This window comes from Strix aluco, chromosome 3 (genome assembly GCF_031877795.1).
Source record: "Strix aluco isolate bStrAlu1 chromosome 3, bStrAlu1.hap1, whole genome shotgun sequence".
NCBI lineage: Eukaryota > Metazoa > Chordata > Aves > Strigiformes > Strigidae > Strix > Strix aluco.
Genome location: NC_133933.1, coordinates 60,389,042 through 61,542,474, shown reverse-complemented (window position 1 = coordinate 61,542,474; position 1,153,433 = coordinate 60,389,042). Strand labels below are relative to the sequence as shown.

General features: G+C 39.5%; 14 protein-coding genes across 43 annotated transcripts; 6 read left to right on the top strand and 8 right to left on the bottom strand.

Moving 5' to 3' along the window:
- The first annotated feature begins 59,686 nt into the window (after positions 1–59,686).
- On the top strand, positions 59,687–137,934 carry RGS17 (regulator of G protein signaling 17). 4 transcript variants are annotated; one of them, XM_074818798.1, is made up of 5 exons: positions 59,687–59,830; positions 103,981–104,124; positions 126,496–126,573; positions 128,501–128,735; positions 134,441–137,934. In XM_074818798.1, the coding sequence occupies exons 2-5, from the start codon at positions 104,006–104,008 to the stop codon at positions 134,627–134,629; spliced, it is 621 nt and encodes a 206-aa protein (XP_074674899.1). In that variant the 5' UTR covers positions 59,687–59,830; positions 103,981–104,005; the 3' UTR covers positions 134,630–137,934. The 4 variants fall into 4 exon arrangements, with proteins under 4 accessions (XP_074674899.1, XP_074674896.1, XP_074674900.1 ...); XM_074818795.1 differs by having other exon boundaries at positions 126,484–126,573; XM_074818799.1 differs by having other exon boundaries at positions 59,706–59,826.
- A 2,896-nt stretch (positions 137,935–140,830) lies between these two features.
- MTRF1L (mitochondrial translation release factor 1 like) lies at positions 140,831–157,229 on the top strand. Of its 2 annotated transcripts, none has more exons than XM_074818793.1 (7): positions 140,831–141,462; positions 144,193–144,272; positions 146,166–146,349; positions 152,602–152,765; positions 153,717–153,834; positions 155,640–155,776; positions 156,231–157,229. In XM_074818793.1, the coding sequence occupies exons 1-7, from the start codon at positions 141,165–141,167 to the stop codon at positions 156,444–156,446; spliced, it is 1,197 nt and encodes a 398-aa protein (XP_074674894.1). In that variant the 5' UTR covers positions 140,831–141,164; the 3' UTR covers positions 156,447–157,229. The 2 variants fall into 2 exon arrangements, with proteins under 2 accessions (XP_074674894.1, XP_074674895.1); XM_074818794.1 differs by having other exon boundaries at positions 141,324–141,462; positions 144,131–144,272.
- On the top strand, positions 156,614–166,193 carry FBXO5 (F-box protein 5). Its single transcript, XM_074818791.1, has 5 exons — positions 156,614–156,737; positions 161,046–161,782; positions 162,103–162,193; positions 163,406–163,567; positions 165,099–166,193. Exons 1-5 carry the CDS (start codon positions 156,708–156,710, stop codon positions 165,348–165,350), a joined length of 1,272 nt encoding a protein of 423 aa, XP_074674892.1. The 5' UTR covers positions 156,614–156,707; the 3' UTR covers positions 165,351–166,193.
- Positions 166,194–294,651: 128,458 nt separating this feature from the next.
- VIP (vasoactive intestinal peptide) lies at positions 294,652–301,896 on the bottom strand. Of its 2 annotated transcripts, XM_074820703.1 has the most exons (7): positions 301,727–301,896; positions 301,166–301,287; positions 299,335–299,475; positions 298,858–298,962; positions 297,193–297,312; positions 296,414–296,522; positions 294,652–294,955 (listed from the first exon to the last, which is right to left on the bottom strand). In XM_074820703.1, exons 2-7 carry the CDS (start codon positions 301,276–301,278, stop codon positions 294,947–294,949), a joined length of 597 nt encoding a protein of 198 aa, XP_074676804.1. In that variant the 5' UTR covers positions 301,279–301,287; positions 301,727–301,896; the 3' UTR covers positions 294,652–294,946. The 2 variants fall into 2 exon arrangements, with proteins under 2 accessions (XP_074676804.1, XP_074676805.1); XM_074820704.1 differs by lacking the exon at positions 298,858–298,962.
- Positions 301,897–312,121: 10,225 nt separating this feature from the next.
- Positions 312,122–340,662, bottom strand: MYCT1 (MYC target 1). 2 transcript variants are annotated; one of them, XM_074818789.1, is made up of 2 exons: positions 340,470–340,662; positions 312,122–318,125 (listed from the first exon to the last, which is right to left on the bottom strand). In XM_074818789.1, exons 1-2 carry the CDS (start codon positions 340,660–340,662, stop codon positions 317,593–317,595), a joined length of 726 nt encoding a protein of 241 aa, XP_074674890.1. In that variant the 3' UTR covers positions 312,122–317,592. The 2 variants fall into 2 exon arrangements, with proteins under 2 accessions (XP_074674890.1, XP_074674891.1); XM_074818790.1 differs by having other exon boundaries at positions 312,122–318,120; positions 340,470–340,627.
- A 17,274-nt stretch (positions 340,663–357,936) lies between these two features.
- Positions 357,937–680,023, top strand: SYNE1 (spectrin repeat containing nuclear envelope protein 1). 17 transcript variants are annotated; one of them, XM_074818773.1, is made up of 146 exons: positions 357,937–357,996; positions 367,431–367,699; positions 415,482–415,543; positions 425,883–425,978; positions 427,710–427,793; positions 430,855–430,875; positions 431,140–431,232; positions 432,997–433,175; positions 435,092–435,288; positions 435,430–435,539; positions 445,466–445,573; positions 446,355–446,492; positions 447,650–447,814; positions 450,953–451,065; positions 451,614–451,782; positions 455,393–455,489; positions 457,093–457,295; positions 462,085–462,249; positions 464,066–464,218; positions 464,651–464,794; positions 465,132–465,305; positions 466,845–467,003; positions 468,868–469,032; positions 469,622–469,756; positions 470,648–470,806; positions 471,035–471,243; positions 471,496–471,604; positions 472,894–473,058; positions 474,981–475,148; positions 476,700–476,876; positions 478,211–478,351; positions 479,354–479,514; positions 482,380–482,530; positions 485,829–486,056; positions 486,584–486,682; positions 488,289–488,476; positions 488,587–488,710; positions 489,702–489,868; positions 491,124–491,277; positions 491,567–492,195; positions 492,888–493,067; positions 495,330–495,480; positions 497,969–498,127; positions 498,891–499,073; positions 500,896–500,997; positions 502,621–502,824; positions 503,767–503,974; positions 504,665–504,777; positions 505,465–505,670; positions 506,718–506,873; positions 508,099–508,390; positions 509,089–509,261; positions 511,269–511,578; positions 514,188–514,352; positions 515,822–516,178; positions 520,145–520,281; positions 521,242–521,419; positions 523,499–523,681; positions 525,154–525,297; positions 525,630–525,785; positions 528,058–528,222; positions 529,375–529,547; positions 530,426–530,579; positions 530,723–530,866; positions 533,145–533,309; positions 534,601–534,918; positions 535,651–535,806; positions 536,467–536,637; positions 537,423–537,749; positions 539,070–539,222; positions 540,497–540,664; positions 542,128–542,304; positions 543,131–543,277; positions 545,080–545,205; positions 546,598–546,774; positions 548,552–548,817; positions 549,571–551,731; positions 552,124–552,461; positions 553,088–553,232; positions 554,251–554,469; positions 555,322–555,584; positions 557,186–557,351; positions 557,957–558,112; positions 558,324–558,476; positions 560,656–560,838; positions 562,343–562,480; positions 563,764–563,949; positions 566,440–566,562; positions 568,670–568,852; positions 570,127–570,270; positions 573,652–573,846; positions 574,900–575,040; positions 581,036–581,203; positions 581,981–582,142; positions 583,346–583,540; positions 586,730–586,903; positions 588,811–589,002; positions 592,813–592,947; positions 593,614–593,720; positions 594,694–594,844; positions 595,676–595,810; positions 595,970–596,125; positions 597,019–597,228; positions 598,730–598,831; positions 600,554–600,673; positions 602,115–602,315; positions 602,988–603,161; positions 603,614–603,745; positions 609,190–609,386; positions 610,382–610,514; positions 610,894–611,076; positions 611,635–611,784; positions 612,769–612,945; positions 614,665–614,820; positions 618,450–618,605; positions 619,332–619,502; positions 620,941–621,074; positions 622,420–622,624; positions 623,852–624,034; positions 625,011–625,157; positions 626,210–626,364; positions 626,720–626,867; positions 632,173–632,267; positions 633,267–633,501; positions 634,221–634,415; positions 636,378–636,503; positions 637,282–637,437; positions 639,385–639,543; positions 640,055–640,221; positions 647,169–647,331; positions 650,986–651,173; positions 653,370–653,520; positions 657,506–657,688; positions 658,116–658,253; positions 658,971–659,162; positions 659,998–660,331; positions 661,176–661,244; positions 663,227–663,369; positions 664,224–664,350; positions 665,452–665,663; positions 667,193–667,393; positions 667,742–667,870; positions 668,185–668,397; positions 669,394–669,486; positions 671,296–671,354; positions 678,207–680,023. In XM_074818773.1, exons 2-146 carry the CDS (start codon positions 367,636–367,638, stop codon positions 678,445–678,447), a joined length of 26,439 nt encoding a protein of 8,812 aa, XP_074674874.1. In that variant the 5' UTR covers positions 357,937–357,996; positions 367,431–367,635; the 3' UTR covers positions 678,448–680,023. The 17 variants fall into 17 exon arrangements, with proteins under 17 accessions (XP_074674874.1, XP_074674879.1, XP_074674876.1 ...); XM_074818778.1 differs by lacking the exon at positions 357,937–357,996 and adding an exon at positions 358,398–358,552 and having other exon boundaries at positions 581,072–581,203; XM_074818775.1 differs by lacking the exon at positions 357,937–357,996 and adding an exon at positions 358,398–358,552 and having other exon boundaries at positions 592,816–592,947.
- A 13,285-nt stretch (positions 680,024–693,308) lies between these two features.
- ESR1 (estrogen receptor 1) lies at positions 693,309–852,866 on the bottom strand. Its single transcript, XM_074818769.1, is given in 10 exon segments — positions 693,309–695,489; positions 695,492–695,703; positions 697,096–697,279; positions 703,999–704,132; positions 722,408–722,546; positions 745,758–746,093; positions 762,450–762,566; positions 776,152–776,342; positions 807,674–808,178; positions 852,844–852,866. Coding segments are annotated over 9 exon segments (1,791 nt in total). The 5' UTR covers positions 808,111–808,178; positions 852,844–852,866; the 3' UTR covers positions 693,309–695,448.
- Positions 852,867–896,683: 43,817 nt separating this feature from the next.
- LOC141921011 (coiled-coil domain-containing protein 170-like) lies at positions 896,684–967,782 on the bottom strand. 3 transcript variants are annotated; one of them, XM_074818764.1, is made up of 15 exons: positions 967,658–967,782; positions 966,509–966,614; positions 964,640–964,881; positions 963,008–963,173; positions 961,295–962,017; positions 939,210–939,341; positions 935,679–935,935; positions 931,249–931,393; positions 929,279–929,464; positions 917,152–917,469; positions 908,312–908,512; positions 906,392–906,565; positions 904,929–905,171; positions 903,800–904,036; positions 896,684–897,834 (listed from the first exon to the last, which is right to left on the bottom strand). In XM_074818764.1, the coding sequence occupies exons 1-15, from the start codon at positions 967,705–967,707 to the stop codon at positions 897,634–897,636; spliced, it is 3,381 nt and encodes a 1,126-aa protein (XP_074674865.1). In that variant the 5' UTR covers positions 967,708–967,782; the 3' UTR covers positions 896,684–897,633. The 3 variants fall into 3 exon arrangements, with proteins under 3 accessions (XP_074674865.1, XP_074674862.1, XP_074674864.1); XM_074818761.1 differs by lacking the exons at positions 961,295–962,017; positions 963,008–963,173; positions 964,640–964,881; positions 966,509–966,614; positions 967,658–967,782 and adding exons at positions 942,666–942,693; positions 944,786–944,862; positions 946,875–946,926; XM_074818763.1 differs by lacking the exons at positions 961,295–962,017; positions 963,008–963,173; positions 964,640–964,881; positions 966,509–966,614; positions 967,658–967,782 and adding an exon at positions 946,516–946,605.
- A 19-nt stretch (positions 967,783–967,801) lies between these two features.
- Positions 967,802–989,987, top strand: RMND1 (required for meiotic nuclear division 1 homolog). 4 transcript variants are annotated; one of them, XM_074818767.1, is made up of 12 exons: positions 967,802–967,921; positions 970,896–971,413; positions 975,986–976,094; positions 978,989–979,064; positions 979,418–979,457; positions 982,828–982,928; positions 984,175–984,281; positions 986,365–986,429; positions 987,300–987,376; positions 988,503–988,623; positions 989,421–989,537; positions 989,787–989,987. In XM_074818767.1, exons 2-12 carry the CDS (start codon positions 970,910–970,912, stop codon positions 989,817–989,819), a joined length of 1,350 nt encoding a protein of 449 aa, XP_074674868.1. In that variant the 5' UTR covers positions 967,802–967,921; positions 970,896–970,909; the 3' UTR covers positions 989,820–989,987. The 4 variants fall into 4 exon arrangements, with proteins under 4 accessions (XP_074674868.1, XP_074674866.1, XP_074674867.1 ...); XM_074818765.1 differs by lacking the exon at positions 967,802–967,921 and adding an exon at positions 968,489–969,029; XM_074818766.1 differs by lacking the exon at positions 967,802–967,921 and adding an exon at positions 969,058–969,272.
- An 8,779-nt stretch (positions 989,988–998,766) lies between these two features.
- ZBTB2 (zinc finger and BTB domain containing 2) lies at positions 998,767–1,010,375 on the top strand. 3 transcript variants are annotated; one of them, XM_074818757.1, is made up of 3 exons: positions 998,767–999,228; positions 1,003,821–1,004,004; positions 1,006,010–1,010,375. In XM_074818757.1, the coding sequence occupies exons 2-3, from the start codon at positions 1,003,832–1,003,834 to the stop codon at positions 1,007,370–1,007,372; spliced, it is 1,536 nt and encodes a 511-aa protein (XP_074674858.1). In that variant the 5' UTR covers positions 998,767–999,228; positions 1,003,821–1,003,831; the 3' UTR covers positions 1,007,373–1,010,375. The 3 variants fall into 3 exon arrangements, with proteins under 3 accessions (XP_074674858.1, XP_074674860.1, XP_074674859.1); XM_074818759.1 differs by lacking the exon at positions 998,767–999,228 and adding an exon at positions 1,005,130–1,005,400 and having other exon boundaries at positions 1,003,910–1,004,004; XM_074818758.1 differs by lacking the exons at positions 998,767–999,228; positions 1,003,821–1,004,004 and adding an exon at positions 1,005,407–1,005,557.
- A 52,574-nt stretch (positions 1,010,376–1,062,949) lies between these two features.
- Positions 1,062,950–1,079,342, bottom strand: LOC141921615 (A-kinase anchor protein 12-like). Its single transcript, XM_074820540.1, has 6 exons — positions 1,079,337–1,079,342; positions 1,079,203–1,079,225; positions 1,072,479–1,074,348; positions 1,071,265–1,071,287; positions 1,063,338–1,063,360; positions 1,062,950–1,063,011 (listed from the first exon to the last, which is right to left on the bottom strand). Exons 1-6 carry the CDS (start codon positions 1,079,340–1,079,342, stop codon positions 1,062,950–1,062,952), a joined length of 2,007 nt encoding a protein of 668 aa, XP_074676641.1.
- A 150-nt stretch (positions 1,079,343–1,079,492) lies between these two features.
- Positions 1,079,493–1,087,280, bottom strand: LOC141921614 (A-kinase anchor protein 12-like). Its single transcript, XM_074820538.1, has 4 exons — positions 1,087,275–1,087,280; positions 1,087,141–1,087,163; positions 1,080,417–1,082,286; positions 1,079,493–1,079,534 (listed from the first exon to the last, which is right to left on the bottom strand). Exons 1-4 carry the CDS (start codon positions 1,087,278–1,087,280, stop codon positions 1,079,493–1,079,495), a joined length of 1,941 nt encoding a protein of 646 aa, XP_074676639.1.
- A 150-nt stretch (positions 1,087,281–1,087,430) lies between these two features.
- On the bottom strand, positions 1,087,431–1,098,096 carry LOC141921613 (uncharacterized). The gene is made up of 10 exons (XM_074820537.1): positions 1,098,069–1,098,096; positions 1,097,869–1,097,933; positions 1,097,258–1,097,584; positions 1,095,654–1,095,840; positions 1,094,930–1,095,065; positions 1,094,272–1,094,319; positions 1,093,751–1,093,813; positions 1,093,278–1,093,342; positions 1,088,355–1,090,117; positions 1,087,431–1,087,472 (listed from the first exon to the last, which is right to left on the bottom strand). The coding sequence occupies exons 1-10, from the start codon at positions 1,098,094–1,098,096 to the stop codon at positions 1,087,431–1,087,433; spliced, it is 2,724 nt and encodes a 907-aa protein (XP_074676638.1).
- Positions 1,098,097–1,116,068: 17,972 nt separating this feature from the next.
- AKAP12 (A-kinase anchoring protein 12) lies at positions 1,116,069–1,147,986 on the bottom strand. The gene is made up of 5 exons (XM_074818756.1): positions 1,147,356–1,147,986; positions 1,137,560–1,137,746; positions 1,122,070–1,125,896; positions 1,119,378–1,121,324; positions 1,116,069–1,118,741 (listed from the first exon to the last, which is right to left on the bottom strand). The coding sequence occupies exons 1-5, from the start codon at positions 1,147,476–1,147,478 to the stop codon at positions 1,118,733–1,118,735; spliced, it is 6,093 nt and encodes a 2,030-aa protein (XP_074674857.1). The 5' UTR covers positions 1,147,479–1,147,986; the 3' UTR covers positions 1,116,069–1,118,732.
- Positions 1,147,987–1,153,433: the final 5,447 nt, after the last annotated feature.

The following is a 1,153,433-nucleotide window of genomic DNA, read 5'->3' as shown; positions in this document are numbered from 1 at the left end:
ACTTTTGCCCTTCCCATTCTCTTCTCCATCCCACTGAGGGGGAGTGAGCAAGAGGCTGGGTGGTATGTGACAGCTGGGTAGCTACATTCCACATATCTAAATTCTCCAAACACTTCCCCTGAATAAAGCTTTGCTATTTTTCATCTTAGCTAGTTGCATAGTACGATGACATGACATGTTTCACTGAAGAGGTGACAGAACTTTAATTGTGAACAAAGTGATTCAAATTCATATAGCGCTGCTTTTGCGCAATTAGCAGAATAAATAAATATACTGTGTATTCTGGTGTCCTTCTTTGATGAAAGGCCCTACACAGAATTGCTATTCAGTGTTAAATGCACAGGTGATTTTTTTGAGAGATGTCAACAAACCTGAAAAATCTGGAAAGTTGCTGACCTGTTGAGAATAAAAATGTTATTGTTGTGATAATATTACAGGCATCTCCCTAGAGCTCCTTCAGTACGTGTATGGATTTTATTCAAACTAACCATCCTCCAGGTCCTAAACCAATAAAAGTTTACTTGCCAAAGTAAATGATCATAACAAAAGGAAACAGCTGACCTTTTGCTGATCACCTCCTGTATCGCTTACACTACATTATAACACCTTCATTAAATGACCATATTCCTGCCTCTAGTAATATCTTTGCATATGCAAGATTTTATTTTGAAACAGAAACAGCTCCAGAGTGAAATCATCTCTGACTGGTTGGTAAATCTGTCTCTGAAAGGTTGGTAAATACCTACTGCAATTAAAATCAAGTGAATCCAGAGCTGTCTCAGAAGATGTGTCATGCCTGGGGTGGTCAGATCCCATGACTGAGGACATATACATTTGTCATGTTGAAAAGGAGATTAAATGAACCTGAGGAACAGCCACTATTGCTGTAATCAAGGGAACTGTACAAGTAACTCTGTTCTCTTCTTCTTCCTTTCCTTCCCTTAAACTAAATTGCTGAAGTAATAGTATATTTCTTGAAATGCTTGATTACTCTTTTTCTGTCGCCTTCACCTAGGAAGAAAATGTCTTCTCTAGTTTGCCAGAGCTACTGCTAAAGAATATCTGAAGAAATACATGAAGTCAGCACATGATAAAAAGTGGTCTGCATTTCAGTTTCTCTATTGCTGTACTCACACTGGACTCAAGAGGCAGGTGTGGCAAGCAGGTCTGACTTCACTCCATACATCTGGTGCAGTTTGTTCAGTGACTTGCCTATTGCCCACTCTTAGGAAGAACAAAAACCGACTAACTTATCTTTTGCTTCCCAAGGGCCCCTCACAGTAAGGATAACCAGCCCCTTGAAACATTCTGGTTTAAACTCATTTGCCAGGCTACTGGCACGTAGTGGACCCCAGAGACCACATCCAGACTTGACCTACTGGGAGACCTCCTGGCTCCTCGCAGGGCTGTGCACCCACCACTCCTTCCTGACAAGAGGAGGTAGAGGAAGCCACGCCTGTGTGTCCTGCTGGTGTGGTGCCCATGGTGCCATGGAACCTTGGCCATGGAACCTTGGAAGTGGTCCTGGATCTCATACAACCAAACATGAACAGAGATCCTCCTTTCTTCCCTGCTTACTCCTCATAACGCAAGAATTTAAATGAGTCTCATTTTGCATGGAAAGCATCCAATCAGAGTTTTCTTCCACCGCAGTGCAAAAATGCTACAACACTGTGCCAAGTACTGTATGTGTGATAACTCACAGGAAAAAGAGCTATGTGATTTCCTCTTCTCAGGAAGAATGATACAGCCCTTTGAAATTAACAGCTGTGTAAAATTAGGAAGGCCTTAAATGTCAGTGAAATGCAGGGCTTCCTTGTTGGTTTTGACCTTTTAGCTATCTTCATGCTGTGAAACTTAAGTAAAAGACTTCATTAAAAACTACCACAGCTATGACCTGCAGAAAATTGAGTTACTCTGTTTTGTTTGACAAATGGATCTCACAATCAGCAGCAAAAGCAAAAGTGACTCAATGAAATAATGGAATGCATATGATACCTTAAGAAAAAAAAAAAGTTGCTCTGGGAGAAAAGCAAATCAATTGATCAGCGGAGAAATCAGGATGTTCTTCAGACAGCAATTGTAGCTCCTTTACAAACAGTAGTGAACCATGGAAGAAAGAGACCATTTAACTACCACTTGTGAAGACATTAGGACAAAAATTGTGTCAATAGATAGATCCCTCCCCTGGGTTTTCATGCAGCCCTCTGTGTTCATCAGTTATCAGCAGATAATTGAGATGTGTATCACTCTGTAGCCTAAAAAAGTTCATAACAATTCCATCAAACCTCTCCCCTGATGCTAGATCTCAGATGACCCCCTGTGACTGAACATATTGCCCTGGAGAAATGCTGTTTTAGAAAGGAATTAGCACTTGTATTATCACAATTGTAATTACATGTTCCTGATCTATATATTGCCAAGATAGTTACTTAAACTCAACTGATGTTTCCTACAAATCTGACAAACTTCTACATCACTGCCCTTGCAAAGTAAAGAAAATTAGTATGAAAAGAAGCAAATAATATTAATTTTTCGGGTTGCAGGCCCTTTAATGGTGAACTTCTATAGCTTCTTGTCTCAGCAAACACCTTACCTCATGTCCCTTGCTACAAATGGACCCTGGCTGTGCAGTGCAGAAAGCTAAACAGGAAGTGTTAAACTACCTCAGTAAAGTTGAAAATAATGTTCATTGCAAAGCTTAAAATGAGCAACCACTCAAGAAACTGTTCTAGCTGAGTTTGTAGAAGGAGCTACAGATATGGGCAACCTACCTTGTATATTCAGGTTTGTTGAGTAGCTTCTTTGTGAAAAGAGAACATTGCACCCTCATTAACGCATTTTAAGGTATACTAGGATTTAACTGAGGAATTTTTTTATTTCAGATTGGATTACTTTGATTACTTTGATTTCTTTGCTGGAACATTTTTCTAATGTTGTAAGTCCCAGTGTGAGATAATTCATAGCTAGTTTATGAATCTGTTATTTCAGCATTCTCCTTTGGATTAAACATTCTTTTCCTGCTGTTGTGTTTCCCTTCCTTTCCTCTTCACCTTCAGTTGCCCTCCCTGAACTAGGCCCTGAAACAGTAATCACAACTGAATCTCAGCTTTTGTTTCCCTGGGAAAAAGAAGATAACCTCTTAAAAACTGCTCTTATTAACAGTTATTCTGTTCTCTTCTTCATTGTTGTAGACCTTAGCTGCTTTTGCTACAGTACCGATGTATTTTTTAACATGTCTTAGCAATACAGTATACATTTTCACCCTTTCCTTGCATAACTCATATTAAGTTAATTTAATACAGTGCCAAATGCCCTTTGGCATGTATTGTATTTTGCCTCTCAGGGTCCTCTTGGTGGCCCACATTTGACCTGAATTTGACTACACATCACAGTTAGTCTCGTTTACAGCTGCTTAGCTTCCATTTTGCAACAGATGTTCTTGTCCATCCCAAAGTAGACTTACCACTGAATGCATTTCTTTTCTTTTACTCCAGTACTAATAGCCATCCAATTCTTCCTGCACGTAGAATTTTTGACTGTCATGTACCAATGACATCTTCCATATTTGCATAACGTAGTTCATTGATGCCTTTCTGGCTTTAACAGGTTACAGACAGCATTTACAGTTAGTTAGTTCCTTTAAGTTAGTTAATTTTTCCTCTCTTCCTGGATTAAGCTATTCTCACTCTCCATCTCAAATAATATTTTATATAAATTGATTCTACCACAAGAAGAAAACTCAGGGAAAGGCATGACCCACCTTCAATGATGGCTAAATTGCTCTCCTAAAATACAAAGAGAGGATTTATGTACATGTTCAGAGGTGAGCAAAGAATTGGGATTTGTATTGGGTTTGTGTGTGGCGGGATTTTGGTAGTGGGAGGGAGCTACAGAGGTGACTCCTGCTTCTAGAAGCTCCCCCAGCTCCAAGTCAGACCCAGCTCTGGCCAAGGCTGAGCCAATTAGCAATGGTGGCCACATCTCTGTGATAACATATTTAAGAAGGTGAACCCGAGGGGAGAAGGAGGAGTGAAGGAAATACCTATGCAAACACCAAGGTCAGATGAAGAAAGGAGGAAGAGGACGTGTGGTGGAGCAGAGATTACCCTGCAGCCCATGGGGAGAGGGCAGGCTGTCCCCCTGCAGCTCATGGAGGTCCGTGGTGAAGCAGATGCCGACCTGCAGCTGATGGAGGACGCCAGGTCAGAGCAGGTGACTGCACCCAAAGAAGGCCGGGACTCTGAGAGAAGCCTGCACTGGAGCAGTTCAGTGCTGGGAGGACTGCAGCCTGTGGGAGGGACCCACACTGAAGCAGCTCATGAAGAACTGCAGCCCCGTGGGAAGGACATCAGAGAAGTTCATTGAGGACTGTCTCCCATGGGAGGCACCCCGTGCTGGACCAGGAGAAGAGTGTGAGGAGTCTTTCCCCCCCAGGAGGAAGGAGCGGCAGGGACAACGTGTGACAAACTGACTGCAACCCCCATCCCCTGCCCACCCTGTGCTGCTGGTGAGGGGAGGAAGTAGAGAAATTGGGAGCAAAGCTGAGCCCAGGAAGAAGGGAGGGGTGGGGTGAAGGTGTTTTTAAGATGTAGTTGTGGCTTAAACCATGACAGAATCTGTGTCTGTCTTTTTACGGGCCATTGGATGGGAGTCCCTTTCCCTTTCTGATCCTATTTGTTTCAGGAAAAGTAAATCTGTAAATTTGCTTTTACATGTAAATTTAACTTTACGGGTGTAAATTTAGGTTTTTTGCATAGTGAAGCTCAGCTGCTCTCTCAGTAACTTTGTAAATTCCTCCCAAAATTTGTACTCCCATAGAAATAGATAAAAACGTTCTTGATTAGAGTTTATGTAGTGAAAGCAAAAATCTGTGCTTCATGATAAATATGTGCCCCTTGTGTCTGTCAAAACAAGTATATGGAAACCGTTCACTGAGAATACAAAGTAAAATCTAGGAAACTCAGACCCTAAAAGGATTAATCCTAAACAATGACTTGCAAGCTGAGCAATTCACTTATTAACAGGACCAGAAATTTGCATTCTAACTATAGTGATCTATTTTCAGTCATCTAGATATTGTCCTAAGGCATATTCTTTCAATATACAGCCCATTTCTTTTAATTTCAGCTCATCAGGCAAGAGGTCCAAGAGATTATTTTAAAAAATGACCTCTTAATATTGTTTTATTAGTTGGAGCAAATAGCAATACTACCTTCTGCTACAGCAACAGGTATGTCCTGATAAAGGCCAGTATGATGGAGGGAGACAGATTATCTTTTAAATGGTTGCCACTGTTTCACTAGTGTGCCTAAAGCCATGAAGCTGCATCAGATTAATAGTTGTGCTGAGCAAGGATCTCACAGCAAGTTGATCAGACTAATGTGCTCTGCTTTGTGGAAAGTCTAAGATGGCACTGGCTGTAAAAAGACATTCTACCATCCATCCGTACATCTGTGAAGGTCAATCCATACACCTACAGTTTTTGGTCAGTTGGGGTTTTTTTTGTTGTTGTTTGGTTTGTTGGGGTTTTTTTCCAAATATATTATAATTGGGAGATAAAGATGCACAGAAGACACTCATTGTTCCAAAAACACAGAGCTTGAGAAAAATCTCGGCAGCAGGAAAGTTTGAACAAAAGGGAAAAAAACAGTCTAGGAAGATTGTTTTTCATCAGATCTGGGGAAATGTGTTGAATTTTTTTTTCAATATTTGCAATCATTGAGTTAATGGCTTTCTGTCCTTTATAAAGTAGCTGACTTACTACTAGTTTGGAATTGGGTGCATGGAACATTATCAAGCCTTTGCAATCTGTCATTCCCTAACCACTGGGGGCACTTTACATGTCATCAAAGGAGAGGTAACATTTAATCTAATCCTCAGCTGTTTGAATCTCTAGGGTTACATTTTATCATAAACTCTTATGTTTGAATTGGTTCTCTTAATCTGTCAGATATAATTTTACCTCTCTAATTCTTGGCTGTGGCACGCTCTAAAATATCTACTTACTTTGCAATAACTGCAGAGGTTGTACAGAGTTCAGCATTGTGGGAGAAATTATTATGTTCAGTATATATTTGCATTAATAAGATTAAGCTTTTTTGTCATACTTGTGTGTTTAGAGAAAGAAAGAAAATAAGGAAATTATCTGAACATTTATACATAATTTGCTATCAGAGGACATACTGGGCTCTCTCTATAAATAATTTGCAAAAACAAATGCTGAGTAGAAACTCCGAATGTCATGTTTCCCTGGTATTGTCCCACAGAACTGGGACTTGCTAATCTATACATTTATATAAAATAGAATCAGATGCATAAAAGATGTTTGGAGAGTAGGTGTTTGAGATCCTATTTGAGGTGCTTTGGAAATCTATAGTTGGGTAATCTGAAACCCTCATGAATAATGCCTGGCTGCATCACTGAGTATAGTGCCAGCAATCAAGTATTTGTCAGTTGGTGATTTAATGTATCCTTTTCCTAAATGTGCCGTATGTCCCCATACAGGCAAAACAAGTCAGACCTCTCAACTCTAGAATATTGCCAATTCAAAACGAGGATGTTCAGGTATTCCATCTTTGCACAATAAAAGAACACGTTAAGAGAAAGAGACTGAGTTGAGAAGGAAATTTCAAATAACTTGATAAGATTAGTTGCACTTTCCTTCTATGATTAATTCTGCGTTCCAAATAAAAAGAAGGCATTGTGTGGAAACTCCTAAAAGTACAATGGGTTTGCTCTTCTCTTGCAGCAAGGTGTGAAGCGCTGCTAGCAAAATGACCAGACATAGCTCTCTGCATATTTTTCTGTGCTCTGGCCACAGAAAAAAACTTGTGAGAGCCATCAGTCAAGCTCAGAGCACAAGACACAGTTCAGTAGTACGCTGTGGTGATTCCCTACTTCATGGAAAACACAAAGAGAAAACAGTGGAATACTCATTGCAATGCTTTTATTCATGCACACTCCTAAGGCTTAGCACCTTGACCTCTACAGAATACAAGGAATTCAAAAATAATTTAAAATTAGCTTTGTTCTCCCATTCCAAATTCAAGATTAGTCAAGGAGAATCAAGCAAAGCCATAGGTACTTATCATAGCTTCTTCTCTTGTGTATTCAAGAATCTCCTGGTCTTAAAATGTCAGTCTGGGAGATAAAAAGTTTGGGTGTTCAGTGCATTGTCATGCCACTGTAAATAAATACCAACTTTTCCAAGGATTTAGCTCCAGATATTTGTGAATGCCATAGTCTATATCTTGCCTGGTGGAAGTCAGAAGTAGTTTATCACTGACTTCTGAATGATATCTCATGAATGTGAGATCAGTTCTAACTCAGTAACCACAACACAATTTGATCAGTTAGCATTGGATATATTTCTGTATCTTATTGTACAGAATGTTTTTCTTCTGAATGCAGCCATTGTGGTCTACACTTAAGTCACCATTGCAGATCATCCGGAGACCATTCTCTCTATGCTTGAAAACCGAGAAAGTTTTAAAAAGGTATTTATTATCAAAGCTAAATTCAGTTTATTTATGTTTAAATGCATATTAAAACCCATTGTTTTGAAATTTACCTAGTCCTTTATTACAGGCTGTTATAATTTCTTGTAAAATCTATCTTAATCAGTTGTTTCCCAGACTAAATAACTGCACAGAGACCCCTTGCAAAAATTACTATATTCCCCACTGGCTTTTTGTGTTAATCGTTAAGGTCAAATCTTTGTGGTTTCTACCTTGCTTTCAGTTGTTTGGGTTTTTTTTTTACTAGAACAGTGGGCCTTTCACATTTTCCTACATTTTTGCAATCTTGTCAAATTAACACGGGTCATAAAGACTCTGTACAGTGTTCTGATTCAAATGTCTTTTGCCACATGCATGACTCCACAACAAAATCCTTTCAGTGATGAGTATCTGGATATTTTTATCACAGGCTTCACATACATGATGGTTCCTCTTTATACATCATGGCATTCAAATCTCTTTGGATGTTTTCTTACTCATCACATGGTCTGTCTTGAACAGCTGTTAAGGGTCTGCTGTAGTTGCATGAAAATGCAGAGAAAAGTCATTATTCATACTGAAACTCAAGAAATCCACTGGGCTTTATGTTCAATGATCTTAAATCTTATAAAACACTTTGAAGACAGCTGGTACCATACCAGTTTTGTAGCATTTATACTGTCTAGGAAAAGATCATGAAGAAAAACGTTTCAGACTTGATTATGACTTACTCTGCTGTTACTTAACTTTACCTTAAAAAAAGAAAACTTTCACAAATTATCTTGGTCAAGACTGTCCCTACTTTTTAATCTACCAAAGTCTTTTCTGTAACTCCCAGAGGCTGAGCAATCTCCATTGCCATTGCTTTCCTTGGAGGCTAGAGACACTGCCTTTCTCTAGAATGGAGGATGTTCCCTGTCAGTCTTTGGAGACTGAGAAATTCAAAATAAGGTTTGGGAAAAGGAAAATGGAAAGATTCCCTTTTCAGGAGTAATGCATCAGAAGAGGAAAAAAAAATCATTCTAAGAGGTATTCTTTATTCTTCTTATCATTTTTTTGGCCAGTTCTATAGGGTCTACAGTCTCAGTGGAGGAGGGCAAAGTAAGGCACCTTCCCAGTACTGTCAAAGAACTGGATTAGCATGAGGATGCAACCAAAAAAACCCAACAAACTAGTGTGGAGGTTTTAAATGCAGGACCTCTACAAGGGCATTTGTATGTCCTTTGGGATATGCTTAAGAAGGGATTTCTACTGCATTTGGGCAATACAAGAGTGTTGCTCTGTTTTCCTAAGCATACTGGAGTTTATATATCAATCCTCAAAAAATGAGCACTGGATACTAATGATGGGCAGGAGAGAACAGCTTATTTTTGCCAGTTCCACTGCCATAAAATATGAAGGAAAAGTGGATAAAGAGAGGCAAAATGATGTGAAAGAGTAATGGTGTCTCCTTGAGGAACATGTGACTGCATGAGAGCTTTCATGGAGGCAGAGGAAAGGAAATGGATAACAATCTGTGACCCTAGTGGGAAGTTCCCAGATTCACTTTTTATGCCTGTTCTGGTTTTGACACATTTATCTTAATGGACTGAGCTGGCAACAACCACAGCCAACAGATTCAGAAATTCAGTGAGAGACTGTGTCTAGACTGATAAATCTATGATATATAAATTTAAACATCTTTTCTCATTTTGAAATTTTCTAAATTTATTGTCATCATTTGGGTTTTTTTTGGTTTGACTTTTATTGTTGATGGCAAGCTCAGCAATTCTGAGAATGAGACCTCAAGTTTTCAGTCTTTTTTCTTCTTAGCATCAATGAGACTTCTTATGATAACAAAATTTTCTGTTAACATATATACATATCCATGTGTGTGAACATTTGTAAGATTAATGTCTAAATATAACACAGACAATTTGAAAATTTTCAATTTTCTAGCTACTGACTTCTAGTGCCTTTTAGAAACCCTGAGATACCATGCCTGGCCTGAAGTGTTGCTCCATAAGAGCCTAGTTTTCCTGTGGTCATATCTGGCAACTCTGTGCAGACATCTTGGGTATTCAAAGATATCTCAGATGGCACTTCGTACATCTGTTCACACTTGTGTGTCACACCCAAGTTGACTAGCTCTAGATATTTCTGCTTTAAAACAGTGATAATTATTTGTATGCAAGGGAAAGTACAAAGCTGAGGTTTTGGACCAAAGGAGAAACTTGTTTTTCTCATACATTCACAGTGTTCAGATCCAGTATCTATTTGTCTCAGAGAAATCTGAGCCCATTTTTGACAAGAGTCTCATTTATCTCCATTAACTAATAACTGTCTTGTTTCACCACTGATGAATTCCAATTTTAGTTCAGTGCAATCATCCATGAAATATCCAAAACATGCTTTTGTTTTGTTTTGTTTAATTAAGCGAACAAATAAACAAAAGAAAACAAAATGTTGTTTTAGAAATAAACTATCACAGAAAAATATTTTTATCTTCATTAATATTTTTAAAGCTTCATTAAAGGTATCGCCTTTCAATCTTCTGCCAAATTCTGATGTATTATCACCACAATTACTCACACTCTGGCAGGACCTAGAGTAGCATGGCTTCACATCCTTTCAGAGTACCCTTAAGCATCAGCCATTGCAGCCTTTGTGCCTTGATGATTTGTACCAGTTCATGCCTAATGATTTTTTACTGCCTCAGGCCTCAAAGCTTCTCATGCTGATAAATAATGAATTTCTATTCGTTTCATATTTGGGGTGCCATAGTTAATCACAAACCTCTTTTTAAAAGAACTGTTTCTCTTGTCATCTCCATGGGCATGATTTCCATTGCAGAAACAAGTGAGATGATGTCAGGCTTCAGAGAATGGAAGAAAAAAGAGGATGCACACTCTTCTAAACAGGGACGCAGTAGCAAAAGAGGAAACTATCCAAATAAGACTTCAACTATGCAGTGAGCTTCCTGAAACTGAACTTTCTTCAGCGTCAGCTGCAGGATCTTGTTTTGGACACTGTTCATTTCTGGGTGTAAGGATGTGTCTTAATGTCAAATCCTAAGCAAGTGAGGTCCTTTGTAGGTAATACATTTAAATACACACATCAGAAGATTTTGAACTCCAAGAAAAAGAGAAAGGTATTCTGTAAAACATTTGCATTTACCTAAGGCCTGCAATACAACCATGAAAGCTGTGCCCATTGCCTGATAACACAAAAAACCTTCCTGTAAAGAACAGAAGTAGAACTGTAGCTAGTTGATTCAGTTCCAAACTTAGCATCCAGAGTTTGTAAACATTTATGCACGTCTTAATGAAAGTGCTGATAACCCCATGTTTCAGAGTAACTTTGCATCAAATAATTATACATCTGAAATATAATATTGTGCTTATCCAGATTACACAATCATAATAGCATATGAAAGGCTAAAAGTGAGCCAGTCGAAAGATACATCGTTACTCTAATTGTGACAGGGAAGAGAGAGAACTGATTTGCCTCATTCTCCCCTTCCTTTCTATGTGAGCAGGAACCATGATTGCTACTGGAGCTGCACTCCCTCTTTAAATGGACTTACTGTTTGGTTTTCTGAAGAAAAGGGAGGAAAGAAAGAAAGACCAGCTACCTTTACAGCTTTGCACAGCCACCATTACTATTCCTTCATTTTGTTTTCATATCAAGATTATGACGACTCATGCTCTCTGCTTGACCCTAATATCACTTGATGTGTCCTTATCTTTCTTCTAGTACTTCACATAAAGTATAGAGAGCTACATCCTAAAAAAGGTGTGGGATGCCTTTGTTCAATGTACTGGATTTTTCAAATAGGGAAGATTAATGAGTTTTTCCACCTGAAAAATAATATGTGAAAGAAGCTTAAACAATCCCTGTCTCTGGTACAGTGAGTCAGAGAGTATAAAGTTTCTTGGTATCACTCCATACAAAGGATGTAGCTTTCTAGAATGAAAAGCATTACAGCTGGCTTTTGAATGGTTATTTCAAAAAATAATGTCCTGTATCTGTCAAGCAGGCATCAAAAATACACCTGAAAGACAACACCGTACTTGTGGGTCAGGACTTCAGCTCCCACTTCTGCAGGAAGTGACAAAGCCCCAGGTCCAGAGGACTATTTGTACATGTACATTGATTTTAGACAGAATCTTAACACTAAATTTGAATTTGCAGTGCTCAAAACTCTCACACATCTGGTATCTCTATTCTGTGGCACCATCATAGTGCCAGCACTAAAGTTCCCAGGCACCCTAGAAGGATACCATCTGTATCCTTTTGTGCCAGAAGTGCTGACATCTTGGCACCTTTTCAACTCCTCAGTTCCACCATGAACCAAGGTGTTCTTCACCCATATTTCCACTGGGGTCAGGTTGAAGACAGCACTCTTGGACAACATTTCATGGGGTGAGTGCAATACACAGCAGCATCATCTTTCTTTCACTGCAGTGCTTCACGGACTGACAAAAGGGCCATAAGGAAGATTGGCATTCAACCCCCTTCACAGCTTCAAGGTGACTGTTGCTGCCAAGGAGACATAGTCAATATAATAGCTTAATGGTACATTAATTTGAGAGTTTGGGGAGTGGGAAAATCTTCCTTCCAAATATTTCTTCAAATATATAATGTACATCAGACCATCACTAGATAAAATATTCGACTGTTGCAGTCCCATGACGTTTCACGTGACACAGGGTTGAGGTGAGTGATTGGCAGTTGCCCCAGTTTGGAGTAAGCCATAGACTGGTTCTTGTGGCATTTTCATGGGACATGGTGCTCAGTCAGGCAAAGTGAACCCCAGCCTCCCACTGCCTGTGCAAGGGTGAGTGAGGGAGGACTCCTATTCTCTTTCCCTGTGTTTGAAAACAGAGGACTATCACTCTCCTTCATGTATACTGGTTTTGGGTTTTTGGAGTCATCTTTTTTGTTTGTTTGTTTGTTTTTTTAATGAACAGGATCGGGCATATAGGTGGTCTGAAAAGGGTGTGTACACCTGAGGATGGATAGGATTGATAGCCACCCCTGCTTCCCAGAGTAGATACTGGTTGATTTAGTGTCCCCCTCCTCAGTCTTTCTGGTTTCCCTGTGAGGACACATCCTTTGATTGCTTTGGCAGGGAGAGGGTGGTGAAGCAGCACAGTGTGTTTCACTGAGGGAGTTGAGGGCCCCCCCAGTCACATCTGGAAGCACACAGTGGGGAGGCAACACTCTCACCATCTTGTTGATTTAGGTCAGAAAGCTGTTCAGCATCACATCCCCAGTGAGAGAAAGGCCACCTGTGGCTTTTGAAATGCAAAGTATCAAGCCTTGTTGCTCTTACAGGCCTAGGCACAGACATCCTGCATCTGTCCATTCACAAAAAACAGGGCCCCAAGAAAGGGGGACCTCAGGACAGAATAGGGTGATTGAACATGCAGTGTGACATTTTATTTCATCCACAACTGTTGCTATGAACAGCTGTATGAAAGTGACAGTGACATTGGTTTCAGAAGGATTATCAACATGATTATACTGACTAGAGAATTAATTAATCACTGACATTTGTCAAAAAAAAAAATCATTGAAATTCTATTACTTCATTATTAGCATAATGAAGAGATTGTGTTTGCTCTCTCTGGCAATCAATCAAGCATCTGAGATGCACTCCAGTGTCAAGGAACTAAACTTAAAACCAGAAAGTATTTGATTTTGAAAACAGGTTATTTTGCTTGTTTGATGGGTGCCACACACTATTTTTCAACAGTTGAGTATTTATTTGTTTCTTTCAAATGATAACAGGTAAAAGTCAAAAGATCACAGATGGCAAAGCAAAATGGCTTACCTACATTAAGGGAGTAATTTGGACTAGACATATGTAGGGTAAAACTAGCAATTTCCTCCATGACTTTTTATCAGTAGATCTCAAGAGTATTTTGTTACAGAGTTCAGTATCATTATCCCTGTTTATCAGTGGCAAAAGTGACAAGACAAGTGAAATTATGTGCCCTTAGATATGTAGCAAAGCCAAGATCTGAATTCAGCACTCCCGAGTTCACTGCTCTATTGTCCAAGTAGACTGTGTTTGTTAAACTGGTCTTGACTTTAATGTCATTTTCAAAATTAAGGGATGAATTACTTAAGCAAAAAGTATTGACTTAATCACAGCATACAGTAACATAAGCACAGAAACTAGTATCTCATGAACTTGCTTCTAGACTGTTGGCAAAGCCAACAAAATACCTGCAGTCAGAAGCAAGGCCGAATCATCAGGGTAATTTGTTTACTTGCTGTCTGGATGAAGACACAGCTACCATCTGCTGCTCCCTCTCTGCTTGATTCATAACCTCACATGTACTTAAGGCCTAACCACAGTCAGCAAGATCTGTAACTCAAGGTCAGGAGTTGCTTCATCTGCTGAATGGCAAACAGCCCAGTTCAGCCTGTTGAACAGCATTTCCTGAACATCAAATTGCTTTCCAAATATCAAGGTTTCAGCAGGACCTTATAATTTTTCACATAGCAGTAGGATATGCTTTCTGTGACATTTTTCCAGTCTCTCAGACACATGGAAAATCAGTGAAAACTTGAACAGAAAATAACAGCTGGAGGTCCTCTACTAGGGATCTCTGGCTAAGTGTGGCCAGTTGTGTTAATTACAGGGCTGTTGGCTCTTTTTTCAATCTATAGTGACTGTGATGGCAGTAAAAATTTATAGTTTATATACCTTTTTGATTCAACTGCTATACTGAGGTGTAATTCAGGTGGTTGACAGGCTGATGAACTTCAGTTTACCAATAAGGGAGGATAAAATTGATTATATTTTCGACCTGGATCTACTTTGACTTAAAATCAGATAATTTGTGACTCAGCATGGCTAAAAAGGAGAAATTCATAGATTTCTCTTAGGGCATAGAGTAACCATCTTCTAGTATTGGCAGGCTCTACAGGATTCAAACTTAAACTTCAACATATATATGTGTGTGTAGGTATGTATTCTATGTAAGACATGTAATATGCAGAAAGAAAAAACACTGCTACATCATTAAGAGGATTTTTGACATCATTAGGAGGATTTTTGTTTGTTTCTTCCTGAGACATACACAATTTTGTTTGGGATTTTACTTTTTTATATATTTTCTCCTAAGGTTTTTGCAAAGCTTTCTGCAGCTTTTTGGACACAGAAAAAATATGCATGGCCTTCTGGATGACTTTAAACAAAATTCATGTCTTTACTCCTCTTTTTCCCATTTAAAAATAGGGGAAATAATACTGTCCTTATTTGCAAAGCACGTGTCTGTGTGTACATCTGCTAGAGTAGAAAGTATATGTGTCACTGGGATAACCACATTAATGACTCATAGCTTTACCAGCTGTGGGTAATACAGCCGTTCCTGTCTCACACTGACAGAAGCATATCACATTGTCCTAACAGTGCTGCACACATGTATTCACATGCCTGCGCAAAAATCTGCTGGAAGAGATTACTACAATTGCATGGCTAAGCAGGAAAAGCTGGTACAAATCCTGTATGATGGCCATGCAAGCATTCAGGCAGAAACAGAGCCCAGGCAGAAATCTTGGGGATTTCAAGCTCCATTTCAGCAGCTTCTGGTAATAGAGATCTTCAGGCAGCTTCAGTGGATGACAGAGCTGTATCTCTCTGAGGAGGGACTGCAGCTGCTGCAGCACCCCTGGCTGAGCACTGCCCTGGAGCAGGCCCTTGGCCAGCTGCACCAGCAGTGTGGGTAGCAGGTATGGCAGCCAGTGTGGTGTGTCCCAGAGCAAGACTCGCAGTTTGGAGCAGACTGGCAAATCAGGACTGTCAGTGGGATGTTTGCCACTACAGAGTGATGTGCTGGATACTTACCAGCCTTCATTTCCTTGTGTAGCCTCTCTGCTGATTCCCACTCATGCCCATTCCTGGCTCTTGGCATGATGCCTGATACAGGTTGTCCCCTCTCCTTATGATCTTTTTGCCCTTCCTCTCCTATGAGCACAGGCAGGGTTTAACCCTTGACTGAGTGTCCCAAGTTACTTTAGTATCGTTTTCACTTCTGCACTTTCAGGAGAAACATAGGTCATTGTAGCCTGGCAGTGAAGAGGATTTTCTAATACATTTTACCACTGCACAGTTGCATCGGGAAACACAGGTCTGCACTGCAGAAGCTGATGTGAGGAAAGGATGAGGTGGAGGCCAAGCACAAATTAATTATAATGATAAATATTATTAAAGTGTTTCATATTTGGTTAAACCTTTCCTTTCAACTGAAACTTTGCATTTCAAGCCACAGAAAATTATTTTTGTAATGTATTCAAAAGCAAATAAATAAAGAAATAAACTTTGGAGGTCAGGTCAGTGCAACAAAGGTAGGAAGAAATCACAGAATCACAGAATCATCTAGGTTGGAAAGGACCTTGAAGATCATCTAGTCCAACCGTTAACCTAGCACTGACAGTTCCCAACTACACCATATCCCTCAGCGCTATGTCAACCCAACTCTTAAACACCTCCAGGGATGGGGACTCCACCACCTCCCTGGGCAGCCCATTCCAACGCCTAACAACTCATTCTGTAAAGAAATACTTCCTAATATCCAGTCTAAACCTTCCCTGGTGCAACTTGTGGCCATTCCCTCTTGTCTTATCACTCATTACTTGGTTAAAGAGGCTCGTCCCCAGCTGTCTGCAACCTCCTTTCAGATAGTTGTAGAGGGCGATGAGGTCTCCCCTCAGCCTCCTCTTCTCCAGACTAAACAACCCCAGTTCCCTCAGCTGCTCCTCGTACGACATGTGCTCCAGACCCTTCACCAGCTTCGTTGCCCTTCTCTGGACACGCTCAAGTAATTCAATGTCCTTTTTGTAGTGAGGGGCCCAAAACTGAACACAGTAATCGAGGTGCGGCCTCACCAGTGCCCAGTACAGGGGTAAGATCACTTCCCTGTCCCTGCTGGCCACGCTATTTCTGATACAGGCCAGGATACCATTGGCCTTCTTGGCCACCTGGGCACACTGCTGGCTCATGTTCAGCCGGCTGTCGATCAACACCCCCAGGTCCCTCTCTGACTGGCAGCTCTCCAGCCACTCCTCCCCAAGCCTGTAGCGCTGATGGGGGTTGTTGTGGCCCAAGTGCAGCACCCGGCATTTGGCTTTATTGAAACTCCTACAGTTGGCCTTAGCCCATCGCTCCAGCCTGTCCAGATCTCTCTGCAGAGCCTCCCTACCCTCGAGCAGATCAACACTCCCACCCAACTTGGTGTCGTCTGCAAAAAAAATAGTCTTCTTGTACTTCAAACTTGTCACTGAAAACGGATCATTTCCAATTCGAGTCAAATTTTTAGAGCTTTTTTTTTTTACAAAATAAAATGACATTTCTTAAAAAAATATATTTCAAAACTGAGTGAACACAGCAGTTATAAAAGTGAAGGAGGAATGTTCAATATAATACAGGCCAAAGTTAACTACCCACTATTAGAAGCTGAGCAAAGTTTCATGTGGGTACACTGTGGATACCCTATAGCTATCATTATCACTGCTATCCTACATCCTTCTTTAACCCCATCTACCCATCCCACTGAATGGTCAGTGATGGTAAGGTCTGTGATACAGATAAACTTGAACTATGAAGGCCAATGCTATTTTCAGAGGAGATTTTGAATCTGTATCTGCAGAGACTCAAAGGCTCTCCTTGTGAGCCATTGCCCCCATTCCTACAAATGGTCATTAAAATTTTTATTTCACACACTGTTTTTTATAAATATATGTTTATGTACTCTTTTTATTTAGTATTAGTGTTATTGATACTAGGTTTCATACCGCAGTATAAATCGTTAGGAAGACACTGCTGCCATCAGGAATGGGCAAGATGGTTTCCTAGACAAGACTCTGAGGGGTCCCCAGCACTGGTCTTCAGTTCCCGTGGAGTCTGGCTGCTTCTCATGTAACTCCTCTGAGCCATTCGTGAAATCCAGCCATCCCCGCACCATCCTGGCTGCAACAACTGCTGGCTCCTCACACTGCTGCCTGCCACGTCTGGCAGCTTCTCCCATCATGTTTGGTGGCTTCTCATGTCCTGCTCACTTAGCTCAGCCTCTGGCCAGGGCCTCCAGCCCTAACTCGCCTCTGTTGGTGCGTTTTCCACATCGCAATACCCTTGCCAGCTGCCATGCATCCCCATGTTCACCAGCCACCTGAGGGACTCGGGCACCGGTTAGCTCATCAGTCAAAAGTTGTTTTCTGCAGACATCCCTTCCACACTTGACTTTGGAAAACTGGTTCTCACACCCAGATTCCCAGAGATGCAGAAGAAGGATGAGAAGGAGGGATCAGGGTTACACTAAATCTTTCCTCTTGCTATTCACTGCTTATGTTGCTTTTCTGCCTAACTCAGTATCTATTCTTCTTTATTCAGAAGTAAGGAAATGTTGTTATCTTCTGTTTTGTTTCATCAGTCTTGAAATCATTCCAGGTTACCCAGCTAGTAACATTGGAACACTTCTAGTGAGATATTCCTCTGAAGATTGTACAGGGTTGCCCTGAAACCTGGAGCCTTTTCCTTCAAAATCTACACTCCCAGAAAGATGTTCAAACACCCAGATTTAAAAGAGGATATGACAAAAAATATTTCTGTTTCTTTTTATTTTTGTGCTTGATATTCCCCTTTTGATATTTTTCCCTAAGATGATTCTGCATTATTTTCCCACTCCTCATTAAACTGTTTCTAAAGCTTTATTTTGTTTTGTGAGCAATCACAAAGTTGCAAATTCTCAAAACTGACTTTCAGAAACCTCTGCTCTTTCCTTCAGCTTTTCTTTTTGTTTATGGCTTGTGGGTTTATTCACACCTTTATAGAGATTCAAAAAAAGTAGTCTTCATCTCATGCTCTAAAACTTGAGACAGCCATAGTTAATTTTATGTCACTACAGTTTTTTCTTACCTATTAAAATCTGAGCTTCTCTCTGGAAAAAATGATGCATCCACCCTGTGATGGAAAGATTTGCCAAAAATGAAGTTACTTGATATATGATTCTTTTCTTTTTTCTATGTACTCTGAAGGATCATTTGTAAAGTCACTGTGTACCTCAAAGATAGTCTTTACTAAATAGGACAGACTATTTTAGGGTTTTCAAACTCTATTCGTTGATGTATCCCTGACATTTAAGCTTTGTTCATACATGGAATACGCTAAGTCTATAATTCAGAAAATTATCTGCTATTCTAAAGACAAATAGGGATCATTTTACCCATCTCTAACTTCTTACCTTAGCTATCTCTATTTTTCTCCCACATATAGCACACTCATTGCTACACAAATATAAGGTACTTTGACTATTTTATACTGAGGAAAAAAAAAAAAGCTTTTAGTTAGGCAACCAGTACAGGTGGCATTTTCCCTCATTTCCTTGTATCTGAGAGTTAACGTGCTCAGCTCTTTCCAAGGTAGATTGTTCCGCCCAAGAAATGCTTAAAAATATGTCACCCTGAAGAATGTCATGGCTGTGTGAGCCAGAGAAGCAAAGTGGTGCTTCTGATTAACATCTCCTTATGTGCCTGTAAAATAAACAGTAGAAATAAAACATCTCAAAAGATTACACATGCCAATTCAGGAAGTATTACTATGGGTGGAAATACAGAAGTTGTTGACATTTCTTTATTATGTATATATCATGTTTTGATTTCTTTTGGGAAAGCTCACACCAAAATCTCATTTCTGTCTACCATAGGACAAAAAGATCTTGTTACTTTTGGAAGAAAAATATTCTTTTATAGCTTTTTGATCAACCAAAACAGAAAGGTAAGACATATAACGCAGCAACACTCTTAAGTAGTGATGTGCCTTGGCAAGGCTGTACTGACATGTTGCAACTGTCTATAAAGTCTCCATCAGCTCGACACAGACTCACCTGGGACTTCTGACCCTGTCACAGAGCTGTGTTCAAGGACTGGTCTTTGAGTAGTCAAACTTTATCTGATTTACCAGTTTGTGGAGAGGCATGAAAGTCCCTAATCTCCACGCTTCTGTCTGCCCTCTTTAATGAGATGAAGCTTCTTACAGCAAAAATAATTTCAGCTTCCTTTCTCTATGAAGAAGCCAGAGTATTTTGGGATGTTATAAAGACTATAACACACCAGCCACTTAGAGGCATTATCTTCTCTTCAGTTGCTTACTAATCCTGTAGAGCAATCAAGTCTCGGAAGATTAATGTCTGAAATTTAAATTCTTCTCAGTACTTTTAGTCTGGACAGGCCCTGGTGTTGTTGGACTCTCTTATTGCAAATTTCTAGATTATCACCTTTATTTCTCAGTCACACAGTGGAGAAATATCTATCTAAAGGATGGAGTATATTAGCTTGTCAGTCATAGCCAAGTATCCCTTTCAGTTTGGCAGAGTAGGTGTTGAGCTGGACAACATGAACAGGTTCTGTTTTGTAGGTCCTTTTCTGCATGTAACCCTGTGTGGTTAAATAATCCAGAATAAAGAAAGGTTATTGCCTGGTAAAGTTTCGTAGAACACAATGAACACATAAAATGTGGTCTTTTTTCTCTATAGTATTCTGATCCTTATATATTTGCAATTTTTAGTTATATATTTGTTCTTAAGAGTCTTTCGATCTTTACAGCCTTTTGCAGAGGGAAATTTGTTGTACTGTTCAATTGCTGGGCAGTTTAAACATCAGATTAAAGAAAAACTGGCATTTGTTGAACATCAACAGGAGCTACATCCAGCATTTAAGTTTTCAAGTCCAGTGTATGTTCATATCAATTTAGACCTATTTCATGGACTCACTCTTTTTTTTAATAGATCCATTAATACTATATTTCCCTATTCTAATTACAGAAATCTCATTTCTATTCCTATTGAGTTGAACAGTAATTTTCCTGTCAGATTTAATGGTGCAGTACAAGAATACAGATTCTCATCAGAATTAAGTCCTCTGATTCAACAGCTTTTATAAATTTATGTGGGTCAAGTGTGGTAGGCGCAACACGTACATGTTGCTGGAGTCACTTATATTTTTCCTAACACTGCATTTTTTTGTGTGTTACTGCTCAAGGTTGTTCTACCTTTTTAATTGAAAAGGTTCTCTGTGACTACTTTGTGGCATCTTTTCAGGACCTGAGTTACTTTAGAAACAAAGAAATAAACAAACATAATCATTGTTTCTACAGATAGTTTTCAAAAAAAAATCCCAGTATGGGAATTTTAGTACTTTAACATATAGCTAAGCATCAAATAATTTGCTGGATGCCAGTGAACATATGTCTTAAATGTGTTTAGTGTGAAACATATTCCTTCAACCTTTCATATGCCTAGTATTTGGGCTTGGCATACAACACTGTCAAATAAAGTCTACCATTTGCATTATATCACTCTGCTGATGGTATCATTGATTTTCACAGAATTGCTGAATTGAAATTACATATATTAATTACATATATATTGATCTCAATATACTCGATATTGTTGTGACTGTCCGTGATGAGAAACTCTTGTATATCTATGGGAATTCTTAAAGTCTTATTTTTAGTGAGAGAGATGAAGTGGTCACATGTCTGGTTTTGTAGACATTATTACCATGTTCTTTATGAATATGATGCTCTAAGTGAAACGAAGGCAAAGGAGAAGCAGCTAAGACACACATCATTCAGAAAACATGTATGTACTTAGAGATATCTAAAAGACATAGTGGATTGAGGAATTTACTTCAGGAATTCAGTGTTCAGTAGCTAAAGAGTTGCAAGCCTTATTTTGCTAAAACCAAAAAGCAATCTATTAAAAAACCGCTAACACTAAAAACTTTAAAAGTAGCCCTTGAAAGAGAAAGCAGTTCGCTAGGGAGCATGAAATTATCCATATTAAAGAAATACATACAGAATAGGTTTTGAGAAAGAAACGCCTGATATTTCATGCTGATACCAGTGATTAGCAACTGATAATTGGCATCAATCTGTCATTGTCAGAGGTTAGGATAAAATCTCCCAAGGAACAAATTTCTCTGCAGTGAGAAGGAGGTACATATTATCTTCTGTCTTCTGGAGCACCAGGTACTGGCAGCCTTCACAAAAATTTAAAGGACTGGATGAACAAGGCTGATCCAACGTGATATTTTCTGATCCAGTAGGGGAATTCCAGCTTGATCTCTGATGGGGCAGTTACACAATACACAATACAACAGTTACACAACTTGGCAGCTGAAGAAGGTCCTGTCCTTTCCCTCCTTCTCCCAGTCAGATCTCTTGTCCTTGTTCCCATTCAACACCTTATCAGTTTTGCAGTCCATTCAGTAAACATCAGATTTTTATCTGATTTTGTAGAGGATTGGACAAAATGAGTTTCTGAATCTAATATTACTTTTCAAATTCATGGAATAATTTATGCTTGAAGGGACCTCTGATTTTCATCTGGTCCAATTCCCTACTCATATAAGTTATTCTGTTAGAAGTCACCCTGCTACACACTATCTAGAGAGATGTTGAACTAAGTATTAGTGAGAGCTCCTGTCCCTTTGAATCATTTTCCCTATCAAGTTCACATGATGGGTCACGTTTTCTTGAAGAGACCATGCAGAAAGAACATAGGTCTGAAATAGATCCAACACATTAAGACCATTTCTTGTGTCTGCATATTCAGAACTCTGTGAGCAAATTTCCTTCCAAGATTTTTGTCACTTGGGACTGAGTGCACTAGATAGAGGATGAGATTGATTTCATCCTCACATACCTTGAGCACCAGCTTGGTAGCAAGTCACAAGCTGGACTTTTATTCACACACCTCCTTTTCCTTCTGAGCTAATTAGTCTGTGCTTGCCCTCTACCTATCTGAGGTGATCGCTGCAAGCTTGTCAATGTTAATGAGGTTGCTTTGATGGGATATCATTAGCAACTGCTGCCCTTTAAAGTGCTAGCACTTGGAAATTGTGGCCATCAAACAACACAAAACCACTCTTTCTCCACTGTCCTGTATCCCTCACACATCAGAGCAAAGCAAGCCCAATATAGAATCAAATGCAATCACTGGTTTTATCCCCTTAAACTCAAGCAAATAGATTCCTTTGCTTCCACCTTCCTATGCCCCTTCTTGATTTATGGGGAGCATAATAACATAAGGCTTTGACTGAAGATGTTCTTGCTGGAGAAATTAATATCTCAAGACTATGTTCTCATAGTTTTCATATAAATAGAAATACAAAGTAGTTCTATGAATGTAAGCAAGACTGAAAGAAGGTCTTCTTTTTGCATCACTTTCTTCAGTGGATTTAATTTTAAAACTTCTTTATAATATATAATAAAAGAAACACTCCATTGTGCTCTTTACTCAGTGTCTTTTCCAGGCCCCATACCATTGCTCCGATTTTCACGGCAGCAGATGTTTTTTGCTTTCAATCAGATTAACCAACTACCTGTCTGTTCCATCAGGTAAGGAGGCACAGGACCAGCTGCCTGCAGATGGGTTTTTCTCATCAATCTACGTGGAAAACCTGTACTCCCAAACACAGCAACACACTGAGAGATGCATGCACAAATGCAAATGAGAACTAAGAGCATGATGCACTGAATAATAGCCTAAACCACAGTTTATCGTTTGGTGATGTTAACTTGTGCAGTATGTCTTTCTAGAAGCACATCAGAAACGAACATGTCCTTTAGACCGATGGATGAAGAACTGCAGTGTTTTAGTGCCTTCTTGTGCTGATGCTTGGAAGTGCAGGTAAGTGGAACCTCTGCAGATGAATTTCGTTCTGCTCAGACATAATAAAGGAACAAATTCCTGCCGCAGTTTTCAGCTCTTTGCTAATAATGTCCAATGACAACCTAAAATCTCTCAGAGAGATTTCTTTCTTCAGTGACAGAAGAGCATTTTAACTGAGTCAGTGGCCATTGTAATAGCTGTGGCTCCAAAAAAAAAATATTTTATATTAAAAATTTCTGTGCTGGGAAAAGGTGTAGCCTGAAAAGGTGATGCTATTAGAATTGCTGTTAGTGCCTCAGGCCCCACAAATGTCTCTCTCAGACTTGTACCCGGACAAAGTCAATCACATGGAAGAGTCTCCCTCAAGCCACTTAGATTTCAGCTAGGGACAGTAGACTTTCATGAAGGAGGAAGGCAGGGATTGTGCCTACCACCACCTAGACCCATACTCTGCTTGCCCCCTCCACTCTCATTACAGTGCTGGTTTTATTGCAAAAGATGCTGGGCAGGAAAGAACAGCATAAAAATTCTGTCAAGGAAAGAGGGCAGTGAGGCTCATGAATAAAATTTAGGCAAGGCTTGTGCCCATATAATCATGTGAAGGGAGAAAGCTGGAAGTGAGTTAGAAGGATTAAGCAAAGGGGATCTGAACTGAATGTACAATCTCACCACATTGCTCCTAAAAGCAGAAGACAGCACCATTTCCCCTCAGTAGGCTCAGGGTGCAGCACTTCATCCTCTTCATAGGGCATAGCCATGACAACTCCCAACCCAGTTCCCTGATTCCAGAGCAAAAGTACGAACTGACACAAAGGCAAAATTCCTCTGCCTCCATCTTATTTTTACCTGTTCAGATAAGTGGGAAATGAAGAGAAGTTTTTTAGACTTGTGTTTTCATTGCAATATGAGAGTAATCACACCTTTCTTCAAATCTCTACCTTGTCGGTTGCAACATCCAGTCAGGTTTCACTCCTGTCTGCATAAAAAGGCTCAAACGGCTTAAGAAACAGAAGGCAAGTAAGAGTACCAAATTAATTCTTTTTCTAAATAATTTTGAAATTTTTAGGCTACATATCAAGAGTGTCAGTGTTTGAGAATCGTTTATAGTCTGCAGAAGTACTTTTCTGCCTCTCTTTCTTGTTATGGGATTTTCCATTTTCTCCTGAAATATGTTGCAGGGAGAAAGAGTGGTGTTAAGATAACATACCTTTCCAAGGTATAAGGCTGCTATATACTGCATGAAAAATAATGGAAAATATAATGGACTGAAATTATAGAAAAGAAGGTATATACTGGGTCTGGAAACATAGATCAAATGCGTGGTCTGTTAATCTATGAAACTTATTCTCAAAGAAAATCCCAGAGGAAATTCCAGTTCTTGAATCGTTTTGAGTGCAGTGGCATTTTGAAAAGTAGCCTGGTAACACTGATATGTTGAAGATTGTTGTGACTCAATTATTTCCACATCACAAGCCTAAATTCTCAAGTAATATGTCCTCCATAGCTCTCAGCCCTGAACACAAGCTGAGAGTTAAGGTACAGGCTAGATTATTTCCACTTCACACATTGTCACCAGCAATAAAGATTATCCCATGTGAATTATGTCCACAGAGATAGCTATGTCCCCTATGTGGCTTTGCACAGGTGCAGTTGATGTAGGCATTTGAAATATTTCTTCTGCTGAGACATGAGACTGAATGGATCCTACAGCTCAACCACCCTGCAACCAACCTTCCAGGACTACAAGAAGTATAAACAGGAAACACAGGGTTGTTTTCTTTTTTATTTCAGTTTGCCAATAAATCATTTATCTTTTCATTAAAATCAGTAAAGGGTATGAACAGCAGATCTGTGTGATAAAATGAAACTATTCTTACAGAGCCACCAAAAATTACTGCAAATTAAATATCCTGAAGTAAAGCACAGGAAACAGTTATCTGTTCACAGAGGACAGACAAAAAGACTTAATACACATTTCCAGATCTAATTACTATTAAGTTCTCTACCATTTAGGATGCATTTCAGATGATGTTTGTAAAGAAACGACTTTTAAAGGCTGCACATATTTCATTGAGAGTATTCTGTCACTAGCCTTCCATCAGGCCTAGAGCAAGCTAATCAATTAAGGGCTTTTTGGAACAACAACAACAAAAAAAAATCCATTTGGGTCACTGTGTGAAATAAAAATGTCAATACTGTGGGAGTGCCTTTGTCCAAATGCAGAAATATGCTTCAGCCTGGAGCCAGCTTTCTGTAGGTCAAGACATCAGCTGATGTTAGCTTGGACCAAGTTATTTTATTTTGCAGTAAAATGGATAGAGGAGATGTCAGTTCTCTTAACAGAATGATTCTCTTGCTCCAAGTAAAGGCCTAGCTACCAACAATGTACTTCACTACTAATATTCTTACCGTTTTCTTCAGCTTTGTTCTGCACCATGATAAGAAGTAATTTCAAAAACTGGACTCAATCAATCACAGGATTAACTAGCTTCAATGGGAGAAGTTCATCTATAGTTTTGATTCTCAACATTTATTTAGACTACTTCCACATTAACAGCAAGAAGATAAATTTAGCGTTTATAGTTTCAGATGCATCTCTCCACAAGATTATAGAATAATTCAGAAGAAAACTAACATGTCTTCTGTTGTTTAGTATTGACCAAGATCAATCTTAGAAATGTCTGCAGTAGCTTGTGTGTATATATCTATATATATATATTGGACTAGCTATTAACCAGACCTAGGTATGAGTGCTCTGTTAAATCTCACATTCCAACCCAGTAGAGGGCAATAGAAGTATATTATCAAAAGCAAATGTATTACCTAAAGACAGATTTCCTACAGCATCATTTGAGTTCCTAATTACCTAGAAGGACAAGTAATGTTCTTCTATTGAGAAGCAAGCATGCTACACAGAGGAAGGGAACGCACTGTTCTCCCTGTGCATTTGAGTTACAACAATAAGCAATGGGTAGAAATTAGAGCAAAGTAAATCATTCCTAAACATAAGAGAAAGTCTTCTAATTGCAAGAACAGTTCATCATCAGAGTAGATTTCCTAATTGTGGGATCTCTATCACTAGAGGTCTCTAAGAACAGGCTAGGCAGATGTCTGTAAGGAATGAGTTAGGGATCCCCCTTGGGGAAAGCAGGGAATAAGCAAGCTCTTGAGATTCCTTCCAGCCATATTTCCTATGACTGATTCCAGGACTAAGTGGTTTCTCAGACATACCATAAATAGCTCTTAAATAGAAAATAAGTTATCAAAATTAGGGTACAAAAAGCCCTTTTAAAAATAACCATTACCCCTGGTTTTGGAAGATGAATGCTGTTACTTAATAACTGTATGAATACTACATTATAGAGACATCCCTATAGAGGTGAAGAATAGTACCAGTACCAGAAATGGCTGTTACCTATGTGTTCACTTCGGTCAACAGGGTTAGATGTAAGTTTATGGTTACTTGTGGCAATCAAGCAATGGTCTCTAATGAAAACAGGAAAGTACAAAACCAGGACATGTATTAAAATTACTTTCATTAATGATCTTCTTGTTCAATCCTTTTTCTGTAAAGTTAAAATTGCAGCTGATTGATTGATAAAAATTTTCAAAAGAAGAAGAGAAGAAAGATAATCTCTTATTATTACAATTTCTTTCAATGAGACCGTTGTGAATATAGCATTAAGAATAATGTGTGGGCTACTGCTGATCTCATAAAAGTTTTTGAGTTGGCTAACATATACCTAGAGTAAAACTCTACCTTCAGAACTGTACTACATCAGTTGTTACTGCATATTAAAATTCCCTCTGCAAACACAAAGTTTGAGTCTCTGACACAAAGTCAGAGTCCTTCCTCACCATTCCTCAAATTTCACTAAATCTCTGGAGAAATGAGAATGTACATATTTTAAGAAATAATAAACTAGGGATAAAAAGGAAATAATACAATACAGTCATTCACAATAATCTCAAGTAGCAGATTAATCTGAAAAAAAAGCTATAACATGCAGAATTAGTTGATCTTAAAGATCCACTGGAAGCCTCACCATCAAACATCCAAAGCCAAAACCTAGCAAGTTGGAATGGTAATCAAAAGACATACAAAACTGTATATGCTATACTTTAACCATAAAGTGAGCCTACACTCTTACAGAGAATTAGAAGGGATGTAAAATATATTATGCATTTACATCTGGATAAAGTCCCTTCTTTTATTTTGTGTTCTTTTTTATTGATGTTCACACTCAGAGGCCACAAATGCAAGCACAGTGGCAAAAAAAGGAGAGGAGACTTAAGGTCTGGAGTAAGAGAAGCTGAACAAGTGGGTAGGAGAAAGGAAAGGGAAAACAGAGAAAGAGAAAACAGCCGGAGATGGAGACAGCAAGAAAGTATTTGGTCTCCCTTTAATTCACACCATTCTAGAAGGTGTTCAAGCCCCTGAGGGAAACAGTAAAAGGGATTCATTATAACAGGTATAGCTTATTAATCTACCCTTGAAAGAAAAATTGATTTTTCTTAAAGAGGAAGGAGAAAGTGGTTTACAGCAACATATCTCCATGGAATACAATTTACTCATGGAAATTACTGCTTCAGGCTATTCTATTGGAAAATTGTGTGTGATAGAAAACAACATTCTATAAAAAAGATTTGCTTTGCAGCTTAGTCTGATATAGATAACACTGCAATGGTTACCTGTGTCAGTCTTCATAATCCAAAGTATATAATAATTATCAGCTACATTTTTGAAGACAATTCTTCTGACACATCATGTAACACAACTATACACAAAATATGTGTGTTGCACCTATCTGGAGCATTCCTCCACCAAGGGAACAGAATACCACACTTAGAGGAACCTGGGACAGGAATAGTAGTGTCTTTGGATTTTCTATCTCGGTTTATGAGGGTGTGTGTTGCAGAAAGTGGTGTTCTTCATGTATGACAAGGTTAATTATTTGGGTGCTGAGCCTTCACTGTTTAGGCCATTCAGGGCAGTTCATTTACACTAATTTTAGACATATATATGTAGACATCTAGTCTGAATTAGTTCTGACTCTCACACTAGTCAATGGAAACAGATAGGCAGAGATGCTCATTCATTCTTAGAATTGGTGGCTAAAATACAAGCAATGTCTTCCAGGAGATGCCCTAGTTTCTCCATTGACTATAGGGACAGCTATAAGTATTTTAGATCAGATAATGAACTTTTAAGCAATTAAATGGATAATAATCATACCTATAAGGTCACATCCTTCTCAGTTACTGAATTCACTCTGAGGCATTATATAATGCCAGAATTATTTGTTGTAAAAGTACTCTCAACATTTTTCCCAATATCTGATCAAAAAGTGTCTTTTGAAGCTTGAATGAGATTCATTGCTTTTAAAATTGGAAGCCTTTTTATTTCCAGCTTAACTATATTTAAGGCCAGTTGTTATTCACGTGTTCCTGACCTGAAAGTTACGTTCCAAAAGTTATTTGGATGCACAAAGATTCAGTTAAATATGCAGTTGGATTTTCTAGCCATACATGATTTATCCACTGAGGACAACAGGAGTTATATCAGCTGTTTCTCAGACACCACTTGGAAAACCATTTTTTTTCAAATTCAGGAACATGTTAGACTTTAAGTAATAATGTGGGTATGGTAATATGGTCCAAACTACCAGTATGATGCCATTGTGCTGATTATTGTCCAAACACAGAACAATAAACAGATCTGCAAAAAAAACCCTCAGTCTGGATAGACAAGTCAAAGAAAAAACAAGGTAAGAAACAGACATTAGGTGTCACGTGGGAGGTGGTTTGTATGGGGTTGTGCAACAATCTTCCTGGAGAGCCAGATTTACATGCTAGATCTTGTGAGTCACAGGCTGACTATGGACATCTAAGACTATGCCTGCTTCCATGTACACTAGTCACTTGTTTTATTTTCTTCACTTCCTGTATTTCTGTTCATCTTAATATTTGTGTATACCATTACTTTAGGAGGTTAGGCATGTCTCATAAAACAGTTGGTAGCTTTTGTGACAAAGTGTGTGGGTTGTACATGAAGCAGCTCCTCTAAGAGACAGCTCCAGCACTAGCACAGTGACATTTCACCTAGTGTATAAAAATTGGTGCAGGAAGATTCAGAAATACAAGATTGAAGAAGCTACCTGATGTGTGTGTGTGTGCACATGTACCAACACCTGCTCAAGTTCTAGGCAGAAAACATGGCAAGACTGAATCATTTATAGCTGTGTTCTGATCACTCTTGTTGCCAAAGGAACTTGAATTTACTGTTTTCCTTGCAAGGATACTTAGTCTTAGATGGTTGTTCCTTGATTTTCACCATGACTCTAAGAGCATGGTAATCCTCTTTGTATGGGGAAAAGAATATTGTGACAGCTACAATTCATACATTCTCTTAGTTTCCTGAATCACCACTATAGGTACAGTAGGTATCAATAAACATGTATTAAATAAATATTTAGGTACATGCAATATCCTCCTGACATTTATTTAACAGAAAAACAGGTTTGAAATAAAAGGCCATAAGCAGAGCTCAGTTATAGAAAAAACAGACATAGAAATTAAGAGGAATATACTACTACGTACAACCAGGCAATGGTAACTAAGGGTAGTCACTCTCTCAACAACAGTAATTTTCTGTCTGTGATAATAAAGATTCAACATTTGTCATTAAAACTGAAAGGAAAAGAATGCACAACCCCAAAGTTGCAGTCTGTGTACAAAAAGACCTCTTACAGTAGAGCTTCTTAGGACTAACTAGGTATTGATATTTTCAATTATTTAAGTAAATACAGTAAACCTGACACTGCTCAGCTATCTGACATAACTGGTCTTCATGGTAGGTCTCATGCTGCTTACATGTGTAAACCTTACGACCTAATCTAGTCTCTTGGACTTCCCTTTTGTTGGAGATAGATCTTTTTTTTTTTTGACAGCTTTGTCATTTTCTCAGCTAATGTTAGCCAATTGCCCTAACTCATGCTGTCACAGTCTCATTTTAAAGTTGTTGTTGTTTGAGCTCCAACTTTCCTATTTCCTCTGGTACAAGGGAGTATAAGCAACCAATCCTGTCCCTATTCCCAGGATCTTCTGGAGCCCTCAGGCAATGAAGCCAGCTGCCTACAGCAGCAACATTCAAGGATAGGCAGAACAACAGAGAGTAACAATGACATGTAAAGGACAGCATGACCCAACCAATGGCAACTGTCAAAGAGAACAGAAATATATAAGCTGTTGTGGGGAGGCAGGAAAATCCACCTGTGCACATAGGACATGCTTATTTCTTGTACTACTTTTCCTAGCTCTGGTATTGCCTCCCTTCCTCCCTTCACTAGCCACTCTGTCAGAGGGAGTGAAGGGGAGGGATTCACAAGAAGCAAGTGACAACATCTAGTTATTCCCTGTATTTGATGCTTAAAACTCCTTTTTAATAACACACTATTAATTAGAACTGTAAAAGAGTGTCCATGAAATGGGTTTCTATAGCTACCTATTTTTAACACTTTAGTTTTGCTGCCATCACCACGTACCTGGCTCAAAAAAACCAAAGATCAAATTGTTCATCATCATCTGAACATAGCTCTGGTAGGATAAAGGTCATGTTTTGAAACAGTTAAAGCAATGTGTGCTCCAGTCCAAACCTTCAACTTCAAACCTGAACCAGCTGCTGAAGCCAGATTTTTAAAGGTCAAAATCATTGTGAAAGGTACATGCAATAGTGAACTTTTCAGATAATGTCTCTCTAAATGGGTAGCAAGGAATGACAAACAAATGGATGACTTGTCCATGGTGCTTCATCCTAATACAGGTAGCAGCTGATGCATTCAATAGATATGGTACTTTCACAAGTTGACTCCCCTTCTGCCTGATCCTGAGTGCCTAAATGGGATCTTAGCAATGTTTTGTTGCATCTATGAGCACAACTATCTGAAGATAATGATAATCAAGCCTACTGCCCATTCCACAGAGCCAAATCCCATTCGTCAAAGCACTTAACTAGTCCACTGAAGATATAGTCAATGCTTCTAAGAAGTGCCTGATATTCTAGGGACATTAGATGACCCTTACTCCATCCACCTTTGAACACAATGTCCAATGTGATTAATTAATTAGAAAAAGGAGAGGGAGGTAGAAGAAGGGAGAGAAGAAAAATTTTGAACTTCACAATTTGAATGCAGATCTATCCATGGATCAACACTGGTCATTTCTTAAAAAAAAAAAAAAAACAAAAACAAAAAAACCCCAACAACTTTATTGAGCAGAATAACCATTGTAACCATGCCTCTCTTTCTCTAAGGAGAATCAGAAATGCTGTATTGACTGAAATATTTAACTTTTTCTCAAGGATATCCTGAACAGGAATGCTCATTCCTTTTTAGTTAAGTAACCAAAGTCCATCAAGGACCACAAACTAAAAAAAAATGTCCTCTGAAATCTTTTAGGAATTTGGTTTTGCTGTATGAAAGACAACAAAGCATGATGAGAACAGCAGCACCTAAGAGTGGAGTACAGCATCAGGAAAGGGGTTAATGTATGTGCAGAATGAGATCTAAAGTGACTTCACCTGAGTCTACTTAACACTCCACTCAAAAGATTGGCTTTTAATGCTTTTTGAAGATAATTTGTATTTACTTTTAGTTGTAGCTTTGCTCAGCTTTGTAAGACACTTAAGCAATTAGAGCTAAATTTTATAAGAAATGTGCTTGCCTTCCTTGGAAATATGCTGCTGTTGGTATTTGCAAGAATCTCTACGCACTTAACTCCTATTCTCTTGAAAATTCCAGTGGGTACATATCTGCATATTTTTATACTTAGATAATTGTGCAAACCTGCATCATAACTTAATTTTCCTAAGCTGAAGGAACTTGCTTTTAAAAGGGCAACTATGATTATCAAGTGGTCAGCTTGAATCATTATTTTTATTAGTTATCTAGTCAGGATCATCCTATTCTTTTTTGTCTTCTAACTTAAGATTTAAAAATTCCTAAGACTATTGCTGATTTAGAAGAAATCAGACTAGTACCTTACTCATGATTCTCAAAAATATTTCATTGCAGATTACCAGGAAAGCTTTGATGTTATGTGTATATGTTTATGTAAGTGACAGTTATATAGAGGTAACTTGTAAGTCCCTACGATAGTTTTTCATGTGACTGAAAAGATCTTTGCAAAATCTGCTCATTACAGATACTGATTCAGGAGCAAAGTAAGTATCTTCCAATTGTGGAATTAAGATAATTTTCATGGTCTAGGATCTAAGAGGCTTTTCTGTGTGACCCAGCAAAAAACTTTTCCAATATTTAAGAGTAACAGAAAGAGATCGCATAAAGAGCAGTTAGCAATCTCAATGTGTCACTCTAGGGTAACCCAGGCTGGATTTCAAGAGCGTCTTCATTGTGTTTATAGTTAACTGGCTTGCTGAGATCTTCAGAGCATTACAAATGATAAACACTATATGAAATTGTTTTAATTGACGTATTCTGTTACTTAAACATACTCAGAAGTGATTATGACATAGTTTCTAAGGGATATTTTCTAAGTGAACCACTCTTTTCAGTGTTGTTAAAAATGTGATGTACAGCTGATCCTATCTGTCTCAACTTTGGCTAAGAAACTGTAGCTTTAGCCTTAAATATTTTGGGTTTAGATGATGACAAACTAGGGAGCCTTATGTTTCTGTGGCAATTGTTAATAGCTGTGAATATGTTGTGTTACACAGTTTAGCGTTAAATTCTGCATGAGTTTTGTCAAATATTCAAGACAATGTCTTAGTTTTGATTTTCTTTTCCACATAAAATCCAATGTCTTTACTTTTCAACAGATAAATTTGCACTTGTTTCTGTGGCTACATGTTTCAGTTATGGAAATATGCTATCATTTTCATAATTCTGGTGGCATTAACGTCACTTCTTGTGATAATTGATTTCAGAAGGCAACTTGGAAGAGATGACTTTCCTCTAAACAATTATTTTTCCAGAACTGTGAAATAAACTTATTGCAAGAATTTCTTTGGTTTTCTGATTATAGCAATTAAGTCAATATGAGTCACATGAGAAAAAAAGTAGTATCTAATTCTCAATGATAATGGCCTGAAATTCTGGAGAGACATTTTTTTCCCCACTTAACATGTAGTTATATTTGTAATAGTTTTGGAACAGTAGTCTTAAAAAGTTTTTGAAGAGCTGGCCCAGAACCTTGATAATTATAAATGCTGATGTTTCAGTCTTAGAAGAAAAGCAAATTCCAAAGATTTGGAAGAAAAAGATTGCTGTGCCAATACATAGAAAATGTAAATAGAAATTATCCACCTAGTGATAGGTCTGTCAGTCTGATTTTATTCCCAAAAGTATAATGGAACAGTTCAAACTGGACTCAGTTAATGAAAAGTTTAGCAGTTTAATCAATGTGGTTCATCAAAAAAAAAAAAAAAAAAAGGAAAATCACAAGTTTTGATTATACCGGTAGATGGCAATGTAATATATTTCATTTTCTGGAAGACACTCTATTAAACTAAATTAGGCTACAAAATAAACACTGCAGACATTAAATTCATTAAATTTGAGGTACTTACCGTTATATTTTGAAATATGTCAATAGGCAATTATCTTTGGAAGAGAGTGTTTCTAACAGTCCTCTGCAGTGACTGGATCTTGGTCTTAATGAAATTGACACTTTTATCTGTGAATTGGTAGAAAGCACATAACCATTTCTAATAAATTGTGCAAGAGAACTCAATAGTGTAGTGAATTACCAACTAAGCGTGAGCTAGACTGTCTCCAAAAGCTGCAAGCAAGCTTAAAATATGCATTTAATGGGGCCAAATGAGAATTCACCTGTCTGACAATAAAGCAAATAACCCATACTTGCAGACATGGCAATTGTAAGACATTATCTGGGGTTTATGGAGGATAATCAAATAAACATGAGCTTTCAGAACAGCTCTGTCACCAGCAGGGCTAACACACTGTGTTAGAGTAATTGGGGTCTATAAGCTTACCCTTACTGTGAGCGAAGCCATGAGAAACAGCTCAGCTGATACTAGGACAACGTATAATAATAAAAAATGTGAAAAGGAGTATGGAAAGCAGATAGATTGGACATTCCTGGAGAGGAAAAAAAAAAAAAGAGAAGCCAGATCACAACTGGTACACAGAAACACATGGCCCATGGACCAGCGAGGACCCAAACACCAATGTTCATGAAATCTCTTAGTGACACCCTCTCCCTTCTCCAGTGTCAGGGAGCCCAGGTGTCCATCCTGGTCCTGCCAGGATGAGGTGGGCCCCTTTGGGAGGCTCTGCCCAGCTGGGCAGGAGCCCACCAACGTGGCAGCCTTGAGGGTGACCCAAGACCAGGGCAACAGCTGTCGCAGCTGGCTGGCTGGCCTCTGGCACTGCATGGACAACAGATGCATTGCTCTCCCCTTGTTAAACTTTATCCTTCTTCTTCTTCGGATTTGGTCATTTCCAAGAAAAGTTGAGGGCATTTTCTGAAGCTGTGCTTTGCAGAAATTTTTTCTGAAACAATTTCAATCATACTTTTCATATGTGGTCCATAGTACATTAAAGATACCACTTTTGGTTAATTTCCAAGAAAAGGGGATAGAACTAGAAAGGTTATAATATCTCTGTATTTAGCAGTGATGTGGTTGCAATACAGTCACTGTGCTCATTTTCTGGCAGTTGCAATTCAAGAAGAGAATATTGCTACATTGATGAAAACTTACAGAAGATCCACAGGGATGATTAAAGAACTGGGAAAAAAGCGTTTTCATTAAGGATTAAGAAGAGATGGAATTAGGACATGTAATATTATCGTAGAGTAAAATTACCTATAGGCATTTGATAACAATATCTTATAAATATTTTTGGCAATAAACATTTGTAACAGCAGAATAAGGTATAGCAAGGCTTGGTGACCAGGTGAAGAAGAAGCTAGAGAAATTTACAAATGTGGAAAAAAGTAGGAATCAAAAAATCTTTGAGCAGTTCTAGTCTATTATTCATCACTGAAAATGTGCAAATCAAGATCATTTCTCCATAAAATATATGTGTTCTAGTTCAAACTATACTAGTTACAGTATATACATTGGATTTCATCTTATGAAAGGTAACATTATACTGTGGCTTTCTCATCTAAGTCAACGTGACTTTCAAAGTATCTCAACTAGTATTGGTTAGGGTCTATTTAGAAAGTACGCTGTGTTATAGAAGGAAGGATGGAACCAAAATGTGTTTCATCTTCAAATTTATATACTACACATTTGTAGCCTAACTTCTGTCTTCATATCTACAGCTGTATGATAGCACCCTACAAACTGATGTTTGTCCCATTTAGACCCACTAAACACTCCTCTGAAGGTAGCAGGTGACTGTTCAGTGTAATCTATTGAATGACTCATTTGGCACAATGGATTGATATAAGCTACATTGATAAACCATCCACTTGTACAATAGTCATCATTATTCTGAAGTCATACAGGCCAATTCACTAATTTATATCTTCATAAATGTACAATAAATACATCTTTATTTTAAATATACTTGGGCATTATTGTTATCATTGCAGGTCACACCAATTTCGAAGGCTAAATCCTATTTTCAAAAGTTCTTTACACTCTAACCCTCAAAGGAATTTAAGTCTCTAACAGTCATTAATATCACAGGGATGTAATGGGGTAATTATCACTAGTTAGTAAATGAATAACTGTACATCACTGTTGAAAATAAGACCTGGCCATTGGAATCGCTCAGGCAACATCAAAGATATAGAAAACATGATATTAAATTCTGATCTGCAGCAGTCTGAATTCCGTGAATTGCACCAGCTGCCAAGCTGTAGAGTAGGATTCCTTTGTGAATATGAGTGGGCTGAGGTTTTCTTTGCTTAATCACCAGTACAACACCCACTTCCTTCCATTCCACCTTAAGAGGATGTCATGTTTCTCAGACCGAACCAATCTTCACTCTCTTATTTGTGCATGACACTACAGAATCCTCCATAAAATTGTTATTTCCACTAAGTTTTATTTTTGTTTCAAAGACAAGCATACAATCTTTCTTTGCAAAGGCATTAATATTTCCTGATCAAACCCTCCTTAGCCCAAACACTGGTAAATATACATGGAGGATTAACCTGAATAAAATGTTCAAGTGAGTTATTTAGTATTAAATAACTCATGTTTTACCTTTAATCCTTAGGTTAGATCATGAGTGATTTATCTTGCTGAAATCATGGCAAAATGCACAATCATAATTTATCACAACAGAAAATACCACATCACTTAGGAACTAATATCCAACCCTGAATTCCAGTGGAAGACTGATGCAAAAAGCAATGCGAAATGGCATGTAAAGAGAAAACACATTTTTCTAGTATTTTCTGTCAAGAATATTTGTCTAAGCATAAAAATCTAGTAGGTGTCTGTGTCAGGAAAAACCTATAACCCAGATAACTGGATAATCAGTTTGAATTTCCTTTGCTTTGAAAATTCCATGCCTGAAGTACTAGGCACAGTGAGTGAAATTTTTCCACAAGAAGTATTTTTCCAACAGAAAATTCAGATTGAAGACAGTTGCAGCATTTTTGTGCATTACTGTTATTTTCAGTAACTTATTTCTAGGGAAAAAAATAGCAGAAAACTTAGTAAGCTTGATGCTGTGGTTCTTTTCTAAGCAAAAATCTTAAAATATATCATATAAAAAATATTTATACTTTTATTTTCATTTTTAACAAATATTTACTAAAGCTTGAAACGTTAGTAATGAAACTTTTGCTACTGTTTTTTAGCTATCAATCTATAAAATAAATCTTTTGACATTGATCTCAAAATGTTTTACTCCACATTCAGATCTAGTCAGAAATATTTTTTATTCTTTTTTTTTTCTTTTAAATTTCTCTAGTTTAAGACTTATTGTTAAGAAAGAAGCTTTTGTCTAAAAAAAGACAGGGAATTTGTCTACTCTCTCTTCCAGAACATAACTTCTTTCTTTTTCATGAAGTATAAATATGAACTCCATTCCTCTGTGTTTATCCAGATAGATGAATCAATTTAGAATCCAGTTACCTGTAGTTATTCCTGTATCTTTAACTATTATTTCCTGATTGCACTGATTTTAATATTTTTCACCACAAATCCAATAGTAGGTTTTTCAGCATGATAACAAATGTTTACATATACATTGTCTAATTCTTCAGTAACAGTAGCATGTCATTAATCTACTTGTCAAACAGTAGAAAAGTTTAGAATTCTACAAAGCTTGTGAACTTTATTTACTAAGACTTTAAGATATGGTTCAGGTCAACATTGCAAAGAAATGTCTGTCTGATGTGATGCAGAACCATATTTTGTACTTACCTGTAAGAAATCAGTGTTCAGATCTCCTATTGGATATATATGCACTGCAATATTCTGATTTCTTACATCTAGGAATTAAACCCACTTCTAGCTTGTTGGTCTTCTCAGTCCTGCTTCTGAATAACAAACTAGCAAAGGTCACACTCTGAAGTCCTTATTCATTAGATTTTGAGTATACTTGATAGCATAGCAGAAAAAAGTGCCTGAAGACCATAGAAGAGTCGTTGTCATTGATATTCTCATTAGATCTAGCATTAAAAGACATATTAATTAACTGGTAGGAAAATAAAGAAAAGGAACAAGTAAAAAAAGTGCTGTTACCATCAGTCGGATTACTATCATTATGAGAAATACTTTCAGAGAGAGAATAACACTGCCAAAAGAGAAACAATTTCACTGGTGATTTTAAATCTTGCGGGTTTACGCTGTCACTGTCACCTTACAGAGGGTATTGTGGGTCTATTTCACCCATAGCCCTTCACCAGAGTACTGTGATAAAGCAACTCTCCAGAGAACAGAGAAAGTAAACTGTTATTCATGTGAAATTGTGTGTAGCTCCACTGCATAGAAAAATTCAGCATGCTCAGGAAACCTGACAGTGTTTCTGCCTTGATTCCATGAACTTCCATACAGGTCTTTGGAGTCAGAATTTGTAGGGAGGCCATTCAGTCCGGTAATGCTGTTTTGGCATGATTAATGATTGGATTAATGATTAATGGTGACCTGAGACTGACAGCTCCCTTACTGCAAAATTTTTGAGGCTTCAGAAGTTTTGTACGCTCTACATCAGCATGAAAATAAAGCCTTCAGAAGATTCACAAAAAGAGGAATTGTAGTGATGACTTCATTTATGATCAGAAAGCTCTCCTTTTTCATGCACTTTTTCTTCTTTTCCCTGGGAACAGACTAAAGACTGTATGCTGAACTGTAAATAAGTTTTCTATCGAATATGTCATCAAAGCCAGTATCTCTAAAGACATTTCAGTTTCAGTGGAACAGTATTTTATTGTAAAAATAAACAATTCTGAGAGTGTTTTGCCTGTTCATTTGATGAATTAGACAATAGTCCAAGGTGCTTTGCCAGTACAGAACCCTAGATATGTCATGACTGTAATTAGCTAAAACATAGTAACATTTGTGAAATCTGGCTCTGAGGTTATGTTTGCAATGACTTCATAGGTAAAACAGTACCAAATACATCTCTCTTTTTGGACTACAAGCAGTATTCAAGCCTGGGTCTCATATAGTTCATTTTCAAAATGCTCAGAGGTGAAAAGGTCACACGGGATCCCCCAAACTCTCAGTTTGGAGATACTCACTTGAAAAAGACTTTATTACAGCCATTAGATTTGCCACGTGTTTCTTCTTCCTCCTCTCCTTCCTCACTGTGAATAGCCTGTTTTGATTGGAAGTGACTGAAAAATACACGTAAACTGGGTTTGTGGCCCGGAGAGTCAGGTTATTGTCCCATTGCTCCTAGGAGAGCACCTATGAACAAAGCAGCCTTTGCGAGAAGTCCTATATATTTACTGTTTCAGATTATACTGCTGTACTTCCCACTCCAAATTGAATTCCTATGAAGATGAAAGGTGGTGAAGACTTCAGCATACCTTTTTACAACAGTGTGGTATTTTATAAGCACATTGACTCGAGCTTTAAGATCTCCATTCTTTGCTCTTTGTTTTGGCTGTTGATATTTTGTATGTGCATGTAACAAATAAAGCACAGGGGTTGCTTGTGTAAGGTATTCTGTCTGGCACTCGTTTATCTTTGATACTGCCACAACCGAGATCAGAACAGACACCTGCCTCTTTTAGATTAGAAAGGGCTGCTGGGAGTTGATCTCTGACAGGATTCTGCTTTTGGAAGCTGCTTTCCAGTTAGGTGCCTGAAATACTGGATGTATTAAGTCTCACGATATGGTGTTGGGTCCAACTTCTCTCCCTTGCCCAAAGGACACTAGAGTGAAAGGCTGAAGTTCACAGTGTGGAGGGAATTTACTCTTACATTTTTCTTACACTTGTTTTACTGCTGGGGTCTCAGCCTCAGAAAGTCAGCTAAATGAGTTTATGATGTATAAGTTATAAGACTTGGTCAGAGATGTCCAAACTCTGGGACACAGTGTTTTATGTGTGGGTTTTTTTCCTTAGGACTTAATAAAAAAAAAAAAAAAGTAAAAATCATGTTTTATAAATACATTTTACAAATAAAAACTGTTCACACTGTTGGGTTGTGGGGTTTTGGTTTTGGTTTTTTTTTTGGGGGGGGGGGGGGGCATTTCTTTTTTGGTTTTAGCTAGTGAATGTCCATTGAGTTTAGTGGGAGTATAAAAGAATAGAATAAGATTGTCACCCAAATAGAGGTTTTAGGATTTGACCCTTTATAGTCCCTATCATTCCACTATTGTACACAGATCATTTTGAAAATCACTTAAAAATGAAATGAACTAGTAATGAAAGTTTAATATCCAGTAAGAAACCTCACTCTATGATGAAACAGAGAAAGCTAACAATGCAGAGGATGTAAGTATAACTTAAAGGCTTTGCCAATGCAAAAAATAGCAGCCAAATCCAGATAAGCTGTACCTCATTTATCCACATAACAAATTTTTTAAGTAATACAAGTGGGTAGTCAATCTTAGAGCATACAGACATTCAAAATTAACAGATATATCCTTAGATTGTTGAATATATCTGGTAATATACTAATAAGCAGTAATAACTAGGTAAACTGATAAAATCCAATTTAAAAAGAAGAAATTTGCAAACGTGTTTAAATTGCTTTTGTCAGAACAGGTCAACCTTCAGAGAAGCTTGATCCTTCAGCAAGTGAAAAGTAAATTCATTCTCAAATTTCTCCTTTCAGAGAAAAAAAATTAATGCCTGCTGACTAAAACTTTTTGTTTCAGGTAAACTTTTATTTATTTTTCCTATCCTATGTAATATCATTACCACAATCTTTTCTATTGCATTGGTAAAATCTTAATAGCAAATTGATAATTTTCCATGCTACTCTGAACAACTATAAAAGAATGTGTAATCAACATTTGTATGAATTGATCAGAAATTCATAATATAAATAATTAGATTTTAATTAGTTATTTCAAGAATCTATTTCTGAAATTGGTTACAGATAATAAGTCCTATACTAATGTAGCCCAGCAATAATTAACATTCAGCTTTCTGGCACTAATCACCGGAACCATGGCTCGCTTCCTAGCATTTAGGGCAGCCCTTGGAAATAATGTGATAAAGCACTCAAGAGCGTTCAACCAATTAGCGTGTTTGGATGAGTGAGCTTTCCAAGCCATCTGATTTTAAAAGTGGGTGCCTCACGCTGTGGAATATTTTCTCTGCTGAATTTCTGAAAGGCTGTTCCATTAAATGATGGGAATGGAGAATAAAACAGTAATCAGAATGTATTAACTGGAAATGAAATTCTCCTGGTCAGTCAAAGAAAAGGGATGCTACAAGTGAATAAATAAATAAATAACAGAAATGTCTGGAAGAAAAGGGTCTAGTTGTAGTTGTGAAATTTTCTCTCCATGCTAGATTTGCATTATGTTAACAAACATGTAATGAGTAGGTTAACTATGGTTATGTTACAGTCAGTATTAACCTTTCATAATGTTTTGTGGAATCAAGGTTGCAATTTTTTTAATTCTTAACTTATACAGTAACACAGCATTACCTTTGTGCAGTGGATAGAATGAGGGTTACATTGTCTTGTTCTGCTTACAATTTAAGAGGTTCAGAAATCTCTGAACTTCAAGTTCTTCTGAAAATGTGCTATTAAAGACTCACATTTCATTGAAAAAACATCCAATAAGTTTTAGGAAAAGCTTTCAACATGTTCACAATATTTACACACAGCTGAAAATTCCTGTTGGTTAATACATTCCATTAAATAAACAAATAAAGCGACATTTTCTGTGTGTCAGTTAAATTTGCATACAGCACTTTTAAAAAAATAACTGTTATTTAAAGTCATGCTGTTAAGCAGGACCTGCAAATGATGACCTGTTTATTCTCAGGCAGATCTAATGTGACTAAGTGTCTAATTTATATATTTGCCTATTTTTAAGCAATGACTGTGTTGACTTAAAATTGATACAGTAAGATACTTCACTATTCTACCCACTTTATAATCTAGTAATAACATAGTACTCACTAGAAAAATCTCCATAAAAATGTAATTTTATATTTTTTTTCTAAAGTACTTGAAAATCATTAATCTATGGTCTAATAGAGGGAAATTAGATCTATAGTATATTATTAGAAACAATTGAGCAATTTTGATCTAGATGATGAAACATATATCTATGCTTTCTATTTTGTGTTTTAAAAATAAGATGTATGCAACTGTAAACAGCTTGGGTTTGTTTTTTTCATCAAAACACAAAACTACAAAAATGTCTTGTGAAATACCTTGAGCAATGAAACATATGTGTGCAAAAAATGTTGACTTCCTAATTTGTTCTAATTTTTCCTGCTAATGTAAAAGATTTATGAGACTCTTCCATAGTTCCTTTAAGAATTTGGAGATCTTACAGCCAAAAGGGATGGAGATGTGTAAAAGATTAAAGCACGTTAGTGGGTGTGACTTTGCTTTACATTTACATGGTCTTGTGCTGTTAAACTGCAACTCAGCTAGATATGATGAATTTCTAGATCTGTACGGCCACATTCACCTTATTGCATCCAGAATTGTCTCCCATTTCCCAGATTCAGATACATTTCTTGGTATCATCCTGTATTGGAACCAGATATGGACATCATTAAGTCCCACCCATACTCACATGTGCAAAGAAAATGTAAGTACACACTAGGGACAGGAGCCACTACAGAACATGGCAATTACATCCAAACACAGCCCATATGCCCATCTGTGGAGAGGTCACTTTTCTATGTTGAGAAGAAACGTAAATCAGGAGGAAAGGGCAGAGGGAGACCTGAGCTCTCTCAGCACATGCCAAGTGAAAAGTATCATGATCTCTCTAACACTACTGTGGCTAGAAAGCCCCAATATGCTTGCTCCATTTTCAGTCAACCAGCATAACTAGTGTTAGCTGCTCTGACCAGCAGTGTTTCTTTCAGTCTTTCTGCCCCTGATACAACATCTGAATTTCAGAGACCATCTACAAGGTGCACAATCATCTGCCAGACTGCCCACATCTTACAGGAATCACACCATACGTAAGCCCATAATGCCTCTGTTGTCCTCCCCAGTCACAGACAAGCCTGAGTACTGGTAGCTCTCAATATAACTGTTGTGTCCACAACTGAATTGAATTAGCTTCACATTTTCTTTTTAAAAAAACAGTGAAATAGATTTGGCAGAAATGATTGTAAGGAGCTAGGATGTGAGATGCCTACATACAGCTCTTTCAATAGATTTTGTGCTTTTGGAGGTAAGCTTAGTGATGGGGAAGGTCACTTTCAGCTCCTAAAAACTTCACTAGCTGCTGTGAAGCACAGTAGAGATTAAAATGTCAAGGAGCTCCGTGAGATGCAGGAAAATTTGCAGAAAATGTATTATGTCCTGATATCAAATCTCTCAAGAAGATACCATATAACAAAGGGTAGGCAGCCATGTGGAGAAACATATTGGGGGGAAAAAAAAAAAAAAGAACCTCCTTCCAAGAATTATAGAGCAAACGCATTAGGAGATGCATAAAGCTAATGTTTTCTTCAGTAGTTCTAGCTTCCTGAAAGATACTGCTATTGATCACACACTTCTTCATCAAAGGAATACAAAACAGGATTCATACCTGTAGGCACTAGCCCAGTCTTCCCGCCTTCATTATGATCCATGTGGCAAGTCTTCTGCATCTGATAAGACAATTGAATGGTCTAAGGCATCTATTCTCTTTCCTGAGTCTTTTCTGTGCTCACAGTCAGTCCTGCAGACCAAAGGGGGGTAGGTGGTATGAGGCTTCCTCAGCTCGTAAGATTGTTTTGATTAATTTCTGTCCCTCGTGTGCACTTGTGCAAAAGAGAAACACATGGGTCTGCTTTCCTACTTTAATCATCTCAATCAAGGCATCCCTTTGATCAACATCACAAATCACAGTACATTGCATATTCTACAGCAAATGAGTGCAGGGTGTGCTGTAGATTGATATCCAAATGGCACATAAAAGATCCAGAGCAAAGATCAAAGCGAATGGTGGGTTTTGGCTGGTCAGTAGTCTTGTGTTGTACTGTATTACTCCTTTATGTCTTTGGCTAACAAGGCATCTGAAAATAGGCTAGCTCAATGAGCTCCTATGGGAAAACTCACTTTTTTTTTCCTTATCAGTTTTATCTGCTGGCTATTCAGAAAGCTATCATGCAAATCTTTTAGTGCCTCTGTTTTCTAATTCAATCACAAAATAGCTGAAGAGGCATGAAAATATGTATCCACACAAGGAATATCTGAAACTGTCACTGTGCTTTGGGTCACAGAACCTCATTTTTCAGACCATTAAGTGCTTATATATGGCTTCCATTATCATGGTGCTTATATAAGGCTTCCATTATCATGCTTCCTCTGGTGAGGCAGGAAAGTTCTGCCATCCCCTTCACAGATGAGAAACTTGAGTACATAAAGTTTAAGACCAACACTAAGCTTCTTTTTGCCCTTTTCTCTCTGCAAGATATGCTGTGCCATTCAAGGATGCCACATCACCTCCTATTCGGCACTCTAAACACTCACATATCAGCAAGTCTGTTCCTACCACATGGTTGTCAATTAGCAATTAGTCCTTTGTGGCTCTTCTGAAAATGAAAGGCATGGCCCTCCTGTTCAGTTCAGTTCCTTCCAAAGCATTTGAAGCCTCCATTTATGCTGGTGAGTATTGAAGTTTTTGGGTTTGTTTTTGGCTTTTAATTATTATTATGGATGGGGTGGCTTTACCATTTTTTTGGTTGTTTTTCCTCAATAATCCTGGGCTTTCTTTCTCTCTTGCACATTTTAAACATTACAGACACAGATGCTCCACTCATATATGTAAAATTAAACATACAAAATAGCTTACTTGCATAAAATAAAGCATACGCATAACTCTTTGCAGAATCATGGCTTCAGTGTGCACATCACAAATCCAGAGAGGGCTTGCCCATGGATCCTGCTGGGCAGCCGTACAAGTTGGCACATAAGGAGCCATCAGACACTCCCCTTTCTTGCTTTTTAGGAGTGGTTCACATCTCAAGGCACATACCTATTCAGTAAAAGAGAAAATCAGGCACTTCTTCCTGTTCTTCTGTTTCTCAGATTGAGACTGGGGAATGCATACACTGGGACAAGTAACTTATGCCAAGTCACAGTGGTTATTTGCATTGTGGTCATCAGGGTGCAAGGCAGGACTGGATGGCGACTCTCAGAATTAAACACTCTCCTTTTCTTGGGGTAGTCAGCAGAGAATGAATAGCTAATTAGTAATTTGCCTTGGTGTTGTATGGTCAATGTGACTACCCTTGGATTTGTCGTTTCATTCAGTTGGACGGAATTAAGCTAGAATAATGTGCAAAAAGGCCTGATGCATTTTTTTTTTTCTAATCCATTTCAAACCCTTGAGCTCTTACACAGGGCCTGTTGGCACATCTGAATGCCTTTGTCTGGTTAGCTCTCAGAGTATGATTTCATGGGGGCATCCTTTTACTGAGGTTCACAGAGACTTCATATGCTGGCAGCAAGATGTGTCCTTATTGGGCTTTGTATTTGCTGATGATTGAGGAGTAAATGCTTGTGAAGATGAAATACCAGCATGCTCATCACCTTTTAGTGAGCATATTTCCATGTTTCACCAAGCCTTCGTAAGTACTTGGTACAGAAACAGCTCTGTTTATTGGAGGTGCTTGTTCCCCAAGCTCCTGGGACTGTGCCCAGTTGCAATCACAGCAGTGTTATTGCAGTTCCTTCCTGTCCCTTTGATGTAGCATTTGCTTTTTAAATTCCTGCTGCTTTCACTCATTTTTCTCAGTCTGCTTTTTGGCTTGATTTCTGAAGGTACCGGGGCTCTTTCAGGGACAAGGCTTTAATAGGGAGCGCATGTTTCTCCTACCTCACTGTTTCGCTAATTCATAGTGTTAAAGCCTGATCGATTTACTAGCACCAACAACCCCTAGAAACACAGCAAGGACTACATCAAATGCAGCATCAACTATATAAAGCTTAGAAGAAGTCAGTTTTAATAACCAAGAAACTGAACTCTGTTTATTTCCCAGCTTCTCTCCTCACTCCCTCAAATTACTGCAGGAGTTTAAGGAACTCAGGGCCCTGGAGGAGGCAATTGGTGCCTTACAGGATGAAGCTATTAAATGTTGAATGCCTTGCAGCACATAGTGTAGGAACATAACTATTAGCAAAACTGAAAGGACTCTCATGTATTCAGGTTCATGGTCCAAGATGAGCAAGATGCGGATGGCAAACCTGACATCAACACTGAACCTAAATGGGTTATAAAACATTTTGAGTTAGATTGTCTAAGGTGCTCTATGTAGTCACAAGGACTTGTTTTTTACAATTTTTTATTATAGTTGGCAGAGGCCCTATAGCTCCACACAGGATTTTTAAGGGTATTACCACATCAGAGAGCAACTGGTATTTCTCTGTGTACGGAAGGAGGATGAGGGTACAAAACCCAAACTGAAACAGGAAGGCATTGAATCTTCTATTTTTTTCCTAAAGTTAGTGTGGATAAAATCTAGCAAAAGATGTACTCCAGATATGCCTGGGGGGATTTATTTCACCTTACACAACTCTTTTAAAGCACCACTTTTTTTTACAAACACAACACATGAGAGCTCAGGATTTCACAAATTGAAATTTACTGTAAATTAATAGTGGGATGGAAGGAAACCTGTAAATGTGGTTTCATGGACTGAGCTCACCTATTGATCTTGATGTTAGGAGTGTTACCTCTGCATTCTTGGGTAAGCAACTTAATGTTTGTAAAATGGAAACAGCACTCATTTCCTTACAACACATCCTATGAAGAATTAAGGTCACAGTCCTGCTCCAATGAAGTCTAGTAGAAGGAAGATCCAAGTTCATTTTAGGAAATGTTGGGCAAATTTTGCCCTCAGTTAGACCTTATGGACTTCTGTGGGAGTGAGAGGGTGGCACGAGAAACGGAATTACTCTGTTGTCCTTTCCTATTCATGCTGTGCCAATCATCACAACATCTGAGCACTTTCCCAAATTAAGACTAAACAAAGAAGACTAATGTCTGTCATGTGAAATTTCCTCTCTGTTCCTCCCCCACAGAGAAAAGTTATGTGAATGCTGTGTACGAGGGATGTTGTGATATTCACATAAACAAAAAAGGTAAATGCATATTAAAAAAAAAAAGCAGGCATGCTTATTTACTGCCTGTTGGGAAAGAAAAGGTTGAATAAATGAGCTTTTTAATTGAACTGGAAAGGCTTCTAGTTTGTTGACATTCTGTTCTTTGAAACAGATTTTCAAACCCCAGACCCAGTTTTAATTCACTGAAAACTTTCAGTAATGAACAGTGGGGTCAAGATGAGGGAAGGCTAACAATGTGGATTTATCAGTGGGAAATATCAGTATCATACACTAAAAAGAAAAAAAAAAATAACGTGAAGGACACATTCTAATAATTTGAATTATTTACTAAAATTTACAGTTATATTGTTTATATTTTTTTAGTAAAGGACAAACAATAATCAGTAATCCATATGATGGGGAAACTCTGGCGCATCAGTTCATTTTGGGGGTCATCAACAACAATGCAGAATCAAATCCTAGCGGTTGCATTTCTAGCCATCCATCCCAATACTTAGACTTACACTTCCTCGGGTCTAAATCTTCTGCTGATGTCAATTACTATACATCACATGATTTCAATGTCCCTGTGAATCCATTGTTGACATGGTGCTTGCACAGACAGTTTGGTTTGCAGACTTGCAGGAATTTTGTGGGTGCAGGGGCTAATATCACACAGTAAGGAGAAGACAATGCAGAGACCAGAAGGACATACTCCTGGCCAATGTACATTACTACATCAGACATACATAATCTCTCTGCTGCACTAACAAATCTCTACCTAGAATGCTGGAACATTTGAATGGGATCTAGGCTAACATCCAATGATACTGAAATGGCATTGTCTTTGCTAGTCAGAAAGCAGGGATGCTACAAAGTTCCTAAAGCAAAATAAGACAGCCCTTTCCCCAGTTACACACTCTGCACTCTGGCTGGTTTCAACAACCACACTAACCACTGAACTCGGAAGTGCTGGGTATCCCCACCTCAGTAATTACAGCTCTTTCTCCATAAGACAAGTGTGGATGTGGACAGCTGTCTGTCCTGACGGTCTGTGCTGGTAGCTCCTTTACACAGAAACATTAAGCTCTCTGGCAGCAGCAAAGCTGGGTCCTCAGCTTCATGTTTCTTTCTTCTGGAGGGAGGGGGAAAAAGCACAACATCAAAATGTTCAAGGAACAGAATGTATTCACTTGGAAATGTGGTTAAAAATTTGCTGAATTTGATAAGGTTTAAGCCCTTTCACACATTTTCCTCTAATTTTTTTCCTCCCCTGTTTTCTGTCTCATCAGCAAAATTCTCCCACTCCTACAATTGCATTTGTTGTGTGTTGGTCATGTTGTCATTCTCTTAAATCGGATGTTCTCAACCTTCCCTTTTTATTCACTTTGAAACACAAACTCCATTTCCAATTCCAACACATAATTCTACAGCAAAGCCCAGGGGAGCTTTGAGTGGGTAAGGAATGAAATACTGAGTTCACTTAATAGTAAAATTAGCTGGAGCCACCATTTTACTTTCCATACATATTTTATAAAGGAATCACATCCAATAACCTTTGGTTTCACTGTCAGGAGTTTCTGATATTCTCCTACATTTGGACTTACCTTTGGCTCACAGCAAATTGATAGATGGGGCCAGGGCTTAAGAGCTTTGGTAATTAAAAACTTCCCTGACATTTTCTGTATACACAAGCAGATTATCTGGTGCTTCAGAGATTCTTACAAATGATACTCTAGCTGCCAGCATCACCAAAAAAGTCAGAAACATTTCCTTGTATTAAAGTCCAAAATAGCATATGGTCTGACAGCCTCTAAAAGATGCTGTCGAAGAAGACAATCACTGACAAGGTCAAGCCTGGTCATAGCTGGTGAGATGGGGTTTATCACTAAACAGAAGAGGTCTGGAAGGCAGCTCGGCTTCTAATGTGAGCAGATCTCAGGCACAAAAGCAGACCGATAAAGCGACTTGCCCAGACACAAGGAACTGAACTGCATCTTCATCTACTGGGTTGTGAAGCAGAACTGAATTTGGCGAGTGACTTTCAGACTGAGCTTGTATAACCGAAAGTCCAACTTTACCCAAGATCTGAATTTATAAAGGGCTATTAGAAGAATGGCCTGGCCTGTGACTTGAGTCATTTTTTTCATCAAAATGTTTTCTCAGAAAGCCCACAGCACCAAGGGCATTTGTGTATCTGTGCATGCATGTGCAATACCGTTTGTATTATTTTCTCCTACAGCCAGTGATTATGTATGCCTTTGCGTGTAAGGCTATGACAAACAGAGCAGAACGTATTTTTAAAATACACAGGCAATGCTTATAGTCCTCTTTTCTTACTATTTACAATATTACAAATCCACTAAGAGAAAAGATCTTATTATTTCTTGTTTTTTTTTTTTTAAAAAACAAGGTTGTATACCAAAGGTCGCCTTCTTGGATTATGTCCTCATCCACTGAGGGATTTTTATGAAAAAGAAATGTTTTCATATTTTTGTCTATGAAATGGATCTAAAATGTCCTGTGAATCCTATCCTGATCGAAATAAATATAGCGTTACTGCTCAATCAATTCTACTAAATTTGGTGGGTTTTTTAATTTATAGCATTATAATTGATATCAAACTGTGATGATGATTTTTATAAAATGGTGAGTTAGAGTGACCAACTTAAGATGTTTCTATAAGGCCAGCCTTTCAGAAATTCATGAGCAGACTACTCCTCTTTCCTGCCTTCTCTCTACAAATGAAAGGCTTTGGCATATCTCAGGTTGTTGAGCCACAATAATCAGTCATTTCTGAGAAGTGATTCTTTTTACTCTTGGCAACCTTACCCACCTGCCTCTGACAACACACTGGCCATGAGAACTGCCTGAATCTTGTAAATAACAGTTGGTCAGTGTAAAAGAGGCCCTATAGTTTAAGGTGCTTTGATGTTATTTGATTTTATGCCCTTTAATTTGATTCATAAAGTGGTGCTTAGGAATTCTTTGTAGTGTTCCTTACCACGATTAAACTTCCAGATGCTTTCCCTCCACTATAGCTCTGATTATGTCTTGGGAAAAGGCCTTTTTGATTAGAGGGTGCCATTTTTAAACATTCATTTTTCAGGCTAAGTTTGCTGTTCAGGTTCTGATCTGTTGCCTTCTGGATTGTGACACACATTGAAATGCTCTTAAAAACAATTATATCATTCTTCTCAAAAAGACTCCACTTCCTCTTGTTCGTTGTGCTGAAAGTATTTTACTGGTCAATATCAGTTACATGCCATTTGTTGAATTATTAGGTTTCAGACAGGTTTAGCAAACAAATGATTAATCTTAAAAAGCTGGATTTCTACATATGCATTGTCCACAGAGTGTTTATAGAGCTGTCTTAGTTCTGAGACAAATTAGAGTTGACAAGATTTTGGGTTTCATGGAAGGGAAGAAAAAGAAACTTGGTGGGCAGAATTTGACTTCATACAGATAAAAATTTCCTAGCAATTAGCAAATATCTTTTATTATAGAAGATACATTCACATCTAATTTACCACACTATCATTCTGGATTGAGCTAAATTAAATAGATTTTCTCAGGAGTTCCACTAGCATGCACTAGATTAGATTCTAGCCAACAATTTCAAAAGGGAGAGAGGTCTTTGGCTGATTTCATTTTAGAAACCCACAGTGATTCTTCCTGAACCAAGAGTGTGAGTTCACATTTCTCTGTAGAATATTATTGTAGTCGTGTTTATGGATTAGATCTGTCAGACTGTACAAAGTTAAACAGCTGATACAATGGCAAGCTCTTTCCTTTTTTTTATAGTCCTGTAGGCATATGAGTTAGAAAATAAAGATGTAGTCTTGCTTAAGAGAAATGACATGTTAATTCAAAACAAGAGCAACAGAAGAAGATAAAAAATACAGGAAATTTTTGGGGGGAGTTTATGTGGCTGTCTGGGTATAGCATCGGAATTGCTTTATCATGTTTAAATAGATGTAGACCAGTCTAAAAATTTTTAAATAAATAATGACTAATCCAGGAATCTACTTAGGGAAGTGATTTTTCACAGGTATGTAATAACCATACATGAATAGTAACTACATGCAGCCTGCTAGGTTCCAGTCATGTTCTTAGCTCATTAAATCATGGTACTTAGTTGAGTGACAGATTTACAGGTCTTCTTATAATTTGGATTGATGTCATAATTATGACATACTCAAATGTAAATGCTTTCAGTTGTGCAAGTAAGGCAAATGCCTTTCTCTTTTACCTTTTAAACGAACTAGAAGTTTAGGACATGAGATAGTCCTAAAAGAATGAAGACTAAAAGCATAGGACCCAACTGCCACGCTGCTCTGCTCAGCCCTGTTACAGTTGCCACCATCTGGCAGAAGTCCCTGAATATGGCTGCTGTTCCACCTTTGCTTCAGGACTTTGGTTACATTTAAAATGATACATAGGCGAAATAAAGAACCACCACCTTCTCTTGTTAGTTAGAGTGCAGTTTTGTCTTCCAAAAGAAGTCATGATATCAGACGTCAGTAAGATTGCAAGAGTAATAACTTTTTGCTTCTACAAAAAGCTAAACAAGTCCAAACGGAGCCATAAAAAAGCCATTTTGCACAAACCACCATATTTTCAAACCAGCATTTTGCAAATCACTGGACCTACACCCATTGCCCTATTTTTCACCTGCTGCAAATCTCTCAAAGCATCAGTGATGCTGTTGGACCAAACTTGATGCAAGTTTATAACGGTGATGCTGGGAGAAGAGTGTGGTATATGTCACTGCTTCTCTTCTTGGGGTTGCCTCAGAAAATGACTGTGGGGAAAAAGGAAACAGAACACATCCTACATCCCCTAACACCTGCAACTGAGAACTAAATCGGGAAAAAGCAAGCTATATACGAACATTCAGAACTTATGCTAATTTTGAGCTGAGTGTAGCTGCACAAGCACTGGGATGTTTTAAAAAAATGTTAGATGGTCTAAGGTTGAGAATCACAGTCCTCGCATCAGCTGCATATATCGCTCACAGGTCAACGTCATTCTATTGTTCTGTGAAAAGGACATGGAGGTGACAGATGTCCTGATCTCTCAGTGTTTAGATCAAGCCATTTGTTTGCAGACTAAAGGCTGAATTGATCATGCAAGAAAATCTGACAGGGAAACTGTCCCTTGATTTTTAGGAGAATATTTCAGAAGTCAGGAAATTGCCACTAAGTTTCCATTTTCCTGCAGAAGGTTTAAACTGAAGAAAAATGGTAATTTTAGTGGAGCTTTGACCAAAAGTTTGCTTTGTGTTGGCTTTACTGACAGCTATTCTCTGTCAAAGGAAAAAGAAGAAAAAAAAGTGGGTGAGGACGAACAACAACCAAAAAAATACAGGCCCAAGATTTTTTTGGAGGACAACTGCTGTGCATGGTACTTGCACATGGCATATTCCCTCTGTGAGGGGGATTAAATTTGCTGAAAATATTCTTCAAGCAGGTGGAAAACAAATTTCTGTTCTACCTGTGAATCTCTGACAAGTTCAAATCCGTGCCCATCTACAAAGGCACGTCTAACCTGTGAGTTGTATCTTAAGATCATGAAGTCATTGATCTGTGAGGACTGATGGATTTTGCTTTTATAACTTTTATTAGAAGGTTATTTTCAAACAGAAAGTATTACTTCCATATTATGCAAATTTAAGGCTTTCTTTTGACCAGGGCAATTGTTCTTACATCATATACAGTTCATTGTTCTTACATCATATACAAATGCTGACGTGACACCTTATTCCAAATGTTCAGACAAATTATCATATACAGCCAAAAAGCAGTAAGTTAAGAAAATGACCCAAGAAGGGCCTGAAATTTCCTTGTGGGGAAGAGACTAAATAATCCCTCGCAATCCATTTCTAGGCCATTTGTTCTGATTTTGCAAAAAGCTCCAATCGCTTTTGTCAGAATTTATTGACAAGTACTTTAAACACATTAAGTTGTCTGAAAGTATTTGTAGAAGAGCTTACCAGACAAAGAATGAAGTTCATATTTCCATTTATTATTGGTTTGAAGGGGGATACCACAAAAGGATGTGTTACAGAACACTTGAGGCATCATTCACAAGGACAATTTGCCCATCCTCTTGGTTACATCTGCTAGTGATTACTTACCTAAGTCACCTTGTGTGGTCTCCTTGTGACTGTACCACTTCTACTTCAAAAAGCTTCAGTTTATATGTCTCAAAGAGGAAATAGCAAGTACCAACCAGAGAATGGCGTTGTCTATGTGCAAATACAAATATCGGTAAAGACCAGACATCCTCTAAAGAGGCGAGTGTTTGTGAATACTGAGTTATCTACTGTGTTGAAGCATAACATTAAATTATTTCCCCCCATCTGAAGGGCTCTAAGTGCACAGGTAGTGCACAGTGGCCTGGCACTGGAGAGGGAGTGCTCTGCTTCCATCTCTCGGTGAACGAGCGGAAGGGCAACCAGATGAGACTTTCTCATCTGGATTCTTTGTTGATCCAAAAGTCAGATGAACAGATGCTTCAAGGAGGAGAACAGCTGCGCTATGACAGACAGGGGAGCATGGATAAAGATTAATTTACGTAAGCTTTTCTCTGAGGGTGTTCCCACAACTGCTCTGGGATTCGCCAGAACCACAGCTACATGCGAAGTGTGCAGGTTGTGGTGCTGTTCCAAGAAGAGAGGAAAAAGATGTCTAGTTTGCAGTAAGGAACCTTTTCAAATTACTCTCAGATGCTGATTCCTAGCCATTAAAACCCATACGACTTTGGGAGGATTCTTCAATATGCAGTTACAAAGAGAGAAACAAGGTCAAAGAATTGCTTTCGCCAGGGGATATGGCATTGACTGCTGAAGCCAACCAGTCTGGCAGCAGAAGAAGGACCAAAGCTGAATACTTCTTGGTGGGCTAAGGGGTGCAGCCACAGGCAAGCAGCACAGGACACTTCCCGGCTGCCGGGAACGAAGGCTACTGCACATGTCTGGGGACTGAGGCAACAAAGGAAACTCCTGTACCAGCCTGTGACTGGCACCAGAGCCAGGCAGGAAACTTGCCTCTCTGATGATGGTAGGCTCTGGGCTGAGTTAATAAACTCCTGTCAAATATAGTGGGGATGGATGAGAAGGTGAAACACCATCCATAGCATGGGAAGCTGCTCATCTGCTGGGGTGTATTTGTCTGTGTAATAAGATCTCTGAGGGCTGAGAGCTGCAAAATCTGCCTCACAGTGTGCTGAAGAAAGGGAGGGTCTCAGCCAAAGATGAGACCCTCAGCACCTTGCCACCAGCTGCACAGCATAGACAGAAGCATACAGAATTAGAGCCACATTAATTTCAACAGCTACAAGTTAAGCAACTTTTTAAGAGGTCTCATTTTCCTTTATCTCCATAGCAGAAATCTCTGTTATGATATTTCATGGGTATTTTCCCTTGAAAAAAGTTCTTGTTGGTTCTCTCAGAAACTCCAGGTGGACTTCCAATCCCAAGTCTGGTTGCTGCTAACAACTCTGGCAGAAGAATTACAAATATTTCAAAAATAACAATGAAAAGAAATGGGCTAATTTAATGACTAGACACAAAATTAATTTATACATATTATACTGAACATATTGCCTGTACTTACAATACAGAACAGATACTACCCCAACTCTTCCATGAAATAAAATACCCTATTTTATTCCAGTACATCTACCTTGTTCTATATTTAGGTACAATTGTCCACCTGAAATAGTTGCCTGTTTTAAGAGGTGGTTTGTATTAACCCATATTCTCTGGTATGAAATGCTTGGAGGTTTTAAGTCTAACCATATAATTTTGAATTTCCACAACGTAAACTCTTAGAGACACTGTTGTGTTATGAGGTGGAGGGCCTTTGGGTTTTTTTTTTACCTACTGTTATTTGCACTCCAACCTTTAGCTTCAGCTTAAATAATTAATGGAAACATGAAGTAGACAAATGAAGTAGAAACAGAACATATGAAGTCTTTGTGCCTTCATTTTACCTTCAGCAAACTATATGAGAATATAAACTGTGTAAAACACAATAGAAAATACAAACTCTCACTTGAGAAAGCAATCAAGTATATGTTATTCTTATACAACTTCTTAAGTATGGAATTACCTCTACATCTATATTTAAGTCCCATTTACCGAGAGCAAGCATGTGCTTAAAGGTTTTATGGGCTCAGGATCAAATTTTATAGCTATTACTGATTTTTTACTGAGACAAAACAAAGTTTTAGGGAAATGGTATTATGATATGTCCTATGACGTCTAAGGGTAATCAGGGATGTCATCACTAAAGAGAAATATTAAAGAGTTTGTGGATCAGCCAGCTAAGTAAAAATTAGTATTTCACTGTTGAACCTTAAACTTGATAATTTATTAACTTAGAAAGACTCATAACCTTGGGGTTATCATTCCTTAGAAGAAGACATATTCAAAATACTACATACTTCTTGCTATCCAAATGTCATTTCTTGGGAGATATGTGTGTCTTTTATGACTACTAGCCTTAAAAATTTCTTATCAACTACTGGTCCTTTTTGTTCACTTCCACTTGAGGACCAGAAGTGTTTTGCTGAAGAGTGCTCAGATCACCTGGTTACTGAAGCAAATCTCCATCTCCCACTTCTATGCAATGAAACCTTTTAAAATCTGTTCACTCTAGCTGCTAAAGAAGGGGGATAAGATATATTTATCTCTAGGAACAGTGCTAGGAATCTTTGTCTAGCTTGTGATGGAAGGACATATTTGGTTAAATGGTAAAATGGTAATACCAGTTTATTGCTGAGCCAGGATCAAGAGACCACCAGGGTAGCTCAAGTCCATAGGAAGCTATCTCAAGCACTAGAGCTATAGTTCAGCCTGGTTTTGTCAGTTTAGTGCCAGTGAAATTTTTCTTCTCATCTGAGTCAACAGACTTTTGGGTTTTGGTGGCTGTTGGCACCTAATACCAGCCTTTCAAACACTGATTGCTCAGCCAAAGTTAACAGAAACAGCTGCAAAGCAAGATGTCATTATCTCTAGGTCTTGCTCTGACTGAGCTACAAGTGCACTGCCATCTGCAAAGAGCAGTTCTTTAATAAGGGGACTTCTGAAGCCTTTGTTTCTGCATATAAACAAGCCAAATTATAAATGTCGCTTGGGGAAATCTGAAACTGGACTCTCAGAGATAGACTGCGTTTGTTTGATTTGCTGCTACTGAAAAAATAAATCTCTGTGACACTGAGATGCTCTAGCTCTAATCACGTTTTGAAAGCCAGCTTTCCATGCCAATAGCCAACTGAAGATGATCACTTCTTCAGCTTTGTGTCAAAGAGGAAAAGTTAGGTGGGGAGTTTGGTGGTTGGGGTTTTTTTTAATTTTCATGTTTTTCTGCATCACAGCATAGAAAGGTCTATGTAATTCTTTAAACTCTTCCTAATAGTGTCAAATAGCATTAGACAGCCTGATAGCTATAAACAGACATGGCTGTAAAAGAACCATCGTATTGCATGGACATAGCTAAGAAAGAATCAAACCAGTATTTTGCATGAAGCAGACCATAAATATACGGTCATGTCTGTAACTGCAGCAAAATTTTCTAACCCGTTGCCTAGTTGATACTACAAATGTAAGTCTCTTTAAACTGTTGTAATACTGCTGCTTACAGAGAAAAAATATATATATGATCAGTGGCTCAAACACATTTTAAATATTTCATTTTGTATCACATTGAGCAATGCCGGAGGCATGAAAGAAGATCATGATTTTCTGATCAATTTGAAGTCTTCGCCTATTGATTTGTTTTAATAATAGCTTTTGATTCTTTTTTTAAGTTGAAGATAGGCAAAGACTGATATTAACCGAATGTACTCTTGAAGAGTTAATGACCATGACAAACCTTAAATGTCTTGTATTCTGCAGGTAATTATACAGTCAACTAATAATTATATAGACTGGAAAATAAGGAAACCAACTTCATGTCCATTAAAGTCAATAAGAATCCAGACACTAAAGATCACAAAGTTGAAGTAAAATGATTTTATTAATTTAAATGGACTCTTTGTACCAGAAAGCCGTCTCATGTACACAGTGTTCTAGATTTTCACAAGCCCTTTTTTAATGCATTGCTCCATCCATTTGTCTTTTCTCAAAAGTCAGTGACAATCCTTTGGAAAAACAATGACAACAGGTTTTAATTAAAAAAAACCCCAATGAATGCATGGTAATAAGGAAACTGTTTGGGTTAAGAAATGCAAAGAAGCATGGAATAAGACACATGAACCAGGGAGAGAGGATAGAAAGGCCTGGAAGAAAAAGTCATTGAATGCAATTGCAGGGCTTTAAAATAGGCACAAGGATTAGGCAGTGGTCAGAACAGTGCAGCTGAACAGCTAATGAAAGGAAGTGGATTTATGAACAGGAGTTCAAGCAACAACAAGGAATGGCTAAAGTGCAGGAAACTATGGTAAATAGGAGTGGCTGGGCTTGTTCAGAGATGTGGGAAACATCAAAAGAGTCATAAAAAGCTGAAATATTTTATTCATTTAAACATTTTAAGCATAGCATTTTCAAACTTTCTTTTTTTTCTGGTATATGGATAAAATTATTTCCTGTCAGTCCTACCCATTACTCCATCTCCCTTTTAGGTTGAACATCTGCATATACTTTCTATGTACCTACTAAATCCTTAGAAGACACTTGTTTTGATTGGTTTCATAGCTTTTGTCAGAGTAGAACTGTCTTCCTAGTATTAAGCAGGTACTGAAGGCTTACTGTCTTCAGTATGAAGTCAATAAGCTTCAACATATGACCTTAAAGTTAAACAGGTCTGAAGACTATTTCCTAAACATGGTGGCTTTTCTGAATTGAGGGCTTAGAAAAGAACTGGTGCTCTTTAAAGCTGTAGAAAGATACCCAAAAGGTATTTTAAGCATTACAATTAACAAATAAAACCACTGTTAACGCTTCATAAATACATTTTATCCTTTTTAATACTCTTTTGAACGCTATTTCTAAAGAAAGGAAATCTAAGCTAAAAAGCCATAAAGACTTCTAAATTGCCATGCACTCAGATGTTTAACCTGGAGATACACCTACATCCTTATTTAGGTATGTAACTAAAAATGGGCTGATTTTCTGAGGGCAAGACACTATGTGTAGGTAGCATTTTTATTAGGACACTTGGGATAGTTGGAAAAAACAGTTTTTCGGGCACTCAAGCTCTTCTTCGAGTCTTAAAAGAAGCTTAAACAACAAGTTAAATATCAGTTGCTCTTAATTATTTTAAATTAGCTGAACAATTCAAGAGAAGTCTGTTGATACACAGGCACAGAGGGAGCTGTTTGCCGAGGAAAAGGTGATAAGGTATGAGCAACTATAAGACAAAGAGGAGACAGACTGCAAAGATTTTGCTCGGACAGAATGTGATATAAAATCAGTGATACAGGTGTCTTTGGTTAGCCAATAACCTCTGGTATCAAGCAGAGTTCTCCTAGTTCTCAGACTTCTCCTCCATGATGATCAAGATTGGAAGAAAACCGAAGTGATTTCGTAAGGAGTGACTTTCAGGGAGGTGAACACTGACTTCGGTCCTTATGATTCAGAATCTGAAGCTTCTATCCCAGAAGTCAAAAAGTAAGCCATACAGCCATGACTGCTACTGCCATGTTGTTAAATTAGTTATGTTTTGACTACAGATTCCTGGGAGCTGAGATGGTTTTGATGTGCCTATGCTCTTATGGCTTTCATGCAAGTTAGCCCTTCTGTACTGCTCCCAATCCTTTTAATTTCAGCCCTACTAACATACGTGCAGTTGTCTTCAGCTTTTGTAGCACTCCACCTCGGGATCTAGATGGGATATGCAGGTGCCTGGACCACTTTTGTGAAGAGAATTAATATGGGCTGTTGGCAAGGCACAGTACCACCTTAATCCAGACTTGTGCCTTTTTGTACCATCTTGCCAGATTGTTTTGGCAAAGTGGTAAATGCAGCAATGTGTTTTCTCTTGAGATATTAACATTTCTGGATTCGTGGCATGATTTGACAGGATCCAGATGCTAAATATATATTTTTCCAGTGCTGTTGCCTTGAGGCGTATCAGGCTCCGGATTTTTAAGGTGCAGTAGGGAAACTAAATAATGTTCTCTGTTGAGCCCAAATTTGGAAACTGGAGTTTGGAAAGCTGGGACAAACTAACTGGCAAGACCTGGCAGGATTCAGGATTCAGAGCCAGATTTTCAGAACATCCTGGTCTTGATTCTCACGGTTCCAACTGACAGATCCATACTGGTTCTTTATTTAGGCATCGTGCTCCAGGTGCCCGACAGCGAAAAGTTACTCAGCCACTGATTCCCTGCCTCTCTCTCGGCTGCACGAGAATGAAGAGCCGGAGAGTAGTTTATGCACTTTTTTTTTTTTTTTTTTTTTTTTCCTGTTTAGACATACGGATGTGGGGACAGGGATAAAAGCAATCAGGAGCCCAGCACTGCACCGCGGCGTATCGCTCCTGCCGTTAACACACTTCCAGGCCACAGCCTCGGCTGCTGCCGCTCTGCCTCCCGCAGCGGGTCGGCCCCGGCTCCCGCCGCTCCCACAGCCCCGGGGACCCCCCGCCCCGCCGGGAGCCATGCCCGCCTCCGGAGCCTCCCCGGGACCTGCGGCGGAGCCCGGCCGAGCACCCCCGGGGGCGGGCGGGCGCCGGTGCCGGGCCGGGGCGGGCCGTGACTCACCCTCCAGGGCCCAGCGGGGAAACTCCGGCTGCCGCCGGGCTCCGCCAGCGCTGGCAGAGCGCATGTGCGGGGGCTGCCTGCCTCCGCGCCGCTCCTCGCACCCTCCCTCCCTCCTTCCTTCCCTCCCGCCCTCTCCACCGCCCTCCCTCCCGCCCTCCCTGCCCGCTGCCCGCCCGCCGCCGCCGCCTCCCTCTCCCCGCCGGCTGGGTGCTGAAGTTGGGCGGATGGCAGCAAACCCGCTCTGCTAGGGACGAGCCGCACCAGCCCTTCCCGGGATCGCTCAGCGCCAACTGCACGCAGCCGGGCGGGGGTGGGTAAGGCGCTCCGCTTTTATTTAAGCCTGAACCGTGTTAAACGGCATCAAAATGTCCGCTTTATACTGATGTATAGGGAGTGGGGGGGGGAACACACCACCAACCAAACGGGGGGAGGAAGAGGAAGAGGAGGGAGGGAGGCGAGAGGGAGGATGGATGGAGGGCGGTGGAGTGCAACAGAAAATGCATTCGCCGGGGGGGACCGGTCGTGTGTCAGCGGGTGTGCGTGTGCGTGTGTAACAACGGGCGGCTGCGGCGCCGAGGCTGCAAGGTGGGGTGCGTGTCTGACTGTGTGTGTGTGTGTGTGTGCGTGCGTGTCTCCCTGCGAGGCACAAAGGGGAGGGGAGAGGTGCCGCCGGGCTCAGCCCGCGCCCTCCCCCGCCGCCCCCACCCCGGTTTGTGTCTGGGGTGTCGCGGCTCCGCCGGGAGATGCCGCGGGGCATCCGCCGCGCCGGGCGATGCTGCCCGGCCGGGGGAGGGGGAGGGACCGGGCCGCCCCCGGGGAAGCCGGGGGCACGGGCTGGCGGGGTGACAGCCGCCAGCTCTCGGATAAGGCAGCGCTCCTGCCTTTCCTCTTGACCTTCCCCTCCCCGTAACGCGGGTCTGCCTGGCGCGAGGGGGGAGGTGTTCTAATTGTTAATAATATTATTGTCGCTGCTGCTGTTGTTATTATTTTAATCCGAGGAGCCGGCGGAAGGTGACGGCGACCAAACGAGTCGTTGCTCTAAGATCGAGAGTTGCTTTCCGACCCCTCCCTCGCCCCGGCCCCCTTTCTCGGCTGCCCCCGCCGGGCCGGACCGGGGCCGGGGAGCCCCCGGCGCGCCGGCGAGGGGAGGTGGCGGGGGCCGCCCCCACCCCGGTGCCGCGGGCACCGGCCGCCCCGCCCTCGGCGGCCCCCGGGCGGCACCCAGCCTCCCCCGCCCGCCGTACCCTGCGGCACCGCCATCCCTCTGCCCCGGCCTCCCGCCCGCCCCTCCCGCGGAACGTCGGCGGGAGGAGCAGGTGGCGGGGTGCGGCCGGCGGGGCAGGGGCTGCTCCCGCCCCGGCCCCGGCCCCGGCTCCGGCCCCGAGCAGCGCGGGGCGCCCCGCGGAACACCCACCGGCTGCCGCCGCTGCCCGGCGCCCGAATCCCGCGGTGCGCGGCTCCGGCGGGTCTTCACCGCTCCTCGGGCTGGGACCGCCCGCAATTCAGAGAGCTGAGGTTGCCCAGCTCGCTCCGCTCTCAGCCCTGTACTGCACAATTCACAGCCGCCGCTTCGTGTTGGTTTAGAAGGAAACCTTACCCGTGCTGTCAGGCTTAGAACTGGCAGGAGTAAAATTTAAGATTTTCGGTGTTTGGTTTCTTCATTTCTGTGTCTGGATTTTCACCAACATGTGTCATAGGTTTGCAGCCAGATGCTTTTGCAAAATGGATGAAATCTCAAATACCCTGCTAGGTAAATGTAAGTTACATATCCTCTGGCAGTAGTATTACGGGTAACAGGTGATAAATAGCTTTCTACAAATGTAATATTCATGCATTGCAAACGTAGGGAGTTCTATAAAGGAAATTAATACTTTTTCACATCAGTGGATGCTAGTGTCATCATCCTTATGTAAATCATTAGGGAATCTTCCTGTGGCACAAGCCATTTAAGCAAACAAATTATTTAACCTTTATAAAGAAACAGTGTCACACACTTATCACTGTTATCGAGTATATATTTTTATTTGAGTTCATACTCAGAATAAGCAAAGTCCCAACAAAAGATACACGTGCCCCACCCCAATAAGTTTACGGCCTGAGATGTGAAGGCTATGATACACTCAAGTACTTACTTCCCTAAAATACGTGAGCATTAGCCATTTCAGTGCCTTTCTCCATTAGGGCCTTGGATCCTTTTAAGTAGCCAAAATAAGAACATAATTTGATTAAATGCATACGATCAAAAAAATTGCTATAGTGAGTTGGACATCTAGTCCAATATCCTGATTCTGACTATAGTCATTAGCAGATGCTGAAGGAAGAAGAACGTAAGAAACAAGACTGATATTCAGCAATCTTTTCCTGGTATATCCTTTCAAGTTCCAGCAAACCGTAGTAGAGGGATTTCTCAAAACTGGGGTTTGCTCCCAGACCATCATATTTAATAAACCCTTGAATTTCTCTACTCCCTTTTTTTAATCCGTTTATACTTTGGTCTCAACCACATTCTGTGGCAATGAGCACCACAATTTAATTATGATTTGTGTGAAAAAGTACTTCCTTTGTTTGCTATGAACCTGCTGCCTGATAATTTCATTCAGTGCTCCGTAGGTTTCGTATGTGACAAGGAGCACACGCTGTGTCTGTACAAGGTGCTAGGAGTGTCCTCTCACACCAGAGCAGGCACAGCGCTGGCAGATCAAGTTCCTTCATTTTATCCATCAGTGAGTTGAGAGATCTGCCTAGAGGTGTAAAGCCATATTCAGCCCTCGGTCTTTATGTTGAAATCTACAGATAAGAATAGTCATTCTTTTTCTTGTTATGCAACATGGACACTTGTGTACAAAGAATTGCCCTGAACCCAGGAACTCATTTCTAGAAGGCTACTGAACAGCCGTCTGTTGAAAATTAACTCCCTGCAGTATTGATTTGAATCAAAATCTGACTGACAGCTTGCTGAAAAATTCCCTATCCTAATCCAGTTTTCTACCTGCCCTGGGAAGAAGATGAAATGTGTTATTCTCAAACAGCAATTCTTCATTTTTATGAATACGAAATGCAAGCTGTATGTCAAGGGACATATATGAAATCTGTACATTCGAATTATCATCACTTCTAATTGTTCTGTGTATCTAATTGTTCTGTTCATTATAATACATTGCTTCTTTCTCACATGTGCATATTGAACAACATGCATAGTTTCAAAAGTACAGTTTAAATGTCCCATAAAATCTCACTGATTTGGAACGAGCTGTGACACACACAAGTTCTTCTCCCCAAGAGTACTACTAAATTTGAATCATGCTTGAGGGACACTAGTACACCAGACCAGCATCACAGAAAGCTTCCCTCATCTCACCTGTAGCCCTGCTTTGATTTCCTCCCAAGAATAATAGAGGAATAAGAGACTAGAGAACTACAAAACCATGACCTGGACCCAAAGACCCAGAAGACCTCAGCAAAGAGATCAGCAGCAACTGGAGCAACACAATCCACAGCAGAACGTGGACAAGTGGAGAACAGTAGAAACCAACATGAGCTGTGAAATCCTTGACAAGAAATAAAATACTGGGAACCTCAGATGCAGTAATCCTCATCTCCCAAAAGTCTAAAAGAAGAAGAGACTGAGTGGTATCATTATGAAGACAGGATAGGAGGGATGTCAGCCAGTCTCAAACTAAGTGTGAGAATGATTTTCCACTTACAAGTGGCATATATATGTGTATATGTGTGTATATATATCTGGCAAACCATATATATATAGTATATAAACTTTCCTTCACAGAAAATACATTAGCTTGAATAAATTTTACAATGCTAGTATCTTTTAAATACCACTTTCTTACTTGTATGCTTCACATGCATGCCTTTAAGTATGAAACATATGGAGATTCTTATGAATACATGGGAAGTGTATTCAGTGAAACAGTATTAGCTCTTACAGAGATGCTCATCACAATTCCATTAGTTTCCTTCTGATCATGTCTCCATGATATCAGGTGGGGATTTATTTTGCACTTGTACCAAGGTCTGAGCTTCAGCTTTTTTCATGAAAATTCTCTCCTTACCATACTTTTAGTTCTGTGAGTACAGAGGGAGTTTTCTAAGAACATAAAATTCATGTGCTTGGCTTGTGTTAAAATTAGTTAAAAACTAAATTCTTCGAGAAATTTAGCATTTCTCTTGATGTATTCTTTGTCCTAAGTATTCTTAATAATGAAATAATGCAGTCAGACTTTCCATACTGTTAATTAATTAAAAGCTTGTGCATAGGGTATAAAAACAAATGAATAGATTAAGTTGTAATTAAGTTTATCTATTCATGGTTATAGCTAATGGCTATAACTATACAGGCTGTAAGTAGGTGTGTGCGAGTAGCTTTGCTGCTGACTGCTGGGGGGCTACTGCACCCTCCAAAGGAGCTCAGCCCTTCGGCTTGGCATCTTTGCGGGTCTTGGCTACTGTAGGTCTGTAATAGGGAGCTGCGTGCATGTCTGACTCCAATCCTCTGGCAAGTTAATCAATTCAGAGAGATCTTTTCTGCAGAGATTTTGTGTCTCAACCCAAAGTTGGGTATCTGCTCTCAAAAGGTTTCACTTGGCACTGCTGCTGTCTCTGACGTGCAGAAAGGAAGCAGCCATGCAGTGTGCCTGTGGCGGGAACCTAGGGGAACACTTATAGCACACAGACAGATGAACTCAGGGTCTGCACTGCTCCTCCTGCCTAGCCACCCTGTAACCTGGGCCTCAGCTAAACGTGGGTCCTCCAAATCAATGTAGGGGCTTGATTCCCTAGCATGCTTTATCTGCTTTGCACTGCTCCAGTGATGCCAAATAGATGTAAACTCAATTTAAATGACAGGTGTGCTTTGAATAATTTGTGCTGTTCTGGTATATTAATGAATCTAGGCTTAAATTAAAAAAATAATAATTAATAAAAGTAATGCAGTCAATTTAAGATTGATTCTATCATATACGCATATAACTTTTGAGTATTAGGTTTAAGTTCCTTGCTTATAAAATATGAATGAAATGCTTCTTACCTTTCATACACTTGAAATTTTTATATATTATTTACTTTGTAAGCAAATGGCAGTAAACTCTTAGAAATCAGTAAATTTCTAGACAGAATCTATGTGGGGAATTACAGGTAGGGAGGTGGAATAGAAATAAAAGGTTAATAAAAGCTTAAATCCTAAAGGAAAGCATTACACATTACTCAAAGACACTCAGACATCTTAAACACTACATCTTTCTCCATGCAAAAGCCGACTATCTATCTAGCCTAGTTTCTTCAGTTAGAAAGGGAGTAAATTAGTGAGCAATGCATTAACACAGCTCTGCAGCTTCTGCTATCAAAGCAGCTTCATTTAAAGCAGCTTGGCTGCTCTCTCCAGTGATGCCAGCTCTGTGCTTGCTGAAATATGAGAGAGATCATAAGCTATATAGCCCTAACTCTATATGTACAGACTAGCAGAGAGTATACCAGAGTAATGCTGCCTTTAAAGGGAGACTGCCACTCTGTCACAGCTCCCTGCTGTAAAAGTCTCACTCCTGTCTATGACATAAGACTATGCCACCTTGCTCTGCAATATTAGTTAAGTGCAAGTGCAAGCAAGACTTGGTCTTACTCTGTTTTAGGAAGGCTGAATATGGTTTGGGCTGTTTTGCTGTGTTACATTTTGCTGTGTTGTGTTTTGCTGTGCTGTGGTATGCTGTAATAAGTGTCTTCATTTATCAGCAACTCATGTCATTTACAGTAAAATAATCCTATGAGATAAAGCAATTAAACCACAGGAATCATGGATGAAGGCTGTCATGGTATCCTTAGCACAGCACTTTTATGCCTACTGTAGTTCAGACAGCTTTCAAATGAGAGAGCTCAAAGCACTGGGCGCCCCAAGAGGCAATGTGTCCTAGGCAGGTCACGGCCGCAGCAGGGAGCTTCAGGAATTCCTTATATTTCTCACAGTACCACTGGCCAACTAGTATCAGCATATACACACTGATGTCTTAAAAGCCTAAATTAGAGGGCAATGTATAGTAAATTTTTAATACCATGGTTACTGTTTATCATTTATGTAATGAGAGCAACCTTCTGAAGTAAGGAATTTCTTATCCAATTCACCTTGTTATGACAGCACTGCAGGCAGAACATGCTCTCTGATATTCACATTGCACCAGCCCTTTGGGTGGTGTAGATACTGCTTTCTCAATGATTTGCATCATAGGAAAATCAAGAACAGTGAGTAATAACTTCCTGTACAAGGGCTTCACAAGTAGCCCTGTTTTAATGAATGTAGGTGGGAAGTGTGGTCCTAATTACTCAGTGTCCAAAAGGTACTTTTATTTCCAAGCCTTATTATCTTCAGAAATTACAAAGTCCTAAAATATTAATCAGATACTTCATAGCTTTCAAGATGGCTTTGAGAAGATAGGAGTGAGATGTATAAGTTATTTTTTATCATTCAGATAGAATGGTTTAAAAATATATCCACAAATTATTTTGATGCTTAAGTCTAAAGTAGTTTATTGGAAGGCAGCTGTCATAGAATGGTCTGATAATCTAACTGATGAAGCTTGATATATCTGATAATCTGGTAACCAGAGTTTAATTTGTAGCATTTTTTCACTGCTATATATATTTATTTGTGTTCAGAGATTTTTATAAACACGTACTGACCGTCACAATGTGAAAAAACAAACCACTGGTAATAATAATCAGAATCTCAGCTGTATGGTAAGCATCATGCTGACCAGAATAGACAAGGATGTTTTCAATTCTGTGTCTGATTATTTGATATGTAAAATCAAGACACAGAGCTACCACAAAAGATCAAGTAAGTACTCATGTAACAAGGATCTTGAAAAGGGTAGAAGGGATACCTCTACCCAGTGAATGCAGCAACTTCATAAATTAGGAAGTTATGAAAGTGGCAGGTTTGAGCTGATAGCTCATGTAGGACTGGGCACTGGTCATTGATTCAGTACACAATGATTCACTATAGAGAAATCTTGATTGTTTATTGGATTTGTCCTGAGCTCTCTCTGCAGAAGAACCATCCCGTATCGTATCTGTCTCAAAGCCTATGTCTGCACTGCAAATTGCAATGTATGCTAGAGATATCCGACAAAGGTTGGACACTCAAAAAATCTAGTTTATGTGGAGCCCTGTGTAAGAGAACGACCTTATTTCACCTCTCTATCTGTACTTCATCTTGCATCCTGCAGTATAGACTACTCAGAAACTGAGAAATCCTGACATTTTTATATTTTTAAGCTAAATGGCTCCTGAGGGCATTTATCATGAAATATGTTCCATATTCCTTTAACCATTGTCTTAGCTCTTCTTAAACCTGCTTCAGTTGATCAATAACCCTCTTTATCTAAACATTGCAACTGTTGTTTCAATAGCAGTCAGTGAAAAATACAGACGTAGCATGGCTTTCACATGGCTAAGATTTTGGCTTTATATAGCCGAGTTAGCACAGCTCTTTTGGGTGCAGGATTGCACCGAGCACTTCGTTTACTTGCCATGACTCTCAGTTCTTGTAAGAGTCCCAGGTTATGTCTCTGTAAAATAACAAAAGCCTGAGCTTGTGCACCAGAACTTGATCGTCTATGCACTAAATTGTTAGAATGGTTCCAGACCTGACTGGAAAGTTACCACAGTCCAGGGACCAGTCCCAATAAAATGCTTGCTTGAGGCTGTCCTGTTATCCAGAGCAGGTCAGTCTAATTATATGAATATAACTAAATTGGCCATTTGGCCTCAGACCCAGAGAACAAGCCCTGGGATTGCTTAGCTTTCCAGTACAGAGACATCACATCTCTTCAGGATGTAGCCTCCAGCCTCTGACTTTGGCCTGCATCCTTTCTTTTAGGCATGTATTAGATTCAACCAAAGTAAATCCATGTTTGCTGTGATTTACTTACCAATGGATCCAGATCACCTTAAATCAATGATTTGTCCTTGTTAGCTTATATTGTTCCCTTGTTATTCGCCTACTACAAAACAATAGCATTAGTGATTTTTGTGGTTCCTTCTGTTTTGTTCACAATAGAGGGAAAGGTTTTCAAGTTGTGTAAAAGAACATATTCCTGAAGGATTCAGTTCGAAACACACCTGCTTGATAATTACTCCCCATTTTTAATTTCAGACCAAGATTTATCAGTTTTTAATACATTTAATGTTTATCATGTTGATTTTTATCATATTTATTCTACAGTCACAATGTTGTGTGTACTAACAGAAGTCAGCATATTTATATTGACATTATAGCCATCAACATTAGCCATCAAATTGATAATTTTATATGAAGTATTAATATAACCATCTCATACAGATCTCATATGTAGTTTTAAAATTTGTATTTAGCATAGCTCTTATTGAGTGGCTTTAATTATATTGAGTTTATTCAAGTCCGTCGTGTTGATTACTATTAATATTCTATCCAATCTGTGGGATGAGGTGGGTATGATTTAAATTCACTATTAATTTCTTTCATACATAACAGGAGAGAGAATTGTTCAAGCATATTCAGCAAGAAGATGTAAAGTTTAGGAAAGGGGAGTGGTTCATATCTGTATGTGCATGATATTATAGGAAAATTATATACCTTGTGTGACTTTACTTCTACTGAACATTTTTCTTGGTCAGGCATATAATGCTGTGACAAATACTGTGACCTGGTTTCATACAATGTGTAAAAGTAGGTGACATTTCAGGAACTTTTAAGAAAGTAGAGAATCCAGAAAGTTCAAAAACAGTAAAAGAGGAGGGAACTATCCATCATATTACTATTCTCTTGAGAATCTAGACAATTTAGTAAGCACTGAGAACAAATACAGAACACATTATGAAAAGGCTGTTACTCTCTTTTCAGATTTCTGGGATTTAGACCTAGTACGTGTTTTAAGATAATGGTCTCTTCATGCCATCTTTTCTACAAACTCAACTTTTCAAACAACCGCATCATCTCTGCATGCTGGGACAACAGCACTGATGTTTCACAGAAAAGAAATACAGATACATATCAATTAAGCGATTACAGGATCACCCAGTAAAATAGTGGCAGATGCAGAAATTAAATATAAGGGGCAAAATTCAAAATTCTTGTTGATTTCAGGGGTCAAAATTTAACATTAAGAATCTTGTCTCCCACTCCACTTGACATCTTCCCTTTTACCAAAGTAATGCTCATATATAAAACATCAGAGGGAGCTTAAGATCCAGAAAATCTCCACATCCAGAAAATCTCCAGGACAAAAATGGGAATTTGCAGTTGAATCAGAAGTCAGTCTGTCTGATCAAATATTCTTAGACATTTTGAAGATGACCAAAGCAAAACACATCCGATATAATTACACTGTTCCCTTAAATATGTAATCTGAATATCAATAGGAAAAGTATTAGTTATGGCCATGTTAGAAAAAAAAAATCTTCAGTAAGCAAAAGACTTCAAAAACGTGAAAACATTGGATGGCTGAGGAATATAGCCCTACATTTGAAAAATCAGAAAGAGAAAATAGAAGCATATAGCAGGTAGCATGATACCTTCTGCATGTATCTCCTGACATTCAGCTCATCAGTTCTTTGAAACAATCTGGGATTTTTGTGATCCATTAAGCCATTACCTCTAGATCTGTCATCTTCATAAAATGAGGTGACTCCAATACAGTAAAGTCAGTCAAATAACACCTGTCCTAGCTTTACCAAATTAAGTATAAAAAAATCATATGCACATTTCTTTTGGCTTGATTGTTAGGTTTTTAAGATAAAAGATCCTTTAAGATCACAGTTATAACACACATAAGAAAATGTTTTTACAGGTTATGACAGAGAGTGGACTAACTAGTCAACTCATGCCTAATTCTAGTAATGAATGCAGCATACCTTTTCTAACCACAGATCACTGAATTTTAACAACACTGCCTTCTTGGGCTTGATCAGAGCTTGGTCTAGGGGACATGCTTTAATCAGTCTGTATCATCATACACTTTATGTATGCTTATATATATTTTTTTTGTAATTTAGCTTAAGATACTTTGAATTAATTGCCTTCTGCTTACCACACTGAGAGAACACATCCATGGGCTGTGGCATAACTTACCACCAATCAACCCCTCCAGTAAATTTGCCCTGAAATATGCTGATGGCCCAAGTAAATGCAATGTAGTTTATTTCTTAATGAAAAGAAGTAGGTTCCTGCATGTCCCTTTAAAGATGGGGGGAAAGGTCTCTTTGAATTCAAGTAAATATGGTCTAAAAGAACTTTAATGCAATAAGACTAAATTTGTCTGAAAGTGTAATTTATTGCAGACCCAGCTGTAGATGGGATTCAGTTAGTTTAAGGTTCACAGGGGTTTTAAGACTCCAAATAATTGAATTGCTATTAATGTGTAAGGCACTTCTCCATTAACTTGAATGGACTTCTATGACAGAAACTCTTCTTACATGCAATCCTAGCCATCAGTCATATTTCAAACGTGATTGCAAGGCTCTGTTAAGTAGGAACTGTTCTGCTGGACAGTGAGATCATATGCAACAAGGGGACTGAAGACCAGAGACACCTTGACTTTGACTGTACCCCATGCTGTGAGGTACTAGCTGGAATCACCTAAAGACAGTATTTTATGTTTTAAAAACAAGTTCGGTACTGTTCATAGAGCTGACTTTTTTTTTTTTTTTCCTATGTTAAACCCGGAGCTATGTAGGTGAGAGACTGTTTTAAATTGTGCTACAGTCCTATCCTCCAAGGTACAGAGTGTATCCAGCAGAGTGCCAAGCAAATCAACTGCTATCGAACCAGGCTGGCAGCGTGCGCTCAGCAGCTATCTGGATTAGACTGCTTTTCATTAGTGTGGCCACTTCCAGCAGGTGGCTTAGTAGTAGCTTTAGGAACATTGGAAATAAGAACATAGACTGGAGGGAACACCCCGACTAATTGCATCCCAATCTCTGGCTATTTCCAGCAACCAGTTCTTACCTTTCCTTCCTTTTCTGGATCAAGTTAGTATTAAAAGCAGGAAGGCTTTTTTCCACATCTATTCTTACTCAAAAGCCTTCCAGAGCTCCTGTTGAAAACCTTTTTCTCATTTCCAGCCACATTTATTCAAAGACAGCTTATTCCTGTTTATTTTTGTGCGATCATCCATATTAAATTGGTCTCCCTCCCTTCCATTTGTCCACCTGACACACTCATCTCCCTCCCCTTTAAATATTTGTCCCAGTAATGCTCTTTAGATCAAACAGGCATCAGAAGATGGAGGGAACCCTCAGAATGCAAAATGTTTGTATCTTGTAAAGAAAGGGGGCTGAAATGCCATGGCAGCAGCATTCCTTCCAATCACAGAACCCCTCCTCCAGCCCTTTCCCTTCATAACTTCATCTGTGGAGCTCCTTGAAGTAGGAATGCAGTAGGCTGCGTGACTACTCCATGAGCATCCTCTTACTCCCATTTATGTAAAGGAGATCCCTTCCTACGGAGTATTCAAGATGCAGCTAATATCTAAAGAAATCTTAGAAGTGTGCTACTTGAGTTTCAGTGCTGTGATGCAGTGCGATCCTTGCTGTGAATAGTGGCAGCAAAACGCATGAGATCATGCGTGTAAGAAAAGACTCACCTACATAAACTGGGGGTGGGGGCAAAAAGTGTTGTTTTTTTTTTCTCTAATACCAAAATACATTTCCATGTTGATTTGGATACAAGAAAGCTTCAGTATCAGCTAAATTTCTCTTCTCACACAAAATGGCTTTTTCAGGAAACTTCTGTAAGTTACTTATAAGTGCTTCTCAATCTTGGCGTCTTAGAGGACTAGATAAATAAACAAAATATTAATGTAGACACTTAGGTATTAGTCTAGAAGAGCAGGGTTCCAGCAACAGCAAGTGTGTGATGCAAATGCTTTGGCTCACCTACATGAGATTGCACAGGACAAACAAAAATGTCATCACTTTGATTTGTTGCTGCATGAGTCACCTTCAAAAGAAAAGTCAAATCACAAGAGAAAATTAAACATTTATCAAGGAAATGAAGAATCTGGGCCACTAGGATGAATTTGCTGATGATTATCAGCCTGTCCCCCTACAAGGACAGGCTGAGAGAGTTGGGGTTGTTCAGCCTAGAAAAGAGAGGGCTCCAGGGAGACCTTATAGCGGCCTTCCAGTACTTAAAGGGGGCTACAGGAAAGATGGGGAGGGACTCCTTATCAGGAAGGGTGGTGTTAGGACAAGGAGTAATGGTTTTAATCTGAAAGAGGGTAGATTTAGATTGGACATGAGGAAGAAATTCTTTACTGTGAGGGTGGTGAGACACTGGAACAGGTTGCCCGGAGAAGTGGTGGCTGCCCCCTCCCTGGAAGTGTTTAAGGCCAGGTTGGACAGGGCTTTGAGCAACCACCTCTAGTGGAAGGTGTCCCTGCCCATGGCAGGGGGGTTGGAACTAGATGATCTTTAAGGTCCCTTTCAACCTAAACCATTCTATGACTATTATTCTATGATTATTCTTAGAGTTCAGTTCTGTTATGAACTAGGTATTGTTGACCCACTTGCAGACTTGAATAGAAACAGATCATGCTGCTTTATGAGGGTTTCACACTCATATCTGAAAAGTTGTCTTTACAGCCAAGAAGAGGTTTGAACTGACAATAAGCATGCCATATTCTTTATTCCACTTGCTATCATCCTACCTGTTACAATGCACTGAAAAAAATATTCAGCCCTATCTCAGGACAGGGATCTCACTAGGAAACAAAATTTGGCTGTGCCCAAACTTAGGGTGACTGAACAGTGACCAAATGTCTGATGTGATCAGCAGGCAGCTATGCACACACCCCCCCCCCCAAAAAAAAAAAAACAAAACAAAAGAAAAAAAGAAATTGTAACGTAACCTCAGTTTATTTTTTATATTTTAAAAAAGTTGTATTGTTCAAACAAACATAAAGCCTTTCAGAAAACATCTAAATTTGGCTCCCAGACTGTTTCAGATTTTGAATGCCTTGTCACTGCTTCTGAGTGATGTATAATGGAAATATACAGTTCAGTGCTATTAGCACACTGAAAACGTTTCCATCCCCAACTCCTTCCAAAGATGTTGCATGGGTGACATACCAGTGGGCAGCATGTCGTGAGTATTATCTACATGTGTTAGAAAACAGTCCTGTGATCAGAAAAGACAGCTACCCCAAGGCTATAGGTATGCATACTCTATTTGTTAAATGCCAGTCTGGAGCTCAGACACCCCCCACACACAACTGGGGAGAACACCAAGTTGCTCTGGGTGCCCAAGTGATAAGCACTTATCTTTTGAGTGTGCAGTGGATGGTTACTCCATCTGGCAGTCCACATCCCACCCAGGCCTGAATGCCTGAGCCTCCCTGGCTGCTATTGTGACACCACACACAAGCACAAGAAATCTTGTCATCTTGTTCACAAGACAGCAGTGTGGATGGACCATGGGAACTTCCCATGCTTACAGCCAGCGGGGACCTGTGGTTTCTCTCCCCTTGTAAGCAAAGCTTCTCAAAAGCAGACAGAAAGTTTCCACAGCACGTGTTTATTCTTGTGAGGACTCTAAACTAATCTTCAACTCTCCAAAATCAAAATTTCAGGTGTGGATTTAGATGGAATATTGTTGGCAAGAATATCTAAACTTTGTCAGTTTTTCTCCAGAAGTCATCAGTCATAGCACAATTATAGCAATGAGGCTGTAAATTAGGGTGAAGCCAGAGAAAGACAATTCAAGAAATGTTGAGACATTTAGATTGTCTTTGAGAAGTACATATAACTTGTTCTGGAATATTAATGAGAATGGAAAGGTTAGAAGTAGGTCTGCAGTGATACAGAGGGTCAGTGGCCGAGGATGGTTTCTGACAGTAAGAGCAGACACATACTTTCTTAAAGTGCTTGGTCGTACTGTATCCTAAAAGATGGAATAAAAAATATTCTCTGCAGAACTATCATAGTACTTGTCCACAGGTCTAGTCCAGTGAGGAACCATGTTAGTCTAAATCAGTAATTGCAAGGCAAAGCTTCTTCCTTCATTTCCACACAATGGAACAATGAACATGAACACAGGCCTCCACCCTAGCAGAAAAATCTGCAAAATCGTACTTTGTGACCAAACATGCAGGTGGTTCAATTTAATTCTGACTAGTTCTTTCCACAAAACTATGAAAATTTCCCTGCAGGAGGAAGTGCTTGAGTCAGCTCCACAGAGAACAGAAGTTTATCCTATTCACTAAGTGGGATGAATCTTCTATTGAGATGCTAAATATTGTTTCATTGCCTTGCATACAGCCCTTCCGTAAGATCCAAAGAACTTTTTATGCCACATTTATATTCATTGTGAGCCTTTTGCCCCTGGCTCTCCAGCTGTTTCCCTGCTTACATCCTGAGGCAAGAACTGCTGAACTTGGGTAGCAGAAGAGGGAATTATTGACAGGGATGGTCTACAGAAAAATTTTAGAGAGTGCATACACCTCAGAATTGGCTGTCCAGATCTCCTAGGAAAAGGAATAAATCTCAAGAGCAGAAGTAATAACCATAGAATGAGAGAACACAGAGATGTTAAAAGGAGCTTTAAAGTGTGAAAGGGCAAGAAACAGGCATAATAGACATTGAGATCATAATATTAGATAGCAAGGAAAGGTACTGAAGTGAGAACATGAGTCTGGATGCTAGTTAGTGAAGAAAAAAGGGAATTAATGAAGAAAAAGTGAATTAAATGGCTACAGTGATACAATCTTGGAAGTATGGAATAGGAGAGTAGGGTTCTGAAAAGTAAAAGTCGGGGTAGAGGGAGGCATTTTGCTATGGAAATGGGAAGGAGAGAGGGAGTTTAGTGCTCAGAAAAACGAACAACAGTATTTTGCAACAGATGAGATGATAAATGAAGGAGAGAGGAGTCGGTGACTGAAGTTTAAAAGGTTGGGAACAAAGTGATTTGAAAGATTATGGTACAGAGCAAAGAGGAAAATTTGGAGAGGAAATAAAGACTTTTTCTCTCTAACCAATCAATTTAAATCACCAGTGCAACATCAAGGAGAAGAAATCCATTCACCAGTGGATGAGAGGCCAAAAAGAGCAAGATCTCACCAACAGTAAACTGACTACATGGGTGCCAGCGTAGACTTAAGGCAGTAGGGGAACATGTTGTGGGCAAAAGAAATCCAACATCAAAGAGCTAGAAAAAGGAGATACTGAAGAATTTTATAGTAAGGATTGAGGGGAATGGAAGAAATGTATTACTTTTTAAAATAAAAGCTGATTTCTAATAGCTTCTGATTATTAGAAGATATTTGTAGCATCTGAGGAATTCAGTCTTTATAAGGAGATGTTGGTTCAGCCTGAATATTAAGAAAGATATTACTCAAGTCCTGCTTTTAAAAAAGTGTTAAAATAATTCCTTTATGTGCAATAAATAATGACATATGGACAACACCAGAGCAACAGAAAAAAAACACCACAAAACCCAGGTTCAGTTTTCCTTTTCTGTCTGCAACTAGATCTTCTCTTGAGGCACTCAAAACTCTGTGCCATTCAACTACATTTCCTTGATCTGGAAATAACAGATCAGAACTAACAACTGGATAACACTTCTATTTCCTCTTCTTCTTTGTAATCTTACCCACACTCAGAATAAGTAAGACACCTCTGGCTAAGTAAGAGCAGACAACCTTCTCGAATAGAAGGGAGATCAGCTTTTCCGAAGCTGTGCATTCTTTGGATCTGGAGATCTGCACATGAAGAGAAAGAAAGCAGATAACTTTTGATAGCAATAAAACCTTATTCCATTCCTAGATTTGCTTTACATGGCAAATCTACTGGAGGCCTTATCCACAGCATGCTTTCTATTACAGGACCAAGGTACTAAGGAAAAAGGTGCTATTGAGCCAACCACAAGTGTCCCAAAGATTTTATTGCTGTTAGAGATAATTCAAAATTTCATTGTATCCTGATCAATACCCATAACATTTAAAAACTGTTTTTGTTTCATTGTTTTCAAAAAAAGCCATTTTCCACCATCCAAAATTTCCCTAATATTATTTTTCATAAATTCTGTTTATGAAAGATGAATAAATATTACAGTAGTGTAGATATTGGCAACACTGGTGTCCTGAGTACCAACCCTCTGGTAAACAGAAAGCGGCTGTTTCAGTAATGTCTGAATATACATTCTGAGATCAAATCTAAGGTCTCCATATTTTTAGGGACAGAGGCATTGCTAGTTGTCATCCTTTTGAGGAAAACATAGTTTTTAAACAGAAGAAAAAACCCTGCAATTAAAATATTTCACTTGTCTTAAACATTTCCTACAGCTCCATTTTACATGCAGCCTTCCAGGATGAGGTGTATTTGTGCATAGGTTGAACTGGCCTAGCATAGGGATAGGCAAAGAAGAGTTAGTTTATCATCTTCTTTACTCGAGATGGGATGACAGTAGCTGCTATATGCACCTTGGCCCCAGTCTGCTACAAAGATTAGACATCCAAACTAGGACTTGGCTTTCAGTCCTCTATGTAAGAACCCACAGCATCCCATTCCCTTCACACCCTTAGGTAGCCAAATTCCACCAGTCAAGTACCTTGAGTGCCTATTACTCATGCCTGGAACTGCTTCCAGCTAACTTAAGTCACAACCAGCTCTCATCAGGACATGTTTTCTGCCTGAGATCCCAGAGGAGCTCAGTCCAGGAGACATGCTGAGAGTGTGCTTCTCATTTCCTAAAAGAGCTGAGCTCATCACAAAACACAAGACACAAACGAACTGTCATTCCAAAACACAGTCAGAGAAGGAGTCTGGTCAGAAGTAAGTTTTGTGGTTGTTTCATCCCTCCTGCCCTCACCAAAACAGTTGCCATTTTCTCCATTTTTCTTTCATAAAATATCGCAGGAGGGACAGCTCTGGCCAGGATGTGAGACACTGAGGGAGTTCAAACCTTCCCCTCCCCATTGTAAGAAGCCTGCCCTCATCACCAGTTTTTTGTCCTGAAGATATTCAAAGGAAGAAACAGTCTCCACTATTACTGTTGACACTATGCTGTTTTGCAAGAAAACCTACCCCAAACCCCATCAAACAGTTACAGAATAATTAGCCAGAGATGCAGCAAAGTACCCACCATTGCAATGTTCACCTGGGAGCAGGAACACCTTGAGTTCTGCCCTGTTCTAAGCACTAAAGAGTGTGGGAGCCACATTATTTAATCGTTGCAATACTGAATAAAAGCAAGAAAGCACATCCACTGTTTTCTTTTTCAGAGCATATCCTAGTCCTTAATGTGTTTTTAAAAGGGATGATTCAGGGTCCTAAATCTAGAAGAGGGCCATGGCTGCAAATCTCAGTCATTCTGCAGTTCAGACTGGGTTTCTCAATCCTGGGAGGGAACAGGGTAAAGCACGCTCTTGATCACCAGTCCTCCACTCCTGGTTGTGCAGCAGTTTAAACCGGTCTAAGCCAGAACCGCTGTTCCTCTCTCCATGCCACATGTAAGTGACCACAGTGAATCAGTTCACACAGTTAATCCATCTGACAACTAATAACTTGTTTCTACAGAGTTAGTTTTCTGCCACAACAAATACTTGCTTTGGGTTACCACATGGTAGAAACACATTACCAGAAAGCAAGAGGCGAAGGACCAATGGCTTGGACTTAAGTTGACCAAAGCTGCCAAGGAGTCTCATACTTGGGGTGCTGCCTTTGGGAATTCATTCTGAGGTGTCTCATCCTGTCAAGGTATTGCAGATGCCCAGGTACTTTACACAAGGCTGTTCCTTTATAGGAGGGAAAAAAAAAAAGCAACCCAACCTCTAAAAGCAAGTGGCTCATTGCCTCTTTGCAAACCAGTTGAGTGGAGCCACCTCTGGGGAACCCAGAACTCCCCACAGTGCACTAGAAGCAGAAGGAGCAGCAGGTTGGCTTTCTCATTTCCTCATCTTGGTAATAGTACCCATGTGAACTCTGTGATTTTTTTTTCTTCTTGCAACCTAGTTTTATTGTGCTCCAGTTTTAACTTTCAGGATTATGCTGATGTTTGATATTTTTTGTTATCTTAGAAAAATACAATCATAAGCAATAGGACTAACATATAACAAATAACTGAATCAAAAGCTAAAAAAGGTTGTTCAACTTATGAACTATTGTTCAAACAAATGGAAAAATGTAATTAGGGATCACATTAAAACCAACAAAGTCTGGGTGCCTACCTGGGACAAAGACTAAACCTACAGTAAATGTTGCATGTAACAAATAGCCTGACAAGTTCTCTTCAAAGATCTGCAATTATTGTTAAGTGGATGTTCAACCTGACCAGACATCCTAAAAGGTATTTAATCCTTGCATAGAAGTTCTGCAGCTATGTGGTTATCCTAAACCCATAACTAGCAAATTCATTTTTCCTCCACCCCATAGTTTCTTTCTCTTTTGTTTTTTTCTATTTATACTGTAATCAAGTCTCCTGAAACTTCACCTGGATGGAGATATTCACCAAACGTGGATGGAGAGTGCACTGAAGGCAGACCTTTTCTAAGCATTTCTTCTGATACAGCATTTGGTCTGGGCACAGATGAGCTCTTCTGGGAGTTGTGTCAGACAATTCTGAAATTGTTGCTTTCTAGAAAGAGACTGTTTGTTTTTAATCTTTCAAATGATGTGGGGACATCAAACAAGACTGTAAGGAAATTACTTCCTGAGGTCAGGACCCATGCTGATGGAGGCAGAATATGGATGGATTTAAGAAACTCCACTTAATGTTTCTGTCAGTCCCTGCTCCAGAGACCTGTGGAAGAGACAAAAGGCTGTATGTTCTCCTAGTCCATGAAATTATTAGTGTGACAGGAGTCTTATATAGGAGATGAAAGCTGTTGTTTAAAAGTGATGGTAGGACTGAAACAAATAATGTACAACACCTTGGTAATTCCTGACAGGGCTCCCTTAATACAAACAGGTCCACTACTGTGGCCCCACACAGTAGCTTAGAGAAATGCAAATAGCAAATTTTTGCAAGTTAAAGTTTTTCTCTGGGTATGTACATTTCTTATGTATCTCTCATTATTATCTTGTCTAGGTGTGTCAGAATCTTAAAAATCTATGTCTCGAGTCCAAGCTCAACTTCTTGACTGTCTAGTCAAAAAGACAAGACTCCTTTCTGCTCATCCAATAGTCAGTCACTTGTTCTTCCACCTGGATTTAGAAAGCAAGGTTTAAGTTCACGATGAGCAGAAAAGGGACTTAACATCTGCATCTCTTGCATCCCCCTAGCTTTGTATCTGCTAACAGTTACATTCCCTTTGATGCGACCTACATACAAGTGAGAAGTCTGGAGTCACTCAATTCAAAACTGAAAAGATTTTAAAATCATAGATAGGTTTCATGAAATGGGAAAAATATTTTGTACATGAATAACTGAAATACATAATTTCACAACCTGTAGTTTCTAACTCCTATTTAAGAAGTAACTTACTAAAAGACAATAAGCAACAATTTAGTGGGGCTTCTTAAATTTGAGGATAGCACTCAGCTACTGGATCATCTTTACTCTCCAGTTTGTTCACTGTATAGTGGGTATAGTGCCTGACTTGGGCACAAGTGGAACTTCCTTTATTAACTATTTATTGAAGTTGTGTGAACAGCTGTTGTAGAAAGTTTAAAGCTTATGTTCTTTAGTGGAATCTGAACACTTACTCTTAAAATGCCTCTGGCTCATCGACTGACACCCTGTCAGATGTGAATCATAGCAGGATTGCCTGCTGCCTTCTGTGTAGAGTTGGAGACACTGAGAAAGTGTCCTCATTGCCATCACCAGATTTTCTAATTAGTTAATGTACACATTAACTCTGCACTGCTGTTTTTTCCTGAAAGGAATGTCTTGCTTATAGACTGTCAGATTTTAGGATATGAGAGAGCAGTGAAGGTGAACACTGAAAGTCAAATCAGATAAAGAATCAGTGGGGTCTCTTAGGGTAATACAATGGTTTGCTGTAAGGGAACACTGTTAAAACCAAAGTGCAAAAACAGAGAGGTTTTTATGCTAAATTAAACTTTAATTATCAGGATTGCACCTGGAGCACAGAAATCATTTCTTCAGTTAAAAAGTATGCAGATATCTTTCTATGAGACTAACAGACTGACCAACTTTTTTGAGCTTCCCATGGAAGTGACACAAATGCACGGAAACAGCAATAAATGAATAAATGGGGAAGCAACATTTCTATCCATTGCTGCAGTAACTTAGATGGAAAAGGACACACCATTAAAAGAGAAAGGGTGATAAAAGCATATCACTAGACTGCTAAGTTTGCCTTATACTTTGCCGTAAAAGCTCGGGATCATCAAGCTGAGTGTTCTGAAAGCTTCTCCATTCAGCAGGACTCAAAAAAACAATTCCTACATTTTGTTATGAGTCAAGCCAGCAAGATGTTTTTAATGGGCTTTCAGGCTTGATTTTGGAAATATCATAGTGTCATTTATGGTAAAACTAGAACAAATAATATCATCTGTCTTGAATATAGCCATCTCAGCCCCATTACACCATAGCAATGCCATTAGAAGCATAGCGGTTTTCCTGTCCTGTCTGTCTATTAAGTTATCTTCCAAAGTGGTAGCATTTTTATCAGGAAAATTTGCCAAGCGTGTCTAAAGAATGATTAACTGTTTATATATTACTTCAATTTCTCCATATATTGCAGTTTCTGATTTCCTTTGGTTTATGTTTTGAGTATCACATCAAAAAAGTAATTTATTGCCCCCATTTGATAAAAACAGCCTCTCTGTCTGAGGCTAATGTTTAGTTAATATCTAGGTTAGTATAATGGTAGTTGGGAGATTACGGATTAGTTATTCCAGATTTAAAGAAATTCAGCTTTTCAAGAAGCTATTGTATGTGACACATACAATTGTATTGTGTATTTTCAAGAAGCTATTGTATGTGACAACAATTGTATTGTTGCTGGATTTGGCGGTTTTTAAAAACATTGTCCTGCTACCTTTTCAAAACAAGCATACCAAAGTAACCCATGTAAACTGCAAGTGTGCTCACAGTGATTAATGTCAGCTGTCACTGAAGAAAATGTTTGAGTGAGCAACAGTGTACACCATTTAGCATGGGATGGAAAACGTTCAATCTCTTTCATATCATTTTGGTCACAGAATCTGACTTGGTGCTGAAGACCAAAGTATTATTCTCCTGACTGCAGTTTAGCTTCCATAAACTACTTGAACTAATGGACTTTCAGAGCTAAGCTACTAGAAAGGCATAGCTGCAGCAGGAAACCAGACTGAGATTATTCCTGAAATCTGAGGTCAGTCTGTTAAAACTACATGGCTTCTGAACCTCACTGACTCAAATTGCAGTTTCCTGACATGATAGAGCATAAACCATCTTTCTTTTTGCCAAGTGGCTACAAACTGCCACTAGAGCCCTACAGTAGGTATCTCTGCAGCTGAAGCATAAGCACTCACTGAATAACAATGGAGCAGTGTAAGGGAGGATGGAGCACAGAGAAAGGGAGCAGAAAAAGCTGAGACAGCTGACAGAACTGCTTTGGAAAGGAAACAAGGTGCGCACCTGCAAACTCCTGCATCATGGCATATGTCATCCTCTTGAGCAAGGAGTAGAGAGTAAATTGTCCTCTGCATTTGCCCAGAAGTAATACTGATTCATTTAGGAAACACAGTGTATCCAAGCTATTGGTTGGCTTCTGATAGAAATTGTCACCTTGTTTCTGCTTGTTCTATAGCAATTTGAGATCTCAGTTCTAGGTATCAAGCTTCTTGACTATCAAGCAAATAAGACAAAAATCTGAGTCCTATGCCATTCCTTCATTCTTCATAGGAGTAAAAAACACAAGAGCTATCCAAAGTTAAGAACTTTGTCCCTCATTCCTCTCATAAAAAGAGGTAAAAACCAAACAAGAGTAGTCCTTTAACTGTATCTAATATGAAATGTGTACAATTCTAACTGGAGACATCTGGAGGATTCAAGAAAACCTTATGCTCTAAATCTTCACTTGGTGGTTTCCTGCATATCTCTACAAAAAATTCCACTAAACCCTTATGCAGTTGCTTTTGTGTTTATATGACCAGTTATAGGAAAACAAAACTCATCTTCCTTTCAGGGTTATTTGGGGACTTGATTAATATCTCAGGCACTTGGAGGCCGATGGAAATTCTATGCAAGTGCATAAAGCTGCTTTCTTACCAAACAAACTGTGGCTTTACAATACCTAAGATGGAGTTAAACCAGAAATACATCTAGGCAGCTTTACTGGGTTACTAGTTAAAATGATTATTCTTTGATGTACACTACAGCTGCTCTTTAAATTATGCCTCTTCTCCAACAGCTCATGTAAAGCTTACTACTCACTATTCATGTTCTCATTTTAAAATACCGTTTATATATATACGGTTTATATATCTTTTCCAGTATAAAAGTAAAGGCATGGTAAATGGTGACTAATAATTCCTAGATGTATTTATGATTCAACACCCCTAGAAAGCAGCTAGGCAAATAATACATACCTGTCTTGTGAAAGAAGTACTAGGGAAATTTCTTAAGCTTTGAAGCAGAACTTTTCAGGCAGCAGGCACTGTGTTTCACTCAGTTTTGCATCCCTGACCCATCCAGTTGTTCAGACAGGAAACATTCCAGACAGTTCATGTGCTGAGGTGCAATCAGGACTAAATACCTTATTATGATATTCAGTAAACTTGATTGTGGTCACTCAGCCACTGTAGGCATGGACAGGAGTAATAATATGACAACTTTTCTTACATGTAAGATTTCTTTTTGCACAGGTTTACCTTAAACCTCAGATATTATAATTATTATAATATCAGATATTATAATATTATAATAATTCTATGCATATTCCTTGACTATTTGACACTACTTGACTGAGCAAAGCTACAGCTTTTCTTCCCCATTATTCCCAGATGATCCCATTCCTTCAGTTCAATCATCTGCGTGTCTACTGGTCTACTCAGAAGGGGATGAGCTATTTAGGAGAGGTAGCCTAGATGTCTGTAACAGATGAGATTAAATTGTCAAAATTTCTAAATATTCTTTTTTCTTCTCATTGTGAGATAGTCAGAATAACCAGCTTGCTTCTAGCTACCCTATATTTGCTTTAGAGAAAAGAGTACAACCCCATGCCTTTGTATGTACTATTGCCATTCAAGTATAATTGTTTTATTAAGTGGAAAAGCTTTGGCAACCTAAAAAGCTTTTGTTAGTATTTATTTTAAGTTAAATACATAACTTGCTATGAGGGAACACTGTTTTCTGATGTAAAATAACCAGGTATACCCTACCGAATCAGTAGCAATCAGTTAATTAGAGCCAAATTTAAGGTATTTATTCACATCATAAAAAGCAAGCAAACATGGTTTGGGTACAAGAAGAACTCTCAATGTATTCTCGAAATATTGGTTTGTTTTTTTTTCCCAACCAACTATTTACAAATTCTATAACTTGAGCTCTGATTTCTCCTCTGAATTGTTTTCCCATTTTTAGTCATACCACAGCAGTTTTCCCTATTCATGTGCAAGCACTTGGGATTTTTTCAGCACAACTGCTTGAAAACAAGATAAATTGGATTCCAGAGGAGAATACAACTTTTAAGTCTAGAAATTTAGTGGTTTATAAGCAAGTGGGAAATTGATACTATCATAAAAGGATTGTATTCTACTTTTGACTTTCTGGGGTCTCTAGCAGTGAGTTGACACAGAGTCCTGAACAGTTCGAGTCTAGAGGCAGAGACAGAAAGATTTGTCCTTTCCCATGAGCATCTCTAACATTTTCAAAAATGTTCCTGCTCTGAATAGTGAAAAAAAGTCTCTCAAACACAATAATCCTTCCTAAATAGAAGATGTGTAAATTTGGTTGGATTAATTAAAACATTGGGGTTTTGGAATTTCTTTATTTCAGTTCCCAATATAAATTGATTAATTTCGAATCAGAGGTTTCTTTAAATGAAAAACTGGCCTCCGTTAAACCAAAACCACTTCAGTGAGATACTTTGGCAGCTTCCAAACTTTCTTTAAAAGAAAATTTTTTTAAGAGGACATCTGTCAAAAACAATTGCTTCAGCAGTCAGTTTCAGTTTTGACAAACATAGACTTTTCTAATTAATGTTTAATTGAAAAATTCCTGACCAGGCCTATTCTAGATTGACATGGGAATTGGCTAGCAGTTGGACACTGTGCAAAAGAAATATGATATTTGCACAGCCCAAGGAAGAAAAGCAAGCTGGGGAGTGAGGGCATAAATTTAAGGTGATGTTATATAAGGCAGCTTCTTTCCCAGAAAAATCTCATAGTGAGCAGAAAGCGTCACTGATTTTGTTTGCTGTGACAGGAAGGGGAACTAGCATGGCCCAGTTGGGATTGCTTCATGCCCTGGCTGTGGAAAGTATCTGCACTTAGTAATATGTCCTCTGCAGGACACAGCAGTGGTATATCAACTTGCACAGTGCCAATGGTTAAAAAGTTGAAATTTCACAGGAAATGGGAGTCATCAGTATCACCTTTTGATTAAACAAAGATTAAAATCTAGATTTCCCTTTACTCCATGGAATAGCCTTTGCGATGCTGATGCCCAGTAAGCAGCTTATGTTCTGCTAATTGCAGGGCTACAGAAAACTATGTATGTGCACACAGCTGAGACCTTCATGTTCCTATTGAAATACCTTAACAGAATAATTACTTTGCCAATTACAAATTAGCCCTGCTTATAAAGCATCCCCACATTTTTAGGTTACATTTTCAAGAAAAAAAAAATGGGGGTGTTCTTTGCTGCTGCTGCACCTCCCACCAACTTTGTGACTGCTGCTACTACCACAACTGCCTCACTAGCAGAGGAAGCGGTAAGGTGCACGGAGAGAGCAGTGGTACTTGCAGCAGGAGCTGTACTCGTGGAGGTGGGAAAAGTGCAATGATAAGAGCAGTATCAAAAGAGTCAGGTATACGTAGGATGAGTGGGAATTTCTGCATTCTTAGGGAGAGGAAATGAGATGCTAGAGAGATTTCAAAACCTTTTTATTCCTCCAAATCAAATCCTCTTTTTTTTCTGCTAGAGCACAACAGGACGATAGTGATTACAGTCTCCCTGTGCAATTCCATCTTTCTAGCCACAGCCATTTTGGGGGCAGATATAATTAATCTTTTCCTCGTGCACTTGAGAATGCATTGGGGTACTCTCCAAGTCTCATCTTCAGCAGACACCTTTGTTCCCCAGGGGGATTTATTCGCTGCTGCAAATCACTCAGTTTGAACATCCTAATCGATATGTTTCAACAGAGTTTGAATAAATGATGTTTGGAAGCTGTGGTGAATAATTCCTCATTTAAAAGAAAACAGACTCTCCTTGAGAGGGAATACACCATGTATAATTCTGGGGCAGAACTGAAAAATGGGCAGAGACCCCCTAGATACCTAATTCAGTAAAGTAGCCAGTCTTCAGTGGGAATTTTAGGGAATGATAAAACAAAAAGGTAGACGATACTCAGGTTTTTAGTGTAGTGGCAGAAGTTCTTCTTTCAACTGTAACAATAAAAATAGTCTTTCCATAAGTCTCACTGACATTAAGGTCCTAGACATACCAGCAGGACAACAGATCACTGTCTCAGCCTGAACAGGTAAATGAACACACTGCGTGTTACTACTCTCCTTTCCTGAGGACTTGAGGACAGAAAGAGGACATGAATGTCACTGTTACAGGAATCCCTTGTAATGCCCATAAATTGATTAAAATTCTTCTTTACTTCATCTTGTGTGTACACGTGCCTGTAGGAAGGGGAAGGGGAAGGGGAAGGGGAAGGAAGAACACAGGGAGTGTAGTGGCTATAAATTATTTGACCCAGCTCCAGCTTGATTTATTTCAGCCTACCAAAAGGCTGACTGAAATGGAGATTGCAATCTTGAACTGCTGAATGAGAAGTAGGTAGGCAAAGAGAAGGAGTCTTTAGAAGTGCCAGAATGTCTGGCATTCCTGATTTGTGCAAGAAAACCCAGGCTCACTGGCACCTCTGCAAAGGAAGAACACCTGCAATAGAGTCAACAGAGTAGTCGCATTTACCACTAAAGAGGGAGATCAGACTTTGGCCTTTTGTCACTAAAGTGGCAATTCATGAATATAAATAACAGTTTCAATATAGACAATTAAAATAATAAGTGATGTGGGTAGGAAAGGACACACTCCAGCAAAATTGTTCTTCTGGATTAATTTGAATTTGAGAAGACATCAAGGCTGGTAGAAGTGCCAGTGGAGTTTTACAGTCCCTCTTCTGGCCCTAAACCAGAAATTTAACTTGGGAAAAAATAAGAATATCAACACAATGGAAATCTGTCTTATTTAAATCTTTGTGTTCATCTCAAATGATTGAAATAACTTGGCAAAACTTTTGAACTTTGATTTAGAAATACCAAAGCATCATTTGAACAATTTCAATCAAAGCATTTCAGGCATTAATTGCAGAATAGCACCTTTGCATTGCATCAAGATCTACTCTGCCCACCGTTTCCCATGATGGACTTCCAGTAATGGGACTTTAGTGATACATTATGGGATTTAGGCAGCAAGGGGAAGACAGTGCATTGTATGAGATAAATCTAGCTAATGCTCCCAGCATTTGGGAAGTTGATGAATCATGGCATCAGTGGCAGAAACCATCTAATGTTGAACTGACACAATATGGAAGGGGCGGGGCGGGGCAGGTTCCCCCAACCAGAAACTTACAACATAACCAGTAAAATCTTTCTACACTACCATACCCCTGGAAACCTGTAATGTTGCAAAAATGCCATTTTCCAGCAGTCACAGGGAAACAGGTCTTTGTTTCTGCAGAGTTTTTTGCATTTTTTAAACTATATGACTTGAAAATATCTCTGGAAAAGATTTGTCTACTATCTGCTATCATCAGCAGCGTTTAATCTGAGTCTATTTTTCTGGGAAAAAACGTGCAATCATAGTTGTGAATATTACTAATTCACATGTGTTTCAGGATACAGCAGGTTATTTGGAAGTTTTGTTTATGGATAAATAAATCATAAGTACGATACTTGGTGACTTCACGAGAGTCTGAACAAGAGTGGCCAGCTACATCACTTCCATACTTTTTCATAACCCATTTTTTGGTTCAGCTGAATCAGCTTTCATGTCAGTGTACATGGTATCAATGGAATACACAACTTTTAGGTTCTCATCACTTTCATAAACTATATTTAGATTATCTATAATGATTAATGAAATTTGAAAAAAATTGCCTTCAACCACTTCCTGCTTGTGTGTCATTAAAAGTACTGCCTTTATATAGAGGGAAGGATGGCAGATGTATTTACATGCAAGTAAAAAAAACAAATCTCCCTCATGTTGCCATGTTGCTCCTGTGGTAAGAATTGCTTTTGGAGTTACCTCAGCCCATACTGGGGAGCCTTATTCTCGCAGTAGTAATGGAAACTGTTACCCCAGCTTTAGGCAAAGAAAGAAGCAGATCATCCTCCACTGAGAGCTGAAACTCTGGAAATGGGGAAGGCTGATGCAGAAAGTTTCATGCATTCCTTCATTTTGGCAGGAGTTGGTGCTACCCAAAAAAAGAAAACAGGCAGAAGCATTCATATTTCCGAAAGTAGATAGTACTGAAGAATCTGTCGGTTTTTATTATTTTTGCTAACTCGACATGGTTAATCACCAGGCTATGTTCAAAATATGAGCAATGCATAAAAATGAGCCCCAGAAACAATGTGGTTCTTAACAACATATTCCATGCAAGTAAAAATGGAGTTAATGACTGGTCTAGCTTTCAAAGGTGATTTTGGGAAGGTGAGTTCAGCTACAAAACCAGACTAGGACAGCAATTTGAGGCAAAGCCCTTGGCTTACTGAAAGATACAGAATTAACTCTTAGCAATATGTTTATGGATGGGCAAAAGAAGTGCCCGGCCTGAAGTTCTGAATGATAAACAGGACTTTGATATTGTTGAAAATGAGGGCAAACATAATACGCATTTAACATTAGACCTGAAGTAGAACAGCATTCAGAACTCAAAGCCCACCATAGGCAGCACCTTGCAAACGACACAAGTATGGCTGCCCACTGTGGAAAAACTGAAGGAACTGTGGTGGAATATGCCCTTAGGAAGACTGCAATCTTCAGGAAAATCGATGAACAGAAGAATGCTTCCTAACAGTCCGAGACAGCCTTGGAATAAAAAATGACTGGATTATTAACTGCAAATATATGGAATGCTCAGTTATCCATTGTTGAATGCTGATGCACAAGTTAGCATAGTGCTGAAAATGCTGACAGTATCTCACAAAGAAAAGTAACAGATAATAACAGGTACCCGGGAATACGGTTTTCAAGGTGACTTTTCGCCCACGAGAGGACAGCTAAATAACAAATGGAAAAGATAACGCCTGCAGTGCTGCTGGGGAATAGTATTACTGTTAGGACTAATATCTGTTATATCTTTTTTTCTTCTCTGTAAACTGTCCTCCCTTCAGAAGAGGCTTCAGGTAGCCTCTAGTGGAATGGTAGTCTGGAGACCTCGGCCCCCGTCTGCTCTGTGGGTGCCGTGGGTGCCTGCCACATCAGCCTCATTTGTTCCACATCTGTGAGTTCCTCTGTGCAGCACAGGGCAATTCTTCTCCATCAGTTGTCTGCAAGCATAACTGAGTAACTCTACTGGGATTTTTTTATTATTCTTGTCTATAATGTGGAATGAAGCCACTTCAAGAGATGTTTATTAGAACTAGCAAGGACTGGCAGACCAGCATTAGGCATGCTGACTTGTGTCAAGTGTGCTGAGAAGAAATGCTGAGTTTTGCTTTTTCAGTTGTGCATTCACTGAACGTGCCAGAACTTTGCAAGAGGCATGAGTCAAATAAAAAACATAACATGAAAGCATCATTAGCATTCTTAAAACAAAGAAGTGGTCTCTTTCATTGAGTTTAATGTCCCTCTGTGAAGCCTCTGTTCTTATTTATCATGGCACTTAGTTGCACACCATTCAGGTATCAACAAGGAAAGACATGTAGTAAATCTCTGAGGTTGTACAGTTGTGTTAAATATTAATCTTTTGCCTCAGAGGATAAGGATTTATTTAGCTGTAGCAAGTGTAATGTTTTTTGCTTTGTGAAAGAGCTAGAATGTCAGAGGAGTCTCTGATCTACATCGTGCAACCTTAGAAACCACCGGTATGAAGCAACCTTATGTCTAATACTTAAAACACAGGTAGGTTTGCAGTAAATAAAACTAATTCCATGCAGTTTTCTGTGATTCATGCTTTTTTTAAAGATTCTGTCCCCAAAATCTTTTCTACTTTAAGAAGGTTTTAAGAGTAAAAATGTTTCAGAGATGTTCACCTTCTTCAGAGTGAGAGCTTCATTTTCACCTTGCTTTAAATTAGAGAAGTTTTTCAGAGTTGGTTCAGTGAACAAAGCATATTACAACCACTAGATGTTTTGGAAAGTGCTATCATACAGAACATGTTGTATTTTTCATAAGAGGAAAGATATGTCTTGGTCCGTAACAAGCTCTGCTTGCTACTAGCATTATGCCCTAATTTCCAATTTACTCACTCAAAAAGGCTTCATTATTCTTTTATTGTAAAGGGTTTTGGAAGAAAAGATACTATAAATAACTAGTGTAGGGATTTTAAAGCAACTGATTCAATATTTATTTCTAATAACCTATAAGTATTATAGAATGACATACTCTACTCTTTTTCAACTGAGGCAAATAAAAACAGGACATAAAATATTTGACCTGAAATGGGAGCTAGGTAAGTCCCTCTGCACTAATTTTATGTATGTCATCCAATTTCAACCAAACGACAGGTCAAACTTTCAAAGACAATCTCAAAGACAGAAAATTAACCCAGGTGCATGGGAAAAAAACTCAGCAACCAAATGAAGGAGAGAGGTCCTACTAAAGCTGTTGTGGAGAGGTTTGGTCTTCAAGCTTAGCCTTTATACTGTGACCAACACAGTATAAACCCCCACTGCTGGAAGAGTTGCTATGAGAAGGCCCTCAGAGAGAATAGGTATGTGATCTCAGTACAATTTGGCCTTGTACCCAAGCTTGTTCCCAAGCTTCCCCTGGTCCCCATCCTCTTACAAATCTCACAGCAAGGGCCTACTTTCAAAGAGAGTTTGGTACAGAAGTCAGTGCCCAAGTCACAATACAGCTGAATGGCTGGGAAAGAGGAAATTGTGGGGATGGTGGAGCTGCGGATAGCTGGCTGGGCCAGCTGTGCCATGCCCGTAGTTCTTTTTAGTCCACTTAATGCTGTCCTTTAACATACAGTCGACAGGCTGCCCAGAGCTATTCTGCAGTTCTTTTAAATTAAAACATTACCTTTTTCTCTTATCATTATAGACATAATTTTTCTAAAATTCAGCAAGAAAACAACCTAAGTATATTTCACTGGCTAGAGGAAATACAGCTCTTTATGCGAAGTGCTCTACTTTTTTTTTAACATTATGAAATACTGTATCAAAGGATGCTGATGAGCTTCCCTCATGGAGCCTATGCCTGTGTGCCAGTAAACAAGGATATCAGACAGGCTGCACTGCCAGTGAGCAAAACTTTTATAGGAAGGGGGGCGATGGACATTCATGTCAAGCTTCACTCAGTAATCTGTGAAGACAGTGTTCCAAGAGGTCTTGTCTGCTGATCTCCAGGGATCTATTTATCTAAATTAAATCAGTTCACTCTATCCCATTGCATACTCAAGTGGAAGAGCTACTTTAATGCCTTGCTGTAGAGTAGCATAGCTGGTGATTATAAATTTGTGTTATGCTCAGCATAAGAGTAGAGAGCTTGTAAATGTACAGATCTGACTAGATGCGACACTTTCATATGAAAATTTGCATGTTTCCAGAGAATTCAAAGGTTTCACGTTTTCACAGAATGTTTTCAGTCCCCTGTGTCTTAGCAGTAGATTTTTTAATATTGGTACAATAAATAGAACTGGATTATGAAAAATCATAAAATTTATATTATGGGAGAGTAGTTTCAAGTTCCATCCTTTAAACTTTATAAAAAATGAGGTGTTAAAAATAGACTTTTTATGTAAGACTTTTTTTGTAATTCGCTTATAAGTGGTCTTCAAAAGGTTTTTCTGTGTTTGGACGTATTTTGCTCTTTTCTGTGCAGCAAATGATTTGCAATTCTTTTTCTCTTTTTATGCTTTGAAAAAAATGCAATAGCACCACAGCCTTCCCTAAGCACATACTGTTTCAAGTATACCATTATACAAAGAAAAAGGGAAACAAATTAACTTCTGGAATATTCTGGAATATTGGTGCCTGTCCTCCAAAGTAAAATATCTTTTCCCAGGAGGAAAAATGGTGGATTCTTTCTATGCAAATTTATATTTAGCATTTGTAGAAATGCAAAAAGCATTAACTCACATGCCTGATAGGGTTAAAAAGAAAAAAAGGAGGAAAAATTGCTATATTGGTTTTTAATATGTAAGTTTTCCATAGTATAATAGCTGTCAGATTCTGAAAGAAGACATAATTTATTCTTTTCTGTTGGTGAATATGAAATAATACATACAGAGCTTGCTATAAAAAATTGTTTACTACTCAGATGGTTGGAAATCTGTGTTTTTAAAACTGACACATTTAAAAATGACCATGGGAGGAGAAAGGAGAGGAGAAGAAATTATAATTGGCTTTGTTTTTTTTCTCTGAGCCTCCATACATCCCTTCCAACACACAACATGCTTACTAGCTTTAGAGACTCCTCACACTAGTTTCAAAACATCTTGAGCCCTCTGCCTCAGTGTGGTATTTTGGGAATATCTATGAACTTAGAGATACTGCTTTGACTGTTAGGCATTTTCTGTATAATTTAGACATTTGTGGCTTGCTTTTGCTGCACACTTGCATCATACTGCTATGTTTAGGGGAGAGAGACTGTGCTACAGGTGTCCGCTACCTGATCTTACAAAGTACCAACAGCCACATAAATTTGTGGTAGTTGGAAAGTGACCTGTGAGTAGCTCTAGAGAAACCTATTCTTTCAGGCAAGCTAACAAACAAGATGCTACTGAGGTAGATGCTCAAGTGATGAGGTACACAAAGGAGGCTGCAGCTTTCTACATGGGAATCCTTCCAGCAAGGGAAGGGATAAAACAAGGACAAGGGAAAACAAAGAAAACCTGCTTTCTCTCACTGAAAAGACAGTAAGTTCTAGAAAGCTCTTGTAATGGCAAGGGGATTTAACCTGGAAGTGTGATTTTTCTTATTCTCTGCAAATCTCTTTTTATTTCCTGTGCTGCCTAGTGGCTTTGACAGATGAGTCGTAGTGAGTCTTGCTGCAGCAGCACTAGACACACATCTGCCTGCCATATTGCTCTGCAGGTTATTGGTTTCACAGCAGAGCTGACAGACATCTCAGCCAGAGAAAGTCAGTGACCTCAGGAGTGGGAAGGAGAGGAAGCCATGCAAAGGGAGCTGAGCTAAGACATTGGTGCAGATCAGGAGGAGGCAGGTGGTCCCATGAAAGTCTGTCACTGCTATTGGCTGAGTGCATCCTGTACCACTGCACTGAGCTGTTGCAGGTAAATGCAAATCAAAGCTCAAAGAGCACAGTGACATCATTTTAAAAAACCCTGTGATGTCTTTTTCTGCTGTCAGGGAATCTTAGAAGAAAGCAGCTTCAGGGTCTAGACCAGTGGCTTCCACTGCCCAGAGGTGTGTTAGGCATGGGATATGCCTCGAATTTTCCATGAGATCTAGGTAGAATTTTTATATTTTTGACCAAAATAAATGCTTTTGCTGCAATGTTTACTTTGTTAACATATATACAGCTCAAGACAACCAGAAATTGGAAGCTGTGTGTCTATTCTTCTGTATCTCAAAAAAGTCTCCCATTAAAATTTTGAAGCTTTTCAAGCCACATAGCTTGTCATCTCTTTGACACCCACTCTGATTTCTTGCTCCAAAGTGGTTCTAACCCAAGATTTAGTAAGGTAAATCCATGTCTTCTGTTTTCCATATTTGTTTGTTGTCTTCCCATTTTCCCACTGTTGTCAGCTGCCCTTTTTATTTTATGCCTGTTTTTCCTGGTAACTTGCTGAATAGCAGAAAGGGATAAAAGAGTCCTTGATATGTCCTGTGCCTGTGGCAGTGATCAGCGGCTCTCACCTCTCTCCGCACTAATGAAGCCCCAGCCAGGTCTCAGAACCAGCAGTGAGGGACACGAAGCCTGATAAGGATAGAGCACCAATTACAGGGATGTGATGAAGCCTTGAGAAAGCCACAGTGGTCACTGCAGCACCTCCACAAACCATTCTGCTACTAAAGAAAAGGGCCATGTTAATTTTATAAGTGGCGAACCCTCTGATGTGACATAGCATGAAGGACATGAAGATTGGTAGCAGCAGATGGAATAGTGAGAGTCGCTGCATGGGACATGACTAACAGGTAGAGACAACGGCATCTAATGCAGAACAAGCAAGTACACTGAAGGAGTCAGACCAGTGGAAATGCGGGATTTCAGACAACAGACCTCCTCCAAGCACAGGAGCAATAGCTGCTTCAGTAAAAAGAGATGAGAAAATTAATGTAAAGATTTGTTATGATGTGGGGAGGAGAAAGGGGAGATGGAACTAAGACACTGATGCAAGAATAGTGCCTGAAACACAGCAACAGCAGATACTGAGTAACAGAAAAAAAAGGAAGAGATTTATTTTGTCTTACTTTTTTTTTACCTAACGTCTAGGAGCACAGAGGGAATAGACTTACACGACAAGAAGACTGTCATGAGAACTTATGAGAACCTTGGTAATCTTGGAAATTGTTCAAGATTCTGTAATTTAAAAACACACAACTTGGGGAACATTTGATTACAATTTGTAGCAAAAATTTGGGTGAGAATAGTAAATTTCATCCTAAAGCCATAGTCTAAAATGTTCATGGCAGCAGAACCATTCAGGGAATAAATTAATATATCTGCCTGAAGTGAAAACTAATTATCTGTATAGCCCCAATAAAAACATAGCAATTATATAGAAAGACATACTAATGAAGTTGCAGACAAACCTGGAAGAAGCCAAGAACAAGCCTGTTTGCTTCTAATTATATGAAGGACTGTTAGACCATATCTCAAAACAGAGTTGGCAATCTGGAAGATACTTTGGCAAAACTATGATTACAAGTTTATTCTTTTCAAAGTACTCTTACCATATGCAACAATATTACTGCATCCATGGCATAGCACCAGTCCTGGTACCAGTGAGCACAAATTATCTTTACTGATAGTCAGGAAACAATGGAAAGACCTTGTCAGCAGTAAAGATAACCAAGAGACTGACAGAGGATAAAGAATGGATGGAAAGGGATCCCTTCTATGTCTTGCTGAATCATCCGTTGTACCTTATCAGGTGTTAATTATAACCCTGCACAAACTGATAGGTAAAGACCTGCCTATTAGAGTCAAACACATAGAGAAATGCTCGACATGACACAGACATCATTATAAAGTGCCACAAATCTGAACCTGTTATGCAGGTGAGCAGATGGCCACCCACAGCATATGCAAGAAACCAAAACCCCAGGCTGCCAGGTACTGCAGGTCACTTAAAGCAGCTACAGACTTGGGGCAAGAGTGGAGGAGAGGAAACCAAAGGTAACTGTGGAGTAGGAGTAGAAAGTGTCATATTCTGACACACAAATCCCAGGCAAACTCTTAAAAATCCTAAGTTAACAGCTAAGGACGAAGTCAGAAGTGATAAGATAAATGTGTCATCTTGAGATAGCAGCAAGGTAAATGAGCAGAGAAATAGCAAGGTGGAAGCAAGAACCTTACCAACAGCATAGTGCACTAGAGAGAGTCGAGGCTTTAAAGTAACTGCTATCAATCCAAATGCCAGCATGGTGGGAAAGAGCACATCCCCTGCAGAGCAGACACTGGTCTCCTCTCCCTTCCTCAGGCCAGCAAGCATTAGCGCTAACTAGAGGAGCAGAAATAGCAGGAGCTTACTATGAGTTTAACAGAAGTAGTATAGCTTGTGGGAGGGAAGTGGAGATTCCTTACCAATGGGTACATGTCCATTCTGACCACTATGTTAAGGGTAAGTATTCCTTTAGTTCTACAGTCATTAAGTTCATAGATATTGTCATGTGAGCAGAGCGTGGTACCTGAACAATCCCTGCCCCTGCCTTTCTTATTTGAAGCAGCTTGGTTTTAGATCAAGCCTGTGCACATGTATTGCTTAGATTAACCTTCTCCCACTATTCCAAGCCATTCAAAAAGACCCTAAGCCTGTTTCTGCCTCATGCCACCTTTCGCTCCTCTCCCTCTGTTTTACAATGTTAATCAAGTAACCTCTCCCTATTGCTGCCCCACTAATCTCTTGATTTTGTTTATTATACTTTTCTTTTTTTTTTTTTACTTTTGAGAGTGGTTGAGGAAAGGAGGGCTGGAACACACAGATACCCTGTCAGAGGATACCTCAGAAGTCAGTCAGTGAAACTAAAATCGGTATGATGACCAAATATCCAGTTATTTCAAACAGCATATAGTAAGGAAGCCTTTTTGAGGCTACATCTCCCCAAATTTGTGACTTCTGTTTCCAGAAGGAATTTGAAAAAATCAAGTGCCTCAGAAGTAAAGGATGGAAGTCTTCATTTACAGTGAAGAATGTAGATTCTGTACTTCAAAGACTAGAACCGTGTCCAAAGTGGTTTCAGAAAAGCTATTCTCACACTAAAACAATTCTCCTTGTGCCTTCCTTTGTTTTTCAGCCTGTAATACCATGTGCGCCATAAACATTTATTGGATTAAGTGCTGCCATTTCTGCAGATGAAAATTTGCCAGGATGGTCTTATGTGCTGAAAAAGTAGCTCATCAACATTAAAACTTGTTTGATACTTGAATTGCACTTGCAAATCTTTTTACCCTATGTTAGCTAAAAATTCTTGTGCTAGTCCTATGTTTATTTCTTAAATTTGTGATGAAATTTTTACAGAATCTGTGCAGTTCACATAACCCCCAAATGACATGTGGCTTTTCACAAAGAGAAATGGCTTTGAGCACAGGGAAACTTATTTAGAAATTATAGTGCTAATGCATGCAGTAAAGCTCTCTGTGTTCTCAAGAGTCTTCTTAGCATCCTCTTTATAGGGAATGTCACGGACTTTAACAAACACTTCTTTCCAGCAATATGTCAAGATCTGTATTTCGCCCCCTGTGACGAAAGCATCTTTCTAGCTTTATAAAGTGTAGTGGCTTCATGTGTCTAAGTCAACTGCAGCCATGCTAGCCACAACAAATAGGTAGATAGATGTAGTGTAAAATGGGATTCTCAGATGTTTTTCAAACACACAAAAATAAAAACAATACACTTAAAAATACAAAAGGTTTCCTGATGAGTTTTTCATTTTGCTTTTTATAAAATATTCTTGAAGAATGTAGAGTGCTCTTAATCATAATTTTAGTACAGCTCCTTAAAAACCACATGCAGGCATCTCAAACTTTTCAATAATGCATTACTGTCAGGCTTAATGTTTTGTTCCTGAGCAGTAATGTCTGATTCAGAAGTACAAATGCACATCTACTTGATGAGGCAGAGATTTAAGCAGGGCTTCCTCAGGATACTAAGTTCACCATAAAATAATAAAAAGAAATCTGAGACATCCTTTATGAGCACAGAAGCTGTCTGGCAAAGTCATAAAAACAATATTACTGTACACAAGGCAAAAATTTTACAATGTTCAGCCCAATTTCACAGTTTCAATTTAAATGAATATTCACATAGCAGTGTTCTATCCTAATAACATGCTTAATGTCTGAACACTTTCTTCCAAGTGTCCACACAATTTCTTTTTCTTCCTATTCCCTCAAGGGACAGAATGTCCACTTTATGACCTTCTCAGGGCTTGCTCTGAAAGGCTTTAGCAAGAGTCATACATCTTCAGAGCAGAAGACCTGACAAGAGAAAGATGCCTATATGGTAGAGATGTACATGTTTTGAAACTCTTTGCTGAGTTGCAGTAACTAATAGAAGAGCAAGGTGTTTTGCTGTAGACACTCAAGTCTTCAGTTCCCTGAAAGAAAAATTCAGTAGGTGCAATAATCTGTTCTCTGAGCCAAAAAGTATTCAAAACCTACAATGTCAAAAGTTACTACCAAAAGGTGGTCTGCCATTTATACAAGAAGAATGACAGAATGGAGGCCATGGAGTGTCTTGGGCAATTCAAGCTACTTAGGAGAAGTAAACTTCCTCCATGCTTCTGCCACCTTGGTAATCAGTATAGGACCATCAAAGGTAAAAACAATGGTTTATACAGCTTGAGGTAGGCAGCCAGGCTTTTAAAATCAAATATATGCATGCCCTTTATTGGCTGAACTCAGCATGTAGAACACAGAATCTGTGCACTGCTCTGTATGGCACATCAACATGGGGAATGTATGCAATATGAAGGTCTAGTTACAAATACATGGGTCAGCTTCTGGTTTGATTCACATTTCCTTACTATTCACAAGTTTTTAGAACTTAGGCATCGTGCAAAATACAGTTTTTGAAGAACCCATAAAAGCAAATCTGTTCAAATTTGGATTTATAATTCAAATTCTGACATGACTACTGTTAACCAGAATAATTTTTAGAAATTACCATTTCCATTGAGCTTTCCTTCCAAAACACAAATTCTTAAAAATGTAAACATCTCAAACTTTCCATACTGCTGCAATTAATTGAAATTTTCCATGTAGGCTATATTTAAATTGATTAAGGTGCAATTAAGGTTCCATTGTTGTCAATAGCTTCTAATTGTTCTCTAATAGACTACAGATACATTGAAATAAGTAAATGGAGACCAAGGTAACTGAATTACACTTATTCTTCTGGTAGACCTCTATTACTTTATATGAATTTATTTGCAAATACTGAATGGCTTTCAGGACTCGGTGGCAAAAGAGAGAATGTACCCGTGTCAAGGTTTCTCTTGGGCAGAGTGACTAGTGTGAATGCCATTGCTTTATGAAGACTGTATAAGTGGTCAGCAGCACTTAAAAGGGTGCCCATGACTCTGATGCCTTGATTTCACCACTCAATCAGTATTGCGAGAGGTGTGTGGAAATTTTTACATCTCAGAGACTTCTGATAAAATCTCTCGATCTGCCTTCATTTAGCTTGTGGTACCCTTAAGACACTCCTCTAGATGAATGAAGACAGCACAAATAAAAGATCAGCATTGTGTTAGGACTGTCTTTGCATTGCAAGAACAGCATATGCATCTGTGAGTTTATTTAACCGGTAGATGCATCCAAGCTGTATTGCACTGTTCTGGTATGCTAGTAAGTCTGTCCTTAAAAAAACTATGGCTTTAAAACAGATAACATATCACAGGTCATTAGAAGTAACACATTAAGGGATTCTCTGAGGGTCTTTGCTTAGTGTTTGGAGTTTAAAAAATGTCTTTTATATTAAAAATTCAATAAGGCATCTAACTCCTCTGAAAAAGTAGCATTTCAGGGATATCTCTGTCACTCAGCCATTGACTGTTTTAGGAAACTAAAACCCAAGCAACCAATCAAAATCCTGTAAAGATCACTCCCATTACACCTAAACAACTCATTAAAAAAATTCAAGAAAGCGTTAATGTAACTCTGTTCTTACAAATGTTGAGATTTTCCAAGTATGTGGAAAATCTAAAATGATAGTTGGAAGTCTTGAATCCACATTATACAAAGCCTTCCTCAGTGTACACTTCTTACAGTGAAGGCTGAATGGGGTCTGAAATGGATAGCGTTGACCTTAATGCTTAGGGCTTGAAGGCTTTCAACATCCCTAAACTTAAAAACAATTCTTGTTAGGAGTCCATGTACCAAGTAAATGCCAGTGAAAACATGAAGTATGGTTAAGAGATCAACAGAGTCACATCTGGGGCTGGTATAAGCTGGTATAAGGTTTGACTTTATGTAAGCTACACAGTTGAGGTTTTGGTCCTTTATTAGCAAAGTTAAAGGAAGCAAAGCAATTCAGAAGAGCTGATGGGATAGATCACCAAAAAAAAAAAAAAAAAGTATTTTAAGGGCTAAGTTTCTTTCCTGCAGAGTAAATCACCCTCGATATCCTTACGTCTTTGACTACTCCTTTCTGATGCAAGGTGATCTTTCTTCCCTATTTCAGAAGTTTAAAAAAAAACCAGATTGCTCTAGCTGATTCTGCTCCAATTCTGTCCTGAAAGCTAAGGCATTATGTGTCCTACCTGCAACAAAAGACAAAATACCACTTCCCTGCTGTATAAAATGATGGTGTGTGTTTATCTGCACCCTTATATGATATCTCTCTTTCAAAACAGCCATTAGGGAATGGCTCCAGAAGATAAGATAAAAAATTCTCAATCCTTAATGGAGTTTCAAGATGTTTCTATGACTTCCTAGCACATGAGCTTCTCCAGGGAATGTCCTCTCAATCTTGAGAGGAAGACAGAAATGCTTACAGGAGAATCATGTGCAAGGGAAAGCTCCAAAATGAGCAGAGGGAGCTGGATGGGATAGTGTCAAAAGTTCACATAATTTGTGGGGCTGTAGTGACAGGGGGGAGAAAAAAAAAAAAAAAAAAAAAAAAGCTTGCTCTTGCTTCATCAGAGGATAGGCATCGATAGAGCCACCGAAATGACTGAAATGATGTAGCCTGTGGTTTGTGCCATGTCCAACACCTCAGGAATTTCTGGGGAAAACACACTAAATCCTTAGTACAAGTCCTGCAGTAGGTGGAGAGTCAGGGAGGTGCAAATGTTCAGAAATTACCTTCTTTTCATCTTCTAGAGGCACTCTGTGGAATTTGAAATGACTGTAGTCAGTATCCAGTAGGGCTGCCCAGATATAAATGTAATAAACCAAATGATTCTTCCATCAGTTATTCCTTTTTGAGCTCTCTTCCCGAGATAGTGCTCTGTGCACAAGGGGATTTCTGTAATAATTACCCCTGAGTACCCAGTGGAATAAGTGGTAATTACAGTGCCTAAACATAGATATAGATCCTTGTGCCATCGGCTCCAAAACTGTCAGGAAGCCTTACTCCAGATTTCTAAGTGTTTTTAGTTTTCATATTCCTCTAGCACTGCAAGATTGAAGATGCACACAGGGTTGCACAGACTTTCTCGCTCTGCAGCTTATATGAACTACCTGTCTCATAACTTGTATAATAAACAGTTGCTGTACCCTTGGGTTCCTTTCCTCAGCTGCAGAGTAGGGACAGCAGATGTTCTGCAAAATGAAATCCTTCATGATTGTGGGATTGCTCAGAGGGCCACAATACCTACCCACCCCCAAGAGGATGAGTCAGTCAAGCAAACTAGAATACTCTTCCTATTTCCTATCAGCACAAATGGAAATCATAACACTGTTAGTAAACTGTGCCACCAAATGGAGGCAAAGAACCAGATGCAAAACTGACAGAGAAATTTATACCTGTGTTGTGATGGTCTAAGAGATCATATAGAGTACCAAAGAGAACAATTTCAATGGACAAAGGCCCACCTTCACCACCTGGTATTTTTGCCAAGCTAGAGGGTCTCAGGAAGAATGAAAACGTTGAAAAAGCTAAAAGGCAAACTGAGATCTTGGAGGCAGTATGTACAATTTGTACCAGTATCCTAGAAGGTCTGCTCAATATCAGTTCACAATATTCTACTCCTTCACAGTTATGTACTAACTTTCACACTTAATTACAGAAAAATAATTTTATCTCATCAGACTGACTTGCTGAATTAAAGATTCTAAATTTCTTTTTCATGCCTTGGACCAAGGCACCAAATATAAACCCTCTGTCTACAGTTCAGTCTCTAAATATAACCAAGAGTTAAGATATTCCTGCTTCTGCATCCTAAATAATTTAATGGAATCAATTATGATTTTGCGTCGATGACATCTGGTATTTGCAAATACATGAAAGACGAAATCCAACCAAAATAAGCATGAAACTAAAGTTTCCACCCATCCTACTTCATCCTCAGTAAACATACTATTGTTTTGTATCACGGGATGGATTTTTCATATTTCTTATAGACTTCAGCTTAGAAGCTCTCCAAGAGAATCTAACACAAGCAAAAGAAAAGGGCTGATAACTTTGACTTCAGCCAGTGGTTAAGCCAGATGAGTGAACATCATTTGTGTGTTCACTGAGAACACTGTCCCATTGCTTGGATTTTCAGCTTTACACTTTTATTGATCAGCATGCCAGTCATGCCAAGCTAAATAACAGTTTGCATTGTTAGATACAGCAAGGTTCAGAGTGAACACCAACATCAGGAAAGGACAGAATCTGAAATGGATTAAATACAACTCTGTCCCACTGTGCCAGTAAGATCCTTGCCTATTATATTTGGAAACTAAAGATAGTCCCACCACATAGTATCCATGTTATCAACCCATTTCAAAATACATCCCCTTGCAGCGCTTTCCTAGCATTATAATTAATGTTTTATCCTCAAGTAGCCAAACATATTGTATTAGGGCTAGAATGCAAACTATTCCTGGATGTAAGCACACAGGATTTTGCCGGGGTTGGAGGTTTTTTCTTTTTTTTTTTTTTTTGTTTCTTTCAAATATAGCCTAAATAGATAAATATAACTGTACCTGCAATCAGGGACTGCCCTCTTCCTCCTCCAAATAATGCACAGTCAGGAAGGGATGGGTCATATCCTTCCCCATACTCCAGAGCAGAGTCAGAAAACAGCAAAGCGAGCAGTCTCACTCTAAAGACTGGCTAGCCTGTGGGCTCTGAGTAGCCTTGGAGGAAACCATGCCTCCTGAAATGCTCTACAATGAAGACCCATGTATCCTCACAACTCCTGTTGCTACCATGTACTGCCAACTTGCAAACCTCCGAAATAGTTGGCCATGGCAGTCCATATGGAGAGGTGAATGCTGGAGAATGTTCAGTCATAGAGGTTGCTGGGCAAGGTTGAGGATGTGAACCATTCCTGTGAAACCACACTTCTGACTCTGCCTCTCAGAGATGCCATGTGCTGTGCATTGGGAATTACATTTGCAGACTTTACCCTTCTGCAGCTGCACAACTCCTATCCATTTTACCATCACTTCCTGCCAGTGTGAGAAGGGATGGAAGGAGGTTTCCCCACGCTACCCTTGCCTGCCTGATGTTCTGTTTCCTCCCTTGCCGTGACCTGAGTGCTCACATCTTCCCAAGGTGACAAGACTGGGACTTGAACCAAGTTAAAACTAATTTTACTTTTTTTCTTTCCCCTCTGGATTAATTTTAAATCAATCCTACTCTTTTATCCAGTTCACCAAGCACCTGCAAATCACTGCTGCTAGCACAGAGAAGGGGACAGTTCAGGTGAGGGAATGAGTGACTGTGAGTTGTGCAGGAGAAAAGGGAGAGAGACATTTATTTCAGTGGCAGCGGCAGCTTGTGCTGTGTTAAAGTTATTGTGGAACTACAGCAAAGCCACCAACTGTCATCATCATGTCGGAATGGATAACCTTCATCCTGCCTCCTTGTATTTATAGTGCAACGGATTCTAGCCGTAGTACATTTTATATATATAGCTAAAATTGTGTAAGAAATGCATGACTTCAGGTACACAGTGGAATGCATGGGATGTTTTCATTCCAAGATTACAGCCCTACCAATATCTAAATATGGGTAATTTCACTGTTTTCTGAAACAAATACATTTTGTGGTTTTATACAGATGTTTCTAGGATCTCTATCTTACAAGAAACAAGCGTTCCCTGTGAAAATACCTGTCTTTAATTTCTTTAACCATAGTCACTGCACTTGCTGAAGCAAGTACCATTCACAGCATGACACAGCTATCTATGAAATAATTTAACTGCATTAGGCAGAGTCAGCAGAAGTTCAGAACTGTAATTTGGAGAAAGTGACTTCGTACTGTCACTCACTGGCTGAGCTACATATTATGCTGCAACACCTTTCCTTGCTATCTATTGCAAAAATATGGGCAGTTTTTCAATTATGTCAAAGTATACCTTGTTAGCAACACATATTTATAATTGATAAAGAAATGGTGTGGGTTTTTTTAGTATGTCATTTCAATGTTCAGGAGTTCAGCAAGTATAAACCATAAGAAGTAATATCAATAGCATAAGCAGGTCCCCTCACCACAGGTAGTTAAATGGTTCTTCATTGTTTAATTTGACCAAACACTTCATAAATGAGTTGATTCTACTCCATGACAGTGTACATGGAAAAGTTAGTTAGCTATGCAAGAAGCTGAAATAACCACCAACCTTGAGTTTTGCAGCATGATTTTAAGTTCTGAAGCTTAGTATCCTTGCTACATGTTGTTGCATGTAAACTGTCTATAAGGACACTATTACAGAAGAACTTCAGCAGTTTTAGCAAACACATAAATGCAGACTCTCACAGCTGCTGCTTGAATGCATGTAGACAGAGTAGCACATCTCAATTGTCTGTGCATGGTGTATCCAGGTGGCAGATCAACCAGAGCCTCCTTTTCCCCATCCCTCCTGGCTGCAGCAGGATGCCGTGGTGGTGTAGAGCACAGTGCAGGCTGCTCACACCAGGCCATCTTCTGCCCGCATCTGTTTTAAACTGGGGTCCTCCCCACAATAATCTGTTTGTACTTTTTCAAAGGCAAAAGTACTAAATTTGTTTTAGTTTATATATGCTTGCAATAGCCATTACTCTGGGAAACTTATAGGTGTTGTACAAAGACGATGTCAACCATTAGAAGGATCCTGACATCTAAACCTTACTAAATAACATAACTTGGCAATAAATGTTTTAACTTCTTTTGAAAACTAAGTAACGCATGAAATATTACTTCCAGCTGCATATTCCAAGTCACTGGAAAGAAAAATATCTTCACCTAATAAAACCTGGGAAAGACTGGCAGTGAGCAAGAGAAAATCTTCTGTGACCAGAAAATAGTCCCAAAGTTGGAAAAGTATTTTGGAAATACATATTTATTATTCATTTTATTTACAGAGAATAATCTTAACTCTTAACAGACAGCTGTTAGTGCCTGTGATATCATTTATATCAATTTCATTGGTCCAGCGTTGACCAGAGAAGTCAAAAAGGATGTTTCCAGCTCATGGTCAAAGTGAATAACCATCCTGCTGTATTTTTAGTACAATGGAAAGAGCTGTGATAGTCATATGGTAAGGAACAACTCAATCTCTACCAAGTGATACACAAGCTGTGGGCTTGCTGTTCAAAAGGATAATAAACAGTCCTTTCACTCCAGCCAAAGCAATAAGAATAGACGTGATTCAACAGCACAATAGCGTAAGCATGTCACTAAAATGTGGTCTTCGGGAAACTGCTTTTAACACAATAGAACTATTACTTGGCCAGCTAGTTGATGGCCACGTGCTTTTGTTGCCACGAGCTGTGAGAATCAGTACAATCAGAGATTGCTGTAGAAATGTGAATGTACTTTATGATGGTCTGTAGTAATTCTGTACATCTCTTATGTCTGTGTTCTTATAGCCACTTGGGCACTGAAGTAGCTGAAATGAGAAAGAGGCAGCAGTCACAAAATGAAGGAACATCAGCTGTGTCTCAAGCACCTGGAAACCAAAGGCCCAACAACACATGTTGCTTTTGTTGGTGCTGTTGCTGCAGCTGTTCATGGTATGTCCTGTAGTATATTTGGTTTCATATCCACCACAGGTAAATGATGAGAATGGAAAGTGCCAAGCACTGGGAACATACAAACTTCTGGGAGAGGATTGCTGCCAGGAGGCACAATTTAACATTTCACTTAAAAATTTGATTAAACAATTCCCTTATTTGGTTGGACATCTTGTGAGGGGGAAGAGGAGAGAATAGTAAATTCAAGCTATATTTACCCTACTTAAACCATAAATAAATGAGGAAATTTCAGTTGTAAAACTAGTATGTGTGAATGAGATGCTTGAAACTGAACATTTCATAATTTGCATTCAAAACATTTTTTTTTCTGCTTGTACTTTTGATATAGCAGTTCTCTGCATTCAGGAGGATAAAAGGGAGATGGTCATAAATGTGAATATGTGGTGACCTGTTTTACTACCTAGTTGTTGAATAGTACATATTCTGTAAATATCAAAACACAAGCCTTAAATTCTGCTTTAAATTTTAACTGGTGTGGCATAATTTTAGTGGAAAAAAGGCTCAAAATTTGTGGCTGTTTGTCCCTTCACTTGAAAAGTCAAAGAATTAAAGCAAGTTTCAGAAACAGGTTTAAATTCTCAGTGTCTTGAGATACATCAGGTCTTTATTTCTTATTTTCGTGAACACAGTGTTGAAATAAAAAGTAATTGACATGCAGTACTGTTCAGAGCCTGTGCATTCTGTTACATACACAGTTCAGTCTTTTTGTAATGACCATTCCTCAGTGTATCTGTTATTTTCACTTGAATCAGCCATCTGGCCCCAATCTAAAATCTGAGACTATTTGCCCACAATATATTTAAAAATACATATTAGCATGAATGTACTAGGCATCAAATGGGACAGCTTTATCCAAGATGCCACATCTTGGATGCAGTACCAGGGTGGACCTGCCTTGCCTGTTACTTCCAATTTCACCTGGAGGCAGAGGATATTTGGAGCAAGGATGAGCGAGAACTCATGCTTTTTCAAAGTTACTTTGCAATGTGTTCAATCCATAGAGCAAAGAGGTGGAAGTGTATTAAATGGGAAGAAAAGGGAAGATGTCTTGCTACTGTTATCTCTGCTTTGTGACAAGGGCACAAAGTAAGATTAGCTGTACTGTTACAGCCAGAAGTTCATTTAGCTCAGTATCCTACTTCAGGAAGTGACCTGTACTGGTCCTTTCCACAAGGAAAGGAAAAAACAAATAGATGTGCACCTCCTCAACCTACCCACAGCAAAACTCCTCACAATTTCTGGCACTCTGCAACTTAGGGACTTCCTGGCCCAGAGGTTATTTCTGTGTGTTTTATAGCCCTTGATGGAATTTTCTTTCATTAATTTGTCAAACCATTTCTGAAGCAACTTCCTGAACTCATCTAAACTTTTGGCATCCAGAGTTTCCCATAGCAATAAATTCTACAACGGACCTGTGTACTCTGTGAACTATTACTCCCTTTTAATTGTTTTATCCTACTAGGTTTTAATTTCATTTGATGCATCCTTGTTCTTATGATTGTGAAGAACAGTGAATAATTGTTCCCAGGATGATCAAGATTTTATAGATCTCTCATATCCCCCTTCAGCTGTATTTTCTTCCATAGTCTTCTCTATTTTAATCTCTGTGACACAGCAACTGACCCAGACCATGGTTTATCCTTATCTCTTTTCTATCTATCCATACACTTTGTGTCTCTCTATGTACCTTTCCTATTCTACTATCTCCTGTCTGAGATGTGTGACTAGATCTGTTGCAGTAGTTGAGACACGGGTGCATGATGTTTTGTGTTTGCTCTTGATTTTTTATTATTAATTCCTAGTACTCTGCTTGCTTTTTAACAACCTCTGAGATGATGTTTTCATAGAATTATCCGCCATTGCTATATCTTTTTACTGAATGGAAGTAAAGTTCATCATTGTGCATGCACAGCTAGGGTTGGCTTTTGCCTTGCGTACTGGAACGTGAATGGCCGTAAAAGTATCAGTCTGCTTTCTAAAACTTAAAGACAACTGATTTCATTTTTTAAGTATCCTGTAGCTCAAGAAAACTTACTTGACACCTATACTCTATTTTGAAACTTTCATGAGCTTTGTGACCCTTGGAGTGTCTCCAGTCCTTAGAATGCAATACCATAATTGAACAGCTTATGCATATTAAATCTAAAATAGAGCAATTATTGCTTTAAAATGTAGGGTGTCCCTTCAACTTCTTTGCTAATTGTTTTTGCTGTTAATATCCTGTTCTTTGGGGGCTGAGGGGGCTTTTTTGGTAAAGTAGATTAGACTGAGCATGGAGAAATCCTGTCAATTTAAGCTAGTTTTCATGAATAAGTCAAAGAATGGGTCAAAGGGGATAGTGACATCACTTGCATTTTCTAAAATCAAAAAGGTAGAACAGATGATGCAATAAGTCTTTTCTAGCTCTATCTTCTGTGATTCAATACTGGAAACTCCATTATAGGAGAGATGGGTCAAGACTTTGAAAAAGGCAATATGAAATGTTTCAGAATCTCTGTTAAAATTAAGTAATTGGTTCTGTGCCAAATTTGTTTGGTAAATTTGAACTATCCAGGTAGAGTACGGATTACTGTTCTTGCCTCAGTTGTCTACCCTAAAAAATACAAAAATAATTAAAAAAAAACCCAACACATAAAAAGCTTTACTCAATATATAGGGGATTCTAGACAGGTAATTCTCTAGGGTGGTCCTCTGTAATAGGAAAGCCTAATCAATAATTGTAACAGGTTCTCTAGACGTAATTACATGCTTTCTCTAGTTCCACAGGTCTTTGTATTTAAGTAATGTGACTTTCTCAAGAGATACCTGTCTGGAAACATTGCCAGATTCATTAATGGTGATGACAATGCTTTAACTGTCAATATGAAGATTAGGAGACTTCTGTTTTTCCACCAGCCTGTGTGACTGCGGGCAGCTCTTATATCACTAACCTCTTAGTGCCTCAAATTCCTCACCATTCATAGAAATGGGGGGGGGGGTGGTGTACATGCAGCTTTTAGTAGGAAGCTTTCACTTTTATCTGTGTGAAGAGATAGTTGAATAGTTCATATATCCAAACAAATTATTAGAATTCTAAAAATATTTTTTGTGAATCATCTGATGTTTGTTTTCTTCTGTTCCACCCTGTGTTAAAATCAGAATAGGCATTAAGTCTTTTGTTTGCATAACAGCATAGGCAAATATTCACACCTTTGTTTGGGGAAATAGTACCTTGCCTAATAGAGACTTGTTAACAGCAAAAAGTTAGATGGAAAAATTATTCAGTACATCTTATTACAAACTTTTTTTTTTTTTTTTAAATCTAATAATTCCTTCTTAAAGGTAACAAGGATTTGGAGTCCTTCTCCACTGTTGTGTGATAACCCTGGTAGGCAGCTCAGCCCCAAGCAGCCACTTGCTCACTCCTGCCCAGCGGGATGGGGAAGAGAATCAGAAGGGTGAAAGTGACAAAACTCGTGGGCTGAGACAAAGACAGTGTAATAGATAAAGCAAAGCTGTGTGCACAAGTAAAGCAAAATAAGGAACTCATTCACTTCCAATCAGCAAGGCAGGTGTTCAGCCATCTTCAGGAAAGCAAGGCTCCATCCCGTGTAATGGTGACTTGGGAAGACAGACACTACAACTCTGAACCTCCTTTCTTCCTCCTTCTTCCCCAGCTTTTATTGCTGAGCATGATGTCATATGGTGTGGACTATACCTTTAGACAGTTGGGGTCAGCTGTCCCAGCTCTGTTCCCTCCCAACTTCTTCTGCACCCTCATCCTGCTCACTGGCAGGGCAGCGTGAGAAACAGAGAAGTCCTTGATGCTGTTCAGTCACTGTTCAGCAACAGCTAAAAAAACACTGATGTGTTATCAACACTGTTTTGGTCACGTATCCAAAACACACCATATGGGCTGCTATGAAGAAAATAAACTCCATCCCAGCCAGACCCGGTACATCTATTGGCACTGATAATTGTCAGGACAGTAAACTGTTTATAAGAACAAAGCAGAGCTGATTACTAAGGTTTGCTCAGATTGGAAAAGACGGAGATAAACAGGCTCCTTAAGTTGGCCATTTTATTGTAATAGGTATGGTCAGGATGTTGTCCAACTAGCTTAAGCCATGAACTGGTGCCTGAGCATCAGTAGTGAAGGAAAGAGTCCTCCTCAGTGGAGAAAAAGTGTTTCTGAAGTTCCCAACAGGAAAAGCTTGTCCACTTACCACAGAGGCAGATGAGGAGATCTTCTATAGGACCTTTTTCTGAGTCCACTGGCTAGACCTTAGGCACTTACTTCAGAAAGACTGCTTCACTGAAGCATCTAACAGATAATTACCAGTCATGTGCCTAAGGTGCTACACTGAGTCTCACCCTATGTCTCAAGCTTCCACAAAACACCATTCACATAGAACAGAAGAAAAGGCTTCCTTACTAGGTGTAACTTCAGTGACTTGCATAGCCTGAGAGTTGCAAAATTTGCAGTAAGGCTCCTAACACAACAGTCTATAATTTCTTCGATTACACTTTCTCCAGAGAGCTGTACATTGTTTGGTGCTATGGCTTTACAGTTTTGAGCTCAGCTTGGTGAGGTAAGGGTAGAAGACTGCTATTTCATCTCCCCAATCTTATTTAACAGTCTGTTACTCCAGCTTCCTGAGCAGACATGAAGCCCGTCACTCTCTTGCAAACACTTATAAATCACATTCTTCAAAAAAACTCTCAAGACGCTAGCAAAGGAAGGTTGGCTATTCTGCCAATTTTATTGTGTTTCCTCTTTTGTCTCCCACCCAGAGCAGGAGTCATATCTTCTTATCCTCTCTTCCTTTCATAAGGTGCTCAGTGAATTTTAAAGCTGTGGCACACTCTGTTGCCTGATAATCCTTCTCCTTTTACCACACACAGAAGGCTCAGAAGGCATCTAACATCTGCCCTGCAAGAGACCTTAGCAGTATGGGAGTCTGGGGGACATGCAAAGGTTTCCAGGGGATAAGTGAAGTTGATCACACAACTTTAGGACTTTACCTTAAAAGGGAACCATTAAAACCAACTACTGAAGACTCTTGTGGAAGAGAGAAGGGTACTCACATGTCCAGCAGCTCCAAGCTGTGCCCTGTACAAAAGCTATGCCTGCCATTTGATTTCTTGTGACCCTTCCATGACTAGTTTCCCACACCCAAGAGATGCCAGGGAAGATAGGGTATTTGCCAGCTTGGCAGTAAACAAGAGTTGCTCTTGGCAAGAAACCTCTCTCCTCCAGTTCTTATAACTTGCCTATGACTGCTGTGAGTTACGCCTGAAACTTCTTCCTGATGACCTCGTTACATAAATATTTTTCTTTATTAAAGGGAACATTTTCCTTGCATGGGTTTAGCGGTTGACTTGGGCTTACAAGAAGATATTTCTGTCACTTGTGCCATGAATATGAGATGACAGATACAGTTCTAAGGACAATTTAAAATTATATTACTATTTTTTCTCTGTGGGGTTCAACATTTTCCTCCTCCTAACAGATAGTATGCATGGTAGTCTAAATGAAAAAAACAAACCAAAAAAAGTTTTTTTGCACTTTCCACCTCTCTAGTACTTTGAGGTGAATAATTTTTTTTCTGGCATATTCAGTGTTAATTTGTCATTGAAAAATTGTGTCTAAGCTTTGCATGACTCTACACAAGATAATCCCCGGGGGTCATAGTCATGGCTGCTTTATATTAAACTATGGTAGAAAGTTTGGAGGAGAGGGAAGCAAAGAAAGCATGCAAACAAAAAACAATTTAATGCAATAAATTATAGCCACATGTTCTGAAATATGTGGAAAACAAAATCCGTATTCTTCTTCCCATGCCTGTCTGCAGCAGAACTTTTATACTAGGAGTAAACTAGAGGTGGGCTGGTACAAAAAGAGTCACTCAGGTTCCAGGATTTTGTTAAAGCTTTCAGCAAGAAAAGAAAATTTTTATCTTTGAAACACAAGCACTCATTGTGAAAAATATTTTTGGCTTTCAATTTTATTTTTTTTTTTCATAAACCTATTTTTTAATTCGTATTTTCCTCCCTGAACACATAGGACAACACATCTGAAACAGATGTACTCAACTCTCTGCATTTTACCTTTTCGAAACTTCACACATGAGAAGAGCAAATATGGAAAAGTGCATCAGGAATTATTGTAGTCTAGTGTGGAATACAGAAGTGCAGGCTACTGTACTCTATTTTACTGAAATAGAAGGTGATATTTTAAAAAATATTTAATGGGAAAAGATGTTCCATTCTGAGCCTTTTTATATTTTAAGATATGACAGAACTTCCTTACGTTTTTATCATTTGCTGTTGCAGAGGTCAAAGATGAAAACATTCCCTCTCTTTCCTGGAGAATAATTTATTCTGAGGGATAGTAGGCTTAGCTAGCATGGGAACTCATGCTTTATGCATCTATGGGACAGTATCATCTGTATCACCACAATGCAATGGGCAGCACTTTCTTAGGAAAGGATCACCAGTTCTTCTGACAAGTAGAATTTAAAGCTGGGTAAAATCCATTATATGACCTGTCACACAAGCTCCTGAATGTGAATTCTATAAAATCAGCCTTAAAACACCTTGTCTTTAAGTCCACATATCCTCAGTGATGAGGCCATGAGAGAAAGCTGCCTGGCGCACATTCCTGTTGCCACTGAAATGCATCATGGGGTGAGTGTGAGGCAAGGATTTACATACTTAGTTCTCAGATATGGGCTTTTCAAGGTTCCCTGAGCTACTTAAAATAAGAAATCTAAATGCTCAGCATTTGGAAAAACAAGCAGAAGACACTCTAAAAATAAATAGCTTGTCAAGTATTTTTTCCATACGTTTGTAAGTTATGTTAACAGTACTTATTAAATAATACCCAAATAAAGCATTTCTTTTCCCTTTAAAGCAAAAGAAAGGGATGATCTCTAAAGTTAAAAAAATCAGAGGGGAGAAGCATGTCTTCCTAATGGGTATGATATTTAAGAGATTCACTCTGCTTTATAATTCAGACAGGGCAAGTGATTTTGCTGGAGTTTTATGGATGTTTAGGTCCTCAGGGCAGGCTGGGGACAGGTGGCTCTGTGCATGCTTGTTTATGCAACTCTCCCAGGGCATCACAGCCTGACTTGCCAACCTCTGGGCTTGCACCCTTCGTGACACTGGGCCAGATTGTCAGTGTTAGCCTAATAATTCCTGTAAGTCTGCTCTCTCCTTGAGCCAGAATACAAACACACCTCAGATGTGATTCAATACACAGCTTATCCCAGAGCTCTAGAGGTGGTGAGTAAAGGCAACTTTGACCACTTCCTGCACCTCTCTTTGAAGCAAATGTGAAGCACTACGGTTCAAAAGAGGGGAGCGCATTTCTTCTACATAAATGATGTCACAAGGTACAAAGGTATGCTAGACGGCATCTCAGGTATATTAAATGCAGCGAACTACTTCATAATTTTTCCTGCCTCTACTTCTAAAGAGTAAGATGTGATTTCAGGAAATAAAAATGTTACCAGCAAACCAAAACGACGATAGAAATAAAATTTTCAAAAGCAAAATTTAATGTAAAAACAATTAAAGGAAGCTTAAAGCTAACTTGTTAAATCTTATGAGAGCCTGCCTTGGTCACTGTGGAGCCCTGTTCTAAATTAATCAAATACATCTCATCTCTCCTCATCAAAAAGCAGCTCACAAATCCCTACTTCCAAGCTCAGCCACCACCTATTATCTTCCTCCTTTCTTCTTCTCAGCCCCCTGCCACCTACCTCCAAAGCCCTGTGAAGCACAAGGAGCAGGGGTGGGAACCATGAGCCACCAGCTCCCACAGCAGCAGTGGGTTTCCACATCTGCATCTGCCATGCAGAAGCAGCTTTGGTGCAGGTCATTGCTTTGTGGGACATGCAAAGTAAATCAAAATCATGCAGTTCTCTAGGAAAAAACCATAAACTACACACTGCATTTATTTCAGCAAGTGTCTGCAAAGGGGTAGTCACTAAGGCACTGCTGGCTTACCATGAAATCATGGTGGAAGCACAACGATACATAAGACACTACACAGACATTCAGCATATATAAATAATTTTAAATTAATTTTCAACCAAGAACTCTGGTTTGAAGAAACCTTTAACACTATAAACTGAGTCTGACTCCATGTAAACTGATAAATTTTTCTGTTTTCAAAGATATGAGTTAAACTTGTTCCTCTCCATAATAAAACAGAAATCTAATGTGAAGAGTTGAGCAGTAGCTTCTTATGCAGCTGGTCTGTTAACTTTTATCACAAGCCAGTGGCAGAAACCTCACTGACATCAAAACCAACCCTGGACTCTCTGGGCCAAGCTTTCCTAGTATCAGGATTTTATCCTTAATATTTTAAACTTTGAAAGGTCATTTCATTTCGAAGAACAGATGGAGGCTCTTGTATTTACTGACATTTTTACCCATCTGTGATAACACAAGCAGTTTAGAGAATGGGTAGAACATAAACATAATATATTAGTAAATTTTTAATAAATGTTTCTGAAGCTTCACAAACAAAATGCATAGATTCCTATATGGATAATATTAAGATAAGAAACCTGCATCAGTCTAACTGCAGAAAATAGTCCTATATTTCAAGCAAACAATTCTGTAAAGAAAATTGGAATGCAAAAAAAAAAAAAAAGAGAACTGCAATCCTCCTAAATTGAAGAATAAATACATGCTCAGAGGGGATTTGGGATTACACAAAGCTCATTCTAATTCAGCCACACATCAGATGCTGACAGTAGCTCCTTAGAAGGAGATAGCAGACTAAATCTAGTTAACTTTAGAAAATGATCTTGATTCTGTCCTGGCACAGCACACAGAGTGTATTCAGGGACAGCTGCTCTTGAGGAGACTAGAGGGAGAGAAAGCAATGGCAGAATCACCTCCACTGGGGTGAAGCAGCTTGATGTCTCCTCAGAGGCTGTTTAAAAGATGGATTGCTTCAGAGCATCAGTATCTTGGCTCTCCCTTGACACTCATGCCCGTTTCCCACCTGCCAGTGCCAAAATGCATTCAGCTTGGTGTCTGCAGAACAGTGGCTGAAGGAAGATTCGTAATGTCATGACAGATTTTCTGCCACCAGCACACAGCTTGACTGTTGCTGTGGAAAAAAGGAAAAACAAAAAACTGAGGATGCCTGAGTCCAGTTTATGCTGTGATTTTCAGCTGTTTAGGAGTTTGGAGCCTTTGAAAACTCCCCTGACAGGGTTTGGGCTGTTTCTTTGTTTCCTTATTGCAAATTTGACAATTATGTATTTACACAAAGATGTATTAACTCAGGAGTCTGTGGAAAACCACAGAAATGGAGAAGTGTGTGAAAGGTCAAAATGGGTCTGAGATCAAAATATAAGCTGAAGTAAGGCATGTTGATAGATGGTATAATTTCAAAGGCTCCAAGGCAGCCTTTCAAATCCTCACAACTTTATTCATTGTGGAGTATAATAAAAACTTAAATATTTAACATGCAAAAACAACAGAAAAAATCTTATCCCAATTAAACACACTGGCTTTGTTTATACTAGTAAACTAAGCAGGACCAGGGTCTAATATGGGCTCAAGCAATCAGCCATACAGTTAAATTGTTAGCAAGTGTTAATTCCCTGGCAGAATTTTGGCCAGTGCCAAAGTGCACAGTCTCAGACAATGACCTGTTGCAGGTGCAGAAACCCTGTTTTGGATATGGACTTTTTGGACTCAGCCTTAGGGCCAGAGAACACTACCAGACTATTTTATCCGCAAGAATAAATGCAGTCTGTAGTTCCAAGCCAAAAGGGAAAAAATTAGGCTACTTAAATCTGTTAGCAGCAAAATTTCCATCTTACAAAGGTTTATTTTTTAACCATGTATCATTCCAAATCGGTTTAAAATGTCAGTTAAAACAGGAATAAATGTCTAGCGCTTTTAAGAGAAAAAATGAGAGAATGTATCATGGAAATAAGCCTGAACCCCTAGTAGATAACACTTATAAGATGGAGATCCTCTCACTAGGAAAGTGGGTCAGACATTCATTATGTGAGGCAGAAAGGCAAAGGAGATGCAAATCTTGTCTAGTCACCCTTAATAATTCCATAGCACATATATTTGTCTCGATGGCAACTGTGGCTCTTCTGAGGTGGCTGATTGAGGGCTTGATGCTGGCAGATGCTGAGCACCCATTATGGAGCAATGGATATCTTCAGTTCCTGTTGACACCCATGTTGAAAGTACTTCCAAGTTCAGGGCCTCGTCTAACAGAAAATCTGGAAAACAGCAGTTAACATCCATCAAATAGATGCCTGTAATACACAAAGACTGGCATGGCGGTTCTCAGTCCTGTTTGTCGGTTGGACAGATAAGTGGAAGATCCCTCATCTTATTTGATTGTAATGTGGATACGCGTAAACTAGTTTGGTCCAGACTAATTTAATAAAATACAGTGTTCATAAACATCATGTTAGGAATTATAATTTACAAATACATGAAGCCCTCTTTAATTGAAGAACTTTACAACACCTTCTGAAAAGAAAAAATGTGAATTTAGTATGAATGTTCCCAGGCATCTCTTCCCATTTGGAAACTGCAACTAAATTTATAGAATCAAAGGAGTCACCCTAATCAGGCTCAATTCTTTACTGTTGCTATTTTTATCTCTGCAAACCAGGAATAATAAAAAAAGCCACTACAGAAACTGAGACTAGGTCCATTTATCAGAATTAATTGAGACTATTAGGCTTGCTTGCTAGTGGATTGGAGGGCTTTCATTCATCCAGTTACCCTTTCAAAGAATACAATTCCTATTTCTTTGAACACTAGACAACTGCCACTTTTAATTGTCTCAAATATATGAAGGAATTGCTTGCAAAATAGCTGTAGCCAGGAGTAAGTACACTGCGGATTGTCTAGTAATTAGATGTATCCATTGTACAAGATGGAATATGAATGGTAATACTATTCTAAGGAAGGAACAAAGCTGACAGCGAGACTAGTGATCTGTTGGGTGACCAGACAAGAGAAATACACCCTTAAATTGAATCTTGCCTAAAGCAGAAACCAGGTCTACAGTAATGAGACAAAGCTAGAGTCACTCCATTAGGGATCATTGGCAAGCAAACTTTGGCAAGCCATGGATTTCTTACCTATACAGAAATTACATTCCACATCTGAGAACAAAAATCTCAGAAAATTACCCTAGAAAGGACTAAAAGTTTCCAAAAGTTGTAACAGCTTCTGGTGTGGCTATTATTATGCACAAGTAATATAATCTCTTTAAAGTAGAATCCAGCAGAAAGCATATTTTCTAACAGATTTTCAGAACAAAATATGTGAGGAAAAGGAGAGTTTAGGAATGTCAGATTGTTTTAAATCAGTAGTTCTTTCCTCTCTTGCACAGTTACAAATTTTGCTCAGTGCTGGTCTAAGTTTGAGGGAGATACTGTCCTTTATTTCGGAAGTTCAAGTACAGTGCACACTGGTAGTTTCCATCTGCCTTTGGATGCCTGCTGAGCTGCAATATCTGTAGCTAGGTAGTTTAAATCAGTCACACAAGAACAGAGGAGGAAAGCAAGTTCAGCAAGGCTGTCCATTAAAAGGACCAGTCTTCTTTCACATACATTTTAGCCTGCATTGACCTTGAGAGCATTTCCCTCCTTCATTTGAAGTTATTCTGAAGTGTAAATATCATTACATTTTTTTTAAGTAGCCCCAAAAAATATTCTTCAATCACAGTCTTTCATTAAATATGATTGTAGTAAATGTGTTGGTTGTGGCACTAGTGGCCACACCTGGAGTACTGTGTCCAGTTCTGGGCTCTTCATTGCAGGATACCTGGACATACTGGAGAGAGTCCAGCAAAGGGCCACTAAAATGATCACGGCACTGGAGCATCTCTCCTATGAGGAAAGGCTGAGAGAGGTGAGACTGTTCCACTTGGAGAAGAGAAGGCTCAGGAGGATCTTATCAATGTATATAAATACCTGAAGGGAGGGTGCAAAGAAGATGGAGCCAGGCTGTTTTCAGTGGTGCCCAGTGACAGGACCAGAGGCAGTGGGCACAAACTGAAACATGGGAGGCTCCCTCTGAACGTCAGGAAAAGGAAGTTGCTCAGAGACGCTGTGGAGTTTCCATCCTTGGAGGTATTCAAAACCCATCTGGACATGATCCTAGGCAGCCTGCTCTAGGTGGCTCTGCTTGAGCAGGGTGGGTGGACAAAATGACCTCCAGAGCTCTGTCCCATCCAACCTCAACCATTCTGTGATTCTGTGTTCAACTTGGTAAAGACTAAACTCAGATCTTAAATGTTTGTGACCCTTTCTGGATATATTTGTGGGCATCTTAGGAGAATGTCCTTTTCCTCAGGGGGTTTCCAACAGGTTAGTTTTTCCACTACCAATCCACTTCTGAACATTTTCTAAAAGAAGAAAGAATCAATATAAAAATTACATCAAAGATCACACTGCAAACAGCAATCTATGATGGAAGCTGTACTGACATGTGGATTTTTGACTCTACAAGGCTTTGGTTTTGAATTCTTCATGGGGTCCAAAAGGAAGAGAGTTTGAACAAATTTGAAAGCTTGTCTGCCAGATGTATACTGAATTCAACTCTTATGGAAAATACAGCAGCAGAATATAACTTATGGCTTTAAAAAGAGACTGTTAGTCCGACTGTCCCTTATAAACAGAAGAGGTTACCAGATTTTAGATCTCTTCCATTTTAAATTGTTAAATACACAGGAAATGGAATAGAGTGGAACACTGCAGAGTTGCTAAAACCTTTTTAGGTACTTGCTTTACTGAGCACATCCCTCTATGACTTTGGTTTAGCATTCTTATTTCAGTAAGGATGATCTACCTTCACAGTGGCATGTGGGATGCAATTTAATAACCTTATATAATGATCTTACATAAACTCCAAAATCTTGGCCAAGACTTCCCATTAACAAAGAGATGATTATAGTCTTAAGCACTAGATCACTTGGGTTCAATTCTGCTTTTACTCAAGCTGAGAAGTAGCACAACATAAGTAAGACTATCAGGACAGAGCTAAACGTCTTAACGGACTCGACCTTAATAGCCTGAGATGCTCCAGATATCTTAAACCTTAATTTCCACCAATCTCCTTTTTCTTTTACAGTTTATAGTTGACTCTGTAATGACTTTGTCCAATTACGCTGACGCCAGTACAGTATTAAGAAAGCATTGCAACTGAAAAGCAGTAAGAAATTCAGCCTGCTCTCCCTCAGCTTCAAAGTATGGCAGAAACATACAACCTCAGATGAAATGAGAAGTCTTATTTTTCATGGGGAGGTTCACAGCTCTGACCAATGATTAGCTGGGCTTATCATAAGCCTTTGAACAAAAGAATTCACAGACCTTAGTTCAGGTTTTCACGAGGAAGAAGGGTAGGACCCTGTTAATCCATATTTTTTTTAAGTGTATTTCCTTTTAAACTCTCAAATATCACACAGGGCTAAAAGCTATTCTTTCACACAGAGAAGTCTAAATAGTACTGCAAGAGTAGTGCTACAGAACAAGGACAAGAGAATTGTCAGCAATTCCTTCAGTCACCTCTGGATTGCTGCTACAGCACAGGTGTCAGAAATACAGCAGTGAACAGGCCAAGATACCTGTGTGTAGGCACAGAGGGTTTTGACCACATCTCTTTATTCCTATGTCCACACACTCCACTGCCATACCACCAATGTCAGTCTTCTAGAAATCTCAAGACTGGTTTAGAGAAGCAAGGTTACTTCATAATAACCCAGAAAACAAATGCAGGTTTTGCTGTGCTTTAGGATTTTGATGATGTAAGGCATTGCTCTTCAAGCTTCTCTCCACAGTTCTTAGTATAAATGTGATCCTGAGTAAAAGGTGGGGCTGCTAACTGTTTGCGGGATGCTGAGAGATGAGGTTCTAATAAACTCCAGGTATCATGAAGTTAAGAGTTACAGCTGTTGGATTTGCTGATGTACTGTTTTCTTATTAGAAAATCTCCTTTCTTGTAATCAGAAAGCTTACCGGTAAAAACATCTGCTATGACAGAATGTAGTTCTTCTAAAGAGCTTTTTAAAGTTAAGCACAAAATTTCATTTAAATCTATTATTTGATTACATTAACTGGAATTACTTAAAAAAGACTAGTTAGAATAACAGTTACTAACAATGAATGATACCAAGACAACTGGTTATTTAATTTTAAAATGTAATGATAATTATTTTTAAAATGCAAATTATGAAATTTTCTTAATCTTAAACTTTTCCACAAACACTATTTTGTAGAAAATCCAATTCAGAAGTAAATTATCTTTAACTGTCACATCTGCGTGGAACACAAACTCAGTTCTAGTCAGCTGCATTCTCTATAAAACTCAAGTGGAAGGGCCCATGAAACAGCTTTGCACCCATCCTGGGTAGCAAAAATCAGACCAGAAAATTTCCACCTTGAGCTGCCCCTTAGCCCACAGGATTTATGGTATGCAGAAAGGTGCATATGGGAGCCAGAAGTCTGCCTGCATTTACTATTACTGGATCCTGAGCAGACACTAAAGCTTTTCAGTTGAAAGCACATTCATGGCACACACAAGTGCCCAACCGTCTGTTACAGACTGTTTCTCAGCTGTATGCTCTTCAAACAAAGAGATGGAAAAAAGGGAAAAAATCTGAAGTACACCACACTGCAACATAGCAAACTGAATCAAGGGGAAAAAATACCACCAAGGAAAATTGGAAAGGAAGAAATTGAATGTTTTCTAGCTGTTGGAAGAAATGACGCATCTGTTTTTCATTTGTTTCATTTCTATTTTCTTTTTTGTGACCTATGAGAAAAAAAAAAAAAAAAAGCAGCCAGTTATCACTGCGGCTTTTATAGTCACAGGTCAAAATGATGAGACCACAGTGTAAGATGAACAAAGACCGGGGAGGTCTGTGACTACATTCTTTCCCCCATCTGAAGCTTTGAAATATTGGAGGGTTTTTAGCTGTAATACAAAATCTCCAGGATGTTAACCTTGCAAATACTTGCATTGTATTAAAGAAACAAAACAAAATATTTGTTTGGGTTTTTTTCTTACATGAGGTAAGGCTTGCAGAATCAGACCTCAAGTTTATAAATTCTCCTTGCAAACACGTATTTTTTTCACTCTAAAACAGCAGAGTCCAAGCTGGAGTCTATGCTTGTTTGTTTTTTTGTTTTAAAAACAGTTTGGATTGTACATGTCTCTTGCACCATCTTTTCACCTAGGGCAAATGTAACTCTGGCACTCAGGAAACTTAGCACCACAGGTACCTGGACTTTTTGAAAGGAGTTTATGGGTTCAGTGGACACTGCCAAGTAGGCTGATTATAGCCTTATGGTAATTGTTGGCTTCTCCCCAACAGACTTCTTTCCTGTGTCAGTCTACTAAACACAATCTCTATCATTTAGTTTTAAGCTCAAAAGAATTAATTTTTTACTTAGAGAAAGATGTAGCTATTTCTCACTAAAATTCTAACTTGTTTTCAGTATAAAATTTTACATCCTACATTTCTTTACTGAATTCAATAAAGATCTGTAAATCTTATCTCATTAAAGAACTAGGACGGACACTAATTAAAAAAAAAAAAATCCTTCACATCTTTTTCATCTGTTTCTTCTTTGGAACAAAAATTAGCATGTTTTGGTGATTGAGTTAAGACCAGATTCTGATCAACTTAAGTAAATTACTCCAAAGGCTCTTGACCACCATTTCACTCCAAAGTTTCTCACAGCCAACCAGTGCAGACATATGGAAATACCAAGTCTGCTCTAGAATTCAATTAGTGCCACTAATTTGGCTGAAGTTTGCTCTGCATTTCTATCCTTTGCATATACAGGTATTATTACAACAGTCTTAAGTAAGTGCTTTAGTCTGTCTTGTTATTCTTACACAGAGATAAATTCTCAGAGATCAGAGATCACAACACACGGCTTTCATGGCTGATGCATCCCCTTTCTCTCTAATACAGCCAGGGGCCTGAAGGATCTAATGCAAATTTATCTGAGCCTGTGAAAATATCTAGTGTAAGGCATCACTTCTTCACAAAAATCATGACTCTAGCTCTAGTTTTTCTCAGAATAATTATCCTGGACATTATTCACTTCTTGTAATAAAAATTGAATTGTTTTCCTAACTTTGATAGAGCAGCTTTTCTACCCTTTACTCAGCTTAAAAAAAAAAAGTTATCCTTGGGTAATATTGTTCGTGTAACATTCCATACTCATGCATGCCTATTTTTGTGCCATTAAAAGGGAGATAAAAGAGAGCATTACTGACTAAACTTGTGATTTTGAAATTAACATAGCTGTATTATTCTTTATGAATGGATCATGATATATTGCAGTTATTTTTCATTATTATTGCTTTGTACAGTACAGCAAAATCATCATGCTTCTCTGTTCATAAACAAACACAGCCCTGATTAGTTTTCACTGCTGTCAGGCTTAAATATTCCAGCTGTCAGAAAAACAAGGTGTCAGAAAATAATTTTATCTTTGGTTTCATAAAAGAAATTAATGAGTACTGGTATAGTTGTCTGTTGCATTATCATACAGCATATGGGGACCACATCCATCTCTGACTTTTACCAGAGATGTAGGAGTCAGCATGTAGGAGTGCACTTGTTAAGAGAGCTGTGCAAACAATTGATTTTTCAGTGACTGACTGTTGAACCACAGTACTGAAGACAGTCTGGTCAGACTGAACCACAATCAAAAATGAAAAAGATACTGGCATGCACTTTTTCTGCATCCAAATTAAAACTAGGAAAAATATGTTTCTGTTCATATATCATGTTTTAAGCCAGACACAATAAAAGTAAAGGAATCAAAGAGCTTGGAGACAGACAGGGCACAACCACTTTGTATGGAAGAGTGAAGGTATTTACCCAGCTGGTGAGAGATCTAAGGTTGGTGCCCATCTTTGTCTCAGAGTTTTCAAAACCACTTTCCCCTCACTTCAGGAAAATGCACTAATCGTATGTTCTTGTTTTCAGGCTCTGCCCTCAATGATGTATAAAATATTGTACCTTATATAAAATGCTTAAAAGTACTCATTACACAATGATTTTCCATTAAGTTAAGAGTCTCCTGTTTCTGTCTTGAATAATGAGTATTCTATTATTTTCACCAAAGTGGAATAGCTTCAGGAGAACAGCTTGAAAGACATCTACTCCACCACAGTCCCACAGGAGGTGTGTTTCAAATCCTGAATGAGTGCACTAACCTGCTTGTTTAAAGGAGGGCCTTTCCTCTCCAAACGACCCTGAAAAATATTTCCTATCTGAACCTATTTGGTAAATTCAACTTGTGTTTGTCAACATTTTAGGTGAACGGCCATTTCACATCATCTACCAGGGGCATTTTAAAATCACAATTAAATCTTGATCTCTTACAGGTTTTTGAGGTGAAGAAGTTGTGGTTTTTTAAGCCTCTACTTAATCTACACCCACTAAATCACCATTATTTAAGTTATGGCAGTCCTGCCTGTAGCTTGCTTGTACTGGACACTGGACTCAAGCATCAAAAATATCCTTCTTGGCTTTTGGACCTATGACCTAAAAATATTTTGTCTCTTGATCTGATGGTAATAAAAATTCCTAGGAGTAAGATAGGGTGAAGGGTGGTGCCAGTGAGATATACTCTTTCAAAGGGTAGATCAGTGAAAGAAACATGTCAGAACATCTATTATCCAGAGGATCTTTCTGAAAACCAAATTCTGCCTTTAGATTATATATGTGCAACTGACTTCATGTGGCCTTTGCGCTGGAACAAGGAAGGCTTTCATGTTACAGAGGTGGCTAAATGGCTCGTGGCCCTACTGTGTGATATACACAGGTTCAGCCTAAAATATAATTGTTGCCCTGCAGGGCCTAGCATCTACAAACTTCAGGCAAGAATTAGGAATTGAGCACAGATCTTCTGAATGGCAACCCAATAGCCCACCAACCAGTTCACAGTGTTCCAGTCTGATTTCTGCATCTTATCTTCATGGCAGCACAAAACCACCACTAAGGAAAGAGGCTTTAATCATCACATTGTCTTCAATGCCAGACATACTTGCAAAATACTGTGATGATATACTGCATATAATGCACATAACTGAGAAAATAGCTGAGTGAATAGTAACTGGTGTTAGCCATGCATGGGCAGAACATTAATTTAGCACTTGTCACAATGGCATAGTTTTCTTGCCATAATAACAATAGTTTCACTGATTCACCAGATTTAGGCTACTGGTACATGAGAATCTGACCCTTGGGAAGCAGTTAGACACTATTTGTTCACTGGATATACAGAGAATGAAAGATCTGGTTCAAGCTCTAAATGATTTTCAGTTTCTTAATGGCACTAGAAGGTAAGTGCAGCAGTAGGGATGCTAAGCAACTTTAAAAAACGGCTAAAGCAACTGGCTGGAAGCACCTGGAGGAAGAGTCAGTGAGATTTTTGCTCTTCAATTAGTCCAACTCTCTTGATTTTATCCAATTAGCTTGCCTTTTTTACCTTACCATGCACCAGTATTCTGCAATACTGATTTAGCTAAGTAATTATTCAACAGAACAATTACTTAATTGCTGAACATGAATATTAGCAGACAAATAATAGTAGCTAAATAAATAAATATTGGTTTTCTGAATCCCAGTAGTTCCTGCAAAAACACATCATCTAGGAACCTGGACCAGTTTAACCATATATGTGATATTTTGTTCCATTTGTATACTTCAAGTAGTCCCTGCTCATTAACATTTTTACTTATAAAGTCTGTGAAGTTGCAAAATAGAAATGCACTCACTCCAAACAGAAATTACTCATAATAATACTGTTGCAGTAGTTAAAGAAACTATCAGTTTTGTAGAAGGCAGGAAGCCAAGGTATTTTTGAAAGGTACACCGAGCTCAGGCCACTTCAGTTTACTGAAGCACGTTTTACCATACTCTCCAGAGCAATAAAATCAGCATAAAGGTGGGCAGAACAAACCTTCCATAGGAACAGAAAACAAGCCAGTGTTTGTGCTTTCCACTTAAACTTTGCCTTTAGACAACCCAGACTCTCTAAGGCATTAGTAGTTTTGTTGTGCTTTTATCATGGGTAATTTACATTTCTAAATTTTAAAGGTATCTGGTGGATGTACTCCAACTAATAAATAATAATGGCACCATATATGTTAATTTACCTCAGGTGTCTCTCTAGAACACTTCTCTTTCATTTAACTACTTTTTGATGAGGCATACCAGCAATTTCCTCTTCTTAAAGCATTAACTAAGAACATTTTGTTAATCTTTATCCTGTTACTTTTACTCAGTTTAGTTTTACACTATACAGCATAATTCTGACAAAATCAGCTAGCTTCCATGATGGAATAATGTATCAAGGACACCAACTCCAGGTATGCAGGGTGCCTTTGCTGCTGAGGACTGCTTGAATTCCACAGAGAAATGTGAACAGATAGGGTATTTTCAACTGAAGATAGCAACATAGCAAATAGCAATGCAGTGTTGTCATTTTGAGGTAAAAGGTAGCAATCTGTTACTGTGATCAGAGCTATTTAAAGGCTGCTTTCAAATTAGCTTTGTAGTCACAAATATGTAAATATTTAATTTTTTTTTCTAAGCAAACATGAACCAGTTCCTTGAGTGAAAACAGAACATGTCTGAATTGAATGTACTTCTGTATAAAAATAATGGTTTCTTTCACAGGAAAAACATATCAAAAGTAATGTATCCAATGGAACTCCAGCCTTGACAGATGTAGATAAATAGAAGTTGAAATGTAGTGCTAGTGTTTGTTGCTGGAAACAATGCAGAATTAGGCCAAGACGTATTATAACTTTAGCACAGTTTTAAATACAATACCCAAACTTGAGAAATTGTTCCAACCAAGTATAACACTTCTTTCTTTAGAGTCTTCCCTGTTTTGCAACTCTGACTAACTTCAGCCATTGAACTCCAACTATGAATGGTGAGATGAAAGAATTGGGACCAAATGTGTACCTTGCAGTGTCACTCTGGTATAGATACCAGAAAACTGCACACTACATTCTGGGCCCACCATCTGAACTTTTTACTGAGATGTAGTCTTGTAGAAAGTAGGGCCTATCCATTACTCCTTAGATAAAAAAGTGCAATGAAGTCAACATGGCTTTCTTGACCATTTTCCTATTTCTCTTTCTTGCTCACCACTCATTACTTGTATTCCACCTTCATCAGCCCGTGTTGGTTTCCTAAATTTAGCAGAGCTTTTGCATGAGCAAAACAAACAGTATTTGATCCCAGACATCAAATTAAATTAGCAGTGTAGATTAACTGCTCTCACAAGTCACCTTCTACTTCCAGTAAGACTCAGCATCCAAACCTTGGATGTCTACTGCCCAACAAGTAAATTTTCTCAGTACAGCTTAGCTGCTGCTTATGTGATGGAGGAGAGAAAACAGGCAGCTTCATTCTCTTTTGGACAGACTCGGGTGAACAACCCTGTTACACTCCCAACCTACACAAGCTGTTTCCTCCTTCCATGGTGTTACTCTACTGTGGAACCAAAGGACACTCAGATCTCTGCACCCAGCAGAGGAAACAAATGCTGCTCTACCTATGGACTGCAAAGAAGGGAGAGAGGGAGTGAGGGAGGGAGGGAGAGAAGCTTTGTGCCTTCCCTGCTTCTCCCTCTTCCCAACTGGCCAGATATAAGGTGACCGTAAGCAGTTACATGTATGGACTTAAAGATTACAAGACAGAAAGTGGATGGTCCCTTTTTTTTCTCCTCCTGTATACGGAACTCTCGTTGGCTTTCCTGGGTGCTCCCTCTATAGACTGACGAGCAACAAGTCAGAGGAGATGGAAAGGCTTTTTACCTGCCAACCCCAGAGTTCAGGATGTGTTGTTTCTCCTGCAGCAGTTGATGACACCCTAACACCTTAGCAGCACTGGAGCTGCATTCCTACGCTGTAACAGGGGAAGCAGGACCAAGGGCCTGAACTAAGGTCTTGGCAGGTAAGTCAAGGAGCAACCAGTATCAAACAGCTTCATTTGCAAGTGTATGTCTTTGTAATGTTTAAGTCTTAGTATGTGCTCTGCTGTAATTACCTGGGAGCTTAAACTTCCAGTTTTCAGTAGAGTATTTGAGATCACCTATTAACTCAGCCAAACACTTGAAAAAATGTGGAAGAAACTCATAAATGCAGAGGGGCTAGAAAGAAAGGTTATTTGTGCTAAAAATGTCTCAAAGCTGGGATTTCTTCTTAGACCTGAGCAGAAGTTACCCGGATTAGTGGGGTGGGGAAGGGAGAAGCTTTATGCTACCAAGATATTTTTATATATTGCCACTTAGGATGACTGAGAGCACCATTGTATGGTGAATATTCAATATTCAAAATATGAGTTCACTTGGGATTGGGAGGGGGGATTTTTTGCTTGGTTGCTTGTTTTCTCTCAACTGGACATGTAGGGAACACTGGATAAAGGGAAATCTCCATCTCCTTACTATGTTCCACTTCTTAAGCTTAATTTTTGGAACCAGGTTTCCTATATGAATACTTCCTTCATTCAAAACATGTTTTATTTCAGTAGTTATCAGGAATTGTGTTTTTTCTGGCAATACCATGTTCCAGAACATTCACACAGAGCACACACAGAGGAAGTTGATACCACTAAAGCAAACCCAATTAAAAAGATATTTACAGAAAAATAAGTGATGCTAGTTACCAGCTCAAAAAAAGAAAAAAAAAAAAAATAAAAACATCCTTACATAAAGGAAGTCTTTCTTTTCCTTGCTTGTGGTAACAGGAGGGTAATGGATGCCTTTCTGTTGGGAGGCCAGTAAGTTTTACTTTTTGGAATGAAAAACAAATTTAGGTCAGAGGAAGAAATCATAAGGAGCTGCCACATGCTAAGTTCTGTATCTGAGCCATCTACTGCCACCGTATCCTGGAGAGAAAAAAGGGAAAGTTCATAAAGAATGAACAACCATCCAGAACTGGTGGGGCACCAAAGCCTCATAAATATCTAATTCAGATACTCTTATCCCCCCCTACCTTTATTGTTACTAATATTCTCAATTTACTAAGTGAAATCATTCCAAAAGTGACCTCTAAGTTTGTGTCCATCTTTCAGTGGATAAACTGTGAGTTTGTAAAAATGTACACATGCTAATAGCAACTGTTAATTAACATTCATCAGAATTAAGGGGAAAAGTTGTTACCAAAACTTACTCTCCAAAATTTTATGGGCAAGAGTAAAAAATTACATTTTACGTAGGTTTATATCTTTTAAAAGTTTGCATTACTGTAGTCATTGTTTTAAATTAACTTTCTCTAGACAAAATAAAGTGTTGTACTACATTGCAGCCTCACTGTTAGGAATGAAGATAGAGGAGACAATGCAGGAAGGCCAACACATACGACCAAAATGGAGAGTATCCAAGTCATAGAAGAATGGTAAGTTGGTCAAACTTGTCTAGTAAATGTTTTTAATTTGCCTATAACTAATATCAAGAATGGCTTTGTTTTTTATGCTTTGGGAATGTCCTTTTAATGACTTTTCCTCAAGAAAAAATTCTATACAAAAGGAAATAAAATCTGTCCTGACAAGGAAATGCCAGCAGAGACACTCATAAATCAGGCTTTCTTAAAGTTTCTTATTTGTGGGGAAGAACTGCAGAGAAGAATGGGAGGTGCTTAGATGGTTCCATAGACCTGTGGGTCTTTATAAGAAGCGTCTGCCACCTGTGGGATCATTTTCTTCTCTTTATCCAGACAAGAAGAAAAACTAACAGGGCTCAACTGTACTTCACAGTCAGATTTTTAACATGTCTACCTTGCATAAAACAGCTTGGACTATGGTTTCACTGTAGTTAACCAAGGAAACACATACCTTGAAAAACAGGCTAACGTGCACGGAAAGAGCTTCTATTTCTGTCTAAAGCTTGGGCCCATGTTTATTGCGTTGGGAAAAATGCTAACTTATCAATGGCCTTGAGTTCTCTAATCCATAAAAAGTAAATTAAAACTTAACTCTAGAGGATATGATTGATGGTAAAAACAACCTAAACAACTCATTGTCTTCATTGTTACTCATGGTCATTTATGAGAGGACAATATTAGAAATTTCCACAAAATACTGTAGTGAAGAGAGCTTCCCAACAGACAACAAAGGAGCACAGGTTGATTGTCAGCTCCATTCACCTCAGCAGGTTCTTTTCACTCTTCTCAGAGCGAGGACTTTTCACCTTCAGATCTGAATGTTTATACTTTTTGGTTCAGATTACAATTATTTCAATTATTTTGCTGGATAGTTTAAAAGTTAAACACTTTCTCATTTATTAGATCTTTTGGACTGCCAAAAAGCTATCACAAATAGCTTCCCATCATCCAGTCTTCCTTGTATGCAAAGTAGGAGTTGATAAATGGACTTGAAATCATATAGACAAATGTCGCTTACTGTACAACATGATTACACAGAAGCTATTAACAACAGCTAGTAAAGTTCTTGTGTTGGATCCTATCAGGAGGGGGGTTGAGCACTCAGATTTAACTTTGAAACCATATTGAATTGTTGTTAATTAACTTGGAGTATTACCTTCTCAAGCTATTTATTGGCACATTAATGGATTAGTGACACAAGTTAGTCTTCTGATCACTTACCCAGTACATCCATTGTTACAAGCCACAAATAGGTTTCCTTCAGAAAATGGGAATAAGGACTTTTTCTCATTTCTTCTCTCTCCAATTTTGCCAGCAACATTCATCACATGTCGTGCCAATAGATGATCATTCAGGTCAATAGCACCAAACAGAGGAGAGCTTAGCAACCCTTAGGTACAAGCACAGAGAAATATGCTAATTTAAAAGCTCTCTGAATTACTATTTTGTTGGGCCTCATTAGTATGCTCTTGGCTGCCAAGAGCCTTTTGTTTTTCTTGTCCTTCCTGAACCAAATTGTGTGACAGCCAGTGATCGGCCAAACACCATCAGAAGCAGGCAGGAACATCAGGTGTCATCTAAACCCCTCATGAAAGAGAGTGTATTGCCAGCTCCCTCAAATCACATCTCCTTTAACTGCAGAGGCAAGAATTCAATGCTGTTGTGGGACTTTGTCTTTGAGTCTGATGGCTAACAACAGTAGTAGAAAACATGTAGAAAGCCAAATGCATGTCTCGTAACATTAAACACATTTAGTAGGCTATTGAGATAATGAATGCACAAGTGAAGAGTGAACAAAATTCCCCTGTCACTGATGAAGCCTTGTTGCTTACAGTTTTCACTGTGGACTAAAGTGCAGTTGAAAGGAGAATTTTTGGATGAATGTATGAAAACACTATTACAAAAATAGAAGCATATTTGTAATCATACTTTACTTTTGCAGCCAAAACCCTACTGCAGATGAAATTTTGTCTTGGGCTCAGAATTTTGACAAGATGATGAAAACACCAGCTGGGAGGAACCTTTTCAGAGAGTTTCTTCGAACAGAGTATAGTGAGGAGAACCTGCTTTTCTGGCTTGCATGTGAAGATCTAAAGAAGGAACAGAACAAGAAAGTTATTGAAGAAAAAGCCAGACTTATATATGAAGATTACATTTCTATACTATCGCCAAAAGAGGTAAAGCTGTAAATGTTACATTTCCATTTTCTGCTATTCCAGAGCAGAAATGTTATATCCTGGATTGCCAGATGGGGGTCTGAAAGTCTGCCTGATCTGTCAGATGAAAGTCTTAGTATGGACATTAAATCAGGAAAGGAAGGGACAGAAAAAGTAGGGAGACAGGTGCTGAGCCATTTAGCATCACTGGCCACAACACCTCAAAGCTCTTTATAAGACTCAAGAAACTCCAGTAAAAGAAGACTGAGAAATAGGTATGCTTCTGCATGCCTGCCAGAGAGATCATGTAAGTAATGCAAATGGATTTCTGGAGAAAAGGCACCAAAATTAAGGAATTTAAATCAGAATCATTATAGATTTATCAGCTGCAACAGCTGCCTGGGAGAAAATCCAAATTTGCAGTGGTTATTCCTATGTGAGAATCCAGGAATGGGGGCCATGTATTTTCTCTAATGAAAGGTATAATACCTGGGAAATTATGTAAGATTTTCTTCAACCCTTAAGCTGACACAGACAAATTCTGAAATGATCTTCACCTGGAGCAAAGAAAAAGCATCCTCTATCAAATCATGTTTTGGAATAGAGATATATATAAATGTATATAATTGACATCCTGGACTTCAAAAGGGCTGACTTTGTCTTGTTTAGGCACCTGCTTGAAAGGATACCTTGGGAGACGATCCTGAAGGGTATAGGGGTCCAGGAATGCTGGGAACTCTTTAAGAAGGAAGTGTTAATGCCTCAGAAACAGGCAGTCCCCAGGTGCTGTAAGAGAAGCCAGTGACAGAGAAGACCCCCCCTGGCTGAACAGGGAGCTTTGGTTGCAACTCAGGGAGAAAAGGAAAGTTTACAGCCTTTAGAAGAAGGGATTAGCCACTCACAGTGATTACAAAGCTGCTGTGAGGCTATGCAGGGCAGAAATCAGGAGGTCTAAAGCCCAGCTGGAAATTACCCTGGCCTCAGCAATCAAGGATAACAAGAAATGTTTCTGTAAGTATGTCAACAGCAAAAGAAAGACCAGGGAGAGTATCCATCCCCTGCTGGATGCGGGAGGAAACATGGTAACAAGTGATGAGGAGAAGGCTGAGGTCCTTAATGCCTTCTTTGCCTCAGTCTTTAATAGCAAGACTAGTTGTACTGAGGGAATCCAGCCTCCTCAGCTAGAGGACAAAGACTGGGAGAACGACCCCCCCGCAATCCAGGAGACAGTCAGTGACCTACTGCATCACATAGACACACACAAGTCTATGGGACCTGATGGGATACACCCGAGGGTGCTGAAGGAGCTGGCTGGGGTGCTTGCCAAGCCGTTTTCCATCATTTACCAGCAGTCCTGGCTGATGAGGGAGGTCCCAACAGATTGGAAACTGGCCAATGTGACGCCCATCTATAAGAAGGGTCGGAAGGATGATCCAGGAAATTACAGGCCTGTCAGCTTGACGTCAGTGCCTGGGAAGCTGATGGAGCAGCTCATCCTGAGTACCATCACACAACATGTGTGGGACAACCAGATGATCAGGCCCAGTCAGCATGGGTTTATGAAAGACAGGTCCTGCTTGACAAACCTGATCTCCTTCTACGACAGGGTGACCTGCTTATTGGATGAGGGAAAGGCTGTGGATGTAGTTTACCTCGACTTCAGTAAGGCCTTTGACACCATTTCCCACAGCATTCTCCTGGCAAAACTGGCTGCTCGAGGCTTGGATGATCGCAGGCCTGCTGGGTAAAAAACTGGCTGGATGGCCGGGCCCAAAGAGTTGTGGTGAATGGAGTTAAATCCAGTTGGCGACTGGTCACGAGTGGTGTCCCCCAGGTTTTGGTTTTGGGGCCACTCCTGTTTAAGATCTTTATTGATGATCTAGACGAGGAGATCGAGTACACCCTCAGTAAGTTTGCAGATGACACCAAGGTGGCTGGGAGTGTTGATCTGCTCGAGGGTAGGGAGGCTCTGCAGAGAGACCTGGACAGGCTGGAGTGATGGGCTAAGGCCAACTGTAGGAGCTTCAATAAGGCCAAATGCCGGGTGCTGCACTTGGGCCACAACAACCCCCAGCAGCGCTACAGGCTTGGGGAGGAGTGGCTGGAGAGCTGCCAGTCAGAGAGGGACCTGGGGGTGTTGATTGACAGCCGGCTGAACATGAGCCAGCAGTGTGCCCAGGTGGCCAAGAAGGCCAATGGCATCCTGGCCTGTATCAGAAATAGCGTGGCCAGCAGGGACAGGGAAGGGATCTTACCCCTGTACTGGGCACTGGTGAGGCCACACCTCGATTACTGTGTTCAGTTTTGGGCCCCTCACTACAAAAAGGACATTGAATTACTCGAGCATGTCCAGAGAAGGGCAATGAAGCTGGTGAAGGGTCTGGAGCACATGTTGTACGAGGAGCGGCTGAGGGAACTGGGGTTGTTTAGTCTGGAGAAGAGGAGGCTGAGGGGAGACCTCATCGCCCTCTACAGCTACCTGAAAGGAGGTTGCAGAGAGCTGGGGATGAGTCTCTTTAACCAAGTAGTGAGTGGTAAGACAAGAGGGAATGGCCTCAGGTTGCGCCAGGGAAGGTTTAGACTGGATATTAGAAAGTATTTCTTTACAGAACGGGTTGTTAGGTGTTGGAATGGGCTGCCCGGGGAAGTGGTGGAGTCCCCATCCCTGGAGGTGTTTAAGAGTTGGGTCGACATAGCACTGAGGGATATGGTGTAGTTGGAAACTGCCAATGCTAGCTTAAAGGTTGGACTAGATGATCTTCAAGGTCCTTTCCAACCTAGATGATTCTGTGATTCTGTGATTCTGTATAAGCACTGTAGAAGAGTCTTAGGCCGCGTCATGTACCTTTAGCTCCTTTGCCTTGTCTCTGTGCATTGCATCTAACTTTCTACTCAATGGCGTCATGCTAATTTATGCTCACTGTGGACCTTGCTTCCTACATTTTACTTGTGCACTGCATTCAGTAATAATTTGCAACTTCATTCATATGAATGAAGCCAACAGCAATTTATAACTCCATTATCTTCTCTTGTGCCATAGTATATACTTTTGCTTTGGAGTGAGATAACTGCCAGTACAGCAATACAATAATGAGTTTTTCTTATAATATCTCTAGTACATATATATGTGCTGAATGCTCAGTTGTCTTTTTAAGCTAAGATCAACTAGCAGTTAAAATTCAAACAACAACTAAGTGTTGTTTGACTTAGGGTTTAACAAAACTACTCATGAACTTGGTGCACTGGACATGTGCAGATGTCATCAATTCAGTTGCTCCTGCCCCTACTGGATATGAGGCAAACAAGAACTGTTTGCAGTATTTTAGATCAGCACAGGAGCTGATAAATTCTCATTCATCCAGGCATCCCATTCCAGATGTTATCTTCTGGCATAAGAGCTGAAATATTTAGCATCATTTGTTCAGTGATGAAGTTACTGAGGCAGAAGGTCTTAGTGTTCTAAACAGATACCTTGTATTCATCTGTTTAGCAAGGAAATACCTTTAGTATTGACCTTTAGTTTTGACATCTGGCCTTAGTGAGTCACTGAAAAACTACAATGTAAATTAACATATCCATAATTAATTTTTTTCATTCTATAAATGCAATTAACTTTTACTATATTCAATAGCACAAAATCCCACCATCCTGCCAAATTTGAGCTTTTTATCTCAGCTATTATATTTGATAATGAAGAACCAATTAGCTAGCTGCACAAACTGGTTTTGCAAAGATACGTGCACGTGCATCTGTGTCAGGGAGAACTGCTTAAATCTTAGTGTGTCAATTCAGTGCTACAGAAGTGCAATGGTCTAGGATTTAAATGTATTCAAATAAATACCAAAGATACATGGCTGCAACACTGCTGCTCAAAACTGCCTTAATGCTACACCCCTGCATGCTGCTGTGTCTAAAAGCAGGTAGTCACTGACTGAGCAGCCCGACCGGTCTGGTCATTCCTGCGGTGCATCCCAGTCTGATTGCACAGCTACGTTACTTAAGACAATGAATTCAACCAGAAAAATGCCTGGGTTGAAAAACAGCCTGGAAAAGAAATGCCACTTTCAGGTGGATTGATTCCTTGACTCAGCTAGCTGTGGGCTGTCCACAGAGCCATGCCAGCACAAGGGAGGGGAAGCACCATTGTGGGAAAGGGGGAAGGCTGTTCGTGGCAGCTGGCACAGCCCCGATGCCCAGTCGAAAGGGGGGTGTACAGCAGGAATTCCTGCTGCACCCCGGGGTGCTGCATGCAAGTGGAGCAATGAGCTCTTGGAGAGTGCATCCAGCTGGCGCAGGGGGTGTTCTGCTGAGATAGCATACTTGAGTAATAGGTACGGTTTCCTAGGATGGATAGGCAACAGTTTCATTCACAGTTAGGCTGCATCATAGTTGTGCCTTGTGACTGATAACCAAGTAACAGTAAATACTGGAGGAGAAAGAGCTTGCCTGCTGTGGCAGTAACATACTCCAATATGCCAAAAACCCAACAATGCCAGCTTCGACAGTTGGTACTGAAGATACAGTGAAAATGTATATCTAGTCCTCAGTACTATACCATACCACCATACCATACCATATTCAAAGACTTTGCTTCATCACATATAAAAATACACAGGCTCACACATCCACACACATGCTGAGCTTTTATCTCAGTTAGCATCCTTCACAGATCAAGGTATCTTGGTACGCGGAGCTTTCCAGGGTTGAGCTCAATCCTTCAGACAATATGAATATCTATTTATATTGTTGCAGAGTAGTAGGGTCAGATTGCAAGCTGGTGTAAATCACAGTAGCTTAACTGATCTGTGCTTGGTGTTTCTCTACTCAGTGTTTTAGCCTTTTTCTTCTTAGCTGAGTAAACCCTTGCTGGCCCCAGTGGGCTTTCCTGCTACTGCCATTTTGTTTAATCCAGAAGGCATTAATTTTACTGTTTTTAGAGCATTTTGTGGATAAGCTGTACATTCGCTCAAACTTCTAAATGATATTCTAAAATCGTCTGTGCATTCACCCCAAGCATAACATGCCCTTTTCAGCCTAAGCACAGGAGTTCATTACAAATGGAAAGTAAATGAGAAGCTAAAACTGAAACTTGCTAACAACTTCAATATGGACATATGATATCCTGAAAGTATAAATTACCAGATGTTAAAGAGTCTTGAAAAGAACAAATCTGAAATAGTTAATATTAATGGGGAGATTAACACAATAAAAACTGATACAGAACTCTGGGTAAGTTGTGAGCAACAAGTGTAGTGCCTGAAAAAATGGGAAAAAAAAATCTGTAGGGCAGCCAGATGAATATGCTGAATAGAAAGCTTCTAAAGATTTAACCACAAATAGTCAAAAAAAACCCTTCAGCTCTCTGAGAGTCATTCAACATTCATTTCAGAGAAATAAATATGTAAAAAGAATTTTTTTTAAGGTAAAATAACATATTTTGGGAAATCCAGGTTACTGTAGAACTTTATTTGGTTGCACTGTATTTATTCTGTTAGACAGTTGCATTTCATCTTGCAGATCTTAAGATGGATGCAAAGACCAAGTCAAGAATGAAACAGAGTCGATGGTCTCGGTCTGTAGTTGTGTCGTGGTTCTGAAAGAAGCACAGCACTACTTGAATAAACTGATAAACTCAGCATGTTCAATGGAGCCCTGAGAAATAAAGATACGTATATCAGCCTTTCCGATATTACTGTTTAATATTAGTCTGTTCTCATCTTCTTCAGGTTAGTCTTGATTCCCGGGTGAGAGAAGTGATCAACAGAAACTTGTTGGATCCCAGCCCTCACATGTATGAAGATGCCCAACTCCAGATATACACCCTAATGCACAGAGACTCTTTTCCAAGGTTTTTGAACTCTCAGATTTATAAGTCTCTTGTTGAAAGTATTACAGGCTCTACTTCTGAAACTTAATTTAAAAAAAAAAAAAAACCACTTGATTTTTTTGGGGTGGGTGGGATGAAAGAAAAGTAGTTTAATAACATCTGGAGCTGGGTTCCTGGAGAACTACAGTTTAGCACTACTCAGGCTACTGTGAAGAAAACAAATACATATTATGGTCTCTGTCTACATTTTTACCAAGGTGTTCCTTGCTTGAGATGGTGTGGGAGGGGAACAATGGATTTGCCAAAATACATTTGTTTCACACTCCTTTCACCCTACTGCAGTCAAGATTGCAATGATGTATTTGTAGTTTTATGAACAGTCTCCTTGTGTATCCTCACACTGCATGTGCAAGGTAAAACTGCTTCACTTACCACTTAGTTGTTGCAATATTTAATCCAATAACATAAATTATATCTGTATTTAAGAACTTTTTTTGTGCAATACAGTCTTATGGTACATAGAAACAATTGCAGCAAACCAGAAAGAGGCTTGCATTTTTTAACATCACTAACTGAAAAAAGCCAATTTTTAAGGTGTAGCATTACTCAACATGCTCTACTGAGTACAATACACTGACTTTTTGAAGCCAATATTTCTGTACAGAAAAAAAGAGCTATTTATCACTGTTTATTTAAAATAAATCAAGCAGAGGATTACTCTGGTTGTTCACTGCCAAAACTGTGGCATTTTCATTACAGAGTTTGCAATGTCAAAAAAAGAAAAAAAAAATGAAAAAAAAAGCACAAACCACTTAAAGGGATCCGTATCTGGGTGACACAGTCTATGCGCTGATATTGTTTAATTGTTAAAAGAACAAAGATTTTCAATGTACATTTCAGATGTCAGATACTGTAACTGATTTATTAAAGACTGGCTATCCAGTTCTAACACTGTTGTATAATGTTATGTACTTCAGCAAAAAAAAACAAAAAAAAACAAAAAAAAAAAACAAAAACAAAAAAACAAAAAGCTTGATAATTTAGTTTTTTGAATAAAGAAATTTAATAAAAGATTGCCTACATGTAGCATTTTAGAGCATTTTAGAACATTTTGATGAATTGCATCTGTCCTGTAAGGGTTTTTTTTGAAAGCTAAATCCAGTAAAAAATGTTTTTAAACAAAATAATGTTTTACGAGATGGCGAGTTAAAGAAGACTTATGTCTAGCTTCTAGCCTCATTGATTTTGAGTAATTCCTTGAAAACAAGGGGTTTGGAGAGTAATATTAAACCAAACTTCAAGGGCTCCTAAACCTACAGTCCTTACCCAAGCAAAATGCCTACGGAAATGCAACGGGTGTCTTTCCTGGGTAAAGAATCCTGTACTGAGCCCTGAATCAGAGCTAAGGCAGCACAGTACTCCCATCACTTGCCTGCCATGGTGTTTTTAATAGGTGTTTGCTTGGCCTTTTTATCAAAAAATGTCCAATTTGAGGATGCATTTTGATGTTTAAAGAGACAGTGACTCGGAACTTATCTTCATACCTACCATATACAAGCAAAATGAGTGTTAGCATCCCTCACAAACTGCTAAAGATATACCAAGAAATGGCTTTGAATACTTGTTAAATATATATATATGTGTATGTATGTGTATATATATATTTAATACTGACAAGTCTGGTCTTAGACTTAAGAGGCAAGATTCTTCTCACTTACATAGGACTAAACCTGGCATAAGCCCGTTGCTTTTGATGGGACTGGAAGGTCTGGCAGTTGTGTCCTTGAGTGGAATCTAGCCCCAGCACACTTGGCTCCAACCACCCAGTTACTCCTTGCAGGCAGCCTCCGGTGCCAGCCCTTGCTGGAGCCGCTGCTGCTGAGGTGGGTCTGCTGCTATACAGTAACTGGTAGGATGCAGGTCTTAGTTTATCTTCTGGGGCTTATTTTTTTCCTTTGTTTTACTACCTCTCATTTTTTTAATTTATTGAACATGCTTCAAATAGCGAGTCTGGGGAATTTTTTAATCATTCTTTTTACTTGAAACCTGTGTGCTTTTTTTGGATATATATACGAACAATTTAACGAACTGTTTCTTAAACTCATTTGGTTTTGTAATTTATATAGAATTCAGGAGATGATTAAAAGGGCTATTCTCTATTCCCTATGCAAATATTTTAACTGTTGTAGTGTTTGACAAAATGGGATCTAAAAAAAAAAATCTGCAAAGTGGAAAGCAAATCTGTTTACAGTGGCGTTGCTGACTATCCTACCATATTCAGCACTTTTAAATATTGTTATTTATAAAAATGTAGTTTAAAATGCAAGACAAAATATTTATAAATGTTTGTTTTAATAAATACCTGTTTTGTCTGAAAGTGTTATTGTGTTATGACAACTTTATTCATGTTGGTTAGCTACTTACCATTATGAATAAAATATTCAATTATTATACTGATAGAATAATAGCTATGATGTTTACAAATCCTGAGGGGGGAAAATTCAGTGAGAAAGGACTGCCTCCTTCTACTGTGAAATACTGTTAGAATAAATGATTTTTTTTTCTGGCTTTTTTTCTTATTTGGAATTTAACTATGGTCCTACATATGTCTAGTATCATTTGATTACAGTTATATTTACTGTGGTACTAAACATATACAGCATCATATATGTATATATTTACATAGTGTAATTTCAAGTTTGTTGGTGTTTGAGGCACAATACATTTAGGCCACACATCGAAACAATGTGTAAGAGACAAAACTGCATGCATAAGTCTTTAAAATGTAGACTTGAATATTCTTAATGTTAATATTTGATGGTGACCTGCTAGTCATAAGCTATCTTTATAAGATATTTCACACAGGTAGAAAGTTCTTGTCAACATAGACAAGTCATCCTTTTAAGAACAGTTTTAAAACTTAATGTACGGGCCCTAAAATATTATCTTGATTTCTGGCATAAGATTCCGAAATCTGTATTTGGAAACTGTTACATCATTTTGAAAAATACTACATCAATCTTCAGTGTAATACTGCAATGAAACCATGTTCAAAATTTCTTGTCTTAAATCCTCTGTTTGGAGGGATTTAAAAATTGAACATAATGTGAAGTTTCTTTCTTGGAGCAAATGCTCATATTAAATATACATTTCATGTATCAGTTTGTGTTTCCCAAATTTTTTTTATGAAGAAATGGATATGGTCCAAATGGACAACAAGTCATGCCATAACATGATTTCATTGCCTATCATACAGTTCTTTGAACACAAATTGTAAAACAGTCAAGCTATTAAACTGATTTATTGTGCATGCAGTGTACAATACACTTTGAAAACTGCCTAAATACACTTATTCTATAGCCTGGAATAAAATAAGTATGTATTTAACTTGTATTTCAGTTTTTCATGAGAATGTATGTAGCAAGTGCACTACAGAAAGCAAGTTATGTTTTTGTCACTTTTGCCCAGTGTTTAATCTTTTCTGTCAAATAGAGCCTAATGCCAAATAGCTACAAATAAGCAGAGCACTTGTGTACACTCCTGACCTTTAGGTTTCAAAGAAACTGGATATATATTGTATTATGCATGCGTTCAACTTAGCTGTTTCCAGTCAACTTTCACATAAGTGAGCTGAAAGTAGTTTGGGATACCCAGGAAAAAAACAAAACCTGCAGATAGTATCAAGAGTATTTAGATTAAACTGAAGCCACATACAGTATGAAGGAGACTAAAGGTATGATGGAGAAAGACAGGTCATGGCTGGGGTGCATGTTAACCAGCTGAATCCAGGCAGCAGGGTACTCTGGAAGTGCGGCTATAGCGCTTCCAGGTCCACAGCCTGTTCACTGCTCGCTTGAGCACCTGTGGAGTCCACATAATCCATCCACAGGACAACATAGAGTGGACACAAACCAGACTTCAGCTAGCAATAGCTTGGTCTTAAATTAAAAGCTTGCTAAAGTGTCTGCTAGGTTGTGGTCTAAACCAAGCAAACAGACCTACATTCTACCTTAAACATCGAGGCTTTAAGCTGTCACCTGATGCCAAACTTGCTCTCCTAGGCAGCAGATTCCATCACAAGGAGCATCTGGAACCAGTATCTAAAAAAGGTGAGGGGCTCTCTTGGTGAGAGCAGCTTGCTGGACTGACCACGCCATGAGCCTGCTCAGGAACTGGCAGCTTCTGTATGCAGTAAGTGCTTGTGAAAGCCATTTAGCATGGGTATTCACAACGCCAATTCAAAAGCAGTATCAGAGCTGATACAAGAAAGTCTCTTAACTTCAGCAACTCTCTACACCACAAGGAGTAAAGCTTACACCTCTACAATGTTTGTGAGCCTGCTCCCAGCAGCATTAACCCAGCCAACAACAGCCTGAGTCCTTACCAAATCCAACAAAGCAAAAAATTCAGGTTGCACATGGGCAGGCAGCTGCAGTGTCCGCTCCAAGTTGATTTGAACCATGTCTAACTACCAACTTCAAAATAGGGTTTTTCTTAGCCCATAATGCTGTTATTTTTGGACAGACTCAAAAGTAGCACTGTAGCACATCCTGTGACATGGCTGCAGTGACAAAGATCCAGTCCTGTTCACCAATACCCTTAGTACATTTGCAGTGACAAAACATCAGCCCCATTCACACAGGTCCTGAATACTTCTGCCAGCAGTAGAACTGACTTTTGTGGGATGAAAGAACAAAGCTATAACAGTGCCAAAAACAGATGGATAAAAACCTGACATAAACATTTTCTGCAGGTTACTTTAACGTTATACCAAAAGCTAGATTCTGCCCCTTCCTTTATCCATAAACTCACTCTGTGGAAATCCATCCTTCCAATTTAAAACAGGGACATAATGCAGATGATTCAAAGGCTGACCATCAGTCATTGATTCACACTATTTTTTTTTTCTTCTCAAATGCTTTACATTAAATCACACCTTACTCTAAATTACCTGATTTCTGTGTAGTTCTCTCACAAGCAGGGTTCACACAGCCATTAAGACTCTCAATTTCATTCATTGTTACAGAACACCAAAATATTTGCTCTGTTAAATGAATAAATTTGATCATTTTTCCTTTATCTTTCTGAAGAAGGCTTCAGCAAGCTTCATGGGCAGGCAGCAGTGAGTTAAAGGGAAGCTTTCAGTGGGTGAGATTTCCTAAGCAACGGCCTGGGCTGTTTATCAGCACTGGACTAGCCACACAGGCTGTACATTCTCTACAAAGCTCTTTGAGTGTGATTTTACTTATAAATTATTGCTATGTGGTTTTTATCTAACCATTCATTTTAATGTTTAATATTCCAAATAACAAATTCTCACATTAACCATATTGCTTTTCGATTTTCACAGTGGAACAAAACTTCCAAGTTTTAATTTCTGTCTTCCAAAACTATTTAGGGGTGCAAGCATTTTGATATTACATTCATGAAAATAACAATTTACTAATGTATTGCGTGGAAGTTACTGTTATTTCACCAGTGTAATTTAGTTATAAAGTATGATTACCTAGTTCTGTTAAGACATGAACAAGGACAGAAGAATAGCAAAGACCCAACTCTGACTTCTCCAATGATTGTAATATAAGATACTGCCTAATAAAGTTTTATGGATAGTTGCACATTTTTATAATAAAGCATATTCTTCAAACTGTTTTGAGTTTAGCCAAAAATCTCATTAATGATGTTATCTAAAGCACGGTTACTCTGCCACCCTGTCTGCATACCAGAAGGGATTTGTCAAGATCATCCCTCAATATCCATCACATCAGACTTACTAAATAACTGCATCTTCACTGCCTTCTAGTTTAAAACTTTGACATAAGACACTGTACTCAGATCTGTATTGTGTAAACAGGTAGTCTTTCAGTCTCACCACTAATCTTTGATGTAAAGGCTCTTTCAATTTTTTCTTCTTCCGACTACACATTTCTTTTCCTCTAAATGCTTGATTTTTGCACCTGCTTTTACTGTCGAGGTATCCTTCCACGAGTATTTGCAGCTTCCTCCTCAGGGTATTTTAATCCTGAAAAATTATTCTGGAGTGAGAGGAAAAGACCTTTAAGAGTAACCTGGATATCCATATCCCCAGTGAAACTTTCCGCGTCCCCTCCCGCGTAGGCAGCCTTGGAGGTTGGCTGCAGAGGGTAGGAGGACACTAACCCCCCCGCAGGCTCTTCCCCCAGGCGCCCTGCTTTAAACTTGTGCCATAGAGGATGTGACGACGTTTGCGTGCCTTTTTTTTTTTTTTTTTTTTTGTCAGAATGAATAAAAACCCACCCAAACGCCACCGCCCTGTGCCCCCGGCGCCTGCGGGGTCGGGTGGGGTACGCGGCAGCCTCAGAGCCCCGCTGCCGCCAGGCCACACCCCCTGGCTCGCCCTGCCGGCGCGGGCCAATCGAAGCGCGCCCGCCCCAGGGCACAGCCCCGCGCACCGAAGGGAGCCGAACGCCTTCGTCCGCTTCCGCCAGCGGAGCCCCGATGACTTCCGACTGCGCCTGAAGTCAGCGCCGAGCCTCTTCGGCAACTTCCGGAAACCCGGAAGGGAGGTGCCGAGCGCGTTCGGGTGTCTCCGGCAGGACAGGGCTGGTGGAGGGAGGGCGCCCGAGCTCCTGCCCCCGCCGGCCATGCGGCTGCTCTCGCGAGCTCTCCGCGCGGCGCAAGGCTGCCGGGCGGCCGCGCTGCCCCCTCGGAGCCCCCGGGCAGCGCCGGTCGGGGGCAGCGCGGCGGGGACGTGCCCGCCGCAACCGCGCCGCGGGCTGAGCGCCCGGCCCGGCTTAGACGAGCTGTTCGCCGCCCCCTCCTTACGTCGCCTGCTGGCGGCGCGGGGCCGGGGCGGGGCGGGGCCGGAGCTGGCGGCGCGGATCCAGCAGCTGCGCGACAAGGAGCAGGAGCTGCGCGACACGCGGGAGCTGGCGCGGCAAGGTGCGGGCGGCCCGGGCCGCGCGGGGCGGGCAGAGAGGAGGCTTTGCCTGTGCCGAGGCGATTGGGGGAGCGCCCCCAGGGGGCGGGCGGGGGCGGCCCATGTGGCGCCGCCCACCTGTGAGCGTGCCGGCGGCGCGTGCGGGCGGCGCGGGGCGGTGGCGCGCCCCGGTGGCGGGAGAGCGACGAAAGGCGGGGAAGGGCTAAAGGCCCGTCGGCGGGGGAACGCGCGGGGCGGTCCCGGGTGCCCTCGGTTGCCGAAGGGAAGCCAAACCTTCCGAGCAGGGGCTGCCGGCGGGCAAGCGAGCGTCAGGCGGGGCGGGTGGAAAAGACTCATCCACGGCCGTGGGAGCCGCTGGTACCTGAAGGAGGAGTGGCGCGATAGCATCTATTTCATGTAAAATAAAGATAATTAATCAGGGATAGAGAACTTCTAATTTCTTTTTTTTCGAGGCTTTTTTCCTTACTGTCAGGACAGACCCGTCGCCTGCCTACCCGCGTCTGTTTCACAGAATCACAGAATTGTCTAGATTGGAAAAGATCTTGAAGATCATCCAGTCCAACCATCAACCCAACATTAACAGTTCCCAGCTATTTCAGCAGGCCTTGGCATCTGCTTGTGCTGCCTCCACACTGCGATTTAATTTTGGATTGTGTTAGTAGCTGCACACTTCTAGTGATGCCAATAGCGAATATTTTTTTACCCTGAATCAGTCTTCCTTTTGATAGCAGCTAGAAATCAAAATGCACAAAAGGAGTGCATTAAGATCAGTAAACATTCACTAGATCGTGAAATGTTCTCTAGATCTTAATACTTACTACTTTGCTAAATACTGATTACTCAAAAGTGTTAACTGTAGACAGTTATTCCCACTAATGGAGATGGCAAACACTGTCTAAAAGCAAATGATTTTCACCTCCTATTTTTTTTTCTCCTTTCAGATTTTTTTTTCCCTTTTTTTTTTTTCTCTTTTCAGAATGTGCTGAAGAGCCAGTGTCATCAAACCAGCCATAGAATTTCAGCAAAGTGATCACAAGGGCTTGTCAGTAACTTGGAGCACTTCTGTAGCTCATGCTTAAAAATACTTGTATATATAATTTTAAACTGATTTTAGACCTATATTACATTTGCATCTTAAAGTATGCAACTGCTATTGATTGTTATATTAGATTAATTCTTAATTGAATAACAGTAGCATTATTAATAGCTGGTTTGACTCTAATAGATTTGTAATTCCTTAATTTTTACCCTTCCTTCTGTTGGCCTTAATGACTAGCCCTTGATCAGACAGTAGTTATTGTAAAGGAAGTTAGTTGGAGATGATCAAGTTTACACGTTTAAAGAGTTACAGTTAGGCAGGCAGTCAACCATGCATGCTTTTAGCCAGCTGTAGGTAAAACATGCTTGTTGTTTAAACAAATTTTAAACAGATTTACTCATGATTATTTTTTTAATGTCATTCTTACAGAAGTGATTGGGAGGGGATTAATTCACCATTATTAAACCTAAATTGTAAAGTCAAAAAGTTTCATTTAAAATTCTGCTAGTGACTATATGCAGTTACAGTGCTGAAAAGGTGTGACTTTATTCTGAGTGTACTTTCCATTTCAGCTGAAAGCATTTAAAAGCTTGCTCTACAGATTAAAAAGTAGCCTAGCATCTTTCTTTTTCTTCTCTTGCTGCTGACTGTGCAGTTATGCGTCCCTGTGCCTGCCCCAATTCCCCCTTTTTCACTGTGTGTACCGCTTTCTTCTCTTTGGGGTAATATTTTTTTTATTCTGGGTGAATGAGCTGAATCAGTGCGGACCAGAGACTGCTTAAGATGCTGATTTTTTTTTAAATTCTTTTGTGTGTGTCTGTGTGTGAAGTTTGATATTGACCAGAAAAAAAAAGGAATATTTTAACATACCGAAACTGTAGTACAGAAAAACAAGTCTTAATTGTAAAGCATTAGTGTTGATCAGTCAAGTAACACTTTAAAATTACAAGTACCTCTTATTATGCAAGAGTTCTGCCATACCTTTGTTTTTAGTGATGTGTTAGAAGTTTTGCAGCTGTTCTGGAATAAATTGACATAAAATACTTGAAATTACTCTTACTATCTTCAAATTTCTGCATACACTGATAGGGGTAATAGTCCTTTCAATGAAGCGTCAATTGTGGGGCTGCTGTGCTCTTTTAAATCCTTGATGTTCCTGTCACACTGAAATACAGAAAGTAATTTCTTAGAATCACAGAATGGATGAGGTGGGAAGGGAACACTGGATTCTGTCCAGTCCAACCCTCTGCTCAGGCAGGGTCACCTACAGCCAGTTGCTCAGGGTTGTGTCCAATCGGGGTTTGAATATCTCCAAGGACAGCAACTCCACAACCTCTCTGAGCAACCTGTGCCACTGTTTGACCACCAGCACAGCAACTGTTGGTTGTTTGGTTGGGTTGTGGGGTTTTTTTTAATGTTTAAATGGAACTTCTTGTATTTCAGAATTTCCTATGTTTCATACCTGAACAATGTCAGAAAACACTCTTACTATGTACTGTGTATCTTTGTTACTGATCATATTATTAATCTCATTTTCTGACAGATTTAGTGTGTTGGGGGGGGTTGTGTGGTGGTGTGGTGGTTTGGTTTTTTTTTTGTAGAGTTAAGTTCTTCATGTGGTTATTTTTCAGAATGATTTCTGAGAGTAGACACTGATATAAGTCTGAGGATTAACCATACTCAAATATTCCAGATGAGAGCGAAGATTTCCAGAAGCTTACAGAAAAGGAAATTGCCTCCTGTGAAGAAGAGATAGCTGAACTGAAACATCAGGTTAGATCCCCTTTAAAAGCCTCATACTTCCCTGCTGTTCCTAAATTAAGAAAGTGGAATTGTCTTCTCATCAAAATAAGATGTATACGATAAACTCTTCTCCTCCCCTCCCTGCCAATTATACTCCTCAACTAGTGTCTTTTATCTAAGGAAAACGAAAAATGCAGATGGTATAGAGACAGCCTGTAAATAAGTGCCTTCTTGTATCTGAAATTGTTTGAATCAATATATCTTTATAAGAAGGTGCTATAGTTTGTCTTGTCTGGGTGTACCTTTATGGATGTCACAACTTTTTATCTATGAGAAATACTAAACTTGTATAGTATTGCACACACTAATGGTTTTGAAAAAAATAGTTTAATACTATGTAACTACTTTAGACTGCTATGTTATATAGGTTCTACATAGTGTCTGTGTTATTTAACATAAAAATAATGATCTTTATATTGTTACATTGTCTTAATGTTACTGTGAAGTAGAAGGTGGTACTGTCACATTCTTTATTCCTTTGATAACAATGCAACAGTCACTCTGTAAATACTTTTGGAAATACTTAGGATTTTGCCAAAAGATGAAGTCTGTGGAAAGAAACATCACCTGATGCTAGTAAAGGAAGATGATTGAAAAGGTTGAAAAGCATTTGCAAATCATCCAGAGTTTTGGTCCAGCCTGCAAAATTGTGATATATTTTGAGGGTTCTAGTCTGTATTTCTTCTACAGATCAATAGAAGGCTGGATCTCCCTTTTTAAATAAATCATAGAATCATGGAATAGTTTGGGTTGGAAGAGATGTTAAAGATCATCTGGTATCCAACTCCCCTGCCATGGGCAGGGACACCTTCCACTAGACCAGGTTGCTCAAAGCCCCGTCCAACCTGGTCTTGAACACTTCCAGGGAGGGGGCATCCACAACTTCTCTGGGCAACCTGTTCCAGTGTCTCACCACCCTCACAGTAAAGAATTTCTTCCCTTTGTCTAATCTAAATCTACCCTCTTTCAGTTTAAAAACATTACCCCTCATCCTATCGATACACTCCCTGACAAAGTCCCTCCCTATCTTTCCTGGAAGGCTGCTATAAGGTCTCCCCAGAGCCTTCTCTTCTCTGGTCTGATCAACCCCAAGTCAGCCTGTCCTCACAGGGGAGGTGCTTCAGCCCCTGATCATCTTTGTGGTCTCCTCTGGACCCACTCGAGCAAGTCCATGTCCTTCTTATGTTGGGAGCCCCAGAGCTGGACACAGTACTCCTGGTAGGGTCTCAGGAGAGCAGACTGGAGGGGCGGAATCACCTCCCTCAACCTGCTGGCCACACTCTCTTGACGCAGCCCAGCATACGGTTGGCTTTCTGGGCTGCGAGCACACACTGCTGGCTCATACTCAGTTTTCCATAGACTACTACTCCCAAGTCATCTACAGGGCTGCTCTCAAATAAATGAATAATACAGGTGTGTTGTTGTTGAAGGACTGTCCTGAACATCCACACCTTCTTAGCTCTGCAGCTGAGACCGGGTTAGAAGGGAGTCAGATGGGAAGGAAGGTGCTCAGTTTTCTTGCAGGAACCGACGTGTATCCTGTGGTGTCCAAATGTCGCAGTGCTCCTGATGGGTGAAAACTTCTGTGAAGTTTCATAGGTCTTGAGAGAGGCCTATGTCGCTCCTGCGACTGGGAACAGACACGGGGAGCTTTCCTGCAATGCAGCACTCCCCCACACCTCTTCCTGACTGCTGCTGCTTCACTGCAAGAGGCATGAGAAGGCTGTCCTCTGGGCAACTGTCGAGTTAGTGCAGGAGAAGACAGCCTAGATCGATTACAGTCTTGTCTGGTGTTTTATACTATCTCAGTTGTGCATAGCAGTGTCAGGGGAAAGTCTTAGCTGGGTGTCTTTGTATTCGCAGATAGTGTTGCTTTTGATTCCTTCAGAAGAAACAGATGAGAGTGATCTTGTCATGGAAGTAACCGCTGGAGTTGGAGGGCAGGAAGCCATGCTGTTCACCTCGGAGATACTTGATATGTATCAACGATATGCTGCCTATAAAAAGTGGAAATTTGAAATACTAGAATACTTTCCCAGTGAAATAGGTCAGTAATGAAAATATTTAATCTTTGCAACTTTTTAATTTAAGTTGAAACACTCATTCATATGACACTTGAATTTCAGGACTATAGGAAACTAATTTGCACTAACTTAATTTTAGAAGCAGAAGATTGTTTGAATGTCTGAGTAGAATTTTCCTCGGCTTCTGTATTTAAGAAAGTAATTCTGAAGTGGAATTTCAATTAAAATACTAAAGTGCTAAAAAATAAAACTTGCCTTTCAGTAGATTCAAAAAGTAGAAATGGACTAAGTGCTTGGCGGAAGAAAATTCAGAAAGTGATGCAGATACCTTGTTTTAGCTTTATTTTTTTTACAAATACAGATTACATATACTTTTTATTTGGATGTGCTGTTCTACTTAGTTACTTAATGGTTCTAGTGTTTATAGATCAGTTTGGTGGCAGATTGAAAGTCTGTTTATTATTATGTATCCCTTGGCAGAGAGGGATCAATATAATTAAAACTATTCTTGGGGCTTAATCTAAAGCATCTTGAATTTATCCGAAATAATGTGATCTGAAGATTTATATAAGGAATGGGATGTTTGGAATATAGCTCATCTGTAACAGCTAAAGGATGAGCGAAGTGGGGGAATTGTTGAAATTTTGAGAGAAAAGATAAGAGATCTATTTAAGAAAGTCTTCAACTAAAATTTCATAGGTAATCAGTTTGACAGCTTGATGCCAGTAAAAGGAGATGTTTCTCCTTTCTCCCTTCTTCCTCACTGCCTCTCTGCCTGTCTGAGCAGTCCCACCTTTTTTTTTTTTTTTTTTTGTCTGTTTTGATGTCCTTTCACTTAAACTGGCAAAGAGTTTGTTTTTTACAACTGGGATAGTATTTTGCCTAGTTAATGTGTTAAGTCAGATCTCATGAGCCTTAGAACTAGTGTAAGATAAGCAGCAACATGGAGCTGAATGCAGGAAGGTGGAAAAACTGGATCTTCTGGTGATGAGCTGTGAAGTTAGTTCACTGCATCTCATGGAACTGTGTCTTTGCGAAGATGGGGATTGGTAGGTTTACACAACAAACTGAGGCAGTGGCACATGTTAGTTAATTTTAGCTTAATCCAGTTAGTGTACAAAGTTGTTTCACAAAGATGAGGCTGCTGTCTCTGTTGCTGATGACTTCTTTGCATTGGCACTTGTAATTATGCATCTTCACAGAGTCTCATCACCAAGTCAATCCAACTGAAAAATAGTACACACACCCACACCCCCTGATTAGTTTTCAGGTAATCCAGCACAAGAGAAGAGGAGAAATGCTTATGGGGGTGGTGGAAGCAGAAGCGTGTGGCTGCTGGTGGTGGCAGAAAACCAGGACCTCCTTCCAGCAGCAAGAGGTTCAGTCATCTTAAGCCAACTGTGAAACTGCAATCTGAAACATGCCCAACAAGTCGCAGGGGTTTTGGGTTTTGATTGACATATTGCTAGCCACGTTTCTCAGCAGGCTAGATTTGCTGAGTCTGTTTGTGTTAACAGATCTGCAGGCTTACTGTTACCTGTGCTGTTGTGAGTAAAGCTAACACATTTTCCTTGCTTACATATTGCTGTGGAGATGATGTATGTATCATAGTGGGTATGGATCAGTAGATGGGCACTTGTGCTCTTAGCTCAGACTGGTTGTGACACTTTACCTGTATTCATACTTTCATCAGCATTTTTTTCTTTTTTTAAATGAAACTACAGAATTGAGAAAAGCTAGGATGTTAGGACATGTGATCTGTCAGGAAAAACTCTATATCTCTTTTCAGTCAACTCTTAATATAATTGCAGAGGGACTTTTTAACAAGCTTTGAGAAATGTGAAGCATCTTCTAACACTACTTCTGTTTACTTACACCACATTTTGGACTCTGATATTATCAAGTATCTTGAGCCGTTTCTGTTTCAACCATGCAGAAATTCACAAAAAATAAATATCCACAACTCTCCTAATTGAGTTTCTCATGTCAGTGAGCTACTTTCTCTTTCTAATGAGGGTCTTTCTGTGCCCTTCTTGCGTAAGTACATTTTTTGATTCACTGTTGTATATTGAGAGATTAAAAGAAGGTTCAAAAATTGGACTCCATGGAAGAAACACAGTCACAAACTCGGAACTTGAAAATCTAGGTGCAGGCTTGATTTGTTGTCTGTATTCACATTTCAAAAAAGGGATGTCTTCATCTTTCAGATATGCGGATACAGTTGTAATTTATTATGGATTTCACTTATAGTTCTGGGTTCTTAAAATCTGTAGTAGAATTTGATTTTAAAAAGTGTTATATGTGTAAAATATCTGAAGAACTTTCTTTAGAGTTCTTGGCAGGTGACTTACTTCAAGTTGATGAACATGAACTCAGGTTTTCACAGTATCTTCTAGAGTGATTGCTGTCGATTCAATTAATATACATTTTTTAATTTAATGACACTTGAATTCAGTATTGGCTGTTACCTAGATTTTTTACTATTAATAAATTTTTTTTATGGTCAAGAGGTCATTTGTCAAGTAAACTGTTTGCACAGTGCAAGTGAAGTTAAGGACAAGAAGCAGCTTCATGTTACAGCACAGCTTGTTGCTGAAAGAGGAAAGTCACATTTATCCCCATTCATGACCAGTCAAACACTTTGCCAAGAGCTGAGTCAGTTCAGCCTTCAAAGCCAACAGAAATCTATTAACTTTTTTTTTTTTTGAAGTAAATGGAATAAACATGGTGAGGGTTAGATGGGTGTAAACAGAGTGGGGGAAGGGTCTGGGTGGTCTTTATATACTAGGGGGAGTGGAGAGTTGCTCTTTCCATTGAGGCAAGACTTAGGTGGGGTAAACCCCAGCACTCACGTACAACTTCACCTTCAGAGCACAGATTCACAGTCAGCTGGGCTGTCCCACCTTCCAGACAGCTGCCAGTCATATGTTCCCTCTCACTCTCACCTCTAGCAATTTTGAAGCCACAGGGCTAGGTGGATTAATCCACTGATTTGGCTTAAAAACTCTCTGTTGTTAGATAGTTTTAAGTCAGGCCTGACTCAACTTGCAGTCCTGTGATTGGAAGAGAAAGGGAGTTGTGCTTGACTACCCTTTTGGTGAAAGCTCAGTCCTTGGACAAGGAGCCTGCACCCTCTGAGGCGTTCTCTTTAATGCCTAAATGGGAAATTAAAGTACTACATTAACCTAGTATATATCTAACCGTATTTTCTCTTTGAAACTGCTGGGTTTTTAATGGATATAGATTTATTGTAAACTCTTTTGTCTTGCTGAGGGCTTGCCTATGCTGAGGACAATGAATGTTGAGCAAAGTAGGATGTAAATTTAGAGAAAAATAAAGGCAGCCCTAGCCTTTGTCAGCCTCTTGCAGTGTATTTTCTGATCTTAACTTGCGTGACCACATATTATCAAAACTGAGGAGCTAGAAATAAATCGGGAGGTAGGGGCATTATAGATGGCAGCACCACCAAAAGGCTGCCAAAGTTTAAACCCTAAGGTTCAAAGTGTCTGTGCTGTGCTGGGTAAGAATGGAGTTAAGGATGCTTGCTGGAGACACTGGGATGTTGTGTCCCATCCATGCCCTATTTTTATGGACTTCATGAGCAGAAGCAAGGTCCTACATTAAAACGTCAAATTCCCTCATTTCAGAGAGCTCCAAAATTTGATGGAAATCTAAATGTGAGCATGTGTGAACAAGGTAAATCTTAAACAAAGCTGCAATTAAGAATTGGTTTCAGTCCACTCTTAACTGACTTTAGTGACCTACTGAGGGATGCCACTGTGCAAAAATAGCACGTTCAAGATTTAGCGCACACGTTAAAGTACAAACCCACGTGTCCTTGTTTATCCAGTGCATCTCACCCTGCGGTGGCAGGCAGAGACACAGATAGGGGATTTTGTCTCAATCTGGGTGTAAGATGCCACATCAAAAACAAGTGTAAACTCACTTCTTCTGTGCATATCAGTTTTCACGATGGACAGGGACATTTTAATTGAAAGGGGCAAGCATTAACTATATGCATTAACTATAATGTTATGATATAAACCTCATAATGATATATTATTGTAATAAAATATAATTATTATAATATTGTGATATAATATCATGATATAATTCATTATATTAATAATATTATTATTAAATATAATAATATTAGCATTAACTATATATAGTTAGTAAGAACTAACTATATTTGACAGGCCTATGACATTTCTGCCAGGGGGGTTCTTGAAATTTCATTGGATTTGGCTGCATTTCATATTAAACATGTGTTGGTGATAGTTGATTTGAAGCAGTATGACCTAAATACCTGTCTTCTGAACCAGCCTCTTGGTCATCTCCTGCGAACCACTACAGTGCCACAGGCACACCATTATCACTACAGACTTAACATGTCACAGATGTGGCTGCAGCTGAAATAGACAGACTGTACCCATGGTGTGTATATATTAATGCCAGGAGAAGTGAGGGAGAAAAGACGGAACATTAGCTTTTGCAATGAACTGCTTATCATGTGATTAATACTTGTCAATAGTGCCATAGCCTTGTGGACATTCATATTATTTTTACTCCTGACGTAGCCTAGCTTCTTACTCATGTGCAGAGATGTTGCTTATGATTTTTTTTTAGTATCTATTTTTATACCCCTATGTAAAGGAATAAGTTTTATTACTCAACTACATTAATTATTATAGATTATATAAGATTCTTTCAGAGTAAAGGAGAAATCTTTTGTTCATTTGAATAGGGTTTGCATAGCAATAGAAAGATTTCACACTACCTGTTAGAATGAAACTTACTGATCTAAACTGAAGATTTTGATTTTTATTTGTTAAATTACATGCTTTACAGTCAGATTTATTCTAAACATGATAGATCTGTCTTACAGAATTGATAGTAGGTAATGGCTATAAATTAAATCAGTGAAGCACTACGTATGTTGCACAGTATGTTTGAATTAAAGTGGTGCAGATTTGTACAAGTAGGATAAAAATTTTAAAAGTCAGAAGGACAAAAATGAGATGAAGAAAAAAGAAGATGCAGATTAGGCTATTTTCCACAAATGTGACTGTAAAAGGAAATATGTTTTAGTAAAGTTATGAGAGAATTTTAAATTTCTGTACAATAAAAATATTTGCAAACATTCTCTGTGAAGGTAAAAAACCTGGCCTACGTTGCGGCTGATGATTTTTTCCTGCTCTGACATTGTCAGATTCTACGTTGTCTTCATTTAAAAAAGCTGCTATCTTGTCCCTATGGTTGATTTCCTTAGTCTAGAAATAGCCTAAATTGGTATTTCTGAGAAGTATGTGCTGCTGCTTTTCCTCAGCTGTGGTTTCATGTTGCAAGGCTTCAACAGCAATACTCTTTCAAGGCCACCTATCTCCCCTTTAATCATTCCATTGACACACCATCCAGTGTGCTGAGAATGGGATCTGGGAACTGAGCTGGATTGAAAACCAGAAACAGTGAACAATTACATTAATTTATAGTGCCATCACTTCTCTTCCTTCAAGGTTATACTGGCATGACTGAAGGGTTTGCACAGTAGCAAACGAGGAGGAGCCATAGACTAGTATTGCAACAAATTCTTTCTGTCATGAAACCATGATTTTATTGGGCTTTACCTCCAAGTTCCAAGCTGTTCAATGCTAGTTTCTTAGCACATTGCTGTCAAGCGTTTTGCTGGATGTATTGGTAAGAAGGGCAAGAGTTGGAGTTGTGCTTGCTCCATTAAGATGAAATGGAGGAACAAAGACAAGACATGGGTAGGATGCATAGAGGAGAATTGATAGGAAGAAGAGTGTGAATAATACTCATTCTTTAGTTAAAGAATTGGTTTTTTTCTCATTGAATGATAAGGTTCTGAACTAATGGTAAAAAAATTGTTGTAGTTCCTGAAGGTAGCTTTCAAAATTTGATCTTTATGTAAACTTAGTGCTGGTGTTAGAGTTCTACTATGGTTTATGATTTTATGTGTACATGTATGTACGTGGTTCGTAGATGATCTTTTTATGTAAATAAAAAACATAAATTGGACTCTATAAAAAAGAGTTTGACAGTCCTTTAGTTGAGATAGTGTGTGAGTATGTACGTCTGGCTTTGTTTTTAAGAGTTCTCTTGCATTTTTGGTATAATTCTGCCTAAGTATTTAAATGATAAATTCATAAATTTAAGAAACAAATGACAAGTCTAAATACACTGTTTGAAATGTAACAGCATAATAACAAAAGTTTTTCTTACAGCTTTACAGCTGTTTTTCTTCTGTGTTTAAGGTGGCCTAAGACATGCAGTTGCCAGTATAGCAGGTGTTGAGGCTTACAAATACATGAAATTTGAAGGAGGAGTGCATCGTGTTCAGCGGGTGCCAAAGACAGAAAAACAAGGACGCATTCACACTAGCACAATGACTGTTGCCATATTACCCCAACCCACCGAGGTAATATTTATCTTTTAGTATAACAGACGTTACCATGAGCAATGTTTTACATGCAGTATTGCTGATATCAAAGTATTTTCTGTCTCTTGTTATTCTCTCTTAATGATTTTTTTTTTTGAAATCTTAGTTTTAAACTAAGTCATATTTGTTTGTTTTTGTCTAGGGGACTGAAATAAGGAATTTCTGGATTTTCTCATAATCTTAATCTCAAGAAAGTCACTGGCAGTTTACTTCACTATAACTTGAAAATTCACTGTGACTGTCTTGCATGTTTTGTGGAAAACTACAGTTGTTACAAAGTAACAAAAGACTGAATTACTTTACAGAGCTCATAGAGATTTCTTTTAGCACTTCCTTTTCCCCATTTTTGTAGTGTCGTCACTTTCCCCTTCTAAAGTGTATGGGTGATAATTAATTCTTGATGTATTTTCTTGGTTAAAAACAACTGGTTAAGAATTAAAGCTTTGTTTTGATCTTTATTTCACATTGACCTCGCAAGTTGTCAAAGATGTTACTCCTTCCTAATTCTCTCCCAAAGTTGTCTCGCTCCTTCCTCCCAGAGACCATCACCCCATTCCAGAGCCAGCAAAGGGAATATGTTCCATTTCGTCTAAAAACCATGTTCAAATATTGGTTAACTCTGCTGGAAGAGGCTGCAGAGCTTTCAGAAGAGGGGGAAGATTAGTGCTAAGGGATGGTTATGCCTTAAACTACTATTAATCTGATTTCCTGGCTTCCATCATGTTGCATTCCAATCCAGCTACAAGGATTTGTTAATATGTTTATAAGTGGATGCAAGCTACCACTCATAAACCTGAAAAAGTTTGATCTTGCCTGAATGTGCCTTATAAAATAAACTAACTATGTATATTTGACATTTGTCTAGAAAGAAACCACAGAAATGTGTTCTTTTTTTGTTTGGTTGGTTTTTTTTTCTGTCTCCCATGACAGATGAGGCTGCAAATTAATCCAAAAGATCTACGGATAGAAACAAAGCGAGCTAGTGGAGCTGGAGGCCAACATGTCAATACCACAGACAGTGCTGTACGGATAGTTCATATTCCAACAGGTGCTTCATTTTTTCCTTAGTACAAGATCTACATTGCAAAACTGCTGTCAGAATTTCTTTTGAAGCAATGGTTTTATTTTCAAACCTGGACGACAGTAGAGCAGAGTTTTCATACAGTTTTCATGAGTGTTTATAGTACTCTAAATGCACCATCTTGTGCCCACTGCAGTTTGTAATAGTGAAGAGTACTGGCTTCAGTAGGTAAGCTATCCATTTTGCCATTAAGCCTGACAGTCTAAAAGCATCCAGATCAATTACTATGAAAAAGTTATATTTAAGCTTTCAAATAATGGAAAAGAAACTGAAAAACATAGTACATTAAAATTTGATGATTTGCCTTTTCTTGACTAGTCTCCGAAAGAGAGTTTGCTCTATTTCCATATTAAAATGTTGCTTTTAATTGCAGAGTCTGCTGAGGGTGCCAGCTTCCATTTGTCAGCTGGCTCCTTTCCCATAGGTTACACACATGATTAGGAGGCCCATCCCCAAGGCTCAGGTGAGGAAATGTAGGAGGGATAAGAAAGATACGCCCTCAAGTACTACCTGATTTTAGCTATCGTATCTTTTATTTATGGCCATTCCTAAGCTTTTTACTTCCCTTTGAGCAATCCACAACAGCTGCCTTGACTTTCATTGCTTTTTAACTTTTCCTCTTCGCTACCACAAACATTAGTCAGGTTTTACAGCCTCAGGGTAATCCTGAGTGCTCTTTATCTTCACATATCCAGATTTTTGCCACCCATTACTTCATATTTATTGAAGACATTAATCCATTCTGCACTTGTTGCATCACCTCAGTAAAGCAGAAGGTAAACAGTGGAGAGGATAGAATTCTGTTCAAGATAAGGTATTCCAGATTCAAAAAGTTTTGGATTGCTTCCAGGTTTGGAAAAAAAACCCACAAAATAAAACCAGCAAATAATATTAGTTTTTGCTGAAGGTAGTTATTAGTGCTTGTTACAGAAATCTGAAAAACGTATTGCAAATTTTGTGTGGTTATGCACTAGAGATGGTTCATAGAGGGTTTTATATCTCACCTTATCTCCTGACTTTTTCCTGTTCCACCTTTCCCTTCTTCATTCCTCTTGATCTCTCTTGCTTTACAATTGTCCTGTTACTACTTCTGTTTCCCTCATCCTAACTCTTTTTATAAACCTTCATTGCAATCCAAAAAGTTGTTTGCAAACAAGTCTTTCATACAGTAATACTATGTAATCTTAGAAAAGCATACCGTAATCTTACCAGAATTGCTTAAAATAAATCCACATAACAACTTCGCTTGTGCTTTCTTCTTCCTGTATTTCTTATTCCTTTCTTAGGTTGTTCGCTTCTCATCTTGACTTGAATTGTATGTTCTGGGGGGAGAAGCCACACCTTTTTTTCAAGAAAATAGTGCCCGTTTTTGATATTCTGATCATATTCTGTACACTCACTATCTCATGTATTTTACTGCTCCTTAAATCCTAAATTTCCTGGAACTGTGACCAAAAATTACAAGTATGAAAGGTATCTTCTGTAAGTCAGATCACATCACTTATCTTTTATTTCATTATCAACCTGTTGTCCAACATATTGAATTAAATTTCTTGTCTTACGATGTAAAGCACCTGTACAGCTCAGTCTGCACTTCCCTCCCAGAATGTAGCATTAGACATTAACAAGCCTGGACTTTTACATTCCCAGTCCAAAATATGTACTGAAGAAAGAAACAGCTTGTTGTAACATAATAAAAATCTTCTAGAAATTGCAAAACCCTTTTAGTATGTGTTACTGTTAAGTGTTAAATGTCATTATATTTTTGGCAGGGATTGTGTCTGAATGTCAGCAAGAAAGATCTCAAATTAGAAACAAAGAGAAGGCCATGCAAATGCTCTGTGCTAAACTGTACAATGCCAAACTGGAAGAAGAAACCAAAAAGAGAACCAGTGTTCGAAAGATTCAAGTAAGTTTCACTTAGTAAAGATACAATTCTGTACAAGCGTATGTTCTTGGGGTAACTCCTGTGTTGAACTGCAAATAGTAAATGCAAATATGGAGGAACAGGAGCCTAGGAAGGACTTACACGAGGCAAAAAAATTACATTCTACTTCAACAGTAAAGGTTGTATCTTAGCCAGACTTAAAATTTCAGTCTTATGTAAATTCTAGGGATTTAGTGAAACAAACTGGATTACAGCATGAAGAACCGGAATAGTATTAGAAAAAGATGCAGTAAAATTGTTCTTTTACATATTTGAGAAATATTACTGTGACTGTTGAACTGGTCTGAGTACTGTGTAACTATAACAAATTTTGGATAATTGTGGGAGGAAAAGAAAGCTTTTGCTTTAGATGCTTAATATTTCATCCTTTTTATAAAAAGACGATGATGATAAACTGGTTCTTCTTCTCTGATAGATTGGGACTAAAGGAAGATCGGAGAAGATCAGAACATACAACTTTCCACAGGACCGGATTACTGATCACAGGATAAGCAGATCAGTGCATCATATTGAGTGTTTCATGCTAGGGGAAGAAATGCTAGATGAAATGATACAGGCCCTGAGAGAATATGCTGATTATGAATCTTTAATGGAAATTATTTCAGAAAATGAAAAAAAGAATCTATCCTGAATGTTGCTTTTTTGTCAGCCCATTACAACAGATGTAGACATTTGTCTGCAAAGGAGCTTCTTGGAGCACCACCCAGAAAATGCAACTGCTTTTCAGATCATGAAAGACACCACAACTTGCTTCCTCATGACTGATAAACAGTTTTCTTACTTGCTGAGTAAAAGACTTTATTACTTTCATATGAGACATTTATTGCTGGAGCAGTCCACTTAAAAAGTAAATTTGACTGGGCCAGAAGTAACTGCAGTTACTTTCTCCACTATGAAGATACTGATACACCACTCTCAAAAGGTACGCATTAAAAAATGAGCTATTTCTAGTTCCATTTTTCATTTAAACAATAGTTTAAACATCAATACAGTGTCAAATAGCTTACTTGAGAGAAGAAAAAATATCGTATTTTGTTGGAGTGATTGGAAGAAAGTGACAAATGAAAGACCCCACTACTAATCTGCATATTTGTTAATCACTTCTGCGTGGCAGGGGAGAGGGAGTCAAATTGAATCTCCTTCATATTTTCACAGCCTTCTGGCCCGTATCAGTAAACACAAAAAAATGTTTAGGAATATCACTTGTTCCAAAAAAAAACTCTGAAAGCCAAGTGACAACTTATATGAATTGTTTTTGAAAAGGATGCTTCTGTTTCTGAGTGAAAAGAATCATTACAATATTGTTTGGCTGATATTTCAGTCTCCATTTGGCTTCAGCTCGGTTTCTCCTTTATGTTTTTAATTGATCCTCCAGTTTATTGATTTTTCTAAATGTTACATGGTATGAACGGCATCTTACTGGTTTTGTCTGTTTATTTAACAGCATCTTAAAACGTTTGATCTGTGAAAGCAAAGTAGAGCTTTTGCCTTTCTAATCTGCTGATACATGTGCTCGTTTATATCTGTGTATAAAGAAGACTTTTAACTTTTTAGACTACATTTTACAATCCCAAATACATACAGCAGTACAAAACCTGCAGGTTCCATGCCACACTATCCCATCATGCATTGTACCTATGCATGTGTGTATACATACACAGAATGTATTTGAAATATAAATACCAGTAAAGAAATTGGAACCCAGGGAAAAATGTTACCACGAATATAGGGGTGTTTACTTTCAGACTCCTAATGAAAATTAATGTAAGAAAGTAGAATAAGAACAAAGTGAGTTTGCTACAGATAGCTTATAGAAATGCATTATTTAAACATCCTGTATAAAAATCAACTGATTATTACCAGTTATCTTTTTTTACATTTGAGACTGCAGTTTGAACCAGTGCATGTCAAAAAACACATAGAATCATTTAGTATCTTCATCAGCTTTGTTTTCTAGGAAATACTGTATGGTAACTATGATTAAGTTCCAAATCTGTTAATTAAAGATGCATACAGTAACTTCAGATGTAGGAGTGCCTGTATGCATACATACTTCCCGTTGGCAAGCATGAGACATAGGTCTAGATTTACTAGCAGATTTACAACTCCCGCACGTAAGAACGTAAAAATAAACATTGTTGCATTTTGAGTGTAAAATAAGTAGATATTGATTGGAGCAGAAACGAGGACTTCAGGTCTTTATTCCTAGCAAATCAGTACTGTAAATGGAAGACTACAGTGCACTTGTGACAGTCTTCTTGACTTCACTTAAAGCTGGGCTATCTTATACCAAGTGATGGATGGAGTTTGCGATTCCTTCTAATTTCAGCTTCATATTCGTCCAAACAAGTAAGGGCCATCGGCAGGTCTAAGCACTGAACTACCACGTGAAACCTATCTGAGTGTTCAGGTCTGTCACCCTAGACCTTCCCTGATGTCCCAGCTGGTGGCCTGGTGGGGCCAGATCCTGCCTGGCTCCTGAACAGACACTAGATGTGGTGTTGCCTTGCAAGTGGCCAGCCTCTGATCAGTGTGAGAAAAGCCAGGTATCCCGTGGCTCTGGCAGGAGGCTGACAGGTATCCCAAAACTGGCATCAGACGGTGGTGTACAAGGTGGGCTTCACTATCTTGAGTGGTACCTCCTTGGCCTGTCATGGCAAGCTTTGCTGCATAGAGACTTGAAGTCCCTTTCTTGCTCCCAGTAGCGCTCCTCCTCACCCGCCAACTACTAATAGCGTTGATCATACTTTAAAATAAATGCAATTCTTACACGGGGAGGAACCCAGATGTAAGATCCACTGCCAGACTTAACAAATGCTTCCCCGGTAGCGGAGCTTTGCACGCTTCGCGCGTTGCGCGCCGCGTGGGCCGGGATGGAGGGGAGATGCCAGACGCAGCCCGTTATAAAAGCAAACGCAGATGTAGTTGTGCGCCAGGCAGCCCTTGGGCGCGCGTCACCCCCGCGGCGCAGAAGTCGGTCGTTCGCCGAGCAGAGCGCCCTGGGCCGGGCCGGGCCGGGCCGGAGGAAGGGGCGGGCGGGCGCCGGGCGGGAGACGCCACCGGCCCCACCCCGCGCGAAGCGCGCGCGCGCCACTCGCCTTCCTCTTGGCCGGCCGAGGAGGGAAAATGTGAGGCCGGGCCGGCTCCGCCCACCGTGCTCCGGATTGGCCCCCGCCTCCTGCCGGCCTCCCATTGGCCGCGCCGCTCTCGCCGGCGGCGCCCGATTGGCCGGCGCGGTTTTGGATACCAAATTCAAAGTTTTTAAAAGTACCCGGCGAGAGCGGCCGCGCATTCCCTGCCCGCGGTCGCAGCGGCGCATCCCTGCAGGTGAGCGCGGGCGGACGGGTGGCCGGGGGGCTCCGTCCTAGGCCTAGCTTGGGGCAAAGGGGCTCCATCCTAGGCCCGGCTCGGGATAGTGGGGCTTGGTGGCAGGGCTGGCTCAGGGCAGTGGGGCTCCCTGGTGAGGGCTCCGTGGCCGGAACGGTGGGGGCTGCGGGCGGACGTGGTGGCGGGACTGGGGGTGCTGGCGGTGCTGCGAGGGGCGGTAGGCGGACCGGGGACGGGGATCCTCGGCGGCTGCCCAGCCCCGCCGCCCTCCCCTGCCTCTCCCCGCAGCTATCCCGCCGGCGGGACGGTGTGGGGACAGGAGAGGGGACGGGACGGTGCGGCGCGGCGGCGCGTGGGCGGCCGCGGAGCGCCCCGGTCCCACCACCGAGCTGCGTGTGGGGCGCTCGCTAATGGGGCCGGGGCCGAGCAGGGGTGGGGAGCGCGGCTCCCGCCGGCGGGCAGCGGCGGGCGGGGAGGTGCCGCGCCGTGCTGTCTCCCGCCCGCTGGGCCACGCCGCCGGAGGGGGGCATCCCCCGGCTCGCCCCTGCCCGCCCCGCCGCCACCGTTTAGGGGGGAATTCCCCAACGCGGGGGACAGTGGAGAGCCCCGAAGGCGCGGGGTGCGTTTCCCGGGGCGGCGGGGCAGGGCAGGGCTGGGAGCCGGTCTACCTGCCGCCCTCCTGGGCCATCTTGAGCGCTGGGCGGGAGCAGCCTGACAGCGCCGCGGGGGCCCGCGGCTGAGCCACTCCGCCGGGGGTCGGGGCTGGCTCCGGCGCCCTGGAAGAGGGGGTGGGAGAGATGTTGCCCAGTTCTGCAGGGTTTCAGCCCAAAAGCTCCTCTGCTCGCTCGCGGCGCGCAAGCGAGGGGGGAAGGGGAGGAGGAGGCTTAGCGAGGGCTTGCATCTTTCCCCCAACTCACACTGTACAAAGCCGCGAGCGTATTTGCGCCTTTTTTCCACCAAACGTAGGTACGAAGAAGGGACTTTTTCTCTGAAACGCTCATGAAACACATTTTTCTAGTATTTTTTTCCAAAACTGCTGGAAGTGCTTAAATCCCTTGGAATACCTTTTTAAATAGGGGAGCTTATTTTTCCTACGGATTGCAAAGCATGTTGCAAATTATTTTCCCCTTGGATTTAACACGACCGAGATGGCTTCCTTCAGCCCTCGCCCATCCCCCCGCAATTGTTAATATAGATAGCACCACACTTCGGGGGGGAGGGGAAAGAAACAGGGCAAGAAAATCTCAATTTCCCTGTAATATCTGTCGACCTCCCACCCTCTTAAAATCATGCTTGTAAGTAACCTTTATTTCACTTTGACCATTGTTTAAGGGTCGCTGCTTTCGATTGTAATTTACACATGCATGTAAGCACTCAGGCTCTTCCTGGGCCACCCGGCCTCCTCCCCTTTTAAAAATGCCAGATACCTGGCTGCATCAGCAGCATTGCCTCTGGCCTTGGATGCAAACTTCAGGCTGCTCTGGCCTGGCTATACGCCTGCACGGGCCTGCTGTCAGTCATGGACCCTCTGCCACGGGTGTTCCTTGCAGGGACCACAAGTGTCCTGAGTATTGCTGCATTCAGGGTAGGAAGTGGAGGCATTGGTATGTCTAAAAGTAATCTTTACTGATGGAATGGTGACAAAGTAAATCACCCAGTCAGTTTTCTTGCCCCAGTTATATGCAGCGTAAAGCTCTAATTCTGAGACCTTACCTAGATTTAATGTGTGGCTGTTGAAATCCTTAGTTCCACTACTTGTCTATGTTTTAGACACTAGGGGGTGAGTTAGATAAAAGCTTAAAATTCATAATGCAGAAGGAAGGCATGATCAGTTCTTTATAAGAAAAATGTTTGTGGTGCAGTTTATGCTGTGTTGTAATACTGTCCTTGTTGTTTCTTGCAGGATATAAACACAGTAATGAAATCAAACCTTAACCACTCTTTCAAAATGAAATGTGATTTTGATTGTAAGCCTCTTCACGCTGGGTTTACACCATTGAAATCTGCTGTGGGGAAAACAAGACTGGAAGAATCCTGCCCCTTGAATTATGAGGAAAGCTTTTGTAAAAGCTGTGCTGAGGAGCATCAGAAAATATTCCTTAGTGACTCACACCATGCAGCCACCAGAAATCTAGATCTTGAAGATGAAGGAAGGCCTATACATAACAAAGAAAACAAACAAGTAACTCAGAGACTTGATGAAGGGATCTGTGAAATGGAGGCACTGGAAAGCAGTAAATTTAATGAGGACAGTGGTTATTCCTCTATGTTAAGTAATCAATACTCTGATGCAATAGAACATGAGGATAGTATACCTTTGGCTGGGAATCTCTGTGGCACACCAAAGCATTGTCTTATGAAGAACCAAAGCGAAGCACAGTTTTCAAAGAAGACTTTGTTGCCAGTAATCCATTATGAAGAAATGATTTGCTCAACTTTGAAAAAAAGTGGTAAAAGAAATCTCAAGTCTTGGGCTGCAGTAGACAGAATTCTTTTTAGGGGAAATGTTGAACTTTGTAACCTAATTGGAAAGAAAATGGGATTAGACAGAATAGACATTCTTGCCGAACTCTTCCAAAAGAACCTGAAGCATGTATTAGGAAACATTTTAAGGCATCTCAGTGAGATGGATTTAATAAAGTAAGTATATTGATCTTGTCGTATTTCATCGGGAAAGTAAACAAACTAATGAGATGTGGCTTAGAATGTTTTAGATATGGGGCTTGTGAAATTTACTCAATGGTTAGTATTACATATCAGTATATTGAAAGACTGTCAATGTAAGCCATGAACTGTATGGAGAATGTGTTTTTTCCCTAGAAGGCAAATTAAAGACTACAACTGTGAACATATCGCAGCTTCTGTGTGAAAGAAAAAGATTACATAGTTATTCCCATTATGAAATAAAAAGTTTTTGCTTTTCCTAGGAGGTAACTGATATGTTTGTATTGTCGTTGCAGTTTTGCCAAAGTCAGCAAAACATGGCAGAAGATCCTACAAGAAGATAAATGGATTTTCCAAATGTATAGTAAAGCTGTGAAAAACCTTTCTGTAAGTTTCCGCACTTTAGCAAGATATTTCAGGCCTAAACTAGCAGTGTCTTTCTGCTATTTCAGGACTCCTCCCAGCCTTAAGAGGTTGCAGAAGAATTTCTTAGATTGAAAACATTGTCACTGGAGTGTCTGAGTTTGTCCTGTTAGGATGCCCTGTCTCAAGTGTTGCTAGTCACTGTCTTTGGAGGCCAAGGAAGTTTGACTGCGAAGGTTACCCAAGGAGAGATGCAGATGTTCTTAAGAGCTTCCACATGTCCTGTATTACAGAGGAAGGCAGGAAGGGGAGAGGGTCAGTTTCAGGACTGCCTGCTGGGCAAGCACTCCAGGCTCTCAGCAGAGGCTTGCTTACCTCAGTGTCCCCACAGATCCGGAAGGGAGAGGGACCGAGAGAAACCACTCAGCTAACCTTGTGACTCCAGTTCTCTGCTTATACTTTCTAGCAACAGTCTTTGAACTGCAACATGTTGGCTACAGAAAACTGAAAACCTTGTTGCACTGTAAGCTATTCCTAATGCCTATTTGTCCTATGAAATAAAAAATTCAAGATCTAACCACACTAGCGCATTGCACTTTACCAAGGCAGACTCTTTTAAAACACTAGGAGAGTTTTTCTTCCCCAAAAGATGGAGAAAAAATGAAACAAGGCCTAGGATCAGCCACAGAGTAAGGCAATCAACTAGATTGAATTTTATGTAGTATTTTATGGTGCTAGCCTGTCAGGGTGAAACAATTGGACACCACTGAACATTCATCCCATAAAGTTTGATTTCTTCCCTGCCATTGATTGCTTTTTTTAACCTGAACTGCAAACTTAGAAAATTGGTGGGAGGAGTTTACTTGTCAGAAAGAAAACTTCAAGCATCCCTGTTCACCCTAAACAATTAAGAGATAGTGGTTTGCGATTTAAAACATTGCAGTGACTAGCTTACATGCTCTGCCTAAATAATTATGATGTGTTAATATGAAAGTAAGTTGCATTCCATAATAGAAGATGGTTGGTTTTGATGGTCTGAACTAGGGGTCTGTTCTTTGCGTTTATAACAGTAGTGACTGGGAAAGCTAAGGTAAAATCAGTAGCATACTGCTTGGTATGATGCTTTATTATTGGAAACCTTCTAGCCAGGAGGAAGGATCAAAAATAAATTGTTAAATAAAAAGTCAGTATCAGATAAGTCTTCTCAAATTTTATTCTTATTTTTCTTTTCATTAGAATGTCTCTAAGGCATCAGAGCCTGCTGCAACAAGGGAGTATGTTCTTTACCGAGCGGCTTTAGCTTCCATTCAGAAAGCCACCCCACCAAACAACTTGAATAAAAAAGGCACCAGATCCAAGATATCTAAGAATCACAGCAGGCTTATGGAGTTTTCTGAGGTAACTGGTGATTTCCATTCATCTTTAATTTCTCACATGTTGTCTGGCACATGATCAGCTTGTAAAGCATATTTCTGAAAGTAGTATCTCCAATGTGAAGTGCTTATAACTCTTACTAGTAAGGCTGCCAGATTTTGCTTATTGAGGCTATTTTAAGACAATGTTAGAAACTAAGTGGAGAATATTCACACGCTGAGATGTTCTACATCTTCCCCCCCATCCCCTGGGTGTATAGGTACCCTCAAAATGGCTTAGTGATTTTTTTTTTTGTGCTCGAATTTTGGCTCTGATCAGACATGAAAAAGTTTAGTCATTTCCTCTTAGTTTCCATGGTCTTATAATGAATCACATGTTTTCCAGATAAGCAATTCCACAAAAACTGTCAATTTTGCTTCAACACTGATGGGCAATTTAAAAAAAAGAAAAAAGCCCAAAGACTAAGTACTTCTTATTTTTTAAAAATTAAACTAATATTTCTACAGTTCATTCTACACTTTTTCCCCCCAACTGATTATCTGACATTAAAATGGCTTTTTTTAACTACGTATTTGTAGTATGTCACATATTTGGAGTTGGCAACCACTGCCAACAGCCTAAGTTTCCTTTCACCTTGTTATTTTTGTAAGCTTCTTTTTTTCCCCACATATAGGTGCAGGTCTACATTACAAGTGTCTTGTAAGACTTAAAAACATTTATCGAAAGTCACTGTTAATAAGCAACAGATTTTCCTAACTAGAAAAAGTTTTACTCGGGCTCAAAAGTCTTCTGCAAATTGGTGCAATAAGAGGAGAAGATATAATCACACTGGAAACTATGATCAAGCTGCTCTAATAATGCTATATAGCACTTTGTAGCATTAAGAATCTGACAGTTTAGCTGTACACTGAAGTAGCAGTCCTTTTTTCCTTGATAAACATATGTATCTATACACACATTTAGATTATAAAAACATTTTGATTTTAACAACTAAGGAACATAAGGCGTTATACATGTCTACAGTTTTCTAATGCTGAATGATTTTGAATGGTGGATCTGGTTTTGTGTCAAAAATGAATTCACTGGAGAGAAGTAGGAATTGCTTCCATTTTGTGTCTCAAGCAGAGTGCCCCACAGCTGAGATTTCTGGACACATTGCTCGCTTTTCAAAGATGTTAATGATTTAAATGGACTTCAGATTTATTTTCTTTTTTTAAAGTTAACTGAATTGCTATCCTTGGATGAGGTTTGAAGGATTCTGGAGGGATGTTTTTCTTACTGCTTTACATTTAGTCTGTCCTTTAAATTAAAATTTAAAGATTTTAAAATTGGCTTTGTCTATTCCAGTCCAAAGTACCTGCAGTTATAGACTGATCATTCCTGTTCAATCTCCATGAGAATTTGATACAGGCAGAATTAGGCTAAATTTGTAATTTATCTCTCTGGAGTAGGAGAAGTTATAATATGTTTTGTGGCACTTCAGTAACATCAGGGAATGTTTGGGGTGTGTATTTACCCTCCACTCATAATTTTCTTTATATGCTTTTTCTAACAGGCTGCCAAGACCTTGAAAAACACTGAAAGCCTTAAAGTCTGCCATCGCTGTGGCTCACCTGCAAAGTATGACTCCTACCTACAAAGAGCGATGTGCAGTCGTGAAAGTTGTGGCTTTGACTTTTGCACAAAGTGCCTGTGCAGCTACCACAGCTCCAGTGTCTGTATGAGTGGGAAACCAGTGAAACACAGCTCTAAGCCAGGGCCACTTCCTGGGACTAAGAAAAGCAAACAGAATCTACGGCGATTGTGATCTATCCATCCCAATACAGATTGTCAGATGTCCTATAAAAGTTTTTTTAGGATACGAAGTTATCCACAAAAAAAAATCAAAAAACAAAATGCTTTCTGCTCTTCTATATTAAAAAAGGTTAATTTTGTTATTCTGCTGTACAACTTGGTGACATTGCAATTCCTAGGAATCACCACAAATACCCATTTTAAAAAAGTCTTACTAGTCTATAAATTTAAAAGAAAATTCTGGATATGGATTCTTAATAACATTTTAAATATTGTCCTGATAATTGGTCTATTGTGTTCCAGTCTTCCAAACACCCCACAATAATATTGAACAAAACAAAAAAGTTTTGGCAAGTAGCCTTCCATGTGTAACCCTAGCAATTCTTGAATGCCAGAAGGGGGAAGTGTAAACTGTTTTATTTAAATGTTTACTCTTGTTCAGAAGTCTTTTAAAAGCATTTATAGTGAGAATGTCAAGTGAGTGAAGTCCCTTTTAACATAAAATTATGAGGGAGTCTAGATTTTATAATTATTTTTTTTCCCCAAGGCTTTGCCTTTATTTTAAAATGTGAAAGTTGTCTGATGGTTTACCTTATGTGAATCTTAAATTGTCAATCTTCCTTCATTTCTTCATTCAGAAACTGCAGGTTTCCTTGAACAGAGGTGACACACTTTCCAACTTGAAAAAAAAAAAAAAAGTACTGTATCTTGGCTATACTGCTAAAAAATATTTTGTTAGCCATTTTTTTCAAATCATAAAATACATTTTTAATATTTGTATATATTTGTAAATACTGTTTTAAATATTATTCATGTTTGTCTTGTAAATGTGAAAATAAATTGCTGTTCTCAACAACTTGGTTGGCAAATCTGGACTTCCTATTTATCATCTTAAAAGATTACATTTCATACTCATTTCTCAAGTTTTCTAGTATATGCTTCTTAAAAATGTTGATTTAACAAAGATCAAATCTAGTTTTGTGTAAAAAATCCATTCTCATGTTGCATTCCTGTAGCTTACCTAAAGGCCCTTAGCAGTAATTGCTCATAGTTTCTGAACCAACAACCGATTCAATGGAAAATTTTCTAGTGGCTGAATTTATGCTGTTGCAGAATTAGCTCTCTGTCAGTAAAGTCTTTGTGATGCCACAGCAAAGAAAGGCAAGCTTTCAAGAAAAAGAGTAATTTTCTGGAAATGACTGGTTTGGGTGTGTGTTTTTCCCATTAGTATTAAGTAGATAACAGACTGGGAAGGCAGTATTGTATGTCCTGCTCCTTGAACTGGGACAGCTTTTCCTGCACCTGTTAATTTTCCATTTGTGACAGCAGTGGTAGAAACAGTTGAGAGGGACCTCTAGCATTCTGGTTTTCTGTGGAGAATTTAATCTCCCAACCTAAATCTGAGACTTAAAATAAGAGCCTGGCTCAGTTCTATCAAGAATTTTTATTCCACAAATCTTAAGTCCATAATTCTTTTAAGTCCACTTATAGATATGCTCAAGATCTGAGAATGAAAGGTAGAATTCTTCCATCCTATTATACTTTATTCTGGTAATCTGACCACACCACCTTTACCAACCAGTGCAGAAAAATGGTGTTTTGGATAGGAAGTAACAGCCCTCCACTACTGGATGTTGGTGTCTCCAGTATTGTCTGTGAGACATGGAAAAGGCAATGGTCAGGAGCTTGATATGCATGTAACCACAGTGAATCTGTTAGTAGGCTGTAGGCTGAGCATGGATAGGTAAGACATAAGCAAAAGTTTGTTATAAAATTTTCATCTGTGTGTACTGAAATTCCTGTGTCCCAAAAAGCACAGATATCTTAATGTGATCTGGACAGAATGACCCTTTTGTACATTGCTTTTGAGTAATGTGACATAGACATCCACACTCAGACTGGTGTTGCAGAGTATGATACATCTTGAATTAAAATTTGTGTGTCTGTTTTTGAGCTGAATGTGGATGTTACAAACTTAACAGGTTTACTGTTTTGGGTCTGGGGCTTACTAAGGGGAACTCTCTAGTAGGCCCAACAATTTGTACATGGAGAGAGTGAAGAATAGATGCTTTTTTTTTTTTTTTTTTGGTTGGTTCCTGTAGAAATTTATCTGCTTGTGCAGAATTTTGAGGAAAATTTCTTGTTACCCTCAGATAAGGGGGAAGAATTGGACTACATGGCTTCAGTGGTCACAACTGGAGATGAACAATATGAAGAAACAGATATTTTTCACTAACTTCTGAGTGATAAGAGGCGACTACCTTCTATGTGAAACCTTGTTGGAAAGTCAGATTACTCGACTTCTAATGAAGATTTGACCAAGCTGTAATGGGTCAGCTGCAAACCATTGTGGCTCTTTCTTTCCTCTTGCCCAACCACTTTTGTCTTTTCCTGATCCTCAGACCCTTGCCTACCAGATTTAGTGTTCATAATCAGAATAGATATTCAACATTGCAACCTTTGACAGGTGGGTGACAGCTCCTTAAGAACCTCGATCTGTTACCAGTGCTTGCAATTTTCTTATGCAAAATTTCTAAAGAGAAGCATGGGGATCTGTGGCAGCCATGCAGCTATTTCATCCTTTATGATAATCTGGCCCAACAGTTGAAACCTTGCCCAACAATGCTGAGCACCATATAAAAACTGACCTGTATAAAAACTATGCATTTTACTGAAAGCTACATGGTTGTTGGTGTCCTCATAAATAGTTTCAATGAATGGTGTATGGCAGAAAAAAAAAGAGTGGACAATCAGTCCCCACCCAGGCATGCTGGCATCCACTGCTGAGCGAGAAAGCAGCTTCTTATAGAGAGTGAGGACGTTGGATGTTAGTACTAGCAGGTGCCCCAACCAATGCTGAGGAGAGTTGATTTGCGTGCCAAAGGCAGGAACAAAGTAGTAGCTGCAGATTGTTGTTAACATCTGTGCTGAGCCGCTGTTGAACCTACCTTTGATATGTAATCAGTGTGAGTTGTGCCTAGCACAAGGGCATAGCACTTGCCATATAGAGATGAGTCGTTCCCAACTACTACAGCTGTGTTGTCAAAACCACTTTCAGACTCAACATTTGGCAGCCCCAGTGACATTGTAGGAACCTGATAAGCTTCTTATCCACATTACATATGCCTTTCAGATCTACAGAGGGTGATAAATACCTGCAGGCTGACAGAGTCCCCTGTTTGGTGGTGCAAGAGTACAGATTTCTCCCAGTTACTTGCTTATCTCTAGGCATGGCTTTGCATGGTGAAGAAGGGTGGGATGTTTCCCTGCTCTGTAAATTGCTGTGGCTAGCAGCTGTTCCCCCAGGCCTGAACAACTGTGGAGCCAGAATATTCCTTAACTTCATCCTGACCCTAGCTTGGAGGCAGGCAGAAGCAGGGGTTTAGGACTTTCTGAAATTTATATTGAATATCTGCATTTTGCAGCTCTTCTCTCTTGCACTTACAATGCTGTCCTGGAAAACCTAGGGAGCTGCTTGAGATGCTTACATCTTTCTGTAAAACATTAAAGGCAATCATCTCAGCTGTCCCACCACAGCAACCAGAGAAGCTGGAGAGGTGTCGGATAATGATGATCAATCTGATGTTATAATCACTTGTGAAAACAAGTTGCATGCACTTATCAGTGTAATTTGTCCTCCAGGAGCACCCTTTGTGTTTTGAGGACTGAGGGATATGGAAGAACCAAAACAGAAAAAAACCCAACCCACATCTCTTACTTCAACTTTGCAATTGCTGGCGTCTTAGCACAGCACACAGCCAGGCTGTTCACCTAGGAGGCTGATTTCTAATGCATGGCAAAACTGCAGCATGTGTCAGTTATGCTGTCACTAACCAAAGGCTCCACTGCAAAGAAGTGACATTTTAGCATGTTGAATATTTTGTTTTACAATACAAGTGTAAACCTCAAAGTTCTGGCAGTGCTCACTCTCAAAAAAGCTCAGAATATTTAGTGGTAAAAATATAATGTCCGCCCTGACTCACAGAGTTTAAAAAAAGGAATCTAGATTGTTACAAGAATTCCCTCCCCACCTCCCAAAATATCTACTCCTAAAGCCAAGGGCTGACGTTATGCTGTACTAAAGATTTTAAAAAAGAAAATACGTTCTGGAAAGGGAAAACCACAAGATGGTGCTCTTGAAACACCGCATGAAGCCGGAGTCCTTGAATTCCTTCTTGCTCGGTTCGTGGAGAGCGTATTTCCTCCTCCTCTTCTAGCTGTAGCTATCCATCTAGTTACTACTCTCACAGGTCATTGCATTAAATCTGCGATTAAAAGAACAAAACTCAAACCTTGAATCCAATTACTGTTTTTAATATTTGTTTCAAGCTTATTTGTGTACATATTTGTTAAACTTTAAAAAAAAAGAAATACAGGTGCCTTCCATAAAAGCTTTATCCTGCTGCTAAAATGCACATGCCTTTTACAAGGAGTGATTTGCTGCCCTAAAAACATAACATTTACTTTGCCTGCCTTGTGCACCTGTAGTGACAAGTGGAGAGCAAAGCCACCTCTCCAAAGCAGTGGGTACAAGCCATCCCATCAAGCCCTCAGCACTGGTCTGGAGCAAGCAGCGAATGAAGCTTTGCCTGGGGTTGGACATCCGTGTTCCTGATCAGCTGAGGTTCGGTGACTACCTCATCTGGTGACTGTTGCAGTATGGATGTGTCTTCCAGCAGAAGCTAATGGTGCCAACTTGCAAAATATCTAAAAGGAATAGCATAAGTATGTCAGGCAACTTCTCATACAGTGCCTCTGCTGTGGCTAGGAGGAGCTGGTGTCTGGAGCTGAAATGCCATTACCTGAATGCAAGGATGGTCTAGGCAATTACTGTCATAGATGATGGATTTTGGAATACACTTGTCATGATAGAAAAGATTCCCCCTCTAATACATTTAAACTTTGGAGTAGAGGAGGAGTTACAGAGATGGACAACTGCTGGAATGTAAATCTTCACCTGAGGATGAACAAATTGTCATGTCAGGTCCACTCAATTTTAATATTACCTTGTTGGAGTAGTTTCTCCTCTGAAGGAGTCCAGGGGAACATAAGGAGAGAGGGAACATAGTGCTGATATTCCTAGAACAAAATAAAAGCAGCAAGGGTCCACTTGAGCCTGCTGGGACATGCAGAAATAGTTGCAACATTCAAATAAAGGAATAGATATTCTTGTAGTGGCCACTGAGATGGCTCAGCAACTTGAGAGTTTGTCCATTAAAGTTTAGTATTGCTTTGCTCTTTTCATCCAGAACTGCCCTCACGGTACCTCAGTACAGCACTCAAACAAGCCAAGGTCTTGGGAAATATCTTGAAAAATTAAGATGCAAAAAAATGCAATTCCTTATGTTGGCTGACTGCTCTGTAGGTTTTGGTTTGGTGCTGAGGGGGACACACACAATGAGCATACCATGAGCCCTCCTCAGCCTGCAGTGTCAGGGCCAGCCTGTGGCCCCAAGGACAGGCACAAGGCTGAGGATGTCCCCTGGCTGAGCAGGGGCATGGTTGGGGAGAGAGAGGGAGCACTACCCCTCCTCTGCTCTATTTTCTGTCTCCTAAGTGCTGGGCTAGCTTTTGGGAGGCACCAGAAGTGCTGCTGGCCTTGATGGGTGCAGCTGTGCCTGGCAAGGGGGAGCAGGAGGGCTGATGCTGGAGCAGGGGCTGTGCTGGAGCATGGTGGGGAACAGAGGAAGGGTTGGGGAAGTCAAATGGGGTGGCTGTGAGGCCCTGGGGTGGTGGACAGTCTTTGTGTGACTGTGGCCTTCCAGTAGCTAACACAGAATGTTACATGCATGTGTTTGTTTACTGAAGAGCAAAGGCCTCTGGACAGTTGATGCTACCTTGTAGCCAAACTGGGATAACAATGTGTATATTGGTGTTGCATTACATGGCCTAGTTACTCTGGCTTCCTTAGCTCATATTGGATCTGCAGTGAGAGCATCGTGAAGGTTGTCACTGGCTCTAACCAAAAGTATTTGCTGTGGGCATATAAAGTTCAGGTGGTCCTCAGCTACTGATCAGAAGGACCAGGCTCGGAAGACACTCCTGAGTGTTTCAGGAGGAGGTATAGCTCTTCCAGGGCTAATGCCTGGCGGATACAGCCTCACATGAGAGACTTAGGCTGAGTACAGTTATGGTGGCATTTCACTGTTTGCCCCCTCCCAAAGCTCCTGTTTTCTGCCTCCTGTGGGCCCAGCAGAGAGCACGGAGCCCCTTCTCAGCAGCCATGAAGGGCTTCACCAGTAGCCAGCTCATGCATGAATCAGAACGCAAACATGATGACACAAGACCTCTGAGTCTTACCTCTTGTGTTTAGTATCATTTTATGAGGGTCTACCTTGCCTCAGTTAATTACACTGTACAACAGATTTTCGTTACTCATATGTAGATCTAATTTCCAAGATTGTCCCTGGATACCAAATTAGCAGAGAAGACATCAATTGCAATTTGCTTACAAACATACTTTAAACACCAGCTGCTTGTAAAAATACACATAATGTTTTTAAATTAAAAAGCTCTGTGTTGCCTTAAAAATACTCGCAACAGGCAGTGCAATAATACATTTACCCTCTGCAATGCATTTACTTATGTACCCCTAGATAAAAAATCTGGGTGCCAGTATGAAATCCAGAAAGTTTGTGAGTTGCTCCATGTCCCTGTCATTCTTTATGGACATCATGGCTGAGTAATAAGTCACAATGTTCAACTGTAGTAGGAAAAGCCCACTGAAGCAGGGTAAAAAAAACATATAAGGTGTCATATGTTAAAGGTAAGTAAATCAGTAAGAACACCACAGGACTTCCAGTCTCACTGTATACATTTTAAAAAAAGTTTTGGAAAAGTAAACAGTTCATATTTGTTCAGGTCTCCTCACCTCTGCTAAATAGCAGTTATATTCTCAGTATTTCTACATCATATACAAATGTAAAATATATAAAACAAGATGTCTTAGTGTCCTACACCACTACCACTGTCCCACCACTCTGCTATGAATTAACCATAAAGTAGATAAGGAATACACTTTTCAATATTTCTATTTATACTCTCAGCGTGTTAATACTCACAGTATTTATTCTCTTCTCAGTACTCATAATATTCTTCAGTGTTCTCAGCACTCTTGTAAATAGATTATACCCTGAAGGGTGACTTTCTTAAGAAGATGAAGACAACTCTTCTACTGTATTTTTCATACCACAACAGAAGAAAGGTTTTCTTCCCTTGAAGTTTAAATCAAGAGCAAGCTTTTCATTGTTCATACAGAACAGATTTATCCTCACTATAGCAAAGTTTTCACAAAGTTTCTGGATCAGACAGTAATTCAGTAGATTTTTTTAGGTTTACATGACAGTCTTGAATATGATTAAAATGCTTTCAGATTTCCCATCCAGACATATTGACACTGAAGGAAACTAAATGCTTGTAATTATTCTTTTCCATATCAATTTCTTAAATTCTGGTGACCAAAATCAAAGGTACTGATTGTGCATGTTTTAAGAAGTTAGAGCATATATATTCTGGAAATAAATACTCAAAGAAAAACAAACTGCTGCAATGTCCTAAGAAATAATAATATTACTGAAAAACACTGACTTGTGAGGCAGCTGATGGTCATTCTTGCACTAATAACAACTTGATTTCCAGGAGGTGTAGCTCTTTGACCTACAGGCTCATTTTTTACCAGTGCATGGTGTGAGAAAAATAGTATTCAGGGACTCCATGATATTTTCTTGATGGTGATGGCTGGATCTTCATGAAACATTTTCCTCCTGAGTGTTCTCACAAAGCAAAACAAATCCATAACCAACACAACATTTTTCAGAAAAAGTTTTTAGAATTATCTTGGCTTATTGGAACATAAACTAGGCATAGAATAGGACATAACAATACCTAAATCCCATGTCATTTTCTTATCTGTAAGTTGCAAAGGACATCACAGTGAGATGAATGTTGTTATTCTAATTTAAAAGTAAAGCAACCGAGATACGAAATGCTTGGTCCATGGTCATGGAGTGGTTTGCTTACAAATACAGCCTGGACTTTTTGATTCCAAATTCTGGGACTACGTCTTCTCCTATCCATACTACTTTTCATTGTAATTAAATCAAGGAACACTTCGTATTTTATCACACTTGGTGCTCAAACAAGCAATGAAACTTTTAGGAATGTGAAGGCTTGTCTACTTAAAAAGGATTAGTGGTTTAATTTGGTAATATTTGAAACTGGCTTACTTATATTGATGTAAAAAATATATATGTATATACAAAAGAGGTTGTCTGAAATGATAAAATCAGGCTCAGCTCATGGCTCAAATGCCTTTAAGACCAAGTGAAGATCAGAGGTAACAAATATCCTTATTTTCCTTTCTGAGACACAATTCACCCTTTGAAGGAACTTCTTATTGCAGGTAAGTGATGTACACTTGTACAGCCCTCCTAAGCCTACATCACATATTTGTTGCTTGTGCAGCTGATAAAAACAGAAGTTTATGCTCCTGTATAAAACCAGGATAAACTTTTAGCACTGCTAACTAGGCTGAAATAGTTGTCACTTGAAGAGAAGAAAATGAAATCAGTGGAAGAAATACCTGTGACTTGACCTGTGGATTAGGCTTCCAAAGGATAAAAAAACGTTAATTATGGAGAGGATGGTAGAGGGTAACTATAGCTTTTCCTCTTCTATCTGTCCTGAATAAAGTAAATATATAATTTAATATGGGTTTACAAAGATTATAAGCTGAAAATAAAAAACCTTCAGCTATATTACTATTTATTTCTGTTGCTTGGATTTTAAATTAGTAGATTTTTTTCAGATAAATCACTAAATAAAATCATAAAGTTCAAAAATATTTCTGAATGTTTTCATTGCCATATGCACAGAAATTCTTTATTATAAACCAGCTAAATTTTTATTCAGGGAATAAGGTTAAAGAGTTCTCCTATTCCAGGGTTATCTTTATATGTAACTACAGTGCTTATCCACAGATAATTTAGTAAATTTTAAAACAAATTATGTTAGACATAAAATATTATTTTTTATTCTATGTAAACTATTGTGATAGGAGCTAGTTGAAAGTAGAGTGATTATATGAATTTTTCTTAAGTTGTGAGTTTATTTTTAATTTGCAGAGTTTAAAACTGATATTTTTGCTCCCTTTTCCATAATTTAAAGTGTATTTTACTAAAACATATATTTAATCTATAACTTTATTAAAATATAATTTTCACATATTTGTCTTGTTAACTTTTAAAATATATAAAAACCATGAATGATAACTACAGGTATACATTTTTATTTGATAAGTTTCATTTTTAAAAGCAATTTTAACCTCTTTTTTTGCTTTTCCTTTTACCTCAGACCCCTTCAGAGAAAGGGAGAAGAGAAACATTATGCCAGCTCTGTGTTCAACCTATCTTCCATTTTTAGTAGAATTTAACAGAAATTTCTGTGGGAACTATGCTGAAAGCACATCTGTTTTATAAACTTGTGTCCAGAAAATGGTGAAAGAATGAAAAGTAAATATGTATGCCATGTCTTTGTTTCTAGTAAACATACAAACTAGAAATAATGTGATTTGGCTTTCAGGTTGTAATCTGAGCTCCTACTGTTACAGGGGAAATACGTAGTTATTATTTATTATGCAGCTTACAATAGTTGGGGAAATGTTTAATTCATATGATAAAAGGTAGCTGTTTAAAAAATTCATATTTTAAACTGGTGTGTAAATGAAAGCAGGGGGTTCACTTTTAGGCCACAACAAATATCCCAGTTTGTTGGTAGCAAGCTGTATACCTGGCAGTAGAAGTTTGAAGGATTAGAAATTGAAAGAAGTCAGCATCTGTTTTGGTTACCATTTTTAAGACTTGTTCAAAGCCAACAAGAGAGCCCATCATTTAAAAAATTAACACGGCAGGAAACACAATCCAAAAGGCTTCTCCTTAAGCTTGCCCTTAAGGGCATGAAAGAAGCTCAATACAGGACTGTGATACACAGCCTGTGGGCAAGAAATTGATTCATAAATCTTTGTAAATTAAGCCAGTATTTGTGTTACTGAAAAATGGATTTCATCTGCTGGTGAACTCAGAACACTCAGTGGCACTATGTATCCTCTATATGAATTTGGTTTAGAGATGCTGCTGTACTGACATAGCAGCTGCTGCAAAAATGCTATAAAGAAATATATTTCTCTGATTATACTTTCAGTGTCCTTCTAGTCTGGATGTGTTTTGCAGGTGATAAATGTAAACTATGAGGAGGATGAAAAAGCATCATCATCATTTTTGTATTAAACCTCAGCATCGGTTCATTTTGAATTCAGAGTAGTAGTAACATGTAGCTTTTTTATTTATGCTAAAATTGAAACAACATGAAAGGAACATAGAATATATAATTTGGTAGATCTGAGACATCATAGAATTTAGTTCGGGGAGTGGAGAACACACTATTAATGAGACTTCCTTTTCTTCATGTGCTCTGTGTAATTTTAAATTTGTTGATTTAAAACATTGTGCAATTTTAACATAGTCGTCTTCTTAATAATTCTTGATTTCCATCACCTTATTCCTGCAATGCTGATGACAAATTTAAATACTTTCAAGAATATTTTGCTATCTTTCAAGCTAAGACTTTCTGAGTCAGCAGACTCGACCTCTCACAAGGTCCTCTTACTCAGTGACCCCTGGGGAGAAACTACAAAGGAAAAAAACTAGGTTGCAACAGCACAGAAAAGTTTTAGTAACCCTTTCTACACCTCAGAGAGTGAAGAAATTATAATGAAACAGAACAAAAGTTGCAACTGAAAAGTTTGGTGTTTGCTACTCTGTGTCTGCCCGTGTAATTTCCACATCACACACGGTTGCGATGTTAAACACAGTATGGCTTAAAAGAGGCCCGAGACAAGGTCTGATCCCTCCTTCACTAGTAAGTGGCTGTCCAAGAGATTCTTTTTGCTTATAAAACTAGTCCTCAGGTAACTCTTTTGCCTTCAGTACAAGCATGTGATGAGGGCATGTCTGTAGAGCCTTTTTCTTTTTCCAGACAGACTTGTGATTTCTCTGTCCGTGCTTTCAACTAGCAGGAAGGTCCTATCCAAAACCAACCATGTAACTGAGTTAACACCACCCTGAATGCATGCTGATGAGTCAAGATTTTCCCTTGGTTTTACTCTTTGCACTATTAAGACTGCAGTGATGTCCACAAACACATGTATCGTGCACCCCCTGTTTTGTTCCTGTTCCATCTTTCACGAATAAGGGCACTGAATACACAGGTCTCCTGCTCTCATCTTAGAGCACTCAAAACACACAAAGCTCGCAGCAGGAACACTGAACATCCCTTATTGTTAGTCTCAGTGAAGACTGAGGGTGATAAAAGACTTGATTCCCCTCTTGGACTGGATCACGTTCGGAGCAAACAAGAGTCGAGTTTGAAAAGAAAATTTTGAGTACTTCTGTACTCTCCCATTTCTGGCGACCCTGAGGCAGAGGGCAGCAGACTGGTGGGGAATGGTGATGGTTCCCACTGCCCTCACAGGCAGCATGGCAGGAACAGACCCACAGCAACGCTTCCCCACTCCAGCTGCTTTCTCCCCAGTGGCAAGGGAAGTGCAACCATCCACCTTCACACTAGTGGAACCATGATGTCCACCCCATCTTCTGAATCAGCTGGAGATTACTCCTTCAAAAGGCTTTTTATTTTAAAATACTTAGTGCAGATAGAGTCTTTCCCACTTTTTTAAAAAAAACCCAGGCAACACTAACATCCGAGAAGAGAAGACAGAGCCGTCTTCTTATCTGCTGTCTGAAGAGATTTAAAACAAATAGGTGAAAGCACACTCACATACAGTTCTTGATCTTTGACCAGGGCAAAGTTTGAACTCGGTGATTTCAGCTGATGTGTAGACCTTCCTTGTGGAAACTCTCACTGATACCTTGCAGAAACCCTTACACTAACTCAGTGATACTGGAGCTTTTGCAAGGTTTGCCATAAAAAAAATTGGAGCTGATGCCATCCCACATCCTTGGTGCTAAACTTGGCCCTGGTTTCAAGTTTGCTATCACATTAATTTAGCATCCAACTTTTGGCTATCTTTATATCTATGCTGTTTTCTTTGCACTGCTATAAGTGCATATAAAATCAGATCTAATCTCAGTAACTCTGACAGTTTCCGTGATGCCAACAATACCAGTACCCACGCATACATCTAAAGTAAGGGTCCTCTGCTAAAGAGGAGGAAGGCAAAGAAAAGGTCTTGAAATAAAGTAAGTACCACACATTTTTACCTTTCATTAGATATTTGTCATGCATAAAGATTTCAACTCCTATTTTGCACTAAATTCCAGCACAGTGTTCCTATATTGTTGATTATCATTAATTTCTGAAAGTCATTTGAGAAAGATATCAGAGTTCAACATGAGAAAATATAATTGAATTTATCTGTTTATTGATGTATTCATGAGTGCTTTTAAAAACATATTTCTTGTGTTACTACCTTGTTTTATAGCTAATTCTCTTTAGTTTTAAATATTACTTCACTGAAGTTATTTTCAACAGCCTTTCAGTTTCCAGTGCTTCCTCTCTTATTAAGAATGTAAAGCCATTGCTCGGTATATAGTCTTGCAGGCATGATGAGCTGGATTCAAAGTTAATGAATCTTCCTCTTAATTTTAACCCCTGAATATAGCCATGACCTTCTCCTCCTACAGTGTTGCATTACAATGAGATTGGGGGTGGTTTAATCTATTGATGCAGTTGTCCGTGATGGCATTGCTATATTATTAATTGCAGACACAGACTACATATGCATACTCATCCCTTTACTTAAAAAAGAGATACTTTTCAATCTTTATGTAACAGAGCCATGCTCTTAGCTTCTAACCATCCCAGCTTAGGTTTTCTAACTAGAGTATGTGCTTAATTTCTCATGAAATAATAGTCACCATAACAGCAATATATATTACACTACAAGGCATTCATAATATAGGCTATATTTTAGGCATCAAATGTATGAATATGTTAGAGACTTAAGAAAGTATTTGGTATCTGCTGAGCATGGTAACAGTCCTGGGACTCAATCTTAGTCCTAGCTTTCATGATACACCTTAGCTTAAAGGCCATCCAGTGATGTTTAGACTAAATTTTTCCACTTTGCAGTATGAGTGGGCTAAGAGCATACACACAGTTATAAGCCATGTTTAACTTGGAAAAATAAAAGTCTTCAGAAATTTTTATAGTAATTGAGGCTGATTAGTACAGAACAGCCCAAGTCTATGCTGATAAAATCCCTGAGCCTCCAAAAGACGCTGACTATGTGCACATGATTTACTTGTGATAATCTCCACCCAGAGTTAACTTTTGAACATAGAGGCAGCCACAGTAGACCAGCTAAGCTGCTGTAACACCATCAGTTGAGCTTTTAGAGAATGACCTTTACTGAAACTGTGACATTTTAAAAGTGGTTGGAGTTTGGCCCACACTCTTAATTAAATTTATGGCAGAGAGAGAATTTGTTGGATAACAATCAGTTCACATTCAGATCTTTAAGCAAAGGGGTAAAGTTTAGGGAAATCTCTGGAACCCAAATAAAACAATGGAGAGAGAATGCCAGATTGGCATGTCAAGACATCTCCTGGCAGTCTGTGGTGAACTGCTTCACCTTATTTCTGTTTCCAGTGACTGAATCCTGTTTAAGAGGGAAGTAAAAATGCACTGTGAACACTCCTAATGTTGTAAGCAATGTATGCAATTTCTGTAGTTTCCCAAGGGATAGTATACCTGTTTGCTATATAGATGGATTCTGCGAACTCAAAAAACAATTATAGTGAATAAATAATCATATGTGTATAGATCTGACCCACCTCTCAAGAAAGATGCAGATCCCTAACAATGCTGTGGACAAAAAGTACTGGACTGATGCCCATCCTCAGATAACTGAGCTCAGTGGGAGGGACTCTGTTCTGCTTTGCTCCAGGCACATGGAAAGAAAAGGTTTTGTCTTATGTTGGAAGGAGGAAATAGAGAGGTAAAAAGGATTGTGTACCATGGTGGGAAGGCAGGGGGAAAAGGCCTCCAGTCCTGAGCAATGTCAAGGAAGTGGAAAGAAAGCCTCTTTTCTGAAATCCCTGCTGCAGGTTAGGAAGAAAAGGAGACAGCTGAGAGCTGAAGGTATGGCTCTACTTGCGGAACTTCTTGCATTAGCTATGCCTGAGTATAACCTGGAATATTCAGCAACTAAAGATTCTGTGTATTGGTAATACACAGAATCTGCGTGTGAAAACAGCACATAGAGTCCACATCAGCTGAAGTTTCCAAGAGATTTACCTCTCAGCTGAAGTCTGTAATTTATGTTTGGTAGGACAGATTTTTCAGCGGTTGTAAATCAGAACATCTACATGACTCACAGTATATAAGGATCCAGTCCAAACTGTGTACAGATAATTTCTGTTATATGAGAAGGATTCTGGGGCTTGTTTTCTTGTGATTACTACCAGCATGGTTTTGGAATAACTGCAGTGAACATAAAAGTATTTCATCATTAAGTGAGAGGTGAATTAGGTCCAACATGTATTGCAAAGATGTAAATGCTACGTCATGTTGTGTTTCTTGCTATTGTTATCAGGTTTAAAGGCATATATTTAGGTCCATGATAGTCATGTTAAATTGAGGCCATCATAGTGTTAAATATACAATAAATTTGTGTCTAAATCCACAATAAATTATGCTGATTCTGTCTTTTTAGCAGAGAAAAACCCTGGTTATTTGATTTGATTGATGATGCTGAAATATTGAGAATATTATTGAAAGCAACAAGCCTTTTTCAAGCAGAAGAAAAAAGCAAGTGAACACATACAATATTCTTAAAAATATTCTGAGATGCTATTGCTTTGAATAATTCAACAAGGAGTTGTCATCAGATCTGTGGAAGATTTTTTATGAGATGGTTCCTTAATAACAGTGTGTTTAGAACTGGTGTTCCCCTGCGAAGTATTTTTTGCAACTATTGTACTGCTAACAGCTAGCGCTTCAAGGAGAAAAAGTTTTCTGGAGCAGCACAGTCCAGCTGGTAACGTGTAAAATTGATTTAGACCCCTGGATATTCCTGCCTGGATCTTCAGCCTCTCCTTAAAGGAGTGGTTATTCAAGTAATGCAGGTAGTCCTAGCAATCCACCCAGCAGTGTCCCAGCACAGCAAGGCAAGAGGGCACTGTGGGAGAGCAGGTAGGAAGGGGGGCAGGTGTTGTCCTGCAACTCCACGTGCTCCACCATGTAGACTTGCTTTGGAGCAAGCCAGCCCAGAGACATATCCCTCAGCTGGGATATGGCCCTAGTGCTGATGAATTTCAGGCTACTTCTCTTTAATGTGTATAACTGAGACTCTGGGAGAAGACACTTTCAATGTTGCTTTTCAAGACGCTTGTGAGGTGCTGGCATGAGAAATAAGACCCAATAAACAGAAGAGGGAAAGGCTAAAATAGAAGTAATAGCCATTTATTAGCCATTTGTGGAAGACATTGGTCATTGTGCGTGTTAAGTGGTGATAATGATGCAGTATGATCGTGTGATGACTCAGAGCTGACTTCTCAGAAGGCTGCAGCTGGCTGCTCTGGGGAGCTGCACAGCTGGAGAAGAGGTCGATTTGCCCATTCTGCCCCAACAGAGGCCTGGAGGCTGGGGAAGAAAAGCAGGCTGTCAGGACTGCCTTCTTATTTCATTCTTCTTCCCCTCATGGCAGTAACTCCCTCCAGTGACTGGAGGAGCAAAGGCAGTGGGGACATTTCTATAGGAGACCACCCTTAGTATCAGGGTCTTTCCTCGAGCACCTGTAGGAAATGGTTGCCATTCCCTTTCCTATGACCCAGCAGCTGGTAGCTTGGCCGAGTCACTCACCCATCCACCACAAGCAAACCACAGAGGTCTCAGTAGCCTCAGGGGTTCATGGTCAGCAATAAGATTTGATGCCCTAGATTTTTATTAGATGCTGTTATTCACCATAAGGTGAGGTCTGCTTTAAAATATGACAGGCAGCTCTTTCAAAACACCTGGAGGAGGAGAGGAAAGTGGAGGAGTACAGGATGAACTCCTTTCTTCAACAGGTAGAGGAGAGGGAGTGGGGAAGTGCGTGACATTGAATCATATCTAAACTTTTTTATAGTGAAAAATAGACCGAGGAGAGGCTCTGGTCCTGACACAGGCTTTCTGCCAGCGGGTGCCTGCGGCTGCTCAGAGCCCATGAAATCACCTCACATGGCTTGCTGCCATTAGGGCCCTCATGTGAAGTGCTTCTTGCTAGGTATGTCGGTGTTCTGTTTTTTTAGAATTAAAGGCCAGTGAATAGCAACTGCACTTTAATAAACCTAGGGTGCACAGGGCTGCTGCACGGCTTCAGTGTGCGGCACCTCTGAATGGCAGTGGCTCTAGAGCAGCGTTCTTCCCCAGTCTTCTTCCCAAACCATTTGGATTTGGTCATGCTTTCTATCCTTTGTATTTCTTTTCTGTAGAATAGTTATGTGTCAACTCAACATTATACCTACCTGCTAACTCACTGTTGTAGGTACCCATCATCTCATTTCTGTCCTCATCCTCCTCCCCAGCCTGACCTTGAGCTTTGCTGCTGCTGCAGGTGTTGTTCACTTTCTGTTTATGAAGTACTCAGCACATTTTGGGGTGCTGGGGGAAAATCATTAACACTCTTGTGAGTTGTTTTGGTGGTGAAACAGATGTATTGCTGAAAGTAGTGATGGTTGTTTCAATCAACCAGCCACGTCTCACTGAGGACGGTGTGTATTCATACATTTTACAACATGTTGATAAATAGCGTTGGCCTTTGTGAGGACACAAGCTTTTCTGTTGATGGTATCTAGCACTAGGCTGATGTTTTCATTATCATTGTTTCATCTGAGGGAGATCTTCACATTTACTGAGCTAATTATTTGACATAGAAATCTTCAATGAAAAAAAAACCAAAACTGTCCCAAACCAAATGTTTTGTGTACTGTGGACTAACATAAACTCAAGTACTGAAAAGGACCTTTCAGATTGAAGTGCTGCAGTCACTAATTTGGGGATGATAACAACTGAGTTCAAACTACATGTGAAATTATATTGTATAAAGACAATCTGAGAAATGTTCTCACTGCAGCCCTTGGATGCTGCCTATTAAACCTCTGCAATTGTCTGGAGAAAGCATACGGTGCTTGATTCCGTTGCAAGACCTAACCCGGGGATATGGCAAGGGACCAAAAGTCATTCTGCATGATGTGGACATGGATAGCCTAAAAGGGGCTGCAGAGGCAGGATGGGACAGTTACATTACTGAAATTACAACAAATGTTTTTCCTCAGGAGCTTCCCACTGGAAGGAATGAAATCATTGATACCACCTAAATCCTTCACTTCCCAGACCTTGCCTGTGCAATTATCTTTCTTGTTACATTCTTGGATACATCCTGAGTTTATATTAACTTTAGGAGTTTTAAAGCACTGTGTAATTATACTCTCACAAACTTATAACCTATTTACATTTCGCAAATATAGAATCAGAAGCAAGAACTTGCAACTAGCTGACAGCTCACTTCAAACTGTTTTCAGAGCCAGGATTACAATGCAGGAGTGCTTGACTCCTACCCTCGTCTTGGTCATTACACAGCTCCATTCCCTTTATTTTTGTCTCTCCTTTCTAGAGACTAAAACACTATTTCATAAAGGCTCTGAAGATTTACATCCAGAGCTTGCATCAAGACAGAATAGACAAAATAACTTCTGATTGTGGAAGAGCTCTTCTCCATGCCTACTAACTCTAGCAAATGTTTTAGTTGTTTTTAATAGGCTTAAAAAATACTCAGATAATCTATTTTAGATTTTTAGTAAGAAAGTAGAAACTAAGACAATCTGCAAGAAATTAGATCATTTCCTACGTTGAAACCTCCTGTTTCCGAGTTGCTTTACTGATTCTGCTTCAGATTTCCTGAGGAAAGTTTTATCCATTAGATAAGCTGAAATGTCGGGTAGACAGGTTTTGTGTGGAGAGAGATGAAGTTTAGGGAAAGCTTATTTATGTGTGTATTACAAGGGAACTAGAATGATGCATTTGTGAATAATAAAGAATATTCATCCAAATACTTAAAATCAACCAACTTTTGTTCAAAGTGAGAAAATGTAATTTCTCTATTTATTTTTTTCCCCAGCACAATTCTGCTGACTTCAGTGGGATTATTCTAGTTTACAGTTACCTAAAAGTGGAAAGAACAAGACATCCCTTTCTACTTTTTATTCTTTCTTTTCCGATACCTGATTCTCACACTATTTTTCAGCATATACTGAGGTTGAATTTCTGTTGCAGTGTTTGAAAAATTCTGTCCAACCTCTGCTGTTTGTCTGAAAGCTTGTTGAATACAGCTCTGCAATGTCAAATGTCTTTGATTTGATTTGGACTAGACCAGATGTCAACAAATTGGAATTTAATGTTGTTGAGACATATGACAATGTAGGAAGCATAAAGGGATTCATTATAAATTAGAATTAAAGAAAACATTCAGATGCAGTTGTGCAATTTTTATTCACCACAACTTAGATCAATTAGAAAAAAAAAATCAGAATTTTATTTTTCTCTTATTCCTTATGAAGAAGTGAATGGGAATTTAGGATTTATATTGTAAGACACCAGTATGCTTGTTCTTTTTTTTTTTTTTTTTTTTTTTTATCAGAACTGGTATTTTTCAAACAACAGTTCATGGTATATATGGTAACATTCTTCCTTGGCCCTTTTAAAATATACACACTCTGATTTGCCTGGCAGAAGATTAGACAGAAACTCAACAAAAGCTCACTGTTAAGGAGCAAAAACCAACCTTTTCTGGACTTTCAGTTTTATTTACAGTAGCGTAGGTATATAAACCCAGTAAAGACCTTCGCTTTCTTCATGTTGACAGCAACAAATATGCAAACAATGGCATTTTACATGCACAAGTGATTGCAAAGTTCTAAATTCAGAAATGCACAGAAATTAATTGTTAAAGCTGCCTGTGTGAGCATTTTTCAGGTGATGATTAACTGTTCCTTAACTAACTAGCAGAAAATACAGACAAACAATGAGGAAACTCTCCCCGTGGCAGGAGAGCTTCCTCTGCAACACAGCATCTGCCTCCCTGGGGTAGAAAGCTCCTTTTCTCCAGGGTCTCAGTGGTGGCACAGAGGTTTCTTTCTCCAGCCTCAGCTTGTCAGTATCACACCCAGCTGGGACCTCAGAGATGCCTCTGCCCGCCAGCTCTGCACTCATATTTCCTTCAGAAGAGCAGGCGGTTTGACTTCCAGGGGAATGGTTGTAATGGGCTGTGGTATTGACTGGTAAAGCTCAAGAAATTCAAAGGAGTCAGAAAGGGACTAAAAGTAGTTTTCCTCAGTCCTGAACAGAGTCTCATCTCTTTCCTGATGCAGGCAGTGTGGTGGGACTTGGCAGATCTGGATAGAGGAAGAAAAAAAGACCCAAACAGCACAGGTGTATGATTTCCCTTTAGGTAGCACTCAGGTAGAGGCTGTCTGAAAGAAATGGATCTTTTTACACCTAATGCTGATTTTCATTCTGGGCAGACCTGATGCAGAAGAGGATAGACTCACTTGGGGTGTACAAAAATCAGGGGGTTTGTCTTAGTTTAGGACATGCAGGTGTGGCAGCCTTGTCTAACTAAAGACTGAATAAAATGACTAGCAACTGGGGGTTTAACTTAAGGCTTGTCTGAAAGAAGTCCATTTTTCCACATGTGGCAGAGAATTGCATTTATAATTATCTGTTTGGTTTTTTTTGTTTGTTTGTTTGTTTTTTTTCATCATGAAGAACAAGGAATTTGTCTCTTGTGGCCATTGTCTCTATAAGGACTGAAATATGGGTACCTTGAAAAGGTCCATCAATTTTTCTCCCTTGATACAGTAAGTCCTTCAGTGAAAAATTATAATTATTTTTCTGAAGAATGTTATTGGAATTATATAGAGTACCTATATACAACGTGTATAAAAATATACATTGATCTTTGCAGAATAGAAGCTCCATGTAGGAATTGGTTTTAAAAAGATGTTACAGTGATAGGTTAAAAGGAATAATTATTGAAAATTAATTTTCTGTTTCTATTTTTTCCACCTGATGAAACGCACATATAATTTGTCTTTCTTGATCCTAGTTTCATATGCAACCATATAAATATTTCCAGAGTTGGTTTTTTTGTGGGTTTTGTTTTTTTCTCCTGTAAGGCTGTGCAGAACTCAGACTGCACTAGCTCTGCACACTGTGTTAGATGTTCAAGGATTGATGTGCAATTTTGCAGTATTCAGACCTGAACCTTTCTGGAGTCTAACCTCAGAAAAATCAGAAACTCATAGGATTATCAACACTGTTCCCCATTTTTAATGATCAAGGTTACAAGAAATATTGCTTTTTGATTTTTTTAGGAGGTCTCTGTAGCGATACCTCCTGTATGTCTTCAATAAAATTGTTACTGAAAAAGCACTTAACTCTTTGCCTTTTTTCTTTCAGATGACTGAAAAAAGACATTGGTCAATTATACTTTTGAGCTTCACTCACCTTCTAGTTTTAACTAAAGGTTGTAAAGCAGTTGATAAACTCTTTAAGAATTTTATCAAGAACACAAAAGTATGTCTAAGGGTGGTGTCCACCAAGTTTTTACATGAAGTAAAGGATAAGTAAGATTAAATAATAACTACAAATCTCCCTCATTCCCATAGAGTGTTTGTGTAGCAAGAGTAGGTTTTTCTCTACAGGCATACTGCCTAATTCTTATTTTATCCAGAAATACATATCTAGCCTGAGAATGATCTTGAAAATTAATTAGAATAGTAAAAGCACCTATTAAATGTCTCTGCTCTAGTAGAATCCAGTAAAAATTGACTTCATAGCAGATGTGATAAAATTGGCATTTCTGAGATTAAACCTGTTGAAGTGCGTGACTTTATTCAGCGACTGTAATCCTAAACCTAGGAGCTTCAATTCTTACACTTGATTTTGCAAGAAAGAACAGTACTTCTGATGATCCACAGCTAATTTTCTTTCTCCTCATTTTTTATATTATATTAAATATAACAGGTGTCTATCTTGACATAACTAATTTTATAGGCATTTTTGAAATTATTTAAAGCATATTCTGTCAGTACCAAGGTACAACAGCACCACAATTTTCCTTGCCAAGAAAAATCAAAGCTTGAATTCTCTGTTTCAGACTCCCTTTTCTCTTCACCCACCCTTTACCACACATCCAATGTTTTAGACTTAAATAGATGCTTTTATTATTATTGTTATTAGCTCAAATGTCTGGAGGAATAACAGAACAGAAAATACCAGAACACAAATAAAGAGAGAGAAAGATATAAATGAGGCTTTGTATGTACTCCAGAGTAGGGTATGGCTAAGCAATATCATTTGAAAGGAGGAACACATAGCAGTTGAATTATTGCTACAATTTAAGGCTATTCCTACTTACAACTGAAGCAAAGGGCAGACTATTCCGTTCTTTCATGCACAAGTCTTGCAAGTCTGCTCCTCTTTATTCATCCCAGGCAACAGCAAAAACATTGTTAACTCATGCTAGCGGTGATCCTTTCTACTCTTTGACTTCTTCTCTGGGGACATATAGGATCATATAATAAATCAGGCTGGAAGGGACATTGAGAGGTGGGTGTCTAGTCCAACCTCCTGCTCAAAGCAGGGTCGGCTGTGTGCTCAAACCAGGTTACTCAGGTTATATCTCTGCCCATTATATCTCATCCTCCTTGGTGTACCCTGCTGTGAAGAGCCTGGCTCCATCTTCTTATTGATCTTCCCAGAGCTGCTGATAGTTACCGCAAAAGCTATCATCTCTGCTGCAGGCTCAACCAGCCCTGGCTCCTCAGCCTCTCCTCACAGGGTGAATGCTCAAGTTCCTGACCATCTTGGTGGCCCTCCACTAAACTCACTCTAGTTTTTTGATGTCTTTCCTGTAATGGGGAGCCCAAAATGGAATATGATACTGTAGAAGCAGTCTCAGGAGTGCTGAGTAAAGGGAGATGATTTTGCTCCATCTCTGGCTATTCTAGTCACACAGCCCAGGTTGTTTTTTCTGTGATGGTTGTCTTTGCTGTCAGGGCACACTATTGGCTCACGCTTACTCTCTGTCTACCAACACCTGCAACATCTTTTCAGCAAAGCTGTTCTCCTCCAGTCAAGCCCAGCCAGTACCACTGCAGGGAACTCTTCCTTCCCAAGTGCAGGAACTTACACTTGCCCTTGTCACATCAACAGATCTTCAGTCTGTGCTAAATTCCAGACTGTTTATAAAACACACCTGTGTGACTCAGAGTTTTGGTAGAACAACTGATGTGTTCAAATGACTTTTTAAGTGAGGGCCATGATTTGTTTTGTTTTTTTTATTCTCTCTTGGGAGAAAAAGCCCACCATGGTGTCTGGAGAAACAGAAATACAGCTTCGGGGAGCTGGGCATATATCCTTTCAACAGTAGAGCAAATTTTTCTCTTTCTGTTCTCTTCCTCAGAAAAAAATCTGTAACAGTCAAAATATTCAAAGGAAAAAATGTTTAATCTTAGACGTATGGTTCTCAACTGACAGAATTTTTTCTTTCTGTGATTGATTTAAAAACATTACTCTAACACTTCCTGGGTAATAGACTACTACACCAGAATATGCATATCCCAAATCTGAGCATTGCAAAAAATCTGATCTGATCTTGCAAAAAAGGCAGGACAAACCCACATAAGCACCTTTCCTTCAATTGTAGAAGTCATAATTGACTCCAAAATGTAATGCAAGTCTATAATGTTTTAGTGAGGTGTAAATTCAGTTCTCTGATGGCGCATGGCTTCTGTAAGAGCACCTTGAAGTTATTCACAAACTAACAGGTATGTTGTGATAACGTGAACTTCCTTTACAAAATTTCTCTTTGTCCCTTCATGCCTACTGTTTTGCTGAGGTCTGGAAGCTGAAATTTACCAAATTGTCTAGTTTATTAATATCTTTGTACCATGCTCATCACCATGGTTTCTGAACATTTCTCTGATTATTAAAACTTTATTGTGTTTCACCACTGTATTGTGGGAAGAAAAAGAGTTATTTCTTATTATCCAAGCTTCAATCTTCAAACAGGATGCTAAAACAGGCTAACTGCCTATTACCCATCATCTCAAACAACAATGAGTACTATATAATGGTACTTCAGCTCTCACACCTTTATGCAGTGTAATTATAATTATATTACTGGACCCTACACAAGTGCATTCTAAATCACCCAAGGTAACAAAAGCTTTAATCTTCAATTATTACTTCCTGTGTTTGTTGCCTTCATGTTTCTTCTGCAGAGTACATTGCATCATTCCAACATGAAATTAATCTCTTGAAGAAGATAAATCTCTTTTTACTTTCTAGTTAAAATATGGTTTTGCTTTGCTATTTATAAATACTCCTTTATTTTAAACAGGTGTATTTTTGTAGAATGACTGCAAGGCTTGAACATTTTCAAATAGCTGCCCTTTATAGAGACATGTTGGATTAAACCTGCTTTCACTGGACCCGCTTTGAGTAAGAAATTGGAATAGATGAGCTCTGGAGGTCCCTTCTTATCTACATGATTCTGTGGCTAACCCACACATCCTTGTTTCCAGTAATCTCAACTTTCTCCTACATTTGTAGGAGATTTCATTGTATTTTCAACTTCCAGAGCTCTAATAAATCTCTAGAAGGGTAGAGGAATAATTTTGATTATGTAACATCAGGATCAGCTCCTTGTTAAAGGAGTCTTGAAGTCTTCAGGATAGTTTCAGAAAATAGTGGAAATAATTTGAAAAAGAGATAAGAAAAATTAAATCTTGGAGCTGCAATTTCTTTTTTGACAATATTTTCAAGCTACTGATGAAAATGTAGAATTTTTTTCTTTTGACTGATAAAAAAGTAAAAATATCTACAGATACAGACCTTCAGGCTTGTTCTCTCATGGACAATTTAACTAATTATTTGCTTCATGGTTTTTTGTCATATTGTTAATCAGTAGTGTCATAATAAACACTTCCCAAATAAGCCAGTGGGAGCTCAGTGAGAATTATCTCTGCTCTTATTCTGGAAGTTACAGGAATCCAAAAGCTATTATGTTGAAGATTTTCCTGTTAATTAATAAAAATGACTTTATTTAAAAAAAAAAAAAAAGTTTCCAGTCTCTGTGGCTAGCTTCTGGGAACAAATAGATTTTTAAATTTTGATTTAAAATGCAAGAGAAAGATAAAACATTAATATTTAATGTTAGTGGGTTAAATCTGTGTTGACCTTAGTAGGTAGCAACCTGTAAGTTCAAATGCTATTATAACAAAAAGTAAAGTTTTCATATATTTGCCTCAGAGTATGTCCCTCTCATCTTTCCTCATTTCTTCCCTGACTAGCAGACAGAATAGGATTCTGAATACTGATAGGTATCAGAAAGTGTATGGATTCCTACTGAAATTACAGTTGAATGTGTTTTTTTTTATTTTCCTCACACATTATGTGTTTGCTTCAGAATATCCCTATTAAGCTTTAATAATTTCCTACAGGCTTTATAGTTTTCAAAACTGTTTTTCAACCAAGTATTTCCTAATGTTCTATTGTGTAAAGAAAAGTCTATCAGAAAGGAAATTAAAGGCGCTAAAAAGCTATGATGTGTGTGGCACAGGAGTTGGGAAATCATACCCAAATTGTTTTAAAACTGATTTGGCCATTGTTTGAAGCATAACTTACTGCACAGTTTCAGAGGAGATTGCAATATCATGATTTCAAAATGTGTTATATGTATAGCAAGAGGTATCAGGCAGCATTTTATAGCTCTGGTCTTGCATTAAAGACTAGGAGCTCAATTAATTTGCCTGGATATTAGTGTTACTATCACCTGTGAGGCTCCAGAGTATCTCACCCAGGACCTTGAGAAGACCCAAGTCCTTCTCATGCAGGGGTTGGAAGGAAGGGAGGATGTGCCAGGCCATGCCAAAGGGTACTGACTGTCTCTCTGGGGGTAACTGCATGGGGCTGTGCTGGCTCTTATCTTAGCCCCCACAATGTTGGTGTCCCAGATGTGTGTGGGACTGGCAGATCCATGGGAAAGATAGGCTGTTCTGTAGCAGCAGCAACTAGGCTGTAAATGGGGTATTGTGGAAGAGCTGAAAAGGCACTGAATTACTATGTCTGAACAGCTGGATCCTGCCCCAAGTGCACGTGCAGACAGATAAACCATTCTCATTAATTCAATCTGCTCTTTAATGTAGAAAAACGTATGCAACTCATTGATTATACCTCTGTGTTAATTTAGGATTCCCATAAACTAATTTTTCTTCTGAGAATTCAGAGGGTTTTTGACAATGGTTTTTTGCAGTATGGAATTAAAAAATAATGGTGACAGAAATTCACCTGGCTTATTTCAATGTCCCCAAAGCAGACTCACCTGCACTTAAACTGCTCCTGATAGACATTTGTTCTTGTAATCCTTTAAAAGATGTAATCCTTTAAATGATGGAGAAGCTTCAGTTCCCATAGACTATCTATTCTATTAGAAAGCTAAATCTCTCCTGCTACAATCTAAACCCATTACTTCTGTTATTCAGAGCAAATTTTTAAAAACCCAACAATTTATTCCATTCTTCTTTGAACCACCAGTCTAAATGCTTGAAAATCCTCATAAATTGTATCTTCCTGAAGTTTTATTCTCTTCAACTGGTCACATTTTTCAATACAGCAACAAAATTCACTACACAAAAGCTTTTCTCCCCCAGTCCCCTATCCCACTAACGAAAGACCTTTATGATGGTGATAGTGAGCACTGAATCCAAGATGATCTACATTTGAGATATGTGCTCTTTATCTGCCTTCGCTTTTGAGGAATATTCACTGAGATTCATTTCTGAGACCTCTTCAAACTTCTCGTAGCAATAATTCTAGTGTGCTGGGCCTGGGTTGTCTGAGAGGACATCTTTTTCCTCAGGTAATAATGGTGCAGTCGGAGTTTTCAAGTTTATGCCTTGCCTATGATTTAATAGGACTGGATGATATTTTGTTTGAAGCTGTTAGTTCTGGAGGTGCTCTAAGTCGTAGTGCAGTGAGGGAGCAGCAGACTGAAACACAAGACCTTTGTAAATGCTAAGTATGTCACCAATAATTTACTAGGTTTAACCTGTCTCTCTTCAGTGTATGTAAAAGATAACTTGGCTTGCCTATATTGTTGTTAACTGGCCTATACTGCTGCTAGACAGTAAATGAGTTAGGAATTTAATAAAAATACTCTTCCAATTAAATAAATTACTACCAGTGCACCATCCACAGAAATACGAGGCAGCGGGGAAGCTCAGAAGTCAAATACTGTCGCGTTTTGTCAGATCCTGCAGAAAATTATTCTACTTGTGATTCTCTGGAGGTGGGAAGCACAAGACCTTTGACACAGATGAGTCTCAGTACTGTAGCTTCATGCAGACAGAGAGTGGGTCACACTTTCAGTAATAGGATGAGCTTCCCTGACTGAGGGGGACATATACTGATTTATACCAGCCAGCTGCCTGTCTCTCTGTGACCAGAAAAGCATTTTGAAAAATTCTGCCCAAACCTTTCACAGTTACTTTTTTTTAATGTCTCTTCCTATTTCAATCACTGAATCTTAATGCAGAGAGTAGAAGAAAACAGTGGTTGAATGTGACTTTAACAGCACACAAATTGGGGGGATCTTGGCTGCAGGGGTATGTTTGTCACTACCTTTAAAGTGATCAGATTTTGTCACTACTTCTAAACGGGCCAAGTTTCAGATTATGGTGTCACTTCAACAGTTAAAAAAGAGATAGGTGTAGTAGGTGATCGGGTGAAGTATTGAATTAATTTGGTGAGCCTGGAATATATAAATCACAAGGAAAATAGGCACTTAAAAATAGTTTGTCAGATTATGGATGAAGATCAGATGAAAGAAATAAAAAATAGAAACAGAACAGCCTTTGGGACGTCAGTGGGATCCATCAAAGTCTAATCATTATACAGCTCTGGCATTTGCTTCAGTGTAGGGGGGTCCCCCAAGCACTTCTGGTTGGTGGCTTACTGAGTAAATGTCAGTTTAATGCTGTTTTCCTGTTTTTGTGAAAAATTCCTGTAGGGTCTCTCATCAGCTAACCAGTTTTATTACGTCCCCACTGCCTCTAGTCAAGCATAAATGTTAGTTCTATATGTAGCTGCTTTCTTACCTTGTTGCTTTTCACTCGGTGATGTCAGGTTTTTTAGCCATTGAAGGTCTAAGACCAGCTATTTTTGAACCATGAACTATTGGTGTCTTTGATGCTTCCTGCAAATCACATCCCTGGGTGCATGTCACTGAATTCAATATGCACACAGTTATGACAGTTACTTTAAAATTATTAGTTCCACTTTAAATGTGATCCATGTATAATGCATCCCAGAGAGAGCACAGGAAATAGGTTCAGTTCTGCTTCTTTGTCATGAGCACCAACAAATAAAAAAAGTTTGTGTCGGTTGCTGTGTTACATATAGTGTGTGTGTGAGGGGACACTTCTCACTTTTCAGTTTGCAGGGTATATGTCTGACTAGGATTGCATGCTATATTTTAAGCTTATGTCTTAATTTAAACATGTTTCACACAAATACAGGCTGGTCAATGAATAGATTGAGAGCAGCCCGGTGGAGAAGGGCTTGGAGGTGTTAGTGGATGGAAAACTGACTATGAGCCAGCAATGTGCACTTGCATCCCAGAAAGCCAACCGTATCCTGGGCTGCATCAAGAGCAGTGTGGCCAGCAGGGTGAGGGAGGTGATTCTCCCCCTCTACTCCACACTTGTGAGACCCCACCTGTGTTCAGCTGTGGGGCCCCCAACATAAGAAGGACATGGCTCTGCTCGAGCAGATCCAGAAGAGGCCATGAAGATGATCAGGGGGCTGGAGGACCTCCCCTGTGAGGACAGGCTGAGAGAGTTGGGGTTGTTCAGCCTGGAGAAGAGAAGGCTCTGGGGAGACCTTATAGTGGCCTTCCAGTACTTAAAGGGGGCTACAGGAAAGATGAGGAGGGACTCTTTATCAGGGAGTGTAGCGATAGGACGAGGGGTAACAGTTTTAAACTGAAAGAGGGTAGATTTAGATTAGATGTAAAGAAATTCTTTACTGTGAGGGTGGTGAGGCACTGGAACAGGTTGCCCAGAGAAGTGGTGGCTGCCCCCTCCCTGGAAGCGTTCAAGGCCAGGTTGGACGGTGCTCTGAGCATCTTAGCCTAGCGAAAGGTGTCCCTGTCCATGGCAGGGAGGTTGGAACTAGATGATCTTTAAGGTTTCTTCCAACCCAAACCATTATATGATTCTATGAAAATAGGGAGGAAATATTTTGTGTATTAGTTAATTTAGAAAAATATTGTCACTTAATAATAAACTAGTGAAAATAATGCAGTTCATTATTCTGTTCTAAACCCTGCAAGTGTCCATAGTAACTTAGTGTGGCACATGAAGAATATAATCCTTTTATCACCAGGACATCACAGCTCTAATGCGTGAGCAGACACAGTATAGTGAACTTTCCTTGTACATCTGTTTCAATGATGCTTAATTATCAAAGTATTTATTATGTTAAAAAAATACATATAGAATAAATAATTGCATTAGAGATGGGCATAACCAGGGCAGGAGGTTCATTTACTGACCTTGCTTTATTATTTAATTTGGGGTCAGAATAGGAAATTTTTCACAGGGTAGAGCAGGTTTCTCTGGGTTGTGGCATTAAGAGTGGAAAGAGTTTCAGTAATGCTGTCAGATCTGCTTGGAGAACAGGATAACCTTCTTCATACCTTTTTTTTTAAAAAAGGCCCTTGCTAAGACAAGGTGCAGACATGGCCATGCTTCGGCTCACCTGACTGTTCTCTGTGTAGCTCCCTGTAGAGTGCTGTGAAAGGCTGAATGGTAAAGCTCTGGGGCTGTGTCCACCTGTGACTCACAAGCGGGAGCAGAAGCTCTGTGTTTAGACAAAAACCAGGTTAGAAGTTTGCTTTTTCACAGGAAGAGAACTCACACGGTTCTGCTAATAGTCAACAGAAGCTAAGGTGAAGTTGCCACAAAATCTCTATGCCAAAGGGTGAATTTGTGATAAAGTGACAGAGCAACCATGTGTTTTAATTTGCAGTCTCGTGCTCTCACCTGTAGATAATAGTTTCTTAGCATAAGAGAGTAAGTTTTTAAAAAAATGAGAAAGCAGCATTTCTTTGAATAACTTTGATTTAAAGTCAGGTTCTTATAATTTTTTTTTTCTGGGGTTTTTGCACATAAAATATAAATGAAAGCAGCTCTTAAGATTCCGCCTTTTTTCTGCATCACAAAGTGTTGCTATTTTTAAATAATCATCCCTTAATGCATCACATGGTTAATTTTCATTAAATAAATATTTTAAATGTGTAAAAGCCATAGTCATTAATATTTTTGAAAGAAAAAAAATTGAAGCCAGTGGATGTGCCACCCTATGAATAATTGATATTTGTTTTATCTCTTGTTTCATATAAAGAATTAGTTAAATTAAAATGATGTTTTTTCTCATTAGTTTAATTCTTCTTCTCTTTTAATCTTCCATTTTTGTTAAAGTAATTCAAATATACTTAGTCTTTGTCCCATTCCCTCTGTCTCTTCTCTGCTCTAAGGCTCCAGCTCCAAAAAGCAGACAAGCTGCAACTGTCTACACAAACTTTCAGTCACCACTCACTGTATATTCCACTTACAGCTTTGCCTAGTATCCATCCTCTTAATTTTTCTTTACTTATGGTACCAGAACTCATCAAACCCAGACTCCTTGTCAGCCTCTGAGGTTCTCTAAAATGTTCCCAACGATAGTGTGCTGCCCTTATGTCTGAACCAGATGCCACCATAGTTGGCAGAAAGTCAATGGGAATTGTACAAAACCCCTACAAGTCAAGCTTTACATATTTATTCTCAACTGTGTTTCTAGACACCCATTTGTCCTCACTGTGCACAGTCACTTTCACTAGCTTTATGCCCATTTCTGTCCTAGGAATCCTCCCCCAAGACCCTCATCCCTTGGCATTTGTTTCTGATCTCTCACTGCTGATATTTTGGATTTCTTCAGCTTTATTTTCTTAGTTGGCCTCTACTGTGTGTAACTGGTGGTTTGCGAATCACTCCCTGTCTCTCCTCAAATCCCATGTTGTTATCCAGACAAGAGTGCTCTTTCCTGTTTGGCCTGTGACCACAATCCTCTCTGTAATATAACAATCAAATCCTATTCTCTAAATTTCATCATTTTTCTACATTCAGTCATTCTGCATGAAATAATTCCATTATAATAACACTCAGTTTTGCAATGATTTACTGTGCATTGCTTATGTTGTCCACACATAGGCTTTAATCAGGTCTCTTCTGTTGATAAGTTCTATTCCTTAGAAAGACAGAACATTTTGTTAGGAATACATATGATTTGTTAATCAGGAAAGGTACATACTCATTGTGGAGAGACCAAAACATACTTTTTATCATGCTGAAGGTGAGTCTAGTAAGGAATAGCTCTGTTACTTATTCTGCTGGAGTTGTATAGCTATATTTGTACTTCTGAACTTAAAATTATTTTTGGAAACAGCAGCAGTCTGTGTTGCTTAATACCTGGATTCTTATCCCTTCCCTCCCACTCCAGCCTGTGTTTGGTTTGAATTCCAATGTAATTAAATGGCAATTTATCAAACCAGGTGAAGAAAATGGAGTAATAGGTATATTTGTGATACAGCACAATCAATGGAAATGCTACTCCTGGACTGCAGACATGTTAGTGCATGGCCAGTGATAATGACTATTTTAGTAGTGACAGTAGGTAGGAGACAGAAGGATAGAAGATTTCAAGGTCTCAGGCAAAGATTAAAGTATTAAAGCAAGTATATTTCTTTTCTAAAAAAAATACTTTTCATACGTAAAAGACCAAGCTGGTAAATATAGAACCCTATTTTTGAAATTCCTGTGTTGAGAATTATGAATAACTGTAGCTTGTTTTTACTTTTGTCTTCCACCCACTAATAACTTCTTGGCAGGAAGAAGTTTCCTCAGCCCACACGGGCACATCAGTTACTGCCATCAGCGAATGGTAGTTCTTCAGGCAAGGAACAAGTTAGAAGATCTGGGTTTCTAAAATGGAGAATATGGTGGGTTTGGTGACTGTGGAGCTGCACGTCTACAGAGTCTTGAACGCTATCAGATAATCGTGTGTGTTCAACACCTTAATACATTAAATGCCTCAAGACAGGATCTTTGCAGAATCACCATACATGAAAAAGGAGGGATAATGGTGCTGGGTGTTGCTGCAGAGAATGCCTCTTAACGGATCTTCTTTTAAACTCTGGATCCTGCTGTGTGGTGGGATTGCCTTTGCTGGAAGAAAATACCAAAAAAGTCATCATCATATGCCAGAAGCAAAAGAATGACATAGTCTTAGTAACACACACGTATGAAGAAGCAGCCCACTGTTTGAACCTGTTTTTGAGCACATGAGGTATCAGACATAATGGTTTATATCTTCTATAAAATAGATTTATAAATAATAGCTAATGAAAATAGCCTTTCATATTCAGGCTGATCATATATAAACCGCTTTTTAAGCTACTTTGCAGCAGAGATCAGGTAATTGTCCTTCTTCCTTTCTCCCAGTCTCTGAACATCCTGGCAGGCTTGAATTCTGCCCCACCAAAGTGTTAAACATTGAGTATGGTTTACAGTTACATGCTTCTTATATACGTGTCTGAATTTGCCCTCTAGGGTATTTGTCCTGCTGCAACCAGGGATTTTAGCTATTAATTAAGCTTTGTTTCTTCTATGCACTAACCTTTCATCTTTCCTCTGACAATTTGACACAAATTGTCAAACATTGTTGTTGTCTCACTAAAGTAAATGCTTAAATCACCAGAGATTATAATATTTTCCATAATAATTTTTTTGCAAATGGGCTATGCTTATTAAGTGTTGTCTTAAAGAACTGCAGAATAATTGGGGTGGGAAGGGACCTCTGGAGATCATCCAGTCCAACCTTCTGCTCAAGCAGGGTCGCCTACACCAGGTTGCTCAGGGTTCTGTCCAACTGTCAGGGGTTCTGTCAGGGTTTGAATATCTCCAAGGATGGAGACACTACAATCTCTCCGGCAACCTGTGCTACTGTTTTTTTCACATATTTATACAGAATTTCCTGTATTTCAGTCTGGACCCATTGCCTCTGGTTCTGTCACTAGGCACCACTGAAAAGAGCCTGTCTACATCTTCTTTGGACCTTTCCTTCAGGTATTTATACACATCGATAAGATCCCTCTGAGCCTTCTCTTCTCCAGGCCAAAGAGTCCCAGCTCTCTCAGCCTTTCCTCATAGAAGAGATATTCCAGTCCCTTCATCATCTTTGTGGCCCTTCAATGGACTCTCTCCATTGTGTCCATGTCTCTCTTATACTGGGGAGCCCAGCACTGGACCCAGCACTCCAGGGCTAAGTAGAGAGGACCGATCACCTCCCTTGACCTGCTGGCAACACTCCTCCTAATGCAGCTCAGGAGGCTATTGGCCTCCTTTGCTGCAAGGGTGCATTGCTGGCTCATGATCAGCCTATTGTTCACCAGCACCCCCTTGGCTGTATCAGCAGAGCTACTTTCCACTCAGTCAGCCCCCAGCATATACCGGTGTACAGGGTTATTCCTCCACATACACAGGGCTTTGCATTTCCCCTTGTTAAACTTCATGAGGTTCCTGTCAGCTCATTTCTCCAGCCTATTGATATCCCTCTGAGTGGCAGCACAACACTCTGGTGTATCAGACACTGGTCCCTTTTTGCATCATCCTCAAACTTGATGAAGGTGCACTCTGTCCCATCATCTAGGTCAATAAAGATGTTAAACAGCATGGGATGTAGTATAGACTCTTGGAGGTCCCTTCTCTTGGGATCCCAAAGTCCTCCATTTCATGGTCTCTGCAGCTAAGGCTGCCCCAACCTTCACATCTCTGACCAGTTTTTCCTTGTCTATTAAGTATCAGATCCAGCAGAGCAACTCCCCTCATCAGCTCCTCAATGACCTGGTCACCTGCTCAGGCTGATTCATGTGAAAACTAGTGGATATGTGAAAAGTAGATGAGCAGGTGAATTTTCAGTACCAGGAAAGGTAAGTTCTTATAGACTCACAATACATTCTTAAGTATGTTTCTTGTCTATTCTACTTTTCAAGAAGTTCAGCTACACAACAGAAATTGTAGATGTGATTAGAATTTGTTGGAGTTTTCGTTCAAAATTCTGTTCATAAAAATAAACATTTCACTTTCTTAATGTTTTAGATTACTTTATCATTTCTCAGTTTTGTAAACTAAAACTAACAGAGATTCTTCCTGTTGTCCTGTATTAACAGCAAAATAGAAGAAGAAAAGTCCCAGGAACGGCCTCCACATCAATATCACAGAATCACAGAATCATCTAGGTTGGAAAGGACCCTGACGATCATCTAGTCCAACCGTTAACCTAGCACTGATAGTTCCCAACTACACCATATCCCTCAGCGCTATGTCAACCCGACTCTTAAACACCTCCAGGGATGGGGACTCCACCACCTCCCTGGGCAGCCCATTCCAACGCCTAACAACCCGTTCTGTAAAGAAATTCTTCCTAAGTAAAGAAATGCTTCCTAATATATTAGCCTTGATTATTTTTTTAAAGCTAAATTTCAAAAAAATGTATTTTTCAATTTTTGTCTCCTTACTTCAGTTCTGATATTTGTCTTCCTTTGTAATGTACAGATGGAAATTACCGAATCACAAGAAAGCAGGCTGCATACTGGAGAAACAGGAAGACTTGCAACATTGTGCTTTCCTATATCCTTGTGATAAACAAGTAAGGGTATACTGAAGGGTGGAATAAACACCACTTGGATTTGAATGATGGAGAATGGATCTTAAGAGGCCAGTGCTAGACAGTGTACCACAACAGAATTCTGTGTCTAAATGTAAACATCAAATGATTCCAAATTATAAGTACTACTGTGTTGAAGTCTCATGGCTTCCACACTAACACTACTTTCATGGCTTCTCCATCATCACAGAGAGGGGCGGAAGGGGTCTCATTTTGCCTCCACTCTTTTAAAAAGTGAGATCTATCCCTTCTGCTTTGGGAAGTGCTGGAGCAGACCAGAGATACAGTGTTCATCTTCAGGGGATTCCTAGGAAAACCATGGTTGTGCTGGGATGGAACTCAGCAGGGAGGAGCAGGTCTGCACCCAGTTCAGTTCTCCATTTACTCCTCCAGCATGGGATGAAGAGCTCCTGGGACACATGCCAGTGATGTTGGTGTGGTTGGAGAGCAGAGATTCGTAAAGGGAGAGAAAGAGAAAACCTCAGCAGCAGCCTCTGATAACTCCTTGTTCAAAAATATTTAAAAGATGCTTTTGGTATCTTCATGGAGAAAGACTGAAATGGTAACACTTTTCTCTGGCACTAGGACAGGTTTTCCTAGAAAAATTGAAACAAACATGGCAATGTGACTGTGGTCTATCAGAGACTCAGACAAAAAATATGCCTGTATTCCGCTTACCTGCAAAAAATAGTTTTTCCAATTGTTGTAACTGGTCAAATGATGAAGAAATACAGCTTAAAACTGAAGCAGGTTAAAGGCAAGTCCTCTAACAAAAAAAGGATCAGAACTTACAAATATTCTGATTTAATTTGTTCTTGACATAGTACCACTTTTCTTCAGACTTTTGTGAAGCTGAATTACTGAGTAAAAAGAAATGTAATGAATATCCTTAACAGTCAATTAAATCAGACACTGAATTTTGGCTATTTCTGAATAATTATGAGATCTGATACATATGTGTATTATCATGTATTCTTTTCTCAGTACACCTATTCAAAATACCACGGTGTCCTAAAGTATTAGAAACATAATTCTGTGATCACACCTGCCAGGGAGTTAAAAACCACATTGTAGCCCAGGCTTCACAGATTGCTTGCAAGGAATTTGCTAGTGTAGTAGGTAACAAAGCAACTGGCAGTCATGGGAACTAGGGTAGCTTCAGTTCACAAGTTGTCAACTGAAGCAATGGAGGATGCATTCTGTAGGATTCGGGGTGGTTTGAAGTAACAAAACTTTGCTGATTAAAAACTAAATGTGATAGGAATGTTTTCTATAGCCATAGCTATTGGACTAGGTTGGTAGATTTTCATATAAGCTAATAGCAACCTGAGGAAAAACCAGGAATTTAGTTAGACAGAGGTTATAATTTGTGCATAAAAGGAAAACACTTTTATTAACCCAGTATATAAATAAGACCAATTAATCACTTCCTTTGAATTCCCTCTAACTTCTCTGCATAATGTTTTCAAGTATGGCAGACATTATTGTGAGATAGATCATTGCCTACTGCATTTTTTTTTGTTCTGGAGTCAACCCTAGCATTATACATTCTTCTTTTTCCTCTTCAGATTTTCTTTCGTTGTGTATATGAGGTTCTTGAAACTATTTTTTTTTTTAATCCTGGGGACAGACAGACACTTAATCAAATCTCTCTGAAATGACAACAGTGACTTTGATGGAAGAATGACTGGGAATTAGACTAGGAGGTTAGAAGCCCAAGGCTCTAAGATTACTTGCTTTCTTATTTCTGCTTTGCTTTAAGCAACTCACTTTGCTTCTCTATATTCTAATTTTTCCATCAAGTATATTATACTTAACCATTAAAGACACTTCATCCTGTTTGGGCAGTGGTTATAATAAATGAACCATGACTTGTTATTATGCTTATTTTCCTTTGTATAATTACAATTAATTTTGGTTTTGTGAGTGTATGTGTTAGTGATAAAAAAACCCCTCATATATTGTCCTATTGAATTCTGGGGAAAATAACAAAATGTTTCTGATCCCACTCAAAATACTTAAAGGTGGAGAATAGTTTCAAACTGAAAAAAAGATTTTTCCATTTCATAGGAACATTTTAAAAATTACTTTGGTTTGAAACCTCTTATATTTACATGTAAATTGAGACAATTCTGTATGGAATGCCTATGATGTAAAAAGCATTCCTGCTCTCTTATATAAGGAGCATATTTGCAAAGATCTGTGTAGCTTTTCTGCTGTTACCACTCTTGAGTTGTTCTTTTGTGTTTTGACTACTGACCCTGATTATCTCACTGTTTCTCATGCTTCTGACAAAGTCTAATTATTAATTTTTATTTCTTTACTAGGTGTTTCTCAGAAATGTTTCTATATGCTTTATTGTTACTTTTTTTAAGATAATTTACTAGATTTGATGCTTGTAACTTCTCCCTTTTGACAGATTTAGTATAAACATTGAGAGAAGATTCAGATCACAAGCCACAGAAGTTCTCATGGAATTGTTTAGAACTGATGGCTTGAATGTTCATTGTAATTCTCTCAGGCGTAAGGTGAATTGTGATGCCCAGTTACCCTGATTTATTTCCATCTTATGTAGGAAATGCATGTTTTAGCATTATCTCTGCAAATCTTAGCCGTCTTTCAGGCTTTTCAGTGTTACAGAAATCAGATATGAAGACAGACAGTAAACATGAAATGTTCAAGAATTTCAGATTCATGATCAGCACCAGGCTCTGAAATTGAGCTTTGTAGAGACAGACTAGCAGATTATTAACTATTTAAGACTTTAAAGTACAATTGGATTTAAAGTTTGTCAGGAATGAAATATTACTGCATTTGCCCTGGTCTTTTTTTCATGTGGGAAAGTGTATGTCAGGTTGTCAACTGATTCCATAGTCCCCATTTTCCAATAACTTCATGGATAACTACGGATAACTTCAGATTCTCAGGCTTTATTCCATACATATCTGTGATTAAGTCAGTACTAGTAAACCAGACACCCTGGACATTAACACAAGACTGCAAGTAGATATGCATATATATTCCCATATGAAGTAAACATAAACATTACTACTGAAGACTTTGCAGATATTACATGCTCTGGGCAATTGTAGGTAGGTAGGTTAGGAATCAGAAATTGTAACAATTAGTATTATGGATGCTCCTCTTTCATATTTTATATCCAGAAATTCAGAGAAGGATTTCACCAATGATAGCAATTATGGAGCATATCAACTCTACTGCTGACTGTTGAAATAAAAAATAAAGCCTTCATCTGATCCATCTTTCTGAATAGTGCCTCACACAGTAGTCATATCTCCAAATGGTTCAACTTCCATAACTGCTAGAGCCTGATTTTATTTTGCTGACAGCTTCTACTCCATGCTGGCCATTGCTGTGTTGACATAGCATTATTTGCAGGTTAATTTTCTGTTTTCTAAAGGGAAGTGGTGGCAACAACATCTTATGTTGTTTGAAAGCACAGGTGAGGTATATGCTGCCAAAATTTGGTTTCCTAAGTCTGCTGGAGAAAATTTCACAGACTGAATTGAATCTGCAGGCCACCAGCTGGACCACACTTTAAATTAATCAGTGGGAAATTATACATTTAAGATCAGGCTATATTAACTAATTTATTACAAATTACAACAATTTGATTAGGGCAATGCTTGTTTGGCTCTGTCATTGTAGTTGTTTCCTTTTTCCCTTATTTTGGCGCACCACAGGAAATAAACACCTGCTTTTGTTGTTGTTTTTCCTGTCCTGAAGTGGGAAACAGAAGAGGGAAACCTTTCAGCAGTCATTTCTGCTCTGTTTTCCAGTTCTTTTTTTAGTACTACCAAGCTTTCCCATATGGATGACAAAGAAATTGAGGTAGATAATGAATATGATTTGATCAAATTCCACATGAACAAGAATCAACTGCTAATACCAGTTGAATGCTGCAAAAATGAATTAAGAAGTGTGTGAGATATTCAGATCATGTTAAATGTGATATAAAGAACAGAACCTGGATAAGTCCAGACTGTAAATTTACATAAAACATCCATTGCTTAGCATCACAGGACTCTAAAATGTCTTCTACTGCAAAAGGGAATAAACCAGTTATATCCTTGTGCAAATTTGTTGAATTGATTTTTATTTCCATGCACAGATCCCAAGTGGCCCTGTCATGAATCTGCAACACTTAATTTGAATAAAGAAATCTGCCAGCTAGATCAGTTGTCTGTTCTGGTCAGTCTTAAACAGAGACTGAATATTCAGCAAGCAGTGATCTCCAATTTTAGTATGATAGAAATAATTTCTCTATGTATATCCACAGTCTATCTGAAGTAACTAAATACTAAATGCTTATTATATTTTTACAGAACTCATTCTCCTAGCCAAATCTGCAAATTTAATTTAGTTGTATTAATTTCATTATATTTTAAATCTTTTTACTACAAATGGATCTATATGAAAAAAAACTAAATATGTTAGTGAGCTTGATTATTCAGTTAATAGTTCTGTTAATGACCAATTCTGAAAGATAGTATTAAATTTTCAAAGGCCAGATACTTGCATTCTTTTTTTTATATTTTAAAAGGAATATTTTCTTGTTAACACAGATGTTACTGACCAGGACAAAGTGATCATAACAACTCAGTGTTTGATTTTTGATTGTTTGATTATTTTGATTATTTTTTTATTATTTGTTTAGGAAAATCATCTCACTTTATTTTGTTCTGTTGTTTCAGCTGTGAATGAGGCATCTTTCATTTGACTTTATCTGAAAGTTAGATATCTTATCTGAGCTGTTCATTTAGTTAAAGTTTAAGCTATTCATCCAGCCAACCCCCTTTAACAAAGACAAAAGTCAGATTTCTTAGAGAGGAAATTCTTCCCATAATGGAATCAAAGTCAAGTAAGATAAATATTTTCAATACACCTATGTTTCTTCACTGATAATAAAGTAGGTAGTCTGAACTATTTGCCTTAGTACTCAACTTTTATGTGGTTAAAATTAGGGGGAAGAAGGCCACTCTAAGATGCTGCCCATCATCTGGGATGTTCAGATGATATCCCCAACTATTTTACAATTTAAATTCTTCCCCCTCTCTCTCATTTTTGTGACACTTTTCCTGTTCTCTGCTTTCTAGGGCCCTAATTTTTAAATCTCTGTCCTATTTTTCAGGCAGTTGAAGGACAAGAGTGCAGATTTTTAGTATTAACTTTTTTTAAAAAATCCAATAAATAACTCTATACTGTTTCTCCAGAGAATGTTTGGTGGCATAACCTATCTCTCCAGGAGTTAAAGAACCAACCTTTGGACTGGTTACAGAGGTCTATTATTTTACATAAACTTGTCTCAGAGGGTATGTTTTGCTCACACTGGTAGCTGTGAAGTGAGTATCTGTTGATTTCTTTAATTGCTGAAAGTGAACATTTAGTCATAAAGAGGTAAATTCTGTATACTAAAATCTATCATACATTGTATCATACGAGTTATGCTTCATTTGAAAATGTCTGTTTTTATTATGTTGTGATTAATAACAGTGATTTATTTTAGCTAATTATTTATTGTCTTAACTATATGTGGTTAAGACATACACCTTATATATTTTCATTCTTTGTTGGCTTTTTTTAAACTTATGAAATTCTTTATTTTGATGAATTTCTGTTCATACACATGCAGAGTGTCTTTAGAGTGAGATTTGATGAAAAACAGGAATGGTGGTGATGGTTCTTTTTCCCTTCTAACTTCTACTGAGGTAAAGAAGTTATGAAAAGTTACAGAAGGAGAAAGATGAAAAACTGAAAAGCAGTGATATTTTCCTCATTACAGAGACCCATCTTGGTTAGAAGTGCTTTGGAAAGAACTGGTAAAAGTTATGTAAATCTTTGCTTGCAGATGTGCATTTGGGAACTATCCCTGACAAGGCAGACAGATAAATTGTACTGTTACACCCAGCTATCTCTTTCCTTGTGTTTATTTGGCCATAACCAGGGCAACACTGGTCACTCTGAAAATGGCCAGTACAATTCTGCTTATGTTTTCTTTTAAACTCCCGTGTACATGGTCTTTTTACGCTGCCTGCAGGGACTGCTGAACTGGTGAGAGCATTTATCTCCAAGAGAGGACAGCCAGCTTTCTGGTAAGGTTGCTAATAGAAGGAATTGATTTCACAGTCAGAGCTAAATGGCACCTCTCTGGCAACAGACACATTGAGTCACATCTGCTACACATGTTCCTCTATGCTGTTCTCTTGGAAGCTCTCCTGTATGGGGTCTGTCTGCTTCTCAGAGCCCAGGCAGAAAAACGGCCTTTTTGAACAGTTCATTTTGGTCAGGTTTTCCAGCTACTGAATGTCTGCAGCACCTATTCTGACATTTATTTTTGAGGGTTTCCAGGTACTCTGCCTTCAGGTTAGCATCTTCATTATATCCTATAGGCTAAGTGGGATGTCATAAACCACTGTAAACTCCACAGTGTAAATAGATGAACACAAGAGGAACCCACTTACTTCCTATGCAGCTTTGTGACTCACTACAGGTACAACTTATTTTCCCAAACGTTTTGGAACAACTTTCTGTGATCAAGATACTGCTTGTGCAAGGTGAGGAAATAGCTGCTTTCAAAATTTAATGGGCACAGGCACACAAAAAGGAAGGAAATTAGTCAGCCAACAAGTCTGAAACAGCAATTAGTTAAGAAGATTCCTATGAACTGATCTGAACAGGCAAATCATCCCTCACATGTGCCTCCTATATGAAAGGTAAAAAATCTCAGAATTTTGTCACTTAACATGATTTTTCCTCTAGACAGTAGATAATTAATCATCCTCTTGCCCTTTATTAGGTAGATGGACCTGTGAATGAAATTACATACTCATTAAAGTGATCAGATCTTGAAAAAACTCCACTTAACAATTTATGTGGATCAGTACATAGCTTTACTTTTCAGATACAAATGAAGTGTAGTCTAAGAAATTGCAGAGTAATTAACACCTGTCTTTTCTTTTCCTCCACTCAGTAACTCTGTTCTTTGTCTTATCTCTGTTTTCTTCATGTTATAGAGCTTCTCTGGTCTTCCCAGAGAAAGGTATTGAATTGTTCCATATTCATTTTTTGACATGAATATCAAATTATTTTTCCCAGTAGTACAAATAATGATACCAAAGAAAAGGAAAAAATAAAAAGAAAGAAAAGAAGCAAAAGTAGCCCTCTAGAATTTTTAGTGATGAGTAATAAAAAGTGACTTTATTTATTATAAGGTAGATTCCAAGTGGTACGGGAAATTATTTGGAGGTTTACAAATGGCAGTGCAGAATTTCCTGTTATTCCTGTATTATTTCCTCTTTTCTTCAAATGTAATATTACTTAAATAATAGCTTGTTTTTTCATTATGTTCAGGAAATATGATTCAACATTTCTGTAATATTTCTTGTAAATGGACGTAACTGTATACTTCTAGAAATGACAAAGTTCAATATTAATCTCTGTAAGTAACAATTCACATGGAAAAGTAAACAGAAGTGTAAATGGACAATACTTTCAACTGATTAGACAAAATAAGAAATCAAAAGTACAAGGCAATTCTTTCAGAATACAGTGCTCTGTTTCCTTCAACAGAAAACTGACATTAATGAAAAAATAATTTTCTGAAAAAAAAAAAAAAAAGAGCTCATCTTGATTTTAAGCACAATGCAATCCCTAGATCATTAATTTTGTTTGTTGAGACCAGTCATTTGTTGACAAAATCATACCTTTGCAATGGTATTTAGACCTCAAGAGCTGGAAACAAATGTAAGTTTGGCAGTCAATCTCACTGTTTAAAATATGTTCTTAATTTCTCATTTGACTTTGATTAGCTTAAAGCAGGTTTCTCAGGGCTTTGTTCAGCTGAGTCCAGTCTGAACATCTCCAAGTCCAGTCTGAAATTCTCCAAGGACAGAGAACTCACAATCTCCCTGGACAACTTGCTCCAGCGCTTGACCACTCCCATACCCTCATGGTGTCTGATGCTTCTTGACAACTTTTTGAAAATTTTCTATAAACAGCTATTTTAGATTACTTTAGAAGTATTTATTACATACAGAATAAGTGCAAACAACACTGTGCTGTAGAGAATTTTCCATAGATCAGAGTAGAAATGTTTTCACTGCAGTTGTTAAGATACCACCATTCCATGAATAGTAAAGAAATAACTGTATTATAAATATCCTACATAACAAAACTTTTTTAATTTATAAAAAGAATGGACTGAGTTAAACTTATTTTAGTTGAGAAAGAGTCATCATGGACTTTATATATCTTACTATAGAGTGACTTTGTTGTGAATTTTCACTGAGTTTACAGTGCCTTCCCAGGATGAATTAAAATCAATCCCCTTGTATATACAAATATATTTCTTTAAAATGACCAATGACCAGAACCTTATTAGGCATTATAAAATGGAAAACCTTCCTTTGCATAACCCATACGCGGTTTTGTGTAGTAAAACCGAGACCTTTGGTAAAGGGGCAAGAACTCAGAGAGCAAAAGAGAAGAGAAAATACAGTAGAGACTACTGAACGAAATTAAACTTTTAAAAAGTATCTGGAGCTAATAAAAACTATCTTCTAATCATTAGAGATGGGGCTCACCTAGTAATCTTTAGACAAGACTGACGTTATTGCTTTTTATTTTCATGCTGTATACCTCTACATCAGGGCAAGATCTGGAGATAGACAAAAAGTTTCTTTTCTATTTTTCTCCTCAGTGTCTGTTTCCATAACAAAGAGGCATAAAAAGATTACTCAGACAGATAGTGCTGCTTAATCTAGAGCAAGCCCCTCAGGGAAAGAGGGAACATATAAAGTTTAAGAGGGGTAGGGGAGAGATTGGAAATTATGGACCAGTTAACTTCAGTTTCTGTAATAATAAAAATATGAAAAGATATATTTTTGTAAAAACCCCCAAAATAGCAAGAGGATGAGTAACAACTAATATAAATTTGTCAAGAATCTATCTGACCCTCTGAATTTCCTTCTCTGTTGATAAGATGTACTGAGTATGCAGAATTGTATATATTGTATATCTTGACCTCACTATTGTTTTTTAACAGTTTCGTGTGACATTTTCATAAACAAAATGGGAAAGTGAGGTCTTCATGAAATTACTATCAGGCAGATACACAAATGGTTAGGAAACCATGTTTAGTAGTTATTAATGGTTCTTTGCTGGCTAGCATTACGTATTGAGTAGTGTTCTGCAGAGATCAGTCTTATGCCCGGTTCTCATCAATGTTCTCATTAGTGACTTGAATCATTGAGTAGGTAGTCAATGATTAAATAGTGTAGTGTGCTTATTAAATTTCCAATGACATCAAGCTGTGAGGGTCTGTAAACGTATATGAGGACAGACTTTAAAAGATCTTGACAAATTAGGGAAATCATTTAAATAAATTGGATGCAATTCAGTAAAGAGAAATGCAGAACACTAAGCTTAAAATCAAACATTTCAAGATAAGTCACAAGACGTGAAGCAGCAATTTTGCAGATAAGAATCTGAGGCAGACTGAGCAGAGTTTTTCCTTAACATTAAATATCCAATATGTAGACATATGTCTGATGTATTCACTGTATTATCCTTTTATAGTCATTGGGTAGAAATACCTTTTCAGAGAACCTGACTTGTCTTAAAAATCTGCTTAAGATACCTTAGAAACGTATATATTTCTCCAATTATCAAAGAAGTCCAGGACAGAAGGTCAGGTGTAGATGTCCATACTGTAGATAGCAGAAATATATCAAGTGTCAGAGCTGGATAGATTTCTCTTAAATCAAATGAGAAGAATTCTCTTCATTTGAAATGTGTTACTATTATAAAGGATCCAAAGCCAGTTACAGAATAGGAAGTTTTAGATGTAGATTTACCAGGGACAAGGAAGGAGCATCACTGATTATCCCATTCATTAGGTAGCTACTCTTTACCTACACCCCACCACTGTTTGCAGAATTAACAGAAGGTTCATATCCCCAAAATCTTACAATCCAGGAAAAAATATTTGAGCAGCAGATGTTCAAAACGTTATGGGTCAACACAAGTCAAATATTACAGTGTAGCTGCTACACCTCTGAAGTCTGGCCCAATTTACCAAAGCACTTCAGAGCTCTCCTATCTAGAGCTCATGGCTGACTGTCTAGAAATCAGTGTGATTGTTCAAACCCTTAGAGTCATGCAGGCTGGCTGCTGGCTTTAACAAAATTCCTTGAAAAACCTGTCCAAACACTGTCATAAGCAGCAAGAGGTTAGGCTGCTTGAACATGCACAGCCCAAATTTTATTCAGAATATGTTCAGTTTTTGTTCTGATCTATGGAATTATTTTATTTTTCCTCCCCCAAAATCGAATGGGGCCTTCACATACTGTGGGTTAGGATGAAAAAGAGCTAGTGATAGCTGCATGCTAGACAGACTTTTTGTATGTTCATCCATAAATAATAATGAGGTGTTTGACAGTCTAGTGAAAGATATGAATGATCTTCCTGATTAGTGTTGGGATTTTGGGGTAATTTACACTGGCTTATAGAGGACCATGGATGTGAAAACTGACAAACCCAAAAGTATAAAACTCAGGAATAAATCATAGGATCATAGAATGGTTCAGGTTGGAAGGGACCTTAAATATCATCTAGTTCCAACCCCTCTGCCACCTTCCACTAGACCAGGTTGCTCAAAGCCCCGTCCAACCTGGCCTTGAACACTTCCAGGGAGGGGGCATCTACAACTTCTCTGGGTGACCTGTTCCACTGCCTCACCACACTCACAGTAAAGAATTTCTTCCTTATATCTAATCTAAATCTACCTTTTTTTCAGTTTAATGACAAAGTGCTGAAAGTCTTCAGCTGCACATTGCATGTAACCAGGCTGATTCGGGCTGATTGAAAATGTTTCAGACCTTTTCTGCTGAAGGGCTTTGTAGGAAGAATGTGACAGCAACTGTTGGCTCACAACAGACAGAATGTTTTTTTAACACAATGTCAAAGGAATTTTCTGCAGCTTAGACAAATCTTTATATAGAGTTCTAGGACTCATTGTATTGTGTAGTACCCAGAAGCCCTGGTGACAGTTTGTTGCTCACAAAAGTTAAAGTCTCCACTGTTATATCCAAAATAAAATTGGTAATGTGATAGAGCTACAACTGAAACGCCCATATCTTCCATGTTTTTTTCCACACTATCAGGGGAGCTAGACAGATAGAATCTGTCAGTAGGAGATTCCATGTATTATTTAGCCCCAGCAATAAATTGTTTTAAAAAAGAAAATACAGACTTAACCAAAATGAACAGTAAAAACAGTTAAAAGCACAGGATTTCTTTCTTTAATCTTATAGTATTTAGCTTTTGAGGATCTGAGCTTGCACTAAGCAGTCATATGGACCATAAGTCTGATACCCCCTGTCACTGTCTGCGTCAATCAAGTGGCGGTGTTATTTCCATCAAATTTATTAGAGTTGTGTGTCCCTGGACACTGGTTCTGAGAGCTGAACTGCCAGCAGCCTAAACCAGGAGAAGTTCAGTGACATTTGGGTGAGAATGATTCAGCGCCTGTTTCTTCTTGAGGAAGGGGATAGGAACAAATACGTTCATGCATGCAAGGAGCTCTGTGCTCAAAGTCTGTAAACAATGAGAGTCCCTATTTCATAAGTGTTCTGTGACACTTTTTTATGAAGTAGAAAGCACAAGGATGTCCATAAACTGATAGACATGGATGTGGGCAAATATGCCTCCCAGGGGTGTAATGAGACCAGCAATAAGCAGAGAAGCTAGCTTCCTTGTGCCCTGCCAGAGCTAACGCAGGTCTCAGCCAGTTGCCCTCAGACTGGTTCCTCTGTGTTGGCATCCCTCTGCCTCATGACCTAATGTCTCTTGGGTCCTCGTCCCTGTCACCTCAGGTGTCTTTTCCGCACCCTCCAGTTGCAGCTCTGGTGCCTCCTGTGCTCCCTCAGTCCATGGTCAAGTGCTGCTATTGTCCTTCTGCTCAGACATGTTCTTAATGGACTTGCTTTCCTCCCTGGAGTGTTTTCACCTGCTAACTCTCTCTCTCACAGTTTCTTGGAAATAGCTTGTTAAAGCTTCAGATGATAGTAAAGTGGTGGAAGCATGGATTTTGCTGGCCTTAGTAAGGAGAGCTGCCACAGTCTTTGCAAATGATAAAAAGTTCTTTTTTTTAAAAAAAAAAAAAAAATCCAATGGAATGCTTCTTGAAAGATGTCTTTTCAGCTCAAAGAAAATATTTCATTTTGATAGTATCAGCTGTTCTATTCTAAATTTGACTTTTTATGCACACAAGTCCAAATAAAAATCAGAACCATTTTCCAGAAGGAAGAAGTAATGAGTTCATTGCTGAAAACCGGGGATTGGCATGAACACCTGGTCAGCTACCTTAGTACTCAAATTTGAGATCACACAAACTAAAGCAAACACACCACTAGTAAAAGAAAAGAGTGTGAAATACTTAAACTACCTGTAGAGGTGAATAAATCTGCACTGGCCTTGCCTCAAAATGGTAATTTACTACATTGTTAGCTGAGGAGAGCTGTCTAAACCATGGAAGTTACTATGCTTGTGGCAGAATCTCAGAATGGGACATGAGCAAGCTCTTAATCCGCCCATCTGATGTGCTAAAGGAAATAAAATCAGCACCAGTCTGCTTTGCTGTATAGTTCCTCTTTGTAAGTAATTGCATTTGTTTATGAAGGACAGTGACTGCAGAGGTTTTTTGTAGCTGTTCTTTGCACAGAAAAACACTTTAAAAATCCTCCTGTAAATCTGATTGTTATCTAATGTGATCTGTCCTGAGAAGTCTAACTGACCGGTTTGTATGTGCAGCTCCTATTTTCTTATGCATCACCAATCTTATTCTTCCATCTCTTTGTAGAACATTATTTCATGCAACTGTAGATATTATAGGTAAAATGTCCTCCGATTCCTCAATGAGGATCCTCTCCTGTATCACAGACATTTATTCTAGCATAACATTCTCTACTGCTTTGCACAGATGCAGCATAAATATGCCCTCAGAAGAGAACCATTACAGCTCAGGCCCTTGATCTCAGATCCTCATTATGCAGTCCACCCTCTAATTCACTTGAGGACTTCCTTGATGTTAATTTGCACAATACTTCATTTTGTTAGCTGAATACACAGCGTATCTCCTATCATTAAACAGAGGAGATACATGAAACAACCTTTCTTGTGGAAAGAATCCTATTTAAATAAGAATATTAACTTGGGCAAAACAAGGGCTAAGTTAAAAGTAGGTCTGTTTCTCTTGGGAGCAAGTATCTTGCTGATTAGGTGAGACCATTTTAAGGTGCCCCAAACTTTGGAAGATCATCCTCAGCATCAAAACTATGGCTTTCCAGTGGTCCTAAAATATTGCTGCTTGATGAAGAAATAGGTGTTTATTCTAAAATTAGGAGCCTTAATAATGGATGGTGTTTAATTGATGGACTAAAATGACCCTGCTGCTCATTTACATGGGGTGGGTTCTTCCATGATGTAGCCCATCATAAAATACGACAAAACCTTCACAGTCTACTTCCAAAGCCAAAAGATGTATAAAAGGTATGGACTTCATTTTGTTAATCTCTACTCAGTTCAGAAGTAGCCTAATTTTTTATCACCAGAGCTTTCGGAATGACCTGCTGTTAGATTGCATGACCATACTGCATTTACAGTGTTTCTGTTGCCAGCATGGTAGTTGCTAGGTTTTTGGTACTTCTGGTCTAGATATGGAAACACATATTGTTCTCACATGGAAAAAAGAAATAATGAGATATATTTGCATCTTGTGTAAGGGACAAAATAAAAGTGAATCTTTTATTATAGCTAGCTACATCCTAACATAGTTTAGTTTGTAGAAAATGTTTTATGATTCTCCCTAAAACAGATTCTCTTCCTTGAGACTTGTGGCTTTTGAAACCTGCTTGGCAATAACTATACACTGAGTTTACATAAAATGAGCTACCACTGTAGTGATAGTTCAACATGAACTGCTTGTTTGGACTTTTAGTTCTGATTTCTCAGTGCATTACTTTTACATAACAACATACATTGGTGTGCACTGAAAAACTTCTTCACCTTTGTGAATTGGGACTAAGGGGCTGCAACAGTGGCTTGGCTAATCCACTGCCCATTCCTGGGATGTTCACTCCTTTCTGAGGTACTTATTAAAAAGTAGGTCTGTCTGAGTTCAGCTGTAATGTGGATGCATTTTCTAAACATAAAAATGTAGTAATTTAGATATGAGCTGGCTATTTCACTGAAAAATCCAGCTCATTCTCTTCAAAGAGCCATATTTCCACGTCATTCTTTCATGTCTGATCTATCATCACTTTGCATTGGATTAAATGTTGGTACAGGAAATAATAAACTGAGTTTTCTCTCAACTTGTCATTTTAGTCTTTTGTCTTTGTTGTATTTTTTATCTACCTCATTCACTTAGTAACCCTTGCATACTTGTCTCTCTCAGCTATAAATCACGTAAGATACCATGTTGGGTGCTCAGTAAGGTGTTGGACTGAGCTCTGTGAGGGAACAGTGTTCCTGCCTTCATCTGAGAAGAGCAAAAGGAGACCTCCATTGCAACACTGCTGTACCCCAAGACAGCAGCAAAACAATATACAATGTCTAATAACCATGAACAGATCATATGAATAATTTTGCAGGCATCTGTCATATTAGCCTGTGGGTCAGATGTGAAAGGTTTTTGTTTGTTTTATTCTGCACGAAACTTAGTGGCTCTGTAGACAACAAGCATGTTCTTTGGAAAGATTTTAAACAGTGCAGCCAGAAGCTTGTCATCTATCTTTAATACTACAAGGCTATGACATTAATCAATTTTTAGCAAATCTCTGCTTCATGTCTGAGCATGAAAGCTTTACTCTTCCTGGTATCTCTTCTAATTGCCTTGCTGACTGCAGCAAATCTATAGCTCTGGGATCAGTTACCCTTCATCTCTCTTGCCACAGCTTTGAATTACTCAGCGGTTGAACATACTAAATTCAGATGGCCAGATACTGTTCTCATTTAGTCACCATTTTTAGCCTGGCTTCCTAAGGAAATCAGGTTTACATGAACATATTGTTTCACTGGCATTCAGCCCCCCTCTTTCCCTAGTAACTTTTAAACACATTTTTGGACATTTTCATCTATACTTAATAATGTCTAGATATCTCAAAGCCATTCAATTCCTTTGACTTTTGTGAAAGTAGATGGCTGTAATTCAACTTTATCCCTTCTGTCTGACTGCTTAGCTGCAGAGAAAAAGAGGATCTAAAGCCAGACAGTAACTCACACAAGACAACCACTCAACCCCTACCACAGCAAGCTTTGCTGATGCTCTTCTGGCAGACCAAGTATGGACAGAAAATTCAGGAGGGAGCAGGTAGTTTGGGAGGGCCATAGCTGCAAGGGGTAAAGTTTCAGGGAGTACTGCAGCTGAAAATGTTAGGACACAGAGAAAATTAAGTATGCTTGTAAAAAGCCAGGGGTAGACCTTGAACAGGTAGAGAAAATCCAGGAACACTGTAAAGACTTAAGGGTAATACCCTTACTCCAGTGGAAGCATAGGACACAAAAGGATATTGCAGTGGAGGAATAAAACAAGGAATAGGGAAGAACTTCTCTAGGTTAATGGCTTTATTGGCTCTGCAGCTTACGAAAAAACCCACCCATTTTTGTTTACTGCAATGTAAAAGTTTTGAAACAGCTCCAAGAAGGTACTTTGCAAAATCCAGTAAAAGTGATTTGTATCTTCAGTTATGGAAATTTGTGTCACTTTCTATAGATCGGAATGTTTCCTAAGTTGGAAAATCACACGTATTTTCTTTTGCTCTTATCACAGCCTGGAAGTGAAAGTTGGATTTTTTTCTGTCAGAAAAAGTAACAAATTTAACTTCTGCAGGTATCTGAGCATACGACTCCTAAATTAATCTGTACTCATGATGCTTTCCTGTTCTTCATTTCTGTTGGCACATTTCCCTTTTGAACTGACATTAAAACACTTGTTGAGTTTCAGCCAGGGAACAACTCATTCAAATTTACCAATTTTAAAATTCTCTGGTCATTTGGAACCACAAGTGGCATAATAAATCAAAGTACCAAACTATTCTTTTCATCTTACTACTTGTTATGTTCCTTTTAATTTCCCTTAGTTTCTGCAGTTTTCTTTGGGACAGAATGGGGCCGTCTTAATTTTGCATTAGTGTCATAAACTTGATTGAGGACTGTGGAGAGCTAATGAAACACTCAAAAGGGTAACTTAAGAGCCTCCACAGATGGCTGTATTCAATCATTGAAATGTCTCTTTTGAATCATGTAGATAGTTACTAAATTTTGCATTTGATTTACTATTGAAACAAAAAATCAACAACTACTAGTTTGTGTTTTTCCAGCACCCTCCCCCCCAAAAAAACAGCACACAGTAGGGAGTTCATTCTTCCTAAAATGAAATATTACCTGTTCTTTGGCGTTTTTTGATCCTGGTTTATTTATTAAACTTCTTCATCTTTGAAAAGAAAATATATTAAATCATTATTTGGTGTATTTATTTAGTGTGGTTATCAATATTTATTTATGCAAAAATGTGAATTTTTTTCTCCAAACTCTTCCCTAATTTCAACTCAGGATTTTCAAATAATTTCTGTTCTCCCAGAGGTACCTCTTTTGTTAGGCTACACTAAGAAAAATTACCATAGTTTTAAACTAATTTCTATTTTCATTTTCCCATTCAAACATCATTAGCTTTAGAGGTAATGTTACTCTCTCCTTTCTCCTCTCTTATAACTGGAAAAATACAAATGTTACAGTTTAGGATATTGTCACACCTGCTACAAAGTTCGTGATTTGTGAAAGAGATGAAAAGCCATAGCATTTCATATGCTTATTTTCCAAGTTATTCTAAGTTGTCTTCTGTTCTCCTGGTTGCTACTGATGACTGCAGTTTTGTGACATGTTGCTAAGCAGGTTACCTGTATGAGAAAGTTGTCTATACTACAAGCAATTCATCTGAATCCAGCAATAGGAGATACAACAGTAGGAGCCCCAAAATGTACCCTGCTTCCTTCCAGGACTGTGCAAGCAGTCAGTGCATCAATGAGGGACCATCATTCTTAGAGTTCAGAAAGAAAAAAGCATATAGTTTATTCTGAGGCGCAATATAAAGGAAAGTGGGTCTTGTTGTCCTTTGATTTCCTTGCTAAATGCCAATATTTTTGGTTTTGTATAAATTGTTGCTGCCTTCTTGAATTTGCTTTCTACTGGTTTCCATTTTCTGTGCCTTCTTCTTCCCTGGTTGATCAACCTAGGGATATGATATGATTTCTACTTACTCTTTTGATGACTGAAAATAATATCAAAGGAAAAAATCTGAAGATGGAGCATTTTACTTGCATGTGTTCTCGTAAGAAATTGTCAGAGCACAGTCTTGGGCAGGAAACCTTCTGTCTGAGCTTCTGCAAATCAAGTGATAACACCGATATTCATGATACAGTCACGATACAAATGATGCACTCATGGAGGAATTCTGGGTTTGCACATTTCTAATTCCAATTATCACATTAGAATACTGCAATTTTATTAATTTGGTTTAAACCATTTTATGTTCTACCCTTATTCTGCAATTTTAAAATTTTTATGCTTGTGTCTCAAAGAATTTTCAGCTGACTGATTTTTTTTTTTTTTTTAGCTGGCAATTTCCTTCACCTTCCCTTGCCTTACCATCCCTTCTTTTCTCCAGACGGTTGATTTTGTCCACCTGCTAGTAGCTCCCTGTGATGTGTGCATAGTTTCATGACATGTCCTAATGTAGGCTCTAGAGGATGGACCAGCCATCTGACCAGACATGGTAGCTATCTATTGGAAATCTCCAAACAGCAAGCTTCAAGTTTTGAACCAGAAAGGAACTCTTTTGTTGATTATATTTTGATGTCCCTACAGTCATATGAAACACAGGGAATATCAAAAGGCTCAAAAGTGCAGAAATGGAATGAATAAAGTAATTTTGAGAATTTAATTACACAGATGATGATAAAAGAGTTTGCATTTTGAAAATAAGAAATGCTTTAAATATTTTTATTTTGTTACATTTTTTTTCTTCTCAGGTTGGGAAAGATTAACTTTTTATTTTAAATACATGGATAAATTAAAGCCAAGCATGTTGACCTGAGGCCACAGAGGCCATCTAGTCAGATGCCTTCTCAGCTCACCTCCAGTTTCAACTATTTTGGCCTGGAGGGCCAATATGAGTCTAATTAAGAAATTCTGTTTGGCAATTCTTTCATAGTTAGATTGGAAAAAAAAATTATTACCTTTTTTATTTTTTCATTTACTTCAGAAGTGCCTCAGTCACTATTTTAGGGTTCTTTCCAATTTCTTTTCAAGCACTAGCTGTGCAATTAATGTTTAATTTTTTGGTGATCAGTTAGGTATTCCTATACTACCATTCATACCTGATTTTAATAGCACTTCCATGAGGCTGAAAAATATTTAACATGAAAACAGATTAAATTAATATTATTTGCTCTTTAATAGTCAGTAAAATGTGAGTCTGAATCCAAGATTGTTCCAGCTTTCTTTCTATAATATATATTTATACTTATATAATAAACCTTGTTTAAATATCAGGTTCTAGCCACAGTTTTAAAGACTACTGAGCTACAAACTTATGAGAAAGTAAATTATAAGCTTAGGGAGCTGGGGATTTTGCTGCCATTTTAGCAGTCCTGAAGACTGAGAGCAGGTGGGTTGAGTATGATTCCAGCTTTCTCTGATTATGCTGGAATGATTTGCTGGTACTGCAGATGCTTTTTCTTTCTCTTGAGTAACTCTATGTTCTTTAAGGAGTTTCTAAATTCACATCCAGCTAATGAAAATGCATTCACCACATTACATCTTATTAAAACTTACACTGGACTCCCTTCTATATCTAGTTCTACAAGTTATTCACAAAATAAGAGAAAATGGTTACATTTTTACGTTAATTTTTAAATGAAAAAGTAAAACTACAACAAAAAGAGTACTTTAAAATGTCCAAGCCATTTTATTTCAGAAGTATTTGCACAAAACCACTGGACCCCTCACACCCAGAAGGAAATTTACCAACTTAAGCACCTCCAAATCTGGACCCATCAAGCATATTGCATTCATTGCGAACAACCACTTGAGACCAATTTTTTTAAAATCAGCTTATGATATTTGATTGTATAGCGTAACACATTTGCATTAAAGTATTATTTGTACACTTATGCTATTTTGATGAATGTATTTTATCATGTTTCTATTGCTTTTGTATAAAATTAATACAGTTAACTAATTAGTAGTCCTTGCCAGTGTTATTGTGACTCATAACAACAATGTGAGTCAGAGCCTCTCAAGCTATTTCTATAAAGGGCATCCACCCAGTCCCAAGACCCACACCCCCAAATGTATAAAGAAGTAAAACTAGCATTAGATTAACCTTGGACTATCTCCCACAGATTGTTATATTTTCCTCTCCTCTCCTTGTAGCTAGGAGAAATCTATATCAGAATGTCACCTGTGGAAAACTGTCACTATGAAACAATGAGCCGGTTTCCAAATAGTTCTTACATTTAGTTGTTTGACAAGTGTCATGCTTAGCAAAACTTAAAGTCCTTTTAATCTCTAATAGTTTTTAACAGAGGGCTATTCTAGATATTTTGGAAGAATAATCAGCCCCCACGCATTAAGTTTCATCATGTTATTTGTTAGTGAGATATTAGTTTGAGCCCCGAAGCATGTTTTAATATCTCTTACAGAATATATTTTTAGCAATAACATTTGTAAGTCTGGAATTTTTGCTCTCTATGTAAATGTACAATTTCTTTTTACCTCTATTACTTTTTTTTTCCTTCAGTGCTTCCTTTGGTAATAAGTCATGCAGTCCAATTATTGGTATAATGAGAAAGTATTCACTTTTATTGGTTTTGAATATACTACTTCTTAATATCATACTGTAATTCTCTAGTTTTGTGTTATGATTCAGGATGAATAGTAATTCCCAAAAGATATTCTTTATAACATACAGTATCCTATACTCTTACACAATTATTTTAAGCTAATTAAGATGGTCCTAGAGTGCTGATTACTACCTAAATTAAATGTGTTTGAACCTTTCCTTCTCTTTTTCAATTTTTCTCCAATCTGGAGACAAAAGCTGCAAAATGGTGGGTTATTCTGTACAGACATGTTGCTGCCACAAGATTATCAATTTCTGAAAAGCCAGATAAAAATCAGAGACTCTTTTAATAAAAATCCAAAATCAATGGATCTCTATTCAAACACAAGCTTGATCCAGACCATTATAAGAGTAAGCACAAGATTTTTCTTTCACTGAGTTTTACAGAAACTGGAATGGGCCCCTTGTCAAAGTAGCCCATGACCACAGGCAACCCCTGTTACTGACTGCTTTTCCTTGACTTTATAAAGGGCGCACATGTTTTCACAATCAAAGATAGAGTCCTACGTGCCCTTGCCAAATAGGACACTTAAAGATTAGATCATTCCAGGAACTAAAGACCCTTTTGTTCACTGTTCCGGCTGACTGATGAGCTGTTTATCCTATTTTTTATGACGACATTTAAAAATACACCTGTAGTGCAATCCATGTCCCTAAGGAGCATTTTAAGAAGTTTGTGGGTAGAAAGTACCATATGTGCAAACCACTGCAGTGAGTTAAGATTCTTATTGAAGATTCAGTTGGGTCTTTTGAACTGAGAAAATATTTGTGGGTTTTGTTCTGAAACTTACTAAATTGCCTTCATTATATTTCTGCAGCTAACACAGATGTCTTTTGATATTGTACTATTCATCTTTTATTAATTATCTACTTAGACATATGAACAGACCATTTGAAAACTATAAGCATTAGCAAGCTGAACTCTTCTGTATTGGATATACTCATAATCTTCCTCTTAACAAAAATGTCCCTCATTAAAAGAAATATTCAGGTATTGAGACAATATCCGCTGTATTCATAAACAGCCTAGAATTGAACTTAATAGCTAACTTATTTTTCTAATGGAAATCTGTGTGCCTGTTGTTTGCATATATTGATGTTCCAAATTTATTCATCTTTCATGAAGAAATTAATTGACTGCTCTAACTAGCAGCAAAATTTATATAATTTGTAACATTTTATATATACAGCAAAATAGATCTTAACCTGGTGTTTTCACCTTAGGTGGGTTCTTGGACACTGGGTTAGATATTCTAAATCAATAAGTCATCTCTACATCATCCAGATTTGGTACAACATTTTTGGGAGATTTACAGTGCAATTTATCAGATCCAATAAACATTTGACTCCACAGTGCTTTCACTCCATTGGAACTGCTGAAGTTGGTTAATAAAACTTCTGAAAGGTCCATGTACTTATTGAGGGGAAAAAAGAGAGAAACTAATCTCTACTTCAGCTCCAGCCCATGAAAAAGAAAATCGTACTGCTGAAAATCTGTATCTATAGAATAAAAAAGAGAAAAAAACAACCACTCTTAAGAACGACAGTGCTGTCCCTCTGTACTGGGTTTGGCTGGGATAGAGTTAAATTTCTTCACAGTAGCTCATACGGTGCTATGTTTTGGATTTGTGACAGTGTTGATAAGGTAGGGATATTTTAGCTATTACTGAACGGTGCCAAGGTCTTTTCTATTTCTCACTCTGTCCTGTCAGAGAGCAGGCTGTGGGTGCGTAAGAGGTTGGGAGGGGATACAGCCTGGACAGCTGACCCCAGCTGACCAAAGGGATATCCCGTACCATATGACATTGTGCTCAGCATTAGAAGCTGGGGGAAGAAGGGAAGGTGGAAGTTCAGAGCTATGCCAACTGTCTTCCCAAGTAACCATTATGCATGATGGAGCCCTGCTTTCGTGGGGATGTCTGAGCACCTGCCTGCCAATGGGAAGTGGTGAATGAATTCCTTGTTTTGCTTTGCTTGCATGCACAGCTTTTGCTTTACCTATTAAACTGTCTTTATCTCAACTCACGAGTTTTCTCACTTTTACCTTTCCGATTGTCTCCCCCATCCCACCGGGGCGAGTGAGTGAGCAGCTGCGTGGGACTGAGTTGCCTCAACCCACACCACCCTCACATTAGTACCTTAGGAAATGTCAGATATATACTGTACAGAAAAAATTCTGTCAACAATTGCTTTTTAGATTGTTATATCTGATTCTTTAACCCCTGGCCCCTGCTCCCCAAACACACACTACTTTGTCTGAAATCTCTTCTCCAAAGATAATCCTTAAAATACGTTTTGATAAGGAGGAAGAGGTTCAGAGCTGGTGAGCTAAGTAGGACCTTTAAATCATGTAAGCCTGCACAAGAAAGCAAGCTGTATATGAGAGAAAACTGGGGCTACCTATTTATGCCCTTTACCATTATATTTTCAGATAAAAGACATTTAAGTTGGTGTGTTGATTCATGTGTTTTTAAACATAAAAAGTATTTTCAGTTAACAAATTATAGACTGGTTTTAATTATTTCTTCCTGCTTGCTCATTTAAGCCATTGTCTTATACCAGTGACTCTCATTAGCAAACATCAGTGCCAATTACGATCTTTACCAAAAAATCATGAGACAAAACCACTAAATTCAAATGTTTTCATGGCCTCTAGGTTTCTGAGTCCTTTTAAAGATTTTTTTTTCAATCACTACAACTTACAGTAAAAAAAAGCAAACAGAAGTTTCAAAAGTTAGATTTCCAAGGAAAAAAAAAATCCCAATATTTTAAATTACTATAAGAAAATAAGAATGCCCGTGCAGAGTTAGACAAAAGGTCCACCTAGTCTGATATCCTTTCTCTGACACTGGCTAATAAGAACTTCATAAATTATAAGATCGGGGTAATCACAGTGATTATTCTCCAGATTGTCTCCTCTCCAGTGACCTGCAGCTCCGGTCATGCCTTTGCATTTCATAGTCTTGATAGTTTTTTGTTTCATGAATTTGGCCAGTTGTGTATTTTACCCATGTAAGCTTTTAGCCTCCAAAACACCCCATGGGAAAGAGTTTGACACCTTGCTTGCACATTGTGTAACAAATTCTCTCTTTCTGATTGTTTGGAATTGCTGTGTTCCGAGGCTGTCTTTCAAATTCATGATAATTGGCAATGTAACAATTGTGCAGCACCTAAAGCAACTGCAAGCAAGACTTGTGAATAACATGAAGTGGTGGTGTGTTTTAGAGTGGCAGGTGATACCAGGTAAGATTGTTAGATGGTGGAGTTGCTCAGATCTTGGAGATATGAAGAGGGAAGAAAAGAGAGCCCCAGTGCCACCTTGTGTGGCAGCCTCCGCCAATGGCTGAAGTTACTGGGGTAAAGCTTCTGGCCTCCCAGTAAAATCAGATGAGCTAGAGGTGAGGGGGGTGCAGAGGGCACAGGGTGAGAAGACTGGCAAGGAGAGAGGGAGAAAGCACTTCAGATACCCCATATCTCACTGAACCTATCCCAGTCCAGCAAAACAGTTGGGTAATGTCAAAATATCTGTTGGTAAGACTGATACTTGTTATGAAGATAACATGTATGAATGATACAACTGATGCTCCTTACCACTACAAGGACAGGCTTGCAGAAGTAAAAGACTGGAGCAATTAAACGTATTGACTAAGGGTCCAGAAGAAACAAGATAGTGGGAGCTGGACAAGGAATAAAATTAAGTCTAGAGCATAGACATAAAGAAGAAGAAAATGAAAAGGCATAACAACAAACAGTGATAGAATAAGATATATCCATTTATGATAGCATTTTAGATATTTCTTCACATATTTCCATCCAGAAGAGACCAGAAATCTGAGGGTCTCTTCTGTCCCTTAACCGAAAGATCTGTCTTTTTCAGTGTCATTTTTTAGCAGTCTTGTGTATGCACTAGTAACCCATGTAACCCTAGTTATGCAACAGCATATAATGTGAATTTGCTATTTGGTGGACCAATAAGGATTTAGGAACATTGAGGTGTAGCTCTGATGTCTTTCACAACCAGACAGCATTTGGTTCATTAGCTTACTCCTTTACAACTAGATGTGTACTAAGATGCTTTAGGAGATGCTATTTCTTGCTTGCAAGCACTCCACTTTTAACATCTGTTGGTCCTCGATAAACTACAACTACATCCTCACTGGACTACTACATCAAACAATGTAGTGTCTTAACTTCATGGTTACAGCTTTCCTTTTAGTGCTGCTCCTGTTTCCAACTAGGCAAGTAGAGAACACTCCCTATAAACAACGGTTGAAGGTAACACCCTGCCTTTCCCTTAAATTCTCCCATTTGGTCATGAAAAGGGGCACCAGGCCCTTCGTCATGTTGTGTATTCTGCTGCCATCATGTGGCTGTTTCTTTTCATTTACATCAAGATTTATAATAACGCAGTTTTTGCACCACGTGTAAATTGTAGAGACCACTCTCTGTCCTCAAATATCTATACAATTTTGCTCTAAGAAATATCTCCTTAGTTTTTAATATTGTTCATATTTATTGATAAGTGAAGCATCTGGCCCACACTTGCCTAAAAAACACTTTAGAAGTTTTCTGTTGGATGGCAAAAGTTATTGGACCAAAATACACATAATTTTGCACAATGAATAGTAACAGTGAGTGCACATATAATTTTACAATTCAGTAAAGCAACTTTGCTTTCATGATACTTTCCAGTGAGCTGACACAAAGGAAACTGCTCATAATGTTTGCTCTATGGCTTGGCACCTTGAGTTGCCTCAGGCAAATTCTATCTTTTTTCTATATAGTCAGTTTGAAATTGATGTCCAACCATTGAAGAAGCCCTCTGGATTTTTTTTGTCCTGAATTACACATTTGGAGACAGGGAAGAATTTTCTTCTCTAAATTTTTTTCCTCTGGTTTTAGACTTGAAGGCTTTATATGAAAGTGAAGAAGGTATGCTCAAGGCAGAAAACTCCTCCTGACCTCCATGATAGATCAGGTAACTTGTAACATCATCAGTCATCCTGTAATACATTAGTATTTTGGGGTTCAATTTGCAATCCCCTTTCTGGTGAATAGTCTCTTCTTCTGACCAGGCTAAACTGGAAGTGTAAGAGCTTCAGCAATTGAAGTGGACAAGTGGACAACCCCCAGCAGCGCTACAGGCTTGGGGAGGAGTGGCTGGAGAGCTGCCAGTCAGAGAGGGACCTGGGGGTGTTGACTGACAGCCGGCTGAACATGAGCCAGCAGTGTGCCCAGGTGGCCAAGAAGGCCAATGGCATCCTGGCTTGTATCAGAAATAGTGTGGCCAACAGGGACAGGGAAAGGATCTTACCCCTGGACTCAGCACTGGTGAGGCTGCACCTCGATTACTGTGTTCAGTTTTGGGACCCTCACTACAAAAAGGACATTGAATTACTCGAGCGTGTCCAAAGAAGGGCAGAGAAGCTGGTGAAGGGTCTGGAGGACAGGTCTTATGAGGAGTGGCTGAGGGAACTGGGGTTGTTTAATCTGGAGGAGGCTGAGGGGAGACCTCATCACCCTCTACAACTACCTGAAAGGAGGTTGCAGAGAGCTGAGGATGAGTCTCTTTAACCAAGTAACAAGCAATAGGACAAGAGGGAATGGCCTCAAGTTGTGCCAGGGAAGGTTTAGACTGGATATTAGGAAGTATTTCTTTACAGAACGGGTTGTTAGGTGTTGGAATGGGCTGTCCAGTGAGGTGGTGGAGTCCCCATCCCTGGAGGTGTTTAAGAGTTGGGTTGACATAGAGCTGAGGGATCTGGTGTAGTTGGGAACAGTCAGTGCTAGGTTAATGGTTGGACTAGATGATCTTCAAGGTCCTTTCCAACCTAGATGATTCTGTGAAGCACCTCAGCTGTTGAAGTCTGCCTGATAATGCCTCTCAACATACTTAGAATCATAGAATCATTCAGGTTGGAAAAGACCCTTGGGATCATCGAGTCCAACCATGAGCCCTACTCTACAAAGTTCTCCCCTCCACCATATCCCCCAACATCTCATCTAAACGACCCTTAAACACATCCAGGGATGGTGACTCCACCACCTCCCTGGGCAGCCTATTCCACTGTCTGACCACTCTTTCTGAGAAAGTTTTTTTCCTAATGTCCAGTCTAAACCTCCCCTGTTGCAGTTTAAAGGCGTTCCCTGTTGTTCTATCACTAATTACCTGTGAGAAGAGACCAGCATCAACCTCTCTACAATGTCCTTTCAGGTAGTTGTAGAGAGTGATGAGGTCTCCCCTCAGCCTTCTCTTCCTCAAACTGAACAGTCTCCTTCAACCTCTCCTCATAGGATCTGCTCTGCTCTCCAGGCCCTTCACCAGCTTCGTTGCCCTCCTCTGCACTTGCTCCAGCACCTCAATATCTCTCTCGTATTGAGGTGCCCCAAACTGGACACAATACTCCAGGTGTGGCCTCACCAGTGCAGAGTACAGGGGGACTATCACCTCCCTACTTCTGCTGGTGACACTATTTCTAATACAAGCCAGGATGCCGTTGGCTTTCTTGGCCACCTGGGCACACTGCCGGCTCATGTTCAGTTGCTTGTCAATTAGAACCCCCAGATCCTTCTCTTCCACACAGCTCTCCAGCCACACCTCCCCAAGCCTGTAGCCATGCATGGGGTTGTTGTGGCCCAAGTGCAGGACCTGGCACTTGTCCTTGTTGAAGCTTATGCCGTTAATGTTGGCCCACCGATCCAACCTATCCAAGTCCATCTGTAGTGCCTCCCTATCCTCATGCAGATCGACACTCCCGCTCAGCTTGGTGTCATCTGCGAATTTACTGATAATGCACTCTATGTCCTTATCAAGATCATCAATAAAGATGTTGAACAGAAATGGTCCCAACACCGAGCCCTGAGGAACACCACTTCTGACCGGCCGCCAGCTGGATTTAGCTCCATTGACCACCACTCTCTGGGACCATCCAGCCAGCCAGTGCTTGACCCAGCAGACCGTTCGCTCATCCAGGCCATGAGCAGCCAGTTTTTCTATGAGAATCCTATGGGGAACTGTGTCAAATGCTTTTCAAAAATCCCGGTAGACAATATCCACAGCTTTTCCCTCGTCCAATAGTAGGTCATTTTTTCATAAAAGGAGATCAGGTTTGTCAGGCAGGAGCTGCCTTTCATAAACCCATGCTGACTAGGCCTGATCCCCTGGTTGTCCATTATATGACTTTTAATGGCACTCAAGATGACCTGCTCCATGACCTTCCCTGGCACCGAGGTCAGACTGACAGGTCTATAGTTTCCTGGATCCTCCTTTCTGCCTTTTTTGTAGATGGATGTCACATTTGCCACCCTCCAGTCCAATAGGACCTCCCCAGTTAGCCATGACTTCAGGTAAATAATGGAAAGCGGCTTGGCGAGCACATCTGCCAACTCTTTCAGCACCCTTGGGTGTAACCCATCCGGTCCCACAGACTTGTGTGCATCCAAACGGTGTAGCAGGTCTCTGACCACCTCCTCTTCAACTGTGCTGACCTCAATCTGCTTCCCCTTCCTATCTCCCAGCTCATGAGGCTGGGTGTCCAGGGAACAGCCAGTTCCACTGCTAAAGACCGAGGCAAAGTAGGCGTTGAGCACCTCAGCCTTTTCCTCATCCTTAGTTACCATGTTTCCCTCTGCATCCAATAAAGGAGGGAGATTTTCCCTAATCCTCCTTTTGCTGTTAACAAATTTATAGAAACATTTTTTATTATCCTTAAGAGCTGTAGCCAAGCTGAACTTTAGCTGCGCTTTGGCTCTCTTAATGTTCTCCCTGCATAGCTTCCCTACATCTTTATAGTCTTCATGAGAGACCTGGCCCCTCTTCCAAAGGCAATAGATTCTCCTTTTGTTCTTGAGATCCAGCCAAAGATCCCTGTTTAACCAGGCTGGTCTCCTTCCCCTCCTGCTTGTTTTTCGGCACACGGTAACAGCCTGCTCCTGTGCCTTTAAGACTTCTCTCTTGAAGTATGTCCAGCCTTCCTGGACTCCCATATCCTTCAAGGGAGCCTCCCAAGGGATTTTGTTAATCAGTCTTTTGAACAGGTCAAAGTTAGCCTTCTGGAAGTCTAAGGTGGCAGTTTTACTAACCCCTCTCTTTGTTTTTCCAAGGATCAAAAACTCAATCATCTCATGATCACTGCATCCTAGATGGCCTCCAACCTTTACTTCCCCCACAAGCTCTTCCCTGTTCACAAGAAGCAGGTCCAGGAGGGCACCTTCCCTGGTCGGCTCACTCACCAGCTGTGATCTTGGAACTATAAATGTGAACTTAAAAGAACTCCATAAGATTATTAGACCTATTCCTGTCTGCACAGGCAAAAAAGCCAGCCTCGAATGGCTGAGGCAGCACATTGTCTCTAAAATGTTTGTGAAACACAGTTCTTTGTGGAGTGTACTGGAAGCCCACAAGAAAAACCTGCCCTCATTGCACTCTTTGCAGAGTTCTCAAAGTTCACATTGCTGCTGATGAGCCACCACTTATGAATTAGCATATTATATAAATCATGCTCAATTATAAGGGTATATTCCCACTCCTTAACCAGCACAATGAAAATAGAACAGGAAAAAAGAACTGCATGACTGTTTTATTTACGTAAAGAAATGTCATTAAAATTCTTTTGATTTTCCTGAAGGCAAATTTTTGCATTAGTAGGAATATAGATCTGGCCTAATTTCCTAACTGCAAATTAATGAGGATTGGAGATATTTAAATTACAGTTAGTGAACTCAGATATTTAGAAAAGGGAATATCTTTGGTGAAAGAGATGTGTAAGGAAAAATACTGCAGTGAAGTTGGAAAAGAGAAGAACTTTTTGTAGACTGGTTGTATGCCAATTTTCTATATATAGTGTTAAGATATTTATTTGGAGCAGCAAGTTCAGAGGTATTGCAATAGAGACATAAATGGATGTTTGGCAAATCTGGGCAGTGTTGGATTTTTTTTAAGAGTAAGAAGCTATTTTATTTTTTCTACTCTTTTGCCTTTATTTCTGTATATGGTTTTCAGCCAAGGTTACATATCCACCCTAATTTGAACTGTCAGAGACATTGTCATATACTTTACTTCTCCAGTAGTGTACTGGACCTAATTATGGCAGAGCTGAACAGGGGGAAGTGAACTGGTTCCTGGAGGCAGTGTGCTGCTCAGGGGAGGAGGTGGTGGGCAGTCGAAGAACCTTTATAACAGCTGTAGTGAGTGCAGTCTCACGCAGACACAGGCCCCCTATCTATTAGCTTCAATGTCTACAATTTCTCTGTGCTCTGTAGGGAGGCACTGCCGACATGCACCGCACAAACACGCTGTTGTATATTGTGCTGCCTCTGTGCTCTTTCCTTAGGACACATTCTTGAACCTACCAGAATCCCAGGCAATTTTTTCTCATTTATAATAATTGAAATTATTCAATTTTTTTCCTTCTTCTTTACTGATTTCTTTGAAATATTTGGGGAGGCAGGTTTGTTGGAACACTGATAATTTAAAGCTTACAAATATTTGAAGTTAGAAAACTGACTTTTCAAAAAACCTTCCCTTTTTTATGATACAAATTTGCAAGTTGATAAAGAAATATTAAACCCTTGACCAAAAAAAATTAAATTTGTTGTAATATTGATTTTGATTATCCCTTTCAGTTGCTAATTCTATTAATTTAATTTCTAAATCATATCTACTCTGTGACTATGTATGTTTCCTTTATACTTTTGTATCTAGTGCTTCAGAGCAGTAAGTTTCTGACAGCTTATTTCACACAGTCCAATGTTCTACCATTACATCCATCTTGCAAAATCATTACTACATTCTTGGAAACAGACTGCAGAGAAATGAATGAAACTTGAGGAGTGGGTTGGCAAGCAGCAGGTGATGACAGAAGAAGAAGGTGGGCAAGCTAATTTTTGTTGTGCATACAAGAAATAATTGAAATTTTTCAAACTCTGGTTATCTGCATTTAGCTTTGATTTCTCCACTGCACTTATATGCACAGAAGACTCTTCATGCTCTGAAAGCTTTTGAATAGGCCTAGAGTTTTCTTATTTTTGAGCAAAAAGAATAAATAACCACTTTTCTGAATACCCTGTATGTCACCAGCAGAAAGCCCAAATATTCAGGCGGTATAGAGAGGTGTGGCAAAGTGGCTTCACCTTCCTTGCATTTGTGTGTCCTTTACCTGGCAGTCCGGGGAGGATCTTTCTCTGCTTCAACTTCTGGGTGGCTAAAGGAAGGAACCACAGAACAAACTTGGGTGCAAGAGATAAGCAGAGATATTCTGCTTATGCTTGGGAAATCACCAGAATGAAACACCAATTCAAGACTGTGTAAATCGAATTTCCCTGAAAGCTAGAAGCCAGCCCCTTCTATGGGAGTTTCTACCCAAGGATCTTGCAGATGGCTGATCTCATTTCCTGCAGGACCCTGTGCTGTCAGGTGGTTCCTCAAACAGCCACTTACTGAAAACAGGGACCATGGTGGCAAAGTTGAATTAATTCAGCTAGAAAACTAAAACCCTGGTGGGTTAAATGAGGTGAGTCTCTGGCAAGACACAAAAGGTCTTTCCACACAGAATTCCAGCCGATGTCTTCTAAGGATTTAATGGAAGTCCTGCCACAGACAGCAAGTCATGTGTGGACACTTATGGGTCACACACTCTGAATTAGTGACTTCTGCCAAAGTTGCCATGGAGCACTGTGTTAGTTATAATCTCTGTGGAGATATGATGCTGCTTCAGTACATGGAGCTGGAGTAGTTGTTCTGCGGCCTAAATTTCTCTTATTTCAGTATATTGTTGTGATGTTTGTCTCTATATAGGTTTTGTCCGCCTGGCCCCTAAAGAAGTGTAGTATAGCATCTCAGTATTAGTAGGTGAGAAGGTATTTTATTGAAAGTATGCAAGGAAGCTGACAATGTTTCTCAGTCTTTAGGAGTGAACTCTCAGTAATTAACTATGTCATTTGCTGCTGATGACATGGCAGAAAGATTATGTGTACATATTAAAATCAGCAGGAATATTGGCTGGCAAGGATTTTTTGACCAATATATGCTCGATCTACCAATGACAGCCTACCAGCATCAAAAGAAAATGAAACCCTTGCAAAGGTCATCCCTTTCCAAACCTGGTCTTTAATCCAGGCTGTTTCTTATAAATCTTTCCATGTGTCAAACTGGTGTGACACACTTACCTGGCATCCTCCATAAGAGAATGAATTTGAAAACTACCCCAGTAATAATACTGTATAGTTACTGCATACTACAAATATTAATATAAGATAAAAAATAATTAAATCAGTTTAAGTTGTATGATAGCGCTTGATATCTTTGTTACTTTAAGCTGTGGAAACTTATTTTTTTACTAAGACTAAATAGTGTTGAGTCAGTAAGACAGCAGGGAGAATGGGTAAGGGAAAATTGATGCAACAAAGCTCTGTTGTATTCACGAAGAATTCACCATGAAGATCTTAAATTTTCTCTAGAGATAAGTTGAACTAGCAAGCATACAGCTGAGATACATTTTTACATCTTTCAGGGAAAAAATCTTCCTCAAAGACCATAAATAATTCTCAAATGAAAACTGAATGCTGAGAAATTCACTAAGATTTCGGGGACACCCTGTTAGTTGTCTATTTAGATAACCTCAAAACAGCAACAAAACATTAAGCACTGATGTAGTTACAGTTCCCAGACATTGAATTAGTTATATATATTTGTTTATTTAATTTTAAAAATAAACTTATTCATACATGTGTTATCTCTCATTGCCAAAAGTGTTCAAAGTCATGTCTACATGAATCTTCACCTGGGGAAATTCCCTACATATATACTTAAGATCCACTGTTTCATGAAAACACATGCTTAGATCTTGAAATGATGACCTAGAGATTTTTACCCCAAGGCTTTGTAGAATAAGTATTGAGAAGCTGTATAAATACAAACTAATTAGGGATTTACCTAAAAGTCTGTAACAAATGTGAGACCATTTTCTATGACAAAAAAGAAGTGTCACAGTCCAGCGCAGCCAAGCCCACCCTCCAGTCCTACTCATCCCTTGCCCAGGCAATGTCTCTGACTGCTCTCCCAGCAATTGCTTTTTCATCTTTAAAATGGAGGTTTTAAAATCTTCTATTTTATCTCTTGCCTCCTCTGTAGGGGAGAAGGGCTATCCTGGCTGAGATAAAAACAGAGGAAATATGATAAGGTCCAGGGTGGGTAGAGTCAGTCCCACCCATAGACCCACCAAGGCTTGGGCTGGATAAGCTCATTTCTGCTGCTCTGGGATTCACCAGTCCAAGTATAGAACAGCTTAAATACAAAGGAGTCCCAGCTCCCCTCTCCCTCTGGTACATTTAGCTTCCCTGAGCTGGAGAAACTGTGTTAAAGAACAGTTTCAATTTGGCTGGAAAAAGCAAGTGGTACAGGAAAAGAAAATCATGAAATCATTCACTTTTGTAGTATTTGAGATAACAACGAGGATCTGGAGACTAGCAAATTTAATTCATTCTTTCATTTGCAAAGTCATCTATAAAACAGCACACATATATATATAAACAAACATAGTCCCATTGGGTGCATTTTGATCTGCTTGCCTACAGTCTTACAAACTTGAGCTGAGTTCCAGCTTCAAAGATAGAGTGTAAAGACATGCAACCCATTCAGTTACAGTCATTTATAATACATCAGTTTATTCTGGTGATAAAGCATCATTAATTGTTTGAAAAAAGCAAAAAGGAACTTTCAGGTGTCCTAAGAAATTACAATATATTGAACTGCAAATATTGGTAAGTGAAGACAGTGAATGTCTAAAGGGTTCCAGAGAAATCAAGGTATTGGGAAGAAGGAATAAGCTTGGTCCTGCAAACTGCTTTATTGTGCAGCAACTCTGAGCACAGTGCCACAAAATCTACCCCAGAGAGCTATGCAGAAAAAACTCTCTGAGGAGATCAGCTGGGAGACACATGTCCTCCTGCCCATGCAGGCAGCTAAGCACAGAGCTCCAAGGGGCTGCTACTGTCCCCATTCTCTCTAAGTGGGACACCTGAGCAAAGTGTGTTCGGGAAGTGCAATCTAGACCTTCATGAGAAAAAAAATTGCAACTCCTATGAACCTGTGGATCTTGTTAGCCTTGGGCATCGGTCTTCCAGCTTTTCTGTCTCATAACAGACCCTTTTCATCTAACTGTAGACAGCAGAAAAGGGGGACTGTGCCTATCAGTGCCTGTTACCAACTGGATACTAACAGAGTTTCTGCACATATATTTGAAGATAGTGGTCCTAATTCAAACAGCTTAATTCCTACTGTATAAAATTGGATGGATAGTAAAACATACTTTAGAAAAGCTAAGAAACTGATGCTTTATTTTTAGATATAAATCCTATTGTTTTTAAAGGGATTTACTGTAAGAGGTCAACTTGTACTTAGTATTTGTAGCTTAGTCACTTAGTGAGGTAGAAGGTAGAATTAGAGCTTGGGTGGTCATTCTTCACCAGCAGCTGGTCTCCCTTACCAGCTGATACTTCATATTAAATTGTAGTCCCTGTGTTTCATCAAAATGAGTTACAGTTTATATCCTACATTTACCTCATGTCCTTTAGTCAGCTCATTGTGAAACTGCACAAAAGGAGAGTGAGGGAAGCAGCTGTGATATCTGTGCTCTTCAATACAGACAACATATTTGCAAGCAATTACTTTTCAGCATCTTTTCTGAGTTCACATCCTCTATGCCCATCAGAGATGGCAAATTAATTAATATAATGGGTAATATAACGTAATAAGAAACCAAGTACCTTCAAATCTAGAGGTGAGTTTTGGGGATTTTCTGTTTTCCCAAAGAAAAAACAACAAAGCTTTAAGTTATTTCTTTCCTTTTAAGAAACCCTTCCCAAATAAGCTGTTTTTTCTTTTTGCTTGCTTTAATTTCTAAGAGATGGAGAGGCCAGATGTGCACCATGGGACAGAAGATGCCATTCACCAAATCACTAATGCATCACAACAGCAAGCATTAGTCTATCTATCCAAAATTTAGTACTTCCTTCCACAAATAGTTCTGAATTTCATAAGCTCTTCCTGAAAACTTTCATGGCAGGTTTTCCCTTTCTTTTGTCATTTTACCAGCTAGGACTTGCTATGTTGGGAAAGAGAGGTGATACGGGGAAGGGAGGCTCTATGTGTACACAGAAGTTTAGGGGAAGTCATAGCTTTCCATACCATGAAGTTCACAGATTATATGTCTCATCACCTAAGTCTCCTGGAGAAACCTATGTCAAGGCTGCCAGTTTGGAATTTGCCTGGAAAGGGATTTGTTAACACCTCATGAAGCAGAAAGTCCCAAACTATTTCATCAAGCTACATTTCTCTACATTTTAATATAGCCAGGTCTTGAATGTCTCGATTTTGATTCCTTTGTAATCACAGACAGTTAGCATCTGTGTAAGAAGAGAGCAAAGCTTTAGCTGTGCCCCAAAATGAAGTTGTTTTTAGGAAGCTTTACTATATACAGAGCTTAACTTCACTTGTCTGTTTATTTTGATATATAAATAGAAGATTCAGTTTCTATCTTGCTATCTTTTCTGGTAACCAAATAAGTTTAAACCTCAGAAACATTTGGTTTTATCAGAAAACTTTCAGGAAACATTTTGAAGTAGGAAGTTACAAACACCATTTCTTTTCTGTAGACAAAAAGTAAGTCAAATATTCACTTGGCATAAATTCATATACCTTCACTTGACTTCAGATACATTGAATTATATTGCTGAAGGAATTTGGTTAGGTTGAATCCATAATTACTCTCATAGAAATTAGAAGGAACTCCCCTGAAATCTCTCAAGTTACACCAATGTATAGCTAGGCTTATCAAGTATGGTCTTTAGAGTTTTGTTTCTGTTCCTGTGGTAACTGATCTCTTAATTATCTGCTAGGAGTTTAATTTAATACTGTTAACCTGAAGAAAGAGCAGGCTAGAGACCATCTGGCAAGGCAAAGTTTAACGTAAAACAATAGGTCTGAGATCTAGGCAAGAAATACAACTATGGAAATGTCCTGATCAGCACTTTCCTGGAGTAGATGTCCAGTCCATCTTTGGGTGATTGAGCATCACAAGGTGCCTTGTTGTCACAGCTTAGGCAACTTCAAAAATCTTGACTTGTGGTTGATTACTTGTAATCCTTACCATGTCCAGGATGCATGCCTTGTTCAGCTGTCTACTTGCTGATTTTTTAATTGTTATGATTTGTTACATATATTTCTATGTAGTCTGATTAGAAACCCTACAACTCAAGAAAACTCATCCTTTCACATTCTAACAGACAAAAGCAACATGTAAATCTTTATGCATACATGTAACTTTTCCACGAGCTCTCTCAGCATCCAAGATTTGACAGCTAGGACAGAAAATCATGCCAGTACTCTAAGGTTTGGTCTTTGCTTTAAAGTTCATAACATTTCATCAGAGTGTCATGTTAGATCAGTCATGAGGGAAGTTGCAGATGCAGCTTATAAGAAAGACACAATAGGAATTTACCAACCTTGGACTTGTTTCTGTTACAATTAATGCTGAGGCTCTTTCTGACTTGGATGGTTTTTCTCAGTTAGGTTGTTAGCATATTTTCATCTGATCTTTTTATGGACAACTCTATTGTTTGTTTACATAGCAGAATAGTTGCATTAATCAGAGCAATGATCCCCTCCTTGCTAGAGAATAAAAATCACTAAATGATTTTTTTTCTTATTGTAGCTATTTTCTTTTATTTCCTAGTTCCTCCTTAGTAGGATTGTTGAGAAATGTCAGATATAATCACTGAAAAAAATACCAACAAAACTTCTAAAAAGAAAACAAGGTACACAATTCCATGGATGCTGGATGGGCTTTTAATAACAGAGCTTCTTATTTATGTGTAACATCAGTAGGAGACAGCAGAGTATGTAGGTCCTTTTCTCTATAATCTGCCCTCAGGGGAAGAATGTGAATTACAAAAAACTGAGGAGGTGTGATTGCATTTCTATTTCACATCTGAAAAACAGTGTGGGGTCAAGAGTCTTTATTTTATTTGCTTAGTGAGTGATACAGAAAATGTGCTTTCTGAAGAACACGAACACTTCAGAAAAACAGAGATCCATACAAACTGAATGAATTCTCTTTTCAAAGTGAATGTTCACTCAGTGCTTTCCTCCTACTTGGATGAAAATCTGAGTAAGCTGTGCCAAAGGTTGGAAACTCAAGAAGCCATTAGACATTTATTAGTTATTTGCTTTATTATATATTCTGCAGAATGAAGAAGATATCTGCTTTATTTCCTATAAATACGTAGACTTCAGACTGTCTTGCTATTATCCTACCTGAATGCACAGAGCTAAATCAGAGGAAGCTGTTAGTGCAAAAACAACAAGAAACAAAACTGCTTCAAACACCAGGTCCTTCAAAGAACAAAGGTGAGCTGCTATTTATCCTCGAGTGGCACTGGAGAACAGTCAGGACCACAAGCAGAATAACTTACATCCAAACAAGCTAGTGGCCTGCAGCATCATCATCCCTGAATTTAAGATCAAAACAAATTTTAAAACCTTACAGGTGCTGAGGTAGGCAGAAGGGAGAGCGAGTGGGTTTTCAACATGCTGACAGATATTGGGAGTAAGTGAAAGGCTGTAGCAATTTGCAGCCAGATTCACAAAGGCAGGAAGCAAGAAACTGGGTGGACAAAGCTTAGAGAAACTGGACAGGAAAGACTGGGATGCAGACTGAGTAAGAAGCCTGTTGCTGTTTTAATCCTTTTGCTTTATGCACTGCAGACAGAGTGACACAATAAACAACACTTTTGCTTTACAAAAACTGGTTTTGAGCCTCTGAGACCAAATGTTGTTGGGTTTATTGGATGTATCTGTCATTGCCACATGTTTTTGTTGCTTTACAGTGCTGGAAGGAGAGGTACAAAACTGAGCTGGCTGCACACAGCTCCTTTCCTGCTATTATTGGGCAGTGTCACTTGCAACAAGGATACTGAAGTTGCACCTCTCACTTAATGTGTGTTCTTGAGAGAAATGAACGATTTAAAAAAAAACACGTAACTGCAACTGTGACACTTCCCCATATGATCCTTCAGAGAAAGAGTGGCTGAATTCTAGTCCTGGATTTTCTCAGGTAGCAATGCCCTCCTTTGACCACAATTATGGATGTTTAGCACTTCATCAGGCCTTTGATGAAAGAAAATGTTACAGTTCAACACCTGGAAAAGCCCAGGTGAACCTTGGTTCCTAAAGAGTGCTTTTTTTAATTTGCCAATGTGTTGGTAGTGATGTGTTATTAGCATACATATGTTCTAGACTCAATCCTTTCATATCAAAGGTAAACTCTTAGTGTTGCTAATGGGACTGTTCAAATGAATTTTGAACCCCTTGAAGGCCTTTAATTGTTAAATGCTGCTTCTGTTTCTTAATCTTTCACTTGCAAGCCAAAAAGATATGCTATCTGCACCCAACATCAGAAAAACTGAGCTAGTTCACAAATTGCACTTAGTATTACAGCATCACGGTAAATATATGCTATGCTACTTTCATCTAGGATAACATACAGTAGAACACTCCACATGCCATTCCATTAACTGTTTATACACGGGATTCTCTGGAGGAATTTGATATATTTGTTTCACTTAACCCAGTCATGATTCAATTTCTCGCATTCTGAACAGCAGGCACAGATCTATATTTCTTTTCTTTATTTCATTACTAGCTGATAATTTTATTGTATCTCATTTTGAGATTCATCTCATGAACACAGTATGTGTTTTGCATTCAGCTAGATCTTTCTTATTTTCAGATCTTGTCTGATTCACAGTAATCTTTAAAAAAAAATTCCAGCCAGCCACCCAGTACCTTTTATTCTTGGAACCATTAAAAATCAATTTGGGATCCTCTCCACTCAATCTTTTTATTCAAAGCTGAGAATATTTTCTGCATGAAAAGTTGATGACTTGAGAACAATAATATATGTTAAAACCATACATGAGTTTTTCTTTTTAATTGGTTTTGTTATATCTGTATATTTTTTGTCACCTTCTTTGAAGATGGGATTCTGTCATGAAAAGCTCAGTACAAAAGAACAAATAAAGGGCCCACTCATTCCTTCTGTGACTTCATATACTGGAAAAGAGATCTCAGCTCAGGTAGTCATGTGGAAAAACTCTCCATCTTCCCTTTTACAGGCTACGGTAAAAGTCTTGGATTTTGCTCTCTAAGGTTCTGGGAGGAACAGAGGCAAGAAGTGTTTTCTTCTTGTGATCTATAACCTCTCAAGGAAGCCCCTCCATCTTCCAACTCATGAAGACTGCTTGGTCTTGTCTACAGCAAAGCACTCTAAAAGACAGGGCTGGTGAGCGCCCTTTGGTAATGCGTAAACTGAAGTATAAACACGGAGTATCTCATCTGTAAGATGCTAATGACAGACTGGATCCTGGTTTGGGGATATTCCAAGACCCACATCTGAAGCAGCCAGAACAGCAAAGTATGTGGTCCTGATGACATTTACTTCCACAAGGACTACCACCAAACTGCATCTGAACTTTGTCTCAATTTGATGCTCATTCAAATCCCCAAAGCTCAAAATCTTTTACTGCTACAATAGAGGAAAGACAAGATACAAGCTTAGAAGGTGGTGTGATTGTTTTGCTTTTTCTCCAATCTGTAAAGTGTTTGGGACTGGAATAGAAAGTCAACTAGAGTTGGAACCACAAAATTCTCCTACATTGTCATCCTCATGCATGAAAGTCACATTGCAGGCAAATGCCACAGGAAAGTAATACTGATATGAAATGTCTGAAATATCAAAACCCAAAGTACTTTAAACATTGTTTTCTTTTAGTCCAGATGTTCTTTTGGTAACACAGCATGCCATTAGACTTTATTGATATATGGAAGTGTTTTAATATTTAATATTCTATGAATACCTGGCAATGAGAAAATTTCTTTTAGGTTAATATATGGATGAAATCACTGGGGAAAGTATACCTTGGTTTTCAGGTTTAACAATAGCTAAGATTATTATTCAGAATTTATATATTCATTCATACTTATACTGAGGTCAAGTTGATATAACAATGAAAAAGTAAATAAATATACAGAAATATATTTTCTGAAATGCATTATCTTTAGTCATAAATTGATTTTGATTTAGTTTTCCTTGCAATCCCCAAAATGTTAACCACGTTAACCACTATTTTCAAAGAGCTGGCATACAGCAGTGCATATACCTCTATGAGTTCACAGGCACATAGAGGCCCATGAGGTTGTAACATTGTTTTTGACACCCCACATAGCACACCAGTGAGCTCATGAAGTTTTTCTTGGGTCTAGCATTTGCGAGACTGCACTGGTAAATTTGAGAAATTTACACGAGGTTTTCAGATCAAGAGTACAGCCTTTAGAGTTTGTCCAACCCTTCCTTACTATGCGGACAGACTTGCAGTGTTTAAATTCTTTGACACATGAGTATGTACTGAAGGGAAACATTCTGCAGAATAATTTAAGTAAGCCATATGGACAGAGATGTGATATGCAAATGCTTTCTTCAGCTATATTTTATTTAGCAATACGGACACAACCTATACCCACTGGAGGATCTGACGAGTGACCTCAAAGAATCACGGTCTTGTGACTTAACAGACTCTTTCAGCTCACTTGTGGCAAGAGACACTAAATACATTCACTAGAGTTTACGATTCTTTTTAATATTTTTTTTCTCAGTCTTTCATCTTTCATTTATGTAAAAGGACCAAAATGAGTATTGTTTGAAGAGATGCTGGTTAACCAGCTGACAATCATATGAGTTTAGTTGTCCAAATGTTGTAAATTGATTATTTTATTATAGAAAATACAACTTTTGATGGAAAAAAGAGAATACAGTGAACTACATAATGCAAGTTGTCACTTTCTTCTCAGGCCTTTGTATCTATCAGCTAATGCCAGAGGCAGTGCTCAGTAAGAACATCTGTAAGCATTTGAAGATGTAAATAATGTAGTCAGCTGTGTCCAAAAAAGAAAGATAGTTCTCTATCTTTCACATGCCTGTTTCTGGGGTCTATTGAGCTCAGGCTGTGTATCTTGGCTAATTATACCTAAGACACGATATCTGCTGTAAGCTCATAATTTTTCCTGCTGCACGGAGAAGCAGATGTTTTCAAGAATGTTTGAACAGCAACCTGAGCATAACCACATTACTATATACCATTCAGCCATGTAAGGTTACATAGTTATTGATATGCTGAAAACTAAGAGTATGGATTGTGTTTCATACACAATGTGATTGACTTGATCTATAACAAAGCAAGCACATACTCTGAACTGCAACCGTGGTAATTTTAATGTTTTTATAAAATTCTTGTTGCCACAGTACCGGGGCATCTCAGAGTTTACTATCAGGTGTCAAGGGAATTTCAAATGAAAGCAAACCTTCAGTGAAAGAAAGTTCTGGGACAGATTTCTGTTACAGGACTTTTACACATTAATTGTACTTTATTGGACTTCTTTGTGTTAGTGCAAGTGTTCAGTAGAAAGAATTTTAAACTAAAGACCATGGTAAGGGGAAAAATATTAAAAATACATGAGTAAAGATGATAACTGACAAAAAGAGGAAGTTTTCCTAGGGAAAGAGAGTCAGGAGGTCTCAGGTCCTCAGTGCAATCTCCTAGTGAAGGGACTCTGTCCAAATCTCCTCTGGATTCCCTTCGATATGAAGGTGATAGGATTTGTTTCTTTACAAGCACCGTCAGTGTGCTTTGCTAGACATGCAGTGTTGGGAGAGGGACCTGTCATTTTGTGAGAACATGAACAGTGAACAGGAGGGATGGTGCATTTTGAGAATAACCAGAGGAAAATCCTGATCTGGTGCAGCTTCAGTGAAATGTAGTGAACATTCAGGATTTTGGAGTAGACTGCTTACTTAAATGGGTCTTCTGTTGCATTTCCTTTACCTTAAAAATCAAAAATGTTTAGCTTTGGGTTTTTTTCACTTTTTTTGGCAGCACATAGTTATCAGTGTTTTGCATCAGCCTCTAATCTTGATTAGGCCCTCTAGGCAGTGTTAGAGCATAAATGCTAAATAAAAATTGTACAGAAATCATATCTCCCTCAAATACTATTTAAGATATAACAATATAGTATATTCAGATGGACTATCATATCTCTGTTTTTTTAAATTGCTTTCTGCTTTGATTGGTATTTCCCACTGATGTAAAAGTTAACAAAGTTTACATTTCTGAAATGTGACACAGACATGTGAATTCTGACCATGAGCTGCCAACATAAACTTTTAATAAGAATCTTAGCCTAGCCTACATTCCATCTTCAAGTATATTGTCCTAGGCCAGTAATTACAGTCTTTTATACAAGACTTATTTTATGGTACTATTTTTATATAATGTAATATTTTTATCTTGACTTTGAAAGATCAGATCCTGTTTGTTGTGTAAATTCTCCCTTGTGAATGCTTCAGTGACTTAAAGAAACATTGCAGCTCCCAAGAAATTGAAGCAGCAGTATTTTTTCTGTGATTGCCATGTACAGACAGTTTTCTTCAAAATCCTTCTGACTGAAAAAAAGGTGGTGGGGGGAGGGGGAAGAATATGTCATGGCAAACTTACAATAAAGCCCATTCGTAAATGAAACAAATAGATTTTATTTGGTTACATTTGGAGGCAAAAAAAAAAAAAAAAAGCAATGTACAGATTTGTATTTGTGATATACAGGCTGAATGTTCAGTTCAGATGCAGAGTTTAATTGAGGTCCTTCTACCTTTTCTTGTTCTGCTCAGTCTTCCACCGGGGTAAACTGGAACACAAGTAGCTTGCCTGAGGGATCCTGTGCTGAGTCACTGGTACAGGTCTCCCTGCCCAGGATCCTTTTGGCTTTTATGCATGTTGCTTCATTACTGTTGGGATCACCCAGGTCTGTGAGCAGCAGTTGATACAAAAAAAATAAAGTAGCATTTAAAACAGTTGTTTAAGAAATCAAGCAAACTGAATGTCCAAAGTCATGCTACAAAGAAATAATTCAAGACAGATGAATTCTCATCAGTTATGCTCATTTTCACCAACTGCAAATCTAAGCAAGTGTATTTTTTTATATTGGTACAGATGCTGGGTATAATAGATCTTTTGCACATGTTCCAGTAACTTAATCTGCTTTCCTTCTACTCTGCATACAGTATCTGCTTGGAATGAAAAGATGCTCCAATTGTAGTAGCCCTGGTCTTCATAAGTTCAGCAGCTGTTTTGAGATGTATATACACTGCTTATTTTTAAACATGTAAAATAACTGGGAGGAGAGCAAAGGAAAATGCAGAATTCAAATTGATTACCAGAGTACGTTATAAATAATATGTAAAACAATGGTATGTAAATGTACCATGGTATCACATAGTTATAATACATTGCAACAAAAACATTTTATTTAATTACAGACCATTGAAAATGAGTCTCCAAAGCTAGGCAGAATTTTAGACAAAGCTAAATAGTGTTTTAATGTTTCATAGAAGGGGCAACTGCTTTCTCACTTACTTCCTATTCTGAAAGCAAACTTAAGGTTAATAAAAGACATTAGAGTAACAAAATTCTTCCACTTGAGAACAAAACAATGAGTCTGGTCAAAAATCACATCATTTCCTCTGCATTGTCAGGATTTAGATCTATCTCTCAGCTTTAGGAAGACTGCCTGATTCCACAAGTAAATTACTACCTGTCACACAAGCCAATGGGATTCTGTACGTTTATGTTTCAAGTCAATGATAATGTCTTTGTAACAACCATTCATCTGCAACTGTACTGCTGAAAATGATCTGCTGAAGTGATAAAAACTTTCAAGATATCAGCAACTTTCTTATTACATTTAAATGATATTGACTGGACTACGGTCACATCCTGAATTCTATGGCCAAGTATGTTAGAAAAATATGCTGTATAAAAGAAGCTTTCTCTGATATCATCTATGTAAAGTAAAAAATTTTGAAAGACACTTTTAATAAGTATGTATAAGTGAAAGTACAATGGTTTTTACATTGTCAAATATGGCTCAACCAGCACATGCTTCTTATTCCACACATACCTGTGATTTCTTTTCCAGTCTAGGAAAAGTGATTTGAAATATGGGTGATACTACTTGGACAGTTGGGTATGTCTATGAATTCACTGTTTGAGTTCCTATTGCTGTTATTTTTCATTGCAAAACAGTCACAGTGGATTAGTTTTTTCCAGAGATGAAATCCACATGTTGGTAAATTAGGCTGTTACATTTCCTACTTCTTCAGAGGTAATTAGTAGTTAATTCATATAGCAGAATTAAAACTAATACTGAAGTTGACAAACTGGTTCCTCAGTTACTATGAATCAGTAAATTTTAAATGTAAGCTGCATTTTATATAAGTCTGTGGGAATAGGCATTGTGCTGAGAACTTTTGATATTATTAGTATCACTCAATGATTTATTTTGATGGCTAACCATCTTTTATTCTTTTTTCTTTTTTTAACTTTATGGTAGGACATGAAGAAGACTCATGAATACTCAAACAGAAAGCCTGCCTGCATATGAAAGAGAGAAATCCTTTCCACTAGCTGATTTAAGTATGGCCTTAAACACAGCAGTCAGATCACCCCTCTACCACACTTGAACCTGGACAGAATTTAAGATATGCTAACATGATATCATTATAGCTTTTTAAAAGAAGATTTTCTTGCTGTGGTCCATTTTATCTTTGACAGTTATAAGTTATTTCATATTGGAGTTGACTATCCTCAGCTCCCGAGGCACGCCAGCTGCCATACTGCAGTGCAGCATTGACCTCTGCATTCTGGATGACTCCAACAGAATTGTTTGAGTCATTTGACATTAAAATAATGTTCAGTGACTCTGTCATTTTCAAGTAATTTCCTGAATAATTTCAAATCTATTAATATACAGGAAACTGCTGCTTAACAAAGGTTGGATTCAGTGAATCCAGGAGCACCAGCTAATTATTAACTTCCCTTATTATCTGACCTGCTACAACACAGACTCATTTTCAATACCAGATAGTGAAGAATATGGAAGTAATGCACATAACTGACATCCGTGTCTGAAAAATTGCAGTGATCTATTTTCCTCGTAGTCCAATGTTTTACATGGAAAAAGAAAGCTAAGCTACATATATAGTGCTATTGCACCAGACTTAGGACACTTTGCTCCAAAACCTCATGGAAATATGGAGAGGAATAAAAGCCAAAGTGTAGCCCAAGCCTGTACAGAACAGGAAAAAAAATATCTATTTGAGTTTAAATACTATTTTCTTCTTTACACTTGCAGCTTGACTTGTTAATTGATCCTGTTGATTACAGTCATAAAAAGCCCAGGTAACATTTTCTTTCCTTGGCAGGCTTCTTGACCAGAATTAAAACAGAGGAGCTAACTAATCTATAATAGGCACAACCTAGATGCTGTGACTGCTTCTTTCAATGCTACCCCTGGTTTTGGTTTATTGATGTTAGTTAATGACAATATTAACAAACAAGCCAACATAGAGCCTGACTCTTTAAGGTGCTGAGCTCCCTTAAACATTATGTCCAATGCATTTTGAACTTACCTATTACATTTTAGATAGCTAACAATTCCAGCTGTGAAGTGTATACCTGATTATTTTTTCATGGTATCTTAGAGTATATGCACTAAAAGATGCTTCAAGCTTGGTGAAAAGATCATTGCTTCACTGACATGACTGACTATATATTGTGAGCCAGTAAGAACTGGATCATTAAAGAGTTTATTTTCAGCAGCCAGAACAAGGAATGGTGCTGGTGGATTGAAAGATATGACATTTTGTTGTATCTTGATGAATACTGAAGATAGTCTCTTCAAGAAAAATTGAAGACCACAGATGTTCCCATGTCAAAAAATAGATAAGCCCAAGGGGAAAAAGGAAAGGGAACCACAAGATAAAAATTTAACTGTTGAAACGTGGTGAGTGAAATGTGATGATTATTGTAGTCATTATACTGTTGTCAATTAGATTAGGAAGTAGCTCTGGAAATGGTGTTGGATGAAGAAGGAATGGAAAACTTATTTTAACTGCAACCAATTGGCTTACAGCAAATTAGATAATGAGTGACTTGAGTTTTCAACTCAAATGTGGTTTTCTCAAACTCTGAACTTCTGGATAAATACCTAAAATAAGCTGGATCATTCTCTACTTACAAGTAATATATCTGGAAGGCAGAAAAGAAACAAAAACTCTTGTTGAATTTTTCCCAAATACTTCTGGAGAAATGGAAAACATGCACCTCTCTTCTCCTTTGAAATAGGCAGACTCTGAATGCTTCTTTCATAGCAATTCCCAGCACTGACAGAGGAACTCATAGAAACACATTAGGCTTCTGGTCAGGAGACCAGCTTTAGCATTTGGTGTAGGAAAATGGAAGACAATAGAGGAGGACAACTTAAGGGCAAGTGCCTTGAGAATGTCTAGTCTGAGTCCACAGTTCAATGAACACAAGCCCATGACCATGTAACAAGAATGTGACCATATGCAAGGACACGGCAAATTACTTTGTAATCTTCAAAGCATGACACATCTCTTTCTTTACCCTCTGTGCATGCTGGGTGCAGTTTGGTTTCTGGCAGGAGCTAGAGATCACGTTTGTAGTTTCTGTTTGACAATGCTACACAAAATCTGGCAGTTTTTTAGTATATGTAGTTAATGTTAGGTCTGCAAGAAGCGGAAAAATATGCCAGAGAGATAGAAAGGCTATTAAAACATAACTTCAGCTCCTCACCTCTAGTCAGAGCTGAATCAATCTATGTGAAGGTTTCACTTTATGCCATGACTTCAAAAAAGATATTGCTCTTAGGGATATTCTTAATCTAATCACAACATGGCAGATATGAAAGTCCATTAGCTCAGTTATTTATTTAAAATTAATTGATATAAACTAGTTTGAAATTTAAGTATATGTATCCATACAGGCTTTGTGTGTGCATACCTAAGTTATTTTTTCAAGAAATGTAAGTTAAACTGGTACATCTTTTAGTACAGGAAAACATTTCTTTGTAGTTTAAAATATGGTGTTGAATAGCAGAATTTCTGTTGTGTTTGTCTCACATAGAGTAGAAAAGTAGTAATAATAGCCATGAGTCAAAGCCATGGTAGCAGGCTTCAAACTGGAGCATCTGTACATGTTTGCTGAAAATATGGCTCTAATAATTGCAAAATCATTCTGTCCAGAATTTATTACAGTGATGATGTACTGATGACACAGTACAATTTTATAAAACTTGGACTCTTTAATCTATTTTTGTTGTCTCTTTAGATGGTGACTATACTTCAGATGCATTGCACTGCTGACAAATGAGTGGAGAATGCAGAATGCCTTTTCTGTTAGTAGCTTCACAGCAGGTTTTTCTAATTCTTACTATAGCTAAAAAAAATGGCATGAATACGCAGCCATGATGGAGACAGGGAACCTGAAATGCTTCCCTATAGCTTGAATAAGAGTAATTCAGTCAGGTGATACAGAGTTTTACATTTCATTCATCTCATCTCTGAGGATTACACGTATTATTTAAAAATGTAGGTGTTAACCACACTGTACTGAAAATGGAGTGGAGAAAAGCAGAAGAGTTTGGGTAGAATTAAAGCCCATTTCAGCTGTGAATTCTGGCCCTTTTTTTGAGGAATCATAAATTAAAGCTTGTTTTGAGTTCATTAAATGCATTTTCGTACAGTTAATTTCAGTTCCTTATTTCTTGTGGAAGAAATACCAAATTCTAGGATAAATCTCACTACTCAGAAAATAGGTCACTGTAGAATAAAGATATTTCTTAGGCTTACCTTAACAAGCAATTTGGCACAGCAGAAGCAGGTCAGTTATAATTTATGTCTACCATATGGAGAGTTTGAGAAGGGATGTTCTATCATAGTGAACTTGGCCACATCCCTTAAACGAAACGTTCATTGTGCACAAGATGCAAGGGCTTTTGTGTTTCCATTAGGTGTGGGGATGGAGCTGGAATAAATCTTCCAAATGTAGTTTCTCTTTGGTGAATAGATGGTGTAAATCTTCATATGTAGATTTCAGAAAAGGAATTTTGTTTGTGTGCATCAAAGCTGATCTTTGAACTGAACTGATGCCCATCAAATCAGGATGAATGGAAGATTTGTTTCAGAATTGCCCTACTGCTCAGAAGCACAATGTTAACATAGATGCAGCTAGTGAGCACTGTTCCTATGATGGAAAAAGGTAGTAGGCTCAGTATTTGATTTAATTACATGTCAGCATGACTAGTCTATTTTTTATTGAATTTTTATAATCACTTTTTCTGCATCTTATTTCACTTTTTTTCTTTGTTACTACTTTTGTTTATTTTTGTAGAAAACAATAAGAAAGTCTACCTTACAGCATACCCTACCTTAAAGCATCCTCAAATCCTCAGTAGGCAAGAATTAGGTGTACTGAGATCACTACCAGCCTTGCTGACTAACATCAATTTATCTGTGTTGTCTGGGATTAAGAACTGTCTTTTTATTCTACGTACTTCTGAATGACACTTAGTACACTGACTGTCAGCACCCAGCAGAACAGTCCGAGAAAATGTAAAAGCTAATAATATATCATTCTGTACAGGACAGCAATGTTGTGATCATCTATAAGAAAAATATAAGAATTTTGATTAGATACAGTGAATATCTACACTTGTGTCTTAATTATCTGTAGAAATGAAAAAGGTAGTAGTAATCATGTTTGCATTGGAAAAGCTGATAAAGGACACAGTTGTCTTTTTCATCCTTGAATGTTGAAATGAATGAAAAACATGCAATCACTTCTGTCAAGTGAAAAGGTCTTTCACAGGAGAACAGTAGTTGCTCTTCAGGAATAAGTTGACAAGAGAACATTGCCCTTTACCCTACATGGAACAACTTGTATGAAAATTACTTTTTATTGATGAATTCGTAAGAGTTAATACTGACCATACACATTTCTTAAAAGAATATTAACCTGATAACAAGAAGGCAATAAAACACATACCCTAACATATGATCCAATCCAATCCCAACTGAAAGGATTAGAAAGATTCCCACTTACTTAAAAAGGATTCAGTCAAGCCATTAGGGAGGAAGGCTTTTGAAGTTCAAGTGGTTTGTTATTAGAATGAAAATTTCAAACCATTCCTAAATTAAAAAAATACTAATACTTTTTAAAAAGCAGCATTTAAGTAAACAGCAGAAAACCTGCAGCAAAGACTGGTAATCTGAGTGCAGTTTTTAATCAAATTTTAGTGCAGCAGATAACACAATTGATGATACACAGCTCATGGTTTAATTGTCTCAAATTACTGATATGATTGAAACAGAGCAGTGGCTATATACTTCTGCTGCTTGTCTGTCCGAACACTGTTTCTAAAACACTATGCACTTCTAACATAACACAGGACAGACTACTTTCTTTTTGCCAGTCAGTCTGTAGGAACTTTGCAGCTGCCAAAACAGGGCAGTTTATCTATCCAGCCACTAATGATGGCATGTAATATATACCATTAGGGGAAGACAAGCTGCCTCCACTGCGTGGTGGTGTTTCTGGCCTGGATTGCATGCATACTTTTCAGAGAGGAAAAGTTTTTTTTATCTATTTCCCGAAACCAGTCATCAGCTTAAAACAGCACCAGAAACTTACTTGAGGTGCCCAGAGCATTAATGTCAGGATCTCTTCAAATATTTCTCTTAGTACAGAGTTTCTTTATTTTACTGAACTGCATTTCTACAATATTATTACCCAGTATCTAGGTCATGAAAAAAAGGTGTCTGCAAAAACTGATTGCAAAGTCAGTGGTGAGAAGACTAATTTCTTCAATTCTTAAGCATAATAATAATAATGATGATGTATACAGTAACTAGACAGTCCCTAAAGTGGGGTATAAATAGGAGTACAATCAGTCATAAAAATATTAATTGATTAAACTTTTTTAGACAGTAGGAGGCTTTCAGCAACATGCAGTAGTATTTGCCTGAACCTAAAAGGTTGCAATTACAGTTCCTCATTCTGCAAGGAGTGTGGGAGATGAAAACTGCATCACAGAGAGAAGAAAAATATTCAGTTGCCCTGGATTTACACAGAGCTAAAATTTGCAAAATGCAGAAAATTGACCTCTTGCTGATGGTCATAATAGGAACTTGTCTAATAACACCCCTTTGTAGGAACTCCAAGTATGTTTAGTGTGCAATCAAATAAATTGGATAGCCTATTTTGTTAAGGGTCTTGTACTCCCTGAAGATTCAGCTACTTTCAGGTATTCTGCATGTTTGTTTTGTAGCGTAAAAATAATAGGTGAACTCCACATTGCTTCAGACTGTTCCATAAATGAAAAAATGATGGGCTTGTCATACTTATCTGATTAAACTTGACCTATAGCAGTTTTTCCATCACTTAAGTAATACGTAGAAAGCAGAGGAGGGGGGCAGAATTTAGTATGTTTTTAATGTATTGAGCACTTGGTTTGATGTTTAATAATTAAGAATACAAATCTAGTAGGCACCACTACAATGTTTCTTCAGAAGAAGTGTTATTAATAAACCTGTATATCACTATTTGCTCAGTACTTTTGTCCTCCCTTTGCCAAATCCCATTTGTGTGCTCAGCACTGTAAACTGATTATTCCCTGAATCAAGCTAATTGACCAATTATCTGAAAGTAAAGGTAAATTAGACATTGTAAGTATTGCATAATTTGATTTACTGTCAGTTAATCAACTGCTGCAGATACAGCACATCCACAACGGCATATCAGGAAGAGGAATAAAAAAGACCTATCTCAAAGTATAAATTATTAAACAGTATTGTGCTGAAAAGGATCATTTTCATTCATCTTTCTTTTGATTGCTATCAACATTGCTATATTGTTATCAATGACAAAGTATATAAGCAAAAAAATTACTGTCTTTTCTAAAACATGTAGTACAGGCTGTTGCTGAGTAGCAGATCTTTACCACTGATAGCTTCAGATGTAATAAGTGTACTCTATTGACACTATTAGATCTATCAAGTACTTAACAGTCATTGTGAAGGTCAAAGAGTAAAATAAGGATTGTCAACAGGAATTTCAAGGTATATCTAAGTAGCTTTGGATGTTTGTTGCAAATAAACATTGCAAATCCTGAATACTCAAAGCTTACAAAAAAATATTTGAGATCATAATTCCTTCCTTTCATCCCTTTCCCTTTTCCACCCTCATTCCTCACAGCTTTTAGCCACAAATCCATCAAATATCCTGGTTCTCTCCCTACTTCTTTTAAAACACTTATGCTTACTAGATCTAGCTCTTGGATGACATCTTGGCATTTGAGATGCCCTGGTATCATCTGAATTGGATAATCATTGGCAGGTACAAGGTATGCAAGACAACTCATAGTGCCTAAATGGTGTCAAATCCTTTCTTTAGGCAACTGAATCCAACCTCTCATGTCACTTCAGGCATCTAAGAATATGGACTGGAATCCAGTCTGAGGTTAAGGTGGGACTAAAATTTGGGATCTGGAGACAGGAGTCTAGGTGAGTGCCAGATGCCCTTGCTACCTTTCCAGTCAGGAGGCTTGGTTTAGCTGCCAAAATGCGAGCTCCTTGTGCCATGGCAGGCACTCTGAGGTATCTGATCCAATGGGTATCTATCTCCCCTAGGTCCTGCAACATTTATTTGGCAGTCCTGTGGGACTGTATAGGATGCCACAGGGCATTTCAAATGGCACAAGGTAGGTATATACATGGACAGCTGAGTTGGGCACCAGCTGGCCTTTTGATATATAAATGTGGTCAGATAAATTAGTTGTTTTGAACTGAATCCCACTGTTAAGGCCAGTATGAATCACAGAATCACAGAATCATCTAGGTTGGAAAGGACCTTGAAGATCATCTAGTCCAACCGTTAACCTAATACTGACAGTTCCCAGCTACACCAGATCCCTCAGCGCTATGTCAACCGAACTCTTAAACACCTCCAGGGATGGGGACTCCACCACCTCACTGGGCAGCCCATTCCAACACCTAACAACCCGTTCTGTAAAGAAATACTTCCTAATATCCAGTCTAAACCTTCCCTGGCACAACTTGAGGCCATTCCCTCTTGTCCTATTGCTTGTTACTTGGTTAAAGAGACTCATCCCCAGCTCTCTGCAACCTCCTTTCAGGTAGTTGTAGAGGGTGATGAGGTCTCCCCTCAGCCCCCTCTTCTCCAGACTAAACAACCCCAGTTCCCTCAGCCGCTCCTCATACGACATGTGCTCCAGACCCTTCACCAGCTTCGTTGCCCTTCTCTGGACACGCTCGAGTAATTCAATGTCCTTTTTGTGGTGAGGGGCCCAAAACTGAACACAGTAGTCGAGGTGTGGCCTCACCAGTGCTGAGTATGGGGGTAAGATCCCTTCCCTGTCCCTGCTGGCCACGCTATTTCTGATACAAGCCAGGATGCCATTGGGCTTCTTGGCCACCTGGGCACACTGCTGGCTCATGTTCAGCCGGCTGTCAATCAACACCCCCAGGTCCCTCTCTGACTGGCAGCTCTCCAGCCACTCCTCCCCAAGCCTGTAGCGCTGCTGGGGGTTGTTGTGGCCCAAGTGCAGCACTCGGCATTTGGCCTTATTGAAACTCCTACCTTTGGCCTTAGCCCATCGCTCCAGCCTGTCCAGATCTCTCTGCAGAGCCTCCCTACCCTCGAGCAGATCAACACTCCCACCCAACTTGGTGTCATCTGCAAACTTACTGAGGGTGCACTCGATCCCCTTGTCTAGGTCATCAATAAAGATGTTAAACAGGAGTGGCCCCAAAACCGAGCCCTGGGGGACACCACTCGTGACCGGCCGCCAACCGGATTTAACTCCATTCACCACAACTCTTTGGGCCCGGCCATCCAGCCAGTTTTTTACCCAGCAAAGCGTGTGCCCATCCAAGCCACGAGCAGCCAGTTTTGCCAGGAGAATGCTGTGGGAAATGGTGTCAAAGGCCTTATTAAAGTCAAGGTAAACAACATCCACAGCCTTTCCCTCATCCAATAAGCAGGTCACCCTGTCATAGAAGGAGATCAGGTTTGTCAAGCAGGACCTGCCTTTCATAAACCCATGCTGACTGGGCCTGATCATCTGGTTGTCCTGCATGTGTTGTAAGATGGTACTCAGGATGAGCTGCTCCATCAGCTTCCCGGGCACTGAAGTCAAGCTGACAGGCCTGTAATTTCCCGGATCATCCTTCCAACCCTTCTTATAGATGGGCGTCACATTGGCCAATTTCCAATCTGTCGGGACCTCCCTCATCAGCCAGGACTGCTGGTAAATGATGGAAAGCGACTTGGCGAGCACCCCAGCCAGCTCCTTCAGCACCCTCGGGTGTATCCCGTCTGGTCTCATAGACTTGTGTGTGTCTATGTGATGCAGTAGGTCACTGACTATCTCCTCCTGGAATGCGGGGCGGGGTCATTCTCCCAGTCTGAAATAACCATTTTCCTCCTAAAGTCAGCAGGGAAAACCAGGCCCTTCCAGAGAATGGTTTGTGCTGAAAAATTGACTTTCCACTTTGAGGAGGACATAGTTCTGAAGTGGCCTGCAGCTCCTACACTGGAGCTGACAGTCCACGTGGGTGTCTCAGGTGGCACTAGGACACATGGCTCTAGACCCCTCTGTGTGACCTCTGTACCCCATCTAATGATGAGCTGGCAGCAGGAGACACACACGTAAGCAGTGGCTGAGTCTGGGAGAAGGTCCAAAGCTGATGGGGATCTATAGGAAATAAGTTCAGGGCCCACAGACAAGGTTCCCCAGCTGATCAGCAATCAGCTGTGAATGGTAGAAAGGAAGGGTGTGACCAAGAAAAATCTTTTGATCTTTTGCATCCTCCTCTGTGAGGGTGCCCTGAGTTGTTGTCTAGGCAGCAATATTCAGCCTGTCCAGGACTTTGGGAAGACTTGTAATTCATTCCTAATTCTGGACAGTCAGAGCAGTTACAGTACTAACTTAGGTTGTAATGCTAAGTTATAATGTTGATTTAGCAGGTCAACATTATCTATGCATTACTATAGGTATTCAGTGTTTGGCTAATTTTATAAATGTACTTAGTGCCTTAAAGGATTTGAATAGATTTTGTTTCATTTTTGTCCCACAAAACCACTTTAAAATTTCACCTATATGCCATTCAAGATGAAGTCTTCAAGTCTGTTGACTCAGTTTTTTACTGGTAAGGAGGTATAAATCTCCTTTTTTCATTACAGGGTGTTTTCATGGACATACGCATTAAAGAGTGTGAAGTTAGCTATAATGTATGTTTTATACTTATCATACTAATTAATTTGCTTTAGAAACTCAGATTATCAGATTACCCTTCCAATATTCATATAGTTCAAACAGAAAAATTAGCTTTAAAAAAAAGGACAGGAAAGGTACCCTAGCATTCAGATATTCTGATATTAGTACACTGCAGTAAAATTGTTTCTTGTTCATTTTATGGCATCCACCAGTTCAAGAGTTCATATATTTCCTGGTCATTTCAGAAATTCTCATTAACTGTCATGGTGCTATTTCAAAATATACTTTATGCTATATGGTATATAAATTACTATGTTTGCATAGCTGAGTCTCATACATATATTCTGTTGATGTAAAGCACTTGTATTAGGTATGTTGTGGGAGTCAGAAGTAAATTCTGAAAGCAATGTTATGTCAGTGTAAAGGCCCCTTTCCCCAAAGGCAAACTCCTGCCTATATTTAGTATTATCTGGAGATATCTGCAAATGTCATATACAGACCTTCTGTTTTCACTTGACCACTCCAAGCTGCATACAAGGTAAATATTTAGCTAAACGCTTTTCTGCTTTTATGAATCCAAACTATTTCCTGCCCAAAGCCCACCTTGTAGTCTCTGCAAATATTTCCCTGTCTGGCTGTGCAAAGAGCTTTACCTGACTGCAGTTTAATAACTTTTTACTCACCTCTTTCAAAACATAAAGGTCATTAGTGTGCTCTTTCTTCTTTTTCCCTCCTGAGATAAAAATTATTCTGAGGACAAATTTAAAACAAAAACCAAAAGAATAACATGACTTAGGGTTCTAATATTTAGCTAAGGCTATTAAACTCTTTTTGTCCAACCTATCACAAAATTTTAGACATAGAGCAGATTCTACACAGCAGCTAGTGAACTCTGCTATAGTTCTCTAAAGCCAAGAAGAGTTTTAGGACCACAGGAAAATTCAGTCTGGAGGGGATCTCAGGAAGTCTGTAGTCCAATAGCCTGCTCAGAGTAGGGTCAGCTGTGAGGTCAAACTAAGTTGTTCAGGGCTTTATCCAGTGGGATCATGAAAACCTCCAAGGGTGCTGACTCCATAGTCAGCAAAACATTTTGGGCAACCTGGTCCAGTGCCTGTCTGTCCTTATGGGGAAAAGGATTTTTTTTCATATACAGTTTGAACCTTTCATTTTAGCTTCTGCCCATTGTCTCATCCTCCCACCATGCTCTGCTTTGAAGAGCCCGGATCCATCTTCTTGCTGATGTTCCCAGAGGTAATAGGGAGATGTTTTTAGGTCCTCTTGAAGCTGTCTCTGCCTGAGGCTCAACTGGCCCTGGTTCTTCAGCTTCTCCTCACAGAGTGAGTGCTTCAGTTCCTGACCATCTTGGTGGCCCTCCACTAAATCCACTCCAGTTTATTTATGTCTTTCCTGTATTTGGGAGCCCAAAATGGAACTTGATACTGTAGATGCAGTCTGAAGAGTGCTGAGTAAAGGGTCATGATCATTTTGCTCCACCTCTTGGCTATTTTTCTGGTCATACAGACCAAGATGTTGTTGGCCCTCTTTGCTGCTAGGTCACATTGCTGCTTATGCTCAGCTTCCTGTCTGCCAACCCCCCAGGGCCTTTTCAGCAAAGCTGCTCCCCTCAGTCAAGCACTAGTCTGCATTGCTGCAGAGGACTCATCCTTCCTGGGTGCAGGACCCTGCACTTGTCCTTGTTGAATTTCATAACATCCTTATCTGCCTGTTCCTATAGTCTGTCTAGGTCCCCATGGAAAGCAGCTCTGCCCTTGAGTATATCAACTGATCCCTCCAGTTTGGTGTTGTCTACAGTCTTGATAATATATGCTCCATTGCCTCTTTCAACTCAGTGATAAAGTTATTAAACAGGACAGGTCCCAAAGTAAAACCCTGCAATACTCCACTTGTTACGGGCTCAACCAATAGCTTCTCAAATCAATCATCCAAGCAGTTTTTTACCCATCTAATTGCCCATTCATCCAGACTGGAATACCTTGGATATAAGAGTATTGTAGGAGACATTGTCGAAAGCTAAGGTCAAAATAAATGACCTTCCCTGTTTTCCCCTTGATCACAAATCCAATTATTCTATCATGGAAGACAGGTTGATAAGACATGATTTATTTTTGGTAAAACCATGTTGACTGTACCAAATCACTCAGTTCTGTCTTGTGTACCCAGAAATGGCTTTCAACATGACTTGCTCCATGATCTCCCAAGACTGACCAACCTTTAGTTCCCTGGATTGTCCTTTTGACTTTTTTTTTTTTTTAATATGGGTGCAACATTTTCCTTCTTCCGCTCATCAAGGATTCCCCTCTTCACATTGTCTCCATGATCTTTCAAAGGTGATAGCCATTGCAGTGGTACTGGCCAGATCACTCAGCACCCTTGGATAAACCCTATTTGTTCCCATGGTCTTGTATAGGTCACATTCTTGCAAGTAAAACCTGACTCAATCCACATCCACTGCTCGTAGTTCTCCTTCACTAAGCACAGAAGATTAATCAGTGAAGACTGAGGCAAAGACAACATTGAATACCTGTCATAAACTGTTTGTAAACAAGAAACTGTTCATAAAGAGGATGTCTCAAACAACTCGAGTGGGATGCCCTGTGGGGGAGAAGTGGAGAGAGCTCTGTGGAGGTGGGGTGGTGGGCCATTTCTTTTCCCCTCCCTACTGTTGTTGCCCAGAGACAGAACTTGTCTAACTGCACAGGTACAAGCCAGAGAAAATGAGAATCTCTGGAACAATCTATTGTGCATGTGTAAGACAGACTATAGAAAGGCAACACCCCACGTGTGTCTTTGTCGACCCACCACCTATGGACGAAGCTGGCTATTCTGCAACAACGTGGGATCCAAGGGTGGTGACTCCCCTTTTCCTATCCCCTCCTCCTCTCTTTTCTCTTTCTTCTTTCTGCTCTCTCTCCCTCTTTCTTCCATATATTCATGTGAGTAAGTTCTGAAGGAATTTAATTGCGATTGGTTGATCATTGATGGGTTATTAGGAAAATAGTCTCATCATCAAAGTGCTTTTATTTGTTCCCCAGACGGTTATCAGCTGATTGTTGCCAAATTGTCTCCATTCATTCATTAAAGTGGTCAGTTAATAATGTCACCAGCACAATCGTTCCTCTGAGTCATTGTGGTGACTCGGCGCACCCTGCAGCTCTGCTGAGCAGAGACAAGCTCTTCCACCAGCACGCAGGCTCTCAGGGAATTCAAAATATTCACCCCCCTTGTAACCCACCGCGTGGGATGAGACAGTACTTTAGCCTCATCTATGTCTACTGTCACTAAATCAACCATCCTGAAGGTCCATATTTTCCTTGTTCAACCTTTTATCATTAACACAGTGATAGAAGCTCTTCTTTTTGCCTTTGATGTCCCTGAGACTCTGATCTCCAGTTCAATTTTGGCTCTTCTGACACTTTTTCCTACATGGCCAGCCAATGTTCCTAAATTCTTCCTCTATAGCCTGTTCTGCTTTCACCTCCTTTTTGCACTGAAGTTTGCGTCACAAGTTCCCTGCTGAGCCAAAGCAGTCTCCTGATACATTTGCTTGTCTTCCTGATGGACAGTTCCTGCACTTGGAGGATGCTGTCCTTAAAACCTTCCAGATTTTCTGAGATACTTTGACCTTCAGAGCTGCCTCCCATGTGCTCCCATCTACCAGTTTTCTGAATGAGCTGAAATCTGCCCTCCTGAACTCCAGGGTCTGTGGTCTGCTACTCTCCTTTCTCTCTTCATGATATTGAACTTCACTGTTTCATGGCCACTACAGACAGGGCTTACATAGACTACCAGATCTCCAGTTCATTCTTCCTTATCAATGACTAGCAGAACCAGATGTGTGTCACCTGTTTGGTCCATTCAGTACCTCTATCAAGAATTTATTCCCAGTCACCATCTGGAAATCTTGCTGACTGCCCTCATCCTGTGATGTTTCTCTTTTAGCAGACATCTGCCTATGAGAACCAGGATCTGTGATGCAGAGAACATCTTGAGTTGGTTAAAAAAGGCTTTACCTACTTCCTTACCCTGATCCAGTGGTCTTCAGCACTAGAACAGTGACAGTTTCCCCCAGGTGAGGACCTTCTTCTCTGAACCATAGCTGACCAGCTCAACAAGGGCTCAACCCTCTGAAGTTCCAAGCTCCCCAAACTCCTTTTGAAACAAACTGGTGGTGAAGAACTTCTAGCAGCCTCCACAGATTTTAGTAGGGAATGAGAGGTGCTCAGCAGCTTACAGGCTCAACCCAGATAAAAGAATAAAGCATAACATTCTTAGAGGAGGTTTCTTACAAGGGATTCTTTCTCTTTTTTTTTTTTTTTTTTTCCTTGGTACACCAATTAAAGAGCTCTCCCCTGGGCTACCAGAAACACTGAAAATTTTGTGAGCCTATGTCCTTTCAGCAGATGAATAAATACATAGGGGGCTTGCTCCAGAAAGCCCAATCAATTTCAAAGTTAGTGACTCATGAGCCTTTGTTGAATTTAGTGCAAGAACAAACAGTTGTTTCAAGGAAATAAACAGCACGATTGAAAGTACAAGCTTTAAATTGTTTCCTGGAGGGGGTCGGCATACAGATGATTCAAAAAAAAAAAAAAAAAAAAAAGAAAAAAAATGTGTACTCTCAGTGTAGTTATCTTTCTTTTTAAAATCTTTAAAATCATAACATAACAGTTAAGATAAGGGTAATGTCGGGGCCTGGAGTCCACTGTGTCTCCTGTAGGTTCCAAGAATCTACACAACTCTTCATCTAGCCCTCAGGTAGAGCTATCCAGAGCCTCCTCTGGATTTTGCTGGAACTAACCCTAACAAAAGATAGTTATACCCTTTCAGACCAGGTACCTCAACAGTAAGGCAGCTGAACAGAATAGTCCCTGAATAGTCACCCTCACTTTATAATGTAGAGAGAACCTGGTTTTGGAGCCTTTAACAAATTTTACTAGAAAATAAAGCAGTTGTAATAAATGCTACTCCTAGAATAAATATATAAAATCCCATTGAAAATTCCCTTCCTTAGCATAAAAAAAAGAATCTTCCCCTGTGCCTCACAGAATTCAATAAAATATTCATTGATGTTGAAAGGGTGGAAGGGATAATCTCATCACTTGTGTTTGCTCTTTTTCCTTAACTCTTACCTGTCATATTCTTTTCTCAAAGATAAAGGTGATTTATACTGATTCTTTTATTTAATTTGAGCTTTAAAAAGTGAATTTACTTGCCATTTATAAGAAATACATTAGCTGAATTCCTACTGTTTTCACTCTGTGGAGGACAGTTATGATGTCTTTATACCCACTGGTTGCAGACGAAAGACCCCAGGATACCTTTGGAAAAAACCAGTGGAGAATAGTTGAATGGGTAATTAGGTCCATGGCTAAACTATGACTGTGGCAAGATGTGGCTCTAGACAATCTTTTGACAACATGATGTAATAGAATTTTATGGATCCCTCCAAAAGCAAAACTAAACTGGTTTTATCTATAGTGGACTTGGAAGAAAAAATTATCTCTGCCTAAAAAGTTACTGCTCCCTCATCTGAAGAGCAGTACAGTGACCCTTCATCTCTAATCTGACATATAATTTGCTCAGTCATTCGCCATAAATTAATGTTTTGGCCTTGGATTTATTCACATCTCCCTTGAAATACGAAACACCTGTATCCAGACACTTTACTCTGGCTGAGCAGGTAACTAACACTAGTGCTGTGATAGTTGCAGCTCTTCATGATCTCTATTACAACGAAGATTTTAGTCTCGCAATTGGATCTGTGTGGGTAGATCCTTTCTATCTAGATGCAGCCCAACTGGCCTAATTCACCAAACAAAGGCAGTTGGAACCAAGAAGAGTGTTAGTTTCTAGATCAGATTTGTATGGGGTTTAGTGAGATAGGACACATCCTGTCTTCTGGAACGTATTCCATTACCTAACCAGTCTGACCTTGAATTTATGTACTTGTTTTAAAACAGCATTCTGCTTTCTTACACTGCTGCTTTAATTGTAATTCCATATTAGATTTTAGTATAGAATAGTACCAAAATGGTAGAGGCAAATACATGTGTCAGAAGGCTTGGACTGATCTAGTGTTTTCCCTTTGAAAATTATGCCCATATATAATTCCCAAGCTAAAAAATCCTGAACTTTTACAGCTAGCCAGCATTTTCACGAATTAAATATGTTCTATTTATGCTCCTGTAGAATATTTGCAATTCTTCTGGTTTTACTCTCTGTCCTTCACCACACAGTCGTACAAAAATCTGAATTTACTTCCAGGAAAGCTTGTGGAATTTTCACATTAGTTTGCATGATAGATTTATCAAACAATTTATGAGAAAATGTGAAAGACAATTATCTGGTTTGGATTTCTAGAAGAAATATTTTTAGAGAGAGTTTTGGAAAGGCAGAATATTCTGAACTTAATGAAGACAATTTCCTTGCTAGTAAGGAGGAAATCCCGTAAACAGAATGCTTTCAATGTGCACAGGAAGTGGGAAAAGAAATTTAAGCATTTCAAACTATAAATTAGAAAGAAATAAGATGTTAAATTTATTTAATATGATAGTAATAATCATATTATTACTATTAAAATTTCATAGAATTAAGTAAGTACTTTTCAAACATAGTATGGAAAGAATATAATTGACGTTTTATTGAGTTCTGTTCTGTACACTGACAGCACAACCACACTCCTTTGCAATGTTCTTGCCCGTGCATTCTCTTTTCATTTGGCTGTTGAGATTGTCCAGTCTACTCTAAACAAGGCTGATTTCCAGTTAACTGGTATACCTAAAATATATGTTGGCAAACCACAGTTCAAGAGAACTATTCCATGATAATACCTGGCTTAATATCTGATGCTTTTCCCATTTTATATGATCTTTGTAATTTTTCAATATTGTCTGAAGGGGAAATTATTTCTAATGTTATTTTACATTAAATAGATTAATATTAAGTACATAGTGCTACAATTTATACCTCTATACCAGGCATTGCAGAGGGTAAAAGTTTAGTTATCCATAAAAACACTCAAAAGCTTCAAAAGAATTTAGACTCCAACAGTACTGGTACAAATATAATACAGCTATAGCCCCACAGTATAGCCCATTACATTCCAAGGTTTTATTAACTATACTTATAATTCTCCATAAATGTTCATATTGCACTGCCATTTTTTTGTGATCTCTCTTACATTTTACTTGCTGCACACTGGTGACCTTTCCCCTCTTATTAATGGAGCAGCACAGTGGTCTCAAGCTTTACCTACTTACAAATTTATCAAATTTATTTCACTTGCTAGAGACATCAGGAAATATTTACAACCTTATATTAAGTATGAAAAACTGTCTTAATATTCCAACCAAACCTTATGTTTGCAGCTTTTGTGTTTCTATATATCTTTAAAGCTACCTCTTTTATCTGTGAGCTCTCTGCAGATGTTTAAAACATCCCATTAATGTGTCATCAGAGCATTAGTTATATGAGAATATATCTCTTGTGATCCACTGAAATACTTAAAGGAGTGTTGTCTCAGACCCTAGATGGCTGACAAGTATTTCTGTTTATTTTTGGTTTAATTTATTGTATAAATAAACTGATATTTCCTGTTTTACTTCATAGGAAGAAATTATAATTGAGATTCTTGTATTTTAATAAAGATGTTTTGGTAAAACATTTTCACAAGTCAATGGCCCATCCTTTTTCAGTGTGAATCCTTCACACTGAATTCTACTTCCACTTCCTCAGTCTGCGTAAACAAGAAGAGAACACTGAGGCAATATTCCTCAAGTGTTGGTCAAAAGCAGAAATTTTACTGAACTTGGTATCTGCCCTACTAAAGGGGCAGTACCAACCCTCTTAAAACTAGGATAGAAACTAGTGAATGTATAACTCATCTCAAATTGTTAGACATTCATTGTGTGAAATTGGCAGCTCCTGAAACTAGCCTATAACATCTCATGGTTCAAGTACACATAGCTGGATGTGATGATTTAAGGGAAAGATGTCTCATAAGAATGGAAAATGCAAGAAGTGCAAACAGCATGAATAACAAAGAGGCTTAAATTCTATCTTCCCATAAAGATACCCTTGAGAAGGAATATCTCTGGAGGACACTGAGAGATGAAGAAACTCTACAGGCCTCAGATATGTTTATACATTGAAGTAGGAACAAATTTTATTAATTTTATAGTTCCAAATGCACTCTTCATTTTGATTTTAACAGGAAAGAGTCTTTCAATCTCTTCTATCATCTAGTTATCTGCCTATAGTTTGACTTCAGTTCTCTTGCAACTGATGACATATGTGAAACTTTCCCTAACTTCTTGATCTGAAAAACAGTCTTGGATTGTTCTCCAATTGTTATCTCATTTACAAACATCATTTGAACAAAACTGGTTAAGTTACATTACAGAATTACAGAATTGGACCTTCTTGCCTACTAAAGCATTCATATCCTCATGTAACGTTGCCTGGATGGTATTATTTCTACACACAACTGAGATCTGCCCTTCCCATAGTGGTTGTAGGACTCTCTTTCTGAGCTGCACGGTATAAAATTCACACATAACATGTTTTGTTCTAAAGGCAAGAATACTCATACAGTTCAGACCATCTTCATATCGCTGTGATGTAACAACTATTTGGGGCATGCTTAAATTAAGAAATTTCCTGAATTTTTTTCTACATCGAACTGTTAGCATCCTGTCAAATGCCCATAGAATAACTGTTCCCCACAGGTCAGTGAGCTGAGGCGTATTTTCAGCAGTAGAACATTGGTATTGAAGAGTGAAGAACAGTGCAACTAGATAACAAAAAATTGACTCAAAAGAAGAAAAGAGTTTCTAATTAACTTTCCAGCCACCCTTCACCCACTGTGCTCTTACTGACAACACCCAAAGAAGTACTTATCTACTCTTCTTCATCTGTTGGTAATTGCAAGACATCTGAAGTCAAATCATGGACAGGTAACTAAACGTTTAGAGAAATAAAAATACTGTTTCCTCTTAAAAAGGCTCTGGTTGAGAAATTTTGGCATTTTCAAATCTAAATGAACACTTTCACAAATTTCTGGAGTGCTGTAGGATTGTAAGATGAACTGCAATGACTTAATGTAAATTGAGTTAAACACAGGCACACAAGCTGAAGGTTCTCATTAGCACAGCTAGGAACATACAGTAAAATAAAATGTAGAACCTAGCATTTTATAACAGCATTTTCCCTATGAGAAATTCCTGTGATATAATCTAAATTGCAGTAGTCAGCACATCCCAAAGTGCAGGACTTGCCAAAGAAAATCCCTGTTTCTTTTCCTTCATATATATATATATATATATTTGCAAGACACAAATCTGCCCTTAAGCCCAAACCTTTGCTATGTATCATTACAGTATTGCCTTCTCAGGTGACTTTATCACAAGTCTAATGAGTAACATAGAAGGTAAAGAAAAAGAACAAATTGTAATAATAATTAGTAGTAGCAACCATTATTAGGATTAGAAACCTCACATATCAAACTAGTCTTTGCTAAACTGAGATTTGTTAGCAATCATGACTATAAACTACAGCTTTTAAATCATATTACATGAAAAGCAGAAAGTGCAGTATTAATACTTTATTAGAAATAAGTTTTGTGGTGAATAGTCAAAGCTGCAGGAAGGACACATAACTGAGCATAATTAATGGCTACATTAAGATACGTGTACTGTGCAACTGAGATGTGTGAGTAAAGCGTATCAGCCATTTTCAGTCTAGTCAGTATGTGTATGAAATACAACAGCACCATGGCACACAGACTTTAGTGGAAGCTAGCAAAAAGTATACAGATGCAAGTTCTCTGAACACATCCTGAAAGTGGTGCCACAGTGTTTGCACTGCTGTTACCTGTGCAGTTAGTGTGGCAGTGCTCTTCTCATACTACAGTCATGCCTTCAGCTGCAGTGTGGGCATACTCTTGGGATAAGCCTTCTTATGCATATTGTGGTCACACCTCGCAATTGCACAAGCAGACATACCTTAATGCTGTCATTCAGCATGTCAGTGAGACTGTCTTGCATGCCAACAGGCTTTGCTGGGTAGAAACTCCCTGCCTCGGGTGTTGTGCTGAACTTGATCCCTCCAGGCATCCATTTCTTTTTCTGCAGCTCCATGCATCCACTCAGAGTTAGCAATTGCTAACGTTAGGATATGATCTCTTTTCACAAGGGCAGACAGTCTTGTTATGTATTTTATTTGTACCATCTGGCTTTGTAGCATTATCTAAGGAAGAAACATATGGACAACTTCAGAACAAGTGAAAATAAAACATTATGTGCAACAGGCTGAGGAAAAAATCTGCCACTTCAATCTCTTACTTGCCAGATGCCTTCCACAAGTAAATGTCATTCAGGAACATAGCTGTCAAGCCAAAAGGTGGCCCATGCACTCCCAGGTGCCATGCTTGAAGTGTGTCTGTGGAAGGGGGGAGCTGTGGTGTGCAGGTGTGTCATGTACCTGTTCCTGGGCCAGCAGCCAGGGCACCTTCGTTCTCTGGAGAGGGCACTGCAAAACAAAACGCAGGGCGCTCTCTGCTGCTGGAGAGTGTAAGGGATGGGGGAAAAAGAAGCTCTAGTAGCACAACTCAGCTTCCAAATTCCTCTGAACTGATACAAAAATGTTATGCAGGCTTATGCCCTGAAGCCTGTCTGTTATTGAACTCACTGTGAAAAGTAAGTTTTTCTGGAAATAGATAAATATTCATCACAGTCCTGAGCTCTGTTTCTGAAAATCTCTGTAGATGATGTCAGCAGAAATGAAGGTGAAAACTATCAGTTTGGTTCTAATCTCTCAGAAAGCTTTAAAGGCAAAAGCAGTGTTCCAGATTCATATATATGTTTCCATATACATATATGTGCACTTATTAAATTTGTATAAAGGTACAAATAATTTCAAAAGAGATGAGGAAATGAGGGTAAAATAGAGTCCTTCCACCTTTCTTCTGAAAAAGACTGTGGCTGGCAGGATTTAAAGACACTTTGGATACTTTCCCTTTCTAGCTAAGATTTTTCAGAGGTTCCCCTTGGGGCAGTAGTGGTGAAGATGGGTAGCACTGACCTCTTTTCTTCCTTTCCTGGGGCAAGACAGATCTTGGAATCCCTTTGCTCTGACTTCAGGGCACCACATCTGGTGTATTGTTAATTCTTTCTCCTGGTCTCAGGGACAGCAGCAAAGCCTGAATTTCTTGCACTTCCTCATGAGCCTCTGGCACTTTCACATTTATTCAGAGTTTGGTTGACCTCTGCTACCTTTATGTTTCTTTAAAGTTCATTCCTGTGCAACTGTCAATACATCTATTTTGCAGCTTTGAAATAAGAAGCTTTAGGGTGACTAAAATGACGCTTGTAACTGTTCAGTCAAGTGTGGTTATGATTTTAAAGATCTTGCTGTTTTCGGTTGACTTTTTACTAATATTGTATATATTTTCATCTGCATCTTGGGAAAATATGTTGTGTTTTCTAACCGTTTTACCTTGTATTTCATGAAGCAAACTATAAGGTAGAAATAGAAGTAGTTTTGGGGAACAAAATTTACCTTAAAAATATTTTCTGAACCAGTGTTTTGTTTACCTTTCAATTGTTCATAATTAAACAGCCAGCCTTTCCCAGAATGATTGAAGTGGTATCATCATAAAGCAGAAAGTAGACCTTAAGTAGTGTAGAATAGCTTTAATATGATATTGGAACAGAAGTAAGGCCCTCAGCTCAGACTATATAAAATGCACAAGTAATTGAGTGCTAAGATTGAGGTCGAGTTCTAGGAGAGCTCTCAAGGAAATAAGTGAATACCATGTATCAATTTAATTCTCTACTGAAAAGAGACACGACTGTTATCTAATTTGTTACATTATGTGTAACATTCTCATCTGAACACAGATGCAGGGGTTCTGGCACCAGCTCTGTTCCTGCTTTGCCCATTATAGGTCACTACAATAGCATGGTAAGTAACACAAAGATTTTAGGGTGTCTTTTCCAGCTTAGGACCACAAAAAACCACTGTGCTGTGCTTTATCTTTATCAGTCCCATGCAAGGAGTAAGCTGAGGGGGGTGCAAAGTCAATCGGCAACCTCAGGTGGGGTGCAGTAAGCTCAGCTGTTCTAGCTGAAAACAAGACCCATTCTGTTCTCTAGTCTATGACACGGGATACATGTACACTGCACCGATAGCATGAGAAGAGATGGAAAAGGGCATATTTGTTGCAAAAAATCTATTTTACCCTCAGAAAGCCTTGCCTTTCAAAGCTGTGTTTGCAATGCAAAGCTCCCATGTCCTCCATCTTCTTGGGTGTCTTTTAGACTGTCAGGGGATACAGAGGTCCAAGTGTGGCCTAATCGGCATTCTCATGAAGTTATTTTTTTGCCAGTCTGGAAATGTAGCTTAGTTGTGGGAAGCTGTGCTCTGCAACAACAGGGGATGGCTAGGGAGTGTCTCACAGGAAACTTTGTGATAATTGAACTTGGAGATGGTGTAGTCACAAGACTTATTCTGAACCACACAAAGTCACAATCTTTGCTCTGAAATGAAAAATATCTGCTATTCTTAATGACTTGTCCCAGAAGGCTGCCTGCAAACCCTGGGAACTGAGGAGGTGTCTCAGGAGGTTCACCTCACCAGCACCACTCCAGCCGGCTCCTCCTTTCAGCAAGGTGCACTTCAGGGACATTTCCCATTGTACCAGGCTGTGCAGAGCACCAGTGCCTAGTCTATTTGCCAACCACATTCATCTTGCTTAAACTGGCATACCTTTACTGACATTCTTGTGCAAATATTTGGCTTTTCCAAGTATATGGCTTTTCTTTTTTTTCCAAGTATATGGCTTTTCCACCTCCTATGGCTGGTCATATTATCTGATGCCTTCTGCATTTTATCAGACTATATCCCTTTCTAGCACAGACAACTTCCTTTGGTCTTTTTCTTCCTGGTATTTAATCTGATTTAGTTCTTTTAATTTTTTGCGTATTTCACACCTTTTTCTCCCCTGTTGTGATACTTCCATTCTCTTCTTTTCCTGTTTCTGTGTCTGCATCCTCACAGTTCTCTTTTCTCCCTTCTCTTTCCTGCTTCTTTTCATTTCTCTCATCTCTCCTACAGAGAAACCAGCAGATTTTATGAACCTCAGCATTTGAACCTCGGGGCCAGTTCTGTTTAATAACTTTATCAATGATCTGGATGAGGGGATCGAGTGCCCGCTCAGTAATAGTTTGCAGATGACACCAAGTTGAGTGGGGGTGTTGATCTGCTTGAGGGTATAAAGGCTCTACAAAGGTATCTGGACAGGTTGGATTGATGGGCTCAGGCCAATTGTATGCAGTTCAACAAGGCGAAGTGCCAGGTCCTGCGCCTGTGTCACAACAATCCCGTGCAACGCTACAGGTTTGGGGAAGAGTGTCTCGAATGCTGCCTGACAGACAGGACCTGGGGGTGTTGGTCAACAGCCAGCTGAATATGAGCCAGCAGTGTGCTCAGGTGGCCAATAAGACCAATGGCATCCTGGCTTGTATCAGAAATAGTGCACCCAGCAGGACTAAAGAAGTGATCATCCCCCTGTACCTACCCCCAGTGAGGCCAAACCTCGAACACCGTGTTCAGTTTTAGGTCCCTCACTGAAAGAAAGACATTGAGGTGCTGGAGCATGTCCAAAGAAGAGCAACAAAGCTGGTGAAGGTTCTAGAGAAGAAATCTTATGAGGAGTGGCTGAGGGAACTGGGATTGTTTAGCCTGGAAAAGAGGAGGCTGAGGGGAGACCTTATCATTCTCTACAACTACCTGAAAGGAGGTTGTAGTGAGGTGAGCATCAGTCACCCAAGTAAGAAGTGATAGGATGAGAGGAAATGGCTTCAAGTTGCACCAGGGGAGGTTTAAATTGGGTATTAGGAAAAATTTCTTCACTGAAAGCGTTGTTAAGCATTGGAACAGACTGCCCAGGGAAGTGGTTGAGTCACCATCCCTGGACATATTTAAAAGACGTGTAGATGTGGTGCTTAGGGACATGGTTTAGTGATGGACTTGGCAGTACTAGGTTAACAGTTGGACTCAATGATCTTACAGGTCTTTTCCAACCTAAATGATTCTATGAGTCTATGATTAACAATTTCTTGTGTCCTCCTTCCTGATCAGATTGATAGCACTATATCGTGGTATTGGATTAATCTTTTTTTCAGTGACATTTACAGGCTGAGAATTTAAATCAAACTAATTCATCCACTATGAATGTAAATCTCTGCTAGGAATTCTTTCGTATGAAGCTCTGATAAAAAACCATCTTCAAATCCAACTTCTTTAGTTAAAGCCAAATGCCGAATTTATGGTTAATCCCCTCCCACACATATATCCCACATTAAACACCTTTCCTCTGCTTAAGGTCATCACAACAGTTTTGTCTCTTAACTTCACAGTGCTGAGTCTAGAATTATTGCTTTTTAGATTTTTTTTTTCTATTCCTGAGGAGTTGTTTAGTTCATGAGCAATATCTTTTATTCAGGTTAATTGAAAAAGAATATCGTCTGGCACCATATGTTAGATGCACAATCTCTCATTCAGAATTCCTGAAACAAAACAGAAATTTAAAGAGTTTATTAAGTTCATTGAAATGTTTTCCATTTTTGAAGTTCTTTTACCAAAAGCAATAGCTAGAATAATAATTTCCAAGGAATATATTTTCCTGTCTCTTGAAAGAAAACAAAACATTAACAACAATCAGGTAGGTGTCAAAGTTTAATGCTTGTCCTTCAGTTTTCCAATGTCAATGATTTAAACAGGGCATTGCATTTCTGTAGTTTTAGGAAGATCTCTAAAGGACTTAGCAAATAGATGGTGGTCAAAAAAGCTGCATAATACAGCCTAAGCTCATGTGAATGACAAATCTGGGTGTCTGTGTCCTTTTGGAAACCCTCAGAGTCCTCATCTGTCAGGAGTAATATTAGCTGTCATCTTTAAATCATTCAAGCCTGAGATCAAACAAGGCTCCTAATCTTAACAATTCTTTTCCTGCATATGTCGGTGTAGTTGTCAAGGTCAGAACCTGCAGCTACAGTGCTTGTTCCTAAGTGCCAAGACAGTAGTGAAGGAAGTTACAAATGAATGGGAAGTACAGGTGGGGCAGTGGAGAGAGTCTCTTTCAGACAAGGGAACACAAATCTTCAAATATCCTGTATACACTGCATATGTAAAACAGAGTTTAAACCTCTTCTAAGTACTGAGTAACAAATCAGTTCAGCCTTTTTCCTTCCATCAATCTTTCTTAATACCTCCTCTGCCCTACACTGGGTTATACCTCTTGTGTCAGCCAAGGCTTTTCTCTCATCTTACTCTCTTTTACTATATCGGGTTTTATTATAAAAGGCACAGCACAATAAGAGGCAGTTACAATTAGATTATTATCTTCATTACCAATGACCGCTGTGAACTGTGAAAATTGTTTTCTGATAGCCCAGGTCCATAAAAATCTCTTCTAGAGAGCTCTACCCCTCACTCCAAGCAAAGGCTGTCTGTGCCTGAGCCAGCCCGCAGGAGGGCCCACAGCAGCAGAGGGAAGGAAGAGAACTCATGTGCCACTATATTAGGCTGAAACATCTCCTCAGGACTTAATATGCATTGGCAAACCAATATTTCCAGTTTTGAAGTCTTCCGCCTTGAGGGTGAAGGGCTGTACATGTCTGAGTGGTAGTTTTGAGGTAGAATAAATGTTTAAAATACAATGGTTGGGCCAATAAGCCACTCTTTGAGCAAAGACTAACCACCCCTTTGCATGTGTATGTAATTCATATTTCTCATTCTTTCCGTAGAAACAAGGACTGAATTAGTAAGTAACAAAACCACATTTCCTGCTGCAGGGGACAGACCTCGCATGGTTTTACTATCACTCTTTTGTTGAATGAATAGTGCAGTGAATGTTCTTTAGATTCCTGTGGTTGGAACTCATAACAGTCCTTTAGTACAGTGGTTTCCAAACTTTTTTGATCAAGGAAAAAACTTCTGAGTACTCACTCCAGTATATCTACAGTTATTTATTTATAAATTGTATGCATGTACTACCGTACTATATATGATGCACATTATAAACCAAGATAGAAATTTAAAAATGGGATTGTCTTGCACATGCCCTGGGGTGTACGCACACCCCCCACTTTGGAGATCACTGTTCTAATGGATGTGTTATAGTGGACTGTGCAACTTCTCAGTAGCAATGGTAACAGTAACAGTAACCAACTGTAACCTGTCCACAGATCACACACTTGAGTTTAACATAACATTCATATGAATTTTTCAATCTTTCAAGTCTAGTTCTTCTTCTGTTTTGAGTCTTCTGGAATATCTGTGGCTGGTTTGAGTTAAAAATATTGTTATTATGGTATTAGGAAGTGATGAAGACTTGACTGTAGCTGTCTGCTTGCTTCCTTTTGAATAGAATCAAAGAAATTAAATAAGATAGTGTTTGTCATTTATTTAATTGTTTGGAAATGACTGTTGATTAAAAAGTACTGGAAGAAGGCTGGTGTATTTCCAGTATTTTCAGTACATGAATCAACATTGTAATCTGAAACACTCTTGCATTTAGACCTGAATGATCAGTATATCATTTATCTTTGAGACTAACACAAATATTACCATTAATTCAAACCTACCTTTTAAATTCTGAAAAATTTTAAAATGTTCTTTGCACTTCCTACTTAAAATATTTATGTAAATCCTTTAAAGCATTGTTGTGTTGTGGGTTTTTTTTTAAATAAAGGCCAAACATTTGAACCCCTGAAATTTTGCCAGTAACAGAATACAGAAGGAGAGCAACCATGTCCAGAACTGTCATTCCCCAAACCAGGACTCTGATGTGCAGCCAGAGCACGATGGGAGAGGGTGACCTAGGCTGGATTGAAGTGCCACTGCAAAGAACAGACTTCAGCCCTTTGATCTGCTGTATCTGATGCACAGGTCACTGCAGCGTAAATCTCCCACAAAAACTCCAATGGCGGAAATTCAGCTTTTCAGGAAAAAGACCTTTAACATTTATTCCAAATAAATAAAACTGTAATCAACAAGTTTTGGAAGTCTAGTCTTTCAAACTGATTTTTCTGTTTCCTATCCCTTGGAAAATCAAGTGTGATGTTCAGCTTCTTATTTTTTTCATTGTAATATTCCCAGCTCCATTTACATACCCCTTGCCAAATTGTAATGGTCTGGGAAGAGTCATAACTGTCCTTAAGCATTATTAAGGAGCTGCTGAACCCCAACATGTGGGAAAACATGGATAGCAGGGAGTTCACTGAAAATCCCTTTCCCCGTTTGAACCAAGTAACATGTAAGCCATGTAAACAACTTACATGTAACAAATTTCTGCCACTGCTGGTTGTTCCTTCTACAGGTTAAAACTATTAAAGGAGTAACCATACATTATCTCTGACTAGCAATATCAACACTATCCCTCATTTAAAAGCTAGAAACTATTATCTTGCCAAATTAAGGCAATCTCCTAAGGATACCAATGATGGGATGGACACTTATTCATTCCTCTTCTGATTTTTGTTAGTGAAAAGGTATTCACGTTTCTCTCAAGCCACTTAAACAGCAGAGGGCCCAATTCTGCTCATACTTAAGTAAAAATGTTCCCACAGAGTTAATTGGAAATGGAGAGTAGACCATGGTCAAAAGCACTGTTGTGTACAGACATCACAGTAGCACCTGACTGGCAAGATTATTAGCAAGCACATCTGTTCTGAACCATTAAAATGATATAAAGAAATTGCCTTTAAACCACCTGCAGGACAGTAATTTCATGCAATCATTACAGAATCATCAAGAAAACAATATAGGCAAAAAAAACCCACTGTGGGAAATGTAATCTTTTTCTGTGTTTACTAGATACACTAAGGGTGTGAGCAGAGAACAGTCTGAAAACTACTGTGTCGGATGATTATGCCTTGTCTCCAGAACATATTGTCTCACATATTTCTTACGTCACAGGTTAGACTACTTTCAACATTTTCAAGCCATACTGAGAACTTCCATGTTGGACATGTAAATTTGATGAAAAACATAGACAGGACAGCAGGATTTGGGACCCCTGTTGACAAGATATTCTTGAAATTTGAAAGTGGTGTAGGCCTCTGAATGTCAGGCTTTGAAATCCTTTTATTCAAAGTAGAAACAACATCAGGCTGGGTATAAGCAATATGAACATGAAGAAAGATACAATAAAACTGGGGAGGGGACATAATTATTCATACTAGGAGCAAAGCAAGAATAGAGGGGGAAAAGCGATGGAAGGCAAAAGAGTAGCTAAATGTTTTAGATCAAAATAAGAATTACACCTTAAATGACATAACAGAGAACAGTATGATTCAATACTGGAATATTTGCTTATAATCCTTTATTTTATAAATAACATTTATGAGGAGGAAATGAGGAAAAGAAGAAATGTTGTTTTGTAGATGTGTTCATCTATTCTGAGGCACAGAAAGTTCTGGATGACAGACAAGCTGGAAGAGGTATATGGAAAGCAGTAGGTGTTGACTTTTAGGTAAGACTTTGACATCATTTCCCATGACAGTCTTGTAAACAAACCATGGAAATACAGGTTTGGACAAAAACATTGGGAGCAAGAAAGTTCCATGCACATGGGGAAAACCATATCGGATGTAGCATTGTGAGTATGCCACCATTAATTGGAGAACTACATTGGGTGGGGTATTTTCCTTAATGACTGAAAAGACAGAATAGAAAATCTTCTAATTAACTTTAAATAGGATTAGAGGCAAAGCACTTTGGAAGGAAAAAAAAAATAGAATGAAAAATTAGTTTGGCAGATTGGAGGAAAGATTTGAAATTAAGAGCATGTAATTTAAGAAGTAGTACAAACACTACATTAAATAGGAATAGTCAGCTCCGGTAACTTCATGGGGATCAACAGATTAAGCAGCAAATACAGAAGAAGCTCTGGATATTATAATGATTTAATTTAAAAAACACATGATATTGACATGTATAAGATTAAGTAAATTATATGTGTAAAATACACAATATGAAAAATGTTTGAAGTAGTCTTTTCAATCTACCAAAACTCATGTGGATTATTTGTTCTGTACTTCAAGAAAGTACAGAAAACAGTACATACATCGAAGTTGTAATTTCCACAAAACAAAATCCAGAGCAAAAACAATGGTAAGAGATATTGAAAATATAATTAACACAGAAAAACAGGGAGACCTGGTATGGAGAAAACTGGAGGGTGACATAATAGCTATTTATGAAATACAATCTATAAGATATAAATGCTGATTTTGAAAAAGTAAAATAATACTGCAATAAGTTGTTCTCCACATTGCTGAGAAGGGTACAAAAAAGTATACCTCAGTTGCAGCAAAGAGGCTTAGGTTGGATATCAGGGAAACAATCCATTAAGATAGTTGAATGACAGCAGACATTGCCCAGGGAAGCTGTGGAATCCCTATCACTGGAACTTTTAAAGCATTGGTTAGTCAAATATTGGTCAGGGATGGTATTGACGTAATTGACTCCTCTGTCAGTCAGAATCATGGCTGATGTCTGAGGACACTTCCCCTACCATCCTACAGTGTAGCAGCTGCTTGGACTTTTGGAAGAAAGCCATTTGTTCAATCCATACTAACAAAGCCAAAATATCAAACATATAGGAGAGAAAACTGTTGCAGGATTTTAAGACAGAAAACCCCATATCTTTACCCCATGGGTCAATTCTCATGGAAGTGTAGAAAGGACTCAACATGTTTGCAGACCTGGGAGAGGCTGAAAGGATTTCCTGCTTTATCTTGCCTAAAACAGATAATCGTAGTATTTTGTGGAAGGGCACATCAATACCATAGTGACAGGCTCATTAAAAAAAGTAAAATATGGAAGCCAGGCATAGTAGATGATCTACTACAACAGTCATAGAAACAAAAATGGAAAAATTGACTGCAACAGGGAGACAGTTGTTTATAGCATGTGGTGTGAAACTGAGGCCAGTTCCCATTGCAGACAGGCCATCACAGAAACTACCATTGCTGTTTGCCAACCTATATGAAGTGACATAGAGGGTTTCAGCTCAAGTCTCAGAGTTCATATTGCCCAAAATTGCTACTTGCATTGGCACAGAAAATCTCTTCAGAAGACACTACAGCACTTGGGGACGCAATATCTCTGGGAAACCTAGCAAAAGTACTGCTGGGAAGCCAAAGGATCTGTAAGAGATGGTAGAATGAAATTTAGCTTCTCAGATGTGACACATTCAGGTGAGGGATCTTCTCAAGGCCATATAAGGCACCTTCCTGGTGCTGTTAATATCAGTAGACAAAGCTCAAGCTAACTTCAGAGGGAAACAATTTTGCCACAGCTGCTGAAGAGAAAGATCGGGACTGGAAGGAGGAATGGAAGAAGGGCTGGAAAGCAGAGTGCCAGATAAACAACAGAACATTTCAAAATTTATAATTTAAAAAATGTCAGCAAATGCAATAAAATAATCAAATCAGTAGCAAAAATCTGGTCTTATGTCATTTAAACACACAAGCAAAAAGCCAGTCAAGTATTCCGTGAAGCCACTGAGGGATATACAGAAAGTGGGAAGTTAGTTAATGACGCTAGTATTGCTCTGAGCCTGAATAATTTCTCTGCTTTCGTCTTCATTAAATAAGCCAAAGGTCAGATTCTGAGGATTGGGATATTTTCCCAAGTGGGAGGGAAGGGAATGGAAGTGTTGAAAGACTTTATGAGTACATCAAAGCAGAAAGGCAATTAGAGCTGATAAAAGTTCACACAGAACCAGATACAGATAAATTGCATCCCAGATATTTTTTTTAACCTAGCAAGATGTAGAAAGATGTAGACACTTCCAGCTCTTAAGAACTAAGAAAGCATAATATATTTAGGATTCAAGAGCACAGAGATTCAAGAACAAAATCAGGTCAGCAATGATATTGAAGTTTATTTGTTTGCTGATTTATTTGTTTGTTTATTTATTGTCTCAGTGGGACATAAGGGAAAGCCCCTGTTATGAGACTCTGTGAGGTGAGTTACACACAAATGAAGGAATGAGGTAATGGTAAGCGTTGATCTGAAATCATGACTGTGGTCTTTTCCAAAGTAATTTGCACTTTGCACAGTCTCAAGTGTTTGCTACTGTTAAAGTTGGTTTGCTAGTATCTTATAGTTTGATTAAATGTATCTGAATTATTTGCTGCAGAATTAGGACAAAAGATAATTCACTGATATTCTATTATGATGATTTCAAATGCAATTTGTTTATATCTTTTTAGCTCTCTAGAATGAATGAGTTAAATAACATTTGCTGTCTTCTTCAGCCTATTCTAGCTTTGCTCAGTTGGCCCATCCTATGGAGAATATTACTTTTTACTTTATAAACCAAAACCAGGGAGCACAGCTGAGAGGCGAGAGTTAAAAGAAGCGTGTGGTTTCCCAGATAGATAACATCCTGATGCATTCAGCAGGGAGGACTACACTGACTTACAGAAAGAAACTGTGGGAAACCTAGCATCTACTGATGTGTTTATGTTAGAATGCATAGATACTGTGTTGTGCCCTACTGTTTAGTGATGAAGGTGTGCTTTCTGTAGCGCTCACAAATGTGTATTCTTTTTTCAATATTATTCATAATCTTTTAGTGTTTCTGCTCCCTCATCTATGGCACCCTGCAATTTGCTGGAAACAACTTTGCTGAAGAAAGCTGTAAAGTCGTTTTCTTTGGTTAGTAAAAAGTCAAAGTTCATCAGATGTTTAGAACGTGATTAGCCATTTGACCACAAAATATTAGCACAGAAATAACCATCAAAAGATTTATATTATTAACTGATTTTCTGAATACATAAAAAAAGATACATTGGCATTTCAGTCAGCAGAAATAAAAATAACAAAATTGATTGTTAAATCTGTCCTGTAATCCATAACCACTTAGCTTTGTTTATATTTAATAACAGACAACAAGGGCAAAAAGTCTGCACAGGAGGTCCCTTTTCTACAAAACTGTTACACCAAAAAACAGTTTCAAGTGAAAATGGCAAAGGGAAAGATAAAAGCCAAGGAAAACTTGAATATCTCTATTACAAATAGCTTCAGAATTTCTTACTTACACTTGTAAGGGTAGTTCCAGTTAGAACTGACTGAATTCAGTCTCCTCTTGTGTCTTCAGCAGTGGTAGTAAAAATTCCTAACAGAAAAAAATTACTTTTGAAACATTGTCTTTTTTGAGAAAAAATATAAAAAATATTTAAAATTGAAAAATAAGTCTTTTTAAAAAGCATTATAAACATATGACCTATGTGATTAGGAAAAATGTGAGTTAAAAATTAGCTTTAGAAGACTGAAATGCTGTGTAGCTCTTTGTGTGTGGTTTACTTGTTTACTGGAAAAGCATTCTCATTTAAAACACAATAGTTAAACAAAACAAAGATCTTATTCAGAATACCATTCTGAAATGGTGTAGGTCTGGTTTTAGTTTCTAAAAGACATTTCTGGTAGACTTCAATTGTTCTGATTGCAGGCATTTGAACTTAGTTTATTAAAAGTGTAGTTTTGAACAGAAAACATACAAGAATACATAGATTTTTCAAGAAAATTGAAATATCCAAAACTTATTGTTGAGGAATTTAATTTTTCATTGTGAATACCATGTACACTTCATATTTTAATCCATTGAGCTTTGATTAGATGACTGTACAATCCTTTTCACTCAGAGTTTATTAATGCCAGGGGGTTTCTGTAACAGTTGCAAGACATCTTTAGATGATGAAGCAGTCCATGTTCCCATAACATGCACTAAGTATATGAGCACTAAATGAACTATCCTTACAGACTAGTTGCTAAACTCAGTATTCTAATAAGTGAATGGTGCCTTACATTTCAAGTCACGCTGCAGCCATCAGCTTTGAGGGACTGGCAGTTTTGCAGCTTATTTTTATCTTTTGTTCTAGCTAGAGGAGTGGAGCCATGGGATGCCTCTCTGGTGTGTTGACACCACATACCTCTCTGCAAGACCTGCCCACTTGTAACTCCAGTTTAAGCAGTAAGGGGGTTGGATTTTTCAGTGGACATTTTTGATCTTTTAACATGTTTTAACTGTAAAAAGCTGGTTCCCAGCAACTACAACAATGAATTGACAACTGAGGATATTGCATTTAATTGCTGGCTTTGTGGGCTGTCAGATATGACACACATATTCTGTACTGCTTGGTTCCTCCTCCTCTGTCAGATGATTTTAATGATTCTAGCTGTTTCCCAGGAGTGTTGTGGATGAGCTTTAATTAATATCTCTGAAGTGTTCTGAGCTCCTCACCTATGCACTGTAATATCAACATGAAATATGATTAGATTTGAGAAACAATGACTATCCAAAAGTTTAATAATAACAAGATTAATAGTGTATAGAATTTTATGTCTTCTGTTAGCAGCTTACCTGTCAGATAATACGGTTTTATACCCATACCTACCTACAGGAAGAGAGTTTTTGACTGAAGATTTTTTCCACTCTATTTTTATGTATCATGTCTAAACCAGTTCTGATAAAAAGCCTCTGTTCCTTTCAGAGATCTCAATGGTTGTCAGAGATTTTCTTTTTAATAAGTAACATATTATTCATCACTGAGGTGGTGACCAAAAAAAACCGTCCAACTCCCACACAGCGAAATTTTATGAAAAGTGAATTTCATGCTTCTCACAAAACCTCACATCAATTAAGGCCTTCTTACTACTTTCTCAGGCAAGGCTGTTCAGTATAGTTTTCACTGCTTTCAGATTTAAAATGTAACTAATTATGCAGTTTCCCTCAGATTCGCAGTTTGAGGCTGACTCACATCCAGATTGGCCAGAAGTCATTTTCATCTAATGGCCACCCAATGGGGTGTTGAAGATGTTTTGATTGCCATGGTCTTAGCCTTCAGACTTCAGAGAAGTACCTGACACACTTGTATTAACTTCTCCCTCCTAAGTCTTTCAGCAGAAGTGCTAGCCACAGAAAGAAAACTAACGATGCCATGCTTTAAAACCTTCTTGTGGGAGGCGCGCTGCTGGATGGGTACTGAAAGTCTTTGGCCTCCACTGTTGCTCTGGTTGAAAAAACAAAGCTTCCAGCACATTTACATGGAAAAGGCAATCCAAAAATTGCCGACAGTGAGTGCCAGTGCTCCCCCGTACACAGCAGGACTCTCAACAGAACATCTGCAAAACCTGCATGTGCTGACCAAGGCATTCCCTAATCTAGGCCATCCCAATTCAAGGGATCTCAGGGGCTAGAACACTATTCAGAACACTATCAGGATTTATTTTCTTTATTTTCTTATATTCCAGAATATAGATGCCTGTACAATTCCCTTTCTTACAAAACTGAATGAGTCTATATTTTAATTCAAAACACATGAAATAAATATAAAGTCTTTGTAGTGTTACCCAGAATTCATGTTCCTCCTAAATTCCTTCATTTTTGCTGTTTCTCTGGCATCATGAAGTTTTTGTTAGCCTGTTTATAGCAAAAGCATTTTCAACAGGAGGGCTCAGGAACGTTCCTTTCCCCTGGTCATTGCCTGAACATATACATCCTGCTGGTTAGTTTACTAGAAAGCTGAGCTTCAACCTGCTCTGGCAGTAGCTGAGGACCCCTAAGTGCTCACACCCATAGGGTTGGAGAAGGGGGAATTCCACCACTCCTTGGGCATGTAGGAAGAAAACCGGGATGCTGATGTGTAGTTGATTTCAGAGAACAACCTTGTCTCAACACAGCCAGATGCAATAGGCAGCATCACATCTGCTCTGTGGATATTGATGAGACATAAGCATCAAATCTATTGCAACTCAAAGGCCTTCTGGACTCTTCCAGCAGTAGAACTTAAGACATCTGAGGAAATGTAAAACTTTGAATTACTTTAGGTGTCTTTAGGTTTCTTCAGGCTCAGACAAGAGTGGAAATGGCTTTTTTTCTCTTTTTTCCTTTTTTTTTTTTAAATGACTACCATCTTATGCTTACTTTCTGGTCCAGATATCAATGAGGTTTTGGGACTTAGCCTAAATTTAAAAAATAGTGAATTAATATAGCGATCTTAGTATTTGCCAGCATTGTTTCAGTTTCATCCAGTGTTAATGGCCTTATGATTAGTTTTTTGAATACTTATGTAAGATTTTATGTAATATTTATTAATTTTACTTTTACTTCCTATATTGTATAAATAATTATATGCAATACATAATTATTATACATTATATGTGTACATAGCTATTCTTGCTGTTGACCATTTTCAATTTAAAATATTTTACCCTCATGATATCTAGTCCCCTACTTGCTTTTTCTGTGGTACGATGGAAAATGTAAGATACCATTTATTATAGCTTGTTTTCAGCAAGACCATCATCTTGCATCAGACTTTCAGTGGCTATTGATCATTTCCTTGTTTGTTTTTAATTAATATTACCAATCATTCAACACATGACACTCAAAGTAAATGTTAAACCTCTGGCAGAAAAAAATCTGATTGGCACTTTATGTGCTGCAATAAAATGGCATGCAACAGTTGGTGTTGTTCAGGAAAAGGAGTGCTTTGCTAGGAAAACAGACCATGATGATCAACTATCCTGACATTGCAAGCCACTTGAGAGTTATCAGGCTTATAACACTGACTTCAGAGAGCTGAAAAGAAAGTACTTCCAACACGCTTGTTGGGACAACAGCATCATCCACGGCTCCCTGGCTCCAGGGAAACCTCTGCATCTGCAGTTCTTCTCCATCTCCTCCAATAAGGGAAATAGCTGCCCTGCAGCTCCCTCACCACAGCTTCTTCCCTGTGATAAACCAGAGCGCAGGACTCAGGCTGTCATTATTCAGGATCTGCAGATGAGTTACAAGCTATACTTTGGCCTCGCCTGAAATATGTCAGGTTTTTTAATAGAATTTTATTTTTATGAGAATCTAGCAGTATTATTATGTGTCATTGTTATCATCTAATGTAACTGAAAGTTATAAAGTCAACTCAATGATTATTATTACTATTACGATCGTCATTTTTTCAGGTTATACAGTTAACAGTGAGGAGTATCTATCATGAAAGTCTAAGAGAAGGACATAGAAAACATGGATTTATTGCATGTCTAACCCAGACTGCCTTTGTGTCTTGATTTTGTCACTGTACCACACTTCTCTGTTTTTCAAAAGTGTATGCAAATATCTATAGAAAATAATAAAAGCACAGCCTGCCAAACACACTCACCAGGATTACAGGTTGTTGAGATTCTGTACTGTACTGCCGAGGATAGGATGTTGGCAATACTACAGACACTCAGCCTTGGCAAGGTCCATGAAAGATGCCTTATCTCCTCCACTGCCCCTGCCTTGGCAATGAGCATGTCTCCTTGCAACATGTGATCAAAGAACCAGTTTACATCAAGCTCACTAATCTTTCGTAGTAAGTGTCACCAGTCACCACAAACAATAGTGTTTGATTGAGATTTCTTCTCTTTTGAAGGAATCAAATTGCAGTTTTGTCTCCCATAAAATAAGGCTCACTGGTCTGTGATTAAGATACATTATACATCATAATTAATTTCCTTGTTTATATGCCTATATATATGATGTGCTCAGCCAACATTCTCATAAACAGATTTCTTTCAAGAAAAATCTCTCATGCTATGAGGTGATAGCTTCTTACATTGTTTTCTGGCAACTGGAATTAACAACTCTTGTGTAAAATTTAATAAGAGTCACTTCCACACTATTAATGACTAACAGGTAACACTTGCTTAGAGGGAAATCTTATTTTCATGTAAATAGTTCTTCTAGCTTTTCTGTGCAAGCACAGCTCATGACAGAGAAGATACCAGAGGATGTACAGTTACAAAATGGAGGTCTAATGATGTGAAATAAGATTACAACAGGCTATTTTTGTTTTTCATTACAACTGACCGTGACTCAGATTAAAATATTTTTGCATATCTTACAATTTGTGTTAAGATGGTGCAGTAATACCTCTTCAGGGTTCTGCTGTGCTGTAGACTCCAACCATATTCAAACCACTCTTCATTTTATAAATAAGCAACAGAATGTCCCTATGAAACCTTTTATTTTAGGAATAAAGAGGCAGGGGGGTTGAAGTAGATGATCTCTAAAAGTCCCTTCCAACTGAAACCATTCTATAATTTTATGATTCTATGATTCTATGAATGGAAGGTTATTTTATATTAAGGTAATAAACATCTTTATATTAAAACACAAGAACTCCACCCATCCAAAACATATACACAAAAAACCTAGACCACATATAAATTCCAGAAGGGATTTATATACCTAACTTTATCTCAGTTCTTATGAAACTGAGAGAGGAGAAATATATTTCAATGTATTAACATAGATTCCTTTTTCCCAACTGAAACTGACGCAGATTTCCCATATCAAATAAAATATCAGAGTTCAGCTATCAGTAGTGCTGCTCCTATTTGTTCTTTGACTTTTTAATATACCTTCCACTTATTGTGTAAACACCAGCAGCATGTTGAATGTATAAAAGCAATTAGTTATGAATAATGTAATCATGGTTTTTACTACATTTTAAGTTTACTTATTCCAAAATATAGGACAGACTTTGGAGAGGTAGAAAGTGTCATGGCTTCTTCCCCAGTTGACTATGCATTAAAAAGCTGAATCCCATTATATATATCTACAACTCCATTTTACATTTGTGATACCAGAAAGACATAGATCATGATCATTATTTCAGGTATATGTATTTGTGTGGCGTCCTTTAAAACTGGACTCTTTTCACTGTAATTTTTTGCCTTGCCCTGAAAAGAAAAAAAAAAAAAAAACCAACAAAAAACCAAACAGTATAAGACAGCTAGAAAAAGGAGCTGAAATTTTCCATCAGCCCCTTGATACCTGTAATTTTTGTAGCAAGACTAATAAAAACTCATGTCAAGCTTTATAAGAGATGGATTAGATCCAAAATCCTGAGGCTGTGACAGCTATGCTGAGGGTCTAACCCATTACTCCTGATCATGAAGTGCATATAGTATAAATTCAAAATTTGCCTATAGTATGCTTAGCTCACTGGTAAGCAATTGCTGTTTCACTGGTATAATTCCTGTGAAATCATTGGTGTTAAACTAGCATAAAACTCAAGTACCAAAATTTTGATTGCAATAATGTATTGAAACAAAGGGAAAAAAAAGATATAATGAGTGCTAGGAAGCCTCCTGTGGCAAGACAACAGTTGGAGAGAAAACTAATCAGACACAATCAGAAACAGTTGTTTTTGATAGACTGTAAACAGTAAAAGTCATGATTTCTCTCTAAGTCATCGGACACTTTCATTACTGCAATTGCTTATTGTGAGCAAATCTGCTCACATCAAGAAGCAAATAAAGCTTTATTAGGCAGCTCGTGCAAGCTTATTTTTTCCTCTGTATTCTTCACCAGTACTTACCAATTAACACTGTGCATCAACAACCTGCTTTTGTAGCAGCTGCCGAGCTAAAAATGTATTTAGATAGTAGAACAGCATTCAGAACCGTCATACTCCTTCTAGGAACATGACCAAGTGAAGTTAATATGATGAAATACATTTTGAACCACAGCTATATGATACCTGAAAGGAAAATGTTTATCTGTAGACTTTCCATAGCTGTCCAGCTTAACAATCATTAAACTTTTATATTTCATTCTGTAAGTTCCTGATCCTACTTTGCAGATGTTCAGCTAAGTAAATATCTCAGGTATGGCCCGCAGGCATCTTACAAAATATTTAATTTTAAATCTTGACTTCTTATGGCACATCGGTTAACTCATCTGCAGAATCTTGGTAGCAGAGCTGTTGCAGCCAAAACAGACTAAGGAAGTAAGAGAAGCCAGGTTTGTAAGGAGAAACAAAACCTTTTAATAGAGCAACTGTTATACTTTACATGGAAAAGCATTCAGACTCTTAGCTTTTCTTAAAGTATGAACCAGAAATAGCTAAGAAACTTTTGGGATTGTGTAAGCGCATTTTGTGAGAATACAAATTTCCTGGATTCTAGCCACAGAGATCTGACAATTTTCAAAGACGTTGTTTCCACAGAGTTTTTATAACAGCTGTAGTTGTGGCTTTATTTAGCCAAATGTCTATAATACATGTTTATTTCCTTTCCAACACTGAGCCAGATGTCAAGTGGAAGGCTTGGAGGGATTTTTTTTCCTGTTGATTGATTGATTGAAACTTTTTCTGTCTTTCCACTTCCAGTAAATTGGTGCAGGTAAGAACACATTCGTATTACATACGAAATACCATTGAAATCTGAATAAATTACTGTAGTTAGCAAGAATGGTTGATGTATTCAATTATTGAAGGAAAATATCATCAGTGCATTTTAGTATCATCATATATTTTAATCTTTTAAACAAAGATTTTCATTGAGAATACTATAAAGTTCCTTCAAATTATAGGCTATATGTTGTAAGAGAAAATGAATGTATCTTCTTTGCTGTGTTAATTCCCCTTCTTTCTAGGCTGGCTGAAGCAAAAGTAGCTATATTCTCTATAGAACTGAAATGTGTTCCTTAATCTGTCTTTGCATGATGGAAAAATCATTGATCTGCACTTTGAGACTAATAGAAAGGTCTCAGATGGAGCTGAAGGCTTAAGTAGAGGCTTCAGAAAATGAAAGCCAACCACTTTTTTCTGAAGAGTCTTAAATGCAACAAATATAGAGCAGGTTGGAAAATGCAAAAGCTGAATCTATCACATGCTGCTCCTTTTTTTAAATTTTTTTTTTCATTTTCAACATTCCAGATAAACTTTAACAAAAACCTTCCTACACTGCAATTTTAGTAGATGAGTTTATCCAATAAAAGCTGTTCCTGTAAAGAATTATTGTGGAGTAGATAATGTTATATGTGCATACTGAGATGTAGTAATTTCTTCTGTACCTTAGAAGAGTACAACTCTTGTACTTTATGATCTCAAAGGAGGAAAGCAGACCTTGTGATTCAAGTCAGTCTCCATTAAACTCTTGTAATGCACGCTAATGCAATGTTCCTAAGGGAATGTCATGGTGATATTTATCCTCAGCACGCCTGCTAAGAAAATCCCTGCCAAGCAGGATAGGAGGCATCTGTATGCGTGGTTGAGCGGCATTTTTATGCTAGCAGATATTGGAGGGCTCTGAAAAGATTCAGATTCAGTAGGAATTGAATTTGAGAAAAACACCTGAGGAAAGGGTATTTGGATATATATTTTTTTCAGTTTGTAGGTTTAACTTGACATTTAAATTAATAAAACCATCTGTAAAATCATGTCTTGTCCAAGAATGCCATTATAACAAGTTGAACTCTTCTAGATTGGATGAAATAACAAGTTAATTGTGATCTTAATAGATTTCCCAGGTGCTGGCTGCAATCAGACCTACCTTTTTAATAGTCCTCATTGCTCATTAATTACATTTCCTCTCTTAATTTCTCTATTTCTTTCCTATTCCTTGAGGAGTATGGAAACCAGTACAACCAGTGACCTCTGAATTATGCATGTGAAACATCCCAGAAACATGTGGTTGGGATCTTTCTCTAGCTCAAGAGGCCATTTTAGATACAGAATAATTTCTCATCTTGTGGTAGGGGCTTATTGTGAACTTCAGTACAGCCAGAGGCTGTGTGTAGCAACTAGCTCTTAGGCAGGAATTTTCTAATTAATATACCTAAATCCTAAACTGCTGTAAATGAGAAATAATTTGAGATGACTGACTCACCTGATAATTCTTTTCTTTCCTATTAAGTGTATTGAAACTCTCTGAGAACTCTATCAAATGGACTTCAACTAACCTAACAACCCTACTGCTATGATTAAATACTATTTGCATTTTTTTTTTTTGTACCATATCATATTATGACATAAGTTTCAACTTTAAAGCTGTCACTTGGCACAATGTATTATTTATATATGGTGTGATTGCAATGGAGTTGTGATATGCAAATGGGAATACAATTAGAAGTAGAATGTGTGGCTAAAACTGTTATCTGTTTTCTTTAATATACTAGTTCAACACAATTGTTTAGCAAATGATTCAAGAATAGCACTCTCAGCATATCAAAATGGCATACCTGGATCCTGATCCACAGTATTTTCTTGTTGTCTTGAATGGGATTCAGTTCATATGGGCCTTTCTTTGGCTTACCCATAAAATCAGTGATCTATTCCATCTTAGTATCTATCCTCATTTCCTAAGTGTCAGAGTTTTTTGGGGCAACAATATCATATCTTATCAGGATATATCTTCAGTTTTTGAAGATCTATAGAGCCAGTCATATATTCTTTGTTTATCAACAACTGATTGTGACCTTGCAAGGACTTATGAAGTCTACAGAGAATCCACACCTTGATAGTTGCATTCGTCCCTGTGGAACTCAAAGGCAAATAATCAGAAAAAAACATAAATTTCTTTATAAGGAATTTTCTGAAGAGCAATGAAAATTGAGCTCCAATGATATAGTGACCCATTTCAATGATATAGTGAACCTGAAGGTAGCAGAAAATAAAGTTTAGATTAACATTGTTTATGCTTTATGCTGCAGAGTTTTCATCTGATTGTCATTTTCACTGGAAAGTCCAAGACCTGCCAAGAATTAGAAAAACAGCTATGTATGCAAGTGTGTGTGGGAATATACATGTGTGTATTGTTATGTACATTGAGTGAGTTAATAAACATGCAGCAAAGCACATTTGCCCAATGGTATCTGATTTATCATGCAACACTGAAAATGGTAATAGGTGTTCCATTTTTCTACCTAAAATTGTAGACTTCCTAAGTTTTGAGTTATATTTTTATATGTATGAGATTTCACTTTCTCTAGAAGTATTTTATGACCCAAAACACTGATTATTCTCTACATCTCTGCATTTACTGATAGTTTTAGAAAAGTAAAATCAATGCAGCTGCAATAATGTCAACCATCTAAGTTTCTCTGTATGTGTAAATCTACACAACAAAACAGCCAAAATGAAACTCAGAGATTTCCAAATCACAGACATCCATAATGAAAAGCTTTCTATTTGCTCATATGTAATTCTCTTATACGTTGAATTGGAATATATCACTCAGGTCCTTTAGATGACCAAGACCTAGTTCTTGCTATCATGGGAAAACCATATCAAATCACCAAATTCATAAATGTACTAAATTTATGAAATACCAGCTTAAAATTCAGTTTGGAATATACTTCCAGAATTTCATCTCTATGGTAGCTAGAAACTTCATCTCATTTCTCACCTAAATTTATTCTTTGCTAATTTACACAAATGTCTCCCTCAAGCATTATCCGTTTTGTTTAAATAGCTTTCCTTCTATGTGTTTATCCCTGATGGAATAAAAAAGAAAGGAAGGAAATTATGGAAGGATATTATGGAAATTATGGAAGGAAATTATATCAAATTTGAGCTGTCCTTTTATTTTGATGGTATTTAAAAGAAAAATAAATTAAAAGAAAAATCCAATCCACCAAGTTACTTTTTTTTTTTTTTAATATATATACATTGTGTACTTACTATAAGACTCTGAACAAATACAGAAGTGGTGGGTTTGATTACATCATACAGTTATAAGCACAGCTACTTATGTCTATAGGATTAAGGAAATCTTTTGAAGATCTCCATTACTAAAAGAAATTTAACCAGGAATATGAAGTGTCAGGAAAAACATTAAATCATAATCTTCATAATGATTATATGTACCTCCACACATTTTTGACATAATTAATAATAGTGTCCTCCATCTAAGATGTTGATTGTATGACTGCAGAAGGAGTGACATTTGTTCAACATCAGAGAAGTAACACCTGCCTGTGACAGGCTGTGAATGCAGTGTTTACTCCTGTAAGCCACAATAGTTCAGAGGAGTCATAGACATGCTGGGGACTTCATCAAAGTAGGAAGGTAATAGTGTATGTGGAAAATACTTTGCTTGCAACACATTCTCCAAATATTTTCTAGACTGGAGATGAGAGATCTGGACAGGCTGGAGCGATGGGCTAAGGCCAACTGTAGGAGTTTCAATAAGGCCAAATGCCGGGTGCTGCACTTGGGCCACAACAACCCCCATCAGCGCTACAGGCTTGGGGAGGAGTGGCTGGAGAGCTGCCAGTCAGAGAGGGACCTGGGGGTGTTGATTGACAGCTGGCTGAACATGAGCCAGCAGTGTGCCCAGGTGGCCAAGAAGGCCAATGGCATCCTGGCTTGCATCAGAAATAGCGTGGCCAGCAGGGACAGGGAAGTGATCTTACCCCTGTACTCGGCACTGGTGAGGCCGCACCTCGATTACTGTGTTCAGTTTTGGGCCCCTCACTACAAAAAGGACATTGAATTACTCGAGTGTGTCCAGAGAAGGGCAACGAAGCTGGTGAAGGGTCTGGAGCACATGTCATATGAGGAAGGGCTGAGGGAACTGGGGTTGTTTAGTCTGGAGAAGAGGAGGCTGAGGGGAGACCTCATTGCCCTCTACAACTACCTGAAAGGAGGTTTCAGAGAGCTGGGGATGAGTCTCTTTAACCAAGTAACAAGCGATAGGACAAGAGGGAATAGCCTCAGGTTGCGCCAGGGAAGGTTTGGACTGGATATTAGGAAGCATTTCTTTACAGAACGGGTTGTTAGGCGTTGGAATGGGCTGCCCAGGGCAGTGGTGGAGTCCCCATCCCTGGAGGTGTTTAAGAGTCGGGTTAACATAGCGCTGAGGGATCTGGTGTAGTTGAGAACGGTCAGTGTTAGGTTAATGGTTGGACTAGATGATCTTCAAGATCTTTTCCAACCTTGACGATTTTGTGATTCTGTGATGAACGGTTCATTAATTAAACAATGTCTCCCAACTAAATCAAGTTATTTGAGGCACTCTTCAAAATCCAGTCTCGGAGTTCTTGTTTGCTGGCAGTCAATAATAGCAAAAGGAAAGCAAGACTGAAAACATTCATTTTCTTGGGTTACAGTGCAACCATCTTTAAGAAGTCTAAATAAATTTTTGTATGTGTGTTTGAATGGTTCAGCTTAAAGCTTTCTATCACTGCCAAGTACAGATAGAGTATCAACTCTTTTTCCATTTACTTTTATTTGGTTTTATTTTGTTTAGTTTTATTTTGTTTCCTTGTACAAAACATTAGCAATATGTTCCAGTTTAAGCTTGTATCTAAGCTGCAGAATGCAAAGGAAAAATGACAGCTAGACAGCTGACCTTGGTAGCTTAATATTTGTATAATTTACTTAAAATTATTGTCTGAATTAAATTCTTTAATCAGTACATTTCTGAAAAGCCGTAATAGAAGAAACAGTTTAAAAAGCAAAAATAAAATTATGAAATAATTTTTGCTATTAGTTATGTCATATCTGTGCAATTACTCCAAGAGGTTTGTAGTGTGTATCTAGTGCATCTAAGCATTAAAAAACAGAAGGTTTTTGCAACATTTGAGCCAAAAACCTCAGGAAATTAGACCTGGCCAAGCCTCTGTTCCTGAATATGATAATGTAGAACTGGACAAAATATCTAAATGGTTAACAATTCTTAAATTAAGTATCAAATTTGATTTAAAAATTACTAAGGCATTGGATTGCTCTTATTTTTTCAGCAGCAGATTCTCCCATGATGAATAATACTCCACAAAGTTGTCTCTTTCTTGCAGTGTCAGACTTGTACTGTGTTTTTATGCAGATAAGTTACAATGAGATGCTCTTTCAAATTACTTTGTTTAGGTCCAGTAATACAAAGAAGTCTAAAATAATAGTGAGTACTCAGGGAAATCCACACTATAAAGAAGTCCTCAACTGGTGAAGAGCTAGCTAAAAAGAAAGCTCTTTAAGTTCTATGTATGTCATGGGCTGAATTTGGAAGACTGCAGTTTCCAAGACTGCCAGAGCTCCTCTATGATGCACAGTTCTTACAAAGTGTAATCAAACAGCCTAGATTACAGCAACCTAAAATCTGCTTCAAATTTACCAGATCCAGTGTAAAAGTCTTTGAAACCATAATCTTTTCCACTGTGGCCTACTGTTGCAGCCACAGAATAAAGCTGGGCAGGAGAGGTTCTCCTTCATTGATTTCTTCACTTTTTAATAGAAAATAATTTAATAATCTGTATGCATTGTAATTATGTAGCATGCTGATTTTACATTGAAGTTTATAATTCAGCAAACATAAAATTAGTATAAGACACAGTATCTCTTTGAAGCAGCATTTCTGATAGATTTCTCTCAGGGAATTGTTAAGTGGTGATGTAATTAGAAATACAAAATAGAACATTTATACGGATTAGTCCTTATTATAGAGATAAATTGTCTATTGACCACGGACTTATTTATTAATCAGATCCTGCAAACATATTTATAAAGAATAGCCAAGAAAAAGTCCCATTGAAATGTCATTCTGACTTTACCAGGTGAAGTTCTGTTTGTTCCATTGCTGAAAAGCAACCTAATTATCTCATATATGATTCCAGAACACTTCAGAATATTGTAAATGTGTAAAAGCTATTCAAATGGGCTAAGGCCAGGGAAATGAAATTTTGAATTAGCCATTCTTTGGGGAAACACATTTAAATGGAGCCTGAAAGTTACAGAACGTGCAATGACCAATTAAATTTCATCTTTACAGAATCAAGCCCCTTCTTTATGAAAGTAGGGTACATTAAGCACTTGTATTCTCACCTGTACTGAACAGAGAATGAATCATAAATCAAAGAGCGATGACCCAAGTAGTCCACTCAGCTGGGTTTCTTTATTCCTGCACAGCAGTAGACTAATGATCCAGAAGGTAATCCCTGTTGTAATCCTTTAGCTATGGATGAAAGGAGACCCTCAGCCCCTCATAGTCACTGGCACTACACTTTAGCATAATATTTTAATATACATGACATAAATACACAAATGAGTGCTTGCATGGCTCTCTTCCTTCTTCCTGTTGAAGAATTAATGCTGGTGACAGGCCAGTGTGTAACCTATACCACTCATTACTCACAGAGAAAGTCAAAGGGCATAGAGCTCTCTTTATCCTAATCTCCTCAATAACCTGCTAGGGTTTTGCTGTGAACTGACCACCATTCCCCCTTCCTTAGGCTGGCAAATGACAGGAGTGGGCCAGGGGTGCTGCTGCCATCACATGGGTGCCCAGTATCGCAGATGATGGAAAGACAGCATGAGGCGTTCATTTGTTATCTCCCTCAACTGCAGGATTAAGAAGTTGGATTAAAAAATACAGGCTCTAGCTACACAAAAGGATGCATTCAGAGATCTAGGTGAAACTACATGACAACTCAGGCATATTCCTGTTTAAGAATCCAGTTTTCCTTACACGTATTTTACAATGGATTGAGTGGCTCCCCCTCCACCTACCTCAAAAAAGGTATTGTATTTCAAGTGCTTGGTGATTCTGCTTCCTCAGATTTTGGAAACTCAAAAATGTTGAGAAGCAACAAAAAAATTATCTGGACTGAAAAATCAGCTCTTCCAGGGCCCTCAGAATAGAGGCCCTCAAAATCACTAGCCACTTTTCCAAAACGACTGCAATAAAGAAGAGACATTCAGAGTCATTTAGTAATTTTGAAGGTGAAGCTGCATCTGGTAAACTGTAGTTTAGGTGTGAAACTCACTCTGGATCATGACCCCACTGGGCATGGGGCTCCAGCACAGTCTCACAAACAGAGAGTCATTTATAAGATGACACAGACAGACTTTTTTTCTTTAGCCTAGCAAAGCAAAGGCTGGGAGGGAAGTGCAGTCAATAAATATATCTAGAAATACAACTCCCTGAGAAGAGTAATGGTACTCTTACAATGAGGACATTAGGATTGTAACAAATGGTTGGCAAGGTGTCTGTCAAATATTTAGCCTGCCAGTTAAAAAAAAGATTCCAAATGAGTACAGCTGCCGTGCAGCAGCAGAATTAGGGGACAAACAACCCAGCTGTGCTCCTGATGGATTTTGTTAAGTTAATGAACAGATTTGCATGATGTGAGGTCCTTGACAGGAAGAGATGACTCCTTGTTACTTCTCAAGGGAAGAGTCTCAAATCTACAGGCAACAAAAAGCCATATATATACTAGGTTTAACACCAGCTACTTTTTTGAAGACATAGTCTTCACCTGCTCTATCTCAACATTTACCAGTTTCTTCTTTCTTACTACATGCTTCACTTCTCAACACCAGAGCTCTGGCATCAACTTTGTAACGCCAACCACAATGCATTGCTCTGGAAGGAATCACCAGATGGGATTGGCACCAAATCTAGAATTTTTCAAACTCTTCTTATTTTTTAATCAAGATTCAGTCTTTCTGCATAAATTACATACCCCTAGCTTTGTCACGAAGAGTCTTCCTAGAATACAGCAGTTTGCTTTCTATACTCTCTAATAAGACGCAAAATTGCTTGCTTAAAACAGTGTGCAGATGTTCTGGCTGTGATTATGGGAAGAGGGATTGTCTGAAAGACAAAGATGAAGAGCTGTGTTAGAATAGCAATAAATGGTGATAAGGCATCTGTCAAACATATTTGACCACTTCCAGTAAAAAGCAGTTCAATAGTATATAAAATAAGCAAAAAACTAGGAGCCACCCAGGCTCCATGTAAATGATTTCTTCTCTATCAAAAAGCTGATGTGCAAGAACTTGATGCCTCCTACCATTTGGCCAGGTGGCAACACTATCAGGTAATTTTACAAGCAAAACTAGAGATCATTCTGTCTTTGTCCTGTCCAGTCAATAGCCTGGCTATTTCATATGCTACTGGCAAAAATTGCTGCTTTGTGCACATTTCCTAAGTAGAAAGGTCTTCACTGATCCATCTCATCTAACAATAGGAGACAGTGACTGTTTTTAGCTTCTCTTCTGTTTTCTGTCCATGCCAAAAAGAGGATATGTGTTGGATAAAAGCAAATTCTGACTTGACAACTATTAGAGTAATAGGAACAACATATTAAAAGCATTTATAACCCATGTTTGGAAATAACTTGGGCTCTTAGATGCTGTGGTCCCATTGAAAAGTGAAATAGGGCTTCTAAACGTCCAGGCCAGTTCCAGAAAATATCCAGAAAATAGATCTAATGCACCAACCTCACATATACTCTTTTAAGCATATTATTCTTTGCAAAACTCTATTTAATATTAAATAATTCACTTAGTGGGGAAGGGCAAGATATTTTTTCTCTTTTTTCCCCCTCATTATTGAAACGATCCCCATTCTTTCCCCAAAACCTGCTCTATTGAAAATATTGTTCTCACCATGACAATTTTGATATTTAGATAAGAGAATTATTTTTTTCACTGTACCATTATGATTTATGTCACTTTCAGCTTAATCTTTGAATAATCAGTGGTATTTTTATTTACAAATGTTGATCAGTGAAGTTATTGAACATACCGTCCTCACAAGGGAAAGCTGTTTTTTCCCTCCCTGCTAAGTGGCCTGCATGTATCTGTATATAAAACTGAAGTAAAACTTTTCCTGTTTGTTTATTTCAGAAGCAGAAGATGCATCAAATTGTTCTTCAGACTTTTTTAAAGACTGATTTAAAAGAACAGTGTCTAGTTTCCTACCCCCAATCCTAAACCAGCTTGTCAGCCTGGCAAGCATTTTGTCTGTGATGATTGTTCCAAAGCAGAAAGGAGAAAAGCTGAAAATATTGTAGTTGCCCAAGTCAGCACAAGCCCCAGGAGGCCGCACATTCTGTTTGTTGTATCCAAGGAAAGGTCATCCTTTTGCACCAGCCACAAACCAAATGGTAAATCTCCAGTGGGAAGTCAGGAGCTGTTTGTGAGAAGAACAGGTTGTTCCTGCAAATATGGTTGTGCCAGGTTCTCTGCAATACTCACCTCCAATAACCAAGGCTGGCAGTTATTAGATTGCTGCACCATAAATTTAAGGTCTGCTGTAATTGTTCCTCTCAAAAACATAGGTACACATTCATATACTAGCTTTGCAAACCAGAGGTGAGAGTATTATCAAAGAGTGGGGAAGCTTGTGGTAAGTGGAGGAGGGAGAGAGAAAATAAGGAAAAATAAAAGAGGTAGTGGAAAGCATAGGTAGTATCACAAGAGGCAATGGACAACCTTTTCTATCTACCTTCCCTAAAGTCCTGCAAGCAAATAAATTGTTCCTGTATACATACATCTCTTCCCAAAAGGTCTGTCTTTGGGGACAATTCAATATTCCTATACGTGAGGCCTTACTTATCTTTTGGATCCAGGTCACCCATTTTCATATTTTTAAACAGACTTTCAGGTGGAACAAATACTCATAGTCCCTCAAACCCATTTAAAATATCAGAGGAGCTGTTAGGGTTTTATTCATTTTAATGTGTTTTTACCAGCTGTAATTTTAAAATGTTTTGTCAACTTTTGTAATTCTCACGGTCTTATACGCAATCCTGAGGGCTGCACTTGAGTGGGTGATGATTGTACAGATGCACACAAGCATGCAAATCCTCTCTGTGGATTCAGGAGCAGAAAATATCCCCTTCCAGTACTGGTAAAGTCACACTTAAAGGTGATTCTGTCCTTTCTTTAACAGCTCCATGGGGTAGGTCCGAAAATCCCATTCAATAAAACAAAAAATAATGAGTTCTATCATCTACAATCGCAAGTATTCTTACCCTGTGTTAGAAGTGAAATTGTAGAGAAACAGAGTGAGGTGTTTCTTTAACATATACCCCTATAACCCTTCACAGTTCTGTTATTTCCTCCTGAGTGGTTGCATTCTCTCTGCCTGTGATGCTCTTCTAAATCACCCGGGTATTTGGTTTCCTCCTAGCAGTCCTCTTGACACTCCTTGAAGCTGCCCCTTTCATTCTCATAATTAACACAAGACTTTAATTCCACTCTTACAATGTTTTGCAGATGGGTTGTAAGATTGATGGCATGTGTCAAGACTCATTGACAGACTGAAAATTTGTCTCATTTAGTGAAGCGTTGCAATTTTCTCTTCAATTTTATCATTTAACCTTACCATAACCACTTGCTCAACTCCATGAGCAAGTGGTTATGGTACATCTTCCACAATTAATGAGTCTCAGTTGGGCCTTATATCTCCTATAGAATGTCAAAAGTTGCTATGACAAATTAAAAGCCATCCTTTAACACAAATATCAAATCAGATATATTATTCTGGAGGTTAGTATCTCTCCTTTCAGTGTTAGGTTCTCCTAAAATGTACATAAAATTTTGCATGCCTTTTAGACTGTTTCTATTTGCTAACCCTCTGAGGAAGCTAACACAGTATTATATTATTACAATGAGGGTATTAATTTTGTATTTTATATATAGATATATATGATTTCCTAGTAAGTGTCCCTTTCTTCTGTAACCCACTCCATCTCCATTGTAACAGAGAAAATACATGTTCTAAGGTTCTGCAGTTTTCTATGCAGAACAAAATATTGGGGAGATTAAACATTAGACATGGAGGACAAGCTCTTCCATCAGATGCCTTATTGGTAAACTGGAAACAAATTTTAAAAAGGCAAATTTAGAAAAAAAAAGATTTCTGGAATTGTGCAGTCAAAAGTTTGATCACTCCAATTTTTGTTACTTTAAATTGAGTAAATGAATATTATGTATATTTAAACAAAAGTCTGTGTATGAAGATCATATGTGGCTTTGCTTCTGGTTAATTTTTTTCTCTCTTTTTTTTAAAGATTACTTATGAAGAAATCCTAACAAAGGTCAAACTACACTGAAGAAAATTTCCAATTAAGTACTATAACATCACTCTGTTAGTACCCTTCAAGTATGTCCAAAACCACTTTTGCACTCAAATTTTCAGAATAAGATAAGAACTGAGAGTAGACTACTTTTCAAGAGAAGACTTCAAAATTATGTCTAACTTTTGTGAACAATTCATTGGCTTAGGCTAAAATAAATTCTGTCAAGGCTAGATAGAAGTAGCAATAATAGCATCTGATCTGTGCAAGCTCATTTTCTTTTGACATGCGGTTGCCAATACTCAAAAAAATTCCATCAGAAGGCTACATATTTATGAGAACTAGTCTCCATAAATCTCAAATTTTATCTTTGAAACTTCCTTCTAAATGAGAACAGTAAACTTGTAAGTGAAACTTGTAAATCAGTTTTATCACTATGTGTGCATAAGTATGATATATAAATATACTTGAAATTCCAAATTGAACTTGTAAGTAGGTCTGATAACTTTTTCTACTTCAAATTTCATCTCTTTCTAGGAGGTGGGAGGGGAGTCATGGGAGTGTTATGGCTGGTATCATGCATGAATATGCATTTCATATGTTGTACATGCAGTACTGCACATTTTCCTTACTGCAATAGAACTATCGTTCCTTACAACAGTAAATAATTCTTTAGAAAATGATCTAATTGGTTAAATCTACAATTTTAATAAAATACAAACAGATTCTGATTCACAGCACCAGTGAATCAGCTGCAAATTTCCTGTTCCATGCTAAGCTACAATGATATAAAGAAATGGGGACTGGAGGCTTACTTGCTTCTCTCTTTCTAATACAACTTAGTATACCTCAGTTAAAAGATATCTTCCTCTATTACTATAGTAGAGACAGCACTTACTGGGACCTCTACTGTTGCAGGTACCTGTAACACTGATTCAAACCAGTAATAACTTGCCATGATAATAAAATGATTTATTGTCTGCATATTCTGTAAATTACATTCATTCTGAAAAAATAGTAAAGTGTCTTCAGATCTATTTTATATATAAGGAATAATTTCATCATCAAAGCTACAGACAACTGAATGTAGAATAATCAGTGAGTTTAGGCATCAAAGAAATCAAGGGATAGCATTTTTTGTGTGCTTTGTCAGCTCCAGAGCATCCGAAACACAACTGAAAATAAAGGATACATTTCTGGTTTTAGTATAATTTGTATATTGTGAAATATTAAAAATGTGAACAGGAAGGAAAGATGCTGTCGGAGGTCAAATAATTTTTAATGCTTTTTCATTTTCTCTAGCTGCTTGGTAAGCAGCTAGAAAAGCATTCCCTTTTGCCTGCCAGTAATCTTCAGAGATGTTTGTAATGCAGTTTTATATACTGCACATTCTTTTACTCACATTTTTACACTTGTTTATGAAGCTATCTGGAAATGCATCCCTCTTATCATACAGGCTTATCTGAAGTTGTACCACACCTAAAATAAGCCAATTAAGTAGTAGTGATGGGCTCTTTTCAGCTGCACACTCATTTTCAAATGAATTTATTGAAGTAAAGGATTTACAGCATATGGACTCACAGACTTCTCATGAGTTAAACTGGCATCCATATGTACAGCTTTCAGTAGAGAACTCTAGAGTAATATTTACAATGTAAATATCAACTTTTATTACATAAGAAACAAATATATCACAACTTTCACTTCACAACATATTTGTTCTGGTTTGATGACTAAAGTCATCTCTTTGAAATACTATGTGGAACTCAAAAATAGCTTGTTCTTGTCATAGACTTTACCAGGTGTCCTTCAGAGGTCCTGAAAAGCAAGGGAGAAATATGTTTTAGAAGTCATTTTCGTAAGCAGTTACATCATCAGGTCTATAAAAGCAGACAGTGGACAAGAAGTAACACTTGATATAAAACAATTGCTGCTCTTTGGGACTGACAAGCATGAGATGGAGCTATTCACAGGGGCTTGGTAGGCATTACAGCCAGCAGACAAGGCTGTAGGCTGAGGAAGAATGGTTGAAGGATTAGGCAAAAATGTTACTTCACATTAGCCTACAGTGCAGAACAGCTCACTTTGAAAACAACTATATCCTTGAAATGGCTACATTAATTCAGGTTGCTTGATTCACACTACATCAGCAACCAGACACCGCAGTAACGTGACCAGTAACAGTCAACACTGAGTAAGCAATTCACCTATTGGGGGATCTGGATCATCAGTACACTCCATAAAAAGGAAAGGACTGAAAATAACTCCAGGAAGACGCGACCCGCTGCACCACTACTGTCTCCCATTTAGTAAATACCAGAAGTTTTAGAAGGTGCAAAATCCAGGAGCAGATATTTTTGCAATAACCTTTTATCTCCTTTCTAATCTTTGGGAACTTAAGAGAAATGGCCACATTTGTGGAAAGGAAAAGAACGTTTTCCTTCAGTCTTGGAAGGAAACAACCGTTTGGAAAAATGTCGTCTCCTCCCTCCACCCTGTTATCTTCAAGAGTAGCCTTTTTTCTTACTTGTAGCTGAGACACAGCTGAATGCCAAAAAACATCCTATCATCAATTTCATAATACACTTTCGAGAATACCAAGCCTGATTCACTTCTACCTTACCCTTTCAATTTATGCAAGTGCTGTGATGTAGAAGGGTTTACATTTCAGTAAACCAAAGAAACATATCTGTGAATGATTTCAGAAGAATAACGTTAGCTAAATGGAAAACAGTAACTGCAGTATTTGCATGTCAGACGATCTCTCTGCAGCACACCTTAGATGGGAGTCAAGTGCTTTCTTAATGCTTGGGGTTCATGTTGTTGATCCTCTTAGTTCCAGTGGCAACTCCCTTCTAATGAAATAGATGGTAAACAAAATGTGGAGCTTTTTTTTAAAAAAATTAAAAGAAATATCTTTGAGTTTGTTCACTGAAGAAATAATAATCTTTGTTGATAAAAAATGAGTAAATTCTGGTTTTATGCTGCAGTACACACAAGTCGAAACACCCAAGCAAGTTAGGTGCATTATTAACAGTGCCATTTAATTAGGAAATTTCAATAACAGCAATCATGGGTTAACTTAATTATTGTTGTTATTAAAATTATTGTTATATTAAGACACAATCCCTACAGAAACATGCAGTGTTCCATGGAACATGGCTCTTTCCTAGATGATTCTGCTTTTCTGATAGGCCACACTTCATGTACGATTAATCTCATTTTATGGGTCAAGTCAAGTAACAGATAGCAAGAGGAAAGAAAATCTGGGCATACCAGTGGGAGGTGGCTCAGCAGCTCATCTACGGAATCATAGTTTTCTGAAAAGGAAGGTTCAAGAAGTTCTGCTTCATCTCGAAGTTTAGCAGGGTTTAACTCTTCCTGGCTGTTGTGGACAGGAAACAAGTTTTATTGCTCTCAGAAGAGAAAGCAAACAGGCAAGCAAAGCCTTCTTCTAACTGTAGCTATTGCACATTGTGTTACACTTATACCAAAGTGTTATAAATCACATGAAATAGCATGTTTAATGGGTGAAGAGACATGATATTTAAAAGTCGTTGTCTAAATGAGTGAATATACAAACAGAATATAGCTCTACAAAAACATATTCTGGCACTTATCACCTATACTGGTTAGGACATACGGTCTTTCTGGGACATCTACATTTTCATTTTATGTGTTTACTTAAGGGCAAGTTTTCCATAAATAGTGCATTTTCTTTACAAAATTGTTGTTTGTGTTCCATAGCTCTGTGGATTTTTCCTTAAGAGGCTTTTTTATAAATAAAACCACATTAAGAATCTGTCAGAAGCTTTTTAAAATTGCCAGATGCTGTCCCCTCTTTATTCTTTTATTCTAATCTGATTGTAGTGTCTGTTCCAGTCTGGAAGAAAATGTTGTCTGTATTTGAAACCCATGTTATAAACTACGTTATAAAGTCATTAATGTTCATTGCATTTTGTTTGTCCTCTCTGTATACATACATGGGTATAAATCTTTTCTGTCTTAATACCATACAAGTATGGAAACAATATATATTTGCTTTCTTTTAGTACCTTCTTTTTCCAGTTAAAACCGAGTTTAAGTATTTCTTCACAGCCATTTGCTTTCGAAAGCGGCTGTAGTTGTCAGTGAAGACAGCATCAGAGTGGCGTTTGACAGGACTGTCCTGGGAGCTAGCAGTACAACAATTACAAAGAAAAAATTAATAGACAATATCTGTTTAAAAGAAGATACCATTAAATGAGCGAAACAAACTTCACAATGTTGATTAGCTAAATAAAATCAAATTTTCATTTCTGCTTTCATTTCCAAGTATGACTGGATCTTTCTTCTGCTGAACAGAAGTCACTGCTTCAATTGCTTACAATGTATTTTAGTAACAAGGACCATATTCTAAGGACTGGTATTCAGTCTTTTTGGGCACAACTTCCACCGATTTCTTTCTCCTGCTCAACTTTGCCACGGCCTGTGCAATTAGGATCTATACTCAATGATTTCTGGAGCCGCTTTCCCAGAAATTCTGCAGGATCAAATGGCTGAGTGTGGATTTCACGATTTCCTCCTGTCTGTTCTCATAGTCCAGGTTCCTCTTTTTAATAAACTGACTTTATTCTGATTTCTATCATTTGTGTAAATATATTTTAGTGCAATGCCAAGGTGCAGACTGGTTTAAGTCACAGTAAGCTCTTAAAGGACCTGACTGCTGTTCCTATTGAACTCAGTGAGGATGGAGCCTGCCTCTGGGGAAAGTAAGAGTGTATCATCACATACATAGCTACAAATGTTTGTTTTAAGGAGGTGTCAAGAAACAAAACACACCTTGTGAAACCCAAACTTGGAGACGTATTTTTCATGCATGATCTTGGGAAACCTCAGTGTGTTTGGCTTAAATGATCTATGTTAGTTTATAGCATATAAGAACCTGGCACTATATGTTCTGGAACAAAGGCAGCATCGACATAAATGCAGGACCTAATTTTCACTCAGCTTTTGAGTGTATGAAGTGGGCATTCAAAGGAACTGGCATATTGGGTCAGCCCAAAGTATTCTACTGTTCTCAAGAGCACCCAGTAGCTGCTGCTTAGGGATATGAAGACAAGGGAAGTATACAATGATCCTTCCCAGCATCCTGCAACCATTAGTTTATGAATGTCCTGGTCTGGAAGTTGCATCCAGATCCCTGTCCACAGATTTGCCTCATTCTTTTTTGAATCTGTCTAGAATGCAGATCTCCCAAACATCTGACAATATGTTCGACAGTAGGAAAAAAAATCATTCCTTTTTGTTTTCATCGTAAACCAATTGTTTCTTAATTCCATGGAGCATTCCCCTGTTGTTATGTAAGTACTGAGTAATCAGTCATTTTGTATTTACTTTTGCCATTCATCCACCAAGCTAGTAAAAACACTAACAGAGAAAAAAAAATTAGCCAATTGGCATGATAATCACTATAATATTGCCAGTATTTATTATCAGTGCTATGTGCAGTGTCTGTTGCTCTACCCCTCACAGCTGTATCAGGAATAAATAGTAACATATTCATTTAGTAACAAATACCACTAGGTGGTTACATAGGATTTTCAGCTCCCCCATCATTATATCAGTTTCTCTTTCATTATCTCTAAATCGCAAAAATGAGAACTTAGGTACAGAAGGGTAAAAAAATGCCAATGAAGCCAGCTAGGAAAAAACTCTACCTAATGTAAGTGTCACCTCACCTAACTCGTTTTCTAATAAGCGAATGCAGATATCTCTTCACAGCAAGTTTAGCCAAAAGATGGCTGTAGACACTGGTGAAAATTCCATCAGCATGCCTTGCATTTCTGAAATGGACAATAAATAAACTCTACAATACAACCTGGGTTCATACCACTTTGATAGCGTTCATTTTGTAAACATAATGCTTTCCTCAAGTTATCTATTGTACATATTAAATTAAGCTAATTTCATAAGAAAACTTCCAGATTTTCACAATATACATTTTAGCCCTCCCTGGGCAGTACATGAATTCATCATCCCAGAATGTCTGTGCAATCAACATTTCTGCAGACATTCCTACTGCTACCAGAGGCCATGCAGGTTCTTTTTTGTAACTGATTCTTCCTTTCCTATTTCTCAGTTTGAAAATGTGACTGATGTTTTTCAGCTGATCTAATTCAATTATCATTTGTATTTATGATAATAAAGAAACTCACCTATCAATAATTCTGGACAGATCAAAATAAAATTTCTCATTTTCAGGTAGCGTGTTCTGCAAAATGTCTGATTCAGTCTTTAATGACCCATGGGCATGGTCAGATTCACTGGCTCCACCAAATGGCATTCTGTTTCCCAATCTGTTGGAGAAGGAAACCATATGAAGTACAGTTAGCTGAGGACATGCAACACTTCACTGCAGCTTACATTCTGGTCTGTGTCAAAATGCACATCTACCTACTTTAATCTGTAAGACACGTTAAAGTAGTCTGGATAAAACAAAAATCACTTTCAGGTATAATCCATGCTCAGTGATAGAGTAACCTACATTACAGATCCTTCTCTCTAATGCATATTTTCTAGATATATGTTTTCATTGCACACAATTTATTCCAGTGAAGAGTGCATAATGTATGGCAATTACAGCTCAAGTGACAACCATGAAGCTTTTCATAACAACCATATTATATATAAACGATGGATGGAATTACCAGCCTCCACCCATGCAAAGTGAAAACAGTTCCTGTGAAGTACTTACCTTCCAACCAAGACTTAAAATGTGCATTGAAAGGCAGTATGAAACAGTTCTTAGGCCTTCTCTAAAGAAGGTAAATACACCCTCAAGAACTTCAAACTAAATATGAAGTGCAGCTGTGTATCTCTGTGTGGTTTTATTCTCTTGTTTAAATTAATTTGCTAGTTGCAAGTTAAAAAAGGTTCACATTTAATCTTTTAAAATGCATCAAGGCAATTGTTCTCTATAAACCGATTTACAGTTACTTCACATTTTGTGAACTGCTGTTTCTTATGCTGTGCCATATTTTATCAAGGGCAATCTGACTGCATAGCAGTAGTTTGGCATCAGGCGTTTCTTCTAGCTGCTCTGATGTTCTGTGGCAGACAACAGGCTCCCATCGTTACAGTAAACCCCTGCGTGTGATGATGTGCACAAATCACATACTAAAACAAGGATAGGCTATTGTTCTTGTAATTTTACAGTCATTATAACTATTAGTACTACTTATATGTCTGAGGCATGTAAGACTTCTGCCTGGTGTAAAAAGTAACACTGTTGTGTAAAATAGACCAAGTCAAGTCACACCTTTTGAAAATCAGTCACTATGCTGTTTTGCTATACCGTTTTTTGTTGGTCTTTCTATACTTTGTGTTCCTCTCACCTAAATGTAAAACGTACCCTTCTGCCATCTGGTTTAACTTTGTTGAACGATTAATAACAACAACAATAACAACTCGAAGCATGCAGCAGTACAAAAACTGCCCATCAGCCCGGGCAGACCACTTCCCCTCATTCAGGATTTCGGAATTTTCAGTGTGTTGGATTTTGCCTGAGTATGTCTCTGATTTTCAGAAAACGCGTCCACCTAGCTGAGCCTCGGAGGTGAAGCTGTGGGAGCTTTCCCCCAGGGAAAGCCGAGCCCGTTGTGACGGACACGCGTCACGGCCCGGAGCACACGTTAAGGCAGAGCCCCGCCACACGCGGTGGAACCGCTACCGGCTCTCGGGGCAGCACTGCCGCTGCTGCTACTGCCGCGGAAAGTGCCTGCGCGTCTCGGGGGGCTGATAAAGGGCCGGCTCGGCGGGCACCGGCCGCGCTTGAGCGAAGCCTCGGCGCGGAGATGCGCACCCGCGGGTTCCCGAGCAAGCACCGCCAGCGGGAGCGCCGCGCTGCGCGCTTGCTGGATGAGCACGGGGGATGGGAGACGGGCGCTCCGCGCAGCCCCCTCGACCTCCCCGCGGGCCGGCGGAGCGGAGCGGAGCGGAGCGCGGAGCGGAGCGGAGCGGAGCGGAGAGGAGCGGGGCGGCCCTTACCGCGGGACGGGGGCGAAGGCGGCCCCCCGCGGGGGCAGCGCCCGCGCCCGCCAGCAGAGGGCGCTGAGGAGCGCGAGGGCGAGGAGGAGCGGGGAGGCGCCGCGGTGCTCCATGGCCGCCACCTGCGGAGGGAAGAGCGGAGCCGTCACCACCGACCCGCCCGCGCCCACCCTCGGCCCGACGAGCAACCGCCCCGGCCCCATCCCCGGCCCCGGCCCCGGGAGACGCCGCCGGCAGCGGGGTGGCCGCGGCGGGGAAGCTGCCGGCGGGCAGGGAGAGGTGGCACCCCCCGGAGACGACCGCTGGCCCGGTGCAGGGGGGCAGCGGCGCCCGGGGCTTAGCGACTTTAAAAAAAAACATATATTTTTTAAGCGGTAAAAAGGAAGGGTCTCTCTCCGGCTGCCCTGGGCGGTCAGACACGCTCTCCGCGACCCGACGGCTGGGGCGCCTTCCCCGGAGGTCCGGGAGGGGAGAAGCGGGGGACGGGGGGACGGGACGGGACGGGGACACCCTCCCCATCCGCTGGGAAGTTGCCGCTGCGGCGGAGGGAAAGTTACTCACGGAGCCGCGAGTCCGTCGGTGGGGCTGGCTGGGCGGGCGCGGAGCGGAGCGGAGGGCTGTGCTGCTGGGGGCCTGCGCCCTGCCCCGCTGCGCGGCTGCCGGGGCGGCGGCGGAGGAGGAGGAGGATGAGGAGGAGGAAGAAGAGGAGAGCTCCGTCTCGCCGCACGCTCTGAGCTGCCGGCCGCGCCGCCGCGTTTTATAGCGTTTACACGTTTCTGCTTCCGAAGAAGCAATCACGTTACTGGGGAGACGTCACCCTTCCCAAGGGGACGGTCGCTTTGTTCAGGACAGTCAGAGACTTATATTTAACTCATGAGCAGCCTCGCACCCTACCTCCCCCCGCCCCCCCCCTCCCCCCCCCCCCCGGCCATTATTTGATTTATATTAATGAGTTAGTTTTGCGGGGACCAGGGCTCCGTCGCCCGCGTGATTCCGCCTCGCAAAGCAGGAGAGCAGGCGGCCGGCGGGGGCTGCGGGGGCACCGCGCATCCCTGCCCGCACCCGCGGCAGCCGGGGGGGGAGGTGGCTGCACCCCACGGGGCCCTTGGCTCCCGCCCCGAGTGCTTCCCCGCCGAGCCCCCTCCTCGGCCCCGGGGTTGTTCCTTTTCCCTAGCACTTCACCGGTGTTTTCGGGCTGAGTCGGTCCTTCTCTGTCCCCGGTACTTGCCCGTCCCTGCCGGGGGTTCCTGCTCAGGCGCTGCGCTGCGGGGATTTGGTCACAAAACCAAAATCTTTCTACGGGCTTTAGCTTGATTTTAGGAGGCGGCGGGGTCTTTGCTTTTTCGTTTAAACCGTGTGTATGCGTGGGAAAAGGATCAGCCCCCGCATCCAGGCACGGCTTGGTGCATCCAAACGCCGTAGGTGCGTGTAACCGTTCCGCTGATCCCAGCGCCGGCACCCGCTGCGCTGGCGCGCAGGGAGCGCGGCTGGAGCGCGTGTTAAAGCCCCAGGAGCGGGAAGGGGGTCAGGTCTTCCTTCTAACGTGTCTCAAGCCCAAACCTCGGGGCTGGAGTCACTGCCACAGCAAGGGAGAATCAGACAGTTTCAAGCCTTCGATTTTCTCCTTCGAATTTTCCCTGCCTGAGAGAGATCTCTGGGCAGCAGGGAAAAAAACACGGGGGAAGTGGGCGTGGGACCCACGGGCGGGCCGGCAGAGCAGGACTGTTCCCGCAAGCACCTCCTCAGTGTCTCACCGTGTCTTTTCAGTGCCTGTCCTGAAATACCTGCTAAAGAATTGCGGCAAGATTTTCAGCTGAAAAGATCACTATCGGTTTTTTCTTTTTTTTTTTTTTTTTTTTTTTTTCCCCCTTCCCTTGAGCTTTTGTGCCTCTAATCCTCCCACTCACTAACGATTGTACCAAATCCATACAGACTATTTCACCATTTCTTCTTACTTCTAATAAGTTTCTCTGTTTCATGTTTCACTAAAGATTAGGCAGGCTCAATGCCGAAGATTCTGCGATGCTTAATCTCATTTTCTAATTCAGTTACATAAAAATTAAGTGAATTAGATTAAAAATGCCTGGAAATTTGTTTCTCGGATGACAGCTGTGACTAAAACCAGAGTTCCTGCAGTAGTCTAATTTCAGGAAATTTTCCCCTTGTTACTACGTAACTGGAGGTCGAAGAAGCAATTCTGCTCTGGAATGGCGAGATGAGCATCAGTAGCACCGTACTCCCCTCACCCCGCAGAAGTACCCCGGCTAGGGCGGCCAGGCGTTGTGCTGTAGGCACCACCCGAGAAAGTGCAACGGGCTTCACCCAAGTGCTTGAACGAGCGAGGAGGAGAAACCCACCCCCCGGGCGAGCGGGACGGGAAGGGGGGGGTGGCTCTCGGGCCCGAGGGTGCGGGCACCCCGCGGCCAGCGCCGCGACGGCCGGCGGCCCCGCTCCTCAGCACCGCTCCTCGGCCCTTCAGCCGCCGCTCCTCGGCCCCGCTCCTCAGTCTCCTCTCCTCGGCCCCCGTTCCTCGGTCCCTCAGCCCCTCTCCCCAGCCCCTCTCCCCGACCCGGCTCCCGCCGAGGGCACCGCTGCGGGAAAAGCCCAAACGCTGCGGGCAGCAGGAGCCGGAGAAAGGAAAAGTTTCCTTTCAGCAGCCTGGGCTAGCGCAGCCTGGAGAGGGGGGGTCTCGAAGGAATCCTGAGGGCTGCAGTCCCTGGGAGGGAGGAGGGGAGCTGCCGACTAAGTCTAAGACATCTGGGAAAAACAAGTCTGTTGTCGGTTGCTATGTATGTGCTATATGGGTGGCTGCATGCTGTGAGGAAACGTATATAGACTGCACTTCCAAAAAAACCTGAGGATCACTGGTAAATCAGTACTTTTTTTACCACACCATACCCACTTATTTACCATACCTGGTCAAACTGGTTTGCTGTAACTTTGTTCCCCTTTTCACAGGTAGTAAGTAGTACACTAGCTTGGACAAGGACATGCTGTAGGGCTGGCCAAAATGACCTCAGAACCTCTCTAGGGGTGGCAGTATTACTGAAAAAAACCTCTCTATAGCCCCTTTAATGATCTGAGCAATCTTTAGTGCATCTAGTCTTACAATACCATCTATTTGCCCTGTTCTATAGACAAGAAACTGAGTCATAGGGAGATCAAGTGGATTCTCCCTGTTTACCCAGGAAATCTCCAGTAGAGCTTTGAATTGACCCCAGATGTCCCAAGCACTTTTCAATTGCACTAACAATTGTCTGCATTTCCCTTCAACACCCTGCTTCACCCACGGTCTCCTCCTCTTGAATCAAGATAAACTGAAGAGGAGATGTTACCTCTTCCTCTCTTTAGTCCTTCCTCTCATTTGTCAAGAGGATTTTCATTGAGGGAGTTTGTTTTGGGATGACTGAGAAGGGTTTGGGGTGGCAATCCAAATTCTATCTTTTCCAACTTTTTTTTTTTTTTTTTTTTTTGGTCCCTGAAGCTTATATACAGTATTATTTCCACATCATTTGGAAATGTTTTAATAAGAGCAAGTCATTAAAAATAAAATAATTTTTTATAAACCAACAGATGGAGAAAAGCCCCTTTTCTGTAGGAGTCCTAAGTGAGTCCTCTAAGATTGAGGCAAATGGACCCTTTCTAGATGGTAACTCCTCCTGTCTTCTACTGACAGAAACTCTACCCTTTCAGAAAAGTGTCACTTGGAAAAAACCAGTGCTTGGGAGCTTCTCCAGGATAATAATTAGACACAGGCAACTCCTGGGAAGCCAAGTATTTTGCAGTGGCTGTTGCAGGAATCCTGATGCATAACATCTCCACATTTACTGAACATTTCATCTTTGGTCTATATGTTAGCAAATAGTTACTCTTCACTCTTGCTTTATTTTCTTTGATGTTCTACTTAACAAAAAAAAAGGGGTTATAATCATAAAATGGCAATATTTGGGAATGATGGAAAACCAGTTAGACAAGATTGAGCAAAAAGCAGAAGCTTCTCTGAAAGTTTATCTCACCATTTGTATACAAAGTTGTGTGATGTACATATAAATCAAGTATTACCTAAAATAGCTACATCAGCTGGGAAAAAGAGATTTGGGAGTTTTTAGGTTTGTTAGTTAGATTTGATTACTATTTTTAGCATGTAAAACTCTGCTGAAATTGAGGGGCTAAAAAAAATCTTAAAGCCAAATCCTTAGCTGAGAGAAATCTGCTTAGTTCCCTGTAGGACCTGCTTAACCTTTGCCAGATTTATCATGTAATTGTATTTTAAAAACAGAAATTACATCAGCAACAGAAATATAGTTTTACTTGGAAAAAAAAAAGAAAAATAATAAAAGAGTTGTTTCAGGACTTGCGTATTATATCAGAAAAGGAAACTTCTACTGACTCATGAGCTCTGCCTCACAAATCATTGGGACTGCAGAATCTCCCTTGTGCATTACAGCTCATGTTCGTGTAGATGAGTTCAGAAACTCTGCCTTTGATCCCATAGCCATATCACATTGATCCATGAGTTTTTAGAGCTTATAGAGCAGATTGATGGAGCACTACCATTCAGCAGCTAGCAGAACAGCTTTTCCAGCTTCCACAAAAGAGAGAACAGAAGAAATGTCAAAAAACTGTATATGAGGAGTAAAAAATACAAATAAAAAGTGGTAAGCTAACCTGCCCTTCTCTAATCCTTTAATGGCATGATTAGCATAATTTCCAATTTCTGCTCTCAGCACCCTGTTGCATTGCTGGGTCCCACTATCCCATAAAGATTCATATTCCTCAGTATCACCTGGTTGGAAAAAATGGCTGGTCACTCGCTGAAACTTGTCCCAGCCTCATGCTCCTTGCTGCTATCTCTGAATGCTTCTCAGGAGAAATAAGGAGAAAACCATCAGTTTGGTTTTTAGGTAAGTTTTATTTCAAAAGCAGAGTCCCCGTTCCATCATACCTTTAGCCTGAGTCAGTTCTGCAGACTTAGAAATGTGATGATAACCAGAATAAAACACAAACAAATATTTTGTAATTGAAAACTCATGACTTGACTCCTGCAGCAGAAACATTCAGCAGAAGATTGTTTGTCTCCGCAGTTACCAGGGCATGGGGGAGTCACACAGGTGGAACAGGGGAGACTTCATTTCCTCTCTCACCCTTCTTGAGCCCTGCTTTCAGGTCACAAGCATGGATCCTCAGAGCTGTCATTAACTGGAGTAAACTCCTGCAACAAGTAAATTATATTAACGAACATGCCTATTGTGTACACCACTTGTACAAGTCCCTCCTGTTCCAGGTGGTACCTTTGCACTATGACTCTGTGTGGGTTAACAATTTTCAAAATCAGTTTTCAAAATCACTGGAACATTTGGATTATGCCCATGACTCCAAATCACTCTTCCACTTCTTGCATTAGTATGTCCTGATATGTCATTGACACTGACATGCTTGATTAAAACTTCCCAATGCATACCATGACGAGCAAAAGGTATGCAGGAGAGTTACTGACTCCAGTGGTACTCCCAAGGGTCTTTTCCTCTTGTCTATGATGCCCTCTAAGAAAACTCTTATCGCTTGTAGCTTAGTTCTATGTCTTTATACCCCCTGCTCCCTCACCCCAAAGTGCAATCTCAGCTTCTGTCAAAGACTCTAAAGCAGTCTGGGATAGACATTTTGTTCTCCAGGTGTTTATGCTGTGTGGTATGTGCTTGAACTACTGCTTCATGTCCACCTGGTTCATGGTAAGTAGCTGTCCTAGAAATGTGAGTTCAAATTCCTTCTCATTCTTTAGCACGGACAAAATGTTTCTGCTGTCTCCCTCTCAATAACAGACACATGTATTCTGCACTTATTCTTCAGGAAGATCCATGACTATGCAAGCTTTAATAGAAACTTTAATATTTCTGGGGTTTTTTTTCAAAACAATCTCTTTTTAATGCTTCACCTAACTTGTTTAAACAATTTCATTCACATTAAAAGCCATAAAATCTCATGGTAATACAAAGCTTGTCAGGAGGCAGAGTCGTTTCTGTTTTGGTCATGTTGGGTATTCTTTGTTTTTAACAAGCTATCTGAAATATGTCCTATTCCTACCGGCACTGTTATAATCATCAACCTTCAGCAAAGGATCAGAAGATATCACCAAGATGATATCTTAATCACCAGAAATGTGTTCCTCCTCCTACAGCTGCCCCAGCCCATTTCTATTCTCTGCAAATCTAAAACAACCTCTGTATATGTCAAGAATGCAGCAGCATTCAGACTCAACTTCCCACCCATTTTCAGTCAACTCTTTGCTTCACAGGATTTTGAGTTTTTCTATATAAATCAACTTGACTATACAAGACCAGATTTTCTATGGTGAACTTTTGAAAAATCACTTTATTTTTCATTATATAAATTACTCTAAGTTAATATCTAATTAACTAAACAGATATCAAGAATAATATTTCAAACATGCTTCCCTACCTTTTCCCCATGCTTTCAGGCCTGTGACCTGTACTCTATGATACCTTATGGATATCCTTTTGCCTCTACCTGTACAAAAGGAATACAAAATGGAAATAACCTCCAGAATCCCTTCAGATTACCTGTTAACAGTAAACCCTGTACAACAGCACCACAGTGGAGCTGAAAATTAGAAGGAAAGCCTGAGAGCAAACATGCCTGGGGGACCTTATCATGCCCTGGTTCAGTGTTGACACTCCCCTTATGGGGTTTGGCAGCAAATTTGTCAGAAGCTTGGGGAATCCAATAAATTAATTATGTTAATGGCTAGGAGCACATCTCCAGATGCAGCCAAGCTGTTAAAAGTCCCTTCGTCTTCTGACCTACTCCCTATACTGACTCAAAAAAATGATGAAGTGTCAGAGAATTCAGTCCATTCATACATTTGTAACTGTATGTTTGGAATCTTTCATGGAGTGAAAGATCTATGCTGAAAGGACTGGGATACTTCTCCAATTTTGCATAGATCTTTTTCCCTGTGTATAATACAAGATCCTGGTTCTAGACTGCATGGCCAAATTCTTTTTGTGTTCCCCAGTGAACACTGCTACCATTGCACTGTCTGGAAGCTTGTGAGAGCAGACGTATCATCTCAAGATAAAGAAAAACCCACGTCAGTTGGGCTGGAAGGCACATTTTAAGATGCTAATTATGCCAGGATAACTTTATCCCTTGAACTGACCTAATCATCACAAGTTCTTTATTTACCAAGCTGAAAAAAGCAACCATCTAAAAGCTATGGCAGAAACAAGCTAAAAATGCTTCAGTCTCAAGCAATTACCACTATTGTCTTTATGCAAAAAGTGCTGAGAGAGGTTTTCTAAAACTGTCCATGTGTATAAAGGGCATAGTGTAACGTGATGTCTCTTAGCACTACTCTAAGCCTAATGTACGTTATGATGGCTGTGAAAATCTACATTCACATTTAGTTCACATGAAGAAGCCATATAGAAGAAAGTATCAGCCTGTTAGTTTACCATCCTGAATAAATTATAGAATTTGGACTTAAAAGTTTCTGATATTAGTTACGGAAGAATTTTTGTAGTGTTCCTGGACAAGAGAGATACAGTTCCAACCTAGTTTATCATTTAGTTCAACTCCACAGGTCACCAGAACAACAATGAACTCCTACATCGTGTCTAATTGGCTTCTTGGCCAATACATCAATGGTTCATTATCCTTTTTGTTCTACATGAAGCATTAAGAACGTTCCAGTGAACATAGCACCGCAGTCAATATATTCCACTTTATTAAGTACACATAAATAGATCCAATACTAGTAGGATTCTAAGGGATTTTGGAAGGTGAAGATTGTCACAAAGATGAAAGAGATTAACAGGCACAGCAACACCTTTGATAGCCATCATATGTGCTGTCATCATGTATGTGTATAATTATATTCTGCAAGTTGTTTGGGTTTTTGAAATTGACTGATGAATGGAAGTGCTTTCTGCATAAGCAAGCGAAACATTCAGCACCAGTACTAAAACAACTAATGCAGTATTTTCATTTATATTGAATGTTAATATTAAAAGGTTGCTAACTGTTGAACCTAAGCTGTGGACCTTACACCTCGAAATCTGCTAAACTTTGTGCTCAAATTGTAACAAAGCATGAATTTATAAATTATTGATCTAAATTTGAATCTTGCTCCTGGTGACTCTGTGTCAATCATGCAGTTACATCAATAGCTGCACAGTAAAAATAACTGTATAACTCTTTTCCAGCATGTAACTAGGGGAGTTTTAATTATTATTTCATGGTAGTAGATTATTATTTTGTACAAGCTTTAAGTACAATTCCATCTCTCCAAGTTACAGATAATTTTTTGTTTTACCTGAGACATTTTCTGGCTTAATAGAAAGATATTCCCTAGATGTGGAATCACACAATGTCACAATAAAAAATTATGTCACACAACACTGGGTGTGGAAAGGGCAGAAGAGTTAATCTGTTGCCGGGATTCTTCCTTGCTCTGTTTTGAGAGTTGTTCTCTGGTTGCTTCTAGCAGCAGCAGTTCAGGTGGGAGAATTTCCACTTGGAGTTTTCCAGAATGATTAGAAGTTGATATCCAAAGGGGACTTCTTTGTTTATTGACATTATTCAATGAGTGTTGTAATTTTGAACACTGGCTTCAAAAGTCTCCAGAGTGAAGGAGTAAGAGAAGAGTTGGCCTTCTCTCAGTTTACCCTTCTCTCACATCTTGGAACAAATATTTGAATATTATAGCTACGCTTTTTGAGAGAGTGGATAGCATAAACTGAAGCTGAATCCATAGCCTTCTCTTGGCCTCTATTGCCTCACCTACAATGCTTCATCCAGAGTTTTATGGCTCAGAAAGCTCAGCACAACCTGTGGCCCAGGTTCTGTGACTGAACAAGGTCAAGGATCAGCCTCTTCCAAGCAGCAACTAGGTACTCTCCCAACTTGACTGACAACTGTCTGTCTGTCTAGGAAAAACTTACGGATTGTCAGCTTGGAAGGTAAAGAGCTTATTAATGTTCAGTGTAGTCATATTTTACTCCTACCTACCTACTATGTACAGTACCCAGTAAATAACTGTGTACTCAAGGTTGCATACCATTCTGCTTGCAGAGTTTGTGCACACAGTAAAAGGCACCCAAATAAAAGCGTCCTAAAGGTGAAAAGGTTGCAAGGTCACTCACCAATGCATGTCATGTACAGATTTATGAACATAAAAATAAGCCATAAGCAGGAGCTACTGAAACAATTCCAGACTCCTTTCTGCCTTGTCCTTCAGTCAGCTCCAGATGAAGCTGAACCCAAAGTGATATCTCTCAGGATCTATAAGAATGTAACGGCTTTTGTCAATTCCTCATGCTGTCTAGAGGCAGTAGAGATTAGAGAGTCTTTTTATAAGTCTGTAAGAGATTGTCCTGCTGGGGGCAGTTTGTTTTCAGACAGTCTCGATTACAAGCAGGATCGCTGTAACATTGGCCTCAACAGCCAGAGGAGAGACAGGCTATCTGATGCTAGAACTGTCTTTGCTCAGCATTGTTTTCCAAACCCACCTCTAAAATTTCCCGCTCTAATGGTGCTCAGAAGTGATCTTTAGCAGAGTGAGACTCTAAAAAAACTTCTCTTTAGTCTTTCTTGCTTCATTCTATTTCAAAGGCACATTATCCAGAGATGAGATGATGCAAAAAACACCTCTGTCAAACAACAGAAGTGCTGAGACTCAAACAAAACTGTGATTTGGGAGTTCCTAACCCTACTCTCACATCAAATAATAGAAAGGAATGTCCGAGCACTGATTGACCATGACCTCCATTGTCAGCCCCTCATATGTCTGCATAAGAACATAAGGATCTTACAACCTCACAGAACATTTTACATGCTCAAAAAGTGACTGGGAAGGTGAGATGAACAGAGTAATCATCTGTTTTTAAAGAGAAGAGACTTTCAACAAACAGAAATCACTTGGCACATACAAATTTTGTTCTTAAATTAGGTCTAAACTACTTAAACTAGAATTATGTGGTTTATGGAATTATATTCTAATTCAGCAGAGTTATTAAATACATGAGTAATCTCACTGCAGTCAATCATAGACCCATATAGATTAAATAGTGGTCAGTCAGAGCATTTGGAGGGTTAAGGGTTAAGTGTGAATGATCTGTTTTGCTGGATTTGGGTTGTACTGCAAGGCTCTCTGTTGTGTGTCTAGCACACTTCATTTGCAAATCTACCCCTAAAGAACAGCAATATATAATACAGTATATTTCTTACTTTCTTTTGATTCACTGTTCTCTTGTACTGATAAATGAACAGTTAGCCTTGAAAGTTTTTGATCACTAATGACTCAGATTTTGAGTACACTGTCAAGTTCAACAAGATTCTTGGTCTGTTTTTAAATCTTTGTAATGCCCAACACTGGAAGCAGCTAGTCATTCAGTGTCTTACAGGTGCATTGAGAGAAGCAGGAACACCTATTTATACCTCTATGAAATGAGTAAATCCATGTAAATGTACATGACAATATCTATCCTTCAGTACTTGTAAAATGTCTGTGAGAAGGCATGCAGATACATATGCTTTGTTATGGATTAGGGGAGACCGAATCAGGAGAGACCCTTTCAGGCATCTTTCAGGAACACTATCAGGACATTAAACAGTGTCACACTTCACTTAACTTTGCAAAGTCATGGTAAATCTGCCATTCTCCAACTTATTTGAATTAGTTGAAGCCTCTCTTAACCTAGACTGAGCTTTCTCAGTCCCAGTTTCTCTCCTCTATATTTTTGGTTTTACTGGGGATAGCTCTGGCCCAGAGCAGGTTCCCTGGGTTGGTGGAAGTGATGAAAATGTGCAGATGCTTAACTCTGGTGTCTCAGAGTTTAATTCTTTTTAAGCTAATAAATTTCAAACAAGGTTACATGATGTGGGAACACTTTTAATGTTCAATTTCCTTTTCAGAAGTGATTCAATGCCTAGAAGAATTTAGAAGTCTTGAAAGATTTTATTTAGTATATATACAAGCACACAAAATTATGTTTTTCAGCATGCAGAAATTTTTACAGGAGTCAGTTTTATGTTTCAAAAATATCTGCATCATTAATTAGTGCATTGCAGAGTTATAAGAATTTTGCAAGGCAATTCAAAGTTTTACTAAATGGCGTCTGTCATTTAGTACTGACAAAAAGGTGCCTGTATCTTTCCATGACATCTGCCCAAGAGATTACAGAAAAAAAAAAAGAAAAAAAAATCAGTGCTTTGATGCTGGCAAACTGGTGCTGGAGAGCTTATCACATGCAACCCAATCAATTCCTCAAAGTGATTCTCTGGATAACAAAGTCGTCTTCTTTGTTACTTGGCAAAACAACAAAAGAATGGGGTAGAGTGAAGATCTGTGTATTTTTATCATCATACTTATCCACAGAGAGAGATGGAACTTACTATGGAACTAAATAGAGAAGCACTAAATGTGGAAAAAATTCTACAATCCATCTAGAAAAAGTTTAAAGGGAATTCTTCCCTCCTACAAAAATAACAAGTTATAGAGCACAGGAACAGAGCATAGGCAGAGAGTGGGTACCCTCCTTGCTCTTCAGTCTGCTTCAACTCAAACCCTATACTAGTCAGTCTAGAGGCTGAAGATTCATTCAATTTCAGTGCACAGCTTATCATTGGCAACTTCATACATGTCCAAAGAAATGCAAATTACTGCTGACTGTTATTTGTGCTCTTGTCAAGTTGGAACAAGACAGCAGTGTCACCTTTCCTGTGTAGTCATCAATGTGTTGTCATAAAATAAAGGGGATCGATACGGATGCAGGTCTGCCCTGAACTAGATAGGAATAATTTTGCATTCCAGTGCTTTTCCATACTGTCCCTAGTCATAGGCACATCAGACAGTTATGTCCTAAATCAGCAAATCCAATTTCCTGCTATCTCAGTCCCATCACTGTGCGCAATCCCTTTCATGATTAAGCTACTCTTGTTTAGAAGAACTCCTTGCTCTAAAATAGTGCAACTGCTCCTTCACAGCCCTCAGCACACGATCACTTGATTCTGCTGCTAAATAGATGAAAACATGTCTCTGATGTGGAATGTCACCAGGAAAGCAGACAGCAAACATGTTTACTGAAATAGCTCTGCAATGCAGTCCATGCCCGTGAGACACTGCCACCCTCATGAAGTAACATTGTCGGAAATTTGATGGGAGCCAAAAGCTTCCGTAGAAGTTAAAAGCAGAAATGAGACATGCAAACCAGGCTTCTCTCTCAAGTTGCTTCCTCAGGCTGCAAACTGTTTGAGGGAATAACACATGGAATAACTCACAGCCCCCACCTAGAGCAGCGAGGCCAGGGATACTCAGTGGAGTCACTGGTGCTGCTGCTACAGTGTGAGGCAGAAAATCAAGCTGGAAAAGTCTCCTCTTTGTTGCCCTGTGTGCTTCAAAAAGATCTGCTGGCAGCAGTAGTTCACCTGTTGACTGCTGCAGTAGTTTTCTCAAAGCGCTCTAGCCCAGCTCGATGAAAAATACTGAGTCAATTCTAGTCACTATTAATATTCCACTGAAAAAAGAGGTTAGGGTCCTGTCATCCTTATCAGCATTCAAAAAGGTAAATAAATAATTCCTCACAAAGTCATACAGAAACTCCAAACACTTGACCCCTTTGAAAACTCACTTTTTTTAAGAGACCCAAATGAAGATATAGGTAATTTACCTGAGTTTTAAAACACTTTGTAAAGCTGGTTTCTAGAATTTTGTTCTCTGCTTTGTCAAGTTATATAGGCACTGTTTTCCTTAATCTACTCTGGACTTGGCAGGGGTAAATTTCCAATTAACATTTTCTTTCATTTTTTTCCAGAATCTGTACTGCATCATAGACACCACCTAATTTTATCAAGTGCCTATAGGTCAGGGATCTGGCATGTGTCATTTCACCTCTGGGAGGATACTTCCAGTAAATGTAGTTTTCAGTTTATACTTAAGAATGGATGTTGAGATGACTTAAAAACTTCATGGTAAATTACAAGTGAATTTTAAAGATTTGATTTGGCAAAGATGCTGCATGTTCAGTGTGTTAGAGTATGATAATCAGTAGCTGTGTGAAGAGGTGATCAGCAGTTCTTCAGTAGGAAAAGGTCAAGGAACATAGCACAAGCTACTTTTGTAAATATGCCGGAACATAACTATTCTCAGACAGAGAGCTGTCAAGTTTTGTCTCCTATATGAAACCAGAACTGGAGCAATTGTTCTTGTGCACATGGACAATAATAGAATAGTGTTTCTCTTTATGAAGAGAAGAAGTAGCTCTGTTCACTTCAGGACAAAGTGTCAGTATATCTGGAGGTTGATCAAAGCTCTGCCTATCACTCCCTGTGTGATTCTGGGAGCACCTTTTTAATCACTACCTCTCAGTGTGAAAATGTATTACATGCAAAATTGTTGTGAAGCTTAATTCATTGCTTGTGAATGCTTTGCAATCTTGAAATCTGCAGTAATACATTTTTTTTAAATTCAGCTCTTCTTTCCAGTAACAAATTGAAATAAAAGGCTAGAAAAGGCCATTACAATGAACAAGTAAAATCTTCTGTATATCAAACACCTGATGATTCCTGAATCCCGCAGTTCAGTTTGTGGGTTGATGGTGTGCAATATGTTTTGGTACTAATGCAATAAAATGTGCATGAGTCCATTTAAGGATGAACCTTATAATGATTGTCTATCTGCTTAACGCAAGCATTTGCTCAGACACTTTGTGTCTGAGGATTGAAGTCTAAGTACTTAGAAACCAGTGGATTTAAAATCTCTAAGCACTGTTATTTGTGAGAGACATTCTCACTTGCAATCCTTGGAAGGTGTTCTCATATAGCAAATTCCAACTCTGACTTCACATAACATCTTCGGCTTTGGGATGTCTCCCCACAGAAGCAGAGGAAGGACCAAGTCCTCATTCACACTCCCAACTGTATCAGCTTGAATAATTAAAGATGATACCCTTCCCTTTAAAGGATCTTTTATGCATGTCAACATATTTGTCTTTAAGGAAAAATATGAGCTTGAGATTATAGCATCTAACTTTATTTCACATTCTGAAGCTTCCAGAGTGCTTGCAAAACATTTATTTCAGACATTGTTTAAACTAGGTAGGTAACTGACAGCCACATTGGTTATGCACCAAACAATCTGTGTTTTTAATCTCCCTAAGCCAGGGGACATAGAAAAAAGGTTTTGATATCCGGTACAGATTTTAGGAGGAAAAAAATACAGTACATTTAAGCTTCCCTTTCTACATTGTTTGCTAAATATAGTGTAATACACATAATAATATGCTGTGGCAAGTTCTACTGTAATGTAATGTGCATTTACAATCCAGGAGTAAAAATTTACTCATCTATAATGATTTGACTCTCAAGGAACAAGGAGTTTTGGCCAGCTGGGTACACACTGTAGGCCAAGTTGTGTCTTCAAACAGTCCGCCAAACTCAATAAGCAAAGGGAGCAGGCTTGAATTCTGCTTTTCATAGGCACATTAGAGTTCCAGAGCTGTTCCAGAGCTAGGACACTGTGAACACGCTTGTGCATGCAATGAAGTTCACCAGACTCATAAGACTCTAAATGAAAAAAATATTATTAATGAATGAAATGCCACAACTATTGTTTTAAGTCTGTAGCCTGAGACCAGCCAAATGCAGTTCTGCAGTCTTATCAGCAAGTCCTCAGTGTACTAGAACCCATAGCATCTGCAAAGAAATGCTCTGTAAACTCTGTAAATGGTTGATCTTCTAGCAATAACATATATCTCTCCAGAAGGGAAAATGTTGCACACTAAAAATCAAACAATGAAAGCTGATCAGTAAATACATGCAAAATAATCTGCCTTTACAATAAGGAATACTTGCAGTTTACAGTAAGTAATGCTTGTAAGCTCAGTGTTTGTAGCAATATTTGCAAATGGAGTGATATTGGGCTGAAAGATTGCAGTTCAGAGATCAATACCAGTGCTTCTTGAGGGATGCTGAGTGCAGCAAAGGGATACACGATGCCAGTCTCCAAAAGCCTAGAAAGATGTTAAGCATTTTGCCTCTTCTCAAAAGCTACTGAATCTTTGTCCCTCCCAGAAGACAGATGGGGACTTGTTCTCTCTACAGAAGCACAGGACCAGCCCCCTCAGGATCAGGAATCCGGCGGCTGGTAGTTGCCCAGCCCTTTTAGGAACAACAGGTTTATTTGTAGGTGAGGAGTAGGACTGCTCCCCTACTTGTTGAAATTCTTTACCCTTTATTTAAACATCAAATACCTAGCAGGAAAGTTATACAGTAAGACTTAAATCAGGCTGCATTTGTCTGTGCTGTTCCCAAATCTTGGACTTCTCTCACATCAGAGCAATTAGTCTCTACTAAGCTTGACATGACACATGTATAAGAATTAAGAATATATGTTCACCTCAACTAAATATTCCAACTTTATCTTCATATTCCAGCTAATTGTACAATCTCAGTATTCAGCCATAGATGTTTAAAATCTTGCTTTAGTGAAAGACAAGATTTCAGTGAATAATTTGTCAGGAAGAATTAAATGTTGGTACAATTTGAGAAAAACAATTTGAAATAAGGAAATGAGTAATCCCATAGCAAAACAGGAAATTTAATTAAAAAAATAGTTGTCATTCATGCTGCTTATCTTGATAACCAGAACTAGAAAAATGAAACATGAGGAGTTCTGCTTGCATACAGCCTTATTGTGTATTAAAATGTGACTACCTGTTCTTCTGGCTGCAGACAGAAAATGCTTTATAATTGTTACCATGCATTTACTATGTTGTTCAAAACTTCTCTCTGTGTGAAGCTTCATATACTTCAATATTTTCCCACACAATGGGATATTTTTATACAAGCAGCCCTAATACAGAGTTCTCTACAATCAGCAGAACAAGATGCCTGTGACCACAGCCAGGACTGTAACGTTAAATCCTCTACAAGGTCTGTTTATAAGGTCAGAAGCTGATCTATGGTTATAGGAAGAAGGTAGGTGATGGGAGGTGTTCTCTGAAAATTTAACATCCTTGGGAAAATACATAAAACCAGAAACTTTTTTTTTTTTTTTAAAGAAACAGAATAGTGAAATTTGGAGAAATGTGTATATTAGTAATCCCTAACACGATCTGTTTCTTCAAGAAATGATCTACTTTTTATGTGGCATCATTTTCTTTCCTCTAAAGTAAAGATACAATGGTTACAATTAAAGATGCAACACTATAAATATTCAAGCATATGGCAGAGCAGTAAATTAGAGCCAGCAGTGCAATGAGAAATCTCTGCTACCTGCCTCTTGGCAGTGTATGTCCCCTCCATAACAGCAGCCAGAGACTTCTCAGAGATCTTCAGTATACACAGAAAATTGTTGAGATGACTGAATTTCCTCCTAAAATGCATGTGCATGTTTGCAGCAAGGACCTAGCTCAGGAGTCTGGGAAAGCTTTTATGATGGTTTCATAGGCAGGAGGGGGGGTTTGTGTGGAGTGGCAGATACGGAGGCTGTTGTTAGACCAGTGGAATTCGGGTCGACTTAAGCTGGTGGTGGTGCTTCCCACAAGGGTTGTGGTGGTATTTGTGGGAGTGAGGGTGATCAGCTGACTGTTCGTTTCCACGGGGAGGGGAGGGCACTGCAGGAAAGGGTGGAAGGTGGATGCTCGGAAGCTTGACTTCCTGGGGAAAGAGTTAGCTTGCTCCAAGGAGGCTTGCCTCTGGAAGGTGAGGCTGGCCAGGCTGAGATTGCTCCGGCGTTCACAGCTGCTGTTGCGGTAAAATCCAGTCCTGCCAGTAGTGTGGCCATGGGATGAAGGTCTGGACCGACGGCTGAAGGCTGAGGAGCTCCCCTGGGAAATGTGGGCACTAGCTCTGCGACGGGACAAGCAAGTGAACAAGGCCCAGATGATCCCTCCAATCACCAGTCCAACCGCCATGGACACTGTGAAGGCTATTGTTATCTGCTCTGAAATACAGCAAAAATATACAGCAAAGTTATTTCATTAACTCTGAAGGATTTTCCTGACAGAAAATGAAGATGGCAGCCTCCTTAAAAGATGAATAAACCCTAAGATCTTTATATGTAATACATGAATTTTACAACACAAACACAGCAGTTCAGATTGCTCTCACTATATGCTATTTTTTCTTTAAGTTGCATAATTCAACAACAACCAAAAAGTAGCTTGCATTTAATACCAGTTTCTGTATCAATGCAAGGGAAAAGTCTTTAGTCTCTCACAGAATCAGCCACCCACGAGCCCCTGGGTGTGTTATAAAACTGCCAAGCATTTGTTTCTGTGGGCAATATGAGGTGTGGATTTATGCAGACTTCTCGTTCTGTTTATAGATGTTTATGTTCTATGTGTACGTGTTTGCAGACTCACCTGTTACAACAGTGATGTAGCTTGTGCTTAATGGAGTGAGCCTTGCATTTATTACAACATGAGAACACATCCCAGCCTTTACTGCTGAGTAACAGATACTTTAAATCCTCATAGTAATTAATGTAAATTACTATATCCTAAAAGATTATGATCAGAGATAACTGTTAGTAATACTAAGTCTCTCGAATATTTCCCATCCCCAATGCCCAATCTAAAGATGCATTGATCTGCTAATAAGAAAAGTAACTTTCTCACTCTTTTATAAATTATTTCAAGAATTAAGAGATCTGAAAACAAAAAATAGCATGGCTGGGATTGTTTTCTCCCCCACATGGTTTCACAGTGTGGAGGAATAAGATCTTTTCCTTGTATAAATCTAAGAACAAGACAGTTACTTCAGAAAACTTCACTTACATTTGCAACTGAACACCAGTTTTATTGCTGTTCTGAAAAGTTTGGAGATACATTTGTAAACCTGGATAAGACCTGAAATGAATGGAAAACCTTTATAGATCACCTCAAAATCCAAGAAGGGATTGGATCTCAAACAAGAAAGAACACTGTGTTGACTACTGGTGGACCAAAGAGGGATTAAATGAAAAAGAGCCATGGGACAGCTTGAAACATGTTTATTCTGCCTGTGTTGTGTCATGTTTGTGAAGCATTTCTGTTAAAAAGGAAACTGTATTCATTAGATAAAGATGTGTAACTTCTATAGCATACAGAAGCACGCGCCAGCTAATGCTGTGTGTGGCTGATCACTGTAACAGAAGGTAGTAACTCCAGGACTGGGATGCAGATGTTGGAGCCCAAAAGGGCAAGATGAGACTAGTTTCAAAGTTCTCTTCCAAGGTAATAGCTGTTAAAGAGTTTCCTCTGAATTTATGGTGCTGCACAAACAGTCATTTCCAGAACCCGAAATAATGACACTGAGACCAAGCATTGGGAATTAGCCAAAGCAGGTGGTGGAGAGGCAAAGAGAGCAAGTGGTCTGAGGGACGACCATGGAGAGCAACCATCACTCAGCAGAGGGAGAGGAGAGGTGCCAGGCGGGACCAGTGGGACCAGCTTCCAGGCAGAGGCACCTCAGTATGTGCCAACAGGACCTTTGTTTAAGTCAGGCCTCGGTCCCTTCAACTTAGGGCAGGTCACTGCAGGAGGGGGAAAGAAATATTTGCTTTCCTTCCAGCAGGGGAGATGTAAATAATTATCAGTATAATTGCACCTTAAGAATTAGTTATTATTACCTTCTTTATTTACCTTCTTACTTTTCTCCGTTCAGTGAAAATTTGTTAGCTATGTGATGCAAACTTGAAGTTGGGGAAAATTACCTCCGTGATCACCAGAAAGTTTAGCATAAAATTTTTGTAGGTTTCTGGGTGAGGACTCCAAGCAACATTAAGTTTGAACCTAGCCCTTGTTGCTGCACATCAAACCCTGTCAGAGGGGCAGTACATTCAACCTATATGCCTTTGCAGGTTCAGTTCTAGACAGGACCAACATTACAATGAATTACTGACATCATCATGAATCTCTTATCCAAGTTGATTCACTTTACATTTTTCAGGATAGACTTAAAGTTCCATGAGACCCAGAAAATTTAAGCACTAATTAAGCCACTGATATTTTGGATGACTATACAATCCTACTGTTGCGTGCTTGTAACCTTGACTTTCAGATAGGCTTCTAACCATTATCCTTTTCAAATGGGAAAATAAAGCAAAGACTAGCGAGGATAAAGCATGGGATATTTTTGCAGAGCACTGCTCACTTTTGGGAATGCTCTGTTGTCCTTTGTTCAGAGGCAGACTAGACTTGACACTAAAACATAATTTTTCATTAAGTTCCTTATTTTAGAAACTCTTGACTGGGCACACTAAAGTCAAAGGATGATTGTCTGGTGTGCTTTTTGCAAGAACCCACAGGCAGCATCCTGTGTTGCAACTCCTGGCTGCAGATCAGAGCTTCATTACCATAAGCAGCCTTCTGACAAACCCATCATGATTCTGCCCTTTATAAAATATCTTCAGAGACATAGCAGGCCTTATTGTGCTCCTTTTGGTCAGAAATAGCCTATTATGCCATTTTAATGGATTTAATATGTTCTGTTACTTCCAAGTTCCTACTCATACTCCCAAAGGTGGGAAGGGAGAGCCAGGACTTGGCCACCTCCCGTTGAGTAAATCCTAGGGAGTGTCCTAAAGACAGCACTTCCCAAGCACCAGACTGCAGTCCAAGTATCCCATGAGTATCTTCATGGCTATGGGAAAGTGGAACAGGAGCTAATCCTTTCATAGGTTAATTTCTCTTGCACCTCAGCTGGGCTGTTAGTTCGTTATTATATTTTGAGACTTCCAAGGGATCCCCCAGGCACAGGGTTCTCTGCTGTCACCTGATATCCCTGCTCCTGTTTAGGCTCTCTGCTCCAGCAGGAGAAGGTGAAGGGGATCTCTGCAGGGCTCAGCAGCCTTGAGCAGAAGCAGAAGCACAGCAAGCCACGCAAGTGTACCTGGCCCTGGGGTTGCCATGCGCTGTGGTGAGGATTTGTCCCTGCATCCCTCTAGCCATAATTTTTACCACCTGCACAATCAAATCAGCATTTCACACTGTTAAAAGCAGATGAAAGAATTGACAAAAGTATTGAGTGCAGATCTTCAGTCCTTCCCACGTGCTGGTCCCCTGAGCTGGAGGTACAGCACAAACAATTATGCCTTTGGATAATGTCTTCGTTTCCTTTACCTTCTTTGATTCTTTTATTTTTCTACCTCTATATATGAATGTAAAAATAGAGGATCAAATTATTCCCTGGGGAAACTCAGCTGGGTTTACACTGACTATTGCAGTTGCCATATAGTACCCCAAATGCTCTCATTTCCATTTGGACCTACAATTAATCCTTTTGTTTCTTATTATAGAAATATCACTAGACACATTGGTTACAGACACTTTATTCTTTCTATTCCCAGACTGTCCCTGACTTCAGTGGGAACTGTGGGTCACACTAATAGGCCAAACTTGCTTTTTGTTCACTCCCTGCAGAGGATGAATTTCACTGAAATGTAATTCAGTTCTAAAAACTTACACTGAAGAATTGTAAATCTATGCCTATTGATTTCCTCTTTAGAATGTCCAGCGGTCACAGCCTTGAGGTACATTGAAGAAAATACTACCAAACAGAGAAAAAGATCAAAGGCAGAGTGGGACTTGTTGCACCTGGGATTTTGAGGGGAACAGCTGGCTTTCACAGAGTTGTTTTTCACTTCCTTAATCTGGGCAGTGCTGGGGCAGAACTACCCTTTCAGGAGAGTCAGAGCAATACTGACACAAAGTGTCTCCTAAGGAGACATTATAATATCTTGTGGTTTCCCGAGAGCTGTGAATGTAATTCTGCCCTCTGTTTTTAAGGAAAAAAAAAAAAAAAGAGCATAAGGGTGGGCCGCTGCCAATAAGAATAGCTCCCCACATGCTGGTCCCCTAAAAATGTTTTGATCTGTACATTTCTCAGTCTGCTTTATTTATACGCCATAACCGAAAAGATTTGGTACCCCACCTCAGTCAATTTTTTTCACTCTCACCTCTAGCACAAGCTGAGGTGAAGGATGAAGGTTTTTTTCAACAATGCAGGACAGACTTTGCGGTACAAAGTCATAAATAAAAGGATAAGAAAACAAAGCAACTTAATATCTTGGTTAGAGTACCTTTCTTATCCATGGTACTTCCAACGTGTCTGTGCAAAAAAAGGTTGGAGGTTCAGAACCCATAGTAACACCCATGACTTCTGGATGTTACCCCCAGATCTGAACACCAAGCCAACACACGTCTGTCAGCCCAACATCTGTCCAGATCAGGCAATTCCTTCTGAAGTCTCTCTGTTCCCTCCTCTCTGATTTCTACATGCAGTGTTAAGCAAATGCAGTGCTACAGGTTTGTACAGGGGATTGTTGTCTCTGCTATGCAAAGCTTTTTCTTGGTTGTAGCAGCTTTATTTAAGGCTTTCATGACTTTCCATGAGTTGTGTGCGACTTCAGAGCTGCTCTGCTTCTTTGTCAGAGAAGCAGCTGAGGGCTAGACCGGAGCCATGAAGTGTTAGTATATATCCTATCAAGTTGATAGCTTCTAGCAAGTCTTAAACACTCAATGGAATCCACACAGGAGAAATTTGGACATGTTATCAGTAAAGATGATAGACTGGCTGATAAGGTGCTTTTTCTAGTTATGGCACTGAAACAAATTCTTCCCATCCAGCCTGGACATCACTAGCAAGGCCAACTAAAGGGGATTCATACCAATCGATAAGTCTTCTGAAAAGTGGACTGCATTCTCTCCTTCCTTTCCTTGGGGTATACCTCACCAAAATTTAGCAACACAGTCCCTACCTAGACTTGTCAGTCCTTGGATCAATGAAAATCTTCATAAAATAGATTTGCTTTTTGTGATGGGGGATCCTGTCTCTGCCATGGAGCTTATCAGGATCCTTGCAGACATACTCAGGTCAATCTCTTACTTCTGTGAGGGTTTAATTTTCCTTTCATGTGTATGGAAAACATCAGACAGAAAGACACCCCTCTGAATTCAAAACACATTTGCATTGAGGATTCATTTTCCCAAGGAATCTCCCTCTCGCCCTCAGCTCTGTCTGCGATGGGCTGGAACAGCATTTTGCTCCCCAAACTCAGGAAATCCTTGGGATTTGCACCTTTCCTGTAGCCTTGTGATACTCTCCAAGGTGTAAAGTTAAGGTGGGCACAAGATCTTCCTTGCCACATGCTCATACATACATTTGTAAAATTTTCAGCTGGCCAAGTATATGAAGGGATAGTAGTACCTTTCAATGTCATGTAAGTAGCAGCTTCAATAAGAGCATCTCAGAGCAAGAACCAGGGCAGGGCAGGGGAAGAAGAGACAAAGTAATGAATACAAAGGAAAGAGAAATGGAAAAGCACCTTTTAGTCAGACTGTACACATGACCTGAATTTGAAATGCATCTTTGCCAATAATAGCTAAAAAAGTGAACAAAGAGCCAGTTAGCTTTCCAAGCATCTGTTCTGCTCATGCTATTGCTAAGCACAAGGGGGCAGAAAACACCCATAGGGTGAGATGATACCTACACATTTGATTTGATTTCTAGTGTGTGACTTTCAAATACTACAATTTTCTTTATGTTTTGGAGCTGTTAGTTTTTTGCTACTGCTTTATTAAAAGAAAAATAATTAAGTTGTTTTATCTTAAAGTTATTAGAAGTGCTAAGGTAGCTTCTCAGTCAAGACTGGTTCAGCATTCAAACTCACAGAATCACAGAATCACAGAATCGTCTAGGTTGGAAAAGACCTTGAAGATCATCCAGTCCAACCATCAACCCAACATTAACAGTTCCCAAATACACCATATCCCTCATCGCTAAGTCGACCTTACTCTTAAACACCTCCAGGGATGGGGACTCCACCACTTCCCTGGGCAGCCCATTCCAACGCCTGACTACCCGTTCTGTAAAGAAATGTTTCCTAATATCCAGTCTAAACCTGCCCTGGCACAACTTGAGGCCATTCCCTCTTGTCCTATCACTTGTTACTTGGTTAAAGAGACTCATCCCCAGCTCTCTGCAACCTCCTTTCAGGTAGTTGTAGAGGGCGATGAGGTCTCCCCTCAGCCTCCTCTTCTCCAGACTAAACAACCCCAGTTCCCTCAGCCGCTCCTCATACGACATGTGCTCCAGACCCTTCACCAGCTTCGTTGCCCTTCTCTGGACACGCTCCAGTAATTCAATGTCCTTTTTGTAGTGAGGGGCCCAAAACTGAACACAGTAGTCAAGGTGCGGCCTCACCAGTGCCGAGTCCAGGGATAACATCCCTGTCCCTGCTGGCCACGCTATTTCTGATACAAGCCAGGATGCCATTGGCCTTCTTGGCCACCTGGGCACACTGCTGGCTCCTGTTCAGCCGGCTGTCAATCAACACCCCCAGGTCCCTCTCTGACTGGCAGCTCTCCAGCCACTCCTCCCCAAGCCTGTAGCGCTGCTGGGGGTTGTTGTGGCCCAAGTGCAGCACCCGGCATTTGGCCTTACTGAAACTCCTACAGTTGGCCTTAACCCATCACTCCAGCCTGTGCAAGTCTCTCTGCAGAGCCTCCCTACCCTCGAGCAGATCAACACTCCCACCCACCTTGGTGTCATCTGCAAACTTACTGAGGGTGCACTCGATCCCCTCGTCTAGGTCATCAATAAAGATATTAAACAGGAGTGGCCCCAAAACTGAGGTGTTTTGCTTACGTTAGAGAAAGATTCTGTTCATTTACTTCAGCAACTGAGAGTAATTTTCGCATTTTTCTTTTCCTCCACCTGCCTGAAACTAGCATTAGACTTTGCTCACCTGACAAGCAAACTTTATTCCAGCAAGCTTGTATGCAGAACATACAAGCTCATCGATTTCAGCTGTATTATCAATGCAGAACATACCACTATGCTGTATAGTGGAAAATAGTTATTTTTATTGTTTGAATCAAACTTTTGGAATTCTAAATTTATTTCCATTTTAATTCTTTCCTTCTCACATTTTTGTGAGGTCCCTTCCCTTCATGTGATGTCATATACTAGTGACTCAAAACTTGTCTAAGTGAGCATTCCTCCCCCTGCACGCACACATGCTTTTACACAGACACATTGACTTGACCCAAAGCTGAAAAGTCTTGACAACTAGTAGAGGGTTTGATCTCAAATATGGAAAAATCCAGCTCAGCCTCTGTCTCACCCTATATTTTTTCCCAAAATGAAAGCTCAGTGACAAAAGCTGATATAAAACCCACACAAACCAATGTGTGAATATGTAAATTCATACCTGAACATTGCACAGCTTAGCATAGAGCACCAGCTAGCGTATTAAAGCATGAATTGCATTTTATAAATGACAAATCTAGTAATCTGACTGGTAAAAATGGTTCAGATACTGTTTTGCAGGAGCCTCAGTGTCTCAAGTTTCAAGTGAGGTTACAGCCTCATTTGTGCAAAACCAGGCAGGAGCAGCCAGGATCCATCAAAGTTTGAACAAGCTCATAGCATCTTCCTACAGCTGTAGCAAATGTGCATCTCTAAGCCAGACCTCTCCTCGTGCATCCTGAGCAGCAAGTTTGGAAAGGAAGAATACCCTGGGCCCAACAAGCCACCACTTTTTCCTACCATAGAAGGTTTGAAGTGGTTCGAACTACTGGAAATTTTGTGCCGGTTCTACCTACTCCAAGAAAACTTTGTTTGAAGCTGGGGCTGGTATCAGTGACCAATTCCTGTGCTGCTGTTGTCATGCTGAGTTCAAAAAAGCAATTTCTCTGTATCTGACAAGTGTTGACATTACTATCTTCCTGATCTTTGTCACTAATTGCATTAGCAAAACAGCCTTTCATTAATCATTTGTAGGCAGTCCATGATTCAGTTGGGTGGATGAATCAGTTGCTGTGTAATATCAACCAGCTGTGATCTTAGTCATGGCAAAAGCTTAAGAAAGGTCACACACAATTCTTGTGAGAAGAGTAAGAGGGTCAGGCTACCACGCAAGGTGGTTCAGGTAGTTGTGACGTCCAGAAAACAAACAGATGAGGACGGTGGCATCTGGAAAACAGAATCTGTGAAAAAAAAGCTGAAAGAAAAGCAGACTGAAGGACGTGAGAACTAATAAACAAAATAAGTAAGATAAGCTGTCAGAAACATCAGAAATGTGTCGGTGTTCAGACACAGCTTGCTAGAGGAATGTTTTATTTGACCGATGCTAGTGTGAGATTCTCTTCTGTAGCATCAGAGAGTAATTCTCCCACTTTACCTAATAACTAAACAGTTGTTTTTATATCCACTGTGGATAAAGAAAAAGTACTGGCCTTAAAATAGAGCAAAGGAAATTAAAAAAGGTATTTCTATCTGTGAGTACAGGTAAGAACTAGAATAGGTGGTGCATCTACCCCCATTAAATATTTTAAAAAACAGTATCAGTCAAGAGTTCTTGTAATATAGTTAATCCTGTCTTGAAAAAAGAAGGTGGAACAGATGACAGCTCAAGGTCCATACTGTCATTATTTTGTGCCGTTTCTAAGACTCAGGTAAGCAAATAGGCTCTGGAAGCATCTGAAAAATTAAGTAAATGACAAGGAAACAAAAATTCAATCTGTGTCCTTGGATTAATTCTCCGTGAAATGCAAAGGGTATGGCTGTTTATCAGAGGGTTAACGTCACAAACGAACAACCTACCTAGGAACAAGATTGCCCTCTGCTGGAAATTAATGAAAATATAAACAATACGTAAACCACTTCAATTCTAATAAATTAGAGCGTCAGAATATTCTAACGAAAGATTACAGGGACGTTAATAGTACCTCAAAACTCAGAAAAACCGAATTATCTTGCCATAAACACTTAGGACTAGCATTTTGCAGAGGCTTTGAAAGTAAGGGAGACTGGCACAGCAAAAGTTTTCAGAAGCTTAGTGAAGTAAAGCTTGTACAGTTCGTGGCTTTGTGCAAATATCTGTGCTGATGGAGAAGCACGAGTCTGTTCTTAAATTCATGTTTCTCACCGTTCACAGTGATGTCTAGAATGATCTCCATGCACCAGAGTACATTTGCTTTGTTTACTAGTACCATAATTCATTGTGATAAAAAGCCAGAAGAGTAGAATATGCCATCTCAATATCCCACAAACCATGTCAGAGTTAATGATGTTCCCTTGATATTACTGGCAGTGATTTTTACTGGAATGATAAATAAAGAGTAATTGTAATAATCAGAAGGAAACATCTAAGATAGAGATGTCAGCATGTTTAATTTAATGCCTTTGGCATAACTATATAAAAGAAAGCGAAGATTCCTTTATGCAGACAGAGATAGAAACTTTGTTACCACGTGGTTTCATTATGATTCCTAATGCATTACAAAGACAGTAATATAATTTTGATCTTTTCTGCATGTGCAGCAAACAATCCTCTGGCAAGACATTCTTACCAACCTCATAAAACCAGAGCATAGGCCTAAGCTATATGGCTGCATGAACCTAAATCAAACAGTAAATCACAATTTGCCGTGGTGAAATATGGCATTATGGTTATTACTTAATTGATAAGATTATTTTACAGAGCCTGAAAATAAAACCATTTTCTATATGAACAGCGCATGAATGACTAGAGTGAAATCTTAAAATTAAGTAGGATTTCCTAAAATTTTTAAAATTAAGGAGGAAATATCAAAATATGTATGCTACATTTAAGAAAATGGAAGACATCCAAGGTTAGAACAGAGCACAAGGTTTTCAGGTTACTGGGAAGACTGTAGGGTAAGGAATACATTGAAATCATCTTTGGTCCCACCACAGCAATTCTGTTGTCTGAGAAGAGCCTGCCTGACCCAGACAAAGCTTCAGGAGGAGCTTGTCCCTACTGTGAGAACCCACAAAAGGCCAGGAAGCATTTATACTGAAAGTCCATTTTGTCAGAACATAAATATTTTAAAAGAGAGAAGACTCAGAGTGACTAGGCACACTCTGAGTACCTTGAGATACTAGGTGTACTAGAAATAAAGACCATATTTCAGCCTGCCCAGTACATCCTATAAACAGTGTTTCTCAATGCAGGGCTTTTTGGAACTGCTGCAACCTCTGCATATTTGCCTCTGAGTCTCAAGTGTCACTTGCCATCACCCAAGAGGCAGGACCTTGTTTCTGTTCCTTGCTCTTAGCTGCGCAATGTCACTCACTCTACCCCTGCAACCTGCTCAGCTGCTTCCCAGGAGAGGAGCAATCTCCCCTTCCCAGTTCCATCCCTCTTACTCTCAATTTTGAATGTATATCATGTATTAACATAGACAAAATGAATGGTACAGATACGTACAGCATAGTATCTTGGCAGAAGCTGAAGGAAATCTACTGGGGTCCAACACTGTAAAGTTTCTCAGAAACAGTCTGTTCTCACTCAGAAATATACTGCCTTTGAAATACTGCCACAGAGTACTCTGATGACAGGTCTAACTTGTGTATTGCTTGTTCAAAAATAGCCATCAATGAAAATAGTGGTTAGTGTTCTACTTACAGTCTCTATTGAGATTGCTAAAACTAGGGCCTTCTTCAGGTGAAAATTAAGAAAATTGTACAAAGTTGAAGAATGGGAGGAAGAGGAGCTGTCCGTGAACTGTGCTGAACACTGAAGTATCCAATAAACAAGTATTCAAGGAGCAGGAAGGTCTGTATTTAAGTCAGATTTTCCTACTTTTTTCATTTCAGTAATACCTGAGCTATATCCAGTAATGTAGAAAATCTCCTGCTACATTTTTCTTACTCGAGGAACAGGTAGAATATTGAAGATTTAGAGAATACAGAGGTAAGTTCGATGTGGTAGTCCTGCACTCTTCAGTTAGTTATCTGCAGTTCAGAAATTTGAGCAAGCTTTCTCCCAGTACTTCCTGCATGACCATCAATCAGTTTCAGAGATTTCTCTTGTACCAAATATATCTATGTATATCTCTTTTGGTGTGGGCTAGGAGACCTAATTAAGTAGTACTCACAAGAATCTGTGCAACCACAAGCTGGTAAATGCTGGTATAATTTCTAAGTGAGACGATTACTGATCTGGAGTATTAGTCAACTCTTGATGACCTAGCACAGGTGATCCAGGCTGGAGACTCAGTGTGAAGTGGGACATTGGTGCTTGTCCCACATGAGCCAGTGGGGTCTGGAAGGCTGTGTTTGCACCAGGCTGGTCCAGGTTCTACTTGCCTAGAGACTCCCACACTTCTTAATCAACAGAACATCAGCGGTCTCCTTCTTCATTTACACTCTGCCTGCATAATATATGCACCTTTCACAGAAGCCATGTGACTGCTTGGTTGGCCCAACCTTCCACTACCCTGGATAACTGATAGATGGCATCAATATAACATAATTTTTTAAAGCAAAGGATTTAAAATTAGCAGATGTCAGTTGTGAATTCAAATGTCTGAAATGGGGAATTAATTTTCTTCTGCAAATAAGATGCCAGAGAAGCAAGGCAGAGGCCTCAGCTGAGAAGCAGAAACTGCCCTAGCTGTTTGCTCCAGCAAGCATCTGTCAGAGCCCAAAGAAGTTTTTGCATTGCATTGAACCGACTATTTTTTTCTCCCCTAATTATTTTGCTGAAAATTTCCTAGACAGTATTTCATAACAATGCTGTATATATTTGTATTGTTGATGAAATTTTGGTTGAGGTTATTTAACAGATAAATCTTAAGATATATTGTCCCATTTTCAATACATGCAAATTAAACTCATATAAGTAAGTCTCTTTTCTATCTCCTCAAGTTGAAGGGGAATAAATGATGTTAGAAGAATAATTTAGCATTGCTTCATGCAAACTTTACTATTCAGTAGGTTTCAAAATCTGAATAAGTACCTTCTATTAAGTTTGTATAGGAAGTGAAGCTTCTATCTTGAAAAGCAGAAAAAAATGTTTGTTATTGATGGTCTTTTCTGATTTTCTTTTTTTTTCCCCAGACAAAAGGATAAGGTTATGAAATAAATATAATCTTACAAAGACAAAAGGGTCAGTCTTGAGCCTTGATTTTACTTTGGCTCTTCTTTCATGATTGTGGACTTCTCATTCCATCTCCATGCTTCAGATCCATCTTCTGTATAAGGGAGATGGCACCACTCACATCCACTCATTTGGCTCACAAAGATTTTTGACTCCTGGTTAAGTGAATGACAATGGTAAAATGGGAAGTTGTGTATAAATACAGATCATTTTCCTTCAACAGGTTCTACAAGAAGAACTGAGGTAGAACCATTGCACCCACAATGTTCAGGGGACTAACTCATCTGAATACGAAACCTGCTAGGCTCTAACAGTTGAGGATGCAGCTACAGGGGGTTTGTTTTAGGGAGAAAGCACAGCACTAAGCTCCTTTTATTATGTGACACATTCACATGCCAACACATTCATTGGTGTGGTGCTTGAAAGAAGAAAAATACTTCATCTCTTAAAGACAAGATTTCTGTATTTGGTGGATAAATAAAGAATGATGCTTCTGGCAGCTCATGTGACAAGAAGCAGTACCACATACTCAGTCAATACAGCAGGTGTAATTGCCAAAATGTGTATGCACTGTATGTTTGATTAATATTTAAATAATACTCTGAAGAAACTTTGCCTCTTCCTTCTACCACCTCTGATCTGTGTCCTTCCTGCTAAAGATGGTTAAGCATTTGATAAATCAATGTCTCTGGAAGGGGGGGTGGGGGGGGGTGGAGAAAGCAGGAAAGAAGCAGTAATTAGGATGCAACAAAACACAGCCTGAGGATGACTGACTCACTTTAAAAGAATAATTTATACACAAGGAAGAAGTCGTGCTCTGAATAGACAGCGTGCAAGAATAAGACTGGTCTTTCCTTTTCATCATATAGTTTTTTGCTTTCATCCAACTACAATAATGCTCTTTTCTTTGGGCTTGCCAGAATAAGGGCAAGAAAAAAAATATATCCCTCATTATTATCTACTTTTATCTCTCTGACAAGACTGCACATAAGATCTTGGAATGGATTTACATATTATCTTCCTAAATGTAAGGTCTGACTATTGATATAAGCCCTTTGCTTCAGTAATGGAAGTGATAATTTTCACATGCTTGTCAAATCTTTACTTAACTGATAGCAAAATAAACATAATCATATTAAATTTGGAATCATTTGATCCTTCTGCCTCTTGAGAAGACAGTATATGATTTCTCTGATAAATTTTTAGGTAGGTTTTATACAAAACAATAGTCTAATAGTCGATTAAAAATGGTACCTCCAAAAGCTAGCTGGGAAATAAAACACAGTGTAAGGCCAAGACACAGTTCTGTCTCCTGAAGAAATCAGCATGGGCAGAGTATGTTTAGATATGACATATGACCTCAACTCCTGTCCCTGATGGAGTGAGCACAGAGGAAGTTCTGGCTTCCTACAATAGTTTGGCACCAGCATAAGTAGCATTAGAAGGTGCAGTGCAGTATCTCTTGCGTGGCTGCTTCAGGCTCTGTGGAGCAATACTGGAAGACAATGAAGCACACAGACACAGCTGCTCCAGCAAACAGTACTGCCACATGCATCAGAAATCCAGCTGAAAAGCTGCATACAAACCAGCCCTTCTCAAACACAGCTGAGGGGGAACAGAGACATGGTATATCCTGAAGCTGAGAGGGGGAAGATGAACAATGCCTTCCTTTTTGATTACATCACAAGTCATAGATTTATTTCTTGTTTGGTATAAGAATATTTCTGGAGGGCTTCAGAAGAGGAGCCAGGTACCCTGAATGTTACAGAAGAGTGAGATTCACTGCTGTCGTGTTGCCACTGAACGGCTGATATTCAAACACGGTTGCTGCCATTGCTTAATGCCTCACCATCACATGCTATCTTTTATCTTCCTTCAGTTAACCCCACACCCTTGTTGCCATTTTTCTCAGTATTAGCACTATTTATATGAAAGCTGTGTCCGGTTTGAGTCACTGTCCCAGACTGCTCTGCTGCTGCCTTGTGACACATCCCAAGTCAGCTCACACTGTGGTCAGGGCATCTGGAAACGGGAAGATCTTCTGGTGACCTTGACCTGGTAGATATGACAATAACCCTCTTCCTTGTAGAGATCTTAACAGGCTCAGGCAGAGGAAAGGTGGTATGTGTGGGTGTCCCTTGCCCCTGCAGCTCTCTAGCTAGCATGATCATTATCAAAATCATGTGGAATGCTTAAATCAGCTTCTGACCACTTGAGCAATTGAGAAGTAATTTAGTTATGTGACATCTTCTACATCTCAATCACAGGATTTTCATGTGGACCAGTATTTCATCTGAAGGCAAAAAAAGAGATTGCCATTAGTCAGGGGAAATGTCTGTTGCTCCAGAAGCCATACAGCAAAAGTTACTCTAATGCTGCGGGGCCTGGGAGGATGCACAACCCTACAGCCTTCTCCAAGAGGTGGAAAAAAAGTCTGTCTTAGTCCCTATATAGGTGAAACTGAGTTTTACTGGTGTTGCCATTATTTAGTTTTGTCTGTGTACTATGTTCTCATGGTCTGTCTAAGGTCCCATGTGTGGCATTTGTAACAGACAAAACCAAAAATTATCCCTGTCCTAAAAACTGCTGAGCTCTATAGGATTTTCACAGTCCCGATTTCTGCAAATTCACCATGCAGATACATTGCAATTATTCTTCATCAATATGAAAAAAATTACTCATTCAGGTGAGATCTTTGGTTAAGTAGTCTTGAAATATGGCTTCATTATTAAATTTGCCCCATCATGTAACATTTCACTGAGGAGCAGGAGGGAGAACTTGTAGGTACACTACATTAAGACTGGTATTAAGAAGTGAAACACTTCAGGGATGTAATATTACCCTAAAGAACTCATTGTCTTTCATAGTGTTGCTTAAATGTATCATATTTTATATCTGTGTTGTACATCTGCTTCTCAGATAAATGTACTTCAGAAAAATTCAGGGTGTTTGCAGGAAGGATTTGCAAAACCAGAACACTTCCTCTCTGATTGTGTGTCACATTTCACTTCATCGTCTTTCTCTTGTCAGCATTCCTACAAAGCAGCACAGGGAAGTTTTGTCTGTTTTTCAGATAGGGACCTGAAATGTGGAGGAACCATCTGTCTTACCTTCCAGAAACCCAACTAAAAATCTGCCTCCCAGTATGCTTATTTCCACAAACATCTTTTGGGGGATCCAGACTGCTCTAAGTTCAAGCTGACCATAGGAAAATAAAACAATTCTAGTTTCTCAGTGAATTTGGGAAGAATCAATGTGGTTTACTCCATTATAGGATCCTTACTCAGGAGTCTGAACACATGTTGAAGCTGACAAAAATTTTGTGTGGTGTTGGCAAGTTTCTTGTAGGATGAGTGGGAGTAGGCTTTATGTCACCATTGCCTTTACTCAACTCATCTACACAGCCGCTAAGGCAGGTATGTGTGCAGGTGCATTATTAGATAGAATTGAGGAAATCTGCAACCCCAAGGACATGGTCTGTCCATACCAGACTGACACAAAGGGATATAAGCATACTCTACTTCTTTCTGCACTATACCTTATATTATGCACTCACACCATTCATACAACCAGAAATTTCTAGTGTAGACAACATTTTGCACATATTTAAGAGGAATAATTCTCTAATTAGTCCATCTGATCAATACCTTCTGGGCTAAGAAACAGGGAAAAAGTCTTCAAGGCTATATTTTTCCACCAGTTTTCCTAGACATTTCATGGAGCAAATTCTGAGAGCTTTCTGACTAAACTAGGAAATGCATCCCTCCTTCCTATTTATTATTTTATGAGTTAGACTACTTTTATATTTGGCTGTACAAATCCATATACCACTGACATGTTCTAGAACCAATCAATGAGGGCATTTGGATTATATGCTCTTCAAAACAAGTTCTTTTTCTGCCATCAGTACATGTACTTGGCTGTGAAATGGGAATGAAAGACAAGCTGCTCTTTGTTATTAGAGGTCTTAAGGGTATGGAAAGGTAGCTTTGGAGATGTACAACTCTTGATTTTTTAAAAAGCTTGAATAAGTAAAGGAGAAAATATTAGTCAGATGGAAGGTTAGGCAAGCACTAAAGAACTATCAGGGCTCTGGAAAATCTATAATAACAAACCTGGAAGTATGAACCATTTATTTGACCCGAAAAGATAGATGGGGAGCTGGAAGATGGGTTCCTTCACCTACAGTTGGCTCTCATATTAACTCCATCATGATGGGGACAGAAGTCTGCTCAATGATTTGAGTCCTTTAATATCACACCCCATGATGTAAAGCACTGAGTTGCAAGCCTGAGTGATGGATCAGTATCCCTGATGAGCCAGAAGCCAGACTCTGAAATCCAAACAGACTTATTAAGATAGTGCATGGTAAAGCACTCTGGGAAGTCTGAGCAGGAAAGTTGTCACTGTAGATGTAGTCAGTGTATGCCAGATGGGAAGATGCAGATTCAATGTGAAGACTGCATTTTATATATATGGCCATCTGTGACATGGGAGAAGTATTAGTACAGGCTTCTGGAACTCAGATATATTCTTTCACCAAATCAATATGGATCATGCCTTACTCTGATGATACTTGCTGGGACCATTCTGCTCCTTTCCCTCTCAATCACCATGTATTAAGGAATTTGGCTTGTTTTTAATTTTTATTCATATTGGGTAATTTTATCTATTGTTTATATATCATTTTAACTACATGCAAAAAGGCAATGAAGTAATTCAAAATTGACAAAGTCAGTTATCACTGGAATGCAGTTTTCATTTATTGTGTCCAGTAGTATTATGAATGGAGAATAGCTTACTTAGTCATAAAAATAGTGTAGTGTTTGGGGTCCTAGCAATACTCATATTTGTGCACTAAAAGGCTCTATCCTAATTTCTAAAGGGGACAATGTCCTACAACTTTGGATAAGCACTGGAAGGAATTAGTCCCTAAAACACTAGAGCAGTACTGCACCATAGGTTGGAAGAAAGCATTTTGCCTCTCCCTCTCTCTGTTCTCCAATTGGGGCTGCTTCTAACAACAGGAGTATGTAATGTCTGAAGTTGTCTGACTCCATCAGAGTGATTTCAAAAGAAAGAGGTTCGCTTGCTCACATCCTATTTCCAAACTTTTACAGGCATCAGTGATCTAACCCAAAGACTCTGCAGAAAGAGATTATATCTCCTGTGAAGACATGTATTCCTCGTGCTATAAGCTCCTTATGTTGTGTGATACACTGCCAAGTATTGCACTTTTAAAATCACTAGGGTTTTCCAAAACACAGTGACAAAAGAGATCAACTGCAAGAAAAAATTCCAGCTGATGCAGTGTCTTCAATCACCTTGCTCCATTTTGGCTGATTGTCATGAATTAAAATACCAGGAAGAATATGCACGCCAGGGGGAAATTTTGAAAAGGCAGAAAAGGGAATGGAAGAGAAGAAAAATAGCAATTCAGGAAATGCATCCTTGAGGTTGATACTGCACCTGGATCCAAGGCTCTAATTTTGTTGTGTTTTCCTCCTACTTCGTTCCACTTCAACTCTGAATGTTTTCTCTACTAAGAAAAAAAATCTCCAGTGGTGTAAAGCATCTACAAGAGGCTCTATTCTTTCTTCCTCCTACCTGCCAGCAAAAGAATTGCATCTTCACCTTAATTAAGCCATCTGCCCTATTAGCAATGCCCAGTCTACCAGGATAAAGATCCTCTGGGGTACTCTGGTTTATACTGGTGTTTTCCAGCCATCAAACTAGGAAGAGTAGTAGCCTCATAGAAGCTACCACTGCCACATTTGCTGTCCAGTGCTCCACAGCTGGTTCCAGATTGTAACCTTTGTGTCTCCACATCTCCAGCATGACAGCTGAGGCAGCTCCCAAAGTCTTTATTTGCTGCTGCTAAAGCTAGACTGAAAGGGTACAAAGTGTGTGAAGAGGAGCAGAGGGAATGAGGAGAGACCACCCAGTGGGTATGCTGGAAATGCATTGACACAGTCACCAGAGTAGAAGTCAACATGCTTAACCTGGTCACCACACAGGTAGCCAAATGCTTCTTTTCTCACTTGCAAAGAACTGGGCTGGATTTGCTGCTGTTCCTTCTACTCTGCCATGGCTACCACACATGAAGGATCCAAGAAGAGAAATCAGGTCCCATGGCTGACTAGATTAGACTTGCCTGTGCTTGGTGGATGTGTTACTGTTCATGTCAGTGCTGCCCTTCATACGTTCATAAAGAGAATAACTCAAAGTCCTTAACCACCATTATTGCTACACCAGTAACATGATACCACAACAGTGTCAGACGTTAGAATATGCTCATCCCTAATGACCATCTTCTCCAGCACAGTATATAGTCTGACTTCTTTCAAGCAAAAAAAGACATTTAATGAGAAGACCAGTGGGTTGAGGGAGAGACAAGGCAAAATTTGACAATATATTTAAAACCTTGAGTTTATTTGTAGCTTATAAAGTCAAGTGATTATACTTGGAGTATTAGTGCAAGGCAGTTTGCAATCTTAAAATGCTGGAAGCCAGCTGATATATGGCATTGTTTCCACACACTGGACAAATAACACCCTGGATTCTGAATCAAGAAAAGAAAAATTGTCCTTAATGTTTTTAAGGTATTAAATTTTAATGTTGCATTTTTAGATAGATGCTTGAGTAAAACAAGACTGAAGGATTGTCTAGGGATCTAAGTTTGTGTTGATTAATATCTGCTTACACTTTTTGTCTCTGCTGCTGCTATATTGATCAAATGTACTATTTAAATTCAATTTCCTGATCTGAAAGCATATTACTATCTGCACTGGAGAAATAGGATTATCTCTAAGCCATTTATTGTATTTAATTGTATGCGACTGAAAATGCTTTTAGGAATTACAAGAAATGCACTCCTGGTTAAAATGGAAGCATCCTTGCTCCCTCTGTTAACTTACAAATCAAAATTAACTCAATAAAGACTATATTAAAACAGTAAAAAATGAGATTAGTAGTTGATGGATGGGTACCAAACCCCGAATTTCTCACTCAGCTATTGCCAAACCTCCTTTAGAAACTACCAATAAAAAAAAATAATCCAGATTCTCTGTCTACAGTCCCATGTGATACCAACGGTGCTGAAGTTCAGCAGAGGCTATCTTTAAGTGCTTCTCTTCCTACCTCTGCCAAAGTACCATACTATGTATTCCCACTGCACAGGAGGGTAACTGAAGGTTACATAGCTTCACAGAAGATGGTACCTGAAAGAGATGAGCTCCTGCATCCTTGCAGCAGCTCAGAAAACTTGTCTGAAACAGGCACATATAACTACAAAGGCTCTGCGCAACATCTGTAGTAGGGAACAGCTCCAGCAAAGTGAGAATCAGAATCCCCATTTTATGCTTGTGACACACTACACAGAGGATATTTGCTGACAGGGCCAGGACCACTACGATAAAACACATGATCTTAAACTAGAAGAGGAGGTTAATATTACTTTTTTTTTTTTTTTCTTTTCATTAGAATTTATTTTAGGCCAGCAAAACTACAGGTTTTCTTCTTCTGTTTTACTCTGCTGCATAATTTAGCATTTCAAAGATACTGCAGAATGATGATGGTGAAGACTGAATTCAAAAGAATTCCTGCAAGATCTGCAGCTACACAAGTTATCAACTCTCCAGGCTGTCACTGACTCTACACTGAGCTTACAAGAAAGTGTGCTAATTTTTTTTTTTTGTATTATTATTATTTGTTAAGGTCTTTGCATGAATATTGAGAGATGTTTTAGACTACTTATGTAATTGATACAGCATGACTTGTATCAAGGTGTGTATATGTTGTTTTTATCTACACAGATTTATTTATGCACATTTTCTCTAGCCTGGAGTAGTTGTAAAGATTTATATGTGCTCACACATAAATATGCAGAGGCCAGTTTAGTTTATTCATTGTTTTAAAATTCTTAGAGTCACTTTTAAGGTGCTATTGTGTGAAGTTACCATTGGAAACTGGACAGCTTTAGAAAAAAGGATGCCTGCATATTTTCCAGAGTAGGGAACCAGTTGTTAGAGAATAGACAGTTTATAAAACTGTAAGAGATTAAATATCATTATGAATAGTTGCTTTAACAATTTTTACAGCATTTCTTTTTTTCTCAGTTTGTCCCTCTCAGCAAACCTTTGCAGACATGTTGAAGTTTACACTTTGGCTGAGTCCATGGGAGTTGCTGAGAAGTCACACATGCATGGAAAATGATTGGCATCTTGGTAATGTATTCACACTCACAGTACTACATAGTGGGTGGCTTAAAAAAACTGAAACACCCTGTAAGCCATGTCCTGAAAAATCACAGGTTCAAGTACTGCATTCTCATTTAATAAAGAACTCCATTTTATTTATCTCTATTATGTGTAGTTTTATGTTTATCTCAGGTCATGTATCTCCATGGATGTCAGAAAATACACTTCTATCATTTTAAGTGAAGTTTCCTCTCAGTGAGCTTGTGTCAGTCATTGTCTTTTGACACAAACTATATAGTGTCCCTCCCCAGTCTACAACATACGATATGCCTACAGGACAGGAAGAGGAAATGTTGTTAACTCTTCTAAAATCTAACAGAAAAATATGAAAAACCTGAGGCATCTTCCCTTCCCAGGACCATGCAAGATCCTCAAAAAACCTCAAGCTGTGAGGTTCATCTGTTGTCAGAGCATGAGCAAGTTGGAGGCAATCAGGGCTGGGTATAGTATCAGTGCCTGGCAAGCCAGGTGGGCAATGCTGGTGAAAGGAGATGCTGGCCCTGTCAGCAACAGACAGCTCGCGTGTGTCCTGCTCTCTGTTATCAAAAGCAGCTCTTAATATTGAAGGACTGGGGTTTGGCACACCTGGAGAAGTACCTTAAATGGAACGACAGAGTAACACCAGCACCAGCAGGGCCAGCCTCATGCAATATGCTGTGGAATTTAAAAGGACATTTCTTAGGCGCTTTTTTTGACTCTTCATGAAGATGAAGAACACGTTGCCCACAGTCTGAGCAGTGTGGTTAATGAATTCTTAGAGGTTCATATAACTTTGCTGTTTCTTGTGTATGTTTCCATGACAGCGAAGCAATAATTTACCTCAGAATCTGCAGTTACAAAGGGCAGCACCTTTTATACAAGGATTCTTAAAGTACATGTTGATGAAAGCACTTTCATTTTTGTTCTGAAAGAGCCATTTTAGAATTACATGTAGTTCCACTGTACAAAAATGATAGTTATTCTTCAGAGTCCAGCAGACAACCTCCAGAAAACAAGAGACTCTGAAGAGTAACAACAATATTTTTTCCTCAGTTAATCTATAAATTTGTGAGATCTGTAATCTCAAAGATGTCCAGTATCATTATTCTACTCTTTAGCCCAAGACACAAAAATGAAGTGAGCTGTTCATGGTCTCCCAGTAGGAAAATATATGTCACTGCAGGAAACATGTGGATGGCATTTGACAGATTCTTGTTTCTTATGCTAAAGAAATGAAGGATCTTATTTAAATCTTTTTGTATAGTTATTTTCCACTCTTTTCCCAGGGCACTTCTATGCAAAAAAGTCCTATTTTGATAATGAATCTTACTTTTTAGTTTTAGATAGTGCACAGATTCTTGGAGGGGTCATTTCTCAATAGCAATAATAGACAAAAAAAGATCATATGATTCATGCTAATACTAAATGCTTAATAATTGTTAATGTTAAACATAGCAAGCAGTAGAGCTTTTTGAGGGGAAATGTTCTCCACAGCTGTTGTACAGAATCTTTTAGGATCAAGTCACTGAATCTAATTACCTTGAGTGAATTTCAGTGTAACATATACTTCCACTTCACACTCTATGTGTTTCAGTTAATGAGCCATTCCCAGGTTTGGGTGAAAGAAAACAGTCTTAATGGATAATAATCAAAATATACGTTGAGGAAAAAGTAAGGAAAATCTGATCATGAGGCACCACAACAAATTACAAATAATTTTTAATTTTAGAAAAGTAAGAGTTTATTCCAAAGGTTGCAACACATTTAGTTTTGTTATCTCTTTTTCATTAGACGATGAAACAGATCATGTCTCCTGTGTAGGTACATCCATTAAATGGCTGAGAATGTCTACCTGATCTGAAACATACTGAAGTCAATAGACACCTTTTCAACTGACTTCGGTAATGAACTTTGTCAAACAATCAATTCTGCCCTGGCAAATCCTGTTGTCTTGATTAGTTTAAAATCATGATAAAACTTTGACAAAGAAACATTTGGAAAACAATCTTTTGCACTGCAAGAAATACAAAATCTATTTATTACTTTTTGCTTTCAACATGAAGCTTGAAAGTATCTACATGTATTTTTTAAGGCAATCACCAGTGAATCTCAGCATCTACTTTAACAATATTCTAGGAAAATGAAACAAAATGCTTACCCCAAAACTTTGGTGGCCATGTGATTGGAGAGTAAGTACTGTTTCTATCCATAACATCCAAATAACAAATATAGAATGGTATGTCCACAGAGGAGCAATGGGTTTCTGAACGTTTGAGATTTAGCAGTAAAAGCAATGCTTTTGTGCTGCCAGTGAACTGTGTTGTTTGCCTGAAAGGAAATGGATGTATCATGCTTCCTGCTTGTGGACTCGAATTAGCAAGTGCTCGCCTTATCTTGGAACACCACATGGTTCCCGAGACAGGGAAACAGTTTCCTTCTCGTCATTTCCTCAGCCAGAGCAAATTGACTCAGAACAATACCAAATCTCCTCCGTCTCTGAAACTTTTTGAACCCCAAAATGTCCAGAGATAGAGAGATGAAAATTCCTTTCTCTTTCCTTTAATGATTTTCTGTGTTGAAGACTTTCCTTAAACATTCAAAAGCACTTGTATTCTGTGCAGATTTTCAATAAGGAAGAAATGTGTCAATAGGCTTTTAATAAACACCATTACATTAGCATATTAATTTAGAGTATGAGGATTGTTAAGTATTCGTTGTTGTTCCTTGGCTGGTTTGAGGAACTGGCTGGGCCTGACAGTGTAACTGTAGGCATTAATATTTTAATGAGTGTACTTCAAATTTCCTTTGCCAATTCTTTTCCTTTCCACACCCCATTCTAAAATACGAGTTCTCTGGAACACAAACAGGCTTTGAGCTAATTGTTTGGACAGTTTTGATACAATGCAGTGTTAATTCCCTGTTGGAATTTGTAGGTACTGCTGCTAAATATAACAAAGCAATAACACCCCCACAAGAGAAAATAGCCAAGATATTTAATAACACAGAGCCAGAATTAATAGAGAAAGTATGGGGATCAATAAAATATATGATTTTGTATTTATGTGATACATTCTGTAGGACCTGATTTTAACTATTTTCTTCTTACATATATTGCGCTTAATGGCTATCCATAAACATTCTGCTGTGAATGTCAAGCCTCTGTTCTCTGAAGAGTTATATGAGGTATTGTTTTGCCCATTGTTAAAAAAAAAAAAACCAGAATCAGCTACATCTATTTTTCATAATGAATATCAGGAGTCCCCCAAATTTAGGAATATCCCAATCTTAAGATTTTTATCTGACATAATTTTAATGTTTAATCTTATTTTGTTTTGTTTTGTTTGGGACTTTTTTGCATGAAACAGATTTTTAAAAATACTGGGTGAAGATACTCTGATGGTTAATAGAAGACTGGTGGCTTTCAAAGCCAATGCTTAAAATGACATAGCCAAATACCGAGTTAAGCACCTGAATTAAAAAGATCAGATTTTCAGATGTCTGTGAACAGGATACAACTTGATAAGAAATGCTGGGATTATTTAGTTTGGTTGGGACACAGATACCAGAACAGATGATAAAAATATATAAATTAAAGAATTCTATGACTAGGGTTAGTCCTGTGCTCTGAGTAGATGGAAATACAACAGAACTGAATTACTGTAAACTATAAAATGAAGAAATTTAATTATTTTAGTTTACTGAATGAATCTATTGAGATGATCATTGTAAAACAGAATTAAAGACTGACTTTAGTTGAAAAGCAGCTGAGTTCAGACATGGACACTTGTACAGATAATTAAATCTTCCATATTATCAGGTGTATGAAATATGAACCTCAATGCTTTGTGAAAAATTCAACAGCAGTGAGAAGAAGCATGACAGTTTCTCTCTGAACAGTGTATTCCAATGGGAGTTCTCTTGTTTTCCTCAGAAACAAACAGCTGACATGGGCAACTGTCAGCAGCAGCAGATCAGAGAAGCTGGACCACCAAAAGTGTTATCTGGGCCATACACCTGTAATGTTTATCAGTGAGTTGCTGCAAATAAAGTTTTAAATTAATCAAGGTGATGTGGGCTTACAATGACTTGCTAAGCAGGAGGCTCTCTCAGATCAGTTTCAAACTCTCTTTCCACTATTTACTCTTGCAAGAAAAAGAAAGAATTGCAAGTTTGTACAACAGAACTTATCTAAAATAGGTAGAGAATATCAAATCTTGAGATGTCATAATTAAAATGGAACTTTCTTCACTGAAAAGCTAAAGCAGGTTGATAGGTCATAAACTTTGTCTTAGTTTATTATTTCAAATATTAGACAAACTTTGTTTCTCTTCACTTTATTTCTGAGTATTGCAAAAATTTATTTTCTTAGTAACCCCATTAGTTCTTTCATTTTTCTCTTTTGAGAAGTATCTTTTCCTGAAAATAAAATGGTCATAACTCAAGGTACCCTCATGGATAAAAATGCTCATCACCATTCATTACACTGGCAAGTATAACACACTGTCACTTCTGGCTGGTGAGACACAGAGGTACATAGAGGACGAGCTGTCAAATACATTGCTGATGTAAGTGAGTTCATGTCCAATGAAATGGGTAGTCTTTTACTCCCTCTTGAAAAGAGGAACTGAATTCTGTCCTTAAAAGTTTTGAATGTATTGATTAAACGAGGGGGGGTGCTTTGAATTTACAACAGCACAAGCCTTAACCCTGAAGAAAGAGAAGAACTTTCAGGGAAAATATATGTCAAGGGTATCATCATGTATTAGAAAAATCATGGGCAACCAAACCATAGGTACATGAGGTAGTCCTGGCAGGTGACTACCTGCCTCCTTGGCCATGTCCAGCCATGGAGGGAGGACTTCGCACCATTGCCAGCCTGCTCTGGGAGTGGCAGTTACTTTCTCTCAGGCATTTATGCTTTCTCCATTGACATATTTTGATTCTTCTCTTTTTCTTTGCCCTCCAGTAAACCCCTGATCAGCTAGATGTTTTCTGTTTAACTTTACTGGTTGCGTGGAAATTAATTTACTGAGATACTTTACTGGGTGTGTAGAGATTAATTTAGTTGAGGCCATTTTTTCAGCTGGCCAGGGCTCATGGTGATGACATTTGAGTATGATCAATAAGCCCTACAAATTGAACCTAGATCTTAGCTACTGTCAATCACTGCCAGACAGAAGGGTCATACCACTGTCACTAGGAGCAAAGGAGGAACATCATGTCAGAATTTTAAAGCAACTGGCTGAAAACTACTTTTCAGTATTTCAGTTGTTTATTGTTACTGGCATTTCTTGAGAAAACATAGGTATATCCTGTGTGAACCCACAAAATCTTTTTATTTTAAATGTAAGCAGGGTTCACTGAAAAAAAAAGAATGAAAAAGCATAGAATGAGCATCCAATGAAACTTTTTTTTTACACTTTCCATCTGGAGATTATGATTTAGGCTGGGATTTCCTTTAATTGTTTCGTATTTCAGCAGCCTCATATTTGTCCTTGGTTAGTTTTACAGCTCTCCGGATGCATGGAGAAAAACTCTGGAATTTTTGTTCTTTGACCAGTGAAGAAAAATGTTTCCGTCTCCCATCAAACTATCCATTTTAAATGCTGCTCATAATGTGACAAAACACAGAGAAACTACAGCTTGAATTTACTGCTTTTGATGATTCACTTCAACCCTCTTCAAGATCAAACAGCAGATTTTTTCAGTTTACCTGCCTACGTCCACATGCTGGTTCTATCCAAATACACCTTTTGATATATTATGCCTACTATGAATGAAAAGAAATATGGCTGCAGTAACATCGTCATCTCAGAAAAGCCCTTAGTTTCCAGGAGTGTATTAGATGTTAGTATTTTTTCTCCAGATTTTTCAGAGAAAGAATTGTGGGTAGGAAACAAATGAGGATTTCAGACATTCAATATTTTTAGGAGGTGTGAAATCCTAAGGACATAACATAAAAAGAAGGTCCCCTATTGCTAATTATGTACCAGTACATGATTGGGAAGATAACGCCACTGTGCAGAATGTGAACACACTTTGTATTTAATGGAACATGTATAACATTTTTCGATCCAATATTCAACTCAAAACTCTGAAACCATAATTTTTCCCTAACATGGAAGTCTTACGTAGTCTGGTGAAAGATAACTGAGAGACATGAAAAGAGGCAGAGGAGAGCCCCCCCCTTCTGCCAGCCACACGCTTTCAGATTACTGATCTTTTTCATGATATTTGTGATATTGAAGACTGTGCTTGTTTATTTATATGTGTGTGGGAAAGTGTGCAGGAGGGAATTAAAAAAGGGTACGCAGCAATATATATCTTATGTTAATGCATTTCAGCACTGGTTAATCTTAAGGTCAGAGAGAAAAAAAAATTGTTTGAGTCAGGTTTATATATCTCAAATACTTAATGTTTAAAGGGGCAATGCATCCTGCTGGAAGCAATAGTGGTAAGTTGTGTGGGCAAAAGCCAGTTTAGCATCTCTGCGCTCTATTCCCACAGCCAAGTAATAGCTAGGGAGTATGGTGCTGAGAGTTGACATGATGGGGCTTCTGTGGGTACAGCTGCACACCAGGGTAGTGGGGGTCACCCTTGGGAACACAAGGAAGTGAAAGCGGGAGGGGGCAATGATGAGCTCTTCAGGGCTAGCAGAAAGTCAGGAACTTCCTCTCTTGCTGTTTCGTATCTAACACCTTGCATGATATTTTGTGGTGGTCCATGTGGAGCTAGCAGTATGGAATTAATTAGATTAAATGGAGGCATAAACTTACTAGCTTCAACTTTCAAGTTGAAGCTTGCTAAATTACTAAAGAGGATTAAATGACATGATTGCTCATAGGGACAGAGAACTGGAGACAGCAAGCCAAAAAATCCTTCTTGGTTCTCTGTTCTCCTACAAATGCATCCTGTGAACCACTTCTCTTTCAGCAGATTAAAATGAAATTTTCCAATATGTTTTCCAAAGGGTGGAAAATTTTTATCCAATGGCCTAATTTGCAAGTTTTGCACAAATTTACAATCTAAGAAAGAGATTTGCCATTATGTCCTCAGAGTAGAGTATTTCTTTGTCTTCAGCTATGATGCTAGAGGTAAAAGGACAGGACAATAGATTTCAGAGTCTTTCTACCCAGTTCTGCTCCCCTGAACCTCCTGAGACCTGCAGTACTGAAGCATGACATTTAGTACACTCATCACCTTAATTCAGATTATCATCCTATTCTTTCTACTGCCCATTAAGAAAGGGATCAAGTAAGGGGAGAAAAAGAAACAACACCCAAACACAATTCAGTATGACAACAAAATCGTATTTTAACACTTTTGTAGTAACTGATAGAGCTCTGCAGTTGAGCTGTATATTTTGCACACAGCTATCAGCACTAGATAAAAAAATAATCTCTTGCTGTTTTTTTCTGTCCTATCTGCTGTTAAAACGATGGTATGAAATTGAATCAATTTTTCCCACATCCTAAGGTGGTCAAAAATTTTTAATTTCATTGACAAATAATGTTCACAGAGATATCTGTATTTGTTCATACTGAGAGACACTTCTCTTTCACAGACATCAGTTTGCTGTTGTGAGCAGCATGTGTCTCATTTACTTTCACAGTGGATGAACTGTTTAGGAGCAGAATTATATTTGTCCCAAGTTGTCACATGGAATTTAATGGACTTGACTCATCATGCAGCATTGCATTAGAACAGGAAAAAGTATTCCTATGTGCCACCATTTGCACATGGGCTTGTGCATCTGTGGATCTGTGTGGATGTTCAGTACCTTTGCAGTGTTGCTGTCCCTAGGTGGGCAGAGCCTATCATCTGTAATCTTTTTGCTGAGATGCAAACTAGGATTTACCATTGACATGGTCTTCATTTTGTCACACAGTTAGGCATACCAAGAAACATAGCAGAATGGATTCAAGGTATGTTTCTGGAACCCATTTTTTTATTCATTTTAGCAGAAACAGTTCCCTGCTGTCATTTCATTACATGTGTTAGAGAGGAGCCTAATCCAAACACATTGTTGCTAATGAAAATATCCCTACACACACTGAGATATCAAAATAGGTGCATCACGGGAAGATAAGCATTTAGAGGGTATTTCTATCTTCTGTATATCTGAAATATCTTCCAAAAATGAGAATAGAAGGATGGTAAGAACAAAATCTTTACTGTTGATATGCTTTTAGTAAGGCTGCCACTAAACCTAATTCTTCTACAGATTCCAATGCTAAAAAAAAATAATTCAGAGCCACTTTATAACAGGATTTTTTCCCAGTCTAATGCATTATACCTGGATTACTTCATTATTTTTTCCAGATCTATAACTGTTCTACCAGGCTAGCCACAAAAAAAATAGTCTTTGAGGAATCATATGCCACCACAGATACCATTTGTGTTTGATTTAGTTATATTTACTGCTTAATTTTCATGACTGTATTTGTTTGATAGATGAACAGATTGAGAATTCTTTAATTTTTCCAGGCAAATGGCTTAAGATAGTAAAAATTGGCTTTCTGAGTCACACCATAGGTAAATGAGTAATGTGAAGCAAAACAACAAATATTTGATCATTATGGCCCCCTTCATCAGTTTACTAGTACCATAAAAAAATTCAAGAAAAACAAAAACTTTTCTGAAGTTTAGAGCAAGAGGAAATCCTACAGGGAAAGTTAAGAATGGAGGCATGATGAACAATTGAAGGAAATTGCCTTTCAGTAGCCATGAATGTTTAATCTTCTCTTCCTCTGATTGACAGAATCACACCATAGTCACGGAATACCCATTTATTCCTATAAATCCAACAGGCTTGGAATGCAACTCATGAGGAAATTAGCTGGAGTTGTATTTCTGTTACAGTACTTTTAATATGCCCAAGGAAAATTAAAATGTACATGATGTCAGAGTGTTCTAAAGTATATAAAGCCAAGATTAATCACCTGGAAAAGTACAGAGTGCCACAATACCTCATAACACTGTAAGTAAAGATTATGAGGACTATAAAGTCCAGGGGAAATGCCTTGTATGCCAACTTATCTTGCATACGGGGTTTTGTTATTATTTATATTCTTTTTATAGTTTCCCTAAGGCATCCCATATGGCAATCACAACTCTGTTGTACTTCAGAACTGTACAAACAAATTACAGTGAGACTAGGGGATTTGCATTTCTTCTTTGTTGTGCAAATGATTGTTTCCTGTACTCTGCAGGAAAACGTGATATTGAAAAGCAAAAGTCCAAGCCTCCAGTCACTGATACGTTTTCTTTTGACGATTTTCTTTGCCCTTCCCCTGAGAGCAGTATTCGAGGTTTAAAGGCATTTCACAGTGTGCGTATTTGGCCGGTGTGTCATCCTTGCCTTGCATGTCAAGCTGTAGTTCATTAGAGCAAGCCCATTAGCAACTGCTGAGAAGACAAGATGCTGGCAACAAGCTGTTTGTCTGTCTCACCTCAGCTTAAGCAGAGAAGTAGCCAAAAGCAGAAGCAGGTGCTTAATCAGTTTTTAGTGGTAAAAAGATAGAAGTGCCCTGTCAAGGAAGCTGTATTTCCATCAGTGTACCCACAAGTCCTAGAGAATTTCTCTCCCAAACTAACTACAGAAATTTTGCGCAGATGAAAGACAGCGGTAGTTGCTCCTTCCACATATCCCTTCATTCTTATTGCAGCAAACCTAGCCATCCCAGCACTTTTCAGAGCCACAAAACATCTAAACCTTTGCCCTCACCCTCACCCATATAGCCACCCTAGCCACCCCTGGTAGTCCCCGCTACTCCCTCTCTCCCGAGCACCCACACAAACATCTGTACTTGTAACCTCCCTGCCACTGAGCACCCCAGTCCCTCAGCAAGATGATCGGCGAGCTCCATGGAGAATGGAAATGCAATTATGGTCCTTTGGAAACTGGTGAATAATTAATTTAACCATTTTCTATTGAAGATCATTAATTTTTACTGCTCTTGGATGGCTTGTTATTACAGAATCACAGAATCATCAAGGTTGGAAAAGACCTTGAAGATCATCTAGTCCAACCGTTAACCTAGCACTGACAGTTCCCAACTACACCATATCCCTCAGCGCTATGTCGACCCGACTCTTAAACACATCCAGGGATGGGGACTCCACCACCTCCCTGGGCAGCCCATTCCAATGCCTAACAACCCGTTCTGTAAAGAAATGTTTCCTAATATCCAGTCTAAACCTTCCCTGGCACAACTTGAGGCCATTCCCTCTTGTCCTATTGCTTGTTACTTGGTTAAAGAGACTCATCCCCAGCTCTCTGAAACCTCCTTTCAGGTAGTTGTAGAGGGCGATGAGGTCTCCCCTCAGCCTCCTCTTCTCCAGACTAAACAACCCCAGTTCCCTCAGCCGCTCCTCGTACGACATGTGCTCCAGACCCTTCATCAGTTTCGCTGCCCTTTTCTGGACATGCTCGAGTAATTCAATGTCCTTCTTGTAGTGAGGGGCCCAAAACTGAACACAGTAGTCAAGGTGTGGCCTCACCAGTGCTGAGTATGGGGGTAACATCACTTCCCTGTCCCTGCTGGCCACGCTATTTCTGACACAAGCCAGGCTGCCATTGGCCTTTATGGCCACCTGGGCACATTATAGAGAGGCATATTATAGAGAGTAAGCTTAATAAATCTTGAGCTGTAAGGGCCAGGAGTTGTGGACACTGACATCCAATCACGGAGTGACTGCAGAAACACCAGACGTAGAAAATAATTTACCAGTAAGTACAAGGAGCTTGATACTGGTTTCATGTACACTTTCAGGCCTGCTTTCAGTTTTACACTGATGCAACTTCCAGTACAATAACTCCTGATTCATTCTGGAAAAGACTTGGAGGATGAGCACTTCTAAGATATAAGACTTCTGAAGCAGATTTTTAGCATACAGAAATCTGCATCAGTAAATTGAATTTCAACTTACAATGATGATCTCAACAATTAAAAAGATCAGGAAATAAAATGATGAGAGATAGTCAACAATATGACTACTTGACATGGGCCAGCCAAAATTAAGAAAGCAAGCATTTGGTAAGGCTAAAACGTGGAATTGAAGGGCATACACCAGAAATGTCTGCTGACTCTTTCAATTGAGATTACCTGATCTTAATCAAAGAGCTCTGAACTGATCAGGAAACGCTCCTAAGGCATAAATAAGACTGTCATGACAGGGCATGGATTGAGATTTTAAAAATAGGCAATACTGTGGAGATTTCATTAACTAGACAACTGTCAGAAATGGTAAGGGGAAGCAGTAATAGGGGAATTAACGTCAGCAAGAATGCTTCCACTTTCCAGTTTTGAAGACAAAGATAGTAGAGACAAAGATAGTCACATGTCTTTTGAAACAATGAGTATTGCCAGCTCTCAGGAATATATTATGAAAGATTCTTGTCTGATGATGACAACCTACATCTTGATCTTCAGATAAAATACCCTCTGACTGGTTGATTAACCGCTTACTACTGCCTTCTTTTGAGGAACACTCAATAAACCAAGCAGTCAGCTTTTACATTGCCACTCCTCAGCAACAGAAAGAAATCTGAACACAAAATCAGGTCATTCTGTTTTGGTAGTATTTTATACCTGCTCTGAATTCGTTTTGTAAAAACTGTGTCAACAACAAAAAAACCTGTCTCTGGAGAACTCTCAATTTATGAAATCTCTGGAGATAAGTACTGAGGAGCTAGATTCATCTGGACTTTAATCCCATAAATTTAACTCTGACTCTGACAGACATCTGCAAACAGCACTACCAAAATCAAAGTGCATAGTGCTCCCATTAATATGGAAGACCAGTTTTAGAAAAGGTGCTATTGTCAATTTAAAGGAAAACACTGTAGGGGTATAAATAACCAGTGGGCTGTATGAGCTTCTCTTTCAGCTATAAATCTTAATTTTTGGAGGTCAGAGAGACACAGTTAGGATATATTTTTGTCAAGAGATGCACTTTTCCAAAAGCTTGTTTGTCCTCCCAAGCACATCATTTAGCAATGATTTGCTCTAGACAGGAAAAGATATTCACCCAAAGCAGTGAGATAGCCAGAAAGAGTTTTCCTGGGGACTTTCTGTCTTAGTGGAGAAGCATATTTACTGAATAATTATTGTATTTAAACTACATTTTGTGTTGTTATAACACAGTGTTTTCCTGAAATAAACATTGCAGTGCAGAAGAGTTGTAGTCTTGAAACTGCCTAATTTACTCCTAGGCACAGTTGAACAGGGGAGACGTACAGTGAAAAAATAGTCAGGCACTGTAGGGATGAATGACTCACATGAAATGCAGCCACCTTCTGGATAAAGCACAACTCTGTGAAACAGCAGAGACAGTTAAAGCCCAGAGATTGGTAACACGTAATTTTGGAAAGCAAAGAAAGTAATTTTGTAGGCATGCTAACTTATTATTTCAATATTGCTTGACCTTTCTACAAACCGATTAGAAATCTTATAATTTCATTCTTGGATTTGATCAATTAATTCAAAAAGTGTTTGTTCTTAGTCACATTCCTGTTTCTGTATATGTGAGATTTGTGTACCATCATTTTTCTCTGTTTCTGTATTCTGTTATACTCTTCCTTCTTAAAATTCTTCTTCTAAGTAAGTATTTTTTTACAAATTTGTAATATTGTTTTAAACAACACCATCTGAAAAAAAAAGTCTCTCTATGCTTCAGCTTTTCATAGAAAACACCAAGCTTCCTATTCATTATGTGCTATTACACAAGACATAGAGTTTCACACACCTGAATGAAAATTATCATGATGAAAGCATGGATGTCTCATAGAAGAATCCTGCTGCTGTTCAGAATAACTTCTGGTGTATCTGTCAACAGATAATAGGTAGAAAATAATATCTGATAAGATTAATTGCGCAGAGATGACAGATTTCTGCCCATGGAAGTTCTTATGAATACCAAGATGCTTCTCTTACCTAATGAATTCAAGATATATTGAATATGAGATCAGAAAAGACTTCCAGTAAATACTTTCACTCACACATAGTGTACAGTGGCTTGGCTACATCCCTTGTCATTTCAAATATTTAACATATTTTAAATATTTTTTTAAATAGTTTTTTGCTACATTTTATATCAAGACCAGTATAGAAGTCAGAAAATATAGATTTGGAATTGCAAGCATAATGACAGTGACAGAGAACAGTCAGTTACTGACTATCAGTCAGTTGAGAGTCAAGTAATAATAGCAGTGGATAAGAATCCTAAATGTGTTGATTACACATCATAAAAAAAATCACATGACTGGGGTTTCCTCCACGTAGATATTGTATGATCAGGGTGCTAAGACTCACATTAGACCCATATACTGCTTGGAACAGCTGAAGTAAAGCAAAGAGGTTCAAAAAGCAATTCTTCTTAAAAAACAGTGCTTTCCTAAGGGGTACTGGCCTATTTAATCTTCCTTCTCATGTCTTGGCAACATCAGGTTTGTTCCTGTCAGGTGCTGTAACTGCCTCAGGTGCCACACCAAGCTTCTCACCCTTTATTAATCACCCTGTTCTCCAGTTCTGTTTAGATGTCACAGAATCACAGAATCGTCTGTGTTGGAAAAGACCTTGAAGATCATCTAGTCCAACCATTAACATTGACAGTTCCCAACTACATCATGTCCCTAAGCGCTATGTCGACCCAACTCTTAAACACATCCAGGGATGGGGACTCCACCACCTCCCTGGGCAGCCCATTCCAATGCCTAACAACCCGTTCTGTAAAGAAATGCTTCCTAATATCCAGTCTAATCCTTCCCTGGCGCAACTTGAGGCCATTCCCTCTTGTCCTATTGCTTGTTACTTGGTTAAAGAGAGTCATCCCCAGCTCTCTGCAACCTCCTTTCAGGTAGTTGTAGAGGGCGATGAGGTCTCCCCTCAGCCTCCTCTTCTCCAGACTAAACAACCCCAGTTCCCTCAGCCGCTCCTCGTACGACATGTGCTCCAGACCCTTCACCAGCTTCGTTGCCCTTCTCTGGACACACTCGAGTAATTCAATGTCCTTTTTGTAGTGAGGGGCCCAAAACTGAACACAGTAGTCGAGGCGCGGCCTCACCAGTGCTGAGTACAGGGGTAAGATCACTTCCCTGTCCCTGCTGGCCACGCTATTTCTGATGTCCTTTCAGATTAGCCCTTACAAGACACCTCCACATCTTCTAATGTCCCTAACATACCTGTGAGCCCCCTCTTCCTACCAGGTTAGTGTTAGTCTCCAAATCATCATTTTACTGTGACCACTGACATATTTTGTGGTTTCAGTCTTGTTTATGATTTTTACCACAAGGAAATTATGTTTGACTATAGTATTGTACTTCAGAGAATTGTTTTAATTTCTTTATATTTTCAGCTAAATTATTTTCCTGTTCACACATGTAATTCCGAACAAGCAAAGAAATGCAATTATTCTGCCAAGTGTTACATAACAAGATAACTCACCAAGTTTTTATGACTTTCCCTCATAAGATATTTGCTTGAGATTGGTGCCAGCTGAAATTATGAACTTCCCGGTGCCGTTCAAAGGCACAGTTCACATCTTTTCTCTATTAGAATGTAAGGAAATTCATAACTTCAGTTTTGATAGCTGAGAGTTTCTTGTACTGTTCCTGCATCTTTTTAGCCCAGCACGAAAGACCTTTTTGATATAGTCCACACGGTGGCACTATCGGATCATGTTTGCTTTGTACTACTGGTTCATGTCAAAAAAATTACTCTTACGGTGTTCGATCTGAATTTTTAAACAGATTTTTTGTCTTTATTTAAGCTGAAGCATTGTTAAAAAATGTCAGGTTATGTGTTTAAAGACTCATCTCCACAACACACAGGAGCATGGAGGCACAAGGGTGCGTGGAGGAGTGTGGGAAAGGAGATAAAATGTATCCTGCAAACTGGTCAGTACGCTGGTTTGGCCATTCCCTGCACCTATCAGCGCAGTCTGCCCTGGCTTCTCATTAAACTAGCTATTCTAGCTATTTTCCTGTCTCCCTATTCTGTGTGCACGGGGGTGTGCAGCGACTGGAGTGGGACCAGGGGCCACAGGGGCCCAGGCAACTCTGCTGCCAGCACCTGGAGAGACTGGGGAATCTGCACAGTGGGTGTGGGTGTGAATGTCGGTGTGTGTGCTCACAAAAAGCCGTCAAACTGCATCATCCACAAAGTAGGATAGAAGCCGAGGAACCAAATACTGGAGTGTCTGTAATACAGGGGGTCTGAGAGCTGGCTACTGGAGGACCAGGCCAGGTCAGCTTGAGATCCAGTAAGGCCGTAGGTCTGGGCCAGTTACAGGAGAGACTTTTGCGCAGGAGAGTGTCAGTGTAAGGGGCAAGTAGGAGAGGAGAGGAGCATGGGGTCAGCTGCTGGAGAGACCAAATGGCTAAAGCCAGCCCTTCGAGGTGAGTATGGCGTGTCCCTGTGTGTGTCCATGCCTGTGATGCGAGTCTGCACCAGCAGGTGAAGCAGGGCTCTGACCTCGGGAGCTGGCAAGCCCAGGTGCTGGCAGCTGGGCAGACTGGGATCCAGGGGCCAGGCACTGGCCCATCTGAGTGTTTAATGTCAGCTACTGGAGGGATCCACACTTTATGGATGAATATGTATTTGCATATATTTTCCACTGACAGGCTTTCACCCTGATCAGCTAGGAGGGAAACAGGATCGGGCCAGTTCTGTCTGCATTAGACCATTAGTATCTGCAGATGTGCTGTGGTTTTGGTCCCCACTGGACATGTAGACATGTATATATGTGTATGTATATGGTGAGTATGTGCACCTATTGGGAGTACATACTCAGCCTTGCTACTGTCTGCATGTGGGGATGTGGAGCTGTGGCAGCCGTGCTGCTATTCAACTGCTGGATTTGGCAGCTTCTACCAGAATGTATATAATTTTTAGATTGGTAGCACTTCTGCTTGCTTATAACCTTTAAATAGTAACTTTCTAGTCCTATTTAAAACAATATTGGGCTATCCACTTTTCATTCCTGTTTAGGAGTTTGATATTTTAGAATTGTTTTCCATTCTAGTGTAATTTATGAAGCATAAATGTAGAAAAACTGACATAACAATAAATTTCAGATAGATATAATGAGTTTCTTGACAATAATGAGGTGACTAACATTAGAAATAAATGCCATTTGTGTTATCTAGACTCTGCCATATGCTAGACTGAGCTCATTCTGTGCATTTACTGAGCTTTAAATCCTGTTTGGGCATTTCTAAACCCAGAAGTTTGATAAGTTCACTTACAAGAACATGTTGTATACCATGGTATTATATACTAGCTGATGATTTTTTTTCCTGAATTTTTTCTACTCCCACTTCACTTTTGAATAATGTCATCCCATGACTTTCATTCATTTCAGCACAATGCAAGGGAAGTTAAATGGTCTATTGCTATACTTCATGTAATTCAGTATAATGTGTGTTACAGGGGATATATACTCTGGCTTCTAATTGTATCTTTATCATCAAAGTTTGTTCACCCAAGTTTTGTTACATTTAAATATAAAACATAAACACATACAACTATATTTACATACAATACGCAACACCTTTATGTAGAAAAATTCATAGTTATACAGCTTATACATTTACACTTGATTCAGTATGTGAAGAGGAGATGTAGAACTGCGCGCATCTCTCAGGAGGTGTGTGGCAATGTTTTAAGGTTGCACATCGATACTGTGTGGCAGTTTAGGACAGGAAGGAAGTGGCAACTACTGCTTGCTGCAAAACCTGCAGAAAGAAGAGTATGCTCTGTTGCCCAAACCAGTCTCAACATTCACAGAGTCACAGCAAATAGATTTGGAAGAGATCAAGACACCTAAAGAGATATCCTGTTCTTCACCCTGACGAGGTATCAAAACTAAAAAAATGCTTTCCAGGAAGACGCTTGTGTAGTCTGTACTTTAAAATCTCCCGTGATGCTAAATCCCACTTCCTCCTTACAGTATGTGGTACAAAGCTTTATTTCCTCCTAAAATTTTCAGTTCTGATATGACAGTATCATCTTCTGCAAGGTAGGCAAGTTACTTGTCCTATCCACTATGGACACTGAGAAGAGATTATTCCCTGCCTTTTGTAGTGCTCCTTTATGGTTTTGAATGCTTTTATACATCCCATCACTTTCTAATCTCTAGATTAAACAGCTATTTCAGTCTTTTCTCTTGGATCATGTTTTCTAGACCTTCCACCATTCTCACGGCTGTCCTCTGGATTGTCTCCACTTGATTTAGATCTTTCTTGAAGTCTAGTGACCAGAATTGGACCAAGCACAGAGTGATACAACAGGGAGGCAAACCAAAACATTACTTTACCTCCTTTAAAGGCAGTGTTTCTCTTCTGAGGAAGAGTGCGCTGAATTCTTCAGTGCCAAAGAAAGGCCTGACTCATGTCTCAGCCAAAAGCAGCAGCGCTCAGTGGTGCTGTGTCGTCCACGACACAGAGCCAGTGTTGGTGATACTGACTGTATTTCCTTGTGGTTTGTCGTGCTTTACCAGAGCACTTAGAAGATGGGTTTGTTAGAGGAGGAACACACTAGCCTTCCTTCAGTGCCTGGCTAGACTTGTTCACTGGGGCAGTTCATCTGGCTGACACCTGGTCTTAGCTGAGGCCTTCTTACCTGAGGGCTCTTGGAAGTGTGCTGCATGCTAAATAATTTGCTTTGGACACAGTAAGAGGCCTCTAATTCCCTGTTACTCTACTTCTTCTTTTCTTTCTTGTCTCTGCAGTGGAAGTAATACTTCTTGCCTTAACCAATGCCAACATCTAGTAAAGAATCCTCATTTAATATGACCATTTAACATTAAGCATGTTTAAAATCATAATGGAATCAAGTAGATGCTTAGACTAAGGATGTCATTAATTTAAAATGAATAAAAATATCTGAATATGTTTCTAGCTTTTCCTTTCCAAAAATTCCCAGTCATGATGTGAGAGCATGCATGGAAAGTGAGGGGACCCCTTGCCAGAATTGCTATATATTAGCAAATGCAATCCCCTTTCCTTCCAGAAGGGCTATCTACAAACACCCTAGTGGCAACAGTTTCAGTTTGTAATTTTTTTAACAAAATAACAAAATAAAATAAAGTAAGTAATGGTGATAAGTTGTAGTAAGTTGTCCCTAGGATAGTGAAGACAACCTTTTTTCTCACAAAAAAGTCTGGGTAAATGCAGTGAAGCTTATAATGTCTATCACCTTACTTTTCGTACAAGGTGGACTCCAGCTCTGTCCACAGCTGGAGTTGATTGTTTGGTATAAGAACAAATAGGATGAAGTGGAGTGTCATTATATTCTCATGTAATATACAAAGAGGAAAATATTTAAATAAGCCACATCTTCTTTTCTGCATATGAAACTCAAAATAGCTATACAGAAATCAGTAAGGTTTCTATGGGTTTCCTGCTATAACTTATAGGCAGAATATACCTCAATCATTTTAGCTGAACATTTAAAACACGCAGCTCAGCATATAGTACTGCAATTTAGAGAATGGAGAAAGCTTACACTAGCAAGTACTTTTCTTTGCTGAATTGCTTCAAATGATAGTAGTATTATTGTACGAAGCCTAAGCTTCTGTAGTGAAGTTGTTCTCTCATGTTAATACTCATACTCTTAACCTAGGAAGATAAAATAAAATGGTATTTTCTGAAAGAGACAGCAAAGTGAGAAATCTATTCAGCAAAAAGATGTAAGTGGAGGGGAATCTCAGAAGCATGTCAGCATTCACTTCTTTTGCCATCTTTGATGCTTGAACTGGCATGGGGTAAGGCAAAGAAGCAGGACAAACAACAGAGATAAGAAAGCACTGGATGAAAAAGGCTTTGCAGTTCCCCTCCTGCACACACACACACACACACACACACAAATGAAACCAAAACAGAAACCCCACAACCCTCAAGAGTAGAAAAATTTCAGGTCCAATAAGCCTGGCTACACTCATCATCAGGAAGAGAGAATTTTTGTGGATGGCTGGATGTGACCTAGATACATACACCCCAGTTTCACAAGAATCCTTGCTGTGGCTTCGGGTATGTCTGCTTCTTCCACACAGTATCCTGGCTCCAAGCGTGTGATCCGTAACTGCGTATTGTGTTGGGATATGTGCCACAGGTGTAAGTGTTCATATCAGAAGGGTAGCACCAATGTCAACGTGACTAGCGCTAACGGGAGGGATGATGCTGAGTAATCTCTGCTGCCTAACTCAGATTTCATCCATCCACTCAGTAAACACCCTGCATGCTAATGTTGTAGAATCACTGCAGCACTGCCAGAAAAGATGAAAACTAAGAGGTGCATTGGCACCGTTTCTCCCAACTTCTCCATTTCAGCTCTGGATGAGTGTTTTTCTTTCCCAATGATCCCTCTCTTAAGCAGAAAAATATCCTTCTGTCTCCAGCATGAAACTAGCCTTATGTGTATCAATAAAAATGAAGGAGGGAAAAAGCATAACCAGGGCTGGGGGGTTGTGCAATGTCTTTTGAAGAGGCAGAATCACATTTCATACCAGTGGCATAAGCACTGTTGCATGGCCAGTGTGGTTTGAGCTCAGAAGTGGCAGACCGTCTCGCTACCTCCTTCGAATATTTCTGTCCTGCTGCTGTTACGTAAGTGCCGGTGCCCCAGTTTGCTTGTGCAGCTCCCTGCCTTATGCACGATGATGCGCTGGAGCCTACGCCAAAGGTAATGCCCTGCAGCAGGCTACGAAACGCAACAATAATGACAGTTATATGACTAGTGACAGTAATTAGCAGTGACGGCTCGAAGTACTGCGGCTACCGGCCAGAGCGCACTTCGGGGGCGTTGAGGCTCGGGGCTGAGGCCGGTGCCCCATCCCCCGGTTCCCCGGCACTGCGGCCAAAGCAGCCGCCCCCGGACAAGCTGCCCCGGCCTTGCTGCAGCCGCGGCGGGGCGGGGCGGGGCGCGGCCCCCCGCCATGCGCCCAAGGACAGCGGCGGGCGCCGGGGCAGGGCACGGCACGGCGGGGCACGGCACGGTGGGGGGCGGCGGGGGGGGGGGCCGGGCTGCAGCCCGAAGGAGGCGGCCGCGGCCTGGGCAGCGCCGCAAGGGCACGGCAGAGGCCCCCGCGCCCCACGCACACGCGGCCCCGCTCGCCGCCTTCTCCCCACCCCCGCACCTGCTTCCTCGCCGCGGGGCGGGGCGGCGCGTCGTGCTCGGTAACCAGGGAGGCGCACCGAGGCGCGGAGCGGCGCGGAGCAGCGCGGAGCGGCGGGCGGAGGTAGGAGGTAGGGCGCGGCGGTGCGGAGCGGGGCCCGGGCTGGAGCTCCCCGGGATCTGCGGGCGTTCGGTGGGGGCCGCCGCCGCGGTGAGCCCAGGGTGAGCCCGCGGGTGGCTGCATCGCGGCCAGGAACGAGGGACCCCCACGGGGCAGCCGCTCCCGGCTGCGCCCCCGCACCCCCCATCCGCCTCCTCCCCAACGCCAAACTCTCTTGAGGTTAATCCGAAACTCGCTGCCGTGATTGCGGAGTTCGTCAGTTTTCCTGGGGGTGGATTTGAGGTTTTGCCCTTTCTGAGTACGGGGGTAGAAGACCCAGGAGGAGGGCTGTGGTTCGCCTCCTCAAGTGCACGTGTGTGTGTTGCGGAGATCCCCGTTTTTCTGCTCAGTCACACGCTGCAGGCCAAAACGTAGTTAATCGAGGAAGATGTGGCTATGCCTGTGCACTCCCGAGAAGCCGGTTTTAGGCTGGGCTGCATGTAGTGGTGATGCAAAAAGGACAAGTGCACCGCAACAAAGATGCATAGAGTCCATATGTTCCCTGGTATGTGTGGTAACTCCCCAGAGGTAAGACCTGCTGAAATACTAACAGACAAGGTTGTTACTAGGATTTTGACAACCATATTTTCAACCATATTCATGCTGGGGAAAAGTGCATGTAAGGACTGTTAGTAGTCTGCTATAATAGACCAGATTTTGCAAACTGATGAGGAATTACTTATGTAAATCACCTATGTGACGCTGAGGGAAACTCCAGTGCTCATCACTGTGAGGGGTTTATACCTATGTGGCTTGTAGGGAAATTGTATGTGGTGTTTCTGGCTGCTTGCCAGCACTTTCCAAGTGCTGAGCCTGTTGCAAGACTCTTAACAGGCACTGACTTTCCTGTAGTAGTACTAGTGATGGCCTGTCTGCTTTCTATGATCTCTGGTAATTATTTTTGTGATTCTTATGTGCACTTTAACATTTAAAGAGATCCCAAACTATAAATGCTGATGAGCTATGTTAAAATATTGCCACTGCACAGAGAATATCAGAATATATTATTTTAATTGGCAAACAGAAAGGCTTTTTTGTTTGTTGTACTGTTTCATGTGCTGAATAACATGACAAAGCTGGTTTATGAGGTACAGTGTTAATTGTAGAGTTACCCACTTTTCTCTGGTAGGAGTCCATATCCACTGTCATATGGGATGTTTGACATATTCCTTAAAGCACCGAAGTTTCCTCTGGAAAAAGGAGCTCTCCAGAATGAGCATGGTGCTGCACCCTGGAGTGATTCAATTCTCACCTTTGCAAAGTCTGCTAGATGTGAAAGCAGAAGTAATAATCTCTCCACTTCCCTCCTGTTCTTTTAATTCCTGTTCTAGCATCTGAGTTTGTTTGTTTGTTTAATATTACCTTTGGAGATTATATATGTCAATGGCAATTCTGTGTTGCTGAGTATAAAATACCAGTGGATAGGTATAAATTACCGATGAACCCGAATACATTTGAGACTTTAAAAAAAAAAACCAACCTATTTTATTTTTACTTTAAGTAATTGTGCTAAGTGCTAGTAGTGGTTTGAACTGCTGCACTTAATAAAGACACAAGAATCTCATCACGACTGTACACCTTCATGCAGCATTACTTTCTCTTCATTAAATATGAGAATCCTCAAAGGATTTTTTTGTACTTTGTGACCTTAGGAGCATCTTCCTGTGAACTTCACTAGAGCCACGCTGAGTTCCACAGCCCGACAGCGAGTACACTGCTCAAAGAAACTAGTGCTTTGATATTGGGTCAGGGAGAGCAGAAGTGCACAGGGAAGGAGCAGCACCCTGTTAGTATTTAAATGCATCTGGGGAGAAGGTTAAGAGTGCCTGACCCCAAGGAGGATCTGGCTGGGTGAGGCACCGAACAAAGCGTGAGTCCCTGGAGAACTTCCAAGGTCAGCGTGAGAGTGATCGTTGTGGGTCTATGGGGCTTTGGTGGATCAGGCCCCAGGAAACATACACATACGTTCATGCTTCGGGTAGACACCACATTAACCCATCTTAGTCACGCTTTGTTAAAGGAAGTCAGTTGTGGCTCAATTTTTTTCTTTTCAAGTGGTGGCTGTAGTTACTGGGAAAGTACATACATCAAACGTAAACAATTATTTCCATACTTCCTCATTACCATGGCTAGTGACAAAACTTTAGGGCTCTTGTGTCTCCTTAGAGGTCACAAAAATAACAGCAGCAGTGTATCTCTGAAGCAACTGAACTTTTGCCTTTGTTTCACTCAAAGGCACAGATTTAATGGGGAAAACAGAGGTGTTTCTGCTTTTCCATTCATATGGAGCTGTATCTGCCTCTTGCTCACATGTTATACTTCAGTTAAGCTTTCTTGTTTGGGAGATGTGCAGAAATACCAAAGAATTGATGCTTACTTGCTTATCTCAAACTTGGTTTGACCCACCCTTTCCTGAGATGCTTCAGTGTTTTCTATTTTAGCAGTCTTTCTTTTTTCTTCTCCTACAGATGTACCTCTGCAAGAGCCTTCTGCTATGGGTCATATTATGCCACAGAAGTCCTAGGTGCCATATCAGTATTAAAACAGAAAAATCAGAACAGCTCTCCTACTGTTAACCAGTTTACACATTATATCCGAACTTCGCTCTGTCCTATTTGCTTCTGTGTTGTGACCTCTGATCTTAATCTTGGCCTGTCTTTGTGCAGATAGTAAGCTCTTTGAGGCAAGGATTATATCCTGTGTTTGTAGAAGGTAATGAGCTACTGATCCCAGTCTCCTGCTGTTACCAACATCTATATAAACTGTAATATATTCCTGCAGAATTTCAGTAGCAGGATTACTAAACTGTAGTGTACATTGTATTTAACCTTTCATATCAGAAAGACAGTGAATGACCTTTCCTTGAATATATCTAACTATGTTCTGCCAATTTTTCTAAAAAATAACAAGTCTCTGACTTCTGTTTTCTCCTCAAACACTTCACAGTTTCCATTCAAACGGAATTACAGCTTTCAAGACAAGAATCAGTTTCACACCACTGGATTTTTGCCCATCCCCCCAAAAAACCTAATAGAAAGTAGAAAATAAAATGCTCACTTGCTGAAATGTTAATACATACATAGACGTGTGTATCACTAGAGTCCTAAAAATAGTCTTTAAATACTAGAGTACAGTTATAGGTAAAACATAGAAAAACTGTGTGCCATATATGCCACAGAGTTAAATGTCAGATGTGCAAATTACTTTGAATCTTCCAAATTATTAATTGTTGTTGCAAACCCCCAACCTTCTACGAAATGAAGAACTTCTGTTCAGCTCCAAACAATGCTGAAGCATAACTAGAGGAACCAAAATAATCTGAAGCTCCAGAAAGGATCCAAACTTCTCTCTCTCTTCCTCCCCACACTCAGCAAGAAAAACAAATTTAAATACTGCCAAGTAACTACTGCACATCAAGTCAGTTTGGAGTTGGATGGTCAGCAAGAACATCTTGTTTCAGTGTTCCTGTTCCAATGTGTTCTTTGTCAAAGGTCATAATCTGTCTCTTCTTCCACCTTTTTCTATTCAAAGCAATCCATGCAGTGGAGAAAGGAAGCACAGACTGACAGTGTTGGGATGCAGTTATCAAAAACACCTTTCAGAGCCAAAATTGCATTTTCCATGATCTTATGTGGTGCACAGTTATGTCCCATTGGACTTGGGAAAGTTCCAGTATGCACTGACTTATGCTACATTGCTCTTCAGTGAACTAAAGATTTGCAACTCAACCATCTGTAACAATTACCAAAGAGACTTCTTCTGTTGGCCTGGATTTTGGCAGACCAGTGAGGAGGTACTGCATTTTCTTTGAAGATATTATAAGAGTCATTTTGGATCACTCTACCCCACTTCTTCATCCTAGCTCCTAATTTTAATATATCCCATAGGCATTACCTGCAGTTTGACAGATTTATTCAAATTGATTTTTACAAATGGATTCATCAGCTACAAGTTTTCAGTATTCTTGGATTAATTTTAATTAATTGTATCAAGTTTTTCCACTTTTAACTTTGATTTTATCTCAGATGATGCTGTTTCCATTTCTGTTGTGCTTTTGTCTATCAGAATTGTCTTCAGTAGAAAAATCAGTATAATGCTAACTGAGGCAAATTAATCTCCACTTGAACCTATTTTCTACTTTCTTTTTACTTACCCGGCTAAGAACCCTTTGCTTTCTGTCTTTACTTTCTTAGTCTAACTCAGCTGGTCTTTCCGCAAGTCTTTCATCATCCCTGTAGACAGCACATACTATGGCAGGACTCTTCACTTCTCATCCGTTATCTCTGCCTGCTTATTTCTGAGTGATGGCTTTTCCAATTATATCTGGAGCAGTTTTAATCTGCCCTGCATAAGTGTACAGTTACTGGACCCTGGATTTAAAGAAATCCCCATCCTGCTTCACAGGGAAGACACTGTGCTCTACAGTCTAGTTGACTTCTGTAACTCATTTCCATTTTATTTATTTTTTAAGCACTGTATCTAGATCATCTCCTGACCTGCTTATGTGCTTTGGATTATTCTAATAGTTTGGACTACATCAGTCACTTCCTTAGGCAAAGCTATTTCCTATGATTAGCTTTTTGTTTTCCCACTACTAACTAAAACCCAACCTTGATGTTTAAAAATGCAGTTATGACCTCCAGAAAATTCCAGTTCCTACCTTTATGTGAATCATTTATTCCTGATTGACATGAGGATCACTGCTGTCTCATAGAATTGCATCTGTTCCAGCAGCATCTATGCCTCTGGCAGCGTTTCCAAGACATCTTATGTTTCAGAAACAGAACCTGTGGATCAAAGTGGACCTGTAGCACTACAGCAGTAAACCATGCTCAGAAATTCTTTCCTGGAAATATTTTTTGACTTGATCAGTTCTGTACCACTGTTTCTTACCAGGGAAGTCTGCCTCTTTGTTAACAAAGAATGGGCAATCCAGCACTTGACTGACTTCTGTTGTTCCTGAGATTCTGTTCAGTTCATGTGCTATAGTTATTTTAGTTATTCCACTGCATTTCTTACATCAGTGTAACATTTGGAAATTGCTTCTAGCTGCAGGAGTTCCTTAAATTTATTACTCTGCTTTTTGTCTTCTCAAAGATCTCTTTTTGATATGTCCCAGATTAGAAACAGTCCTTCCACTGCCTGCCACCTGTCTATTTCTTCCTCTTATCAATATCTTTACTTATTTATCCTTGTTTGTCTGGAGTTTCTTTCTCCATTGTGGCTATAATGGAAGATTATAGAAGTCTAAAACTCTTCAGGTACAGATATGCTCTCACATCAGTAGCAATCTTCCCCAGGCTGCTATATGTGGCATTAACCCAGTGTCGTGAGAATCTGCAATTTGTGCCAACATGAAGGACAGTCAGAGAATTTTTTACTGTTTTTCGGTAAGGTTTATTGTCAGCCATTGTTGCATATCTTATATGTTGTCTGCACCTAGCAGATGTCTCTTTGGTTTTCTGGAACCATGCTACTGACAGGCCTGTCTGTTTTCCTTTAATATATTTTATAAACTTTAAGAACTAAAAGACAAAATGCAATCTGATCTTACCAATGGTGCTCTAGGTTTACCAATAAAAGGAAAATATATTCCCTTTTTTAATTGCAGATAATTCAAAGCACTCCCGAGCACAATGAAAAAATGAGAATTACTCTGGGGACCTGGAAAAATTAACCTGTAATAGATCTAGTGTTTTTCTTATCTCTTCCATAGAACAGACATCCTACTTTTCTGGCATTTGAAGAGACAATACAGTCCAGAGAATTGTAAATTGCATATTACTATAGCAGATTGCTAGGCCTAATCGTTTTTATATGAGATAAGTAGTTCACATTTCCTCTTTTCATCTAAAAACAGAGTACTAGGATATTAATATAAGAAAATGGTATAAGCATAACTTTATGCATTAAATCCAGATAAGTGGCAAATGCAATAAAAAATTTATCTAATTTATATGCAAAACCATTTCATTTCACTCTTGTGTATTCATTCCCTGTAAGGACCAAAAAATTAGTAATTAATAATAATGAATAATCACTTGTTGAATGCTAAAGCAGCTCATATAGTCCTTCAGGTTTATTGCAGGCTAAGATTTATGAGATTGAAGCCATATACTTTTTAAAAAACCTGTACATTTTGAAAACATATCCACCTGAAGATACATCTTTGTGTCTGGCACTGAAATGAAAAAGTCATTCCATTTATTACAAATTATTTTGTGTAGCAGCTATGAGAATATTTAATTAATATTTTAACGTTTACAAATCTGAAAAATATAATCTTTTGATAGGAAAAAAGATCTTTTGTTGCAGGCTTTAACTATTTCTAGAAGTCAGGAAAATTTTCTTCTCTGCATTACATTGAATTGCTGACTGTGCATTTCTTGTTCTATGGAGCTTTAGATGTTGGCTGAAGACAGGTGAGAAGGGTATGTGAAGCTTTGTTTCATCTGTTCCACTGATGTCTTTACTATGCTCTGAGCTGTGATTTTTCTGCCTGTGGAGGTGACTATGCACATGAGAATCTTTCCTTCCCACCTGTACTAACTTAGTGTATTCTTTAATTCCCACTTCTTGCAAAGGAGCTTTTGAATGAGGAGCCATATTTAGAACCGCAGATTCTTCTTATGCAGCATATAATTTAATATCAGCTAGATAAATTTTTAATTGCAAGTCTGCCATTTATCGCTGTACAGTGACTCAGCCTGCTGTATGAGTAGATTGAACGTATATCTTCATTACAATTTCCCAGAGACTTTTAACTTGGAGTTGGATCAGCATCTTGCACAGCTCCTCTAAATCTGCTCATGTACAGCTCATTTACACCAGCTCCGCCACGGTGTGAGTGGGCTGGTATTCTGATATTGTTGCTGTTAGCCAAAAAACAGTCAGACGAGGCATTTTTAATACCCCTTATCTCTGCCCAACAATTAGTCTAGCAGCTTGCTATTAAAAGTTGCTGTACCTCACTTTCAGTACTGCTCAAAATGTTATCAGTGCCACTGCTGCAGAAACAAGGCTTCATGTAACCCACTTTATTGCAAATATTTCTGGTCTGGATGCAGTTAGACAACCTCATGTTTCATTTAAGTATTGCAGAGCAAACAGTTCACCAAGCTGACATATGTGGGCACAAACAACAGAAAACCTCCTCCTGCTCCCTGTCCACCAAGTCAGGCTCTTTTTGGTGTTGGCTGTGGAAGAGAGCTCTGGTTGCTGATGCTCTGTGTGGTGATTCAGCAATGCTAGGGGACCATCAGCCCCAGCCACTGTTTAAGCTGAGAGATGTGATGGTGGCACCTTCTCGTGCCTAGTGGTCACAAGGATGAGGCTTCCTAGATGCCAGGGTGCCTTTCCATGTTTGAGAAATGGTGACTGGTATGCACGGTCTCTGTGCACCCAGAGAAAGGTACAGGGCAAAGCCTGAAAGGTGGGAAGGCGAAGGCAAGGGAGGAGGCCCCTGAAGGAGGGGAAGAGAGCAGGGATACGAGCGTGCAGATGTCTTGTGCAAGGTGCAGACATGCAAAAATAGTAGTAATGTGGCTGGAGTAGGTCTTGGTACCAGTCTGGCCGTGGCACATAAAAGCGCAGCCCATGCACATGGGTGGACTTTAAAGTCTGTTCTGCACCTTGATCCATCAGAAGCGTGCTCCCCTCAACTCCACTAACTTAAAGCCAGCTTGGGTCTGCTGATCTGAGCAGCGCTTGTGTATCCAAAATACAAGGTAAACATACAATGAAAACAGCAGTAAGCAGGAAAGCAGGGACTTCCTTGGGTCAGGCAGGGTTTGAAGGGTCGGAATAGGAAATGTTGAAATGTGATTTCCCCTGGAAGCCCTTTACATGTTGACACAACTCTGTTGGGACAGTTCAGTGTGCCTAAAGCTGTGCAGCATAACTGCTTGTTTCCATGACATTGGGGCACTCTATTCTCTGACAGACTTTGGGGCCAGGAAGAGAGGAAAATGTGCAGCGCCGGTAAACCCACTCGTATTTGTGATATTGATCAACTGCATATCATCTTGAATTTGGGATGCACCCAGTGTGTGTAGTATGAATCCAATTATTCTTGGTGTCTATACGCTCAGTTCGTTCTTAACAGGGAAACAGGTGCATACATCCACAACATGTACTTGTTCCTCAGAAGATAAGATGTTACTGATAATATTATCTGAAGAATCTAATTTGGGTTTCTTTAGACCAGTTTTATAGTCACATAGATCTTATTAGAGTTACAAATGTTAAGTTCATGTAGCAGTTCTAGTTCACAGCTTTTGATGTTAAATGACTCAAAATACAACATCATACACTAGAAAAGTGAATGTAAATACAATTTGATTTAATAATAAAGTATATGAATCTCAGTATTTCAGATCAGAGCACATGGTCCAGTGGAGTTAGGGATTATCTGGATCAATGAGTTACTATTATACGCTCCTTTCTAGCATGATGAAATAGAGAGTTGTGCAGATTTTGGACTTTACAAGTGGTTTCATTTTTCGTCCTTTATGCTTAATGTTATTTATGTTAAGAAGTATTACAGTATTACTTTTAATATGTATAACATTATATTTTTTTCTAAAACAACATCCACAAGCATCCTCAGGAAGGCATTGATGTCTGGTGCATTGCCAATTGTTTTTAATGATTTGTTTTTGCAGCTTCATTCCACCGATGATTGCCAAGCAAGCTTTCAGAATTAATTGTGTCTCTGGCTGGAGTGTACGCTATGGGCAAAACATACCACCTTTCACGTGTTAAAATAGTTATGAAGACTCAGGCTTCTTAGTTTTGAAGAGCTGGTAAAAGTTTCCTCTAAGCCTTGGTACTTTCCTTCCAGGCGCTGAGGTTGCTTGCTGGTGCTGTTCCGGGCCCTGCGAGGGCTGGCGCTGGGGCAGAGGTGCCTGACTGACTGCCCCAGGCATGCTGTGCCAGGGCTGAAGGTTGAAGGCTGAAAGGAAGCTGTCCAAGATCCCCACCTCGCCAAGGACAGCGGCTTGCAGGGAGAATTCTGTCAGGGGAAGTGGATTCGCTGCAAAGAGATCATGGCCTCATCCCGACTAGTGGCAAGATCTAGAGATATTGCCAATGTCATGCAACGACTTCAAGGTAAGAGACTGACTCGAGCTGACGCGCTTTGACATCCATTCATAAATGGAGGTTCCTGTTTTTTGCTATAGTATGCAGTCAGGACAATACTTCTGAAGTTCAATAACTGTTCTAAACTTATCTACCAGAAAATATTCATAGTGTATCTGGGGCTCTGATTATGAGTCCTTTGGTATAGCATTAATAGTGGTGTTTGAAAGCAGCTGATATGAATGTGGATCCATGGGACAGGGCACTGAATTGAAGATTATGAGACTTTGGTTCTGTTTCTCCCATGTGACCTGATTGTGCATCAGTTTTCTTATAGAAAAGAGAACGCAAATTATATGTATCTTCTCAGCTGTGAAGTCTACAGGTAGAACTGCGCTACTGATAATCTAGTATTTATTAGTTTATCAATACTTGCTGTCTCCAGACGAGAACTGCACCTCATTATACTAAGCACTGAAGAATTCATAGTTCAATGAGCTAGTTATTAGTGTTGAAGTTGGTGACCTTTTAGATAACATATCACAGGATGTCTTTGCAGCATTCATTGAGTATTCATTATGGTTTTAAGTTCTTATAATAAAGCATTATTAAATAAAGTTATTGTCTTATTTTTTTAGACATTATACACCTAAATGCTGCAGCTAAAAGCTTGCATTCAGAATGCATGTTATTGTTCAAATGATACTGCCAGAAACTGGAAGTGCTGCTGTAGGTTTCACTCCTGTTAACTTTTAAACTTGATCATAAATCCCTGACCTCTTCCTTTCTTCACACACCAGCTTCCCCTGACTTCAACAAAAGCTCGTATGCACAGAACCCTTGCTACCCCCTTCTGCATCTTCTAAATCTGGAAGCTTTATCTTCCCATGGCTTTTACTTCGATTTATTGTTTTTCAGTTCAGGTTATCTGAACTCATCTTCCCAGCCACCAGCTACAACTAGCGCACATAATTTCCATGTAGCCTCAGTAGGTAAATATAAGAATAAATAAAGATTCAGAGTCGATGCAATTTAGACCTGCTACAGCACTTCTCCAATTCCAAAATGCTTCTGCTTGATGTTACTCAGCCTTTTGTACAGTTACTATCTTTTTCCTTTCTATTTTTGTGTCTGCTAATTCTTAGGTCACAATCTTGGACAGTGGTTGTTCAAAGTGCCCACAAACATAGAGCAAGGAAATATTCCCTGCCCAGAGAATTTGTGGTTTAAACATTAGGTTAAGACACTCCAGGTAGACACAAACAAATGAGAGAATAGAAGGGTACAGTGAGGTAACCTTGCTCACAGAACAAGGGGTTTTAGTACACTGTGTATCTATATATGCATCTATATGTCTGTATACTATATATTTTAAAGAAGTCATGTTCTTAATAAGGATTCCAGAAAAAAAATAATGAGAGATTTGAAGCAAGAAATTAAATAATTATGAAACTGTGAGACCTTCTGAGGAATATGAAGAAATGCATGTAAGAAACGGCAGAAGTGCTCAAAGGTTATGGAGGCATATTGCAAAAGAAAGGATCAGGGAGCTGAGCTGTGTTCAGGAAAGATTATCCAGCCTGGTACTCTGAAGCAGTGAGTAAGGAGGATGCTACAGGAGGTATTTACAGAGCATGTGGACTATTAATTATTAGGCTGCTATGTACTAGCTTACTAAACATCTGTAAAGCTGTTGCTGACAAAATGGCTGTTCTGTTTATTTGCACTTTGTTTTCTTTACATAATTGTTTCTTATTTTTATGTATTTTGCTCTGATGAAATCTGATACATAGTTCAGTCAGCTACATGTTTGTGGTTTTTTTTTTTTTAATTAAGCAAAAATAATTAAATGACCTCTTAAGTGAAGATATTTTAAAAGAAAACGTACAAAATAAATGCAAATTTGGCATTGCATATTAAATTGAAGTCATACCTATAACTGGATTCTTTGCTTCTCAGATGAAATCAGTTCAACTTGGTGTTGCTGGGATCTGAGTTTTACTGCAGAAACACTACTTCAATAAATTACCTGTGCCAAGACTGGAGTACTTGAAGCCTGTCTTTTTTTAGACTGTAGTTCTGCATTATGGATGAGCAGGCGATCTACACTGCGACTACCTTAACCCTTGTGAATTAAGGTTGCTTTACCTTTCAGAAATTATAGTCAGCTGAAATAGGAGCAGGTATGGACATAGGAACATATGGACATAGAACACAGAGATATTTCTTGGCATGCTTGCATGGCAGCCCAGAGTCGGTGCAGTTGGAGCTGGGTGTGTAGCTCAAGGTGAGAGTGGAATTGACAGTATTCACAGTGTAACAGGAACAGAGATGGTTTGGGGGATCCTCAGTCAGTGCCGAGCAGCAGTTGTGCTTTACAAGCCCTGCTTTTGTAACTGGCTGTAAGCTGAGGCAGAAGAGTTCTTCTGTGACACTGTCAGAAAACACTGCAGGATGTCAGTGCTGGGACCTCGCCAGCATTGAGGAAGAGAGGTAAAGCAAGCTGTGCTCCCTCCTCCACATTGTTTCGTGTTCACCTCACGGGCTTCCAGTAAGTGTGATGGGTGTGTATAGGAAACACCAGAAAAATGCTACTCTTCACTGGGATTCTCAACACCAGTTTTGAAATCTCTGCTGTACATACTGTAAGTGAATGCAATTATATCAGCTCTCCTAAAAACTGTCAGCAACAAAGTTGGTTCTGGTGTTTTTTGGTTTGTTTTTTTAAATAAATAAAAAATACTTCCAGCCACTTCCCTTTGGTGACTATGACACTTGCAGTACACTCTGTAAATGTTACAGAGTTTTGGAATAAGACTGCATATCACTGCCTCAGAAATCCACTTGGGACAAACAATCATAAAGATGTGCAGGGTGCTGAACTGGGGGTTTGTATGCAAGTGTTTATGCAACCTGTCTATTATCACCCTCTACAACTACCTGAAAGGAGGTTGCAGAGAACTGGGGATGAGCCTCTTTAACCAAGTAACAAGTGATAGGACAAGAGGGAATGGCCTCAAGTTGTGCCAGGGAAGGTTTAGGCTAGATATAAGGAAGTATTTCTTTACAGAATGGGTTGTTAGGCGTTGGAATGGGCTGCCCAGGGAGGTGGTGGAGTCCCCATCCCTGGAGGTGTTTAAGAGTCGGGTTGACATAGCGCTTAGGGATATGGTGTAGCTGGGAACTGTCAGTGTTAGGTTAACGGTTGGACTAGATGATCTTCAAGGTCCTTTCCAACCTAGATGATTCTGTGATTCTGTCTTCCCTGTGGTGCCCAGGCAAAGTTATTTTTCAGTATTACTCTCTCTGCCCAGAAGAATGGAGAATCTGCTCCTTTAGTCCTGGCCAGGCAGGGCACAGGAGAGAGGTGGCACTGAGAATAAGATTTACCATCTCTAACTTCATCATCCCTGTATCCTAATAAAAATTGAGACATAGGGCTATTCATTATATCTCAGTCTGCACTTAAGGGAGAAAGACCCCTCCAGAAGGAGTGTGATCCCTTGTCACTTGAATTTTAATTAATAACAGTATGTGTTTGAAGTAAAAATCCTTCCTATTATATTTTAATTCTGGGAATTTTATAACATATGTAATAGGCAAGGGTTACAGAAAAGAGTGGCCTTGCCACACTTAAATGGAGAAAAGGTTGGTGGCTCTGAGGAAAGGTCAGTATAAATCCACAGAAGTCACAGTCGCCTTCTATCTCATTCTTTTGCGAGATGCATACCCTTAGCTGCATGCGGTATCTTCCCACTAGCTTCTGCTTGCTGCTTATCCCTCTCTCAGTGCTAACTGGAATGGTGCTACCCTGCTCGGTGCTCAGCAGCTGCCAGATCTGTCCCGCCTGGCTCAGGCAAGTTGGGCTTTCAGGGACTTAAACAGTGGTGTGACTACTACAGGAACGAATGCAAACTAAGGCAAGTGTTTAAGAAGGGTGTAATTAATTTTCTTGAAGTGCCTATCTCTCCTCACTGGCTGCAGAGATGAGAGAGTATAGAGATGACACCCTAATTTTTGTTGCTGAGTTTAAGCATGAGGAACCCAGAATGAACTGATGTCATCCTTTCATGTATTTGTCTTTGCATAATTTATTCCTTGCTAGCAGAATTCAAAGTTTTCTACAGTACCTTATGCTTCCTAGTTTACATTGATATTATAAAAGCACTCACAAAACTCAAGTAGAACTGGCGTACACCACCACTTTGAGTTACGTTCCTGGGATTGTCTTCTGGATTCCTCAGGGAATTAAATGCCCGGTGTCACAAAAGAACTGCTGCTTAGCCTATAGGATGTGCAAGTTTCACTAGCACTATAGCTGGTCATACATTAAAGATTCTTATAGCATTTTAATAGCTGCAAAAATCAAAGTGAGGAGTGCCAGAAAACAAGCCAGTAAGTCTCTTACGTGTTCATAGTCTCTGCTGTCATGAAATTCAGTCTTTTATGTAAGCACTGCACTGTTACAGGCAAACTGCAGTCATGCTCATGCTGTTCTGAAAAAAAAGGGAAAAAAGACAGTGTCCCTTTCTTCTGGACCTTCTCACTCCTGTATGCTGACTTGCTCTTACTGGCTTGTACAGTGATGTTGAACAGTCACTGTCTCATACTAGCACTGCAGGCTTTTCTCATTCCCATTCTATTTGTTTCCTCCAATTTCTCCTTTAGTACTCTGTGTTGGGTAGAGATTTTTCTGAGCGGTATTGCATTCATTATTGGGTGGTCCATTTAGTCAAGTAGGACATTTTTGCCCTTATCTATAGTGGATGACAAAAATTCAGTCTGCACTACAATCCTAATATATATGCCACCCCAATTATGTTCCTCTGGTATCACTGATATTTAGAGACTGTTATCCATTTTAACCCCATTCAGTAAAACCAGTTCTAGGGTGTACAAAGTACAGCAAGTTAAACAATATAATGTTACAGGACAATCACTTTGTCTTTAAAAAACTCTACAAATTATATGAAAGCATAAAATATTTCTTCTCAATCTTCTGTTTGGTTCTGGGTTGCACCACTGCTCTTATCAGGCTCCTAAACTCATTCTGGTTTGTGGATATGTTAGGCTTTTGTAAACTCCCTGTAGAGGCACTTCATTATGTAGGAAAAGCTACGGTGGGAAAGCAAACAGCATGGACATTTGTGAAGACCTGCTATGATGGAAAGGAGCCGTAGTTCTAGTAATCCATACACTCCTGAAAAGCTTCAGTACACACATGTCAAATTAAAGTCCAGTCCTTGTTTTATGTAAAGTTACATGCAACTGAGTTGATCTGTAATTTTAATGCCTTCTTTATATTAGCACTATTCACAGAATGCTGTGGGTTGGTTTTCTTCTGGATTGTCCTTCCTTCCCCTGCTCCTTTCCCCCTTAAGTTTTGGCTCTTCTTTTCCTTCCTTTTGCATTCTAGCATTTCTTTTCCATGCCATGGTAGCAGTAGCTATTAACCAAACAGTAGATTTTTTTTCTATTTAGCTGATAGGTACTTTGTTAATATGTACCTTTACTGGTATTTTCCTTTTGTTGTTTTCTAAGTCAACAGTGCCAAGAGCCACAGTTTAACATTAAGCTAAACTGATTTAACAGATACCTGCTACCTCGCTTCACTTTGTGCATATTCCCAACTGTCTTTACACCAGTACTCTTCCTCCTCTTACTTTAGACCTGAACCAGCTGAAAATTGGTTTGTAGAGGTCAGATGAGCTCCTGGCAAAAAGGCAAGTGGCAGGGTCTCCCCTTTCAGTGTCATTTACTGTTTTATCATCTGCAAAAACAAACTGAAAGATCACATTTGTAAATGTGAGTGCAATTGAAAAGGTGTGCTTTGTCAGGAGGGGCGTGCTGTGTACCTTGTACAGTTGAGTTTTACCCCCTCATCACAAATACCACCCTGGTTAAGGTTTCCTTCTGTCCAGTTTGCTGGTATATACTGGTTCCATGTAGTCCTGCTGCTGCTGCCTTTTCTTTGCAGTCTTTCACTCTCTGAAATGTCAAAGCTCGATTCCAGCAGCTGTCTTGGGTTTAAAAGATTCTAGATTCTTCAGTTACAGAAGATGCCATTGTAGATTATTAATCTCTCAGGTGAGCAAGTCTTGTAACTAAGGCAATTCATTACTCATTGACAATGCATTAAGGAGGAATAGACTCTTTTGACTCTATTGACTCTGTAGACTATATCACCTGAAGGCCAAGTAAATCTAAATGATGAACTTGGAATCTGAGTAACATTACAGCCCACGTGTTACTTAACAGGAGGAATTCAAGCAGGATTTTTTTTTTTTTTTCCAGTGTGAGAAGATTTAACTTGATACTATTTCAGAATAAAATGTTGAAACATAAGGTTTATATGTGAATGTTAAGACAGCCAGAAAAAACATCATAGCTGAAAAGAAAATCATTAAAGGATAGAAAAGAAAGAGAAAAGAGATCAAGTGTTTTGATTTACTATAAGAAAAACATGTGAAAGGGTTAGGCTGCAGCCAGGGGTATTCAGGTTAAATATTAGTTAACATTGGATAAGGAAAGTTGCTAAGGCTAGCTGTAAAATCACCATTGCTAGAACTATTTAGTTCTGGTTTATGCATATGGAAACAAGTCCTGTAAGAATCCACTTCAGGTTCTTCTGACCCAGGTATCTGATAGTAATAATCTGATGTATTGCTGGCAAAGATAAGTTGTGAGCTATCTGTAGGTATTGCAAAAACATAGGGGAGAGGATACAATCAAAACATTTCACTAGTAGCACAAATGACTGAAGTATGCACTGAATTCTAGGTATCACGTTGTATTATTATGTTTTGTCATACAGAACAAAAAGTATGTTAGTGAAAAGAACCATATGATTTTTTTTTTTTTTTTTCTGTACTTAGCTTTCATTTTGTGTTCTCAATGAGAACACAGTCCTGGCACAGTGTGTGCAATGCAGCGTTTGTTTTAGTGAAGCATGGACCTATTTTTTTTAGAGTTTTTACTTTGTTAACAAATCCCAAGTTAGTAATTTAAAATACATTTTTAATTTTTTTTTAAAGTTAATATTGCCATCTCATTGCTTACACTTTTTTACTGCTTTTTCTTCCAAAATTAATAATGTAATCTAAATCAACATATTCCTACTTACTTTTTTTTCTTGCTTGCACTTTTGATGATCACAGCATGGTTCTCGTGGTTGGTAAACTAATCTGTTCTCCTCTTTCCATTTGGTTGATGGTCAACCAGGATACAAAGCACTAAAAATCACACAGGTGGTATAAATGACAAACATATATTTGCATTTGAGTTGCTATTCAACATATTTTTTTGATTTTCATCTGGGATAAAGTATATATTTAGAGCATAAAATGGTTGACATGGTAGTATCTCACACTGAGATTTCTTTGATTTGATTCTGGAGGAAGGCAGTTCAAAAATTGAAATTCTTCTCATATGCTACTATTAAAACACTGAGGACAAAATTCATTACACAAAATTCAGGAGGCAAAATGCAAGAGGAAAATCTTCCTTGGATCATTTTATAGGCAGTGGTTAAAAATGGTACTTCTGAAATATAGTGGATATCCAAAATATGTCAGGCAAATTGTGTTTTATACGAACCTGTCTTCAGCAGCTCCACTCTGCTCATTTTAGTTTGGCAAGTTCATATGTAGGCATCCACACTGCAGCTGTTTAATGTTGGTTGTGATAAATCCCTATCTGAGGCTCAAAAACTGTTTTCAGTTAAGACTTTATCTTAAAATAACATCTGCCATATTTGTTACTGGTGTGAAAGGGGTGATATTTCAAGAAGTCTAAATAGGAACAATTATGTGTCAATTTTGAGGGTTTAGTGAAGATAAAGATTTTTGAGAAGGAAAATATTACAGTGATGAGTATTTTTGAGAGCACCCTCTCTATTCTGACAGGCCGCCAGACAGACAGTTATTTTAGTAATACCATTGGGTTGGGGGTATCAGGAAGCAGAATATCTTCAAAGTACTATGATGTCAGGTTTTTCTGTGCAGGTTATGACATTTGTCATTTGTCTGTTTTGTGACATCTAATTAATTTCATGTTTATATTATTGTATACTGCAGGCTTGAAAAAATAAACTTTATCTTCTCACGGCTGTGCTGTAGTATCTTCCTACAATATATCTTGTACATTTTGGGTTTTTATTAAATTTTAACTAGCAAATTGTCATCATCATAAATAACCCTCTGTTTTAGAATGCCACATCTATTGTTTTTGAATACTAGAGGAACTGAAAATTACAGGAGAACATGTCTCTTGTTCCTAGTTACTAATTAATAAACATTAAAATAGTTTTGTAGAGGAACTATTGGTGGTCATGCTTGTATACTGATGTAGAGACTTCTGTAGTGTAAAGGCAAAATATTTCAGTGAGAAAGTTCTACTGTTTTCCTGTAATCCTGTTTTGCTCTCCAAGCTTCACCACCTTTAATTATCAGGGTGATAATATACTTCAGAGAATATACTTGCAGGTATATAAAACAGACAGATAAAAAATAACACCTAACAATTATTAGCAATTTACTCCACAAACTATTTCTAGAATGCAGTTTTTATTTTGCAGTTTAGACTTCATTTGCTTAAAAATATCCTAGTTCGTCACAAAGCTTCTCCTTGTGAGTCACATCACATAATTCTAATTTTAGACTCACACTGAGGTTTTTTTGATAGCAGTTGAATGTATCCAAGTGAATCGTCTATTACTGTGTGCAAGAAAACAGGCTGCTTGCTCTGTCTTTCATCTAAGATGAGAAGGAGCCTTATGAGGGAAGTGTCAACAACTTATTAAGAATCCAATAGTCTATTTAAAAGAGGAGAAAGAAAAAGAAAAAATCACACACACAAAGAGCAAAAAAACCCATCCAAACCACCAAAAAAAACCCCCCCCTAGCTCTTTGGAATTTATTTCTTCATAGTAAACTAAGAAGAAATGTTTAAAATATGTTAAATTTCACAGGAAGTTATAGCTGATTACTTAATTGCACAGCTAATGTTTATATTCAAATTCTGGTTGCTTGGTTTTTGGGGTGTATGTTTTATTTTTCTCATTTGTTAGTAGACTTTAATTTGGGGGTGGTCCACATATAATACTGTTTTCCGAAAGTGTGTGAAGGAACTAGGGCTAATTGTAAAAGCTAGCCTCCATCCTGTCCATTGAAACAGATACTGGTTTATTTTGGGTTCTCAGTGGTTATTTTAATTCAATATCAGAACTGTTAGGGAACTAGTAGAAAAGCATCCTGATATTTCGGGATAAGTAACCTCCAGGTAAGTGTGGAAGAAGGAGTAATGCTGAGTTACTACACGGTGAAGACAGTTCCTCTTAGGCTCCAGCCCAGCCTCGGCACAGCCTGCCTGGAGACCAAGATCCCACACCTCAACCTGCTCACCCCTCTCTCTCTGGTTTACCTATCTCTCATGCTTTCCCTGCTGAGGAGTCATTGTTGTTAATGTACAGCGTTGTGAAATATTGTTTGGAGTTTCATTATGTGGAATGTAAATATTAACATGTTAAAAGACATAATTTGTGAAGCTTCTTTTACTGTAATTTCACTTGATTTTATGTAATTGCATTTCAGTATTTGTTGCATAGTCTTTAGTACTTTTAAGAGGATTATGCCCTCACTGTTGCACATTGGTTTAAATGTCTATGGAGAATGTATGTAATCTCTGTAACAGTTAGGCTTTGACACAAACCTGCAAAGCCTATGAAACTCCAAGCTGAAGACTCACTGTATTAACCCTGATGCGAGATACATCTGGAACATTTAATAACATCTTGTATCTACATAGCTGTTGCTGCAGAATGAGAGTTTCAATTTAGTTTACCCAAATCACCGAGTTTCTTTTTCGCCATGCCAGTGTAATTCCCAGGGAAAATTCATCATCCCCTTAGAGAGATGCTGAAGGCCTGTACAAATGTGGTGTATTGTTCCTATGGTTTCTGCACCTTACTCATACAGGCCAGCTGGTGTAGACTGTCATAACTGCATAGACTGCCATGCATACACCAGCTTGCTTGGAGGTTATCACCGGCATACCAGGAGAGGTACAGCTTCTTCACTGTATAGCACAGGGACAGTATGTCAGTGTGGACTTTCTGTACGTCTTTACTCAAGACGCTATTGCGAGAAAGCTGCTCACTTCCAAACCTTGTGAATGCAGCAGCTGTTCTGTAAAGGCTTTATCTTAATCTCATTAAAACAAAGGAAAAATCTTCTTTCCATAAGGTGAGGGGAATGAACTATAACAGCAATAGTAGGTGAAGGGTATTACTGTTAGCTTTCCAGTCTAGGAGGGAAAAAAACCCCTTACATACAAGATCACAGTATTCAAGAAGATAAGAGGCCAAGCCAGTGTAGCAGAGCAAATTATTGCCTAATATTTTGCCTAATAGATGAAAAAAAGAAAAAGGCTCACTTAGGAGTGGAGACAGTAGTCTTCAGACTTGACTGTTCATAAGAAATGAGGTTTTTGTGGTAAATGGAGATTTTGGACTGTGCTTTCATTCTCCCAAGGAAATTAAAGTAAATCATTATTACAGTTGAGCTTGTGTAAAGGCACATCTCTTCATTCTCTTTGTTTTGGCCAGGGTTTCTATGCTGTTGTCTCATTTGCCAAGACGTCCTTGGGCTTTTCCAGGTTTAAGTGGTGCAGCCATTCCTGGTACTGAGTCAGAACTGAGACTGCAAACTGGTGCTTACTTAGTAGGTAGTTGTAGTTACAGATGAATTTGCTCTCTTACTTGACTCCTGATAATAACAACAACAAAAATATCCCATCTGTTTAGGTCCACTAGGTAGTCCAGAAATGCCACATGGTTTTTCAGGAGAGAATCAAGAATCAGCATCACCAATTACAATAGTTATAAGCTACTAAGCCAGTTACTGTAGCAGCCAAATCATTCTCTGTTATTGGTCGGATTGGCAAGTACTTGAGTGCTGTTTTGCGGCCTGGATGCTGCTATTCCATTCACACACTGCTGAAGCTGATGGGCCTTGTTACAGTGAGAAGGACAAGACAGACCTTTTAATGGAAGTCACAAAGCTTGTGCTCCCATACAAATGAGGAGAGAAATGTTCGGGAATGGACCACTCACTGAGATTTTCAGTCCAGCTGGCGTTTTTCCTCCAGTGGAGCGCATTGTCACAGAAACTCAGGACATGGTGGGGTGAGGTGATGCTTAAGGAAGCCAAAAGTCAAGTCAAGGTTGTGGACAGGAGAGACAGAGGTGAGACCATCCAATGATCAGTCACAAATCAGTGAAAAAGCAAATGTGATCAAGCTGCCGTGTTAGCAGAGGTCTTCTGAACATAAAGCTTTGTTAGCAGACGTGAGTTGTGGTAATAAACCATGGATAATCATACCCTGGTTTGAGACTGATTAGACAGGACATAAAGCTAATTAACCTGGATTTCTGGCTGCTTTGCATTACTGAAGTTGTGCAATGCAGGAAGAGTAAGATTTGAAAAGACATTTGGGTGCCTAGAGCTAGATATTGCCATAAAAAGGCATGATGTGCATTTTTCTATACCTCTTCATACGCCTTTCTTCAACTTCAAAGACTTAAATACTTTATAATCTGATCCATATACATACAAATAAAGTGGATTAAAAATCTTCAATGGTATTAGCATTCAGAAATTAGAAACATGTTATTTGTAAATGTATTTAGTACCCTCAACTTAGTTTCTAAACCTAAATACTTATTTATCAGCAGTTGTGAGCTAGTCAGTGGGCTATCCTGGAACTACTAATTTTGTTCTTTAGTGCCATGTCCATTATATAAAAGTAAAGCCATGTGACAACCTTGTTTACATTTCTAAAATACATATCCATCCTACCAAAAAACAATAGCTGTAATGAAAGATTGGATTGCTGATTTTTCATTCAATTTAAACCTTTTTTGAATCCAAAGTTCTGAATCTTACTGCTTTCTGATTCCCAAGGAGACAAATTAATTTTGCTTTTTTCTGGCTGAGTGTCTCAGGAGCAGAAAACCCACTGCTTCTCCATCGCAATGTATCGTGGAAGGGAGAACACTTTAGTTGTATAATCTGCTTTCTTGGTCTTGCTTTCCAGAATCGTCTTTTGTTTGGACATTTTGGTGAGCTTGTACACAGCCTCATTGCATAATTCTTCTTTTATAATCCTGAGCAGGCCTTTTCATTTGTGTGGTTACTAAGAAAGCTGGAGGTGTGACCAACTGCCAGAAGTGATTTGAATAAATAAAAGGAATCATGGACAGTTAATTGTTGTGTTTACATCTAGTTTCTAAGAGACTAATAGTTCATGCTTACTGTCTCTGTGTACTTGTATTTGAGATCTTGGCCACATTTAAATTCTGTGTTCCCTGGGGAAACTTGTGTCTGCACAAAAAAATTACACTTAGTATTTGTATTTATCAGTAAGAAGTCTTCTGGTTTGAATAGGAAGTGACATATATTTATGAATGAGACTCGATAATGGTATGGCATTGTGCTAATTCTTACGTAGTCAACTTTTTTTTTTTTCTACTTTTTGTTTGTTGGATTTTGAAAGAGGTATGCAAATATATAATGAAGTAGCACATTTTGACCTGTGAGTGTGGTAAGGATAGTTAGTATCACTTTCCAGATGGGAATTGAAACAGGTGGTGGTCTCATTCTCACCCACTACTACGAAAGTGTAGGATGCAACATGGCCTTTACTGAAGTTAGGAAGAATGAATCAGTTCCTAAAACTGTACTGAGTTGGTTAAGTACCAGCTTGGATCTACAAATCAGGTGCAGATCTATCTACAAGTAGAAATCAGGTGCACATGTACCTACCAGTAGCTAGTAATAACGGTTTCTGTTTATTATTAATAGCTGGTTGTTCCTATTGAAGGCCCAAAATAGTGGGAACTGTGTAATCAGGAATAGGAATTAGCTTGAAATTTGGCTTAAAATTGCAATTTACATATTCAGCAGCATGTTTGAAGAGTCGTACTGTGTTTCAACAGTATTTTCTTCAGGTTTTTTAAGTTATACATTAGTAACCATATAGTTTCTAAATTGTATAGGCTGTAGTGCTTTTTAAAAAAATAAATTATTCTTGGCATAGTTAAAATGGAAAACCTCATAGTCACAAATATGCAGCTATTTAAGACAACAGGAATGACAATACAATGATTGTTCTCCAACTGAAATGCAAACTGTCAGCAGATCTGTATTTTGAATGAGACCAAATCTGGAATCTATGCCATTTCTCTTACAGATTTCAGTGATGTAGTTAATTAACATAACATTAGTGCCACTGGGTAAGGAGCTCAGGTTATTCTCACAGGTTTATGATGAAATTTAAAAACTGAATTATGGTAATGTCACAGGTAATGCGAAAGAAAGATATAAACAGACTTACATGAAAATGTGCATTAAACTTTCTTTGTAGGGAAGGAAAAGATTGGAGTCAATTGATCAAAATTCTGGACACTTAGCTACTTCTTGTTGCCAAAAGAGAAAGTATAAAGCACAGAAATCAGAGCTCAGCAGAAGATTAAATGGCCTTAAAGAGAAAAAGGCCATTTCACAACAAAAAGTCTTTTCATGCTTTCTTTGCATCTATTAGCAAGATAAACTTGTAATTAAAAGTTAGGTAAAAAGCTATGACTAATGTTTTCAAGGAAACAGAACAAACTAACACATAGGAATACACATAGAAGTGAAAGAAAGAGTGAAATGAAAGCAAAAGGAACCCATATAGCCTTCTGACAAGCAGAAATGTTGAAAAAAACAATAGTGAGGGAAGGAGATTGGATATATTGAGAACAGCAATAACATTGCCTTGAAAAATGAAGATGGAGAGAGAAGACACTTTACATCTCTAAACATAAAAAATACCATACCGAGAGTTACTGGTTGTGAACTGTCTCATTCTCAGTCAACATCTAAGAGCGTGTTTGCCCTAAGATTTGGTTTTATTCTAGTAGTTTATTGTGGAGGCACTGTACTGCTAGCAAAAGACACATCTGTATTCCTCTGAGGATCTACCTCAGTGAGAAATCAAACCTAGATTTCTGACTATGGTCTTGGTATTCTGTCAAAATCTGTACACTCAAAAAGGAGAAGTCTTTCATCTGAATTAGTAATTTTAGTTCTGAGTACAATCTAAATGTCTATACCATCATTACTTGTTTGCTCTCTCTCAGGATTTGACTGTTAATTACTGGGTGATGGGTGGATGCTGCAGTGTGCTTCCCTGATCCTGCGGCATTCTCTTGCACTTGCTCTGGCGATGAGTTCTGCATTATACAGCAACAGCTGTTCATTAGTCTGTTATAAAGAAGTACCTCCATTTCTTCTCTCTTCCTGATAAAGGGGCCTTGTTTTCTAGGTCATTACTTTAGTTTCTAAATAATTTGAAGCCCTGAATCCATTTAATTAAACTAGTTTCAGACTAGTCAATTGTTACCTTCTGATTTTCTCTGGCCACTTTTACTTGGATTCATTTACTCTTTCAAAACTTCCAATCTCCTTACATCTTTTACTAATAATTAACTTGGATGAAAGAAAGTTACTTTAACATTTTCTAAATTTCAACATATTTTACTTTTTCACTGCAGAACCAGAAGCAGAAAGAATTAAAAGCTTGTTAATAGCTGATATTTGCATATAATTAAGACTGTGCAGTGATTATTGGTTCAGTTTTATTTTTAGGCATTTTCATCTAGATTTATATTCTGGTATAGAAACATTTAACCTGAAATGCTGAAATCTAAAGATACAACTCAGTAGCTGGTCACTGAAAGCCATATGCTGCATTTACACGACCTCTTTCATTCTGTCTCAGACCAGTGCTACAGGATGCTAATAATCTGTTCTCCAGAAATCTTTTTTCCTCAGTGACTGGACAGAATTGGTGGCTGATTGCCAGCAATGCTGGGCATAAGCTGCTTTGACAGATTTACCCTTTTAAAGGTGGGCTTTATTTGGAGGGAAAATTGTCTCATTTCCCACACACACAAAAAGCAAAGCCAAAGAAAAAAACCCTTCAGAATGAGGCTGAGATAAATCTAGTGCTAAAGAGAAAAAGTCACTATGGCAAATGAATTCCAAGCTTAAGATTTTTAAATTCACTAGGTCTCTGTAACCACAGTGAGGACTGGCTGTGCTTTGCTGTTCATCAGTAAAGATAAAATCAAATTAAGTTTTTTGCTAGTGATATAATGTATAATCAGATGTCTCTAGTTTCCCTTTCCTCACCCATCCTAGCATCAAAATTAAGAGAACGTACACATCTAAACTTTTTCCAGCACTCACATACAGATTGAAAATATAGTCGGTATACTAGTATAAGCCTTTTACTGCTGTATAGAAAACATGCAGGGCTTGCAGCTGATGTATTGTCCTTGAGGAAGAGCCTGGGTAATTTGTGAGGGCTGAGACAGATGTTTTGGAGAAGCTAGCACAAGATGCACCAGATAAGACTGTGACTTAAATGGAAAGAATTCATAACTGCAAAGACAGGAGAGTATGTGATCACCTTGTCCTCATCACCTACATAATGTCAGAATTCAGTCCTAAGTTATGGTGTGTCTCTTGTGAGCACGTAAAAGTGAGATGTGGAGTGGAAAAGGGCACAAGGAATCTCTTCTCCATTTGGCAAATATTAGCAGGTTGATTAACTTTACAGTGAAGTCAATGTGTGTGTTCATAGATCTGAAAGGCTGGATGCCTATGAAGGGACAGACCTCAAACTCTCAACTGAGCAGTGAACAGTGCACTTCACCATTTTTTTCTTATGCTCAAAAGGTAGTTGGAGCTTGGGCACATGCTACTTCAGGTCATCTGGACAAAAGGTACACAAGACTATGCAGGGAAAATGAAAAAGGGGACACATAAGGACATAAAAAGGAGGAAGCTGACCAAATTAATAAGTTCCTCTTACCTCTTTTGATGAGCAATTCGCATTTTGCAAGTCAAGATTACCTAACAGAGTAAATTTACAGAAATAGCAGAAGTTGCTCTCTTCAAATGGAACATCTCTCAGCATGAACTTAGGGGAGCCCAGATATAGTGAAACTATACTGGAGGGGAAAGTGAAAGTATAACTTCATATTGTGGATTTCAGTGTTTTACGGGCTGCATGTATTTGGACTTGTTGGCAGGAGTTTGTATGGATGGGAATCAGGAAGAGATCTCTGCTTGTTTACACTCTGCTAGTCAGGTTTTGGGACAGCTTGAATATTGATACTTGGATAGATACACAGTATGATAAACTCATCTTAATTTTTGTACTGATTTTTGTTAATATGAATACTGTGCTCCTGCACACTACTTTCTGCAAGTCTTGGGTTCCTGGTGGCCACTTTTAGATCTTCAGTCTGGAATTAAAATCTTAAGCAGTGTAAAGTTGGAGATTTGTTCTAACAGATTAATATGTAAATCTATGTGTGTGTCCATAAAGCAAGACACAGATGTTTCAAATCCAGTTGATCAAATTATTATCTAAACCAAAAATGTTTACTACATCCCAAATATAAAATAAGAGTACTTAAAGGAGTACATATTTCATTATCTAATTGGCAAAGCCTGAACACAGCAAATGTAGAAATGCTGTGACACTATGTTTAAATTAAGTACTAAAACCAATTGAAACACCTTTTTATTCCTTTTGATGAAGTAGAGCTCTGCTGACAAGCAATAGCAACATATTCATAGCAAATTCATAGCATTGTATTGCAATTATACGATCATCACTACTATGTTATATAAGTTTCTCCAAGTTTTTAAGGCATTTATCTTTACAACATCCCTGCTTGGAAGGCAAACCACCTTTTTTTACATACGTGGAGTAAAGACAGTAAAGATCTGCTTATGAGTATATGAAATACAAGAGATGCAGGCAGAAGCCAAGTACCTGCAGCTCCAGATTTCCATGCTTTTCTAGAATTATTATGTAATAATTATGACTGATAAATAAACATGATAAACACATTTCTGTATTCATCCTGCATCTCTGTCATATAGTAATGTGCAGTGACATTACGTTAAAAAAAAAAAAAATTACTGGGAAGTGCCACCCCATAAAGAGCCTCACAGACTGTAAACACTTAGCTGTGGAAAAGGCACTGACCCCTCTCCTTCTTTAACAAGAGCTGTAACTGAGGTCATCGCTGCCCTTTCCAGTCCATGTGGTACTCCACCCATACGTTGTTTTCATGAAGAACTTGAAATCATGACAAAAACATCAGAAGGAAATGATGCTTGTGTTGAATTTATGTTTGAATTTTTGTTTGTTTTCTTGAAAGGAGGTTCTTCTTCAGATGATGGTTATTTTTAGTGCTTATGAAACCAAAATACAATGAACACTGGATAGAGCCAGGAAAGCTGTGAACAAATAAGGTATTGGTGAAAACTTGCAGACATAGAATAACTCAGTTGCCTTTGTCCTAAGCACAACCAATTCCAGATATTGGCTTCTTCTAAAACAAAACTATTCTGTTGTTGGGAGATTGTGGTGTGGGTGGGTGGTCTTTCCTCAAGAGATCAAACTGTCTTCTGTAACCTAAGGCAAATGTTTCCCCCTATATTTAAAAATATCGGATTTTGTCCTGTTGCAGAATCCTATTTACTATATGCATTGTCAAATTAAGCCTCAAGATAATTTAATAATGCTACTGAGTTTTTTATAGTATTTTTAAAATATTTTATGATATGCTATACAGTTTGAAATTATATATTTTTTTATACAAGCCCGATACAATTTAGGTTTCATAGCTGCCTTAAAGTTCTCAGTATGAAACTCTCCTCTGAAACCTGAAAAGAGCAGAAGAGAGCAGAAAGTTCCACCATCTGTTAGCCACTGAGTCCAGTGACTGTGGTAAAATTTCTGTGGGCAGTATTTACCTTCAAATAATAGTCAGAGTTAGTCTTAACTAAATTGCAAAGTCTCCATATACAAGATCGTGGTTTTGTGATTTTTCGCTAGATATGATCTGGAAACATCTTCATGAAATTCTTTGTTCTATCAATTATGTAGTTAGGAGCTGTAGATGAAAAAATAAGTTTTCACTGAAAGAATCTAATCTGAATTTGCAAACTATATGTAAACACACCAGATGACTTTAGAAGGAGAAGATACTGTCTTTCAATATTTTTATTGAACCAATGAATGGCATAGATTCTTTGTATTTGTGAGCTTTAGGAAAAGGTAATTTCAAAAGGGATTTCAAAGCTGAGAGTGTCAACTGCTTGATACTGTGTGATGAGTCAGCCATTTGAGGTAGGCCATTTGAGTGGTCTGAAAGCAAAGAAAAGCAAGAGAAATAAACTATATGAAAGATGAGATTGCTATAAATGGCAGTGTAGGAACCAATGACAATTTAAAAGATCTATGGAGAGCCTTGTTTTTTTAAAAAAATATTATTTTTATTTGAAATGGCAGAAGAATAACAAAGAAAGTATCAGGGAAATCACATTGTCAAAGAGGTTGCTGAAGAAAATTATTTTAGTAGCTGCATGCACATTCATTAGAGAGCACAATGGGCTGTAGAAACAAAATACAAAAAGAAGGTGGGTTTGGGTAGGTAATAGATAGACCCAGCATGGACACACGTATTGTCTCTAGGGGAAGAAAGAATGTCTTTGGTATTTTAAGATGGTGTGAAGAAAGGGTGATACTGCAGAATGAAGAAAACCAAAATTTCTATACTGTAGCCAACTGACTGAAGTTAAATGTCTCTTCTGAGAAACTTAGTTGTAGCCATCAGGGACTAATATTCTGTCTTCAATTTACTGCAACTAGAATGCTGTAGAACTTCCTTCAAAGAACTTTGCTTTTTCCACCTTGAAAGCTTTGGAAATGCTGAAAGTGCAGAATGTACACTTCCTCCACAGTTTTGAATGATGTTAACTTTTTCACCTCTGTATCTCTTTTGTGCTTCAGTGTAGCTTATTTTATTGCAGTAGCTTCATTGCCATAGTTCCTCAGGCTGCTTGAAGCAGTCTGCTCAATCAGCAGTTATTGTAAGGGTGTCCGCTTGACCCGCATGGCCCTACAAAATCAGCCTGCCATGGTGCACTACTGATCTGCCCTGAAATAGAAAGACTGTCTTAGCCTTCAGGATGCTTCTATTATCTTTATGTGAAGCATGTGTTTATCATCCAGCTGGTGAGAAGAGCAATGCACACTTTATCCAGCAAAATCCAGCACACTGTTTATCCAGAGAAGTGAAAATATAAATATCACTGGGTTTTTTGGGTTTTTTTGTTTTTTTGGTTTTTTTTAAAGTAAGGTGTACATTAGTAGAAAATACTGCCTGGGATCTCACAGCACTTTCACTGACATGCTTGGCCACATGTCCATGTGTATGGATCTCCTTCTGGGAGGGGCCTCTCCTAGGGAAAACTTTGGACGCTGTCCTACAAATCTTTCACAACTACTAGTCCTGGCCCATGTGAGAATTTAGGAGCTTCTCTTTTAGGGCACCTCTGAGGTGTCTAAAAAGTTTCTGGAGGATGGGATGGGTGGGTAGTTCAGCAGCTGTTGCAAAGAGCCGGAGATGGGGCATCCTACAGGACAGTCCTACCACCCAGACCAAGTCACAGCTGATTACTTAATAGTTATTTGAACTCAGAATCTATTAAGTCTGATTCTACATAATATCCAAAGAGGGTTTATTTTAAGTAGTAACACCATAATAAAAAGTTAGTGTCTTAATCTGATGAGCAGTATTCTTTACTGTGAATTAACTATGAATGGTAGTGTTTCTGCATATTTACATTTAGAAAATTTGTAGATATCAAGAAACTGTTTAATACAAAATATCTGGAGAAGGTTATGTTAGTAATTTATGGTCCCAGATCTGTGCATTGGTACTTGTACAGCACTGGTCCTTGGGAACACTTTTCTAATATTCTGGTTTTCGGACTCGTTACTGAGTCATTTATGTTTCTCCAAATTTTCTTTATAATACTGTCAACACAGTGTGTAGTTTGTTCACGGGAGTTTGAAAACTGGATTATTTCCTCTAGGAAGCAAGCTGTTATTAATTAATCCAAATCTTAAATTAAAATTATCAAATCAAGTTTTCATTTTCAAATTCTTGTCAGTAGATTTTGAAGGGAGAGATTCTTTCATACAAAGCAATATTTAAGTTTGTATTTTTCCCATATGCTTCTTCAGCACTGCTGGGGGCATGTTTTACTGCCTCAGCATCCAGAAACCAATCCAAAGAAGTATTTGTATTAGTCAAGAAGACAATGCAAAGAATTGTTTGTATCAGGACAAAAGAAGATGTTTCAGCTGAAAACCTCAGTTCATCTATGTCTACATTAATTTATAGATGAAAGATGTTTATAACATGTAGGTTCAGTGACACAAGCAAGCCATATACAAATATAATTGTATCACAGTAATGATAATCATAATTGAAACTCTGTCTCAGGGAGGCCTTCTAACAAGATTGGTGAAGAAGTTTCTCCTGCATGAAAAAGTAGTGAGAGAGCAGATAGCCGAGAAGTACAATTAAGATGTATGCGCTTGGTTCAGTGGGAAGGATTCAAAAGTGAGAACCCAGAATTGTGGTAAGAAATTAAGGACGTGTGGAGGTACCCTGCCACTGAGGAGATGCTGGCAAATTTCTGAGGTTCAGAAGCTGCACTGGGAATCAGAAAGGGAGTACATGCAACAACAGGGCAGGGCCCTAAAGAAAATGCAGGTCAAGCTGGAGAAACTTCGGGAGGGGTAAGTGGGCGCAGGGACCAGATCTAGGTTGACAGGAGCAAGTGACAAGGAAAGGGTATTTCAGCCAAATGGCAAATGGAACATCTAAGAACAGCTGGTGGGATGACTCAGCCGACGTTTGGGGAAGCTCTCTATTCAGGCTCAGAGCCCAGGCATTGGCTTATAAGGCTTATCCCGGCTTTCAGTTCTTATTTGTTGGTAGAACCTGACTGCTGAGGCAAAGCCTGACAAAGGCTTACACAGAACTGTTACGCATTTATTTGTTTCCCTATTTATTCTCTGTGCAGAAAACTACATTTCCAAATGGAGATTTAGGGTGGCTTGTTTTTTTTTTCCCCAATTGGTGAAATTCTGTCTATGACATATTGTTAACACTGAAATGGTCACTTAAAATACTGATATCCTTCCCAAATTAACATGTGCATGTGCACACATATATTTATCTTGTGCATTCATGTGTACATGCATCAACATGTGCATGTAAGCTGAAGGATATTACCCAGGAGCACTGGCAGAAACACTGTCATATTTTATTATTCTTGCTTAAAATATTATTTGCTGTGGGGGATGAAGAGGAACTGTAATCAAACAGTTTATTTTGTAGGGACACATGCAGCTCTGTTAATCATATTTTTTAAATGGGGGATAATTTCAAGGTTACTTAGCCTATCTGCAATACTTTTGACTTGTAATATACCTCACTGTTTATTTTTTAGAGGCTACATTTTTAACTTGGAGCCCGAGAGCTATATCCATATTTCTGTACCTAAATACAAGTGGCCTCATTTTCAGAAATTAAGAGCACCTTCAGCCCCATTTAACATCACTGAGATTCCTGTGCTTCTCTAATAATAAAAAATGAAGGTACTTGCAAAATGTCCCATCATGCACTCCACACTAGCATTAAAATACCGAAGTTTTAATATCCTCTGCCTCTCAGGATTGTCTTCATGCAGTATTATATTGATTTGTCAGGAAGGCAGACCCATTTTGACCTTGATAGGATGTGACAGCACATTAGGACTCTGCTTGCTTTTACACTGGAAACTACTAAAACCCACCATTTTGCATTCCCTATTTCTGTGTGAAAACTTTAGCAGTTTTAATCGCCACAGCAATTGTCTCTGTTTGTTTATTCTTTTGTTGTTTTTTGTAAGAGTACACACCCAAAAGCTGTGGACGTCGTCCAACTTGGCTAAGACTTAGCACAAGATAGATCATTTTTCACATTCAGTTGTTCATATTTCCCAGTTTAGCTGTTCAGAATTTTTAATTTCTTTTAACACATTTTTACGTTGTGAAGCTCTACTGTTTTCTGGCCCAGGGAAATAACAGATACCCAGAAGTTTTGAATTAGATTTTTAAAAATTACATAAAACCAAACATAGTAACTTTTCCATCACCCAAGACTGTTCCATCTAGGAAGAACTCTGAATGTTTCAAGGGCTAACAAAATCTCTTGTTAAAATTTACTTTGAAGGAAGTATTTGTAATGGTACAGACAAAAATAGTTGTTGTAGGTTTTTTAATTACTGTGTTATATATTTATTATCTAGGCTTCAGGGTTATTTAAAACACAAATTTTCAAAAACATAAATTGTAATTTGTGCAACTCCTGGTAAACAAGTGTAAATCCATTTCTGTGTTTGCTTTGTACCCTCCTCATTTTCTGCCCTTTTTCCAATGTTTGATTGCATTATATTTTACCTAATGCAAAGACTTACATAAGGATGGAAATAACCTCAGTCAGGGTAAGTCAGCATTGCTCTATTTCACTTGAGTAGAGCACTGAGGAGCTGGCCTGTATCATTATGCACATGCAGCTAATGGTATCAGAGGGACTACTCATGTGTTAAAGGTCAAGGCAGACCCTTTGAGCATGCACTGTGTTTTGTCTGTGTCCATATGGCACCTACCAAGTGTTTGTATTACTAGGGCATAATGCCAGTATGAATCCTAAAAATATAAATATGCTTGATTAGAATTAAAAATGGGAGTTTTCTATAGGCACTCTACTAAGCTAAACGTACTGTATTAAGGCCACTACAGAGCATAATACAGTAAGTTGGTGTCCTAGAAATGACTGGGGCTTTAGCATAAAGGATTATCTTGCAGCTTGAATCGGTCAGTAATGATGCCTGGCTGGACCCACACTCTGGGAAGGTCTCAGCAAAGCACCTGGGAGAAGTTACAGAATTAATCACTTCCTCCCTGAGCTCCTCAGCCACACCCCTGCCCCTGCCCCTGCCCCTGCCCCTGCCCCTGCCCCTCCCCCTCTCCCTCTCCCTCTCCCTCTCCCTCTCCCTCTCCCTCTCCCTCTCCCTCTCCCTCTCGTGCTACATCTGGGGAGAGGAAAGAATAATGTAATTTTATCTGATCGACTTCTGATTTTGTATTACATGGAGAGCACTTCCTTGCAGGTATGCTGGTATAGAAAGGCTAACTTAATGATTCTGAAAGGGTTTCTGTTCCCTGAAGCATGAGTCCCATGGCCCCATCTTTGTTAAACACGTCCAAGTAAAAATTGGCATGCACACTTCATATAAGTGTGTAAATCCATAGATGGTCCTGTATTTTATTTTATTTTTGTTTAATATGTGAAGTATTCCAAACACACTTGCATTTACACTTAATTCTCTAGGTTTAGAAAACTTAACTATATATTGTAAGTATTTTTGGTAGATGCCTCTTTTTTCTGAGATGTGGATATAGTCCAAAAGTCCTGAATTTGTTTATTCTTGTGTGGCTTGATTGCTTACATTTCTTAAATCGAAGGGAGATCACTTTTTTAAAACCAGAATCAGATTGACATGAAGCCAGATTATGGAGCTCAAATGTTTCCCATTGCATGAATAATGGAATCTGTAAGGACATAGCAGGGTTGCAAAGAAAAATTATAGGTCTTGAAGAGCATTATATTGTGGAGAAGGCTTATTCTTACTCTCTGGTGTACCTTTTCTGGGAAGATATATAGGTGACAATGAGAAAAGTCTTGAGAGCAGTTGCACAAAGATTTTTTGAATAATTCACTTCATGCCTTCAAAACTTCCCAAGTAGTTCAGTTATATCAAAATAGCTTGAGGTTAAGGGGTACAGTAGAACAACATTTATTTTCACCAATTTCAGTTAAAGTAATGTAAGTACTACTTGGAGGAATCAGTGCTCTGCTCTTAGCCCATATTACCATTTTAAAGATCTTCCATACTGTAATTTATGCACCCTAATTTCTTTTCCCAATTTAAATTTTCAGGAATGGGGGAAGATGGATATGTGAAGTAATCAACAAGATGACATACATATAGGCACTGAGAAGCAAAACAGTGACTTGAGTGGACTGAGGTGTAGTCTTTTTTTCCCCTTAGTTTCAGATGTTTTTCACAATTTGCCTTTATTTTGTGACTGTTCAGTTTGAAAGGTATGGGAAATTCCTAACAAGAAGATGTTGGCAGTGTGTATTTTAGGCAGAGGCAGTGAGTGCTGTAAACTTTTATTTAACCAGTGAAGAATCTGAACTGTGCAGGTGTTAGAAATTACATTGTGTTAGAGTTCAGTGTTTTGGGTTGTGAGATATAATGCTTTTATTTTAATGTGGGTTTTTTTCAGTTTCAAAGCACTGAAAGACAAATTATACTGAAAGACAGAATTATAGTTGGAGAAAAGACTAGAAGCACTTTGGGGGATGTTCGGTTTCAGGTCTTCATATTTGTGTAATTTTTTTTGGCTCTGGGAGTGTCTGAAGTTGTCTACCATCAATATGTAGTTAAAATACCATTTTCAGCCTTTGATTACAGAGTGGCCAGCTCTCATAACACTTGATGCTTCTTGGATTCAGTTATTAGTAAAATATTAAAACACTAAATCATGTTCTGGTCTTCGTGGCTGAAGAATTTTGTGCCTCGGGTGTATGGTTCCAGAAGATAAAGATCTCATTTAAAAAAAAAAAAAAAAAATCACCATTTTGGGCAGTTGGTCCTTATATCGTATCCTGATATCTCAGTTAATCCTGAGAATGTAACTGGCTCTGGTGTGAACCCTGAAGGGGAGAATTTAAGAAACCTCTCTCATTCAGTTTGCAACTCAGATGTGAGCCTTTCTGTGGAAGCTGCCATTTCAGCTGATTCTCAGATAAAGCAGTTCCATCATGCTTTTGGCTGGGGGCTGCTCAGGATTATATCCATCTAACCTCATGATGAGTAAATGGGGCTGATCTGGTAACCATGGACTCTGGGAATGTTTTCTGCAATGGGTCACTCAGGTGATGCTTTTACTCAAACCTCTTGAATAATTACATTAATTATTTTTGCACTAATTGTGTTAATACTTTAATAGCAGTTACCCTCAAAAGTACTGGTTCAGTAGTTTTATTTTACACTGTGGAGGTGACAGAGTTGTCCTTCATCTGCTGAGAGCCTGAAGGGCCTACTCCTTTCTCTTAACCCTAATGAAAGGTGGTCTGTAGGATATCTGCAGATGTTTGCCTTCAGAATCACTCTTTAGTACTCTTCTCATCAGTGTAAAAAGTTTACCAGTAAGTTTGGACTAGTCTAGAGTAGCAATGTGATACTGATTTTTTCACAGCATTTCACTAATAAATTCTCTTTAGATTAGGACACATTTGTACCTGCTGAAGTTAATAAATGCTGCTTGGAGTTGGATCAAGGACTTTAAATCTTCAGTGTCTTTGAGGAAGTATAACTCCTTTGCCAGAACAATTAGAAAATACTGTGGTATGCAGCTATCAGTTTTTGAGGCACAGTTCAAGATACTAGGTTGTCGCACGTAATCATTTCCGTCTCTGTTTTTCTAGTTTCCTGGTATGAAATAATATCAGTAGTCAAACATCTATGCCAAGGATATAAACGGAGAGTGAGCTGAAAACACATTAAACAGTTAGTTGTAATGCTGTGAACGTTACGTCCCATTAAGCAGCTGAATGAACTGTTTGAGCTCTGTATGCCGTGGCAGACATGTTTGGGCTTGTTTGTTGACCAGACAGCATTTAATTTTTCTGCTGTGTCACAGATAAGAAATATTTCTTTCCCAGACTAGAGGAATAATTCAAAATTAAGAGGTGCAGTCTTTGAATGCAAACATTGCCATCATGAGAAAATCATAACCAAATTGATACAGAAAGAGTTTGCATAAGCCTGGTGTGAAACACAGCACTGGACTGGTAGGAAGGAATTCAGGTCTTGCAGTTATTTCACAGCCAGACATCTCTTGAGGAGGCTGTCAGTGTTCGATCCCTCTTGGGATCAGGTCCCACCTTCCCCTCAATGCCCAGCCTCTTTGCCAGTTCTGCTGCCAAATCCAGCCACTTACGCCATCCACTGTTGGCTGCTCTCTCCATGCAGTGCTCCCTGGCCCCCTTGCTCAGGGTGCTGCTACAAAGTTGTTGCTTCTAGGACGATTTAGTAGAGGTCACTCAAAATTAATTACTTGAGCTGTGTGCTTCATCTGGGGTATGGCTTCCCTTCATGAGTGAAGAGTCTGTTTCAGTAGATAGAAACCACACCAGGAATTAAAAAACAAGTAGCAAAGGGCTGGGTTCTCCCAAAAGTGTAGAGGTGGGAGAAATTCATCCAGTAATACATTTCTTTGTTAATGGGATGTCTTTCTGAGGTATGGTTTCATGCTGGTCAGTAATACTTAAATGTATAATAATGGCTTGTCTTGGGAAAAATAATAGAAATCAAAACTTTACACTGAAATTAGGAAAACTCATTACATGAACTACCAATAATACCACATAATATGAATTACCATAAGCAAATGTTTTATTATTCTGACATCATGTTGGTATTTAGATATTTATTTATTAGTTCTAAATGGGCTGAGGCCTCCTCTTCCTCTCCAGTGGATGTGCACAAAGCAGAATGAGCAGGTGACTTCTTAGGACAGCACAGACATCACCTTTTTTCTGAAACAAACCAGTTGTTATCTTCAATAGAGATGATGGATAGGCCAGGTACACATTCTTACCACAAAGTGCAGAGCAGCTGAACAAACTCTGTTTTCTTTTGTTTGAATAAATGTTAACAGAGAAATGCCAGCTATTTTTCCCCTTGTCATAAGGAGAGTAAGAGGCAAATGTTCCTGTGGTGCAAGGTCATGTTTAGTATTAGTTTTATTAGTTGTTGCAGCCTGGTAGGAAATACCTATCGGTGTTGTAAATCAGGTTCATTTGTTGTGTTCATGAGCCAGCACCACAGTTGCATCTCAGTTACAGCATATGGCCATGCAGCTATATTTCTAAACAGGAAATGAAATTCAGCTCTTGTACTATCTTTCCTGTTGCCATTGCATCCTTCTGCACCAGCAGTGTGCACGGAGCTTCTTTAACACCTCTTGAGAAAGTCATACATCTAACAGGAGTGCACTTGGCATACATAAAGTAAAGGCAGCATGTTGCTGGACAGAAACAAGGTCACCACTGTGCTGCCTATCTTGCTGGTGCCAGAGCCCTGAAAGCCCAAGCTGGAGCTGCTGCTTCCCCTGCGGAGGCAGGGTAGTGGCTACTGCTGTGGGAACAGAAGGGACGTGACTCTTTGGAAGCTGCAGTTGCTGCTCTGGCTTCTTACAGGTTCCTCTTACAGGGAGACAACTTTACTATAATGTGTCTTAACTGTTAGATACTTTGCCTAATAACCCAGACCTCAGTGTGTTTTTAAAAGTTAGTTTAAAACTAAAAATAAGCAAAATGTTTGGGAGCGGTAATTTTTGGTGAACTGCAGTTACCTTTCACTGAGTTCATCATCATGATCGTGATATTCTGATCTACATCACAGTCCTCATATTTTGCCTTTCAGTATTCTGTTATCTTCAGACAAAACTGACAAGTGCTTTTATGAGCCCTAAAGGGCCTCAGGGATTTTGTTTACTGATTACGAAACTCAGATTCTTTGTGTCTGTGTGGGTTCTCGTGATAATTTTGTTTTGCTATTTTGGGAATACAATAGAAGCATCCTAGGGAGTATCAAAAGGAAAAGGACTAATTAAAAAAGGTAAAGTTTAGATCTGTGTGGCCTGTTTTTCCTTTCATTTAGTTTGACTTTACAACTGAATGTAGACTCCAATCTACATAAGCTTGGCTCACTGTGGTTTTCATCTTGCTCTAATTTACTCTCGTGCAACCCTAATGATGTCAGGGGAATGGCTCAGTGTGAAATCACAGTCAGGCCAAGAACTTTTAAGCTTTCTAGAAGGTGACCTCAGGTATGTCATAAAACAATGACACAGAAAAGAGATATGTGCTAAATGTAATGACTAAAACAATAGTTGCACAAAACAAGCGCAATATATAGGTTAGATTTACAACTTTTTAAAAATTCTTCTTTATTTTTAATACTATGGTACCTAAAAACAAAAGGAAGAAACATATCCTAGACACAGCAAAAAAACCCCCAATAACAACAAAACACGATGTTGCTTTCTCAAGAATTGTTTTAATGTTTCACTCAGGTGTTTTTACCCTATGTTTCCGTAATATGTATAAATTTTAGGGAAGATGTTATGCTGCTAACCGTAGACTACTATTTAATCCTCTCATTTAAAAGTAAATGATGTAAGCAATGAAGTTTGATATAAATATAGAAGTTAATATCAGTGGATTTATGCACATTTTTATTTTGAGTTTATTGAAGATTTCTGGCTATTTCTTAGAAGATACATGCTTCTTAACAAACCACTGCATTTTTTGTGACTCAGTAACTATTTTTCATGTTAAGTGAGTTTGATGAAATATGATATTGCACAGTAATAAGGACTTCCTGTTGACTCTACTGAGCACGAAGTAAAACTTGTGAAGAGGTAACAAAACTTGGAGTCTGCAGTAATGTTTGTAACTATGTTGAACGTATGTCTCCTAGTCTCCTGGGGTCTTGATTACCCAGAAGAGAGATCAACTGGGTGGTGTCCTATGTCTTCTCTGATCCTTGCCCTTTACTAATGAAGCCAAGCTTGGGATAGTAGGGAGTTAATGCAGCCAAGTTGTCAACCCCTTATGAGTTGGGATATGTGCTTACATCTGGTGTATTTGAGGACCACCAGGTCCACTAGGTTAAAAATATCCAATGAGTTTCTGTAACACTTTTCCTGTGAAAGGCAGCAATTTAGGTAGAAGTGAAAGAGTTTGAGTTTGTAATTCAGCTCACACTTAGAGGGCCCACAGAAAATTTGGGAAGAAATTTTGCGTCCACAATGAACGTTCATGCACTCCATTCTTTTCTGGACCCACAGGTACATGGAAATCCTGCAGCACATGGATATTCTACCTACCGTATTCTCTCTTAGTTCATGAGGTTACTGTCTCTGTGCTTATGGATATAAACAGTATGTTGTACCCACTAGAACATGTATGGGTGTTATACTGATTGCTAATGTCTTCTGAACCTGTAATTAGCTGCCTAGTCATTGCCATTGATAGCAATCAGCATATGCTTGCACAACAGGAGTATTATAAAGACATTTGAAAAAAATACCAAACACAAACTATGCCAGCATTGATTTGACTTCATCTTTGGATGAGATCCTTGGTCCAAGGGAACTTACTTTCATACTGCTCCAGCAGAATAAAATGGATTTGGACTCTGGAGGGTCTGTTAGGGGTTTTCTTTCTGTAAAGAAAAGTGCAGTAATTTCCATGCTACTCTGCCTTCCCACTCTGCAGAAGAGTTGCATCAGGGCAGACCAAAGGTGGGAATAAATACAGCCAGAGCAGTATAATGTTCAGTGTAACTGTTCAACAAAATAGGAAAAATGTCAATAAATTGTTATGTTTATGGTGTGGTAGGCTTTATTGTTTACTTCACTTAGTTGCAGATAGTTCCATAGAGTGACTTATGAAACGCACATACACATGCATATTTAGCTTGTAAAGCTTCTCCTGAAGCTCATTATCTGGTGTAAGGTATGAATGAGCTGAAGGAAGGGGGTTTTTTTTTGTTCTTGAAAATGCATTCTTACTGTATTTTTCTGCTTGAGTATGAATTTGTGGCAAATCAAAATGTATGCACCTTACAGGTGTTCCTTGAGACTGATGTTCTTGTTACTTCCTTAACTACTAGCAGTGAAACATCAAGGGCTCTGAAATGTACCTGTCAGGTTTATGTGTTCCAGGGCTGGAGATTGAGCACTGGTGTTCCTGGCAGTGGGGAGTTTTCATTAGGATTATTTTGGAACCTTACATTCGGTGAAAATTAGATGGACCCAAGAAATTTCAAACTTCTGAGACTCAATAAAATAGCACTTTCAACAAAAACTTTCTAAATGTGTGTAGTTGTGACTACTCTTCTGTATGGATGAGTGAACAATCTCAGAACTGCTTTCTATTGTGCAGTTTCTATTTATGCCAGTATGGGATGAACAAGCCTCCTTAAAACAGCATGTCTGTATGTGTTCTTTCAGTTACTGTTCAGCTGTCTGGTCTACTGAATGAACTTCACTGGTGTTTGCTCCTATTAGTTAGCTCTTCATTATCTCTTTGTCAGGAGGATATATGCCATAGGATGATAGGAAAATTCAGACTGGAAGGAGGCCTGTAGTTCAACTTCCATCTTTCAGCTGGGTCAACTGTGAGCTTAGACCATGTTGCTCAGGGCTTTATTTCCATGGGCAGAGCCTGTACAGCCTCTCTGGGTGACCTGATCCACTGCCTGACAGTCCTTTGAGCGAGAAAGCGTTTCCTTTCCTGAAACAACATCTCTTGTTTCAACTTCTGCCCATTGTCTTTCATCCTTCCACCATGCTGCTGAAGAACCCAGCTCCATCTTCTTCCTGGCCTCCTCATAGGTGCAGCCTCTGGTCCCCCTGAAGCCATGTCTTCCCCAGGCTGAACCAGACCCCGTCCTTTAGCTTCTCCTTACAGGACAAGTGATGCAAGACATGGATTCCATATGCAAAAGGTCCCTTGTTTGGGGTGAAGTATTCAGGTTGCACATTGCTATCTGTGTGCCAGTGACTTAGTTTTAGAATTTTTAATAAAAACTATGCGTTAAGTTCTGGCACTGTTACTATCATTAGCAAGACATACTGTTACTTCAGTGGAGTGGGTTTTTTCTTCACCGTGTTTCAGATATCCCTGTAGATAGTCTGCAGTCATTCACTTATATCAAAGTTGTGATGAAACCTTGAAGAATTTTTCTGATTAAAAATATAAATAAGCACTGCTGAGTTTGACAAGGCATATATTAAATGTGAACAGTGCTTAGTCATAGCATGGTTCCTGGGGAAATTTGAGATGTCATTGCCTTTATGCATTTTATGGGAAGTTTCTTTTTGCTGTGATGATTGTTGCTCTTTTTTGTTTGTTTTTTTTTTTTTAATTGAACAACCTGCTCTGAATATGCTTTATTATCTCTTCTTTTTCATACCATTTTAATATATTTTTGGATATCCAGTACATGTGAAATGCCATATGAGGAAATATTTTTTTCTGCTTATTTTTGTACAGAAGAATACACCTGTCAACATCAAGATGCAGTCAGTTTAATTAGAATAGGGTTCCCACAGGAGAAGAGAAAGAAATTATTCCTGTGAGCAGTTGTGGACGTGATGAACCCAGTATATCTTCCAATTTTCAGGCTTCTTGCAAAAATACTATTTGTAGTAAAAATTGATGCTAGGAGGTGATAAGTACAGGACTTTATTCAGCAGGGCTCAGTAATAGCAACACTTTTTGTGTGACAGGGAAATATCTTCTCTTTACAAATGCATATGCTACAAAAAATAATACAAAAGAAGTGTACCTTTGTATTTCTCATGAGAAATGCTTGCCAATCTGAGGTATAATCCAATGACAAATGCTTGTTTCATTCACTGGCAAAATTCTCATTCGTTTGCATGGTGCAGGGCATGAACAATGACTAAGGTAATGGTTATGTTTAAGTAAAGGATTAAGAAAGTCATTTATTGCTAAAAAAGAAGGAACAGATATAAGAGAGATAGTAGCATAGTAGGTCTTTTAAAAATAATTGTCATAATGCAAAATTAACATCTCGCTTCTGTCTAAAGGGCAGTCCCCATGTATCATAAATGCTAAGCCTCACTTGCCCCTGGCTATTAGGTATGAGGAGGATTATTTGCTCGCAGGCCACCACTGCCTTTCCCTTCACAGCAGCATTACCCAGAAGCCCCATGTTTTGCTGTGCTGACTCTCCCTCTGAACTCCTTAAGCTGGATTTCTGCTGAGCTGGCAAGGACAGAGATGGGCAGGAGGCTGCTCTCCCTCCCCCAGGGCACGGGCACTACTGCTGCTGCCCTACAACAAGGCTAAGGACTTCATCATTCTAACAAGATGGCCAAGATTTACTTCTTGTCCTTTTAAGTGACGTAGTTGCTACAAATGTTCTGTTACCTGCATGGTGGTGTCTGTGATTTGATACTACAAAAAGGACTGTTTAAGGCAAACACAGTAGTGACAATCCCATTTTGATCTACTTTCTATTTCAAATTGCTTACTGTGGTGTTTTACAGGAGCATGACAAATCACCTTTAAAAATACTAATTAATGCCTAGACAAGTACATTTTAATCTGAACAATGTTCTGTTTTATGCCAGTTATTCCATTCAGATCAATGCAGTTCCATTGAATAAACTGACATAGTATACGAATGAATGAAACTCGTAAGTGAAGATAAATAGTTGTTGATTATCAGCTTACATCCTACGATTTTGGGGTGGAATGATATTCAGAGAACATGATATTCAGACTCTGATTTTGATGTACGATCAAGTCCATAATTCCTAAAATTTGTTTTCAGCTGATTAAATTGTTTTCATGAACATTATTAACCAATTTTCTTTTGCATTTTTCTCTTCGAAAGAGTTGCGCTTTAGAGATTTTTTTGGTGCTTTTTTTTAAAATGAACTTAATTACCCCCTCATTATTTTTGATAGATTTTTAATATCATAGAGAAACAATGTTACAGAAATAGTACAAGAATAGCAAAGTCACATGGTTAATCATTAAGTCTGATTGGGAGGGCAAAATAGTAAACAACACAAAAAATCTCAATTTATTAATTGACCATTTTCCATGTATGCATCAAAAATGGTAGGGAACATTTGGATAAAACCTGTGTGGTTGTGTAATTAAAGGCTGATCTTATCACATGTACAGAAGGGGAGAAAATAAAGTTTGTACAGACACAATTACATCTGGCATATGTAACTTCTGTGAGTTGTCTTGGCAATGACAATAGTATCATATGTTCCAGGACAAAATTTCCATAGCATGAGCAGATTCTGCCCGTTTCTTTCACTTTCCAGCTGCCAGTCAGAGGTTTCTCCCAATTTCTGGGTACATGCTCTGTAAATAATTCACACCTTTCTTCTTTCCTTCTCAGATTCCTCCCTGTAACCCAGCTTTTGTCCCCTGTGTGTCTGAAACAGAGCGCTAAATCCAGCTGCCGTCATGGGGATGGGAGGGAAAGTGGGGATAAGTGTTGAACATGCAGAAGAGTTTCTTTCTGGGATTACTTGGATCTGAAGCAATTATGGGCAGTAAAGATTGATTTCTACCCTATATTCCCTGAGCTGAAGCATGTTCAGCCACTCTTTGTGGCAACAGAATATGTGCAGTCTGCTTAGTTCTTCATCAGGGTTTTGAAGGTGGGCTGTCAGAGAGTGTAAGTGCTAAAATTCAAGGGCATGTTAGAATTTGAAAAGACTTGTAATTTGGACACATTAGGATAGATTTTTGCAGTGATAGCCAGAGCTCTGCTTCTTGCCAAATGTGTAAGTCTGAAGTTCCTGTTTATTTATTCATGCATTGAGAAAAAAGTGATGAAACAGCCAATCTAAAATTAAGACTCTCTGCATCACAAATAGCTTCTAGATGGATAGACAAAAAATAATTTTGTTTCCATTGGCTTGTTAAAGCATTGCTTGCAGTAAATCATAAGGTTGTTTGTATTTCTTCATGCTTGTAGCTCTTTATCAGATAGTTTCTTTATTAGCTCCTTTTATCTTTCCATGGTTGAGCAATTATACAGCCTTCCAGGCCTTGACAGTCCTTAGTTACCATAATAGAATTGTCTGTAGGAATCAAGTTTTAAGTGAAACAAATCCTAATAGAATTGCACTTTGTAGCTCACCAATTCGTCTTGAAGTTTTAGCAGCCTCTTTTACCTTTGGCTGGCTGAAGTGAAAACACAGACCAGGCTATGATTCTTATCATTTTGAGGGCTCCTGGAATGTTTAGGCAATTAGATGTTTTCAGTGGGGTATTTGATGTTTAACTTGAGCATGACAGTGTTTGAAGTTCAAAATGGTTGATCCTATGCAGCTTTCATGAAAAGAACTCACTGATGGTGAATGGGCTTTATCAGACAAAGTAGTCAAAGCAGTGCATTTTTTCAAGATGTTCATCTTTCATGTAACATTGAGAGCACAGAGACTGCGAGAATGAGGATCACAAAAGTAACTGTCACTGCAGGGAAATCTCAGTTCACATTCAGGATATTGCCTAATTTGTCTTCCTTGAAAATCCCTCACTTTTGGATAATTAGCATTTCGCATTGCTGCCTGGTTTTCATTGGGCATCTGTCTGTCTTTCTATGTGGTGTGCTATGTTTCATCGTACAACATAGCAGGATATATGATTTGGTGCCAAAAAAGTTAGTATTACTTTAACCTTGTTACCATGTCTATCTTTGTTTCTTACTGAATTTGAGCTGTTCTGTTGTTTTGTTCTTTTTATTAGTATTAGGATTATTACTAGATTTGTTACTAGAAACAAATAGAAATCTTTACTATAATTATTGGTGAATAGTCTGAATTTATGAACAGCATACTAAAAATCCCAATAAAATAAAGGAATTGATTATGAGATCACATGTAGAACCCTCACAAGAAACTAATATTTAGTCCCCATTTTATCAGGTTTATGGAAGCCTTGGAATACTAAATAGCAACGTGATCCAGCAACATACCCTTGCTGCAAAGGGTATGCTGATGATATCCTAGGCTGCATTGGACAAAGCATTGCCAGCAGGTTGAGGGAGATGATCTCTCCCCTCTTCTCAGTGCTGGTGAGGCCACCACTGGAGCACTGTGTCCAGTTCTGGGCTCCTCAGTACAAGAGAGACATGGACATAATGGAGAGAGTCTAACTTGTTAAAGGACCACAAGGATGAGGAAGGGACTGGAGCATCTCTCCTATGAGGAAAGGTTGAATGCTGGGACTGTTCAGCCTGGAGAAGAGAAAGCTCAGAGGGGTCTTATTAATGCATGTAAATACATGAAGAGAGGGTGCAAAGAGATGGAGACAGGATCTTCTTAGTGGTGCCCAGTGACAGCACCAGAGGCAGTGGGCACAAACTGAAACACAGGAGGTTCTCTCTGAACATCAGGAATCACTTTTTCACTCTGAGGGTAACTGAACTCTGGTATAAATTGCCCAGAGAGGCTGTGGAGTCTCCATCCTTGGAGATATTCAGAAGCTATCTGGACATGGTCCTGGGCACCTGACTGTAGGTGGCCCTGTGTGAGAAGGGCGGTTGGACCAGGTGACCTCCAGAGGTACCTTCCAACCTCAACCATTCTGTGATTCTGTGAGGTTAACTGGAATCTTGCTTTTGTCTAAGGTGTACTTAGCAGTGAAATTGATACTCTGTTTCTACACTTGAAAGGAAAAAGTACTCAGGGACTGAGCACTTCACAGTTTTGGGTGTGGTTTATTTGTCTTTCATTGTTTATTCATATCAAATTGTATACAAATACATAAGATTTCACAATTTATATTCCACACTAAAGTACATAAATATAACTTTTCCTCTCTGAGTCAGTGCAGTAAAATTCTGCTGACAGCAGTTGATGTAGCTCAGTTTAAACCAACTAAATTTTACCAATTCACATCTACAGAATGTGTCTTTAAGTATATAGGAAAAAATAATTTTATCTGTGGTGTTTGATTCCCACAGAAGGACTCAAGCAGTAATTAATTTACAGTGAATAGTATAAAAATCTGCAGAAGATATTAAACAGCAGTGGGCCTACATTTTTCAGCCTCTGGTTTTCAAATACAATTTTTGCTAGCAAGATCTGCATGCTTCACATTACATTGTAATACTAATATATTTTTAGCACAGAATATTGTTAATACTCAGTAGTAACAATGTTAACTTTTAATTTCCATAATTATGGTGCTTTTTAAAATTCTGTTTTGTTTTGTTTTGCTTTTCTTCTGTTCAACTGATTTTTGGGTAAACTGGAACACTGTGTAATAAGGTCCTAAAATCCTACTTTAAAGGACTTCTGTCTTGTCATCAGAAAAGCTTACATGCTACCCAGTACAGGGGGACAGATTCAGCCACACAGTGGAGAGTAACATCATGTGCACTTCTCCCATACTGCAGTGCTACTTTTGCATAGATAATTTCACCTCATTTGGAAGTTTGTATTTTTGTGGTAGGTGTACAGGACAGGTTAGAAAATAGGACTGGAAAAGTCTTCTAAGACATCTATTATCTGCCTTTATAGGCTACCACACCAATACAATGGTGTTGGAGACCTGGGAGATTGTTTCAGAGCATTGTTCTTCTTAAGGGAGAAAATGTTCCTCTAAGTCCAGCCTAAATATATTCATATCCCATCACAGCCTTCTGCTCTGGTGCTTTTGCATGGTTTTTAATTTCAAGAGGTTTTTCCTTTTCTGATGCTCATTCCTTTCTCTAATATATTTGCAGAGAGCAATTACTGTCTTTCTGAGAGTAAGCAATCTACACAGTTTTAGTTTTCTCTTATATCAGCTCTTCAGCCTATTGCTCTCAGTATTCCAGGTGCTCACAAGTTTTGAACATGGGTTGCCAGAACTCTATAATAATCCATGTGTGTGCTTATTGTCTGGTACAATAATTTTTACTCTCCAGTTCAGCTGATTCTATCTTACCTGATAGCATCATAAGATTCCATTTGCCTTTTGACACACTAGTGGCTTACATCATTCCTGTAGCAGAACTACAAAAGTGTGTCTTCCTCTAGTTTGGTTTCTATATAATGAGTTTCCACCTCACAGCAGAAATTCATGTTACTTCCTGAGTATGTAGCCTTGCATTTTGAGCTGCTTAGGAATAGTAATCTATTTCCAGTCTTCAATCAGATCAATTTCTTTAAGATATTCTGATCCCATTGTAATGGTGTTTCCCAAATATGAGTCACTGGTAAACTTTATAAGCACTGTTGTGATTTTTCCTGCCAAAATCATGGCTGAAATGTTACTTAGACTTAGACTAGTCTTTGAGGAACTCCAACCTTTGTTCCTACTTATATAAGCATTTAAGGGCGCTCCTTCATCAAAATAGCCCTGGTTTTGACTTCTCCACCTGCACAGTAACTTGCTTTGTGAATAGTTTCAGTGGTAGATGGTGGGACAACTCTCCAAGTTAGGTGCTCAGTGTAAAAGTGGCAGAATTTGTCGTGTATTATTTGGTAGAGAAGTATCACATCTAAAATACCAGTGACTGATTGTTCTCACTGTAAAAAATTTATTTCTTATATCAAGATAAATCCTCTCCCAGTGCAACTTTTACCTGTTGCCCCTTGTCTTCTCTATGTGACTTCTTGTGAAGACACAGTCTCTGTCCTCTTTGTAGCCACCCTTTAAGTGCTTAGCCCTTTAATTTACTTCTAATACTGAACCTATTGAGTTGAAATTAACTAAATATGTGAGTAAAGGATTCATAATTTAATTCTAAGTGTATTTAAAATTATCATGCCTCCAAGCATTCAAAAATAGTAATTGCATTCTTTCCCTTAGGCAGACTTTCATAGAGCTTCATGTCTACCGTATGTGTAACTATAGTAAAAATGATCTTAAGAGTAGAACCGCCCAGGCTTTCCGTAGAATAAAGAGAGGATTCTATGTTTTTGTAAACCTTTAGTAAACCGTTGTCATTTCACTGAGCTTAGGCATAAACAGAACTAAGATATGAGTGTAGAATGTCTTTTTCTGTAAGACAAGAATCATTATGTATCTTTTGGTTTTCTGCACAGATTTATGTATAAGTTACAGATGCTGTACCCCGACATCCTGATTTAATCTCTTGGACAGCATGTCCCTAGTATGTCTTCATTAGTTTTGATTTATTTCAGTAGATTCTGAGCTCTTCCATGTCTGAGCCAAATTTTATCTACTGCTTTTAGGTTGTTGAATTCACTGTAGGCATAGAAAAATAGTAAGCTTACCACTGGTAGTAGAAAATTGCTCCATGCGGTGCATTTGGTGCAGTGCATTTAAGTTTCTGTGCCTTAATAGAGACATTAGGCATTCAAATTCAGACGTTTTTCAGTCTCTCCAGGTTGCAGTGCTTAATGTTGTGAACAATCCTATTAATGTCATATAATATTAGCAAATCTACTGAAAATCAATGACAACTGTTACAGTAAGTTGCCAACCTGACATGGTTGGCTTCAGGAAAAAAGAACTTTCCATTGTTTTAGGAGCTCATGTAAGTGCCATACAGTGAGTAAAAGATGGAATTGGAGCCTATGCTTTCAATTTTCAAACATATGCTACCTTCAATCTGATCTCATAGATCTTTTTGTATAACTGCATGTTAAGTACCCTTCTTGACTGTAGAATGTCTACTTAGAGCCCTAACTAAGAAAGATACTTGTAGACATACTGGAACTGATCTGGGCAGATTTCAACATTTTTAAGGACCTTCTTTAAATGATATGGTATGAGTAACTGCTTGTCTTTAAGACTTCTGTTAAAAATTAAATTTCTTTTCAATAAGACGTCTTGTTCAATGTGACTGTATAAAATCCTCTAGGCAAGTGGACCAACAACACACAAAGATTATACACAAGCTTTTCATGTCAATGGAAAGAACTGCTGCATGGTAACATGATGCAAGCTGCAGAACTGCAGTGAACTGAAAAAACCCACAAATATTTGTTTAGGTCATTTTTCATATTATGGTCATTGCAGATGCAGAGTTTATAGTCAAGGGAATGATTTTTCATCTGAGTCTTTATGAAAAATTTATTCTTAAACTGGTGTGCCTATTTATTAGCATGGATGGATTGAATTTTGAATGCAATGTAGAATAGTTATTAATGAACTTCACTGGATTGTCTAGATTTCTAAATGATTTGTCACCATCCAAACCATCTCTTTAAGTACACAATTAAGGAAAATAGATAATTAAAAGCACAAATGCCAAGTTGGCTCAGATCTGTTGTATTGGGCTGTTTTCACCTTGTGTCTTGGTCCAGGAAAAGATATGTGCATGTGAACACTAAGTTCACTGTCATCCATGCCAGACTGGTGAATAAACAGACACCTGTAGAGCCGCGAATCCTGAATCTTTCAGAAGGCACTGAAGCCATTGCACATAATCATCTCAAATGTTGGGTATCCTGATTTTAGTTAATATCTTCTTCAGAATACTGCTTTTAAAAATTAATTAAGTGAGCTCATAATGCTTTTCTAATAGGTGTTCTTTTTGTTTCTGACTGTATTCAGTCAAGTGCAGATACTGTGAAAGTGAGTAATATATTTACAGCCACGTGGAGATCAAGACAATGGTTAATGGAGACAATGAGAATAACAGTAGTGCAGCAGCACAGGAAGAAATGCAGTTAACATAAAATGCAAATAAATTCATTGATTAGTTCTGAATACATTCTGCTTCTACATGTGGAGAATAAAATGCAGCCCACCCAGGCAAAATGTGGAGCAGAACAATTTTATTACAGTTATTTTTTTTTAGTCACTCAAAACACAAAGTAGGAACAAGTACGCTGCAAGGACTGGGCATGGGAGAGATGCACAAAGTCATAAAAATGACATTTTGGGCATATCTTCCAATCCACTGCAGAATTTGTGCTGTTCTCATTTCCCCAAATGCTGAGGGAAGCCCTTCTGATCAAAGTGAAGAGCAGTTACGGGCAGTACAGTTATGTCTGGACTATGTCCTGGCTCATAAGGATCAAGGTTATATCAGTGCATCATGCTCTGCTCCTGCTCTGTTCCTTCCTGTGAAAACCAGAACACAGGAGAGGAGGGGATAATATGTGTCTGGATGGAGCAGGAACATTTGACTTGTGCATATGAGAATATGGGCAGAACAGGGCATGACCTTAGATTTAAGGACTGGAAGTCTCCCAAGTCCCACAGAATAAACATATTGTGTGACAGTTTAAGTGCTGCTGCGAGGTGGAGCCAATAGCCTGAGTTAAAGCACACGCTCTCTGGCGCTGGCTAAACTTTTGGGTTTCCAGGTTTCAAAAATTTAAACCACTTGCACAGTCCACAGCAAGTGCTTCCAGAGAGACTGACTGGTGAATGTGCTTATATAAGAATAAATTGACTAAGAACAAAAGAAGAGACATTGATTTGTCAGTTTGTATTTGATTATACCCAGATATTTTTTAAAATGCAAGCTTCTTTGGGTGATAAATTGAATCATTCTGTATACCTTTCTATCTAGTGGCCGGATAGACACCTTCTATGTCTTAGAAGTGAAGAAAATAAATCAGAAATGTGTAAAATCAAAATACATATTTTGTAAATACATTTCAGAGACAGTAGCAGCAGAAAGATCTCAGCAGCATGCCAATTGCTGTCCAGCAGCATGCTGCACCACAGGCGGTGTTTCTGCAGCTGTGAGGCTGCTTCTCCACACTTCAGTCTCCTGTAACTATTCCACCAGTATGTGGAGGTTTTTCCTCTACTTCCACTCTTCCAAATGACATAAAACCTTTGGCCCCCAAATTACCATACTAAGGTTACCTCTAGACTGTGCAATGTTATACGCTGGTGCAAACCCCAGAGAGCTGATACCCATCATTTTCCCCTAGTAGGGGTTTGGCCAAGGGTGACTGGTTGCCTTCTAGCCCTTGTGCATGGATTTCCTTTCTTCAGAAACTGATGGGGAGGTCACTGGTGCTCAGCAGTGGAGCAGGCTATGGCTGGTGTGTGCACCTAGTTCTCAAAGCTTGGAAATTTAGATAACATGTCTGTTAGTGGGACTGTCTCACTGCCTCTGATAAAATACATACAGAAGAGGCATATATCAAAAAGTCACACTTTAACAAATCCTGTCTTTCTTCTCAAAATATAAAAAGTCCTAACTAGACGAGGTATTTAAAAATATATTCCCATTCTTTGTATCAGTACTGCTAAATCGTTTTGTCAACTGCATTGCAGTGGCAGCTAAAATCAATTTTCCCCTGCTTGTTACTTTGCTCCCACTGCCCATAGCTCCCTCATCCTTTTTTTTTCCTGAAGTATATGGTGTTACTATTAAACTTAGCAGCTTTAAACAATATATCAGCTTTAGAGCTACCACCAAAGTTTTTTTGTTTTTAGTTGTTTTTTTAAAAAGCAAAACTGTCCTGGCATTCTCCCATAAAAAACCATTAACTGGAGACTTAAAGGAAAAGAAATGAGCTTGCATTGCCTCTGTGCAGTCCTCCTGAATGGGGTAATCCATCTGTTACGGAGGTGTTGATTAAACTATGTAGCTTAAAATGTTGCTCCTTTTCATAAATTGAGTCTCCATATTATTGCTTTGACTCTGCAAGCTGTTCTGCAGCTGCTTTAAGTTAAGAATGTCCTTAATGAAGATGGAAATTGCTATATAACATATCTTACTGAAATCTGTAGAGAATTTATGTCATACTGCTGACCAAACAAAATTTCCCAGAGGGGTACTGCTTGCCTCTTTCTGTGCTGTGTTGTGTTCTCAAGTGATATCTTGAAGCATTCCAGCTGGTTTGGCATGCGTTTTCTGCACTTCCACATTGTCTTAGCAGTATTCCTGAAGGCGCCAAAGTCCTGGAGAACAAAACAAAACAAAACAAGTTCCTTGGTGTTTTTAGGACAACTATCAAAATGAAAGAAAACAAAAAAGGGTGCTGAAAATGAAGAGCTGTGAGCAACTTGAATTTCACTAAAGTAAGAAACAAAACAAATCTCCACAATACGTCACTGACACTCAGTCAAGATGCTTTTATTAGACATGCGTGAACTCGGCTCTGTCGTGTCTCTCACTGTGCATGAGACTCCTTGCAGAACCCTGTATTTGCAACCCTGCACTGCAGCCGCCTTCCCACCATCCAATCCCTGAGCACCCAAGGCAAGAGATGCTTGATGCGGGATCTGCTGTTGCACACCCCACACCTGTGACACACAGAGCTCTGCAGCTGAGGGGGGGCTGTTGCCACAGCCGGCATGTGGGAACTCAGCTGCTTAGGAAGCCTGTTTCTAGAAAACCTCTGCTAGAAAGCATGCTACTACTCTCTGTATGTTGATCTATATATATGATATGCATGATACTAGTCATTATAATATGTATGCATGATGAATATTTCATCAGCATATTCATAACTGTCTGAAGATACAGGATTGGTTTTGTTCATCTTTCAGAATAACTTGTTCTAAATGTTTTTAAGTAAATATATCCAATTACATTTGTCTTTGTTTTCTAATCGACCTAAAAATGCAGTCTGTTGGTGGTGCTTTAGCAGAGAAGAGGTTTGTAAAAATATGAAGATGTTTCCAGTCAATCAAAGGAAGACATCTGATTAAACAAAACCAAACTTTCTTGCAATGTTTGTTTCAGATGCAGAATGATCTTGTCAGAGTCATCATTTTACAAAAACAGAAATGTGAATTCAACTTCTAGAAAGATACATTTAGTGTAATGGCATAATAAAAGTGGGCCTTTTATTCTTATTTCAATAATGTGTACTACTCTGTTAGCCCCTGTGGGTGAACAACATATGAGAATCTCCACACATAGTGTTTCATAACTGCCTTCGTTTTACCAGAGTAAACCAGACTTTGTTCAAATGCTCTGGTGCTCTAATTTAATGAAAATACTGCATATTAGAAATTGTGAGTATGTTTCAGGCTGATCTAGGTGCACTCTAGGAATTCTGTGCATCCTTACATATGTTTCATCCTTCTTGTACAACAGTTCAAATACATTAGTAAAAGCTGAGTGGGGCAGTGCCCTCCATGTCTGTTCAGATTCATTGCTTGCTGTTTCTTCCACTTCACTGTTCCAGTTGCAAAGCTGAAGGACATCCATGACTAACTAGAGTATGCAGTGATGAATCAAAGTGATTGCTTTTAAAAGCTGCTTTCCTTTATATGTATGACAACCTAGAGCAGGGCTATGCCATTCAGCCATTTTTGCGCTTACTGAGCAGTATATTGTTACAAAAGCACTGGTGAGAAGACTGCATCGCTTTTTTGCAGCCACACATCTTGCTGCTTTAGGATATCGGCAGTGTAGTTGGGTTGTCCCAGTCCCTGGATGAATTATTCAGGCTCTTGACATCAGAGGTTTCCGCTAGCGGATTGGCTGGTGCTCGGATAATAAAATCTTCCACAGGAAAACAGTGAAGAAGGATGATGGCAGTGAGACCAGCAGAACTGCTACTTCCAATACAGCTGGCTTTGTCTGGCTGTTGCATCTCTGCAAGAATACATAAAGATGTTTTTAAGGTTTGGCTTCATGTGAATTCTCCGATAAGAGCAGGTGGAGGGATTTGTGTAAGAGGCCTGCATTTCCAGTGAAGGAAAAAAATCAGATTGTTCTTGAAAAATCACTTCTGGCTGTATTCTAAAGAAACGCAACGCACTACAAGAGGCAAGAGTAGCAGCCTCAGCAGCCACAACAGCAGCGGCAGCAGCAGCAGCAGTGCTTATGGCTCGCTACAAAGGTGCTGGTGGCAGAAATGTTACATCGTTAAATCTGCTCCCTGGGTCCTTTCAGTACCGGCAGGGTAAGTGGTGCAAAGAAGGAGCTGACAGTCCTTGCAAGTGGGGAGAGCGTAAGAAACTGTATGACACATGCATCTTGTGGGTATAGATAAACGGTACCTCTGCAGAGAATTTACATCAGTTCAATGAAAATAACACATTTGCTTCCAGGGAAGCTTGTAAAAAGCATATTTATAATGGAATTTGTAAAATCAATGCACTACTTGTGTTATGCTCAGGCATAGGTTTTACGGTGGTGAAATCTGTTCCTTTTAAGCCTATACAAAATAAGTGCTAAGAAAAAGGAAACTTTATTATTGATAGTTGCTCTTGGGCTCATAAAGAATATATTGCTCACATACACTCCCTTGAAACAGATTATTTTGAAATGCTATTTCTGCTGTTGTTGATACGACTGAAACTGAGTATGTCTTCTGCTGGTAAACATTTAGAAGCTGGGAGCTGGTTCTCTGATTTCCAGTTCCTGTCAGAAGGCTGTTTCTTAAATCACTTAAATGCACTAGACCTACAAATCAGGAAATCATTTTCACTCATTTCTTTGATCAGAAGTTTAGCTTCTAAAGGCCTGATTCTTTTCTTCTGGGATGCCATTGTTGTATTGAGGTTGCTGGGGAATTTTAAGTTACGGAGGTGAGAATGAAGCCAGAGCTGGACTGATTTTGTGCATGCTTGATCTTCACCCCCACACCTATTCACACACAACGCAATTCAAGTGTGCAAGTACTTCCATTGAAATTGGGCTACCTGTGTATGTAATTGCTTGTCAGAGCACAGCTGACAGTTACTGCATGTCACAAGGGAAACATCTTGTTCATGGTTAGAAACCATACAGCGAGAAGTCTGTTTTCCGGAATGTAGAAACAATTGTCACATATAAAGTCAAAACACCCCCTTCCAAAAATAGTCAGTGTTGAATGAAGCATGATGTGCTATTTTGAGTGATATTTTTCATAACTTGCCTGCCAGTGCAACAAGTAGATTCTGAGAATGTAATGAATGTTTTAAAAATGATGTAAGACAGCCTGCCCAATGAAATCAAAGAAAAGGAAAATAAAGAATGCAAAATTATTTTCTTAGACATGAAGTGTGCTAATCTAGCAATAGATGCTGGAGAGTGTATGTATCTTTTATTTCCTCTGGTATTTCTTATATGTGAGATATCATTTATATGTAAAGAAAATATCCCTGAGTCATAATGCACACTTCTTGGGACCTTGTATGTAGTCAGGGACCCATTGTTGTCCCACAATATTTTGGCTGATGAATTTTATGTGGCGAATTATATCTTTATGTATCCTCATTGTAGACCAGCATTGCATGGGTGTAAATCAGGTAGCTTATTATTTGTAGTGCATCAAACTTAGTAGTTACCTATTTCAGAACTTTAAAGGGGATTAAAGAATATTTCCTTTTAATTATACAGATGTGAAAGAGATCAAAGCACTGCTCAGTGCTGCACAAGTCAGTAGCAAAGGCAGTCACTTAAATTAGATTTTCCATCTGTAGGTTTTGGGACATGCATGTGTTCTTTTAAAAAGTAAGTACTTAACAGCAATTTTATTTATTTGGATTTTCTGTAGGCACATGAAGGTGCTCCAGCAGAACTGATGATGTTTATAACATGATTTGGTTTTCAATGAAATAGATATTTCCTTTTATTTTTGAAAGAAAAATCTCCAACATAAAGACTTAAATGGCCCTGTTGTGAAATTATTCCATGTGTCAACACTGATTTTTCCATGATGTCAAAACAGCTAGAAATTAATCTGGCTTCAGCAATCAAGGACAACAAGAAATGTTTCTATAAATATGTCAACAGCAAAAGAAAGACCAGGGAGAGCCTCCATCCCCTGCTAGACGCAGGAGGAAACATGGTAACAAGTGATGAGGAAAAGGCTGAGGTGCTTAATGCCTTCTTTGCCTCAGTCTTTAATAACAGACTAGTTGTACTGAGGGAATCCAGCCTCCTCAGCCAGAGGACAAAGACTGGGAGAACGACCCCCCCGCATTCCAGGAGGAGACAGTCAGTGACTACTGCATCACGTAGACATACGCAAATCTATGGGACTGGACGGGATACACCCAAGGGTGCTGAAGGAGCTGGCTGGGGTGCTTGCCAAGCCACTTTCCATCATTTACCAGCAGTCCTGGCTGACCGGGGAGGTCCCGACAGATTGGAAATTGGCCAATGTGACGCCCATCTATAAGAAGGGTCGGAAGGATGATCCGGGAAATTACAGGCCTGTCAGCTTGACATTGGTGCCTAGGAAGCTGATGGAGCAGCTCATCCTGAGTGCCATCATACAACACATGCAGGACAACCAGGGGATCAGGCCCAGTCAGCATGGGTTTATGAAAGACAGGTCCTGCTTGACAAACCTGATCTCCTTCTACGACAGGGCGACCTGCTTATTGGATGAGGGAAAGGCTGTGGATGTTGTCTACCTTGACTTTAGTAAGGCCTTTGACACTGTTTCCCACAGCATTCTCCTGGCAAAACTGGCTGCTCGTGGCTTGGATGGGCACAGGCTTTGCTGGGTAAAAAACTGGCTGGATGGCCGGGCCCAAAGAGTTGTGGTGAATGGAGTTAAATCCGGTTGGCGGCCGGTCACGAGTGATGTCCCCCAGGGCTCAGTTTTGGGGCCACTCCTGTTTAACATCTTTATTGATGATCTAGACGAGGGGATCGAGTACACCCTCAGTAAGTTTGCAGACGACACCAAGTTGGGTGGGAGTGTTGATTTGCTCGAGGGTAGGGAGGCTCTGCAGAGAGATCTGCACAGGCTGGAGTGATGGGTTAAGGCCAACTGTAGGAGTTTCAGTAAGGCCAAATGCCGGGTGCTGCACTTGGGCCACAACAACCCCCAGCAGCGCTACAGGCTTGGGGAGGAGTGGCTGGAGAGCTGCCAGTCAGAGAGGGACCTGGGGGTGTTGATTGACAGCCGGCTGAACATGAGCCAGCAGTGTGCCCAGGTGGCCAAGAAGGCCAATGGCATCCTGGCTTGCATCAGAAATAGCGTGGCCAGCAGGGACAGGGAAGTGATCTTAACCCCATACTCAGCACTGGTGAGGCCACACCTTGATTACTGTGTTCAGTTTTGGGCCCCTCACCACAAAAAGGACGTTGAATTACTGGAGCGTGTCCAGAGAAGGGCAACGAAGCTGGTGAAGGGTCTGGAGCACATGTCGTATGAGGAGCGGCTGAGGGAACTGGGGTTGTTTAGTCTGGAGAAGAGGAGGCTGAGGGGAGACCTCATCGCCCTCTACAACTACCTGAAAGGAGGTTGTAGAGAGCTGGGGATGAGTCTCTTTAACCAAGTAACAAGTGATAGGACAAGAGATAATGGCCTCAAGTTGCACCAGGGAAGGTTTAGACTGGATATTAGGAAGTATTTATTCAGAGAGTGGGTTGTTAGGCATTGGAATGGGCTGCCCAGGGCAGTGGTGGAGTCCCCATCCCTGGAGGTGTTTAAGAGTCGGGTTGACATAGCACTGAGGGATATGGTGTAGTTCAGAATGCTCAATGTTAGGTTAATGGTTGGATTAGGTGATCTTCAAGGTCTTTTTCCATCTGGAATGATTCTGTGATTCTGTGATCCCTCCTCACAAAGAAGGGACAGGACTTTGTGGATTGGTTACAGCGCTGTGATTCTCTTCCCTCTGCAGCCATGACCCTGGCTGCTGAAGTTGGAGGAGCTATTTTTGTCTATGCAGCTGCCAATGGTGCCTGAGGGACTATCTGAGAATCAGTGAAATTCGGTATAATTCAGACAAGTGCTTCAAGATAGGACTAAGGGAGGTAGTAACTAGCAGTATAGAAACTGCCTGAACTAGCTAATGGTTCCCCCAGAGCACAAATAAGCTTGATAATGCAATTTCAAATCTTTAATTCAAGATTCTAAAAATTTTCAAAGATACATGCTGAGTATTTTTTCTAAGTCCTTAGCTGACTTTCTACATAAAAGCAACTCGACTGTCAGAGACATGGACTCTAGTTAAAAAGTACAGAGAAGTTCTAGGTGCTCAGACCTTGGGTAAATATTGTATGGACTTGGAAGTCAAATTTATCTTGGCATTCAGGTTTGAAATTGTGTCTTACTGGTCATTGACTCATTAAGACTTGAACTTTGCTGTGAAACTCTTCAAGTAAGTAAGTGTCAGAGCATTATTGTAAGTATATGAAGTGTTTTTTATGGGTACAGGCATAATTAACAGTCTCAAGAAACTGCAGTGGCATTTCTGGCAAATGCAGAATGCATTTGTTGTCACTAGGAAATACTACTCTTCTATCATGTAAATCCAGAAGTATTCAGCAATGTGTAATCAAACTTATCTTCTTTTTTTTTTTCTCAGATGAACAAGAGTCAGTGCAGAAAAGGACTTTCACAAAATGGATCAATACTCATCTGGCTAAGGTAATATATGGCTTTGAAATGTATTCTTTTTTTTAAAATCAAACCTTTTATCTATGTCTGTACAGGCTCTGGAGTATAGAATATGTCAGATTTGTCTGAGCAGAATGCCATAAACTTAAAAAGGTATCCCCATTACCAGTACACCATGGAGAATGAATCCATTTCAGCATTATAGTGGTTAGGTGCAGCAGTGTAAGTGGCATCTACAGGCAACCACCCAGCTCCTTTGGCCAAAACTGAAAGGCAACACAGGAGGTGCTATTTCAGCCAGAGGAAATATTTGAAACTGCTTTCTATGAAACAGAAGTATTAGCCTTATTACATACACTGTATTTGAATAAAACTTGAGTCCGTTGTGTAGTTTCATAGAGGCATCCTGAACTGGTTATAAACATAAATAATGCTTCATGAATCCAGTGCCAAATTAATTATCTGATGCACCTTGGGATTTATCATGAAACTATTATTTCTTCTTTTACCACAACCTAAAACTCCTTTTTTGGTTTTAGCAGATTAAAGACAATTATTTACACACAATTTTAAAAGTATTAAGCTATAACTGGTACCAACTTTATCTGACGACATAAGCAGTGAAAGATAATTTGGCATTTCTGAAGTTTTCACATACACAGCTCTAACCATAGTTATCGATGAGTCCAGTAAATTAAAATATTTAAACACCAGAGGTACTCTTTGAAATGCATATTTTTAAATCATGAAGATTAATGAACTTGAAAATTGAGCAAGGAATAGCTGCAAAAGCACTGTTTTAGCTTCTGTGTAAGGATTTGGCTACTAATGCCCTCAGAAATTATCAGGAAGCCCATATAATGCTACATCATGTGATTTGGTCTAATGAGACTGTATGGTAGAGCAACGGCATTTATTTACATTACTGAGGAATGTAATTGAGGAATTTACTGTGAAATGAACTGCACTGGCATTGTAAAATTCAACTGCAAGAACAAGGTTATCTTCAGGACTTCTTGACAGTGGATCCTTGCTGGGAATGAGGTCTGTCCCCCCATTCTCTTTGAAATAATTTGGAAAAGGCCCCTGCATAGCAGAGAACTTAAGCACTCTATGTATGTTCCATTTACTTCAACCGAGGTGGAAAGACATTCAGTATTTGCTAAAGTGTTAGTAAAGCGGGCTATGAATATGTGTCAGAGAACTCTTACTTTATGTTCTTTTATTTCTTAACTGTATTGACATTAATAATTGATCAGTAATACCTGATAATAATTGACAAGTAGATCTATGTACATATTGTTAGGTATATGTATGTGTGTTTGTGCATGTAATGATAATTTGCTAGTAATAACTGACTAATCCTTGGGAAGAGACAAAGTTGTGGTGGAAGTTCCATTAAGAGATTTTGGTCTGAATTGAGAGTTGTGAATGCTACCTTCACTATACTAGTCCCTTTGGGCCATGAGGGCTCAGGTAAACCTTTTGACTTGTGTGATGTAGACATATATTTCTTTAATGGGTCTGATATTGTAAAGGCTAATCAAATATTCACATTCAAACCAAGCAGTTAACCAGGAACAGCCTTCACTTTCAGATTCCTGAGCCACCCTGTAGTAATTAGTTTGTGTTAGTTCACCCTTTAACAGGAAAGTTGTTTCTGTGGTACTTTTATTGATGTCTGTCAGCAAGTTTGCCTCACTGCCTAAGTCAGATGTACAGATTAGCTGGCTTTGCTTCCCATTTGTGCTGTTATGGTGCCACAGGAGAAGCACTGTTTATAGATTATAGAGATTAAACAGAAGGGGAGTGACCCATGCCATTCAAATTTTTAAGTTTTTAAAGCTTAAGCTTTTAAATCTTTGTTAGTCATATTTTTGGAAAGTGTGGAAATATGTTTTCTGAGCTCATCACAGCTGTAGAAAATACTGATGGGTCTGTGAAATGCACAGGACTCCCCTTGCACTCGTGTTCCAAATTGTAACCCAGAAATTTGATATTTAAGTTATTTGATTCTTGTAAAAGAGTGTTGCAGGTTTTATTATTTCAGAAGATACTGGAAACTTGTAACATCTCCATTGTCTGGAGTCCTTTTAAATGTGATAAGGAAAAATCCTGGAAGGAGACCGACTCTTAGGCAGCATTGTCTGCATTCTGCTCTCATCTGTGAACCCAATAAAATGTGGAGCACCTGCCAAAATGGTACCTAGCATGGAACACCGTGAAGCACGGGCCTCACACTGATAGCAAAGAAACAGCAATACACGCTTCTACATTTGGGATTGTGTCTGTTAAAACCAGTGAAGTTACACTGGGGTTAAATAATACCGAAGGAGATGTAGGACCAGACTGGGTGTGCAGGGGTTGGGGTGCTGGTGGCGGGAGTCTGCAGGGAGGCCTCTGTGAGGAGGGGATGGGGCTGCCCCGTGCTGGACATGACCAGTTCCAGCTGGCTCCAGAGGGCCCATTTCAGGACATGGCCAGTTCCAGCTGGCTCCAGAGGGCCCATTTCAGGACATGGCCAGTTCCAACTGGCTCCAGAGGGCCCATTTCAGGACATGGCGGAGCCCTTCAGCCAAGCTGGTGGTGCTTCCAGAAAGGTGTATTTAAGAAAGGGCAAAATGCTGCACAGGCAGTGAGAAGCAAGGGGAAAAGCATGAGAAACAGCCCTGCAGCCACCAAGGTGGGAGCAGAAGGAGGGAGGAGGAGCCCAAGGCACTGGATCGGAGACTCCCCTGACTCCCCTGCAAAGCCCACGCTGGAGCAGGCTCCTGACAAGAACTGCAGTCTGTGGAGAGAAGCCCATGCAGAAGCAGGTTTATCCCGAAGGACTGTATCCCGCGGGAGGGACCCCACGCTGGCACAGGGGAAAAGGAGAAGGAAGGAAGAGCAGAGAGGAGCTGTTATGGGCTGACCCCAAGCCCTATTCCCCATCTCTCTGTGCCACTGTGGGGTAGACGAGCTGGGAGTGAAGGAGTGAAGTTGAGCGTGGGGAGAAAAGAGGTCATTGGTGGGCAGATGATTTGAATTTTGTCTTTGTTTCTCACCATCAATCCGAAATTACTGTGCTGAATATGACTTAGTATACAGAAGCTTCAAAATTAACAGGAACTTCACTTTAAATTGGATCTCTGTTTCTTGGCTACTCTTGGAAAACTTTGGGTTTCTTTCCTTTCATTTTTGGAGGAAAGATTAATAGTTGCCATTTTTACTAATCTAGTAAAATTATTAACGAAAAATGTAATAGGAGGAAATAAGAAAAAACCTAAAAACTATAATTAAAGTGTCTGTAACTAACACCATGGCTATTTGGAGGAATGTTCCATCATGAATAAGTTTCAATGCTTTTGAAAAAGTACTGGTGAGTATCTCCATGAAACCTCAAAACCAGGAGAAATTAATGTTTTCTAAGCAAAGGTTGGTGGGGTTTCACTGTAGCAATTTGAAAGATGGGTTTACTGATGGCAAAGGGAAGGAAACTCTGCCAAGGTAGAGTTTTCATCCTTACACTGTGTCGGTTGAGTAAAGCAAAGGAGGATTAAAGAAAGAGTGGTTTCTAACATTGTGAAGGGTAGTGGTTTGAAAGAAATGGAAATGCAGAACTGATTTGTTTGTGTTAGGTAGAACCGAGAACAATTAACAGTTTGGGAATATAAAGCAGGATGTGATAGTTTGTCAGGGTTTTTGCTATGAGTGAAAGATTCTTCACTGCTAATCTTTAAGATCTTAGTGTATGCTTTTCTTCTAAGAAGTCATGCTCTAATTGAAACAGAAACCAATTAAATAACTAAGTTAAGTCTATCAAGTAGATTTTAAAAAATCATTTTTGGCTTTTTAACTGTAAAGTTAAGAATGGGTTTGAGACTGTAGATACAAATAAATAAGAATGAACAAAACAGGTAAATGAAATGAGAATACCGGTGAAATCTCTTGACTGAAAGGATTGTTAAGCACTGGAACAGGCTGCCCCAGGGAAGTAAGTGGTTGAGTCACCATCCCTGGAGGTGTTTAAGAGACCTGTAGATGTGGCACTTAGGGACATGGTTTAGTGGTGGACATGGTAGTGTTAGGTTTATGGTTGGTCTCAATGATTTTAAGGGTCTTTTCCAACCTAAATGATTCTATGAATTGGGCTTTATGAAAGACAGTAGGAGAGAGGTACAAATTTTTTTTTCTCTCTTGCTCTTACAATAGAATGATACCTTTTTAAAATTATGTTTCCTAATTCAAAGGTATGTTCTTTCACAAGCAGAAGCCAGGTAAAGGACTTGGCATCAGCTAATTATGGGACACCTCAAAGAAAGATTGAGGTAAAACAGCCCTGGTGCAAGCTGTGCCCTCCACAAGGGATGAACACAGAGGAAAGAGCTGCAAGTATGATAACTAGCAGGTAGTATAATGCAGCTTCATTTTGAGTCAGCTGTTAGCACTAGGTTGCCTCCGTCCCTCTGCTGTCTGTCTCCCTAACCCCAGCTGAATTTGTTCTGTGACTCTGACTCAGGAATCTGGTGAGACTCATCAACTGGAAATAATCTCTTTTCTCTGCCACCCACTTGCAGAAACTGGGTCACAATCTATCAAATGAATGTTATCTATTTTCTGGCTATCCAGTTTAATTTTTGTGCATCTGTGCAGTTCTACTTATGATAAATGATAAATGAGACATGCCTGTGTAAAAGCCCAAGAATTTTTCTAATTGCATGTTATTTATTCATATTTCTCTAAGGTTGTAGAACTGGACCTCCCTCCTCTCAGTCTCAGCCTTCAAAGACATAGAAATAATTTGAGTATGCTTCTGAGTATCTTTTGAGGCATCTTTTCAAAATCTAAGTTTAAAATACAGAACAACATTACACCAAATATTTCAAAAAGGAGGTATTATATCCATTCAGAACAGCAATTACTTAAATGTTTTTCATTTCATTGCCTATGCCAATTTTTTAGATAGTTCATTAGATGAGTAAAGAAGAAAAACATGCCTCTGTAAAAAAAAACAGAGGCATATACCTTTTATTGCTTTTGTCATATTTGATGAAAGTGTTGGGAAACAGTAGTTTCAGAGTTTTGGAACACAGACTGTAAATTGGTTTAATCCAAGCAAATAACACTTTTATTCCCAGGTGTAGGGGTAACTTCAGTATTTGTACTCACCAAAGTATTGTAAACTCACCAAATAGAGTGAACAACAAATACATACTGAAAGAAATTATTATTCATTTTGTATTTCCATTAAAAGGATGCACACACCAATAAACAAAAGTGGAGGATAGATATCAAATAAAAATAAAACTAAGAATGGGTGAACATTTTAAAATTATACTTACACAGTGTTTTCTTAATGCTGAATTAAACCTGGGCATTAAACCTTACATTACGGCTTTTGAAATTGCAAAATGGTATGTTTTATAGCAAAGAAAGAAAGAAAAAGAAATGGATACATCAAGATTTACAGTTCTCACACACAATTCTGTCAGTGATGGTAGTTTGCTCTTAGAATGTAACTTGGTCTTCATACAAGGACCTCATCAATTTTCATCAGTTAACTAAGTATTTCTGTGTGGTTTTGACTTTTTCAAATGGGAAAACAGAGGCTTCCAGTATCTTAGTCACTGACACAGAAAAAATTTAAGCTGATGTCCATCTTGACTGCATGATGAGGAAAATTTGGTTGTCTGTTTTCCACTCCAGCAGTCACTGTATGTTTCCTCTTGGTATTTCATGTAACCTCTAATGTTAAACAGTGAATGTTAAATTAATTTGTGTGACAAAACTAATCACATAAAACTTAGAGCTGAGCCCCTCAGACTTTCATCACAAAAATAGTCATTAACAGGAAGGAACATGAAAACCTATCTGCTTAAGGATTTAGGAATTAAATTGGGGCAGAGGAGGGGGCCAGCTATTACAGAGTAACTCTGAAATTTCATGTTCTCCTTCCTGTTCCCGCATGTTATTTCCCTGCAGAGGCAAATTCAGTAGTTACACAGAATTGTTCCTGTTTGTGCATGTGGATAGGTTTTCATACATTTTTTCAGCAGTATTTGAAACAATATTTCAAAATTAATGTAGCAAAGGTAATTTCCAATGTTTGCATAGGCATTCATTATGATGCAGATACTATTGTTTGTATAGTATGATTTATTCATTGCAGAAGTATAGGATGTGAGGGAAAGATTCCTGTAGCAAAGATGCAAATGAGAAATGAGATGCAAGAAAGTGTTGGAAAGGGAGGGTGAAGCCTAGCAAATATACATTGGTTCCATATCTGAGGTTTGGATTTTACAAAATTTATTTTACTATGTCAGAGGAGGAATGTCTAGAGATTGCAGGTCTGTTATAAATCTCTTTTTTTTGAGGCTTGTCAGTCAAATACTTTTCATATGTACTGATATTCAGTTCTTTAAATCATTCAGAATATTTCCTGAACACTACAGCAAATTAGGTAAGTTTGTAAGAGCAACAAGTTTAAGCAAAGCATTTCCTCTTCAGTTCTGATTTGTGATCAATTCTGAACACAGTTACTTAAATAAATATTTAATATGGGAAAAATCTGGTTCATTAACCTTTAAGATTCATTCCCAATTAATTCATATTCCTCCTACAGAGCACATGAATTTACTTGTACTGAGTGTGCCCCCCTCTTTGTGACATGACTGTTCCTAAATGTCGTTGTCACTATAAACTACCCTACTGTGATTGCATATACTGCAATAAATGAGTGTTTAATAGAATACTTGCAATGCAGTGTGTCATTAGTATTATTTTGCTATTTTGCTTTCTTGAAGAAGCTTACGAAAAAACAAAATCAAATACTAAGGCATCTGAAAAGTTAATGTAGACCTGGTAAGCTGTAGATTTAATGTCTAATTATTCATCGAAGTATATTCTGAGTTCCCCCAAAGAATTTTGTTCAAGAAGTTTATAAATAACAGCTTTTCTGTAGTATTATAGGGTTTTGAGATGTTACTTCTGGTCTTTTTTTCTGGTTTAAAATGACTTCATTAAATTCTTTGCATGGAGTTTCCAACATTCAAAATATAGTGTAATAGGATCGTTGCAGTTGATTTCACTGCTAGAGCTATACATTTGTATGCCAAAAGCCAAAATCTGGAGTACATGCAACATTTTCAAGATTACAAAATTTTAAGTTAATTTTCTTTCCTTGCTTTTACTGATTTACAGTTAGTATTTTGGCAGTGCATTAAGACAACTGAATAGGTGTTAAGTCCCGTTGAGTCTCCAGAAAAAAAAAATTCAATAGATTTTAACTGAATACAGCTTAAAAAAAAATCCATTTCTTCTCTGGAAGCTAATAAGTAAGCAGTGTATAGCTTCACTTTCTCCTTTCATTTCATTTGACATTATACTCCAGCCAAGGAGTAGGTATTTATCCATTCCAACAGAAGATGTTGTGTTAATCTCAGTAGAGGATCTGCCTGGGAAAAACAGGTAGCTTGAGTCACCCTGTGCCATAGTCCATATACAATAAAAGGGTGTATTAACTTCCCAGTACCGACGAGTGGATGTATATCTTCCTGAATTGTATCAGCATGGGGAATAAGATTGGTATCTGTGGAATCACTCCGTAAAAAGGAATCTATTCTTCTATATATGCCACTAAAAATATAACTTATTCCATACTTCTGAGAGAGACTGGAGTCATAATAATAGGGTAAATTCTATGCTATGTGCCCAGAGTAGTAAAAAAGTGATTTATGAAACACAATGAGGGTCTTACCTCCTTGTAATTAGGTGTTAACATCTTCAGAGTAGTGAAAAACATTATATTATAAAGTGTATTATGGAGAACATTTTTGTCAGTCTGTATAATTAACTAATTTTCCATATTAAAAGAGTCTCATACAGGAGATCTTGTGACACAGCTGTTGTACCTGCCTTTTGTTCCTCTTTTATTGGTGTTAAGGTACATGGTGTGTGCTGCTAAACACTGGCAGTGTTTGTAATTATGCAACCTTCCAGCAATAAAAAGTACATTTCAGCCTGCTGATTTATAGACAATTGTTGTGGTCCTCACACTTAAGCGCAGCAGGTCTTACTAACTTCAGTGTAAGTCATTTGATGGTTTCTTTGCTGCTTCTCATTTTATTCAATGCTTTCTCATACTTCCCCTAGTTTTCCCCAAACCAATGTTTGATTCATGTTGAAAGGAAAGTGCTGTAGGTGTTAATTTATGTCTGAACCCCAACTGAAACCAGTATAATTTACTTGGATGATGTCTTCAGGGATACTTTCACTGCCTAACCTTAGTACCATGCCTCAGTTAGGGTGAAAATCTAGTTTTTGGGATTTCTGTCACTGAGGAGTGACCAGTGACTCAGTGATGGGTGATCAGAGGTTTTTGTCTATAGTGTGAAGCTACACACTGTGGAAACCACAGGTATTTCCCAGGCTTGGTTTGCATATGAATTCCAGATGATTTTTGACTTCATGTTGGGATGAGGCAAATTCTGGCCTGAACCCTGATATGAGAGTAAGAATACCAAACTGCTCAAGATGGAAGGGAGCTGTGTTGTGCTCAAATAGCTTGTCTGATGGGCACATTATGGGCACCAGGGTTACAGTGCACTGTAAATCTCACTTAGCCTTCCATTTAAATGTATCCTATACCCTCTATAAGAACCCGCCTCTCTTCATTACTGTAGAGTGAATTTCAAGAGATGAACCTCACTACTGGGGCATTTAGATAGGTGGTGATATTTTTTTAGGCCTTCACCTCCTGTTGGATTAAGATGGCAGCTGCTTATAATTGTCTTTATTGCTGAATTACTTTAGTACATAATTCTTCAGTATTATATCATGCAGTAAGACCGATAAAGCTGCTCCAAACTTCAAACAGGAAATTATAACATAGAAGGTGAGGAAAATTAATTGCATTTATGTCAACTGCCTGTGATGCAAGACTGGGACAAATTAATCTCCAGTGACCTGTTTGCTCCATTGATTTCTTTGGTGTTATATTAAGGAGGAACATGATCCATTATCTATTTCATTGCTAGGAAGTAAAAAAGAACATTGATTAAATATACCCTCATAATGAGTTTTAATGCTGCTTACTTTATTTTAAATACATGAGAAAATAGACTTTTTAATTATTGTGGCTATTAGAGCATGTCAAATCTCAGATGAAGTCTGCTTTCAGCAGACTTCTTTTTCCACTTTATGCCAAAACTGTGTCTCATTGAAATATTAGTTCATCCAAGCTGAACAATGAAGGCAGGATGTTTTGATTTTGGAGACTAGAAACCTTTGCTTTCTCCTGATTTGTATAACATTTCTACCTTTTCAAGAGCAGTGTTTCATTTGTTAAGTTCATCTTTTCAAATCTGTGTTTTCACAGAACAGAAGTAATAGATCAAGTTGTTGTACAAGCATCCTTTTTTCAGAAGGAAAACCCTGAAAATAAATTATTAAACCTAAAGTAATTTCAAGAATTTTGTATTCTGATTGTCATTTTAGTGAATCAGCAGGTATGAATATTAGGATTATGTTATTTAGCAGGTCTATGAATGCTGACAAGTCATGGAAGCTAAAGGGTGTTTATTTCATTTATTTCAGCTGGACCAAGTTTAAACTTTTTGTTTCTATGAGACATTTTGTGATCATTAAAGTACTGACCAGCTGAGAGCCATAAGTTCCACAAACTGGGATGTATTTAAGAAGATAGAGTTCAGTGATGTAACCTTGCTATTCAAAAATTCCTAAAACATCATCTGTTTGCATATTTTTCAGTATTATCATTGCTGTGTTTGTGAATGGAAAGACATATGCTAAGCAATTTGTCTTAAGTAGAAGCTGACACAGTGCTAACAGCACTGGAAGCCTGCAAGGCCTGGAGGAGAGGAGAGAAAATACAGCAACTTAGTGTAACAACTGTCAGCTGTGAGAAAGTAGCAGCGTTGCTCAACCAGCTACACCGCTTTAGGGATCTTTCCTTCATACAGCTCCTCATATTGCTCAGACTGAGAGTGAAATTTCTCTGACATACTAACACTAGGCAAAATATGCTGGTAGATTGAAGTATAACTGTAACAGTACATCCATAAGTTGTGTGTATTTTGTAGACTCATAGGCAGTTGTTGGTGTGTTTCTTTGCTTGTTTTAGGGAGCAGGAGGTTTTTTCATTGTATCATTAGTGGCAGAAAGCATCTAGTGTTACAGTCCTGCACCAGAAGTGTTAAATAGTTAAACAATATGGTGGCAAAGCAATGGTTAAATGATACATTGATATTAAACATTATAAAATGTAAAGAAGGGGACCAGCCTCTCTTTGTGCTTCTGTTCAAAAGGAAGGGAGGTAGGATGTAATGCTGGTGAGCCTTTTAATATCTGAAGTCTTCTCCCTTTTCAGCGCAATCCTCCCATGCTGGTGAATGATCTGTTTGAAGATATCAAAGATGGGGTAATGCTAATTGCCCTTTTGGAGGTACTTTCAGGGCAGAAGCTGGTAAGAACTTCCTTCCTTCTCAATATACAAGATAGTTGCATAACTACTCTAGGATACAATTTTTGAATATGTTTCTCTATTTGTATACTGTAAAAAGCCTCAGTGCTACATAGCAAAATAAGTTTATTCACAGAGTGGGCTATCTGGTTACAGAACAACAACAACAAAAGAGTATTACAGACTGATATTCTTAATTTTATGCATTTTCTATTAATTTTGTCTTAGTAGTTCATAAAAATTGCTTATTTGTAGTAGTCTTTGCAGTTTATCTGGGTATTACTACTATGACACAAACAAGGTCCAAACCACAAGCTATTTCTACACATCTTGAAGAAATGACAGTTTTTCTTGTTAAATTTAGGGCTTTCTCTCTAAAAAAAAAAATAAAATTGATCCCCTCAAATTTTATGGGGTCTTATATCCATTTACCTTGACAGCTGCTCTGCTACTGTAAAGAACCTTAAATGATGCCAAATGGCTTTTTCAAGTTGTGTGCAGAGGCCACATTGTGTACATGGCAAATAGGCTGCCTCTTGGGAGCCAGGCTAATTTTGTGTGTGTGATGTGGGAGAAAAATGAAAGGGTTTTAGGCCAAGGGCTCTCACTTTTTCCAAACCAGCTCGCAGAGCGGATGGAGTAAGTCCGTCATTTATCTTGCTCTAGGGTTCAGACATCACCTGTTCCCACACATGCAGGCAATCTGCAAGTGTCACAATTTTGCCTCTTTTTCATATTTAACGTCTGTTGCGATTGCAGGTGATAACCAAAATTAGATACTTTATTGTAAGATGGGAAAAGACCTATACTTTGAAGTGTGTTTCTGCTCTGTTGAAATACACCCATTTCTGTTTCTGTTCGTCTAAGACAGAAAGTCTCCCTCTTGTGGCAAAACAGAAGTAGTAAAACAAGAAAATTTTAATGACAGCACTGGATTGTATCCTGCCTATATTAATTAGTGAAAGACAAAAAATATTACAGAACCAGAATAATGTCTGGTTAAGTTAAAGGTTATGTATACCAGAATATGATATTCTGTAGTAACTGCAAGAGGAATTTCAGAATCCATAGCAGGCCTTTGTTAAATCCATTTGTAACTTTATGAACACAAATTTAAATGATAGTAGTTAAATATTTGCATTATAATATAAGATTCAGTGGGGAATTTAATTACACTGTAGAGTATTAGAAGCCTATGATATGTTCTTGATTTAATTCAAAGGGTTCTGTCTGTTTTTAGCCTACATGTCTGAAGTTCATTGTTCGGTGAGAGTTTGTTTGGGTTATTTAGTCACCAGCAAAGTACTAAAGAGAATGGATAAAAATTCCCTAGATAAAATGTCTTCACTACAGCCTGATTTTTAAAAATAACAATGACGTTGACGTCTGCTTTGTATGCAGAAATATTTTACTGAGTGAATGTTGCCTTCTCTCAAATACATATATGTGTGTGTGTGTATAAAAATAGTAGTAGTTTATTTTACATAAGAAAAACAGTTCTCTGATTTGAGAAAGTTTATGGGCTGAAGCCGACAGCTTACATCCTGAAGTTATTAAGACATATGTAACATTTTTATAATAGAAGTATCACATTTATGTCCCCTATATCTGTTAGTCCTCCCTATTGGTATATGCAAAGACACAATTTGACTGTACATTTTTACATGTGAGTCAAAGCATACCATAGCAGACTATGGTACGTACTTGCAGTTTACCCTGTTCTTTCTCTTTAAGCCTTGTGAGCAGGGACGTCAGCTGAAGAGAATTCACTGGGTTGCCAACATTGGCACAGCTCTTAAGTTTCTAGAAGGAAGACGGGTAAGTTTGGTAACTCTTAGTCCTGTTTTTTCCTTCTTTTCTTCTTTCTTTCCTTAAATGTATGATTTGTATCCACCTGCCTGTTCTTACTCTCCAAAATTTGAGCTGTGTATGCAGTCTTCAGTTTCTACCCAGTGCCTGAAAACTGCAGTAAAGTAAAAATGACAAGATCCAACACTAATATGTAACAATGCATAGGGTAAAATTCCTTTTTAAAATTTTTCTAGTTAGAATCACCTAGGATGATCTCCTTTTTTTTTTTTTTTTTTAACGTTCTCTTCCACTCTTCATGTTCTCTACTTTCCTGTTGCTTTTCTCAGCAAAGAACAATGATCTTCAGTTCAGTAGATGCATTCATTTATAATTGAAAGAGTAGATTTATGGACTTCACTAGGTTATACATGCAAAATTCTACTCCTTGAAAGTATAGATGAGAAAATTTAGAACAGTATGACCCCTTATTAGCTTGTTGGGATTTAAGACTAGTTCCTGGATTGATTCTGGTGAAGTCAGTGCTGTGGCCATTTTAGAAATAAAACAAAATATTTTATAAATTTAACAAAAGACAGAAAACCTAAAAGCTCAATGTCATCTAGGTATGAATGTCAAATAAAAGCAATCTACTTCTACCTTTTCCCCTGACTTTTCTCTCTGTATTGTAATGACTTGTACCTATCTAGTTTTTTAATTAAATTGCAGATACATTGTTCTTCTAATTTCTGCATTTTAGTTCAATTTTTCTCAAGGCAGATGTAGCACCTGATGAATTTTATGTCTCCACAATGCTGCACGCCAGTAGTTATTGGATTTTGGCATTCTTTCCCTCTCTTTAATCCTATGGCATCTTGACCTAATTATATTTCTGTTATATGGGAAACTTAGGAGATGCCTGTAGAAAGAAATCTGTGAGAACTTTTTTTAATTGAAGAATGCATAACCAAAGCAAAGACAAATATATTCCTAAAGCAAAATTCAGCTTTAGCTCACAATTTCACTATTTTATGTAGTACAGTTTGTTAATACAATGCATATCATATTCAGCCTGAGAGTGGAGACAAAGAGAGCTGCTTTCTGGTGAGACCTGTATAACCTAAGACAAGGCTGGGGTGAAGTGCAAAAAACCCATGTTTCCTAGTTTACATGTCACAACGTAGTGGATGACTCGAACTTTGAATGACCCAGCTTAGGTCCCAGAAATAATACAGCAGTGCAGCTAGATAACTGACCCTGCTGATGATCAAGATAGACTGCCAGAAATGGAGCACTGTGTTCTTGCTTCTGCTGAGTATTTCTGTCTGGACTTAAGTTATTTTTTTATGTACTTTGTATCAGTATGCCAGATTTTGTTCTAGAGGGTGTTGAAATACACAGTGTGTTAGGTAGATTGGTGTGCATTAGCAGGTGGTCTCTAGGTTAAATCCAGCCGGAAGGGTGCATCTATCCAGTCTGTCACCTTTTTCCTCGCAGAGGAGGTGGGGATGCTGTTTGGACAACAAATGCTTCTTCACCAGCTGAGTGCAGTCCCTGATCTGTACTCAAAGGTGAACAAATGGAGATGGGTGGCTGTGTGCAGCACTTTGGGGAGTGCCAGCAGGGTCTCCTTCTTCCATGGGCTCTCCATAAGTAAAGTTTATTACACATTTAATCAACTTCCTATTTTCACTGTCCAAACAGACTTCTGCATATACTCCTGTAATACTGCAAAATGCAGCTGGAAATTAACAGTTATCATTCTGGACCAAACTGTTTTTTTCTGTGATTCTGAAAAGTTTAATTTGTAGTTTTAGATCCATTTTGATGGAGTATAAGACAAAAGTAACACAATAACTTGACTAGAGAGGCTATGCTTCTGTGAAGAGTAGCCTAATCAGAAGCTTAGCAGAGTCCCTGTAAATCTTTTGATCTGTACCACATATAAGAAAAACCTCGCTTTCCAGAAAAAGAGAAGCTTCTGTTGGAATTGGTCCAGCAGAGAGAATGAGACTCTTGGTATATTTTTCTTTAGGTAGGTAATAGAAAATTTTCCTTATTGACAGGTAGAGAAGCAAGTAATGTCAATTTTCCCAGTTTTGTCAGATTTCTTTGTAGAGAGGATTGGAAATATAACCTGTGGGGATTTCTCCTCTGCCTCTTCCCAAGCATCTCTGTGGAGTTTTAATTCTGAAAAGAGCTTCACAGCCCTGAACAACATTTTTTTTTTCTCTTGACATTATCTAGTGGATTTCCAGCTTCTGATTCAGAGAACTGCAGTATTTTCTCTATTTTGGGGAGATAAATGAGGTCACATGAAGTCATTCTCCTGCTTCTCTTTAACCTGTTCTCCAAGGTTGTTCCATAACCTTTGTCCATGAACAAGATTGCAGTGCATGAACACTTTAGGAGCCGTTCATAGTTATATCATGATTGATGGCAGACTCTTAGTTTTGCTGAGGAAGTAAGTATTAGCATATTTGCTAATTTTCCAATACTACCTGTTTTATTCCATTTCCTTGAGCATTAGCTACCATTAATTTCTTTATGATATACTTTTTATACCCTCCTTTACTGCCTTTTATCTTATGAGCTTATTTTAGTGTGATAATATATTCAGACTATAGATTAACATTTGGAGGTTAAGAGTCATGGAATCTGTTCCTATTTTTGTTGAAAATCTTCATGTGACCTTGGACAACTCATTTTTTCCAACTCTTTTCTTGTTTTAAAAAAGCTATAGTCAGGTTTGTCTTGCAAGGGAGCCTTAATCAGTGGTGGTACTGGAGAACTTTGGCATTCTTTTTTCCTTTATCTTTCTTTTATGCTTTCTCCCCTGATTTTCCTTTTCTTGTTTATTCTTAAATTCACTTTTCTTTCCATTAAATCTATTAGAACTGTAGTAAGAAACCCCTGTATAATTTAAAATCTGTTACCGAGTATTTAATTTGCTTTCCTTATTAATTGTCTTGTAAGATGTGCCAAAACAGTGATTTCTTTGCATTATAAAATTAAATTAATTCATTTACCTAATAATTATTCATTTAAAACTTTTTTTGTATCATCTTTTTTCCTTTACTTTTCATGCTAGTCCATATACAGAGGATCTCCGGTTTGTACAATGGTTCTATGTAATTTTTATTGTTCTTTCTGCTTGAAATTAAATTTTTTTTCTACAAATAATAGCATGCAATGGTCTTAAAAATCTTTCATTATCTATAGCTATACTTGTTTAAAAGCACCATTCAATTATTTTCTTTAATTAAGAAACTTGTAATTTGATTGCGAAGTGCGTTACAAATATAAAACCTATCTGAAATTAATTTCAGAATTTTTATCATTCATTGTATGTGGTAATGTTTTCTTTCCTATATAGATTAAGCTTGTCAACATAAATTCAACTGATATTGCTGATGGCAGGCCTTCTATTGTGCTTGGCTTGGTGTGGACCATAATTTTGTATTTCCAGGTACTACGTTTTTTTATACTTCAGTGTAGCTTGCTCAAATAATGACTCTGATCATTATTTCATATGAACTGGTGTGATTCCAGTCTTTCACCATAGCTAAGTGACTTTGTAATTAGCTGAGGATTTGATCCTGCATAAAGAAACAGCTGATGGTAGGGGTGCTTCACATTGGGTAAAATTAGATACTTGTCTTTGGAATAGATCGGTCTGGGCCTAGAATGGACTTCCTTCATCACTGGAACATATTCTTCCACTTTCTCTGAAGCATTCAACAGAGCAACAAAAGAAAATAATAGAATTGTGAATTCTTGTTACAAGTGCCTTTAGCAACCTCAGTGGTGATTGTGCTGTATGTCTAATTTCAGTGCACTTGATGTCAGGCAGTAATTATATTCAAACAATACATGTAAACACCCTGATTTCACTGGGAGATGCAGATATTTACAAAGATAAAATTTAGCTGTGAATGGTGTAGATTGAGAGGGGTTTGAATTTGTAGAGGAGAAATGATTTGCATTCTGTTGAAGTTAGGTGGGAGGAAGAAATGGTTTTCTAAATCCTGTCCATATGAGTTAACAAAATGAGTCACTGCTCAACAACTAAAAAAACAACTGATGCTGCTCTTTATGGAGTTCTTTGGCTTTGGCTCTCTTGTGATGCAGCTTTCATGTCAGAGATGAACATATTTAAGTTTAAAAAAGAAAATTAGATAGCATGTTTAAAAGAGAATTAGATAGCAGGCAATTTAAACATGTTTCATGTCAGGGAGAACAGGGATGTTGATCTCCTAAGCACCAACCAGTGTGATGCCTCAGTGGTTCAGATCTCCTTCTCAGAAGAAAAGTTAGCCAGAATGATATTAACATTTTTATTTTAATTTATAGCTCATTGAGATGAACAGGGAAAATTATGCTTCTCAGAGTTATTGAAACTCTAGTTCTCTGCATCAGTTTTACTTGGGTCATTTTTTGAGCTTTTATTTAGTTGTCACAGGCAGATACATAATTTTAACATGAATGAAACCAGAAATGCATGAGAGTTGTGGTTCTCATTGTGGCAGACTCATTCTGTGATGTGACAAAACTTCGGGTTTTAAGTAGACAGCATAGACAATCTTGCAGCATCCTCTGGATATAACTTTTCCATGTTAAAGAACCAAATTGTTAGTCAATTTAATGTTCTTAAGAGTCAAGTTAATGATTTTCATTTGATGAAAGGCAGGATGCAAATAACTGTCATACACCCTCTGCAAGCACTACTAATGCACTTGGCCTGAAGTACTTTCACTGTTCCTTCACAAAGGTACTTCTAGGCAAAACTGCAATTGAATTTGTGCCAAAACAGTACAATGGTAAATAAAGAACTATCCAGATGAGATCATTGAGGTCACTTCCATTCTTTAATTGAATGAGCCTCCTCTGAAATTAGTGGATTATTTTATAATTTGAATACAAGCTAAATGTAAGCCATCGTCTCCTATTTCAATGGTAATTTGTGATAATAGATAACATGACACACTTGCATATTGTTCTAGCTGTAGGGTGTCAAGAAAGTCAATGATTGCTAGATGTCAAGTACTTCTGAAATTAAGACCATCATCTGGGTACGTACATTAGCATTTTTGAAGCTACTTTAATGTACAGTTAAATAAAACACAGCATAGCTTCTGCCCAACTTTCTTTTGTCAGTTGTATTAGGAAATGTAAGAAACTGGTGAGAATTAAGATTATCTACAAACAGTCTATTAACATTTTTTCCCCACAGATTGAAGAGCTTACCAGCAACCTCCCACAGCTGCAGTCGTTGTCTAGCAGCGCTTCTTCTGTGGAGAGTGTTGTCAGTTCAGAAACTGCGAGTCCCCCAAGCAAACGGAAGGTGGTAACCAAGGTCCAGGGAAGTGCCAGGAAGGCTTTGTTAAAATGGATTCAGTACACAGCAGCAAAGTAAGTAACTCAAATGAACTGAATTTATATCTTAAGTGCAAATTCTTCAGATTCTAAACTCTCTCGGTCAGGGATTGTCCTTTTGCTCTGTATTTATATAGCACCTCCCTGTGATCATACTCTTTTTGACATCTGAGGCTGCTAAACGTTACCACCATACAACAAGCAAGTAATAAATAACCAATTGCATTAATTTTACAAGCAATCATGTTTTACAGCTTCTGAATAATCAGTGGGATTACCTTTGACAGAATGAGGAAAGGGGAATTAGATTCCTGAATGGCAGGCTATTAGTCCTGCTGCCAAAACACTCAACGTGACAATGCAAGTCCCACACTGACTTAGCATTCCTCAGTGACAGAGCTTGTAAGAGCACTAAATTCTGGCACTTGATGTTGAAAGGTGAAGAAAAATTGTGAATATCCTTCTGCAGTTTTGAGATACAAGGAACATATTATTGCAAAAATTGCCCTGAATTTTCATTCTTTTTAATCCAAGTTATTTTGGAGTTATTTCTTGCTGCTGCTTGTTAACTTAAGAATCTTCTCCTTTATTTGGTGTAATTGTCCGACATTTAGTCTGCTTCCAAAAAGGCATTAAAAAAGTGCATAAATTGTATCAAAGATACAACAGTAGTTTGATGGATTCCACATTAAGAAAATAAAAATCAAAGATGTAAATGAATAAAATGGATTTATTTGTTCAAATTAAGGAATTACTGCTATTTAAAGAGGTCAATCATGCAAAATGTGGAGGGGAAATGGCCAGTCACAGAATGGTGCCTCAGAGAAAAGAAATATAATTGTAAAGATACAGACTTTCTCCAGTTCTCCAATAAATAGGTAGAATACAGTAGTTTATAGTGCAGTACAGTCTAATTTGGCATTCTTCCTATTGCACTGTTTTCAGTAAGACACAGACAACTGAAAGTGGTCAACTGCAATTTTCAGACATGTAAACAAAGAAAATACAAAGAAAGAGGTTCATAAATGAAACTGTCAACATTATTGGGAAGAGTAGGTGAAATGTGTTGAAAGAAGCCTAGAGGAAGGATGGTACACTTTGCCTAGCCCTGCTTCACACTGTAATTTGCAGGGATTTGCTCATTAAAGTCAGTGAAAGTGTTTCACTGATCACAGTGAGCTTTGAATGAAGCCTCATTCAGAGTTACTGCTGTGAACCTCCCAACAGCAAGACTACCTTAGCGTCTAAGTGTGTCCTCAAAGGAAGTTTTCATGCTCAGACAAAGTAAAACACAGTCTTGCAGCCTGTGGACAACCATACCTGTCAGAATTACTTTTAAAAGAAGGAGTCAGAAGTGTGATCCAGTTCTGATTACTTTCTCATTGTATGTTGCTATTTCTTGATCATTTGTGTTTAGTGGACATGTTATGGGTATATGAAATTATATTATCACTCATTCTTTTGGTAAGAATATAAAGAAATCTGTGTGTTACATTTTCACCTGAACAGTGGTGAGTCACTGTTCATTCTTTTATTTTAAAAATAACGGATTCATGCAGTCTATTTTTTTTTTGGTATGATACTGATGTACCTAACTGAACTGCAGTAGTTAGAGAGAAAATAATGAATGAAGCTGCATACTTCCACAGACTCTGTGTGTCATGTAAGAACCTTAAGAACATTAGCGCACTTCATCTGTTCAAAATACCGTTGGCTTATTTCCACTAGCAAGCCAACTGGGGGCAAATACAGCATGAATATCTTAAAAAAATCTTGGATTTCATAGGCAGAAGGGAGTTTATGCAATGGATGGTTGGAGCTGTAGTCAGCATGATTACCATTGCAGAAACAAGAACTGGTTTAGTTTTAATGATGATAGCCAGTGGGTGGACCAACCTATCTCCTCCTGGTATTGTTGCAAGTCACTTTCTTTTTTCTTTCATATCCTTTAGGCAAGTTGGAATTGAAATCAAAGATTTTGGACAAAGTTGGAGGAGTGGTGTTGCATTTCATTCCGTTATTCATGCTATCCGCCCAGATTTAGTGGACATGGAGAAAGTGAAGGGAAGGTCACATAGAGAGAACCTGGAAGAAGCCTTCACACTTGCAGAAGCAGAACTAGGAATTCCAAGGCTTCTTGATCCAGAAGGTATCTAATGCATAGTTGAAAAAAGTTTGAACTACTTGCTTGGGTTAAATCAGATGTGCTAATTCACAGTGTTTAGACATTTAAGCAGCATTTTGTGCCATTCAGCTAAAAATTAATTTACCATGTTCTATACTTGTCTAGACGTGGATGTTGACAAGCCAGATGAAAAGTCTGTCATGACCTATGTAGCCCAGTTTTTGAAGCACTATCCTGATCCTCATCATACAGTGACTGATGTGCAGGAGAATGAAGTAAGTTTGTCTTGCATAACTATACAAATCAGTTTATCATGAGGGGGGCTTTATAAATACATTTTGTAGCTTTGTCGTAGTTTATTATGTTTCCTTTCGATTATGTTTCCTTTCCTTTCAAGTGAAAAGCAAGCACAGTAGGAAAACTGGGGAAGATTAGCTGAGAATAAAGGAACCAGTGTTGCAGATGTTTACTAGTAGATGGAGCAAATAGAATGGTGATCCTGCAGAGATTTTCCTATTTTCAACAGTAGGAGCCAAAAAGAACACAAACAGTTATTGTAGATAGTAGCAAACCAATGGATCCTAAAGTTCCCTAGGAGGTTTTCAAGCATAACACCAATCAGATTGCAATAATTTGTTTTCTGAAGCAATGCACTGCTTCTGTTTCTATCACACTGGGTTTCTGGATAAGAACAAGAACAGCCCAAGAGATTGCTTAGGTATAGCCTCTGAGCTTTTAGGCTCAGGAGGCAGTTACAATTTTGACACAGGTTTCTTTCTATTGCACAGTGATGTTTGACTATTCACTCTAAGGAATTGTTTTCAGTCATGGTTTTTTCTTGTTTTTTGTTTTGTGTATGTTCTCGTGCATTGGCTTTGCACTAGAATGGCTACACTCAGTGATGCCAAGTGATCATGACTCACTTCCTAATCCTGATCATTTGCTTTCTTCATGTCAAACACAGGAAACACTGCTGAGACAATCTGCTCAGCCCCAGCAAGAGAGGAAGAGTAAGCACTTTTTAATCTGTGTTTCTTTGCATTCTCTACAGAGCTATAGAAGAGCTTTGAAAGGAGTGAATCTTCTTCCTTATCACTGTATGTGGCTAAGGCAGCTGTAGCTTTGCTGTCCAATACCAGTGCCTGAGCACTGGAATTTTTCATTTTCCTTGCTGCAAAATTGGTCTGAGGACATCCATGTGCTGATGCCACAGCATCCCACTGAGCAATGGGGCTGCTGAAGCAGAGGGAGTGAGCACTGAAGCCTCACGCTGTGGCCTGTGACAGGCTAAGGCCATCCCATCATCTCCATACCATGGCACACAATGCAGTTTCTGCTGCCAACAGCCTTGGGCAGGTCTGTTGCCTGTGCTGGGGTTGGATTTTGAGGAGCAGCCTCACCACCTTCTCCTGAGCTTTATGCAGAGGAGGTGCAGGAGAATGCAGGACTCAGCCACTCCACACTCTGCATGCCTCTGGCTATACCCACAGAGACAATAGCACATGAGCTGTGAAAGGGAAACTACTGAGTTGCCTCCAAAATTCCCAGTGAATTACTAGGAAGTGAAACAACACATATTCATCAGTTTGACATGCTTAGCTCAACACCACTTCCTCTTCCTAGTTATCACTAAGATATTCCAGTACCAACCCAGGTGAATTTTGGTAGAACTGCTGGTTCCCTGCATGTCACACGGAAGAAATCAGTAACTCCTAGACATTGAGAAGAAAGCAAGAATTTGACATTACATTAAATTTATTATGTCATTGTTCTTAATTTCCCTGAGGAAGAACTATATTGCTTCTCACACCCCTGATGGAGTGCCTGGCAGTTTGAGACAAACTACTTCTCCAGTGGAGTCTCCAGTCAAGAACAGCAATGGGACCCTCAATTTTCTCTGATACAAATTCTGCTAATCCATCTCTGGAGAAATTTGCATCCCTATTAGGCACCTATGTCCACTCTATACCTCGCTCCCAAATCCTGTCCAGCAGGATTTCTTCCAATTCCCTCGCCTCTGGTCATGGTACAAAATGATGACCACATGGCATTGATGGAAAAGAGATCTGGATGGATCCAGGCCAGTAAGCAATACACAAAAAGTCCGGGACCCCGAGTAGTCACTGGCCCTAAAGCAGTGAAATACATATTAAAAACAGTACAATGCTTTCATCTGTTTGGGACTGGATAGATATAAGCTCTCAAATGGCTAAACTTTTGGCACACTTTGGTCTTTTATTACTATAAAGTTTTGTATTTCTGTCATATAACACAGAGAGAAGCTTGTTTTGCACTCAGCTGCTTTACTTATGACTTTTCAGGGAGAATCTGTCAACAGATAATCAAATTTCTCATACTCAGAACTTGCATTTTAAGATATTTGATCTGTTCTGAAGAAAATCATAATGATAGGTTTGGAAGACTATCATATATGAGTTTCAACAAATGTTAGGACCTTAGTTTACACAGCTCTGGAGGGGATGGGGAAAGAAGCCAAGACTTAATGCAGTTGATCCTGTTGACTGCAGGATACCTAGATGAAACAAGATATCCAAATAATCCTTGGCAAAATAAGAGTGTCATTCATCTTATATGATACTTATGGGGAGAATCCAGTGCTGAAAATCCAACAATGCAGTTTAAAAATATACAGACATTAGGATTGCATTCCATATTTATACAGTATTTGAAGGGAAAATTGAAAAAAAAAAATCTCAATCAAATACTTTGTAATCAAATATCTTGTGGAGTTCTTTTTTCACTGAGTGCTTTCACATCTTTTAGCCCAAATTCTTAATTGTGTATGAGTTGGTGAAAATTAAGCAAAGGATCATTTAAATCACCAGGTTAAGTAAGGCTATCTCAACAGCAGATTAAAATTAATAGTGTTGCCAGCAGATCAAGGGAGATTGCTAGCTGGTGAGGACACACTTGGAGCACTGTTTCCAGCTCAGGATCCTCACTACAAGAGACCTGGACATATGGGATAGAGTCCAATGAAGGACCACAAGTATGATGAAGGGACTGGAGCACCTCTCCTATGAGGAAAGACTGAGAGAACTGGGACTGTTCAGCCTGGAGAAGAGAAGGCTCAGGAAAATGTGTATAAATACCTGAAGGGAGGGTGCAAAGAGGACAGAGCCAGGCTCATCTCAGTGGTGCCCAGTGACAGGACCAGAGGCAGTGGGCACAAACTGAAACACAGGAGGTTACCTCTGAGCATCAGGAAACACTTTTTCACTGTGATGGTGACTGAGCTCTGGTACAAGTTGCGCAGAGAGGTGTCTCCATCCTTGGAGGTATTCAAAAGCCTCCTGGACATGGTCTTGTGCAGCCAGCTCTAGGTGGCCCTGCTTGAGCAGCAGGTTTGGACCAGATGACCTCCAGAGATCCCTTTCAACCTCAAGCCTTCTGTGATTCTGCAATTCTGCCATAATATTTAAGAGCATAGTTGACATATTTAAGATTTTTTTTAATGAAACAGCAACAATGGAGGTCCTCTTGCAATGCAATAAAAATGCTCTTTTCTAAATGGCATCGTACAAGAATGGAGATTTAAATGCCTTTAAAAAAAATAGAAAAGTGGATTCTGTTTATAAGAGCAGGAACTGTTTTCTTTAGTACTTAAAACATTAATGAACTTATCACTTTGCAAATTTAAGGGAAATCTTTTCTAATAGAAACAACTGCTTGGAATCATAGTATGACAACTGACTTTCTTGACCACACAAGCCATTTAGGTACCTTTTCTAACCCCCTACTGCACCCATGGTTATTCTGATATTCACCTTGCTAAATTATTTGACTGGGCAAAATGTAAAGGAAAAACTACTTCTTTTCTCAGTGCACAGAGTTGGCACTGAATCAGATACAAGATATTTGTGTGACTATATAATCCATTTAGATTGAAAATTCATTTGTTCTGTTTCAAGAGTGTTGTCCACAGGTTCTGTTCTAGGTATACAAACATATGCAAGATCACACCAAACATGTAAGATCAGTTAATTTTAAAATAGCCCTTTTGTGTTTTATGGAAACAACATAGGTGAATTGGATGCCCTTGTGATCACCGTAGTGAACAGCACAAGGTAGAACAGTATCTATTACCTCTTTCTTCCCTCTTACTGACGTGGAATATCCATGTCCATCATAAAGCTTTCCTTAGGAATTTTGCATCGTTTAGTTAGTTTAGATATTCATTACTGGATTCATCCATCTTTAAGAATCTTAAAGCTAGGTACTTACACTCCACCTGTAATCAGCAAGAGATAGACACTTTTCCAGATGGCATCTTTCTCAAGATGGTGTTCTAAATAAACTGTCTTCTGGAAGTTCGTGTTGCATAGCATTTCAACAGAGTTAAAACTGACTTAGGTGAATCCTTTCCTTAGGTAATGATAGATAAAATATTGTTGGCAGTTGATTAAAAACAAATCCAGACATGCTTTATATTTTGGTGCCCAATATAATCCCCCTATTCTTAGCCTTGCTGTCTTCCCCCTGAAGTCTAGTGTACCTGGGAGAGATAAACTTGCAAGACTCTTATCCCTTAAACTCTTGGGGTACTTTTAATTTCTTGTTTTCCAAAATTAAGCGCTTTTAGGGTATATTTCATCTGACCTGTGTTAAATGCCTACTATAGAATGAGTTGGACAGTAGATGCTAGATGCAACTGTTTTTTTCTATCTGTGAAAAAGAACTGAGAGAGTGACTATCTCAGTTGCAGATGCCTACATTTAGTTAGAGGAATTCTACTTCAGAGTGGAGTGTGTCTGCATGGTTTTTGATTGGGGGAGCAGGCAGGATTTCTAACCCTCTCCCACTGCCCTCCAGCCAGCTCAGCTACCACTGTGTCTCCTCAACATGTGTTGTCCACACAAATTCCTATTCATCTTCCCTCTTGATTCAATGCTCAGTTTATAAGGAATTTCCATTGGAAGAAATAGAGTAATGATTGAAGCTTATCCCTGTTTTGTGGTCAGAGGGAACATGTATTTGCATGTGCATTTCCAGAATTAAAAGGGTTCTAATATCTCATGCATGGACCAGTTATGCACATATGTGAACTTGTGTAGTCAACACATCTCAAAGAATCACAGTTACTCTAAGGTAATTAACTTTTTTTCCAGATAAAATAAATCATGTAGTCACTAGTAATCTGCAAATTAGATCTAATATGAAACCTGCCTCACTAGATATGATGCAGACACTTTGTAATATGAACTTTATAATATTTTAAGTACATCTTGTATTCTTACACATGTGGCTCTCTTATTGTTCTCTCTGGACTTTCTGCCTGCTTTGCTTCTTTTTTTTTTCCATCTTGTTTTCTCATTTATTTCGTATTGCTAGAAACTTCAAGCAATCTCAACTTTCGTTATTTCTTTTATGAAATTTAAGGTAAGGGTAATATGCTCCAGAATAATTGCTTGAATTGGACCTTTCATGCTTGTTATCTGTTTTTATCCTGCACTTATTTGACTTTAAATTTGGGGTGATTTTATGTAGATTGTTTTGCTAGCCTTATGTTAATCTTTCCAAAAGAGCAAATAAATGAACATAATGAGTCTTAGTCTACTTTCTTCCATTAGCCAATCCTAACAGCCTAATGCTTAATTTTGCAAATTTCACAGAAATATTATAGGAAAGTCAACTTTCCCATAATAAATCTCAGACTGTGCTTTTTGTTGTCTTAACTATAGATAAAGAAACAGATTATAGGTCGATGTTTCTTCCCATCTAATCTAATTTTAGATGGATATTTTTGTCTTTATGTTTATAGAGTAGATCCTAATTGTATATGTGATTGTGTAAGTGATGTATGTGGACTGTGGGTTGGAAGGAGAGGGAGCATTCATGTGTAATTGCATGATATGCACTGCTTTTTTCAAATAAATCATGATTTTTAAAAAATATACTTTTTTAATCATCTTGGACATACTTATAATTTTCTAGTATTAACTGAGAGAAGTTCAGAAATCTAACAGGGAATGTTTGAAATGAACATTCAGAGGTGAAAATGCAAGACTGCAGGAATGAATATGTTATGAAACAAATAACAGATGTCACTGCAGTCAGTCAGTAGTGTTTGTAGCTTGACCTGATCCAATTAAATACCTTGGTTCCATGCTCATTTGTGTGTGTTGTTTGTTTCTTTTTTTTTTTAAAAATATATAAACAATAGGTTATTTTCAAGTAAGTATGATTAAGGGCTCATCTCATATTATGTATATCTAACTAGTTAGTGATATGTGTTGAAGTGAAGATTAATACTGATAGCAGAATTATTTCTGTCTTCTCAAAACATTCAAATAAGTTTGAACAGCTTTAATGGGACCTTGTACATTCTTAGCCTTACACCACCCCAGTGCATTGCTGCTTAAGCCAGTGAAAATTTGAAGTGGTAAAAGCTCTGTCAATTTCTTGATCTTGGTATAAATTTAACTATAGAGGAAGCACGCTCCTTCAAAGAATTCCTGATGTCAAGTCCTTCTCTTCTTGTGCTCTAATGAGCAAGTAATTCAGACGATAATCCTGCCACTTCCGATATCCTAATGCTAGCAGAGTTCCCCAATGTAAGAGGAATTTCCTGAGAAGCAGCTGCAAAAATAACTTTCTGAGCTCTTGCAGTGATTTACTGTCTGCTTTTACAGATAGGCATTAATAGCTCATCCCTGAAAACGATGCTTGGCTCAGCATTCATCATGCATCTGTGATACTGTTGTCAGTGAACCTGTTTCAGTAACACATATACACATATACATTCAGTAACACATATATATATAAGCCAGAGTTTTCAAAAGAAGTAGAATCATTAACTTAATTCATGTATAAACATTTTTAAAGGGACTTGATTTTCTCAGCACATAGGCAATACAATAGTTCAACATCCCTGAAAAGCAGGTGACATAAATTTTTTAGATTTAACAGGTCATATTTGAAAATTTTACCTGCGCCCAAGAATTTGAACACTTCACCTGGTTTATAATTACATATTAGAGAACTCAACAAAGTACTCCTTTTCCAGTCCATAATTAAATTTCTCATGAAACACAGATGTGTATTTTTAGGTCTTCAAACACTAGAGTATTCTGTATTATGTAATTTTCAAATTAACTATGGCATATCAGTTAATAAAATAATGTTTTGACTCTGAGTCTGGGCTGAAAACTTTCTTTGTAAATTTAAATTATACCCCCTTATCATATTGGAACTCATAAACACTTTTCTCTAATTACCTTCTTTGATGTTCTTTGGCAGTTGAGTGCTTCAGTTCTGTTCATCTCTGCAAATCAGTGAATATTCATAGAATGGTGTCAGGATAAATTAATACTTTAAAATGCTATTTGGAAGTAGCATGCAAAATAAGTCATAGTGGCTTAGATAAACTGAAATAAATGTGATGTGCAGGCTTTAGAAAATAGTTTACATATCTGTAAGAATATCCTTTTGATCTTTTTTTACTAAGAGTAAGAACCACTAGGCACTAATGAAAATCTTGTTTGAAGACTCATAGTTCATTAAACGTGGGGGGTGTTGGTAACAGGTGCCTTGGTGTCTAAGAAATTGAATCTTTTATGTTGGTTACCCAAACTGAGACTTTAAAATGCTTTTGTATCAACCAAGGACCACAGAACCAAGTTTACAGGTGGTAAGTGATACATTGAACTGGAAACCTGTGAAAATGTATAAATAAATAAATAAAATGCTTATCATGCATTGTTGCACAATGTCTTTAACAGCATTCAGTTAAGTGGTTACTGAAACAACTATATCTTCTACAATTAAATAAACAAAAAAAATGTCTAATTAAATAGTAAAAAAAACCCAAAACACAGAAGGCTCAATGTCACCTGTTAACTTTATCTATTTACCTAATGTCAGAGAAATGGTGTGGTTTAAGAGAGGTGTGACTGTTCCTGTGTTCTTTATCTTCAGGTACCATAGAGGTGTTCTTGATCCCAGTAATATTCTATTTCAAAAAGATTTGGTCAGACCTAGTTTTAGCCATTATTAAATTTTTAAGCTATGTTCACAGGAATCTTGCAAAATACCTGGTTTACTCACATTGCTGTATGAACAGTTGCAGCCACATAGATGCTTTTGCAAAGACTTAGCTTAAGGAGGTGCTTCTCAGCAATAAGAATGTGAACCACAGAGGAATAAAAGCCAGTGTTCTACAAAACTGAACTAAAAGTAATATACACAACATTGTGACACACTTATTCTCTTCCTGACTTCAAGACTATCTTACTGTTATAGGACTTTCAGTCCATTAAGATCAATAGTTTAGTATTGCCTTTATGGAGCTGACAGCTAAATACTACTAGAAATCTCAATAGTCTCACTAAAGTTATAACTTCTAGTGAATGCAGTGCATTTAATACCACAGTATTTTTTTTGATGGCTGAATGAGTTAAGAGTTCTCTCTTACATTCTTCTCCTCATAGGGGAGTAGTCCTGGCTTTGCTGTTTATTTCAAATAATCTTGATGTTATTTTCCACATGCAGAACCAACTATCAGACCAGAAAAGTAGGAATTTTATTCTCCTTCTCTGTATTTAAATGATTCAAGAAGATGGAAACACTAGGAGTTTTGGCTTCTTGGGACAGTATGTGCAGTCAAGGAAATCCCAGCATTACAAATAGCTGGAGCCAGGAAGTGTTATATGTGTCCTATACTGTTTCTCAGGTACCAGCTTTTGGCAAGTGTCAGAAGACAGGAGCATGAGCTACAGTGAAATTTGTTCCAGCACAGCTGCTCTAATATCATGTTAACCTTGCTGCAACTACCCAGCTAAGAATTTACCTAGCAAGTTAACAGATATAATACCTGTGATATTTTCACAATCTGTTGTGCAAATCCTGTCCAACCAACTACCACTGTTTTGAGTAGAGGATCAATAAGAGAATTAGAAATACATCAAAGAAGGGTTTCTTTCCTATCTGAGGATCCTGTCCTTTCTTCAGCTGAATTGAAGCAAGAGCTCTATGCTTTTAAAATTAGTAAGAGAGGTTATAATTTACATATTTGAGGCAGCTTTCAAAGAAAGGATCCATAATTGGCCCCTTTCATAGGTTAGGATCTTTTCTTAAATTACTTTGTTTCTTAAATACAGTTAGTGGCTATTTTTCATCACATGGTCCAGTTTTTCTTCTCTCATGTAATGTTTGAAATGTAATCACTTGTTTTAGGTGATTAACTCATATGATGTGGTGTTGCATTTGTTTGCTGTAATATAGCTGTTTCTGACAACTTTTACAGTAATGTGGCTTCTTTGGTTTCAAAGAGTAGCTTCTGATTAACAGCCACCACATGTGGTTCATTGATTGGAAATTTGAGACAGACACTTATATCCTACTTGATTAGCCTGTTTGCACAGTGCACAAGAAAACTTTCTGTTGTCTATACTAACCTTCTCGTATAACATGCTCACAGGCCTGAGATCTCCTGTTAGTATTTCCTGTTCACTGCCAGGTCACTGAATTCTGCAAGGAACTTTGCAGCCTTGCGAAGCACCAGTGCCATGAGAGACTGAAGTGTTAAAGCAAAACTGTAAAACAAATATGCTCTTCTTCAAAGCCATAAAATGGCATGGAAGGAAAAGAAACTGAGTATGACCCGGTTTTCTTTTCATTTTCCTTGTTAAAACATTCTCTATCAAAATATTTTGCTGACTTCTGAACTTGGAGCTTGATGTCAAGTATTTCCCTGAAGTCACTCAGAAATTTTTTTTTTTTTTTTTTCAGCAATAGCAGACTAGATAATAAAATAGTGGTAAAAGATTATAAAATCCTCTCCTGTCTCAGCTCAATTAACTTTTACTGAAAATTGACTCTACAAATATATGGAAGACTGAAATTAGTTGTTGAGGTATATTTAAAGGACTTTGTGTTAATTTAACATCAGATGAGAACTCCAAGTAATATCTTGTGACACTGCAATGTCCCAAATTGTCATGATTTCACCACTGTAAGACTCACGTCTAGATGCTGAGTTCTCCTCTTGTACTCAGGAAGTGCTTTTCAGTTGGACCATATGAAGATAAAGTATGAGAGAACTGGGCCCATATGTTCCATTGGTTTCACTACAACTAATGACCTTGACTTGCTAGAGAGATGTTAATTTCTGGACTCTCTCTGACACCTCTACTAATAGACTGCAATGGTCTTTTTTGTGTGTGGTTGTACTAAATCATAGAAGGAAGACAGACTGATGCTGAGAGACCTAAAAGTGTGGGCAGAACAATTTGAAAGAGACTTAACCCGAGCACAGGTGGCAGAAACAAGCTTACAGGAGAAATACCAGGTAAGCAGTAGGGAAAATTTTGTATGATAAGACATTATTGTCATCACTATGTGTAACATGTATTGCAGTATTTTATGCAATCTGTATATATGCAAGTCAATATACTGTAGTTAAAAGAAATAATGATACAAACTGTCTTGCCTTTTATTGGTGGAGGAATTACAATGTCAGCTCCAGCTTTGCTGCGTAGAACAGTACACAGATGGTTTGCCTAACACAGAGCTTTTTCTAGCAGTGTGAAGAAGGACTGTCCTACTTAGAAGCAAGCATGTGTCTGTACAGTCCTTCCAGATCCTGAGTGATATAGCTCAGGTGGGAGGTATGACTGAAGGCTGGATGAGGTGACAGGTGGAGAGGACAGGGCTTAGAGCTTAATTTTTAACCCCTCAATCAAAGGCTAATGTCTAAATCAGCAATATAAATTTTGGCCTAAATTTTTGCCTGAAGCTTGGGTGCTCTCTAAAAGCAGCCACTGTCTGTCCCAAATAGCATTTGCTAGTTTATCTGATCAGTAATTATTTCCTTTCATATAGGGTTCAGGCATCTGATAAATGAAGGGAAATAAAAAAGTCCTACTTATATTTCCCTGGAGGATTCTACAGTCTATTAAAACCTTTAACAAAATGCATTTCAGTGTAAATATACAAGTTTACTCCTCTTTGGGAAGGATTAGGACTTCTCAGTACAAAATTGTCATAACTGCAGTACTCCATAAATGTTGAAGAATTTAATTGTTTGACTATATGCTACATTGATTAGATTTAATTTTCTCTTTGTGCAGTCATTTAAGCATTTCAGAGTACAATATGAGGTAAAAAGGAAACCGATTGAACTTGTAACCCAGTCATTAAGGAAAGATGGTAAATTATCACTTGATCAAGCTATTGTGAAGCAAGCATGGGACAGAGTTTCTTCCAGGGTAAGTTGATAATTATTATGCTATATGTTTTTTGTTAAATGAAAGATGAGAATTTAAATAATTTAGACACCTGTTTGCTGTTGATTTTATTAGGCATTAGGAACCTAAAAATGGACCAAGTTTCTAGCACTGTTGCATTATTTTGCATTTGTTTTGAGAACATTTACTGCACTTATCATCTTTAATATTGCTCAAAGATAATGAACTTTCAGAAAAGGACTCTACTTTGAGGTTTCCCTGTATATGAAAGTGTGTTAACAGTGCTTAGCCAAGTTCAAAACATTGTTGATAAAGAGAAAGCATGCACAATGCCCCTTTGAAATGAGATGTTTTAATGTAAATTGCTAGTGATCTGAGAAATTCTAATATAGCATTTCTAATATAACTAAAAGATTTTCTATTTAATACTAAATAGTGTATCAATAAATTAGTCTTTAATGCTATTTTTGACCTTGTTGCAATAGTAATATATTAGTATTTGTGATAGTAATTTTGTAATAAATGAGTGAAAAATCCCAGGCAAGTTATATTGTTTTCCTGAATAAGAAGTTATTAAATCCTTATTACTCAGTGTATATTCATGGGGGTTTTTTATGTCATATGTTTAATAGAGGATCTGTTTAAAAATGTGCTGGAGTTTTGACATACTTTTCATTATTTTTTTCACTCATATACTGGGATTGCCAGTAAGACACAATATTTTACTGCTATATTCTCGACTTCACAGTCCTTTGAGACTCATTTGCACTTTACACATAGAAAATATGTTCAAAATAGAGATAAAAAGATTTTATGCAAAAGCACGAAATAAGTGACATTGTGTGGAAGAAGGCCTCGCATCCCTTGCTGATCCTATTAACTGATGAAATTCCAGATCTTTGCCAGTTGTTCCAGTTTATATGTGATCAGTTCTGTAACTCAATTACCATTCTGGAAGAGAAATACATAAATCAATGAGTCCTTATAGAGATTTTGTTGCCTGTGAGAATGCTATAATGTCAGAACTAATGTGAAGTAATATACATACGTTTATGTCTCAAACACACTCTATTATGTGAGATTTTTGTTTTACAGTATAAAGTCAGATTTTTCTCAAGATACTTGTTTGTATAATTAAGCAAGAAAGGAAGTTCAATTCTCTTACTTTTATTTCCTAGCTACTTGATTGGCACATACACCTTGATAAATCTCTTCCTGCACCTTTGGGTACCATAGGTGCTTGGCTCTATAGAGCAGAGGCTGCTCTGAGGGAAGAAGTAACTGTTCACCAAGCTCATGAGGAAACAGCGAATACAATACACCGGAAGCTTGAACAACATAAGGTAGATCTACATTCATTCATTCTGTGCATTATACTTCCTTGTTTCCAAAGTTGTAAATGATCCATACTGTGTAAAGAAAGATTATTATTTCTACTTTCTGTGGGTGACATCATCTTGATGGTAGCTAAACCTAGGTGTCTTTTAGTGATGACTTGAGCTGTGATATCTGTGTATTTTACAAGCGGTATTCAAAATTGCTTTTGAATGTTCCTGCTTCTTGTATCTGACAGATATCAGGTATTAATATTTTAATTGTTCCCCTATTCTAGGATTTCTGTTAGGTAAAATTCCATAGGGAGCTCATAAGTTGGGTACATTGTTCAACCAATATGAACTTCTTAAGTGAAACAGGAAAGAGAAAGCAAACGTACTAAGTGTGCTGGTAGTCAGTGCAGGTGATATGGACTGGGTAAAAAAAAAAGAACAAAGTCAATTTTCATAGTGTTGTGATGACAAATAGCATGAGAAGTCTCCTCTGCTGTGGTAAACAGAAAACTTTTCCAGATGAATTTAAATAACTTTACCATTACTCTTTCCGTGAGTCCAAGATCTCATTTAAAATCAAAACTGTGAGGTTTGTCTGTGCATTTATGTAATATATATGAGAAAAAAATAGACAGAAATTGTTGATGAGATAATAAAAGAAACTTGCACCAGTAAATATGATAGAGGAAAAAGATGGTGTAGAGAAGGGCTGCATTTGCAGCAGTAAGGCTGTATTGTTTTATATTGTGGGGTTTTTTCTCTATTGCTACTATTTTAAAACTTGATTGTAGTTTTGTTATTTTTGTGTATAGGATATGGATGGGGTTTTTCATTAAAAAGTAATGCCATATAATGAAAAGCTGAGAAGTTGCATGGTCATTTTGGAACAGCTGTGACAGACTGTGGTAGTTTATCTGGAAGATCAGTTGGGTCTTCTGATTGCTCTTTATTAGAACAGTGGCAGCTCTTCTAACTTGAGTGGTGGCTAATAAAATTGAGCCAAAACAATATTAAAATCTATGAGGAATGTTTTCTTTCAAGGTCTAGTCTCTTGTAATGCTGAATATCATTAGCTTTCTTACCATCAAATGTTTCAGGATTCTTAAGATTTGACATTTGTTTAAAAAAAGTGAGTCAAACACTGTTTTGTTCTTATAATGTGAACACTATAGACCTCCTTTTGATACATTTATACAAAACACGAGAGTGTGTCCTAAACTGTGTTTTCTTTGCATCAGAAATGCTGTGGTGAGGGATTTCTATGACAACAAATAAACTTTGATTTAGGTTAGTCTGTGCCAGGGGAGTTTTCCCATGGGAGTGGGATGGGGAAAGCTTCAAGAGAAGCATGTGTAATTATATCTGTTCCTGGAGTTTGTTTTGTCACTTAGATTTGCATTGATGAATCCTAATGTTCTATTGGATAGTACCAGAAATGCATCAGTGTATTTTTTTCAGTCCATATTTCCTAGGAAGTTGGTGGGGTTTGTTTGTTACGGTTTTGTTTAGGTAACATCATCACTTTTTCTGTATCTTTGTCTCATCTGACAATGGGTTCTTTTAGTGAGCTTTATAGTTTATGGCCATTTTGAAGCTAATGCAAAATGTGCCAGCATATTTGGACAAACCTTCTCGGAATCAGGCAGACACTTAAGTTTGTTCTAGTTAATATTGCCACCAAGATCCAGAAATTAAGGACAATGTCTGTGCTTGGTGAGGGACACTTTGCAGAGCAGGATTTCACTTCATGAGAATACTATATAAAAGTTTTCATGGGCTTCCAATTGATGTTGGATAATATTACTGGGTTTTATTTTGATTTACCAATGCATGTTAGGGGCATCCCTTTTTGTCTGGCAAGGTCCCAAATGCAGCTAGCTGAGATACTTGTTCCAAGTCTTTTCTTTTATGTGAGAGTATGTTAGTCACAGAATACCCTCATTGGAGTTTTTGCCATGGTTGATTTTACCATGGCATCCCTTGCAACTGAGAAAGCCTAGTTCATTTCTATTCACAACAAGGTGTTGGCTCAAGTGGAAAACAATGAAAATATAGGTGGATTGATGGGGATGGTGGGACCATTTGGTGAGCTGAGACAGTGAATCGCCATTAATTTCTGCTGTGCAAACACTGGACATTGACTGGGGAGGAACCCTTCCTCGGCACGTAGGAATAAATAGATATCTGTGATCAATACACAAGCCTGCAATTTGTTCCCTTAGGTGAGAAAGGGGAACCTTTGTATGATCTCCTTTGCTAATAGGCTTCTGAGCACTTTGTGCCAGGACCTGTCTGTATGCAGTAAAATACCTACTGTTCTGTGTCCTCTCAGCCACTGGGGGCTTGACGTGTTATTGTTACGGTATCTCTTCAAAGACTAGTGGCAGTCATTCATTTTAATATGTAATCTCCAGGAAGCCGTTAGAAGCGGTGTTGCTTAGTTACAGTTGAAATGTGCTCTGCTGTAAGGTTTTTGCTGGTACAATTCTTATCACAGGAATACAGGTTGGGTACCACATTCTGCATTCATTCGTGTAAGAGAGAGCGATCCTGAAATCTTTTGATGCTGAGTGAAAAGTTCGCTAAATATTGAATATGTACTTACATAAGGAGCTATGGATCTTCTGCCTATATATAGCAGAGTAGCTTAGTTGCTGAAAATTTGAGTCTATACTTAATAAAGGTTAGTATCTGTTATAAAGATGTAAAGAGTAAATTTAGCAAGATTATGCTGTTGTGATGTTAGAGTATTCGCAGACTGCTTTTCAGGGATTATTTAATACAGTTAAGAGTTCTTGTTTTATTAAACCTTTGCAGTGTATCTTCTGTTTTAAAATATTCCATAATTGTTATCATAGCTTGAGCAGAGCATCTTATAAAGGGGTTCCCTATGTAAATGTTCAAGTTGATGTAAATGCTTTTGTGGTATGCATAACCTTGCATGCAAATGTGAGAGAATGATCAAATAGTTAACTACATTGAGTCATCAGTGCAGACTTAAAATTGTGCTTATTAGTTAGATAGCCTACTGTGAGCCTTCTCTCTCTCTCTCTCTCTCTCTCTCTCCCACCCTGTGTCTGTCTGTCTCTCTCCCTTCTCCACACCCCCCCTCCCGCCCCCCCAATCTCTCTCTCTTTCTTAAAATCAAATCAGGATCTGCTGAAAAACATAGATGGTCACAAAAAGGCATTCCACGAGATCCACGGGGCCAGGTCTGTTAACGGAGTGCCTGTTCCACCTGACCAATTAGAGGATATGGCAGAGAGGTAAGGCTTTCAACCTGAAATAAAATCCCTCTGTGAATGAAAGGGAACCCATTTGCTTTTTAATCTGTTCATGTAGAAATCACTGTCTAATTATGTTTCTCAGTGGCAAGCATGAAAAAATTGAAAGGGAAAACCTCCTAGAATATATATAAAATATACTGAAAAGCATGATGCTTTAAAGATCGATGAGAATCAAAATAAGCTATGGGTTTTTCAAGGGAATACTTTTTTACATTGATCCTGTTATTACTTGTCCCTGGAAGAAATGTTATGTAACAACAGCCGGGATGCATGTGAAAAAAAAAAAGAAAAATGACTTTGCAAAACTTAGTAACAGATGTAAACTGATGATTTCTATGAATAAACAGAAATGTAATTAATTTGCTATTCAAGAGCAGTCATCAGAATGATCATCATGCATAATTAAATGTTTGTAGACTGGATTAGGTGAAAGATTAGAAAAATATCTGAACTGTAACTAAAGCTTTCAGTCTCTCCTGCAAAAATGAATATTGCTGCATTTTACTACAGTGTGATTCATTTTATAGGTTTAATTTTGTTGTCTCTTCATCTGAGCTCCATCTGTTGAAAATGGAGTTTCTGGAACTGAAGTACCGTCTACTGTCACTCTTAGTCCTTGCAGAATCAAAGTTAAAATCATGGATTATCAAATATGGAAGGCGAGAATCAGTGGAACTACTTCTTCAAAATTATATTGTAAGTTGGGGTTGTCTCTTCTTTTTATAATTATTTTTGAAATATTCATATTTAAGAATGCTGGGAATGAATAAAAGAAACAGAAATAAGACTTGCCAGTCATCAACTTCATGACTGCATTCTTGTGGAATATCTTTTTAGAGGTGAATCTGTCTACCCCATGGAGGAACTTTAGTCAAAAGGCTAAAAATGAAAATTATTCTCTTTGCACCATCTGTTCAAAACCAGAAATAATGTCGTCTCTGTTAACTGTCTGACCGTCAAGCATATCTGGAAGTTCCAAATCCTGGGTTTTTACTTACCTTAGATAGCAACTCCAAAGAACTTAATTCAATCTTCTTTTACAACTGCATAGATGCACTTCATAGTGACTATACACAGATTAAGTGTAGAGATAGTGGAGGTTTTTGGCATGCAGTATCCCACTTTAAAAAAAAGTCTTCCAAATGAAGAAAAAAAGAAGTTATGCTGCCTCTGTGTACTTGTTCAATATACTATACTGATAGGGGATTAATTTTGTTCTTTCAAATAATGTTTTTCTTCTCCTGCTCAGCATTAGTATATTAAATCCATTATTTTATTTCTTTTCTGGAAGGATATTACTCCAGCTCTGCATCATCCATATATCATGTTAAGAAACAGAGCCTATTGACTTACAAATGCTCGTTGATATGTTTCCTTTCAGTCTTATGCTGCTCTATCTTGTTAAATTCACACTTGCAGTGCTAAGTGCCTGGTAGAACGTTACCACCGCTGCACTTCTACATCAGGGTGTGAGGGATTCTTTCAAAAGCAGGACTTGGCTAAATACTTTTTTCCCCTTCTATCTAATCCATATGAATTGCACAGGAAAATTGGAAAGAATTCATACAGTTATAGAACCATCCAGAGACAGGACACTGTAGAGAAAGTTACTGATGTCCCCACAGCCTGATAGTTTTTATTGCTTTGGAAGAAAACTTCAGACTCAATATTAAGTTCCTCTACAAAGTGAGAATTGAAGACCTGCTCAATTGAAGACTTTTCCATTTCTATGTTTAAACTTTAACAATTAGGGACACATAAAAACTCAGGAGTTAAGCCTTGTTTTAGGTAAGCTTTGCAAAATTCAGATGGTTATTTAAATAAAATAGTTTACTGGAGTGATGTGCAATATCTAGGCATTATAGTCCATTTGTATACTCTGTAAGACTGTTGCAAAATCTACTAAAAGGTGACAAGGGAAATAATGGATAGCTTGACTTTTGGATTATTATTTTATATCACTTTCTTATTTTTTGCTTTAAAATGAACATTAAATGGTGAATTTGTATATTTGTGATTGCCTCAGTTATTCTTGTGCTTCAGACCACTGATGTTGAGATGCTTGTTAGGGGAAAGAAAATGTTTCCTTTAATCATTTATGAAACTGCATCACATCAAAATGTTGAAATTGGGACAAGAAGATAAATAGAGCTCAGTTTCATTCCTGATGACCTTGACTTCTAGCTCCTTCCACATGTCCAGTGATGGAAAGAGACTTTATTTGCTTTGGCTTACCTGGGAGTAATTTTCTAGGACTGAGGGCCAAGTGTTACTCTTCCAGTAAATTAGGAGTCTAACGTAGGAAAGCTGTAGTCAGTACCTTATAGTCCGTGACTATATTAGTAGGAGATAAAAATGTAAGTTTGTTTGTCTGCCAAAGCAGACTGAGCAATGCCAGCATTCTAGGAACATGCGTAGTTAGAATCTGGATAGAACATATGCCTGGAAAATATTTACGTACTGTAGCTTAAAAATAAAAGTGGTGGTTGTTACTTTATCCTATCTTCTTTTCACCTGTCTGTCATCTACTAGAAGTAAAGGTCAGCACAAATTGTACACCATCAACCTGACGAATATACTGTACCAGTCTCTGCTGTAATGGAAACACTGGGTACAGTTATCGATGGATTTTAACCCACAGAACCATCATTTGGCATTGGTGTATTAGCAATTTTTTAGCACTTTATGCTATATGGATTTGGGAAAAGCTACATATTTTCTTTCAGGAATCTTGTCAGATGGGAGACAGTATTAATCAGTAAAATGTCTATATTTATTTTTGAAAATATTTCCAATTGCTCTTGAGATCAGTATTATATAAGTCGTTTGAGATAGTCTTTTACTTTCTCATATGAAGTCTTGCAGTTTTTGGTTCAGGGTAAAATGTCAGTGTGTATGGGTTTGGCAAAAGTGAAAGTCAGGAGTTTGTCACATAATTCATGGTAAAGCATGTAGTTCTTTATACATGCCAGATATTTTTTTTTAACAGTAGAGCAAAGAAAAAATCTGATTCTCCTTGACTTCTAGTTTCCTTTGTTATAAACACATTTCTAAATTACATACTAGATAACTGTGGGGATTTGACATAGCAACTGTAAAATGTTTTAAAATAGAAGATTTTTAGATATATACTAGCTGGCAGTTTAATTTTTAAAACTGATTTTTTTTACACAAAATCTAATTGTCCTCTTCAAAGTACATTGAACTTTGACTTCACTTGAAACCTGATTTTACCAAAATCACACTAGTACACGTAGAATTTGGTCTGTTCTGACATTTGAAAGCTGGTTTAGATGCATGTGAGATGTACTTGCCTCAGTCTGTAACTGAGGAGTCATGGGAAGTAGTGTAAATTACAAAACCATTCCAAAACTATAGATAAGTGCATTAGGTAAGGCAATATAAAAGCCCTGTAAAAAAGCAGGGTTTTCTCCCTTTTTTAACGGTGGTAATACAAGATATAATATGCTTGCATAATATAGAGATACAATTATATATCACAATTAAAGGAAGTAACATTTCTGAAAGACGTTTAAAAAAAGGCAGTGTCATTTGCCATAAGGGATAAAGAGGCATAAATGATGAAGAGCCATAACTTTGTGACTAAAATATTTCCAGATAAATTATTCATTGCGCTGTAACACGTTACACAGCTAAAACATCACTCACAAAGGAAAAGTGCTGTGTCACACTTTGGAAAAGCAGCATCTCTTTCTGCAGTGTTTCCTTAGTCTTATTTTTTGCCAATTACAGAGGAGGTAAAGAAAAACTGAAGGATAAGTCAAATGTTTTTTATCTCTTAAAGTGAAACCTGCCTTTCTGCAAAGGCTTAATACAAGAACAAATTTTAAAGTTTAACTGGATTTGATTTTTGTGGTGATCTATATGGATGAAATTTTCTCTTTTATTAAAATTATTCTACTTAGATTTCAGTGTAAAACAGTTTCCATTAAATAACTTTTAAGTTAATTCCTCAGTTTCTGCATATTCAAAGTATCATATGATAGTGAGTTTCAGCAAGTCAGCAACTAGCAGACTAAGAACATTTTAAATAATCTTTTCATAAGCAAAGTAAATAAACTGTATCTGTAAAGGGGGACTCTGCTGTACCATTAATTTGAGAAGGTGAAATTTTCACATCATGTTATAATTATGATAATTTAAATATTATTTTATAATGCTGAAAAAAATGAATGGAGGAATAATGAAGTTAAAAGTTGTCATCGCTGTCCTGATGTAATTTCATGGAAATGATCCTTATGTCTGTCTTTATTTTGTCTGTTGTAATTTTTTGTTTTCTTTTCAGTCTGTTATTGAAAATAGTAAGTTCTTTGAGCAGTATGAAGTTACTTACCAGATCTTGAAAAGAGCAGCTGAAATGTATGCCAAAGCAAATGGCTCAGGTAAATGCCTATGTTTCTTTCATCACGGCGACACCATTTTAATCTCTTTAGACATAAGTATCCTCTTATGTCTAAAAAGATCTAATATTTGTTTCTTCTGTGCAGCAGAGCTGTACAGCAGCTGCAGTTCACCAGAGAGGCTACAGCCTTTGGTAGCAATTTCACATATTCTTGAGCATGAAGCCATATGGTACAGAGCAGCCTGCTCTCCTGCTGTTAAGATTTCTTAATCTCCAGAAGTGGGTGGTCATGTTCAGACTTCCTAATGGGAGAAGTCCATGCTAACTTCTGGATTGTTTCAGTGTTGTCGATTTGGGCCAAAAGGTTAGCCAGAGACCAAATTAGGAGTAGGGAAACCATGTTCTGGTGCCTAGAAATGCTCCCTGGCTTGGCTTCATTTATTAGGAAAAGACAAATAGAGAGTTGGTTCCGCTGCTGTTGTAGTAGCAAAAGTGTCCCCACATTTATTGAAGATTCTTCAATAACTGTGAAAACCTGTAAGAGGAACCCAAATGGTAGTTGAAGTATAGATATACATGAGAAAAATGTGTAGGTGATTCAACAGCTGCCTCCTGAATTCCTGAACACTGCTGAGTTCAGTGACAATTCATGAGGGCAATATTTGACCTAGATAGTTAGTTACAGACATGAGATCACTTTAATGTCTGCTGAGGAGATAACACAGTAATGTCTGTGGAGGATTGCTGCAGCTACTGAAGTGGTTAGCAGATGTGGAGAGAAAATGGGTATCTTTTTTTGTTGTGAAATTTAAGTTGATGTCAGTGACACTCAAATTTTACAAAAGTAAACATTTTTTACAAGGTATTCTTACAAATAGTAACATTAATAGATTTATTCAGTGCTATTAAAAAAGTGCAATAGCAAATTATTTTCTAAAGGACAGCAACTCACGTATATGAATTTAGAAACAGCAGTGCAAATTAGAGGACACCTTAGCTAAAAAATGTTTTTTAGATTATCTATATTCTGCATGTTTTATGAAGTCTCAGGATTTGCTTGTGTCCTTTTTCTTATCTTTGTTTTTTTCTTCTGGAATGAGGACACACTCGTTCTTTTATTGCAGTGAAGAAAATACTAAAAATTAAATGGCAACAATTACCAGCGGTTTGTATTTAAAGTCGGTGAAATGAAGTTCAGAATTTTATTCAGTACTTTTCAGTGTAGATGTAATATGTGTTTGTACATTATACATCTCTATTATTTTTGGCTTTTTTAAGGAAACTTTCTCTCTTGATTTCTTTTATTATTATTAGAATTATTTTATTGTTATATTTTTATTTTATTATTATTATATGTTAATATATTATTAGAAATGAACACCACACTGAATATGCAGTGACTGTTTTAATATAGCAGTCATTTTATGTACTTTTCTTAGTCTTTAATTCACAGGTTTAATTTCTCAGTTGTAATTTTGCCCTCAAATTGGTCTGTGAACTGACCATATGTATATAAAAGCCTACTGAAATAGAAGTTGCAGTAAAATATAATTCCCTGTTGAGAATGGGTAAGCAAAACATAAAATTAAGCTTTACAGAAATAACAATGAACCAAAATAATCAATGTCTTTCCTGTATCTCAGTGGAAGAAGTTGAGAATGTAATGAAATTCATGAATGAAACAACAGCGCAGTGGAGAAACCTCTCGGTAGAGGTGAGAAGTGTAAGAAGCATGTTGGAAGAAGTAATTGCTAATTGGGACAGATATAGCAGCACTGTGGCAGGTCTACAAGCTTGGCTGGAAGATGCTGAAAAAATGCTGAATGAGCCTGAACATTCTAAAAAGGTATGCACTAATAGCATATGTATCTGGCTATTTTTGAAATTATGAAATGAGGGATATGTTTTTGAATTTGCTTAGTCTGTTTTACAAAATTTCATACAAGAGGGAGAGATTTTCTCAGTTTCTGGCATACTGCCTACATTCATCATAGGTGTTGTTTCAATGTTTGCACGTACAGCGTGTACATTTATACACAATGAAGGAAGGCATCATCTGTGATAACATGGTTAGAGGCATCTTTGACATGAATATAGGGCAGTGGTATTGCTCAGAGACAGGAATGTTACATGATTCACTCAAAGGCAAATACAGCTCTTAACACCAAAGTGCATAGTTATTTGCTGTGTATAAAGACACTTAAAGAAAATTATTCTATCCACTGATGTTTCTACCATATAGATGACAGATTTAAATTAGTTGCCTTCACAAGACATTATTAATATGTGTTGTTATGTTTGATGGGTAAGTAATTAATCCATTTTCCTGGTATTTTAGAAATCTTTTAGACAGTTCCTTTCAGGGACCTGCAGTCATAAAGATAGATTTGCTGGGGGTTTTTTCTGTTCTAATATTAGAGTACTGAAGCACTAAAATTTATGTTTGTTAAACTTCAATAATGATCCAGATTGAATAATGCTGCATTTAATAGGTGCTACATTTTCACCCAGTCCCAACATAGCAGCTATAATGGTCTTAATACCAATGTATGGTTTTCATAGGTTGTAAGATGTCAAACTCACATCAGGTCAGGAACAAGCATTTCATATTACATGAAAGAACAGTATAATTTTGGTAAAAGTTTGTTAATTTAAATTGATGTAAAAGAATAGAATACACTTTTTAAATAAAAATAAACCTGTGAAAATGATTCAATAGCCTGGCATAATATAAATATCAACAGTTATTAATACTGAGAAGGAAGGATGACCTCAGCTGATCGGGTTGATCTTAGCTCCTTGTATGTTTTATTTACGTAACTTGGCAGTGTTCAAAAGCATAGAATCATAGAATTATAGAATGGTTTGTGTTGGAAGGGACCTTAAAGATCATCTAGTTCCAACCCCCCTGCCATGGGCAGGGACACATCCCACTAGACCAGGTTGCTCAAAGCCCCGTCTAACCTGGCCTTGAACACTTCCAGGGAGGGGGCATCTACAACTTCTCTGGGCAACCTGTTCCAGTGTCTCACCGCCCTCACAGTAAAGAATTTCTTCCATATGCCTATTCTAAATCTACCATCTTTCAGTTTAAAACCATTATTCCTTGTCCTATCACTACACTCCCTGATAGAGAGCCCCTCCCCATCTTTCCTGTAGCCCCCTTTAAGTACTGGAAGGCTGCTAAAGGTCTCCCTGAAGCCTTCTCTTCTCCAGGCTGAACAACTCCAACTCTCAGCCCGTAGACTGAGATGCATATTTTAAAAGTTACTTCTACTATTAATGTTGAATCTAGCACTCCACAGCAATAATGTTCACTTATATATTCCAAGTATAGTTCTGATTTATCAGTTTTAATATTTGGTTATTAAAACCAAAATCCATACTTATATTGATTTGTACAATTAATAGTTATGCAGCCATCAGCACAAGCATTTGGATCCCAGGTGAAAGGTGATAACTATTGCTTGGAATATGGCATGAAACCTTTTTAAACATTTCCAAATATTTTTTTCTGTAAAACCACAAATATATTAGTAATATGATACAAATATTTCAATGATGCTCATTTGCACACCTTACCTGCATTACTAAAACCCACCATATTCTATCCTAGGCAAAGACCATAGTAGCCCCTTACCATGCTGTCATGTTTTCTTCTTCTTTACATTATCTCTGTCTGATTTCAAGACCAGCAAGTACCACTGTTCTTTTTGCAAAAGAAAGTGGTTTGTTGGCATTCTCATCGGCTTCTGTTTTCAGAAACCTTATTGTGAACCTGTAGCACAGAAGATCTTGCAAAAAAAGATCAGTATGCAGTTGGATTTTTCCACCTCTCATGATTTGAACTCAGCGAAAAACAGCACCATGCAGCTGCTCACTACCCCCTTCCCCCGCCAGTGCTGGAAAGGAGAAAATAAAGCAAAAGTTTTGGGAATTGAGATAAGGACAGGGAGGGATGAATCACCCATTATAGTCACAGGCAAAAGACAAACTCTTTAGGAGAAGAAAAAAAGAACATAAATTTAATTCAGACACTAAAAACAACAACACTTACAGAGTAGGACCATGAGAAGCATTACCACATCCTGAAAACACCTTCCCCCACCCCTCCCTTTTCCCGGATTCAGCTCTGCACCCAGTATCTCTACCTCCTCTCCCTCAGTGGCACAGGGGGCAGGGAATCGGGGGGGTGCTGTCAGTCCTCCTGCTTCTTCTTCCTCAGTAGGGGGGACTCCTCACATTCTTTCCCTACTCCAGCATAGTTCCCCTCTCACGGGAGACAGTCCACCACAGACTTTCTCCATGAGTCCTTGCCATGGGCTACAGCTCTCCCTGAGCTGCTCTGATGTGGGTTGCTCCCATGTGTTGCAGTCCTCTCATCATGGAACTACAACATCAGGGGCTTCTTCTTCCCACAGAGTCCCGGCCTTCTTCAGGTGCAGTCACCTGCTCTGGTGTGGGGTCCTCCACAGGCCACAGGTCATCATCTGCTCCCCTGTGGACCCCCATGGGTGGCAGGGGGGCAGCCCTGCTGTCTCACCCCAGCCTGCAGGGGAGGGTGCACCAGCACATCTCCCCCCCTTCCTCCTCCTTTCTTCCACTGACCTCAGTGTTTGCACAGATAGTCTTCTCGCAACTCTTCCTCACAACTCCAACTCCTCTTCCCAGATTCCCCTTCTTAAATACATTATCACAGAGGTGCAGCCACTGTCACTAATTGGCTTGGCCTTGGTGCAGAGGTGGGTCCAACTTGGAGCCAGGGGAGCTTTGAGAAGCTTCTCACAGGGGCCACTGCTGTAGCCCCCTCCCCGACTACCAAAATCCCCACCACATACACAAACCCAGCACACTACCACAAAGTACTGCTCCTTCTACAACTCCTTTATTTACTTGCAGTACCTCTTAAGCAATTCCCATCATAACCCCATTGTAACTGCACTCTCCCACACTTTTCTCCAACAGCTCTGATACCAAAGGGTATCAGAGGACTTCTAGATCTCATGTGGATACTTCCTTAGAAACAGCTACATTGTTTTAATTGAGAATGAGGTGTGCTTCACAGTACCTTCCAAACTTGTCCAAGTTTTATACGTGCTTTAGGTTGGCTTCTGAAACAGAGAGACTCCACATCAGGGTCTGAGGAGGGTAATGGTTTGTGGGAATAAGTGTGCAGGAGTGAGGATGTGAGTAGTTTACTCCATGTGGTTTTTCATTCTTGACCTCTAGTAAGTCTGACCATTAGAGAACTGACCAGTGCGAGATTCAGTAGACTTAATTTCTTTTGGATGTGCTCACATAGGGTAGCCTTTGCATAAAGCAAGGGTTGTGCTCCACTACAAGTACAAGATTCAAACTGCACATGCAATTTACTGAGAAGATTACATTTATTTACTGATACATCAGTACAGAGAACCTGTACTTTACTGATCTCAGCTTTGGGAATTTAAAACACGTTGTTCAATTCTCTCTTCAACAAATTTGAGCAGTATCCATCCATTTGATGTTTTCTCTTTGGTTGTATCAGAATTGTTTTTACATATGGATGACTTCTGACAAGTATAAACTGTGAAGTTTCAAAACTGTATCTCTGAAACTTGGGATAACTGACAGTACAGTTGGATAGGACTTTTTCACATCTACCCCTGACCAAAGGATTGCATGGGACTGTCACTGTCAGATTAAGTGTCTTGGTAGATCAATAGTCATAAATAAAATGGGTCAGTGCCCCTTCCTTAGTCCTGAGCACCAAGTTCTACTTGCATCCTTGTGGCTACTCTTTCTCCCCTGAAAGAAGGATTCAGTCTTGGGAACAGTCCTTGCCATGTGCCATCCATTGAATTGTGCATTGTTCAGAGGAAGGGTAGCAGGGACAAGCCAAAACTATGTCACAGAAGATGTGGACAATCATGGGACAGTGACTGAGTCCTGTTTTGTTTACTGGTGTAGCTGTAGTTATAGTGTCTGGAGATACCTGCCTTAGAAACAATTGCCCATTCCCTTGAAGAGTAAAAAGGAAGAGAGGGAGCTGGTGTTTGTCTTCTCTACCAATTTATGCATGTGTACCTGCCTACAAGTTGCCCAGAAGCATTTGGCACTATGTCTGGGGTTTTTTAGGCTGTCTCACTAGAACAGGGGAAAAAAAACAGTGACAACCTTCCATTTCCCCTCCCCACTCACCTACTCTGAGACAGGAGGAAGCAGTGATAAAGATTCAGTCTTCTCAGATCTTCTGGGATGCCAGACCATGGAAAGCTGCATATGGTTCACAGAAGGGGAAGAATCTCTCTACAGTCTGTATATGGCCAAGGTTATTATCAGCCCATACTGTTTCAAGACAAGATAGAAATGAGATGAGCCCTAACAGTGCTATCAGTAATGGAGCTTTTTTTAAGGAGGAGTTCCAGTAGTTTAAGTGAATCTACTCACTGGAGTAAACTGAGCTATAAGTAAACTGGTGGTAATTTTTAAATCCATAGATTATGTTCACAGACTTTAAAATTCTAATATGGCATATCCAATATGAAGAGCTTCAGAGGATAATTGTTCAAAGAGTTTTATCAAGCTGGTGATAAAATTTTAATTAAAGACTGTTTGAAAAGGTTTTGGAAAGGTGATTTCATTTTCTTCTTCAGGATTTCTTCCGGCACTTACCTCATTGGATCCAACAGCACACAGCCATGAATGATGCTGGTAATTTTCTGATTGAAACATGTGATGAGACCATTTCCAGAGACCTAAAACAGCAGCTTCTGTTACTAAATGGAAGATGGAGAGAATTGTTTATGCAAGTCAAACAGGTATGTGTTTTTGCTGTTGTTACTTTTAAAGATTTATTTTGTCATTTCCATGCAAGCAAGACAGATTTGCCCCATTAACAGGACTACAGGACAACTTACTAAAGTGCCTAACTGTTCATCATTATTTAAATTAGAAATTAATCCCTATTTATCTTTTGGTTATACAGTTTCTTATTTTTATTTTTGGACATTTTCAGCTAGTATAAGCTGTAGTTTTTCTTTATGGTCTCCTGTCTTGATACAGTGAATATTATTTATGCTTAAAGGGGGCCTACAGGAGAGGTGGGGAGGGACTCTTTATCAGGGAGTGTAGTGATAGGATGAGGAGTAGTGGTTTTAAACTGAAAGAGGGTAGATTTAGATCAGATATAAGGAATAAATTCTTTACTGTGAGGATGGTGAGACACTGGAACAGGTTGCCCAGAGAGGCTGTGGCTGCCCCCTCCCTGGAAGTGTTCAAGGCCAGGCTGGACGGGGCTTTGAGCAACCTGGTCTAGTGAGATGTGTCCCTGCCCATGGCAGGGGCGTTGGAACTAGATGATCTTTAAAGTCACTTCCAACCCAAACCATTACATGAGTCTATTTCTATGATATCTTCTACTGTTCTTCAAAGAAAATTATTGGTTTTAAGTAGCTATTGTTATTGTAAGCTCTAAAATTAAACAGTGAAAATGGTGAAAGTGAATGTTTTTATTACCCTTTAATGAAAGTTGCATTCAATTACTGTACTCCAACCATAAGCAGGTACAATGCAGGTTAATTAACAAATGCTTTCCCCAAATTAGTCAGACATTACTTCTATCTTGTGCACAAGGAGGCACTGATAGTAAATGCAAAAAAACCTACTCTTTACCTGGTGGAAGACATTGAACTGATTGGAAAAGAAGTGTTGTTTCTATATTTGCTCTTTAAAAAGCGAAGGGAAGATTTAGGATAAAATTACACAGAAGTATTTCGCACCTTATAAACACATTAGAAGATATCTTTGCTATAGTCAATACACATCTAATGATACTTTCCCCTTCCAGTGATTTTTAAATAGCAGTTGCCTATTTGAAGATGCTGAATCTATTTTTTTTTTTTTTTTACTGGTATGATTATTTCCATTGCAGTCAAGTTAAAAGGAAAAGCCAATAATGATCACCCCTTTTTTATTATAACTTTTCCAAACTGTTGACTAGAATGTTGTCAAGTTTTATTTGGTGATGATGTTTAGGGTGATTCACTGTGGAAACAGTGATGCCCGGGATGTAAATGTCTCTTCCCCTACTTATGCAGCTTCTTTCATGTGCTGGGTATATGGTTTTGCTCACTGGCTTTTCACCATTTCTGTCATACAGCTCTTTCCACTTTCTAAAACCTGTGTTTCCCCTTCCTCCAACCAGTAGTTCTTTTATTGAAATTTCCCTTATCCTTCAGTTTTTCTAGGCTTTTTGTTTTCTATTCTCTTAGTTGCATTTTCAAAATTGATACTATAGGTAATGAGAAATGAATTGAGATGTTGCTTCTAGGTTGGAAACAGATGAGAGTTTGGTGTGCTCCAGATGATCCAAAACTTTTAAAAGGCTGATGTCTTGTATGAATGTTGTTCTTTTTAGTATCAGCACTATTGAGACTAATGCAGATGATTAGTGGCTAATTTAATTAGTTTCCATTATTTTGTATTTTGTTGAAAACAATTTTCCCAGCAAACAATTGCACTGAAAACCTGCTAATTCTCTTAAGTCATTACTTAATTGCCAGATATCTCATTTGGGGTGGTTATTTTTTTGTTTGTTTTTTTTCTTTTTTTTCTTTTTACTTTACATTTTCTTAGTATGCTCGAGCAGATGAACTGGACAAAATGAAGAAGGAATACTTGGATGGTGTTGCCCATTTGACAGCTTTTATTGATGGAAGCAATAGGAAACTTTCAGTCCCTGTAGAAGTGTCCTTCCTTGATGTCAAAATGTTCATACAAGATTTGGAAGTAAGTGTCTTCCTTCCATTCCTTTCTCCTTCATAAGAGAGAAACTTGTAACTACTTAATTTCAAGAGCATAAAATTATTTTAGTATATATTTCCTTTCTTACTTTTTTTTTTTTTTACCAGTGGTGCTTTTTTGTATAATTTCTGCCATAGCTAATATAAATCATTGTTTTCTATGAGTGACATTTCTAGAGCACTTTTCCAAAACACTGTCCCACTGGATATTTCTTTCTGTGTAGTTTCAAATCACATTCAGGTGAGCTGACTGATACCCTTTGGCAGTTTTCATGGATTTGAAATATGATCCAGTATTCACTAAAATCAGTGATGAAAACAGTTGATAATTGTAATATATATCTTTTATCTCTTGAGAACAGACTTGTATCTCCCATGAATGCTGTTGTTGAAATATTTTTTGAAACATTTATTTCAGAATATCAAGCAGAAATTGCCTGCAATGGAATCTCAGTACAAAACAGTTACAAGAACAGCGCAACTTGTTACAAAAGAAGTTTCCCAAGAGGAGGTGAATGAAATGCTTGGAACTTTGACAAGAATCAAAGAGCAGCTGAGCAAGGTGTCTGAATACTTTTTCTACTACAAATGTTGTTGACTGTTGAACTAATAAATAGTAAGCTTCCCAACATAACTGCTCAGATATATGCATTTGAGCATATATATAGTTATAGTAACAATAGATTGAATTCAGGGTGGAGAAAACGTTACTTGTTTTAGACTTTAAGACTACCATCCTTAAATTTAATATTATTTTCTTTAAGAAGTAATACAAGATCAGGATTGATCTATCTTAAAAGAGGCAGGTAGCAACTATATAAACCCACATGCAGAGGAATCTGCTATTTATTGAATTTTACAACTTTTTAAATAATTATTTTTCTTTAAAATGGCCAAAGGTTAAGGAGTATTCCTGTGCCTTGCTGTATGAATGCCAGCATCTGCTGTCTCCACTGGAAGAACTGGAGAAACAAATCACACATTTTTATGAATCTCTTGAAAAAGTCAATGAAATAATTTCTATCCTGGATCCTGAAGCACAACCTACGACTGTTCTTAAACAAAAAGCCCAAGTAAGTTTCAAAACCATCTTACAAAGATTAGCTTTCTAGGAATTTGGACTGCAACACGGTAAGCTGAGCAAATGTTTCTTCATATTCAGGCAACAAACATAGCCTATCCTAAAGTCGGCTAGGCATAAACATACAAAGACTGAAACTTGTGTTACCTCCTGGTGCCCATGGTTTCAATCCAAAAAGTAAATATGCAACTTTTAAAAATTTTTTATCTAGTGGAAATTGAACTGAAGTATCAGAAATATATTGGATTTTTTATTAAGCAGATGAAATAACATGATCTGGAACTTTTCTAGGTTTTCTTGGACAATTATGGAAGCTTCTTAGAAGTCTGGAAGTGGTTTCTTTGAAGTACATTGTAGTAGAACATTAACTTTTCTACCTGACCCATAAACATTTAATTCTGGAGGAATTCAGAGCTACTCAGAACTCATTTGGAAACGTAAATGAAAATATGAGGATCTGGCGTAGGAATTGGCATTTATCCTTGTGTATGTGTAGTATATAGCCTAGAAATAGTCCCTCAAAATTAATGTACACATTTCATTAGAGTTGGATTTGACAGATAATATAATCAAATGGATTTTTTGTGGGAAACTGAAGTCTTTCGAAGCCATTTAGAGTCCCTTTAAAAAAAATTGGAACAAAGAGATTTAATTTCACAGGTGTGTGTATATGTATATATATGAAAATTAGTTCAAGCCTATAATGACTCTGGAGATTGGCCCAAAAATTCAACAAGAAGGGTCTTTTCTTGCAGTGACTTCAAGCTTTGATTGTATTTGGGCAAAAAATTATCTGGTGATCTTGCATCACGCCAGTCCATTTATCTTCCTCAGTAAATCCTCTTTTGTTTATGAACATCAGCTGAGTCATGTGTCCAACCTGTGGGTTAAGGAGCAGCTCATAAGAGAGCTTCTTTCTTCTGCTTCTGAAGGTTAACCTGCCCCAGAACATCACAATAAAAAGACATGTTTCTTCTGCAGTTATTTGCCAACCAAGGAACTGCTGATCAGAGAGTAAACAGAGATTTGTGATGAGGAATACAGTGTTCCTTCAGTAGCAAAAGAATTTCCTCACCACAGGATCTTTTAAACCTCTTTTTCAGCCTGTGCAACTTCATGCATGTTTTCTTTTCTTCTCACTTAACATCCCAGCCTTCTACTGAGAGTTGTCATGCTTATGTCTATTGTTTTCACTGCTGCTTACTTACAATTATACAATATAGACATCCCATAAAATTAAATCACAGAATAATGTATTGGCCTGCATTCTCTAAAACTACCCCAAAAGGCTTGGATACACGTCTCTGTCATTTTTTATAGGTAGCTAGAGGTCTATTTGGGTACAAGACTCTACATAAAAGGAGAAAGTTGTGTGATCTGTGTTATTCCATATAACATTTTGTGTAGTCTGTTGTGGTGGTTTGACCTTGTCCCTTTTGTTCTAATTGTCAAAAAATATCTTCCTGTTATTTTGCCAAACTTTTCTCTCCTTTGTCCCTGGCCAGGGTGGATATATGTTTTTTTCTTTCAGGATCTGGTAGCTTACCAAGAAAACTGCAAGAAAGATTTGTCCCTGATTGAGAGAAATAGTCAGAGTATCCTGCAGTGTGTGGCTTCGAGTGAAGTGTTACAGCATTTCCATCAGTCAACATTTCAGAAGAAAGTTACACAAGTTCAGATTACTTTTCAGGTAATTATGTCATACCTTGGTGCATATCTTTGAAATCTTGTTCATATGCAGCTAATCCATCCTATCATATCTCCATTTCATCACTCCGTAGCTACTGTCATAGAGAGCTCTCCTCTCTGGTGTCAGGTTATTAATTAAGGATTTGTCTATATTAGGTAATAAGTGGTCAGGGGACTGTCGGTCATGTTCTCCATGCAGTTATTCAGAGGTGAGCCTGCCTCAGAGGAACCTGGGATTTAAGGAGAACTTTCACATTCAGGCTTCTTGGCAATGAAGAACCTGAAATCCACCTGTTAGGGCTGCACTGCTTTTTGTTTCTGCTGACTTTGTTATCTTGGCTAATTATTTGCTCCCATATTCCCATACATCCCCTTTCACACAAGGCATGGAAGATGGGAACTTTTGCTGGACTTTGTATTTCCTCAGAAAATGCAGTGGATTGTGAACTTTCTAGTTGCAAATATGTATTAGCATTTTTTAATGTAAAGATGTGAACTGTGGGCTATAATCCCCTTAACTGTAGAGCTCTATGTTGTTATTATTATTGATATTTTCAGGGCTACCCAGCCCCAGTCTAGCCCCTCTCTAGCATGAAATTAGCCATTACCTTGGAGTCAGATCTCCAGATGTTGGGTTCAATTAGATTTGTTTTCAGTAAAGAGCTGTCCATGAGAGGTGGATTTCAAAATTTATGTTGTATTTTGTGGCTTATACTTAAAGACCAGTGGGGTTTGATTTACAATTTAGAAATCAATTATTTAAGTTTAGCTTATAGTAGCAGAAGCGGATGCAGTTGTAGCTTGAGAAAATTTACCATGTTAAGCATTAATTATTCTGTTCCTATAAAGATGGATGATGATTTATCTCTTTTTGTGTTAGAAAATAAACCTATAAAACATGGCATAACCATATAAAATGTGGCATACCTAGAGCTAAAATATTTGTGGATCTGGAAACTGGCATTTTCTCACATAAAGAATACATTCCTATATGATTCTACTTTTTATATACAAATTTTTATCAGGAAAATTTAAAAAGGCTTAGAAAGATGTTTAAGTTGAGAACTATAAATTTGATTAACTCACTGGGTAAAATCATTACAATTCCTTACACTGGGGTGTGTAATCAGTGAGGATGGTAAAGTGTATGGTTAGTAAGCATTGTTGGAATTACCTTGCTGCAACTGAACTGGTGAACTGTACATTTCTCCTGGTAAATTTTGTTACTTGCTTATGGAATCTTAACCACTTGATACTGCAGTGGACTGGGACAGACTACAAAGCAGAATAATGAAGAGCTGTGAGTAAATTTTCAAAACAAGACTATTTCAGAGTAGCAACTAAACCACAAAATTTGCTGTCTTTCATTTAAGCAGCTTTCTACCTGGTTGTTTATCTGACACACTAGTGTGTACAAACTTCCTCCAGGTCAGACAACCTGTAGCATGAAATTGGTTAGATCCATAGGTCAAACCACCTACACATAGAGTCATGTAGGGGGAGGTAGTCTGCTATTAGGAAAAACAGAATGGCAAGCTTTTAGCCATACCAGGTGCTTTACATTTGAAAACAGACTTTAGGAAAGAAACACTAGCCAAATGGCAGAGGCATTCTGAAGGTATCAGAGGCATCTATATTAGATAGCTACCCATTTTTATTCATATGAAGGATGACATTAGCACAAGCCCTAGTATAAGTATTAAAAACTGGGAAAATGGGAACATGGAAGGGAGAAGCACTTGTGAATGGCATATATTTGAAAGAGTGACATCAAGCAAATGCATTTTTTTGTAAGATCATGGTAAAAGAGAACAAATAAAAATCAGTGAGAAACTTCCAGCTCATTTTCTTTGTTTATAACTCAGAATATGGTCAGGAAAGCTGGTGACTGGAGAAAAAACATAGAAGCAAATAGCCGTTTGATGAAGAAATTTGAGGAGTCTAGAGCAGAACTGGAGAAAGTAATACAGATTGCCAATTGTTGCTTAAAAGAAAAAGGAAATCCTGAAGAACTTCTCAGGAAACATAGCGTGAGTAAATTCTTTGACCTTCCTCATGGAAATCTTTGAGTGCATGACACACAAGTGAAAAGTCTACTTAATTTTAAAATTGATGTGGATTTCTTTCACATATAGAAATTATACAGCTCAGGTCAAACTAATGTTTAAGATTGAAAAACAGAAAGGAAAAAATATCACCCCTCTTCTTGATGAATGTAAGCAACCAGAAGGTGAAGAGAGAAGACCCCCTAGAAATTAGAGTTGGTTTTGCCAGTAGAACCATTGAGAGTGAGGACACTATATTTTGCCAGTCCCACGCATCCTCTGGTTTTTTTTTTTTTCAGATTAATACCTGTCTCTCTATTATAACCATTACTTATGCATGTAGCTTTATAATGTATTCTTGTTAAAATATCATCTCAATGTACTGGCTGAGAATAAATTAATTTGCTGGACTTTAAATAGCCAGAAATAGTTCCTTCCTCAGTTCAAACTTCAATTCCTTAATGCAGCAGAAGTAACCTTGAAACTTACAGTGTGTTAGGGAACTTCGAATTGCCAGGTTACCGTATCAATAACCAACTTCATCTTCCCATCTCACTTTCTGCCTTAACTTCAGGAATTCTTTAACCAGTTGGATCAGAGAGTCCTAAATGCCTTTCTGAAAGCATGCGATGAACTTACTGACATCCTCCCAGAACAAGAACAACACAACCTGCAGGAAGCTGTAAGAAAACTCCATAGGCAGTGGAAGGTTAGTGACATTGAATGATGTCTCTGGAAATTGTAGGTCTTAACTTCAGAATGTTTCTGCATGACCTATATGTTGAAAAAAAGTAAAATACATAAGTTGTATTATTTGGCATCCTGTACAATTGGGAAAAATATGTATTTTACAACATTAGATACAGTTCCATTTACAAATACCCTCTTGAAAAAGCCCAGTTAAGTGGTCAAAAGTCAAGAAATGTGAGAAATTAATTATGAAATCTTAATTTCTCCCTCTACATACAGCCATAATGATACCTGTGTTAAGAACATTTCTTGAGAATAGGTGCTAGCTTTTCTTACTTTATGATGATGTTGGTTGATTGCAGTTACTTTCCCAACCTTAATTAAAAAAATCTGTAAGAGATCAGGCTATCAGTTTAAATTGTGTCTTCTGCCAAAGGTTCTAACAACTGAACAAACATTGTTTATAAGCTATGGAATTTTCTGCCTGCTACAGCATGTTGCAGGTCAAAGGTGGAGTGAAGGATGAGAGATTTCTCACTAGCACACAAACAGGAGGAACCTCTGGAATCAGTTGTGAATATACCTTCACTATTATTGTTTGCTTTATTATTTTATACAAGAAATATTTGGTATATCTTGCCAAGAATCAAGATGTCTCTATAATGTGCCTTATACATACATATTCTGGTCCCCAAAAACTTAGGACCTTATGATATGTCTAAGAGATACTGGTAACAGAGTTTTTATTTACTTAAATGAATACAGAGAAATCCCCATCTGTGCATGCATATATATGCTTTATTGTCTATATTATCAGTTTTTAGATAATTTATTTGTAGTATCTTCACACTGAGGTAGTAGGAGTAGTGTTTTATCTCTGTGCTTGTTTACTGCTCCTGTGGGTGTGTAGGATCTTCAAACAGAGGCCCCATATCATTTGATCCACTTGAAGGTTGAAGTACAGAAGAGCAAGTTCCTGGACACAGTGGAGGAGTGCAAAGCTGAACTAGTTCGACAGAACAAGGTGTTATCAAGAGAAGGCAATGAAAAGATGATCAAGGAACACATGGTATGAATTATATGCCACCGCGTGGGCATTTACAGAAATACATTTCAATGTCAAAATAAACAGAAGGTCTGACCAGCTCTTAAGCCACCAAACACTTTGTGCACAACTAAATCAATCCTTGGGACTTTAACAAAGATTTTGATTTGAGTTTAGTATGGTTTATAACAAGAAGATAGATATGCTTTGTGATTTCTGCCAATCTGTATTTTCTGCTTTGTCTCTCATCAGTTGTTCTTCGGTGACAAGGGATCTTATCATCTTTGTGAGAAAAGACTACAACGGATTGAAGAACTGTGCCAAAAACTGCCAGTTTCTGATCCAGTGAGGGCTACATTGGAAAGCAGCCAACGAATCCTGAAAGACCTCAAATCTCAGATAGACAGCACATACGTAAAGTTAACAGAGCGCTCAGACACCTGGAAGAGCTACAAAAACAGGTGTCAGCTTAATTGCTACCTGGGTCTCATAGAGCCTTATGTGTGCTCACTCCTCTGTCATCATAGATCAGTACCATGTAAAAAATGATACGGTGTTATTAGCTATACTTTATATAGTAATTCCACAAAATATAGTGGGATTTGGAGTGGATTTTATAATTTTTGACTTAAATTTAAGAGGTTACTGTTCGGTGGCAGCAATTTTTATGTAACTTTTTTCCTTGCTTTGCATTATGTGATGTTTCATTTCAGATTTTCTGAATTGGCAAATTGGATTTTGTCAACAGAAGGAGAGCTAAAGAAGATAAAGGAAAGTGTTAATGATACTGCCAAATACAAGCAATTTAAAGCATCTGTGGGGGTGAGCCCTTGGTTTATATTCTAACAAAGCTACAGTCATTGCTACTGGGACTCTGGATAAAACTGTATTCTGAAGTAGCGCAACTGTTTTACTATGGAGACCATAGTAGCTCTGTTGATTCCTGGTATTTTTAAAAATATTTCCAGGAGAAACTTCCACATGCAGCATTGTGTGGCAGAAGTTCCTACTTTTAATAATTTAGAGAATGGCAGATCCCTTTACCTGCATATGCAGAATGTCCAAATTATAGAAGTAGATAGAAAAAATAGTTGCTCCTCATCTGGCTGTGTGCACAGTTAAAAATGCTGTGCAAAAAAAGAAAAGCCAAAATTTCTGGACTGTGTGTTTTTGAAGGATCAAGTTACTGTCTTATGTTTAGAGAAAGCTTCTATAACAAAAATTCTCTTATACAATAGGACAACAGGGGAGGCAAAGATATTTTGCCATTCACTTTTGTATTGGTGACTGGTAACAGAAGTGGTAGAATAGTTGAAGACTGAGTTGTTTCGTTAGATTAGCTCTAGGCAATAATTTATTGTGTCACTTGGGACCTAGCTTGACCCTTATTTCTTTATTTCGCAAACGAGGAGCAAAACCAGGAATGTCACATAATGTTAGGAGTTTGTGTGAAAGTCATGAGCAGGTTGTGAGGCTAAACTGTGCAGGGAAACATAATTAAGATGACCTTGATGAAGCAGATAAACTTTTATCCTGATGGGTGCCTCTGCTCCAAAAAGTCTGATTTACGCATGCAGTTTCACTGCTGGCAACTTCTCATCAGCACTTGCACAGAGATATAAATGAACTAGTAGGCAAAAAGAGCGAAAAAAGAGCTACTTAAATAGAAAAAAAATACACAAATCCTTATACCACTTGAAGTTTTATGTCTTTCGGACATAAAGTTTCTGGGACTTGAAACCTTTTGAAACTTGTAAGTTTTATGACTTTGGGAAAGTCAGCATTTAGGATTTAAATTGTAACTAAGAAATTTGGTCAATATGTGGAAATTATACACATGGTATCTACCATCTATCTATCTATCTGTAGATAAAAATGTTAGTTTGTGAGGAAAAAATGTTCCACTACCACTTATTAAAGAACAGTCTAATAAGTAGTAGTGGAGTCTGTGGAGGAAATGCAAAAATCTACCTATTGACTGGAACAGAATCAGATGGGGTATGCAAATAGAAAAATATGTTTACACTACTAATCCTTGAACTGATGCCATGAATGTGACTTATTAATATATTTTGTTTATTTGAAGTAAATATGTTTTGATTCTTCCATAGGAAATTAGGAAGCATATTAACAAGCAAGGAGAAAATCACAGCTGGCTGAAAGCTAGACTTGCTGTTTTGACTGCAGTATGTCCTGATTTGGAGGCCAAAAAGACAGAGGATGAGCTTTGTAATCTTTCCAGGGACTTCAAGGGACTCCTAGATTTACTGGCTGAGGTACAGTATGAGGGACACAAGAACTCTCCATTTACAGTGTCACATGAAATGACATCAATCATGGCTTCACAAGCATAAGTTCCCTGCTGTGCTTTTTTAATTAAACTGCAAGCACTCAACAATGAAAAACTCATTTGTACTCCCTGGGTAGTAAAGCCTTGAAAGTAGCCGACAAAAAATACTAACATTATTATAATGGATCTTTTCCCGTTGCAGGATTGGAAGGCATCATAGTAAATGTTTCTGGAATCAAAATGTTAGTCTCTTTAGAGGCAAAAAGATCATTTTCTGAAATCAGCTCATAGTGAATATTGGCAAAACCATGATGTACATCAACTAATGTACATACAATTGGACTTTAATCTTCATTTATTAATCTTTTATGCTGAAATACTAAAGGATCTACTGTGAGGTAGTTTCATGTCGTTAAGGATGTCTATCACGCCCTGAATTTGCAGGAAAAGGTTGCAGTTCGCTGAGGTCTGAATGATAGTGAGATACTGTAACTGCTGAAATCATGGGAAGTTTCTAACTGATAATAAGCAAAATCTCTTAGAATCCACTGAACCCTTGAGTTCTGTGAGGTCTCAGTGAACTTACTGCTTCACAGTTTTCACAGTAAAAAGAAAGATCAGGAGAAACTTAGAACACCTTATACTTAGAAGGTGGAACATATCTATTTGAAAAAAAAGGTCAGGATAGAGAAAGTTCAGACCAAATTCCATTGTTAATGTTCTTGTGGAGGCCTTGTAGGCATTGCAAATGTATAAATGTTCCATGTATTTATTGAAACTTCTCTAAACTTCCGTGGTGTGAAAACTGTGTTTGGAAAGTTGGGGCAACCAATGTTCTGATTTCCAAGTGATTGCAAAAAATATAAGATACTTTTTTTTTTGGTGTTAAAGTACTTCTGCTTTTTGTTTCCTCTAAAACTCAGAACTGAGGGAACCACAAGTTCATGAAGTTAAAAAAGAAAATAAGAGCTAGAATCTAAACTTGTTTTGAATCTAAAATCATAATCTAAATGGGACTTTATACTATAGTTAAGAGACTGATGATTCTTAAAAGTCTGACTACTCTTTACAGCTATGGCTTCCTAATGAGACTGTTTAGACAAGGACTCATACTGGGTATTTCCAGAGTTCGGAAATGTTTTTTGGAGAGTAAAGACTAAATATTTATATAACAAGAAAGAGAATGGCTTGAAGCTCAGTGACACTCCGAAGTCTAGACTGGACTAGAAAGAAAGAAAGGGAGGAAGAAAAGAAAGGAATTTCTTTAGTTCTAGAATACTTTATGATTAAAACCTTAAAACACAGGAACTGTCTGAGGAACAGAGCCTATACTGAGAATCAGATAAAAGCAGTCAGCTGAATCATGTAAAGAAGGAAGAACCTGTTGATATGTTGAATAGATATATCTTTTTCTTTATAAAATTCTTCAAACTGACACTGGATATTGCACCACATGCATATTGTAGTCCATAAAACCAGAGTAACAGGGCATTTTCATACATTTGTGATTCACCAGGGCATTGCTCTAGAAGGTCCAAAAGGTAGCAATATTTTTTTAGTGAGTTGACTATCGCAGGTGTTTTGGAATCTGGGTCAGCTTGCAAGAATGAGGACAGCATGTATTTTTGAAGTGATCAACAACAAGTGGCTGTCACAAACAGCTATTTGCCATATGGCAATGTAATAGGGAGTATATCTAAACAAGACAAAGGTCTCCTGGTCACATTTTAAGTCAACAGTCACTCTTTCAGTGTAAAGTTAAAGGTGTCAAGAATGCTGTAGACAAAAATTGTTTGAATTTAGACAATTTACTCTATTTTTTGAAAAAAATATTCCAAATATAAATGTGTCCTTGAAATATAGATATGCCTTTCAACATGAAATGCTTCAAGTTATTTGTAATTGTAGGTTGAAAAGAATTTAGGCACTGTTGGAGACTGTGTCCAGTACAAGGAAGAAGTTAAAAGTGCAATTGAAGAGTTAATCAACAACTCTAAAGAAGCCCAAGCAGAGGCTGAAAAGATCCTGAATACAGAAAGTTTGTTACAAGCTCAGCAGCTACTACTTCATCATCAGGTAGGGCAATTACTCATGTCCATATGCAATTTTTTGTTTAAGGTAGAATTTATGTAAATATGAAATTTTGTTGTGTCCATTAACATAACTCTTTATAGTTAAACTTCAAAGAGTTATAAATGAAACAGCCTCATATGTCCTAGTATTGATTTCTTATAATGAAAAAAGTACTCAGTATTTTTTAAATGTTAATGCCCAAAGATATGCTTGTTTTTCTTTTATTGAATATCCTTTTATTTCACCTGGTTTTTTTGGGCACAGAACACCTGAAAAACAAGCTTCATTTGCTTGAAATTTTGGGTGAGTGTACTCTGCAAATATGTAGTCTCTCTTTTTTTACCTTTTTTAAAGTTTGCGTGTCAGATTTGATCATGGTAAATTGGGCCCAATCCTGGGTTTGGAAATGTCTTGACTTCAGCAGTGTTGATGTAGCCCCAACTCAATGCTGGAGGGGAGGTGTACCCCTAGACTCATCTCCTCCTCTAGGTAGCTACTACAGTGACAGGTGGGCCTCCATTCTGTAGGAGTAGAACAGGAGGCTTTTTATGCACAGTTAATAAATCAAATCGTCTACAGACTACAGTAATAATATGGGTTCCATACAGCAAGAATCATGGGTTTTAAGGCCAGATATGGGAAATTAACTCTGAGGCCTGCTCAAAGCTAGTAAGAATAAGAATAATTTTCTGTCAATGTTTGGGCATTATATAAGTGTTTTAAATTAACACCTGTTTCTGTAAGGTCAGACATGTCTTCCTGTCTGACCAGGCATTACTATGCCTTACCTGTGTCTTAGCTAAACTCTTTGGTGTTTGTAAAAGCTACTGTATGTATTAAGGTTTGTATTTGTTCTTTCAATACACTACATTCCTTATTCATCATAGGAGACGTAGTAGGAATAGTTAACTTCTCCCTGAGTTCTCAGACTTTTCTTCTTTCGATATTGAGTCTGTTAAGGTAAAAATAGAATTTGACAAAGACCTGAAGGTACCCAGAGTAGAATTGAGCAAGGAGATGTGAGCTTACCTAGCAAGGCTGGCAATGGGTCAAGCATGTTAGGAAAGGAGAGGGGAGGTAGTCTTAGGAGTTTCTGATAGTGCTACAAAGCAAAACTCATCAAGGAAATAGTTGTGCAGCTTGGCCCCTACTGCTCTCTAATGAAGGCTGATATATTGCTTTGATCAATCTGAGGCTCCAACCTGTGCCTGAAAGAATGCAGAGCAGACCTGGATACATCCAGGGAGTCATGAGGAATATGTATGTCTGTGGCTACTGCTGCAGTTACTCAATTGTTGTGGCTTCTGCTTTCTGAAATATTGCTTTGGATAAATGGCCATACTGTCACTCTTTCTCTCCCATTTGTATGCCACAAAAGGTGTATACACATTTTAAAACCCAAGGCATTGGGTTTTAAAGAATACTTGCCGCGGTTTATCCCTTTGTCTGTTACTCTCATTGCATACCCCTGCAAAAGCAGAAGGTGGTTTCATTGTGCCGGTTTCCCAACATAGCTAAAAAGTCTAATCATTCCCGTTGGATGAATCCTTTTAGCAAAGGACAAGAAGACTCCGTGCAAAGAGGCAAGATGTGCAACAGCAGATTTCCCAAGCTAAACAGTTGCAGGTTGAAGGTGGACTGCCCAGCACAATGCAAGAGGATTTACTAAAGTTGGAAGGAACACTGGAAAACATGCAGCAGACTATGGAGAAACGTGAAGAGCAACTGCAGGTGTGTCCTTTGTAGAAATGAAAAGTAGAAATAAAACCCCCATATTTTCTTCTTTTTTTTTTTTTTAACTTAGTAAAAAAATGACTTTTTTAATGTAAAATGTCTGAGCTCACTTTCTCACCTCTGAATCTTGATCCTTGGGGTTTTCATGATCAGTACCTCTGTGAAACTTCTTGAAGCTGCTGGATACCTCTTAATTAATAAAGACAAAACATTTTGTTTGGAAATGTTTAAAAGTTCCAACTATTCTGTCATAATAGATATTTTAAATTATTTATCTGTGAATTAACTTTTTAGATGGGCTGTCTCCCCTGGTCACTAAAGATGACATTGCCCTGTAAGTGAGAGTCCTGAATCTGGATATTAGATTAATAACACCTAATGTTGTGCAAATATAATCCTCATAACTACTGTGTGAAATACATGCTGTCATCCTAAATTTAAAGAAGGAAGAAAAAAGTCACAGAGAAATCAAAAGGATTGCTCCAGGTTATATAACTAATCACTGACTGAACTGGGATTAGAATTTATAGCTTCTTGCACCTATATCTGAGTTGTCCTTTACATTTCTCTAAGCAGAGTGGTAATCCAGCTCCTCCATGCAAATGTTTAAAGTCATCAAAACTATGTCCCATGATAAAACACAGAATGAAAAACATGATTGATAGAACTCAAATAACTTCTTAATGTAAATAATTTATTACTTAAACCAATTTTTTTTCCAAGGAATCCCATATATAAAATCTTAACTTGGGCTTTGCTTTACTTCAGAATCAAGAAATTATTTGTTTATGCTGTCATAATTCTTGTGACTGGTAATTAAATGCTGTATGCTAATAAAAATTCTACATTATCAGAAAAGAACAAATAGATTCCTATGTGTGAGTTTCCTATGAGTAGGGATTTTCTTGTACCATTTTACTGTAATTTATTTCAACAGAGAACTTGAAAATCCTTTTAGATATTGTTAACTACCTGTCACGATAAGCATAAGCATCTGCATTTATTACTTCAGACTTCTTATAGGACATTAAAATATTTTAATATTTATTTAAATTTTAATATTTATTTAAATATTGCTGACACCTTAGAGAACAGTGCTTTTTTGCAGAGTGCAGTATGAATCAGTGAAAAATCAAGGGAAAACTTTTATGGGGTTCAGAACAGTTTCATCTGTAGAGTAGATGGCATTTCAGGAATAATTGTTTTATTTTATGTCAGGTCTTTCTCTTTTTTCCTTCTTCAGTAAATTACAATAAAACTCTTTTTTTTCTCCCCTTTGATCTTTTTGTCTTTGTGTTCCTGTTTTGGTTTTTGTTTGTTTGTTTTTGTAGGTCACAATAAATAAATGGGAGCAGTTTGAAAGGGACAAAGAAACAGTAGTAAAATACCTCAATCAAGCCAGCTCTGCACTTGAACGTATCTTAAACTTTAGCAGTTTAGAGAGCCTCTCTTCAGAACTGGATCAGACAAAGGTATTCACTGTCTGAAATACAGGAACTGAGATATCTTTCTGCCTTGCTTGTTAACACATAGTGAGCATGGTTTCCTGTCAATGACAATGCAAATTGCGTATACAGATTAAAGACTGCATAAACTGTTTAGAGGTAAAAAGTTATTTTATGAAAAGATCATGAAGAATTACTCAAAATCTGCATCTGAAATGCACATATGGAAGTTAAAATGATTTTGAGGACTTCCCATTTTATGTTCAGTAATCATCTATACTAGTAAGCTAAACGGTGTCAAGGACTGGCGTAACATCAGTAGTGTGCTCTTTGGCAAGGATACATGGACTGTGCCAACTAGCATTCTTTAAGCCCTGAGGAGAAAAAGGAGAGACTTCTACAACATGGACATAACCCATAACATGCCTCTTGCCCTTAGTAACACATAATTATCATACCTCATTTTATTTACTAACACAGAAGTAATCGTAGTGATTGGCTTTCCTAAGTGCCATGCTTTTCACATTGTTTTTACCCTTTGATGAATCTGCTACTAATTATACATATCTTGGTTATGCTCAGCATCCATTGTTCTAGCGTATGGGTTTAGCATTTGTGACAGAAAATAGTTGCTAAACAAAGTGAGATTACAAGCTATGAGATACTGCAAAATCCTCTCTGTAAAGGATAGGATCTAAAGAGTAAATAAAGATGCATATAATCCTCCACAACTCACAAATAAATTTCTTGAAGAGCTATAGAACAAATTTTGATTGGTTGAGTTAAAAACTTTTGGACATATAATTTCCCTTGCTAAATTTTATTCAAGCTAGGTTGCTGAAATGAACGTTTCTTAAATGCAATATGAAAATAACTGTCTTCAGAGATTGTTTTTACGTATTTACACATTCAAAATATACATGTAGGACACAGATACTTTTTCCAACCAGAAACTTTGAGGAAAAATACTTTTTGTGTAAATACATGAAGCTGCTTATAGTTGTATTAATGTGTCTTGCATCCTTACAGGAACTTTCTAAACAGACTGAAGCAATGGCAGTGCAGGCTGAGAATTTGGTGAAGAATTCTTCTGAGATACAGCTTGGTTCAAAGAACAAGCAGTCCCTTCAGCAACAGGCAAAATCAATCCAAGAACAAGTGAAAAAAGTGGAAGTTACTCTTGAAGAAGAGTATGTTCTTAACAAGTCCTAATATTTATTCTCCACTATAGATTGTACCAGATTTCTAGAATACCTTGTCAGCATTTTGTGTTGTCTCATCAGCTCCGTCATTTACAGCTTGCTGTGGCATAGTAACCAGATTATAGTACCAAATATGTCAAAGAGTGTGTGCAAATAAACAAGATCTTTTTTAATAATACGTAGTTTATAACACCACTGTTAGTTACGTTTAACCTGTCACTTATCTTTAAGCCCCAGTGTTGTGAAGAAGGGATAATTAAACTCATTCTTGAGGTACTAGACTCTTTTACAAAGAAAAATCTCAGTGGAAGTATGAGAACAGCACATTTACCATATTTGCCTTGGTTTTCGGTATTCTGCTTTCTCCATAGGAATGTCAAGAAGTGCCTTCATCTTAGCTGAATGCCCAGATTTTATTTTATGGGCAGTATCAAAGCTGCTTCTGCTGCTGCAAAAAACAAAGGCATCATTTGCCAAATTTTAAAAATTGAAGGTTCAAACTCCAACAAAATGTTATTAAGTCCTGTAAATATTTGTAGCTTTTAGTATTTGTAAAAATTTCATCCCTTTTCTCAAATGACTCAGTTATTGAACTCAAGTTACTCAACTTCAACTTCACTTGTTGCTATTCTCATTTCATCTATATACACATACATTTATATGTGTATATGAAATTAGTATCTTTGCATATATTAGATCTGATACAAAAGTCATGGATATATGTGCCAATTCTATGTTGTCTTACTGCAATTACTAGAATTTGTAGAATAATTTGCTGTATAAGTTTAAACAGGTACCACCACCTCCATCTGAATATGAGCAAAGGGCAGTGCCCACATTACTGCGTTTTTTTTCCCCTATTGACCATTGTCGTGCTAATGTGATTTTAATTTGGTGTAATTTTCTTCCCAGTGTAAAAGAACAGTTGTAAAGCAAAATAACTAACTTGTGCCGCAGATATAACATTCTGATTATTGATGGTCTAATTTTTTTGCATAATACTTTTTCCAGTATGAAGTGTTACGTGATTTGCAGTCAAATTTTACCATATCTTACTGAATACTTTATACATAATTTTCTCCAATATTAGAGAGGAAAGTAGTGTGATTTTTCAATTCAAGAAATTCATCCTTTCAACAATTACTATTCACTTTTTTAATAATGTAATCTATTTTTAAATGAAAGCCATCACTGGTATCCCCTTTCAATGTAAATATGAAATAGGTTTTAGTTGAATGTATGGATTATACAGAATGTCTGTGGTACTGTGACAGATAATAAAAAACCAAATCCCTTCTGCAAAACATGCAAATATATACAACACTGTAGTGAATCTACAGAACATATAATCAGTGTGTAAGGGTTATGTTATAACTCACATCATCAATAAAAATCTTGGCCGAGTAACTTAAAGTGAAGGTACTCCAAATGCATATGGTACATACTATGCCAATGAACAGGAAAGGGAAAGAAAAGTTTGAGCAGCTCTCCACAGACATCTACAGAGCAAACTTAGCACATCTGTTTTCCCAGGAGATCACGCATAGATGTACAGTGTGTTTGAGACTATATTCTTTGCAGTCTGTGGCTTTCTTACAACAATAAGGAAGGCAGACAGAAAGGCAAAGGATCTTCAGCTATTGTGCCACTGATTTCCTCCCTTGATTCTGATTTCCAGCTGTATTTCCTTGGGCTGGACTTGATTGAAATATTTTTGCACTTTATTTTCCTACAAATAACGAATTTGAATGCACTCTTATCAGTAAATGGCTGTTGACATTGCTAATATTTTTTTCATTTTGAAAATAAATAAGAAAAAATAAAAGGCCAATTTTTACATTTTACACTACATCTTTTCTTGAAGCTTCCTCTAGCTTTAATGAGGGGGGAAAAAAAGAAATTAAAACAAAAACTTTTTAACATGGAATGGTTTTTAAGACTATATTTAGAAGGAAAATGTATTTTGGAATTTTGTAGTATTCAAACTTTTCTGATGAAATTTTAATATTTTCAGTGAAATAGAAAATGCATGTTTTGCAAGCTGTGTGTAGGGCCTACATTAGAACTGGTTTCTTTACAATGATTTGAAAGGAGCAGAAACTTGTATACTGGAAGTGAATGCTGTTAGGCCTTATAAGGGCCTTAGACTTATTTGTGACAAAAGAAGGGTGCTTTGTTTGCCATCCGAGATATACAAGAATCAGTCATAATCTGTTTCTGTTTAACATACCTATAATGTATGTTTCAAAGAATATAAATCTATTAACTTTGAGGTAGTTGAGTCATATCTGTTGTTGATTCTTTGGCTTGATATGATATCATTGCCTCAGAAAACAAACTTCCTATAAGATGGGGAGATTGCTGTTATACAAAAAACAAGTTTAATAAAGCAGTCAAGCATTGGTGAATATGGATTCATCCACAATACACTGGTTTTAATCATTCTGTTCTAGTGACTAAATTGCTATCATCCTTGCACTCAGTCATCTCAATTTTTGGTTCTCTGATATAATAATAATTCCATATTATTTCATAGAAATCATATTTATGTTACTTTTCCTTTCTCTTCCTGCTATGATGACATTCTTGATGTACAGCTGATGTATGAAGCTGTACTCTGTTTCACTTCTTGGTGTCCCCACTATGGCTTAATATAATTGTTTGACTTTTAGTGGCCAGTCTAAGAGAGAGCCAAGTTTGAATTTAGGCTCACAACTCGGTCCTCTAAACCCAGAAGTTTTTAAAATGACCCTCCTGTAGATTGAATAAGTTACATTTTTATTCTAGCAAGAATATGGACAGCTTCATTATATTAAACTGTTTATTCTCTCTAATTAATTTGGTTAATTTTAGTATTAAAAGCATGGAAATGGTGAAAAACAAGTGGGATCATTTTGGCAATAATTTTGAAGCTCTGTCCATCTGGATAGCTGAACAAGAAAAAGAACTGGAAATTTTGGAAACATCGTCATCTCCTTTGGACATACAGATCAGCCAAATCAAGGTGATTAGTTCTTGTTATGTTTAGCAATAAAAACCCATTTATCTGTCATTTTGCTGGAAGCCAAATGGGAGAACAGGCATTTTACGCATTTCAGAACTACTATGATGTAATGATGGCACACTTTGTACACAAATATACCAAGCAGTAAGGTGTTACATAAACTAAAGGAAAATTCTTAAAGGCTGCCTTCTCTTTTAGTGTTTAGTTTTGTGTGTTTCTTTTGTGTGTATGGTTAAAAACATTTTTTAATTTATACTCTTCTTATTTTTTGAGTAATCTCAACTGGTGTACATAAATATATGGTGTATAAAGATTTTTATTTTAAAATATACATCAGCTAGTGGATGTAGACCTTGGTTTTAATCTTGCAAGCTAAAATTATACCTTGATTTGTGTATCTTTTATGCTGAAATAATAAAGAAACTATTGCTCTTGGTAGCTTGCAAACCTACATACCATTTATTGCTATTATATTTACAGTGTCTTAAATTCTGTATACGTTCCTGTAGATACATAGTGGTTTAGTTTCATATTGCTAACTGAGGTGCATATTGTGTCCAAGCATTGCATTTCAAGGGCTGACTTCATATCCTCCCACAAAAGAAAATGTACCTTCTCCGAAACTGCATGTTTCTAAGGGGGCAGAGTTTTTCAATATGCAGTGCACACTGTCATTGTCTTTATTCTGTGACCTACCTCCTCCTCAGAAAGTACGCAGGTGTACAGCTGCTTGCAGCCATGGACCAGATTAACACTAAGTATTTCCAAAGGATCCCATAAGGCACTTGTCTCATGACAGAAACAGTTTATCAACAGATTTTCCTGTTCTTAATTTGATCACACTTTTACATACACCAAAGAAATAAAATCTCTTGATTTCATCAATGAAAAATAAAACAATGCTTGAATTCTTGCTTCATCACCACAGCAATTCAAAAACAGTTTCCTTCTGAAATAATGTATATGCACTTATTCCATGGCATACATTGTCATGTTGTTGTGCTTTTCAGTAGTTAGTGGATAGGATTCCAGTGTTTAAGACAGAAAATAAGTGCATCAAATTATATTAATATTGCATTACAGTGTGACAGTTCTTGTCTCTCTAAATGGAGCCCACTTAAGCCCTACTAGCCCATTCAAGCCAATTTCCCAGAAAGGCTGTTCCTTGCTATAGATGCAGATAAGCAGCAATTTTTACACTGAATTGCAATTTTCTGAAAATTCCACCATAATTCTTCCTCATGTAAACATCATGACAGAAAGAAAATGGTCAGCAGGTAATGTTTATAAATGTCTGCGTGAACAGACATAAAGGAGAGAAAATCCTCCAGATAAGGCCTAGGGTACATCATTGTAACTCAGATGAACAAATGAGCTTTATGAACTGTGATATGTGAAATGAGTCATCTAACCTCTGATGCGTGGACATAGCTGGAGGTCTTCTTCAACAGTATTGCTTTGTGCCTGATTTTAAAGAATTTGTTATGTTTTGTTGTAAGTTTCCTGATGAGTTACTCTGTGTCACAACGCTAATCAGCGTACTTAGTTCATAATTTCTAGTACAACATATTAATAAGGAATATTGCAACATGAAACAAATGAATAAAAAGTAGTGTGTTTCCTGATATCTTTAGCTGACCAGATAAAAAACCTAGGGTCAGCTGAATGTAATTATCATACATAGTAGTGGTAATATTCTACTTTTGGTGACATTGATTGCAAAACCCCAATGACTTCAGCAGAGCCAGATTTTCACCTACACATTTCTCCCAAATTCCTGGTGGAACAAAATGACAGTTATCACAAGTAGTTACCATTGGTGGCAGACTCAGTGAGAGTTTGAAGGCCTCAATTATCCACCTTCTTTTATGTAACTCAGTGAATTTAACAGAAAAGCGTGGGAGTAAAAAGGCACTGCCTCATTTGTATCTGCTGCATTGTTAGATAATTTCAGCTTCAGGGCTCCAAATCCGGTATTTTTCCTCAGCACCATATTCTCATGCAAAAAAGATATTTTATAATCCAAATTAATTCAGAATATGTTGCATAAAGAGACCCTATAAATGCTTATAGCACCACGTTTTTTTCTGTACCGTCACCCTACTAATTCTAGACTGAATGTTGCAGTAAGCCAGTCCTGAGCTTTATAATGGCAAGAAAGATAGCATATTTTTATCACAATTATAGCAGAAGGTGGGCACTTTCTATGCTTTTGAGAGTGCATTTTCAGGAAAGTTTTTCGTTGATTTCAGATACATACATATCTTAACATTTTTTATCTGAGAATGTTATTGCCTATTTCAGTTTCAAAGACCGCTCTTGGCTCTTTCAGTTCCCTCCCAATGCGTGTTTTTCACTGCTTTTGAGAACGCTATGGACATGCTGCATCAGCAGAAATTAAAAGAATTCTGTTGTGAAAAATATCTTATTTCCAAGTTCACCGATGCTTACTGAATAAATAGCCACTGAATGTGAAACACCATAAGTTTCTGTCTTGGAGGTTGTAGCTTACAGGTTTGTCTCTAATTTGCAATAAAAACAAGTGCAAAATAATAGGAGACAGTTGCTGTCATGCAGCTGATGAAATGTAAAGCCAGTACTAGTTTGTCTTGATGCATTTACTAATTGATGTAGAAAACAGCTGAAAAGTACCAAAGGCCATTATCACCCTTGTTTCATGGTTTCCTATTTATGCTGTAATGTAGTTTTTTGTTTAATCCTCTGCCTGAGGGCACACTCACCCTTTCATATAATTTAATTTATTATACCATAGAATTTTAAATTAGAAAATGAAAACAATCTCTATTGGTTTTCAGATCCTAACATGTTTTATTTTTTAAGTGCTTGAAAACTTATTAAACACAAGTAATCAACTGTTAGGGTTCAGCTCCTTAATGATAGCGTTTTCAGTTATGCAGTTACTTTTTTTCATCTTGTATTTATTTTCAATCTTTAAGAGAATTGTGTATTAATTTGCTATGAAGTAAGAGATGCTAAAATATGAACCATCTTGTCTGCTTATGAAAATATGCACCTCAGTCAATTCTAATTGCTCTTCATAGACACTGTTTTTTAGGGCAGGCTGGTATTTGAACCTTTTCCAGTGCTAATTTCAAGAGGAAAAAGTGAATTTACAGGGCATATTATAGACTTTTGTAATCAGTTATTTCAAGTGGTCAGTGAACTGTCCTCTTATAATGAAGAATATTAGTAGCTCAGGTAAAAGAAGGAAGAAAATATTATTCTGACAATTAAAAACCTATTATGCTGCCTTATTTACTATTACTTTACATTTTAGGTTATTAATAAAGAAATAGATGGTAAAATAACTGGAATCTCCAAACTAGAAGAGGAAGCCGAGTCTTTTTCCCAGTTTGTTACCTCTGGAGAATGTGCACATATGAAAGCCAAACTGACTCAGGTCAAAAGGTATTGGGAAGAGCTAAGAGATCACGCACAGAGACTGGAAGGAACAATCACAGGGAATGCATCAGCACAGCAGAAATATGAAGAAAGTCTTAAACAGGTAGACAACGCAAAATATAATGGATTGTTTGCAGCAGTTTATAGAATTACTCTTTATTTTTCCAAAACTGAATATAAAATGTATATTATAGTAGCATGGACTAGAATATATGAGTAGATTTGTAAGGTAATTTCAAGACCTCTATACATAAATTTGTGCTTTGAATGACTTAAAAGGCAGGTTCAAGGAAGACACTAAACCATACATACTCAAAAAATTATGTTGTCTTTTAGAAAACCTAAGTGATTCTCCTGGATATTACACTATTAAACCACATCCATACTTCTTATAAACACTTAAACTTCAATCTCAGGTTGTTAGTAGTTCGTAAAGAAAATAATTATCATTGCCCCAGTCACAAGAAGCTGAGCACAGTTAGCATCTTTTAACTTCAAAAGAAACTCAACACTACAAAACCTTAGGATATAATATTCTTTTAGCACTAAATATTTAAAAGGTGCTATTTAAAGCATCATTTATGTATTTCCTGCTGGTTTTAGACTCTCTGGTTTGCCTTTTTTTCATAGGTGCAGCAGGCAGTGTCTGAATTTGAAGCTAAGCTAGCTGAGCCTCCCACATCGTGTTCTTCATCCTCAGCAACATACGCAGCCCTTCAGGATTGCACGGTGAGTATGTGGCTAGTGATCCCTGCCACTGAGTCCAGGGGAACAGTGCCACACTGACCTCCTCACAGAAATGCCAGTCACCTCCAGACCAGGGGCTGCCTGATGCCAACACAGCCCAGGGTGGAGGCAGGAGGAGGCAATGACTGCCTGTCGGGGTGAGCAGCCCCAGGGAAGGCTTAAGCGGGCTTCCTCAGCTATTTCTTCTCACCATTTCAGACAGGCTTGGAGAGTTTTTCCCCCACTCTAGAGAAAGAAGACCCTAAAAGTATCAATTAATCCTTCAGGTTCTGGTCTTTAATTTTATGCATCTAAATCATTATGAAAAATAGAAGATAAGAAACATATCTGTTAGACATTTTTCCTTGAAGATTTTCAAGAAACTTGGCTCTTGGTATAGAGAAATCTGTGACTTAAAAAAAAATAATCTCATTGGAAGTAGTTTTTCTTGGACAATGCAGAGACTGAACAAAGTTTCAACTAACAAACTTTTATCTGTGATGCCAGAAATCCATGGGTGTTTGGACATTTGGTGCAGTCCATTACGAAAGGAAAACAAACATTGGATTGGTATTCAAACTACAAAAAATCCCAAACCTCGGGGAATTTGTTGTAGCATTTTTGTCTGTGTCTATAAGTTTGTGATGTGTTCTTCCCACAACAGTCATTATCTTTCTTTCTAGGAAAATATTGTGAAAACTTTTAGTCATGTGGTTCTTGCAGTAAAATACGTACCATTTATTCTGAACTTAGTGGTAACTACTTGCAAAGGCTGTATGCAAGGAAGACCTGTCTTGTCTGCTTCAAAAAAGCTTGATACTTGTTGAGGAAAAATATTTTGCATATCAAGAATTTATTCAGACAGCACATGTGATTATGATTGTTATTGGCTTTTAAACATTATGAATATGCTGAGTATGCTATTGTAAACTCTTGTCCTGTTTACAGGATCATGATGATTCAATGCCATAATGTGAAATTATTTTTTATTTAGTTTAAACATCAGCAGCTCATTGCTGTATAATTCACATTTCCTTCTCTGATTTCTTTCATGACTGTAATTATAACCATTACTATAACTTCACACCTGTGAGTTGAAACTTTAGTGGTCTTAAATCTATTTCATTTTGTGCTTTTCTAACTCATTGTACTACGTTTCAATCATTTTCATAAGTTCACAGTAGTTAATAGTAACTGTTCCCCACCTCTCACATGTCATGACATGGGCTGCAAGTCTGGCAGTCCTCACATGTTGGAGTGAGGTTTTGTATTTACTGTATATTTATAAATTGGAACAACTGTTAGACAGATGTTAGGGAATTTGGAGTTCTGTCCTACAGGATCATGTGGTGTCACATGCCCTTTTGTTGCTGACTGTTTTTTCTTTAACACTGTTCTAAGGAAAGTCTTTCCCCACTACGAGCTAGTTGACTGATAAGCTTGGGACATGCACCTGGGATAGATCTGAGTGACATTTAAACTATGCAGTGACTTCATGATCTGGTGGATGTAGCATTGCTTCAGACTTCAAGTAAAAGTACAGAATTTTCCCACTGTGTAGCTCTCTTGTTTATGTATTTGATTTCTGTTTCTTTTACATGTTCATTAGGACCTTTGTCATACTCTGGAGAAACTGAGCAACACTCTGGCCTCTCTCTCAGCCTGTGCCCGAAAGGTGGTCAAGAAAGAAAAAGCTGCTCAGGAGGTTACTGCATTACAGCAGAAATATGAAAAGGTGCTAGCAAATGCTAAAGAGAAACAGACCTTATTAGAGACTCTTCTGGCTCAGTGGCAGAAGTGAGTAGACTCTCACATCTCTTACGATGGACACAGAGACCTTCCTGTGGTCAGTGTGTGAGACCAAGGGGATGACTTGAGTTGGTAACTCTATGCTGTGATTTTGTTAGGCAGGAGAAGGAGCTGTCTGCCTTCCTGACCTGGTTGGAGGGGTGTGAAGTTACAGCCAGCCCTCCAGACCAGTATGTTTCTGCTGACAGAGTTAAACTGGAAGGTGAACTGCAGTCACTGCAGGTACGTTTCAACTGAAAGATTGTCACCTACATTTCCTGGTTTGTTTCTGTGTCTTTTAAAGGATAGACTTGCTCAGTTGTAGTCTGACAAATCACTTGATTCTGGGCTTTGGAAACGTCCTAGGGAAGTATATTGCTGTTGTTATTTATCAAAGACAAGAAAATGACAGGAATATTTGCAAATATAATTTTTTTTTATTTGCAAATATAATATGCTGGCTCAAGAAAAATAATGCCCTGGTATATCCTATTATCTGTCAAGGAAGGACATTGGCCTGCTGCTAGAGGATCCTTTCTCTATAGAAATTCCTTTGTTAGACAACGCTACTTTCCTTTTTTCGCGTGTGAGGAAAGTTGCTCAGATGACAAAATGGTCAAAGGTTTTGAGCTCACGATGAAAGTCTGATTTCCTTTTTTTTTTTTTTTTTTTAAACACAAGACTTTCATCCTGTTCTAAAGTATGCCTTTCCTTGGAATTTTTGCCACTTGTTTTTAGATTAATATGAAGCAGTTGGCCAAATGTAGTATCTTTTACAACCTCCATGAAGCCAGTGTGTCCATAATATCAGTTTTAAATATTACTGAAGAGAAAGAAAATTATTTTTGGTTTTATTTCTTTGTTTGGGCCAATTTGCAACACTTCCTCATGAATCTATTGCTGCACACAAAATATGTTGCAAAACTTGGTCTTGGTTTTAGCCACTTTCATCATACAGTAGAGCTGTGTAATAAGGTCACACTTTGTCCTAAAGGGGAAAAAAAACCCTGATGGATCCTTACTGAATTACAGTTGCATATTTAGCTGTCTGAGAGGTATTGAATACCTGCTTGTCCTAATAGACCTCAATTCCTCCAAGGATTTGACTGTGCTTGTTCACTTGCCTCAAAGTGGTGTACTGGAAATCCCTAGCTGATTTTTTATTATTTTTGTTATTTTGCATAAGATGATGCCATATTTAATCTAAAGGCTGTACATTCCCTTGTTTTCCCAGAATTTGCAAGCAGACATTGAGTCCCGTGCTTCAGTCTATGCAAGCCTATTACAGTTAAATGAGTCGCTATTCCCAACAGCTTCCAAACAGTGTGTGAAAACAATAACGGAAAAATTTGAAGAGCTGGATGAGAGGTGGAAAGCTTTACCAAAAACTGTTGATAAAAGGTTTGTACTTCAGAATGTTTTTTAGATGTTAAATGAGAGTAACCAGTATCTAGATGAGGAATCCCAATCCTGAAACAGTTTTTACAGTGTTACCCTTAGGAAAACAAAGGTTTAAGATTCATAGTGAACCCTGAGCTACCAGGAATGGGGTGTGGGGAATCCTACAGATTTATCACGCTGTCTTTTTGGTATAATCTCTCCCTACTTTTTTGATAGAAGAGTTCTGTTTGAAGGAGTGTGGGGCAGGAAATGAAGATAATGTTATATTTCATTAGTTAAAATTTCCCAAGTAAGTTACTTCCAAAATCTGTTACATCTGCCCTTCATTTTTTAAGTTATATGCTATATCTTGTGCAAAGCCACACTATTATCTTTTTAAAACCACTTTGAAGTTTTCATTTGCCATAAATATGATAAATGCTCAATTGTTAGGCTGCTGGCTCATGTTAGGCTCAGGAACATTGCCTCCTTTTTGAAACTGTATGATATCATATATTTAGGTTTCAGTTGTTTTGGTGATGAACGTACATATTTTACTATTTGTAAAGAAGCTTAAATAATAGACCCTGGTCAATGACATCATCTTCTAAGTTCTTTATCAATACAATTGTTTTACAGTATAATGATCTTCTACATAGTATTGTATGTTGAAAATTATGTAGAGAAATTTCTAAGGGAAATGGGAAGGTAAATGACAAGGCCTTTTTTAAGGTCAAATTTTAGCTAGGTTCTACTAGGTGCTGACTACTCCTCTGGACACTTTCCTCCTTTGAACTGTGTTCCTCTGAGCAGACTTGACCATCAGTTACTTCAGTGGAAGTTGAGCTTGCAGTTACTCGCCCCCTGCCTGAATTCATGAGGCTGTCGCCTTACATGCAGTGTGGCAGATGATAGGGCAAACAGAATTGCTATGTCTGAAAATTGAAGTTTAGCTTCCATCAGTATCACTCTCTTTGCTGGGACTACCCCCATGAATAAAAGTTGAATATACCTTGATTGTTTGGGGCACTTCTAACAGTTGATATGAATAAAGCAGTAGAAACGGGAAGAAGCCAAACTGGTGCTTTCAAGTGTTATGTTATTCCCCAGTTAAGAAATCAACATGGCAGTCATCACATTTATAACATAAATTAACATTTCCTTCTTTCCTTCCACCTGTCATTGATTTTAATGCAGTCCAGTCAGCTGTGGTTTTGATTATGGAAGTGATAAATTTACATCAAGTGCTTTCATATTTACATCTGATATCCTATAGGATCAACTTCCTTCAGTCTCTTGTTGCTGAGCATGGGCAGTTTGATGAGCTCCTGCTCAGGTTTTCAGACTGGATTAAGCAGTTTCTTGCTGAACTACAAGCCACTTCAGAGATAAACACAGCTGATCAACAACTAGCTGCATCTCACAATAAGGTAAACTTTTGGATATAAATATTAAAGACAGAAAATTGTACAGTGCATTGAGCTAAATATTTGTCTAAAACTAGCATGAAGTCATTTATTTGTTTGAAAACTGATACGATGTTGCAGTCACACACAGATTTCTGTTACTTGACCAGTTTAAAGCACAACGTTAACACTGAATTGTTCTTACTGAAAACCCCTTAGTAGTACTTGTTTTTCTCAGAAGTTTAGTACTAAAATGTTTTCTGAGCTTTTGACTGGAAGAAGAAACCCAGCGTATTTTCTTTCTTTCCCATAGAACCACTCAATGGAAGTTGAAAGTAAGAAACAGCAGTTACAATGTCTGAAGGAACATGTAGATAAATTGTGTTCTTTCAGCTGCCCAGAGGACCAGCAGACATTGCAGGGAAAGACTGAAGATTGCTTTCAAATATTCCAGGAGGCAAGTCAAATAACTAGCCAAAGACAAGAGGCTCTGGATCAGCTGTGGGTATTCCTGGAGCTCCATAGTGCTACGTCAGGAGTGCTCCACCAGCTGAGACAGACAGTGGAGAAAACAGGAAATATGGATAAAGCTAAATCTGAATTACTGGAGAAGGAACTCAATAATGTTATTCAAGATCTTAACAAGCTGGAATCTGTTGCGATCAGTTTGGATGGTTCCCTTACTAAGGCCCAGTATCATCTAAAACACAGCATTTCTGAGCAGAGGACCTCCTGCAGGGCTGTGGTGGATAATCTGTGCTTGGAACTGGAGGCAGTTCAAAACCTGCTGGGAACCAAACAGAGTGAGGCAGAAGCTCTTGGAGCCTTGCGAAGATCTTTCATGGAACGTAAAGAACAGTTACTGAAAAGTATTGAAGATATTGAAGAAAAGGCTGACAAGGAGGCCCTGAAGGAGGCAACACTACAAGCCCTTCAGCAAAGGTTAAAACAATATTAATGCTTGAGATTGGCACTTCTTCATTTGCTTTCAGTCTCTAGACTTTTTATGGAGCATTGGAGGCATGTGTGAGTTTTCTGCCTGGGTGCCTTACTTCTTGCCAGGCATATATGAGTCCATATAGCTCTTAATAAAATTTTGTAAGTAAATAAACTGTTTGGATGGAGGGAGAACATGAGCAGAACACTTAGGAAGTCCCATTAATCTCTTACATTGAAAAAACAATCAAGAAAATCTTTGTCTAGGAAATTTATTTTGTCCAAATAAATCCAAGCTCCAAACAGGTATTAGAAATCCCATATAACATAACTATCTTTACTCTTACAGAATTGAAGACTGTACATGTGCTGAAGGAATTGAAAACACTTATTATAATAAAGTATTTGTCTAAATATTTGAGTATATTTACAAGTCACTGTGTGTGGTGAAGGTATAGGTATATCTATATAATTGTATAGCTGTATATGTATCAGAAAAATCACATTCTGAGCCCAGTTGTAGCAGAAAAAAATCCAGATAAAACTTGTTTTCTGAAGATATTGTATGAAATGTTAGAAAAAAAGGAACTTTATGCACAGTAACTCTTAACAGCAACTGTTTCATTCTTCATTTCTCCTCTTTTATCTTGCAAAAAAGTGTAGATATGTAAATTTGAAACCTGCCTTTTAACTTGCAGATTGAGGATTTTTAACCAGTTAGATGAAGAACTGAATTCTCACCAGCATGAACTCCAGTGGCTCGGGGACAGGGCAAAACAAATAGCCCAAAAAGATATCACACTTGCTCCTGAGATTGACAAAGAGATAAATTGCTTAGAATCTCTGTGGGAGGATACCAAGAAAGTTATACATGAAAAGTAAGTATATCTTAAATTTAAGGTGAGAAAGGAGAGGGTTCTTTTAGTGGTGGAAAGAGTCCCAATTATTCACATTTAATATTTTCTTGCCATATTAATCCCAATAAAAAGCAGGGCTTGTATATTAAATACTGAGTAGAAGATAAAAAACAGTATAAATCATGATATTTGTACCCGTTTTAATTATACTATTAATAAAGCCACAGATAGGTCCTCGGGACAGTACTTATATACTGGGCTTTTAGTTGCATGTTACTGTTTACTCTCCTGAAAGATAAGAAATTTCCATTGAGATTTCACTATCACTCCAACTAGCACATGCTCTCCTTCTAGCATGTATTTTTCTCCTCTATTGGATATGGGTTTCTGACAACCCTGTATTCAGTGGTCCTAAATCATTCTTACATTTAAGTCTTTCTGTCTGCCCAAGGTACCAGGCTGATAACAATCACCAGTGTATAATCAGTGATATAAGACAGTTTTGCATATCAGTGAAAGTTGATAAAGAAGGGAACTAAAGAAACTAAAGAAAGTTTTATCTTACCCCTTTGTCTTAGCTGCCTCTTTGTCATCTCTAAAGAAAACTTCTTCAAATGTTCTTTTTTAAATTTGCAAGGTAATATTACGTGCTAGATTCAGTCAGTACCACATCATCTTCAATGTACATAAATTTTGTCTAAGTGCAGAAGCAAAACAGTTCTAGCCTGGCTAATATTTCAATGGACATATGCAATTTGGTGATCCCCATGTAACTGCTGGGTTGGTGTACTAGAACAATGATTTTAAAAAATATTTAATTTGTGCTGAAAACTGATTTTTTTTTCCCGTTGGTTTATATAGTGTACTGTTACTCTATTTTCTTGATTGACACCATACAGATATTTGTAAATATGCTGCTCCTTAACCAGATCTGTGTATTATTTCCCTCTTGAAAATACACACAGCTACATGAATTGCATTTCTGGTGTTTTTTCTCCAGCTGAATTCAGCCTGGCTTTCTGTTGCATTTTTCAGAGATGTATAAATCTGAAACAAGTGGAAGAAAAGGATAGCTTTATTTAAAAATGTCCATCACTCCTTTTTCTTCAGCACTGCTGTTAATTTATATTTCATGTTGCATGTTGCTGCAAGCCATTTTTCTTACCTCTAGAAGTCCTTAATAATAGTAAAGCAAGTAATTTCCGCATACATGTGCCAGAAGCTAGACAGTACCAGCCTGGTAGTGAAGAAACCATAAAATAGATGTCCCTGCCTTATAGGTGCATTATTGAGGGTAAATGAGTTGTCCAGTTTTCACATACTGGGCTAGCTGTTGCCATCTTTATATCTAAAACTGAAAGATACTCAGGTACCTTTTGATTCCTTTCTAACATAAAAAATAATGTTAATTTTTGTTTAAATTATTAATTTAATTTTAATTTTTTGGAACTGTTTTCTCTCTCATATAGACACAATTTTAGACCTTCCTGAACCTGATTATTTTGGAGAGCTCATTGGAGGATTCAGAGAAGAGGCAGCTCCTAAAGCAATTACCTCTCTTTCTTGGCAATGTCATGTTTCCCAAATTCCTTTCATTGACAAACACTGTTCTACAACTAAACACATCCAAAGTATTAGTCTTCCTTCTCTCTCTTCAGTATAAACACCAGGAATGGATTGAATAGGGTTTTTTTAATTCTGTCCATTGTCTGAGCAGAAATAGGATTTTCTGGTCAGGGGGTGGAGAAAAATGAGGCCTCTTCTTAGCAGCAGGTTATTCTGTTCTCAGTGGAATGACAAGTAAGTTGAATGTAATGTTTTAGACCCAAAAGCATGCATCTGACAATTGAAGGACAAAATAGTCAGACTTACCTGGCATTGCTTTAGTCTTTTCTTCTGCTTCTTTTTACCCAAAAAAACTCCATGAGAACCAGGTTAACAAAAAATGAGCTCTGAGTGCCAGCATCATTATAGTGTGGTTTCCAGTCAGTAAGATGCTAAACTTAAGAAGTGAGAAGCTTGAATTCCAGTTTCAGTCTTTCTTTTGCTCAAGTCAGTTGCTTTGATATCTGATCTAGATGAGATGGTGATTCATACACAGTGAGATGTTTTGTGATGTACGGACCCACAGTGATTTGTAAAACCTAAATATTATTTCCTTGGCTGCCCAAAACATGTTTAGCATTGCATCCTGATTTTCCCATGGTGAATCACTACATCACATTCTCTTTCCTTCAGAAATATGACATAAAATGGTGCTAACACAGCCTCTTCACATTACAGAAAGGAGCAATCCTGCATTCTTATTGATCTGATGAAGGAATATCAGACCTTGAAGTCAACAGTAATGAAAGTCATAGACAGTGCTGACAGTGCTTCTGTGATCAAATCCATTTGGAAGGATCGTGAAGATGTCAGACGAACTTTATCAAGGGTAATTACATATATTTTCATTTGAGGGGTTTAAATGATTTTGTTTTAGAAAATTTTTTCTGTTTGAAATGTGGCCTTCAGCTGTGTTTAAAGTTTCTTGAATTTACTATCAAATCTTGTCACACTGACATTCAGGGTTTAAATTGTACTGATTCTGATGAGGAAAGAATATAGTACTTCCAGCATTTTGGTGAGATCGATGAATATGTATTTGTTTGTTGCTATTTATAAATTTAACACCTAGAAATGCAAAATGTTAATTAATATGGAAAGCATAAGTTATCTGCTCTTTATATAAAATAGCTTGAGAATATATTGTTATCATAGTATGACAGGATATTTCCAGTCAACATATTTTAATGTTTTATTCATATTGGGTAGATTTTTGATAGATACAAGTCAACAAAATAAAAGAAACAAAAGAAAATGTAAATGTCTGTCTCTTTCCCTAAGACAACTATTCCATGGGGTACAATGTTGATACTGGCCATTGAGCAGAGATAAGGATTTTGGATCCCTGCATTCTATTCATTTCACTGGCTCATATTTCTCAAATTTTAAATTCTGCTATCCATCAGCCTGTCAGGAAAAACCATTCTGAGTTAAATTCTTTCCATTCATTCAGAGGGTAATTTCATTTGAAGCTTTTTGAGCTCTTCATTAAAAATTTTTCAGTCAGATCTGTATAAACCTTATCTAAACTGTGTGTATTTATGGCCTCTTTTTAATGGACATTTTAACTAGAACTGAAAACCAGACAGATCTCACCAGTCTAACAAAGAAATGCAGGTAATTTCCATATGATTCCTCTTAATGATGTGAGCCTTGGGCTGTGGAGAATTTCCTGCTACAACAGTGGCCACATCTAGGCCTGAAGGAGTTGGAATGCAATAAATATTTTGCATAACTCCTACCATAATAAAGTAGGCATGGCTACATGGCCATACTGTAGCCAGATGAGTAGCTTATCCCTAATGTTGATCTGTAATATTTGTTAAAGAAAGAAGTATGAGATGCTTACTTTTATCCTTTCTGAATATGTTGTCACCTCTTTAGTGAGTGTTTTAAAGATTTCCCTACGCCTAGAATTGCAGACTTAGTAGCCTTGAAGATTTTGCCTAATTCCTTTCTGAACACATCTGTACTTTTGTTTTCCAGAGTATCTAGGAGTGATGGGTTTTACAATTCTAACTTTTGTTTGCAGCACCCTCTGTTTACCCTGCTGTAATTCCAGAACTGATTTTAGATACTTTTTAGTCAATGATTGTTTTGCTGATTAAGGATACCAATTAAACTCGGACACCAGAGTGAAAAGAGTAGGCGTATTTTACTGGTGATAACCAAATAATGTAACAGAGTAATACAGAAAACATACAATAAGAAAAGGCAGAACAGTGCACCTAAAGCAAACAAATAGGAAAATACAGGGTAATGCATCAAATCATTACTACATGAGAGGGAGAATAGTGATTAAGAAAGATACATCACCACTTGCATACGTTACCAACATCCAGATCCACAGACGCTGGGCAGCCGCGGTTACAGCGAGGATTTGGAGAGCCTGTCCCGGCAAGTGGGAAGTCCTACGCGATGCGTCCATCCGTAGGTGAGGCATCCAAAGTTGCAGCAAGCCAGAATAACTGGCACCTTTGTTTTGAGCGGAAACATCCAGTTTCACTCTCCAATTAGATTCCCCCAGAGTCTGGCCAGGGCTCAAGAAGGAAGCTAAGGGAGTTTCCCTGCTTATCTAGTTGATTTATGAGCAAGGTCACACATCTGGTCACAAGGCCAGACAGCTGGCTCCATGGCCTTGTTAACTTGCCCCTACACAAAGAAGGATAAAGATATATTCAGGATAGACATGTTTTATGATATCTAAGCTACATCTTTCATTAACGAGCATACATATTTCACTAATGACTACATACTAAGTTAGCAGCTTTGGCTCAGGGCCTGTTCTTCAGGCTTCAATACTTCAACACTTTAGCACTTTTTACATCAGCATAGGTGGTTTGTTATAATCTAGTACAATACCTACTAGCACAATGGTTATCAGTTATAAAATATACAGGATTCATCTATAGATCAACTCTGACTTGGGCCTGTTGTCCAAGCCTTAGCACTTCAATGATGGATTCTTATTATTCAATTTTAGACATGTAGATTCTGAAGAATAGAAAGAATAATATAAAAAATATTTGCTTTATGTCCTGAAGCTAGCTTGTTACCAAGTGGGGAAAATTCAGAATTTATTATTCCCACTTGTGTGCTTTATTTATAAGAACAATCTTATTATTTGATTATGCTCATGAGAAAACCATGTCAGTTGTTCTGTATTTAGTGTCATAGTTAAATATTAGATGGTATGCTGAATGAGAATTATCAAATGCATAACATGTACCACAGGGCAAGGGATGGGTACCTGGAGAACTGGATTTTTCTTTCTTTCCTCAAGGCTTCATTAAACAAGCAAATATTTATGTCCACAGAATGAAGCTGCCAAGAATGATCTGAGCGATAAACAAAAAGACCTGGATACTTTCACCAATAAAGGAAAACATTTGTTAACAGAACTAAAAAGAGTGCATAACTGTGACTCTACTGCGGTAAAAACAGATATGAACTGTACTGTGGACAAATGGCTAGATGTAAGACTCTGGTGTTTGTACACTGAATACAGTTATTAAGTTGGGCCAAGGTTACAGTATTAGTATTTTTTTAGGATCTTAGAGTGCAATTGTTTAGTAAAGTTTACTTTTAAGTGTGTCTCAAAGGGTTAATCATAGGAATTTGCTATACATTGTACACACAAAGTTGTTACATCCATTTGATAGATTTAAAATGATGTCTTGTAACAGTGTATGAATGTTACTAGTATAAATTTGCTCAGGGCACACTTCTGAGTATAAATTTGAATTGGATTCTCACCTAATGTATGCTAGTGTTACTTTGTTAAAATAAATTGGACTAAATAAATTAGGCAGTAAATTGTATTAAGCTACACCATAAAAGATGTGACTATGTTGAGAAAGACAACATTATAGCAGAGAAACATAATATAAAAGCTAATATTTTACATTTTCCTATTTATACTGCTTTATTAGCAAATTCCTACATTACAGAAGAAAGATAAATGTAGCTGTTTTTAAAGATAAAGTTTATTTGAACATAAAACTCTTTCCCAGTAAAAAATGTACAAATTTTTACATAGTCACATATGGTTTTTGTTCATTTTATGATCTGGGTAACTACATTGTAATTAGGATTCAGAACTTAGACCTAACTCTAAGAAAATTATTTCGCCTAGGCTTACTAGTTATTTCTGATGCACTTATCTTGCAACTGACTGCAAAATAAAGACATATAAAATTAATTTGTGAATAGTATCGATACATTCTCCTCTCCTAAAAGGTGTCTGAAAGAATTGAAGACAACATCGACCAGCTGAGTGTAAACGTATCTCTGTGGGATGACATCCTGAAATCTGGAGATGAAATGGATGGATGGTGCAATAAATTCATTTCTCAACTGAATGAAGGCATCAGCAACTTGAGTAACAGTCAGAGAATGGAGGTCCTCCTGAAAGACTTCCAGGTGCTTACCCATAAATCAGTGATAAAAATGTTCTGGACCAAAATCTCAAGTGATATCAGGCACATAGATAAGGCTGTGCAATTGTAGACCACCATGTCCCCTGTTCAAGCAGTGGTACCACTAACCCAATGGCTAGCTGACAGCATTCCAGTCCTTTCTTGAAGCTGTTTGCTTCTGACAGAAACAAGAACATCATATCTCTTACTAAGTCTAAGCTCCATAGTTGTTTTGGCTCTAGCAGTACATGACAATGTGTTCTTACAAGCACAAAAATTTTGAAAATCATGTCATTGGACTGAACTCTGTTCCAGTAGAAACTGATGGAAATTTTAGACAACTTCAGCTGAAGCTAAGCAAAAAATGAGTAGTTTCTAAAATCTCATCTAAGAAGGTAGATTCTTCAGACAATAAAAAAGATATGCTGAACTGGAGGGCAAATTTCAATGTCAGGTTCTAGCAGTTTCAGTAAGATGATATCTTTCTTTTCTGGATAATGTTAAACTGTTTTAGAAATCTATCCAGTGTTCAGGATGCATTCTGTCTCTATTGGCTTAAAATGTACAGAAGATCAACCATAGATTGAGCCATATTCTACTTCATTTGAAATAAACTATGTCCTTAAGAAGATGAACAGTGAACATATACAAGTAGTATGATAGAATATGAAATGGTGCTAAACCAGTATTTTGCTCAGCACAAGCTTTATCTAATGCCTTTCTGATTAGTATAACAATCAGACCACCTAAATTTATCACTACTAAAACTCATTTGGAGTAGGAGCAGCCAGTACCCAAAGCACAGGTGTACCTGATTCACAGGAGGGCCAGAATAGCAGAAGACATGAGCACCGTGCATACATTTGCACTCACAGAATGCATAGTCCATAATACTTTGTTTGCACTTTCTTTTGCAAAGGCAAGAGGAAAGGCAGTTCACTGACAGAAGGGTCCTGCCCTTTCAGCAATCAGAAATAGATGAGCATGGACAGAAATAACAAGTGTATAATATGGCCCATTGCAGTGGTCACTTTCTTGATCAGTCACCTAATATTATATCCTCCCTAGCACAAAATATGCCCTGAGGGTTATTCTAGGGCCACCTGAACTTCTACCATTCAGGGCAGATGTTAAGTGCAGTGATTTAATCCTGAAATCCTCTGTCCAATCTTTTAATTGGAGATACCTATTCAATTTTTTAGAAAAGAAAGTTTGGGTAATAGGATAGACACACCAATTACTTGTCTAATACTTCAAAACTACAATTATACAACTTACGATTTTCTCTTTCACTTTGCTTTTTTTTTTTTTTTAAATAAGTAGAGTATTTCTTTATAACTTGGATCTATATGACCACAATAAATACAAGGTCCAGATATGTCAGTGCATATATAGCAGCATTTTTTAATTCCCTTTTGAGGTTAAAATTTATTTCCGTGTCTAATTTTTTTCCAAGAGCTCACTTCCTTGTAATAAGAACCAGAGATCTGCATGCCATTAAGTGGAACCTAACAACCACAGTAGATTTTTCCAGTCGAATAAACAATGACATTCCCATCTTTATTCAGTCAATTTTAAGAAACTAAAGCTGTTAGTGCATTTTTAGATGCTAAAAATGTGTGTGGTTATTTTAATGTAGGGGAAAAAAAATCTCTGAACTTAGATGGGAGATTTTTAGAGAAGAAAATAGAACAACAGTGTTTTCCCTCTGGTTGCTAAACTTTTCTTACATTTTCTTTCATTTTTGCAATTGATGGAACATCCTTCTGGAGGTCTAAAACCTTCTTGTAGTTTGATACAAACCTCTGACCATATCTGTTTTACAGTCTGAAGTCAAGGATAAAGAACTGAAGTTGGATCAGCTTAGTTCCAAAATTTCAGATCTCAAAGAACTGACTCATAGTCAAGAGCCTCCTGCAGATCTCCAGGTAAAATAAAGACATTGGTAATCATAGACTGTGCTCAAATCACTAAGAAGAAATTCCTGAAATTTCTGACTCTCCTGTACTGTCTTTTTCCTTCAATGTTACATACTGCATTATTTATATGTATCATAAATATTCTTTGTCCATATTTTAGTTAACTTTGGTTTTTTCTGAAAAAAATATGCCATAAACATTAGAGTTGTAAAAGTATTTTTTACTAAATCAAATATTGTAAATAGTTAAGAATGTAGCTGATCAGATATGAGACAGACGATATTCTCCACACTGCACAGCATTAAGCCATATCATATGTGAGTGCATGCACTGTTTGCCTCTGTGAAAGAATTATAGTGCAGTAAAATATCTTCATTTGCTTTATCAAACCAAAAGTATTAGTGGACTGGAATTAGTGCTCTGAAATAGCTGTTACAGGAGAGGAGTAAAATACAGACACTGAAGGTGAGTTGTTGCACTTTTATTATTGTCTAGGTCCTTATTTTTTATGTTCTAGGACAGATGCAAAACCAAGGTTATGACTATTTTGGATGTTTGATTTCAAATGGAAATTGGTATGTGTGATTATTCATTTTCAATGTCAGAAGTTTTAAAAGATAAGCTTACTTCTGCAATTTCCACAGACGGGGAAACATCTCAATAGATATTTATTTCAAAACCATTTATCAGATTTTAACGGAACTTAATGCAACACTCAAGCCTTGTCCATATTTTGCCATGACCGCACACATAAGACTAAATTACCAATCAGGAATGGGTCAAGAACCATGTAGTATAAAGATGTGCACATTATATGGAAGTGCTTATGTTCTCCCAAATTGTTTCCTTTACATGAGAGGTTCAGAAAATTCAGGTTTAGTCATATGATTCATAATAAATATCTGTCCACTTATAGAGTGAAACCTAGAGCAAATTATTTTGCAGAATATCACTGTTAACCAACACACACCTATTTCCAACTACTAAATATGATAAATACAATAAAAAAAATAAATCATACCTGCAATAAAATAATTGTAGCTGATATATAAATGCAAATTTGAAAATAAAGCCTCACAAACTAAACATGAATCCCCAAATTATTTGCCAACATTCAAATACTAAATAAGTAAACTACAGTATGATCAGCTCGTATCCTAAGAACATAAACAATCCCTTAATAGAATTTTCAGTAACTGCTCGTTTATAAATATTAATCTTATGGCTGATTTGATTTTATTAGTAATATGTGCAGAGCTAACATCTACTATATTTTCAGATATTTCTGTCTTTGAACAGGCTAATGAGCAATATTCTAACTTATTTTTGTATTGTCTTCAATTTTAATCTGCCTCACATTGAGATACTTTAAGCCTTCAGTGCTCTTAAGTCTCACCAACTGATATTTCTTTTTATGGAGCTAGTCGTGTTTAGGTCATGTTCTGTATATATGTCAAATTATTAAAGGAAAAAGGTCAACTGTTTAATTTTTCAGAAGGGGATAATAACTTCAACAGCTTGCAGTCTGGCTTTTTATAAGTTAGTATCCCTTTTTGTATTACTGTATATCTAAAATTTAACATAGTAAATGTTTTATTTAAATGCTTTTAATACACAACATTTTGCTTTTAGTTTATAGAATCAGATTTGAGGCAGAAGTTGGAACATGCTAAAGAAATGTCAGAGACAGCAAAGGAGACACTGAAAGATTTCTGTACGCAGAAGATGCAGTTACACAAGTTTATTGATCAGATGACAGACTGGTTAACAAAAGTGGAAGAAACACTGTTAAGCTGTGCACGTAACCTGGATCCTGAAGCTCTAAATAAAGTGAAGGTCAGTGCTGAAGAAAATGAATATGCACTATCTTATGCAGTGATCTTTGCTTTTTTATCAGAGTTTTTGCTAAGCATTATACTTAACTTTAATTTGATTAAAAATAGTCTAGAGAGACTATTATCAAATAATAGCGATACTCTTTAGGAAGTTCCACTGATGAACAAAAGTTCTGATTTATTAATTTTATACAGAGCTTTTAGAAAATTGTAATGAATAATATGGTCTTTGTTGTGACAAGAACTGGTTTTGTTACATTGAACTCTTCAGTCATTACTCCAGCATGTTTACAAATCCATTGACTCCCTTGCAATGTAAGTTTTGAACTTATAACTCATCACAGTAAAAGACCTTGGACTGAACTCAATTTTAACACAAACTTCTACCTCAGAAGTCCTCCTCCGTCCTCATATATAGCAATTCTTTTGTGTACATCCTAGAGCTCTCTTGATTGCATACAGTTATGCACATCATGACATGACAAACCACATGGAGATTTTTTCAGCGTTAGCACGTTAATGTTTATACAATAGCCAATTCAAATCTAATTTTCAAACAAATGTTCCTCTCTAATCAGATGAAAACTCCCTTTCATTCAGAAGTCCCACCAAATACTAGTATCATATTGCATCTCACATGTACCTTCAGACTTTGCTGAAAATAATTATTGCTATTCAACAGCTATTCAATTTTTAATAGAGTAGTAAACCATGAGAAACAGCATTTTTCACATTTCTGTGATGGCTCTTTAGTTTCAAGGATTCATCTCACTTGGAAAATTCAGGAAACATGATCCAGTACTTCTTCCCTTCGTTATGTCTAGGACTTGCAATAGACCATAGGAGGAAAGAGCATGTGGGAGGAGCAGGAATGATTGAGGAAAAGAGAGGGCTCTTTTGTTTCTTTACAAATGTCATATTTGTGCTGTAACTTCATTTTCAGGAAACACAAAAAGACCTTCAGCTTCAGCAGAGCAGCATTGACTCGACCCGTGAGAACCTCAACAGCCTGTGTCGCAAATACCATTCTGTAGAACTGGAAACTCTTGGTGGCACTGTCACTTCATTAATAAAGAATTATGAAGCTGTGAATCTGCTCTGTTCCAGAACACAGGCCAGCATGCAAGAGTCCTTGGAAAAACATTTCCTTCGTGAGTCTTCAGGCTTGTTAATATGACCTGTTAGCCCACAGCCATGAATCATTCTGGAGTCTGCCAGTTTCCAGTGATGTCACTTGCAATTACAACTTTATTTTTGTATGGAGCCTTTGAAAAAGTTCTGTTACCAAATGTTCATTTTATAAAAACAGAATTCAACTTTAAACACGTAATATGCATGAAAGGCAAACTCAGCTCCACCTTTCTTCACTCTTATTATACATCTCTTGCATACATATGCTTTGTGTATTTGCCATAAAGACGTGTATCTAACCAAATGGAGATGTTTATAATGTAAAAGTCCCCATCTGAAGTTGTTTCTGAGCTCCCTGGATAGTCAGTGAAGTAGGAAATTTTTATTCTTATACATTAAGATATTAATCTAGATATTATCGAACAGTAAATTGGGACATATCACAGACTGAAAATGCCTGTCTTTTCCCATTGACTATAAAGGGGAGCCTAGTGTGACTGTTCAAATTTAGATGTTTACAGTGGAAACATCTAACTTTTTGTGTAATGAATCCCATTCCCCAAGGTCACTGAAGGCAATGAGACTCATCCTGTTAGCTTTTACAGGCTGTTCCTGAAGGATAAAAAAATTGTGGAAGACAGCTGTATAGTATTGAGGATAATGCTGCTTCTTAAAAAATATTCTTTTCTCTGTACTTTTTATTAAATAAGATTCTATGCAAGAATTCCAGGAATGGTTTTCTGGTGTGAAGGCTGCAGTAAAAGAATCATCTGACAGGTCTGGAGACAGCAGTGCCATAGAGGCAAAGCTACATGACTTGCAGGTATAGTGAACAAATTAAAAAAAATTAGTAATTAGCAATTTAACTATATGTATCCAATTATATCTCTAAAATAATTTGTAGATGCTATCATATTTATGGGTTTTGTTTACAAAAATGTAATGTAAGAATGGTTCAAGACAGCAATATGTACTGTAGAGGGAATACAGTGAAAACTCTTCACTGTTCTGAGAGATCAGAATTTAATTTCTGCAAGATTTATGTGTAACTAAACTGTTCTTGTTTCTGATTTTAAATCTTTTTTCATTTTTTTTGCCTCCTTTCTCTTCTTTTCCTTTTCCTATTTTTTCTTACACTATTGCTTATTCAGTCTTTCAGATTAACACTAATATGTCAAAGTTTATCTGTTTAGATTTTTGATGGGACAGAACACAAATAGCAGACACCTATTGCAAACAGCCCTAATTCCTGAAATGTATGACATCTTCAGGACATGACTAAACTATCCAGAGAAAGACAGGAATACCTTGGGATCAAATAGGAAAATTGAGCTCTGTGAATTGTAGCCCCACTTAATAAAATTTTATTTGAACTATCTGCTTAGAATTTTTACCATAGCTAGACATGGCTCTTGTCTTGTTGAGGAAATCTGACCACTTCTAATAGAAATATTGCTCATCTTTAGTTACTAGATCTTGCACGTTTAAACTGCATTCTTTCATTACACAGAGTGTGCTGGATTCTGTTAGCGAGGGACAGAACAAGTTAGATGCTGCCTGCAAGGAAGGAGAAAGTTTGTATGCTTGCTTACCAAAACCAGTTGTGAGCCATATTCAGGACCAAATAGCGAAGTCTAACCAGAACTTCCAGGAATTCCTCAACCAGTGTCTGAATGATAAGAAGGCTCTGGAAGCTTGTGCCTCGCACCTGGGAAAGTGAGTAATACCAGTAGTCACAGATGGACTGTATGAAATTGTTTGACTGCAGAAGTACTGGGCACAATTTGAAATTATTTCCAGTTACTCTAGTCCTGTTTGCTTTTTTCTTTGGAAATATTTAAGAGAAAATTAAGTTCTTTGCTAAAAACAAAGCAACAGGTCTTGCTCCACGGGTATTGATTTGGTTAAAGAATGGAAGATCATGATCATGTATGTGGAAGATCTGTGTAGCTCATACAATCCCAAATCACCAGTTGGGATCTCCATAATTTAAATGCAATTTCCTGGAAGGAAAAGGTGTGATGAATCTTCAAGTTCTGCCCTGGGGTTTGAAGACAGTACACTTTTTACATAGCATGCATCTGTCCAGTTCCATTCCAGATGGACATATTTCCTAAGGAGCTAATAAGAAAACACTCTTAAATTATTACTTGGGGCTGGAATTTTGAAAGTTCATATATTTTTAGGTATAACTAGATTCAAATCTATTGCTAACTGAAAGCAGTAACGGGTAAGACAGCTGAATGAGATGGTGTGCCTTCACGTAAGGAAAAGGTTTTCAAACTTAGGGCCAGAACTTGCTTTGCTGAGTTCTGAGTGCTCGAGGCTCCAGTTACATTCTGTTGGAGAAATTGAAAGCACAATACTTCAGGTGTAGTAAGTGTCAATACTGTGTAAAAGACCACTTTTACCCATTTTTTAATCTTAGACTAAATCATTATAAGGATTTGGAAAGAATTTTCTTTTGGTCTGCCTTTATTGAATCTAGTAATAAATAAAAGCACTGTCACTTTAAATTTTGGAGGCTTCTTTTCTCACTGTGGTTCCCATGATTTTGTTGAACAGTTTTAGAGAGTTGAATATTTTTAGATTAGTAGTCACTGTGGAATTATGTTTTGTGTACAACTCTTATTCTTGAAGCATGAAATTGATACCTAGCTTTATTTTCCTGGTTTTGTGGATATTGAAAGAACTGAATTAACTTCTTGCTAACTTTACTCCGCCTGAGAAATATTTTTAAGGTAGTATTTATCTGTTCTGTAGCTTTGAAGATCAGCAGAAGAAACTTGGCCTGTGGATACGTGACATGGAAGAAAGAATAAGCACAGAAGCATTAGGAGAGAGCAAGCAGCTTATTCACGAGAAGAAAAAGGAGGTGCAGAAAGTGGAAAAGTTCCTGGAAGAGTTACTAAATTCAAGGTAATATGAAATACTTTTCCTAAAATACTCTCACTTTTTCCTCTGCTAAAGCAACAGTGAAACTAAACCATTGGGGTAAAGTGTTTGTGAAAGAGAAAGGTGTTGCAACATTCTCTGTGAAAAGAGGCTGAATCCAGATAGTTCCAGTTTTAAGGAAACTGGAACTTGAAGCCAACTCAAAAATTTCATGTTGATACATTTCTCATTAAAAAAAACTTATCTTTATTAATAAATGGAAACTGGAAAATATAATTTAAAAAATAAATCTTAAAAATAATGCTCATAAAACTAAATCTGAAAAATATTGCTTGTAAAAGCAATAGTAAAAATGACACTTATCATTATATCCATTTAAAATTTTTTTTCTTTCTGTCCTGCAACACTCAGATCCAACCAGGTTAGCACAATATCCTTTCTTGTATAGTTTACTTTATAAAAGAGCTCAAATAACATCCACACTCACTGCACAATCCTTCTAGAATTCAGACTTAGCCAACAGATGATGAAGTAATTGCCTTTTTTAGTACACAGTGGTTTTTCAAGTTCTTTTTATTATTAGGTTGGCAAAAATAGAACAGAAATAGTAGTCAGTTATTCAAGCCTCACAGCATGCTAAAAGGAAACACCCAGTCACTATCTATCCCCTTGAGATTGATGCAAGACATTTTGGCCTGATGTAAATTCCCTGTAATCACAGTGCATCAGGAAGGGTGATCCAGTAGATTGAGATTAATGGAGGCTGTATAAACCCAGAGTTTTAATCCCTTTTACTGACCATTGTACTGAACCCCAAAGTCAGTGTCTACTCCTAGACAAATGGCCTGACATCCTGACCTTTCCATCATGCCTTCCTACCTGTCAAAGACTATGAACTTCTCAAAAGCTTTGGCAGGTAAAAAAGGTAGCAGTTCACATAGAACTGGAAAGTCTGACAGCTGAAAAGAAAATTAAATTATCTTTTAATTTAAATGTGTGACATAAAGATTTCAGTGTGATCATTTTGAGCACCCAAATCTGCAGGAAATGTACACAAGTAAAGATACTAATCAATACACACTGCTTATATTTCCTTTCAGTCTCTCACAGCTAATTTTTTTGTTAACTATGAATTCTGTCACTGGTGGAGTAGGTGATTATGTCAGCAACTTTCATAACTTCTGATAGTTGCTATAACAATATTATATGCTTTCTGAAACTGATTTTCAGTCTCATAATTTTCTCCCAGGGAATCTTTCGATAAACTGTCCGAGATGGCACAGACTTTAAATGAAGAAGGCCACGGTGCAGGGAGGGAAGTGCGCCTGGCTTCTCAACATCTCACCAATTATCAAAACATGGTCAAAACTGTCAAGGAGAAGCTGCGAACATGTCAGCTTGCACTCCAAGAGCATCTCACTTTGGAAGAGGCATTACAGAGTATGTGGTCATGGGTGAAAGAGGTTCAAGATAAACTGGCATCATCAGAGAGCACTGTTGGTAGCAAAGCCACACTAGAGAGACGACTGACACAAATTCAGGTAAAGAAGGATACAACTAGAGACTGCACATCACGATTAACATTGGGTGTGGGCCACATCAGTGGAAAAGGAATATTTTTATATTTTATTCTTTCTATGGTTATGAAGGAGAGGATTAGAATTTAAGGTGATCTTGACAAATTGGGAGGTGCAGTATGAAAAACAGGGTAAAGATTAATGGAGACAGATACCAGGTATTACATTTAATAAGGAATAACAAACTAGAAAAGTGTGTATTCAGGTCCAAAAAAGCTTTCTAATGGAGGAGGAACCTTCGAATACTTGACACAGAGAGGCTGTGACATATCTGTCACAGGAGGTCTTCAGAAACAAGTTAGACAAACATCTATTAGGAAGGTCATCAGTGTAGATCCTGCCATGGGCTTCTTTGAGATTTCTTCTAGCTATGTGGTGCTGTCTTTCTGTGAAGTGCTTGACCTACTCATTATCTACTGCAATGTGAACAATAGTTGGGATGACTAATGCAGTGAAATACCTTCATGGCTGTGGGAAAAACTGCTGGATCATTCCACACATAGCAAGGAATGGGCACTTATAAGAAAAGGTGCCTAGGCATTTATACTGGACATGGCTGTCAACAATAAATGAGGTCAAAGATGGTGTCTGCTGTTGAAAGAATAATAGCTTTCACCTCTCAGCAGGTTGCATTTGGTATTTGGATTTATTTTGCCTCATAGGAGATCCTCGTACTCAAAGGAGATGGTGAAGTTAAGCTGAACATGGCCATTGGCAAAGGAGAACAAGCACTTAGAAGTAGCAATGAGGAAGGACAAAAGGTGATACAAACTGAGCTTCAGACGCTAAAGGATGTATGGAATGACATCATCAGCACCTCCATCAACTGGCAGAGGTAAAACTCCCTGGAAAACACAGATCAGACCCTGCCATCTTTGCTTACAAAGAGTGGTACCTTACACTATTCATTTATTCCTGGTATGTGAGGGGAAAGTTGTATCATCAGAGAGAATTAAATTGCCTGAAAAAAATACATCCTTCTATAAAAAGATGAGTTGACCCTATCAGATGAATCAAATTTCATATGAGATGGTAATTGATGGTAATTTAAAAATCAATAGAAATCATAGAAATTCATACAGAGAAAAAGCTAGAAAGGGCTTTCTGACTTATTGAACCTGCACTTGGTCAGGACCAAGAACATCTAACATATTTATCTGCCTTTTCCTTACAGAATACCAAAGTTCCTCAATTTTGTCTTTCATTATGTTTTTTAATTAAAAAAAATCCTAATATCCACTCCAAATAATCTTTCTTGCAAATTAAGCTGATTGCCTCTTGTCTTAACCTTGTTAGAAATGGCAATTTTTTCTTATTACCTGTGTGAGAACATTTTATGTATTTGAAGGCCTCCATCATCTCTGTTCTAGGCAGACTGATGTTTCTCAGTTTCTCAGTACTAGTATTTTCTGGACCTCTTTCATCCTTGTTTCTTTTTCAGTAGATTACAGACTATCACTAATTTGTCTACATTTTTCTTAAAAGATAATACCTGAAAGTGGGCGGACCTTACTGTATTTGAGACATTATTAATTCCAAATAGAGCATCAATGCTTTCCATTTTCTTGTAAAACACTCTTCTTAATCCACTCCATAATGAGATTTTCCTTTCTTTCCAACAGTATCATATTGTTGAATTTTGTTTACCTCTTTGTTAACTATCTCCAAATCCTTTTCCACAGTACTAAGCCTAGGCAGTTATCCCCAATTTTGTATTTGTATACCTAATTTCTCCTTCCCAAGTAAAGCGTTACTTTCATCATCATATTCCATCATTTTTTTAAATTTCTTTTTAAAACATCTGACATTTAAGTCCTGTCATCCAACTAGCTACAGCCACTCCCTGGTTGCTTTCATCTGTGAGTTTTACAAGCACTCTCTATTCCATCATCCCAGTCATTATCAGATAGAAATGGGCCCTTGGTGAACTTCTGCATGATTCTACTTCCTTAGTCCTCTAATGAAAACAAAGTTTTCCATGCATCAGAAAACTCATAGATCTGTATCACAAAGGTCATAGATCTATACTGTACATAAGCTGAGTGCTAGGATATCTGGGTCCTAAATATCAGCTGTCAATGGTGGGAGCCATGATAAAGGTAAATTTTTCAATGGAAAGCTGTGCCACTTTCTTACTTATTCCAAAATTGTATTACAATTACATGTAAAAAATTATAATGGGCTGCCTTTAAGATTTCATCTTCTAATTTCACCCAATTTTTGTCATGAAATATTATTTAGATTAAGCTAGACCATTATATTTTGAATGAAATCCTTACCATGCTCATGTCTATCATTAAGTCCAGTGGAATGAGAGTTACATTGCTCAACACAAATCCTAGGGTAATCTGGTGATCTGCTAGGAGGAGCAATATGTAAGAGAAGAAGGTATTTCTTATAAATTGTAAATGGGACTATATGTAATTGTTTTTTTTTTTTTTTCCAAAACTTACCAGAATATCTCTTAATTGCCAATAATTTCACAGGCTGCTGTACATTTTATTACTCTGATCACAAAGAACTCCAGTAATGCTCTGTATTTTACTTTGCTGGACAGACACTGAAATGTGCTTTTCGTTAGTCTGAGAGGGACAGATTGCTCATGTAACCTGTAATAGGGAAGCAGTTGTATCAGGTTATACACAGTAGCCCAAAGAACATAGAAATTCTAAACTAGCTTGGATGTAACTTGACATAGAAAACTAAAGCAAGATGGAGGAAAAAGCATATTCTAAACATATTATACATGGCTACAGACAGTGTAACAAGGTATAAGTAGACTCTTTTTTTCAGTCTTTTCAAAAGTTCTCATCTGAATTGTGTTTGTTTCTTTTAATGTAAGCTGCCTAGAGTCTGTCATTAGCCAGTGGAATGAATATCTGGAAAGGAAAAACCAGCTGGAACAGTGGTTAGAGAAACTGGATCACAAAGTGGAACAGCCTTTAGAACCACAGACTGGTCTGAAGGAGAAGTTTGCTCAGCTGGACCACTTCCAGGCTGTTGTTTCTGAGATAGAGGATCACTCTGGTGATTTACAGCAACTCATTGAAAAAGCTGTGGAACTGTATGAAAAAACAGAGGATGATTCTTTTGGAGAAGCTGCTCAAGAAGAACTAAAAACACAGTTTAATGACATCACAACTGTAGCCAAGGTAAGATAAAGGCAAAGGTCTCCATTTCGAGTAAGTAAAATGTTTAAACATCTGTATATAAGGCTAAAATATTTTTTTTTCATAATTTTTTAATAACAAAAGGATTTACTGTGTTTGAATTGTCTTGCCTTTTGTTATGGTTGAGTCTAACAAAAAAGTTGGACATAGTTTACTAAAATTGCAAAATAGGTATTGGGAATTGAAATTGGTATGGTTATGATTTTTGAAAAGTGAAGAGCATATATTTTATTCCTAGTTTCATATATACAACAATATTTCTGACATTCTTCCAGATTTATTTTCATCTAATTCTTGTACATTCATTTCTAGCACTTTCTCTTCCCTAGACCAGGAAGAATGAAATGCCTCCCTGAGCAGAAAACATATTGTCAGAAAGAGATTATCAGAAAGATATATGCCCATATTTTGTGGTGTTTCAAGCCACTGAGCACTGCACATGCTATACAGGTGTTCTGTTTGGTTTCTAAGGAAAGATGCATGAGCTCACTGAGACCTTCTGCCAAGCAGATCAGGACAGTGATGCCAGCCCTGAGTTACAATCTCCACCTTCTCAGCTAATGGGAAAATTTGCATCAGGAATAGGTCACATAATAACAGGCTAACATGAGACTGAAGTAAACACTGTATATAAATTTGGTAATCTGTTGGAAGTTTGATTCAGGTTTTCATTTATTGAGAACAGTATTGCTGGCCTGTAGGTAATTAATCTACAGTCTATATAAAAACAGTACCAGTGGAAGATCTAACAAATTATGTCTTAGGAAAAATGTTAAATCTAGGGCATATGAATCTACTTCTATAGTAAAAGTCTGCATTTTTATTACTAAACTTGATAAAGGAAAGTCATTATATAGAGTCATGCAGTTTGGTTTTGGATTTGGTTTTTTTTTTAATTTTTGGGATAAGATATACTATTATTGTCATTGTTTTATTGCTTTAAACATAGACCACAGATATTAGAACCCTCTCAGATGTATCTAAGCTGTAATTAACAGCTGTTCACACACTTTTGGTTTTATGACAAACTTTTGCTCCCTTTTTACTGGAAATAGTAAGCTATGAATCTGGTTTCTAGAGAATCAGTGTGGTTTCATCCTCGTATAACTCCACTTCTTTCAGTGGCATTAAATCTGGAGCAATACCAAGATTACTGACTCACTCAATACAATGCTTTTAAACTTGTGTGAAAAAAGTATCAAAAGTGAGAATGGCAGTGTTCTCCTAAAATCAATATGCATTCAATATATTTAATTTCTTAAGCAAGAAAGACAGATTTGCAGTCTTTCCCATGGGAGAGAATAGCACTAACTGCAACTGGTAGAAGCCATTACCATCAGAAGAGACCAACTAAAGTTGCACTTTGCTGCCACTCCCCCTCTATTGGTGCTATATTTTGGTGCGAGTAAGGTAAAGAGAGGTGCCTCTTTGCCTTCCTTGCGGCTCTTTTGTTTCCCTAGGGAGCTATCTATTTTGTTTAGTCAGGCACATGTGAACATTTTCGTACTCTGTTTTTGCATAAAATGCATTAAGATGTAAAAACTTTGACGACTTACTTAGGTCATCTTTGTTTAGCTAGTAACCATCCATTGTCTAGTGGGTCTGAGAAATTGTGATGATTATTTTCAGAGTGAACAGTAGGGCTTATTATTCTAACTTAATTTTTAAAAGCATAGTTATTCAAAATTAAAAATAACTGGAGTTCAATTCATAAGTGGTTGGTTTAGGTTGAAACTCATTTAAGGACACTTAGAGCTGGAGTATCCGCGCAGGAGTAGAAAGTTATTTGATTAGCTCAGTTCACTTTTGGTTGGTTTCGATAAACATTCCTGAGTGTTAGCTCACAAGAATATAAGAACAAATCTACTTGGTCCAACCAAAGCCAAATCTAGACCAGTACACTATTTCACCTCTTCATAGTAAGGTAAACTGGCCCCACTTTAAGCTTGCATCAAAAAGCTAAGATGGAGCCATGAAGCTGTTGTTTGTCTGTGTCAGGGAAAGCATCCTCCAGTGCTGCAAGGCAGGTGGCTGGGGACAGAAACCACTTCTGCTCTGATGATTAAAATGGGACTCAGCACCGTAAGAACCTTCTGCACTTTTGAATGGCAGAAGTCCTCCTTTGTGGTCTTTGTATGGGACATCTCTGTGACTCTGCTTAGTGTTTATAGAGACTTGGTGCTTCTAAATAAGAGCTCTGTTTCTGGCAGCATGCTGCTTCCTGAGATGACTCATGGGTGATCTGCAAGACCCTCTCTGGCCAGTATTGGGAAAAGCGTGCCAGAGTTGCACAGCTGCAGCTTTGACATCTATTAAATGATACATTTTGTGTTAAAGGCTGTGTTAAAGTACATTTTTGCATACATTTTCAGAAGGCTTCTTCACCTTTTGCTCCAGCAGAAGATGCCTGTCCAGACCAAGCTAAACCAAACCTTGTGCAGTGTCACACTGTGTTCTGCTGCTATAAGCTGTGCTCTGTTCAGCATTCAAATGGATGCTACAGCCACCAGCACTCTATACCACTGCATGCTTAAAGCCAGGACAGTATTTAAGCGCTTTAATGTTTGGTGTTCTTTTCATCTGAATGATAGGAGAAAATGAAGAAAGTGGAAGATATTGTGAAGGATCATTTGCTATACCTTGATGCAGTGCATGAATTCACAGACTGGCTCCATTCAGCAAAGGAAGAGCTGAACCGCTGGTCAGATTCATCCGGAGATACATCGACCATACAGAAAAAGCTGGCCAAAATCAATGTAAGATAATTTAGCTTTCATGGTTTCATCTGCAGTTCAGACCCTATGCTGACCAGAGCCAAAAAGTTGTGGGATCCTTGCTTTGTGTATCTGAAGTGGTGATTACATTTCAGTGAGCTGAAAGCAAGCTTTCTAAGCTATGTTCTGGTTTTGCCTCCTTTCCCGTATTAAACTGATGGAGTAAATGTACAATCAGACCTGAGTTAGTCACAGCACACATGGAAACAATTTGCAAGAGCGGAAGCCCAGTGGCACCACAGAAGGAGGTGGCTTAGCTGAATGCTGCTCTGTCCTCATCCCCAAATACACTTTCTCCATTAGCAGAGTTGTCTGAATCAAAGTCAGAAGCAAGCTTTCCTGATGTGCATGAAATGGAGGTTCATAAAGCAGTGCAAGGATTGTTCTCCCCAAACATGGTAGAAATGTACGGGTTGCCGCCCTGTATATATTGTCCTTACCCTGGAATCTGTTCCTGGGTGTTTGAGTGCCTAAGCAAGTTACATATTCCTGAATGCAACATTAAAACAGACTGCATGTTTTGCTCCGGTCTGATGATTACATTCAGATACTCATGCTAGCAACATTTTACTCTGCTCCTAAACATAAGAGAGTGGGCCAGTGAACAGATTACTAGATGAAGATTCAGGATACCCGAGATCAAATTACAGATTTGTTGTACGCTCTTGGATAGTTTTCAGTCTCCTTTGTGCTCAAACTCCCTGTGTATAAAATGAGGAAGAGAGGAGATAGTTTCTAGCTTCTAAGACTAACGAGAATAAATAACATTACTCTGGCATGCAGTATTTGGGATGGTATTTATATTCTCCAGCTTGTTAAACTGAAAACTTCCAAAATTCCCTTGTAGCATGTGTGAGATTGAAATAGGACACTGCAGAAAGAATTCAATTCTGGAGAAAAAAAAAAAAAAAAAGACATGTGCAACCAATTATGGCACATCGCAGATCACGGGTAGACTGTAAAATGCTTCTTCTGAGCAGCACGCCTGTGTTCTTAAAACTGCTATGAGCAGCTACGTACCAGTGTTTCTTACGTAAAACCTCCCAACAAAGTTATTCTTTTCCGCATCTTAACCTAAATAGTATTTTTCAGAATCTAAAGGAAGTTCTTTCTCCCCCGACCTTACGAAAGTTTCAGAGCGGCTGTTTGGTCGCTGTGAAGCCCCGCTCGCTCTCTCGACTGCGTGTTATTTTCAGCCGCCCTCCGGCAGCGTTTCGCACCCCGCCTGACGGCTGCGCCCCGCTGCGCGCTGCCGCCCCCCCCCTTCCTTCCCTTTTCCTTCCTTCCTTCCCTTTTCCTTCCTTCCTTCCTTCCTTCCTTCCTTCCTTCCTTCCTTCCTTCCTTCCTTCCTTCCTTCCTTCCTTCCTTCCTTCCTTCCCTCCCTCCCTCCCTCCCTCCCTCCCGCCGGCGGCGGCGGCCCTGCGGGTTACCATGGCAATGTCGCCCCGCAGGAGCTGGTGGAGTCCCGCCCGATCGGCGCGGGCCGGCTGGGCCGGGTGGAGGCGCTGGGCCCCGCCGCGGAGCGCGGCACGACGGCCGGCGGGCGGCGGCTGCTGGCCGCCGAGATGCGGGCGCTGCGGTCAGAGTGGCAGCAGTGGGAGGAGAGCGCCGTCCGGAGCCAGGGCAGCCTGCGGGACCTGCTCAGCCAGATGGCCCTCTCGGAGCGGGAGTTCGCGGCGCGGGCGGCGCGGCTGGAGGAGGCCCTGCGGCGGCTCGGGGAGCTGCTGGCCGCCTGGTCGCAGGGCCTGGCCCCCCGCGACAGCCGCCACACCGACAGCGAGGTCCTGGAGAGCTGGCGCAAGGAGAAAGTAAGGTCACATCTCTTTTCCTAGCGGCTCCTCGGTTGTAAGTGTTCGGTTACTGTGGGCAGAAAACTTCGGCCAAGCGGGACTACCAGGGAGAAAAGAGTAGAACTATCTGTGAAAAATACTTCTGCAAAACCCCAGGTGGCCAAACTTTTTGGTAACTGTAACGGTAGCAAGCAGTGTTCACAGAAGGCGTTTCTCTCCTTGGCCTCTGCTGTACAAGGCTTAGCAAATGCTGCCTGCATTTGATGTCAAAAGCAGGGCTTGGCCCTGGGAAAGTGAAGCGGCTAACACACCAGCTCCCAGCTTCTCTTCCAACTCGCTCAGTGTTGCAAGCTAGAGCAGCACTTGAGCCGAGAAGCATGAAGCATTTCCTAAAAGCCAAGTAGCAGCTGGAGCCATGTCTTACTCATAACTTGTCAGGAGCGTATGGAGCTTATACTTACCATTTCTTGAAATGTCCTTCACGTTATGCATAACGTTGAGATCTTGTCCAATATTTAAAGAAGTTCTACTGGAAACTCATATACTTGCTAATTGCTTTGCTATGGAATGCAGTGGAAATTTAGGGAAATAGAGAGGTGGCTTCTGTTGCTGATTATCTTCTAGCAAAAAATGCCACATGTATGTATCACACACACACATTATATATAAATATATATATATTGACCACAATCAAGATACACGTTTGTATGTATCTTACCTCAACTACTGTGAATCACAAATGTTGAGAAAAGATACAGACTATTTCCCTTTCAGGGTACTGTTGCAATAAAGCAGTTTCAGGTAAAGGAAGAGAGGTGTGTGATGCCAGCTTTCTGACCCCTTGGCTGAAGAAATATTCAAAAAACCCCAGAACACCTTCTCTTTGAACTGAGATTATAAATCTCCTCCTCCAATGTCTGTGCGAAGTTATTTCTGTGGCTTCCCCTTTCACAGAATTCCCTGACACAGATTTATGGAACCTGCTTGCTTGAGTGCCAGTACATAACTGTAGGAGTGACAAAGCTGACATTACATTGGAGCAAATAATGGTACAAATATGCAGTCTTCCATGTTTGTGTTTTTAAAAAGGAAAGGAAGGCAGGAATTGTCATCAACATACAGCAGCAACTACCAGACATCTTTTAGTTTATAAATGGAAAGGTACTAAATTCAAAGGATATTGCTTTTATTAGTAGCATATATACTAGTTTTTATTAGTAGCATATAATGTATATGTACTGTAGTTCTATGTAAAAACAGTTTATTTAGATTAGACAGTTGTAAATGTTGGCTAATGAGGAAAATGCAGAGGGATCTCAAGACTTACTATGCATAGCCCTACTATGCAATTTTGTTTATAGTTAGAGGAAATGTGACAGTAATCCTTCCATTTCTGGACCCTAGGGATAGGTCCTGTTGTGCACGTAAAATAGCACTGCAGCTTTCCATTTCCATTGTCTCACAGTGATTCTGTTGCCATGTAAGCAAAGGCCACGAATTAAAAATGCATTTCATAATTCTCAGAATTAGCAAGCTCATCCTGTTATTCTCTTATACTCAAGTTCTGTTCCCTTAGGTATGTGCAGCATAAGAGCAACAACTCTTGCACTTGGAATTCAGCAAATTATTTTGGTAATTGTCAGATTCAAAATTAAATCCAAGTGGCTGCAACAATGCCATCAGTGTTTTTGTAGGGAAAAATGCCATAGTTAAATGTACCCTGTTTTGCAAGTTAATGTTCCTCTTTGTTAGTAGTTTATGCCTAAGGCTGTATGTCATCAGAATAATCTTTTAGTAGTTATTGAGGTCGGTTATTTGAAACTGCAAAATTTCATTGAAAACAGGCAGTTCTAACCCTGTGCTACTCTTAGGACATGTTTTCTTTACCAAAAAAAAAAAAAAAAAAGCTGCTCATATTTCACTATGGTGATTTCTGCCCTACACAATCTGTGACATCCTGTGTTTAAGTAACGGCCATTGTGTTGTTATTCCTAATGCTTTCAAAAAAAGTCCTGTGTGTAGTTTAACATAAAGTAAGATAAACAAAACAAGTTAGTTTACATTTTTTTTCTAAGTGTCATTGCTACTACATGATTACTTAATTCAAGTGCTACTTTGTATGGCATCAAAACAAACTGGCAGTGTGACTATTTCAAGTATCTTTTGATTATGGTTGAACAGACTTCTGGTGTGTGAGTGACTCAAAGCAGATAAAGTCCATAGTACGAGCATAAATATTATAAATCAGAGGAGTCCTGAAAATCTGCTGTAGCAAAATATTTTTTCATACTCACAAGAACACATGAAAGTTTGTACATATAATACATCTGAAATGTCTCCAGACTTAATTTTGCAGGGCTTTCATGTGATCTGTAAATGCAAACATATTTCAGTAATGTTAATATAATCAGGCTGTGATTATGGTCTAAGCCACTGTTATTCATAGCCAACACATGCTTGTAGTTTTATTTTTCTCGCAATGGATTGTTGAGTTTTTTCTTCCTGACAGTTCAGGTACTACAAAGAAGCAATCTCTCTCTCTCTTTTATTTTTTAACTTGCTCAGAAATGCATGATAATAGATCTTAAAAAGTTAATTTCATGGTTCTGCAGACTTTTTCAGGAAAAGGGATGTGAAGCAAGCGCAAGGTTGCTTGTGGGCAGCAGACACATGAGCTCAATCTTTGGCTTTTGTCCCGTTGCTGTTCTTACTAAGTCTGTTGATCGGCTTGCTAGACCCTTACTAATATTTTTTTTTTTACATTTGATTTACATAAAGAGATATCTGTTTATTGAAGAGTTAGTTAATACTTTACAGTAAAAAATCTACTCAGCATTTTTATCTCTGTAATGTAGATTGTGATATTCTGAAAACCTTCTGCATATATTTTCATGTACATAATTTGTACCTTCCCTGAACATTCAATTTTGTGCTGATAGATTATTACAAACTGTTTACTATCTATATTTTCAATCATCCTTCTTTTATATATTCAGAAACATGATTTGGGGACTTCCTTGTCCCACTTCCATGTCCCTGCTCAAATCTGTCTTCACTTTCATATGATCTGTTTCTCAAGTTTATACTGCACATTTCTTCCAGATTGGCACTTACATTTAGCCGAGCTAATCTATACGTGCCAAACACTCTGGCCTGCCTGTGCTGCAGAACCTCTGCCATGGTGAATGGAACTAGCTAGAAGATTGTCTTTTCTCCCTGGTAGTTTAAGAGGAGTGCCTGCAGAATTTGGTTTCTAGTGAGATGAGGAGCCAAGTCTGCGTTGCTCATTATCCTGGAGTAGCTGGCAGGATTCTGCAGTAGAGATGCTGTCGACATCAACAAGGACTGTTTTTGTTGGAGTGGTTATCACACCTCTCGCAGTGACGTGAGCTAAGCCAACAAAAGCATTTTTTTGTTGGCTTAGCTGTCTCCAAGCCAAGAGCCTTTCCAGTGCAGCAATGACAGGCAGTAACCCATTTACTCTCACAGGATTGTGAGCAGCTGTACTTTTACATTATGAGCCCTCTGTGAAAGAGTTGAAGCTGTTAAAAGCTTTGTGGGAAAATGATTTTTTTGGATATAGCTCAAAATATTTTTTATTGAACATGCTAAACTCAAGCCAACAGGATAATTAGGTGTATATAAACATACATTATTTGCAGTTTCCTAATTGTATGTACTTTTATATGTATACAGCTAACTAGCAATACCATAGCTCATTTATTAAAATTAAATTTATATCTTAAACCATTCTTTGAGAACATTTTGAGTTAATAAAGTTGAGGCTTCCAGAAATTTGGTCTCTAGAAGCTCATAATTTCACATAAGCTTCTGTAGGTTTGACTGCTAAAATACTCTTGAAAGTGAACGTGCATAGATGATAAATGAAGTTGAATTTAAATTCTGATAAATTTTGATTCAAAAATTTGTTTTTTTTTTTTTAAATTTACTCACCAATATTGTTCATTTGTTTTGTTTTAACAGGAAACATTGGATGCTCTACTAAAGTCTGAACATATGACAGATGAGATCAAAACTCAGTTAAATGATCTCTGTAGATTTTCCAGAGATTTGAGTACTCATTCTTCAAAAGTTTCAGGGTTGATTAAGGAGTATAACAGGTACACATTCATCTTGTTTATAGTTAATCAATCGTGTGTGTGGGGGCGTGAGCTGTCTTTTAGGGAACCATTAATTAGAATTTTAGCATTAGAAACAGAGGTATACAATGATTAGAATCATTATTTTGATTTTGGTGTCAGTAGAGATTGTAACAAGTAGCAATTTGGTTTTTTTTTTTCTTAAAAGCCAGGCTATGCCCCTAAACTCAGCTGAAACTAATGTATATCCACACCTGACCTATTACAGGCAGAATCCTTGTAAGAAACTGTGAGGTAGCACTATGGCTTATTTGTCTGAAGGAGGAACAGGCTATACCAGCTATTTAAGGTCTTTTTCTTAATTTTATCCTTCAGTTTACTCTTCTTTGACTAGCTGGTTCCTTGAAATGGAGGAATACACATTTGTTTGCTTTCTCTCAGGTCACTCTGGCTGATTTACTTGGGTGTGTGACAACCTGCATGTTAGACACAAGATTCTGTTGTTTCTTGCAGGGGGTTATAGCTTTTGGCTTCTCTAGCTGCAGAAGAAGAGGGTGATGACCCAGATTAATCCCTTCTAACATTAGGAACTCAACAGAGCCACAGAAGTTAGAGTTGTAATCGCTGTAGTTCCACATCCTGTCCCTACAGAGGGAAAGGGGCTTGCAGAAACTGTTCATGCTTTAGGTCCACTGAGTCACTCTCTGGAAACACTTACGCCTGTCATATCTGTGACAGTTATGTCCCAGTTTACCTGCTTCACTTTTAAGGAACTGAAAGCTTCTAATGGATTTCCTGGTGCCTCAGTTAAGTGCTTAAATTTGGTAGGAGGAATCCAGGTTAAACTAACCTTACCATTGTATTTCAGAGAACTAAGTAATATCATTGTCACCTAACAGAGTTTTGCCTTTTCTCCTTCGCTCCCTCCCTCGCTCCCTCCCTCCCTCACTCTCTGCTGATTCCCTGATGTGATAAACCCAGTCTCTGCCTGCAAGCTTCAAAAGGATGTCAGAGCAAAGAGCAGATCTTGCAGCAAAGATTTCGGATGGCTTTCAGGGACTTCCAGCAGTGGCTGGTCAGTGCAAAAGTCACCACAGCCAAATGCTTTGATGTGCCTCAGAATATCAGTGAAGCTTCAGCAAGTCTGCAGAAAATACAGGTAACTCTATAGCAGTGAAATATTAGTCTGAAGGAGACCTAATCAGTTTCATATAAAGCTCAGACTATTTTTATTATTACTATATAATTACTATTTTTTGTTAATGTTGTTAATGTCAATGCTGAAGGTGATATTGCAAGGAAATGAACAGTTATCTTTTTAGTTTTTAATCTAGTTTGTTTAATTGGGCTACAGTTTGTATGTAGTCATTGTCTCTCATAGTAGTTTTCCTTGTTTGTTTCTTTTTTACAGTAGGAAAAAAATATGTTTTTAAAGTAGGAAAGTACTGTAAAATCAGAATGATATCAGAATCAGTACTTAGTACCTGGAATTATTTCAAAGTTATGTAAATATTTTTCCTTGTATATGAATGTAGAGCCCTTAGACTTTTTAAATGCCTGCTTGCACTGCATACATTTTACCCCTGTTCTTGCACTATATTTTTCACATAAAGCTAAAACAAACCCCAACAACTCTGTGGAAAGGAGTGCCAATTAGAAGTTTATTTTAATAAAGCAAGTGAAATAAATACTTTTATGAATAGAATATATCTATAATTATAACTGAAAATAGCAAAATGAAAATTATATAATGAGACTGTTAAACCTTCAGTTAGATAGTTTAACAGAAGACATTCATATTGGTTTCTCAGAAAATACCAAAACCCAAATCACTTCCTCCTCCTTTTGGTAAATTCATTTTCCCTTGCTTAAATGTTTTACTTAAAAGCATAAACAATACTGTATTAATATATCAAATCTTTGACTACCCCAAAATGAGAATATGTTTGCAGAAAATATCAGGGGAAAAAAATCCTAGTATTTTTTGACATTAAATATGAGTTTTAGCAAGGGTTGTTTTTTTTTTTTTTTTTCCAACAGTGGTAAGATTTTTTTTCTTTATCACTGCAGCCCCTTCGTAGCATAAGACCTCGCTTTGTTCTCCTCCTCCCTGAAAGTTGCTTTAGATGAAATAAACTTTTTTTGACACGCAGTAACTGCTTTGGACTTCTAGAGATGTTTTGATAACCTGTATAAACTTAAAATTTTATTTTTGTTAAAAGTTAATGTTCTGTCTGTTAGCACATTTGACATCATTAAGTCACAAGGCAATTGTATCTTTGATTTTAATATAGCCAGAACTTGAACCAAGTATCTCTAACAGACCCTTTGCATTCTTTACTAAGACCTCTAGCGTAACACAGAATCAGAACCTGACCTAGTAATTTTTGTATCAACCCTGTTATTTCTGACCGTGGATGTAACCTTAAAATTATGGATATAAAACTATTTGTGTATCACATAGTCGTGATAGTAACAGCTTTAAATATTGGTATTTAAGACTGCTAAATTCCTTTGAGTCCTAAATGTTCACAAAGTCTTTTAATAATTACAAGTTAAAAGAACATTATTGCAGTACGTTGGAATTTAAAAGTCTGTTTCCTTACATTTCTGTATAATTCTTGCACATGCATTTTGCTGTGCATTTCTTGCACACCAGCATTATGCAAGATTTCTGTGAAGAAAAATACTTTCAAACATGGAAGGTAAATTAAGGGTGCAGAGGGATAAATCACACAGCTTAGACATAGCTCAGGGTCTAAGCATCAGCCCACACCCTTACACGCTTGTTGCAAGTCCAGCATGGCTGTCACCCGTGGGCAAGGCTTCAGTCCTGTATCTGCCTCAGAGTGGGCCCTGGCTCCTGCTGTTACCTGTGCCAGGATACTGGTTCCCTGAAATGAAACAGTTACCATTTTCTGTACCATGGATATTTAAAGAAGTATAATACCCAACTAAATGACCAGTAATTGTCTTATGAAATGCAGAACATACAGGTAATTATAGAGTCTTAATATATAGATTATTTAGACACAGGACACTTCTGGATTAAGTAGCTGCTGTCCTTAAATCCCATAAATATGAACGATATAAAAATGGAATGTACTGAAAGCTGAGTTAGCATGTTAATGAGTAGAAACAATAAACTCTTATCCCTGTTAAATTTTTTGAGAGCTTGCCATTGACCTTTACTGGGACACAAAGTTCACCAATTAACTTATTTTATTACTATTTTTAGGAATTCTTATCGGAAAGTGAGACTGGGCAACAAAAATTAAACCTGGTAGCATCCAAAGGAGAATTGCTGTGCTCTGTTTTACCAAAGGAAAAGGCTAAAGTTATCCAGGACAAATCTGCTACTGCCAAAGAAGATTGGAAAAATTTTATCACCACCCTCCACCAGAAGGAATCTGCATTGGAGGTATTGAACCAGTCACAGCGGGGAAGGATTGGAGCTAGATTTCCTCTTTGCTTTTTGTTTCAAACAGCACAGTTTATATTTTGTATATGGCTGTAAGTGTTTCTGATGTGACAGAACTAATAAATAGCTGTTTTCAAGAAGTCTCATTCTTCCACTTACATTTTACTTTTGTTATATCCCTACAACCTGATTTAACTTTAAGTGGGGTGTTTCATGCAGAAGGGTGTTGTTCAGGGTGACTGAAGGTAGCAAAGACAGCAATTGCTCAAATTCATTAACATGAGTCTCATCAAATGTACTGGATTACTAAAAAACTTTTTTTTTTAAGGACTGTTTTAGCACAGGTTTCTGACACTGTGGCTGAATGAATAGTCCCAGTATGTTGAGTGAATGTCTCTTATTTGCAAACTGGTGAAATGTAATGATGTATTTGAGCAACTTTTTCAGTAAACCCCAGTGCCTTTCTCTAGTCACAACTCACAATCCAACCAGCACAGAAGGTGAAAAATATAATATCTTTTAAGGTCATAGGTTTTAAGGTCAAAAGGTCTTAGCTGGAATTCTGCATAGAGTAGAAGAATTAAAAGTTCCTAGGCATTCCTGTTTCAAACCAATGCAGCCTAGCCAGCTGAGAAGAAATTTAAATACATTTAATACATCATGTAGGAAAGTCAAAGAAAATTCTCAGGTAACAAGGACTTACCTTCCTTCATCTCAGGTTGCCATGGAAAGGGGATGTTCTTAGAGATTAATATTTTTGAACCAAGCATTTTTCAGTCTCATAGGCTTAGTTTTTTATTCTGATGTTTAAATGCTAAGGCTATAGCTAAAAAGAAAACTAAATCAGTCTGGGGGGAAAAGAAATAAATAGGGCACAGGAACTATGCTATTCAGGTTTTGATTCTATATGAATTATTTTAGATGCTCTTTTTTTTATTCATTCAGAATAAACCTGCAAGAAAAATATACAGGCACTGAAGGAATGCCTACATACACCTTTATGCACACGTTTTTATAACCAAAATTTTACACTAAAAAAGAATATAAGCAGACAGCCCATTTAAGGAGGGGTCAGTGTGAATGACTGCAGTCAGATGTTAAGTAACTCATATCCCAGATTAGCCTTTCTTCAGACTGCCTTAGCTATATGAGTTAGACTTAGATTGAGTCAAAGCTCATAAGATCTGTAAAGCTTTCAGTTCAAAGAAAATTTGCTTTAGCCTCCCCTCAACAGTGTAGACATCCTACATTGTTGCCTCTATTTTGCCTCTTAAAGAGGTGCTTTCTCAGACTTTTCTTTCAGTGTCTGTTTGTGGGATGGGAAGGAGCAGAGCTGGTGTAATTTATTCGAACAGTTGTGTAGTATTTGACTGCAATTGTATATCCTTTTTGTGTGCTTGATCTGTGTGTTGTGCATTACAGTTATGCTCAGTGCAGTGGGACAGCTGATAGAATTGTGCATATCTTCCCAGAACTTAAAGATCCAGATGAAGGACTTTGAAGCAACTGCTGAGCCTCTACAGGAGTGGTTGACCACAACTGAGAAGATGGTACAAGGAAGTAGCAGTCGACTTCATGATCTTTCTTCCAAGAGGAGAGAACAGCAAAAGTTGCAGGTGACTTCTTACAAGCCTTTTTAACACAGCCAGAGTTTCCTGTCCCATCCTCTTGGCATCACTGATCCCTTACAAAAGCTTGATCATTCTAGCATCCTGACCTCTAAATAACATGAGAACTGGTTTCAAGAATTGCTATTGATGATCCTGTTCCATCAGGTTTTGCATCTCTGCATTTCTTATGGCATGGTGCTTCATTGCTGTAGCTGTATGGTGTGTCTTTCTCAGCAAGCTTGCCATACGTCACTTGTATTTTTCATTGGGCCTTCATGCTTCTCTGTTTCCTGATTTCTTGCATCCACTCTTAATATTAACGTGCTTGTGCTTTACAGTCTGTCCTTGAGGAAATAAGCTGCCACGAGCATCAGCTCAACAGGCTGAAAGAGAAAGCTCAGCAGCTGTGGGAAGAGCAAGCTGTCAGCAAAAGCTTTATGCGCAGAGTGTCTCAGTTGTCTTCTCAATATCTTACTCTAAGCAATCTGACAAAGGTAATGCACCCAGTGTATGTGCTTTTAAGCACTTTATTTGATGTATGTGGGGAAAAAGAAAGACTGAAATGTGAAACGCTGCAGTTGTGTTGCTTGTCTGCTCTGTGGTAGGTCTGAGCTATCTTGTCTTTCACACCAGCTTTAAAGAGTGGGAAGTAAGGGCCTGGATAATTTCATGGACTGTCAACAAAATGGAATTGAGATTTTTAAAATTTTTTTTAAATGTGTTTTGATTAAAAAGTAAACCCTACCTGAATGTACAGTAATCAGGTTTGATTTTGATTATTTCAAGCGTTGAAGATGTTTTAGTTTTGGAGTAAGTGGCACTTCATAGAACTATTTTTTAAAACTTAGGGGAATTACTTTTTTTTTTTCAGAAAATACAGAATATAGAGAAGCTATTACTTCACTGCATAGGCCAAACTCTAAAGCAGCAGGCTAGGAGCTGAGAGTTTAACTTAACTGTGTTTAGCTGAGTGATGCTTAACACACTTCAACATTTAATAGTTCTACTATCTCTATTGCGCAAACAGATAAGAAGGTCTTCATGTTAGGACTGTTATTTTTCACAAAGTTCCAGTCATGAGGCTTGATATTGTATTAAGCTTATGGTTGCTACAGTAATGAGAATAATTAAGGATATAGAATGAGCCAACAATGTGCTCTCTCAGCCCAGAAAGCCAACCGTATCCTGGGCTGCATTGCGAGAATCACAGAATGGTTTGGGTTGGAAGGGAGCTTAAAGATCATCTAGTTCCAACCCCCCTGCCATGGGCAGGGACACCTTCCACTAGACCAGGTTGCTTAAAGCCCCGTCCAACCTGGCCTTGAACACTTCCAGGGAGGGGGCATCCACAACTTCTCTGGCAACCTGTTCCAGTGTCTCACCACCCTCACAGTAAAGAATTTCTTCCTTACATCTAATTTAAATCTACCCTCTTTTGGTTTAAAACTGTTAGGCCTCGTCCTATCACTGCACTCCCTGATGAAGAGTCCCTCCCCATCTTTCCTGTAGCCCCCTTTAAGTACTGGAAGACCACTATAAGGTCTCCCTGGAGCCTTCTCTTTTCCAGGCTGAACAACCCCAGCTCTCTCAGCCTGTCCTCACAGGGGAGGTGCTTCAGGCCCCCGATCATCTTTGTGGCCTCCTCTGGACTTGCTCCAACAGGTCCATGTCCTTCTGTTGTGGGCCCCAGAGATGGACACAGTGCTCCAGGTGGGATCTCACAAGAGCAGAGTAGAGGGGGGGGGAATCACCTTCCTCGACCTGCTAGTCACACTTCTCTTGATGCAGCCAGGATACAATTGGCTGGAAGTCGAGTACTGTGCTGGTACCTGGAGTACTGCTTTTTCTGTGGAAATAAAAATTATAAAGCATGTCTAGAGCTGTATGACTTACCAAAAATTCTTGTATACATGGCCATAATAAATTTTCATGACTGCAAAATGAGGAATGGAAAGATGCATGAGTCATTAACTTTGGTTTATGTGGACAGAACTTGTAGGAGATGTCAGGATGAGAAGGAGGAGTCTGAGGCAGAGGATATATATGATCCAGCCTATGAGAGAAATCCTGAAGTTCTTTGGACAGTCATGGACGCTCGAGAACGATCACTCTCAGTTACTTTCTAAGTGTATTTCACTGGCTTGACTTTAGTTCTCTGTCACCATGTGAAATATACTCTGCTCTGTATTCCTGTTCACCCCAGGCCTTTTAGCAATATAACTTGAGCATTTATTTTTGAGTCATGTGAGTTTCAGTGATTTTTCAGAAGAGTGGTTATACCAATGAGACTCGTTGAGGAAAACAGGTCTTTCTTTTCCAAGTATCAACAAAGTAATGTTGCTACAGTGGCATAGCTTCACAAGCTTAAATCTGTCCTGTGCATTGACCAATTTCACAAGTTATCTTCAACTGCAACACTGAAATGGAGTTTAGGTGTGATTTAGCAGACGATTAAGAAAAAGTGAAACCAGAAAACTCTCATCTACTTTGGATGAGAGGAGACAAGTAGGTAAAGCTTTACATTTAGAAAACAAAAAAAGGCATTTCTGAAATTTTAATTTGTATATTAGGCTCGGACAACTTGTTTGTATGTGTGTGTGTATGCAAAATTCATTCCATGTTCAAGTAAGTGTACTTGTAATTATCAATGTATGAAGAGAATTTCTTAGTCTAGTTTGTGAAACTCATTCTAAAGTCCATAAGTGGGTATGGGGAATAAGTGATCCTTTGAATAGCTGCTAGTGCTAATTGCTGTATGAATTGCAGGAGAAAGTTTCCAGAATGGATAGGGTTGTAGCAGAGCACCAGCAGTTCTCGCACAGTGTCAAGGACCTCCAGGACTGGGTGGCTGATGCAGTTCACATGCTGGATTCCTACTGTCATCCCACTGCAGACAAGAGTGTTCTGGACAGCCGGATGTTAAAGCTAGAGGTATGGAAACAACAGACTCCAAAACCTGCTCTTTTTAGATCTGTAAGAAGAATGCAAATATAGGATACTTTATGTTAGTTGTTGCATATTAGTGTAACCACTGTTGTCATTCAGACACAGATTTTCAGTTTACTCAAAATATAACTCTTTACAGAGTTATATATACAAGTTTTCTCTAAGAAGGATATAGGCACCGTTATGACATAGAAAACTGCATGTATGCAAATTCTTGAGAAACTCAAAAGATGTGTGTCAGCTGAAGGTTAAATGGAAGAAGTAGGATATTCACTTCTGTTAGTTTAATATATTATTTCCTAGATCTTACAGGTGATGTGGATGATTTGGAACAGCTTTTCCTATGATTGTTTGCTTTAACAATGGTGACTATAGTTAAGAAAATAGCTTCTACTGATATCACTGCACAAGAGATGTTGAAGAGCAGTACTCAGAAAACAATACTTTTCATATTATTGATGTCTCAGGTTTTGAGCAGTGGTCAAAATATGGACAAGTCCTCAAAATTGTAAGGATACATCAAAAAGCAAGAGATTGTAGCAAAATACTAAAAATATGTTTTGCCTTTTATTTGTTGAGCCTTTCAGGTTCATACTTTCAGGCTTTTCATGACTTTGCATAGTGTTAGAAGCTGTTAATTTGCAACCGTGCAGCTCCAGGAGCCGAAGTCTCTAAGCTGATGTGGCTGATAGTCTACTGAGTATTTATCTTGGTACCTTTGGGTTGCAAATAGATCCTAGAGTTGTAGAACTGTATTTCAGCCCTGTAAAAGAGCTTTGTTGTGACATCTTGTTTTCTCTATGAATGAATCCTCCTGTTTTTCATCGAAATGACATTCCCTCTGAAATGTCAGCTTTTCCACCCAACAGTACCTTCTCTAATATGCTGTAAGTACATGCACAGATTCCATGAAAACTTCCCTGTCAACTAAGATTTTTTTTGTTTTTAATGACCTAAACCTACCCTTTGAAAGTCACTTTTTCCTTGTGAGGCCTGGCTGTGAACTGCACTGTCCCTCTTCCAGTTGACTGTTTATACAAGCTGCTAAATTTTATCAGCTCATTTTCCAGTAAATCCAGTTAGTATATTCATCCCCAGTTAATGAGAAAAGTAAAATAATATCTGCTCACTTTTTAGGGACTGCTAGCAGTGAAACAAGAAAAAGAAATCCAAATGAAAATGGTTCTGACCAGAGGAGAGTCTGTTCTGCAAAATACATCTCTGGAGGGAGTACCAGTGATTGAACGGCAGTTGCAAACCCTGAAGGACAGCTGGGCTTCTCTTCTGTCTGCCTGTATCCAGTGCAAGAGGTAAAAAGGGTGTGAGGTGCAGAATGATGCTTAGCAATAAAGTACTGTCAAAATTTTTGAAAAATTAACTCCCAGAGTTTTATTATTACAGGAGTCAAATTGATATAAAATGACTGCATGTCCCTAACATTGCAGGTCTAGAGGCCTTAAGTGACATATTTATATGAAGCAGAAAAAGGGCAGGAAACTGTGAGGGATCTAAGCTTTGTTAGCACTTACTGTCAATATACTCTTAAAAGTAGATTCCATGTTCATAATCTTGTAAATTTTACTTTGGAGTTGCACTTGATACCTTGAATTGTTCTCAGAAATTAGAAGATCTTGTCATGGACATTAGTGGTTGCTCTGTCAAGATTCTGTCTGGTTTTCCACTTGCTAGCATTTCACAGAAGATATTGTAATTACAGTGTCCAGTAGTGATGGTCAAAGTGATAGAATAAAGACAGACAGGGGCAAAATGCAGCCTTCTTTGGTGGAGCACCACTAGTTGCGAATATTTCAATTTAAAACAACAAAGGTAATTAAACATTAAAATGCAGCAATTTTTGAATGTATGCAAAGGAATAGAAATTTTCTGATTCTGAATCTTATGCTTTCAGTTGCATTTTATTTACTAAAACTAGAACACGTCAACTAGCTACGTAACTTACAGACCTCCTTAATATTCCAAGTTTGGAAAACTTTATTTCTCCTCATCAGCCAAACAGCACTCCTAGTCAAAACCTGTAGGGTTTTAACAGCTCTGTCTCAGACTGCTTAGACTGTGATATATCTTTCTTATAAATATAGTCTAGAATAACTGTATATGACTATATCTCACTGCTTAAATAGCTTGAGAACCTCCACTATCACAACAAATATGTATTTTTAAATTACAGTCAACTGGAAGGAGCTCTCTCCAAATGGACAAGTTACCAGGATGATGTTCGTCAGTTTTCCAGCTGGATGGATAAAGTAGAAGCAAGTATGAATGCTTCTGAAAGGCAATATGCTGAACTGAGGGAAAAAACAGCTGCCCTTAGCAAAGCGAAGGTGTGTTTGCTTTACAACAAGCCAGCAACAAGCCTGTATCACCTTATAAGCAACAAAAAAGGCTGAATAACTACAAGATTAGTCTGTGGTCTTGTTTTAATGCTGCCCATTCATAAATGTGTTCTTCTCTTTCTGTTTTTCAGCTACTCAGTGAAGAGGTGTTGAGTCACACCAGCCTGTTGGAGACAATTGAAGTGAAAGGAAGTGGGATGGCTGAGCATTATGTCACTCAGCTTGAACTCCAGGACCTTCAGGAGCGGTATAGGTTCCTCAAAGACAGAACAAAGGTACAATTTTTCTTGATAGCTCTCCCTCTTGTTTTGTTGACAACAAGAAAAAAGAGAATGTCTTTTCACTGATCATTTATTTTACAGTTAAATGAGGAGTAAAAGTTTGGGGACAGTTGTAACTTAATGTAACAGAAAGTTATTAGAGTGATTTATCAGCCTGTCTTCCTGCGCCACTGAGATTCAGATATTTTCAGAAAGGTTCTAAAAATCTAAATCTGAAAAAATCATCAGGTGAATAGTCTGAGGAATTCTATGTCAAAAGTCTCATTGACTTCAGCACAGATATGATTTTACCTATTGTCACTGAAAAATTGGAAGCATCTCTGAATCTGTGATTTGCATAAATGTATGTTTTGCAATAAATGCAACCAGTCAATCAGGTAATTCACAAATGGTTGACAACTACAGAAGCTAACTATTGAACACAAACCTTATTAGCAAGTAAACTGACTCTAATGTCAAAAGACCCAGCATGATAAGTACTACATTTACTGATAAATGTTAATATCATAGATCTGGAAAAGATTAGGGCATAGACAGATAAAGATCAAGATGTGTTTTAATGTAAGATACAAGATAAAGAAGAAATAATAAAAGACCTGGTGACACATTTAAAGCTAGGTAATTATTTCCAGTTAACTGAAATTCTTCTGTGGTAATTAAATAATGCCTAGTGTGTGCTCAGACAGGCAACTTTTCTTCATGACAGCAGTGTAGTAAAATTGAAATTTGTTGTCTCAGTGATGTCTTTGTCCTGTGGAAAGGGACAAAATCCAATTTTTCAAATACATGTGATTCACTGTTTTGGGGTACTCTCTTCCACAACTGCAAAGAATGCAATGTGCTGTCTTTCTTAGGACCTTCTGTGGCTAAACTTACTCAGGTTTATTGGAGAGATGCGTAAGTCCTGGCAAGTGCTTGTGAATACCTAGTATTCCTGTTAGCATGGGGATCCTCTAATCTTTACCTTTTTTCTTTCACAAAGCTATACAGACTGTATTTGCTCACCTTGAGCAACAGCTTGGGAATAATGAGAAATGGATGGTAGTTCACAGAGGCAAGAGCTCTGTACCTCTTTCCTCATGTATCAAGAAGCATCCTTTCTTTCTCTTCCCACCTAATACCCCAGATGACTTTTGTCTTTTCCACTCCTAATTGTGGTGGTGATGTTAAGTGTCAAGAGTACATTCAATCCTTAGAAAGAAATTAGAAGTTCAAAGCAAATAGCTGGAAAGTAAGGAATGGTTAATTCCTTTAATAATCCTGTGGCCAGGTGGGAAACCTGACAGTCTTCCCCAAGGGTTTGTGGCCCAAGCCTGAGCAGACCAAGACTTGTAATTCCCTGCAGCCACTGTCAAGAGTGTCTCTCTTTTCCTCTTTTCACTACTGGGTTTGGACAGGCCTTGTAAAAAATTGATAATACTCCCCTTTTCTTCCTTCCTCCACTATCCAGACCTCTTAGAAATAGGTAAAGCTGTAGACAGTAGGTTCATGGCTGCTGTTTATGGAAGTGTTTTTCTTCTTATGTAGCCTCCTGCCCAGGGATGCAGCCTGTCTTGCCCCCATCCAAACTCAATTCCCCATTCCCATCATTTCTTAGAGGATGTGAATTACATGTAGTATACTTTTTTTGCACTTAGGAAGACTAGTCTTGTGCTAATGTATGATGCACTTCCTGCTCTACCCCAGATATGATAATATTTTAGTGCTGTGTTGTGAAATTATTGTAACTTGCTCACCCACATACACAGAAGACTTGCAGTCTGTTTCTCACTGTGCTGTGTAGGAACTTCCCACAAAGGACTTGGGTAGTCAAACCTAAAGAAATTAGACACTCTTAATAGAAGATTATTATTCCATTGGCAAAAAAAAAAATCATGTGAAGAAAAAATGTGCAGTTTCTGAGCTCATACTCTTATTAATCACTTCAGTAAAGTTAATTTAAATTGGTATAAAAATTAAGAAGGTCTTTTGTTATTAGACACTAAGGTGTTATTTAAAAGTGATCCCAGATCAAAACTTCACTTCCCAGAAGTCACAAACTTATGTGAAGAATCTTTTAGGATAAGTATCAGTATACCCACATTTGTCCCCTCTTTCTCCATAATTGATTAAACCATCCTCAGAATCCAAGTACTCTTGAATTCTAGTAAAGCTCAGCATTGGATGAAAACTTTTCCCCTTGATTGAAGTCTGTATTTTAGGTTTTCTTGGTTTGATGATACACTAAGATAGATAGATATATATATATATAAAAAAATATTTTAACAAACAGGAGGCAGTAACAAAAGCTGAAGAACTGCTTAACTTACATCAAGAGTACCAAAGAAATCTGAAGGCCTTTGAAGTATGGCTGGAGAAGGAACAGGAAAAACTTGACTGTTTATCACATCTTGATGGTGACGCCCAGAAACAGGAGGCAACACTCCGAGACTTACAGGTACATAACGTGTGACATCCTAAGTAAAAAAAAAAAAAAAAAAAAAAAGGTCCTGCTTGCAAAATAACAGAGTAATGTTAATTATCAGACAAAAATTACACATCTTTTTTTGTCTGGAGAACAGCTTGGAATCACATTATATATAAGTACTTTGCTGCTCAAAAGTGGTTCCAGTAAAGACAGTGGAAACACTGTTACTCATTTCCAGGAAGAAGTGTCAGGCTTTGAATGAAATTTCCAGGCATACTAATGCTTCCTTGCAAGTACTGAAAATCAAAAGTATTCTTTTCATTGGGTTTTCATCTTTTATTGTTACAGTGCAGATGCATCTACTTTCAGGCAGTTCCAGTCATGCAGGCTAGCTCCCATGGTGAAGTGGAAAGACTATTACTCAATCACTTAAGTGACAGGGAAGGGTGAACCTATAGTACTTCAGTAATTTCCCAGTTATGATCTTAAGCTGACTTTAAAAACTTTCATACCTGTTGAATTAGCAAAAGGTCTGTACTTGAGTTATGAAATATTTATTACTTTATTCGGGGTGCTGAGAATGTCTTTGTATGATCAGGGCCTCTGCATATATGTCTTGTTATTATAGTTTACTTCACAAAATCTCAATCCATTTTGAAAATCCGTGTATCTCAAATATGAACTAAGGTGACACACAACTGTATTTTGTTAAGGTAATCTCCCAGTTAAGTTTTCTAGTCAGATTGAATTCCTTCATACTTTCTAATCAAGTTCTAATAAGCATGAAAATGCCACACATGTCCAGAAGAGGGTATCAAGAATTACTTTGAAATGATGTCTCAAACCTATGTAAAAATAAACAGGTTTGTTTATTTTAAAAGATTAAAGCCTCACCATGTTCCCTGTTTTTAAACAGATTCCATTTTAGAATCAGTTTTACAGTCTGCTTGCCACAGCTGGAGAGGTTTGAATTTAAGGCTGTGCTGAATGGATTGCATCCATCCCATGCCAACTCAGGCAGCAAGTGTTTCAGAACTGATGATAAACTTATAAGAAGGGGAAAGAATTTAATGCATGCTTTGTTGATAATTTTCTCCAATTCACTTGTCAATAATAGTGATACTCAGTTTGCTTTGTAAGTGAGCATGCCATCATAGGTGTTTTTAGAGATAGTGTAATATGCATTGAACCACAGATAACTAAAGGGAATATCTAGATAACATTAGGTAACTGCTTTTGTCTTAAGTAGAATCAGGTTTTTGTTTGTCATGTGTGGATTGAAGCTGTTAATGTAAGGTATGATCCATAACTGCCTTTACAGGAGCTGCAGGTCCACTGTGCAGAAGGACAAGCATTATTGAATGCTGCTGTCCATGCCAGAGAGGAGGTGATTCCCTGGGGCATTCCGCAGATAGAAGACCGAGCCCTGGAATCCTTACGGCAGGATTGGCAAGTTTATCAGCACAGGCTTTCTGAAGCAAGAAGCCAATTAAACACCACTGTGAGCAGACTGAGATTAATGGAGAAAAAATTTCAGAAGGTTAATGACTGGCTAACAGACCTGGAGGAGAAAGTTGCTATCAGAACTGGGAGGCAGTCTGGTAGAGCAACAAAGGAGATGCAGCTTCAACAGATGAAGGTAAAGAATATAGTTAGGACATTTCTTAAACAAAAATACCACGTGAGGTTTTCACATCGGTTCCTGGTTGCACTGTGAAAATGACAGGAAGCATTGCAATTTATTCTGAGGTGGTGCCTAGAATGATGGATCCGAGAAAGCTTCGTGCCTTCTGGGTCCAGGTTCCTCCTGTTTTACTGGTAGGGGTATGGCTGTACCAATGTTGAAATCTCACAGGGACATCTGGAATTCATATGGTCTGTGGCATGTCAAGGCATAACTGAGGACAAAGGTTGGTCCTGGAGTGGGAAAGTTTTTATGCGGTAACAGGAGTAAAACATGATCGTGTTATGAAGCCTCTGCTGTGTTGATGTAATAATTCTCCTTTAGTCACTCCAAGGAGAAGACATTGTTCTGAATAAATACAGGAAGCAGATTTGAAAAGATTCAAGATTATGCTTTACAGTCCCCTTTAAAACTTTGGGCAAATTCTATAGGAAGTCCAGGTTACATTTCTATTATTTGGGAATATACTGTAATGAAATGCAGTCCATATGGCATGATAAAACTCCCAGCATATTCATTATGTTAATCTTCATCAGATTCTGTTTTATTTTCCTGTTTTAAATCCATGTTTACAACCATCTATTTGTTTTCCTTTCCAATTATTTTCTGACTTAGTTACAAATAAAATCCTGTTGTGTTTAAGATGTTTGAATCAGTCATATAAGCTGGATAATGTCTTTGTCATAGAAGTGGCATGAAGAAGTCACAATCTACAAAGATGATGTGGAGGAAGTTGGGGTATTGGCTCAGCAAATACTAGAGGAAAGTCTCACTGCAAGTAGAATGGGAAGCCAAGCTACACAGCTTACTTCTCGCTACCAAACTCTTCTTCTTCATGTCTTGGTAAGTAATGAAAATGAATTCATTGTAACATCGTAAATTATCAGTTAAGAAGCAAATACGAACAGACTTTCTTAATTAGACTTTATAAGAGTTTATTCATTACTGTAGACTCAATAATATAATATTCACATATATTCATATATATATACACCCACATACATGTAGATTTCATTGGACTAAATGTATTAGAGAATGATAATCAGGATAATGCCGTTTCAAAAACATTCAGTATTAACCAGATGTTGTTACTGTCTTTTTTGGCAGTTGCAGGATTCAGTATGTTTGAATACTAAATGACCTCTAGAGAAATGTTTTTAGGTTATCACTGAAACACATAGGTATTGGAAAAATTTGAAGTGATAAGGTACAGTCTTCAGGTCACTTCGACTGTCTCATAGTACTATAATCAAGTCACGATTCAAATTTCAGAATATAAGTATTAACTCAGTTTTAACATTAGTGATTGCTATATGTACACCTTGACAAGACCCCAGTGAGAATTATCCACTAGATATGAAAAAATTCAGAACCTATGTGTTTAATCTTATTATACCGGGTTTTATTAATAAATAGCAATTTATTGCTACCTTTAGCCAATAACAATGATAAACATCTGAGTGGTTCATGTTTCTTCTCCTTACCCTCCATATTTGTTTGAAGGAGCAAATAAAGTTTCTGGAAGAAGAAATACGCTGTATGGAGGAGTCAGAACTGGCTTTTAGTGCTTACACAAATTGGTACGGAGCTACTAACAAGAACTTCAGAAACGTGATCACCAAGTTTGATGTGGTTGATAAAACAGCAATGGAGAAAAAAGTGCAGAAACTAGAGGTATCGCTTTCTTGAATGCAATCTTTTTTTCTGTTCACCAAGAAGAGGCTATATTTTAACATGCATCTTAACAGCTGCTCAAAATTCTGACTTCACCTTTCCCAGGGAAGCTAATAGGATAAAGACCACCCAGTATAAAACTTTCTGTTCTCATGTCATATATACATTAGATCAGTTTAGTTGTTGAGATTATGAATAGTCCTAAATAATATAATCCTATCCTTCCCTAAGGTATTTTTATATGTGTTTTGTTTTAGGTTAAAACTTAAAATAAATTTTCATAAGGCATCCTGTCATGTATATTTTATACAGTATATATACTGTGGCAAGAAGTTCTTCCTATTTCTTCTCATTAAAATAACTCGGTAGTAAATCTCACGTTTCATCTCAGAGTTGTAGATAAGTTTTTCATACTTCCTGCAGCTTAAATGTAATATGCTAAGGGAAAACTTTCATTTATTCCAGAATTTGAGGGAAAAATTTAATCTATTCCAGAATTTGGAGTACGAACCCTCTCCCAATAGCCCTCAGTTTCTGTGTTTGTCTTCACAAGCCCAGTGCAGAAGAGAAGTATCTGCTTTTTCTGTTTCCTTCTAGTTTACCACACCTTAACTCCAGGCAATTTTGTAATGAAAGGTCCATTCAATTTCCCTAGCAATTCCTTAGCAAAATTAAAAAAAAAAAAAAATTGTTGGCCTCTCACTTGTAATAGAACTACAATAAATAAAAAACAAAAAAGGCAAGAGCTTGCATACACTTTCTGTTAACAAACACTTCCTTCACAGCTGTTATTGAGTGATATGGACATAGGCCACAGTTTACTGAAATCTGCCCGTGAGAAGGGGGAGCGTGCTATAAAGTACATGGAAGAAAATGAAGTTGACCAGTTAAGAAAAGAAATTGGAGATCATGTGGAACAGCTTGAAGAGCTGGCTGGTTCCATCAGGAAAGAGCACATGACCTCAGAGAAGTGCCTTCAGCTCGCAAAGGAGTTCTCAGACAAGTACAAGGCACAGACTCAGTGGGTCATGGAGTACCAAGCCATGTTACATGCTCCAGCAGAACCAAAGAGTGAGCTCTATGAGAAGAAGGCCCAGTTGTCCAAATACAAGGTAAGAAGAGGTTCTATCTTTGTACTATCAATCGATTTTGATCTTGTGATTCGCAATAAATCCTCTGATCCAGGTGTCTGTTCAAGTTTCCTCAATAGATGTATGAGATGTCTCTAATCTGGATGTCTAAATCGACATCAAAGTGAAAGCGTGCATGATACCCGCATCTACAAACCAGAGCGAGCACCTGATTTGAAATGTGAATGTTCTAATAAGGCTTCCACATCTGAACATTTCCTGTTATGGAGCAAAATTCTTTTATAAGTACACATATGAGTAATTCCATTGATATCAACAGAGTTAACTGCTGTTTAAACAAGGATAGAAATCAGTTGGTCTTTCTTCACTGCAGACATTGCCTCTGTTTACATTGACTTAATCAACCCTCTGGTTAAAGCTGGATGTTCCAGCTCAACTGACATGTAGGGCAGTCAGCTGTTACGGCCTCCTCTGGTTTTAGTTTTAATGAAGTGGTTGGGTTTTTTTCCAGTTGTAAAAATGAGCAGAAAAAATTGACAACAAACCCCATTGCCTCTCTTAATGATGATTTTGTAACATACTCCAGGATTACAGATGTTTCATAAGATGTCTGCTGGGTCTGGCTGGGATGGAGCTAACTCTCCCCATAGCAGCCCATGTAGTGCTGTGCTTTACATTTGTGGCTAAAACAGTGTTGATAACAAAGCAATGTTTTGGCTATTGCTGGGCAGTACCTGCACAGCATCAAGGCTTTCTTTGTGAAACTGCCCACTAGCCCTTGCTGGCTTACTGACCCAAAGTCATATGTCATAGCTGTGTGCGTGCTTTCTATATGTTTGGGGAGCTGGTATCTCACTGTCATTTGATAGATGCTGGCATGTACCATGCTGTCTGAGCAGTGGCACAATAATGTAACAGATCAGATTGCACACTCTTGAGAACAGAGTGTTAGCACTTGCCTGCATACTATCTTATTAAGGGGATGGCTTTGGTGATACTTTCCCACCTATTTGCAGAATTTGTTCCTCTGAGCAAGTTTTATCCCTAGTAGCACTTCCCCGTTCACACATATTAACTCCCTTTCCTTCACCAGCTCCAGATTATTTTCCATGCTACTAGCCACTCACAAAAGGAGAAATTGTTTTTAGATGTCTGCAAAGTTGTTGTCTCAGGGCATGGCTGAGAAACATAGTCCTGTACTGGTAGCAAAGCTCTTCTCATCTGGAAATGATGATAAATATATATACCATGATAGAGGGCTGTGTTTCAGATCAAAGAGAAGTTGATGAAGTAGATCTCCAGTGTTCAATAGATATATTTTAATTCTTGCTTGCATTGTAGTCTATACAGCAGACTGTTCTGTCCCATGAGCCTTCAATAAAGTCAGTAATTGAAAAGGGAGAAGCACTTTTTGATCTGGTGAATGATATGACTCTAAAGAACAACATTCAAGACCTTCAGAGCACTTACCAGGAACTCTGCAGTACCACAAAGGTAAAAAGTCGGGAAGAAAACCCTAGGTTCTCTCAATTTGCTATAATTTTTTCCCCTTTCAGCAGCTGACTATTTGTTTCATGATGTCATGTCACACCCTGTACACAGAACCAGTTAGCCTTAATTACTGGGGGTTTTTTTGAGGGAGCCAGAGTGAAATTCTTGAAAATGGAAAGAACTTGTACCTAAATAAATTGAACAAGAGTAGCTGAAACAAACTTTGAGTGTGGCAGATGGAGTCTTCACAGCACTAAGGAAAAATATATCAGTAACTAGTTTGCACTATTGTTACTATTTTTAATTGCTTTGAATAGATTTCTAAGCACATTATTTCTTGAAGGTACAGATGCCCTTAAATTATACCATTTTGTCGCTTGTTTCTGCTAGATCTCACACAGACCCTGTTTAGTTTAGTTGTTGAATGGAAGTCACTGGAGAAAACTGCAAGATGGATATAATTTAACTAAGCAAGGGCATTATTAATTAACACTGATTCATTAGTCCACATGTATGTAGTACTTGGAAAGATATAATACTTCTAAACATGTCCTAAAGTATTATTACTCCTAAAGCTTTTAATAGGTTATAGTCCTAATGAGGGTAAGCTCTGCAAATGGTATTAGTACTTACGTTTGACCTAAGTACCTTTAGCTGCCAGTGCATCCACCAATGGCAAATGATTTTATTTTTTTCACAGTTGATTTTTAATTTACAGACATTCCTCTGATCTGCACCCCAAAACTGATATCTGTTGCATTAGATGTAATGTTGATGACTTAGAGAAGCTTATGAAAAATCTTCTTAAAAAGAATAAATACATTTTAACTCAATGTGTACATTACTTTGCCTACCACAATCACAGGCAATATATACGTGCAAAGGCTGTAAGCAGCAGGGACCCAACAATAACATCTGGTAGGTCATGTGCAGTCTCTCAAAGAGTGTGTAATAACTGTTTCTAAGTGAACTTAATGTCAAGTTGACAGTGTTCCTTTTCTTAAAGTAAGGAGATCCTCAGTGTTTTTCTTGGTCTTCAAAGTATGGTAGTTCATCAGGAGGGAAAATACTGCTCAGTACCCCAGTTTATTCATACAAGTAATCCCTTTGATGTCTTCCTTAACAGTCTAATCATGTCAGAGTCCCTCACAGGAACATAAATTTAGAAGATGATAACTTTCTTACTATGCTTTCAAGCTCCTGGTGGGTTTTGGTTTGGTTTTTTTTAATTCTTATAATTACCTGAATATTTAATTTTGGTTATTGTGGACCTGCAGGCATACGTTGAAACTTTAGAGGTGAGAGTAAAAGAGCATGAGGATTACAATAGTGATTTGCAAGAAGGGGAGAAATGGTTATTACATATGTCCAGCAGGCTGGTCAGCCCTGACCTCATGGAGAGTAACAGTCTTGAAGTAATCACTCAGCAACTAGCTAACCACAAGGTGAGTTTGCTATTGGGTAAACTTCCTTTGTCCAGTAAAATAGAATTTTTCTTCTTTTGTTTCTCTGTCTCTACTCCAGAGTTCTAGTTATTTGTCATTCACCTGTTTTACTCCTCTTACTGCTGTGTAAATAAGTGTCAGTGTCATTGCTGCAGTTAGCAAATCTGCTTTGTTGTTAGCACTGTTTCTTGTATGATACTGCATCTGCACAAGAGGTTTGTTGTACACTGGTCTGAATTCTGTGTCAGATCTTAACTGAGATGTCCCAGGAAATAGACCACAAAAAGCAGATTAGGATCATTTTACTCCTAAGGCACTTTTTGCTCTGGCACTTCTAAGGATAAAAGAATATTTAAAATTTTCAAATATTTTTTTTTTTCCCTCTTATGCTGTAACATTTCCTCCATTGCTTTTATTCAAGGTATTGTTATCATTGCTGTTAATGATAAGCATTCACTACATCAATAGCTGCTGCTTTCTAGAAGATAAAAGAAAGCGAAATTCAACCATCCCGATCATTCCCTGAAACTGAGATTCCAAGAGCAAATATGGAAATCTTTTAACTCCTTGTGATTCGTGTGTTATTCTTTAAGTAACCTTCTGTCATGGTTTGAATTTGGCCAGTAGTCGATCGCCACGTGGCCGGTTGTTTACTTCCCATCTCCCCCCCGTCCCCGGGTGAAATAAGGGAAGGACAGAAAAAGAAATTCATAGGTTGAATAAAAAAAATTTATAGTAACAAAAATAACGCTAACAATAGTAAGTCCAAAATGGGTAAAATGCAGCAGTGGCTCACCAAGCGGTGACCGGTGCGGAGCCCATCCCCGGCAGCGATCCAACCGCACCAGAAAATCACACCATGCTGACTTGGAAACCGAACAGGTGTGTGAGAACACCCTCCGCCTATATACTGAGCATGGTGTCACATGATATGGAATGCTCCAATGATTGATCGGGACACGGCCCTCTAGCTGTTCTGCCTCGCAGCCCAAGGAAAGTTAACCCTATCCTGGCCAAAACTAGGACACCTCCTTAGATAAAAATTTGGCTCCACCAAAATCAGTGGAAAGAACTGTCTACAGTGGAAGAACTTATGGAATAAGATCTGATTCAGCATCAGATTTAGTCCTTGTTACTAGACACAAGAGAAGTTGGTGGAGCCCTGTAGATCATGCAATAAAGGAAGATAAGGGTAGTCTTGGGGCATGGGCTTATAATGTTCACACGCTATGACAGTGTTATTGATGTTTCTGTGGGATATCTATGTACAGATTTTTGACAAAGATTTTACAATGAGTATACACTCTAATAGCTTGACTGTAACAATAGATGTTGTCTGAAAACTTTTTTCCGAATCTGAAGACAAAGGGTGTTTAAGGAAAAAAAGCTATCTATAAAGCTGTGATGCAGAACATGTTTTAAGTTTAAAATATTTCCTCAGAAGTATTTTATCTATTTCTTAGGCTATCATGGAAGAAATTGCAGGATTTGAAGATCGTTTGAACAACCTTAAGAGTAAAGGCGATTACTTGATCAATCAATGCACAGAACATCTTCAAGCAAAATTTAAGCAAAACATACAAAGCCATCTTCAGGGGACAAAGGACAGCTATTCTGCCATATGTAGCACAGCCCAAAGAGTAAGTCTTGTTTCAGAAATGTTTTTAGGCCATTTAAGAATAACACCCATTATTATTTCTAGAAGTACTTGTTTCTTTCAGTGGTGTAAAACTCCTTCTACTGTTTCCATTTAAATTGAGCCTACAGGTTACTAATATAGCACTTCATCATTAGTGTGCTACAGTTGAATCCCTTGAGGTCCAAATGTTGCCTTGTACCTTCATGTTACACTAGCTTCTGAGCAGCTGCAGCAAAGAAATTAGAACTATTCCTACTTCAAAAACTAGGGAGCAAATAGGACTTTTAGTGTCATTAGTTTGCATACATACATAACTGGTCTTAATTATGTGCTAGGAAATCCTGTCTCTCTTAGTAAAACCAGAATATATAGTTAGGAAGGGATAGCTGGGTCATTCTGTTAATCCAATTAGGAGATCAAGCCAACATAGTCAAAAAAAACCCCAAACCCCGAAAAACCCCAAACAAAACAAACCCCCAGGAAGTAGACTTCATAGTCAGTAAGATTTGTAGAGGTAGGTAAAACCTCATACTAGATCAACGGCAAAATGTTGATCAAGAATACAGAAATAAGAGACAATGCTCTTCATTTGCATCTTTATTTTTTCTTTCCAGAAGCCATGCCTTAGATATTGTCCATCTTCTCCACAAATTAGCAAGATGCAGTGAGACCTTAAGGAGCTTTCAACCCTTGGTACTTTTATGTACAAAAGGGCTAAAATAGCCACAATCTTAGTAATTTTGTTTTATCTGCAGTTTTCAAGGTGGGAGAAGAGAGTCAACAGTGGTGTTCAAAAATGCGATGACCTTACAAAATGTCTATTTTAGGTGTACCAGAGTTTGGAACATGAACTCCAGAAGCATGTTAATCATCAAGATACCCTACAACAGTGTCAAACTTGGCTGTCTACAGTGCAGTCAGAGCTAAAGCCAACTACCTGGCCACCTTTCAGCCTGGCAGATGCAGTTAAACAGGTAAAATTTTGTTCAGCACTTGAAAATGCTCAGTTATCCTTAATAAGGTGAGTTCAGGTAAGAGCTTTATGTTAATAGAAAGTAGATACTCTCTCTGACCTTCTCAGAGGGATGTGTAGCCCCATTGTTTATTCCCAGCTCCAAAAGGAATACCTTGAGTGAAAAACAATTGTAGGTGAAAAATCACCCAGGGCTTTTGCTAGCTCTGCTTAATGCTTAGAAATACATTACCTGAAAAAAGTTGGCTAGTTAGATAAACGTGCACAGATACTCCACAGATGCGTTTAGCAGAGAGGTTCTGTCTTTCTGCTTGTCCAGTTGCCCATCTGTCTACTAATGTTCCTATATGAGACCTGGTTTCATAATTCTATGGACACAGGGTTTAAAAGTTTTTCAGCCTAAGAGCATAGAACTGCCTCTAGTCCACATTAGCCATTAAGAATGGTTTTTTTGCTTCTTGATTATTCTTAGTAACTTAATGTATTTTACATTGGATTTGTACCTTGTTTTCAAATTAACTGGTATGGTACTAAAAATGCTGGAATTCAGGGCTGTCTCATCCACGATGTGGCTTAATAGAGACTTTGAAATACTACAGATGGCAGCTCCACAAGGGTGGGGGGAGGAGGGAGTGGCAGTGGGGCCAGTGGGGCAACACCTTCCCAATGACATGCTGAACTGCAGCACACAGGTGAGGAGGGCAGAGTCCCGCTGGCATCAGCCACCACCTGGTGATCACCAAGTCTGTCAGGATAAGGCCAGTCCCAGGGAGAGGCAGGAGGTCAGGGTGGCAAGGAAAGGCCAGGAGGATCAGCCAGGCACAGATGCACCTATAGTGTACCTCAGGTGAGGTCCATAGGTGGATGAGGGTCGGAGCTCACATGCAGCTCTTGAGCAAGGGGGAAGACTTCTGGATGCTTTTCCATTGGCCACATCTAGCTGGGCTGAGTTGGGGCTGGCCCTGAGCAGAGGCAACCAAACCCCAAGGAGAGGGGAATAGAGATTACAGAGCCCATTGATGCACTGAGGGCCCTGACCATCCCAGTGCTTAACTGTTCTCAGTGAGAAAAATAGTTTCCCTCATATCTAGGCAGAATTTCCATATTACAACTTGTACCTTTTCCCTCTGGTCCTTTTTCTGCTTACCTCAGCAAAGAGTTTGGTTCTGTCTTCTCAGTACTGCCCTCACCTGACCCCTACCATTTTAAGTAACAACAGACCACAATTAGCCTCTCTTCTCTGGGCTGAACAAACCCTGTTCCTTCAGGCCTGCCCAAATGCCACATACTACAGTCCCATGTCATCCCAGCCCTTTGCTGCACTTGCACCAGTTTGCCAATATCTTGTCTTTGAGGAAAGAAGGAAACTGGGCCAAATATACCAGGGACAACCTAAGAAGTGTAAGTACAGGAGAATAACCACTTCCCACAGCTTGCTTTCTGCATTCTTGCTAATACAGTAGTTTGGGGTTGCCACAAGGGCACACTGCTGTTGTGTTACAACTTTTTGTCTGCCAGGACCCACCACTGGCCCTCTGTGTTAGGTGGTCACTCGCTCCTTCTCCCTGCAACTCAGAGGTATGTTATTGCCCTGATTGTCAACATTGATGTCATAATTTCAAGTTTTCAAGTTACTCTTCCATAATTATGACAGAGCAGCTTTACCTAATAAAATAGCATATGTCTACTTTTCATCTTTTGGAAATAACAAGCTAAAGTGAAAATACTAAAATGCATTATTGTAATAAAATAAGAGATTATTTCCAGAGTCTCAGAGTTTATTTGAGGATTGTCTTCCCTCAGGTAAAACACTTCCGGGCTCTGCAGGAGCAGGCCAATACATACTTGGATCTTCTGTGCTCCATGTGTGATCTGTCAGATGCCACAGTGAAGAGTACAGCAACAGATATTCAACAAACAAAACAAACGGTACAAGATAACCACAACAACCCACTTTTAATCCTATTTAGAGCTTTAACTGCCTTGGTCTGTCCTCTTTTTAAAAGGTCATATTAGGTAATGGTTTAAAGAAATGTCTTCTTACTTTGATCTTAAATATCTTTTTTAGAAATAGTATTCTCTTTCTTTTTCTGCTTTTTTTAAAATTAAATCCACGTATTGTCATCCTGGTAGTAATACGAAGATACACGACAAAGGTTGCTAAAGGTAGTTAGGCAATGTTACAAGATGTTGGTCTAAAGCCATGCAAATAACATTCTGTGGAAGAAAACCTGATCCAAATTATTTATTTTCATAAAACACAATTCCATCTTTTCTCTGTATTTTATTAGAGATTAGACATATTTTACTGTTATTATTTATTTGACAGTAGACTGATGTTCTTATTAGGGTGTACTAATACATTACAATCATAAAAATTATGATGGTTCAATTAATAAATCAGAATGCATCTGTTTCAGTGTATGAATTTCTAGAAGTGTACTTCAATTATAAACATAAGTTATTAGAAAAGAAACATTATGAGCATTTCTGTTGTTGTGAACATAAATTAGTTTCACATACACACATCACCAAACTTCTGACACTACTTCTACCAAGAGTAAAAATCTAATAGGTATTCCACACCAGAGAAGCAAATTGTACAAAACCAAGTAATCTGTAAAAAAATGGCAGTCCAAATATTGAATAGCTGAAAAGCATCTCAAACATTAGGATAAGATTCTCCTTTTATATATAAAGCAGTGAAATATTTTTGAGAAATTGCAGACAGTACAGCACTGAGATATATTAAGCTGGTTGAGTGTCTAAACTTAAATGTGTCCTACTGCTGTATTTGGAGCAAAAGAACTCTGTGACTGTTGGTTTAAGGTGATTGATGGGCTCAGATCTGGTAAGCATTTTTCTTATTGGCATTTTACAAAAGGCATATAGGTAAAATAACCGGGCTAAGCAAATTAAATGAAAGTGTTTAATTTAAGGTTTTATTTGGTCATTGTGAAGGCATGGAGAGTACAGTTCAGCAATATTCTTGGCATTCAATAGATTAAATTACACAGTTAATTTTAATAGAATTTTAACAGAAAACTGAGAACACTTTGAAATACACACACTCATAAATACACTTGTTTCTCTCAAGGGTGAATTATAATTCTTTTTTCTTTTTCCACAGCTTTCCTTTGATAGGTCTGATTTTTATGACTTTTGAAGGTTGACTCCTTTTGCAGATAATATTAGCACCTCCAGAATCTAGTGCAGAAATGTACTTTAGTACAGTACTGTGCTCAGAAGAAGGATAGCATTTATCTTCCATTCTCCAAATAGGTACATTAAAGCATTCCTACTCCATTTCTTTTCTTCTAGATCGAGCAGCAGATAATGCACTCACAGTATTTGGCTCAAGGTTGGGAAGAGATCAAACAAATGAAGGCTGAGATCTGGATATATTTCCAGGATGCAGATCAACAACTACAGAATTTGAAAAGGAGACGGGCAGAGTTGGAGCTAAACATTGCCCAGAATATGGTACTCCAGGTTAAGGTAAGGATACTGCAGGTTAACAACAGAAGGTAAGGAAGAAGTTCATCCTGTGGCTGATACTTTTATAATTCATGTTACGTGCACATATTGCATCCAATTGCTAATATGTTCTAAGCAAGAGCAGAGAAGGCAGAGGAAAGAGTGTTTCCTTATTGATGCTACAGAGTGATACAGAATGCAGAACACTATCTTATTATTTTTCTGGCTTTGTTTTTTTTAACAGTAGACAACTTTCAGCCTACTGTTCTGATCTGCCTTTGCTTTTAGTAGGCTAATTGCTGATCACAGTGGACCTGAAGATAAGATCTGCAACATGTACTTGCTAAGTTCTTTGATTTCAATACTTCTAAATTATTTGGATCTATTGCAAAATTAGTCAGGAAACTATTCAGTGTTTCTGGACTCTGAAAACTATTGGAGAATAGGTGTAATAGAAACTCAATTTCATTTACCCTAAATAATGAGACAAATGCCTTCAGATCTTCATTCTTATTCATTACAGAAGAGAGTATTTTTATGGCCACTCTGCACACATCACAAACATCAGTTAAGTAACAACAAGAAACAGGAAAACAGATTATTTCTTTATTAAATGATTAAATGCTTGGATTTTGCGTTTCTGGTCTAGGCTTTGCTGGTATTCTTTTTCTGATATGCCAGGAGTTAGGTGAAAACTAAACAGCACTTCCTCTTCATGTCTGTTCAACACAAGTTTTTCAACAAAGTCATAGCCCTTGAAGATACCTCAACACAGTGTGGACTGAAAGCTCTTACACTAGCTATCTTTAGAGTCCAGGAAGAAGCAGGAGTCTGTATTCTTCACTAATTCAGTCAAGAACTTTGTATTATTATGAAAGGCAGGCACCTGCTGTACTGTCAGATGTGGCACAATGTGTATTTTTTTCCTCGAATTTGCCCTGGTAAAGGAAGATACCTAGCTCCATTTGAAGCAGTCACAAAGAGAAATGAAGCAGAGCTGGGCAGTAGCATATCTTATCCAGAACCCCTACCAGCAAGGTGCTGGAGCTGGGCATGTTCTTTAGTTACAGTTATTTGAACTAGAATTTGGGAAAAGATTACATTTTCACTAGACAATGTGTAAGTGTTGAAAAGTATTTGGTTAGTTTTAGTTGTCAGTATATTGTATATTCTTTTTTGGGGTCCTCTGTGACTTCTTATTTGATAAGAAATGTGTATGCAGATGGACTCTTATTTCCTGGAATTTACTCAAATAGCAATCATACCTAGATAATAATTGGCTTTGTTTCAATAATGACAGCGATAATGGTCGCTATTATAGAAGTAGGAACAAAATAAAGTATGGATGTGGGGGCTCGCCTGACTCACAGACTCTGTTTCTTATTTTTAGTCTCTAATGAAAAAATAAAAGGAAAAAATGAGCTAGAAACATAGTGGTAAAATGAATTCTCATGAGACCCAGTCTATCTTGCATGTTTTAGTGTATGGTGGAAGCTGTGCTAGTCCAGAAGCCTGGACAACAAGGTGTGACTTGATCATGATTTCTGTTTATCACTAGCACTTGGAAACTGCTCTGGTTTGCTTTCACTCTATAACCAACCTGTCCTCACCTGAGAAGATGGGAAGGAAGGTTAGGGGCAGGGAGATGGCACTTCTTCCAATTTACATCTGCACAGCATTTGCCTGGGCAGATAACTAGTCCTTACACAATTTATTTATTTCAGAGTTTTTATTTAAATTTCACATGATAATTTTGAGTAGCTGTCCCCACACTAGTTTTGACTTGTATCTTTTTCAGGAATTCAGTCAGAAGTTGCAGTCTAAGCAGTCAGCTCTTACCTCTGTGACCGAGAAGATGAACAAACTAACCCAAGGACAGGAATCACCTGAACACAAGGAAATAGGAGAACTGAGCAACCAATGGCTGGACCTCTGCCTTCAGGCACACAGTTTGCTCATACAGAGGGAGGAGGATCTGCAGAGGACAGGGGATTACCATGATCGCATGAATGTAGTTGAAGTTTTCTTGGAAAAGCTCACAAAAGAGTGGGACAACCTGGCTAGGTAAAAAAGGAGTAGCATGCACGAAGCTGACTTAGTGCATATACACTGAAAGAGCTGTTTACAGAGTGGCTCTAAGTTGAATCCACTAAAAATCCCTTTTTCCATGCTTAATTAAAAGCAAATGTCCCTTATTAATTATAGGACAATTAGTTGTATTGAAATAGAGTTTGAAGATCTTCAGTGTTTGTCTTTAAGGCAAGTACTGATTGATGCCGTCTCAGCACACAGCATTTTCTGATATTTCAAGAATTTTAACTACTTTGAACTCTTCCATTTGTGTCTACTGTGTTTCATGTGTGTTTTTCATTGTGATACTGTGTTTTACCTACTAGGTTATGACATTAAAGCTTAGTTGCTGCTGCTAAATGATTCAGCTGCTTTTTATAGCATAAACACACCAGCTGTGTGTAAAACTGTGAGAGTCTATTACTGCCGCTATCACTGTCATGGAACAAGATTCGCTTCAACCTCAGTACTTGTTGTTGTTCGTATGTCCAGTATAACTGGTATGCTCTGTAGTATTCATGTTAATTTGTATGGTCAGTAGATGAAAGGGAAAGGAATAAAAACGTTAAACTGTTTAATTAATATGCAAGACTGGTTCCTTGAAAAGAATCTGAAAACTATATAAAGATATTTATATCATATTGATTTCAGTATGTAGTGGGCTTATAATTTATCCTGACCCCTTTTAAAGTCTGTCCTGAGATAAGATCTAATAATTAATTTCTGTCCTGTCCATTTTGATAATAGATCTGATGCTGAAAGTACAAACGTGCACCTTGAAGCTTTGCAAAAATTGGCACTGGCACTCGAGGAAAGAAGATTTGCTCTGGAAGATATGAAAGATCAGAAACAGAAGATGATAGAACATCTGAATCTTGATGACAAAGAATTAGTAAAGGAGCAATATGGTCACTTCGAGCAACGCTGGACTCAGTTGGAGGACCTTGTCAAAAGGAAAATTCAAGTTTCTGTTTCAACCTTAGAAGAGCTCAGTTTGGTGCATTCCAGATTTCAGGACCTAATGGAATGGGCAGAGGAACAGCAACCTAGTATCTCAGAGGCTCTTAAACAGAGCCCTCCTCCAGATTTGGCTCAGAGTCTTCTCATGGATCATCTTACCATTTGCAGTGAGCTTGAAGCCAAACAGCTTGTTCTGAAGACGCTTGTGAAGGATGCTGACAGGGTGATGACCAACCTAGGGCTCAATGAAAGGCAGGAGCTACAAAAAGCACTTTCTGATGCACAGCACCATGTAGAATGTCTCAGCGATCTGGTTGGCCAGAGGAGAAAGCACCTCAATAAAGCACTGTCTGAAAAGACCCAGTTTCTTATGGCAGTCTTTCAGGCTACAAACCAAATTCACCAGCATGAGAAGAAGGTAATGCTTCCAGAACACATTTGTCTGTTGCCAGAAGATGTGACCAAACAGATAAGGACTTGTAAGAATGCCCAGGCTAACCTGAAAGCCTATCAAAATGAAGTCACAGGGTTGTGGGCTCAAGGAAGGGATTTAATGAAAGAAGCAACAGAACAAGAAAAGAGTGAAGTGTTAGGTAAACTGCAAGAACTACAGAATGTGTATGACACCGTTTTACACAAGTGTAACCAGAGATTGTTAGAGCTGGAGAAAAATATAGTTTCTAGGAAATATTTCAAAGAAGACTTAGATAAAGCTTGCCATTGGCTAAAACAAGCTGATATTGTCACATTCCCAGAAGTCAATGTAATGAATTCTAACTCTGAACTATACAACCAGTTGGCAAAATATCAACAGATTCTTGAGCAATCTCCAGAATATGAAAATCTGTTACTTGTGCTGCAAAGAGATGGCCAAGAAATCCTACCATCACTTAATGAAGTAGATCATTCTTATCTGGATGAAAAACTTAACATTCTCCCTCAGCAATTCGATATTGTCACTGCTCTGGCAAAAGAAAAATTATATAAGATTCAGGAAGCAATTTATGCCAGAAAAGAGTATGCCTCTTTGATTGAGTTGACAAGTAAAGCTCTGACTGAGCTAGAAGATCAGTTTATTAACATGGACAAAGCTCCAGCTACTGTTTCAGCCAAAGAAGCTGTGTCACTCCAGCAGGTGTACAGAGATCTCTTAGGTGAAGTGGTGAGCCTTGGTGCAGCAGTGGATGAACTAAACCAGAAGAAGGAGGCCTTTCGAAGCACCGGCCAGCCGTGGGAACCAGATGAGATGTTAAAACTTGTCACGCTGTATCACAAGTTGAAGAGGCAAATAGAACAGCAAATAAACCTGTTGGAAGACATGATAGAAGCATGCCAGGAGCATGAGAAAATGTGTATGCAGTTTGAGGCACAACTAGAGGCAGTGAAGAAGGAGCAGATTAAGGTAAATGAAGAAACGCTCCCAATAGAAGAAAAGTTGAAAATATATCATTCTCTGGTGGGCAGCTTGCAAGACTCGGGGAGTCTTCTGAAGCGAATAACTGAACATCTAGAAGCCCTTTCTCCTCAGCTTGACTCATCTGCATGTGAGACAACAGATCACCAAGTGCAGTCTTGGCAAGAGAAACTGAAGTCTTTGCATGCTGCCATTGGTGACACTGTGATGGAGTGTGAGAACAGACTTGTGCAAAGCATAGACTTCCAAACAGAAATCTGCCGCTCGCTCGACTGGTTGAGATGGGTGAAAACAGAACTTAATGGAACATTGAGTTTGGACCTCAAACTGCAAAGCATCCAAGAAGAAATCAGAAAGGTTCAGATACATCAGGAAGAAGTGCAGTCAAGCCTGAGAATAATGAATGCACTGAGCAATAAAGAGAAAGAGAGATATATGAAAGCAAAGGAGCTGATACCTGCTGACTTGGAAAACACTCTTGCTGAGCTGACAGAACTAGACGGTGAAGTTCAAGAAGCTATACACTTGAGACAGGTTAGTGCACCCTAAGTGTCATTAATTTCTTGCTCATGAAGCTGAAAAAGATGGCTCTCTGGCTTGATGTTTGTAATCATCATGAAAAGATTGATTTTAATAATCCTGTTGTTTTGGGTTTTTTAATGACTTAGGTTGTGGCCTGTTGCCATGGATGACTTGGGAGGGGGGAGAGGGGGAAAAGGCTTCTGTAAATGCATTTATACCTGCACGTAGAGGTGCAAACTCACTCAAAACCTTCCAGGTAGTCTCTCCGGTCCTGTATTTTAGATATAATAAAGGGGAACAAAAGCAAGCATGGACAAAATCCAGACTCACAGCAGAGGGTATTTTTGTTGCTGCTGTGAATTTTATGACTGTGACCCTCTATATAATTTTCCTTTTTATTTCAGACTACCTTGAATAAATTATATAGTCTCTGCCAAAGATACTACCAAGTGATGCAGATAGCAAATGACTGGCTTGAAGATGCTCAGGAATTTCTACGTTTAGCAAGAAATGGTCTTGATGTTGAGAATTCTGATGAAAACCTAAGGAACCACATTGAATTTTTCAGCACAGAAAGTCAGTTCGGTAATCATTTAAAGGAGTTACAGGGCCTTGTGTCTGAGATAGAGCCCTTTATCCAAGACACAGCAAGAGAGCAGCTGATGCAGAATGTAGCTGCATTGGAGGAAAAGGCCAAAGGGACAAAGCAAGAAGCCAAAGCCCAGCAAGAGCAGTTGCAGAGGTATATATTTTTTTTTTCTTTCATTTTAAGATCACCTTGATGATGAAAGAAAGTGATCACAACATTAATTGGAGTTTTGTAAAATGTTTGTGCTTTGATGCGAGAAGTGGATGTTGGAATTCAGAGCTCTTGGACTCTGGCACTAACTGACTAGATGTGCGATCCTGAGGAAGCAATTATAAAATTATATAAAGCTTAGAAAAGAACTGAGAAGAGTAGGGAGTGGCTGTCCCTTATTTCACCTGGCACAAGACCTACACAGAAACAAATGAAATTGAAGCAGACATTTTTAATTAAAAAGAAATACCTTTTTAACCAGCATAACTATCTTATTATTCCTGGAAGTTCTGGATTCCAAAAGTTTGGGTGGGTTTTAAACACAACCTAGGCAAAGTCACTGAGGAAAGGGCTATTAAATGCCCAGCTGTGTCTGTAAGGTACAGCTGAAAATCATGAGTATATGTTTCTATGTATGCTCTTTCCCGATAATCTTTCTTTTTCTTGGAAAATGCTGTGCAACCACAAAACTAAGCAGTTACATTGAAAACTAGGTGCAACATTATTCCTGATTTTCAAATGGTTTTTATTGCATTAAATTGTTTTTTCTGGAACTATATTTGTTTAAGGTGTGCTTCTGAGTGGCAGGAGTACCAGACAGCAAGACAGAAGGTTATTGAAGTGATGAATGAGGCTGAGAAAAAATTATCTGATTTCTCAGTAGCTAAAGCTGCTTCATCTCATGAAGCAGAAGAGAAATTGCTAACACATAAGGTAAGAAAATTATATGAAATCATTTTTCTTCAGTGAAAATAAATGTATGTTATGTAGGTCCCTACCTACGGCAACCTGAATTTGAGTTTTTAGATCTTTTCCTGTAGCACTTAAGTGTGTTATAGCACAGCAAGAAGTGTTTTGTGTTGTGCAGAACACACATTTTATTTGTGGGGTGATTGAGACAGATATTTTTAATTGTTTTTCAGCTTAATGTCTGTCTATATGCCTATTAGAGTAGAGAATGGGAAGGAACCAAGAAGTTCCTAAAAGCCTTAGGTGCATAAGCCCCCAAATTGTGTACCCTACAAGAAATTGAAATCAATAGAAACATCCATCTGCTTTGACTCACATGGAATACTTATACTAGGACAGGAAGGGTTGGGGTTTAATATTAACTCTTGTTTAGTCTAAGAAAAAGAAATATAACTTAAAAGAATTACTTTCTCCTCTAGTATTTAGGGTGATAATCAGTTGCCTTAATATAGGCAGTTTAGTGACACTTCAGACATCCTCTCTGGTCTCCAGGTGTGTCTCTGTAAAGGCAGGAATCTCCCCGAAGAGTAGTGTCATGTCTGCCAGCTTCCTGAGAATATCCTGATACCCTTGGACATCTAAAATGGCATTAAAGATAAACATGACATAAATGTATGCTTAAGCACCTGGATTGCTTCTTTCATTTTTATACTCTAATAGAAGTCAGTCTTTGCTATGAGAAGGGTCCTGAATACTCATTTCCATCCCTTTTGAGGGGCTAGCAAGGAAGGGAAAATCTGATTACACCAGATTGCTGCTACTTCCAGAGAGTTGCATTTTGGACCAGGTCCTTCAAGTAGCTGTAGCTGATACATTGCGTAAGAAAAATAGTGAGACCTAACCACCTCACTCAGCATCGAGTAGTACCTACATACTCTTTGTCTGCAGGAGATGGAAGTGGCTCATCTGCCTGCAAGTGTGTTGAATAGTTATGTATTGTATTATAATAAGAGGAAAACGGTGCTTATTTTTTGCTTTTCAGACTCTTGTGTCTGTAGTGAATTCTTTCCATGAGAAGATCACAGCTCTAGAAGAAAAGGCTTTACAGCTGGAGAAAGTCAGCAATGATGCCAGTAAGGCAACTATAAGTAGATCCATGACAACAGTTTGGCAGCGCTGGACACGGCTTCGCAATGTAGCCCAAGAACAAGAGAAAATTTTGGAAGATGCAGTGCAAGAATGGAAAGACTTTAATGATAAGGTAACTTCTGATCTTGGTAAATCTTCCTTTGTTAACTGTACATATTTTTTCACTCATTATACTGCCTTATTAATCATCTTATGGTAGAGAAAACTTATGGCAGGAATACAGTGATTTTCCTCAGGTCATAGAAAAAAACAGCTGTGGAAAACCTAGGTTTAGAACCACTGCCTCCAAGGTTTGCACTGTTCTTCTGTATGCATACATGTATAGTAAATACAGAGTTGTTTTGGTTTCTGATGGTTCTTCAGAATCTTCTCCTCTGTTTTTCCTGTCCCCAGATGGTCTATTCTAGATGAAGTCAAGCTCTTTTTTTTCCTTTTTTTTTTCCTCCCTGAAGAGTATGAGGTTGCTATTTCTAAGTTTATGCAGTGATATTATTGCCTGTCACAGCTCATTGATCATGTGTCTGTTTTCTTTCTTATAGCCTACCTGACTTTTTATCTGTCATTGTCTGTTATTTTATGCTCAGATTGCAGGTTCTCTGGGAATGTGGATAATCTTTTTGTTAAATATATGACTTGTGCCAAATACCGGTCTGCCCTGGAGTAGAGCTGTAGGCCCTATGGCCATAAAGATAATAAATGTTAAAAATTATGAGAAGCCACTCATCACTTGACAAAATAATCCCTTAAGAAGTCCTAGTCCACCGTGAAGAGCTAGGGCTAGCTAGCTAGATCTAGCACATTAGAGCATAGATTTATATCTGCTAGAGAGACTGCTGCACAAGCCCTGTACCACAGCTGTTTTACAGCATCTAAATGTACAGCACTGGGTTTAGCACCTTTTGGTATCAGTTGTATTAGCTTCTTTTTAATTTCATTACTGCCAAGACTGCATCTCTTTCCATAGATTCAGAAAGCCACCATAGCAATAGATCAGCTACAAGGTCGCTTACCAGAAAGCTCTGTAGAAAAAGCATCCAAGACAGAGCTCCTGGAACTCCTGGATTACCACAGCAGTTTCCTTCTGGAGGTGGAGCATCAGCTGTCATCTTTGGGCCTGCTCAAACAGCATGTCGTCAGCATGCTTCAGGATGTGGAAATAAAGCCTCTGTCTCAGGAGGAACTACCAGTCATGCAAGAAATCAAAGCAATGCAAGATCGATGCCACAAGTAAGGCAATATTTTAAAAGATTCAGTAGACAAATGGTACCTCACAATTCATTAATAAGAGTTCACGTATCATTTTTGTTATCATTAACAATTACCATGCCTAAAATAAGTATCGGTTATTATATTTAAAATAAGCAGTTTAATTTTAAAATATCTTTAATTAATTTTGAAATACATTTTTACCAATATTCTTTGTTTCCATCAGCAGGAGTATGCACTTTAGAATATGTACTACTTGCCTTGCATTATAATAGTAACTTATGTAAGAGCTGTATAAACTACTTTAAAGTTATAACTGATTTTAAACACTTCCATTGCATGTCACCATTAACAGTGACCTTTTAATCTTTTTGTATCCTAAGTTTGGATTAGTTTATCACTTTGTTTCCCCTGTTGGAAGCACCTAGGTACCAGAAGTAGATATCCCATGAAATTTACAGAGGAATTTAGTGCATATGCAAACAAAATATAGCTTAACATTTTACCCTGTGGTTATATAAATGTTTATCTAAATCTAAAATGTTTCCCTGTCATGTATAAAACAGGGAGTTTTATGGCTAAGTTTGAGGACTCATATTCACCTCGTAACTTGACTAAGATGCCATTAACTGGATCTCCACAGTGGGAGGAGGAAGAGAGAGACAGAATGAAAAAACTGTAAACCCTGCACTTAGCCTGTGCAAAGTTCATTGTGTGCATGCGTAACTGACTAGAGTATAATAGCAATCTCTGTAGGAAATGTGTAGATATTAGCACTTTTATAATTCCATTCTTCTCTTAGAATTGGTTTCTAAGAAATAGGGTCTGTCATGACCTCATGCTCATGTAAATAAGACATGATTCAGCTATGAAAGGTTATACAAACATAGATCAAATATGGGCATATCAAAGATCCATGCCATGTACATAAGAGCTACAAGTAGTCCTGTAGATCCTTCACAGAGCTGTCATCTGAAAAAGACTATTTTTTACAGGAGATCAAAGTTCTTGAGGAAAGTGCAGAAATTGTCTTTGGAAGAGTCAAGCTAGGTCCCTGGATCAAATACAGTGTTCAGATATTTGATCCATGCCTTGGCCTAGGTATTCTGCCAATGCAAATCCCATCAATAAGGACGGAATTTAGCTCACTTTATTTTAGATTATAGATATCTGAACTGGTTAATTCTCACTCTCTAATCAATGAAGAGAAATAGATCTAAAATGCAGTTTTTCTGACCTATTTTAGAAGTTTCTTTTAGAATGATGATGAATCATCATAAATCATGCTCTAGAATTGCCTGCTTCCTCCACTGGCAATGAGGGCAGCCTGTGGTGATGAGCTCGGATGTAGGTGTCTGTATTGTAAACATTTGCATTTCTTCAAAAGAATTGTGCACTCAATGTCAAAATACATAAAACTGCTAATTAAAAGGAATGAACTGAAGAATGAACATGAGAAATTTTAGTGTGCTGCTTTAGTAGTCTGTTGCAACACTGCTCTGCTTTTTATTAGTCTGGCTGTGAGGCTATCAATCATTATCTTCATTAATTTTTTGACAAAGCAGTGATTTTAGACATTACTTAATTCTTAAAAAATAGTTATTCTTTCTTTGCTTCTGAAGTATGCAACAGAAAGTGAAAAAAGGTGTGAAGATGGTGAAACAGGAGCTGAAGGAGCGTGAGGAGGTTGAAGGAGAGATTAATATTGTGAAGTCCTGGATCCAGGAAACAAAAGAATATTTATTAAGCCCTGATGTAGAAGTGGATACTCAACTTCAAGAGTTGCAGGTATATCAAATTTGTCAATTTCTGAATTACAATATTTATCTTCATTGTAATCTACTAGTGAGTGTTAATAGTTCAAAACCACTATGCATTCAAATTAGACAATATTCATTAGTTTTTAAGTAAGCTGCTAGACAAATTCATAAAGCATGAAGTACCTGATGGGCTGTAATACCTTATTTTAAAGATATTTAAGATATATTTAAGTATTTGCATTTATGCAATTTTGCATACTAGCATATTGTTTAGTGATTTTTCTCCTCTCATCTAAACTATGGGGGAACTATAGAATGTGAATGGACAGAATGTGACATTTCTATATTGGCAGTTTGGGGTGGGGCGGTAAACAACAAAATAAAAGAAACTCATTTCACTGGAGGTGCTGAAAACTTGACATTTTCTATATACATGTGGTCACATAGGAACAGAGAACTGGACAATCATAAATGAGAATCCAGGGAATCCCAAAATAAAATTCTTTTTAATGAACTAATTAAGAATATGAAAGCAATTAGCTTTGTTGCAAGCTGCATGCAATATCTGCATTTGCAAAGTTTACACAGACATCTTTTTCCCATTGTTCTTAATACTATTTTTTCTATCATTAGTCTCTCCTTGGTGAAGTAACTACTCATCGCCAGGCTGTTGAAAAAATGGCTGAGCAACAACAGAATAAGTACTTGGGGCTTTATACCATTTTGCCTTCTGAACTCTCTCTTCATTTAGCAGAAGTTGGGCTGGCCCTTGTAACTGTACAGGATCAGGTAAAGCATAGTAGAAAAATGCATTACAGATCTATAGCCCTTCTTTAGACTTTATAACTTAGTGAAATACAGTATCCAAGTGTGATCAAACTATGACAACATAGAGTAGTTTTATTACCTTCTTCCTTTAAATTAAACTAAGTTAAATGAAAGTTAATCTTCTTTCAGGAGGAGATTTCTGGTTACTGAACTTAATTCCTATTGTTGACAGATTCAAACCAAAGAAAGAGAAACTCAGCAGATCAAAACACTGAATCAAGAGTTTGGTCAGAAAATCCAGGGGATAGCAAATGAACTAAATGCCATTCTTTCCAAACTGAAAAAGAAAACAAATGATATAGGACAAGCTAAACTTGAACAAAAGGTAAGACAAGGCTTGCCTCATTTGGTTACACCATAAATTCTTCTGATTTGGGACAGTCACTTCATACCAAAGTTGTATTTATGAAGACTTGCATGACACATTATTTAATGTAATTCAACAGAAGAATGGACAGAAATAAGGGTTGACTAATGAAATTTTAAAATTATATTCTTTTCAAACTAGCCCATACAGGGACTTGAGTGAGTAACAGAACTTGGAGGACGTAATTGAGAGTAAAAGCAAGTCAGATGGACAAAGTTATGCTGTTCCCTCTAATGAGTATGACTGCAATCTGGGAAAGCCCAAGAGGGTCCCAAACTGCTCCTTGTCCATCTGTACTGAGAAGACCATTCTTTACAGTACACCTTTACTTGCGATAAATAGAATTTTACTTAGCTAGTAGTCCATCTCATATCATTTGGTGCAATAATGAGGTGAAGTACTACTGGTGCGGTTAAGGGTAATGCAAAGGATTCTTGGTTCTTTTTGTAGGTTTTCTTAATCTTAGGTATGTACCACACTTAGAAAAGCTCATCTGTATTGAGGTGTAATGGTCAAGTTAGGATTATCATATGAGAGTGTGGGATTTTGGGGGGAGGAGAGGTGGGGGAAGGCTTGGTTGAGGGTGGGGGTTTTTTTTGTTGTCTGGCTTGGTTTTTTAACTAGTCAAAGATAAACTTGACCAAGTTACTGTCTGAAAATATGCATAACATACCAAAGAGGAAAAGATTTGGCATGTTTGGTATGTAAAAAATGGCCTGTTTATTTTCATGAGTTGCTCTCAGTATGCTCGAAACCATTTGCTTTGCAGGAGGTGTCACTGAAATATATGCCTTTAAATTTGGTGTAACTTCTTGATTCCAGTAACTAAGCAGAAAGCCAGTGAATTGTGCTTTCCTGTGTTGCATAGATGAAAACTGTCACTGGAGATTTAGTAAAGTTCCCTCAATTGCATTTATGTCAATGCTCAGCTGATACTCCTGAGATTGGGTTGGCCTTGATTACAGCAGTAGTTATTTTTATATTAACATTGGAACTGACTGTGAAGAATAAAATAAAAATCAGTTTTAAATCCAAGTGACTGGTCCTTCCTTTGCTTTTAAACAGCATATAAATTCTGCATGGTTTCTATAGTAGAGACATTTATTTATGCCTGCCTGAAATATGTGTGTCTCCTTATTTAGATGAGTAGTTCATCATCTGTCTTTGTCTACATGTAGACAGTTATGTCACTAAGTTCATGGAATAATAATTATCATAACAGTTGATCATAACTTACACTCTAAGGTGTGTTTGCCAGGACAGCCCTAACCTGAAGAGTTTAAAGTAACTTCTTGAAGCACCTGTAGCTAGAGCAGTGTTCTGAATCAATTTTTGTCTGATGATTACAATTTAAATTTCTAAAAATAATTGGAAAGGGGCTAGAGTGTTTGATGAGACTTATGTTATTTGTATGAATTGTTAACACCTTAGGTATAAGAACCAAATTAAAAAAAACCCAATATTCCCTCCCCAAAAAACTAGCTCATAAGTATGTTATCAGTCTGTGAGAAACATGGAAAACCTTTTAGGTTTCCTTTTAGAACTTTTCAGAAACTTTGTAACTATGATAAGAAAAACTAATTTTAAAATCTGTTTCTATTGAAACAGTCTAGCATGATCCAGACTGCTCCTGTGTCAAGATCAAGCTATGAAAATGCAAGATTCAAATGAAAACGAAAGTTTTTGTAATGTGTTAATGAGCAATTACATATTTCTGAGTTTGTAAGGGTATATTTTAAGACAGCAACAAAATGAAACCCCTTTCCAATAAGTAAAAATCCTTGTCATGGCAATGTGTGCTGACTATTCATTTCAAAAACGAACACAGAAAGATGGCCAAGAACAGTTAATGTCACTCTGAAGTGACTCAGTCTTTTGCTATGGTAGGGAAAACAGTTATCCATTTCAGCCAGGAAGTCAGAGAAGAAAGAGTAATGGCACACATTTAAGAGATGACCAAACATCCTGCTGTTCTGCCTTCCTGCTTAGACAAGCGTTGTTGGTTTCCAGCCAGAATAAAAAAGGCACAAACTATGGACACTTTGGACAGGGTATAAAGATTGCAAGTTGGACTAGAAATAATCAATCAGAAGGCTAACACTTCCTGGATCACTGATTTTCTTGTTTTTCTGTCTAGATCCTCGGTGAAGAGTTGGACAGCTGCAATATAAAGCTGTTGGAATTAGATGCATCAGTCCAGGACTTTGCAGAGCAGAACGTACCGCTGGCTAAGCAGCTGGCTAACAGGATAGGGAAACTCACTGCACTGCACCAACAGACCATACGGCAGGCTGAGTACAGAGCAGCCAAGCTCAGTCAGGTATGATCTTAAATCCTTTCTGCTGTTTCCTTTCCCAAGGAGAAGGAACACGCAAACTTCTCAGTTATTTTCCTGTAGTTATGCAAGAATGAGCATTCCTGGGCATATCTGCCTATTACTAGTCAGGGCTTGCATCACACCTCAAAGAGAGACATAGACAGGTCAGATCAGGAGGATGTAATTCTGTGATGCTGCTTTAACATCTTCTTCCATGAATCATCTGCTGCTTGGTTCCTCTGGTACCCTGAAAAGATTATAGACCTTCTCACAAACAGTAGCATACCAGGAAATAGTATCTCATTGTAATTTTCAGGGCCTCTGTCTTACCATTTACCTATGCTTGCAGCATTACCAAAAAAAAAAAAAAAAATTGTTTTGCTCCAGTCACAACCTACAGAGGGTGAATATAATTTGTAGATTCAATAGAAAAGGCTAGATACAATGGCCCTGTTAGTGCATAATGTATATGCAACGTTTCAGCATTCATAAAGATGCTTCCCCTGCATTTCAAAGTCCCTGAAACTCTCTTATGTATTTTTTTGCTAGTTGTTGTTATCTAAAAAAAGTCTAGCTAAAAGCAAAGAAATGGGTTTTCTGTGGTTCTGCCATCAATACCCTTATAAATTATGAGTTCTCCTTTCTGCATAAAGAAGCTTCTGTAGGCCTTGAAAAAGATAACTTTTTAATGACATTCCTTTCAGTTTCCTCTAAAATTTTTTTTTAAAGAGAGATAGAAAATTACTGTCAAAGTAAGAGTTCGGTCAACGGTAGTTGGTGAAGGGATTTAACCATTAGGATATTTTTGTTCAGCACCAAGAAATCCACTTCCAATCATAAAAAATAATAGGTAAGGCAAACTGCATGCAAATACAGTTCAGTCACCTAGGATTTGATCCATCCTTTGTACAGGACAAATGCATGAAAATCAGTGAAATTATTCCTGCTAAGTGAGAAGAAAATTGGAACTAAAGAGTACTTTGCTAAATAGAAATCAGATGAATCAGAAAGCAGAGTTTTTGTCCTGTATTTTGAAATAAGTGCAACGTTTATCTTTTTGGAAATATGACAGACTGAGTGGAAAAAAGCAGGTTTTAAAAAAAGGCAATTTGGGATTAACATGGAAAGAGACAAAGAAAAATAAGAAATTATACGAAGGAGGCTTGCAATGAGCCACAAACTGAGCAAGAAGGTATTTTGGAACTTGTGTGAGGCTGAAATAGATTCAGGAAGTGTACCCTCTAGGGATATATTTGAGCATCAGTGCACTCTTCCAGTGTGACCTACATTCTTATAGTGCCTGAAATAGATATCCTTGTTACTGGAAGCAGACCTATTTTAACTCCATAAATACAGAACTAATTAAATTTTATTCAACAGTATGGAAAAGTTGTTAAAACTATTCCCAAGTTAAAAACAATAAATGAAATAAAATCATTCTTATCATTCTCTAAGAACTGTACAGAAGTATATTTTAGGCTTAAGCGGATTTTTCTTTTATATCCAGGCTGCTTCACATTTGGAAGAATACAATGAGATGCTGGAGTTCATATTGAAATGGATTGAGAAAGCAAATATCCTAGTGCACGGTAGTATAACATGGAATTCTTCCTCTCAGCTTCGTGATCAGTTTAAAGCCTACCAGGTGATTATATGAGCTATGAAATTCAAAGGCCAGTGTATAGAAGATGTTATTTTCTAAGCAGTGAAGTTTTATTTCCTACACCTTTTTTGCCTTCTTTTCTTGAAGAAAAGTCTTAGAATGCTAGGTTTCTTTGACTGTTCCCCGAAGTCTTAAAAACTAATTTGATTTGGACAATTGTTTTGAAGACTAAAATTAAGATGTGTTGTTGAATAAAACTACATGATTCAAAGTTGATCTCCCAAGCGCATTGACTTCTCAGTAGCTTTTGATGGAATAGTGTGTCGATACACTGTGATTCTATCACACTGAGTACCTCATTGCAGCTAATATTCCTCTAAAATTTTAGTTCACCAAACATGATTTTCAGTTTGGGTATTTTATTTTTCTTTCTCCTTTACACTACATTGGCATAGCTTTTGTTCTCATCTGATGAATTTGATGGTAAACATTTTCAGACTGATACCAAATGGATGAGCTTCTTCCAGGTGCTTTGTGAACTTCTCACATCAGTGTGATTTGCTGTCCTTCTGACAGTGCCATTTGTTGTGTGGAATGTGTAAGTGTGGATCAGTGGAGCAGTTTGATAAGGTTCAAGCTTGCCCAGTGTTACATGGCCACATGAAACAAATCAAAGTATCATAAGCTGTCACGTCTCACTAATGCCAAAATAAAACTGCATCAATTATGTTTTTTATATATACATTAGTTAATTGTCAGCTGCATTCGCTCACATCAGGTCAATGTAGTATGTCATGGTTTCTTATTCTGAATATGAACCTCCAGGCAATTTATTCTGAGGATAGCTGGGAGATAGCATTTCTGGTTTGTTTTTGCTATGGCTTTTCCCCTGCTCCAAAAGTTGATGAGGAGATACGCTTAACCAATGCCATCCCACAGAACACTTTGGTAGCCGTTTCTTAGGCAGCATTAATGACTACTGCCCTGCTATAACACTGTACCCAAGTGCTTTCTGCTGCTTCCTATTAGGTACATCAGACTTCCAGAGCAAACCTATCCATTGCGTATATTATATTTTTACAGGTAAGGGTTATAGCAAAACACTAGGATTAATGTGTGGGTAAGTACAACTGCTGAAGCTTCATTACTTACTCTTTTGTTTCCCAGTCTTCATAAGCTGAAACACTTCAGCATACACTCAGAATTAAGCATATTGCCTAGGCCTTACAGGAAAACAGTAGAACTTAATCATCAGTTTACAGATTACAGATGTGTACAAATTGAGATATGTTTAATCTGAAGCTCAACTCTGGCATTCCATCTAGACTATGCTTGATGAGTCTGGAGAGATTCATGGTGATCTTGAGGCCATGAGTGAGAGGATTGAGTATCTGGCAAGCGTATACTGTACTGAAGGAATGTCACAGCAAGTGCTGGAACTGGGACGGCGGACAGAGGAATTACAGCAAGTTATCAAAGTGCGACTACCAAATCTCCAAGATGCTGCCAAGGTATATGAAAGCAGTTTTTCTAATGTTAGCTGACAGCTAGGGTGGTGTATGCATCATGTTTCTGAGAGTATTAGCAGTGCAGATTATCTGTGGTCTATAAAGGGTATAATTGTGTTGTCTAAAGTTAGATATCTTGTGCCATTTGAGATACTGCCTTCAGGTGCTGTTCCAGACAGGGACAATATTCCTGCAGGTCCTGTAATATCTGCCCATTCTGGATGGATGTATTGGGGATCATGGGGATCAAATGGTACTGAGCACCTGTAAGTTTAGATGCTTGAAAAGTGTCTGTGTTGGCCCTTATACTGTGTCATTTCTTTTATTTTTCTCTTAAAAGATATCTAAAGCCTGCTGTCTATTAATTCAGATCAGTACTGGGCCAGACCAGGATTCCATAATGTAAGACCTACCTCTACAAGGGAGTGCAATGAAAAGAATGAATGTGCTTTTTCATGTCCCTGACATTTCTGTGCAGCATTTCCATATAGATTGTTAATGTAAATGTGTGTTATGTCTATGTAATGCCTGAGGGCATGGTAAACCGGTGCAAGACACAGGGCAAAGCACAGAAGTCTTTTCTACTTACTCTTACCTTCAGGAAAAAAAATTCACCTTCTCTTTTTTTTTTTTTTTCATTGATACAAAAATTCAGGAAAAAAAAGAATATTGGAATGGTGTAATTAGTATATTTATAGGGGTTCTTCTGCTGTCACCTGCTACTTACACACTACTGAATAGGAAAATACCTAAAGGCAACTAAGAGAATAGGCTGTCACCAATTGTTAGGACAATCGTAGCTAAGGTCAAAAATCATCCTTCTCTACATTTGACTCTTATTTCACAACATTTATAGGACATAGCAGAAATGCTGCAGCTGAAGCAGCCATAACAGTGTAACAGACAGGTTTTGAAGAAGACTTCTTTCCATTACAAAAGCACAAATCAGTAAACCACAGTTTTTGAGCTGAAGGCTTTTACTTTTATTTTTTTAATTATTTTTCATGGAATAAGCCAGAGATTTGAATACAAGCAAGCATAGTAGAAGTGAAACTGACTAGCTTCAGTTCCTGAGAAATACTGGAACAATTGAATAAACTATTTGGAAATTGTTATAAGAAAACATGGAGATGAATAGAAGCCAACATAGATTTATGAAGAAATAAAATCATATCAAAAGTGTCCAATTTAATGTGAAAGTAATAGATTTGTACATAAATGTATACTATGTCATATATCTTTGATAATGTTTCAGATGGTATTGTTATTAACAAAGTTAATAAGCTTATCTAGTTAAAAATACAATAGGTAGGTGTAAAGCTGGCTAAAAAACTTACCTGGTGTGTAATTATCAATGGTTCAGAGCCTAAAAGGAGGGATACATCAAGTAGGGTTTTGCAGGATTCTCCCTTGGATCTGGTGCTATTCAGTATTTTCATTAATGAGTTGGATGGTGGTTTAGATCATGGCTTTGGGATGTTTAGACAACACCAAATGTACAGGGGCTACCTGAAAAAAAATTCAACTGCTATTCAAAAAGCAGGGGCAAATTATTATGTTTAGACAGGAAGAACCAGGCATGTTTTCCTCTGAATGAGGAACTACTGGCTTGATGCACCCTCTTGAAAGGTCTTCAGTTTAGTAATGCAGATCATGGAAAAATGAGTGAACAATGCCACATTGTTGTAAAAGTCCAAACACCATGCGGAAAATTAAGTATATAATTGTAAGGTATGTGAAGTATTTCTTTTGTTCTACCTATTGGTCACTAGCAGGGTTTCACCTGTGTCAAGTTTTGCACTTGAAAAAAGATGTGGACTGACTGGAGAAAGAACAGAGGATAGTGGCGATTGTGATATGTGTATAAACTTGTAGAAAAGATGCATGAAAAAGGATTATCCTAACGTGATGTATTCAGAGAGAATAAAAATAATTTGTTCTTTTTGTCTGCTATTAATGAGATAATAAGTAGAAGATTGAAATTGCAATGAAAGATAACTATGTCAGGCCATCAGAAAAAACTTTCTACAAAAGAAAGAGTACGGAAATAGTGGAATATATTGTCTAGATATACATGGGATTCTACTGCTAGTGGTCTTTAAGAACAGTCTGTAAAGATAAGACAGTTATGTCTGGTCTTACTACAGGAAGATGACTAGAGGACGTCTTGAGTTCCTTTCTAGGCCTTGAACTTTATGAAATCAGCTTTATAAAGTACGTGCTGTATTTGCGATTGAGGAAGTACTTAAAATAATAACTCTGGCTTTGAGTCACCTTTTTCTAGACTGTCATATGACTGGTATTTTTAACCAATATTTTAAACATTTAAAATTAATTTTTAAAACTATGAATTAGTTTTGGCACTGTATATAAGGGACGTAGCTATAAAACCCAGACAGATATATTTATAGTGATTTTTTTCTTTTTCTCGCCTTTTTTTTTTTTTTTTTTTTTTTTTAAATTTATCCCTGAATCAAATGTGTTGTGTTACAGGACATGAAGAAATTTGAAGTTGAGTTGAGAGTCCTGCAGGCTGCTCTGGAGCAAGCCCAAGCTACACTGACCTCTCCAGAGCTCGGACACTTGAGCTTGAAAGAACAACTTTCTCACAGACAGGTAAAAAGCCAGGACCTCAGAGTCAGCATTTGAGTAGTGTGAACTTACCCAAAGAATAATGAATGTTGGTGAGATCAGTTGTAGTGTTTCTTAGGTGGGTCATTGTTTTGGAGTCTAGCCCCAATTTACTGCCGAGGTAATGAGGGATGGAATGGGAAAATGATTCCCTCAAATGAAATGGTTGAAGTATAATTCTTTATGAGTCTGTTCTTAGGTTGATGTAATTCTGAGAAATGTGCATCCAATCCACATTTAATCCATAATAATAATAATAGTAAAGCTCAGTTCTTATCCAGTGCTTCTCATCAACAGATTCTTAAAGTACTTCAAAAGGAAGTCTAGGTTGTTATCACCATTGTACAGATAGAGATGCAATGAGATAGTGTGTTGCTAGCTTGCTCAACAGTCAGTTGGAAATCTAAGAGAAAATTTGGTTTTCCTTAAGCCCAGTTACATTTTTGTATGTTTAGATGAATTACCTTCATAAGATATTGTTGCTTGCTGTATTGCACTTGGCCTACTATAGAGACTTGTCAATTTGTTATTTTTGGTCTCAGACTCATGACAAGAAAAATAACCCAAGTTACAGCTTTCTAAATTGCTTAAGAAATGTTTCCTGCTGCAAGCCAATATAGAGATTTAACTGTCTTAGTCTGCCAGTGAAAACTACATGTCAACAGGTCCACTTTAGGGTTAAAATCTGCAGAAGAACATACGGATGAAAGATAAATTTGCAGAGATTTCCCTTTTGATTAAAATACGCAGTCTTTATTCTAGGGACTTGCACCCAAATTTCAGAATATGGCATTGAAGAGTGTAAGCGAAACACATCACCCACCACAAGAGTAAAGGAATGTGGAGTTTACACTGTTGTTTGTGTATATTCTTCATCCTGGCTCCAGCAGGTCTCTTAGTATGCCTTCCTTTTGTACAGGAAGGGGCTATAGCCCCTGCCCACCTGTTTCACCAGACCAGAGAGAGGGTCTCAGAGAGTGCCTGCCTCGCATGCAGCCCCCAGGGTACCTCTGGGTGCTGACTGCACAATAAAGACACCTTTTGCCAGCAGTATGGGGCCTGCCAGAGGAGAGGCCTCACCAGTAATGTCTGATAAATAGGTCATTATACCAAATCTCTCATTAGATTATCCACCATATGTCATGAAGGCACAGAAATGAAGAGCAAACCATGCTCCTCTCATCAGTATGCACTTCAGACCCACTTAGCTATGTTTCTGCATATGGTATAGGGAGAGGGAGATGACCAGTCTCTCTATCTGTTTGCTGCATACATTGTCTAGCTGATTTATACCTGTTGAATTTAAAATCCTTTTCCAATGTGCTAAGGCCATTTTTATCAACTTTGCCTTTTTCTTTTTTTTTAATTGTTTTTCTGTCTGTGAATACATTAAACTCCCCAATGAAGATAAAAAGAATGCTGATGAAATCTATTCTTCAGTCATTGCACTTAGACCCTTATGCATATGAACAGACAGCTTGAATGGACATTGTGAATGCAATAGACACTATTAACAAAGGCATCCAGCACATGATTATTCAAAAGAAAAGATTTCAGTGTAGCTGTGTTTGTTTCTGTTTGATTGCCTTTTGAATTCTAAGCAACATTTTCAGCCATGGCTTGTATTTTCAAAGGAAGGCTGTGAACACAATGGAATTCATTTGCTGGTTTGAAAATGTGCTTCTGTGTCTCAGCAGGGACTTCCGCTCAGATCTCAACATTAAAATATGTGTATACATAGGTGACTCCTATGCCCCTTTGATTTGTGGATTTTGTAAAGATATTTTTTTGAAATACATTAACACAATTATTTTTGTACTTAAACACTTAGAAATAGGTACTACTATGCTTTTTAGTTAATTATGTTTATTCCTATTATATGGGCTTTTTGCTTAACTAATATTTGAAATAATATTCAGTTCAGAATGAGCAACTCCAGACAAAGTGTGTCCTGATTATATTAAATTTGGAAAACAGATAATCAAATTTGTTTGTTTTAGTGCTTGAACTCATAATTATTTTTCTTTTGCTGCATGAAATGCTCTGGGAGTTCTGCAGATCTGGCTTATTGTGGCACTGACTTTGTTTCTAGCATCTGTTGTCTGAAATGGAGTCACTGAAGCCGAAAGTTCAGGCAGTACAAATCTGTCAGAGTGCCCTGAGGATTCCTGAAGAGGTGGTCACCGGCCTGCCCATGTGCCACAGTGCCCTCCGACTCCAGGAGGAAGCCAGCCGCCTGCAGCACACTGCCATTCAGCAGTGCAACATCATGCAGGCGAGTGTAACTCCATGCTGTAAATATCACTGCGTAACTTGAACAGTGCCATACAAATTGTGATGAAAACAGAGAAATTCATATCTCTGTACATTCCTCTTTTCCATGTAGTACCATTGCGAAGTTCCCCACTAAGTTTCAGACTCCGTGTTTTGGGGGGTTTTAACATTCATGATCATGTTAATTGTTGATTTAGGCATCAGACTCTCATCTGGGTTCTCTCCTTGATCTTGCTATGTTTTTTGTAATGCTGTTAGGATTAACTAGACAAATAGCTAATATAAAATTGTATGCAGGTTAATTTTATATATAATCAGTTAATGATATTAATATATCATTATAACACCGATTGCTTATAATGATTGCATAAAAAACTATTGAGTTAATTAAATACCTTTCTAGGATAAACTTTTTTTTTTCCTCTTTTTTTAAAATTTTTATATATTTGCTTTCTGATTTTGGAGTCATTCAGCATGTATTAAATACACATTTTCAAGTTTTGCTAAATAAAAGAAAACTAGGTTTTGTTTGATTGTTTGAATTCATAATTAAACATGTAAAAGGTATTTCCGAAGAAGAGAATAAGCTTTTCTTTCCTGCTGTTTAGTGATAGAAAAATACATAGTGAGCTAAGGTACAACTACAGAGTTTCAAGCTAGATTTCAGAAGAAACTTTCGGTCATTAAGGATACTTAATGATACTTAAGTCCAAGGAAGGATACAAAGTCACACTGAAAGAAGTTTTAAAAACAGGTTAGACAAACTGCTGGTGAATCTATGATATAAAGAACTGATACTACACTGGTAGGATAATGGTCTGAATCAATCTTCATAATCCTCTGCCAGTTGTATTTCAGTAAAATCTTTTTCGTATAGTCTTTCCACTTCATAAATAGAGACTTGAGGTGAAAAAGCAGATGAAAATGCTTTATAGTAAAACCATGAGACTAAGCAATGCTATCTTTGGTGGGTGTGTTTGGTGCAGATACTTGTTAGAAGCAGTTCTAGCTCCTTATATTGGATATCTGAAACACCATGTTATGTGAACTCCTTTTTGGAAGTAGTTAAATGAATGAACCCATTGAATTCATTGCAATTCACAATATTTCTGAACAGACTGGTTCATGATTGTGTTCCTGCTTTGCTTATGCAGATGTGAGTGCCAGATAGATGTTAAGTTTGCTCCACTTCAAAGGGAGTTCAGTCATGCTTGGACTAAGTGCATATTTATTTTCATGTTGACACTCAATTTTTTTTTTTTTCTCCCTCTCTAGGAAGCAGTGGTTCAGTATGAGCAATATGAGCAAGAAATGAAACATTTACACCAAATGATAGAGAGTGCCCATCGTGAGATTCAAGACAAGCCAATAGCAACCAGCAACATCCAGGAACTTCAGGTCCAGATTTCACGTAATGAGGTAGGAGAGCCAAAATGCAACAACGTGGGTTCAATGGCAGCTCATTGACTCAAAAACTTTTTGTAAGCAATGGTCATAAATTAGCTGAGTAGCTTTTCAGACTTGCTCAAGGCTAGTTGAGGAGATAGACTTAATACCAGATAGGAAACTCATGCTATTGGTACAGTGTGGAGTATTCATTTGTTTATTCAGTTAGATGTGTCCTAATCTCCAGGGAACATTATGACAAATGAAAGCATTGCATAATTAAGGAACGGTTAACATATAAGTACTTGACTGAGGAGTGTCACAGAAGTCAATGTTGAGCAGTTAGCCAGGTGATCATGCTAGTTCAGTGATCCTTAAATATATATACATATATGTATATCCTAAAGTGCTTACTCATTTCCATCCCAATAACTTCTGTAAAAGAACTCCAAGGGACTTGAATCGCAGGAAACCCACAGTAGATTTGGAGGAAGACTGCAATGTTCACTCCAAAGGCTTCTGGTAAAGTCATTGTTGGGAAGAGTTTTGTCCTGTGGAGTTACAGGTTCTGCCCTCAAACTCACTGATCATCAGCCCACAGATGATTCTGGATAGTCTCTGTGCAGCCTTCTTGCTGTGCTGGCATGGAAGCTCCTGAGCCCCTTTCCCCCTCTCCTATCTGTTGTGTATTTCTTGGGATAGAAAATGCACCACTGATCTCTTTGTGTCACTTTTGGCACCAGGTGGCACCATTTCTTTACCTTTGAATTAAAGCTATCTGTGCTATTATGTAATATAACTTAATGTTATATTTGTTGCTCATTTTCTATCCAGTTGTTACAAAAGTTACTTAGTATAAATGCAGAGCAGTTTGCATAAACACTTCTGGTTTTTTGGTACTGAATTAATAATGCTACTATTCTCTATTCAAATATTCTGGGACAGCAAGTGCAGGAGACTGACTTCAGTGATACAGGGTAATATTGCTGGAGGAAGGAATGATGCTTCAGGGAGGAAGGAATTAAAAATGGGACAGCTCAAACTTTCATCTGCATTTGAACAAGTGGAGTAGCTAAAAATTCTTCTAAACATCTGTGTGAAGACAGCAACTTTACTCTATTGCACATGTTGGGATCAACCAGAGTGGAAAGGTTTCATACTTGCAAGCTTTCCAAATTTAGGTGTAAGGAGTTTTGAAAGACTGAGACATGCATATTTTTGCGTCATATTTTGTCTGCTAAATATGTGTGGAAAATCATAGCATAAAGGGGACATATTGAACCCTATATTATTATACTACAAAAGGTAAGACTGTCAAGATGCTTGGTATGTGTGTTATTAATTCAAGAAAACATCAGTTGTCAGATTCCCTGTTGAAGCCTGCATGAATGAGAACTTAAAGGGACATTTGTAGTAGATATATTTAGAATTAAAATAAGAGGAAGAAAGTAGAAGGAAAGTACACCCTTATTTGTAGGAAGCTTCTATTACCATGCATGTATGTAAATAATTATACTCTGGAACTATGTTTACCGAACTGTGTTTCTTTAGACTTTCAGATAAGAATGTGGGCAAGTATCTCCATACTTGTGAATTATTTTAATGGATAATACAGTCCCTCACAGGACATTGCTTTTATAAGTTGCTTTATTTTTTTCACAATCACATTTTGGCTTCCTTTTCTGTGTTTTCAGTTGACAGAGGTTAGATACTCAGTGCATTGGACATTAATGCCACAAATGTTACTGCATCTTAGTAATATTGATGGAGTTAAGTGAGTATATTGAATGACAATAATTTCCTACTGAGGCCCAGAGATGTCATTCATTCATTGAGCATTAGTGAATGACAGGTACTTGCCAAACAGAGCACATTAAAGTTATGGCTTGATTTGATTGTAGTTTGGTTTTCAACTGATTTAGCTGGTGTTTTATACTCAAGACTTTGCTTAATCTCCAAGATAAGCCTTGGAGCTCCAAGAGAGCTCCTCTTGTTGTTAACATGACAGACAGTGACTAGGTACCGTTGAAATCCAGGCAATAAAATGTCATCCTCAGTCTTTGTGCTACTTCCATTTCTAACTCTGTATGTCTCGCTATGACTGTTCTGTACTGTGATTTTGAGGAAATGGTTTCCTTAAAATGTTATACAACCAAAAAACTTTTGATTTTACCAGCCTGAAGCAATAATCATATTTACTTATTAGAAGATATTGTAATTATTTATTATTATACCTACTATATCTTGCAAGTTCTGTTGCTATTTTTCACTGAAAACTTATTGAAGAAATAAAGGCAGATATAAAAATAAAGCAGAAATACATATATTTGAATGAATAATCACTGATTTAGCAGGCAAGCTTATACAAATGTTGTTTTCACTTTATAGATCAAAATTCTGTGATGTTACTGAGCCTCTAGGGAGACAGGAACAATAGCTTTGGCAGAAATGTGAAAATCTTCCACCTTTTTTTATTTTAAGTATATTAATTGAAAGCTTTGAAACTGGTCACTGAACTGGGAAGCAGTCACGGGGAGGAGAGAAGACAAGTCAGTTTCTAAGGCTATTCGTTTCCATCTTTCTTCTCTTACTAAACTTAAACTTATAATGGTGTTTGGCCAAGCAGATAGACCATTTCATAGCCATTACAAACAGTGCTTTAGGCCAGATTCCCCAGCTCCTTTTAAAGAAAGGTTAGTACTGTGTGCACCTCAGCTTTTAAGTCTGAAGACTTACACAAAACCAAAACAAGATTAAAATATAGCTTTTCCAAACACCAGCAAAAAGCAATCCAGTCTGCATTTAATCTTATTATGTGACTGATTGTTCCTATTGCATCTGATCTTGTTAGACCCTGTGAGTTATTGTTTGAACAATTCATTCTTTCTGGCAAGAGCTGAATGGGGCATTTTTTACAGTTGTGGTTACCACATGACCTCATTTCCATGGCATGCACTATGCGGAGAAGCTTCATCTTCCTCAGATAAATGGAAATAGAACAGGGGGAAAAAAACAGGACAGGAAGAGGGAGAGACATTCCCTTTTGCTGCAGTCTGAAGCTTACAGAGTTCGTGTCAGGTTCAGGCTGGCTGCAAGCATGAGGTGTCCCTCCCTTCCCTCTGCGATTATCATGCACACAGAGCATTTTGCAGCATTTTTCCGGTTTCGCTTCAAAGCTCTCAGCTCTGTGGTTTAGCTGTGCAGCCAGACGCAGCCTGACTTGTTCTCTCCACTATCAACATCCTGCTTGTCAGCTAGTGCGGCGGCTTATGCGGGTTTCTGAGAGGCAGCGCTATGATGTTATTGGCTGGGCTTGGAGGGGAGAGCTTGCCTTCTCCACGGAAGCTGAAATGCTACGGGTCCTGTGGCCTGTATTGGCTGCCTCAGCATTAGGGAAAAAAAATGTTTCCTCAGGAGCTGGCTCAGAGGATCAAAGGATACCAGGAGCAAATTGCTTCTTTAAATTCCAAGTGCAAGATGCTGACAATGAAAGCAAAACATGCCACCATGCTGCTGACAGTGACAGAAGTGGAGGGGCTTTCAGAGGGAATGGAGGAGCTGGATTCAGACCTGCTCCCAGCACACCCCACTCATCCTTCTGTGGTTATGGTAAGGAGCGCTTTGGTCTCGGTACTGTTTATCTGAGCTGCTTGTTTCTGCATCATTGCAAAACTCCTGTGTAGCAAGTTGCCGCAGCTCACATCTACATTTTGCTTTTGAAATGGCTGGAGTGTGGCAAACCAAGCAAGTTGCAGCTTCCTCTTAATGTAGTTTGCTTTATACGGGTTTTCAAAACTTGTTGGTAAAGGATGAAGTTATTTAACAGACAAATAGCAGTGGAAGCTGTCTGTAATAAGGTGCAAATATAGTGCTTTTTTGTAGCTGTCAGTGTGAAAAATCAAATGCTAAGAAACTACTGAATTGCAGGAATAAGATAAAATCAGAATAAATATTATTTCATAATGTTGCAGTGTATAGATTTTACACACCATATTTTTAAAGCTCTTGTGTTAAAGTGTTGATGTGATAATTGACAGTATGCTGCTATATGCTCAGATGAGTGTTGGAAATGAAAGCTAAGTACTGCCATAGGCCTCATGTTTGAATTACTCTGCTTTTGTTTGTTTCTAATTGGGTCTCGTTACAAACATACTGCTGATGCTACTGGGATTTTTGTCTGGGTGAAAACAGAGTTTCAGGATTTATCACTGTATAACAGCATTGGGGAAGCAAGAAGAATATGTTACTACTGGATTTTATAGTTCAAGTCTATTTCTTGTTGTTCTAACCAGGCCTGGATACTGAGGCCAATACTGCATTATTCTATGGCTCTCTGTAGTATGTCCATATGCAGCAGTAGTTGTATTAGAAGACATTTAGGCAAACAGTGATTTGTCATTATTGACTTACCTGCTATACATTTTCTTTTAAATTCATTAGGGTACAGGAGAGCATGTTCATACTGAAGTATGACAAGTAAATGAGACTATTAATTCAACCAGGTTTTTAAACTGGTAAATGTAAGAGCATGAAGTATGACTAAATAATACTGTAATTCTGGCTAGGTGTGGTTTTTCTTGTTTTGATCTCAATCTAAGTCAAACCTTGTTGAGGTAACTGATTTTTTTTTCCTGTGCTCTGGGGTTGCTTTTCCTGTGACAGATGACTGCTGGTCGCTGTCACACGCTACTCTCCCCTGTCACTGAGGAGTCTGGGGAGGAGGGAACCAACAGTGAGATTTCTTCTCCACCTGCCTGTCGCTCTCCCTCACCTGTGGCTAATACAGATGCTTCTGTTAACCAGGTACCTCCCTCTTGGCATTCATTCAGCTTTTATCTCAGATATGCATGGTTCCATTCCACAGGTGGTTTATTTAATCCTCTGAAATAATATTTACCTATAGCTCCAAGGAGCTGAGGCTTAACCTCTAACCTTCAGGTTCAAGTTCAAAATGGATACAGAGATTGATTTCTGAGTTTAAAATGTGCAAATCTGGTGTTACAGCTATTCACTATTTTTAGAAACAAATTTTAAGTGACAAATACAAAGCTTTTCCATGTCACTACTATTTTCTATTTATAAGCTATTTTTTTATTTTCTCAGTAGTACTCAACGGAAACTTGCATCCTGAGAAAAACTGCAATTTTGTATTGCTCATAATAAAACATTTCATTATGTCCAAATACATCTATCTTACTGTACCACTGGCATTGTAGCATTGAAGTCATAGTCTGATATCTTGCACTTAATACCATTTCAAATATTAACTTCCATGTTTTTTTTCATGTATTGTTCGTTCTGTACTTTCTGTGACAGTCTATTTTAAATGCTAATGAAGCAGATCAGTGAAGTCACTGAAGTTAGATTTTTAAATCAAAACTGAGGACTCTTGCACTTCTAATAGGAACAAGTGTACATCAGCATTGATTAAAATGCAAGCAATGAACCAGCATGTTGAGCATCATGCACGTGAAGACACACATAAAATGTTAAGCTGTAGAAGTTTAGAAATGAGCCTTAGGAGCAGTCACCACCTCACTGAATTCATGTTGTGGGTTTTGTGGTTGGTTGTTTGGTTTTGCATTTGTAACTGCTTCTAAAATTGACCACTACAGACTTAAAGGGTAGAGTGAGTTGTGTTGCATTGCTAAGTAGAATTAAAGTTTGAGCAAGATACCCATTGATTCCTTCCACTAATTTCAAAGATGCATATGGTGCTATAGAGGTTGCTAAATATAAATGATTCATTTTCATGAACTGAGATAAGAAAACTTACTAAGGTAAGATAGTAAGAACGACAAAAGGTGACAAAATCTTCCACAGCATAATGAAAAAAGGTTATATAATGATTGAGAAGGATTTTTCCAGTGTTTTGTCATTTCAGATGAGAAATTTCCCAGTAAAGTTTACTTACAACAGAAAGGCAGCTGTGTATTTCAGCACAAAAGTCTTATGACAGTGTTAATCAGTGAAGGAGTTAAAGGACCAAGAGCATCTTGCTTCCTAATAAACAAAACCAATGTCAGTTCATTACATTTCTCTGACAATGTAAAACAAGGCTAACAGCTCCAGTAATTCAAATAATAAGGAGAACTCAGTGAAGATGCTGTTGCACCATGAGCTGACACCAAAATGCAAGTTTTGGAACCTGTGATTTACCAGGGCAAAATTCAACAAAAAGATGATGTCTTTCATTTAGCAGTTCTTTGAAAGAGATAAAATCAATGATGTTATGATAATCTAAAAACCTTAGAGATGAAGGTTTCTTCAGTGTCGTTAATGTTGAAATGAACTGCATGTTCAGCGGAAGAACATTCCAAAATGCAGTGGTTTACTTACAAAATACTTAGGTTCACACTCACATGAGATTAAAACTAAAGAAGCTATGAAGCGGTGCTGATCATGATGAATGCCCAGGGACACTTCAGGAAAAAAGGTTGGTTAAAAAAAGTTTCTAGAAATTAGTGAATTGGGAGCTTAAATGTAAGTTAAAAATATTTTGCATTCAGTAAGGCTCAGCAAAACTAATTTGGAAATGTTTTGTTTAAAAAGTAGCCAGTGTTAAGAGAAATAATTTCCTGCAGAAAGATCACCTGCAAAGTACCAGAATAACATATGAACAGGAATTCTAGAAAGTGAAGAATTACATTCATTTAGTCTTTGGAAAAAAATTAAAAGCTCTTATGGAGTAGGGGTTGAGGAGAGGAAGGTTGAGTGTTAAGACTGTTTTTAAACACATCCCTAATAATCTCTCTACAGTCTTTCATCAGAATTTCCTAGCATCTCTTAATGGTGAAATGTAGCTAGTCTGAATTCAGACATCTATGCACTATTTTTACGTTACTAACAAGTAATGAAAATATAAAACAAGTGCCAACTGCGTATTAGTGGAAATACTGGTTCTATGAATAGAAATAGATTAAGACCACAAGTGACTGATCTAGCATTATTATGTTAACAGTTGCACAGGTTGTTTGTTTTATACTAAAACTCCTCTAAAAACAAAACTATAAAAATGTTAATTTTAAAAAGGCTGAGGAATTTCATAGTATATGATATTTTGACAATAGATAACAGTCATTTAATGCAGTTTATTTTGATGTATAACAAAATCAGACACGTCATCTGTGCTGCAGTACTGAATGAGAATCCTTTGGGGCTAAAACCTAAAAAGGATACAGTTGATTAAAATTTAGCACATTTTTTAAAACTTGTTTTCTATATGCACAACGCAGAGTAATTGAATTGAAAAAACTGAAGTGTTGGTACAAAGCCTTGGAGGCCACAGTTGATCGTGTGATTCAAGTCTTCAGCACTGGGTCACCGTTAAACGTCTTTCTGTCTCCTTGTACGCAGTCTATTTAATCATTCTTTCTTCTTCTCTTATGAAAACTCATCTAGAGTGCAACAGCCCTTGTTAAATGTCTTTTGAAATCTAAACACACCCTTTGCCCCTACATCCTAACAGCAAAGCTTGAGTCCTTTTCATTGGCTAATTTTCATAAAAGTGGGCATGAGATGTTAGGGCCTTTATAGGGACAACAAAATCTGTTACTTGTAAGAACATCTGGATTCACACTACCATCATGTGAAAGCTCCAGAAAGTAGTTGAAAAGATGGGGAAAGGGATTGCTTTTCCCTCTGTAAAAGCAAGCCGTTTATTCTGGAAACCATGATTAAGAAGTCTCAGAAGCACAGCTTTTCTGTTGGCCTTGAAAGAGGACTAGCTAAGGGCTGAAGAGTAGCTGCAGTCAAGTCAAAATGAGATGTTGCCTGCACTGGTGCAATTTTTCACTGTGATTTGGAAATATCACTTGTAGTCAGAGTAAAAAATTTCTGAAATAGCAGTTCTGAATGCTGTGCTAAGCTGTTGCCTATTCCTGTTGGCTTCTGGACATCATAACGCTTTAATCATTAAATTTTTCAAGTTTCACAATTATTACCTTTGAAGAAGTACCTCATCTGACACTTTTGAACAGTTTCATGGCAGTGACCTGGTTTCTATGCTCTCCCAGAGCTTGTTCGGTTTTGTTCATATATGGCATTAGATAACATTGAAATGACATTGGGAAAAAAAGATTCTGCTCCAAATTAGGATCCTAATTATGCTCTGAGCTCTGGTACTTTAGAATTAGTTTTGTTTAGTAGCTAACTTTTATACAGCAATACTAAATTACAGACTGAGGTTGGAAGGGACCTCTGGAGGTCATGTGGTCCATTCGCCTTCCTCAAGCTGGGCCACACACAGCAGGTTGTTTGGGATTATATCCAGGTGGCTTTTGAGTATCTCCAAGGATGGAGACTCGACAACTTCTCTGGGCAACTTCTCCCAGTTCTCCGTCACCTTCACAGTAAAAGAGTCTTTTTCCTGATATTCAGAGGGAACCTCCTGTGTTTCAGTTTGTGCCCACTGTCCCTTGTCCTGTCACTGAGCACCACTGGAAAGAGCCTGGCTCTGTCTTCTTTGCACCCTCCCTCCAGGTATACAATAGAATCAAATCATAGAATCATTTAGGTTGGAAAGGACCTTTAAGATCATTGAGTCCTACTGTTAACACTGCCAAGTCCACCACTAAACCATGTCCTCAAGTACTACATCAACACCTCTTTTAAACACCTCCAGATGGTGTCTCAACCCAGCCTGTTCCATTGCTTCACAACCCTTTCTGTGAAGAAGTTTTTCCTAATATCCAGTCTAAACTTCCCTGGCACAACTTGAGGCCATTTCCTCTTGTCCTATCACTTGTTACTTGGGAGAAGAGACTGACACCCACCTCACTACAACCTCTTTCAGGTAGTTGTAGAGAGTGATAAGGTTTCCTCAACCTCCTTTTCTCCAGACTAAACAGCCCCAGTTCACTCAGCCACTCCTCATAAGGCTTGTGCTCTAGACCCTTCACCAGCTTTGTTGCCCTTCTTTGGTCACACTCCAGCACCTCAATGTCTTTCTTGTAGTGAGGGGCCCAAAACTGAACATAGTATTCGAGGTTAAGCCTCACCAGTGCCAAGCACAGGGGAATGATCACTTCCCTAGTCCTGCTGGCCACGCTATTTCTGATACAAGCCAGGATGCTGTTGGTCTTCTTGGCCACCTGGGCACACTGCTGGCTCCTGTTCAGCTGGCTGTCAATCAACACCCCCAGATCCCTCTCTGACTGGCAGCTCTCCAGCCACTCCTCCCCAAGCCTGTAGCGCTGCTGGGGGTTGTTGTGACCCAAGTGCAGGACCTGGCATTTGGCCTTATTGAACCTCATACAATTGGCCTCGGCCCATCAATCCAGCCTGTCCAGATCCCTCTGTAGAGCCTCCCTACCCTCAAGAAGATCAACACTCCTGCCCAACTTGATGTCATCTGCAAACTTACTGAGGGTGCACTCAGTCCCCTCATCCAAATCACTGATAAAGATATTAAACAGAACTGGCTCCATTCCTGAGCCCTGGGGAACACCACTTGTGACTGGTCACTAACTGGATTTAACTTCATTCACCACCACTCTTTGGGAATTCATATCTATACACATTTATACTCTTACATTTGCAGTACAGCAAATGGTCTGTGGTTTATTTGGTAGACACAGCTCTTTAAGCTGCCAAGCAGAAGGCACTTGATTTTGCCTCAGTCGCATGGCTTGACATGCTGAATTTTCCTCCCCATCATACAGGGTCAGGAAAGAAGAAATTTGAGAGATTTGCAATCACTGGAGGAGGATTTTCCAAGTACAGTTTCCAGTACATTTTGAGCAACTTTTTATGCAAATATTGTTGTAACTCTGAGAGCTGACTGAAAGGATGTTTGGTCAGCCTAACAGAAATCAGTGGAACATCTCTTAGTGATTTCACTGGCAGCAAAACTGTGTCTCAAAGTTTTCACCAGGGGCATTTACAAATTCAAAATGGTTGAGGAAGCTGGACAACAGCTACTGTGTTGCATGGTCTGGAGCATAGTTCACTAAGTGGGGCTACTAAATGAGACGAAGGAAGGTTGCAGTATTTTTTACTTTCCAAATAGATATAGTGGTAACTGTCATATATGGTTTCAGTTTTTAATAATCCTTGTCATCAAGCCTGATTTCCTGACTTAAATGTAGATCCTGTGCCTATTTCCTTAATTTTACATTTTCTGTAGATCTTTTTAGTTGTCACCTGCAATAGCTGAAGAAACCCCCATACGCTAAGTATAGAATTTCTGGTGAAAAACATTTCCACCCTGAATTTTCAATGGTAATTTGAACATTTTCCCGTTTTTCTTAGCACTGTTGGTCACTTTTCCCACCGTCTTTTAAAAGTTAGTTGAGAGTACTTATTTGTTTGAAGGCTTACTATAAGCTCGTGCTTCATACTCTTTCTTACATCATTGAGTAGTCCTTCAGCATATTCCTTTTTGGTTCTTCTGTTGCTTTCTCTGTGCCAGTGTTCATTAGAGTTATATTCTTTGCTACCTGCAGTACTACAACCCCATTGTCTGTTGTGATGGGTTTTCTCCATGTATAGTTGTGATGATGCTTGAACAACATGCCCTACTTCCAGTCTTTCCATGTCTGTCCACAGTTGCCTCCTGTGCCTCCTAGCTAATATGAACATGAAAAAAATGCATCCACAGTCTTAATCATAGTGAAGCTCCAAACCATACTCAGTGTACTACTATTAAATATTTATTTATTGCGTTGCTCAGAGGTTTCCTGGTGGTTTTGGCTTTGTGGATTTTATTTTAATGGACATATGCAATGGGACAGTATGTTGGGGGTATTATGCAGTATCTTTTGTTTTGAAAGTGCAATAATGTGCTTCGTGCTTGTAGGACATTGCTTATTACCAAGCCTTATCTGCTGAACAGTTGCAGACGGAAGCTGCTAAAATTCAACCCAGCACTTCAGCCACCCAGGAGTTTTATGAACCAGGCTTAGAATCAGCTGCTAGTGCCAAATTGGATGATTTGCAGCGTTCTTGGGAAACACTGAAAAATGTGGTAAGTTTTCATCTGGAGGGTTCAAAATAATCAGCTAGCTAGTAAGGAATAAAATGCAAAGAACTGGCTCAGCTAATATTATTCTCTGCAGTTCTTGGTTTCAGGTGGTAACAAGAATTGTTAGTTTTGATATTATGCCATCTTTGTTCTTTGTTTGAAAGCCTGTGCAGGAGGGACCTCCATTAAGAAAAAATAGAAGTCATTAAGGCTGATTGATAATTGCCTGCAGAATTATTGGCTATTGTCAAACTATATTTCTTAATCTAACAGGGAAATCCACTCATGCTGGATGAGTTGGGAAAAAAAGGCCCAAGAATCCAGTTTCTCCAAATACTGAGTCAACACAATTCTACACAGTAGTGCAGCATAATCATTCAGTGATGTATGAAAATAGTCAAAGTTCTGATCACATGCTATAAATTTTAATTCTTAGCAGAGACACAGTAGCTATTATGGGGTATTAAGAACTATGTGTCTAGCAAATAGTGCCCATCCACTTGTTTGAGTGCATAAAATCTAAAATAAGACATAAGAACATGCCTAGGCTTCCCTTCCTTATTAAAGTCCATTTTTTTCAGTCACAGAACCTAGAATTTAACTGATGATATTTAAACAGATAAATAGTTTTAATATGGGTGTTTTCCTTTGTAATTTATACTTTTGAAAAGTTGTTGCAAGTTTTTTGTTTTAGTCTCATAAATCTAGGGATGTTTGAAGCAGAAGAAAGAGCAAATCCTGTTTCAGAGGTCGTAATTTATACTTTCAATTCCTCTTCAGATCAGTGAAAAGCAGCGCACCCTCTATGAAGCTCTTGAGCGTCAACAGAAATATCAGGACACACTCCAGTCTATATCCACAAAAATGGAGACAACTGAGATCAAACTAAATGAGAGTCTTGAGCCAGCCAAAAGTCCAGAGAGCCAAATGGCTGAACATCAGGTAAAAACTTATATGTGAGAAATAGAGGGAGAGCATGCATTACCTGTATATCTTTAGTTCCCTTTTTTTAGATAGTAGCATTCTTCATGGATGGATGCCTCAAAAACATGCATTAGTTGTGTGAACCTTCTGTAGCATAGAAATTTTCAGCAAAGTCTTTTGTCAAAGATTGTGTTCAGTGACACCTACACATACTGTTCTTCATCAATAGTGCTACTAGCATATATCTGACTATTTATAATGTTTCCAAATTTACTAAGATCATAACCAATACTGATGCATTGTAAATTGATCTAAATACAAAATCATTGCCTTGTTAAACAAAACAAACAAACCAAAGCACACAAGAAATTCCGTCCTGAGGGAAGTCTTGAGAAATTATGGTCTGAATAATAAGAGAATACTTTATCAAGTAACCAATCTGATATATGTCCCAACTGTAATCATCTAGGCCTTCTGTCTGATAGCTTGAAACTCCCTGGTGGGGCTCATTCTTATTTCAGTAGGAACTCTATGATGTGAAAAAGATAACATTTGGCTTTTATAGCACCATGTGATGTCCTGTGCATCCAATGTGTATATACTATCGGACATGAAAGTGAAGTATCTGCTCTAAGGTATTGGTAATGCAGCATCCTTTTGTAGGTATCTTGGAAACTGATTTATAGGATAAGCTTTTACACCATGGAGTTAATCTCTAGATATTTATATATATTGCTGGATGTCCTTTGTCGGGTTAGTAAGTTTCAGGCTGGAAGCTAACTCATGCCCCTGTTTCTCTCTCACAAACGCACTCACTTACTTTTTCATTATCTTCACCGTATCTACTAGAATACCCTGCAGAAGATTTGCTGGAAGAATAAATCTGTATGTATAATATTTCCAAAAGAATTCCTTCTCACAATGTGTTTGAAATTCAAAATAAGTAATTAAATCTGTATTTTGGTTATCAGCTGCATAATCCTAGCTTAAGCATCTAAAAGCAGTACTCAGCCCTTCTGAATTCTGACTCTGCTAAACCAGCAGTGAGATAGATATAGATAGATATATATATATAGATATATATATATATATATATTGCACTACTCTGTGTTCCTCATGCTCCCTGGGGACAGTCACCTTGAATTTTATATTAAGCCTCCTGAGATGCTTTCTTCTCACTGATAAATGAAATATACTTTTTCTGCTCTGATTTCTAAATAGGCTTTGATGGATGAGATTTTAATGTTACAAGAGGAAATCACTGAGCTTCAGACATCATTAGCCCAGGAGCTGGTTTCAGAACCATTGGATGCAGAAGCTGGTGATCAGCTGGCATTGCAGTCCACTCTCACGGTCTTGGCAGAACGAATGGCCACAATTCGAATGAAGGCATCAGGAAAACGACAACTATTAGAGGTACAACAAAAGCCTCTAGGAGTGGGTCTTTTCAATCACATTCCAGATTTTGAGACACTTTTGACAGACCTGTACTTTTACCGAAGTCTTTAGTCATCGTTGAATGCTGATAATTTCAGTTCTGCTCATTCCTCACAATTCCTTTCGCTAATAAATTATTGGGTTTTTTTAGCAAGCCCCTCATCTTCATGCTAGGTGATAAGTAGCCAGAAGGAACTTGGAAACACACTGCAGGAGTCATATTTTTATACATATATAAATTAGGGTTTTTCAATATCCACATTGACATTTTCTAAATAGGTTCCCTTGGTATTCCTTGTCCTTCACAGGAGAAGTAATAAAGTGCAGGTATTAAAAGTCACGTTATCTACAGTAAACTTTTGAGGAGTCACCTGTCCAAACTGGGAGACAAGAGAAGGGGAAAAGCTTAAAAGAAGAAATAACACCTCTTCCAAACTGTTGCATTGTTGTCTGTGCTCATCTTCCCAGTGATTTGCTTTGCAAACATGGAAGATGCCTGCCTTTATTTCTTTGTCTACCAGCTTTACCAAATAATCCTTTAATACTCAGGTGATTTTTAAAAAGTCCTTTACATATAGGAATGTTGCTGTGTATATTATACAGGTGAGAAAAGGCAGTCGTGCTAAAGCTGGCTACAGTTTGTCTACTTTGAACACTGCAGGGCAGCTTTACTGTTGTACTGCTAAGAACTGCAGCAGTGAATTCACAAACACAGCAGCTGCTGCCTTCATAATTTCCAGCATCAATCAATTCTGAGAGACTGAGTGATAACTAGCTGCTCTGTGGATCTACCTGGGTTACAGGGGAGTCCCAGGGTGTATTAGCTGCATTAGTTCTGTGCAGTCACCTGAGACAGTGAACAATCCTGGCTAAGAAATATGTGTGGTGTGTAGACAATATTCGGTAATTTAACCTGTGCACTTTAGAGCTCTGATTCCACAGATAAAATCTTCCAGGACACTGCAGGGATGGTAAATGCAGGAATACAGATAGAACATGTAATGAAAACATTTTGCTGTTGAGGGTGTGGATTGGTAATATTGTTCTTTCTGTGAACCTAATCTAAATAACTAGAGCTTGAGAACTGTTCAGCTCTAGATTATCTGAGACACTTAACTACTATCATAATTCTTTATTTCAACGTGCAATTATTAATTTCCCCATTAAAATTAAGCATTCAGAAAAGCTGTGCGAACACTTTGCTGTGTGATGGATTTGCCCTGCACATACAGGTCTGAATTTCCTTACAGAAGTGTGGTAGGTTGACCCTGGCCAGCGGCAAAATATCCACCCTCACTCCCCTCTCCCGTGGGATGGGGAAAAAACAGAAGGCAGGCAGAAGGACTCATGAATTGAAATAATAACAACTTAATAGGGTAAGGAATAGTTGTGGGTGCAAGTGATGGCAGCTAAGGAACTTATTCACTAATTCCCCATCAGCAGGCAGATGTTTAGCTGCTTTCCTGGAAAGCAGGATCTCAGCACATGTATCAGTTGCTTGGGAAGGCAAACACCATAACCATCAAATACTCTCTCCCTCACCCCCGTCTTTCCATGAACTTTTATTGCTGAGCATGATGTCATATGGTATGGAACATCCCTTTGGTCAGTTCAGATCAGCTGTCCTGGCTATGTCATCTCCCAGCCTTTTGCCCACCTCCAGTTTACTGGCCTTTGTGAGAGGCAGTCAGAAAGGAACCCTTAATGCTGTGCATACACTGTTCAGCAGTAGCCAAAACATTGCTATGTTATCAGCACAGTTTTAGCCACAGTTGCAAAACACAGCACTGTACAGGCTGCAAGGAAGTTAACTGCATCCCAACCAGATCCAGTACAATCTTCTCCCCTTGTTCCATATCATTTGCAGCATGCTTAGGCTCCACATTATCTGATATGTCTAAGTATCCTCTGACCATCCCTCTCTATCTGTTTCTTATTCCGCAAATCGCCTCTACTCTCTCCAGAGCTCTGTATCTCTCTTGGGGAGCCCAGAACTAGTCACAGTACTCCAGGTGTTGACTCACCAGTGTTAAGTAGAAGGATAAGATCACCTCCCTCAACCTGCTGGCAACACCCCTCCTAATACAGCCCAGGATACCATTAGCCTTCTTTGCCACAAGGGCCCACTGCTGACTCATGTTCAACTTGGTGTCCACCAGGACCCTCAGGTCCTTTTCTGCCAAACTGCTTTCCAGCTGGTCAGCCTCCAGCATAAACTGGTGCCTGGGGTTGTTCATCCCCAGGTGCAGGACTTTGCACTTCCCTTTTTTCAACTTCCTGAGTTTCCTGTCAGCCCATTTCTTCAGCCTGTCAGGGTTCATCTGGATGGCAGCACAACCCTCTGGTGTATCAGCCCACTCCTCCCATTTTGTGGTATCAGTAAACTTGCTCATTACTGGCCTCTCACTAGACTTTGTGCCACTGATCACCACCCTCTGGGCCCAGCTGTTCGGCCAGTTTTCAGATTTGTCTTGCTGATCACTCCCTGTCTGTCCAATGGATGGACCAGCTGACGGATGGAGACAGGGAGTCTGTGTTGCTGTGATGCTGTTGCTGCAGCAGCCTTTGGAGTTTAATGTCCTTCCACACCCCATGGCACAGGGGTCCTCTGAGAGGCTGGACAGGGTAAACAGCTCTTCAGTCTTCTCTTTACCCTCAGTGGCTACCCCAAAGGCCACCAGTATTCTGTTGAGTCCTTGAAGTACCCCTCTCGTGCCTCTCTTGAAAGACAATAAGGCTATCTAACAGCCTCCTGCTGCCGAAAAAGGCAAAGCTGCTCTCCTTTCCCTGTAGCCCACTCCCAGCTCTGTGTCCCCATGCATCTTTCTCCCTAAGCAAACAGTGCTGTGCTAGTTGAGCAAACAGTCAATGTGGGGGGAAACCCAGAGGAGAACAGCAAGAGGAGGCAGAAAAGACCTTGCCTTTAGAAAGCTGTAATAGCAGAGATCTACTGAAGGAAGTAGAAATACAGCATTTCAATCACCAGAAAAGCATGCTCATCAATTGAAAGAAATAATATTTTGTAAAGGTTTCCAACTCATGAAAGAAAGGACTTATTATGGCTTAAAAATACTATATAGAAGTTGTTAGAGACAGAGGAAAAAAAATTTTTAAATGACTGTTGTGGTGTATTTCTTTTAAAAAGTAAAATATAATTTGCACCTTTAGGAGAAACTGAATGAGCAGCTGGAAGAACAGCGGCAAGAGCAGGCTCTTCAAAGGTACCGTTGTGAAGCTGATGAGCTTGACCACTGGCTACTCAATACCCGAGCAACACTGGACACCACTTTGGTTACTGCTGAGGAACCTATGGACATGGAAGCACAGCTGGTAGACTGTCAGGTAAAATTATCAGTCCTGTAATGTTTAGGTGAACAGGATGATGGATATGGCTTTTTCTTAATGAAAAGACAAATATGAACCTTAAATGTTAAGACCATTATTGAGTGGTGTGAGCCAGCATATTAGTGGGGAAGAAGTTTCTGAGCTCCTTAGCACCTCATATATGCTCAGTTAGTTTCACCTATGATTTGTGAAATGAAATATAGCCTGTTCTTCATTTCTTATTAAACATTGCAAACAGTGCTTTAGAAAGTGCATGTAAACATAGCAGTAGGAAAACAAGATACCCTGACTGCAAGAACATTTGAAGCTCTACAACTTTTGGAGGGCATTTTGTTTTGCTTTAAAGGCCTTGTATTCTCTTCACTTACTGTTTTGCCTTCACTCAAGCTAGAGCTGTTGAACAGCTCCCTTGATAGGTGTGAAAGCACCTGCAGTGTGCTTTCCTACTCTTTTTCCAGTTGAAGAACACACTCACTCTAGCATTCATAACTGGGACAGTGTTGTATTTTCTTCAGGGGTAATCCCTTCCCACGTTCAAAAGTAAAGTGTAACCGCTAGTTACTATTTTTATTAATGTAATATTAATCAACTCAGAATACCAAAACTATTGAGGGAAAATATTTTGCTGCAATAGGAGTAATTGCATGTACTTTTATTAACAAGACTTGGATCAGTCATAATGTCCAGGTTCTCAAATTAGTGGGAGTTTTCCATTTTTAAATGAGAGTTTAGAACTGTATGATCATTATAACTAAAAGTACAAGATAAACAAGAGACAGGTGGACAAATGATCCCCTTTCATATTAAAGAATGAGGATCTTGACTATTTTAGGATAAATGGGAGTTAAGTTTCACATAAGTCTGATGAATTAAACATCTAGTTAAATTTCCACTGACACTGCTTCATTATTGGAATTTTCAGTCTGCTCGGTCTCAAGTGTTCTTTCATCACCCGTCCTTGGGAGCTGTTCATTGTATATAGATAAACCCTGTGAACTTAAACAAAGCAGTACTTTTTTTTAATATAATCTGGTGGAAACTCAAAAAGAACAGTTAACTTCACAGAAAAGCTAATACTGCCATTCTTTTGCTGGTTCTTAAAATCTTAATACAGTAAGTTTTATATAAAGTCCTATATTTTTTCCACTTTTTAAAGACTGCCTATCTTATCGTGGATGCATTCCTTCAGGACAAATATTTGTAAGTTTATACTTGACGGTTGCTATGGAAACAAAAACATTTGCTATCAGACTAGGTTTTTGAGCAGGAATTGTACGAGCTTTGAGTTTGGAAGATCAAAATATGCACTGTGTCTGTAATACGTGAATGGTTAACAGAATGTCAGGAAAGTAGTTTTTGAGAATACGCATGCCAGAGATTTGTCACTTTAAGTCTCTCTTTAGACTAAAGAGGATTATACAGAAATACTTAAATCCATCATGCACCAATCAGAAAGAGCAAATAGTGAGAGGAGAAGCTTATCAACACAGCCAGAGCAACACATAGGAGGAGGTAGGAAGCATTTCGCTAAATATACATGAAAGAAGAGGAAGAAGTAACTCGAGCGGTGTGTTCTGTTTCTCATCGTTATGAATGTCAGTCTAGCATCTTAGCCACCCTTACCTTTAATGTGCAAATAAAGAGCATCTCCTCTGCAACAAATCCTTTGTTTCAAATAACTTTTTAACTTCCTATTTTGAAAAAAGTTGCAAACAGAAATGGCAAATACAAACATTTGCAAGCATATTCCTAAGGACTCTGAAAGGGACTGGAAGGCAAAACAGTGATAATCTGACTTGGCCTTAGCTTGGCAATGGGTGAGGTAGGCCACAGGTCATCTTGCCAGAAAGTGAGACAGATGCTGGAAAATGTATGAATTCGGTTCTTTGTTTTCGCTGCTGCAGAACATGCTGGTTGAAATAGAGCAGAAGGTGATAGCCTTGTCAGAGTTGTCTGTGCACAATGAGAACTTGCTTATGGAGGGGAAGGCTCACACCAAGGATGAGGCAGAGCAGCTGGCTGTGAAGCTCAGGACACTGAAGAGCAGCCTTCTGGAGCTGCAGAGAGTACTTCACGACAAACAGACCAACATTCGGGTAAGTGGCTCTTTCCAACTGCCTTCACTGGGTAAGTGGCTCTTTCCAACTCCCCCCAACTGGGCAGGAGTTTGGGGGATTTTGTAGCAGTTTCATGCAACTGGGAAAAGGAGTAAAAGTATTTTACTGATTTAGTTTGGGCTATTCATCTTTAGTTAGTAAATGGAGTTACACTCCAAAATAAAGAACTGGCTAGGAAGCTTTAGCTTATAATTTTCAGGTTAACAGCACCACTTCATAGTGAAACTATCCTAACCTAACTATCTTCACTAAAAGGACAGTAATAAAGTAGATGATTATCTTGGTCTGGATATACTCTATTCCTGTTCCCAGTCCCTTTAGATTGAATGTGCTCTGAGGCAGGATCCCTACCCCAACAAAAGGACAATCCTAAAGACATGCTTTCTTCCATACAGTGTGCACAGCATAATGAACAGATAAAATTAAGATAATGAAGCATTTTAAAATATGGCTAATACTTAGTGGTATCATTACACCAAACAGAATATTATATAAACAAAACATTTAACCTCAGTCTTGCCCTAGGTTTCTATTCCTAGCGGCATTGGTCTGCTTATTGCCACTAGTTCATTTTATTTAACAGTTGTTTTTGGTCATTCTTTAGGTTAAACTAGCATGTGGAGAACCGAATACATACAAGAAACCCAATGATGTAATGTGACTGGCTGGTTTTGAATTTGCTTGCCCTGCTGTGACTCACTCCCCCCTTTTCTTTTACTTCTTTTCTGAGCTTTGCTGTGCAAATTAAACATGATAAGCTTCAAAGATTTCTAGCTTGTAATGCGGATTAAAGTCTACTGAGAGGTTAGCTTGAAAAGTCACTTGACATGCTAAGAACTATTTTTAGTCCAAAGCAGCACAATAACTATAAAACTTAACATAGCTTCATAAAAAAGCCCCAACAAACACACACACACACACACAGAAAAGGAGAAGGAAAAAAACCAGGTATTTATTTCCATTGCCTCTAAGATGAAGTAACTTTAATGTTATTCTTGCATATTAAGCCTCATGATTAGGGAAATGAAAAGTGTTATCAACAGCATGTAGGCATATAATACTACATTCTGATATATTACTTGTGAAATGAAAAGGTGTCACAGACTATTTTGCTTAATTTTAAAATATGCATGCTGCATTTTAAAATACAGTAGTGTGGTTTAGTTTATTTAAGATTTTAAAACAGCTTTTTGGATGCTTTTCTAATATCAAAAATAACAACAAAATAATTTCCAGATGTAGAATAGGAATCATTTAAGATGTTACATGCACGCAAGACTGAAGTTTCTTTATTGCAAGCCTTTTCTGGACTTCAGTTATGGATCATGGAAGAAAATAGGTATAGGCAGTATAACGTCTTCAAATTTTCATTGAGCAATTCTTTTTCAGATGAGAAATTCTATAATGTCTTTTTGCAATCAGGCATAAAGTGTTTCATATGGACAGAGGCTCAGAGCATCAGATGCCGCAAAATGCACTAACTCTATCCACTGTCATAATTAACCCTGAAAAATATTACATGATAACAGCACTGTTGCTCATGCATGTAAGAAACTGAGACTTATACATGTCTCTAGATGTACTGATAACCTTGTAATTGCCCAGAGGCATAGACCAGCCTGCACCCAGAAAAGGAATGATCCTCACAAGTTGCACTGCAAGACCAAGAGCATTGTATAGGCTAGCTACATTTTCCTTAAAGCAATATTTTCAGCATATCTATTATTCCTGTGGCACAAGGCGTTTTAGGAGCCAGTGTGAGATTCTGTGGCTTCCTTGCAGAAATTTCAGTTTTCCTTCTGATTTTAATTAATTAATGTCACTAATATGGTAAAAGTGATTTGAAGACCAACTTCTTTATTCATAAGATAAAGCAGTGAAGCTAACCAGAAATATGCTGGATCAGGAGAGTTCCACACTACATTGATTCCAAATGTAGCATTTTTCAAGCACTTTGAAAGCTATACAAAATATTGCCTTGTTACTGTTACCTACTAAATTCTGTGATTTAGGGGCAATAAACATAAATAGACTCCTTATAAAACAAAGTAGTATAATGGACTCTGCAGTAAAACCCACAAACAGATAGTGTTTCTTTACTTTTTATTACAAAGTCTGTGTGTGGGAGGGATTACTTCAGTTCCACATGACAAATATGCCCAATATATGTTTGTACAATTCTGTACTCCTTTGAAAGATCAATTTTATCGCCATTTGCTTCAGGGATTTTCCAGTTACTTCTGTGCTGGAGTGGATAGTCCCCAGGAATGACAGCTTCAAGCATTTATTTCCCTGGCTATTTAAAGGAAATGTAATACAGTTCCTTTAGACAGAATTCAAATGAAAATGCAAGTGTATTTTTCCAGACTTATATTCTGTGATTTGAGAATCATAAAATCTGGTTCAAAAATAATTTTGATCTAAAAAGTTTGCACAATAGCATATTTGCAAAACCTCATTGCATCCACAGATGTCACAATCCCTTTTACACGCTTTGCTATTGCAGGAACCGTGGGACTACTACTTATTTGTCTTAGTATAACCCCAAAATTGTAGCTTTTCAACCCTCTTCCCAGAGAAGAGGAGACTGAAAATTTAGCTGAAATCAATCGGCCTGCTGAAATTCAGTGAAGAACTAGATACTATTCTCTGAAGAAATTTACAAGTTGAACAATTATTCTCCCTAGAGCATATAAAATGAAGCAGATTTTTTTTAACAATTTACAGAAATACTGTCTTATTTTCTCATTTTGAATAGAAAAATTAAAATCAAAATTCCAGATCCTCTTTATCCCTCACATAATATTTTCTTTGCCTAATCTGATATCCTATGATGACATTGTTCGCACTCCAGCCAGGTCAGCTTTTCTAGAAACTTGCTCCTAGAAAGTATCACAGCTTACCTGCAAACTGAATCCTTAGTGAAACAAAGTAAATCCAGAGAGGTGTGTAGATCTAAGCCAGACCTACAGGTCTGTCTTTAACATTAGGCCTAGTGTGTTAAAATCCCTACATTTGAATACATTGACCGCTAAAATAATTTAAATTTACAGCCGACGTGGATTTCAGAAGTCAAGAAGTTGCTAAAGCAGTTTTTAGAGCTATTAAGGCATTTGCTCTTTTTTGCTTTGCTTGCACAGCAAGCCTGTCTAATTGCTCATGTTGAAAAACATGATAGAAGTATGAAGTGAAGGAACTGTTGCTTTTGCTGTTCTATTATAACATTCTGTGGTTTGATCTCTCTTGTTGTCTTCACTGTTCATATCACATAACCTGCTGTTAACTGACTGTGTTTCTGCCAATCACGGATAGAGTTATGTACTTAGTGATAAATAAATTTTGACCAGAATGACAACCAGCATTCTGTCATTTTTAGTTAGGCAAAAAATTGGCTTTAATTCGACTAAATACGTGACAGAAACAACCTATTGATTCCCTGCATTGCCAGTTAAAGCTGCAACCTCCATTACGGCTCAATACTGCTTTTTAAGAGAAGCAGGACAGTCTTCAGAAACACATCAGTCCATGGTCTCTGATCTCTGGTCTCTGATTCTGCTAAGTGCAGTGGTGCATGTTTATTTTTACATTTTTAAGGATGCTTTCTTGCTAGTAACTAATGACCAGTAGAAGTCCGAAAACTAAAGTCATTGCTCACTTCAGAATTTACGTGAGCCAGCAGCTTGAGAGGTGGAATATGGCATTACATGTAGTTTTGAGTTGATGAGCTGGACCTGCCAGCTCTCTAGCAATATAAGAGATTTTGTAAATCTTTATTTCTTTCTCTTAAAGCAGGGATCATTACAAGAAAAGGAGGAGAGCGATCTGGACTTTGTTTCCTCACAAAGCCCCAGTGTCCAAGAATGGCTGGCACAAGCAAGAACCACTCGCTCACAGCAACAGCAGAGCACCCTGCAGCAACAGAAAGTTGGTGTTTTGCATTTCTTTTAGTCCCATCTTTAGATTGTGCTTAACACTCTAGCTGAGCCATTCTTTTTAGTATTTCCACTGAAATCTTCATTTTTACACTGTTTCTTACTCAGTGTTTTGTAATGATGCATCTGAGCTTGCTATTTTATATCTGAAACAGCCAGGCAGACTAGGCGTCCTGGGTGACCATGTTCAACTCAATCTCTCTATACTTCCATTGTCCATTAGTAAAATTAAATTGAATCAACCCTTAAAGTTACTCTAATGAGATAATGATATTTGCTCAAAATAGTAATCAACATTGGTTTTTATAGTGAACAATATAGCAAAATAACAAGCAACTTATAGCAAAAAATATAACAAAATAGCAAGCAAAGATACACACATTACAAGGTATATTGTGTTGCATGATACACAGACATCCTCACTAGGCTAGGTTCCAGATACTGCATTGCATTAGTCAATTAGCTCAACAATCCAGTTTATGTACCCTATTTTTCTGTCGCTGGGTGGAGATTTTGCACTGCTTTTGGTGCTCAAGCAAGCCATATCAGAAATAGTTCAGCTATCTTTGCATGTCAGTTATGCCACATAGACATATCCTTCCAAGGCAAAAACAGTCTGTTTGAGATTTGTTTTGGTTTTTGTACCTTACTATGTTAGGAGCTGGAACAAGAGCTAGAAGAGCAGAAGAATCTGCTTCGGTCAGTAGCATGCCGTGGAGAAGAAATCCTAACACAGCAGGGTGCTCCAGAAGGCCTATGTATAAGGTCTGCTTTCATGTGTTCTGCGAAATAGATTTCTATGACTCTGCTTTGTCATCCTTATGTTTACATCCCTCTTCCACATATAATCCTCTAATTTTTGTTTTATCATTTTTATACAGCACCTAGGGTACTGGAGTCCTGGGTCTGATAATATATTTACACAAACTGTTTTGTGATAATAGATCACCTTCAGGCAAAACCAGGGTGAACATTATCAGCTTAAGAATCAAGGAGCAGTCAACCATTCAGTTAAAATACTTCCCTGAAGTATCTCAGTAGTAGTGAGCACATTTGTGGCTCCTCCAGCATGCCAAAGTCTAGAACATGAAGGTAGTTCATGAGGCAGCAGAACCAAGACTTATGCATAGGGAATGTAAGTTGTACTCTGTAAGTTCTTTTTCTGAGCATTTGTGTCAATTCAATGTGGTTTTTTATTACAATGCTAGAAAGTACTTATCTCTTTCTCTTTGAGGCTCCTTCTGTCACATGATGTTATACTATAGAAAGAAAGGAAAAAATCAAATAGAAATGCTGAACTTCATTTTATCAAAGCTAAACTCATATGCTTGTCCTGCATTAAAATGTCAGGGTATGTCTGGCATTTTGAGAGAGGAGGTGAGGAAGGAGTCAGCTAAAATATTTTTTTTTATTTCATGCTTTGAAGTAATGATTGTTTAAAGGTTAAATTTCAATGTAGTGTATTCAGTGTGGTTTGGGTTGTTTTATTTAATATTGGTACTTGCAAATCTAAACAGTTTCTTAGAAAGTACGTTTTATCCCATCAGGCAAGAACTTCTTGCTCTTATGAAACAGCCTTTGTCTTACTATCTGAAAAAAAAAAACAACAAAACAAGTCAAAGCTTTAAAATGTAGCACTTAATTGAAATGTAGAATTTTCCAATTGAAAGAGGAAACAAACACCTTATACAGTTATAACTTCTGTATTTGTTAAATGTTTATACATCTTCCCATTCAGTGACAAGCCTGATATACTCTCTGAGGAATTAGGCTTGGAAGGTGAGAAGCCATCATCTGAAGAACAGATGAAGGTGAAATGGGAAAGCCTGAACCGGGAATTCAATACCAAGCAGAGACTGCTCCAGAAGGCTTTGGAACAAGAACAGCTGGTAGCTATTTTTAATTTCTCTTTGCATTTTCACTATGAAAGCAGTTGTCACAGCATGAACTATAGTATGTGCATAGCAGATGCATTAAGGTGGTATAGTTAATGTAAAAAATATGGAACAACTTTTTTTTGTGACATCTTTAAAAACTATTAAATATTGGCACTAGCACTACTCTTGTTCAAAGTAATTTGAGTTGTACTATCATTCAGGTGAATGAACTAGAAAGGGCTCAGAAAAAATTTTGATCTACTTATCTAACCCAGAATAATTCTGTAACAAATTGTCCTTCTGGAATTGACCAGTAATCTGGCAACAACTTAGAGGAAAAACTGGTATTTTCAGTTTTAATTTATTGGTTACATTCAATGCTTGATCTTAGTGTGTATGTGACAAAGAAGCAAGTGATTTCAGCCACAGAATTTTTGCTGAAAGAAACAGGGATTGATAACTAAACCAGGAACAATCCAAGATTTGTATTAACATACATCCTCCATTTTATTGTTAATAGACCCAGGCCCACTATTCTTTATATAACACTACATTAAAATCAGCTTCCAAAGTTCTAAATATCTTGTATTCATTCAAGGGTAATTAATTATTTTTTGGTAAATAAATTTTGCTATTGCTAGTTCTAGCCACAGGTATTTATCCTGCACTTCTAGTGAACCTCCTGTTGAGCAATCTTTTATTCAAGATATTCATGACACTGAACAGTTGTGGGAGGACCATGAGCATTATTTGGTGATATCCTCAGTCAGCAGTAAAATCTGTATAGCTGAATTTTGTGCCCTATATATGGTAGAAGCAACCTAATTAGTACTTCTCTCTCAGCAGCTTTATAGCAGACCAAACAGACTGATACCTGGAATGCCTTTGTATAAGGAGGAAGGACAGGATGAAGATAAATCCTCAGTGTCACCAGTATTGGTTGAATTGAATCAGGCCTTTGAAGCTGTGTCATCTGAGGTAACATTTCAATTGTCTTTACACCTATCCTTCAGCAGAGCCACATTTACAATGAAAACTCCTCTAGCTCCCACCTGGAAATCCAGCCCTTTCCCAAATATTACATGTTAGAAAGAGTATCTTGTACTTCTCTGGACTTCTTTGGTTCCTTTTGCCTAGGCTGGACAGGTTGGGGAGAGCCTGCCTCTTGAACAGAAGCTGTACGATGGTGTCATGGCAACCACCTTGTGGCTAGATGGTGTGGAAGAACAGGTCTTTATTGCTACAGCTCTGTTGCCAGAAGAACAAAGAGAAACATACCTCTGCAAGCAAGAGGTAAGGAATCTGTGAATAGGACTTCCTTTAAATTGTTAATAAGAATGCATTTTATACAATGTTTAGAAAAAAAATATTAGAATCCTGGATAAGTGACATGTCACTGTCATAACCTCTATGTAATTGCAGTATTCTGCTAGTGGTAGAAGTAACTTTATTGACCGTGTAGAGAATGTTGCAGAAAGCATCACCTGACCCAACTTTTGCCTGGTCAGAAGAGAATTAAACATAGAGTCTGTCTTCTGTTTAACTTCTTTGCTAAGTATTAGCAAACACCACATTATTGAAGTTGAAATGAAGTGAAAAAGAAGGAGTAATGCTGTGGGATATAGGAACAGTATAAATTCATCAACATGAAATGGGAGGGTAAGAGAGGGAGTGCAGGGAGAGGGGGAGAGAGAGAGGTGATAGGACAAGTGGTAATGGTTTTAAACTAAAAGAGGGTAGATTCAGACTAGATATAAGGAAGAAATTTTTTTACAATGAGGGTGGTGAAACACCAGAACAGGTTGCCCAGAGAGATTGTAAATGCTCCCTCCCTGGAAGTGTTCAAGGTCAGGTTGAATGGGGCTCTGAGCAACCTGATCTAATTGAAGATGTCCCTGGTCATTGCAGGGGAGTTGAACTAGGTGACCTTTAAAGGTCTCTTCCAACCCAAACCATTCTATCATTCTATGATTCTACATAATTTTGTTTCAGCGCTTGTTTTCCTCAGAGCAGTCTGGGCTCTTTTTATTATCAGAGATACAGTAGCTACATAACTTTGTCTAGGGTGTGTATATTAACAATGTAAAAAAGGCACTGCATTACTGTAAAATTGATGATGGTTATGGCAATATGTTTGCCTGCTTTACAGAATGTCTGTCACTTTGTTTTGTTTTCTACAAAATCAGTCTCTTGCCAAAGAAATCAAAGACATAATGGAAGAAATGGATAAGAACAAGAATTTATTTGCTCAGATATTTCCTGAGAATGGTGACAATAGGGATATTATAGAAGACACTTTGGATTGTCTCCTGAGAAGACTGACCTTACTGGAGTCAGTAGTAAACCAGAGATGCCATCAGATGAAAGGACAGCTCCAACAAATAGTGACTTTCAAGGTATGAAGGAATTAACAGGGGTATATATCAGATGGGCATATAAAGGATGTGGTTTTCAAAGCAATGAGAAGTTTTGGTACCAAATCAAAACAACAAGGTTGTCACAGGTTTTTACTGAAAAATCAAACAACTTCTACGCAAAACTTGGCACCCAAATCATGATCCAAAATTTAAACACTCTGCTAGAAGCCTTCTGTAACTCATGCACTTATTGTAAAGTGATCATTCATCCCATGCTTTCTCACCCTGCTGGCATTACATAAAAGGAAATTGATGACTACTATTCTTAAAGGAGAAAAAGCAACTGTAGAGTTCCACTATATATATTCTATAATATCATACGTGATAGAGTACACTGTTTTTATTAGCAGAGATAGGGTAGAAAACAATACCGATTCCCACCTTTCTTACCGTCTTTAGGCCATCCTGTTACTCTTTAAAAGCTTGTATCTCAAGCCATCTGTATTAAGCAAAGCAGAAAAAATAAGTGGAGAAATATGCGCTTTTAGAAATCTTTTCAAACTGTTCAGAAATGCTTTCAGATCTTACTTGGTCTCCCTCTTCTCTCCTATTTTTATAATATAAAGCCTCTAGTATGTTTTGTTTTAAAGAAAAAACATAAATTACAACCAAAAAAAAAAAAAAGAAAACAGATTCCTGGTACCTTTGGATTAGGATCATCATTTCATAGGTTGTTACTGCAGGATTTCTCTCCAAACTCCATTATCTTTCCTCTGCAGCAGATATTAAAAAAGAAAAAAATTCAGCATCTTTCAGTGAAAGGCCTTCCTTTGTTGAAGAAAGCAGACAAGTTGCTTAGAAACCTATGCATTATTGTTACACTGGAAATATTTAGTATTTAAAAGAATTACTGCATAAAAATAATTAGTAATGAAGCCCTTATATAATGCTGAAAGTCTTAGAAAAATGTGCAGATAATTTTCTGTTGGGATGAATGCATTAAAAAAAAAAGTAAGTGATTGTAGCTTGGCAAAATTGTTAAGTAATGTTTATGTGTCTAGTCTGATAAGGTACTCTAAAAGTTGTAATGTGTAGTTAGTCCTGTAATGTGTAGAAGTCTTGTTTACTTTGTTATATTTGCTCCAGTTTGTAATAAAAATAGCTTGCCTTAAAAAGTAAAACCTAACTTGTTTGCAAACATATATGGTTGAATAAACAACACAAGAATAGCATATCTTTCTTAAATAAATCTAGTTATCCTTGCTAATTATCTAATTGGAAGGCAAAAGCAGAAGTGCGTTCACAGGTTATGTTTTGAATAGGAGTTGCTTTAAGTTTTAGCTCCAATATATCCAGTTACGGATTTTTGGCAATGCTAAATGCTTTGCATTAACTAATTGTGATGCTTCTGGTTTTGAATAGATTTTATGCCTTAGTGCTGATATTGTAACATTGTAATACTTTAAACTTTTTGGAACATACAATATTTTTCAGCTGGTTTGTGCTGTGATTTGCTATAATTTGTTGTTGTCTCCTGTAGAATGATCTGAAGGTCCTGTTTACATCAGTGGCTGATAACAAATATTTAGTTCTACAAAAACTAGCAGAGGCAGTTGAGAGACCAGAAACAGAACAAATACAGGTATTACCAAATGACTATTACCTGGGGAGGGGGGAAGAGGTAAAGTTTGTATTCAAAGTATAAATGGATTCTAGAGAATAGTTGCTTTTTATGGGAGAATGTATGTGTTCACATAAAGTATGTGAAAATGAGTACTTCCAAGAGTACACTAAACGTGTCTATAAATTAAAAAAAAAAAAAAAAACAACACAGCACAAAGTGTCTTTCTTATCTCCTCAGCTGTCCTAGTTATGCATACACCTGGCAGTATTTGAAAGAAAGAAAACTTCAAGGAACCAAAACCAGTCTAAAGTCTGGCTAGATTGTTTGGCTCTTACACTTTATTAAAAACCAAAGGCACTTTCTTCTGCACTGGTCTATAGAAATATCTTGACTGTTACTCATTGTAATTTAAGGCAATAATTGTTTTTTCTTTATCAGGAATTGTGTGAGGAATAGTTAATTAATATGACAAAATATATCATGTTTCCTTGCTTCTCTTTTGCCAATGAGAAAAGTGAATGAAGTATGCTAAGGGCCAATTTCTACAGGTGTTACCCAAGAGCTACTGATGGCTGGTGCCAGCAGGTGACTGAGAGGAAGAGACTTACCCTTCAGAGAAACGGAAATACTGGGCTTTATATACCTGATAATAAAATTTTGAAGGAATTTTAAGTCTCCTGTATGAATAAGAGAGCTGGCACTCCATGTCTTTCTTTTCTGTCTTCCATGATGCAAAAGATTGGCAAAAATTTGTCTACTGTATGATTAATTTAACTACCAAATAGGAAAACAACATGGTAACAAAAGCAACTGAATTGATTTGTTTCTGAACATCTACCTTGGCTGATAAAACATTCAAATTTAGAAGCATTGCTGTTTGTTCAAGATGTGATTGGGAAAGTAGAAAATAAGGCCCTTAATCAGCCAGGTAGCTTAGCTGCATGAAGTGTAAATTTAGTGACTGTATTGTTCATACTCCATATTACTGGGAGTCAGGAGTTCTACTCACATGTATAGTTTAAGCATATGTGGATAGACAGTTTCCAAGAAAGGGCCTTAACAAAGGACTTTAACTGCAGGAGTCTTACCTTGTGCTTTTAATTTTGATATAGCTTGAATGCATTACTTTAGCAGAGACTCCTAGGTTGAAAGATCTAGGAAAGCTTGTGGTTTCCAATGAAAAATACGTACGCTTGCAGAATACCAACCTGCATTCTTAAGTTGAAGTTTTTCCAAGTGCAAAAGGGGATGTACAAGTCCTTTCCTTGACAGTAATTTTGGCCCTATCCTGGTCCTGAAAGGGAACTATGCACAGCTCTTTGCTATCATGCATGACTTCTGCTGTGATGGTTGTTTGCTTGGTGCTTGGATAAGTAAGGAGTGTTAATAAAAAGAATGCTTTAAAAGGAGGTGTTAGAACAACTAATAGTCCTTTTGTGCCTGTACTATATAATTAAAAGCATGGAACTTCACAGCAAGGTTTGGTATAAAATATTATATGATACTAAAACAGCTTGTTATTAAAAAAATAATAATGCCATATTGTATTTAACTTTAAGAAACAAACTAGTCTCTCCCAACTTTGAATTAATATTTTTTCTTTATAGTAACCTTTACAATTTCAGCAGATTGAAGGAGTGATTAATACTTCAGGCAGAAAACAGAAAAGAATATTACCATATGGCAGCTACAGTATTGTTATTAAACCTTCAAATTAAATTCTGTGATTTTCAAATATAGGTCATACTGCAGGCAGAAGAAGGTTTGAAGGAACTAGATGCTGGAATCAGTGAATTAAAGAAGCGTGTAGACAAACTAGAAATTGACCAACCTTCTGTGCAAGAGCTGTCTAAGATCCAGGTATGGTTCGTAAATTCCATCCTAGACATGTCTGGTGATATCAAAGGTAGTAGTATGCTCCTTTTTATTGTTCATAAGGCAGTTTAGGAAAGTGTATTTTAAAGCATTTCAGTGTGTATAAAAGATTATTTTCTCTCTGACTCAACTAGTTTTTCTACTTTTGGATTTTAAAATTTTATAACTTCTCTATTATTAGCAGTATTAATCATAAAACCGCAGAAAAACATATTTTGTTTCAGCTCTTCTTGACTCCCTGTTCAAATAGATGAAGTTAAATGTGTAAATGTTTGCTGAAGGTTGACCCCTGTTCTCACCAGTGTCTCATGATCTGGAGTTTTGTTCTGCCTCTCATCTGTCATGAAAAAAAAAAAAAAAAAACAGGAGGATGAAAGAGGATACATAGTGACCTGAAACTCAAAATGTTCTGCTTTTACTAGAACACCTCTCATGTTCCTGCACACTTTCAGTTAGAATTGTTTTTGAACACACCTAAAGTAGTAGGACTCTATTTTAAGGCTCTCTGAAGTAGATACATGCAGGCAATTGATCCAGAATTTCTATAAGGCTGTTGAAACTCCTCTGTGAGCATTTTGGTTCTGAGGCAGGGGAACGCTTAAGGAAATATCAAGGAGAATGTTTACGACTGAATTTTACTCTTTATAATGACATAATAGTAAATTGGAAGCAAAGAAAACAGCTGAAACTGGACCATAAACTTATGAAGCCAATGAAACAGTGATCTCAATTAAAAATGGATGACAGTTTGCGCATATTTTGCCCAGTTCTTTATCCTTTCAGTCTTAGAGACTCCTGCTTTTTTTTTTTTCCCTCTCAGATTATGTATAGATATCCCCCTCCCCTTGATTTCAGTTTTTCGAAAAGCCTTCCTTTTACTTTTTTGACAGTTGGGCTTCTCACACTTTTCTCTTTAAAGCTAGGAGAGCCAGCTGCAGTCTGAGGGTGGGTACTTTGCTGTAGCACATAGAGATAGTTTGGTTTATTAGTTTCCGGATGCCTTGTCTTGATCAAGATTATGGGCTTATCCTCACAGTCAGATGTATTTTCTGAGAATACAGTTCTCAAAAACAAAACAAGGAAGTAATCCTGTTCAGAAAAAGAAAAGCATCTGTTGTTCTCACATTTATGGGTGAAGTCTACAAGATGAATAATAGCACATGGGAACTGATGAGATTCTTCCTTTTGGCTCGTTTTGTAGTTTGGCAGTATGGGCACACTGTGAAATACACACTGCACTTTTTCTACACTTTACTGTTCTCTATAAAGTATATTGCTATTTTAGTGTATCTGCACAGTCTTTTTGAGCTGAGAATAGATGTTATTCTGATAGTGTTCACAGAAGAATACAAGGGACAGTAAGGTTGTCTAAGAAGACATGTAAGGTGTGAAATAATAATCACCATTGCTGCTCTTTGCCCCCAAGGATAAGTATGATGAGCTAATGATGATCATTGGATCCAGACGGAGTGACCTGAATCAGAATCTGGCTCTTAAGAGGCAGTATGAACGGGCTTTGCAGGACCTGGCTGACCTGGTAGAAACAGGCCAAGAAAAGATGGCTGGTGACCAGAAAATGATTGTTGCTTCTAAGGAAGAGGTTCAATCGTTACTTGACAAACATAAGGTAAGAAACTGACATATTTCAGGACTAATCATGATTGTAAGCTTGTACGCAGCAAACCTTCTGTTCCTAAAAGTGCAAGAGCTTTTCAGAATGGTGGGCCAGTATTAAATCAGGATATATTAAAACTTACTGTATTTTAAATTGGAATCAATGAACTGTTCTGACTGAATGACTTTCAAATGCTCTGTTGAAGGTGAATCCAGGTAGATCACATTTTCTTCCTTATTCTAGTAACAGATTTGTATTCTTGTCCTGTCATGCTGCATAGCAATTTCAACCACCACTCCATTTTTTTCCAACAGAAATATATGTTTGCTAATAACACATACAAAATATAACAACATTTTTCCACATTTTTTTAATTAAGCAGAATTTTTTGGTGGTGTATATCTGATCTAAGATATTTTTGTTTATGGAATGAGAGTTGGGATGGAATTTGTATGGAAACGATGACCTCTTTCTTTATTTAAAAAGGCCATTGGCCTTTTTTAATTGTGTGTTGGATTTTGTGAAATGGTGGAGTGAAAAGTTTGCCTAATTCTATGTCTACAGTTACTTGATTATACTGCTATTGTCTTAAATTGTTGCTTTAGTAGTAATGAATTGAGTAACAATTGCACTTTCTCTTTTCTATTCTCTCTTTATCCTCTCCCCTACACCCAAATTTCTCAGGAATATTTTCAGGGGTTAGAGTCTCACATGATCCTGACAGAAACACTCTTTAGAAAGATGAGTAGCTTTGCCCTCTTGAAGAAAAGTCGGTCGCATTCAGAGCTAATGACACAAGCTTCAGCTGTATTAAAGCTGGCTCATAAACGAGGTGTAGAGCTGGAATACATTCTAGAGGTGAGAATTTCTGTGGTTTTTTCTGTACTGCAACTGTGATCAACCACCAGAATATTCTATAATGTTGATTTCGTGTGCTTGGACAGAATTGATGGACATCAGTCCCTTTTGTTATACACACAAGGCACTGCTAGACTACATGTAACCTTTGCTATTTAACTGTTGTGACCTTCAGGTGACACAAATTGTGTTCCTCTAAGTTTAAAAGAGCTCCTTAGCTTTAGCTGACGAGGAGAACGTGACAGCTTTATCCATGTGTTCCAACTAAAAGTTGAGTTTCACACAGAGATGGTGTCTTATAAATTCACTGGACATTTGTACTGTTATTTCTGTACATTCACAACAATGCAGCTATAGGATTTCAGATCAAGAAATCAAGTAATAAAAATTCTAGATACACATTGAATCTAGATTCAGTGTTCACCATGTACATAGATAATTTGTGCTTGCAGACCTGGATGCATCTGGATGAAGATTACCAGGAACTTACTAGACAGCTGGAGTCTGTTGAAGGTAACATCCCCACTGTTGGTTTGGTGGAAGAGACAGAGGACAGGCTTACAGACCGGATTACACTTTTTCAGGTTGGTGTTTTTCGGACGTTCTTTATGGAAAAGTTGCATGAAAGGGACTTGGAAGGTCATCTAGTTCACCCTTCCCCTTGAAGCAGGACAGTTGCCATGGGCTGGATCAGCAATGGCTTTGGAAACCTCAAAAGATGGAGATCTCACAGCTGAGCTGGGGACCAATTGCAGTGCTCCACCACCTCCTACTGAAAAGGTTTTCTATAATGCACAATCTAAACCTTCAACTTTCAGCCTGTCACCATTGTCCTTTTCATACTGTGTGACACTGCTGAGGGCCATTTACCTCTATCATCTTTTTAATTCTACTCCAAAGAGTTGTAGGCCTTTCTTATTAGACTGCCCCTTAGCCTCCTGTTTTTCAATCTAAAACAAACGCATCTCCCTCAGCCTCTTTTTAAAGGACATGTGCTCTAGGTCCCTAAACTTCTTAATAGCTCTACACCAGACGCTGACTACTTTCTTCTTGAACTCAGTGAGAGGTAGGGGTAGAGTAGAATCATATGCACTAGATGTGGCCTCATCAGCACCATGTAGGTGAGGATGATAAAACAAGTTGGTTGTTCACAGTCCTAATGAAGGCCAGTGCTGTGGCTTGCTTTATTCATGATGTCTTGGTTATGGAAGATGCCAGGTTAAATACACTAGCCATTCCCTTCCTAGCCTGTATTAAGAAACAGTGTTATTCTGCCCAAGGTGCAGAATTTGCACTTCTTGTTGAGCTTCCTAAGGTTTCTGCTGCCTCCCACGTCAAGTTTATAAAAGTGTCTCTGGACTAAGTCTGCCATTTTTTGTCTCAACGACTCTACCTACATTAGTTTCACCCACAAATTTACTGAGGGACTGCTCTCTGTCATCATCCATGGCATTAATGAAGATGTTGAAGATGTTTGGGCTCAAATATCAAGAATCTCTGGAGTACTCTGCCCATTACAGTTTGCCAGCCAGCCATCAAGCCTTTGATCACTAGTGTCTGAGTCTGTTAATGCAGCTAGTTTTCAACCTATGTAACAGTCCACTTATCCAGCCCACATTCTCTCCACTTCCAGAGGAGGGTCCTGTGGGAGATGGTGTTAAAGGCCATACTGAAGTCAGTCTCATTCACAGAGACAGTAATTTTGTCATAAAAGATTGTCAAGTTAGTGAATCCAAGCTGAATATTCCTAATTCTTTTTGGTCCTTTTTGTCCTTGAAAATGGATTCCAAGAGGATGTGCTCCATGGTCTTTCCAGAGAACAAGGTGAGGCTAAACAACCTGTGTTTCTCCAAGTTAACTTCCTCCTCAAATGCAACAAGAACTAGTAGTTTAAATATAGGTTTTCTACCACATCCTGTTTTTTCGGTCTGTTCTCAAAATGAGAAATCTGGCCTAGTGTTTTCTTTTTTATGTCGTTATACACAAGACACTTTGGTTGGGTTTTTTTTTTTGTTTTGTTTCTTTGTTTTGTTTTACAGAAAAATGTCTGCCCAATTCTTTCAAATTGACTTCTCTGATTTTGTAATGTTTATTGTTCTTTTACCAGACAGCTTTCAGCTTTTGCAATGGTATGAGGAGAACTTAAGCAATCTATTGTGTGGGGGGTTTATTTTGGTTTTGTTTAACGCTAGGCATTGTTTGTGTTGGTCCTGACCCTAAATTAATTTTCCTCTTTTGTTTCTCTTGTTATATAAAGTAGGTTGTTCACATCCAGATTTTTAGACTCTGCTATGGTATAACTTTTAATACTTTTTTTTTCTCTCCCTGGGGCCACATTTAGGTTAAAAATCCATCATAATTAGTTTATGACTACCTTCGAATTTTTTATGCCACTTTCTAGGAGTTATACATTTATTTGTGTGTATATATGTTATATGTAAGTACACACACAGGCACACACATCTATAAATATAAAGTTCTGTGTTATTAGAGCTCTGTTTATGTCAGAGAGAAAAATAAGAGCAATAGAATGTTTATGTACTCACTATAAGACTAGTGGTTTTGTACACTTTATTTTCAGATTAGTTTCAACAGAAGTAGAAAATGGGAATGCTTGTATATTTTGTGCTCAAGCTTAGTCAAATATACAGATATACAGTTCACTGACTATTATCCGCTGCTGTTGCTTTATGTGAGCACCAGTGATGCAGCCTGGAGCACTCTCAGGAGTATCAAGGAGGACAACAGAGCCCTGGGAGTGGTGGTAAGGGACTCTGGAGTGCAGGTCATTTTTTTCATCAGTCCTCCTGGTCAGAGGGAAGGGGTTTGAAAGGGTCAGTTGAATCTGGCAAATGAACAAATGGTTATGGGACTGGTGCCACAGCCAGGGGTTTGGCTACTTAGACTGTGGAACTCACTTTGAGAAACCTGGTCTACTGAGGACTGATGGATTCCATCTGTCAGAGGAGGGGAAGAGCATCTTCGGTCATAGGCTTGCCAAGCTGGTGAAGAAGGCTTTAAACTAAAGTTTCTGGGTGAAAGGAATCTATCCCACTCCTACCAGTTTGATGCCAGTGCCAGCAATACATGCCCAGAGCCTGGAGAGGGATCACGGGCCATCAGGAGAGCACCAGCCATTCCAGCCATTAAGTCAGCTTCATCGGCGGCCCAACTTAAATGCCTCTATGCAAACGCACATAACACAGGGAATAAACAAGAGGAGCTGGAAATGTGCGCACGCCTGCAGGGCTGCGATCTTAATGGCATCACGGAGATGTGGTGGGATGGCTCCTATGACTGGACTGTTGGAATGGAAGGATACAGGCTCTTTAGGAAGTACAGGCAGGGGAGACGAGGAGGGAGTGTCACCCTCTGTGTCAATGACCAGCTGGAGTGCATGGAGCTCTGCCTGGGGATGGATGAGGAGCCGACTGAGAGCTTACAGGTCAGGATTAAAAGAAAGGCAGGGACAGGTGTCATTATAGTAGGAGTCTGCTACAGGCCACCCAACCAGGCAGACCAAGTGGATGAGGCCCTCTATGGACAGATAGGAGCAGCCTCACATTCAGAAGTCCTGGTCCTCATGGGGGACTTCATTGATATCTTCACATCGTGATATCTGTTTCAGGGACAACACAGCAGGACACAAGCAATCCAGGAGGTTCCTGGATCCTTCTCCAAGTGACAGAGGAGCCAACAACAAGGAGAGGTGCTATGCTGAACCTTGTTCTCACCAACAAGGAGTGGCTGGTGGGGATTGTGAAGTTCAAGGGCAGTCTTGGCTACAGTGACCACAAAATGGTGGCGTTCAAGTTCCTTAGGGCAGCTAGAAGGGTGTGCAATAAGCTTGCAACCCTGGGCTTCAGGAGAGCAGACTGTGGCCTCTTCAGAGATCTGCTTGGCAGAGTAACATGGGATAAAGTCCTGGAGGGAAGAGGGGCCCAAGAAAGCTGGTTAATACTCAGGGATCGCCTCCTCCAAGTTCAGGAGCGATGCATCCCAACAAAGAGGAAGTCTGGCAAAAATGCCAGGAATCCTTCATGGATGAACAGGTAGCTCATGGACAAACTCAGACACAAAAAAGAAGCCTATAGAGGGTGGTAACAAGAACAGTGTTGGTGGATAGGGGAAGAGGAACTGATGTCTACCTGGACTTGTGCAAAACATTTGATACTGTCCCTCACGACATCCTTGTCTCTCAGTTGGAGAGACATGGATTTGATGGATGGACCACTTGGCGGATAAGGAATTGGCTGGACTGTTTAACTCAAAGAGTTACAGTCAACGGCTTGATGTCCAAGTGGAAAGCAGTGATGAGTGGCGTTCCTCAAGGGTTGGTACTGGGACCAGCGCTGTTTAGCATCTTTATTGGTGACGTGGACAGTGGGACTGAGTGCACCCTCAGCAAGTTTGCTGATGACACCAAGCTGTGTGGTGCGGTTGACATGCTGGAGGGAAGGGATGTGCCATCCAGAGGGACCTGGACAGGCTTGAGAGGTGGGTACCTGCAAACCTCATGAAGTTCAAGAAGGCCAAGTGCAAGGTCCTGCACATGCTTCAGGGCAATCCCAAGCACAAATACAGACTGGGCGATGCGTGGATTGAGAGCAGCCCTGCGGAGAAGGACTTGAAGGTGTTAGTGGATGAAAAACTGAATATGACCCAGCAATGTGCTCTTGCAGCTCAGAAAGCCAACCACATCCTGGGCTGCATTAATAGAGGCATGACCAGCAGGTCGAGGGAGGTGATTCTCCCCCTCTGGTCTGCTCTCATGAGACCCCACCTGGAGTATTGCATTGAGCTCTGGGTCCCCAACATAAGAAGGACATGGCCCTGTTGGAGCAAGTCCAGAGGAGGGCCACAAAGGTGATCCAAGGGCTGGAGCACCTCCCCTACGAGGACAGGCTGAGAGAGTTGGGGTTGTTCAGCCTGGAGAAGAGAAGACTCTGGGAAGACCTTATAGCAGCCTTCCAGTACTTAAAGGGGGCTACAGGAAAGATGGGGAGGGACTTTTAACAAGGGCATGTAGTCATAGGACAAGGGGTAACAGCTTTAAACTGAAAGATGGTAGATTTAGATTAGATATAAGGAAGAAATTCTTTTCTGTGAGGGTGGTGAGGCACTGGAACAGGTTGCCCAGAGAAGTGGTGGATGCCCCCTTCCTGGAAGTGTCCAAAGCCTGGTTGGACGGGGCTTTGAACAACCACCTCTAGTGGTAGGTGTCCCTGCCCATGACAGGGTGGTTGAAATTAGACGATCTTAAGGTCCCTTCCAACCTAAACCATTCTAAAAACCATGTTTTTAAATCTATACTATTTGTGTAATGATAGTGGAATTTGGCAGGTGTATTTGCCCATATACACAAATTCATTACCCATCCCCATTTAAATGAAATCTGTCTCTGCTCTAGGGTAAGAGTATTAATAGCCTTTCCTTTTTCAGTACCTTTTTTCCTTTCTTGTGCCATAACAATTGGATTCTGTGTTCAGAGATTTGGATGGGTGGTGTGATCTTCTATTTTGTAGACATGGATAGCAAGTAGATCAATAAGGAAGAGTTAGATGACTAGAGACGTGAAGATAGGCTTTGAAAGGGCTGAAGAGTGGCCACTGTTAATAAGTTGGTATTGGACACCTTTAATTTTCATTGCAGTAGAGTTTTCAGCAAATGGTAGGCTAAGTTCTGACATTTTAATCAATTTTGCTCAGAAATGGTGTTGTCCCAAGCAGATTATTTTGAAACTGTTCTTTTCAGGTGTAAAATATCTACACCAAGGAGGAGTTCATCATAAAGAGGTGTCAATAGACATATTGAAGGGAGGGGTTTTGTCGCAACACGTTCAGATTTTGAGCAGGTTACCTGCATGATGGTTCTCAGGGAGTTCTAGAGCTGGAGCGGAGGGAAAAAATGTGATGTGCCATGGTGACATTGGATATGCTACAAAATGCAGTAAAAGAAAACCAGATGTTGTGGAAGTGTGGTAGCAGAGACTTGCAGAGCCATCTAACCATCTCCTCTGTCATTACAGCATCTGAGATCTAACCTGAATGAATACCAACCTAAATTATACCAAGTGCTAGATGATGGGAAAAGGCTCCTTTTTTCTATTAGCTGCTCAGATCTCGAAAGTCAACTGAACCAACTAGGAGAACAGTGGTTAAGCAACACCACCAAGGTTACCAAGGAGCTTCACAGGCTGGAGACAATACTGAAGCACTGGACAAGGTAATGCTGATGTAATGGACAGTATAAACTTCTTCACCTGCACTGATCAGGTCAAAGTCATTCTGAAGCCAGAACTATTAGATACAACATTTAAAATATCCTACAGTGTCCTACTTCTGCTCCATAGAAGTGCTGTCTCTCATTTGCAATAAAACCTGTACCCAGATAACAGCTGGTGGGACAAGTCAGAGGATATCTTATTTAGATGTCCAATTTAGAAGCCCTATGTGTGTGCCTACAGGTTGATGAGAAGGGGTGTGTGCTTTGCCAGATAGTATGGGTAGCCTCAGCGTGTTCTCTTAGGGACATTGCCACTGCTGGGTTCTTGTGGTCTGTGTCATTGCATATATGGAAGGGAGCTTTTAGCTGCCCTTACTAATGTTCACTACTTTTGAAGTGAACTCTCTAAGTGATATACAAGCTTTGTCTATTATTCATAATATCCCTGGCTTGTTGGCTCACTAGCCTTTTAAGAGAGATACATAAAGGGTTTGTATGTATAAAGGTTATGTGGAGACACTCTTATTCTGATATCGCATTAGTTGCTTGGCATATGAAATGACATGGAGATAGTTTCTAAAAAAAAAAAAATTAAATTTGTGCTCTGAGATAACTTGTGGTAAAGCTTTTGGAAGATTGAGCCTTCTAATGGAAAGCAAAAATCTGTTTATGTGTGTGAGGTGGGGTGCTGTTACAGCTTGCCCAAACAGATTTGTAACCTAGTTACTAGTACTTCATTAAACTTAGTTTTGCTAAGAGGCAAAACGAAGGAACTGTTAGAAATTGTGGGTGTAATAGCTAAAATAAGAGCTTTCTGATACTGTCCCTATCTTTAAAATTAAATTACATTTTTCTGAAATTTGATAAAGGAAAGAAAATATTTTTATTTTAAATCTGGCATACGGTATCTTCCTCTAACACATGGTAGAGAGAGCGCTCGGTTGGAAGCAAGAAGTGGCGGTGACTGTTTTAGTTTTCTTTAAACATCTTTACAGGTATCAGAGTGAATCAAATGAATTGGCACATTGGTTACAATCTGCAAAGGAGCGACTTGAGTTTTGGAGCCAGCAGTCTTTGACAGTTCCTCAGGAACTGGAAACAGTCCGAGACCACCTGAACTCCTTTTTGGTAAGTCATTCATGAACATAAGACACCTTTTTCCTCTCCAATTACAAATAAACTGTTGAGCAATTATGTGGTTATACTTTTTTTCATCACTGAAATAGTGACTATGCAAAAAAAATCTGCTTCTGCGGGTGAGCTGTCCTTCAAAAAACTGGTGTGTATGCACATTAAGCACTCCTTTGCTATATGCAGTGGTTGTAAAGCTTGATGATTCTGAAAACAGAAAATAGTTTTATGACTGAAAACAATTTTTATTCTCACCAGTATAGATGGTAAACACAAATAGAAAGGGAAGGAAGGATATTCTTAGCTTTCTGAGGTAAAGCTTTAAGTACAATAAACAAATAGTTGATTATTTCCACAAAAATGATTCTGCTTATAGGAGTTTTCAAAAGAAGTGGATGCTAAATCATCACAGAAATCTTCTGTCCTGAGTACTGGGAACCAGCTCCTCAGGCTGAAGAAGGTGGATACAGCAGCATTGCGTGCAGGATTGTCCCACATTGACAGTCAGTGGACAGATCTCCTCACACAAATCCCAGCAGTGCAAGAGAAACTGCACCAGGTAAGGACGGCCAGTGATGGCCTTTGATATTCCAGAAAATTCAGACCATACAGTTGGCACTACCTTTGAGAGATTGTTGCTCCCTTCCTCAATTTATCCATGAGAGGCAAGATAGGAACAACATTACTCCTGTTTTAATGTGGGAAAGCTTACACTTCTGTCCAAATGCTGTCTACCTATACTGTCTAACACCAATTGGTGTTAGTTTTGGACTTTCACAGTTACATTTGTTAAATTGTAACCAAAGAACAGATGAGGATTTTTTTGATATGCTGGTCCGGTTTCTTTGTACAATGAAGAATGGAAATAAGAAGCCTTCTATATATTTTCTTACTAGGATGCTAGGATGCATGCAGTTATACAATAGATCTCCTATTAAAAGCTTTCTTTTTTTTTTTTTTTTTTACTTCTTTTTCTTTTTATAAACTTCAGTGATATGTTAGGGATGTAGAGTAACATGATAATAAGAGCAGGTAAAGCAAATGTACTATAATGCAAAGCAAGGAATTCTTATCCATTTTCTTCATGACATGCATTTTAAGTCTGTTATCTTTACAGCTCCAGATGGACAAAATTCCTTCTCGTCATGCTATCACTGAAGTTATGAGCTGGATTTCCCTCATGGAAAATGTCATTCAGCAGGATGAAGAGAATATAAAAAATGTAGTAGGACAGAAAGTCATTCAGGATTATGTCCAGAAGTACAAGGTACTGAGTGGTTATGTTATTGATTTCCGTTTTGAATTATCCCCATTAAATATATACACATATGTAAAGTATAAGTGATTTCAGGAAAAAAAAAAAGCCTTACATTGTGGAGTGGTTAGAACACAAGTTAGAACTGGGTAATATTTAATACTGTGGAAAAGAAACCAAAATTACTTTTACTCTACTCTTTAGTTATGGCAGGAATATAATTTTTAACATGCTTACATTAATTTCCAGGTAAATCCAAAGCAATGTGCACATGATTAAACCTTATTAGATCTGTCTTTCACCCAAAACCACAGAGCACTTTGCAAATTATGTAAGTTGTTTTATGAATTGTCTGCATAATATCACCTTCTCCTCAAAGTGTAGCCTGTTCTTGAATGGAAGGTGGCCAGTGGTTTACAGATAAAGATAATTTTGATAGTACCTGAAGCAAAAATGGAAGATGCCATACCTTGAGATAACTATTGAGGAGTATAGATATAACACAATTTAACTTCTTTAACTAGATCAGTAGTACTCTTGTAATAGATCTGCACACAGTGATTTTCTTCTCAATGTCAGATTTGTTTCACTAGCCTCTTGAAAAATCACTTCTTGGCTATTATTCTTCTTTATATGTAGGAATACTTTCCATCTTATCTGTTTTTGTATTAAAAATTTTGAGACTAAATTGAAAAAAAAAAATATACCCAGTTTTTCTTAAATCCGATCCTTGAGACTAATATCAGTACATTTACAGATTATTTTATTTTATGATTTTTTGGGGGCAGGATGTGGGAAAGGCAGATTCTTTATTCCAAAGGCAGTATAGTTCAGCTTTCTTTCTCAATATTCAGTAAAAATAACAAAATTTTTAATTGCCTTTAAGCTAAATTGTGGTAAAGTTGTAATTTGTGAAAATTTTTCCTCTCTTTTGCAGGAAGGTGAGAAATTATGGTACTTATGTTTTGGGATTTTTTTTCCCTTCTTTTCTACTAGGGTTTCAAGATAGATTTAAATTGCAAACAATTGACGGTAGACTTTGTGAACCAATCGGTGCTACAGATTAGCAGCCAGGATGTTGAAAGTAAACGTAGCGACAAAACTGATTTTGCAGAACAGCTCGGAGCAATGAACAGACGTTGGCAGATCCTGCAAGGCCTGATAACAGAAAAGGTAAGGAAAAAAAACTAGTTGCTCTGTAGTGAGCTTTCAAAATGTATAGATCTATAAATTATAATGGTTGGAAACCTCTGCAGGTCATCTAGTCCAACCTCCTGCTCAAAGAGAGCTAACTTTACAGCTAGATCAGATTGCACAGGGACTTGCTTAGCTGAGCTCTGAAAATCTCCAAGGACAGATTTCACAACCTCTCTGGGCAGTTTGTTCCTGTGCTTAACCATTCTTGTGGGGGACAAGTTTTTGCCATGTTCTCAATCAAAGTTTCCCTTGTTGCAACTTGTGACTGTTCTCTCTCCTCTTTTTACTGTACATCTCCAATAATAATCTGCCTCCATCTTCCCCATACCTCCCCATAAGTAGTGGACAGCACAAGGAGATGCTTCTTTTGCCTTCTTTTGCCCAGGCTGAATGAAGCCAGCCTCTCCCTTTATGTCATGTGCTTCAGCCTCCTAATGACCTTAGTTACGATTTGCCAGTTTGTCAATCTCTCCAATGCACTGGAAGCCCAAAATGGGTTACAAGTGTCAAGGAGAAGGAAAGAACCACCCCGCTTGACCTTCTGGGTGCACTCTCAATACTCTAACCCAGGGTGCAGTTGGCCTTCATCAGCATGAATGGACACTGCTGTTTTATTATGTTAAAGTTATTGCCCACCGTAGCCCCTAGGTCCTTTTCTTCTATCCAGCCTGCTGCCAGCCTGTATTGTTGCATGAAGTTACTTTGTCCCAGATGCAGGACTTTACATCTGTCTTTGCTGAATTTTATGAGGATTGGTGAGACTATTCCTCCATCTTGTTGAGATTTCTCTGAATGGCAGACCTACTTGCCAGCATATCAACTACTTATCCCAAATCAGTGTCATCTGTGAATCTGCTGAAAGCACAGTCCATCATGTCATTCAGTTTAGCAATGAAGGTTTTAAACAAATCAACCCCAGGACTGACCCTGAAGATGCATCTTGTAAATGACTGCCAGATAGATGTCAAAATGTTTACCACTAGCCTTTAAGCCTGATGACTCTGGTCAGTTCATTCATATATAGATCTCCCACGAGAGCCCATGTCTCCTCAATTTTGCTACCCTATTGGATACCATATCAAAAGTCTTGCAAAAGCCAAGGTAAACAGCAGCTACTTCACTTGTCCACAGGGTCAGTCATACCATCATAGCAGAGGCAATCAGTTAGGTCAGTCAATTTGCCCTTGATAAGACCATGGAAATGGCTTCTGGTAGGATTTGCAATATAGACTTTTTCCAGCATCTTCCTCAAACCATCATGACCTTTTAAAGGTGATAGACAGCAGGCTTGAAATGACATTAATACCCTCAGATACATCCTGTCTGGTTCCATGGACTTTTATATGTCCAGCTTACTTAAGTAGCCCCTAATTCTTTCTTCCTCTACCATGACTAGTACCTCTGTATGCCAAAATTTGTTAATTGTCATGAAAACCTGGGAGGCATGAGGGAAGTCCTTGTCATATTTTAATATGTTATGTCCATATAATTATTTCTGGATAAGCAGGTTTTTTATTATGAACTCTTTTACAAATAGCAGATATATTTAAAGTTCAACGCATATGCTGTTTTTAAATTCTGAAAGCATTGAATTCTGAGAAGGCACTGGTCAGCATTGCTCTTCACTGATGTATTTTATTAACCCAACAATAAAGGTAATTGTATGAGAAAGTATATACTCATATTTCTTTGCAGATTCAGCTGTTGGAAAGTCTGCAGGAATCCTGGACAGAATATGAAAATAATGTGCAGTGCCTAAAAACTTGGTTTGAAACCCAAGAGAAGAAGCTGAAACAGCAACAGAAAATTGGAGACCAGGCTTCAGTACAGAATGCTTTGAAAGACTGTCAGGTAATGTTCCCTTATAAGTAACAATATTATCTTTCCAACAGTTAGAACAACACATGATAAAGCCATGTGAAGTCTTTATATCAGTGAAGTCAGTGACAGAACTCTTTACTTCAGTGAGGGGGAGATTTCATTCCTAAAATGCAAGCAATGAGAAAGGAGGAAGGAGCAAGAATGTCCCAAAGATGTTTTAAAGCAACCAAAGTTGTTATTGTTTTTGCATTATGTATTAAAGCATGGACATTTCCAAGAATGCCAGGCATACTGAACTAGAAGGCTGTCAAAGGAATATGTTCCCATACCTGTTTAGCCACTCTTATGGAACTTGATGTCATGAACACCATGCTCAACTATTCGAAAGCTTGTTTTTCTGCCTAATCACTGCCTTTCCTCCGCCCTCCCTTTTTTTTCCACCTGATATATTCCACCTGACTATTCAGAGAAAAATGCTAGAATCCAAGGAGGTTTTCTGCTTTTATTCAAAATGTGTTAGGAACCAATTTTTTCAAATATTCAACTATCCAGAGAAGGAAATAGTGCTTGATTCCCTTTTGCTTTCAGATGACTGAAGGAGAATCATGATTACTGTGGGCAAAGATGGGATGAGGCAAAGCACAGCTATACATAATGCACATAAATTCAGAGCCACTTCAGTTTTTCATGTGAAATTCATACAAGGACTACACAGCAGTGAATAGGGTATCACAGTTGATTCTGAACATCTTACTCAGAATAGCACATATTTAAATAGTTAGAAGCTTGCTTTTGGAGCTGTCAGGCTAGAGTTCAAGCTTATAGGTTATAAGCAAAACAATTTTTTCTGAATTTATTAACAAGGCCCCTACATGATATCAGGCATCAGATAATTTTTGCTCAAAAGTGTTTTGTTCTACCAAACACCAAATAATAAATTTCACACCAGAGCAAATCTGTACTTAACCTGTCAGGACAACTGTATGCCCCAAATCTTGGCGATCTCATACCCTTAAAAGGGAGTAAGAAGGCATGTTTATCTTGGTGTGAGTGTCTTTCCTGCATGCATTTAATGAATGGGACAAATATGATCTAGCTTTTAAGTCTTCACAAACAGAACAGCTGGAAATCTATTCAAATGAAATGCATAAGAGAATTCAATCTATATGCACCAGTGTATTAAACCCACCTTTGTTTCTGTAAAGGCAAATAGTTGGTTAGGCCAGATATGTTAGAAGTCCATTTTTTTCCAAAATTTTTGACCTTTTTTTGAACTGGCTGCAGTGCTTAGTTTCAATTCAGGTATCTTTATGGTTTCAGCACAATAAATCCATACAACTGAAGCAAGGGTAATTTAGCATAGCCTGACATATTCAGCAGGCTGTGCTTGGCTAGAGTTCAAAGCTGAATCTGATTTATCACCTTTATGGTTCCTTTTGGTCAGGGAAGTTAGCAAATACACTTCGGGAGTCAGTCATGAATGGCAAGACTTTGATCAGCAGAGAAACAAATCGTTTAAGAAATAACTGTATCAGACACTCCCAAGTATCCAGTTCAATTAGTACAAAAGCTGCAGTTTATTTATTAACTGATGTTAGTTGCTGCCTAGTGTCATATTAATAAGTGAAGGCAACCATTTTTTCCCATCACAAATCAGAAGTAGTAATGTCTTTAATTCAGTTATGAGTTTAAAATGATGAATAAGAAATCCCTTTTCACAGAGAACCAGAAATATTTGCTATTCTTGGTGTTTGAAACTTTCGCCCATTTTACATTCTGAATTTTGGAGCAATTTTGTACAAACTTAAAAGGTTTTTTTAGTCTCAGATCCAGTATTTGAAAAGTCAAATTTACTATGTACAACTTAGAAGTGTTTACTTTGTTGTCAGTTGGTAAAAAAAGATGTATTACTCCAAGGCTGTAGTCTGGAACAAGGTCATGGCTAGAAGTTCGAAGAAATATTAAATACAGAAGAAAAGGCTAAGAATAAACAGTACAGCAAAAATGCTCTCACATATATGTATATAGACAAAAGTATGTTGTGTGTGTGCAGGGATAGATACTGTTAATAGCAAGTGTTTGCAAGACTGGGCAAAATTTTGTTCCAGATAATTTCCCTACTATCTAAAATGTAAAGTCTGTTATGGCAGTGCTTCACTCTTGTTGTTATTGTTTGGATTCATAAGGAGAGTAATTTATTGAGAGACATGAGTTTTCAGTTTGCCCAAAGTTTGTTGTCTTGTTTTCTTTCCCTGATGATCCATCTCTCTCAGTAAGGAAGGGCTTGCAGAAAATTAAAATATAACCTGAGATCACAAGATGTACCAATTAATGTGGGAGTATCACAAGATTGCTCTCACCTCACAGTCTGCTTTCCATATTGCACCAACTACTTTATTTCCAGACAGGTAAACACAAATTTGTGCTGGCCTGAAGCCTACAAGCCATACATCTCTCCTCTGCTCAGACCCAGTGTTTGCACTACCTGAAGCTACACAGCTTCCGTATGAGTCACAGCACTGCAGGACTTCCTTGAATCTCCCTGTACCATGCCATGAAATGACATAGGTAGTTTCCTGGCTAGGAATGAACTTATGGGAGCATGCTACGTGACTCACAGTTGCTCACTGAGTCTTTTTGTCCTCACTTCTTCATTTTGTAACTTCACTCTCATGCTGTTGAGGCATGAGGAACATCACAGGCTTGGTGACTAGTGAACGTTATATACCAGAGCTTCTGCACTTTGCTTGTGGAAAAAACATGATAGAACTGTCAAACTTTGAATCAGCATTTCCATGACTGGTCTAGGGTCATCTTAAGCCAACAGCACAGTCAGCACTTGCCTGAAGCAGCAAAACAAGCCACTAACAAGTTGTCATGGCCTCAGTGCTTATGTACTAAGCACTGTTTTCTTCACTTGTTTTCACACTAACCGTTCATTTTCTTCCCATTTTCTTGGGTTAGTGTGTGGGAATGCTGAGCAGAGCAAAATGCTATCGAGCTCATTAATGCTTCCCAATGGCATGTAACCTTGAGGAGACAATAAGGAAAATTCCTACACTCTGTTGCTTATTGTCATTGGCTGGACTCCAATGAACTTGTCATCTAGAAAAGAGGAAGGCTCGCTGTCCTCGGGCAAGTGGCTTTTCTGGGACCTGGCAAAGGAATAAAGACTCCATTTCATGTGGGGAGGCATGGCAAATAGACATCTTTCCCTAGGAAGTAATTTTGTCCTTTTCCTTGGGTGGCAAAATTCATTTTTTTCCAGAGGCTTGAGTCAGCTTTGGGCTAAATAAAAAGCCCTCTCAGTGTTCTAGGGCAAACTAAGACACACAACAATTTTCCCATGTATTCAAACTGCTGTCCTATTTTTAATGAGTTTTGGACTCTTAGATGGGAGCAGAAGATTACAGAGAAGTTTAACGTAGAGGACATGCTTCTATTTAAATTAAAAAGAAACAACTATGCTTTAAAGGGAACATAAAAAATAAAATCGCTGATGAATTATGATTCTCTTGAGAACAAAAAGCCAAAGTATGCAAAGCATGGTTCTCCTATTTTTTAAACTAAGGAGCTTATGGGCATCTTTTCTATCTCAAGGCATTATCTAGCCAATTAAATGAACAAAAATACTCAGGTATGTTCTTTTTTCTTTTCAGGAATTAGAAGAATTAATAAGAACAAAGGAAAAAGAAGTAGAAAATGTAGAACAGAGTGGTCTTTCTTTGATACAAAACAAGAAGGAAGAAGTCTCTTCTGCTGTTATGAATACACTGCAAGAAATTAACCATTCCTGGGCCAATTTGGATCACATGGTAAAAGAATCATCAAGGGACAATTTATAGCTCCAGGAGTAGGGCATGGAGGAGAAGGAGAATTAGAAGTTTGCAGTGAGTGGATTTCCTCTGCAGTGAAGGGGAAGATGTGTCCCTGTTCCCATCCATCCCCAAGTTTGTGTGTACACTCCTCATAAAATGGGTATAATATTTCCTGTTTCAAGGATGCTTTTAATTCTTGTAATTGAAGCTTTTTAGATGTTTCCTGATATTTAGTGGAAAGGTACCAAATGATCTGTAAGGAACTATCTTTTCAAGCACACAGGTCTCACAGAATAAGAAAGAGATCGGCATTAATTGTCATCATCAAAAGCTTCATCAGCATCAGTCTGCCTTCTCAGGAGGAATGCAGTGTGTTAGTGCTAGCCACTCTGCTGACTTTCATAGGCTGATTTGCCTGCCTTAGGGATATGTGTTTCATGTCTTAAGCAATTTTTCTTGATCCTGCTTTGTACCAAAGTAGAATGGACTTGATATCTTCTCAGTCCCTGCCATCCTAGCTTTATAAAATCAAGCAGAACTTTACACTGTACCCAGCGTAAGCCCAACTGATTGTTGAGCAAAATCTTTGTTCTCCAGCAGGTTTAAGATTAGGCATGTAGAGCAAGTAGTGACTGACATCAAAAGGAGGGAAATAATTTAAACAAAAATCAAATATCGTGAATGCTTGTTACTTACTTTTTTTTCCTTCCTCCCTCCTCCTAGGCTAGCCAACTGAAGATATTGTTGCAATCTGTTCTTGATCAGTGGAGCATTTACAAAGTGGCTTATGAAGAACTGAATGGTTACCTAACAGAAGCCAGATATTCTTTGTCCCGTTTTTATCTTCTTACTGGTTCTTTGGAAGCTGTGAAAGTCCAAGTTGATAACCTTCAGGTGAAAAGAATACTATGCCTCTAGACATACTAGGGATGTATTCAAGGATTAATTTTGTCCTCATTGCACGGATGCAGATAACTATACATTTTCATTCGTAAGAAATGGGAGTACAGACATACTGACACATTAAAATCCAGTGACATTAAGAGAACACATTATGAAATAGTCATTGCATTTTTCATTTTTTCATCTTTTCTCTTTTTTTTGGTGCTGTTCTTTAAATTTTGAGCCATACTGTCAAATCATTAAAAGCTTTTAAATCATGATAGTGACCATTAAAACTAAAGTTTTTCACTCTGCTTCATCAGGCTTCTGAGCTGCTGGTGTATATTGAGATCACATTTTAAACTGCTGCCCCGTGGTTGCAGTAGATTGAAGATCAAAGAAAATACTATTTTGAAAGCTGAGATATTCACATGTTCAAGTGATTTTCCACTGTAAGAAAAGCATAAAATACAGTGAGACTTCTGTTATAAAAGTATAAATTAATATTAATTGAAATAATTTTATTCAAATTTATTATTAAAATTATTGTTCTATTACATAAAATAAACTTTTATTTCAAAGTTGTTGTTTTTGGAATAAAAACATAATTATGCAAACAATTCCAGTTGCTTAAAGTAATAAGAACTTGTGCTGTTGGTATTTGCCAACAAATTTAAGTTTACATTTAAATATTTTGTGTGATTTGAAGTCCAGACATATATAAAGCCAAATTTTCTAAGCATGAACAGCACTTTTTAAACCAAGATTTAAAGAGCATCTATTAATGCACTTTATAGCCAGTCTTCTAGGTTTTCATTTTTTACATGTCAGAGAGGAGGAGTCAGTAAAACAGTAGGTACAGAAAATGACTTTTTCTGCTTATTAAGATTTTGACTATACTATTGAATCAGGTTGAGATTTGCTGGGCTGTTCAAACTGTAATAATATGCATAACAATATTTAAGGTTAAAAAAGAAAAAGGGAGTATTTTCCCAGCCAGCAGTACTTTAGACTGATAAATGAAAGAGCAAGAATCTTATTTTCAGAATAAAATTTTTTTATGCTTCTTACTTTTTTCATCTTGTTCTAAACAGGAAAATGTTATTTAATTTATTTTCTTCCATCAGTTAAGTTTTTATTTCTGAAGCAGTTCCTTGCACTTAATCCTTTTGTGCAAGAGTACAGCATAATTTCTTTTACAAGATATTTACATTTTGGGAAAATATTAGGTTAAAATTTACTTCTTGCTACACCTTGGTGTTGAATCAAATTAATCTAATGCAGTCTTTATATTAAACCTTCTATTTAGATGAAACACATGAAATCAAGTTTTGCATTCATAACATGTATGATGTAATTGATACATACTATTTTGAAATGTTTCTACATCATGCAATTGTAATACCTCATGTATTTTTTTTATTCTTTTTTTTTCTTCTGTCTATTTTAGAGCCTACAAGATGAATTGGAAAAGCAAGAAAATAGCTTACAGAAATTTGGTTCTGTGACCAATCAGTTGTTGAAAGAATGTCACCCCCCAGTGACTGAAACTCTTACCAACACTTTGAAAGAAGTGAATATGAGGTAGAAAATGTCTGTGTGTTGAACTGTGTTTTCAGTGGTAAATTTGCATTTCTCCATTGACTCAAGTTTTCCATCATTCCTATTTCTGTTATATTTTGTTCTGTTTTTTGGGGTTTGGGGGGCTTGTGGGGGTGGGCGGGGTTATTCCTTCTGCCAAGGGCTGGAGCAGAACTCTCTCATTTACTATTAATAATAAGCGAAACAGTATTTTTCTCCAGCAAAGCACTTAGACATTACTGTCAGTAGTTTTGCTCCATGTATGGTTGCCAACCAAGATTCATAAATACCATGCTGGAAAATAATACTGCACTTAAACTGTGAGAATCCTGTCTGAAGATTTTAGGTTGCTATTTCTAGTTGTAGGAAAGAAGGTCTAAACCTTCACTAGTAGCTTGGCAAACAGCTTCCCCAACTTTGAATCCAGGCCAGAACCAGTGTAAGGGTTTACTCAGGGAAGCAACAGAAAGGCAATATCCAAAAACAAAAACTAGTTTGGTGGAAAGTTGGAGGTTTTTTTGAAAACACAATCGTGCCAAATTTAATCTGTGGTCCATTCTGTCCTAGAATCTGGAAGTGGAGGGAGGGATTATTTACCCCATTTAAAAAAAGATATTGTAGGATTTAACAGTTTCAGTGATGACTGACAGAATTTTCACTTCACCATTTTTATCATATAATAATAATTGAAAAATATTGTGATATTCTTTAGTAAGGAAATAAAGAGGCAATTGAGTAAACACCAGCACATTTGAGAAGGTATGTTTCTGGTTGCCACTGGAGCCAAGAATTTGAAAGGGGATAAGATGTTTAATTGGATAATATAAATATAAAGAATTTTAATAGGTCTGGGAGTATTTTAGAAGGGCATTACACAGAGCTTTATGATTTTAAATATTCTGTCAGAGTTTGTGAGGAAGTTGCAGCAGAAGAAATGGTTTCTTGTTTACACCTGTTTTGGGCCTCTTAGGTCCTTACAGGAATCTGGTACTGGCAGTCCATGGTCGGTCATAGATGCTATGTGCAGTGAACCAAAGTGTTTAGTAGTTTTCCTGTGGAAACAGCAGGAGGTTCACTTCAAAAAGTGCACTCCAACTCTGACCTCAAGCATTAATATACAGCATCCAAGATGTAGCACAGATCAGACCAGCTGTGACAGGTCAGAACAGCCTGTCAGCATGTTTCTGGGATTCCTTTTCTTTTTTTTTTTCCCCCAAATGTCTGGATCTTGATTATTACCAAATTTCTTAAAAGCCAAAAGACCATGGGAAACAGCAGAGAGGTAGAGGAGCAGGGATAGTTCTTGTGGACTCCCAGGCTTCAATCATTCATCCAATCTCTTCACCAGGTGGAACAACCTTCTGCAGGAGATTGCAGAGCGACTGCGTGCCAGTAAGGGCCTCCTTCAGCTGTGGCAGAGGTACAAGGACTGTTACCAGCAATGCTCTTCCACAGTCCGTCAGCGGGAACACCAGACCAATGAACTCCTGAAGACTGCCACCAGCAAAGACATTGCTGATGATGAAGTTACTACTTGGATTCAGGACTGTAATGTATGTCCAGTTAAGCTTTGCAGTTTTTCACAGCTCTGTGGGCTAAAAATCACAAGAGGCTCTCCATTACTAAACTCTATACTTGGTGTATTGAAAACCTGCATAGAAACACGTTTTTTACTGATGCATCTCAGGCACAGGAGAGACAACTTTACATCTGCTACCCAAATCTCATTAGTTTCTCGTACTTTTCATGTGATCCCTCCGTTACTTGTCATGGTGATGTTTCAGAAGCTTGTATTTGAAGTCATCTCTCTGGAGAAGGTGGATAAATTATATCATTTGAGTCAATCTTAAGTCCCCAATTATGAAAGGGATTCTTGCTTGGGAAAATATCTCTACCAAATCTGTTGAGTTCCTTATAATAGAAAGAAACACAAGATCCTTTGACTATATTCCCACCAATCAAGACTGTTCCCTTTTTCTGAATGAAAAGAGACTGTGTATGTTCTGGGAGTGTCTTTATCCTTCCTTATGGAAGGACAACATTCACTCTGAAACCTGGAGATTCTTCCTTTTTCAAGACTGTATCTCAAGGCAGCAGGATAGTTTATCTCCTATCTGTGGTTACATTTTGATTCTTTTGAATTTAATTTGACATTAAGTGTCATTGTCAAAAAAATTAAAATTTTAATTGTCTTAGTGTAATCAAAACAATTGCAAGGATAAAAATGAACACATTAATTAGCTTTTTGAGAATTTGTTGCCATAGTCATCTGGACTGGAAATTTTAATTCTTCAGTTCAAATAATTTCTTCATTTCTTGAAGTCCCATTCTTTAGCCGTTTTGTTAGGCTATTTACAAAAGTTATTTTTTCATCTCTCCTGGTAATTCATAGGAGGAAAAAAAGGGAGGTCTAGTCAGATCAGAATCGACCCACAGTGAGGGCTGCCACTGGTTAGGACCAGCATGTCAGTAGGTCCAAAAGGTTTGTTTCAAGAAGTGTTGCCTCATCAGTAACTCAGGCTTGCTCAAATGTAGCTGAGCAGTCACTTCTTTCTGTTCCTCTATGCACAGGTGCTTTGACATATTTTTTTATTCTGCACATCATTTCCTTTTCATACTGAGTGTGAGTGGACACTTTGGCATTGAAATACAGTAGTAAATACAAGTTTTTCATAGAGTGGTGGAGTTCGATCACTTTGTTCCTCCTTTAAATCAGGAGAGAATGACATCAGCAGAATGCCGGTTAACTATTCATATCTTTATTCAATGTGTTGCCACAGGATGTACTCACGGATTTGAAGACAGCACAGGATACACTGGTTGTTCTTCAAGAATTGGGAGAGGAGCTAAAAAGCCAGGTGGAGCCTTCAGCAGCAGCAGCTATACAGTCCGATCATCTTTCCCTGAACCAGAATCTGTCAACCCTAGAACAGGCTCTCCGCAAGCAACAGGTTGTACTTCAGGTATGTAGAGAGCGTTTTCAGTCCTTGAATCTGATCATCTTGTGGTACTTGAAAACACGTAAGTTAGGTAAAACTGCGTGGGAAAAGAGGGTGGTGGTAACTGTTCATCAGCATTTCCTAGACTTCCCTGGGAACCAAAGCTGAGAGCAGAAAATATGCTCAAGTCCAGCATAGAGACCTTCTAAGAAGGTCCAAATTCTGGGAAGAGGATAGCAAGCTTCATGGAGGAAAGTGTCTGTCTGGAATGCCGAGGGCACCATGCTTTCTGCAGATAGCAATACTACTAACAGCTGGATCCACAGCTACTGCTCCCCTGAAGACAGTCTCTCTTCCCAGCTAGTTCTTTAGCAGTAAAAGAAATGAGAGATTCTGAATAATTGTATAGAATTGGTTTTTACAGTTCCTATTAATGTCAGTGACCAGACTGATACCTACCATTTGTGTCAAAGCCTGTTCAGTAAATGTTGCTAATTGCTTGTGTCCCCAGGGACTAAAGAGCAAAAAAAGAAGTGGCAGAATGTGTTCCACAGAAAAGTGTATGGGTGAGAAAGCCAAGAGGATTTACCCAAGAAATCCAACACTAAAATGTGCTTATAACATCACTGTGCTGTGAGGAGAGAAAGCATCAGAGAAGTTTTTCATTTCAAATTGCAATAATAGTAACTAGTGGTTCTCTCTGCTGACAATAAATTAAGCAGAGGAGTTAGTTTCATAAAAAGTTAGACAAGGTTATGTTTCAAGCAAGGAGATATTTATGCACTTTGTTGAAGTGTTGCCTTTTTGCTATGATCAGAAATCCTCTGTTCTAACCTTAAAATAACCCAGTAATTCCAGTCTGTGAGCAAAGCAGCAGTTAGAATTGCTCCTAGCCTGTACAGCTGTTTGCAGATCTATAATGAGAATAACCAGGAGTGTAATGTCAATATGGATGCTATGTGACCCAAGTTCTTAAACTGTGGGTCCTTTTCTTTTCAAGGCTGGCGTGCTGGACTATCAAACCTTTGCCAAGAACCTGCAAGTCCTTGAGGCCTGGATAACAGAAGCAGAAGAAATATTGAAAGGACAGGATCCCAGTCACTCATCTGATCTCTCAACAATACAGAGTAGAATGGAGGAACTCAAGGTGACTAATAGATGCAGAAAGTGTTTATTTTTTTTCTGTTAGCCTGGTTATTTGTAGCACAGTGCATGCACAAATATCATACATGCATTCTATATGTATTAAAGGACTGTCATTCATGCAAAGTGTAAGACTGAGAACTTAAAAGTTTGATGGCAGGCAAGGAGTGATTGTCCATGTTACTTTGCCCCCAGGTAAAGAAAAAAAGGACAGGCAAACTGTTTAGAATAAAATTAATATCAAATCAAAACAAGAATGGAAATTTTAGCAGTTTTTGCTTGTTTTCTTCTGACTTTTTTGAATTTATGCAATTCCTGTCTCAGTAGTATTTAGTTTAGGGATGAAGTCATCTATTCATTCTGGGTATCTTGATATACTGAAGAAATATTCATACTGTGTACCATGCGATTTCTATTTGAGCTCTTTCACACTTTCTTTTTGTGGGGCTTTTTTTTTTTTTTCCCTCTTCTTTCAGAGGATCTGACAGGAAGTTGATAAACTTTGCCATCTAGGTTGTTTTTGTCATTTTAATCTTCCATTATTTTACTATCAGAATTAACTATACATGTAATTCCACTTTGGGCATGCTAAAAAACAGGACATTTTCCTAACGTAGTGAATTGGATATTTCTGTACTGCAAAACAAAAAACTAAAAATAAAAAGTTAAATAAGTTCATTTGGAATTTGCCAGCCTAGCATTCAGGCTAAGAAACAAGGAAAAAGGCTCACTTTTTTTGACGATATAGACATATGGCTTCAAACACTAGCCTACTTTTGCCACTCTGAGCAGTAAATCCCCAGTTCAGCAGAACACTTCAGTGCAATTTGAGTTTACTTCTCTGTGCACGTTTAAACATGAACATAAGTCTTCTCCTGGTTTGGGCCCAGAGGCTGAAAACTGGAAATAGAGTTTTTTCCCTGGCATAGGGATTGCTTGCCACTTGGTGGCAACCAAGGCCATTCCAAATTTAACTGAGTGCGAGTTCATAACTTTGCAGTCTATAATAGTGTAACTACCGAACTTCCTAGTTACCCCTTTTATTGTTTGTTGCAGAGTCAAATGTTGAAGTTCAGCAGCATGGCCCCAGATTTGGACCGTCTTAATGAGCTGGGTTACAGGCTTCCTCTGAATGATAAAGAAATCAAAAGGATGCAGAACCTGAACAGGCATTGGTCTCTGATCTCATCTCAGACTACAGAGAGATTCAGGTGGGGATAGTTCAAGATTGTTGTATACTTTTCTTAGATTACAACAGCTAGAAAGTATACCTTTTGCAGAATATAGAAAATGTTTCAGGTATTTCATTAACCAAAGCTCCTTTTCTTTGGTGTACCTATAAAGAGCGAAGCCACTGAACTGAGATGTTGGTTTTGTGACAAATTAACAGAATTTGAAATGAGGAAGACCGCTACTTTTCAAAGTATTGACTAAATAAATTGAATGAGGCAGCTGAGTGGGGACAGTGTTACCATCTGATTTGGAATTCTGCTGGAAGAGTTACTACTCTTAACACTGTGTGTGCAAGGAGGAGACCTTACCTAAATCCATTTTTCTTCCTTTCAGTAAGCTGCAGTCTTTCTTGCTGCAGCACCAGACCTTCTTGGAGAAATGTGAGACTTGGATGGATTTATTAGTTCAGACTGAGCAGAAGCTGGCAGCAGAGATTTCAGGAAACTACCAGAGCCTTCTAGAGCAACAGAGGGCACATGAGGCAAGTCATCATGTGTATTTATACATAACTACAACACATACTATTTATACATAAATGGAATGCATATTCTTTTCTGGAGTAATATAATAGTATGCCTTGAATTGAATTACGTTTGCCTGCGCCGTCTGAGGATATCTTAACTTAAAAACAGAAGCATGCAAATCTGTCAATAATAACCAGTTTGGGGAAGGACTTGAGTAACTGTTTGCATAATGTATGAGTATGCCTATGAGTGCTTGTCCCCTACATTTAGTCTGCTTCAGGCTGGTTTGTACCAAGGAAATCAAAGTTTTTATCGGTCTTCCTGTACAACCTAACTATTCTCATGCAATTTGGCCCTTTGTCTTCAGTCCTAACTGGAGAAAATCTGTGTTCTTTCAGTTTATTTTGATTTTGTTTATTTGTATTAAATTGCCAACATATACAGCATCTGAAGAGTATGTTAAGGAAGGCTTTTCTGTCAAATACTGATTTATAGAACTCATCATGGGGCCTCCATTTGGTAACATTTCCTTGGAGAACAAACTGTTTTGATCTTCACTGTGTGCTGGAGTCATTTGTCTGTATCAAATCAAGAACTAGCCCCGCTTTTGCTGCAGGGAAAAACTGATTTAGAGTTTTTACTAGAAGATGCATTTATGATTCTTCAGTGAACTCAAGTGATGCACATTTTTTCTCCACCCATATTGTTACTGCCAAGAATCCTGGTAAAGATCAAGTAGGACGAGTCAATTTTCATACCAAAGCTCCCATGTGGCCACAGTAGTTTCAGTTCCCACAACTTTTTCAGCTGACCTACCCATAGACTCAGGCCAGAGCATAGGGAGAGTCATGTCCTTTCCTTGCTCTTGCCTTATATCTCACAGCATAGTGTTTGGATGCATGTCTGATAGCAGAAAGTAATTCACAACCATTTTTGCTTGCTTTAGCATACATTTGCTTTAGAATTTAACTGCCTTTGCTTTCAAAAATGTCATCCCTTTGATTTCCTCTCAGGGCTGCCAGCAGTAACTGGACGCTGTCTTCATAAGTTGAGACATATCAGGTCTTTGAGATTTGAATGTCCATAACTCATTACTGTCTAAGTGGATAATTTCCTACTGTTGTTGTGTCCAGTCATAGCTATAACTTTTTTGAAGAGGCTAACAGCAATCTTCTTGCATTCAATTGTCTTGAGATCTCAGTTAATTCTCTCCTGAAACCTTGATCTGAGCAGTTAGCTCAGGTGAGTGTTACTCAGGTTCTCTGAAGTTTTTTTTATTACAGCATAAAGTCATCTCTCAGAATTTAGACAACTAATACCTGATTTTCTAAATACTGCAATTCATCCTAAGAAAATGTTGCAAACTGCACTTTTTTTTTTTAACCTAAAGCTTTCAGCATTTTATATAATCTAAATGTGTTCAGTACTCAATGTTCTCTGCAGTTCCTCCTGATACTCATGGAGAATTTTCTTTCCACTCCTCGCAGATGAAAGGGTCAAATCTAAACTTCTTGAGATGAATTCCCAGATTGTTTTGCTTTGTATTTTTGAAGATAATGAGAAAATATTCTGTCTCCACATGCATTCCCAGAATGGATATTGAAATGCCTCTAGCTCTGTTATCAGCTTTAAAGTGCTGACTTATAATTTTGCTGGTGTTTATTCAAAGAGGACCCCAGCTACCTCAGTGGCCTTGTTTAGAAATAACTTTCCACTGAAATTTACAAACCAGCGAAGTGGAGGTGATACCTTTTTCTAATATTATGCAGTAACACTGGCATCTGCATCAGATAAGTCTATCAGCATTTGAGAAAGTGCTGGCACGGGAAGGGGAAGTTCCTTGCCAGCACAATTACTAAAATTTTTCCAGTGTGTTTGTATTGTGCATTCCAACATATGCCATCCTTTCCACCTTCTTTGAAGTCCTATTTCTGTGATTCATAGTGATCTACATACGAGAAAAAATCGGGGTGGCAAGTGATCCCCCATAATGGAGTATCCCTTTTATGTACAGAGACAGTGTACATGCAGAGAGCAAGTGGATGTTGACAGAAGTGTCACTGCTTTTTGGTAGGGCTTGAATACCTCCACTCTAAACAGAGTTCCTCATGCTTGATAAGCTTTTGTTTCACCTCTACTCTTAGAAAAATACTGAAATTTTCTCTTTAGGGGAGTTTGGTTTTGTTGGGTTTTGTTGGTGTTTTTTAGCAAGTTGAGTTCTGTTTAGCCTCAATCTGTCAGCAATGCTGGTAGATATTGTTGCCTCCTGTGCTTCATCGATGCCCCCTAACTTGACAGAAGTAGATGTGACAGGAAGTAAAATCTCTGCCTTCTTGCTCACCTTTCTGAAATTCACAACCGCATGGTATTGTGGTTTTGTTCATGAGATAATATAGCAATTAGTTTCCCTCTGGTTCAGGCTCAGTCATTCATAAGAGCCAGAGTATTCAAAGTACACTATCAAATACTTCTGCAAGGAAATTAGACACTGTCTTTCTATGGGAAAATTTATGACCCGGGTAACATTTTCAAAATTAACTCAATGATTCAGAGAGGCAGAATCTCATTTTGAAAACTTAGTCTATCGTCTAAAAGTCCTAAGGTACATAAAATGTGCTTGAGGGATTTAATTGTGCAGGTGCCAGTGCTGACAGTTGCAGATGCAGGGATTGGTACATCACAGTTTGAGCTGGTGGAAAGCCATGTAACAGGGATGTAACCTGGATTTGGGGTATATTGACTCTCAGTTCAACTTCCATCAACTGCAAACAACATTACTAAAAAACAAAAATCTCAAGTGTCAGTATATTTTTCTCTTTTAATCTCTCTGAAAACATTTTGGACATGGAGTGAGTCCATTCCTGAGCTGATGCCTGGGTGTACCTTCATCAACATAAGAATACTCCTGAGCAACCTTATTTAGAGATACTCCATTACTAAAATAAAAGATGTTTTTAAAAATAAATTTAAGTAGTATATACTTAAGTCATCTTTGTTTAAGGAGTATTTAGGTAATTTTTTGTCTTAAGTAGTATTTAAGCAATCACAGAGTTTTAAAATTATTCATAGAATCATAGAATAGTTTGGGTTGGAAGGGACCTTAAAGATCCATCTATTTCCAACCCCCCTGCCATGGGCAGGGACCCCATCCAACCTGGCCTTGAACACTTCCAGGGAGGGGGCATCCACAGCTTCTATGGGCAACCTGTTCCAGTGCCTCATCAACCTCACAGTAAAGAATTTCCTCCTTAGATCTAATGTAAATCTACCCTCTTTCGGTTTAAAACCATTACTCCTCGTTCTATCATTATGCTCCCTGATAAAGAGTCCCTCCCCATCTTTCCTGTAGCCCCCTTTAAGTAGTGGGAGGCCTCTATAAAGTCTCCCCAGAGCCTTCTCTTCTCCAGGCTGAACAACCCCAACTCGCTCAGCCTGTCTTCATAGGAGAGGTGCTCCAGCCCCCTGATCATCTTCATGATCCTCCTCTAGACCCACTCAAGCAGGTCCATGACTTTCTTACACTGGAGGCCCCAGAGCTGAACACAATATTCCAGATGGGGTCTCATGAGAGCAGAGGGGGAGAATCCCCTCCCTCGACCTGCTGGCCACAATTCTCTTGATGCAGCCCAGGATACGGTTGGCTTTCTGAGCTGCAAGAGCACATTGCTGGGTTATATTCAGTTTTTCATCCACTAATACCTCCAAGTCCTTCTCCTCAGGGCTGCTCTCAATCCACTCATCACCCAGCCTGTATTTTGCATGGGATTGCCCCAACCCATGTGCAGGATCTTGCACTTGGCATTGTTGAACTTCATGAGGTTTGCACAGGCTCACCTCTCAAGCTTGCCAAGGTCCCTCTGGGTGGCATCCCTTCCCTCCAGTGTGTCGACCGCACCACAGATTTGGTGTCATCAGTGAATTTGCTGAGGGTGCACCTAGTCCCACTGTCCATGTCACCAACAAAGATGTTGAACAGTGCTGGTCCCAGTACCAACCCTTGAGGAACACTACTCATCACTGCTCTCCACTTGGACATCAAGCCATTGACTGTAACTCTTTGAGTTCAACCATCCAGCCAATTCCTTATCCACCAAGTGGTCCATCCATCAAATCCATGTCTCTCCAATTGAGAGACAAGGATATAGTGCAATGCTTTGCACAAGTCCAGGTTGATGACATCAGTTGCTTTTCTCTTATCCACAAATGCTGCAACCCTGTTGTAGAAGGCCACCAAATTTGTCAGGCACAATTTGCCCTTAGTGAAGCCATGTTGGCTGTCACCAATGAACTCCTTAATTTCCATGTGCCCTAGTACAGTTTCCAGGAGGATCCTCTCCATGATCTTGCTGGGCACAGAGGTGAAACTAACTAGCCTGTAGCTCCCTGGATCGTCCTTTTTTCCCTCTTTAAAAATGGGGGTTATGTTTCTGCTTTTCCAGTCGGTAGGAACTTCACCAGACTGCCACGACTTCTCAAATATGATGGATAGTGGCTTAGCCACTTCATCTGCGAGTTCCCTCAGGACGCACAGATGGATCTCATCAGGTCCCATGGACTTGTACACCTTCAGGTTCCTTAGGTCATCTCAAACCTGATCTTCTTGTATAGTGGATGGTTATTAATTCTCTAGTCCCTGCCTTTGCCTTCTGCATCTTGGGCGGTGTGGCTGGAGCACTCGCGGGTGAAGACTGAGGCAAAAATGTCACTGAGTACCTCAGCCTTCTCCCAGGTAACCAGGTCAACCAGGTATTGTGAAATTTCATTGTGACTGATGGGGAAAATTGGAAAATAAATTGGAAAATTGGAAGTGGAAAATTGATTTCTAGCTCCTACATGTGGCTGGCCATTTCTTTTAAAGTTCTGTAGACAGAGTAAAATTGTATTAGAAGCTTGTATAACACTATCATACACAATCTATGCATAAATTCAACTTAACAAGGCAAAGGGCTATAATATTCTTAAACATCTCAGAAAATAAAAAGTACACTTTCTGTCCATACAATAAATATCCTATCTGCATTTTGTTGTAAATTATAGTGCCAATCACACAATTGTACTCAGAGACATAAAACCTGTCGCCTGTTGATATTAACTTTATAATAGGCTTTTTTAAATCTCAAGGAACTAATAATAATTGCTAGAAGCAGAAAGTAACTCCAGCGATAAGATTTTTAAATGTGTTTCTATTTAAGTTCATGACAAAACTCCCATCGAATTAATTTGAAATTATATAAAATACATGAAAACTAATTTTTACCAGTGCATACAGATAGAATTAAAATGTAAGATCTTGTTTTAACATCCTTGTTTCCTGTACAACAGCTATTCCAGGCAGAGATGTTCAGCCGCCAGCAGATTTTACATTCAATTATCTCTGATGGGCAGCACCTCCTAGAACAAGGACAGGTGGATGACAGGTAGCTGTTCCTGTGTTGTTGCTGCTGCTGGTTATGTGAAGTAATACTTAGACTATTGGGGGACTTCCAAACAGAGAAGGTAGCAGATGTCAGTGTTCAGATCATGTTCTTCTGAGGCAGAAGTTACTATCACTGTGGCTAAGTTTCTAATTAGCCAGTTCTTAAATAAGACAGTGTTCTTTAGGATGCTGTGGGGTATGTGAATGTGTGAATGCATTTGGGAATACAACAGCCTTGAGGCTGCTTCTCTAACAAAGATTTGTCTTGTATTATCAAGCATGTTACATATATGTCTATTTTGATGTACTTTCAAAATGTCACTTTTGCCAAAGGAGCCCGCAGTGACAGATTTAGTGAGTTACACTTGATTTATGCCACCTGGAGATTTGCCTCTACCAAGAGGATTCCTTACTGCCATTTAAGAACACCTGTAGCCTAAATGTGAAGGAATAGGAATTCATCGCTGTCTGAGATTTTATTTTAAACACTTGTGATCAAATGAATGAAAAACTGCTTCACACTTGTGCATATGCATTGACTTCGCTAAAGGTATCATGGTCCTAATAGAAGATGAACTGTTTATTGGGATTTGAGAATTCTGTTAATGCTGTGTATATCTTATGTCTGCTCTGAGCTCGGTAGTAAATCTGGGGGTGAATTGTGAAATGTCCATGATTTACTATGAATTTGGCTAATCCAAACTGGTAAAACCTGCGGGTTTTCTTTATATATTTCTGGGGAGAAAGTAGAAGTTTTGTGTGTTAAAGGTCTGGGTTTTTTAAGGTCTCAGTAATTGGAGCTCTTTGATTCTCCCAATACATGAAGTGTGAAGTTCTCATCCTCAGTCAGCTATCATGAGTCTTCAGTTCTTTTCTCCTTGTGTTTCATAATTGACAGCCAGAAAACATCTTCCCTTTCCCTTCAGTTTATTTCATTAAACAAATAGATCAAAATATGAAGGTTACTATGTATTTTTATTTATTTATCTATTTATAATAGGGATGAATTTAATCTGAAGCTGACTCTTCTAAGTAATCAATGGCAAGGAGTAATTCGCCGGGCACAGCAGAGGAGGGGGATCATTGACAGCCAGATACATCAGTGGCAACGCTATAGGGAGATGGCAGAGAAGCTGCGCAAGTGGCTGGTGGAAATACCCTGTCAGCCAGTGAGTGGGCTGGGCAATGTTCCCATCCCATTGCAGCAAGCCAGAGCACTGCTGGATGAAGTGCAGGTATGTCCAGTGTGTTTGAAGAAAGAGAAACAAATCCCCACCCTTTTTACAGCCTTCATCATTTAAAACATTGTTAAAAATATATTAGATTCAGACATCTGCTTTGCAGAAAGCAATATTGGATATTAGGTCTTCTTTGGAACTGGCATAGCCTCAGAAGCAGCAGTATGATGGAAACGAAGTTGAAGTTCATAAAGAACATGCAACAGAGAACTTACTCGGCCCTCTTTCTCAAGCCTTGTTTGCTTCTGGTTTTGCTTTGTAGCTAACATCACACTGAAACTGTGCTGAAAAAAACAACGTCCTGTTTGAGGAATGTATTCTAGCTAACAAAAAAGGACACCTTGAGTGTCCATCTTCATGTGAGCTTAATAGTATCTATTTAGCAGCTTGTGTCTTCAAGCCTTTGGGATGGAAGATACATATAGTAATAAACCTTATAAGCATAACAGGCTCTAGGAGGAACTATTTCTCTTTAAGAGCAATGGAGATATTGATATTAATGAGGAGAAGCAAGTCTTTAATGTCCTTGGAGAAATTTTCTAAAGGTCTAATGCAGTAAATGACTGTGAAAAGATGAGGGTAAAGCATTTGGGCAGTAACTCATGCTTAAGCCAAGGTATGCAATCAAATAAAGTATGGGCTTGAGAATGAATTATATTGAATTGTTAATTGTAATTAAGAAGAAAAAGCTGACAGAAAACTGTTGATATTTTCAGCTTAAAGAGAAAGTTCTCCTAAGACAGCAAGGGAGTTATATCCTCACTGTGGAAGCTGGGAAGCAACTGCTGCTCTCTGCTGACAGTGAAGCTGAGGCAGCCCTGCAGACAGAACTTACCGAAATTCAGGAGCGCTGGAAGATAGCTAGCACCCAACTGGAGCAACAAAAGAAACAGCTTGCTTCACTACTGAAAGTAAGTGTGTGATTTCTTCTGTACATCTTCAGCAAGTTCATGGTTTCTCACTGTGTATCCTGTTGAAGAAAAGCATTCTCAAGAGATAAGCACAAATACAGAAATTGCATATACGCTACATGAGCTTGCGATTTCATTTCACCACCTCTGAAACTAGGAGTGGTAGTACTTCACAGTAGACTTGTATGTTGTTGATGTCTCTTAATTGGTATTTCCAGAACACTGCCAATAAAGGATATTACTACCAGTCCTATTTTCAACATATAGAAAAATGTATTTTATTTTGCACAATGCTGGTTAATTTTTATACATGCTGTACTGAAAATTAGACCTGCCTTATTCCCTTTACATGCCAATGTCAAGATCCATCTAGGAATGTCATAGTCTGTGTTTCCTTCCAGTGTCTTGAGTATTTGCTAGTTTAAATAAACTTCAGTGATCTTGGAGAAGGGACACTTGAACTTTATTTTGTTATAAGCAGTGTCCAAAATGCCTGTTAACCTCACTTTAAGTACTGAAGATGATAGGCTGGAATTTAAATTTGGTCTGTCTGTTTTTCCCTTTTACTCATTCTAGGGAGGATAATGAAAATTGGAATTGTGTGTATTAATAGAATAAAGAAAGTGCTTTTAGAAAGGTTTCAGAGATCTAATAGAATTACAGAATTACAGACACTTTAGTTTTGTTTGGAAGTAGCAAGAAGCAAAGCAGTGCAAGAAAATGAAATATTATTTTGGAAAAGTTCAGATAAGTAAATTTTTCTTCCTCTTTCAAGCCTTGTTCATCATACCTCAGCTTCTAGTGGGGGAATTATGTCAGGAAATTTTAGTCATGAAAGCTGTTATCTGGGGAGACTAAAGGTTCTGTGGTATTTTGTCTCAGTGAAAATATGGAACTTAATGCTTGACAGTGAGGAAGTAGGGAAATTGCCATGCAAATTGCATAAATCATCTCATAAATATCAAGCCTTCATTACATTAAGCTATCGTGTTCTTAAATACATGACTTTTTAGTGGTCTTCTAACCAAATGGGAAGCACAAGCGTATATTCTGGAAGAGTATGTGTTGCATTAAGAACATCAAAGGCTATTGTCATGTAAGGTCATATTACTAAGGAGAGAAGAAAGAAGACACTAAAGAGAAGAGTTTTTTGTAAGACCTGTTGTTTGTAATTCTCCATCCTGAAGATGATCATGAAATACTGGCATAGATTGAAAAAAAAATGGCAGGAGAGAAATACAAAGGCAGTGTTAGAAGGAGAATATCTTGAAACAGAAGACTAAGAGAAACAAGGTCCATATTTTCTGGTATCACACAACTGGCATTCTTTATGGGTTGACTGGCTTATTAGACATCTTTCTGTCTGTGACTACCTTTTTAATAGGCTTTAACAAGCAAGTGAGGCAGGTAAAACCATACTGTCGCATGATGATTGGTATGGTTTGATTACATTGGACACATTTAAAATTTTGGAAAGTATATAAACACTAAAGCTCGGGGTAGCTGCTAGAATCATAATTTAAAGGAGGTACTACAGGTTCTTCAATCGACCTGAATTTGCAGTATCCCCAACAACTTTTTTTCCCTGGAGATTAATGCACCTGAATGGAGCTTTTGTCAAAGAACAATGGCATGTTTAATACAAACATTCAAGAAAGGAAGTGGAAAATAATTTTGTCAGGGAGAGGCTTTTCTGAAAGGATGGAGTTGAATCTAGACAATGTTGTAATAACAGGGGCTTTGGCTTGTGTATTTCTACTAGCAGAGACCTACACACAAAAAATTTGACACAGTTGTACACATAACTCAAGCTCTGAGACTATGAGTGTTATTTAGAGGGGGATTTCAGGACATGTTATTAGTATGAAAAAGTTTTCACTGTTCAGTGGTTAATTAGGCAAATCAACTGACATAAGTATAATCCAGATCTGAATTGAAGTCTAATAAACATTCTGCCTTCAGGACTGGGAAGAATCTGAAAAGGGCATCGGAGACTCCCTGGAGAAGCTAAGATCATTCAAAAAAAAGCTTTCTCAACCTTTGCCAGAACACCATGATGAATTGCATGCAGAGCAGATTCGTTGCAAGGTAAACCACTTATTCTGTGTTGATTGTTGTCTCATCTTTGTTTGCCTTTGTGCAGTAAGCTCTTCCATTGTTAATAGGCTTCACACTACTGACTATGCAAACCAGTCAGACATCCCTATGACAAGAAACTATCCATGTAACATTTGGACAGCATAATACCTGAGTGATCTCACTATAATGCAATTCCTGCAGGGTAAATACAGATCTGATCAAAGTGAGTCAGAACAAGGTCTGAAAAGTACTGTAGAAGTGCTAAATAGTGGTTTGTTTTTATTCTAGAAATTCTAATTTCAAATTTAAACTCATGGTATCTAAACTGTTGGTTTAGTGCTTTTTATTTGAGGTGAGATTACTGTGGGGGATCTTAGATAACACTTCTGTGCAGTATTCTTTGCAGTATTCTTTGCAGTTTAAAAATGGATTACAACTTGAAAATATTTTCAGCACAGAGAAGTCCAAACCAATACTTGGAATTCTCAAATACCTTTGAACTTTAGAGAGATTTGAGTAATATATTAGTTTGTGACTACTTGTTACAAGGCTGACATAACATTCTCTATTGGGGAGTTACCTCTCATAACTCTGAAAATATTTGTACATATGCAGTTGGTGGGTTTTTTTCAAACAGGGCTGAAACAGTCTGCTTGAAATGGTGGGTCTGCTCAGATATGACTTAAATTCAGTAGGATATCAATGCTTGTCTTCATGCTTCATCAACAGATTCAGATTTTTATTTGTTAGCAAACTGGTCTGTTTTAACTTGTGCACTTCTTTTAAGGAGTTAGAGAATGCTGTTGAAGGATGGACAGATGACCTTGCACACCTCTCTCTGCTGAAGGAGACCCTGTCTATATATATCAGCGCAGATGATATCTCAATCCTTAGTGAGCGCATAGACCTTCTACACAGACAGTGGGAGGAGCTGTGCCACCAGGCAAGTATAGTACTGAGCACTGATGCAGGCTACAAAAGTGTTGGGAGAAAAATTGAATGCAAGTGGCAGCTTTAGAAAAGATGCATGTAGGCACACTCAGATTCAAAACTGAACTCATGCTGAATCAGGGAAAACATCAGTTGAAATGCTTCCTTTAGTTATTGCTAGTGTTTCTAGATCTCTTGAACTTTGTCGTGGCCATATTTAAGCAGTGCTGACAAACCAACAAAAAAGTCATACTGTGTGCTGTGGGACTGTGGCATGGCTGCCTGGGGGAAACACAGAAGTAATACAGTTTACTGTGCTTTGGTGGAGGAGCTGTGCTCAGAAAGGATGTCCCCTCCCTGTTCAACATTACTGTATTGTACCTTCAGTTATACTGATAGCTTCTGCTGCTTCAGACATTGGAGTCTGCATTTCTCTTAGTCTGAGGGTGACTTGCTTAGCTGCAAAATGAGCTGAAGAGTATCGTTTGATTTTTCAGGTACGTCGTGCTATTAGTGTGTTGGTTGCCTCCATTTTGCACTTAGAAATCCAGGTAGTGGAGTCTCCCTCACCCAGCTTCTCAGATTATCCTAAAGTTATTTCTGTAGTTCAGTAAAGATTGCAGTCTGGATATATCGGGGCTAACTTTGAAGTAGTTACCTCATGTAAGGTACCTGTGAAGGCTTCATAAACACCCCCAAAGTAGGGAAAATCCTTCACAGTTAACAGCACAGAACTTGTAATGGGTTAGTTGCATTTGAATGAACTGATGTAGGTACATCTAAACCACAGTAGAGTCAGTGAGTGTATGCTTATGGTAAAGAAGGGAGACAAGTAAAGAAATTTTTTCTTAGTTTTCTGCATACTGAATGTTTCAGGATGTAACCTAGTGCAACACTTTGTTCAACCGTTGCTTATTTCCGGAAAGCTACCATCAAGTTTAGAACCGCAAAAAGGAAATCTGAGATCATGTGTATGCCCCTGTTAAACCTAACACGGTAGTTAAAGAATACATCACTTTTGTTTATGAAAGAGCAGATGCAGGCTTCGTCTTCTCAGCTGAAAGGCTGATACAAAGTCAGAAACAACGCAGATTACAATGGGGAAGAAGTAAGTAGTTGTACAAATGTCTGAAACTGGAGAGATGACTTTGCTGCTCACCCTTTGCTGCTATTTTGATTTCAATGCCCGTCTTTGTCTATTACTATTCATAGACTGAGATGGTACCACTGCTATAGCAATTTCTTAAACATAGAAATGTTTTCCTTCCTCCTCTATTAACTGCAGCATTTGCCTGTTAGATATTTTATGCCTATTCTCTCCTGTCAGGGCACACCTCAGTCCTTTGGAGCCTCTCAAGGTGTCATGCCCATTCAGGAGAAATTAAATGAGAGTATTGGAACTCAAGTAGAAAATTGCTTAGCAAAATATAGTGTGTCTTTGATTTTGTGATTGTACTTACAAATCATGCTCATGCACGAATCACACAGTCTTTTGGAGTTTGGCCTATGCTATGTATATATCTATTTTTTTCCTTTGGTCAAGCATTTGTGTCTTCCTCTTGGTTTAATATCTTAGAGGAAAAAGAAACCATTAATGTACTTTATAACATTTTATAAGTGACCAAAATTGTAAGAAAATTTATTTTTTATCTTCTAATGAAAACTTTGGGTTAGAGACATAAAACAGGATATTGACAGGCTACTGGGCATAACGCTTGAATGCCTCTCTCAATGCATAGGATGTAGCTACCCGGAAACCTGAGATTAACGCTTACCTCTAAACTCACAGAGAGTCACACAAAGTTTTTGCAGTACAACTCCAGTTTGTTTTACTGGCAAATAAGTGGCTGGAACACTTTTGCAGAGCCAGAGGTGTTCACATTGAGGCACAAAGTGTTTCAAGCATTTCTTAAATACATTCACTATTTTGTTGTTATTTACTCTCCGCAAATGTTTTAAGGTCTCCTTACGTCGACAACAAGTTAGTGAAAGACTGAATGAGTGGGCTGTCTTCAGTGAGAAGAACAAGGAGCTCTGTGAGTGGTTGACACAAATGGAAAGTAAGGTTTCTCAAAATGGCGACATCCTCATAGAAGAAATGATTGAGAAACTTAAAAAGGTATAGTGCAGTGTGTGTACGCTTACATACTGTTCTTTAACTGCTTATTTGTTTTGTGTTGCAAAGAGGATACTGAATTAGCTGAAATTGAGGTTTTTACCTTACACTGATGTTTATAAGTTTTGGTAAGACTCTGTGTTTGTGTTTTTCTCTTGCTATGCAGCGTTTTCCTGTCTTTCTTGAGGTATGACCTCCCAGGATACCAGAAAATTAAGTGAATGCAAAGTCAAAGGCATCTGAATGGTTTAGTAAATGTCCAATCAGAATTGCCTGTAATGAGTTTAGCTATAGCAGATATATTTATAGAAGGCCTTGTGTTTTGTTTTTATTTTTTCATTCTTCTACTAAAGTTTTTTGTGGTTGTACATCTAATATTTAAGAGATTGTCTCCCCACTGTACCAATCACCAAAACAACAAATTTCACTCATATTTTTGTATGGTTCCTTTAGTAGTGTAGAGCAGAGAGTATTCAGAATAACCCTGACTTCTGGATTACTCTTTACTGTCCAGGATTATCAAGAGGAAATTGCTGTAGCCCAGAAGAACAAAATCCAACTCCAGCAAATGGGAGAGCGACTTGCTAAAGCCAGCCATGAGAGTAAGGCATCAGAGATAGAGTACAAACTTGGCAAGATCAATGACAGGTGGCAACATCTTCTAGATCTTATTGCAGCCAGGTAAAACAATTGTTTTGTTTCTAAATGCTACGTGAGACAAATTAATATGCTGCATATCATGAATTTAATATCTTTTTCCTGTCTGCCTTTTCATCATTAAATGTGAAATGAGTTTATTCTTAACCACCAACACATTTCTGTGAAATTCACCTTCCTGTTTTACTTTACAGTACCTGACGTAATTTCTTCAGGAAGAGTCAATTCAAAACATTACCTGCTAGAATGACATAGGATTGGTAGCAGTCAGATTTTAGTGAGCCTTGCTCCAGTACCATCTTACTCCAGATGAGTGCTTAAAACTGGGTGCAAATGTAGTTTTTCTAAAAAATTCTTGGCAGAGGAATCAAAACAGTGCATTTGTAGATTTGTAGTTTTGGATTTTGAGAAGAGCCATTCCAAAACTAAGTCTTAGTTTTTCTGCCTGCTTATTTTTTCAATGATAGAGAAAAGTAACTGCAGGTAGATGTACAAATATTGGGCCGAAAGATTGTTTTTACTCAAGGTCAAAAATATAACAGTAATTTTCATAACTTAAAGAAGCACAGGATGGTTGTTTGATATGTGGAGAAACTGGTTTATTTGTTTCAATACTTTCTGTTGAGTCATGCTACAGCCTTCCTCCCATTACCGGCAGTGATTTTGTTACAATTTTGCACAAAATGTGTACGTATTTTATATTTTACACTTCTGTGATATAAGGACATATGAATTAGAATACTTTGGTCCTGTTACCAACAAAAGGGTTTGTTTAGTTTCATCATCTCTTTTCATCCATTCTTTTTTCATATGGTTTTACTGCATTCCTGCTCTGAAATCTGTAAGCATGGGAGCAGTAAATTTTATGTAAGCAGAAGCATTCTGGTGGCTCCATCTCCTTTTATAGTGGTTCATTTTAAAGTAACGAGCACTATATTTCTCACAGAACAATTAAGTCAGGAAGTGGTGCATTACGGTCGAGGAGCCTGCTGATTTCAGAGGATGTGATACATCAGCAGTTGTTGAATATAATGTACAATTGCCGTGTTTTTGTGTTTGTCTTTTAAAACACCTACTCAGACAAATATTCAAATACTACGTTCAGGAAGTTTCTAGTGAAAAACAGTTGCATTCAGAAACTGTAAAACACATCCTTAAAAGATCTGTATTGTCTATTCAGTATTGGAGGTTAGTGTCCTCTATAGGGACGGGTAAGGGTTCAAGAATTCTGTATCATTCTTGGGGTGGGGAGATATAAACTGCAATATTACAAATTTAAACTTTCTCATTCTGTTATCATGAAGCAGGATGTCAAGTCCTAGTTCTAAACTAATTTATGTAAAATATTTATTTACTTTTATTTCCAGATCATTTCAACTTAGCCTTCTCAACTAACATATTCAGCACTATTGTATGCAATTAAATGTATAACCCTTTCCATTCCAGTGCTTACTGAAAGGAAAAAAACTCAGCAAATTTGAACATTGCATTGATGAAGTTGAGAAATAAATAGTGGAGAGGTTTGATGCTAGATTGTGGAACTTTTGCTAGGTCAGCTGTAGCTTAGGCTGAGAGCAGTTCAAGCCCAATTGATTAACGTATGTACAAAGTACTTGTATTGGTGTTGAATTCCCACTGGACAAAAGGTTTTGCATCCCCCAAGATAATTTTTAGCAGGCTCCAGAGGCTCTCTAGAATATGTTGTTATATATTGGGGTGTGTTCCTGTTATGATATTTTGGAGTTTGGAATGTATCATATACCATGATTTTCATTGCACTCAGCTTGTAAATGCAAATTAATTGTTCTGGTGTTGAGAATAAAATACATCTCTTCATATTCTGGATCCCTGACAGCATTAATAAATTATTAGAGCCTGCATGCTTTTCTGCAAAGCTACAGTCATCCCTTGCCTGGAGCATTTTTCTTAGTGGTTTGTTTCCTACAGCTGTGAATGAATAAAAAGTGCTCTACTAAAATGCTTTAGTAATATAGTATGGCAATATGCATCCAGTCTGAATCTTTACCTGTTGATTTTATTTGTGCAGCGGAACTTCTCCATTCACCTGTAAATACTCTTTCATTCTTTCTCACATTCTATTTCCTTATCCACTTTTTTTAATTGCCTTTCCATTATGAAGAGGTCTGCAACTGCAGAAGAGACAGCTACAGAAAGGTAGCAGTGTCTCTGCATCAGAGGCTTCGGTTTCTGTCCTTCTAGAACATTTTCATACTTTCAGATTAATTTTTCTGATATGTCAGCCCAGTGCAAAAAACGTTACAGATGTTTACAGCCAGGAAGCAGTGCTATTGCTGCAACTGCTCAGGCTTTGCAAAGGCTTTGTTGTATGTGTTTTCATCCCTTCCCCTAGCACTCACAGTCCACATTCCTGGAGATAAGTCTGGCACATGTTGATGAATGCAAGTTTTATTTAGAAACATGACCACTTGTCACCATTCAGTCTCATGTTATCAAGCAAGGGCTGCTAACAGTTGTTTGGCATGCAACATTTTCTGTACAGTACTCACCAGCAAAGAGAAGTGTGTCCCCTTTCCTCCCCCCGCCCAAAGCACGGTGTTTGCAGACTTTTGGAGTGGAAGTTCTTCTGTTTTAATGCTGGAAAATTTCATGGTGGTGGCAGAGGACTTGCATGCTGTGAGGATGGCGGAGGACGGCAGTGTGGATTCAGATCTCCCAGACTGTAATTGTGATATCACAAGGCAGGAAGCTATTTTTGTTTGCTTTTGATTGATACGGTTCTTTCTGAAGTCTTGGCTTGCTATATCTAATTGAAATATTGATATGTAGAAATCACTATCTTAACTAGAAATTACAGTTTGCTGCTCAGTGTAAAAATAGTTGACAGTGATAACAGCACACTTTGCTTTACAGCTAGTACTTTTGGATCCCAGAATAATTTTTTGTTACTGATGCAGACTTAGAACTAGTAAAAGCTCTTAGCTGTCTGAAAGAAACTGTAGACTGTTTTTACTGCTGTTTTTAAATACAAGAGCATGTACACACATGAGAGAAAGAAGACTTTGTATTTGTCTGCTCACTGTTAGTGTCATCAAAGGGGCATGGCTACAAGTGAAAGGCAGAGAAGGAGAGAGGCTGTAAAGAAAGTATTTCAGACTTAACTTACTGAAGCTGGTCTGTCCTGTACATATTAATGACTGTTTTGTAACTGCATATAATACTTGAACTCAGCCTACATCATCTTGGATTTTTGATTCAGCTGCTCTTTTTCCCTCTTTACATTATCTTTTCTAGAAGTTTTGGGGTTGTTCAGTGTTCTAGAAATTTACTCTTTGAAAGGGGAAACTGTGATCTGAAGAGCAAATATAACTGGCAGTACTAGTGTCCTGGTACGCAGTAGTACTGTGCTTTGGACAAGAAATCTTTTTTAATCATAAAAAGGTTATTTTAAACCTGATTTTTTTAAAAACCGATTTTAATACTATAATGCGTGTGTTTCACTATTTCATACAGTGTTTCTTGAAACTTCGTCTCCAGTTCCAAGTAGATTTAAAAAAAAAAAAAAACTTTTCTGCTTTCTACTGGCTTTGTACAGACTTAGCTAACATGCTCTTACTGACTTCTTTTGTGTTGCTTTTAAAGTTTAATATTAGTAACCAGCTGTCTAAATGACTAATGCAGTAGCTATGAGTTCTATATGATGCATTGTTTTGTGTTCCTGTTTAGGTTTAAGCGGAATCTAAGGCTGTCTAATTTAGGACTAGTTGAATTAAAGGTACTTGTGCTTAATTTCAGCTCCCAGTTGTTCTCCCACTGCCTTTTCTTAATATAAAATAGACATTTTAAAGTTATTACTTGCTTGGGGAAACCAAGATGCAGTAATTGAAACACTAAAACAGAAGCATCATAAGCCCATTCAAATTTTCAGATGAGTTTTCATCAGTAAACCATAAAAACAAACAATTGAATTCTGCAGTATTTTCCTTTCTGAGAGTCTTAAGTATTTGTAAAGTGCAGCAAGACTGATATGTGTGCGTGTGTGTGTGTTATATAAAAAACAGCCTTTAAAAAAAACATGTCATGGGTCCAACCCTTTGATTTCAGTGTGGAATTTTCATTATCAAGGAGAGCAGTTATTTCAAGTCTCTTGCAGTAACAGCCATAGTGCTGCAACAAAGACACGAGTTGATTATTGGAATAATTAACTATTTAAACATAATCTTGTAAATGAAATCTCAAAAGGTCAAAATTACAGTTGGCTAGGGATTCCACATACTCATATGGTTTATAATTCGACCTTTGTCTCTAAGCAGACATTATTTGTACACAGGCACAATATTAAGTGAGGTGAAGTCCATAGGCATCTTGCCTTCTAAAATTTAGAAGGAAAACTCTTAGACATGATGGATAACATCTATTATTTGTTCACAGATATGTTTTCAGAGTAGCTAGAGACACAACACTGTATTGCAGTTCAGTAAAAAGAAGTAAGCACAACATACTCCCAGAAACACTTCTTTATTTGCTTCTATTTGTACGGTGGGCAAGGAACCTGTTATGTTAGACTCAGTATAAAAAAAGAACAGTGTTAACAGTAAATGTAGCAGGGGGCAGGAAGGTAGTTGTCCCTTTTTTTTTCTTTTTTTTTTTTTTTTTTTTTTAGCTTCTGGAGTTCAGGTGCAGGGAATTGCAACAGTTTGGCGGGAAGGCAAGTTTAGCAGTAGGTTTTGGTTTTGGTTGGAGTGTTCTTTTTAGTATGTTGTGCTTTTTATCTTTTTCTCTCTTGGGTAACTTAGGTCATGTGGCTGAAAATAGCTCTATTTGGGCTGGAGTTGTTTTTCGCTTTCACAGGGATATATTTCCATGAAGTCTGCCTGAGGCAAAGAGGGCACCTTCTAACTAACAGGCCCTTTATCAAGTGTTGCAGGCAAAAAGTAAATAAAATCCAGCACAGAAGTTAGGGTACTATACAATTGCAAACAAGAAAAGCCTGGTCCACAGCTTGGGCTTGCAAATGATAGAGTGACATTGCTGCTACATAGGGCTGACATGACTCATTGTTCCCTTTCCCATTCCAGCATTCCTGAAAAGGATCAGCAGCATCCAGTCTTGAAAATCTAAGCAGAAAATGGGCAGGATTTCTTTCACTCCTCTTAATTAATGTCAGAGACTGAAAAGCTGTATGTGAGTTCCAGAAGAGTGATAACCAACCTTCTTGCTCACCCTATGAGCAAATTTTGATTGGTCCAAACCCACAAAGCACTCTATGTACAACCATAGGTGACGAGGAGATGGTGCCCCCAGACATTGGTTGTTCTCATAGTATCTCTCCAAGGCTAAACATATAGCCATGTTTTGGGATAACCTGATCATAGGCACTAGGGCAGTCTTTCAGTAGGATTGTGTTGACTTCAGTCCCTTCATAGCCAGATTTTCAATTACACAGATTTTTTTAAGTTACCAAGATTTTTTTTCAGCTCGCAACCCTGCAGCTGTTGGTCACGAGACTCTGCCAAAAGAGATGCATTCAAACTGTTCTTAAGCGTGTTTGGTGCTAAAGAGCCACAGTGTGATCTAAAGAGAGGGCTAGACAGAGACAAAAATTTGAACTATTTAAGTTTTTTAAGTTGACATTAAGATCTCTGTATTTCTTTTTGGTAAGAAAAGGACACCCATATTAGACTCTTAATGGTCAGCTGCACCTACTGTTTTAAATATGGAAACAACTGATAAATTTGATGGTTAGTGTTATGGAAAAACTGAGAATTGCTATGTTCGAATTACAGGATTGTCAGGTAGTGTTTTGTTTGTTCGATGAATCTGGCAATCTTCTATATTTCAACCTGATTTAGTCAGTCTATTCCCAGCTGCCCTCATGTCTTAAAGCTTTCTGATACTGAACACTTAGGTGGAAGAACAATAGAAGCGTAAAAGAGAATGTTACTCAAAATTGTTTGTGGTACTACATAAATGGAAAAAAAAAAAAGCTTAGAAACAATTTCAGAATCCACTAATGTATGTTATGTAACATGGGGATAGGAAGGAAGGAATAAGGACGGTATTACTGACAGACATTTTTGCAGTTGAAACAGGCTGAAGGAAAAAAATTTGAGAGAGGATGAAGGTTTAGTCAAATTTTCCTCACTCTCTAAGCTTAATGTTCCCTTGAATAAAAAAAAAAAAAAAAACCACTATTTAATTTTTCCTGGCCATTGCTGTTGCTGGGTCAGGGTCTCAAGAAAAATACTACCATGTAACCATGCAGGAATTTTCACTAAGTTTTCAGCTGGATTTCTCTCTCTAAAACTTATTTATTTGAGGACAGGTCTTCACACTGGAACAGGTTGCACAGAGAGGAATGTTTCCCTACCCCTGAAAACATTCAAGGCCAGGTTGGATGGGGCTCTGAGTAACCTGATCTAGTTGAAGATGTCCCTGCTCATTGCAGGGGGGTTGCACTAGATGACCTTTAAAGGTCCCTTCAAATCCAAACCATTCTATGATATTTAGTTCAATGTTTAGAAATCACTGGGATGAAAAAGACCTATTCACTCAATGCACTCCACCACCACTACTGGTTAAATGGATAAGTTATTTGTAGTCTAATAAGAACTTTTGTCATCTATTGGTCAAATGCACAGCTAAATTACTTAAATTGTTTTGGAGTTTTGATGTGTGCAACTTCATTTTAAAAAAAAAGCTTTCCTTTCTTAACAAATATGTGACTCAAGTGATAAAGGTACAGAAGCCTTGAAAATGTTGTCTAGCATTAGTAAGCCTTTAATTTTTCTTAACCGGAACCTATGAATGCAGTATACTATAATGCAGTATACTGTATTTGCACATATAGTATACTTCTGTTACATAATAAAGGAAGACTTCAGAACAGAACTTGCTATCTAAGTTAAATTTCTCTGAAAACTTCCTGAAACAGATGCTGTGGAAATTCTCCTTCAGGGTGTACTTATGCTGCTCTTTCTCTCTCTTTACAGGGTAAAGAAGTTGAAGGAGACCCTCGTTGCAGTGCAGCAGCTGGATAAAAACATGAGTAGCCTGAGATCTTGGCTTGCCCACATTGAGTCAGAGCTGTCCAAACCTATCGTCTATGAAACTTGTGACTCTGAGGAGATACAAAGGAAGCTAAATGAGCAGCAGGTAAAATACAACACATTTATCAGGTGCATGATGACATGGGGAGAACCAAAGTAGAGTGTCCTTGAGCTGCCCATACCCAGTTCAATGCTGAGAGGGCATGAGGCAAAGAACTGTTTAAATATCAAGGCAAATGGTACTTACTGTGTCACCTGTAGAGCCTTCTGCTGGCTTTGACATCGAATCCACCAGGAGCTGATTGACCTTTCTGAGAAAGGTAAGGCACCAAGAGATGTAACCTGAACAAGTTATTGCAATTGTTTTTCCTTTGGGATTTGTGGTTTTTGTTTGTTTGAATTGTCTGTTCCCAGAAGCAAAACTGGCACCTATTAGACCTTGCAAATTTTGCACATGCTTGAAAATTACTATTTTTAGCAACCTTTCTAACTCAGTTTTATTTTGCAGCCTGTTTGAGAGTCACTTTGCATGCAACGATGCATGAGCTATACATGTGAAGTTAAAATTGATTGGTTTATAGCACACAAAGCCTTTATGCAGCTCTAGAACAAAATAGTCAACACTGAAACGGGCAGAAAAATGTTAAGTCAACCAGGTTTGGGTATTAAAACTAATGTTACTCCTAAGAAGATTTACTATACTTTCTCTTTCCTGTTCTACTTCACTGCCCAGTGCCGTTTTACTTAGAAGCACATTGCTGGGGAGGACTGTTGTTCTGTTGTGTTCCTGTTGGTTATTTATTGGCAAAAATACCTTTCTGGTGTCTCACTGGAGATGAGTTAGATGCTCTCCTGATTTCTTTCTCCAGAGGAGAAATGCATGGGAAGAGGAGTGCCAGAATGTTCGGGGGATAATTAATTTATGAACTATACAAACTGGCATTTTGCTCTTTAGAGCTGAGTGTGGGACTGAGACCCAAGAAACCCCTCAGAGCTTTTGCTGGCTTCCCAGCTGATTTGTTACATGGCTGTGCAGAACTGCTTATTAATATTCTATATGTAATTTACATAGGGATAATAATTTATAACACACAAGTGTCACTAATGAGTGGTGTTTCTGAGACACTAAAGTGCTGGGCAGGGCTGAACATTGCTATCAACAAAGTGGATACTTGAGATTTTTTACTAACATCCCTGTGCAGGCATTCCACAGTTTGTTACAACCACTTCTTAGGAAACTTATTCTGGGCACAGAGACCCGTGTATCTCTGCCTTGATGATGATTTGATCTGATGACACTGCAATCCATGGTTATAATAACAATTAAAAAAACCTCACCCACCTTCAATGTATGGTAACCAGTATTTTTATTAGTCAGAGCCTATATCACTACCCACTGCATCTCAGAAGGCCAGTACGTTGAACATCTCAAGTATTTCATCCCTCTTTTTTCTTCTGTTAGTGATCTTATGTTATTTTCCACGTTTGATGTTCCACTGAGGTCATGTTATCTTCCCTGCTCATACCGCTAACAGTTGTTCATATACAGTTAGGTTAAAAATATTGCACTGTGAAAGAGAAGGTGTAAATTTCATTTCTGTAACTCCGTTATCTGCTTCTCAGCATCTACTTCAGCCAAGAATTCAGCCAGCTTTGCAGATTTCTTGTCTCTGTAGTGAAATTAATGATACCATTCAAGCTGGATATCCTGGGGAAGGTAGGGTAACTTCACTGCAGTATTTTCCTAGGGTTGCAACCTGCATTTCAAGGATTACTTGTTTACTTTCTCAATCTGCTACCACTTGAAATGTGGAAAAAATAATGCTTGCTCCTGTGTTGGTAAAGGAAAAAAAGGCTCTATGTGGGTGACAGCAGTGCATAATGATGCTCCTTTGTGAACTAACCCAAAGGCTAAATGTTCTCTGATAAACAGAAAATTTTAAAATCTGGGAAAGAAATATAAGGCTATGGAGAGCAAACAGTGTATACATTGCTTGTAGAAAGGTTCTGTAGGTGAATAATAAAGTTTAATTCTTAGGAATCCTCAGGACCACCAACTGTCAGTTCTTACTACTGCTCTACTCCAAAACAGCAGGGAGGAGGTTGTGTTACCTGAACTTCCTTAACGTCAAGTCTCATAACTGTCTGGAGTATGTGTTACATAAAACATTGCATCTGTTTACTCCACACTTATATAACATTTCAGGATGGGTAGAAAGAAGAATAAGCACTTGGACATCATGATGAAAGAGTATTTTCCGGGCAAGTAAAAGTGAAAGGGCCAGCACTGAGGAAGAAAACATTGTGATTTTCCACTTGATGGTCTCATGTAGATGTTCACAAAATAGCCTTCTGTTTCATAAATGAGAAGAGGAATTGCCTAATTGAGTCCAACCCCAATTACTACAAACAACCAAATCAGATGGGAGATACAAGTTGACCATGCTTCGTTTCAAGTTTGCTGAGGTTTTCAGATTCTACATTTAGATCTCATTTCCTGCTGGAATGCATTTTCAGAACATCATATAGCTAGTTATAAGAAAGGTCCTCTAGTTAGACCTTAAATGATGTAGACACAATATGTTGACACTATATTTCTCTTTGCAAGTTATAGTTTACTTCACTAGCAAAATTATAGAGCAGTTTATCTCTACTCTTCCTCAAGCTCCCAAATTCTTGTTATCCTAAATAAAATTCCACATCTCTAATTGTCCTGATTGTTCTTTTCTTCATCTGAATCAGAAGTGAACATAGTATTCTAGATGCAATATATCACTTTTTGGTGTAGTATTCTCAATGTGATATATCACTTCTCAGTGTAGTCACATTAGAACTTCTTTGTCGCTATTGGAGTTATGTTGCATTGGCTTTATTACTGTCTATCCTGATTTTTCCATCTAATATTCTGATGATTCATTACAAATGTAGGCAGAAGTCAAGCAGGGTTTATTTTCTTTGCACTGATCCATCAGCAATAATCAATTACTTTTGTGGCTTGTCTTAACTTGAACCTGTAGTTCAAAACTGAAGTTGAAACATTGCTTCAAGATGAAATATTATCATCAGTGTAGAACAAGCCATTGTAACCAAGACACCGACAGGAAAAATAATACTGATCACATATAATAAGTGCTAAGACAGTGTAAGTGCATTTTCTTTAGCTGTCCTGAATTTTCCATATCCAGTGAAAATGCTATAGATTTGGAAATTTGAAATAAGAAAAATCTTCTACTAAGATGCAGTGTTCAACATGTGCTGCTGCTCATATCGATGTCAAATATGCCACTTCGCTGCTAGCTTACCTGGGGAAGAGTAGGTTCACAAAGGGTACCTCCATAAAACCCTTGCAGTAAATAAGAACGTATTTTCTTGTCACACTTTTACTAACTTCTGCTTTACATTCTCTGTGATAATGGGAAAGGTCTGGTAATAATTTCACCATTTAGCAGTGATGTTGGTTAAATATATGTGATAGATGCTCAGCTGAGCATGCAGAGCTCTGGCAGTTTGTCCCAGGTGATGATTTGGTGTTCATAGTCCCTGGGACAGCTGTGCATGCTGCCAGGTTCTCCTGGCCTCATTGATAACATTACAACACTACTTGCGCAGATGCAGTCTCTTAATAGGTATTCACTGGATGTTTTTCTCCTGTTTGCAAGCTTTTTTTTTTTTTTTTTTTTTTTTATAAGTAGAAGAGAAATGCATTTGTATTTATGCATGTTTTGCAATTTCTCTGAAGAATTCATTTCTTCACCTGCAGGAACTACAGAGGGACATAGAGAAACACAGCACTGGAGTGGCATCTGTTCTCAATCTGTGTGAAGTACTTCTTCATGACTGTGATGCTTGTGCCACAGAAGCAGAGTGTGACTCTATCCAGCAGGCTACACGCAATCTGGACAGAAGGTGGAGGAACATTTGTGCAATGTCAATGGAAAGGCGACTTAAGTAAGTCTAAAATGCCTACAAAGTAGTATTTCCTTCTATAGGTACAAATACAGGGTAGGATGTATGTTATAGGGTTACAGTACTGAAGAAAAGGGTGTAAGGGGTCAGATACACTGAATAAAATCCAATAGCTGTCATGCTGTGGGGAAAAAAAGGCATTTTGGATTGCATTTGTATGTGCCTTTATACAAGGTACAGATATCAGTTATCAGATTTTGCTCACAAGGATGTGATGGAATGATGTTGTATTTCCCATGCTTCATAGAAATGATGAGAGAGAAACTAGAGAAAGCTTAGATGGCAGTTGTGACTCCAAGAGATTTAGAAAACATGACCTAAAAGGGAGATTTGTAACAATTTTACTTTAGAACTACTGAGACTCATGAGGAAACTAATTATTGAATGGGTGGAATGTTATTCCAGGTGTTAGGGTTTTCGTTCACCTAATGTTCCTTAATAGTTTCCCTTATGTCTGATTTTGTTTATTTGGAAGTATTTTAGCACTGAACTCTCATCTGGAATCTCCTCATCTGCCCACATTAGCTTTGCTGAGCAAGTGTGGGCCATAGTGCCTGTGCATCTTGGGTGTGGTCTAGTTTACTGCACAGGCTTAGGCCATTCCTACACTGCATGCCATTGAGATCCAGAAGATTCATTGTTCTTTATTCCCATCTAGCACAGCATGGGTGATTTTGATAGCCATAATGATGTAGGCTAGATTGGGCCAATGGTATATACTCTGTGCTGACCAGTAATAAAATGTATTTAACTGTTTGAACTTCTGTATTTATGAAGATCTTTTATGTGTCTTTTTAAGTTATGAATCTGATTTCTCTGATGTTTACACAGTCATATCAAGAACTCTAGGTAAAGTTTATGGCTTTTCAAAATGCTGAATTGAACTTTATATGATCTTGGTTTTGTGGGATATTCTTAATGTGTTTAGTAAAGGTTTTCTTTATGCAAAAAAATAGTTGCTTTTAAGTTGTGCTGCTCTATATCCACAGATTGCTGACTTCAAGTAATTTTGTACTATTGTCATGGTAATTCTTGTATAGTGTGTATATATATATATATAAAAATACAGCTTATAAATTCTATCTTTGACACAGTCTGTCTTGAAAATACACAGAAAAAATACATACCTTTGTGTCCAGCAAATTAATTCTGAACTATTTTAAGTTAATGTGGAACAATGCATTGAACTCTATTTTACTTTCTTGCAATGTACACATTATGCTATTAGTAGATTTGTACCAGTAAGGTAACTGAACTATCAGTATTTAGGATCTGTATTGTACTAGAAACAGTTATTCATGTTAAAAAACAACTTCCTAGATGTCAAACTTCAGGTTGAACAACATATCATCAACAAAACATAAATTTGGCATGGATCAGGTCCTTATCAGACCTGCATATCTAAGATTTGAGAAAGATGTATTCCGTATGTAAAAACACATGAAGTTCTTCTGTAATACAACGTGTCCCAAAATAGATCTTGTTATTTTGAATCAAGTGGTGTTGAAGTTCTTGAGATTTTACAGTCTCAGTATTAAACCAATTTGATATCAGGATCAAGAGTCAGCCACTGTTTTTATATATTCAATTGAAGTCAAATTGGGGTTTTCTAAATGTTGGAATAACAACTTCCTTTTTTTTTTTTGATAAAAATATGTTTACAGTGTATGTTGAGAGATAGCATTTTACCACTCAGTGAATGCAAAAGTAAAACGTTCATGTCCCTTTGCAATGCAGAATAAGGACTGAGAACTTTAAAATACATGCTGCAACATCTTTAGCATTCTGTAAGAAAAAGTTCTGCAGTTGAAGGTAGTGTAGAATTTCTAATCTCTAAAATACTGGTTTAGGTACCTACACTGGGACTGTATTTCTGACATTATTTAGCATGTGCTCAGATTCTTAAGAGCTTCTATTGCATACTTATAACTTTCTTTTTATAGTGATTCCAAAATTAGATGCATTAAAAAAAAAAATGCCATCATCTTATTCTAGCTTGGTCTGGAATGAGCCAGCATTCCCTGTGGTCTGTTTATCAGCCTGGCTGTCTGAGTGAGATTAAGAGTCAGTTACTGTCTGGTGCACCGCTAGTTTGCTGTTGTAGATGATTAGTTGAAGTTCTGTAGGTCATCTGGCCTTCAGTTGGAGCATTCCCTAATTTTCCATTATCTACTGCAGAATTGAAGAGACGTGGCGGCTGTGGCAAAAGTTTTTGGATGACTACTCTAGATTTGAAGACTGGCTAAAAGCCTCTGAGAGGACAGCTGCTTTCCCGAGCTCCTCTGGTGTACTTTACACCATTGCTAAGGAAGAACTGAAGAAATTTGAGGTGATTTTATAATAGTCAAAATTTAATATCTACTGATCACATTACAGCATCCTTCTGGTTGTTCTTCCTTCCCATATACAAGTCACTCAGCAGAGACACTGTATTAATATAGCAGAGTTGATGATTTTGTAGATGCCTTCAGTGGCAGGTTTCTAGGATGAAAAAACAGTGGAACGTGGCAACTGAAAATGTTAATAAATCAATCTACTTTCATGTGGTGTTTGTTCACCAAAGTTAGATTTCTCACCTTTTTTATTTCTGCAACATTTTAATATGTCCAGTCAGTAGGTGCTCCAGAGCATTCATAAATCTCCCTTCACCAAGTATCTCTTCAAATGCATGCTGCATGTTTTAGATTTTGCTGTGATTTTATCCTTCCTCTTCTTTCTGTAACTCTCTGAAATCAGCCCTCTGAACTATTTTCCGGTTTCGTATAATGGACAATGTCCCCGTTTTCAATCCTTATACCTGAAACTCATGTTCATGCAAGTATTGTTATATGTTCACATGGTGTCCCCCTGTCTCATCCCACACTGTGGGTTACAAGGGGGGTGAACCTTTTGAATTCCCTGAGAGCCTGCATACCGGTTCAAGAGCCGGTCTCTGCTCGGCAGAGCTGCAGGGCAGGCAGAGTCACCACAATGACTCAGAGGAACAATTGTGCTGGTGACTTTATTAACTGACCACTTTAGTAAGTGAATGGAGACAATTTGGCAACAATCAACTGATAACCATCCGGGGAAGGAATAAAGGCACTTTGGCGATGAGACCTGTCAATGATCAACTGATCGCAATTCACCTCCTACCAAACTTATACACGTGAATATATGTAAGAAAGAGAGAGACAGAGCGGAAAGAGGAAAGAGAAAAGAGAGGAGGCGGGCATAGGGAAAGGGGAGTCACTACCCTTGGATCCCACGTTGTCACAGAATAGCCAGCTTGGTCCATCGGTGAGAGGTCAACAAAGACACATGTGGGGTATTGCCTTTATATAGTCTTTTTTACACATGCGCAGTAGGTTGTTCCAGAAGGTTCTCATTTTCTCTGGCTTGCACCTGTGCAGTTAGGCAACTTCTGTCTCTGGGCAACAACAGGAGGGAGGGGGAGAGAAACGGCCCACCACCCCACCTCCACAGAGCTCTCTCTGCTTTTACCCCACAGGGCATCCTCCTCGAGTTGTTTGAGACATCCTCTTTATAAACAGTTGCTTGTTTATGAACAGTTTGTGACACCCCCGTGACTTAAAAGTTAAGTGCATGCTTCAAAACTGACAAGCTGTCACTTCAGTCAACGGTTAAGAGCTTGTTACATAACTCCCTAGTGTCTACTACAATGTGATGGATGGCTTGTCTCATAATTACAATGGAGTGTATACCTGTGTGTAAAGCACACACACATGGTATGGCTAGTCACAGGTGAAAATCTTTTGCTCAGTTTCATATTTGCAAGGAGTATATCAAGATGAGAGAGAAAAATAATTCTGAAGAAAGAGAACAAATGGTTTAGGCAATTCTGTAAACAGTCAGGTGCTGCAAAGTATTTGCTGTGAAGAAATGTAAATTTTAAACAACGTCTAAGACCAGTTAATACTTTTTGGTTTAACAATTAATTCAAAAATTCTGAATGTACTGGCCAGGTTTTGTTGTTAAACACTGCCAGACTTCATTATGGTGAGGTAGGTGGCCATAGTATAAAAATGTTTGCTGGACACAAGTACTCTGTCTTAGACCTCCTTCCCATTGTCCCTTTATTCAGTGATCAGGATCTAAATCTCTTGTTTAATGAGTCTCTGTATGAGAATAGTACCAAAAGTATCTTGGCTGTCTTTGATTTTTACAGCTGATCTGACTTTGCCCAAAGTCTGTTTCATTGAACCTCAGCCTTTATGGTGACCTTTCCTCTCCTGCAGAGTTGCGGAAATTTTACTGTCTACAGAATGTCAGCAGGAACTAGCTGTGAAGAGAACAGTTTAGCAGCCTCTCCAGAAACCTACTTTCCCTGGGGTTTGGTTCTTTCTCTTTTTTTCTTCTTTTTTTTTTTTTTTTTTTTTTTTTCCTGAGCACCTAGCTTTTTCACCTGCCAAAAAGCAAGAACGCCAGCAACAAAAGTTGCGGTGTTCAAATTCAGCAGAATTCAGCAGCTTCACTGTGAAGTTGGTATAAAGTCAGCCACATATACATACTAATTGAAGCAGGTTTCTGCTTTAACTAGACATTTTTTTCTAATTTTTCCCCCCTATATCTGCAGTTGAATTTGACACACACACACCCACACACACCCCCCCCAAAAAAAGCAAGTAACAAAACAAACAAACAAAAGCTCAGCAGACCATGTAAGAACTTTTCAGTTCCTGAGCACAGAGGTCAGAGATGGCTCTCACTGACTTCACCGTGCAAAATCAAACTCCTTCCTCTGCAATACTTTATGGAGAAGTGAAAAGAGGTTACAGCAAGGAACACAACAGAGGAATTCTTGTGCAGCTGAGCTGAAAAAATGGAAGACACATACACAGCTGTTCTTTTGCTGAACAAGGCTTGGCAACAGGTGAAACAACAACTGCACACTTTTAGATTTCATGATACTAGCAAATATAGTTGGATTTGTGCCTCTGACATTAGAATTGACTCCCTGTGCAATTTTAAGCAAATTCAGTTCTACTGAGCCTTTTGCTCCAGTTGCAAGCCCATTTGCTCCTGTTGGTTGTCCCCTACCCAATTTGATGGCCATTTAATGAAAGGAGTAGTTATATTGAGAGGACTCTACAGACTTTTATCTCTTTTTCTTTTTTCAAACCAGCTTCTTTTCTCTCTGGTATTACAGTAGAAACATGCTTATTTCATTTTTAGCTTTGACTGGTACAATATGAAGAGTATATGTTATGTAGAAATCTCATGCGTTAGCTGATTTTAATGAAAATTTCTGTACAGAAGTGTATTACCTATCAGGCTTCTCCAGTCCTTAATAAGGGTGGTGTCTAGTTTGGGGAGAGATTGACTGTTTATTTGCATTGTGAGGAATATCAGAGAGCAAATTCGTAGAACTACAGTGGGAGCCAAAACCTACTTGTATTCAAAAGAGAGCTGGTGTGGTCTATGTTTTTAAGTCTTCCTTTGATTGATTGCTTTTATGTTTCCATGACAACATAAAAACGAGTAGTTTTAAAAAAAATATTCATTTCTTTTTTATTATTTTTGGAGGGATTAATTCAGTCAGATTCTTACAAGATGTTTTCTCCAAATTGCTTTGTGATTGCTGATCACAACATGGAACTCATGGGCTAAGTCACCTGCTGTTTCTGCTCCTCAGCTGGGTGACTGAGGCTTTTATAATAGTAGAGGAAGCACGAAAAGTACATGGTGCAGACACTTGCCCAGGCCTAAGTTGGTATGGATGTTCATGAAATTTTCGTTCCATGAAGATTTTAAGACAAAACTCACTTGCATACCAGCATACTGAAGATAAAGAGATGATTCCTTCGGTACCATTTTTCACTATTTTTGGTAAAACTCAGAATAAACAATTGCTCAAATCTCTCCAATGTTTGCACTTCAGCAAATTCAGTATGCATAAGGAAATCCAGTGAAGCCACAGGAATCTTGGATTTCTGTTCATTTTTAAAAAAAAATGTTTCATATTCACTGTTTGTGTTTCTGTCCTCAAATACAAAGACATATGATTGAGTAGAAAGGGGAGTCTATTTTTTTTGTGCTGATTTTGCTATTGTAACGGGTATTCATGTTGCAATTTCTCATGCAGTGGACTATGTCGGTTTTGTAAACATTTTTCTTTTTTTTGCTCATCTTAATCATAAGACAGCCTCTCAATAGGATAGCCTTCAGGGGGTGTCTGCATCCATAGCGAAATCTATCAGCTAACACAAGTCAGAGAGTAGATGTAGGGTCAAAATAAAGGGAGAGACTTGTATATGCACCCTGATTTCAATAATTCAAAATCTGATGGTGTCTTTTGTTCATAATTGCTTTAGGCCTTCCAGAGACAAGTGCATGAAAGTCTGACTCAGCTGGAACTGATCAATAAACAATATCGCCGCCTGGCCCGAGAGAACCGCACTGACTCTGACTGCAGCCTCAAACAGATGGTTCATGAGGGGAATCAGAGATGGGACAACTTACAAAAGCGAGTTACCTCCATCCTGCGCAGGCTAAAAGTATTTTTCCATTTTTAAGCCCTTCAGTTTCACTGCTATACTTATGAATCAGGAGTACTCCAGAAGCTTCCAATTTAATGCATTTGCATAGTTGTTTTGAGGGGATTTTTACCTTTGGAAGAGGAAGGGAGCTTATCTGTTCACTTTGTCTGAGGTAACCAAAGCATGAAGTCTGCAGGGAAATGCTTGGTGACCTCAAACACTACCTCCTTCATAGAAGATAACTCTCATAGGTCAGCTAATTGCAACTGTAGATGATGTTACTGAAAAAGGAACCTTAGAAAGCATGTAGGAAATGAAAGAAGGAGGTGTGCTGAGTTTAGGTTGGGTTTGAAGGGCATGAAACCCATTTCTTCAGAGAACCACTATTGCTAGGGTCTTTTGGGTTATTTGGTCGTTTCATGCCACTCCATTTTCCACCCCCCAGCATTTTATTGGCCAGCGTGAGGAGTTTGAGACAGCACGTGATAGCATCTTGGTATGGCTAACAGAAATGGACCTGCAGCTGACCAACATTGAGCATTTCTCAGAGTGTGATGTCCAAGCAAAGATAAAGCAACTTAAGGTAAAGAATGATTGAATGGTAACAGGAGGAGGGATGAGAGAAGGGATAAAAACATTCAGGGTGGGAAAAGAATTTAAGAAACATTATGCAAAAATGTAGCTGGATACAGTCCCTTACTTGTAGGCTGAGACTTCAACCTCCAAAGTTATGGGCTATGTCAGGTTTCAATATGTGCTTTTCTGCCAGAGTGGAAAATCTTTGAACGGTGAAAAATTTAAAAAAAAAAACAAGGGTGATAGTCTCCGTTCCCTAATCAAAAGAGGAAATGTTGATAAAAATTATTAATGTCAAGTTCCCATTATTACTGACACCTAAGAATTACTATATTTGTCAACCATTTCTGCATAAGACAAGTCATTATCTGGAGAGAAAAATATCAAATATCATGTTATCCAAAATTCCAGTGTGGTAGCTTTAGCATCTGTGTTCATTCTAGACATTTGGTCATGGGCATGGCTTGTTTAGAGAATAGCTTTCTTTCCAAATACAACAAGTGAGGAATGAGATGGTAAACCATGAAGTATCACTGCTTTTGGCTGGAAAGACTGTGGAATGCTAAATTTAATTGCTCATTGTTGCTCATGCCAATATTTGTAAAGATCCCTGTTTGTTACCCTCACCATTCTTGCTGAAAAACCCGAAGACTTGCATCCTTAATAACTTAGGTAGTTATAATGTTGATTTCATTAATAAAGCATGGGCTTCTCTTTTATGCAGGCTTTCCAGCAAGAAATTTCACTGAACAACAACAAAATTGAGCAGATAATTGTGCAGGGTGAGCAACTCATTGAGAAGAGTGAGCCCATAGATGCAGCTGTCATTGAAGAAGAACTAGATGAGCTGCGTCGTTACTGTCAAGAGGTCTTTGGACGTGTGGAACGCTATCACAAGAAACTCATCCGCCTTCCTGTGTGTATACTTACATACATACCTACTTGTTTGGTTTGTTGCCATTTCACAAGTGTGAGAATGAGAAGAGAGATGTTGAAATGAACTAACATGAAACTTCTGTAACTTTCAAAAAATCCTGTGGTTTAATTTTATTACAACCCTGACCTTCTGCCTCCCTTCATTATATGCTATTTACGTCCTGTTCAGAGAGCAAACTTGCCAGATCTGGAATTTTTGTAAATCATCATGAAAATCCATGCAATCTGGAGATTTATAAAACTTTATTAATGGGGATAGCAGTGTGGGACTGGTAATAAGAACATCTTCCTGCTCTGTCTTGATAGTTTTCTTCAGCAGGTTATTGAGTTCTGTTTTGTTTAAAAAACAATGATAGAATGATTCTCCCCATCAGAAGAGACAGAAATTTCTCTCCAGAAATGAACACACAGCTGAACAAGTGAGAGCAAAATGATTTTTTGGTAGCCCAGGTCCTACTGAAGGAAAGGAACAAAACCCAGGGTTTTCAAAATAGGAAGAAATATAATGAGAGATTACTTGATTCCAGAGTTTTCTCTAAATTCATGTCTGAATTACAGTGACATCAGTAAAGTCTGAAGACATTTGCTTGATGTGAGACTTTGTGGTGCCTTAAGTAATTAAAATGAGCTGGCATTATGAACTTTTTGTTGCTTTGGCTTTTTAGTGCACCTTAAAATAATGAAGAAGTGCAGACAAATGAAAAATGGAAATCAATGTGACTGTTGCCTAATGCTACTTTATTTCACTGACCCAGGCTGACCATGCAGTACCTCTGCACATTTCATTGAAGGTTCTGTTTGCATTATGCTTCTAGCTGACAGATGACGAACACGACCTCTCTGACAGAGAGGTGGATCTGGATGAATCAGCAGATCTCTCTGACATACACTGGCACGACAAATCTGCGGACAGCGTTCTCTCCCCGCACCCCTCTTCCAACCTTTCGCTGCCTCTTTCCCAGCCGGTGAGAAGCGAGCGATCAGGGCGAGATACTCCTGCGAGCGTGGACTCCATTCCCCTGGAGTGGGATCATGACTACGACCTTAGCAGAGACCTGGAGACAGCTGTTTCACAGGCACTGCACTCTGAGGAAGAAGATGGAGGACAAGAGAAGGACTTCTACCTGAGAGGAGCAGCTGGTATAGCAGGTATGGTGGCAAAATGTGTGTCCTGCTATTCCCTAGTAAAAAGAAGCAAATGTTACATGTGTGATTGCTTGGCCAAGATGCTCATGGAAAAGCAAAATCTTCAGGGGCTATTTAAAATAAACAGCTTTCCCTAAGTGATCCCAGTGGCCTTCTGGCATTAGACACAGTGATGGAGATTCCTGGGTGACTACAGCCTTGGAAAATCGCAAAAGCATATATGATATGGCAGGGAATTGGCTGTGTCTCTGTGTTTGTGGCCTGCCAGATGGAGTATGTCATCTGCAACAGCAATGTGTCGTAAGTTATTCTGACTAGAAGAAACTATACTGGATATGTCAAGAAGTGCAAAACAAACTGATGAAGAAATGCTGTGGGAGAGATCCACAAACAAAATCATCAAGTGCTTAAGTAAATCTTAACTCAGTCCTTACCCAGGCAAGACTCCAGCAACTGAGTGTTAGCCTGAGGTGGGATCTTGGGTCTTGCTTTCCAGTGAAGTTGGAAATCCTTTCTAAGTGTGTGTGCTTTGTGTAACAAATCTTAATGAGTGAAAGTGCCCAAATGCAGCCAGTTCTGGGGGAAGACATACTGGTATATTTATACTCTGATCTTCTGGCTGTTTTTTGCTTTCCAGATCATTGCTCTGAAAAGAGTCAGGTTTGCCTCAATATTAAGAGACTTTCTAGCAGGCTCCCTGTGTTTCAGTCTTCACCTTTTTTGCTTCTCCAGAAAGGATGTTTGCTATTGGAACCATTTATATATTCCATCCCATGAAAAGGACTCCTGCTGTGAGGAGACAGCCATTGCTGAACAGTCGATTTAGACTGTGCTTTTATTTTTTCAGATGTAGAGATCCCTGAAACTCTTGAGGCCTATGTAACACTCACAGAAGACGCACTCAAAAATCTCTCTGGTAGGCGTCAAAAAAGACTAAGCATAGCCAGATGCAAATACCACAGTGCACAAGCATAATTTCTTTCTCTTCTCTTAGCACCTGCTATACTTTTCACAACTTACAAGATAAATATTTCTTACATGGCAGCATTGGCATGTTAATGTAGAAGTATCCTGCTTTACTACTTGTACTTAAAGGCATTATTAGGTGCATGGATGAAACAATAATGTTTGAAGTATTGGCCCTCCCACCTCAGCTAACTAGACTAAACTGATCAGTAGGTTACTCTGGTCTTTATTCTCTGGAGTCCCTCAACAGGACTTAATACTTTGTTGTGCCTCTGAGAGAAGAGTGGTTTCTACAAACATTAAGATGAAAAGATACAGAGCAAAACGTAATTGTTCAGATTTGCATTTATTTTTTTAACAAAGCCACAGCTTGGATTATTACTTAGATATTATTACTTAGATACAAACTTTTAAACAGTGCCAAGGTGAAGACTACTGGACTACAGTAGTAGTCTACTATCTTTATCTTAGTCTTCTATATTGGAAGATGATTTTTTTTTATGTTGCATTTTTTACACAAGATTAAGCCTACTGTTTCATTTGCTCGGTGACTCTCTCAGAGGGAGGGTTTAGATGCACTTACAAATAACTTTTCTCTTGATTTCAGTTTTTCTCTTTTGAAATAATGACTTCATTGCAAATTTGAAATAGCAAGCATTTAAAATCTCAGCATTTGTGGCACTGACATCAGGTTCGCTGTCCATTTTTATTTTTTCCCCAAATCAGTGAAATAATATTATGGTTGATTAAGAGTATAAATAATAGCAGTACATATAGAAAAATGTGTGTAATTTTCTGACCTGTGAAAGTTTTGAAAGTAGTGAGGGAAAACTCATATTGAGCACTTAGTTCTGTCTATTTGGGGTGAGGCAGTGTTTTATTTGAAAAAAGATTAACCATCCAAGAGGCTCCATTTTCTGCAATTACGTGGACAGAAGCCTCCCCTTCTCTATGCATGTTTTTAATTGTGTTTTTATAAATAAATTCAAACTGTCTTTGTAAACAGATGAAAATCAGGCACAGCGATAGAATATGGATAAGAGAGTTCTCATGTGGTCCTCTATGCTGCAGCCTGCTTCGGATTAGAATTGGCTGTAGCTAATTCATATCACAGAGTTCAGCTGACCTCTGTAAGGAAAATACAAGTTAGTCCTGCTTCAGGTGTGAGTTCCAAATGGCTTGGATGAATAATACCATCTTGCAGATATGCTAAGCATAATTTTCTAAAACGCCTAATTGGAAAAATACTATAAATTTTGCTGCTTAGTGTGGTTGCCTAAGTCAGTCATGAACTACTTGCTGTGGGCTTTCAAAACAATCAGTCATCTATGAACCTTGAGAATATATAACAGTATCGCTTAGAGTTTGTATACTGCTTTCAATCTTCAAAATTGTATACAAACAGAATCCTTTTGTGTAGATTGAAATTCCACTATTTTTTAGTGGAGAGAAGTAATACAAAGGGAAATGAGGAGAGATCAAATTTTAACATGGATTTGGATCAGGAGTTTGGGATACAAGGTTTTATTTGGGAGTGTTTGTGAAAGGGAGCAAGGCATTCTCCAAAATTAGTGAGGTTAGAGCACGCTTTGCCAAGAACTTTCCCCTTCAGAGAGGTGAGGAATTCTCTGAGGGAAAAGTCACTTCAGAATAGTCACCAAGCCTGCTTTAAACTGTGAACTCTTTGACAGTATGCTTATGGCAAGCATGTTCATTGATATAGTTGTCTGTCCTCTGAAGGTCGCTAACACCCTCTACTGTAACTAGTTACCACTTCGCTTTGACATTGTACCGCTCATGCTGCTGCAGTCACATTTCTCCTTTACTGTTTAATCTGGATAGTATTCCTGATATTTATTCTGCCTGGGCAAAAGATTAAAAAAAACTTTGGGAAAAATTTGGGTGACAGTCACTTTTTTGGTTTTGGTACAGGAGAACCTGGTGCCCTGGAAGCACATATCCGACAGCTGGACAAGGCATTAGACGCCAGTCGTTTTCAAATACAGCAAACAGAAAACATCATCCGCAGCAAAACACCTACAGGACCAGAGCTGGATTCCAGTTATAAAGGATATGTGCGTGTATTTTGGAGCACAAGTTTAATAAGCACTCCAAGCTTAGATTTGCTATTGAAAGAAATATAGTTGTTTCAACAAAGCAATTAGATATTACTTCTTCTCAGACTTATTCATATGGTTGCTACCCTTAACCACATGCTATTGTTGTTTGTTATTTAGTGTCTTTACAATAGCATAAGATCACAGGAACATGACTCTAAGGAATTCATTTTCCTGTCACATATTTGCAGATGTCCAAAAGTACTTTCTCACATGTGTTTACATCCATCTAATGATGATATCCTTGTTTAAAATTCCTCTGCATTTAAAAGCAGTTTTTATAGCTTCATATACAGTATTCATCTTGCTGATGAATTATGTAATGATGATGAACTCATCATGTAAGCAAGGTTGCATATATGGAATTAAAAAGCTTTCTCAGAGAGGTTTTCTGCAAGAAAAATCTCCAAATCATTCAAATAATTTTATTACTGGGAGAATTGAAAGATTAGCTGCTTGGATGCATAGTAGTATCTCCACACTTAAGTGTATTTTCTTTATCACATCTTCTAGTGTTTTTGCCATAGTGTCTTAACATTTAGAATAGATGTCACATAAAGTCCTTCTGCACGATTTGGCACAGTGTCACTGAGTTATTTCTATTTAGTCTGAATTTATGCCTTAAGCCTCTATTGTCTCCATATAAATTTCTCTGATAATATCAAGACAGATTGTTAAAGTAATAGATTTTTATCTTCACTCTTAGACCTACTTGTGAAGAATTTTGGAAGTTACATTGTAATTTACATTTTCTGTGCAATTAGTCATGTACAGTGCATATTGAGGTGGGGTTTTTGTGTTTGTTAACCCAGATGAAGCTACTAGGTGAGTGCAGTGGAAGCATAGACTCAGTAAAAAGGCTTGGATATAAACTGAAGGAGGAAGAAGAAAAATTATCTGGACTTATTAACCTGAACAGTACTGAAACACAAACAGCTGGTAAGTAACATTTAGTTCTTTGATGGAAAGCAATTATGAAAAGTAGCAAACATGCAAAGTTTTTCTGAATAAACACTTGGTATTATTTATGGACATATATATTTACATGACTGTGTCTGTTACTATGTTCTGTTTAACATATCTTAATAGGAATAGTAAGTATTCCTTGTACATGCCCTGTAAAGAGATTAGGCATACAAATGCGTTTTAAGAACCCCTTCATATCATGAGACATAACCCTAAGCCTTTCAGAATGTCCCTGTGGATGCAGTGCATTTTTGTTGAATGTTTTCTGATGTAAAAAGGTTGTTTATATTGCTGTACAAAACACGTAAGTCAGCATTCATTTCTTCTAATATTAGCTTTCACTACAGAAATCTATATTCACCTGATAGAAGTATTCACTTGATTAATTTTAAGCATAGCTGTAGAACAGGAGGTATTGCACTGTAAAAACAAGGATTTGTTTCCAGAGACTATAAAGGCAACATCTCCATTCTTAGCTTGGCAAGATACGCTACCCATGCAGTTTATTTAACTTTGATTTTTTAGTTGATAAAATTATACAACTTGTCCTTCTGCCATAGCATCTCAAGATAACTAGCAAGAAGAAACAGACCCTAATTTATTTCTTTTCAGTGCAGGTATTTATCTAGTGCATCAGCAGTAGCTTAGGCAAATGCAGTGAGGTGTATTAAATTGTGATAGGTACAAATACCAATGAAAATAATGATAAATATGTGACTAGTTAGACATACTCATATTTCTTACCCAGTTTGCATTTATGCTCATTTATGATGTCTTTATACCAGCATAACCTGGTTTAGACCTGCATGTATCAACTTAATTCTGTTCATAGAAGTCTGACATTAGAAAGTGGTAAAATTGCCTGCTGCCTGGAATCATCAAGATTCTTCATTCTTTCTCTCCAACATCACGTTCTTCAATCTAATTTAGTTTTCAGTGTGGTGTGTTGTGGGTTAGGGTTTTTTGGGTTTTATGGAGCATTTTTTTTTGTTCTGCACAGGATTCAATTGATGCAATTGTGTGTGTGGCTAGTGGTTTTTTGGCTTTTGTTGAATTTGATGTTTATCATTTCAGGTGTAATTGACCGATGGGAATTAATCCAGGCTCAAGCTCTAAGCAAGGAGCTGAGGATGAAGCAGAACCTTCAGCAATGGCAGCAGTTTAACTCTGACCTTAATAGCGTTTGGGCTTGGCTCGGAGAAACTGAAGAGGAACTGGAGAAGCTCCACCACCTTGATCTCAGCACTGACATACAAACTATTGAGCTCAGAATCAAAAAACTGAAAGTGAGTTTTATTTCTCTTTTTCATGAGTTACCTTGTAAACAGACCTGGGTGCAAGAGATACATTGAAAAGGTTGCCAATAGTTGCAGCTGGTTTGCTCCATTCTGCACCTAGCGGGCTACTGCTGATAACAGAAGTAACTTGGAAAGTGATTTTATGAATCACCTTTTGGCAGAAAAATGTACCACTGGCATTTCCTATATAATCCAAATGAATTTTTGAAATAGTAATTCTGTGGCAATGCTGTAATTCCATAATGTACAGATAATTCCTGATGTCAGCTAAACTGATGAAAGGAAAAAAAAAAAAAAAAAAAAGCCAAGTTAAATCAAATCTCTTCTAGTCCAACTGGTAACACAATAGCTACTTTTAAAGAAATGCCTCACTGGGACATACTACTTTGTGTGGAGGAAGGAGAGAGTGCCCAAAGGGGTTGTAGCCTATCCATTGCTATAACCAGTGCAACATAGGAAAAATTTGGTGTCACTTTGCAATATTCCTGTTTCTTCTTCTGACATCTCAGATGCATCAGGATCTGAATGCTGCCTTTGTGATCTCTTCTGGATGTTTTACAGCTATAAAGATCTGCAAATATGATGGTCTACAACTTCACATTCAGTTATTAGCACCTTATAAGCTTGGGCACAAAAATGTGGGAGCCAATGTCAAAATGCACTGTGCTCCATGCTAAGAATGAGGTGGACAGATAGTAAGACTGTTTCCAGCAGTGATCCACTAAAGCATATTAATGCTGATCTTCACTGTAATACAAATATAGCTGCCATAAGTACTACAAAGGTCACTGTGACATGGGGCTTTTAAGTAAATGCTGTAAAGTAGGTGGAAGAGGGGGCATTTCATAAGAATCCTGTTCTTATCTCACCCGCTCTTGGAAAGCCCATTAGTGCCCTCCAAACCAAAAGAGGTGGGGTTTCTTTTGTGGCTTCCAATGTAAACAAATCAGTTTTTATACATGTCCTGCTTCTATAAATTGGAGTAAGTTGTTTATACTCTTTGTATGTTTTCTTTTCCCTCAGTAAAAGCTTTTATTTTAAAATACTGTTGACAGCAGTTTCCACTTGAAAACATGTTGGGTTTTATGTTTATCAGCAAAACTGAAAAGTGAGGGCAAAAGTTTTATTGTGAACTAAAGTACAATTGTCCTACGTCTCTAAATTTTGTTGGGCCTGCTCCATGTTTAAAATGTCTGAAACATGAGCCAGATCTTTAAAATTCAACTATGACTTCAGGCTTTTAAGACTTTACAAGTTTAGTTGGCTTGTTCTAGTTTATGCTTACAGTACAATTTTAGTAGATTAGTTAAAGAGTGAACATTTGCAGAGTCACAAAGTGTGCACAGAAATCTCCTATCCAGAGTAAAGAGACTGTTACAGTAAGGTACTATTCTGCAGTTGCTGATAGCAAATCACTGCATTCTTGTGGTGCCTTCTCTACTTGGTTCTTCTGAAAGTCACATGTTTTACCAATTTCCGTCCTTTCTTCCCCCGTCCCACTTTGTCTTATCATCAAGGAGCTGCAGAAAGCAATTGATAACCGCAAAGCGATCATCTTATCCATCAATCTGTGCAGCTCAGAGTTCACTCAGTCTGACAGTGAGGAGAGCAAGAAGCTTCAAGAGCGCCTGTCTCAGATGAATGTGCGCTGGGACCACGTATGTAGTATGATCGAAGAGTGGCGCTGCTCATTGCAGGATGCATTAATGCAATGCCAGGTCTGTATTGTGCTTATTTTAAATTGTCAACATCCCACATATCAAAAATGTAAACCATATTGTTACCTGGTGTGCTCATTATCCAGTCTGAAACTTGCCCATGCAAGCCAAAATACAGCTTCAGTATGTGTTTTCTGAAAGATACACCTGCACTATGCTGAAGTATGTATTTCTAGCCCAAGATTTTCTAAGTTTGTCACCTCTGAAATAGTATTCTAATATACTGTTCTACACTTCCTTGTAAGTTATGTTGTTTAGCCAGTACGACCTATCATAGAATAAACTAAAAACCTGAATTTGATTGGAATTTTCTGCTACGCTATTAAAATCATCACTCATCGCTTGCAGGATTTCCATGAAATGAGCCATGGTTTGCTGCTTTGGTTAGAGAATATTGACAGAAGAAAAAATGAAATTGTGCCCATCAATCCAAACCTGGATCCGGAAACGCTGCAGGATCATCACAGACTTCTAATGGTAGTCTATAATCACCTCTTTCTCTCCCAAAACACATCATCAGAAAAATACCTCACCAGTTTTATCTTTCTCTTCAAGGGTTAGCATTGTACATTGCATGCTAACATTCAACTGTGGGACCAATATCAGTAACTACTTTGGTAGGGAACACTACTCACTTCCATTAGTAGCATAACTTGTGTTTTAAAATCTCAGGCAACTGGTACGCTGCTGTCCATTTCATAGATTTCAAATGTCCACTTTTAGTGAGTTTTAGCTTTTTTCCTCTTTTTTTAACCTTCATTAAAAAACTCTGGTGCTTGCCTTGGCAACAGCAAATCAGACGTGAACTGCTGGAGTCTCAGTTGAAGGTGGCGTCACTGCAAGATATGTCCTGCCAATTGCTAGTCAATGCTGAAGGCAAGGACTGTCTTGAAGCCAAAGAAAAGGTGCATGTCATTGGAAACAGACTGAAGCTTCTCTTGAAAGATGTCATACGTCATATTAAAGACCTAGAGAAAATTCTAGACATTTCAAGTAGTCAGCTGGTAAGTCACGTCTTCTTTCTTGCTGTTTGTTGGGCACGTTTCCCACTGTTTTGACCGTCTTTCTCTGATCAGTGCTGTTGGTTGCACTGTTTCTATTGTTTGCAGTACTTATCAAGATGGTACACATGTAATCTTGAATATCATAAAGTAATCTTACACTACACTTCATAATGTAAACATCTCTTTTGTGATATGGTGGGGTTTTTAATCCACTATTTTTTTGCTATTTGGTGTAGCAATAAGTATTGAACACCTTGGTTTTTTTCTCCTTCCATTACTGATTCAGCCAACTGGCAAAGTATATGAGATAATTATTCTAGTTGCACTACTGAAAATTATAGTGTGTCAGTTTCTACTGGAAAGGAAGATAATGCTCACTCTGTCAAAGCGGAAAAAAAAAAAGCATAAAATAAATTCTGTAATAGGCTAATAAATCTCTCATAGAGCCTTCTGAGCTCTGAGCTGTGCTCCAAATCTTTTCAAACTATCATGTGTCTCAGGGTATTTGAGAGGGAGTTATGCATACATGTTCGCCAACAGTGGCAAGTATAAAGTAAAGATTTCAAGGTTCTCCTTTAGTTAACTTTTTTTAAAGTCTTGGATAAGCAGAGTGCATAAGGCATGGGAACTCAGATCTTCCCTCCTTCTAATGAATTTCTGCCTGTTTAAGTAAATCTTGGTGGTACCAACCTCTTCTTGTAATTAAAGGCCAATAAAGAGCAACAGGTTTTTCCCCTGTATTAACTTTGGTGGAAAATGCCACCTAAAGCAATTAAGTTTTAACTACCTGTTTGCTTCTCTTTTCCTTCGGGACTAACAGAGAAAACATGTAATGCCTTAGTCTTATAAAATTTGGTAATGAAATTTAACTGCTTTATTTTATTTGCTTTGGAAATAACTCTACTGGGATTTCACTCAGGGTTTTTTTTTTTTTTAGTTTGCTTACCTGAACAGCTAGTTGCTGTATTTCTGAGCTCTATTCCTTCTGAACTTTAGGAATTGTCCTCATGGTCCTCTGCTGATGAATTAGACACATCGGGCTCAGTGAGTCCTGTATCTGGAAGAAGCACTCCAAGCAGACAGAGAACGGTAATTTCATGTCATATATGTTCTGCCACCTCCTGGGTGGGAGCTCTAGATGTCTGCAGTAGCTCTAGTCAGCTGGAAGGCCCCCATTCTCACTTGATAGGAAAGGAAACATCATAAAGCAAGAACAAAACATAGCTGCTTTCCCCAACCCTGCTGCATATGCCACCCTGCATGAAATCAGAAGTGGTAAATACTATCTAAAACCAGGGCTGTCAGTGTGGTTGTTTTACCATGGTATGGCATGTCGTGTCTCTTGTATTTTGCTCTAGTGATGACAGCACCCCAAAGTCTAGTCTTGTCTGGTATAATCAGTCCTCCATTTCTGTTTGGCCTTCACTTCAGAGCTGCTTCATCGAGAATCTCAATGAGGTTTTTTTGTCATTTCTGATGAAGGTTGCAGGTGGTCTTATTGAGACTTTGGGTGAATGGCTAAGTAGAGCTGAAGGGCATAAAACATTATTCAAAACAGCTAGTTGCACAGGACCTAATCAATGGCTATGATGGCAACTCTGGAGTTTACATTGCTGGCACAAAATTCAAGAAATATAGCAATACATGCCTAGTACTTAACACTTCCATACTCTGAGCCCAAAATGGAACTGCAATTATTTTGTCTTTTTCTGCAATTCTATTCATTGATTACTTTGCTTTTTTCCTTAGTTCTTAAAACAATCAGGTTGGTTTTGGTGTTTGGTTTTTTTTCCATTTGCACTTTTTGTAAAACCTCTAAATTCTTGATAAATTTTATGGCTCTTGAAATTGATTTTTTTTTTTTTTTTTTTTTTTTTTTTTACATTCACTAGTTTCCTTTTAGATGCTAGTATGAGAATGTAAAGGAATACTGGCTTTTCAAAAGAAGAAAGAATATAAACATTTTATTTCAGAGGTCAATGCTTTTATCTTTTAAATTTAAACTTAATTAATAAAAGCTCTGACATCACAGATGTAACTGGAGGATGCCTGACCATTACAGGAAATAGAGAAGTATTTTACCGTGAGATCTTTGTCTAAAGAGCATGTAGAATTATAATAGGTTTCATTTTAACATTTTAATAAGCATTTGTCTATCTAATTTGTTAGTGTTATATATGTGACAACTTTTTTTCATTTTTGTCCATAATGTATAGCTAAGTTGTATTATTCCTTGGGGTCTGGTTTTCAAACTTCTGGTTTTTGTACCCACAATTTTGGAGGCTGAAGTGATGTTGTTAGGAATTTCAGTGCCAAATATACTGATGCTAAATAAATGAATACTAATACCAAAAATACAATCAGAATTATAATAATCTAACTGCATTAAATATTCCAGCAAATAGTTGTGAGTGCACAAATGCACCTACAGTTATTTGGCCTTCAAAATTGTGGGGGGATGGGGGTGGAGAAGAAGCCAGGCTTGTCAAAGGAGGCCCTTGGACCTTTTTCCTTGAGAATATTAATTTTGCTGCATTTGCATTTTGAAATATCTATATTTGCCCATATTCTCCTCAATAATTTTTTGACTATTTCATATTACAAATTATATGAGCTAAATTTCTAGTGATATTTTTTAAATCCAGAGCTGCTGTTCATAAACGCAATGACTAAACTGTTATTTTCGAGTTCACTGTGTATGTTCCAATCATTTCCATACTCAGCTAGGCTCAAAGAAAAGCCAGTTTCCTTGGTTCATGGGTATTGGTCACTTCATTTGATTTATTATTTTTTTTATGTTTCCTTTGCTGCACTTTTAGTTTAGTTTCATCAGTAGCTTGTCTTTATTTGCCTGGACTGAACATTCTTCTTTCTTTACCCCCTGTTCATTGCAAACAGCCACGGGGCAAATGTAGTCTCTCACAGCCTGGACCCTCTGTCAGCAGTCCACATAGCAGGTACCTTATTCTCCTGGTTTCCGCACTTTGTTCTAGAACCCCAAGAGGATGATGGAAATTGGCCGTGATTCTTCTCTGTCCACACCGACTCTGTCAGGTGGCCAGGACTCAAACAATTGAAAACTTCCCTTTTGTTAATAGTTTGGCAAAAGGGGCTCTCGATTACTTCAAATTCTTTGTTAAATGGATGTACCAGCTAATCATTGAACATCTACAGCTTTTGCTTCCCAGGAGTGCTGTGTATTCAACATTTATTTTTCATACGCCTGATCGGGGTGTGTGTTCACACTCATGATATTTAATGATTGTTTATTTTGGCATGATTTAACAAAAATGTCAGTAGGTTCATGGCAAACACTTTTTATCATCCTCTTTACCTCTAGATATTAAATTAAGGCAGGTAATAGGCCAATACCATATTCTAGAATTCACAAAACCCACAGATCTGGATGAGACATACTAACATCCTTTTCTTTATTTTATTTTATTTTTTTTCCCCTGAAATGTTTTGTTCAGTTTGTGGGTTTTAAGTACTTGAGACTCAAAATTAAAAGTCAGAATTTGAGGGTTTTGAGACTTGGGGTCACTTTCTCTCCCCTCTTAAGATGACTGCAATATAACGTGCTAACATTGCCATGACTCTTGCCAAGTGCTTGCATCCATGTATCCCTCTGGGAGCAGCACTGCCCCATCTCTGTCTGACCAGCAGAGAGCAGGCTTGCAGCTACAGCTTTTTGCTTTCCACCTTGTCTCCAGCAACCTGTCATCTCTGCAGCTAACAGTGCTTCTGCATTCTTTGTTGTTGTCAGTGTGATGTGTGTACCTTCACTCTTTCACTGATCAGTTCACTAGCCTCTAGAGCTATGAAGTTTAAAAAAAAAAAAAAAAACAAACAAAAATACCAAAAAAACCACACAGTAAGTGAGCAGGCCAGTATGTGTGAAGAGGACGTCTTTTACTATTTCAGCATCTTACACGTTGCAACACCTAAAATAATCAGAAAGTATGATGAAAATATATTTGTTCTTACAGTTAAGTCCTAAATCTCATTTATTTTCTTCATATTGAAAATTAACTAATTCATTTAAAAGTAACTCCCAAAAAGTGAAAAATTTGATGTTGGAAAGAAGGAAACACTAGATTTAATACAGTGATTAAGCAATAACCAAGAAGACAAAAAATACCTTAAGAGTATTTCTTTTTTCATGAGCAAAATCAAGGCTTTATTCAGGAAAATTATTCTCAACTATAAATTAAATAAAGAATAAAACTACTTACCGTGTAGATATTTACATAAACACTTCTTAAAAAAAAAGAAGTTTGCTTTGTATGTGTAGTTAGCAACTGTGAGTAAAGTGTCATAGTTTCAGAACCCCATAGCATAGCAGATAGAACAGGCAGAGCATCTTTCACTGCTTCCACTGGCACTAAGAAGCTGCCTTATATTTAGGGATTTTTTTTTTCTTTGAAACATAAGGAAACCTCATAGAAAACAGCTGACACATGTACACTCCATCTTTCTGTCTGAGGGAGAAAGATAATTTTTCCAACTCCAGTCTGCTATGAAGCTTGGCATTTTCTTTCTTATAAGGAGTGGGAAAGAGGAGGAGTGGGACTTTACTCTGCAGCCATTAACAGCTAGGAGGAACAGAGGATGTCTTCGGCAGATCAGCATGCTTGCAGTAGCAACGTTGTACTCAAGAAATGTATTGTGTGCGCTCTTCCGCTCTCCTGTATAGTCGTACCACTTCTGCCAGCCTTTTGAGAAGGTTTCTGGTTGTAGATGTGAGCTGCTGGCTCAAATTGGAGCTAGCAGTGCTTTGCAGCTTTGAGATCAACCTCTATTCTTGCAGTGGCATTGGTGCGGCACCTTTCAGATCAAGTCTTTCCAGCGCTGTTTATTAACACATCTTGTAGCAGTACAACACAATGTTCAATTTGTCATTCAGACAAGCATGGAATACGAATGAGTCACTGCTGAATAGGAAACTTAATCAAATGCACAAGCCAGACAGGTTGTGGTTGATGTATAATATGGTTTTAACTGATAAAGCGGTACAAGCTGTCACTGTGTTCCTTACATGCCTCTGATCAGAGTACTTTGTGTTTGATCTTGCACTGGATCAGCAAACCCTGTTAGAGTTTAGTATACAGGAGAACTAAAGTAAATTTTAAAGGGTTTATCACATAGGAGGTTGTGAAGGAAGGATCATTTAAAAATTAGAGGGGCTGTGTTTTGTGTATAACAAGTGTGATATCACTTTGCCTTCCCCATCATCACAGCAAAAAGACAAGCATACATAGTGTGATGCTAAGCAAGGTACAAGCTTAAACTAGACATTACATTGTGGATTTAACTAAAGGCTCATTCAAGAGGTATTAGTAATCGTGTACTAAGTGGGAAAAAGCAAATCCAAAAAGCAACTCCTCTTCATCAGTTTAATAGAGCTGTCATAAATGCACACCTGGATCTGTGCCTGTGGAATTTTTTGAAGTGATTAAAATGTTAAAAAGATTAAAAGAGTGGTTCAATTTGCTATGGGGTGTTTACACTGTCTCTCTTGAGCAGCTCTATTCAAGTCTTGCTGCCACAGTGCCAACCTCCTTTTCCTGCTCTCCTCAAGCCTCCCAAAATGACTAGTGGATCTTTAAAGGTCAGTTGCTGTTCCTGGAACAGACCAGGCCACAGTACTGTCTGTGCCTTTGGCCACAAAATGGCAGTCATTGCCACACAGTAGCTCAAACATGAGGTTTGGGCTTGGCTTGCCATGTCCTTCTCCCAGTTATCTCCCTCATTCTCACCTAGAGCTTGTTACTTAAACTTCATATTTAACTGCCTTTGAAATGGACATACTCATCTTCTTTACAGGGTAAGCCAAATCTGAAGTTGGGGTGATGTGATGCTGAGAGCTAGGAAAAGAACTGAAGTTAGAATGCAGCCAAACAAGGTTGCTTCTAGAGAGTCTCTTAGGCCACCAAGAGGAGTCGCTCTCTGCTCTTGTGGGCAGAGCATCATACCTTCTCCTTCATAACTTTAGCAACCTCTATCTTAAAAAAATTAGAATCAGTGGGAACAAAAAGTCTATTAGAAGGTCATTATCAAATTTAATTTCTCTGATTATCTGAAAGTACAATAATTTCCATCGTCAATATATCCATGGTTAGATGTAGTAATTTGGGTTTGTGCCAACATTATCCCTTCAACAACTGTTCACCTTTCTTTCTGTCTGTTCTGCCCTATTTTATAAAAGGTAGTTTTAGTATCTCTCAGGTTTTATATTGGTATGCTCGGCTCTTTATTTCCTTCATAGGAGAAATACTCTGGGGTTTTTGACTCCTTTTAGCTTGTATAAGTTTGAATTAATCTTTCAGAAGTGTGTTAATCAAAATGATACAAACTGCTCCAGGTGAGAAATTACTAGTGCCTTATAGAACACCATTAAAACAACCCCTTTTCTCTTCTGGAAATCTTGAACTGAAATTTTTTTTTAAATGTCTTTTGTCTCTTTTCACAGCTATTCACAAACCACATTACTGGTTTGTGGCTATCCTGTGTGAAACAGCTCCAGATTCTCTTCATTGTCTTCAGAGTGTGAATTTCCAAAGTTATGGCAGAAGTTTTTATTGCTGCCTTACATACTATAATCTTAAACTCCTTGAACTACTTAAACTGTGCAAGAAGCCAGTCCTATTTTATATTTGCAAAGACTTCCAATTTCTGTCATCACACAAATGAAATTTGCTGTTCTTATATTTTGTGCCAGTCTTTTCATAAAGATATTAAATCGACTCATCCTTGATTAACTCCAGTAATAACATCCTACTAGCCCAGCAGTGCCTCTTTCAATGTAAGCCTGTTGTCTGCATTCCATTAGTCACTTCCCATTAAACTCACTTTATTTATTTCCATCAGCTTCGCTTGAATGACAAATTCTTCTGTTACAATCTTTCAGATGTTTACTGCAATACAGATAAATTACTTCAACCATATTTTCCTTGAAAAAAAAAAAAATCAGTTATTTTTAAAAGAAGGTACTTATCTGAGCTGAAATTAAAGTTCGCTTTGCCCATCCAATCTACAGCCTGGTAAATTAGCTTCTCCTCTCTTGAAATGCTTAGGAAAGAGTTCCAATTTCACTGACATTACAAACTCACAAAGTAAGGATAACTATTGTTTGCACTTCTTAGGTGAATTTATGAAATTTCATGACATGAAAAAGCTTACTGTTGGCCTGGCCTGCAGCTGTGCCTCCTCCTTTTATCTACTGAGTAGGAACTGTGTATGGAGTGAGTCACAGATGGCCTTACTTTCTTCCCTCCTCAAACAGGGGCAAGTGTGACAAAAGGTGGAGCAGTCAGAATAGAGGCAGTTAAAGATGCAAGCTCAGGAAAAAGAAATTACATTTTTCTCCAAAGTGGCATACAGTACTTTAGCTTTCCCTTCTCCTGCTGCAGTAAATAGGACTTCTGGCCTTTATGAATAGTGAGCCTCTTTTATTAACAGTGTTTATTTTTAACCATCTCTCTTTCCCAAATCCATTAAACACTCAAAGCTGAGCCATTCCATTTTTCAGCCAATTATGTAGATTACAGAGGTGTACCTGCAATAAACACAGGCAGTACAGCACCGAACTTTTTAGAACTCCCCCTCTGAAAATGTTTTTATGTTTCATTATTTGCTTGTTTAATTGTTTCCAGGTAGTATTAGAAACTGTATTCTTCAACACCCTACTTCACTGCAGAAAAAGTGTTTTGAAAAACTTTGCCATGAACTGTTTTAATTTTTGAAAGAAAGTTTATGTTCCTTGTTGAGATCAGCCATGCAGTTTACACATACCACTCTTTTTCTTCTCTCTCTGGTAAAACACAAAGCAGAAAGTGCTGGATTGTGCTACTAAAGCCATAGGAAAAGAAAAACTAGATGCTGACTTTGCCTGCTCCATTTTGATTCTGCTTTTTGGAAATTCTCCTTCTGACACCCAGTGTTACCCCAGAGTAACTGAGTCAATGAAGAAAATTCAGACTTTGCTCAGTATCAAACAGCAGTTACCAACTGCAGAAATGTGGCCTTTTTTGATTGGGATTAACAACATCTGTACAATGAGAACCTTGTAAATAGGTAGACTGTGCAATCAAATGCTTGGAAGGTAATTAGGCACTCCTTGTTCCCTTTGTTCCTACCTCAGTCCATTAACTTTCTGTCTTGGCATTCTCGGACAGTAGAAGTCCTGATCTAATTGAACTTTAATACAGAATGCTCTGATGCTGTTAAATGTGCCATATCCTTTCAATATGTTCTTTATAATATGTGATCTTACATTATGCGATAAGCAGCTTTCCATCCAGGCTACAATAACGTGGATTCAAACAACATGTGATCTGATGTTTTGATCAGCACTCCTTCCTGGGGTATTTAGGTCAAGTTAATCATGTAGCATACCTGAGTCTTTATGTATCTGTTGGTAATTTAAACTTTACCAAATCTGTCTTGACTTTCTTGAAGTCTTCATAGTAGGATGATACGCATATGAACAAGACAATAAAAATAATCTCAGGCATAGAAAGAATTATTTTCTGAACACGTGGGAAGGGGACCCTTGCCATGACTGGCATAATTTTGAAGATATTTTGGGTTTTGCATGCTTTCTCACACAGATTCAGATTTATATGGGAGACAGGATCAAAGGGACAAGGGGAAGGCAAGGTGACACTAAGGAAGCATCACCCCCTACTTGCTTTATTGGGGAGCATTTGACCTCAGCCAACAAGCCTGATCTCCCACACCTTCAAGTTGAGACTAAATCCATCCTTATGAGCATTTTTATTTCAACCTAGCAAACCATAGATTTTCTGGAGCTTCATAATCATAGCAGCCACACAGATGTTTTATAGCAACATGTCTAAGACAAAATTAATTACCTTAATGGAAGAGTTCTTGAAGCAAATTGTTTGAAGGCTCTAAGTTCTTCCATTTTTGGCTAGTGCTAAAATACAATACTTTCGCATCCCATTTAATTAGCACACTGAGACCATCAGATTTTAATTTGCATGATCACTCTTTTCAGTCATTCACTTATCTCAAAACCTGTTTTCCATATATTAGAGCTCTGACAGTTTCAGTCAAAAAGGAAAATGTGAAATCTATGTCTTTATCCTTCACTAAAAAATAGATTGGATTTTTGTGCTTAATTTGAAGTATCCCTTTCAAAATGTTTGCGGTAGGTCTCACCTCTCCCATAGGCATGTGATAGATACGTACCATTTCAAGTCAGATCCATAGAGACAGGGGAGAAAATCACTCGAAGGTGATGATGTCAAGTCAGTTGAGCAAATAGATTTTAACTGCTGATTGAGTGCAAAATTCAAAATACAATGTACTTTGTAGAAAATGAGTCCCTGTTGCCTGCATATTGGTGTATTAATTAAAGATTGATGTAATTGAATCTTAATGAATTATACCCTTGTGGATACCATATACAGAAATGATGTAGAAACTTCTGCATTTTAAATGATGTTTTTAGACAATGTGCATTGAACACGTGACAGGTATGGCCCACCTTTTATTTCCCCCTTCTCTAGAGCACAGTGCTTTAAATGGAGAGTCTTCCCCATAATTGATGAAGGGACTGTGCGGTCACACAGCCCATGCTATTGTGATCATTTGGTGTCTAGAAATACAGGGTCCCTTAAGAGTGTTAGGGAAATAGCATGTTCAGTGAAAAATACCTCTGCCGTTGTCAGTCAAAATCTGTACAAATTGTAAACCAGCCTTCAGGGAAGGCTGAGTGCCTGAGGGCAACCTCTGCTACAGTAATATGTTAGCGTATTCACTTGTCCATCCTCTTTTCTCAGGTTCACAAGAGGTGGCTCAGGTTCCTCCCCTTCTGAGGCTGGGCCAGCATGGCGGCACCCATCCTTCTTCCTCAGAGTCCTCAGAGCTGCTCTGCCACTTCAGCTCCTCTTGCTGCTCCTGATTGGGCTGGCTTGCCTGGTGCCAATGACCGAGGAGGACTACAGCTGTACTATGGCCAACAACTTTGCCCGCTCTTTCCACCCCATGCTGAAATACATGAATGGTCCACCTCCATTATGAAGGAGACCCGTGAGACAGCGGGTGACCTTACTGGAGTGTTAGCTGGGAGGCAGGATGGTTTTAAAGGGTGACAGGATTCAGTGTGGCAGCTTTACCTACCTGCTGTAGCCACCACTGTGTCCATATCATTCTCTGGTGGCACTCAGCTAGTAACACATCAGTATATCAGTATCAAACTGCACAGTGGTATTACCTGAGTAGTATCATTTCAATACTTGCATCCTGGGTACTAAGGAGGATGTGACGTGTGAGGAAAATGTCCTTCTGTCCAGCATTCTGGATCTTTTAGCCACTTTATATCCAGGTCATTGCCCTGTACTATGCATAGCCAAGGACTTAATACTGTAGATCCTTTCCTGCGTGCTGCTCTAAATGAGCCGTTAGCCAGTCTTTGTTAAATACCCTCTCAGTATCTACAGTATACAAAATAACCAATGCTAAATAAATTTTAGAGCATTTGTAACATACAATTTTAAAGGAACTTGTATGGCAATGTATTATTCCCTGTGGTTTCTGTTTCGGGCATGGTGTTCTAACTTTTGCTTTGGATGCACAAGGTGTAAATCTGAGAAGCACTTTTTTAAGGTTTAAAAAATGGATGTAATAAATAAGATCGTAAAAGGTTTTTTGAGGAAAAATACTGAATGTCAAGTTGAAAAACAAAGAACATATTTATGTATGTACAGTTTGCTAAGCCAAGTTTTGTTTGTATTAATTTCTTTGCATTTATTATAGATACCATAAAATATTTTGTCTACGTGCTTTTTAATGACAACTATGGAAACCTCTAAGTTTAGAATGAGATATATATGGTATAAAAAAATTAGAAGATGTACATATGCTGCACTTCTAAAACTGATTTCAAAATGCTGTAAAAAATTAACAGTATTAGGTACATGTTTGAATTAGAAGATCTGGAAAACCTGACAAATGGTAAAATACATGGGAAAATATCACTCTAGAAGTTGTGTTAATATTGAAAGCTGTTGGCATTTTGAATTAATGATTGGTCATTTCAGGGGTTTTTTTTCTCAAAATGCTTCTTGAGAAAAGTTCGTTCTCACCCGTGTGTTGTTTCTGTCTCTGTGTGTGTGTGTTTACATATGCACTCATGTGCAACCTGTGGCAATTGAGGTTGTACCAATCCCCACTGAAGCAGATCTTTTTGTGTGGGTGTACTGGAAACTTCTTAATATTCTTCATAGCAGCTTAATACCAAGATGGATGTTTATGCTTTACCAATAATTAGTCTAGTGGAGTATGCCCAAAACATAAGCATAAATAGCAGAAAACAAGAACAAACTCATAAATTTTCCAGAAATATTGCAGAAAACTTGCAGTCTGACCAGTGGCAGACACTCTGCCCAGCTTATCAGTCAGAACTCGACCAAAACAAGGTTTTTTTCAATTTTGAAAAAATACAGAGCATGGCTCTAAGTTACTGCTCTTTAATAAGTTTGGATTTTTTTAAGCCATGACACACAATGTGAATTTCTCCTGTGAGATGAATGTTTTTACTTAGAATATATCGGTCTACGTAACAGAAATAAAAAAGCCAGAAGAAAATACAAGCACATTAATTGCTGTTACGTAGCATTACTTTTCTGGGATGTCATCATTTGAGCTGGTAGGAGGGGAGGGTGGTCAGAGGTGGAGTACCACAAGCTGAACTCCAGCATTTGGAGGAGCCAAAATAACGCTTCCTTTCCAGATAAGTGTAATGTTAACATTTTCCTGAAAAGGATTTTGTATGTCAACAAAGTATGTTCAATGTCTGAGACTCAGACTTGGACTGACAGAAGTATTTATTCTTTTCAAGGCTTAGTTTCCTTCATTGGTATTCAGAAGTTATGCTAGGCTAGATTAGTATAATAATAATAATCACTGATTCTGAGTAGGCAAAGATAAGGAACACATTTTGGGGATACAAGGATGAGCTATTATTTGCAACAGGCCTGACATATTCCATAAAATTGATCCCTCTTCTCTTTTCTGATATCATTCTCTTTGGTGACATAATTTAGTCAATGGTAATCAGTGCACCTACGTGAATAATTTGGTAGTTACTCAGAACTGTTAGTACAGATCTCTGCATGCTTTAGACATCTTTTCATCAGACAGTCCCTGGTTTTGGTGGTTAATTTTTTGTTGAAAGATAATTTTGTTTTCTTTTAAAGGAAAACATTGTAAAGAGTAAAAAGACTAATTTAGTGAGAAATAAGGATCTAAGCCTGACTTTGTCTCCTATTTTCCAGCCGACTATTGATTTCATGGAAGTAGATGTTATCTAAAGGGTAGTAGATAGTTTGTGAGTATCAACCTATAGAAGAGCCAAGCTGATGAAAGAACCAGGCAAAAAAGTCACAGGTGAGACCTGTGTTCATTTCTTACAGTATTTAAAAACTGAGGGAGAGGCAGGGAGCTTTGGAAGGAGTTGGTTAGGAGGGAGACTGGAGTGCAAGGAAGGGAGTTCAGCTTGAATGATGTCAGAGACAATTAACAAAGTACTTTATCAAAAGTATACAGGGTAGCACCTGGCATGCTTTGAATTATAACCTGACATTTGAATTTTGTCAGCTATTTTGCCACTCTACAGCCCCTACTTCCCTTGGTTGTTTGAATGTCTTTCCCACTTCCCTGATATCTAGAGAAGAATGGCTTGTCTTCTGCAGAGGGAAAGAAGAATTTGTACTCCTCACTCAAGCTCCCAGGAAGAGTTCTGGAGAGTAATCACTAAAATGAAGCGGGGGGGGGAGGGAATGGTTCCACCTTGTTTATGGTGGTCATGCCATTTTTCTCTCACCTCTTGAAAAACTCAGTCTAGGGAGTATGAGAAAGTGATGAACTGCCAGAGGAGTGGACATTAAGCTGGTTAAACTGGCAGGGGAATACTGATGTGAAATCATAGAAACTTTTCATAATTAATTCCTTTATCTAAATAGAGTTAAGGCTAAGGGGGGAAAGAAATTATGATTAAAGGAAGTAAAGAATTTGGAAGGCCACATCAAGTGTCAGTAGCCCTTTCAAATTCAGTGCATTTTTGGCTGATGATTACCTGCAGGGCACACATGCATTGTCTCACCTCTGCCTTGATGATGAACCATAGGGCAGAATGTACCTGCTATGCCTAGTTTTCTTTCAGAGGTTTCAAAGCAAAGCTGCTTCTGTTCATATCCTCAAGCTCTGAGCTCTAGCCATAGAGCTAACTATAGTTTCAATGTATTGCCTGTTAATTTGAAAGAGAAGTTAGATATAGAGAACATTCTTTTGACCCTGAGTGATCTGCTTATACAGAGCAATCCTCCCAGTAAAGAGCGAACTCTACAATACCTGTGAATAAGGCAGTGACAGACCATGATAGATACACATTAGGAAAAAGTCGGACAGGAAAAATGCTTGTTTGTAAACCCTAAATTTCCTATACCTTCAAGGATAGGAATGTCATCCTGTAAGCTGATATCTTATGGGAATCGCAGGCAGTTTGTGTCAGCAGGTTACAAGTTCCCTTGAGTGCCACCTCTTACTTTCAGGACTTTCAATCTCAACTCTGGACAACATCAACATCTGACCAGTTAAAGTGATTTGAGCAACAGGCTCCTGAAAAAGGAATTTCCTGGTCCTGAACCAATTCCGTTATGACTTCAAATGTGATTTTGCAGAACTGCATCTTGACCCTAAAAACTGTCACAAAGAAGTCGAAAATAAATGGCCGGGCATTTCACAGGATCCTCTTAAAGCAAGCTCCGTCCCAAGAGCACTAGTGACTTGAAGGTCTAACTTGAGTTGCAGACCCCAATGTGACATCGCATTGATCACCACAACATGAACCAGGGTTTATGGGACAACTGCAGGGGGGTGGAAATCACACCCAGAAAGCTGTCAAGCATTGCAGCCAGTGGCACTAGCCAGCTTTGCAGTCTGGGCATCTTTCTCATCCTGATAATATCAAGTTGCTCTCTGCCTACCTCTGTCTTGTTGAGACACTATCACAGAGGGCTTGGGCATGGAAAAACTTTCTAAGAAATGCACAAGTTAGAGTCTGAGATGCCCCATCTCTGTGCTAAGCCTGCAACCCATCATGTACCCTCTTTCTGAAGCACTTCACCTACTTGGGCTCTACAAATATGAAGGACTGATTTCTGGTAATGTGCCTTGAGCCTTGGCTGCAAGGCATGAGGAAAGGCAATACAGGAGCTGCAGAACTCTGGGTCTGTGTGAAAGGCACGTGTTCAAGCATAGAGAAAGTGAGCTCTGTATCTTGGGGAACTCCAGTCATTACTGAGTTATATTTTTCCCCATTTTCTACTGTAGATGGATGTAGTAGCTGCTGTAGAGGTGTAATCATCCCCGCAGTTTGATGCATCTTGCAACTCTGAACCCTGCTTACTGGCCTGTAGTCACCGCATAACTAGTGGGTGTTTAAAGGCATAATGAAAAATAGTTGCTCAGTGACTCCAGACTGCGGCAATATCAAAGCACTATCTCATTATGCTTATAATGATAATAGTGCAAAATAATGAGCACTGTTTGCCCTGAACTTACTCTTCTGTTTGTGGAGTTTTGTTTGTGGACTGTGCTTTATAAAATCTGAAGGCAGACTAAAAAGTAATATTTAGAGATGTTAGAGTACAAATGATCTGAAGTTGACAGGAATACTGTGCCTTATTCCTCACAGTTGTGAGCATGATGATACCCATTGCCTATCCACCACCCTGTTCCAGCAGCGGTTTAACAGGTTCATTCCGCAGCAGATCCATAGTTTCTCGCCACTAGTTTGCCATCCTTCCGGCTCCACTGCAAATGCTGTGAACACCTGCAGTCTTGCTTTCTTCTTTCTTGGAACTTTCTCCTACAGCTGGTTATTGAACAAGGACAAAGCTGCTGGGATTGTCTTATGAACAGTCATCCCTGGCCTTCAGTGTCTTGTGCTATTTGTGGTTGAGAAATATGTTTACAACTGACAGTATCTCTCAACATGCTCATCGTCATGTGCATCTGAGTGCATTAATGTGTGTGTCCAAAGGCATAACAGAAACTGGTTGCTCACAGTCTTCAAACTACAGATGCTATCAGGATTTAGCAAATGTAGAATTCTAGGAAATAAGAACAGAGTCAAGGGGAAGAAGTGCAGATTTTTAAGCAAAAGGAGAGCATTGATCTCACTTACTTGCACTTCCTGTATTTTATTTGGTGTTCAGAGCAATAGATTGTGGAAAGAGCAGGAAATGCTATAGCGAGGTTTGTGTTTAAGCTGGCTGGTCTGGCTATAAAATTGTTCAACTGTTGGAGCAGTCAGTTGCAGAATTCATCTAAACCAGTCTTTGCCTAAATTGAGGGGTGGGGAGTTGGAAGGAGGGGGTCATTTGTCTTTTGAATGTGGGGGAAGAATGTGTGTCTTATATTCACAGAGTTCCCTACACAAGGGAACTAGTCTAGGTACTGGCTGTCTCTTTTTAACTTTGGCAGCAATATTGTGAAATGCACTATAGAGAATTGAATTCTATTGTTGTTGCACTATTTGGCCATAACTAAACTTAGAGGGACATAGATGTGAAACCAATATTTGGGAGAAGTTATGCTTGTTTTAATAATATTAAGAACATTGGAAAAATCTAATTATATTCCACGGTAAAAAAATAGATAGGAATTATTTAGAGAATTAATTTGTCTTTCCAAAAAGCAGTAGATAAAAATCTGTGCAACAAGATAAAGGGAAATTAATAACTGCAAGCTAAAGCACTGAAGACTTGTCATAGCCTGGTTAAATGATAGAAATCTGAATTATAGTAAATGATTGCTCTAAAAGCAGACAGGAACTGAAAGCTGTGAATTCTATTGTTCGGTGCCACTTAATACATCATTCATAAAATGAACTGGTCAAAACTGCTTGGTTCAGTAAAAATCTATTTAAAGACCTGAGATGTAGCAAATGGATTTGACCACAATGAGGTCTGAATAAAAGAATGGTGCATTCAATTTTTGGAAGAGAGAGGAAGCTTTACGAAAGTATTGTCCATTTCTTGTATCAGAAGTGGCCTTGGGGGAGGAGCGGTGAGCCACTGAGCTCTTCTGTGTCAGGGATGATGCAGATGCGGATGTAGTTTGCACAGAGGTTACTCAGGTCAGGCTCTTTGCATTTTCAGGCACGTTGTAATTCCTGGGAGATTGCTATTATTGATATTGTAATTGTAAGTTTTTTTCATTCCATTGTTTTTAGAAAGGACGTTTTACAAAACACCTGGAAGAAAAGTTACCAGAGTCCACTTTTTTATGTAAGTACATGCTCACAAGCCTAACCAAGAAGTGGGACATTCATGTCTGTAGTGTTCTCTTTATAAATAATTCAAACATTGTCTGAGAGGCTCTCCTGACCATTAAGCTGCAGGTTAAAACACATGGTTGAAATTTTGACTCCTTTGCTAAACTTGAAGCATTGTGCAGCCAGGTGTGCAGAGTGCAGGGGCAAAGGAGAAAAAAAGTACTGGAAGAAGGCATAATGCTGTAGCATTTCGGTTGAGATAGATATGAAGACGACATTTTGGAGCTGAAGTTTCTTCTCCTATTTTTGGATTTAACATAAGCAAAAAATACAAATGCCTAAACTTTTAAACTTTTATGTGACCTACTGTGTCTCTCACTGCAAACTGGGTAGCACTTTTTGCTTGCCTCTATGTTGTAACACACTTGTTTCACCTTTCCATGGACAGCACAGGTTCTCAAGAAATGAGTGGAAAATAAAAAGATATCTGACAAGAATCAAATATTTCTGCCTTAGAAAGGAGCATTCAGTCTTTGTGCATAGAGGAGCTAAATATCTTACAGTCCCAAGCATGTCAGCAAAATCTGGCTTAAAAAAAAATCCTGAAAGCACAACCTTTTCTCACATGCACATTTTTCAGCTGTTTAAACTGGTAACATACTGGAGTGGTGCGCAAATGTGTAGGAATGGAAAACAACAGGAGATAAATTTTATATTGCCTGTATGCCTGCAGAAATAAAGACTTTAGCAGAGTGACACCTAAATACTGCAACACAGATCTTACAGGGACATGAGAGCTAGTTAGCCTTGCTCCTGCTGAGATAAGTGCCAAAAGCTATTATTTTCATGGTCAATTTTCCTGAAGACTTCATGAACGTTTTTACACTTGAGTCTCTGTGTCTGTAGAATGCCATGGTGAATGGTAGTAATTGGAGCCTGACTGGGCATAAGAAAAGCCATGTATGCAGCGCCCTTCCGTGGGCATTCTTTCTCTGGGAACACACTGATGAGTGTTATTTTACATGTTTGGATTTTCCTCTCCACTTCATGGGAGACAAGCAGCGTAATGCAGAGAAAAAGGATGTAAGACTTTTCCAGCCTAAGAAACAGCTGCTTCCTGGAGCTTTTAATGTGGCAGTATGTGGATGAAAAAGCAAAATCTATCGTTTAATTTTGAAGAATAAGCATGGCTACAAGGCATTTAAAGAAGGTGGGTTCCCCACTGACTGAAAACACCAAGTTGCAGCTCATGAAGAAGCTGTTGTCATTACATAACAAGGGGATTGCCTTAATTAACAGAAAAGTAAAAGCAGTCATATGTTGTTCAACAATGCCTTAACTATGTCATAACTTTCTAATTAGTTAAATAGAATAAAATATGCTGGAAAAAGACATGCATCGCTTACATGTTAGGAAAGAGAGAAAGCGGGGTTGTGGGGGGGAGTCCAATGCATACAGCTATGTGCATGTACCTGGGCTCTCTCAAGGGAGTAGGCAGCTGCTCTGCAATGTGCTGTGTATGCAGTGAGGGAAGCAAGAGTGATAGGCACAGTAAAGGTGAGCCAGGAGTTTCAACTGGAAGTGCTCTGCAGTGAAATAGAAAGATATATCCTTGCTGTATGATTTCTTGGATTGTATCAGCCAACACACATAAGAAATCAGGAATCAAGCTGGAGTCCTAGCTGGCTCCTGGCTGTGGAAATGTGCCCAGTGCCTGAGTGCAGAGGCCCTTTTCCTGGTGGGTTCCTCCTCTGGGGGTCTGAGCAAGGTGACACCTTCTCCCATCACAGAAGACACATAATGGGAGGGAATGAAGAAGAGGAGACAGACTCCTTTCAGTTGTGCCTGCTGATAAGGCAAGAGGCAATGGGCACAAATTAAACCACATGAAATTCCATCTGAGCACAGGAAAACATTTTTCAATGTGAGGATGGTCAAACCCTGGAACAGGTTGCCCAGAGAGGTAGTAGAGTCTCCTTGTGTGGCTATTCAAAACTCGGCTGGACACGGCCCTGAGCAATGTGTTGTAGGTGTCCCAGGTCTGACCCAGGAATTGGACTAGACAATCTCCAGAGGTGCCTTTCCCAGCTCAGCTGTACTGTGCTACTGTGTGGTCACGTTGTGCTCCAGAAAGAGATGGGCAAAAGATTGCCTATTCTCAGGTATTGTGGCAATCCTTTGCCCATTAAAATTGTCACAATTCTTGCAGATATAAGTATGTTCAGACTTTAGCTGTTTGGTTTTTAATTTAAGAGTGTCAGGCCTTTGATTTTGCAGGATTACTCTGCTGTCTATCTGCTTTTTTGGATTAACTCTGTGAGTTAGTATCATGTAGCAGCTGTCATCTTAAGCCAGTTCTCCATGAACCATAAGAGCATTTGACCTCAGTGCTTATTTGGTCCTGTGGATAACAAATTGTATAAAGCCATTGAATGTTGTCAGATTTTGAGTCAGCATTGAAAACGATATATTATTTTAAGCACATATACATGTGCAGTTAGTTCCCACATGACATCCTTGTCTCTAAATTGGAGACACATGGATTCAATGGATGGACCACTCCAAGGCTAAGGAACTCAAAGAGTTGCAGTCAACAGCTCAATGTCCAAGTGGAGAGCAGTGACAAGTGGCGTTCCTCAGGGGCTGGTGTTGGGGCCAGCGCTGTTTAACATCTTTGTTGGTGACATGGACAGTGGGACTAGGTGCACCCTCAGCAAATTCACCGATGACACCAAATCTGTGGTGCGGTCGACACACTGGAGGGAAGGGATGCCACCCAGAGGGACCTTGGCAAGCTTGAGAGGTGAGCCCATGCAAACCTCATGAAGTTCAACAATGCCAAGTGCAAGATCCTGCACATGGGTTGGGGCAATCCCATGCACAAACACAGGCTGGGCAATGACTGGATTGAGAGCAGCCCTGCAGAGGACTTGGAGGTATTAGTGGATGAAAAACTGAATATAACCCAGCAATGTGCTCCTGCAGCTCAGAAAGCCAACCACATCCTGGACTGCATCAAGAGGAGTGTGACCAGCAGGTCAAGAGAGATGATTCTCTCCTTATACACCTCTCGTGAAACCCCACCTGCAGTATTGTGTTCAGCTCTGGGGCGTCCAGCATAAGAAGGACATGGACCTGTTGGAGCGAGTCCAGAGGAGTCCACAAGGATGATCGGGGCTGGCGCACCTCCCCTATGAGGACAGGCTGAGAGAGTTGGGGTTGTTCAGCCTGGAGAAGAGAAGGCTCTGGGGAGACCTTATAGTGGCTTCCAGTACTTAAAGGGGCTATAGGAAAGATGGGGAGGGACTCTTTATCAGGGAGTGTAGTGACAGAATGAGGAGTAACGAATTTAAACTGAAAGAGGGTAGATTTAGATTAGATATTAGGAAGAAATTCTTTGCTGTGAGGGCGGTGAGACACCGGAACAGGTTGCCCAGAGAGGTGGTAAATGCCCCATCCCTGAAAACATTCAAGGTTAGGTTGGACAGGGCTCTGAGGAACCTGGTCTAGTAGAAGGTGTCCCTGCCTGTGACAGGGGGATTGGAACTAGATGATCTTTAAAGTCACTTCCAACACAAACCACTCCATGATTCTATGATTCTATGATTCTTATTACTGTGGTTCAACATTCATGGCCAAAGTAGCAACTCTCAGTCAAGCTCTTTGTCATGAAAGCATGCTGCAAAACAGTAATATGATTTGGAACCATTGCTCAGTTCTACTCTGCACTTACAAATCCCAACAGTCCCTAAATTTCTTTTGGAGTCTGAATAAGCTATTTGCTTTCATGTTTGACAAGACATAGGGTGAGGTTTCACATGGATAAAGTATATTGCCTGGCTTGTCTTAATCATTGAGATGATAGTTAGAATTAAGGTAATAATCTTACTATTTTTTCCTTATCAGTTATGTACAGTGAAACATCACCAAAAAAAAAAAAAAAAAAAAAAAGCGCTTTTACATATCAGGCACCTCAATACGAGAGAGATATCGAGGTGCTGGAGTGAGTGCAGAGGAGGGCAACGAAGCTGGAGAAGGGCCTGGAGAATAAATCCTATGAGGAGCAATTGAAGGAGCTGGGACTGTTCAGTTTGAGGAGGAAAAGGCTAAGGGGAGACCTCATCACTCTTGTGGTGGTTTGACCTTGGCTAAATGCCAGGTACCCACCAAGTCACTCTATCACTTCCCCCCCCTTCCCCTTTTTTTCTCAACAGGGCAAAGAGGGGAAAGAAAATAAGACAGGAAAAAAAACAACCCTTGTGGGTAAAACAACAGCAGTTTTAATATAAGCAAAGTGAAGCAAAGGTCCGCGCACGGAAGCAAAAAAAAGAAAACAGATTTATTCTCTACTTCCCATTAACAGGCAATGTCGGGCCTTCTCAGGAAGCAGGGCTCCAATACGCGTAGTGGTTGCCTCGGAGGACCAAGGGTGACCCCACCCCCTTCCTCCTTTCTCCCAGCTTTATACTGATCAGACGTCATATGGTATGGAATATCCCTTTGGTCAGTTCGGGTCAGCTGTCCTGGTTGTGTCCCCTCCCAAGATCTTGCCCACCCCGTCCCACTGTGGGGGGGGAAAATGTCAGAAAGAGCCTTGGTGCTGTGTAAGCACTACTCAGCAGTAGCCACACCAGTGTGCTATCGACACCCTGCCAGCTCCTAACATAAAACACAGCACCATGAGGGCTGCTACAGGGGAAAACCAATTCCGGCTCAGCCAGACCCAGTACAACTCTCTACACCTACCTGAAAGGACATTGTAGAGAGGTTGGTGCTGGTCTCTTCTCACAGTTAATTAGCAATAGAACAAGAGGGAATGGCTTTAAACTCCAACAGGGGAGGTTTAGACTGGACATTAGGAAAAAATTTTTCACAGAAAGAGTGGTCAGACAGTGGAATAGGCTGCCCAGGGAGGTGGTGGAGTCACCATCCCTGGATGTGTTTAAGGGTTGTTTGGATGAGATGTTAGGGAATACGGTGGAGGGGAGAACTTTGTAGAGTAGGGCTGATGGTTGGACTCGATGATCCCAAGGGTCTTTTCCAACCTGAATGATTCTGTGATTCTGTGATATATATTCATGTAGGAAAAGAGAAGAACCTATGAGCCAATAGTCCCACATAGAACCAGCACAGCATGGAAAAAAGATTAAAAAAATCAATATAGGGACTACCACTATTACTGATCTAGATCTACAAGTATTGAAATATGTATGTAAATGCTGTAGATTACTGGTTCGACTCTTTGCAAAGACCAAATATAATTTTGAGAGTATTTTACAGGATAGGGTTAAGTTCAAAGTGGTTTTATATCAATAAAAATATCTTTCATTTCTTTTCATCCCCTTCCTGACAGCTTAGTCAAGATAACTTTTCTCCCTGAGGACTAGCTTTCACTTGGGAATGAAGTGCTATTTATTTGATATTAGCTAACTCATGGTAAGTGGCAGTCAGCTACAGAAGTCTAAATTCACACAATCTCTTCCACCATAATCTGTTTCACAAGGCAAAATAAGGAACATAAAGCATATAAAATACTAAGCACATTAAAGCATATGAAGTACTAAGTACTTAGGTGAATTCCCTGATGTCATTAGGAATACTAGAGACTAGACCTAACACATTGTCAACTCCAGATATGGTCACTCTCTGATGCTTTTTGGGAAAGGTGAAGAAACCAATTAAGAAACAGTTTTCACTTAGATACACAGAAACAGACACATTCTGTTTCTGTAAAAAATAGTGTACCATTTCAGAGGCTTCTGGAAAACAATAAGCAGAGAAGCGTATTTTTAAAACTATGCATAACTAATGAAACAAAGTGCTCTGGTTAATTCTTTATTTTCAACATCAAATACATTGATAAAAATCTTGCACCAATCAGATAGCCTACTGGATTTTTCATTTAGACTTTTTTAGAACATTTTTAGGTGCAAAACAAAGGAAAAAAAAAAAAAAAAAAGCTCACCAAAACAAAGACATCAGTAATTTTATATGCATCAGTGAAAGAACAGAATACTTCAACCAATGCATCATGGCAGCTAAGCCTATACCAAAGAAAGGACTTTCCATTGACAGACTACATAGTGCACACAAAAGCATTAGTTTTATAGTATATACAATAAGGTGATACATAAAGTGGCTTGTTAATGTGAGTCTCGTGACCAGCAGTCTATCCTTTCATTTTCCGATGGACACTTTCTGAAGAAACATTCTAATTATAGGCACACAGGAGTACAAAGCATACTAATTTGCAAGATGGCAGCATATACATTTTTTTAAACTTTTTGTTTGTTTCTTTAGGCACATTTGAATGCAAAATATTTTTTTTAGATTTTTTTTTTAACACAGTGCAAAACTGAATACCCTTATGGGCAACAATCACTTTGAAAAGAACTTTCATTCAAAAGACAAAAGGGAACTGTGAGTAGAAAGGGTAGGACATTAATATTAGGGAAATAGTAATTTAAAATTCTCAGATCAATTTGAGATTATGCTATAGCTGCAGGTGACAGCAAAGACTGGTTTGTATTATGATACCATTGTTAACATGACCCTTCTTTTACATGTGTTGAATTTCTATCTGTAAAGCTATATTACGGTTGTAGATAGCATTGAAAATAGCCATCTCTTTATTCCAAGTAAGAAATGCACTTATAAATTCAGCTGAGAATACCTTATATACAAAATCCCATTACCTTTAGGTTGAGTTGCATTTTAATTTTAACGCAGGATACTATATACACAAGAGAGGCATACTGTGTTCCTACCAAAGCCTGTGATAAGACTAAGGCCCTACTGAGCCAGAATTTTTACTTTGCTGATAGTTTGTTTAATTTTAAACATTTGGCACAACTCTTAACAAATCAGTTGGCATCAACTGGCATAGATGGAGGCTCCAATACAAGCCCTGGCTTGGATGAAGGAGGTGATTTGGGTTTTGTTTTGTTTTCTTTTTTTTTTCCTCAATTTAAAGTCCAGTGATATGCTGACAGTCCTTGCAATATCCTTGGGAGCTCAGTTCAGATTATTTCTTTAATCATATTTTAAAATTATTAAACCCCTTAGTGTACAAAAGGAGAAAAATCATCAAGAGATACCACTGAAACATAATAGTAAATTTACCATAAACACACACCAAGAAACTCTCATTAAATTATTTTACCCCAGTACAAATCCTACTGCCCCAACTGGGAGTTTTACCTGAGACAAAGTCTGCAACGTCGAGACATGGCTCGAACCACTACAAACCAGAGTAGCTTTCACATGTTGGAAACTCAGACATCACTAAGTGCTACACATCACCCTATCCCCTCTCCTGCCTCCCTAGCCTTTTGTAATAATTCAGTAACAACCACATTCTCAAGCAAAGTCAGTTCATCTGGTCTATTTCTGTTTGGCTTGTGCTGGTATTACATTGCCTATGTTTCTAGGGGGTTTTTTGTTTTGTTTTGTTTTTTAAAAAAATCATGTATAAACATTATAAAATAATTATTTCATTAGCTGTCCAGAGACATTACTATGAATGTTTTGGTAAAAGCATAATTAGCTGCCTTAAATAGTTTTCTTTCAATTCTTTTTTTTTTTACATGCTATATATTTTTATTTAATATCCAGCACCAGATATTCAGGTAGTACTGGTTTGTCAGCTGCAAGTATAAAGTATATATGTATATATATATACACACACACATAAAATAGCATCCTGTGAAATAACAATTACCAAATGTCAGGCACAATTGTTTGCATACATGAGAGCATAATTCAGAATTACATATGAAAAAAGATACCATTTTTGTATCATAGACTTTGTTTAATCAATTGAATAGCTACATTCAGCTGTCTGATATGTGGACAATCATCTTTATAGATAACTATGGGAAGGTTACTATATTCATTAAGGTGCTGCTTCAGTTAAAATCTCATGAACAAGTTAATGACACAGATCCTGAAACTGCCTGAAGGTAAATTAATGTATTACTGGGAATCACTGTTTTTCTTTCTTGGGTGCCTTTCACTGTTGTCACCACAAACATGGGAGGACTGGTTAAATCTAAACTACTTCCTTGCAAGGGCTGAGCCTAGGAAAGCATTCATAATTAAGATTGTGAGCTGACTGATTGTTCCTTATGTTCCAAGACACATTATGATACCCTTCTGTCTGCTGCATACCACTTCAAATCATGCTTATCCAGCTTCACTGGGAGAATCTGTAGAGTGTAGTGGTGCTTGCCCTATATAAGTACCATCAGAATCTGACCCTCTCTTATGAATTGCTCTCCACTAACTACATTTTTTTTCCTCTAGGCCTAATTTACACTTGAATCAATGTAATGAACTGTTCTGAGATGTAGGAAGCGAGGCATTCATTTAAACCAATTTGCCTTGAAGCTTAGGAGCTTGATCCATGTGTTCTGTCATAGAGAACTCCAAGTTGCACATACAGTATTTAAAGAGCCACTCTAATTCACACTGGGCTACAAGTGAATGATGGTGGTGTAAGCACGTAAGTGTAACTACAGGGATTCCTGTGCTCCATTCAGATCTTAGCCTGCACTCATTTCAGGGCATTCATGATTTTTCTAACACATTTGAAAACCAGCTACTAACCACAACAAAACGTGCATTTTCTTTCAAAGCATTTAAGAGCCCTCCAAAAGCCCTTAGGTACCAAATTTGCACACACACACGCACACACACATACTCTCTTACTGAATACACAAAAAGACAAATCCTTCAGCACATTCAGGAAAAAAATGACACTATAATATGCATCAGTAAAAGGCCTATTAACTTACAGTGACTGCTTCACATGTGTAGGCTTGCACAGTTTTTGAGGACTCTTCTTACACATAGGTAGCATCTAGCTTTAGACTTTTAAACTGCGCACATCCTCGGATATGTACATGAAACTGTTATAGACATCATTATGTACATTCACTAAAGAATCAAATCCTTGACTTGGAGCACAAACTCGTCCTATGCCTTGCTGCCTTCACAATTGCTATGTAACTCGATCTCACTGCACACAGATTCTGCTTGTGTAACAGGGAGCATAATTAGACATAGGCACTCCTGTATGGCATTAGTTGCACTATTTCCTACATTTAGTTACTACAGGATATTCCAATCAACATAATCTAACATAAAGGTTTCACTATAGCAGTAAAAGAAGCATTCCTGAACCCTTCTCTAGCACTGTGGCCAGCTGCTGTGGAGCAGCCTACGCATGTGCTATGAAACATCCTTACTGGCAGGGTGGTCACTTCCAACCAGCTATTGGAATAGTCCCTGGTCCATGCTAACTCCCAAACTGTGCCTGTAAACCAGAAGTGCAGATAGGACAGCCAAAGTTTATCATTAGATTAATAAAATATCCCTAGCATATGTAATAATCGCATTCTAGTACCCAGCAACGCTCCCCGACACATTTAATTTTCTAGCATAGATGCAGTCAAAGAGCAGCACTGACTCCTACTTTGAATAGCACATAGTATGGATTTCTTCAGTCTCTCTCCTTCATGTCTTGCTGAAGCTCTTGATATATTTACAATTGGACTGAAAAATGTGACTAACCCTTAATGAAAAACAGTTACACGCACGCATGGAGAAAGCCAGATTTATCTTCCTGGGCATGCAGTCCCAGAGTCTTCACCATGTCTGAGGCTCACTGCCCAGTTCCGGTGTCACAGGTGAGCTGGCTCTTAACAGTGATTTCTGAGCATGCCCCAACAAGAGCCAAAGCAAGCCAAGGCAATGCAAAGCCTACTGCTCTGGCGGTGATGCCAGCCCTCCCAGACACAGCTAGGCCACACTCTACTGAATGGGATGGGACCATCCCACCCTGCACTGCCAGTCTTTCACTAGCATCCTCACCCCTTGGTTGGTAGCAGAACAAAGCAAACCATGGGGGAGGTTTTTTAATAAAATAGTGATGGATAATGTATGTATGTGAAGATTTTTATTTTTTTTTAAGACCTGATGATTTTTGTAATCATCTGGTCTGATTTAAGCGTAATTATCTATGTTATCACTGTTTGTCGTGTTGCCCTTGATTTACACACTGCCAAGCTACAGAACAATTTAGCTTTGTAGGATCAGACAAGATAGGATGCACACAACGCACAGCTAGAGGATATGGTAAGAGGATCTAAAAGTTTGGTCTGTATGATCTTGATAGGGATGTAAGCCAGCAAGGTAAAACAGTATTATTCTCAGACAGGGATTCCTTTCTACTGTAGGAAGAAAGGTGGGAATCTACCTAAACTAACAAGGTAGTCACTAGCAGTGCAGTTTCACTAGGGCACACTAAGTTGCCAATCAGCTTTCCATTTACCCCTCAAAAATAGTCATCCAGAATCTCTACCGAACTGCTTCAAAGTTTCAAACAAGGATTAAGCAAGCTCAGAATTTGGGGTGGTATCAACAAAGGCTACCACTCATGAAGATGCCAGTACACATGGGTGATATGGCCTATGAATTTATAGGAAAGTGACTTACTCAACATACATGCAAAATTAAATAAAAACCTGCAAATTTTAAATCAAGTCAGCCTGACAATCCTTGCTGGCTGTCCACAGCAATAAAATGTCTTCCATTTAGGATAAGCAATCAATTTAGGCAAGCGCTTGACAAACACTCAAATGGAAAATGCAGGTGACTTGTCACTGGAGTGTTTACTTAGGTGGGACTATAGACGAAAGAAAGCGTGAACTAGGTAGTACGCTGCTGGGTTTCTCATACCATTATATCTGCTGACTTTTGTTTATATTGTATTCTGCATATTGTCCTCTTCTTTGCTGTTTATATAAAAAGGCTGCAAGGAATGAGATGAAGCTGATGCAGTTGTCAGCTGGCTCCGGTTCTCCTCTTCCATCGGTGCAGCACTCCTGGCTGCTGGGGCATGCAGTCGGTGAGCGTCCAGCATCTCCAGCAAGAGATCATAGAGTGGGACCACGTTTTTACACTTCATATTGTACAGGTGCTCCATTCCTTTGTTGCTGCGGTTGTAACGAAACAATGGTTACTTTCCAAATATGCTATGGAAAAAAAAAGCTATCAGCTCATAATATTTGTTAGGTTCATATAAATTCTACCTTGTACAAAAAAACTTAATGGTGTAGTTGCTGTACACCCCTTCTACAGTTAGCAGAAGGCATCCTCAAAGAACACTTCAGACTGCCAATGAGCAAGTTGCTTTCTAAAGGTGGCTCTTTTGCTCTCCTTTGCCTAAAAGGTAGCCTAGAGCACACGGACTCCGAATTTACACACTCTAAGTCGATGGGATGAATCTTGGTTTGCCCATAATAAAACCTAAAATATCAGATTTTTTTTTCAAGAAAACAACCTCAGCCAATTTGTTAGCAAATGCTCACTCTTATCCAGTCACAAAACTATGGAAACAATAATTAACTTCACTGTGCATCTGGAACTTCCTTAATTGTACAAATTCTTCTTAAGGAAAAAATTAAATAAATAAGGGATGATTAACATGAAGACAAAGAAACTCCACAAAAAGACACAAGTAAAAAAACCACATGCACAGACCCCTTGACTTTTTTCTGAAGACCTGTATATCAGTCCAGGAGGTAAAATCTGCATGTTTCAGCTTTAGTAGCTATGATGTGGTGCTTGCTCTAATTTTCATTTTATTAACCAAAATAATGAAAATTAAAATCTGTGTAACAAATCTCTTGTCCCTTCATAAAAATAAAATCTATACTGTATCTTTTTATAGACTCGTCATGTTGTTAACACTCCAGCCATTGAGCAGCTACCTTAAGAGGTAATTATGTCTGGGAGAATCATTGCTGGGACTACTAACAGAGTGCCTCAGACACCTCACCTCTAATTAGCAAAGGGCACGGTCCTCTCAATTGGGATTCAATAGATCTGCATTTATTCTCACCCATAAAATACACATAATGATCCTAATCTCTTTTCTAAAGTGACTTGCAATCAAGCCACTTGTGAAAAGTGGCTACATAAAAGTGTTAGTTTTATTAAATATTATCTTATAGGAGACTAAAGCTTGCAGAATTAGGTTACTGCTACATTAGCATTCTACTTGATAGTTTTCAAACAGAATACAAGATGCACATAACATTAAAAGTAGATACTGCTTACAGCACTATCAAAACATGAAGCAAAGGAAAAGAGAACTAGAAAAAACAAATGGGGAAAACATTTACTCCTTTCGCACCATAATCTAATGTACTATTTTGCACACGTGTTCCATATATCTTTATTGAAAGTAGACATATATAATTTTTTTTGTAGCAGCTCTCTATACAGTTTGCCCTCCCACCAGTGAAGGAAAAATGTGCATGCACATTGTGAAACCTCCCTTGCATGGACCAGCGCAGAAGGGCTGACTGAGTGCTTGCTCTCACCTCATGTGTCTGATGTGAGAGAGGATGAGGAGGAGCTGAGCCAGTCGTCTGTGTTGCTGCTGCAGAGAAAGACCTGATTTAGCCATTAAGTGTATCAGAGTGTCTGTGATTTTGTCCAGAATACGGTGAATATAGTCTCTCTCTTCCAGAGATTTCAAGGTGCTGGAAAGAAAAGTGTACACACCTGGAGTAGGAAGGAGAAAGAAAACAAACAAACGGCAGACAAAAATTACTTTGATGGAGTCAGACTTGCCCAAGGTACACCTTGTGTCTTGCCTCTTCAGCTGTGTTGAACCATGGGAGCTGATAGTGTGTGAACCTTCTTGCTTGCCAGACAGGTCACTGGTTTGAATATCCCTGGAGCTTGGATTTGATCACTGTAGGCAAAGCAGCAGGAGGAAGACAATGCCTCTTCCCCATATGGGTCCATCCAAGTTCTGAGCCAGGTGGTGGACAACACCTGCAGCCTGCAGCTAGACCCACCTGTGGGCTGCACTATTCTCTCAGTCACTTGGCTTCAAAACCTTGAGGAGATGCCTTGAGAGTTCTGCAATACTTACTGACTTTCAGCAGTTTTTGCCATTTTGTCTGCTGCATAATGTTTGATTTTTGGTGATTTGCTAGTCAATCTAAAACTGAATGATATGCTACCACAAAACATGTAAACAAAATCAGTGTTTGTTTATGCACACTTGCCTCAACAAAACCCTCCCAACCAAGCAAGAGCCTTGAAGGGTGTGTTCCTTCTCCTGCAAACCCAACTCTCCTTTAAAAACTATGACCAAAGCAACCTGTGTAAATTTAGCCATATGACATATTGCTTACTGATGAAAGTCAGCAGCCTGAAGATTTTGATCAGAAGGAAATTTTTCCAGAAATCAAGACACCTTCAAACCCCCCCTCCAACAGCCCCTCTACATCTCCTATAAAGCACTGTAACCCAGCCATACGAGCTTTTGCCAGTAGTAATTCTGGAGTACATGAAGCAAATCAGCTTTCTAAATTGGAAATTCTGAACTATTTTGCATTTTTTTATCTTGAATTTGCTTTGGACAGCAACACACAGTCAATGTGAATCAGGTCACAACAGCAGTGTGCTTCCAAAAGGCAGCTGTTGCATTCGGCACCAATTTTTTTAATCTTCTGGATTAAGCCATTAACTCTAAACAGGTCCAATTACTATAACCCAGTCCTGAGGCAGCCAAACCTTAAGATGTATGGATGGTACTACAGTCAAACTGGCTTGATCATGGTGTGTTCATTCCCTGTGTCTATAATGTACTTGACAAATCCTGTGCTTTAGCCCTTCTGCATCAGCTCACAGAGCCAAGAAGAAATGTGGATTTTGTCCTCGGAAAAAATTGGTTTCTGGAATTACTTTTCATTTTGCTTTTCTTTAAAGCATTATTTATAGCACAATGCAGTTAGTGATATTAAGAAAAAAAGACACACACACTAACATGTACACATACACAGACATATATACTGTAGGTTGTTTGTATTGTTTTAGCCTGGGGATGGAGAACCATTAGATTTGAAGATAAGAATATTTTGCCATGCATCTGAACAGTCAGGGAAATTGAGATTTTTGTACCATCTTCTTGGCATACCTCACATCCTCTGCATCATTTTAGTACTTCAAGGACCCGACACCTGAAACTATTGTAACCTGCAAGTAGGTTACAGAAGGCTTTGGGTCTTCTGTACTAAAAAGAAATATAAATTTGTGGTTTTGAATGTCAGTGTGAGTGTCTCAGAGAGAGAGTGTGTGAGTGAGAGAGACTGCTTTAAAAAACCAAAAGGATAACTCAAACACAGCACAACTTCTGAAAATCATCAGTCAGAGCTCTTAATTTTGGTAATGAATATTGCTTCAAATTGGATATCGATGGATAGTACAACAGCCTCTTTTCTCACAGAGCTTTTTATGATTATTATTATTTTTACTTGAAATGAATTCACCAAAGAGAAACAGCTCCTGGGGCTTTTCTCAGCTGAGTGACTCTTAACCATCCTTACATATGCCTACTGACAATATCAAGCTTTATAGCTTAGCAGGTAGCTGTAGGGGCAATATTCTTAAATATTACTGACAAAACACAGTCCATTAGAAGGAAACATTAGTCTCATAAACCCACAGTGCCTCCAGAGCAGCCTACTTCAGCCAGAGGATGCTATTGAGCCCTTGTAGCAATACCCCTTAGTTTCATAACTTTGAAACCAGAAACATTAAAAAAAAAAATCTGTTAGGAAGAATTGTTTTTCACCTAGGTCTAGTCCAGAGCTATTAAAAAGTATAAATCAGAAAAACCCACTCCCCCCAAAATGTATAGACTTCAGGCAATTGCCAGTCGATAACCACCAAGAAAAATGATATTTGGTTTTCCTTTCTGCCCCCCTAGTGATTGCTCCTGCCCCAGGCCAATGACCAGAAATTTCCCCAAAAGAAATTCCAGCTATCCATCAAACACATAGACACACAAGCAGAGTTTTGGAACAAGAGTGCAGAAAATTGTCTTAGCAAAGTGAAATTTAACAGTCTCAAAGGTCTTTCCAACCTCTGAAGCTAAAAGCAAGCCTAAATTGAATAGCTACCAGTTTTTTTCCAGCTCTTTCTGTAGGTCAGTATTGTAAAACATAACAGGAGCAAGAACAGAGAAAGCACCACCCTGTAAACAAGTAAAGCCTCTTGGTCTGTGCCAATAGCACAAAGCTATGCACAGAACAGGGTCCCTCAGGGACTGCAGCACTACCGTGCCAACTGTTGGCATATGGTGATATAATTTTATATGTGTCACTATATCTAGTGGCATATTTTTGCATATTACAGTAGAGGAGAACACCCTCTACATCTTTTCTGTCACAATAAACCCCAGTTTAAATTATCTTTGCATTTAGAGTTCAGGCTCACAAAACAATATCCAAGGCTCTTCATTCCCTTCCACCATGCCCTGTTCCTCTGGATCTGTAGCAAGCCAGGCTGAGCTATGAGCAAATTCAGCTCTGTACCATGCACTCATGCAATCATCCAGTCCCCAAAATAAAGAAATAAATAAAAAGCACAATTTAACAGGAGCTGGAAAGATCAGGAGAAAAGAAAAACAGTCACATGGAACAATGTATCAAGAGGATGCATAAAATCAGGTAAATCTTTCATCTCTATGGATTAACCAGCTACCTAATTGGGTATATCAGCTGCTAAAGCAGATATGGCCTATACCTTCATCTCCAAAATGAAAGCCTGTTCCTTTGCCACTCTTCTTTTCAGATACACTCAAAAGTAAAACATCTGGCATCATGTTGCCCTTTCGTGCTTCTAATACTTATTTTCCAGTGTTAAGAAACAGTTCTTTATTGCTGAGCTGAAGGTGTTTTTCAAAAATACAATTTTGCTTTTTAGTCAAAAGATTTATTGCTGAAGCTTTAGAGGGGCATCTTCTGGTTTGTTGTTTAGCTAGAGACAATGCTGCCCTTGTTGTTACAGACATGCTGTCGCCTTGATATCTCAGGAAAAATTTGGAAGTAGCGTAAAAGTGTATTTTGCTTTATAAACACAACCTTCCATCTTTTCCACACGCACTGAGTGAAACTAAAAAAATTTGCTTGCATTTTGCCCAAGATGGAAAAGGAGTGTAAAGATATTAAACAGCCTTGAAAGATGTTGCAAAAGACAGAGAAAATAAATGTCCAACAAAAGTAATAAACAGCATTACCACATGTGAAGAGACTAACAGATGTCCAAGGATTTAATAAAGAAATGTTTGTGTACACTCAGTGAATTAAATCCACACAAAGCTTCAGAATGCAAATGCAGGCTACTTTTAAATATGAAATGTAGCATAATTAGTGCAATTTCTTTACTAGTTCACTTGTTTAAATCATTTTGAGATGAGCTAGTTTAATCGTATGCATATATAATACAGATAGCGTAAGGATCAAAAATTCATTGTGTGTTTATCTGCTGTTTCTCTAATAGAAGATTTGTGTATGTGCAATCATAGAAAAAAATTCAGGTTAAGGGAGGCTTAGAGGTCACCTAGCTCAACCTTCTGCTCAAGTAGCGGTAACTTCAGGGTTAGGTCAAGCTGTCCAGAGCTTTGTCCAGCTGAGTTTTGAGTATCTCTGAGGATGGAGATTCTACCATCTTTCTGGCCAAACTGTTTCAGTGGGAAGATTTTTGGTTCTGTTCAGCTAATCAAGATCTTCCTTGCTGTGGTTTGTCTCTGCTGCAGCTTTCCTCTTGCACCTCTGAGAAGAGTCTGGCCCTGGCTTCTCCATAATCTGTTCATCAGCTATCTGAAGACTGCAGTTAAACCCTCCCTTAGCCTTCCCTTTTCCAGGATGAACAAATAAATCTCACAGCCTCTCCTCATACATCATGTACATCGTGTGCTTCAGAGCTCATAATATTTCATGTGTGTTCAACAACTTACCTAAAGGAGGCTGGCTATATTCTGTGAAGAAAAGCATCTACAGAAGACATTTTAGAGTATCTATGCCAAACAACGCTTACACAGCTATTACACATACTCCAAATTATGCTACTTAGTTATCTCTGTAGTGCAGTCTAGACTCCTAATTTGGGCATCTAAAGGATCTGACAGTTGGAAACTTGTGTCCATGTTCCCACCACCTAGTAGTTAACTTCTCAGTTATAAAATCAGTTGGTTATAGGAAGCAAAAACTGAAATGTAAAATTAATTACCTTTATGCATAAGGCAATTACAAGCAATAGACACATACATTCTGTGGCCATATATACATACACATTCAGTTTACAGTGTACTCAGATATACTGCAATAAGTGCATGATGCTCTGCATAACAATGGTATAAATTGCTTTCATCATGAACCTGTAGCAGCTCAACCTGAACCATGCCATTTGATCTATCACCATCAAGTCACGTAAAAATGCCAGACTTCAGAGCAGCTATAAACTTTCATTTAATGTAGAAAAACCCACACATCCAAAACCAGATCGTTCATCAGATCATGGTATCAACTCTGACCTTCTACCACACAGAGCACTACTGATTCAAACCTGCTGAATATGAACCTTGAAGGAATGAAGATCTAGTATCTCCTAGCCTCACACAGTGGTCCCATCTCTCTTATGTGCAGAAGGAAATCTGCCTCTGATTACAACTGACTTCACTTGCTATACTTTTTTTTTTTTTTTACAATTTTTCCTTAGAGGAATCTTGAAACAAAAAATATGATTAACAAAGTGAGATGTACTTAGGAAGAATAGCTGGTGATGTCAGGCAGAGCTTTGTCTAAACAACAAATTTAGTTTTCTGGATCAATAGTAAATACAGCAGTGGGACAAAAACTCAACAACATGGCTTGAAGTCTTCACGTTCAAGACACAAACATCTAATGTCTTTTATTCAAACTTCCAATTTCTTTTTTCTAATTTTAATTCAATATTTCTATAAATCAATTATGTATTCTAGATTTATTTCAGAGGATAATTACATTTGAACATATTAGCTAAAAATCTGGAGGAGCATCACTTTTCAGGAAGAACATTTAACTCTAGAAAATATTCTGTTACAATTATCAGAACAATAAAAGGAAAATAAAATGTCAAACAGTAATTACCATTGTCATACTCTGCTGGCATCCAAGATAAAAACAATAGCCCTTCATTGCTAATACGACAGGTGTTTGCCTCAGATGTCATTTTTTGGTAAATGGTGACAATCACAACAAAACCTGAACCACATTAATATCTCACAGAACATAAATGAAATATTTTAGATTTGATTGTATAAATATATAATTTTTCTTGATTTTTTTTTTTTTTTGAGTAGACCAGGTCCAAGTTTCCGTAAAGGAAGAAGTGCCTGATCAATAAAGCAAACTGTGCTGTGTTTAGAGTTAGCTTTTGGTAGAGTTAGCCTGGGAATTACCTGAATTTGTATTTCATGCAACCTGGGCAAGTCATCTGTTAGGCCACCAGATAAAAAGGACATACAGCCCTCCACATGTGTTTTATCTAGAGGTTGATACCATCTATGAGTTCAAACCCAACAGGAAAAGGGGTGAACAAGTGGGTAAATCCTCAGGGTTGGGAAATTCTATCATCTTTAATCATTAGGTAACAACTTAGCAGAGAATTGAGTCTAAAATTTTGACTTTGGTGTCTATGTTATTATTTTAGACCTCTATCTGTGAGAACACTGTGTGCCTCATTTCTGCATTTAAAAATAAATTGTCTGGAGTTGTCTCTCATTTCAAAAGGTGTGCAACAGATATTTGCCTATTTCAATCATCTCATGCAGAATTCAAGTCAGCTAACCTTATATATCTATATCTATACCTATAATTGTTATCTAGTCACCTATTTTTGAACTGTACTTCAGAATGAGATTTACAACCCAAAAATACTTATCTCATCACCTATAAAGGAAGTGGGAGGTGATGACATCTGTTTTAGGTGCCTGTATTTTAATATAAACCATGACAAACTCAGCCACTTTTTTGCCATTATTTGCCTTTATTTTGCCATCACCAAAAAAGGTGTAGATTTACAACTAAGCATTGCCTTTGGATGCACTTAGTGTGGCTCCAGCTACGTCAGTGTCTTGCAATCAGAGCTTTAAGACCTGCCAGCACTTAGTTCAAAACACCGCTCTGATCGCCCTTCGTATCAGCTGTACGCAATGTATCGACTACTTACTGTGTTAATTTGCTGGGTCCCACCTACACCACTGAATAGGTTTGACTGCTTCCATCCCTGCCTGCATCTGCAGGTGGCTCTGCCTGCATCTATGTTAACAGCCCCCTTTCGATTGCTGCTGTCTTAAAATGAAAACGTCATCAGGGACAACAAGCAGCATTCAACCACATGCAAAAGCAACCATTATTACCCAAGTGACAGCAAAGCACACCACTTACCAGAATTGAGCAGGATGATGGACTTAAGGCACACAAATTCCTCCCCTTGAAGGTTCATCATGCGAAACCGAGCAGCAGTAGCCAGCAGCATGTCAAAGATTTCCACCATGCCCTCTACACATTTCCCTTGATTCCTGTGTGAATACCATCAAGGGGAAGATATTCACAGCTTTAACCTGGTGGCAGCATGAGCTTTCCATCCCCCTGGATCATTCCCCTTCAATTTTATTTCATCAGTTCACTAGATAGCATGTGACTTCCTACTCTATGCTTAATTGGTGTATGTGTGATTACAGAAGCATAGTTCTCAGTATCCCGCATGAATAAATAATTAAATACTATATTCCCCCAAAAAATGTCAATTTCATAAACTCATTACCTAGGCATTACTGTGGTGGAACATATAAGATTGACTCAACCAAACCTTTACATTGAGGAAAAGATTTGTTTAAGACTACATTTTGATTTTTTTGTGTGTGTGTTCTGTCTTACTTTGTCGTCTCTTTCTTTTCTTTTCCTTTAACTGAAATAGTCCCAATTCTTTGCATTTCTGCCCTAATGTTTTGTACATGTTTCTACCTGGCCTTGCAATCTGTAATGCTCCAACACACTTCTCCCATTTTTCTTACATCAACATAATGCCTCCTTAAAGAATAAGCTTATTCATGAGTTCAAGAAGGATTTATGAGGCCAAAATCTTGTCTGCATGACTGAGTCTGATTAAAACTATCACTCCACAGATCAGATAATTTTTTACATTGGAGCATTAAACAAAGCTAAAGTTTGGGAAATCTCGAAGTGTTTATTAGTAATGGCAATTAACCACCTCCCTCTACTCACAATACTAGGTATTCTCACTCACTAATTTTCATCTTACACATCCAATCTGCAGTTCAAGAATTAATGCAGATTGTAATTATCTTTTATGAAAATTTAGTTGCATATTTACTGGTCATGGAATTTTAGATCATTTGCATTTCTACCTTTTACCAAAAGCTACCTACTTTTACTTTTATTAGGACTTCCTGAGTGAAATTTTAACATGTAAGACTTAATGAGCGATTAGATCTGCTGTTTAAAAATATACTGGATTTTAGACACAACTTTTATGAAGAAAATTTTGAAGATCATTGCTATAGGAAAATGCAAAAGAATTTTCAAATGATCAGATGGTTATTCCACTATAATTTGTAAAGCGAACACATGTTGAGCATCTCCTAATCTCGTGACTAAAGTAACGCTGACTACCAGCATAGACACACCTGCCTCAGTCCAGATACAGCCATGCTGTTGAGACTCTGTAGCTAATGTCTAAGCCCACAACAGACCCTCAGACAAAGCAATCATCTTCCTTTTTGTTTACAGCCTGGGAAAATTCTTTGCACTTCTCAATCATGTCTTAGACCTAAAACTGAGCCAAAGAATGAGAGGGAACCTCTGTGAGCACCTGTGCACCAATCTCCTTTCAAGTTCAAATCCATATTCAGCTTAATTTGGTGCTAGAACTTAAATCTGCATCTCCCTTATCCCAAAGCAGTGTCTACGAGCCAGTGACTATGGCATATGACAGAAGCTATTACATCTGCTTTCAGAGATATTTAAACAAAGCAGGACAATATCAAGAAGACAAAGTGAGAGATATTCCCTTAAAACAGCCAGTAGGCTGTTGGTTAAAATACAGTAATATTTGAAAACATGGGGTCCCAAGCAAGTTTTCCAACCACTGTTACAACAGCACACATTCTCTGACTTTTCTGTGAGAAAGAGATGATCCAGTCTTGGGAATGGAAATAGTAGGAAAATATGTTTAATGAGGATGGCTTGCTCCTTCTTGCCTTGGGTCCCTGTGGGCTACCAGGCAGCTGCACGCTGAGCACTCCTGAGAAGTGCCTAGTTCTCCTCAAACATTTCACTAGCACTTAGCTCAGAACTTGATTTCCATTGAATGGCAGGCACGTGGTCACAAGCTGCAACATCTGGCAATGCAACTTTTATGGCCATTTCTGGCTCTTAAAAATTTTGCTGAAGAAACAGCGGCTTAAACTATAGCAGCTTTTCAGGTACAACCAGCAACATTGATAATTTCACATATTAGATTCCCACAGACAGTGGTAACAAGCGCAGTGTAACAGGTTGTGGACAAAAAAAGTCTAAGTCTTAAGATTAACAGGCAGACAGACTCAATGCTATGTTCTACGTAAAGTGTGTGATGCCTTTTGCAGTCTCATTTACAATGCCCTGGCAGATGCGCTGAACTAAAGGACTGATCTCAGCCTAGTATATGTGAACATGGCTTTACTGAAATTCACAGTTCTGTCTCTTTTGCTTGAAGGCTGAATCTGAACTCAGATGAGGAGTTTTCAATGGTTTGATGACAAATCAGTTACACTGTTCAGAGCTGGATGTGGAGAGCTCTTCAGCAAGGACCATTTTGCTGCCCTGATGAATTCTGTCTGGGCAGAATAAAGCTGAAAAACTGAACTGGTTGCAATCAAGTATATTCCTCCTCTGACTGGACATCAATAAAATAAACAAAGTAGTATTTAATAGCATCACTGTCAAATAAAAAACAAACAGAAATCAGGCACTCAAAACAAGGCATGAGAATATGAACAATTACTATTACCTTAAAATCTCTTTTGTGTGCTAAAATTTAAATCCTATGGAAGTAAAACAATCATGAATTTTTCCAGAGGGACAAGTTCCGCTGCTTTTGATACAATATTTTTGCCTATAACTAGAGAAAGTTTAACTTTGCATATGTAGAGTTAAGCACAGTTTCAGAGGACTGAAAGCCTTTAATAGTTTTGCATAAACTTAAAATAATGCCCCAATAAAAGTTAGTTTAAGAATTTTGAATTTCAGGATTACACAGAAACTAAAAGTTTCAGTGGATCATATGGCAAACAACACATACTAAAAAACACCACGTCTGGCTAAGACATTTACTTGTTTCCTAAAACCCAACAAACTACTTCCAGCCAGTATTCAGAACAATTCAAAATATTACACAATCTGAACAAACTGCAAAATTTGCATAGCCAAGACCACAATTCAAAAAGAAATAGTTATTTGTAAAATGAGACCTTTAAAAATGCCTTATGGCGACTCATAAGATGGAAAAAACATTCTGATGACAAGTAAGAAGTATTCCTAGGTACTTTTTACAAAAACAGTTCAATGGACTGTAGTTTACAAGATCAATATTCCAATCAAGAACCTCTTGCTGGCAAGTACAACCTCTGGACAAAAATTTCTAGTCCTGCAACACACAGTCCATGTGCCTAAACCTCCATGTGTGTCTGTTTCCTACAACTGAACTCATATGGTAAAGGATAAATAAAAATTATGTACATTTAAGAGATTCTAAATACTTGTTAATCTCATTTGCTTTGCTACCTGCTGTGTGTGAAATACCAGGCTACTCCGTAAGAAAGAGTATCTCGTTAGGTAGAGTTAAGTACTTCAGAAGAAGTTAGATACCTAGCTTTAGGTATTCATGTGTGCAAGCAACAATTTAGAAATTTCTGCTTTACTTTCAGAGTTAGGCAGCAGATCCAGCTCCACTGAAATCACTTAGTATCTTTGAAATGCAGGCTTCTAATCAAATGTTTTTATTATCTAGGCTACAACACTGATGTTCTTTGTTAACCAACAAAAACTATCTGAAATAGGAATCTCCAGGTCTCCTGAATTGCCTTCTAACTTTCTAACATAAACTGATAATGTTATCACATCTTCACAGCTATATGTCCCGTTGATAGGAAAGCCTATCTAGAAAGGCCTAGATAACTTTTCTGGAGGACAAATTAAGCAATAGATTTGAAAATTATCTTTACCCCACCATCATGCTGTTGTCTTTGTGTGCTCTCAGCTTAGTGAAAACAAAACAATAAAATCTTGTTTACTGCAAGGCATCAGAGTGTATTCTCACAAGAATCCTTAACACTTGGCTATTGGAAACTGTTTGGGAAAGTGAAAGCATGTGAATTAAAGGTCTTAAGTTACTGCATAAAAGTACTATGTGTATTAACTTTTGTAAGTCTACAGAATCACAGCATCATCCAGGCTGAAAGGCAACGCCGGATGTCTTTAGTCCAATCCCACACTCAAAGCAGGGTCAGCTCACTCAAGGTTTTATGCAAGCCTGGTCTTGAAAACTTCCAAGGATGGAGATTGCACAACTTCTCTCATCTTAATTATTTTTATCACCATGAGTTTTTTTCTCCCCTATATCCAGTCAGAACTTCCTCTGCTTCAATTTATGACTCCTGTTAATCAGTCTCCCATCAGGCATCTTAATAAAGAGCCTTGATAACCTCTTTGTAGATTTTAGGTCAGCCATGCTCAAAAGCCATCTCTTCTCCATGCTGAACAAATCCACTTCTCAGCCATAAGGCATGTACTCTCCTACCTTGGTGGCTCTCCACTAGTTTTACTGAAGTTTATTAACATCTTTCCTGTAATAAGGGGTGCAAAGCTGGATGTGGTATTCCTGATGTGGTCTAATGAGTGCCAAATAAAAGTGGAATAATCACTTCCCTTGCTCTACTGCCTACAGTACCACTGATAGAGCCCCGGATACCACTGGCCTTCATTGCTGCCATGTTGCAGTACTGGCACACACACAGATTGCTGTTCACCAGCGCCCCAGGTCCTTACCAGTAGAGCTGTTCCCCAGCTAGTTAGGCCCCAACTTAACAGTAGCAGTGGATTAAGACCATCACATGTGCGTGACTTTGCATTTCTCCTGACTGAATTTCTTGAGATTTCTGTCAGCCCATTCCTCCTGGCTGTCTAGGTCCATCTGTATGGCAGCTCTGCCCTGGAGCATATCAACTCCACCCCCTACTTTGGTGTCATCTGCAGATTTGAAGACAATGCACTCCACCCTCTCTTCCAGGTCACTGACAAAGACATTTAACTGGACATGTCCTAGGACAGACCCCTGAGGAACTCCAACTGTAACCAGTATCAAGGTAGAGTGTGAACCATTAACAAGAGACCTAGTCATTTTGTCACAGAAGGCAATCAGGTTGGTCAAGCACAAAATACCCTAAATCTGTGCTAATTCACACTCACCATCTTCTCCTTCCTGCTCACATAAACAACTTCCAAGAGAAATCGCTCTATGATGTTTCTTGGGATAGAATTGATGCTGACTGCCCAACTTGTAGTTTCCAAACTGTCTTCCTTCTTTTGGAGACAGGTGCAACATATGCCTTTCTCCAGTAATTAAGGAGCAATCCTGGTCTCCATAGCCTTTCAAAGATGATAAAGAACAGCCTCACAATGACATCATCCAACACTCTTGGATGCCTTTTCTTAAGAGATTCATGACTCTGTCCTCTTTTACTAACTCAATCCTCTACTCCTTGAACCCTGTATGTAGGAATAAGAACCTAGATTTTATTTAAGTCTTGGAAAAACCATAGATGTCAGGAATGTCTTTTACAGGATCAAGCAACAGACAAGTAAACATTAACAGTGAAGGGTGTTTAATTGAGGTGAAGCAGGACTCGGGGATGTTCTCATCAAACTTTCCATTCAAAGGGAAAAGGCCAAGTAGGCATAGATGCACCCATCAAACCAAAGCCTGACTGCGCATTTGTTGTCTCTCTGGCTTCTTTGAGCATGCTACTTAATTTGATGACAAGGGACTTTCAAGAACAGATGGAATCTACCAGGCTAGAAGGGGGAAGGTCATCTTCACAAACTGACTTAATAACTTGGTGAGGAAGCCTCTAAACAAGGCTTGTCACAGGATATGTTCCTAAGCCTACAGGTAGGTTAGGAAACAGGGGAGGTATGATTGAGAGAGAGCTGCAGGGACAACATTTACATCCCTAGTTTGAAGGGAGGGTATTCACATACTTAATTCAAATGCTTGCGTTCTAACACAGAAGGAGAATTGGAAGTCCATACACTGTGAGACAGCTATGATAACTGGAAACACAGAGGCTTGGTGGGATAGTGCACAGATGAGATGAGACAGCACATCCAATTGGAGAATGGTCATGGACGGGTACAACTTGATTAGGAAGGGCAAGTATGGAAGAAGAGGGGAAGAACTTGAGCTCTACATAAAGGGAAACCTTGACTGCACAGACCATATGAAACCAAAACCCACTTATGTCAGGAGATTCTGTGTATAGGTCAGAGGAGAAATTAACACTGATGATTTGGGGGGGGTTGTTACAAACTTTCTGACCAAGAGTATAAGTGGATAATCTTTCTATAAATAACTCATAGAAGTTACCCTATCACTGGGCTACAGTCTTGTGGAGGATTTCTACATGGATAGACTGCAAGGTCAACATAGCATTGTGCAAGTAATCCAGGCAGTTTCTGGACTGTGTTCATGATAACTTCCCAATACAAACAGCACAGTGGCCAACCAAGGGCAATGCTCTATTGACCCACTCCTCACAAACAATGAGAAATTGCTGGTGAATGTGACCACAGATAGGAAATTTGGCTGCAGCAACCATGAGATGTGATTGAGCTCAGGATCCAGAGGTAGGCTGGGAATGCAAACAGTGGAACTATGACTCTGGGTTTCAGAGGAATAAACTGCATTTAGGGAATTGCTAGGCAAAACATTCTTGGAGACATGATGGGGAAAAGTGTCAAGAGAATTAGATAATATTTTAAGGAAATCTTGCTGAAAGCTCAGGAGCAAGCCCATCCCATCATAGAGGAAGACCAGGTATTTCAACAGAAGATCCACTTGGCTAAGCAAGGAGCCCCTTGAACTAAATGGCAAAAGAACATATAAGAAATAGAAATAAAAGCAGGCATCAAAGGAGGAGTACCAAAGCACTGTTTGAACATTTATGCCTAAAACTAGTGAGAGACACAGAAGGTAACAAGAAAGGATTTTACAACTATGGCAGCAACAATTGGAATTTCAGTGAGAATGAAGAGTTGACAAATGGGGGAGAAAACCTGGTGACTGACTAAATGGAATAGACTGAAACACTCAACAGCCTTTTATTTTGTGTCAGATTTCACTGGCAAAGCCAACAGAAGCATATTGACAGGTTAGGGAATTACTTAGAGAATTAATAATTACTCTAAACAGTAATTCCAATCTTTGAAGCCATTCAGGGTTCATTCCAGGGTGCTGAAATAGTTGGTCAATGTATTCACTATGCTACTATCTATCACTTAGAAAAAATCACGGAGATTGAAAGAGGTCTCTGACAAACAGTAGAAGGCTAACTCCACTTTCACAAAATCAAGGAGGACCAGGAAACCAGATTGTGCTTGACCAACCTGATTGACTCTATGATGAAATAATTAGCTAAATGATGAAAGGGAAGGAGGTGGGTGCAGTATAATTCAACAGTAGTAAGCCTTTTGATTTACAGTATTCTTATCTGTAAACCAGGGAAGTACAGGCTGAGCAGACAGACAGATACATGGGTGGAAAATAGGCTGGATAACGAGACTCAAAGTGTAGCAGCAATGGCTCAACACCTAGTTTGTGGTAGGTAATAAGTACTCCAGACATCGACTCTGGAGCCAATGCTGTTTAATATATTTATCAATAATCTGGATGATGATAAAAAGTTCATCTTCAAATTTGTGGATGATACTAAATTGGGGCTGGAGGGAGGTTGATACCACAGCCTCAGTGCTAGAGGGACCCTGGAGGACTGAACCAACAGACACCTCACAAAGATCAACAAGAAGTACAAAATTCTGCACCCAGGGCCAAATAAACCCATGCATCAATACAGGCTGGAAAAACACTGGGCTGAGCAACAGCCTTCCTGGAAAATGGAAACCAAATAAAATATAAACGAACAGCATTCTCTCTTTGTGGATAATGCAAATTGTATGCAAATTATCTTAGGAAGAATGTGGCCAGAAGAACAAGAGAAATTATTTTCTCCCCACCTCTACTTGGTCCTGCTGAGGCTGTGCCTGTGTCAAGTTTCAGGCCCCTCAGCTCATGAAGGATGATGGATGTCTCCTCCTGTTGTGGAGATCATTAGAGGCATGCAGCACATGGCCTACAAGGAGGGGTTGAGTGGGAAGGAAGCAAAGTATGTAAGGGAGGGGACAGACAAAACTGCAGACTACAACTGCTTGAAGGGGCATTACGAGGTCTTCTCAGGAGCAGTGAATGCTAAATCAAAAGGCAACTAACTGCTGTAAACTACAGTTTGGAAGGTTCGGGCTGGATTATAGGAGGGTGGTGCAACCCTGACACAGGTACCCAGAGAGGCTGTGTGTTCATCATCCTTAGAGACTTTCAAGAAAGCTAGACAAAGTCACAGCTGGCCTAAGCTGGCGTTGGCAATGGTCTTGCTTCAAGAAGCAGGTTGAACAAAATGATATGCAACTAAAGTTTTTGTTTCTAAAGTAAATTGTTGGAGAAGTTCCTGACAGAGTTTAGTTTCAGAGGGTAAATGCAAGGATTTATTACTGGTGTGGAGCTTTTTAACCAAGAATCCAAACATCCAGTCAGCACCTGAGTAAGGAATAAAAGCAATCCTTAAATTATATGAATAAGGTTTGATGTACTAATGCAGTGGTAAAAAAAAATCCATCACCACATTACAGCCCTTTGGCTTCAGTTTATGCATAAATCTGAAGCAGAATATAAAACAGAAAAGAAAACATAAAATTTAAAAGTTAACCCAACTTTCTTATACTTCCAAACCTCTTCATCAGTTTAAGCCTGGATTGTACTTTGCAAAAACGTTGGGAAGGAGTACAATCCTTTCTATTCATTATAGTCCATTCATTTTCAATGCATATCTTCTTGGCATTTTATCCTCCTTGCATCTCATTCTCATACTTCTATTATATTTGGGTAGGATTTGTTTCTAATTCATTAATTTATTCAGTCATGGCTTAGGCAAGGAAGAATGCCTATCTGTCCACAGGCAAGGACAAAAATCAGAGGGAGGAAACCTAAAGTGAGAGCATGTACATTTTTCAGAAAGTTACCTTCAAGTATTAATTTTGTTTTCTTTTTTATCTTCTTTTTTTGGGGTGGGGGTAGTTCACTAAAATCTTTTTCAGTTGATTTACAACACTGTTGCAGTAACTATTTCTTGTTTAAACAAATACAGTATTTTTGGCTACTTACTCAAAAATATGTGCCATTAGTGTCAATGCATGAATCACAGTCTGAGAATCACTTGCAGCTGGGAAATTGGAGATACTGGACTGGAATTATCATAATTCTATACAGAATCAAGTTTTTTTCCCTTCGAGAGTTTCTTGAAACAGACATTTGCCAAATAAGATAAAAAACTGAGATATCAGTTCCAAACATAATTTTGAGGGAGAAGAAGAGGCAGGTAGGCAGAAGGGACCCCTAAGATCAAGGCTCTCTTTTCCTTCACTGAGCTGGATGGTTATATCTTTTCACACATCCCTCCCTTCAAGTTATCCTGTTGGCATCATCACCTCCCCAAAACAGGTTGAAAAAATTGGTTGCCCATGCACAGCAGCAGTTTTCACCCAGCACAGGTCTCTCTCTTCCACAGCAACAAAACAACAACTGAGGTTCAAATAGGCAATTCCTACCTCTTCCAGTACTGAAAAATTACCAGCCCACCATCCTCTGAGGTTTGCTAGTCTTTCAAGATGTCTCTTTTGGTTGCTCCTTGAGCTAGCTCTGAACCAAAAGTGGTGGCTAACTCACACACCAAATGAGAGATGTTAAATAAAGCCAAATGAGAGAGGAAATTCAGGAAGACTTGGAACACGTAAAAGACAGATCAGAACCATTATACCTGTGTTATTTCTGAAGCACTAAAGAATTGGCAAAATACTTAACATTTTTTTTATGTTCTATCCATTAGAATATTATTGCATAATTATTACAAATATTATATATTATTATTATTAATATTATTAAATATATTACAAATATTATTACATAAGTGGTGCCTGTCTTCAAGATAAGAAGCTATTTTATATACATTAATGTGTTCTATATACATAAGTTCTATTAACAGACATTGATAAACACTTTCTGTAAAGTGACGTACTAAAGCAGCTTAAGGAAGCAGGGTGTCAGGAAAGCTCCATTTCCAAGGTTTTAAGACCAAATCAGGAACATCCATCAGGATGCCTTAAATACTGCCAGACAGGCATTTGAGGGCTACTTAACTAACTGAGGATTCCCCTTTTTCTACAATGCTATGTTTTATCAATAATTAAAAGATGAGGAAATTGTTATCAGCTGTGAAATTTTACTTCAGACCATCCTGCATTTAACCAGTAACTCTGGAGACTGTGGTTAGGGGAAAAGTAAGCAGGAAACAGCCCCCAAAGCTCTAGAACAAAACAGTAATATCCAAAGAACAGGAGGCAAAGAATAAAACAGACACTACCATGAGTAAACTAAATCACAGTATCAAATCCAAGACCTGCTGATGAAGATAAATGCCTACCTTATTTATTGTTCTGTGTCAGTACTCATGAGGTTAAATAGCATTTTGCTTTAAAAAATGGCAGTTTGGTCACAACAATTAGGCTTGTACCCTTGCACAAATCGACCAGTAAGTGGTAGGTGGGCGTGAAGAGAGCTTCAAAAAGAGAGAAATTAAAGATACAAGACTTGCTCTGTAGTGGTTCTGTTTTCTGTGTGGCTTTTTTTTTAAATCAACTTGTTCATGAGCCTTTATTACTAAAGGTAGTAGCAACGTAATTCAGAGGTAGCAACATCTTTCACTCATCCCATTTCTCCCTGAACATTGGCTTTCAAATGACACAACCTGAAGAACTTTATAGGCTACAGTCGATGGGTGATATTACATCCTGCTGTTCCTGGAGTGTACTACTAAAAGCCCTTCATTTTTTTTTCTATATAAACTTACTAGAACAGAGGTTTGGGTCAATTGCTGGCTAAAATGTATTCAAAAGTTTTAAAGTAAGTCCAAGATTTAAAAGGCATTATTGACAAATATTTGCAATAAATATGGAGTGGCACATTTATAAATTAAAAAAGAAACAAAAATCTAGTTCAAAGTGGTTTTCACCTACAGTTAGTCACAGAATACCAGAATTGCTGAGGAGATCATCAAGTTCAATGCCTCTTCTCAGAGCAGGGCCACCTGCAGCAGGTGCTCAGGACCGTATTTTGTTGGGTTTTCAGTATCTCCAGCATTGCAACTCCACAACCTCTTGTCCTGTGACTGAGAAGAATCTTGCTCTGTCTTCTTTACTTCCCCCCCACCATCAGATATTTATACACATTGATCAGATCTGAGTCTTCTCAGCCTCTCCTTGTATGAGAGATGCTCCAGTCCATTAATCACCTTTGTGGCCCTTCACTGGACCCACTCCATAATGTACATGTCTATTTTGTACTGGGGAGCTTAGAACTGGACACAACTCCAGATTTGCCTCAGCATGGCTAAGTAGTGAGGAAGGATCATCTACCTCTAGCTGCTGGTAATGCTTTTCCTGATGCAGCCCAGGCGGCTATCGGCCTTCTTTGTCATGAGGGAGCACAACTGGCTCAGAGAGCACCCAGTTGTGCTGATTTCCCAGAAAATGTATGGAGCTTCCACCATTATGCTGTCCCGTAGGCATTTCCGTACTTACGTGCACGCACACACTGAGTGGGGTCTCCTGCTACTACATTTTGTTGATTGCATCTCTCCTGTCCACATCATCCTGAACCCTTTTCTTGCCAGTCCAGTCTACCACCTTCCTCAAATGATTGTGGGTCATCACCTCCCTCCTGTGTCATTCCTGGCTTAAAGCTCCCTCACCAGGTTGGCCAGCCTGTGGAAATTATGTTTTTGCCCCACTTGATGCGGTTGATCCCATCTCTTCCTAGCCATCCTCAATCCTCAGATCAGGTTCCATGATCAAAAAAGTTGAATCCCTGTTGTTGACACCAGTTATGCAACCAGTTGTTGACCCGCAGGATCTGTCCACTCTTCCTCAAACCCCTTCTCCTCAGCCGCCCCAGTGGATTGACCACCTGGGTTCCCGTGCCCTTGACCCTTGCCCTCAGAGCCATGTAGTCATGAATAAGTGTCTCTCCTGACTAGATCAACAGAGGATCATCTACCTAGGCATATGAAGTAAGAGTAGACTATACATTTCAGCAGTGGTGAATAAGGTCTGAAACAAATAGAAAATTAACTACTAAGTGCCTTTTAAATTATTTTTTCTTGGTAAAATATGATGTGAAATGGATCCACAAATATGTCAGATAGGAAAAATCTCTAAAATGCTGTTATAATTCTAAGAAAACTAATTAAATTTTTGTCATATTTTAAACATTTAGATTAGAAAATTATTATGAAAGCTTTCCATTTGGGAACAATAAAGTTACAATAATTGGCTGAACAAATTTTATTCTTGTTGACAGGAAGGCCTTTTACAGTTTAATTTACATTCAGTCTGAATCACTTTAAAGCCAAAAACATTTCAAAATTCTCTTCATATCAGAAATGCAAAGAAAGTTTAATTTTGGAAGGATCAGCATCACATGACCTAGAACTGAGGCCTGAGCTTCCAGGATGAACAAGCAATCTTAGAATTTGTGTAGGGGCTATCTTAAATCCAGAAATTATTTCCTTATCTCTGAAAACTTCCATTATGTGCCTACAAACCCAGCCAGAGAACCTCTTTTTCTAACAGCTGAAAATTGGGAAGATCATAGAGAGGGGTTTTTCTTTTCTTTTTTTTTTTAAAAAAAAGGTCATCACTTTGAGCCTTACACAGCACCTCCCCAAATTATGGAAGAGTCCTCCTGATTTATATTTAGGTCGTTTGAATTACAATATTGGGTAGTTGAATTTTGCTCCAAGGCACAGTAAAGACTGATTTACAATAAATAGAAATTATTCCTTTTGCATTGTTTTAATATGTATAATTCTGTCTCTTGTAATATTTTTTTCATTCTCTGGGGTCTACAATATAATAACACATGTGAAAATCCAACAATACAGTGAAGGATGAAAGAGAAATTTAATTATTTCAAGAGATTCCTTAACTGTCTACAAGTTGATCCATTCAGCTCTATCAGCTCTATCAGACAAGTAGCCTGATGACAGGATGATTGTTTGAGTTGGGTTTCCAGCACAAAATCTAGTTCTATTAAAGATGGGATGAAAATCAAATGTATAATTGTTTTTCAAATTTATTTTGAAGTGCAAATTTTTATATACTTGTTGTCTATGGGCTTTTTCCTTTTGAAATAAATAAGAGCAGCAGGTCACTAATGAAGCATTCTTAATCAAACATCTGTGACCACTTTGCTTCCATTTTTCTAATAAGTCAATGGTAATTAATGCATCCACAATTACACAGTGCCAAAAAAAATGCTGTGCATTTACTCAAATGGTAGACAAGTGTAATGTGCTAAGGCATTTGAAATATTTTACAAGGTGAGGGACTAGCAAAACATACTCAGATTTCATCCTGACACTCTTTCATTGTATCTAATCTTCTGTCTATTAAAACTTTGGAAAGCACTATCTGCACAGAAAGCTTAAAAGATTCTTTTCAGATGTGGTAGGAAACTTTCAGACCAAAGCCATGAAAGCAGCAAATCATTCAGCTGCCCAGTCATACAGTGAATGCTGTAAGTCTTCATGCTATTCGTGCTAGCTGCAGTTTAGAGATCCATGGCCTCCTGCCACTGCTCAATATGCAAGTCAGTAAAGGGAAAATTCTTCCATTTATTCCGAAAGAATGAAAAAGCTCCATCGAGCCCTGAAAGAGGAAGTGAACAAGAGTTTCCAGATAAAAAATACTGAACAGCAGACTAGATTTCTCCATAGAAAGAAGGAAATAACCTAGTAGAAACATGGAAATACTGACTACATTTAACTGAAATTTTGTACACCTCTACACTGATTTTTTGCTGCTAGACATTTTTTGAAATCACGATAAGAAAACATTAGAAAATAACATGAGAACAGCCATACTGGGTCATATCAAAGGTATATTTAGCCCTGGGCTAAGCATATAGGCATTTGGATCTGATTATTTCAAGTAATTACCTCTAGTGCTAGATTGGAAAAGATAATAATTTGTGGATTACCATACATCTTCTCGACATGCTTATGACTTTACACAATTCTTATAATCTCTATTTGGTTTCCCTTCTTCTACTGAGCATCACAGGAAGATAAGTCAGTCTATTTAGTTATTCTCTGTACCAAAGCTCATCTCTCTCTTTGATTGCCTATGCAATCCCTCAGGGTACCTTTCCTGTTTTTTCAATAGTCCTATTAAGACAAGGAAAATCAGAAAAGCATGGTTTTCCAAGCACCAGTGCAGCACAGATTTACACAGTGGAATAAGAATGATCTGTACTACTTCTTTTTCATGTTGTAATGATTCTTGGGGGGAAAGCTGCAGTCTATTTACAACTGCTGGTGAACAAAGAACTGCTGGTTCCATAGAACTGACTACTGTTAACAGTGAGATGGAAAGCTCAACTCAGAATGCAGTTTATGAATTAGTATTATTCTTCTCCTATATGCATCAATTTACATTTGTCTACATAAATTTGGATCTTGTTTAATACTTTTTGGAAATCAAACAAGTTTTCCCTCATCCACTTTTTAATTTCTTCAAAGAACTCCAGTATATTCACAACACACAGCTTCCGATTACAAAATGCATGGTGACTCTTTACCACCATGTCGTGTTTATTCACACCTCAGCCAATTCTCTTTAGACGGTATCCCATCAGTTTCCTTATAATGGTCACCAGCCTTCCTGGGCAGACGTTCCACCCACCTTTTTAAAATACAGCACTGCATTTCCCATTTTGATACTGAGGATATTTCAGGTGAGAAGTCATCCACCGCAATCAGCAGTTCAGTTATTTCTACCATAAGTTTTTTACAACTATGTTTCAAACCCTTGAGTAATATCTGATCAACATTATATTTGAATGCAACAAATCCTTCAAAAATATAATAAAATATGACTTCCTTATTCCTGAAGAAACATTACATTTTCTTCAAAATTATAAACAGCCTATTGTCAGGCCTGACAAATTTCAGCCCTGGTCTAATGACATTTTTAAGGTCTAGTTTCTTGGGAACCCTCCAAACAGGAAACATCTGGTTTGTCCCATTAGAAACTTAAGCCTTTACTTCTAGATTTGCCTTATACAAGATACTAATTTTCAGAAACAAAATACAAAAGATTTGCCCGGGGATTTCTTTGATTGTATCAGGTACTGTATATTAATTGCAAGCACTGTGAGTGTGTCATTGTACTTCCTGATTAGGCCTATTTTTCTAATCTATAATTATTGTCATTTGAGCTTTTTTAATAGCATCGATTATACAATGTAAAAATATATCAGTTATATGTAACTGGCAGACTGCTAGAAGTCCTGATTTTGAACCAAGACTCAAGTGTTCAGGTAGTGCATTAACAGAATAAGAAAGGGTGCATTACCCCACAGAATACCCTTTCTAATTACACAGCAGAGTGGGAATAGAAAGGGATAATGTGATGACAGTCATCCATACAAAAGGCAGTAGTCTACACATACTGGCAGCTTAATTGTCGTATATTTTTTTTTTATAGGCAAAGCAAAATTTTAAGAAGGAACTTAAAATTAGTAACAAAGGGCTGCTTTACAGATATTTTCAAGGAGTCTTCCAAGTGTGAATTGTTACATAGAAAATTATAGAGGTATTTATTTGAAAATGTAACAAGTAGACTCTCACTGAATAAGAAAAGACAGTCTCAAAAAGAACTTCAGAGACAGGACAAGATCATGTTTAATATGACCCAAGTAAGAGGAGTGAGCTGAGAGAAGAAAAATCAGATTTGTTCAAAAAAAGAGCGAAGTCACAATGTTATTTTGATGGCATTTCAGACAGATATGAACAAGAAAAGACTGTATTTATCTAGCCAAAAGGTAAAAAACTTGCATAATAAAACTTGACATGACCTGATGCTTTCTGTACAGATGTATACAAACAACTATCTCCAAGATTCTAGACAAAAAGAATCTGTTAGAGACCAGAGAAGCCTGAATGTGAAAAATGAAAGGGGTGTGCAAATCAGAGAGGGTGTCTGCCACAGAATGATCAGAGAGAGCTAGAGGCATACACAAAATGTGGTAAAGCTCCATATTAACAATAGTAGATTTGCACTAAGTCCAGAAGAACACAGGTTAGAGACACAACTAGGTTTTACAATCTGTAGGTGGTGACTCTGGATTATAGACAGTAGCTAAATTAATATTTGCAAATGCTGTTAACCCCATAGATCAAAAGTAACAGGGAAGGCATGATTGGGATTCAGGACAGAATGCTGCAGATGAAAACACTGAAAAGGAGCATCCTGTAAAGAACACACTGAAGGGTAAGGAGAGAAGAACAAATGAAAGGAAATGGTACTACAGCATCCATCTTTTCCATTATTTTAGCCATTCAATCAGATGATTTCATTATTTAGATCAACAACAATAATGCATCAAACAATTTTTGCACTCTTATGATATTTGTCCAAATACTTGATGCAGCGGAGGGACTCCATTGAGTTAAATCAGTCTCTGTCCTGCCCTCTCAAATATAACAATATACTTTTGCCCTACAGCATTCTCAACAGGCAACTTGCCTAAATCAAATTAGCACATCAAACTATTGTTAGCACTAATTAACTAGTAAATCAGCAGTCAATTAACTAATTAGCATACCAGTGCTCCCCAGAGTCAAGTAATTTATTATTTTAGTTTCAGCAAATACCCCTAGGCAAGTATACGATGCCTTAGAAACATGTTTATTATTTGAAAATGAGATGTGATAGATCTACATTTTTAGAAATAGTCTTGCTTGAAAATCAGAAAACAAAGAGTCTTTTGAATATGAAGTTAATTGATTTTTGAGCCCTAAAGTAATATGTGGTTCCAGTTGCATGCAATTGTTTTCTTTAATCCAGCAGGCTTGGCTTAAACTGTGTGAATCAACTGCTCAGCCTTCATTTTATTCAGAGCAGGGGGATTTTTAGTTGAGAAAGACCAAAGTTTCAGATGTCTCCCTAGCTGTTTTTCTTAGCTAAGAGGAAATAAAATGTTACTCTGACTCTGCTCTTCCATTTTTAATTTTTTCTCATAACCTGTATTATGGAATGTGAAACAGATGGGTAGGTCTTCGGAAGCTATATTCCAATTTATAGTAGTTTTCAATAATATGCTATACTTACTTTCCTACAGTAGTAAATGTGCATTAAGAAATTATTTTAAAACCATTGTGTTTTCTTGAGAAGACTATACTTACATTTAGGCAAGCAGATATTTTTCTGTACACAAAATGAGAATGCATTTCATACATATTATTCCATAGCTAACAGATCATGTGCTTACACAAGTGGAATAGGGTTTCTCCTAAGGCCATAAATACCCCTCTATTCCTGTGAAATAATGTATTTTATACTGTTAGGCATTATTGTTTGTATTTTATTAAAATACAAAAAGTAAACCTTACTTTTTTGCAAATAGAGTGCAGGAGAATCAAAGGATTAACACTTTACAAATGCAAACATGAAAACTCAGTATCCCACAGTTAACAGAGCAACCTGCTCAAAAGACATCTTTCTATTACTAAGAGTTTTGATTCATTCACCCAGCTAATGGTTGCAGTAGTTGAAGGCACTGCCCTTGACTTTTTCTTGCCATCCCTCTGTAGCTCACTGCCCATGCAGCTACGTGATGAGATCAGAAGCTTGCCCAGCTCTTAGCTGCCACACCACATACTCTGTCTCCTCAGTTCAGCTCTTCCTCCACCTTCAATTTAGACCAAGATGTCAAACTCTGCACTGAAGTGACCAGTGTGCACATCTAAGCTCTCTCCTGCCAACTCTGCTATGTGGGTGGTAGTCTTCAACTAAAGAGGACTACCAATAGGTAGGATGACTCTATCCTAACTTTTTCTAGATTTGCCAGTCATTTGCCAAAACCCCTGCTCACTGGTTATTCTCTTTTGGCACTCTTCCCCAAGGCTGAAGTTTTTCATGACTAGGAAGAAAAGAGAACTTGAGTTTGCATTAAGATAGCTAGAATGCACATTAAAAATCTATCAATCTTCCTGCTTTTATTTGTGAAGATTGCCAGTTAAAATCCAGGATGTTGTATGGCACAGATGCATATTTTTCCCTCTCACTTAGAAACACCTATAGCGTATGAGCAAGACTGGCTAAAGAAGGTTTAGGGCTGCAAGCAGGTGTGTGTTTTACATATTTGACTCCAGTTTTCAGGAGAAAAAAAACCCAATGTCTTCTCTACAAATAAATAAGATTGCAATTGAGTCTCACCTACTATAACCCTGCTTAACTTATGAAGTACTGTCAAATTGTAGTATCAGTGTGGTGACTATTAATTGGCTAGATATTAATCTCATTGCAGTAGAAATAAAATAACATAATCCACAGCAACATGCAGACTGACCTGTCCAGTAATAGGTTAGGTGCAAATAAAAGCTTTCCTGGGTGTTCCATGGAGCGCCAGACTAAGCCAATCATCAGTATTTCTAACCAGGCACATTCCAGCAGGTGGACCTGATCATGGAGTGTTAAATCCACAAATCCTGAAAGAATAAATAGGAGACAGTAAAAAACACTCCAGTTTTGTAAGTGGAACAACATTATTCAGAGAATCAGGTTAAAAAGTGCATTGGAGCTGGATAACAAAAAAGAAAAAGCAATAAAACAGACATTTGTTCTCTTTGCATTTGGGGCTGAGCTTTGTCTATTATGATGTCCACTGTGGTTCCATTCTACAGAACAGTGAGCACTTTCTAGCCCCCTGGCTGTGTCCTGGCTGTACCCTGCCCCAAGAGAGGGCAAGACCTCTAGACAATTTAGAATTTAGACAGTTTCAGTACCTGCTACTTTACAAAAGTGGTAACTATTGAGGGGAAAAAAAAAAGTTTGTCTTTTCCTGTATTTTTCCATTATTACCAAATGCAAAAATTACTTTCAGAATTCACAGACTGATGCAATGGCATTTGCCTGAGTCACTGAACAGCCTGAAACAATAGAGCTGAAACTTAAAAGAGCAACATTCTTAACTACAAAGCATTGATTACAGCACTCAAGAATAAAATTGGCAGAAACTGTTGACTATATATGGAGAACAAACAATAAACATGTTTCCTGTTAAGTATTGCCTTAGTATGACAACACATAAAAATACAGTGGTTTTATCTATGCTTGAAGAATACAACAGCAATGCAGGGGCACAAGTCCCCATGTGGTATCTGAAGTCTGCAATCAGTGCAGTCAGTTATAGTGCCATTGTTTCACGTGGCTGCACATCTTTCTGCAGCAGATTGCTTTGACTGTTGCAGTAAAACTGAACTTGTTACAACTATGACAATTCACTTTCTTGTAAAACTCTGCTCATTCTACAATATTCTGGATGCCAAAATGCTTTGGTTTGCACAAAATTAAAGAGAGAAAGTAAAAAAGAAATCTCATAAATTACCTTACTAGTATTGTAGAGGAGGGATATTTTGTTAGCCTGCTCTGAGAATAGAAATATACTGCCCAACAATGCTAACATCTTTTAAAGTACCTGAACATCAATACTTTGCATTAAAAAGCCCTAAAAGGATTGGCCAACTGTCTGTCTGTCATTGCTGTCTGGAATATTAACTCCAATTTCAGTGAAGTTAAGGAAGTTTCAAAAAACTAGGATGAAAAAGAAAACTGGTTTTGAGTCCATAGTTTAAGAGGTGTTAGCATTGTTGGGCAGTATATTTCTATTGTCAGCCTGACATCTACTTTGGGTTCTATAACAAAACAGCTAACACAAACCTTGATTAATGCAGGTTTAGAAGTCTGTAATGTAATAATACACATCAACTGTAATTCATAAAAAAACTTATCAAATTACCTTGATGGTTTTTTAGGTGACATTATAAGTTTAGTTGATAAAAATAATAGAAACAGAGTTCTACAAGACATTTGATTTCATAAAAACATGTAACAGATGATTAACTGAAGTAAAATATTTTAAATGACACATCTCCATATGTAACGGCAAAAGAGTAATGAACTGAACTGCACTGACGTATTTCTAAAGGAATGCCATACAGTTTACTTCTTTACCCTAGACATCATGATGGCATGTGGGAAATAATGCAAAAAGCAGGTTGGTAATGTAAGCAATCTAAATCACTCACTAGCTTCATCATAAAAAATCTAGATATAAGTTTAAAACCAAGAACATTAAGCATATATACAAGATGGAAACAGTAGCAGCTATGAAGAGGACTTGAAAATGATGGAGAAAAATCAGCCCAGTTTGGGAAGCTACATCTAGTAAAGATGAGGAACTTCATAAAAAGTCAGGGAAACTCTGAGAGAGTAAGGAAATTAAATTACCTCTGTGTTACCTGAATCTGGTAACCCTTCTTCAAGTGGGATGAGAAGTTGAACAGAATGATAGAGGAATGTCAAAATAAATAAAGCATTGAAAAACATGCCCTTTAGTGAGGAGTAAGAGGAATTTAGTTACTCTGTGAAGCTAAATAGACTAAAGGGGTTAAAGGGCTGCAATAGTGATTCTGTGATTCTGTGATTCTGTAATAGGTAAATATCTAAAGAAAAAGAGAACGGCATTACAAAAGGTAATGCCCTAACATACAGAAGCCCATGCTGGAAGCTAAACCTGCTCCAAGTCAGACTGCAAATGAGAGGCCATTGTTAACAACAAAAGTTGTTATCATCTAAGCAACATACTAAGTTTCCATGAATTTGCTATCATTAGAAACATTAATCAAGATTTAATTATTATTTTTAAGACATACTCTTGCTCAAGCAAGCTAATTCAGAATAATGTTACAGAAGGTTAAATTAAATGATGAATAAATCATTAGTCACCTCATCACTCAGAGCATGCTGTACTTTAATGTCACTAAAATTATATGTAGATGTGCACCGCATTCTCAAATATCAGTGTTCTTTTAATGCTGGCAAGTTTTGAAAGAAAAAGTATTTTTGAATTCTAAACTCTTGGTTACTGTGCTTTAAGAAAAAAGACCTTCAATTCACTGTTGCTAAGTTAATTGCAGCTTACGGATATAACCTACATCTGACTCCATACACCATACTGGCCAATTGCATGACCTTATGAGATATCCCTTTTTCATATACAGGTAAGTTAACAGTATTTTTGAGTGACTGCCAACACAGAACACAATAATCGTTCCACAAACTCTTGTATAAATATGGAAATCTGAACTTCTGAAAAGCTAGAAAGGTCTTCTGAGCACTCAGCTAAGAGTAGGTGGCAAATAAATTTATGTTATGTGTAGAACACAAAAGGGTAATGTTCAAACTAAACTGATTATCGTTTCTAATATAAAGCAGCAGTATGGGCTGCATCCATGACAATATGATACAAATCTCTCTCTCTCAGACAATAAGACACCATGAAGCAGCAGTGAGTCCATGGATAAAAAGCTATAAAAAGCCCTATTTTTGGCAAGCATGACTCTCTAGAGGTGACATTAGACCTGGGAATCCAAAACTGTATGACCCTACCATCCTAAAAAAGGAAGGCAGCAAACACCTACAACAGGTATGAGCAAATCTCTTTGTAAACCAGGAGTTTGGGCAGTTGCCCAAAGGGAAATGGTTGCCGTGAAAGAACACAAGGGCTGCTGGAAGTAGTATTACGTAAAACATATATCCCCAACAACAGAGAACTGGCTTATGCAGAAGATTGGTTGGTCGCAGTAAGGAACAACATAAAGCTCAGATGGCTTTCATTTATTGCTACTGTAACATACATTGTGAACCCTGCAGTCCTCTGAAATGACCAACAACATATACATATGTATGTCAAATTTTACCAATCAAATATTTTGAAACTAATAAATTCATCATTTTCCTTAGTGATTTTGACCTAATAAGTAGCTTTCCATTTTATCAAAAACAATTTCTCTAGCAATTAACATTGTCTGAGACCCAATATCCAGTGTCATTGCAGATTTAATCCTACAACAGTAAGTCCTCCAGTGGGTACTTACTATCATTTGGGGGTCATTTTATTATCATAATTTTGTAGGTTCTACTAATATTCATAAAACACAACTACAAGGTGTCCAGACTATTTCTCTTTACACAACAGATGATAAAGCAATCTTCTTTTTAAATCTGATCCAACTGTAATCCTATCTGAGTGTTTATACCATATGTCTTAATTACCATGGTATATACCTGAGACATGAATTTCAGTCAATTTTTGCAAGATAATAAACAACGTTGTGCCATAAAGAATGACTGTCTCCAGGTGCTTTGAAGGAAAATAGAGCAAAGGCAGTAAAAAGTTTTGAAAGCAATAGCAAAGGTCCATCTAGCAAACTACCCCATTTACAACAGCAATTGATACCAGATGCTTATGGCAAAACATACAGCAGGACAAACATATGCTTCTACAGAAAGCTTTCTCAGGCTCCAGTGGTATGCGGCTCAGGGACTTCCAGAGCCAAAGATGGTCTTTTTGTGCTTAATGTCCTTTAACGTTTTTTCGTCCAAGTTTGTCCAGATGCTTTTTGAACCCACTTAGGCATTTAATCTGCTTCAGATTTTTTATAAACTCTGGAAATAGTACACTTGAGTAAGGAGTTTCACACTCTAAATTAACACTAGGAAAAAAAAAATCTCCTGTTGTTCTGAAAAAAATATCTCTTACTTTCATTTGATGCATCTAATTATTTTATTGGAAATACCGTCATTCCCTAGGTCATCATCTCACTGCTAATCTTCTCTTTTCCAAACATTTTTAGTATATTCAGTCATTCCTCATGTGAAAGTTTTCCTGTTCATCTTTGAACTCATCTTGTCCTTCTCGGCGCATTTTCCAGTTCAACTATATTCTTTCAGGGACAGTGAGACTAGGACTACACAGTTTTTCAGTCTACTCTTGTCTTCATCACCTCAGTCAATATCATCCATAATGTTTATCACCGTTATTCACACCTTTTTTTTCAGCTAATTTCTGAATATGCTGAACAACATAGGCCTAACTTATTGATCTCCAAAGGTTATGTCTTTCCTAAATGTCCTGCCTGTTTGTCTGGAAAGTCTTTTACTTGATAGCAACAGGAATTTTTATAATATATCCTATAGCAAAAAATATAGGATATTATACTATATAAAAATATTGAGGGAAATCAGAACATTCCTACATTGTGTGCCTTAAATTTGCACAGATGAACCACTATTTTTTCTATCTTAATGCAGTGTTTTTAAAAGTGACAACAACCACAGGAAAAGGCTGTTATTTACAATTCAATACAGTATCTCAGCTATGCAATGGTCATGTAATAGACCACATTTGGAACAAAACACTAATTAGGTTGGCAAAGACAGCAGGGAAGTAATGATGAGTGCTGCAATCTAATAGCTAGCAACCATTAAGAGAGGTTTATATAGACAAAAATGTCTATGTAGATGAAACAGACAAACAGAAAAATAATTCCTACAGGAAGTTCTGTTCTCAAGAAACAGCCAGGAAGAGGAAAAACAGCATCTGTTTCTCCTAACCTAAAGCACATTGGAGGACCAATAGCTCAGTCACCACTGTTTGATCAAGATGGGAAATCTGTGCTTGCTGTAGTCCCACGAGCTCAGTGCCCAACCTCTTCACTTCAAGCAGAGAGGTGAGACTGCATCTACGCATTTATCTAACACATAAGATGTCATTTTGATCTGAACTTGCATGGATCACTCAAACTCTTCAACCCTTAAGGCTGAGCCCTGAAATCTCTTAGTTAAAAGGTGGCTAGAAGCTAAGAAGTGGCTAAAAATTAATTGCACCTTGACTATAGCCTTGTCTGTACACAACAACAGCAGGGCAAAACAGAGTCCAAGGACAAGTGAATCGGAGAACCACAAACACTGTTTTTCATAAGTCTCGGTATTAACACAGCTATCTCTATAATGCCATTTATTCCTACTTCTTTCCACAGATCTTCAGGCCAAAATTATAAGAAACTTTTATTAAGTTCTCCCTCCTGAGGGCATTTAAAGTATGACATCGACATATTGGCTTAATTGTTTACACAACTCCAGTGTTTTAAATCAAGACCTATTTTGAAGACTGAAGATCAAAAATCTCTAAAATCTAACATTTTCAATCCAAATATTTTGCTAAAAATGTAGTCTCAATATTTCTTTTTTTTTTTTAAAGAGATATTACTTTTGTGTCTGTAAATGGGGTGAGAAAAAATTTAGCTACGACTTGCTGAGTTTGAGGGAGGAAAGTCTGAAAGGCAAACGCAGAGCAAGTGGCACAATTGTAAGAGCCTCTAAATACTTTCTGCTCTTCAGAATTCTCTATTTTCACTGCATGTATAATTATAATATAGCAGAATACCAATCCAGACTTACACACTGTCTCCTCTAAGCCTAAACAGTCTGTCAGAAATTAAATGGGATGAGATCAGAGAGAGTAGCATCTGCTTTTAATTACTGTTAATTCCTTTTAACAATTTTACTTCACATTTGCCCTTTTCAGCTCTAATGTTTCTAAACCTCTTCCTGAAAAATAACAATTATAATTTACAGGCGTAAACATAATACAGGTTAGGGATGTTTGGGGTTTTGGTCAAGACCCAAAAACTCAGAAAGATCATGAGGCCCTGCTTTGATGATCTGTATTCGTACCAAAAGTCAAGATCAAGCAAGCTTTCGCCCTTCACCTCCATGGGAAGTTTCCATCCTCCCTGAGCTAGCCTCAGGACTCCTGTCTTATGCTTTGATGGGTGTACTGCCCCAGCCAAACTCCCCACCTGATGCTGTCCCCAGAGCGGGATGCTGCAGGGATGTCACATTTGTTGCTTTTCTTTCAGATCCCATCTCTAGGAGCTGGTCGGTTCGGCTTCCACCTAGAAGCTGCACCGTGATGATTCCAAAATGCATTTCTCAGGTAAAAGACAACCGTTTCAACTGTTTTTCAGGAATGTGTAGTTATCATGACTTCACTCAAAGCTTTCTGCTCGCACAAAAAGTGCATACTTTTTCAGGCTGTCCAGTTCATACCTTTTCAGGATGAGGAGACTAAAAAGTTCCTGAGGCCATTTCTGGACCAAATAGCCAATGCCTTGTTCAGGACAGGAATCTCTCCTTCCCTCTTCAGGTACACACCAGTCTAAACCTCAACCAGATGTACCCTGCATACATCAGACCTAATAAATACTGTCTTATTTCAAATTTACTATGCCAAGCAAGCTTGTAAAGAAGTTATCCAAGTGGAAGTTGATCTACTCAAAAGTCAATACTTTGCACCAAGCACAATCTGGATTTAAGGCTGTTGGAAACACTTCAGGGGGAGTGACAGATAATCATCACTGGTCAGACACACATTCTTTTCTCCTGACAATCCCTTGCCACATTTTTATGAAATACTGCTGTCTTGCCCGAGAGAAACACCAGAAGCCCACAGTCCAGCACCAGCTTGACTGGCACTGCTCCTGGGGAGATGGACCACATGCTGGCCCAGGGGGGCTGTGGGAACAGCCAGCCCAGGAGCCAGCCCCTCACTTTGGAGTGCTCCTGTGAGTTTTTGGGACAGTGAGTTCTCACTGAACAGCAGCCCGAGCAAATTATTGTGCAGAGTTTGAGTGCCTGGGAAAAATCTGTCCTATGCTGGTGGATGGTCAGGCCGTGTGTCCAAAGCTCAAGGTTTCTTCCTCACTGTGCTCTCCCTGGCACAGACGCAGCTTGGAGAAGATAAGCTGGGCTGTGTTATGGCCTAAGCCTGTGGCTGTCACACAGTACAGACTTACCCAATGAAGCTAAGTGCTTTCATGTCCTGACTTTCCTTGCATGTCACTGTGTCTGCCTTGACTAAAACACAATTTTTATTTTGAAACTGTTTCACTTTGTTAACCAAAGATTATTCCAGAAAGTGCATTAGCAGTACCAGTTAACACAAATACATTGAGGGCTTCCATCAGGGAACATAATAAAAGTAATCGGCACTCACATAGCACTTTACATTTTCAAAGGGCAGTAAAGCCATTAAGTATTATTAAATGTATTTTATAGATAGAACACAGAGAGGTTAAGTGCCTCATCCAGGAGGAGGCAGGATTAGGATGGAGGTGTGGCAGGCTCTCAGCACACTCTCTAGTCCTTTCAGCCACAAAGATCTCTGGGGCGGAGAAGCCTCCTTGAACTCAAAGTGCAAGCTCTGTTTCTTGCAAATCAGTAAAAAGGTAAAAAAAAAAAAAACAGAAGAAACTGAACTTTTCTCAAAGAGAAAAAGGAAAGAAAGCTTTACTAAATTGGGGGGGGGGGGGGGGGGGCGTGGAATTGTTTAGAGTGTGAGCAGAAAACCTGGATGCAGAGAACTAAACTAGCATTAATTCTTAACTAGTTTCAAAACACTCACTAATCTAGGCAAGGTAACTGCCTATATAAAAAAATCCTAAGCCTAAACTTTCTTCCCCCTTTAAACAAGCAGTTTTGAAAGTTATTAAAATAACAACAAATCTTACTACTAATTATAACAACTACTGTATAAGATTATTGCTAGTGAAGGCTGCCCGCCAGTTTGCTAGTGAAAGTTTATCTTTTTTTTTTTTTAAAAAAAGGGAGACATGTATTTTCTTCTGTACAAAACCCAAGCACTTCAAATGATCAACAAAAAGCGATGTCATTATTACATGACAAATTCCTGCAGCACTATATAGCAGGTATTTAAAGCACGTTAATTATCGTTCATCTCTTGACTGTAATCCAGACATCTGAGACTCAGGCTATGCTTTTGCAACAGTAAGATGCTACTTTATGGTTCTTTGACCACCGAGAGCTGTGCTATTTCTCAGGGAGTTCAGACTTGCAAATAAAATGCACAGGACATTGTCTGTGTACTGAGAACAGGACAATGGCAGCTGTTCCCAGTGACTTTAAGTGTAGGAACAGACCGTCAGCTGCATGTGAGGGCTCTTCTTTTGAAGGGTGTCCTCTGAAACTTTCACGGCACAGGTGAAGAAGGATACTATGCAAAATATGTTAGCTGCTAACTAAAACGCACAGTTTTAAATACAACTTTTCTTTATTGTCTCTACAACAGTTAATTACATTATGCTAAATTTATACCAGTACTCAGGCCAGCTGCAAGTAGGTTTGAAGGGGTTTTTTTTAATTTGTCATTTTTGTAAGAGGTCACTGCTATGCAAAACATTTTCCATCAAAAGCAGATCCAACCAAAAATCATTTGTGGGGCTGGTTATGCATTCTTGCCTGACTTTTACAAACTCAGAAGACATGCTCATAAATACAAGTTGTCCTCTCTACCTCATTCTTCCCCCTCCTTTCCCTTCCCACCCAACCAGGCCTGCTACTCTCCTGGTCTGTTCTGCTGGTTTAAGTGTGCAGCCAACTGATGAAATAACCCAGCAAGAAGGAAGAGCTTGAAAGGAGAGTGACAGGCAGCTAGGGTGCACCAACCACCTTGGATGGTTTACACTTTGTGTAAACCTGCGCCAAGACTTGAGGTCATGTCCAGCATGACTTGGATTTTTTTGTATGTTCAGCTGCATCCAAGGGAGCATGAGGTTTTCAGCATTTGTTTGACCTCCTTACTAAAGTACCAGGCTGTGCTCCAATCACAGCCTAAATCAAATGTAAATAAGTGATGGTTTTGTGGCTGTTGAGAAAAATCATTTGAGGCAAAAGGTCTCTTTAAGCAATCACTCTTTAAGCAATCTCTTTAAGCAATCACATTTTTTAAGCAAACATAGTCACTCGAGGGGGAAAAAGGAAGTAGACTGAAGTAGACTCTTTCACAGCTTTTTAAATGACCCCAGCATGTCCGGGTGAGGTTTCAAACGGTCGCTTCAATACACAATTATACACAATTAAAAATAATTTTAAAGCCTAAGATCAACCTATGAGACTACCCAGTTGTTTTCCTCTTTTCCAGAGTGCACCTACATGCATTTATTACATCCTTTTACTATTTTCATCAGCATTTGGGTTGGCAAAGGCACTTTGGATTGGGCAGTATTTAATGGTATTGGTGAGAGCAGCAAGGTGAGGGGTGTTTTGCGCAGGTCTCTGCAAACCTGCTCAAAGCTGGCTTGGGCAGCTTGGCCTTCGCTGTAGCCCCAGGAGACAGACAGTGCCAGAGCAGGAGGGCTCTGAAAAACCTCAGGGTGGATGGACAAAGACAATGCAGATAAGTTGCATGGCCTAATGGCCATATGGGTGGCAGGATAGGAGTGGCAAGCAAACAAAACTCGACTGAAGTGAGCCTGAAGCCCTACTCTACCACAGGGAGCTCACTTCTACTTCTCTGCACCTCATTTTTTCCACAAATGTTATGGTATAAAAATATCTCCATTGTTCCATTTTTTATCCTTTTTGTTCCATTAATTATAAGAGCTATATGAAAGACCTGAAGGTTGTCATAACACAGACAAGAACATCTTGGAAAACAGATATAATTACCTTTGCAAGGTAATTCAGATAGTGACCAGCTTCAGTCACTCTTCTCAACTAACATTTTTTTATTTATTGAAGTAATTAGAGGCTGAAATTAATGATTATTAACCTTATTCTTTCTGAATGTCCCTAAAATCCTGGGTTTATACTTCTGATTATTTCCAATAATTTAAGAATTAAAGTTTCACCACTTCAATTTATGTCTCCACCCATGCCTGGAAGCTTGAGAAATGTCACTTTTGAATTTAACACCTTTTTTGACTGTAACAACTTCCATGTGATGAAATTGGGAGGGCTACCCTCTCCTCTTCTTCATTCATAAAATCCAGTGAACAAAGCACTAAGCTTTCTGCTCCACAGTCTATTCCATCCCAGGATCTACTGTACTCACCACTGAACCAATTAACATTCACTTCAGCAGCATCTGGAACTAACAGAAAAGAGGATTTTGCAACCCAAGAAGATGAGGGAAAAACTGTCAATCCTGTAATGAACTTGAAGATTAAAACTGCTTCAACATTACAAATAGAAATTGCTTAGAACATAATGTGCTGTACCCAAGAAATGAAGCAAAACCTCAGAGTTCATGGTCTGGTCATTCATTATAGTCATTAGGAAATAAAACTAGCTTGACTAAGGCACCTGCATCCATTTTATTTCTTCATATTATTCACTTTTGGAGAAGTCTTATTTTTGTCTATTGCACTTGTATGTGAGTAACAGAAACTATGTATGTATATGTATTGTTTTGTGTGTTGTATATGTATTGTTTTGTACCTATACCAAAACAGAAGAATAAGCATATATATATAAGGCTCAAATATTTATTTTCCCTCCTATTCTTTTCACTCCTACATGACTAGTCTTGAACAGAACCCAATCTCTGAAAAATTATCCAAGAAATTGTAATAATACATCAAAGGGAAGAAAGACAGCAAAATTAATTGCAGCAATTTCCTTTAACCACTACAACAACAAGAGCATTTTAGCAGCTGTGTGGGAGTGTCATCATATGACAGAGCAAAGGAATACATTACAGGGAAAGCAAGACACTGGAATGCAGCTGTCCATTTATATTCATTTTCTTGTCCAGGGAAACCTAGTAAGTTAGCAAGCAGCATGTTTCCAGAAAACACATCATTCACTTAAGCCCCTTTTCTTGCACACCCTCCTTCAATGGATAACAAATCCAAGGCACCTTGCATCTGCAAAGCCTTCGGCACCTCAGGAAACTGCTTCACGTTGCATGGACCAGGCTCAGGTGTGCATACAAAACATGGGTGTTGCACTTGGAGAACCACCACCTTGTACTGAAGCTCCTATACCACCTGCTGAGACATATGCTGACGCTAGAGCTGGTTGAAAGCCCTCTGACAAAGCATTTGATATTGGAAAGTGACAGGTCGATGAGTATAAAACACTCTGGAGAACATGTCAGATTTCACAAAATGAATATAAACAAATAAAACCAGGCTGGTTTCTATCAGGGAACACAGAGTGTCCCTCTCAGCTACCTCATCTTTCAGCTTTTCAGCACTCCACCAGGCACCTATTCCTACTCAGCATTGTAAAAGCTACCTAAACTTCTAGAAATCTAGGACTCTTTTTTCCAAATTTGTCGTCTTTTCATTTTAAACAGATGACTAAAATATACGAAATCTTACTGGTCTATTCTTTGATATTGAATAAAATGTTTCATTTCACCTGAAAAAGTTATTATCAGTCAAAAAGTTCCAAAAGTGTCATTTTGTATTAAGTGAAAATGATTTTTTAATGTTTGGATCTGCCACGAAACGAAAAAATTAATTATTCACACAACTCTGATGGAGACATCTGGAAAAGCTTTGGAACAGTGTACAAGCTCATACAAAGTATCTGGACGTATAAAACCTATTTGTCATCTTTCATCAGGACCAGAAAGTTGCATGGGATTCCATTGCATTAAAAAAATCATAGTAACATCTTCTAATAAGTACAACAGCAGAAATTAAAGATTAGAAGAAAAATGTGTAACTTAAAATTCAGCAAATTTCCCCTGGAATTATAAATTGGTATTTTTTCAAAATGGTAAAAAAGTATTAGTTTTGATCTTTGTCATTTACAGAGAAAATTTGATTTTGTTTTTCTTTTTTCTTTCACCTGTATAGCAAATGCAATTTTGACAGACTCCTCATGGATGAGAATTAAACCTTTAGCTTGGATCAGGAAATAGAGCTACTTCACACAGTTCAGACATAGACTAGGAGACCATTTTATGAATAGCATCACCATACTGACCCTCAAGGCACAATTTGGTTCATATATAGAAGACTTCCAGGCTGAAGGGTCCTGTCCTCAGAGGTAGAACAATTGTGTTTGGTGTAGAAGCCCTGAGGCAGCAAATATCATCTTACTGCTACCCAAATGATGTTACCCACATTTGATGATATCCAGAAGGTTCTTGTGTTCTTGTTATATATTTCTACAGCTCATGTATGTTTAAAAGCATCTACAAGCACACCTACATATAGTCCTACCCCTACCAACATCAGGTATTATCTATCTGCTGAGAGACTCAGAAGCCAAGAGACACAGTGTCAGGCTGGCAGCTTGCTAAGAAGGGGGAAATCAGTTCATCAGTATTATACTGAACTGCTTTTGACATCCCATTACTGAATTATTTGAGATCAGTTTCTGACAAGCTGGTTCCTCTGTCTCCCACCTACTTGAAATCAGCACTTTAAAAGTTACTCCACAAATTACTTGGAAATAAATATCTCCTAGGAAAGCTGATAACAATTATTCACTGTCAGCTGAAGAAGAGCAGATCAGAATTCATCAGACTGCAGTGATGGAGTTTTACCAAAATCTCTCAGAAGCCCTAGCACTGATAAAGAAGGTACAAAAAGCCTCATCTGGAGTTTAAAGAAAAGAGCACTCTGACTGAACTGTCTGCTGAAATAAGACAGTAAGGGAAATGCATTTATGCAGCCTGGCAGTGTCTCATTCAAGTGTCAGGATCTTTCTCGAACACTTGATTAGAAGTGGCCCCTTCAAACAAAAAAAAAAAAATGCATGGAGTGGAACAAAGGTACAAAAATAGAGAGAGTTGAGAAACATAATTGATTTCAAATAAATTATGTATTTTAATATACTACATTATTGCAGACTTAGTTATAATTAGTTTTTCCTTAGACATACTTAGCAGTACCAAAGATCACTTCTCAGGATAGCTTTGCATAACACTTGGACAAAGTAGCATGTAAAACTTCTGCAAGATATAAGCCACATTTTTGGGAAGAGAGGCATAAAACAGGAGCATATGAGCATTATTTAAAAAATAGCAGATTTAATTCATATTATCTTCAAATTAGGGTTTTTTTGTTTCACAACAGGGATATTTAGCGTGCTTCACAGCTTTCCCATGAAGCAGATAAAGTCCTGAGATAGCACTTTAGGGATGGATACACTGTAGCACATTATAAGAGAGTTACACAAAACTAACACAGGCAGGCATTCGCATAGCCAGGAGCAAAATTAGCGTTTCCCAGTGGTAAAGCAACATTCTTCCCAAAAGGCCCAGTGTAAAAGGACATAATCCTACATATATACCCGAGGGGAAAAACAGTGTATTTGGTATTCATATCAGAGCCAATGATTCTCCATAGCTGTATTTATATGAATACCAAGTAGGAAAAAAAATGAAGTCACAGGTAGCATTGATAAATATGCTAGGTTTTCATGGGCAGCTCTTCTCTGTCAGCTGAGAACCTATCAATATATACTGCTTTTAAAATGTGTGAGACATTAACCCCTTAATACCAGTGTTTAATTCCAACATTGCTGAATAAAATATACTAGAGCTTTCCTTTTCCACAGACCTTGCAAAATCCCACCCTGCAGAAGAATAATAAAAATCAGCTGCTGATTCCAAAAAGTCTGCCACATGCTTCTGTTGCTTCAGGTCACTATTTACTACCTGTAAAGTGCAAACATGGCCCAAAGAATTCCCCAAAGAATCTGCTGCCTTCCTGAAAGACATAGACAGAACTTCTGAAAAATATGCACTAGAATAACCAACCAATCACAAGCTAACTCAGCAAAAAGAAAGCCTCAGGGTTCCTCTATCTTCTGAATAGCACAGGTAAATGAACAGCCAAGCTTTGCCTCCTTGGGCAGTAAAGTCTCTTGTACCCCAGGAATGGAAGCAAACTACAGACCCTCTATGAACTAGGCTGCATCTTGAGTGAGGGGGAAATTACAATGCTTCCTCTGCCCTTTGACTCTCCAGCCCCTCACAGCTCTGGCATAACATTACAGAACATATTACAGATCAAGCAGAAATATACAAAGTAGAAGCTGTACAACATCTACTTCAGAAAAGAGAATAAAGGCTGTAAATGGCACCAGTAACTAGAAGATTTGTGCCTTTTGTACAGGAGAGATTGGAAAAGACCTCTCTGTTGAAGTAGAAATAAAGAGAAATTAAATTAGAAAAAGGTTTGAGTTAGAGCTGTATGTTACTATTGACAGTACAGATACACGAGTATTTCTTTCTAGCACTCTCATATTTATACTCGGCTGTTCATTCCCAGTATACTGTCACCCTCACATTTCAGCTGGTTCAACTATTGCAGTGAACTGGACTAGGGAACTCACACAAGTCATAGCCAACACAAAACACACATACAAAAAGGTTTTATTTTTAACCCAGATCAATCCTGCTACTTGCACAGCTGCCCCAACCCAGGGGGAAGCAGAAAGGTAGGTACTGCTCTAGCTGGCATTACAACTGGAAGAAATACTTGTGAAACTACAACCCCAAAAGGTATGTCCTACAAACGTATGTGAAACTCACGTATTGCTACAAATACTACCTTTGTAGCAATCAAAAGAGATTTCTGAAATAGGTCAGACATGCAATACTACTATATTAATTTATATTACTACGGCAATATTCTGATTTTAGCTTTATTCTGGTCAGTCATTTCTAATACAATGAACATACCCAGTAAGAGGCTCTTCAATGTTATAGTAAATACTTGGCTCACTTGTCAGCACCCTGTATAGCCACTTCTTTATTTGCAGCCATGTTTTCTGAGGGACAGCAGCTGTTGCAGAAGGTACTTCATTATTAGGCTATTGATAAGATTCAATATTGTCTGGAAAATTTTTAATTAACCTAGTATGCCACATTCCCTATTTTTGTGAATCAAGTAAAACAAGATTTCTTTAATTTTAATTCTCTAAATCACCTCAGACACTCCAGAATGTAATTTAACAGGGAACACAACATATTTTTTTTAGAGTCTAAGTGAGATTTTGAACGGTACTTGTCCCCTTGTCTATATATTATCCTTGATTCTGGGTCTCATGACTTCCTACTGGATTAACTGACAAACTCCAAACCAAAAATCTCAAGCTGCAGAGACAAAAATCACAGAAATCTCTGCCAACATGCATTTTCTTTTTCTGAGGTCAGTCTGCTCACAGGGAATACCAGATACCCGGGAGAACTGCTGGGTACCCCCAACATCCTGAGCAGTGCCCCTCTCAGGTGGGGAAAGGGAGCAGGACTCTGAGTCTAAGTCAAGATCTTGATTCCTCCCTCCCGTTTCCAGAACTCCTCTTTTCAAGAGGCCTAAGAAACTTTAGGTCTAGACCCAGAGTCTGCACTGATCTGCACTGATAAATAATGCATTTCTATCTCCCTGCTTGAAGACCATGGTGGACAGCTATGCTTCTTAGAAGGAACAGAACTTTCCATAAGGAAGACAGGAGACAGTATTTTTTTATGGCCACTCTTAGCTGACAATGAACTTCTGGAGGCACAAGGTAATCGCAGATTTCTCATATGCTTTAACTTGCTTTCACTAGCTTAAATTCGCAGCAGTCCATATCTAACACAGACAAAACAACATACTCTCTATACACATAGTTCATTTCCTGGAGAGATAATCAAAGAAAATAAATGAGCTGCGTAACAGATGTGTCATATAATGCACCACTGCAGTGATACAGACAGGATAAGAGTCTATCCAGAAGAATCTGCAATATATCTTTCCTAATTATTTCTATGTATCTTAAAAACTCCTATATATCTAATGTGAGACTTTAGTGAATGACTCACTTGAACAGAAAACTAATACAGATGATATTAAAATAACCTCTAAACTGGAATTACAGCTGATTGTGCTCACAGATGTAGTACTGGAGAGAAACTAAAAGAATTGGGCTGAAGTTATTAAACATCAAGTAAAAAAGGCCAATTTATGTGAATTATGTGAACAGGGAACAATGGATATGTGTGCATGCACATACATATCGCATCAGTGCTTTCCAACAATCACATATTCTTTTTGTAAATTATTTTAAGAAATAAATAAATCAGGAGGGATCATTACTTACTGTTTACTTAGAGTGGAAATTAACGAGCGTTTCTTGGAAAGCTCCAGGGTTCAGCATAGCTGAAGACTCTAAGATAGATATGTTCATCCAAGAGTGTAAATTACTTATCAGCCAAAGAAAAATAGCGTGAAATATTTTCATGAAAGGATCATTTCTTTTAGAAATAAAATATTACAGTTTAAGTATTTAATTTCCTTAAGCTTTGGCTAAAAGTATAAAAATTATTACTGTGGATGCTCATTTTTGCCTCTTTGTTTGCCAAGACCAAATTTAATCTTTAGAATTTAATCTTCAAACATTTATTATCAAATGATCTTGAGTTAATGAATGCCCAATGAACTCCAATATGTAAGCAGTTCTTGCTAAAAGAATGTTATTTCCTTACCTGTTGGGTGTTATTTCTCATCTGTCATCTTATGACAAACAGATAAACAAGATTACTTAGAGTAAGTCAGTTTTGGTTACTGAAGATATTTGTTCTTTGAGACAGCTTGCTGCAAAGCCCCAAAATTCAAAATGTTGGAATTCAAATATTTCTTACTCTGGGAAGTTCTGAACAGAGTCGGCCTTGTAATAGCACTTTGGGTCTTGATTTTAAAACCACTGTGTACATAAGAAACTTTACATATGTGGAGCAGTTCCATAATCTTAATGAATGTATTTGGATATGTACATACTTGTAGAAACAGAGATTTACAGGCTAAGTTTGTCTTCGGATTTAAACTTAAATTTCAGCACATACTCTCTTCAGGGATATTTAGATGGAGAGATGTATTTGAGGTTCACAGCTCTAAAGAAGGTTGCTTTAAAAAATCATGTAGAGAAGAAGATAATCATTGTGCTGAGATAATAAATGGATGGCTTTGGATGTCTGTATTAATTGTTTTTCAAACTATTCACTTCCACAAACACAAAACAGAACCAAGAGCTCTCTGGGAAAACAAAACTGTTAATGATTTATTGGACAAGCATTATGAAAATGTTGTTAGCTATATTTCCTTTTTTCTAAATATACAAAACACACTTTATCTGAAGAAAAAAAAAAGTGAATTTTCACAGCATGTTACACACATTCACCTCCAATTTAACAGAAACTCATTTGCTTAAAAGAAAGGCACAGCCATTTTTTGGTTCTGTGCACAGAAAACAACTGCAGTTATGCAACATAAGTAAAAGACAGTCACTTTCATTCTATATTTGTTTATAAATTTGTATCTTACTGCAGCTTTCCTAAATTCAAGGAGGCTAGACGGTTGGATAACATGCTTGACTCAATAGCTTTTGGCAATCACCTCTCTACGCAAAGTAACTACCTCTGAGAATGAGAAGACAATATAGCATTCTCTATGAATTACTCTAACACTGGATTTTTGTGATATTAGAAAGAATTACTGACATTTATCACGCTTTTGAATGAAGTATCATCTCACATATGAAGTAGAGCTTTTAATTCTGGCCACAGAATGTTGCTAAAAAGAGATACAAGCAGATGCACTCACATAACAGCATCAACACCTGACTTGTTCTTCAGAATCTCTTTCTTCTGGACAAAGAAATAAAATCTGGAAAGCTACAGAATTACTTTACAAGTTTGTAAAAAAACCCGAACTAGTAAAAATGAAAAAAATAAAAAAGGAAATGTTGCCAGGGTATATATCTGAGCTCATTCAAAGGTTCTCTAAAGAAAGATTCAAAGTGGTTCTCTAACTACTTTTCCTTTCCTAACTGTTTTCCTTATTTGAAAATTTATGCAGATGAAGCGACGCAGTTTGAGTATATTCTTGTAATCCCCACTGCCAGGAAATTCCTGGGGAAAGAGTGGGGCATGAAGCTCAAAGACTATGGCTTGGAAGAGGAAATGGGACAGGGATAGCGAGTAGACAACACCCCAAGGCTCTTGCTGTGGCAGTGGGAACAGGCAACAACCAGACCCTTGTGCTTCAAAGAGCCCCGCAACAAATTACTGTCCTCCAGCATGAGCCCTGGGAATGAGTAAGAGGCCCAGGACTGAGTCAGAGTAAGATCCAGATGCTTGATATAATTTCTTTTTTGGTTACAGATCTATTTGCTTTCTCTGTTTTCCCTCTATGAAGTCAGGGGAGCAGTCAGAGTATCACTTCAACAGATTAAACAGATAAGCAGAGGGGTGGTTTTTTTAATAACATTTTACAAATCTCCACAGCAAGCCCACTAGTCAAGGGAGGAGAAACTCCAGAGCAGGTATTTTGGAAGGTTTATTGAAAATTATTACAGGAATTTCAAGCCATTCCTTTTTCTAAGCTGTGTAAATTATTGCCAGGAGGATCACTAGATTTAGAATCTCTGTAAACTGTCCTGCACCTAAAGGGTTATGAATACACACTGCTCTTGTATAAGACTTCTTTCCTTCCACTGCAAGATGACTTTTTTTTTTTCCAAGGTTTGGTGTCACTGAAAACTGTGGCTATTGTTGGCCTCTTTACACACTGTTCCTAATTTAACAAACAGAGCGGTTTAGAAGGTCAAATAGGAAAACAATATCTTAAGAAAATAGCAACTTCTATGGCTTTGAAATAAAAAAAATCAGAGCCAAAATGTTTATCTCCTCGGTTCATGAAGCCATAAAATAAGTACAGCACCGTGAATCACCTCAAAACTTCAAAGCTTGTATGCCCAGCATACCATTTTAGGGCTATTAAGTTGTACAGCTACTGTACTTGTAGTAAATAGTTATACAAGATTGTAGCAGCAGTGCCAAAGATTTCACCCTTGAGACAAAATTTCCTTAAAGCTACACTCTCTACCATGAGCTCACTGTATAAACTCAAAATGTCTCTTACCATCTCAAAAACTTCTGCACAAAAATATTATTGACGACTACACTGAAAGTACCAACTTCCTTTGGAGAATACAGTACTCCAAATATAGATGTTAAATGATATACGTAGTAAGTGAATAATGAAATACAATAAGTTGATTCCTTTGACATATTAGTATTTCTGTAGGAAAACAAAGTAATGGTTTTGCTAATTGCATCAAAGACCATGATGAAAATTCATTAAACTATAAAACCTCATTCTATGAGACTGAAGGTAGTACTATATCCCCAAGATGTTACGTAAAAAGAGAAAGGCATATCTTTCAGGAATATGTGATTCAGAAATGAGCATAACATTTATCCATTTGTGCTGATACCTTACCTACATGTGATTTTTAGTGGTTTGTCCCAATTAGATGGTAAAAGACTCAATGTGTATGTAAAGTTTGCACCCACCTTCTGTGCAGCTGCTTGCTATTCCAGCTGTCTGGGATAATCAGAAGGCACCACTGGTGTCTTACAGAGGCCATCTGGGAGGACTTAAGCCAAAATTCCCATTAGGCCATGGAAAGAGCAAGTCCTGTGGGGCATCTGAATTTTTTGTATATGTCATAGGACACTGTACAAGATTTTTGTTCATGTAATCTGGCAAACCCACTTGTATCAGTGGCCAAGGTTTCAAAGGAAATAAAACAAGCTTTTATGCACTTGGCATCTTATGAATTGCATTGTCATGGGAGAACTTTGTTATGACCTCAGTTAACAATAATGTTGTACTTAAATATTGAAGATCATTTTTAAAGGTTATACACAAGAAGCTGCCACAAATTCTCTTTTCCCCAGTGACTTGTTAACACCACCAAGACCGCAGAGTCAATTTAAGCAAGTCTGAAATAATGCTGAATAAGTTGCAATAAACATTTAGACCAGTTCTCACCTTCTGAACCAGGGCATGCCTGCAAAAATACCTCATTTCGGAGATTGTTCTCAGCATGTCTTTGTAACAAATCTCTGCCTACATTATACTACACAGTTCCTCATAAATTAATTTTCATTGCTCCTTTTTGTTGAATAGATTCATTTCTATCCAGCACATCTTCTAATCTGCTGTTTCTTCTTCCATGCCATTTACATCATCAAAAAGACTGGCTGACCAAAGCAATGCCTTTACTAGTTGCTTTGACACACTCCCTCTTCTTTAAAGCCTACACAGCAAAATAAACTCCAAACATGTCCCTGAAAGTCCTTACACTTATTTGTAAGCTGCATCTTCATTGCATTTCTTCTCTGTTAATATCAATTTCTTCCTTCTTCAACAAATATGCTTTCAACCCAGCCACTTGTATTGACTTCACTCCTTGCTTTCTGTCAGCTAAGTGCCTGCATTTAGCTAAATGAACCTGTGCAATTCTTCCAAGGCTTGAGAGGTGTGCATAGGGGAGGCTGTTTCCTGCAGCTGCTTTTGGCTACTAGTAAAAGGCACATTTGCTTTTTAGAAAAAGATTTTTTTACTCCTGATTCTGAAGCTTGAAACCTTAGTAAATTAGATGAGAAAATAACTGAGTGGAATCCCACAATGCTGTTGCACAAAATACTTCATCTAACAGAAAAAAGTTATTCAGTTTCTCTGCTTATGCATAAAGTATACAGAAATCCTCTCTAATTAAGCAGTATTACATAATTCCTAGTAATAATGGAGCATTCAAAGGCAACATGCGGTGGAGGTGAAAATACAACTTATATTGCCAGACACATTTCTCTTAATGTACATTTATTGCCAGTACATTTCAGCAGAAGGAAACTTAGTCAAACAGTCCAAGCAAAGGCCCTAAATTTGAAAGGTGATCAGTACTTCTAAGATTTAATATCAGCAGCTAAGAACACTCAACCTTTTCTAGGGACCAGATGAGAGATCCAAAAGATTTAAAAATCTTACTCTCAGAGGACCTAATTTTAGAGGTAGGTAAACAACTGAGCCTGAATTCTTTTAAATCAACTTTCTAAAATACTTTAATTTCTGCTTTTGGTCATGCATACCATCCTTCAAGTCACAACACCAAGAACCAGCTAGGTGTCCAGCACTTTCAGAATCCCCAGACTATTCATATTGTATATCTCCTGCTTTAGGACTTTCCTTTGGTATAATTGTTTGTACAGTGCCTAAGAGATCAAACTATGACTGGGAAGGAACTTTTGGGGGTGTTTTTAACCAAAGTTCATCAGTTTTATATCAAACCTTATTCAAAAATAAATAAAGAGTATTTATTAATGCAGATACATAGAGTTGATTTGGCTTAGTTTCTCCTTAGGAGCTATTTTGGCTGTTAACACACATTTATTTAAATGTAAAATACATTGGATATACACAAATACTTGATAACCTTATTCATTTAATTTTCAAATTTCAGAAGCTTGTGTCTGAAATAAAGGGTATATTTGTAAACCAGGCAGTTTTTTTATCTTCACCACATGTAATCATCTTGTGACAAGCAGTTTTAGAGAGATTTTGGAATAAAAACCAGATCTTAGTTCCCTAACAGTGTTGTTTTGTATCTAAACACATTTTCATTAATTCCATTAACTATCAAAATCAAATGTGATAGAAGACAAATGTTTCCAGTTAGACAACATAATGAATTTAGAATGTGGTATATTCATGTTAAATGTAAATTAATGGATTTTAACAGAGTTAGACTAATTATATCACTAAAATCAGTAGAAAAGTCATTTGAATTTATCTACTTTGATTGTGAATAGCTTTAACACGATGGACATATGTTCATTTTTCAAAAGCATTTTGTAAAGTCATGAATCAAATCATACCTAAATTAACAGAAGAACCTACCCTTCACTTGAACAGACTGTGGATCAGGCCTTAACCACTGTGACTTTGTCAAGAATAAAATTCTCAGGTGATTTCTTATAAGATACGATGAGAAATGAAACACACACAGGTTCTCATTGATCATAGCTGGAGCCCACAAAGTGACATGTGAAAAGTGGTAAAAAGGGAACCCATGAGGACTGGAAAAGACTCAGATTTTATGGGTTATTGATTTACCAGGAAGAGTCTTGCCAAGTTTAAATGAAGGAAAACAGAAAAATGGCATAACCCGGGTGTAATGTTGTTGAGGTAACGCACTATGTGAGTGAGAGTTGTGGTAGTGCTCTCTAACATCCCTTCATAAAGCAGCTACATTGTTTTAATGAAATAAATGGCTACAGTAAAAATTTAAGAGATCAGAATCCCACTGAATTATAAAATATAAATTGACGTGTATGCGGGTATTTTTACCAACCTAAAAGTACAGCATGTGCAATAAGTTTCTAATAAACATTTAAATGTTAACTTATGAAAAGTAGTCTTGTAGACTGGAATTTTAAAATATTAGGAACTTTAATTACAAAACTACTCTCTCATTTCATTAATATAAATTAATTAAACCCCACGAATAAATGTGTAACCTATATTCAATCAAAAATGTTACATACTTCCCACAATTCTGGAACTCCCTTACAGAAAAGAGGGGTCATAACTCAGCAACTATGATGCACCAAAATCATAAAGGTAAAAACTTCCTAGTGCCAGTAGGAAAAAATTCTCATTAAAAAATGTTATTCTGGCTCTGTTTTTCAAACCCAAAACTCATGCAAGAGCTGTAATTTATGTCAAAAATATAACCTGGAAATTAAATAAACAATGCTAATACTTATGGGATCAGTAGTGATGCTGACTTATGGCTTACATTACAGACATGAGAGTAACCCTTTTTTTAAAAGGGCTCTAAATAATTAACATAATTTGATTAGATCAAATTGATTAGATTTGGCTTTTGGTAATCTGTTTTTACCTTTAATTTTGCTGAGTTTTATCTGAAAAATTTGCAATTAAAAAACTGTCCAACATTCTATAGTGTGAGGAAATATATCTTCTTGAGTAAATCTTTCTTCAAAATCACTTACTACATTGCACCATAGTTTTTTTATCAACCAAGATAACATAAAATTTGTGATTTTTTTAAATGTGCTTATACTTAAGTGAAAAATTTGCATGATATTGGAATATGTAGTGTGAAAATGGTGTGTCTTTTTTCTATTCATTTGTCATATAGAGGCTTTTATAGTCCACTGGGGCTTTTTTTTTTCTTACCTGGAACTCTCTTTGCCCAGTTGATCATGTGCACTAATTCTCTGTCTGCAAGGTTGGTCAACAGGGTCATCATAGAGGCTTCGTTGAATGGTCTATTTGGGTCATATTCAGAATAAACTATAGGTGGCTCAGCTTCCAGCAAGGCACTGACCATCTGTTCTGCCGTCAGGGACAGGGCTGGACTGTTCTTCTTGCTATGTTTCACCACCAGTGGACTTGTCCAAAGGGTGGGAGCTCGCAGCTCTGTAGAAGAAGCTTCCCCATTCCTGGAATCCTGCTCCTCTCTTTGACGTTTTTGTTTCATCATTCGCCCACCTCTGCGGTCTTTCCGGATTCCTAGAGACACACAAGAACATCGTGAACTCCTTTTCTTGAATGTATGTATTACATACACATGACTTCAGCCAATCAGCAGCTGCTGTTGATAGACCCAGGTAGCATTAACTCTTGGTTTATTTTCTGAAGACTTCTTCCTATATCTGGAATCTTACATCAGTAGTTGGAGAGAAAAACTATTTTTTAAAGTATAGTGTCAGGAATAGCGCACTCCTTCCTAAAATTCAGATCAGTTGGGCTTACACAGAACTCTGGACTAGTGACACTGTATAGCTGCTGTGCCCCACAAAAGTCAGTAATTGGGAATAAATATTTCTTTACAGTACAAACTTCAAAGTATGTCCCAAACTCTAGTAGACAACCATTCTGTAAATGATCAATGATAACTTAATGATTTGGGTGGGCCGGATGGATCACAGAAGTAGCTCTCAAAAACCATCCAAGGAAGTTTTGCTCAAGTTCACCAATTATTTTAATTAAACATCATCCTATTACTGAGCCTGTGATCTTCACAATTACACAAAACCATCCCAAAACAGCAATAAATAATGACATATAACTAGATAAACAAAAGTAAGAAAAGGGAAGATAATTGCAACTTCAACCTAATATGGGAGACCTACTGTTGAAAGGCTGTAATAATTGCAACAGAAACCATCTTTGTCATTACTGCACGTTTCTGCAACGTGCTTAGCACTGTATGACCCTGAACCCTGGGATATTATCAAATCAGCCATACCAATTAGAACTACAACATAAGACCTTACAGTGGAACAAAATCTTCCTTTGTGGAAAGGTTACAAGAAAAATATAATGATAAAGCCCACGTGGACTCCAACCATAAAGGGAAGATTAAGTCTGGCTCTGACTGGAGGAAGCACAGGCATCTTGAGGCTGAGTTAAAACCTTATATCATGAAATGGAGGCTAGGGATAAACAAGTAATAAGGAAAGCACACAAGGAATTGAGCTATGAGGAGAAGGCAGCTTCTGATGGGGCTTACTCTGGAGTTCTCATGCAATATGGAAAAGCAGCACTAGTCCCAGTTTGAAAATGAAAAGAAGATATACAGAGAAGGAGGAAGCAAACTATTCAAATAACAGAGAGAACAATTAAAAGAAAAAAAAAAAAAAAACAAAACAACAAACCAAACCAAACCACCAAACAAAACAAATACAAAACCAGCTTTGAGAACTGCCGGCATTTGCAAGCAGTCAGTACAGGTCTTTCTGATGATTGGGGGAGTGGGAAACACAGCCTTTGCTCAGCTTTTTTCACACCAAAAAATTTAAAACTTTAGATTCCCAGTTTTTGTTAGCAGCATCTTCAATATAAATGTTGGATCGTATCAGCAGGTGTCCTTTCCCAGTCTCAAAGGAACAGAGAGGATCTTTAGATCTGTGACTCTTTTTTTTTTTAATATGGTGGTATTTTCACTGAATTTGTACTTGAAGATTAAGCACTTTAAGTCTAATTCATTCAAAATCTAGTAGGCCTCCTGATTCTGTTCCATTAATCTTTCCAGATAGAGAGTTCAATAAATCTTTCATCGCTCCTACTACTTAACCCCTCTACATTTCTAAGCCAAAAGTCTCCGGTGCATTGCTGCTCCCATTTTTCATTCAGCAACACCGATTTTTCCTACTACTAAACTGCTTCTGTTCAGGAGAGGAGGGGAAGATTCTTGCTATTAAGAAAAAATGCAAGACTTATTTGGCAAAACGTCATCCTGGAGTTACTCTCATTGGTGGCTTACTTCATTGGACTACTCAGTAGAATGCATGCTCTATCTGTAACAGATATTTTTGTTATATGCTTTATATCAATGTAATGTTTTTGAATTAAAATTGCCCTGTGAAACATGCAGACATAATCAAACAAAACCACATGGTTCATGCACACTAAAGCATTTGTTAACTTTCTCACATCCCAAATTCTACAGCTGCTCATCTAGCACTTTCTTTTTGAAGATTCAAAAGTATGCTTGGGGCCTGTACTGTTCAACATACTCATAAATAGATGGACTCAGAACTGACATAATTCAGAAACAAGATCTTAGGGTTAGAATAATACTATAAAAACATCAGATAAGCTAGTTTAGAAAGTAAATAAAATGCTAGAAATTACTAGGAGAGGAAAGGAGGACAAAGCATCTTCATAAATCACACATTTTATTAACTCATGAGGCACACTACAGTGAACACTGTGTGCCATTCTGTTCTTTCAATTTTAAAAAGAGGTATAAAATAAATGAAAAAGGGGTAAGAGAAAGACAAGGAAGATGATCCAAACTGTGAAACAAGTTTGGTACAAGAAACAGCTACGCTAACTAGGTCTGCTTGGCTACAAAATCAGGAGCAGCAAGAAGATGAATAAGCTATGAACACTGACGCTTTTCTAATACAAGATGGTATCAAATGAAACTACCCCATGCAAGGTTCAGGACAGACAAGAAGAGGTTCTCTTTCACACCATGCAGAAACAAAGCTGAAAGTGTGAATACATTAGAAGTTGGTATATGTTAGAAAGCTGTAGGCCAAATTTGATGGAGAAAATAATCCGTTAATGGTTAATAAACACAAAATAAGACACCTTTGGCCTAAGTCTCCATGGCATAGATTACTGGAATATCAGAGAGAATGGTTCGTTGAGTAAAGCTAACATCACCAGTTTGGAAGAGCTGCCCCACACAAATCTATTTTTACATTTTTATTTCAGGATTTTCAAAAAACAACCAAACAAACATAGTAAGCCTACACTGAATTTTGTAGAGAACAGATCTGAAAAACCATCAGCAAGAGTATGCATTCCTTCTGCATCACATCAGCAGCTTTTATTATCACAGAGAAAGGTCTTTGAATCTGTATGAGCATCATACTCATCAGAGATTTATAGAAATTGCTAATAACTCTTCACCTAACCCCTAGATGGACAAGCAACATAGTGTTTTTATTATTCATTATCTTGGACCAAATAGGAGTGAGTATCTCTCTGAAAAATGCAAATGCCTCCAAATCTCCTTCATCTTAATCAAATTTTATCTCTGTTTAAAAGAGATAATAGTGATGCACAGTCACTAATTCCAAAAAAGACAAGTCTATCAAGCAACAATTTCATTGCCAAAAGTGCAATGATCTTGTAAGGGTTTTTTTAAATATAAGAATGCATTAATTTTGATTCCACAGTTCAGCCAATAAAGGAACCTGAATTTCCAAATGTTATGAAAAAGAATATTCTACCAAAAATGGAAGTACTATGTATCTTGCAAAAGCACTAAAACAATTTCCATTTGAGTTTAAAAGCTACAAGAGCCAAGATCTTCAAAGGCAGGTTTATAAAACTTCATATGTAAATTCAGTCAGCCTTTTAGATATGGAGGCAGGTTTCAAAACTGCCAAGTAATAACAGACTCCAGTCAGAAGAAGCCGATCAGCAGTAAAATTGCATATGGACCATGGAGTCAATGTTAACCAAATGAAACACTTTACTAGTGTTTTCCAACATGCAATTAAAGCGAAAAATAAATTCCAGATTATTTTTTAAAAATCCTAAATTAGGAATATATTGGATGAATATTGAATCTCAGCCATCCAACAGCCAGCTGCTTCTTACTTATTGCTAAGAACAAAACTTCATCTTTATATCTTCAGTATTACATAAAATATTCAAGAATATTTACAGGAAGAAGAGGAAGAGATCAAATAGAATAAAATTTGCTTTGCTCTGTGTGAACCATAGAACTATGCATTCTAGATTTAAAGATACACATATAATCTCAAATCCTATTCTACTTAAATATATTTCCTATTAACTGCTTTATATAATATTCTTCAATTCCTTTATTATTAGAAATTTAGTAGGAATATTTGTCAAGTAAAGAATGTTTATTGTTTGCAATAAATGGGAACAGATTTGATAAAACCCAATATACTTTTCTTGGCACTAAGACTGAAAAAACACTGGTTATTTGATAAAACTGAAACAGCCAAGGTACTTTTATGTTCTTCCTATTGTTCACTATTCTGGAAATCCTAAACACAATAGCTATTGGTTTTTGTCTTCTTAGGAACACTCACTTGCTTCCTGGAAAACTTATTGTGTTATTTTCATTAACACGATACAAAAAATGCAAAAGAGCTTCATCTTCTCTTTCCCCCATATGCACAACATCCACTCTGCTTGTTCACATGAGGGATGGGTATTGATACGGAAACTGCATCTGCCTGTCAGTTTAAAGCCTACTCACTTGCAGCCTATTTATTAACCCCTCTCTTCATGCTCCATTTCAGTTTTTCTGGAGTTCTGAACAGCTTTCCAATAGCTGCAAGCAAAAACTACAATAATGTTATTATTTTCTACAAATAGTACCCGTCTTTGAAGGCTAAAACTCTCTGGTGAATTGTATGTTTAACCTTACCTTGTTTACTTGTAAATGCGGAAAAAAAAAAAAATTCCCCAACACTTTTGGAATGAAACCTACCCCAAAGTCTACAGAGGTCTAGTCCTCTAACTGTGTTTTAGTATACAGATTTTCAGTAAATCTGACTGTCTGTATCAGTGGTCATCAATCACTGAGAAGGCTCCAGGCACTTTACAGGCAGAGCCCAGCCTCATGAACACAAACTCCTAGATCTGCATTCTCCTGGATGACCTCAGAAAAGGTGAGACGTCAGCCCTGAGAAATGTCCACAACCCAGAAAACTTTGGACATTCTTTAGGTTTCTGTTTCGAATACATCTGTGTGCTTCATCTCACAAACAATGTGCAAAATCAGTTACTAAGTATCGCAATACATATTTAGCAGCGGCAACAAAACCAAAATATTGCAATTTTCTGGAGGGCAAAGGATGCTAATAAGATCATATCATAAGGTGGTTCAAATTGGTCAGACAGATAATTTCTGTATTTTCTAACATTTGAGAATTTAGCTTTGCAATTTTAATCAACCATTAATATACCTTATTAATATACATCATGACTGTACATATCATATATAGAAACTGATTTTCCAACAATTTAATTGTAGCTGTCATTGTGTGACACATACAAGTCACCTGACAACACTGTTCTAGTTTGAGAGAGGACATAACTATTTTATTTTATAGAAAAATATAAGTAGGCAGAATGCAATTACACAAATTGTGACTTTAGGCAGGATCAATATCTCTGGTCTTGTGGTAAATGATAAGGATGTTGCAGCTGCGGTATTTTCCTCAGAATATCCCATTCAGTAAAACTGGGTCAGTCCAATGTTGTTTATCTTACAAGAACCTTACAGCAACATGATATTAAGATAATTTAAAATCACCACCTTCTTTCAAGAAATCTAGTTCATTATCATTGTGTAGCCGGGCCATAAAAATATATTCACTTCTGAAGCAATTTCTTTTTTTAACTCTCTGCCAGTGAACATGCAAAAGCACAGCGATCTCTCCAAGACAGGTGCAGGAAGCACATTTTGCACAACCAGCAGTGGCAGCACATTTGACGTCAGAATTCTAGGTCCATACAGTGGGATGAGACAGTATTTTATCCTAGAAACTGCTATATAATGTCTATTAGAAATAGGAGATTTTATTTCACATTTTATAAACAAAGAATTTTACCTTATTCCATAAGCTTTCTATGTGTATAATTAAGTAAGATTTTGGTTTGCCTCCTGAGGGAATATTTGGGAGAAGAGAGTTGACTGGTGAGAGCTCTCACCCAACCTCAGGAGCTGATATTTGCAGGAGAATGAGGGAGAAGAAGAAAAGCTCTTCTTTGATACTCTTCCTTATTTTGACACTCAGCTTTTAAGGAACTTCTCTGCTGCTTCTCCTTCTAGCCCTGGAAGATAGGGCTGTACCACCTAAGAATTCACTGGAAAAGCAGAACAGATAGAAAGAAAAACTGAAATGGCTAGAAAGATAATCGATGGAGATCTGAAGTGGGCAAGACAACCAAACTGATGGGGGGAATAGAATTAATTAATGCTTTTAGAGTATATTAAATTACCAGGACATAATTACTGAATTAGGAAGTAAATCGAATTGCTACCTACATAATTTTTCACCATTTTATACACTTAGAGAGGTGATGTACTCCATTCAGGTTAATTATTAAATATTTTGTGTGTGTGTGTGTGTATCTTTCTTGTTTCAGAAGGAAGACATGATATTGTATTTTCTTTTTATGCAATGACTGAAACAAGTCTATCTTCATAAAATACTTGCTTTAGAACATTGCAGTCAGTACATCCATGTGGTTCTTCCCTCCAAAAAATTTAACTGCACCCTCTCCTTGCACTTGCTGAGTTTATACTGCACTACAGATTTTTAAAGTACTAAAAGAATAACTTTCTAATCCTTACCTCCTTCTATGAGCAATGCCTCGACAGAAAGAACTAGTCACTTGTCTCTCTTTATAGAAACACAGATTAGGGGCATATTGTTTATCTGGAGCTTTTTTATTTTCCCATATGATCTACAGTAAAATTCTGCTTTTAGTAGTTTCTGTAGTTGCCATAACATATATCATCATAAACATTATATGGGTAGAAAAAAGGGTAACTGGTCATAGGTTGTAGCCTTGAGAAAGCTGTGAGATCTCAGATACTCTATTGTTAGAACACATCTTAGTATCTTTCACCTGAAGATTTCGAGGAGTCTTTTATTAATAACGGTTTTAACTTCTCAAAAACCCAAAAGGTTAAAATCACACAGTGAACAAGTAAGAAAATTAAAAGCAACATCTCAGCCACCATTAGTAAACCTTACCCATCTTATTTTGGTATGCATGTGTGTGTTACTTAACAAATATTTCAATCTAAAATCTTAGGCACATAAAATTTTTCAGTTTTCTAGCATGTGTTAGCCCTGATGTATGCAAACAACCGGGATGTCTGTAGATATTCTCTTGGCTCCCACATTGTGATTCAGTGACAATAGAAAGGCCCTTTAACAAAAGAACAGCAGATGGCTTTAATGTTGATGTTTACATATAGTCACAATTCGAGTAGTGGCACAGTAGTTTTCTTCTGCTGCAAAGAAAACTTATATTCACTCCAATTGCATTTTAGATTCTCTACTTCATCAGGTTACCAGAAGATACCAGGTTTAGAGAGGAAGTCCAGGGAAATAGCAAATCCATGAACTGTTAAATCCTGTACCGATTTTTGACAAAGTACCATCAGAGAAGCAGCATGCTGTTGGACTAAATATTAATTAGTCAGAATATTTCAAATCATAGACAAAAATAATCTCTATAACAATATCTGGCTTTACTTGTCCCCTAACTGCTCAGAAACCCCATAAATGACATGGAAAATGTTTCACCACTCTTCACTATCTTTCCATTACTACCAGTGCCTTGCCATTCTACAGTTCCCACACTCAGTTCACTCAGGTGCTGATAACGGCATCAGTCACCATCCCAGCCATGGGCACAAGAATGCAATTACTGCTCAAAAGTCATTGGCACATAACTTTGAGCTGTACCACTAATGGTATATGGGCAGCACTCTGCAAATCCTTGCAATAATCAGGGCTCTACAAATTAACCTCCACTTTATACTTGACAGACATTCAGACGGCATTTCAAGCATTTAAACCAGTGGAAATAAAGTAGATTTGGTAACTTGACAAATCAAAACATAAAGTCAAGCTAAGTGTCAGACTGGAGAACTAGAGTTCAGTTTCTAGGCAGCAAGCATATAAGCAATAGCTTCTCATTCTTATCAGCATTGTTTCATGTCTTACTGGAACTATTTTGCAAAGTAAGTGACTTTTAATCCAGGGAAGAAGCTCCTACTTAAAAACTGTTTGCTCAGAAATGAGTTTTTAGCTTTGAAGATGTTCCTCCTTATTTGTGGCTTTTCCCTCCTTATTTGTGAATCTTCCCTCTACTGCTTCCTTTCCATTTCACAGCAACACAGCTCCTGCAGCTCCTAAGAGGAACAGGTTCAGAACAGGGCTGGTAGAGAAATTATGGGAAAGGACATCCTTATGCACAGGAAAAGACTGTAACAACTAGGTTAATCAGGATTACAAAATTAAGATATCTGGCTCACAAATAAATTGGAGGAAAAAGTCAGAGTGGGGATAATGAGTGTGAGGATGGTGTGGGAACCATGCTGAACCCCCCTGTAGCAATCAACAATTTGTGGCCATGCTCTGAGGGTGAAATAATCACGGCAGGCAGGAAAAGGAATGACTTTTGCTTTTTTTTCTAGGAGGACCACAAAAATATGGATCTATGACTGGTTTTGGAAACAGTGATTGGTAAATGGTTTACCAGCTAACCTCCCAGTCTGAAGCAACCTTTGAACCTGAGGCTCTTTGTCCACAGTTCTGCTCCTCGTCAGCAGACCCCAGATGATAAGAGACATTTGACACTTCTACATACATGCACAGTCTTGCAGCATTAACAGCCTATAATTTTGTCAGTTTGTCAAAGGAGGATCTCAAAAGTGCTTGGAAACACCTTCTCGTCTAAACAATTTTGTTACTCTTCAAGACTGATCTACCTCATCAGAATTATGTTGAAAATTGACAGAGAGAAGGAATATCTGGTGTTTTGTAAAACAAACCCTGCTTGACAATAAAAGACTAAACATATGTGGTAAGTAAAGGAGATTATAAATAAAAAGGTACCCTTCAGAAAGCCAGAGTCTATAGCCCAGTTGATGATCAGAGTATTGAAGGAGCATGCAGAGAAGAACAGGCCATGGCATGGAAGACACATGAATCCTTTACATCAGTGATCACAAAGGAAAAACCAGATTTCTCTATGTCAGAAACCCTTTATAGGGAGTAGGGGAACCTTTCTGAAACTGAAGTGAAAGTTGAAGAGGCTAGAAATCCAAAAGCCTCTCTCAAATGTCCTAATGCAGGAGAGATTTACTAAACTGCTGCAGAAGACCTCTGGGACTCAGTCCAGACTCACTTTGGCGTCATTGCTGCCACTGGCAAAAGTTAAGTGCAAAAGGAAAACAGTGTGAACAAGCCAACAGTTCCCTTACAGGCACAAACCCATCATCTAAGCACAACTGACTTTAGAGTCTAAAAGGTGGATGCAAGCAAGGTAGCTGTCTCTTAATGACCTCTTACAGTAATTTTGCTCTTAGATGTCATTAGGCACACCTCCACTGAATTCAATTTTTTAATGCTCGTTGCAAATAAAATAAAATCCTACAGCCTCCTCTAAAACATAACGTCACTGTAGCTGCTGTACGTAAGCAGGAGGCAGAAGTAAAATTACATTCTTGATAGATTTATAACAGATAGAGATTGCTGAAGCTATGACTGCAGTGTAGGTCTTAATATTGTAATGTATCTCAGCATGATGGTCTTCCCAAGGTGGTTTTGAGAGCTTTGAGATTTTGAGAGCTTTTCTGCTTGGTTCTGTCTACATAAATACATTATTTAGTCACAGGAAAGTAACACCACTTTCCAAATTCAAATTTTATAAGCTTAATAAATTACTTCTCTTGAACATGATTCAGACAATCAGCCCCTTTATTTCATATCTATTTCTCTTAGAAAATCAAACAGAAATGTAAATTGTGCTGAAAACCCAGGTGGGTTGACAATTACTTTAAATGAGAAACATTGTCAGAAATCTTCTAAAAAAATAAATCAGAATTTAATGTCTAATCCTGAACAGGCCTGCCTCAAGTGACAGTGCTTAATAGCCTGGTTTCGGACAAGGATATCCAGACACTCAGTAGTATAAATAAATAAGAGATATGAGTTTGGGCTGTGCACCTGGATATTGCAATTTTTTTCTACTCCTAAGTGGTTGATGAATGCTGTATGTCTGTTTATGTGGGTGTCTTTTTCAAAAAATGTCTCTCAACCTTTTCCAAACTGGGGCTTTTTTCCTCCTCTATCAGAACTACCTTCTATTAAAAAGGGAGAGAGAAGCTGCAGTGGGGGAATGCGGGGCCCAGGGTTCGCACTCAGATATTCTGGTTCAGCTCCTGGCTCTCTCAACAGTTTGCTCAGTGATCAAGTCATATTACATATCACAGTGCCCCAGTATTCCTATCAGCTATAATGCAGATCATAAAACTGGTCTTCCACGTAAAGTTTTTGAAGACCTGGTAACAAAAAAAGCTGTTAACAAGCAGGCAAATGTAATTTGCGTCTCTAATGACTATTCATAACTCACAGTTCAAGAACCAATGGTCTACTAATTACAGATGAAGGTGCAAGACAGAATTCATCCTAATATGTATTCTGACATTCCATCTTTGGCATTCATAGCACATGTTTTAAAGAGCATCAGAGGATATGTAGAAGAGAAGCAAGAGAAGTTCAATTTATCCACCATTCAACTGAATCCCTTTCAGTGCTGACACTCCTGCACAAATCATATTAAGATTTGGTTACAGTAAGTATGGCAACAGCCCCATTTCTAGGCAATATTTACAGCGAAGCCATAGACATTTCAGGGGTCACAATAAAGCCTTTACAGGAACCATACATCAACCATGATTTGGAAAAGCCAAGTAGTTCTAGGAGTATGAGTTCATTAGTATAACTCTCAAAGACAGTGAGAAATTGTAACTGCTACATTTTAGAAACTAGATAAATTAATTAGGGTATTGAAGCTACTTGGCCTGATATATCAGGACTGATGGTGCTAGAATTGAACTGTAAATGCCTAACCAAGTGAAGAACCAGAAGCTCTAGTACTCTGGGAATTTCTCAAGCTCAGTAAGAAGAAGACACCAGCTGTTCCAATCTGCATAGGCTTGCTCAAAACCAGTGAATGCACAGTGACACCCTGAGGTACCTGCAGTATGAACAAGTGGCAGAAAGAGGTGGAGACACAGCAAGGATCCTAGACTTAATTTAAAATTAATCAGCAATTTAAATGGAGACTGTCTCATTGCTACATCTATTCCCAAGTAATATTACAACTAAAATAATTCCTAATTGGGAACTTTTAAGTATGTAAAGGCCAAAAAGCAAATGTAAACAAATATGCAGATATACTTAGCTTTACTGTCTCAAACAAGCGTTCATTCTGTGAAGTGGAATAGTAAGATAAAGTGTTTTTGGCAAAAGTGTTTCCAACAACAGTCTCTCTTATTTGGAGGGCAGAACAGTGGAATATTATGTTTTGGGACAATTCAATGGCAACAATCCACTTTGCATATGTACAAAGGGAAAAAAGAAATATTTCATTAAAAAGTCTGGTTTCAAATCCATCTTCTTTCCAGGAGACTGTTCTAAACTGACAAGACTTTGTTTCAAATGCTGCTCGAGTACATGCTTTCAGCCCATCAATTACATCTTAAAAATGTACATTTTGTCATACATTTATCAGGCCCCACCTACACAGTTATTTGGCTGAGTGCAGAACAGTATGTCTAATAAATATCATAAAGGTTCTTCTCAGACAAATCAAAATAGTTTCACATTGTTAATCCATTTTCCTTCATTCACTAATTTCTATTTTTAATATAATATTTCATTAAAAGTTAATGACATTGAAAATTAGAAAGTCTGGAGCCCTTCCAGCGGTTGCATCAGACATTGATTTACCTCTGCTTTTGAGAATTATTTTAATAAATCTCTAGCCTTTTAGCATGAACAAATATAGCATTCATCAAGGAAGCATAGCTCTCTCTTTAAAGACAAAAATCAGCAAGGTTCTTCTCTGAGAGGATGGCAACTTTTCCAGATGTTTTTTTCTTTTCCCTGTAAAAGTTTGTCTTAAACTTCAGCTACATTATCACACTGAACCAACTGAATTCCCATGCGGTTACAGGTGGGTAACTATTTCAAGACAATATAAGAGAAAAACTGAAAGCCTCCAGTCTCTACACTCCAGTCTGTAGAAGTTAATGAATGTTTCTACAGGCACCTGGCATGTGGTTATAGCACACTGTTACAGAAAACACAGACTTTTATTCCCTGGTCTGTACTGCAGTAATCTCTGAAGGGTTCTCAGATACTTTGTGAGGGCAAGCCTGAAGGATGTAGGCTTCAAAAGTGCTGTAACATTGTAATTTCATTACCACAACACTCAGAATCTTCTCTCTACAACATGAAATTTCAGGCTGTTCAAAGACAGTAAATAGCCCTGGTCACATACATGATCACCATCTGGATCTAGCACATGAGCACTCAGATCCTTGATTACCACATTTTACATGACTTGAGGTTGGGAATCCATCAGCATTCAACAACTGACAGAATTACATAGGTCTCAGGGTGCTAAAAATGGACTACCAGGCAAATAACTGAATTTTCATTAAGGATCTAACATTTAAAGATATGACAAATTTTTCTCATAGCCACTAATTCCACTAGCATTCTGCTGCTTTGATCCCACAGAACACTCGATGTTAAAGCAACCTTGTCACACATGAAAGGAGGGGAAGAATGTAGCATGCTAATAACTAGAAATTCACATTCACTTACCACACTATAAAAATACTTAATTAACGAATAACAGTAAAAATAAGGTGCTTTTGATTTCAGAGAGTGAGGTCCTTCAGAGACAAGTCATCAGAAAGCCATTGAAACAATAAAGAAATGGAAAACTGAATCTGTATTGGAACAGAGATCACCTGGACCATACATATGATTGGAGCTTCAGGATTGTAAGTGTTTTAAAAACTCGATTTGGAAGCTGGGACTCCCCATCACATGAAATAGTAAGTCAGAATATACTTCTCCAAACTGGAACAGAAACAATCTTCAAGAAAGCATCAGTGGATCATAAACAGAAATTAATCTACTCTTCCCAGGTACCCAACCAGAAGAAAGAGGGACATGACAAGGAGGTTATTCTATGTGACCTCTTTATCCTCATGTACAAAAAGGGGTGCACAGACTAATTAATAACATATAATTTTAAGGTCTTTTTGGCTTATTCAAAAAGAGAGACTGAAGCATTTGGACAAAATATAACAGCTATAAATTCTGCCTCAGATGTTGACTACATCAGCAGAGATTCTGGCAACCTAATCGTCTCTTGAAGCAGCACAGTAACAGATGCAGAAGAAAACACTTGCAAACATAAGAGGAGAGAAAGAAACCACTCTTCAGTACTGAAAGAAATTTTTAAAAGATAAAAGAACAGCAGGATGAAAAACACTATAGAATTTCCACAGAAACTCATAAATAAATGTTCCTACAGCATAGCCCATGAGCCACTTGAAGCCTGCATTTTTTCTGAATGAAGCCCCAAAAACATATTTCGGTTGTGTCCACTCTATTAACAATAGTATAATATGAAATTTTTATGCTGCGTTACGTGACCTTCTATGAGAGAAACCTCAGCAACCATAGCTTATAACCTATGTTTAAAATTAACCAGAGACATTTAAACAAGATTTTATTTAGCTTCCCCCATATTTACTGAAACTCGGTAATTAATATCAGCCATTACTCAGAAGTTAAATGATAGATAAAAGTCACAAGTTAGCAGGTTTGACAATCTTTTAAGAAACCTCAGCTAATTCAGTGCAGATGGAAAACTGAGATTACATTTAGAGAAAAGAAATATTACAGGTGTTTTCCACTACGCCCAAAAGGTAGATCTTCATAAGCAAATTGTGGAGATAGCTATAGAAGTGCAATATGACACAACTGAGTATATTTTACATGCGTGATAGATTAATGCCTTTAAACGAGGCAAAAACTTCAATATGAAAAAAAGGATGTTAATTAAATTTAAAAATTCAATCGAGAATACTATGAATTATTAGAGAAAATGTGGGCCTTGATTTAACCACAGCACTAGATGATGCAAAAAGTTGAAGAAAAATGTTATTATGAGATCTGTTAAAAGAGAAAAGCTTAAGAGAGCTACTCAGAGAAAACAAAAAAGCACCCAAAAATATCTAAAAACATTCAAAAATTAACACTTTAAAAGTTAACAAGATGGCATAAAAGAATATTCACTTAACCTTTATCTTCATCTGAGAGAAATGTGACAATTATCAAGTACTACATAAAGAAAAGCGTTCTTTCTCCCACAGCTACATGGACAATATGGGATTGGTAATGAATCCAGCAGAATCTTGAATGCTTTACTTCATCCTACATTAACTTTACCTTTCTTGAATACTACATCTGCAGGCATGCCAGATTTATAACATGCAACTGAGGGATCTAGAGAAATTTTTCCCAGACTTCATAAAATAAATATTCTTAAACTCTTGCCTATGAACCAGTGATGGACTTCAGTGCATTATTAGTGGTCCTATAGGAGCAGGCAGAATTTATGTACCTAATCTCCTTGTTTGTAAACTGTGAGCTTAGTTTTAAAAAAAACCCAAACACAACCAAAAAGTCACAACATTAACTATTTTTTAACTACCAGTTGCTATAGTTGCTATAGAATTCTTACAGCATCGTAAAAGAAAAGAATGAAATCCTCAGGACTTTACTCAAGTGAGGGCCACTGTATGAAACAAAAATTCCAGAACATCTATATTAGAAAGAAAATTTGCTCAAAATTGTAGTCTTTTATTGGACTTCTTTAATCTACAGAATGCTAGTTCAGAATTCTGTACAATGTTTATGTGATTGAAACAATTATGTATGGAACAGTGAAAAACCTTTTACAACATGTATCTTAGAGAAGAGACATGAAAAACATCAAACTGGTGCAGTGGATCATTAATTAAATACATAAGAGTATTAATGGATGGAAATGTGCCAAATGAAAGTTGTAATATCATGAACATAAAACATAATGATGTATCTTAACTACGAACTGCCTCATGGACAAGGGTCACAACTAAAGCTGCATGGCAAATTTATGTATGGGATTTTCTGATTTTGGCTGGCCTTACCTGAAACTTTAACTTCTCTGGACCATAGCTGTGATACTAATTACATATATTTTCCTTTAAAGAGTTCTAGCCATGTACACCAGGATGTTAAGACAGAAACAAAAAACCCTGTGGATCTATAAACTAAATCTTATGAAAAAAAATCAACTACTGCCTAGGGTTAGAACTAAAAAGAGATTTGACACCTTTCTCCTGCTTGCATCCCAAAACTGAGATTAACAAAATCAGTCTCAGCTCTTGCCTAATCCTTGAGTTAAGAAAAATGCAGATTCAACCTCAAAGTGCAGCAACAGCAGACTAGTTTTCCTTTACTCTTTCCCCTTTACTCTTTGTCCCAAGATTCTCAGACTTGGCCTACCTTGACTGCACAGACTGGACTTATTAAAAAGCCTTTGTTGTGGTAAGGATAAACATGATGAGCCACTCCTCTCTCTTCCCTCAGATTTTTTGTGGAATAAGTAAGCATTAAGTATGCCAGAGAAAGGGAGAGCCAATCTGTAATTTAGCAATTAGCTCCTTTCACACATAAAAAAGGGTTCTGATCCTTTCCCTTCTGAGTATGTACTGCTAAATTTTCCCATAGAAATAGGTTTCAATAGTTAGTGATTACTATTCATTAATAAAAGCAATCTGAAATTTTTAGAAGGCTACAACAAGGTTTTCCTCTGCTTTAGAGCAAATATCAAAGTTTATGATTTCCCGTTCTTAAATATTCTTAATTCTTGGGAGCTTGGCATTTTCAAAAGGATTAAAAATAGCCAAGTTCTGTCTGCTTTTGACAAACATAAGGTACTGTAACATAGAGGAGAAAGGCAGGTATCATGATCAATCCAAAACTATGTTACAAAAGAATTCTTCCATCTAAGAACACACTGTAGCAATTGTTCAGTATTGTCATGTATTTCTAATTTTGCCTCCTAAAGTTAAACACTGTTTATATAAATAATTTAGTGATATTTCACTTCAGTCTAAGCATTCAATATCTGATTCTTCCTCTCTGACATCATTATTACATAAGTATGTTCCAAGAAAGTGGCAGTTATCTCAGCCTTTAATATTCTTGGGTGAAATTAATTCACATATAAAATATGTGTACAGTACTGGAATAGAGGAATTTACTTTCCCTTCCAGAATTCACAGAACAAGTATTACACATTCAGAAGTGTATTTTAATGAATATGGACTGATCTGAGACTACCAGTGCTTTTCACCCCGAACTGCAAAATGCTACAAAATCTTGGGTTAAGTTTCATTCATCACGATCTGAAGTCTACCATGAGAGACCAAAAAAATAATGAATTAAAAATATTAACAGAAGAATCCTAATTCCATTGAAGTCAATGTTCCTATTAATTTTGATGCAAATTTGGGCAAGACTAATAACATGGTATTTGGGAGGTTTTTATTTTTTATTTAATTGCTCTTTGATTTAATACACTTCAGGTCAATAAAATTAGTTGCTTCCTCCTTTAGGAGCCATATCAGCTGTCCAATGAAGTTAAAAGACAGGAAAGCAGACACCAATGCTGAGGATTTGTTGATTGCTGTGTACATACCACCTTTCATCATTCCCACTTCATAGCATTTTCTTAGTCGGCAAGCCTGGCAACTCTTTCTTCTGTTCTTGTCAATGGTGCACTGGTTAGTAGCAGGACACATGTAGTCATTGTGCCCTGTAAAACCAGAGGGAAAGTAAGGACACAGTTATACACAGACATAACAAAACTGCCTATAACACTCTCTTAGTTTTCATCGAGTATTTAGTACAGCATCTAACATCTCAGGAAGAAGGTAGGGTTACCATCATAATCTATTATAAAAGTATTGATATGGGTAGTGAAACTTAACATCTATTCACAATGCATTTATTCACAAGTTCTTTAAAAGTACTATTAAAAACACAAATTATAACTTCTGTAGACTAATTAAAATAATGAACAATTAAAGCAGTCACAAAAGAGGATAGATTAACATGAACATGTCCCTTGACTTCCTTGCTCTTAGCCTGAGAAATACAATGTCATCTGGTCCGTGTGCCTGTGTTGATGTCTAACCAACAGACTGCACAAAATGGTTAGAGGTTTATAGAATTAAAAAGGCCTATGCACAGAACACTTTCTGATACCTACCACAATCTAGGGCAGTTGAGAAACAAAAAACAATATAAAATAGAAGCAACAACCATTAATTAATTGTATCTCGGGATAAATCAGTCTCTAATTCCAATTGCATGTCTACTGATATATGCAAAAACTTTTTGTCATGACGATTTCTTAAATTACCATATGCTGCAATCAAGTTTGGTACTGGTACCTTTTCCTCCAGAGCTCCACTTCCTCTTTTATTACCGTCTACATCTCAATTCTCGTTACAAACATTTCCAGTGTACCATAATTTGTTACTGTCAACAAGCCTCTATTCCAATATTCTCTTAAAAAATGAGTGCTTAAACTGGCTATAAAATTTTTTTCCAACCACAGACAAGATTTAGCAAGGACAAAAAAGACTATCCAAAATGATCTTAATGGTGCTCTGTATTCATCTAAACACAACTAAGGTACAGTACACAATGAAACAATTTTACTGCAGAACTGTTTGTTCTTTCTTTCAGGTCAAGGGATCAGCTTGAGGTAGAGTAGGGTGGAGGTTTGACAGAGGCCTTGGTCTCATCAAATCATCTATCCTTGACTAGAAATTAGAAAATAGAGTAAAAAATTACTATCAGATTACAGCAGGAACATCTGCTCTCTAATGCTACATAACTGGGATCCAATCAAAATAAGCAGCCAAACTGTAAACTTGTTAATATGGTGACAGTTGACTACACACTGTCTCAAATAGACAGAATTATTATTTTTTAGCTCTACTTGACAGAACAGTATAATACTGGAAAAATCTGAATCCACAGGCTTTGCTCCAGGACTGAGGTAAAGAGGTAGAACAGAAACACTACCTCAAACTCAGCATGAAAGACCATTTTAATTTTCAGTTCCTCTGGTAGGACACAGATTGTTCTATATCTGATTCAAAACATTTCACATGTAAGGAAAAAAAAATCAAGTCAGAAAGAAAACAGCCTCAACCATACAAAAATGTAATATCTACAAGGAAAAGGAACAAAAAGGGAAAGCCATGTTTTTAAGATAATGCACTTTTATTAGGTCACACTAAACAGCAGCAAAAGATTGTAGCACCTGACCTCAATCACCAGTCTTTATAAACCAAGCTCTGAAATAGCATGAGAGGAAAATGGAAAACTCTCATTACTCTTTTTAAAAACAAAAAAAGACTTTGATAGAGTATCTGATCTTCTTCCTAGTGAAGTTAAAAGGTAAATTCACAAGGGGAACAAGCACAGGTTCTGAAGTCAGCAAATAATTCAGAACACCATTTGGCTCCCTGTAAAATAAGCAGATCAATGTTCCCACTTCGGTCAAAGCTGAACACTTGTTTACCACCTTTGCTGGGCTGGCTGATGCTCATAAGGTTCAACTCTCAATGACAGTATGCAAAAATCAAAAATCAAGTGGAATCAATATCAGCAGGGCAGACATTCTTTTTCATAGTGCTTACATGGGTGGTAACCTTTTCTTTTGCTCTGAACCTAGATTTCCTTATGCAAACTGCATACGTTTGGGAATCAGCATTTGGTTTGTAGAATAACACATAAAATAATCCTATTTGTGATAGAGCTACAGTCCCTACTAAAATTAACATGATTTGTATTATCATATTTTTACACTGAAAAGTTTTATCTTAAATATATGCTTTAAAGGTTAGCATAATGTCTGTTTTCATGCATGTGACCTGCACCTTAGCCAATCCACTCTTCTTTCAAAACGTTTGACAGACTTCACAGAATAAAACCTGTAAAATTTTGAATGCAAAAAAAATAAAGATCTGTGTGAGAGGCATACTTCTTCAGATTATGAGTGCCATAGTTTAGACTTCATATTTGTTGTAAACCTAGGAAGAAGATAATTTAATATTTCTCATAATTTTTGGTATAGTTTAACCGACATTCCTTCAGAACATTGGAAAAGATGTAAGCAACCAGAAGAAAATGTTTGATATTATACAGTAGAAATTATTATCAAATTAATCAGGTAAGAAGAAAGAAACAAATGGAAGAAGGAAGGCAGGAACCTTTCCTTCTTCTCCACAATACCATCTGATTTCAAGTATTCAGTCACAGGAACTGAGGAAGTTTCCTTTGCAAGGCACAGACACAGATAAGGGGAGTCTAGCTTGGGGTGGCACAGAAGGGACAAAGGTAGAAGAACACAATTAAGGAATAGCTAACATGCAAAGACAAGTATTATTTTAAAGTGAAATAGTATAACTCAATAACTCTGCTGTAAAGTGAATTGTCTTTTAACTATTCTACCTTCTATTTTATCCTTAATGCTCATCTCTCGACAAAGTTGATTCTAAACAATCTGACTTACTAGAAGGGATTTCTCACTGGTGGGAATTATCAACGTGAAAGTGGGACACATCATCAGGTGCCCAGCTGCCCTGTACTTCATTATCATGGTATCCAAACAGTAATACATGCTAGAAGACAGGCTAATTAGTCCATTTGGATAGTTGGTATCACAGGAATACCGAGAGGAAGAAATGTCTTCGGTGATCACTGATACTCATAAAGGGAAGCAGATGCCAGTTAGACTCTGTGGTCTTACTGGGGTTTTTTTAAATAAATTACCAGATAACTGGCATAATATTAAAGGCAGTGAGTTTAGTATGGTAGAACCCCTAGTTTTAATCCCCCCATATGTATGACTTGAACTGTGATGAGCTACAAAGGAAGAGTTTAAGGGAGCTATTGGAGGAGCTTGAAAAGGGATGGTCTATTTTTCTTATGAGATCTCACACGTTGTACATTTTAAAAAAAAAAAAGTAAAAATAACTTTAAGTATTTTCATAGCATTTTATTACATGCTAAGGTCTTTCCAGAACAGTGTGCAAAGATCTGGCTCTTTTCTCAAAGCACTAATTTTAGATTTGACAATCTGTATAATGACCAACAGTGGAGGGGGAAAGAATAAGGAAGCAAAGTATCAACAGGAAGATAATGGCTGAAATTGGGAAGGCTTTCAGTTTATTCTAACCCAGTCGGTCATAATCAGAGCTTTTTCTTACTGCACATGCAGTCTGACTTTCTCTTGTCTCCATGAATCATGTGTCTAGTATTTATGTTCAGACACTCATTGCTGTCTGTCTAAGGGTTCTCAAGATAGCTGTGGTGTAAGCAACAGCAGCACATGCTTGAAATGGAGTGGCCAGATGATTTCTCTGGGAGGGCTTCAGTCAGCAAAACACTCCATATTTCTTTAAAGTTAAGTGTCTCTACATTCAGCAGAACTTTTAAGCATCTGTGTACTTCTAACAAGTAGTCACAGCACAGTATATATGGTTAAAGTTAAGTACATGCTTGAGTGTTTCACTGAATTGCAGCTTCGAAAATCTGAGTTCACTTTGTCCTTGACCAGCAAGGATGAAAATTGGCATCATATTAATAGATCAACAGCAATTAACATAACACAGAATTTTTTTGCTTAAATGTGTAAACAGTTGCCATATTATATTTCAATAACCATCGAGATTAGCCTGAGAGAATCATTAGTTTAAACAGTACAAAAGTACAAAAAAATTAACTAAAGAAACCAACACGTTAGCATGCCAGTTTAAGAATGCTTAATGACAATTCTACAAAGCCAATAAAGGAACATTTTTGTTAGGTGAATTTTGTATGACACCTAAACTGATGTAGTTGAATTGACTCATACATTTCAAACAAAGATAGTAATAACTATTATCCTTTTACTAATATGTGCTTTGCCTTTAATTATTCTTTTATTTTCCATCGTCATGTCACACAAATTTCTTAAACGATTATCTATCTGCATAAGGCATTTGCCAGATTAGCTGTTTCCTGAGGAAGCACCAGGTCCTTCTATGATCTTATTTTGACAGTGAAATCCGCAGAATTTCATACATGTAGGTGAAGGCAAGGCTAGAGTGTAGACTTTATCCCCAACTTAAGGTGCCAAGCAAGTGATGAGTGGGAAGACTGCAGATGAAAAGCAAAATCTTGAAAAGAATAGCCTCAACAGCAAGTGGAGAGTTTTCATAAACAGTAAAAAGAAAAAAAACAGCACCTGGACACTGCATATGCTAACAAAGTATGAACAAATATTAAACGTAAAATAAAATTTATACCAATTTTAAGTTAAAGTGCCCAATAAAATTGCACTGATTGATTTCAAATCTCACTCTTTCCTAACAGGTTTCACAAAAGAACAGAAGGTTATGTCTAATTCCTTTTATAAGCACAGACACTCAAGTTCACAGCTTAATTACCCTCAGACAAGGTCTTTGGATTTGGAACTTGGGTTCTCTTAGCAACTACCCAGCACTGCTGAGAAGTTTAATCATTTTCTGTTTTTAAACTAGCAAGACATTACTACATGTCACAGTAAGGAAAAGGGCCTAGAAGATTGTAAAACACACTTCCTTTGCATCCAGTGAGGAAGTCCTCCTTCTATGCATACCTCGGAAAGAAAGATCACAGAACCACTGAAAAATGAGAAAGGAGGAAAGGTTAAAATATATGTGCTCTGTATTAAGTCCTCCAGCTGTGTCATGTAGTTGCCACACTGAGTGTTCACATACTAGTGGAATCTTCTAGCCTTCAGGTATGTATAGCACTGTTCACATGAGCAGTCAATTCAAGCCAAATGATTATGATACTAGGTTTTACTTTAACTTTTCCATATACTACTTCAGCTAACAGGAAAAATGAAGAAAAAGAATGAGAATGGATATTGCATGAGGATGACAAACCTGCTGCCATCTCCACAGTTTAATAATGCATGAACATACACATTGAGAAAGAGTGACATATAAAAAGTAAAACACTTTTTAACTTTATAGGTATATAAATATAAAATTATATTTTCTACCCCAGCAGATAATTTCAAAGTTGTTATTATTGGCCTTAGTCCTAAAATTTCAGTTGGTGTTTCATCTACTATTTCAGGATTATGATATCATGTGCAAAGTCTACTTCTACCCCAATTCCATTCCCACCTTTTTAATTTTAGAAAGGTAACAAAATAGGAAGTATATTTTTTCCTCATGACAAATAAAAAAAAAAGACACCAATCCAGATCCCAATCTTTACAAAATCTGGCAAGGAGTGTGACATTCTAGTTTTTGTTTCCTTATCTGATAAATCACAATTGTTTTAAATTCTTGGCACATAAGTAAACCAACAGCTGTATTAAAGGAAAAGCTCCCACAATGTATTACTCACAACCATCTCAATATGATCCCTCCAGAGACAAAAAGCATTTTCAGCGAGAGTCATACGCAAGCCGTGGCTGTCTTATTCCCATAGACTTTGAATGAAATCTCTTGTATTTTTAGCTCCCAGTTTATTTGAGCTAAAATGGGAAGGGGTGGAATTCTACTACTGAAAACTCCCACAACTAATATCAAGAGGACAAAAAGTTAAAATTATTACAAATCACTCTTGTGCACTGAAAATCCAATCAATTGTTAGCAACAAAAAAAATTAATATAACTCTATTTTTATTCCTGGTACAACATCAGGTGTTGGATTCTGATGGGACCTACTGAATAAGTTTAGCTAGTCTTATATTATACTTGGATCTTTGGTATCCGAGTGGTTCCTAGTATCAGTATTTTGACCAAAAAGCCCCTTTTCTGCCTGTGTACTACTTTCTCATACAAAGTAAAACCCAGTTATGTTCTTCTTTCACTTACTAATATATATCTGCGCTCCTTGGTTTGCTCACTTATACCCTAACGTCATCCATGCTCTATAGAAGATTCATTCATTTTATAATCAGAAGGGTCAACAAAGATAACTTAGTCTGTTGTCCTGCACATCTCTAACCACATTTTAGAGTGGGGAATAACTGTGTTATTTATAACAAAGAAAGTCCAACTATTTCAACAATTTGTGACTAAATTAAATCAAATCTGTGAGAGAAATATATAATCTTATTCAAAGAATTCAGACAATGAGATATTTACTACATCTATTACTAAATTGTGCCAGCAGTTAATTGCCATGCTGGTTCTTTTATGGTAACTCTGAACTAGTACACATACTTCAATAAAGTTTGTTAATAGTCTCCTTTTGGAAATAAATTATGTCAAAGATCACTTCATGCACTTCCAGTATATTCATCATTTTAGTCATCTTACACAGTTCTCTCTAGTTTGATTTCCGTTTTTCAAAAGTGACTGTAAAGGACAACTTAACCTACAGAAAGTTTGAAAGTTTGTGGGAGTGAAACTTATGAAGCCAGTTTAAATCAATAAGCCCACCTGAGTTAAATGCAGTTACAAAAACATATTTCCCTTCACACTCTCTAAAACCAAGTGGAACAGTCAAGCACTTTCCTGCTGGACAAACAAACATGTTCTCTTGTAGTTTGTAAATGTAAAGCTCTTTTTTTTTTCCCCATGTGAATATTCTGAACTGCTGACAGGCTCAGTCCTGAGATAGAAATAATGTGAGTTTCCAAATGATATATTCATTAAATACTTGCAAAATGAAATACTGTTTAAGTTTTTTTGTTGCTTGATATGGCACAACAATCATATTCCAGAGAAAGTATATCACCATTAAAGCTAATAATACAGGATACATTAAGCACAGCCTCTAAGGGCTAGGAATTTTGTCTAGGAGGTGAGAAAAGCTTTGGACTTGACAGAGGAAGAACCAGTGACCATTTATAAAATCAGATAACAGTGAGTGTTCTCTACTTTCTGGTAAAGTGTGTTGCCCAACTTCAGAAAGGCTTTCAACATTACCTGGGGTGACATTTCATATGTCAGCTAGGAAAATATAGCTTAGATGATTTCAGAAAACCAATCTCAGAAAAGAATATCAGCGTTCACTGTTACAATGGAAGCTGGTATTGAATGAGGCTCCATAATGTCTGTCCTGGATCCAATTCTATACAGTATTTTCCTCACTGATGGGTAACAGACTGAAGTATTTATTTTATTAAATGTTATTCATTTGTAGATTACATTTATATGTGTTAGAAGAACAGAGAAAAGACCAGACTATTCTGTTAGTCAGACAGGAATAAATCTGAAATAAATTACAAGAGTCTACAGGACAAGAATTCTAAATTATCTTGGCAAACTGGAGATAGCACATGGGAAAAAAACAGAGCAAAAGTAAGGATCACTACAAATCAGTATAAATCAGATGTACAAAACAAGATGGGAAAGAAGTACAAAAGTATGCTTGAGTTTATTCTGCATTACACAGTGACTGAGCGAACAGTGTCATGTTTTTGTAAATAAGGCAAACATTACAGTGTGAAGGATGTAGACAAATACCACTGGCTGGGCTTATAAAGTAATCGTATTGCTCTGTTCAGTACTTGTAAAGCATCATATAGAAGGAAATCATGCTTCAAGAAAAAAAGAAAACAGGACGAAATGGAGAATCTCCAAAGTAGAGCAAGTAGAAGATTAGAAGTCTAGAAAACAAAATGTAAACGTTGAATAGAATTAACTGTATTTCTTCAGGTTAGGTAAAACAGAATAATTAAATTTTTTTTAAGTGTGATAGTAATCTTCCATGCTTTAAAGGCTGTTGCAGAAGGAAAGAGAACAATTTCTTTTCTGTGGCATGACAGACAGTAAAATAACTGATGGGCTTAACCTGCAGGAAGGAAGATTCAAATTTCATATTAGCCTTCAAAGATAAGGAGAATAAAACATTGGATCAGGCCACAGGTTTTTAAGAAGCAGTTCAATAAACATATGTAAGCAATTGGCATCAGCTGATCCTATTACAGGACAGAAAGATGGACTAGGGCTCAAGGTCCACTGCAGCCCTATGATTTGCTTAGACCATGAAAAAGAAGTATCTTGGATGTGAACATCTTAAGTCACTGCCACATACATGCTGAATGCAGCACTTAAAACACGCTGGAAAAATACCACACTCAAAATTGCCTTACTAGGAGAAAAGAGGTATTGACTCTTGCCTTTCAATAACACCCAAGTTTCTGAAACAAGATCACCATCAATTAGACTGCTGATATTAAAAATGCACTTTAGGGGACAACAATCAGAGCACGTGTTTAACTCAAGGGGCTCTAGAGAAAAACTACCAAACCAAAAATAAATCAAAAGAAGTTTCAGAAGAACCTAGCTGGCCACAGACTGTTAGAGCAGTCCCAGTGATGGCTAAACCTTGGTGAACTTTTCAAACACACATTTTCTAGCCTTCGAACTTCCAGCAGTCACCTACCCCTCAAACTGGAACCATGTGTTTTCCACCCTGAGACTAGATACCCGTCTGCAGCCACCTGTTTACTGGCTGTGATTACCTCTGCTAGTCTCACTTAGGTTCATGTTTTGTAGTTTTGCTCTTTCTGCTGACAACTCATAAAATCAGTGTTCAAGCAGTCTTATTAGGGAATTTCTGTCATCTTGGCTGCAGGATCTGTGCAGCATCTACAGCCGTTATTAAACAGATTACAAAAATACCATGAAAACAAAGACAATAACGGAAAGTTAAAGCGAAGATCTCAGAAACCTCCCAAATTGACAATATTGCAATTGTTGCACTGCAGCATTACCTAAACACCCACTTATTAGGCATGTTTTACCAGTGAAATTCTCTCCAACTCAGATGACAATAGGTGTATATTACCACTACTCCTAGTATTAAAGTTTAAACTACATACTTCCAACTAAGTACAGCTCGATCACTGTGAAATTAAAACAATTGATAACACTCAAAGTCTACTGCCAAAACTCTCCTACTTGATGGTCAGAAGGCATAACTGTTAAATAAAATCCATGTTCAAGACACACAACTAAATACTTCCCAGCTTTAAGAATTCCTGCACTTTGGAGATCACTATATCTCTGTGATTAAGACATTAACGGCAGGCCTCTGGAATCCCTCAGCACAGCTATTCATCCATTGCCAACCTGTTCTTGCTGGATCAGTACTGCCTCCCATCATGCAGTAATTCTTAACCGAATATTTCTGAAATATCCCAGATTTTTGTCTAAGTATACATCTGTGAGAAAAAGCAGAGAGTTGCACCTGAAAACATCAGAAGTGCATATGAAGGAGGCAGGGAAACAGAACTGGGGATTTCTAAAATACTTCAGCAGTTCTGAGATCAAGATACCCTCCAGTGTAAGGAGTTACCTACCCCTTGTTCGTCTGAATCTCTTGTGCTCCCACATGGGGTTTTCAGCCCCACATATGTAGGTACTTGTTGAATGCTTGTCAGAGACGGTAAGAGTAATTCCTTTCTGTCCTGTACCCTTTGGTAGCTATCCAAAACCCAAGAGAATTAGAAGGAGGGGGAAAGAATGTGTGAGTCACAATGGGATTTTTAATTTGTAAATGGCATTTATAAGGCTGATGTTGAAATATTTCATCCAATTCTGACATCCAAATTTTAAAGAGATTATTACAGGTGTGGAGGTATCAGAAAAGGTGTGAAGACAAAGGACTCAGGAGATAGAAAGATGTACAGCAGGAGATTGAAGCATTTTAGATCACTTAAGATATCAAGGTGATTTGATTGAAATTACTTATGTTATAAGAACTTCCCACAGGAGAGGGGTACTAGGTACTAAGTCTATCTAGGATGTGATGTAAAAGCCAAAGTAATTCAAATTAGAAAGGTAATTTTTTAGCAGATGGGAGGACAAATCATTAGAATAAGCAATCATCGTAAGAATGCTCGAGCCATCAAGTTACTGGGCTTTGTACATGGAGAGCATATAAAGTTATACTGAGAGAAGACCAGACTTAATGATCTAATGGCTCTTCTTGGTCTTAAAATCTATAAATATTTTAGTAGAGAAGTACAGTGTGCTGTGATGTGACTACTTGTTATGCTTCTGGATTCAAGTCAGTTGACCAAGTACACTCCTGAAGGCTACATATGCTGGGCGAAGAATAAGGCACTCTTCTATCACCAAGCAACACAGTGTTCTTGGTATCATATGATTTTTCTCTCCGTTATATATTAATAACAGTCTGCACAGAGCTTTCTCAAAACAAGGTCCCAAATCACTTTTGGGATTAACTAACAAACTAATAAACTAACAAAATAGATGACATGGGCAGTTTCAGAAGGCAGTTGAGATTTTCCACCAACCATCTGTTGTTTAAACAAAATTGAGCAGTTGCATAGATTGAGAGACAGTTATTAATTCAGGTTGCCTTTTAAACTTTAACTGTTTGACAGCAAAGAATTAAAAATTTAAAAAATATTTCTAGAACCATTCCAGCTCCCCTGGATAAAAATGAAGCTATCCATCTCCACCACAGGTAAGGTCCAACACAGATGTAAGTTTTCACAAAATTTAAGTATATACTTATGCAAGTAAGCATAGATATGTCAGATATCACTGAGAATAATGGATCCACAGAGAGGAAACAGATTACCCCATACAGCTTGTTCATTGTTCATGTCTGTACTTACTTTTTCCTGTGGTTCTATTAAGAACCATATAAAATGTTTGACTGTAGTCTATTAAGAATATCAAACTTCACTAAAGCAGTTCTCCTATGAAATCTCTGATGAGAAGTATTAAAATGACCAATCATCTCTGCATCTATGTATGTATTGAGAAATACAGGACAGCAACGCACAAAATTTGCGTGGTTATCTTGCATTTAAAGAAAGACACACTACAAACAACAACAAAAATCTTTGCTGAAAACATTATGTATTACTTTTCTTTATACAAGTCCTGTGTACCTCAGTACAGTTTAATCATGATTCCCAGGAAATTTTTGTCCCTTTTTTAGGAATGCATATATATATATACAATGTAGATATAATAATATTTAGTTCACATATTCTTCTACACATACACCTACACAGTAGTAGTATTCATTCCTAGATATCCAATCACAACCTATTTAAAACTATTACCATCTGCAATGTAAATGGCATGTTTTCTCATGTAATATCAATCTAAAAATTACTGTCATTTCCATAAACTGAACACATGTCCAAAAAGAAGCGGTAGAGGTAGAGATCTCTTCCAGATCCAGCAGGAAATTCAAGAAATCCCTTAGTTCATCATGATTGGGTACCTATGACTTTAAAAGTGCTTTAAAGGACTTCTCATACCAAGTGTGATCAAGGGATCACAATTCTCTCATAAGTACTCATATTTTTAATTACTTTTTTATATTAGTGGATGTCATTTTTTACAATAGCGTTTAACAACAAAAGAGGAGCATCAGCTGGAGAAAGTACAGAGGAGTTTAACAAATGGGATCAGAAGTCTAGAAAGCATGTTCTACTGAAAGAAGTAGATTTGTTTAGTCTAAAAAAGAGAAGACTGAGGAAAGCTATGATAACAGTTTTCAACTATGTAAAAGGTTGTTGTAATAAGCCTTCCTCATACCCACAGGGGATAGGGCAAGAAGCAATGAGCTTAAATTAGAGCAAACGTGACTTAAAGATCAAGAAAGGCATTTTACGGAACACTGGAAACTTAAGCTTTAAATTTTTAAAGCTTACCTACATAAAAATTATGTTGAGTATATAAATGTAGCAAGAACTAAATTTACTAATTAGCATGTACTGCAGCACAAATAGAAAACAGATGCATTGTGAAAGACCACAACATTTGTCCACATGGACACTATGGCCAAATCACCCAAGTGCTGACACAGAACCATGGAACTTAATGAAACAGTCAGATTAATTTCTTCCATAATGGCCAAAAGCTGAAGATCAGTGCTGTACAAATACTTGATAACTAACTCTTACTTTTGCTTAAGAATATTTCAATTTTCACTTTGTTGCTGACTTAGTTCAGTTCAAGTACAAAGACAGAATTTCAAAATTCTAAGAATAATTCTGATTTGGTCAGGGAAACTCAAAATCAAAAACAGTGAAAAACACTCAATAAGGTAGCTGTTCTCCATACATCACAAGTTTAAGTAAATCATTCTCATATCAAAAGAAAAGCATTTCACCCTTTCTCCTACCAGAGTTGCTTATTATTGACCTCTGGCTGTAACTCTGAAGAGTCTGGAAAAGCAGAAATACAAATAACTATTAACTAATCACTGACATTCAAATCATTTCATCAATGTCTACCCCACAGACAATCTTTTACTTTTTTCTTTAAGGAGAGGAAAATTCTGAGCTGAATGCTGGGAGTCTTATTGAATTCACCTCAGTGGTAGTCATACAACAAAACAGGCAATAATCACACCTTGTGATATGAGGTAAAAACTGTTTCTCAGTATGTTTACTTCAAAAAAGGAGCGACAGGAATTTTTGTGCCTATATATCACCTGGAGATTTAAAAAACTGTAGAAACCTAACTAAAGCATAGTGCTTTACTAGTTTTCTCTTTGGAAAGGAAGAAATATGTTTTATTTTCTTCTCCAAAATAAGACTTAGATACTGAACAGTACCCATATTTTCACTAGAATCATACTTAACTTCTTACTTAGTTTTGATGTTGAACAAAGCAAAAAAGTATCAATTCCACAGAGTGACAGGTATTTAAATCAAGAATTATCTCGGTCACAGTAATTAGCACTGTTTCTGTTAGATGCCCTTTACTCCACTGGACACTTTGCACAGTATACTTTTAGCCATGGCAAGACTCTGAACTAAACCATTCTGTGTATAGTTCAAAGCTCTGCTTTGCTGACAGATACAAATTCTATTTAATCAAGGAAACATTCCTTTCAATATTTGTTCTCAAAAGACATCTCACATCTTCAAGGAGTTGAGGTTTGGATAGAACCATTTTGTTAATGGAGCACTAAATTAAGATTAGTAAATCAATCAACATGAATAATCTTCATCTGACAGGGAATTCTAAAAAAAACAAAAAAAAATTGCTTTGGATGAGAACTTAATCACACATAGCCTGAAAGAGTGGTCATCTTGATCCAATACGGGTTTTTTAATTAGATTTCTCACTGCCTCCACAGTCAGACATACCTAACACAAGGACAACATAGAGCAGATTTTCTTTCCTTCATTAATCTTGGACTAAATAACAACATATTATACACCTGCTAGAAGCATTCACCAAATACAGACCTAAAAATATATGGAAGAGCACAGCAGCTGCTAATGAAAACCCAATAAATGTCATTGTCCTGGGCTCAGGCTGCAATCTCAAGTAGCTTCACAGTTTCCTCAAGAGTAAAGGTGATTCACTTGAACAGTTTATTACCTTGAATACTCCTTTTGAAAAAAGCTTTGCAGCCCTCACAAGACCAGACCCCATAATGGTAGCCTGAAGCGTAGTCGTTACAGACAGCACAGTACCGGGTCTCCTTGGTGGACTCCATGGACAGGCTCCCTTTCTCATTGGTACTGGACATCCTCTCCCGGATGCTGTGGCGCCTGTTATCAGAGCTTGGCCTGTTAATAGCAAAAAACAAGCATAATTCTTTCTCCTGCAGACTGTGAGAAAGAAAGTTTTGAAACGACAGATGGACCAAAAAAAAAAAATCTTTCATCCCTCTCTGTCCTGTTCTAGTTGGAAAGGTGTAGAACCAGTAAGATACAGCGGAATTTCTCACAAATCAATCTGATGTTATTAGGCATTGTACCTTGAAAAAATTAAAAAGCTATTTGATAAATTAATCAATTTTTCTCAAGACATTACAAAGGAATACAAAAATATCAACATTATTCTTGTGTACCTGCTCCTGTCCAAAGGGTTCAGCGTGACTTGCACCTGAATTTGCAAGTCACTTAAATTATTAATCGGGCTATTTTCAAGTATTATTGCCCAATTAGAGATGCGAACTTTCCTTACATTGTCAAATATATAATACTGCATAAAACAGTCCCTATTCTCATTACAATACCATTTTCTTAAAAGTTAAGATATGCTTTTAGCACAACAAGAAAAGTCAGACGGTATTAAAAATTGTTGCCAAAGAATTTTCGTTCTAGTAACGTACATGTTACTAGACATGTACTAGACAGACTCGAAATCCGCATGACCCACATGTGCAGTATGCTGCTGAATGAAAACCAAACAAATCTATAGTGTAAATGGCAATGAATTCACATCTAGAGAATCTGGTAAGAGGTTATTATGGGTAGCTGCTGCAGACATGGTAAACAATATTCAAAAAGATGAGAGGATGTGAAATTACCAAGGGAACCAGCAACGAACTCTGGGATTGCTCCTGGAAGGCAAACAGCTCTCGAAAAACATGCTTTGTCCCAGAGATACAGTTGGGAGTGACAGCATCAGACGAGCTAAAGCATGAAGATTCCTACTGTTCACAGTAATTATCCACTTACCATGCTTTAATGGCTGGTTAGTGAACAGGTGGTTCTTACCTCCCCAGAGTCCCAGCATTTTGTCAGACAAATATATCCCAGTTTTGAGCCTCTGAGACTCTCTTTCGGGTTTCTTCCTACAGACCTAATTTTGCCTTATTCTCTTCAGCGCAGCAAAACTTCCTTTGTTTTGATGAACTGAGGCATCTGGCACCAACAGCATCTTCCTGCTCCAAACCAATACTCCCCAGCAGCTTTCTGATTACTCTATGTATGCTCAACTATTCTCTTTCATCTAGCCAAAGATCCCTGACATTTCCTGCTACAGTCCATCTCAATGCCCAAAAGCTTTCAACCAGCCAAAGCCACCTGCACGCTCTCACACGTCCTGCCAGCCATCCCCTTGAGACTTTCTATATATAATTTCTGTACTCAAATATGATATTTTCATTCTGTTATTACAGAAACATGGGGCTTCACCATGTTAGACAGCAGAAACTGCTACAACCATCATTCAGGAAAACTGCATTCTTTAAACCTGAAGTTCTTTACCAAGCCTTATATACCAGCTAATTTTGAACATTTATTTAAATAATTTTTGTTTCCTTTGGGCTTGTGCAAGACAGAAGAAACTGCAAATGATGAAGTGCTGACATGGCACAACTCTGGCTTTTTAGTGAGATAGGAAAACAAGAATGTCATAATTCTGACAACATGAGTTTAACAAAGTAGGCAAGGAAAAAAAAATCCTTGCATATTTTAGGTGTTAAAATGTGAAAAGGTGGAAATAATATCATTAATAAATTGTTATGGATACAAGACATACATTGTTTGTGTAACTATCTTCTCTAGCCCACCAAACCTAGGTAGTTTTTTAATTCTTCTCCAGTTCCTGAATCTTCCTTTGAATTTGCTTTATCCCGGTGCCTCATTTAATTGACTTATTTTTTTTCTACTGAGCACTCATCAAAGCTGTTGTTTCTTATCTTCTCCACCCCATTCTCCTCTGCCTGTAGCTCGATCACCTAATTCATCCTCTCAGTACAACTTTAAATTAACCATGATGTGGCTTTTTAAAAAAATATTCTTTTAGGTGTATATAACTACAACAATGTTTTAAATATTTGAAGTTAAATATTAAGCAAGCAAATAACTGTCAGTATCATTTTAACAGCAATAAACTAGTCTGTTAGGTATACATGACCACCTGGTAGATATTAATAATTTGTTGATCTTATTTCTTTTTCCAAACTGTTACAAATATGCATGTTATACAAGAATAGGTTCCCAAAATTATTTTCATATCAGTAAGAACTGCAAATAAATTACAGTTTTATAAAGTCTAACTTTTAAGTTGTCTTTTTAAAAAAGCACTTTAAAAAACAGTAAAAGGAAAAAAATTTCAAGTTCCAAAACAATGACATATTTTTGCAGGTGTATAGTAATTTTCCAACACCACACACACAGACACACAGACTTACTAAAGCGATCCTAGGTTCCTAGTTGGATACAAAAGAAAACACTGCAACTAACAGGTAAAACCAAAAGAGAGTAAAGAAATACAAAAAAGTATCAGTCATCACTCAGTCCAGATAATTTAAATTTTTATCTTTTCAGAATATTTATCTTCATTCAGATCAAGACTAGGCTCACAAACACATTTTTATTAAAATTATATTTAAGAACACTAAAAAATTACTGAAAAATAGCCTGAAACAAAAAAAAAAAAGCTTTTTCTATCTAGAACATATAAGAAATTTCATAAATAATGTACACTCTGAAGAAAATAAGATGCATAAACACCAACAAGGAAGATGCAGTAAACACAGACATATTTTGCCACGCTGCTTGTGGGGAGTCTGTCCCACAGGTTCTGTCCATCCTCAGTCACACAAGGAGGCCACATTTTCAGAGGGAGGCTGTGGGCAGAAGCTATGAGACAATATGCTCCCTGTGATCTGTGGCACAAGGGACAGCAGACAGAGGGGAGCAATGCCACCACTCTCACCTGCTTATAATGCCCATGCATCTTGTACTTGACTTAGACCTCCATTGCCTTCCTGCACATAAACTTGTTACATTGAAAAAGCACTATAAATCTGTTAATGCAGACCTTCACAAAGCAAGATGAGTCTAAAATGGCCTTGCTGTCTTCCCCAAAAAAATCAGTGCCACTCGAGCACCACTTGAGCAAGGTTTTGCAAACTGGTCTTGCAGAGTCATCACATTCAGGCTCTTGTGAACCACAGCAGGAAGCACACTAACATACCCCTAGCCCCATCCTCCCCAGAAATAGCATCCTGCCTCCCATTTCCATTTATACGATGGAAATGAAAGCTGGTAATAAATAAAGTCTAGTACTTACTAGAGGAGATGGGGAGGAAATCTTTTTGGGAAAAGAGCATCCCATTAACACAGAGCTTGCTAAATCAAAATAACATCTCAAATTTCATCCAGAAATCAGCTGATAGTTAGTGCACATCACAGACCACTGATGCTGTGTCCTGACAAAAAATAAGTCTGCTCTTCATCCAGTTTTCAGTGACGTTTCAAGGGTTAGCCTTCTGGAGAACATAGTGCAACAACCTAACCCAACTTTAATAACTTTGGCAAGATCATCGTTCCCAAAATACAACAGCAGAACCTTTCAACAATTTCCTTTGTCATCTATTCAAACAATAACAAAAAAAGACCAAAAGTTCTTGTCAACTATGTTTAACAAAGAGAAACACAAATCAAAAAGAAAGAAAACCCCAGATAAAGCCCTCCCTCCAAGGCCCGCAACAAAACAGAACAGATTAGAAAGCAAAAAACCCTCAGAATTTACTGCTCATTTCCAAATGTAATAACACAGCAGACATAAAATGGAAAGTGTTTTGGACCTACAGAGCAGGACAAACTTGTCTTCCACACTCACTTTCATATTTTTCCACCTATGTCGAACTGAATCTGCTCTTCAATAAATGTGTTAGCAAACAAGACACCTCTGCTTTAAACATTCACTCATGTCTGCAACTCTGAGTCAGCCAAGAGATCATTAACCCCATGTTGACTGTAAGGTAAAAAGAATTTGTATATGAGGGAATTACAGTTTTGTAATGTAAACTCAGTTTTTTACATCACGGTAATCTGACTGGCACACAGAATGAATTTAGGATAGCCCACAGTGCACAATCCACCCAACACCGAGGTAAGGTCCAATTTATTCACAATCCCAGCTTTTTCTGAAATAAAGATATTTCATAGGTAGGAGGGCTTAAGGGAAAAGTTATTTAAGCAGCTAAAGGAGACACCTTGCAAAATTCTAGTTTTCTGAATTTACTTTCATATCAGAAACTTTAATCTACAACTGCTAAATCTTTCTTACTAGAATAGATAGAAGTTCCCAGTGTAAAAAGCCTCAAAACTAATGGCCATTTCAAATGCAGTCAAGGTCTAGCACAAATGCTTTTCCACACATTGGACTTCTTATAACACCATTCTGCTATTCAATATGAAATTAATTAACTTGCTGTTAGAATGTGAATTTCCATATGGGGCAAAATATTCATGAAAGATTATTTGAACAGAAATAAGTGCTTGAAAATACTTAAAAGACATCTCAAGAAGCACTGCAGTAGGAATGACTAAATATACAAATAAACAGAAAATTGCCAAGTACACTAAACACCTCAAAACTGTCCTCTCAGAAAGCAGCTCCACTGAAGCTGAAAAAAAATCATATGCCATCCAAATGAAAATGCTGGCTTAAAACAAATATCCCAAAATGCCTAGGGCTGTAATTAAGCTAAATACAACTTGACGATGGAGAGAGAAAATCTTACACCACGCTGTATATCAAATGGATAGAATCACAGGGTATTTTAGGATAGATGGGACCTTGGGAGGTGGCTGAGCCAGAATTGGCACAAAATGGGCTACAGCAACAAGGGTGGGTTCCAGCAACGGGATCAGAAGCCAGCATCACTCCTTGGTTGATCCTCCACCAGGGATGAAAATCAGCTGGGGCTCACCCTAGGGCCTGATTGCGAGTGATTCCTGATGCATGGCTCTGAGCACATTTCACTCACACAGCTAAACTCTCTTCCTCCTCAAAACAGGATGGTTTTGTCTATGCCACCAAGGGAGAAGGACCCTTGCATAGCTCCTGCCTGAATCATGTCCTAGGAGAGGATTACTCAGCCAGGCCAAACTGTGCCTGGGAGTGTGAAGCTGTTAAGCAGTGAGAGCCATCATGCTGGTGTTTGCACCCATGCCCTGGTCTTGTTTAGGTAGCTAATATATATGTAGGCCTTTCTTGCCCCACTATCTTCAGTTTATTCCCTGGTCATCAGGAAGTTAATGTCTCTGGCTGCAGCATCAAAAATGAGAGCAATAAGCATTTCACAGTGATGATGTCCCTTCCAGCTTAGTGTCTACCTCACTAAATGTGACATTTCAGTTAATCTTCAATTTCTGTATGGGATAAACATAGCTGTGAAAGTTTGACACTCCTGGGTAAAAATAAGCTGTAGGATGAGAAGGAGCTGTCTGTAATTCAAATCTCTATATGGACTGCATGGCCAGTCCCTTCTCTTCCGTCTCCCACGGCCTTGCACAGCCCCCTGTGCCTTCACAAGTCTTTTCACCAGAGTGCAACCAGGATGGCCACCAGAGCAGAGCTGCACAGCAGCACCCCTGCCACCTGTGACAACCATGCGGGAGCAGACCTTCATGCTGGAGAAAAGCTCCTCTGGTCGCTTCATCATTACAACGGTATGTAGTGATAGAACAAGGTAATGGCTTTAAACTGAAAGAGGGTAGATTTAAATTAGATGTAAGGAAGAAGTTCTTCATGGTGAGGGTGGGGAGGCACTGGAACTGGTTGCACAGAGAGGTTGTAGGTGCCCCCTCCCTGGAAGTGTTCAAGGCCAGGCTGGACGGGGCTTTGAGCAACCTGGTCTAGTGGAAGGTGTCCCTGCCCATGGCAGGGGGGTTGGGACTAGATGATCTTTAAGGTCCCTTCCAACCCAAACCATCCTATGATTCTACGATTCTCTCATTGGTTTCAAGGATCTGGCTCATATCTGCTCCCCTCCTTCAGGGTGAGTGCAGAAACACCTAAATAGGACTACCTGTGTAGAAGACCCTAAGCTAGTGTAGTGAATGGATGAGGTGAAGAAATAATTGACACAAAGGGTTGAGGAGAGACAATATGAAGAACTACTTTAAAAATAACAGAAGATATATGTGAAGGCCAACTAAGAAAAAAAATGGCAAGGAAACCAACAGGATAGACCTCAGTGCAGGAAAAAGAAAATAATGATAACTGACAGGAGAGAAAATTAGGGAAAAAAAATACAAAATAAATCAAGTTATATGAAAAATGAATAATAAAATAATCTTGAAATATTGACAGTATTTCACAATGTATCAGAAAATTTATTTTATAGTCAGAAGACACTGGAATGTTTTCTTCAGAACTAGAATAAAATACAATTTTATTTGGTAACTAAAGTAAAATAACTTCGGAGAAATACCTCAGTATTGACCAAGAAATGGTAGTGTTGAGGACGGCCTGTGTCAACATGAAAACAAAAGCATATCTTCTTAGGTCATCAAAACTTCTTACTCAACATGAAATTAAACATTTCCTTTGACATTGGTTTTATCAACTTTTTCATCCTTAACTCTGGTTAATTTTAAAATTAGTGATTGAAATACTACATTTGGATATGTCAAAATTAAACCATGCCATGTATGAAGAAAAATCTCCTCTAAAGCTATTTGCTAAAGTCAGTATAAATTTGCACATCTTTTCAGTCCCTTAAAACGTCATTTTTGACAAATTTAATTTTTTTCTCAGATCTGTCACTAATATTTGCAGACTAGATTAAAGTCTAGAGAGATGTGTCTACGCACAGTGCCTATGTGGTCCATGGCATCTCCAGCCACATTTCCTGGAGGTTCTATTGATGGGAGGGAAAGGGAGCCCAGGCTGCTCATTCACATGATTAATACCTGAATTTGGATGTTTTCAGTATTTCCCTCTTACATACTTCTACTCCTGGGATCAGTTTTCCACAGTTTATAAATGTGAGCTAATAATTTTGCAGCTGATCCCCTTGACAACATAGACGTTTGCCCAAATTTCTGAAAAATTGGAAGCTTTTCTCAGGGGTGGCAGGGGGATGGGGAATGGGTTTAAAAGAGGAAAGAGATCAATCTATTTGTCAGTTCAACAGGTTTGAAATTTAAATTTATACAGAAAAATCTTCGAAATAAATACTGAGAAACTGGTTCTGTTTCATTCTATTTCTCAGTGCTGTTGGAATTGAAACTACAATTCACAGGGTCATTTTCATTAATCTTAAGTGAAGAGTGGTGGTGTAGCTGTACCTCACAGAGTAGCCCAGAATTCAAAGAGTTCTGAAGCAATGGCATTTTTTTTGTTTTCTATTTATGCACAGAAGCTTAATAATTTCTTTCTGTACATAAGGTGAATGCAGAAACATCCACACACATGCTTTATATGAATATATATTAAAAGAAGATTAATATTTTAAATATAGCACATGGCTGTACTGCACCTTGCAAATGCAACTGAAAGCTTCATTTATCCCTCCTGTGGATATGTCTGTTATCTGTAATTATATGACCATACTTTTCAAGGACAAGAGTTCATCAGTGCACAGAATAAAAATAATTTATTAAATAAGCAGCTATTCTGTCTTTGTTGTTTGGGTTTTTTTTTTCCTGACTGTTCAGCATCTGGGGCCTTACAATCAGCACACTATCTGAATTCAGCTATAACATTAGAATTTCCTTCTAGTATTTCTGTGCCACTATTTTAGCAGTTAACAGGTGCTAATGAATGTATTTTTCCAATATTCTTGTGAGTTGAAAGGATAAAAAATGAGCCTGAGAGAGATTAAGGTCAAAAGTATATACTGAGTTATATGCAACATCAGTTTTTTAAGTACCCACCATTAAATAGGATTTTGAATGTTCAGAGTGCTACTTCCCTTGTCTGCAATGGCAAGGGTAAATGTTCAACACTTAAATAAATCAGACTGTAGGACTTCCATTCAGCACAAAGAAAATTACAACACAACAGGAAAATACTTGTGAGGAGTTTGATTTAAATGGTTTCTGAACTTCTCAGAAGCATTTGTGGCAGAATTAGAGAGAGAATTTAGTTCTTCAGGCCAGCAATCAGCTGCCTTCACCTAATATTCTTGAAATTTTTGCCTTGTTCTTTTTTTTTTAATTAGGTCTTTGTGAGAAGTGAGTAGAGAATTTACAAACAATGACATATTTCACTATATGAGCATGACACGTTCCAGAGTTCATCCTTTTCATATATTGAAACAGCAGTTCACTTAGGATTACCTTATAATTATGAAATTAATTATTATAATAATAATAATCACAAAGGCACAAAGGCACAAAATAAGATTTGCACAAGTCACCTTGATTTCAGCTTATTAAAAATACAAGTTTGCAAATAACATTTTTTCTGCATGTAGCTTCTCATCTTCTAAAGAGAACATCTAGAAAATCAAAAATGTTATCCTTCTGCCTCATATCTATAGTCACAGATGGCAGGGATGGTACTTGTTGGTGCACCTCTCACTTGCCTTAATGCAGCAGGCAATGGCAGGAGATCATTCTTATTCCCGAGCAGCAGAGGAAGAATGTCAGTGATACCTGCTAAGGGCTGTACATAGTGACATTACAGGTCCTTTATTCTACACCAGTTTAGCAGAAGTAAAAGCTAGTAAATACACAGAGGCTGCTGCCACTGCTGTCAGTGGAAATGTCTGCTCTGTCATCCCACAGGTGTTCTTTGTCAAGTGCTCTCTCTTGACCCACCCAGATCCTCTTGTCCCATCCTTACACTTACCTCCACCTTTGGGTTTTTCCTTCCAGTCTCAGTCTCCCTGTCCAGAAAAGACAAACGCCTCTCCTCCAGTGTCTGGCCTGACTCTGCCTGGCTACTTCTCCCATGCCCAGACTCCCCACAGGCACCTCATCCAAAGCGCTCCTTCTCCATACACCACTACTTATTTTCCTTGTGTCCTGGGCAGGAAGGCTGCACTCTTCTGCCTCTCCCTGTACCATTGTAACCCAGTCTGCCATGATTACTCTTGTTAATATACAATCCTACTTTTTTTTGACCTGCCCCACCAGTTCCATAGGCATATACTGAGATTTGTAATTAAAGGATTGAAGGACCTTAGTATTGCCATTTGTTGACTATGTATAACTTGTTAATCATAAAAGGACAAAATTATATATTTCTTACCAAGGCTAAACTTAATATTTCTAAAATTCTGTGGTGAGCAGCTCATTATAAATGCTATGAAGTATCAACAAGAAAAACTATGATGTTGCAAGTCAGTCCAAACAGAATTTAAAAATTTAAAGTTTAAGAAAAAACCAAACAGAAACAAAACCAACACAAATATTTCTTTATAATACCTTTAAAACTATGAGATTTCATTTATGTATAGGGCCTTGCCTTATATAATTTGCACTTCTGTCTTTTCTCCTCTGGACTGGGACTGCACCTCTTCTAAGGCAAGCCTTCATCACAGTAACCATTCCCACTGGAGCCCTGAGGTTCTGTATGCCAGGACACTCTGCCCATGGGATAAAATGGAGGCCAGAAACACATCTTTGAAGAACCAATTGAGAGATGCCATGCAAGCTTGAATATGGGAAAAATGCCATAATATTTCTTGCCAGAATTTCACTTCTGAAATAAGAAAAAAAACATTGTCCTCTTAACATTTTGAAGACTATTGAAATCAGCGCAGAAATTTAGTTTCTGCAAAGAAAATGTTCATACAAGAAAATTTCTCATTTTAATTTTCAAGGGAAAAAATATTTTCTCTGGGATTTTCATTTTGCAGAAATCCCAGTTTTAAAAACTTTTGACAGAAAGATATTCAAACACCAAGAAATAAACATGTATATAATAAGCAAAAAGAATCTACAGACACATCCATATCTACAGTTCTGCAGGGTTAAGCAGGAGCAGAAGTTGCTGCTAACTCCACCGGTAGTCAAACTGCCCTGCAGTCTCCAGGTGAAAGTGACAGAAACAGACCTACAGAAATTACATACTCTGCAATCGCTATCTACTAGCATTCAGTAAAGAAGGGACAGAGTATGGCTTGAAAGATTATATATCTAGACCTGCCCCATGAGAACTTGTTTTAACTTGCCCTTACAACATTTCCAATGATCAAGCCTCTCTCCATGGACTGTTTGCTGCCTCACTATCTAATTTCCAGCCTCAGTCCTCTCTGCTGGAAATTAAGCTCATTTGTTCTCAGCTTTTTCCAGTTAGCCCAGAGAACAATTCAGCTGCTGCCCTCTTAGTACACATCTTCCCTTTGTAAGGCTCCTCCTACGCCACCTCTCAGCCTCCAGCCTTCTTTCCAGAGTCTCCTCTCTAATTCTCCCATCCTCTTGCTGATCTCATAAAGACTTTGCTTCCCCTTAGTGGGCATAAAACTCTGAAAGAGGCCTTGCCGGTCTCTCCTACAACAGCATATTGACCTGTTCATCTGTTTTTCTTTTCACAGAGTAACATTTGTCTTTTCTGCAAAAGATTGCTCTGTTGGCTTTTATTTAGCTTATGATCTTCTCTACTGCTTAGACCATTTCTTATTCTGCATTCCTTTTCCCTACTTAGTAATTCCCCAGTTATTGTACTTGTGCATTAGTTTTCTCTTTCCCAAAGGCTGGGCACCACACTGACCCTTAGTGAATTTGAGAAATATTTAATGTTTCAGATTCTGTTGTGCTAAACAGCACTAGAAAAACGTCCTCTTATATACCTACATTTCAAGTGGCCCATTTACAGATCTCTGCTGCTTTTAACAACTGGCAGATACCATTTGCTTATTTAAAAATTAATGGTGCTCTTTTATCTTTGGAGTAAAATCTCTGCAAATTATTGTTTTGATGTATCTTTTGAATCCCTGATCTCTGGATGATCTTCCTACTCTTTATGGAACACCATCAGTGAAAGAAATATTTTGATCCAGTTTGCCAGGATCTAAAATAATGAGCAGTCAACTTGCTCAGGGTTTCTCTGCCCATTTCTACCTCCTGCCAGGCACAGTTTTGTCTAGGCACTATCTGTCTCTGACACCATCTCTCTCATTCAGTTAGGCAAACCCACAGGCTCTGGTGTATGTAGAGTCATATAATCTGAGGAAAAACCTTAATCCATTGTCTAAAAGTGTGTCAGATTTGATGAAAAATCTGCTGACAGACAAAGCATCTCTGGGCACAGATACAATTTTCTGGCAGCAATACTGAGTTGGTGTGTGGCTGTGTGGCTCTGGGGACAGAAGCAACAGGGGCCTGAGTGTGGCAATCAGCTGTGCCCACAAGTGTGTCAAAGTGGAGGGTCTGGTGGGCAAACACTCTGGAAGCATGGACACGGGACATTTCACTTCAGTGTAAACAATCTGAAGAATAAAATATGTTTGAAAATCTAGAAGCATAAAAAAACAAAAGGCCAGCTTCAGCTGACAATCTCCGGTGCATATCCTCTAAGCTTTCACACTTCTAGAAGTATGTAGTCCATTAAAGTTATGCTTAGCCTCAAAGCATAAGCTGAAAAGTTGTACCACAGCATTTCTTATATCAGTCTTAGTATTAAAATATGACTTTTGTGAAAATGTTGAAGTTCAGTCTTTCATATAGGAACAAAACACATCCAGAATTCTTTTCTCCAGGTTTCACTGTTCCTAGCAAACACTTCAGAATTACTCAGCCACTAGGCTATTTTTTTTTTCTCTTCTAACATCCAGATAAAATAGCACAATCTTACCATCTGAAAGGAAAATGCACTCAATATATTGGAAAAGGGTGTTTCAGGAAGTGCTGTCAGATTCTTACACTTATCTCCAGACTATTTCAAAGGTAAATGCCAGCCGAAACACAGGAATCAGTCATAAATCTTCCTTCACTATGCCTTTATAGGACTTTTATGGGCTCATGTGTTCCTTTTATTCTTAGGCAAGCCCTCTTTTTGAATGTTTCAGATGCACACATTAAGACTGCAATTTAAGCATTTACCCAAAGCTTCACTAAATTCCTAGGAAAATCTTTCAATGACCAACATTAAACAGGACATTTTTAAAGTAAAATGCTTGAAAGATATAAATGTTCTCCTTTACACCAACCTCAAAAAATATGTTAAATAGGAATGCAGATTGTGTAATACAATTTAGATAACGTTTCAAAAATTCCAATCTAAACTATCATTTCAAACGGCTATTTTTCTTTAAAATGACATTTTAAACTGAAAATGTAACTTCAAGGGCTACGCTGCATTTGAAAATGAACTTTTGAAACAAAACACTGGTACAGCCACATATGGTTCCAACAAAGAAATCAGAGGGCTCTAGACCACAGGAAAATAAATGCTGGCAAAATAGAAGACTACTTAGAGTAGTGATTTTAAGTTCATCAGAGCGCATACAGACCTCTTGAACGAACTGATAGAAAGCACAGAGAAGAGACAAAAATCTTTTTCCATAGAATTTACCACCCAGGACATCTACAAGCCACCCTATGCCAGCTGCTATCAAGAATACAGGAAAAAGACTAAGCAGAGGTGCCAAGTCCAAACACATGACAGGGGCAGCTGGGAAGGAACTAGGCACTTGGGGAAATCTGACACCTGCATGTAAAAATGCTTGCATACTTGCCCCAAAAGATGTAGTTTATCCGCAGCTCCTTGTTCTTGCCCCAAAACAGTAAACCCTAGAAACAGAGCCTCTGCAGTCCTTAGACTAACAGTGCACAGTCTAGGGTCCAGTGAAAAAAAAAAAAAAAAAAAAAGAGTTCCTAAATGCTAAATGTACGGACCTATTTGTGCTTAAGCCAGTTTCATCAAACCAAACTACTAGTACCTGGGACCCACACAGTCCCAGTGATATGAACAGATTAACTTCCTTGCAGGCCACAGCTAGACTGCAGTATCAGCAGCAGATGAAAGCCAAGTACCAGTCCAAGACTGGTACACTTCATGTTGTGGTTAAACACTTGATCAACAGATGAAAAGACAGAAGCATCACAGAATCATCTAGGTTGGAAAAGACCTTGAAGATCATCTAGTCCAACCATTAACCTAACACTGACCATTCTCAACTACACCATATCCCTCAGCGCTGTGTCAACCCGACTCTTAAACACCTCCAGGGATGGGGACTCCACCACCTCCCTGGGCAGCCCATTCCAACGCCTAACAACCCGTTCTGTAAAGAAATACTTCCCAATATCCAGTCTAAACCTTCCCTGGCACAACTTGAGGCCATTCCCTCTTGTCCTATTGCTTGTTAAAGAGACTCATCCCCAGCTCTCTGCAACCTCCTTTCTTTCAGGTAGTTGTAGAGGGCAATGAGGTCTCCCCTCAGCCTCCTCTTCTCCAGACTAAACAACCCCAGTTCCCTCAGCCGCTCCTCGTACGACATGTGCTCCAGACCCTTCACCAGCTTCGTTGCCCTTCTCTGGACACGCTCCAGTAATTCAATGTCCTTTTTGTAGTGAGGGGCCCAAAACTGAACACAGTAATCGAGGTGCAGCCTCACCAGTGCCCAGTACAGGGGTAAGATCCCTTCCCTGTCCCTGCTGGCCACGCTATTTCTGATACAAGCCAGGATGCCATTGGCCTTCTTGGCCACCTGGGCACACTGCTGGCTCATGTTCAGCCAGCTGTCAATCAACACCCCCAGGTCCCTCTCTGACTGGCAGCTCTCCAGCCACTCCTCCCCAAGCCTGTGGCGCTGCTGGGGGTTGTTGTGGCCCAAGTGCAGCACCCGGCATTTGGCCTTATTGAAACTCCTACAGTTGGCCTTAGCCCATCGCTCCAGCCTGTCCAGATCTCTCTGCAGAGCCTCCCTACCCTTGAGCAGATCAACACTCCCACCCAACTTGGTGTCGTCTGCAAACTTACTGAGGGTGCACTCGATCCCCTTGTCTAGATCATCAATAAAGATGTTAAACAGGAGTGGCCCCAAAACCGAGCCCTGGGGGACATCACTCGTGACCGGCCGCCAACCGGATTTAACTCCATTCACCACAACTCCTTGGGCCCGGCCATCCAGCCAGTTTTTTACCCAGCGAAGCGAATCATCAGTCCTAGCTGACGCCCGTGTACAAGGAATATGCATCCCAGAAATTAAACTATGACTTGAAAGTCATATGCTTGAAAACATAACAAGTGTAACAGATAGGACAAAAGCACATCACTGAGTGTTACCGATAAAGAACAGGTGCAAAAGCAGTGCAGAAGGCAAACAAATAGCTGGTCTGAAAATCATACCAACCAGTCACTGCATACAAGAAGGGCTGCATTTCACCTTCAGAGTCGGGCTGCTAAAAGTGTTCACAGCATACTAGTGCTGTCAGACCAACAGATTACCTGTGGTATGTAGCTTGTTATACACTCTTCTTCCTCTGTTAAGAAAAACTAATAACAAATTATGTCAAGTTTCAGTCTTGAGAGGTCTGAATTCTAGTAGGGAAGACACAGACCTCAAAGTAGCATGTTTTAGTTTTTCCTTCCAGTCAAAATGGAGGCAAGATGGTTGCACAGAAATATGATGCCTCACTAAATTTGTGTACTTTGTTGTGAAACATTGCTCCACCTGGGGTACTTAACTCATACTTGTGCTCTGGAAAGTGCTGAATTCAACTTTGCATGCCAATTTATTCTTTGAATATTAATGAACAGTAAAACATGTGATAAACATGTTGGAGTTTGAAACAGAGCAGTGAAGTCTTGGCAACACCATCCGCCTAGTTGATAGGTGTGTGCTAGCTTTATAAGGCCAAGCACTGTTCACACACAGTGAAATAAAATATAACATCTATTACATTTGTCATAGAGGATCTCCAGAAACAGAAAATTACATATGCTAAAAATAGAATTGGAAGAGTAAGAAATAGAAAATAAAATTAATAAGAAATAGAATCTGAACAGATTGTTATATAAAGGATACAATTTAAGACACCCTTGCCAAACTGATTTTCAAACTGATTTTAAATTTCTTAGATCCTACTGATCTCCTTCCATTCAAGGAGAGCTGTAAGCGTTCAGCACCTCTCTAAGTAACCCCTAGATATCACTTCTGAAAATTTAGTGTTAAAGGCTACAAAGACTGTCATTTTTATTTGTCCAAGAAGTAGTAACTGCAAACTTCTGCCAGACCGGGCAGTCTTGCTCTCCCTTCATTTCTGGCCCTAGACACTTAGGCCCAGAGTAGCAAATTAATGCTGTTCAACACACAGTCATAAGACTTGAGGCAAGAGAGGAGGCCAGAAAATACAGGGTGAAGAAGGAAGGATCCCAACTGTGTGGTCACACCGGCTTACTAATGCAGCCACAGGAATCATGACCAGAAATGTGACAGGTGAAAAACTATTTCAGTGACAGCTTTCAGTTGATCAGACTAATGGTAGATTACAATGGTATAAAGTATTAAAACAGCAGATTGAAAAAATGGACCGTGTTCTTTTCCTCATTCCTCTGAATCTTCTCTTTCCTGGTTGTAGACTGCAAACCTTTCTGTTCTTCTTCATGTACAGGTGTCTCATTCAGCAGTACTAACCAAAGAGTAAATAGTAAGTTTTACCTATCTACATTATCTAAATTATCCCAAAGTAGCTATATTATTCAGATAATGTCCACAGATAAATTTGCATATGCTGACTATTCAGTCAACAGTAAGCAAAGAGAACGTGGCTCATGAAAGGTAGGAAATACATTCATGTAGCCAACTGCACGTAATATGTGTTTGAAAAACTGCTTGTTGACATATTTTTGAGGTAACTTATGCAGCAATGTGTGAGAAATTAGGTCTGTGACAAACCCATGTACTTGCTTTTTGTGTTGTGATATTTTTGTTTCAAGACATTAAGAAGTTTTGGCAAATCCATGCCATCTATTTGTGTCACTTCTTATTCTTCATAGCAACAGAGAACAAACTCAAATGCTTCAGAGGTGCCACAATACAGCACCTCATTAATCTTCTCACTTTTTATTGTTGGTAGACAGTAATTGCTCCCTGCCATATAAATTACAAAGGAAGGAAAAAGTCTATTAGATAGACAAATTCACACAGAATTAAATGTACAGTATTATAGACACAGCAGCCGCACTTCTGTCATTTAAAAACATATTATTACCTGTTCACATGAGACACACATGCAACCCATGCTGAATCATACCTTTTTTTTTTCAATCCAGATAGGCACGCTTCTTATAAATGAAAGGAAAAAAACCACCCAGGGTTTCAACTTCTGTTTGTTGCATAATATTCGTTAATGGCTACCTATGGCTGAAAAACCATCTATTTACTCATTTCTAGCCAAAACATTCTCTGCTGCATAGAGCTGAATGTTGGAAGTGGATGTTGCACTAAGCTTATCACAGCAAACCTATTAACCCACCATGGTCCAGCCCAAGGAGCACAGGAAAGTGGTCCAGGAAAGCAGCAGCTCAGAGGAGCTGAGGCTGGCGGCTGACGGCAACACAGCCCTCCTCACCTCTGCTCTGGGAAGGCAGGCAGGATCTGCTCACAGCCATTCAGCCCCTCATGGCATTATGACTGAGCAGTAGCCAGCAGCTATGACTCACCTTTCTTCAAAATAACCTGACAGATTTTGCATTTTCTCACATCAAAATGGTCCCAAAAATTTCCAACACTCTACATTTCAGGCGTTACTCTTCCAGAAAATGATCTAAACAAGCAGCAGGTTAGGACACAACAGCAGGCTCTCACCTAGGCTTTTTTTATATTGTGGTATAAATATGACCAAAATTAATGCTTAATTTTCAAACAGTCCATGTATTCAAAAGTATATCAAAAGTATTCTATAAGACAAATAGATCGATATTTGAATTATTGCCCAAAGGCTTCTGTTCTTTGATTCATTTCTGGTTTGGTTTTAATTTTGTTCTAAGCTTAATAAAAATATTTTGAGACGTCAATAACAGTTTTAAAATTGTACCGTCTTTCTTCATATGGCTCCATCTAGCATATCAGGTACTTACTTTTTAATTCAAGCATGTAGCATTAGATATCCAAGCTTGGAATCATAGTCACTTGATTTCACATACATATTTATATAGATTTATAGATCACAAAGCTAAATAATTCTAACCAACATCGGTCTGTTGCCAAATCCAGGATCGAAAACCAGTTTCAATTAGGTTATCTTGGAAAGTACAGTATGTAAAATGGAAAGATAAGCCAACAGTGCAGAGATTCTGACTAAAGACATCTTAATTGCATCTTCATTCTCCAGCCTCAGCACTGCTCCACAAATCCCGGTGGGAACTGCCACATGAGACATCTCTTGATTCCTGTTCTCACTTGCTGATAAAATGGGGACAACCCTTTGCATTTCTACCCAAGAGCTCAGAATCTCTCCAGCTCCACACTCTGGAGCACACATCCCACAGGAATTGACCAACAGTGTGATAGTATGCACAGCAGCACGCTCTGAAAAGTTAAGCACGCATAACTCTGCATCATGGTGCATAAGAGAAGGCTTGCTGCTGTACATGCTAGTGAGTCAGGAGATAAGAAAAAGACATAGGGAGAGATAAAGAGCATCCCACCCGACATGATGCAGCTCTGCAGACCCACAACAATTCACCAAACACAACAGGCATCAACTCTTAGTTGAACTTACAATGTATGAATAGGTACCTGTAAGTAGGCTTTGGTTTAAATTTGATACATACATATTCAAAGCACCTTGTAACAAATGGTTTGGGTTCTGTTTTGTTTAAGGAGACAGGAGATATTTTTCTGAACTTGTCAGATGGAATTCAGCTAAACCCCTTGATACATATGTGCAGATGCAAAAAGCAAAAGGGCATATTCTCAGACAAGAAATTGAATTGAATTTTGTCCTAAGAGCTTAAGCAATTGTTATTACTATTCTGGAAAAAAAAAAAAAAAAAAGTAATTTCAAGTTTAGCAGCAAGATTTCTAATGCAATATTTTATTTCTCCTTTAAAATCCATCAATTCCCCTCAAACATACTCTGTAGTAACTACAAGGATGTAATAAGGTGGGCTTGCTAAATTAATTCATCACAATAGTTCAATCTTTTGTTATGGATGCAGTATGCTCTCATCATTACAAATTCATTTGGTCAGAAAATACAGTTGAAATAGGTTTATAGATTAGATCTATGCAAAATCATATTCAATAGAAATTACTCTTCTCTAGTGGAGTGTTAATTCAGTTCAGTAATAGACTTCAGCTAACAATATGAGAATTAATATCTGAGCTTCTGTACTGAACTGTATCTGTGTATCTGAATCTGTACTGAACTTCAAACTTATCTCAGAACCTCTAACTGCAAGTATAAATTAATTTTTTTACTACATCATCTTGTACAACATCTTGTTTCTTCTATACGGCAGCTGTGTATGTCTCATGGTAGAAACAGCACTTCACGTCCTCAGAAAATCCAAGGATTAAACAGCCAAAGAAAATAGCCTGAGAGTGCAGATAGTACCAAAATGGAATAAAAGTACCTCTTCAATTGATTATTCCCCATAACAGTTTTAGTGTAGAGTCTAACACAGACAAAAAACCTGGACAGCACACTTCAATCATTTCCTAGTTGCAGAGATACCTGTTCTAAACATTTCTGTAGTGATTCCTGCATAATGATTCACAGTATGCAGTAAATAAAACCTCCATTCCTTGACTATGCTGAAATGACTGAGGTGTACAGTAAAGCTACTGACTTCAGATTTATTAAGCACTGAAATACTTTACTTCCTTTCCCTTACATCCATATTTCTTTTTTTATTTCTACTTAGCATATTTTAGTTGGACTAACTTATGTCTAGCATTACACTTTTTAAGAAGTCTCAGTTCTCACAAAAACAGTCTTATCTCACACTCAGAGAGATAAAGTTGTAAGGAAAAGTCTGATTTGGAATCTGAGATTCAGAACTGGCCATAGGATACAGCCTTATTTTTTAAAATTTGCCCCTTGACATCATCAGAAAAGAACCAAGTAGTCGGCAGACAGAGGAACTTCTCTGGTACAAGGAGACTTTCCCCAAGTAATCTAGTACCAAGTGTACCCTACAAAGACCACCTGCGGGCTCCATTCATTTTAGGCTGCTACATGACTTAAACATGGCTCTCGTCAGAAGTCATGAAGCAGAGCTGTTGGAGACCTGTTCTCACTTATTCCTTACCATATCTCCCCTGTAATAAACAAGACAACTCATTTTGCTCTGCTCTCCTGGATTTTAGTTCTGGAACAACTAGGAGGGACAGCGTAGAAGTGGGGCCAGTCTCTTAGGCAATGCAGCTTTCAGGTTGCTTGCCATTTCCAGACAGATCCACATTTGTTGACAATAAAGTGAATTAGAGAGAAAGAAAACAAGGCATGTATGAGTCAGGAAATGGGTCATACATGAAAACAGCTTGAAGCTATTAATACCTAATGTTGCCATTTAATAAATAATAAAGAAGCTAGTGCTAGCCATACAGAGAAGTTTTAGATCTTGAAAAGGCAGTCTTGGCCTAGGTAATTTTCTTAAATGTTTTTGAAAAAAAATAAAAGGGTACAGAGAGCATTTAATATTTGCTTAGGTACTGATTTTTGTACTGAAATGTATCTCTCCCTCTGAAGAATTAGATCTTCAGTGCTTTGCTGAAATGAAACCAGCAAAATCTTTCATCTCAAGTAAGGAATACAATGAACTGAGGGTCGTATCTCAGAGTTCATGTCAGAAACAAATTAGAGAACATGAAAAACTAGTTCATTAACTCCTTGTTTCTGTGCAGTCATCCCTTATCTACCTACAAAATAAATAAATGCAAGGTAGCTGAACATACAATTCCATATAAGGATTGAAGTGAAAATTTATTTCTGCTGTACTTTTTCCAAGAAAAATGTTGCCTATGTGTGTTCAACAAGCCTGTAAACCATTTTTGTTCCATTTCAGATACTGTGTTTAGTAATACCATTATTAGTTTCCAAAATCATAGTCACTGACTGAGCACCTACTCAATATTTTGGATGTTTTCCCCCTTGCTCATATGTAGCGTCATGTCTTCTTTCTTATTCAAGCCTGCTCTGAAAACAGTCTTGTTGATTTTCCACATGTGATTTTCAATAGCACTCTTCATTATAACAGTTAGGCACTTCACAGACACCAATGAATGTTTACTCATAGGGGTCCTGTGTGGTAAACAGTAGTATCTTCATTTCACATGTTAGGACATTAGGCAGAGAGACAGAAAGATATATGCACACAAATTTAGTTCTGGCATGTTTCAGCTTTGTAACATCAGTCTGATGTTACAATATTACTGATGTAATTTTATTATATTTTCTATATGCGCATGAGAAATACCAAGGTTTTAAAGAAATTAAACAATCAACACCCAAAACGGGATCTCATTGAGTCCTTCTGAGTGGCAGTTGGTGTTTCAGGAGTGATGGAAGCTCGTATCTACAGCACCAACCTCTGTCATGTGGGTGGCTGAACAAACCAACAGCCAGGCTAATCCATTACCTTCTGGGTAAATCTGTAATACACAGGAATAAAATGCAAGAGTTGCACATATCTGCTGGGAGGAAGATTGTTCTACATAGGCCCAGCAACATAATGCCTGTTTCTCCCTGTCAGCCTTTTTATTTCCCCATGCTCTGAAACATGCACTTGCAGAGTTGTTGCAGTCTTGTTTATAGCCCCTACCCCCAGTCCAAGTCTCAGTTCCAGACTACCTTTAAATTCCACTCTTTATCTCCAGCTCAGTCTTCTTCTGGGGTTTCTCCTTTAACTTTACTTTTCTGGTCCACCCCAAACTCTTTCAGGTCCTTATACAATATCTACTTTCTCCTACTAGAGCACTCTCTCTCTTCTTCATCCATGTTCTGTACACCAGTTCACAACAGATGGCTACAGCACCTCACCAGAGATTCAAAGCTTCTACATTACCAGACCCACCAGATTTCTTCACTGGCCCCATTCTGTTCTTCAGTGATACTACCTTTATCTACTCCTTGTCCCACCTTCTCATCCTGCAAGCTTAGATTTTTTACTGCATTTTTCTGGTGTGACTTTTACCAAACTCCTTAGAACTAACACAGATGAAGCAGAAGGACACTAAAAGCAGAAGAGAGACCATTTTTCTCATTCCCAGTGTAGTGAGATATGGGCTGCACAGACAAAATATGAGGTGGGTGGAAAATGACTGGACTGCTAGTCTCAACAGGTTTTTATCAGCAGTTCAAATTTGGCCAGGTACTATAGCATTCCTGTGCAATCAATACTGGGGTGAATATTTCATAACAAAAGGGATGAAGGGAGAAATTGCACCCCTCACAAGTTAATGACCAATATCAAACTGAGGGGAAAGGGGCATGCAGAATGGTGGATATGCTGCAAAGCAAAGCTGCCCGTCAGAGGGACCTCAAGAGAAATTGGCCCAACAGGAATGTCATGAAATTCAACACTGGAAAATGCAGAGCCATGCACCTGGGATGGAGTAACCCCCTGCAGAAATACAAAAGGGGCTGGAAAGCAGCTCTGCAGATATTGACCTGCGGGTGCTGGTGGATAAGTTGAACAGGAGTCAGCAGTGTGCCCTGGCAGCAAGGAAAGCCAAACATGTCCTGGGCTGTACTAATATAAACAGAGACAGGAGATTGAGAGCAAAGCTTGTTCCCCTCAGCACTTGCAAAACTGTTTCCAGATTGGGGTTTCCAAGCTGAAGACAGTCTTTGATAAGCTGAAGCACGTCCAGCAGAGAGCCACAAGATGAGGAGGGGGCTGGAACGAATGACATGTGAGAAGATGCTGAGAGAACTGAATCTGTTTAATCTTCCAAAGAGAAGGCTAAGGCAGGATTTTATTGCTGTCTTCAACTATATAATGGGAGACTTCAAAGGAGACAGCCAGACTCTCCTTGGAGGCACACAGTGAAAGGACAAGAGACATCTGACACAACTTTGGGCAAAGAAGATTATAACTATACCTTAGGAAAAAGTTTTTCACAGCAAGAGTGATTCAGCACTGCAACAGATTGTCCTGTGTGGATGTGGAGTCTCCATTCCTGTGTATCTACAAAACTCAACTGGATAAGGGCCTGAGCAACCTGATCTAACTTTGAAGTTAGCCCTGCTTTGAGCAGGATGTTGACCAGATAATCTCCAGAGGCCCCTGCAAACTTACATTACTCTGTGATTCTTATCTCTCGGTAACTTGCTTTAGCCCAAAGTAATAATTGCAGAGAAAGTCGTGTTGAAAAGACATGCAGCTACGCAATGAAGCAACCTCACACTTTTTGTCAGAGAAAGATGCCTTTGCAATCAAGCCAATATATAATCACTGAGAGAGGATGGAGCATGCATGACACATGAAATTTCATACAATTTAGCTATCAGATGCAAACAAATTCCCACTATGAATAGCAAGATGTTTGTAGCTTAAATATGAGTAGGTTTTCTGGGGAAAATCAAACAGAAACAACCCTGATTTGACAGCATCTCACACTACCAAATATGAGAGGTATATCTATAATACAAAGGTGACTAGGCTGTCCCATGAAAAAGTTGAGGTTTTTTGCATGAGTATAGCATGATTTTCTTTTCCCTTCATGATGCTTAGATACTTTTTTTGTCAACATCGTAAAAAAAAATAATTGAGACAATCATCTAACACTGAAAATATGATCCAAAGCTGGACAACATAATTAAACAAAAAAAGAGCGGAACATATACAGACAATAGTAAGCAGTGACTAGACTAGAACTCTGTAAATAAAGTGGAGTTTTGCTCTGGGGTATTTAAAAATTTCTGTACAGAATCAGATTTATTTCCACTTCATTTGTTTTTTTTATTGCTTGGATCAAGGATAAATAGTAATAGTAACTTAAGTGATCCATGTGCAACTCGCTTTAGCAATGTTTGACTCCTTAAACTGCAATATGGCTGGCAGATATTCTTTCTACATGTCTCTTTCAATTGTACTGGTTCTAATATTGTTGCCATTAAAACTTTCAGCTATGTTATTTTATATGGGTTTCTATCTCATCACCTTTCTCCATAAACCTAATTAGAATGCTCTCATATATTTAATATTCTGCTGAACCACCATTTCCAGGATTTGCATGGTTTATATCTTATTGATATTCTCGTAGATGAAAATTAGGATTATATTTCTCATTGTATGGCAAGACAAAGCTATAAATACTTCTCAACCCATAAATTCTAAATAATCCAAACTACACAAAACTATTGCAAGGTAATAAACGTGCTACAGTGGCTTCTATGTTGGCAACATACAGATTTTTCCTTGCTTGTGTTTATCAGCTTGGCTGAAGGAGGAGTACCATTTTACTGCAGAATGGAAGCAAACAGACAAAGCTGTTCTTTGACATATTAGCTCCCCAAAGATATCTAGATTTGGCAAACACTCTCAGCCATAGTATTCTTTGCCACCACAACAGTTTCCTGGATACAGGGATTCTGTGACATGTAATTTGAAACAGGGATCTTACTGTCAAGTGTTAACCAGTAACCAAAGCAGGCAACACTTATTTGAATTAATTTTCTTTAGACACCAGCTGATACATGTTACTGAATAATAACTAGATACTGCTTGATCAAGATAGCTCAGCAAAACAAATGTTTTAGGAATGTTTACTAGCTTTATAAACTGAAAACATGGATGACAAGGTATTATGTGACATTTTATTCTTGCCAAAGATCAGATTTTATAGTACTTGTCTTTAGTAGTAAAATTAAATGATGATTTTTAGAGTTAGCACCTTCTAAGCTTCCATCTGTCTACAGATCAACTTGAAGAAGAAAAAAAGTAAGTTTCTAAAAACTGGAATATTTTTCATAGATTTATAAATGAATAGATCTTGTCTCACAAACTTGCATTACATTTAAAGTAAAAAAAAAATAAAAGAAAAAAGGAAATAGAAAACAGTAGATATTATATATTCCAATTTTAACAGGGCTATATGTAAGTAACACGGTGGAGGCTATCTGGAAAGCATATTATGTGTTTCCCAGGCTTGTGATTTAAGATTTTGGACCTAAATTATATGCCACATATTCTGCAGCTGCTGCTTTCTGCACAGCATCTTCCTATTTTTATTTAGCATGAGTTGAGCCTTTTCCTGTGTTGCAGTAAATTTCCAACCCCCTTTCTTCCTAGCTTTGATGTCCCTTTTGTAGCATCCTAGAAAGTTTTCCATAGTCATGTCTTAGTAGCACAGATCAGTACTGAAGTGGGCTGCAGTGATCAAAGCAGTGTTTCTGCATGATAGCAAGTAATAAAATAAGAGGGAGGGAAGACTGGAAGTAGCAATCAAATTGGACATTTGCACTGCAAATTGATGAGACACTGAAAAAATATTCAAAGGAGAAATACAGCTTTTCCATGTAGAAAAGCAGTTAAAAGCAGTTTCCTTATTTGAATATGATGATCAAGATGGGAAAATACGCTGCTTACTATATAGTTCATGAATGGGAAGTGAAATGCATGGGCATTAAATGCAGCCCAGTGCTGCCTAGATGTTCACTGGTATGTCATCCTCAAAGGGAGAGGAAGGCACATTCAACAGTTACTCTGCATAGATGCTGCTGCCAAGGTCTTTGGGAGGTAGATTTTGACAGCTGGCAGCACTGCAAGACAGCAGTACATGGAAACAGAATGTGACATATTCTACGAATGTTGTCTGATTCAAGGTGGACTGCACTCTTGAACAGCCGTTGTAGTCTGACATTCCACCCACTAGACATGAAGTGGTTACATGCACAGCTGTTCATGGTTCGTCACCAACTGCTTAAGAAGTCTTCTTAGTTACTTCTGACTTTCAACCTTTACTGTTTCCATGCAGTGAGGAAAGGGAGACACCTTCATCTTTTCTTATTTATATAGGTGCTGGCTGTTGTGTCATTAGTTAAGACTGTCACTGCAATGATTAGAAGACCACTGCAATTGTTATGTGCATCTATCAAATTGAATTTATGTTTAGGACAGTCATATTTAAGTTCTGTGTTTTCTGAGTACCATATTTCCTTTTTCTAGTAAAAGTTTAAAATAAAATGCTCAAGTCAATCCTGAATCCAGTGTTGTTACCAATATCTTGTCAAGGAAGAAGATTATCCTGCAGATTTATAATCTTGTATCTAACAGGTATCACTGTAAGTATGTGGTAGGTTAAATCTGGCAAGCAGTATCTCACATGTTCATAATCTTGCACCAGAAGAAGAACTATCTTCAGTCAGATGATGTAAGAACCCTCCCAGCAACTGGCATCTGAGCTTGGCAGAAAAGCAGAAATGCCTTGCCTTGCCTAGTGTCACATTGATCAGGGTTCCTAATGAGCTGTGATAAATTATGACCTTTTGCAGTTCACTGGAAGGGCCACTGGAAATACACTGGGATAGTGTACAACCCCATATGTGACTTCTCTCTGAAGAGCAAATTTTACAAACAGCCCCTGTAATGAATGCACTGAAAGCAGCACTTTAAATGAGAACGTTGAAGGACAGCATCTCCTCTCTAATCTCAGTTCTGATGTCTGAATAGATAACAGAAAACTCCCTGCAGACAGACCAGGGAGCTCATGTTTAGTTTCAGTCCTTCATTGTCAACAGTATCATATTACCAAAATTACTAAAATCTTCACTTGTTAGAAGAAGTGGATGCACTTCAGTTGCAGGACTCTGTGTTTGTTTGGAACTATGCCTTAGCTATGGTTCCTTTCTTGTTGGTTTAATAAAAAATGCTGGCATTTGATGTTCACTTTGCAATTGCTGAAGGAACTGGTGCCAGCAACTAATGCTTTCCCTATCAGAGCAGATATGGCCAGCAGTGTTTGTTGTTTCAATAGCCTCAGAGCAAGACTGATCAAGGCCAATGACACAGAGTCAATTCCCCATCTTTCTTTCAAGGGACATACTGCAGTGTCTATCTGAAGGGAGGAGATTACAGATGGTGACCACTTTGACTCTTTAGAAACAGGACATGTACGGGTGGTATTAATTTCACGTAACTTTGGACATCACTGGGCGTCCATCTTCATCTAGTAGATATCTGTGCCAGAATGAGTCACCTTAGCCATCTTTTATAGTACAGAAAGAGAAACTTGTACTTTCACAGCCTAATGCACCTGGCCTATTTTAATCAGGTTCCTTAGAAAGAGACAATGTGTGTGTTCACAGTGCCTCTTTCTCTCTGTGTCTCCACAGACTAAGAAGGGAGTCCATGTGAAGGTTTGATGCTGTTGTCCATGCCACATGCCATTTGAGGACTTTTAGGTGATGATCCTCACTGACACTGACCTCCAACTCCAAAAAGGTACAGCTACATAGTAGGTCCTGCGTCGTATATGCTAGACCCATCTGACCTTACAGCCTCTCAAATGGCACCAGATGCCTAAGGAGTGGAAAACTGAATAAAGCCCTAGGTGTCTACATTTAATCAGATGAACCCCATCCACACAGGCTGCCTGAGCAACCATGGTTTTTAGCCACAAGTTTTAAATCTACATGGAAAGGACTTGCATTTCCTGGGTCTGTGGTTTATGCAAAAGGTACATCTGATAAAGAAGTGAAGAAAGTTTTTTTCAATAAGAAGAAAACTTTGAAAAGGAATCTCAGAGAGAGGAGGTGAGATCTTCCTGCCTTGGCAGAAAGGAGGATAATGAGGAAGCGTAACAACTCCTTTAGCCCTTTACACTGCTGCCTGGCCTTATTCGGGGCCACAAGGAGGCACAGAACACATGTGCCCCTCAACAATATGGGTTGGTGACTTTATGGTGCAAACACACTTGCAGCAGGATCCACATCAGCACATCCTCTAAGAGCTGCAGGAACAGCAAAGTTGGTTTGTACAAGTCCCTCATAATTATAATGTGTGAGTATCTCAGCACATTTAACAGGTTTATCTTTACAACATTTCCATGAGATAGGAACTCCATGTCTTCCCATGTCTTTCATTACAGTCATCCATTGCTGCAAAATTGTCAGAGATATAAGTACAAGCTCTGAAAACAAGAACACTCCGAGTGGTCAAGAAACTGCCTGAACACTCAAACTGTTCAAGAGAGGACCTTAGAACAGATTGATGCTTTAGAGAAAAATAAACCAAAAAAAACCCAAAACAAAACACTACATTACATAGTACTCCTTTATGTTATGGAATACTACATTCAAAAAAAAAAATAGTATCTTTGAATTTTGCATTCATTTTAACATTCTTTTAATTTTAAATTTGGAAAAATCCTCTTTGTTTAGAACTCAACATGAACAGCTAGAAAGATTCATAAAAATCAGACAAGGTAAAAAATACATATTAGGTTAAGTAACTTTTTTGGACTGATGGATTTATGAATTACAGCACAAGGATCAATCAACATTTGTAATCTTTCTCAACTTTAGCAAGCATTAAAAATTAAAGCTGTGATCATATTGATTGGAACAGCAGCTTTAAAACGATTCAGAGACAATTTCAGTATTATAATTGGGACTAAAGCTAAATAAATATTATATTAATCTAAACCTAGAACCTGAGGTACTAGAAGATACTTACAAACTAGCCACTAAAAGTGAGGGAGCAATGAATGATTTTTCATCTGGTGTTTCTGTTTGTACACTGATTTTCCCTGCCTCTCTCACTCACTACAGACTGACAGACAACTCCCTCATCAGGTAGCTGGTAGGTGCAGTCCATTTTTACATGGGTTTTGGCCAAATTTGGAAGCAGCACCAAACACAGGCTACAGAGAGCCTGAAATACAGACATGATTTTACCTCAGATCTGAGAAGTGCAAACTCAGTGGGATGACACAGGACCACACACTGGCAGAACAAAAAGGATTCATCTTTGCTGTTGCTTGTAGGAATTTACTGAGGTAAATTAGCTACTGAAAAGCTTCTTGGTTTTTACCTGAATGTACAAAACCTGCTGAATAGCACAAGGAAATAACTAGAAATGACCGGAACTCAAATTTAATAGTTAAGAACAAAAGAAATCTTTCAATTAGTTTACTGTAATATCCATGAGTACAAGTTTTCCTTAATAATAATCAACTACCACTCAGCATTTCATATAAAAAACCTACTATAAAAATGACTGAGAAAATAAAATACAAGTGAGATTTGAAGAGAATTAAAAACATAACTAGCACTATGTCTTCTCCCTTTTACTGGAAGATACAGACATTGTAAGATAAGGGAAAGGTATTTTAGTTTGGCTCCCTATAAAAACAGCCACAAGGTCAGACATAAAAGGGGTCAAGTTAAAGACAGCACAATTTGAATTAATTAAGCCCTTTTTTTCCCTCAAATTCTGATGTCCCACGTTTTGGAGATTTCAATAAGGAGGAGATTGGTATATTTTTTGTATTCTTTATAAAATCATTATTTTCTTTATGTATCGTTATGTTCTTCAGCTAGATATAGAAGCCTGTCATTTTCTTGCAATAAGAGACAAAGCCTTTTGGAAAAGGAAAAACTATTTCAAAGAAATAAAATATAACTTCATAATTAATACACATGTAGCTACACATGTCTATATAGTCAGCGTGATTTTGAATACATATTAACAAAATAAAATGTCATTAAAAGTTTTCCTTATCCCACACAGTGTTTTGAGTTGACTATTTTTAACATTTTATCCAAGTATTAACAGAATATAATTTCAGCTCCAACCTACAATTATTATTTATTGCCCTAGCCACTTGTATTACTGAATGCAGCATTTGCATCTTAAATCCAGAGTATAATAGCATGATGCAATGTAAATATTTCTGTTTTACAAGCCAAACAGCAAAATTCTATTACATAGAAAGGTAAATGAGAATTGCAGAGGAGTCTTTCTGGGGTTTAGGTTACATTACTTGTTACAGAAGCAGGCAGCCATACCATAAACTGATCATGATCCATTTTAAATTTTGTTAGGGCTTTGGGTTTGAGAATTTTTGCCTTTACCACTCCTACTGGTAGATTGTTCCAGAAACTCACTACTTTGGTAGTTAAACATCTTCCGATCTCCAACATCAATTTATTCATTGCCAGATTACACTGCCCCATAACTGTCTCCCATAACCCAATAGAAACCAATGAGATTAGCCAAATGAATAAAGTAAATGGGAAATTCATGCATTACAATATTTTTTAAAGATCTTGTTCTTAAATCCCAAGATTAGATATTTAAATATTTCCCATACACTGAACACCTATTCAAATTATTTTTAACAGACTATTGGTGGTTGGATTTGTGCCAAAACACAAGAATAAAGACCTAATATTTCATGTTGTGAGTGTAATAACTTTGTAAATACAACCTTGCAAAAATTAAAAGGAAAAAAAGCAAAGCTTTTATCAATTTAATTCCAACAGTACTATGCCTGTTAACAAAAGATAATCATAGCAAGCCCCTTGATACATGTTTCTTATTACCACATAAGACGCGCTTTACAGAATTATAGCTGGCAGGGGCCATTAAATCCTTTGCATAACGCTGTATGCAGATAAACCACCTGCCTATCCACGATCATAAATTCACCTAATTACTGCTGCATTAAGCCTCATCAGTTGCATGTGGCTAAAACACATCTTCAAGGGAGATACCCATCCTTGATCAGAAGTGTCAGGAAATGGGGAATCCAGCACTGGCCTTATATGTTTGCTCCAGTAGTTAAACCAAAAATGTACATTAATTTTATTTTGAAGTGTCTGACGTCAATTCACTGTTTAAAAATAAAAGGACATTATTTCCATAGTTCAGCTTCTATTTCCAGGTGATTCTTGGGTTTGTTTCCTCCTGAAGTAAAATACCCCAACTATAGTACATTTTCTGCTTGTGTATTTCAATTTCACAAACTCACTGTTTACATATCTAAGGTCACTTACACACTTTTCACCATAGTTTTGCACTGGACGTTCATGTAAAAAAACCCTTTAATCTAGCGCAAAGTGCAGTTTCACTCTCAAGTCACTGGTAATCATTCAAAATCTTTATGCTCTGACATGTATTCACTCTTCCTAAGGTACTGTATTCGGTTCCACTAAAATGCATTTTGTTTGAACCAATTCAGTTAACAGATCATTGTATTGGACAGTCTGACATAACCGTTATCTATCATTTCACCAGTCTTTATTCCATCTGCTCCCCAAAATTGATTAATCATTTTTAAAAAGTGCAATCATCATCTGTTTTTTTGGATCAGATTCTTAGTCAGGCTGTCTTTACACTGTCTTTAAGAACATACGTTGCTGTTCACAGTAACAAGTTATATTGTGCAAATAAGTCTGGCACAGTCTGGCCCTCAACAGGGAAAAATAACTTGCTTTTATTTTTTCAGTTCCATTTCTAGCAAACTCACCTGTATCTCTCAAATAAACAGCCAGAGTTTAGGAAAAAAAGATTACATCTAACTTACCTTTGATTCACTTCATGAAGCCCAGTATAACAAGCTGATGCAAAACTATGCTATTAACACTGTGCAGACATTAACAGTGTGGGTATTGGTGTGTATGACTATATTTTCTTGGAAGCTATGGTTCTATCAATTTCTGCCACTTACTTTAAAGATTACATAAATGTTTTCACAACTGACAATAAATATTTAAACTGAGGATTTAATATTCCCCCCCTTCAGAGATATTTTTATCTTTCTATTCCAGACAAAAAAAAAAACAAAAAAAAAAACAAAAAAAACCAAACCAAAACAAACCTTCTATTAAGGGACAAAAATACAAAAAACCCCAAAATCTTCTATTTTGAAATGCAGCATGCTATATTTTTGGTGAATACATGTCACCCTCCAATGAAAAATGAAGGTTAATATGTACACAGCTCTTAGGATAGCTCATGAAGATCATTACTGACTGAAATACTGTCACTGAGTCAACTCTAACAGTTTGATTAGGAAGGATATTGTGCTTCTGAACCACTTCCTATATTCTCTCCTCATACTGTAAAGGAAACCAGAGGAGAAAAATACTCTTACTACCGCCTAAGAGCTGAACAAACAACCACTCACACCCAGAAATCTGTGACGGTGGAAGTCTTTTTAGTATACTTCAGACAGTAATACTAGTATATTACAACAGGAAGTTTGTTTGCCATTCTTTAATCAAATATGATATCATCATTTTCCAGGAAACAAGGAGTTATACTCATTATCCAATTTGTTTCTCATTTATGTACAGTTTTCAAAATTTACAGCTTACAGTCAGAGTGAGCTATGAATTACAGTTCTGGTTTATTCTAAGGTATTTTTTATGGTCTAGGTATCGTGGATGATTCAATTAAAACACACGGTCCTTTACGCAAAAAGAAAATATTAGGGCATACAGATTTCCACATTCTAATTTTTTGAGTTCATCTGCTTAAAGAAGAAAGAAAAATTATCTGTAGCATTTACCTGTAAAAGGCTGGAGGAGCAGCTTCCCTCATCCCAAAGCTGCCCTGTTCGTTTTCAAGGTAATAGGGTACCTGCTGGCTGTGATGATGGATGAAGGGTGAGAGCTGGGGCGCCGTTTGCAAGAACACCACTGGACTTGGTGGGACATTGTTCAGTGAGTGAAATCCTGCCAGACTGCTAGACCCAAAAGATTCAGAAGTAGGGGCATAACTGAGAGTAGTAGAGCTGTACACTGGAGCCGTAGTACCAAAATCGTAAGTGGCTCCTTCTGGGTAGTTAAAAACTCCTGTCTTGTTGCTCTCCACGTACATGTCGCTGAGCGATCTTTCCAGGGGAATCTTCAGCTGAGGTCTGCTCAGTGTCTCCAGTTCGGTGCCTTGAATCTGGTGCAGCAGGGTAACTCCAGAGGTTTTGGTGTGAAGGGTCATGGTCAGCATTAATGGCAGTGAGCAAGGAACATATCTGCTTTTACTGTCAACAGCAAGATCGGCAGCTGGCAGTCCACCTAAAAAAAAAAATACCAGAACCTATTCTGAGGCTCAGCAGAAATCACAATAAAGCAGCACTACACAGGTATTCTTCTAATCTCAGCAAGGAGGAGGGTACAAACAAAAGCAGAGCAAGCACTGAAAACGCACATTCTCTCTCTCCCTCCCTCCCTCTCCCTCTCTAACTTTTAGGAACTCCTCATCTGTACTAATATGCATTACAAGGTGCTGGCCACGAGCCAGGAACTCTTGCCTTGTGCCGACGTTGGTTTAAACATCTTTTCAGAAACAATTACTTTTGGAGTTATAGCAAATAATTGTCCCTCTAAATGTTACTTCATTCTTACTAGTTGTTTAATTTTTCACTTCAGGGTCGCCAGTGCTCCGCAGTAACTAACGGGAAAGAACACTTAATCCAGCCAGGAAGAGTAGTCCAGTGGTCAGGCAGATTACTGCCTTTTATTTCCTCAGCAGGCTCCAATCTATCTGTGCTTATCTCTCCTCCTGTTTGATTCATTTTCATGTTTGCTAGAAATATGTAATGTGTACATTGTAATGACCCTGGGTAGGACTATGCTGTAACTCAGACAGGGCAAAGCAGAACGTGTGTGTGCAAGTGTGCTTGTGTGTGTGTGTGTGCGTGTGTGCGTGTGTAATGAGCCTCAGTCAATAAAACTAGCTAACAAAATTAAAGGGCATATGATATCTATGTAGAATAAAAGGTTTCTTTATTTGCTATTTCTTTATTATTACTTTCATCATTAATAACTTGAAGTCACTAGAGTGTAATAGTAGCATTAAAAAGAAAGGAAAAACTTTAGATTAGCCTCGAAATTTCCCTCTGCTTCTTTTTAGGCTATAAAATGGTGAAACAAAGCATCATTCAGACCTTGCTACAGGAAGATCCTAAAAGTTAGGAAAGAATTATTTGATTGCATGAGACGTGAATTGAATACAGGAAATTCTTTTTCCTAATCCTGTGAACAAAAGGTCAGCAAACTTGAATTCTGAAATCAGACTAGAAAATCAAGTAATCTAAAATAATCAAATGGGATCAGCTTTAAAATAAACTAAAATGCCTCTCAAAGTTATATTTAGAAAAAAAGGGAAGCTAGAGAACATAATGAAAAGGTGTGGCATGCATGTTTCATCTTGCAATCTCATTCCATATAATTCTAACTTTGCACAAACCAGTTCTCCTGAACCAGCTAAATGAAAACCCCGAGAAACTGTTTCAAGCTCTCTAGCTTTATTGATGTGGTCTGTGGTTCAGTCAGTGAAATAGGTTAATGCCAACCCTAAACGCATTAATATAAGGGCTCCAGTTACTACCAGTTACTATGCTCTGAATACTAGCGAAGTCTATGCTATACTTAAAACAACTCCACAGTTACTCAACTCAACCTTCAAAAAACCCAAGAAACCGAAAAACTGAATATGCAGATCACTAATAGCTTCAAGAAAAGTTTACTAAAAATGGTCTTATTTTAGTAATAATACTATATCTTCAGAACTTCTACTAAAATAGCCAAAATTATTTATATTTGCAAGACTATTCTGAAGCAATTTGTACCTCTGCAGGCACACAGCTAAGACAGCAACACACACATAAATATGTACTTGATAGATTTCCTCACCCACCCAGCCACCCTACCTACCCTGTTCAAATTTCAGATCGTAGACTTTGATCAAATAGATAAGCTTGTTTAAATAACACTGGACTAAACATGTTCCCAGTTAAAAAAATAATAATCAGATGATCATACCCAGCAGTTCAGAAAGTCTTCGAAGAGTTATTCTGAAAATATGCCAGACAGTGTGAGAGAAAAAAAGAGAGTGTGCATGTTTGCATAGAGTGGGCGAACATGCATCTGCAGACTCACAAACCAGCAAGCAAGCATAGCTCTCAGCAGCCAGTCTGCTGGGCTACACAGACTGAAATGAATGGCAGTTACGAGTTTAAGGTCAGTCACTCATAGATTTCGTTTCATGCTTCGGTAATACATAGAGAAAGCATTATCTCATATTAAACTGCATAATCTGAGAATTAATGTGAATCTGCCTGCCATAAGAAGTACCCACTTCTAAAAAATGGACTTTAAATTTTTATTTAAAGCATTATCCAACATGTATGCTATGTTAGAATTACTATATTGACATGCAATAAAATGCTCCAGCATAACAGCTATGCAGAAGATCCAAGATATAAGTGTGCACACAGAGAGTTGGCTTCTGAATGCATCCTGCATGCCTTACATGTAGTTTTTAAAAACATGATTAATCATTTTGGGAGGGTTCTGTGTTTTCAGGGAGACAAATATTTAAAATTTCCATCATAAGCAAACAGCATCAAAACACACTGTAGGGTTAAATAAAAGCACCATCACTTCTGCTCCATACCATTTCAGCTAAGGACCCTGTGAGCAGCTTTCCACAAGCCAGTGTGGAAAGTTACAGTCCTGCCCCCATAGAAGGGCTCAGCAATGACGGCTGCAGTATCCCTGCAGCACACAGCCTGGTACAGATCTCAGAAGAAAAAACGTGAGTGCCACCAACAAGATCTTAGGGGCTAGCTGGGAATCCCTGTGATAGCATCCGGTAATGTTTGGCTTACTTTTTCTGTGGAAGAAGATCGAGAGAGGAAGAAAGGTCAAGGGTGTGGCAGAGGGCTAGTCAAACCAAATCCCACGAAGAAGTTGAATTTCTGATTCTGCATACTATATGTGGGATTTTTAGATATAAAAAAACTATGAAATGCAACAGATTATCAGAGGAGGGTATTTTTCTTGTCCTGCACGGTGATGACTATCCTGCCTGCTCCAACTTAACACATGCTGTTAATTCACTCTGCTTTAGAGATGGCACTAGATGCATCTGTTTGTGGGCTCACGCCCCAGAAAAATGAGACATACATTTCTAAAACCTGGTATTTGTGCTTAAAGGCCGGGACTTACTCCACCACCCAGCTTAATCACTCTGATCTATTAGATGTCGGGTTTTACATATTATGAGCACAATATGGAAATGTGCACAGGATATAGCAATAACATTTGGTACTTTTTACCACTGGACATGAAGTCTATGCAAAAATTTGGTTCCGCTAAATCCTGCTTCATGTAGGCCTTTAAAAATATGCAGATCTCATACAGAAGGTCTTGCCTCATTCACTGTGTATTTTTTAAAAAAATCACATGTAGTAATAACAGAGAGTAAATAAAAACATGAATTGGCTGCAGCATCTTCATTCCCAGTGCTAGACAGAAGTGCTCAAAAAATACTTAGTCAACGGGAAATCTACCTTTTCGGATTTGGTAATTTCTCCCCTAATGTGTATTCAACTGCAATCAAGCTGCCCTATGTATTTCTCTGAGCTTAATGAAGGCCTAATATTGTTCTGCAGTTACCAAGCACATACTACAGAAGAAAGTCATCTATCCCAGTCTTCCTCAGACACCCATAAAAAATAGAGGGAAACTGGTTCTACAAAATCTGAAGATTTGGTAAATTTATATCAGGTATAGATTTTTTTTTGCTGGAAGTTTGGGAATATACAAATAAAATTAATGCTGGTTTTGATCCATCCAGATTTATGAATGCATGGTATGCATGCATATGTTAAAACAGGAAAGAAACAGGAAGGAAAGAGAGAATAGCAATTGATAAATACTGAAGAAACAGGAGGGGACAGCCCACTGTGACTGAAAAGCACTACAGACATGTTAGCAAGGAAGGTCAAAGCAGAAATTGCTTCTTCATACACAGTGATTTTTAGGGAGATTGAGTCAAGAGATGAGTTTCTGAAACATAGAGGATTCGGACATTATCCTTGTCATGGAAATGAGAAATTAATTGATTAAATGAATGGAAGTGACTGATTAAATCCTGTGTTCCTCCTTATAAAATGTCAACCTTTATATTTTCCTTTTCTAGATGTGCCAGAGTTCCAGTGCTCAACTCAGATTTTCCAGAGTAAGGAATTTACTCTGAATTACACTAATAAAATACCAAAGTAGTAACAGTAAAACTAAATCACATTTCTGTGGCTCTGTGGTTAAATTAGCATCCTTTACAGCTGAAGAATATTTTGATATGTTTCTAAAGGCAAATTCTGCTCATTTTGATTCACTGATGAACAGTTTGCTTCTAGTTTTGGGATTTTTTTTTTTTTTTTTTGACAAATGACTAGAGTGATCAGATTAAGCTAGCAGTCATGCATAGTGCAGTTTGGCTCAAATGGACAAACAGGAGGGTGCTGAATCAAATTCAGGATTCTTATCATAATAGACAACATGAACGTATTTTCACTTCAAAACTAGAACATAGCTTAAAAAAAAAAATTTAAAAAAAAAGAGAGAAGTAGCCTCCTTCCACTGATTGCAAATAATGTGGCACCAGCAAAATGCACTCAGACACAGAAAAAGGGAAAGGATAGATAACAAAAATTACAGAAACTATTACTCTAATTTATTTAAATAACCAAAAGAAGGTTTGGGAATTTCCAGTGCCATCGGCAATTTACATTAACTAAAAGTCCTGAAAGCCAGTCAGGAAGTGGTAATAGCGTAAGTTCAGTTTATAGGCAGAAAAAAAAAAAAAAAAAGAAAAAGAAAAAACAAAAGGAGGAAGAAACAGCCTGAACAGATTCTTGATTCTGAACAAGAATCTGTTCTTTTTTTGAGGGAAAAGGATATGATAGTAAAGACACTACACCAAGACTATTCAAAATATAGGAATCTTTACAGATAGCAAAACTCCTAATCCTATAATGGGCTTTTTTCAGCACTAGTTTTAGTAAGTATTCCAAAAAAAAATGGTAAGCTCAGAACTTAGAACATATACTATAAATTTTCCATAAACCTGCTGACAGTGAGAGACCATAAACTTCGTCGCTTTGGTTCCACAGCTATAAAGATAGAAGGTTTTTTTTAGCTGCTGCAATTAAAGAAGAATCTATTGCACATAACAGGAGGAACATTATGTTTTTCCAAGATTCCACTGTAACATTACAGAGAAATTATGTTGTGTTTAGTCCAGCGAGGAAACTCCTCAAGATAGGCAGCTGGAGAACAGCACCATCTACCCCACTGCTTTATAAATCTTCTCTGGGAAAAAAAAAAAAAAAAAATAAAGCCCTTGATACCACTAGGCAAAGCAAGAGGTATGCTTAAAAATTCCTTAGGCTCTTAGTAGAGATAAGTACTTCACGCTGTTATTGAGAGGTTTTAACATTTGAAGTTTTATAAATTGATACAAAGATGTATACCTTTTTTTCCCCTATCCCAAATAACTTACCAAAACCATCCATGGCATCAAAAGGCTGGACGAACGATTTTTAATTTGAAATTTATGTTTTAGGTTGATTTTACTGTTAAAAGGAGAACTTATGCTATCAAATATAAGTAGAGAATTGGAGAACATTTGCTCAAAATAGTTCTTATTCCAAACAGGGAACTGTGGAATACAATTATTCCACACATATGTTTATTAATTTACAACATTTAAATATACCTTCAGTTTTACCTATACTTTGTGTGAAAAGATCTATTGCATACTTTGAAATTACCTGTGTAATCAAGAGAAAAATTAGGCTGGGATGTCAGCATAGATTTTTGGTAAAGGATTCTGATGCTTTAAATTTTAAGACTTTGTTTACAGCTATTTGTGATTCTATCAGATTTTAGCCATTCAGGTGGAAATTTTACATGTCAGTGATGAGCTCAGAGATAATAATTTGGAAGTATCTGAGCCAACTGGAAAGAAATTTTTTGCTTTTCCCTCCTTTAAGATGTCTAGAAACCCTTTTTTGAAACAAAAAACACTTTTTGCTGTAGCAAATGATGGTTTTGGAGCAGGAACTTTGAATCTGGCAGGGAGCTGAAACTGTGTGTCACAAAACTGCCTTTTGCTATTCCTCTGAAACACCATCCACATTTGGCCAACTTTTAAACCCTTGAAAATTGCAAGTTTTTAAGAATTAAGATTTCTAAAAGTTCTCTCCTGACTGAGCCTGATCACTCCTCACTCAGACCCTAGTCCTGAGTAGATGGAGCACAAAACTTCCCAAAAGAGTGAATGACATGCTACCATCCAGACTAGTATAGATACAGAAAGTTTGCCCCTTTCATTACTCTTCTCAGGCAGAGTAAGAGCCTGGTCTTAAATTCAGATTACTATGTCAGTTATAATACTTAATTTCAGTATCCAGACATACTGAATTTTCTGACACCAAAATGGGGCACCATCTGCCTTTTCTATTTGCCGTTAGAAACCAACATGTAGAAATGTACCCTTTCCTAAAGAGTAGAAGACATGCTGTAATATAACTAGCTTGTGCATTTCTTCAGTGTTTTGTACCTAAGAAAGATGAGAGAAGATAAGACTAAGTAATTGTGCCCAACTCATACAGAATAAATTACTTACTACATACATAAAATGGGCCAAAATACCCGAGTACTCTGGACAAACTCAAGAGATATTAACAAACACTGATATTTCAAAGAGTTAGCAGATGTTTTCACAGAGGCAGAAAAACAGAAGAAAAAAGACATTTCTCTGTATTCCTACACAAAATGTTAACTACTTGTGAACAAAGATGTTCACTGGTAGAAAAGCAATACTATGATTTAACATTAAGCAACATTCCCTGCTTACTCACAAACACAAGATCTTAACAGACCATGTCTCATGGATCTAGCTTCATCTAAAACCAAGAATGAGCTCTGAAATGCAAAACTGGAGCTTAGAATCCCATGTTCATATTCATTTGTTCTGCTAATATCAAAGACAAATTGAATGGAGTGACTAATCACCATGAGTTACTGTTCTGAAAACAGCCTAGCAAGAAAACTTTGAAAAATCTTCAGAAGACAGCTTTGTATCTATTGAGATTAGCTTAAGGGTAAGCCATCTTCAAAATATCACATATTACCATGTTTGTGCTTCCACAAACAGTCGGAAATGAGCCACATGCCTAACCCCATCTATGTGGTGATATTAAGAAAACTGACTAGTTTTGTTTATGAGATTTGAGGCATGAAAGCCAAGCACAAAATTTCATCATTGCCCAGCCAGGTAAGACAATTGTTGTACAACTTATTTTTAGTTGCCAGAGGGACAGCATGAGGAAACTAGTGCTGAAACAAGCTCCTTAAATCAAGGACCAGGATATCTTGTAGGAGAGATGTAGCAATGGTGTGGGTAGAGGGAGAGATTTGTATCTAAATGAACTCTTAGGAAACCCCTAAAAAAGGTTGCTTATAAAATCAAGCATACTTCCCCAACCTGACAGCATAAGCTTTGCACAAGTACTGACCCTTGAGGCATGGGTTAAGCATGTGTCTTAACTAGAAGACAGTATGAAGAAGCCTCTCAGGTACCATTATAGATTTGTAACTGTGATACCTGTATTCCACATTTGTAAATTCTTTAATTAGTTTAATCTTGAAGTACCCCGGGGTGATTTCAAACTAACTGGCACACACCCCAGTACGACATCCCTATAGAGTAAACCTCTAAACTGATGAAGCACCATTAGTATAACACATAGTACAACACAGTTCTTCAGATCACTTAAAAGATAAGTTGTACCTCTGTTGAAATACACAGCCCAATTTGAACATTAGTAATTCAGGAATCTATGTGGAAAAAACCATCCTTCAGGTATTAGGATTATCAAAAAACCCATCTTTTTGACATGGAAGAATGGCAGACCATGTGGAACACATAAATATTTTTCTTCTCCCCGATTTTGCCCCCACCCCTTCCCCCAGGGTCTTCCATTGTTTCATCAGGTTTGCTTAGCGATGTCAGCTCCATTTGCTAACCAGTCATATTTCATAATTAATTGGCCTCACAGAATTATTTCTCAAGGCTCATTTTCCTGCCAAATGCTTGACTGTGTACTGAGCAACAAGAGCCTCTCAGACCTCAGGTTTAAATATGTGCATGCAAGTGCTCTTGTGCAAGTGCACCCACGAGCGTGAAAAATATGCATGATGACGTTCTCCTCAGGTAAACTGTCTCGGCTCTCTCCTCTCAAATACTGCACTAATAAGACTACTTTTTTCATATCTCTTGATGTAGTTTCAAGTTACACTGCAACTGATACCTAAAGTAGGTCCAGCTCTATTTTTTCAAAAGACATATTTGCTAACAGATGAAGAACTAAAGAGAAACACAAGTGCCCGGCCATTTTGTAATCTCCACACTTAAAGAGGAGGCCTCAAATTAGGCCTATCAATGTGAGACTTCCTGTTATCCTTACTCCCTTTTGGGTGCCCAGTACAAGAAGTAAGACCAGAGGCCCTAAGCTGGTCAGGATATATAAGCACAACCTCGGGTAGCAGGGCCTGCTTAGATTGTAGGAAAAAAGACTCAGGGAGACCTTATTGCTATCTACAACCATCTGATCAGAGAATACAGAAAACACAGAGCCAGACTCTTCTTGGAAGTGCACAGCAACAGTCCAAGAGGCAACAGGTCACAAGTTGGACTATAGGAAATTTCAATTAGATACTAAGTACAAATGTTTACCATGAGAGCAGTCAAATACCGGAACGGGCTGTCCAGAGATGCTGGGAACTGCCTGTCCTTTGAGGATGAGACTCAACTTTGAGTTCAAGACTCAGGTGGACAAGTACATGAACAACTTGATCTAAAAATACCTTATTTGAGCAGGGGTTTGGACTGTATGACATCTTGACATCCCTTCCAATTTATTCTATGATTCTATGCATCTAATACACAGATCTGCAACAAAATACTCAGAAGATATTAATTACTTTGATGATGGTCTATTTCCCCTTCTTCACAGTTGCCTGATTTCAAGATTCTGTTTCATGGTTTCAACCCTTCTGGTGCTCTTTCATTAAGACATCTGCCTTTTTTAATTGGTCTTCTATTTTCTCTAAATGAGATAGGAATTAAGGAAGCTCCATGGGCAAATTCAACCTTCCCCTCAATTCATCTACTCACTGGCCCGATCAATGTATTAGAGTCTCAGTTCTATCATAATCTGAGTTAGGGAGGAAAAAAAATATCCCTTGGCCTCACTGTACCTTCTTAGCATTTCTGTAAACTGCTCCAGTCCTTATCCAAAATATCTTTGTTGCCCATTGCTCCAGTAAAGGACCTACCTGTTCTCAGTAGTCAATGGCACCCATATGTTTGAATACCCACCAAGACTGAAGTGATAAGTAGTCAGCCATCTTTTGTGGCTCCACAAAATAAAACCAGCTGCCTCTTTTGATGGAGATGGCTGCCTTCATCTGTTTAGTTCACTCTATCAGTGTTTTTCCATACATACACATGATGCAGGGACATGTACAGTAAAGTGATCAGTGTCCAAGTGTTAGAAGGTAGAGCCTCATCCCAAACCAGAAGACTGTAGAATCAATCTTATGGCATGACCTAGTTTCTTCACTCTATTTCTCTCCAGTAATGGTATTCAAATATACTACATCTGGTTTTAACACCTCCACATTCACATTTCCTTCCTAGAAGATGATCCTCCAATTGAAAGGTCCTTGTGGTGAGGCTAACTCTATAACCTCACAAAGTTATACTTACTGTGACCATAAGGCCAAGATAACTCTTCACCCAAATGGTTTGGAAAAGTCTTGGTGCTTCAGCATCCCATTCCTGTCTACCAGCTACTGGTAGCACAAGGCCCTCATTTTCTAAGCATCTTCAGAGAAATAGATTTGCCTTAGTTATTCCACTAATCACCATCAATCTTCTCTGCTATTGCAAGCATGCCTACATGTACCTGTGAATAATCTGCAGCCAGCACATCAAGTCCTCTTGTGTACCTTAGCTACTCTCTATCCAATTAGAGATTATCACAGAGCCACTGGACTGCTGCAGTGCCACACAAGGAAGGTGTGTCAATTTACCTCTGGGCCTATTCTCACAAACCTCAAGTCCAAAAGGAAAAGTCCACAAGGGGTATCAGTTGTTGAACTAATCAGTGTTCTACACATTTTCCTGTATTCTCTCTTTGATGTAAAGAACTGCCTTGTTATTGCCCCCACTGGTCCAGCAACAACTACAGCCACATCTGAGTGGCTCATTGCTGCCACTAGCAATTCATCTGGCACATACTCTAGAAAAGCATGGTCAGACAGCAAATGTTCATTAAAAATTATAATGTCCAGCAGGGAAGGTACTGGCTGCAGTCATCCTGTGCAGACCCCAAGTGAAACAGCAAATTTTTGAATATTCTAGATAGAAAAAGCATGGTAGATGTTGTAGGGAAAGATGTGAGTGAACAATCCATCAGGCCTTTGTAACTGGGAGCTGTATCTTCTGTTCTGGTGTACTTCTTAAAATTCTCAATTACCAGTTAAGAAAATACTTCTCAATTCTAACAAAAATTCAGCCCTTTTAGAAGAGAAGTCTCAATAGGAGGTTTGCTCAGAAGATATGATTCCATTTAAGTAGCAGAAATGTACCATCTATATTAAAAGATGCATTTTGGAGCTAATTAGCAGCTTCTTCCACTACAGTTATTGTGAAATCATGCAGGACCAGGAGTATCTTGAAAGGAATCCTTATAAGATGTTCTCTGATACATTTACATTTTTTTATTTGAAAAAAGTAATAGGGACTGTATTAAATATATAGTCCTAAATAAGGTTGTGCTATATTATCTTCTGTGATAATATGAATCAGTCACTGTCTTCAGTTGAACTGATCATGATGAGCTAAGTTAAAAATTAGTTTAAGTGCTTTCCTGGATCAGGGCCTAAATCTCTGATCCTCACACACATCTCCAACCATCAGAGAAGTCCAAAATTAACATCCACAGAGGTTATATCTCATTCTTTGGGAATAACTTGCAACCTTTCCAAAATTCTGTTTCTGTGATATAACATATACTCCTTACTCCAAAGAAGAAGTCCAATTTTAAAACTGACTTAACAAGCCTGCAAGCATGGCCAATGGAATCTGAACCAAAAAGCAATGAGAAACACTCAGTTCTATAGCGATTGTTATTTGTTCTCAGGAGCACCTAAGATCACCATCAGAAATTAAGTTCTTGTTGTGCTAAGTGCAATGTATACTTAGAATAAAGAATGTTTACTCAATAGCCCAGATTTAAATATCCAGGCTTATACTAGTGACTGAAAATAACACCCTTAAAGAAAGTTTCTCCATTTCTTCACAAAACTCAAATAGACCTGATAATGTATCTCCTGCTTCCATTATGAGGTTGCATTGTTTAATAAAATTGGTCTATTTTCTAAACTCTAAATATAAAATCTTTTGATCAAGCTATCAAGCAATTCAACAACTACAAATACAAGAAAGCTCTACAGAACTAAAGAATTAGCACCAAAAGCAACCATTCAAGAAATCAGGGAGATACAAAGTAAGTAATTGCAAAGGACACTCACAAACTAGCCATAATGTAATGGCAGCATCCATATATGTTACAGCTGATAAAGACCTCAGTTCTTGCCAGAACAATCACAAACAACAACAAAATCATACAACTTCAGTGTTGTCTAACCAGCATCAAACAGAAAATGGTGTCACAATCATCTGCAATACACTCCGTCTCAAAGAGATGAGAATCAAAACCCATCCAAAAAAAAAGGAAAAGCAGGGTAGGAAAAAACCTAGGATTCTGGTTGGTGAAAGCCTTCAAAGTCACTTCTATGCTTCTGTAGAAAGACAAAAATGCATTGTCATCTGTCAAGCGGAACAAATAGGACCTTAGTGATTCAGTAACAGTTGTGCTCTTTTGGCAGATATTAGCTTGTTTAAGGCAGGAAAGATCAAAGGAAGTAACAGGATGCCAACAGAATAAAAAAAAAAAAAAAAAAAAGGTCAAAGTTATTTATTATTTCAGCATTCCCCTATCTTTATTTGTTCTTCCACCATTTTCATTGTTTTGTGCAACAAGATGGTCTTCCTGAAACAGAGCAGTCAATAATTTAATGCAATGGTTCTTCTGCAATACAGACTCTCCTATAAGTTCAGAAACCCATCAGAGCAATAGGTTTCCTACTCCTAAGGGTGTGTGAAATACACAGTTTCATATACTCGTCACAGTGCCACAACTTGTCATGAGCACAGGGTACATTGCCACTTTCATGTGGGCACAAATGATACCACTAGCCAGAACCTGGGCAGATCAAGAAAGACTGCCAAGCCCTGGGGGTGCAAGTGAAAAGTATTGGTGCCCAAGTTATCTTTTCTTCCACTTTACCAGTTAGAGGAAAGGGTGCAGTCAAAAATAGACATATAATGCAAATCAACTTCTAGCTTCGTGGCTGGTGCTGTCATGAGGGCTTTGGTTTTTATGACAATGGGACATTCTTCAATGACTGTAACCTGTTTAGAGAGGGATGGGATCTACCTGTCTAGAAGAGGCAAGGGAATCTGTCAGGAGGCTGGCCAACTTGGTGAGGTGGGCTTTAAACTGTAGGACTCAGGAGTGGGGTCCAAGGTGGCGATGCTTACACCATTTCAACCAGCTGGGGAATAAGCCAGGCCAACCAGAGCAGCAACAAATGTTCCTTAGCTGCCTCCCAAGATGTGAACCAGAAGACCAGCTACCTCAAGGGTATGTATACCAATGCACAGAGCCTGGGGAACAAACAGGAAGAACTGGAGCTCCACACCCAGTCAGAAAGCTATGATATCATAGGAATAACTGAAACATGGTGGGACAACTCACATGACTAGAGGATCACAATGGATACCTATAGGGTGTTTTGTAAAGACAGGCAGGGAAGAAAAGGTGGAGGAGTCGCACTCTATGTTAAGAAGAGCCTTGAATGTGTAGAAGTCAACTACAGCGATTATGGAAGCCCTATCGAACGCCTCTGGGTTAAGATCAGAGGGGTCATCTCCAAGGGGGATCTTACAATAGGCATCTGCTACCGACCTCCAAACCAAGATGATAAGGCCAATGAAACAATATTTGGGTGACTTAAGCAAGCTTTGGATCAACAGAACCTGATTCTGATGGGTGACTTCAACTACCCAGACATTTTTTGAAAGAACAATACAGCATCTTACACATAATCCATCAAGTTCCTGGAATGTGTAGAGAACTGCTTCCTCATACAAATGTTAGACATGCCAACCAAGAATGAGGCACTGCTGGACTTGCTGCTCAGAAACCAAGAAAAGCTGCTTTATAATATCTCAGTGATAACTTTGGCTGCAGTGATCACAATATTGTGGAGTTTGGGATCCTGCTGAGCATGTTGAAGGTTAGTACCAAGACAAAGGTTTTAGATTTTAGAAGAGCAAACCTCAGCCCACTCAGAGTTCGGTTGGGAGGGATTGCATTGGAAGCTTCCATGGAGGATAAAGGAACTAGTGAGTGCTGGGAGTTTTTCAAGAATGCTCTCCTGGAAGCACAAAACTAGATCATCCACTTTAAAGGTAAGGGAAGTAGGGAGAGCAAGAGGACCCCTTGGCTTAACTGTGAGCTTCTGAGTCTGCTCAAAACGAGAAGAGAAGTGTATCAGAGATGGAAAAGCAGATGAACACCCCTTGAGAACTACAAGGGCACTGCCGGGGCATACAGAGATGCAGTTAGAAAAGCAAAAGCCCAGCTTGAATTGAAATTGGCCAGAGGTGTCAAAAACTACAAGAAAGGGTTCTTTCAGTATGTAAACAACAAGCATAAACAAGGAAGATATTGGCCCACTGTTAAACAGGAGAGGTGAATTAGTCACCAATAACACTGAAAAGGCAGAAGTTCTCAACACTTTCTTCATCTCTGTCTTTACCAGCACTCTTGGGCCCCAGGCCTTGGGAACAAAAATCTAGGTCAATGCAAACACAAACCCACCGTCAGTGAAGGATGAGTTGCTATGCAAACTATTACAGGAGCTTGACCCCTACAAATCAATGGGCCCTGATGTTATCCACCCAACAGACTGATGTCATTACGGGGCCACTTTCCATAATCTTTGAGAAATCGTGGAGATTGGGGGATGTCCCAGCAGCCTGGAAGAAGGCTAATGTCATGCCCATCTACAAGAAGGGCTTAAAGGAGGATTCTAGAAATTATAGGCCCATCAGTCTTACTTCAATCCCTGGAAAAGTTATGGAATGAATCCTCCTGGGGGCTATCACAAGTCAAATGAAGCACTTCACTGGGAAAAGCCAGCACAGATTCACCAAGGACAAATCATGCTTAACAAACCTGATCACCTTCTATGACAAAGTAACCTGCTCAGTTGATGTGGGGCAAGCAGTGGACATTGTCTACCTGGATTTCTCCAAGGCTTTCGATACGGTTCCCTACAGCCTCCTACCAGAAAAACTGATGTGTTACAGTCTATACAAGTGATCTGTGTGGCAGGTGGGGAACTGGCTGACAGGCTGCACCCAGAGGGTGGTAGTAAATATCTCTTTTTCAAACTGGAAATCTATCACAAGTGGGGTTCCCCAGGGATCAATATTGGGCCCAATACTGTTTAATATCTTCATAAAATATCTGAATGATGGGATACAGTGTGCCCTGAGGAAGTTTGTTGATGATACCAAACTGAGTGGGGAAGTAGACACTTCAGAAGGGAGAGCCACCCTGCAGGAAGACCTGGATAGTCTGGAATAGCGGGCTAACAAAAATCTTATGAAGTTCAGCAAGGACAAGTGTGAGGTCTTGCACCTGGGAAAACATAATCCAGGAGTGCAGCACAGACTGGGATCTACTTGGCTGGGGAGCAGCTCTGCGGAAAGGGACCTGGGTGTCCTGGTGGACAACAAGCTCAGTATGAGCGAACAGTGTGCTGCAGCTGCAAAGCAAGCCAACAAGATGCTGGGTTGCATCAACAAAGAGCATCACCAGCAGAGATAAAGAAGTCATCATCCCACTCTACTCAGCGGTTGTCAGGCCACACCCGGAATACTGTGTTCAGTTTTAGTCCCCGCTATACAAAAAGATGTGGACAGGCTGGAGAGGGTCCAGAGGAGGACCACAAAGGTCTGGGAAGCCTGCATATGATGAAAGGCTCAGAGAATTGAGATTCTGAGAGAATTGGGTGAATATTATGGGTAGACTTCTGAATCTACAAATTTTTTGGCTTTGTTACTTCAGTGACTTGTACTGACAAGAAGTCTGACAAAATGAGTGAGGAGAGCCAGCCTGCATGGGTGGCTTCATCAAAGCCGTTTAGAGTAATACCTAAGCCAATCCATAATACATTTGTTTTACTGACTTCCAAATATTCTTGCAAAAGCTTCAAAATTATATCTTTCCCTGGGTAAGTGGGAAAGTTAGTAATCCTTGCTTTTGGGACTACAGAAGTTCCTTCAGGCCCATGAAAAAATACCATACAATCCATAGAGCTAACAATCTGTTACACATAACACTCAAAAACCGTCCTTTTGAGCACAATTCAGTAGCCTAAATAGTAGCCATTTCATGTCATTTGGGTCACTCTAGGATACCCAAGACACTACATGAGGCTGGCATTTATAGCCAAGTAGTTAGAAGAGACCTATGATTTCTGGAGAAACTTTGTGTGGGCAACTGGCAGTTATATCTCACAGGCTATTGTGCTTCTATTGATATACATATATACATACATACATGTACAGTATGTGTGTGTATATATGTACTTTTATATATATAGTATATGTATGTGTATATATATGTGTATATCAATAGTAGCACAATGGCCCGCAGCTATACATACATATGTGTGTATATCTCTGAGAGGTCTGTTTTGGGGGAAAAAAGCTATAAACTTTCTACTTGTGCCCTTTTTATACTTATAAAACAAACAGCAAAAGGTGAGTCAGAATATTTTGCCAGTATAGCTTACCCATAAACAGAGGCAAAGGCGTTACTTTTTCATAGAAGTTCACTCACCTTAAAAAATCTATCATCATGATAAAAGGCTTTCCTTTGTCTTTTATTACATATATCTTTCATGTTTGTAGTTTCAGGTGAGGTGTGGCCTACTCTGTTCATAAACTGACACAGGCAATGTAGATTGCGTTTCCATTTGGCATTAAGGTCTCTTCTAGTATTTGCTTTACTACCACGTCCTATATGGAACTCCAAATAAATTTCAAATATATTATTTGAACATATTATAACTTTTACGCCATATAAATTAAAGACAGCTTTTATAAACATGAATTGATTGTACTATTTATCTACCTTAAAAAAAAAAAAAAAAGTAGTAACACTTAGGTATTTTCAAAAATGCTTTGGTTTCTGAAACAGATACATCCATTATTAGCTTTCCAAACAGAACTTGTTTTCTTCTTGTATTATCAACACACTTTACTTTAAAAAATAGCAAATTTTGATAATGTTCAAATTGAAATTTGGCATAGAGTTATCTTCTGTGGTCTTTTCATTTCATGAATTAAAGGCAGCATAAAAGCATTAATTTTCCTTTTCCATGCTACTGTCAATGATTTGAATTGAATTATTCATATTGATTTAGATTTTCTTTGGAGACTTACTGATCATCTACAATTGACTGAAAGATATGATATTCAAACCAAACTACAAGAAAATTTGAACTCTACCAGTTCTCCAAAATGAACACAAGCATAGTGTTGGAGATACCAAGGAGGCTCAGATCTACTAAACTTACATGATTCAAATTCAGTATATGAAGGAATGTGAATACCTGATATACAAATGTAGCACTTTGTGGAAAAGTAAAACACTGACTAGTTGAAAACTGATACCTAGATTTGAAACCTTTACTCAATAATGTTGTCTGAATAGCTCTGCAGAACTAATTACAAGAGCACAACTAACTAGGCTGAAGTGACTGGAAGTGGACTGGAGGAGATGTGAAATATCTAATAGCCACACTGGTTCAGAGTGAGGATCTCTACAGCCCTGTAGTCTTGTCTTCAGCAACAGTGGCTACAAATGGATGCTCAGAAGAGAAAAAACAGGACAAGTATATGGGCTTTCTCCTATATAGTCTCCTAGATTCTATTTTCTGCTCACAGGATTTGCTGAGCCTAATCCAGTTGTCTATTCCACAATCCCAAATGGAACTATCTTTAAAGTTGTTTTCATTCTCCTTTGAACCTGTACAAACTGTTTGCATCCATAACAACCTTTGTCAGGGAATCTCATAAATCCCTACTGTGTGGGAAATTACCTCCTCTTGCTTGTTCTAAACCTGTTTTCTTGAAGCTTCACTGCATGCTCTAGGGGTCATTCTCTTTTTGGAAAAACTACTTAACACCCAGTCCCTATCCATTCTCATCATTAAATCCAAAACTGGGATCAAAAAAGACCCATCAAACCACCTCTGAAGACCCCTGGAGGAACCTAAAGTCATTAAACATCTCCCTGCTTTATCTGAAAGTCTCCCATAGCAGCTGGGTGCCCAGTTTCATGACTAAGGCAGGCTGGGACATGAAAAAGTGGCAGAACAGCACTAAAATTCTCTATGGACAATTTAGGAGCACTCTGAGCATGTCTAACACTTACAGCAATGCACTAAAAGTAAGTGGTAAAAATTTGACTAGAAGCAAGACTAGCCTGCTGGTTAGAAATTTCACAGGGGAAAATGAAAACTTGTGTTTTGATCCTGCTCCCAGAACTATTTGTGCTTTATTCAAAGTCTGCTTTCATATAAAACTCACAAAATAAGTTTTAGATGAACCCTGTAATGTACAACCTCAAAAATACAGGAAGACTAACAATTCCTCTTGGGGTCTATTTAACCTCAAACAGCTTCATGCAAAGTATACATGCTATGTAGAGTCCATAGCACCAAGAGAGAAAAGCAGGCTCAGAAACCTACCAGAGACAGGGTACGTAGCCATCCCTTGCCACCATTAAGGCAAAGTTTCTGCCTGTGAAAGAGACAGAATCTGGGAAAATGCTCATTAGATCACTAGATCAAAACAAGATTTGTATTTCTGATAACCCTCTCTGGACTCATCCTTCCTTGAACACTTATCTAAGCGTGAAGTCAAAGAAACAAAGCACTCCACATTCTCATTATGGTCCTAGATGACAATGATACAAACACATGTAACTCATTCAAAACATAGGAAAGCAATTACAAAATGTTCTCATATTTTCTGGGTGGAGGGATTAAGGTATTACATTTACATGAATTACGAGTTTCCAACTGAAAAACAGAAACTATTTTTCACCAGAATATTTACCCTCACTAATGACTAGCTTCCTGCCAAATTTTCAACTAATGGTTATTTTTACATGTAAACTACTAGCATAACTTTAATATTTTGGTGAGTGATAAAAAAAAGAATTCTCAAGCGAATCTGCCACATCACTCAGAGCTTACCTTAGTTTTATATTTGTACATGCAATTGCAGACCTTGGTTGATACATCATAAAAACAGTACTCCAGTGCTGTAATACCATGAAAAACAATGACTAACTTGCTGCTAGTTTGTTTACTTATCCTCACTAAAGTAGGCTCAGTAATTCATAAAAAGCGTTCATCCATGACCCTTTTGTGCCTGACACATCCAAAATTTTTCACTTTCCTATGTCATAATATCATATACATCCTGTATGTGCGTAGTAACCCACCCAATCTCTCAGTATGATTTATACGCTAGCACTAAACAGGGTTCTCAGAACTGTTTATAAACACTAAATGTCAGGAATAGTTTTCCTCATACAACACACGGAAGTTGCGGGGTTTGTTCAACACGTACCAATTTAGTAACAGAGCAGTCTGAAACCTAGAAAAGAGATAATGGTTTATAGTTTGTTGATCTACGTGCATTTCCTCATTGAATATCATCCATTAATAAAGTGTATGACTCAAAGGCCACTACTACATTCAATGTAATTTTGCAGGATAAGAAATTCTAACAAAACTAAGAAATCTGGAGCTGAAATAAGGCGACTTTTGAAAACCAAAAACTATTGAGTTGATATTTGTGCCAGCCAACTGCACAATCTTATTTTAGCTGCTCAAAGGTAGTAAATATCAACGGAAATGCTTCCTGTAAAACAGAAATGAAAGCATAGAAGATACCGTTGTACAATAATCCAGTCATCTGTCAGCATTTCACTAGAGGATCTGCAGTTGAACCATATGCAACTCCACTGAGAAGGGGTAGGATTAGTCAAAATAGTCTGAGAGCGACTCTAAGTGGTTTAATAAATAAATAAAAAATATTCCCCCCTAAGACATATTTTCCAATTGTGCAATTTTCTTCTGTGGCTACTTAGCAACAGCAGTCATTTTCCATACAGGAATCCTCCCGGTACATTGAAAGAGCTCCAGGCAAACTACCATGTACAATATTCATTATTCTGAATGCACAAGTGGAAAAAAGAAAAAAAAAAAAAAAAAGGGGGGGGGGGGGGAAGTACTACATTCAGAATAACACTTTATTGTTTGGCAATTGTTACAAAATATCTTTTGCCTATACTCCAGACACAATTTTTGACTTATTAATCATAACTGGCTTTTCTCAATATAAAAAAAGAAATGCTAAAAATCTGCAAATCACTACCATCAGTCCATTGCCACAGCATTCAGCCACGTTGGGAGCCATCGTGCAGTTCAATAGCTCTGCAACCATTTCAGATAACATTTTCTACAATCCTAGTTGGAATAAGTGATTCAACATCAAGAATGTTGGACCCTTGCCTTCCCTAGTGTGTCTAAGGATACCAGCAGCCATAGTACTTTGGGAACAAAAAATAGAATGTTTAGAAAACTTAATGTGGACAGAATCATACCAGTTCATCATCAAAATATACCTATTGCAAGATCAAATCCACTTCTAGTTCATTATAATTTAGTAGCATTGTGGTTACTCAAAGGTGCCAATTAAAATCTGGCTGTACTTTTTAAGCTCCATCTGTTCTCTCTTTCTCTCTTACCCTGTTGTGACACTGGTTGAGATTGCTACCGTGTAATGACTATGAACACAGTTCAGCAAAATCTTTAAGCATGTGCAAAATGTTTGTGAAAATTCTTAAAGCTGTACCAAGGTTTGAAACGTTGATAAAACACAGATCCTGCACTCTCTTAGACGTTCCAGATTTCAAGTCCTTTTTGGCGCTGTTTTTCAACTTTACAACATTCTAATAAAATCATAGACAAATGAAGCAGTGTTTTCTGTGCTGGTATACTTTGAGCACTCTCCTTAATCTTTCAACATTGTATCCTTGTTTCAACATCCGAGGATTACATTAGCTTTTTGTCACATTTTGCATAGGTAGATCACGGTTGCTTGGTCTCTCAATACTCTTTCCAGAGCCATTGTTTCCTGAGGCACAGAATGAGATTATAATAAATGTGCAAATACAACGTTCGCTTGGCTCATTCTATGATTGACGCTCAAGGTCCTGCTTCCCTGACTGGCTGCAGTGTCGTACTTCTAATCTCACTCCTGGGATCACTGCTGGAGTGATCCAACAAGCTCAGGCAAGGATTGCAAATTCTGCTGAGTTTCTGGAAACACAAGCGCAGGTGATAATGCCATTTGTTATAGGGTTCCCTTCACATATACAGTATGTATACATACTCAGTTCAGTTTTCCCCTTCCAGAGCAGCTCTATTCCCCTGAACCCAGAATGACTTGCATCTTCTTCAACTGCAACTAGGTACAAAAATTGCACATCTTATCACTCAGGTACACTGATACAACCGTCTCATTATCCAGGACATAAAATATACTGAGAACTAACTGTGCCTCAGTGCTGCATGGGTGTCATGAGTCCCAGCATCACGTGCTATGGATGCAATCAGCAACTCTAGAGAGGGCTAACTTTGAGTTAGTTCATTGGTGTGGTCCACACAGACAATATGAGAACAACCTAAGGGCTTATTTACTTTGGAGGAGATGGATCACTCTATAGTCCAGTACAAATAAACATATTTGCATGGAAGAATACTGCTGCTACTCCAAAACTTCTAGATAAATGAAAAGTTTCTTGCATGCTAATTAATGCCTACTGAAAAGGGGACAAAAAAGGAATTTGCAATCAGGCTGAACAAACTTCCCTACAAATACATTTGCCTCTACTTGATTATGAGTCACTGTAGATAGGCAAATTAATTACCACACTCCTTTCCTAGCTTAACTCACTAAATCTTTGAAAGGTTTGCAGGCTTTTACTTTGAAGACAATGATGAAGTATTATTGTCACATTGATACCTCAGTGACTAGGAGAGAATTAATTGAAACATGTAAAAATTTGCCCAGAATTAATGCTTTCAGCAGACAAAGTAGCGTACCACTGCTACAATGCTCCTGCAATCAGCACTTATGACTAGTGGTAAAAGTCAAGGTTGACAATGGAAAGCATATGTGAAACAGCACACTGCTTTAAGCTGATTCGTTCTGATCCCTTTGAAGACAGTAGTAGTTTGGCTTCAAACTTAAATTAAAACTTTTTAAGACCTTAAAAATAAAAACTAGGAAACAACTCTGGAGCTAGCGATATTGGTTATAAAAGTAGTCCATCTGAATTAGAAAAAAACATTCTCTAGAAAAACTGCAAAAGGGAGGAATTTGTCTAAAAGCAGATAAAAGCTGGCACTCACTGAAAATACATCATAATCACTACCATTTGAAATACAAATTCTGGGGGGAAAAAAAAAAAACAAAAACAAAAACAAAACAAAACAAACCCCAACCAAACAAAAACCCCTTCAGACACATTTAATTATCCACTCAGAATAACTGTGGAACTGTTGTTCTAGGATAAAATCCCATGTTATTTAAGCTAAATTAGAATAAGGTAATTTTACTAGGGTGGGGAGGATCACCCAATAAAAAGCTTTAACGAAACGACTGAAGACAACAACTATTTCAGTTAGATTTCCTAGCAGAGACAAATTTGCATAAAACAGAACACAGTAGACCGTTCTCTGGATGATCCACTGTAGGAAAGTGATGAAGCAGAAAGTGGTATTCCCTGGAGCAGTAGGGTTATAAATTTAAAAAAAAAAAAGCAATATGCTGAGCTATTTCATATAGGAAAATGGGCAGCTGTCCAAATTAGGAATAGGTAGATGTAAGTAACCTGTGCTTACCTTTGATTTCACCACTGAAAAAGCTGTCTTGGAGTATTTAGTTTTAGGATAATGTTATCACAGTGTATTGCAGGAAATCTGAACATCATAAAGATGTATTTTAAAATCAATATAAGGACAGAAAATGTTGTGAAATTTGTGAAATCATTTCAGGACTTAGCTATGAAACTCTATTTGCTATGGCTCTGCTAGTTGTATATTCCAGTGACAATAGATGTTAACCTTCATTTGGACAGGGCAGGGAGGGGCTAAGTGACAGATAACCACTCACTAACCACATATCTGGTTTGTAAAAGGAACCTCCTATGTACAGAATAAAAGGAACCTCCTATGTACAGAATAAATTTCAACCTCTAAGAATATTGGTCTGAAGCAACAGCAAATTTGAACTAAAAAAACCTTAGTGAACACATTATACAATGTACCCTTTTCCAGAGCTTCCAAAAGAGAAAGCAAAAATTAACAAGCATAAAAACATAGGCTTCATAGAGGTGGGTAGTCAGACAATGTATTTGGATATGTGCCAAGAGTCTGAGATGAAAAAAAGAATGAAGAGTAAGACTTTGTACAGATTCAGAGCTGTTGAGTGAGCAATGAAATTAGAAAGCTTTGTGTTTTCTGCATTAGATGACTGTTGGTCTGAAATTAACTGAAGCCTGTGCTTTTTTCTCACTCAACACGCTGAGTGGGTTTTGGCAGATACTTCTGCCCAATGACAATGTTGAATTAACATCATGTATAATATCACTTGGAAGAGTGTTTTTTACCAGTGAGCACCATTTTGAAACTGCCTCTTTAAAGAAAATAAATGTCTGAATTAATTCTGGAGCACTGTAGCAGTAACAGTTGTCAGCAGAAATGTCGACCTTATGGGTTAGAGTGAAACAGGGTAGCCATCCATGGATTCTAAGAGAAAGATAATGGGCACAAGTGTACTAGCCTAACTGGCCTCTGACAAATACAGTCTCTCAGGTAGAAACTGCCATGGGAGACCCTGGAACTTCCCTCCTCTGAAAATAGATGCCACCTTCATTCTCACAGTTCATGAGTGTGGTTTATTAAGGCAGGATTAAAAAAAAAAAAAAAAAAAAAACACACACACAACAGGTACTCCACTCACAGATGTCTGCATACATAGATATCTTTCCACAACAATACCATTTTTCTCAGTTGCAAAGCTCTAGCATTTCAGATTAAGAACAGTATTATGAAGCTTACACAGAGGTCTAGTCGACAGCACAACTTGTTTCTCTTGCAACCATGTTTTGGGCAGCAGAGTGTACTGCCATCATTTCCTTCATTTCAAAACTAGGTATTTCTGTCATCTTCTAACTTCCTTGACTACCAGTCACTAAAACATGGCATCCAGATTTTCATTACCCTATTTGTCTTCTAGGTCACCCCTTATTCACACTGTTAGTAATACATTGGAAAAGAAAGATACTGCCACTAACTCAGGAAGCCTCTGAGCTGCAAACTGATGTATACTGGAGGAGCATTCTTGGAGAAAAATGATCCTAAATTGATTCTATTCTTATATCCTTAAATATGCATCCACTTTTACCACTGCTGGAGACAGGACATTGTGCTACATAAACATCTGATCTGACCCAATGTAGCCATTCTTTTGTTCTTGAAGTTCATTCAAATCAAACTGTTTGCTTAGCCTAATATACTATTTCTGCTTCAGAGATGAAATCAAATGTCTTTGATCTCATGGATTATAGGAAAGCAAGGTATAAGCAGACTGCATCTTACATATGTGAGAAAAGTAGTTTAGAAATGTTCTACCTTCATTCTCCATAGGAGAATAGCATTTTTTTAAAAGTCAGGTATATGGACAAGAGTTATCAGCTTAGAAATGCTCTACATCGTTTGATGAAAACACATAGGAGAATAGCATTAAAAAGCCAAGTATATGGCCAAGAATTAGCAAGTCTATATGACGTATTTTTAACCAGTTTACCAAAACCAGAGAAATCTCAAACTAGAGGGAAACATGCCATAAAGTCTCTGTATCATCCACAGAATACAATCTTGCAGATATATCCTTATAACCACTGTTCTCCTCTGAGCACAGGAAGACCCTTCCTTCTAGCTTCTTATTTTGTAGAAATCAGACACATTCACACAAGATCCTGAGCCATTTCCTAGAGAGAATCCTCTCTAAAGCAAGTGTAAAGAAATTCTTCTGGAAACTTTCAAAAGCTGCAAACTACTTCCAAGTGAATATTACCAGGAGCTAAAAAGTTTTGCAAAGCTTGCATACAATCATAAAGGGCAGAAATAACGCCACAAAAGCGAGTATCACTCAATACAGACTCGATTTCTGAGGGCCCAGCTAAACCCAGTCTTGATTACAGTAACTCATTTCCACAGCTACAGGTGACAGGCAGCCCAAAGTGACCCACGGTCGTAATGACATTCTCACATTCAACAGGACAGAAGACATAACTGCTTCATGTTTGCAAACAGTACTGAACACTACGATTAAAATTAAACAAGGGCAAGTGCTAAGTTAAGAGAAGTGAAATCAGGGGCATAACAATACACAGCTGTATGAGCCCTTGAGCACAGAAAAGCAAAATGGCAACCCATCATAAGAGCTCCCTTTATACAGCTAACAGAACAGCCACAGATCCAAACTGGGGTCTGCTCAGCCATGAACATACCATGAGCCAGGAGCACAAACACCTTGCAAATAAAAGGGCTGATCTAGCCCACAAAAAACGCCTGCAAAATCCACACCTACTTATCCTTTTGGACTTACCTACACAAGTTTTTATGTTATATTCACTACCATGATGTCTGGACATCATTTAAAACGTCCATGCTGACCCAAGCCATATTTTACTTCTCTCTCACCTAATCTCTGTCCTAAATTTCTCTTCCTGTGTCTGATAACTGTCTTCCACATCACTTTTTTCCCCAAGTGTTCAGCAGTATGTTCTCACACACAATAAAAAAGGGGAAAGGGAGCAAAGGATAAGAGTTAGTAGAAGAGTTATACCTTCTCCCTGGAAAATAGGAAGTAAGTGCATCACTTAAATTAAAGCAAAGAAGAGGGATTGGATGGAGAAAAATGAGACCACAGATACCCCTGCCAGTGGCTAACTCCTCAGGGCACCAAGCAGCCCACAGCAAACTTTCCACTATCCCACAGGTTTTTACAAGACGAACCCACATGGATTCCTTCCCATTACTCAGGCAGTCCTATAGATTACCCTAAAACCAGGAAAGCACACATGTTATTTGCATGAGTAAGACAGTGGTAGAAATGGAGATAAAAATATATCCATCTTCCCATCCATCAGTGCAGAATATCTAGTTGTATAACTGGCTGGAATTCAGAAAGAAGCTTGGGCAAATTATTTTCACATGTGATATCTAAGAGTCATGAAAAAAGAAGACAGTCACTGTGTATCAGGAGATATTGAAACATTAAGATGAATAGACTGTAGGCAGAACTGGTAATATTGGGAAGAAACTTGACAGGATTATGGTCACTATTTGGTTACTAAAGCTTACCAAAGGAAAGAGACAGTTGTATTTTTATTTCTAGATTTTAAATGGATCAAGATTAATTAAAGAAATAAGAAAAGTTAAATACGAATCAAGTTAGCTATTGGTGATGTAATTCCATTTTCTCTCTGTAGGTGTTCTGACCGTGTTTGCCTTAGCAAGCTTTCCCTTTATCCTTCAGGCCTTTTGCCAGCTTATTCTCTTTCCTAAATTATCGTAAACCCTTGTGAACTGTAGTAAAATCTCAGACATTCATGCAGCAATAGGATGATGTCACCAACAAGAAGTTTCTAAGAGTACACACATAGGAAAAGAATGAATTATTTCAGAATGAGAAGACCCATGCTGAATAGCATGTTATCACTTATCTGCAAGATACAAAAAGGTGACTGGAGATTTGCTGTTCTTGCAGGTTAGAAAAGTATAGGAAAAAAATAAAAGGGGAGGGCATTTTTAAAACATCCCTCCTAAGCCAGGGATCCATGGAAAATCAGAACAGTGTTTCTGAGACATCAGGTGGTTAGGAAACACGTATATTTTTATGCACTTAAATATTGTTCTCCTTAAACGTCTAAGAGTTTTTCTAGAAAATAATGGGTTTGATCCTTTCTTTTTTCCTTTTGCCAGTTTCCACATGCAAGATGATGAAATGCCATTTCACCAGATCACAATGCCCAAGATAATACCAGATTTAAGAGCAGATGAACCTTCCCTCACATTTTGACCCATTTTTAATCTCTGAGCTGATTCATTGAATGTCATATATATATTGTCATATTGTCTGAACAATGCAGATAATGAATGCACAATCTTAAGAAGAGCTGAACTGAGACAGAGGAAAAATATAAGTTCCTATACAAGAAGTTGAGGACCAGGATTTCAGGGGTGGCATTCCCTGAATGCTTGCAGTATTCTGCTCAGAATCAGAAAGAGGGGTAGAGTACCAAGATTTATACCTACTTCATAATATGGCAGAAAGAACAGAGATTCAGATTCATTAGCAATTAGGGCTGCTTCCTCAAAAAAAGAAGCCTTCAGCTGAAGAAAACAGGAACCAAGTTGCTGGTGCTTAACACTAAGAAAGAAGATTATGAGTAAGCTTTTAAACAAAAAAAGTAAGAAAGGACCCAATGCCGGAAAAGAGACTACATCATACAAAGTAACACCTCTGTTACAGATGAAGCAAATTCAGTGCAACTAGTATCAGGTGATGGAAGCAATCAAACAGGCAACAGCAAACAAGCTGTGACTTTATAAATAGAGTGCCAAGAGAACAAAAAAGTTGGTACATGAGCTTACACATGAATGCTGGAAGGCGTAAGAAATATGATGATGAAACTGCAATGTCTAGTTCTGTATGTTAAAGAGAGCCTAATCAAAACAAATAGATGAGCTAAGTACCTAAAAAAGTAGCACAGACTCTATAAGGATTCAAATACCAGACTAATCAGGAAGGGATGTGTGTCTACCAACTGAAATGATCACAGTTTCTGATATGCTTAGGGACCTGAGGCAACACATGCAGAAATCGTGATAATAATGTCAGATTTTAACTATCGCTATGTAGGTAAATAAAATGTATCAGGATATAATACAATGACCAAATAAAAGACACTATTAATGACTGTTTCATGGAGCAAATAGATAGTCCACAATAAAAGAGGTAGTGCATGACTTGATTCAAAAATCTTGCACGGTGGAAGAGCACTTCTATGACAGCAACCTCAGCATGCCTAGATTCAACATCTCTGCAGAGGTATGAAACTCTAAATGCCCCCCACAATTGTCCACAGTCTCAAAAGGACATAAAAATAGAGTCATATTAAAAACCCACAGGGTGAATTGAGAGAATTAAATCCTTAGAAGTGGCTACTTGAGGACATCAAGTATAAGCATGTATGCATACTTTGCTTTTGATTTCCTAAAATACAGTTTCAAAGCTAAGAGAATACTTTAATGTCAGTGGAGAAAACACATTGTTTCCCAGGCAACATGATGTAACATGTGCCAACAGACGGTGTCTGACACACTAAGGAGTGTTGTGATATCTGCCATTAAATATCAAACTGGATGACAAAAAAAATCTTTCCTTATTCTCATACAAAACAGCATTCCAAAAATAAATGGAAAGAGAAAAGAGGAAGGCAAGCAATGTTTACAGAATAACCACAACAAACACACTATTCTTTTAAAAATATCTTCCAAACTTCCTCTTGACTTGCAGTTGAAAAAAAACTACAGTCACCAAGCATCTATTTCAACTGCTCTGTCGAGTTTCTTCTCTTCCTGGGTCCAACCAGGAGGAAATAAAACGTCTCCAAAACACTAAGATATCCAGATGATGCAGTTTAGTTCTTCAGGAAAGTATCGCATTTATACTGTGTTCAGATACTTACAGTAACAAATAACGGAAAGCATTAGCTTTTAGATAATATAGTGGTGACTTAAAAGTTGGTCCTTCAAAGAAAAATAATTTTGGATATATTAACAATAATATATTTTGTCTAACGAAGGATCTAGAAAAAGCAACTTTCATTCAGAGTAAAGATAGCTAAATTGTGGCACTGAATGTAGTTAATACTGATTGCCTTCGGGGAAAAAGTACATGCACAATCATTACAGGTCAGAGTTTGCACACTGGAAACCCCTTTTACACCAATATGACCAGCAAAATCAGACACAAATCATTTCTACACAGATCAACAGAGGAAATCTCCCTAACCTTAGGTAATGGCTTCATGTCAAAATCCTTTCACACCTGTTCCTTCTGTCATTGCTACAGTTGTCAGCCTAGGACTCTACTCATAAAAGTATTACACCTTTGATTTTCTTTTGAAAAGGTTAAAAAAGAAAAAAGTATACTAAAGACAAACCCATACGTGAAGAAAATATGTGTGTTAGACTTACAAATCGAGCATGCAACGCTGACCATATCCTTCTTGCTGCCTACTTTAAACCTGCAATGCCATGGTCAGCCCTTTCTAACGCACTGTCTTCAACGGGACTTTAGGTTGCCCAGCTTACCCGGAGCACAAGGTGTGATTTTTTTTCCTTTTCATTATGCTTATTTTCTGACTTACAGGGTTCTTGGCCTTCCATTTTCTGGTTGCTCCTTCCTAAACCTAAGCCACTATTTCAGTGGGACCAGAAGAACTGTTGACATGTTGCATGGTTTTCTGATCCAAGACTAAAATGAACATATGCATACACTTCACACACTAACTCAGTTTTTTTAGATCTGTTCCCTGATCTGGGTTACAGTATAGTCCAGTAGGCAGTGGAGTCTGCTCTGCAGAAGGGGTAGAACAGTAACTCTCTGAGAATCACTAGCAGCAGGGCAGGAAGATCTCAAGTCAGCATTGATAACAAACTCTCATAATGTGAAACCACCACCTTACTTATTTTCGTGCAATGTCAGCATTCATGTACTGTGCCCATAGCCTTTTTGGTTGCAGTTGATTCATTTTTAAATAAACAAATTAATTTTAGTATGTGAAAGGATATTCTTATCAGCAACTAATTTTATTATTTTTTAAATATAAAGTCAATTTCAAACCCCTCTAACACCTGAAATTACTTTGAAATGCATGTGAAAGACATGTAAGTCTGTCAAGATCCCTCGGGAAAAAAACAAAACATTGCAAAAACCTCTGTGTAAAGACATACATACATGCACAACTGTATACACAGAAAGCTAGCAGGTATTATACATGTTTGCAGAACATGCTCATGTGCTACCTTGAAGACAGGAATGATATATGCATTTAATCCTGCACTATTGGCAGTGGAAAATAAATTATTATTTTAACTGACGCCTTTTCAAATTAGATGTATTGCTTTCCAACAGTCAGTAAAATAATTTAGCATATTAGAATAGGAAATCAGAAATTATGATAAAAATGTAATTTAAACCTAGAGGTCCAGGATTTAATTTGTTCAGTCTCAAATAACCACTTCAGTGAAAACATGGTGTTGAAAAAAACTTGGTCCAGGTCTTACTACCACCTACAAACCATTTGTCTAATCAATTATTAGTTCATCAGAGACTCTAACACACAAACAAAACCAGATATGACATGCTGTGTGTGAATTTACTGATGTCTCCTTTGCACTCAGGCTATATGAACATTCATGTACACTATCTTATCACTTCATCGGAAGCTGATTAGACTCATACACTTCCTTGCTGCTTATATGTGTCTGAATGGTTAGAACAGGAGAAAAGGAATAACAGATGTTTGATTAACTAAACTGCTTTTGAGAATATGTAATTCAAATAATTTAGTCTTACCTAATATTGAAATGTAATAAAATTTATTTTCAAATAGCAAAGATTTGATTAAGGAAATTTGATTTCACAGTTGGGAGATTTTGAAAAAAATATGTAAACACACACATAAGTATATATATTCTTTTATTTACACATATTTATATATGTAGGTTTTATCTGGGAAATAAAATATTTCTTTCCCATTTCATTCTATGCTGCAAGTTCTCTCCCCTTAACAAAAGAGATCATATTATCAGTATAAGGTTCATCATTTCCCAGGGCTGACCTCCTAGGCCTGAGCCACATTTATTCATTCCCTCACTGAGATAAGATACATATACATACAAATTGCACTAGAAATCCAAGGACCTGCCTAAAGCCAAATCAGGGCACACACACATACACACCCCTTCTGCCACTGAAGTAATTTCTTTAAGAAATGAAACACTCATAATTCAGAACATCAAGAAGATAAAAAATACAACAGGTTTCATGAGCCTTCTATATTGACTACCAAATCTAGATAGATCGTAATGCATATACCTATAGCACCCCCTGGGCTCCAGAATTAAGGGAGTTGATGCAAAAATTGAGACTGCAATTCTTACAGAGAATTTCTCAGGAACAAAATGAAAGAACAGTGAATTTTCATTGTGTGATCCTTTTGCCTCTATAGATGAACTCTGCAAAGTGATTTCTGTGAAGTCTGCAATCCATAATATGCAATTATACAAAATATAAGGGGGAAGACTTTCTTCATCCAATCCAGAGACAGAGATCCTACTATGTACAGTTGACTGTTTTTCCACTTCTTAATTCCAAATAAGGTTGCAACAGCAACTATGAAAACAACAAATTAAGAGTCTGTAGATCACCCTGCCACACAATATTAAATGTTCAGGATAATAGAAGGAATGGTGGGACTGAAAACCTAGATGTTTTGTCAAGTAAATTCTGTTTCTGATTCAAGCACAGTGAGACTATTGAAAGCATTGCTATTTTTCCATTAGTAAAAGATGTTGTTAAGGGTACACAGACAAATGAACAGGCAAGAGAAGAGAGGAAGAAAAAAAAAATAAACAAGCAACGATGGCTGGAAATAAAAAAATTCACAAGGTGTATAGAGGGTGCTTTCATCTGAGGAGAGGTTTGATACAGAAGCTCTTTTCCAAACAAGTCTTTTAAGCACTAGATAGCCTTTTAAAGATAAAAATAAACTGAAAATATAACGTTGAAACATTTAAGGATGTGTTTGCGAATAGAACAGCTGTGCCAAGTAATACTCGGACAACAAGACTTTGCATTACTATAGCACTAGCAGCATGAAGATTTCAGGAAATCTGGCTACATTAATTAATTAAAGGCATATCACAGTCACCTAGTGCTACACCTGCCTAAGTAAGAAATGGCAATAGGCAAGGCTCCTGGGAGTCACAAAAGAAATTATCAGCAGAGCCAGAATTACAGTGAGGGGACAATGGGTCAGGAGAAGTAAAGAACAAGACCTAGGCACAACCTGTGCATGTGAAACAGAGCCAAGAAAAGTCACTTCTGAGTCCTGCACTGCAGCCAGACAACTCATCTTCTTCCTGTACATGACTCACTTTCATAAATTATAATCTAGTACAATGACTGGTGTATCTGAATGGATTTTCTAAAAGATAATCTCTGCCTTGAAAATTAGTTAGAGAATCGCATCTTTTCCGATGGTTAATTATCCTCTCCTTAAATATTTGCATCTTTTTTCCAAGCTTTTGTCCTTAATATATTTTCACTTGCTATCTCAAGGAGATTTCTATTATCAAACTATTATTCACATACAGAAGTTAATAAACCATCACCATTTATAAGGCTGATGGCCTTTGGTTGAAACTAAGCCAGATGTTCTCCTGGAGCTGTCCTACAGTTTAAGGGTTGCTTTAGTTCACAGCACCAGACTACAGCTTCTCCAAAGCAAAATCTCCTGAGGCACATATAGTATGGAGCTGAGGTTCCTCAGCACCAGCTCTCTTGCTTTCTGGGCCTGTTGCTGTCCTGCTGCACTACTTGCTAATGTGGGCACATCCACAATATGTCAGGACAAGCACAGTGTGCAGCCTTTATTCCCAGACCAATCACATGATATGTGGCCAAAAAAACACATGAATTGTTTGTTGCAACCAAACTAACCAAACTGTCCAGATTACCCTAGACCAAATCCTTTTTACAAGTATTTTGTCCTTTAAATTTTCAGCGATGCTTTGGTCTTCCTTGCCAAATACAACTTCTGTTTTGTTCCCTTGTTGAAATACTTTCTCTACTCTCCTTATTGAAGAGAGCAAAAAATAAAACAGATAGTGACAACAAGAAGGAAATAAGCAAGAAGAAAAAAGCAGTGACTGTCAGCCAGTAGAAAGTTCATCAGCAAAGGGACTAAAGAGTTTTCTTCTGAATCAGGCATGAAGTGGTAACTGCAACCTTATGCTGAAGAGAAATAGTATGGAAATACACAAGTAACAATGCTTCAGCCTCTGCATTACAACTTGCAACAGCAAAGCTGAATATGCCTTCTAGCCTAAGCCAAGCCAGAGTATGCACCACTGGGGGATCTTTACAGCAGCATTGGGGGCCGTTCAGCTGAGCTGGTGGTGAATTCTTCCTTCACTTCCCCCTGCTTCCAGGACAAAGAAGGCTACAAAGACAGGCAACATTACTTCAAGTTTGCTTTACAAGTATTTGCTATGTTACATTCTGCAGAAAGGATGAACTTGCCAGCAGACTGCAAGAAATCCTTCACCGGGATGGAGGAGGCCCATATGTCTTATTTACATTGTGCATCACATTGCCTTATAAACTGACCCACAGGTCAAAACCAAAACAAAATCTAACACAGAGAGGAGAGGTTTCTTTACCTCACAGGCTGAAACATCTGGATCAACTAAGACAACAAAGTTGTTGGCTCAAATACATACCATCCACAGAACAGAAAATCAACTTTCCTGTTCTGGTTGCCAAGCAAAAGTGAAGAAAATTGCTGAAACCAACCAACCATGTCCTTTTATAACTATTTTATTTTACTTAAGGACTCCCATAACAGGCTAACATCCTCCAAAGTTAGCAGGCAACTTAGAGAGATGACTGACTTTGCTATTTCAATTCAACAGCCATTCTAGTATGAACAGAACAGCTCTGCTAGGAGAAAGAGAGGGAAGAGTAAGAGATGAGGAACTAAGAGGGAAGAGAGGAAGAAGAGAAGGAGAAGTGGAAGGAAAAGAAGCTGTCATCAAGTAGGAAACAATGTCAGTGTCTCATTTACCAAACAGGGCTAAGGTTCATGGCTTAAAGTTCATGAGTCTCAATGATTTAGCAAGAATCTATGAACGCTGACAATGCAGAACAGTGAATGCATTTTGTATTGGTTCTTCATTTCATCCATAGTATTTCTTCATGTCCACACTGTCTGCTTTTTTAGGATAGCAGTATCAACAGTTCCATGAAGGGAAAGGGAACAGGTCATGAAAACATTATCAATCACTGTGTCCACAGAGTTTTCTTAATTCCAATATTAAACCCAGAAGTTATACTAGAAATAAGAACAAGGAAGACTAAAAATTGCATGTTAGTGACAGCATTCCTAATATTTTTAAATGTACATATCACTTCCAAAGTACAGATATTTTCCCAAGGTAGGTTGTTTTAATACTAATATGACACTGTGAATTAATACAGTGCTAAGAATAGTAACTCTGATAATGTAAATCATTGCTCAGAGCCATAAACTGTGGGGAGAGATGGAAAAGACTGAAAAAGGAAGGCTGAGGAGAAGAGAAGCCAAGAAAGGAAATTGCATGAGAGATGTGGGATGTGTAGACAAGGTAAGGAAACAATATAAAAAGAAGAATGAGTGACAAGAATGTGAAAAGCAAGATAAAAGTGGTCATAAAAAAGAAAGCAACAGAGACTAGGGCCTAGATCCAGAAAAGCTCTTATGTTCTTAACTTCAAGTATGTTATTAAATATATGAAGCACAGTACAAATAAAGTTAACGATATATATTGCAAGACAGAGGAATTAACAATCAAGGAAAGAAAAGTAACAAATCAAAGAGCAATAATATCTAAAGAAAGAAGAAGAAAGGTCAGCAGAAGACTAGAGTGAAACTAAACACAGAACATGAGCCATCCTTGTCATAGGGTGCTTTCTAATGAGTTTTCAATGTTAAAGAATCTTTGAATAGCCTATAAATCATACACGGTAATTTCTCAAACATGGGTAAGTTACACATCATTTGACAAAATAGATAATCATTTAACAAAAATGTAATTACATAGATGCAACTGATAACAGTTTGACTGCAACAAGGTGTAAATAACATCAAGTCCAAATCAGTTATATATATGTACACACAACCCCTTTCTAATTTTAAAGGGGCAGTTTCACAAACATGAAAGCAACAAGGATTAAAATCAGTTGAGAGCAAACATTTGCCTAGAAAATATGAATGGTATTGGAAAACTTTTTAAGCATACTTTACTAGCTGTTGGGAAAAGCCATAATTCATCAAAATACAATGGTACAGAAAATACAAAGGAAAATAAAAATTGGTTCAGCTTTGGTTTAGAAGATGAACAAGTGAAAAATTATAAATTTAATAATAGTCTGGGATAATAAAACTTTAGATACTCAAATCATAATGGTAAGCTTAAATATGTGCAGAGAGTATATTCGTAAATTGAAAACAGATAAAGATGGCATTTCAGCAATTCTAGAAAATTAGTAACCGAAAGGGACACAACAATAAGGCAGCAGTTCAGGCAAGGAAGTTTTCTAAAATATTTTGGGAACAAAAAGGAATCCTAATATTGGCATCAGACAATTCTTAAAATGAAACATCGATATTCTCAGTAACAGTAATGCAGAAAAACTACAGGAGCATTCAGTAAGTCTGTTCTGGTTTGGGAAATCAAGGTTTTAATTAAGAATTAGAGACTAATATATTAATATCAACCAATAAGGTTATACAAGTATATTATACATAAGTATACAGTGATTCCTCTCAAACTAACTGAATAACTATTAATTCAAGATATTTGGCTGATGAGAACAATAGCACTGTGTATTTTGCCTACTGTAAGGCATTTGATACAACAGTGTGACAATTTGACTAATGTAAAGGTATGAAACAAAACAAATTGTCATATATTAAAATGAAAGAAGACTGTCTATTAGACTTTTAAAAATGCAGTGGTCAACGGAGAAACACTAACAACCACGCATGTCCTACTGCAATTCATAGGTTATGTTTGGCAGCTGTACTATTTTTTTATATTTTGTATTTTCCTCAATGCAAGAATAATAGCATTATTAACCAGATGTGATGAAAAATACAATATTTAGAATAATAATAAATAAAAAATTCTACTTTTAATGAAGAGAAACAACATGGAATGTATTATAACCTTCCTTCAGTGAAGCAGTGTAATTTCCATTATAGCTAAATATAAAAGCATGTATATGGCAGCGGGAAAGGGAAACAAGCCTTTTGCCAGACAAAGTGCTCTGCCCTGAGGAGAAGCAACTGACAAAGATGTGAAGTACTAGCAGACAGCTGTTCAGGAGCTGCCAATATCACCACGTGCCCATAGGGTTAGAGCAATCCTCGTGTAATATACCTCGTGTAATATACACCTCGTGTAATATAGGGAAAAATGGAATATCAGGAAGAATCACATTTGCCTCTATTTGTCACTGACACACCATCTGCTGAAATAACACATATACAGGCCAGAAACTAACAGGACTTTTTAACACTACAGATAATTACCCATTGAAAAACTACTCTGTGCTTGTCCAGACTGATTTAAAGTAATCTTACAATGAAGCAAAGAGTTGCTTTACTAAACTATCTATAATTTCGAAAAGAAAATAATTTGGAGAGGTCCTATAGGTTGTGCTACACAGTAAGTCAGCCAGGATGGTTTGAGCAGATCTTTTCAGCCACACAAACTCTGAAAACAGGACTGTAAAGGCCCTGTGTGATTGTACTGTGGGAATTATCCATAAGGCAAAGAGATGTGTTCCCTGAGGTCCGCCTCACAAATCTTCACAGAATCAACATGTCAAGAGCAATCAAAGCCAAGAGGAGAACAACATAATGGACTGCAAGACACAGTGATGTGAAAAACCTAAGCAGCAGCGCTGCTCAGAGCTGCCTACCTCTGCTGAGGCTTTTCCAGCTCATTCAGATGGCTTCGAGTGCAAGAAGAAAGTTACTTTATTTATTATTTATTTATTACTTTATTATATTTATTAATATTCAGAATCCCCATCCCAGAATATCAAATTCAGTAACTTCATCACCACATAAATCAGAAAGATATCATCAGATTGGAGGGTTTTCAGAGAAGAAAGCATCTGAGCTACTAACATATCAGCAATTAGTAAAGTCACTAGGGTATATTTAGCTAGTATGTTTTAGAACATAACATATTAAGAAGAAGATAGGACAGGAGATGCATGATACAGCACAACTTATGAAGACACATTTAGAATGAATAGCAAAAAAAAATGTAGCTGTCAAAAAACATCCTTAGTAGTGGAAAATATTCAACTGCATGACACTATTTGGGGGGTGGGAGGGGGAAGAGGGAAAACTCACTGATGGTACTCTTAATTAGCTAAAAAATTAAAGAGCAGTCATAAAGACCTTAAATTAATCATCTATGTAGGAGCAATCAAAGCCAACAAAACCCCTAAAATACTTCTTGATTGGAAAACCAGGAGTTGCCTAGAAATAAAGTTGCTATAAAGGAACTAACAAGTGGACAAATAGAAGAGCAAAATGTTTGTAGGTAGTACAAAGAATGTACTGAGTGATACAGAGCAAACATATGGAAAACCAACATAGCTAACTACCAATGTAAGAGCTTATTTGAAGCAGCTCTTCAAAAAACTCATTGGTGTCTTAAGGAGGACAATAAAAGAGAAAATAAAACTCTAGCAAACTAAATGTAAAAATGCAATAAGACAAGCCAAAAAGGGTTGAGAAGTAACTTACAAGGGGTTTTTTTTTGTGTTGTTGGTTGGTTTTTTTTTTTAAAGTACATCAAGATCGGGAAGCTTGCCAGTGTCCAGAGGTCTGAAACATAAAGATGTAAAAGAAGCACTGAGAGAAAATAAAGCTATAACAGAAAAAATAAATTGTTTGCATCCATGTTCATAGCAAAGCGCTTCAGAGAAAGTCAAATAACAGAACCTTTCTTAAGGGGAGGTCGTTGAAGTATCTGTCTGAAAGGTAAAGTGTCAGTAAAAAGGGCTATAGAATAATCCACAGAGAACACTAAGAAGTCACCAGGACCAGCTGGTGAGGTTTAAAGGAATGCAAGGGTGAAGTTCTCATACCAAAGGACAGAAAAAAAGACAAAATGGTATGTCAAATCTTGAAGGGATTTGGGAAAGGAGGAAGAGAGAGGTAAACCTAAGGTAGCTGAGAACAAGTGACCAGACATCTCTACCCAGTAAAATAACAGAAACTGCTACAAGGAACGAAATTAGAACATCCAGAAATACAGTATTTGGAGAAGTGTCATCATGGGAGCTTCCCTAAATGGATTTTTATTCTGGAGTCAGTACAAATGTGAAAAGAAATTAAGTAATTCAACAAGCTCTGTCTCCCAAGAGCTCTCAGAGAAACCGAGATGCTGCAGACAGGCCCCATGGGACTAAATAATTAGTGAAAGGTAGGACACAAAAAAAAACCTACTGGTTAGGATTTTTTCCACAGAGGGAGATCGCAAGGGAAGTCTTTCTATTAGTGCCCCTGTTATTTAATATTTTAATAAGAGACCTGAAAAAGAGGGTGAATAGTGATATAACTAAGTTTGCTGATGATACTATGTTAGGGTAGTAAGCGTGAGGGCCAACTGCAATGAGTTGGAAAAGGATTTCACAACAAAGTAGGTGATGAAATGGCAGCTGGAATTCAGTAAAGATCTTAAGGTTGAAGAGTATATTAAACAAGTAATTGCTAAAAATTTGGCTTATTTAGACTAGAAAAAAAAACAAAGATGAGAGGAAATCTGACTACGCCCTATAAATACATTAGGCATGAACATCAAGACCTAAAAGGTACTTAAGCCAAAGAAAGAAAGCTGGCACTGCAAACAAATTTAGTATGGAAATTATAAGCCTCTCAGCTGCCAGAGTGGTGAAGCTCTGTATCAGCCTGTCCACAAGAGGAAAAACAGCCTAACTGGGTTTTAAGATAAATGTGAGTAAGCACTGTGAACAAATTACACAATCTGGTTGCTATGACAGTTCAGTACTGGGTTAGCCACCCAACTTAGGCTGGATTCAATAAATGAAACTAAACCAAAAACTTACCATTACGTAGCAGATGCACTATGACTTGTGTCTATGCAGAAGCAAGTCCTAGTGTCTTACCTATGCCCATGTAAATTTCTGCTTAATGCAACTGTATGATTCTGCTTCTCTTTAGATCAACAGAGGTGAGTTGCGTGCAAGAAGCCTTCAGTAACTCAGTCACGTGCACAGGACTCTTATCACTAGAGACATAATTAGATTTAAAGTATTTTTGAGAGAGAAAGAACATTCCACTTTTATCCAAAATGTCTGATTTACCCTTTGATTATGTTTCTGTGACAGCAGAGGTGGCTTTAAGTGTGAAGGTCCAGTATTTTGCAAGCAGTTATTTGACTTGCCAGAGCAGATCCAGCACTGAAACAAATTAGTGATACGTCAGTTAGTTAGCACAAGGAAGGCAATTAGTTAATAAAAATAAGGTCTATGTTATCAGTTGCGTTCAAAGCTGTAGCAAGGGTTTGAAGTGATTTCCGCAAACCTAGCATTGGCGAGCAGCTGGGGTGTACAAAAAACAGATTCCTTTTGGGGTAAACTGAACTGAAATCTCTGCTCCAAAAGTGTGCCAAACGCACCCCTGGCCCCTCACAGGGCCATTAGGATCTGAACAGAAGACTGGTTCTTTGGGCAGTCTCAAGCCATGTGTCTGGCATTGTATGTCATCTGGGATGCCACGCTCTTACTGTCCCACCACAGCACTGCCAGACATTCACAGGGTTGGACTCCAATGGCTGGAAACTCACCAGAAAGGTCATGCCAGGAGAGCAGGGTGCGACAGGCATGGTCCTACCCGAACCCTGGAGGGGAAGACCTAAGCCAGCCCAGCATTTACTAGAACTAGAAGACCCTGGTTGTTTTATACTGGTAGCAGGTTGGGTTGAAGGGTTGTATAAAACCAGGCAGCTGATATGAGCTTACTTCATAATGTATACATTTCCCAAGCACAAAAATTTTACCTTGACCATGTTAAGTTGTCCCGTGTTTTGTCTAGTTTTCAATCATTTAAGTTACCAAAGATCAGATTTGCTGAATGGTTTGTGTTACTTGCCTCAGTTTAATCCCTGCGGGAAAAAGATTAGTTGCTGATGCCTATCCTTCCTTTTAAAAAATAAAATAAAATATCATAACTGACTTACCATCTAAACCATAAGGTTTCTTGAGTCTCTCTTGACTCAGCTTTCTCTAGCTTTTTCTGGTTTATTTTTAAAGGCATTTCTACAAGTATATCCTTCATGTTGCTAGGTTTCAAGAGAAAAGAAATAAAGGAAGAAAACAAATCAATATTTTTTTAAAAAGACAGCTCTTTGTCAAAAGTCCAAAGGGAAGTATGAAAGTAATCTTCTTCTGTTACATGTGTGCCAGCCTTCCTTCTTCCCTAAATTTACTTTTTCATTGTTTGTGATGGACACTTTGCATACAGAACTGTGCCAGTGAGCAACAGCAAATGCTTTGTTAAGGAGGAAGACTACCCAAGAAAACGAGGTGTTAAGGAAATAATTATGAACTCATACAATTCATATGTCATAAAATTACAAAATTTCATTTAAGTAGTGCCTTTGATCTCCTGCTTTAAAGTCTGTGCATGTGTATGCATGTGTAAGCTCTTGTGGGTCTAGTACACCAACATAATACAGAAGCATCACTGAAATGCAGCTATGTTTGGTGCAAAGCAGCTGATCAACAGGGTATAGCAACATACATGACAGATTAGGACAAGAAGCAAATCTATGAGAAATGTGTCCAGTTTAAATTAAGGTTGACAAAACAGAACAATCAGATTGGCTGGGACAGAAATATTATCACTCTTTACTTTTGTGAAATGTGTCATCAGCTCTCTAATGACCACATGAAATCAAGAGTTCAGGGTTGTTTTCATATCCAAAACTGTCCAGGCAAGATAACAACGCCTGTACAGAAAGTGCCCTTCGGACAAATCCAGAGGAAGTCAATACAAGCAGAAATTGAATGATTTCTTGGGATGGTGGGGACACAGTTCGGCATCAGTTGTGGACGTATTTGCATACTGAGCAGCAGCACAGTCTGAGATTAATGGTATTTTGGAATTAATAAAGCAGGTTGCTGATTTATAACAATATAGCAAGATGAGCCCGCAAATATCATTCAAGTCGATTGCTTCAGAACTGGTGATGCCAATAAAATGAGACCCGGCAATGAAATGATTCCTACAGTATCACTGCAAAACAAAATCTCGGTGATCTTATTTGTAAAGACACAACCAGCTTATATCTACTTGAAGAATTCCAGATTTATTTCTTTGTAGATTACTCTCCTTTAATTATTCCATTTTTTAAGATAATCAAACACAAGAAAAATGGTATTTTTATTGCCTGTAGGGCTTTTCTATATTTTCATTAATGTGTAACTATAACTAATTGTTTTAGCGCAAAGTCCCACAAAAAGATATTTTCAGACCCAACGATTATTTTTGCTTTAAAAAAGTAACAAGTTTTATCATTTGGATTCTAGAACATACTTAAATGGTGAACTGACAAAATTCTGTCCTTTTGTTTGTTAATCTAACTTCTGCAGTAAGTAATGGTAACAACAGAAACTATTAAAAAAGAAAAAAGAAATAGCAGAGATAATCCAAATTATAGGTCTGGGAAATTATAAATAAAATTACTTTTAGCATCCAATATGAAAAAGGGCTTTTTTCACATCAAAGAGATCTGCAAAGTCCAAAAGTCATAATACACAAATTCTAGCCACTGAAAAATCAAAAGAAATAAATATATCTTGTAGAGCTAGCGAATTGTTTAATATCAGATAATTATTTAAAAATCTTTTCCTCCAGTTTTATCTTCTTTCTCAGACTAGTTACCAAGCATCAGCTGAATTCTGCCAGACTGAACTGCTACAGCTACTGGCACCTTGGAATGTGTTTTTCTTTTCCCTAAAATTAATAAAGAGGATTATTTTACTCTTGCAAAGTCAAATGCTCATATCCATCTACAAGAAAGCATTGCACAAATTTCTTCCACATTCATCTGCAGTGTTGTTGCCCGCCAACAAGGAAAAAAAATTAAAAAAAATGGTGAGAAAAATATACGGTCATATTTTTAAACTGTGTCTTCTCAAGGAAAAAATACGGTGTTTAAATTCCAATTACACTATTTAGACAGAAATGGAAATGGCCTTCTGAGTCACTGAGTGTAATTCTTCCTACCAAGCCTTCACCACCTGCTGCCAACTCACCATGTCTCTTACAAACAGGGACATGTCGGAGTTTACCCCTCCCCTGCCCCTGGAAGGCTGACCCCATTACCTTTGCAGCTCCGGTCTGAATTTATTTACAGTCATACTCTTTGTGTTTGTGTCAGCAACAGCTTTCAGGACAAGTATTCATGTCTCATCAAGATAAACATATTACAGCAAAATCATCACCTACAGGATTATGGCATAAAGAAAAACATCCTCGACACAAGTCAAGTTATTACCTTTTGCCATTTTTATTTAAAATTTATATTCATATGTTAGCGTGAAAGGTATTAAATGAACTCTCTACACTTTAATGTTTAGCAAGTGCATTTTATGTTTTATATACATAAAAAAATAAACTTTTGTTTTCACTTTTCATTATTTTTATATTTTATTTACTACCAAATGATCTTATGTTTCCTTGCACCACTCACCAGGTCTCTAGAGTACATCTACACATACAGTATAAAGGACCGGGGCTTAGCTTTTTTCTGTAGCCTCCAAGGGCTCCGATGAGGTTTGCTTCTTCCTCCCTTCCTTCCACACACCCTGGTGTGGCCTCCTGTACCCCTTCCTCAACTTCTGGAGATTCCACAGTGAGATTTGAGTAGCAAGACACATGTAGGAACCCAATCCACATTGGCTCTGTCCCTTCACTTTCTACTTACACTTTTCCCACAGTACTCTCATTAATTTTACTCTTCATTTTCTCATTCTCTTTCCATCAGTATCTTTCCCCACCACTCACTGTGCGACACTGTGGTGCCTGAGGAGGCAGTGCAAAAAAGACATCGGATTAGAAACTGCTGTGAGAAGAAACTCTAAATAGCTGTGAGGAAGAGGTGAAAGAGAAACCCTGCTCACTGTCCGCAGCCGCTTGCTCCTCAGTGACATTTCAGGTAGCGAGCATTAGGCACTGCCAGCAAGACACACATGGCCAACACTCCACAGGAATGATTTATCACCGAACTGAGGCAGCAAAATGACAAGGTCTAAAATATGATAGTGACAGTCTAAGATTAAAATCCACACGTGACTTCTGATCTCCCCCCATAGCAACAGTGTTGTCTACCTCTCCAAATTGCGGTGTGGAAATTCTCAGGGACTCACAGGGTTGCTGCAGCTGGGAAGGACCTCGGGGTCCCCATCATCTAGCGCAATCCCCCTGCTCAAGCAGAGTCACCCACAGCAGGTCGCTCAGGACTGTGTCCAGTTGGGTTCTGAATATCTCTAAGAACAGAGTCTCCACAACATTTCTGGGCCTTTTTTTGTGCCTTCTGTGCCACCGTTTGCCTGTCTTCACAGTGAAAAAAATCTGTTTGGGTTTGTTTGGGGTTTTTTTTCCTTTTTTTAATATTTTCCTTTTTTTAATATTTTCCTTTTTTTTTTTTAATATTTTCTTATGTTCCCTTCCAGAAACAAAGATGACAGATGAGCACAGATGAAGTTAAGTAAATAAACCAGTAGGCAAAAAAGAAAAAGTGATAACACAGATCCTCTAATTTAACTCATTGTATTTTACCTTTTGCAATTTCTCTGGTTACCACAGAGATTAGCACATTTCTTGAACTGGGGACTCATGTTCACAAGCCTTATCATTAAGTTATGGGAAGCGACAGGGCATCCAGCTCTGAGGTGAGGTCTTAAAATTCCTGTAACGTGCATGGTGGTATTGTACGAACTCATGAAGCAAAGGCAAACAGGCAACACTGGGTTAGTATTTGTTTTATCATCTAATGAAGAAACATATTTTTTTAAAAAAGCAGCATAAACGATCTTCTATCCTGCACATGCTTCACTTTATCAACAAACCCAACAATGCAAATTTTTAAACAAAAATATCTATAAGATTGGCTAATAAATTTCATCACGTTTGCATAATAAGGATGGCTTTTTCGAATTGCTTTCAGTTTCTGAGTCAGGTATTCACACATAGATCCTGTTGCACTTCTGACACTGCAGCAATACAACCAACAGAATTTGGGACATAGGTTTTTTTCAGCACCTATGGCGATGAGAGGAACTGCACTGAAAAACTAACATGCCTCACCACTGCTCTTTGTACTTCAGTGCAATCATTAAGTGAAATGTGTCTGTTCAAAATTGATTTTTTGGGGGGGGAAGAAAGATTTCAAACAGTCCTTCATCTAATGCCTGGTCATCAAGGTATAGATCAGCAACACAGAGAAAATAAAGTGCAGTAATAGCCTCTGCACCTCCCAGTGATTCAATACAGGGTCCAGGCTACAGGCCATGAAGGGAAATCAGGAGATTCCAGCTTATTTCATTACATCTTTTTCACAAAGCCTTGTTCTCAAACTTTTATATGATATCAAGGCATATCACTTAGGGATTCAAATTTAAAATAAGCCTTTGAAACTTAAAAGTAAACTGCAAAGAAAGCATATGTAATTTGGAAGAAAGAAATAGAAGAAAACCAAACCAAACCAAACCAAACAAACAAATAAATAGAAAGGAAGTAAAACATACCTATATCCTACTATGGGGGAGAAGGATTTTTGGAAAATCATATTTATCCGAGAAAAAAAACATAGTTAAATTAGACAAAACCACTATTCAGTAGTAATTACCAGATAAATTTTATCTACTGAGTTTAAAGCCTGTCTTAAAAAAGTAGAAAGACTCTCACTTTGTACCAGGAAGAGCCTCTACAATAAAATGACAAATTTCACCAAACACTTGATTTCAATATCATATAATGTAAGTATTGCTCAGCATCGACTGAGATCAAAATACAGTATTTCACTTCATACCAGAAAAATGACACACTGCCTCACGTACATGACTGGCCTTTAATTGATTTAAGTCCTTTCCCCATTATGTCTCAGCCAATCGGCCAAGGCACCAGCATGTGATTTCAGATCATGTTTACTATTGTCCTTCTACCTAAATGATCGATTCTGGCTAAGGGGCCGGGGGGGGGGGGTCATCACATCATTCTCTCTCAACTGCAGCGTAGGATTTTTTACACCACCTATAGCACACATTAAACAAAGTACTACTACACCTGAAATATTTCTTATTAAACTTAAAACGTACTTTAGGCAACACCTGGAATGCGTTTGGTTTCTGTTGCTTTTTTAGGCTTCTCAACTACACAGCAGGACACAGGAAAAAAAGAACATAGTAAGAAAAGTAAAGTTAGAGTAAAAAATAAATCAAAACAAAAAAAACCCCTAACTTCTAAGCCTTTTCACAGGTGTTACAAGGTGTGCCCAGCAAAGGTTCAGGGTAAAAGCAGCATTTAAAATTGAGTGTGAGGGACAGAAACTGCAAAAAAACGAGTTTTTTCTGACTTACATTGATCCCAGCAGGCTGTTGCCATTCCCTCTGCGGGGCTCTCACTGGCTGGGGGGGTCACATGACACAGGGAACCAAAATAGAAAAGTCTCGGGAGCAAGGAAGCTGAACCAGAAGCACATTTGCAAGAAAAGACATATCGTGGGCATAATAACATGCCCTTAGCAGCAAAAGGTGATAAATTTAGATGGGAACCTAGGCTGTATGAAAAAATGGGCAATGCCTTGAACCTTGCAGCCTGGCATTGGCCACCTTTTTGACACATGGGAAATGTTCTCTGCTATAAATCTCAGTCTGCGTCTGTACGTAACTAAACCTGGCAACTGCTCTAACAAATCTCAACAAATTACCAGACCTTAAAAGAAAATAGGATCTATTATATTTAAAAATAAATCTATTACAGTTTAAAAATAAACTCCCATTGCTGGAACCATTTTCATCTTCAGGCTAAGGTTTTTAGTGGTTTGTTTCTAGAGAGGAAGCAATTTTTTTAAAAAAAGCATATGCTCTTAAGATAACTGGGAGAGCTGTAAACACATTTCAAGGACTGATTTCAATTGTTTCACAAGTAAAAAATATGGTTGCAGACCTATACACTAGTAAAACATGCACCATAAATCTGCAAACATAAATAAAGACAAAGTTCAAAGAATCCAAGGCTGAACAGATGAATTAGTGACCAAATGCAAGATCTATACAACAATAAAATATAGTCTGATTTCGAGGTTGCTGTTTAATTATGCCTGTTAGAAGAGCAGCTCTTCCAGTTTTGTAAAGCTTGTAGAAAATAAGTTCCAGCAAAATACTGTTGTTAGGATTACAGGAAATACACTTTACCATTTGTAACAGTTAAATTTTTCAACATTTACTAGTTTATTTGAAATTAGATTATTACAGTTTTATGTTCTACAAAATATCAGGCATTTCCTTGTTTCTAGTGAACATCAGGACAGTTATTGTAGAAGGAGGCTTTACTGAAAGATACAAAGAGCAGTATGAAGACTGTGATCAAGGAAAAGAGAAATATGCTGCATATGTTAACAGGACAAGGGCAGGAAATAATTTCTTGTTCTAATCCTTAAATTCAATCACCCTCACCTTGCACTTATACGGCAAAATATTGAAATGCCCACCTTCAATGCAAATGGCTCACAAGGGCTTTTGGATAAACACAGAAGTAGAGAATGCAATGTAAAATCCTGTATAGCAGACTCCCACTGTGCAAGAAAAATTAAATTAATATGAAGAGGAGTCAAGAAACCAAATTATGTTTGCATTAAAAAAGTGCAAACATAATTTTTCTTAATAGTAAAATCTCAGATTAAATTTCCCCCCCCATGTACATATGTATCAAAATATATATGTAATGAGAGAATATCTTCAATCAAGACAGATACTTTGATATTACAAAACCAAGATCTATGTTATTCTACAGCATATCCCAGTACTTACACATGGTAGCATAAAAAATATCTCTGTATCTTCCTTGTTCTTATTGACAGTTGTGAAAGAAAACATGAACGAGGCAAAGTAGTAGAACAGAAGAATACACCAGAGCTGTTCCCTTTAATTATTTAAATATAAAGGAAATCTTCCCAAAACTACTAAATCTGAAATACTTGGACCTTATTTTTTTCTGGAAAAAAATACATTTTGAGATCCATAGTGCATATTACTATGTAGATACTTCCAAGTATTCTGCCAGGTACATGATTTTTATCAGAGTTCTTAGGAAAAGCTTTGCATCACTTAAATTGCGCCATTTTGCAGATAATGTGGCAGAACTGAAGTCAGTGGAAGCCTCCCATTGATCACAATAAGAGATGTACTGGGACACTAAAATAAGCACACAAACCAGTGGATTCTGTCATAGCTCTTTAAAAAATAACTAAAGAAAATTGGCTTCAGCTACATCCTGCTCATTGATTTAAGAAGCCTGGATAAAAAAAATCAACTCTTGAATCAATTTTAAATGTAACAATGGCATGCATCACCATATTTCAGAGAAGGCCTAGATAGGTACTAATATCTTTCTCAGAGTATTCTCACTGTACATCCCAAACATAATACAAATCATCTCGGCAACGCCTCTGTGGCTGAACACACAGCTTGTTTTGTGTCATATATTCCCCCATTTCATTTTTCAGTTTGATGTTATGAAAGCTGCAAAAGACACGGGGTGGGGGGCTATGCTACAATATTACAGTGTAAATAACTCAATGGGATGGAAATTGTATGGAATACAAACCTACAGGCAAAGACAGTGGCTAGAGGAACAATAAAGTAGGTAAAGAAATACACCATTGTGGGGGAAAAGCATGGCAAGGAGGAAGTACACCATCTACCAGACAGATTAAAGTGCCTTAGGTAAAAACAGAAAGAATGTCAATAAAACCTGAAGCTTAATATAGAGTGAGAAATACTTGGAACAGAGTAGAACATCTCTTTACACAGATGAAACCAGGGCATCAGGTCTGTGTTATTTTACACGCCCACTTCCCCCATTTTTCTTAACACTGATGTATATAGAATCATAGAATCATTTAGGATGGAAAAAACCTTTAAGATTATTGAGTCCAACCATTAACCTAGCGCTGCCATGTCCACCACTAAACCATGTCCCTAAGTGCCACATCTACACGTCTTCTAAATACCTCCAGGGATGGTGACTCAGCCACTTCCCTGGGCAGCCTGTTCCAGTGTTTGACAACCCTTTCAATGAATAAATTTTTCCTAATATCCAATCTAACCTCCCCTGGTGCAACTTGAGGCCATTTCCTCTTGCCCTATTGCTTGAGACTGACACCCACCTCACTTACAACCTCCTTTCAGGTAGTTGTAGAGAGCAATAAGGTCTCCCCTCAGCCTCCTTTTCTCCAGGCTAAATAACACCAATTCCCTCAGCCGTTCCTCATAAGACTTGTGCTCAGACCCTCACCAGCTCTGTTGCCCTTCTTTGGTCATGCTCCAGCACCTCAATGTCTTTCTTGTAGTGAGAAGCCCAAACCTGAACTCGGTATTTGAGGTGCAGCCTTGCCAGTACCGAGTACAGGGGGATGATCACTTCCCTGGTCCTGCTGGTCACGCTTTCTGATACAAGCCGGGATGCTGTTGGCCTTCTTGGCCACCTGGGCACACTGCCTGCTCATATTCAGTCCACTGTCAACTGACATCCTCAGGTCCTCTTCCACCAGGCAGCTTTCCAGCCACTCTTCCCCAAGCCTATAGTTTTGCATGGGGTGGTTGTGACCCAAGGGCAGGATCTGACACTTAGTAGTACATTGCTTAAACAGACATTCATCAAATGAGCAATTTGACAAATACTGCACTTCAATACTCAACTTATTTACTCAAATACTGTCCAATATACATCTGTTACTTTATAAAATTTCTGCTGAAAGTATGATAGGGCCAAACATTAATATGTTGACCTGCCCTGATAGTTCTTTATGTTTTTTTTTAAAAAATCAATTTATAGAAGGTTAAAGAATACTATTAAAAGTAGCGTGCAGAACAGTTTTACCAATTTAAATTGCTAGAAACGTATATCCCTATTTTACTTTCCAGGTAGGCAGCTTAATTCTTCAGCCAGAAGAATCCAAGTCATTTTTTTCAAGCTGTGCTCACTTATGTCCCAGAGGTATGACTAGATTGAACCATTTTTCTGAGAGTTTCTTCATAAATTAATAGAATACTCAACAAGCGAAATAGCAGGGCCAGCAGGTTATTCCACATCTGTTTTTAAACACAGTATTTGGACTCATTTCTATTCACAATACTAATACATCCTCAAACAAGTTTTCTTCACCACCCGCAAAAAATCTAAGTCTTACTAACACCAAGTTCCCGTATATCCTAAAAGTGATGGTTTTCCATAAAGTTAGTGGGAAATTTCAGTACAAATATATAGAAGTAGATCAATAACATATTCATCCTTCCTTATGCACTTAGAGCTGCATGTTTAAAAAAAAAAGGCAAAAAATCTACTATACATTTTAGTGTTAACTAACATACAAACAGGAGTAAATTATATCACTGTTTTTAATCTCTCCTGCATATAACTGTAATCCACAGCCATTTGAACAAACTGTAGTAATCATGGTGCTAAAATTGGCTTTTAAGAGCCTAATGATAATCCTCTGTAAGAGATGGCCCCCCTAATTTATTTAAATTCACCACACACATCTCCAAGTTTACTAGTACATGGTGATACATCTGATCTAGACACTAACATACATATCTTACTCACAAACTGTTCTCCTGGGAAACACCATCCTCATGTAAGATATTTAAACCCATTTAGTGACCTTCTATGATTGAAGATACCAAGGAGCGATATAAAATATCCAATCTGTTCTAACAAAATAATAAAACCTAACCCTCCCTTCTACTAAAGACTCTCCTTGTTTAAAATTCATTCTAAATTCTCATCCCTACCAGATAAAACAACCCCTAATAGAAACACAAACACTAATTGAGTAATTTTGTGCTGTAAGTAGGAAGAGAATGGAAATAAGAGATCTTTCTTAATCTGTTTACATACATAATAATACTTCACACATCAAAGACAATAGCTTTGCCAACACCTTTCAGTTAGTATTCTCAATAGACAAGCCAGTTTTATGGAGTCCTTATTTCTGCTAAGAGCAAAAAGCTGGGAAATGTCAGGTTATATAGTATTTATTATCCACTGCCTGCAGTGTCAGCCTTCAGTATGTCACAACTACAATCTATTCCACAAAATTGTTGCAAAGACTAGAGATCTACAATTCATATTATTTTTGAAGATTGCTACCAGGTTATTTTTCAAATTAAACAAAGTAAAAAGATGCATATGTCATAAGTGTTTTAAATGTAACTGGGACTTTAACTTTAGGTTATTCTGATACAATGAAATTCCATGAGATATTTTGCTGCTGTAACTCATGCAAATTCAGTCTCTTTAATAAGGAAGATCCTTACTTCTTTTCTGTCACTTAATATTACTAATCAATTTAGACTCTGTACAACTGAAACTTAGCTTTTAATACAGCATTAAAAACATGTTCAGAAAAATATTGTCAGAAGAGTATGCACCAAGCAACTACATATCTAAGAGCCTAGTCGGGTCAAGAGTATTGAAACTTTTACAGAAAACTTCAGGTTGCAAGAGATTTATTCAAATAAAACATCGTTGTGATCAAATAGCTTCTTGCTTGATCACCAGCAATCAAACATATTATTTGGGCTTCACATTTCCCATATGATGTTCAATAACAGTCTCATTGTCATCATTATCACCATCTGTTCAAGAAAGGTCAGGATTTATATGAACAAATCAATTCCTAGAAACATAATATTAGAAACGGTTTAAATCAAAAGGTTAAACAAATTAATTTCCTTGTTACAGCTGTTGAGCATTAAGAGAGATGAAGTCCATTCAAGTCAGTGGGCAGATTCCCTTCTCCTTCAATAGACGTTATAATGACCTCAAGTATCCAGAAGCTCTCTACACGCCTTTTTCTGTCCTCTAACACTAGGATTGTGAGTCCCTAATAGCAAATCAGAAATATGTATTGGTTTTAGCAGAGGTATCTGAAGTAGATGAATCAGCATGATTTACATTGTATGGGTTTCACTTCTGAAGTGCCCAGCTACAGAGTATTTTTTTCCCTTACCGTCAAGACTTTAATTCAAACCAGAATCAACTTTATTATCTTCCATAGAAACTCAATTAGGTATAAATTGTGAAAATTTTTCCTAGTGTTAAACTGATGTTCCAGGAAATGCAGTCCTATTTGATTTAGCAAATCTAGAAATCACTTTACCACTAAAGAAAAAATCCCAAATGCCTATCCACTTAGCCACTAGACACCTGTGATTTTTTTTAGTACTTCAAAATCTGAGTACACAACCAAGCACAGATTAAATAGATCTTGTTTTCGTACAGTTATAAACATACAATCTTCGGAAGACATACAGGAGGGAAAGTCTACAAAGTTGAGCAAGCAAAATGTTACACTGGAAATACACATTACAGAACAGAGTTAGATCTTCATTAACATTCACGAAGTATGTGATTTAACAGGGAATTCCTCCATTTCAAAAAGATATTAAAAAAAAATAGAGAATGTGTTAATAAAACACTGCATACCGTTGCAGGAAAAGAGACCAGTTGACCAGTTTAAAATTTTAGACAAAGATGATCCACCTTCTTTAAATTCTCTACCATTTTTGTGTACATCTATCTAATATTAGGAACTGTCTGAAGTCATGAAGCTCAAACCTACACTGTTGACCTCCTGCAAAAAACAGATGTTGTTATGAGTGACAGACTGGTAATAATTTGAGGCCTTTTCAGCTGTTTCAATACCTCCATGTTAATATGGGCCATCTCTAATCAAAAGAACATTTTTTCAGACATTCCCTGGTAGATACAATAAAGGAATTGGCAGACATTAAAGAACAGAGATATTACAGGTGCATATGTACAGCTGGAGAACATGTATAAGCAAAAAATCTTGGAAGAAGATAAAATGTAAGGAGAGAAGCAAAGGATTAGATAAAACTTCACAGGGATGTATTAAGAATTTTAAATAAAACTGCTTTCTGGCAGTCTTTATGTTTCCTATATTAGGCTGTTTTTCTGATGTTCACTACACCTGTGTAGACATGCTCAAAATAGTACTATTCAGGTCAGGTGTTGACAGAAGTGTAGACACAGTAACAAAAGACACTCAGCACAAATGACAAAATCTGCTTTGGGGTCTGAATACACTAGATATGTAATTCCAAGCAGGCTACATGCTACCATGGCTGCACATTGTCCAGCAGTTTAAAGTTAGTTCAGTTATATCAACATAGCCTGCAATCCCAACCTTCCGTACAATGCAGAAGCATCCTAAGGAAGCTACTCACACAGAATATTCATATTTAATGAAGAATTTAAGAGCTTTACAGAAAGACCCCCATGGAAAATCCAGTGTATGTGACTGCAATTTGCGAAGATCTATCAGCCTAAGCGAAGCTGATGTGCAAAGAATACGCAAAGAATATCACTGGTAGAGATTAGAACATGATTTTTTACCTTCAAAAATTTCTCTCTCAGACACAGCAGGCAAAATTTGAAGGCCTGTTTATTATGATTAAAGTATACATATTTTTTTTTTTGGCTATCATAACAAAATACAACAAACATATATTTTTCCTCTAATTTTCTAACAAGAAAGGAAGAAAGAAAATATAAATTCATCTGTTCCTAGGGATCAAATAGAGGAAATTAGAGCCTAAAAGATGAAAGATTTGTAAAGCGATAAGAAAATCATAAAAAGATGTTATAAGAGATAACAATAACAAATCTTAATTAAACTGGACATCAGAATTCCCGGTTAAACAATAGGGGTACTAACCCACACATCCACTGAATTAGTAAGGGAAAACCAAGGTTTGTTGTCAACACAAGTATTTTTCAGTTGAAACTCAAATAACGACCACATTTGATTACCTGCCTTTTTATATTAGTAGCAAAATTTAATAACAGTTAGTTTTGATTTTGTAGCTAATTCTTGAAAAAGGCTTAATGAAGTCAATGGAAAACAGACCTGTAGAAGTAATTATTTCTTTCTATGTCACATGTTTGGTAGGAGAAATCTAGAGAAAAGCAAAAGTAACATCCCTTCTCTCTTCTGCCCTCATTCTTCCAACTTTTCATTTAAATGCGACCACTGCATGGAAGTGCTGAAAACATTAGGGTGCAAGAAGAAACTATCAACAGATTATCAAAAACATTTTATTTATCAGAAAGGAAGTGGCTACCGTCAAATATTTGAAAAAAGAAAGCATTTACTGTTATGTATCATTAAAGAAATTTCAAAATTAAAACTGATTTTCTGTCAGAACATCAAAATATTTTATCATGGAAACAACAAAACAGAAAGTTAATGATTTTTCATAATACTTTTATGTTTTAATTTTAACCAAAAATGTTGCTGAAAATGGGATTAATTTTATAAATATCTTTTGAGAAATACAGTGGGTTTTTTTGCCATGAACTTCGTGCCTCTCTAAATGTAGTAGCTAGCTAATTCTAGGTACAATGTGACTATAAATCAGGCACAGAATTAAAATATTTCATACTACATGCACACTATTACAACACACATGCAGTTAACCTAGTACAATGTACAGCAAGAAGATGATCCTTGAGAAGCTGCCTATCTTGCAGAGTTAGAAAACAAACACAAATTACTCCAGAAATACAGCAGCATATTAGTAGTAAAGCGCATTCAACTCAGATTGCGTATTTAGGAAAAGGAAATTGTCACTAGTCATTAATGTCAACAGTTAGGTCAAAAGGAATTTCTATTACTATTGCCATTATTTAACTTAGCTTCTACAGGGTCAATATTTAGAGGACAGGATCTGTTTAAAATGAACAATAGTTTGAGGTTCCAAAATAATTGGATCAAAATAAATACACCAACACACAGCACAGCCTCCAACACATAGCATAACCTTCAACAAGCAGCAGAAAAAACTGTGGATTTAATTATTTTGATTGTCACAGAATTATAGGCATTTATAAACCATTTATTTACCTGCTTATGGGTTGTATGGGAGTCCCCAAACTCTTTTCTTTCTTTCTCAGCATTACTGGTAGTGCTACCGGCTCTTCTCCCCTTACAGTCAGGGCAGGATGGGTGCAGCAGCCAGGACACAGCACCTCACCCACCTGGGCCCTTTCTCTATTCCTGGGGAGGTTGAGTTTTCAACAGCAACCTGTGCCTCCTTCCATTGGCATGAGGCATGTGCTGCCTCTTCCACTTCAGATCCACACCCTTTCAGCCCTATTATTTTTATATTATAGAAGTGGGGTGTTAAAGGAGAAGAGAGGGTCTGCAGCTAAAGAACATTAAGAGGATTCGTGGAAAAAATGTGGTGCCTGAGTTTTCAATGGAGGAACTGAGAAAACAGTGAAAAAGGAAAGCTCCCATGCTTCTCTTGTTCCTCTTCTCCTTCCAAAACTTTGTTCATATTCACTGAATGTAATTTTGACCAGCTAATTTATTGTTGCCTCTCACTACTTGCTTATGTCCTCTTCAAAAGGAGGGGATGAGCTGTGATGCGCACACAGGTGCAGCACACAGGTTAATCTGTGGCTCGCCAAGCCAAACAACCAAACTCCACCCTGCCCCTGAATACAGAGATTCCTGTGGCTTCTGTGAGGAAACAGAGGAAGCATATACTATCACCCAGAAACACAGCTGAGACAACAACCTTTCTCTTAAGTGGGATGAGGAGCCAAATGCACATAGGTAACCAGGAACCAGCAAACATCCACGTTTGTGGATGTTCAGACAACACAGCATTGCCAGCTTCAGCTGCACCATGTCTGTTTGCTAGCACAGGCAACCACAACCATAAATAAAGCTCTGAGTCTCTACCTGTAGCTTCCATGGGCCCAGATCTCTGTGCCCTGGGTATCAAACAATATCTAAACTTTTGGGACGCAGGTGAGAAAAACTAAAAGCACAACAGGCCAGGTTTCTCCGTAGCCAGTTGAAGACTGCAGAATAAACTCTTAAGAGTATGTTCTCATTGCCTGACCCAAACCTTATTTGTAATGACAAGATTTGGCCAGTATACTGGCAGTCAGATGATGCCATGAAATACTTCAGTCACACCCTTTCTATTGATAGACTGAAGCTATTGTGGCTACTGAAGCCATTTAATTCATTTTCCCTTTCAAGATCAGACAGAATTAATTACCAACAACTGAGCATCACACACACAACCCCGTTAGTGCCTGTTTCCTAAGAAAGTGAGTTTCCAGTTTGACACCAGGGATGTGCCATTGCAGTGACCCTGACACCTGAGTCATCTCTAGAAGCAGTGTTGGAGAGAAAACCCTGTCCTCCATATTGAAAGAAATAAAGGCCATCAGGCAGTAGACAAGGCAGGGTACACTAGGTCAGACAACTGCCCAGTAGCAAGTCTGCAAAACCATCCATAAGCATACGTCTAGGGAAGAGTAGGAACAGGTAAGCACCCATGACATTTCTCCCCATACTTGGCCAGTCTCCAGCTATTTTCATCTATGGAGGCTTCCTGAGTCAGATACAGCTTCTGTAAACCACGGCAGAATATGTATATATCTTTGGGAAAGATTATTCAAGGAAAAAGAACAGGAACTCAAGGACTTCCCTCTTAGCTCTAGCTTAACATGCTATTTTTTCAGTAAACACACTCTTGAGAAAACCTACAAAAAAAGCCAAAGCCTGACAAAGAAACAAGAAAGATAAATAAAACAAGGATCTTCTGTCCTGTTCTCAGCCATACTTTACAGAACAACTTGGCAGAAAATATCTGCAAGTTTATCCTTAAAAACACTCTCTGTTTTAATACATCTTTAAACCATTTCTTCTATTAACAATGGGAAAAAATCTGACACTTCCATGTAAATAAAACAGGATATAAGAAAAGGGCCTGCTTTTAGTTTTTATTATTGCTCCTTTTTTAAAAAAATTACCATCTTCTCATTTTCAGATTCCATAAAAATATGAATCAAAACAATTATTTTGAGACTTCAAAAAAATAAAAAGGAACATACGACAAATTTACAAGGACATGCAAACTGATTTCTAAATTTGTGGTACTGCGCACTCTTTAAGTGGTAGAAAGCAATCACTGCAACGAAGAAATGAATGCTTAACACTCAAACAAAGAACATTCCTTGCATCTTGTGCCCTAAATAGTCATTGCTGATAGAAAAGCAGCAATTCTTGTTCTTCATTTGTACTTCTGTGTCTGAAATAAAGGTGAATTGAAGGAGGAAAAAAGTTTATTAAGCTTATTAAATACCAATAGCTTAATTTACGCTTCAGGAATATAATAGTCACCTTGCTCTGGGTTTGTTACGCATCTCCGTCCATGCAGCAATCCCACCAGGCTGCTGAGTGATAAACTGATCCAATGAAGCAGAACTCAGGCAAATTTACTCAATCAGCACCAACCCTGACTCACTTATCTTTACACAGGAATCTATCAGAGGTAGTGAACCCTTATGTTTACTTCAAACATAACCAAATTTGAGAAAAAATGTTTAAAGGGCAATGTTATCTGCTTTTTGCACCTAAGCCTGTAACAAGAGCACCTGAAGACTTCTCAGAAACACAGGCAAATGAGCTCTGCAAGAGGAAGGATAAGTGTGTGGGCAGAAGTGCAAGAAGAGGAAAGGGAAAGGAAAGAATAAGGCAGAGAGAGGCTGATGTAGAGCCCTAAATAACCAGCCTTGATGCTTCTTGGCTGCCAAAATAGCCAGGTGAGCCTGGTCAGTAGCAGCTGCAAGATCTTTCTCCAGCAATAGCCTCTGCCCACTCAGGTATTCCCTCCCTTCTGGATGGGTGATTGTGGCAGCTGCAGCAGCTGCCCTGCCTTTACACTGGCAAAGCAAGCAGTGTAATTCACTTTTGCCTTTGCAGGTTTGCACTGAAATCTGTGGCTAAATTCTACCTAAAAGGTAGGAAAGGCCTAAAAATTAAACTCACAGGAAAACTGAGAAAAAAAGGAAAGGGAAACTGTTAAGTTAGCCCTAATGTGAAATTTTTTAAAGTGTAACCTTATGGGTTAAACTCAGGTATAGAGTTCAGTCAGGCTGCAGTTACTGGGACATAAACTCAGAGCTTCTTACTTATTTAGCTAAATTGTTACTCTACAGATCAGCAAGCTGCCCAGCCTTACTACCTAACTCATACAGAATTCATAAATACTGCCTTTCAAATCTTACTTAGTGTAGTAGTAATAAGCTCTTTCTCCAATACTACCATAGTTTATATGTCAGACAGGTCAAAGAGCTAAACAAAGAGCAAGACGCATGCATCTCAGCAAGCACAGTTAGATGATGTAACTCTGTCCTTATGCCCTGTTTCCTTCCTTTCATGTATATTTCTTACCTTAAAACAAACTCCTCATTATTCCATGTTCCCAATCTTTGGGTGTTTTTCCCCCAGAACTGTTATTCCACATCACTGCTAATCCTAAATATCCAAAAGTCTTGCCTTATTTCAAAAAAGGTATGGCCTAGGTTTGGGTGTGTTGGGGTTTTTTTAACTTATCTTCACTTTTTTTACCTTTTGGGCAAAATTTTCTAACATCTCTGCATTTGTGAAGAACAGAAGCTCATCTTAAACAAAAGAGGAACATAATGTAATCACACAACTCTGCCTTTTTTTTAATTAGCAAAGTTCCCATATTGTGTAACCCACGAGGTAGCTCACCACAGAGCACACTCTCTGTGTCTGCCACCTGCCGGAAGTCCTATCCTCCTCCCAGTCCCTCCACATCCCATCTCAAGCTCATTCCCAAACTGTACTCCTCAAACCCCTTGTCCACTTGCTTTCCTCTTCCTCACCTTTCCAACACTATCTCTTTGTTTCCTTCAATTGTTGCTCAATTTTTCTGCAGAATCAGCAGTCTGAACAGTCTTTGCTAGTTACACATCTCTCCCAACCTGAGCTGCCTCCTTCGCCCTCTTAGAGGGGGCAAAGCACACCAAATAAGTCCTTGTCATCTGCCTTCAGGGCCAATATGTCTGCCTGCTCCCCTCTGACCAGCATCCCCAAATCCTCCCAGCTCTTTGCTACCCCTCATCCCCAGCCTTACTGAGGGCAGAGGCTGTTTCTGGCTCATCCAAGATCATTATGGAGCAGATCCTCTTGAGTGCCATCACATGGCACATACAGGACAACCAGATGATCAGGCCCAGTCAGCATGGGTTTATGAAAGGCGGGTCCTGTTTGACTAACCTGATCTCTTCTATGACAAGGTGGCCTGCTTAGTGGATGAGGGAAAGGCTGTGGATGTTGTCTGCCTAGTCTTTGACACCATTTCCCACAGCATTCTCCTGGAGAATCTGCCTGCTTATGGCCTGGACAGGCATACTCTTCACTGGGTAAAAAATCGGCAGGATGGCCAGGCCCAAAGAGTGGTGGTGAATAGAGTTAAATCCAGTTGGCAGCTGGTCATAAGTGGTGTTCCCCAGGGCTCAGTATTGGGGCAAGTTCTGATTAATCTCTTTATCAGTGATCTGGACAAGGGGATTGAGGGCACCCTCAGTAAGTTTGCAGACTACACCAAGTTGGGCAGGAGTATTGATCGGCTTGAGGGTAGGAAGAATCCACAGAGGGATCTGGACAGGCTGGATCGATGGGCTCAGGCCAATTGTATGCAGTTCAACAAGGCGAAGTACTGGGTCCAGCACTTGGATTGCAACAACCCCATGCAATGCTACAGACTTGGGGAAGAGTGGCTGGAAAGCTGTTCAGCATAAAAGGACCTGGGGGTGTTGGTTGACAGCTGGCTGAATATGAGCCAGCAGTGTGCCCAGGTGGTCAAGAAGGCCAATAGCACCCTGGCTTGTACCAGAAATAGTATGGCCAGCAGGACTAGGGAAGTGATCATCCCCCCTGGTTAGACTGAACCTCGATTACTGTGTTCAGTTTTGGGCCCCTCACTACAAGAAGGACATTGAGGTGCTGGAGCATGTCCAAAGGGCAACAGAGCTGGTGAAGGGTCTGAGCACAAGTCTTATGAGGAGAAGCTGAGGCAACTGGGGCTGTTTAGCCTGGAGAAAAGGAAGCTGAGGGGAGACCTCATCGCCCTCTACAATTACCTGAAAGGAGGTTGTAAGTGAGGTGGGTGTCAGTCTCTTTTTTCAAGTAATAAGCAATAGGATAAGAGGAAATGGCCTCAAGTTGCGTTATAGGAGAGGTTTAGATTGGATATTAGGAAATATTTCTTCATTGGAAGGGTTGCCAAGCACTGGAACAGGCTGCCCAAAGAAGTGGTTGAGTCACCATCCCTGGAGGTATTTAGAAGACGTGTAAATGTGGCACTTAGGGACATGGTTTAGTGGTGAACTTGGCAGTACTAGGTTAATGGTTGGACTTGCTCTTAAAGGTCATTTCCAACCTAAATGATTCTATGATCTTGCCCCCTTGGCAAGGCAGACAGCCCAGACCCCTTGCACTCATGATGCCCACCAGAAGCTTTGTTTTCTCATTGCTGTACCACACAGACAGCGATATGGTGCTTGCTTGCTGTTAACATTTGGGTTAATGTCCCAGAGGAGAGGGCATTTTAAGGCAGATCCCAAAGCACTGCAACAGAGTACTTTTCTGGATTTCACTGAGAACAAGGAACTCCTCCTGCATGGAAGGGATGCCCTCAGTGGGGAGAAAGCACAAAACATCATCTGCTTGAAAATCTAGTAAGTGTGCAGTATGTTCTAGTATAAGGTCCTGGAGAAGATTAGAGATTAAGTTAAATGTACTTAATTACTTTTTATTCATTTTATTTTTAAAGGATTTCATTTTAATTAGTGATTCAGAATTAGACTGCACATTAGGAGGGATGTCCAAACCAAAGCTGACACCCAGGCCTGAGCAACATGAAGGGTGCGAGTTTTCTCCACCATGATCAGAAAAAGAACTAAGGGTGATGACGGGACCAGGAAGAGGAAAAGGAAGAAGAATGAAAACGATGAAAAGAATTCTGTTTACTTTAAGCTAATGGTCAAACATCTGTGTGAAATGTGACAGGATTTGAGATTAAGCGGAAAGGAGAAAGAGCTGAAATAGAAAAAAAAAATATGTCAGTACTTGTTCTGTGCTCCTCCCCTTCCTTCCACTCCTCCCAGGAGCACTAGAAAATAGTGACAAAGAGGAACAAATTAATTGTATGGAGAGGAAAGTGCAGTGAAGTGCTAAAAAAAGTTGAAGACTTCAGGGGAAAACCTATGGGTTATTGCCAGATTTAAAGACACTTTTTTTGTTTGCTTTCCAAATGTAATTGGAGATTATAAAATTTATAATTAGGAAGAACACCTTAGGAGAAAAAGCAGGATGATGTTCTTGTATAACTGGTAACAAAGAATTTTTAAATCCATTAGTCATTGAGGATAACGTTAAACAACAACTATTAGAGATAAACACTTGATAGATTGTACCCTAGGGCACAGTTTGAGCCAGCCAGAGCAATCTTTGGTTTGCTAATGTAACAGCTGAGCAGTTTCAAGAGACACTTGGCACTTCTTGACACTTCTCAGAAAATTTCCACAGTGATCTGTGCACATTACAGTGACCTGATCACACCTATTCATCAGAGATGGGAAAGTAAAATCTCAAGACAACATTTGCAGAGGATTTAAAGATTGGTCATTATACACAGATGTTAGTACTTTAGGCTTATTGAAAGCCAATGCAAAGTATCTAGGAATGCAGATCACCGTGGTTGAAGAGTGGACTCTATCCCCTAAAATAATGACTCTGAAAAGGTTCAAGTCACTCTGCATAACTTCTTTCACCAGTCATACTTAAGTACCTGGTGTTAAAGAGTTCACTATCATAGCCAAGTTTGCTCTTCAACTGACCCTGCCTCAACAGTGTTGAATACACTACATATTCTCTGGCCTTTTAGCTACCATCTCAGGGATAATGACCCTCTACCCAGCAAACCAGCTGAGACTGCAGTAATCAGCTGAATCCATCCTAAAACTCGCACTGGATCTCAGCTTCCCTAAGAGCACAGGACAACTTTTTTCCCAAGGCTGCAGACCCTTTGTTCTCCGGAAAGTAGGAGGTAAGTGGAAATTTTATAACATCTGTACGTGAATGCAGACAATGAACCCCATAGCAAATTCTGAGAATTATCTCGTAGAGAAGAGCTAACAATCTTTTCAAAAAGTTATTAATACCTAGGGAGATACTAGAAGAAGGGATAAAAAGAAGTAAAGTACTCCTTTCCAAAAAAAGAAAAGGCAATAGAGTGTTTCTGGTAATCCTCCTGTAAATGTATCTTTATTGTAAAACAAAAAATTGAACCAATACTAAAAAAATATTTACTGGCTAGCAATAGGTTTGTATGAATCAGACAGTATTAAATTATGAAAGAAACTTGCCAGAAATCCATGACTCTTTCCAAAAATACAATTATAAAATTAGTGAAAGAAATTAATTATCATGTGACAGTAAGAAATGCATTCGATATATTATAAAAACCATAACTTAATTCCAGCTGACCTGGATAGCCACATTGCCAAATTCAGTGAGGTTATGTATAGTTACATTGTTATGACCATTTAACATTTGAAAAGAACACAGAATGCAATCTGTAATAGGGTAAGTTTTAAGACATGTCATACTTAACATCCACAAGATGGAGAAGACAGCATGCTTGTTTAATTATTGCATTAGTGCCCTTCCAGCCTTATAAAAGAAACGTTTTTCTTTAAATCCTGTGTGAATGGACATAACTTAATTGCACACTGCAGTTTTCCCACTGCATAGTGATGTTCCTTCTTAGACCCTCAAGCCATGCGCTAACCTCTTGACATACTAACCTCTTGCTGGTAAAAATATCTTGAATTCACCAGTCACCTTCCATTTGCCTTTGGTTTAAAGATGACTCAGCCCAGCTTGTCCATGGTTATCACCTGCTCACCCCAAACTGTCAGTGTTCCCAGTAGAAAATAATAGGGGAGGAAAAGAAAAAAAAAGAAAAAGAAAAAAAAACCAGGCAGCATCCTGTACTACCTGTAGAGGGGACAGCACGTGCCTGACAGCATTGGCTGCACCCTGCACAGGGTGCCCTGGCACACGGAGGGGTGGGAGGAGATAGGGGCTACCCACTGAGGCATAATGGGAATACCTTGATGAGAGTACATCTTTTGGACGAGCTGAATAATGCCCATTGAAAGTCCATGCTACTATAAGACCTATAAGAAATTTGCTAACTCAAGAATTGTTAAATCAAGAGACAGACAATAAAGAGATGTTTTCACTGTGTGATCTGAGCTGGTCTCTTTCAGCTCAAACATTGCTCCTCTGATGAACTGTGAGCTTGTAGGGGGAAGGATTCAATCTTTTGAAACACATAGCAACAAACTGAAGAAATGCTGCATTATATTAGAGATATCTGCAATGCGACATTCTGTTAAGGACTGTGGGACATCAAGACAGTATATGAATTTGGGGGAACCCTTTTTACCATAAAGATGTTGACAAGGAAAAGTTCCCAGTGAAAGAAAAAAAAAAAAAAAAGGTGCTGACGTGGGTGACCTACAAGGAAACATACAAAAAGTCACATAATCCATTTTGGTAAGTGATGTTTAAGACCACTTCAGTGGTCTTCAGAAATCTAAAAGGTACCAAGGAAGAAGAAAATATACTTAGCATCATTAAAAGAAGCATAAATATAAAGGGTGCAGTGAAATTAAAAGGAAAAGGTAAGAATCATCTTTCTGGATTAATGAAATATTCCTGACTCTGAAGAAGTCTTCCAAAGCAGTCATCAGCTAATGTCCTGGAATTTCCAACTCTCGAGCAGGTCAGACACTTAAAAAGAGTCAAACCTATGGAAAACATGCCTGAAGATACTTAAAGCCATCTGAAATGGCTTTTCATCTCTTAACTTTTTTTTTTGTTCAAAACAATACTACATTACTCCTTAACCAAAAAATGGCCTAGGAAAAACTTTTATTATGAATTTAAATAGTTTTAATTCTGTTATAGGCAGGATTAAAACATAACTTGCACTGAAGCTCTGTAGAGCAGCTTTGCTATTTCTTAGACATCAAGTTCTAAATTTGAAAGCTTCCACAACCTCTATATAAACATGAACAATCTTCCCCTTATCTGATTGACGAGGAATAGGCACCCTGAGCTCTGCCTTCTGTCCTGAATTTAAAAATATAATCTCTTCCACAAATTCTGTCTGGATATTCTACCTTGTGCTGTATGGCAGGCCCAATCTCTTAGTCCTTTATGCCAGACAGAAAAAAAAAAAAGGATTCTCCTTTGAATAATTTACTGCCCTCTCTGAGTTTCCACTGACACAAAAATTACTTTCTCTGGATTTTTTTTTTAAAGAATCTCTGTATGCAACTCCTCCATACCCATGAACAAGCTTAATGAGCACAGACAAATGCTTTAAAGTGCTATCTGTTTTCCAAGGTCTGAAACATAGTTGTCTCTTTTTGGTAATGCTGCATGCCACTGATCTCACTGCAAATTTGATGTCTTCCATTGGTGCACCATCCAGACATGATTTGCTAGGTAAAGGGTTTTTTTTCTGTGATATTTTTTTTTTCCAATTTCCAGCCTTCATTTAGAGAGTTTATCTTAATATTGTTTCACTTTTCAACAAGTGATTTATACACGAAGATACAGCCAGATTAGAAAGGATCTTAGCTAGTGAAGAGGGAAACATTAATTTTTCTTTTCAGTTTTGAATCTTTCTAAGTTTCCTGATTCAAGCAGAATGTTCTTTCCCTTGTCTTCCCTTCTTTCCCTTCCATTCCTTTATCACTGTATCTGTATTTTGCAGAGAAAATTTGGGAGAACAGATTAGGACCTACATGTATATGTATCACAGTTGCACCTAACTCTGAAATGCTGTCCTTTGTTTAAATAAAGCTTGCACAGAATAAACTGATATGTTTGGGGTTTTATCCTCTTCAGTTTTTCTTAATTTTTAGTGTATACTTCTTGTTACCTCTTAAACCACCATACTAACTCTGTTTCTGAAGGAGGGACATTTTTCTTTCCTGTTCCACTACATCATAATGGTATTTAATATATTTGATTTCATTCTGTGTCACTCATAGTTTGCCCAAACACTTTCACCCTGGAATATCTCCTGAAAGAAGGTTAAAAGAGAACCTGATGAAATAATGTACAGAGGTGCCACTGGAAGAGAGATAGTATTTCTCCTCTCAAGTGAAAGAAAAAAAAAAAGTCACTTTCAAACCTCTGGTGAAAAGGCAATGCTGTTAGGAAACTGCCTTGGTTTCTGACAGCACTGAAATTGGTCCATTGGTTCAGAGGATCCATTTATTCTAATGTCTCGTCTATAGCACTGATCAGAATCAGATGCTTGGGGAACAAGTACATATGATACTTCTGAGTACATTACTACCATCAAGCTATTCTCCTCTCAGGGTATTTCCTGAAATGGATCTGGTTTATCCACTTACTAACCATGTACATAATCTTTTCCACATACTTATCCACTTGCCCTTGAATATGCGTGAACTATCACACATGTGAATTATCCATAACATGTTTTGCAATGAACTTCCAAAGTCTATCACCTGCTGCATTAAAAAAATAAAAATCTTGTTTGTTTTGAACCTGGCTTCTGTTAGCTTTTGTGTACTGAAACGAGAAACAGTCAATGACACTCACAACTTTGCAGATTTCTGTCAAATACCCCTTAATTCATCTGTTTTCAGGGTGATGAGTCTTAACCTACTTAATTGTTCCCCATTTTATCTCAGAGCACCATCAAAACTGAGAAATTTGTGCCTCTTAAGAGACACTGTTAACAAAGTTCCTCCCTGCAGGTGCATAATTCTGTTTAACAAAAATAGTTAACAAAAGATGATCTTTTAATAGTCAGACCTGTTTGTTCTACAGTTCCTTTTATTTTGACAGCCAAGGGGCAGATATTCATTTCTATATTCATTTTATGTTACGGAAAACTAAGCTAATAGGTACTAAGTTGTAGAACATAACCAAATAAAGTGCACAAACACAAGACAATATTTGGCTAGGCAGTCAGAGCATCCCATGTATCAGTACAAGCCATTAATTTGCTATATTTGTCACTGATGGATCCTCAGATGAAGAATTAATTTCATCCAATTTCAAGAAAAATGTAAACAAATCAGCATCCAGAGGACTGTAACAGTATTAGAGGATTTAAACAGGAAAGGTGGTGAAAAGATAAAAAAGACTGTACTAATTGGGTAACTTTTCTCTGAAGTGGAGGCTGGGAACAGATATGACAATGATCTTACAGTAAGTAATAGAGCACTATAAAAGGACAGTAATCAATAGCTTACAACGTCCACCATAAGAAAGAAAATTTACAAAATAACTTAGGCTGGATATTACAAAGAATGGTCTCACAGTCAGAGGAGAGAAATGCCAAAATAGACTAAAGAGATCTGGAATCTCCTCCCCTGAGGGCTTTTAATATCTTCCAGGGTGGCATGCTTGATCCTTTCCCAGTCTATGGAGATAAATATGTGATCTTCTAAAATCCCTGTCAGCTCTGCACTTCTATGGTTTCTTATTGATGTAACATGTGGCTTTAATGGGACACAGCTGCCTAGAATCATTTTATGAGTTCTGGTAGCTAGCCAAAGGACCAATATATGGACCTGCAAATAGCAGGAAAAGGACACAAGAACTATTGTTCATAGTCATATGGTTTTATTTGTATGTTACTTGGTTTGAAAAAATTAAATCTTGCCTATTCACTTTTTGCTGATTCTGTCTAAGGCATACAAAGTGGGGAAATAACATAATTGAAGCTCTTGTTCTGAATTCAAAATTTCTAAATCACTAAGTGGATCAAGGGGCTCTTAGCACAGTGCAAAGAGAATTTGCTCTTAGGAATAGGCATAATCGCAACTTTGTTTCAATTAAAACATATTTTTGGGTTGTTGTTTCTCTCTGCTTACCCTTACAATTACCATGACCTAATGGGAACTCAAGTTTCATCATATTCTCCAAAATTATAACCATTCCACTTCTTCATAAATTATATTTTTATAATTACACATCTTCCATTTGCTTGTGGCAGAATTTGCTCTGATTTTGCAAGAAGTATATGAGCACTGGCTGCTGTATCTAATGAAAACAAGGCTCATCATTAAGGCCTTCTCATGACAGCTCTGCAGTGCTAAGTGTGAACAAGACTGTCTCACTAGACACTAGCAGATGACTACCAAAAAGATATCACACTGGTGATCTTTAATTTGACAGTGTAACTTTATTCTTGATATGCATGCTTCCTTTCAGCTTCCTATATAATTAGTGAAAAGAGGTGGGTCCCAAACTACAAACGAAACCCTTTCCATTGAGCAGACAACTAGCAACCATTCCTAACAGGCACCCAAGTTAGGTGCTTTAATTTAATGAAAGCATGAAACTTCCCCTTTGGGTGCAAGCTGCCAGCATCAGGTAAAGATTATAACATGAGAGGATTTTGTTCTACCAGGGAGCTCAATTTTTCCTCATTAAGCAGGCAAAATCTTCTAACAGAAACAGATGCAAACCACCTAGTAAGAAACAATAAGAATAAAGATCTAGGTAAACACTTACAAAAAAATTAGATACACCAAATGTTTCATTCTTCCAAACAGATTCAAGAAATAAAACCATATGCACACCTGCCAATATTGTGAGGAAAAGAAACCACACCATATTTTAATGTGCTTTAATTAAATACTGGTCTTGAGGTTAAAAAGTACTCATCAGACATTGCAGTAGTAATTCAAGTTCTCATGGTAGCTATACACAGCTTTTACACACCTTTAGGTAATGTCTACAGGGACAGTTCAATGACTGCCGGTTTCACTCTTGGGTGCTGATCCACTGTCATCCACTCTGCATGCATACTATAACATTGCTGGACTGTCTTGTGGAGAGAACCAACTAATTTCCTCCAAGACAAGAATTAAAAGAACATTATCAGAGTTGCAAAGTCCAGCATTCAAAGTAGAGGAACAAAGCCAAAACCAGTTGTCTTTATTGTTTCCATTTGTACATCTGCATTGCCACTTTGTTACATACTTCTTAACATCAATTTCATTTACCTCTTGGTTCCAACTCAACAGCTCATTTTTAAGAATTATTTTGTTCATAATTTGTTCTAAGATCTGACTTACTATTTAGGTCAGAACAAGAGGGGTTTTGTGACCTTCTTCCCTCCACCTGTTTTAAATATAGGTGGCCTATTTGGTAATTCTCTAGTGAAAATACCAGCCACTGTGATTTATTTATTAAAATCCTTTGCTGTTGGCATTACAATTACGTTAAAAGAACTGTGACATGAACTTTCACAGACTATTCAATCCCCCTATTTTGTGCATGTGTTAGACAAAGAGAAATATTTTCAGAATGTAAATAAACAAGCCCAAAATTAAGGCTGCACAGGATATTTTCTCTCTGGAATCTATTCATTCTGAGTTTCTGACATGACAGAATTGCTAATACATTTAAAATAGATGTTGTGTACAGTTTTTTTGGTTTGAAAAACAAACTAATACCCTTACTTTTGCAAAACTTCAATTACATGCTGCTTTCTGACACCCTCAATTCATGTGAAGAACTACAGATCCAGGGCAAAAACCATCTTCTGTTCCTTCTCTTACAGACTTTCTTAGGCTGCTGCTTCCTCACACTTAACTCTTCCCATTTTGCCTTTCTCAGCCAGTTTTGATCTTTACTGATTAGCCACCTGATCAGAGTTCATCTCATTTTTTTCACCTTTCCAGTCTGTCCCACAGGAAACACCTGCTTAGCTCTATGGCCTGCCAGTCCCACTTCTTCTGTTCAAGCCTTGTAAAATAGCCTCTGGCTATCTATGCCTTAACTCTCTTCCTCATTCCTTACCCTAATCTCTTTGTCCAACTGATCCTGACTGCTAAATACTGGGGGCTTTTACCCAGCAGAGTAACCCCAATACCCAGTTTCCATGGCCCCATAAGCCTCCAGTCCTTGTATTTCATGGTCTTGTACAACAAGATCGCTTGTCCTAGTCTCTTGCCTTGGTCCCTGAGCCAAGGTCAGGCTTTCCTGTGTTATTCTTTTCAATTTTATAAAACATAAAAAGAGAAAGAGCTCTTGGTCTTCATAGTGATGTCTAGAGCCAGCATAGCCAGCAACACTCCAGGAACTTCAGTTACAGGAGAGGTCTGCTCAGCCCTGCACTGTCCCAGCCTGGGCACACAGAGATAAACTTTAGGGAATAAGGCTGAAAACATCTAGCAAGCATGAGCATTTTTGAATTATGCGTTCTTTAAGCAGCTTATAGCTTTTTTGGTCTGATTTCAGAGAGGAATGCTGTCCTTTAGCCAACGGCCACTTCTCTTCCAAGTGTCAAGTCTCTACTCAGAAAGCACGGATGCACTCAGGCAAGAAAGTTTCCTTTAATGAGGGCCAAGCAGGACTTGAAAATACCTTTGTCAGCCCACACAGTATACGTGAAAAAATCCATTAGGGTCCACATTTTCTACATTAATATAAAGCCTACGCTGACTCTCCTCCCACTAATGAGATCATGAAATGATGACCTGCAGATCAAAGATCCCACAGCTACATTTAGAGTTCCACAAAGAAGAGATTATCTTCACTGTGCAAACCAATTTCTCTTAGTCGCACTTTAAAAAAAAAAAGAAGAATTGGGGTACTAATTTTGATTCATTTCTACATGAAGCATTTCAGCTAGAATTTTCCCAAAAGACCTGCATCAGTCATGTACCCCAGAATAAGGAGAAGTCAGATTTCAACTCAGCCAGTTATAGTTTGACTACATTATAAGCATCTGAAAACAAAGTCCGTAATGGGAAGCGTCAGACCACTTTAATAATAGGTGTGGCTGATATAACCACTTTATCATAGGGAAACACACTACATATGCAGGGAGATCAGCCGTAAAATAACCTCCTTCCCGTTATTGCCCTACAGATCCAATAGCTCCCACACTTCAAGCCACTTGAATTTTGGCAGCCCAGTGACTAACAGCCAGAAGCACAATTTCAAGCCAATGATAAAACATGAACCTCTCAAAACAACTCATAACGGCTTTTCCAGCTTGTAAATTTCAATGGGCAAAATTAACAGTAGTTGTACACTTGCTGCTACATTACATGTTTTAAGTCATCAGTAATTTCTGGAAATTTCTCCAGACCTAAACCTGTAGCTGATAGATATTTTCCGATATACTCAATAAACACACTTTGAATCTAGACAATACTTATTATGTATTACTAAGGGTAGGGTTATCTCATAGGTACTTCCCCAACCCAGCGCACAATGTAAAAGATTATTTTGGTGCCAGTGATTATTACTGTATTTCTGCAACGTGGAACTTCACAGGGAGCTGTACACAATTTATTCTTCTTGGAATACAGTAGATAAGCTCTCATTACTGCTTTGGGAAAAGGGCACCCTACATCTTACTGATTATTGCTCCAGAGTCCAATTCTCCTAAAAGCAGGCTGAGACAGAGTTCTGCTCTCATAGTCTAGAACACAAATGCACAATAGGTGCAGCACAGAAAAACATACATCGACTTACTGTACATATAAATATAGACATGCAATTAAGACGTTACAGATATGAATCAGAACAGAAACAAACCAAAAAAAATAATTAATTACCTACTTTGACAGATTCATACCTGCAGTCTTCTCATTTTAAAGCAAAAAGCCAGGAGAGAGAATATTCAAATTTCTTGCCCATTTGGGTGGCTTCTTTGCACATGTTCCTGAATTTTCAGCTATGATGAGATCTGCTCATTGGCAGTCACCAAGGGGCTGATATGACCATGAAATGAGAAAACACAGTGAATGAAAAATAAGGTACTAGCACCACCACTTGCTGAGGGCTGGAAAAACTAGCAGAAACTTGAAGAGACCATGTAGACCTATTTCTAAAAAACTAGCTGCTTTGAACTCACTTACCATTGCTGCTATTGGAGATGCTTGATCTAAACATGCTTTCAGTATTAATTACTTGCCAGGAAAATCTTAATGAAGTCCAGATGATGATTTTTATTCCCAGCACTATAAATCTTCATGTGTAGAAACAGTTTCATACAAGGGGGGTTTTTTAGTTATTCGAGTTAGATAAAAATATTACTGAGAGCTAATCATATACTGGAAGTGAACATACAGTGGCTGGCAGAGGTGGACTGAAACAGTTTAAGACAATTACTATGCCCCTGGAAAACACATATTTTATTTTCACCCCTTGCCATCCCAACACTAAGAAATATGGGGTTTCTGCGAAGTGACTCTGGAAGGGATGATCTCTCCTCCGTCAGTGGGGCCCTTCCCTGCTGTCACATGGTGTTTCCATTTCTGCCTCCTGTTTCCTGAAGCAATTTAAGTTTGCTTCTCAGAGGAGGTCTGTGAAGCAGAAAAGTAACACAAATCTTATTTAAGCAATTTAAAGGAGCACAGTCTGATTTTAAAATATACTTGTTAAGAAACAGATTTCAACACCTGTATTGAAAAGTGCAAATGAAATCAGAATTGATGTAGACTTTTAAAATCTAATTTGCTTCTGCCTTCTCTGCTGTCTGATAGTTTCATTTTGCTCCTCTTGAGCAACAGATGTAGCTGTTATAGATGACAATTATCAAATCAATTCATAAAAATGGATGCACTAAACCTTTCACTGTTTCAAGGGAAAACTACTGTGGAGGGAAAATACTTTAATGTGGGACAAAAATAGCTCTACAATTACTTTTTTTTTTTTTTTTTTTTTTTACACAATTAATAGAAACGTTTCTATTACATTAATGTGTTGATAAACTTTTCTGTTATCAAGACATTACTGTTGGCCCAAATGACCTAGTAAATGTCCCTTTTACAAAGTTTTTAAAGTCACATTTTTAATTCCTTACTCTCATTCCTCCTTTTCTTATTAAAAAAAAAAAACAATCATTAGATTTAGTTCTGTGAAAAGGATAAAGAGCAAGAAATAGCTAGTCCGTCTCAAAATAATATTACCTTGCATCGAGCAGATATCAGATAAATTCAGAAGGTAGTGAGGAAGAAAAACTAAAGTATATCTTCCTCCATTTATTAACTCTTTCCTGAAAACTATTTAGAACAGGGTCACTACCCCAAGATTATTGTTGCAAATCTGTACTTTAATTTCTTCCTCTCCCATGTCTTCTCACAAAGAGAACAGTTATTCAAAAGCTTTGAAAACCAGATACCTGAAGCTACCTGGTGGGCTAAAGCCCACATACCAGTGTGGATTCTGGTTCTCCAGCATCTGAAGATCCCTAAACAATTTCTTGCTGTCACAGCCTCAATTTACTTGGGTTAAGAAAGCATCATCTACAATTATTTTTATAATAGGCAGAACTGAGACATAAGTGCACATTACGTGATGCAGAACAAAGATGAGAAAAGAGTTCTTTAAAGAGAACTATTAGTTATGGCTTCCTATTTGGCTGGTATCACCCAGCATAACCCTGCAGAAATTAACAGAAACCACTTTGTCGTGCACAAGTTGAGGCCTTTGCGTTAGATACACAAAAGGACACAGAAAAATATTTATATTGTTTAAATATAGACACAATGAAAACAAGCAAGAAAGCACAGGCCAATTTTTTTAAACGGATTTTTTTGATCCGATAGTTACAAGTATTTCATATCTTTTATACAACCTGTGCAGTCTCCTAGCATCAAAATGGATTTAAATCTATTGCCTTCTTTTCCTCAGAAATTTTCTCCACCTCAGATTTCTCTCTACTGTGTAATCACATCTAAAGCCACCTTAAAAACCATCCATTTCTTGGAGAATTATTGTCAGGTTTTGTCAGACTCCTTATTGTCATGAACTGTTTCGATATACAAAATGCATTTTCAAATTTTAGTATCATCCCATTTCTTCTGGTTCTGTTGTCTGAGCAGTTGTTCTTCTCTTAGATATTTCTGACTCAGAAATTGTATTCACACAATTCAAATCATGTGGAATTGCTGCATGCTTACAATTATATGTTGATTGCACATCCTCACTGTGAGTGACCTTCATTTTCCTCAAAGTATAGGAAAGTTTGCAAACCACATTTCTCATTTTCAAAAATTTTCATCCCCTGCCCCAAGTCACAGTTGAGAGCCATATTTGTCAAACTGTTTAATCTTTCCCAAACTGGTTGTTTTTTTGCATCACTGGTAAGTGTATTCAGACCTGACCCATTTCAAATGTGACTACACCATGCAGGCAGCTGATAATCAGTCTCCCTGCTCTACAGTTTCACATACATGTGTGTGTATATATATATATATATGAATATTCTCCAAGTATGCAGGACACAGACAAACGGTATAGCAATATATTTTTGATGTTTCTTCTTTCTGAACTTTTTTAGATTGTTTCTGTAGTTCTTTCTGCTCTTCAACAACTACGCTCTGACAGAAGACTAACATATCTAACTACACTGAAATATAGATCAGCTATGGAAAACACATTTTAAAACTGCTCAGAGTATATGCACAAAAGATACAGGGGCCATGAAACATAAAAACAGGATTGAAGTCCAGGGTTTGTAACTGACCATACTCCACACCATAAGCAGGCACTAATATTTGCTGATTTCAGGCCAAAATTGTCTGCTTCTTGTCCCTTTTCAGATTCCAAAAAGTGTGTAACAGCCATCATCACTCTTACACACACACACATGCACTCACACTCAGAAGAAAATCAGAAATCAGACTAAAAAAAAATGTGTCATTAGTAGCTTCTGCACTGTTGCTGTTTTTTCTTCAGGATATTTTGGGGAGGCCACACGTTCCTGAACCTCTGGGATTGGCGAGGGAGATATGATTGCAATTGGAAAGATGTGTTAGTCCAAGGAACCAGATTCTCGATGGATCAGTGCAACTAAGCCCTTCCTTCACAGCCACATGGGGCAAGCCCTTGTGGGATAGGAATCATGATGCCACATTCAGCTTTGCTCCTCATATCACCTTGGTGACACTAATGACCAAGATGGGAAAGAAAGGTGCCACAAAACCCCAAAGGTCTATCAGATGGCAGAAAACTGGCATAGAGCCAGCTGCCAAGCGCCCTCTTTGAGATTGAAAGAGATTGGAAGAGACTGATGTGATGGCTAATACTGTAGGCTTAAGGCCCCAAAATACTGCCAGCTTGACTTCTGTCAAACCACTTGAGAAGCTGACATCTCCTTAGATAAAACTGTAGCTTCACACACACTATTCTCTCAGTGCCACACATATGTATACAAGAACATAAACCAGAAATACTTCTGCTGGTCTCCAGCTTAATAAGGGAACAGAAGCAGAAAATTAAAAAAGCACAAAATCAGGATTTAACAAACAAGAATAAACTTGTATTTTCAAGCTGCTGAAACTGGCACCATTTGAGCAATGGAATAATTAGCAGGCATTTTCAGTAACCATATTTATTTATAAGAATCATGTAAGCAGATATATTCAACATTACTAATAAGGATTTTTGTGCAGTGCTTTCACACAGCATTTATGTAATTTATTCTATGAAGCCACACATGAAAATTCCCATCTCTATTAAAAGATTATTATATCCTATCTTAAAGACAGAGTAAATCATGACAGTGGTTTTCACTTCTATTTGAAAGGGAGAACATGGGTGTAAAACCATCATCCTTAGAAAAGAAGTGACTGCAGATAACAGATGACAGAACTGTGGAAAGAAAGAGGACAAAAAGACATGGCTAAAGACACCCACAGCATAGTAGTGGGACAGCTTCACTCTTTCAAATAACTGTTTTGTACTTTTCTGGTACTTGATAAAAGAAAAATGGATGTTAAAAAAAGTACATTATTTACCTATTAAGACAGAACATCTAGTTTGCACAATAGTTTTACTGGGATCTGTGTTCCTGAAACTTCTACAAAAACAAGAACTACAGACATCTTGAAATACTATTTGTTCCCTGGTATGAGGAACACAGCAACAGACACAAGATACTCCCTCAGGGCAGACAAGGAATGGAGAGATTTGGATCAGCGTGGTGATGCAACTATTCAAGCTGACTCTGGAGTTAAACATGTGTCCAGCTGATGGTATCGCAGGCAATCACATTTAGAGGATGACATTTTTTTAATTCTTGCTTATATCCCTTTTAAGAAAAGACCGTGATAAATAAATCAACTCCTAACCAAGAACATGAGGGAATTTCTTTGTACTTAGAAGCTATTCTTGTGCAAACTCCCCTGTGTAGGAAAGTTACTCTACAACTGTTCCCCATCTGTGGCGCCCAGCACTGGCCCTTTCCTTCAGTAAGCACCAGCCATGAGACAGTATCGATCGGCTCCACTGTGGCAGGTCCCACAGTTCTGTTTCCTAGGTCAACTCTCTATAGAGTATTCAACCAGTTTAAAATCTTTCCAAGTTTAGGTAAACAAAAATCAGTTAAAGTTTTATTCTATAATCTGAAGTGTAAGCCTCCACATAAAATAATTGCCTATCTTAGAAATAGTCTCCATATTCCTCTTTTCTGCCCCTATCAGTTTTATTCAGCCAGTTTTACTGTTGGGAAGAGTTGTTTGACTAAAGTAAAAGTAAACAACATTTTAAAGGGGTTAAAGCATATCGTTTTATTTAAACAAGGTTTGTGCTGTCAAGATACCAGAAGAACCCCCTGTGAAGAAGAATTATCACTAGGGAAGTTGATATTAATACTTCCACCACAAAATTTCATTAAAGGTTTTGTAATTGATGCACAACAGATGCATCTATGAAAATAGTGTGGTTTCCTTTCAAAACAACAAATGAACTTATGACTACCCAGGTCACTTAGTTTGTGTACTGACAGACTGGGTTTTCAATAGTTGACCTTTATCAGATTGGCTGACTGACAGCAATTTGGTCGGTCATTCTGTTAAAGGCAAATGCATATTTCTTGGCCCCAGAATAAAAATGTTAATTGTTTAACAATATATCAGGCCCTATTTCAGTTCAATACCCTTTTGTTGTTGTTGCTAGAATCAATTTTCTTTATCTTGGTATTTAGCTAAATTGCTGGCAATAAAATTAAATTTAAATCAATAACTGAACTCAGAAAATTTATTCCAAAGCTATAAATAGAACGCAGTCCTGCGGGCTATTTCCAACAGGAGCTAAAAAATGCAGTCTGCTCAAATAAAATTTCTACTCCACTAATAACTGGGCTATTCTTATTAATCACCACATTTTCTTGGCACAAGGAACAAAACTCCACAACTGAATTCTTTGCGATGCTTATGTTGATATGTAACATAGTTTAATGTTTTCATCAAGTTAAACTCACCTGGCCTTAACAAGGCAAATTCTGCTACCCTTGGGATTGAATGCCTTCAGCTCTTCGGGATGTTGCTTTTTCCAGAGATACACATATTAAGAGGCCAGCCACTGCTGGCTAACAATGCTGGACTCACTTCTTTGCATCTGATAGATGATCTAAACCAGATGGCAGTGGAAAAAGCAGCTAGTTGATATATCATGTAAAATATGTTGATCCTGCAGTTCTGTGATAGTGACCAACTGATTGAATTAGTTCAGCAACCTTCTGAAGCACCAAGCATCCTCGGGAGTACCGACACAAGACTGTCAGGCAACAGCCCCCAAGTCTTGTTGCATGATAGCAACAGCACCAGTAATGTTTTGTCTCCCAATCCTTTTGGCTGTTCTTTATTTATACAGTCAATATTTTCCCATCAGTTGTTCTGAATTTGTGTGTGTCACTGACAGCTGCTGCCTGTTTCCCAAATGATAGCATCATGCTGGCTTGGTACCTGTGAGCTAGTTTGAGTTAAAAATTCCCACAAATGTGTGCATCATCTCTGAAAACATATACAGTAAAAGCGTTCTCAGGCTTTTTCCTACACAGCCACCTCCTAAATTGTGTTATGCACTGGCATTCATCTTCCTACATTATTCCTTACATTAGTAGCACGTCTCCCTGTTTCACAGTAGCTCTTCACACTAGCCTAGCCGGTAAAATATGACATCTGCAGTAAGTACCCATTTTAGTTTCCTGCTAGTATTTAGTAACAGCCTAAAACATAGAGGTACACATATAATGCGTTAAAGAAACTGCACTTGGAAACTTAAGGGATTTTTTATTTCACTTGTTTTGCACTACCTAGACTTCTGAGCAGGGGGAAGAATGCTTAGAAGCAGTTAAATAAGAATTTCCACAATAGCCCAGATATTTAACTTCTTATTGCTAGAATATATTTTCCTTAATTTTTAATTTGTCATCTTATCTTGTAGCTCTTTAAGAAGCTGAAGTGTTACTCTGTTATGAGTAAGACTTTAAAAATAACTATAAATAAAATACTGAACTATAGCTTCTAACTGCAAAGCTGAGGATAGAAACAATATGGCAAAATGCAGCTATAGCTATTTATATTGTTGAAAATATTACCAACCTTAGACAGATCTCTAATACATAATTATGTGCTTCTGGGTGGAAAAAAAACTGAAATCCATTTACTCCAGTCCCTTTCTTGTGACAGGAATGATCAGATTCTCTCCAGGCGTGTACATATCTGTCCCACTGATAGTCCTGTCACATCTCGATCACAACTACTAGCACGAGTTCATGTGACACATTTTCCCAGCCTAATGACCATTTCAGTAAATAAGCCCCTCCTCTTCTGTCTGTTTGTTACTGGCCTACCAGTATGCTCTTTAACAATCTTTTTGCAAGCTGTTGCCATTCCGCTACTACTAGTCTTTTAAAGAGAAACAAGAACTGATCATTACTGAATGAATTGCCTTCAGTGGGAGGATGAAAACATTTTAAGGCACCACAAATCACTGAAAAAATGTCTTTTATTTCAAGCAGGCATTTTATCTGGATTTCAAAAATAATAAAACACCATATAATTGATTTTACACGTGCATTGACTGTAACTGAGCTCAGTATGGCAAACATCACCATATCTTCTTTGATGAGCACACACCACAGTATCATGACCAGGAATCGTTATGTATTAGAAAACAATGACCATCACGTGACTGGATGTATATGAGGAATATACAGTATATCCATTAGGAGACTTCAGTAATTCGGGTGGGTCTTCTACACCAGCATCACTTTTGACCACTTTGCAGTCTGGTCCTATTCCCCACCTTTATGCCACCAGTGTCCTGATCCCTCAAGCTAACTGTCCTCACCCACGCCACAGCGCTTATTAAAGGAATCAGTATTCACTTACCTCCTGCTTGCTGATACTTCAGGGCTTTTACAGCTCTTCTTTTTTTTATAGACATATTTTGGGGTGAAAGATGTAACCTCTTCTTTAAATTGGACGTGTTGGGTCTTTTGCAGTTTTTTCAGAGCTCATATATTAAAGTTATGTTGTTTTTCATGTGAAACTGTGAAAACCAGCATGCCCAGCTGGAAAATTACAGTAAGCTTCCAGGAAAGGCAAACCCCAATATATTCTGAAGTGATCAGGAGATCTGAGATTGTGGTATTTTAACTACTCTTAATTATAAATTCAAAGTCCCCTAATGTGGGTTATAAGCAGATTGCTCCAGGAGTGGCACATCCCAGCATGGGAGCAAGGCTCACCTGCACTGCCCGACCCACCACTGCCCTCCTCACATCACAGAGCATCTTTCCCTTCCCTCTGAAGAACAGGTCCCCTTGCTTTGTATGTCTTCTAATGCATTTTGCTTCTATTCCTTCACTCTCCTCTTCTGGTTCTTTTATACACAGCTGCTTGGTCCATTATCATCTGGTCATTAATTGCTGCCTGAATTAACCTCTTCTTTGCTGGGCATAGCCTGTAAACCACTATGAAATGTAAACTTGCTTCTGCTTCCTTTGAGGGTGCTTCTGCATATAAATATGAAGCTTTCCAAAATTTTCTGCAGACAATTTCAGATTTAAGAATGCCTGTAACTTTTTCCTGATATTTGTCTGAGATCTCATTATGTACGCTTATACTTGTTTCGGATATATTGCAGACTCTTTACACTTACCAATGGTTACTGAGTCACTTTTTACATGGTATGAAATTCACCAATATCTGTTTGCTATTTTAGAAATTATATTTATCTATCATTTTGTCTCCAATTTCTTGCCTGTGACAAAAAAATTCTTTTCACTAAACTGTGAATCCTGTTTCAGTTTTCTTCTCAGAAGCATAAATACTATTTTTTTATAAACTGGATTTTATCATATCTCCTGTTTATATTTCTAATTCTTCTGGGCCTACTGATGTTGATAAACACCACCTATTTAGGATTAATTACAAATATTTATGACAACAATTTTCAGCTATTTTACAAGGGAGGGTGAAAGCAATATTAAAATTGCTATATGCAATCCCTGCATAATTCCAATCCCCTCTCTACATGGTCTATCAAACAGACTGACATTTAAGTGATGTCATTCAGTCTGTAACTCAGCTGAACTGCTTTTCATATGTTTCATCAAGAAATGCACCTTGTTTCAGTGAAACAAATGTGTAGTTCCTTTAGCAATTGTTAAATTGGAGGTTTAATTGTACTGCAGGAAGATCTGTGCTCTGTAATAATTCCATGTCAGGAAATGCAGCCAAAAAAGGAACCCAGGAAAAGCAGTGAAGTATCAGGCCCAGATGCAGCACAGATGTGCGGCTCAGCACCAGCACAGAATCAGAGAATGCAGCGATCTGTCTGCCTTGCGCTTTGCTGCATTTTCCACCAAGTTACTTCACTTTGTTGTAGTTTCTCTGTCTGTAAAGACAGAAGCAATGGGCCAGCAGTCCTTTCTCAAGCACTCTGAGATCCTGCCATAGAAAGTACTATGTTGGAGCATAGTCTTATTATTAATAATTAATAAATTACAAGTAATTAGTAATGATATATTTTACTGCAGTTTAATAGTCTAATTATATTTGTAGCTATTAGTAAATTATTGTCAAAACATTTGCAAGTAAATGTGTTTATTAGAAATAAGACAGCATTATCATTTTGTTATCATCATCAATATGACTATTATTTCATGGACAACGTGTGTATTTTCTGTTCATCACATCATCATATTCTTGTATTCTGACACTTTTCTTTACAAAAATGTTAATTTACATATGGGCAATGGTGCTAAACCTGCACTTAAGGTCTGCAGGATAGGCACTGATTAAAGAGTGCATTACCATGGTGTTCATTAGTTAGAGAGCTGCTCTCATAGTAGGTTCTCAAAAAGTAATCAAGGTGGTTAAAAGGAAAATATTGGCTAGGGTCACACCCAAGTCCCTTGTAAACCTTTATTCTTCTCCAGGAACACAATTCCAGCTTCCCAAAGCACAAGAAGGAATGGCAGAAGTTTGGGAAGTTGTACCACTGCTACAGTTGTTCACTTACATGATAACATATGAACGTTAGCATGAGAGAGCTTTTTCTGTTTAACATTGAGTAACAAGGTCACTAACCTCTGCCTAGCTGAGAAACAGTGGAGTGGTAAAGAAAAAAGTGTTAACTTCTGATTACAACTCTAAGACAAGCATAGTCTCATTTGTGAAATACTTATTTAAAGTGTACTGTGTTGAGAAATTTATTCTCCAAGGTAGCTCAATTTACCGCTGAAAATATGTCGTCATCTATAAGAGACTTTTCAGAACAGCTTAAGCAGGGATTCTTTTAACATTAAAAGACTGCAATTTTGGGGATGTGAAAATTACAATCCATCTTAGAAATAAATGTCATTACAGTTTATTGTAAGCTAAAAGCAAAACCAGAAGCAAATAACATAAAATTTTTCTAAAGAAAAAGTCAACAAACTATAGAGTCTTTTATGTAACCAAATATAAAATCATAGTACTCTAGTGCTTCATCTATGAAAATTTTAAAGAACTTTCTAAAGTTGGGTGGGCTACTGTAATTACCTTCCTTTTAAACAGAGAATAAAAACTTCAGTACTTAACCTTTCCTGAAATGGAGCCTTCAGCAGAAAGAAACTTTTTCCTATTATAAAAATATACATTTTTTCTCTGGCAAAAAGATAGCTTGCAAATGCATTTTGGGGGTTTAACTATGACAGGGATAAAGGCCAAAGTACGTAAAAACTCCATATTCTTACACATTCTAAATGTAAAATAATTCTGATATTCACAGAGTTTTGCAGAATCTGATCTATACAAGTGCTAAGTCATAAAACATGTTTATAACTAAATAGCTGGCAAACTTGCAGGATTTGAGATCGCAAAGGGGACCTACCTAGTTACTAGAGCACTGGGATTTGTAAAATGGAACAATAAAATACTTGGTATTCATGAAATTTTCCTTTTCAAAACAGTAGTGCAAACAGTAATTGTATATTGCATGAACTACACCATTGGTGCTGTTAAGGATGTGTGGTAATTGCCAGCAACTTTTTTCTTCATATAAGCATTAATTTATTAAACTTACTAGTTTGCTTTGTTGAATAAAGTCTTTGTGATGGTATAATTATCTTTCATTGAATACACATAGAAAAGACTTTTAAAATCCTGTCTCATTTAGAAACCATAAAACTAATTTCTCTATTGTATGGAGGAGACACAGGACTCTCAGCTGCTTACCAAAGCTGCAGTTGCTCCGATCTTCTGGGCTTTATAACATACTGAATGGAGATCCTTCAGTGAAGGGTTTCATCCTTCTGAAGCTAGACAAACTTACTGAGACAGTGGCCACAAGCCAAAAGTGATGTCTTTCTACTCTTGCTTCTCTACACCTTCTCTCACTACTGGAACGGGGAAGAGCCAGTAGTGCTGCCAGAGGGAAAAGTGATTTTTCTTTATGGTAACTCTTTTTCATGGAAAAGGCCACCTTCTGAACATTTTGCAGTTTTCCAAATAGATTCATCGGTATTTTAGCTGTGTCCTTGGGAGACTCATCTCCTGCAAGGGCCAAGCAGTGAAGGGCAGGCAGGGACCAGAAGCCTTGCTGGAGAGAGTCAAACCACAGTGCCCTGCTACCACAAGGTGAAACTGTAGCTTAGTTACCTGTTGAGTATTAATGGGTGAAAGACTTCTGATGGTGTCTGTGAGAAATGGGAGGGATTTCCCATTGATTTCTCACTTTCTCAAAATATAGTAAGCAAGAAGCTGAAAAGTGCTAGGTTAGAGAAATAGAATTATTTCTGTCTTAGAAATTGTTATATTTCAAAAACTTATTTTTCACCCTTGCATTTAGACTATTTTCAAACAAACTTTTTCTTCATACTTTTTCTTCCCCGCTCATTTTGACAGTATTGCTGAACTCTGCCAGAGGCAGAAAGCAGATCATTTTAGTTTCGGTTGTATCTGTTTTTCAAACTCCCATCCCTAAGTTTCAGAGGATATTTGCCCTCATAACTCCAGCTAATCTGTAATAGCCATTCTGGGTTCTCTGCACCTCCAAAAATCGTATATTAAAGTCTTACCCGTATGCAGAATGCATGTCCATAAGCACAGTGGAAGAACTGCACTGTGAAATGCTGGGAGTAGTGCTGTTCATGCAAACAGATTTGACTCAAGACAGTCCCTGTGAGAGGTGAACAAGGAAGCAAACAGCACTTGCCAAACAGTAGTCTGGTAGCATGCATCACTGCTTAGAAGGCACTTGTGGATACCGCAGTGATGCACACAAAGCAAGAGAGTGCCTGCACAGCAAAATACTGGTTTGTACATTTTTTTTCGATCCTGTGTTACCTTGCTTCCTCCCACTCTTCCTTCTTCATTCGGACATCTGAGTGCTGATTTTCTGACACCATTCCTGGGTTTTCCCCTTACTACCCTCAACAGCCTCAGTCTCCCTCCCTTGATTTCCCCCCTTTCCTTCATCCCGGTCTATGACGAGGAAGCTCCAAACTGCTCCCATGCTCACTGCTACCTGCCACTCACTTCCCAAGCTTCAACTCTCCTGAACGCTCATTCCCACATCCCTACCCAGCTACTCATACCTCTCCCTTTTTTTTTTTAACTCACAGCCCACCTTTTCTGTATCTCTCCCATGCCACTTCATTTCTCTTCCCTGTAAAACCTGCCATAACTAGCTCTTTCCCAAGTCTGTCTCTTTTCCTTTGTGGCTTTGAGCTGGACCACTCCTTCCACTCCCACTTGTTTCAAGTGAAGAGAGCACTGGGAGCAGAGAGATGTGTCAACCTTTCCTCTGGCCCAGAGCAGCCAGGAACATCCATTATAAAGAAGGTCATTTTTTTACTCTGGCCTGAATTGCTCCAAATTGCCAGATTTTTATTTATGGATATAGGCAAATTATGGATTTTCCATTAGTCTTGTTCTTAGGAAGGACTGAACCATTTTGGCTTGAATTTTCAAATTAATAAATTCTGTCAGCTGGCACAGAAGACTTCAATCCTCCTGTAAATAAAAGCAAAGCATCACATTGCATTACAGGCAAGGATACTAGTGCTACAGACACATATATAAACTGAACTCCCAAAACAGTCAAGAATTTCTTAGGAAAACCACAGAGGGAACGTTTTGGAGAAATACAACCTCTTTTTTGACTTTCAGGCCAGGAAGCCACTATAAAGAACTATATTAGAAGTATTTGAAAGCACACTGCTTAAGAATAAAAAAGCTGTTATAAAAAAATGTTATTCTAACTGGGGGGATTCTGGATCTCTGTCACTTGCTGACGCAGGCATTGCCATTCGTAATGGTTCATGAGACTGAAAGGAAGCTTACTTACCTTGATTCTAAAACCAGCTGGGCAGCAGTCCTCAAGCATTTTGTCAACGCTTCCCCTTGCTCCAGCTTCCCTTTTTCCCTCTACAGCATGGGCAGATTTCCAAGGGCAGATGGCCCCTCTTGTTTCTATTCTGAAGCTCATCCACAAGTCAGAAGAAGTTTATAAAGCCTAGCAATTAAGATTTATCAGCAAAGAATTAGTCTGTGCAACTCTGAACCCATGATATTATTTTCTCTTTAGGTCATTAGTCTAAATCCATCTCTGTTTACTGGTTGCTTTTTCAAATATTTATTCTGATTCCTTATGCTCATCCAGAGCCTGATGTCTTGAACTGTTGAGATGAATAGTTGTTAATAAAAAAAAAGGGAAGTCATCTTCAAGCATATTTTTAGTCACTTGAATCAATACATTTTAGCTCCATGACTTTGTGAGATGCATCTCAAATACTCTCTGTCCCCACCTCCTTCCACAAAACCTCAGGCAGCTAAATGTCATCAATACATGGTCAACTGTGGATCCCTAAATACTATATGAGCCACACTACTTCTCCATTCCTGCTGGACACTCTCCAACAATGTTGTCTGTTCTCTGTTCAACTGTTCTTAATCCATGTACTCAAAGGCAGCGAGACCTAACTAGTGGTGTCACATGCTGAAGTGACACCATAGAAGTATTACTCTAAACATCTGTAACACCAAGCAATATCAAAATGATAAGACATTGATATTATTGGATATTATGCTTATTGGATGAGGGAAAGGCTGTGGATGTTGTCTACCTTGACTTCAGTAAGGTCTTTGACACCGTTTTCCACAGCATTCTCCTGGCAAAACTGGCTGCTCACAGCTTGGATGGGCACACGCTTCGCTGGGTAAAAAAATGGCTGGATGGCCGGGCCCAAAGAGTTGTGGTGAATGGAGTTAAATCCAGTTGGCGGCCGGTCACGAGTGGTGTCCCCCAGGGCTCGGTTTTGGGGCCACTCCTGTTTAACATCTTTATTGATGACCTAGACAAGGGGATCGAGTGCACCCTCAGTAAGTTTGCAGATGACACCAAGTTGGGTGGGAGTGTTGATCTGCTCGAGGGTAGGGAGGCTCTGCAGAGAGATCTGGACAGGCTGGAGCGATGGGCTAAGGCCAACTGTAGGAGTTTCAATAAGGCCAAATGCCGGGTGCTGCACTTGGGCCACAACAACCCCCAGCAGCGCTACAGGCTTGGGGAGGAGTGGCTGGAGAGCTGCCAGTCAGAGAGGGACCTGGGGGTGTTGATTGACAGCCGGCTGAACATGAGCCAGCAGTGTGCCCAGGTGGCCAAGAAGGCCAATGGCATCCTGGCCTGTATCAGAAATAGCGTGGCCAGCAGGGACAGGGAAGGGATCTTACCCCTGGACTCGGCACTGGTGAGGCCGCACCTCGATTACTGTGTTCAGTTTTGGGCCCCTCACTACAAAAAGGACATTGAATTACTCGAGCGTGTCCAGAGAAGGGCAACGAAGCTGGTGAAGGGTCTGGAGCACATGTCGTACGAGGAGCGGCTGAGGGAACTGGGGTTGTTTAGTCTGGAGAAGAGGAGGCTGAGGGGAGACCTCATCGCCCTCTACAACTACATGAAAGGAGGTTGCAGAGAGCTGGGGATGAGTCTCTTTAACCAAGTAATAAGTAATAGGACAAGAGGTAACGGCCTCAAGTTGCACCAGGGAAGGTTTAGACTGGATATTAGGAAGCATTTCTTTACAGAACGGGTTGTTAGGCGTTGGAATGGGCTGCCCAGGGCAGTGGTGGAGTCCCCATCCCTGGAGGTGTTTAAGAGTCAGGTCAACACAGCGCTGAGAGATATGGTGTAGTTGAGAACAGTCAGTGTTAGGTTAATGGTTAGACTAGATGATCTTCAAGGTCTTTTCCAACCTTGATGATTCTGTGATTCTGTGATTGTGATAAGCTCAGCGCTAGTCTAGCACTTTTCCGCACAGCATGGCTTGGTCTGATCTCCCAGGAAAGCTCTAGGGGACTTTTATGCCATAACCTGCAGGATTCCTTCATCTATGCTGATGGCCATATACTTCTGCTCTAAAAATTATTGCAGGCTTCTTCTTAAACATCTCTACCTGCACCTGTCTTGTTTGTCTGCTGCCATCATTTTACCCTTGTATTATTCCTTCTTCTTCTTGCAGCTCCACCTCCCCTACCATGAATCAGCAGTACATATCTGTCTCCTTGTGGTCATACGCCTGCCATAGGCTGCTATTTCATAGGATCCCTTTAGGGTGACCAAAACCTTTCTGCTCTTTCTCCTCCCCACACAAGAGCATACTTACCACCCCCACCTCAGCAGCTCCAGAAAACCACCTAAAAGGGGTATGAAGCATCTTCAAGTGTCTGCAGCAGTCTTAAAGACTCTGCAGTCTTACACAAGAAAGTGAACTGTTCCTCGGTGTCTGCTGAACTGCATGGAACGCTGCAAAAGTCCGATCACACCCTGGCTAGAGGTGAGGTGCGTAGCACAGGAGGAGGCTGCCAGGGCTAAGGGACAGAAAGCAGCAGCAGAGCAAGAGCATGGACAGATTTCTCCAGCAGCCCTACGCAACCTGGCAGACACTGGAGCTGGACTTGAAACCTCGCTTGATGAAGAACAGGGCTGGCCAAAGAGATTTTGCTGCAGATAAGTGATCTGTGAAAGATCAAGGTGAGAAAGATATTGTTAATGACAGCAAATTTAATGGAGCATGGGGAGGCTAAGAAAAAACAACAAATAACTACGAAGAAGGGTCTGAGAATTGTCTGTCAGTACTGTATTTCTGCTTGTCCTTTGGGATGTCTGTTAATTGTGAGCCTCTGACCCCCTCTAAGGGCAAGAAGCCAGCCAGAGTGGCTGCCCATACCAATTTATACTGTCACTTTATAATTTATACTGCATATTTTTACACTGTTACTGCAATATGAAGGATACACAGAAGAAATGATTTGAAATACTTGTCTTAATGCTTCTTACTTCTTCACTGTACCAGCTTGAGCTCAAAAGGAGTCTGACCATCAGTCAGACTGCAGACACTCCCTGTTGGGACCAGAGGTGGCTCTTCAATCTGCCCAGATTTACAGCCCCATTTGCAAGGCTCTCCTTACCACCCTGCCATGGCCCACAGAGCTGCTATGGTCATGCTCTTCCTCACCGTACAAAAACATGACCAGAGGGGGAAAGGACTGAGTCAGCTCTGCTGGTGTGTTGCTGCCTTCATAGTAACACTGGGGAAGGTCTTCCAGCATCCCAGTTACCACCGCACATCTGTTTTGTAATCAGAACTCCAGCACACAGCCTGATGAGCAGCAGAGCATTCCAGCCAGCCAGGGTCATGGCTGAGGAGGGGACTGGGCAACCGATGGGGACACAGATGGCATGCACCAGCGTGAGCACACCCAGACCTAGGCCGCCCTCGGCAGTGGGCTCTGCTGCCCACAGGACATGGTCAGAAGTTGCCTGCACCGCCTGGCAGGAACAATTGCCCCCAGCAGGCAGCATCCCAATTTTGGAAGGGGAAACTAAGCTTATTCTTCTGGAATGAACTCAGCCCTCTCAATCAGCGCCCTGAAGAGCATTTGTTACTACTAAGGTCACTAGCAGGAATATTTTGTAGATCAAGGTTCCTTTTCCACATTAAATTGCATTCAGTGGCCTATTTAAAAGTAATATTAATAGTAAATTGAATGTTTGGTTTATAACCAAGCACACATCTTCACCACCCAAAACATTAACATTCCATTTACAGAAAAAAAGCCCAAATAATCATTTTATGAAAACACCTATGTATGTATACATATCTAGGGACCTAATCCTATTCAGCTCCCAGCTTGGTTAAACTTCCTGCACTCCAGTCCCATCCCTAGCTTTACCAAAAGCTGTCTGACGGTTGGTTTCTCTACCTGGAACCTCTTGGAAGTTAACAGTTTGGACCCCATTTGCCCACACTGCAATCTTATTTTTTTTGTTTCTCCCACTTACCAAAAGTGTAAGCAGTGACAGGGGAAAAAATAAGAAAGCATATCTCAACTGTTTTCTTTATTCTCTTCTGTAAAGAAGTGTTCTTCTTTGTCTCATGGCTCATTAGCTGACTTTAAAACTGTCAGAAGAGTCATCTATTTTGTTCAAGCAAATTGTCTTGTTCTGTAGATCTTTCATTTCTGACTCATGACTAATTATGAGTACAATTAATAAACTCATCCTCCTTTTCTTCCAGAAAAAAAAACATTGCTGTAGAGGATTCTTCCTTGTTTTGACAGAAGAACAAAGCAATCTGAAATCTTCCATTTGAAAAGGATTATGTTTGAACATTCTTTCAATTTCTATTCTGGCAAGCTATCTTTTTTTTATTTTCCACATAGCTTTTTTTTAGTTAAAATCTATTGACTTGAGTCATCCATATTTCCCCTCCCTTGCACCATCATAATGTGCAAAATAATCCAGTAACTGAACAGCCCTAGGAAAATGTGGATGATGCACACAGAAAGAAAATGTAGAAAAGCAAGTAAACTGCTTTATACAGTAATAATAAACTCTAGAGCTACATAAGTTGAAGAGTAATTTAATGTGATCTGTCTTTATGCTTCCTAATTCTAATTCAGCCTTTGTACTTAATTTCTTTGAGAAATCATAGTTCTACCATGTTTCAAAGAACATATCAATTATATGATGTATAGACAAAAATTCAGTTGCATATATTTAAATACACTCCTCACATTATAACACTTATTTTTCTATTTGCTTTGTGATTTTATTATTACCATGTTTATGGCATGTAAAATATGTCATTTCAATATCTACAATTGCAACATTTTAATTTGTTGAGTTTTGTCCTTTTTTAACACTGCCAATCTGAAATAATGAAGTTGTCTTCATTGGCACTGGTCCAGCTATTACTTGGAGAAAAAAGATCTAGCCCTGTAACTGTACCATTCTTTGATTTCACAATACTTTTCTCTTTAATATGTATTCTGTTGATAAATCAAGAATCCTTTACCACAATAAAAGAGTAATTATGAACAGATAGCAAACTCAATCCCATATCTTTTATTAATAGAAACCTTAGTAAAAATAATCTGCTGAAAGAGGGGTGTCTGCTGACACAGCTTTAACACACACTTTCAGGTTTCTATCAGCTCTGTCTTGTGTGGAATGCATCTTGGTTTAAAAAAGAAAAAAATGTTGAAAACATTCATAAGCCTAATTTTTTTTTCCCAAAAGGAAGACTAAGTTCAATGCTGTATGAAACAAACCTTAAAAAAAGATTGCAAGTCAGTTTAAACTTTGTTCAGGGCTTAATAAAATTACATGCGTCAAAAATCACCTGAACTTTGTTCATGTCAAATTACTTCTTTACTTTTTTTTTTTTCATTTGTTTTGGCTAAATGTACAAAGGTGTCACTGCTCTTCCAAAAGTAAAGCAAATACAGAGAATATTAATAATCAGCTAAGAGGTCATATTCCTTGATAAACATTAGCATTAATATTTCAAAAAATACAGATCCACCATGTGGGAAAAAAAAAAAAAAAGGCATTAGAAAACATTTATTCTACTTTCTGTTGGCTTAACAGGCAAGACAGTAATCAGGCTTTACTACCAACTTCATGTGAAAGCCTGCCTTCTCTGATGCAATTCGGAGAACTTTGCTGGTGGCTTCTGTGGGGCTGGAACTTCACTGCTGGCAACGGGATGGCAGGATACAGGACTGCTGAGCATGGCAGGAGATTTTAAGCCTCCTGGCAGACATTAGGAAATCATCTCACAACCATGAAATATGCATACTTTATAATTGGTACTCTCAGAGACTATTTCTTAAAGTTATGAATGTATTATCTGGGCTGAGTGGACCTAATTTTGTAATACAGTTTATTTAACTTGCAAAATATGGTAAAAAATGCTTTGTATAATATTTATTAACATGGATGAAGAAAACTGGTTTTGTTGTTTAGTTATAACTCAAGCAGAAGAGAAGAGCCTATAGAACCAGCAAAACACAAGCTTTAAACTTGTATTCTCTCATGAAGAATTAGAAAATTATTACATCCTTTTCCACCCTCTAAATTCCCAACACATCATGCCTAAAAATATTTCAATCTTTTACCTTACTTTGAAATTGTGCTTTCCTAAGTTTAAGTTTATATAATTTAATATTAGCATTTTCCTTTATTCCATTTATTAAACTGTACATGAATAACAATGTTTCATTATAAAACAAGAAAGGAAATTGATTTTAATCCAGATAGCCACAGGAGTATAGTAATATATGATTTACCACATCTCCTCAAATGAGTGATTTTGCAAAAGCTTGGGTGTTTTTTGGTTTTTTACTAACAAGTCACTGAGAAATGATTCTTCAGAGGCAAGTGAAATAAAAACAACCTATAATGCTTTGAGTCCCTAGCCAGATACCAAAATTACCACACTTCCTTGAAAAAGTCTCATTTTTCTTAAAATACTGTGCTCAGTTTTAGTGAGTGGGTTATCATTTGCTCAGATACTGCAGAAAGTCCACAAAGGGCCAGACATAAACAGGTAAGTCTTCTTAACTGTTCTGCACATCCATACAAAATATATAATGAGAAGAGACAACTGAAAACACAGAATCATGTTTGAGTGTGCTATTAAAACAGATTTATTGTTCAAATTTCTTTAAAAAAATCAAGAAGTTCAACAACACTCAGAAAGGGTGATAGACAAGCAGCTTTTATGATTAAGAGGTAGTTCTGGATACCTTGTCATTGCTTTTCTGAAAATAAAGACTTTAGTAATTCAACCATTTTCTGTAGTGCATAAGCATTTTAAAATAACTTTTTATTAACTCAGAAGAACTGCCACTATTTGACCTATGGATTAATTGCCCAAGGAATACAGCAGCTAGAAGTAAAATTTTCAAGGTATCATGACCAAGGGCAACATGCAATTTTACCAAATATATCTACATCAGGCACATGACTGGACCCTGTGAAAGAGCCTTTGCTGAAAAAGTGTAACTTTGTTTTGACACGAGAGCAGACTAAGGAAAACAACAGAAGAAAAAAAATCCCTTGTCCCAAAATTGTGATAGTCCTCTGTCTAACTTCCACTCTTGGAGCTGAAGTCCTTATATGTGAAAATGCAGAGAGAGGTCCCATTTTGCAAGAACAGCAGCAGGACAGCTCCCACTTTATTTCATCCTTCACCCAGAGGTAAAAAAGCACACGGAATGTCACTGAAGCTGACATTCAATAGCGAGTACTTCCCAAAACTGTGAACTGACCTCAGGCGGCCCATGCCTTCAATGCATCTGCAGTGAAACTGGAGGGCTATACATTGTTCACATATTGACTGTTATTTTCATAGCAGAAGTATTATGTTGCGCAGGGATTTTCTGTTTGCTATTTCTAGGCTGCTGGCTTTACCCATTCAGCTGTCTCCCTACTGAAACACTAAAAATCAGCCCAAGTCAGTATATCTAGAGTAGGGAACAGAAATAAATATCTGCTTTCTATGGACATCTAGCAGGTAGGCAAGCACAAAGGAAAATTTTACTTTGTTTTGTCTCCTTATAAAACTTGTGTTTCAGTGAAGAAGCTGTACGTTTCTTTGCGAGTGTTCCTCTGGTGCCCTTGCCACTTCTTTGAGGCAGACACATGGGAAGTAGTGGTGCTGATGAGAGTGAATCAAGCCTTCAAGACGTGTAATGATTTCATAGTCAGGAAGAGCCAGGCTGGCAATGTTGAGGCCCAGCATCCGTGAGACCACCTCTCGGAAATCTGCCAGCTGCAAGAGCAAACAGAAAGGAATTAAAATAAATACCAAGCAAAGGAGATGCCTGGAAAACATACACATATATGCATACATAAAAACACAAGCATTTGTATTAGCAGTGCAAAATATAGGTATTTCTGCTGTTGCTCAATACAGAGAAGCTGAAGAGGATGGCAACAGCCTTTTGGTGCGTACCTCAAATAACAAAACACGTAAACAGCTGAGGTGCTAGGGATCTTGAACACCAAACAGAGTTTCAAGTGTTCTTTAGTATCCTTCACAGGCATATCTTCCCTGCTGACTCAACAGCGAAAACTGAGGAAAAGACAGGAAGAGGAGTTGTACTTGACCTAGATGACTGCAAACTACACAGACAACTGGAAACTCTGGTGGCTGCATCCCACAGCAGAGGCGAAGGTCCTGGTCCTGATCTCAAACTCCTGACCACTTCCTGCCACCGTTCCCCTCCACCCTGCACTTCCTTGTGGAAACCACTGCAGAAAGGAGGAAGTTAGAAGAAGGGTGGAGGTTTGGCACATCCTGCAGTCTGATTTTGACTTGAAATCAGGATGCAGCCAAAATTCAAGATGCAGCCTGGGAAATGCTCATTTTCCTTCTGTGCCTAGCTGCTGAAAATATATCACAGGAAGGGTATTTGGCAAAATAATTAAAGAAACCAGGTTTCTCTCTGCAGTTCCAAATGGACAGACATCCACAAGTAATTGTGATCACTAGTGACCCTGCCAGTAACTAGATTAAAAACTTAAGATCAGACGAACATGAATGCTGATTTACTCTTCTCAACTCACAATATGGATCATTATAAATCAAACTTCAATGCCTCTTCAATGGACAGTGCATTACACAGCCCATATGACCAATGCCTTAATACCCCTTATCATCAACACACAATTAAAAGAGGAAAATGTTCCTATTGGAGGATATATGCTTGTCTTGGTATTTGAATGTCAAGATCCCCATTCCCAAGCATGACAGATTCAAAATGTCACAGAAACATCAAAACCATCAAGAAGCCAGACTCGCGCTCTGGTGTGGCAGCACCCTCACTCCACCAATCAAGCTGACAGCTAATGGTGAGGAGATAAATGAACTCCTGAAATAGAGATAAAAACACTCCTGAAATACATGTCCAACCCTAGGAATACTGTGGAGAACTCTAAAGCAGTTATAACATTTGTGAGGCAAGCTGCAAAACCCCTGAAGACAAGGTCTCAGTTCCAAGACTTTGCCAAAGAGTGTGTTTCATCCCAGTACACACCCTAAGGAGCTGCCATCAGTTCAAAAAAACAAACACGGAAACCAAGACAGTATAGGGCAGAAGGATTCAACAATTCAGTCCCAGCTCTCTGTCTTGGATGAAACACTGGAACAATGTAACACCAAAAACCCCCAAGTTCCCGTATCTTCTCTTCAACACCAAGCCAGGAGGCCATTGATATGGGGCTCTGGCAGTGTGCTGGGCAAGGACAATTTAGCAGAAGCTAAAGATTTTTTTATACATCTGGATCACAGACGAATAAGCAGGCAGCAGAGCTGGAATTTGCTTCCGTGCAGACTTTATGTTAAAAGATCAAGGCAACCCTCTTCAAAGATCCAGTCTTTGGATGAACTAAACCCCCACAAGACATCTATACAGCAAACCCAACTGGTCCTCTTGGAGCACAGTAGGGTCTGCGCTTTGCACCAAATTTCTTGCTCTCCCATCTTTGCTATTGCAGGCTGTTCAATTTAATTATAGCAACTGTGAGTAAACCAAATTGTACTACAACCATGTATCAAATGCAAACAAATTAAATTTGATGCACTGATGCAGATTATTGATCGGCAGGATTTTGCCAGAGGGAATAGATACAAATTAAAACGTATAAACAATCATATCACTCTTTTCTAATACAAAAAGTAGGTCATACCTATACTGAATGTGCAATTAATATGTTAAGAATTCAGTAACTTTAATCAGCCAATAACCTAAACTGGAAAGCACACAGAGCCCCTAAAGAAATCCTTTAAGCCATTCATTTATATGAATTTTAAATTGAGGATTTTTTTCCACTTTAATGGAATAACACTTAGACAAAAAACAACTTTTCTGACTATTATATTGTGGCATATAAAGTACAGTGCAGATCAAGCTGTAGTTCAGTGAAAATACAGAAGGCCTGATGACAAAGAGAAATTCTCCACATAAACTGACAAAGAGAACCATCACTCTTGGATGCAAAAATACCCCACCAGAACTTAAAATTGAACCTGAATTTTAAAAACTCCAAACAAAAGCAACAGATGATACACTCTGGACGATCTTTAGAATGTCTCACATGGAGAGAGATGCATGTGTATACTCTTAAGTGGATACAGTGCTGTAAGCACATCATGAACAACTTTCTAAAATCTTTCACTAAAACATATAAGATCTAGAAAAAAATTAAATGAGAAATGTGTTTCAGCTTTAAAACCAATGCAATGGAGGTATTAAGAACACAACAGTTCTGCTGAAATACTAGAAGCTAATAGAAGTACCACTTAACTCTATTTAAGGCTTTCTTCAATAGCAGTTAGTATTACTAAGATAGTCACAATCTGAAGTAAAATTATCTGAAGTAAAAGAGAGGAAATTAACGCAATTTAGAGCATTAACCCAAGATATAAGAGAGGGGAGCAGAAGTAAAAAACAAGACACTACATTTTGTTTTTATGCTGTCTTATTCCAATATATAAAAAAAAAAAAAATAAAAAAAAAAAAAAAAGGAAACTAAGACTGGAAAAAATCTCTATAACAAAAACATCGAAAACTTAACCAAAACATTGATACTTATATTCTTACTCCAAGTACTACTGCAGATAAGGACTTATTAGCTAATCTCTAGTTGACTGCAGTGGTCATGTTATCAGTCCCTGTGAACATCCTTTTGTCATCAGTCGTTATACATACCCTTTGTCTAGTCTTATTAAAATGAATGTCAGCTCTATTGATATTTATTTATTTATATTCAGAAATATGCAAGAATGATATATGAAATCAGGAAGGTTTCCTGTTCACCCCACAGACAGAGGAAATCCAGTATGGATATTTGTAAACTTACACTTACTCTTGTAAAATTTCAATACATCCAACTAACTCCTCACTTTATATCCATTCTAGTAATCTCTACTTTTTTGACTCCACGTATTGCTTCACCTCTCTATGGTTTTTACTCTACAGTATGATTTTATAATGCTTTAAACAGCATTTTTTAAACTGGTTTTATATGTCTACTCAAGAATATGCACCCTTTGCTGTTATTTGCTACAGCCACCAAAACTGACTGTTAATCCTAAAGCAGACTGGCAGTGTTATTACACCCTGCTTACAGGTCTTCACTTCTAAAAATTCAGATGCTTTGATTCTGTGCAGTCTCTTAAAAAAAAAAAAGGAAAAAAGGAAAAAAAGGAACAAGACACAAATGCCAAAGCTAAATTTTCCTCTTAAACTTAGTAGGAATTAACAGTCTAAAGAGCAAAGAACAACCAGAAACACTGTGTTAAATCCCAATTATGACTTAATTTTAAATTATTTCAATCTGATCTTAATTTCTGACTTCACTTGGGTATGTTATGCCTTTCTTTATGATCAGAAGACAAATCAATGTCTTAACCAGTTGGCAGTAGATCAATTCTGCGTACTTTTAATTTTGACAGCATGGAAAACAGCCACAAAATATTATGATGTTATTTAACATTACACATAGTGATATCCATGGAAAGCAGCAGAATGTACCTGAAAAAAACATGCAAATGAATGTACCAACGGTCAACCTGGTCACATCAACAACTCGATCGGGTAACAGCAATTTCAGTTTCTAGTAGTTTTCTTATAAATGCATACATACACAGATGATATGGCTGTGCTTATATTCAGATTAAATATATATACATGCTCAGAGAAGTATTTAACATCTGCATTTGCTACCTTTTACAGAGAGTGAGGGAAGTCTGGTCTGGTTTACCCTCCCCAAGAGTCCAAAGCAGGCGAAGAACTACACAGGGCTGGGGATAAGGACGCAACTCTCCCTGGGTAATGGCTCAGAAGAAGTCAGGAAAAAACCTCATGTGTTAATTAGTGAGAGAGTTTAGAATTAATTCTCTGACTTAGCAACAGTAGCTTTATTTTAAGGACAGATTTCAGCTAAGTAAACGTTAAAATACAAGAGCATATGCTATGAATATTACTGGCAATTCTCATATTCTCAAAGTGCCATTACTGCTGATCAGCACTGCACAATTACCAGGAATTGGTCTTGCCAACAGCTTTGCTCCCAGTTTAGCAGTATAGTTCCACCTGCAGGTATTTGAAATGTTCCTGTGCTGCAGACCATTGTGGATGCTGGTGAATTATAAGTTGAGATTTACCTTTCACTAACCCAGACAGCTTGAGAACGAGTGCTATGCTGTGCTTAAGCATTATGCACTTTGTAGCCCACTTAACCTCACTTTTCCCATGTTCTTCAAATTTGGCCAAAGAACGCTGCTACAGTATTCAAGTGGCTTGAAGCCTTGGGTTTGGACAGTAAAAATTCAACATTTATGTGTTTTTAGCAAATAATGTGTAACTCCGTGGAATAATTTCCTGAATATAATTCATACCTTCTTCTGTGTGCAGATTGCTTCCTTTCCTCATGAGACATACAAAGAAATTAAATTTTCCTGCCAAGTTTCTAACCTTCATTATAAAACAAAACAGTCCTAAAATTTCCCAGGAAGAAAGATCCCCAGGTTGTTGGTCTTTTCTCCATATGAGCAAAAAAATATTTTTCTGGCTCATTTTTGAAATAGCATTCTTAAATTTCATCCAGAGCCATTGCTAAGGCCAACATATAGAGTAAAAATTTTAGCTGGAAAAACTAACAAAGTTCTAAGCAGTTGGAATAAGGAATTTAAAATTACACACTTTTTACTGTAAAGAAGCGTTCCATTGGCTTTAAACAATTATGCCATCTATAATGCTGCTACAAAACACAATATGCAAGCCAAGTATATACATACTTAACAGTTTTTTTAATTAGAATGGAACACATTTACTAATGTGTTTCTTACAAACCCCTTACACCCTCCCCAAGGTGAGTTACCACAAAAATCTTTCTTACCTAAACTTTAATACAGTTATACGTCACAAATCAATCCAAAATAGTTACATTTAATATTAAGTCTGGTTTGGTTTGGTTTGGTTTTTTTTAAATTTCTGATCTTTTCCAACATTCTTTGAATTTATGGCCTATACATGGCAACACAGAATTATAGAATCATTTAGGTTGGAAAAGATCTTTAAGATCATCAAGTCCAACCGTTAACCTAGCGCTGCTAAGTCTACCTCTAAACCATGTTCCTAAGTGCCACATCTACAGGTCTTCTAAATACCTCCAGGGATGGTGACTCAACCACTTCCCTGGGCAGCCCGTTCCAGTGCTTGACAACCCTTTTGGTGAATAAATATTTCCTAATATCCAATCTAAACCTCCCCTGGTGCAACTTGAGGCCATTTCTTCTTGTCCTATCACTGAGCCTTGTTGAATCTCATACAGTTGGCAAGGAGAAAGTGTGAGACAGAGGAGGAGAAACAAAAGGAAATGGATGAGGAGAAGTTGGTAACTTTTATACCTAAGATATATGGAAAAAACATACCTTAAAAAGATACTAGGATTTTAAAGCATTGTTATACCTCTCAAAAAGGTGATATATTTTGCAATGAACAAAGAAAACAATGCCTATATTTATTATTCATCTTCTTGCATATATAACTTGAAGAATAGCTTTGCCTCTCAGAATCACAACTGCGAATCTGGTTCACATGTGTGAGCTAAAATTTCCTTATTTACTAATGTTCATAAAAGTTTTTAGCACAGCTGGATAGCTGCTCCACCTGTACCACATTCTTATATTTTAAGTGATGTTAGCATTTGTCAAATACCTATACACGTACCTGTCTCTCTCTTTTTGCTAATTCTGCAAGAGTTGTTTTAAGCACCTTCATCTCACTGGTAACTGCCTCTAACATATTTTTGGTTTTTTCTTTATCTTCAGTAGCTTTACGCTCCTTTAAAAGAAGTTCTGATTTGACAGAGGTAAGTTGTTTCTCAGCCTTTTCTTTCATTCTTTCCAATTTGCCTTGAGACTTATTGAGTTCTTCTATAGTTCTGTTCTGCTCCAAAGTTTTGATCTGCAATAACATAATGTTAAATTCGTCACACTTTTCCATCTAACATGATCAAATAATAAAAATATCAGGAGTAATCATGAGTAAGCACTTTAATGTGGGTTCTTATGGATTCTTGATGAAATCACATGTACAGGTGAACTGAAAAGTTATTAAAGGAGACTGGACAATCTCAACTCAATTAGGAAAAAGATTTTTGTTTCAAAGACAGTTAATTCTCTACAGGTTTTGTGAAAAGAGTAGCTGGACAGACAAAAACACACAGTGAGAGTTCATTCTCTGCTAGCCCCTGAAAAAGTAGTGTGAAAAAAAGTTGCCAAATGTTTTGCTGGTAAAAACTGTTCAGTTGGAACGTGCACCTACTTATCTATTTCACTCCATCAGCCACAAGATATAAACTCACATAAAATCAATCTTCCTTTCTTCCAGTGGTAGCAAGCTATCAATGGCTGCAAACTACTTGTATTCACCTGAGTTAAAGCAGGTAATTTATTAGTGCTGCAATGTAATAAAATGGGAACAATGAAAATTTAGCATCTTGCTTGTTTTATGCGGAAAACCCCCTTTTTTCCCCCCCATACCTATCAGAATATATCTTCTGTGAACAATGTATGGGAAAATATAAGATTCCAACCGTATCAACAGGAAAGAAAGGGAGACATATATCGTATTTTTCTTACACTAACCTGAAAATTCACATTGTACTTTACAGGTGCTACTTAGTATATCAAGACAAATTGCAAAATACCCAAACCATTGTAATATTATATTTGCTTTCCCCACCTAGATGGATTTGAGCAATTCTCCATGGACACATTTATTGTAAATGAACTCCAGTTGTATCCAACCAGAATAGAAAAATGGATAGAAGCACAAATGCAACCTTTTAACTCACCTTAAGTTCATTGGTTTCAGACAGCTTGGCTTTTAGGTCAGTATTCATTTCCCTTGCCAGATCAAGCTGCTTCTGTAACCTCTCTATCATCTTATGTAACTTTTTGACAGTGAGATTGGCCTCATCCCTCTCCACAGCTAAGGCAGTCCTTACTTGCTTCTCTTCTTCCAGCTGCATTATTTTCTGCCGCAGGAGGTTCATGTGCAGCTCTCTGCTTTCAAGTTTTTCTTTCTGAGTCTTCAACTAGTTTTCCAAACACAAGGATATTTGAAAAACTACATGTGAAAGATAATGGTACTACACAGATTGTTTTGCAAATTTAATCCTCGTGTTGCATATTTAACCCGACCTCCTATTCCTCTCTTGAAAACTCTGTAAAGCTGTATAAACATATATACACTGACTTGATACTTCTTACATTACCAATTCATTGTGCTTCTCCATCCCTGAATTTGTGCACTATCTTTTAGAATGAATTTACATACACACTGCACCCTATTTGAACATAAATACTTGTGCATCATTCATAATATATGAGATTGTCTGAAGTATAAGACACTAGTCAAATGCAAGAGGTAAGAGAGATGCATTAAAGAGACAGTGGTTTCGGTGGTGGTAGATTAAGATATTTCCATCTTTAATCAGTTAATTAAGGCTAGTGTGCAAGAAGGACAATCTACATACAGAAATAAGAAAGTTTTCATCCACTGCTCCAATATAAGGTCCAGCAGCTGAGTTTTGTAATTTTGGAGCTCAGGGAGCTACCTGTTTTCAGTTTACCCGAGCTGAGCTGCCAGGCTTTACTCTGGAACATCTGAGGAGTATTAACATACATACTATACCCTCCTAGAGAGGCAGCTGCTTCCAGAAAAAAATACAGTGTTGCTTTAAACCTTAAACAGACCTAATTCTAAGCTCTACACCATTCTGATAAGCCTAAAACCAGATTTCATGCTGTCATAACAGGATAACAGAGGGGCGTTTGACCAAATTTGAATAGATTTGCTCCTAAAGGAGCACAGTTCTTGTTGGAAACGCTTAAATTCTTGGTGAAGTACAACCAAAGTCCTACTAGTTTCTAGAGAAGTTTGTATAAGATGCCCTGCTTCCCAGCAGATCCTTTTAGATTTAAATATCTATGACAGTTATTTACAGAAGTATATTATAAATGTGTATTACAAAGTAGACATATATACACATATAAACATGCATAACTTCATGCATTTATTTAAGAAGCTGTGAAAAGTACCACATATTTAACCAACTGGTGGTTTTAGTTGTGTTAATATGCAGTCTGTTTGCACAGTTTGCGAACGTTTACTATCTTCTTTTTATGTAATGAACATCTTCAAAATTCCTTGTACATATATGAGCTCCAATCTACTGCCTCTAGCAAGCCACTATAGAAATACAACCATAAAAATGTTTACTTTTGAAACAAACAGTATGTCTTTTTTGCCTACCTTCCTTCTTAGGCTATATGCCATAGTTTTGTTTTCAATCACTGCATCACCTTCCAGTTTCACTAACTGCTCTACACGGGCTAGAATTGCATCCATATTCATATCAAATCCAACCTCTGCTGCTAGGCTATCCAGCTTCATCTTCTCATTAAGTTGCTCCAGAAATTTCAGATACTAAGATAAGATATGGAAAAGAATAATAAAAGAATAACAAAACCTCATTAGAAGTCCTGAAGTACAATTTGAAAGCAATTCCCCTTACACCAGCAAACAGCTCTACATAGCCAAGCCCCACTATCCACAAGAAATAATGTACTGAAATGATATGTTTATAGTACACACTCCTGACAATTGCTAATTCTCCATTTGTCCTTTTTTAGTCAACATTTATTTTGTTCATAAATCCCTGGACCTACTGTATCTTCTTTGCAAGACCAGATTGTGTTTTGCTCCTCTGCAGTAATAAGAGCACTAGGTATGTGTGTCTGCTTCTGACTCCAGTCCCTGTCTGGGGCTCTGCTGCTTTACACAAACATGCATTGGCAGGAAGAAGTTAAAAAGGACAGCTGCATCCCAACCAATTGCAAGTGCTGTGATTGCCCACTGCTGTGAGCTCTAAAACAGATAAAACTGGTACCAGGGATGCCATGGGTGAGATCCAATGTATTCTGAGGAGAGACAGGAATGTTAACATAGTCAGCCTTTTGCCCTTCCTTGGAACAGCAAGTTTACAGATAACATTTATTGGTTTAGAAACTGCTTTAAAGATTATTTTAATTGCATCTCCATCTGGTTTACTGATGTGAACACATACACATATCAAATGTTATTTAATCTGTTTTTTCCTTCTTTTGTCATGCCGTTCAATTGCATTAGTTCCCTGGTCTCAGTTAGGCTCTCTTGCAAAATCCAAAGCTCTCCTTCTCGTTAAGAACTATGTTTGTCTTCTCTTACTTCTGTTGCAGGTCATAATCTTTGCAAAGAAACAACAAAGAAAAAAAAAAGGCAACAAAACAGTTCCATAACTGTTGCCTGAGCCCACGACAATAAAACATAGCAAGAATCTCTTTTTGTTTCATGATACTTCTGGTTCAAAAAGTGAAAAACAGCAGCAGAAGAAATCACTGAAGTTGTGATAATAGAAAAAAAATCACAACAAAAATCTCTCTATTGCAGCAAAATCTAGAGAGAAATTAAGAAACTAGGGCCACATGTTCTTCACAGAGGAAGCAGGGGGGAATTAACAGCTCCATTTTCTGGTTTGCTACCAATGTGGTGGATGCTTCATTCATAAAAGTTATTGTATCATAGACTACTGCAAAACAGACAGCACCAAATTGTTGATTCTTTGCAAATGCAACTTTCTAAGCATTGCTTTTGGCCTGGTGACATGCTACAGCTTTGTCTTAGTTGTACTGGATGGCTGGTTTAGCTTTCCAGGTACTATGTCATTTTTCAAACTCTTGGTATGCATGTGTGTTATAGGCTAACAGTGTGTTCATTCATACAATTAATAAAAAAATCCTGGTAGCCTTGATGGTCTACGGATATAAAAGAATCAAGGACTGCAAGATCTTGAGAGACTACAGACCAGATAGTATATTGGAGAAAGACAGTGAGATCAGAGAAAGCTTTAAGATCAGAGAATTCTTGAAGGACCCCTGATGTATTTACAGAGTCTTCTTTTAATCTGTGGTGGGTTTTTTCACAGTAAATGGATTCTGAACTAAAAATCTTAGCTACTTTTTCCAACTAAAATTGTTCATCAAAGAAAAGATATTACCACTCTCTGCATGATGCCTGACTTTGCTAATTTGCATTACTTGCAGTACTGTTATACTCCAGTTGATCGATGCAATACAATTAGCTGTATCTCTGTCTTTAGTGAGTTTTATGCATCAAAATAATGCATGTAACTACTTTTTGTTTCTCAAGCTTCAAACCATCTTGCATCAGATCTCCAGACAGTAATTCCTCTTCCAAGTGTTTCAGTTGATCCTGGAAAACCTCAGAACATTTTTCAGCTTCCCTACTCCTCTCCAGAGCTTCTTGGTACAATCCAGTCTGATTTTCCAAAGCTGCGGTCAATTTAGCTATTTGGGTTTCAAGCTGAGATACCATCTAAGGAGCAAGCAAACCAACAAAACATATGGAGTTAGGTGGGTGTAGAAATGTTAGAAAGATATGAAAGATGCATCCTCAAATTATTAAAAAGAGGGTAAAATATCTACTTTTAAAATACATGCACTTAAAATGACAAAATATTAAAATCTGCTGTAACACCAGGAGAAAATGGCAGAAGTGGTGACATGTTGGACACCCAGAAGAGAACAGCAGAAACCACATGTGAGATGAGTCAACTGACTAAAAGGGGCTAATATCTATAAAAAAAATACAAACTAATTTAGACACAAACTTTCCAAAGATGTTAGCAAACCAGCAATATCTGGCAGTCAGCTAACATTCCTTAAAATAAACCAGTAAAAATCACTAGTCTATCGAGGAGCTGAGTTGAAAAAACAGATAAGTGACGTAGAAAATACATGCAGCATATTGGTGAGAATGTAGATATGGATAACTAAGTCTCAGAGGAGTGCTTCCCAAATGTTAAGTGTTAAAGGGTTAAGTTTAACTGAAGGATTCTGCTTAAAAAAATTATTTTTAAAAAATTATTTCTGTAATCTAGTCAAAGCCCAAGTCTAAAAGGTTAAAATCTTATAACAGGAAACTAGACTAACAATTATGAAAACAATTCTAGCCCTACACTGTTAACTTTGCCACACCTACATATAATGTAATGGATTTTAAGTTGTAAACTACTTATAAATTAAATGCTTGACAGCATCTGATTACACTGCTGCCAAATATTGAAAGACAGTTCTATTCAGTTGCTTGCTTCCCTCTTTCCCTCTCTCCTCATCTTACTGTCATATAATTATTTGGTTAAATAATTATGTTGCATTTGTAACTCAGTGTTCAGACACTCATCATCGAGCAGTCTCTTCATTTTAAGCATCTGTTTGCCTCCTGTTAATAAAATGAACAATAAGCACACAAAACTCCCATTAATTTTAATGGCACAGAAAGGTTTCCAACTTAGACTGCAATTAAATACAAACAATAGTTTGCACCCAGCCTGCCTAAAAACCACTGAGAAATTACTGCTGGTTGTACAGTGGTAGAAAACACTAGACAGCAATAAAACTGCAAGAACCCCACACACACATTTTACGCTTTTCTGCATCACATATCTTTATGTGGGCACACTTTAAGAAGAAAGTCTTAATGGCTCAGGAACAGGCTGTCCCCAGGTGCTGTAAGAGAAGTCGGTGGCAGAGAAGACCACCCTGGCTAAACAGGGAGCTTTGGTTGCAACTCAAGGAGAAAAGGAGAGTTTACAGCCTTTGGAAGAAGGGGCTAGCCACTCACAGTGATTACAAAGACGCTGTGAGGCTATGCAGGGCGGGAATCAGGAGGTCTAAAGCCCAGCTGGAAATTAATCAGCTATCAAGGACAGCAAGAAATGTTTCTATAAGTATGTGAGCAGCAAAAGAAAGACCAGGGAGAGCCTCCATCCCCTGCTAGACGCAGGAGGAAACATGGTGACAAGTGATGAGGAAAAGGCTGAGGTGCTTAATGCCTTCTTTGCCTCAGTCTTTAATAGCAAGACTAGTTGTACTGAGGGAATCCAGCCCCCTCAGCCAGAGGACAGAGACTGGGAGAACGACCCCCCCCACAATCCAGGAGGAGATAGTCAGTGACCTACTGCATCACATAGACATACACAAGTCTATGGGACCGGATGGGATACACCTGAGGGTGCTGAAGGAGCTGGCTGGGGTGCTCGCCAAGCCGCTTTCCATCATTTACCAGCAGTCCTGGCTGACCAGGGAGGTCCCGACAGATTGGAAATTGGCCAATGTGACGCCCATCTATAAGAAGGGTCGGAAGGATGATCCAGGAAATTACAGGCCTGTCAGCTTGACTTCAGTGCCCGGGAAGCTGATGGAGCAGCTCATCCTGAGTACCATCACACAACACATGCGGGACACCCAGATGATCAGGCCCAGTCAGCATGGGTTTATGAAAGGCAGGTCCTGCTTGACAAACCTGATCTGCTTCTATGACAGGGCGACCTGCTTATTGGATGAGGGAAAGGCTGTGGATGTTGTTTAACTTGACTTCAGTAAGGCCTTTGACACCGTTTCCCACTGCATTCTCCTGGTGAAACTGGCTGCTCACAGCTTGGATGAGCACACGCTTCGCTGGGTAAAAAAATGGCTGGATGGCCGGGCCAAAAGAGTTGTGGTGAATGGAGTTAAATCCAGTGGGCGGCCGGTCACGAGTGGTGTCCCCCAGGGCTCGGTTTTGGGGCCACTCCTGTTTAACATCTTTATTGATGATCTAGACGAGGAGATCGAGTGCACCCTCAGTAAGTTTGCAGACGACACCAAGTTGGGTGGGAGTGTTGATCTGCTCGAGGGTAGGGAGGCTCTGCAGAGAGATCTGGACAGGCTGGAGCGATGGGCTAAGGCCAACTGTATGAGCTTCAATAAGGCCAAATGCCGGGTGCTGCACTTGGGCCACAACAACCCCCAGCAGCGCTACAGGCTTGGGGAGGAGTGGCTGGAGAGCTGCCAGTCAGAGAGGGACCTGGGGGTGTTGATTGACAGCCGGCTGAACATGAGCCAGCAGTGTGCCCAGGTGGCCAAAAAGGCCAATGGTGTCCTGGCTTGTATCAGAAATAGCGTGGCCAGCAGGGACAGGGAAGTGATCTTACCCCTGTACTCGGCACTGGTGAGGCCGCACCTCGATTACTGTGTTCAGTTTTGGGCCCCTCACTACAAAAAGGACATTGAATTACTCGAGCGTGTCCAGAGAAGGGCAACAAAACTGGTGAAGGGTCTGGAGCACATGTCGTACGAGGAGCGGCTGAGGGAACTGGGGTTGTTTAGTCTGGAGAAGAGGAGGCTGAGGGGAGACCTCATCGCCTTCTACAACTACCTGAAAGGAGGTTGCAGAGAACTGGGGATGAGTCTCTTTAACCAAGTAATAAGCGATAGGACAAGAGGTAACGGCCTCCAGTTGCACCAGGGAAGGTTTAGACTGAATATTAGGAAGCATTTCTTTACAGAACGGGTTGTTATGTGTTGGAATGGGCTGCCCAGGGCAGTGGCGGAGTCCCCATCCCTGGAGGTGTTTAAGAGTTGGGTTGACATAGTGCTGAGGGATATGGTGTAGTAGAGAACAGGCAGTGTTAGGTTAATGGTTGGACTAGATGATCTTCAAGGTCTTTTCCAACCTAGATGATTCTGTGATTCTGCAATATCACTCAGCAGAAAAAAAAAACCGCTTTCAGTAGCTTGTGCCCACGGAGACGTTCTGCTGCTGGAGAACCCAGAGTCTCTTTATCAGGCTGCAGAGCAGCTCTGGGCACAGCCCAGCTGCATGGGGCCTTTACAGGCTTCAAAGTTGCATAAACATGAGAAGGTGAGGGATCATACCACAGAAGGTGAGACCACAAAACCACCAAGTTGTCAGTTTATCTTCCAGAACATCCTGGATTAACCTTCATCCTTTGTTTAGGGACAATCAACAACCTAGGGATTTCCTGAAATAGAGTTGCACCTTTATTACCCACCCACACCTGTATCCAGTGACTTACAAACGCTGCATTGTTGGTCCTGCAGTTTTGACCTCCACAGTTTCTCATGCCAATGACTTGTGCAGCTTGATCAGCCAGCCTGCAAAAAAACACTTCCTGCCTTTTGTTTTAATGTGGCTACCAGATAATTTCAGACGAAGACCTTTTATTGCTTGTGTTACAAGAAATTGCAAATACTCATTTCCAGAGGCAGCTCCTACCTTGGGTACAACAGGGTTCAACTAAATAACCCTCAGTAAAATCTTTCTGAACTTTATTTTTCTCTTGTGCTAAGCTTTCATTTTTTCTTGTGCTAAGAAGATGGCATATGCAAGTACCAGGCTCAGCCCCACAGCATACCAGAACAGAAAGTGGGCTACAGCTATACAGTCTGTAGGGCATCTCCCTCAACAGCCCAAAAGTCACAGAGACAGGCACATGGTAGAATTACGATGAGTGCAAAAAAAAAGCATGTAGGAAGAAGTTACAAGGTTCTTCACATCATAGTGGCATTTTTTTTCCCTCTTTTTCAACATTACAACTCAATATTCTCTTCTCAGTTTTATCTTGACAATCAATAAGCTATACTATTCTGGTTTGATAAGATGTGATCTTAAACTTCCACTGTTTTATATATATCCCATATACGCACACACAACTGTACACCTAGTACAGTTTTTTTTTTTAAGATCCCTACCAGCTGAAAAGCGTTAGAGCTGCCACATCTCTTATCACAGTACTTACAACTTGGATTTTGCTTTACTGCATTGCACTCACCATCCCAAGCTGAAAAGTTCTTGTGTGTTGAGCTTTTCCTTGCATGGAAGCTTCTAGACACTCTTATGGCCCTTCCTGGTACTTTTTGAGGGCCCTTTTTTTGAATGAAATTATAACTGTGTGTGCTACTCAGCAGTCATGGATTTATACAGTGGCATAATTATGGCTTTCATTTTCTTCTCAACTTTTTTCCTAATAATTTCTCACATTCTATTTGGTTGTGGTTTTCTTCATCAGCCCTAAGTCAGTACATACTACTCTGCTTTTATCAGTGTTTCATTTAATTTTCCAAATTATTTTCCACTCAATTCTTTTGTTTGGAAGTATAAAGGGGATAAATCCCTAAAACTAAATATGCATTTATGACACTGCCATAAAAATCTTTAAGAAACAAGAACAACAGGAGGTTTTAATGGGAGCAGCAGTAGAGCCTAATCCATTTTGGTATTTAAGAGTCTGTATATCAATATGCAATGACAAAAACTGATAAAATTAAGATAATCTACAATCAGATCAGCTGTAGGTAGTCAAGAGAAACAGTTTTCGCCATGTGAATTTAGGTTGCTGCAACAGATCTGCAACAAAACTTGTCAAACAGAAAGGACCTGAACCCAGAGACCTCATAACCAGGGCTGAGCTCTGTATGAACTGAGAACATTTGCTTCCCTTGAACTCCAGGTGACCATGAACCCTTCCGGTATGTTACAAATAATAAATGACAAAAACACCCAAGAGCTGTCCAAAGATATTCAGATGATATACATCTTACTATAACAGCTGAAAAGATCATTAGGACACTGATTCAAAACAGTTTCTTAATCTGCAGTAGAATACCTATCACGGGACATTGTCAGAGTATATGCTGATTTTTTTCAAATGAAATTATAATTTTTGCTGATGTTAATGCTAAGGGCTAGTATACAGACAATGACACTAACTCAGATGCCCTTCAGATACCAAAATCACCATAAATAGGAGACATAATCTTCAAGAGCATTTCAGATTTTCCAGAAAATATGGCTATAGTAGTTTCACAGAAACTATGACTATAGCAGTTGTAGTGAATAATTTTCTTACAGGCCTTTTAAAACTTAAACGTTTGACAGGTGCATGTGCACAGGTAGGCCAGACATACTTGGATGTAAAGATGCAAATTTTGCCAGCTCATCTGGTGTATACGACTCTATACATAAAACTCCCAGAGGAGCTGCAGAGATGATTTAAAAATTAAAAACCTGTTTAGAGAAGGCATCAAAACACTCAAACAGGGACGGTCCTCTTTCTCCCAGATTCTTGCATTTAATCTATTTTGCAAAGGCAGTTGCTTGCACCAATGCCCTGACAGAAATGAAACAATCTTTACTGAGGGAAAGGAAAGGTCTAATTGTAATCCTCCTCCTGTTATACATTAGGGCATTCATTAGCACATTTTTAATTTCCAGCAGCAAGGCACTCAGTTGCTGGATTCATACCTCTAGCTGTCCTGGCATTGCTGCTGGATTGCAGCCACAAAGGGGCTGTTTTGAAACAAGCTGGCTTGGGCACCAGCAAAACTACAGGCTAATTTACCCTCCCAAGAAGTTTGATGACTTGCTTAAGGGTCTTTTACTTAAGGCTGGACAGTTTACTGGAAGCTCTATAAGAAATCCTATCTGAAGACAACCTTTTTCTTGATTGACTGATAGTAAAGCATACATACCCTAACACTGATGTTATATCCAAATCCTAGAAAGAAATTCACCCAGAGATGCAGTAGGAATCTGACTGACATATACCAACATGTATATTCCTTACAAATGGAACCTTAGAAAATGTTTTTTTATATCTGATTTGCAGAAGGAAAAGCAGTTCAGGGTAAAACAACTTTTGATGACAAAGTCTATGATCTATCAGAAATAAATACACAGGTGCATAATATTGGCATTTTAGCCTAGTTATTTCAAAGACCCTAATCTTAATGCAGAAACTCTTCTGAGAATAGATGCCCACACTCCTTTAGTAACATAGTTCACTTGGGGGCCATGCAAATAAATTTTTCCAAAGGAGTTGATCAGTAAAACATTAAAGCTTCATCACTTAATATCTTTAGCAAATACAGTAATTCACAAAACTTCATCATTCAACTACAACAACCAAATTCACCAAGCAATATTAATTTTAAAGCCAATATTTATGGTTCAGGAAACTGAGCCACAATTTTTTTTTTAGAAAGGACCAGCATTTTGGTGCAGTATTGCTAGCAGTATAGCAGGCAATTGCTGTATTTGCTAGCAGAGGCAAAATGCTATACTAGACATACCTGACATAGCTTCTCTACTATATAAAAAAAAAACAACAAAAACTGGCAACCATAAGACCAGCATCTTAGTTCCAAAGCACAGATTTAGGCAGCGGCAGATTGGAGCTGATACCTGCTCTGTTTTAGTAATAAAGGCTTCCTTTTAGCACATATATTTAATTTTGATAGCAGTAATACTGAAAATCAAATCTGTCTCCATCCTCAGACAAAAAAAAAAGGGGGGGGGAAGTTATTTTCCATTGCAAAAGTCAACAGGTCTTTCTTGGAGAGAGACAGAGACTTTAGACCATAGCACCCAAATAAATGAATTTTAACAGTGTTATAGAAAAATACCTGTTCTTCTGAACATCCGTATCTTTACTTCTAAAATAAGAATAATCGCAGCTGTTTAGAAAAAGAATACTTGATTATTGTATATTTTACAGTAGTTCTCTAACAGAACATGACTTCTCAAATCACTGCTGTTACTTGGAGAACCAGCCACATTCCTCTCAAGCAGCTGAAAAAGTTTGTATCTGCAGCAAAATAAACACCGAGTTTGAATCCTCCCCAATACCACCAGTCTGCAGGATGATCAGGTGGAAAACCCAGCATGTAAAGCTAATATTAAGGAATAAAATCAGGAACAAGAACTGAAATAAGTCACAAAGCGACTAACAGCTGCTCAATGTAGTACACAAACCAACTTAGCTGCATCTGAATCTTACAAAAGCAGCAAGTTACCTGAAAGCATTCCCAGGAGCAAAACCTTTTTACTCAATAGCTACCAGACAACTTAAATTTCCCTTTTGCAGCAGTTCTCAAAATAATCAACATTTAACAGAGTATACTGTATGCTGAAACAAGTACTACAAACACACGTGAACATAAAATTCTCATTAGATTTCAATTTGAAAACGTTTTGCTTATGGAAACAACACTCCATGACACATAGCAAAACTGTAAAGAGCTTCTATATTAAAAAGCTGCTGCCACACTTCCACTTCAGTGGATCAACTTTCAAATGTTAATAATCTTTACAAAGCTTGTTTTCATTGCAATTTGGCATATTGACTCTCAAACTAAGGTATAGGGGAGCTGTTTTGTATTTTTTAACAAAATATTTAATCAAAATGCACAGGGATATTTTCAAGAGCTATTTCCAATCTTGGACGGAATACAAAAACATTTGCTAACATAAAAAACTATCACATCAACAGGAGATGCTAGAATCTCACAATCTAGCAAGGACACAGAAGTTATTTTTCAGTGGCTCAGTGAAAATAGCTTTTGATTTAGTGTGTGACTTTTAATTACATAATAGTCTTGCTGACAAAATTAATATATGCCTCTGTAAGCAAGTGAGAAACTTAAGTGCAGTGTTGGGATACTGACATTGGTCAAACTGTATTCTGGCCTTCCTCCGGAGCTGTCCCTTCTCTACCTGTACATGCAAACACACCTTTGCAAACACTACCAGCCAAAACGGCTCAACCCAAAGCATTAGAATACCCAGCTGACTTCCTATTGCCTTTCTCCTGGATGGTGAACAGTTACGGTTTGAACAATGTTTAACTATAAGTGTAAAAATACTTTTTTCTTTTTCGATGCAGGTTTTGAGAATTGGAGGGAAAGAAGTTGCCTGGGGCAACTCATCAGTTATGTCTGCTTTGAGAAACAAGTCAGTCCTTGAAGTCACTACTGTAGCAGCAAATCCATACTTGTTCACATGTTCCACTAAATCATAGCAACCATGCAGCCACTTTTGATGTCCGCTAAGTGATACTGAAACCAAATTTCGATGTCTTAACTGAAAGACCATTCCATGTCTTTTCTTGTTAACAACATCCATTATTAATTTAATTTCTGACCTCTTCCTACTTAATAAAACATAGATGCTTTTCACCTATTATCTCAAATCAATAGACAACAAAATTAAACGTTTCTGTAATCTCAAAACCTAAGCAGAAGGAACCAACGCTCTAAGAGATGAATAAACTGAAAAAGGATCCAAAGAGAACACACACACACATTGGGCAAGTGCAGTGCTTGCTCACTTACTATTTCTTTACTCTCCACTTTGCAATTTATTTCTTGGATCCTCTCCAAAATGTCTTTCTCAGAAGGTTTAACTATTGCAGATCCATCGCTGAGTAGGGTAGCAATTTGCTCTTCAAAAGCCACTAAAGAGCCCTGAGCAGTCCTGGCCTCTTCTCTGCTGCTTTTCAAGTTTCCATCCAGCTCAGCGGAAGATTTCTTCAGATTGTGTAGTTCCCATTTTGAGGCATCCAAAACTTTCTGGTTAGCAGTCAGTTTATCTTGGAGGTTTCTGATGTCCATCTCCAAACTCTGTCTCCCTGTTATAGCGCTGTCAAGATCCTAAAATACATGAAAGATTAAACCAGACTTTTAAAACCTGTTATAACCCCTCTCCTCCACACACAAAGCAGGGAATAACTCAGAAGCAGGTACTGCAGATAGAGAAATCAGGATCCATATTGCTCATATGGGCTCAACATCAGGACTTCATAGGAAAACTCCCACTGAAACTGATGAAAGCCCAAAGCTGCTGTAATCACACTGTAGACTAACCTCTTGAAGTGGCCTTCAAAAACTAGTACATGAATAACATTTGCAGGTAAACAGAAACCAATTTTTTTATTGTGAAACTATAGCAATCTTATTTTTTTATTCAGATAATATGATTAGAAAACAGTAAACAAGATGTAACACAAATAAAGCCAAAGTACTATACCTCAGAGAGGAAATAATAGCATAGCACAGAATATTTCAGTTGGAAAAGACGTACAGTGCTGACCAATGTACTTTTACCCCTGTACTCGGCACTGGTGAGGCCACACCTCGATTACTGTGTTCAGTTTTGGGCCCCTCACTACAAAAAGGACATTGAATTACTCGAGCGTGTCCAGAGAAGGGCAACGAAGCTGGTGAAAGGTCTGGAGCACATGTCGTATGAGGAGCGGCTGAGGGAACTGGGGTCGTTTAGTCTGGAGAAGAGGAGGCTGAGGGGAGACCTCATCGCCCTCTACAACTACCTGAAAGGAGGTTGCAGAGAGCTGGGGATGAGTCTCTTTAACCAAGTAACAAGCGATAGGACAAGAGGTTATGGCCTCAAGTTGCACCACGGAAGGTTTAGACTGAATATTAGGAAGTATTTCTTTACAGAACGGGTTGTTAGGTGTTGGAATGGGCTGCCCAGGGAGGTGGTGGAGTCCCCATCCCTGGAGGTGTTTAAGAGTTGGGTTGACATAGCGCTGAGGGATATGGTGTAGTTGGGAACAGGCAGTGTTAGGTTAATGGTTGGACTAGGTGATCTTCAAGGTCTTTTCCAACCTAGATGATTCTGTGATTCTGTAATTCAGGGCTGACCAAAAGAATACACACAAACTCTGAATATGGTGTAAGGAGCAGAATTAGAGATGATCCCTGAGATCAATTTACCTGAATGTGACAAAAATTCTTGAGATTATTTATGCATAGAAATGGGGAGTGAGGTGCCAAACAAAAAAAGACAATGATGTTAAGACAGCAGAAAAGATGGTGCAAATGCTCAAATGCCAATTTCACCTCAAAGAATAAATCCTTAGATTGTGAAACAGTCAGAAAAATTTTCAAAAAGGGAATTATTCTGAGCTATGTCATCATCTGAAGAAAGCAAAATCCCTATTACCCAAATTTGTCTGAGGAATAGAAGAAAGTCAACAAAGAGCTATGTGTCCTTCCACAGAGCCTACAACTGCCCCCGTCTGCTGCCCAGCTGGACTGTTGGTGTGCAGAAGCATGACTGGGGAAGAACTAATGGGATGGCAGTTCTATCTAGTATCCTTGTAAGTTCTTTTTTTTTAAAAAAAAAAGAAGTCAGTCCTTTGCATTTCAGAAGTAATATGTTCAAAGACAACATCATCTTCGGTAGGGTGACAGGGTACTGTAAAATAAGGCTACCTGTTGAATAGCCCATAGGATTTACTGCTCAGGGACATCCTCAGATCTCTGGCATTTTGTCATGGTTCTCACTCAACCCCTGACACCTATGGTCCTTTCTCTCTAAGTCCAGAGCTTTTAAAAGTTATTTTCCCTTTACCTTCTGATGAATCAAGACTCAGTTTGGAAAGAAGAAAAAATAGCCAGTACATATATTTCTACATCAGTTGTATAGAAAATATTGACCCAACAGGGCAGAGCAGACAGACAGAACTGTGTACCTTGACCCATGATGCAAAAACAAATAGTGATAGAAAAGTGAAAGAAAAATAAGCCATCTAAACATAAAGGAAAAATCATATCTCTCATTCAGACAGTTTGTGAACCTCTTTCCTTTACTCACAGTACCAATATTAAGAGTGCTTACACCTTCATATACAAGAATAAAATTTGCAGTGAAATCAACTAAAAGTAGAGCAAAAACTAAGACTTCATTCTTCAGGATATTATCTCATTGATAGGAACAAATGGGAAAGACACAAAATTATGTCAGAGGATGGCATATTTGTAGAGTGATTGAATTTCTGCAGAAGTTTCAGTTGTTTAGTAGAGACTCAGTAGGTGGATTGATATGAACTAAGATCGTGTACCTAGAGTTAAAGAATTGTTCCCAAAGCAGCTGTGAATATGGTGACCACTTGAGGGTCTCTTAGGGTCTATGTGTGCTTGCTGTGTAGCACAATAAGTCATCTGTATTAATGGAATACCTGCCAATCAAGTAGTAAATCTGGGAGTATTTATCGAGATCAGCACTGAGGATGGACAAAAAAAGGAGTTTGGGAGGCACCTTGGAAATAAAATATAAACATACAATACTAAAAATACTAAAATTTTTAAATAGCTTCAAAAAGAAAAACATGCAAACACATAAATGAAAACAAACCAAAACAAACCCTGTCATTTAGGAAATTATTTGTTACTACCCCTTTCTAAAGTAATTGTAGAACTCTCTTGGATACAAATGTTGGCATGATTCCTTGCCATTCTCTCTTTTTTATTCTAAACAAGTCCTATCAATAGAAAATTCCCACCTGTGCTCAGAATTACATTATGGTAATTACAGCAAAGAATAAAGAGTGGTTTATTTCAATTACAGTTTTCAGCACTATGTATCTTTTCTTTCAGAAAGGCAGTGCAAAAGTAGTTTGCCAGTACCAGGGAGTCAACGTAATTAGAATCTTTTTTCAAATTGTGAACATCTGCAAACAAACACAGCTGAATCAAAAGATCAAGGTATAAAATAAGGAACTGCAGCCTGTTTATGCCCAAACATTAGAAAAAAAACAAACCACAACTAGCAATTTACAGAATGAAAAGCCATAACAATCAAAACATTAAAATTCTGAACAATCCTCCTTGAAACCTCTCTTGAATGGAGAGCATTTACACTGGCTAGCTTCAGCAAGGTCAGCCTAAGCACTGAACAGCATTTGGAAATTTAGGGACTGTGACATGTAAAGGTGGTATCCCAACTACATGCAAACCCCTAAGAGCCTAAGTGATCAGTGCAGGCAGATAAAACAATTTCCATCACTGAAGACTGAAAGGATGAAACTGCAACAGAAAGTATTTCTTTACAGAACGGGTTGTTAGGCGTTGGAATGGGCTGCCCAGGGAGGTGGTGGAGTCCCCATCCCTGGAGGTGTTTAAGAGTCGGGTCGACATAACGCTGAGTGATATGGTGTAGTTGGGAACTGTCAGTGCTAGGTTAACGGTTGGACTAGATGATCTTCAAGGTCCTTTCCAACCTAGATGATTCTGTGATTCTGTGTTTTCTCTCTGGCTCCACAACATTTATGGCTAATGTCCCATGGCTCTGAATTATATAAAGGGTTTGGTATGCAGCTTGTAGGGTCAAAAAAGCTACCTAACACTGACACACAACCAATTTTGAAAACAGGAATAATTATGGAAATTGATGTTCAAAGAAAACAGAATTAGGGGGATTTACCCAGGGTAGACCATGTCAATGACACCTGTGTTAGACACCAGGGATGCAGCAGATCTACCATGGCCATGCTCACCTGCAGATGTAAAAAGCAGCACCAAGGGTTCTTTAACTATCTGAGACCAGAGCAAAAGGGCTCATATGGCATAGTACTGTACTTAAAGGTACCCACTCAGGCTGGGACACAGCCTACGCACGCTCACCTGCTGGCACCCCTACCTGTACTAGACTAGAGAAGATGTAAGAGTACCCAGACCATTGTACAGGACACTGGCAAAGCCTCCCTCATGAGAAATCATGTGTTCTATATTAGGTCAGCTGCATTCACAGAAAATGCATTCAGGTTGTAACAGGTGGGGAAAATTACTTCTGCCTTTTAAGCAGAGAAAGAGAGGAACTCTTTTATAAGGAACAGCTAAAAGAGCTGTATTTAACACTGCAAAACAAAATGAAGGAGATACAATCGCATTAAACAGGCAGACAGATGAAAGAGAGGAAACAAGAAGGGATAAGATCTTTTAAGTAATAATACATATTAATACATATTCTCACTCTGTTGATCTCAATATCTACAATACATTTTTTTAAAGCTGTGATAACTCTTCCTTATTATACTGTATTCTTTCGTATTTCTCAAGATTTCAACTAGCATGTCCTATACATACATGTCTGTTGGTCTGTCATTTCATCCAATAATCATTTTTTTAAAAGTGGATACTAGTCAAAATAGTCACTATTTCTGAGACAGTTTTAAGTGTCAGTTTACATACTATAAATAATAATTAATCTATTTCCACTTTGAATTTCCTTAGCATGTCTGAGTGAACACTGCCTACTCCAAAGTGATCCAGGTGGTCACACTCAAGTTTTCCAGAGCTTTAAATTACCTCTTCTAGTTCTCCCTTCCTAAAGGAAAAAAAAAACCAAACAAAAAACAAAAAAACCAACCAAGCAAAAACCAAAACCAAAAAAACCCACCAGTACAACTGAAGCAGATTCAGAGAAAACACAACAGGTCCACCTCCCAAAAGTACTGTAGCATTTTCTTACGGTTGTAAGTAAATACAAATGTAATTGCTCATTTACCTAACTGTATACTGCAAAAATGAAGATATTCACTTTCATCTAATGCAATAGATTAAAACAGGCTGTGAAAATGGTTTTTCTCTAATTATTTTGCATGCATGGCATTACAGAAGTATGCCCCACACTATTAAAAAAGCCACTATCGTGGCTTTGCAGATGAGGTTATGATAACACTTTTATCTTCAGCACCACCTTTCATCTTAACTTCTAAAGAAAAAAAAATATCAAAGAAGGTACAAAACCTCTCTTTTTGTACTGAAATTTTTGGCCCTAGGAATGGTTTTGTTCAATTTTAAACTGCTGAGCAAATTTATTTTTATTTACATGAATTTTTAAAATCTGTGGGCTTCCAATACTAAAAAGTATCCAACCACATTTTCTTATCCATTTGCATGTTGGAATCAAGCCCAGGGGCTTGCAAGTTTGGCAAAGTTTAGTTTCAGAAGCTCTGCAAAGGTCTTCCCACAAAACACCTTCAGAAGAGAGGGTAACATGAAGGCTTCCCTTTCCAGTGAGCCCTCTGAAGAGCTGTGAAGCTTTAATTAACAATCTTTCAGGAACCAATGGCTGTCCCATGTACAGAACTGGAGGAATTACTGATTATTTTTGGTCAAGATTCACTAATAACAACAGGGCCATTTTCTAAAGGGCTGTCATGAGATTTTATGTGAAACATTCAGACTGTGTCATATAGCAGCAGCAGCTGTTAACATCGAGATGCAGACTTTGAATCAGGAAGTCCCAGACTGATGGAAGCTGAGAGGATATATGGCCAAAAGTATTTCCGCAAACTTGCCCACACACCAGCTACTGGCCACTTGCGCAGTTTAGACAACACTTATTTGGCCTGACGTAGCAGATTCCTGCATAACTGCTGTCCTTCACTAGCATCTATCACTCTACAACCCCTGGCACAACCACAAGTCCTTCTCCTCCCTTTTATTTCTTGGAGCAGCCGTGTGTTAACCAATGCCCTTATTACACTTCCAGGGGAAACTCTGGGCTTTTGGGCTTTCATCTGTTTTGAAGAGCAGAGTATTTAGGTTAAATAATTTGAGAGGGTTTTATATCATTATCCTTTATGGGATGCAAGAGGAAACACAGTGACAAAGGATGAGGAAAAGGCTGAGGTACTTCATGCCTTCTTTGCCTCAGTCTTTAATAGTAAGACCAGTTGTTCTTGGGGTATCCAGCCCCCTGAGCTGGAAGACAGGGACAGGGAGCAGAATGAAGCCCCCATAATCCAAAGGGAGATATGGTTAGTGGCCTGCTACATCACTTAGACACACACAAGTCTATGGGGCGAGACAGGATCCACCCAAGGGTACTGAGGGAGCTGGTGGAAGTGCTCATGAAGTCACTTTCCATCACTTATCAGCAGTCCTGGCTAACCAGGAAGATCCCAGTGGACTGAAGGTTAGCAAATGTGGTGTCCATCTTCAAGAAGGGCTGGAAGGAGGATCTGGGGAACTACAGGCCTGTCAGTCTGAGCTCGGTGCCAGAGAAGGTTATGGACCAGATCCTCCATCACGGGGCACGTACAGGACAACCAGGTGATCAGGCCCAGTCAGCATGGGTTTATGAAAGGCAGGTGTGGTGGTTTAGTCCCTGCCAGGGTCTGAGACCACGCAGCTGCTGCCCCTCCCCCACAAAGGGAGTGAAATACAAAGCCCCGGGGTTGAGATAAGGAGAAGTTTAATACAACAGTGCAACAGCAACAAAACAAACAACAACAATAACAATAACAGTAATAACAATGAACAGAGCAAAATATCTACCGATACAGCAGTGAGAGCAGAGAGATCGCATAACACACACATTAACCAACTCTTCCGCGCTCCCGCGCTTGGGCGCCAGGAGGTGAGGTCAGCACGGTATATGAATAACCAGGCTAGAGCTTCCCTCCCACTGCTGGGGAAACTTAACCCTATCCTAGCTAAACCAGGACAGCAGGTCCTGCTTGACTAACCTGATCTCCTTCTTTGAAAAGGTGACCTGCTTAGTGGATGAGGGAAAGGCTGTGGATGTTGTTTACCTTGACTTTAGTAAAGCCTTTGACACCATTTCCCTCAGCATTCTCCTGGAGAAGCTGGCTGCTCATGGCTCAAACTCTTCACTGGATAAAAAACTGGCTGGATGGCCAGGCCCAAAGAGTGGTGGTGAATGGAGTTAAATCCAGTTGGCGGCTGGTCATAAGTGGTATTCCCCAGAACTCAGTATTGGGGCCACTTTCATTTAATCTCTTTATCACTGATCTGGACAAGGGGATTGAGGGCACCCTCAGTAAGTTTGCAGACAACACCAAGTTGGGTGGGCGTGTTGATCTGCTCAACGGTAGGGAAGCTCTACAGAGGAATCTGGAGAGGCTGGATCGATGGGCCAAGACCACCTGTATGAGGTTCAACAAGGCTGAGTGCTGGGTCCAGCACTTGGGTCACAACAACCCCGTGCAATGCTACAGGCTTGGGGAAGAGTGGCTGGAAAGCTGCCCAGCAGAAAAGGACCTGGGGGTGTTGGTTGACAGTCAGCTGAATATAAGCCAGCAGTGTGCCCAGGTGGTCAAGAAGACCAACAGCATCCTGGCTTGTATCAGAAATAGTGTGCCCAGCAGGACCAGGGAAGTGATCAGCCGCCTGTACTCAACACTGGTGAGGCTGAACCTTGAATACCGTGTTTAGTGTTTGGCCCTGCACTGCAAGAAAGACATTGAGGTGCTGGAGCATGTCCAAAGAAGGGCAGCGAAGCTGGTGAAGGGTCTAGAGCACAAGTCTTATGAGGAGTAGCTGAGGGAACCGGGGTTGTTTAGTCTGGAGAAAAGGAGGCTGAGGGGAGACCTCTCTACAACTACCTGAAAGGAGGTTGTAGCAAGGTGGGTGTCAGTCTCTTCTTCCAAGTAACAAGTGATAGGACAAGAGGAAACGGCCTCAAGTTGTGCTATAAGAGAGGTTTAGACTGGATATTAGGAAAAAATTTTACACCAAAAGGGTTGTCAAGCACTGGAACAGGCTGCCCAAGGAAGTGGTTGAGTCACCATCCCTGGAGGTATTTAGAAGACCTGTAGATGTGGCACTTAGGAACATGGTTTAGCGGTGAACTTGGCAGTATTAGGTTTGCAGTTGGACTTGATGATCTTAAAGATCTTTTCCAACCTAAATTATTCTATGATTCTATTAATACCGGCACCTCAGTCAGCATCAGCTCCTCAATATACTAAGTCAATTACACATATCTATACAAAAAACCCCACATTACATCAACAGTAATAATAAGGTATAAAAGAGAATGCAGGTATCTTCCAGATGATTTCTTACACCAGCCGCATCTCCAGTTACTACTGTTATACCACAAGGACTGTAAACTAGCTGGCTCTTATCTCCTGTCTTCTCTGATGAGTCAACCTGGAAATATTTGTGATGTCTGCTGAAACCTGTCTCTAATATATATTTCCTTAATGACATCTTATAAACAACAAAAAAACCCCCACAGGTTCTAACTGAGAATCTCATTACTTTATCTATGGGTACAAGAAAAAACAGTCATTTGGTTGTGTCTCCTACAGTCAAAGTATTTGGGTATATTCAAAATGTAGGCACGTTTCTCAAGTTTAATCAATTTCATTAAATAATACATTTTAATTAACTATGTGTTTATGCAGTCAATTGATTTTAATAAATTTGTACTGATTAGATGCTACTTAGATAAATTTTACTAATTAATAACAATTTAATACAAGTCAGTCTTGAATACTGAAGATTATTTTCTTGGTTACTTTTGCATCAGTAGTACATGCAGATATATTGATATTAATTAAAGTCACTTGATTATATTTCAAATATGTTCTTTAAAGACATTGTACGGTGCACATCTTTGCAAAACAGATGTTTAAATTAACACTTCAGGAGGAATCACAAATATTTCCAGGTTGAATCATCAGCAAAGATGTGAAACAGAACCAGCCAATTTACTAGTTCTTGCATTTCATCAATGGCAAAGCTGTATGAAAGGCAAATTCATCTGGAAGAAGAATATATGCATCTTCTTCTATACTTTAAATAAATACCGTATAGGAATTTATTAAATACTAGAAAGAAACTTGGATAGAGCAAATAAGACATTTTTAAGGACCTACAGACGCTCTCAATGAATGTTATGATTCTGTCTGGACATACAGAAAGAAAGAACAAGTATTCTGATTCTCAGTCTAGAAATCTGGGCAGCATTTAAAAGTTATTTTCCATCAAATTCAAATTTGATACACAGCACTGCCAGAATAAAGGTATGCACAATATTTACAGAATTCCAGGAGCAAGTCCTTGCAATATTTGGTGAGAAATGTGAGAAGTTCAGAAATCTAAAAGAAAAGTAATACATTACAAGAACAGCTTGGTGGCTTGCTTTTGTTACTTATATTAGTTTCAAGACTGTGTTAGTTTCTGTTGTGTGCTGTTTGCTATTGTGATGCAGTGAGGCTGAGACAGGAATAGAGAAAATTATTGTTCACTTGCTAATGCTCCTCAAATGAAAACCAGCTACCTGCAACAAATACTGGAGTATCAAATATACTAAAGTACATTCTGAATTGCTCTCACACATAACTTAAAACATAACCAGCTGGCTTTCATTTTCTTCAAGAGTTTCGGAATCTACAATCTGTTTAATTGATCATTAGATAGCTGCTTCCTCCTAGGACAAAGAAAGGCACCTTGTCAAAAGAGGGAGTTCATAGAAATCCCGAGGAGCAGAAGCAAAGAACTACCCGGCAAGAAAAACTGGCAATGATTCGGAGAGGTGGCAGGGAACAGTGAGGTGGCTGAGGCTTGCTGGAGAAGACTGATGGAACAGCTTCTATACACACAGGAAGAATTTTGAGAGAAAACTGGGAGAAACAGGCCACCATCTCAATCTGTAACACAGAAGATGGCCAATATGTTTGGCTCTGGGAGCTTCAGGCAAACAGAGGCTTGAGTCACTTGTACTCAGCCTGTGCTGGGTAAACTGCTACAGGCAATTCCATTCATTAAAGCTCAAGAAACAGTCCAGAAACACACCGCCACGTGGGTGTCTTCTGTCACAGGAACAGTATGGATTTCTGCTTTTTGCCTTCACGGGGAACATGTCACAACATGTGCAACACTGTTCATGTGCTTAAACTGTGCAGCAAAGTATACGACAAAGTCAAGATGACTTTGTACCACTGATGCCCTTCCTGTAACCTAATAATACACCCATCAGGGGAACAGGGGATGCCATACATCCTCCTTTAGATATGTGGATTTGAAGCATTTTTGGTTTTCTACTTATTTTTTCAATACTGAATTTCTTAATATGCTTTTGTGAACGCAAAACCTTCTCAACAGATTTACTCAGTATCTGCAAATTTAAGTAGCTAAACTGAAACACCACTGGAGGAATCTGCAGCCTCTAGATAAGCCCTGATGGCACAGGGCTTCCTTGAAAGGAAATGCTAATAATTTAGCAAGACATTTCTGTAAAATGGGTTAAATAAATTATGTATTTGGCATGTGCACAATAACAATAGGAAAATATTTCTCATAAAACTAGCTCAACTTTGGAAATGTTTAGGCAGTCAGAGCAAACTTGCGAAACAAGTCACAAATGAAGCCCTTACCTTGTTTTAAAACATCTCCTGATTCTGGCTTACTTAGTGAACAAACTACACTCTGCTCTTACTCACACACCTGTGTTTGAAGTAAAGTATGAGAACAAAATGTTCTCAAAAAGGACCTGTTTAAGTTTTTGGTGCAGGTTCTCTCTCCCTCCCATTTGAATCTTAGAAAATTTTACACAGCTTAGTAAGAAGTATTTTCAGCAGTAAGTAAAATTTATGACCCTTGTGGAACTTAATATTTATCTTCCCCACAACAAATTCTTTCTTCTTCAGAGCACACTGTCAGCTATTTCTCATGTCCTAAGTATTTTGCCTACAACCAAATGAGAACACTATATCCTTTAAAGTGTATGGTGGTGGTCTTCTGTTCAGGAAAAAAGTAATGCCAGGGGGGCGGGGAAAGTGTTATACTACACTTGAAAATTTACTTGCACAAGGTTGCCTTTATGTTCAAAACTTCTACAAACTCAGTCACACATAACTCAGCTACATATTTGGCAGTCTAAGTTTCTTCTCTTATTTTCCTAAGTTCTGGCTATCAGCTTTAACCACACTGCTCTAGTACCTGAGGGAAATTTTCCTTATGGTTTTAGTAAACTGCTCCCTTTCCAGTTATCGCTCAAAGTACAAAGTAATAAGGGAAACTGCTACAAAAGCTCATTTTCTTCATCCATCCTTTGCAATGTACAAAAACTTTTAATGGTGAGTTCTCCTGGAGCAATTAAATTCTTAAATCACATCCTTTTCCTTTCCAAATTATATCTAGATTAATTAGGTGAATACTTGATTTACAACTTAATTTATATTTCTCATTTCAGCATCATTCCTGCTGCACAGATTTCCTCTATGGGTTCCCCACAACAAAACAGTGCTTTCCTAGAAGAGCCTAGGCCTACTGCCTAGAGCTTTTTGGGTATGAGTCAACTGAGTATTTAAGGTTATGAAATACAAGTTTATAATGCAGTGAAACAAGATAATCTAGAGTGTCTGGAAGACAAGACACTTTACTTCCAGTTCCTTAAGAGAAAGAGTAAAATAGTGTCCTATCAATTCCTTTCAATTTCTCATTAGAATTTTTAAAGAAACTGAGTAGAATAATCCTCAGAAAACTTGCAATATCACATAAATATTCTTTAAAAGAGCATTTTTTCATTGTTTCATGCTTGGGCCTCAGATATACTCATTAAGTCTATAAACATCTGTTTATTTACATGCTTGTGCAAGCACAATGAAGGCTACAACAATACGAAGGAAGCAAAAATATAAATTTGCAAGCATCATTGGAAGATATCAAATCTAAATCGGATCTATTTTACACTACGTTATTGTTTAATCTCCACATATTCTGGAGTTTTCAAGACGCTGTGAATAACCCTAGAAAAATGTCCTTTTTAGGAAGGACCCTAATAACCAGAAGTCTTTCAGAAGCATTTTTCTTAATAAAACTCCTATTGAAAATTAATTTGAAATTTCAAGAAAACATTTGAAAACTAGACAAACATACATGTCATGCAATTATGTACCTTACTAAGTTTTTCCATGTCTTGATAGTATCCTGCTGCCTTTTCCTGCTCCTTGGTCACTTCTGAAACAAGCCTCATGATAGTTTCTCTACTAGCTTTGGACTCCATTTCATGGACATTGATAGCTTCTTGAAGAGTAGCAACCTGGTCTTTTAGTGTCAGATTTTCTTTACATAGTTCAGAGACCTAGAGAAATAATTCAAATATTAGTAACTTTTTTAAAGTACTTAATAATTATATATATTCATCCCAGTATACCTGGTCTTAATCATCCCAATAAAGACATGGTGTTTCTGGTCACTCCTAGGTCAGATTTATAATTGCACACTACTATTCCTTTCTAAAAAGAGTAGAAAGGCAATTAAAATGAGAACCATATTCCCACCAGAAACCCACACCTTAGTGTAATGTAGTTCAGATTTACTCCCACACAATCTCTATGATCTATTAAACAGGTGGAGAGTTACTGTCGCTGCCTATCTGTGCTTGACATGAAGCAGATCAGAAAATGAAAACAGATCATGTAGCTAACTTCATGTGAAAACCAGACAATTTCAGTTTGGCTTGTTAAGATTTATGCCTCTCATTTGGAATGAGAAACTGAAGGTTGCATTTTAAGCTTGAAACTTTTTAGGCATGGGGAGATTTGAGTTAGTAACAGCTATTTCATAAGTATATTCAGGGGCAGCCGACACCTTGGAAAAAGGAGTCATTTCCAGGATTCTAGGGCTGGTTTGGTACGTTATGCTATTTCCAAGAAGTGGAATAGATGAATATGGGCACTTCAAAGAGCGCATAAGGTAAAAAATGTACCCTGACTCCTACTGGCAAGACATTTGTTGAGACTAAGGCAGATCAATTCTGTCTTAAATAAAACCACAATGTGGAAAAGAAGCTAAGTAGACGTGCCATGACCCCAAACAGAAAAATGAGTTCCTAAATTTTCCTAATGCACAAAGTTTTCAGCACAAATTATATTTCCCAACTAGATTTGTTACTACATTGTTAAAACAGGACGTCAAGATATACTTTTTTTTAAACTCCAGTTATTTCCTTAACATAAAGCATGTAAGAGTTACCGCTTAATACAAACATTTTTGCCTCTAATGACAACTAGCTAAGTTTTGTTAGAGTATCTATTAAAATTTCAATGTGCTTGTAATATTATGAGGGCAAGTACTTTAAGAAATCACTGTGATACATACCTAGATAATCTTAATTTATTAAGTATTCCTTATAGCCAGAACTCTTATAATAATATGAATATAATGAAACAGAATCTCCCAAAATACTTAGCAGGCTCCCAAGTGAAGAAAAATAGGGATAGAAAAGACTAGACAGAACATGAGAAAAAATATATAAAATTAGGAAAAATTGCCCTTCAGCAGCATAGATAAAGGTTAAAAGAGTATACAAACAATTTTCCTTTCCTAAATGGAGTCTTAGTTTTTGGAGCTTCAGAAGTATTCTGAAGAGAAATAATAAAGTTTTATGATTAAGTCTCAAAAACACCACACAGTTATTTACAGCATCTTGTTACAGGGCATAGTTAAGCTTGTTTTAGGGTATGCCATTTCAGATGTTTCTATTTACTGACATGTCAGCTCAAGATAAGTGTTATGTTCTAGTGGTACAGTTTACACATCACCTAGTAACTCCCAGTGTTAATGTTTTCAGGAAAGCTTTCAACCAAGTATCTAATCAGGGCTGTACTTGGGAACTACAGGATGATAAAACACTTCATGCAGATAAGAGCAGACTGCGTTCACTGAGGTCTATTAGTGTTCAGCACCTTTGAAAATCAGCCCAATATGGAAGAAAAAAAAAAAATCTGTCTTAAATGATAGCACTGTCTGCAAATCATTATTTAACATAACAATTCTTGTCTTCATCGCTTGCTCTATTACTTTGACAACCAAATCTTCTTCTATTAAATTGCTGTACAGAAACCCTTGCCTACACATAATCACCTTTGACATTAAATGTTCCTGGGGTTTCTCTTTTTCTCTGATGTCTGTGTTCAAGAATCCAGAAAGCTGTGTAAGGAGCTCTTCATACTTTCTGTTGATTTTAGAAGCTTGAGTCACGCTTTCTTCGCACTCATTCAAATATTTACTAATCAGACAGAAAAAAAACCAGACATATCAGGATGAATGTTCTCTGAAACAGAATTCTAAGCAAAAGACATTATCCCAAGATAATTGCTAGCTTCTGCATACCACAAAATTAATTTTAAAAGTTACATATAATTCTCTATGTCTGTTATTTAATACATAAAACTTTTGTCATTGCCTTATATGTAAACATTTCTTCATCTTTCCTTTTGACTAGCACTTCAGAGAACCTTCTATGATCCCAACCTCATTCTCAGCACAAGATTTCAATGAAACACAAGAACCAGGTGACATCAATAAACAGTGCCCTCGAGATACTGGAAGTGGACACTGCAAGTAAAAGCTTACAAAAAGTAAGGGGGAAGAGAGTGATCCAATTATAGTAAAAATATGCTAAAAGCACTTCACATCCCCTCTCTAATGAGGCTGACAGTGCTGATCACAAACTCCAGGGAAAGAGAAGCCCCTCTGGACTAATGGAAGTGTAGGACATCCGGAGTACCTGCCAAGCGAAGTTAACCAGCAGAAGCAGACAGAGATGTACTTTGCTGTACATCCAGTCTTGCAGAGTAACACCACCCATGAAAGGGATTGATTAAAAGAGAAAACATCAAGGGACTACTACAAAAGTAGGAAGAAAAGGCAGCTTTTTGTCATTGATTTCATCACTCTGAAAAGGTGCCTATCATGCCGATACATATCCCACATGAAACATCTGTTACCAACATTAACAGCAGGTATTGGTTTGTAAATGCTGTATAAGAACAAACAACCAAATAACAGAGTGGTCAGTTTAACTCATTGCCATAAATGTGGTTATATCCCTCCCATTGCCAGGCACAAAGACAAGTCCAGCAAACAAGCATTGCCGCAGTCTTCATAGGTAGCAAATGTGTAAATTCAAATCTTGTTCACGATGCTGCAACACTGAGCATCACTTCTGAAAAACTACAAAGAAACAGATTAACAAATAGCCAACCAACCAAAGTTCAAAATGACAGTTAGTGTAATCCAAATATCAACTCCAGTACCTCTCAGATAACACCCATAAGAGAAGTACTCAGTGGTAGAGTGAAAGAGACAAAACTATTGAGCTTCCAACTGAGAAACAAGGTACTTTCTAAAGCAAGTTCTTCACAAAGATTTGAACATTAGAATAAAATGAGACATGAGATATCACCAAACAGCTGTCCAGAGCAAATATTTTATTGAAACTCATATGCTTATCAGAGCATAGCACTATTCCCAGTTTTCAAGGTGGGCATGCTAGTCATTTCTGGACTCATTTTTTTTTCTTTCTGATTTCTTCCTCTCTAGGTTGGCAATCAAACAGGCAACAGAGCATCACTCCATAGAAAACAGAGAGTGAGTGCAAACACAGTATGTTAAATGGTTTTAAATCACTAAGGAAAAGGGATGGTCCATGAAAAAATTTAAGATGTTGCCTCAGGAGGGAGATCAGCACAGTTGTCAATGCTGCAAAGTAGAAGAGAGTGGAAGGATAACAGAGAGGAATGGAAAACATTAATTACTGCTCTGGAGAGGACAAGGATATTTCCACATACTACTACTGCACAGCACACACCGTGAGCCAAAAAAGAGCTCTGCCTTCTGCAGCAGGTACAGTGCCTCACAGCTTCCTCACCTCCGGGCACCCTCCTCTCCTCTATAGCCCCAGCAAAACTAAGCTGTGAGATGGTCGCTAAACTTCTGTGTGAGGAGGGGTGCGTCAGAAGTGAAAAGGTATGAGGCTCCAGACGTGCCATACATGCATGCCTATATGTTAGAATATTGTATGAGATTGACCACCAACCCCACAAACTGTTCTGTGGCTCTGAAAAATCAAGGCACATCACACACAGAACCATACCTGCTTCTAAAAATAAACAATCTGAAGTACAAAGCACATACTTGACAAGTCTACGATAATTACCTCCAGTAGGGCCATAAAGGTGTGAGCACCTAGAAAATAGGCAATCGGGTACGAAAAAGTAGAACGCAGCTCTTTCACGGTTTTGCTAGCTCTTCAGAACTAATGAGCAAAAAGAAGGGGAGGAAAAGGAAAAAAAAAAAAGCTTTTCACAGTTCAGGCTCTAAAAATACCTTGGCAATAGACCTGTTGAGTAGAAAAGCACCATTTTCAATAGGAGAGGTGTACAACTTGGAAACTAATCACAGAATTTATTAAACATTTTTTACTATATCCCTAGGTATAGAATGTAACTGTGCATTTCACGCCTGTTGACTTGCTCTTCCCTTTCATTTGTGGTTTTCAGTGAAAATCTTTCTTGAATACCTGATTAGGACAGGTCATGTGTCACATACTACTAAGGTGGCCAGACTAAGTGGCTAAAGCTCATTAAGTCAATAGGATGATTAGTGTTAAGTGGCACATGTAACCGTTAGCTGAGGATGAGAAAAAGCTTTGAAAACATACACTGTAGATTCATGACCAATCCAACATGTTTCTTCCAAAAGAGCAGGCTCGCCCTCCCTTTGTCCATTCCCTTTTGCCAGCACTCTAGTGGTACACTCCAGGTGCACTGCAAACTGGACCTGGGATTGGTAGAGCTGGAAATTAAGCTTTTTATTTTGCTCATTTCTCTCTCACAGCAGTTCCCTTGTCCCAACATAGACAGAAGTGCCAACACAAGGTCACAGGCAAAACAAAGCAGCCAGGACCCCACTGGGAGTGACAGCAGAGATTTATGCCACATAAAATTGATCATATCACTGTCATGATTAGGCCAGCATGATACACAGTATTTTGGTAGCTTTCTCCCAGTGAGTTAGGCAACAGGATAGGAGGCTTTTTTTCCTTTATTTTTCTCACAGAAGCAGCATTTTAAAGAATCTTAACAACCATTACGTCACAGACTGTGATGTTTTCTATGTTGCTAGGATGCATAATACGCTTCTTGTCTTATCTCCTCACTTACATTGGGATCATCTCTAAAATCTTTGGTGATCAACATCAGCACTCTCCAGGCAGGCCTTTTGGCAAATCAGCTGGTAATAGACAAGTGCACCGCAATAGATTTCTCTAGACCTTAAAATGATTTAATTACCTACTTCTAATGTACAAAGCCTGGAGGAGCTGTGTGAAATACCGATTTGGGAAACACAGACATCTGGTAAACACTCACCTTGCTCTTAACTAGACATGGAGATTGAAAGAGACATGGATATTAGCCTTCTAATGGTGGGAAAAAAATCCATTATAAAAGTCTACAAGGTGTCTAGTAGTAGGTGTCTAGTAATGACTGACACTGATTTTGGAATTTTAGAGTTCAGAGTATTTTCACATGAATCAATTTTATTTGTGATCAACATTGGTATCAGTCTCCCTCCCACAGACCTGAAATATCAGCACTTACGCAGAACTGGCAGATCAGTGCTCTGACACACTATACTAAGAACAGTATAGTTAAAGATACTATCTTTTAAGGAAAGTTTTATTCAATCAGTATGCACATTAAAAAAACAACAACCACTGCCACACCACCAACAACAATCCCCCAAAAAACCCACACACAGCAATGTCCAGAAGAAAGTAGAAAAAAAGTCAGAGAAAGCTAACATTACCGAAAGCTGGACAACCGTTAACCAAACATTAACATGCCCCCTTCAGGATGCTACTAACTAGGAATTACACCATATTTTCTTTATTACACTGCTCCTAATGTACAGCTTTACACTAAGGAAGAAATTCACTTGACACTATTCCAGTTCCAGCTGTGACACAGAAGAGAGGAAAAGGGACTGGAAGAGTGCAGCAACACAGTCACTCACCACTGCACAGCCCACGCAGCAGCATGTCAAGTGACAGGTAAATGACTGCAAAAGATGCCATGTGATAAGGACAGACCAGGGCACTAGACCATAGTTGCAGATACTGCCCATCACAAGTACGCTGTAAAAGGCACAAAGTTTGCCCCAGTGCCATACATGGAAATACCTGAATGAGGACACCGAAACTATCATTTCTACTGTGTTCAAACAGCTGTCCTCATTTTTTGTAAGCAATGAGGTTACACCAAGCTGACTCATACAGTTGTTTCTCCTCCAAAGGACAAAACTCTCAGAACCCCATTTATGGGCTAACAACTCAAACCAGAATTCAAATTTCAATACCTTCCAGACACTCAAGTACAACGGTTGTGCAAGGCATTGTAACAGAGTTCAGATCTGCAATAGTCTCTTCACTAACATACTTTTCTGCATTGGCAACTGCACCCTCCTGTCATTCCAATCAAAAATTGTTTCTCATCTCACATGAATCTTACTTAAGTTTGGCATTTTGCTCATGAAGCTCCTCCTTCAGTTCCCAGTTTTCCTTGAATGCCACCCGAGCTGTCAGCTCAGCCTGGTTTTTAGAAGTGGTGAGCACACACGCCTCTTCCTCCATCTCCCGAATTCGGGTTTGCAAAGACAGGAGGCGAGACATCTGTCTAGCATTGTTTTCCTTGCAGCTTTCAGCTTCAGCCTTCAGCTCTTGAAAAGAGGCTTCCTTAGAGACCATTCTGGACCTGAGTTCAAGAAGCTGTAGATAGAAAAGGAGAAAATTCATTAAAAAAGGAAGAATTTTACCCAGGCTGAAACTACTGACTGCACTACAAGTTTAGTAATGTGACAAGAAACACATTTTGAAACAACTCTATCACTACAAGACTCAGTTTATTTTCATATAACTAGGAAAAAGCAATAGAAGAGGTCTGTAAAAACAAAAGCTGCTGTTGTGCAATACAATACAATTTTTCAAGACAATATCTTAGAGGAAGCTAAATTGATTTGCAAACTCAGAATTTAGGAAAAGTCCACCTTAAACTCTGCTGCACAACCTTAATTCACCTCCCTTGTGCATCTGCATTACAATACAGTTATGAACACCACTATTCTCTCTTTTTTGTCTGCCTCCTCCCTGCTCCCAATTCTGGTGCACAGTTCCACAGATGATCTACAGCTGCACTGAGTTGTAACAGCAAAGTATCCAGTTGTATGAGGGTGGAACCTTTCGATGATTTGCAGCATATTCAGAGGCGAAGAAATTTTTGGACAGTTGTGCTGTTAGGCAACCTCTTCTCATCTTATGCAAATAGGGGTTTTTTGGTCTGATAATCCAATTAAACGTAGCTGGATTTACACAGAAACAGCAAGAGGACCTTTTAAAGAAGGGTGGGAGGAGAAACATCACCGCCAAATGTCAGGGACCTGTTCCAGAGATGATGCTAGAGCTTCCCAACAGTTCATGGAGTTCAGTTGGTTTTCTTTACTTTCCCTTCTCTCTTTTAGTTAAAAATACCATTTTGCATTGAACTATTTCTGCTACAATCTTCTGTAGAAGACTGAGCTTGAGGCAAGACACACCAGGCACATAAAATTTCAGTAGTTTACTTTGTTAAAAGGAACAAGTAATTTAAAGTGGATTTTTTGTCACAAGTGTTAAGGCATGTTTCAGCTTCCCTGACAGCTCCACTTATAAGCAGCAAGGTGCAATCCGAAGCATTTATCTCCTACTACATAAAATTAACAACCAAATAATTAAGCCACATTAACTGCTCTTTATGAGGTGTGCTAGGGCTTTTAACTCGTGGCAAACATTTTAAGGCAATAAATATTTAAGACATTAAGCTGCAATTCAGGACTTCAGGGAATTCACTGCTCTGCCAGAGACTTCCAGTGTGACCAAACCCAAAATACTTGGAGAAATTCCAGGAGGCCGGTGAGCTGACTGAATGGCAACTGCCTTGGAAAAGAGAGGTCCCACTTCTGCTCCCAGCCACACACGCCTGTTCTCTCCCTTGCACCAGCTCTGGTATTTGTCTGACTCCTTCACAAACAACTTAACTAACTCAGCTGACAAAAGAGTTCATTTTCTACAGAGGAGGAAGAGGAAGGGGAGCTGGCCACATCACAGAGAAAAGGCTAATACTGAGGAGTCAGGCAGAAGGATCACTCTTGCAGCAGCAGCAGCATAGTCTCTGATGATTTTATGCTTCACCTGCAAGCACTGGTTTATCAGACACTTTAGAGCTGACATAAAGCAGCACTGACTTTGAGAAAAGCAGCTCTGCCTCTTCCCAGGCTCACAGGCTTCATTTCCACAGTCCACCCTCTTCTTTGTGCTAGCAGAAGCATTTATATGGCTACGAGGTGAAATAAGATTGGGAAACTGATCAGGCTAAAAACCAACCCAGAAGGAATTTCAATTGCATCGGTTCCCCAACAAAACAGTGCCCCATAAAACTACACATACATCTGTGCCAGCACAAGGGATGGGGCAGTGTGGGGAAGGAAATGAGCAGCTGAAAGAACAATAGGATTGCTTTGCTTGGCAGCTGGACCAAGCTATGGTAGCTTAAAGCATTCATAACCTTAAAATTTCTCTGTGGTTCAACTCCCCATCTGCAAAATGTGATATTTTTTCCTCTGTCCACTGTCTTTGTGGTCAGTTCCAATAGCAGAAAAAGCAAGAATAATCCCATATCATGAGTTTTACAGAGCACTCAGCAGAACAGGGCTCTGACCTCAGCTGGGTCATGAAGGTCTTTATTAACAAGAGTACGAACAGCTGCTTTCTTGACTCTTCTTTTGCTTATGCAAGCACAGTGCTGAAAGAATCTGTAAATCAGTCAGTCATGCTGGCAGTAAAGCCATTCAACATTTCCAATAATAAATTCTTTCTATGAGAATGTGAGATTCTGTATGGCTTTTTAAAATTGAAATTTAAAGTACTGATCCTGGATAGCCATTACATGCAGGGGAACTCTGCAGTAATTTCAGGATCAACTGGTCAAATTCAAGCTCAGTCGATGGACACTTATCCCTGTAGTTCTGGCTGAACACTGTATTAACAATTCATTCTCCTATAATATTACATGTTCTTGCTGTCTCCCGTATTCAGTTACCCACAATTAAAAAAAAAAATATTTCATTGATAGTATTTTTTTGATGTTCAAGTGCTATGTAAGTATACCACAAAGCACTTTACAATGTGCAATAGAAATACATATTTGTAAAATGCACAGATGTTGAAACAACTAGTTGGATAACTGTTCACAATTTTCCATTGAACTTTATGTATCTATGTATATTTATGAATATATACACCTGAATACATATGTATGTAAATCAATATAAGCATTTCATGTCTCCTAAAGGCAAATTCGATTCCATTTTAAAACTGACCACTGCCCACATTGCTGAATTGGATCAAATCAACCTTAGTCAGTCATATGTTAAAAAGAAAAAAAAGTGTGAAAAATTATCATCCAATAAATCCCATCTCCTGAGAAGTAGCATCTGCACAGCAGAAACAGCAGAAAAGAATGCGTGTGCATTCTTCAGCCTCTCTAGTTACAATCAACCTCATTAGCTCAAACACAACTTCAGTGATGATGAAAGCAAAACAAATCTGGGGAGCTGTAACTTGAACAACGGAGAAATGGATGAGGATGGGCAGTTGTATCTTAACTTACCAGCAACAACAGGAGGACATCTATTAGAACTTTTATACAACCACAATTTAGAAATATTAACTTTCAGGTTTAATTAAAAAAGATTGCATTTAGATGATAATGATGATAAAAAGCTAGACTGCTTTAAATCTTTCAAATATAAACTTATAATTAGTTCTTGAACACAGAAGCAAGCAGAGTAAAAATCACATGGAAATTCTAAAAAGGTTATGAGAAAAAAAATTTCTGTACCAAAAGCAAGAAGTTTTGGACTTTCTGCAAGCTTTCTATTCTCTGCAGAATGTGACTGTAGAGAATCCTCAAGTTTGGAGAAGAATTTGAAAGTATTTTTAAATGTACCTCTGACTGGGCAAAATCATACTTCACCGCAAGTGCTGCAAGTTCACTCTGAGCAGTTTCAGCTGCAGCTCGATAGTGATTCATCAGCTCTCTAGTGACAGGAATATCCAAAAGAACATGATCATGAGATTCCTGGGAAGACAGCATGAAAACAAAACCATTAGACATCACATTTTTTGAACATTTTTGCTTCAGTGCTTTTTTGGTTGATTAAGCTACTCAAGGGCATTTATTCCAAATATGTTATTGCTAGAGTAACTGATCCTTACTGAAAAATAGGATAAACACTCACTTCTCTACCAGTCACCACTTTCATCTGCAAGTTCAGTCACCAATACCAGTGCTAAAGTATATGGGCATGTAAGATCTTCCCCCTCAACAATCCCATGACCTCCCACTATTTTCAGCTCAGGTTATTTCCTGCAGTTTCTATGTATTTAGCAACATTCAAAAGGTCCCTCTTCTACAAACTTACCCAGTCACTCCTTCAACCCATGTAAACTTTAACCCAAAGGGAGTCCTCAGGTGTCTCTTACACAAAGAGCCAATTTGGTTTTTAGACTTCAGTTACATTGCACACCCCCTCATTTTCATTTTGGAAGAAATGGTGAAAAAAATCAATGGCTATCAATCTTTTCTGTGCCACTTATGATTGATTTTGCAGATTTCTACCATATCTCACCTCCACAGTCTCGCTACCAGGTTGGAGACCCATGCCTATTCAGACACTCCTACCTGCTCCTCAAAGTCACTTTTTGGCTTTCCCAGTTGTGCTTTTACTTCTCATCTGCCAAGGCTTAAGGTCCTTTTGAACTCCATCACCTGGACATAACTTCAGCTTGCTTTCTCATCCCCAGCAATCACCATACTGACTTCCTTTCACCCTTTTTCAAGCCTTTCTGATAGATGGCAAGCACTGGCTCTACGCTTCTAGCACAGTCTCCTTCACCCCACTTGTACAACCCTTTTAGCTGTGCCTTTTAGACTCTTTATAGTAAGATTTCTCATTCTTGTGTGGTTCTGCTCTTCTACAGGAGAGCAGAAATGTGGTGGATTTCTTTGCCTTTGTTACTTAAATCTTTCATATGAAAATTCAGACCTAAGGTCTTGATAGGAATTTCATTAGAACATTTTTTTCAATCGATAGTGACTACAAAATGATGAAATTTAACATCTGCAGAACAAGATTTTGTTTAGGTGATGCTGGAAGCATGGCAGAGGACAGAGCATGAGATTTTTATTCCATCAGCTCCCACACAGGACAAACAAAACTGCCACCCTAGTGCATTTAGGCATACATTACAAAATGCAATTCTCCCCCAGTTAATGACAGGTATTCCAATGGAGACAGAGACAAGATGTCTTCACTTCATGTTCTACTACATCAGCATTCGTTTCCAGGCCGAGATAAATTACAAGTTCAGCTCCTACCCATTCTAAATCGAAAATAATGAACAGCTTTCTAAATAGGTGAACATCTAGTAAAATAAGCCTCTGCCAAGAAATGCACACAGAAATCCGTGGGAATCAGGCAAAACTACTAGTTTGGACTGTAGCAGAGGATAAATTACCTCGGATTAGTTTCTATAATATTGTCAGCTCTTTTCTTTAATCTTTCTCCAATGCACTAGTACACACTGGATTAGATCCATCAAGTTTAATCGCGTTCATCTCCCTCAAAGATGCTCAGCTGTGCTCTTTCACAAAGGAGTTGCCACTCTCATCAAGCCAGACTGATACATGTAGTACAGCTCATGGCTATGTACAACATAGCACACAATCTCTGAGATAAAAGGGCTGCTAATTTTCTCAACACTTTATCACCATTCTGAGGGAGTAAGGGAAGGTATGTGCTGTCTCTTTGCTACTTTGTCTTCCTTTTTGTTTTACTCCACTTGTTTCACCTTGTACAACCACATTAAATTCTTTGATGTAGAGAGGGTTTTTTTCAGGCCTCCAAAACCATGGCTGGAGCTTGCAAAGAGTAACACTGTGCATGTTATTTATGTATGTTATTATATTTATATTACTATATTGATGTATGTTTTCTTTTTCTTCCCTAAACACAACCACTTCTGACTACAGAAAGAAGGAATACATCTCAAAACTGATGAAATAAAAAAATTTCAGAGCGTAGCTGAGTAAGGAAGACCCCTATTCAGCAGTAATAAACAACATGTGAAAACCCTTTGCAGCTGGAACTTCTGAAACCTACATTTGTCGTACAAATCTAGATTTTAAAGTGACGAGCACTTTAAAGATGCAGATACACATCCAGAAGGCTTTAAATAGGTTTAAATGAAGTCAGGTGCAAAAGTCAATGGGAATTACCGTTTCACTCAATTACAGTCTTAGTGAGATTTAGACAAGCAGATTTCTGCATCCTCCAGTGCCTTAGTAACTACAAAGCTAATCATACATGGTGACACCATACTAGGAAAGTTGGTATGATTCTCATACTTTTGGCAGGGAATGTACACGCTTTAATATTTAAGTAAATGGTTTTCTATGTTCTGTCAGCAGCCATTCACAAGTCTGATCATTAATCATACCTGTAACAATGCAATTAATTGAGCATGACTCTACTATAGGAGTAAAATCTGTAATGCAGATGTGGCACTCTTGTATCTCTGGAAAAATTCAGATTTGTAATGTCTCATGAGTACTATGTAGATTATACTGATTACTGTTAAGAGAATAGAATGAATGCAGTGTTAAAAGAATAAGAGGAGTAGACAGGAGAAGCCTTAATATATTATCACTCAATCAGCGATAAATATTCTAGCTTTTGGGTGTTTCTCCTATTTACATTATCTTTTTTGATCCCTTTGCACTTACCTGCAAGAAAATGAAGGTTTCATTTCACTTCAAATACTAAACAGAAGCTAAACCTATAATACTTAAGAGTAATATCTACTTGTACTTTTAGATTTATTCGCAATAGGCATTCTTTAGAAGATCAACAACATAAGGTCATTGTTGTTATTGTGGGGTCTTTTGTTTTCATTTTTTACCAGATAACCATTTTCACCTCCCTGAAATCCGGCCTGCAGTTGGCAAACTTCACCAGATTCAGGAAAAACAGAACTTCAAGAAAATTCAGTAGTTTTATACCTCACTGTATACTTTGAAACTGGCCAACTGTTCAAGTCATTCACTCCTGTTCTGCTTTTGTCAGGTTTTCTTTTATTTCCTGCTATATTTCTTATTTCAAATCTGGCATATGCTGCCATCACTGACACGGCCCCCCCTTTCCCAAAACATATATATATTTTAAAAAAAAATCTCTATTGAAACCGAAAGCCCTCAGTAAGCATTTAAGCATGAGTGACTTGCCAATGCATTGTCTCTTGCCCATAGCAGATGGACACTACTCAGGACAGGGATTTCTCCTTCCTGTTTCCAAAGCACCTAAGCACACTGGGGTTGGCATACCAAGAATAATGACTCACAAACCTTTGTCGACTCCATTCTTCCTTTGCTTCTACAGAACAAATGGGGGGGAGGGGAGAAGAGAGGTTGAAAATTAAATAGATTTGCAATATGATGACACGTCATTAATTTTTCACAGACCTGCTTTACCATGTCATAGGTTACCATCAGCAAAGTAGGACATAAAAGCAGAACACTGTAAGTTTCTCTAGTAGCCTATAAGCTTTGACAGCCTCTATAATATTCAAACCCACATCTAACTAAAACAGACATCTTAACTTTGACTTCTCTGGGTTACGTTCACTAGTTCAGCTAAACAGTCAGGCTTTGTACAGTGATCGCTTCCTGTTGCCACTACTTTTGATGTGCTCCAACTTTTTATTTTCTCTCTCTTTTTATCCTGCATCTCTTCTACAATGATAAATTCAAAAAATAAATAATAAATCTGAGCAATAATCACGTGATCTGTCTTAACTGAACTACGTCTTTTTTTCTCCTCAGATGTTAGGGTAACTAGCGGGCCCTTTTTACCTACAAGTTTATACAGAACTCAGTACAGTGGGCTATTCAATAACTTGTATAAATCCCAGTGTCATGACAGTTTATATTATGAAAACAAACAAAATGAGATATCCTTAATATGTAATATTTCTTCCTAAGACAAATTAATATTCATGGGTGTGTACGTGCATAAACATTGTTCTAATTTCTGAAAATACAATGCAGCAGCACAGTTTATTATTATTTGGTGCAGCCAGAATGAAGATGACATTCAACATGAAGTACTGGGAAGAATGTGCGGTTGAAGAATTTCCACACAGAATTTATCTCCCTGAGAAATCACAAGGAAATGTTAGCCCCCAAACTTGCTGTTGGATCTGTGGGAAGCTAAGGTGCTCTTCAGGACAATAGGGATCAAGAGGAATTCATTGTGTATGGGCTGAACTAATGGAAAAAGAAGCTTAAGCATTATGTTTTGATTGTAACTATTCTAACTACAGCTAGAAACTTAATATTAAAAGTTTGTTGCCTTCCACAACCTCACTAGCTTAATTTTCTGATTAAACAATCAAAACATGTTCTAACAAGGCCATTTTCAAAACTATCTTGTATAAATTGATTTTAAAAGAAAATTCTACCTCAGCATGCAGGGAATATTCAATTTTTATTTTGCAAAATAAGCTATCCTAGTATAAAGGAAGACAAGTTTTAGAATATGTTTCTTTTCATAAAATCTGCAGGATAATAAGCAAATTTTATATAAGTTACATGAAAATCAGGCACTGGACAGTTTTTAGAAATTCATTTCTGAATCAAATGGAGGGAAGGCAGGTAGCACTTGGCTATTGCAGATTTTTCTTGGTAGCAGCAGCTAGCCAGCCAGCCAGCACGCACGTTGCTTCAGAATAGCCACAGCAGCTACACACAGCAATAAGCTTGAGAAGGGAGAGCCACTGTTACACAGTGGGTCGGATTTTGTTAACACGTGCAAAAACAGACTAAAATGAATCGGAGTCACTTAGGGGGAAAAAAATGGTTCACAAATTAACCATCTTGCATGTATATTTTGAATAAAGTTGACTTCTTTCTAGATAATAGTTTGCCCAATTTGCCTGTCAGAGATTTCAAAATGTTTGATAATGCTTTATTAACATAAATCAAAATTTGCAAGTAGCATTTCAAAATCATTTATGTTCTGTCAGTTTCTCTTCCACATTATAAAATGCCAGAAATACCCAATTACTTCTGATCACTTCCTGCTCAGTGAAGTCTTCCTTCCCCTCTCTGATTTCTGCCTGTAACTCTTTGCCTGACAACTCTTTGCTTGCAGTTTGTGCATGCAGTTCTGAAAAGTTTTTTTGTTGTTGTTATATGCCTGTGGAGTTTTTATGCATTATTGTTCCAGAAACATGTAAAACTAAGTGAAGTGTTCCCAACAACTCAAATTACCAAAGAGATTTTCTAAATTCCTTTCAGAAGGGTACTGCTTAGCTCTGCCCTCCTCCCTTTACAGTAATCATTGAAAGGTATTACTGAAAGATAAAAAACACTCTCTGGTGTTGTTCATCTACTGAAGAGGCCAATTTCAAGTTGATTAATAGGCCCAAATGAAAGTTTCATGACAATCAAAACTTTAGTCTTACCCTCTAGTACTACAAGCAGTAGTTAAAGCGTTTTCATCTTTCATTTTCCTCTCTGTCAGGATGAGGTGACTTTGCATCTAAATATAACAAAGGCATTTAATATGATGAAAGAGAGCAGTCATCTCAAGGCAATTACAGAGATACATAACCTACTGTAAATATTACTTAACATGTTGTTTTACTTCATCCTTTGCCTGTATGGCTAAATTAAGGAATTTGGATCTTCCCTGACACCTTGTCTCACAGCTTTTCCAAAATTAATAAGAAGGAGCTGCTGTGTTTAATCTCAAAAGAATAAAAAGGGTAATTGCCAAGACAAAATTTAGGAGAAAAATGTGACAAAATTAAGTACTTATGCAGGGATTTTTGAAAACCACTTGTTCTACTGTTTTTACTTTATCAGTGCTGAATAGAGTTAAATAACTTTTGTGAGAGAAAAGCTTAAATGAAGAGATTTAAAAAACAGACCATCATGCAACGCCAACACTCTTGCAATTTTCCTACAATCCCTACTATACTACTGTCAATGAAAGGCAGTATTTTAGATATAGTGTGTTGGTATATACAGAGTTAAGACTGATTACTGCTGTAGTTTGATTTACCATTTGCAACCCACATTTTAGAAATACATGGTTTCTAATGTGCTTCTGAGTCAGGAAAGTAACATTCACAAACTATTTGACTTCAGGTCAGTAGGATGTGAAGCAAGTTACTGTCACCAAGCTGTGCTAACAAAAACTTTGTAGTCGGGTCAGAACAGTTGTATTTAATATAATGGCAGTTGATTTTGCCATGACAAACTACCAAAATTCTGTACTTTCTCTCTCAGAACAATATAGCATAATTACAAAATCAATCTTCAACTATTAAGGAGATGCTGAGCCATCCGCACACTAATAAATTGTTTATCCTTTGGAATACGAAACTGTTAGAAGTTTTCTACTGTATCTTTAGTACAAAAGAGTTTGATCCTTCTAAGCAATATCCTGGAGTGTCTCCTTTAAATTCACATCAAAGCCAGCAAACCAGTTTCAAAGGCAGAAGAAATTCTTAGATAACTATAAATTCCTACTCTATGATACTCCCTTCTGCAACACTTAATAAGAAAAACCTTTCATCCTTGAATTTGTAAAGATAAGCTATAATGATCAACTCAAGTTCATTGAGCTACAACTGAAGTGCACGTCTACCACTGCGTACAGCTCTGCAGCTGCAGTTGTTTTTTATTAAAAAAATCAAAATTAAATTTAAAACTGAAAAGATAACTTGCAACAGGGATTTACAGCCACCCTCAATGTCAGTCAACCTCCACAGAAACAACTATTGAAGGCCGAGGGAGGAAGAGTGGGATTTTTTCAAAATCAGGGCTTTATTCTCGAATAGGGGAACTGCAAAAAAACCCATCTAAACCAAACCCCCTCTACCCTTTCCGTCTTCCCCTCCGCCCCTCCGCTGCCGCCAGCTTTGCCCTGGGCCGGACAGCGGGTCTAGAGCCCGGCCCAGGGGCTCTCACGGGAGCCCGAGGGCGCTTTGCAGCGCCCCGGCCCAGCCGACTGCAGCCCGCCAGGCCCGGCCGCCGAGGCCGCCCCCCTCTCCGGGCCCGGGCTGCCTCCCGCCTCGTCCTCTCCCGGGGACGCGGTGTCAGGGCGGGCCGCAGCCTCCCGCCCGCAGAAACCGCCGCCGGCGGGCCGCAGGGCCGGGCCGCTCCCCAGCGCCCAGCGGCGCGGTACCTCCGCCGCCGCGCTGCCGCCCCGCTCAGCCATCCGAGGGGCGGCGGAGGCCGCGCGGGGCCCGCTGCCGCCGGGCCTGGCAGCGCTCATGGCGGCCGCCGCCGTGTGCCGCCGTCCCCCTGGCAACGCGAAGCGGGCGGCGCGGCCTGCGCCCTCCTCGGCCCGGGCGGCGGCGGCGGGGCCGGGGAGGGCGGGCCGGCCGTGGGGCTCCCAGCGTGGGGGTCCCCTGGATAGGGAACGGGGGACAGAGCTCGGCGCCTGAAGGTGAACAGCCTTTACAAAGGGATGCTCACAGAAACGTTTTTTCCCACTTCAAATAGACGTTACACAACAAAACTTAATAAACCTGAGAAAGTTACCTCAAAATTTTCCTAAAAAAGTCAAAACAAAGGCAAGCAAGGCAGATGAAATTTGAACAGCAGCATGCTCTTACTCGGGCAGGGTTTCCTTCTCTCTTCCCAGAGCCCTCAAAACGAGCACCTCCAGCTGAAAGAGGACCTCCCCCCTCCTCGCCTCCCTTCCAAATAAAGTAGATAAACTAAAGTAGGAACTGCAGCAAGCAGTAATAGAAACTCAAACCTTCAGGTGTATCGGTGCTGCACATCGTTTGCTTTGAAGACCCTGTGAGCCGCTTAGGCCAGTCCCAGTGCATCTGGGGACAGTGCGATCTTGCACCATTTCTGTACTCAAGTCAAAAAAGTATCTCACCTTTCCTAGGAACACTGCTTTATTTATGTTTTTCAGAAAAGAACATGAAAAAGATAGGGATAGTACCGTTTTGGGGGGGGGGGGGTGTCCTTTCCGTGTGCCTGATGCCATTTCACTTCTGCTGCCAAGGACAGAGACCCCTGCCCAAGCAGAGGGTTGCCAGTGTGGATCATCACCCTATTTAAAACGCTACATCACTTAAAGCACAGAGATAAACAGTGCCATACCTCGGCTGGAATCTGCCACTAAACTCATAAAGGAAAGGAGAAAAATCACTCAATGTGAGGAAGCAGCCCTGGGAACAGATCAGGGGATATGGAGACCCATGTGGGGCTGAGGCCGTGCAGCACGGGCAGCAGGAGTCATCGGCCTCCATCTCAGGGAGCGTCTGTGCGTGAGGTGACAACAGCTCCCTGGTGGCACGTTTCCAGTTCATCCTCACGGGCAAAGGGTGAGCTAACAGCAACACAGGATGGCATAGGGGGTATAAAAACGCATTATGAAAACCGTTGTTCTTGAGGACTGTCTATGCAAATGCTCTTACTGTTGCTGTAGTAGAGTGAAACCAGCAGTGCATCTCTGAATCAAAATTACCCAGTGCTGACAGAGCAGATGGGGGTGCAGACTAGGTAGCTGCGAGCAGCATGTGCTGCAGGCATGTCTCTGAAGCGAGACACCCCTGAACCGACTGCTGCCTGGGAGGAGGGACCCTAGTTTTGCAGTGCTGAACTCTCAAAAGGAGCCAGGCAAGAAAGTGGCCGGAGGAGGAGAGCAGGGACCTCAGCCAGAGGGGACCTGTGAGCCCAGGCTGTCTCCATACAGCTCAGAGAGAAACGCTCAGGCAATCCCTAGTTCCCAGTTAAATTGCATTCAGTTCCCGAGCCAAAGTTTATCCCAAAGTGGTATAAACCTCAATTAACATAAAGCCTTAATATTTTATGAGGATAATGTTCCTGACCTTTTTTCCCCCCTCTTTTATGTCTGCGACTGTTCTATTATGTGAGGTACCTAAAATATTATGCTGCTGGCTAGGGAGCACAACCAAAATTTTTTATAACTTCAAACGTGGTGGATCAAAGCTGCTACCGCCACATGGTGCAAAATGCTGATCCAGTGTAAACTCATTCTGCAATTCAAATCTATCCAGTATTTTTGACAGGTTAAATTCGTACTGGCAGTCTTACATAAAACCAGCATAAGTCTGGCATGAGTTTTAATGTCCTCTGCAAATTTGGACAAAAATATCATCCTGGATTTATCCAGCATCTGACTACAGCCTAATCCATCCTGAATAGCGTGCAGATGCAGAATTAAATGATTGCGAAACTTTGTCCTAACTTTCTTAAGCATGTGCTTGAGTGCTTTTCCTCATCGCTAGTCCTGCAGTGCCACAGCTGGTTCAAGAGGTATACTTCAGTCACTTCTATGCCCTTGGTGATGGGGAGAGAATGCTTATACAGCTGTATCTTACCATAGATCTATAAGGTTATTTGGCTTAAAAAACCCCCGCTGAATCTGATGAACTGTAGAGAGAGTAACATCAAAAGAGGCAAGAAAAAAAGGATGAAGAAAAGCAGAAATATCATATAACACTGAAAAAGAATGGGGCAGTTTGAGGGGGTATAATACTCTTCAAGCCATTTGACTAAGAAAAAAGTATCTTATTACAGGATGCTCACACTTTAAAATGCTTTAGGCTTGTTTGCTAACTACTACAGGTAGAGTTCTCAAAAGGACTCCATGTTTCTTTTTGCTTAACAGGGGCAGGAAATAACAACTTAGGAAGGGTTACCTCAGGATTTTTCATTAAAAATAATGTCAAGGAGTCATTTTCATGAATAAGATTCTTCATGTTGTGTTACAGAAAATACACAGACAGGAAGTTCTCAGCCTTTCTAAGCAAAGAATGATGCAGAATCTCTTGAATGTATGTACCTAATTAAGTCACTCTAATTTTTAAAACAGAAAATTATAAAAAAATAACTACAATCTTTACCTTCCGTGAAAGAGCTCAGTATTGAGGAAAGATGCTGTAACTGATCTGGGATCTGAAACCCCGATTCCAGTAGCCAGTAACTCAAAAATCTAACAATTGAGATAGTTCTGCAGGTTCCTAAATTGAATTTTCTATAAGTAAATGAGAATGGACATATCAGAATAATTTTAAAGCTAAAAGTCACGTGATGATGTGGATAGCTTGCCCTCACCCGATGAAGGAGAGAGACATCCTTTGTATCTTGTGGAGTATGGATGGATGCAGAGCAATCGTTCCATGTACCCCATGTTTCTGGACACCTGAACCAGCAATTCCCTACCAAGTGATACAAATTAGCTAAAATTATATTTCTGTGTCAATATCTGTATTTTGCTAGCAAATCAGTCTGCAGACGTATGAGAACTTAATAAAAAGAAAACTGAAATGAGTAACATAAGAGCCCCACTGGAAGGAAAAAAAAAAGCAGCTTACTGGGGCCTGCAGGAACACTGGAAGAGTGGTATGTACAGATGCGTGGACATTGCAATAGACAGACCTAGGCCCTGAGACACCATTTATTCAAGAAAGGATTCACAAAGTCCTCAGAGCCAAACCCCTTCTTAGGAATGGAATTATTAACTCCCTAATGAAAGGTGAGATCTTATTTTTATTATTTGAATTGCTTTTAAATACGTTCTTTTTTCATATTTAATTTTTTAATATTTTAAAAATATTTTCATTATTTAAAGAAAAATCAACAATCTTTAACAATTTTTTTTTCCAAGTCCTTGACAAATCTCAAGCAAGTCTGACAGAGGTTAAGTCAGAATGATGCTTAATTTCCTGCAAATATTGTGAAACACAGACAGCCAAGCACAGAATGAACACTGAGATGCCCCAACTGTATGGAAAGCCTGCACTACACTTCTGTGTAGTATTACAATGTCTACTGAAATTTGTTTGCTGGTTTGGTGGGGTTTTTTGTTGATTTATTTTTTTTTTTTAATGCCCCATCAGGAAATAAGGTGAACTGCCAGGTCTTCAGGTACCCATGGAACAGAATCTAGGGGAAAAGAAAGTTTTGCTTCATTAATTCTACTGTTCACAGATCTTGGAATTTAAATACAATATAACAATTGATTAAAAGACTGAATCAAAACATTTAATTTTAGTTTTGAAAACAAAATTTCTTTTTTTACTAACACTATAAAAAAGCTTTGTTATTAACCTCAAGCCATTGACATTAACACCATACTGAGAAGGTGAAGTATTTGTGTTTTATCATGCACACTAATTCCAAATGATTTCCTGAATGCATATACACATTTCACTCATTACCTAAAAGCAGCTATAGCTGAGGTAGAAAAGAATTGTGTACTAATAACATTAAAAAAGAAGATGAAATCATAGAATCATAGACTACTGGGTTGGAAGGGACCTCAAGGATTGTCTGGTCCAACCTTTCTTGGCAAAAGCATGGTCTAGACAAGATGGCCCAGCACACTGTCCAACTGAATCTTAAAAGTGTCCAACACTGAGGAATCCACCACTTCCCTAGGGAGATTATTCCAAGGGCTGATTGTTCTCTTTGTGAAAAATATTCCTCTTGTGTCCAATCTTGTACCCATTAGCCCTCGTCTTTTCTATGTCACTTCTTGTAAAAAGAAATGTAAATAGAAATGTATTTCTCAAAAATAGATTCAGGGGAAATTTAGTCCACAGGACTTCATTATCTACAAATTTAGCTAGAATAACTAAAACAGCCACATTTTTACAAATAGTTGGCATGAAAATCATGGGCACAACTTGCCAAGGTTCTCATCTGCTTGCCTTCCAAAAGGTATCAGCTCCAAAAGCACAGTATGTCCCAACACCAAGCTGTACTCCTCCTCCTCCACCCCCTCAACTCACTAGTATCGCATCCTGTAGTAGAGAAAGTTTTCTTGAGGAGTGCCTTATCCTCAAAATCCTCAAACCTACTCAAAAAAATAGTGAAGAAATCAAGACGGGACTTCCTCCCATTTCTTCTTTGTCAGCTGATGCAGAAGTCTGTCTCACGACCAGTGACAGACGATTTGATGTAGAGATCCTAAACATATACTTGAAAATACAACTTCAATTAACAAAGGGAGATACTGCCTCCCTGGAAGTATACATTATAATACATTTACAGACTTCAAGGTGGAAAAGGTATTAATGCCATTATCAGGAAAAAATAGGTTCATATGGGAAAGTGGAGAGACAATATCACTAAAATGTGTGTGTAAATTGTGTCGGTAAATCTGATAGCGGGCAAGTTTGAATAGATTAACTTGTCTGATTAAGTAGCTGTTCCTCTGCCTGACCAAAAAGGGAGTCCTTTTTTCCCCTGAAACATTGAGTTTAACACTGTCCTCATCCCATGTGAATCCGTACAGCTCAGCTAAACTGATGGAGACATCTTGTGGGGTCAGTAAATCTTCTGAAGGAAATAAGCCAGCTGGTTTTACAACCCTGATCTCTCATACTGGGACAAAGCAGGGTGGTGAAAATGCAATATGCATATGGAGAACTAATCAGGCTTGAGAAAGCAGTGAGATTTTAACACAGAATCTGTTTAAGCATGATCCACCCCCCATATTTCAGGTTTGAGCAAGTCATTTCCCAGAACTGTCAGGGAAAAAGAAATTACTTCTGGAGAGGTTTTCCTGAAGATCTCCTATGTGGCAATAAAATAGTGTAGCCTGCCCATAAGCAGTTATTAAATATCATTGGATGACAAAACAGTAACTAAACATTTTTATGACAGTATTACTACATGCCTTCTTATCTTGTAAGGGCAGAATAACCACAGATTGAAAACAAAAAGTTAATTGTGAAACACAAGGCAAACAACAATAATGAAAATGCAAAGCTTCATGGTGTAACAAACACTGTACTTACACTTCACAAATAACATATTCTGAAGTTTTAGAAATCACAGTTGAACTTTTTTTGTAAATTCAAGTGGTATATCCAAAATACAAGCTATGCTTTAATGAGGGAGAAACAAGAGGAGTACTAAGATAATCAGCTTCATTGGGGGCCAAACTTAAATGTCTCTATGCAAACGCACATAGCACGGGGAATAAACAAGAGGAACTGGAAATGTGCATGTGCCTGCAGGGCTACGATCTTACTGGCATCACGGAGATGTGGTGGGATGGATCCTATGACTAGAGTGTTGGAATGGATGGATACAGGCTCTTTAGGAAGGACAGGCAGGAGAGACGGGGGCGGGGGGGAGGAGGGGAACCCTCTATGTCAATGACCAGCTGGAGTGCATGGAGCTCTGCCTGGGGATGGATGAGGAGCTGACTGAGAGTTTACAGGTCAGGATTAAAGGGAAGGCAGGGAGAGGAGATGTTATAGTGGGGGTTCTGCTACAGGCCACCCGACCAGGCAGACTGAGCGGATGAGGCCCTCTATAGACAGATAGGAGCAGCCTCATGTTCACAAGCCCTGGTCCTCATGGGGGACTTCAACCACCCCGATATCTGTTGGAGGGACAACACAGCAGGGCATAAGCAATCCAGGAGGTTCCTGGGATGAGTTGATGATAACTTCCTTCTTCAAGTGACAGAGAAGCCGATGAGGAGAGGTGTTATGCTGGACCTTGTTCTCACTGAGGAGAGGCTGGTGGGGAGTGTGAAGCTCAAGGGCAGCCTTGGCTGCAGTGACCATGAAATGGTGATGGTCAAGATCCTCAGGGCAGCGAGGAGAGCATGCAGCAAGCTCGCTACCCTGAACTTCAGGAGAGCAGACTTTGGCTTCTTCAGGGATCTGTTTGGCAGAGTAGCATTGGATAAAGCCCTGTGTTAGGGCACATGGAAAATAAGGAGGCGATTGGTGACAGCCAACATGGCTTCAGTAAGGGCAAATTGTGCCTGATGAATTTGGTGGCCTTCTACAACAGGGTTGCAGCACTGGTGGATAAGGGAAGAGCAACTGACGTCATCAAGCTGGACTTGTGCAAAGCATTTGACACTGTCCTGCACAATATCCTTGTCTCTCAATTGGAGAGACGTGGATTTGATGAATAGACCACTCGGTGGATAAGGAATTGGCTGGATGGTCACACTTAAAGAGTTGCAGTCAATGGCTCAATGTCCAAGTGGAGACCAGTGACGAGTGACATTCCTCAGGGGTTAGTGTTGGGACATCTTTGTCAGTGACATGGACAGTGGGACTGAGTGCACCCTCAGCGAGTTTGCCAACAATACCAAGCTGTGTGGTGCGGTCAACATGCTGGAGGGAAGGGATGTGACATCCAGAGGGACCTGGACAGGCTTGAGAGGTGGGTCCCTGCAAACCTCATGAAGTTCAAGAAGGCCAAGTGCAAGGTCCTGCACCTGAGTCAGGGCAATCCCAAGCACAGATACAGGCTGGGTGATGAGTGGATTGAGAGCAGCCCTGCAGAGAAGGACCTGGGGGTGTTGGCTGACAAGAACATGACCCAGCAATGTGCACTCACAGCCCAGAAAGCCAACCACATCCTGGGCTGCATCAAGAGAAGTGTGGCCATCAGGTCAGGGGAGGTGATTCTCCCCCTCCCCCTCTCCCCTACTCTGCTCTTGTGAGAACCAACCTGCAGTACTGTGTTCAGCTCTCCCTCAACATAAGAAGGGCAGAGACCTGCTCAAGCAGATCTAGAGGAAGCCACAAAGATGATCAGGGGGCTGGAGCACCTCCCTTATGGGGACAGGCTGAGAGAGTTGGGGTTGTACAGCCTGGAGAAGTCTCTGGGGAGACCTTATAGCAGCCTTCCAGTACATAAAGGGGGCCTACAAGAAAGCCAGGGAGGGACTTTTTGCAACGGCATGTAGTAACAAGATAAGGGGTAACAGTTTTAAACTGAAAGAGGGTAGGTTTAGATTGGATGTAAAGAAGTTCTTTACTGTGAGGGTGAGGAGGCACTGGAACAGGTTGCCCAGAGAAGTTGTAGATGCCCCCTCCCTGGAAGTGTTCAAGGCCAGGCTGGACGGAGCTTTGAGCAACCTGGTCTAGTGGAAGGTGTCCCTGCCCATGGCAGGGGGGTTGGAACTAGGTGATCTTTAAGGTCCCTTCCAACCCAAACCATTCTATGATTCTCTGATAATGTCCGTGTAAGCAAATATTTGGCTAAAAAATATTTTAAAGCACAGACTAGCATATTTCTATCTATCTATGTATGGAGACACAGGAGAGACAGGACATAGAATAAAACACTGCACAGCTGCTTTCCAGCTCATCACATCAACAGTAAGTGCACAGTGTTAAATGAAAGCAAAGGCAAAAAAATCCATTAAATGATACTTGCAGCTATTGAAACAGAAGTATGGTAAAAAAAAAAAAAAGTCAGGACAATTTATAAGAAATTATTTTCTTTGAAAATCTAAGAGTTTCTTCTTTGAAAGCTGCTGCTGACATATTAGGTCATTTTTATTTTGGGGAACTTAAACCAGATATAAAGTCTTTAAATGTCTAAATTCATGCAGTTATTTTGGAAATTCTCTGTATGTGGAACTTGGGTTTCCACACATGTACTGAAACTCCCTGATTTGCACTGGGAAACTAGCTCCTGTTAATGGTCCATCATGATCCAGAAAGTAGCAGCAAAACTTCCAAGGGCCAAATCCAATGCCACTGGTGCAGTCACAGCTGCATATCCCACACGTCCCAAAGGCGTTCAAGTGCAGCTCTAATTCAAGATTGCTTGAAATCAAGAACACAGCCCATTGCAGAGAAACAGGAACACTTTTTGTTCACATAAAGATGCTAGAGCCCTCACAGCAAGTTGTAGGCCTTCCTCTGCCTGAAGGAATTTGAACTTTATCTGTCTGCTCGTTCTGTAACCTTAGGCCATGGGCACACGTACTCCCTGGGCTGAAACAGGGCCTTACACAGACAACACAAGAGTCACTGGACAGAAGGAAGAGCAGGTGGAGGGATCCCTCAGCCAGCTTGAGGGAGCACTCCTGGACCCTAACCCTTTCTCCAGAATTGTTTTGTATTTTACACACACAGATCCTCGACCAAAATAACAATTATACTGTATATAAGCCATCTAGGACCAGAACCCAGTATATCTCCTGATCTATGACAGCTAACACATTTTCTTGTGAAGTGAGAGATAAAAGCTGAAACCTATTCCAGGCCATGAATGGCTGTTAAAATCCAGTTGTTTCCTGACAACCTCCTATACACACCACTGAAGGAAAGCATGGATTTACCAGTTTGCAGGTCCATCTCTGCTGCATTATTTTAATATACACAAGCATTTTAAAGATTGAGCCTTGTCCAACTATTTCAAGGAAACTCTATGTGATTACCCCCAGCACAGTATTTATTCTGTATGTTAACAGCTAAGGGGGCAGAAAGCCTTTCTCTGCAGGTGCCTGAAGTTCACTGGAGAGAGTCTGGAGATGTTCCTGCACCTTGTGTCAGCGTTAAACAGCACTGCACTGAATACACAGGGTTTCTGTACAGCCATTTCCATACATAGAATAGGAAGCCTGGATGTCCTCTGCCTCTACTCCATCATCCAGTTCGCCTAGGTGCCAGGCACTGTATCTCCACAGTTGGTAAGAACCAAGTCTTCCTTTAAAATTAATCCCTGAGCAAAATACCACAGTTGCAGGCAAAAGTCAGTGTGAACCACACACTGAAAGATGCAACTAACTGTATCATCAGGTCCTTTATCAATTATAGTCACTTAGAAAGCATCAGCCTTACCATGATAGTATGAGAGTAATCAATTAGTTAACATTAAGAAAGCAAACCAAAAAGTCCACAATATATACCTTGACGTATCTTACCTTAGTCTGCTCAGCTCTTAATCTTTTACTTCATCAAAGACTTGGAAGAAGTAAGTGAAATCCCAGGAAAGATAAAAAGAAGTTCCCACAAGAATGAAATTTTTTCTTCACAGGAAATCTGATTGACAATGATTATTTAGCTTATTGAAAAGTGCTAAAACAAAAGCAGCATACAAGTACTGAATATGTTTATTCATTCTATATCATCATGACATTTTATACTTCTCTTCCAGTGGAAACAAAGTCAAATGAGCCAAAATTCAAAAACAAGTGTAAACAAAAACCTTTTTCACAACATATCTGCAGAATTCACAACTGTAAAGCTGAGACAGAATGTGGATTAATTCATCTATATAATTTATTTAATTGGCCTTTCTATTTTCAGGGCTGATAGAAATAGAAATACATCTGTATCAGCTAGAATAGAAATTCACAGAAGTTTTGAAAACCTGTTTTAGGGGGAAAAAAACCACAACCAAATAGGAAAACATAAACAGTCCATGGTATAGGAATTTTTTTTTCCCCATGCCATATTGGAAAGAAATAAAAGGACCATTTTAAACCAGCACATTTTCACAGTTTTATTTTAAAAACCTTAGGTAAGTCTTAGGTGATCTGGAACTTGTATTTTTGTTTTAAACAACCCAAACTTCTGTTCTGTAACTTTGGGTAAACAGAAGACTTGTAAGCAAACAAACCTTAATAAAAGAAATTTAACAGTTCTGTACAAAATTTGGAATTTATATTTTAGACAACTTTCATGCAACAGAGTGAACATTTTTCCTGTGCGGTCTGACAGAGTACAGGAGATAGTATGCTTCACATGGAACAAGTAGGTAAGTAGTTTAACCATGAATACAAATACTCTGTGAACTTCAAAGGAACTATTTCAACAACAGTAGTTAGGGTTTATGCATCAGTAAGGTGTGTAAAACAAAGTGATTTGGAAATATTTTAGTTACAGCAAGCGTAACACAACGACATTTCCATTTTTGCTGAGAAGACATGGAGCACCTATCAGTTTGGGAAGTGATCCTGATAACAACACCATCAGCTGCACCAACCTTAACATGTAATTACCAGATACATTTTAAGAGCTTCTCAATGCTTTGTAAGGTTTTGAAATTTGAACAAGAATGTTGGAAGAGTAACAAGGTAAAAACTTCCCTAATACTGCCATGTCTTCATGAAGAGGAACATTTTATGATACCAGTCTCTTGCATCTGTATCTTTCAAAATCTCATTGGATAAATATGCCTTACAGGTTTTTGTATAAAACCTGTTTCAGAGCAAAAAAATTCAGGAACCAAGACCTCAATTATTTTAAGTTGGCTTTCTCAGCCACTGAAATAGTATAATGATGTTTGACCTTTGCACAAAAATTATGTAATTTATTTCAGTATTCTTGCAACAGTTTCCAGTCATACAATCAACTTATTTTCCACACTAATTTATCTGAAGAAGCCTTATATACACACAGAATTATTGTATATATAGATATATTATATAATGAATTATCACATATTCGGACAGATGTGTGTACTGGCTTTCACTGTGCCCATGACATTACTCTCCCTCCTGTTTTGTCACAAATGAAAATCATTGCTGTCAAAAGCTGATTTACAAATACAGTTGCTCAAAAGGTAGAATAAAAAAATACATGTCAAAAGATAGCTGGTCTGTTGTGGTCCTCAGAATTACTGAAACTGCCCTTGTTTTTGCTGTAAATATTCATATGGCACATGAAATTAAAATCTCAAGAATCTGGGTATACAAATCAGTAGCTTCTGAGTTATGCTGTACAAGCATTTTGGGCAATCAGTTGTAACAGACATACAGAAGCAACCTTGAATACTCAAGAAAAATTATGCTATGTTATAGCATATGCTATTATTATATTGTATGCTTTATGTTGTGTAACAGTAAATTCCACCTAAATGCAGTAGGCACATGCTGCCATTTCCTGAAGCTGTATTACACAAGTAATTAACACCGAGTATCTACAAAAGCATTTCCTATTTCCAACTACACTGCAGCTTACCCAACATCAGAGCACAGTGCCTCATCAGAGTATGTCTTCACTAGTTCTTTGTGGCATGGGAGAATATAACACCGGCATTACAGCACCTTTTTTTTTTTTTTTTCATAGAATCAATCCAAATTTTACAAAAATATAGCCACTTAACAAACTGAAAAGGATGCTGTATATTCAGTTCTGTCTATAGATAGCAGTTTGCAATTACAGCTACAGAAGTCAAGCAATTAAGGATTTGGAAGTTGCTGCTGCGCATTCCTCACGTAACTATGTAGTCACACTGTATATTACCATATAAACTTCTCTTTGTGAGGGACAAAAGATGAAAAGTCCTCACTTATTAAACTGGAAAATAGAACTAATTTAATTTTTTTTTTCAGCATGACATCATGTCTTAGATTAGTATTTGAATGTTAATCTGAGAATTACATGTCTTACGGTACTTACAAAGTCACCACCCTACTTCCTGACAAGTATTAATGCAATAATCTCCAATGAGATGATTCGGTAATACTGAGAAAATACTGCTGCATCGTCTGATTTAGCATTTTGTAGGATTCTATTTATCGTAACTTCAGAATATTTTCACTGATCTACATTGTGAGCTCCAAGAAGTAACAGCTTGAAAGCAACCTGAGCACCGATTAATGACCAGTAAAAAATAAAACCAAGTTTCTCAGCATATGCAAGGACTGTGTAAAGAGGCAAATCTGTTCTTCAAGGGTGGCCTCAACGATTAAACAATCCCTTCTCTTGTCCATTACACACTTTTAAACCCTCCAGCAAATTAAGTCACCTGTCCACAGGCAAAGCAGATTTCTTCCCCTAATCATTCTGCCTCTCTGAAGAAGGCGGGAAGTCTTCATTGCACATATTACACAACTTCCGTCCCTCTGTTCTTGACCCAAAGTTGTTGCTTCAAAGTGCATTTGAAACAAGTTAACAGCATTTTCACAGATGAGAAACTGAGGCTCCAGTGCCCAGATTCATCACGTTGTTTATGTATTTGATTAAAGCACCAAAGCTGGAGTCCCCCTGAGCTCTCTTCAGTCAGAGACCTTCAGCAATCTGACCTTCAGCTCTTTTGGCTGGATTTCCCATTTATACAGTTTAATCAGGTGTCTAAGGATGAGCATGAATTTATCCTTTATGAGTACTAAGACAGAGATACAAAGGAGATGAGAACACTACACCCAGGTCTCAAAAGTAGAACCCTACCTATAATATGACATTGCCTCCTGAAATTCCTAGTGTCTTAGTTTTTGAATACTTGACCTTGCAAATTTAAGATATTAATATACTTTCAGATGTAAGATGGCCACCACAAACATAAATAATCAAAGTCATACGTAGTTGGAGCATATTTATTCACTGTATAGATCTTTATTGTATAAACACGATAAGCAGCAGCGGATTCTCTCCACTTCAGAAGACATGCTTGGCCAGTGATTTCACTGACCAGAAAGGGAATCCAGCTTCATTTTCAAAGCCTGAAATAGGTACAAAATAGTGCCCCATCTTCCCCCTGCCACTTCTTTAGGCTTGCCAATGCTTACCCTTGTTTTAGGTTAACTGTAAAGGCAAAAGTCTTTCTAAATCCACTTTCTACCACACAGTCATTCTCATTGCCTTGCACTAGCACCACTTCCAGAACGTACTCAAACAAGGCCACTTCTGTGCCCTCCTTTTCACTGTGTAAGATGTCTGCAGAATGGAAAAGGAAGTTTATCTACTGTCGACTCTTGACATAGCTCTCTATGACATAGCCACCTCAGCTACCAGGGGTGAGTTCACCTCATTTTAGCAGCTCTACAGAAGAGCATAACCCAGTAAGTCTCTATGGGTAATTCTGCCACCATTTTCTAACAAACCTGTGGTTATCACTGGCATTACATTAGTCCCATATCAAAGGCCCTATTTCAAACCACAGAAGTACATTAAGACTTGACAGAATCTATTTTCAATTTTTCCTTTATAAATGGCTAATGCATTTCCACCTTCCTTTCACTTCACTCTGAATATCCACTAATATATCCCTGAATTTTAAAAAAATTCCAAGTAATTTGAGACCAGGGTAGACCAGAAGAAATCAGCACCTAACAACTACAATTAGCAGCAACCTGTATGGCATATGCTTCTCTAGCATATACTTCTCAGTGCAATTGGGGCTGTTATTTCCCCGGTGAAAATTATGGCATCCTTCTTAAAAAATACAAATACATTTGACAAATAAAGAGAATTACCACAGTGGAAAGAAGTAGCAGTGCTTGAACCACAAACACCGCTGACAGGCCATCTTTAATTCAAATCTGTATTAAATCTAAAATCTAAATAAAGTAACTGGTTGGGTGGGTTGGTTGGTTTGTTTTGGGTTTTTTTTTTGTGTGCTTCTTTTTGGTAGAGGTTCTTAGATAAACAATATCTTCCATGTTCTTAAACTGAGATTGTCTTTTCTCCCACTAATCTTCCTACCAGATGGAACAACTCCCCTCCTACAGGCAAACTGGCTAGCAACATCCACTTGTATTTTAAAATTCATATTTAATTTTCAAATTCTAAATTAATATTTACCAGGTATCACCCAAGAACTCTTTTCTTGAGATACAGTGAACTATAATCAAAACATCAAAACTTATTTGTCTATAGACACAAGAAGCAAGTAAAAAACAATTTATGTAATAAAGTCTTGGTAGAAGTCAACTCAATTTTCAAGTTTTAAAATATGATCCTGCAATGGGTTGCAAAGAATCTATCTGGAATTAGTTTGTGCATTCTTGAAAATATTAACTTTCATGCAATGCATGGCATGCAGAGCACAAATTATCCTGAAATAAGTAAATACATGCTAACATGGGACTGAGGAAATGGTTTCTGAAGCAGATTTTTGACTTGTTAGCCATAAACTCCCATACCCACTGATGAAGAAAAAAACATTATGGACAACTAAATGTTCATCTTAAACATCTGCTGAGTTTGGACATCAGGAAAACAAAATATACCCATATGCAGATTGATTTATGTATACAAAGAGAGTTTGTAAACTTTTGCACAACATTGAAGTATTTTGTGGAACAAAACCAACAAATCACTTAGGAGGAAAAAGTGCAAACAAAAAAGAATCTGCTGAAGCCAAGCATGGAACAGAGAAAGCAGTTAAAGCTCAGACTGAACGTCTCTTTCAGAATATTAGGAACCATTTAACTAGAGGGCAGCATCAAACTGAACTACCCCATATTTTCCACTTACCATCCATTCAGGTTCAGAAGCCTGAATCTGTTCACCTTGTCCAGGTTTTAGGCCAACCACAGTGTCAGATTTCAGTGTTCTCAAACTACAGAGAGGCGCAGGATGAAACTTGTTCAAGGCTTGATGAAACGAAACAGTATATTCCCATTTTCTATCTCCTGTTAACTTTCTATAGTTTAGATCACCTTTGAAAAGAAGCAAGTTTGATTTCTGTAGATCAGCATACAAGTCAGGAGCAACTTCAGCCATACTGGAAAAGTCATGTGGCAAAGTCCAAAACATGTGATCATGGTAAACCCAAACTCCCTTCTTCAAATTGCCCTCCCAGTTTATCCCACATCTAGACATCCACATATGATTAGCTGACTGCAGTTGTTTAACAGTCCAGTTAAAATCATGCTTTGTGGTATCTGACACATACCACGGAATACTTTTTCCATGAAAATGGACTTCATCAGCTAGCTTTGACGATAATAGGAAGTCAGCCAACACAAGATCACTTACAAGTTCAAATCCAGCATTATCCAGGATTATGTCAAATCTAACATTACTTTTGTCTGTATTTCTTTTTTTGGCGTTTACAAGTAGTGACCAAAGTTTTTCCGTATCATTCACTAAGATGTAAGGTATCAGGCTTTCCAGGGACTGTAAAGGACTAGATTTCTGAGAGCTGTCCTCACCAGCTGAAAAAGAAAGGTCACACTTATTGCCCCACAATGACACCTAGAAGGAAGAAGAAACAAAAAAAAATTGCTAAGTGTCACTGTAGTTACATTCTAAACTTCACATGCACTAAAGATTTTGTTTGTTTGTTTTTCTTTTAGGGACATGAAGGCTCCAACTCCACATTTTCCTCCAAGCTTTAACACAATTCAACATCTTGTACAGAAATCTTAACAGAGATAAGATTTTGTGTAAGAAACCAAACAATGCTCTGTATTTATGCAGGCATCAGAAACATACATCAGAAGTGACAAAGACGGAAGATTTAGATCAATGCAAATACACTGATGATAAAGCTTAAAACACAAATATTCTCCATACTGTAATTCCAGAAAATATCAGTGGGAACACAGAAAAAATAGTAATAAAAGCAGGTTTAGGTTTTTATTACATGCAGCCAAGTAAGAACATGTATTTTAAGTACACACTAATGAGGCCTTTATAGAGATTCATCAAATACTTTGTGTGCACTGTTGCCAGCTAATGGACTTATTTTGTAATCCTGTGATATTTTGTATTCTACCCAAAGGCATTATTTTCCAAGAATAATGCGGTTATAAAGCTTTTAAACCACTTCTGGCCCAGATGGACTTTTAACTTTTTTTTCCAAAGAAGTCTAAAAATTTTCAGAGTATCAATAAAATGAACTGTTTTAAAATTTTATACCTAAATAACAAAAAGGCCATCTGGAACTTGACTTAAAATGCTTTAGAGATACTGGTTTTGAGGGAGAATAAACTGGATTTTCAAATACACAATGAAGATCAGCCGTATAATGAAAATGTCACATTTAATACAAGTAACCAATATTTAAATATTTCCAGAGTAGCAGCAATACAATAATGGCTGTCAGGATTTCACTGCATTTTTACAAACAAAAGAACTATATTTTAATTTCCGTATGAAGTTCAGATTCTTTATAACCTCAAGTTTTTATTTGTGACATAGGAAAGATATTTTAAATTCTTATGTTAAGCACTACTAGTTTACCTGCAATAGTTTAAAGAGTTCCTCCTGAAGTTGCTTTTCGTCTAGATCTTTGATGTTTTTAAGAAGTTCCTGAAAGTAAGTGCATAAGGCAATAACAGCCTCTTGGGATTCAAAGAAATTTTGAGCTTTTCCTTCCTTAAATACGTCAAAGTTGTCAATAGGTGGGCTTAAAATAGAAGGAGAACAAATATATATTAACACACTTACCACATTTTCCATGACAGCACATGAACACCTGGAAACGCAAGCTCGAAGCTCAGCTTTTTTAGGCCATACTACAGGCCCTAGTTAGATTTTCCACTTCTAATTTGTCATACTAGATTTTCACACATCTCAAAACCAGCCTGATATCGTATCTTGCTGAAACAGACAATATGCAAGACATCTTTATATTTCTAGCAATATATTCTGAAAGTGAACAAGTGTTCAGTCACAACAGTTCTGGGAACTGCACATACAGTGACAAATCTGAATTCCAGTCTTCAGACACGGAGAATTAAAACATACAAGTGAACTAATGTAGTGAATCGCTGGCCCAATTTTAAGGGTGTTTAAGGGTTGTTTGTGTAAATCCCTTACCCTGATATGAAGTTATTCTTCAGAAAGTTTTTAACTAGGACTTTAGAAAATTAATGTGACAAAGATGACAAACCAGTTCTTGTAATATGTAAGAAATACAGACTCATCTATTATAAGACATATTTGCACACACACCTTTTGATAAAAGATGGAACTTCCACCCAAGCATATGCTTAAGAGCAGCTAAAGAATGGAGATTAAGAAACTTAAAGCTTACTAATGAAAAGTATTTGCTCAGGTTTTTTAAGTGCAGATTCATCTCATATTTGAAGTTTTTGTTAAAAGAGTTCAAATTACACAATATATCAGTAGAAACAGCCCCATTACTGTATGCGTCTCTGTAATACTAAGGGCAAATCCAGTACACATGGAGCTTTTTTTTTTTTTGGCAGCAGCAGGAACTTAAAACTGCTCATTCCTACCCCATTACATTGTATTGGCACTCCTCCACAGTACGAGCACAACAAGTTTTTCCTGCCAAGTTATTTTTAACCAGGATCAACTCCCAAAGTTCGATGCAACATATGGTCTGCAAACACTGCAGTAACTAAGAAGATGGTGTAGAATGAACAACAGGGGCTGCTTAGGCTGAGTCTACTGCTATAAGAAACAGTTCTCAAACGGCAACTTCACATTTCAAGCAGCAAAACAAATTAGAATGCCCAACAGATTAGTGGCTCTTGATTATGAGTTTTAGACTAACATATGTCTTAAGAGGTAAATCTAGACTAACAAACCTTTTAGAAATGCTACATAAGTTTCATATGTCAATGCACATTAGTCCGCAAGAAGGTTAAGCTATATAGTCAAGCTTAAGTTTTCATGTAGACAAAGTCATAGAAACTGAAGCGTAAAAAACCCTAACAAGCTTCAAATTCGGCTGCATAGAAGAAGAAAAAGTATTCATTTTAAATCTGAGGTGCAAGATGAGGGAAAAGGAATATGGTAAAAGTTTAAGACTTTCCTTTATTTTATTCCCCATCTGTCTTCCTCCTAAAATAAAAATGGGAAAGAATAATGTTTTGTGAAGTAATATACCAAGCCAGTACTTACTTCTGTGCTAACGCTGCATGAATTCTTCGATACATGTAACACTCTACATACAACCAAGGTGACTGAAACCAACTCGGTTCCCCATTCCCATTTGATAAATTTCGTTGGTAGTCTAAGTATTGGTTCCACAGTGCAGCATCAGGCAGCTCATCTTCTAAAGGGGTCACTGGTTTGTCTGTTTGCAGTTCATTCCGCAGTTTGGAGAGGAAAGATATAGCTCTCTTCTCTGCTTCAACACCTTTCTGAAATAAGTGGAGAACAAAAGTTTCTATTCTGAACATTTATTCCTGTAGAGACACAGATCAATTTTTCACGAAAGATGTAAGTGGCAAGTTTTAATTGCCAAAGATGAGTCCCTGACAAATCAGAGACAAATTGAACCAACACATTCTGGTGAATGAAGCTCATTTTACACCTAGCATCCTAAAATGAATTGCATGTGGGACTTCTTTTTAGATTGGAGTTTTTGCTTATTAGAGGGAAAGAGAATATTGAAACATTGCCATGTTCAGAGGATGTTACAGTCTATTAAACACTGCATCAACACAAAAACCTGAGAAAATGAAGAAGTTGCAGAACAGATAGATCAGAAAGGTGAGTTACAAAATTACTGAAAAATAGCAACAAGAAGGAGATGATAAAGCAAAAAAAAACGACAAAAAGATTAAGGCAGATAAGCATATTGGGTTTGCATGGCAAGGTTTCGGTAGTGGAGCTAGCAGGCTACAGGGGTGGCTTCTGTGAGAAGCTGCTAGAAGCTTCCCCATGTCCAATGGAGCCAGCTGGCATTGGCTCTAAGGGGGACCCACCACTGTCCAAGGCTGAGCCAACCAGTGACAGTGGTAGCACCTCTTGTGATAATAGATTTAAGAAGAGGGAAAAAGTTACTGTGCAACAGCAACTGCAGCCAGAGAAAGGAGTGAGAATACGTGAGAGCAACAACCCTGCAGACACCAAGGCCAGTGAAGAAGCAGGGGGAGGCAGGGCTCCAGGCACTGGAGCAGATTCCCCTGCAGCCCGTGCTGCAGCCCATGGTGAGGCAGGCTGTGCCCCTGCAGCCCATGGAGGTCCATGGTGGAGCAGATCTCCACCTGCAGCCCCTGGAGGACCCCATGCCAGAGCAGGTGGATACCCGAAAGAGGCTGTGACCCTGTGGGAAGCCCACCCTGAAGCAGGCTCCTGGCAGGTCCTACAGACCCATGAGGAGAGAGGAGCCCACGCTGGAGCAGGTTTGCTGGCAGGACTTGTGACCCCGTGGGGGACCCACGCTGGAGCAGTCTGCTCATGAAGGACTGCACCCTGTGAGAGGGACCCACACTGGAGCAGTTTGTGGAGGACTGTCTCCCATGGGAGGGACCCCACACTGGAGCAGGGGAAGAGTGTGAGGAGCCCTCCCCCTGAGGAGGAAGGAGCAGCAGAGACAACATGTGATGAACTGACTGCAACCCCCATACCCCATCTGCCTGTGTCGGTAGAGGGGAGGAGGTAGAGAAAATCAGGAGCAAAGTTAAGCCTGGGAAGAAGGGAAGTGTGGGGGAAGGTGTTTTAAGATTTGGTTTATTTCTCATTCTATTCTGATTTGATTGGTAATAAAATAATTTCCCCAAGTCGAGTCTGTTTTGCCTGTGATGGTAATTGGTGAGTGATCTCTCCCTTATCTCGACCCATGAACCTTTTGATACATTTTCTCTCCCCTGTCCAGCTGAGGAGGGGAGTGATAGAATAGCTTTGGTGGGCACCTGGCATCCAGTCAGGGTCAACCTACCACAAGTAGTGACTGTAGTAAGAAACCAGCAAAAACAAGTCAGCAAAGGGGTCTCAAGGGTTAAGGGGAAAAAAATCTCAGGCAAGAAGAGACCTTACTCTTACCTCACCATGTTCTTCAAAAAATTCATTTTTATGTCGATGCAAAGTATCAATAACTCTTGTGAGGATCTGGGGCAGTCTGTCTTTAATTGTAAAATATGCAAAGGATCTAAAAAGGAGAGGATCAAAGTTTTATTACTGAGAGGAAATGATGAAATAGCTTCTATTTTTTAAAATAAATGCAAGGTCTTAAAAGTAAGTTTATGTGCCTTTAAAGCAGTAGACACCAATAAAAAACAACCAAACAAAAAAAATCTCAAATTGGTCATGTTCTTGGATGTACTTTTGAAGAAAAATATAAATGGCAGCTTTTTCAGGGAAGAAAATGCCAAGTGACTGGCCCTGACAAAAGAGTGAAAATTGCAGTTAATTCTAGGTTAAAATACATTCTCTAATTGTTCAGTTACCCAGATGTAAAGTCAAGGAAATTTAAAATTAAAAGCATAGATTTAAGTGTCTCGTATCACCAAGAAAACCCACGCTACTTGCTCTCCGCTACATACTTGCTTTACATTTTCCCCAAACGCTGTTTCTATGAGAAGGACGAGCAAAACGTGGCCCGCCCCATAGAGAGCTTGAACCCAGCTTAAAGAATGATTTTTATTTGAAGATTTCTATCCCGTCAGACGGAACCCCAGTCTCAGGGACTCAGAACGGACCAGTCACCCACTACCGAACAGCGAACCCAAAGACACCAAGGAAAAACAGGAACACAACTTAGACCCTCTCAAGGCCTATTCCGGTCAGTAACAGGCAGGCACAACCCCAGCGGTAAGCGGGGGCGAGACGACGCAACGCCGGCCTCGGCTACGCCGGGAGGCGCGGAACCGAACCGAGCCGAGCCGAGCCGAGCCGAGCCGGCAGCACGGGGCCCACAGCGCCGCCTCCCGACGACGCGGCCCCGGGCCGAGCGGGCCTCTTCACAGCGCGACGCTGGCACTGCCCCCGCCCGCACGAGTAGGCCGAGAGCCGGCCCCCGGCCCGGCCCGGCCCCGCCCAGCCCAGCACCCACTGCTAGGCTGGAGGCCCTGACCGAAGGGCCCGGCGCCCGAAAGCAGCCGCTCCCCAGCCGGGGGACACCGGCCGGGCCCTCAGCGCCCTCCTGCCCCCCCACCCCGCTGCCGGTAATGAGCGCGTCAGGCCATGACGGACCCCTTAAACCTGCCCGACAGGGAGACCGGTAGCGCCGTTACCGCCGCCATCTTGCGCCGCCCCCGCGAGCCGGCGGACCGCCCCCCGGAAGCGGGGCGAGGCCGCCGGACGTTATTGGCGAGTCAGCCGCGCCCGCCGCGCCGCGCGGCACGGCGACGGGCGGGCGGGCGGGGCCTGGCGGCCCGCGCGCCCTGGCGGAGGCTCGGCGGGCGGTGGGCGGGGCCGCGGCTCGCGCGGCGGAGAGCGGCTCGCCCCCTCCCCCAGGTCAGTGCTGGCGCGCGGCGGAAACCGCCTCGCCCCTCCCGCGGCGGCGGCGGGCGGAGGGGAGGGGACGGGCGGCTGCCCTCGGCGGCTCCCGCCGGCCGGTGCTGCGACGGGAGCCGGTGCTGGGGGCTGTGTAGCCCCTGCAGGGACACCCCACCCCCCCCCCCCGGAGCAGCGGCGGGGGGAGGGGTCGGTGGCACGGCCGCCTATGGACTGGGCCTTGCCGCAGCGCCCGCGGGAGGCCGTGAGCGAGGCGGGGCGGCCTCACCCGCCCTTCCCGCCGGTTCTGATGTGGCCGCGAGGGGGAGGGCCCCGCGCCCCCCGCGGGCACGGCCACAGGCCGCGCGGGGGGAGGCAGCTTCAGGGGTGAGAAAGAGCCTGAAGTGCTGAGGTGGGGGCGATCTCCTGCCCCATCCCTTCCTCCGCCCCCGGACTGCCCCGGCCGGAGCGGGAAGGCTGCTGGGCCGCTCCCCCGCGTACTCGGGTACCGCGGCGCCGCAGCCTCCCGGCCGAGCGCTCCTCGGCGGTGGCGCAGCTGTGGCGGAAGCGGAATGTTACGGAACGGGGCGGGGGGGGGGGGAAATGGGCCACCCGCGCGGTGACGCACGGGCTGGCGGCGGCGCCTCCCCGCGCCCGCCAGGGGCGCCCGTCAGCTGCCCGCCGCGGCGGGGCGGGGCCCAATCGCCTCAGGGTGCCTCCTCGGGCGGGGGCGGTGCTGGTGGCGCGCTTCCTGCGGAGGCGGGGCGCCTGCTCCTCCCGATTGGCTCCCTGGCGGCCTGCCCCCGCCCCCCCGGCGGACAGCCAATGGGAGCGGGGCCCCTCCCCGCGCGCATACCGGAGGGGGCGCTCGTGGGGGTGGTGCCGCCACCGCCATTTCCCTTGGGGGAGTGGAGGCGCTGGCGCCGCCCGGCGGGGGCTGGGCGGGGGCCGTGCGCGCTGGCAGCGGGGCGCAGGACAGCAGGACTCTGCAGGCGGGACCCCGCGGGCAGCCGGAGCGCGGCGGATGAGGCCCGGGCTTCTCGCCGCTGTGAGGCTCGCAGGAAGCAGCCGGGCCGCCCGCCGGCAGAGTGGGCCCGGTTTATTCGTACATCTTGCTGGCTCAGCCGCAGTAAGCTTGGACTCGCGGCTGGAAAGGCAACGGGCGTGAATAAAGTGTGTCTTGTATAAAGAGACGTTGGGAAATAAAGCGCAGATTTGTTCCTGCTGCTCAGAGATGGCGCCTGCTGCCTTGCGGTAGCTCTTTATCCTGCCTGTTTCTTGGGTTGCTCTGTTACGCCCTTCCCGGCTGGGTGCCTCTACTGCTACAAATCCGGTGTTAAGGCTCCACGGTGCAATTTAGTCTACATGATCGGTACTTCTTTACAGCTTGCTGTAAGCCTGTACAGTTTTAAAAATACCCCCTGGGATCGCTGTGATTCAACACAAGGTTTTATTGGCTAGGAGAGTACCTGGCATTTGTGAGTCTTTTCACTAGTTACCCCACGCTATCAGAGACTTGGCCCCTTGTCCTGGCTCTCAACCACCTTGGGTTGCAGTTGCCGAGTGTTTCAGCTCTCATGATTATCTAGAGGTAACAGGCCTTTAAAAAGGTAAATGTGCCTTGTCCTGGGCAGAGTCTTCTGGGTTGCTTTGTAAATAGAGGACAAGTTTAAAATGAAAATAATTAGTGTATTCTAATAAGTATGCAAACAGAAGGCTTACAAATTGGGCAAAAAACTACAACTGAAGAACATACAAAATTACGCCCAATATGGATTATTTACTCTGTGGTAGCCTAAAGGTGTCTTATGTCCTTTTTTTTTTTTTTTTCCGGTGGGATTGTTTGCCTCTTTTACCAGAATTAGTGTGTTTCCCTTCCATTAAGTTATGTCAGGGTGAGGTTTGGTTTTGTTTTTTTTCAAGTTGTGCATGTATTGTGCTAGCGTCTAGGTATCCTTGTCAGGATGGAGGGCTTGTTCCAGTTAGCATCCAATGATTTGTTCTCACAAGACAATGCTTATTTGAACCATTACATTAAGTGTACGGGTGGCATTGAAGATCCTTCTTTATACAGGTTTTGAAAAATACTCGGAAATTGGCATTTTTTTCAAACTAAGAAACTTAGTACTTTTTTTTGTTGTTAATGACTTGCTGAAGGTGGATTTTGTGTCACCAGGGACAAAAGCAGATGGGGGCAGGGACTTGACACTGCAATTTTTCAGCGAGTGAAACACACCCGCTGAGGTGTTCAGTGTACTGTCTGTGAATACTGTTAAAGTTCATTTGATTAGCTCGTACACAGTAGCGTAAATATAATAAGCTTGACCTTAATTCGGAGTAACAGAATAAGGACACTGTCGTGTTTCCGTCAGCGCAGGTAGATCTGCAGGCAGGCCTTGTGGCCCCTGTTGCACCAGTATGTACTAGCAGGATCAAGACAGTAACCTGGTTGACTCGGCTCTCGCTCTGCTCGTGACAGGTGAGCGGAGCTGGATCCGTGCTTGGCTGTTTGCGATACAACAGTTTGAGCTGACGCTGATCAGTGTGTGTATTCTGTAGGTGACATTCCCATACAGTCATATAGTAATCTAATGGTTGTTTTTATTATGTATAAAATAATGATTCACAGAGTCTGATGTCCTCTTTAAGGTGTGTGCTGGCTCATGAGTAATTTCGTCAGTGGGGTTACTGAGAGTGCAGACTGCTGCACAGAATGAGCAACAGAAGGAAAAGATGCCTGCTTACATGTTAACATAGCAAAAAATCTCTTTTTCACCCCGTGTTGCAAGCATGCAGCTCAGTAATGTGTTGTGATCTTAATTAGAGTATTTCCATAGCATTGAAAAAAAAGCTGTTTAACCCCACCAGTGTTTATGTGCTTAGGAGTACTAACACATGCAAAAGGAGTACGGGTCACCTTTTGGATAAAGGGAAAACAATAATATTTCTTTCCAAAGCATTGATGGCAGATTTTGTTTGTTTGTTTTAAATACAGTTCTGAGCGAAGCAATGAGACTGAAACTTCTGCGTCTTCAGACTAGATCTTTCCACACTTTAACAACAGTATGCCAGTGCCAAAACTTTAATAAAACTGGACGTCCACTATTAAAGCTGGATAATGAAGTTGACAGAACATCTCACAGAACAGCGAAGTATTGGAATTTGTGTGCTCTGAAAACTGCTTCCCCTTGTTTGACAAGTCAATGTGTGCAAGTCAAGAATTGGAAATTGGTCCAAGGAAATGTATCAGCTTTGGGAAAAAATGGTTGCTATCGGAGCAGGGAGTTTTCTTTTCCATCCTGGAAACGTTTTGGTGTGGTGTTGATGGAAGATTACTACCCCAATACAGAGCCTATTAAAAATCTTAGGAACACATCATCAAGATTTTACTCGGTTGTATCAGCTGGTAAAATTATTCCAAAACACATTAACCAGCCAGTTAAGAGGCCACCGAAGGCACCAAGGACCAAGCAGCCATCCAGGACTAACCAGCCACTACTCTCAGACAGTGAGGTAAAGTATAAAATTTACAGTTTGTATAACATTAAGGGAATTTCATCAATTTAAATTCAGATTTGGTTTTAGATTAATGTTTTAATGAAAATAGCATGTTTATTTGGTGAGGAGGATTTCATTATTTACCTTAGTGTGGCCACAAAGGGATTGGAACTCTGCAAACAGAAACAAGCTTGGTAGAAACTAGTGTGTCTGGTATTTTGAAGATAAAATGGAGATTTATTAGCAATGTGTAAACAAAAGTGGAGGGAAGATAAGTGGTTATTAAAGAGGAAAGACAAAATTCATTAAAAATAATTTTATGCAGTGCTCTCAAATCACATTTAATATTGAGAAACAAAGTCTATCTTTCAGAATAATTTAACTTCTCCTAGGTACCCTTACTGGTCCAATTCTACCCAGTTTTAAGGCTTCACTCAAACAGAAACCAAGATGAAAGTAAATAGTATAAAGTTTATATTCAGATTAAGTTTCAGATGGTAAACAGAGGTGCAGATGTAGCCAGTATTACCTGGGGAAGATTATTCCATGTGCAGACATAGCACCTTGATCTCTGGACTCCTACGTCTACAGAGTAACTGCAGCAGCAGTTTTGGATAAAATGAGATATGATTAAGTTGAACAGTGCATACTTGTGCCTGTTTCTCCTTAAGATAGTTCTTTGCAAGCCTCAATACTAGCCAAGGCAGACCTTAAGCATACCTGAATACACGATATCCAAGGAAAATCCCAGTGTCAGAAGTGTCACTGTTCTCCTCAAGCTACTACAACAACTGAGTTCCAGGGTATTGTTAATAAAACAGTATTATAGATGAAACAAGTATTGTGTTTCCAGAAATAGCTTCCACATTGCAAAATATGTCTTATTACATGATCTACTGAATGTGAGCACAGAAATGGAAGTTTTAATGCTTGACTTCTCGTCATCTAAGCTTCTGTTTTTAATATTTTGTATGATGAGCAGGAGTATGCTCTAATGCAACATAAAGACTCCATTACAGACAATTTAGTTCCCACTTGTGTTTTTCTGTTGCTTTGAAAAAAGAAAGTGAAGAATATTAAGTCCTGAAACATCACGTAATGTTTCAAGCTTGTTATTCGTGCTGTAACATTACATTGAGGGGTTGCTTCTTTTTGTTATTTGTGAATTGAAGTGACATTTTTTTTAGATTCTTGAGGCTTTTAAATGGCAGTGTAGAATGCAAACAGTTTCTTTGTTTGACATTTTCATATATATGTATGCAAGTAATATGCACTGTTATTTTTACTTTCCTCCATTGTGGAGAAACAGAGAAAACTGCCTGATATACTGAAATAATAATATACTTTCTGAGGGAGCTTCCACATGGCAAAATGCTGTGCCAGAAATCACATAAACTCAGACTAAGAGAAACATTTGCTATTTTTGAATAAACCCCATGTTGTTTTGTCAGATGTATAGCCCCATCTACAGGGATACAGACATGCCGTCACCTTGACTGCAGGCTGACAATATTTTGGAATAAGCATTTTTTTTTTACCTGTTTGTGTTTTTCCTTGTAGATATGTAGTACGGAAAAATAACGTAAAGGTGTCGCTGATTCTTGCAAGGTGACTAATAGAAGTAGGGCAAATGGAGAACCCTTGAAGTTTTTTTCAGCGCGCCATCACTTTTCTCTAAATAGTGGTGTTGAAAAAGCTGATCTTGCCTTCCTGCACTTGTGTGGAGGCAACCGAGAGCCCTCCAGTTAACGCAGGCCCTATTTCTAGGGCCATTACCTAGGGGCAGGCTGCTGCGTCTTCTCCTTCCCCGTCTGCCCCTTGAGACACCAGCTCTAGGCCCACTCCTAAGGTTGTCCCTTAGATGAACTCTGAGGATCTCCGGGCCTGACAGCTGACACCTTCCTCTGGCAGAACGGTCAGGGAATGAGGTCCTTCCCACCCCTCCCTGGCACTGGCCTTCCTGGGTTGTTTACAGGCAGAGTGCTGAGCACTGGCAGTGATAAATGGTTGTAAGACCAGTTTTTCAGGATAGATGGAGGAGTTACTTGAAAGCAGTTAACTGGTTTAGTCAGTCCATCTGTGAGTTGTACCACTACTCAGTTTAGTTAATTGTAAAGTCTGATGGCATGAAAAGCCCCTGAGCTAATTTTCAATGATATATAGTATAGAAAAGGCTTGAAATTCAAGTAAATATGTAGTATTCACTATGCTTAAGATAAAGACTGATTCCTGTGGTGATATAAGGGTTTAAGTTCATCTTACAGGTTATCTTTCTTAAAAATTTTTGTATTCTTAAAGTGGAAGGGATGGGCTGAGGAGACTTATGAGCCTAAACAGTTTTTGGGGGCACAATGGTATGGAAAATGAGTTGTTGTGGTACTTAGGCTGGCTACTCCTAAGGATAGCTGTTGCTGTGCTCTGAACAGAATCTCAGTGAAGCCCCAGCTGTAGGCAGAAAGCAGGAGGGTGGTGAGTAGCTGGAGTTTCTTTCTAGCACCAGTACAGATGTTGTATTCTGTTTTTTTGATGTTTGCAGGTGACAGTGACATAGCAGAAAGCATGGCATTAAGGTTGATCTGCCAGTTAACACATCTATTTTAGGATTAGCTGAATCACTCATTAGAGTATAGACTTTTTAGCTATATCTCCACCAACTATTGTGGGAGCTCAGACATCTAGAGTGCCTGTGGACAAGTATATTAGGTGTCTTAATCTCAAATTACACCCAATCTAAGTGTTTTCCATCAAACAAGATTTTACTAAAAATTTAAGTGAAAGAGTACATTGCAAAAAAACCAAACTAGTGCATATCCAAAATGCTATTTCAGGCATGTAGTCTTAGCAGAAAACTTCTGGTTCTAACTAAATGTAAAGTCTTTATGTTGAAGCTAAAATTGCAGCAGTAAGACAGAAAGTCTGTCCTGTAGTACACTTGCCTTGAAATGAACAATAGCACAAGTAATAAACTACAGGAAGCACAGAGCAGGATAGAGATTTTCAGATTATATACTAGCTAGAAGATAAAGAGTTTGCTCCCTTACCTCTTGACAGAAGAGTTTCATGGCAAACCATGTGTACTTCTAATAACCAGAGCTTTCTGGAAGAATCTGAAATATGTAAATTGCATTGGCAGTTTAGAGACTGAGAATGGATTTATACAGATGGAATTGTGATAATGCAGCTTCTCAAAGGTACTGCAGCAAGGGAACTTTAAAACAGTTCTGTTCCACTGTTAACTCAGCCTCATAGCAGTCGTGGAAATATGCCTACAGAATTGCTCACTGAATATTGTAATTACTTTTAAAGTTTATTTTTTGTTAGTGATCACTGAATTGTGATGTGTAAGCAGAGCTTTGGAAGGGATAACAGAATGTTAACGTTAAAAAAGAAAAGAAGGTTTAAGTGTGTGGTCGTGATTCTGATGACTGGCAACGGGGGCCCCCAAGGAATAGAACACCTTTTTAAGCCTTAATGTTTGATTGTGTATGAATGCTGTGAGAATATAATTTGGATTTTAAGTTGAAGTGTATTGTGGGCATAAATGCTTGCAGATGAGTACAGTTCTTTTGTTCATTTGTTGTTAGTTACATCCCCATTTGTATTAGTTACAAAAAAGCTGGGAATTGACTGATACACAATGAGACACATTGCTTTCTGGATATCTTCCACTACATTGTACTGAAAAACATTATCATGGGACATACATGGTATCAGAACAAAGAAATCCACTTAAAATGAGTAGTAGAATTTATAAAGCGGTTTATTATGCCTTTTTGATTAATCAAGAAAATCTTTACACAGATGACTGATTTCTTTGCCATGCGTGAGTCAGTCTCATTGCAAGTCAGTATGATTTTTCCAGTTATTTGTTTGAATATGGCATTTTAGTTATTTAAGATTGTGGAATACTGAGACAAGCTCTGACAGTTGTATACTGATTGACTGTGGTGTCAGTGGAGACCACGTTGTTAGTGCAGGATTCAGCTCAGGAGGGGCACTGTAGATCTGCAGCACCTACAGCTGGCCCGGAAGATCTGTGAGTTTCTGTGCTGCAGTGTTGCAGTGGGTTGTACCCCGGGAGCTACCTGGGCAGTGAGCTCTGTGTCTGGAAGACCGTGATGTTTGCGGTTGGAGCTTCTGCTTGATAAGCAGGCTGGGATAGTTGAACTCCATTTATCTTTAAAATACAGATGTTCAGCTGATATTGGGGTGTCTTGCTTTTGATTTCAGTGGTCAGCTGAGTATGTCCTAAGCTGTAGGATGGGAGAGCAGTAGCAAGTGTAGCTCTACTCTTAAAGCATTTTATTGGCATTCAGGGAAGAAGGGTTCACTTTGTGGCTCTATCACAAAGTTTTTTGGTGCAACTTATATCACCTGGTTTGATCTCCATCTGTGATTTGCTTTCCCACTTACCAGGGAGCAAATAATCTTACTAGTATTTGTACAGCAGGTGGACAGCCTGGCAAGGATATCATAGGAAGGACTGAATAAATGAAAAATGTCACTCATGATAAATTTGAGACAGTTGTCTTATGAACGTCTTGCTTCAGCCTTGCCCTAACTCCAATCTTTATTCCTTTGGCACAGAATCTGATGCAGTGCACAGCCTTTGCAACAGCAGATGAGTATCATCTTGGTAATCTGTGTCATGACCTGACTTCACATGGATATGTTGAAATAAGAAGTTTGCCTAGAGGTAGATTTTTGAAACATACTAAAAGCAATGCTATACCTTGAGAAATGAACTATGGGTGAGGTATATAATTTTTTTAATTTCATGTATTCTTATTCTGGTAATACCCTGTAATATATCATATTGCCTATAAAAATACTGCTTTCCTTAAAAATTCCATTTGCCTAAAAAACCACAACTAAGGGGAAACTTAACCCTATCCTAGTTAAACCAGGACACAATATAACCAGCACTTGTTGTTACCCTATGATAATTTTTCCCAAAATTACAGTTACACTAAAAGTATTGAAAAATTAGATGCATGCAGGAAAAATAAATTTGGAAATTTTCTGATACAAAGAATTTCTACAGAAATTTACTAACTGAACAAATTCTGAATATTATTTTAATTAATCTTTCAGTAACGTGATACTGTAGTGCTTCAGCTGCCAAAACAGTTTTGTAATTTGAAGTGTTGCATCTTCTTTCCATACCCACTTTATTAATGTAAATCACTGACGGTTGGAGAGAAAGGCATACAAGAGAGAATCTTGCCAACAAAGTGAAAGTGAAAAGATATACTTATAAATGCTTAGTTCTAGTAAAGAGAATACAGTTGATACTTTTTTTTTTTGTTGTTGGGCCAAATATATCCCAGCAGTTGTTGAATACTTCACTAAGCTAGGCTTCAGAAAAATAATTGGTTCTGGTTTCCATACAAAGTATCTGAAGACTTGGGAAAGTATGGCTTGGAAATAGCTGAAGTATACTACAAGAAAAAAACAAACGGAGCTTTTTATAGCTTAAGGAACCTTGTGCCCTAGAACAGCTGTGATTTTCATACACTGGCAGTAGAATGCTTTTTTTTTTTTCTTTTTTGAATGAACAGATTATATGAAGCTAAGAGAATGACAGTGTTTATGGGAATTTCAGCAGAGGTTATCAAATATCTGGCTGCCTCTCAAACACTTAATAATCGACTGCAGTAATACTCCAGTGGTTTCTTTCAAACACAAGATTTACTAATGATCGTCTTGTTCAGAAAGATGAACATAGAAAGACAAGGTGCTGTAGAGCATAGGCTTCATGTTCCTTTGTAATTTCTTTGTATTAAAACCAACATTGGTGTCACAGCTTTGGGACAGAAACTTTGTACAGTCCCCAGCATGACTGTGAATTATCGTAAGGCAAATGTTGCTGTTGCTAGTATTTTACCCAGGGAGTGTGGGTTTTGCCAGTACTTTCATTTCTTCATGGTGTTTTTGACCCCTCATGATACTCTGTTTATCAAAAACTTGGAGGAAGTAATGATGAAAGGATGTTGGATTGTGCCAGCAGATCTGATGTGTTGTGGTGGTTGGCTTGTGCACTGAATCTTGGAAAATCGAAAAATATTAGCACATAGAAATCTATATCAGCAGTTGTGATTTGTTGCTCTGTAGTGTTCTTTCTAAGCATTATGCTTGGTTTTGACGTCTTTAAAAACATTTTACAGTCAGATCCTGTACCTGCACTTACAATGGACCAAATTCTCTTGAATTGTGTATGTTTTGGCTGGAATGGATAAATAAAGATAAGGGTGGTATTTGCAAAGGCAAATGAGAAAATGCAAACAAATGTTTCTTCCATGGTGAGCTCAGACTTCACACCCAAAACTTGCTCTAGTGATTCATAAAATCACGTGTTTCTGAACTGGAACAGCAAGTGAAAGAAAAGTCTTTAAAGAGTTCATACAGACCAGCTGTGTAGTCTCAGTTCTGATATTAGCAAAAGCGTATTCGATACTTAGTCATCTTTCTCTGCTGCCATAGTCCACCCGGCCTCTGTGGTTTGAGCAGTAAAGCAGAGGGTGGAATTTGTACACGGGCTGAATTTGATGTCTTGTCCCTTGAGTTGTGATCTTTCTGCAAAGGGGTGAACTTTCTAAGGCTTAGGTGTTAGACCCTGCAAATTCCTCTCAGTCAAGTCACGCTTTATAATAGAAGTAGGGAGTTTTGCTGGTCTATCTTCCACTAATTCTGCAACAAAATGAGTCATGCTGGAAAGTCACCTTTTTTTTGTCAAAGCCACATCAGGACTTCTAAAACTTTATCTATATTAGTGAGTAGTACAGTGGAGCAGACCCGTAGGGAACAAACTAAAACCCTGTTTTGAGAAGTCAGCGTCCACATTTGTTTTCAGGCATTCTACTTACACGAGCTCAAGTCTGGTCTTTTGTAACAAATGTCCATTAGTGGTTGGAGTACCACAGCTGCATTTTTGGAGCTCCTCTTTCAGTTTAATTTAATGCCAAAAAAATCCAGTTTGTATACTCTGCCACTGTTCTGCAGTGCACATCCAGAAGTGTGGTAAATGAGGGTGGCTGGAAGATTTGTTTCAAAAGCACGCTTCTGATTGAAAGGAAGATGCAGGTGTACCCTATCCTGTCTTGGGGTTATGGTCTTTCAAGTTCCTGACTGTCAAATCAAAGTCGGCACAGTTTGAGTGTAGCTTAGTCCCTTACTATATAGAAAAGAGAAGGATCTTCTGGACAAACAGATTTGAATGGTAATTTGTCTGCAGCTGAGGGCAACTTCCATAGTTCAGTCACATTGTGTGTCCACTTCTGTATTCTATTCCTGGTTATTTACCGTGCCTTGCATCAATTTTAAGTCTTTTGTTCTTCAAAACTGTTACGTTTCATTAACTAAAGATTCCAGTGAAGTTCAACATAGCACCTGAGTCTGTCTAGAGTGTGATACTTCAGAGCAGCAGTGTAGTTTGATACTGTAGTTGTTTCCTGGCAAACATTTCCATCAGAAACATAAAATATGGGGCTGACTGACATGTTAGCATGTAACTGTCAAACTGGAATTACATGCTTATAGTTCCTGTTTAGAAGTTTGACTAATTCATTTTTTTTATTTATTTCAAACTAGATGCTGCAAACGTTTTGGTGATTGGTACTGAGAAATCTGCAAAAGAAGATGATCCTGGCATGATTTTCTTCTTCAGGTAAGCTATAAGTCGTGCCCAAAACATTATTTTATTAATAGCAGTGGTGTGAAAGTAGTGCAGCTTGCTAGATCATTGCATCATACTACCTCATGAAACTCAAGGAGTAACTAACTGTCCAATCAGAATGATTAAGAAAAAATCAGAATTATTTAAATGGTTAAAAAAATAACTTCTCATGTTTTCTTCATTAAAGCATGGTTAAAAAGCAACTTATGTAGGTTTTGTGAAGGTAGTATTATGTTTCTTGATTCACAATGACAAAAATTGCCACTCACTCTACAGTTTGAGTATTGCATTGAAATACATTTAAAACAGTATAATTACACCTCAGTTTTTCCTTGAATTAACAGGGAAGGGGCTGTTGTGTTTTGGAATGTGGAAGAGAAAAGTGTAAGTAAAGCAAAACTGTTTGTTGGAACTTCCTAAGCAGATGCTCTGTCAGCCCCACAAAGCTCAGCGTGCTTGGGCTTTGCTTGGGAGCTTGGATCTCTCCATGAAGGAAAAGGCCTGATTCTTCTCCTAATGCGTACAGGTGCTTGCCTGCTGCTGCCCTCAAGTGTGTGGGTTGCTGCTGTATCACCTTTGAAACCTGACTTTCTGCACAAAATGAGTAAATATATGTGTAACATACAAAGTGGGTAACATTTTCTATTTAAGGCCAAAAATATGAAACTTTAATCTAGTGAGATTGACAAAAAGAAATTTTTTGCAGCTGTACACCCTGAAGAAGTAGGTCAGAAAAATCAACCTGTGAATGGTTGTTTGAAAGGCACTAATATAATGGAAAATGTGTTAGAAGAAAAGAATCATTCTATTCTATTCCACTGTACAGGGTCTGGCTGAGCCGGAAGTGGTTTTCCCCTATAGCAGCCCTCATGGTGCTGTGTTTTATGTTAGGAAAAATCAAAACTATTCAAAACTTATATTTGGATAACTTTGAAAGAGACAAAATTTGTAAGCAACTTTTTAATATTGTTTTGTGTTTCTGACAGTTAGCAATTTTCCTGAAGGAAGATTTTTATTGGTTGGCATAATTGTTAAAGTATGTCGATATTGAAATGACATACCCCTTATGATAATTTGGTGCTCTTTGCTGACCAAGAGGTAAGCCACAGGCATATCTCTTTTTATGAATATATTTATAGTTATTTAAAATTTTTGTAATCTATTGATTTTTTTATGACTGTGGTGAAATAAAAATGCATTCTTGATACAAAAAGTATCGATCTTATCTGTAGGCAGAGTATGAGAAATTAAATGGTGTATTAAGTAGATGATACTGAGATGCACAGAAGTTCACAGGAGGATTTTCATTAAGGTAAATGAAAACACAGAGCAGTTGTTTCCAGACACGAACAACTTCCGGATTCAAGTTCACTTTTTCTGTTTCAGACCTGAAATGTTCCTGATTTCCTGTCTGTTTTGGGGGGTTTCAGTATATCAGCTGGTCTACAAAAAGACACTAGTTCTCCCTTCAAACCTTGCCTGTAGCACACTTAGGATGCTATGGCTGTAACTACACTACTGATTCACAGGTATTACTGAAGACTAGCTGACTAACTCCTGTTGATTTTTATGAGTTGGGCACCTCTACCCACTGGAGTACTCTGAAAAATCTTTTGTTGTATGTGCTTAAGTATCTTTGAAAATTTGATACCATGTTTTTCTGGTCAGTACTAGTAACTTTAGTTGGTCCCTTGCTAGCTTTATTTATAAAAGAAGAGGAAAACTGCCTCTTTCTGCTTATTGAAATCATAGTCAAAGTTTTAACTTCCAAACAACTTGCTGAAATAGAGGAGGTATTTTTGTGCACGCGTTTTTATGAACTGAAACAAAAAACCCCCAAGCTGATCTGTAGAACCGAAACTGAAAGTAATTCAGTGAAACAGAACATAGAGAATCACTGTGAATGGACAAAATTGCTTTTTAAAAGTACTCCAGAATGACTGTTAGGAGAAGAAAAAGTATTTTAAACTAACAGACACTTAACAGAAGAAGTAATAACTACAGACTGCTCAGGAATAGGAATTTAAAATGTAGAATACTGTTTTCAGATACCTGAGTAGGAAGGTTGTGCAACAGCTTCCTCACCAAAAATAGCAAGGGCAAAAAGCAAAACTAGCTTTGAGGTAGAGTTTCATTTGTTTTTTTAAAAGGAAATTGTGTGACGCGATAGCCTCTAATAGCAAGCGTTTCCATTTAGTGAATCCAGAACATCTCATTAAATGTACTGTGTCACAGGTAGTCCCTTCTATAAAATCAGGCTGTGTCTAGAAGAAACTCACATCAATCAATGGAAGCCTTTGTATTACTCTGACTAGATAAAAGAAAGCTGCCGCTGAAATACAATTTCTCATTATCCAGAGCAATGGTAGAACTTTGGAAGTGTGCGTGTTACAGGACATACGAATTTCACAGAATAGGTTACAGTCTGTACAGCTTTGTTAAATCCTTAGGGAAGCCTGAGCTGGTTGTAGGTCTGGAAGAGATGGTTAGGCTATTAACAGTGTAATTATTACTGCATTAGTAATGACTTCACGAACCAGCTAGAGCACCTGGATCCAAGGGAACACACTCTTGAAGTCTGGCATGCTACATTATGGATTGGCTGTTAACTCTGGCATTGTTTTAGCAGGGCTTGCATTGCTGAACTGTCCCTGGACACAGCATAGCTGGTTGGCTGAGCTGACTGGCCTAACAGCAGACACTGCTTAAAAAATGAAAATAATTTTTCATATCCTTTTTACCATGAGACTTGGAATATATGGCAGGTACTAGTCATATATTAAATTCAGGATTATGAAACAAGCAGTTGGAAGACTGTTTTAGGTATGACTTAGTAGAAGATTCACCTCTTAAAAGATTTTAGGCATCAAAAGTGTATTGGGTTTTTTGGGGGTTTTTTATTGGCTGTTGTGTAGCTAAATGCCTTTTAAAAACCTGTAGGTGAGTGCTTTCTGTAGTTCAGAATTTGTTCTAGTTGCAGAATGATTTTTATGAGGGGAGCCCTGTAGCACATAGAAGGGAATAAGGATGAGGGATCCTAAGTCAGATGTCAGAGGAGAAAGTTCTGTGAGAGAAAAGGGCTCTTACTTTCTGCATCAGGTTTTAGTGTGCTTGAGAATAAAATGACAGTGAGATTACTTCTGCAAGTAAAATTGCACATTTAACTGTTCACAGGGTTGAATATGGGCAGCTGAAACCACTTTTACAGACTTCTATAGTGGTAAAGGATTTCTGTAATACAGCCCAACCTCCGATAGCTGAAACAAAGCTGTTGATTTTAGCAGAAAACAAGTAATTTTGACAGAAACAGACACCTGATGTACTTATCCTAAAGATTCATTCCTGCACTCAGACATCTGCCAAAATCTTGTACATCTCATTGTTACAATACTGAATATGTCCGCGTTGCCTTTACCACTGCTGTGGTTAATCCTTGCTGTGTTATGATATGATATATGATATATGATATATGCAGACATTAAATGACATTTCAGTCTTCACAGATGCCTTGCAGTTGTTCGTAGCCACAAATCCTTCCACACAGCTACAGATAGCTTCAGAAGTAAAACGTGCTCATAGTCACTTCATTACTTATTACATAGTCACTTCATTACTTATTACTTATCACACCTATTCATTTAAATAACTTCAGCATGAAAGTTGTATTCATCAGCCTATTAGATGCGAGATCTTTGTAGAGTGCTAGTATGCTGCACAGTAACTGTTCCTGTGTGTGCAATTGTCTTTTTCTTAGATGAAGAATGTCATGCAAGTGCTAGAACAGCATGAAATTCAGCCATATGAAGTTGCACTAGTCCACTGGGAGAATGAAGAGATGAACTATAGAATAGGAGAGTAAGTATCTTCAGGCACTCTTTATATAAAAGCTAATAGACACCTAAAACAAATTCAGGCAAAAGCAACTACTAAAAAATACTACTCTTTTTTTCAAATGAGTGAAATAAGGAAAGGAGAAAAAAATAAATCTAAACTGACAAATTTTGCTGTACTGCTAAACTTGCAAGTAATGGCCTTTGTGACTTGGTTATGCAGTAGATTTTGTAAATTACGAAGCTCCATGCCCACACAACTGAGCATGTTCTTCAGCAGTCCCAAACAGAAACTGTGCACCTCACAGAAAAATACACATTACTGAGACAAGTCTGATTTTAAAGAGGATTCTCTACATCAGCTTTCCTTAGTGCCCTCTAGGTTCATATACAAAGATGGAATTCTGCACATACTTCACTTCCTAGGAAAGTTGTAACTTGAATACTGTGGAACAATAAACGTGGCAAGTTGTCTTGCCTTGTTAAATAATGTTTTTTCATCATGGGGAGCAAATGATTTCCACAGAAATATTTCTCAGTGTAAATGATTATATAAATTATTTGCAGTTTTTCAACAGCACCAAAAAAACTACTCCTAGACAGGACACTGTAACACTAGGAGCTGAGCTAATGAGATTGACCTTATTTAAGGTAACCTGATAAGAGGACAGGTTTGGTTTTGTTTTTTCCTGGCCGTTTGAAAACTGCAGGTACTATCCAGTTGTGTAATTTGTGATTCCTGACATACTCCATTGTGTTTATGAAAGTTTCATAGTGAGATTGACATGATAAATTGAATGACTGTCATGCCCCCTTTTCTTTGCTCCTGGCCCCCTGTGCAATAGAAGTTTCAGGGAAAGTAACATCATAGCAGGGAGGGAGTAGTGTTGATAAAAGTGACAGAAGAAAAGGAAAACAGAAACATAAAGATAACACAGGAGATAGAGAGCAGGAGAGAGGCCAGCATCCTGCTTACTGTGAACTACCTGTGTGTGTATAGTAATGCTGTAGTTACCATCATAGCTTGCTGCAGTTTCCTTTAAACCTAGAAAATTTGGTCATATTAGTCTTAGGCTGAGGAACTAATTTTCAGTGATTTGGTTGTTGTCAGGTTGAACATGAGTAAAATGCAAGGATGGGGATGATACCCATATAGATACGGCGTGCTTTATATGAAAACCAACCAACCTTTCTTGCATTGTTGATTGTTCTTTAAATGTTCCTTTGCTGGTGGCTTAGTCAATGAAGATGTTTCAATCCTGTTTTAACAGAGGTCAGTCAAAGCTTCATAAAGGAGAAATCTTGTTAAATTCTGAGCTGGATAGTGAAGAAGTTATTCTGCAGAAATTCGCCTTTTCAAATGCCCTTTGTCTTTCTGGTAAGTCAATATTGTTTGTACTATCAGCCTACGCTCCAGATTTTGTGAAATGTCATTATAAGTGGGACTTGTACAACAACAGGTTGGAGAAGACTTGGTGTCTGGTTTAGGCAAACTGTGTAGCGATTGATTATGCTTCAGTGGGAGGATTCGTTTTTAAAGTTTTTACCTTGTTTTCTGTAAATTGGAATTACCTCATTCAATGTAAATTGTTTCAAAGATGAACGAAGCACACAAGCAAACATACTTTGCAAAAGATACACATTCTGCTGAAGCATCCTGTTCCCCACCCTTGAGAACTATTCCAGGATAGCAATGAGTGTAGAGCCCAGTATTAGAATCCTGTCAGTAATCTTAGGTAATTCATTCAGACATCATTTCCTCTATCAGAAAAATCTAGATGTCAGCTAAAGAAGTAATGTAGTGCAGTGATTCCCAGCTGGAGAGGTGTACCAGTACCAAAGGTGTGGGCCAGTCACAGATAATGTTTTCCAGGCTTATTAGCCATGGCAGGAGACAGCGGGAGGCACTGGGAAGAAGTCAGGTTCAGCAGTGGTGCTGCTGCTGCTTGAGGAAATACACCTCTGCTGCTTCAGATCTCAAATGAGGTAGGAGGTGAGAGTAGAAGCTAGCAGCAGTAAGGCCGTCCTCAAAAACACCTTTAAAGGAAATCTGGTCTGTCTACCCCTAGTGCTTTTAGGGTCAATTATAAGATTCCTGTAGTATTTGGGGAAGTGCACCTTTAAACAGAAGAGACACCAAGAAACAGAAGGCATGTTTTTGAAGTGATACACCATTTGATCAAGGAGTACAGCATAACTAAATGGTTCTTGACTGTCGAAGGAAAAACTATTGAGAAAAAAAGCCTTTCGTTCTCTATAGTTTTCCTGTTCATAAAGCCACTTTAGGAAGAGTAGTGCCACATAAAATGGAGCAAACGATTTATTCCCAGGGGATAATTGGTACCAATTTATGTTAGTGTGAGATACGCACCTCCAAAAGGAAACCAGTTCAATAACATTCAATAAAAATAAAGGATGCAAGTATAGTCCAAGTAAAATTTATGACACAGCAGAAACCAATCTCTGTCAAATAATTGGTGATAGCTGAAATGCCTGTTGGCTTTTTTTCAGGGGCTAAATTAAATGTTATTTAAGTCACTGACTTGGATTAAGCCTCTGCATTCAAAAGATGAATGTGAAAAATGCTTGGCATTGGATTTACTATCAGTGTCCTGACTAGATGATGCTATCGATTACTACCACAAAAGAGTTCATTTTGACAATTAAATCTTCCCTGATTAATTTTTCTGAGTGAATAAGGTTAATTTTTCATCTGTTGCTACTTCATTCTTGTCTGGGAATCTGTGGGCTAAAGAACAAAGGCCTGAATTATATCATCTTCCTGTAGAAACACCTTTCCAGGCTCAAGCTGAGACATAGTGGGATTTGTGTTGCCATTGCCTGTGCTGAACAGCTTCCCTAGAAGAGAAGTTGTGTCTTCAGTGAACAGTATATTCACCTAAAAACAAAACGGGAGATTGCTTAAGTTTGAATTTAGCTTCAACAAGTACAGGTGGTGTGTCTACACAAGCTAACTCTCCATGGTATGAGCATGCTGCATCAAATATGGGACAAATGGAGAAGCAGAGTTCTGCAGGACACTAGAAACACAGTGGAGACTCTTGAGTGGCAGCCCATGAAGTCAGCCTAGCTCCAGCACGGCTCATGGTCTCCAGCTTCCTTGGAACATAGTTAGCAAAGGCTTCGTACATACCGTAGAGCACGTAAACACGCAACTTTTGAGCTGAAGCAAAATCTCTCCAGGGTCTGAACTGATCATTTGGAGAAGAGAGCTGCTGTGCTCAAGGTGGTTCTGCATGCAGAGCTGTGCCAGTGCCCAACCCAGATTCATCCGTAGATGTATGAACACCAGTTGTATAATACTAACAGTAACTTGCTGCAAATAACGTTTGTATGTATCAACATGTCTTGAAGCAGCATGTTGGCAGATTCAAAGTTATGATTACTTGAAAGCATATATACCTCTCACAGTGTTCTGTTTTGTCACCTCTGTGTTGCAGTAAAGCTGGCGATTTGGGAGTCATTATTGGATAACTTCGTGGAATCTATCCAGTCAATTCCTGAGGTGAGGTCGTCTTTGTACCTCTCCCCTCCTTTTCTCCTGTGCTTTGTAAAAGATCAATCTAGATACAGCTGAGGATATGGAAAAAGCAGCTGAATGCTTAACACATCTGATGGTAAAGCCCTCAACGTAGAGAAGCTCAGAACACCTGCAAAGTGGAAGGACAACAAATGATCAGTCTTTAAAGGGTTGGAATAATGTTTCCCATGTTGTGCCACTGTCATCTGCCACTGTTGACTGTGTATGCGTAACAGGACAAGCAGCTTTTAAAAACCTGGCCAAACACAGCGTGTGGCAGCTTGGGCTGCAAGTAATGTGCTTTAACTTGAATGTAATTAAGAGTTTGAGTGAATTACTTAAACCACAGTTTTTCATGAGACTCAAAGTACAAAGCCTGTATGATGTCATATATAAAAATGAGATTTGTAGGGTTCAAATGTGAAAACAGCATTTTTATTATTTTTTTATGAAGGAAACAAATGGTAATACATTGTTTGTTGTAAGGAAAAAGTCTGTTAAATGGCTAAGTAGTAGCAAGGCAAAAGAACACTATCATGACTTAAAAACAATAATAGTAGGAATTAAAAACAAATGATCTCTTGTTCAGGAAATCATTTATAGAAAATACTCCAGGATTTTGTATAGATACTGATGATGTACTCAGTGATTTATTGAAAAACCTGGATGAACAGTTGCATGGTGATATTCTTAAAGCTAGATAAGCCAGGCAATAAGCAAACAAAACAAATGTTCATATGCATGATACGCAACAGATCTTAACTCAGATACACACTCCAGGCTGTAAAATTGCAGACTTCATAAGTACTGGTACGTGCTACTTGACTGAGCAGTAAAAAGCTTGTTACTTTGCAGATACTAAAGTCACGAAGGAAGATAAAACTGTCTCATGCAGATGTAATGCAGAAAATTGGAGAACTCTTCGCATTAAGGTAACTTTTTTGGTTACACCCCAGACATTGTATTACACAGAACTTAAAAATTAAGTCGGGCATGGTACAAAGACCAGAATACACACTGAACACAGCGGGGGGGGGGGGGGGCGGAATTCCTTCAACCTTCCTTTGGCTGGAGACTCTGTGTGCTGTTTAGGTTAGTCAGAGGACCCACTGGCTCACCACTCATGCTGTGGCATCTCAACTAGAGACAGGCATTAAGCAGCATATTCTAAATGGCCAGATTCCACACCTTCTTCCCTTCCTGGGTCCAGCAACACACGTCTCACAACCAGTAATTATAGCAGATACTAGAGTATGCAGAGGATACCAGGAGGAAGGGCAGGGGCAGGCAGGACTGTTAACTACAGCCTAGAGTTAGTGAAGCTTTTCTGTGAGTTCTGTTCTGCCCTTGACTTACTGGGAAATCACTGCTACCTTGTAAGAATTTGATGGGGTTTTTTTCCCCCTCAAGTGAAACTTGGCGATTGAGAATACAGAGCATTACACTTTTACAAAAAAACTCAAAATCAGTGAAGAAATAGGTATATTTAAAAAGCAATTCCTATTTTAAACATTGGATTTTATATCCCTACTTGAAGGACCATCCAGTGATGAACAATGATGTTCTAAGTTCCAAAGATTTATGTGAGCAGTAGGTTGAGGGTGGGAGATTTTAGCTCTTAGCCTTTATAACGTTGAGACGGTAGCCTGGTTCTGCAAGGCATGCTGTGCTCACATGTCCAGCACGCAGTACCAGCCACACTTGAAGAGTTCTGAAGATATAAACAAGCTGTTAAGGAGCTCCCCAGTAACTTTAATTCATGTACTACTTCAGCTTCAGCGAGCTACTGGCATAGTCAAGGAAGCAATGTTGCCGTGAGGCAAAAGTCATTTATACTCAAAACTGTTAAACAGTACAGTACTCTTAGAAAAGTTTTAGGAGATGTGAGCAATTTTAAACAATCACCACAATTTTATTTTTATTACAAAAGGAGATTCTTTTCATATTTTACTTAAAATTACAGGAAAATTTTCCTGATTCTTTTAACTGCTATATAAATATTTGCTGATACATTAACCAGAAGAAAGTTTGAACTACTGCAGTACCCATTCTTTTTAGACACCGTATAAATCTGAGTTCAGACCTGCTAATAACACCTGACTTCTACTGGGACAGAGAAAAACTAGAAGAGCTTTATGACAAGACTTGCCAGTTTCTCAACATTAATCGCAGAGTTAAGGTAGGTGTCTTACTGTTGTGAGAATTTTCCACACAGATCAGCTGTCTTTGGCTCAGCAGGGTTACAGACTGCTCCATGAATGTCTGTTTTAATTGTAGAACTGAATAAAGAATAACAGGATCCTATACACTATTCCCTTTTCCATACGTTCGTAACCCACTCACATCTTTTACCCAGTTTAGGTTAACAACCCTGCCTCAACCCTGTTTCACATGAACGGATTGCATATTTCCTGAGCCACTAAATTAGGCTTTAAATAGTTATGAGAAGAGGAGATTTAATTCTTGTTCTGAAATGTGTGCAAGAAAGCAAGTTACAAAACTGAGACGTGAAGCAGTCTTCTTACTGACATGATCATTCAGGTCAGTTCACTGAAGGGTGCCATAATGCTTACTGCTGAACCAGAGTAAGAAGCATGAAAACTACCTCTTCTGGTGGTACAGCAACCTTAAGTATTTAGTTACTTTTGAGGAATTCCAGTAAGCTGCATCTTCTTTTGCTTGTGCCTGTTTTCACGAGTAGATATTGTCCAGAAGCAGTTTAATACCCACAGATGCCTATCTAAACTTCTATTACTTTTGTGAACCTATTGAAATAACAGACTCATTTATATTGAGACTTCTGTTGCTTGTGCATGTTGCCTTACAGGACTTTCTGTCCTTTTCTTTCGCAGAGGAGTGTTAACACCTTCCTAGTGCCATTCAGTGAGCCCTTCTGTGGATTGTGTTCCTTTATTTTTAGTGATCTCATTCCACTTAAGCAATCCAGATTTGCCATGTATTTGGAATCTCTTGCAGGTAATGAATGAAAAGCTTCAGCACTGCATGGAGCTGACAGACCTAATGCGAAACCACCTGAATGAAAAGCACGCTCTGCGCCTGGAATGGATGATAGTAATACTCATCACCATCGAGGTTGGTGGGTTTTTTCCCCGCTATCACACTGAAAATGCAGTAACAAGTGCAATTTATATACTTCATAATTTGAGAATCAAGATTATTTTATTAATGTACTGTACGAGGGGACTAGTCTTCAGTTCCTTGCAAGTAACTTTTAAATTGCAGCTGTAGCTATTTTTCAGATTATCTCGTTTACAATGTAAACTGTTTTAAGGATTATTAAATCAAATAAAAATTCATATCAATGTGTTTGCTATTCCACAGGTTCTGTTTGAACTTGCAAGGGTATTTTTCTGACCACAGAAGAAACTCAGGAAGAAGAAAACTGACAAAACCATAAAGACCATATGGCCCAGAAAATTCCTGTCTGTTGTATGCTTCTAGAAAATAGTGGAATTGTATCTCTCTATAAATATGTACATCTTCTACTAAAAAAAAAAAAAAAAAATCAGTCTGTGTACATTATTCCTAACTGCTGTACTAGTGATATTAGAGAAGTCTTAATCTGTGGATGTGGTAGCGTAAAGCTGAGATCCTAACGATGCATTTGTAGGGGAAGTTTTTTAGCGTGTGTGCCCAGATGCAGGCCGAGATTTAGCTTTGTTGTCTTAATAAGCAAGGACGGAAGGATGGATCCCTTCTGTGCTGACTAGATTCATTTGGTAAAGGACTCCACTGCCTTGTCCCCTTGACAGCTAAAAAGAGGCTGAGAATTTAACTACTTCCTGCATTTCTGACTATTGATGAAGTTTTCCCTCATTTTCCCCAGCTCCTTCTTGGATAGCCGTGACAGTGTCCCAAGCTTGGAAAGAGCACTACTACTGGTTCTCCTTAAGTTACCTGGCGTGATTTTAATATGCCTGGCAGATATATTTAATGTTACGTTCTAACCCATCACAAAAAGGTATTTACATACTTGGATGGGAATACATTCACTTAGAAAGTATTTATATGAAAGGGGAACTACTTGAACTTTTTTCTGAGGTCACAGGAAGCTGTAGCAGAATGATAAACTAAAGTAAGATTCACAAAATTTCTCTTATTACTAGGCTGTCCACCTTATCATATTACCCAATTCTTATCTATTACTGATGCAGTACAAGCTGCAAGGAGTGAATTAGCGTAGGGTAAGATGTCTTAATTATCCTCTAAGGTAAAAGTTTAGGTGTTTTTTTTTTTTAATCCTAGTCTACAGGTCTGTAGATTGCTATTGCCAGAATACTATCACTTACTCGGAGGATAAGGGGATTTTTTTCCCCAGCAACTTCTCTTTCTAAATGTGTTTTCAGGAACTACTATACAACTGTTGTTGTATCACCTTCTTCAAAGACAGGTTAGTCCACTGTACTGCTTGAGGAGCATAACCTAAGAATTCTGTTAAAAGCTCCTGAAGCATCATTAACAAGCGACGATGACTAAATTCAGGCTAGAAGTGCAACTATGTTTGCAGTAGCTTACTGTTCTCGCTTCACCTGAAAACAGTACTTCCAAGTGTGATATTAGTCCTGTTGAATACATCACACACATATGTGATGATGAAAAGAATAAAGTCAGGCAAAGCGAGGAAAAAACACCTGACTACAAACCCATCCTTTTGCCATAAATTATGTTACCTGTGGCACGGGAGCCTCCCAAGAAGCAGCAGCTCCTCTTAAGGGTAGGCTTTCTCCTCCGAATCAGAACAGGTCATACCTGGAGATCTGGGTTCTGGAACAGCTCAGCTACCACTTCTCTGAACTGCTGAGAAGGTCTGAACCGTCAGCCCCACTCAGGGAAGTGAATCGGTCAGCAGAACAGCTTGGTGAGTCTTACAGCACACTGCAGAACAGCTCCTCAGCACCCATCTCCTGACTTACACAGGGCTATTACAGAAATAGTACATCAGACCCTTTATGCAGCAGAAAAACGTACTAAGCACCACTTAATTCCAGTAACAGAGAATTAGGTTATAATTTTAATTGTAATTTTTCTAGCAAGCATTTTTCACCCCTTTAGACAAATGGGCTTTTTTCCCTCCCGCTTGGGTGTAATATTTACGCTCAAGAACATAAGTTCCCATTCATCTCACATTCAGTGTTTCAGTATTTCACCTAAATTGCTAAAATGTAAATTTGCAGGCCAACTGCATCTATCAGGAAAGTGGTTTTAACAAGTCATTTGAGGACTCCTAGATGCTCTTTAAAAGCATAACATGTCTAGGCTTGATTATCTCAAGTGTTCTGTCTTGGGACTGTATTTAAGAGTTACTAAGTCAATCACCTCAAAACATGAGAAGCACAGTTACTTCTGAAAACCTTAAATCAGTTTATATCAGCACATAAAATCATAGCCATAAAAATCACACTCTTCTTCCCTCCAAGCCTGCAATCCTACTTACTGTGTTGAGGGGCTTATCTGCAGTTTTGCAGCTTCAGTTAAGCCCTAACTGTACATTAAACCTTTGTATCCGTAATTTTCACAAGGTACCCGTTGGCAGCTGCATCAAAGTATGAGGGGTTTTTGGTTTGGCAACTAACTGTACAACTTCTTACAAAGTGAGAATATTCTCACTATATTACATATAAAGAATCAACACCAAGCTGGGAAGCTGAGTGCAGCAAGAACCTACCTTGAGCTTTCACAGCACGACACACACAGAGAGCAGAGCCCTCCTGCAACCGGACAGCGCGTAGGAAACTCTCCCCACCTGCAATCCTTGTTTCTGCTTCAGGCTGGGGACCCCGTGCAAGGGGACCTGGGGGAAGTTTTATGGCAGAGACAAGGTGAGACCCCCGTGTCAGAAGCGACACAAAGCTGCCTCAGCTGTGAGGATACCCCCGTGTTTCATCTGCCTCGTCCCCACACCCCTTCATAGTGAAACTGAAAAGAACCATCTTCACAGTTTGCACAGTGCAAGCCTTCGCCCAAATGGGTCTATTCTAATCAGTAAGGGTCACCGCGGGGAGGGGGGGGAATAAATTTATATTCTTTATTTATTGCTATTGCAAGGAAAACCAGAGGGGAATCCTAGTATGTCCAGAACTCTAAAACTTTAACCTTTTCCACAAAATTAAGACTGAATGGCAAAATTCTGTTCATACGGAACCTTGTTAGGATCCTTATAAAGGGTGGTCTAACTGTGCAGACTGCTTCTGTCTGTGCTTTTTTCCATCAGATGAGGTAAAGGACAACTTACAGATTATTTTCTTTGGCAGATCTGCTAGAAAGTTGTCGTTAAGACCAGCTATTTGTAGAACAGCAAAGAATGCTCAGAGTTGGGACTTCTGACTTCCCATCCCTTTTTTGTGGGGTAATAAAACAGCTCTACTGGCTACAGCGTCGGTCCCTGTTCTCAACCGTGCTGTTCAGCGCATCAGTTCTGCTGGCTGGATGAGCAACTGCACATACATGACACCTCCCTAGGGCTCTCTGCAAACATAACATATATTCAGTCCAGCCAGCACATACAAGCTTCGATGACGACGACATTCTCACCAACTTCAAGCACCTGCCTGAAACAAAAATACAGGAACACTAAAACACGTCAGAACGAGTCTCTCCTTCCCCATCCTACCTTAGGCCTAGGAACTGAACAAACTTCAGTTCAAAGTTTCATAGGGGGGAAAAAACGCCAGATACTTTGTGCCCACCTAAATGCCATCTATTTACTGATAGCTAAGTAACAAAGTTGCCTTGTAAAGGAATGCACCCAACATTAAGACAAGACACAGACAGATGTCCTTGGTACTGATAATGGTTGTGGTGAACCAAGATACTGTCCAGGGAAAGGCTACAGGCTAGAAACTACTTGTCTGTGATGTGCTACCTTCCTTCAACAGATGGCATTTAACATCTGCCAGGAGTCTCATCACCCTCATCTACAGACCGGTTTATGATACCAGAGTGACAACTACCAAAAAGAGGTGCATGGTCTGAGGTAGCCACATGCAGTAAGTGATATGCACAGGGTTAAAAAACAGAGCCACTGCCCAAAACATTTGTCATCCTGGGGGAAAAAAGAAAGCTTAACTATCTAGGAGGGGGAAAAAGGGTCTTGAAATGTATATAGCCCCAGCTGAGAAAAGGATTTTTAAGAGACTCTTAATTTTTTACAATCAGCAGGAAAGGAAAGATCTTTATCAGCCTTAGAAAATTATTTTGCCATATCTATACACTCTATGCAGGTAGCCTGTTTCTCCCAATTCCCCGAGTGCCTGCCAGTGACATACTTCTTGCCATCACCTGTGTACTCTGTACTACACGTGAAACCCAGGTGGCTGAATCTCAGCAAACTAAGCAATTCCAACAGTTTGGGGTCCTCCAGTTGACAAAGAGTTGGACAGACCCAGTCACACTGGGGAAACAGAACAAAAAAATTCCCTCTCCTCACACCCATAGCATGACAACCACCCCCATTTCTGAGTCTTTAAACAAACGTCATTAAACAAACTTAAAACAAGCACAAGATTTTCTTCCCCTCACTCTATTTTGAGCTGTTGAAGGCATCGCAGCTACGGCTAGTATCACCATTTCTCTGACAGTGTTCATTCATTTGCTTGTTTATGTTCATCTTCAGGCTCCAACCATTCAAGAAATACGTTTTCCAAACTGGTAAAATACGACTACTAAGCAATGGTAATCACCAATTACTATTGCCCCCCACTTTCCTAGCTAAGCTTGAGTCAATGCTGACAAACTATTTATTCAAAATGTTTATTAAGTATCTCATGAGCTTGAAGTCACCATTCAGATGATAGTACTGTGAACATAGTATCAACGCTATCTCACCTAGAACTTCCTTCTCTACAGAATACCTCACCTGCATGGGCTTTCAAAAGGCACTCGGTACAGGTGCAGTTTGAATCCTGTCTTTTCTAAAGAAAGCAAAACATGCAAGTACATATATTACTGTAACTTTATAGCCATGCTCCACTAAAAATCACTCCAGCCAAGAATGCATACTCATGTTTGAACTTTTCCAGTTAAAAGCAGGCAGGGCCCACATAACAGGCTAACCTGGGACTAAGGCAAAGCCAGGAAGTAGAGGGCTAATCTATACTGCAGAAGCTGTGTCAGTTCAGTTACGCTAATTCCTGACAGACATGAGACTCCTAACAAGAAAAATTCTATACATAAAGTTAAACCATTTCCTTAGATGACATACGTTGTACTAGTAAAAGGATCTTCTTTTTTTTTAGTAGTATTATTATTATTTCCCCAGTCTAAATTGCAGCTACTCACTAGCTGTTGATAAAGCTTTGTTCACGAGGTGTAGAAACAATTCCTAATTAATATATAGATACCAGAAAAACAGCTTAGCCTACAGAATGGTAAAGACTATTTCTTCATTTTTTTCACCTTATACAGCCTACACAAAAAGTGGCTTACACACCATAGTTCTCCTTCACCTCTAGGACAACACAAAAACATGAAAGCTCGGATCTACTCAGGGGCTGACCACTCACCTGTCACACATGTACTCAAACAGCCTCCCCATGGCAAGGAAGCCAAGGCGAGAAAAAGCAGAGCTGTTCCACAATGGCTGCTGTACCCTTTCATCAGGGTTTTTTCCTGGGGATCGCTTTTACGTGTCTTCGTGCTTCCAATGCTGTGTGAAAGACGAGCGAGATTTGGACCGAGAGTGTGAAAAATTCTGACAGGAAGGGAGGATACAGCCCTGGATGAAAAGGTTGGAGACTATCAGAGGTGCAATATTTACTCATCTAGCAAGAAGCTACTGCAGCTGTTGCGCTTCCCACCGAGCCTTCTCACCAACATAAATCAGAAGTGGAAGTGTTAGAAATGGCAGCTGTGCTAATAAAACAGATTTATAACATTGATATAAACTCATGTTTTACTACAGTTGTGCCAACGTGGAAGCGGTGCCCCACACCTTCAGGGAAAGTTCCTGCCCGTTGCCTAGGATGTGCAAGTCCCAGAGCTTCGGCAGAGCCAGTGACAGTCTGGTGGGCCAGCAGCACCGCAGAGAGTGGTGAGCAAAGAGCTCTTCAGAATGGGGACTCTGCCCTCTTATTTTTCAAAAATGCTGAGAAATTTGAAAACTCACTGAAAACCTTAGCAGTTTGAGCCTGATTAATGTCACTAGAGCTGTTAAGGTTTTAACTGTAATTCTAAAAAAATCTGCTACGCCACTCCAGATTTCGACTGAACTCTACCAGAAAGACACACTTACAGGACTTGGGTCTGCATCAAGTTCTTCCCACCACTCAAGTGAATTTTTACTCAGATTAGCAGACACTTTCGTCATCCTATTAACACTTAAATCATCAGCAGTATGCTCATTTACAATGCAAAATATGATCTTACCAGACAAAATTCTGTCTTTAATCTGGGTACGCGCAGACCAAAGCAAGCCCAAAAACCTAGGGACTGATCCTATCATCAGCGACAACATGAATGCTCTCAGGTGTGCAGCAGTATCTGAATCAGTCCCGAACAGTCCTTTCAAAAAGTCACAAAACTAGAAAAATCCTAAACAAGTACCTCAAGAAACTCAGGGGAAAAAAACCAGCATGTAAAAACGACAAGCACAATAATACCACTTAATGAGACAAGGATAAAGTTTAATTACAATTTCAGCTGCATGGACTGTAATTGTTAAAAAAAAACCCCACTCTAAAGATGAGATGGCAGTAAAATTTTAGATTCACATCTTAAGTCAGGTGTCCAAAATGCAACAGATGAACTGCTTATCGCTCCCTATGACACAGATGACATGCTTCGGGTGTAAGTCAGCACCAAAGGCGTGAAGTTCAGCAGCGTTAAACTCAACACAGAAATCTTCTGAGAGATTCCAATGGGCCTTGAATCAGACAGAATACTTTTAAATTAAGAACTGCATTATTGCTGGATAAAAGTATTGCAGTCCAAACAAAGGTGTTTTAAAGATGAATTATGAGCTATTAATAAAAAAACATAACTAAGTTAATTTCTCTCCAGTTTCAGAGATAGCAGAGAGGAGAATCCCACACAAATGCCAACACAGAAGTAGTCCAAGTGCAACATAAAAGAGAAAAAACAGGCTACAAAGCCTGCCAGAAACACGATGGTTTTCTTAAGGAGCCCACTCAATTTAATTAAAAATTATAAGTTATATCACTTTCACCATCTTCCACGAGAACGAGACAAATCATCCACTACTAAGTGACTTGAGTTCAAACGTCCATCTCCTCTCTTTACTGTGTATTTAGTTTGCAGAGTTGAAATGCAAAGGAAACACACAGGGAAAAAAAAATCTGCCAAGTATACTGGTTAAATACACTCTGTGAACTTTTGCCATGCGCTCACATAGCAGAGCTCAGAGAGCTGTTAAAAACGCATCCTTTCTAGTTCAGCACATCACAGGTACCCGAAGTGGGTCCTAAAGATGCAGCTCTGTTCAGCTGCTTCATTCAAACTACTGCAACAGCAGCAAACAGACTATCAGCTTTCAGCTCCACTAAAATTAAAAATAAATTGTTGGGTTTTGAGGTTGGGTTTTTTTTAGAACTTAACCAGTTAGTTTTCAAGTGCAGCTTAACTTGGATAAATAAATGAATATTCATGAGCTATATAATGCAAACAGATTCAAGCTGCATCTATGAAGACTTCCATTAACTTCAGTGGGAGACAGCAGAGTCAGACTCACATAACACTGGTCTAGTCCTTGATCCATTCAGATCCTGTAAAAATAACTGCAATCACCTGTTGGTCTACAAACCAACCACCATACAAGGCTCCTCCTCCTTCTGTCAGCACACTTGCTGTCAAGACACTAAATGAAAAGAGTTTGGGCCTTTTTTCCATAGCATATCTTACTTAATGACTGTGGAAACATCACCCCAGCTACAGCCAGCCCCCTAAAAGCTTGCTTAGGTAATAACTTGCTTTAAAAAGGTAATAACAATCTGGACCTAATTCAAATCATCCACATTGTAGCATATGCTGTTCCTAACAACAGAAAGCACACTTAACATAGCAGGAGCAGGCCCCCCGGGGCAGGGGTTCCGAAGGAACCCTCTTTAACTATTGTCAGCCAAGTATCTTCCCACAAGGTTTTCAACAACAAAGTTTCTCTTTGAATACGGCTTTGTCCGCGCCACCGCTCCCAGTTAGCGGATGTCACCTTACAACAAGGTGCAGACCTGGGCCGTGCCCAGACCGATTCTCTGTCTCTGAGAAATCACGCTCAAGCCCAATGCAGGGCTCACCCTTCCCTTTCTTCAGGGACTTCCCAGCCCCTTGCAGAAGACAGCCTCCCTGCTCCACACTAACGACTCCAAGTTAATAACTTTTGCAAGACCGACAGTTTTTTCACGTATCCCTGTGTACGTTGGTGCATTTATTTATCCAGTTTTATAAGCACCCACGAACGCTATAGCACACTTTAGGTTCAGCTAAAACAAGGCCTGGCTACAGGCGCCTTCTCTCCGCGTCCCACCGCAACCGAATCTGCCACTGTGCAAAGTTGCAGATGAGATTTTTACAGAAGACTGCTGTGTCCCTGCCTTAAAAAGCCGAGTTAAAAATACCTAGTTCAAATAACTTGTCTGCCTAAACAGACAAAAAGCAACTTTTCCACTTCTGTACTCCCGAATCGCTCTTTTTTGACAAGTGAACTTGTAACCTCGCATTTGACCGTTCAACCGAAGCACAGCCAGGACGCTTCCACAAAGACCGGCCCTCCAAAGCCCCGCACCACCGGGCCGGGCCAGAGCACCGAAGGACGACTCTGCTAGAAATGACACCTGGAGAGGAGCCAGCGGGACGGGGACGGCGACACCCGCTCAAAAAGTTCGGTGCCCGAGAGCCCCGGGACGCCGCGTCCCATCCCACCGCCGGTTTGTCCCCGTCTCCAGGCGCCCGGTGGCTCCGCGGGAAGCGAAGGGACGCACCTGTGCCCGCCACTTCTCCCCGGGAGATCGGACGGAGAACCCGCCGCAGCCCCCCCCCGCCGCCCCGAGCCTCGCTCGGCCGCCAAGCGCCGCCCGGCGGGAGCCACCCGGTGCCCCCCGGCGTCGAGGCCGGGCACCCCCGGCGGCACCGGACGCGCTGGTGGCGGGCAGCTCTGCCGCCGCGGCGCCGGGAAGGCGGTGGCGAGCGCAGCGCAGCGCCGCCCCGGCCCGGCACGCTGCCGCGGCCCCGAGCCGGGCCCGCCGAAGAGCCGCCGGCGGCCCGGTCCGTTATTCCGCAGCCCGGGCGGCGGAGGGGCGCTGGCAGCGGCGGAGCCGCCCCCGCCCGGCGGCGAGCAGTAAGGGGGGATGGGGGGGAGGGGGGGCTGCACCGGTCCCCACACCCCCGCCGCCACCCCCCCGGGAGTTTTAAAGGGGCAGCGCGCCCGCCGCAGGACTCGCGCCCCGCTCCGCCGCAGGCGGAGGCTTTAGGCCGGGGGGTGCCCGGCGGGAGGGCGGCGGCGGGGCCGGTCCCGCCGGTGAGGCCCGCGCTGCGCGCGGCGGGCGGGGGAGGGAGGGGCGGGCGGGGGCTGGGTGGCTCCTGCTGCTGCTGCTGCTGCTGCCGCCACAGCGCTCGCCGCCTCCCCTCCCCCCCGGCGGGGGCTCCTCGCTGCAGCCTCTGTGCTCCGCTCTCGGTCATGTGACCCTAACGTAACCGGACAGGAAAAGCCGCCGCCGCCGCCGCCGCGCTGACTCCGTTGTTGCTGCTGCTGCTGGGCGCGGAGACGGCGGCGGCCCGCGCGGCACCAGGCGCCTCGGCGGCCCGCGCCCCCCAGGTGAGCAACGGCCGCGCCGCGCCCCGCGGGGGATCCCGGCGCCGCCGTCCGCACGTGCGCCCGGCCCCGCCGCACCGGCCGCGGCCTGGGCTGAGGCGGCGGCGGCGGCGGGCGGGCGGACGCGGGGGCGCGGCGGGGCCTGCTCGGCCCTACCTCCTCATTGTGTGCGAGGGGCGCCCGGCCGCGCCGCGGCGGGCCGAGGGGGCCGCGGAGGAGGAGGAGGAGGAGGAGGGCCGCGCCTGGCGCCGCTGGGGCTGCCTGGCCTCCTGACAAACCCCCGCCGGGCCGGGCCGGGCCGGGCGGCTCCATCCGGGACACAACCCGGGGGGGGGATGGGCCCGCGCCGAGGGGAGGGGAGGGGAGGGCCGGGGGGGTGGGCCGCGCCGCGGGAGGGAGGGAGGGGGAAGGAGTGGAGGGAGGGAAGGGGGGGGGGGGGGGGGGGGGGCCGGTGTCGCCCCGGCGCGGGGCTCGGCTGGGCCGGTCGGGGCCCGCGCACCCGCCCTCCCTCCTCCCTCTCGCCCGCCCGCCCGCCCGCCCGCAGCAGGGCGGCCCCCCCCGGCGGCATCCGGCGCAGGGAAGGGCGGGGGAGGAGGGCGCCGCGCGGCGCGGGAGGGGGCGGCCCCGCCTGTCTCTCCTCGGCAGGGCTGGGCGGCCCTGGCGGCGGCGGCGGCGGCGGTTCCCGTCTCGCGCGCCCTGGCGGCTCCGCTCGCGCTGCGTCTCGCGCCGTCTCCGTCCGTTCGTGCGCGCGTGGCGTGCGCGGGGGGGCGGTGTGGGGGGGGTGGGGTGAGGAGGGGCGGGGAGGCGGGCGGAGAGAGGGGCGGGAGGGGCGGGGCGCAGCCAGTGAGAGCGGCGCGCGGCCGCCCGGCCTTCCGCCCCGGCGGCCAATGGGAGGGCGCCGTCTCCTGCGTCGCAGGGGCCGAGCGTGACTCCGGGGACGAGAGAGGGCGGGCGGCGAGCCACGCCCCCCCCGCCGCGCGCTACGGCGCGCGCCCCCTTCCCTCTCCCCGCTGCCGGCGCGCGCACGTGCGGCCCCGTCGTGGCAGGCGGGGCCTGCGGCTGCCGTTGCTCTGGGGGCGCCGGGCCGGTGGCCTCTGCCGCCGGCCTGGAAGGGGCGCGGGGGTTTGTTGGGAGGCCTGGCCCCCGCCGAGGGGTGCGAGGACAGACGGGCGGCGCTGGGCCGGGCCCGAGCTGTGTCCTGTCAGCACGGCCGGCTTCCCCTGCCCGAGCGGCTCCCGGTGTCCGCGCGCTCCCCCCGCCTCGTCCTCGCCAGCGTTTTTCTCCTCGGCCTCTCTCTTCTCATGTGCGGTGTGGCACCGGCCTCTCCGTCGCATCCTTGACTTGTGCCCACCGCTTCTCCCTTCCTGGTCTCCGAAATAAGCGGACGCTTTCGGAAAGGACCCAGCCTCGCGTGGGTTCTCACCCACCGTTGAGCAGATCGGGTCATTTCAAAAGTTATGCTAAAGCTGAGCCAGGCCAGCCTGTCAACCGTGCAATGGAAGGACTGTCCCTTTAGGGTTTCAGGGCACAAGAAGTGTTTTACATAGTTGTTGAATCGGTCAGCACTAAAATACAGCCCTGCCGGTGTCAATCATAATTTTATTTAGCTAAGGGTGAAACTCCTGAACATTCGCATATCTGTAATGTACCCTTCTATACATAAAAGAGAGACAAAGTGCTTTCCTTACTCTTCTCTGCCGTATAATTTCCTTAGAGTGTAATCCTTCTAGTGCTTTCAGTTCAAAGCATTTAACTATCTTTCAAATAGACACAAAAACTTAGTGTTGCCCACGTGTACAAACACTGTATCATTTTGTGAAAAGATTAATTCAGGTCTCTGATGAAGGGTAACAGCTTCAGCTGCCACAGTGACTGCTGTTTGGATAAGGGTGAAACTATAAGCTAAATAAACTTAGGATGATAATAACTAGAAAGAATGCCTTTCTGGCTCAGAGTTCCCTCACATTGATGGTTTGCTCTGCCTGACAAGCTTTGCTGCCCAAGTACAAACCAAACTCAGCACTGGTGAATTAAAAAATATAGCAAATAGAATAACCTAAATTAAAGCTACCAGGAAAAAAAAAAAAAAAAAGTCTAGTGTGTTTTCCATAACATCACAAAGTCTGCCTCCGTGGAGCATCTTGCAGGATTAAATAATGATGAACATGATTTTTGTTACTGCTGACAGCGAGTATTCCCTCTTTTGGAGAGAGGGAGAGGATTTTAGCATAGTGTTTGTACAAACTTCAGTTATCCAAACAGTAATTTAGGGAGGAGAGGATGGACCTGAAGAGAGTTGAAACCTGTTTTTTTTTTTTTCCCTCTTATTAACTGTAAGAAAATAATCAACTGTATCTTAAATTGTATTTCTTTCTTTGCCCTTATACCCCTGACTCAAACGAGCTCTGATCTCATGTGAATGCAAAGGAATGCATTTGCTCAGCCTGGTTATTGGTTGAGGGCATTCTTCACTGTCCAACAGGTAGAAATACTTGTTTCTCCAATGACTAAACATATTGGCATATGTGGAATACACTTTTATTCTTTTTCCCAAAAAGGCACACTCTTACTGTATAGAAGAAACAAGCTGTTTGTACCTTACCTAAAATTTCCATAAATTTGGAGGGAAAAAAAAACAAGACTTTTTAGAAATCTACTGCTTTTGATCCATTTCTCCTGGTTTCACCTTCTCTTTCTTTTCTGTTCATAGAGCATCTGCACTGTTCTGGGCATAATGTGCCCAGGAATTTTGTTGACTTCTCTTGCTGTTTTACATGCCTATGTACAGACCTACATTACTTCATACTTCGCTTTTTCTGCTCAAAGCTCTGTTTGTTTTGGTTAAGTTTGTATCCACTTGTTGATCTTACTAACCCTATATTCATCCATCCAACCATACGCAACTGTCCTGATGCGTTTCCCTGGCTATTTTTTTCCCCAACGTTATCCATTATTGCTTCCAAGGCTGCCCTCAAATCCTTGAGAAAAAGTTTATAGCTGTTGTGGTTTAAGCCTGGCCAGCAGCCAAACACCACACAGCTGCTCACCTTCCTCCACCCTGGGGAATGGGGGAGAGAATTGGAGGGGTAAAGGTAAGGAGACTTGTAGGGTGAGATAAAAACAATTTAATAATTGAAGTAAAATAAAATTAAAATAATAATGATAATAATAATAGAAAGTGCAAACGAGTAATGCACAATGTGATTGCTCACCACCCACCAACTGATGCCCAGCCCGTTCCTGGCTAGCGATCCCAGAGAAGCGAGAATCCCGAAACCACAATCCCGGAAGCGAGAGTGAGCTTCCTGATCAACCCTCTTCTATATACTGAGCATGACATTACTATACAATATAGAATATTCCATCGCGCAGTTTGGGTCTGTGGCTTTGGCTACGCTCCCTCACAGCTTCTTGTGTACCTGCACCCTGGCAGGACACGGGAAGTTGAAAAGACCTTGATTTTTTACCAACAACAAAAAACATCAGTGTATTATCAATATTCTTCTCATACCAAATCCTGTACTGAATCCAAAACACAGCACCATTCTAGCTACTAAGAAGGGGAAAAAAAATAGCTCTATCCCAGCCCAAACCAGGACATAGCTCTTAGGTAGTTCTTTGAGGACAGCCTCCATCAGCTGGTACAAGGAAGTGCAGGGAGGGTGGGGGGCTGCAGAAGCCCTGGTTTAGGGGGGCTCAGGTTGGTGCCACATTTTACCATTAGTTATCTTACCTTGTGCCGATGGCCAGCAATGAACAGAACCATACCTCTCACCCCTTGGGTTTCTTGATTTGCTAGGCGAAAATGAGGCACTCTGGCGCACAGGCTCCTTACAAGATGCTGTTGTAGCTGATCTCAATAAGTAAATAAATAGTTGTGGTATAAAAGGATCGGCCCCTCCTGTTCTGATGGTCCAGAGGGCTTGCCAATACCTAGAATGAATTCATTGTTTCAGCCTGGGAAGACTCAGGTATGTATCTGGTATTTCCCATGAGAGGGCATAACCATCAAAAATGCTTAATTATTTAATGCTGGGTTTGGATTCAGCTGGATGGACACATAACTTTTAGGTAAAAGATATACAGAGACACTGAAAATTCAGGTTAAAAGTATCTAACTTGTCTTTTATTGGGTTCTGCTCTTGTCTCTCCCACCCACTTAGGTGAGGGTGACTGATACCAGAAGGGAGATTTCTTTTTCCTGTTTGAACAGACGAATGGCAGCCAAAATACTTTGTTCTTCCCATGACAAATAGGTTGTTTTACTACTTATTCATATTTTTTACTCTCCTTTAGCTATTTATGCTTCTGTATGCAAGTCCCCCTGCCATGCCTTTTCAGAACTTTTTGGTCCTAGCTCTCCTTTGCTCTTTAAGCATCAGTAAATCACTTGCACCTCTGTGAATCGCATTGCCCATCATGAAACAGAGATCCTTGCTTATGTGTAAGATACCATTTATACAGCAGCTTGGGATTAAGAGGTGTTACTAAAGCATGACATACGGATATTAGAGGAAAATACCTGTTAAGAGACAGCTACTGTTGCATCTGTGCATCTACTGTTAAGTTTTACATGGAAATAATTTTCTTTTCAGAGTGTAAAAAAATGGATTTGGCCAACCATGGACTTATTCTGCTGCAGCAACTAAATGCTCAGAGAGAGTTCGGTTTCCTGTGTGACTGCACCGTTGCCATTGGTGATGTCTACTTCAAGGCACACAAATCGGTCCTTGCTTCTTTCTCCAACTACTTCAAGATGTTGTTTGTTCATCAAACCAGGTAACTATAAAAAGGTTTGCTGTTTAAATGTTGTTCAGTTAGCTAAGCTAAAGACATCTAGCAGCATTCTGAAACCTGAAAGTGTTCTTTTTGCTTCTTGCCATGACATAAGGAATATGAAATCCAGTCTTATCTGTAAACTAGAATCTCACTTTAAAACATGCTAAAGTTGAACTGTGATTAATTAACACTAATGTTATAATTTAGCACAAGTTCTTTATCTTTAAAAAAGCATAGAATTCCTAGAATCAAAAACTTGAAGGAACCTGTCTTCACTCTTGCACTTTCCTTCCCCCACTCGCTATCCTCTACTCTGTCTTGGCACTATTCTTGACTTTCCATAACATTATATACAACCCAATAAGGATTTTCTAGGAGATTTTAAGAAATAAACTTATAAAAGAGGTTAATATGTTTCTTTTTTTTTTCCCCACGGTTTACCAAAGTCTGTTAAATAATAAAATGCTACATAGTTGTAGAAAGTAAGGGGGTTTCTGTTTCTTCTTTTTTTTTTTCCTTCTTTTTTTTGTGGGTGGCCTTACATGGAGGGCATTGAAAAGATAATGAAAGCGTAAGACTGTTTTAAAGATTTTTTTTTTTGTCTTTTTCCCAATTATTGGAACTATCTCAAAAAGTTTATGTTAAGTGAGTCAAACTCTTAACTCTTTGGCTAAGAGCTCTTAGCCAAAAGTAAACATCAAGGACTAAGTGCATTTGCACTTCTGAGACTGGAGTGCAGGCAGATGTATCAGTCTTGATGCTCCATCAAGAGCACACAGTCATCCAAGGAAGAAAGCACTGCAAAGTTTACTTTTGAGTAATGTATCTGAATTCAGAAGCAGTCAGAGAGAGCGCTCAAGAAGGATGCACCTCAAGAAATGGAAGAATTGGCTATAATTTCGTCCTCAGCTTGGTAGCCTACTGTGGTTAGAACATTCAGACTTCAGTGTGCAGTCATGTCTGTTTCTGGATTTCTATCTTTTATTTAATGTTTGTTTAATACAAGAGCTACAAGTAACTTTGAAAACTATTAGAATCCCAGATCCTCTTCTGTTAGCTAACTGGCCTAACCAAGATGTTCCTGATTTTCTTTCTTCTGTGAACCTTGCCTCTCTTTCTGCACAGAGATCCAGCTTCAGCCGGAGGAGTGGTGGCTGTTTCAGTCCAGAGTATCCTAAAGCTTGATGCATAGGGCATGCTCTCAGCTGGAGGATGGTGGTGGTTTCAGTCCTGTTAGGCTGAAGTGGGCGTCACAGCCAAAGTGTCTCCCTTTGTCGAGTGCTCTACGCAAGGGACTGTTAGTCTGACCAGGTGTACTGCTGGTGCTACCATTTATTCCTCCCTATTCAAGGAAAGAAGCTACCCTTCTGCTTTGTAAGGGACCTGGCCTCCACAGGTTAGATGTGCTAAGGCTGCACCTGTTGCACCAGATCCTCAGAGGATTCACACCCTGTCCTGCACAGTTTCTGGGTCGTAATGCAGTTGAGACAAGGTGATACTCACATTTGCAGAACTGTAGCTGTAAACATGAGTAAGACACAGAAGCCAAACAGGCAAGTGCCAGATTAATTTTAGGTGTTCTCAGGGCTAAGTACTGAGAAAAGTTTAATGGATTGTGAATTTAGAGTCCAGTGCTAGCAGGTTTTAATTTAGCTACAGATGTGTTTGATTCCAACCAAAAAAAGGGGAAAATATCTTTGCAATTTACAAAATGTATTAATATGTGACAACAAATCTATAGCATAAGAGCAATTTAGAAAGGTGTAGATTGCAATGGGACAGCTTTGTCTTTCAAGTTAGTTACTTCTCTGAGGAAAAAAATCTCATCTTTGAAGTGACCAATAAGATTAGCTCCTTTACATTAAAGTGCTTCCTGATATTTATTGCAGATTCTGTCTTTTGAATTTAAGTAGATGCCTCAGATTTTTATTAATGCCTGAATAACCTAGATCTGGTAAAAAAGATCTTCCTTATCTCTTATTGATCATTTTGTTTCATCTTTCAGCGAATGTGTCCGTTTGAAAGCGACTGACATACAGCCAGATATCTTCAGTTATCTCTTGCATTTGATGTACACTGGGAAGATGGCACCGCAACTCATTGACCCAGTTCGACTAGAACAGGGAATAAAGTTTCTGCATGCATATCCACTAATTCAAGAGGCCAGCCTTGCAAGTCAGGGAACTTTTTCTCACCCGGATCAAGTTTTTCCATTAGCATCTTCATTATACGGCATTCAGATTGCAGATCACCAGATAAGACATCCCACTAAGGTTACATCAGCGACTGACAAACTCGGGCGAGAACCAAGGCCGCAGACATCACGGATGAACCAAGAGCAGGTTTCTGAAGGCTCACAGCTCTCGCAGTTAGCTACAACTCTGCCACAAGTGACCCGGACAAATATGTCCACTTCTGACCCATTGCCATCTTCTTTATCTCCAGAATTGGTATCTGCTGCTGGTAATAATTCACCTGCAGGAGAAGAGGCCAACATGGAGGCATCTTCTTCAGATGAACAGCCCGCCTCACTCACAATAGCACATGTCAAGCCAAGCATTATGAAAAGGAATGGAAGCTTCCCAAAATACTATGCCTGCCACCTCTGCGGTCGCCGGTTCAATTTGCGAAGTAGTTTGCGTGAGCACCTGCAGATCCACACAGGAGTTCCCTTCACGTCTAGCCAGCAGGGAGAAAGTAATATTTCTTTGTCTCTCTGTAACAACACAGCTGATAAAGATGCTGTGGAAGTGCCTGAAGCAGGGATGATTAGTGACAGCGAGCTGCAGCAGATCTCAGACTCCCCAATAATTGATGGGCAGCAGCAGTCAGAGACACCGCCCCCCTCTGATATTGCAGACATAGACAACTTGGAGCAGGCAGATCAAGAGAGGGAGGTAAAAAGACGGAAATACGAATGTTCCATCTGTGGTCGCAAATTTATTCAGAAAAGCCACTGGAGGGAGCACATGTACATACACACTGGCAAGCCCTTCAAGTGCAGCACTTGTGACAAAAGCTTTTGTAGGGCTAACCAGGCTGCCAGACACGTGTGCCTAAACCAGAGCATGGACACATACACCATGGTGGACAAACAGACTCTGGAACTCTGTACTTTTGAGGAAGGCAGTCAAATGGACAACATGCTAGTACAGACCAACAAGCCCTACAAATGTAACTTGTGTGACAAAACATTTTCAACTCCCAATGAAGTAGTCAAACATTCGTGCCAAAATCAAAACTCTGTCTTTACACTAGAAGAAGATCGCTCCATTCTGCTAGGTGGTGGGGACACAGAAGCCACAGAGACTGATAATGCAGTGTTAGCCTCCATCAAAAAGGAGCAGGAAGCAGTGTTGTTAGACTGAATGTGAAACCTATATCAATTTTTTAAAGTTTCTTTACTCATTTTTTTTATTAAATCAATTTTTTCCTTCCCCCACCTCTTACCTCACTTACCCCTGCCATCTTTTCCACCAGCCTCCTTCCCACCCTTTGTCTTCAGCAACCAGAACTGTACTGGCACGTTAGGAAATTGGACTTTGCCTCTCCCACCAAAACAAACAAAAAGCTCTTGCATCAAACCACAACATAATTGATTTTAATACAAAGGAACGTGTGAAAAAATAATACAGCTAACTATGTTGATAGTATTAGTTAATCCAAATTTAATAGATTTTAAACAAAATTTAGATTGCTTAAAAGTGTATTTAGATACAATGATGAGTGTAATGAGAAACAGAGTATCAGTTTGGTAAGCAAAGAATATATATATATATATATATAAGTTTCCCTGGTAAAAGGCATTTTGAGAAGATCTGGCAAATTAAACACCATGCTTTTTAGAAGTCCACATGCAAGTTGATTAAGGTTATAACTTAAAACCCTCAGAACTTTTCTCAGTTAATGCAAAAATCTCTGTTCATTGAATTAAAAAGAGCTGAGGGTGTTGGTTTTCTTTTAGCCTTATGTTTTCCTTCAAGTATGCTTTTGGGTATCTGTTTCAGATAGCATCATTGAGTCAAGCAAAGTAGTTACTTAGTCAAATTTTGACGTAAGTAGCTGTAATAATAATGTGATGGCAATCTTTATATATATATATATAAAAAATACTGTATATGTACAAAGATTTTTATATATATATATATAGAAAGTGTTTGTATGTGTATTTGGTACAGGTAAATAAATGCACACATCCTTTTTAAGTAACTGGCCGTCTACTCTCAGATTCAGCCCAGAAAGTCCTTCAGTTGTTTGACAAAACTAGTCATTGCACAGGTTATTTTCAATCAAATTTAAAACGTCCTGAGCTGTGTGCATTTTTATTTGCCTGTTGGAGAAGCTTATGGGTAAGTGTTGTCACCCAAGCTACAAAGAAAACTAGAGAAGTGACATACTGGTGAGCACTGTACCATCATTAGTGCAGCACATGCATGTGTTGTTAGTTACAGGTTTGAGTCATTCTAGATGAAAGGAGAGAGAAAAGCTTTATTGCCTTACTCAGGCAAGGAATGTCCATGATTTCATTTGGTCTAATGGCATGACTTAAGAGGAAGAAAAAGTGGTGCAGAGACGTTCTAGGAACAGGGGATCATGGTTGTTTTAAAGTGAATCCGTAGTGCTGGCTGGCAAATTCTGCTCTCGTGAGAGTCCTGTTATTTTCAAAGCCAAGACAAAGTCTGCAAGAACTAAAAGGGTGAATTCTGTAGTTTTAGTTACTGCTGATGGTAGCACTGCATCTTTGTGTTAAAAATCAAGTTGTTGATTCTTATTATTTTATATAGATGCCCAGATTTTTTGCTGGTAGCCTAAAAACCTAAACTGACAGCAGCAATGAAGCCCACCGAGCAATTACTGGGCCAATGGAAGGCGTAAGCGAACAGAATAAGTGCCCCATCGTAAATGGAGACAGTGTGTGTTTTGGGGGGAGGGGCGGGAGAGGGCAAGTCACAAACCACAGCTCTTCTCTGTGTATACGTTTAAACTGAATATCATCTTTTTGTGTATAGTTAAGTTCTCAGATTTGTAAGTTTTTATACATCATTTCATTGAATAAAAACTTAATTAAATGGGATATGATTTATTGAGTTGAAGGTGAAAGGTTGTTGGCTTTTGATCTTTCTGAAAGAGCTCTTAATGAATTGGTTTAAAAGCCAAGTGATTTATTCTGTTTATCAGACTAAAACCTCCATCATACAGGTGAACAAATAGCTTACTAAAGCTTAAAAGTGGATTTAGCACAAAATTTAGCACATATTTGTTTTTTTCTGGTTTATTACAAGGTGACAATTATTGTAAAGTTTATTGTAAGTGGTGTCGAGTTTGTCATCTTTTGTATTAGAGTAATAGTTTTAAAATCAATTTATTTTACTTCAAAGTATAAAAGTGTTTTGAGGTGAAAAACCAACATCTTACAGAATTATTTTAGTGTTGCCCATTTAAAAACTTTTTTAGGATCTTCATCTACCAGCATAATTTCTTTAAATGCGTTTTTTCATTTCATCTCAGTCTGAAATGCTCTCAGAGTAGGAAGACAAAAGAATAAATCTTTCCTAATTCAGGGTAAGGTTGCCTTCTGAGGTAGCTGTGGTTTATAGGGGATAGTCACAAGTTCATTTCCAAAATGACTACAGCTGCTAAAGGTGCTGCCGCCTCAGCTATTAGTAACTGCTTAGTCAGATGCTTTTTTTTTTTTTTTCTCCTCTTTCAGAGCTCCAGCTCTGCTGAAGTGCAGAGTACAACAGTTTAGCTCAATTCCCCAGGTGACTGGTTGTATCAGAAGGGTGTACACGGCCAAACGATTTTTTGTGAGGCATTCAGCAGCTCTGGGTCCTTACCTTATTACTGCTCTCACCTCTCCTTCTCCACTGTTTGGAGAACATGATGTTTGCTCAGTTGTATGTTGAATGGGTTTAAGTGAACTGATTCCACTGAAAAGCAACCAGTCTTTAAAAAATGCTGTTTTTCTGTCAAATCTGTTCCCTATTTTAGCTCTGCAGAGGGTTTCAGATGACTCCCGGATTGTACAAGGGCAGAAATGAACAGGGAGGAGGCTTACTGAAGCCAGTGTTGCTGCTGGCAACATCCAAGGTGAAGAGGGTGTGAAGCGGTGACTCCCACTCGGGCAGGCCCCTTGCCTGGTGGGCAGTGTGACCTCGCAAGCCGGTGTACTGCCCAGAAAAAAGGGGCAGGGTAGGGCAGGGACAAGCAGCTGGGGAAGAAATTGGTTATGACAGCACTGCTGCTGAAAGAAACATGAAATTGTAGGCTCAGCAGAGATACTTTCACCTGTTAATATTTATTCTTAAGAAATAACACTGTCAGGTAAAGAGAAAAAGACCACAATAAAGAGATTATTTTTCTATAATACCCTTTATTGTCTGATGCTCCATAGTGATGTTCAAGTCATTGCCTCTCACTGCTTGAGCAGTTTTGTTCCTCTACAATGAATTAGGAACAGTATATTCTGGTTATTAACAGCTGCATCAAGAATTTGGGTAATTACAGCACAACTATAGTTTTCTTCAAGCGTCTTTGTTAAATCTCATCTGAATTATTATAATTAGAGACAACTTCAGGTTTTATCTTTCACCTTTTGACTCAGAAATTTGTGGCCACGTTGCTCATTGCTCATTCAGTCTGCTCACCTGCTGAAGTTGTGAATTCTCTACCAAATGATTGCAGGAACTACTGAATAATCAGTGAAAATCTGCCATCATTCAAGGCTATGGGCTTTAGCCCCAGTGTATTTCCGAAGGAGTAACTTCAAAGTTGATTTCCCAGGCATGTCACTTGACAAGACACCTCTTCAGAAGTACCAAACACCTACAAATCTATCTACTCAATAGAAAGCAGTTTGCAGTCCTCTACAATTGACATTTTTCATCAACTTTGTATCAAGTATCTTCTTGGTCACTGGTCTGATAATCATTCTGCTTCTGCAGGGGCAGAATTTATTAGTAGATACTGGTGTTACAAACATTGAATAGTTTAAGCTGTGCTCCTCTTTACACTGCAGGGCCTTAAATTGCTACCTTAATGTTTAGAAAATCTGCTTCGTGGCTCTTCAGCTTCAAATCCCATAAAATAATCGCATCAGTCACAAAAGGTAGTCAGTCGCAAAAAAAAAAAAGTAGATTTCTTTCTGTTTGCTTTAAGTAACATCTTTTACCTTAATTAAAGGAAACCTGGTTAGACAAGAGCAGGTTCTATGGCACCCAGTGGCATCACAATCCCTTGCAATGGTTCTTCCCAGTCTGCTTAACAGCAGGATTACTTTTTTCAGGTCGTTTGCCTTTTTGGAGAGTAATACAGTTCTTTAGTTTAATCTTCGGCCAAAGCAACTGAAGACCAAACTGATTCATTCTTAACTAAATTAAAGTATTTTTCCTTGATTGTATTTCCACACCTTTTAATCTTAAAAAGTAAACACAACTAAGGGAGAGTTCATTTTGGAGTTCTGTCATTGACACTGTTATTTATTGCTTCCTAAAACTCCACGAATGTTTCCATGTGGCAAGATACTTCATAGCTATGAATGATTAGGAGTATTTAGGCTACTTAAAGAAAACAAATTACATTTAACATTCCTACTTCAACATTGTAAATATTACTCTGTTAGTTACAGCAGCATACCTTCATAATGAAATCTAGGTGATATACTACCAGTAGTGATAAAGGCTGACTGTTTAAAAAGCCCAGCTGTTGGCCTACCTGAGGCAGTATGTTTCCATTTCTACAGCTCTGGTTTTGTTCATTTGCTTTGGTTTGTAAAAATTCCTGTTGTTGTCACTAGATTATGAAATCCAATTCATACCAAAACCACAGGAAAGCAAAGAAGCAGCAAAAAGTCTTTTGCAGGATGCTTTGTTAATGTATATTTGTCAAATGATCCGTGATCATCTCTAGAAGTAAGACAAACTCACTGTCCTTAAATATGGGCTTCTATCAAGCCTGCCATTAAAAAGGACATATTTTAATGAAATTTAGCCAAAATCATGAAACATGCTTCCCCTGCAGTACAGCCTTGCTGCCATGCTGTCTACACATCCATGCCTTTGAACAAATCACGTGTGCCAAGATGCAGAGCTCAGCGTCGTCTCTGAGCAGCTGTCGCTGCAGTGCCAGTATTTTAGGCCTCGTGTCGAAGGCGCTGCCAGCAGGTCTTCCTCAGATTCAGTCCATGCCTGTCACCTTGGCCAAAACCAAAGCTTCCCTGTAACCTCAGCAAACCTACTCAGAGAAGAGAGAAGCAGAGCCACAAAATGCAAGTTAACACAAATGTACACTTACTGTACTGCTCTGTAGAGTATGGAGGAGGCACCCCACCACCCCAGCCTGCCTCCGCTCTGCTGACTGTGTCAGGCCCAGTTCTGAAGCAGACCCTACGCTTTCTAAGGGAGCTTCCTGATAAACCCACGTTTCCTTCAATTCTTTTCCTTAAGACTTTTCCTGCATTACCCACCAAGTGCACCCAGGTCCTTGGGCAAAAGTAATCCCATGCATGGGTTTACCTTTACCCAATGCAGGAGTAACCCAGATGGTCTTCCCCAACATATTTTTAATGCACACTACAGGGGCTTTTATCCTCATCCATGGTATGCAGAACGTTTGATTGAGCAGAGCCAGCTAGCAAGCTGATCCTCTGGTATTGGCTAACCAGGTGGCTTTTGCTAAATGCACATCCCAGTGTTTGAGAGTTCCACCACCCATTGCTCTCAGTGTAGTTTTCAGCAATCCATTGTATCGCTCAATTTTCCCAGAGGCTGGTGCATGGTAGGGAATGTGATATATCCACTCAATGCCATGTTCTTTGGCCCAGGCGTCTATGAGGTTGTTTCAGAAATGTGTCCCATTATCTGACTCAATCCTTTCTGGCGTGCCATGCTGCCATAAGACTTTCTCCTCAAGGCCTAAAATGGTGTTCCGGGCAGTGGCATGGGGCACAGCATAAGTTTCCAACCAACCAGTGGCTGCTTCCACCATTGTAAGCACATAGTGTTTGCCTTGCCGAGTTTGTGGGAGTGTGATATAATCAATCTGCCAGGCCTCCCCATATTTATATTTTGACCATCATCCTCCATACCAAATGGGCTTTAACCATTTGGCTTGCTTGATCGTGGCACATGTCTCACATTCATGGATTACCTGTGCAATAACATCCATGGTTAAGTCCACCCCTCGGTCATGAGCCCATCTATATGTTGCATCTCTTCCCTGATGGCCTGAGGAGCCATGGGCCCAGCGAGCCATAAATTGTTCACCCGTATGTTGCCAGTCCAGATCTACTTGAGCCAGCTTGATCTTGACAGCCTGATCTGCCTGTTGGTTGTTCTGATGTTCTTCAGTGGCCCAGCTCTTGGGTACGTGAGCGTCTACATGGCGTACTTTCACAACCAGATTCTCTACTCGAGCAGCAATATCTTGCCATAATTCAGCAGCCCAGACGGGTTTGCCTCTGCGCTGCCAGTTGCTCCGTTTCCACTGCTGTAAACACCCCCACAGCGCAGCTGCCACCATCCGTGAGTCAGTATAGAGGTAGAGCACTGGCCACTTTTCTCACTCAGCGATATCCAAGGCCAGCTGGATGGCTTTTATCTCTGCGAACTGACTCGATTCACCTTCTCCTTCAGCAGCTTCAGCAACCCATTGTGTGGGGCTCCATACAGCTGCCTTCCACCTTCAATGTTTTCCCAAATTGCAACAGGACCGGTCGGTAAACAGGGCATATCGCTTCTCGTTATCCAGTAGTTTATTATATGGTGGGGCCTCTTCAGCACATGCTACCTCTTCCTCTGGCGCCATTCCAAAATCTTTGCCTTCTGGCCAATTTGTGATCACTTCCAATATTCCCGGACAGCTGGGGCTCCCTATTCAACCCCGTTGTGTGATTAATGCAATCCATTTACTCCACGTGGCATCAGCTGCATGGTGTGTAGAGGGGACACTCCCTTTGAACATCCAGCCCAGCACTGGCAGTCGGGGACCCAGGAGGAGCTGTGCTTCAGTCCCAATCACCTCTGAAGCAGCTCAGACCCCTTCATATGCTGCCAGTATCTCCTTTTTGGTTGGAGTATAGCAGTCTTCTGATCCTCTGTATCCCCGACTCCAAAACCCCAGGGGTCTCCCCTGGTGCTCTCTGCCAGAGACTCCAGGTAGGGCCATTCTTCCCGGCTGCAGTGTAGAGCACATTTTTAACATCTTGCCCTGTGACTTTGTGTAGCTGATGAATAAGACTTCTAGATCGTGACAGCACAGGATGGAACTGAATTTGGATAAAGAGGAATTTTGCAGACCATCCTATATTGCTAGTGTTGAGCCACTTCAAAGAACAGGACCAGTAAGCATAGAAGATCTTAAAACAGATCTCTCTCCTGATTTGTCTTTGGTTTCTTCAAGCTCGAACACAAGCCAGAGGAGCAGTTTGGAGCCTAAGGGACACATACAAGTTTGCCTGTGTATTAGGCCATTTACATCGTTGGAAAGAGAAAATGAATTGCAGAACTGTGTTTCACTTGAAGACTCAACAAGCGTCGTACTGAAGCCTCCCAAAAATTCTTTGAGTTGACTAAGTAAAAAAACTGCTGAACAGATGATGCAGAAGTTCACTTTTTCACAAGTGTTTGGACCTGAAACAACTCAAGAAGAATTCTTTGAAGGTACCACGAAGCAACCGGTGCAAGATTTTTTAGATGGATATAATCATCTTATTTTTACATATGGCGTTAGAAATGCTGGGAAAACCTACACATTCCAAGGGACAGAGGATAACATCGGTATTCTGCCAGAGACTCAGATTTTGTGTCTCCTTTCCAATGGCTTTGTCAATGCCCCCTTCCCTAGACAGGGATCCCAGCTGCCTGGCTTCCCTGCCCTCTAGTTCCATGCCACTGGCCCCGCTATCCCAGCATCGGAGCAGTCAGGTAACAAGTTGCTCATCTGGATGGCGGCTGAAATCTTTTTTTATGTCTCACAACTCACTCAGGGATAAGGATTGGGTGACTATCACTGGCTCTGCCTCCTCCTCCTGTTCTTGTGATGGGCCTGATTCATCATCACCCTGTACACCGCAAGGGGATTTTCTTGTGTATTTCTTCTTCTGTATGGGAGCAACTGACACCATCATGGGTTGGTTCTCTGGTTCAGCTTCAGCGCCTGTCCTCGGGCTTGTAGTGGCTGCAGTTTCTGTTACTTGGTTAGCAGGTGCAGAGCCCTTCTCTTCCTCCTGAGGGTGCTGAACAGTGTTTAATAGCACCCGGTAAGCGTGGGCTATGCTCCAGCATGCTGCAGTGAGCTGTGCCTCTCTGGAATTACCCGGGTGACAACATACTTTTTCCAAATATTCCACTAGTTCTTCAGGATTCTGCACCTGTGCAGGAGTGAAGTTCCAATACACTGGAGGTGCCCACTGTTCTAGGTACTTGCCCATGCTACTCCACACACCCAGCCACTCATAATTCTCCAACCTTGGGGTAGGTTTCCCAGTGATATTCTTAAATAGTTGCTTAACCCTGAACAAAACCTGAACCACATGCAGGAAGACACTAGCTCCTAACAGCACGGCAACCATGTTTATATCAACATTCCAATTATTTGAACTCCCCAAATTTCTCAAACACAACTGTAAAGACCCCAGGACTGATGACTGCACGCTACCATAGATGAGCATCACATAGTACAACAGGAACAAAATCTTAACCTACCTCTCACAGAAGGTGAGCAACAGCATGGGAAACACGTATTGCAAATGAGGTCACAAGATCTTAAGGAGGCAAGCAATCCACATTTTACCCGTTTTGTTGTTATCTCAAAAAAAACCCTCAGTGCCCTACGTTGGGAGCCAAAAACTGTTGAGGTTTGAACTCAGCCGGCAGCCAGATGCCACGTGGCTGGCCGTTCACCTCCCCCCTCCCCGGTGAAATAGGGGAGGGACAAAAAAAGAATAGAATTTGTAGGTTGAATAAAAAAGAAAGAATTTACTAAATATAACAAGAGAACAACAGTAACAATAGTGAGTCCAAAAAGAAACGGGTAAAATGCAGCAGTGGCTTACTGAGCACAGCGACTGCCCCCACAGCAACACACACCCGGGCCAGACCTGAAAATCCCACGCCCACCGCAAGCCTGCCCCCCTATATCCCTGGGCATGACATCACATGGTATGAAACACTCCAATGAAAGTTAACTCCATCCTGCTCGAAACCAGGACACTGGCATATTCCTGCCTTCCAGCTCGGAAGTCTGGTTTACGCCTTTCCCGTGGCTTGCTGCAGTTAGTTCTGAAGACTTTCAGGCTTATCAGCAACTACCAAACAGTCACTTCTGCACAGCTGCAGAGGCACAGACCTTCTCTCTTTCTGGCCTCGGTACCCAGCGTCCATGCCGCTCTTTCGGCAGCCGAAAGGCGCTGCTCCCGGCACACATCAGGCCTTCGCAGGAGCTCTGCCTTGGGGCAGCACCTGAGCAGGAGCCGAGTGAGCAGCCGCTGTGGCTCTGGGCCCTATTTCTGCTGTTGCCTTATCGCCTCCTGACGTGACTCAGACTGGCACTGGGTACAGCTAGCCATCTAGAACTGAACCCACATTTTCCCTTCAGAGCCCACCGAAGCAGCTTATTATTTCCCACGTGCCTTCTGTGCACACACATCACTGGCGCAAGCTAGCGCCGTGTCCTGCTCCTTCCTCTTTAGCCGCTGTCCACGCTGGATGGAAGCTCACCCAACAGGGAAGACAACGGCCAGAAGTCGCTGCTGTGGCCACACCGATTTCTCCAGCTTTTGGGGCGTTATGACACAGGAAGCACGGCTCCACACGCATGTGAGGTGCAATCCCCGTGGGCTTGTGAGGAACCGCCTGAGCCTCCTTTTGGCTGAGGCCGGCGGTGAGTTTGCAGAGGACGGCACTAGATGGTGCAGTCACACCAGAGCAACCACCCAGGCGTCCTGGCTGGCTGGCCCGAGGCCCTGCCCGGGGACAGGCACTGCACACCCCGAAGAGCCTTTCAGCAACAGCATTCCTGTACCGAGAGGCTGCACTGGAAAGCCAAAGGGCTGCCGGCAGGGAGGACTCTCGCAGCCCCCCTGCCTTCAGCAGGCTCGCCCCAGAGAGCAGAGCCCTTTGCACGGTGGGCCGCAGGGCACTCAAAAGCACAAGGTCCCGAGGCTTGCAGCGGCAGGTATGCAAGGGGGGACGTTTTTGTATCCTCACTGACAAGAAAATATGTAATTTTAAATATCATGAAATTTTACAATTTCTTATAGATATATATTAAAGTGGTTACATCTGCCATTCATGACTGACCATTTCCCCTCAAAAGGGGTTGACTCCAAATCGGGTCGATTTCATGGTGGCATAGTTAGACATACCCTGCAAGTGCAGCCCTAGATAAGGACAAGGACATGCTTTTGGGCAGCCCTGAGCACTGACAGTGGTGGTGTTAAACCACCAGTGTGAGCTTCCCATCCCAGCAGGAGCAGGTCTTTCCTGACCAAAGATTAAAGACTGGAAAATGGGGAGGGCTATACACACACTGGGTCAGGTCCTTCCACCCCGGTACTTGGAGGACGTGAAGGGAAATAATCACTCAAAGCAATTGATTTGCATGCGCTGATGAGGAAAGGAAGGTGATGCCCCATCACCAAACCACCACCATTCCAGCTGCTGGCACACAGGCCTCCACGTACAGACATGTACACAGAATATTCACTTATAATTGTTCAATAATAATCTTATTCTTTGATATGACTACATTCTTACATAGAAGGTTTTTTTTTAATCTCATTTTGAGGCATACATGAGGCACCTTTGACAATATTGATAAAGGAAAGAGACCCAGGACAAGTCCTGATTTGTGTACAAGAACTAAAAAAGAACCTTTGGGGAAACATCACCCTTGTTTGCTGAGTTTATTAAAGCTCAGTTTTCCTGCCCTACCTACTATTTTTCAATAAAGCTGTAGTACAGTCTTCATTTTAAAAAAACATACCATAGGTACGCCTCGGAAGGGTGTAAGTGCCGCTGTGCGCCGCTGTCCTGTCACATCGGAGGAGAGTGTAACAAACACCTTCCTTCTTCCTACAACACCGACAGTTGCGGTGGCAGAGCCACCTCCGCGCTGACTCCCTGCTGAGGTTCTCCCCTGGTTCGCATCATCTGTGGCACACACCGCTGCTCCTGCCACACACCGGAGAGGCCAGGCCGGGCGGGACCGCCCCAGGCAACGGCACGTTAGGAGGGCAGGGCGGCGGGGACTCCCCTCCGGCGGGCAGGTCGGCGAGGACGCCCGCCGGGGAGCCGGGGGCGAGGCGTGGCGGGGGGGGGCAAGCCGCGGGGCGGGGGGGCGCGGCCCGTCGGAGGCTGGCACTCACGGATCGGCGGCATCCAGCGACGCTCCGGACTGCGGGCGGGCGAGCGGACGGGGCGCGGGGCCGCCACCGCTTCAACAGCCGCAGGGATCGGTGGGGGCGGCCGCCGCCGGGAGGGGGGCGGGTCTGACCAGCAACAGCCGGGCGGGGGGGGGGGGCCGGGGAGGAGGAGGAGGCCGCGCATGCGCGGGGCGGAGGGTGCGGTGCTGCGCATGCGCGGCGGCAATGAGGCGCCTGCCGCCTCAGGCGCGAGCCGCCTCCTGCAGGTGTCCCGGCTTGTGGGAGTGCGGGGACTTGTGTACGCGTGTGCCCTCCGCCCGCCCCGGTGTCTGAGGAGCTTCGTGGGCTGGCCCCGCCTGAAACCCGCTACTGGCGTGGGTAGCAGAAACTGAGTCCTCCCAGTAGGTTTAGTAACACCACAGTTTTACGTAAAACTGGTCTGACTAGGGTGATGTGTTATCCTTCCCGCTGGCCAGAGCGATTTTGAGGCCAGAGTATTGCTGCCCTGGGGAGTCTCCGTGCGTAAAGGTGTGTCTCAGAACAAACGGTCACCACATCACCGTGGTCTTTTCTGAGCTCTACCTGCTACTAGAGAAACAAAAGCAAAAATCAGCCGAAGGAATGGGCTGAAGCCAGGAATCAGCTTTCATCTGTGTGCAGAGCTCTGCTGTGCAGAGCAGAGAGCTGATGTGTGGTGAAACAGCAACTCAAGCTAACTGGGGACAGTCTGAATGACACCTTAAGCTGTTAGGAAGCAGACACCTAAACTAAAACTGTGACCATGCCTCTCAGGGCACCACTTTTCCTATTTTCAGGTGGGGTTTTGTTGGTTGATCTGGTTTTTTTTACGTTCTATTAAGTGTTTCCTCTTTAAGAGAGTTGGAACAAGGAAGGCACAGAAGTATCACGGAGGTATTTTACACTGATAGCGGATTGTGACATTGCAGATGTGAAGAATATGATGGTGATTCGTGTTGTAAAATATACTGACTTTAATGTGAGGAGCAGGTGTGCTGCAGGTATTTTGCAATGTATATAAGTTAAAGGGGATTTACCGTGGTTTTGTTGTTAAAATGGTTTGGAGGTTTTTTTCTGTAAACACAGACTCCTATGGACTGTTACTGCGCAAGTGGAAAAGTACTGGAGGGACCCCTATCAGAAGCCCCTAGCAACACCAGAAAGACCCGGGAAAGTTCGAGAGACTCTACTACGCATGTGCGGACTAGGGGAAGGTTCAAGAAACTCTATTGCGCTTGTGCAGCCTGGAGGTGGAAACTTTTTGGGAGAATTACGCCCATTTTGTGAATATGCATGAGGGTAGACTATAAAGGGGTGGCACAGTTCCACCTAGGGTGCGTCGGTGCGGAGGGGAACTTGCCGCCCCTCCTCCGGCTCCTCGGTGTACCAAAGCGCTATTTTGCTTGTTCTTATTGCAATAAATTTATAAAACTATATTCTGGTTCTGCCTCTGCATTTATAACACAGAGGTTTCTGCAATAGCTTTGCAGGGCAGATACGTCCCTTGGGCAGCTTGCAATGGCAACAGTTTTCACTATGCAGTCAGACCATGCCCCCATCTTAGAGCATGAGTGGAAGCAGGGGCTTCTGCCTTTCCATGTCGTTCATGGACGGGATTGAGAACACGTGGCTTCTGCCCTGCCAGCCTCGGGGTAGCAGCACTCTGATGGCAGTGCTCCTCTCAGGGCTTGTGCTTTCCCCTTGCCCTTGGCAGCTGAGCAAGGGAAGGTGGTACCAAATGCAGTATACTTGCCCCAGAGAATGGGAGCACCACCTTCAGTTCTCATTAACTCGAGGGTCAGAAATCTTTTAGCATGGGATTTGTATCTGTGTCTTAAAGAGAAGAGCGTACTAGGAATTTAGAGATGATGGTTGTATTGATGCTTTTTTCCCCTTCAGAAACTGCGATAGATCCTCTTGCTCCTAAAGGAGTTGCTTTCTGCTCCAAAAAGAAATCGCCCTACAGAAATTAAAAGTTCTCAAGACATTTATTTGTGTCACGGCACAAGTCCTTGGTAAACCAGCCTAGTGTTGTATTGTCATACAAACTGTTTTCCTGCTTCTGATACTCCTGCAAGGGAGTGTGAGGTGATGGCTTACTCTGTGTCTGGCCATGCCCTGCTGACAGTCTCCTCCGGAGTGCTTACAGGAGCGGAGGTTTTGCACGGTGAGAGGAAACAAGTGCAGCGGCTGCTGCCAAGAGGATTTATTTGCTCTGGCACTTGCAGCGCCACACCTCGGTGGTGACTCTTACGTGAGAAATGAGCACATTTATTTCCTATTGCTGTCAAGGAACGCAGTTAAACATGTCTCTGAGAACCAAGAAATAAGGATACAATACCACTTGCACTTTGCACTGATGTCTCTGCCACTGAGCATAAGGGACAGGAGTCATTTGCAAAAGAGTAACATTCCAGGCTTTAAGCTGTCTCCTGCATAGCATTGAATTGCTCTGAAGTGAAGCAGGCGGTTTTGCAGAAGTGCCAGCTTGCAAGCACTACAGAAGAGGGCAGTTCCTCAGTTTGTCTTTAAAACCTACCAGCTGAATGGCAAAATCCTTCTTCAATGTCTGATGGGACCAAGAGGGTGCATTTCTTGGTGTCATCCTGCAGTAAGAAATGTATTAAGATTACACAGACGAGTTGCTCCAGCTACTCAGAAACCCAGGAGAGACTCCAGGGTATAACTAGAGCAGGTCAAGCACCTGCTGAAGAGACGGCTAGGTCCAGGAGTGGACTGCCTCTCCAGCTGACAGGGCCATCTGTGGCAAAGGCTCATGCTGCAGCCAGCCACACTGGGCCTGTCAAGAAGGCCACAACCCCTGTGGAGAGTGCACAGGACACTGCCTGTTCAGCTGGAATGACACCAAACGGGTATTTCAAGCGTGTCAGCGCTAAGCAGAATGTGTTTTTCTCCTTTCTCTGTCTTTCCTTCCCTAATTGTAGTTTCAGTTTTCCCTTTCACCTGAGAGCGTGTGCAGGAGATGCCCCTGTTTCTGTCCCTGTCTCCTGGTAGGAAAGGGGAGGAGGCGAGGGGGTCCTTGCTGCCCCCTGTGAGGGGAGGGGGTTGAAATACCTGTGGGGATCTTGGGTCAGTTGTGCAGACCTTTGCATGGAGCACACGTGTAGCTATACTGAGCATTACCAGCATTGCTTTTTAATGACCATGACCAAAAGGTGAAGACTTCAAAAGAGCAAGTGTTAGCATCCCTGAATTAAGCCTCGCGGATAAAGCTTTGCCACAGCTTTGCCAGTTGTTCTCTAAGATTGGCATCTCTCCAAATGGCACATGAACTCTTAGCGCATCTGACGGAAAGAAGACAATTAAGAAAGCTTTATTAATGACAACTTACTCTCTCAAGACCATCTTATTTTCCCAAGCAGTTCTCGGAGATGGAGGTAATGAAGGTCTCAGTTAAACAAGTGCAATAAATAGTCTAGGGAGAGACTATACCTATCATCTTTTCTGTTTCAGAATTCACTGAAGTGTGAAAAACTTTGGGAGTGAGGCACTCTATGCTCACCATGGAAAGAAACAGTCATGCTCTTTCAGATTTTGAGAAGGCTTTACTAGAGGGGAAGTGTATGTGCCCTCATGATGACCCTAGTGCCCAGCTTCATGCTCTTCCTGTAGAGACATAATCTCTGGTTTCCTATTCAAAATTAGGCTTTATTTTCATAATTCTTTAATAGTAGTCTCATTGTTATATATAACTGCATTCTTAGACAAAATTCTGCTCTGATTTGAAGCCCAAGCTGATGCGATGTTGCATGGATCCAGGCAGCCTCTATTGCTCTAGTCCCCGCCAATATCCCTTCTCTCCCACCTGGGCCTGTAGTGAGAGGGGCCACGTAGGGTGGATGACTCCCAGTGACTGAATCACATTTATGGTTTTCTTTAACAGCTCTGGAGGCCTCGTTGTGTTGTGGGGTCCATTTCCAGATTACATTTTTCTTTAGTAAGTTATGTAGTGGTCAGGCTGTTATACGAAATCCTGGGATATGTGACCTCCAAGATGCTAAAGTCCTTAGCACAGCACATAATTCCTTTCCTATTCTGGGTTAGAGGTAACCCCTGGATTTCTTGTAGCACCTCATCGGGGTCTGTTTTTCTCCCACCTATCCATCTGACTCCCCAAATGATGGATTCGTGACTGGGCCCTTGTTTCTATTCTTCTGGTGTCTGTACCCCAGTTGACTGTGGGTGCGTTGTAGCAAGTGTCCGTAGCCCGTTTACAAGGTCTGCGAAGTGGTCACCTCTTAAGACATCACCGATGCGCTGCCCCACAGTGACCTCTTGTGGAAATTTTAACATTTCCAGCTTTTTAGCCGATGTAGCATGAGCTACACATACGGTGGGACTATGGTTTAAGCCTTGCGATAGGCGGGTAAATGTATACTGGAGTCTCTGTCAGATGAAAGCAAAGCTCATCCTATCTGCCTCCAGTGCTGGGATCATAAAACCCACTTCTTTCACATCGATAGTTGCTTCTTCTCATCTTGAAACCACCCTCATTCTGGTCTACAGCTGTTGTCAGTCCAATCCACCTTACAGGAAGGCTTTTAAGATCTCAGCACCCCAAAGGTCTCATCAACTTTTTGCAATCCATGACAGAATCAATCACCAAGCCCTTACCCCCCTTCCTATGCCCCTCTCACTGAAGACAGGGAATTGATAAGGAGCGGGGAGGATTTCAGGAAATGCTGTGGTGGGAAAGAGGTTCAGGTAGGGCTTGGGAAAGGAGGAAGCTTGTATGCGGGAAGGATGTTAGATAGTGTAGGTGTGGCAAAAGGCTTGGGGTTGGTTGGGGCAGTGACCAGAAATGAGCAGACTCTGCAATGAGAAGGACGCAATTTGCGGGTTGTGGTACCACTGGGGTTGCTACATGAGCGAGATGACAGGGAAATGGTAAGTCTGAAGGGTTCTGAGAAACCAGGGAAGACTGCAAGTAGAAGTGAGTGGTAGATCTGACACAGGTCAGGGCTCTCCTTTTGTCTTTAGAAATACCATAGTTCTACATTAAAATCAGAACTGGGTTTAGGATACACATATAAATATTCAAAGCAAGACAGCCAAGTTTTGATAGATTTTACAAGGGGAAAAACCTGGAACAATAAATAGGAAGCTACATGTTATCAATTTCTGCTCCAATGGTATCAATTTCCTCTCCAGGCTACTCTACAAAATTCATTTACGGATACGCCTAAATAGTACAGAAGTATCATAGCTCTACATTAAAATCAGAACTGGGTTTAAGACATACATATAAATATTCAACACGTTACAGTCCAGTCCTGAGACCTGAAGTCTGGAACAACAGAAGAAGGGTATTCTCAATCTCCTTTCAGGCTACACCGTAGAAGTAATTTCTGACTAAATCAGGCCTGCACAAATACAACTGAAGGACAGAGAGAGATACCTGCATGGGACTGAAAGGCAGCAATCTTGAGCGTCTTGCTCAAGAATTTGTGCGTGATCCAGTTCCTGCTGTTTGATAAAGCCACATCTGCAGCTCAGCCAGAAGTCTCTCATGTGTTCCCATCAGTCAGCCCTTCTCTTCCCCCTCACACACAAGTCAAGCAGCATCTACAGCCACTCGTGGGTCAAATCGAGGCGGCTACGGAAGATGTGGGGGGTAAGGAAGACTGCGGAGAGAAGGGAGGGGGATTCAGGGATGAGTGAAGGGATTCAAGGAGATGGGACAGACAGGACACACATTGAGCGAGGGGACGACAATAACTGTGGTACAAATTGTAGTGGTCTGTCCATCCATTCGGTTGTGCATCTCCAGCCTAAGTGGTGTATTTGGGGCAGAGGCAAATGACCTTCGAATGGAACAAATGTGTGGATATAGCCAACATTGAAGGCATTGGTTTTTTTTAATAGAAATAACAAAACTATCTTAACATCTAAGAATAAAGGGTAGTGAATAAAGCTCCCGGTTCTGTCGCAGGATTGTCAGTTGTTCTCTAGGACTGGCATCTCTCCAAATGCCACATGGATGCTTAGCACATCTGAAAGACAGACGACAGTAAAAAAGCTTTATTAGTGACAACTTATTCTCTCAAGAATATCTTATTTTCCCAAGCAGGGCTCAAAGACAGAGGTAAAGGTCTCATGACTTAGTGAAGCAAGTGCAGTTAAATATCCTAGGGAGAAACTGTGCCTATCATTTCCGATTCAGATTTCACCGAAGTGCAAAGAGATTTGGTACATAAGGCACTCCAGGTTTACCACGGAAGGCAACGCTCGCATCCTTTAGGATTTTAAAAAGAGCTTTGTTAGAGAGGAAGAGTGTTTGCAGATTAAATCCCACACATTAAACACGTGCCATATGAGTGCGTATCTAGGAAAACCGGAAGCCACTTTTTCTACCTCCCAGAAATATCCCCCGAAACTCCAGGCCAAGTCAAAGGCCATTAAAGTGAGGGTGGCTGTACAGAGAAGAAACAAGTTATGGGAAGAGTGTGAGGTGATGACACAGAGAGCAGTGGGTCACCGTGATTCTAGCTTGTTTTCTAAATGGAACCCATGATTCCTCTTTTCCAGGCTCACCATGCGACGTTGAATGCTCAAGGCTAGATCCCACAACAGAGTCTTCCGTTCTCTCTTCCATTCTGGTTTTGGATCTCCTTCTTAGAGTGGCTAACCTTTTAAATGATTTCCGTGTTGAAATAGCTTCCCCTTCGGATGGGCTTCCAGCTTGTTCTGGGGAAGAATTCCCTTGTCCTTGGTCGCTCTCCTGAGAACTAGTAAGAACTGCACCTGTTGCCATTTCTTTGTTCTGTCCAGACTCTTCTATTTTTTGGCTTTCTTGACCAAGCTTATGTTCAGTTTCTTCATCAGATGATGATGATGATGACTTCCTGGCTCTTTTCTTTGAAGAACCTCCACATAAAAAAGCTTCCCAGGACACAGAGGTGCCAGCCTTCTTTTTGGGCTTTTCTGTGGTTTTCTCTGGTTTCTGGTCCATCCCCTTTTCTTTTAATTCTCCCTGATTGTCATCAATAGTATTTTCAGTTGCAGACACTGCAACACTCTTTGTCTTATCAATTTCTTCTTCTTTATCACTTTCAGAAGGTCTTCTGACACGCTTCTTGGGAGTCGCCATCTTTTTAAATGATGCCCAGGGTGTAACGCTTTCTCTTTTTCGCGCCACATCTGAAACTGCAGCATCTTCATTTTCAGTGACCTGCATTCCGTCTACAGGTTTCTCCAAAGAAGGAATTTCCTTCGTCTCCTCAGGAGAAGAAGCAGAACTCTCCCCTTTTTGTTCCTCTGGGCTATCTGGGGAAGCTGGTAAGTGCTGAATTGGTTCACCCTGTTCCCCTAACTTCGATTCTTCTCTTTTGCCTTTACGCTTCTTTCCAGACAGTTTTTTTAATCCAGTACCCGTAAAGAGTTTCTTGAAAGGGCTGCCTTGCAGTTTATTTTTTTCTTGAGAAGACAGCAGTTCAGCTTCGTTTGTGATACCTTCTGGAGGCCTCTTTCCAGCTGCCTCTTCAGGCGTTATTTCTGTGGTCATTTCATCCGGTTTGATAGTATCAGTCATAACTATGCGAGTTTTTCCCTGTAATCCTTCATCAGTGGGTTTGATAGACTGTTGATCATCCTCTGTGTCAACGGAACATTCAGAAGTAGAAAAGGACTTCAATCCAGGAGCACCCAGAGTCAGTTTTGTCTCATGTTCTTTGCTTTCTTTCTTCCCTGTGGTTGTATCCAGAGCTTCTCCTCGTGTGATGTCTTCTACTGTGGGTGATATTTTCAATTCTGCTTCCTCTGTTTCTTCATCAAATGTTTCTTTCTCTAGTGGAGCACGTTTATTTCCTTCTCTTCCTCCAGATTTTTTAAGCTGTTCACTAGAAATTTCAATTGCCAAGGATCCTGCTTCAGGTCTCTCTTCAGAGGATATTTCAGTTCTGTCATCTATTTCACACTTCTCTGTGGACTCCAGTTTTTCTCCCACAGGTAGGACTTCTGAGGATGTTTTCAGTTCTCCATTCACAATGTCAGAAACAACAGGTACCCCTGAGCTTGTGTTTAGTGGTTTCTCTGTCTGCTCACTTTCTTCTTCTCCTTCTTCGGTTTCTTCTTCCTTTCTACCAAGATCATCTGAGACTTCCACCAGTTTCCTTTCTTGATCATCTTCAGCCTTTTTCTCCTTCGCACTTTCTTTAGCTGTTGCTGCTGTTACAGCCTCTTTTTGTTCCTGCTCATCGTGCTTGATTAGCTCTTCCTTCCCGCTTGCTTCCCCTCCTATGTCTGCCACAATCCTTTTTGACTGCTGTTTTTCATCTTCAGTTTGCTCCTTCTCATGCTCTTCAATAGTTACTTCTGTCACATTCCTCTCAGATTTCTCCTCCTTTTCACTGGTTTCAGTTATTAACGTTGCCCCCTCTTTTTCTTGCCCATCTTCTTCAGTAGGAGACTGTAGTTCATCTTCTTTAGGCTTCCTAAACCTCTTCTTTTTTCTAAATCGAGTCCATCCCCGAGTAAAAAATTTTCTTAATGGCGATGCAGTATCAGTGGCTAAGGCAGCTGACTGAGAACAAATCTCCTTTGCTTCTGGCGTTTTAGGAGATTCATCTTCTGTTTTTTCATTTCTCAGTGTGTCCTTGGTGTTGTCTTCTGCAGAGAGGGCATCCTCAGGCATCGCTGTTTCTTCTGAGCCGACTTCTTTTTGATCACCAGCTCCTTCAGGGACTTGTGTTGTCTTTTTTACAGAAAGCAGTGGAACAGGCTGAAAATCAGCAGGTTCTGATTTTCGTCTCTTCTTCACTGTGAATCTGAACCCAAAAAATTTAAAAACCTTTTTAAATCCCAGATCATAAGACTGTGGCTTAGATGCATGGTCTTCTGCGTCTTCTTCCAAAGATGGCAACTGCTCGACTGTATGAGCATCCTCTTTCTCAGCAGCTACTACACCGTCCTTGGTGCTTGAGTCAGATGGACTTGTCTCCATAGTTTCGGTGTCTTCTTTCAAAGTTACGCTGGAATGTTCTGTTTGTCCAACTGTTTAAACAACAACAGCAAAACCCGGTTAGTTTCCTTCTCAATTTAATGTTATATTATACCATTATAGAAATATATATAATTTTTTTAATGTATTTTTCTTCATTTTTATCAAACCTTCCTAAACATGCTTGTTTTATTATCCGCGTGCCTCTTCTGTGCGCTACTATTGCTTTTTTGTCACGACTAGTTTTTCTTCTAAGATTACTAGAATTCCTTTTCTTCCTCATCTCATTGTGTGGGTCTTTCCGAAGTTTATTTGCAAATGCACCTCTCCAGCTTACAGCCTCTCATTCTCCTTCCTTCTGTTGCAGGTCTTTTTGTGGGGGCTTTGGGTTTGTGGTTTTTTGTTGTTTGCTGTTTTTTTACTTCAAGGCAAACTTATGTGAGAAAAAAAAATTATTGCGATCCTATCATTACTCAAAGAATATACAGAAATTATGTAATGATTCCTGAAGCAAAGCTCCGTATACTTTCCGTGCAGAGAAAGACCTCCGAGAGAAAAAAAAAGAAACCAACCCAAAAAACTGTGCTGACCTAAAATGATGACAAGAAAAGAAAAGCTCATTTTACAGCTCCTAACGATGAGGCTCCTACGTTGGGGCATTCTTGAGAGCTCCTAACGATGCACAATGAAAAACAGATTAAAAACTTTCTTTAGCAAAACGACTGCATGAAGAGTAACATAGACACCATAGAGACATAGGCTTTGTGGTCAATAGGTGTTGTGAGGCTAAAGTATTTTGCATTAATGAACCTCCACTATTTGTTGAATTCATTCACTGGCTCTAGCAAAAAATACATGAGTGAGGAAATACAACAGCATACAACAGCAAGCCGAGAGAAACTCTGGTGTCAATTAGTTATCATTAGGAACAAAAGTGGGGTTGGTTTATTTAAATTTACTAATGCCATTTTGTTTCCCACGGAACGATAGAAGTTTGTGCAAAACCAGCAGTGCAAGATGTCTTTTCCTTTGAACTCTTTGCTCCTCCAAATACTACTACCTTCTCACAAAGCCCAATCAGTTTACGGTGCCAGCTCTCACACTTCAGTGGCTCACGCGCTACTTTCTTAAATGAGATGTACGGAGTTCAGTGGCCACAGCGTCGAGGTTTTGGTATCACAGGCTGGGACCCTGCCGCCACACGTGCAAGCAGACACCCCCCCCCCGCCACGGCGTTAATCTCCTCTGGATTTTGCTTCATTGAAATGAAAACAGCTCTAGAGCAAGAGCTTCATTTCTCTCATGCAACCATTTTTACAACATATCACTGACGCTAACTTCTGCATTTCCTTCAACTTCAGCAAGTTTAGCTCTTAAGGTATTTCACTGCATTATTGCCCGATTAACGTAAAACAGCATCATCGCTGCGGTCACTGCCTTTCCTTTCCGTTCCTCAGCTGCAGACACTGTCAGATTCTGGGACGGCAGAAAACCCCCTGGTTAGCGTCTCCAGATTTAGCACAGCCTTGTGCTGCAAGGACCGCATCAAACGTCTGACTGAGGTGACAGGAAATTTTAAAATCTCCGCAAGCTTGCCTTGGAAACGGTTCTCGCGGTGACAGAAATGTCGAAGCCGGTCGGTCCTTTTCAACGCTCCCGCACCGCCAGGAAATCCCGAGTCGGTCAAACAGCACTTCGGAGAGGCGGAGGCGCGCTCCGGCACCCACACCCCAGCGAGTCGCCCCGCGCTGAGGCACTGGGCCCCCGGTTGCCACACGCGGAAACCCCGGCAACGGGGAGACAAGAGCAACAATGCAAGGGGCTTCCCCGCCGCCGCCGCGCGCCTCGCCCCGGCCCCGGCCCGGCCCCGCCCCTCGGCCCGGCCCCGCCCCGCCCCTCGGCCCGGCCCGGCCCCGCCCCGCGCCGGCTGCTGACGCGCGTCTGGTCTCTTCCCGCCCCGCCGCGGCACCGGCACCGCGCGCAGCCAGAGCCGCGCTGCCCCGAAGGAGCCCGCTTGAAATTTTCACCTGGAGTATTCGTGTGGTTTCCCCCGAAGGGAGGAGAGGGCGGCTCGGCAGGAAGAAACAGCCCCTTTCGAAACGACAGACCGCCTCAGCTCCCGCTTCTGGGACGCTTTCTCGGTGCGGTTTGCCACAAAACATCCAGACCAAACCTCCAGAGGTGCGAGTTAAACGCCCCAAGGAGTTCACCCCTCCTGAACAACAAACACGTGAAACATTGCTGTTTCTCCACACCGAAACTCAGCGTGACGGAGGCTTCTCAGGACATCCGCCTTCCAGGACAGCAGCTGGCTTGGAAATGCCTTGCAATTTTTTCCAATTCCCTCTTGTCTAGCTGCTCCGAGGAAAAGGCGTCTTGCTAGTTATTCTCTCTAGTCCGGTGCCTTTGTAGGAGGGACGGAGACGTATCTGCAGGCCAGATGATGAGGACAGGGTCAAGCTGCCACAGGACTTTACACAGAGACCGTCCCCAGGAAGCAGCTCCCATGGCATATTGGACTTCTGCTGCCCTCGTTCCATCGGATCATCAGTCCTTGCACTAAGGACTGAGCTCTGTCGGTTTTTCAAGCTCTGGAAATGGGTGTAATTTTCAAGGAGGAATAGGAGACTTCTTAAAACTGTTCTTCCTATTTTGAAGAGTTGATATATTTTTTCAAGAGAATGTTGGAGCCAGACAGACACAGGCCTTTACTACACCCTTATCTTTCATTCTTACTTTTGTAAAGATTAAATTTAGTGTCCAGCTAGAAGTGATATCAGCCCTAAATTGGATATTAGTATTGTGGTGGCTAAGCTTCCATCTTGTTGGCGGCGTCTTCAAATGTTCACAGAGCTAAGAGTCACCCTCTTTTCCATCTCCCCAGAAACCAGGACTCCAAACCCTGTGCTGCCAATCCCACCGGCCGCCTGATCCACATTGCTCCTCGTGCCAAACCACATCCTTTCTTGCAGGGCCATCAACCTCCTCAGGCCTGCTCCCCTCCCGCGTGGCGGTGTGAATGACAAATATCCAGCATTCAGCATCCAGACGGGACCATCTCAGGAATCCTCTGTGCTTCTGGCAAGCTGCCTGCCCATCCCCAGGCACTTGCTGAATCCGAGCTGTGCGGGTTCCTCAAGGAGCACAGCTGCCTCTCATGTGCTCCGGATCTAAATGGGAAAGCCAGATCTGCTTCCACAGCTTGAGCTAAGAGGCAGGATACTTGAGCTATTGCCAATAAAACAGCCTTACAAAAGAGAAGACAGCACACAAACCTCCCTGGCATGCCAAGAGGTTTGGTCTCCGAGCTCTGCTTTGATGCCTGTTTAGGGGCTTCACGTTAACCAGTAACAGGACAGCATAAATGCATAAACCTTGCAAAAGGACTGGCAGAGGTTGTGTGCCTTGAGCACAAAGTCTGGTGGGAGATGCTGGCTTGATCTCTACTTCCAAATGCCGGAGTTGAACACTGAGATCAGTCACCTGCAGCAGGAGTCCCCTGACGCAGTATGAAAGCAAGAAGAGGGACAGGCACCCTGTCGCGTTTCAACATCCCTACATCTGCTGTGACCAGTGCAGGTAAGGATTTGCTGATACGGGATTTAGCATCTTAGCTGAGATAAGAAAGTAAACGTGTAGCTTGACAAAATGAGTTCAGGCATGAATCTACGCAAGCCTTTTGAGATACAAATGCCGCTAAACATCCTTACCCGTAGCACGTAGACGGCTAGAAAAATCTAATGTCTGAAGTCCAAGGTCTGTGAACATAAATCCCCAGCACCTCTGGATTTTCAGTGCCGTCAGGAGTATACCCCAGCTCAGCAGAAGCGGGGGAGACTAGAAGATACCAGTCGTGGGCCTACAGTCCTTATTCTACTACTCTACGCCAAAGTTTTTTTCTGTACGTTCCTGTTGCTGCTTTGTTGTTTCAGTTACACCTGCAAGGCGTCCAATTTACTCATTTTTCATTCTGGCTCACTGCATATTGTTATCTATCTTGAATTTAACAGAGGCTTTTTTTCTTCACGGTCTTCTGAAGTACCTTATCCTAGTTACTTCTTCTGAAGTATGCATATTTTATAGAAACCTACAACCAAATCGCAGTTTAATTCTGTAATTAGTTCCCTTAATTCACATCAAAAGCTGAACGTCAAAGTCAACAACAAATGAATTGTCAGGAGCAAATCTAACTCTCCTATCGTAGCTCTACATTAAAATCAGAACTGGGTTTTTAAGACATACATATAAATATTCAACACGTTACAGTCCAGTCCTGAGACCTGAAGTCTGGAACAACAGAAGAAGGGTATTCTCAATCTCCTTTCAGGCTACACCGTAGAAGTAATTTCTGACTAAATCAGGCCTGCACAAATACAACTGAAGGACAGAGAGAGATACCTGAATGGGACTGAAAGGCAGCAATCTTGAGCGTCTTGCTCAAGAATTTGTGCGTGATCCAGTTCCTGCTGTTTGATAAAGCCACATCTGCAGCTCAGCCAGAAGTCTCTCATGTGTTCCCATCAGTCAGCCCTTCTCTTCCCCCTCACACACAAGTCAAGCAGCATCTACAGCCACTCGTGGGTCAAATCGAGGCGGCTACGGAAGATGTGGGGGGTAAGGAAGACTGCGGAGAGAAGGGAGGGGGATTCAGGGATGAGTGAAGGGATTCAAGGAGATGGGACAGACAGGACACACATTGAGCGAGGGGACGACAATAACTGTGGTACAAATTGTAGTGGTCTGTCCATCCATTCGGTTGTGCATCTCCAGCCTAAGTGGTGTATTTGGGGCAGAGGCAAATGACCTTCGAATGGAACAAATGTGTGGATATAGCCAACATTGAAGGCATTGGTTTTTTTTAATAGAAATAACAAAACTTTCTTAACATCTAAGAATAAAGGGTAGTGAATAAAGCTCCCGGTTCTGTTGCAGGATTGTCAGTTGTTCTCTAGGACTGGCATCTCTCCAAATGCCACATGGATGCTTAGCACATCTGAAAGACAGACGACAGTAAAAAAGCTTTATTAGTGACAACTTATTCTCTCAAGAATATCTTATTTTCCCAAGCAGGGCTCAAAGACAGAGGTAAAGGTCTCATGACTTAGTGAAGCAAGTGCAGTTAAATATCCTAGGGAGAAACTGTGCCTATCATTTCCGATTCAGATTTCACCGAAGTGCAAAGAGATTTGGTACATAAGGCACTCCAGGTTTACCACGGAAGGCAACGCTCGCATCCTTTAGGATTTTAAAAAGAGCTTTGTTAGAGAGGAAGAGTGTTTGCAGATTAAATCCCACACATTAAACACGTGCCATATGAGTGCGTATCTAGGAAAACCGGAAGCCACTTTTTCTACCTCCCAGAAATATCCCCCGAAACTCCAGGCCAAGTCAAAGGCCAGTAAAGTGAGGGTAGCTGTACAGAGAAGAAACAAGCTATGGGAAGAGTGTGAGGTGATGACACAGAGAGCAGTGGGTCACCGTGATTCTAGCTTGTTTTCTAAATGGAACCCATGATTCCTCTTTTCCAGGCTCACCATGCGACGTTGAATGCTCAAGGCTAGATCCCACAACAGAGTCTTCCGTTCTCTCTTCCATTCTGGTTTTGGATCTCCTTCTTAGAGTGGCTAACCTTTTAAATGATTTCCGTGTTGAAATAGCTTCCCCTTCGGATGGGCTTCCAGCTTGTTCTGGGGAAGAATTCCCTTGTCCTTGGTCGCTCTCCTGAGAACTAGTAAGAACTGCACCTGTTGCCATTTCTTTGTTCTGTCCAGACTCTTCTATTTTTTGGCTTTCTTGACCAAGCTTATGTTCAGTTTCTTCATCAGATGATGATGATGATGACTTCCTGGCTCTTTTCTTTGAAGAACCTCCACATAAAAAAGCTTCCCAGGACACAGAGGTGCCAGCCTTCTTTTTGGGCTTTTCTGTGGTTTTCTCTGGTTTCTGGTCCATCCCCTTTTCTTTTAATTCTCCCTGATTGTCATCAATAGTATTTTCAGTTGCAGACACTGCAACACTCTTTGTCTTATCAATTTCTTCTTCTTTATCACTTTCAGAAGGTCTTCTGACACGCTTCTTGGGAGTCGCCATCTTTTTAAATGATGCCCAGGGTGTAACGCTTTCTCTTTTTCGCGCCACATCTGAAACTGCAGCATCTTCATTTTCAGTGACCTGCATTCCGTCTACAGGTTTCTCCAAAGAAGGAATTTCCTTCATCTCCTCAGGAGAAGAAGCAGAACTCTCCCCTTTTTGTTCCTCTGGGCTATCTGGGGAAGCTGGTAAGTGCTGAATTGGTTCACCCTGTTCCCCTAACTTCGATTCTTCTCTTTTGCCTTTACGCTTCTTTCCAGACAGTTTTTTTAATCCAGTACCCGTAAAGAGTTTCTTGAAAGGGCTGCCTTGCAGTTTATTTTTTTCTTGAGAAGACAGCAGTTCAGCTTCGTTTGTGATACCTTCTGGAGGCCTCTTTCCAGCTGCCTCTTCAGGCGTTATTTCTGTGGTCATTTCATCCGGTTTGATAGTATCAGTCATAACTATGCGAGTTTTTCCCTGTAATCCTTCATCAGTGGGTTTGATAGACTGTTGATCATCCTCTGTGTCAACGGAACATTCAGAAGTAGAAAAGGACTTCAATCCAGGAGCACCCAGAGTCAGTTTTGTCTCATGTTCTTTGCTTTCTTTCTTCCCTGTGGTTGTATCCAGAGCTTCTCCTCGTGTGATGTCTTCTACTGTGGGTGATATTTTCAATTCTGCTTCCTCTGTTTCTTCATCAAATGTTTCTTTCTCTAGTGGAGCACGTTTATTTCCTTCTCTTCCTCCAGATTTTTTAAGCTGTTCACTAGAAATTTCAATTGCCAAGGATCCTGCTTCAGGTCTCTCTTCAGAGGATATTTCAGTTCTGTCATCTATTTCACACTTCTCTGTGGACTCCAGTTTTTCTCCCACAGGTAGGACTTCTGAGGATGTTTTCAGTTCTCCATTCACAATGTCAGAAACAACAGGTACCCCTGAGCTTGTGTTTAGTGGTTTCTCTGTCTGCTCACTTTCTTCTTCTCCTTCTTCGGTTTCTTCTTCCTTTCTACCAAGATCATCTGAGACTTCCACCAGTTTCCTTTCTTGATCATCTTCAGCCTTTTTCTCCTTCGCACTTTCTTTAGCTGTTGCTGCTGTTACAGCCTCTTTTTGTTCCTGCTCATCGTGCTTGATTAGCTCTTCCTTCCCGCTTGCTTCCCCTCCTATGTCTGCCACAATCCTTTTTGACTGCTGTTTTTCATCTTCAGTTTGCTCCTTCTCATGCTCTTCAATAGTTACTTCTGTCACATTCCTCTCAGATTTCTCCTCCTTTTCACTGGTTTCAGTTATTAACGTTGCCCCCTCTTTTTCTTGCCCATCTTCTTCAGTAGGAGACTGTAGTTCATCTTCTTTAGGCTTCCTAAACCTCTTCTTTTTTCTAAATCGAGTCCATCCCCGAGTAAAAAATTTTCTTAATGGCGATGCAGTATCAGTGGCTAAGGCAGCTGACTGAGAACAAATCTCCTTTGCTTCTGGCGTTTTAGGAGATTCATCTTCTGTTTTTTCATTTCTCAGTGTGTCCTTGGTGTTGTCTTCTGCAGAGAGGGCATCCTCAGGCATCGCTGTTTCTTCTGAGCCGACTTCTTTTTGATCACCAGCTCCTTCAGGGACTTGTGTTGTCTTTTTTACAGAAAGCAGTGGAACAGGCTGAAAATCAGCAGGTTCTGATTTTCGTCTCTTCTTCACTGTGAATCTGAACCCAAAAAATTTAAAAACCTTTTTAAATCCCAGATCATAAGACTGTGGCTTAGATGCATGGTCTTCTGCGTCTTCTTCCAAAGATGGCAACTGCTCGACTGTATGAGCATCCTCTTTCTCAGCAGCTACTACACCGTCCTTGGTGCTTGAGTCAGATGGACTTGTCTCCATAGTTTCGGTGTCTTCTTTCAAAGTTACGCTGGAATGTTCTGTTTGTCCAACTGTTTAAACAACAACAGCAAAACCCGGTTAGTTTCCTTCTCAATTTAATGTTATATTATACCATTATAGAAATATATATAATTTTTTTAATGTATTTTTCTTCATTTTTATCAAACCTTCCTAAACATGCTTGTTTTATTATCCGCGTGCCTCTTCTGTGCGCTACTATTGCTTTTTTGTCACGACTAGTTTTTCTTCTAAGATTACTAGAATTCCTTTTCTTCCTCATCTCATTGTGTGGGTCTTTCCGAAGTTTATTTGCAAATGCACCTCTCCAGCTTACAGCCTCTCATTCTCCTTCCTTCTGTTGCAGGTCTTTTTGTGGGGGCTTTGGGTTTGTGGTTTTTTGTTGTTTGCTGTTTTTTTACTTCAAGGCAAACTTATGTGAGAAAAAAAAATTATTGCGATCCTATCATTACTCAAAGAATATACAGAAATTATGTAATGATTCCTGAAGCAAAGCTCCGTATACTTTCCGTGCAGAGAAAGACCTCCGAGAGAAAAAAAAAGAAACCAACCCAAAAAACTGTGCTGACCTAAAATGATGACAAGAAAAGAAAAGCTCATTTTACAGCTCCTAACGATGAGGCTCCTACGTTGGGGCATTCTTGAGAGCTCCTAACGATGCACAATGAAAAACAGATTAAAAACTTTCTTTAGCAAAACGACTGCATGAAGAGTAACATAGACACCATAGAGACATAGGCTTTGTGGTCAATAGGTGTTGTGAGGCTAAAGTATTTTGCATTAATGAACCTCCACTATTTGTTGAATTCATTCACTGGCTCTAGCAAAAAATACATGAGTGAGGAAATACAACAGCATACAACAGCAAGCCGAGAGAAACTCTGGTGTCAATTAGTTATCATTAGGAACAAAAGTGGGGTTGGTTTATTTAAATTTACTAATGCCATTTTGTTTCCCACGGAACGATAGAAGTTTGTGCAAAACCAGCAGTGCAAGATGTCTTTTCCTTTGAACTCTTTGCTCCTCCAAATACTACTACCTTCTCACAAAGCCCAATCAGTTTACGGTGCCAGCTCTCACACTTCAGTGGCTCACGCGCTACTTTCTTAAATGAGATGTACGGAGTTCAGTGGCCACAGCGTCGAGGTTTTGGTATCACAGGCTGGGACCCTGCCGCCACACGTGCAAGCAGACACCCCCCCCCCGCCACGGCGTTAATCTCCTCTGGATTTTGCTTCATTGAAATGAAAACAGCTCTAGAGCAAGAGCTTCATTTCTCTCATGCAACCATTTTTACAACATATCACTGACGCTAACTTCTGCATTTCCTTCAACTTCAGCAAGTTTAGCTCTTAAGGTATTTCACTGCATTATTGCCCGATTAACGTAAAACAGCATCATCGCTGCGGTCACTGCCTTTCCTTTCCGTTCCTCAGCTGCAGACACTGTCAGATTCTGGGACGGCAGAAAACCCCCTGGTTAGCGTCTCCAGATTTAGCACAGCCTTGTGCTGCAAGGACCGCATCAAACGTCTGACTGAGGTGACAGGAAATTTTAAAATCTCCGCAAGCTTGCCTTGGAAACGGTTCTCGCGGTGACAGAAATGTCGAAGCCGGTCGGTCCTTTTCAACGCTCCCGCACCGCCAGGAAATCCCGAGTCGGTCAAACAGCACTTCGGAGAGGCGGAGGCGCGCTCCGGCACCCACACCCCAGCGAGTCGCCCCGCGCTGAGGCACTGGGCCCCCGGTTGCCACACGCGGAAACCCCGGCAACGGGGAGACAAGAGCAACAATGCAAGGGGCTTCCCCGCCGCCGCCGCGCGCCTCGCCCCGGCCCCGCCCCGGCCCCGCCCCTCGGCCCGGCCCCGCCCCGCCCCTCGGCCCGGCCCGGCCCCGCCCCGCGCCGGCTGCTGACGCGCGTCTGGTCTCTTCCCGCCCCGCCGCGGCACCGGCACCGCGCGCAGCCAGAGCCGCGCTGCCCCGAAGGAGCCCGCTTGAAATTTTCACCTGGAGTATTCGTGTGGTTTCCCCCGAAGGGAGGAGAGGGCGGCTCGGCAGGAAGAAACAGCCCCTTTCGAAACGACAGACCGCCTCAGCTCCCGCTTCTGGGACGCTTTCTCGGTGCGGTTTGCCACAAAACATCCAGACCAAACCTCCAGAGGTGCGAGTTAAACGCCCCAAGGAGTTCACCCCTCCTGAACAACAAACACGTGAAACATTGCTGTTTCTCCACACCGAAACTCAGCGTGACGGAGGCTTCTCAGGACATCCGCCTTCCAGGACAGCAGCTGGCTTGGAAATGCCTTGCAATTTTTTCCAATTCCCTCTTGTCTAGCTGCTCCGAGGAAAAGGCGTCTTGCTAGTTATTCTCTCTAGTCCGGTGCCTTTGTAGGAGGGACGGAGACGTATCTGCAGGCCAGATGATGAGGACAGGGTCAAGCTGCCACAGGACTTTACACAGAGACCGTCCCCAGGAAGCAGCTCCCATGGCATATTGGACTTCTGCTGCCCTCGTTCCATCGGATCATCAGTCCTTGCACTAAGGACTGAGCTCTGTCGGTTTTTCAAGCTCTGGAAATGGGTGTAATTTTCAAGGAGGAATAGGAGACTTCTTAAAACTGTTCTTCCTATTTTGAAGAGTTGATATATTTTTTCAAGAGAATGTTGGAGCCAGACAGACACAGGCCTTTACTACACCCTTATCTTTCATTCTTACTTTTGTAAAGATTAAATTTAGTGTCCAGCTAGAAGTGATATCAGCCCTAAATTGGATATTAGTATTGTGGTGGCTAAGCTTCCATCTTGTTGGCGGCGTCTTCAAATGTTCACAGAGCTAAGAGTCACCCTCTTTTCCATCTCCCCAGAAACCAGGACTCCAAACCCTGTGCTGCCAATCCCACCGGCCGCCTGATCCACATTGCTCCTCGTGCCAAACCACATCCTTTCTTGCAGGGCCATCAACCTCCTCAGGCCTGCTCCCCTCCCGCGTGGCGGTGTGAATGACAAATATCCAGCATTCAGCATCCAGACGGGACCATCTCAGGAATCCTCTGTGCTTCTGGCAAGCTGCCTGCCCATCCCCAGGCACTTGCTGAATCCGAGCTGTGCGGGTTCCTCAAGGAGCACAGCTGCCTCTCATGTGCTCCGGATCTAAATGGGAAAGCCAGATCTGCTTCCACAGCTTGAGCTAAGAGGCAGGATACTTGAGCTATTGCCAATAAAACAGCCTTACAAAAGAGAAGACAGCACACAAACCTCCCTGGCATGCCAAGAGGTTTGGTCTCCGAGCTCTGCTTTGATGCCTGTTTAGGGGCTTCACGTTAACCAGTAACAGGACAGCATAAATGCATAAACCTTGCAAAAGGACTGGCAGAGGTTGTGTGCCTTGAGCACAAAGTCTGGTGGGAGATGCTGGCTTGATCTCTACTTCCAAATGCCGGAGTTGAACACTGAGATCAGTCACCTGCAGCAGGAGTCCCCTGACGCAGTATGAAAGCAAGAAGAGGGACAGGCACCCTGTCGCGTTTCAACATCCCTACATCTGCTGTGACCAGTGCAGGTAAGTATTTGCTGATACGGGATTTAGCATCTTAGCTGAGATAAGAAAGTAAACGTGTAGCTTGACAAAATGAGTTCAGGCATGAATCTACGCAAGCCTTTTGAGATACAAATGCCGCTAAACATCCTTACCCGTAGCACGTAGACGGCTAGAAAAATCTAATGTCTGAAGTCCAAGGTCTGTGAACATAAATCCCCAGCACCTCTGGATTTTCAGTGCCGTCAGGAGTATACCCCAGCTCAGCAGAAGCGGGGGAGACTAGAAGATACCAGTCGTGGGCCTACAGTCCTTATTCTACTACTCTACGCCAAAGTTTTTTTCTGTACGTTCCTGTTGCTGCTTTGTTGTTTCAGTTACACCTGCAAGGCGTCCAATTTACTCATTTTTCATTCTGGCTCACTGCATATTGTTATCTATCTTGAATTTAACAGAGGCTTTTTTTCTTCACGGTCTTCTGAAGTACCTTATCCTAGTTACTTCTTCTGAAGTATGCATATTTTATAGAAACCTACAACCAAATCGCAGTTTAATTCTGTAATTAGTTCCCTTAATTCACATCAAAAGCTGAACGTCAAAGTCAACAACAAATGAATTGTCAGGAGCAAATCTAACTCTCCTATCGTAGCTCTACATTAAAATCAGAACTGGGTTTTTAAGACATACATATAAATATTCAACACGTTACAGTCCAGTCCTGAGACCTGAAGTCTGGAACAACAGAAGAAGGGTATTCTCAATCTCCTTTCAGGCTACACCGTAGAAGTAATTTCTGACTAAATCAGGCCTGCACAAATACAACTGAAGGACAGAGAGAGATACCTGCATGGGACTGAAAGGCAGCAATCTTGAGCGTCTTGCTCAAGAATTTGTGCGTGATCCAGTTCCTGCTGTTTGATAAAGCCACATCTGCAGCTCAGCCAGAAGTCTCTCATGTGTTCCCATCAGTCAGCCCTTCTCTTCCCCCTCACACACAAGTCAAGCAGCATCTACAGCCACTCGTGGGTCAAATCGAGGCGGCTACGGAAGATGTGGGGGGTAAGGAAGACTGCGGAGAGAAGGGAGGGGGATTCAGGGATGAGTGAAGGGATTCAAGGAGATGGGACAGACAGGACACACATTGAGCGAGGGGACGACAATAACTGTGGTACAAATTGTAGTGGTCTGTCCATCCATTCGGTTGTGCATCTCCAGCCTAAGTGGTGTATTTGGGGCAGAGGCAAATGACCTTCGAATGGAACAAATGTGTGGATATAGCCAACATTGAAGGCATTGGTTTTTTTTAATAGAAATAACAAAACTATCTTAACATCTAAGAATAAAGGGTAGTGAATAAAGCTCCCGGTTCTGTTGCAGGATTGTCAGTTGTTCTCTAGGACTGGCATCTCTCCAAATGCCACATGGATGCTTAGCACATCTGAAAGACAGACGACAGTAAAAAAGCTTTATTAGTGACAACTTATTCTCTCAAGAATATCTTATTTTCCCAAGCAGGGCTCAAAGACAGAGGTAAAGGTCTCATGACTTAGTGAAGCAAGTGCAGTTAAATATCCTAGGGAGAAACTGTGCCTATCATTTCCGATTCAGATTTCACCGAAGTGCAAAGAGATTTGGTACATAAGGCACTCCAGGTTTACCACGGAAGGCAACGCTCGCATCCTTTAGGATTTTAAAAAGAGCTTTGTTAGAGAGGAAGAGTGTTTGCAGATTAAATCCCACACATTAAACACGTGCCATATGAGTGCGTATCTAGGAAAACCGGAAGCCACTTTTTCTACCTCCCAGAAATATCCCCCGAAACTCCAGGCCAAGTCAAAGGCCATTAAAGTGAGGGTGGCTGTACAGAGAAGAAACAAGTTATGGGAAGAGTGTGAGGTGATGACACAGAGAGCAGTGGGTCACCGTGATTCTAGCTTGTTTTCTAAATGGAACCCATGATTCCTCTTTTCCAGGCTCACCATGCGACGTTGAATGCTCAAGGCTAGATCCCACAACAGAGTCTTCCGTTCTCTCTTCCATTCTGGTTTTGGATCTCCTTCTTAGAGTGGCTAACCTTTTAAATGATTTCTGTGTTGAAATAGCTCCCCCTTCGGATGGGCTTCCAGCTTGTTCTGGGGAAGAATTCCCTTGTCCTTGGTCGCTCTCCTGAGAACTAGTAAGAACTGCACCTGTTGCCATTTCTTTGTTCTGTCCAGACTCTTCTATTTTTTGGCTTTCTTGACCAAGCTTATGTTCAGTTTCTTCATCAGATGATGATGATGATGACTTCCTGGCTCTTTTCTTTGAAGAACCTCCACATAAAAAAGCTTCCCAGGACACAGAGGTGCCAGCCTTCTTTTTGGGCTTTTCTGTGGTTTTCTCTGGTTTCTGGTCCATCCCCTTTTCTTTTAATTCTCCCTGATTGTCATCAATAGTATTTTCAGTTGCAGACACTGCAACACTCTTTGTCTTATCAATTTCTTCTTCTTTATCACTTTCAGAAGGTCTTCTGACACGCTTCTTGGGAGTCGCCATCTTTTTAAATGATGCCCAGGGTGTAACGCTTTCTCTTTTTCGCGCCACATCTGAAACTGCAGCATCTTCATTTTCAGTGACCTGCATTCCGTCTACAGGTTTCTCCAAAGAAGGAATTTCCTTCATCTCCTCAGGAGAAGAAGCAGAACTCTCCCCTTTTTGTTCCTCTGGGCTATCTGGGGAAGCTGGTAAGTGCTGAATTGGTTCACCCTGTTCCCCTAACTTCGATTCTTCTCTTTTGCCTTTACGCTTCTTTCCAGACAGTTTTTTTAATCCAGTACCCGTAAAGAGTTTCTTGAAAGGGCTGCCTTGCAGTTTATTTTTTTCTTGAGAAGACAGCAGTTCAGCTTCGTTTGTGATACCTTCTGGAGGCCTCTTTCCAGCTGCCTCTTCAGGCGTTATTTCTGTGGTCATTTCATCCGGTTTGATAGTATCAGTCATAACTATGCGAGTTTTTCCCTGTAATCCTTCATCAGTGGGTTTGATAGACTGTTGATCATCCTCTGTGTCAACGGAACATTCAGAAGTAGAAAAGGACTTCAATCCAGGAGCACCCAGAGTCAGTTTTGTCTCATGTTCTTTGCTTTCTTTCTTCCCTGTGGTTGTATCCAGAGCTTCTCCTCGTGTGATGTCTTCTACTGTGGGTGATATTTTCAATTCTGCTTCCTCTGTTTCTTCATCAAATGTTTCTTTCTCTAGTGGAGCACGTTTATTTCCTTCTCTTCCTCCAGATTTTTTAAGCTGTTCACTAGAAATTTCAATTGCCAAGGATCCTGCTTCAGGTCTCTCTTCAGAGGATATTTCAGTTCTGTCATCTATTTCACACTTCTCTGTGGACTCCAGTTTTTCTCCCACAGGTAGGACTTCTGAGGATGTTTTCAGTTCTCCATTCACAATGTCAGAAACAACAGGTACCCCTGAGCTTGTGTTTAGTGGTTTCTCTGTCTGCTCACTTTCTTCTTCTCCTTCTTCGGTTTCTTCTTCCTTTCTACCAAGATCATCTGAGACTTCCACCAGTTTCCTTTCTTGATCATCTTCAGCCTTTTTCTCCTTCGCACTTTCTTTAGCTGTTGCTGCTGTTACAGCCTCTTTTTGTTCCTGCTCATCGTGCTTGATTAGCTCTTCCTTCCCGCTTGCTTCCCCTCCTATGTCTGCCACAATCCTTTTTGACTGCTGTTTTTCATCTTCAGTTTGCTCCTTCTCATGCTCTTCAATAGTTACTTCTGTCACATTCCTCTCAGATTTCTCCTCCTTTTCACTGGTTTCAGTTATTAACGTTGCCCCCTCTTTTTCTTGCCCATCTTCTTCAGTAGGAGACTGTAGTTCATCTTCTTTAGGCTTCCTAAACCTCTTCTTTTTTCTAAATCGAGTCCATCCCCGAGTAAAAAATTTTCTTAATGGCGATGCAGTATCAGTGGCTAAGGCAGCTGACTGAGAACAAATCTCCTTTGCTTCTGGCGTTTTAGGAGATTCATCTTCTGTTTTTTCATTTCTCAGTGTGTCCTTGGTGTTGTCTTCTGCAGAGAGGGCATCCTCAGGCATCGCTGTTTCTTCTGAGCCGACTTCTTTTTGATCACCAGCTCCTTCAGGGACTTGTGTTGTCTTTTTTACAGAAAGCAGTGGAACAGGCTGAAAATCAGCAGGTTCTGATTTTCGTCTCTTCTTCACTGTGAATCTGAACCCAAAAAATTTAAAAACCTTTTTAAATCCCAGATCATAAGACTGTGGCTTAGATGCATGGTCTTCTGCGTCTTCTTCCAAAGATGGCAACTGCTCGACTGTATGAGCATCCTCTTTCTCAGCAGCTACTACACCGTCCTTGGTGCTTGAGTCAGATGGACTTGTCTCCATAGTTTCGGTGTCTTCTTTCAAAGTTACGCTGGAATGTTCTGTTTGTCCAACTGTTTAAACAACAACAGCAAAACCCGGTTAGTTTCCTTCTCAATTTAATGTTATATTATACCATTATAGAAATATATATAATTTTTTTAATGTATTTTTCTTCATTTTTATCAAACCTTCCTAAACATGCTTGTTTTATTATCCGCGTGCCTCTTCTGTGCGCTACTATTGCTTTTTTGTCACGACTAGTTTTTGTTCTAAGATTACTAGAATTCCTTTTCTTCCTCATCTCATTGTGTGGGTCTTTCCGAAGTTTATTTGCAAATGCACCTCTCCAGCTTACAGCCTCTCATTCTCCTTCCTTCTGTTGCAGGTCTTTTTGTGGGGGCTTTGGGTTTGTGGTTTTTTGTTGTTTGCTGTTTTTTTACTTCAAGGCAAACTTATGTGAGAAAAAAAAATTATTGCGATCCTATCATTACTCAAAGAATATACAGAAATTATGTAATGATTCCTGAAGCAAAGCTCCGTATACTTTCCGTGCAGAGAAAGACCTCCGAGAGAAAAAAAAAGAAACCAACCCAAAAAACTGTGCTGACCTAAAATGATGACAAGAAAAGAAAAGCTCATTTTACAGCTCCTAACGATGAGGCTCCTACGTTGGGGCATTCTTGAGAGCTCCTAACGATGCACAATGAAAAACAGATTAAAAACTTTCTTTAGCAAAACGACTGCATGAAGAGTAACATAGACACCATAGAGACATAGGCTTTGTGGTCAATAGGTGTTGTGAGGCTAAAGTATTTTGCATTAATGAACCTCCACTATTTGTTGAATTCATTCACTGGCTCTAGCAAAAAATACATGAGTGAGGAAATACAACAGCATACAACAGCAAGCCGAGAGAAACTCTGGTGTCAATTAGTTATCATTAGGAACAAAAGTGGGGTTGGTTTATTTAAATTTACTAATGCCATTTTGTTTCCCACGGAACGATAGAAGTTTGTGCAAAACCAGCAGTGCAAGATGTCTTTTCCTTTGAACTCTTTGCTCCTCCAAATACTACTACCTTCTCACAAAGCCCAATCAGTTTACGGTGCCAGCTCTCACACTTCAGTGGCTCACGCGCTACTTTCTTAAATGAGATGTACGGAGTTCAGTGGCCACAGCGTCGAGGTTTTGGTATCACAGGCTGGGACCCTGCCGCCACACGTGCAAGCAGACACCCCCCCCCCGCCACGGCGTTAATCTCCTCTGGATTTTGCTTCATTGAAATGAAAACAGCTCTAGAGCAAGAGCTTCATTTCTCTCATGCAACCATTTTTACAACATATCACTGACGCTAACTTCTGCATTTCCTTCAACTTCAGCAAGTTTAGCTCTTAAGGTATTTCACTGCATTATTGCCCGATTAACGTAAAACAGCATCATCGCTGCGGTCACTGCCTTTCCTTTCCGTTCCTCAGCTGCAGACACTGTCAGATTCTGGGACGGCAGAAAACCCCCTGGTTAGCGTCTCCAGATTTAGCACAGCCTTGTGCTGCAAGGACCGCATCAAACGTCTGACTGAGGTGACAGGAAATTTTAAAATCTCCGCAAGCTTGCCTTGGAAACGGTTCTCGCGGTGACAGAAATGTCGAAGCCGGTCGGTCCTTTTCAACGCTCCCGCACCGCCAGGAAATCCCGAGTCGGTCAAACAGCACTTCGGAGAGGCGGAGGCGCGCTCCGGCACCCACACCCCAGCGAGTCGCCCCGCGCTGAGGCACTGGGCCCCCGGTTGCCACACGCGGAAACCCCGGCAACGGGGAGACAAGAGCAACAATGCAAGGGGCTTCCCCGCCGCCGCCGCGCGCCTCGCCCCGGCCCCGCCCCGGCCCCGCCCCTCGGCCCGGCCCCGCCCCGCCCCTCGGCCCGGCCCGGCCCCGCCCCGCGCCGGCTGCTGACGCGCGTCTGGTCTCTTCCCGCCCCGCCGCGGCACCGGCACCGCGCGCAGCCAGAGCCGCGCTGCCCCGAAGGAGCCCGCTTGAAATTTTCACCTGGAGTATTCGTGTGGTTTCCCCCGAAGGGAGGAGAGGGCGGCTCGGCAGGAAGAAACAGCCCCTTTCGAAACGACAGACCGCCTCAGCTCCCGCTTCTGGGACGCTTTCTCGGTGCGGTTTGCCACAAAACATCCAGACCAAACCTCCAGAGGTGCGAGTTAAACGCCCCAAGGAGTTCACCCCTCCTGAACAACAAACACGTGAAACATTGCTGTTTCTCCACACCGAAACTCAGCGTGACGGAGGCTTCTCAGGACATCTGCCTTCCAGGACAGCAGCTGGCTTGGAAATGCCTTGCAATTTTTTCCAATTCCCTCTTGTCTAGCTGCTCCGAGGAAAAGGCGTCTTGCTAGTTATTCTCTCTAGTCCGGTGCCTTTGTAGGAGGGACGGAGACGTATCTGCAGGCCAGATGATGAGGACAGGGTCAAGCTGCCACAGGACTTTACACAGAGACCGTCCCCAGGAAGCAGCTCCCATGGCATATTGGACTTCTGCTGCCCTCGTTCCATCGGATCATCAGTCCTTGCACTAAGGACTGAGCTCTGTCGGTTTTTCAAGCTCTGGAAATGGGTGTAATTTTCAAGGAGGAATAGGAGACTTCTTAAAACTGTTCTTCCTATTTTGAAGAGTTGATATATTTTTTCAAGAGAATGTTGGAGCCAGACAGACACAGGCCTTTACTACACCCTTATCTTTCATTCTTACTTTTGTAAAGATTAAATTTAGTGTCCAGCTAGAAGTGATATCAGCCCTAAATTGGATATTAGTATTGTGGTGGCTAAGCTTCCATCTTGTTGGCGGCGTCTTCAAATGTTCACAGAGCTAAGAGTCACCCTCTTTTCCATCTCCCCAGAAACCAGGACTCCAAACCCTGTGCTGCCAATCCCACCGGCCGCCTGATCCACATTGCTCCTCGTGCCAAACCACATCCTTTCTTGCAGGGCCATCAACCTCCTCAGGCCTGCTCCCCTCCCGCGTGGCGGTGTGAATGACAAATATCCAGCATTCAGCATCCAGACGGGACCATCTCAGGAATCCTCTGTGCTTCTGGCAAGCTGCCTGCCCATCCCCAGGCACTTGCTGTATCCGAGCTGTGCGGGTTCCTCAAGGAGCACAGCTGCCTCTCATGTGCTCCGGATCTAAATGGGAAAGCCAGATCTGCTTCCACAGCTTGAGCTAAGAGGCAGGATACTTGAGCTATTGCCAATAAAACAGCCTTACAAAAGAGAAGACAGCACACAAACCTCCCTGGCATGCCAAGAGGTTTGGTCTCCGAGCTCTGCTTTGATGCCTGTTTAGGGGCTTCACGTTAACCAGTAACAGGACAGCATAAATGCATAAACCTTGCAAAAGGACTGGCAGAGGTTGTGTGCCTTGAGCACAAAGTCTGGTGGGAGATGCTGGCTTGATCTCTACTTCCAAATGCCGGAGTTGAACACTGAGATCAGTCACCTGCAGCAGGAGTCCCCTGACGCAGTATGAAAGCAAGAAGAGGGACAGGCACCCTGTCGCGTTTCAACATCCCTACATCTGCTGTGACCAGTGCAGGTAAGGATTTGCTGATACGGGATTTAGCATCTTAGCTGAGATAAGAAAGTAAACGTGTAGCTTGACAAAATGAGTTCAGGCATGAATCTACGCAAGCCTTTTGAGATACAAATGCCGCTAAACATCCTTACCCGTAGCACGTAGACGGCTAGAAAAATCTAATGTCTGAAGTCCAAGGTCTGTGAACATAAATCCCCAGCACCTCTGGATTTTCAGTGCCGTCAGGAGTATACCCCAGCTCAGCAGAAGCGGGGGAGACTAGAAGATACCAGTCGTGGGCCTACAGTCCTTATTCTACTACTCTACGCCAAAGTTTTTTTCTGTACGTTCCTGTTGCTGCTTTGTTGTTTCAGTTACACCTGCAAGGCGTCCAATTTACTCATTTTTCATTCTGGCTCACTGCATATTGTTATCTATCTTGAATTTAACAGAGGCTTTTTTTCTTCACGGTCTTCTGAAGTACCTTATCCTAGTTACTTCTTCTGAAGTATGCATATTTTATAGAAACCTACAACCAAATCGCAGTTTAATTCTGTAATTAGTTCCCTTAATTCACATCAAAAGCTGAACGTCAAAGTCAACAACAAATGAATTGTCAGGAGCAAATCTAACTCTCCTATCGTAGCTCTACATTAAAATCAGAACTGGGTTTTTAAGACATACATATAAATATTCAACACGTTACAGTCCAGTCCTGAGACCTGAAGTCTGGAACAACAGAAGAAGGGTATTCTCAATCTCCTTTCAGGCTACACCGTAGAAGTAATTTCTGACTAAATCAGGCCTGCACAAATACAACTGAAGGACAGAGAGAGATACCTGAATGGGACTGAAAGGCAGCAATCTTGAGCGTCTTGCTCAAGAATTTGTGCGTGATCCAGTTCCTGCTGTTTGATAAAGCCACATCTGCAGCTCAGCCAGAAGTCTCTCATGTGTTCCCATCAGTCAGCCCTTCTCTTCCCCCTCACACACAAGTCAAGCAGCATCTACAGCCACTCGTGGGTCAAATCGAGGCGGCTACGGAAGATGTGGGGGGTAAGGAAGACTGCGGAGAGAAGGGGGGGGGATTCAGGGATGAGTGAAGGGATTCAAGGAGATGGGACAGACAGGACACACATTGAGCGAGGGGACGACAATAACTGTGGTACAAATTGTAGTGGTCTGTCCATCCATTCGGTTGTGCATCTCCAGCCTAAGTGGTGTATTTGGGGCAGAGGCAAATGACCTTCGAATGGAACAAATGTGTGGATATAGCCAACATTGAAGGCATTGGTTTTTTTTAATAGAAATAACAAAACTATCTTAACATCTAAGAATAAAGGGTAGTGAATAAAGCTCCCGGTTCTGTTGCAGGATTGTCAGTTGTTCTCTAGGACTGGCATCTCTCCAAATGCCACATGGATGCTTAGCACATCTGAAAGACAGACGACAGTAAAAAAGCTTTATTAGTGACAACTTATTCTCTCAAGAATATCTTATTTTCCCAAGCAGGGCTCAAAGACAGAGGTAAAGGTCTCATGACTTAGTGAAGCAAGTGCAGTTAAATATCCTAGGGAGAAACTGTGCCTATCATTTCCGATTCAGATTTCACCGAAGTGCAAAGAGATTTGGTACATAAGGCACTCCAGGTTTACCACGGAAGGCAACGCTCGCATCCTTTAGGATTTTAAAAAGAGCTTTGTTAGAGAGGAAGAGTGTTTGCAGATTAAATCCCACACATTAAACACGTGCCATATGAGTGCGTATCTAGGAAAACCGGAAGCCACTTTTTCTACCTCCCAGAAATATCCCCCGAAACTCCAGGCCAAGTCAAAGGCCAGTAAAGTGAGGGTAGCTGTACAGAGAAGAAACAAGCTATGGGAAGAGTGTGAGGTGATGACACAGAGAGCAGTGGGTCACCGTGATTCTAGCTTGTTTTCTAAATGGAACCCATGATTCCTCTTTTCCAGGCTCACCATGCGACGTTGAATGCTCAAGGCTAGATCCCACAACAGAGTCTTCCGTTCTCTCTTCCATTCTGGTTTTGGATCTCCTTCTTAGAGTGGCTAACCTTTTAAATGATTTCCGTGTTGAAATAGCTTCCCCTTCGGATGGGCTTCCAGCTTGTTCTGGGGAAGAATTCCCTTGTCCTTGGTCGCTCTCCTGAGAACTAGTAAGAACTGCACCTGTTGCCATTTCTTTGTTCTGTCCAGACTCTTCTATTTTTTGGCTTTCTTGACCAAGCTTATGTTCAGTTTCTTCATCAGATGATGATGATGATGACTTCCTGGCTCTTTTCTTTGAAGAACCTCCACATAAAAAAGCTTCCCAGGACACAGAGGTGCCAGCCTTCTTTTTGGGCTTTTCTGTGGTTTTCTCTGGTTTCTGGTCCATCCCCTTTTCTTTTAATTCTCCCTGATTGTCATCAATAGTATTTTCAGTTGCAGACACTGCAACACTCTTTGTCTTATCAATTTCTTCTTCTTTATCACTTTCAGAAGGTCTTCTGACACGCTTCTTGGGAGTCGCCATCTTTTTAAATGATGCCCAGGGTGTAACGCTTTCTCTTTTTCGCGCCACATCTGAAACTGCAGCATCTTCATTTTCAGTGACCTGCATTCCGTCTACAGGTTTCTCCAAAGAAGGAATTTCCTTCATCTCCTCAGGAGAAGAAGCAGAACTCTCCCCTTTTTGTTCCTCTGGGCTATCTGGGGAAGCTGGTAAGTGCTGAATTGGTTCACCCTGTTCCCCTAACTTCGATTCTTCTCTTTTGCCTTTACGCTTCTTTCCAGACAGTTTTTTTAATCCAGTACCCGTAAAGAGTTTCTTGAAAGGGCTGCCTTGCAGTTTATTTTTTTCTTGAGAAGACAGCAGTTCAGCTTCGTTTGTGATACCTTCTGGAGGCCTCTTTCCAGCTGCCTCTTCAGGCGTTATTTCTGTGGTCATTTCATCCGGTTTGATAGTATCAGTCATAACTATGCGAGTTTTTCCCTGTAATCCTTCATCAGTGGGTTTGATAGACTGTTGATCATCCTCTGTGTCAACGGAACATTCAGAAGTAGAAAAGGACTTCAATCCAGGAGCACCCAGAGTCAGTTTTGTCTCATGTTCTTTGCTTTCTTTCTTCCCTGTGGTTGTATCCAGAGCTTCTCCTCGTGTGATGTCTTCTACTGTGGGTGATATTTTCAATTCTGCTTCCTCTGTTTCTTCATCAAATGTTTCTTTCTCTAGTGGAGCACGTTTATTTCCTTCTCTTCCTTCAGATTTTTTAAGCTGTTCACTAGAAATTTCAATTGCCAAGGATCCTGCTTCAGGTCTCTCTTCAGAGGATATTTCAGTTCTGTCATCTATTTCACACTTCTCTGTGGACTCCAGTTTTTCTCCCACAGGTAGGACTTCTGAGGATGTTTTCAGTTCTCCATTCACAATGTCAGAAACAACAGGTACCCCTGAGCTTGTGTTTAGTGGTTTCTCTGTCTGCTCACTTTCTTCTTCTCCTTCTTCGGTTTCTTCTTCCTTTCTACCAAGATCATCTGAGACTTCCACCAGTTTCCTTTCTTGATCATCTTCAGCCTTTTTCTCCTTTGCACTTTCTTTAGCTGTTGCTGCTGTTACAGCCTCTTTTTGTTCCTGCTCATCGTGCTTGATTAGCTCTTCCTTCCCGCTTGCTTCCACTCCTATGTCTGCCACAATCCTTTTTGACTGCTGTTTTTCATCTTCAGTTTGCTCCTTCTCATGCTCTTCAATAGTTACTTCTGTCACATTCCTCTCAGATTTCTCCTCCTTTTCACTGGTTTCAGTTATTAACGTTGCCCCCTCTTTTTCTTGCCCATCTTCTTCAGTAGGAGACTGTAGTTCATCTTCTTTAGGCTTCCTAAACCTCTTCTTTTTTCTAAATCGAGTCCATCCCCGAGTAAAAAATTTTCTTAATGGCGATGCAGTATCAGTGGCTAAGGCAGCTGACTGAGAACAAATCTCCTTTGCTTCTGGCGTTTTAGGAGATTCATCTTCTGTTTTTTCATTTCTCAGTGTGTCCTTGGTGTTGTCTTCTGCAGAGAGGGCATCCTCAGGCATCGCTGTTTCTTCTGAGCCGACTTCTTTTTGATCACCAGCTCCTTCAGGGACTTGTGTTGTCTTTTTTACAGAAAGCAGTGGAACAGGCTGAAAATCAGCAGGTTCTGATTTTCGTCTCTTCTTCACTGTGAATCTGAACCCAAAAAATTTAAAAACCTTTTTAAATCCCAGATCATAAGACTGTGGCTTAGATGCATGGTCTTCTGCGTCTTCTTCCAAAGATGGCAACTGCTCGACTGTATGAGCATCCTCTTTCTCAGCAGCTACTACACCGTCCTTGGTGCTTGAGTCAGATGGACTTGTCTCCATAGTTTCGGTGTCTTCTTTCAAAGTTACGCTGGAATGTTCTGTTTGTCCAACTGTTTAAACAACAACAGCAAAACCCAGTTAGTTTCCTTCTCAATTTAATGTTATATTATACCATTATAGAAATATATATAATTTTTTTAATGTATTTTTCTTCATTTTTATCAAACCTTCCTAAACATGCTTGTTTTATTATCTGCGTGCCTCTTCTGTGCGCTACTATTGCTTTTTTGTCACGACTAGTTTTTGTTCTAAGATTACTAGAATTCCTTTTCTTCCTCATCTCATTGTGTGGGTCTTTCCGAAGTTTATTTGCAAATGCACCTCTCCAGCTTACAGCCTCTCACTCTCCTTCCTTCTGTTGCAGGTCTTTTTGTGGGGGCTTTGGGTTTGTGGTTTTTTGTTGTTTGCTGTTTTTTTACTTCAAGGCAAACTTATGTGAGAAAAAAAAATTATTGCGATCATATCATTACTCAAAGAATATACAGAAATTATGTAATGATTCCTGAAGCAAAGCTCCGTATACTTTCCGTGCAGAGAAAGACCTCCGAGAGAAAAAAAAAGAAACCAACCCAAAAAACTGTGCTGACCTAAAATGATGACAAGAAAAGAAAAGCTCATTTTACAGCTCCTAACGATGAGGCTCCTACGTTGGGGCATTCTTGAGAGCTCCTAACGATGCACAATGAAAAACAGATTAAAAACTTTCTTTAGCAAAACGACTGCATGAAGAGTAACATAGACACCATAGAGACATAGGCTTTGTGGTCAATAGGTGTTGTGAGGCTAAAGTATTTTGCATTAATGAACCTCCACTATTTGTTGAATTCATTCACTGGCTCTAGCAAAAAATACATGAGTGAGGAAATACAACAGCATACAACAGCAAGCCGAGAGAAACTCTGGTGTCAATTAGTTATCATTAGGAACAAAAGTGGGGTTGGTTTATTTAAATTTACTAATGCCATTTTGTTTCCCACGGAACGATAGAAGTTTGTGCAAAACCAGCAGTGCAAGATGTCTTTTCCTTTGAACTCTTTGCTCCTCCAAATACTACTACCTTCTCACAAAGCCCAATCAGTTTACGGTGCCAGCTCTCACACTTCAGTGGCTCACGCGCTACTTTCTTAAATGAGATGTACGGAGTTCAGTGGCCACAGCGTCGAGGTTTTGGTATCACAGGCTGGGACCCTGCCGCCACACGTGCAAGCAGACACCCCCCCCCCGCCACGGCGTTAATCTCCTCTGGATTTTGCTTCATTGAAATGAAAACAGCTCTAGAGCAAGAGCTTCATTTCTCTCATGCAAACATTTTTACAACATATCACTGACGCTAACTTCTGCATTTCCTTCAACTTCAGCAAGTTTAGCTCTTAAGGTATTTCACTGCATTATTGCCCGATTAACGTAAAACAGCATCATCGCTGCGGTCACTGCCTTTCCTTTCCGTTCCTCAGCTGCAGACACTGTCAGATTCTGGGACGGCAGAAAACCCCCTGGTTAGCGTCTCCAGATTTAGCACAGCCTTGTGCTGCAAGGACCGCATCAAACGTCTGACTGAGGTGACAGGAAATTTTAAAATCTCCGCAAGCTTGCCTTGGAAACGGTTCTCGCGGTGACAGAAATGTCGAAGCCGGTCGGTCCTTTTCAACGCTCCCGCACCGCCAGGAAATCCCGAGTCGGTCAAACAGCACTTCGGAGAGGCGGAGGCGCGCTCCGGCACCCACACCCCAGCGAGTCGCCCCGCGCTGAGGCACTGGGCCCCCGGTTGCCACACGCGGAAACCCCGGCAACGGGGAGACAAGAGCAACAATGCAAGGGGCTTCCCCGCCGCCGCCGCGCGCCTCGCCCCGGCCCCGCCCCTCGGCCCGGCCCCGCCCCGCCCCTCGGCCCGGCCCGGCCCCGCCCCGCGCCGGCTGCTGACGCGCGTCTGGTCTCTTCCCGCCCCGCCGCGGCACCGGCACCGCGCGCAGCCAGAGCCGCGCTGCCCCGAAGGAGCCCGCTTGAAATTTTCACCTGGAGTATTCGTGTGGTTTCCCCCGAAGGGAGGAGAGGGCGGCTCGGCAGGAAGAAACAGCCCCTTTCGAAACGACAGACCGCCTCAGCTCCCGCTTCTGGGACGCTTTCTCGGTGCGGTTTGCCACAAAACATCCAGACCAAACCTCCAGAGGTGCGAGTTAAACGCCCCAAGGAGTTCACCCCTCCTGAACAACAAACACGTGAAACATTGCTGTTTCTCCACACCGAAACTCAGCGTGACGGAGGCTTCTCAGGACATCTGCCTTCCAGGACAGCAGCTGGCTTGGAAATGCCTTGCAATTTTTTCCAATTCCCTCTTGTCTAGCTGCTCCGAGGAAAAGGCGTCTTGCTAGTTATTCTCTCTAGTCCGGTGCCTTTGTAGGAGGGACGGAGACGTATCTGCAGGCCAGATGATGAGGACAGGGTCAAGCTGCCACAGGACTTTACACAGAGACCGTCCCCAGGAAGCAGCTCCCATGGCATATTGGACTTCTGCTGCCCTCGTTCCATCGGATCATCAGTCCTTGCACTAAGGACTGAGCTCTGTCGGTTTTTCAAGCTCTGGAAATGGGTGTAATTTTCAAGGAGGAATAGGAGACTTCTTAAAACTGTTCTTCCTATTTTGAAGAGTTGATATATTTTTTCAAGAGAATGTTGGAGCCAGACAGACACAGGCCTTTACTACACCCTTATCTTTCATTCTTACTTTTGTAAAGATTAAATTTAGTGTCCAGCTAGAAGTGATATCAGCCCTAAATTGGATATTAGTATTGTGGTGGCTAAGCTTCCATCTTGTTGGCGGCGTCTTCAAATGTTCACAGAGCTAAGAGTCACCCTCTTTTCCATCTCCCCAGAAACCAGGACTCCAAACCCTGTGCTGCCAATCCCACCGGCCGCCTGATCCACATTGCTCCTCGTGCCAAACCACATCCTTTCTTGCAGGGCCATCAACCTCCTCAGGCCTGCTCCCCTCCCGCGTGGCGGTGTGAATGACAAATATCCAGCATTCAGCATCCAGACGGGACCATCTCAGGAATCCTCTGTGCTTCTGGCAAGCTGCCTGCCCATCCCCAGGCACTTGCTGTATCCGAGCTGTGCGGGTTCCTCAAGGAGCACAGCTGCCTCTCATGTGCTCCGGATCTAAATGGGAAAGCCAGATCTGCTTCCACAGCTTGAGCTAAGAGGCAGGATACTTGAGCTATTGCCAATAAAACAGCCTTACAAAAGAGAAGACAGCACACAAACCTCCCTGGCATGCCAAGAGGTTTGGTCTCCGAGCTCTGCTTTGATGCCTGTTTAGGGGCTTCACGTTAACCAGTAACAGGACAGCATAAATGCATAAACCTTGCAAAAGGACTGGCAGAGGTTGTGTGCCTTGAGCACAAAGTCTGGTGGGAGATGCTGGCTTGATCTCTACTTCCAAATGCCGGAGTTGAACACTGAGATCAGTCACCTGCAGCAGGAGTCCCCTGACGCAGTATGAAAGCAAGAAGAGGGACAGGCACCCTGTCGCGTTTCAACATCCCTACATCTGCTGTGACCAGTGCAGGTAAGGATTTGCTGATACGGGATTTAGCATCTTAGCTGAGATAAGAAAGTAAACGTGTAGCTTGACAAAATGAGTTCAGGCATGAATCTACGCAAGCCTTTTGAGATACAAATGCCGCTAAACATCCTTACCCGTAGCACGTAGACGGCTAGAAAAATCTAATGTCTGAAGTCCAAGGTCTGTGAACATAAATCCCCAGCACCTCTGGATTTTCAGTGCCGTCAGGAGTATACCCCAGCTCAGCAGAAGCGGGGGAGACTAGAAGATACCAGTCGTGGGCCTACAGTCCTTATTCTACTACTCTACGCCAAAGTTTTTTTCTGTACGTTCCTGTTGCTGCTTTGATGTTTCAGTTACACCTGCAAGGCGTCCAATTTACTCATTTTTCATTCTGGCTCACTGCATATTGTTATCTATCTTGAATTTAACAGAGGCTTTTTTTCTTCACGGTCTTCTGAAGTACCTTATCCTAGTTACTTCTTCTGAAGTATGCATATTTTATAGAAACCTACAACCAAATCGCAGTTTAATTCTGTAATTAGTTCCCTTAATTCACATCAAAAGCTGAACGTCAAAGTCAACAACAAATGAATTGTCAGGAGCAAATCTAACTCTCCTATCGTAGCTCTACATTAAAATCAGAACTGGGTTTTTAAGACATACATATAAATATTCAACACGTTACAGTCCAGTCCTGAGACCTGAAGTCTGGAACAACAGAAGAAGGGTATTCTCAATCTCCTTTCAAGCTACACCGTAGAAGTAATTTCTGACTAAATCAGGCCTGCACAAATACAACTGAAGGACAGAGAGAGATACCTGCATGGGACTGAAAGGCAGCAATCTTGAGCGTCTTGCTCAAGAATTTGTGCGTGATCCAGTTCCTGCTGTTTGATAAAGCCACATCTGCAGCTCAGCCAGAAGTCTCTCATGTGTTCCCATCAGTCAGCCCTTCTCTTCCCCCTCACACACAAGTCAAGCAGCATCTACAGCCACTCGTGGGTCAAATCGAGGCGGCTACGGAAGATGTGGGGGGTAAGGAAGACTGCGGAGAGAAGGGAGGGGGATTCAGGGATGAGTGAAGGGATTCAAGGAGATGGGACAGACAGGACACACATTGAGCGAGGGGACGACAATAACTGTGGTACAAATTGTAGTGGTCTGTCCATCCATTCGGTTGTGCATCTCCAGCCTAAGTGGTGTATTTGGGGCAGAGGCAAATGACCTTCGAATGGAACAAATGTGTGGATATAGCCAACATTGAAGGCATTGGGTTTTTTTAATAGAAATAACAAAACTATCTTAACATCTAAGAATAAAGGGTAGTGAATAAAGCTCCCGGTTCTGTCGCAGGATTGTCAGTTGTTCTCTAGGACTGGCATCTCTCCAAATGCCACATGGATGCTTAGCACATCTGAAAGACAGACGACAGTAAAAAAGCTTTATTAGTGACAACTTATTCTCTCAAGAATATCTTATTTTCCCAAGCAGGGCTCAAAGACAGAGGTAAAGGTCTCATGACTTAGTGAAGCAAGTGCAGTTAAATATCCTAGGGAGAAACTGTGCCTATCATTTCCGATTCAGATTTCACCGAAGTGCAAAGAGATTTGGTACATAAGGCACTCCAGGTTTACCACGGAAGGCAACGCTCGCATCCTTTAGGATTTTAAAAAGAGCTTTGTTAGAGAGGAAGAGTGTTTGCAGATTAAATCCCACACATTAAACACGTGCCATATGAGTGCGTATCTAGGAAAACCGGAAGCCACTTTTTCTACCTCCCAGAAATATCCCCCGAAACTCCAGGCCAAGTCAAAGGCCAGTAAAGTGAGGGTAGCTGTACAGAGAAGAAACAAGCTATGGGAAGAGTGTGAGGTGATGACACAGAGAGCAGTGGGTCACCGTGATTCTAGCTTGTTTTCTAAATGGAACCCATGATTCCTCTTTTCCAGGCTCACCATGCGACGTTGAATGCTCAAGGCTAGATCCCACAACAGAGTCTTCCGTTCTCTCTTCCATTCTGGTTTTGGATCTCCTTCTTAGAGTGGCTAACCTTTTAAATGATTTCCGTGTTGAAATAGCTTCCCCTTCGGATGGGCTTCCAGCTTGTTCTGGGGAAGAATTCCCTTGTCCTTGGTCGCTCTCCTGAGAACTAGTAAGAACTGCACCTGTTGCCATTTCTTTGTTCTGTCCAGACTCTTCTATTTTTTGGCTTTCTTGACCAAGCTTATGTTCAGTTTCTTCATCAGATGATGATGATGATGACTTCCTGGCTCTTTTCTTTGAAGAACCTCCACATAAAAAAGCTTCCCAGGACACAGAGGTGCCAGCCTTCTTTTTGGGCTTTTCTGTGGTTTTCTCTGGTTTCTGGTCCATCCCCTTTTCTTTTAATTCTCCCTGATTGTCATCAATAGTATTTTCAGTTGCAGACACTGCAACACTCTTTGTCTTATCAATTTCTTCTTCTTTATCACTTTCAGAAGGTCTTCTGACACGCTTCTTGGGAGTCGCCATCTTTTTAAATGATGCCCAGGGTGTAACGCTTTCTCTTTTTCGCGCCACATCTGAAACTGCAGCATCTTCATTTTCAGTGACCTGCATTCCGTCTACAGGTTTCTCCAAAGAAGGAATTTCCTTCATCTCCTCAGGAGAAGAAGCAGAACTCTCCCCTTTTTGTTCCTCTGGGCTATCTGGGGAAGCTGGTAAGTGCTGAATTGGTTCACCCTGTTCCCCTAACTTCGATTCTTCTCTTTTGCCTTTACGCTTCTTTCCAGACAGTTTTTTTAATCCAGTACCCGTAAAGAGTTTCTTTAAAGGGCTGCCTTGCAGTTTATTTTTTTCTTGAGAAGACAGCAGTTCAGCTTCGTTTGTGATACCTTCTGGAGGCCTCTTTCCAGCTGCCTCTTCAGGCGTTATTTCTGTGGTCATTTCATCCGGTTTGATAGTATCAGTCATAACTATGCGAGTTTTTCCCTGTAATCCTTCATCAGTGGGTTTGATAGACTGTTGATCATCCTCTGTGTCAACGGAACATTCAGAAGTAGAAAAGGACTTCAATCCAGGAGCACCCAGAGTCAGTTTTGTCTCATGTTCTTTGCTTTCTTTCTTCCCTGTGGTTGTATCCAGAGCTTCTCCTCGTGTGATGTCTTCTACTGTGGGTGATATTTTCAATTCTGCTTCCTCTGTTTCTTCATCAAATGTTTCTTTCTCTAGTGGAGCACGTTTATTTCCTTCTCTTCCTTCAGATTTTTTAAGCTGTTCACTAGAAATTTCAATTGCCAAGGATCCTGCTTCAGGTCTCTCTTCAGAGGATATTTCAGTTCTGTCATCTATTTCACACTTCTCTGTGGACTCCAGTTTTTCTCCCACAGGTAGGACTTCTGAGGATGTTTTCAGTTCTCCATTCACAATGTCAGAAACAACAGGTACCCCTGAGCTTGTGTTTAGTGGTTTCTCTGTCTGCTCACTTTCTTCTTCTCCTTCTTCGGTTTCTTCTTCCTTTCTACCAAGATCATCTGAGACTTCCACCAGTTTCCTTTCTTGATCATCTTCAGCCTTTTTCTCCTTTGCACTTTCTTTAGCTGTTGCTGCTGTTACAGCCTCTTTTTGTTCCTGCTCATCGTGCTTGATTAGCTCTTCCTTCCCGCTTGCTTCCACTCCTATGTCTGCCACAATCCTTTTTGACTGCTGTTTTTCATCTTCAGTTTGCTCCTTCTCATGCTCTTCAATAGTTACTTCTGTCACATTCCTCTCAGATTTCTCCTCCTTTTCACTGGTTTCAGTTATTAACGTTGCCCCCTCTTTTTCTTGCCCATCTTCTTCAGTAGGAGACTGTAGTTCATCTTCTTTAGGCTTCCTAAACCTCTTCTTTTTTCTAAATCGAGTCCATCCCCGAGTAAAAAATTTTCTTAATGGCGATGCAGTATCAGTGGCTAAGGCAGCTGACTGAGAACAAATCTCCTTTGCTTCTGGCGTTTTAGGAGATTCATCTTCTGTTTTTTCATTTCTCAGTGTGTCCTTGGTGTTGTCTTCTGCAGAGAGGGCATCCTCAGGCATCGCTGTTTCTTCTGAGCCGACTTCTTTTTGATCACCAGCTCCTTCAGGGACTTGTGTTGTCTTTTTTACAGAAAGCAGTGGAACAGGCTGAAAATCAGCAGGTTCTGATTTTCGTCTCTTCTTCACTGTGAATCTGAACCCAAAAAATTTAAAAACCTTTTTAAATCCCAGATCATAAGACTGTGGCTTAGATGCATGGTCTTCTGCGTCTTCTTCCAAAGATGGCAACTGCTCGACTGTATGAGCATCCTCTTTCTCAGCAGCTACTACACCGTCCTTGGTGCTTGAGTCAGATGGACTTGTCTCCATAGTTTCGGTGTCTTCTTTCAAAGTTACGCTGGAATGTTCTGTTTGTCCAACTGTTTAAACAACAACAGCAAAACCCAGTTAGTTTCCTTCTCAATTTAATGTTATATTATACCATTATAGAAATATATATAATTTTTTTAATGTATTTTTCTTCATTTTTATCAAACCTTCCTAAACATGCTTGTTTTATTATCTGCGTGCCTCTTCTGTGCGCTACTATTGCTTTTTTGTCACGACTAGTTTTTGTTCTAAGATTACTAGAATTCCTTTTCTTCCTCATCTCATTGTGTGGGTCTTTCCGAAGTTTATTTGCAAATGCACCTCTCCAGCTTACAGCCTCTCACTCTCCTTCCTTCTGTTGCAGGTCTTTTTGTGGGGGCTTTGGGTTTGTGGTTTTTTGTTGTTTGCTGTTTTTTTACTTCAAGGCAAACTTATGTGAGAAAAAAAAATTATTGCGATCATATCATTACTCAAAGAATATACAGAAATTATGTAATGATTCCTGAAGCAAAGCTCCGTATACTTTCCGTGCAGAGAAAGACCTCCGAGAGAAAAAAAAAGAAACCAACCCAAAAAACTGTGCTGACCTAAAATGATGACAAGAAAAGAAAAGCTCATTTTACAGCTCCTAACGATGAGGCTCCTACGTTGGGGCATTCTTGAGAGCTCCTAACGATGCACAATGAAAAACAGATTAAAAACTTTCTTTAGCAAAACGACTGCATGAAGAGTAACATAGACACCATAGAGACATAGGCTTTGTGGTCAATAGGTGTTGTGAGGCTAAAGTATTTTGCATTAATGAACCTCCACTATTTGTTGAATTCATTCACTGGCTCTAGCAAAAAATACATGAGTGAGGAAATACAACAGCATACAACAGCAAGCCGAGAGAAACTCTGGTGTCAATTAGTTATCATTAGGAACAAAAGTGGGGTTGGTTTATTTAAATTTACTAATGCCATTTTGTTTCCCACGGAACGATAGAAGTTTGTGCAAAACCAGCAGTGCAAGATGTCTTTTCCTTTGAACTCTTTGCTCCTCCAAATACTACTACCTTCTCACAAAGCCCAATCAGTTTACGGTGCCAGCTCTCACACTTCAGTGGCTCACGCGCTACTTTCTTAAATGAGATGTACGGAGTTCAGTGGCCACAGCGTCGAGGTTTTGGTATCACAGGCTGGGACCCTGCCGCCACACGTGCAAGCAGACACCCCCCCCCCGCCACGGCGTTAATCTCCTCTGGATTTTGCTTCATTGAAATGAAAACAGCTCTAGAGCAAGAGCTTCATTTCTCTCATGCAAACATTTTTACAACATATCACTGACGCTAACTTCTGCATTTCCTTCAACTTCAGCAAGTTTAGCTCTTAAGGTATTTCACTGCATTATTGCCCGATTAACGTAAAACAGCATCATCGCTGCGGTCACTGCCTTTCCTTTCCGTTCCTCAGCTGCAGACACTGTCAGATTCTGGGACGGCAGAAAACCCCCTGGTTAGCGTCTCCAGATTTAGCACAGCCTTGTGCTGCAAGGACCGCATCAAACGTCTGACTGAGGTGACAGGAAATTTTAAAATCTCCGCAAGCTTGCCTTGGAAACGGTTCTCGCGGTGACAGAAATGTCGAAGCCGGTCGGTCCTTTTCAACGCTCCCGCACCGCCAGGAAATCCCGAGTCGGTCAAACAGCACTTCGGAGAGGCGGAGGCGCGCTCCGGCACCCACACCCCAGCGAGTCGCCCCGCGCTGAGGCACTGGGCCCCCGGTTGCCACACGCGGAAACCCCGGCAACGGGGAGACAAGAGCAACAATGCAAGGGGCTTCCCCGCCGCCGCCGCGCGCCTCGCCCCGGCCCCGCCCCTCGGCCCGGCCCCGCCCCGCCCCTCGGCCCGGCCCGGCCCCGCCCCGCGCCGGCTGCTGACGCGCGTCTGGTCTCTTCCCGCCCCGCCGCGGCACCGGCACCGCGCGCAGCCAGAGCCGCGCTGCCCCGAAGGAGCCCGCTTGAAATTTTCACCTGGAGTATTCGTGTGGTTTCCCCCGAAGGGAGGAGAGGGCGGCTCGGCAGGAAGAAACAGCCCCTTTCGAAACGACAGACCGCCTCAGCTCCCGCTTCTGGGACGCTTTCTCGGTGCGGTTTGCCACAAAACATCCAGACCAAACCTCCAGAGGTGCGAGTTAAACGCCCCAAGGAGTTCACCCCTCCTGAACAACAAACACGTGAAACATTGCTGTTTCTCCACACCGAAACTCAGCGTGACGGAGGCTTCTCAGGACATCTGCCTTCCAGGACAGCAGCTGGCTTGGAAATGCCTTGCAATTTTTTCCAATTCCCTCTTGTCTAGCTGCTCCGAGGAAAAGGCGTCTTGCTAGTTATTCTCTCTAGTCCGGTGCCTTTGTAGGAGGGACGGAGACGTATCTGCAGGCCAGATGATGAGGACAGGGTCAAGCTGCCACAGGACTTTACACAGAGACCGTCCCCAGGAAGCAGCTCCCATGGCATATTGGACTTCTGCTGCCCTCGTTCCATCGGATCATCAGTCCTTGCACTAAGGACTGAGCTCTGTCGGTTTTTCAAGCTCTGGAAATGGGTGTAATTTTCAAGGAGGAATAGGAGACTTCTTAAAACTGTTCTTCCTATTTTGAAGAGTTGATATATTTTTTCAAGAGAATGTTGGAGCCAGACAGACACAGGCCTTTACTACACCCTTATCTTTCATTCTTACTTTTGTAAAGATTAAATTTAGTGTCCAGCTAGAAGTGATATCAGCCCTAAATTGGATATTAGTATTGTGGTGGCTAAGCTTCCATCTTGTTGGCGGCGTCTTCAAATGTTCACAGAGCTAAGAGTCACCCTCTTTTCCATCTCCCCAGAAACCAGGACTCCAAACCCTGTGCTGCCAATCCCACCGGCCGCCTGATCCACATTGCTCCTCGTGCCAAACCACATCCTTTCTTGCAGGGCCATCAACCTCCTCAGGCCTGCTCCCCTCCCGCGTGGCGGTGTGAATGACAAATATCCAGCATTCAGCATCCAGACGGGACCATCTCAGGAATCCTCTGTGCTTCTGGCAAGCTGCCTGCCCATCCCCAGGCACTTGCTGTATCCGAGCTGTGCGGGTTCCTCAAGGAGCACAGCTGCCTCTCATGTGCTCCGGATCTAAATGGGAAAGCCAGATCTGCTTCCACAGCTTGAGCTAAGAGGCAGGATACTTGAGCTATTGCCAATAAAACAGCCTTACAAAAGAGAAGACAGCACACAAACCTCCCTGGCATGCCAAGAGGTTTGGTCTCCGAGCTCTGCTTTGATGCCTGTTTAGGGGCTTCACGTTAACCAGTAACAGGACAGCATAAATGCATAAACCTTGCAAAAGGACTGGCAGAGGTTGTGTGCCTTGAGCACAAAGTCTGGTGGGAGATGCTGGCTTGATCTCTACTTCCAAATGCCGGAGTTGAACACTGAGATCAGTCACCTGCAGCAGGAGTCCCCTGACGCAGTATGAAAGCAAGAAGAGGGACAGGCACCCTGTCGCGTTTCAACATCCCTACATCTGCTGTGACCAGTGCAGGTAAGGATTTGCTGATACGGGATTTAGCATCTTAGCTGAGATAAGAAAGTAAACGTGTAGCTTGACAAAATGAGTTCAGGCATGAATCTACGCAAGCCTTTTGAGATACAAATGCCGCTAAACATCCTTACCCGTAGCACGTAGACGGCTAGAAAAATCTAATGTCTGAAGTCCAAGGTCTGTGAACATAAATCCCCAGCACCTCTGGATTTTCAGTGCCGTCAGGAGTATACCCCAGCTCAGCAGAAGCGGGGGAGACTAGAAGATACCAGTCGTGGGCCTACAGTCCTTATTCTACTACTCTACGCCAAAGTTTTTTTCTGTACGTTCCTGTTGCTGCTTTGATGTTTCAGTTACACCTGCAAGGCGTCCAATTTACTCATTTTTCATTCTGGCTCACTGCATATTGTTATCTATCTTGAATTTAACAGAGGCTTTTTTTCTTCACGGTCTTCTGAAGTACCTTATCCTAGTTACTTCTTCTGAAGTATGCATATTTTATAGAAACCTACAACCAAATCGCAGTTTAATTCTGTAATTAGTTCCCTTAATTCACATCAAAAGCTGAACGTCAAAGTCAACAACAAATGAATTGTCAGGAGCAAATCTAACTCTCCTATCGTAGCTCTACATTAAAATCAGAACTGGGTTTTTAAGACATACATATAAATATTCAACACGTTACAGTCCAGTCCTGAGACCTGAAGTCTGGAACAACAGAAGAAGGGTATTCTCAATCTCCTTTCAAGCTACACCGTAGAAGTAATTTCTGACTAAATCAGGCCTGCACAAATACAACTGAAGGACAGAGAGAGATACCTGCATGGGACTGAAAGGCAGCAATCTTGAGCGTCTTGCTCAAGAATTTGTGCGTGATCCAGTTCCTGCTGTTTGATAAAGCCACATCTGCAGCTCAGCCAGAAGTCTCTCATGTGTTCCCATCAGTCAGCCCTTCTCTTCCCCCTCACACACAAGTCAAGCAGCATCTACAGCCACTCGTGGGTCAAATCGAGGCGGCTACGGAAGATGTGGGGGGTAAGGAAGACTGCGGAGAGAAGGGAGGGGGATTCAGGGATGAGTGAAGGGATTCAAGGAGATGGGACAGACAGGACACACATTGAGCGAGGGGACGACAATAACTGTGGTACAAATTGTAGTGGTCTGTCCATCCATTCGGTTGTGCATCTCCAGCCTAAGTGGTGTATTTGGGGCAGAGGCAAATGACCTTCGAATGGAACAAATGTGTGGATATAGCCAACATTGAAGGCATTGGGTTTTTTTAATAGAAATAACAAAACTATCTTAACATCTAAGAATAAAGGGTAGTGAATAAAGCTCCCGGTTCTGTCGCAGGATTGTCAGTTGTTCTCTAGGACTGGCATCTCTCCAAATGCCACATGGATGCTTAGCACATCTGAAAGACAGACGACAGTAAAAAAGCTTTATTAGTGACAACTTATTCTCTCAAGAATATCTTATTTTCCCAAGCAGGGCTCAAAGACAGAGGTAAAGGTCTCATGACTTAGTGAAGCAAGTGCAGTTAAATATCCTAGGGAGAAACTGTGCCTATCATTTCCGATTCAGATTTCACCGAAGTGCAAAGAGATTTGGTACATAAGGCACTCCAGGTTTACCACGGAAGGCAACGCTCGCATCCTTTAGGATTTTAAAAAGAGCTTTGTTAGAGAGGAAGAGTGTTTGCAGATTAAATCCCACACATTAAACACGTGCCATATGAGTGCGTATCTAGGAAAACCGGAAGCCACTTTTTCTACCTCCCAGAAATATCCCCCGAAACTCCAGGCCAAGTCAAAGGCCAGTAAAGTGAGGGTAGCTGTACAGAGAAGAAACAAGCTATGGGAAGAGTGTGAGGTGATGACACAGAGAGCAGTGGGTCACCGTGATTCTAGCTTGTTTTCTAAATGGAACCCATGATTCCTCTTTTCCAGGCTCACCATGCGACGTTGAATGCTCAAGGCTAGATCCCACAACAGAGTCTTCCGTTCTCTCTTCCATTCTGGTTTTGGATCTCCTTCTTAGAGTGGCTAACCTTTTAAATGATTTCCGTGTTGAAATAGCTTCCCCTTCGGATGGGCTTCCAGCTTGTTCTGGGGAAGAATTCCCTTGTCCTTGGTCGCTCTCCTGAGAACTAGTAAGAACTGCACCTGTTGCCATTTCTTTGTTCTGTCCAGACTCTTCTATTTTTTGGCTTTCTTGACCAAGCTTATGTTCAGTTTCTTCATCAGATGATGATGATGATGACTTCCTGGCTCTTTTCTTTGAAGAACCTCCACATAAAAAAGCTTCCCAGGACACAGAGGTGCCAGCCTTCTTTTTGGGCTTTTCTGTGGTTTTCTCTGGTTTCTGGTCCATCCCCTTTTCTTTTAATTCTCCCTGATTGTCATCAATAGTATTTTCAGTTGCAGACACTGCAACACTCTTTGTCTTATCAATTTCTTCTTCTTTATCACTTTCAGAAGGTCTTCTGACACGCTTCTTGGGAGTCGCCATCTTTTTAAATGATGCCCAGGGTGTAACGCTTTCTCTTTTTCGCGCCACATCTGAAACTGCAGCATCTTCATTTTCAGTGACCTGCATTCCGTCTACAGGTTTCTCCAAAGAAGGAATTTCCTTCGTCTCCTCAGGAGAAGAAGCAGAACTCTCCCCTTTTTGTTCCTCTGGGCTATCTGGGGAAGCTGGTAAGTGCTGAATTGGTTCACCCTGTTCCCCTAACTTCGATTCTTCTCTTTTGCCTTTACGCTTCTTTCCAGACAGTTTTTTTAATCCAGTACCCGTAAAGAGTTTCTTTAAAGGGCTGCCTTGCAGTTTATTTTTTTCTTGAGAAGACAGCAGTTCAGCTTCGTTTGTGATACCTTCTGGAGGCCTCTTTCCAGCTGCCTCTTCAGGCGTTATTTCTGTGGTCATTTCATCCGGTTTGATAGTATCAGTCATAACTATGCGAGTTTTTCCCTGTAATCCTTCATCAGTGGGTTTGATAGACTGTTGATCATCCTCTGTGTCAACGGAACATTCAGAAGTAGAAAAGGACTTCAATCCAGGAGCACCCAGAGTCAGTTTTGTCTCATGTTCTTTGCTTTCTTTCTTCCCTGTGGTTGTATCCAGAGCTTCTCCTCGTGTGATGTCTTCTACTGTGGGTGATATTTTCAATTCTGCTTCCTCTGTTTCTTCATCAAATGTTTCTTTCTCTAGTGGAGCACGTTTATTTCCTTCTCTTCCTTCAGATTTTTTAAGCTGTTCACTAGAAATTTCAATTGCCAAGGATCCTGCTTCAGGTCTCTCTTCAGAGGATATTTCAGTTCTGTCATCTATTTCACACTTCTCTGTGGACTCCAGTTTTTCTCCCACAGGTAGGACTTCTGAGGATGTTTTCAGTTCTCCATTCACAATGTCAGAAACAACAGGTACCCCTGAGCTTGTGTTTAGTGGTTTCTCTGTCTGCTCACTTTCTTCTTCTCCTTCTTCGGTTTCTTCTTCCTTTCTACCAAGATCATCTGAGACTTCCACCAGTTTCCTTTCTTGATCATCTTCAGCCTTTTTCTCCTTTGCACTTTCTTTAGCTGTTGCTGCTGTTACAGCCTCTTTTTGTTCCTGCTCATCGTGCTTGATTAGCTCTTCCTTCCCGCTTGCTTCCACTCCTATGTCTGCCACAATCCTTTTTGACTGCTGTTTTTCATCTTCAGTTTGCTCCTTCTCATGCTCTTCAATAGTTACTTCTGTCACATTCCTCTCAGATTTCTCCTCCTTTTCACTGGTTTCAGTTATTAACGTTGCCCCCTCTTTTTCTTGCCCATCTTCTTCAGTAGGAGACTGTAGTTCATCTTCTTTAGGCTTCCTAAACCTCTTCTTTTTTCTAAATCGAGTCCATCCCCGAGTAAAAAATTTTCTTAATGGCGATGCAGTATCAGTGGCTAAGGCAGCTGACTGAGAACAAATCTCCTTTGCTTCTGGCGTTTTAGGAGATTCATCTTCTGTTTTTTCATTTCTCAGTGTGTCCTTGGTGTTGTCTTCTGCAGAGAGGGCATCCTCAGGCATCGCTGTTTCTTCTGAGCCGACTTCTTTTTGATCACCAGCTCCTTCAGGGACTTGTGTTGTCTTTTTTACAGAAAGCAGTGGAACAGGCTGAAAATCAGCAGGTTCTGATTTTCGTCTCTTCTTCACTGTGAATCTGAACCCAAAAAATTTAAAAACCTTTTTAAATCCCAGATCATAAGACTGTGGCTTAGATGCATGGTCTTCTGCGTCTTCTTCCAAAGATGGCAACTGCTCGACTGTATGAGCATCCTCTTTCTCAGCAGCTACTACACCGTCCTTGGTGCTTGAGTCAGATGGACTTGTCTCCATAGTTTCGGTGTCTTCTTTCAAAGTTACGCTGGAATGTTCTGTTTGTCCAACTGTTTAAACAACAACAGCAAAACCCAGTTAGTTTCCTTCTCAATTTAATGTTATATTATACCATTATAGAAATATATATAATTTTTTTAATGTATTTTTCTTCATTTTTATCAAACCTTCCTAAACATGCTTGTTTTATTATCTGCGTGCCTCTTCTGTGCGCTACTATTGCTTTTTTGTCACGACTAGTTTTTGTTCTAAGATTACTAGAATTCCTTTTCTTCCTCATCTCATTGTGTGGGTCTTTCCGAAGTTTATTTGCAAATGCACCTCTCCAGCTTACAGCCTCTCACTCTCCTTCCTTCTGTTGCAGGTCTTTTTGTGGGGGCTTTGGGTTTGTGGTTTTTTGTTGTTTGCTGTTTTTTTACTTCAAGGCAAACTTATGTGAGAAAAAAAAATTATTGCGATCATATCATTACTCAAAGAATATACAGAAATTATGTAATGATTCCTGAAGCAAAGCTCCGTATACTTTCCGTGCAGAGAAAGACCTCCGAGAGAAAAAAAAAGAAACCAACCCAAAAAACTGTGCTGACCTAAAATGATGACAAGAAAAGAAAAGCTCATTTTACAGCTCCTAACGATGAGGCTCCTACGTTGGGGCATTCTTGAGAGCTCCTAACGATGCACAATGAAAAACAGATTAAAAACTTTCTTTAGCAAAACGACTGCATGAAGAGTAACATAGACACCATAGAGACATAGGCTTTGTGGTCAATAGGTGTTGTGAGGCTAAAGTATTTTGCATTAATGAACCTCCACTATTTGTTGAATTCATTCACTGGCTCTAGCAAAAAATACATGAGTGAGGAAATACAACAGCATACAACAGCAAGCCGAGAGAAACTCTGGTGTCAATTAGTTATCATTAGGAACAAAAGTGGGGTTGGTTTATTTAAATTTACTAATGCCATTTTGTTTCCCACGGAACGATAGAAGTTTGTGCAAAACCAGCAGTGCAAGATGTCTTTTCCTTTGAACTCTTTGCTCCTCCAAATACTACTACCTTCTCACAAAGCCCAATCAGTTTACGGTGCCAGCTCTCACACTTCAGTGGCTCACGCGCTACTTTCTTAAATGAGATGTACGGAGTTCAGTGGCCACAGCGTCGAGGTTTTGGTATCACAGGCTGGGACCCTGCCGCCACACGTGCAAGCAGACACCCCCCCCCCGCCACGGCGTTAATCTCCTCTGGATTTTGCTTCATTGAAATGAAAACAGCTCTAGAGCAAGAGCTTCATTTCTCTCATGCAAACATTTTTACAACATATCACTGACGCTAACTTCTGCATTTCCTTCAACTTCAGCAAGTTTAGCTCTTAAGGTATTTCACTGCATTATTGCCCGATTAACGTAAAACAGCATCATCGCTGCGGTCACTGCCTTTCCTTTCCGTTCCTCAGCTGCAGACACTGTCAGATTCTGGGACGGCAGAAAACCCCCTGGTTAGCGTCTCCAGATTTAGCACAGCCTTGTGCTGCAAGGACCGCATCAAACGTCTGACTGAGGTGACAGGAAATTTTAAAATCTCCGCAAGCTTGCCTTGGAAACGGTTCTCGCGGTGACAGAAATGTCGAAGCCGGTCGGTCCTTTTCAACGCTCCCGCACCGCCAGGAAATCCCGAGTCGGTCAAACAGCACTTCGGAGAGGCGGAGGCGCGCTCCGGCACCCACACCCCAGCGAGTCGCCCCGCGCTGAGGCACTGGGCCCCCGGTTGCCACACGCGGAAACCCCGGCAACGGGGAGACAAGAGCAACAATGCAAGGGGCTTCCCCGCCGCCGCCGCGCGCCTCGCCCCGGCCCCGCCCCTCGGCCCGGCCCCGCCCCGCCCCTCGGCCCGGCCCGGCCCCGCCCCGCGCCGGCTGCTGACGCGCGTCTGGTCTCTTCCCGCCCCGCCGCGGCACCGGCACCGCGCGCAGCCAGAGCCGCGCTGCCCCGAAGGAGCCCGCTTGAAATTTTCACCTGGAGTATTCGTGTGGTTTCCCCCGAAGGGAGGAGAGGGCGGCTCGGCAGGAAGAAACAGCCCCTTTCGAAACGACAGACCGCCTCAGCTCCCGCTTCTGGGACGCTTTCTCGGTGCGGTTTGCCACAAAACATCCAGACCAAACCTCCAGAGGTGCGAGTTAAACGCCCCAAGGAGTTCACCCCTCCTGAACAACAAACACGTGAAACATTGCTGTTTCTCCACACCGAAACTCAGCGTGACGGAGGCTTCTCAGGACATCTGCCTTCCAGGACAGCAGCTGGCTTGGAAATGCCTTGCAATTTTTTCCAATTCCCTCTTGTCTAGCTGCTCCGAGGAAAAGGCGTCTTGCTAGTTATTCTCTCTAGTCCGGTGCCTTTGTAGGAGGGACGGAGACGTATCTGCAGGCCAGATGATGAGGACAGGGTCAAGCTGCCACAGGACTTTACACAGAGACCGTCCCCAGGAAGCAGCTCCCATGGCATATTGGACTTCTGCTGCCCTCGTTCCATCGGATCATCAGTCCTTGCACTAAGGACTGAGCTCTGTCGGTTTTTCAAGCTCTGGAAATGGGTGTAATTTTCAAGGAGGAATAGGAGACTTCTTAAAACTGTTCTTCCTATTTTGAAGAGTTGATATATTTTTTCAAGAGAATGTTGGAGCCAGACAGACACAGGCCTTTACTACACCCTTATCTTTCATTCTTACTTTTGTAAAGATTAAATTTAGTGTCCAGCTAGAAGTGATATCAGCCCTAAATTGGATATTAGTATTGTGGTGGCTAAGCTTCCATCTTGTTGGCGGCGTCTTCAAATGTTCACAGAGCTAAGAGTCACCCTCTTTTCCATCTCCCCAGAAACCAGGACTCCAAACCCTGTGCTGCCAATCCCACCGGCCGCCTGATCCACATTGCTCCTCGTGCCAAACCACATCCTTTCTTGCAGGGCCATCAACCTCCTCAGGCCTGCTCCCCTCCCGCGTGGCGGTGTGAATGACAAATATCCAGCATTCAGCATCCAGACGGGACCATCTCAGGAATCCTCTGTGCTTCTGGCAAGCTGCCTGCCCATCCCCAGGCACTTGCTGTATCCGAGCTGTGCGGGTTCCTCAAGGAGCACAGCTGCCTCTCATGTGCTCCGGATCTAAATGGGAAAGCCAGATCTGCTTCCACAGCTTGAGCTAAGAGGCAGGATACTTGAGCTATTGCCAATAAAACAGCCTTACAAAAGAGAAGACAGCACACAAACCTCCCTGGCATGCCAAGAGGTTTGGTCTCCGAGCTCTGCTTTGATGCCTGTTTAGGGGCTTCACGTTAACCAGTAACAGGACAGCATAAATGCATAAACCTTGCAAAAGGACTGGCAGAGGTTGTGTGCCTTGAGCACAAAGTCTGGTGGGAGATGCTGGCTTGATCTCTACTTCCAAATGCCGGAGTTGAACACTGAGATCAGTCACCTGCAGCAGGAGTCCCCTGACGCAGTATGAAAGCAAGAAGAGGGACAGGCACCCTGTCGCGTTTCAACATCCCTACATCTGCTGTGACCAGTGCAGGTAAGGATTTGCTGATACGGGATTTAGCATCTTAGCTGAGATAAGAAAGTAAACGTGTAGCTTGACAAAATGAGTTCAGGCATGAATCTACGCAAGCCTTTTGAGATACAAATGCCGCTAAACATCCTTACCCGTAGCACGTAGACGGCTAGAAAAATCTAATGTCTGAAGTCCAAGGTCTGTGAACATAAATCCCCAGCACCTCTGGATTTTCAGTGCCGTCAGGAGTATACCCCAGCTCAGCAGAAGCGGGGGAGACTAGAAGATACCAGTCGTGGGCCTACAGTCCTTATTCTACTACTCTACGCCAAAGTTTTTTTCTGTACGTTCCTGTTGCTGCTTTGATGTTTCAGTTACACCTGCAAGGCGTCCAATTTACTCATTTTTCATTCTGGCTCACTGCATATTGTTATCTATCTTGAATTTAACAGAGGCTTTTTTTCTTCACGGTCTTCTGAAGTACCTTATCCTAGTTACTTCTTCTGAAGTATGCATATTTTATAGAAACCTACAACCAAATCGCAGTTTAATTCTGTAATTAGTTCCCTTAATTCACATCAAAAGCTGAACGTCAAAGTCAACAACAAATGAATTGTCAGGAGCAAATCTAACTCTCCTATCGTAGCTCTACATTAAAATCAGAACTGGGTTTTTAAGACATACATATAAATATTCAACACGTTACAGTCCAGTCCTGAGACCTGAAGTCTGGAACAACAGAAGAAGGGTATTCTCAATCTCCTTTCAAGCTACACCGTAGAAGTAATTTCTGACTAAATCAGGCCTGCACAAATACAACTGAAGGACAGAGAGAGATACCTGCATGGGACTGAAAGGCAGCAATCTTGAGCGTCTTGCTCAAGAATTTGTGCGTGATCCAGTTCCTGCTGTTTGATAAAGCCACATCTGCAGCTCAGCCAGAAGTCTCTCATGTGTTCCCATCAGTCAGCCCTTCTCTTCCCCCTCACACACAAGTCAAGCAGCATCTACAGCCACTCGTGGGTCAAATCGAGGCGGCTACGGAAGATGTGGGGGGTAAGGAAGACTGCGGAGAGAAGGGAGGGGGATTCAGGGATGAGTGAAGGGATTCAAGGAGATGGGACAGACAGGACACACATTGAGCGAGGGGACGACAATAACTGTGGTACAAATTGTAGTGGTCTGTCCATCCATTCGGTTGTGCATCTCCAGCCTAAGTGGTGTATTTGGGGCAGAGGCAAATGACCTTCGAATGGAACAAATGTGTGGATATAGCCAACATTGAAGGCATTGGTTTTTTTTAATAGAAATAACAAAACTATCTTAACATCTAAGAATAAAGGGTAGTGAATAAAGCTCCCGGTTCTGTCGCAGGATTGTCAGTTGTTCTCTAGGACTGGCATCTCTCCAAATGCCACATGGATGCTTAGCACATCTGAAAGACAGACGACAGTAAAAAAGCTTTATTAGTGACAACTTATTCTCTCAAGAATATCTTATTTTCCCAAGCAGGGCTCAAAGACAGAGGTAAAGGTCTCATGACTTAGTGAAGCAAGTGCAGTTAAATATCCTAGGGAGAAACTGTGCCTATCATTTCCGATTCAGATTTCACCGAAGTGCAAAGAGATTTGGTACATAAGGCACTCCAGGTTTACCACGGAAGGCAACGCTCGCATCCTTTAGGATTTTAAAAAGAGCTTTGTTAGAGAGGAAGAGTGTTTGCAGATTAAATCCCACACATTAAACACGTGCCATATGAGTGCGTATCTAGGAAAACCGGAAGCCACTTTTTCTACCTCCCAGAAATATCCCCCGAAACTCCAGGCCAAGTCAAAGGCCAGTAAAGTGAGGGTAGCTGTACAGAGAAGAAACAAGCTATGGGAAGAGTGTGAGGTGATGACACAGAGAGCAGTGGGTCACCGTGATTCTAGCTTGTTTTCTAAATGGAACCCATGATTCCTCTTTTCCAGGCTCACCATGCGACGTTGAATGCTCAAGGCTAGATCCCACAACAGAGTCTTCCGTTCTCTCTTCCATTCTGGTTTTGGATCTCCTTCTTAGAGTGGCTAACCTTTTAAATGATTTCCGTGTTGAAATAGCTTCCCCTTCGGATGGGCTTCCAGCTTGTTCTGGGGAAGAATTCCCTTGTCCTTGGTCGCTCTCCTGAGAACTAGTAAGAACTGCACCTGTTGCCATTTCTTTGTTCTGTCCAGACTCTTCTATTTTTTGGCTTTCTTGACCAAGCTTATGTTCAGTTTCTTCATCAGATGATGATGATGATGACTTCCTGGCTCTTTTCTTTGAAGAACCTCCACATAAAAAAGCTTCCCAGGACACAGAGGTGCCAGCCTTCTTTTTGGGCTTTTCTGTGGTTTTCTCTGGTTTCTGGTCCATCCCCTTTTCTTTTAATTCTCCCTGATTGTCATCAATAGTATTTTCAGTTGCAGACACTGCAACACTCTTTGTCTTATCAATTTCTTCTTCTTTATCACTTTCAGAAGGTCTTCTGACACGCTTCTTGGGAGTCGCCATCTTTTTAAATGATGCCCAGGGTGTAACGCTTTCTCTTTTTCGCGCCACATCTGAAACTGCAGCATCTTCATTTTCAGTGACCTGCATTCCGTCTACAGGTTTCTCCAAAGAAGGAATTTCCTTCATCTCCTCAGGAGAAGAAGCAGAACTCTCCCCTTTTTGTTCCTCTGGGCTATCTGGGGAAGCTGGTAAGTGCTGAATTGGTTCACCCTGTTCCCCTAACTTCGATTCTTCTCTTTTGCCTTTACGCTTCTTTCCAGACAGTTTTTTTAATCCAGTACCCGTAAAGAGTTTCTTTAAAGGGCTGCCTTGCAGTTTATTTTTTTCTTGAGAAGACAGCAGTTCAGCTTCGTTTGTGATACCTTCTGGAGGCCTCTTTCCAGCTGCCTCTTCAGGCGTTATTTCTGTGGTCATTTCATCCGGTTTGATAGTATCAGTCATAACTATGCGAGTTTTTCCCTGTAATCCTTCATCAGTGGGTTTGATAGACTGTTGATCATCCTCTGTGTCAACGGAACATTCAGAAGTAGAAAAGGACTTCAATCCAGGAGCACCCAGAGTCAGTTTTGTCTCATGTTCTTTGCTTTCTTTCTTCCCTGTGGTTGTATCCAGAGCTTCTCCTCGTGTGATGTCTTCTACTGTGGGTGATATTTTCAATTCTGCTTCCTCTGTTTCTTCATCAAATGTTTCTTTCTCTAGTGGAGCACGTTTATTTCCTTCTCTTCCTTCAGATTTTTTAAGCTGTTCACTAGAAATTTCAATTGCCAAGGATCCTGCTTCAGGTCTCTCTTCAGAGGATATTTCAGTTCTGTCATCTATTTCACACTTCTCTGTGGACTCCAGTTTTTCTCCCACAGGTAGGACTTCTGAGGATGTTTTCAGTTCTCCATTCACAATGTCAGAAACAACAGGTACCCCTGAGCTTGTGTTTAGTGGTTTCTCTGTCTGCTCACTTTCTTCTTCTCCTTCTTCGGTTTCTTCTTCCTTTCTACCAAGATCATCTGAGACTTCCACCAGTTTCCTTTCTTGATCATCTTCAGCCTTTTTCTCCTTTGCACTTTCTTTAGCTGTTGCTGCTGTTACAGCCTCTTTTTGTTCCTGCTCATCGTGCTTGATTAGCTCTTCCTTCCCGCTTGCTTCCACTCCTATGTCTGCCACAATCCTTTTTGACTGCTGTTTTTCATCTTCAGTTTGCTCCTTCTCATGCTCTTCAATAGTTACTTCTGTCACATTCCTCTCAGATTTCTCCTCCTTTTCACTGGTTTCAGTTATTAACGTTGCCCCCTCTTTTTCTTGCCCATCTTCTTCAGTAGGAGACTGTAGTTCATCTTCTTTAGGCTTCCTAAACCTCTTCTTTTTTCTAAATCGAGTCCATCCCCGAGTAAAAAATTTTCTTAATGGCGATGCAGTATCAGTGGCTAAGGCAGCTGACTGAGAACAAATCTCCTTTGCTTCTGGCGTTTTAGGAGATTCATCTTCTGTTTTTTCATTTCTCAGTGTGTCCTTGGTGTTGTCTTCTGCAGAGAGGGCATCCTCAGGCATCGCTGTTTCTTCTGAGCCGACTTCTTTTTGATCACCAGCTCCTTCAGGGACTTGTGTTGTCTTTTTTACAGAAAGCAGTGGAACAGGCTGAAAATCAGCAGGTTCTGATTTTCGTCTCTTCTTCACTGTGAATCTGAACCCAAAAAATTTAAAAACCTTTTTAAATCCCAGATCATAAGACTGTGGCTTAGATGCATGGTCTTCTGCGTCTTCTTCCAAAGATGGCAACTGCTCGACTGTATGAGCATCCTCTTTCTCAGCAGCTACTACACCGTCCTTGGTGCTTGAGTCAGATGGACTTGTCTCCATAGTTTCGGTGTCTTCTTTCAAAGTTACGCTGGAATGTTCTGTTTGTCCAACTGTTTAAACAACAACAGCAAAACCCAGTTAGTTTCCTTCTCAATTTAATGTTATATTATACCATTATAGAAATATATATAATTTTTTTAATGTATTTTTCTTCATTTTTATCAAACCTTCCTAAACATGCTTGTTTTATTATCTGCGTGCCTCTTCTGTGCGCTACTATTGCTTTTTTGTCACGACTAGTTTTTGTTCTAAGATTACTAGAATTCCTTTTCTTCCTCATCTCATTGTGTGGGTCTTTCCGAAGTTTATTTGCAAATGCACCTCTCCAGCTTACAGCCTCTCACTCTCCTTCCTTCTGTTGCAGGTCTTTTTGTGGGGGCTTTGGGTTTGTGGTTTTTTGTTGTTTGCTGTTTTTTTACTTCAAGGCAAACTTATGTGAGAAAAAAAAATTATTGCGATCCTATCATTACTCAAAGAATATACAGAAATTATGTAATGATTCCTGAAGCAAAGCTCCGTATACTTTCCGTGCAGAGAAAGACCTCCGAGAGAAAAAAAAAGAAACCAACCCAAAAAACTGTGCTGACCTAAAATGATGACAAGAAAAGAAAAGCTCATTTTACAGCTCCTAACGATGAGGCTCCTACGTTGGGGCATTCTTGAGAGCTCCTAACGATGCACAATGAAAAACAGATTAAAAACTTTCTTTAGCAAAACGACTGCATGAAGAGTAACATAGACACCATAGAGACATAGGCTTTGTGGTCAATAGGTGTTGTGAGGCTAAAGTATTTTGCATTAATGAACCTCCACTATTTGTTGAATTCATTCACTGGCTCTAGCAAAAAATACATGAGTGAGGAAATACAACAGCATACAACAGCAAGCCGAGAGAAACTCTGGTGTCAATTAGTTATCATTAGGAACAAAAGTGGGGTTGGTTTATTTAAATTTACTAATGCCATTTTGTTTCCCACGGAACGATAGAAGTTTGTGCAAAACCAGCAGTGCAAGATGTCTTTTCCTTTGAACTCTTTGCTCCTCCAAATACTACTACCTTCTCACAAAGCCCAATCAGTTTACGGTGCCAGCTCTCACACTTCAGTGGCTCACGCGCTACTTTCTTAAATGAGATGTACGGAGTTCAGTGGCCACAGCGTCGAGGTTTTGGTATCACAGGCTGGGACCCTGCCGCCACACGTGCAAGCAGACACCCCCCCCCCGCCACGGCGTTAATCTCCTCTGGATTTTGCTTCATTGAAATGAAAACAGCTCTAGAGCAAGAGCTTCATTTCTCTCATGCAACCATTTTTACAACATATCACTGACGCTAACTTCTGCATTTCCTTCAACTTCAGCAAGTTTAGCTCTTAAGGTATTTCACTGCATTATTGCCCGATTAACGTAAAACAGCATCATCGCTGCGGTCACTGCCTTTCCTTTCCGTTCCTCAGCTGCAGACACTGTCAGATTCTGGGACGGCAGAAAACCCCCTGGTTAGCGTCTCCAGATTTAGCACAGCCTTGTGCTGCAAGGACCGCATCAAACGTCTGACTGAGGTGACAGGAAATTTTAAAATCTCCGCAAGCTTGCCTTGGAAACGGTTCTCGCGGTGACAGAAATGTCGAAGCCGGTCGGTCCTTTTCAACGCTCCCGCACCGCCAGGAAATCCCGAGTCGGTCAAACAGCACTTCGGAGAGGCGGAGGCGCGCTCCGGCACCCACACCCCAGCGAGTCGCCCCGCGCTGAGGCACTGGGCCCCCGGTTGCCACACGCGGAAACCCCGGCAACGGGGAGACAAGAGCAACAATGCAAGGGGCTTCCCCGCCGCCGCCGCGCGCCTCGCCCCGGCCCCGGCCCGGCCCCGCCCCTCGGCCCGGCCCCGCCCCGCCCCTCGGCCCGGCCCGGCCCCGCCCCGCGCCGGCTGCTGACGCGCGTCTGGTCTCTTCCCGCCCCGCCGCGGCACCGGCACCGCGCGCAGCCAGAGCCGCGCTGCCCCGAAGGAGCCCGCTTGAAATTTTCACCTGGAGTATTCGTGTGGTTTCCCCCGAAGGGAGGAGAGGGCGGCTCGGCAGGAAGAAACAGCCCCTTTCGAAACGACAGACCGCCTCAGCTCCCGCTTCTGGGACGCTTTCTCGGTGCGGTTTGCCACAAAACATCCAGACCAAACCTCCAGAGGTGCGAGTTAAACGCCCCAAGGAGTTCACCCCTCCTGAACAACAAACACGTGAAACATTGCTGTTTCTCCACACCGAAACTCAGCGTGACGGAGGCTTCTCAGGACATCTGCCTTCCAGGACAGCAGCTGGCTTGGAAATGCCTTGCAATTTTTTCCAATTCCCTCTTGTCTAGCTGCTCCGAGGAAAAGGCGTCTTGCTAGTTATTCTCTCTAGTCCGGTGCCTTTGTAGGAGGGACGGAGACGTATCTGCAGGCCAGATGATGAGGACAGGGTCAAGCTGCCACAGGACTTTACACAGAGACCGTCCCCAGGAAGCAGCTCCCATGCATATTGGACTTCTGCTGCCCTCGTTCCATCGGATCATCAGTCCTTGCACTAAGGACTGAGCTCTGTCGGTTTTTCAAGCTCTGGAAATGGGTGTAATTTTCAAGGAGGAATAGGAGACTTCTTAAAACTGTTCTTCCTATTTTGAAGAGTTGATAATTTTTTCAAGAGAATGTATGGAGCCAGACAGACACAGCCTTTACTACACCCTTATCTTTCATTCTTACTTTTGTAAAGATTAAATTTAGTGTCCAGCTAGAAGTGATATCAGCCCTAAATTGGATATTAGTATTGTGGTGGCTATAAGCTTCCATCTTGTTGGCGGCGTCTTCAAATGTTCACAGAGCTAAGAGTCACCCTCTTTTCCATCTCCCCAGAAACCAGGACTCCAAACCCTGTGCTGCCAATCCCACCGGCCGCCTGATCCACATTGCTCCTCGTGCCAAACCACATCCTTTCTTGCAGGGCCATCAACCTCCTCAGGCCTGCTCCCCTCCCGCGTGGCGGTGTGAATGACAAATATCCAGCATTCAGCATCCAGACGGGACCATCTCAGGAATCCTCTGTGCTTCTGGCAAGCTGCCTGCCCATCCCCAGGCACTTGCTGTATCCGAGCTGTGCGGGTTCCTCAAGGAGCACAGCTGCCTCTCATGTGCTCCGGATCTAAATGGGAAAGCCAGATCTGCTTCCACAGCTTGAGCTAAGAGGCAGGATACTTGAGCTATTGCCAATAAAACAGCCTTACAAAAGAGAAGACAGCACACAAACCTCCCTGGCATGCCAAGAGGTTTGGTCTCCGAGCTCTGCTTTGATGCCTGTTTAGGGGCTTCACGTTAACCAGTAACAGGACAGCATAAATGCATAAACCTTGCAAAAGGACTGGCAGAGGTTGTGTGCCTTGAGCACAAAGTCTGGTGGGAGATGCTGGCTTGATCTCTACTTCCAAATGCCGGAGTTGAACACTGAGATCAGTCACCTGCAGCAGGAGTCCCCTGACGCAGTATGAAAGCAAGAAGAGGGACAGGCACCCTGTCGCGTTTCAACATCCCTACATCTGCTGTGACCAGTGCAGGTAAGGATTTGCTGATACGGGATTTAGCATCTTAGCTGAGATAAGAAAGTAAACGTGTAGCTTGACAAAATGAGTTCAGGCATGAATCTACGCAAGCCTTTTGAGATACAAATGCCGCTAAACATCCTTACCCGTAGCACGTAGACGGCTAGAAAAATCTAATGTCTGAAGTCCAAGGTCTGTGAACATAAATCCCCAGCACCTCTGGATTTTCAGTGCCGTCAGGAGTATACCCCAGCTCAGCAGAAGCGGGGGAGACTAGAAGATACCAGTCGTGGGCCTACAGTCCTTATTCTACTACTCTACGCCAAAGTTTTTTTCTGTACGTTCCTGTTGCTGCTTTGATGTTTCAGTTACACCTGCAAGGCGTCCAATTTACTCATTTTTCATTCTGGCTCACTGCATATTGTTATCTATCTTGAATTTAACAGAGGCTTTTTTTCTTCACGGTCTTCTGAAGTACCTTATCCTAGTTACTTCTTCTGAAGTATGCATATTTTATAGAAACCTACAACCAAATCGCAGTTTAATTCTGTAATTAGTTCCCTTAATTCACATCAAAAGCTGAACGTCAAAGTCAACAACAAATGAATTGTCAGGAGCAAATCTAACTCTCCTATCGTAGCTCTACATTAAAATCAGAACTGGGTTTTTAAGACATACATATAAATATTCAACACGTTACAGTCCAGTCCTGAGACCTGAAGTCTGGAACAACAGAAGAAGGGTATTCTCAATCTCCTTTCAAGCTACACCGTAGAAGTAATTTCTGACTAAATCAGGCCTGCACAAATACAACTGAAGGACAGAGAGAGATACCTGCATGGGACTGAAAGGCAGCAATCTTGAGCGTCTTGCTCAAGAATTTGTGCGTGATCCAGTTCCTGCTGTTTGATAAAGCCACATCTGCAGCTCAGCCAGAAGTCTCTCATGTGTTCCCATCAGTCAGCCCTTCTCTTCCCCCTCACACACAAGTCAAGCAGCATCTACAGCCACTCGTGGGTCAAATCGAGGCGGCTACGGAAGATGTGGGGGGTAAGGAAGACTGCGGAGAGAAGGGAGGGGGATTCAGGGATGAGTGAAGGGATTCAAGGAGATGGGACAGACAGGACACACATTGAGCGAGGGGACGACAATAACTGTGGTACAAATTGTAGTGGTCTGTCCATCCATTCGGTTGTGCATCTCCAGCCTAAGTGGTGTATTTGGGGCAGAGGCAAATGACCTTCGAATGGAACAAATGTGTGGATATAGCCAACATTGAAGGCATTGGGTTTTTTTAATAGAAATAACAAAACTATCTTAACATCTAAGAATAAAGGGTAGTGAATAAAGCTCCCGGTTCTGTCGCAGGATTGTCAGTTGTTCTCTAGGACTGGCATCTCTCCAAATGCCACATGGATGCTTAGCACATCTGAAAGACAGACGACAGTAAAAAAGCTTTATTAGTGACAACTTATTCTCTCAAGAATATCTTATTTTCCCAAGCAGGGCTCAAAGACAGAGGTAAAGGTCTCATGACTTAGTGAAGCAAATGCAGTTAAATATCCTAGGGAGAAACTGTGCCTATCATTTCCGATTCAGATTTCACCGAAGTGCAAAGAGATTTGGTACATAAGGCACTCCAGGTTTACCACGGAAGGCAACGCTCGCATCCTTTAGGATTTTAAAAAGAGCTTTGTTAGAGAGGAAGAGTGTTTGCAGATTAAATCCCACACATTAAACACGTGCCATATGAGTGCGTATCTAGGAAAACCGGAAGCCACTTTTTCTACCTCCCAGAAATATCCCCCGAAACTCCAGGCCAAGTCAAAGGCCAGTAAAGTGAGGGTAGCTGTACAGAGAAGAAACAAGCTATGGGAAGAGTGTGAGGTGATGACACAGAGAGCAGTGGGTCACCGTGATTCTAGCTTGTTTTCTAAATGGAACCCATGATTCCTCTTTTCCAGGCTCACCATGCGACGTTGAATGCTCAAGGCTAGATCCCACAACAGAGTCTTCCGTTCTCTCTTCCATTCTGGTTTTGGATCTCCTTCTTAGAGTGGCTAACCTTTTAAATGATTTCCGTGTTGAAATAGCTTCCCCTTCGGATGGGCTTCCAGCTTGTTCTGGGGAAGAATTCCCTTGTCCTTGGTCGCTCTCCTGAGAACTAGTAAGAACTGCACCTGTTGCCATTTCTTTGTTCTGTCCAGACTCTTCTATTTTTTGGCTTTCTTGACCAAGCTTATGTTCAGTTTCTTCATCAGATGATGATGATGATGACTTCCTGGCTCTTTTCTTTGAAGAACCTCCACATAAAAAAGCTTCCCAGGACACAGAGGTGCCAGCCTTCTTTTTGGGCTTTTCTGTGGTTTTCTCTGGTTTCTGGTCCATCCCCTTTTCTTTTAATTCTCCCTGATTGTCATCAATAGTATTTTCAGTTGCAGACACTGCAACACTCTTTGTCTTATCAATTTCTTCTTCTTTATCACTTTCAGAAGGTCTTCTGACACGCTTCTTGGGAGTCGCCATCTTTTTAAATGATGCCCAGGGTGTAACGCTTTCTCTTTTTCGCGCCACATCTGAAACTGCAGCATCTTCATTTTCAGTGACCTGCATTCCGTCTACAGGTTTCTCCAAAGAAGGAATTTCCTTCATCTCCTCAGGAGAAGAAGCAGAACTCTCCCCTTTTTGTTCCTCTGGGCTATCTGGGGAAGCTGGTAAGTGCTGAATTGGTTCACCCTGTTCCCCTAACTTCGATTCTTCTCTTTTGCCTTTACGCTTCTTTCCAGACAGTTTTTTTAATCCAGTACCCGTAAAGAGTTTCTTTAAAGGGCTGCCTTGCAGTTTATTTTTTTCTTGAGAAGACAGCAGTTCAGCTTCGTTTGTGATACCTTCTGGAGGCCTCTTTCCAGCTGCCTCTTCAGGCGTTATTTCTGTGGTCATTTCATCCGGTTTGATAGTATCAGTCATAACTATGCGAGTTTTTCCCTGTAATCCTTCATCAGTGGGTTTGATAGACTGTTGATCATCCTCTGTGTCAACGGAACATTCAGAAGTAGAAAAGGACTTCAATCCAGGAGCACCCAGAGTCAGTTTTGTCTCATGTTCTTTGCTTTCTTTCTTCCCTGTGGTTGTATCCAGAGCTTCTCCTCGTGTGATGTCTTCTACTGTGGGTGATATTTTCAATTCTGCTTCCTCTGTTTCTTCATCAAATGTTTCTTTCTCTAGTGGAGCACGTTTATTTCCTTCTCTTCCTTCAGATTTTTTAAGCTGTTCACTAGAAATTTCAATTGCCAAGGATCCTGCTTCAGGTCTCTCTTCAGAGGATATTTCAGTTCTGTCATCTATTTCACACTTCTCTGTGGACTCCAGTTTTTCTCCCACAGGTAGGACTTCTGAGGATGTTTTCAGTTCTCCATTCACAATGTCAGAAACAACAGGTACCCCTGAGCTTGTGTTTAGTGGTTTCTCTGTCTGCTCACTTTCTTCTTCTCCTTCTTCGGTTTCTTCTTCCTTTCTACCAAGATCATCTGAGACTTCCACCAGTTTCCTTTCTTGATCATCTTCAGCCTTTTTCTCCTTTGCACTTTCTTTAGCTGTTGCTGCTGTTACAGCCTCTTTTTGTTCCTGCTCATCGTGCTTGATTAGCTCTTCCTTCCCGCTTGCTTCCACTCCTATGTCTGCCACAATCCTTTTTGACTGCTGTTTTTCATCTTCAGTTTGCTCCTTCTCATGCTCTTCAATAGTTACTTCTGTCACATTCCTCTCAGATTTCTCCTCCTTTTCACTGGTTTCAGTTATTAACGTTGCCCCCTCTTTTTCTTGCCCATCTTCTTCAGTAGGAGACTGTAGTTCATCTTCTTTAGGCTTCCTAAACCTCTTCTTTTTTCTAAATCGAGTCCATCCCCGAGTAAAAAATTTTCTTAATGGCGATGCAGTATCAGTGGCTAAGGCAGCTGACTGAGAACAAATCTCCTTTGCTTCTGGCGTTTTAGGAGATTCATCTTCTGTTTTTTCATTTCTCAGTGTGTCCTTGGTGTTGTCTTCTGCAGAGAGGGCATCCTCAGGCATCGCTGTTTCTTCTGAGCCGACTTCTTTTTGATCACCAGCTCCTTCAGGGACTTGTGTTGTCTTTTTTACAGAAAGCAGTGGAACAGGCTGAAAATCAGCAGGTTCTGATTTTCGTCTCTTCTTCACTGTGAATCTGAACCCAAAAAATTTAAAAACCTTTTTAAATCCCAGATCATAAGACTGTGGCTTAGATGCATGGTCTTCTGCGTCTTCTTCCAAAGATGGCAACTGCTCGACTGTATGAGCATCCTCTTTCTCAGCAGCTACTACACCGTCCTTGGTGCTTGAGTCAGATGGACTTGTCTCCATAGTTTCGGTGTCTTCTTTCAAAGTTACGCTGGAATGTTCTGTTTGTCCAACTGTTTAAACAACAACAGCAAAACCCAGTTAGTTTCCTTCTCAATTTAATGTTATATTATACCATTATAGAAATATATATAATTTTTTTAATGTATTTTTCTTCATTTTTATCAAACCTTCCTAAACATGCTTGTTTTATTATCTGCGTGCCTCTTCTGTGCGCTACTATTGCTTTTTTGTCACGACTAGTTTTTGTTCTAAGATTACTAGAATTCCTTTTCTTCCTCATCTCATTGTGTGGGTCTTTCCGAAGTTTATTTGCAAATGCACCTCTCCAGCTTACAGCCTCTCACTCTCCTTCCTTCTGTTGCAGGTCTTTTTGTGGGGGCTTTGGGTTTGTGGTTTTTTGTTGTTTGCTGTTTTTTTACTTCAAGGCAAACTTATGTGAGAAAAAAAAATTATTGCGATCCTATCATTACTCAAAGAATATACAGAAATTATGTAATGATTCCTGAAGCAAAGCTCCGTATACTTTCCGTGCAGAGAAAGACCTCCGAGAGAAAAAAAAAGAAACCAACCCAAAAAACTGTGCTGACCTAAAATGATGACAAGAAAAGAAAAGCTCATTTTACAGCTCCTAACGATGAGGCTCCTACGTTGGGGCATTCTTGAGAGCTCCTAACGATGCACAATGAAAAACAGATTAAAAACTTTCTTTAGCAAAACGACTGCATGAAGAGTAACATAGACACCATAGAGACATAGGCTTTGTGGTCAATAGGTGTTGTGAGGCTAAAGTATTTTGCATTAATGAACCTCCACTATTTGTTGAATTCATTCACTGGCTCTAGCAAAAAATACATGAGTGAGGAAATACAACAGCATACAACAGCAAGCCGAGAGAAACTCTGGTGTCAATTAGTTATCATTAGGAACAAAAGTGGGGTTGGTTTATTTAAATTTACTAATGCCATTTTGTTTCCCACGGAACGATAGAAGTTTGTGCAAAACCAGCAGTGCAAGATGTCTTTTCCTTTGAACTCTTTGCTCCTCCAAATACTACTACCTTCTCACAAAGCCCAATCAGTTTACGGTGCCAGCTCTCACACTTCAGTGGCTCACGCGCTACTTTCTTAAATGAGATGTACGGAGTTCAGTGGCCACAGCGTCGAGGTTTTGGTATCACAGGCTGGGACCCTGCCGCCACACGTGCAAGCAGACACCCCCCCCCCGCCACGGCGTTAATCTCCTCTGGATTTTGCTTCATTGAAATGAAAACAGCTCTAGAGCAAGAGCTTCATTTCTCTCATGCAACCATTTTTACAACATATCACTGACGCTAACTTCTGCATTTCCTTCAACTTCAGCAAGTTTAGCTCTTAAGGTATTTCACTGCATTATTGCCCGATTAACGTAAAACAGCATCATCGCTGCGGTCACTGCCTTTCCTTTCCGTTCCTCAGCTGCAGACACTGTCAGATTCTGGGACGGCAGAAAACCCCCTGGTTAGCGTCTCCAGATTTAGCACAGCCTTGTGCTGCAAGGACCGCATCAAACGTCTGACTGAGGTGACAGGAAATTTTAAAATCTCCGCAAGCTTGCCTTGGAAACGGTTCTCGCGGTGACAGAAATGTCGAAGCCGGTCGGTCCTTTTCAACGCTCCCGCACCGCCAGGAAATCCCGAGTCGGTCAAACAGCACTTCGGAGAGGCGGAGGCGCGCTCCGGCACCCACACCCCAGCGAGTCGCCCCGCGCTGAGGCACTGGGCCCCCGGTTGCCACACGCGGAAACCCCGGCAACGGGGAGACAAGAGCAACAATGCAAGGGGCTTCCCCGCCGCCGCCGCGCGCCTCGCCCCGGCCCCGCCCCGGCCCCGCCCCTCGGCCCGGCCCCGCCCCGCCCCTCGGCCCGGCCCGGCCCCGCCCCGCGCCGGCTGCTGACGCGCGTCTGGTCTCTTCCCGCCCCGCCGCGGCACCGGCACCGCGCGCAGCCAGAGCCGCGCTGCCCCGAAGGAGCCCGCTTGAAATTTTCACCTGGAGTATTCGTGTGGTTTCCCCCGAAGGGAGGAGAGGGCGGCTCGGCAGGAAGAAACAGCCCCTTTCGAAACGACAGACCGCCTCAGCTCCCGCTTCTGGGACGCTTTCTCGGTGCGGTTTGCCACAAAACATCCAGACCAAACCTCCAGAGGTGCGAGTTAAACGCCCCAAGGAGTTCACCCCTCCTGAACAACAAACACGTGAAACATTGCTGTTTCTCCACACCGAAACTCAGCGTGACGGAGGCTTCTCAGGACATCTGCCTTCCAGGACAGCAGCTGGCTTGGAAATGCCTTGCAATTTTTTCCAATTCCCTCTTGTCTAGCTGCTCCGAGGAAAAGGCGTCTTGCTAGTTATTCTCTCTAGTCCGGTGCCTTTGTAGGAGGGACGGAGACGTATCTGCAGGCCAGATGATGAGGACAGGGTCAAGCTGCCACAGGACTTTACACAGAGACCGTCCCCAGGAAGCAGCTCCCATGGCATATTGGACTTCTGCTGCCCTCGTTCCATCGGATCATCAGTCCTTGCACTAAGGACTGAGCTCTGTCGGTTTTTCAAGCTCTGGAAATGGGTGTAATTTTCAAGGAGGAATAGGAGACTTCTTAAAACTGTTCTTCCTATTTTGAAGAGTTGATATATTTTTTCAAGAGAATGTTGGAGCCAGACAGACACAGGCCTTTACTACACCCTTATCTTTCATTCTTACTTTTGTAAAGATTAAATTTAGTGTCCAGCTAGAAGTGATATCAGCCCTAAATTGGATATTAGTATTGTGGTGGCTAAGCTTCCATCTTGTTGGCGGCGTCTTCAAATGTTCACAGAGCTAAGAGTCACCCTCTTTTCCATCTCCCCAGAAACCAGGACTCCAAACCCTGTGCTGCCAATCCCACCGGCCGCCTGATCCACATTGCTCCTCGTGCCAAACCACATCCTTTCTTGCAGGGCCATCAACCTCCTCAGGCCTGCTCCCCTCCCGCGTGGCGGTGTGAATGACAAATATCCAGCATTCAGCATCCAGACGGGACCATCTCAGGAATCCTCTGTGCTTCTGGCAAGCTGCCTGCCCATCCCCAGGCACTTGCTGTATCCGAGCTGTGCGGGTTCCTCAAGGAGCACAGCTGCCTCTCATGTGCTCCGGATCTAAATGGGAAAGCCAGATCTGCTTCCACAGCTTGAGCTAAGAGGCAGGATACTTGAGCTATTGCCAATAAAAGAGCCTTACAAAAGAGAAGACAGCACACAAACCTCCCTGGCATGCCAAGAGGTTTGGTCTCCGAGCTCTGCTTTGATGCCTGTTTAGGGGCTTCACGTTAACCAGTAACAGGACAGCATAAATGCATAAACCTTGCAAAAGGACTGGCAGAGGTTGTGTGCCTTGAGCACAAAGTCTGGTGGGAGATGCTGGCTTGATCTCTACTTCCAAATGCCGGAGTTGAACACTGAGATCAGTCACCTGCAGCAGGAGTCCCCTGACGCAGTATGAAAGCAAGAAGAGGGACAGGCACCCTGTCGCGTTTCAACATCCCTACATCTGCTGTGACCAGTGCAGGTAAGGATTTGCTGATACGGGATTTAGCATCTTAGCTGAGATAAGAAAGTAAACGTGTAGCTTGACAAAATGAGTTCAGGCATGAATCTACGCAAGCCTTTTGAGATACAAATGCCGCTAAACATCCTTACCCGTAGCACGTAGACGGCTAGAAAAATCTAATGTCTGAAGTCCAAGGTCTGTGAACATAAATCCCCAGCACCTCTGGATTTTCAGTGCCGTCAGGAGTATACCCCAGCTCAGCAGAAGCGGGGGAGACTAGAAGATACCAGTCGTGGGCCTACAGTCCTTATTCTACTACTCTACGCCAAAGTTTTTTTCTGTACGTTCCTGTTGCTGCTTTGATGTTTCAGTTACACCTGCAAGGCGTCCAATTTACTCATTTTTCATTCTGGCTCACTGCATATTGTTATCTATCTTGAATTTAACAGAGGCTTTTTTTCTTCACGGTCTTCTGAAGTACCTTATCCTAGTTACTTCTTCTGAAGTATGCATATTTTATAGAAACCTACAACCAAATCGCAGTTTAATTCTGTAATTAGTTCCCTTAATTCACATCAAAAGCTGAACGTCAAAGTCAACAACAAATGAATTGTCAGGAGCAAATCTAACTCTCCTATCGTAGCTCTACATTAAAATCAGAACTGGGTTTTTAAGACATACATATAAATATTCAACACGTTACAGTCCAGTCCTGAGACCTGAAGTCTGGAACAACAGAAGAAGGGTATTCTCAATCTCCTTTCAGGCTACACCGTAGAAGTAATTTCTGACTAAATCAGGCCTGCACAAATACAACTGAAGGACAGAGAGAGATACCTGCATGGGACTGAAAGGCAGCAATCTTGAGCGTCTTGCTCAAGAATTTGTGCGTGATCCAGTTCCTGCTGTTTGATAAAGCCACATCTGCAGCTCAGCCAGAAGTCTCTCATGTGTTCCCATCAGTCAGCCCTTCTCTTCCCCCTCACACACAAGTCAAGCAGCATCTACAGCCACTCGTGGGTCAAATCGAGGCGGCTACGGAAGATGTGGGGGGTAAGGAAGACTGCGGAGAGAAGGGAGGGGGATTCAGGGATGAGTGAAGGGATTCAAGGAGATGGGACAGACAGGACACACATTGAGCGAGGGGACGACAATAACTGTGGTACAAATTGTAGTGGTCTGTCCATCCATTCGGTTGTGCATCTCCAGCCTAAGTGGTGTATTTGGGGCAGAGGCAAATGACCTTCGAATGGAACAAATGTGTGGATATAGCCAACATTGAAGGCATTGGGTTTTTTTAATAGAAATAACAAAACTATCTTAACATCCAAGAATAAAGGGTAGTGAACAAAGCTCCCGGTTCTGTCGCAGGATTGTCAGTTGTTCTCTAGGACTGGCATCTCTCCAAATGCCACATGGATGCTTAGCACATCTGAAAGACAGACGACAGTAAAAAAGCTTTATTAGTGACAACTTATTCTCTCAAGAATATCTTATTTTCCCAAGCAGGGCTCAAAGACAGAGGTAAAGGTCTCATGACTTAGTGAAGCAAGTGCAGTTAAATATCCTAGGGAGAAACTGTGCCTATCATTTCCGATTCAGATTTCACCGAAGTGCAAAGAGATTTGGTACATAAGGCACTCCAGGTTTACCACGGAAGGCAACGCTCGCATCCTTTAGGATTTTAAAAAGAGCTTTGTTAGAGAGGAAGAGTGTTTGCAGATTAAATCCCACACATTAAACACGTGCCATATGAGTGCGTATCTAGGAAAACCGGAAGCCACTTTTTCTACCTCCCAGAAATATCCCCCGAAACTCCAGGCCAAGTCAAAGGCCATTAAAGTGAGGGTGGCTGTACAGAGAAGAAACAAGCTATGGGAAGAGTGTGAGGTGATGACACAGAGAGCAGTGGGTCACCGTGATTCTAGCTTGTTTTCTAAATGGAACCCATGATTCCTCTTTTCCAGGCTCACCATGCGACGTTGAATGCTCAAGGCTAGATCCCACAACAGAGTCTTCCGTTCTCTCTTCCATTCTGGTTTTGGATCTCCTTCTTAGAGTGGCTAACCTTTTAAATGATTTCCGTGTTGAAATAGCTTCCCCTTCGGATGGGCTTCCAGCTTGTTCTGGGGAAGAATTCCCTTGTCCTTGGTCGCTCTCCTGAGAACTAGTAAGAACTGCACCTGTTGCCATTTCTTTGTTCTGTCCAGACTCTTCTATTTTTTGGCTTTCTTGACCAAGCTTATGTTCAGTTTCTTCATCAGATGATGATGATGATGACTTCCTGGCTCTTTTCTTTGAAGAACCTCCACATAAAAAAGCTTCCCAGGACACAGAGGTGCCAGCCTTCTTTTTGGGCTTTTCTGTGGTTTTCTCTGGTTTCTGGTCCATCCCCTTTTCTTTTAATTCTCCCTGATTGTCATCAATAGTATTTTCAGTTGCAGACACTGCAACACTCTTTGTCTTATCAATTTCTTCTTCTTTATCACTTTCAGAAGGTCTTCTGACACGCTTCTTGGGAGTCGCCATCTTTTTAAATGATGCCCAGGGTGTAACGCTTTCTCTTTTTCGCGCCACATCTGAAACTGCAGCATCTTCATTTTCAGTGACCTGCATTCCGTCTACAGGTTTCTCCAAAGAAGGAATTTCCTTCGTCTCCTCAGGAGAAGAAGCAGAACTCTCCCCTTTTTGTTCCTCTGGGCTATCTGGGGAAGCTGGTAAGTGCTGAATTGGTTCACCCTGTTCCCCTAACTTCGATTCTTCTCTTTTGCCTTTACGCTTCTTTCCAGACAGTTTTTTTAATCCAGTACCCGTAAAGAGTTTCTTGAAAGGGCTGCCTTGCAGTTTATTTTTTTCTTGAGAAGACAGCAGTTCAGCTTCGTTTGTGATACCTTCTGGAGGCCTCTTTCCAGCTGCCTCTTCAGGCGTTATTTCTGTGGTCATTTCATCCGGTTTGATAGTATCAGTCATAACTATGCGAGTTTTTCCCTGTAATCCTTCATCAGTGGGTTTGATAGACTGTTGATCATCCTCTGTGTCAACGGAACATTCAGAAGTAGAAAAGGACTTCAATCCAGGAGCACCCAGAGTCAGTTTTGTCTCATGTTCTTTGCTTTCTTTCTTCCCTGTGGTTGTATCCAGAGCTTCTCCTCGTGTGATGTCTTCTACTGTGGGTGATATTTTCAATTCTGCTTCCTCTGTTTCTTCATCAAATGTTTCTTTCTCTAGTGGAGCACGTTTATTTCCTTCTCTTCCTTCAGATTTTTTAAGCTGTTCACTAGAAATTTCAATTGCCAAGGATCCTGCTTCAGGTCTCTCTTCAGAGGATATTTCAGTTCTGTCATCTATTTCACACTTCTCTGTGGACTCCAGTTTTTCTCCCACAGGTAGGACTTCTGAGGATGTTTTCAGTTCTCCATTCACAATGTCAGAAACAACAGGTACCCCTGAGCTTGTGTTTAGTGGTTTCTCTGTCTGCTCACTTTCTTCTTCTCCTTCTTCGGTTTCTTCTTCCTTTCTACCAAGATCATCTGAGACTTCCACCAGTTTCCTTTCTTGATCATCTTCAGCCTTTTTCTCCTTTGCACTTTCTTTAGCTGTTGCTGCTGTTACGGCCTCTTTTTGTTCCTGCTCATCGTGCTTGATTAGCTCTTCCTTCCCGCTTGCTTCCCCTCCTATGTCTGCCACAATCCTTTTTGACTGCTGTTTTTCATCTTCAGTTTGCTCCTTCTCATGCTCTTCAATAGTTACTTCTGTCACATTCCTCTCAGATTTCTCCTCCTTTTCACTGGTTTCAGTTATTAACGTTGCCCCCTCTTTTTCTTGCCCATCTTCTTCAGTAGGAGACTGTAGTTCATCTTCTTTAGGCTTCCTAAACCTCTTCTTTTTTCTAAATCGAGTCCATCCCCGAGTAAAAAATTTTCTTAATGGCGATGCAGTATCAGTGGCTAAGGCAGCTGACTGAGAACAAATCTCCTTTGCTTCTGGCGTTTTAGGAGATTCATCTTCTGTTTTTTCATTTCTCAGTGTGTCCTTGGTGTTGTCTTCTGCAGAGAGGGCATCCTCAGGCATCGCTGTTTCTTCTGAGCCGACTTCTTTTTGATCACCAGCTCCTTCAGGGACTTGTGTTGTCTTTTTTACAGAAAGCAGTGGAACAGGCTGAAAATCAGCAGGTTCTGATTTTCGTCTCTTCTTCACTGTGAATCTGAACCCAAAAAATTTAAAAACCTTTTTAAATCCCAGATCATAAGACTGTGGCTTAGATGCATGGTCTTCTGCGTCTTCTTCCAAAGATGGCAACTGCTCGACTGTATGAGCATCCTCTTTCTCAGCAGCTACTACACCGTCCTTGGTGCTTGAGTCAGATGGACTTGTCTCCATAGTTTCGGTGTCTTCTTTCAAAGTTACGCTGGAATGTTCTGTTTGTCCAACTGTTTAAACAACAACAGCAAAACCCAGTTAGTTTCCTTCTCAATTTAATGTTATATTATACCATTATAGAAATATATATAATTTTTTTAATGTATTTTTCTTCATTTTTATCAAACCTTCCTAAACATGCTTGTTTTATTATCTGCGTGCCTCTTCTGTGCGCTACTATTGCTTTTTTGTCACGACTAGTTTTTGTTCTAAGATTACTAGAATTCCTTTTCTTCCTCATCTCATTGTGTGGGTCTTTCCGAAGTTTATTTGCAAATGCACCTCTCCAGCTTACAGCCTCTCACTCTCCTTCCTTCTGTTGCAGGTCTTTTTGTGGGGGCTTTGGGTTTGTGGTTTTTTGTTGTTTGCTGTTTTTTTACTTCAAGGCAAACTTATGTGAGAAAAAAAAATTATTGCGATCCTATCATTACTCAAAGAATATACAGAAATTATGTAATGATTCCTGAAGCAAAGCTCCGTATACTTTCCGTGCAGAGAAAGACCTCCGAGAGAAAAAAAAAGAAACCAACCCAAAAAACTGTGCTGACCTAAAATGATGACAAGAAAAGAAAAGCTCATTTTACAGCTCCTAACGATGAGGCTCCTACGTTGGGGCATTCTTGAGAGCTCCTAACGATGCACAATGAAAAACAGATTAAAAACTTTCTTTAGCAAAACGACTGCATGAAGAGTAACATAGACACCATAGAGACATAGGCTTTGTGGTCAATAGGTGTTGTGAGGCTAAAGTATTTTGCATTAATGAACCTCCACTATTTGTTGAATTCATTCACTGGCTCTAGCAAAAAATACATGAGTGAGGAAATACAACAGCATACAACAGCAAGCCGAGAGAAACTCTGGTGTCAATTAGTTATCATTAGGAACAAAAGTGGGGTTGGTTTATTTAAATTTACTAATGCCATTTTGTTTCCCACGGAACGATAGAAGTTTGTGCAAAACCAGCAGTGCAAGATGTCTTTTCCTTTGAACTCTTTGCTCCTCCAAATACTACTACCTTCTCACAAAGCCCAATCAGTTTACGGTGCCAGCTCTCACACTTCAGTGGCTCACGCGCTACTTTCTTAAATGAGATGTACGGAGTTCAGTGGCCACAGCGTCGAGGTTTTGGTATCACAGGCTGGGACCCTGCCGCCACACGTGCAAGCAGACACCCCCCCCCCGCCACGGCGTTAATCTCCTCTGGATTTTGCTTCATTGAAATGAAAACAGCTCTAGAGCAAGAGCTTCATTTCTCTCATGCAACCATTTTTACAACATATCACTGACGCTAACTTCTGCATTTCCTTCAACTTCAGCAAGTTTAGCTCTTAAGGTATTTCACTGCATTATTGCCCGATTAACGTAAAACAGCATCATCGCTGCGGTCACTGCCTTTCCTTTCCGTTCCTCAGCTGCAGACACTGTCAGATTCTGGGACGGCAGAAAACCCCCTGGTTAGCGTCTCCAGATTTAGCACAGCCTTGTGCTGCAAGGACCGCATCAAACGTCTGACTGAGGTGACAGGAAATTTTAAAATCTCCGCAAGCTTGCCTTGGAAACGGTTCTCGCGGTGACAGAAATGTCGAAGCCGGTCGGTCCTTTTCAACGCTCCCGCACCGCCAGGAAATCCCGAGTCGGTCAAACAGCACTTCGGAGAGGCGGAGGCGCGCTCCGGCACCCACACCCCAGCGAGTCGCCCCGCGCTGAGGCACTGGGCCCCCGGTTGCCACACGCGGAAACCCCGGCAACGGGGAGACAAGAGCAACAATGCAAGGGGCTTCCCCGCCGCCGCCGCGCGCCTCGCCCCGGCCCCGCCCCTCGGCCCGGCCCCGCCCCGCCCCTCGGCCCGGCCCGGCCCCGCCCCGCGCCGGCTGCTGACGCGCGTCTGGTCTCTTCCCGCCCCGCCGCGGCACCGGCACCGCGCGCAGCCAGAGCCGCGCTGCCCCGAAGGAGCCCGCTTGAAATTTTCACCTGGAGTATTCGTGTGGTTTCCCCCGAAGGGAGGAGAGGGCGGCTCGGCAGGAAGAAACAGCCCCTTTCGAAACGACAGACCGCCTCAGCTCCCGCTTCTGGGACGCTTTCTCGGTGCGGTTTGCCACAAAACATCCAGACCAAACCTCCAGAGGTGCGAGTTAAACGCCCCAAGGAGTTCACCCCTCCTGAACAACAAACACGTGAAACATTGCTGTTTCTCCACACTGAAACGTTTGCTTCTTTGCTATTGTCACTTAGGGGTTGGGGTTTTTTTGTTGGTTTCATTTGTTTGAGTTTTTTTGAATTGGAATTCTCTACAACCTAATTACAGTCTCAATTGTCTCAAACGCTGCTGTCAAGCAGTTTCAGAAAGGTATTACCCGGATACTTGTAGTAATGGAACGCTCCAGGAGCTCTTAGTGCTAGTAGAAAGGGATGCAATACGATTAAATAAAATGTAAAGGATCAGCATCTGATAGAGGTGACCTCCTGTTACAGGAACAACTTTTCTACGGATTACGTGGGATATCACCAAAGTTCTGATGATACACGGATACTGGGACCAGCCATTCACAGCCTTTGTCTGTGGCTCTGATTGCCAGCACCAACTTCCCACTTAATTTACCAGACCTCCCAGTTCATTTAATCTGAGAGTGGCAATTTTGATGAGCCTGGATCATCTCTCAAATTGTCTTCTGAATGCGAGATTCAAATAACGACGACAAGAAGAAACCAACCAACTCCCAAAAACCCTTCAATCATAAACTTTCTTTTACTGGAGGCAATTACCTGTGTTGCCTCAGTGCTCAGTGTCACAATGCTTTATTTCTCACTTCACAGACTTTGCAAACAAGATGAAATAAAGGATGAGTGGGGAACGTGAAGAAGTGTAGAGCTAAAATGGTATGTTTCTCTACCTGGAGAGATCTCTCTGCATGGAGCATTTAAGAGATACCTCTTCCCCACCTTTATTCATCTGCCTAAAGACAGGTGGACCAGACTCTGTAAGGTCCAGAGGGGTGGATATAAACAGTTATGAATATCTGAATATAGTCTTTACTTGAAGAACTATCTTTTCAATGCTTGACCGGACAGGTTTTCTTTGTCTCTACAGATGATGTAATTTTCAGCTATTGTTACCAGCAAATACACGCTGCATTGCCTCCATAAAGGGCTTTTTTACTTTGAGAGCAAACCTGTAGAACTGTTTTCCCTTTCACATAAATTATGCTACCTTGTAGGCTTGGTTCCACTGACAACGGTTAAATAAATCCTGATTAAAACAGCAGCAGGAAAAAAACACAGGAGTTGATTATCAAAGAAAGCGAAGACTTTTCAGGCGATCTACTCACACACAAATTCCTAACGCTATCTGCGTCCACAACACGTCATGCATTTGGTCACATGTAAGTATCTGCATTCAAAGGAAGCTTCTCACCTCTTCTTCGTTACACATCCTAGAAACGCAGTTTCTGTACAACTGAAGCTACAACCCAGAATTATTCAGCAAGATTGATAACCTTTGACTATTAACTTGAAATTCATGCCCTTTCAAAGGCCTTCTCTGTTACTTGATCCAGAAGCTGAATACCGACATGAAATCTTCTGACACTACTTCAAATCATCGCTATTTTCTCTTCCTTCATGACTCTGTTTAATGAGTATCCTTTCTCCATCCCTATCCACTTAAGAGTAAAATTTTTAAGAGAAGCCGTGTTTATCATGAGTGAAAGATAAAACACGTTGCATCCCATTTCTACAGTGCCAAAAGCCTCTACCAATATGATTTTTTAAAAAAGCGCAAAAGTTCAGCACAAAATACGGCAGCCTTCCACTGGGATAATCGTGTTATGGCAGTTCATCTGAAGGTGTGGCAAAGAATTGCCTTTACTAGAATTCAAACCCCAAAGTACACCAAGGGCTACACAAATGCCTTAAGCTGCTCTACAGGCTGACACTGAAGCATGTGCTCCATCCTAGCCTTTCCCCATCCCTCTCCTGCTCTCTCACACCAGCACTGGTTAACTATCCCTCCCTCTTAGCACCCCTGCCAAAAAGGTCAGCGTGCAGCGGCGTGGCTGAAGCGGATCTCTCACCCTGCGGCTGCAAACAGAATCGGAGGGAAGGGAACAGCAACAAGAGGCTGATGGGGGCAGGAGAGGTGGGCTGCCAGTTTGCACCGGAGAAAGAGCAGCACGTCTCTGACTGTGCAGCAAGGCAAGAAAGAGATTCCTAGGGCAGAGCAGACAGGAATGAGAAAGGCTTTGTGGTCAAAACGCAAATCTGATTAAAAGCAGTAGGAAAGAGAACTTTAATCAAGGTAGAGCCAACGGATCGGCAGCCTGTCCCTTCCTGTGAATGCAAAATAGTTTATTATTATTAACGTCACTAATTAATGAACATAAAAGGATTTCTGCCCTGTGAAGGAAGAGACAGGACTATGCAGCAGAAACTCCTAACATAAGAAGTGGCAACTGAGCTGTTCCTCCAGGTGAATGGTCGAGAGATTGGCAGCAGGCAAGCAGAGGCACCGCAGGGTGCACTGAGAGCAGAGAACCGTCCCCAAGGGGGAAATGGGCAGCAACCCCCGCCACCCACACTGACACCTTCAATCCACAACCCATTTGTTATCTGAACTCTGCTATAGAGAAAACATCCCAACAAAACAGTGCCCCAGCAGAAGCACTTGAGCAACCAAGAGATCACCTGAGTAACTGCCTGCTTGCTAGGAGATGGCTAGCTGAGCCCCATTTAAACTTCTCACGCCATTTAGCATCCAGGCCTCTATGATCTGTCCAGTGAATACAGGTTTTTACTCACTCGTTGTTCCAGCAGCCTCTGCTTGCTCTCCGGGTGGTTCTTGGAGGGGTGAAGCCACCTCTGGCTGCTGCCCATCCAGCTCCTGAGGTGCTGTAACAGCTCCTGGCTGCTGCGGCTCCTGTGGTGGGGCATCATGTTCCAAATTGTCTTCAGTAACATCAGGTACTGGTAAACTTGCCTCTAAGACCTGTATGGTCAAGCACTGGTTGAAGGATGGTAGGGAAGGAGAAAGAGAGAATGAAAAAAATAAAAGTAACATCAGTAGTAGGCCAGGTTTTTTTCCCCACACAGAATATTGTTCTTTCATTCTCAATTTGCATATATATATCTATCTGCAAGCATTTGGGGAAATAAGTGCTTCTGTGGGTTTTTTAGTATTCCTCCCTTTCAAAATTACTAACTTTAATAAATCAAAGTACTTTTGTGGGGAAAAAGACCAACAAAACCCAAGACATAATCCGGGACTATTTATTTTACTGTTCTCCTGCATGAAATATGTGGAAGAAGCAAGTCTTACAGACAATGGCCTACAACCTTGTGTGGGAATTGGTTTCTAGCATGAAGGAAAACTCCAGGATGACGTGAATCTAGCTGATGGATAGATATTTTTCATTCTTCAAAATGCGTGGCACAATTGCTTTGATATCTGCATGAATCCTGTCTACATTGCAGCCTTTGGTACTGCTCCTTTGCTGATGTGCTTATCTTCTCATCCTAAACAATACAACTACAAAGTAACTGAACTATTCAGGACAGAAAGCAGAATATAAATATAGATATAAATCCCATGAGGAAATTCAGTGAAACTGGGACTAAATCTAGAATTTTTGCACCTCAATTATTAGGCAGAGCTAACTGTTATGGGGGGAAAAAGCTTGGCAGTTCTTTGGGACTCTGCAGTACGACAGCTGAAATATTTTTCTAGATGTGCTAATATGTGTAAAAAAAAAAAATCTGCAGAATTTGCATTGGCTTGCCATATCACAAGGAAGATACTTTCAGAAGCGTATTTTTATGAAATGCATCATGGTCATTAAAAAATACCTCCCTACCCTTTAATTATTTGTTTCATTAACTAGCTTTCCAACTGATTGTTTTACCTTCCAACAGAAGCCATTTCAACTAATTAACCATGTGAAGAATAGGGTGGTGATTCGTGTTAAAATATGATGACTTTGTTAAGAATTTGCCATGTACATAAGTTGAAGGAGATTTGTCATGGTTTTATTGTTGAAAGGAATTTGGAGGTTTTTTTTCCTCAGTGACAGATGCTAAGTAGGTGGAAAATTACTGGCGGGACCCCCATCAGAAGACCCCAGCAACACCGGATTGCACAAGTAAAATATGATTGGAGGAATCCCTGCCAGGAGCCCCAGCAACACCAAAAAGCCCGGGAAAGTTTGAGGGACCCTGCTGCGCATGTGAAGGAGGGACTATAAAAGAGAGTGACGTAGCACCACCCGGTGCTCGTCGGTGCGGAGTGGGAAGCCCCCCCTGCCCCCCGGCGTGCCTAGTTTTTTTTTTGCTTGTTCTTATTGCAAATAAATTTATTAAAGATATTTTCGCCTCTGCCTCGGCATTTATAACAATTTGGTGACCCCGACGTGATACTTCGGGACCCGTGGAGCGTTGGTTTTCAGGGGAGGCGCGCCCCACCTTTTAGGTGGCCCCTGGACTCCAGTACTTCCTCGGACCGACAGTATCACGAACGGAAGGCAGTAAGAACAAGCAAAAGAAAAGCGAAATCCCCAGACGACGCTCCCCGGAGATTCCCCGCGAAGGATCCAGGCGAAGACCTCAGACTGTGAGTGACGCCTGGTGCGGGAGGGGTGATTTTCTGCCTGAGTGAGTGCGGTGTGACTGAGACGTGACTGCGTCACGAAGCGAGTGCGGAGCCCTTCTAGCCGCAGTTTCAGAGTCTCGCGAGAGGCCTGGCCGGCGAAGGGGCGAAGCGAAAGGAGTGAGTGCGGTGTGACTGAGACGTGACAGTGTCACGAAGCGAGTGCGGAGCCCTTCTAGCCGCGTTTCTAGAGTCCCGCGAGGGGCCTGGCCGGCGAAGGGGCGAAGCGAAGCGAAAGAAAGGGTTTGAAAGGACTCAGGCAAGGGTTTTCAGGATAGGCATTATCCTAGGGTTTACGGCATCAGTCTTATCTCAGGACGCCGGCAAAGACTATGGGCCAGAAAGGGAGTAAATCCCGCGGCTCGGGGAACCCACGGAGAGGTTCCCAGAGAGGGAGCGATTTGCCCGATATTTCTCAGGACAGTCCCCTGGGTTGTATGCTAAAAAATTGGTATAATTGGCCTGAAACAAAAGGAAAAAGTAAAGAAAAAATGATTCAGTATTGCATGGTCGAGTGGACCAAAGAACCTATCAAATCTGATGATTTATTTTGGCCAAAATTTGGAACTACGGACGATTGGACATGTCAGGCATTAAATTCATATGTACGCAATAAAAAACCCTATAATCAAGAAGAATGTAACTATACTCAGGTGTGGAGAGGTTCCCGAATAACATCAAAAATCCTATTACTAAAGAATAAAAACACTAATAAGAAAACTTCCAAAGAAAAAGAATGGGAGCCTTTAGAAAATCTTCCTCCTCCTCATGAGGGAAGCTCAGAGGATGAGGAACCAAAGCCTACCGCTCCTTCCCCTCCATCAACTAGCAGAACCAGCAACCAAGAAAAACAGAAACAACAAATAGTGGGGCAGAGGTTTGGGAAGGCGTTGGCGGCGGCGGGCGGCCCCTAGGACCGCGGCACGACCCCGCACCAGGACCCGGCCCCCCCGCGGCACCGCAGGGAGGGGGCCCGACGGCGGCTGCACCCCCGCGGGGGCTGCGCCGAGCGCTGCGGTCTGACCGCGGTGCTAGAGGAGCCCGGCCGGGGACTAAAGCAGAGAGCGAACAACAGATTTTACAAATATGTTCGGGGGTAGACCCGACCTCCCCGGTGGGAGAGGCTTTACTGAAAACTCAGTTCGTGGCCAAATCGTGGGGTGATACCAGAGAGAAATTAAAAAAGTTAGATGACTGGCAAGATCAGGGTCTGCAGGAGCTGTTGAGAGAAGTACAGAAGGTGTATGTTAGAAGGGATGAAGAAAAACAGAGAGTGAAGGCAAAAATACTTGTTGCAGCAGTCAGAGAAACTCAGCGGAGAGAGGAGAAGCCTCCGAGATCTCGCTCTAATGAATCACCTGGAGCGTTAGGTGGTGAAAAGAGAGGGACAGTAATTGGGGAAAACACATTAGCCTGCTATTATTGTGGAAAGAAGGGACATTTACAACGGAATTGTAGAAAGCGAGAGCGGGATGAAAGGATGTTTAAAGAAGAATAGGGGTGTCAGGGGCTCTATTTCCTGGGGACAAAGACATCAGAGGAGCCCTTGATAAAATTGAAATTAGGTCCCCAGGGAGAGGAGTTTGAGTTTTTAGTATATGTGGGTGCCGAAAAATCACCTGTGAAAAACGTTCTGAGGGGATGTAAAGTGAAAAAAGAAACTGCTCTAGTAATAGGAGCTAAAGAGGAACCATTTAAAGTACCAAGTGTCGGGGATGTAGAAAAATAGAATCCCAACACCGTATCGTTATAGGGGATTTACTGTTGCTACCAGAGGCTGAAAATAACCTTCTGGGAAGAGATTTAATTACGGAGTTAAAATTAATAATAATACAAGAAAAAGAACTAAAAATTTATACATTAACGGAAAAAGACAAACAACAAATAGATCCGAAGGTCTGGTATACAAAAGGAGAGACTGGAAAACTTGAAATAAAGCCTATTAAAATTAATTTAATTGATCCGGAGACACCAATTTGGATAAAACAATACCCCATTCCCCTAAAGGGTCGAGAGGGGTTGAAACAAATAATAGATGAATTACTAAGTAAAGGCACATTGGAACCTTGCATGTCTCCACATAATACACCTATTTTACCAGTTTTAAAATCAGACGGATCTTACAGATTGGTGCAAGATTTAAGGGCTGTGAATCAGCGAACTGTGGCTCGTTTCCCTGTGGTAGCAAACCCCTATATGCTACTTAACCAACTATCCCCTGACTATATTTGGTAAAGTAATGATTAAAACTTGGAAGGAGGAAAGCTTATCTTCTAGGTGGGAAGGACCATTCCTGGTATTGTTGACTACGGAGACAGCTGTAAGAACTGCTGAAAGAGGATGGACTCATATTTCCAGGGTGAAAGGACCAGTCACAGGTGAATCAGATTGGAAGATCTAGTCAGCACCTGGAGATTTGAAGCTTCAAATACAACAAAGCTAAAATAGAACTGGACTTACTGAAACAGACAGAGCGACATCAACAGTAGTAAAGATCTTGAATTGTCCACATGAACCCTGTGTGTATGTATATATGTTAAAAAGTTGTAACATTCACAGGGTTTTTTTTTCGGTTTTAGACGGTTTTGCATGAAAACATAAGTCAGTTTGTATAGTTGGACAAAGAAACTGAAAGAAAAGGGAAGTAATAGAGTGAGGGAAAAGCTGAGAGTAAGTCCAAGTGAGGGCAAGACCGGATTGGCCTCCATTTTTGCTGTTAAGAAGACACAAACCCGACCGTTGGCAGCAACCCAATGGGTCCAGGGATAAACAGAAAAATGTGCCATACCGGACCTCACGATGGCAACTGGCTTTTTCTCCTCATTTTGTGTGTTGGCCTCGTGATGGCTAAAAAGGGTCAAAACACTACCAGCTTATATGACCCCTTTGAAGAGAACGAGTTTGTTCTGTTAGCAAAAACTATAAGTAAAACTTTCAATTTAAGTCATTGCTGGGTTTGTGGGGGACCTTTGGGATTGTCAAGTTGGCCGTGGGTTTCTGTACCGCTTTCCCCATCACAAATTGTAAGTAACTATAGTGATGTTAATAATACTACCTGGGAAGATAGTGAAAAATGGCCAGTTCAATTTCCTAACAAGGGTAAATTTTGTCTGAACCGAACTCAGAAAGGAGGAGTTGATGTGGGAGAGAGTAAGTGTCAATGGACACTTACACATAAGTTAATTAACAAAGATAGAGGTATCTATATATGGTTGTGGCTTAATGGACAAGGATGCAGCAAAGGATTCAAGGGGTTCTGGTCAGACAAAAATGAAACTGAATATGCCAAACTACGAGGAAACAGTTTTTATAATTGAACTTGCGAATGGAAAAATGACACTGGGTCCTGGTATTGTACTATATGGATAAATAACAATTTAAACGAAGTTTTCAGCCCTTTGGGTGACAAAAATACGACTTATTTTCAAACCCCAAGGACTGCAGAGGGACCATTTGCCAAAGGTACGAAGGCCAAAAAAGGCCACTATTGGATATGCGGACATACTGCCTACAGACAATTGCCAATGAACTGGTCAGGAATTTGTTATATAGGGATTATCCGACCTCTATTTTTCCTTCTTCCAGAGGCGGATGGCCCCCAATTAGGAATAAAATTAGGAAATAAGAGTATTACCCGCTGTAAGCGATCCATTGATTTCAAAATAGGTGGAACACAAAAGTGGGGGGAAAATGAGTGGCCTCCTGAGAGAATAATTAAACTCTATGGACCTGCCACCTGGAACCCTAATGAACCAATATCAGGGGCAAGAGAACCAATTTATAATTTGAATCGTATAACTAGACTGCAAGCAGTTTTAGAAATCATTACGAATAAAACTGCTAATGCTATAGATCTTTTAGCTCAACAGGCTCAGCAGATGCGCACTGCGATCCTCCAACATCGCATGGTCCTGGACTACCTGCTTGCTGAAGAGGGAGGGGTATGTGGAAAATTAAATGTCTCCAATTGTTGCCTAGAAATAGATGATGTAAGAGAAGTGGTCCTTCAATTGACCACAGATATCAGAAAACTGGCTCATGTCCATGTCCAAACATGGAGTAGCTGGAATGGCGATCTATCGTCCTGGTTACCTGGAGCTCCATGGGTAAAACAGCTTTTATTTTACTTGTGTGCATTTGCTGCCCTAATGTTTATACCATGTATGATTCCATGTTTTATTAGATTGATTCATTCAGTTGTTCAAGGGATGCAAATCTCTGCAATACCAATAGATCCTGAATTAGCCAAAGGAGGAGAGGTACACCCACTAATGATAGTTAAAATAAAGAAAACAGAACACCCGAATCCCATACAACACACCCTAGCACGTTTTGAAACCAAAACACGAATCAATTTAATAAAACAAAAGGCGAGGGATTGTGAAGAATAGGGTGGTGATTCGTGTTAAAATATGATGACTTTGTTAAGAATTTGCCATGTACATAAGTTGAAGGAGATTTGTCATGGTTTTATTGTTGAAAGGAATTTGGAGTTTTTTTTTCCTCAGTGACAGATGCTAAGTAGGTGGAAAATTACTGGCGGGACCCCCATCAGAAGACCCCAGCAACACCGGATTGCGCAAGTAAAATATGATTGGAGGAATCCCTGCCAGGAGCCCCAGCAACACCAAAAAGCCCGGGAAAGTTTGAGGGACCCTGCTGCGCATGTGAAGGAGGGACTATAAAAGAGAGTGACGTAGCACCACCCGGTGCTCGTCGGTGCGGAGTGGGAAGCCCCCCCTGCCCCCCGGCGTGCCTAGTTTTTTTTTTGCTTGTTCTTATTGCAAATAAATTTATTAAAGATATTTTCGCCTCTGCCTCGGCATTTATAACAACCATGTCTTAAATCTCTATTCCTGAAGCGTAGATTTAAAGTTCCTCTGGTAGAACAGCAAACCTTAATTACATATCATTGTCTTATTACTCAGCTGTACTCCCAAAATACTGCCATTCAAGCCCTGTTAATTAAGCAAAGGAATCCCAGATACATCCCATTTTTCTGTGTAATGTAACATCCAAACACTTGAATTGCCAAACTGGGATCAGAAAGACACCACATTCCTGACAATTCTCTTCCAAAATCCACTAAAACAAGCTTCCGATGGGGGAGATCCATTTATTTATGTTTATTAGCAATTAGCCCACTGCAACAGAATTTCAAATCAACATGCAAAGTGCTGGGCAAACGGCTTTCCTCTTATCATTCAACCCCCTTTTCACGTGCTGGGCAGGATCAGAGAGAAGCACCATACCCCTGCTTGGAGTTTTTTTTTTCTGTAAACACAGACTCCTATGGACTGTTATTGCGCAAGTGGAAAAGTACTGGAGGGACCCCTATCAGAAGCCCCTAGCAACACCAGAAAGACCCGGGAAAGTTCGAGAGACTCTACTACGCATGTGCGGACTAGGGGAAGGTTCAAGAAACTCTATTGCGCTTGTGCAGCCTGGAGGTGGAAACTTTTTGGGAGAATTACGCCCATTTTGTGAATATGCATGAGGGTAGACTATAAAGGGGTGGCACAGCTCCACCTAGGGTGCGTCGGTGCGGAGGGGAACTTGGCGCCCCGCCCTCCGGCTCCTCGGTGTACCAAAGCGCTATTTTGCTTGTTCTTATTGCAATAAATTTATAAAACTATATTCTGGTTCTGCCTCTGCATTTATAACACAGAGGTTTCTGCAATAGCTTTGCAGGGCAGATACGTCCCTTGGGCAGCTTGCAATGGCAACAGTTTTCACTATGCAGTCAGACCATGCCCCCATCTTAGAGCATGAGTGGAAGCAGGGGCTTCTGCCTTTCCATGTCGTTCATGGACGGGATTGAGAACACGTGGCTTCTGCCCTGCCAGCCTCGGGGTAGCAGCACTCTGATGGCAGTGCTCCTCTCAGGGCTCGTGCTTTCCCCTTGCCCTTGGCAGCTGAGCAAGGGAAGGTGGTACCAAATGCAGTATACTTGCCCCAGAGAATGGGAGCACCACCTTCAGTTCTCATTAACTCGAGGGTCAGAAATCTTTTAGCATGGGATTTGTATCTGTGTCTTAAAGAGAAGAGCGTACTAGGCATTTGGAGATGATGGCTGTATTGATGCTTTTTTCCCCTTCAGAAACTGCGATAGATCCTCTTGCTCCTAAAGGAGTTGCTTTCTGCTCCAAAAAGAAATCGCCCTACAGAAATTAAAAGTTCTCAAGACATTTATTTGTGTCACGGCACAAGTCCTTGGTAAACCAGCCTAGTGTTGTATTGTCATACAAACTGTTTTCCTGCTTCTGATACTCCTGCAAGGGAGTGTGAGGTGATGGCTTACTCTGTGTCTGGCCATGCCCTGCTGACGGTCTCCTCCGGAGTGCTTACAGGAGCGGAGGTTTTGCACGGTGAGAGGAAACAAGTGCAGCGGCTGCTGCCAAGAGGATTTATTTGCTCTGGCACGTAGCTGCTGGTAGCGGTACCCACTTGCAGCGCCACACCTCGGTGGTGACTCTTACGTGAGAAATGAGCACATTTATTTCCTATTGCTGTCAAGGAACGCAGTTAAACATGTCTCTGAGAACCAAGAAATAAGGATACAATACCACTTGCACTTTGCACTGATGTCTCTGCCACTGAGCTTAAGGGACAGGAGTCATTTGCAAAAGAGTAACATTCCAGGCTTTAAGCTGTCTCCTGCATAGCATTGAATTGCTCTGAAGTGAAGCAGGCGGTTTTGCAGAAGTGCCAGCTTGCAAGCACTACAGAAGAGGGCAGTTCCTCAGTTTGTCTTTAAAACCTACCAGCTGAATGGCAAAATCCTTCTTCAATGTCTGATGGGACCAAGAGGGTGCATTTCTTGGTGTCATCCTGCAGTAAGAAATGTATTAAGATTACACAGACGAGTTGCTCCAGCTACTCAGAAACCCAGGAGAGACTCCAGGGTATAACTAGAGCAGGTCAAGCACCTGCTGAAGAGACGGCTAGGTCCAGGAGTGGACTGCCTCTCCAGCTGACAGGGCCATCTGTGGCAAAGGCTCATGCTGCAGCCAGCCACACTGGGCCTGTCAAGAAGGCCACAACCCCTGTGGAGAGTGCACAGGACACTGCCTGTTCAGCTGGAATGACACCAAACGGGTATTTCAAGCGTGTCAGCGCTAAGCAGAATGTGTTTTTCTCCTTTCTCTGTCTTTCCTTCCCTAATTGTAGTTTCAGTTTTCCCTTTCACCTGAGAGCGTGTGCAGGAGATGCTCCTGTTTCTGTCCCTGTCTCCTGGTAGGAAAGGGGAGGAGGCGAGGGGGTCCTTGCTGCCCCCTGTGAGGGGAGGGGGTTGAAATACCTGTGGGGATCTTGGGTCAGTTGTGCAGACCTTTGCATGGAGCACACGTGTAGCTATACTGAGCATTACCAGCATTGCTTTTTAATGACCATGACCAAAAGGTGAAGACTTCAAAAGAGCAAGTGTTAGCATCCCTGAATTAAGCCTCGCGGATAAAGCTTTGCCACAGCTTTGCCAGTTGTTCTCTAAGATTGGCATCTCTCCAAATGGCACATGAACTCTTAGCGCATCTGACGGAAAGAAGACAATTAAGAAAGCTTTATTAATGACAACTTACTCTCTCAAGACCATCTTATTTTCCCAAGCAGTTCTCGGAGATGGAGGTAATGAAGGTCTCAGTTAAACAAGTGCAATAAATAGTCTAGGGAGAGACTATACCTATCATCTTTTCTGTTTCAGAATTCACTGAAGTGTGAAAAACTTTGGGAGTGAGGCACTCTATGCTCACCATGGAAAGAAACAGTCATGCTCTTTCAGATTTTGAGAAGGCTTTACTAGAGGGGAAGTGTATGTGCCCTCATGATGACCCTAGTGCCCAGCTTCATGCTCTTCCTGTAGAGACATAATCTCTGGTTTCCTATTCAAAATTAGGCTTTATTTTCATAATTCTTTAATAGTAGTCTCATTGTTATATATAACTGCATTCTTAGACAAAATTCTGCTCTGATTTGAAGCCCAAGCTGATGCGATGTTGCATGGATCCAGGCAGCCTCTATTGCTCTAGTCCCCGCCAATATCCCTTCTCTCCCACCTGGGCCTGTAGTGAGAGGGGCCACGTAGGGTGGATGACTCCCAGTGACTGAATCACATTTATGGTTTTCTTTAACAGCTCTGGAGGCCTCGTTGTGTTGTGGGGTCCATTTCCAGATTACATTTTTCTTTAGTAAGTTATGTAGTGGTCAGGCTGTTATACGAAATCCTGGGATATGTGACCTCCAAGATGCTAAAGTCCTTAGCACAGCACATAATTCCTTTCCTATTCTGGGTTAGAGGTAACCCCTGGATTTCTTGTAGCACCTCATCGGGGTCTGTTTTTCTCCCACCTATCCATCTGACTCCCCAAATGATGGATTCGTGACTGGGCCCTTGTTTCTATTCTTCTGGTGTCTGTACCCCAGTTGACTGTGGGTGCGTTGTAGCAAGTGTCCGTAGCCCGTTTACAAGGTCTGCGAAGTGGTCACCTCTTAAGACATCACCGATGCGCTGCCCCACAGTGACCTCTTGTGGAAATTTTAACATTTCCAGCTTTTTAGCCGATGTAGCATGAGCTACACATACGGTGGGACTATGGTTTAAGCCTTGCGATAGGCGGGTAAATGTATACTGGAGTCTCTGTCAGATGAAAGCAAAGCTCATCCTATCTGCCTCCAGTGCTGGGATCATAAAACCCACTTCTTTCACATCGATAGTTGCCATCCATCATTAAGAGGGTTGACTATGTATCAGCTATACTGGGACCAGCTGCAGTGAGCAGTTTGGATGCAACGGTCAGGCCTCCATAATCTGCTGTTAGTTGCCCTTTGCCATTAGGCTTCTTTCAAGGCCATACAGGAGACTTGTAGGAGCATGAGACTTGCCAGTGATCCCCTGTTCTTTTGCCTGTTTTGTCATTTCAGTAAGGGGATGGGTGGCACCAGGAGGGAACTTGCAATGTGGAGCGCTAGCTAGCTTGCTGTGGGCGAAGGCAGCACCTGTTTGTAACAGGCTAACGGGGGTGCATCGATCTGAGGCAAACTGTGTGGTAAAGGAGGTGGTTGACCTTGTTTACTATTTTCCCCATGGATCCACCCACGACTGACCCTTCAGTAAATCTATACTTAAAAGGCACCTATCGGGAGGACCTACGAGTAAGGTGGAGTGTACTGCTGGTCCATTAGACAGAATTAATTTAGCCCTGGCCAGTGGGTGGGTAGTGACTTGCCCATGAATGCCTACAGTTGAAACTAATTGTTTGCTAAGTGAAGGCTGTCCTTGGTAAGTGCCCTTATCTACCACCTACACCTCCTGTGTCGATGGGGAATGTCGTAAAGCAGAGGTCATTGACTGCCACCATCACCTCGGCACGTGGATCCTCAGCAGGGCAAGTAGCAGCCCTTGGACAGCCACCGGATCAAGCCCCAGCCTTGGTTTCCTGCATATTCATGCTCTAGGGTCAGTGCTGACAAATGTGGGTATCCCAGAGCTCACATCCCTAAAATCCTCTGCCTCAGTCATTACTTTCTTAAATCATGCTGTGTCACCGCCATCCCTGCATACGGATCCCAGAGGACTATCATGAAGGGTCAATGAGGCAGACTCAGCCAACTGCTGTAAAACAGGTATTGTCAGTGCATTTAACTGACTCGGAGATCCCTCTTTATCTAAATACACTTTCCATAACCAATTATGCTCAGTGGTAACTGTGGGTGCTCCTCTATTTCCCCATTTTGCTTTCTCTTTTTTGCATAGAGACAGGCTGGCTCTTTTCCTTTGTATTTGTTTTAGCTGGTGTTCTCCGGTTTTTATCATTTGTGGTATATACTGGTATATCTGCCAACATATGCTGGAGAACCTTTTGGAAGGTATTAACTTAACCCTGGCTAAGGCTAATGATTCCAGTGCTCCCTCTGCTTCCTTTCTATCACACTGCAGGTGTCCCCTCTATCACCCCAGGAAGCAGAAGAGCCTCAGCAGCCCGGCTGCTGCTGGACTTGCTGCCAAAGGCTTTTTGGGGTAGGCTGGCATATTCCTGCCTTCCAGCTCGGAAGTCTGGTTTACGCCTTTCCCGTGGCTTGCTGCAGTTAGTTCTGAAGACTTTCAGGCTTATCAGCAACTACCAAACAGTCACTTCTGCACAGCTGCAGAGGCACAGACCTTCTCTCTTTCTGGCCTCGGTACCCAGCGTCCATGCCGCTCTTTCGGCAGCCGAAAGGCGCTGCTCCCGGCACACATCAGGCCTTCGCAGGAGCTCTGCCTTGGGGCAGCACCTGAGCAGGAGCCGAGTGAGCAGCCGCTGTGGCTCTGGGCCCTATTTCTGCTGTTGCCTTATCGCCTCCTGACGTGACTCAGACTGGCACTGGGTACAGCTAGCCATCTAGAACTGAACCCACATTTTCCCTTCAGAGCCCACCGAAGCAGCTTATTATTTCCCACGTGCCTTCTGTGCACACACATCACTGGCGCAAGCTAGCGCCGTGTCCTGCTCCTTCCTCTTTAGCCGCTGTCCACGCTGGATGGAAGCTCACCCAACAGGGAAGACAACGGCCAGAAGTCGCTGCTGTGGCCACACCAATTTCTCCAGCTTTTGGGGCGTTATGACACAGGAAGCACGGCTCCACATTTATTCTCTACTTCCCGTTAACAGGCGATGTCGGGCCTTCTCAGGAAGCAGGGCTCCGACACGCGTAGTGGTTGCCTCGGAGGACCAAGGGTGACCCCACCCCCTTCCTCCTTTCTCCCAGCTTTATACTGAGCAGACGTCATATGGTATGGAATATCCCTTTGGTCAGTTCGGGTCAGCTGTCCTGGTTGTGTCCCCTCCCAAGATCTTGCCCACCCCGTCCCACTGTGGGGGGGAAATGTCAGAAAGATGTGAGGTGCAATCCCCGTGGGCTTGTGAGGAACCGCCTGAGCCTCCTTTTGGCTGAGGCCGGCGGTGAGTTTGCAGAGGACGGCACTAGATGGTGCAGTGACACCAGAGCAACCACCCAGGCGTCCTGGCTGGCTGGCCCGAGGCCCCGCCCGGGGACAGGCGCTGCACACCCCGAAGAGCCTTTCAGCAACAGCATTCCTGTACCGAGAGGCTGCACTGGAAAGCCAAAGGGCTGCCGGCAGGGAGGACTCTCGCAGCCCCCCTGCCTTCAGCAGGCTCGCCCCAGAGAGCAGAGCCCTTTGCACGGTGGGCCGCAGGGCACTCAAAAGCACAAGGTCCCGAGGCTTGCAGCGGCAGGTATGCAAGGGGGGACGTTTTTGCATATTTAGCCGTGAGAAAAAAGTTTCCTTATACTGTCGCACCTGCCATGCAGGGTTGACCAAGACCAGGCTGGTACCTTGGTGTCACTCAACCATTCAGAAGGCAGGAGATGACATTTTCACTGCCACTGACCTGCCCTTGTCCTCAGCATCTTGGCGAGGACAGTGTGCTGTGGGAAGAGCTGTGGGAGGGCCTTACATGAGTATGTGTCTTTCTCACTGTAAGCGCTTTGAGGTAATGGTAGATAGATAGATAGATAGATAGATAGATAGATAGATAGATAGGAATGTATACGGGAGTAGATGTTCTGAAGGGTGAGAAACAGAGACGGTTAGTTTCCTGAGCTCCAGGGTGCATGACTGTTCTTGAAATTTTTGCTTCTGTGGAGAAAGGGAAGCCTTTCTCTGGGTCTGTGCAGACAGTTCCTGCAGGAAGAGACGCTGAAGGCAGAAGAAGGTGTTGGAGAGCAGCAAAGAACAGCGTCCTCAGTGAGCAGCTCCTAGTGATGCCCAGGTGTGACAGGTCCCCCTGGCCCTGAGTGAGTTCAACAGGACAGGAAGGGGAAACAAGCCCCGAGGGGGGTGTTTTGTGTCCCCCACGCACTGCTGTCAGCGCTACCAGGAGAGAGCCATGAGCTGACGACCAAGTGGCAGAGAAACTTCAGCGGAGCGGAAACACCAGCACTTCCCTGCGTGCTGTGATCCCGCTACACCAGGGAAGTGCAAGGCCAAGGGGAAGTAACTGTTTGGGCTTTGGTGCAGCTGCTGCAGTTCCCTGTCCCCAGGCCCGGAGAGGAGACAGTGCCTGAGCCTGTCCTGACAGTGGGAGTGTACATGTACACACGTGCATGTGCACACACACACACACGCACACACACGCGCGCGCGCGCGCGCACACACACACACACACACACACACACACAGAGTACACAAATGTCCAGTTGCTTCTCCTGCCCAGAGTGACGCCTTCCGAGGGGGGTGAGAAACATTAGTTCTCCAAGCATCAGCACTACTACTACCTCTATTTAATTTTTTCTGCTTAAAAAGCAGAGTATCTTCTCCCTTTAGGGACATTCTGTTCCCACGGTTTGGTTACATTTCAAGTTCACAACAGAATCAAAAAGGAGTGTAGATTTTTCACTGGAATATTAAAACGGGCTAACCTCAGCACTGCTCATTTGACAGTATTTTAAGCTCTTCTGATCTGAAGAATCATTAATATTTCAGTCTAGCTCATTTAAAATTAAAACATAACCTTCTAAACTTTGGTCTGTGTCCTATATCTAGAGTAGGAGCCAGTTAGATGATTGTGGTGTCTCCCTCACTATTACTTAAGAAAATAGGTAATGAGGGGAAAAACTGTGTTACACTGAACTTCACACCTCACAGATCATAATTAGTTGTCCAGATACTTTCATGTTTCTTGTTTTTAGCAATTAAAAACTCTTAACCCCTTTTCTTCCTGCAGAAAGGGAAAGCACTACCTTCACAGCATCTTTGGTTCATTGCTCAGTGTTAAAGATATGAACTTACCTTTAAAGTGAAGATGTTCTTACTTCAAATGTTCATACATATGTGTGAACATATTCTTCAAAAAGGACTTCATCCTAGAGATGCCACTGTGGCCCTAAAGTCTTTATCTGCTGCAGTTAAATATTTATTAATGGACTTTATTTATTATAAAGCTCGTTTTCTCTCCACTACGTACAGAGGGAATTCACTTCATTTTGAGTTTTTGTTGTTTGTTGTGGTTTTTGTTTGTTTGTTTGTTTTGTTTGGGGTTTGGGGGAGGTGGGTGTGTTTTTTTAAGTGATGGGGGTTTGCACATAGCAATGAGTGGTTCAGAACATTTCTGCCTGGAGGAGCAGCCCATGGTCACAGCAGGCTTGAGTTCTGGAAAAGCATATTGGATTAAAATGCAGTTGGCTTGAGGACAGAGAGTATAAAAGCCCAGTATATAAAACATGAGCTCCATAGCCAGTACAGTGTATTTCCTGGCCACAGGACAAAAGGTAGACAATAGTGAAACAAGATCCCACCTTTCCCCTTCTGTTTCCCACTTGTCTATGCAGAGTGGGATCCACAGCCCCCAGGAAGCTCTCACTCTTTCCATGCCATCCTGCTTCCCTGGCTGCCCTGGATGAGCTGTTTTACTTTATTGTGTTGCCACAAACAGGTCACAAATTAATGTTCAATAAAAGCACTCACTTTTCAACTCATTTCAATCTTTTTCTGGTTTTACAACAGCCTCTCTGATTTTCTTCTAATGCCAAGTTTGTCATAATAAACAGTTTTATTTCCAGTAACAGAAATCTTACATCATAGAATCATAGGATGGTTTGGGTTGGAAGGGACCTTAAAGATCACCTGGTTCCAACTCCCCTGCCATGGGCAGGGACACCTTCCACTAGACCAGGTTGCTCAGAGCCCTGTCTAACCTGGCCTGGAATACTTCCAGGGAGGGGGCAGCCACAGCTTCTCTGGGCAACCTGTTCCAGTGCCTCACCACCCTCAGAGTGAAGAATTTCTTCCTTATATCTTATCTAAATCTACACTCTTTCGGTTTAAAACTGTTACTCACTGATAAAGGGTCCCTCCCCATCTTTCCTGTAGCCCCCTTTAAGTACTGGAAGGACTCTATAAGGTCTCCCTGGAGCCTTCTCTTCTCCAGGCTGAACAACCCCAGCTCTCTCAACCTGTCCTCACAGGGGAGGTGCTCCAGCCCCTGGTCGTCTTCGTGGCCTCCTCTGGACCTGCTCGAGTGGATCCATGTCCTTCTTATGTTGGGGGCCCCAGAGCTGGACACAGCACTGCAGGTGGGGTCTCACGACAGTGGAATAGAGGGGGAGAATCACGTCCCTGACCTGCTGGCCACACTCCCCAGCATCACTTGATGCATGTTTGTCTCTGCTCCTGCAGTCCGCCAGCTGTGCTCTTCTGCTTCCCTGCATGTTGTCAGTACCGCTCGCTGCCACTTTCCTGTTGTACCTTGCCACTCAATGGCAACAATTAATCAATACCTTACGATGTACTTTACAACTCAAAAGTCAAGAGGCGTTACATTATTTTTCAATGATGTGCCAAGGTTCCTTGTTTCTACAGTATGATATAGAAGTATAACAGGTTGGTTTGCCATAGCACATCATCACTGTGCTGTACATTAGCCACAACCAAAAATCATCTCTACTTAGATTGTAAGGTTTGATGCTCCCCAGTGACCCAAGCTCTTAATAGGAAAGCAAAACCAAAATATGATGTCTCTTTTATTAGAAAAATAAATAACTAATAAATAACAGGGATGTCCAGAGTCTTGAGAAGCATCAGGAAATTATTACAGAAAGAAGTAATGTATATGTTCTTTCCATGAGCAACTATTGGTTATGAGCGAAAGAAAACAAAATAGTAATTTCAACATAGTCAATATGCTGCCATAGTGAATATGAGCCTACTTCTACCAATCAATATTGAAGGGTCTTAAAGGGTTTCTCTGTTTGGTTTTTTTTAAATTAAATATACTTTTGTGTAAAGACCTGTAAGCAATATGTCCAGTCTTTGCCACAACATTCATACTGATGCACGTTCCTCCTCTGCATCTGCAAGGCATTAACTGAACTGGCTCTACTGTGGGGAGGAGAGAGGATGTATGAGCCTGAATCCAATTGCAGGATCAAGACAGATTATGCAAAAATCCAATAAAAGCATTTCCCCAGCAGGGAGACTTATGCCAAAGAGAAGAATGGTATTTTCAAGGTTGTTCAGCAAATATTCTAGTTTAGTGTCAGCTCCAGAATAATGGAGGTTTTGTCATATTTGTCTTTGTAATTCTTAATTGCTCTCATGACATGATAGTGAAAACAACATCTGGAAGATAAAAAAAGCCAAATGCATTTGGGCTAAGAAAAGTTTTCTCTGACTAAACACCCACATTGTCACCAGGGACTGTGGAAAGGCTACCCTTCCAGTCAGTATCTCAAACAGTTTGGCTGACATCTCCCCCTTGCCCTATCTTCCCCAAGCACAGCCTTCCCCCAGAGCTGTAAGTAATCCTCCAGCCTCTTTTTCATTACTGAGCCAGCCCTGAAAACTTTACTTTTTTTTGCCACCCCTTCAACTACAAAAGCAAGGGAAATTCAAATCCCACAGTCCGCCTCCTCCCTTGATGCCTTGCAAGAGGGTCTTGGCACACACAAGGGGTGATCCTAGTGCTGATGGCCAGGGCCAAATGCACAAGCGTGCAAACTCACACTCGCTCCCAATGCTCTACAGAGCGGAGGCAGCCCAGGACCCTGGATTGCCTTGGGTCTGGGCACCCTGAAGCCCTGGGCATGCACTACCCAAGTAGCTACTCTCAGAATACTGGCTGAGCATCACCCCTCTCTGTCCTTTTGTTTGTGAGCCTCATGGCTACCGCAGGTAGGGTGGCGAAAGGGAGAAAGGGAGAAGTGTTAGTACAGGTGGTTGTATGTCAGGTTTTCTGCTTCATACAGTCATTTCTATGGGAAATGAGAGGCATCACTGACTATGTCACGCTGACCCTGGGACTGTCTGCTGAAAAATCTCCTAGAAATGAGTTTAAAAGTTCACAAGGAACCTGCTTCCTAAGGAGAGAGACAGATAGCTCAAGCAAGGGAGAGGATGTCGTAGCACTGCAAGGACAAGGGGCCAGAGAAGACCATGCCAAGGGGACAGTTACACCAGGGAGAAGGCAGGGATTTCTGTAAGGCTGTTTGCCAAAGGCTTCTCAGGACATCTGCCTTCCAGGACAGCAGCTGGCTTGGAAATGCCTTGCAATTTTTTTACAATTCCCTCTTGTCTAGCTGCTCCGAGGAAAAGGCGTCTTGCTAGTTATTCTTTCTAGTCCGGTGCCTTTGTAGGAGGGACGGAGACGTATCTGCAGGCCAGATGATGAGGACAGGGTCAAGCTGCCACAGGACTTTACACAGAGACCGTCCCCAGGAAGCAGCTCCCATGGCATATTGGACTTCTGCTGCCCTCGTTCCATCGGATCATCAGTCCTTGCACTAAGGACTGAGCTCTGTCGGTTTTTCAAGCTCTGGAAATGGGTGTAATTTTCAAGGAGGAATAGGAGACTTCTTAAAACTGTTCTTCCTATTTTGAAGAGTTGATATATTTTTTCAAGAGAATGTTGGAGCCAGACAGACACAGGCCTTTACTACACCCTTATCTTTCATTCTTACTTTTGTAAAGATTAAATTTAGTGTCCAGCTAGAAGTGATATCAGCCCTAAATTGGATATTAGTATTGTGGTGGCTAAGCTTCCATCTTGTTGGCGGCGTCTTCAAATGTTCACAGAGCTAAGAGTCACCCTCTTTTCCATCTCCCCAGAAACCAGGACTCCAAACCCTGTGCTGCCAATCCCACCGGCCGCCTGATCCACATTGCTCCTCGTGCCAAACCACATCCTTTCTTGCAGGGCCATCAACCTCCTCAGGCCTGCTCCCCTCCCGCGTGGCGGTGTGAATGACAAATATCCAGCATTCAGCATCCAGACGGGACCATCTCAGGAATCCTCTGTGTTTCTGGCAAGCTGCCTGCCCATCCCCAGGCACTTGCTGTATCCAAGCTGTGCGGGTTCCTCAAGGAGCACAGCTGCCTCTCATGTGCTCCGGATCTAAATGGGAAAGCCAGATCTGCTTCCACAGCTTGAGCTAAGAGGCAGGATACTTGAGCTATTGCCAATAAAACAGCCTTACAAAAGAGAAGACAGCACACAAACCTCCCTGGCATGCCAAGAGGTTTGGTCTCCGAGCTCTGCTTTGATGCCTGTTTAGGGGCTTCACGTTAACCAGTAACAGGACAGCATAAATGCATAAACCTTGCAAAAGGACTGGCAGAGGTTGTGTGCCTTGAGCACAAAGTCTGGTGGGAGATGCTGGCTTGATCTCTACTTCCAAATGCCGGAGTTGAACACTGAGATCAGTCACCTGCAGCAGGAGTCCCCTGACGCAGTATGAAAGCAAGAAGAGGGACAGGCACCCTGTCGCGTTTCAACATCCCTACATCTGCTGTGACCAGTGCAGGTAAGGATTTGCTGATACGGGATTTAGCATCTTAGCTGACTGTGGTGGTTTGACCTTGGCTAAATGCCAGGTACCCACCAAGTCACTCTGTCACTTCCCCCCCTTCCCCTTTTTTTCTCAACAGGGCAAAGAGGGGAAAGAAAATAAGATGGGAAAAAAACCCAACCCTTGTGGGTAAAACAACAGCAGTTTTAATATAAGCAAAGCAAAGCAAAGGTCCGCACACGGAAGCAAAAAAAAGAAAACAGATTTATGCTCTACTTCCCATTAACAGGCAATGTCGGGCCTTCTCAGGAAGCAGGGCTCCAATACGCGTAGTGGTTGCCTCGGAGGACCAAGGGTGACCCCACCCCCTTCCTCCTTTCTCCCAGCTTTATACTCGAGCAGACGTCATATGGTATGGAATATCCCTTTGGTCAGTTCGGGTCAGCTGTCCTGGTTGTGTCCCCTCCCAAGATCTTGCCCACCCCATCCCACTGGGAGGGGAAATATCAGAAAGAGCCTTGGTGCTGTGTAAGCACTACTCAGCAGTAGCCACAACACCAGTGTGCTATCGACACCCTGCCAGCTCCCAACATAAAACACAGCACCATGAGGGCTGCTATAGGGGAAAACCAATTCCGGCTCAGCCAGACCCAGTACACTGAGATAAGAAGGTAAGCTAAACATGTAGCTGGACAAAATGAGTTCAGGCATGAATCTACGCAAGCCTTTTGAGATACAAATGCCGCTAAACATCCTTACCCGTAGCACGTAGACGGCTAGAAAAATCTAATGTCTGAAGTCCAAGGTCTGTGAACATAAATCACCAGCACCTCTGGATTTTCAGTGCCGTCAGGAGTATACCCCAGCTCAGCAGAAGCGGGGGAGACTAGAAGATACCAGTCGTGGGCCTACAGTCCTTATTCTACTACTCTACGCCAAAGTTTTTTTCTGTACGTTCCTGTCGCTGCTTTGTTGTTTCAGTCACACCTGCAAGGCGTCCAATTTACTCATTTTTCATTCTGGCTCACTGCATATTGTTATCTATCTTGAATTTAACAGAGGCTTTTTTTCTTCACGGTCTTCTGAAGTACCTTACCCTAGTTACTTCTGAAGTATGCATATTTTATAGAAACCTACAACCAAATCGCAATTTTATTCTGTAATTAGTTCCTTTAACTCACATCAAAAGCTGAACGTCAAAGTCAACAACAAATGAATTGACTCTCGGAAGATGAAGCAACCATCGGAAAATAATTTTCACTAAGCAAGCTGAAAAAAGCACCACATACACACATAAGAACAAATTTGTAGTTGTATTTTATTTAATCAATGAAAATCTACCTTAAAAACAAAATCAAATTTGATAACCCAGTACATTGGATTAGAGAAAGCTTCAAGCTTTTAAGCACAAGCCAGAAGTCACAGTCTCAAATTAACTTCAGAGGCCAAAGCAATATGCTGGAAGAAAGTACTATCTTTGTGTGGAGGCATGCTCCTTGCACCATTAGCCTGGTTTTGGGTGCAGTGATTTTTTAGCTGTCAGTTATAAGCAGCAGCCTTTGTATTTATTTTATAGTTAAAAGTTTGTTGCATTGCTTCCCTAGGCCCTGGATTAATGGAGAAAACAGGCAAGTTAAAGCCTGTCCAATTACTACCAACAGACAATTTACACTGTGGTAAAGCTAGCTTTATTTAAATGAGGTTCAGACAAGAATTAACTTTACATATTATTAACAGCTTTGGGGCTACAAACATAAGAATCAGGATTACACAGGTCATGCTATTGTTATTTTGTTTTACCTGCTGCAGCTATTGCAATATGGCTTAACGTACATAGGTATACAATTTGTACAAATTCAGCCAAGTTTGCACTTGTGAGGTGTTATTAAGAGCTCGACGAACTTGCAAGACAACTTAAACCTGTGGAAACCAACCAAGGTTGTTGGAATTGCCCAAAGCTAAGGGGGAAAGCTGCCGCTAATGATGGACAGAGATAGACTGGATTGTTTGAAACCACATTGTTTGGCTTTAAATATTTATATAATTTGCTCTGAGGTAAGGAAAAAATCTTTTGGTGCTTCCACGCAGGGCAGCACCAGATGGTGCAATCACACCAGTGCAATCAGTCACATTGCTTGCTGTACGTGAAGCCTCAAGGAGAAGCAAGCACCTGCCGTAACAAGAGCATTTGTACACTAAAAGTTGACTTTAAAATAAATTACTATACAGGTAGGATAGTGAGCTATTGTTCAACTCGATGGGCATCAGTTTCACAAAGTGCGATCTGTAACCTTCACTTCAGAAACAAGAGCTGAAAGTACTGACTTGTACCCCATGTTTGATTTTAATGTAAACAACAAAAGAGAGGGCCAACTCCTGTTGGGGACAGACAGCCCTGGACTCTGGGTCTTGGGGCTTCTTCTCATCTTGAAACCACCCTCATTCTGGTCTACAGCTGTTGTCAGTCCAATCCACCTTACAGGAAGGCTTTTAAGATCTCAGCACCCCAAAGGTCTCATCAACTTTTTGCAATCCATGACAGAATCAATCACCAAGCCCTTACCCCCCTTCCTATGCCCCTCTCGCTGAAGACAGGGAATTGATAAGGAGCGGGGAGGATTTCAGGAAATGCTGTGGTGGGAAAGAGGTTCAGGTAGGGCTTGGGAAAGGAGGAAGCTTGTATGCGGGAAGAATGTTAGATAGTGTAGGTGTGGCAAAAGGCTTGGGGTTGGTTGGGGCAGTGACCAGAAATGAGCAGACTCTGCAATGAGAAGGACGCAATTTGCGGGTTGTGGTACCACTGGGGTTGCTACATGAGCGAGACGACAGGGAAATGGTAAGTCTGAAGGGTTCTGAGAAACCAGGGAAGACTGCAAGTAGAAGTGAGTGGTAGATCTGACACAGGTCAGGGCTCTCCTTTTGTCTTTAGAAATACCATAGTTCTACATTAAAATCAGAACTGGGTTTAGGATACACATATAAATATTCAAAGCAAGACAGCCAAGTTTTGATAGATTTTACAAGGGGAAAAACCTGGAACAATAAATAGGAAGCTACATGTTATCAATTTCTGCTCCAATGGTATCAATTTCCTCTCCAGGCTACTCTACAAAATTCATTTAAGGGTACACCTAAATAGTACAGAAGTATCATAGCTCTACATTAAAATCAGAACTGGGTTTAAGACATACATATAAATATTCAACACATTACAGTCCAGTCCTGAGACCTGAAGTCTGGAACAACAGAAGAAGGGTATTCTCAATCTCCTTTCAGGCTACACCGTAGAAGTAATTTCTGACTAAATCAGGCCTGCACAAATACAACTGAAGGACAGAGAGAGATACCTGAATGGGACTGAAAGGCAGCAATCTTGAGCGTCTTGCTCAAGATTTGTGCGTGATCCAGTTCCTGCTGTTTGATAAAGCCACATCTGCAGCTCAGCCAGAAGTCTCTCGTGTTCCCATCAGTCAGCCCTTCTCTTCCCCCTCACACACAAGTCAAGCAGCATCTACAGCCACTCGTAGGTCAAATCGAAACAGCTACGGAAAGGGGGGGGGGCGCGGGGGGGAAGAAAGACTGCAGAGAGAAGGGAGGGGTATTCAGGGATGAGTGAAGGGATTCAAGGAGATGGGACAGACAGGACACACATTGAGCGAGGGGACGACAATAACTGTGGTACAAATTGTAGTGGTCTGTCCATCCATTCGGTTGTGCATCTCCAGCCTAAGTGGTGTATTTGGGGCAGAGGCAAATGACCTTCGAATGGAACAAATGTGTGGATATAGCCAACATTGAAGGCATTGGGTTTTTTTAATAGAAATAACAAAAAAAGATGTGGTCTTCAGAAGAGCACATGTTAACATCCAAGAATAAAGGGTAGTGAATAAAGCTCCTGGTTCTGTCGCAGGATTGTCAGTTGTTCTCTAGGACTGGCATCTCTCCAAATGCCACATGGATGCTTAGCACATCTGAAAGACAAACGACAGTAAAAAAGCTTTATTAGTGACAACTTATTCTCTCAAGAATATCTTATTTTCCCAAGCAGGGCTCAAAGACAGAGGTAAAGGTCTCATGACTTAGTGAAGCAAGTGCAGTTAAATATCCTAGGGAGAAACTGTGCCTATCATTTCCGATTCAGATTTCACCGAAGTGCAAAGAGATTTGGTACATAAGGCACTCCAGGTTTACCACGGAGGGCAACGCTCACATCCTTTAGGATTTTAAAAAGAGCTTTGTTAGAGAGGAAGAGTGTTTGCAGATTAAATCCCACACATTAAACACGTGCCATATGAGTGCGTATCTAGGAAAACCGGAAGCCACTTTTTCTACCTCCCAGAAATATCCCCCGAAACTCCAGGCCAAGTCAAAGGCCATTAAAGTGAGGGTAGCTGTACAGAGAAGAAACAACGTATTGGGCAGTTAGCGAGAGGAGCAGTAAAATGACAAGGAAAAAACCAACCCATATATCTGTGGCCTGTTGATTAAACTGGGGAGCAGCTGCCTTTCACCAGAATTAAAAAACAAAATTAGAGACACAACAGTTTTAGAAACCTCCAAAAGTATTTTTGAAAAAAAAGTAATTGTTGGCTAAAAATGCTACTTACATTCAAGGCCTCGGGAGCCACTGAGTTCGGACTTTGTGGACTACCACAAGACGTTCCTTCTTGGCAGCTATCATCCTCCCATGTCTCTGTTTTCCCATCTTCCACTGGCGGGTGATGTTGTTCTTCCTTACTTTCTCTGTATGTTGGCTGACCTGTATGTTGGTCTGGGATTTCCACAGTCTGCCCAACCTCTTTTTCCCTTAATTTTGGTGGGTGTATATCTAGGGGGTCTTTGGTTGAGTCTTCTGAAGTACTTAGTTCTAGTGTTGATTTCTGAAGTCTCACACTTTCCATTGAAACATCTTCAGGGCTAGTCACAATTGGTAAAGAATTCTGACTTTGTCCGTCTTTCAGCATCTCAGAAGTTAACAGCGTATCTTTTGTTTTTAATACAGTTGCCTGAATTTCTGCGGACTCTGTTAAGGTAGCAGTTTTCACTATTCCTGATTGCTGGAGCTCTTGTTCTTCACTCCATGTATCTTCCTCTTTTACTGGAAGTTGATGATCCACCTGCGTACTTTCCAGAAGTTCATGGATATTTGTATCTGATGGGCTTTTCCCTATGGACTTAATGTGCTGCTCTGACTCAAAGGCAGCTGACTCTTCTGTTTCTGCAAGTTTGTGAACAGCCGTCTGGATGGCATTTAATACAATTTTCGTACTCTGGGACTCTATAGTCACAGACTGAACAACATCCTTCTCAAATTCCGTGTGTGTGAGAGACAGGCTGTCACTTGGAGGAAAACCATTTTGTTTGGGTTGCTCTGTACTCTGGGGCCGCTCTTGCTCCTCTGATATTCCATTCATGGAAGCAGGAGTCACTCGAGGTTCAGGTGCTTCTGCACTACCAAGCTCTGCAGTCTCACAGCCTGAATAGTCAACAGTAGTAACTGGGACCCCTTCAGAAGCCATTTGCTCTGGTGTGGTTGCCAAGGGCTGTACAGTTTTGGCTGTCATGTCTGTGGGCATTACTGCTTCTGTGATGACATGCTCTTCAACTGCTGCAGCTGCTACAAGCACAGGCACTCTCAGAGCTTCCAAGCTTTCAGCGTGTAGGAAGGCCGAGTCAGAGCCGCCACCTTCTTGCACGGTTAAAACCTCTTGCTGGACCACAGTTGAACATTCATCACCTTCCTGTTTTCCAGATTCAAATACTTCTCTGGGTCTTTCCAGTGATTGCTCATTTTTGTTATCTTCTTTCTGAAAGTCTTGACAGTTGGAGGTTTCTACAAGTTCTTGTTCTTTTTCCACAGTGTCTTCTTCAGCTAAGCTGCTTGGCGTTTCACATTTCTTAGGACCTATGTCAATGAGGACAGCACTTACATTTTCCGTGCTATCTGGGCATGTTGATGCTAAATTAGATATGCCGTCTGCTTCAATCTGCATGGGAGCCTCAGTGACAGTGGTGTCATTCTCCAAGTGTGTTTCAGTTTTGAGCATAGCATCTTCCATTTTGTCATCTGTGGTTTCACCACTCTGGGAGGGGATTTCAGTTGTTTTTTCTCTGCATTGTGGCTCTAGGCACTGTGGCACAGAATCTTTTGCTGGAATGTCCCTGCCAGCCCCATCCCTCACACTCTGCTCAGCATCTGCAGCTGGTCCTGAGACATTTGTTTCCAAAGGAAGGGCAGAGGTTTTTACCTCATTCTGCAGTGGAACCTCAACAACAGTGACTTCTGTGCTTTTTACTCCAAGAAGCACAGCATCATCTTCCTCTTCTTCTCTCTGGGCAGATGCCCTGCTAGGACTTCCTTCAGTACAACCTTGCTCTTTCGAGTCTAAGTCATGAATTTCATCTTGTCTTTCAGGTTTAATGAGGACCACAGTGACAACTGCTTCTGTACGCTCTGGTCTCGCAGTGAGGGTTTTGCCCCCTCCTTCAAGCTGCAGAGGCTCTTCAGCTGTAAGCCCCAAGGAAGAGGTATCATCCTCTGTCTTGTCCTGCACCTGAGGAGAATTGCAACAGACCTGTGAAAAAGGGTACGAGCAGGGAGTGACCAGGAATGTTCTCGGTGAAAAAGCACCAGAAAAAAATGACCAAAAGGAGGAGAGTTACGGAAAGAGTCAGAGACTAGTGGGTCACCATGATTCTAGCTTGTGTTCAGTTTCTCAGGACACACAGCTCATTAAACAAAGGGCAGCCTAAAGCAAGGGACAGCTGACAGCACTTGAAACAAAGACTAAGCCAGGAAGGTGGTGGGGAGGTAGGGAAGAACATCAGCCACAATAATTTCCGCACATTTAAAACTGGCGATAGTGGTGTCATTTCATTTCTGCCCTTTGCAGAGGTACTTCAGCTACAATTGTATCTCTGCCTACAACCGAAGCTACCATCCACTATGTATGGTGCCATACGGCTCACATATGCGTCTCAGGTGTTCATATAATCCGTCAAGTCACACTGTGCTGTGCAGGAGCCCTAATGGCAATTGCTTCAGCAATGCACACCATCTCCTACTCCATTTCTGCAGGAACTGCATCCACCTCACTCTGCACACCAGCCTCAGTGGCTGCTGCTTCTGGACATCTGTGTGTGTGTCTCACCAGAAATTAACTTCAGTTGCCACAGGCTGCACAAGGAAGGTCCTTGACAGTAGTATGGCCACAACCTGGTTTTGAATTAGGTATAATATCTAATACGTGCTGGTTTTTAATTTGACAAATCAACCTTTGTGTTATGTGTAAGACTCACCGCAGTCTGTACTTCCGGAATACGTTCATCGCTCGTCTCCTCTACTGTCAATTCTGTTATGGGCAGTCTCTCTGGTTCTGAAGGCTCCTCCTTTACTAATATCTCTTCCTTGGGAGTGACTGCTTTGATGCTGTGAAACTCTCTGTCATGTGATGAAGATTCCTCTACTGTCCCCTCCACTTCAGGTATTTCTTCATAGTCTTCTACAGCTGCTGTTTCACATGCCTGCCACTGGCTCTCATCTCTCAATACATCTACATTTTCACATCCTTCTGTGCTTTCTTTCACTGCAGCAGGTACTTCATTTCTCTCTGAACCTTCGGGTAGAACACCCTCTTCAACTCCGTTTTGGCCCTGAACGCTCCCTGCACTTCCCTGGGGCTGGAGGCCATCCTCCTTGTGTTCTCCTTTTTCCAAGGACTGTCCAGGCAAAACAGTTTCCTGGCCTACAGTGTTCCCATCTTTAGCGTCAGCTTTCACTTCTGACTCAATGCCTTGTACTGTTGCAATTATAGCTGCTGACCCGGGTCTTTCACTAACCAGCTGTGCTACACCTGCTAACTTTACTCTTTCAACAACTTCGTCAAGAACTTTTTGTGTCTGTTTGTCTAATTCTTTCAAATTTTGTTCAGTGGCCTCTACTTCTTGTACAGGCGTCACTTCCTCTGTAGTATCTGGGGTTTCTAACAACTGTGAAACAGCAGAAACCATCTCAGTTGTCTCCTCAGCAAGGGACACTTCCATTGTTTCTTCAGTGCAGGAAGCTTCTGCCGTCTCCTCCGGAGCTGTCACTGCTTCTGAGGTCAGCTCTAGCTCACTTGCTGTGGTGTCATCACTTACAGCCTTTCTCATCTCTGGCACTGTCTTAGCAGCTACCACTGCTTCTTCCACAGTAACATCTGATTCAAATGTTTTCTCAGTTTCTTTCTCTTCCTCTTCTTTTGCCTGCTCAATGCACTCTGTCAGAGCAGCAGATATCCAAGATGGTGACCTTTCTTCAATACTGGTAACCGCCCTTTCCCCTTCCACAACGGTAACAGTAACTGCATGTACCAGTCCCTCATGTGCTTGCTCAACTCTTAGGGTCTCCTCTAACTGTTCTGCTCTCTCCTTCTCTGAGGTTTGTTCTCTCATCGCTTCAGCATCTTTCGCTTGTTGGGCTTCAATTTTCTCCTGCTCTGCTGCTTCATATTCAGATAAAGGAACAACAGCTGGAATATCCGAATCTTCTTCAGTTGTTTCTGCCATGTCTTCTCTTGCTTGTTTAAGATGACTTGGTGCTGGCTTTCCATCTGACTTTTTCTTCCTACGCCCAGGCATCAGTTTTCTAAATGGAACCCATGATTCATCTTTTCCAGGCTCACCATCCGATGTTGAATGCTCAAGGCTAGATCCCACAACAGAGTCTTCAGTTCTCTCTTCCATTCTGGTTTTGGATCTCCTTCTTGGAGTGACTAATCTTTTAAATGATTCCCATGTTGAAATACCTTCCCCTTCGGATGGGCTTCCAGCTTGTTCTGGGGAAGAATTCCCTTGTCCTTGGTCGCTCTCCTGAGAACTAGTAAGAACTGCATCTGTTGCCATTTCTTTGTTCTGTCCAGACTCTTCTATTTTTTGGCTTTCTTGACCAAGCTTATGTTCAGTTTCTTCATCAGATGATGATGATGATTTCCTGGCTCTTTTCTTTGAAGAACCTACACATATAAAAGCTTCCCAGGACACAGAGGTATCAACCTTTTTTTTGGGCTCTTCTGTGGTTTTCTCTGGTTTCTGGTCCATCCCATTTTCTTTTAATTCTCCCTGATTTTCATCAATAGTATTTTCAGTTGCAGACACTGCAACACTCTTTGTCTTATCAATTTCTTCTTCTTTATCACTTTCAGAAGGTCTTCTGACACGCTTCTTGGGAGTCACCATCTTTTTAAATGATGCCCAGGGTGTAACACTTTCTCTTTTTCGCTCCACATCTGAAACTGCAGCATCTTCATTTTCAGTGACCTGCATTCCGTCTACAGGTTTCTCCAAAGAAGGAATTTCATTCATTTCCTCAGGAGAAGAAGCAGAACTCTCCCCTTTTTGTTCCTCTGGACTATCTGGGGAATCTGGTAAGTGCTGAATTGGTTCACCCTGTTCCCCTAACTTCGATTCTTCTCTTTTGCCTTTACGCTTCTTTCCAGACAGTTTTTTTAATCCAGTACCCGTAAAGAGTTTCTTTAAAGGGCTGCCTTGCAGTTTATTTTTTTCTTGAGAAGACAGCAGTTCAGCTTCGTTTGTGATACCTTCTGGAGGCCTCTTTCCAGCTGCCTCTTCAGGCGTTATTTCTGTGGTCATTTCATCCAGTTTGATAGTATCAGTCATAACTATGCGAGTTTTTCCCTGTAATCCTTCATCAGTGGGTTTGATAGACTGTTGATCATCCTCTGTGTCAACGGAACATTCAGAAGTAGAAAAGGACTTCAATCCAGGAGCACCCAGAGTCAGTTTTGTCTCATGTTCTTTGCTTTCTTTCTTCCCTGTGGTTGTATCCAGAGCTTCTCCTCGTGTGATGTCTTCTACTGTGGGTGATATTTTCAATTCTGCTTCCTCTGTTTCTTCATCAAATGTTTCTTTCTCTAGTGGAGCACGTTTATTTCCTTCTCTTCCTTCAGATTTTTTAAGCTGTTCACTAGAAATTTCAATTGCCAAGGATCCTGCTTCAGGTCTCTCTTCAGAGGATATTTCAGTTCTGTCATCTATTTCACACTTCTCTGTGGACTCCAGTTTTTCTCCCACAGGTAGGACTTCTGAGGATGTTTTCAGTTCTCCATTCACAATGTCAGAAACAACAGGTACCCCTGAGCTTGTGTTTAGTGGTTTCTCTGTCTGCTCACTTTCTTCTTCTCCTTCTTCGGTTTCTTCTTCCTTTCTACCAAGATCATCTGAGACTTCCACCAGTTTCCTTTCTTGATCATCTTCAGCCTTTTTCTCCTTCGCACTTTCTTTAGCTGTTGCTGCTGTTACAGCCTCTTTTTGTTCCTGCTCATCGTGCTTGATTAGCTCTTCCTTCCCACTTGCTTCCACTCCTATGTCTGCCACAATCCTTGACTGCTGTTTTTCATCTTCAGTTTGCTCCTTCTCATGCTCTTCAATAGTTACTTCTGTCACATTCCTCTCCTCATCTTGCTCCTCAAACTCAGATTTCTCCTCCTTTTCACTGGTTTCAGTTATTAACGTTGCCCCCTCTTTTTCTTGCCCATCTTCTTCAGTAGGAGACTGTAGTTCATCTTCTTTAGGCTTCCTAAAACTCTTCTTTTTTCTAAATCCAGTCCATCCCTGAGTAAAAAATTTTCTTAATGGCGATGCAGTATCAGTGGCTAAGGCAGCTGACTGAGAACAAATCTCATTTGCTTCTGGTGTTTTAGGAGATTCATCTTCTGTTTTTTCATTTTTCAGTGTGTCCTTGGTGTTGTCTTCTGCAGAGAGGGCATCCTCAGGCATCGCTATTTCTTCTGAGTTGACTTCTTTTTGATCACCAGCTCCTTCAGGGACTTCGGTTTCCTTTTTTACAGTAAGCAGTTGAACTGGTTCCGATTTTCCTGTCTTTTCCTTCTTCACTGTGAATCTGAACCCAAAAAATTTAAAAAGCTTTTTAAAACCCAGATCATAAGACTGTGGCTCAGATGCATGGTCTTCTGCGTCTTCTTCCAAAGATGGCAACTGCTCGACTGTATGAGCATCCTCTTTCTCAGCAGCTACTACACCGTCCTTGGTGCTTGAGTCGGATGGACTTGTCTCCATAGTTTCGGTGTCTTCTTTCAAAGTTACGCTGGAATGTTCTGTTTGTCCAACTGTTTAAACAACAACAGCAAAACCCAGTTAGTTTCCTTCTCAATTTAATGTTATATTATACCATTATAGAAATATATATAATTTTTTAATGTATTTTTCTTCATTTTTATCAAACCTTCCTAAACATGCTTGTTTTATTATCTGCGTGCCTCTTCTGTGCGCTACTATTGCTTTTTTGTCACGACTAGTTTTTGTTCTAAGATTACTAGAATTCCTTTTCTTCCTCATCTCATTGTGTGGGTCTTTCCGAAGTTTATTTGCAAATGCACCTCTCCAGCTTACAGCCTCTCACTCTCCTTCCTTCTGTTGCAGGTCTTTTTGTGGGGGCTTTGGGTTTGTGGTTTTTTGTTGTTTGCTGTTTTTTTACTTCAAGGCAAACTTATGTGAGAAAAAAATTTATTGCGATCCTATCATTACTCAAAGAATATACAGAAATTATGTAATGATTCCTGAAGCAAAGCTCCGTATACTTTCCGTGCAGAGAAAGACCTCCGAGAGAAAAAAAAACAAACCAAAAAAACCTGTGCTGACCTAAAATGATGACAAGAAAAGAAAAGCTCATTTTACAGCTCTGTTTCAAAAGAATAGTAAGATGTGAAAATGCTCATGGGAAATTTCCTGTTTTTCTGAAAATCTGTAACCTCCAAAACAGTTAACATTACAACACACTTGTTTTAAACACCATGAATCTTGGAATTCTCCCATACATCACACTGCATCACCCCTATGGCCAGACAGAAACGTCATCTACAGCAATTCCACATTGCTTAAAGTTAATGAGGTTGTTACTATACAAGCAAGTAAAATCCTAGCGTCCACTGCTCACAAGTCTGTGTTTGCATTATTTCTTTCTTGAGCACCGATTGCGTTTTTCCTTCAGGTCACTGACAACCACCCTCTCAGTCTTCCTGGGACAATTTAAGTATTATCGCTCCCTCTGGCTGTGAGCTGCCTAAATTCACAGACTGGCAGATAAATTAAACCCCCTGAAATGCAGCAGTTAAAAAGCCAGCACATATCAAGTTTAGAGCCTGAAACTGCAAGCTCCCCATGCCCCAAATAAGGAACTTTGGAGGAATAAGGTAGAAAAGAACAAGGACACCAAGCCTTTAAGTTCTGCCATTTAAACACAAAACAAGAGCAGGTAAAACTGCTGTTGCCTATAATGACAGTTTTAATAATAGTAATAAGCATGTGATGAACATGCAGGATGACAAACAGGACAACATGTGAAAATAAAATCTATGGCACGTTCAAGACACCAAAAAATTCTTGGGCTTGGAATCCTGGATACCGCCAGGATTTCAGTTTAATGTTCTTGACCCTTGATTTTGTGCATCAGGCAAAAGTGCAAGGCCATGAGGGAGTGTACTCTTCTCTCTGACCAAACTTGTTGGAAGATGAATATAAAAATGTTGCTAAGATGAATATAAAAATAATTAAACGGCAACATCCTGGGAGAAGGCATGGCCCCTTTCTTTTAAGTTGCACATGTGCTACTTCAGTGCCCAAAGGCACGCAGGAGACAGCTTTCAAAAGTATGTGTGTCACTGAACTCCCCAAAAAGTGATTTAGTTTTTATTTGATCGATCTTTAAGTCGGATCTAACTCTGCAGTTGGCCCTGCTCTGTGCAGGGCCTGGATCACCTAACCTCCAGGAGTCCCTTCCAGTTTCCTCGAATCTGCTTGTCTATGTCCCCCCTTTGGGCAGAACTGCATCTTCATAAGTGCATAGACAATGCGGTCTAGGTAAGGCTGAAACATAACTAAATAATAAGCAAAACTAAATCTACAAGTATACTGGTTTCTAATAGCTATGTAGAGGGCAAATTACATTTATATTCACTATCAGCAGCCTACTGGTGGTTGTTTCTCAGTCAACAGAAGCAAAGCTTTTTGTTTTTCCATTTATCTAACGGCTTAAAATGATTTACTTTAATTGTTAACTTCTAGATCACTTAAAAGTCTGACCTCTGGTAACACCCTAACTCCCTGAACATTTTAAAACAGAGATGTTCAAACTGAGTAATTTGTGAGGGAGCGGAGTAAGAACAGACTTTTTTCTGAAGAAGCCAGGATTATTACTCCATTGGTAATACACCTCTTGCAAACACCCCACCACTCCACAAACAAAACCAACTTGCCGTGAGAACACCTCAGGCTGTGGCAGGGTGGGGAAGGGAAATAAGATTGTAAGCACTGCTAGAAGCAGCAGTAACACATTTGAACTCACTTTTCATTTTAAGATGGTTACCAAAGAAAAAATGATGTGCTTATTTTATCAATATTTTTTTACTCTTATGAATCAAATATTATGTAGTTGTATGCTGACACTATACAAGGATAAAGCCAAGGAACCACTTTTGTATCTATATTCATTTATTCCTAGGTCCAGAAACTTATTTATTCCTAGGTCCTTGTCATTTCCATCAAACTATGTAATTTAACAGAAAGCTTATCATGGCTTAATGGGAATTCACAAAGTTAGAGGCATTTTTTCAAACACTAGGGTACATATCACATATTTTATAATTATTTAGTAACAGGTACTTTAATATATTCCTCAGTTTGTCTACACTAAAAGCGACTTTTCTGGTTGAACCAGCTACGAAATTAAAACACTGATCATTTAATGCTAAATAAAAATTTGTTCAAGAGCCAGACCTCTTAACACCTCTGGTGGAAACAAGGTCTACAGAGTCTCCCTTCAGTTTTTCCTCAGTCCTGCTTTAATGCCAATGTATTTACCCTTAGACATATGGAAATCTCTGTCTCCATCTGACATGACTTAGATAAAGGTAGAACAAAAACTGGGGCTGACAGCTAGTGGGGAATGCTGGGCCTAAGTGGGAAAGACCAGAAGCAGGAAGGCAGCGGGAGTGGAGAGGAGGTCAAAAAGCACTCTTGAGTCATTGCAGGCACTGGCAGGCAGCTAGAGACACAGCTTTCTAAGGGTTCCCCCTTTCTCTTGCAAACACTCTCTGGGAATGCATTTTGAATATCCTGAAATTTCAAAAAAATTATAGAAAGTTTATATTTGCAGTTGAGGATGCATTCCCTTTTTTATTTATTCCTAGAACACAACTTTAGTGTTCAAGAGGAGTTCCAAGGTTTTACAGGTAAACAGGATTACTGTAAGAGAGGAAGGATAAAGGATATGAATGAATGAATTAATGAGGTATTCTATTTCCAAAGTGGGAGATAAGATGTAAGACTGGCGTATAAAGGCAACTCATCATATTTATGATAAGCATTCAAAGGATTTTTGCTTATTCTATTCATAAAATGATGTGTTCATGACACCCTAAGATAAAGACTATGTCTCTGTAAAATGCTTTGCAGGTGAAAAGAGCTGAATAACCATTACAAAATCTGCAGGTATGAGTATGTATTAAGATAGCAAATGCAATCATAAAAATAGAGAACACATTTTAGAGGCACTGCGATAAGCTTTTAAAACTGTTAAATCAGTAATCAGGTCTTCCTTGTGAGTCCAGCAAACATGCTACCTTGCAATACTTCATTGAATAAATTGCCAAAGGGAAAACTAACAAAAAAATATTGACTGACTGAACACGTACTTTTAATACCCATCTGAGAAGTTGCAACTATGCTACACACGTCACACTTCCATCATTCCATCATAGCACACAGTGGGTATACTTCTAGAGTTGATCCAAGCACTACCCCTTTAATTCCATAACAAAAAGCATTTAACCTGTCCAGAAGGTATTTCATCCCCAAAGTAACATAGAGCTTGGATGTCAGCTGTTAAGTGACCTGCTGCTGTTGCTCCCGGTCTCTACTTTGTCTACTTCTTTCACGTTTAAATCCCCGAAAGAGTCTTTTAAACTGAATTTCTGATGCCCTTCCTCAGCATTTGAGGAGAGAGATGCCATTCAGAAAATTTGCCTGCATGCCACCAGGAGGCTGCCACTGTTGTGTGACAAGCCTGCAGTGCAATATATATCCAAGTTGTACCTTCACAAGATACACCCCAAAGAGCATTTCTATATCCAGTGGGGCACAAAAGAAACAGAAGACCTGAGAAGTCAGCGCTACACACTGAACTTTATATTTAGCAGTCAGATTCTTTAATGACATTTTTATTAATTACATTCTTGGTACCCAATGTTAGTGCACTTCTGAATGCAAAGAAAACTGTAACTCCACTTGGAAAGGTTTGGAAGTTATTTACACAGGGTATTGTTGTTCACAGTACTGTAGCATGTCACTACCACAGGTATTCTGGCAAGACAACTAGCACTTTCTGAATGAATTCACTGAATTTGAAAGCATCTTTAAGAAACACAAGGAGAGCCTCTTCAAAATACCAGAAAAAAATAAATTAAAAAAAAAAATCTAGTAAAACACTGCTATGAATACAATTTCTTTAGGTCTGTCCTGAGCAGGGCTCCACTTCACCAGTTATGTGCTAGTCAAGGAGAACAGCGCAATAAAAATATATCCAGAGGCAGCGATAAATATCAAAGGTGATATCATAAAATTGATTCACTTTGCTATTTAAATCCACTGTGGCTAAGAACTAATGCTGAAATTCTATTTAACTGCTTATGTACCAGTTAAGCTTTCAAACATTTTTAATTGAATCAAGGTGCCGCTTGTGTTTTAATAACTGCAAGTGTTTTGTTTTATTCTGAAAGAAACGTATGAGATTTGGGAATCAAAAGTGCTTGATTTCACAATTTATTAGTAGTTAGTCCATGGTGAGAATTTATTTCTGTTTTATCAGAAGTATACTGATCAGATGTTGGAAAATTCATATTTTCAGAATGATTGAATTCCTGTCTCATCCCATTAAAAATAAAGTTAATAAATAACACTTCTCTTTTAGTAGGCTGATAGACACCGTTGGCAGTGCAACTTAATTGCTCCCACCATCTCATCTGTCTCTAGAAGTGAAAATGTGTTTCTCCCCTGGTAGTTGCCAGTTTTATAAAAAAGCACTCTGACTGCAAGAGTTAAAGGCACAGCACTTCATGTGCTTGCAGTCAACCATGTCAACATCTGGAGCTGGTTGACTTTTCCCCCTAAGGATTTGCAGCACGGCGCTGGATTTTTTCCATGAATTCCCTACATTCTCAATCTCTCAGATGGATGTCACACACACCCAGCACCCGCCTCACAAACTCCACTAGCCACCGAAAGGCTCCACAGGACTTTATGCTGTTTTCATTTACTCAATGTTTAAGTATTTAGGGCCAAATCATGCTTTCGGTAGGTTTGCATAAGCGTAAATGAATGCTGAAGCCATAAGGCCAAAGGGGTATTTTACAATCATTTGCCTGCATTGTATCTAGATTTGCTATGAATATGACTTGTAAAAATACACCTACTGCTCTAAAACTCACATGACACTGAAAGAGGAGAAGGCAATTAAAAAAAAAAAATTTGAACCTGGTGTCCATGACATACCAAGCTTTATTTGTTAAATGCAATTTTCCCTTAGCTGTACAATTCCTCTAATTATTATTAGAAACATTTAAAGACAAAGTCAAGAAAGGGTAAAAACTGATAAGGATGGAGAAGCAGTAATTATAAAACAAAACACAGTTTGAAATCACAATATCTATGAAAAACCTGCCCAGAACAGATTTATTTAGACTAAAGTAGCTATTTGGAATTATTAGTGAAATTGAATAATTTAACAATTTTTTTTTTAAAAAAAAGCACAAGCTGTGCTTCTAGGTTTTCATTGCAGAGTGTAAGAATTGAACATTTTACCACCAATCCATATTCTTTTAACTGCAAGTTTCAGGAGGTTGGGTTTAATAAATCAGACAAACACACTACCTACATTGCAGTAACAAAACAACACAAAAATATGTCCAGGTGTTACCCTTCTAACCATTTTTTTTTTTTTTTAAACTACAAGGTTTAAAGTCTCTGACACTGCTGCTTCTTGACCATATATTTCAGAAATTCTTCCTTCCTTTCCCTACTATTCATGATACTTATTTCCACTTCAATGTAAAAATAATTATTTGATAGAAAGCACATACTACTTCTTTCCCCACTCTGTTCACTCAACTATTTCTAAGGACTGACTTACGTTAATTGTGGGGAGGGAGTACTTTCAGAATAGTTAAATAATAAGGGAGGACTTACAGAGATTTTTGCATACTAAATTTCACAGTGCATACACTCAATTCATGAACTTTCTAACCATGCTTTTCTTTCAAAGCTTTAGAAACAAATACCATTAAGTTCAGTCTTCAGTTCTCTGGTACTTGGGTGGCAACTGAAGAGTTAAGTTTTAAAATCTCACATACTTTTGTGTCCAGTTTTAAAAATGGGAAAAAGGAAAAAGTTGCAAAATAACTGTAATTTTTCATGGCTTACAACTCCTTAAGAAACCAAAGGCAACAGCCCCAGAAAAGGACATTGTACATAACCTCACATGAAAGTAACTTAAAAGAAAGCACAATCATTTCCGCTGTGATGCTATAACATTCCTCACAAATCTCTATTTTTAGAAGATTTTGCTTTAGCTATAGTTGTCTGCTCCAACCTAGAGACCAACTTCTCATATAACTTCCCTTGCTGGAATTTATTTCACTCATTCAAGATTTGAAGGTATTTCTTCTTTCATTTCAATGTTTCAAGAAACAGCACTAAAAATCAAAACCCAGTAAAATTCTACTAAAATTGGTTTGTTTGTTTTTAAACCAGAAGGGTCATTAGTCTTTGCTTGGATATACAGTTACTGTAGTTAAAGATTCCTCATTAAATGAACTCACAATAATAAACTGCTCTCAAACCACCCGCTTGGGAACCAAACCAGCACGCTACAAATATTTATGAAATTTCATGGTTACCCATGCTGTCCATGTCTCACGTTCAGTGGCTTGGTTCGGCTTTTTAAAATAAAATGTATTCACTAAGCATAAGATAGATGCAACACTAGCACTCAAGTATTTGAGGGAAAAAAAATAAATCTGCTCAGCTAGGAACAAGGATGGGCTAAGCAATACATGTCAGTAAATGTTGGGGCATTTTTGAGAGCTCCTAATGATGCACAATGAAAAACAGATTAAAAACTTTCTTTAGCAAAATGACTGCATAAGGAGTAACACAGACACCACAGACAAACTCACCACAAAGGAGATGTAGCTCCATCTGCACGAACTAGACACATGATAGCTTAAAACACTCCCGCCTACCAATAAGGAGAGGTACTCCGTCCCTTAAAAGAAACGGTGATTTGTACTACAAGCTAGATGTAGTTCTTGCAAAGTGTCCTGTAGAAGCAGTTGTGTTGTGTTGCGGTGAAAATCCAAGTTTCCACAAGAATTATTAAATAAGGAAAGCCTCAAACGATCAGACTGTGCAACCCTATACAGAGATTGCTTTTGCAAAACAGTTTAACCTTTAATTACTAACAATAAAAGGAAATAAAAAAACCAGAGAACCCTTGAGGAAAAAGGCTCAGCATGTGATAAGCTCATTAAACATTGAGTTTAATGAAAACCCTATTGTAAACAGCGGTAGGATGTCTCGTCCCCTACTAACTGATTCAAATCACGTAGAGTCCTCCCCAGGGTCAGCTCCAAACAGACCAGGGCTTCTACAGGCTCTGTGGTCAATAGGTGTTGTGAGGCTAAAGTATTTTGCATTAATGAACCTCCACTATTTGTTGAATTCATTCACTGGCTCTAGCAAAAAATACATGAGTGAGGAAATACAACAGCATACAACAGCAAGCCGAGAGAAACTCTGGTGTCAATTAGTTATCATTAGGAACAAAAGTGGGGTTGGTTTATTTAAATTTACTAATGCCATTTTGTTTCCCACGGAACGATAGAAGTTTGTGCAAAACCAGCAGTGCAAGATGTCTTTTCCTTTGAACTCTTTGCTCCTCCAAATACTACTACCTTCTCACAAAGCCCAATCAGTTTACGGTGCCAGCTCTCACACTTCAGTGGCTCACGCGCTACTTTCTTAAATGAGATGTACGGAGTTCAGTGGCCACAGCGTCGAGGTTTTGGTATCACAGGCTGGGACCCTGCCGCCACACGTGCAAGCAGACACCCCCCCCCCGCCACGGCGTTAATCTCCTCTGGATTTTGCTTCATTGAAATGAAAACAGCTCTAGAGCAAGAGCTTCATTTCTCTCATGCAAACATTTTTACAACATATCACTGACGCTAACTTCTGCATTTCCTTCAACTTCAGCAAGCTTAGCTCTTAAGGTATTTCACTGCATTATTGCCCGATTAACGTAAAACAGCATCATCGCTGCGGTCACTGCCTTTCCTTTCCGTTCCTCAGCTGCAGACACTGTCAGATTCTGGGACGGCAGAAAACCCCCTGGTTAGCGTCTCCAGATTTAGCACAGCCTTGTGCTGCAAGGACCGCATCAAACGTCTGACTGAGGTGACAGGAAATTTTAAAATCTCCGCAAGCTTGCCTTGGAAACGGTTCTCGCGGTGACAGAAATGTCGAAGCCGGTCGGTCCTTTTCAACGCTCCCGCACCGCCAGGAAATCCCGAGTCGGTCAAACAGCACTTCGGAGAGGCGGAGGCGCGCTCCGGCACCCACACCCCAGCGAGTCGCCCCGCGCTGAGGCACTGGGCCCCCGGTTGCCACACGCGGAAACCCCGGCAACGGGGAGACAAGAGCAACAATGCAAGGGGCTTCCCCGCCGCCGCCGCGCGCCTCGCCCCGGCCCCGCCCCGGCCCCGCCCCTCGGCCCGGCCCCGCCCCGCCCCGCGCCGGCTGCTGACGCGCGTCTGGTCTCTTCCCGCCCCGCCGCGGCACCGGCACCGCGCGCAGCCAGAGCCGCGCTGCCCCGAAGGAGCCCGCTTGAAATTTTCACCTGGAGTATTCGTGTGGTTTCCCCCGAAGGGAGGAGAGGGCGGCTCGGCAGGAAGAAACAGCCCCTTTCGAAACGACAGACCGCCTCAGCTCCCGCTTCTGGGACGCTTTCTCGGTGCGGTTTGCCACAAAACATCCAGACCAAACCTCCAGAGGTGCGAGTTAAACGCCCCAAGGAGTTCACCCCTCCTGAACAACAAACACGTGAAACATTGCTGTTTCTCCACACTGAAACGTTTGCTTCTTTGCTATTGTCACTCAGGGGTTGGGGTTTTTTTGTTGGTTTCATTTGTTTGAGTTTTTTTGAATTGGAATTCTCTACAACCTAATTACAGTCTCAATTGTCTCAAACGCTGCTGTCAAGCAGTTTCAGAAAGGTATTACCCGGATACTTGTAGTAATGGAACGCTCCAGGAGCTCTTAGTGCTAGTAGAAAGGGATGCAATACGATTAAATAAAATGTAAAGGATCAGCATCTGATAGAGGTGACCTCCTGTTACAGGAACAACTTTTCTACGGATTACGTGGGATATCACCAAAGTTCTGATGATACACGGATACTGGGACCAGCCATTCACAGCCTTTGTCTGTGGCTCTGATTGCCAGCACCAACTTCCCACTTAATTTACCAGACCTCCCAGTTCATTTAATCTGAGAGTGGCAATTTTGATGAGCCTGGATCATCTCTCAAATTGTCTTCTGAATGCGAGATTCAAATAACGACGACAAGAAGAAACCAACCAACTCCCAAAAACCCTTCAATCATAAACTTTCTTTTACTGGAGGCAATTACCTGTGTTGCCTCAGTGCTCAGTGTCACAATGCTTTATTTCTCACTTCACAGACTTTGCAACCAAGATGAAATAAAGGATGAGTGGGGAACGTGAAGAAGTGTAGAGCTAAAATGGTATGTTTCTCTACCTGGAGAGATCTCTCTGCATGGAGCATTTAAGAGATACCTCTTCCCCACCTTTATTCATCTGCCTAAAGACAGGTGGACCAGACTCTGTAAGGTCCAGAGGGGTGGATATAAACAGTTATGAATATCTGAATATAGTCTTTACTTGAAGAACTATCTTTTCAATGCTTGACCGGACAGGTTTTCTTTGTCTCTACAGATGATGTAATTTTCAGCTATTGTTACCAGCAAATACACGCTGCATTGCCTCCATAAAGGGCTTTTTTACTTTGAGAGCAAACCTGTAGAACTGTTTTCCCTTTCACATAAATTATGCTACCTTGTAGGCTTGGTTCCACTGACAACGGTTAAATAAATCCTGATTAAAACAGCAGCAGGAAAAAAACACAGGAGTTGATTATCAAAGAAAGCGAAGACTTTTCAGGCGATCTACTCACACACAAATTCCTAACGCTATCTGCGTCCACAACACGTCATGCATTTGGTCACATGTAAGTATCTGCATTCAAAGGAAGCTTCTCACCTCTTCTTCGTTACACATCCTAGAAACGCAGTTTCTGTACAACTGAAGCTACAACCCAGAATTATTCAGCAAGATTGATAACCTTTGACTATTAACTTGAAATTCATGCCCTTTCAAAGGCCTTCTCTGTTACTTGATCCAGAAGCTGAATACCGACATGAAATCTTCTGACACTACTTCAAATCATCGCTATTTTCTCTTCCTTCATGACTCTGTTTAATGAGTATCCTTTCTCCATCCCTATCCACTTAAGAGTAAAATTTTTAAGAGAAGCCGTGTTTATCATGAGTGAAAGATAAAACACGTTGCATCCCATTTCTACAGTGCCAAAAGCCTCTACCAATATGATTTTTTAAAAAAGCGCAAAAGTTCAGCACAAAATACGGCAGCCTTCCACTGGGATAATCGTGTTATGGCAGTTCATCTGAAGGTGTGGCAAAGAATTGCCTTTACTAGAATTCAAACCCCAAAGTACACCAAGGGCTACACAAATGCCTTAAGCTGCTCTACAGGCTGACACTGAAGCATGTGCTCCATCCTAGCCTTTCCCCATCCCTCTCCTGCTCTCTCACACCAGCACTGGTTAACTATCCCTCCCTCTTAGCACCCCTGCCAAAAAGGTCAGCGTGCAGCGGCGTGGCTGAAACGGATCTCTCACCCTGCGGCTGCAAACAGAATCGGAGGGAAGGGAACAGCAACAAGAGGCTGATGGGGGCAGGAGAGGTGGGCTGCCAGTTTGCACCGGAGAAAGAGCAGCACGTCTCTGACTGTGCAGCAAGGCAAGAAAGAGATTCCTAGGGCAGAGCAGACAGGAATGAGAAAGGCTTTGTGGTCAAAACGCAAATCTGATTAAAAGCAGTAGGAAAGAGAACTTTAATCAAGGTAGAGCCAACGGATCGGCAGCCTGTCCCTTCCTGTGAATGCAAAATAGTTTATTATTATTAACGTCACTAATTAATGAACATAAAAGGATTTCTGCCCTGTGAAGGAAGAGACAGGACTATGCAGCAGAAACTCCTAACATAAGAAGTGGCAACTGAGCTGTTCCTCCAGGTGAATGGTCGAGAGATTGGCAGCAGGCAAGCAGAGGCACCGCAGGGTGCACTGAGAGCAGAGAACCGTCCCCAAGGGGGAAATGGGCAGCAACCCCCGCCACCCACACTGACACCTTCAATCCACAACCCATTTGTTATCTGAACTCTGCTATAGAGAAAACATCCCAACAAAACAGTGCCCCAGCAGAAGCACTTGAGCAACCAAGAGATCACCTGAGTAACTGCCTGCTTGCTAGGAGATGGCTAGCTGAGCCCCATTTAAACTTCTCACGCCATTTAGCATCCAGGCCTCTATGATCTGTCCAGTGAATACAGGTTTTTACTCACTCGTTGTTCCAGCAGCCTCTGCTTGCTCTCTGGGTGGTTCTTGGAGGGGTGAAGCCACCTCTGGCTGCTGCCCATCCAGCTCCTGAGGTGCTGTAACAGCTCCTGGCTGCTGCGGCTCCTGTGGTGGGGCATCATGCTCCAAATTGTCTTCAGTAACATCAGGTACTGGTAAACTTGCCTCTAAGACCTGTATGGTCAAGCATTGGTTGAAGGATGGTAGGGAAGGAGAAAGAGAGAATGAAAAAAATAAAAGTAACATCAGTAGTAGGCCAGGTTTTTTTCCCCACACAGAATATTGTTCTTTCATTCTCAATTTGCATATATATATATCTATCTGCAAGCATTTGGGGAAATAAGTGCTTCTGTGGGTTTTTTAGTATTCCTCCCTTTCAAAATTACTAACTTTAATAAATCAAAGTACTTTTGTGGGGAAAAAGACCAACAAAACGCAAGACATAATCCGGGACTATTTATTTTACTGTTCTCCTGCATGAAATATGTGGAAGAAGCAAGTCTTACAGACAATGGCCTACAACCTTGTGTAGGAATTGATTTCTAGCATGAAGGAAAACTCCAGGGTGACGTGAATCTAGCTGATGGATAGATATTTTTCATTCTTCAAAATGCGTGGCACAATTGCTTTGATATCTGCATGAATCCTGTCTACATTGCAGCCTTTGGTACTGCTCCTTTGCTGATGTGCTTATCTTCTCATCCTAAACAATACAACTACAAAGTAACTGAACTATTCAGGACAGAAAGCAGAATATAAATATAGATATAAATCCCATGAGGAAATTCAGTGAAACTGGGACTAAATCTAGAATTTTTGCACCTCAATTATTAGGCAGAGATAACTGTTATGGGGGGAAAAAGCTTGGCAGTTCTTTGGGACTCTGCAGTACGACAGTTGAAATATTTTTCTAGATGTGCTAATATGTGTAAAAAAAAAAATCTGCAGAATTTGCATTGGCTTGCCATATCACAAGGAAGATACTTTCAGAAGCATATTTTTATGAAATGCATCATGGTCATTAAAAAATACCTCCCTACCCTTTAATTATTTGTTTCATTAACTAGCTTTCCAACTGATTGTTTTACCTTCCAACAGAAGCCATTTCAACTAATTAACCATGTCTTAAATCTCTATTCCTGAAGCGTAGATTTAAAGTTCCTCTGGTAGAACAGCAAACCTTAATTACATATCATTGTCTTATTACTCAGCTGTACTCCCAAAATACTGCCATTCAAGCCCTGTTAATTAAGCAAAGGAATCCCAGATACATCCCATTTTTCTGTGTAATGTAACATCCAAACACTTGAATTGCCAAACTGGGATCAGAAAGACACCACATTCCTGACAATTCTCTTCCAAAATCCACTAAAACAAGCTTCCGATGGGGGAGATCCATTTATTTATGTTTATTAGCAATTAGCCCACTGCAACAGAATTTCAAATCAACATGCAAAGTGCTGGGCAAACGCCTTTCCTCTTATCATTCAACCCCCTTTTCACGTGTCGGGCAGGATCAGAGAGAAGCACCATACCCCTGCTTCCACAGGCAACAAACGAAGTGTGCGTTCGGGTTCCCAATTTTCAGTTCAGAAGCCCTTAATTAAGCCAAATTGTTTCCACCTGGTGTTGCTGCGCTCCTCAAAGCTGCCTTTCACAGCCACATAATCCACCTCACGAAAAAGAACCCCATTCTGCTCTACTGCCAATACCACAGATGGAATAATTTGGCTTCAGAGATTTCACATGCTGAGACCAGATATTAAATAGAAGAAATACGGAATGGCTCAACACTGAGATTACATTCCCGCTTCTCACATCATGCTTCTCATAAATCTAAAACACAGGAACTCAGGAGGAATAAAAATTCCACACCACTGAACAAAGGCATGTAAACTCTGGGAAGCTCTTCTGCAGTTGCACACAGCATTAACTGAATGGTAGTAACTGATTAAAGACTGGCAACAAATAGACACAGAAAATAACCTAATTCTTAAAGGGCTTTGAGATTCTTTATTAAAGGACAATTATTTTTTTAATAACAACTTTTACTCATTCATTCTTGTAAGACAACTCCTAGTCCTGCAAACACAAGAACAACCTTAACTTTACTGGCTCTAAGGGCACTGGGCTATCTGAAGATAAATCCATGGATGAATATTTCAAGATGACACTCTCAGAATTAGCACCAACAATTCTTTGAACTCACAAGAAAGATAACAGCACTGAATATCTTGGCACTTCTCATGTTATTAAAAGATTTTCTTGCCTTTCTTTCCAAACCTCCCCCAGTCAGCAAACCATAAAGCTAGAGTCATATGTATAGACACACATGTATAGACACACATGTATAGACACTCGACACTCGAAGTCTACCCTTTGCCTAAGTACCTAATATGGACCTGTGGACTCTGCAAAGAACCAGCGTACAAAGGGACTGAGTACCCAATGCAGTACAACTTGTCTCCTTTTTAAATTGAGCCCTGAGTGTTATGACAAAATATTAACTATGGTAACACTTAATATTCCCCCAGCTCTGAGTTTATTCTACAGTCGTGATGCATTCAGGAAAAGTGACTATCATCCCAAAGATTTGTACCCAAAATTCAGAAGTCACTGGATCTAGCAGATAACCCTTTGAATCTGTAAAATGCTGTGATACCTTCCAGTATGAAGAACAGATTTAAATGTAAAAACATTACTAAATGTAAGACTATAAGCAGTTTTTACTACCAGCTAGTATCAGTATAATCCCTGTTCACTCTGTAGATAAATTCAGTTTTGAAAGCAGGACTCATCAGTCACAACTGAGTAAAAATGTAAATACTTGAAAAACCTCAGTATTTTCAAATTTGACAAGACCTGCAGTACAACCCTACTCTGTCAGGGAATAGGGGGAATAGGGACCTTTTTACCCCAGTCTCTTGGGGTGATTCTCTGTTTGATGTGATTCTTGGCCTTAGGAAGGCAAATTTAGATTTTCACATCAAGTGCTCTGCTTTAAATAATTGAACAATCAAAATTAATAAGACAACAGTATTTTTCACAAATTAAAATGCATGCAAAGGAGAAGAACAGATGCATCTTTGGGGCAATTGTAATGTGAAGGGAGACACAACATCACTAGGTTTTTTTTTAAACAAAAAGCTTTCTGTTGTGAGAAAAGTTGCTCAGGCTCTTTATGAGGGTCAGTGCAGTCTGTCCCACTGCATTAGTCCTCAAAAGAAACTAATTTCAATTTTCTCTTATATTAACTGCTTCATTTCTCTGAAGGGATCTAAACCACAGTTTAGTCCAATTATGTCTAATTTAGTGAGCTGTATTCTTAATTCCATTGAGAATTGTAAAGCTTAGACAAATATAACATCAACGTTTAGAGAGATGGATGAAAACCTTAAAGACAAAATTAACAGTATTAGGAATCTCATTATTCAGCTCTGTGTATTTATCTGCAGGTAATGAGACATTACAGTTGGCAGGTTTAGCAACATTTATCAGGTTTCTGTGGCACACATTTATTGCTCTCCTTTGATTATTAATTAATTTATGAATGTGTCATCTCATAGGAGAAACCAAAGAGAACTGGCTATCCAGTTCACTGATCCATCAGTGTCTTCATTCCCAAAACAAAGGACCATCAGTGAAGCAACACTTCAGCTTCTGTCATGGCACTGCTATACATCACACACGTATTTTTTAAAGATTTCCCTCATATCCACCACAGAGGCGGAGGCAAAGGGCAGACACATAGCTAACGAGACTAAAATGCACAGGTCTTGTTGCGCATGTCACTCTAACCAAGACCAGCTTCTGCTCCATTTTGCATGTAACATTAGGTCCAACTGTTGGACCCCATTAAATGCATACAAAATTTAAAACATATGAAGAAAACTAACACAAAGAATTACATGAGATATGGATGAACAGCAGGTCCCTGATCTCTCACTGTACATTAGCGCACGCTTCATTCATGCACTGTTCTGGAGGGGGTAGCAGCACCCAGCTTCTTCCCCCACCAGCAATCACCACCATTCCCAACATTCCTTGTACCAGTCCCAAATCATTCCAGGGATTCCTCACACCAGGCCCAAACACACCAGAGTTAATTTTGCCTCATTCTGTTAATCCTGCTACACTGATTCTACATTAGATTACTAAAATAGCCAGATCCAGCTGTCTGAACAACTGAGCAAACTAACATAATGGTCTGTAATATTTTTCCTGAAGTTTGATTTTGAAACTTTGGGAAAGCTTGCAGCACTGTTGGTCTGCTCAGGGGGTATTCTCTTAACACACACTGCTTCATTAAAAAGATCTTCAAACACCAACATTTGAGAAAAAACCCCTGAATTTAGGTCATTCCAACTCTTTGTTCACAGCAGTTTGTCTTGTTTTGCATTAGTTAAGGCATTAGAGGGCCGTGGGACACTGCAAATTCCAGGTGGAGAAAACAGAAGGCCCTCACTCTATAAGGCACATAACAGCATAGTTAATTTCGGTACCTTATTTCAGCGTAACATCTCCTGCAGTCAAAGCCAAGAGACTTCTCTTTACCTTTCATTCCCTCAGATCTACCCTCTTCTGTCCTAACTCCCAGCCTGACTTTGTTGTGACACCTCCTGATGGACAACTACCCTTGAAATCCACACGGCTAAACCAAAACTGACAGGTTTTGCTCCCAAATCATCTCTGTGCTCTCTTTTTGCAACCTGTGAAGGAAGCATTACTCCCAACCTGTCACCCTGGTCCACATCTTGAGCCTGATTCCTTAAGCTCCTTCCCAGGTCTCACATCTTTCAGATCTTTCTGCATAGCAGTTCTTGGACACCACCTTACCTGAGCGTTCACATAGGTACAACTCATCCAGACCCTAAGGATCAGTTAAAACAAGGACTGAGCACAAAGCAAGTTAATCTCTTTTCAATAACTACAACCATGGCTTGCATTTCCAACCAGAAGGACTTTCAAAGAGCCGACACTCCTCTTTGCATCTCTTTAGCCTCTATCACATCAAACACAAGCTAATTGCGTTGGCTTTCAAAGTGCCGGGACACTCCCTCTACCACCACCCTCTTATCTCCTGTATGATTAGGGGGTTATTTCACACTTTTGGTGGATCCCTGACACCAATTTCTATTGTGCATTTTTTCAATTACGCGTTTTTATGCTTTCTCCCCAGCCATCCCACAGGCATGGGTGGACCCCCAAACCTTACCACCAAACTACATCAGCCTCTTCCTTCCCAGCGGGAAGAGAAATACTTAAAGGAAGCCAGACTCTGTTGACAGGAGAACCCTGCTGCCTCGTCATTCGGACCGAATGCCTCAAACTGGGGCTTTTACAGACACAGTCTAGGGACTTGCCTCTGGTACTTGATTAAGCTTAGTTTTACCATCGCTAATGTAGTATTTTCAGGCTGACTCAGCTCTCTCACCAGAACGCAGTTGTTTAAACAGCAGATGTAAGTCTGTCCCAGCTGTTATTTGTCAGGCACTCAGACAATAAGACACTCTGACATCTCAGCTGGTAACCTCTTTAGAAGAGACAGTTCCAAATATTTACTGTCTAGCAGACACTTGCTCTCATTACAAGGCAGGTAGCATAATCAAGTTACTACTCAGAAATGGGAACCATCCCGAAAACACAATTTGAACAACTCACTGCTCTTGAGTGGGGGCCCTGGCATGCAAGCAAGCCAGGAATTCACCACATGACATTTTAAAGGCATCAATTCCCGTAAAAGAATATCTCTGCCAAACCTTGATTTTGCTGCAAGAATAGCTTATTAGCACACCAGTACTCTTCCAGATTCACTCTTTAAAAGTTTCCCTACGCTGTTTCAGGTAGCTGTTCCAACACTTCTCCCTCAGCAGGGCTGCAAGAAAGAAACCTGTATTAAATCTAGTATCTTGGGCTTCCAAATAAAAGTGGGGGTGGTGATGGCAATTGCCTTAGCCGAGATATTGGTAGGATGACACAGCTCTCCTTGCGTCACCCACGTGGCTCATAGTTGCTCTCCACCCCGTGGGACCTCGGAGGGCACCACTGCAGAACGCAGCGTGCTGGCATCTTTTTCCAGCTTTTCCTGATGCTCAGCATCCAAATGGAAATTGAGGGAGAGGTGTATCACTGCTATGATCAGAGACAGAGCTCATCCAGAGATGGAGATGCCCAAACCAATTTAACCATGTGCAACCACCAACAGAAGCGTCACCAAGCTCCCTGCCCAATCCCAGTCACAAGGTCCTGCCTGCTCCCCTGTACCTGCTGTTTCTGCTGCCCGAGTCCCAGAAGCCAATGCATCTTGCTAAATCAGCAGGGAGCGACCTTGCCAAAGAAGCTGAACAGCTAAGGGTTAGCAGTTATCTCCTTGAACAAGCTCGCCCAGTGCCAGAAGCAGCAAAGGGGAAGCCGCAGGTGTCCCAGGAAGGAGGCAGGAGCACAGGACCCATCCCATCAGACACCTCAAAGCTTGTGTCAGTCCAGGACACACCCAAGGTTTGTCTGGTCTCCTCTGGGAGACGAAAAAGATCTTGTTCATACTTCTAGCATTATTATTATTGAAATCTGTTAAATCTTTCTCAGGCCAAGCTTCAGGCCTCTGTGCTGCTCAGGGCAGTCTGATGGGGAGGTTTCACAAGCAGACAGCTTCTACCAGCTCACTGCCACCAACACGGAAGGTTTTTCCATTTCCCCTCCTGCCCTGCTGCAGATGTTTGCCTCGGCCCAGCTCTGGATCTCACCTGGGCATCGTTGGAGTGATATGAACTCACCAATACATTAAGGGACTGCCCCCCCCCAAAAAAAAGAAAAAAAAAAAAAAAAAAAGGAAAGAAATCCACTGTTTCCTGAAGGGTTAGTGAGTTCAATCTGCTTACATAAAGGCAAGTTGAGGAGGTGAGGACCAGACACGGTGCAAAGTGGGACTATATCACCTGGGACAAGACAGGGAAGGGGGACAGGGGAGGAAGAAAAGGAGGGGGAAAAGACTATGGCTGCTCAAACAGCAAGGAGATAACTCCATCAGATAGACCAGCCTTCTGTGGGACCACACCCTGTCCCTTGATTTCAACAGGACTTTGGGTGTTGATTCACATATCTGATGAATGCAGTTCAGCCATGCAAATGGATTAGTACCTCCAGGATCTGTCACGCTCCCCTGCAGAGGGGGCTTCCCGCAGCGGGGCGGCTATGCAAGATAAGGAGCAGCTCCTCCACTGCCAGAGTTTAAACCCTGTCTGCTACAGTAAAAAACCCCACCAATTTCAAATCCCAGAAACATGCTGGACTGGAAACTCTGGAGCTGCTTTATGTGTAATTCACAAGCAACTTGTGAAAGAATGGGGTGAACAGCTGAGGTCCTAACCCACTGAGCCCACATCTAACCTGCAGTACTTGGGAGCCAACACCCAAAGGCTCCTAAATCTCTCTCGCACTGTAGACCAAGTGCTTTGCAGGGTCTCTCGCAGCTCCTGGGCTGTATAAGTGAGAAACATTGAAACATACACTCCCCCTCCCAGTAACCAGGACACCTCAAAAGCTGGTATCTGGACACAGAGTCACATGTGAGTAACAAAACAGCTTAAAGACTCTACATTTAGCCCTTTCTAGAAGAAAAGGCAAAAAGGTTTTTCATCTTCTACAAAATATAACTGTGTCATGAAAGAAACCTGATTAAATATTTCAAGAAATTTCAAATGACAAAAAGGCACAACTGCTGTAAGATTTTAACCTATATTAGGCTAGTTGCCTAGACAATTTATTTGTGATTGACTTGCCAAGATTCACTCAAGTTGGATGCCACTAAAGTCAGTTTTCAAAGTTTTGTTCTAAAAGAGGGGGTTGTGATAAGCATTTTAATTTGGAAAGCACAAGAAAGATGACCATCCTTCAAAAATGTCCCCATTGTATCTTCTGCAAACAAATTAGCTCTTTGACAGATTTCTCCAGGGGCATTGCAGGATCTGGTAATTTTCAAATTCAAAGGGCTGAAAGGAATAACGATGAAAAATTGTGTCACAAATCTGCATGAAATTACCCTACTGTAGTAAGAACAGTCTAAATGAGACACAAAAAAAGTACGACCAAACTTCATTAAAACTTATTTTTCTTTTTATTTAATGTAATGGAAGGCAAAAATTGCTGTTTTAGAACAGTAGTAATACAACTTCTTACAGCAGTGAAATGGTAATAGAACTTCCCTACCCTTAAACAGTTCTACTTAAATAACAAAGTAAAAAAAAAAAATCTATTAAAAAACATTTTTCCTAAAGCATAGAAGACATAAAACACAGTATTAATAAGAATCTGTATTTGAGAACAGAATTGATGGTATTCTCTTTTTTTTGGGTCTTAGTTCCCATAACTTCTTCAAAGTTACATTATCTTCATTTTTAAACAAGCACAGTAGCCAAATGCTTGTCTTCTATAAACTCACTTGGGTCTAAATTTCAGCATCCGAATTCTAAAATTGCCCAACACAAGTGCTAAATATTTTGTTAACAAACACCAATCCCTAACGCTTATTTGGTTAAAAAAGAAAAATAAAATAAATCTCAGCTAATTTAAAAGTTCATTCTCAATATGGTTTTCAAATCTGTCAAAACACGCACAAGGAGGTCTAGTGGCAGCCAGGAACTATGGGAAATTCAACTTGAAAGTTAAATCTGAACCACAAGGTCAAAGAAACAAAGTCATAACCAGTTCTCAAGCTCTAACACACCCACGCACCAGCTACAGCAACTTCTGAGCATCCCTGCTCTGAGCACCCGAACTCCGAAGACCCTGAGGAAGGGAATCTCGCTATGACGCGGTATTATTTCTCTAACAAACTAACGCCTCACCCCGAAGCAACGCTATGTAAACACGTAGATGCACATAACCTCCCTTTCAGTCCCAGAATCCCCTAAAGGCGCCTATTCCGGAGGGATAAATGGGTTCATTCATAATCTATTTTTAAACACCAGACATGTTTTAAAAGAATTTCTTTCAATTCTTCCACGTCTTTATTAAAAATAACACATACCTAGAGCTCCTTTAGTCCCTACTGGCTGAGAGTTAGCGAGTTACTCCCCTTCCCCCCCCCCAAAACCATGCGGTATGACACCGGAGAGCACGAAAACCGCGGCTACAGCCCACGCCGCGGCCACCGCCGCCCCCGGGCGAAGGGGCGGGGGAGCTGCGGCTCAGGTGAGCCCGAGGCTGGGGGGGCACGATGCGGGCTGCGGGGGGACCCGGGCGAGGGGCCCCCCGACGCTGGCGCCCAGCCGAAGAAACTGCAAACCCGGCGGGGCGGCCGCGCCCGACGCGCCGCCCACCTGCACCCCGGGAGGGGAGAGGATGGCGGCGGGGAGGGGGGGGGCTGCGGAGAGCCGCGGGAGCCCCGGGTAGCGCTGCGAGCCGGCTGCAGGACCGCAGTCAGGAGATTTCTTGGCGCAGACCCCGCCGCGGGTGGGTGCGGCCCTTCTCTTCTCTCCCTTCCCCCCCCCACGGCCGCACACAAAAGCGGCGGCCCCCCCGCCGCCCTCCTCGCCCCCCGCCCCACCGCCGCCGGCAGTTTTATGACTGCGGCGTGGCCGTGGCGCAGTCCTGGCCCCGCAGCCGCGCCCCGGCCCCGCGCCCGGCCCGGAGGGTGCCCGTCAGCCGCGGCAGGTGCCCGCCGCCGCGGCGGGAAAGTTTCCCCGGGCCAGGGGCGCGGCGGGAGCCACCGCCCCGCGTCCCCCCCGTCTCGTCTCGTTCCCCCCCCCCCCCCCCCCGCCCGGCTCCCCGCCGCCCCAGCCTTACCTTGGCGGGCTCCACCGCCGCTTCTTCTGGCGGCAGCGGCTCCGGGGGGGTGCGGGGGGGCCCGGCGGCGGCCCCATCCCCGTCCTGCGGGGCGGGCGGCTCGGTGGAGCTGCCGGCGCCCATGGCGCTGCCCCGCGGCCGTGCGGAGCCGCGGGCGGGGGCTGGCGGTGGGCGGCGGCGGCGGCGGCGGCGCAGCCGGGAATGAAGGAGCCCGGCTCTCCGCAAACTCCTTTAGGGAGCGAGAGGAGGGGAGGAAAAAAAGGAAGAAAAAAAAAAAGAGCGAGAGCCAGCGAGGAAAATCACCTCCTCCCCTGGTCCCCCCGCCCGCCTGCCTCTTGCTCCATCACATGAGCAGAGCCCCGGACACGCCTTGCAGCATCAAATCGGGCTGATAAGGAGCGGCCAAGGGGGGCAGCGCCCTGCCCGCCACCGCCGCCGCCCCGCCGGCCGGGGGCCGCTCCCCTCCCGGGCACCGCCGGGGTGGGGGGGCCCGCCCGGCCCCCGGCCCTTCGCGGCGGCTCCGCAGCGCTGACTCAGCGTTTCAGCCCCCTCCTCGCCCTGGCCGGGACCGGGACGAGCCACCGCCCGCCCGCGCCCTCGGGGCGGGGTGGGGGACACACACGGGGGCCTCCGGCCCAGGGGCTGCGCCCCCCGCGGGGCTTCTGCCGGCTCTGGAGCCCAGGGCGCGGCTCCGGGGCCCCCAGCCTCCCGTGCCGTGGGCTGGCGGACCTCAGCCGTGCTGGGCCTGGCTACGAGGAGGACGTCTAGACTTCAGCTGATGCAGAAAAGTAGGGTCCTATGTCTTAGGCAACTTTGGAGAAAAAAAGCAAAACACCTTTTTTTTGTCATGCAGGACAGGTTCCCTTCTATTAATTCATGCCAGATTACATGGTAATAAGCAAGCAAAGCAAAGAACACGTTAGTTTCTCTCCTAGCCCAGAGCACACAAAGCTGCTTTTCCACAAAAGCAGGTCCAACGTGTACACGGGCATGCTCTTACCCAGTACTTTCCAAAAGCATCAGCAGGGAAATAGCACATGCATTAAAATAAACCAACAGTGTGCCAAATGGGTAGCAAATGGATCCATTCAGTGTTCTTCACCGTAAGTATAAAATCTTTTTTTTTAAACACGTAAATCTATCCATCCTCTATTGGAATTCATTGTTAAAAATCAGGTGTGATCTGAAGAGTTCATAGTACATCCTATAGAACCATATACAATTTCCTTTAGAACATTTAAACCAGTCCTCACCCACCAAAACACCGATTCGTTCAGAAAAAAAGTGTTGTCTTAAAAATCCATCCTACAAATTGCCTGATCTCCACACACTGGTCAGTTCTTCCCCTAAAAAAATCAAGACATATCAAGTTAGTGACTGAAAACCCCCTGCAGCAACTCCCCTTAGCTAACACCAGAACCTACCAGCGTCGTTAGTGTTCAACAGAACAAAACTGCTGTCATGGATCACGCAGATGAATCAACATCTCCCCCCTTCTGCTTAGTCTCGCTCATTTTCAGGTCAGCCTTTTCTCTTATATATGTGCATGTGTCACATCAGGAGCACGTTGTCCTAAAACCACTTACCTTTCCAACAGTTTTCTTAATATTTCCTTATTTGTTCCTCATCTCTGGGAAGTTAGTACTAGGGCATTTGTTTTACAGGAGAGCAGCAAAAGAAAGAAGGGAGTGAAAATCAGTTGTGTCGTCACCTGGTTCAGGGAGGTGGAAATGAAACCCACCAAAAGTGGTAGTTAACCCTAAGCTTTGCCAGGCCAGAGTTGCCAGGGAGCTGCATGCCAATAGGCAGAACATTCTGGTCCTCAGTGCAGGAGCAATATCTAATATGCTCTGGCCTCCAGGCAGCCTCTGAGGCCAGAGACACAGAGCACTCGAGGTGCCCAGCAGCTCCAGGGAGAAGAGCCACAGGCCCGAGCTTTCAGTAGTGCCTAACCAAGCCTCTGTAGAACTTCCCCGTGGCTTCCTAATGCTCCTGGATCACCCTTCAGCCAGCACCCACAAAAGGGGAGTGAGGAGCCCTTTCCCAGCCTTTCCTGACTGTCATCCTTTGATGGCCACATCTCTGGTGGAGGAAGAACTGGCACCACCTCCGTTCGCCGCTGAATCTGCCTTTCTTCCTGCCTTCAGCTGCTCCTTTCCAGGCGCCGCTGGGCGCTGAGGCCCGCCGGGCTGCTGCAGGGCCATCTTGGGTTCCCCTTCAGCCACAGACCCTGGGCGCAGACACAGAGGTCTCCTGGGTGGCACACCGAGCGGCCAGGAACGGCGTGTATGGTGGGAGGGGAGATCAGGGATTTGCCAGGAAGGATTTGCCAGGGAGTTTCTCAAGAAGGGAAATGTGGCGTAGTTCAAGGTCTGTGCCATCTCATCTCTTTTTTTGCTGCTCACTGACCACAAAATGCTTTCTTTGCAAGCAGCTAGAATACAGCCTTCTTCCTCCCATCTAAACTTGCTCTTCAGTCCTTTTGCTTGTGCCCAGCACCACTGCTCCGTGCCCAGTGGTCTCAGAGCACAGCTGCTGCAAACGCTGTAGCTGAGTGAGGCCCCCTCTGCCCAGTCACTGGTCGTTTTCTACACGCAGATTTCTTTTTCTGCTGGAACTCTCTGTCTACACCTATACGGTGAAATAAAATGTGCTGGGGACCGCTTTCTGGTTTTAAGGTTGAGCAGCGCAGTATGGCTTGTTTGTACACACCTAACTTCTCCCCGCTCTGAACAATCACATCTCTGCAAATCTGTGGTGCAGGCAGCCATGGGCCAGTGTCCCAGCCCTGTTTAATCCCTAGTATGGGCACAGCTTCCGTCTCCTTTCTTTTTGCATTTATTTATTTATTTGCTTTTGTTTTCTTTCCTGGAGTAAATATAGCATAGAGACCTTCAGGGAGATATCCAACATCTTCACTCTCGCCCAGAGGTTGGTCAGTTCCCTTTTAGCCTTTCACCATGCTCCATACTCTGCCTGGACAGAAGAAATCATGATGAATGACAGGTCTGACTCTGGCATGTGTCAGCCTGTGTTTCTCTATCTTCTGCCCATGTGCTAGAGCGGTTATTGTCCAGACCTTTGCCCTGAACACTGCAACCGGCTCTTGCTGTATCGAAGTGTTTTTAGGCATGAAATCTGTTTCTCTTGACAGCTTTTCCAGTGAAGTGGAGTCACATATGCTTCAGATGATCTTCTTCCTAAGTTGCCAAGCGTTGGCACTGAGGCAAGAGTATTCAAACTTTTGACAGAAGCATGCACGTACATTTTTTAGGATGAAACCAAGGAAGCCAAAAATGTAATAATTAAAGCACTGCTGGCATGTTATCTATACCTATTTCCAGTGAAACATCTTTGAGGAAACTACTACTGAAAGGTCCAAGCACAGATCTTCCAAATAGCAGGACAATCTCTTTTAGCATTGCAGCCAACATATGACTGCTTTAAACTTCCCTGAAATCTGGATAACTTTCACAATGAGATTTAAAATGCAGAGTCTGTGGACAGGGCTTAATTTACTGACTTTTAAAAATGACTACTTTTCCAAAAGTAGTTATAATTGATGTAGCCAGTGCTGATGCATTTGTAAAGAAAAGATGAACCACGTGTCTCAGCCTGTGTTGGTGAACTATTTTCCTGCCATCTTTTGCCCCATTCACGATTGTCCCCATCTGCTCCTTGCAGCCTTGGCTCTGTTGGACCCTTTAAGGGACCATGAGCTTTGCTGCTGCCACCTGCTCCGGCTACACCTGAGGAGCAGCAGGACAACCAGGGAGTCGGCATCCAGGTGGGGATGGGAGGGCTGGTCCCCAGCATCTGTGATGGGGAATGGGGCCGCCTGCCCAGCCTCCGTGCCAGGGGCTCCCCATATCTGATCCAGGCCGGCTGCTCACAGGTTTGTGTAAGACGGCGACTGGGAGCACTGGCAGCTGCCTGGAGCCCTGTTTACATGAACACTCCTGCTGCTTTTATCAGTGGTGGAGCCACACTGGGATATTTTTGGCATAAAAGCTAAGTGGAAACATATCATATAAGTGTTCTCGAAATGGGAAGCTCTCGAGAACATACCTTAGATCTGGATAGAGAATATAGTGCTCTGACTTCACCTCAGCTGTATTTACCAGCTATCTTCAGCTTTCCCCCCACCTCTTCTGTCCAACTGTGTTAGGAAATCCCAGGATGCTGTTAGAAATACAGGCATATGCCTAACGAGCCAATATGTATCAGCCTAACAAGCTACTGACGAGTGTAAAAGGAAGAAAATGACAAAAATAGCCATGTAAAAATAGTTTGCTTGCAAGCAGCATTGGTAATGTCATAGGAAGAAACAATGAGAAAATAATAAATTTTGCAAATTTAGCTGGGAGAAAACCCTTTCTTTACTTTCCAGGGGCTAACATACCCCAGAAAAATCACACTGAGAAACAAAATGAACAGAACCTCTAATATGTTCACATCACAAAGGTGATCTGGATCAGAAAATACCTATTTGTTTATAAAGACACACATCAGTGCAACTTAAAAAATGACGTTAGTAGCAGAAATTGACTTTCAGTTTTGAATTTGATGATGATTTCAGTAAAGGCCACACATTTGAATAACAAGTGTGTTACTCAGTGTGTAGCTGCACATTACTGCAGGACGCAGAGACCACTGCTGGACACCCTGGAGCCGTTTCAGGAGAGGCAGACCCAGCCTGTAGTATAGTTTCTCTCCTCACCAGTTCCTCACTTACCCTGCTCTTCCCAGAGGGTATGGGACAAATATGTTAAGCTTCAGTAGTCTAACTGTCATCACCTGCCCATAGGCAGTTCTTCACAGGGGCATGGGACAGGGCAAGAGACTGCAAAGGTCCATCCCGTTGGAAGTTTGGCTGAAGAGATACTCAGCATGGCCTGGTCACTGCTCAAATGATGCTGTCGCAGCCCTGGAAGAGCTCTGGTCAGCATCTGATCTGTCCATATCAAAATATTGGCATTTCCAGGAGGTAATATTTTGGTGTTCAAGCTTAAAAGAGACAGTGGCTGAAAATGTTTTCTTCAGTGGGAAAAAAAAATGGCTTTGTAAAGAAGAAGAAAAGAAGTATGCTATATGACTTTTCAGAGAAGGAAGAAGCTCAAAGGACTCCGTTTCATCATTCCCCTATGATGCCAAGTGGTCTGCTTTCCTGCTAAGGAGGGGAAAGCTACACCCAGGCTGTAGTTTAGTTTCATGTTATTAGTTCGGTAGTCATGCAGTGTAATAGGAGAATAAATAATGTGGTGTGCAGGTGCAAGGACAGTAGATCTCCAGTGTGGACACCAGCTTACGGGCAAGCTTAATGACAGTGACAAAGATGGAAGAATGTGACCTCTGCTGCAGTGTTTTATCTGCTGCACAGATAAATGCATCTCACCCAAAAAGCCTTTTAGGCAGGGCTCTGAGGAAATTCCTTGTCAAGGAAGGAATGCCCAGAGGAGAGAGATAAAGAGGCACAGAAGGTCTCTGTAATGCCATTACCCCATTGTCCCAGCAGCAGGTGAGTGAGGCTCTTTTGTCTTCAGGAGGAAATCCCTGTGACTTGGGACTGAGAGCACTGACTGTTTAGAAATGCCTTGGCACTACTGATGTTATCAAGAATGGCTGGGTTCAGAGGCAGCAGGTGCTAAAACACCACTCTGAAAATTAAATTTGAATCTAGAGCGGACTCAGAGAATAATTTAGGTTGGAGGGGACCTCCAGAGGTCACCTAGTCTAAACTCTTGCTCAGAACAGGGTGAGCTGCAACCTTAGATGATGTTGCTCAGGTCTTTGTTCAAGTGAGTTCGTGTTCCTCCTTGCCTATTGCCAGCACCTGCCCCATACATGCACATCACTAGGTGAAGAAAACACCTTCTTGTTGCTGGCAGTGATACACTTCCAGCCTCTGCTGTTGAGGGACCCCCATCCTCCACAAGCTTGGGTGTCGCGCTGAGACGCCCACCCTTTGCCAGTCGCCCCAGCAGTCTCTGCCAAGCCTGTGTATCCCTGTCTCCCCTCTGAAGGCTTGGTGCCACGAGCAGGCTGTACCTCCCCAGGGGGAGAGCACTGCCTCCGCCC

Coding starts and splice junctions, on each gene's coding strand:
- RGS17 (XM_074818795.1), top strand. CDS start 104,006: ATGAGAAAGAGGCAGCAGTCACAAAATGAAGGAACATCAGCTGTGTCT. Junction 104,125..126,483: donor TGTTGCTGCAGCTGTTCATG/GTATGTCCTGTA, acceptor ACTACATTGCAG/CCTCACTGTTAGGAATGAAG. Junction 128,736..134,440: donor CTATACTATCGCCAAAAGAG/GTAAAGCTGTAA, acceptor CATCTTCTTCAG/GTTAGTCTTGATTCCCGGGT.
- MTRF1L (XM_074818793.1), top strand. CDS start 141,165: ATGCGGCTGCTCTCGCGAGCTCTCCGCGCGGCGCAAGGCTGCCGGGCG. Junction 144,273..146,165: donor TAGCTGAACTGAAACATCAG/GTTAGATCCCCT, acceptor TTGTATTCGCAG/ATAGTGTTGCTTTTGATTCC. Junction 153,835..155,639: donor GATAGTTCATATTCCAACAG/GTGCTTCATTTT, acceptor TATTTTTGGCAG/GGATTGTGTCTGAATGTCAG.
- FBXO5 (XM_074818791.1), top strand. CDS start 156,708: ATGAAGATACTGATACACCACTCTCAAAAG. Junction 161,783..162,102: donor AGTGAGATGGATTTAATAAA/GTAAGTATATTG, acceptor TTGTCGTTGCAG/TTTTGCCAAAGTCAGCAAAA. Junction 163,568..165,098: donor GGCTTATGGAGTTTTCTGAG/GTAACTGGTGAT, acceptor TTTTTCTAACAG/GCTGCCAAGACCTTGAAAAA.
- VIP (XM_074820703.1), bottom strand. CDS start 301,278: ATGGAGCACCGCGGCGCCTCCCCGCTCCTCCTCGCCCTCGCGCTCCTC. Junction 298,963..299,334: donor CTGTCCAGAATTATTGATAG/GTGAGTTTCTTT, acceptor TGTCCATTTCAG/AAATGCAAGGCATGCTGATG. Junction 297,313..298,857: donor CTTATTAGAAAACGAGTTAG/GTGAGGTGACAC, acceptor TTGTACTGCTAG/CTCCCAGGACAGTCCTGTCA.
- MYCT1 (XM_074818789.1), bottom strand. CDS start 340,662: ATGATACATCCATTTCCTTTCAGGCAAACAACACAGTTCACTGGCAGC. Junction 318,126..340,469: donor ATGGCCACCAAAGTTTTGGG/GTAAGCATTTTG, acceptor GCTGTATTTCAG/AGCAGATAACAATAGCCTTC.
- SYNE1 (XM_074818773.1), top strand. CDS start 367,636: ATGGCCTCATCCCGACTAGTGGCAAGATCTAGAGATATTGCCAATGTC. Junction 554,470..555,321: donor GGAAAGACTTTAATGATAAG/GTAACTTCTGAT, acceptor CTCTTTCCATAG/ATTCAGAAAGCCACCATAGC. Junction 582,143..583,345: donor GCCAAATGGCTGAACATCAG/GTAAAAACTTAT, acceptor ATTTCTAAATAG/GCTTTGATGGATGAGATTTT.
- LOC141921011 (XM_074818764.1), bottom strand. CDS start 967,707: ATGGCGGCGGTAACGGCGCTACCGGTCTCCCTGTCGGGCAGGTTTAAG. Junction 917,470..929,278: donor ACATGGAAAAACTTAGTAAG/GTACATAATTGC, acceptor CATGTATTTTAG/GATCTTGACAGCGCTATAAC. Junction 908,513..917,151: donor AAGTGGAGAGTAAAGAAATA/GTAAGTGAGCAA, acceptor CTTGCTCCTTAG/ATGGTATCTCAGCTTGAAAC.
- RMND1 (XM_074818765.1), top strand. CDS start 968,504: ATGGGCCACCCGCGCGGTGACGCACGGGCTGGCGGCGGCGCCTCCCCG. Junction 982,929..984,174: donor ATGAACTATAGAATAGGAGA/GTAAGTATCTTC, acceptor CTGTTTTAACAG/AGGTCAGTCAAAGCTTCATA. Junction 988,624..989,420: donor ACATTAATCGCAGAGTTAAG/GTAGGTGTCTTA, acceptor AATCTCTTGCAG/GTAATGAATGAAAAGCTTCA.
- ZBTB2 (XM_074818757.1), top strand. CDS start 1,003,832: ATGGATTTGGCCAACCATGGACTTATTCTGCTGCAGCAACTAAATGCT. Junction 1,004,005..1,006,009: donor TTGTTTGTTCATCAAACCAG/GTAACTATAAAA, acceptor TTCATCTTTCAG/CGAATGTGTCCGTTTGAAAG.
- LOC141921615 (XM_074820540.1), bottom strand. Junction 1,063,361..1,071,264: donor TCAGGTCTCAGGACTGGACT/GTAACGTGTTGA, acceptor CTGTTGTTCCAG/ACTTCAGGTCTCAGGACTGG. Junction 1,063,012..1,063,337: donor TCAGGTCTCAGGACTGGACT/GTAACGTGTTGA, acceptor GACGCCTTGCAG/GTGTAACTGAAACATCAAAG.
- LOC141921614 (XM_074820538.1), bottom strand. Junction 1,082,287..1,087,140: donor TCAGGTCTCAGGACTGGACT/GTAACGTGTTGA, acceptor AACTGAAACCAG/TGAAAAGGAGGAGAAATCTG. Junction 1,079,535..1,080,416: donor GAAAACAAGCTAGAATCACG/GTGACCCACTGC, acceptor CATCTTCCGTAG/CCGCCTCGATTTGACCCACG.
- LOC141921613 (XM_074820537.1), bottom strand. CDS start 1,098,096: ATGAATTTAATGCCTGACATGTCCAATC. Junction 1,093,814..1,094,271: donor GGATGTGTAACGAAGAAGAG/GTGAGAAGCTTC, acceptor ACCTGTCTTTAG/GCAGATGAATAAAGGTGGGG. Junction 1,093,343..1,093,750: donor ATGCAGAGAGATCTCTCCAG/GTAGAGAAACAT, acceptor CGTAATCCGTAG/AAAAGTTGTTCCTGTAACAG.
- AKAP12 (XM_074818756.1), bottom strand. CDS start 1,147,478: ATGGGCGCCGGCAGCTCCACCGAGCCGCCCGCCCCGCAGGACGGGGAT. Junction 1,137,747..1,147,355: donor CGGCGGTGGAGCCCGCCAAG/GTAAGGCTGGGG, acceptor TTGACCATACAG/GTCTTAGAGGCAAGTTTACC. Junction 1,121,325..1,122,069: donor TTCCGGAAGTACAGACTGCG/GTGAGTCTTACA, acceptor AATTCTCCTCAG/GTGCAGGACAAGACAGAGGA.